Source organism: Leptonotus elevatus, chromosome 15 (genome assembly GCF_054856555.1).
Source record: "Leptonotus elevatus isolate MCC_2025b chromosome 15, RoL_Lele_1.0, whole genome shotgun sequence".
Lineage (NCBI taxonomy): Eukaryota > Metazoa > Chordata > Actinopteri > Syngnathiformes > Syngnathidae > Leptonotus > Leptonotus elevatus.
This window is the reverse complement of record NC_141253.1, coordinates 3,833,705-4,946,377: the sequence shown is the minus strand read 5'-3', so window position 1 is coordinate 4,946,377 and position 1,112,673 is coordinate 3,833,705. Positions and strand designations below refer to the sequence as shown.

General features: G+C 41.2%; 53 protein-coding genes, 3 long non-coding RNA genes and 20 other non-coding genes across 125 annotated transcripts in view; 34 read left to right on the top strand and 42 right to left on the bottom strand.

Moving 5' to 3' along the window:
* Nucleotides 1–14,714: 14,714 nt before the first annotated feature.
* Nucleotides 14,715–30,417, top strand: tbx5a (T-box transcription factor 5a). Of its 2 annotated transcripts, none has more exons than XM_086097715.1 (8): nucleotides 14,715–14,861; nucleotides 15,294–15,388; nucleotides 15,714–15,833; nucleotides 16,388–16,535; nucleotides 24,832–24,984; nucleotides 26,503–26,594; nucleotides 28,455–28,687; nucleotides 29,255–30,417. In XM_086097715.1, the coding sequence occupies exons 1-8, from the start codon at nucleotides 14,715–14,717 to the stop codon at nucleotides 29,848–29,850; spliced, it is 1,584 nt and encodes a 527-aa protein (XP_085953841.1). In that variant the 3' UTR covers nucleotides 29,851–30,417. The 2 variants fall into 2 exon arrangements, with proteins under 2 accessions (XP_085953841.1, XP_085953840.1); XM_086097714.1 differs by having other exon boundaries at nucleotides 29,252–30,417.
* A 4,755-nt stretch (nucleotides 30,418–35,172) lies between these two features.
* On the top strand, nucleotides 35,173–35,254 carry trnas-cga (transfer RNA serine (anticodon CGA)). The gene has a single exon. It is a non-coding gene; the product is annotated as a tRNA-Ser (tRNA).
* Nucleotides 35,255–35,550: 296 nt separating this feature from the next.
* trnas-cga (transfer RNA serine (anticodon CGA)) lies at nucleotides 35,551–35,632 on the top strand. The gene has a single exon. It is a non-coding gene; the product is annotated as a tRNA-Ser (tRNA).
* A 354-nt stretch (nucleotides 35,633–35,986) lies between these two features.
* On the top strand, nucleotides 35,987–36,068 carry trnas-cga (transfer RNA serine (anticodon CGA)). Its single transcript has one exon. It is a non-coding gene; the product is annotated as a tRNA-Ser (tRNA).
* Nucleotides 36,069–36,462: 394 nt separating this feature from the next.
* On the top strand, nucleotides 36,463–36,544 carry trnas-cga (transfer RNA serine (anticodon CGA)). Its single transcript has one exon. It is a non-coding gene; the product is annotated as a tRNA-Ser (tRNA).
* Nucleotides 36,545–37,157: 613 nt separating this feature from the next.
* Nucleotides 37,158–37,239, bottom strand: trnas-cga (transfer RNA serine (anticodon CGA)). Its single transcript has one exon. It is a non-coding gene; the product is annotated as a tRNA-Ser (tRNA).
* A 689-nt stretch (nucleotides 37,240–37,928) lies between these two features.
* Nucleotides 37,929–38,010, bottom strand: trnas-cga (transfer RNA serine (anticodon CGA)). Its single transcript has one exon. It is a non-coding gene; the product is annotated as a tRNA-Ser (tRNA).
* A 385-nt stretch (nucleotides 38,011–38,395) lies between these two features.
* On the bottom strand, nucleotides 38,396–38,477 carry trnas-cga (transfer RNA serine (anticodon CGA)). Its single transcript has one exon. It is a non-coding gene; the product is annotated as a tRNA-Ser (tRNA).
* Nucleotides 38,478–38,848: 371 nt separating this feature from the next.
* Nucleotides 38,849–38,930, top strand: trnas-cga (transfer RNA serine (anticodon CGA)). Its single transcript has one exon. It is a non-coding gene; the product is annotated as a tRNA-Ser (tRNA).
* A 1,680-nt stretch (nucleotides 38,931–40,610) lies between these two features.
* Nucleotides 40,611–40,692, top strand: trnas-cga (transfer RNA serine (anticodon CGA)). Its single transcript has one exon. It is a non-coding gene; the product is annotated as a tRNA-Ser (tRNA).
* Nucleotides 40,693–67,422: 26,730 nt separating this feature from the next.
* Nucleotides 67,423–92,011, bottom strand: ddx54 (DEAD (Asp-Glu-Ala-Asp) box polypeptide 54). 3 transcript variants are annotated; one of them, XM_086097713.1, is made up of 24 exons: nucleotides 91,821–92,011; nucleotides 86,759–86,935; nucleotides 83,212–83,266; nucleotides 78,589–78,711; nucleotides 78,054–78,095; nucleotides 72,408–72,534; nucleotides 72,255–72,325; nucleotides 71,982–72,170; nucleotides 71,860–71,909; nucleotides 71,735–71,776; nucleotides 71,504–71,599; nucleotides 71,303–71,424; nucleotides 70,850–70,911; nucleotides 70,624–70,755; nucleotides 70,332–70,542; nucleotides 69,759–69,890; nucleotides 69,445–69,666; nucleotides 69,296–69,369; nucleotides 69,031–69,228; nucleotides 68,768–68,916; nucleotides 68,577–68,690; nucleotides 68,397–68,507; nucleotides 68,192–68,280; nucleotides 67,423–67,839 (listed from the first exon to the last, which is right to left on the bottom strand). In XM_086097713.1, exons 6-24 carry the CDS (start codon nucleotides 72,409–72,411, stop codon nucleotides 67,595–67,597), a joined length of 2,313 nt encoding a protein of 770 aa, XP_085953839.1. In that variant the 5' UTR covers nucleotides 72,412–72,534; nucleotides 78,054–78,095; nucleotides 78,589–78,711; nucleotides 83,212–83,266; nucleotides 86,759–86,935; nucleotides 91,821–92,011; the 3' UTR covers nucleotides 67,423–67,594. The 3 variants fall into 3 exon arrangements, with proteins under 3 accessions (XP_085953839.1, XP_085953838.1, XP_085953837.1); XM_086097712.1 differs by lacking the exon at nucleotides 91,821–92,011 and adding an exon at nucleotides 88,271–88,436; XM_086097711.1 differs by lacking the exons at nucleotides 78,054–78,095; nucleotides 78,589–78,711; nucleotides 83,212–83,266; nucleotides 86,759–86,935; nucleotides 91,821–92,011 and adding an exon at nucleotides 73,075–73,352.
* trnac-gca (transfer RNA cysteine (anticodon GCA)) lies at nucleotides 72,887–72,958 on the bottom strand. The gene has a single exon. It is a non-coding gene; the product is annotated as a tRNA-Cys (tRNA).
* Nucleotides 81,388–91,177, top strand: LOC147161681 (uncharacterized). Of its 2 annotated transcripts, XM_086097719.1 has the most exons (3): nucleotides 81,388–81,680; nucleotides 86,815–86,955; nucleotides 89,974–91,177. In XM_086097719.1, the coding sequence occupies exons 1-3, from the start codon at nucleotides 81,617–81,619 to the stop codon at nucleotides 90,159–90,161; spliced, it is 393 nt and encodes a 130-aa protein (XP_085953845.1). In that variant the 5' UTR covers nucleotides 81,388–81,616; the 3' UTR covers nucleotides 90,162–91,177. The 2 variants fall into 2 exon arrangements, with proteins under 2 accessions (XP_085953845.1, XP_085953844.1); XM_086097718.1 differs by lacking the exon at nucleotides 81,388–81,680 and having other exon boundaries at nucleotides 82,740–86,955.
* On the top strand, nucleotides 91,765–98,783 carry rab14l (RAB14, member RAS oncogene family, like). Of its 2 annotated transcripts, none has more exons than XM_086097716.1 (8): nucleotides 91,765–92,028; nucleotides 93,960–94,018; nucleotides 95,055–95,108; nucleotides 95,538–95,715; nucleotides 96,607–96,673; nucleotides 96,820–96,907; nucleotides 96,984–97,014; nucleotides 97,095–98,783. In XM_086097716.1, exons 2-8 carry the CDS (start codon nucleotides 93,967–93,969, stop codon nucleotides 97,270–97,272), a joined length of 648 nt encoding a protein of 215 aa, XP_085953842.1. In that variant the 5' UTR covers nucleotides 91,765–92,028; nucleotides 93,960–93,966; the 3' UTR covers nucleotides 97,273–98,783. The 2 variants fall into 2 exon arrangements, with proteins under 2 accessions (XP_085953842.1, XP_085953843.1); XM_086097717.1 differs by lacking the exon at nucleotides 91,765–92,028 and adding an exon at nucleotides 92,514–92,665.
* Nucleotides 98,784–99,515: 732 nt separating this feature from the next.
* On the bottom strand, nucleotides 99,516–127,907 carry abl1 (abl oncogene 1, non-receptor tyrosine kinase). 3 transcript variants are annotated; one of them, XM_086096801.1, is made up of 12 exons: nucleotides 127,388–127,907; nucleotides 126,195–126,559; nucleotides 109,290–109,454; nucleotides 106,476–106,771; nucleotides 105,109–105,381; nucleotides 104,264–104,348; nucleotides 103,888–104,065; nucleotides 103,271–103,455; nucleotides 102,877–103,029; nucleotides 102,710–102,799; nucleotides 102,483–102,641; nucleotides 99,516–102,397 (listed from the first exon to the last, which is right to left on the bottom strand). In XM_086096801.1, exons 2-12 carry the CDS (start codon nucleotides 126,319–126,321, stop codon nucleotides 100,830–100,832), a joined length of 3,279 nt encoding a protein of 1,092 aa, XP_085952927.1. In that variant the 5' UTR covers nucleotides 126,322–126,559; nucleotides 127,388–127,907; the 3' UTR covers nucleotides 99,516–100,829. The 3 variants fall into 3 exon arrangements, with proteins under 3 accessions (XP_085952927.1, XP_085952929.1, XP_085952930.1); XM_086096803.1 differs by having other exon boundaries at nucleotides 102,513–102,641; XM_086096804.1 differs by lacking the exons at nucleotides 126,195–126,559; nucleotides 127,388–127,907 and adding an exon at nucleotides 114,075–114,874.
* Nucleotides 127,908–128,330: 423 nt separating this feature from the next.
* On the bottom strand, nucleotides 128,331–131,850 carry exosc2 (exosome component 2). The gene is made up of 9 exons (XM_086096955.1): nucleotides 131,703–131,850; nucleotides 131,338–131,439; nucleotides 131,219–131,264; nucleotides 131,051–131,140; nucleotides 130,720–130,785; nucleotides 130,568–130,636; nucleotides 130,326–130,502; nucleotides 129,311–129,439; nucleotides 128,331–128,532 (listed from the first exon to the last, which is right to left on the bottom strand). The coding sequence occupies exons 1-9, from the start codon at nucleotides 131,822–131,824 to the stop codon at nucleotides 128,452–128,454; spliced, it is 882 nt and encodes a 293-aa protein (XP_085953081.1). The 5' UTR covers nucleotides 131,825–131,850; the 3' UTR covers nucleotides 128,331–128,451.
* A 1,135-nt stretch (nucleotides 131,851–132,985) lies between these two features.
* Nucleotides 132,986–165,729, top strand: ric1 (RIC1 homolog, RAB6A GEF complex partner 1). Its single transcript, XM_086097421.1, has 27 exons — nucleotides 132,986–133,561; nucleotides 136,075–136,182; nucleotides 144,884–144,963; nucleotides 145,183–145,290; nucleotides 147,118–147,263; nucleotides 147,986–148,122; nucleotides 149,335–149,426; nucleotides 149,889–149,977; nucleotides 151,341–151,485; nucleotides 151,562–151,610; nucleotides 151,680–151,871; nucleotides 152,032–152,283; nucleotides 152,480–152,518; nucleotides 152,614–152,724; nucleotides 154,009–154,098; nucleotides 154,195–154,355; nucleotides 155,586–155,724; nucleotides 155,818–155,934; nucleotides 156,929–157,336; nucleotides 158,436–158,747; nucleotides 159,731–159,889; nucleotides 160,074–160,210; nucleotides 160,811–161,091; nucleotides 161,887–162,102; nucleotides 163,315–163,492; nucleotides 163,559–163,747; nucleotides 164,695–165,729. The coding sequence occupies exons 1-27, from the start codon at nucleotides 133,421–133,423 to the stop codon at nucleotides 165,038–165,040; spliced, it is 4,422 nt and encodes a 1,473-aa protein (XP_085953547.1). The 5' UTR covers nucleotides 132,986–133,420; the 3' UTR covers nucleotides 165,041–165,729.
* A 1,556-nt stretch (nucleotides 165,730–167,285) lies between these two features.
* On the bottom strand, nucleotides 167,286–183,472 carry ermp1 (endoplasmic reticulum metallopeptidase 1). Its single transcript, XM_086097078.1, has 15 exons — nucleotides 183,165–183,472; nucleotides 180,929–181,236; nucleotides 178,460–178,587; nucleotides 178,254–178,359; nucleotides 177,443–177,589; nucleotides 176,856–176,948; nucleotides 175,738–175,950; nucleotides 174,393–174,613; nucleotides 172,811–172,985; nucleotides 172,532–172,722; nucleotides 172,298–172,450; nucleotides 171,028–171,230; nucleotides 170,836–170,951; nucleotides 170,580–170,743; nucleotides 167,286–169,620 (listed from the first exon to the last, which is right to left on the bottom strand). The coding sequence occupies exons 1-15, from the start codon at nucleotides 183,455–183,457 to the stop codon at nucleotides 169,438–169,440; spliced, it is 2,694 nt and encodes an 897-aa protein (XP_085953204.1). The 5' UTR covers nucleotides 183,458–183,472; the 3' UTR covers nucleotides 167,286–169,437.
* A 1,506-nt stretch (nucleotides 183,473–184,978) lies between these two features.
* oaz1b (ornithine decarboxylase antizyme 1b) lies at nucleotides 184,979–188,147 on the top strand. The gene is given in 6 exon segments (XM_086095891.1): nucleotides 184,979–185,338; nucleotides 186,647–186,701; nucleotides 186,703–186,789; nucleotides 186,881–187,053; nucleotides 187,231–187,316; nucleotides 187,420–188,147. Coding segments are annotated over 6 exon segments (657 nt in total). The 5' UTR covers nucleotides 184,979–185,213; the 3' UTR covers nucleotides 187,551–188,147.
* Nucleotides 188,148–189,419: 1,272 nt separating this feature from the next.
* Nucleotides 189,420–214,030, bottom strand: uhrf2 (ubiquitin like with PHD and ring finger domains 2). The gene is made up of 16 exons (XM_086095890.1): nucleotides 213,666–214,030; nucleotides 202,957–203,361; nucleotides 201,508–201,800; nucleotides 199,819–200,037; nucleotides 199,620–199,729; nucleotides 198,714–198,900; nucleotides 198,352–198,475; nucleotides 197,295–197,402; nucleotides 197,116–197,220; nucleotides 196,544–196,650; nucleotides 196,105–196,267; nucleotides 195,619–195,756; nucleotides 194,644–194,896; nucleotides 193,178–193,329; nucleotides 192,991–193,089; nucleotides 189,420–191,768 (listed from the first exon to the last, which is right to left on the bottom strand). Exons 1-16 carry the CDS (start codon nucleotides 213,816–213,818, stop codon nucleotides 191,622–191,624), a joined length of 2,763 nt encoding a protein of 920 aa, XP_085952016.1. The 5' UTR covers nucleotides 213,819–214,030; the 3' UTR covers nucleotides 189,420–191,621.
* Nucleotides 214,031–215,599: 1,569 nt separating this feature from the next.
* On the top strand, nucleotides 215,600–226,150 carry brd10 (bromodomain containing 10). The gene is given in 11 exon segments (XM_086095889.1): nucleotides 215,600–216,244; nucleotides 218,073–218,700; nucleotides 218,893–219,093; nucleotides 219,400–220,856; nucleotides 221,185–221,246; nucleotides 221,374–221,463; nucleotides 221,548–221,663; nucleotides 221,771–221,958; nucleotides 222,105–223,937; nucleotides 224,015–225,509; nucleotides 225,511–226,150. Coding segments are annotated over 10 exon segments (6,093 nt in total). The 5' UTR covers nucleotides 215,600–216,244; nucleotides 218,073–218,158; the 3' UTR covers nucleotides 225,620–226,150.
* mlana (melan-A) lies at nucleotides 226,142–228,862 on the bottom strand. The gene is made up of 5 exons (XM_086095893.1): nucleotides 228,718–228,862; nucleotides 227,612–227,704; nucleotides 227,126–227,222; nucleotides 226,471–226,578; nucleotides 226,142–226,403 (listed from the first exon to the last, which is right to left on the bottom strand). Exons 2-5 carry the CDS (start codon nucleotides 227,698–227,700, stop codon nucleotides 226,335–226,337), a joined length of 363 nt encoding a protein of 120 aa, XP_085952019.1. The 5' UTR covers nucleotides 227,701–227,704; nucleotides 228,718–228,862; the 3' UTR covers nucleotides 226,142–226,334.
* A 1,002-nt stretch (nucleotides 228,863–229,864) lies between these two features.
* Nucleotides 229,865–230,163, bottom strand: LOC147161670 (signal recognition particle RNA). The gene has a single exon (XR_015097338.1).
* Nucleotides 230,164–231,035: 872 nt separating this feature from the next.
* On the top strand, nucleotides 231,036–253,423 carry LOC147161669 (nipped-B-like protein B). 4 transcript variants are annotated; one of them, XM_086096589.1, is made up of 48 exons: nucleotides 231,048–231,188; nucleotides 231,365–231,463; nucleotides 232,815–232,947; nucleotides 233,792–233,957; nucleotides 235,203–235,303; nucleotides 235,576–235,675; nucleotides 235,782–235,939; nucleotides 236,028–236,155; nucleotides 237,120–237,210; nucleotides 237,423–237,938; nucleotides 238,036–240,018; nucleotides 240,088–240,213; nucleotides 240,334–240,435; nucleotides 240,520–240,582; nucleotides 240,657–240,746; nucleotides 241,064–241,173; nucleotides 241,244–241,330; nucleotides 241,539–241,770; nucleotides 241,870–242,015; nucleotides 242,113–242,193; nucleotides 243,143–243,243; nucleotides 243,318–243,444; nucleotides 243,527–243,609; nucleotides 243,736–243,868; nucleotides 243,963–244,106; nucleotides 244,698–244,784; nucleotides 244,859–245,058; nucleotides 245,140–245,242; nucleotides 245,400–245,498; nucleotides 245,572–245,718; nucleotides 245,871–246,005; nucleotides 246,082–246,180; nucleotides 246,260–246,313; nucleotides 246,413–246,521; nucleotides 247,278–247,414; nucleotides 247,503–247,643; nucleotides 247,718–247,811; nucleotides 248,099–248,253; nucleotides 248,806–248,896; nucleotides 248,981–249,154; nucleotides 249,239–249,429; nucleotides 249,876–249,983; nucleotides 250,188–250,388; nucleotides 250,732–250,878; nucleotides 251,167–251,531; nucleotides 251,841–252,015; nucleotides 252,139–252,327; nucleotides 252,460–253,423. In XM_086096589.1, exons 3-48 carry the CDS (start codon nucleotides 232,884–232,886, stop codon nucleotides 252,817–252,819), a joined length of 8,493 nt encoding a protein of 2,830 aa, XP_085952715.1. In that variant the 5' UTR covers nucleotides 231,048–231,188; nucleotides 231,365–231,463; nucleotides 232,815–232,883; the 3' UTR covers nucleotides 252,820–253,423. The 4 variants fall into 4 exon arrangements, with proteins under 4 accessions (XP_085952716.1, XP_085952715.1, XP_085952718.1 ...); XM_086096590.1 differs by lacking the exon at nucleotides 231,365–231,463 and having other exon boundaries at nucleotides 231,036–231,188; XM_086096592.1 differs by having other exon boundaries at nucleotides 231,061–231,463; nucleotides 252,463–253,423.
* Nucleotides 253,424–254,015: 592 nt separating this feature from the next.
* nup155 (nucleoporin 155) lies at nucleotides 254,016–267,522 on the top strand. The gene is made up of 34 exons (XM_086097514.1): nucleotides 254,016–254,162; nucleotides 254,389–254,558; nucleotides 255,058–255,195; nucleotides 255,343–255,439; nucleotides 255,513–255,583; nucleotides 255,650–255,742; nucleotides 256,797–257,060; nucleotides 257,138–257,211; nucleotides 257,339–257,430; nucleotides 257,530–257,627; nucleotides 257,751–257,918; nucleotides 258,436–258,536; nucleotides 259,224–259,394; nucleotides 259,482–259,592; nucleotides 259,671–259,765; nucleotides 259,836–259,921; nucleotides 260,012–260,153; nucleotides 260,260–260,326; nucleotides 260,792–260,907; nucleotides 261,048–261,151; nucleotides 261,227–261,360; nucleotides 261,440–261,631; nucleotides 261,840–261,978; nucleotides 262,064–262,199; nucleotides 262,906–263,059; nucleotides 263,152–263,256; nucleotides 263,399–263,553; nucleotides 263,634–263,763; nucleotides 263,954–264,067; nucleotides 264,851–264,971; nucleotides 265,052–265,162; nucleotides 265,408–265,544; nucleotides 265,627–265,733; nucleotides 266,560–267,522. The coding sequence occupies exons 2-34, from the start codon at nucleotides 254,417–254,419 to the stop codon at nucleotides 266,696–266,698; spliced, it is 4,104 nt and encodes a 1,367-aa protein (XP_085953640.1). The 5' UTR covers nucleotides 254,016–254,162; nucleotides 254,389–254,416; the 3' UTR covers nucleotides 266,699–267,522.
* Nucleotides 267,523–268,152: 630 nt separating this feature from the next.
* Nucleotides 268,153–269,175, bottom strand: ora5 (olfactory receptor class A related 5). The gene has a single exon (XM_086097579.1). It carries the CDS (start codon nucleotides 269,173–269,175, stop codon nucleotides 268,153–268,155), a length of 1,023 nt encoding a protein of 340 aa, XP_085953705.1.
* Nucleotides 268,201–282,164, top strand: zdhhc8a (zDHHC palmitoyltransferase 8a). The gene is made up of 9 exons (XM_086097578.1): nucleotides 268,201–270,598; nucleotides 275,411–275,532; nucleotides 275,615–275,772; nucleotides 277,589–277,761; nucleotides 277,843–277,945; nucleotides 278,161–278,252; nucleotides 278,836–279,044; nucleotides 279,584–279,696; nucleotides 279,865–282,164. Exons 1-9 carry the CDS (start codon nucleotides 270,468–270,470, stop codon nucleotides 280,939–280,941), a joined length of 2,178 nt encoding a protein of 725 aa, XP_085953704.1. The 5' UTR covers nucleotides 268,201–270,467; the 3' UTR covers nucleotides 280,942–282,164.
* On the bottom strand, nucleotides 277,511–281,381 carry LOC147161666 (uncharacterized). 2 transcript variants are annotated; one of them, XR_015097319.1, is made up of 2 exons: nucleotides 281,293–281,381; nucleotides 277,511–277,771 (listed from the first exon to the last, which is right to left on the bottom strand). It is a non-coding gene; the product is annotated as an uncharacterized LOC147161666 (long non-coding RNA). The 2 variants fall into 2 exon arrangements; XR_015097320.1 differs by having other exon boundaries at nucleotides 281,288–281,379.
* A 1,207-nt stretch (nucleotides 282,165–283,371) lies between the features above and the next one.
* On the top strand, nucleotides 283,372–310,103 carry LOC147161664 (splicing regulator ARVCF-like). Of its 4 annotated transcripts, none has more exons than XM_086097326.1 (17): nucleotides 283,372–283,786; nucleotides 284,413–284,514; nucleotides 287,094–287,212; nucleotides 293,898–294,095; nucleotides 295,456–296,006; nucleotides 296,078–296,556; nucleotides 297,902–298,085; nucleotides 298,199–298,316; nucleotides 300,113–300,284; nucleotides 301,847–301,864; nucleotides 303,366–303,493; nucleotides 303,592–303,742; nucleotides 304,804–304,996; nucleotides 305,194–305,305; nucleotides 305,553–305,640; nucleotides 306,398–306,477; nucleotides 306,950–310,103. In XM_086097326.1, the coding sequence occupies exons 3-17, from the start codon at nucleotides 287,192–287,194 to the stop codon at nucleotides 307,040–307,042; spliced, it is 2,586 nt and encodes an 861-aa protein (XP_085953452.1). In that variant the 5' UTR covers nucleotides 283,372–283,786; nucleotides 284,413–284,514; nucleotides 287,094–287,191; the 3' UTR covers nucleotides 307,043–310,103. The 4 variants fall into 4 exon arrangements, with proteins under 4 accessions (XP_085953452.1, XP_085953451.1, XP_085953453.1 ...); XM_086097325.1 differs by having other exon boundaries at nucleotides 284,395–284,514; XM_086097327.1 differs by having other exon boundaries at nucleotides 283,372–284,514; nucleotides 296,081–296,556.
* A 949-nt stretch (nucleotides 310,104–311,052) lies between these two features.
* Nucleotides 311,053–315,786, top strand: LOC147161663 (bone morphogenetic protein 10-like). Its single transcript, XM_086096937.1, has 2 exons — nucleotides 311,053–312,114; nucleotides 313,341–315,786. Exons 1-2 carry the CDS (start codon nucleotides 311,787–311,789, stop codon nucleotides 314,285–314,287), a joined length of 1,275 nt encoding a protein of 424 aa, XP_085953063.1. The 5' UTR covers nucleotides 311,053–311,786; the 3' UTR covers nucleotides 314,288–315,786.
* Nucleotides 315,787–316,021: 235 nt separating this feature from the next.
* Nucleotides 316,022–324,498, top strand: smad4a (SMAD family member 4a). Its single transcript, XM_086096204.1, has 11 exons — nucleotides 316,022–316,207; nucleotides 317,204–317,548; nucleotides 317,624–317,798; nucleotides 318,527–318,556; nucleotides 318,635–318,838; nucleotides 318,917–319,024; nucleotides 319,165–319,215; nucleotides 319,299–319,482; nucleotides 321,133–321,301; nucleotides 321,367–321,505; nucleotides 322,233–324,498. The coding sequence occupies exons 2-11, from the start codon at nucleotides 317,309–317,311 to the stop codon at nucleotides 322,442–322,444; spliced, it is 1,512 nt and encodes a 503-aa protein (XP_085952330.1). The 5' UTR covers nucleotides 316,022–316,207; nucleotides 317,204–317,308; the 3' UTR covers nucleotides 322,445–324,498.
* A 42-nt stretch (nucleotides 324,499–324,540) lies between these two features.
* On the bottom strand, nucleotides 324,541–346,671 carry rfx3 (regulatory factor X, 3 (influences HLA class II expression)). 3 transcript variants are annotated; one of them, XM_086096200.1, is made up of 17 exons: nucleotides 346,489–346,671; nucleotides 339,829–339,941; nucleotides 339,643–339,731; nucleotides 338,145–338,397; nucleotides 337,301–337,375; nucleotides 335,025–335,206; nucleotides 334,836–334,955; nucleotides 334,641–334,765; nucleotides 334,466–334,581; nucleotides 333,155–333,270; nucleotides 332,916–333,070; nucleotides 332,736–332,833; nucleotides 332,434–332,583; nucleotides 331,491–331,699; nucleotides 331,253–331,406; nucleotides 330,589–330,631; nucleotides 324,541–330,017 (listed from the first exon to the last, which is right to left on the bottom strand). In XM_086096200.1, exons 2-17 carry the CDS (start codon nucleotides 339,934–339,936, stop codon nucleotides 329,737–329,739), a joined length of 2,274 nt encoding a protein of 757 aa, XP_085952326.1. In that variant the 5' UTR covers nucleotides 339,937–339,941; nucleotides 346,489–346,671; the 3' UTR covers nucleotides 324,541–329,736. The 3 variants fall into 3 exon arrangements, with proteins under 3 accessions (XP_085952326.1, XP_085952327.1, XP_085952328.1); XM_086096201.1 differs by having other exon boundaries at nucleotides 338,145–338,394; XM_086096202.1 differs by lacking the exon at nucleotides 330,589–330,631 and having other exon boundaries at nucleotides 329,844–330,017.
* On the top strand, nucleotides 346,381–377,447 carry LOC147161659 (uncharacterized). Its single transcript, XR_015097210.1, has 6 exons — nucleotides 346,381–346,506; nucleotides 347,908–348,003; nucleotides 349,085–349,201; nucleotides 350,591–350,798; nucleotides 354,291–354,484; nucleotides 377,179–377,447. It is a non-coding gene; the product is annotated as an uncharacterized LOC147161659 (long non-coding RNA).
* Nucleotides 348,412–360,644, bottom strand: glis3 (GLIS family zinc finger 3). The gene is made up of 10 exons (XM_086096205.1): nucleotides 360,356–360,644; nucleotides 358,146–358,290; nucleotides 356,994–358,083; nucleotides 354,282–354,443; nucleotides 354,113–354,223; nucleotides 352,490–352,628; nucleotides 352,292–352,364; nucleotides 350,647–350,780; nucleotides 349,074–349,187; nucleotides 348,412–349,002 (listed from the first exon to the last, which is right to left on the bottom strand). Exons 1-10 carry the CDS (start codon nucleotides 360,639–360,641, stop codon nucleotides 348,914–348,916), a joined length of 2,343 nt encoding a protein of 780 aa, XP_085952331.1. The 5' UTR covers nucleotides 360,642–360,644; the 3' UTR covers nucleotides 348,412–348,913.
* Nucleotides 377,448–418,547: 41,100 nt separating the features above from the next.
* Nucleotides 418,548–563,150, top strand: unc5cb (unc-5 netrin receptor Cb). Of its 10 annotated transcripts, none has more exons than XM_086096190.1 (18): nucleotides 418,548–418,564; nucleotides 425,098–425,603; nucleotides 509,980–510,237; nucleotides 518,892–519,035; nucleotides 525,317–525,420; nucleotides 533,919–534,099; nucleotides 536,656–536,823; nucleotides 537,928–538,092; nucleotides 546,100–546,156; nucleotides 550,331–550,522; nucleotides 551,100–551,462; nucleotides 554,867–554,954; nucleotides 555,064–555,235; nucleotides 558,467–558,700; nucleotides 559,447–559,596; nucleotides 560,116–560,280; nucleotides 561,275–561,453; nucleotides 561,954–563,150. In XM_086096190.1, exons 2-18 carry the CDS (start codon nucleotides 425,474–425,476, stop codon nucleotides 562,111–562,113), a joined length of 2,910 nt encoding a protein of 969 aa, XP_085952316.1. In that variant the 5' UTR covers nucleotides 418,548–418,564; nucleotides 425,098–425,473; the 3' UTR covers nucleotides 562,114–563,150. The 10 variants fall into 10 exon arrangements, with proteins under 10 accessions (XP_085952316.1, XP_085952317.1, XP_085952314.1 ...); XM_086096191.1 differs by lacking the exon at nucleotides 418,548–418,564 and having other exon boundaries at nucleotides 421,962–425,270; nucleotides 425,371–425,603; XM_086096188.1 differs by lacking the exon at nucleotides 418,548–418,564 and having other exon boundaries at nucleotides 421,963–425,603.
* An 89-nt stretch (nucleotides 563,151–563,239) lies between these two features.
* On the bottom strand, nucleotides 563,240–599,028 carry bmpr1bb (bone morphogenetic protein receptor, type IBb). The gene is made up of 13 exons (XM_086096203.1): nucleotides 598,873–599,028; nucleotides 592,905–592,977; nucleotides 576,286–576,466; nucleotides 570,243–570,411; nucleotides 570,040–570,145; nucleotides 568,819–568,918; nucleotides 567,814–567,910; nucleotides 566,855–566,999; nucleotides 566,539–566,731; nucleotides 565,110–565,407; nucleotides 563,970–564,145; nucleotides 563,767–563,897; nucleotides 563,240–563,668 (listed from the first exon to the last, which is right to left on the bottom strand). Exons 3-13 carry the CDS (start codon nucleotides 576,338–576,340, stop codon nucleotides 563,543–563,545), a joined length of 1,596 nt encoding a protein of 531 aa, XP_085952329.1. The 5' UTR covers nucleotides 576,341–576,466; nucleotides 592,905–592,977; nucleotides 598,873–599,028; the 3' UTR covers nucleotides 563,240–563,542.
* A 608-nt stretch (nucleotides 599,029–599,636) lies between these two features.
* Nucleotides 599,637–640,426, bottom strand: pdlim5b (PDZ and LIM domain 5b). Of its 3 annotated transcripts, none has more exons than XM_086097290.1 (13): nucleotides 640,162–640,426; nucleotides 635,616–635,721; nucleotides 623,610–623,761; nucleotides 615,809–615,839; nucleotides 611,949–611,968; nucleotides 610,829–610,977; nucleotides 609,620–609,647; nucleotides 607,627–607,790; nucleotides 603,804–603,984; nucleotides 602,825–603,005; nucleotides 602,546–602,666; nucleotides 601,869–601,984; nucleotides 599,637–600,352 (listed from the first exon to the last, which is right to left on the bottom strand). In XM_086097290.1, exons 2-13 carry the CDS (start codon nucleotides 635,715–635,717, stop codon nucleotides 600,263–600,265), a joined length of 1,335 nt encoding a protein of 444 aa, XP_085953416.1. In that variant the 5' UTR covers nucleotides 635,718–635,721; nucleotides 640,162–640,426; the 3' UTR covers nucleotides 599,637–600,262. The 3 variants fall into 3 exon arrangements, with proteins under 3 accessions (XP_085953416.1, XP_085953414.1, XP_085953413.1); XM_086097288.1 differs by lacking the exon at nucleotides 611,949–611,968 and adding an exon at nucleotides 614,842–615,323 and having other exon boundaries at nucleotides 640,167–640,425; XM_086097287.1 differs by lacking the exon at nucleotides 611,949–611,968 and adding an exon at nucleotides 614,842–615,323 and having other exon boundaries at nucleotides 640,162–640,424.
* On the top strand, nucleotides 640,232–682,645 carry gdnfa (glial cell derived neurotrophic factor a). 3 transcript variants are annotated; one of them, XM_086097294.1, is made up of 4 exons: nucleotides 640,232–640,394; nucleotides 643,970–644,448; nucleotides 674,258–674,500; nucleotides 678,671–682,645. In XM_086097294.1, exons 2-4 carry the CDS (start codon nucleotides 644,370–644,372, stop codon nucleotides 679,228–679,230), a joined length of 882 nt encoding a protein of 293 aa, XP_085953420.1. In that variant the 5' UTR covers nucleotides 640,232–640,394; nucleotides 643,970–644,369; the 3' UTR covers nucleotides 679,231–682,645. The 3 variants fall into 3 exon arrangements, with proteins under 3 accessions (XP_085953420.1, XP_085953421.1, XP_085953422.1); XM_086097295.1 differs by lacking the exons at nucleotides 640,232–640,394; nucleotides 643,970–644,448 and adding an exon at nucleotides 672,461–673,040; XM_086097296.1 differs by lacking the exons at nucleotides 640,232–640,394; nucleotides 643,970–644,448 and adding an exon at nucleotides 673,429–673,514.
* On the bottom strand, nucleotides 641,748–672,694 carry opn4xa (opsin 4xa). 3 transcript variants are annotated; one of them, XM_086097292.1, is made up of 11 exons: nucleotides 672,519–672,694; nucleotides 654,176–654,268; nucleotides 650,677–650,812; nucleotides 647,446–647,579; nucleotides 647,158–647,361; nucleotides 646,908–647,079; nucleotides 645,455–645,616; nucleotides 645,273–645,380; nucleotides 645,017–645,194; nucleotides 644,282–644,400; nucleotides 641,748–644,187 (listed from the first exon to the last, which is right to left on the bottom strand). In XM_086097292.1, exons 3-10 carry the CDS (start codon nucleotides 650,808–650,810, stop codon nucleotides 644,290–644,292), a joined length of 1,203 nt encoding a protein of 400 aa, XP_085953418.1. In that variant the 5' UTR covers nucleotides 650,811–650,812; nucleotides 654,176–654,268; nucleotides 672,519–672,694; the 3' UTR covers nucleotides 641,748–644,187; nucleotides 644,282–644,289. The 3 variants fall into 3 exon arrangements, with proteins under 3 accessions (XP_085953418.1, XP_085953419.1, XP_085953417.1); XM_086097293.1 differs by lacking the exon at nucleotides 672,519–672,694 and having other exon boundaries at nucleotides 644,282–644,397; nucleotides 654,176–654,757; XM_086097291.1 differs by lacking the exon at nucleotides 672,519–672,694 and having other exon boundaries at nucleotides 654,176–654,756.
* Nucleotides 682,646–684,418: 1,773 nt separating the features above from the next.
* wdr70 (WD repeat domain 70) lies at nucleotides 684,419–721,740 on the bottom strand. Of its 2 annotated transcripts, XM_086097285.1 has the most exons (18): nucleotides 721,656–721,740; nucleotides 720,928–720,981; nucleotides 720,765–720,848; nucleotides 720,602–720,692; nucleotides 720,027–720,213; nucleotides 719,040–719,099; nucleotides 718,840–718,973; nucleotides 717,100–717,253; nucleotides 714,326–714,402; nucleotides 707,014–707,188; nucleotides 698,529–698,628; nucleotides 698,331–698,415; nucleotides 698,108–698,246; nucleotides 689,868–689,968; nucleotides 689,701–689,780; nucleotides 686,917–687,033; nucleotides 686,092–686,254; nucleotides 684,419–684,753 (listed from the first exon to the last, which is right to left on the bottom strand). In XM_086097285.1, the coding sequence occupies exons 1-18, from the start codon at nucleotides 721,675–721,677 to the stop codon at nucleotides 684,666–684,668; spliced, it is 1,911 nt and encodes a 636-aa protein (XP_085953411.1). In that variant the 5' UTR covers nucleotides 721,678–721,740; the 3' UTR covers nucleotides 684,419–684,665. The 2 variants fall into 2 exon arrangements, with proteins under 2 accessions (XP_085953411.1, XP_085953412.1); XM_086097286.1 differs by lacking the exon at nucleotides 721,656–721,740 and having other exon boundaries at nucleotides 720,765–720,843.
* Nucleotides 721,741–722,568: 828 nt separating this feature from the next.
* On the bottom strand, nucleotides 722,569–753,404 carry cplane1 (ciliogenesis and planar polarity effector 1). Its single transcript, XM_086097464.1, has 47 exons — nucleotides 753,015–753,404; nucleotides 752,310–752,478; nucleotides 751,856–751,991; nucleotides 751,660–751,779; nucleotides 750,325–750,548; nucleotides 750,138–750,241; nucleotides 749,909–750,065; nucleotides 749,736–749,839; nucleotides 749,484–749,666; nucleotides 748,006–748,249; nucleotides 747,515–747,694; nucleotides 746,132–746,871; nucleotides 745,698–745,891; nucleotides 744,213–744,293; nucleotides 743,983–744,144; nucleotides 743,758–743,913; nucleotides 742,599–742,830; nucleotides 742,388–742,515; nucleotides 741,284–741,501; nucleotides 740,922–741,086; nucleotides 740,691–740,832; nucleotides 739,583–739,680; nucleotides 739,352–739,501; nucleotides 739,167–739,272; nucleotides 738,821–739,076; nucleotides 736,382–737,305; nucleotides 735,499–735,653; nucleotides 735,351–735,433; nucleotides 735,231–735,277; nucleotides 734,315–734,573; nucleotides 733,927–734,235; nucleotides 731,733–732,209; nucleotides 730,768–730,943; nucleotides 730,636–730,699; nucleotides 730,135–730,189; nucleotides 729,906–730,061; nucleotides 728,430–728,560; nucleotides 728,073–728,283; nucleotides 727,513–727,934; nucleotides 727,283–727,433; nucleotides 725,844–725,981; nucleotides 725,665–725,701; nucleotides 724,758–725,061; nucleotides 724,625–724,674; nucleotides 724,407–724,562; nucleotides 723,385–723,488; nucleotides 722,569–723,279 (listed from the first exon to the last, which is right to left on the bottom strand). The coding sequence occupies exons 2-47, from the start codon at nucleotides 752,388–752,390 to the stop codon at nucleotides 723,062–723,064; spliced, it is 8,988 nt and encodes a 2,995-aa protein (XP_085953590.1). The 5' UTR covers nucleotides 752,391–752,478; nucleotides 753,015–753,404; the 3' UTR covers nucleotides 722,569–723,061.
* A 383-nt stretch (nucleotides 753,405–753,787) lies between these two features.
* LOC147161650 (uncharacterized) lies at nucleotides 753,788–787,390 on the bottom strand. Of its 2 annotated transcripts, XR_015097192.1 has the most exons (4): nucleotides 787,297–787,390; nucleotides 786,438–786,539; nucleotides 785,748–785,875; nucleotides 753,788–754,063 (listed from the first exon to the last, which is right to left on the bottom strand). It is a non-coding gene; the product is annotated as an uncharacterized LOC147161650 (long non-coding RNA). The 2 variants fall into 2 exon arrangements; XR_015097191.1 differs by lacking the exon at nucleotides 753,788–754,063 and having other exon boundaries at nucleotides 785,355–785,875.
* On the top strand, nucleotides 756,884–783,153 carry LOC147161651 (protein FAM222A-like). 2 transcript variants are annotated; one of them, XM_086095912.1, is made up of 4 exons: nucleotides 756,884–757,169; nucleotides 769,101–769,269; nucleotides 780,349–781,346; nucleotides 781,780–783,153. In XM_086095912.1, the coding sequence occupies exons 2-4, from the start codon at nucleotides 769,137–769,139 to the stop codon at nucleotides 782,017–782,019; spliced, it is 1,371 nt and encodes a 456-aa protein (XP_085952038.1). In that variant the 5' UTR covers nucleotides 756,884–757,169; nucleotides 769,101–769,136; the 3' UTR covers nucleotides 782,020–783,153. The 2 variants fall into 2 exon arrangements, with proteins under 2 accessions (XP_085952038.1, XP_085952037.1); XM_086095911.1 differs by having other exon boundaries at nucleotides 769,098–769,269.
* Nucleotides 787,391–787,486: 96 nt separating the features above from the next.
* On the bottom strand, nucleotides 787,487–790,581 carry LOC147161649 (glycolipid transfer protein-like). The gene is made up of 5 exons (XM_086095981.1): nucleotides 789,739–790,581; nucleotides 789,276–789,334; nucleotides 789,062–789,195; nucleotides 788,779–788,929; nucleotides 787,487–788,176 (listed from the first exon to the last, which is right to left on the bottom strand). Exons 1-5 carry the CDS (start codon nucleotides 789,839–789,841, stop codon nucleotides 787,994–787,996), a joined length of 630 nt encoding a protein of 209 aa, XP_085952107.1. The 5' UTR covers nucleotides 789,842–790,581; the 3' UTR covers nucleotides 787,487–787,993.
* On the top strand, nucleotides 789,730–820,338 carry sgsm1b (small G protein signaling modulator 1b). Its single transcript, XM_086095976.1, has 31 exons — nucleotides 789,730–789,942; nucleotides 793,322–793,528; nucleotides 793,924–793,997; nucleotides 794,988–795,143; nucleotides 801,131–801,306; nucleotides 801,967–802,109; nucleotides 803,559–805,689; nucleotides 805,800–805,843; nucleotides 807,712–807,787; nucleotides 808,845–809,007; nucleotides 809,127–809,279; nucleotides 809,362–809,429; nucleotides 810,178–810,320; nucleotides 810,383–810,514; nucleotides 810,609–810,733; nucleotides 810,817–810,884; nucleotides 811,061–811,224; nucleotides 811,301–811,430; nucleotides 812,177–812,303; nucleotides 812,370–812,434; nucleotides 812,508–812,653; nucleotides 813,784–813,912; nucleotides 813,994–814,164; nucleotides 814,266–814,334; nucleotides 814,403–815,506; nucleotides 816,764–816,888; nucleotides 816,968–817,050; nucleotides 817,153–817,262; nucleotides 818,257–818,353; nucleotides 818,436–818,603; nucleotides 819,039–820,338. The coding sequence occupies exons 7-31, from the start codon at nucleotides 805,683–805,685 to the stop codon at nucleotides 819,125–819,127; spliced, it is 3,756 nt and encodes a 1,251-aa protein (XP_085952102.1). The 5' UTR covers nucleotides 789,730–789,942; nucleotides 793,322–793,528; nucleotides 793,924–793,997; nucleotides 794,988–795,143; nucleotides 801,131–801,306; nucleotides 801,967–802,109; nucleotides 803,559–805,682; the 3' UTR covers nucleotides 819,128–820,338.
* On the bottom strand, nucleotides 790,727–805,037 carry LOC147161648 (ARF GTPase-activating protein GIT2-like). Of its 3 annotated transcripts, none has more exons than XM_086095979.1 (20): nucleotides 804,724–805,037; nucleotides 803,610–803,743; nucleotides 803,398–803,522; nucleotides 803,168–803,273; nucleotides 802,005–802,091; nucleotides 801,777–801,907; nucleotides 801,288–801,382; nucleotides 801,156–801,201; nucleotides 800,846–800,894; nucleotides 800,698–800,770; nucleotides 798,800–798,897; nucleotides 798,599–798,710; nucleotides 798,257–798,408; nucleotides 797,386–797,538; nucleotides 796,971–797,180; nucleotides 796,727–796,816; nucleotides 796,000–796,076; nucleotides 794,916–795,074; nucleotides 793,942–794,005; nucleotides 790,727–793,461 (listed from the first exon to the last, which is right to left on the bottom strand). In XM_086095979.1, exons 1-20 carry the CDS (start codon nucleotides 804,773–804,775, stop codon nucleotides 793,258–793,260), a joined length of 2,217 nt encoding a protein of 738 aa, XP_085952105.1. In that variant the 5' UTR covers nucleotides 804,776–805,037; the 3' UTR covers nucleotides 790,727–793,257. The 3 variants fall into 3 exon arrangements, with proteins under 3 accessions (XP_085952105.1, XP_085952103.1, XP_085952106.1); XM_086095977.1 differs by having other exon boundaries at nucleotides 800,846–800,897; nucleotides 804,724–805,036; XM_086095980.1 differs by lacking the exon at nucleotides 796,727–796,816 and having other exon boundaries at nucleotides 800,846–800,897; nucleotides 804,724–805,031.
* Nucleotides 820,339–820,887: 549 nt separating the features above from the next.
* Nucleotides 820,888–825,731, bottom strand: srsf9 (serine and arginine rich splicing factor 9). The gene is made up of 5 exons (XM_086096548.1): nucleotides 825,567–825,731; nucleotides 823,937–824,116; nucleotides 823,536–823,780; nucleotides 821,630–821,802; nucleotides 820,888–821,550 (listed from the first exon to the last, which is right to left on the bottom strand). Exons 2-5 carry the CDS (start codon nucleotides 824,092–824,094, stop codon nucleotides 821,335–821,337), a joined length of 792 nt encoding a protein of 263 aa, XP_085952674.1. The 5' UTR covers nucleotides 824,095–824,116; nucleotides 825,567–825,731; the 3' UTR covers nucleotides 820,888–821,334.
* Nucleotides 825,732–825,841: 110 nt separating this feature from the next.
* prodha (proline dehydrogenase (oxidase) 1a) lies at nucleotides 825,842–837,661 on the top strand. 2 transcript variants are annotated; one of them, XM_086096547.1, is made up of 15 exons: nucleotides 825,842–825,985; nucleotides 826,776–827,146; nucleotides 827,784–827,992; nucleotides 829,336–829,370; nucleotides 830,742–830,891; nucleotides 830,964–831,028; nucleotides 832,180–832,296; nucleotides 832,382–832,461; nucleotides 832,534–832,615; nucleotides 832,728–832,820; nucleotides 832,911–833,057; nucleotides 833,965–834,140; nucleotides 834,209–834,307; nucleotides 834,376–834,464; nucleotides 836,207–837,661. In XM_086096547.1, the coding sequence occupies exons 2-15, from the start codon at nucleotides 826,787–826,789 to the stop codon at nucleotides 836,395–836,397; spliced, it is 1,893 nt and encodes a 630-aa protein (XP_085952673.1). In that variant the 5' UTR covers nucleotides 825,842–825,985; nucleotides 826,776–826,786; the 3' UTR covers nucleotides 836,398–837,661. The 2 variants fall into 2 exon arrangements, with proteins under 2 accessions (XP_085952673.1, XP_085952672.1); XM_086096546.1 differs by lacking the exon at nucleotides 825,842–825,985 and having other exon boundaries at nucleotides 826,699–827,146.
* Nucleotides 837,662–838,341: 680 nt separating this feature from the next.
* gal3st1b (galactose-3-O-sulfotransferase 1b) lies at nucleotides 838,342–841,417 on the top strand. The gene is made up of 2 exons (XM_086097014.1): nucleotides 838,342–838,568; nucleotides 839,455–841,417. The coding sequence occupies exons 1-2, from the start codon at nucleotides 838,456–838,458 to the stop codon at nucleotides 840,623–840,625; spliced, it is 1,284 nt and encodes a 427-aa protein (XP_085953140.1). The 5' UTR covers nucleotides 838,342–838,455; the 3' UTR covers nucleotides 840,626–841,417.
* A 390-nt stretch (nucleotides 841,418–841,807) lies between these two features.
* Nucleotides 841,808–841,878, bottom strand: trnag-gcc (transfer RNA glycine (anticodon GCC)). Its single transcript has one exon. It is a non-coding gene; the product is annotated as a tRNA-Gly (tRNA).
* A 2,008-nt stretch (nucleotides 841,879–843,886) lies between these two features.
* Nucleotides 843,887–843,958, top strand: trnad-guc (transfer RNA aspartic acid (anticodon GUC)). Its single transcript has one exon. It is a non-coding gene; the product is annotated as a tRNA-Asp (tRNA).
* A 285-nt stretch (nucleotides 843,959–844,243) lies between these two features.
* On the bottom strand, nucleotides 844,244–844,314 carry trnag-gcc (transfer RNA glycine (anticodon GCC)). The gene has a single exon. It is a non-coding gene; the product is annotated as a tRNA-Gly (tRNA).
* A 417-nt stretch (nucleotides 844,315–844,731) lies between these two features.
* On the bottom strand, nucleotides 844,732–844,802 carry trnag-gcc (transfer RNA glycine (anticodon GCC)). The gene has a single exon. It is a non-coding gene; the product is annotated as a tRNA-Gly (tRNA).
* Nucleotides 844,803–845,016: 214 nt separating this feature from the next.
* On the top strand, nucleotides 845,017–845,088 carry trnad-guc (transfer RNA aspartic acid (anticodon GUC)). Its single transcript has one exon. It is a non-coding gene; the product is annotated as a tRNA-Asp (tRNA).
* A 384-nt stretch (nucleotides 845,089–845,472) lies between these two features.
* Nucleotides 845,473–845,543, bottom strand: trnag-gcc (transfer RNA glycine (anticodon GCC)). Its single transcript has one exon. It is a non-coding gene; the product is annotated as a tRNA-Gly (tRNA).
* Nucleotides 845,544–845,631: 88 nt separating this feature from the next.
* trnae-cuc (transfer RNA glutamic acid (anticodon CUC)) lies at nucleotides 845,632–845,703 on the bottom strand. Its single transcript has one exon. It is a non-coding gene; the product is annotated as a tRNA-Glu (tRNA).
* Nucleotides 845,704–845,919: 216 nt separating this feature from the next.
* trnae-cuc (transfer RNA glutamic acid (anticodon CUC)) lies at nucleotides 845,920–845,991 on the bottom strand. The gene has a single exon. It is a non-coding gene; the product is annotated as a tRNA-Glu (tRNA).
* A 588-nt stretch (nucleotides 845,992–846,579) lies between these two features.
* trnae-cuc (transfer RNA glutamic acid (anticodon CUC)) lies at nucleotides 846,580–846,651 on the bottom strand. Its single transcript has one exon. It is a non-coding gene; the product is annotated as a tRNA-Glu (tRNA).
* Nucleotides 846,652–848,922: 2,271 nt separating this feature from the next.
* On the top strand, nucleotides 848,923–853,614 carry LOC147161634 (interleukin-31 receptor subunit alpha). Its single transcript, XM_086096991.1, has 11 exons — nucleotides 848,923–849,065; nucleotides 849,156–849,322; nucleotides 849,472–849,604; nucleotides 849,685–849,773; nucleotides 850,467–850,659; nucleotides 850,720–850,923; nucleotides 851,010–851,141; nucleotides 851,227–851,376; nucleotides 851,837–852,062; nucleotides 852,132–852,216; nucleotides 852,987–853,614. Exons 1-11 carry the CDS (start codon nucleotides 848,948–848,950, stop codon nucleotides 853,257–853,259), a joined length of 1,770 nt encoding a protein of 589 aa, XP_085953117.1. The 5' UTR covers nucleotides 848,923–848,947; the 3' UTR covers nucleotides 853,260–853,614.
* srek1 (splicing regulatory glutamine/lysine-rich protein 1) lies at nucleotides 852,756–862,988 on the bottom strand. 6 transcript variants are annotated; one of them, XR_015097277.1, is made up of 12 exons: nucleotides 862,716–862,988; nucleotides 862,416–862,549; nucleotides 858,097–858,212; nucleotides 856,898–857,044; nucleotides 856,604–856,782; nucleotides 856,275–856,405; nucleotides 856,089–856,200; nucleotides 854,930–855,031; nucleotides 854,788–854,868; nucleotides 854,612–854,717; nucleotides 854,228–854,455; nucleotides 852,756–853,347 (listed from the first exon to the last, which is right to left on the bottom strand). XR_015097277.1 is itself a non-coding variant. In XM_086096992.1 (11 exons), exons 1-11 carry the CDS (start codon nucleotides 862,841–862,843, stop codon nucleotides 854,345–854,347), a joined length of 1,347 nt encoding a protein of 448 aa, XP_085953118.1. In that variant the 5' UTR covers nucleotides 862,844–862,988; the 3' UTR covers nucleotides 852,756–854,344. The 6 variants fall into 6 exon arrangements, 5 of the variants coding, with proteins under 5 accessions (XP_085953118.1, XP_085953119.1, XP_085953121.1 ...); XM_086096992.1 differs by having other exon boundaries at nucleotides 852,756–854,455; XM_086096993.1 differs by having other exon boundaries at nucleotides 852,756–854,455; nucleotides 854,788–854,856; nucleotides 862,716–862,987.
* A 282-nt stretch (nucleotides 862,989–863,270) lies between these two features.
* Nucleotides 863,271–889,632, bottom strand: erbin (erbb2 interacting protein). 2 transcript variants are annotated; one of them, XM_086096988.1, is made up of 27 exons: nucleotides 888,992–889,632; nucleotides 885,806–885,871; nucleotides 879,656–879,850; nucleotides 879,466–879,583; nucleotides 879,294–879,372; nucleotides 879,116–879,205; nucleotides 878,739–878,795; nucleotides 876,627–876,690; nucleotides 876,441–876,515; nucleotides 875,600–875,744; nucleotides 875,134–875,206; nucleotides 874,133–874,262; nucleotides 873,937–874,052; nucleotides 873,150–873,219; nucleotides 872,956–873,055; nucleotides 872,009–872,130; nucleotides 871,751–871,927; nucleotides 871,188–871,376; nucleotides 870,896–871,010; nucleotides 870,448–870,631; nucleotides 868,988–870,368; nucleotides 867,823–867,936; nucleotides 865,889–865,945; nucleotides 865,589–865,741; nucleotides 865,414–865,506; nucleotides 865,260–865,334; nucleotides 863,271–864,617 (listed from the first exon to the last, which is right to left on the bottom strand). In XM_086096988.1, the coding sequence occupies exons 3-27, from the start codon at nucleotides 879,839–879,841 to the stop codon at nucleotides 864,510–864,512; spliced, it is 4,071 nt and encodes a 1,356-aa protein (XP_085953114.1). In that variant the 5' UTR covers nucleotides 879,842–879,850; nucleotides 885,806–885,871; nucleotides 888,992–889,632; the 3' UTR covers nucleotides 863,271–864,509. The 2 variants fall into 2 exon arrangements, with proteins under 2 accessions (XP_085953114.1, XP_085953115.1); XM_086096989.1 differs by lacking the exon at nucleotides 867,823–867,936 and having other exon boundaries at nucleotides 888,992–889,630.
* Nucleotides 889,633–890,663: 1,031 nt separating this feature from the next.
* Nucleotides 890,664–897,601, bottom strand: nln (neurolysin (metallopeptidase M3 family)). Its single transcript, XM_086096990.1, is given in 14 exon segments — nucleotides 890,664–890,951; nucleotides 891,032–891,168; nucleotides 891,242–891,379; nucleotides 891,456–891,642; nucleotides 892,327–892,487; nucleotides 892,490–892,530; nucleotides 893,343–893,709; nucleotides 894,273–894,408; nucleotides 894,518–894,681; nucleotides 894,779–894,881; nucleotides 895,730–895,834; nucleotides 895,908–896,056; nucleotides 896,190–896,425; nucleotides 897,346–897,601. Coding segments are annotated over 14 exon segments (2,118 nt in total). The 5' UTR covers nucleotides 897,390–897,601; the 3' UTR covers nucleotides 890,664–890,801.
* On the top strand, nucleotides 896,705–901,679 carry sgtb (small glutamine rich tetratricopeptide repeat co-chaperone beta). Of its 3 annotated transcripts, none has more exons than XM_086096997.1 (12): nucleotides 896,705–896,752; nucleotides 898,461–898,566; nucleotides 898,636–898,739; nucleotides 899,013–899,088; nucleotides 899,203–899,302; nucleotides 899,364–899,468; nucleotides 899,595–899,733; nucleotides 900,058–900,120; nucleotides 900,197–900,234; nucleotides 900,315–900,398; nucleotides 900,650–900,769; nucleotides 900,855–901,679. In XM_086096997.1, the coding sequence occupies exons 2-11, from the start codon at nucleotides 898,467–898,469 to the stop codon at nucleotides 900,759–900,761; spliced, it is 921 nt and encodes a 306-aa protein (XP_085953123.1). In that variant the 5' UTR covers nucleotides 896,705–896,752; nucleotides 898,461–898,466; the 3' UTR covers nucleotides 900,762–900,769; nucleotides 900,855–901,679. The 3 variants fall into 3 exon arrangements, with proteins under 3 accessions (XP_085953123.1, XP_085953125.1, XP_085953124.1); XM_086096999.1 differs by lacking the exon at nucleotides 896,705–896,752 and adding an exon at nucleotides 897,527–897,641; XM_086096998.1 differs by lacking the exon at nucleotides 896,705–896,752 and adding an exon at nucleotides 898,371–898,391.
* A 484-nt stretch (nucleotides 901,680–902,163) lies between these two features.
* On the bottom strand, nucleotides 902,164–908,206 carry trappc13 (trafficking protein particle complex subunit 13). 2 transcript variants are annotated; one of them, XM_086097314.1, is made up of 13 exons: nucleotides 908,067–908,206; nucleotides 907,498–907,566; nucleotides 907,247–907,346; nucleotides 906,672–906,756; nucleotides 906,466–906,593; nucleotides 905,846–905,918; nucleotides 905,649–905,693; nucleotides 905,536–905,553; nucleotides 904,347–904,480; nucleotides 904,019–904,217; nucleotides 902,857–902,957; nucleotides 902,627–902,774; nucleotides 902,164–902,431 (listed from the first exon to the last, which is right to left on the bottom strand). In XM_086097314.1, the coding sequence occupies exons 1-13, from the start codon at nucleotides 908,110–908,112 to the stop codon at nucleotides 902,339–902,341; spliced, it is 1,239 nt and encodes a 412-aa protein (XP_085953440.1). In that variant the 5' UTR covers nucleotides 908,113–908,206; the 3' UTR covers nucleotides 902,164–902,338. The 2 variants fall into 2 exon arrangements, with proteins under 2 accessions (XP_085953440.1, XP_085953441.1); XM_086097315.1 differs by lacking the exon at nucleotides 905,536–905,553.
* A 459-nt stretch (nucleotides 908,207–908,665) lies between these two features.
* LOC147161628 (lysosomal membrane ascorbate-dependent ferrireductase CYB561A3-like) lies at nucleotides 908,666–912,107 on the bottom strand. 2 transcript variants are annotated; one of them, XM_086097317.1, is made up of 6 exons: nucleotides 911,807–912,107; nucleotides 910,673–911,060; nucleotides 909,593–909,801; nucleotides 909,153–909,307; nucleotides 908,893–909,055; nucleotides 908,666–908,812 (listed from the first exon to the last, which is right to left on the bottom strand). In XM_086097317.1, the coding sequence occupies exons 2-6, from the start codon at nucleotides 910,857–910,859 to the stop codon at nucleotides 908,786–908,788; spliced, it is 741 nt and encodes a 246-aa protein (XP_085953443.1). In that variant the 5' UTR covers nucleotides 910,860–911,060; nucleotides 911,807–912,107; the 3' UTR covers nucleotides 908,666–908,785. The 2 variants fall into 2 exon arrangements, with proteins under 2 accessions (XP_085953443.1, XP_085953442.1); XM_086097316.1 differs by lacking the exon at nucleotides 911,807–912,107 and having other exon boundaries at nucleotides 910,673–911,795.
* A 590-nt stretch (nucleotides 912,108–912,697) lies between these two features.
* tnfrsfa (tumor necrosis factor receptor superfamily, member a) lies at nucleotides 912,698–933,728 on the bottom strand. Its single transcript, XM_086097600.1, has 10 exons — nucleotides 933,504–933,728; nucleotides 920,465–920,660; nucleotides 919,482–919,613; nucleotides 917,488–917,599; nucleotides 917,247–917,383; nucleotides 917,066–917,161; nucleotides 916,939–916,985; nucleotides 915,712–915,999; nucleotides 915,599–915,635; nucleotides 912,698–915,428 (listed from the first exon to the last, which is right to left on the bottom strand). The coding sequence occupies exons 1-10, from the start codon at nucleotides 933,534–933,536 to the stop codon at nucleotides 915,127–915,129; spliced, it is 1,380 nt and encodes a 459-aa protein (XP_085953726.1). The 5' UTR covers nucleotides 933,537–933,728; the 3' UTR covers nucleotides 912,698–915,126.
* Nucleotides 933,729–941,988: 8,260 nt separating this feature from the next.
* LOC147161626 (netrin receptor UNC5D-like) lies at nucleotides 941,989–1,057,482 on the bottom strand. The gene is made up of 22 exons (XM_086096818.1): nucleotides 1,057,449–1,057,482; nucleotides 1,050,982–1,051,045; nucleotides 1,035,603–1,035,697; nucleotides 1,026,575–1,026,737; nucleotides 968,445–968,651; nucleotides 961,634–961,777; nucleotides 961,446–961,549; nucleotides 956,554–956,731; nucleotides 954,768–954,935; nucleotides 954,521–954,685; nucleotides 954,408–954,440; nucleotides 952,672–952,884; nucleotides 951,281–951,406; nucleotides 950,201–950,410; nucleotides 949,253–949,337; nucleotides 947,538–947,709; nucleotides 945,119–945,349; nucleotides 943,995–944,144; nucleotides 943,689–943,871; nucleotides 943,384–943,562; nucleotides 943,009–943,218; nucleotides 941,989–942,596 (listed from the first exon to the last, which is right to left on the bottom strand). The coding sequence occupies exons 4-22, from the start codon at nucleotides 1,026,675–1,026,677 to the stop codon at nucleotides 942,401–942,403; spliced, it is 3,057 nt and encodes a 1,018-aa protein (XP_085952944.1). The 5' UTR covers nucleotides 1,026,678–1,026,737; nucleotides 1,035,603–1,035,697; nucleotides 1,050,982–1,051,045; nucleotides 1,057,449–1,057,482; the 3' UTR covers nucleotides 941,989–942,400.
* Nucleotides 1,057,483–1,066,689: 9,207 nt separating this feature from the next.
* LOC147161625 (histone H3-like) lies at nucleotides 1,066,690–1,067,250 on the top strand. The gene has a single exon (XM_086096760.1). It carries the CDS (start codon nucleotides 1,066,691–1,066,693, stop codon nucleotides 1,067,099–1,067,101), a length of 411 nt encoding a protein of 136 aa, XP_085952886.1. The 5' UTR covers nucleotide 1,066,690; the 3' UTR covers nucleotides 1,067,102–1,067,250.
* Nucleotides 1,067,251–1,068,188: 938 nt separating this feature from the next.
* LOC147161624 (histone H2A-like) lies at nucleotides 1,068,189–1,068,667 on the top strand. Its single transcript, XM_086097319.1, has one exon. The coding sequence runs from the start codon at nucleotides 1,068,215–1,068,217 to the stop codon at nucleotides 1,068,596–1,068,598; it is 384 nt and encodes a 127-aa protein (XP_085953445.1). The 5' UTR covers nucleotides 1,068,189–1,068,214; the 3' UTR covers nucleotides 1,068,599–1,068,667.
* A 612-nt stretch (nucleotides 1,068,668–1,069,279) lies between these two features.
* On the top strand, nucleotides 1,069,280–1,070,514 carry LOC147161623 (histone H4). Its single transcript, XM_086097322.1, has 2 exons — nucleotides 1,069,280–1,069,630; nucleotides 1,070,467–1,070,514. The coding sequence occupies exon 1, from the start codon at nucleotides 1,069,286–1,069,288 to the stop codon at nucleotides 1,069,595–1,069,597; it is 312 nt and encodes a 103-aa protein (XP_085953448.1). The 5' UTR covers nucleotides 1,069,280–1,069,285; the 3' UTR covers nucleotides 1,069,598–1,069,630; nucleotides 1,070,467–1,070,514.
* A 182-nt stretch (nucleotides 1,070,515–1,070,696) lies between these two features.
* On the top strand, nucleotides 1,070,697–1,072,182 carry LOC147161621 (histone H2A-like). The gene has a single exon (XM_086097318.1). It carries the CDS (start codon nucleotides 1,070,700–1,070,702, stop codon nucleotides 1,071,081–1,071,083), a length of 384 nt encoding a protein of 127 aa, XP_085953444.1. The 5' UTR covers nucleotides 1,070,697–1,070,699; the 3' UTR covers nucleotides 1,071,084–1,072,182.
* On the bottom strand, nucleotides 1,071,073–1,072,047 carry LOC147161622 (histone H2B-like). Its single transcript, XM_086097321.1, has one exon. The coding sequence runs from the start codon at nucleotides 1,072,020–1,072,022 to the stop codon at nucleotides 1,071,645–1,071,647; it is 378 nt and encodes a 125-aa protein (XP_085953447.1). The 5' UTR covers nucleotides 1,072,023–1,072,047; the 3' UTR covers nucleotides 1,071,073–1,071,644.
* A 925-nt stretch (nucleotides 1,072,183–1,073,107) lies between the features above and the next one.
* Nucleotides 1,073,108–1,073,713, bottom strand: LOC147161620 (histone H4). Its single transcript, XM_086097084.1, has one exon. It carries the CDS (start codon nucleotides 1,073,705–1,073,707, stop codon nucleotides 1,073,396–1,073,398), a length of 312 nt encoding a protein of 103 aa, XP_085953210.1. The 5' UTR covers nucleotides 1,073,708–1,073,713; the 3' UTR covers nucleotides 1,073,108–1,073,395.
* A 579-nt stretch (nucleotides 1,073,714–1,074,292) lies between these two features.
* Nucleotides 1,074,293–1,074,676, bottom strand: LOC147161619 (histone H2A.J). Its single transcript, XM_086097320.1, has one exon. The coding sequence runs from the start codon at nucleotides 1,074,674–1,074,676 to the stop codon at nucleotides 1,074,293–1,074,295; it is 384 nt and encodes a 127-aa protein (XP_085953446.1).
* Nucleotides 1,074,677–1,075,370: 694 nt separating this feature from the next.
* On the bottom strand, nucleotides 1,075,371–1,088,362 carry LOC147161618 (ceramide transfer protein-like). 3 transcript variants are annotated; one of them, XM_086096233.1, is made up of 17 exons: nucleotides 1,087,939–1,088,362; nucleotides 1,086,401–1,086,535; nucleotides 1,083,926–1,084,042; nucleotides 1,083,566–1,083,631; nucleotides 1,081,540–1,081,647; nucleotides 1,081,324–1,081,462; nucleotides 1,081,045–1,081,128; nucleotides 1,080,810–1,080,967; nucleotides 1,080,137–1,080,229; nucleotides 1,079,969–1,080,052; nucleotides 1,078,700–1,078,792; nucleotides 1,078,501–1,078,596; nucleotides 1,078,128–1,078,260; nucleotides 1,077,968–1,078,038; nucleotides 1,077,335–1,077,463; nucleotides 1,077,127–1,077,256; nucleotides 1,075,371–1,076,963 (listed from the first exon to the last, which is right to left on the bottom strand). In XM_086096233.1, exons 1-17 carry the CDS (start codon nucleotides 1,088,047–1,088,049, stop codon nucleotides 1,076,836–1,076,838), a joined length of 1,875 nt encoding a protein of 624 aa, XP_085952359.1. In that variant the 5' UTR covers nucleotides 1,088,050–1,088,362; the 3' UTR covers nucleotides 1,075,371–1,076,835. The 3 variants fall into 3 exon arrangements, with proteins under 3 accessions (XP_085952359.1, XP_085952360.1, XP_085952361.1); XM_086096234.1 differs by having other exon boundaries at nucleotides 1,078,700–1,078,786; XM_086096235.1 differs by lacking the exon at nucleotides 1,083,566–1,083,631.
* Nucleotides 1,086,727–1,112,673, top strand: part of LOC147161617 (synaptic vesicle glycoprotein 2C-like) — a 34,851-nt gene continuing 8,904 nt past the window's right edge. The window contains exons 1-11 of the mRNA XM_086096232.1: nucleotides 1,086,727–1,086,762; nucleotides 1,088,325–1,088,386; nucleotides 1,096,605–1,096,723; nucleotides 1,096,818–1,097,440; nucleotides 1,102,627–1,103,474; nucleotides 1,106,850–1,107,030; nucleotides 1,107,096–1,107,247; nucleotides 1,111,328–1,111,461; nucleotides 1,111,530–1,111,619; nucleotides 1,111,700–1,111,810; nucleotides 1,112,158–1,112,246. Coding sequence (XP_085952358.1) covers nucleotides 1,102,874–1,103,474; nucleotides 1,106,850–1,107,030; nucleotides 1,107,096–1,107,247; nucleotides 1,111,328–1,111,461; nucleotides 1,111,530–1,111,619; nucleotides 1,111,700–1,111,810; nucleotides 1,112,158–1,112,246 — 1,358 coding nt within the window. The 5' untranslated portion in view covers nucleotides 1,086,727–1,086,762; nucleotides 1,088,325–1,088,386; nucleotides 1,096,605–1,096,723; nucleotides 1,096,818–1,097,440; nucleotides 1,102,627–1,102,873. The remainder of the gene's footprint in view (nucleotides 1,086,763–1,088,324; nucleotides 1,088,387–1,096,604; nucleotides 1,096,724–1,096,817; nucleotides 1,097,441–1,102,626; nucleotides 1,103,475–1,106,849; nucleotides 1,107,031–1,107,095; nucleotides 1,107,248–1,111,327; nucleotides 1,111,462–1,111,529; nucleotides 1,111,620–1,111,699; nucleotides 1,111,811–1,112,157; nucleotides 1,112,247–1,112,673) is intronic.

Here is a 1,112,673-nt window from a genome sequence, read left to right as displayed (position 1 = left end):
ACTTTCGAGTGTGACTTTGAAAAAGGACAAAAAAACAAAAACTGTCCTCTCCTCTCCTTTTAATGGCTCCAGCTTGGAGTCAAGAGTTTATCAGGCGTCTATCTTTATTTGTATGTCGTCTGGTTAATGTGCAGCGAGGCTGGCGGTGAGGGGGGGGGGGGGGCGCAAACACGTCGCGCTCTGTCTCAACTGAGGCCCGCCCGGACTTTAGGGTTGAGGTTATTGTTCACCTGGCGCCCCCCTCGCGCGCATATCTGCACTTTATTGCAAGGCAGGCGTCTGCAGTCTGCGCGGCGTCCTCTAGCGGACCTTAAGGTAAGGTGGACAAGCCCTACAATTACCCCCCCCCCCCCAGTGCTAAAGACAAGAAAGACGATTTTTAATCATAATCTTGTGAAAATATTCTCATATTTCCAAGATAGGCAAAAAAAAAAAAAGAGCAATATTTAACGAGTACATTTAAAAATAATATTTGTTTCTAGTCATAAAAAAAGGACTATGCACCGCATGTGTCATTAAAGTTCCAGAACTGGTGTCACAAAACACCCCAAAAATAAATTTAATTTAATTAAATAGCTTGAAATGTTTTTCTAAATCATATGAAGGCGGAAAAGAAAAAAGGTAACAAGCTTCTCGGCCGGGAACTGTCAGATGCTCAGGGCGTTGTGAGCAGGCGCCATCTTAGTGACACACACTAGTTGTCCTGCCACAACTTTTGCCTCTTCTCACGCACTGAACAAAGCAAAAAAAACAACAACTGCAGGATGTCTTTATAGACATTGGTTGACCATCTGGCTCACATCCACGAGGAAAACTTGGAGTTTATTAAAACGGTTCTGGAAATTTTCTGACACACCTCGTATTCTCAAATATAATAAATAACATTTGGTTCAAAAAAGAAAAGTAAATGATTCTTGTGACAACTCACATTTTATTAAAAAAAATAAATCATGCATGGATGTCAGATTTACGTGATGTGCCACAATCATATTTTCGCTTTTAATTGGCCTGAAGCTAAGAATAATTATTTAATCATGTTTGATTTATTGGCAGCCGGTCTCCATTCATTTTGTAGACCTGAAGCTCCAGCTCCAGGATTATTGAGGGTCGACCAAACCAGCATCCCTGCATTAAACAACAACATCCATGATTGCAGTCACACTGAGAGCTGTTCCTAATATTTTGACTTCAAACGACCTCATTTTTGAAAGAACAGCAAAATCGAGCTGGCCTGTGCAGGAGTCACTTAGAAACGTTATTTATTTATTTAGATATATATATATATATATTTTTTTTTTTAAATAAAGACAACATTAATGTAATCAGAAAAACAGTCTAGACATTGTCAGGAAAAAAAAAAAGAAGACATTTGTACACGTCCGCCAAACTTTTCATACTTGAAATGAGGTGACAAAAACAATTGGGACATGCACGTCTCAGTCTGGTGCAGTACAGTTGATTTTGATAAATATGGAACATTAAAAACGCATAATAAGTTGATGCCTTTTCTTGAAATCAACAACTCTACACTTTTACGTCATTTTGTACAAAATGTGTGTTCCCATTAAAGAGTACTCAAGCCAATCGAGCTGGACCAACAGGTTGTGCACGTTTGGCGTTCAAACGAGTGACGGGTCAGTGGCGCCATCTGCTGGAGCTTATTGTTATTGCAGTGCACAGGCAAAAAAGGGAACTGCAAATCACACCCAACAAGTGTTATATAGTGCAGTGTACAAAAGTACAATGCAGTGCAATATAGGTAATATGGTATGATAATTCACATCATAATGTCATTACAAGGAATATCACGGCCAAGTGTGGTATATGATACACTCTAAAAAAACTGTTGGGTCAAAAATGGACCGATCCTTTATTTGGGTCTATTTGACCCAACTTTGAGTCAAGAAATGCGTCTTTTAGTATAAAATAACTCATAATCATTGGTCAGATCTCTTACTTGGTGTCAAAAAATTGGGTCATTTTGTACAAAACAGCCCAATGGATTACTTTTGATCCAACTGTAAGAATTTAATTTAGTCTAATAGGAAAAAAGTGCTTTGCTTGGGTTTCCATCAGCCCATTTTTGTTCGAATTTTCAAGAAATGCGAAAATAGAACTGAATGATAACACTAGAAATTCAAAAAGGGCCCAAAATTCACAAATTTTTTTTTAAAAGATTTTACACTTGGAGGGCGTGGATTTTGAAGCGTATCGAAAAAAGGAAAATGCGAATTTTGCCTATGGAAACAGGCTTTGCCAATAACCACTGGCGAGAGCGGATACACGCCGCACGTTTCGACCGGATATTACGTCACACATACGTTTGTAGTCCCAAAGCGATGTCAGACGATAAAGTAAAGTATGTTTGAGGAGACGATGAAACAGAAATCTTTTTGGAATTAATTAAAGAAGCGAATATTAATGCTATTTTAGATGGGAAACAGCAAAGAAACGCTACGGTTTATCAAGCATTACAAAAGCTAATTTATATGACATCATCGCAAGACACAGTAACTTCCTGGTCTTCTTCTTCTTCTACTAAATTACTGGTGGATCACATCTCTATGGTGTATACCGCCACCTACAGCGGCAGAGTTCCCTCTAAATATTCGCATTATACAGATGTAAATGGGCATAAATCGCATGTTTGTTTTGCGCATTTTCATTAAATTCGCTTAAAAAATTCAAAACAATTGGATGGAAACCTGTGGCACCTCCATGGTCACTTGCGGATTTTCGCTATTTGCAGCACGGCTTGGTTGCTACCCTCACAATACTGTAGCACAAGACAATAAATTCTACAGTATGCCACAATACAGATTAATTTTACGACTTGCGGTGGATAAACACCATGCCACAAATCGCTGCATGCGATCCCACACATCAGATCCATCACCGTCCTCATGTCTGGTGAGAAGTCAGCGGAGAGAGTGTTTGAAACATTTGTGAAGGTTTAAAGTGCACAGATGGCAAACGCAGAGGGAGAGCCGGAGGTGCTGAATGTAAAGTCCATGAGTGGTGGCGCCCTTTTAATCTGCAGCCAGAAAAGACAAAGTTTACTGGCCATGACTCTATGTATTGTCCCATGACAGAGATTATTGTCATCATCATTATTATCTTACATGAGTGCAAGTGCTGTTGGTATAATCTCACTGCAAGTCATTATGAAAAGAGTGCAAGTGATACTGATGGCAGATTTGTTAAAGCAAAAAAAAAAAAACACTTGCATTTCCATCACTTTAGCGGATGTTGTATTAAATGCGCATTAAAGCTCTGCACTTGTCGACAATAAACGTTGCCAAGTCACACGGTTCAGTTGAGTTTAGCACGGTTGGACAGATGAAATTATCCGTGAATAGAAACACTGATGGTAATCTGCTGTATTTTCTTCCGTCCAGCTATGCTGGAAGCTAGCTGAGGCTATGGCATGGCCCCCACCCCCCCCCCCCCCCAAAAAAAAGACAAATTATAATTTTAAAACATTTTCTACCATTATTGGGAGCTATAATATGTACAACTCGTGGTTGCAAAAGTGTGCGCACCCTCTTAGATCTAGTAAAATGGCTGTAAATAAAGTTCCGATGTTTAAGTTAGCACAACAGACGGTCATCGTCAAGTAGGAAGAGAAAATATTGGCACAAGAGTGAGGTTTTGGAGAAATCGACATCCCTTCAAAATTGACAAAATGATGAGCAGAAAACTGGTCAGGGAGGCTGACGGCTACATCGAAGGAACTGCAGCAATTTCTGGCTGTTAAGTAGGCTATATGTGACAACAATCTTCTATTCCTGGTATTTGAACAGCATGCGGCAGTTTTCTGTAAAACCCCCATCCTCCTCCTCCTCCAACCAGGCAAATCTATGCGCTACAAGATTCGCTATCAAACCCTATGTCTCATTGAAATTAAGTTAAAACATACAATCCAATAGTGTGCCATAAAAAGAACATACAACTAGGTAGCCATGAAGTTTTGAAAAAAATTGTTGTACGAATATACGGAACAGTTTATAGTTGGGACAGTGTGAATTTGTCGAAAAATATAGAAATTGGAGAAATTGTCATTTTTCTTTTGTTTTGAAATTTAAGAAAATTTAACTGTTTATAGCTTGAACGGTTTGAATTGGTCAAAAAGGCACTTTTAAAAAAAAATTTTTTTTTAAATATTTTGAAATGTAAAAAAAATTGGTCCGAATCAATCAGCCAAACAGTAAGTTCGAGAGGTTTGAATTGGTACAAAAAAAATTGACATTCAAGGAGAAGAAAAAAAAATGGGGTCTTTTATTTTGAAATTTGAAAAAAAAAAATGGTAGGGATAAGCTGAACAGTTTATAAATTGGAACAGTTTGAAGAGAAAAAAATATAATAATATTTTATTTTATTTTTTCTAAATGTGTGTATTTTAATAGTGAAAATTTGGAATTTGTGTGTGAATGGTCATTTTTGTCCTGAACTTTTTGAATTTGAAATGTCAATGTGAAATGTTGAATGTACCATTGGAATGAATGGGGAATTTTTAATAAGAAAATGTTGAATTTTGGAAGCACCCTTGGCGTGCATTTTTTAAATGTTTTTGTTGGAATGGTGAGAAAATGGCCTTGATACAACTAGCTCGTTGTAAACCCTGGTGATTAATCAAGCCCCTCCTCCCTGTACCTTATCAAAATACCTTTTATTTCTTCCCCTCCTCTTTATTATTTATTATTATTGTTCAATAAGGTACAAGTACAAGTACAAACAACGCAAAATGCAACAGTTGGCAATCAATTTTTATTTTTAATGGAGCGGCAGCACACTCTAGTGTCTACAAACCGCCACTACAATTTTGGACTAAATGTCTTGAAATGCCATTAAATAGCAAAAATTAAATAAAAAAAAAACTTAGTAAAACTACTGTAGTACTGCGTGTTGAATGTGTGTCTTGAAGGTGTGTGGACCATGTGGTTATTTCCGGAGCTTCAGCTCTCCAGGCACATCAGAAGGTAACATACTTGAAGTACAGTATGATAAAAAAAGAAAAGAAAAAAGAATTAAGTGAAATGGAGGGGGGAAATATCCCATTAAAAAGGAAAAATACAAAATATATATATATATATATATTTTTTTAAATATCCCCATTCACCACTAGATGGCACACGTCCTAGCTGCGCTTATACCGCCCAATACAACAGCATGAGTAGGATTTGGAATGATATGCAGGACAAACGTAGTCCCTCAATAATTGTGAGGGGTAAAAAATGCACTATAAGCAGTTCAGAAAATGGATGAGTTATTGCGTTTAATGATGGTTTCTTGTTCAGCAGTTTTGTGCTGTCCTTGAACATTTAATCAAGAAGAAAAATACATCCTAAATGGTATTATATACAAATCAAGACTCCGGTGAAAGAATTAGAACAGTACTGACGGCCGGGGGCCACCTAGCTCCATGCTAATTCAGCGTGAGAGTTCGGTGGTGCTTAATGGAACGCTATATAAGATGAGAAAGCATAGGATGGAGATGGACACTTTGTCTGTTTACTCGTCACACTTCCTGACAACTTCTCAGCTGACCAACACTAACCAATAAGGAGCTAGCAAACTTTAGGTAAATGCGAGTGAATGAGAACAGCAGATTCAACACGTCAGTTTAGCTACTTGTATATATATATATATATTAAAAAAATATATAGCCTATATGTGAAAATGTGTAAATAATAATTCTGGAAACATAAATGTAAGTAAATATATATTTTAACTAAAATCGTACTAATTTCTGAACCATATTGAAGAACAAAGCATACATTCACCATCATCATCATCACAACACGATTCCACATCTGCACCTGGCTGGAAGCAGAAGGCCACGTAAAGGAAAACAGCATGTGTGGCATCATCACTTAGCTTTTTTTGCACATGCTCGCAATATGCGCTTTACGTGCATTTCACTCATTTGGGGCTTAAACGGCGGCCGCAGACAAACCCGCCCCAGCCCTTCGTCGTTTATCGTCCGCCTCAGCCCTGCAAGTGGAAATGAGCTGTGCGGAGCAGGAGAAGACAGCCAGCGCTCCTTTCAAGAGCCTAATGGCCGGCAACGTCAGCCTCACTTCATACACAACCGCCACCGGCACATTAGAGATGAGCACTCGCCTCAAACCTCTGACAGACGCACGCTAACCGGCTGCTATGGCGCAAATGCCACGCTTGAAAATACGCAGTGGAGAAACACAAAATGACAACGAGGACAAATACAGTACCGAAATGCCACTTCGATTGCTTAAAAACAGTCATTTGAAAGTTTAATGCATCTGGGCCGGTGATTCTACCACGCACCACTAGAGGGGGCCCGCGTACCACTAGTGGTATCTGCGCCGCACTGAGAATCATTTTTGACTAGATTATGTGGCAAAAAAAAAACTAAAGTCTCACACACACAAAGATCACATTACACAACTATTATCCCTCAAAGTACATTGTGGTTCCACAACTCCATCGTCGATATGTACAGATCTTACGAGTGGGACGAAGAAGAAAAACACATGCGCGCGCGCGCACACTCACACACAAACGGCCCGCATGCAAAAGCATTTCTTATTAATAGCAGCAACAATTATATATACTCGGCCTGAACCCCCCCCGAATAGTAGCGTGATGAATCAAAGACGACATTCTGGAACCACATCAGTCACGTTTCCGACAAACAGGAAGTCGCATACAACAAGCAAGCACACATGTCCGAGCAGCAGTGTCCATAGTGCCAAAAAACAACAACGACGAGCATGTCTTCATAAAATACACCGGGAGACAATTTGGATGTGAAAACTGAGGCTATCAGTGTGACGTGAATAAACAACATAAGTCAAGGAAACCAGCAATAGGGCAATTTTTTTGTGTGTCTATTCTGATAAAACACAAAATAGTTTCCCTGTTTTACTTACCCTGATAGTGCTTTCACTGGGAAGGAAAATACTAGCATAAAAATCAACCATTTTAAATCTACCCATTCTTATCCATCTCTGGGGGCGGCCATTTTGACACTGACTGTCAACTGAAATTTGAAAATGTCATCACAGTTCCTCGGGGATCAGCTAACGGCAAATCACGACGCAGCTGTTTCCTGGGTTTGGGTGAGCTGAGCTGTAATTGGTCATTACCTGAGCGACTGTGATGTAATTTTCCATCGACAGCATGTGGCACAATGGCCGCCCATTGAGATGGATAAAAATGGGTGGATTTTCTTGCTTAACTCCAAACGCAAAAATGTATCTGAATTTTGCGTTTGGACAAATAGTAATACATTTGACTTGATCTTTGAACAATAAAAATATAAAGAATAAAAAAAGAGTAGCATGCTAGCCCCAAAAAGTAGGCCTAGACTCAAACTTTGGCAAAGATATAGTTAAAAAACAAACATTTTAGATCAACAAGCATAGCAGACAAGAAGAATGGTTAGTGTATATAAAACAACACAACAAGTTTTAGGAGGCCATTGCTCGACTTCTTTGGTAAAGGAACCAGTCAACATTCCTACCTGCTGTCGTGGTGGTCGAGAACGGGTTCGTCCTTGGTTTGAGGTTTTCATATTTCCACTCAAATATAAATCAAAGATTGATTCTATGTAATGCATCTGCATTATTATTATTATTTATTTTTCAGAGTTGCATCCACACAGGTGAACATCATTCTTACAAATGATTATCATGTGGCTGTTTAAATTAGCTCCTCCCACTGCGGGTAAAAACCACCTTACCGATTCCAAAAGCCACCTCGGACGACGTCGAATCCAACAATCCACGTCAATATTTACATGAAAATAAATTGAAATTGATGTTTGGACCAATTCAAAAATGCAAAAGCAAAACAGAAGGCCATTTTGTCCAAATACGCACACACGCCCCCTTCATCAATTACACACTTGGTATGGTCCCTTCAGGTAGGCCTCTTTAGAAGAAGGACAATTTCGGACTCAATCTGAAATTGGAGGTCATTTAAAAGTTGGTGAATAATTAATCAAACGTCATGTTGATTGGAGGAATTATGTCCAGATTTTTTTTTGGGGGGGGGGGGGGGGGTATTCATCTCCCCACATTGTCATGATAATTGATTAACTTGAATTTATTTAGCCTATCTATCGATGCTAATTTCAGTTAGCTCATCAGTGGTATTTCAAATGTCCTGTTAGCAGTAAGCCAAAGGACATTCAGTGGACAAAAATGATACGGTTTGGTCAAACTTAAAATATTGGATGTTTATCCTCTCATGTTAGTTTTACAATAAAATTCAACTGGGAATGACAAGCAGCTTGAAGCAAGCACACTTTTTAGCTTCTTTTTTTTGGAGAACTGTACAAGCTAACGTGAGAAGAGGTGTGAAGAAATACTTAAAAAAAAAAAATTCTGGTCTCTATATTATGGGTGATCTGTAAAATTTCCCGCGATCAACAAGGCTTCACTGTACTTCCATATTTTAACGTCGTAGTTGTTTTCATCCCTTACCTGGATCGAGCAGGGAGTCTCGGAAACGGCCCCATTTATAATTTCTGGATTTGACAAGAGTCGTAATTTGTGCATTTGGACATGTCGAGGGTTTGAGGTGCCGTGACCCCACGGAGGTGAGACATGATGGCCCCCAGGCCGCCCGCCCGGGCCCCCCTACGCTCCCCGCCTTCCCCACGCAGGTCTGTGGCTATTAAGAGGAGACCACACCGCACGCTTCCCATGGTCGTTAGCTCGAATTTTACACGCCATGACTGCCACACTTTTCATATTTTGTTTCGATAATCCCTATCGGTGATAACCAACCATCAGGCGTGCTCCAATTGCTCTAAAATTTGCTTATTTCATTTATGACGACGACTCGTACTTTTGATACATAAAAGTAAAAAAAGTCTATCCACATATAGCGTTTTCTATTTCCTGATCGTAAAAATGACCACAAGAGGGCAATGCCACGAGTACCGATACCGATAAATAAGGTCTGATATCGGCCTGATATCGATACAGTACACAATATCGGTACTTGCGTACCCATATCCAGATCTTAAGAGAGTTCTTTTAATACCGAAGAGGGAAAATGGCTAACTGTGCTCAATTTGGACATTTTCCCTTAGGGGTGTACTCACTTTTGTTGCCTGGTGTTTATCTATTAATGAATGTATTTTTGAGTTATTTTGAGTTAACAATGAATTTTTGTAAGTTGTGTCTGTCATTCCTTTCCACCTACAATATGGATAAGCCATTACACAAAAGCAACACTAGAGGGCAGCAGATTACAAGACATGGATCATCTCACGAGTTGATTCATTTCTAAGTGTCCAGATGAGCTTGGTATCCACGTGTCGGAAATGTTCATAAATTTGCAGGGATTTCTTTCTTTTTTTTTTTTTTTAGTTATTTACACAATAATGATATAAGCCTGATCACTGCTGGTGTTTTGCATTTAGGCTAGCGTGGGGGATGGCAACTGTGCTTTGTGCGCGCGCGTGTGCGTGCAATGGTGTTGGCTTGATCAGGAAGTTGGAATGTGGGTCCCCGTGTGTGTGATGTGATTGTTTGCAGGAACATGTCAGCCCCCGGCTCGCCCGGCCCGACCACCAAAAGGCCCGCCCAGTCCGACCGAACCGCTGGGCCAGGAAAAGTGGACCTCTTGTACATCAATATATACACGCACGCACGCACACACGTGCGTGCGTGCGTGTGTGTGTATACCTCTCCGTTCGTGTGTTGCCATGGAGGCGCAGATAGCTTATCATGCTCGTCTTACTCCGGCAGAACAAGGCTGAAGTCACTGGAGAGGTCACAGGTCACAGGCCCATGTGCGGCGATGACGATCGATCAGAAGGAATTCATAAGAAAAAAAAAGTGAATTCATGTCATGTCTGCGAGGGTTTGTGTTGTTTTAGCAAGATATGAAATGACAATAATTAGCATCGTATGCATTTTGCAAGCTGCAAGTTAACAGCATTTACATTCTATTGATTGAGGAATGGATGTGGTCATTCGACATAACCTGAAAACTGCATCGGCATGGTGACGATATCAGCCTTATTTTAAGGTATCGTACTTGGGATGGTGGCTGATTCGCAAGCCCTCTTTTGGCCATGTTGTGATCGGGAACTAGAAATTTTAAGAATTGAAAATTTCCATTAATTTCTTGTCATTTTAAGGAAAAATGTTATATTGGATTTGTTTAGAATTATTTGTCACTTGTTTTTTCAGGGGGGATTTCAGGTATGTTGTTAGCAGTATTTGGGTATTAATATCGGTGACTACTGAAAAAAGTGGTATTGAACTTATATTTAACAGTATATACATATGCTCAATTTTACTTCATGTCGTTTGAGCGCAATCATTATTACGGAATTGAGGTTTGAAATGAGAATTTTGCATCATTTTGTAGTTATGCACCCTCCACACATTTGACTGCCGAACTTAAAAAGCACAAAAGCAACAATTTGTCTTTTTCCTCACTTATCTAGATAAGAAATAAAACTACAATATTTTTTTTTATTGTGTATCTCACTTTGGCATGTCTATGCTGCTGACAGACCAAATTTGAGTTATTGTTTAGTTTCGCACCTTAATGTTCACCTTTTAAAAGGGACAAAAAGAAACACACCAATTTGTGCTACTTTTTTTCCAAATGGTTTTCTGCACGTGCCTGATTTTAAAACGGAAAACAAATAAAAACAACTGGAATTTTCTCAGTTACATATACATTAGGAAAAACATAAATGCATACATATGTGCATTGTAGGCTATATATGCATATGTAATCTATTTATACTTTCCTACTTATAGGACAAAAAAAAGCGCACAATTTAATTTTTTTAACCCTTAATAGCATAGAAAAAGTGAATGTGTTTTCTCAGTGGTCCTTTACTTAACGTCAAGAAAAAGGTGCGAAGGCATCCTCGAGTTTGAAGAGCAGGTGAGGGGAAAAAAAGAGCAAATTTGACGCACAGTTTTGCACCTCAATGTTCACCTTCTAAAAAAATGCAAAAAAAGGGAGAAAATACGAGATTGCTTTCTCATCTTATTTGATACAAAACAGTCATTAGAAAAGGGCGGGAATAAAATGGCACCGTCTTGCTCAACTGGTAAGAACAAAATGAGAAAAGTGACTTTTTCACTCAGTTTCGCACCTTCATGCTTGATTGCTCATCAATCAATTTTTTAAAAAAAAGTAGTTTTCAGTTTCACACCGCCAGGCTTGACTTTTTTTGTGGCTTTTACCGGAAGTGCTTTTCACCCCCCCCCCCCCCCAAAAAAAGCTGTTCATTTAATTATGCCAGCGACGTATGTTAACAGCACTACGTACTTCCTGACAGTCTTGCCTTTGCCCAATCAATATAGGCTAAAGGTTGAAAAACCTCTTTTGCACGTGACGACACTGCCGCCAATTAAAACCAACTCGACCCACAAATGATTGAGCGTCGCCAAATTGATGCTAATAATGACTGTATTCCGTCACCTGCCCTGACGCCTTGTTTTTGCCCCCCCCCCCCCCTTCCATATTGGCTCACGTGTGTTGATATTTTTTGCAGGGCCAAAAAGTTCCTTCAGTTTTGGAGCGGAGCTGCCCGCAGACGCACGTCAGAGCGCATGCTTAGGAGGTAAGCACACAAGCACGCGCATGGAGGCCCACTGCGCGCGCGCGCGTTGTATTTAAAGAGGAAAAAAGCAGCAAACAAAGACACGTTTCTAGCACATTTACTGGCACAGTGTTGCAGTTGCAAATCAGCGTGCAGCACCTGTTGGCGAATTTCTCGTGGGGTGCGTTGAATTTGTCAATTTGGGCTCGGACGCTAATTTTGAACTTCAAAGTGTGCATAACAAAAATGGGAATTGATATCAAATGCATTTTTATGCAAGATAACGATGGTAAACGCGTTCGGTCGATGGCGCCAAGATTATTATTATTTTTTTTTAAAAGATGAGAAATAAGTGTGAGCGTGTGGACTTAATTAAAGATGCACGGTCACGTGTCACGTGACGAATAATTTCACTATTATTTTAGCGCAAAATCGGAATATCCTAAGGATTTCATTTGTAGTAAAGATGTGAGATTTTTTTTTTTTTTAAGTCTATCTAAAACAAACGATTAGCATTATTATGATTATAAGGTATTAATGTGCGCTCTTAAGTCGATGTGTTTATAGAATGACTGCATTGACATTGACATATGTGTTCGCTGCAGTTTATTGTGACTTAAAAAAAAAATAGGCCTATAGTATCATTATTTGTATTTATTTATTTTGCACCTTTAAAAAAAAAAAGTCAACCATTAACTGTTGCAGCAACAGGCTTTAATATAACGGGTCTGTTGTTTGTCGGTTGTTGCTAAAAGTTCACGTTTGGATATGCCAAACCCATACAGGAAATAAGAAAATGTACAATTTGCAAGCATTCAAATGTCTCACACATTTAACTTAATGATGTTGACCGCGCACTAAATGACCTGTTGAGAACAAATCGGAACAAATCTGAATTGCAGCATATGAAATGTATCCTTTTTTTTTAGGTTTCATCAAAAATCCTTTTTGCTACAAAAACTTGAAAAGCAACTCATTGAAATAGCAAAACAACCGCGTAAAATAATTTGTACATAAGTGAAAAGTGTGCATCAAAGCACAGCAACCTGCAAAATAAAGTGTTACAAATTATATTACTTTAAATAACTATATTTTCGTGTGTATTGAAACTAAATGTATGGCTTTAAAATTTTAGTCATTTGGGTGTTCTTTTTTTTCAGAATAAGGTTGTTAAAAAAAACGTGATGTCACTATTTTGTTTAATGTGGAAGCAAGACACACACACACGCACGCACACACACACACGCACGCATGAGCCCTTCAACTGCACGCTGATGCGGTTTTCCAGAATTAAAAGGCGACCAGAATTGAAATTTAGTGCCGTTTAACCAGATTACATTAAGCATATTATAAATAAGTTTGTTTCCTTGGAGGGTAAAATAATTACAAATATAGGCCACATTAAAAGTTAAGCCACCATGTACAAAAAAATTAAAGATTTTTTTTTTCAATCCAATATGGCGCCAAACGGTGTGCAGTGACGGCCAAGCGTTCAAAATAATGTTATATTTGAAAGGAAGGGGGGGGGGGGGGCGTCACTGCAGTCATAACACATGAAAATAAAATTTAAATACAAACACAGGCAGGATGCAAATACAGTATACGCAATTGTCATTGGACTGTACTTTGGTTTCCTTGTTGAAGTGTGCAGGGGTGAGGCATTTGTACAAATACATCTTAAATGAGATTATAGTCTATTTTAGGCAGCTGCATTAATTGTCAGGACGATTATTTGGCGCACTGACAATTTTGTTGTTGTTTTTTTTTTGTTTTTGTGTGGAGGCCAGAAGCCACTACAAGTAAGCTTATCATAGCCATCATCCCATGTTTATTGTGGTGAGGTTTTTATTTGGGCGCAAATACATTTTGAATCTATTTGAGGTGGTGACGATGAATTGCCGCACTGCGGGTTCAGTAATTGAGGGAAATGTCTGCCTGTGATCAATCCATTGTTCGTTATGCATGTACATTTTGAATGAGGGGGGATAGTAATTAATTTTAACAGAGGCCACTATTTGAGAAAAATACTTGTATCTTGCCTATCTATCCGAAACGTAAGGTGTTTATTATGGCATATAGGTGTATTTTATATGAGCCTACTTTGTCATTTGTGGTGGGGCATTTATTTTCTACAAAATGTGTTTATTTATACTTACATTTTAAAAGAGTCGACTTATTGATTTTATCTATCTATCTATCGATCCCCTGTCGCCCTCATAACCTAGCCAGACCCCCCCCCCCCCCCTCCCCCTTTTTAAACCCTCCCCATCCATGGATGCAACTTCCGCTTCGCACGCTCGCCCATTGATGCTCATAGGTGGAGAGAGAGCGAGAGCGAGAGAGAGAGAGAGAGAGAGAGAGAGACAGAGAGAGAGAGAGAGAGCGAGAGGGAGAGAGAGAGAGGTCGGGGAGGTCTAGAGAGAGGGAATAGAAAAGAAGGAGGTGGCCGACCTGCACCCAAGGGGACCGAAGCCCAACGCAGCCAATGCTCGACGCAAGCGGCCGCCGCGGCTCACTCGAACCCCGCCAGCCCTAAAATGCAGCGCCAGCACTTCCGCCACCAGCGGGTCGCCCCTCGTAGCCGACGCTGAGCCGCTGAGCCGCGAAGCCGCGAAGCGATCGACGCCGGGAGTCGCTGTCCGCCCGAAGCTCCGTATTATCTTCGCGAACAAAAAAGAATACATGGAGATACCGAGCCTCGGCTGGATTATTTGAACTTTTTGTTTTTCTTTCTGGAGGAAGAGAAGACGAGTTTCTGAACCTTCGTCGTGTGTCCCCCCCCCCCCCACCCCTCTTGTCCTTTTGGTTGGGGTAAGATCAACTAGATCCGTTTTAGAGCGTCATCTTTGTGTTCCGTGGAAATAATCCCGCAGATGCTCATTTTGAATATTGCTGTACAAATCTCTTCCAAAAAGTAAACAACAAAAAAAAAAACAGATCATATATGTGGAGCTAAAAGAGGGGGAATGTCCAATGCGGGGTCCCGTGGCAGTTGTCACGTGTGGACCGTTATGTGCTATACTTCAAAAACGACTTTTCAAACAAAAGTAAACACATTAAGCGTGCTCCTGATTTGATGTCGTCTTTTTTTTTTTTTTTTATGTGTGTGTTTGGGGGGGGGGGGTTCTTGCAGCCCTGAGAACCAGTCATGGCCGACCCAGAAGAGACTTTCGGCCTGCAAGCCTCTCCCGGTACTGGTTCCGATTCCAAGGAGGTTCCGAGCGAGACCAAAGCCGAGAAGCCCAACGGGACGTCCGGCAAGTCGCCGTCCTCGCAAACCACCTACATCCAGCAGGTCAGGAGGTGTAGGGCAGTATATGGCATTGTTGCTTTGTAAAACTGATTCAAAATGGGGGGGTTCAGATCTGGGAAAGAAAAAAATGAAGATGGCTCCAAAAAAAAAAAAGTACGTATTTTCGGTAAATAAAAACAGCAAATGGCTTTCGAATGTTGGAGTTACATTATCAGTTAGTAGAATTAAAGGGCAATTTGATCATAACCATGCAATAAAAAAAATATTACAAAAATAATAATAAATACATACAATTAGAGAATCTGATCATTTAAGTGGTTTCCTCATTTTTTTTTCTAGCACTATATTGAAAAAAACAACAACACACAAATAGGCTATTCCGCTTAAAGCAGTCTAAAAAAATGAACAGCAAAAAACAAAAACAAACAAACAAAACTTATATCGGCCTACTTCCTGTCTTCTTTTTTTTTGCAGGGTATGGAGGGTATAAAAGTGTACCTGCACGAGCGGGAGCTGTGGGTGAAGTTCCACGAGGTGGGCACCGAGATGATCATCACCAAAGCGGGCAGGTGAGGCCGTTTTATCGATTGTTGTCATTGGCGCGATACGGTGTGTCGTTCCTGCGGTTGCGGCCTCACACCAGAGAGTGCAACAAAAGTGTGTAACTATATACCGCCACGATAACGATAATAATAATAATAATACGTCGTCTTTACGCTTGTGTTGTATTTGTGTCACTATTGTAAAACTTTAAAAGCAACTTGCAGAATGTGGATGATGATGATGATGATGATGATGATGATGATGATGATGATGACAATTCCCCCCCACACACTCAAATCTTTAGGAAGCTATATTGAAACGGATTATTTTTTTCCTGCCCCTTTCACGCAGGCGAATGTTCCCCAGCTTTAAAGTGAAAGTTACCGGCCTGAACCCCAAAACTAAATATATCCTACTGATGGATGTCGTGCCCGCAGATGATCATCGATACAAGTTTGCTGATAATAAATGGTTAGTGCAGTTTTTTTGTTGTTGTTGTTTTTGTTTTATGTTAAAAAAAAGAAGTGCAAATGCTATGTTATAGTGTCATTTAACAGGAAATATATACAATTAAAAGTTTGGGGGGGGGGGGGGTCACACAGACAATTATTTGTTATTCCGTTTATATTAAAAAATAATAATAATGATAATATTTTTTTAACCGTGTATTTTGTTTAGAATTTATTGGTTGGTTTGACTTGCTAAACTTCCGTCGTGTTAAGTTAAAAAAAAAAACGACCGCATGTCAATAATGTGGCTAAAACACGATCAAAATTATAATTGTTTCTATTATTATTATTATTATAATTATTATTAGCAATCGTGTTGCCACACTAAAAGAGTTATTGTTTTATTTCTTTGCAAAATATGACGTCACTTGCCTGTTTTGCTCTTGCGTCACACATAATTGCGCACGCTAAAAACAACATTTATTTCTGTTATTAAAGCCTCTAAATATACATATATATATATATATATATATATATAAAAAAAATTTGTAACTCGATGTATGGTCCGCGCAACAGGTCTGTGACCGGGAAGGCCGAGCCGGCCATGCCCGGGAGGTTATACGTGCATCCGGACTCTCCGGCCACGGGGGCCCACTGGATGCGGCAGCTGGTCTCGTTCCAGAAGCTCAAGTTGACCAACAACCACTTGGACCCGTTCGGACACGTAGGTGCCTATAGGCCTGTCTTCTAAATCTCTCCAAAGAAACTTTAGAAATGCTGATGAAGTTCTTTTGTTTTATAAAAATGGGAGTTTATGATATTCCAGATTGAGGAACGGGTTTTGCACGCACGTTTGCACGTGATGGCGTGAAGTTGAGTAGCACAGGTTCCCACAATTGGCCCGATTGGTTCTCAGAAGAAACGTAATTGTGTATAAAGTAAGAGAATAAAAATGGTCTTATGGTGCGAATTTAAAAATCGAACTAAAAAACTTTCCGTTACCAAAGCAATGCGATTAATGCAATGCTAAATTAAAAAGTTTTTTTTGGGGGGGGGGGGCATGGCGATACGATGCTATAGTTGATATAAAATATTGCACATGTAAAGATCCATGCATTTAGTAGCTATATATATATTTTTAAATATTTTAATACATCAATTATTTATTTATTTATGTTTGTTCTTGGCTGTTTTCCCATCGTAAATGTTGTCCATGTTCTTAATGATATTAAATATTTAACTCATTTCATGGACTTGCTGTCCTTACACCTGTAATATTTTCCTTTCTCACAAAAAAAAAATCCCCCCCCCCATTAGGCTTTAATTTGAAATATATATATAAAATGTTATGCAGAATTGATTTGACTTTCTATTGCTTACTTGGAAAAAACTATAAAAGCACACAAGAAAACAAAAAACAACCACACACACACAAACACACACACTGTATTTCGAGTTGCAACAATTGTATAAATTATTTCGTTTTACATTTATGGCAACATTGTAAGTTAGGAAGTTGCTTCAAAAACAATTTGCAGACCCCCCCCCCCCACACACACACACACACTTTATGACGAGGTGGACAATACAATTCCGTCAACTCTCATTTATTTGTTGTTAAATGCATCAGAGCCAATTTTCACAAGAGTAAAACTTCCCAAAAAAAATTGTTAAATTACACAACTTCAAATTGAATCGGAAATTAATCTGTTGCCTTGAAATTTAGATTATTATTTTATTTTTTTACAGTAGTGTGAACAAATGTGCACACTGACTAGTCATGCTGAATGAACTTTTTAAACAGAACTTCTTGTGCCCTGACTCACATTCTCAACATAAAAGGTGACGTCATTTCTGTATCACTGTACACACGTTTCATGTTAAACTAATTGAGGAAACTCTCGTGCACCAAATGTTGGCCCTTAATGGCATTCCACGTGCGTGCATTACAAAGAGGAAACTTTTCTTTTTCTTTTTTTCTTTTTTTACTAAAGTGGGCCTGTTAGCCATTTCCTAAAAAAACTCATTATTTCACACTAACTAACCCGCCCCTAAACATCTGCAACACACACACACTCCATCAATGTGTCTCCATGTTAATAAGAAACTTGTTGGCTGCAGTTTTCCATCCAACCTTGATGTTTTCTACAAACTATTAGCTCACAGTCATTAAAGTAACGAGGGAGCTTTAAAGTTGCGTGCTTTCTATTTAGCCAAGCAACAACTCGTGCTGCTGATTTGATTTTGAGGATGGGTCGAAAACTTAAAAGTGCAATTATCTTGTGCAGATTTTGTTGCAAAGACTTTCAAAGGCATCGCGAGGGAGAAGCTGCTACCACGAGTTGCATGCAAAATTGAATTGAATTGATATTTTCACGTATAGGCCTCATAATTATTATTATTATTATTATTTACTTATTAAATACAGTATGACATTTTTCCATACAGTTTTAAAATTTGAAATACTTTTTTTTTTAATTTACCTTAAGTGTAATACAAATAATTGAATCACTTTTTCATGACGTGTTTATTTTATATTTTTGAGACAAATACTGACAAATTGGGGGAAACGTCAAGACATTAAACAGCCAATGAATGAAGTAAAAATAAAATTTACAATATTTCAAATATGCAACACAGTCAAATATATTAGATTGAAGTTTTTCAACATTTATTTGAATATATATTTTTTGTCATATGCGTAGTACATAGTGTTATTGTTTAAAAGCTGCATAATGTTACAGTGGCTAACAGAAATCTGCCGATCATAATTTACATTTGGGCCATTAATATACTTTTTACAAATAAAACCTCTGCCTTGTTTTTGAGTAACACTTGGGCCTACTGTACACTCTGAAAACAGTTGGGTCAAAAATAACCCAATTATGGATTTAAAATGGACCGATCCACTTTATAGGTCAAATTGACCCAACATTGAGTCAATAAATGAGTCTTTTAGTGTACAACAACTCATAAATATTGGTCAAATCCTTTACTTGGGTCAATTTTTTTGGTCTAAAACAACCCAGAAAGTTGGGTCAAATTGACCCAAGTAGAGAATCGGTCAATTTTTGACCCATTGTTGGGTTATTTTTGACCCAACTGTTTTTAGTGTGTACTACTGTATTTTAGTATGGCGGCATATTTTTTTGAGGGGGGGGGGGGGGGGGGGGGTTACTAAAAAAAAAAGTGCAGCACTATAATAGACATTCCTTACACAAGTGAGCTGCCACACATCCAAGTCACACCTAGTTAAGGCCAGGAGGGCCCAGCTGGCCCAATGAAACCGGAGCTGGGATGGAATGTGAACGTGTAGTAAATTTTTGGTTGGGAGAGCAGTTTTGTTTTTTTCCTCTTGATTAGTTGCAGTGTATGCATGCATGCGAGCAGGCCTGTCGTCTTTTTGGTGCCCCCCCCCCCCCCCCCACCCCCGGGATTCATAAATGACACTGCACGGTGGCCTGCCAGAAATATGCTTGTGTTGGTGCAGCTGGATGGAATAAGTTGGGAGCACAGTGGAGATGCCGGGTCCCAATTAGGATGAGCCACAGGTGAGAATTGCAAACGGGCGAGCGGCACCGTGGGCAGGAGCTCAATTGGGGATTATTTGGAAAGCCTGGAGGAAACAGTGGAGCTTAAAGTCTTAAAACAATGAGTCGCACAAGTGCTGAAGTGCAAGGAGAAAGATTGGATCGGTTGGGTGCAAAGCCACGGGGAACAAGTGATATGTTTGGGCATGCAGAGTATTCATACGAACATATAGAAACTTTTATGAATTATTAATGTCATTCCCTCCCCCATGACTCACCTTTCCGTAAATAAATAAATAAATATGTGTATGTTCATCAGTTATCACAATTTTTATCCAAATACACAATATTTCACAATTTCTATAGTCAAGCTGATAAAAAAACTACTTTCAGAAAAGTAGATTTTTTTTTTTAAAAAACGTGTCTCCAATGAAATGATAAACATAATCACCATACATTTATAGTGGTCATTAAAAAAAAAAAAAAAAAAGTTCATAAAAAAAAGTCTACACACCCCTTTTCAAATGCCAGGATGCTGTGATATAAAAGAGACTAGTTCTATGAGATATTACTACATTTTTATAGAATCGATTATTATAAAATACATTTTTTAACATTTATTATTTTCTGTTAGGCAAGAACAAGAAAACCTTTACGCCACCCAACTCTCAGTTGCGACTATCAATAGCATCTTTTGTTTTGCTTAACATTGTATCCTCATTAACATTAAATAAAAATAATAATATTGATCGACAAGATCAAAAAAACTGCTTTTTTTTTGGAAGTGCATCAATTTGCCGGAAAAATAAATAAATGAGCACGCCACTGCCATCTACTGTAGTGGATGCGCAATTACACTTATTTCTAGTACGGCAAAAACCTTACACCAGATGGGAATAGATCGCATCACATGTAAACAATTGACAGATCTTCATTTGGAATAATTTCAGTCTCGAAGTTCGACATGTAAATGCGGCTAAAAAACTATCATGTCCAAATTTAGCACCCGTTAATGTCACCTTGAACCTCAAGCACTCGATTGGGGAAAAAAAAGGATATCTTTCAGAGACGGAAGGTAGAAAAACAACAACAACCCTGAGGTAATGTTGTTGCATAAGTATGCACACCCTTGTATAACTAAAATAACCAATCACATTAAAATATTAAGTCAAATTAAGTCATCACACAGCGGCCACTATTTAAAGTGCCTCTGATTAACCTTGAATAGAGTTGAGATGTTCTGGTAGGCTTTTCAATCCAAGACTTGAAATCAATTACTTTGGTCTCATTGTTTTACATCACATTGTGTGTCGATTTTTTTTGGTAGGCGCTGTACATGTGATTTCTTAAAAAATAAACTGAGATCACGTGGTTGCACAAGTGTGCACGCCCTCCTAAGAGCCAATCACATTCTAACCCATGTTAAACGGGAGTTTTGAACATTTAAGTTCAGCCATTCATCACAAAAAAGCAGGGGTGTGTAGACTTTTAATACCTGCTCTACATGCATATTTGCATTCCTCTTTTCAAACAGTTGTGAATCTGTGAAGTTGTCTTCCGCCCTCGTCTTCCCCATTTTTGGACCACGTTAGAGACGCCGTATAGAATTTGTCGGCCTTTGACTGTGTTTGCATTTTGAGTGGCAGTGCACAAAGCGCAATCCCTGCCAAACCTTTCTAATCCCGGGGCCGACTGGGAGGGAGAGAATTGTCTGATGTGGTCGGGACTTGAAAGCGAGAAGGGCCAAAAGTGATCCCTGGCTATCATTAACTATTATCATGGCGAGGCAGGGAAGAGGAGGGGGCAGGGTTAGGAGTGGCTTGGGCTGGCTCGGGTTGGAGCCCCACTGGGTGGTCCGGTGGAAACACCCCTACCTCCAGATCCATGCGGGCTGGACAGTGGGAAGCCAGCCGCAGCTAGCGGGCCTTGTTATTTCCCGGGGTGAAATGTGCATTTAAGGGGCGGCGTTTTTAGCTTCTCGTTAGTGGGATGGTGGACATTGGCATGTTCCTTCTGATGTGTGCCCCTTGGCCACCAGGGGCAGTATAACACACACGCACTTTATAATACGCGTACATTTGAAACTAACGAAGAGTGAAGACAATAATAATAGTTTTTTGACTAGACTCTACTACAACTATACTAGTACTGTACGGTTTCTACACACTAATACAACATCTTTGGCATACTAGAAGGGTGCTGTAGTCTATATTTTTGAATTGTTACTGTACAGTAAAAAGAGCGCATGTCCAGATTTTGGGATTTTTTTTTCTTGATTATCTTGCAGTAGGTGGAGATTCATACATGTTTTTTTTTTCCATTGGACAGCAAAATTTCCAATTTTTTCATGGGCTTGATTCATTCAATATAATCATTATGTATACATATAAATAAATAAATATATATATATATATAGTGCAAGCCTTTTTTTAATTTATTATTTTTTGTAAAATTAATTCTGTGTTTTATTTGATTTATTTTCACTTTTGTTTACAAACTATATGGTTGGAAATTTAATGGGGTAATGCATTTAATAAAAAATTCTAAATTAAATTTTGCATCAATACAGTGGACGCTTACATAATGATGGTTCACCTATTTATGGATTTAAAAAATATATAATGTGACATACATATATATTTTTGGGGGGCGGAGGGTTAACCCCAAACAACAACGCTTTTTGGCAGTATATTGCGACTTATACAAAAAAACATTTGAGCCCTGAGCAACTGTGATGTCATTTTCGAGACAGTCCTCTCATAAATACGACCGCATAGGTCGTTTTGAAAAGGTGCCAAATTACGACCAAGTGGTACGGGTTTTAGTTTAGCTCCTCTAGCGGCCATGTTAAATAGCGCAAAAATCCAAAAGTGGGACTCGAACCCGGTGCGTCTCGACGGAAGATGAGTGTATATCTGACTGAGCTATTTGGCCAGTGATTGTTTTGGTTTTTTGGAACAAATAGCGTCTTTTCAAGACTTGCAGTGTGCGCCCCCGACTGAAATCCCGACTGCTGTTTAGTGGCCAGGGGTCACTCATCGCTCTCCTGTAGGCAGCATGCAGGAGAGCGGATGCAAAAAAATGTCCAGTACGCTTTCAGGCCTTTGCCAAAAGCTACTGCAGCATGAAATGCGATCAAGTTCAACTGGAAACTAATAATGGAGCGCTATTGTATCCTTCTATGGCCTGGGCGCTTCACTCGCCCCCCAAAGAGAACCTTGTGGGGGCATGCCGGAGGTCAGTGTGGCAGTGAAAGGCAGGTACAAAAACAACCCTCCAGATAACAGATAGCCCGGAATACCAAAGGTGGGAGGGGGAGGGAGGGAAAAAGTGAAGAATGGGGGCGGGGGAGCTCGTCGTTATATTTGAATCTTGACATTAGGCTAATAGCAAATTCAAACAGCATGCAGACTTGATGTGTCACATTTTAACTCGTGAAGCCACAGATGGAAGTTCAAGTTCAAGCTGATTGGAGGCCGAAGCGCACGCACGCACGCACGCACGCACGCACGCAGGCCCTCTGCTAGTCGTCACTTAGCACGTTCGCTTGCGAGAGAGAGAAGCGACATGCTTGCGGGAATCACTTTGGAGTTACATAAGGAAAGTTTTAGAGCGGGTTTGGCAGAAAGGAGACAGATCAGGAAGGTTCAAATGAGTTCAAAAATATTGAGGCGGAGCAAATCACGAGCATGAGCGCAAGTAAACGGCGAATCTGGATTCAATCTGGTGTGCATCTGAAAGCATTGGTATGAGCACATTAAGCATTAAAAAGGCTTAATTGTGAGATGCTCACAAAACAGGAAACGTTTGCCTCTTCATATCACAGATGGTCACCGAAAATTGAGAAAAGAATCCGACTCAATTCGGTTTTCATCTGAAGGTTCAGTGTAAACGCATGCAATGTTCTTTCACAAAACTGAAATGGATTGTTTTCATACATCCATTTTCCAACACGGACGGATTGCAAAATATTTAGAACAGACTTGGATTCAATTCGGTTTCTATGTCAAGATTCAGTGTGAACGCACGAGATATCAAAACCACTTGTTTTGTGACGCAATACGATAAACTTTTGCTCATTCATATCCATTTTCTACCATGGGCAGATTGCAAAACGTTAAAAAGAGATTTGGATTCAATTCGGTTTTGATCTCAAGATTCAATATAAATACATTAGATATTAAAACCACTTTTATTTTGTGATAATTGTAATACTGGAAACGTTGGTTCATGCCTATCCATTTTCTAACACGGACAGATCACCAAAAAAATTGAGAACAGATTCGGATTCAATTCCTTTTCCATCTCAAGATTCACAGATTCAGAACTTGTGACTTTAAAACTAAGGCCCGACCAATAAGGACTTCTTGAGGCTGATGCTCATTTCATATTTCGATAACTGATAAATTGAGCGATTAATTAAAAAAATATATATTGTTTTGGTCTCTAAGGCAGGACATTTGACCGTTTTACAATACAATACTTTGTCATTTAGTATTTGTTTAACTTCACAACAGAGAGAAAAATGGGCAAAATGTCTATTAAAAAAATAGTTGTTTTAATCTTTGTCTTATTTTAGGTTAAGTGAGGGGGGTTTGCAGAGGGCACCATTCATGCTAGGACCGCCCCTGCAACAACAGCTTTTGATTACATTTGATGTCAAGTGATGAAAAACATTCAACATTAAAAATAGGTGATTTCCCTCCACACTAGATTTTTCCTCAAAAACATGAGGAGAAATAATCAATTATTTGGTCACGGTTTTGAATCTGGAGCCAAATCATTTTTCTAAAATGAGAAAACTGTTGCAACTGTTCAAAAATCTAAATCTAAATAAAAAATCTAATGATTTGGAATATGTCATCTGGATCAGATTCTTTTTTTTTGTATTATCGTTTAACTTTTTTCCCCCAAATTTGACTTTACTTTGGTCTTCAGCTTTAGTATATGTAAAAATATGCATTTATGAGGATTATTAATGTGCATCCAAATATTGTGATTATAGTTCCAAAAAAAGTTGTGATTAAATTTGGATAAATTTTGGTTTCAATTGTCTGTATTAAACATCTATAATCCGAATCCAGAGCCTTTCTCTATTGCATTTTAAACTAAATTGTGATAGTAATTTAGAGTCTGAATTGGTTGTGGATTTCAGTTTGAATTCAGCACTTCATCAAAAATCTTAAAAAAAATAATAATAATCTGCATGTGTATAGTTTATCTTTGACCCGCTGACTCAACTCACAACTTGTGGTACTGATCCACATTGGATGGATCTCTGCTCTGCTTTTTTTTTTTTTTCATAGGCCTACATTAGGCTACTATATTATGTAGTAGTGGAATCACCTAAATATTATATGTGACGATAGCGATCCGACTAACGCAAGATGAAAATGTTTTGCAAAACTTTGTCCCATATCTTATCAGGATTTCCCTCGTTAAAAACAACCAAGCATATCTTGTCGCTCTGTTGGTTTTGGTTTTTCCCAGATCATCCTGAACTCGATGCACAAGTACCAGCCCAGGATCCACATCGTCAAGGCGGACGAGAACAACGGCTTCGGCTCCAAGAACACGGCCTTCTGCACGCACGTCTTCCCCGAGACGGCCTTCATCGCCGTCACGTCCTACCAGAACCACAAGGTCCCATTTGCGCGCTTGTCGCTATTTATTTGTTATTTTTTCCAAGTTCGCTGAATTTGTGCGGACTTTATTGCGCGGGGAAGACAAACGGCGCTTTTTTTGGGGGGGTCGGTTTAATTAATCATGATGAAAATTAGAGTTGTTTGTTCGATGAGTTTCCTTTTTTCTTCTATAACGACAGAAATGAGAAAAGATCCGTCATTTAAGAGATAATAATCATAATAATAATTTACAAGAGTTATTTTATTTGTTTCATTATAGCCCGCGATAAATGGAGCTAAATGAGAAGCCAGTCAAGAGACTAATTGGTACAACTGGACAACAAGGTTAATAAAAATCAGGCAACAAAACAAACAATAAACGTTATTGATATTACAGTAACAAACAAACAAATAAATACAGGCTACTTTTCCCCCAACCTTCGCTTATTAATAACACTAAGTATTTTATTTATATATTTTTTAAGATAAAAATAAACATTTTGTATTTTGTTCGTTTTGAAATGCTGAAATTCTTGAGTTGTAATAAAATGCGTGTCGCAGAAGAACACGGCTAATAATTGTAACTTTATATGTTTATTTTAAGTATTTGAATGAATAGTCGTTGCTCCTTCGGGTAAATGAGCAAACATTTTAAATGGACTCTCGCGTGCTGTTGGTTGATTTCATGTTGCTCTGCGCGCAGTTTATTTGTTTGCCTTGCCCAAATACGAGCAAGAAAGACGAAATGTGTGTAAACAGCGTCTGTTTAAGATCGTTTAAACACGTGGGCGTCGATGTATTTAGTTTGGGGGGAGACTTGGGGGCGAGAGTGGGGGGGGGGGGGGGCGTACAGCAGAGCAGAGCAGATTTGTGGCTGGTAATGTCTCTGCAGCCAATCAGCAGCCTTCTTACTTCTGGGAACAGGAAGCTGCAGTTCTGTAGAAAGCGTTCATTATTTCCCAACATGTTCTTGGTGGGGGCTCACATCGTTACCCCCAGGGCTAATTATTTGAGCTTTCCAGCCACCCAAAAAAAGGCACGCATTCTGAAATGCAGGCTCTTGAGCACAACTGTCTAATAATCTAACAGGCCAACATCTGCCATACCACTAATAGTAATTGCAATGTGCTACAGGCCGCCATGTGTCAGCTTCACCTGCTAATGGAGAGAGAGAGAGAGAGAGAGAGAGAGAGAGAGAGAGAGAGAGAGAGAGAGAGAGAGAGAGAGAGAGAGAGAGAGAGAGAGAGAGAGATGAGAGAGAGAGAGAGAGAGAGAGAGAGAGAGAGAGAGAGAGAGAGAGAGAGAGAAACTTCCACTTTGGTCAGGAAAAGTGAAAGCAAATGGGAAAATGTCATGCCTGACTTTAGAACTCTCAAAGCAACTATGCCTCAATTTTGGAAATTATTCCAGTTTGATTTGATCATATATGATATGATATTTATTGAGCAATCAGTTACTCTAAATTCCAAAAGGGATTTAGAGTACCGGTAAGCAGAATTTGTGGTGTTGTACTGAGTTGTTTGCTTATTTTCTTCAGATAACGCAACTTAAGATTGAGAACAACCCGTTTGCTAAAGGCTTTCGTGGAAGTGATGACATGGAACTGCACCGGATGTCCAGAATGCAAAGGTACGAGGGCTTTAGTTTTGTACAAAAGACACAATATGAAGCACATTTGCACCTTCCGAGAGAGAGAGAGAGAGAGAGAGAGAGAGATAGAAAGAGAAACTCACTCTATCTAAAAACAGACAGGTCAAAATTGACGACATTTGAGTTCATAGCTAGTCCATTTAGCTTGATGCTAACAAACAATGCAAAATGCCATTCAATTGCTAATGATCAGCATCGTTTTGCGGCTAATTTGCGAATAGGTCATCAATCTTTTTGAAAGCGAGGAGACACTTCTTAAGTATTGATTAATGTAAAGAGATAACAGTTTGATATGCATTTCTAAAGTAAAAAAAAAAAAAAAAAGATAAAATGATTTGGGGGTAAATCATTTATCCACGAATACGTTTGTCATGCGCTACAATGCCGACCTTTGACCTGTACTATTTTTTTTTAAAGTAACATTACTATTATTAATAGTCAACTAAGTTCATTAAGTCAACCACAAAAACACACACAAAAATCCCAAGAGGCGATTTTTGATAGTTTGGGTGTACCTCATTTTGTGTGGCCCAATGATGTGGATTCCTTGCATGGGAAGCGTCGTCAAATCAAAGCAATTACAGAGTAATGATGGCCGACATCCTACATGAGCCCGTTGCGAGTGTTAAGCTGCCATGACGTTCGTGTCGCGAGCCTGAACTACGGCGATGTCTTCCGTCCGCGCGCGCGCACGCACACACGCGGTCCATATAATTTCCTTTTTAGAACATACGTCAGCATACACATACTGTACGTATTACTCGGCCCACATGAGGGATGGAGAGAGTGCAAAACACTTTTTCAAAGGACAAAATCTGGTTTTGAAACTTTGGGGGGGCGGGGGTGTGAGTGTGGGGTGGGGGGGGGGCACATAAAATACAACTTTGGCTCGCTGTCCTTCCCATAACAATTATTGGAAGCCACAAGAATAAAAGTTCTACATTCAAAGTCAAAGAAAAGGATGGCGTGACTTCAGAGGATGAATTTCAATACCTTTTCAAGTAGCACTGAAATGCATGGAAACATCATTTATGTGTTTCTAAAAAAAAAATGAAAATGTGCTTCATAAAAAAAAAGTAGTATAATACTTGATAAAACCATACAATAACCTAGCCTAAAGAATAAAACGGTTCAATGCCCATTGACATTGTGCTGCTCCTCCTGGTGTGCGCGCCTTTGCCACCAGGGGGCAGTATCGTGCCTCTAAAAATACATACACGATTTAAAAAACAGTTGCTTCTAAGATGAGTCAAATGCAGTAATAGGATTTGCTGTATGAATTTGCACTCATATCGCTTTTGTTTGAACGGTTATACTGTGCATGCCGTGGCGTTGACGCTAGTTGCAATAGCCTCCTTATGGCGTTTTACATTGTGTGTTAGCATTAAGCTAGCAGACTTCTGGGAGTGGCAATAAAGATCTTGAAGAGTTGTTTACTGTACTTCAAATTTTTTGATGGTTCGTATTTTGAAGCACTCATAAAGTGGAGGCACCGCTGCAATGTACAAATTTAAATCAAACAAGCTAATTGCTAATGCTACTCGACAGACGAAAATGTTTGCCACGTTACAACGCCAAGGTTGGTCATGTTCCAAACGACACCCGTCAGTCTCCACTGATGGACGCTGAGCATTTGGACTGAATCGGAATGTCGGGCAGCCGGTGGACGAGATGATACTCACATTCACCATGTAGCATACAATGTGTATTACTGAAAACACTTTTCCCCTGTACATTTTGTATTTTGCCATAATTGTAGATTTCTATACATATCGAAATATATTTCACGGTACCCTAGCCACGTCCTACATGTTTTTTACTTTTTGCGTGTATGCGTAGCACCAAGGATTACCCGGTGGTCCCTCGCAGCACGGTGCGCCAACGAGTGAGCTCCAGCCAAAGTCCGTTCAGTGGGGAAGTCCAAGGCCTGGCAACCCCAAGCGCCCTTAGCTCCCAGTACTCCCAGTGCGAGAACGGGGTGACGAGTACCTCGCAAGACCTGCTGCCCCAATCGGGCTCCTATCCTCTCCCCCACGAGCACGGCCAGGAGTACCACTGCATCAAGAGGAAAGGTAGGTCAACGACAACTGAAGTGTATGTAGCTAATAGCAGAGGTGGGCATTCCGTCAATATCGACGAGTTCCGTCAACACGTCAATGACGGACGCCCGTTTTGTTGATGATTGACGGGAAACTTGGAAAACTTGACGAAATAAGCATTGACAGAAGGAGGTTTTCGTCCGTCAATGTAATCGTCAATCCGTCAACAAATTCGGCAATCCGTCAATGACGGACGTCCCATTTTGTTGAACATTGACGGATGCCCACTTCGAATGACGGAAACATTGATGGACGCTCATTTTGCTGGGCAATGGAAGAATGACGGATTGACGGTTCGGCTTGAAATATTGACGGACTGACGATAACGGAAGGGTGTCCCGACTGTTGACAACCGCTGAATGACGGACGTTCAAAATTCATTGACGTGCCCAACTCTGCCCAGTACCCTCACGAGATGGATGCTATCTTTGCTAGTAGCGAATATCTTATGATTCCCGTTTATGTCGAGTTCTATCGCCCACGTCTCTCGGTCGTAACTTTTTGTCTTTTTTTTTGTAATTCCAGCAGTAGCAGCAGCAGCGGCGGAGGACGACTGCCACTCGGGCGAGCACAGCTACAAAAAAGCCTACTTGGAGAGCTCGTCCAGCGAGGACGACCATTACTACAGGCCGGTGGGCTACGCGCAGAGCCTTGGCCTGGCCGCCGGGCCCTACCGCAGCGAGTCCAGCCAGCGCCAGGCCTGCATGTACGCCGGCGCCTCGCAGGGTGCCGAGCCTGTTCCCAGCCTGGAGGACATCAGCTGCAACACCTGGACCGGCGTGTCCCCTTACGGGAGCTGCTCGGTGGCCACCATGCAGCCCATGGAGCGACTGCCCTACCAGCACTTCTCGGCCCACTTCACGTCCGGTTCTTTGGTGTCAAGAATCGGTGGAGTGGGGAGCCATTCCTCGCCCCAGTTAGCTGACGGTCACCACGCCGCCATGTACCAGAGCTCGGTGACGCACCAGACTCTCGGTCGCCAGTGCAGCCCCGGCACCGGGATCCAGTCGCCGACCGCCGGCCTGCAGGGCAGCGAGTACCTCTACACGCACGGCATACCGCGCACGCTATCGCCTCACCAGTATCACGCGGTTCATAGCGTTAGCATCATGCCAGAGTGGAACGACAACAGCTAGGGGAGCTTTTCAGGGTTACCGACGGCAAAATCTTTAGATACATTTATATTTTTATAGGATGTGCATTGAGAGACACCGAGGAGCAGAATCGCAGTTGCGTCCTCGGCACTTATAAGCAGCATGAACAAGGGATGTGTGGCACTTGAACGCGCACAAAGACTGCACACCAACAAAAAGACTCGACTCGAGAGAGAGAGAGAAAAAAGACTCGCGAGATTGGTGCCCGGCGGACAGGTGCGGTGTACAAAAGGCTGTTTGGAATAATGTCCCGTTTTTGTGTCACGGACTTTCCCCTGCTGGTGTAGCATGAGCCCTGGTTCACAAGTTACTGTAGCCACCAACGAGTTTCAGAAGAATACGGCGGACTTTGTTGTGGCTCTCAAATGTTTGGATTGGGTTTCGGGCCATCATTTGTTTACCTCTTGCAATCGTACATTTTCAATCGTCACGAGGAAGCTGGAGTCTATCGGAGCTGGTATTGGCCGAGGGTCTCCATGGACTGTTTTGTAGTCAATTACAAGGCAGGTAGAAAAACAATTCGCACCAACATTCAGTCATTCTTGGACTGTGCGAGAAGAGTGGCGAACTCATGACAACTCCCGCTGTCAAAATGTCATCAAATACTTTACTGTATCACTCTTATTTGTCGTCAAATCTAGATAGGAACCACATTTCAATCCAAATGTTCGGTTCTCCAGCCGACTAAACAGCCATGTTTACAGTATTATCAAACGTGAAAATGATTAAATATTCATTCCATAGAATTGCAACATTGAAATGAAAACAATAAATGTGAAAGCTTGTTTTAGAGAAATGTTTTCTCTTAAACACCCTGTAGAGTAAAAATAAATGTAAATTTGACACACCACAGAGAAGAGTGTCGTTAACAACCCTGCCAAATTTCATTGATTAAAAAAATAAATAAATCACCACCTGTATAAAATTAAGCTTCGAAATGAAAAAAAAAGCCACTTAAAGTCTCCAGTGGCTGGAATATAGCTTACTGGGTTGCCTTTGGGCTTTCTACGCCGCGACGAGAGGCGCTGGCTACCAGCTAGCTCACAAGCTAGCTCACAAGCTAACAAGCTTCCAGGTTTCACTGGGCCAGCAGATGAGCGGCGGGCTTCACTTCCTCCCCTCGGAATTCAAATAACAACAATGAGCTGTTTGGCAGAGTGCGGTATCCAGGAAAGATGCCATTTCGGAATGTAGGCATAGCTAGCTGTAGCTATATAAAAGCACGCTGTCGTGGTAGAAATGAGTCTAATGACCAATGAGACAAATTCCCGAAGGGGCTCAAAATCTTGTATAGAGTGGCGGATGGGGGACTCAAGCCAGACACCAAAGTGCATCACTTAAGCCACGCCCAAAAAAAATCATAAAAACGAAAAAAAATGGTGACAAACAGTTTAGCGCTGTATCTCCACAATTCAGTACGACATGGTTCTCGGTCTTTGCACGTATTTTTAGTAGCTATCTTCAAACATGTACGCTGTATTTAGGAATACAATTCTCAATTTACTTTACAGGGTATTTAAGCAATTAGGGTTCACATCATTAAGCTAAAGTTAAAAATGCTGTATTTTTCCAGTATTTAATTGTATTTTTTGTACTAATTGTACAAAAGCGTTCACCCAAATCTTTATATTGACATGGAATTTCAAATGTTACTTTTCCCTTTTGGTGACATGAAATATGCTGTTATCTTTATTTACGGTTGCTCAATCTTGATAATTGTGTTGCTATGTTGAGACAATCACTGGTTTTCGCATGCAGTTTCAGAAAAAAAAGAACTCCATAAAAACGTTGGCGTTTTATGTTAAATCCAGTCAAAGCTTGCATTCTGACACTGGCACTTCTTTTAACAATAGAATTAAAACTGACTCGTAACGTAGCAGCGGGACACCACAGGGAATGTAGTTTTATGACACGTACTTGATATGTGAAAAAAAAAAAAAAGAGGCAAAAGTGAGTGTTGCCACACATCCTCACATGTGGACGAAAGGTTATTTTTCATGCCTGTAGTTGATAGAATGTTATTTGTCAATAGTATTTATTTGTCACCCATGTAAATCATTATACCTGTCCGTGCATGTCGTAAAGATAGGAGGTTACGTTTTTTTTTATACCCGATTAAAACAATATTTTTTTTTTTATTGATTTTGTATATGATTTTCTAATCATACTCCTATAGAAAACTGGAGATTACTATACAGAGGTCAGTATGTATCTAAGTACACATTAGGATATCTTTGTAAATATACATGTACATAACAGAAAACTTGCAATAAATTTAAAAATACTAAATCTTTGCTTGCTTTTGTCTGTTCTTTCAGGTAAAATGTCCGTCACATGCTTTGATCAAAATATCCCAAGGATCGATAACGACAGCACTCTTTTCACCTTTTTTTATTTATTTATTTATTTATATTTACCTATTTATTCTCCCAGTCCCTCTACTGCGGGGTGTTTGTTTTGTTACCGTGCCAATCTCAAGACTGCCAAGAGGTAGAGCAGCCACTTCTAAAGGGAGACTGAGAACCAAACTTCCATCAGGTAGACATTTTCTCACAGGTAAAGTATGTATAAAATGTTTGTTAGCAAAACATAACAGCTAGCCTGCTAGCTAACGTCAACACCGGAGCATGCTATCACTGTAAAAATCCATTAATTAGCCAAATCTCAGTGTCAATTCCCGCGCTCTATCCTTCAATCATGGTTCGGCGTTCCTCATGTTACCTTTCGACTGATATTTCACACATTCCGACTACGACAGTAGAGAAGAAGACGTTTTGTTTTAAGGGTTGCTAATTAGCATAGGAGGGTAGCACCGTCTCTCGTCTCTTCCCGTGGGCAAAGGGACGAGAGACGGAAGTGCCCATCTTTGCAGTGCCGGAAGTACGTGACATCGCGGTGAAAAGGTCTATAAGCGATACGATATATTGGTTAACAGCTGGGAAGTTTACTGTTAGCCCTGAATGCAACGCAGTTCTTAAATTAGACTGGAAAATTCGCCATCCATCTCCCCTTCCCCCATCCCGTGACCCCTTGCAGCGTCTCTCCGCCTCGCTCCGATTTGTCTTCCACTGTCTCCAGCCATCGCTCGGCCTCTTCATCTCTTTTACTCCTCATGATCCTGTTCTCAATCCCTCCGAGCGCCCCTCCAGTCTCTCCTGCACCCCAACGGCCCAAACACACTGACCCAGACTCCCGGCGCTCCTTTGAAGTGAGCGATGTGACCCCGGCGCTCCAGATGCCCCGACACCGCCAGTCTTATCCTCTCCGAGAGCCGCCGGCACGGCCCACAGAGAGAGCCGGTCATTAACCCTGAACAACCTCCGCCTCCCCTCCAATGCTTAAACACATGATGTATTGCAACTACCACCCCCCCACCCCACCCCACCCCCCGCCCCAACTCCACCCTCGATTCACCCAAACATGCATGTGTGGGCGAGGGCCGATGACGCAATAAGCTCTTTAAACATTTAAAGAACGGGTCAGCTTTTCAAAGGGAGGAGCTGGAACCTTTGGCCACGACTTCAGTTATCACGGTCAGCGCTTGAAAGTCTGCTGATACGTCAAAAAGAAACAAATGGTTGGATAACAAATGAGAGGCCTGGAAGATGGATGAAACTCCGGTCCAGGTACACTGCCGGTTTATTTGGATAATGAGCGTCTATCTTTACCTGGCGTGAAAGGAATAAGATAGGAATTGAAAAAATAAACCACTAAATGAACATGATGAAATGTGCTCGGGGTACTCAAAATATGTTGAAACCTTGGACGAAAGACTCCTTCGTTCGTTTTGGTAAGCCAGACTCGAGACGTTTAGAACAAAAAAAAAATTGAATTCAATCATTTCAGAGAAATGATGAGTCATGGCCTCAGTCGGCCTCCAATGAGAGAAGCTAAACAAATCAAAGAGCGGGTGCCGTCGTATGACAAAGTAGAAGAGTGCAAGAACAAGAGCATTCCTTGGACTAGAAAAACGAGGGAGGGGGATTACGTTATTAAGATGTACTGAAACACGGATCACCGCAGATGGATGAGCTCCCAGCACAAAGAGCTTCTTTTTTTTTTTTTTTTCAAAGAATCAAATCCATCTCATCCAAAACATCTGCTTCCATTGTTAAACTGTGGCATTCTTTCGCCCCTCTGCTTTGGATCTCCAAAAAAAATTAGTAGAATTTAATATTTGTAAACATATTTATTCATATTTTTAGAGAAACTATTTTTAAATGAATTAATGATTTAGATAAAAAATAAATTATTTAAATATTCAGAACAATGTCAGTCCAAATTTGTAAATTGTCAGAAAAAGAGAGACCAACAGAATTTGTTTTAATTACCTAAAAATGTCCAAAAAGAGAGGAAAAAAAGAAAAATGCCCCAAAATGTCCATAAAATTGCCAAAAAATGTCAAACAGTTCCAAAAGTAATCAGAAAGTGTCCAAAAACTAAAGAAGAAATCGGAAAATTACTACAAAATATAGACACATAATTGCCCCCAAAAAGCCAGAAAATTCCCCCAAAACGAAAAAGGTAGAAGAAAATGAATGTGTACGCATTGTTTCCTTCATCACAATCTTCAAATGTTTTGCGGCTTCACAGCCATTTCTTTGGCCTAAAAATGGCTCTTTTGACAGGAGTAGGTTGCTGACCCCCGAGCTCATCACAAACCGTATGAACAGTCCACGTCGGAGGGTTCTGATTTATCTTTAAGAGACGATCTTTCCTGAGTAAATATAAAGATTTGTTATAAAAACTTTTTAAAAGTGTACAAGACGGCAAATGCTAATATCGTTGTCGTTGGCAAGTTTTTTTTTTTTTCCAGGCCGCGTGTTTGATTCCTGGCTCGGAGCTTGCAGTCGACTGGCTATGGGGTCGGTCTGGAATGGTCCCTCCATCAGATAACGCATTTTCTGGTTCGTGTAAAGACGTCCGCCATATCAACAAAGACATGCATCAACGTAATGGGAAAGCTGCATCTGTACGGGGGCAGCCGCTCTTGGCTTCACCAGCTGGCAGACACAAGATCTGGGACGGGAGCGCTGAAATGGAAGCAAAGAGCTTTCCATCTCCCACGTTCAGTCTTTCAGCACCACTCCTGGCCAGAATCCTGAGGGACCGGGGGGTGGGGGGCGTTAAGGAGGGGGGAGGGGGGAGCAGGGATCCTCTGGTAGAATCAGACAAGGATGATACAATGATGATAGGGTGAGAACCAAAGCCCTAAACTGTGTTCCAAACTATTCGGCATATGGGTTTTATGGCATTTTTTTTATATTTTTGTGAAAAATACCAGATTCAAGGATTTGTCAGAAAGCTGCGATGGCCGAGTGGTTAAGGCGTTGGACTCGAAATCCAATGGGGTTGTCCCGCGCAGGTTCGAACCCTGCTCGCAGCGTTGACACTCTACCATGAATAATCAACTTTTCTTTGAAGGTTGTAGGGCAAAAGATTGTCAAATCAGTGTATTTTGAAATTGCTGCATAAAAACCGTCACTCAACTTTAGTGGTGACTGTTGAACTTAAGAACCATATCTATACATATACACTTTCAATGATGGACGCTCATTATGCTGAGCAATCGACAAATGACGGATTGACGCTTCGGCTTGAAATATTGATGCACTGACGATGACGGAAGGGTGTCCCGACTGTTGACAATTAGTATAGCGGGAGTCAAAACAGCAATTGTCAGCTGCGATGGCCGAGAGGTTAAGGCGTTGGACTCGAAATCCAATGGGGTTGTCCCGCGCAGGTTCGAACCCTGCTCGCAGCGTCAAAACTCTTCCGTGGGTAATGAGGAAGTTTTAGTGGTGACTGTTGAACTTAAAAACGATATCTATACATTTACACTTCCAATGACGGAAACATTGACGGACGCTCATTATGCTGAGCAATCGAGAAATGACGGTGTGACGCTTCGGCTTGAAATATTGATGGACCGACGATGGCGGAAGGGTGTCCCGACTGTTGACGATTGGTGAAAGACGGACGCTCAAAATTCAGTGACGCGCCCGCCTCTGATAACTAATTAACATCTTGGCTCAAATCCCTTAAGAATTTTAAGATTTCTTCAACTGCCTAGACTGTCTTTATAGCAGCATCGTGGGAACAACAGCAGCAATTGTCAGCTGCGATGGCCGAGAGGTTAAGGCGTTGGACTCGAAATCCAATGGGATCTTCCCGCGCAGGTTCGAACCCTGCTCGCAGCGTCAAATCTCTTAAATGGATAATCGGTTTGGTCTGAAGGTTGAAGTGCAAAAGTTTGCCAAATCTGAGTGAAAACAGTCACTAAAATTTAGTAGTCACTGTTGAACTTAAGAACTATATTTACTGCCACATGCAACTGAAGCACAACAAGGTCTAAAGTGGGCATGTCGAGTTTGTCTACAATTCGTATATGTGGAACTTCCACTTGACGTCAGAGGTAATTAACACAGGTGGGCATTCCCTCAATAATGACGGGCGTCCATTTTTTTGGGAGGATTGACGAGAAACTTTGAAAATGGACAAACTCATATTGACGGAGAGGGTTTTTTTTGTCCATCACTGTAGCTGTCAATCCGTTGCGGTTTTCAAAACTGGGAACAACTGCAGCAAGTGACAGCTGCGATGGCCGAGAGGTTAAGGCGTTGGACTCGAAATCCAATGGGATCTTCCCGCGCAGGTTCGAACCCTGCTCGCAGCGTCGAAACTCTTACATGAGCAATCATGTTGTACCTGAGCAGGGTTTGACCGTAGGCTACATGAACTGTGAAAGAAATCTCGGTCTCTTGAAATTGCTCATTGAAAAGAGTCACTCAATCCCTTCATTATGCAGGGCACATGCAGCTTATGATCAAATGTACTTAAGGTAGGTCTAAGGAACTTTTCAACCTTAATAAATTATTTTCATAACTCTTCTGATGAAACACGGACTTAAAAACTAGTTGAATGGTACCTTTGGGTCTGTATCATTTTTACAGGCACTCAGCAACTTTGAGGAGGATGGTAGTAACGCTGCGAAACAAAAAACTACAAAAACATTGGCCCGGATTTCCCTCGCTGGTGCGGGCTAAAACGACGCAATGCGCTTGTCCTCATAGGAAATCTGGTCTTCCTTCAGATATAATAATACCACTTGTGTCCATATGGCGCCGCCAGAATCAATCAAAATGAACAGTTCCTTAGTGTTGCTTTAATTTGAATAAAGTTGAGTGACTGTTTTCAATTTCAAGATAGTCAGATTTCTTTCACAGGTCATGTAGACTACAGCCAAACTATGCTCAGGTAAGACATGATTACTCATCTAAGAGTTTCAACGCTGCGAGCAGGGTTCGAACCTGCGCGGGAATATCCCATTGGATTTCGAGTCCAACGCCTTAACCTCTCGGCCATCGCAGCTGTGATGTTCTGTGAATGTTCCTACTATGCTGTTGTAGTCTAGGCAGTTTTGAAAATTGAAATTTGAAAAGGATTTGAGTCAAGATATTAATTATCAGAGGCGGGCGCGTCACTGAATTTTGCGCGTCCGTCATTCGCCAATCGTCAACGGCCGGGACACCCTTCCGTCATCGTCAGTCCATCAATATTTCAAGCCGAAGCGTCAATCTGACATTGATGGACAAAAAAAACCTTCAGTCAATATGAGTTTGTCAATTTTTAAAGTTTCTCGTCAACCCTCAAACACAATGGACGCCCGTCATTATTGAAGGAATGCCCACCTGTGTTAATTACCTCTGACGTCAAGTGGAAGTTCCACATTTAAGAATTGTAGACAAACTCGACATGCCCACTTTAGACCTAAAGTACATTTGGTCAGTAGAATTTGCATGTGCCATTTATAAATGGTGCCAGCAGGGCTTGAACCTGCACCAGAAGTTTTGATGGGATTTCTAGTCCAATGCCTTAAGCTCTCAGCTGTGAACTGTTGTGCTTCAGATGCATGTTGCAGTAAATATAGTCCTTAAGTTCAACAGTGTCCACTAAATTGTAATGACTGTTTTTAAGCAACAATTTCAAAACACTCCGATTTGACAATCTTTTGCACTTCAACCTTCAGACCAATATGATTACTCATGTAAGAGTTTTGACGCTGCGAGCAGGGTTCGAACCTGCGCGGGAAGATCCCATTGGATTTCGAGTCCAACGCCTTAACCTCTCTGCCATCGCAGCTGACAATTGCTGCTGTTGTCCCCACGATGCTGCTATAAAGACAGTCTAGGCAGTTGAAGAAATCTTAAAATTCGAAAGGGATTTGAGCCAAGATGTTAATTAGTTATCAGAGGCGGGTGCGTCACTGAATTTTGAGCGTCCGTCTTTCGCCAATCGTCAACAGTCGGGACACCCTTCCGTCATCGTCAGTCCATCAATATTTCAAGCCGAACCGTCACACCGTCATTTCTCGATTGCTCAGCATTCTAAGTGTATATGTATAGATATCGTTTTTAAGTTCAACAGTCACCACTAAAATTGAGTTTTGAAGCAACAATTTCAAAATACTCAGTATTGACAACATTTTGCCTTCAGAACTTCCTGATCAACCATGGAAGAGTTTTGACGCTGCGAGCAGGGTTCGAACCTGCGCGGGACAACCCCATTGGATTTCGAGTCCAACGCCTTAACCTCTCGGCCATCGCAGCCTACTATAGGAGTCTGCAGTATAATTTATTGACGCTTTATTTTGAAATTACCCTTAGCGTCGGCGGCGTGTTGAGTCGGCTTCCTGCTTCCACCACGTTAGGACTTTGTCAGGAACCCGTTTGAATTGTTAGGACTTGGTTAGGACTCGGTTAGGAATGTTTCCACAGTCCGTCCGGCGCAGGGTCGCAGCTGTCATATTCTGTTGTGGTTCCCACTATTGCTGCTATAATCTAGGCAGTTATGAAAATGAAAATTTTAAAGGGATTTGAGCCAAGATGTTAATTATCAGAGGTGGGCAAAATGAGCGTCCGTCAATGTTTCCGTCATTCGAAACGGGCGTCCGTCAATGTTCCATTGACGCAAGGTGGTAGCTGTGATGGCTGAGAGGTTAAAGCGTTGGACTCGAAATCCAATGGGATCTTCCCGCGCAGGTTCGAACCCTGCTCACAGCGATGTTTATTTAAGTGTGATCAGTTGTACCTGGCCAGAGAAGTTGGAAGTACAAGTACCCGAAAGCTGGCTCACATGGCTCGATTGTTAAAATTGTTAGCAAACTTCCAAACTCTGAACTGTCATGGATTGTCTGACTGCCTGAAAATATTTGATCGCACGGGCTAAGAACCTACCAAATGATCTGTCATTTGACATAAATTGTATTAAAAATCTTGGCTCAGATTTCCTTTTGAAATGAATAGACTTCTTGCTTTGGCAAAGCAGTAATCCCTGATGGTTTAGCTGCAACTGTTTAAACGCTAAAGCAAATTCTGCAGGGATCAAGGCTAAGTCTAAAGGTAGTTCTGTCGATTTGATACTTTTTTCTTTCTTTTTTTCCAGTAAGAGAATATTGCAAAACCAAGTGTGAATCGGGGGCAAATCAGTTTTCCGTAATTTATGGGAAGTCTTCATGAAAGGACATTTATGACAGCATAAGCCATTTCGCTCGGGTGAAATATTGTTCTGTACCAATCTGATCCAATTTAATGCAAAAAATGCGCCTTCATCACTTATTCACTGACATCTGAGTGCTGTGGATCAGAGCACACATCATTCAGAATTTGATTTTTGACACAAAAAAAAATCAGTTTCACTGTCATGGATCCTGTTTTCAGCTTCAGTCTTTCATAGCAGCGATTACTCCAGAAAAAAAAAAACAAAGTCAGATCACATTTGAATAAATGGCTAAATAATTCCATCCATCTTCGTCGGGCAGCATTTGCGCGCTGGAACGTCGCGTCAGTATTTCAATGTCAAAGTTGAAACAGCCTCCAGCTATCGCATCATTAGAGCTGATAAGACACCACGACCAGGCTCCGACCGTTCCTGGCCGAGTCTGTGGGAATTACAGGTACAAACAGCGGAGAGAAAACAACCCTTCCGCACGTCCACCTGGGCGAGACCTTTGCTCCATATGGAACACATTTAGACTTCATGTCAGTCGTGTGAGTCGGGCTGCTTTCTTTCAGTTTAAATGTCTCGACCTGCTTTGTCCATGGGAAGATCCCAAACAGTGTCGGGTATATGCAGCACGTTTTCATGGAATGGAATGCAGACCCGCGGAACTTGAACGCTTCGCGGAAGTTGAGCAAGGAGAATTAAGTGAATAGAAAACTGCAATAAAGGTAAATATGTCATAAAGGGATTTGTAGGGTACACGTTCACCGACTGATTTTCACTGATCTTACATCTTTTTTTTTTTTTTATGTGAATTTTTACTGCTTTTATAGTGTGTGGTGTACTTGAAATGACCTAAACAGTGCAGCACACACATAACAAATTCTGTTGTAGTCTGACCTGTGAGAGGCAGTATGGCTTGAAAAAGGAGGGAAAAAAAGGCTAGCTAGGCTAGGCTAGGCTAGGCTAGGCTAACAGTTATCTTATCTGTGGCTTCTGGTCATTTCTGGATTAGCTACAGTTCCATGTCACAATTTCGGTGTCTGTAGCTTGGGCTAACACAGTGTTTACCGACATAAACATTAAACGGGTTTAACATTTATCGAAGGGAAGGTTAAAATGTTTTGTGATTACTTCTTTAGTCATTTGTTTTTGTCCGTAAACGTTTTAGTTTGACTTCTCGAAGTTATTTCTAGCGTCGTTACTGGCATCTTAATCGTAAACTAGTCCAATTTTTGACAGCTGCGATGGCCGAGAGGTTAAGGCGTTGGATTCGAAATCCAATGGGATCTTCCCGCGCAGGTTCGAACCCTGCTCGCAGCGTGTGAAATTTCTTATTAGCATTGGATAGTATTTAGCAAGATGCTTGGAAAACGGAGTTTTCTACTTTAAATGAAGCTAACTACACTGAACCATTCACATACCAGAGAAATGTAGCAAGCTAAGCTAAAGCGCTCGGAATATCAAGTCCAGTCTTTCGTAATTGGCAACTTGAGTCAAGTCATGTGACTTGGGCAGTATCAATGGGATACGTTAACCGCAACTCGGGGGGACTCGACTCGATGGGGGTTTTCTGTCACTACTGTCGGATCAATACCTCGCCTGCTGAGGAATTGAACCCGAGGGTCGAGGTGCAACAATCCCACGTGGTCCCACTGCACCTTTGGAGACGGCGTGCCAACCCCGGCAGGTCAATACGTCTCGAGGCAGCGGTATGGGGCCATCACATTTGGGAAAGACTAAGTTGACTTTTCATGCGTGGCGCTTAGAACGGCAAGACAATTACGAACGATGCTGTTGAGGAGGTTTGCACAGTTTTTACATTAAACCGATTGATCCAGATTAAGATAGGCTTTAATTTAATTTAATGTTGTGTGATTACAGAGAAGAATAAAATAATTACACTGTATAGAATTAGATGTATTTATTAAAAAAAAATACTGATCCATGAGCCATGAAACGCCAGGCCTGAAAATGAGTCACATTCATAATGGAAAAAGTTTTTGTATCGCAAAAACCTGGCATTTGAACAGGGGTGTGTTGACTTTTTATATCGACCATATATCATCGCAATAATATTCGCTCGCAGGACAAAAACAAGGCAACATAAGTACTGGATCAATACCAGCGATCCTCAAGAGGCGCTCCGAGACGTTTGTGGTAACGTATCGATCTGCCTAAAATGCGAGGTGTCCGCATGATGTTCTGAGAGGCTCGGCGGTCTGACTGTGTGCCGGCAGAGCCGCGGGATTCTCCCGCCCGCCCGCCACACCCCCTTACCCCCCCCCCGCTTCCTCCTCCTCGCCGGTATAACGCCGCCTTTGCCCTTTGCGCGGAGCCTCCACAGAGGTCCACGTGTGACTTGATGCCATCGATTAAAGTCAAAACGTCATTGGAGATGGGCTTGTGCCGCTAACCGCGTAGTTATTGGGGCCCGAGGAAATGAGGCAACCGGGCCCCAGAGGAAATAAACACTCGATATCTATCTCACCGGTGACTTTTTTTTCGGATCCGCAGCCATTCATGTTACTGACTTTAAAGCAAGGGTGGACAAACTCGTGTGCCTTTTTTTTTTTTATGTCAGATGAGCCAAATTATTTGTATATAAGTAAATTAATAATAATAATAATTAAAATGATACCTCATCATTTCTACAACTAACAGCGCTGGCTAAACTTAGCTTCCCCCCAAAATTCAAAGACGTTAGTCTCAGTAAAGACTTCAACAATGCTTTGTTGTACGGCTGCAACTAATCAATTAATCTGCCCATTATTTTTTTTCGATTAATTGCAACAACAACAAAAAATCTATCCCTTTATTTAAAACAGGACATTATTTCAAATTGACAGTATAGAAAATACACCCCAAAAAAATTATGATTCAGTTACTGGCTTGGTCTGTAAAATGTAAGTTGTCGATTAATTTGTTAACTGATTAGTTGTTGGTTAATTGATTTAATTGTTGCATCTCTACTTCCCTGACACGAATTACTGTTTTTTTTTAGTGTGTTTGTTTTGTTTTACCAGTTGTTTTTGGTGCCATCTTGTGGCATGTTAAGGCTTTACAGAAATAGCATAAAAATACTCACCAGGAAATAGCTGTGGATAGGTTAGACAACAACAACAACAACAACAACAACAAAAACACGAATAGGTAAATTTAAGTTTAAAAACTGGCAAAATTAACCCAACACATGTTACCGGACGCTTGATAATCTAAATGCTCGGTTGGCCGAGATATAGTGGAGCGCAGAAGAAGTGCACGGCAAAGAAAAAAGTGGACCGAGGCACTGCTGTGTAAACATAAATACATTTGATTTGATTGAGTTAAAAAAATGATAGTTGTGCCGTAACAAAAAGTTGTGAGTTGCCAAGCGCTATGCGTCCGTAAATCAGCTGTTCTGTTTTTATCTTATCGCTGACAGCTTGTTTGGTTTTTGTAACGACTTTTTATCTACGCTTGTGGAAAAGGTCACACTTTTATGCGTGTGCGTGTACGTTGTCTGTGTGTGTGTGTGTGTGAGGCTGTCTGTCGGGAAAGGCTCAAGTGATATAATGCTGGTGGTCTCTTTCTGTCCCACCGACGGGCTCTCGGTCCGCTTTTACAAGATGAAGCATCAAAAACACAAGAGCACAGTAAATCACAGAATATTTGACCTAGAGATGAATTTAAAAAGAATAAGCAGTTTGTGCGTCGGGATTAATTCATTGTGGCTCCTGACCACTAGGGGGCAGCTATATCTGTCTTACCTCCGTTACATCGTACAAAATGTTTGGATGTTTTGTGGAAATGAGCTCTATGCTGAAGTCGATTTTATTTTAACATCTTGACAATTTGACTGAGTTCCGCGGAGTATTGTCCGTTCACCACCATGTTGAGCTGTTGGATGCAAAAAGTCATCCAAGGTAAAGCAAACGCTGGAAGTTGACAGGTGACAGTAACAGTGGAAGAAACCCCGTGGCTCCGTATCTTAACAGTGCGCCCATATCAAGATGGATGAGTCTGAAAGGACACAGCCACGACTCGAGCTGGCTGATATGGCAACGGACAGACACCAGCCTTGATAATCGGGTCTGTGGATGCGAGACGGGACACCGACAACGTCTGGATTGGAGCATTTTCCACCCCTTCCGATCAGTTGGAAAACCCCCGACTGTCGTATGTCTCTAAGAAATTGTCTCGAAAAAAAATAAATGATTTTGCCGTCTGGGGTGTGTTAAGAGTGATTTTTTTTTTGGTTAATCGTAAATGTTAAATTTGTTCCAATATTTACGATGAGTTGGCACAATTGAAGCAGACACTATTGTAGTTACCAGATAAGCTAACAGCTAGCTTAGCTTCTTGTATTTCTTCGTTTACTACTATTACTGCTAGTCTCAAGCAAACAACACTTGTCCTTTTTTCTCCCCGTCATGTGTGGAGAAACAGGTGGTCGGCTCGGGTCACGTGATATATACTCAGACTCGAAAGTCGTCAATTTTAGGATTTGAGACTTGCTTGGCTAAAACGTATGAAAGACTCGGCTTTCACTCATTATTCATGAGACTCGACTTGACCTACTCGAACCACGAGCTAAGAATGACAACATGTGAAGAGAAAGGACACAACTATGACATCTAACTTCATCCATCACTATAAAACCTAGCGTGAAGTTAAGCTAGCTTTCTAAAGCTAGCTTAACGTGACAGGTTTGCTAACAGATAGCTAAACGTATATATTAACTAAGCTCCAGGTCAGTTATGTGTTTTTTTTTTGAGAGGCTAGAAAAGAGATAATACAGAGGCTGGTTTGGGAATATTAATAAACTACGATTATGAATGTGTTCGTGCAACTAACTAACTAACTAACAAATAGACACTAAGTGCAAAGTGGCTAATGCGCCACTTGACTCCACTTGACACGCCTGTAACTTAAATATTAAGCCTCGAGACCGACTTACACATACGTGACTATGTCTCCCTCATTTTGAGTCGTGATGCTAAAAATTAGCATGCGTAACCCAAACTACTTCCGCTCCTGATCTGCCCCCTTTGGTGCGCTTCGTTTGGACGAGGTATTTTCAACTTCCGAAGGTCTCCGTACAGTTCAACGCTATAGCTAACAGACTCTCCCATGAAATTCATAGCTCTGTGTACTTTTTTTTGCTAGCATTGTTTATACATTCTTTTGTTCTGTGGATTTAGACGAGACCGTAGGTAACCCACTTCTGCTGTGTTTAGGCTGTCACGGAGAGAACAACTCAGCCCGGCTTTGGCCCCGAATGTAGCCGAGATGGATGAGTGTGTGACAGGACTCTCCCTTTACCGACTCAGTGTGAGGCTTACGTTGGGTCACGCGTTGTGTGTGCGTGCGCGCTCACTGGCTGAAATAAACTCACACAGAGAGGACCCTAAGCCTGGGGGAGATAAAGACCTCTCGGGAAATGTAAACACTCCCTGAAGAGGCGCGTCGGGCAGCTGCAGTCGCGCACACACACGCGTTTAGAGAAATGCAAAACCCAAGGTCAAGGTTAAGCGCTAACGCTCTTTCAACTCTTTCACTTTCCCTCTTGACCTTTCCGTCGCGCTCTGAGGTTTTGGGGTGCCGAAATAAAAAAAGCGCAGGAACCGCCCGTACTGTACACGTCGCTGTCACGTGGCTGATTTAGGAGCGCTCGCGCTTTGATTCGAGAGCCCCCTAAGTGCAGTCGGCGGAGAGAGCGACAGCGAGGAATTACTCCAAAAAAGTCCAAGGATTTAAAAGTGGGGGTGAGCGGGTTTGGCGGTAATTCAGGAGATGAATCGGCTGAGGGAACCAGAGATGAAGAAGGGGGCAGCACTGGCAGTGTAAAATTGTTTTATGGGAAGGCATATCTAGTGTGTCAGTTTGTCTTGGGCTAGTGGAGAACAGACTAAATATTTCCCGTAGGTGTGAATGTGAGTGTGAATTGTTGTGCGCTGTGATTGGCTGGTGGCAAGTCGAGGGTATTCCCCACTTCACTTGCCAAAATTCAGTTTGGGTTAACTGAAGATGCTAAATTGTTGATTGGTGTGATATTTTAACAAACAACAAAGAATAAATAAATACATTTATTTTAACACCACAAATTTTTTTTAACGCGCCATTAATGACCGCCCCTTACTTGAAAAAGCCTGTACTGGAGGAATTCCAGTCGCAACGCAGCAGACACGTCCACGTCAAAATTGAGCAGTAATAAATGTACTAATAATGCATCCATTTGTGGAGACTGGGGTCAGGTTGCATTTTACAATTTTAAAAATGTGCATAATTTCCCAAGTTACTTCATGTTAAAGATGAGATGGCTCTTAATATGAAAAATGTCTTACAAATGCAATAATGCCATCTAGTGGCAGAAAAATGGCCAACACAAATCAATATCACACTTATTATGAAATCATTGAATCAATGACTGAAAGATGCAGCCATATTTTATTAGTTTAACGTTTTTTTTCACTTGTATGTTAACAAGAGTATGAAAACTTTATTGTATATTTAGAACAGGTACAAAATTTGTGATTAACCAAGAGTTACTACGGAAGTCATCTGATTAATTAATCGCCTGACACCCATACTATACATAAATGTTTTGGTCTTAAGAGGTTAGACATACACTGAAAAAAAGGTAAATGAACTACTACAGAAGTTGCTTAACGTCCATAAAATCCAAAATATTGGGCCGATCATTCTAATCATTTTAGAGATTGTAATGGGCATAAGTGGAGATGTTCATAGTTTTTACGACAGACTGGTTGCAATTTTGTGACATTTAAGCACCGGTAGGCTCTTTTTCCTATACAGTGCGTCTATGGAGAGGAAAAGCTTAACGTCCGTAAAAGCTCAAATATTGGGTTCACCTTTTTATTGTGTATACCTTAAGGTCCCAGAACCACTACAATAAGGCACAAGCGACTGTCACTAAGCTGACACCTTGACATCTTAATTCATGTGCGTCATTACCCGGGTGATGTTTATGTACACAGAGGGAAAACACACTTAACAAGTACTTAACAAAGTACCTCTGGCTCAAGTAAGAGTGCGGTGAAAAATGAAGCGGGCTGGCAGGGGTGGCGGGTAATCTTTGCTGGAGTCCATCTTTATTATCTCGCTCAATGGACAGAAGTGGATCCCGAGGTAAAAATACCGCAGCCTGCTTCTCATCAACGCGATGCTCTTATCTGACATTGCTGATACATTTGGGACGGGCGAGTTCGTATGCGGCCGCACAGCCGCGCGCTAAAAGCTGAGAAGGGCAAATTATATTCAAGGCCTTTATCGTTCGATCGGACTACGATTAAATAAATAAAAAAGAAAAGAAAAGTAGGTCAGGGCCGATTATATCAAGTGAAAAGGCGCAACAGATATCAGCGGAACAAGAGGGAAATGTTTTCTGTTTTTAAGAGCGACAAGGTGAGAAATTGCAGCTTACAGGCTACAGTGGTTCCACTCTAGTGAGCTATTGATTGGGTTGCCGTTTTTCCGCACGCCGCGGACACTTTGTGGCCTTTGGTGGCGCTTTTTTGCTCCCCCCCTGAGACGCCGCATGAGAGGATGGCAATCGAAATGCGCTGCGGATCGTTGAAGGGGAAACACCTCAAGAGATGGCCGTCGGGTGTTTTTAAAACGGAGACAATGGTCCTCGGCCGTGTCCCCAACGCTGCTCGGGGGATGCAAAACGCTCGCTCCGAGTCAGTCAAGTGCAAACGGAAAGAAGCCGGAGCTGAAAGGACTGCGGGGAGGGCAATAAAAAAGTATGCAAAGTGCACCTTGCACTTCCACAAAGTCATTTAAGTGTGGCTGAAATGCTAGCAGTTGACATATAAAGTATTTGAAAGTCGCAAAATGGACACAAAAAAATACACTGCTTCTCACATTTAAAATCAATACAATGGTGTCTTGAGATGCAAGTTGGAATTGTTCTATAATAATGCTCATTCATACCTCATAGAACTTGATAGTATTATTTTTTAATAGAATGCAAAGTGTTAAATGTTTTTGCCACATTTTTTTGCATGGGCATAGTGCTGCTCCTTCCGCTGTGCAAGCCTTGGCCATCTGGGGGCAGTATAATACAGACTATAAAAGAGACGTGCAGATATACCTGGAGACACTCGTAGCTCCTCAGTAAACTGCAGTAATAGTAGTCATTCTTGGCAGAGGATAAATAATATATTCGTGTGAGGTTTTTTTTTTTGGTCTATCGCCATGTGTTTCTCCATTGATTTTTTTTCCCACATATCCATTGCTGAAAGACACACCGATGCTATTCGTTAGCCCAGAAATGACTTTTTGTATTGTCTGTTAGCATTAAGCTAAACGGAATGGAATCTGACACTGAAACAGAAACCCGTTTTAGTCCATGTTAAGCGCAAAAATGAAAATGTTGCGTGGACAAATCAGCTTGAAATAAAAGTACATTTGTGGGTCATTTGCATGTTACAAAACAGCTAATTCGCCTGATTTCGACAACAAACGCGTGCTGCATTTAGCGACGTAGCTACTGTTTTCCATTTGACTGTTTTATATGTATTACCGTAGTTTTCATACGACGATATGAAACACTATTTTAGTTTAGTCGTTATTTCATGAACCTTTGTAAACTTTCCTTAACCGTTTCGTTATAACCTGCCCCGCCTCTCGCCCAACATCTGCTGGCATCGGCTCCGCACATCCCCAATGAGGACAACTGCAACATTTTAAGCAAAGAGAAGAGAATTCCAATAGACTCTATAACGACGAAACCTAATTAAAGTATTGAGAGTCAGTAGCAAGTCCGTTTTCATGGCTGCATGGATTCAGAAGCATCAGCTCGCGTATTAATGCCGCGGGCCGGCAGTCGGGCAGGCAGACGGGCGGGCGGCGGATAAAGAGGACGCTATTAGTCTCGCCTCATTGTGCCACTCTGATTCGGCTCTCCTAATTGGCTGGCTCCTGTAGGCTTGGCAGCCATATTTCAGTTTAAAGGCGAAGGATCCGCAGGTCACGGGAATAAAGGGGGCCCATTTGACAGGTCAGCGGGTTGATGTCTACGGCATAATCTTGGGTCGGGGGTCAAACTAACATCAAGATAGACCGTGGCTGCGAGGGTCAGCCGCTACACCGGAGAGAGACCAGTAAGTACGTCGGCAGACTGGATGGAATGTTTGCGTTTGGTCGAAAATGCAAGCGAGGGAGTCGTTCGACGACTGCATAGTCGTTAGCGTTAGATCTGCTTCACCCGACGAGCCAACTGATACGCGGGTTAATAGAAAGAAAATACTTTTTCCGACCAAGCCTTCGAAAACCTGCACGTGCGTGTGAAGGCGCTGGCACAAAAGTAGCGCCAGTGCTTGTCATTCTGTTATTTTTCCTTAATTAGCAAAGATGTCAGCAATAATTTGAAATGTATTGCTCTTGCTCATTATCCCGCACATCAATGAAGCAAAAACAGACACAACTAACCAACGTAATCCAATTAGGGGTAATACAAGAAGTCAGTCAGAAGACTTAAGCAACGGGACGACGGTCCATCCCCGTCTGATTCGTTCCCGAGCGCCGAAAAAGGATGAGTAGCCAGAAAACGGCAAGTTTGGCGTGCGCAATTGCACGCACGCATGCACAAAAAACGCACACGCACAGGACAGTCTGCCTGGCACCAGACAACCGTGCGCTGCCAAATGAGATGTGTGAGAGCCCCCTGCTGCCAAGAGGCGGACAGGAAGAAGAAACAAACCCTCTCTAATGGAGACATGACATGCTCGCTGGGGCGGAAACTCAAACAAACGATTAATGGGCCATGGAGACTTCAGTGCAGCGGCAGCAAAACACCCCAGCGCAACCCCCCCCCCCCTCCCTCACCCTCTTTGTGCTCCCTCACTCTCGCTGGGTCCCATGTTGGCTGAGGGGCTTTGACATTTCAAGACGCAGGCCTCTGCCTGGGGGCGGCCATTTTCGGCCACCCCCTTAGCACACTTCTGCCTGGAACCAACAAGGCGGGCGATGGAAAACCAGAAAAAAAAAAAACGGACAGTTTTTTCTGGTCTTCCGAGTTTTTTGGGGGGTTGTGCAAAAAGTTAGAAAGACTGCGATCAAGACAAGACTCAATGATCGCTTGGACCAGGGGTAGGGAACTGCGGTCTTTGAGAGCCGCTGTCCTGCTTGTTTTAGATGTCTCGGTCCTTCAACACACTTGATTCAAATGATCAGGATCGTAATCGGGTGTGACGAAGGAGAGAGACGTCTAAAACAGGTAAGGCAGTGGGCGCTCTAGGACCCGAGTTCCCTACCCTTAGTCTGATCAGTCATTAAGTCTGTCATTAAGTAGTCATTCTTGGCAGAGGATAAATAATATATTCGTGTGAGTTTTTTTTTTTGGTCTATCGCCATGTGTCTATCCTCCATTGATTTTTTTCTTCCACATATCCATTGCTGAAAGACACACCGATGCTATTTGTTAGCCCAAGTCTTTCTGATATAAAGGATCAGTATTGTAATCAGGTGACATGGAGGAAGGAGACATCTAAAACTGGCAGAGCTCTGTTGAGTATTTTTGTGGTTTGTTCCGGTTTGATTAAATCAGACAAAGCCAAAGTCGGTCAAGACCATCATCCAGGGATAAGAAAAAACGATTGTAGTCAGCGCACAGTCCTTGTTTAGTGAAGAACTTGAGCGTATACTCACCATTGTTGTAGTCAAGACCACACCAACCGAGAGCAAGACCATATCAAGACTTCAGGGTATTAAGACCGAAACAGGACGAAGACTTTTGGATGTTGAGACTGAGACAAGACCAAGACTGTGTAAAAAAAAACACAGTCCATGTTTGGTGAAGATCTTGAGAGTATTGTTGTAGTCAAGTCCACACCAACAACCAAGACATTACCAAGACTTAGGAGTAACCAGACCAAGACAAGACCGAGACTGTATAAAAACCACAACCCATGTTTCGCGATGATCTTGAGAGTATTCTATTGTAGTGTTGTAGTCAAGACCACACCAGTCGAGACCAAGACATTATCAAGACTTGAGAGTACCAAGAACACGACAAGACCAAGACTTTTGGAGGTTGAGATAAGACCAAGACTGTGTAAAAAAATTTACAAAATGACCAGTATCTCTTTTTTTCATTGTGTTTGAAATAAAAAACTCCTAAGTTGTCTCTGAAATAGTACAATGAAAAAGGGGGAGTGGCACTCCGGGAAGGCAGAAACTTTTTGCATTTCTCACTGATCACCGTACTTCTGGTCTCGACCGGTCTTCATGACAATTCAAAGCCCGTCTTGTCCGGGACTGAGACAACACCCAGTAAAAATGCCTTAGATTCCACGACCCGGTCCAAAACCTTTCAAAAATGGTCTTGAGACCAATCTCGAGACGAAGACTCTCTTTGAGCAACTTTTAAATTATTTTGGACATTATTAAAGTCATCTTCAATCTAACATCATCATCATCATCATCATCATGTCTTCTGGTAGAGAGCTGTCAGGAGGCGGTGACCTACGCAACCATAAAGGGACCGCTGGCCATGGGAAAGGATAATGAGCCGGAGACGCAACGTCCCCGGGAAGGATCCCGTGTGAACGCAGCTCCGAATACAAACAAGAGTTGGTGTAAACATGAAGTTTAACCGAAACTTGATTTCATACATCTGGGACCTTCGAAGGCTGGGTGGCTCGGAGGGAAGTGGGAGGGCACGAAGGTCCGTCCGTTCCAGTAGCCCGGTGCTGTCTCTCCTTTTTGTCTTAGCCGCAGATCCAGACGGGCGGGAGAAGGGAAGCCCCTTACGCTCATGTGTTTTGATTAGCAGGTAATGATCTTTGATCTAATTCGCTGACTGGGAAAGTGCGGCTCCCATTGAAATCCGGTGGATGCTTGGCCGACCTGGAGCCAGTGTCACTTCTCGTTAGGGCCTGGAGCTCCGTGACCTCCGCGCTGCCAGTACCCGGCCCCCGCCTCTCAGCATGTGCACCCCGCGTAATGATATCAATAGCAGCAGGGGTGCAATGAATACAAAATCCGCGTGCAGAATGTTTGGACAAGAATTCGCTGGCGGCTCCCCTGCCTTCGCCTGTCCCCCCCCCACCCCCCCCCCCCCCACCCCCCTCACCGTGGCTCAACCTCGATCCCGGGACACAAAGGGCGGAGATCTGGATGCTTGATTTCACACAGAATAGTTGGCTACACAAAATAAGTGCCCCCTGCTGGTGGGCTATATATTGTATATGGTTCCTGGTGGAGTTTTTACGTCTCCGTCGTTGAGCTTGACTCGACTGCGCATCAAGCTTGTGAAAATTCTCTTACTGTAGATTTTTCAGGTATCTGTCATTTACTTGAGTATTTATTTTTCTGATGACTTTTAAAAAAAAACAAGAAAAAGCTAAATAGGTGCTAATGCTAGCAGCCAATGGGAAATCCCTTTGACAGGCTAATAGAAAATTTGCATTGAGTTTTGGGAGTGATAGTCCTTCACTGAACGAATATTCGTACTTCCACGGGAACACATGCAGACACGTAATATAAAAATACTCACAGACATATATTCTTAGTGATCTGTGAAAAAACAATTATATTAATAATTGAATTAATGGACGACTTTCTTCTTTTACTTTAAGTGTGAATCCCGTGTGCGCCACACTGCCCCAATGAGGCCAAGGCGCGCACAGCAGGAATTTATTTTTATTTTTATTATTTATTATTTTTATTTTTAATTATTTTTAATATTACTTTACTATTATTTCAATATCCATTCATTTATTTTATTATAATTTTTTAAATATTAATTTTTTTAATACTATTTTTATATAATGCATTATTATTTGTTACTCCTTTATTTTCTGATTGTTCTTTCAAGTTATATATTAAGTTGACTTTTGATAAATACTGAATCGTGATTTCAATTTTAATCAAAATAATCACGTTTTATTTTTCCGTTATCGCTGAGCCCTACTATATACAGCGGTATCTTGACATACGAGTTTGATTTGTTCTGTGACAATGGTCGTAGCTCAAAACACACATCCCAAAGCTCTTTCCCCATTGAAATTAATGTAAATGCCATTAATCCGTTCCCAAAAATTGTAATGTGTTTTTCAACTAATGCACTTACACACAACCCTTGACATTAGAAAGAAAAACCTAAACAGATGTTAAGAATAATACTTTGAATTCTATGATTTGTATTGTTTTCAAAGGGAATTTGAACCCGCTGCACAACTGGCTGTAACATGGAAAGAGAAAGCACTCGTATTTCCCCAGTCACACAATCATCTCCTATTGAAGCGAGCGGCCACCTGATTTCCGTCTCTGGTATTGACACAGCCGCACGAGGCGGCCTGGCCGGCGGTGGCCATTAACTCAGGTATGTTGATGGAAGCGGCCAACGTAAGCCGCCACTTAAATCAGGAAGGAAATAACCAATGCATTTGGTTTCGGAATTAACAAGACTGGAAAAGCAATAAAAATCCCCCCGCTACGGGACCTGTTTATTATCAATTACGGCGATACAATGTGGCCAAACTGTGAGGGTAGGCGTGCTGCACGCCATGTGCACACGCCCGGCGCACACTGGATCCACTCTTCCTCGCTCGTCTGGTCGTTATTGACGTTTTGAACGCACCGCTGTGAGTTGCTGTGCAGTTCCTTCCACATACTGCAACATTGTACTGTATACACTGCTTAAGAAGTTATTATTCTATTATGAGACTTCCGATTCCGATTCCGATTCCATTGCCACCATAAATGTATTTCTATAACATGTTTTTTTGCATATAACCCAAAAGACACTTCGATACGGTTTTTGATATGTGGGGTTCGAAACGATTCGATTTGAAAGTGATTTGGTTCGGTTCGACACAGCGGGATTACGATTTGATTCAATACCATTCCCTTCCTGGATATATCACTCCAACGAAAACAAAAAAAAAAAGATTTGATACGTATCTCGATATATTTTAAAGTGGAACGATACGATTCGGTTCGATTTGATACACTCACTTCTTTTAAATGATAAAAAAATGATATAATTATACGGTTCAAACCGGTTATCCTCTGTAAGTTGCTGAAAAAGTACCTTATGTAAGTTGTTTTTGTTCTCAGGCCAAATATTAATAATAATAATACTTCTTCATTGTATTCAATAATACATTGCTTTGGCTCCATCTAGTGGCAACTTGGTGCAAATGAATGAATTGAGGAAAGAAGCGTTTAGTTTGTTAGTAAGGCCATAGCCTTGTCTAATAGGAACAAAAAGTGCTTTACTGCCACCTTGTGGCATCTTTAGGCTACTGTTAACCTTTTTCATGGGCGGTGTCAAAATATTCGCTAATTTCCCGCTATTCGCAGGTTCAAGGTTATCATAGTTCATGAAAACTAACAAAATAATTCAAGCAAAATTTTGGGGAAAAAATGTTAATAAAAACAAAAATGCTTTTTAGAAATGAAAACAAACTGAAACTACAGTTTACATTTACAAAGTTAACAAAAACTATAATTACACCGATAATGTCCTTCGTTGCGGCTTGATTTTAAATATACCACAGTGTTGAATAATCGACACTCACGAATTACATTTAAAATCGATTAACACTTTTATAACTACAGGAAATTGTAGGCGGCTCCTTCGGGTCACACATATTTTGTCAAAGGGTCCGGGTTACTCTCAGTTGCAGGTGCGATGGTGACAATGTACTTGACGCATCGAGATTGTTTTCTCACATGATCTCTCCCGCAGATGTTTGACGGCCCATCGCGACTATGGCTCTCTTGCTTGAGGATCGAGCGGATGGATGAAGATGAATAGCTGCATCTGGAACCCGCTGGAAATCTCGAGGAAGTGCAGATAGCCGAGGAGGCTCTGGTTATTCATCACCATCCAGACACGTGCCCGCGCTCTACTGTTAAAGGCTGAGAAAAACAGACGCGGGACGGGGATACATCAGCTGCTTCGTAGCGCCCGATTATCAAGTTCGGCGCATGTGTACGTTGTTTTCTTTCATGTCACAATCGTGGCTCGAACAAACTTCCAAAGGATTTCCATTGTAATTAATGAAAAGGTGTGACATGAATGATTGTTGGCCAATCAGGTTGGAAAAATCACTTTTACACGATAATCGGTCACAATAATCTTTCAGAGGCGTCTGTTGATCACATACATGAAGATTAAATCGTAAAATACTAAACAGGTTAACATTAACGATAATTGACTGATCGGGGGAAAACAACTCTTAAACCGGAGACGACTGATAATTTTAGCATTTACGATTGTTGACAATTCAGGCTGGAAAAATCACTTTCAACTCACCACACACGACTGGAAAATCAGTCGCAATAATCTTTCATAGACACCAAAAAATATGTACCATCGTAAATACTGAACAGGTTTAACATTAACGATAGTCGACTGAGCGGGAGAAAAAAACAATTCTTACGCCGCTCAGGATCATCTTTGAGAGACGTCTGGCAATCGGGCTGACATTGATTGGAAGCGGAAGGAACATTTTCAAATCTGGCCCAATTATCGATATCCTGCTTTAGACACTTGAACGCCAAAGGTGTCAAGTAAATGATCTAACGATTATTTCTGTAACCGATTAATCTTTTTAAAGATATCCAATAATCACTAACTTCGGAAGCGGATGAAATGCTCAAATTTGGCCCGATTATCAGTGTGTGTGTGTGTGTGTGTGAAGAAAGTGTAATGAAAAGGTGATTCATGTCACACATATCACATTGGTAAAAAATCAAAATCAAAGAAAAAGCCAAATAAAGGTGAAGATTTTGTGTGACATTTTTGTAGGGCTGAACGATAAAAAAAAGAAATAATCTAATTGTGATTTTTTTTCCCCCACCTCAATATTGTGATTTAATATGTGATTCCTTTATTAGTATTTAAAAAATATTGCATAATTCTCCTGAAAATTTCACCCACCGCACCACAGCTGAGGATCGATCATCTTTAAGAGACATTTGATAATCAGACGCTCAAATAATTCTCAAATAATGCCCGATTGTTGATTTTTTGCATACCCTGTTGGGGACCTGCTTTTAATGTCACCTTATCATACAAATCCGGGGTGCCCCACGTATCCCCTTGCATCCCACTCTCTTTCCTTTCCCATTTTCCACAGGGGAGCAATTTCTCCTCTGGATCGTGACTGACACAAAGCCCAGAGCCTCAGAACCCCCGAACAAAAAGTGATGCAGCGGCCAGGAGGCTTCATGTCGTCGCGTCTGCGCCATTTATCTCCTTCTCCCACTTTTTCCATCCCCTTAACCATCACCCCACCCCCTCTCTCTTCTCTCTTTTTTTGTTCTCAATGCACCATAAGTCAGCCAGCCTCTGGTGTCTGATGTTTGCGCTCTGGATATCATTTGAACCGCAGCGATAATACCTTCCCGCACGCACGGCACATTCATTTTGCGCACTTACATGAAAAAGATGTTGAAACAGGAAGATAAAAAGCCTTTGCGGGGAGGCCAAACGGGTAATATGTCAAAAGACCAACAGCGCGCTGCAATTGCACACTGCTGTGCATAAAGTATTACAATTATTCATAGATTACCATTTATTTATATATTTTTTTCCACCTAATCACGTGGAACATGCTAGCTAGCACGCTACTTCATCCCAAGTACTTAAGTACTAACAAAGTAATCTTTTTTTTTTTTCTTTTGGGTGTCTGGTCAAATTTGAGCATTTTTATTCCCCTCGGATTAAAGACAGTAAAAGGCCTGATTGTCAGATTGCTCTGAAAGAATATCGTGAGTGGTTATTCTGTGGTGTGCGGTGTGGAAAGTTAGATTTTCCCTCTCCGATCTGCTGAAAAATCGTAAATGTTAAACTTGGATCACGTTTACGATGGCACGCCTTGCATGTGTCGTGCACTCTAAAAAGAGAATTGTTGAGATAACAAATTGAATTGTTGACCAACTTCAAAAAAAAAAAAACGCTTCAATTGGTTATTTTTTTTATTTTTTATTATGAGTTCATTTAACTTAATATATACACCTGAATTCAATTCATCCAAAGTGACTCCAATCTAAAGTATGAAGTTTAACGAACCCGTCATTAATTAAACTTCATATACTCACTTTGGCCGAACTTAATTCAATTGAAGCGCTCGCAAAGGCATCTCGTCGCGGAGCGGCCGTGTGGAGGAGCTCGTTGAGCTGTGACGGGAGCGAGTGCACATGTCATGTTTGCTAACGCGTAGCGGGACGTATCGCTGGCAGAAAACAGCGGGGGAGGGGTGGGGGTTGACTTGCTCAACCACTCGGAGCCTCATGCGAGAAAGATGCGAAGGTACCGGATGGGAGGATGAGACCATCCGGGACTAAGATGGCGCTCCCAAATACGGTTACCAGTTGGAAGTTTACTGTCAGGCTAACAATTACACATTACTTTACCGCTAGCTTGATGCTAGCAACATGACGTTGCGGCGTTATAGCGGTCAAAACAATAGGCAGGTCTTTTTATTTTCTGCGAAAAAAATGACTAATATTACTGCAGCTTACTAAGAAGTTGTGACCGTCTCCTCTGTAATATCCATATGACTTTATTTATACTGCCCCCTGGTGGCCAAAGCTTATCAGAAGGAGCCCCACAATGATGCACAAACAGTTACATTCTGAGTGATCTATTGAATTATTATTTTAAAAATACATTACAACATTTTTGGGGGTGCTTTATTGGCGAACAGGTGAATGGGTCATCCCATACTCAATATTACATTTTTTGCTAATCAGTTAATAGTTTAAAAACCTTAATCCGAAACTTTGGAATTTCAGCCACTAGTGTCAATGTGAATTATTAAAGGAAGGAGTTTAAGCGTCATTGATAATTTAGCCTTATCGTACTTTTTTTCCCCGATCATTACTCTTATACTCCGTGTCAATCGCTTCTCTTTTAGGGGAACGAACGAGGTCCAGATGGCTGGAGGGCTCGGTCGAGGGGGTCCCTGTCGCTTTTCCCTCAAACAGCCACTCGGCTTATCGGCAAGTTCACTTCACTTCAAGGAACCACTGACAGCTCTGTTAATTTGCACCTTTTGCCTCCCCCCCTACCCCCCCCCCCCCCCCCACGACATCAAGATGCTCGTCCATCTATTTCGGGAGTCTCTTCTCACTCAAGAGTAGAAAAAAAAAAGTCAATTTTACTTATATAGCATCTTTTCATACTACTGCAACTCAAAAGTGCTTTACAAAAACGAATTAATTAACTAATTAAATAATAATAATAATCATTTTAAAATGTGTTAAATTTATATTGCATATTTAGCAGATGTCACTTTTACACGAGTGCGTTGTACACAAATGAAAAAGACTCAAAATGTTTTGTACTATTTCAGTCTAAATTCTCATAAGAAAAATGTTTCATGGAGAATTTTAAAAAAAATAATAATTGAAGGCTATGAAACTATGAAAGGAGACGTCAAAATCAGTAAAAGCTCATTTTGGAGTAATGAAAGGCAAGTATTCCAAATGTTGCTAGTTTTTTAGGGTTATATGAAAATCTAAACAAATTTGTTGTTTTTAATCAAATAAAAATGAAATTGGGATTTACATGCTTTTGTCTAAAGTGCTGTTTGTTTTGTTTTTGTTTTTTACATAAACCACCATAATTAGTGGACAACCACAAAAAAAAAGCTTTGTTATATGAATTTATATTAGGCAAAGGAAAAATTTAGAAAATGGAACACATCTCCTATAACTGTTTTATAAATTTTACAAATGTATTAAATAAAATATGTGTATAGCTGTTTGAAGCTTAACGCTGGCTTGCAGTGACACTCATGTTGAGGGCAAATCGAAAGTTTGCAACTTTTGCACAATTTCATACAAAATTCTCATGAGCGCTGACAGAAAAAATACGAATTAGAATGCGACTATTTTCACCGTTAGTTTTATAATTGATTTCATTATTTGTAATTATTATATTTCTGTTTTTAATTCCGCAGAAGTCAATGAAAAGCAAGGATTTGGTGGCGGTTTTGCTTTATGCTATTGAAAACAAAAAACAGCCTCCATTTTGTTTTTCGTTTTCTTTAAATAACAACAAAAGTAAAATTGTGATTTACCTGCCACGCCACCCGAGCGCACCCAAGAATAAAAACAATCAGGAGTGGGGAGGTCTGAATTTGAAAATCTAAAAACTCGGACCACAGTGGGATCAGTTGAGGGGTGTGGGGGTCACTCTCCGGCCCTTGACCTCCACCCTCAGCGGAACTGGACCGCTGACCCCGCAGGTCATTTGTCCGAGGGTGCAGGTTAGCCGGTGGACAGCCGGCAGGGGAGTGACTTTTTGATCTGGCCCTATAATGAACTGGGAGTGGTGGAAGTGTCCCTGCTAGATGACACTTGGAATCGGGGGAGGGAGGGGGGGCGCGTATGCGCTCCTTACAGGTGACTCTCGCACATCTGGCTCACATTTTGGAATTCAACCGGAAGATTCCGATCTATATTACAGTAGTTCGCCAACTGTATATCTCAGCGGTCCATTTGCAATAAATGATGATGATGTCGTTACTATATGTCAGCGATTTCTACAAAAGACGACTAAAAAGAGATTAAACCTTGCGTGTGTCTGAAGTGGTCATTTTTGAAGATTTTTTTTGGGGGGGGGGGGGACAAAAGGTGTTGACTGATAGCCACTCGTCCTATTGGGCGGCGCGAGCTTCCTCCAGGAGGTCACGTCCTGTCTGGCCCCTGTCCACTACACACTTCCACAACATATCCGGGGTCTCGGCCCTCCGACACACACACACACACACACTTACCCGTGCGCAAACTCGTGTTTCTTCCGGTACCCGCTTGGCGCCGTGCTGCGGCGGTGGTCAGGCCCTTGCGTGCCATCCGGGGCCTGGGGGAGGAAGAGAATGATGGGAAAATGTTCTTCGTGCAATCACAGCCCCCCAGCGGCCCCTTATGGAACATGTCACGCATGCCCCCCCCCCCCCCCCCCCCCCCTCGCTCTAACTGTACTTCATTCTGTCTGCCATTATTCGACACGGGACGTACGGAAAAGGTTGTGGCTGGACCTCTGCGGGAATTGTAGCGATTACTGTTCACTCAAATTCACCCACAGGAGCTTCTAAGATCATTCCACTACCAACAATTAGTTTTGTTAACTCCTTCTTCTTTTTTTTTTTGTAAAATGCGGGAAAAGCCATTTTCACAACAAAACTTCAACTATTTTCTACATTTGCCCAATTTCAAGTGTTATCAGTGTGTTGCCCCGAAATGATGACGAGGATGAAGAGCACACCAGCAAATAGAGCGTCGATAAATATCAAGGATATCATTTCAGTGCTCAAACAGCTTTCCATGCAACAAGCCACTCACTCGTCAGCTGAGTCTGGGCAAAAGGTTACAGCGCCACCTTTTGGCTGCTAGCCTAAATGCAGCAGGAAGTTAATGGCCCTCTCGTTATTATTCCCCCCCATTGTTGAGTTCGGTTCACATAATATTGCAAGTTAATAGTCTTGAAAATTTAATCTTGTAAATTCAATTTTTTTTTATGCAAAATGATGAGGTCATTTTTGAGAATTTACTTTTCTAGCAACTTTATGATTTGATTCCTATAATATTTTAACTTCAGTATTTTCAGCTTTTTCCAAACGTTTTTTACTTTTTCTTGCAACAATACGACTTGTCATAATTAGGGATGGGTGAGTACCAAGACCAGATACTCAGCATTATTTCAAGGTACTGGTACTCGTGGAAATGTAAGGGAAAATGCTATTTTCTTTAAAATGATCTGCCACTGTTTTTCTGAGGAAATGTTATGTATCTAAAGTACTTGTGGTATCATTACTTGGTGTCGGTATCTGTGAGTACTCAAGAGTTGAGTACTTGTGCAGGTGACGGTCTGGGGGGAAAAAAAGTGGTCCCTTGTCATAATTAGATTTTTTTTTCACTGGGAATTGTGACTTCAATGTTGTTATTTTATAGTAGATATATTAAGCCTTGACTGCCATTATATCTTTCTTTTTTTTTCGGTCAAAATTTTACTTTATTCTCATAAGATTACAATTTAACTCTCTAATTTAACTTTTCTCGTGAAATTACGACTTTCTATGTTGCATTGGCTTGAACGTTTCTAAACTTTTGTTTTAGTCGTTTCTGTAATTTTATTCTTGCAAAAATAATTTTATTCTCAGAATATAGAAAATTATTTGTCTTGCAATATTCACATTTTTTCTTGCGTAATAAGTGACTTTATTATTGTCGTGTTTTACATTTAAAATTCATTATGCAATATAAGTTTTTATAATACAATGGCTATTTACTCAACGTTACAAAAATTGCCCATTTTCTTTTCCTAATAATATTCAGATTCTTATTCTTGCTTGCCACACAAAAATAAATATTCTGATCAAAATAAATAAAAAATAATAATGGAGAATATAATCTACTGTAACTTCCTCAACCAGTGTAACGTTCTTGTAAACACGACCTGAAGAAGATAACGGCGTGGAGTGGCCATTTTCTTCCGAGCTCCGTCCTAACAAGTTTTGTCATCTTGTTATCCGGACTTTGTCTCGGAGACTTCTCCTACTTGATGGCGGGGGTGATTATTTGGATTTTTCGCTGTTTCTCTGATCCTGGCGAAGACAAATGAAGTGTGTCGCCGCAGAGAGAGAGAGAGAGAGAGAGAAAGAGAGAGAGAGAGAGAGAGAGAGAGAGAGAGAGAGTGCTCGCGGAGGGCGAAAAGAGAGTCTGGGAAAACGTTCCTCAGACCAGGAAAATGGAGAAAGGCAACTTTTGTGAATGTTCCTTCTTTTGTCTGACAGACAATATTCCATCCCAGAAAAGTTCAACTCTCGCTCTTGTGGAACATGGATTAAGCAGCAATTTTGTTTTTATCCATCTAAGGGGGGCGGCCATTTTGACACTTGACACACCTGTAAATGATATCACAGTAGGTGACGACCGATCACAGCTCACCTGTTTTCTGGGTTTGGTCATGTGACATTCACAAGCAGAGCCGTTATACACTGTGATGTCATTTTCAGTCGACACTAGCAAGTGGCAGTATAAGGCAAAATGGCCGCCCCCTGAAATGGATCAAACCGGGTGGATTTTGCTCCTTCATTCATTTTCCACAAACACAATATTATTCACAATACCGTGTTTAGATTAATGGGGCACATGAAATATATTATTGTTAAGAAAATTTGAAGTCTCCAATTCTCTTTCAAAATGAGGTTAATCTTGTCAAATTAAGACTATTTTTCTCTCAATCTCATATTTGGATTTTATTCTTGCATAACTCTTCTACTTTTCTCATATGACTATTCAAACATTATTATTTTACTGTCAGAAATGTAGATTATTGTCAAAACATTTTGACATTATTTATCTAATATATCAACTTTTTTTCTTGCATTTCAGAATTTTTGACATTATTCACAATACTTTTACATAAACGTTGACATTATTCCCACAATATTTGAACTTTTTCTACCACATATTCTGACCTTAATCTGATGATATTGCAACATTTTTTTTTCATTTTATTGTGACTTGACGTTACATTACAACATACTTCTTGCAAAACTATGGCATTGATTTTTTTTTTTTAAGTAAAGTTTTATCGTGAATTTTATTTTTGTTTTTTTTAAAGGCAATTTTGTTATTATTCTTACAACATTATGATTTTTTTATCACGTTACATATTGACTAGCCTATATTCAAATAACATTTCAACTTTTTGTTTGCAATATTTTAACTTCATAGAAAATTTGACTTTATTCTTGTAATGTTGGCAATTTATTTTAAATTTGAAATATATAATTTTAATTATTAAAATTTTTGTCATTTTATATTATGAAGTTAGCCATCTGATATTTCATTTTTTTCTCATATGATGCCTTTATTCTTGCAATATTGTGACTTATATTGTGTTTCATATGTTGACTATATTCCAGTAATATTAGGAAGACTTTCTAACGAATTATGACTTAATTTAATAACATACAGTTCGACATAAACACCTTAATTCTCATAATATTACCATTTAAAAATTATACAAAATGTACTTAACTAGGGCCAAATATGCTCTTCTAGATGAGCGGAAGCACAAAATTGGAGGCATACGATGGAAAAGAGCACAGAAATAATACAATTTGCTAACTAAATTAAAAAGACACTCCTACTGGGAAAGCTAAGTGTTTGTTGTGCTTCCCGGTAAAAAAAAAAGTCGGCTCCATCAAGGAGCAGTGGAGCTGATAAGCCACTTTCCACCCGCCCCATAGAGGACCACTCAGAAACATCCCCAAAAATAACCCCTTCGTGTCATCTCGACAGGGCCGTGACTCTGCTAGCACAGAGCAGACTCTAATTGTCAATCAAGTGGTAGATTAGCCGGGATAATTAGTGTGCAAATTCTTTCCTTCTGCCACTGAACGCGGCATCCACATATCCACATCCAGCACACGCTGGTCACACTAGGAAATACAGACAACAACAAAAACGGAGCTAAAACACAATTTTCAGCATTCAATAACACTAAATTAGAAGATATTTTGGAGAGAAAAAAAAATCACAAAATGTACCTTGAACATTTATGAATATTACACCCCCTCTCCTAAAAAGAGTTTGTAATTACGTAGACTCCATGCGTTTGTCATGTACACACTCAACTCATGTTACAGAAGCAACTATTCAGGAGTTAAACCACTCAACACAGACAAACCACCTTCACCAAGACCCTCATAAATAGCATTAGCTAGCATGCGGCTAGCTGCTTTTTATACATGCTGCATGGCACGTCAGGCTAAATGCTATTTAAAACGCTGCCTGTGCAGTTAATAAAGGTTTCATTATGGCAACAATTTAACCCAGAAATGGATTATTTCCATTATTTCCCAAGGGAAAATTTGATTCTTAATTGGAGCAGATTAGAGGTGGACCGGCATCCTGGGACAGATTGCGTTTGTCCTGGAGGTTCCACTTGTAAGCAGATTATGGAAAGATGATTACGGGACCAAAAAGATGTGCAAAATAAGGAAAAAAAGGGGCAGTTAGGATTTCACCTTCCAAAAACATTGGCTCGCACTGAAGTTTCCAGTCCGTGATGCCTGAATCCAGATTGACAGATCGCATTGGAAACGCAGCTGTGGGGTTCTGGAAAACTGTCTTTACATTCAAATTGGCAGGTGAGGTTTTCAGACAACAGCCCAGACACTCAATGCATTGTTTGTATTGAACAAGGCCTGAAGTATCATTGGATAGCATTTATGGTTTTTATTAGTACATGCTTTGCCTCTGTAAAGTCGATTTTTTAAAATGACATTTAACCAATTTTAGATTTAAGGAATAAATCAATTTGTGTGCTTCCTGTTCTTGAAGTTTAAGACGATTTTTGTTATTATTATCATTATTATTATCATTATTATTATTTAAAATTATTATATTATATATATTTAACTCATTCACTGCCGTTGACGGCTATAGACGTCAAAAATTCATTTGAACTATTTCTATTAGTTTAACATTTTTTTTCCACTTTTGTCAACAAGAGTATGAAAACCTAGATTTTTTTATTGTACATTTAGAACAGAGATAAAATTTAGTGAAGTCATGCGATTAATTATTATTAAAAATTGTAATTGCCTAACGCCCCTAATTTTTAATAATCGTTTCTTTTTTTAAATCGCATCAGGCGATTACATTTTTTTAATTGAAAATAAGTGCATGACTTCAATAGTTAACTCACGATTAATTAAAAAATGTATATCTGTTTTAAATGTACAATAATTTTTTTCTAGGTTTTCATACTCTTGTTAACAAAAGTGGGAAAAAAATGTTAAACTAATAGAAATAGAGTTAATATTCAATATATATTTTCTATGACAAAAGGGAAAACGGTTTAAAAAAAATATATACAGAAAACTCCCCCAAAATATTAACATATGTGGGGGGGGGAAGATAAATAGATCGATGTGCGAATATGCGAAACCGCAGGTGACAAAGCGTGACTGTACTTTGAGTTGTAATATCACCATTCACCACTAGATGGCAGACATGGCTTAGTAGCACTTAGACCGGGTCTTATACTTCCCTCTACTACCTGAGTAGGCCTAATATTTTTTTGCAGATTTGGAATGATATGCAGGGTAAAAAATAGTACATCAATAATATTGAAAATTTTGAGTTTGGCTAAAATATGCACAAAAGTAGTTTGCTGTGTAGCAGTTTTGTGTCCTTGAATGGCACTTTTGTGCAAGAAAGTCTTTTTGCTGTTGACAAATGTATTCTTATTGTTGTATTATCAAAAAAAAAAAATTGTGTCCATATTTAAAGTGTCATTTTTATTATGTATGTGATCAGTAAGTGTGTGATCCTATGTGACCCCATCCTGCATTTAAGTTGTCCATCCCTGCCATAGACGTTGGGGTGGCCAGTGGGCCCACCACGGCCATATGAGAAACATCCGGCAATTGAGTCTAGGTTGACTTTGATCGCTATGGAAGCAAAACACTCAAATTTAGCCCGATTGTATGTTTGCACGATGCTTAACTTTTAGGAATTTTTAGGTCTGACATATTTCAAACAAAGCCTTCAACTGTGTTGGTGACGAGCTGTCATTTTGTCATTTCAAAGAAGGTGACAGCAGAAAAGGAAATCAAAATCGCTTCACATGTGGCCTTGTGAAGGTTCTAATTGACACTTTTCACATAAAAGACATTTGAGGAAAGTGAGACTTGGACGGCCGGCTGGTGTCATACGAATCTGTCAGTGCAAATCTGCCATGTTTACTTAGCGTGACAATTCTGCCTCGTATTCCTTTTCGCCTCGGCGGTGCACAGCCAACAAGCCCCAGCAGACATCTCAAGCTCTAATTAGGACGTTTGTGGCCTCAAGTCAAAATCTTCCCTTGCGAACGGAGCTAATTTAAGCCTCTCAAACATCTGTGACGTTCCAAACATCTTCATGAGCTGTCTTGTTTTCAAAACAAAAGCCGCAGCGTTGTGATTATAATACGACAATAAACCAAGCTAACCAGCCGGTGACCTCGCAACATCGCAACTCCCCCCGCCCGCCAAAATGTCCCGCTCAAGATAAAAGGGCAGCCTGTAACGGGTTTCTACAAGGAAGAGCGAATTTTGCCGGCCGGAGATTGGCAAATGTCAGTCATGTTGGGCTGTTGTCATTCCTCAAGTGGCCTGTAGCCTCGTAAGCGACAGCCTGAGAAAGGCCGAGCAATCTTATCTGATGAGGAGAGACAGACCGCATGAGTGGCAAGCGGGGATGCACTCGACTGGGCCCAACATAATGTCAATACAGTGGGGAGCGAGATTATTTGAAAAATCGATTAATGGCACACAAAAAAAAATATTCAATACTGGTTTGGGCCATAAAATGTCCGAAATTGAGATATTCTTTTCTTTTCCACCTCCTCAAGAGCACGCGGCAGGCTCTCGGGTGTATCTGGAGTGGATGTTGTGTTCATCCTGGGAACCCTGAGTGAAGATAAGGCCACTGACATCTGGAGAGCTGCTGGTGTGTCACAGGCTCCGGCGAGAGGATGGTAAAGATGATAAAGGCGCGTGGGTATGAGCTGTTCTCCAAGATATCGTTCAAATACATTTGTTCAGTATTGTAAAATGCACCTTATGCACCTTCCTCAACTATGAGTCATGACAGAAAAAGTCCCCGTGACAATCACCATGGTGACACAGCTGTGTTTAGACCCAACAAATAATTATATACCCGTTCACTGCTCATTTTTCCTCCTCCTTTAGCAGCGCGTACAGTAAAAGACAGGAAATGTTCACAGAATGAACAGCCTCTGGTAAAGGATAACATTTGGTAACGCCTAAAAAAAAAGAAAAGATAAAGACATGATGGAACTAACCATATCCAGATGAAATCAGGAACTGCTCTCCTTCACTTTGACTGGCACGGTGCTGGTGTTTCCTTCTGCATGTGCTCATGTTTTGCACCTTCCCAGCAGTTGGGGGGATGACACGGCTTCTCTTAAAGTGGGTGATGGATTTCTGCAGATGATAAATCACATTAGCATTTGACATGGAGGCAGCAGGGATGAGTGTGGGATAAGTTGGCCTGAAACTAATGTGTTTTTTTTAAGTAACATTCAGCATGACATTAACATTTAGAAACTAGATTTGTGATGGTTAAAGATAAAAATGCATACTTTATTTTACAGCACATCAATCAAGACCGAGCAAAAATGTGGCTGTATCTAGCTAATTTAAAACTGGAGTCGTTTTTGCTATTACTAAAATATCAATATACAATTCCTTAGCTATCGATTATTATCATATTTTTAAGTGTTGGATTTGTTGTGTTAATACTAAATATGTATTGCATTCACATTGAAATGTTAAGTCAAGCTTGATAGACAACAGCGGCATCTTGTGGCAGCAATTGTCATTACAAGACGTTTAAGAAACAGCAATACATACTGTATTAACAAAGTTCGTACTGAAGAACAGCTTCGAAAAAAAGTCAATTTGCGGGGACAAAAATATTTGATGCCGAAAAATTATCTACTTATTTATCTCCGTTTACCGTCGTGTTATCCTCCCCGTAGTTAAGTTGTTAGCATTATTCAACGCGACCGTGACTATAACTCACTCTTTTTCACCACCATAAATTCATCACCCAAGTCCACTTCCTTAGATAATGTTTTATTAGTTATCATGCATTAAAATGACATACATATTGAAAACCCTCAATAAACACCGTCGTTAGCCACTTAATATGCTTAACGTTGCTAACCAGCACCGAGGCTAGCTTGTCGGAATAACTCACCTTATTTAGCTGCAATTTTCCAATGTATCGGTTTACAACACTATAAATGTGCTGTTTTCAACGACGTCAACTGTAATGGGTTGTATGTTGTTGTAAAACTCAAGCAAACCGAATTGATCAATTACGTAGGTCAATGGCATGCTTGATTACTAATAGGGTTCCCACCTAATGAGTCTGCTAACAGTGCAGCTCAGTTTCTTGCTAGCAGGCATCAAGTCTTTCAGAACGCTTTCGGCAAAACATTTGACTCGTTCGAAAGGGCAACATTTCTTTTATTTCAAATAAAGACTTGACAAAAAGTTGGCCTGTATGTTTATTAATTATGTTATATATACATAGTATAGCACTCCTAAACACAGCTATAGCAAGTCATTCACAAACATTCCCAATTGAAAGAGTTCACAGTGATGACGCCGAATCACAATGAGCCTTTCCAACCTTCCGTCCTTAAATATGATGCCGTCGCTCATTCTCACATCTTCTTCCTCATCTTGCCCTTTTTTTGGCTGCCTCGACCAAAGCTGGACTTCTTCACCTCTCCCAGCCATTTCTTGTTCTTGGCGCGCATTTTCTGCAGGCCTCCACTCTGCAGGAAGCGATGCTTCTGTTCCTTCTTGCGCTGCTTCAGGATCTGCTGGTTGCTTTTGAGCTCTGAGCGGACCTTGCTGCCGTTGGCCATGAACTGAGGACCCGCTGAACCACGACCACGGCCGCGGCCTGGAAGAGACGGACAAAAAAAAAGGGTCTTATACTGAGAAGCATCTTTGCGGTTAAATTGTACGCTTTAACTTCTTTATCTCCATGAATCCGACTTGTCTTCTTTCTGCTCCTTTTCATTCAACATCGAATAATATTGTTTCATGTTATACTGTCTTTTTTTTTCCTTTCACAAATGAATGAAATAAATGATGATCAACCTAAAAACTGAGGTTTAATCACAACAAATTGTCCGAATGGGGTAAAGAAAAAAATATTATGATTTACAATACAAAGATTGTCAAGCTCACCATGGAAAGTGGTAATATTTATTCATTTTTAACAGTGTTTAGGAATAAGTTGCAAACGATACCTTTTGGTGGCCTCCTCCCACCGCCTCCTTCTCCATCAGAGCCCGCCTCTCTATCCTCAATCTTGTACTTCTTCTTCCACTCCTCGTAACTGAGAGCTCGTTAAGTATTACAGTATTCATCCAGTCCAATTCGCATTCTAAATTGTTGCACTTAAAAAGTAAATGACCAATAGTAGACGTGAGATTTTTTTTGTTGAAAGGATACAAGTTCTTCCCGTTCTTCTTCTTGTGGACGGTTTGACCGCCCTCAAGTTTAATCTTCTTCTTCTGGTCATCTTTGCCCGTATCTGTTACAAAGCGCTTCCTCTTGCGGTCCCTAAGGATCAAGCCTGAATAAATATCAAGTACGAGAAGTCGCGATGAGGAAGTGTAATTTCTACGTCACCATTTCATAATTCTCTTGTGCTGATTGAATCGGTTTCCTTCGTCTCCCATGAGGTCGAGGACGGCGGAGGACGCTTGCGTTTCGAAGGCACTGCCCTCGCCGCCCAAACTTAACCTAAAATCACAAAGACATTTTGTGAAGCTCACATCTAATATCGAAAATTCATGTGAGCCTTTGTAATATTGCGTCACCCTCGCTCCGAGTTGAAGTCTTTGGGTCTGTAGGGGATGTAGTACTGCTCATCTTTGGCCATCGCACGCTTGCCTCGCTTCTTCTTCGGACGCTCCTCTTCATTCTGATAGCTCCTCCTCTTCCCGCCGACCACCTCAGAGAAAACCTCCTGTAAGGAAACGAAGTGTCAAACTTTTTTTTTTCAACATTTTAAAAAATGTAGAACAATTATGCTAATTGAAGATATGACATATGTGAGAGAAAATATTTTTTAATTGACTACCTGTAGAGCGTCGTCCTCGCCCGAGTCGGCAGCGTCTTCGCCGGCTGGGACGCTGACGGGCTTATAAACTTTTCTCCCCGCAGCCTGAATTTCTCTGTCCTTGCTGAATTTGTTCACCAGACGCGAGTCCTTGGAGCGCTTGGCCCGCATCACCTCGCTGGCGGACGTCTTGCTGCTGGAGTTGATCTCAAAAATGGTCTAGAAGAGGACGACATGCGTATAGTGAGGTCGTGGTTTCTCAAAATGAGCAAATGTGCACACTCACCGATTTGGATTTGTAGCCCTTGATGGCATCAACTATCTGAAGGCGTTCTAGTTCATTTTTCTCCAAACCGGACCCTAAAACAAAAACAGTCGCGAGTTTGTGTCTGGTGAGGATTGTCACCGAGGGCTCCCCGTCCTCTAAATACCAACCCAGTAAAGGATGGACGGCCATGCATGCGAGGTCCATGTTCTTCACACGTCTGATTGACTCCGCCGACGGGTTCGGCCGAGACTTGAGGTACTGCTTGTAGGCGTTCTCTGAGATACGGTGCAGGTTCTGCAGGTCCAGGGAGTTGTTGTGCGCCGTGATCAGGTTGGCGGCTTCGTCGTCCAGGATGCTCTGAGGCACGCGACCGAACATACCGTCTAAATCTGCAGGGGAGGACGAATTGCTTTGAAAACAAAAAACAAAAACAAAAAAAACAAAACACTTTTGGGCTTTTTGTTTTCTCCACATGTCCTACCTGCCGTGTGCTCTGGCGTGGCCAGCTGCACGGGTCTTCCCAGGAAAAGATGAAGGTCATAGACGAGAGGCACCTCATCCGGACAAACCATACTGTAGGCCGTGCCGCTGCGGCCCGCTCGGCCCACACGACCTGACGAGCAAATAACATTCACCATTTAATTGATGGGAGTCAGATATTTCTAAATGATGTGCAGAAAGTGCAGGGTACACTTCTCATAAAGTAAATGTATAAACCCGGCGGACTAAAATTAAAATTAAATAAATGAAATTATTAGGGGTGTGCCCCAAAAATTTTATTCTCATTTAGTATGATTCAGATTCGATTTGAAATGTCCCAAAATTTATTTAAAAGCGTTTATGTGAAACTTTCTTTTGGAGGGTGTTATGCTGGTAGAAAATACTGACTGACAGATAATAATGATGTACAGTACAACTTGAATTCCTACTGTTCATAATTGATTATAATATTTTTAATCTATTAGACACAAATATATATATATTTTTTTTTAAATATCACATCTTAATTTTAAAAAGAAAGTACTCTCTCGGGTCTAATCTGGCGTTTGCTCACCAACTCTGTGCAAGAAGAGCTTTGACTTGGAGGGAAAGTTGTAGTTGATGACGTTGTCCAGCAGGGGGATGTCAATACCGCGAGCGGCCACGTCCGTCACAACGAGCACCATGGCTTTGCGGTGCACAAACTTCCCGATGTTGATCTTCCTGGCCGTCTGATCCAGGGCGCTGTAGATGTAGGCGCACTCCACCCCTTCTGACGACAGCAGCTGCGCAATCACGACAACATGTGAGAATCGCGCTCAAAAGTTGGGACACGCTTCCGAGCGGTTCTGTGACGTGGCGCTGACCTCCCTGATGTACTCCACGTGATGTTTGGTGGCGGCGAAAACCACCGTCTGCTCCTGAGGTTTGGCCACGTTCCTGAGGAGGTGGAGCAGCAGTGCCGGCTTGTCATCTACTCGCAGGTGGAAGAAGGAGAGCTGGGGGAGGGAAGACAAGGCAGCTTCAATACACGAGCACTATTTAGACACTTTAATTTAATTTGGATTTTATTTTTTATTTTTATTTTTTAACCTTGATCTGGTCACTGAGCTTAGAGTCCACATCCAAACGGATCAACACTGGTTCTGTCAGCCCTGAGAAAAAAAAAAACTGTTAGTCTTGTCTAAACTTATTGCACAATTTATACACATCTTCCAATATAGAACATTTTCATATCACTTAAGAATTACAACTCTATGGAGTGGAACCTTGACTTACTAACTTCAAAACATGCACCAGATAGTAAACCACATAATGTATCTGCTAGCTTAATGCTAACACCCAATGTAAAACACCGTAGATGTGCAAACAAAAGTAGCATTTCTTTATCCTCTGCGAAAAACGAAGGATATTGCAGTTCAAAGTATGCCACGGCTATGCTGCTAGCGTTAGCGTTAGCATTAGCTGATTTTCATGTCTGTGTAATGTTGGATCTTATTAGACAAGTGTCTGTCATAGTAAAGCCCATATTGGACATGATCTCACCAGCTCTGGCAAACTCCACCAGCAGTTTGGGCAGCGTGGCAGAAAACAACAAAGTCTGTCTGGTGTCGGGCAGCCTCCTGATGATTTCCTGGAGCTGCTCGGCAAAGCCCATCTCAAACAACCTGAACGGGTGAGGAACATTAGGGCACACGTTCATGGAATTCGATAAAGATTTGCAAAAAAACGAAACATTGGAATCACCTGTCGGCCTCGTCGAACACCACGTACTCCACGCGATTCAACTTCAGGTTCATCTCCTGGACGACGTGCATGAGACGGCCGGGGGTACCGATGATTCTGGGGGGCGCAAAGAAATCAACAGAAAAATAATTTGTTATCATGACACGGAAGCTCAAAGTGCATCTCTGTAAAAAGATGTAAGCAGTTGAATACGTCAATTTTATCAATAGAACACAAAATGTTTGTACTCACATGTCAGGGTTTTCATGAAGCGCAGCAAACTGGTCCTCCAAACTGGAGGACATAAAAGTTAATTTATGAAGGAAACCCCCCAAAAAATTGAAAGTAGAAGTGAAATGAACAAAAAAAACACACACCTGTCTCCACCAAGGATCAGTGTTGTCTTCAGTTTAGTGAATTTCCCCAACTGCAACGTTCAAATTGAGTAGAATTTATTTCCGGGTCCGATTCATTTGGCCTCCCTCCTTGCCAAGCTTACCTCTTTTGTGAACTTCATGGTCTGCAGGGCCAGCTCTCTGGTGGGGGTCAGGATGAGGGCCCTGGCACCCGTCCGGGCTTGCGGCGCCTTCAGCTTCTCAAACATGGGCACCAGGAAGGCGGCCGTCTTGCCGCTGCCCGTCCGAGCCATGGCCACGACGTCTTTGCCGTCCAGGATGACCGGGACAGTCTGACAAGCGGAGGACAGGGTTAGGACATATTGTGTCGATAAACGTCACGTTTGGTCGAGGATGCAGAGGGTGGACGGGCTCACCTTTCTTTGGATTGGCGTCGGCACCTTGTAGCCCTTTTTCATGACACCCTTGAAGACGGCATAGCAGAGTCCTAACCACACACAAAATGGTAGTAACATGAGCATAGTTGTAATAACTTATTTTTCTCCTAATCGTGTTCTGGTAGCTCTCACCCATGGATTGAAATCCTCCGGATTTCTTCTTCTTTTTGTTCTGTGCCCGGACCAGCTCCCTGGTGTCCGGCTCCACATCAGACAGGCAGTCCGAAGGAGCTGGGAAGCGCAACAGCTTCCCCCTGGGCTGTCATAATGATAAAGTAATATTTTATTATATAACAATCTAGCTTTTTAATTATACATATGTATACATAAATACATTCATTCGGAGTGTTGGCATAGATACAATTGAATATTGTGGCGTATCTGTCTCACGGGTTCTAATCTGTGTCAATTCCAGCTCGGATCGTTCTGTGTGGAGTTTATTTAAGTGTTCCCGGTTTGTTTTTGTCCGTTAAATGACGTACTTAACAAATGTCGTACTTAACAAATGTCACAAAGCAAAGTGTACCGCGTAGTACGGATCATGATTTGACAGCCATTTTTGCATCCAGATTCTGTTAATATTTTTAATAAAGACAAAAAAAAAAGTGTTAAGGGGGCATCCGGATTTGAACCGGGGACCTCTTGATCTGCAGTCAAATGCTCTACCACTGAGCTATACCCCCGATAGACACAGAACGTACAATAGTGCGATCAATAGTGTGAATCACATATCGATCAACGAGTGTAAAAATTCCAACAAACATATATGTGAACGTGTATCAATACTTTAAAGACTTACAGAATCATCGTTTTGGATTTGGACATCCAATTCGAAGTCTACGCCGTCAGAGTCCGCATCAGGCGCCCTACTGTCTGTCTGTTTCTTCTTCTTGGTTAGTTTCTTCTTTCTCTGCGCCATGTCGGCGTTTAAAAATGATTCTTCTTTGAAAAGCGACGCTTTGAAGCAATAAAATTTAGTCTCGAGAGTACGATTTATGTCGAAAAGGGAGAGCGACTAGTCAAGCGGACATGTTGTAAACACGTGTGAGCTTCTTCTTCGTCTTCTTCTACTTAACTTCCGAGAGTTGGCCGCCGGTATCGACCGCCATCTATCGTCTCCAATTGGAAGTACAGTTCTCTTTTCTTTTCAAATGTGGTTTTCCACAGTCGGAATTTCGCAAAAATGAACATATTATTCTGTACAAATATCCACAAGCGGACAGTTAAGCCTAGCTATCATCTTCTATGTAATCACAGAATGTAGACAACATATATTAGCGGCTGTTAAGTTGTTAAAAAAAAAATCAGATTACATTGTAATAGTAACAAGAAAAAAAATGTAAATCTACAGTATATTAACTAATTCACTGACAATGACGGCTATAGACGTAAAAAATTTATTTGAACTATTTCTATTAGTTAAATTTTTTTCCCACTTTTGTTAACAAGAGTATGAAAACCTAGAATTTTTAAAATTGTATTAGAACAGATTTAAAATTTGTGATTAACCGTGAGTTAACTAGTGAAGTCATGCGATTAATTATGATTACAAATTGTAATCACCTGACACCCCTAATTTTTAATAATCTTTTCTTAAAAAAAAAAGATAACAAATTTGAAATATATATATATATATATTATTTTTTTTTAAAGATTAAAAATTAGGGGCAGCAGGCGATTACAATTTGTAATTGTAAATATTCGCATGACTTCACTAGTTAACTCACGATTAATAACACATTTTATATCTGTTCTAAATGTACAAAAAAAAATTCTAGGCTTTCATACTCTTAACAAAAATGGATTTTTTTATTTTTTTTACGTCTATTGCTGTCAATGAGTTAAGTGGAATGTTTTACTGAGTTCATTGTTAAACTCACATAACACATAAACGTCTGAATTTGTCACTGCCAAGCACTTTTAGCACACAACTTTCGTCTTGTTTACTAGCGGCCGGAGTGGATTTTTTTCTTTTTTCTTTTTTAATCACCCAGTGGAAATGTGTCCGTTGGATGATAACGCTGACACTAATATGGCAGCCAAAACGTACTGTTTGAAGTCAGTGGGCTGATGTACAGTAAATAAGTCAACACCATGGCAACAGCCCGCAGCTAATGCCATTCATATTCCCCCTGCAGAGCTCGGCTGCGGCGGCCTGGAGCCAAATCTGCCTCGGGGGCTGAGAGGGTTGCAGCCTTTGCACACACAACAAAACAAATACCGAGAAACACCAGTCGTGCCGCGTCTATTTTTAAAAGTTGATGTATAATTCAGGGTGCATAAAAGGTGATCAGACTATTTTTGGTTTGTGCATCACTTCCACGTGGTGGGATTCTGGCATTTAATGACATGAAGCTGCCCATGAGTCACCGGGCGAGGGTTTGCGCGGCTCCAAAAGGAAACAAACGCACAAAAAAAAGTAGCGTGTTTTGCCTGCTTTGTCTCTTCGCTTATAAATCCCCTTACGAGATCCTTCACCTTCATCCTGACACCTCCGAATAACAAATTGATTCATCGGGAGGTAATGTAGGCCATGCTAAGCTGGATGCTGAGCTGCGGTTGAGTGTGTAACCTTTAAAAAAAAAAAAGGAAAAAAAATTCTGTGGCGCAAGTTGTGTCAGCAAGAACATGTTAATGCGCAAACACTCACCAGTGGCTAAGTGCGTCGATGCGAGTCATTAGGGGAACAGATGTCAGAGCACGTCTCAGGTTAAGTTTGAGTTTAGGATGTTCCCATGCCGAGTGTGTGTGTGTGTGCGTGTGTCAAGCAGATGCTGCTGCCTCTAAGCCGTGGAGATTGAGGGGGGGGGGGGGCTGTTTAAATTAAGAGATTTGTGGAGTTGATGATTTGTAACGGCGAACGGCGCTGATAGTGTTGACTTGAATTCTTTTTTTTCTTGTTTTAACCCTATTGGTTTATTATAAAATAGAGAATGTCCAAAGTTTGGGATCATTTCACACTTAAAGGGGAATTTCTTGACACCAATATGTTATACGAGACCCCACTAGTCTAAACATGACATTTTGTATAATATTACATTTGTGGAATATGACTTATAGGCAAAATCCGGCTGTTTTTATTCATCTCAGGGGGCGGCCATTTTGCCACTTGCTGTCGACTGAAGATGACATCACAGTTACTCAGGGCTCAGGCACCGACCGATCGCAGCTCACCTGTTTTGTGAAGCTGAGCTTTGATTGGTGTTGGTTGTGACCTGAGACCCGAGCAACTGTGATGTCATTTTCACTCGGCAGCAAGTGGCAAAATGGCCGCCTTTCTGATACTGATAAAACTGCTGGAGACAGAAACAGATTTCATCTTCAAACATTTATTGTATTTAGAATTCAATCTCTGAATTCATTTTACAAAGTTTTTAAAAAACGTGCTAGTTGTTTGCCCATGTGTAATGTCATGTCAGTTTGTGCTAGTGTGTTATTTAGGCTAATATTCTAGCTAATGCTAAATGAGCCTCGTATGAAGGTGGTTTTTGAACTCCTGAATAGTCATTTATGTAACATGGGTTCTCGAATGAGTCCAAGCATGGGGTTGGTAGAAGTATTTGCTGCCCTCTTTTGGCATCTATATGCAATTAAAAAATGTAAAATGAGAATACATTTTTTTTTTTTTTAAATATATTAAAATCAACTATTTTACATACATATTTAGACTTTCCCCCTCATCTACAAATGACCTGATTTATCGGCATCTCTGTCCCCTTAGGCTGCTCTTCAAACGTTCCAGTCGACAAAGCAGAAGCTGCACGTCCAAGGGGCAAATGAATGCCAGACATCCGATAACAATACTTCATAACGTTTGATATGGCTTCATGGGAGGAGATATCAGCTTTTCTGAGCAGCAAATCCCATTAAGCCATTGTGACCTCATTGAGAAAAATGTGAGCCATGAGTGAGCGGCGGTTTCTGCAAGCTACAAAATATAGCTAGTTAACTCCTGATGCAATGCGACACACACGACACTGGATTGAAGGATGCTTAATTTGGGTTTTGTGAGCTGTAAGGTATAATTTTTCAAATGCTAACAATTAAATAAAATCGTGATTTTTTTTCCCCATTGCGACATTTGAGCAATAAAATGGGCTTGCAAAGTAGACAACATTCTTTTTATTGGCCAATGGGGAAGTTGTGATTGAGCCGTATGAATTCTGCCTAGCAACAAGTGGTCAGGGAAATGTGACAGCTATGAGAAGACACTGAAGTGGAAAACAGGATTGATCTCAGTACAGTGTTCGCTATTGTTTGCAAATCCACAAGTTATTGATGCATTTTATTTTTTATTAAATTATATATTACAATAACCCACTATTCACTGTCTCAAGGAATTATATTATATAGGAAACCAAGTAGGAGGAAATGGCCTTTGAAAAAAAAAGGTATTTTACTTTTGGTTGAATAAATCTGTATAAACAATCTATGTAACAATATTTTAATTGAAATGTACAATATTCAAATTTATTGAGATGCAGCTGTACTCTCCAAGTCTAAAGGTCAAACAGAAAACTTGGGTCTGACATCTAGAAAACAATATGAAGGCGACACTAAAAACAGCACGTTAAGGATTACAATGTTTGCAAAACAAATCCAGCAAGTTTAAACGTGCGCACAATTAACCATGTGTCAAATTGATCAGCAACCCGCTATGTGTTGCAGCGAAGCGAGGGCCGCGGCACTGTGTGAATGTGATGCCGCCACCCACAGTGACAGCGGCAGATGGTGACGGGGGCCTCGGGCAGTGCCCCCGCCGCCCCGGAGACCCGGAGCGCAGGGACAGAGCAGCCATGCACAAAATGCGTGGCCACTGATTACATCTTCAGATGCCGTGTGCTGACACAAGACGCTGGAGGAGCAGATCTTCCATGCTACATGCTTCTTTTGTATTTTACGCGTATTAAAAATGTAATAAAAATGTGCGTCAATAAAATTCTTGTTACTGTTCATGTCACAGCACTTGTTGCTAGGCAGAATTTTCCACCATAAAAAAAAAAAAAAAAAAAACTGTGGTCGACGGCTCCGCAACTTCACTCAGCAGACAAATGGACAAGGAGGTCCGTCAATAAAGTCCCCTAAAATGCATTAAATTCAAAATATAACCACAACTACTTAAATACACGTAATATTAACATATCTTTTTTTCTTACCATATATCACATTGCGAGTAGTTTAAATTAGTGATTTTTACCTCTTCACAATTTTTTTCAATACTTAAAAAAATTATTTTAAATATATATATATATATAATTGTTACTTGTACACTTTTTTGCAGCACAGTGCCCCTACTGGTTCCTGTAGGGAACTGCCCCAGTTGCCCCAAATGCAAAATTGCTATTTTGCCACAACAGGCATGTAGAAAATGTTGTAATTTTGTCAAACACTTCAACTTTTTTCTTCTTCTTTTTTTTAACAATATCTGATGATAATGTGTTTAAACTTAATGTAGGGTTTTAAAAAAATTGCAATTCATTAAAAAAAATAAGGTGCTTTTTTCGACGTGCCTTGCCAGCAAATGTAGAACGAGGCCACAGACGGTAGTAAAACAATCTTTTAGTAAAACTCCCAACATGCCAGATATAGAAAATGGCCGGAGTGAGCTCTACAATACCTCAAGTGGGACCTTTTTGAATTCATAGAAAACGCTGGGAGTCCTTTAAGGGCAATAAAAGACAAATGGCTTATTGCGCTTTCGCCAGTAAAGCCGAGTGTGCTGTGTAAGGAGAATCCAGCTTTTCCCCCCAAAAAATGCAAAGGCATGTACAAACTTACAATGACTTGATAGCGCTGCTTCTTCTGCCTTCAGTCGAGCAGCTTGCGGCAGCATTAAGGACATAATCATGGTGAAATGTGATACAAACAGCAAACGGATGTGAAATAGCCTCAAATGTCTCCAATCTGCAGTTTTGTTTTTCACAAGCAGCCCGAATGTAGATTGTGGTCTAACACAGCCGGATGACTGCTAATTATGACTGCTGGGCTGCAACACACTCATGTTTAATATCATGCCCTCTACACTTGTAGTGGAAGGTTATATGTGATGACAAGTGGGGGGGGTGTAAGGCCCAAAGAGCAAAATTAACTTTTCATGTATTTCCTCCACACCGCGTTGTTGCTTGCTTAGCCGCCGGCTCGCTTCTTCTTCTCTTAATTGCAATTCCATCAAGAATTTAAAGCCCCTCTCTTCCCGCTCTTGTCACTGTCAGTATACAGACTCGCCACATAGCAGAGAAGAGACATTTAAAGTGGCTATTGTGTGTCAAGATAAGTCGGCGTCGGCGGCGGCGGCGTCTAAGGGAAGACTCACTTTCATCACCGGAGCACCGCTGGACCCTCCTCTTTTTCCTCGCCGCCTCCAAATCTCCATCCTCTCTCTCCTCTTGGGCGCTCTTTCACCAGCTTTATCACTCAAAGGCTGGATGGAGCGGCTCTGCGATATATAAATATATAATATCATAGAAATAAGGACAGCAAGGCCGTGGGGGGGGGAAAGTAAGAGGAGAGAAACAGCAGTTGAGAGACAAATTGCATATTGCAGCAGCTGTGGGACTTAAACTGTTTTTGTTTGCGGGTGAGAATATTATAAAGTTACTTTTGAACATTTTCTGAAAATAAAGCTAAATGTTTAGAATATTCATAACAAATCATTCATCAATAATACAGCTCATTTGATACATTTTAAGCTATCATTTTCATGGATTTTTATGGGTAAGTCAGAATTTAGAGTAGCGCACCTTCTGTGCAGTACCACGTAGTACCACAACATGCCAGGGAGCGCTATGATCCATTGGTAGAGATATTGTGTAATTAACCGCAAGAAAAAGAGCCAGAACTGTCAAAATGATTCAAAACAAGAATAAAACAAATGTCAACATTGTAAAATAAAATGAATTAAAAAAAAAAACGTTAAAAATAAATACATTGTCATGAATGTCATTTAAAAAAAAATGCATTAAAAAAAAATCATCTTGGAATACTTTTATGTCAACTCTTCATCAAATCTTACAACACTGAATTTTTTTTTTAATGGTCAAAATATCAAATTTTTATTTTTTTATTTTATCAGCTCAAAATTTTGAAATACATTTATTTAAACTCTATAAAAATAAATAATAAAAACAACAAACATTGACAAAAAAAACAACTGGAAACTTTCTTGAATGAAGAATGTTGAAGCTTTACAAATGTAGATTTTATTTTACACTTTGACATGTGAGAACTTTATGTCAATTCTTTTTTATTTGACTTTTAAACGTAGACCATCAACATTTGGAAGTAACTCTGTCAACTTTTTATTTAAAATATATATATATATATATATATATATATATATATATATATCAACATTTTGTTGTTGTTGAAAAAGTTGGACAAATAAACAATTTAAAAATGAATACAAATGTCAAATCTTTACAAATTCTCTTTGAAAAGTTGAAACGTTTTTTTGGGGGGGGGGGGTAATCTTATGACAAATATTTTTTACATTTTAAAAATTTCATGAAACAAATAAAAAAAATGCTGAATGCAATAATGGACTGCTCCAATATGTCAAAAATTGTAACTTAATTATAGAGTTAGCCCATTCTAGTTCTCACTTGCTCAATTAGGCCTGACTGGATGCGTGTGTCATATGTCATCTCATGAGATTGCTCATGAAGTGTCCTCTAGTGTCAACAGGACCTATCGGCCATACGCTTCCCACCGCTGGCCCGTCTCGCCGCGTTTCCTCCATTCGCACGTGCACTCTTCCCAAAATGGTGACTCACGAGTACGGCGCGCAGAGGCGACAAACAACAAGTCGGCGGCGCGCGAGAGAGACGAGCCGAGACCGACACCGAGCTGCAGAGCGCACGCCTCTGATTGGCCGGCGTAATGAAGAAAATCATCAACGCGCAAACATATGGAGGTCAAAGGCGTGTGCGCGAGGATCACCGGCGGCCGTCTGTGGGCGCGCCGCTTTTGCTTGTGTTGGGAGCTTAGCACAAAGCCCTGCCTTATCCGCCGGCATTACAGTCTCTTAGAAAGGATTTACGTTTTTAATTCTTGATTAGATGGAATTTTCTCCACAGTGTGCAAGCATGTCGATACGCAAGATAATGGCGTGTTTGTCTGACTGTCACACACACACACACACACACACACACGCCATCCCATTTTAAAGAGAAGCTTTTAACACATTGTCCGATAGGGGCTATTGTTAGAAGCAATGGATTATCAATCAGGAATTAATCCTGATGGATGCGTGTTTGCTACACACACTTTTCATCTTCTTAATGAGAGGATTTATTTCTTGTTATTCTATAGCAAATGGGGGGGGGGGGGGGGGGTTGGGGCTCAAAACCCTCACTTCCATTTGAACCATTTAGTTCACTCACATTTTCTCCTCCTCATCATCTCTTTTGCCTGAGTGGCATGTTCATACAGTTAACATTAATCTTGCAAAACAGAATCATTGCTCTGATCAAATATAAACACCAAGACAGCTGGTGGGGCGGTGCCCCCCAATGCCCCTAATGTAGAGCCACCACTGACTGATGGGTCTATTCAATTTGCTTTTTTCAAGTAAAGCAGAATTTTGTAAAACTTTGTTGACAACAAAGCAGCATTTGGGGCATTGCATTTTGGCAGAAAAAAATTATGACAATCGATGAATCGGCCAATTAATAATAAATAAATAAATAAATTATATATATTAAAAAAAAATGTTTGTGAATATTTGCAAACATAGTGAATGTTGGTTTTTCGTCAGGGTTCGTTAACAAGTTCAGAATTGCCCTCACTACAACTAATGTATAGGAACCAGTGACTGGAGTTTTTTTTTTTGCTGGTCGCTTATTTGGCTCTGTTTTTGCACGAAGAATTTGGTACGACTTGGATCTAAAATATCAACAGCCGGTGGGGGCACTGCCTCCGATGCCCCAAATGCAGTCGCCACAGACTGACATTCCAATAGCTTTTTATTGAAGAATTTAGTAAGATTGTTGTAATACGCACTTTTTATCTTCTTAATGAGAGGATTTAATTCTCTTTTTTTGTCGTTGCAAAGGAAGTCACACCCTCACTTGCCTTTCTTCTATTTAGTTGACTCACATATTTTCCTCCTCCTCCTCCTCATCTCTTTTGCCTGAGTGGCTGCTGAGCTGACTGACTGCCCGCATGGCTGCCTCCCTCCCTCGTCACACTGGCTGGCTGGCAGCTCGTTCACGCGCCGTGAACGAGGCACTCGGGCTGCTTCCCTCCCCGCCCCAAAAGGTGGCACTGCTGCAAGAATTTCCCCGGCTCCAGAAGCAGCAGTACTGGGAGCCCCACTCCCACGTCTATCCTGTGCTGCATCCATGACTTTACACACCTGGCTGGTGTACGGGCTTGGATTTATTTTGGCGCTCTGCTTGACACAAGGTCAGTAAAAAAAAAAATAAAAAAAAAAAATAATAAAAATTCCATTATTTGTTATTTAATGTTATAAAAGTGCAGTATTTTCATGTTAGTGCAATCCATGTAATAATATAATAGTTGGATAGGTAACCTGTTAAAACTAGTACGTTTTGGACATTTGTGATCCACCGCAGAGCAATTGTTAAGGCTACCAAAATAGATATAACCAACAAACCATGTTTCCAATAAATACGCCTTGGCTGCACATGTAATTGCTTCAAATCCACGGCAAATATCCATCGTCGCCAACTTAAATTTCCCAACAGAGTCGTAACAATTGACTGTAGCAGAGCTTTGCTGTAACCTTTTGTCTCGCTGGGGAAAGGGGGGGGGGGGGCAGGTTCAAAAGACGCGCAAATTACAGTACTGAGATGACAGCGCGCTTTACGGTCTCCAGAGCGTTTGGTCACAAGTTCCTAATGAGGCCCATCGACGCCTTTGTTAATCAATAAGGCAAAGTCCATTAATGGCAAAAAATGAAGAATACGATGACTGTCGCGCTGCCTTTTGGCCCGCGGGGCATGACTGGAAGAGGATTTGGATGCATAAACTAAATTAAATTTACATCACAGAATGTAATCCAAAATATTAAATTGTTTTTTTTGTTTAAAGAGTGATGCAGGATTAGTTTGTTTTTGTTTTTTTGCTCTTGTTGGAAATGTAACTATGACACAAACATCAACAGGGGAGCTTAACAACACAAACGCACATTCTCAATTGCATTAGAAGAGTATTTATGTGTGATTTGTATCAGGTGTTTTCTAATTTAACTTAAATTTATGATAAAAAAAAAACATTGGCATGAATTTATGACAACAGGCGTGATAAAAAAATAAAAATGCCGATAATAGCCTGTTTGGAAGTGCTGTTTTAAATGACAAGCCACTAGGGTTAGAGCATAGACAAATTTTAGTTTAGTTAGTTTTTTTAAACAAAAAATAATTTTTAACTACATCTCAATACGTTCTCAAAAGCAGCTAAGCAATTGTTGAATTTGGGGCATTGGGTGCAGTGCCCCATCAGCTGTTTTGGTGTGTGTTTCGTATTTTTAAGTATGTTTCTATCAATTTTTATATAAAAAAAAAATCATTTTAGTACAAAGTTGAACTAGATGCAGCAAAAAAAAAAAAAAAAAAGCTGTTGGGTTTTGTGGTTAATACAGAGCAGATATTCAGTTGAAAATGTGTAGAATAAGCTCTTTATAGGGTTATTTTTGGACTACGGATGTGAATAAAGGTAATTTGGTAAAAAATTCCAGCTACTTTAAATTTCAAGTAATTTTAGCACAAAATCATATTAAATTTGCCAGGAAAAAAACAAAACAATAACAACAACAATCGAAGACACCCTTCTTCAGTTTGTGGTAACTCAAATCTCACAATGCCAGCTTTTCTGATATAGTTTCAATCTTTTTTTTGGGGGGGGTGTTTAAGTTTTTAACTTGTAACTTTTCTTTAAAACTAAAGAAAACAGGTGAGCCGTGATTGGTCGTTACCTGAACAACTGTGATGTCATTTTCAGTCGACAGCAAATGGCAAAATGGCCGCCACCTGAGATGGATAAAAACAGGAGGATTTTGCTGCTTAACTCATATTCCACAAACAGTTTAGACAAGTGAGGGGGCACATCCAACATATATTTTTAAAATAGTACAAATATGACTTGGTCAATTATGCTATGTGGCTGACAATATATTACTATAAAGAAAAAATTGGGGGTAACTTCCCGTTTAATGCAAAAAAACAAAAACAAAAAAAACCACATAAAATAATACAAATAAAATAATTGAAAATAAATAAACAAATTGACCCTCCAGTACTTCAATTAAGTTTCTATTCATTGTAAATGTCAACAAATTTTAGTGCACAATCTTACAGAATTTTCTTTAGTGCGAAAATAACCAACTTTAAAAAAAAAAAAGAGGCAACTCTTGCATTAAGGGCATTGGTGTCATTGCCCCACCAGCTGTTCTTTTTTTTTTTTCTTTGTAGGTCATCATACAAAAAGATGAACAATTAAGGGTTGGGCGCGTTATTTGCAGCCTAAATATAACGCTCCCTTCCTCATTAGGATAGCATTACAATGGGCGTGTAAAACAAGTAGCTGCCAGTGAATCCGACTTTGGTACCATTGCAGTGAAACATCTTTATAATTAATCAGTGTTTGCTTGGAGAGAACCTGGTGTGCAGTCATGATAAATTGGATTGTACCAATGGAGGGGGGGGGGCGATGCGTGAGAGTAGAATGTCTCTCCAGTAAGTCCTCATTATGTTGACAAATGCTCATAACTGGGCAGCTCCTCAATGTTTCATGAGTGCAGCCAGCGTGCAGCATTGCATGCTAACGAACAGTTAAATCAGCTTGTTTTGCCGGATGTAAATTGCCATCATTTACATCCGGCAAAACAAACGCGGCAGTCCTTTTCCGCCGCTCTAATGGAATACTTAGAACGCCCTTGAGGTGGTACAAATTTGAAAATGGACCCAAAACATACAGGCTCGACCCCAAAAATACGCCTTTGAAGTTACACATAAACTCGAGGAGGTGAACCCGTATCCATAAGTCGTCCGTAGGTGGGAATGTGAGTAACATCATCGATCACAAATGTCCAAACGCTGGTGAGCTATTTTTTAGAACAGGCTACTCATGTCGTTCTTGGGGGACACCTGGTGCCCACGGGCACCATTTTGGTGAACCCTTGTCTACTGTATCACCAACAGCAGGGAAATCTGACACATCCCCTTCAAGGTTGGCACGCACTTCCAGACCCGGCGAAGCTTGACATCGATTCCAGCAGATTTCCAAAAGTGATTTTTGTAAGAGCATTTGCGGCGGGATTAGTTTGCTCCTGAAAGCTCCATCCGGGCTTTGGGTTTGGCTATTTAGCGGCGGCCAGGCAAGTGAGAGGCTCGTGTCGAGGGCGGATTGGTTTCAGCTCCAAAGCTGATCTTCCATCTTGTGTGTGCGGGATTTGGCGGGTCAGTCGCAGGTGTGTGCGATCGCTCTGAATTCACAGACAATCCCCGCTTAACCCCCCCCCCCCGGGGTAGATTCGGTCCGCTCCTTTTCTTGAAAGTACTGGGCAAATGGTAAAAAGGACCTGGATAATTCCTGAAAGAAAAAAAAAATCATCGCTCGAGGTCTCAATGCGCTCCACTTGCGGCTGTTTGGGCAAATCATTTGAATCATCACTTGGAAAGGAAGCGTCACACCCCGCCCCCCACCACCTCCATTCTGCCCCCTTGAGTCATTTTCTGTGCCGTCGCCTCCAACGTATGCATCCCGCTAAGCTTTGAAATGGTGAAGCACTACCGAGGCTGAGTCAGTCACCGCGAGGCCGAAAGCTTGAGAGGAGAAGATCACCAGTGCGTCTTTTTTTTACGCTTGTCACTCACGATGAGGAGAAGTAGAAAAGCAGCCCCCCCCCCCCCAGATGAATCCTGATGGCTTTTTAGATTAACTTCTCTTCAAGTGCTGAGCACAATACTGTCATCAGCTCAAGTGGCTTTCTTAAACTGCCTCTCAAGGCAAAAGCGGCTTTTGTGTGGGAAGAATTTGCACTTACGTAGGCTACGTACCAAGGACACTAAACTACTACTGTAAGGTAGATGACGCATTTCTTCTGGTTCGGATCAAACATTTGTCACTTGTTGCTAGGTGGAATTTGCCATCTAAAACTCATGTCCTACATTTTTGTTCATGTAAACAATGACCCCTTGTTTACCCTTTTCTAACCCTCATATTTGGTCATATAAACGCTAATTGGGGTAATCTCCTTCGAACAGAACTTTGGTTTGCTCCATTCGCAAGGAATCTTGGGTCTAAATTACTTGTATGCACAAGCGGCGGCCATCTTACGTCGCCACATGCTAAAAGAGCCTAAAAAAAGTGCCTCATCTGCAGCATTTGAACGTTTTTTCTGTCTCCATGGCGATAAAGCCACAGTCTGTATACTGCATACACGCGTATATCCGTGTAAATACTTTAAAGACGCAACCCACCGGAAATACACAAGCAGGGGTAAACAAAAAAGGCGAAACATGACGACGCAGGACAGAACCGCACTTCTGCCTTATTAGTGTGGCGAGTGACAAGAACGTAATAATGTCGTTTATTGACCATAGAAAGGCAAAAGCGGAAATGGCGGAAATCTATTTGTGTTATGGCTTTGTCCGTGCGTCGCGGTTTGGATCGGAATATGTATGCGGCAGGTTATACCGAATGTTTCGGAAACCAAATTTTGCTTTGCCCGAATATTGAGTTCATGTAAATGTAGTCACTAACAAATAAGAGTAAAAAAAAAAAAAAGAGGTCTATACTACTACACTTTAATATTGCAACTGCATCACTGCTCTGTATTAAATATAAAGCACAGCGTGTGGGGTACTGTTCCCAATGTACAATAACCAATTGAATCACTGTTCTGTATTAAATAAAACAAAACAAAAAATACATAAGAACAGCTGATTGGGTGTTTCTAAGTTATTTGATAACTTGGTAAGGTTTTACATAAAAATGTGTTCAAATTTAAAATGCATGGAATATGTTTTATTTGTTTTTTAAAAACGGTAAATTTACTCCATTCAAACTATCAATTGAATATCACTTTGTAATAGTACTTAACGGTTTGAAAAAAAACATTATTTTTTTTACACCAAGGAGAATTTCGTAAGATTTTGGGCTAAACTCACTTGGTATGAATTCCTATGCAATTTGCATGTTGCTTCCTTTTGTAAGTTGCATAAAATACTGCCGGTCTCCATAAAGCGATTGGCTATACTGTGTATACATTAACTGGCTATATACTGTACTGTAATTGGAATCTTGTATAACCTAGTGTGAATAGACAAAACAATAATACTACCAATGACAAATACTGGCCACAAAGGTATTATATGTTAATCTTCCTTATTATGTTACACCCCTGCTGAATCGTTAAGCTCTCTACTGCAGTAATAAAACCAGCAGTTCAATTATTATTATTTATGATGATTGTGTTTAGCGTTCCTTCCATAGGAGCCAATGGTCGGCATGATCATTACCTTGTCAAGTTGTTGTTTTCTCTCTCTCTTTCTTTCCCTCTGTGTTCCGAGCGCAGTGGAGGGTCTGCAGTGCTATGGCTGCAACATCATCCAGGGTCAGAGATACGTGGACGTGGGCTGCTCCAACCCAGAGGTGCTCACCTGCACCCACTCACACAAGGGCTTTAAGCACCGCTTCTGCATCAAGACAGAGAGCAGTGAGTAAATCAACACATTCGAGAGAAAAGAATGAAAGAAAAAGACCAACGAATGATTTCAAAGTAGCTTTCGGGCGTTTTAAAAAAATTTTTTAAACTTCATTTGACCTCCATTCGCCATTCTATATTTGCACCTGCAGTCTATACTGGCCTCCGTTCACTTTTGGCCCACACATCTGGAAATGAATATGGAAGGATTGTGAGGATGTGGATTTGGCTAGAAGTCATATGAATTACGTAATCAGTCGCACGATGTACGGTAGCTCATTTAAGATAACCCACTTTTTTTTTAATCATTTATTTATATTTTACTTATTGAAACATTAGTCTTATAAGACAAAGATAATAGCATAAAATCTCCCACCAAACGACCCACAAAAAAGGCAAAACAAAATTGGCCAAGAAAGAAGAAGAAAAAAAACGTTAAATACATATAAATGTAGAACAGCCAAATTTTCTGCCTGTAATTCACATCTTTATTTTTCTGAGCACAAAGGAACCCCAAAAATTCTTTAAATATTTTTCAGACCATAAATCGGGTATCAGAATTGTATCCTACCAAATATCGGAATGACATCACCGTTGCTCAGGTAACGATCAACGGATCACATATTTTCTTAAGCTGAGCCGTGATTGGTCGGGTTGATTTGGAAGTTTTTGTCATATTCTACAAACACAATATTAATTATAATGTCATGTTTAGACTAGTAGGGGTATATACAACATATTATTTGTAAACAAAAAAAAAAAAAAAAAAGAGTTGACCTCCCCTTTATCTAGTGTGAATTTCTACAAATTTAGTTTTTTATTTATTTATAGTTACTGTAAATTAAAAATTATCAAAAATTACTTGAACACTTTTTCACTTTTCTGGTACTTAAATGAATGTAAATGTGCCCTAATCCCAAATAGTAAATAACATTGTTACAATACTGTTTAGATTTTTCTATGAATTCTTACTAAATTTACAAATGATTTATTTCTCAAATTAGTATGATCTGCACTAAGAGCTAATCATACAAAATGGATACTGGATCGCTGGCATGAATTGAAACACTGGATCTGTGGAGTAAAAATTCTAATTTTACAGGAATGATAAGGACGTGCAGTCGTTTTTGTTTTTTTTCCCCTGTAACCCAGATTAATACGCAAAAGTTAGATATTTATTTGGGGAATATGTATGGGCCGCCAGATGATTAAATGGTGATGAATGCAGTGTGGCGTGCCAGAGGACATTGGCTTAATCATTTCTAATCGCACTTCAATGCAAATGTTCTCGGGGGCCGCCGTTGTGAATATTCACTTAGCCGCTTACGTAACGCCGCTGTTTTAGTCGCCTTGCTGAGTCCGTGAGAAGCCGCTCGCGGTGCCATGTGAAGTCAAACGAAGGATACGGTGGATGTCCTCAACAGGGCGGCGGTGATGGTCAGATGCAGATGTGCGCGCGCATACACACACATGTCCAGATGTTCCCTCGCTTGACGTCTGGAAGCCCAAAGGCCTGATGAGGCACTTTTTTTTTCTCCTCCTTTGAGAGAGTGCAAGCTAAGACCAAGGATGACAAGATCACACTGACAAAATGACAAAATTGTCAATCAGCATGACCTCCGCCAAGGCTTCAAATATTTACAGTAAACCTAGGCAAAGTCGCTATTCACGGATTCACCTACTCATGCTTTTTTTCCCAAGTGGAATCAGAATTTTGTGCAAAATAACTCTGAATAGAAATTTGTGTCAAGGAAGTATGTTGAAGCAAAGATCAAAAATGTTCATTTGAATTCCAATGTTACAACTTACATCACATGTTCCAATTATTGTAAGATAATGTTTACTATGCACAAACTGATCTACTAACATCACCTTGTGAGCTTTCTATTATACACATATTACTGTAATTGGTGTCAAGGAAGTATACTGAAGTGATGAAAAAAATATATATGAAAAACTGCAGCCTAGATGCTGCACACACAAAGAAACCTGTGGTGATGAAAACATAACCTCTTGAGAAGAGGTCAGAAAGCAAATAAAAGAAAGGGGGAAAAAATGCATTTCGACATCGGGGGTATGTGACGCTTACGATGGGACTGGACTCTCAATTATAACGATTTCAAGTCCCTTATTCGGAGCTCCTTGTGTCCACTGGACGTCAGGTTGGATTTGGGAATTTTCCAAATGCTAATTAGAACATTGAGCCAGTCTGCAGAATAGAATTTGACTGCTATTTCCTTTGATAAATTATGACTTATATTACATGTTGACAACGGCTATTGCTATGTTTCTGGAGGTTTTGATTCAGGATAGTGTATTTCCTCAAATAATGACATTTACTATACTAGATGCAGCGCCAGAATTGCTGCCGTCTACTTTAAAATGTATTTGTACCAAAAAAAAAAAAGCCTTACTCCATCAGACCAGGAATTTGTCCAATTGCATAAATACATGCAGCAGCCACAATAGATATTTCCTCAAATAATGCCATTTGCTGTGTTAAAATCCAATTAAAAGTTTTGTCAACTCTAAAATTCATTAGTAGCCTACTCAAATTATTTGAAGAGCCTTACTCCTAATAAACACCCTTCCCTACATAAATAGCATAATTCCTCAAAAATGTATTTTGCTATAATAGATGCCATGTTACAATTAATCTGAAATGCATTTGTGCTATATTTAGACATTTTACCCCATATAAACGGAGAGGGACAGACGACGGTTAGATAGCCTACTTCCTCAAATAATGCCTTTATGTGCCATCCACTTCAAAATATATTCATATGGACACCTTACCCCTAAAAGACACAATCTATCTGAGAGACAGCAATAGTACATTTCCTCAAATAATGCTATTTGCTGAGTTTAATTCAATTTGAAGTCATGTGTAAAATTGGGATTTCCAGTCATCCAGTGCAGACGTGTAAATGCCCTGCTAATTACACACTTGCACTATTCGCTGCTTACTCCTGCTCTGCCTCGGTGACTGACTTGTCTTCTCTCTCTCCATCCATCCATCCATCCATGCAGCGGCACTGGGCATCGTCCTGACCAGCGGCTGCGCCACATCCAGACACTGCCAACAACAGGAGCTGCCGGGCGTGCGCATCCACTGCTGCGACTCGGACCTGTGCAACAGCGCCCCCTCGCGCAGCCCACTGCACTACGCGTGCGCATTGGCCGGCCTTCTGATGCTCATGCTGAGGATGTGGTTGTAGATGTCAGGCAATACAAACTCAGTGTGTGTATTTAAAAAAATTATTATTTTTTTTTTTTAAACCACACACACACATACACAAAAGAAAAACTGTCATGTGCTCACTTGGCATTTTATGTCAGGACCTGAATGATTTTTTTTAGGGGTATGGTGTTAAATGGACAAAATGATAAGGTGCTCAGTACACACCTTGGTTTGAAGTTGACATTTGATACAGTAAGTGAACAAAAACAGATGTAATGATATCTAAAATAAAATAACATCTTAAATATTCTTTTTGTTGTCTTTATGCGTTAAAAACACTAATAAAGACATTTGGTATTACTTCAGCGGCTGTTTAAATGTCGCTCGTAGTTGCGTTTGTACCGCCACATTGGTATTCACGTTCTAAAATAAAGACTTCACGATCCTAACGCAAGCCACAACGTCCGCGAGCAGAAGCTGAGCTGCACTGTGTTTGTTTACAATTACACTTCTTGTCCTGTACTTAATATGTTGGACACATGGTATTACAAAATTGTCCCTGTATTTAATGGTTTTGTTAATGATAATCAACTGTCTATGAGTGCTATGAGTGCTGCATAAGAAGACTTGATGATTTGCTGTGATGGAAAGTTCCAGCCCGTATCTTTTTCTGGGAATTCCAGCTCCATGACAACCTCTCTCAGTATTCACATAAAAACTGTTTGCTATACAAGTCACTCAATCTGCCATGAAAGACACAATGGAAGCACACTAAGTAATTTTATAAAGGCTGACACTCACTTATATTATTAGGACATTATGTGCATTCATTTTCGTTGCTAAGGAACGTCATATCTTTATTGAGATAACAAAATGTGTGATATTCTTTCAAGGTCACTTTTTGTCAAATGAAATATACATATATATTTTTTTAGTTTTTTTCCTGTTCTCCCAGCTAAGACCGGGAGAGCACACTGCATGCGGTTATACATGATTGTAAGAGTCAAGTGGTCCATTATTGTATTAATAAAATGATTCATATTTTTCACAAAAAAAAAAGTTTCATGTGTACCTCATGTTGCAATGAAGGATGAATGAATAGACAGATGAGAGCTTTTTTTTGTCAATTATATTATTATGCTTCAATTTACAAATGAATTTGTATCCTATTATTACTGTACTACAAATACACATCACAAACCTAATAGATATATATTTTATTAGCTCGACAGCGTACTTCCTCAAACAACGTCATTTGCTAATACTTGAGTTCTAATTGCTGAGTGCATCATCCACTACGGCCTTCGCTTTAATAAGACATTTTTGCCCTAATTAATTGCTCACTTAATCAATAATAAATTGACTGCTTTTTATATAGCGCTTTTTAAATAAAGGCCTCGGCTCCAATACATATTAAAATGCATTTGTAGTGTATTAATAGGTGCATTACCCTTGCATCATGCATGCACTAATATGTAGATAGATACTTTTTTTTCAGTACTTGTTTGTGGAATACTTGACAAACTGTAACCTTCAGCGGCCGTCACATAAGTTGAGTGTGAGACCCCCGAGTTTGACACTCCTGAGATAGACAGATAGACAGGTAGGTAGGTAGGTAGGTACGAGGTGGAAGGATGGATGAATAGACGGACGGACGGACGGACGGACGGACAGACGGACAGACGTACCGACGTACCTGTCCAGGTGAGGTAATGTTGACGAAGCATAAAGTGTCGCCTCCTCCAGTGATGCTCTTTGTCCCTCCAGTCCATTGCACACAGCGGAGGAAACCCTGTGCCGCCGCGAGCCGCCATCTTGGATAGGCAGATCCTACTTGAGCCAGGATAACCCGCAAAACAACTGCTCGAATCCCTCCAATATCCCGTCTCGAGGCTTCATTTCTGGTGAGTACAAAACAAAGGGGATTCGTTTTACGTCTGCGCGGTGCCAAATGATGAGAACGCCCGTTGGACGCGAACAAAACATTGTGGCTAATGCGGGCCGGAACCGGGATGCTAACGAAGCTAGCTCAACGGGGAGCTAGTGCAAGCTGAACGGCTTAAAAAATATCACTCTAATAAGTGCTTATATTATCTATAATATGTGATGACGTTGCTATTACTACCCCAGTATACATGCTGACACTGTCACATCATTTACACCATCCTATAATCCAGCCCGAGCGAGCTAACGTTAGCAACATAACATGCTAATGCTACGTGTGGTCAGGTGTTCAAAACGAATTAAGACAAATTCTTCCAAAGACACCTCGTCAATGTCATTGTGAGACTTTCTTCTCGGGTCGACACTCGCCATCGGCAAACGCGCGGTAACGTTGCTGGTCCTTTGTCACAACACCGCCTCGGTGATGTCATATAGCGGCTACCGTGCTAACGCCGACTTGGCTGTCAGGAGTCAAGACGGCTAAAGCCAAGCATGAATTTTGGGGCCGTGAATGGACGAAAAGGCACTCAAATTATTCGGCGGAATTGCTGGACTTCTAGGCTTCGACTGAACAATCGATTCCGGTTGGTTTAAAAGGTAATGGCGGCTCCGAATCCTCAAGTGTCAAATGTAGACATAAACACGAGGAAAACTGCCATCATGTTTGATCGTTCCAATTGTAAAACATACCGTCAAGGTAATCCTTTTCTTGAGGATGTCACGCGTGTTTTTTTTTTGTCGCCATTACAAAATGTGTCTAAAAAATGGGTCCTCTCTTTACGACGCAGTTCCCCGTCGGTAACGAATTTGTACGTAGGTTGGAACACGCAGTAGTGTTTGATTGACATGTGCTCACGCAGTAAATAGCGTCGTTATGAGAGGAAATGTATGTACGAAAAGTAAAAAAATCAGGCATTGTGCAGACTTACAAACTACTGTATGTACAGTCTGACTAAGACTATGTTAACGAGTTCATATTAGAAGAGGGATCTAGTGCTAAGACATTTTATTGACTAAATTAAAGTAAGTTAAAAAAATGAACTGTCAATATTTTGTTACTCGAAATGTTTTTGGCATTCTTTCTTTATTCTTTAGCAGGTAAAATGCATTCTCAGCGGGGTTTAACGCAACTTAATCAGTTTTTTGTTGTTTGTTTGTTTTGTAAGTACGCCTTCTTGTGTGGAGTAATTTAGAGTAGAGTTGCTTGTTGAAAACCCATGACCGTGGAATTCTGCTGACTTCAAATGAGTCACCGCGGAGTGTCAGGACGTTATGCGTGTCATGATTTCCGTCCGTAGCGCTCCTCTTCCTCTCGCCACAATGGAAAATAGCTGTTGAGACAAGAAAAGGGCACCGATGGCGCGTCGCCGCCGTCTTAAAAGAAATGCTGAGCTTGGTGATTTGGTCACATGCTAACGCGCTGGCCTTCTCCTTCTGGGTTTTGCCTCTTACATTTAGTTTTCTTTCCGGTCAAAGGTAGGCCTAATAGCCAAAGCAGCGCACACGTTCAAACAGAGGATCGAGATGCCACATGATGATCATGTGACGGCAGGCAACTGAGCAAAGGCAGGGGGGGGGGGCATTGTAATTGTGTTGTTTCGGCCATCTTGAGGTGAATCTTTTAGAGTGGGGCCTCTCAAAGCTAAACACAATACGTCACTCATAATGTTTTTTTTTTCGCTATTTGAAATAAGTTTGGTCACTTGGAGAGAAAAAAAAGCAGCTGACTTTGCGGTCAACAATGTCTCATCCTGCCACTGTCAATGATTTCCTACGCTCAGTGCAAATGCAGTGCATTCATGTAATCAATTTCACCATTTTTTTAAAATAACCGCATTCCATATTTCAACCATCATGATGCTAACTCCCTTCTGTGTTCTTTCTCTTTCAGAGCCACAATGGCCACCGCACCGTACAACTACTCCTACATTTTCAAATACATCATCATCGGTAAGTACGTCGATGTGACGACCACAATGACAGGCATGAGGCGTCTGTTTTGAACGGAAAACAAAGCATTCGATGACTGCCTCTTCATGTTCCACTTTGCCTGACTTGTTGAATTGGCTAGGCTTTACGTTGGTAGGAATATGGATTGGATAGATATTAAGGCTGAACAATTAATCGAATTCCAATCGACAGCGCAGTGTAGTAGGATGCAGTTTCGGTCGGTAGGCTTTATTTTTTGTAAACATGTAGATTTTATTTATTATTTATTTAAATGTCCTTTGTTATAGTCTTTGACAATTAATTTAACACATTAGCATATTTCAGATTTTTTTTTACTACACAATATTTTGATTTTTTTTTATCTGGCATGCAATAAATAAAATAAAAAAATACATTTTAAATTAATACTAAAACTAATACATGAGTGATGATGAATGAAGCTTTTTTTTTTTTTTATATAAAACTAAAACTAATCAATCCCTTCTGAAAATGAACCAAAACTAACTAAAATTTAAAACACAAAACCAAAACTTAAAACAAAATAAACTTAAATGAAAATCCCCAAACTATTATCTTGCTCATGACTGAGTACTCTTACTGGTATTGGTCTGAAAAAACTGGCATCGAGCATCCCTAGTATTAGAGATTAATTGATTTTACTCATTCACTGCCATTGATGGCTATAGACGTCAGAAATTCATTTTAACTATTTCTATTAGTTTAACATTTTCCCCACTTTTCTTAACCAGAGTATGAAAACCTATATTTTTTTAATTGTACATTTAGAACAGATAACATTTGTGATTAATCGTGAGTTAATTAGTGAAGTCATGCGATTAATTAAAAATTAAAAAAAATTATCGCCTGTCGCCTCTAATTTTTAATAATCTTTTTTTAAATGAATTTATGGCAGTGAATGAGTTAAAGAATACATTAAAAAAAATAATTGCGTATTAAATTGCAATCGCAATATTACTTTATTTTCCTAAATGGTTCAGTCCTAATTGTACTTTCTTCACTGTTTTTCTCTCTCCAGGCGACATGGGGGTAGGCAAGTCATGTTTGCTTCACCAGTTCACAGAAAAGAAATGTAAGTACTTGCCGGCTCCTTTTCATCATCACGGTTTGAGCTTCTTTTTTCTTTTTTCTTTTTTAAATCCCTCAAAACGGCGGAGGAAGCACACGCTCAGCACTGAAAGGCTCTTGTGCGTGTCAGCCGCCGCCTCCCGCCGCCATTCAGTCGGCGCCGTGTTGAATGGGCGCCATTTAGACGCCAGATGCCGCGTTTGACTGAAAGCAACGAGATGGCAATTTGAAGCTTTTGGATGCTTTGGTTGAATATGTCATGCACCTGCTGCTGGCTGGCTAAACGATGACGTAGTTACATGTAGCGCAGAGCTGAACAATTCATCAAATCGAAATGGAGTCGAATGTTAAATCGTAAAGGTGACAATTTTGAAACAAATGCCCGATAGCAGCGGCGAAAACAAACCGCTCCCTCTTCTCTTCCCCTACGCAGTCATGGCAGACTGCCCCCACACGATCGGCGTGGAGTTCGGCACGAGGATAATCGAGGTGAGCGGCCAGAAAATCAAGCTGCAGATCTGGGACACGGCCGGGCAGGAGCGCTTCCGGGCCGTGACCCGCTCGTACTACCGCGGCGCGGCGGGGGCGCTGATGGTTTACGACATCACCAGGTACGGCTTTCACACTGAAGCGCGCAGTGCGATCTTCCGCTGCGAGATAGTTATCGGCGTTCTGTTAAATAAACACGGCGTGAGAGGAATGTCTCAGACGCCGCACCCGACCTCTGTAAAGTCCCCAAAATGCACTTCACTCTGGAGGAAAACCAACAGTGGTTGTTTACGCGGCCCTTAAAATGGCTGCCAAATGGCTACTCGTGCAAACCACTAGTTTGTTTATTTTATGACAATATCTTAGTGACTGGAATTGTTTTTATTATCCTGCACGGTGCAAAAAAAGATATAAAAATAAATAAACTAAAACTAATCTAAACTAACAAACCCGCTCTAAAAACTAATTAACACTAAAATTTAAACACAAAAGTCGACTTAAGATAAAGTAACTTTTTTTTTAAATCCTGCACTGTGCAGAAAAATATATTTAAAACATTTAATAAACTAAAACTAAGGATTTTTAGAAAAATCTAAACTAACAAACCCACTCTAAAAACTAATTAACACTAAATTTTAAACACAAAAGTCGACTTAAGATAAAGTAACTTTTTTTTAAATCCTGCACTGTGCAGAAAAATCTATTTAAAAAATTTAATAAACTAAAACTAAGGATTTTTAGAAACATCAAAACTAACAAACCCGCTCTAAAAACTAATTAACACAAAATTTTAAACGCAAAAGTCGACTTCAGATAAAGTAACTTTTTTTAAATCCTGCACTGTGCAGAAAAATCTATTAAAAAAATTTAATAAACTAAAACTAAGGATTTTTAGAAAAATCGAAACTAACAAACCCGCTCTAAAAACTAATTAACACAAAATTTTAAAAACAAAAGTCAACTTGAGATGAAAAGTAACTAATGAAAAATTCCGAACCTTGGTTTTCACACAGGAGAAGCACGTACAATCACCTCAGCAGCTGGTTGACCGACGCCAGAAATCTCACCAATCCCAATACGGTACGTTACTCGAAACCTTGAATTTGATCTGACAGGATCACAAACAAATGAACGATGCCGAGCGGGAGCCATTTAACTCTTTGAATATTCCGCCGGCGTGTCGATTTCCAGTTTGAATGATCACTGAACACGTTTTATGTTAACAGGTGATCATCCTCATAGGAAACAAAGCGGACCTGGAGGCGCAGAGAGACGTCACGTACGAGGAAGCCAAGCAGTTTGCTGAGGAGAACGGTGAGTTGGGGTGGAAGATGATTTTTAGCATCCTCGCAAAAGACACAAACATGAAAAAGTCCCTTTTTCTCATTAGGTCTGCTCTTCCTGGAAGCCAGTGCAAAAACGTAAGCGTGCACCACCGTAACTTTTCTAAACGTCAAATCTGTCAAATGTACATCTGATGCCGATTGGGTTCATTATCCAGGGGTGAAAACGTGGAGGACGCCTTCCTGGAGGCGGCCAAGAAGATCTACCAGAACATCCAAGACGGCAGCCTGGATCTGAACGCCGCCGAGTCGGGCGTCCAGCACAAGCCGTCGGCCCCCCAGGGCGGCCGGCTAACCAGCGAACCACAGCCTCAGAGGGAAGGCTGCGGATGCTAATGACCAAGCGACCACCCCCACCCATCGTCCCGCAGCCAAGACCACCGTCCCCGACTCCTTCACAGAGGAGGAGTCAAGGGACTCATCGACTTCCTTCTTCTTCTTCTTCCTCCTCGCATCTCCCCCAAGCTTTTTATTTTATTTTTTATTTTTTTTTGCTCCTATCATCTCGCCACCACACATTCAATTACATGACAGTTTTTTTTTTTAATTCTCAATGAATCACACCTAAATTACCCTGCCCTCTTCCTGCGCCGGGCGAGATTCGACGGCTCAGAACAATGAAGGCACGAACGCCATTTTAGGCGTCTCGTCAAAAAAAAAAAAAGGAAAAAAAGTGTGCCGTGGCTTTGAATTTGTCACGGGACGGAATACTGCTTTTCCGTTTTCGCAAGCACTTGTCCTCATCAAGCGGCGTACACCCTGGACTGGTTGCCGGTCAATCATGGCACATATAGTCAACCATTCACAGTTAAGAGTCTTCAATGAAGCTAAAAAGTTTTTTCCGGAACGTGAGAGGAAGCCCGACGACCTGCAGAAAATCTGCGCGAGCATGGAGAGACCGTCCAAACTCCACACAGGAAGCTGCCCGGAGAAGAGAATTCAAACTCAGAACGATGCGGCGGTGTTTGCCACTTGCCTACCCCATGTAGATAATGTCACTAAATTAAAAATAACCCCTCAGAGTCAAATGGTTGCATCCGATTCCTCATATCACAAGCACCATTTTGTTTGTTGCCCTACTAGTCTTAATCTTTTCCCCCCCCCAAATCGGACTTAAACATTTGCTTTGTTTTTGTCTGAGTGTCGAAAGCAGCATGGCCTTGTCTGGTCCTCAAAATGGCCTCCTTGTATAATATACCACCAAGCAACTGCAGCATGCCCCGCCCCCTCCCCCTAAACAGGCGGAAAACGACGGTCCCCTCTATTTGTGTGTGTGTGTGTGTGTGTGTGTACTATAGTGAGTCCTGATTGGACAGCTGTGTATATAAATCTTATCGCTTAACTGTGTGGTGATGCCCTGGCTCGGTGGGATCTGGACATTGTACAGTTTGATGTCTTAGTAGTGGGCTGCCTTTAAGTCAATGCTCGGGGAGGGCGGGGTGACATTCTGTAACATAGTTTCTATTAATAATAAATGTATGTAAAGATGACACTTCCACTTAATCCCACCTTCCATCCGCACACTACTGAACTTCACCAGATTTATCATGTGTAAAACTTGTATTTATTTTGAGTCCTGCATTGCTGTCTTAACTCTTTTTAAGAAGGTGGATGGTCTTCATTTCCCCTTTGCTTTCTGAATGACCACTTTCTGCTTTTGTCTGTCCCGCGACTAAAGAAGTTAAAAATAAACAACGTACATATGTATAAAATCTTTAAAAGCAACCGTGCTAACAGTTAAAAGCGTTCTTTTTGCGTGTATATGATTAAAAAAAAATGTTGACATTTTGATTTTAAAGATAAAAAGACTTCTTGACAGAGAGAAAAAATAAATTCTACATAACCTGTCCATGTCTGATGTTTTCAGTCGCACGTCACAAGGTAGCCATTTTAGTGAAACAAAAATTGCGTGACGTGAAACGCGTACGCTACAAGTACACACATTTATGTCTACGAACACAAACACGCAAGTAGAGAAAACTTCCACGCATACAGCATACACAAAAAAGTAACAATGCGCACATACACCAAACACTAGCAACCACTCAAACGCACACTACACTTTCAAAGTTTGTTCAGCCTCCCATTTCTCGTCTTTAGCGTACTTCTGCAGCAGACCACTAGATGGCGGCACAGAATTGTTTGACAATTTAAAGGTGAAGAAGGAATTGTATTTCACCTCAGCCTAGGTTTTGACAGTATCAATTATACAGCGAAGATCTTATCAAATGTTTTCATTTGTCAGCGTTTGCAGTTTTATTACAACCAAATAACAAAAAAAAAAAGAAAACATATTTACAAGCTGGTGACGAAAGCTTGGACCCATGGAGAAGGCGGTACGAACAAACGGCGGAGGATAAAAACACGGCGACTTGTACCTCGGTACCAAAGTCCAGGAAGGTCCACTCCTCACGTTTCACAATCACACACATATACTCTTACACACATTACAAACTTATACAATCACGTAAAAACATACATTTACACATTAACCCATCCACACAAGCTCACATACAGTTACCTTCCTATATACACGCGCACACACACCAGCCGCGAAACACTTTAGAGTCTGTGACGTCTTGGAAGCTGCTACTGATGGCTTTTAATAAAACTGTCAAGTTCCGTTCAAGAGTCCACTCAGTTCCTCAGTACGCGCTGAGGACAAGGCATTGGCTTTTTGTGTTGTTCTTTTTTGGTATGGCCATTTAACATTTACAATCTTGAAGGCACAAAGTATGAAAAGTTACAAACTCCACTTACTTGGCTGTCGTCATCGTACGGCGGCAAACAACGAAAAAGGCATTCAACAACACAGCACTGAAGAAAATACTTTGCATTTTTGTCACATGAGTCAGGGTTTGATTAAACGTTTTTAGTTTCTGGGACCAGAACCGAGACAAAATCACGTCATGCCGTAAAACTGACGAATACCATAAAGCAGTAATAATCCCCAACCACTGTGCCAACATTTCACTAAAGTGGTCCAGAAACTATAATCGTTCCCGCAGGGTGCAAAAGTAGATATAGTTGGAAGCGTTCTTTTTGACACACAAGCACGCACACTCAGGTAAATACACACAAACGTTTTACACACACAAATCACTCTCGCAAACATTTTTAGACACACTCTTGGTAGGGATGTTCAATACCACTGTTTTTCAATCCAAACCAGTACAACAAAGTCGTCGTAGTAACAGAATGACAGATCATTCTAAAGACCTTTCTGTATTTCTGGCACATATGACGATTCACAGATGTGTCCAACAGCCGCAGTGTAACGCCAATGACTGTAAAGGAGGACTCGGACAAATCCACAAATATCTCTCACAATCATCCCAATCACTTTCACACGCGCACGTCAAAATTGATGTATAAAATAAAAGAATCAAGAAGGTAAAAAAACAAAACTGTAGAACTTTTCCAACGATACACCTACAATTGCACCCTCCAAGTAATTTTTGTTTGGTGGTGTGCCGTAAGATTTTTATTTTATTTTTTTAAATATGTGCCTTGCAAAAATAAACGTTGGGAAAACACTGCAATAAAGACATGAACCAAAAATCCCGTGGTGCGATCCACTTTTGGATGTCGCCCCTCAGCTTGAAGAAACCCTGACATAAGAGATTGACTGGCACAAATGGATCCCGGATAATATGAGCTCAATCAAAGGCATCCTATTTTAGAAACAGGCACTTTTTTTTCTGGAATTACGAGAGGAAATATTTCAAGCATGACGACGACGACGACTCGTTCGTAGTTAATATCAGCTCAAACTCCGGAATCTGCCAACTTCCTTTGCGTCCCTCCACAAAGACTACAGGTGGGATTCGGAGTACCGCATCACTGACGCCAGCTCTCGGGCGAGTCGACAAGTTTCAGTTGGTACTGTTCCGCTACCTCTGAACGATGTCACTGATCTCCTTGACGGAAGACAGCAGCTTGGTGAAGTCCTGCTGCGCATTGGCGCCCCCGGAGGCGGCGGGACAGATCTGCAGCTCGCGCAGACTGCTCTCCAGCTTGTTGATGGCCTCGCGGAATGCAAACTTGTTTCGCATCTGCTGGATGGAGTCCACGTAGCTAACGCAGTACTTGGACAGGTTCTTGCCGGCTTCTAGGACGGCGCCGTGGCTGCCCGTCTGCTCAGAGTTGCGGCCGATGGCGGCGCGTAGCTGCTCGGCGCCCTCCAGGACCATCTCGCGGGTCACGGCCGAGTTGGGCGTGCGCTCCGAGGCCTGGCGCGGAGCCGTCTTGCGCAGGGAGCGGCGGGGGTTGACCAGGGGGATGAAGGCGGCCGGCTCGCCCCCGAGGGAGCTGCTCGCCGAGGCAGAGGTCTTGAGCGGTTGAGGTTTGGAGTTGCAACTCGGGGGGAGCTTCTTGGCCCCCTCGCCGGGAGTGGTTCCGTGTTGGGGCTCCGAGGGTGACGTGAGGCCCTTAGCTTTGATTTCTGATGAAGGGGAGGGGAGATCTTGAGCAAGACTACGTGGGGTCTTGGCCGTTTTGGCATTGGCTGGCGGCGGCGGAGGAGCCGGTTTGGGTTTCTGCAATTTGCCCTTCTCACGAGCATCGGTGGTATGCTTGTTGCGGCGGGCCCGGCACTCATCTCCGGCGGCGCCCAACGCTGGGAAAACGCTGGGCTTTAGAAGCTCAGCATGCAGGGCACTGGTCTTGGAGTTCTCCGGAAGCCCGGGCCTCTTGCCCACCTTGGGGGTTAAAGCCTGGGGACTGGACCCAGGACTCGGCTCAGCGTCTTTCGGCGCTTCATCCGACTCTTCCGCCTTCTTGGGCAGACGCGGAGGGGGAGTCAGAGCGCCCATTCGAGGGGCGGCATCCCCTTTCTGCTCGCTGGTTCTTTTGCGAGGGAGCGCCGGTTTGCCCCCAAACGTACCCGAGTCGAAACGCCTCTGGCCCAAGTCCCTCGGCAGGGTGACGGACCTCCACTGGGTGCCATCTGAGCCGGTTGGTAGGCTGGAGGACCAAAAGAAGCGCTTAGAGTTCGTCATGACCTCGTCTTCGCTGGGAGGGGTGACTGCCGCCTTGCCCGTGGGTCCGGGCACAGCAGGGTCGCCCTTCTTCCGGGGGAACAACGGTCCCGGATAGGTTGGAGCTCCGTTTGTGCCGTTATTGTTTGTAGTCAGCGACTTTGAGGATTCTAGCACATGCGTGGTGTCGTTGATGGCCAAAGATCCGCCGTTGTTTACGCAGTCCCCATCACGAGGGTCCGGACACCCACCCCGTCGATCGTGGTGGACGTCCATCTCGCGGAAGGAGGTGCTGCGCTTGGGTGGCGCCGGGGCATTCTTCTTCTTCTTCTTGATGAGGCTCAGGAATCCGCCGCGCGTTTTGTCCTTGTCCTTGTCCTTGGGCAGCAGGCGGTCGTCCTCGTTTAGATTGCCGTCCATGAAGGGGCGCTCTTTCCTGGGGAGCATCGGGGAGGGCAGGGCGACCTCGGGGTCTCCCGGGTCTGAGGAGGGAACAAGATCAATAAGAAAAAGGGTTGGAGATGAACCATGCTGGGATGAAAAAGGAAGAAGGTCTCAGCAACAAACCATCCGTTGTCAAGTGGAAGGACTTTCTACCTGGACTATCTCCGTCCCGGTTGTCCTTATTTTTGCGCAGCGATCTGGTCTTGGTGGGCAGTTGTGGAGCCTGCTGAATGGAGCCCAACGTCACCTTCTTCCCTTTCTTCCCCAACTCCTTTTCCACCTCTAATAATATACAATAAGTCAAGTAAACGCGTAAACACGAGAAGGAACCCAACGAGTTCCAGACTAACCGTCAGAGATGCTGGACTCCTGGAACATGGTCTCAAAGGCTTGGTGGGTTTCTGCAAAGGACGGACGTTCTAAAGGGTTCCACCTCCAGCCTGACAGGGCGAAAAAGAACTAATGAGAATGGGAAACACGGCCGAGGTATGCTAACCGTCACCGAGTTGCTACTCACAGGCCCTCATAAGTTCGTAGACTTTCTCAGGGCAGCCCTCGGGTCGGTCCATGCGGTAGTCCTTCTCGAGCAGCTCGTACACTTGGGACAAGTCAATGCCGGGGTACGGGGACATCCCGTAGGTGGCGATCTCCCACAGCAGAACCCCAAATGCTACAGGCGTACGTTAGTCCAGACGGATTATTATAAAGCAGAGTATTATTGTCTTGAATTTTATGCTGTCGGGACAAAGTGTTCCCAAATGTTTGCTAACATTGTGAACGGATAACAAAAATATTAGCTTAATTAGCTTAATGATAACAAGTAGGGAAAACACATCTTGGATCATTCATAGCCGTCAATGGCAGTGAGTTAACTCATTCATAACGTTATTTCCCAGCAGAATGATACGTACCCCACACGTCCGACTTGATGGAGAACTTGTTATAGGCCAGGCTCTCCGGAGCCGTCCATTTGATGGGGAACTTGGCCCCGGCGTGGGCCGTGTACGTGTCGCCCGTCATCAGCCGGCTCAGGCCGAAGTCTGCCACCTTTACCAGGTGGTTCTCGCCCACCAGGCAATTGCGGGCGGCGAGGTCCCTGCAGGGGAGCACGCAGAGGGTGAGCGGGACGGATTATTAGGTTCCCAAGTCACTTCTGTCACACCAAATTAGCCATCCGGACGAAAGTATTGGGTCAACTGGCCACCTATGCAAGATGCGAAAGTTCCCCCCCCCCTGCACACTTTTGCAATTGTAAAAAGCTTTTCACTTTTCTGGGAAGACTATCAGCAAAATTTGGGAGTGTGCCTGCAGGGTATTTTGCCCATTCATTCAGAATGAGGTCAGCGGTCAGTGGAATTTCCCTTCTAATTCACTCCAGAAGTTTTTTGACAACTGATGTTCTTCCACACCATTCCTACCCAAACGTCTTAATGGGCCGTTCCCAAACCGCTCTTAGTAAGTAGTGCGTCCGACCGAGTACTTTCGCATGAGCTTTTAGTCTTATGCAAATGCTATGTAGGCAGCCCACCTGTGTATAAAGTTCTTTTTCTCCAGGTATTCCATGGCGGAGGAAATCTGCGTGGCCATGTAGAGGAGCACCACGGCGTTGACCTCCTCTCGGTTGCACTCCCGCAGGTAGTCCAGCAGGTTGCCGTGGGTCATGAACTCTGTGATGATGTAGAACGGAGGCTCCCGTGTGCACACGCCTGGGAAGGAAAATGCTCACTTGGCGACTTTCTCATTTGTTTGTCGGGATGAAACCGTTTATCAATAAGCAGTGATTTCACTGAGCGCTTTTCATTTTTTTATCAGTCTTAATACACGATCTGGTGATATCATCGCTGACTTCAGGCGCACTTTCTACACGTTTGTATGGCGTCTAGTTCAAATTCAAGCAGCCTTACCCAAGAGTTGCACCAGGTTGGGATGTTTGATCTCTTTCATAACAGCCGCCTCCTTGAGGAACTCCTCCACTTCCATTGTGTCCTCCTGCAAAGAGCAAAAGACGGCTGGTTGTAGTTACACACTTGAACCACTTGGTGGGAGCATATTTCAACCCCCACCCCCTCAAAAAAAAAAAACTGACAACTGAGACCTCGGCAGAGGTTGGGATTAAGTCACGTTTGTTCACTTCATAAGCAAGTCAAGTATTAACTTTCAAGTTTCAAGCAAGTCCAAAGTTACTGTGGGAAAAAACAAGCACATCAAGTTGAGTTTCCAGGAAATTTCAAGCAACTTGAGTCAATTCATTGCTTGGGTTAAATTAATCTATGGAGGACCAAAAATGGCAAAATAATAAATACATTAATTAATTAAAGTGCAAATAAAAAACAATATAAAATGAAAAAAAAACTATAAGAGCAGAGCATTGTTATTTATTGATTGATATTTAATTAAATTGATATATTTATTTTGTATTTATTTCCACATTTATTTACTTTGGCATTTTTGGTCCTCCATAGAAATCAAGTTCAGAAGTGGACAGAGTAGCCAACATTTGGACTTGCTCTCTTTAGAACAAAATTACTCAAGTAAAATATTATCCTCCAAAAAACACTATTCAAGTACTGAGCCACTTCCGATAAATCACAGCATGAATGGCAAATAAACACAAATATTAAATAACAAATTGCAATTTAAGATACAACTAGCAAAGTCAATCCAAATTCCTAAACACGTCCTCTTAAGTTTGACTCCCGTCACACCATGCGACTGGGATCCCCCGCCTCTGCCGCGCACGCTCTCGCACCTTTAGCGTCTTCACGGCCACGGTGAGGTTGTACTTCTTCCACACGCCCTCGTACACCTCGCCGTACTGGCCGCCGCCCAGCTTGTGCTTCATGGTGATGTCGGTGCGCTCCATCTCCCACTTGTCGTAGTTGGGCGACACGCCGTAGATGGTGGGCTTGTTGCGCTTGGGCGCCGGGTAGTGCAGCGTGGTGATGAGGCCGTCGGCCACCGTGCTGTGGTGGTGCACCAGCTCGGCCAGCGTGTTGAAGCGGCTCTCCGACGACACGTACAACTGCGGGAGGAAGGCGACAACGGGTCAGCTCACCGGCAGAGGAGGAATCATCTCTTGGTCCATTCTTTCACAAAAGAACTAGAGCTGTCACAATTAACCGATTAATCGGCAAGTAATCGATTATCAAATTAATCGACAAGTAATCGATTATCAAATTAATCGACAAGTAATCGATTATCAAATTAATCGACAACTGTTTTAATAATCGAACCATTTTTTTTTATTAAAAATTGTCCAAATCTGCTTTTAGGATAAACAGTAATTGTTCATTGATTTCTATAAGCCTTCTTGAAAGAAGACTGATTATCTTCTGCGTTTGATCAAAAATAAGACATTTGCAAACATCAGTTTTTACTCTATTGAGTAATTGATAGATTAATCAATTCTAAAAATATTCGATAGTGACAACAAGGTAAATTGAACAAAATGCAGCCGTTTCTCACAGTGGACTCACAAACTGGCCTCTAAAATCGTGCTGCTATTGTCGCTGAAGTTCTTTTTCCAAGCTTGAAATGTACTCTTTTTGGAAAAAAAAAAGTATATTTGCATAAGGAAAATTTTCCACACTTTAAAACAGTTTCTAGGAGACTTACTGCAAATTAATACAAACTCTGTCTATTTGTGATAGTGAAAATTTGACCATAGAACTAAAGATTTCAATTTCCATTATTTTCTTTATGTGAAAAACTGCCCCCGCCCACCATATAAAAATATCTGATGTTGGCAAACGTCCCCGGAATGGATCATGTTGGACATTGGAGGTTGGAGGTCTGGAAGCGGGGCGGAGACGAGCACATTTGTCAGGGCTCGGTGGACACAGTCTTTTCCATTGTCCAAGTCTTACATAACCCCCAAAACCATTTGCTCCCAAATTGCATTTCTTCACTTGTTAACATCATCTCTAAAAGGCAAAAAAAAAGGCCACCTCCAATGTTAGGAAAATGACCTTTGAAATCAGCATTTGACAGTCAGTTTCTATTCAGTTTTTACGCAGGGAGTTACCATGAAAGAAAATGGCAACCCGGGGGGGGGGGGGGGGGGAGCTCTGCGGTAACACTGCCCTAAAATGTACCGGTAATGCGTTTCAGCTTCACCTTGCCGTCGGAGGCCGTGTTGATCCTGTAGTGGTAAACTCTCCCCTCGTAGCGCAGCGAAATGGACCTCTGGCCGGGGCTGCTCTCGCTCTCGCGCACCAGGAAGCTGCCGTTGATCCCCGAGCTGAGCAGGTACTCGGCGGCGTTGCGCGACACGGGCCCGTGGTACCAGCTGTGCTTCTCCAGGCTGTTGACGGGGGTGATGTAGTTGGACGGCACCCAGCCTTGGCCATTTTTGGTCTGCGCTTCGCACCACTCGCCGTTGTGGTTGTAGCCCAGCACGCGCAGCTTCTCGCCTGCAAATACAGTTTGAAGAACCTTCAAAACCGTATTGTAAACAAAGACCAAAATCTGACCAATTTTGTTGATTAAACAAAAGCTAAAACCGCCCAGGACTAACTCAATTAGCATGTCCGAATTTGATAGCTGATCCAAACAATTGTAGCGGAAACGGTTCAGCAGCTGAAACCTGCCTCGGCTCCAACAGCATCGGACTTTTTCAAAACGATTGTGAAATCTGTGCAAAGATATTTAGACCATATTTAAAAAAGGAGTTTGCAGGCTTAAAACTGCTTGCAAGATGGCCAACTGGCGGCCTGTGGGCTGGATCACACCAAGTGGTCCCTGGGTTAATAAAAAAAAAAAAAAGTGTGTGTGTGTGTGGGCGGGGGGTTGATTAGATTAGGTTTTTGTTGTTTTACAAAAGCTGACGAACATTCAATATACGTATTGCACCAAAAGTGGGGGGAAATGGGTACGAAAAAATGTGAGAAAATATTGAAATTATTATTAATATTGAATTAATTTGGGAATATGCAAATCCGTGGGTGTTAAGATGCAAATATGCAGGGCGTAGTGTTGTCACGATACCAACATTTTGGTATCGGTTCCGGTACCAGCATGTAGTTCGATACTTTTTCCAAATCAAAAGACAACTAAAAAAAGTCATTGAAGACTTTATTTTTCTTCAAATTGTTTTCTTTGTGGGAGAGAGAGAGAGAGAGAGAGAGAGAGAGAGAGAGCGAGAGAGCGAGAGAGAGAGAGAGAGAGAGAGAGAGAGAGAGAGAGAGAGATAATGATTCATTCAATCATCATTTGTTTCATGGTCTCCTTTTTGTGTAACTTCGCACGTGAGTCAAATACAATTTTATTTGCAATATGCTAATTCCTGCTTCATGGGCTCCTTCTTCTCTTGACGCGAACGCGTGGGTCAAACCACGCTGCTACTTGGTTTTTGTGTTTACGCTACCATGACACTGGACAACTGAGTAACCTTTAGCATGGAACATTAACTGAAAAAAACCCCATCTCATTCAAGGCATTGTCTTGTCTCACGCATGAGCAGAAATGTTCTCTTTTTCCTTCCTCCTTTTTGTTTGACCGATCCATATTGTTTTTTCAACGGCGTGGTGTTCCGGCAAAAGAGGAACCCAAGTGAGGAAGTGAGAGTGGGAGTGCAAAGAGACGCAAAACAGAAGGAGACAGGAGGGGAAGCACATGAGCAGATTGTCCATATGATTTGAGGCCATCTGTAGTACGCTATATACAGTAAATCCGCTGTCTTTCACAGTGGTTATGTAAAAAAAAAAAAAAAAAAAAAGCAACATTAAGTACAAATCTGCAAATACTGGAATATTTTTCGAGCGTTTGTGTCTGAAAATACCTTTCCACACTCCAAATGTGGTCCAAGTGGTTTCAAACTAAACATTTCAATCGCAAAAGGTACAACCCCCATGTACAGAATTGTTAAGAATTAGTTAATAGGTCAAGGGAATCCAGAAATATTAATAGATATGGTACTGTTGTAATTAAGAAATCTTCAAGAAGCCAGAATAGTGTAACATGCGTTAAATGCTGATTGGTAGATTTCAGGTTGTTAAATGTAGAGATAGACCGACCGATTGGCATTTTATTGGCATCAATTTTTTTTTTTAAACAAATGCCAATCTTGACCTTGTAATGTCTTTAAGCATTAATGCTTATTGAACAATTTTCTAGATTTTTTAAAATGTTTTTTTCATCTTAGACAATATACTTCATTTCAAATGTTTAAAAAAATGTTCAAGGAGCTCCCAAGTTTATCACTACGTCTTAACAAGTTAAATGGAAACTGGAAACACATTTCTTTGTTTTAATGTCGAACAAAAACCAAAGGTTCTGAAGGTTATCAGGGTTAGCAGCATCTCTTAGAAAGCTAACTGAAAATTTAAATAAATAGTTCCCTGAAATTAAAACGGTTTTAGCTTTACCTTTTTTTTATCAGTCATCAGATTTTGAAAAACAGATACCGATATACGTCAAAATGTCCAATATCGGGGCGGGGCCAGGCCGATTATTGGTCTAACCCTAGTTAAAGCAGCACTAAGGAACTTTTCAACCTTAATAAAATATTTTCATAACTCTTCTAACGAAACATGGACTTAACTAGTTGAATGGTACCTTTGCCATGGCCTGAGGGGGTTTGTATCATTTTTACTGGCACTAAGCAACTTTGAGGAGGATGGTGGGAACACTGCCACACACAAAAAAAACTACAAATGTGCTGACTGCTTTATGGCATACGTCAAAAGCTACCCTGGATGAAAGGACAGTCAAGGATCAACATTGGCCCGGAATTCACTCACTGCAGTGAGCCCAAAAAAATAAATACAAATAAATAAAAATGACACAATGCGCTTGTCCTCATAGGAAATGTGGTCTTCCTTCAGACATAACAATACCGCTCTTGTCCATATGGCGGTGCCATAATCAACGTGGACTGAAAGTTCCTTAGTGTTGCTTTAAACGTTTAAAAATGCTTATTTCTACCCTTACCTTTAGTAATGCTGAGTGTGTTGTCGCCACTGGCCACAAAGTCATACAGCGCCACAAACAAGTTGGGGTCATTTTCGCTGGGTCCAGCCAAAAGGTTCTCTTTAGAGTTCCAGCGGGCCGCTTCGGTCAGACCTTGACCCTCTAAGTCTGGTCTCTGGAGAGCTTCTGAAAATGAGAAAACAGACATTTAAGTGCACGTGGAAGTGGACAAGAATGTGAGGAAATCCAACCATGCGAGGAGTGATTGGTCAGCATGTTTGGCATGCAGATACGGATTTGCACTTGTAACAATACGTTGGGAGAGTCCACGTTCTGCTCTCCTGCCAATGTTGTACAACCATTTGGCCGTGACTTGCAGTTTGCCCATCTGTCCCCATAGCTTTTCATTTCCTGGATTATCCCTGCTTAGTTTTCATTTCCTACCTGAGCAACGAGCACACGTTGACCGTGAGAATGCACCCAAACACCAATCGTTTGAGTGGCGATGATTAGTGACAGCTAGCGTGAATGATACAAATTACAGAGCAACAACTGACTGCAGTAAATTAAAAATGCAAAAAATGCGGAGGAAAGTCAATGGTGGGAGGAGTACTTTGAACAGCAGTTTGGCCAAAACGTGCGCAGCTGTTGTCACATATGTTCTGAAGCACAGTTAGGCCGCGACCCCCTCAACAACACACGCGCATTCTTTATGCTGCAAGCCTAACAGCTCTTGAAATCAACAGAAAAAGAACCACATTACCATTTTGGGTAACCTCAATGAATTCACTTTTTTTTTTTTTTTTTTACAACAATGTTTTTGAGGGCAAACTTGAATGGCAGAAGAGATAGCGGTTTTTAGATACACGCACACAAAATGAACTCGACAAGCAAGGCTATGATTTCACCTCAAGGCTACTCGAGACAAAAGAAGGCAGTCATGCGTGTGCATAATCAAAATTCCAGGCAAGTTTCTTTTTTTTTTTCTCCACTATGTTTGTAATGGAAGGACAGAAGGATATTGTGCTTCATAATTACAATGTAACAAATGGCACACACTTCAATGCAATTCTTTTGTTTAAATTACAACAGACTAAAAGAAAAATGCCATTGTTGTGAAAAAAAATGACAGCTTCTTAAAGCTGAAGTCTAAATATAGTATTATGGTTGATATTATGTTTGTGGAATATGTTAAGCAGCAAAATCCAGCAGTTTTTATCTATATCACAAGGCGGCCATTTTGCCACTTGCTGTCAAGTGAAAATGGCATCACAGTTGCTTAGGTCTCGGGTAACGACCAATCACAGGTCAGCTTCAGGAATCGGGTGAGCTGTGATTGGTCATTGCCTGCCTTGAGCCACTCTGACGTCATATTTACCACAACTGTGAAGTTGGTGACATATGAAGCTCCAAATATCAGCTGAGACGACAGTCAGCCAGGATAAAGAACCCGGGATTTTTTGCTTGGGGACTTGCAAACTCATCAAGACTAAGACTAAACGTTATATCAACCGAGTGTCAGATGTCGGCAAGCTTGTTGTAGACATTATGTAGATGAGATGAAAGATAAAAGCAGATGTTTTCTACTGTCTGATTTTGAATAAACAAAGATAATCCGTTTTGAGGGGGGACTATAGAAATCTTAGAATATTTACTGTTGAATCTGAATCAATTTTATTGGCCACATATGTTACAAACGCACAAAGGAAAGGCTGAAATTCTGAGGATTTGGACAATTTTACGTCAAAGTCTCTAAAGAATTCATCGATTATCAAAAGATCCTGCGGCGTTGTGGAACTACAAGTCGAGGTTGCTTCACCACAACACGCCTGCTCACAATGCCCTGAGCATCTGACAGTTCCTGGCCGTGACGAGAGAGCTGCAGTGGACTCGAGAAGAATCCTTCCAGGAGTGCATGAAGGTGTGGCGGAGAAGGCTGGGAAAGTGCCTGAGCTCATTTTTCCCTTCCAAGTAATGGAGTCCGTTTGTCTCTCAAGCTTTCTGCTAAACAAACGGACAGCCGGACGGACAGGCAAACCAAGAGACTACAAAAGTCAAATGCTTCTTTCACCGTAACGTACAAATCGATCGAGAGATAAAAGAGCACCACGGGGTTAGGAGGCAGACTTGGAGGAGGCAAAACATTCCATATGGCCAGAGTTTGGCCTGGACTGAAAGTGTGTGGGCGGGCCTCTGTCACACACGTCCACTTAAGACGCCGCAAATACCACAGGCCTTTGTGAGAGGGTGACAACACACCGACACACCAAGCGGGATGACGCCCACCCAAACGAAAAACCCATTTTCAAATGGAAAATCGGGTGGATTGAGGAGCGAGGAATAACAAACAGAACAAAGACGATCGCGGCGGGCCTTCCGGAGTCAGTGCAGTGGGAGAAATTACAGCACGTCCTGGCCGCGTTGCGGGGATGACAACGAGATGATTAAGTGTATGTGTGTGCAGCTTGTAAAGACTTTATGGCCATGACTCGGCTGCTCTGAGCAATTGAAATGCACATAATACTTGCACGGTGATGTAAGACACGCATCCCTTCAAAGAGCAGAATAGTTGGAAACCAAACGTGGTTAAAAAGCGGAAACCTTGAAAGAACTGCAAAGTGTTCATTCCTGAGGGATGGGCACCATCATCGATTAAATGCTCATTAAGAATTCTGACTATGTGGAACTTGACTGTTATATAATCGTGTCTTGAAACAACAACTTCCTATATCCAGGTCGCAAAAGAGCTGATTGTTGGACGCGTCTCAAAGATAATCCAAAGTGATTATCCTGTGGTTTGAGGAGTGATTTTTCCTCCACAATCTTCTTGGAAAATTGTTGCGGCGGACAAACATCTATGTTTGTAAATTAACGGTCAGTCAACAGTCTGGTTGGAATGGACACTTCAGCAATTTGTGCTTTTTGTGTCAGGCAAAGAGGAATATTTTTGTGTGATATCACCTACTAATCAAAAAAGATCTTCAAATTAGAGTAAAAAAGTTGAACTTCCCATTTTCTCAACATTTCTCCTTGACCCTCTTTCTCGGATTGGCTGAAAAGTTTCATTTAGAAATATTCCCCAACGTGTTTGTATGGGACAAAGTCCCGAGGGGTTCTCCAAATCGATACATTAGTTTTACCGTGATGTTTCAAACGGCGTCTCTTCCCCGACAAACGTGACTTAAATAGCGTAGTCACAATGTGGACAGTAGCACACATGTGCTTTAGTAATGAATAGTTTTTTTGTTGATTTTTTATTTTTTTTTAAATACACGTTTCAATTGCTCACTGGATGTTTTTTGCAGAACATTTCACAAATATGGTGGCCACTTGTCAAATCCTTATGTGTGTGATCAACACTGAATTCGGCCAAGCCATGGTCTCTGTGGTTGTGATGTGAAACTGAAGCGAGGCAATCAGGAAGCTCGCTCAACTTTGCACTGTTGCTGGGCATTGTTAGAAGAGCAACATGGTCGTGTTGCGTGTTTGGGTAATGCGTCTCACAATACGTCTTTTGCCGCAATAAGAATGACAAGAGTTAGCAAATGCAATGTAGTTAACGGAAAAGCTAACAGTTAGCCTGCCCCTAGCTTTTTCTATTTCTTCTTTGTAAGAGAATATCAAAAGTGAGCAAATGCAACGAAGTTACCAGGCAATCGAACAGTTAGTCTAGCTTATTCTATTTCCTCTTTGTATCTTTTGTTTGTCTATTTGTTTGGATACCATGATGCATCTCACATGTCATCTTCATACTACGACAGATACTGTATGGTTTTTCTGTGTTGGTTATATCAAGTACAGAAAACACAGTAAGAGCAGTAAAAACATGCCAATTTTTTTTCCCATCCCGTGTGGGGTCTCTCAATTGTAGAAATCAGTTAAGGTGTTAAAACCAGCGTACCCCTCTAAAGGTTCTGTTGATTTTGTCTAGTTTGCTGTCAAAAGGATTTAGAAAATAGAAAATAGGGCTACATCTCAATACGATGCTCGCATTTGGTTTTGTATAGTCGGTGAAGGACATTTTGTCAGCTCCCCAAACAAAGAGCTTGAAAGAAATTGTGTCATTGGAATATCCCGATTGTTTCATTAAATGCATTTTTCCCCATCTATAAAGAAAAAGTTCAGGCTGGTTAAAAACTCCTAATGGAATGTTCTTGATCCAGATGGTCTTAAAATTTAGAGTCCTCTTACCGTCATCACCCTGAGGGGGAGTTTGGGAGGGTGCATCGTGCTGATGATTAAATCATTTGGTTGCACAACGTTTGACTCGCATGGGGTCTTCTTCCAACGCAAACCATTCACAATGTCCATTATGTAAAGACTGCAGTGCGCCCTGGTTCTCCTAGAATTCCTCGCGCGCTTTATTAGCCATGGCTAAATCAATTACTCACTTTAGGAACCACTGTTGAACATAATATATGAGAAGACATGGTCAACAAAGACTGCACTCTCCTGTAACTTCTAAATGGATTTTAAAAGTAGTCAGGAAGATTTGCTTTGGGAATGCTGATTACAGATTAGATGCACTTTCCTCTTAAACACCAGTCAAGTGGGACACAGCCGGGGAGTCAGATTTCCGTGTATTCTCTCTTTTTCCACTTCTTCCCTCCGCCGCTAGCCAGTGTGTCTGGCCTCCCTCACCTCCCCTGAGCTGCGTTTTCCCCTCCCCATTCCGCAGTTTCCACAAAGCCAAAATCCTTGCGTGGTTGCGAGCCACTCTGGCTTTCGGCCCTTCCAAGCATCTCTTCCTTTGATTATGTTCAAAGTAAAGATCACTAACAAAAAGAGCTTGCGGTATACACTTACCTTCCAAGTAGCAGCTGGAGGAGGACGAAAGCCCTTTCTTAGATTTACACCCCACCAATTTCAGGCAAATCTCCAACATTTTCATTTGCTTTCTTTCCCTTCCCGCCTGGAAACACTGCTTAAAATTAGACTTCTGCCTTGTCTCTTTACATGTGTCCCAACAGGAGAACGTTTCAAACAAAAGCAAAAAAAGGCAAAAAGAGAGAACTGATCCAGAAGCTCAAACGTATTGATCTTGTTAACTGTTGCTCTTTCTCATTACCGGTAATCCTTGTGCGCATCCACTTTGTGGAACAAAAAGGGAAGAAAAAAAAACTTTCTACAAACTTCTTAGTAGTATCTCCATGTTTTTCCCCTCCAACTCCTCCGATTCGGTTTTGCTCCAGTTTTTTTTTTTTTTTGGGGGGGGCAAGTTTTGATCCGAAAAAAGCGGGGGACGTGTCTGTGCGCTGGCTGGGGACTCGCGAATGTGTCAGTTGAGTGGGCAGGCGGTCCGTCTCCGTGGTGCCATTCCTCTCTCTGCTGTCCCCCCTGCGCAAGTGTGGAGCCGAGGCACAGGGACGAGTTAGCGCTTACGGCTGCCAACAAAGGGCCTCTTCTTTCAGGATCGGCTGGCTGCACTCGATGACATCAGCTGAGCCCTCCCAACTCCAGCAGCACGCACACACAACACAATAAGAGAGAAAGACTTCATGCACACACGCGCACACACAGCTAAGGAAGCCAATTGCTCAAAAAAAGACAAAACTCATAGTGAGGCAAGAAGTGAAAGTTCCAGAGTTGTCGTTAAAAATGTAAGATTCTTCACAGAGCTTTCATGTTTTCCTTCTGCTGAAGTCATCCGATGCTTACAAGAAGCTCCTCCTTCCCTTCTCCCCCCCCACTTTTCTTTTCTTCCCGGCGCTCTTGCTCCATTCTGGAATGTTTACAGGTTAAGGAATTAGTGCTGGACAAAGCTCAGAGCTCACTGAAAGACAATCAGTAGTGGAGAACTAATGAACTAGAAGGTGTTCATCCACTCTTTGGGCGATAGCGAAATGTATTCAAGGAAGGCGAGAAACTTTATCTTTTCAAACACGTCAGTCAGGGAATTTGGGGACAGCCGCAGTGGTTTGACCATATGAGGAAGGACGGGCTAATCCTTGGCAGGAGCCGAGCACTCGCAACACATGTTTAATCTCTTTCTTCTGTCTTCCCTCAGCTGTGCCTCCAAACGCGCTCCATAATTCAAGGTTGCACTCACACAACTGTGCTCGGTCTATCCAAATCTCTGGAATATAAACATCCAAAGCAATAATTAGGCATGCAAAAGCACCTTACGCTAATTGGGGGGGCCTAGAGTGGAACGCAATCTGCAAAGTGGGGTTGACTTCCGAGAGATTCAAAACAAGTTGTTGTTGGATGCGGATCGAAAGATTGTAAATAGGTGATCGGCCAGAAAATCGCGACCGGTGCACTCTTATCTTCAATATAACGTAATGAGGACCTTTTCTTTTTAAATTATGTATTTATTTATTTTAAAGCGGACCACAGTAAATACTCTACATACATTATAGTGGGTAAAAATGAATTGATTTAATTTAGTCTTTTGATATTTAGCTACTAGGCCCTTCGTTATTGTTGCAGTGCTGGTACGGCAAACATTTGCATTCCTATTTTACATCAGTAACACTAACACCCCCACACACACACACACACACACAAATAATTAGCATACGCAAGCCTTCTCTAACAGCCCATTAACTTACCGCAGTGCTATATAGGCTTGGGGGAGATGAGAGGATAAAGTAAAATTGGGGCAATAAAACCAAGGTGGAAAAAGTGGGGTGAAAAAAAAAAAAAAAAAAAAGGTTGCAGATGGAGGAACATGAAGCACGTTGTTTGCAAGTGAGATCATAGGGGGAACAATGTGATTTATAATCAAGCTCGTGCATTGTATGGTGAGCTGCCGCACATCCACCTACGGGTCGAGTGCTTTCTGGAACTCATCTGACACTCGGGAAGTCAAAAGGTAAAAAGCCCATAATGGAGGGATAGCCACGATACAGTACTTTCAAACGTTTCAGTGGTGGAACCCTTCGCCAAACTGCTCCCAAATTGATCTTTAATGACTGAGAAGATCACAGCCCTCCAACGGTGATTGTATTCTGCATTTGAGCGAAAACTCTTCCTTCCATATGTTAAGCCTGGCAAACACCAGCGCCGTGCTCAAACGGGTCTGGGACTGCTCAGTTCATTTTCCATTTTCCATGGTGCCTTTTCAACAGACTGCAGACCGAAAGAAATGCCTCTGGACGCATTTGGATAAACCTTCGGACGAGCCTATTGGCGGCAATCAGAGCAATGGAGCGTGTGTGCGTGATGCAGTGCAGAGCGAGTGAAAAATGTAAACGCATTACGGCATGCCGAGTGCAGATGTTTGCTGTTCTTGCGAAGCAACGGTGCCATTCTCTTGGCTCACGTGGATACACGACTTAACGGATGACGGGGTCCTTGGTTTACCACTGTATAGAGCGGGGGGGGGGGGGGGGGGGGGCACGGCACATAGGACCATACACTTCCTAACCAGATGTAGGACAAAAATTATATATTTTAGATACGGACAAAATACATGCATATGTACAAAATATGCGCTCTGAATAAGTTTCGTTTTACATTTATCAATTAAAAGACCCACTGCGCTAACCCAACAACAAAAGGTTTGAAGAGAACTAATCAGTGTATTTTTTTTTCCCTACAGCAAAATGCTTTAATTGGTTTCTTGCATAAAAATTACCATCCAAGGACAGCAAAAAAATTGCTGAACAGCATTTTGCTCCCCCCCTCCTCAGTATTTGTTAATATTTGGGGATGTTTTGTTTTTTTGGGATGCCCCCTAATCCTCCCCCCCGCCATTTACCCCCCGTTTTTCGTGGAAACATATAATGGGTGTTTAGCAATGTTTTTGACAAATTTGTGGGGTTTGTAGAAAAAATATATGTATATATTTGTAACATATTTTGTTGTCCAAATATTGCATTCAATGTTTCAATTAAGAGCAAAAAAACCCACTGTATCTGAAACTACCATTTAAAAAAAATGAAATTAACAAAACGTAATCACATTTATAATACGCAGCCATCTTGGTGTTCCTCTAAAAGTCGCCACAGGGCTATCATATATATGCAAGTGAATAAATACAAGCTGCCTTTCAGGCGGCCATATTTTATTCCCCAACTATCAATTACCGACTGGGCAATGCTTTTACATTTTTATGTGCCATGATAAAAATGAAACAAATGTCAGGCTTGATATGAAGGTACGCTCTACGAAAGCCTTCTTTGGTTTGGTTCACGGCAAAATCAGTAATAACCAGTCAGTCAAACCCCGCTTCACTGACAAATTAGACTGCTTTGCAGTGCTGGAATCGGTTGGCAGACGCCACTTGACGTAGATCCTGCCCGTCGGGGAACAAGATTTATTGCACTATAAGCTGAGCAGACCTAATTACAGAGGAGAGAGGCGAAGCCGTGTCGGCCGTGCCACGATTCTAGGCTACACTGAATATTTGCAAGTGACATCAGGGGGCTGCAGTCATGCAGTTAGTTCAGTGTTAGCATCTGTCGCATGCTCCTTGCGAGTGCTTTCATTTTGGATTTTTCTTTTTGCCTGTCTCACATTCCATAAATGGATGGAAGTAAAGCGACAATTCGTAAAAACAGAAACTCAAGAAATTGCGGCACTCATAAGTCAAGGTAACGCCGTATCAGACTAACACGGGTATCATGTATTTATAAGGTGTGTCCGTTTACTTATGGCCATCTGAAAAATGTGTCTATGCCTACAGGGAGAACAGATAATAAGCAGCACCGGTTCCAAGTTAAGTCCTTTAGGCGTCCGTCTGCGCCGGTAATGGGCTGCTACACTATCGGCAACGTGAAAATGCAATTTCTAATGAAATGCATTTACAAACTGGTATGCATTAGTCTCGGGTTCTCTCCAGCCAAACACCCTCTGATGCGAGGTGACTTATTGACTGTCAGTTCACCACCGCGGCAATCACCAGTACAGAGGAAAACTGGGCTAGTTAAAACCAGACGAGCTTCTTGGAAGACATTCTAAATAGGGCGACAAGAACCAGGTGATTAATCAGAAATGTTGCTCATTTCTCGAAGGCCCGGGAGAAAAGGGCCAAGAACATGCAAAGCGGCCCGAAGCGTGTTGAAGGTTGTAATCAAGTCGTATTCAGTTGTATTACTCAATTTGACTCATATTGTTGGCACAACAACAGCATATTTTCTATTGCAGGAGAGTTGAGTGCTGGGATCAAAAGAGAAAACGGAAAAAGAAGCAATGCATGTGTGTGACACAGAGGGGTCGTAGAAAGCAAAACCTGCCTTACAGACTCATAATTATGCGGAGACTACAAAAAATGTGGTCATACCAGAAACAAATAGAAAGAATGCTTACCCTAAAACAACAGTTGTGTTGTGTATGGCTGCAAACAAGTTGCATGCATGTTGATATGCAGTGCCGATGGCCACTAGGTTTTTCTAGGGAAATGTGCAAACCATATGGAGTGGAAAAAGAGGCAGATGGCCCCACAAGACAATCAGGAATCAGTAATTTTTTTTTTTTAAAAAGCTGAATAAATAGCAAACAAACAGTTCTAATCACAAAATCTGAGGCTCCAACACAAGCCGTACAGATGTTGGCAAGACTCTGGTGTTTGTGTGACACCGCCTACATTCTCAATTGTTTTCAGCAAAACAATGCATGTCATGAAACAAAATGCTCCAAAGTTTGGTGAAAACTGAAAAATGACATATAGAATATATTGAGAGACAAAAATATTTGGGCGAAAGGGAGTAAAGTGTGCACCAGATGTGAGAGAGAGAGGAATGCAGATGCAACTCCACCACTTTGTTCCACGGTATTTGTTGTTGCTCAACACACCTCTGGCGCAACATGCAAATGAATCACAGCAAAACTGCGCGTGTTGACATCTTTTATCGTGACAGCCCTACGATAACAAGAGCCACAAGCCTACGGTGGAACGCACCATTGTCAATAAAAGCATACCATAACGCATACGACAAACAGGCCAGAAGTGAGCAATTCAAATCCCTCGCAATCAACGGTCCGATTATCAGATGTCTCCTGACCGATTATCCTGTGGTGTGTAGTGTCAAGTCTTCTTCTCTTTTTTTTTTCTCCAGCTGCGATTGTGACATTAAAACTAAGGCCCTTTTCTATTGTTGCGGTTCTAGCGAGAAAGAAGCTGTTTCTCGTTTCCATAAAAAAACTATTCAAGGCCGTCTGCTTACTATGAAAATGTTCCTCAGAGCCTCTTCCAACATGGTTCTAGAACGGATGCTGAGGTGGGCTGTGATGTCACTGTCATCCAATAAGTAGGACTGGATTAAAAGAATAATAATATCAAATAATTTTTCCTTTTCAAGCCCGACATTGATTCATAAAAAGAAACGATTATTTTATAGATCTAATTTTCCCAATAAATTCTTAAGAAAATAGAATTTTAAAGGTCGATTTTTTTTCACAACTTCACATGAATTTACAAGTATTTTCTTACATTTATGAAAGATCTGACTTATTGCACTGTGAGACAATTCAGAATATTTTGAATTTATATTTACAATTATTGGATTACATTATTAGATTCTGAAAATATTTTAATCTCATCCCTGCTGATGTCAATGTTTATGTAACACTTAATTTATCATAACACGTGTTACTTTTATTAATAAACTAAATCAATGGACCAGTTACTGCCATCGCAAAATTGACTTTGGAATCGAATATTTGTGGAGTTTTGAATCATGTATTTGACATTTAAGAGAAATTAATGTTCCATAATTAATCAATATCAGATTGAATTGACGTGAATCGAATCAGAAAAAAATCTAAATAAAATCGATTCAGAGTGGATTTTCGATTAGGGACGATTTTTGATTCAAAATGAATTGATTGACAATGATTTTTGCTTCAATCTATATATGTGCAAGGAATTGTAATGATCTACTCCAGTCTGACTTGCCAATGCTAATTAGTGCGCTACTTGCTGCACTTTTATCACTCAAAAGAACAGCTCCACGCTGCAAAAAAACAAATTTTATTGGAATGGCTTGATCGTAACTTTTTCCTTCTACTCTCTAATGTGGCTACAACTTTACAGTGTATTAGATCGCGTAGAACCACACTGCCCCTAAGTGGCCAAATCGGGTACAACATGAACAGCGCTCCAAATAAAGGCACACACAGAAAGGCAAGACAGTATAAAACAATTTCAATAAAATCTATTTTGGGACATTTACAATCGATTCTGAATCATACTAAATGAGAATTGCGATTCTTATGAGGCACATCCCTAGTAATCACCCCTCCTTTGTGGGGGTTACGTTCCAAAACCCCCGATGGAGAAAAAAGGAGGCTTGCTTGAGACCTAAAGGTTAAATACTTGAGATTTGTGACGTAATCCCATCTGTGTGTGTTATTAGCAACAGTGGCCAACTTCCCATCAACCTTTTAAAATGTTTAAGAATGTTAAAATGCTACTTAAAACTTTGTCTGTACAAATAATAAACAATCACTGAAATGGCTTCACATGGAGTTCCATTAGTTCCAATGGGAACATTTGTTTCATAATACCAACAAATTGTTGGTTGCCGAGCGTTTCGCAATGGATTGCGGTTCCAGTGTAGCAAACTCTTTCCAAATATCTTTCTTTTCAAATTCTTCAAATTACATCAGGTCTGTTTCTGGAAAGGGGGGGGGGGGGGGTGGGGGTGTGATGTCATCATGTGCTGATTAATGGAGGAAAATGCCATCAATTCAGCATTTGTCCTCGCCACATAGTTGGCATTCTGCCGCTTTGACGCTGAGTATTTACAAACACACGCACCTGTTGTAAACGGCCACCAGTAAACATTGGACCTTCCAAGATTCAGACAAGATTTGATGTGGGTTGGCACTCGCTAACCTCTGCGTCCATTAGGACAGGCTTGGCCAACAGCGAAGGGCCAAGCCACTTGGGAAAAGCCGCCCCTGTCCAACCCCTAAAAAACAGCTGGCGTGTACGAGCATTACTCCGAGGCGCCTGCTGCATGGGTGCGAACGCATATCAAAAACACATACATACAATCTTCAGCACTCAGGGGGGGATCATACGAGGAGATCTGGTGTCTAGACTGTATAGATTCCACGGGTTCCAGCCAAGAAAGAGCCGGTTACACACTAAAAGAGATCCACTTACCGCACACGCACTTGAATGCAGCTGCCGTTGGGGGGAAAAACACAGGCACGCACACAAATCAAATAATGTCACCGAAGGGATGCGCCACCAACGTTCACACCTAAAGTGCACGCTACAATTCTTCGATAAATAAGATAACATGCGGGTTTTTGGAATGTGGCAGGAAACTGGAGTACCAGGAGAAAACATGCCAATTCCACACGGGAAGGCCCACAAAGTCTGAACTGTGAGGTTTTGGTGCGAACCACTAGTATGCTGTGCTGCCCTCTGTAGGCTACAATCAAATGAAAATTATATTTAAAAAATCATAATAATAATACTATCAAATATTAATATTTCCTTTTGTGTGTAGTGAATCTAATTACCCCCCCCCTCCCCCCAACTCTCATTATTATTCTCATCTCTATCCTTTTTCTTGCATCTATCTACTATCTACTAAAAAATGCACTTAGAGATTTGAGTTCTCAGTCCAGGGCCTATTAAAGTTTGAACTCTCAATGTGCCACAAACTATAATCGCAAAACATTTTAATGAACTCTGTCAACGCATTTTACGCTACCCTTTAAATTAGGGCTGGGCAATAAATCTAATTAATTCGGTACATCAACATTTTAAAAATCGAATCCTTGAAAATTTGCTAAATTGTGAAATCGAGTTTTTCTTATGTTCTGTTGCATCCAAATGTTTTTGTGAGGTATAATTTTGTGCAAGTGGCAGAATGCTGGACGGGTGGTTTACAAGAATGTTTAAAAAGGCTACAAACTACTTAATTGTGGCAATTTAAGCACAAACTGTGAATGTCAAGTTTATGTTAAAACTGATTTAGAATAAGTATACATTATTGTTTTTTGAGCATTTTGCACAGGAATTATTTTTGAATAAATGAAACCTTTAAAGAAAAGTTTGTTGGGTTTATTCAATTAAAATCGTAATTGTCCTTAACGACAGAGATTATAATTTTTTTTTTAATGACATTTTATTTTGTAGTTATATCGCCCAACCTTACTTTAAATAAATAAATAATTCACGGATAATTGCATTTGAAAAAAGTGAACCCGTTCTTGAAAAAGAAAAGCCACACCCACTTTCTTGAAAAAGAAAGTGGGTGTGGCTTGCTAGGCTACATGTTGCAAGATGTTAGTCTCCCAGCCGTACTACTTCATCACACTTCCTCTAACCAATTACTATGCTCCTATTAGCCAGGGATTTAGCGCCATCTTGTGGCAACTTAGTGCTACAGAAAAAGCACAACAACGTGACAAATGGGAGAGTTTGATAGATAGAATAGGTTTGACCAAACCACATAGTTTACAAAAGTACACTCCCAGCCCCGCCTTGTTAATCGCGCTCTCAAATCAGTCCCGTTCAATGTACCTCGTCAGAGTACATTCAGCTAACCGAACCCCGTGCTGGTCACACCATCTGCAATTAAGTGCATCGATGAGATGCCGGCACAGGACAGGTCGCCGCATGCCTACGCCGCCTCGCTCCCAGGCAGCTGCAGCGCGAGAGGTCTCAACCTGCCTGTGGAGAAGCAGCGCGCCGTTGGCTGGCTTACACGCGCATGCACAAAAAAAAGGAAAAGAAAAACAGAGGCAGACAAAGTCAAATAACGCGTTGACACTGCCCTCCTCTCTTGCACGGTGACTCACATCCCACTGGGAGACCCCAACCTGCTCTTCACGGGGGCGAGAAGGGGGGGGAAATAAATAGGCGTCACTGCCGCTGACACCGCGCCAAATTCAACCCTTTTACCGGCAAACGTGCTCGCTCTATTTTTCTGACCTTCCCTGTCCTGTCCAACATCAGCCCCCCCGCCCACCAACTCCACCCCCACCCATACTTCTGCGTTATGCAAGAGGCTGTGGAAAGTATTCCCCGCGCCAAGGCAATCACAGCTCTACAAACACATTTGGTAAACTTATCAGTTCGCAGAACACGTGGATGGCAGGCATCCGGTAAAATGGTGCCAAGGGATATCAGGGACACGGTTAAAAGTAGGCCTGAATCATTTTAAAAAGCAATTTAATTGCGTTATTTTTCTCTCAATAATGCGATTTAATATGTGATTTTTTTTTTTTAATAAGTCTTCTTCCCATCTATTTTTCAGCAATAAATTAATCTGTATTAACAATAACATACACTAGGAGATTTATTATACATACATGCTTTGGTTTTATTGATTAGGCTTGCGCTAAAATAAAGGCAAATGAATGAATATAAAATAGTTTATTTATCTCCTTCAATTAGAGTTAACTTGCTAAACACTTTTACATAAATCAGTCTACAACAATAATGCAAACAAATCTGTGGCTTTATCACTTCAACTTTTTATGTTTCAAGAAACGATACGGTAAAAGCATGGACTGCGCTTCTTTATGAACCAGAAATGAAGCAGATATTTTTGTTATTTTTCAAAATGTCAGCTTTTGCAATCTCAAACTTGCATTCTACTACATTGTGAATGATGTCTATTTGAATTTGAGTAATTGTTCAGCCCAAGTAAAAGACTAGCACAAGATTAAAAACGAAGAAAGTTGTAGATTTAATTATTATTATTATTATTATTATTATTTTTAAACAACTTTTAGATAAAACGTCAATTTGGAGAATTTAAATTTAAATATTTTTTTTTAAGTACACTTAGTTGTAACATTACGACTTTACAGTTCTATATTTCTGAGAAAAAAAGAGACTGGATGTAAAATTAAAAAAAATAAAATTTATATCACAATAAAAAAAAAACTTGTATATTTGAGAAAAGTCATGTACTAAAGAAAAAGTAGTACAGTCAAGATTATGGTGTGATAACAAATTGTATACTTGTTTTTTTTAAATATATATATATATATATATATATATATATATATATATATATATATATATAATGCATTTCCTAGATAAAAAGTTGTTCGATTAAAAAAAAAAAGGCAGTGTCTTTCAGATTTAAGTCGCAATATTAGAAGAAGAATGTATGTTTTTGGGGGGGGGGGTATTTATTTTTAAATTAATGTCATAATTTAAAAGAATAAAGTCATGTACTGCATTTTTTAGAATTTTTTTGGGATATTTATAAGATTGATACTGCAATATTTGACATCAAAGTTGTAAAATGACACGTAAAAACGTTGAGAGTAGTCAAGTATTTCTGGGGGGGAAAACTAACAGATTCGAACGTAAAATGTTAATACTATAATAAAAAACTATAGTAAACTTTCCAGAAAAAAAATGTCTCGTGCCTTTTTGAAAGCAATGCAATCTGCAAGATTAGTCATCACATTGCAAGCATATTTGAGATTAAAGATGTAAAATAAAAACTTTGTCAATACTTTATAAATACAAAATTAAAAACACCTTTTTTTTCTAGATTCAATTTGCAATATTACTATAATACCCTTATAGAGGGCTCGCTCTAATATTGCGCATCAGTCAAACCTGACAAGCCACAAAAGCGCACTTTCACCCGCCGACAAGACTCTCCGAGACTTTGAGTGAGCTGCCCAGGCACGTTCGACTGGTGTCACTCGGCACTGTTATGCAACATCCCGATGTTCTCACAGGCGTTCTCAGCCACAGGATCAATAGCCTGAGCTTAACGCAATCAAGCATGGACTACACGCTGACTAAATGAAAGAGGTCTGCTGTGTGCGTGCGTGTGTGTGTGTGGGGGGGGGGGGGGGTTAAAGTGACAAACTAATCAGACAAAAAAGACAAAACAAAAAGACAAAATCAATTCCAATGAATCGCATCTACATAAAACGATCTACCACACGCTCTAGCCATTTTCTCCGCCCATGACTAATTCAGCTAGCTCGGTGAAGATCCAGGGCCCATTTCCAGCCCAAAATGGCTTAGATGATGAACAAAATGGTGGAGGTTTACCGACGTAATAAATAGGGTTGCAAAATTACAGGGTTTTTAAAGTTAGAAACGTTCCATGAGAATTAAAAGGGAATAAACTAAATTGAAAATAAAGATGTATATTTGAGTACTTAAAATGTTGATATTTTTTTAGGTAACAATAGCAATATTAATCATAATTTAAAAAAATATTTTCAAGAAAATCGTTGCTGTCCAAGTAGTAGTGATATTATGAATTAAACCAGATTGATCTGTAGTTAATCACATTTTGGATGGTGAACACGGAGAAGAGAACCTTGAGAATTTTTTTTTTTCCAATTGGTAATTTACGAAAATTATGTCAAACAACGGACGCCCGCATACTCACAGTTTGGCGCCCAAGGAGTCGCTTAATTTATGGATTTTATTCCCAACATTTTTAGCAATATTTTTTTAATATGTTCTTTCATTCATATATTTATTTGCTCATTCATTCTGAAGTCAACTCACCTTTTTTGTCCCAAAAACGTATTGGTGGTTTATCTGCGCTTATTCAAGAATTATGGGGCTTAAATTCATTTATTTTTTCCTTTTAAATGCATTTAATAATGGGTCAATTCGTTGCAGACTTTCAGCGTTAGCGGGGTTGCCCTGCTCCATATTCTCACTGTCTATGTCAAATGAATGTCATAATTTACAAGACCAGAAAAAAAATGGCCATTTATTTTAAAGCAGATAATCAGGAAAAAAAACACATGTAAAAAAAAATATATATATAATAAAAAAAAAAAAAAAAAGGACCAGAAGTAGAGCGAGGGTTTTCACAAATAACATGGGTTCGGCTTCCCAAAAACAATCTGCAAATGGGTGATTCTGCGAATGGCAAACAGTGAATATGTGGGGGGGTCCACTACTTGCCATTTCTTTGCAACCTTGCTCATAAACAAACCAGAGTTCAACTCGTAAGGCTCTAGTACCCCTTCAGTGGCTTCGGGAACACAAACACGGGGTCTTCCATTTGCTCTTACCGTGCACTGCAAAGACGTTGCATGGCTGCGTCCCGTGGCGCGTGGACTCCCTCTTGACACCCTTGATGAAGGCTGGCAGACTGGGTCTCCTCTGGTCCCCGACAAACTTCCCCGGCTGCTGCCCCATAAGGGCAGGGTGCCAGGCCGCAGCCGGGACTCTCCGGGTCGGACTCGCTCGGCCAACAACTGGCCAGTGGGGGAGGAGGCGAGGGGAAGGGCTGAGGAGAGGAGGACACGGGAGGAGTCCTTCTCCCTAGCACCGGGGTGTCCTCTCCTGGTGTGATGCGGATTTTTTCTGCAGGTCCAAGCTACTCCAGCGTGCCTCTTTTTATCACGCATTAATGGGATTTGGGTGCTTGAGAAATCTGCGGGGAATGGGAGGACAATTTTTATTCAAGTGTCATTCGGTGCACCTTTATCCATGAGTTTTCCTTTCATTTTTTTCCTTCTACCTTTTTTTTTTTTATTCTTTCCATACTGCCTGACCTTGTATCCTTCCCCCCCCAAACTTACATCCATCTTTCCTTCACTTCATACTATCTGGCCTTGTCTACCTTTCCATTCTTCTTTGTATGCCTTCCTTCATACCATCCAACCTTCTTTCCTTGCTTCCATCCGTAACATTCATCCTTGCTTCTGTAATCCTCGATTCTTTCCTGTTACTTTTACCCTTCCTTCCCACCTCCTATGATTCTTCCCTTCATCTTGTTTCCATCCTTCCCTCCCCTCCTACCCATTTCTCCTTATTTCCTTTTTGCCTTACTTCTTCCTACAGTCCCACCATCCTTCTTTCCAGCCTTTCATCCCATCCTTCCTTCTACCATTCTTCATTCCATCCCTTCTCTTTTACCACTTTCACCTTTCCTTCCTGCCTCTCGTTCTTTCATTCATCCTCCCATCAGTTAATACCATCCTTCTGTCTTCCAACATTTTTTTCTCGACCTTCCTTACCTTTCATCATTCCATTTTCGCTTACTTCCATCCGTCCTGCCTCAAATAAATTGATTTAAAAATGATATAGCTACTTTTGGCCGACCCTGCCTACAACTACAAGAAACTTAGCATATAGCACTATAGGTTCTGTTATCCTAACTTTAAAGTGTTATATCGTTGTGCGAGTCAAGTCAAAAAGTGGAAAGAGTGGTAGTATTGCATGCTGTGAGCATAAAGGGCGACAAAAAAAATCAACTTACGTGCTGTTGTAAACTTAAATTCCGTAGTTTAGCTGAGCACCACAAGCTATAAATGCACTTAGCCATGGAGGCTAGTACGGGTTAGCCTCACGTCCTCTTGGAAGGCGCACGGAGCAGTCAACAGTTGGTCGGCGGCGCCGCGTCGCCTCCTTGGCCAAGCACTTTTATCCACAAAAACATCTCCAAAATTCACCACTTTTGCTTCATTCCAGCCGCCGGGACGTTGAGTGTCAAACTTCCGCGTCTCCCCACCCTCAAAACCGGACCCCACTTGGAGAAACACAGGCAACTCCTCCGTCAGCCGGACGCCGCCAACTGCTGCTGCTGCTGCTGTTGTGCCCGCGTGGAGGCCGCCGCTGGCCGTTTCGCTGTCGCCGCGCTCTCCGTTGCCGAGCCGCCGTGTCGCGCACGCCTACTCATCGCCCCTCAAGTACTCCGGGGAGCGGCGGCGAACTTTAGGCCGGTCGGGTGGGCTGCTGGGGCCGCCATACTTCCATACGCAAGGTGGTTTACACAAATATGTGGGTGGGTCGACGTGTGACGTCACGTGCGTGCGTGGGCAAGTAAGTTTTTCAAGTCGACATCAGAAAGAGGAAGTTGTCGGCATGTCGGGGCTTTGGGGGGGGGGGGTCCCGATTTACACACCGTTTCGAGGTTACGAACGGCGTGAGAATTTTTCGCTCCCCCCTTAGTGGTTTTCAGAAGTGCAAAAAGCACTAAAACTCTACTGTTATGAGAAGTAGTTTTTTTTTTGGGGGGGGGGTACAAACTTTTAAATTAATTCAAGTACAAAAGTAAAATATATATTTTTACCATTTTAAAAACTTTGCAATACAGTAAAGAGGAAAAAAGATGGATGCAAGGAACCCCTGCAGAACCAAGAGTGTACAAAAGACCTAAATTTAATATGGTCCTTAGTGAAAATCATGACATTTTGTTGCAATTTTTTTTTTATTACAAAAGCACAATTGTAATAGTTTTACAAAGAGCATACAAAACGAGAAAGGTTTGTAAAGTTGATTTGGTCAGCGTGTGACTCAGCGCCGGCTGTTTAATGACTCGATTTAACCTTCCTGTTCAATAAGCTTCTGTTGTGTCAGCATTACAATCTCCTCCATCACTTCTGGTTTCAGAATGTCTTTGACCTAAAGAGACAACACATACAAACACACGCATAGCATTATCACACTTGTGCATCAAAGAAGAATTGTTTTTAAACGTGCTTTTAATTTTTTTTTGGTAGCCTGTCATATCAGAATCCTTTATCAAGGATTTATTTAACCATTTATCAACTAGAGGTCAGAGCTCATAAGATGGAGATTTGACTTTTATAATTTGCGTACAAATACAGTGGAACGTCAATTAGAACAAAGTTATATTTGTAATTTTTAAATGGTGCAAGGTTAAAAACAAATACTGTACAATTGTAATTTGTATACAAATACAGTGGAACATCAATCGCAACTACCGGTAAGTTAAATTTACCTTATTTTTTAACACTATTACGCAGAGGCACAATCATGCAGCCACATCCACCACGAGTGCGACGCCGCTGCTACCAAGTCGGAACCAAAAGGTAAGCAGAGCTGCATTGAGTTTTGTTGGGAGGCACAGATTAGTGCTAGCTTCTCATAAGAGGCACATACTTGATTACTTAATTAAGTAGTTGATGTGTTGGTGATGTGTCCATGCACCACATACACTTAGTAGGAAGTGCTGTCTGTAGGTGTGAAAATGCTTAAATCGTCTTGGAAGGTCGTTTATCACACTCTTGCAATGGCAAAGCAGCTGTGGTCATGAATCCCCCCCCCCCCCCCGATATATTGATCGAACTCACACTGCATGACATTCCCCACAATACTTTATTAGTAATCAACAACGCATACGGTATGTCACAGCCCTTTGCTTCTCCCCGCTTCCTACCTGGTGTTGTAGTGAAGATTCGTAGCAGTAGAGAACACTGGTGTCGAACAGGAGGACTTTGTGCGCTGCCAAAGCCAACAGGCAGTTCCTTAACCTGGAAATCACCTCGCGGTCAGACAGGCTGATAGGCTGTGAGGAGGTAGGGGAGACAAATAAAAACTTGAACAATTGAAAACGGACTGATTCACAAGGATCTTACTCAGGGGTGGGCACACTTTTGTGCTCAAAGCCATGTTTGATTTTTTTTAATGGACAGATGGGCCAGATCAATAGTTTTCTCTCAATAACAAAATAATTCAATCTCCTGTTTAAATATTTTTTATTATTTTAATTTGTAACTCAACTCAACTGTATTTAAACAACACTTAAAAAAAACTGCCACAGCTGTAACTAGATGCTGTACATAAATAAAAATCTAACATAAAACACAATAAAAAATTCCTTGTTGAATGACAAATATCTCTTTACAAACAAAAACTACGCCTCTGCTGTGTCTTAAGAAGACCAAACTGTCGGTCATTAGCCACCTGCTGTTCTGCCAGCGGCCTGTTGGTGGTATCAATGTGTATCAAGTTGTGGTCACATTCCCCAGAGAAGAAAGACTGATGTAATGTATTAAATTAATTATTAAATAATTTAGATTAAAAAAAAAAGTAAATAATGTGGATAATTGTATTACTATTATATATATTTTATTAGTTCTACCCCGCCTACGCCGAGACACCTGGGATATGCTCCAGCATGCCAACGACCCCGAGGATAAGCGGCTCAGATGTAAAAAAAACAACAACAACAAAAACAAATTAATACATCTATTATTTACAATAAATTATTAATGAAAAAGTCATTAAAAAAAGAATTAAATGTTTTAATCAACCAATTTTAGGGGGCAAACACATAATGGCAAAAAGATTACACACCACAATTTAGATTATGAAACAGATCACTAACCTTTTGAAATTTTAACCGTTTATTTGGTATAAATATTTTATCTGTAATTCAACAAATGTCTCACCTCGAGGCTGGTGTAGAAGCCCCCAGCCTCCTCCTCCTGCTGTCCGGGTGTGGGATATAGCCACACAAAGCCGTTATTACCCAGGATGATGGAGGCGCCGCATGGAAGATTGTGGAAATGAGTTTTTTGTCTTTTGATGAGAGATGGAGAAAGCTGGACAAGTACTCCCTGGCCAAGCTGTGATCAAGGACACAATCAGAACCACATTTAAACTTTAAACCCAATGTTGCTGTTCAACTTACTTTGCCGTACTTTAAGCTACGAGTGTGAAGCGACAAGGCGCCATCTGAGAAGACCGACTGCACTTCTGCCTGAAAACACAGAGGCGATAAAAAATTATAGGTGAAATATATAAAAAGATCAACAAATGTTGGGAAATAAGAAGAAAAAATACACTGATGAGGTCGCCTTCAAGGAGATATTCTCTCATCGTGAGCTCGTCTTCTGCTGATCTCCTCCTCTGGAAGAGAACAGAAAAATAGAAAGTCTTTTGAACAACACGTCTGTGGCACATGTGTCAAACACCTGTTCATTACTAGCTATCCATCATAAAATTTAGAGCTCAACCGATGTTTTGGGAGGGGCCGATGCCAATATGACAATATCCGATACGGTGGTTATAATTTGATATATTTTATATTGTCTGATAACTGATATATTAGCTGATGAAATTAGAATACAGACAAGTCAAAACGTGTTTGTGGCTTTTTTTTCTCTTCTTTTACCAGCTCTCCTCCAGGCAGGTTCACAGACGACAACAAGAGGACAGAGTCAAGTCTGGAGTTTGTCTCCACCTTCCACCGCTTCTGTTGTACCTATACAAAAATATGATAAACTTAAATAGGGTAATTGTAGGGCATTACATGGGAGCCGTAAGGAGTAAGAGATAATACCTCTGTGATTCTGCCAACCACAACATCACCAACCTCTCCGTTGAACCTGCAATCCAATATAAATCCATAATAGTTTTTTTTAAATAGATCTTAGCGCCGATTTTACTCCTAAAGTTTACCTGGTCTTGAGTGGTCTCACACAGATTAGTTTGTCTACTCGCTGAACTTCTCCAGCCACAGAGGCTGTCAGTTTCTCCTCATCCACATAAGTACCGTGGCCCCTGAGGACAAATAACGAAAAGGTCAGTGATTATCACAAGTCAGATGTAAGGCCATCACATAACGGAAATTGCAATCAATGATCTGATCGACTCGGTGGGTTACGTGCACATGAAGCCTAGAGAAATTAACCCTAATAAAAACACACCGATTGAAAGCCTAAAAGTTGTTTGATTCTTCACCTTTAAAAAAATGGGTAATGGGTTACAATTCATTTACACGGCGCAGACAGCAGGCTTGATATCTAACGATCACACAAACGAACCTCATGAAACCAGAATCTGACGTGATCACATCGCCAGGCACGACCAAGTCTCTTCTATCTCCAGTGGAAAAGGAATGAGAGATTAGTTTTCTAATGGTTGGTAATCTCATGTCAGCCGCCATGCTGCCTTACAGTGACAATTTCCTTATTCGTCGTCTTGTTTCCTGTTGTGGAGGTGAAATTTTTACAGAGGTCGCCATCTATCGTAATAATGAAAAACTGCGATTTCTTAACGTCAGCGTAAATCCAGCATGATGAAAATACAATATATACGCACATAGCTATTTAAATAATAATACAATTTAAGACAATTGCACATAAGTAAATACATTTTCGAAAACATACAGCTCTGAAAAATTAAATGCAAATGTATTAGAATTAAAAATACCATTGAACTGAACTTACAAAATGGACTGTATCGGATTTTATTATTATTATTATTATTATTATTATTATTATTATAACTTTAACAAACAGTAACAAAGTTTATGCAGTTTTGAGCCATTTGCCTACCACTATAGGGAGTGAACCACTTAGTGGTACCCGTCGTCATCATAAAAAGTTTTAAATCACCAGATAATATGTCACATTTTAAGCATCTTTATTCAATTCCTTCAACGTAATTGTTTATTTCATATTAAACGTTTATAAAAGATACACAGTTTAACTTAACTAAAGAAGAAAATATAACTCTACACTGCAAAAAATCTTAAAAGCACTGTTACACTATTATTCGCAGGGGATAGGCATTGGGTTGTCACAAATAGCGAATATTCACAAATGACGAGGAATAAATAGACGGCCACTTAAAACTCGTAAAAAAAATAACTTCATTATTGCCTATATATGCCACAAGAGGGTGGCACAGCACTACACGAAGCTCCTCAACTAAATGAAGCATTAAAAAAGGGGGGGAGGGGGAAAAAGATACTACAAGATGGTGTTAAAGCAATACTGTACTTTTATATTAGACAGCACTGTTCTGAGCACAAAAACACTGGGAAAAATCTCGTTTTCAGTGAAAGGATAGGTTCCACACCCCAAAAAAAATCTGTGCAAGAGTTCCCGTTGTTCCACGTGCGTGTTTTTTTTTCATTAGCCATGAAAATGTTCCGTTTTTGCATAAGTCGCACGCCTCATAAAACAGACGAAAATGAAAAGAACGACGGCCACTGGGCGTCAGTGTTGACAAACCGATACAACGTGGCGCCGCCGTTTGACGTCACATGTCAACAACCCAAACTTCCTCGCTGTGTCCAATCAGCGTCGATTAAAAGATGGCGTCGGTGAGAAGGCACCGAGGAGCGAGAGCGGAGCGCCGTACGGTCAGTAAACACCACTGGAACCGACTCAGTGGCCATTGAGACAAAGGCTGTAGTTGACGTTCATCGCCCCACGTACACCTGGAAGAGATCCTCGGGGCTGCCGGTGCGTCTGCCCCTGGTTCGGTCGCTCTTATTTTCGGCCTCGGGGAGAGCTAGTTAGCGTCAAGTTGGGAACGCTTTCGCTAGCCCGGGCTAGCCGAGTAGCTTCATCGGCTCGCTGGATTGTTCTCGTGGAAGGTTCATGGACCCACAGCGGCAACAAAAACATTTGCTGTTTTTCTAACATGATTTTCGTTTGTTTTCTCACTTGATGACCCGATATGTGTGAAGTGGATTAAAAAGTACACATTCGTGGTGGAGTAGGGAAAAAAAAAAGGTGGCCAGTTGGCCGTCATGTATTTCCTCACTGGCTGGCCACGGAGGCTCCAATGCCCGCTGAGGAGCGCGGAGGAGCCCTTCCACATCCAGCCCAGCTCGCAGCGCTTCTACTTTGCCTTGCTTTCCGAGACGCAGCTCAGCATCTGGTTCAGCCGGGTAAGGGAACAGCACCATGCATCACACTGGTAGCATGTTTTTAAATCACTGTAAACACATGCATGTACAGTATTAGGCTTGTTTGCATCAACACTGGTGAGGAATGTAAAGGTATTCTTCCAGGTAAAAGTATTTTTGTTGTAACGCATATACTGTCATTTACAAAGAAATTAGCGACATTGTCTGCGCAACTGAACCCGCAGTGAACCATTATAGTGCACCTGAATAATGTTTTTTGTCCATGTCCAACTTTCTCAAGGGATCTTAAAACACTAGCCTGCAGTGGTGCTTCAAGCAGCAGTAACTGCAATAGTAAACTGTGATGTCAATCAAAACTGAACTCAGCTTTTATGGCTGGCGCCATTTCCAATTCAATGCATATATCCGATTTTTCTCGATTGTCTTTTGAAGCATATATTTTATTGTTTACATTCATGGAACAATCTGCACGTGCAGACTCAACCAACTTATCAGCCAACTAAACACTATGTAACGTTTAATATTTGTATTATAGTGGTGCCTCAACATACAAGCCGTTGTTTGGCCGATTATTTATTTGCTTTGTCTTGCAAGCAAAACTTTGATAACGCTTTATGATGGCAGTGAACTCAACTCAGCCCACTTCAAAACAAACAGAAGTTTGGCAGTGAATAATTCTTTCAAAAAGAGGATTACACATTGCGTATTTCAAACAACTGCGTAGCTATACTTTAATAATGTCAGTTTAATGCTAACAAATCATGCAAATTGCCAAAGATGGGCTAACAAATAGCATCAGTGTTGCGGTGTTATAACCCATCAAGCAAACAGATGTTGGAACACAACCGATGGGGTTGAACAATTGAAAATCAAATTGACATCACAGTATAGTAGAATGCAATTATAGATTTGAATTTGGTGCGTTATTCTGCCCAAATCTTGCCTAAAGCTCATTTGACGTGTAAACAAAAGACCTTCTACAAATATTAAGGACAATTCACGCATAATAACTAGCAAAGCTATGGGGACTAAAAAGGCGTGGAGGACATGACCACTTAGTGCCTTTTATTCCGGCAAGCAAATTTGGCACAGTCAACAATGGGTCAGAGTTGTTTCTTTCCTTTGCACCGCGGCGTACGTGACCGTGCTTTGCTTCCCCTCGATCTTCCCTCACAAGCATTGTTGCTGTGTCAAGTACAAAGGACAGATGTGACTAGAACATCTGCTCAGTCCATTGTTCCTTCTTATAAAGAACAGAAAAGCACGACAGTAACGGAGTGTACGGAGTGTGCCTCCCTGTGTCCCCTAAGCACATATTGTGTTCTTACACAAGTTCATTGCGTGCCATTTGCAAACTTAAAAAAAAAAAAAAGGGGGGGGGGACCCTCTGTACCTGCTGAAAAGGACCTAAATAAATATTGAAAAACATTCAGGTATTAAAGATTAAACTGAACTGTACTTAAAAAAAAAAAAAATACTCTTGTGGTCAGGAATTGTTTGCCAACTTTTCCACTCGCATTTTACTAGATCATTATGTTGTCAATAATTCCCTCAATTTGACTTTGTTTTCTAGTCCTGATCCATAGTGAGCGTCTTTCTGCAATGTCTCTTCTGTTTTAAATCCCCTTATTAGTCCTGAAGCACAGCCAAGCCCACAGTCAGTTCTTTCCAGGCGTAATTACTAATCCACGTCGCACAGTAGCTTAGCCGCGTTCGGGGGAAGCAACGACGTAGCGTGGCATTATTGAGATATGCTTTGAGATACAAGCCCCCCCCCCCCCCCCCCCGTGTAATAGTTTTATATTGGCGCAATGCAAAATAGGGCGAGATGTTAATGAGCCGCGTGTGTGCAGATATCGCTGACATTATTAAGCTTTAACCGTGTGGCTGCGACACTGTATGGTGAAGCCAAAGCCAAAGCCTTCTCTGCTTCCAGTCCAATGTTACTTGATCTTTCTCGTCGTTTGGAACCAAAATTGTATAGGTATTCAGTGTTGAAGAACGAAAAAAGATGGCAGGACCATATTTTTATTCACTCTGTTCGCAGCCAAATCAGTGCCTGCTTTAAACTAAAGCTGCTAAAAAAATAATAATCCTGACACATAGTCTTAATTGATGTAACTGATTGATAATCAAAAGCCCTACAGTAAGATAATGCATTTCATTTAATGATGGCAGCAAGTCCACTTCCGCAGCGGATGGCAGCCATTTGACGTCAGCGCATGTGTGGAATGCGTCTTGCCGGCAGCCAGACGTTACAAGTTAATCAGTGCAAACAGAAAGTTACAGTACAAGCACGCCATGATGCCATGTCAGCGTTTACGCTCCAATTCCAACCGGGTTATTCACCCGAGCCTGAATTAAGAGCTGTAAATTATTCCGAATGAGCCTTCAATGTTTGCCGTGCGAATGTTAATATTGTTGTGTGTTTGTAAGAGGTTGCCAATGTTTTTAGTTCTGTCAAGGCACGCACGCATGTGTACGCTCCTGCGCGTGATTTTTAAAGCACTTTTTTTTCTTCTTCTCACGCGCAGCCCAGTGTTTTGATTGCGAGCTACATCGAGTCTGCTAAGGCGGTGGCGCAGTTTGGATTCTACCAGCAGGCCGAATGGAAACCGGACGACTCCATGATAGCGGTGGTGGTGAGTGACGGCTACAGCAAACTTTTACGCCGCTTGTCCTTTTTATTATTATTATTTTTAATTTATTGCTAGATAATTGTGTCAAAATGGAGTGCGCTATTCACGCAACCAGCGGAAGCGCTGATTAATAATTTCGAAAGAACGTTAGCTTTAGCGGCGGTTACACACTGATCATGGGGCCCAATTTGAGCATTTTTCATCTCTTCCGGTTGTCAGCTGTCTTTTCGAAAGTTTCCTGAGCTGTTATCGTCTGGTGTGGCATCTCTTATGAGTGATTATTTACTTATTGATTTAATTTTTTTTTCGGCGTCAATACAATAGGCATGCATGGGAACTTGGCCAGATCCCACTTTTCAGTTTTTTTATTTCTTAAAAAAGTTGAAAATATCAAACAAATTCTTGGTGTTGATTCTTTGCAACAAAAAAAATATACATTTTGTGTCTTTACTATTGAAGCCTGAAATGTGTACATGCATAGACACATTGCACAGAAGCTTCACCAAGTGACGAAAGAAGAAATGCGTTGTCGGGGGGTTCTCAAACAAGACTCAACGGAGCAAGAATTTGTCACACGTCGTCACAGGGCCCGTAAAAGCATGATCGCTTTTGAAGTCTTTTCAATCAATAGTGCTCATTTGTCTGGTCTTAAGCAGCCTTTGTCTAATATTACCATCCAGGAGTTACCAGTAGTTAACTCTAGAAATTTAAAGTGCAATTGGAGCTGGTAAAAACTCAACAGTAGCCCGTAAACGTGCTAAATGGTAGTAAATAGTCCGCAACCATGTCTTTGATGGAGTGTGTGAACGTGTCAGTGACTCGCTCGAGTTTGTTATCTAACCATGTCACTATTATGTCCAATGCTGTTGTAGTATCTATCCCTCTTAAGTGAATCAAAGTGAAACAGTCGCTCTTTACACGTCGCTCTTTACACGGTAGCGTTAACGCGGATATGCTTCTTAAAAAGACTGAACTTTACACTCTGTTTTCTTGATAGTGCAAAGCAAGTAAACGTTTGTATGTATTGCCGAGAAGTGTTTGTACAAATATTTACTGGAAGTTTAAATGAACGACTGCATTCATATAGGTTGCCATAGAAAACACAGTTTTGCCACAAAGTGAGGCTCCCCTGCACTGTAATTCCAAGGTTGCGTTCTCCAAAGTGGGTTACCATTTGCAAAGAATGTGAACGGCAATTAAACAGTGAATCAATCAACGCTTAGCATCCAAAGGGTCCGACCCTGCGTCTCTCTGTTGACCCCGCCGGCCCTTTTTCTTGTCATACTTGCGGGATAAAAAAACACACGCGAGTGGATGCTGCGAATGTGTCTGAGGAAGAAGGTCAGGCCCGTTTCCAGCACAGCCCTGCCTGGCCAAAAACAACAGGAGGCAGCGGGCGGCTGGAGTTTAAAAATACCAGGCAATGCTCGCTCGACTGGCCATTATTGTGAGCGCGGCGTTTCGGGGAAACGCCTTGAGGCAATTCCTTCGCAAATTGCCCCAAACATTCGTCCGGGCTCAAGGTTGGAATGACATTATTTTTTATTTTTGGTACTCGCGGGTCACTGAGGACACTGTGAGCTCACATCATAGGCCTCTAGCCAAAACTGAAGGGTTGGCAGGCGGATTATGTGAAGATACAATAGCAAAATGGTGACGTTTTATACCCAGGCAGCCTAATTGCCATTGCTGCAGAGTCATTTAAAAATGAACATACTTTTTACTGTATATACATACAAAAAGAGTTCTTGTTCTCACATTCCCGACCAGCTGTTTTCCAGATGTTTTCTAGCTGTTCACACCCTGTGCTGCAGACCTTAAATTTAATGCAGTCCTCCACCGAAACCTTTTACTAATTCCGCTTATATCTTATGTTTGAGAATCCAACACATTGGAAGAGGCGGATTTGTTTATGTGGCGTGGAGTCAAGAAACGACGTAGTACCAGAAACTACGTGAAGTATATTTTCTGGCTGTACATCCTGTTTTTCGGCCCCAATGTTCCTTCTGGGTTATTATCCAGTCACGCAGAGTTACTCAAGAGCATTTTTTCTCAGCCAACAAGTATCTTCTGCATTTCCCACACTCGAAGGAGCCTATATTATGGGAATTGGGCCATACAGAGGATGATTCCAGTGTATCGCCAAGAAAGCAATGGTAGCTTGCATTAAAACCAAACCCAAAGGATCCTTTGTTTAACAACAGTTTTGAAGTTGCAAACGAAGATTATGTAGTCAGTTTTCACTCTATTTACTTCCTCATCAGGTTATTAAAGTGTTTGTTTGTACAAATGTTTATTTGACCAAACTACCAGGTTAGCATTGGCTAGCGCTACAATAGCGTCCAAATTCGGAATCAGTCCCTTTATAAACCGAGAAGCCATTGCATCCAAAAAGCCAAAGAACAACCTGATTGGTTTGAGGAATTTTATTTCACACTTAGCAAGAGGACTTACAGCTCAAGACAAAAATAAAATCGCCCAAGTTGACAGCCTGTGTCTGGAAAAACTCCTAAATTCACTGGTCACTGTTAAGATGTTTGCACAGTCGGCGTCTGTAAAGGTGTCCATTTTAATGTGGCGGTTTAGCCTTGGAGGATTTATGAAATTGTAGTTGATGCTTCAAATTCTTAAGGCCCATCCAAGACACCAGCTAAACTTTTATTGCTTGTTGGTTTGTTAAGTGTTGGCCTTTGACTTAGTTGGGGAGGGGGGGCTCTACTTTGGATTTCAACAATCTTCAAAAGCTTCTTTGTATCATGAGCTTGTAGCGTGGTGTTTTATAGTCGAGCACTTTTTGTTCCTGCTCCCTTTATGGACCCCCTTGTGCCCAGTCCATATTTGTGGGCACGTAACTCAGGCCGATCTCCCTCTGTGTCGTCTTTGTGTCTAATTCCACTAAGAGCCATCATTATAGACTTTAGCCTATCGGGCTCCATGGACGATTCGCATTCACTGTCCGGCTTAGGCAGCCCCAGCAGGACTTACTCTGCAGTTCCAAGTGCTCAATTGTGATAGACCAACATGTTTTTTTTTCAAGGCCGATACGGATACCCACTATTAGTAGTCAAGGAGACCGATAACAATAATTCAAGCCGATATTCATTTGCAGTAAAATAGAAAATATTAGCGTCAAAATAAAAATAAATAAAAAGACAGCTTTCCAGGGTCATCGCCATGTGTTAAGCTAAATTAAAAACTAAGGTAGTAAATAGTTCCCTAAAGTTTTCTACTGTAAATGGTTTTCCAAAATTCCAACATAATTTATTTTTTTAAATTAGTTTTTTTTTTTTTAAGTGTAGGGTATGTCAGCCTAATTTTTTTATAAAGTGGAAATTTTAATTAATCCATAAATGAAAAGTTCCCTGTATCAGAGTGACAAATGCATGTGAATGTAGCTGATTTGGGGTTTTCGTCAGGGTTCATAAAAGTTTTCAAAAGATCTTCGCAGACAGTGAAAAACTGTATGTTCGAAATGTCTTTGCGACACATAAAAACTGAACATCTTACAAATCCTGATGAAAACCCTAAATTTGCTACGTTCGCAAGCATTCACCGCTCACTAAGATACCAGCTTCGACCTTCAGATTCGTAAAAAGGCCGATGCCGATATTTGTCAAAACGCCAAACATCGGCACCGATAATGGGCCCAGCAGATAATCGGTCCATCCCTACAATTCACATTTAAAGCCTGTATCAGATTTTGCACATTACAAATTATACATATCCCAAATTGCTGTGCGAATGGAACACATGAAACAACCCACATGCTCAAACATTATTTTGCTCATCTAATAATGGACGCACCTCAGATGTAGCATGCTACACCATCATTCATCTTGTGTGCACCTCAACTTTTATGGCCTGTGTTGTACATTCATTTGAGATTTAGTTTTTAAACGTTTATTTGTGGTGGCGTTTGTGCAGATGCTCGGCTCGTGTGTATACACCACCATCCGGTGTACTTTGAGATGTATCCGCTCTCTGTTTACACTGCACTCCATTGGCAGATATCTGATATGTCCACATCCACATTTGGACGAGGCCTGATTCGAATCTGAAGATTTCTGCTTCCCTGCTTTTATTTTTATTTTTTTATTTACGCTGCCATGACGCAACTCCAAATTCTGTCACATGGAAGCAACACACAGGAAGTGTGTCAATTGAACCATGCAGCTTAAATCCAGCCTGAGATGTAAATGACAAAATTTTTTTGGGGGGGAGATCACCGATAACACTTTTTTTCAGTAGTTTTTCCAGTAGTTTATTTTTCAAAATCGTTCAGCCCTACTTATAACGCATATTCCAGCAAACCTGTTATACTTTTGATTGTGGCGGTTTATGGGTTCTCTCCATGTTGGGTAAAGATTACCCGACAGCTGTGTGCTACTTGACATCCTGTAGTTGCAAGCAAACATCTGCACTCCTCGCAAGCTGGTGTTGTTAAACATCCACATGGCAGCGACTGGCCGGGCTTCTGTTTGTCTGCTTGTGCGAGTGAGTAAGCCGGCCACCTATTTGGAAACCTTCCCATACAGTAACTGAAGGCTATGGCTTTGAACGTCCATAGTTGTGCGTGTTGTCCTCTGGGGCCTGTTCAAACATGCAAAAGAGGGTTTGGTGCGTCGTTACTTTTCTGCTGACCTTTCACCGCTCGTTCTGCTTACGAGAACCAGCTAGCGGAGTGGCAGCCTGATCTCCATTTTGTTTTGTTTGTTTATACCGGTCAGCGTTAAATGTGACCCTGTGACGCTGTTTTTGTAGCGTACTGCTGCATTTGAACTGGAATCTGAGCTGTTTTTTGATTTTGGCATCCCCCCACATTATTTTACATCTTTATCAAAGTGCTACCAGACTCCCTTGTGTGTGCTTGATGGGTCCTCGGCAGAATGGTGACCACTTCCTGTTTGAGAATATCTGCATGTGTGAAAGCGGGAGGATGTTTGAAGATGTTGTTATTATGTATAACCGCTCTCAATTGTGGCCCGTTACTCCAATGCCTGGTTTTATCCCAAAATTTGCATACTTTTGAACAGATTTGTAAACGCAGTGATGCCTTGAGATACAAGGGACCCGGCTAATTTTTTTTACTGTCAAGCTAAAAATACTTACAAAGAGACTTACATGTTGCATATTTGAAAACCAATTTGCCTTAAAAAAAAATCTTCCTGCTCGCGTAATGTTAACACGTAATGGCAAACTCCATTGAAGGTTGAACTAAGTTCCCTCCCCCAATTTTCGTTCTGCACTTAAGTTTCTCACCTCCTGTAATTGATACACTTTGAAGTGTAGCAGCTGTCTGGGAAAGGGGTCTCACCAAAACTTTTCTTCTTTGAGGTAGTGGTCCCCTCCTCCCCGTGCAGATTACAGACTGCAGATTTAAAGAAAGTCAGAGTCCCCCACCCGAGACATTAGTTACATGAGTGCATTGTTTGGATTAATGTTTCCCTCGGGAAATGATGGAAATAATCCATTCATGTGTCAGACTGTGGCCATCATGAAACCTTTGTTTACATTTTGACATTATTCACATTCATGCAAATAAGTTATTATTAAAATAAAAAAGTTCCAACTTCAATAAGACAAGCACCAATTGGAAGTGTTGCTTTTTTTTTAAAACAATTTTAATTGCCACACACTTGCAAAAAATATGTTAATCACTGTGAAACATAAAAACACCAAAACACTGCCTTAACTTTGAATTTAAGTTGAATTTATACTTAAATTAATGAATTAATCCTGGTTCCCTCCTTATTGTCAAAGTCAGCAATAACCCGATTATCAGTCTGAAATCGAAAATTTTATCCTAAGCGATTATCTTGTAGTGTCTTGGGAGTATTTTTTCCCCTCCTCAAACCGCTCAGAAATAGTTTGGACAGAGACGTTTCTTCTTATTTTTTTTGTATTTCCGGCAGTCTGGATTGCCCTGTGGTGCCATACTGCCTCTCACAGGTCAGTATCGGTACTACATCAGACATTGGTATGTGTGGTCTTTCCAGCATCGGCCATTAGTATTGCACACACTATTGGCTAGAGCATGTGAGGGCTCCCATATTTGAAATATAAGTCAAGGCTCGACCCGACACAACTGAACTAACTGGACAATCCTGAATAAAATAGTCATCGAATCACACGCAAACACACACAGCGAATAGCATTTAAGTTATGTTTGACCACGGCGGGCCCAAGATGTCGTTTTTTCAGCTTCTACTTTACAGATGTCAAGGACCTGTGTGGAGTCACAAATACCTCGCCAATCCGCAGAACTTTTTTTTTTTTCTTCCAGGTTTTTGGATCTACTTGGTAGGAAGAAGTTCTGCCGCCAGCTGTCTGTTGTTTACTAGAAGTTCATATGTATGAAACAGCATATGATTTTTGGTCAAGGTCAGCAGTTCCGAAGCAATGTTTCCTCGAATGAAAAAGGGGAACTTGTTTTTTTGGATGCATTCATGTCAGCCCTGTCAACTGTCAGCGAGAGCTAGTCATGTTTTATGACGGGCATGGAGCTTACAATGCTTCTTTTACACCATTGATGGAAAATCCACAAAACCACTTGCTCTGTGGTTGACGTCATCGGGTGACAAAAAGACCCCGTTTGGTCACACACACACACAGTCGTCTCTTCAAGCCTCGACTCTGCCCCGAGGGGGTTCTTTCCAAAAGGACATTCAGTGTGTGATTTCAGCTGCTTAGCTTTTGCTGCTTCTATCCTGGCAAACAGGAGCCCGTGAGACAGAAACATTCAGTTATTTGGTTTGGAGCTCACCAGTCTTGATTGTTTTTGCAGACCTCAGTTGAGGTCTTGGTCACGTGTCAGGCCAAGGCTGTGCTCCTCCCCGTTTCAGCTTTGTATGCGTGCTTGCGTTCACCCCCTCTCGCTGCTCTTTTGATTTTGATTTTATCTTGTCTGTAGTAATGTTCGGGTCCTCTACCAGAAGTTCTGTCGCCGCCTTGGAAAATTCCGGCGGGGACAGTTGCTATAGAATACCGCAAGCATCTGAGCTAAACAGCCTCACGTAGTGAAAAAAATACAAGCCCACTTTATTAGATTTTGTGGTTCTAGACTAGAGCCCACACTTCTACTGAGCAGTAACGTGTGGTTCAGTTCAATAGGTACACATTTGAAAAGTACATTAGATAACTTATAACAACAACAAAGTTCTGTTTCTATGCTGGCGACACAATCAGAATTCGTACCTATGCAAACATTTCTGTGGCATAAGTATTATATACAAAACAAAAGTATCTACAGTAGATTGTTATTATTTGTTCAAATAACAGCCGGGGCCATTTATTAGAACAGCTTATTTCATTCAGCCTTACAGATTCCACCTCAGCTCTGCAGCCTGGTAAAAGACGTCTATTAGTTAATTGCAGCGGCCTTGTGTTACCTACTGCCTGTTATTGTTTCCGCAAAGGTTAAAATGGAGGCAGGAGACGTGCGATTGGTCTATTTCTGTGGTGGCTTGGGTGATTCATTAGTCTCTTTTAATAATACAGGCGTTGGTCATTGTTAGGCGGTGCAATATTGCTTAGAACAGGTTCAAGTTCATGTTTCAAACATTCAAGTCTTGTCACGTCATTTTGTTGTCAAAGTCCTTGTCATTCTACGGCTAAATGGCCGGTTTTAAAGGTTGTATTGATATCAAGTATGTTTTCAAAGCAGTATTGCAACTATGAACTTGGGGCCTAATGTGTAGATAGTAAACACGGTTTGTGTATTGTGGCGCCGGTGTGGTTGTTATCAGTCATAACTAGAAGATACAGGGAGCAATTTCAATGTGAAATACCTCCAAATACTGATAATAAAAAAAACTGATCCGGTACACTTGTACGTTTCAAGGTCCCATGGCCAAGATTAAAAGAAGTCACAATATTTTATTATATTGATATTTCTATGGCTCATAATTCAAAAAGACATTGGCCCAAATGAGAAACGATTGGAAGTATGAAAGACAGATGTTTGACGATCTATTATGACGTTTTTTGTTAGTTTTTTTTTGCCCATGCCGTCTAGTATGAGCATAGCATAAAATTGGATCATTTTGAGAGCTCGTGTGCAGTTAAAAAGACATTTGACACCAACACCAGTTGCACCGATTGACATCAAATTGGTTGAACTTTTCTATCATAACACTACGCACGAAAAAGTCTTAAGGACCCACGGCCCAAAGTTGAACAGAAAGTCAACCATTTTGGTTTGAAACGAGACATGTTTGCTGAATTTGGGGCTCATACTATGAATTCCTACTTGGGAATTGGCCCAAATGAGCCCCAAATCAGAAGCATGTATGCTAGCTAGGCAGCTGGGCGACAAATTAAGAAGCTTTTCTGCACGACATCTAATATGGACAGAGCGTGGCACCAGTTTGATCATTTTGAGAATTCTAGTAAAGTTTTAAAAAAAAATGCCTTTCACACCATTTTTCCTAATGAACACTAAATTCTGAAGTTTTTTTTTTCTTTGCCAGCTAATATGAACAAAGGATGAGATCAAAGTTTGATGATCCTGATCAGGATTCGATTTATTCATAGCTGCTTGTCCTGCATCTTTAATTTCATTTACAGTATATTTGTAGTTTCTTATTGCATATTGTGGTTTGGCCCTTTGACCTTTCTCGCTTCGAGTCCGCCAATAATTAATTATAAAGCAGATTGTACTGATGCTACTTCACTATTGACTTAACTTGTCTCTCTCCATTTTCAGACTGCCAAAGGCTACATCCTCTTGTTCTCTGTACTGGGTGGTGGGGATGACAAGTACCTCTACGAACCAATCTACCCAAAGTGAGTGCCTCTATTCACATTATATTAATATGCAAGTTTGGGGCAAAAAAGCAAACATACATCCATTCTTGCTAGCCTCTTCTGTTGGCTTGGTGGGTTCGCATTCCTTCATGGCATACCAGCAGACGTCGAACAAGTCGTGGCATGAATTGCACCTCCTTGTTGCATTTATTTTTCTTTTTTTTTACATTAGTGACATGTTAGTATGTGCATGCTTAGGGGCAGCCCCCGTGTGAAGGTGACGCCAGGCTATAAGGAGGAGCAATGCGCCCCCGCTTTGTCGCTGGAGATAAAGAAGCCTGTCGATCTGGAGGCGCCCATCACCTGGTAGGATGCTGACTTTGTCACTTTGTTTAAGCATGAATGCTTATTGAACAATTTTGCAGATTGAAAAATATATATATTTAAAAAAAAAATGTTCACTGCATCTTAAAAAGTTCAATGGAAACTGGAAACACATTTGTTTGTTTTAATGTCAAACAAAAACAAAAGGTTCAGAAGGTTCCCAGGGTCAGCAGCATCTCTTGTAAAGTTAAAAGAAAATTTAAATAAATAGTTCCCTGAGATTAAAATGGTTTTAGCTTGACCTTTTATCAGCCATCAGATTTTGAGAAAAGGCCGATACCGATATTCGTCAAAACGCCCAATATCGGTTATCGGGCGATCCCTAATTATTATTTTATTTTTATTATATCGTGTACCCTGCTTAACTGCATTTACTTCCTCCTCCTCCTCCATTGTTGCTGTTTGTTATCCCATCATCTTGTGAATGATGCATTCAATGTAGCGTGGCTCTTGCCGTTTTTAATTGTGCTATTTTCAAGCGGACAACCGAAACCTTGGCAAATGGAGTTGAGCAAAGATGGCGTGACAAAGCAGCTTTATTATCTGAAGTATGCCCCCCCCCCCCCCCCCCCTTTTAGCCTCTGACTATTCAAGCTTTTCCGGTTGACCTATTATGTTGTAAAATATGTTAACAAGCTGGCTGGCTGGCGATCAACATAACAAAGGTTTGGATAGCATTCCAGATTTTTGTACGACAGTTTCTATGCTTGATCTATTTTTAACTCGAATTGTTGTGGGAGGAACTTTGGAGGGATTTATTTCTAAAATGCAAGTTTGAAAAATTTGATTAGGTGCGGTTTCAATGTAGTGCAGGCATTAAGAAGAAAGACCACAATCTGTATGTGTCGTTAAGTATGTGCTAGCACCAACAGCATTACTGATTAAAAACAGAAGCATCTTTTCTGTCAGATACTGTACATGTAAGAACAAAGCTGCTTGGTTCTTTTGTTTTACTCAGTCTGATTTGTTCTTTTGCTGCCTTACTGTCAAATCCATCATTAAAATCCATAGGAAAATGTATTGTCGGTGTTTTCTCCAGCCTACCAAGCATCCTCTTTGTTTGCTGATGGACAAGAGCTGTCACTTCAACCCTCCTCAAGCTCTTTTTGCTCATTGCACATTCATCGCCATCATCTCCTCCGCTGTATTCATTTGACAGCCGTTATGAGCCGTCACCGTGGCCACTGCCGCTCGCTCTTTCGAGCGTTGCACTGGGGCAGCTTGCTTTGCGCGGGCGGGCGTTGAGTGGGTGTGTTATTTTTATTTTTATTATTTTTGCTGAAACTAGCAAGAAAAAAAATCCTTCCCCCACGCAGTTCTCTTGGCACTGATTGCGTAGTTGTTGTGATCCCGTTCAGAAGACAATGAACCGCTTCACACGTGCACACAGGGGCCTTTTTGTGCGGCGAAAAGGGTCGTGTGACACCAACCAGAGTTGAAATAGAATTAGGATTTCTTATCACTTTTATAATGACCTAAATATGATGACCAGATAATGATCAGAGTATTACTAGAGATATGTAGACCGAAAACATTGCAAAAAGAGTTAAATGTTTTGGGGGGAAAATATTGTTTTAAATGCAAACGGCTCTTTAAAGAAAAAAAGGGGGGGGGGGCAAAAATTGCCCGCCAAAAACATAATAATAATTTAGAATAAAAAAAACAATCTCTGAATGTACGAAACCGCAGGAGCCAAACTTTAAACCATTTCATCCCTAGTACCAATTACAAAAGGGGAAAAAAACCACAATATATCTCGATTCTTATTAATCATCTAATTCAATAATTTGTGCCTTGTCCTCCTGCTAGTCTCCAGTCCCTCCAGGAGGAGCTGCTGGTGTGCACCGCCGATGGCTACCTCCACGTGCTGCACTGGGACGGCCCGGGCGGCAACGGACGCAAGGCCATCGGCCTCACCACCGTCCCCTTCTCGCTTGACCTGCAGTCTGCTCGAGGTGCGACTAGACCACACAGAATGCGACCATCTCGACTCCGCTTGGCAGTGTAGACCAGTGGGACCCAACCACTTGGTATCTTTAAAAACAAGACACCAAAACAAAATTATAGGGGGATAATATTTTTTTTTTATGTAGATAGATAATAACAATATAATATATTATAAATAAAAATATAAGTAAATAACAAAAAACAATTAATACAAATATAAAAATATAAATATCATAATTATTATAAATAAATACAAAATAAAATAATACTAAAAACAAATATATGTAATTGAATTTGGTTACATTCCCTTCTAGTAAATATTTCATGAATATTTACTGTAGGTGGAGACATTTAAAACAAAATCATCCCTATTGGATTTAGAACTGCCAGTGTTAGACGGCTACAGACGTCAAAAATTCATTTGAAGTATTTCTATTAGTTTAACATTTTTTCCACTTTTGTTAACAAGAGTGTGAAAACCTAGAATTTTTTTGTATTGTACATTTAGAACAGATATAAAATTTGTGATTAATCGTGAGTTAACTAGTGAAGTCATGCGATTAATTACAATTACAAATTTGAATTGCCTGTCGCCCCTAATTATTATTTTTTTTTAATGAATTTATGCCAGTGAATGAGTTAATTATCTGGGCCCAGAAAGTTTGAAAACCATGGCACAAAATAAGTTACACAGAACTGTGTCTGAATGTGTGTGTGTGTGTGTGTGTAGGCGGCCCATCCCTGGACCTGGAAGGCGTTCATATCCGCTGCGTGGAGTACTGCGAGACGCTGGACGGCTTTGCCGTGGTGCTGAGCGATGGCCGCCTGGGCTTCATCACGCCGCTCAGCAGCACCATCACTGCGGATGTGAGAACGCTTGTACATATGACACACTCAAAGTGCCTGATATATATGCCGTTCAGATTTCTTAAATAGCATTATACATACGTTCTAATTATACATAATTATAACCTTTTGTTTCTTCGAGCTAGGATGAACAGCACCACTCTGGCATTACGTCTTGGTCTCGGTCTTCTATTGTTAGAGTCAGTTTTGTCATCACCTGAGTGGGGATTTTGCTCTCGATAGTTCCTCATACTTGACGATTTATTGCCAACTTCCAGTTCACCACTCGTCTCATCGGCCCATTTACTTGTCAACCTCTTTCAAACAATGCTTTTGTTGTATGCGGTTGCTTGTTATGATTGTGCATGAGTCATTCCCAACCACTGTTGTGCCATGAGAAATTATCCAATTACCGGTACACTTAATCGGTGATTTTTTTTTTAATTTTCTTTACCAAAGATACATTCACTGTTATTTGTCTATGCCAGCAGCATATAGTGACGGGCATAACAATTAAATTCTTTTCTACAAAAGGTACAAAATTAACATGTGTATTGACTTTCGGTGACATTTTTGCAAACATCAAATATCGACGCCTTCTTCAAATAATCACCTAAGTAATTTTTTTCAGTTTTTTCACGAAACACAACGAATTGAACCATTTGCATCATGAGGAGATGATTTGGGGGGGGGGGGGGGGGGGGGGGGGGGGGATGAAAAAAAATGACTTAGGCAATTATTTTAAGAGTGTGACCATATGTGCCTTGCCTCATTTTCATTACAAAAATGTTCTAAGCAGCAAAATCCACCCATTTTTTTTTCCATCTATGGAGGCGGCCATTTTGCCACTTACTGTGGACTGAAAATGACATCACTTAAGGTTTGGATAACGACCAATCAGGACCCAGTTTGCAAACGTCACATGGCCAAACTCAGGAAACAGGTGAGCTGCGATTTGTCGTTACCGGAGCCCTTAGCAACTGCGATGTCATTTTCAGCTGACGAAGTGGCAAAATGGCCGACCCCTGAGATGGAAAAAAACATGGGTGGATTTTGCTGCTTAAATTCATATTCCACAAATGCAACATTAATCAGAATGTCATTCTTAAACTAACGGGGCTATTGTAAAGAACATTTTTGGGGTTGTCTTGCCCTTTAAGGTTGTGAAAAACTCTTAAAAAGGAATAAGCTGACTAGTACGCTGTCTTAAATAAACATTTCCTGCGTGTCCAGCAGCTGCAGGGCGTCTGGGCCGCAGATGTGAGCGACGGCACCTGCGTGGCCGTCAACAACAAGTACAGACTGATGGCATTCGGCTGCGCCAGGTAGGTGGCCTCACCGACATCTGTTTGTTTTGTGTGCGAGTGATTGACTGAGTGTGAGCACGTGCTCGAGTAGTGCCGATTTGAGTGAATGTGCACGTATGCCACAACACAGCGTTGGCTCGACAAGAATGCACGCGTTAGCTTGCGTGTCACAGAGGGCGATCCGGAGTGAGAATGTGTCGGCCCATGTTTGCGCAGGTTTTCCTAGTGTGTGCTTGTCAGGAACATGTCGGTAGCACTATACGTCAGCCACTTAGCTTCTCTTTGTGTAGGCGCAGCTATTACTTGTTATGATGACAATGCAAAAATAAACCAAAATGAATACTTTTTTTTTTTTTTATGAATTCAACAAATATTACAGTATGCTTGATCGTGCAAATGCTCCGTGTGCTGATAAAAGAACAACCAGACTTTGCACACCCCGATACAGATTTGTACTAATTGTTTTATTCCCTTTTCCAGTGGCTCGGTGCTCGTTTACATGATCGACACTACAACTGGATCTATGCAGCTCTCGCACAAACTGGAGCTGACCCCAAAACACTACCCAGGTATCAAATATGGGTCATTATTTAAATCCCATTAAACAAGAAGCAGTTGAATGATTTCACAGCACCCCCTAGTGGGACAATCATTGCATTCAACCCTAGATTTACAATTTTATATTCATTTATTTTCTTTAATTGAAAATGCTTTTATGTTGCATTTCGTTTAATAAACTTTCCTATCAGTAGTCGTTAAAATACAAACAAAAAGTGCGTGAAACGGGACATCAAGCGTACATATTTGATAATTTTTCAGATTATATAGACCAGGGGTCAGCAATCTTTCCTGTCAGAAGAGCCACTTAAGGCCAAATAAATAATAAATAATCTGTCTGGAGCTGCAAACATTTGAACATTGTGATGAAGGAAACGGTGTGTTAGTCTAATGTACTGAGGGCCCAAGAGCTAATTAGAGCTGCACCTTAACAAGAAAATGTGCAGCATCCAATACTTAGAGATATATTTTCTTCTACCGTTCGTCTTTCGTTTTTATTATTATTGTTGTTTTAATTTTTCATACATTTTTTTGATTTTCTGCCTTTCTGTCAAATTTTATGGTCGTTTTTTTTATTTATTCTTTTGATTTTGGACATTCTATGGTTACTTTTTGAACATTTTCTTTCCTGCCTTTTCTTAAATCAATCTTCTGATTTTTTTGGGGCATTTTGTGGAAATTTTATGTTAATTTTCAGGAATTCTTTTGTTTTTGGACATCTTATAGTTATTTGTTTTAAACATTTGCTTTTCTGCCGTTTTTATTCAATCCTCTGATATTTTGGCAATTTTATGGTCATTTTCTGCTTTTTCTCTTTTTGGAAAATTTATAGTCACTTTTGGGAGGGTTTTTAGTTATTTTTTTAAACTTTCATCTACTTTTTGTCTCTTTCTGACAACTTCAAAATTTGGACTCTGACATTTTTTGAATATTTAATCATTTTTCACTTAAATCAATTCATTTAAATAATATTTAATCTAAAAAGATAAAAATGTAAAAAAAAATATATATATATATATATATTAATTTCTACAATTTTTTTTAGAGGGGGACTAAAGAGACACATATGGCTCCAGAACCGCAGGTTGCAGACCCCTGGTATAGACGTTTACCAATTACCATTACCCAGAGGTTGTGGAAAGATGTACTTTCATTTCAATGCGATATTTAATGTCTAGTATTAATAATTGTGTGGTTTTGAGTTGACATAATCCCCCCACGAGTACGTTCCACACGTGCGTGGTTGATATCCTGCACTTCCTGGTACTGGTAAAAACAATTTTGACAGAGTCTTCAACATAGAATCCCCTGTAATGGCTTCTTCTTTTTTTCTTTTTTTTTTTTTTTTTTCTTTTTTTTATGTCTTCTAACCAGACATCTACAACAAGACGGGTCCAGTGAAGCTCATCCGCTGGTCGCCCGACTACAGCGTCGCCATGGTGACGTGGGAGTGTGGCGGCCTCTCACTGTGGAGCGTCTTTGGCGCTCAGCTCATCTGCACGCTGGGAGAGGACTTTGCGTGGGTGGACGTACATCAACACGAACGAAACAAAAACAGAATTCTGAACGTGTACTTTTTCTGTCCTTATACACAGGTATCGCTCTGATGGCACCAAAAAGGATCCTCTTAAAATTAGCTCCATGGTTTGTGCTCTTGAAAGTTTTTAGTCACTTTTTTTTTTCTTTTCTTTTTTAAGATTATTTGTGTTGCAGAGTTGGGGAGCAGAGGGCTACCATTTGTGGGTGCTGCCCACCAGGCAGGTGAGGAGGACGGCACAGGAGGAAGAGCAAAATGTGGACATGGCAGAGGAGGCGAAGATGATCGCACCTCCCCAGTCGTCCCCGCAGGCCGGCATCTTGCAGTTTCATTTCATCAAGAGCGCCCTCACCGTCAACCCCTGCACGGTGAGTCTCAAGTCACACCTTTTACGAGCGAGTCCCAACAGAATTGGGACTGACTGCTTGTCTGTATTATCAGTATTCACATTCTCTCTTCTCAAGCCAAGTCATGTGACTCAAGTCCCCCCACTTTTGCGACATTACTAAAGATGTTGTCGTTCCTCAGAGTAACCAGGAGCAAGTGCTGCTGCACGGCGAGGACCGCCTCTACTTGACGTGCGGCGACCCGGCGCAGGTCCACGGCAGCTCTGACGCGCAGCAGCAGCAGCAGCAGCAGCAGCAGCAGCACTCACGCTTGAGCCCTCACGATGACAGCCCCCTGCACCATCACCACCACCATCACCACCACCACCTCAACTCCCCTCTATCTCAGGGACTCAGCACTTTATTGGGACACAAGCACTGGCACGTGGTCCAGGTAGGGTTTAAATGAAATGTGCTCTATTTCCTCTGTGATATTTTGTGCCTCATAAAAACACATTAGAAACACATCCAACCCAGGTAGAAAAAAAAAATTGTGCTTATTTTTTTCCCCAAAAGCAGCACAAACCACACCATAAACTTCTTTTTTGGCTGATACAATTTGACAGCCTACGCTTTGCTCTTTCCTCCAGATTCATAGCACATACTTAGAGAGCAACTGGCCTATACGGGTAAGTGCTGGAGATGCCATCAGTGCATAAGATTCCATTCTAAAAAATCTGATCTACTGTATTGACGCTATGATCTTTTATATGTTTGTGTGCAGTTTGCCGCCATAGACACAGCAGGGCAGTGCATGGCTGTTGCAGGAAGGCGAGGCTTTGCACACTACTCCTTGTATACCAGGAAGTGGAAACTCTTTGGAAACATCACTCAGGTATGTGTAGCTGTAAAAAAAAAAAAAAAAAAAAAAAAAATACAGCAGGACTTTTTGTACTTTGATTTCAGCTAATAGAGACAAATTGTCAAGCAGTTTTGTAGGACATGGAGCCATATGTGGGTCTTTAGTCCCTCTCCTGTGGATCTCTTTAAAAAAAAAATATATATATATATATATTTATATATTTTTTACTTTTTTTTGGGGATGAAATAATCTCAATGAATTGATTTACATTAAAAATGATTAAATATTCCAAAAATGTCAGAGTCCAAATTTTTAAGTACGAAAAGTAGATGAAAGTTTTAAAAAAATACCTAAAAACCTCCAAAAAGTAGATGAAAGTTTTAAAAAATTACCTAAAAACCTCCAAAAGGTGACCATAAAATTTCCCTAAAGAGGAAAAGCAGAAGAAATCCTGAAAATTATCATATTACCATACCATAAATTGTCCACACACTTGCCCAAAAAAAAAACTCATTTAAAGTAGAAAAGAAAGTGTTCAAAAAGTGTAGCCATAAAATGTCCAAAATCAAGAGAAGAAATCTCGTAAATTACCATAAAATGTCCACAAAAATGTCAAAAAAATTGATAGCAAAAAGACAGAATTTTTTTTTTTTAAAAAATAGCCATGTATAAAAAGGAAGAAGAGAGGCAAGAAATTACCATAACATCTCCATAAAATTGCCAAAAACATCAGAAATTTGTCAGAAAATCTGTAAATATATGAAAAACAAAGCATGAAAATTTTTAATAATAATAAAAACGGAAGATGAAAGGTAGAAGAAAATTCATCTCTAATTATTGGATTCTGCATATGTTTCTGTTCTTGTGCAGTTCTAATTAGCACTAACACACTTCATCACAATGTTCAAATATTTTGCGGCTGCAGACAGATTTTTTATTATTAATTTGGCCTAAAGTGGCTCTTTTGACAGGAAAGGTTGCTGACCCCTGTATTAGACAGATGACTGCATTTTTCCTCCCAAGTAATTACTTCATAAAACCAGTTTACAGTATTTACACTCTCTAGTACAGGCTTTTCTTTATTGAAACATATAACAGAAAAACAGAAAAAATATAGTTTTTTGGGAGGGAAGAACGGATCTATTACATTTTCAGTCATTTCAATGTGCAAAATTGGTGTAGTATTCTGATCACAGAGCCAATTAAATCTCAAAGTCAAGGTACCACTGAATATCGGTATGAATATTTGAATTGAATGCAATAAAAATTAATTAATTAATTTAAATTAATCCATTTATGTTTGTTTCTCCCCTATAGGAGCAGAACATGACGGTGACAGGCGGTCTGGCTTGGTGGAACGACTTTGTGGTGGTGGCCTGCTACAATTTCATTGACCAGCAAGAGCAGGTGAGACATCGCCATCGGCAATCTCGATGACTTTAGCAAAAATCAGTTTGTGAACTGTTCAAGTGTGTCATTGATCGTCTTGTTGTCGCCTCTCAGCTAAGGCTGTATCAGCGCTCATCAAACCTGGACAACGCCTTCGCGTCAGTCACCAAACTGCACTCTGACACGCTGCTGCTCAATGTTTTCCGGGACATGGTCATCCTGTTCAGAGCCGACTGCTCAATCTGCCTCTACAGCATCGAGAGGAGGAACGACAGGTAGAGGACGTCACTTAGACCAGATTTTCACAAACTTTATTGAGCCAAGGCACATACAGTAGTGTAATCACACAGCACACCACCAAACAAAAGTGGGGGGGGGGGAATGAATATAGACTGAAATAATCTTGTCTCAATTGACTCAGAAATGTGTGTTTGTTTAGTTCAGGGGTCTGCAACCTGTCTCTCTGGAGCCACATGTGGCTGTGAAGTCCCCCTCCTGCCGCTCCCTGCGGATCTAAAAAAAAAAGAAAAGTGTAGAAATGAATTGGGGGGTGGGGGGGTCAACATATTTGTATTTTTTTAGATAAAATATTATTCAAATGAATTAATGACTTGCATTAAAAAAAAATCCAAAAAATGTCTAAGTTGTCAAAAAAAGATGAAAACGTTTTTAATTACCTAAAAATGTCCAAAAAATGATCAGAAATGTCCTAAAAGGCCATCGAATGTCAGAATAGAATAATAAAAAAGGCAGAAAAGAAAATGTTCAAAAAGTAACCTAATTGTCTAAAAACAAAAGGCAGAAAATTACCATAAAATATTTTTGGATTTGCCAAAAAAAAGTCAGATAATGTATTTATTTTCGGGGAAAGGGAAAAAAAGGCAGAAAAGAAAACATTCAAACAGTAGCTATAAAATGCCCTGAAACAAAAGGAAAAAAATCCAGAAAATGAACATAATATATCCATAAAATTACCAAAAATGTCAGAAATTTAAAAGAAAGGCAGAAAAGTCTAAAAATCTATGAAAAAATTGCACACACAAAAATACAAAAACTAGGAAAGATGGAAGAACATGAATGTCAAAGTATTGGATGCTGCATATTTTCCTGTTATGATGCAGATCTAATTAGCTCTCGGGCCCTCAGTACGTTAGACTAACATTAACACACTGTTTCCTTCATCACAATCTTCAAATATTTTGCGGCTCGAGACACATTTTTGGTTATTTCTTTGGCCAAAAATGGCTCTTTTGGCAGGAGAGGTTGCTGACCCCTGGTTTAGTTACAACACAAAAAAATATTAGTCTGTAGTATTAATGGCAACAGCTGGATACACAGGTAAATTGTAGTCTGCCATCTAGTGGTAACTCCAAGGCACTGGCATAGCTAGATGAAAGACAATTTTTTGGGGGGAGAGTTAAATCATCGTTTTTTTTTTTATCTAATCAAGTGAAATGACATCTTTGCGTGGCACCTGTAAATGAATATGTGATGTTGTGTTTCAGTCCGAATCCATCAGTTAGCGTGGAGCTGCTACAGGAAGTGTCCATGTCCCGCTACATCCCTCACCCCGCCCTGGTGGTCTCCGTCACGCTCACCTCGGTGCGCACAGAGACGGGCATCACGCTGAAAGCCCCGCAGCAGGTGACCCATTCACTCTCTTACGCACACACGCACACACACACACACACTGACGTAGAGTCCTATTTTTGTTTTTTGCCATATTGGTCAACTTAGGCCTGCATGGCAGAGAGCATCATGTTGAATCTGGCTGGCCAGCTGATCATGCTACAGAGGGACCGTTCCGGGCCGCAGGTACGAGAGAAGGAGACACCCGCCAACAATAAGAAGCTGGTGAGAATTTTAGCTCAATGTTAGCATTTGCAAGTCAACTGAAAGATGATCCTGCAGCATGAGGGTGTGTCGAGTCAGTTTTCATGCTCACAAACATAAATGTAAGACCTGCTCAATATTTACAAGTAAGTAGTAATCACACACTTGTTTTTTTTTCCCTCATCATGTGGGGTCACTACTGTTTACTCATACCTGATTATCCTGTGGCATAAGGTGTGTTAGTACTTATTGCCTACCTGATGCACCTGGAAAATCGTGAAGAGATAACGTTGACAAAAAAAAAAAAATCCAGATGCATAAAGATGCTTCAGTTGAACAAAATAAAATCATATACCTCCAAATGTTGTTTTTTCAAAAGCTTAAAGCCACGTAAAAAGTATTTTTGTTGTTAAAGCTGCACTTTGTAGCAATACGACTAATTTAATTACTAAATGAACACCTTAGCTCTTCATAATGGGAAGTCTTGCAAGCCTCTGGCTAATAGTTTTCGGACTAGATTCGCGTTCGAATTTCCCGCCCTGTGTCGAGATGTGACGTCATGTCACGTGCGCATTGTGTATGCGAAGCTGTGAAAAACGCAGTTTCATTTTTTGGCCACAGGTGGCAGTAGCGATTACATTTTCTGCAGTCATTAGCTATGATAAATAAATAAAAACTTTGCCTTCAAGGTGAAGATTTTAAGATATTTTCCAAAAGGTGTTTACTATACAAATTAGGTAGGAATTGGCCATTTGAAAAGCGTTTGTTTAATAAATCTGCCTGATAAACTTTTCTACCCCATTTTAATATATTGAGCTGCGCTTGTGTATGTTGTTTTGTGCTTTAATTAAATACATTTTCTTTTCATCCATTTGATGTTACCTTTGATCAATTATGTTAAATCACATTTTCGTTTTAATTGGACGTTAGCACGCTGACTTCTAATCACTAGTTTAGATCCTTTCAATGTCTTTCGAAAGAGATTGCTGATTCTGTTTTGCCTCTCTTGCAAAAGCTACCATTCTGCCCGCCGGTGGTGCTCGCCCAGTGCGTGGAGAACGTGTGGACCACCTGTCGGTCAGACAGGAAGAAGCGCCACCTGCTGGAGGCCCTGTGGCTCTCCTGCGGCGAAGCGGGCATGAAGGTGTGGATGCCGCTGTTCCCGCGTGACCACCGCAAGCCCCACTCCTTCCTTTCGCGCCGCATCATGCTTCCCTTCCACATCAACATCTACCCGCTGGCCGTGCTGTTCGAGGACGCGCTGGTGCTGGGCGCCACCAATGAAACGGTGCTGTACGACGGGCTGCAGGGGTCCTCCGAACCACTGGAGGCGGTGTTTCCTTTTTGCACGGTGGAGAGGACCTCGCAGATCTACCTACACCACATCCTTAGGCAGCTGCTGGTTCGCAACCTGGGTGAGCAGGTATGTGAAAAAACAAACACGATATCTCAGCCATGCGTGTGTTAGTTACTTCCTGATTTACGACATCCTCTTGAAGCAGGAAATGAGTTAGGTCAGGGGTCTGCAACCTGTGGCTCTTTAATCCGTTTCCTGTGGCTCCCTGTAGATCTCTAAACCAATTAGTAGAAATTAATATACATATTTTTATTTTTATTAGATAAAATATTCATTTAATGAATTAATGATAAAATAATAAATATTAAAACTCATTCACTGCCATTGACAGTTGTAGACGTCAAAAAATCTTTTGAACTATTTATATTAGTTTCACTTTTTTTCCCACTTTTGTTAACAAAAGTATGAAAACCTAGAAAAAAAATTATTGTACATTTAGAACAGATACAAAATTTGGGATTAATTGTGAGTTAACTAGTGAAGTCATTTGATTACAATTTTAAAAAATTATCGCCCGATGCCCCTAATTAAAAAAGAAAAGAAAAGATTATTAAAAATTAGGGGCGTCAGACGATTAAAAAATGTAATTGTAATTAATTGCATGACTTCAATATTAAACTTGCGATTAATCACAAATGTTATATCTGTTCGAAATGTACAATAAAAAAGTTCTAGGTTTTCATACTCTTGTTAACAAAAGAAAAAAAAAGTGAAATAGAAATAGTTCAAATGCATTTTTGACGTCTATAGCCGTCAATGGCATTGAATGAGTTAAAAAAAGAAATGTTGAGTCCAAAATTTTAAGTCAGAAAAAGAGATGCGAATGGTGGATGAAAAAGTTTTCAAAATGCGATAAAAAGGTAAAAAAAAGTTACCATAAAATGTCCAAAAACAAAAGAAGTCAGAAAATTACCATAAAATATCTTTTGAATTGTCAAAAAAAAAAGTCAGAAAATGTATTAAATAAAATGTTCAAAAATTACCTATAAAAAGAAGGAATAAGAAATCCTGAAAATTACCTTAAAATGTACATAAATTTGCCCCCCTTAGAAAAGGCAGAAAATAAAATGTTTAATAAGTAGCTATAAAATGTCAAAACCCAAAAGAAAGAATAATTTTTGGGGAATAATTTTGAGAGGTTACATGTGTTTGCTCGGCCCCGCAGGCGTTGATGCTGGCTCAGTCGTGCGCCTCGCTGCCGTACTTCCCTCACGTCATGGAGCTGATGGTGCACGTGGTGCTGGAAGAGGAAGCCACGTCGCGGGAGCCCATCCCCGACCCGCTGCTGCCCACCGTGGCCAAGTTCATCACGGAGTTCCCGCTTTTCCTCCAGACCATCGTGCACTGCGCACGTAAGACTGAATACGCCCTGTGGAATTACCTTTTCGCCGCCGTGGGCAACCCCAAGGATCTTTTCGAAGAGTGCCTCATGGCTCAAGACTTGGACACGGCTGCATCTTACTTGATCATATTGCAGGTATTGAGTAGAAATGTGTCACAAATGTGCCGGATAGTAGAACTGGGCAATATGGCTGAAATAGTTTTTTTTTATTCCCCAGAAAATTTTGATTCTCAATTTGAATCTTTTTTTTCCTCTTTTGCTTGATAAGGAATGAAATAATGACAAGGTGTTATTTTTCCCGCTTTTAAATATTTTTGAATAAAATAAAATAAATGTTTACTTTAAATGTTTGCTGTTTTTTTTTACTTGCATTAGTTTTCACAGAAATAATAGATAAGATGGATAAATTGGTACTCTTACTCCCCCTTGTGGCCATTTTACAGGATATAGAAATTAGAAGCATAGAAAATTGCTATTTCATGCAATTTGAAGAGAAATTTTAAATGATGTTATTGTTTTATGTGGGAAATTGATCTGTACTTGATATCGGTGACTACTCGAGTTTAAAGGCATATTTAACTCATTGAGACATTTTCAGCAGCATTTTGTCCAGAATGAATTTGATAACTTCATTCTTTTTCATGCACAATTAATACCTTTTAAATACTATTTTTGAAGATGACACCACCTGTGCTTAGCAAGTCGGTTAACGACCAATCATGGCTGGGTTTGCTGACCAAACCCAGGAAGCGGGTGAGCCATGATTTGCTCAAGTTACCTACTTCCCAGTCAGCACAGGTGATGTCATCTTCAGTCGACAGGAAGTGGAAAAATGAGTTGTTAATAAATAATGAAGTTATCAAATTCATTCTGGACAAAATATAATTTTTTTTACTGCTGAAAATGGCTCAATGAGTTAAGTATCCTTTAATACTCGAACTGGTATCGGTCTGGATAAAAGTCATTTTTGATTATTATTACGTTTTATGTTCTTTATATTCATTATTAATCTTTATTCATGTACAAAATTTAGCTTCCGCTGCATTATTATTATTTTTTTTTAAGTGCCCTATCACTAAAATTGAGACCCATCCCTGCTCGTTCATTTGTGTTCGAAGAACATGGAGGTTCCGGCCGTGAGCAGACAGCACGCCACCCTGCTCTTCAACACGGCGCTGGAGCAGGGCAAGTGGGACCTCTGCCGTCACATGATCCGCTTCCTGAAAGCCATCGGCTCCGGGGAGATGGAGACGCCGCCGCCAACGCCCACCACGCAGGTACGAAGGGCTGTGCTGTCTAAAGGTCAACGTGACAGTTTTTGCTTTTTGAGAATTGAGCTGCAATGCCAGTGAATCATTTGTTAATTTTGCCCGTTGTCCTATCCATAACCCGAACAGTAGGGTACGAAAAGGTGCCCGGACCAAACCGAACCTACCACCCTTTTTTCTGTGTTTTTTACAGGAGCCCAGCTCGACCGGCGGCTTTGAGTTTTTCCGAAATCGCAGCATCAGTTTGTCGCAGTCTGCAGATTCGGTGACCACGGGCAAGTTTAGCCTACAGAAAACATTCAGCATGCCTGCTGGAACCTCAACTAAAGGGTAGGAACGCAACACATGACCGTCTGCTTGAACGCTGTAAGGATTTTTAACTAAAGGGTGTCAGGCGATTAAAATTTGTAATTGTAATTAATGGGGCCTGACTTCAATAGTTAACTCTCGATTAATCACAAATTATATATCTGTTCTAAATGTACAATAGAAGAAGTAATACAAAAGTTTTCATACTCTTGTTAACATAAAAGTGGGAAAAAAAATTAAACTAGTAGAAATATGGCTGCATCTTTTAGTCATTGATAAAGTCATTTTCTTAATTCATAAAATTGTACTGTAAAAAAAACAACTGTGCATTTTTCTGCCACTAGATGGCACAATTCCATTTGTAAGACATTGCTGACAGCTCAATGCATTTTTCTATCTAATCTTTAACATGAACTTGAACTTGTGAAATTCTGAAATACAGAAAATACAACTTGACCAGGCTTTCCAAGTAAGGGGCGGTTATTAAATCAGTGGCGTTCAATGAACTTGAAACAAACTCAAAATGAACGCACACATTTTGACACCCTTATTTTTAACATTAAATATGCGTGAACCCGAGCGAAAATGCTCAAATGTACTCCTTGTCTTGCTTCCCGTCAGGCGCGACGGCGAGTGCGCCGAGAACATGTACATCGACATGATGCTGTGGCGCCACGCCCGCCGCCTCCTGGAGCAGGTGCGCCTCCGCGACCTGGGCTGCTTCTCGGCCCAGCTGGGTTTCGAGCTTATCGGCTGGCTGTGCCGCGAACGCAACCGCGTGGCCCGCGTGGACGACTACGTCTTGGCCCTCAAGAGGCTCCACAAGGACTTCCTGTGGCCGTTCCCGGTCATTCCCGTGGCCAATCTCAGCTCGCCGCTGAGGAACGGACGCTGCCGCCCAGGTGAGGTTTAACATCCGCGGAGTAGTTGAATCCAATAACTTTATGAATGGGGAAACATTTATTAATTAATTACCCCAGTCTCTACAAATGTGTGTATTATTGAATTTATTGCTGCTCAATTTTGACATGGACGTGTCAATTAATTAATTAATTAATTAATTAAAATCTCAATAAATAAATAAAAAAAAATTAATTAATGACCCCAGTCTCCACAAATGTGTGTATTATTGAATTTATTACTGCTCAATTTTGACATGGACATGTCAATTAATTAATTAAAATCTCAATAAATAAATTAAAAAAAATTAATTAATGGCCCCAGTCTCCACAAATATATGTATTATTGAATTTATTACTGCTAAATTTTGACATGGACCTGTCAATTAATTAATTAATTAATTTATATCTAAATAAATTCAAAGATTAATTCATTAATGACTCCAGTCTCCAACAATATATGTATTACTGAATTTATTATTGCTCAATTTTGACATGGACGTGTCACTTAATTATTTAATTAATTAAAATCTAAAATTAATTTAAAAATTAATTAATTTTTTTAAACATTTTCTTTAAAAAACAGTCAACATGCTTTCAAAATAAATATTACAATCAAATGCATTCCTTTGCATTTTTTCCATTCCTTTTTTTTTTTTATCTAGGCCTAACTTTCCAACATAAAAAAAATCTACTTTTTTTATTTTGTATTTTTATGGCCAATTGAGAATGGACCGAACAAACGGCGCACTGGTGTCTGTCTACTTCACGGCGTACCTTCCGTCATTTGTTTTGCAGTGTTGAGCTCGCGGCTGCTCAAGTCGCAGTCGTCCGACAGCCTGCTGAACAGCGACATGGACACGGCGCCCCCCCCTCGCGCCACTCCCGCCAACCACGCCTGGATGGACGGCCTCAGCCAGAGGAGCAAAGACATGGACGCCGCCTCCTCCGTCGCATCCAACCGACACTCGCCGCAGACGCACGACGCTTTCCTGTCGCTGCTCACCAATAAAGGTTTTCAATCTGCTCCGAACGCATACGTTGCTTAATTAGGTGTTGGCCCAAATGATGACACTGATTGACTTTCAATATATTGAATTAAAAAATGATAATTCCATAAAAATTAATATAAAGTGATTTTCTTTTCTTTTTTTTTGGAGCTGTGTAAATTTAAATAATATCAATAATTAAAATAGTAAAATTAATTAATAATAATGCATTTAAAATAATAATGAAAATTAAATAATATAGTCTTCCAAATTATGAATTAGGGGATTTTTGTAAAAAAAAAAAAAATCCTCATTGTGATTTTCCCATTTAATTGTTATAATAATTAAATAATTATTTCACACGACACACAAAGAAAGAAAGAATTGGTTGTTTTTCAGTCAAAATAAGAAATAATAATTCAATACCACTTTTTTCAGACCGATACCACCTAATACTTTTGATACATTAAATTACAGAAAGATTTATATCCCACAATAGCATTTATCCTTTTGCATGAAATTCATACCAATTTTCTGTTCTTATCATTTCAAATTGCTTGTTACTACTGCTTTCGGTCGGTATCTCAAATACTGATATCTGGTATCGATACTCGCCCATCCCTAATGGAGATACTTGTTTTTTGTAGCGGTAGAAGGAAAAAAAATAGGTAAACGGCAATTGGGATGTTTGATACCACTTTTTTCAAAGCAATACCAGTATGAGTGCTCAGCTCCGCGTGGATACCGATATCAAGTACTGATACCACTACTACTTTTGATATATATTTTAAAAAATCCCCCCCCCAAAAAGATAATTTTAAAGAAAGACCTATCCATCCTGATTTAATGTTTTTCCTTAAAATTGCATATAATAGCACATTTCTATTAGTCTTTTTTTTTTTTCTAGTTCAAAGGAAGAAATGTAGCCTCGAATGTCTTTATGAATGAACGCGTACCAATGTCTAAGACGACGTGCACTACAAGAAGTCCAGCTGACTTTGGAGTCATCTTGAATGTCTGAGCAGAAAGAAAAAAAAATACCAAACATTACAACAGGTTAATAGGTAGACTCAATAAGCATCTTTTAAAATCATATGAACTCATTCACTGCCAATGACGACCATAGACGTCAAAGATCGATTTCAACTAAATGTTCGTTTTGTTTTTGATCATTTCCCCAGTATTAAACGAAAAAAAGAGAAGCGAACCCACTGACCCCTTTTTGTAATAACTTTAGTGGAAGAGTACAGCATCGGCTCGGCCACCGACCTGACGGAAAGCAGCTCGCTCGTGGACGGCGACTGGACGATGGTGGACGAGAACTCGTCCACGCTGAGCCTGAGCCAGGCCGAGCTGGAGCACATCTCCATGGAGCTGGCCAACAAAGGGCCGCACAAGTCGCAGGTGCAGCTCAGGTAAGCGGGACGGACGCCTCGCCTCGCCTCGTTTTTGGACCAGCGCCGTCAACGCCGTCCTTTCAGGTACCTGCTGCACGTCTTCATGGAGGCGGGCTGCCTGGAGTGGTGCGTCGTCATCGGATTGATCCTGCGCGACGCCAACGTCATCAAGCAGGCCGTCGGATTCCTGGCCAGTCCCGAAGTTCCCGTAGAGACCGTGCAGAGCGTGCGCAGCGGATTATTGGCCGTGGACGCCTGGACCGCCACTGACTGGTGAGTTCGCCGTTTGCCATCAACTGCATTCACAATTGTCACCCTTGATGGTCAAACTCGGGTTTTCGCCACCTTAAAGAATTCCTTTAGTTTTGGATGAAAAAATTGTTGTAACATTGTAAATATATATATTTTTAAAACAGTTCGGTTCAGTTACACTTGGCTTTTATTGGACCAAAAATAAATAAATAAATGGCTCATCGGTTCCAGCCCCCAAAAAGTCATAATCAGAACGTAAAATATTGGAGTAGAAAGTAAAAAAAAATAATTTTCAAGTGAAAGAAGTAAAAAAAATAAAATAAAAAAATAAAACGAATGTTAATAATTTGTTATATATATAATATATGTGAAATGTATTAATCAACTCAATTTATTTATTTTTAATCCCAAAAATTAAACCAAAAAACTTGTGTTTCAGATGTAAAAAAGTTGTTTTGTCCAGCATAAATTGCGCCCGTAATCCAAGAAACAACAATGTTTTCTCTCTGTTTCAGATTTTAAAAAAATATTAAAAATCCCCAAAAAATCACATTTGACGTATCACAATTATTTATCTCAAAAAATAAATCTTCACGTTTATGATGTCATTTTTTTTAAACATAATCCAAAAATATATATTTTTCAATTATTATTTTTTTTATCCCCCAAAATAATGTTTTGTCATTTCGGATGTTCTTTTGTGTAATCCAACAAAACCCACAGTATTTACAGTTTATTATGCTACAGTATGTTTAAAAAATGTTACCTGAGAAACATTTTTCTTAGCATTTCAACATATTTGCCCAAATAATATCTCCGAACGAATTTCCATTCCTGCTTAGAAATGCAAAGAAAAAATATTTTCCGCAAAAACAAAAAAACATGTCTTTTCTTTTCTAAAAGAAGGAAATAAAAACGTAAAATGTGTTGTGTTCCTCTGCCGACACCCCGATGTGACTTCGCTGCAGCCTGGGCTACAAATCCTTCCTGGGCGTGATCCAGCCTCACCTGCAGCAGCTGATGTCATCGTCGGCGGCGGCGGCGGCGGCCGAGCAAGTGCAGCCGGAGGCCTTCCAGCCTTCCGCCTGCCAGAGTGCCAAACTCGGCGCCGGCGAGAGTCCGGGCGGCGCCGTCTCCGCCCGGCCCGAGGACGGCGGCGGCGGTGGCGGCGGCGGCAGGTGCGTGGCCGCCGCCCCCCTGGGACTACTGACGCTCCCCTCCCTGGAGTCCAAACCGGTCGCCGAGGACCGGGCCCCCGATCAGACAGAGGAGCGGGCGGAGGAGGCGGAAGCCTACGACTGCACCTTGTCCTGAACGCATTTGAGTTTCTTTTCTACACTCAGTATTAAGGGACGGAATTCCTTTACGATGCCCCCCCCCCCCCCCCCCACACACACACACACTCTAAAAAGTGCCGTCAGAGTGGAAATGACCCTCACGAACTCCAACAAGTGACATTTCATACTTTCATACCTCATAACGCTTTTAAACATATTTTTTCACGGATGTTATTTTTCTACGCAACCAAATCATGATGTATGGATTCTTAGATTATATATTATAAGAAAAAGAAAAAAAAGTAAGATTTCTAAAGAGTTCTTCATCGTCATTTTCCGCAATGATTCTGGCCGGACTGCTGGAGATTCTTTATTGTTTTTACCGCATTGTATTGTGCATGGAGTTAATTTTATGGTCAACATTTATGAGGATTATTTATTGTAATTATAGTAGCATCATTTCTGAATCCTTGTTTTTATTTCCAGTTAATTTTTTTTTCTTCCCCAATTTTCCTCCAGGTGGCATAAGAGCGTCAGTATTAATATTGTGCAATGTATTCAAATGTTACTCGGCTTTATGTGTTTTATTTTTTTTGACCAAATTGTTGTTAAAGTGGACGACTGCTCTGATTGGACGCAAAACGTTGGAGCGGTGCCGTCGTCATGGCGACGCTTTACTTGAAAAAGAAAAAAACAAAACAAAGCAGACTTGACGAACCAAAGACATTTTTGTGTGTGTGTGTTTTGTCCAGAGGCCTTCCTGCTTTTGAACTCCTTTTAGACGCCGGGTCAGGACACAACATTAGGGACACCCGCACCGTTAAATAGCATCGAATACAAACTTGAGATCTGTTTCTAATTTGGATCCACTCATCACCAAAATAAGGCAGCACAGTGCATGGTGGGTTAGCACGTCTGCCTCGCAGTTCTCAGGTTGAGGGTTCGAATCTGAACTCGGGCTTTCCTGCGTTGCTAGCTTAATCTAAAACTCTAAATTGTACATAGCTGTAAATGTGACTTTGCTTGTTTCTTTATGTGCCCTGACACGGACTGGCGACCAGTCCAGAGCGTACCCCACTTCTCTCGCCAAAAGTCAGCTCGGTTGGGCTCCAACTCACCAGCGACCCTCACAAGGACAAGCCCTGTAGGAAATGGATTCATGCTTATCCTATTTGCTGAAACCCAGTGTGGGTGTACCTAATAAAAGTGTATGTGTCTCTTGAGGTACTCGAACCCTAACAGTCTTATCAGTACAGTACTAAATACTAATACTACACAGCAGACATGCCAAGTGCTGTCAACACAAACTCCCTTGTATATTTTTCTTTCCTTTTCTACTCTACTAGTTTTTTTGCTTGTACATAGAATCAATAAATTATTTTAAAAAAAAGTTTTGATTAGGTCTCTGATTTGGGGTTTTAGAAATAGTGGCTTGTGCTTGAGTGAAAATGCAAAATATAAACAAAAAAGTGAGTTTTAAGTGTCCATTAAAAAAAAAAATCTGGTGCGCTATTGCATTTTTTTTTCTAAACCATAAACACGTTTTAGAGTTATTTAAAATTGTAAAAAAAATTACAAATTACGACAGCGTATTAGGGCCACGTATGAATATATTTTTTTAGAGGGCGGGGGAATATTCCGAGAAAAACGTGCAAGTTTAAAAAATAAAAACTTTATAAAGTTTATAAAGTGGGAGATTTGCATGACCCGTGACCCATGTTAATATAATTAGCGATTAATAGACCTTCCATTATATATATTAAAAAATATATATATATTTTTTTTGCATATTGGTGGGTTTAAAAAAAAATGTAATTCTACACACATTCCCTTTAAATGTATCTGAAATAATTTATTTTGCTTATTGGTTAAAAAAAAAATCTAAATTCTACACTTTCCCGTTAAATTTATGTGAAAGAATATTTTTTTGCATATTAGTGGGTTTAAAAAAATATCTATCAAAACTCTACACACATTCCCTTTAATTTTTTTTTTTTAGGTATGGTACAAACATATTACCACACCTCAATTTGTGAATGCCACTATAACTAAATAATGCTGAACCTGCCGAGTGTGTTATCCAATCAAATTGACAGCATTTTTGCCCTTATTGATATGCCTGATCAAATCCACAAATGGTTGGGTATGTTGTCCGTTTGAATAAATAAAACACCGTGCATCAATTGCAGCCTATTAAAAAGTTATTGCATTCCATTTTGGAGTTAACTAAAATAAGATGTACGTGTCACTGATGTAAGGGAAGCCAATCAAATTAAATGACATCTGTATTTTTTTTTTTTTATTAATTACTAGTGCTCGATTCATTCAAGCTAATATCATGTAAATCCAAGTATTAAACACATCCCAAAGCAACAATCCCAACAGTCCATCGCCACTCAAAACTGCATTTTTTTGTAACCACCAGAAAGCAAAAACAGCAGTTAGAGGTAAAGTGTCGAATCCACGCGCGCACACACAAAAAAAAAAAATCTTCATTGTGGGGGGGGGGCATGGAAAAAGTTATGGATGAAGGAACGAGAGAAAAAGTAAACAAAGACAGAAGTCAAAGAGCTTTGGGAGTTAAAAAAAAACGCATTAAGACATTCCGACATGGCTCCCACATTTTTGTGTTCATTTTTCTTTGCGGCACAAGAAAACTGGACTTGAAATGGTCATCGCGGCAGTTTTCAACCCTTAAGCAAGTTCTTGTTGAGGACCTCGTAATGGGAGTCAAAAGTCAACAAAAAAAGCCATTCATATTAAATTATTGTCTCGAACCAGAGATGGTTAGTAATAAAGTACAAATACTTAGTTACTGTACTTTTTTTTCAGTACTACTTCTACCTTGTCGCTTTTGTCCTCAACTGTGTCGGCCATTTTGACAGTCAACTGCTCGGAGGATGACACACTTTGCACATTAGCAGCAGGATGGTTGATGGAAGTGATGCAACCATCATATGCTGATCTACGACAGCCGCAATGCAAACTGAAAAACCGAAACACTGACATTATAACCTAACTTGAAACCTCAACCCTGATTTTAAACCCTAATTTGAACTCATAATCATGATTTGAAACCTTAATCTCAACCTGAAACCCGATATCTGACTACTCATTTTTTTAACCCTAATTTGAACTCCCATCCTGATTTTAAACCCTAATCTTGATTTAAAACCCTAAACTAAAACAGTAACCCTGATGTTAAACTTCTTGGAACCCTAATCCTGATTTCCAACCGCAATTTGAAACCTTAAATCATTTTTTTTAACCATAATTTAAACCCTAATCCTTGTTTTAAACCAATTTGGAACCCTAATCCAGATTTACAACCCCAATCTTGATTTGAACCCTTATCGGCATCAAACCCTAGCCCAAAACCCCCATTTGCAACCATAATCCAATTTTTTTTTTTAACCCATATCTTTGGAACCTTGAAAGCCCAATTCTGACTTCAAAGCCTTAACTGTAATCTTCAATTCAAACCCTAATTTGAAACTGCTCACTAGAGCGGCTCGGGTTCGATTCCTGCTCAGGGAATTTAGGAGATGCTGTAGCCAATTTGGAACTCTGACTCAAGTGTTTTTGAGCAAGAGACTGATACCCTGCAATCTGCTTTTAAGGGTTAAGGTTATCCTGTCCTCAAACCTCAATTTGAAGTCCTAATCCTGGTTTCAAATCCTAATTTCAATCCGTAATCCAGTTTTGACGTTTTTTAATGCATCTTTCTTTTCTTTTTTTAAACGGATAATTTATGATTATTGTAATGGCCATCCCTGCTAAATGGCAACCGTTGGCTTGTGTTACTGTTGCCACGGCGACACCCACCACCCGTCGGGACCACGTTTTCCCGCCATGACATTTCAAAAGACGACAACAAACACACAATGGATTTCACAGCTTGGCATTTTTCCGTACTTCCAGGCACTCGTTTCTGCTGAGTTAGCTTTCCGTTAGCGTTGATGCTAACGTCATCCAGTGGGAGGTGAAAAAAAGAAAAGAAAACGTTTCCAGTTTCAAAGATGATTTAAAGTGGATAGTGGAGGAGAGGTAGCGTCATCATCAGCAGCGTGCTCATTCATTTCAAACCCTGCCCCCTGCCTTAAAAAAACCCAATTTGAAAGGAAAAGTCGAAATCGGAACGGAAAGCCATCTTTGAAACAATAAGCGGTCAAAAAGGTGTTGAGTGCAATTCTGACAGTGTACAAGTTATGCTGATGATGAGGAGAGGTAGCATGTTAGCTTGTTAGCATGTGAGGCGGGAAGAAAGGGGAGAAAAAAAGGCACCACAGATTAGAGATCAACAAAATAAACGCGTTTGCTCCGACTTGCTACTGACACAGTGATGCCGGGGGTCTCTCGGGTCGGGTCGTGTGCGCGTGCGCGAGTGTGTGCGCGAGCGTGTGTTAAAAGGCATGGAGAACCAGCGTCGGCGCCTCAATATCGGTACAAGTCGTAGGTGCAGACCCAGGACGAGGGGAACGCCCACGAGGGGAATTGGCTCAGGAGTTCCTCCAGCCGAGGCGTCTTCTGGTCCTCCCCGAAGAAGTAGTGGGTGGAGATGGCCACCGAGATCATCCCCTCGGGGTCCCACGCCGACGGGGACGGTTCTCTGGGCGGCTGGAGACGACAAGGTCGCAGTGAAAAGTGTTCTTTTTGCCCGTCCGTGCGTGTGTGTGTGTGTGTGTGTGTGTGGTATGCTAGCGAGTTTTGTTAGTACTGAATCATATATTGAATGCAGTCGTTTATGTAACATTGGATTTGATTTTAAATTCTTAATTTCTAAAGGACAGCAAATAAAGTTTCATGTATTTTGTTTTACTATTTCTAGTTTTTTTGTAGCTTTTTTTTTTAATGGAAAAAGGTTGTTTTTTTTTATCTTAAAAATATTTTCCACCCATAGCAAACATTTAAAAAAGACAAAACATTTTTCTACATTTGACTTTTTACTTAATACAGCAACATTTTAATTAAAAAAAAAACTATTAAAGAAGTTTTCTAGATTTCTTTCATTTTACTTTTAAAATGAGAAATGATTTACTACATTTCATTTATTTATTTTGTATCTGACCTTACATTATACCTAAAAATAAAATGTGTGTATACTTACTATACTTTAAAATTATATATTAAAAAATAAATTTTTAGATTTTTTTACTAGTTTCTTATTTGGACTTTTTTCCATTTAAAAAATATTAATCTAGATTTCCAATAACTTACTTTTTCTTTTAAAATGAATACATTAGGCCAGCTGATTTTTTTTTTTACATATAAAATATTGTCCATTTTTTTTACTTACAAAATTTAGCTTTACACATTTTTACATTTTAAAACTATTTTCTTTCTTGACTAAACAAAGCCCAAAAAAATCTTATAAATGTAAAAATAAATGTTTTTAAACTTTTTTTTAAATGAAAAAAGTTGAACAAAAAACATTTACATTTTTATTTTTTTTACAATATTGCATAGATTTCTGTAAACCTACTTTTTTTTTTTTAATTAAGAAATGTTATTTATTTATTTTATTTACAAAACGTGTGTCTATTTTTTGAATGACTTTTCCGTGCCAATGAATATACCTGTATTTCAAACCAGAACGTCCACACGGGCGCGTCCAGGCCGTGCGAGTAGAAGATGAAGTATTCACCGCTCACGTCAAACTGCGGCGTGCCGTCCCCGAAGGACCACGTGGAGAGACTGGCGCCGCGGTGAGGCATCAGGTAGAGCGACATGTGACTCGGCCCTGCGCGGCACACAAAAATCAGGGGATGGCGCATAGTGGAGTGGAGTGGAGGGGTGGGGGGGGGGGGTTGTATGCTCGGGGGCGCCCCCTACCTTTCACGTTGAACGTCATCTTGACGGTCCCCCAGCCGGTCTCCTCCTTTGACACCAGCCGGAAGTCCACCGGGGAGCTTGGATTCACGTCGGGAGCGGGGACGTACCAGTTATTCCTGCCGTCAAGTCACAGCGTTAAAAGGACGGCGACGGGACGGCGGCGGCGGCGGGACGGCGAGGCGGCGCACTGACTTTGTGAGGAACTTGACGGGCAGGAACCAGGGAAAGCCGCAGAAGGGGTGGTCGTCGCGGCAACGGGCTCGCACGCCGTCGTGGATCTGGGGCACGTGCGGCGTGACGTGCTTCATGCCCGTGTAGTCGAAGCTGTTGATCCACACGCCGGAGTCGCGCGCCTCCACGCGGCCGTGCACGTCGTAGAAGGTGCGCGTCGTGTGCTGGCGAGCGAGGAGAGCGCAAAACCAGGCTAGGAACTTTCACAAAGCCTTCCGACGCCCTAAAACACCTCAACTTGAAACATCAACCCCGTCTTGAAAAGCCCATTTTATACTTAACCCTGCTTGGAAACCTAATTTTGTGTTAAAAACCTTCACCAGGCTTGAAATGCTCAATTGATTTGTCTTGAAAACCGACTTGCTACTAAATGCAACCCTGGTTTAAAAAAAAATCTCATCTTAATCTTGTTTTAAATCCCTAACTCTGTCTTGAACCCGTACCGTCTCGAAGCCTGATTTTGAAACCGTGAGGCAAACTCAAAACTCTTAATTTTGAAACCTAACCTTGGTTTCAAACCATCATTTAAAATCCGAACACTATTTTGAAAGCATAACCTTGTCTTGGAACCCGACTGAGACACCTTAACCCTGTTTGGAAATTCTCCATTTGAAATAAGCCAGGCTTGAAACCCTGATTTGAAACCGTAAGCCTTTTGAAACCCTACTTGAAGGCTTAGCCCTATTTTTTAAACCCGTACCCAAACCGTGACTAATTGGAAACCCTTATTTGAAATCCTACTTTGACGCCTTAACCCTCTTCCTCTTATCGATCTTACTTTAAAATATTAAGGAAGTCTTGAAGCTCGACTCTCGGTTTGAAAGCCATAAAATGGTTTGAAACTCAAGCCCCGTCTTGAAACACCTCATTTTGAAACCCTACCTAGCGCTTTATTGAAACCCTAACTTTGTGAAACCACCACTTTTGTCTGCAAACCCTACATTGAAACCTTAACCTTATTGTGAAACCATACTTTGAACCCTGAACCCAACTTGAAACCGAATCTTGGCTTGAAAACCTCACTTGAAAGCTCAAAACTTTCTTGAAACCCTACCACCTTAAGACAAACTTGAAACCTTAATTTAAAAATCATAACCTTGTCATCAAACCCTAATTTGAAGCCTGAACCTGATTTGCGAATTCTACTTTGGAATACTGTGCCAGATTTGAAGCCAAATTTGAAAATCGAACCCAGTCTCAAAACCCTACTGTGTGAGTGTGGCGAACCAACCTGAAGGAAGACCCTCTTGGGGCGCGGACTATCTGGACTTCCCGAATAGGGGAAAAGGAGCCCGCTGGACACCAACAGGAAGACGAGCGCAAAAACCGAGCCCAGGCCCGCCAGAATCCACTTTGTGCTTCTCACCAAGTAGATGAAGTGGAGCTGCAAACCAAGCCGGGTTCTTCACACACATGACCAAAACCCGTCGCCGGCGCGGCTGCGCACAAAACAGCGGCCACTCACGAAAAAGGAGGAGAGGAAAACTGTGGCGATGGTAACCAGGGTGGCCAGCACCATCTCGGGGGGGATCTCGGTGCCGCTGCGGCCCATGATGGGCGTGAAGATCTCGAAGACCACCCAGATGAGGAACATGATGTGCAGGTAGGGCAAAGCCAGGCCCGCCAGGTAGAGGACGCTGTACTTGAGCGAGGCCCCTACGCCGATCACACAAAAAGCTCGTTCAGGACGGAACCTTCTGGATTGCCGGCGGCGGGATTGCTAAGTGTATAAAACGCGACCGGCCTCTGTTCTTGAACTCGTTGGCGAGCAGCAGCTTGGTGAGCAGCGGGAAGGCCACCATGAGCAGCGGCACGTAGGCCGAGCAGAGGCCGCGCTGGGTCATCCAGAGCAGGCTGCAGCACCACAGCAGCAGGCTCACGTCCAAGTACAGCTCGCCCACCTCCACCATGCGCACGCCCTGAACACGGAACGCACATCGAGTTTGATCGTTAGCTACGCTAGCTCATTATTCAGTTAACTAGTGAGCCTACTGAACCGTGTGTATCTGGTACTTCATTCTGGAGTGAGTTAGCTAATTTGCTAATTTTCTAATCAGAAAGGCTAGTTAGCTACAGGTAGCTACAGTTAGCTAGCTAGCTAGCTGAAATGTGCTATATAAACAAATTTGATCTGATTTGATCTGATTTGAGCTGTTTAGCTAGTTAGCTACAGTAAGCTAGCTAGCTAGCTAGCTAGCTGAAATGTGCTATATAAATAACAATTTTGATTTGATTTGAGCTAATGAGTTTGAGCTTTGATTAACTAGGGCCAGCTCAGTATTAAGAAGGGTTGCAGCGATTAACCTAATAATTGATTGATCTGTCTATTTTTTCCCGATTGATCTATGAAGTGGATTTAAAAAATATATGTTTCCTAAGCATAGAGCAGTAAGTGTAGTGTGTGTGTGAAGGAGCCTTGTGACCTCACACTTCCTGATAGGGAGTCCTAAAACTCAAGACTAACTTTATTTATTTATTTTTTAAACACACACAAACACCTCATAAAAAGGTTTTAGATGACATTCCTACAAAAACAAATGTGCTTTTGGCACTCTCCTTCACTTGAATGGACTAGCACATTCTAGAAAAGTTGTTTGGTTCCCTGCAGCAAACAATTTTTGGTGCGATATGTTAACATTCAATGGGGCAGTTGTCCATTGTCTAGACACGCACACACACACATTCAACACTCATAAACAATGGGAGTCACTGTTCTGCCACCAGCGTGATAAAGAGGAAGCTTTATCTGAGACGCGGTTAGGTCGTCGTGCGGTATGAGACTAACTAATGGGACCTAACGGAAACCTCAGCGGCAATGAAGGATTGGCACGATATTCAGCCCCCACATAGCACCGAGGATCCTATCCTGGACTCCAATTGGGCCACATTCGATTCCATTTTCTTTTCACCTTCCACCTTGGTTTAAGATCACACACTTCCCTTAATTCCTGAAGTTCATTTTCATATTCGCTGAAGTGAAAGAGAAAGTCATCCATTTCTCCAAATGCAACGGCTTTGTGAGGAGATGGCAGTCAAATCTCACCTCATATGAATCAGAATCACTTAAGTCTTGCATAATAATGAATTGCCTTTTATAAATATATTTTTTGGTGATGAAAGTGAAAAAAAAATTGGTGGGATTTATTTTATTTAGCACATTTGTTAATCTTCATTTATCATTCTTTATTACTTTCAGTATTTTTTAATATAGGATAAAAATAGTTTTATTATACTATAAATACAAATCATTATTATTGTTTGGTTATTTTTTTATATATTTTTTTAAACATTATTTAGCAGGAGAAGCAAGAAGAAATACAGCTCACCCTGTAGTAGAGGTTCTTGGCCAGCGTGTGCACCAGTACCATCTTGCCAGTGGCAACGGAACCATAAAGACACACGGAGGCGTAGAAATGGGTGTACCAGAACATGGAGCGGCCCAGCAGCGTCACCAGCACCGCCACGATCAGAACCGACAGGAAGGCGGCCAACCAGCCCAGCAGCGCCACGCCTGTGGCACACGCCAGATCTCGAACGTAACGCCCGCCTGTGGAAATCAGATAGATGGCATTCATGAAAATACTTCATGGGTTTAATGGCGAGTCATCCAACCGAGTTTCGTAATGACAAAATCTCACGATTCGCCGCTGCCGCTCATATGCATGTGCTTAAAATTTGGTAGCAATTGGAGGATAGTTAGCGATTGAGTTATTTAATAGTCAACTACTGAGCTAGTTTTTTTCGGTTAACTCCATTTCGCCAAATACTTACTATTTTAGGCAATTTACATGAAAATGTAGTACCAACTTATGTAGCTAATGTGTTGCTATTTAGTTTGTTTGTAGGTAATTGACGAGCTACTTTGTTAGCTCGTAAGTCCCTTATCTAGCTAGCCAGTAGGGTAACTGCTACAAAGTTAGCTATTTAGCTGGATAATTTCAGTAAAACTGATAAGTCCAGGCACTTGGTTTGTTAGTTGGCTAGTTTGGTTAATTCTACACAGCTAATTTGATAGTTAGCTGAATTCGCTAATGAACCCTTTTGATAATTTGTCAGTTAGCTACTGAATGCTATTAAAATGGGTAGTGAGCTACTAAGCTTATTAGCCAGTTGGCAAATAAGCTAGTCAGAACAAAAATAAGCTTAGTCGGTAGTTTATTGATAAACACATTTACCTGATAATTGCTTAGTTAGGTGGCTAGTTATTTAGATAATGAGTTAGCTACTAAGCTTATAGCCAGTTGGCAATTAAGCTAACCAGAAACAAAAAGATAGCCAGTTAGTCGGTAGTTTATTAATAATCACATTTACCTGATAATTGGTTAGTTAGGTGGCTACTTTTTTAGATAATGAGTGAGTTTGCCACTTCGCTAATTAGTTACCTCCTGAGCGAGTTGATGAAGTTGCAAGTTAATTAGCATGTGTTTTGTCAGTTAGTTCTCTAGCTCGTAGTAGCAAGAAAACAGTGCTTGTATTATTGTTTGACCTCGGGGGAGGTCGAGCCCTGAAACAGAGTGAAGGTAAATTACTACAGTCAATCAAAAGCTTGACTGTCTTTTTATTGGCAGAAATCTAATAGGAAGTTATCCGAAGTCTTTTTTCTGGGTCCACGCATGACATGCTCAGGACCAAAACATCAACAATAATGATTAAGCGTTACTCGAAACCCACCGCGGTTGCCTGGCTGAGAAGCTTTCCTGGCCAGATAGATGAAGGTTGCTACGGCGACCATGTAGTTGAGGATAGTGCCGACGCGGGCCGGGTACGCCACCACGGCCACGCCCAGCACGTCGAAGAACACCATGTTGCCGTGGCGATACTCGGAGGAGTCGGCCAGCTCCTCCGACATGAGCAGGTGCTTGAGGACCGCCAGGATGTTGTCACCTAGACGAGTGAAATATCAGATTTCCTCAAACAACAGCCGCCGCTCAAATAGCCAGGTGCACTTTTACTACTTGACAAATGGCTTGATATGACCCGTGTTTGTAGTAGCAGGAACATTTCCATGACCTGAGGTGGCCCTCCCCCTTTACTTTAAGCACTGCTGCCGCCTGCATGCTTACAAGCACAACACACGGGCGAGACAATGCACTTATTGTTCTCACGGGCGCCATTTGCTTTGCCGGAAAGTTCTGCTTTTTTTGCGTTTCTAAAGGCTTGCTGCTTACTCCACTTGTAGGGCTGCCTGCTGCATGCCATCCTAAAAATACGACTACTTCATTTTCTTGCTTTTCTCGCCAATAATTCATGTCTTTTGCCATGCACACAGAAGAAAAGGGGGCGAGGGGAGAGATACAGCATCTGCCTGTGTGTGTTGTTTTTTTAAGTGCTGACAGACCGGATTGTGCTCGGTGGAGCACAATCATTCAAGCAGCAGGTAATGGGAGTACATCTGCGGCATGTACACTCACTATGTGTGCATCTTTTAGCGCCTCAGTCTGCCAAATAATGGGGTTAGAAAAGCGCTGAATGGTATAAAACGGCCATGTCTCGCACAGAATTGATGTACCGTATGCTTTGCTTGTAAGTGTTGCTGCTTTGTGTGCGTTAAGGTAGCAGATGTTCATTTATAATTACGCTCATTTCCAATCGGGCCGTCTATGGAGTTGTACCTAATATGCAAGCACAGGCTAATAAGACTTTAAGATGAAATGATAATGGTTTGGTGGGACCCATTATGGATTTTCACCTATCGTGTGCAGGTGATAAATGGGACGTTCACTGTACTGATGATCAGCAACTATTGATTAAAAAGTGAGGAACGCTCCAGCTGTTTGTTAACGACATACCTGCTCTCTGGATAGAGCCCGTGAGAATTCTGTCAGCCGTGTCATACTTGGTATGGTAGATGAAGCCATTCTCGATGAACGCCAGGTCAATGCCTACAAAAGCAGAAATGAAAGGCATATTAACTTAATTAAAAAAAAAAAATTAAAAAAAAATCAGATGCAATTTCAAGCAATCAATGAAAAAATAATTCTATGAATACCAACATTTTGAAAAGCAAAGGAAGCTTAAATGAAAAACTTTATTTGTTGTATTTAATTTCTCGCACAATGACTGCATCATATTAACTATGATTAATGTATTTATTTATTTACTCCGGATGCCCAATGTTTTGAAATTACCCTAAAATACAATACAGGTATTTTAAGTTACACAAGTAATTTTAATCACTTTTTTTCATGACTTTAATTCTCAACTTAAATGTAACGATTGTTACTTAAATTACTTTCATTTGTTTACTTTACTGTAATTTGTCAATTATCCAATAAAAATAAGATACTAATAGATTAAATCACTTGTCAAACATAAAATCCAATTCAAGCATTTTAAAAATAAAACAATCGCTTTGTAGCCTGTTCCATGTTGTTACCTGGGATGTTACCAAAGTCCCTGTAAATACGAAAGTCCGTGTCGGAGGGGATGATGCCGCTCTGAAAGACTTCCTGGCCCACCACGGAGGCGAAGGGGTGTTTGGCCGCGTGCACGTACGCTTGGACCAGCCACGGGTTCTCCGGACCTGTTGGAACCAAATGCGGAGGAGACGCTCTGGAATTTGATACGTCGCTGTTATGTTTGTTTCGCTAGTTGGTGTGATATTTGTCAAATCAGACAGGAGTAGTAAATTGACAATTTACTGTTAAACTGTGACCAAATTTCAAACTGTTAGCACTACACTTATTATCGTTAATACCATATTTAGCATCTGTTGGGAGTCTTTTTTTAAATTTGCACTCGTGTAAAATTGATCAGTTCCAGCCCCGTAAAAAAAAAAAAATTGCCGTGTTTCTTTTCATTAATCTGTTCAACTGTTTGTGCATTATGATTTCATGCTTCAATCTCTATTGACATTGTGCTGCTCCTTCTTGTGGGTGCACCAGAGCAGCATAATACTTGCTAAATAAATTCGCAGGCTTGTTTTTCGCTGCACTGTGTTCAAATATGCCACATTCAGTGTTTAGAATTACTGCAACACTAATGCTAGCTATGTTAGCATAGGCATTTTGCATTGCAATTAGCATAAAGCTAGCAAAAGGCAAAATGATGTGACAGTCAACTTTATCTGGAAAGTTTGAAGCAAGCGTTTCACTTAAAAAAAAAAAGAAAAAGAAAAAATGATGTATTGAATGTTTATACCATTTCATCTCTTCAAGTGTGTAAGGGCATCAGATGGGTCCCCTTACCTGTTTGGAAAACGACCTCCTTGCCCCCGACGCCAGCAGCCTCCAAGTTAATGAAGGCTCGCACCTGTTTGGCCCACGGGTGCTGAGTGATGAACCCGTGACTGGCCTACGCGGACCGGACCAAAATAAATAAATAAATAAATAAATAAAGCTTAAAATCGAATTCTCTCGTAGAAACAAAATGGGCATGCATCCGTCTGCGCTACCTGTAGGACATTTTCTTCTGCGCCGTTAAAGAGGAAGATGACGCCGTGGCGAAGAGGAGTGGATTGGTTGGCGAGCGAGTGGAGGACTTCCAGCATGACGGCACAGCTCACGGCGTCGTCGCTAGCACCTGAAGATGAGGAGAATGCAAAAATGTCAACTTTCTAAAAGCGCATACACCCCAAAATATTTTTTTTGAGTTTAGATTGAAATATTCTTCAGATACTTTTACATATTTTCCAGATAAAGTCGTCTATTTAGTTGGATGAGGCTTGTCGGGTTTCTTAGTATTGCGAATTGCCTGTACAGTTAACTCATTCAGTGCCATTGACGGCGTTAGACGTCAAAAATCAATTTTAACTAGACAGGCGGTGAATGAGTTAATAAAGCTTTTGCAACAGATCAGATGAGCTCCTGTGGGAAAATAACAGTTTCAAAACCTGAACTGAACAAAGGCAATCCGGGGTTGCCGGCATCCCGGAACAGATTAGCGGCGCCACGCCATACTATAACCGTAGGGCGGTTTACAGTGACCTAGCAAAAAGAATATAAACAACGCGGGAATAAAAGGGAGGAAGCCGTGTGTGAAAACATGCCAGGAATGCGTCGACCTGCTGGAGAGCTCCGGCTCCGGTTGCATTGTGTTGATGATGGCGGCAGAAAAAAAGGCGGAGGATACCCCATGGGAGGAAAAGAACAGGGCATGTGATGAAGAAAGCTTACAGGTTAGCGTCGAGGCTCAAGAATTCTTTGGATCAAATTTGTCATTTTCTTTCATTCTTTTTTTTTTTATAAAGGCCAAATCATGTGCTTTAGCTTTGCGGATTGAAGGTTTAGCGGTTGTGTGTCTGTCTGGGCTGCTGCCACCATCCCTCATGTGAGCGACATTAATCCTCAGTGCCCCCAAAAGACCTCCACGGGACCTCTAACCAGCCATCTTACCATATTCAAGGTCAAAAATAAAATTGTCCCCTTAGTCTAATCCTGACCTGACATTACCCGAACAATTAACACTAACCTCTGACTCTTTTTAAAAAAAAAAATTATTGGTAAAAAGCATTTAATCAGTAAGCAATGAAAACAACCTCCTTACCACATATTTACAACATGCCACTAAAAGGTGAACATTTTTGTTTAGAAGAAAGCGTTTTGTCAGGAAATCAGTATGTTGTCAAGGCTTGTGCCACTTCCTGCTCCACACCTTAGCGATTTCCTTTTATGACGGCGAAGAAGCGTGCGCGCCCGAGTGAACACGATTCTCTGCAATGGCTCGGGGTTTATGGAGTGACAAAAAAAAAAAATCGTTAAATTGAGAAATCAATTTTAAATAAACTACAAAATAATGAACTACAGTCCTGCTTCAATCAACCGGTTTTGAAGGAGAACGGTAGTTTATAACAGATTGCATGTAAATATCTCAAGTGAAGAAATACTGTTCAAATGGAATGTCCTCGTCTGATCGGAACAAATTATGTTAAAAAGTACATCAAATAGTTTTAAACAACCTAATGGCATGGCAACTGTTTTCACTGAAAACCTGACTAGTGGAAATATGAAGTCGGTTATGATAAGATCTACGGAATATTTGAGTGGCTCAAAAAACAAATGATGATAAATGATCAATTTCAGGTTTAGTAGGTTGCTTGTCTTGTCTTGTCTTTTCAAACATCACTTGTGCCGCCCTAATTATAGGTCAGGACGCAACTGTGCTCTTTACTGAAGTGTCACAATTAAAAACAGTTCTCAGTTGTTCTAATAGACAGTCAGTGAAATGCTTTCACCAAAATCCCACAGCCCCACCGCTGCAAAGAATCTTTTTTTTTTTTTTATGCATCCCACTGCACGTTCATATTATCAAGAGAGCTGAAATAGTTGTTGACTCCACCCTGGAATTTTTTTACATAAAATGTGTTGTAATTCTTACTTTATTTGGGATTTAGCTACCTCATTAAATAATATCTCATTTATTATAAATACTGTGATACAATTAAAAACTAATTTGTAAAAAAATACACATTTAATATATTTTTCTTTTATGAAATATTTTGTAAATAAATGATATACATTTATAACAAGTCAATTAAAAATGAGAATAATAATACAATAATGTATGTAAATGTTGTTATTAAAATCTATTGGTTGTTCTGTGCCACTGATAACGGGTACATGAGCTACTTGATTAAAAAAAAAAATCAAATAATGCGAACTTCACAAAGACAGTAAACGGGTGGATTGTATTTTCACTGGTATAGGCAGCACTTCAGCCCCAAGCCACCCAATTAGTACAGAGGATATATGAATGTGTCATAAAATATCACCACCCCCCCACAAAAGCCTGCAAGCTTGCTTGTGCCATAAGATGACGTATCCTTACGCCGTTGCGTAAACTAGTTCGCGTTAGTAACACTTGTGAAACGTCGTATACCAGGTAAACCCTGTCATGTGATACTCAACGAAAACTTTTTTTTTACCTGGACTGTTGGCCACCGTGTCAAAGTGGCAGTTGGCCAGCATGAAATGCTGCGAGCCGCCTTTGGGCTCCAGGCGCACCACGACGTTGGTGACGCGGTCATAGAAGCTGGTGAAGCCGCCCAGGAAGTCTATGGAGAAAGAGCCGGTGGGCCGCTGCACGTCCACGCTGAGCTGAAGGTGCGGGCCCTGCTCCGTCGTCACGCGGACTTTCTCGATCTGCTCCAGCAGGTAGTCCACCGTCAACACCTCGTTCTCGTAGCTGCCCACCGGCCTCGGTCCCACGCTGGTGATGCGCTCCAGGTGCTGCCTGAATATGCATAGAAATGTATCTTCTTATGGAAAATGGATCAATTCTTTATTCAAGGTGTGCCACAGGGGTCTGTTCTTAGCCCACTTTTTTTGTCTGTTCAGGATGTGCATCTTTTTTGACTTAACATGCTTTGTGGTGTGATTTTAATTGGCACAACAAAAACTAAATGTAATTTCAATGACAACATTGAGCAAGAAAACGGGCTTTGAATTGATTCTGTGTGTTTTCACGGGGAGAAAGCGGCCAACATGAAGGCTAATCCGGTTTGGCTAGAAGTTTGTAGACAGCTGACTTCCAGAGCGCCAGTGTGATATCATAATCCTCATTGCTCCAGAATCATGTTTTATGTCACATGGCTCCAAAGCCTTCTTTAAGACATACGCAGTGACCCAAAGCTTTGATGAAATCCTAAAGCAACGTCAGGTTACCAAAATCAAAGCATCTTAGTTTTGATCCGACAAAGGTTTAGGAAACTTTTATCTTTTATCACAGTGTTAAATCTAGAATTGTCCCGATTTGATCATTTAATTGGACATCAAGGCTGATTATATTTTTCGATGATTATATCGCTTGAAAAAGATCAGATTTTATTTATTTTTTCTTCCTGGAGAGTGGTGCTAAAAGATGACATGCTAAAGACGTGACTTTTGTTTGCTGGTCACTTGTGAGCCAAGTTGACGAAACTGCAAGAACAACATAACAAAGACAACATTGGACATTAACGCATTATTGAAAACTGGTTGTACTACAAGATTATATTTTGAAAAGTATATTTGTGTTACTTAGTATTTTACTGTAGTATGTTTTGTTTCAAATATAAAATGTTTTATAAACAAATGGAGAGAAAAATGAAAGAAAATTGCCACTATCTCGGACCTCTCCTATAACATGTATCCATAAAGCAGAGAACGTTAACATTAGTGTATTAAACAAATTAAAAACAAGACATTTGAGGCAATTTTGATGTTTAAAATTAATTATTTGGATGCAAAAATACTTTGATCAAGGCACACCTGGCAGCAAAATACACTGCAGACAAGATTGCATCAAAATATCTGCAGGTTACTGTACTTTGCAGACGGACTGTTTGAATGCGGGTCAGACTGGAGGAAAGGTTAGCCCAGAGGTCTCTGCAACCTGCGGCACTGGAGCCACGTGTGGCTCCTTGTGGATCTCAAAATTTATTTATTTTAATTTATATATATATTTTAACATATTTGTTATTATTTTTAGATTAAAAATGAATAAATAATTAACTAAAGAATGAATAATTAAATATTCAAAAATGTCGGTGTTTTTTTTAAATACCTAAACATTTCCTAACAGTAAAGGAAAAGCAGAAAAATACCAGAAAATGTCCATGAAATAGCCAAAAATGTCAGAGAATTTAATTAAAAAGGCAGAAAAGAAAATGTTCAAAAAATAACCGTAAAATGTCCCAAAACAAAAGAAACCCCGAAAATGACCACAAATTAACAAAAATGGTAGGAAAATTGATAACAAAAAAGGTCCCAAAAAGTCTAAGGGAGAAGAGAGGTGGAAAATCACCATAACATGTCCATACAATTGCCAAAAATGTAAATTTGACAAAGGCAAAAAGTCTAAAAATGTATGAAAAATCAAGTATGACATTTTTCAACCAAAAAAAAGGTAGAAGAAAATGAATCTCTAGGTATTGGATGTTGTTGTATTTTTTTGTTCTTGTGAAGCTCTAATTAGCTATTGGGCCCTCAGTACATTAGACTAACACTGACACACTGTTGTGTTCAAATGTTTTGCGGCTCCAGACAGATTGTTGGTTATTCATTTGGCCTAAAATGGCTCTTTTGGCAGGAAAGTTTGCTGACCCCCTGGGTTAGCCAGACCGTTAGCCGCCGACGCCGTGCCACAATGAAAGCAGCTTGGCTTCCGCTCACGCAACTCACCTGGCTCTCTGCGCGTTGAACTCCCCGCTCGGCTTCCCTATGACGAGCTGCTGGAGAGACAAGTGAACGAGTCCCCACAGAAGCAAAATAAACACGCACACCAGGGAAATTGCCAGCCCCTCTCGGAGCAGGTACAAGCTGACGTCGGGCTTCCTCTTCGGCTCATTAACGCCGCCGCTCCAGCCGTTGTTGTCCTCTCCGTAGCGGGTCCCGGGGCTGCCGTGGCCCGGCTCTACATGGCTTTGCGTCCCGAATGGTGGCTTTATTCTCCGGACGGTGGTGTCGCTTTCCATTTTAAGAGCCAGCGGCACATCAGCTGCAAGCGTCGCTCCCAGGCGTCGCTGCTTTTCTTTTTTCCTCCACCTTCCGGGATAGCGGACGAGACGCGAGGTGGGACAAACTGCGTGGTGAGGCGGCCCTCTATGTGACGTCACGATACAAGCGCGTCAAGGCAAATATGTATGAAAAAAACAAACATGTATGAAAAAAGGATAAAAAAAAAACACATGTATGATATTGATTTTATAATGCCAATAGTGGAATATTAGTCATTTTGCTTGAGTTGACAACACACCGTGTATACATAAACAACAATATTACGTATTATAATTTTTGAAACTCTTTTTCCCATTTTGTGATGACAGGAAGCGAGGAAGGACAACTGCCTTGTGGGCGACTGTGAACAAAGCCCACATTTTTTTAATGTAATAGTTATGTTATTTATCATCTGAAATTTTCTGTAACTTATTTCCCCTCGTACTGTATTCAAGAACATAATGGAGAGTGAACCAGTTATTTTTTAAGGGGAATTAAATTATAGGCATAATTGTACTGTATACTACACCATTCAACTCAGCCTTATTTACAAAGCACTTTAAAACAATCATTTCTACATACAAAGTGCTGTGCAAGAAGTAAAAAAAACTCTCATGTAATAACAAAGACATAATAACAATCATGTAATAACTAAAAAAAAAACACTAAATGTAATAAGTAAACAAATATGAATAAATTAATAACACAAAATACAGCAGTGTCATGCTGAGTACAGCAGTATCATGCAATGCAGTCTCATGCTGAGTCAAAAGTTAAAGTATAACATTTATGAATCACCCCCAACGCAGTCCATGAAACATTAAGTATTGATATGCGTAAGTTTATTACACATTGACACTTGAGAGCAATTCAATGAACTTTCATTAAAGGACTTTTACTTAACTAGCAGACCTGTCACATATGTACTCATGTAGATATTAAGTCAATGTTAGTTCATCTTTTCATCGTGAATTCTTTTTACTACCACAATTACAGTCCCTGGAGTGAAAATTGTTTGTGTTATTTTGATGATTTGCTGATAACAGGCTGTTGTCAACAGCAATAATTTACATAAATTAGATGGATGAAAGTTGACCCATCCTCTTTTGTTTTCTGACCCCAGTACTTTTCCATGAAACGTAGCCTAGCAAGCATTTAGCTTTCAGCTCGGTGTCGATGTCATCTATTTACCGAACAAAACGGCATGTGATAGGACTTTGTTACAAACAAAACATATTTATGACGGTAGAGATAATTCGTTTTATGTGTCTCTTTTGTCTGTCGAAAAGATGTTCTTTAACAGAGTCGTAGGAGACGTTGCTCACGCACATATTAGCATCATTAGCATTTGACGTTCCGTTCCATCATCAGAGGCGTGATGCACCACTAGATTACGCCACCTGGATCCGCTTTTTCTTTAAAAAATAAAAGTTTGTCTTTGGTGAACTTGCATACAAATTTAGTCGTAACGAATACGTTCATCACAGAAGCAAATTTGAGCGATTGTGTATGAGGTTTTCACGGTGGCATTGACTTTTCTCCCGTATAAATAAGTCTACAGTACTTTATTTTGACGTCGCAGTGCTTCAAGCGGAAAAAGTGTCAACGCTCACTGGGTACCTTGACTTGTCTTCGCTCAAATGAGCTGCCTTCAACTTTGCCCCGTCACTCATCGACAGAGCATAGCGAGGGAGAGATCAGCAGTTGGCCCGTCGTGTCTCTATCCGAGGCCGGATGGTAAAATCCAACCTCCAGCGGATCCTAAACAGTCATTGCTTTGCTCGCGAAAAGGAAGGAAAACAACAGCCTCTCACTACCATGGCGGATTTGAGTAGCGGTATTTGTGACATGATTGCGAAGTAAGTAAGCAAGGGAGCTAACGATGCTAATCGCTGTGTGGGGGAGGGGTGGCGAGAATGGGCTCAAGTGCAATTAATTTGTTTATTTACATTACGGAATCGGAATCCATTTCGGGTATAATTTCAAATTGAGTTACTAAAGCGATTCATCAAATTGTAGGTTTTTGCCTAGCGGTTTGATAAAAAAAAAAATTAAAGCTAGCTACGACTATTTACGTTAACGACTCATGCTAAGTCGGCTATTTAGCATCACCGTCGACATGGTAACACTAATTAGTGGACTAAGCTCGTTTTATTAAAGAAACTATTCTTGAAAGTGACGTATTATGACATTCCAGTCAAACATTTCACTTTTATTTTGCGTGTGATACGTGCATTAAAACCCACTTCCTCGTTTAGCATAAGTGCGTCACTGTGCATGTAACACTGTTGACAACAAGCTAGCATTGTCGAATAGAGATTAAATAATGCGTCTTAATGCTACTACTCTTGAGTAATTTACAACTTAACGATGTCATTTGATTGAAATTGTAAAATGTTACGGGCCACGTCGTTGTCGCGACTGGTGTCAGGTTGAGGGCCGTTATGTAACAGACGGCTCCGCTACTAGCCTACGTCACAGTGCGTAATGACCCTTCCTTCGATCCCACCAGTGTAAACTCGGCGTCACATTGCGTAATGACGTCACATCGTCTCCTTCGCCGTACGAATACAGTAAATAGCTAGCCGAGCATGTAAGCAAGGCGTTGACTATGGCAGCAAGTGAGCCACCTTTAAACGGCTCTAAGGAGAAGACGGTGCAACCCAGCGAAAGGTTTTCCTTCGTTTTTTAACTGACTTTAAAAAAATATATATATCGTCTACACTTACTTGATACAGTTGTCCGTTTTTAAAAATCAAATGCAGAAAAACAAACGTCATGTGGGTTGCAATACAAAATGGAGGCACAGAGTTTATAGTACAGAATATAAGAACAAATCCTTGTTTTTCTATTAACATACTAGCAGGCAACATTATTAATAATAATAGTAATAAAAAAGATTGTTAAAATATGTTTTGCTGAAGGTATATACCCAAATATTTTAAAACAGTCCCAAAATAAATGCGTTAAACTTAAAAGCTAAATGTAACTAAACCACTAGAGGGAGCCTCTCAACTACAAATGGTTAAGAATCACACCAGAAAATGTCTAAAAGACCAGCCTGTCGGCCATTTTGGTCTTTCAGCCCGTGTCATCTTTTGCAATTTATAGTTTTTTTTTTATTTTGGTTCCAATGCTCACTCTGCTTCTCTGTGCCTGCCTTCCAGTCTGTCCATGCACTGTAGTAGTAGTACCCGCAGCCCGGGGCCTCTGTGGTGCTCCTGATGCCCCTCTCCCACCCCTGAAGATCCCAGGTGGGCGAGGGAATGGCACACGGGATCACGCTCCTGCAGCTCGGTTGCTCCACTCAGTAAGTCAACAGCCCTCGTCATGCCTGTCCGACCAAAATGACCCAAAGTAACATCGAAGGGTTTCAATCCCCCTCCCCCAAATCCCACCAGGACTTGAAGTTGACCGTTAGTGAGGAGCCGGCGGGCAGCGGTCGTCCCGGGATACTCCGCTTCCAAAGTCATGTCACCGTCACCAAGACGGTTCAATGGGACGCTGTCGTGAGCAGCAGCGCCCTCTTTGTGGAAATCCCTCTCGACCCGCTGCCTGAAGGCAGCAAGGAGAGGTGAGCTTTGTTACAATTTAGATTGGTCGCCAGCCACTCATAGGGCACATTTAGACTGTTAAGAATTCAGTCCCATTCACACGTATAGAGGCTAAAATGCACACTTTTGGAATGTTTTCTTTTTTTTTAAAGCTAATTATATTCTATATAGCTTTTTTGATTCTATTTTGTGTGCAGCTTAGTGTCTCTGCTGGAATACGCTGAAGAACATCTGAAAGTGGTCAGCGTGTTTGTCTGCTTCTACAAGAACAGGGATGACCGTGGTATGTACTACGTATACACACACAGACACATACATCTGACTTCAAACGTCACTTTTTTCTTTCTTCACATTGAACACACTATTATTATTATTTTTTTTAATAGCCAAGCTGGTGCGAACGTTCAGTTTCCTGGGCTTCGAGATCGTGAAACCGGGCCACGCCCTCGTCCCGCCTCGACCCGACGTTCTCTTCATGGCCTACAATTTCGACAGGGACTCCTCCGACGAGGAGTAGACATCCCGAAGCCGCGCCCTTTCCTCCATTTTGTGTTTGTCGAGCTCTTGAGTTCCCCTTTTGAGCATCAAGTTTGGATAAGAGGGAAGGAGGTTTGATTGTGGCTTGCTTAGTGCTAAATGTGCGTGCGTAGCTCAGCTTTGTTTACCCATGGAGTCGTTCCGTTGTTTGAATGTACAACACACAAAGGTCATCAGGTTTTTGTTTTTACACTCGGGTACTGCGGCGACAAAATGGCTGTCATATTTGAATTTTTATTATTTTTTTCTTCTTCTTCAGGGGGACCAGTGGTGTAGCACTAACATCCACTTAATGTTAACAGCCCAGTTGATTGGTACTTAATAGCCACACCATATTAAGTGGACAGGAAGGGGAATTATCCAAATGGCTTTTTTTGGGGGGGTATTTAGTTTTGACATGTAAATCTTATTATTTTCATGTTTTGATTTCTGGTTATTATCATGAGGGAAAAACTGTGATGTTCTGATAGGACTGACTTGGCATCTGCATTCCTTTTTATTTCATGATGTTCACCTGGCATATAGTGCTATTGTACCTAATGTGCTTCTCTTATAATAAAACAAACCCCAAACTTTATATCTTGTGTTCATTTGAAGGAAGGCTTTTAACAGATTTATACATCACAATAAATATTGTATTGTTGGAACACAACATCGGGTCCACCAGGCTCTAATTGAGTAATTATTTCATTTTAGATGCATTTTTCACCTCTTTTACTGCCAAACTACACAATAAAATTACATTACATGTGCTTTCAATCCACTAGTTTATGCAAACACTAAGTTGCATCTATGTTCCAGTCTTGTGACAGATAACACTTAAGTAGACAAAAACAGTATTCAACCATGTTTTCTTTATCCTCTGCAGAGCATGACTGATATTAGTGCCGTACTGATGAGCTGCAAAGAGTTGAGACAAGTCTCTTAATGCCCCAAGGCAGGCAAACAATGAGCAGCACAATGTCAATATTCCACAAAAAAAAAGCTTTTGTCTTGAATCCAAATATTTATTGGTACATATTAAGTATGACATGTATAAAACATGAAGCAACGGATCCCCTCGTCAGACTGGCTAATGCGCTCGGCACAATGATTAAAATGAACGTGAAGCAACTAAAAACCTATGTAGAGAAAAAACAGACATATTAGCTTTTTGAGAGAAATGAAACGTGACTTTAAATTCTTCAGTAGAGTGCAATAGTTATTAAAAAGAAAAAGAAAAACAACAGCACTAAAGCCAAGCGTCCACGAGACGTCTAAAAAGTTTTTCAGTTTTTTTTTTTTTTTGCACTGTAGGTTCACGTACTGCAGGAAGGAGCGCTATTTAGTTAGCCACAAACAAAACAAATCATTAATGCACATCACAGTTCGCCTTAAAAAGACCATTTAGAATTGCATGTTATGAAAAGACGACAAAAAAACAACAACCTGAATGATCGAACAGAAGCGAGGACGACTTCGGCACAAACGCGCCAAGCCCGCCGGGGGGGGGGGGGGGGGGCAGACATCACATGACTGTAAAACGTGTCATATGACCAGAAAGGAGGCGAAAACATGAAACCCTGCCAACCGTCAACATTTGAATGCACCATGCCAAGGAGGGAGGATACTGAAAATCATTGAAAATGATCAACTCGTAAGGAAATTCTATGGGAAAAGGTCCAAAATTGCAGGGATGAAGTCATCAATTGGAGAAAAAACTATTATTACTAGTCATCTTAAAAGAGAATATAATTGTGGCATTGCGAGCAACTGAACATGCAATATTACAATTTGAAGTGTAATATTGTAAGACAAAAATGTGTATTGTCATACAATACCACTAGGTCATAGCATTAAAAAAAAAATCTAATTTGAGAATATATATATTTTACGAGAAAAAGTCCTAATTTTATGACGAAATTGTAACATTTTATAAAATGTCGTGGAATATAGTGCAATATGAGAACAAGCCAGAATTTTATAAGAACATCTACATTTTAAGAGAATAAAATCTCAAACCTACCATGATCATGCCTTCAAATTGTGGAAAAAGAAGAAGAAAAGAAGTCATGTTATTTTTTTCATTAACTCAAATTTATGACCGTCATATTACGAGAAAGAAATATATGTTCATGACAACGTTGTAATATGAAAAAGTCAGAATTTTTACAAAAGGTCCAAAGTTTGAATATTACATGAAAAAAGTATGGGGGGAAAAATCTAAGAACAAAACAATTATTTCTGACGTTTGAAATGAATGAGAATAAAACCACCATGAAAAAACAAATTCCCAATTTTTACGAGTCATTTTCTTGACAAGAAAGAGGTTAATTGTTACCGTCTAAAATTAAGACACGGAGACGAGGGTTGCGGCAACTGGGCCTCAAAGACACATCAAGCTATTTCAGGCAGTTTGGTCCTGCAAGAGGTCAGCACTGCATTCGAGAACGCAAACGACCAACATAAACATTTAACCAGATCATTTGGCGCCATTCATCACTTTTTGGGCGGGGCAAGGGGGGTATCTTTGTGGGACTGCTGCTCATATCTGTGGAATGTTTATAAGCTCCTAAATGACTGAAAGGCCTCACCCCGGGGAACGTTGCACATTACTTTACTTTACTGAAAGGTGCGTGCGCAAGCTTGTTAGCAGCTAGCATGACGCGACGAACAAGTGTTTCCTCAACAATTTTTTTGCCATTTTAATACTTACTAGCTCTTTGGGAGTCATTAATATTATATGCTACATATACATACTATGTACACTCTAGTTTGTGGGGGGTTGTAGCGAAAAATCACGCAATAGAAAGACGCCAAACTGGGTGATCATCAAATACACAAATGGAGCGTGCAATCAGAGACACGTCAACTATGTTAATTGGGCGTATCATACAAAAAAACATCAACTGGGTGTCATCATCAGGACTCCGTCGGCTGGGGCGCAAAGTCAAAGACACATCAAATAGGGGTGTCATCAAAGACACACATATTAGGCATATCATCAAAGACATTGATAGGCTTCATAGTCTAAGATGCCTCAAAGGGGGAGGGGCATCGTCAACGACACATCAAATACGGGTGTCAATAGCCCCTCCATCAAAGACATGTCAGTTGTGCTTAACATCCAAGATAGATCAATTGGGTGCATCAGAAAAATAAACATCGACCCGGGCGCTTAGATACACAATGACACACCCATGAAATACATTATTGGGTGTATTGTCACAAACACATCAACTGGCTGCGTCGAGATTAGAGTTTGACACCTATCAAAGACACGTCAATTGGGTGCATCAAAGCTACATCAATGGCCCGCATCATTCTAAGATGGGGCTATCATCAAATCCGTCAAATTTGGGTGCATCATCAAAAACACACTAAATTGCTTGCATCATCAAAGACGAGTCAAAACTCATCAAAAAAGCCCGCCAGATGAGGGTACCACCTAAGACACATCAAATGGGGCATTTCGGAGCCTTGTTACAATAAATGGACTGAGAAACATACTACATGGTTCAGGAATGTTGTAGTGTGTCCTCAAAGACACGTCAAAAGGGGGGGGGGGGCTACATCAAAGATGTTAATTGCCATCTGTGGGCAGTCTATGGATGGTACACAAAAATGCAGTCGGCAGGCATATGACACAAATTCCCTCGAGTGGTGGCCTCCACTTGACTAAACGCCTCCCTCAAACAAATTTCATGTACTCTCTGCACTTGAGTACGACAGTAGTAGTAGTAGTGTGTGTGTGTGTGTGTGTGTGTGCGTGTGTGTGTGTGTGTGGCGGGCTGGCGAGTGCGCGCGTTCAAGTCCTTGGTGTCAAATCTCAGGCTGGTGAGGTTTATGGAGAAAACGGATGAGGTCGTAAACCTACTGAGGTGCTTTGTGTGCTTGATGATTGTATACATGAAATGGCTGTGTGACGCACTATACATGCGCCCATTGGGGGAGGAAGTGCAATGCATCTTTAGAGTGGAGCTTTCAACAGTATTACGTGTGTATGTGTGTGTGTGTGTGTGCGTGTTTACGGGTGTAGGGGCGCGCCTTCTGGGTTGGAGCGGCGTGGACCTCATCGACCCTTCGTGTAGCCGGGAAAAAACTGGTCCAGCAGAACCTGTAGAGTCTTGTTTTGCGTCATGACGTAGTCCTTGCCCAGGTCGTGGCGGCAGGCGGGGCAGGTGTACACCTCGGCCCGGAACGAGCGCTGGAGGCACGTCTGAGCACGCAGAGAAATAGTATAGGTGGACCCTTTATACACGAGTTTTGATAAGAATTTGGAGGTGCGAAAAAGGCACCAATATTTTTTTTAATTTGTACAAAAAAACAAATCCCTTATGTTGTTTTCATAATTTTAGAACAAATACAGTAAATTATGATTATAGCATTTTACGGAAAAAAAAGTCGTAGTTACAATTTTACACACATTTTTTAAATCGTAAATTATAACAGATTCTGCGCTTAAAATTATTTAAAAACAAAGTACATTATAAAGATAGCATTTCACGAGGAAAATTTGCAACTTCATTATGAGATAAGTCCATTTCACCTGAATTTTTTTTCTCCTTATAATTTTGTTCTCATTAATGATTTTAGAACATTATGATGGCATTTTATGGGAAAAATTCGAAACTCTCCGAAAATGAAGTAAAATTATGGAAAGCCTTAACTTCACGTTAATTTTTTTTCTCGTAAATTACAAGTGTTTCCCTCTTAAAACTTTGTTCTCATGTATTATTTTAGAACAAAGTAAATGAGAATAGCTTTTTACAAGGAAGTCACAACTGTTGGAAAACAATGAGAAAAGTTTCGCACTTTCGTCATTTTTTCTCTCGTAAATTTCATGTTTCACTCTTGAAATGTTCTCATGAATTATTTTAGAACAATAAAAGTACATTGGGACGATAGCATATCAGGAAGAAAAGTCAACTTTACGAAAGTGTCGTAAAATTATGAGAAGTCGTAATTTGGTGAGCAAAAATTTACTTGAAAAAATTCTGGTCAATTCTTCATATAAACCCAAGTCAATTAAGAGACAATATTATCAATATTTTATCGTCAATATTTTTGAGCCATTATATGCGGAGTTGTTTTTTTACATTTTTTTTTTTACATTTGAGCATTACATTTTTATTAAAAGTCGCAAAAACAATCTAATGGCAATATAAACCTTACATGCATTATGATGGATATAAAAAGTCTACACACCCCTGTTCAACTGCCAGGGTTTTTTCATGTAAAAAAAAAACAACAACAAAAAAGACAAGATTTCAAAACCCTTCCCACCATTTATGTGACCTATAACCTGTACAACTCAGTTAAAAGAAAAAAACAGAAAGAACTGCTGAACTTGATGTCAGGTGTGTGCCGACTGGCATTTTACAGGAATTATAATGGGATTGTTTAAATCCAAATTTTTGGTGCACGTTGTATTGTTTTACCTTGCAAACATTGTGGGAGCAGACGGTAGTGATGGGCTGGAAGGCCAGCTCCTGGCAGCAAACGCACATGAAGTTCTGCTCCATCTTACGCAGGAAGTTCTCCAGAGCACAAAAAGAAGACGCGTGGTTAATTTTTTTGTGGCAAATTGTACTCGTCTATTCTGTTGCGAGTGATGTTAGCACATACTGGTCCCTCTGCCAGGTGTCCCAGGGCCTCGTCCCACAGCTTCTTGTTGGCCGTGTCTTCGCCGATCAACTGCTGCTGCTGCTCCGACAGCGCAAACGCCTCCTCCACCTTCACGCGCTTGGAGGGAGGAGGCTCGGATGCTGGCGACCAATCTGAGAATATAAAACACACACACAAGCATACATAGTTGTTGAGGTTTTTTGTTGTCTCAATTGTTCAAGCAATGGACTGAAGGACACTGCATGGGAGTGCATCAACAATTTAGGAAAAATAAACACCTCCCCTCCAATAGATGTGACCTGTTTTACTTCGGGGAAATTCGGTCTCTTCCAAGTAACTGCCACTTTTTAACATCTCAAATATTTGTTTCAAATAGACATTATTTGCGTGCAATATCCACATAAGACAAATAAATGCCTCCCTCAAATAGATGCCTCCAATTTCCTCTCCAGGAAAACGTATTCCTCCTCAATCATTCATGCCTAAATACCACATTTCCTCCCAAAAATATTTTCATGACAACATACACATTCCATTAAAATAAATAAACACCTCATTCAAATAAATACCTTCTTTTTGTACGACTAATTAATTCCTAACCGCATATATTTGCTTTAAAAGACAATCTGCGGGAGTGCAAAGACAAACAAAACGAAAATTCATGCATTACTACTAGATTTTCTTAAATAGTGACTTGTTCCTTCAATAGATGGTCGCTGGGTTTGAAAAATAACACACCTCTAATTCAATTTCTCTGTCTGCTCTACTCTCAGACCAGCAGAGGGCACAAATAATCTATGCTTAACTACTGTATTTTCTCAAATAATGGCCTCTAAGAGAACGTCGGGCTGCAAAGACAAATAAACACCTCCCTAAAATCGATGCTTACCTGTTCCCCTCAGGAATATTTACATAACTCTGTCTGTTCTTCAGGTAATTCAAAGTCCTATTTCCTCAAATAATGGCCTCTAATGGATGTTTTCTGGGTATGTCATCAACATGAGAAAAATAAACACCTCCCTTAAATAGATTTTCCTCTGTTCTCACTCATTTCTTTCTTTTCTCCTGTCACACCAGCAGAGAGCTCAAGTAAATAATTCCAAACAATGATATTTCCTCAAATAATGGCCTTGAAAAGACTCTTATGGGGTTGCAGACAAATAAACACCTCCCTCAAATAAATGCCTCTCTTTACCCTTGGGAAAAATTCCATTCCTCTGTGTCAGGTCTCCTGTCACATTAGCATTAATTACTTAAACATGACTCTGTACAACAGGTGCAAAGACAAATAAACAGCAGCCGTCCCGCCACAGGAAAAATTATTTTCTTCTCTTTCTCTTCATTAATGCACACCTTACTTCCGTAAATGAAGAAAAGAAGAAGAAACAGCAATTTATCAAAATTAAATTAAATATTTAAAAAAAAAAAGTTTCAAAATCCACAAACAAAGGAACAACACCACCCACCAGAGTCCTTGCTGGTTTTCTGATCGCCGTTACTCTGCGGCTGCTCATCCTCGTCCTCCTCCACAGCGGCCATCAGATGCTCGTACTCTTCATCTTCCTCTTCCTCTTCCTTCTCCATCTTTGCTTGTTTCCTCGGCCGACCCCTCCCCCGTCCCCTCCCGGAGTGGTGCTTACCCCGACCGCCACGACCGGGCCGGGCGATGGCCTCCTTCTTTGTCTTGTTCGCCATGACTGCTTGGTAGCCTGGTGGGTACTGCACACACACGCACACACAGGTTTGTTTTCCTATCTTTGTGGGGCCATCTCATTGACAAAATGCATTTCCTAGCCCCTTACCCTAACCTCAACCATAACCTAATTCAAACCTAAACTCTAAAACCAAGTCTTGACCCTCAAAAAGAGGTTTACACTTGTGGGGCCCCTCAACTCTGTGAAATAACAGAACATTGGCCCCACTATGTAACAAAAACAAGACCACACACACACACACATGGTCGATGGTCGGAAGTAACACATTACAAATGCTTAAGAATATTTTTCACGTTCCAAGTAATTGTTGTTCGGCACCCTCGGATTCACCTATTCACTGATTTTTTCCCCCTCCAATACTTTATAATGGCATCAATTATATGCTGATTTAAAATTCTTTAGGTCATGCTTCTTTACATATTTTAATACTTTAAAAAAAAGTATATATTTTTTAATACTAATTCCTCTCTTTTGTAAAGTTTGACAAATACTAAATGACAAAGCATTATTGAAATTCATATCTTTGTCATACTACGCATTAAGGGACCAAAAAAAAGCAGTTATTTTATTCTTTATATATATATTTTTTAAACAATCGGCTGAGTCATCGGAATTTTTTCCCCCTGTTAAACATAGGAATTAGCATTATCGGCTGGGCTCGGGTAAAAAAGTTAGACAGTTTGTGCATGATTGCAACGCAACCAAAAATATTTCATGCTGTCTAACCTGGATCATTAGACCCAATTTCTTAATCCTGTCCAGTCCTTCAGGGGTCCAGGGTGCTGGTTCCAGGTCGTCCCGTCTCAGCAGGTACCTCCACACCAAGTAGCCGCACTTGCCGATCTCCGGCCAATATTTAACCACCTAAAACAAAAAAGCCAACAACATATAGTACACAATCTGTGAAAACAGTGTTTATTTCATTTAACAAATAATTATCATCATGGTCAACAAATGTACTTTCTCTGACAAAAATTAATAGTAACAAATGTAGAGTAGTTCTGCGTATTTCTTTAGGTTATTTTTTCGTAATGTAAATGGCACATAAAAAGATCGGATTTAACAAAAAATCCGAATTGGGCATCACGCCCTGCAGTGTGAACGTAGCTTAATTGTATCAAGGAAGTAAAATATGCTAAGGTGATACATCTTGTGTGGATTTTCAGCTATCGTGGGAGGGTCCGAAATGAGGGGATTCTTTATTCCTTTTACCTTGTAGATGCCGTCGTAGCGGTTTCCCTCCTCGGGGGCGTATTTGCTGATGCGACGGCCTTTGGAGCTGCGCACCACTCTCACCGGCTTCCCGGCCCGCCAGTTCCGGGACTCGGCTCCATCTTTGTCATTTAGTGGGGCATCGCAGTTGAGCGCCAAAGCTCTGCAAGTAGACGAAACCTTTAAAGGGGAGATACTTATAGTATGGGAAAAAAAATTGACAAGAGGGATGTGAAGATCCAAAGCCACTTTCAGGCAATGGTTGGAGTTAAGCATGTTAAGCCACATCAAAGCAAAAAGGTAAGCAGAGCTGCGTGATTGAATGGCGACCAGTCCAGGGTGTACCCCGACCACTTTTCGCACCAAACATCAGCTCTAAATTGCAGATAGGTGTGAATTTATAAATTGGCTGTCATCAATTAATCGTATTAGACTTTACCTGTTCATGTGGGTCAACGTCTGGTCAAACGAGTGCTCTCCGATGCGCTTGTTTCCCGAGAGGTCACGGCCTCCGCTGCCCGTATATGTGAACTCATCCCCCCGGTCCTAAAACAGGTCAGATATACAGTATTATACAAGAAAATCAAACTAGAGCTAACCAGTAAGGAACCCTTGACACCGGATAGATTCACACTACATGGTTAAGTGGCACAATTTAAAAAAAAATTGCTCACAAGTGTGTTATGGTTTCGGATGTTTGCTAATGCTAGTGCGAGTGCAGCTTTATCCAAACATGTTGATTGGCGACACACTCACACCAGGATTTGCAATTCAATTCAGATATCAAAACCACCATCTTAATTCACATACTGATTTAATGAACCCGCTTCGGCATAGGTGGGGTTTTCATGTGTTAAACACCTTCTTATTGGATCTACATCAATTAAAATGCACGTGGGAAAAAAAATCCCCCGCAAAAAAAGAGAGAAAAAAATCAGATATAGCCATAAAATAGGAATTGTGCATTTGGATCAGCAGTGAAAATCCAGCATTAAACGTCACGTGACCCACCACTTCGTCCTCAAAGCCCCCCGCCAGCACAAGCGAGTAGGAGCCGTCGTTACTGCGACCGTGGATGCCGCCGACGTGCGGCCTGTGAACGCCCGCTTCGCTCACCTGAGGGTGCAAGAATAAAAGCAATTGAGGAAAATGAAACGCGTCATCCACCTAGCAACAAGATGGCGGCCAACCTGAACTCGGAATTTCCACGTGGTTCCAACAGGAACGCCGGGAATGGGCCCGTAGTGATTGGAGGGAACAATGGTGCACTCCTTGGTACGCCCCACACAGGCCATGCCCTGAAAGGAACAGCAGAAGATTGCAAACACACAAGAGCAATAAAAATGACATGGACAAAAGTATTGGGACATTTCTTGATCGATACCCCTTATTCATCCATTCGTTTTCTATATCTATACCATAAATCCATTTTCATTACTATCCTTCTAAGTCCATCCATCAAAACTCGAGTAATTTTATTTCTTCTATCGTTTGTGTATTTTGACAGACGACTGTCAGGGAGCTTTTATGAAGACAAATCGTAAAAAAAAAAAAAAAAAAGTAACTCCTTTAAAGCATGTTTTTGCTCTTTTAAGTCCAAAAGAAACTAGAATTTAGGACATTGCTCGCTATGAAGTAATGGCTGTTAAATGCGCCCACATAACACGCATAAGCCGAGCTGTTTTAAATTAGCCCGCAGACAGGGAATGTTCCACAGAAGAAAGAAACGAGGTATTTTTCCCCATGACATGTCCAGGAAAGTGTCTCGGTCATGCTCAGCGGCATTGTTCTCGTTACCATAAAAGGTTTAAAAAAAAAAAAAAAGGCGGAAAATAACATCCAGTTTTCCAGCCGTGATATTATTACTAATATAAAGTATGCACATGTAAATAAATAATCAAGTAAATGGTTTTATGGGTCATCAACAAAACCAAAAAATATATTTTTTTAATTAATCAATTTGGGTGGACAGGTCGACAGGAAGTCATCCATTTTGAGCAAATTCCAGGGCTCGAATCGTGACAAACTCTTACAGGGAATTTATCCAAATGAGACCCAATCGTAAACAGGAATCCTAGACAGACAGGCGACGCTAAATTGCCAAGCTTTTTTCTCCCAACAGCATCTAATTTGGGTGGCGCATGGTCAAATGTTGCCGATCATTTTGAGGATTCGCTGTGACAACAAGTGCGCAAGGGCCCGTTCAGCTCCAGCTTTAATTTGCCTTGTTTCAAATTTCCCACTCACCTTCCCCCAGTCCCGTTGACTCTCTGTGTTGGCCGATGGCATTTTGGCCTTCTTTTTGCTGGCCTTGAGCTTCTCCCCGGCCTTGACCACTTCGCTGGTGTCATTTTTACAGGTGGGACAGTACCTGGCGGCAACGCAAGGGAAGAAGTTACGCGCCGATGTCAGCTTGTTGTCGCGGTTACGAAACAGGCAGAGCTATAAATAGAAACATGGAGGGAGGGGTCTTCCTGCTTTGCAACAGCATACCCACACACTGGCTTGGCAGTCAAGACGCATGATCACAATATGATCCTTTTTTTTTATTTCATTTTAAACTGCAGAAACCCGTCGACGGTAAGACTTCTCTGGCAGCAGCGTCTCACCAGTCCTCATCATCCGGGATGGTGGCCAGAGGCGGGTTGAGGCAGTAGATGTGGAAGGCCATGTTGCACTCGTCGCAGAGCAGCTGCATGTGAGCATCCTGCTTGCCGCCGCACACGCAGCACGAGCAAAAGCGGCACTCGGCGTCCGGGTCGGCCTTGCAGTGCTTGCACTCCGGCCCGCTCTTTCCTAAAGCCAACAAGGGGACAGCAAAACATAGAGTCTATTTGTTAGCAGGGGTTTTCCTGGATAATTTAGAAGCGGCCTGTCTTCACTTTTATTTCGGGCTCCATTCAATCTAAAATGACTGTCACATTTAAGCTACGCGCAGTTATGAATGGCCCCGCCCTAAAATATCATTTTTCATGATCAATACTTATAGATTTTACACGATCAGGATTTTTCGGCCAATCACAGATTGAGCGTGGAAAAATAATTATAACCGATCACCGATTTGATCAGAAGGAGCAATATATCCATTAAACAAAAAAAATTATTTACTCCATATATATATATATATATATATATATATATATATATATATATATATATATACATATTTATTTATTTAATTAAAAAAAAAATCTTCCTTTTTTTATGTGCATGTGCGTGTGTGCGTTGCGTGTGAGTGTGTATGCATTAGTTCACCTAAAACCTATTTAAAAATCCCGTACCGTTCACCTAAACCGAACACTTTAGAATCCAGCCAGAGTCGTGAGGCCGTCAGGAGACCCGAGGAAGGACCAAAGAAAGGAAAGGAAAGTGAAATCCAGCACCGACCAGACACCACCCACCACCCACCGGGCCACCAACCAGAGTCCTTCACCAACCCCAGAAAAATCTAAATATGTACATTTTATTGCCACATGCTAGTTGAGAGTTAATTTTCCGTTGTCAATCTGCCGTACTTTTAAATTGTCCATCTGCCGCTGAGAGGGCCGGAGCTCCTGGTTTCTCCACCTGGTAGATTTCATCCAAGAAGTGAACTTTGCAATCTCCGATCACGTCGCCGGGACCCCTGCAGGAGGGCAGGACACACAAAACAATGAGAAGATTAGCAAATAGGATCAGGGGGCTAAACAAGGGGTGTCGAATCAAGACGCTCACCCCAGGAGAATCTTGACTCGGAGCTCCTTGTTGGTGCGGGAAGCCTGATTGAGGGTCTGTATTTCCGCGTCGAACCAGAAGCCCCTCTCCTCGGGCGTCTCCATGTTGTAGTTGACTAAAACCTGCATGCCCACCATGAGCTGGTCCCAGCGCAGCAGGGTCCGGGCGCGTGGCCGCACGTGCACCGCTCGCATCTCCACCAGACCGTTCTCGGGGTAGCTGGCGTAGGACGAGAGGCCATGTCAGTGTTTGCCTTCGAACCAAAATAGCCGACGGCACGTTAAATTTCAATTTCAACCAAGGGGCCTTGAAACGAGAGATAGACACATAGCAGGTCATTTATTGGGTACGACTAGACTGTTGCGCATATTAAATGTCTACTGAGTCTCCAGTTCAACAAATCTTCCCAAAAGCACAAAGCGACTGAGTCCTCCCTGCATATCAATGCTTCGCTAGATAAATTACATTCCGTAGAAATGCCAGAAAAAAAAATGCCGGCACGTCTCGTACAGCTGCTTTTCTATTTTCAAGACCATGTGTCCAAGCAGGTGTTTACAGGGGAGAATGTATGTGTGTGTGTGTGTGTGTGTGGGAGTGGGAAGATGAGCGCACACACAAAAAAGAACAACCTTGGCCGACCCCCCCCCCCCCCTCCCACTCTTGAGAAGATGATGACGAAAACCGCAGACAAAAAAAATCTGATGACTTTAATGGAAGGCCGTTGGAAAGCTGATTATACAGGAGGTTCTGTAAGCACAGGAAATGGGTCGGGCCGGCGTTTACTTTGGTTTTGATGACACGTTGCAGTGGTTTAATACTAACCCAGGACCTTTGTTGTCCTTGGTCTGATCCCTTATCGGACTCTCAATCAATCAAATACGTCGAGGAAAGGATGTTAGGCAAAAAAAAACCCAATGTGAATTTCAGAGCACTGCAGTAATGCTGCAGTCATTTTGTTGCAAATGAAAACAACACCCTAATTAGTTTTTGTTAAATTTAACACAATTCTATATATTTTTTAAAGAATAAAATGTGGTCCAGGGTCCATTTTTCCATTATTTTTTTTATCTGAGCCTCATATTGAATTAAGAAAAATCTGGCAATTGTCTTTTTTTTTTCCTTCTCTAAAAACTAAATAAGCAATTGAAAATGTAAAGAACGCATAATACATGGATTCAAACAGTGTCAACAACCGAAAGCGCAAATTCGAAACGCTCAAAAATACCCAAAGCGTCAGCTGCGCCAAGGCGGCCATTTCTTAATGACGCGTTCGCAGCAATTACAGACAAAAGCCGGAGGAGAAAAAAAAAGTCATGCTCCCGAGAACACGGGCGTTACCATGGAAACGCCAGCTTCCAGAATGAATTTGACAGGAAAAAAAAGGAAGAGGTGCGCGCCAGATACGAGTCCAATTTGCGCGTGTGCATTTTCATCGCCGTGTGCTTTGCGTTCTATCAATCGGAGGGAACCCGATCTCCCGCTGCGCCGCAACATCTTGCATGACATACTGTATGCCACAGAGGAGGAACACAAGCTCATTATCTCACGAGCAGCTACAGCAACAACACTCCCAATCCGGTAGCCCGCGTTGTATTTTCTCAAATATAGGCCGAACCCTCTAATATATGGTAAGAAAAAATAAACAAACACATTCTTCAAATAATCAGTTTTACGACGGGGAGCACTTACTCCTCATATTTAATGTGATAGATGACGTCCTCTTCAGTGGAGTCCGTCTGCGATGTGGAGGCTCCGTTGCTCTCGGAGTTTAACGCGCTAACGTTATTCCTGACAGTGTCCGTGTTTTGGCCCGGGCCGAGGGGCTGCTGCCCCTGCTCGCCCTCCAGCTTTCCGTTAGTCCTTTTGGGGGGCCGGCCCACCTTGCCCTTGACGGGCCCTTTGGGGGCTCGGGTCACATTCTCCACGCAGGCCTCGAACCAGGCGCCCACGCTCACGTCCCTGCAGTCGACCAGCTCGTTAATCTAAAAGGAAATTGGAAATTGAGCCCATCCATACATTTGAGATACCTTGACTTATGAGTTTCATTTGTCCCATGACCAAGAGCCTAACTAGCGATTTACTCATATACTGAATGATTTTCTCCATTGAAATGAACAGAAATTAAGAATTAAGTCAAACAACAACAATAACAAGGGATGTGGCAATAATTTTACAGTAACAGTACTTCCAATTATGATAGAAAATTTGTTTTTTAGTCAAAAAACTAAGTTTTTCTTGAACATACAGTATTATAAGTCTTACAAATACTCTGTAAAACTTTTCATAACTAGGTCCTGTTCAATATGGATTTTTAAGCTGATGCCGATTGCGATATTTGGCAGAATTTAATTATGAAAACTGACGAATGGGACACATTTTTAATGAAAAAAACTTTTTTCAGGCCGATAATAGTACAGTACTCAACTCTTGAGTAGTCACCAGTACCGATACCAAGTACTGATACCACTAATGCCAATTTTCCTGATCATAAAACGTCCACAAGAGGGAACGAGAATCGATACCTTGAAATAATAAGTGCTGGTATCGGCATGATACCGATACCTACAGTAGTATTGGGCCGATACCTACAGTAGTATTGGTACGCTCCCATCCCAAATTAAATAATAAAATAATCCCTATTTTATACATAATAATACAACAATAGCGATACAGGCAGAACATTTGTTTCACTTTTAGTACCTTTAGTTTTTGTGTAATATTTACAACAGAAAGAAAATTCAGCAAAAATCAACCGACAAATTTTGTTTTTGTTGTTTTTGTTTTTTTTAACAATTTTGGGTGGTGTTATGATCCCTGAATGTTTGTTTGAATGAATGAATCTATGTTGTAATGATGTGTAAGGAAAAAAATCATCAAGAAATGACCCCCCCAAAAAATATTAGACGATTTTTGCCAATTTTTCATTCGATTGTCTTACGTGTAAGACCTAGAAGCGTTTTTCATACAAATATTTACTATAATTATGATTTTAACTGCTGTGTAGCGTAGGTTAGTGAATCTAGACTCCATCATAAATCCAGCCCACCTTATATATAATTCCCAGTGTGTTTCATATTTACAAGGTTTACACTGCACGATTCATGAAAAACAGTTCAAAGGGGCCAAACCTAGACTTACTTTGTACTTCCCAATTCCCGGGTCCACCAATGTGGTCTTGCTGGATGTCGGCGGTTGGGTGTCGCAAGTCGGACTAGAGGGCTTGAACCCGTTTTTGGTGCTAGCTGAGTTATTGGGGGCAACAGCGTCCGGCTTGGTCTCGTTGGCAGTCTCGGCCGTGTCGCTGCAGTCATTGTCTTTATCGGTGGAAGTTTCCATAGCGGCGGGGGGGGCGGGAGCGGGGCGGTCGGGGCTTTCGGCCCGGGGGACGGCGGAAGCCGGGGCAGGGGCAGAGGTGCATGCCACACTGGGGGGGTCCTTCGCCGCCACGGGGCTATCCGGAGGGTCTGTTTGGGAGCGAATCAGCAGCTGGACGATGTCATTGAGACCCACGTTGTAGTCAAAAAGCGTCTGGCCATCTTCCATCTGGTGGAAAAGATGAAAGATGACTGAGATATGAAAACTTATTTTTGATTCGTTATTCACAAATTCCTCAACAGTGTACACAGTTTGGCATTTGCAAAGTCACCTATATTTACAGATTTTTTTTTCAATAGTTTCACTAAGCTAAGACGAAACACAACATCAAACCCAGTGAAATCCCTAATAGCAGCGCAGCAGAACATCGCTGAACCTACTGTATGCATAACCGCCATTTTGTGTTCTCACCGCATGGACCTAACCGTTTCGGATCAGTAAACACCATTCTGGCACAATTTTCCAGCACCATCTTTTGTGACTGCTGTGCGTTTCTGTGCAGTCAAATATTCACACCAGCCTCCAACGCTGTGATAATCCTTCATCATCATCATCATCATCATCATCATCATAATAGTTGATAGGAACTGTAAATTGTGCTTCTGTGTGCTTTTGACTGTACTGTATTTTTAATTAAGGGTGCAGAGTTCTTAAAGCTATTAATGGGCAGTTGAAATGCTATTTTGGTGATTGGGATAGTAGCTTATGATATACTTATGGTTTAATCTATTACTAATAGGCATTACTTTAAAGGGAGTGTTTATTATTTCTAGAAATTGGCTATTCGCGTTCAGGTTTGGTACTGATCCCCTAAGAATAATGAAGATCCATTGTATTCACGTTAACATACTTATTCCGGCTTTTTATGCTCTGTCTGAAAAAAAAAAAAAAGATGCTGTTAAAGCCAAGTCTACGTAGGAAAGTAGCACAGTAATTGGTGTCAAGGAAGTATTTCGACTGATAGACTAAGATCTTTTTATGTCGAGGAGGAGCTATGTTTAGCCTGGATTGAAAAGTCGATTACCTATAGAGTGTTGTCAGATGACTTTTTAAATGATATGTAAGTGTTTTGGAATCATTATTTGGAGTATATTTGCGGTTTAAATAATTAAAATTAATTATGAATCTTTTTTGGGGCGGGGGGGGGGTTGTCAATTAATCAGCGGGCCATATCCCCTGACGAATTAGAGGGTTTTACTGAAATGCGTTAAATATAGCTACGTGAAACCTTAACGGACAACAATCCACTACAGTCACACCAAAACAGCAAGACAGCCCGTCAAGGACAAAGAAGGAGAAAAACTACATCCAATCGCCGCTCTCTGGCGCTTGCATAGGACGTTAGAACGCTTCACTAAGCACACCGGCGCCATTTAAGGACGTTGAGTTCTAAAATGATCCAATGGACCATATTGCTACCTAGCGATACTGATTAGAAACCCACGCATGTTTACAAAATCAAAGTAAAAAGAAGCTGCTTCTTTTTTTTCTTTTTTCTTTTTTTTTTACCAAAAATGCTGAGGGAAAGAAACGATGGGTTGCCATGACTACCAAACGGGAGCAGGCCCGATTTCCTACCCCCACTACCTCCCATCCACCTGAATGTGTAAATAATCAAAACTACCATCAATGTGCCGCCCTTTTTTTTTTTGCAGACTTTGCAGAATGTGGTTCATTATATTGACCATTTACTAAGGCTAGCTACCGCTAGTGCGTCTCATTATAGGCATCAGCCATTCATCTCCGGGTTCATTGTGTGCCGGCGAGCCGAGCATGGCCGCCGCCGCCGCCGCCGTCCCTCCTGGAAGAGACTTGCGAGTTGCATCTCCCCCATCCCTGGCTAGTTTTAATCATCTGGTGAAATTTAGAACAGAGAAGCAACGGCGCAAAACGTGCGAACTCCTGGCTCGGTCAGTCTTCCATTCAGGTCCCCTGTTTAACCTTCACCGGTTAAGCGCGTCGGAAACATGGGCGAGGTTTTCAGAAGGAAAAACCGCAGCGGAATTGCACGTGCCGCATTAAACCCGAATCTCATCGAGGCAGCTCTCGCCTTTTTTCCCCCCAGCGACTTCATTACCACCAGCGCAATCGGCACCCTTGCTGTGACAGCCCAGTTTCCAATCGCAACCCGCTCAACGGTCTCCAACACAAAGAAACTCATCGTGCAGAAAACGGACATTTTGTGTCATCCGTCCAGATTTCTCCCCGTGTGCCGGACTGACAGCATGACCATGAACTGGGCATGGGTATTGTATTGTATTGTATTGTATTGTATCCCCGGTTCATAAATAATACAGTAGAATATAAACACACGTTGCCTCTGGTATCCTCATTTTATGACTCTCAGTGAAATGTCACGCAGTGGTTCCACTCGGGGACGTCAGATCCTAACGAAGCTTTGGACAGAATGGAGACACTTGACTTGAGGAAAAGGCTGCAACAAAGCACAGCACTTCCTTAGCAATGCAACTGCGCGCGCGTGTGTGTGCGTGTGTGTGTGTGTGTGTGTGTGTGTCTGTAGTAGAATGAAACAAGCCCTTCTCTCCGCAGGGCTAATTTCTCTTCTGTTATTTCTACAGGCAGCCTTTCAAACGGCGCGTTTCTCATCGGCGCAGGTACCAAAGACGATATCAGACAGAAGCTCAAACAGAGACAAGGAAAAGGACCTGTGGCTAACGTCAAAAACAAGAAGAAGAAGAAGCCCTTCCTGCTGCGCGGGACAAGGCCAAGGAAGATTCTTGTTGAATTTGAACTCGTGTCACATTTTCTTTATCTGATCCTGAAGATCAAAACTGATTTGGCCGTGTTGCTGCGCCCACATGCTGCCCAGTGTTCAAACGACAACAACACAAAGGGGACACGCTGTGGAAAAATTGAATTTTGAAATGCTTGGAGACAAATAGATTGAGTGCTTGTCCATCTATCAAGTGTGAAATTAAACAACCAAGTGTTAACTCGACTTATGAGTGACTTGACTTCTGAGTTTTTCCCAAGATAAATGACATCACTCGAACAATATTTTTTGTCTATATTATATATATATATATATATAAATATTGTAGATAGGAGCACAAGATGGTGGCAGCGAATGTTGTTAAGTAGAAGCTCAGCAAATTGAACATTACTTTGAAAAAGACGCCAAATGCTTGCTTTACGTTTATTTCTACTCCCAAGTTTGAAGCAACCTCCAGGTGGCCAAGGCACACACATGAGAGGGAATTGCACGATGAATGATTGAAAAATCATGATGCATAAGCTGTTAAATACTTTACATTCTATTTAATTATGTTATTACAGAATTGTTTAGAAAGCACAACATTGTAAAACACTATTTTAAGGGTTAAAAAACAAGCTATAAAATTTGGGGCCGATGTTTTATGGGGGCTGGAACGGATTAATGGCATTTCCCTTCTTTTCAATAAGGAAAGAGGATTTGAGATGAGTGTTTTGAGTTACGTGGTCAACAAATGAATTAAACTCGTAATCCAAGATCCCAATAAAAATCTTATGTCATCTGACTTTTTCTGAAAAAGTAAAACCGTTCTGCACTTCAGCCCTACTTTTACGCTACTGCGGGGCTAATTTACATAATTTCCCATGCGGCGAATTTCTCACCCATGACTCGGAAGCTAGACTGGGTGAAGATCCAGAGCCACTTTCAAGTGATGGTCACATGTCTGTGTAAAACTTGAAAATCCATATTTCTGCAGATTGGTCATGATGTGCTGCCTCCACATGCAAAATTGAATTTGGGGCTATGGTTAAACTAGTATATTCATTTGCCATCTGGACCCCTACAGAGGTCTTCAATAACACCACAAAAAGTTACTAGATTTGTTGATAATTACTTTATTTTTATTTTTAATCATTCCTTGAAGGGTCGGAAAAGTCACTAAATATAATTACAAAGCCGCTGAGTTGGCAACACGGAGTCGCCGCTTGCTTAGTTGCAGGACCTTGGCTCCTCCCAGGGTTGCCAAGGTAACGAAATCTTAAGCAGAACCGCCTCCCCAAACCCGAGTAATATATTAACAATTCAAAAGGGATAAAGTATACAGGAATTCCTTTCTGTATTTTGGCCAAATAATTTCAGAGCCTTTTCTTTAAGATTCCTGGAAACTGTTTGAAATTGTGGGAAAAAAAAGGCATAACATGTCTCCATAAAGCACAGCCGGGTCATGATCAATAGACTTTGAAGCGAGCGAGACGAGCGACTGGAGTGTTGTTCTCAGAAAGGATTTAATGGTGTGAAACCAGAGCCTCCCCCCACAGCGTTGGCGGCTATCCGAACCGATTTTCGCCTTTGCCCTCCACCCACAGCCCGTCTCGGCGAAGAGCTGAGCAAAATAGGTCACGTTTCCAAAAACAATGGCGCGGGCCGCGGGGCGTGTCTGTCATCCGCTAAGTTCACGCTACAGGATACAGGATCCTAAAAATGACGATAATCATAGATTCACTTGAATAATGACATAAACTATATATTAACCCTGATTTGTTCTAATATTAAGCTAACTGCTGAGTTAGCTTCACTGTCGATGGTGGAATGTAGAGGACATTTTTAACCCTCAAAATGGATGGATGGATTACAAACAGGTGTGCTTACCACTGTACAACGAACAGGCTAAACCTACTTGCTAACACTAGTCTGTGCATCTAATAAGCAGGCGCATCACTCCTGTGGGGGTTGTGAGTGTTTCTACATGCCTCTGCATGTTTCAGACAATGCAGTTGCTTGAAAATGGCTCTGGAGTCGAGATCTTCACCCACCCAAGCGAGAAACATGGGATGGGAGAGGTTATTATGTAAATTAGCCCCACTGTTTTGTAACAATGGGTGGACCTTAGACTGAGTTTAGTTGTCTAATTTCACACTTTCAGATGGACAAGCACTATAGATCTAATTCGTTTTTTCATAATATGTCCTCATTAAAAATATGAAAATGTGACCCAAAACTAGGGCACAACTGATTAATCGTCTGTCCGATTTAATCGGCAGATGTAAAAAAAAAAATTGATTTAAAATCGGTCGATTTTTTGGGTGCTTTTTTGTTTGTTTTTGTACACATTACAACATAAGACAAAGACAATTTCATTCCTTCAGACAAATTTTGGCTATTTTAATCATTATAAAAAAATATGTTTATGAAAATCGGCCAATTAATCGTGTATCAGAATTTTATTCTGACAAAATATCGGAAACAGCATCGGCCTCAACAAATCCATAAAAGTCGGGCCCTACTTAAAACCTTGTCTGTATAGTTACTAGAGTTACGAGGCATAGAAATCAACTGGCAGAAGAGAAACAACACTGCTTTTGGACTTGAGAGGTTGCATTGTTAATTGGAGACGGGAAATCGTCGTGTGCAAAAATTCCTGATTCCGGGGTCCGTCTTTGTCTGGTGACTGTCCATGAAGCGTACAAGTACAAACACGCGTGGCTGCATCAAACTGCCCAAAGTGGAGCCATCGAAACACCCGTGTGCGTGTGCAATAATCAAAACTGCAGCCTTAACTAGGTCACAGCAACAGCGTGCGCGAGTGTATGCGCGCGTGAAGCTTTCCCGACAAGTCGACAATAGGCAACAGCTCACGATGGAAGATGGCCCAAACTGGTAACGCGTGAAACATGTTGAACCGTTTAATAAACAAGCCAACCTCTCTTTCCTTCTTTTTTTTTTTATTGTCTTAACTGAAAGGCCGAATGGAAGCAAGCGTGGGCGTGAGGTAGCAAGGCCGTGTGGACAACAGAAGGTGTGTGCATGCGCGTCGTGAAAGAAAAAAAAAAAAAAACGACAACACAAGACGCCAAAGTGAAACCCAAGTAGCGCGGCGGCAAATAACACACAAACAGCGAGGGAAGGAGTCGCGATGGCGTCGAGACCCTTCGCGTTGCCTGCGGTGAGCTGGAGAGCGCGCGTGTGTGTGTGTGTGTGGTGGTGGGGGTAAACAAGACGCCATTTTGAAAAGGAATTAAGACCGAGCTTTTCCCGTGCGCGGGAGGGCACCAGCTTGCGTTGGACTGGGTGTCGCTGGCTCATTCCATGCATTACTTAGCGCTCGGAAATCCCCGAATCAACCCTCCCTGCTCATTTTCCAACGCGGCGGAGGAGGAAGCGCGGGATCTTGCAGTAGCGCAGGCCTCGCCATTGGCAGCGTGGCCAGAAACCCCCGCCCCCAACCACCCGCGCAACCCGCTTTGTGACATAACCCAGCTAATAATTAAACCGCGAGCTAACCGCATGTCTTTTAACAACATCAAAACTGTGCCGTTTTTCAGGCTCTTCCGTCGTCATATAAGAAGACCTTCCGCGAATAACAAAAATTCACGGATAGCCCCTCACACACAGTCATACAGTTGTACCTTGATTTACGAGAACTCCCAAGCCTTAAATCTGGACTTTGGAACATTTTGCCCAAAAAAATCTTTACAATAGCCTTTTGATTTGACCATTTATGACTGAAAAATTTTTTAATTAGTAGATTAACACTTTAGCTGTCCATAAAGGGAACTCCTGCAAGCATCTAGCCAATAGTTTTCAGGATTTGAACATCCCGCCTTCTGTCTGCGGATGTGACATCATGTGCGCGTTGCGTAATAGAAGAAGGGAAAATGCAGTTTCATTTTTCGGCCACAGGCGGCAGTATCGATTTTTTTTTTTTGCATTCAGTAGCTTTAAAACTTTTGTGTTGCGAGTAGGGCTGGTCAATTCATCAAATTCAAATTGACATGGCAATCAAGTAGAATGCAATTTATATATATATATATATATATATATATATATATATATATATTTGAAATATGAAAAGTTGTTGTACAGGGTTCCCTCATTTATCGCTGGGGTTCTGTTCCAAAAAACACCCGCAATAAATGAAATCTACGAAGTAGTCAAGTAGTCAGTTTTATTTTTTACATTTACTTTATACTTTTCACATAGAGGCATTAACATTTTCTCACATTAATCTCTTGTTTATACACTCTAAATGTTCGGACCTTTACAAAAAAAAATGGAAAAAAAAATATTTACACTACTGTTAAAAAAAATTGCTAAATTGCACACACAAAAATTTATGAAACAGCGAGGCCGTGAAATGTGAACCACATTATAGTGAGGGAACACTGTAATCTGATTCATGATTCACTAACTTGTGTTTACGCCACACTTGTTTGGTAGATTTTTGTGAAGTTGTCATATTGAAGTGCAAGTCTTTCATATTAGTTCATCGTTCATTTTCCTTTATTTTAGCATAAGCCAAACATCTAAGAACAAAACATTTAGGTCTAATGAATCTGATCTTGGTTATTGTAATACATTACAGATTAATGTATTAATTTTGTTTCTTTAAAAAAAATACATGTGAAGACCATGACAAAAATAACCGCATATTAAATCGCAATCGCAATAATTATTTTGATTCTTTTTCAAAATCCTTCAGCCCATTTCGGTAGAATAATGGATTCTAAAAAACATTTGATATCCGCAGCCCTACTAGTTATAGAAACACCACAAAAATGTGTTACGTAATATTTAGTATTAGATTAATTCACCAAAGGCGAATCACAAATTGGGTGAAGTTTCCATGACCACAGGACGTCGGGGCTAAAATACTCCAGCTCACTTTCCCGTCCTCATGGTCTTTTCATTAATACTCCAAGCTTATCTTTTGTGGCAGCCAACAAACTGCAAAGTACACGTAAGCACAGAGAGGACAATCACCCTTCGGGCCACAGTCGCCATTTCCTTCATTGTCGCTATATTCCACAACAGGAAGTAGTATGTTGGGCAGCTTCATTCATAAAGGACATTCTTAACTAGTGATACGCATGTGACTGCAGGAAGTCGGACTCGGATGCAAAGAATGAGGGTCCAGACACCGTATTTGGGACTTATATTGTGCCGACATGGCCATAGAACATTAAACTAAAATGCTAGCAAAAACATGAGGTGCCGTCGCACTCTGCTGTTTGCCGCTAATTAAAGATGTTAATTGCACATCTAGTGATTCGTTCAAAGCTTCTAAATAATAACTACAAAGTCATGAGTTTGAAAAAGGTAAATGTTACACCTGTAATTGACAACTTGTCTTTTCCTCGTTTAAAAAAAAAAAAGAAAAAAGGACAGGTTGTGTGCCAGAGATGACATCTGTAAAGCTGATGTTCAGTATCCAGAAAAAAATTGCAGAACAACAGAGATCAGGGAATAATATAAGCCATAATAGAAGACAGAACAACAAATAAATTAGTCCCCCGCAAATAGTGGAAATCTGCGAGTAATTGACTAGTAATAATAACTAAGTAACTTCCCTTTGCACCGGATTAACCACTGATGCAAACAAAGGCATTCAAGTAAGTGGGGGAGGGCGGGAATCAAACCCGAAGCAAAAGTGCGACGCTGGGCTCCCAAAAAAAAAAAGACAACAACAACAAAAATCAAGACATGATGATGACATTGTCAGTCTCTGCACGTTTTTTTTTTTTATATAGCGAATATCTTCAAGCATGCATTTAGAAACAAATCCCTCAAATCACTTTACAGGGTTTTTTTTTTTATGTCATTATAGAATACAATAGTATTTCTGGGAGAAGAAAAACGACAAAATAAAATGAACACCTTAGCTAATAGACCCCTGGCGTTGTGCTGTTAAGTAGATAAATCCCCCCCAGCCACTACACTGAAAGACGTTATATTACCCTATTTCACTACGTGGCGCTAAATAAAATGCGATTGAGAGGTATTGTTGTGGCTAATGTGTGTATACGAGGGCTGTGTGCACATTTTATGGTACCTGACAATATGATGTCATAAAACAGCTGATGTACATTGTCGTAGTAAACAACAACACCCCCCCCCCCATCCCATCCCAACTGTCTTCAGTCAAACAGAAGTTGCGATGGGAAAGCACTAAAAACATCCTTGCAGAATTGATTACATTGTAAACGCAGAATACAAAGTGTACTACTTTCTTTCCAATCTAAATAAAATATTTAAAGTAACTATGGTGTTGTTGGATGTATTGATTAGCTTGTGATGTACAGTAGTACACTTGTTTTTCCAACTCTTTCTCTAACGCTCTGAATGTGTTAACGCAACGTTTATTACAATTTTTATCTTGAAATTTAAATCCTATACACATGATAGTTGTGTTTATTTGGCGGCAGAATTATGAGGGTTCCCTTGGAAAAACATCTCCCCAATAAGCCTTTTAAACCCACTGGTGGAAAGTAATGAAGAAAATATTTAGTTGCTCTATTTAAGTACATTTTTCAAGTATCTGTACTTCAGTATTAATTTTTCTCACAACTTTTTACTTTTATGCCCTACATTTGAAAACGTTACTTTCTACTCCTTTACTTTGCCGTAATAGGCTTGGCTATTATTTTCGTAAACCTCCACCAGGGAAGACGAAATGACATAAACATAAACATGTGACTCAGATGTTTCCTGTGCTTTGAGTTACAAGCATAGGCAAAGAAGAAATTGAACTATTTTCTCAAGGCACCACCGTATGTATCAAAGTTCCCGAACCCCAAACTAACAAGCCAATGCGAGATTGCAAGTGTGCCCGAGAGTGCACTGGAAATGACTGATCACGCCTTCTGTCTCTGATAGGTTGATCTGACTCTGACACGGTGGTTTCGCAAAAAACAAGAAATGCCAACTCACAATTTAACCTCTATAAAATATTTATTTTTGAATAAGAGTCACCCCTAGTCTGCCACCTACAAAATGATTTATGAAATGTACAATAGCTGTATGTTTATTTACTTTTGATATTTTGTTGTATTTTCCTTTCCCAATATTTGCCAAACAAAAAAAACATTTTTTTTTTTTAGAATGGTACAAGCTATACAGTAGACCACATTAATGGTGAAATAAAAAAACTGTCATTAGAACATGATTGTAGACTTTTTATATTCACTGTAAAGACTGCAAATTTTCGTTTGTACTTTTGTACTTATAGTAAGTACAATTCAGAATTGGTACTTTTGTACTTTAACGGAAGAAGATGAATCAGTACTTCTTTTTTTCAGCATATTTTACTCAAGTATCTGTAGTTGTACTTAAGTACAGATGGTGAATACTTTTGCCACTTTTGTTAGAATCAAATGGGGTAAAAATCTGAGTGAATGCTAACGTGCAAACAGCATTGGTGAAGTGGGTGGGTGCTCTTCTCTCTCTCTCTCCTCATCTACCGCGTCAATGTAAACAAACATGTCCACAGCGCTTGTGTGTATGTGTGTATGTGTGTGTGTGCGCGTGTGCGTGTGTATGCACTGTGCACAGGGACCCCAAAACAACTTGACATGACCGTGAGGACCACTCTTGAAAACGGGGAGCGGGGGTCTTGCGCAACAGCTATTGGCGAATTCCTATCAAAACAGGAAGCTACCGAGCCACTGTCACTCTTTTTAGCAGCATGAAATAAAATAAACATTTTAAAGAAGAGATTGCGTGACGACCGGGGGCACCTTACCTGTTTGCCCCGGTAGAAGAGGCGCTGCTGCTGCGGGCTCACATTGAAGATATCCCGTATTTTCACGCGGAGGGTCTCGATTTTGGTCAGCCTGGACAGATCGTCCACGGTTCTAGTCTCCTTCCCGTCTATGGTGCGGACCTGGATCCACATCGTCGCGCAGTCCCTGTTTCGATACGTTTCGACTAAAACGCGCGGTTGGATGTTAGGCGGGGATATTGTCGCTTTCCGAAAAAGGGGCGCGGTGGTTCAGACGGACACAATCCGAGTCTCCATCGCGGTTTTTCCGCCGCAGAGGCAAAAAACACGTCGGTCGGAGGACTAGTGTGTGCTGTGGCTCGTGCGGATGGTGTTTCACAGGAGGTCGCGGCGCCAAGCTAGTCTCGCGAGATGTCGCCCGCGAGACCTGCCGCTCGGTGATTAAAGGCGCCGCTCGTAGCAAGTACTCACCGACAACCAGCCTCATAAAAAGTTTGTTAGCAGAGTAACTTAGTAGTTTAAGTCACCTTGTGGAATATAACCCTTTTTTTTGTGTGTGTGGTTGGTTACACTAGCACTCAACTTAACAAACTTTATTTAGTCACTTTCACAGTAATATTGTGTACATAAAACGTCTGGTCAACGGCCCTATCAGCATTTCTGAGGCGGGGAAAACAAGTGTTAATATTATAATTAATATCTCTACTGAATTGCTATTGGCTAGCTTACTAAGTAAGCGTGTGTGCGTGCCTTCGTCTGTACAGAAAAAGAGTATCCTCATGGAGAGTCAGGGGCTTACACTGGGGGATCATTTGGTCTCCTAACCCCCCAATTCCAACCCATAATGCTGAGTGTCCCATTTTTATAGTCTTTTGACCTGGCCGGGGATTGCACCCAAGACCTTCCAGTCCCATGGTGAACGCTCTACCACTACCGCAGTACCGCTATTGAGCTGGTTTAATTTATTTGACTACAAAAAAAAAATTGTATTGCACACCTTATAAAGGATGCAAAAAAAGACACTTGGCCAACAGAGTATACTCAAAATATATTTATTATTATTATTAAAACATGAGCCATTTGCAACATATGAACTAGAGATGAGGATGGAAAGGGAAGAGGAGAAAGAAGATGATGGAGACGGCAGAATCTCCCATTTAAAATATCCCATGGGCAGTCTTTCAAAAGATGTCAAGATGATAACAACAACAACAAAACAACAAGCAAATGAGCCCGGACAAAGACACGTGGTAACAGGTTTACATAATCTGAACTGTAATTAAACAATATCAAATGAAAGACTGCTTTCTGAAAACACCCTCAAACTACCAAATTCGAAACACTCACTCAAAGCCCAACAATATAGCATAGCCTTAAACGGCTACAGCTACAGTGCAATGCAAGTGCTGTCGTTTTCAATGCGCATGCGCAAGTATATTTGACTCAAACTATAAATATTACCTGGAGGGCAAGAAGAAAAAAATTTAATTGGAAGGAAATCAAAAACTTTATTTTGGGTCCCTTGGACGTATATTTAGTTCCTGACAATTCAAAATTAATGGTTTTCGCAATCAAATCAATAACTTTATGCTGTTTCGAATGGAAATTATTACTTTCAATGAACAACTGCATGTAACAATTTTTACAGTGTAAACCTCTGATCCTAGAATCGCCTCTGAATGCTGTTATCTAGCACCAGTTAGCCATATAACATGGCCAATTTTTTTCGCCCAAAACCAGGTACGTAGATAGCATGGCGCTTACAACAATCCGGAGTTCTAATAACTTCTGGTGATTGATACCAGAGAATTTTGTTGGATTTCTGATCATTATCGGCTCTGGAGGCTGCTATGTTAACGTACAGTAGGGATTATCTGCTATGAGGAAGATCTCTGAATGACGTCCTTGAGATACGTGCGACATCTAGCGATGGGAAAGTAGAGGTTTGTGGCTCGAGTTTGATATTTAACAGCGTGTGCAAGCCCTTTAATGTTGCCTTTTCATCATGCTTAAGCACTAATGTTACCGTCGTCGGTATTTAGCCAAAATAAGGCTGTTTATTCTTTTCCAAAAGTACGGTGGCCGATAAGCTTTGCCGGTGATTAAATGGCGAATGGCTCGAATGATCTTGATGCGTTTGACGTCACTGAAATAAAGTATGCCATTAATAGTCGTAAGGGAGAACTCATTTGTCCCCAAAAGTTGCGGTTCTGTCAACCCCTCGCTCTGTACTTGCAAAGCCCCCCGTCCCCGAGTCGGTTAGCCCGGATGGCTCGTCCGAATGAAATGCCGTCTTTTTGTCCGGATTTTCCGCTGAGCGTTCGCCCGTCTACTCGCTGCGTTAGCTTTAGCATTAGCCGTCAGCTCGTCGTCACTGACATCACTCCGGCATGACCTGTCCTTTGCATAACTTTACTTTTTGCCCAAACGACGTGTAATGGCATTACGACGCGACCATGGAGACCGAGCGGAGCAACTGCTGGCCGAGTCCGGTGGACAATAGCGGGTAGCTAGCATAGCAAACTGGCCGCTATTCTCCTCGGAGGGAAAAAGTAGACTTGCTGTGGGTGAGATTTTGGAGAGACGTTTAAAACGTTAAGGTACGTTGTCTGGTTTCACGTGTTTGTGTGCTTATTGTGTAACATATCACCAGGCTGAGAGAAGAAGAAACTTTTGTTTACTTTCTAAGTTAGCCGGCTAACTGCTAACCTCAAGCGCGCTCAAGTGGAAATAAACCAAAACAAAAAGTTGTGGTGAGTAGATAACTTGTAGAAATATCACCTGTGAGCCGTCACATAACGTTTGAATGATTAATTGTGTCATGGCAGTGACTCAAAATGGCAGCGTGCTGAAATGGAATGATGGCACGGGGCATTAAACACCTCTATTTGACACCAGAATCAGAACCATCTTTATTGGCCAATTATGTAGAAACCTGTGCATTGACCTGAAGTCAGCGGGGATAGTCTCTAACTCACCCTTTAACCTGATCAGGGTAAGTGATATAGAAAATTGTTGAATAATTATGTAAAAACACAGGGAATTTGTCACGAGTAGTTGAAGACCACCACAGGTCCAGAGATGGAGGCTGAGTCCTCCTCCATCGTCACCTCACAGGTTTTCAGATGGCTCTCTTCGCTTGCCCCAAGTACAGTAGTCGGTGAACCAACTACTGTTACATGACAGATTAATTCTTTCGGCATTCACCCAGGTTGGGTTCAGCCGCTTAATCTTCTGAAGAACAGCATCGGCAATGCCAGCGTGCCAGGACCTACGATCTTGTGCCAGGTCACACAAAAGCGGAACCCAGTCTCTTTTCCAACTTTGTAGGCTTTGGACTACCACTACTCACTTAGGATGATGGATAAACACAGAACCAATTCAATGCCTACTGCCTCAAAAGCCCCTGTGGCAGCAGACCATACTTCCTCGGCAGGTGCAGCAAGTTCACCCTCTGCTGGGCTGTCTTGACGATGGAGTTGATGTTGGCCTTCCACTCTAGGTCCTGAGATATTTCAGTTCCCAAGAACTTGAAGTCTTGAGACTCTCGAAAAGTTGACGCAAGGCCGTTGAGGGGCAGCTGTGGTGAAGAAATCTGAAGTCTAAAATAGGATCGCAAAATTCCAGAAATGTTCGAAGTTGGAAATGTCCCAGGGGAATTTACAGGAAAAAAAGTAGCAGAATTTACTAAATTGAAGGTTGGTAGATAGGTTATAAATATGAAACTTACATATATTTTTCATTATTAAATATAGTTGGGGAAAATATATTTCAGTGTAAAACTGACTAATACAACCACATTTCATGCAAGTGCAGTTTGATATGAAGAACATGTTGTCTGAAAGTGAGAATTGGTTGTTCAATAAAGCACTCGTATCTAAAATCATATTTACCTATTACAGTGAACACAGCTGCCGTTAATCCATACCAGCCCCTCAAGAAACACCACCAAACATTTGTGAATAGTGTTCTTTAGTAGAAAAAATAACACTGTACAGTAAGTATTGTACTTGATAAAAAAACATTCAGCAATACAAAATAAAATGTAAAGAAATAGTTTGTGCATCATGATTTCACACTTCCACGTTCATTGCCTTCCTCTTGTGTGACCTTTGGCCACCATAGCAGCAGTACAATAGACGTACATAATCCACTAGGAAAAATTTCACAACTGACTCGGTAAGCTGCAGTAATACAGTAGTTGTTTTCCACTAATGATAAAGAATGAAGAATATTGTTATAGTGTAATTGTACATGTTTTTCTACACCTGTGTTCAAATAGTATGCTTAAATTGTTTACAAATAAAAATAAATAAAAACTTTCAAATACAATGTCCATGCAAAATTTACAACCCTAGTCCACAATTATCTCTACTGTCAAGAGCATGCTCACCTCTCGACTAACAGCCCCATTTTGCCTCATTTTAGGATTCCCAATCACAGCAACAGAATGATTGACAGCTGTGAACACACCGTGGACTCTCACCTATAAGGTTTGGGCCAAGTCTGGCACTATGTCTTCGGGATCTGCATGGACAAAGCCTGGCGCAGATGACATGGACTTTGACGCGTCCGAAGACGGTCTCAGCAACGGCGCCTCCGTCGCTCCTGGGGACCACCCGGCGACCAGCAACGATGGAATGTCTGACTTCTCCAACAGTGACATCTCGCTCCCCGAAGTCTGTGTCACCACCAACTTTGAGGAGACCATGAGCCAAGAGGTCCAGCAAGCCTATAGGATCTTCTCCGGCTTTCTCCTGGACAAGCACAAGGCAATCGCCGGTCTGTTCCTCCACGCCGTTGGGCATCAGGAGGCCCAGTGCGGCGTCGGTGGCGTCTGCGCTCCGGGTCAGGCGAGGCTCAAGCAGTCCATGTGCTTGCGGAGGATAGAGGAGAAGTTTGTTGGCCTGGAGTATCAGAGCATAACAGAGTTTGTGGCTGACTTCAGGCTGATGTTGGAGAACTGCTACCGCTACCATGGCGTGGACCATTGGCTCGCCAAACAGGCTCAAAAACTGGAGATTATGCTTGAGCAGAAGCTCACACTATTGTCCAGGTATTGTACTTGGTGGGTTGACACATAACGATAGTTTGAACTCGAAATTGTACCAGCTTTACAGAGTTTGACCAGGGCTGAGTCTCTTTGTTAAAAATCAATCATAATAGATGTGTCAGTAGTTTATTTTCAATGTTGTAACTGGTTGTGTAAGTGTGATCTCCTCTCCCCTGTCTCCACTTGTCCAATGAGGACTCTACGTGAAAAGACCAAGTTGGCAGTGACCTCCAAGGGGCGTTTTGGCACAGAGGAGGAGCGAGCTCCGGGAGGAACCTCCACAAGGCGCCGATTATCATCTCGAAGCTTGGCGACCATCACTGTCGGTGGCCATGAGTCGGTCATGGTGCAGGCCCTCAGAATGGAAGAGCAACAGAGGGCCAAGGAAGAAAAGAGGTAAGCAGATTTCAGCTCCAGTGGGGGCTGGAACAGATGAATGAAAATGAAATGAATCAAATAATGATTCAATATACACATTTTCAGTCACTCGGTGTGAAATCCGTGTGTTCAGCTGAACACAAAGCTGGTGTTCTGTTGTATGATTGGTAGTTACCGAGGTAACTTCTGATATCTAGTCGAAGCCCCTTTAATAGTTCTGCCTGTCACTAATACATCACTAATATAGATATATGAACAGATACTTAATTTGTAGTAAATCAATATTTTTGGGATTCTATCAACAAGCCATTGTTATTTTTCCAGGCAACGTGAGCTGGAGAAAAGAGAAGCGGAAGAAATGTCTGCCAAGGCTGTGGAAGAGTGGGAGCAGACTTTGCTATCGCAGGCCTCCCCCCACACGTTCGACAGCTTGTGGGAACTTCCCGCTATAGGCCACTTCCTGTGCCTGGCCCAGACAGTGCTCAACCTTCCCGAGATTGTCTTCTTCGAGCTGGAGCGCTGTCTTCTGTTGCCCCGTTGCAGCAGCCTCCTCTCCAAGATAATGTCATCCCTCCTGTCGCCCTGGCAACGGCGGGCCACCCTACACCGCCGGCCAGCTTTGCCGTACCGCCGCTGGGAGGCGGAGCTTAGGTTGCGTGTCAAGGGCTGGTACCTGAGCATCGGGGGCGCCCGCGATCAGGTGGCTCGGGCTGAGCAACTTGGACTTTGTCACCAGTTTTTCCGCAACCTGGGTGAGGCGAGCCCCTTGGAGGAGAAACCGTTCCACTTGCTGCCCTTCCGCCAGCGAGTGTGGCTTCTCAAGGGAATGTGCGACCATGTGTATGAAACGCAGAAGGATGTTCAGGATGCCGTGCTGGCCCAGCCCATACACGAATGCAGGGAGTCCATTTTGGGCTATGACAGCAAGGACAACGCCTACATACATTTCCCTCATTTCTGCGGGGCAGACTTGAGGATCTACTGCCAGAGCCCCAGCACACCGCCTGCTTTTCCTTTCCCTCCAGTGTTGGTGAGACGGGTTGATGTACTCACTGACAATTCGGACGTGCTGAAAGATGAGGAGGGATATTCTGGAAGCGCAAGGCACATAGACACCTCTGGTGATTTGGGGAAGACTTTGAAGTATTTTATAAGGGAAAACGGGGATGGACAGGAACACAACGAAAGGTTCAAGTTTTGGCCCACGAAGAAGGAAGAAAGGTGCGAGTCAGACTCGTCTGATGGAGACTCCAGTGATGAGTTAAGACAAAATTGTCGCACTAGCTACTTTGTGTTAAGAGAACACATAAAGCGAGAAACTCGATCCAAAACACTAGAAGAGGGCCTTTCCTTGGGCTCTGTACGTCCCATTAAGGAAGAGACTCAAAATCCCTGTTTGAATGTAGGGGAACACACCTACACAGGTCGGTCACCTGCTCGCTCTGCAGACACCACATACTCACCAAGCAAACCCTCGGAGATCAAAATGGAGGGAGTAAACCTGAGCACGGGACACAACCAATTATCGCCCTGTTTGGAATGTCGCAGAACTGCCAAATCGGTGCGGCGAGGCTGCAGCTGCCCGCCCAGCCACCATGCGCAAAATTCCATCGATGAAGACGAGGTCCCCGACAAAATGTGGTCCCAAAAAAAGAAGCGCAAGAAAAAGCGAGGCAGGGGTCAGTCTCGGCAAGTGGAAAGCGTTGAGGCAGCTGAATCAGAAATACAGGAAATTACCACAACCATCCAGAGGAAACATAAAATGAAAAAACAAAAAGAAGGTAAGAAAAGGATTGTTGTTCACATGAGGCCTGTTCAGTTTTGCTCTAAGTGTACATTTGAGTTCTATAAAATACATAGTCCGAAATGGTGCTGGGGAATATAAGCAAAGGGGAAAAAAATTCAAATTGGTACCCAGATACTGTATTAGTAAAAAAAAAAAAAAATCTGAAATGACCATAAACAGGAACAGAACAGAAAACCCCCTGGATAATTTTCTAAAATATTAATTTTACTAATGCTTGGTAAGGGTACACTAGTGATACCATGTATTTTTCTGTAGAAAAATGTGTAGGTTCTTGACTCAATCGTCTGATTTCACGCTTTCAGGGAAAAGGGTTGAATCTACAAAGAAAATCAAAGATGAACCTTCTGTTGAGCCATCGTTTAAGGTAGTCACAAACGATAAATGACTGCTTTTGCTGGAGTATTAACTACAGTAATGTTCATGTTGCTGTATTTCTTTCTATTTTTCTTTATTTTTTTTTACAACTACTCTTTCTTAATCTTTCTTCGCAGTTGGTTTGCACCAGTCTGCAAGAGTTGCGAGTGCTTATCAGCAAAACAGAAGATGAGCTGGACCACCTGGAGAGCACAAAAAATAAATTGGTAGGTGACCAAGTCCTATTTCATGCATAGTGTGAAGAAAATAATAACCGAGACATTCTTTCTTGTTTGCTTTTCAATGGGCAGGATCGGTGGTACTTAAGAAAAGAAGCTGTGAAAGACCTTCACAGCACTCTAATCAGACTACTGAATGAGCTATCACCCTGGGAACCAAAACTTGTGAAGGCCTACCAAAGAAACAGGTATAATGAATGACTGTATCAAAAATTCATTATTGAGACCTGCGGTTTGGCCTCAAATTAGCAGCAAAAAACGTACTCCTTTCCCACCACTCTTGTCTCCTCTGAAGGCTTCGATTGAAGAAGGAGTTTGACGATTTCAAGAAGCATCCAGAGTACAATAACTTTGTGCGAGAGGAGTGTCTGACATCGTCGTCGTCGTCGTCATCGGACGATGAAGATATTTCTTTATTGGATCGCCAACAAGGATCAGAAGATGAACTGGAACATGTGGTTCCCAGAGGTCTTTGGACTAGAGGTAATCTCTTTACCATTAGATCTGGTGTGCAAGATAATTGATCAAGTTTATTGAACATTTTCAGTTTGAGCATTTAAATAAAATGTATGCATAATTTTCTTATTGAGCAGTAGCGCCTCATTTCTATATTTGATTTATTTTAACAGGCACCAGGGATTTTGAAGCTGAATCTGTTGGAGAGAGTTCACCATCCTTTGTAATCACCAACCACCAAAAACATCCGGAAACTACTGAACAAGCATCAAGAGTTCAGGCAGACAACAGTGTCTCCACTTTTGCCCCGGGCACCGGTGCAAAGTCTAAATGTGAAATGATTCAGTCCAACACCGACTGGGCTGTGGGAAAGCCAGTCCACGCTTCATCGACATCCAAATCTCACGTTGCCCACCCTACCGCTGGACTGCCCAAAGGGTATACGCCCATTCCTACCTTGCTTGCTAAAAGTGTGGGCAACAAAGTGACCTTAATGAAACGGCCTGTCGACTACTCAGGGGTTAATTACACTGACAGACAAAGCAAGGGCTGTTCAAGCTCCTTGTCTACGTCTACAGCGGGGAGCGCAAAACGACAAGCACAAACTGTTAAAACCATTTTGGAACAGAACTCACTACAAACACAAGGAGAATGTGGAATTAGACAAACGGGAATGGTCAAAATGGCAGAAGCTCCTCTGACAACAGATTTAGCTAAACAAAACCAGACTTTATTGCCAAATTCACTCAAAGTGGTATCTAAGGTTCCAGAAGGGCGGGATCAACTTGTCAGGAAAGGGGGAAGCAATTCAGCCGAGAGATCTGTGCAATCTGTTTGTGACTACATCAGACAGGAGAAGATCATGCAGCAGGTGGTGATTGTGCCTTCCAAACATGTCATTCAAAAATCCAAGGAGCAAAAGGCAACGGGACCCGTGATCTTGTCCACCAGTGTGTCAGGCTTTACAATTCCTGGCAATGTTCAGCAAGTGGCTCCTCTGAAGGATGCCCGGATAGCGAATACCCCATCCCTTTCTTCCCCGCCTTATCAGCAGCACAGGACCCAAAACACACCCGGATTCCAGGTTGCACAGTCTTTCCAATCAAGCACTTCACAGAATATTCATCAAAATCTTTCATCCAGCATATCTACGACCACTTTGGCTTCTACTGTGCCCCCTAATCCCCCAGAACATAAACAGGAACTTAAGACAATATGCATACGAGATTCACAGTCAATCCTCGTAACGACAAGAGGAGGCAACACGGGCATTGTCAAAATCCAGACATCATCTGCCCAGAATGCACTTGATGGTTTGTCCAGCAGTCCCATCATCACCATTTCACCTCAGTTTAAAGCCTTTCTTGTGTCCAAGAGTGCGGAGGCCTCTTCTGTCCCCTTACAGAAGATTCCTTCTCCCATCCCAACAGTGGCTAGTGTCCCTGTAGCGCAACCTCAGAAGCAAATTCCTTCAGTATTAAAGTCCTCTGCCATCAGAAATCCTACAGGCCCAAGAAGTTTGACTTCTTTTTCCTCGGTTCCAGGGTCCCACAAATCAGATGCTTCTACAGTTCAAAGAAACGTTTACCACCCTTCACAGACATTAGCGACCCATTCTCCGGTGGTACAAAGTACTGTTGATGGTATTGCACAACCCGAGGTAGTTGGTCAGCCAGGTTTGAAGAGAACCAACACAGAGGAGCAACCCAAAGTTTCAAAATTCATCCTGGTTAATCCCTCCTCCTCCTCTTCCTGTGCCTCTACTGTAGCTGTCCCAAAAGACTCATCTACAAATCCGCCTCTTGGTACACGACTCATAGTCATGAACCAAACCCCTGCAACAGCGTCCAGTGCTTTAGTGGGAAGTTTTCCAAAGCAGGCCACGACAGCAGGGATTAATGGACAGATAACGACATCATTATCAAATCAGTCTCTGAAGATTGGAGTAAACTCAGCTGTTGACTCAAATGCACTGTCAAAGGGAACGAATATCACCCTTCCGACAGGTGAATTTGATTTACATTGTGTTGATTGGTTGAATTTCTTACTTTATAAGTAAACTTTACATCTTGTGTGTCTGCAGGTCTTCAGATCCACTTGTCTGGGATGACGACGACCATTGGACAGACCATCGGTGCCCTGTCACGTTGCACTTCCACAAGCACACCGGCATCTCTCTCAGATACAGGACGTTCACCAGCAACCACCACTCAGTCGGCCCCATTCAGACAGTCCACTACTGTCACGAGCTGTCTCAGCCAGCTCGTCGCCAATGCTACTCTGACCAGAAACTCCCAACCCCAGTCTTTCACAATATCCTCCCAACTAGGATCTTTTGTTTCTACTACTGCTACTCATCCTGCCCCAAGTCTGCCCACAGGTATACTGGCCAGCCACTCTCCTGCTCAGATAACCTCAACCGTGCAGGGTAATCCAAACGCAACCTCTATGCCCGCCCTTGCTCTTCAGCCCTCACATGCGCTAGTTAAAGAAGCTACCCCAATTATATCGCCCCATCAAAAAGCTTTCAATAAAACCCAATCTCATCTCTCCTCAGTCGTCACCGCCAGTACGCAATCCTTGAGCCCTGCCATTGGGGCTAACAATACCCAGCAGAGGATAGTCATCAACACCCCGAAGCCCCTTCCCGCCGGCACACAGATCCTTTTGAACAATACCTGTTTTGTCGTTCCTCCCCAGGGCTTAGCTCCAGGTAGCCACGTGCTCATCATCTCTAGCCCTTCTCCACACAAAGTGCCTAATGCCACCATTAGAAGCATTGGATCAGCAACTCCTTTGCAAGGAGCAAGTCAAGGTCCAATAGCTCTTCAAGGACCAGTTTTACCCAAATCCCAAGCCAGGTTACCCGATGTCCCAGTCGTGAATTCACCTTTTGCGGCATGCACACCTGCCGTTGGCCCAGCAAACGTCCAGGGATCAGCACTTTTACCACCTAGCTCAAGTCTCGTATCTGTGCAGAGTTCACAGGTTTGTGCCTCTGTGCTAACCAGCCCCCCTCAGTTAGCCAAACAAGCAGCTCACGTGTCTGGTGTTAGTTCTGCACTTAGACCGCTTCATGCTGGATGTTCCACCGCCAAAACCCCTATAAACGCATCATCTTTGCCCCAATTGCCTGCTCCTTTATCGTCTTTGCCCAGCTCGATCACCCCTCCCCGCTCCCTCCCAGACACAACCAGGGACTCGTGCATACAGGCGCCTTTGGCGTCACCACCTATGACTCATCCGGGCCTTGGCATCGCTTCGGGCTGTAAGCAGGTGCCGTCAGTCATTCGCAAAGTATTCACAGGCTCATTAATGCCAGCAACCCACAACATACTCACCTCAACAGCTACACCAATCGAAAGCACCGCAGATGCTTTGGAAACGGCTTGTGTGGTATCTCCAACCGCCACTACATTTCAGCCAATCACACTGCTGACCACAAACCCCATCGGCCTGACCAATCAGACCCTGGTTCAGCCCACTTTGCAGAAATCCCCCTTGGGTATGGCAAACAGTGTAGCAAACAAGCTGCTCATCAGTCCCGATGGTGCCATTTTGAGCTCGGTCCAGTACCAAGGCAGTTGAGCCAAACGTGTACCCCAAACAGGCTGCACGGATTCTCACCCCAAATAGTTCCAGCGGCGCTTGGCGTCACCAGCTCACACAAAGTCAACCAAATAACTGAGACCATGAGTCTGAAATGTTTATGCACTTGTTGTTAAAACTGTTCTCTAACGTTCAAGAAAAGTAGGGTCAGACCCTCTGGTTAGACTGTTTTTTTTGTCATTTGATTACTACTGAGGTTAATGAATGTTCTGTTCTTTTGGACTTCAGGAGTTTTGGACTCCATGGCCAGTCATGACAATTGGGGGGAAGGGGGTTAAATGGGTTTCATCTTATTTCTTTTTTTTTTTCATTAGTGCTTTAAAAGCAAAGTCGTTGATAAGGTTCATTGGTACAACTTGCTACTACTTTAACTGTTTCATGGGACATAACACTTCTGCCTGTTTTGTAAGAGTTTGAAAAACTGTTTTACATGGTAGGAAATGTAAATAGAACTTGTTGGATTTGTACTACGTTTGAGCCCATGTAAAATGTTTTGCAGTCACTTTGTATTTATTTTCTACCATATCGATTTGGCAACTGTTTGTTAGGTTCATGGAACAAATGTGGAGGTCAAAGCGTGGAAATAAACAATGCATCTGTGTTCAGTGGGTGTTTGGGGTACTTTGTTCTGCAAAGACTCCTTGCGGTAGTGCTTTTAATCCTTGTTTGAAACCACAGTTTGCATTGGAAATGTTAGATACCAAAAAAAATGACATTGATGGTGGCATCAGGTTAACTCGTGCTGTGGTTTTCCTTCATTCTTCTGCAGGCGTCTGTCCCATGTTGTCCTGTTTTTAAGGTGAATAGGGAGGAGGCAGCGGCCCCGAGGAGAGCTTTTCATAGGCTGGAGGAGCATTCGGCATCTGGAGAAGTCAATGACAAGCGATGTGTAATGTATGCAAAATGTATTTCCATACTCATGACCCTCACCACAGATCGCAAGCTGCCAAAGTCAGTGAGCGCCATCTTGTTTTCTGCAGAAGGTCCGCTCTCAGAGTATTGGCCTCCCGTGTAAGTCGGCGACCCAGACCTGGGGCTCTGCGTGAGGATAATGTTAAGACATTCATTGGACACATGATTAGGTACATCCACACTGTCTTGGAACATTTTTTTGTTTTTGTTTTTTGCACAGACTTTGATTTAGGAGGAATTTGGCATCATTAAATTGAATCTCCGGAAGCAATTTTTGCCAGTTTTTTTTTTAGTGTGTGCTTCATTTCAATGGTAATTGTGCTGCTCTTGCTGGCGTGCACGCCATGTCCGCCTGGCAATATAATAAGTCTTACGGATAAATGAGCAGCAGCAATATTAGTTGGCCAACCTAATTTTGTCAAAAAGTATTATTTTACAATTATTCAAGTAGCTTTGGATGGTTTTATTTCCCTTCATTAATCACCATATTAAAAAAATGCATTTATGTTTACTTAGGACACATTTTTGTCTTATCTTTACATTTGTTTGATGGGGGGGAAATAATTTTTCACGGCACTGTGACTTTAGTTAACTGATATTTGAACACAAACAGTTCAGCAACCCACGAAGACCACATCAGAAGATTTTTGCTTCATTACAATGAAGGCCTCACCCTGATTTTTTTGTAGCCGCCCCTCTTCTTAAAGTACCAGCAGCCCAGTAGAACAAGAGCGGCCAGGATGATGACCAGCAGCACAACACCTACTGCCCTACAACGCGCACAAATGTAATATCATCATCAAGATGCTTTCTGGTAAGAGAATAACCCACTTTTCCACATATATTTATAGATCTACAACAGTGATTCCCAACCTTTTATTGAGTCATGGCACACATTTTGGCAAAATCACATGACACACCACCAAAAAAATAAATGTCACAAAAAGTAGGTATACAAATGTGCTATTTGTTATACATGGATCATTTTGGACCAATTAAGTGAAATTGGATGATTCCGCACCACACACCTGACAGTCTCTCACGAATCAGTCATCTACAACATGAAGTCACCACACCACTAGGTTTGGGAATGCCAGCAAGTTATGATTTTTAAAGGCCACAGACCGAAGCAAAAATGCTTGGATTAAGCGGGACATACTCCTCAGCTCTGACAAATCCACGGCGGCTGCTGGCAAAATAGATGTTGAAGTCTCCTCGAGGCATCCCGCCTGTGTTGTTGCAGCGCATGAAGCTGCGGCGACAGACGGGGAGACAAATCACTTCATCTTGCACAAGTGCTTAACTAAATGGTTCAAATGAATGCAAAGTAACACGCAGACATGTCAGCTCTCCCACTGGCACATACTAAAGGCACATGATAGCTAAAATACTTTGTGGGTTAGTCATTTAGGTATTTCCCATATGTCTATACAATATAGGTGCATCGCAATAAATTAGAATATGGTAGAAAAGTATGTTCATTTCAATATAATGCAAAAAAGTGAAACTCAAATATTATATAGACTATTTTAACTCATAGAGAAATTGAACACTTTTCATAATTACTTCCAAAGTTCTATATTAAAGTTTGTCAAATTTCTTGACATTATTTTTTTAAGAGATGTAACATATAATCAATCATCCAAATTATAAACTTTATACAATGTTTATTGTGTCTAATGAAATTATACGTGAGTTTCACAATTTGTATTTGGCTATTTAAAAAAATTGTTTCCCATCATATTCTAATTTTTTTTCACCATTTCCAGAATTCTGCCTCATTTTTCCCTTCTTTTATTTTTTATTTTTTTTTATTATTTTTTTTTTTAATCTATAATGTGTACTGTTGAACTGTTCATTGTGTTACTGCATTGCATCATACAGACAGATGTTTGTAACATTTTGACCACCTTATTTAGCTAAGTGAAAGGGACAAAATATTGGAAACGTCCCTCAGTTGGATGTATGTCAGTGAGAACTACAACCACAAACATTTAAAAAAATACTGTTTTAGGGTTAGCTTTCTATCAGTATCAATAATGAACTAAATGAGGCATAAAGTGGTGATACAGCTTTTAGATTGTTTGCCCTTATTGTGCACTGTCTAGGAATCACCAGAGTTAATGGAGGCATCAAATGAGGTTTAAAAAAACAATTAAATTGACCAGTAAGCTTAATTAAATGTTGATAACCAACTCTTCTCGTCATGGCTGTCAAAATCAAATGAATACACAAACGCACACAAAAATTCAAACGCCATCTTACCAAATTGGATAATTCAATTGCAGACCAGCGGTCCTCCTCTTGCCTGGTTTACAGAGACGGGCGCCTCAGTGCTCCCTCGTCTTATTTCTTGTTTCACCCACCCAGATTCCTTTTACCTCTAGGGGGGAAGAAAAGGGGGGACTAAGGGCTGTAAAATCCTCATGACGGTCACGGGTTAGAGGCTCGTGGATAAAGCCATTGAAGCGGCGTAATCACCATGAAACCCCCGCGGACGTGAATGCAACATGATTATCCACTCGTGAGACTGAGCCGCAGTCAGCTGGTGAATTTTTTGTGTGCGTTTGTGTAGTGGTTCTCAAACTTTTTACACTTAACAGCACCTGAAAAATTCTTAACCCTCCAAATACTACTCTAATGACCAGCATTAAAATACAGTGACTTTAACAATGTGCTTAAATGTAGGAAAATAGAAAAAACTGAACCAAATGATTCAATTAAAATGCATTGCACATAAAATATAAATACAATTTTACGCACATTGCAGTCTTAAAAGCAATTTCAGTATTGTTAAATACAACTGAACCACACTTAGGCAGACATACTTCAAGTACCACTAGAGGGAGCCAGTGTATCAATAGTGGAAGTAGATTTTTTTTGTTTTTCTCTCTCGAGAAAGAATTCATAAAAGGACATTTCCAGGGTTCCGGCTGACGTGATCCTCTTGTATAAAAGGGGATCGGAGCCGGAAGCGAGTCTCTCAGATCAAAACCAGGGCTCTGAGTGACGAGCAATGCTGGCGGTCGTTCGGGACTCGTAGAACCGTAGTGACATACATAACATATACAGTCCACAAAACTTAAAGTGCACCTGCAACTCATTTCGACTCTTGATCCTAAGTTTGAGAAACCGTCTCTGACTTACACTTTATAGTCTAACTTTGTACATTTCAATATATTTTCTTTATATATATATTTACAAGGTTTACTGGTTGGGGCACGTTTACAAAACTGGCTGCAGTGTGATTTATTGTGCTCGATGCAATTCTACTTTTGTCCAGTAGGAGCTGCTGCTGTCCTGAGGCTTATAATGTAAATATAATTATAAAATAGCGAATGGCTGACTCGAGACGTTCCCAAAAGATTGATGATAATGATTAAACAAATGTTCCAAATAAAGTTAAGTTAAAAAGAAACTGGGTTTCGCTGTATTGCCCAGGCTGCACTACAGCGTCTATTCACAGGCGCGATCCCACTACTGAGCGGCACGGGGGCTTTGACCTGCTCCGTTTCCGACCTGGGCCGGTGCACCCCTCCTTAGGCGACCTGGTGGTCCCGAGCTCCCCCGGGAGCACCATATCGATACCGAACTTAGTGCGGACACCCGATCGACATAGTCCGCTGCAGCTCAGAGCTCCTGAGCTCAAACGATCCGCCAGTCTCAGCCTCCCGATAGCTTGGATTACAGGCGCGCGCCACCGCACCCGGCAAGTACTGCTAGTTTGTATTGGGCTTTTGACATTCACCAAGATGACGTGGCAGTGACGTGTACACCCGGAAGAACTCAGTAGCCCCATCAAGTGGAGACTGATGGAAAAAAACACAGCTGCGATGATAGAATTATCAATGGATCGATAAACGTATACTGTAGTCATGGGAAAAATTATTAGTTTTTCAGTTTCTTGTTTGTTTTAAATATCCGGTACAGCTGAAGGTACATTAGCTTGGACAAATATAATAATGATGACAAGACTGACAACAAAAACAGCTCAATTTGTTCATATCTGATATTTAGCCTTCCAGTTCTTCACCGCTCCCTCAGGGGATGGGTCAAATGCGGAGAATGAGTGTGACAATCAGTGGTAAAATGTCAGCTTCGAACCAATATCTTGGTCAAAATGAACAATTTGTATCAGTTGGCCCAATCACCAATATTGGTTGAAAACACCTACCATTCTAGAGTGGTTGTTTTAACCAAATGATCTGTCAGACAGACACATAACCTACCAGCTAGATTGTTCTTTTTTTATTTTCTTTTTTTATTTGACCAATCTGTTTTTAGGGTGTAGGTAGGTAGGTAGATATAGAGAAATAGATGGCTAGATAGGTAGGTAAAGGTAGGGATGATGGAGAGCTGGAAGAAGATAGATAGATAGGTAGGTGGATGATGTATGAATATGACAGAACAGGAAGACAAAATGGATTTAACAAATAATTTGCATGTGAACAGTACATGTATTAATGTGTTCGCAGTTTGGACTGGCGTGCATTTTTACAGGTGCATAAGGTAACCACAAATACTGAAGACAGACCCCCCCACCACCACCCAATACCCACCGACCCACCCCTGGATGAGCTGTTTGGACGGCGGGACCGAGAGGGAGCTAGAGTCCCCCTCTCCAGCTGCCATCCTACTGCTGCTGCTCCTCCCCCTGCCCCTCCGCCGCCACCTCTACCTCCACCACCTCCTCCTCCTCCTCCAACGGAGCCACTTATTTCTCATCACATCCCGAGGTAAATAATACGTCCGGATTTAAATATATACACATACACGGGCTCCATCGCCACCCCGCGGAGGCCGCCTCATCGTGTACACCTGGCGGCCCTTTGGACGGTCGCTCCTCGCCACTGCCAGACGGGGGAAGCTCCCGGGCGGTGATTTTGTGCTTTTGTACCCCCTTCCTCCCTAGCGGTCGGTTCGGGGTTATGCTTCCTCCTCTGGCGAGAGACACCAGGTTTTTGTGAGGAGGTGGAGATGCGACGTTGAAGGCCACCGCCGAGCGAGCGAGGTGAAAACCCCCGAGACACCCACCGTAGCCTGGCCGAGAAAACGCGCGGCTAAGGCGGCTAGCTGGTTCCGATCCGGTGCCGGGGGGACGCAACTTACGGCTAGACCTAGCCAGCTAGCAAAGCTACATCTCCAGTATGTTGCTAGCCGGCTAACCCCTGACTTACTTTTACGGGCGCCGCTTGTATTATACGTTTACTACAACATTTAAGGCACAATAACGAACTCGTTACGCACTGACAAGCGGCGTCAAGGTGAAGTAATGTCGCTATTGTGGGCTCGGAGCGTCCCCCGGAAAAAAAGCCTTTAGTGTGACGGCGTAACAAAAGGCAGGATTTGAGACATGGTTTGGTGGATTGGCCATCCTTTCTTGTTTTGTTGTTAGCACGGCCATGCTAAGCTAACGCGAGACACAGAGACACAATTCCGTTCACTTCTCGTTATACACATAATATGTGCGGGAAACTACGTGGCTGTAAGTTTGTGTTTTGTGGAAGGAGGCTCACTGGAGCTTATAAGAAGGATGGAAACGCTTGTGATAGCAGCACCTTCTGGGCCAGACATGGAAGTTACCAAGCAGGCTAGCTTGGAAGGCCTCCACACACTTACACCGTAGAAATAACATGAATAATAACAATAGTAATACTCTAATAATACACAGTGTTTGTAAAGTCACGTTGCACACTTTTTTGTTGTTATTACTACTCTACATAAGTCACTCCTGAATTCCATATTGTTAGACACTGAATTACTATATTACAGTATTCTTACAGAGTTCAACATGCTTATAGAGTTAGAAAAACACACACACAACAAACAAAAAAATTTCCTAAACAACTTTATACATTTCTGACATATAGCTGTCATTGAGTCGCTAATTATCATTCGCAAGTGTCAACCTGGCAAGTTATACATTGGAAAAATTTCAGGGCACACCACCGGATGCGGAAGTTTTGTTGCACATAAACCCTATTTACTCACAAATCGACTTTGTCAGTGTGAAATCTGGGCCTGTTTAGTTGAACACAAAGTTTATAAACTCACAGGAAGTTGTGATCTAATTTGTTGTATGAATGGTGTTTCCATTCATTTCAACTGAGCAAAGATGATTTGAGATTAAATTGTTTTAAGTTACGAGTGTGGTCAAGGGACAATTTAAACTTGTATCTCAAGGCATCACTGTATTATTAAATAGTACGCATTAAAGCAGATGTAAATGTGTTGCAGTTGTTGGCTGAGTTGAATGTAGTAGAAGTTTTGTTGTCTGCACACCTGTAACACCTCTTTATCCGTTTGTGCCACTTCCTCTAAAAAGCCTCTAATTTTTTTTAAATGTCCTTCCCCCCCCCCAGCATTTTGGAGATGTGAGGAACGGGAAGCCCCTTGGTGATATCGAGCAGCATTTTGACCTCATCTTCAGTATGAATGGTGATATGCCTCATGTTCCTATCACTACTCTCGCCGGAATCGCAAGCCTGACGGACCGTAAGTGCACTGACGTCTCTTTCTAAAGTGGCATTTAATGAGTATCTGTGGTCTTTTTTCAATGGGCAGCGAACCCTTGATTTTTTTGCGGGGGTTAGGGACCAAGCACAAATGAGTGATGGAAGCTTCAGCCTGAAAAATGTTTATAATCACCTATATTAAGTTAACCATTTGAAATCTAAATGTACCCCAAATTATGATCTCAAAACACTTTCATATCATTTCAAATTCATCTAAATCATAAATAACCCTTGAAAATGAATGACTCACAGCTAATTTGAATTTAAAAAATATCAATTACTACTTTCCTATTAACAATTTTATTATGTTTTATGACTCAGTTAGACAGAGATTACAGCACAATACCATTCAGAAGTTTGTGGTCACACACACACTTGTGTGACTTAACCTCCGCTGACCCACCTGAGACTGACTGACCAAACCACTGTGGTTTGATTGAACCCAGGTTAAGAACCACTGGTCTAAAAATTGACTGACTAACTTGTGAACAGTCGTGCACAATTTTTGACTTTAAAACAACAACATTTAAAATATTCATCAAAAACACGACAACTATTTTATTGTATTTTATTTTAAGCCACTGTGACGTTATGCACAGTTACATCAACGGTGCGTAAATACAGGAACATCAAAAAAGTACTTCATAATGATTGAATTAGAATTTATTGCACCCAAAAGTCAAATAAAGTGTACCTACTTAAAAGTTAAAACAACAGTTACTTAGGCAGTGATTCTTTGTCCTATTGGCTGATTGATCTATGTAACGTGACGTTTTCCATTGCCTTAAATCATACCCTCTCGTAATCCTCCCAAACCTTCATAGTGTTGAACCAACTTCCACTGCCATCACCTCTCCCTGCTACCACTGCCAAGAGTCTGCTCTACAATGGACGAATCTCCGAAGAGGTCAGCGGCCTGTTGGTGTGTCGTGACGACAATCTGGTAACTCAGCTGGCGCACGGCCTCAACCAGGTGTCCACAGAACACATGTGAGTATCTCCTGTTGTAGGAGGTGGGCTGGTATTACTGGTTTGTAGAAGGGTATCGGATGCCAAATACTGTATAACTGGGATGAACGTGCGGCAGCAGAACGCAAGCCATTCCCTGGTCCAAATTATATTTGGAATTACATTCGACCCCCACTTAGTTGCGGTTCGTCACCCGCGGATTTGCTTTTTTTTTCTTCTTCAAATTTTAACAAATATTTTTGGGGGGAGGGTGCATTTTGTGGGGTGTTATCATCCATTTTAGCCCAGGTTTTCATGGAAAACGTAATGTTTTTTGTAGAATGTTTTAGGTATAAAAAAAAAAAAGAATACATTTTTTGCCATTGGTTTTCAATTGGCGTCAATTATGCGCAGATTTTTATTATTCACGGGCCGGCCCAGTCCCTACCCCCCACTATTAGCGGGGGTGGACTGGACTGTATTCATTATTACAGGTGCTTCTCAATTACTATAATATTTATACTGTACTGTACTACAATTTGCTCAAGATTTGGCATGGCTGGGCATGAAAATAAGGCCTAAAATGTCATCTGCTGAAACTGACTTTTACCGAGGGCCCCCTCTATGCATTAAAACTTTGTTAAATGTACATGCAGTGTTTTAAGTTACATTTTTTGCATTATTAATTGTCATTTGAGTATATGCAGAAGATAACCATTCTAAAAATGACAGTTAGAAATATCTTGCTAGCAGTTAGGAAACGGCAACCGTTCTCTAAATGTTGACTGAAAAGGTGCCATTATTAATTTTTCCTCAAGCAAAAAAACCCAAAACATATTCCATGCAGTGAGGGAGCCTGCATATCACATTTTAAGGTTCATTGAGTTGGCATATATTGGTTAAAAGGTCAATTTATTTAAAAAAATATATATATATATTGTATAGATTTATTAAACCCACAACTGTGATAATCAAAATAAAAAATAAGATGATGAAATATTTCACTCTGTGTGGAGTGAATCCAGATAATCCTGTATCTGTGCCAGTGTGTACTATTGAGGTGTAAAATATCAGATATAGTAGTGCATTGGTTCTAAATTGAAGTGCATTGTAGTGGTGTTAATGGTAACTGTGTGAGGTATAAGTAGACTGAAATGTTATGACAATGGTAATACTAACAATGATTATTCTGTTTTGTGATCTCGCAATGGTCACAACATTCAGTCACTTGTTGCCAGTGGTCATCTACAATGTGTGACTGTTGTGTTCTTTTTGTGTGCTCCACAGAGAGCTGAAGGACAACTTGGGGAACGATGAGCCCGAGGGAGACATGCCCGTGCTCCTACAAGCACTGCTGTCCAGAAACCCCAAAATCTTCCGGGACAAAAGTACGACCATGCAGTCGACATTTATAAAGTGTAGTGCGAAAATCTGATATTTGGCTTTAGATTCATTGAAGACTCTAAACTGCTCATAGATGTAAGCGTCATTTGTCTACATGGGTCATGCATTTGGCTAGCAACTAGTCCCAGTTCTCTCGCCAAAATATTACAATGCTACATAACTCTTTGAAGCCATTATTTTGCCGATTTTTGGTTGTTTTTTTAGAGTTATTGTGCAGATATTGTTGATAACTTTTTGTCCCTCCAATTTCCTTTAGGTGTAATCCAGCAACCAGCGGTACCACAGTATAAGATTTCTCCAAACCAGGTGCACAGGAGTCCAGCACCAAATTATCAGCAGTCTCCAGTCACTTCTGGGTAAGATAGCGGAGATGTGGATACACCGTAATCTATGACTTTTTTTTTATTCGTATTATTATTATTTTATTTTTTTTAACTAAAATTATTTTGTACTACTTCTCAGATGCTTCAGCTCGCCACAGTCCGGGTCCGGAACTCGGTTCATATCACAGCAGCAGCATTCAAACAGCCCCATTCCCAGTCCATATACTCCTCAGAGTCCTGCTGATTACATGCAATACAGTCCGCCCAGTTACTCTCAACACCAGCAGACGCAGCAAGGTAGCTCGCCCCATCCTTGTGAGAATAGACACGGTGTATCGGTCGTTACACATAACTCACTGGCAATGCGATTCACTTTTGGTTCCAGGTGGCGGTACTATTAGGAATCTCCATAACAAGGTGTCGGGACAGCTATCAAGTAACGCATCTAATCATCACGCCAAACCAGGCTCGGATGACGACTATGTCAACATTGCGCACAGACTTGGAAATGAGGTATAAAAACAAAGCCTTATAACAGATGACATTATTGAGGGAGCATTAAGGCCACCCTGGAAGAAAATTACATTAGAAAATTGTGTTACCGGTAATTAATATTTTGAGAATAAAATCATATGCTTTCTGCTTTATAGTTTTAATTATGTGAGAATAGAGTTGTATATTTTTGAGATAAAAAGTTGTGTATAGTCCAGGCAAAGTTTTTTTTTTTTTTTTACAATAAGGTAAAACGTAATTTCTGAGAATAAAGGTTTTTATTTTCAAGATTAATGCCCAAATTATGAAACTGTAAAATTTGATATATCTGGGAGGGGAGGGGGGGTTAAAAATTGTGTATTTATAAAATGAAATTCGTAATACTACGAGAATTAAATTCCATGTCAGGCCAAAAAAACAAAACAAAAAAGCATAATTTTTGACAAATTGTATATTTTAGAGATAAAAAGATTTATTTAATAATTTCTGTTGTTTTTTTTAATCAAAAATTTGGATATTTTTGTCATAAAATATTGTATGCTTTTGAGATTGAAGTTTTAAGATTTTAAGAAAAAAAATCATATTTTCAAGATAAATGTCGGAAATGTTCAAGATCAAAATTATATACAGGAACTCAGGAAAATGTATGACTTTCTTTTCGTAATGACTTTTAAATATGCACGTTTACTCATGAAAGATTGTGTCTTTAATCTTGTAGCGTAATCACACTTGTACCCCTTAAATCATAGCCACTCTCTAATTTCAAACAACTTCTGAATATTGTGGCAAAGTAGGTTGTTGTGTACTTTGTACATTCTTTGAGCTAATTTAAACTAAACTAGATCATAAAATTTCATTTAATTTGATAAATATGAAACAGTTGGTTCTATATATTTTAATCAGTTAATAATTCTTATTGCTCGTTTTTTTTATGCTGAGATACATAAAAAAAAAGTCAATCACAAATAACGTCTTGTAATGGCAGGAAAATGAGCACTCCATGATGGCCGCCTTGTTTCCAGTCAAGTCACCACAATCTGTGTGTTCCCCGGACGAGAGCGAAGAACCATCTAAATGTACGTAGCCATAGAAACCACTAGCGAGTATACAAAATACAGTGGAACCTCTGACCTCCCAACAGTGGCTGACCTCCCATTGAATACATTATCTTTATAATTTTTTCTAAATTAATGATACATGATATGAATCCATTCCTACTTTTGGTAACTGTATGGGTCATGTTTTTGTTTTGTCCGTTTTGAACCACTCCACTCCTGTGCCTCAATAGGGTCCAGACCGCTGCTCATAATGCAGTCACCTCCTTCTGACGTTCCTCCCAGCGCGGGTCCCAACATGCTGCTTTCCTCGTCCGAGCGAAAAAAGAAGAAGCAAAGGAGCAAGGCGGGCAGCGATCACGTGGAGAAAAACGCATTGTACGACATCGTGAGCACGCCGGTGAAAGACTCCGCCAGGCTGACGTTAAAACTGTCCAGAGTGAAGAACGTAGACAAAGAACAGTACGAAGAGCATTCTCCCAGGATGGACGCGGAGCAGCAAGCGTGCCTGACGAACAGTAAAAACCCCTTGCCGAACTCTGACCAGGACTCGCCATGCAAGTTTGCTGCAGAGGAGCCGGCAAACTGTCAACAGGCCCCGTTCCAGCCGAACGAGACCGCTGCCGTCTCCGCGGTGGTGCTTTTGGATGAAGCCGAGGCCGACATCGACGCTCTGGCAGAGATCGAGAGGACAGAACGAGATTCTGTCAGCGAGAGAGAACGATGGTCCAAGGAAGTCCAAGATAAAGGTATCAGTTAGGCCTTATGCAGCACAACTCAGTGGGTAGTTGTATTTTATTTATCACTGACATTTCATATACTAAGCTGCATGTTGTCATTTTGCAGACAAACCACTGAAAAAACGCAAGCAAGACTCATATCCTCAGGAACCGGGAGTCGACCTGAGTGACGGTTTCGCCGTACAAGGCGGCAACGGCGGTAACCAGATGACGCCCAAGAAGAAAAATGCGGCGAGTAACGGTTCCGGTCGTCCCGCTCTGATGGTCAGCATCGATCTGCAGCAGGCCGGCCGAGGATTACGGCAGCCCATCGTGGTGCTGGAGGCCAAGCAGCTGTGCGACGAGCACATCCTGCGGTTCAGTTCCGAGATGGAAGGAGAGAAAGACAATGCCTGCCAACTGACTGTTACCGAGCAGCAGGTTGATGACTTTGAGAAGGATATCCGTCCGAAGGAGAAGAAGGAAAACCTGCGGGAGTCCAGACACAGAGAAGACGGCGGCAAGTCGGACGGAATGCGTGAAGACTCGCCAAGGGATAAGCAGAATAGGAATCTAGGGTCTTGGTACAGGGAGGAAAAGAACGACAATGGTCACTGTCAACCCGAGACCTTAAAAACCTCCAGCAAGGCCGAATGGAACGCCGGTTGTCATAACGAAGACAAGGGCAGGGAGAAGAAGAGGACTAAAGATCATGACATGGAAAAAGATAGGAGTAGAGAAAAAGAGAAGGACAAAGACCAAGACGTGGATAAGGAAAAAGAGAGAGACAGGGATAAGATAAGAGATAAAAACAAAATTAGGCAAAAGGATACAGACAGGAATAAGGATAAAGATAGAGAGAAGGAGGTGGATGGGGACAAAACCAGAGATAGGGAAAAGGATAGGGAAAGAGATCGAGGGAAGGATAAGAATCAAGGTAAAGACCGAGTAAAAGAAAAGGACAGAGTTAGGGAGAAAGTTCGATCTAAGGAGAAAGAGCGGGATAAGGAGTTAGATAGGGATGACGATCGATTAAAGGAGAAAGAGCGAGATAAGGAGCAAGATAGGGAGAAAGATCGATCAAAGGAGAAGGAGAAAGATCGATCAAAGGAGAAAGAGCGAAATAGGGATCCAGATAAGGAGAAAGATCGATTAAAGGAGAAGGACCAGGAGAAGGAGAAAGATCGATTGAAGGAGAAAGCGCGAAATAAGGATCCAGATAGGGATAAAGACCGATTAAAAGAGAAAGAGCGGGATAAAGAAAAAGACAAAACTATGGAGAAGGAGCGAAATAAGGATCCAGATAGGGATAAAGACCGATTAAAAGAGAAGGAGCGGGATAAAGAAAAAGACAAAACTATGGAGAAGGAGCGAAATAAGGATCCAGATAGGGATAAAGACCGATTAAAAGAGAAGGAGCGGGATAAAGAAAAAGACAAAACTATGGAGAAGGAGCGAAATAAGGATCCAGATAGGGATAAAGACCGATTAAAAGAGAAGGAGCGGGATAAAGAAAAAGACAAAAGTGCGGAAAAGGAACGAAATAGGGATAAAGACCGGGAACGAGAGACGGTTGAAGGCAAAGAAAGAGTCAGGGAAGACAAGGCCAAGAAACACAAAGCGTTGATGCTAAACAGCAACAAACGTGACCAGTCTCAAGATGGGATGCCCAAACAGGACAAGGATCACAAAATCAGGCATGATGGCAGTAGACACTCCAATGACCACAGCGGCCGCGAAAGGACAGACAAATCCAGTTTTCCATCCCCGCAAAATAAAAAAGAGAGGAAAGGCGACAATGAAAGTAAAAACTGCGAATTTCCCTCATACTTGCTGGGGGGAAATTCGGGAGCGCTGAAGAACTTCGTGATACCGAAAGTGAAACGGGAGATTGTCGATAAATTCCCCACCGTCTCGGGCGACTTGGTTGATGTCTGGAAAGAACCTCGTGTTCTGCTGGAGAGGAAATCGCTGGTCGAAAACCTCAGCAAAGGCCCGAAAGCCATTGTGATGATGCGTCGGCTGAACGTTGACAACATACGAAGCATCAAGAAGGAACTCAAGGAAACGTACAAGTCGCCGAAGTGGTCTTCTGGTCACAAATCGAGAGGTATGGATTTCAGCTCTGGCCTTCTGGCTTTACTCTGACTGACTGATCTTTCACTTTTTGCCCTTGCAGAGATGTCATTTAGTGCCAAGCGGCGGCACAGTATGGTAAGTAAAACTCCAAAGTATACTGCTGACTCTGATGGAGAGGAGCAAGAAGCTGATGGTGACGGCGGCAGTGGCATCTCAGACAATGAGGGTAATCATTTCCAAGTGTAATGAAATAATAGGACTTAATAGCAAAAACACAATGATGCACACTTCACCAAGTCATCACATAGAATTGACCGCTCTTGTTTTTTTGGGTTGGGGGTTTTAGTGATGAGGAAAAAGCGAAAGAAAGCTCAGGACAAGTCGTGGAAGTGCGAGTCAAAAAAAGGTCGTCCACAGGCCTGGAACTCGGACGAAAGCGACGGTGATGGTGAGTCACTTGTTTGTGATCAAATGTTTTGTTTGTGTTTATTTTGTATGCTAATAAACTATTCTTGTGGCTATTTTTGTTCAGTGGCCAAAAAAATGAAGAAAAAACATAAAGAGAGAAAGTCGTACGAAAAGATGCGACCTGAGGGTATGTATTCGTTTAAATCTTAAATGTTTTAATTTGGAATATTTTAATTTGGAATTTTCAAATTTATGCCGCAGATTTGATGGACACATCCACGTTCAAGAGATTCGCAGCCAGTGTGGACAACATCCTGGAGAGTTTGGAGGATGTGGACCTCACTGCTGCAGGTAAACAAAGCTGACTTAGCTGTACAGTGGATCCTCACTATTCCTGTACTATAAATAGAACATTTCTGTGACCGATTAATGCCCCTATTGAAGTGATTAAAATTAAGACTATATAGAATAATTTTGTCTCATAGAAAAGTGAGTGCTTTGCATTCATTTTGTGGCAGCTATAGGCAATTATAAACCTTTTTAAAGGGCCGTCAATTATTTGCGGATTTTCGCTGTTAACTGTAGCCTCAGACCATGCACTGTACTTTTGTTCTGTTTTGTAAAAAGGATTAGCATTATACTTTTTTTTTGTACTTGCCCTCTTTCAGATGACGACGGTGATGATGAAATCCCAGAGGAACTGTTGCTGGGAAAGCACCAGCTGAGTGAGTTAGGAAACGATTCGGCAAAGATTAAAGACATGGGCATCCTTTATAAGGTAAGAGGAGTATGTCCCAGTGTCTTTGTTGTGATACTTAAGTTAATTTGCATTTGCTTCTTGTCCACAGTTTTCATCTCAGAAATTGGTGAAATTTATGAACGTACTGGAGAAGAACATCCAGGACAGTGTCAAACTGTCCACATTAATGAACCATGTAAGTTATCAGGCTGATGTTATCAGTATGCAGTTTATACTTGGGTCTTTTTGGTCTTTCAACATCTTTGTAAAATGTTTTGTAATTACTATGACTCTATTCAATTTATATAACTATATTTTGGTAAAACTACACAAAAAAAGACAATTAGGAATTGGACTAGACTAACAGTATAGCTATTTGTAATTTGAGTCGTATTGTATTGAAGGGTAACGACTCCATGGATGAGGAGCGGCTGTGGCGTGACCTCATCTTAGAGCGGGTGACAAAGTCGGCCGACGCCTGCCTGACAGTGCTCAACATCATGACGTCGCCGCGCGTGCCCAAGGTGGTTTTCATCGAAGACGTCATCGAGCGAGTGCTGCAGTATACCAAGTTCCACATGCAGAACTCCTTGTACCCCAAATACGACCCCACTTACAGGTTGGATTACCACGGAGGTCAGTATATCCGTCATCAAATAAAATAATCAACCACTTGGGTATTTTTACAAGTACATTAAAACTCTTTGATTGTGTACTTGTACTTCCTTACCCAAGGGCATAATTCCAAAGGGAAGAAAGCAAAAAGCTCAGGCCATAAACAGAAGACGGTGCTCCAGCTCTACGGCAAAGTGTGCGACATCATCAGCAACCTTTCGGAGTTGGTGGAGGTCCAGCTTCTCACCGACAACACCATTCTCCAGGTGAGACTCTCCATCTGTGCTCATGTTTCTTTCATGATGAAAAGTATCTGATCGTCAATGTCGTCTGATTTATGCTCGTTGCCCATTTCTCATGTAGGTGTCCACCCTTGGCATCACGCCATTCTTTGTGGAAAATGTCAGCGAGCTGCAATTGTGTGCCATCGCATTGGTGACTGCGGTAAGTGTGACTTACTGTAGTTTTGCAACGACAAATGCACGACTATTTTATGTTTTACATGATTGTCCTTCTAGATTATCCTTTGGCGTGTTAATTGTTTAATTGTGGATTTGTCCCAGTAATAGTAATAATCAATAGTTCCGACTAAAAATCTTCATGTGAGAAAGGAAAGTCGTCTGTCACAAAAAAATAAAAAATAGCAAAAAAGAGTATTATTTACTTGAAAAAAACTAGTAACGTTTTTTCACTCAGGAAATTCTAAGTACATTTTACAAGGAGAGTTTTGAGTACATTTGACCAGTTTATAAAAAAATACATGTGGAAGACAGCCACTCTATCACCAGAGCAATGCCGCTCCTGCTGTGCGTCAGTATATTGACGGCGGAATCCTAGAGACCCGTTTCTGGTCTCATTTTGGACACACCAGCAATGCAGTACAGTGGCAAACAGAAAAAGTGGTATGGCTCAGGTGGTAGAGTGGCTGTCTCCCAAGCTGAAGGTCATTCCTCAACGCCTGAGGAACTTTTCTTTTTTTTTTTAATAAACTGGTAAAATGTACTCAAAACTCTCTTTGTAAAATTATATTTGCACCTTTTTAAAATAACTAATTTAATACATTTTGTTTCATCTAGAAGGAACTTGCATAATTGTTGCAAATAATTTAATTTGTCTTACAAATGTTTGCGTTTAAACATTTTCTTCTTTGAAATGATCGTCCAAATCGTGATGAATATTTTCTTCATAATCCAGCAGCCCTATATTACTTTTTTTTAGTTTTTGTTTTGTTTACAGTATACTCTAGAGACATTTGACCACAGACCACACATAATATGACAAATTAATTTCACACTTGAGGGGTGGGCAGGCAGGCACTCCAGACACCCACTATTTGTATACAAGCCATTAAAAAGTAAATTTTCCATAATATGTCCCATTGTCTCCTCTCCAGGTGTTCTCCCGCTACAGGAAGCACAGGCAGCTCATTCTTGAAGAGATCTTCAACTCTATGGCCAGGCTGCCGTCCAGTAAACGCAACCTACGAAATTTCAGGTAAGCCAATAGATGAAGAAGACTCCAGTGAATGGACGGCCATCTAAATGCCCCTGTCTTAATGCGTCTCGCAGATTAAACAGCAGCGATCATGGAGGTGGCAAGCAGATCCAGATGGTCACCGCCTTGGTTCTTCAGCTCATCCAGTGCGTGGTGCAGCTGCCATCCACAAAAGATGGAGAAGACGAGCACAATAAGAAGGTGGGCAGCAAGAAACATCCGTAGATGAATACAAATATCTGTCATTGCTTTCCATAGTTCAGTGTTTATTTGCTTCTTGCAGGTGGACAAAGACGTCCTCATCACCAATTCCTATGAGACTGCCATGAGGACTGCTCAGAATTTCCTGTCAGTGTTTCTCAAGAAGTAAGTCCATGTCATGCAAGTCTAAAAAGAAGTTTTTACTAACCTTTGGCCAATCTATGTGGTAGGTATGAATTGGAACACACTGCATTGGAATATTAACCTGACCGCTGTGTGCGTTTTTGTCAGGTGTGGCAGTAAGCAGGGAGAGGATGACTACAGGCCTCTATTTGAGAACTTTGTCCATGACCTCCTGTCCACTGTCAACAAACCCGAGTGGCCCGCTGCCGAACTGCTACTCAGTTTGCTGGGTCGCCTCTTGGTAAGCGATGTCATTCCCACCGTTGAATCACACATTTTCCGCAAAATAGCCTCTTTTGTTACATTATCTCTTTCTTTTTTTTCCCGTCCTCCAGGTGCACCAGTTTAGTAACAAGCAGACAGAGATGGCGCTGCGGGTGGCGTCGCTGGATTACCTTGGCACCGTCGCTTCTCGCCTGCGTAAAGACGCTGTTAATAGCAAGATGGACCAAAAGGCCATTGACCGCATCCTTAAAGAGGTACTGAAAAAAAAAAAGCTGGTCTTTTTAGTTCTATGTAGGGCTGGGCAATAAATCGAATTTTGTCTTCTGGATTATTAAAAGCTATTGTTCTTATGTTCTGTTACATCCAGATGTTATTGTAAATTGTAATTATCCACAAGTGGCAGAATGCTGGATGGGTGGTTTACAAGACATGTTTACAATAGCTACCAACTACTTAATGGTGGCATTTAAGCTCAAACTATGAATGTTAAAACTGATAAACTGATTGAACTGATTGAAATTCAATTCAAAATTCAAATTCAACATTTTGCACTGGAATAAATTTTGAATAAATGAAACATTTAAGTAAACGTTTGTTGGGTTTACTGGATTAAAATCAATTATAATCGTAATCATCCTGAATGAATGACTGAAAAAAATCGAGATGATATTTTTTGGCCATATCGCCCAGCCTTAGCTCAATGTGACTCTTCAAACAGGAGAAAAAAAATGACTCAAAATACAATAATTCAAATCTTAAATTGGGATAGTAAACATTTGAAAAGTTATCATGGTTTATCGGTAAAGTGATTCATCTTAACGCCGGACTAATCATCATCTTTGCAGTCTCACGGTAATGATGAGACGCAGCAACTCCAGAGGGCCCTGCTGTGTTACATCGAGGAGAGCAGTGAAGTCGATCCCTCTCTCGTGGTGAGTATGCGTAATCAGTCCGCTCAGCTCATAACTGGACTTTCACTCACTGCCGGCACTGTGCTTTCACACAGTTTGCCAGGAATTTCTACATCGCCCAGTGGTACAGGGACATCACGAGCGAGGTGGACAAGGCGATGAAGTCGCACGATGACGACGACGACCCAAAAGCTTCATATGCCGCCAACAACTTTGACTCCTCAGAGGAGATTGTGCAGAGGGCCGAGATGCGAAAGAAGTTCTTGCGCAAGGTTATCAGAAACTCTCACACCAGGTAAAAACACTCTGCCATTATGGATCAGTCATCCTTCACGTTATTCTATGATTAATCGGCGCGCTCTCATATTTATTTTAGGATCAGCTCTGACGCACTCGACTACAGGGACTCCTGTTTGATTGTCCGATACCTAGCCTCTATGAGGCCGTTCTCACAGAGTTTTGACATTTATTTATCACAGGTAAAGTAGTCAAAAATACAAACTTATTACTAAGCGACCTCACACATGACAATGAAAAAAAAATCGATGTGTTTTCTGACTGCTCTTATACACTAGTGTGTAGTAGACTTTACACCGATCTGATTGGCTCGTCGCAAACGCTTTCTGTCTTTTGCAGATCCTGAGAGTGCTCGGTGAGAGCGCCATCGCAGTCAGAACTAAAGCCATGAAGTGTCTGTCTGAAGTTGTGGCTGTGGACCCGAGTATTTTAGCAAGGGTGAGACTTTGCCATATTATAGTTTTTGCATATTCATAACACCGAACTGATTTCCATTATTCTTGTTCTTCAGTCCGACATGCAGCGTGGCGTTCACGGCCGCTTAATGGACAACTCCACCAGCGTACGTGAGGCTGCTGTGGAGCTCGTCGGACGTTTTGTGCTCAGTCGGCCCGAGCTCATCGAGCAGTACTACGACATGCTTATCGAGAGGATATTGGTAACTAAACTATTAAAACGATACATTGCACAGCGAGCATCCAAACCACGGGGAAATTTAGTGTTGTTCACAATTATGCCGCTATTCCCATATTTACTAGAGAATTGGATTGAATCCAGTTTAACGGACCTGTTTTGTTTTGTCCACAATAGGACACGGGTATCAGCGTGAGGAAGAGAGTTATTAAGATCCTGAGGGATATTTGTTTGGAGCTGCCAGACTTCCACAAGATCACCGAGATGTGTGTCAAGATGATCCGAAGGGTCAACGACGAGGAGGGGATCAAGGTTTGTTTAAGTCAAAACCTTCTTCTGCGGGCTTTATTTAGTTTTATTCAACTTTATTTACTATTTGATCCTGCAGAAACTGGTGAATGAGACCTTCCAGAAAATTTGGTTCACACCCACACCCAGTCATGACAAAGACGCCATGATCAGAAAAATCCTAAACATCACAGATGTGGTATGTAGTGTGTGATTTAGTTGAGTACGTGCAATATGTTTATGCATATGTAGGATCCTTTACTTTCTTGTCATCGCAGGTGCTTGCGTGTAAAGATTCCGGCTACGATTGGTTTGAGCAACTCCTCCAAAACGTAAGCTTTTAAATTGGATGTGATTATCCATATCTGCGATTTATGGTCCCTTTTTTTAAAACTGTATATCCTTCACCTTTTTTTTATTTTATTTTTTAGCTTCTTAAATCAGAAGAAGCCGCTTCGTACAAACCTGCTAAGAAGGCCTGCAGTCAACTGGTGGACAATCTGGTGGAGCACATTGTGAAATCTGAGGAGTCAGTCGCAGGTAAATAGACAAATTGAATTGTTTTTGCTTCATAAGTTGTTCTCTGAAGCTGAGCCATGATTGGTTGCTACCTGAGCCATAAGTAACTGTGATGTCATTTTCAGTCGACAGCAAGTGGCAAAATGGCCGCTCCCTGGGATGGCTTAAATCGGGTGGATTTGTTGCTTAATACCGATTCCACAAACGCTATATTATAGTCAAGAACATATTTGGGTGGTCTTCCCCATTAAGTTAGCTGACTTTTGTAAGTTCAGTGGTTTGGTGAAATCTATAACATGTGTGTTTGTTTTACGTTTAAACTTCAACCGGGAGTGGCAATAAACTGCTGTAAGCAAGCACGCTTGTCTCTTTTTTTTTTGGGAAAAATTGTTCACTACGTGTTGCTTGTTGTGAAGTTCACTGCCACCATTTAGCGCTCGTTATTTTCTTTTTGTTCTCAAGTCAAGACAAAGAATCGGCTAAGCGACTGCTCGTATCAACGAAAAACTTGTAAGCCGAGGTACCACCAAATGACTGTATTACTGATTACATTCTTATTATTTTAACAAAATTAATATTTTTTATTTCAATAATAAGGATGTGGCTAAGTGGCCACAAACTTTTGTATGGTATGTTTTTTTTTTAAATAAAATAAGTGTATGTTATCATTGTATATGTATATTATTTATTTTTTTATAAGCGATGTATTTAATCTATTAAACAAATACATATATTTTTAAAATATCACCGTGTCTTTATTTTGTGTGTGTGCCTCAGAGTGTGAGGACAAAGACGTCAACTCCGGTCGCCTGGTGGCATGCGTCACCACGCTGTACCTGTTCAGCAAGATCCGACCGCAGCTGATGGTCAAACACGCCATGACCATGCAGCCCCACTTGACCGCCAAGTGCAACGTAAGGATCAACTGCCGCTGATTTATTGTACTTCAGCGCCCTCTAGAGGCACGAATAACAACTGGCTCTGGTACTGTATTTTTTGCAGAATCAGAATGACCTCATGATCATTTGCAACGTGGCCAAGATCCTGGAGCTGGTCGTGCCTCTGATAGACAATCCCAGTGAGAATTTCCTCACCACCTTAGAAGAAGACCTCATGAAGCTCATCATCAAATATGGAATGATGGTCTGTTTCATTTGCAACATTCGTGGTCGGTGTAAAGCTGGTGCTCATGTCACTTTGTGTGGTCTGCTTCTCAGGTTGTGCAGCACTGCGTAAGCTGTCTCGGTGCTGTGGTAAACAAGGTCACACACAACTACAAGTTTGTTTGGGCTTGTTTCAATCGTTTCTATGGTAAGGCTATTACCCGTAGCTTTAAAGAGGACATATTATGCTTTTTTTTTTCTCCAACAATTTAAAATTAGGTGTCTTAATAACGTGTCTGTGGCATGCTTTGGTCAAAAGACCACAAGGAAAATTGTGTGTGAGGTATTACAAACAATTTGCACTTTCCCATAGTATTTCCTCTTTAGCGTGAACCCAAGAGTGGCTACTGCACTCAGTCATTCTTAATGGACGTTTCAATTTAAGCTTGTACTTTGCTGTTAGGTGAATAAGATTTCTCCTTCCTCAAATTGTAGGCGCCCTGGTCAAACTCAAGGCTCAACACCAGGAGGACCCCAACAGCCCCACCTTGGTGACGAACAAGCCCACGCTGCTGCGCTCGCTCTTCACGGTCGGTGCATTGTGTCGACACTTTGACTTTGACCAAGAGGAGTTCAAGGGTGCTAGCAAGGTAGGATACCAACTTCACCATGCACACTGTAAAAAAGAAAAAGAAAAGAAAAAAAGAGTAGTATTTACTTGAAAAAAAAATAGTAACGTTTTTTTTTTTTTTTTTTTTACAAGAAGAGTTTTGAGTGCATATGCCAGTTTATTTAATAATAAAAAAAACTACTCAAGGATTCAGGTTGGGAGATAGCCACTCTATCACCAGAGACAGACAGACAGAGGGAGAGAGAGAGAAATTACAAAAATAATGACAAAATATGCATTTGGGACAAAAAGACAAATGTTCAAAGTCAAGTCATTATTTTAGTGCCCTTATTAGAATCACGCACACCCTATCAGCAGCTTCCCTCGTTTTGTTGTTTACATGTACATTGTCTGCTTCGAGTTTACAATAGATGATTTAGATTTACCAAAAAAAAGTGTGTGTGTGTGGGGGGGGGGTGGGGGGTTTTGACCAGTTTGCAGTTCTAACAGCATAACATAACTAATGCAGTGAATATGAAGTTCAATGTAAAATTTGAACTGAATTTTTTACAAAAACTGTTATTTCTTCTAGCTCATCATCAAGGACAAAGTCTTGGAACTTCTTCTGTATTTTACAACTCACAAAGATGAGGAGGTCCAGGTCAAGGCCTTGATTGGTTTAGGTATATTAGTGCATTTTAACACACTTACTATATATTCTCTTCAATCCCCACCCTCAGTAGTTACATGATTTCTGTCACTTCAAGGCTTCCAGTTCATCATGCATCCCGAGCTGATGTTCGTGCCGGACGTGAAGATTCTCTACAACAGCACCCTGTCCGACGAGCACAATCTGGTCGGTCTGAAGATCCAGGTGCTTAAAAACATGCAGACATATCTGCAGGAGGAGGACTCGCGAATGCTGGAGGCCGACCGTGACTGTGAGTTCAATGAATCCTTCGCTGCTTCCCGCTGTCTGAACCATTTGTCTGATCACGTTGATGTTTTTGTTTTTGTCGACTCAGGGAAGGAAAAGGCCAAACAGGAGGATCTAAAAGAGATGGGCGACATCTCGTCGGGCATGAGCAGCTCCATCATTCAGATCTATTTGAAGCAAGTGCTGGACTCCTTCCTGCACACGCAGTCCACAGTGCGCCACTTTGCTCTGAGCGTCATCACGCTGACGCTCAGCCAGGGCCTCATCCACCCTGTGCAGGTACTTCCATCTCAAGCCTTACACAACATAAACCAGGGGTGTCAATAGGAGGCTCCATCTGGATCCTAGGATGAATTTAAAAGTGGAAAAACACCATAGGGATTGTTATTGATATATTAATTATGCTATGATTTTTTCTACTCCGGCACACTTGACACCAAAGTGGACCCTTAACCCCTTCAGACCTTTGGAATTTGGGGTTATCTCATGTTTTTATTTGTTACAGTGGACGCCAGGATAATATGGCTGTAACGTGTTTGTAACCTTACAGCTTATATGTCACATTTTTAACATGAACATCATGCAAATCGACTTGCGATTGTGATCGGTTAGCTATGATCCAGAGTGTTGCATTTTTATTGGTTTAGACATGCAATCATCTCTGGGTCTGACGGGGATAAGTTGACTCCTTTTCCATTAACAATTTTTTTTCTTCTTTTTTCTAGTGCGTGCCCTATTTGATTGCCATGGGAACCGACCCCGAGCCAACCATGAAGAACAAGGCTGATCAGCAGCTGGTGGATATTGACAAGAAATATTCAGGCTTTATCCATGTAAGTTGCCCTTACATTTTACAAAGTGTACCAAGTAATTATAGGGGGTCATTGGTTTATGAGGGTCCCGATATACATATTTTTGGGTTACAAACTGGAGGGCCTGAGTCACGATTCAAGCTCAAAACTCAACTGTGAGGCCAATGTGCTCATGACTAGAAGAGCAGCTGTTCCTTGACTAACTGTGGGTTTGTGAACTGACAGATGAAAGCCGTAGCGGGGCTGAAGTTGTCCTATCAGATCCAGCGGGCCATCGTGGGATCCACGGTCACGATCCTCCGAGGCTTCCGTCACCACGACATTGACACGGCCCTCTGCGCTCATCTGTTTACTTTGGTCCGGGGGAACCGCCAACATCGACGAGCCTTTCTCATTTCTCTGCTCAACATGTTTGACGACAGCTCTGTACGTAGTATACAGTGTTAAGAATTGGATTGCTGGGTCGGGCTGGGCTATATTGCCGTAAAATATTTTTCCCCCACATTTTATTTCTGATGATAATGGAATTTATCCTCCTTGCAGGCTGCAATATGGGAAAAAAAATAAAAATTATAATTTTTTTAAAGCATTTTTTAAAGCATTTTTTTTTATTACGTTAACGAAAAAGTTTTTCCAACTTTAGTTAGTTATTTTTCTTAGCTTTTGCTTACTATATTATAGTTATCGGTAGACATTGCTCCATTATATTGATTAATTTCCCAAGCTCTCCTGCAGGTTAATGAATGGATGTTTTCTTTGCCCTCATCAGAGAGCCGAGATCAACTTGCTGCTATTCGTGGCGGACAACTTGGCCTGCTTCCCGTTCCAGACTCAGGAAGAGCCGCTTTTCATCATGCACCACGTTGATATCACTCTGTCCGTCTCTGGTAGCAACCTGCTGCAGTCTTTTAAAGAGGTGAGCAAAGTTCGTCCAGCTCAATGTGTCGCATTTTGCTTTTGTTTCGTGTAGCTTTTCTCTCAAGCTGAAATGATGATGTGCTGTGAAAATGATCACGATTATCATGGCACAAATTCAAATGGTAGTTAGGAATACTGTCGTTAGCCTAGCAAGCTCTCCCTCACGATCTTTAAGTGAAAAGAAGCATATATACATCATGCAAAATGTGTTCCCGATAATTCAATTCAAATTCATGATGGTGTTTTATGGCTAAGCAGTTTCATCCCCACTTTGCTCCCTGTGCAGTCTTTAAGAAAAGGACCAATTCCACGGCCGAAGAAGATAAAGAAGAAGAAGAAAAAGAAGAAGAAGAAGAAGACAAAGCCTCGGAAGAAGCGAGACAGCTCTGACGACAGCGAGGAGAGCAGTAGCCGATCCAGCAGCAGCAGTAGCAGCAGCAGTAGTAGCAGCAGCAGCAGCAGCGAGGAGGACGAGAAGGTGGAAATGGTCCAGGCGCAATCTGAGTCAGACATGGATGATGAGGACGTGGTGATGGCCCGCCTCCCCGAGGACCCGAAGCCTCTTCTGGACTTTTCCCTGGCGTCGCAGGGAATCTTACTGCTGCTCATGCTCAAACAACATCTCAAGAATTTATATGGCTTCTCAGACAGGTAGGTAGGGCCAGCACTGGAATATCCCACGAAACCCTCTGCGGTAGTCAGGCTTGTAGATTGATTTAAATCAAGCCCAATAAAATGATTTAATTTCAAAGGGGAAAAAATTAAATGTAAAAATATAGAAGACAATTGCTGTAGAAAACGCATGGATGGAAAGTCTTTAGAAAAATATTTCAATCCTGATTAATATTTTAAGTAAACCCTGATGAAAAAAAAAAAATCTGTTATACAATACAAAAAAAATAGATTTTTATCAACCACTGTGGTAGCGCTCCAGCTCAAAATATTTTGTATTTCTGACAGCAAAATCCAGAAATACTCACCGACGGAATCGGCCAAGGTGTACGACAAGACAGTGAACAGGAAATCCAAGGTGCACTTCAACCCTCGCCAGACTCTGGACTTTCTGAAGGTTGGCATGTCCAGCACTGACATCAGCCACGAGACCAGGAAGTCTATCGTCAAACAGTACTTACACGTAAGAATTTGTTTCTGATAACTCATTCTCTTCTTCTGCTTCAATCAAGTCATTATATCTACATTTAGATTTTGTGTCAGGGGCTAGTTATGAAATTTGACTGACGATGCGTTTCTGTCATAGTTCAAAGTGCTGATGGATCACCTTGACCGCGAAGAAGAGGAAGAGGAGGGCGAGGCAAGCGCCAACGCCAGAAACAAAGCAATTACTTCGCTGCTCCAGGGCCCCAAACCCCGAAACCACAACCACAACAATCACACGGCGCCGATTGAGTCTGAGGAGGAGGAGAGCGAGGATGAAGACCCCCCGGCGGTAAGAAATAATCTTAAATCCTGTGTTATCTGAGATTTGTTGTTTTGCCTCCATATGAAAAAAAATGCACATATCACTTAATTCGCTGTAAAAAGCCAAAGAGCCTCTGACATCTTCTTTGTTTACCCGCAGCAGAAGTCACGCCGAGGTGACGACTCGGCGGAGGATTCAGGCCACATGAACGAGAGCGTGGACGTGAGGGACGTGGTGGCCATCTGCTGTCCCAAATACAAAGACAGGCCGCAGATCGCCAAGGTGGTGCAGAAGACCAAAAGTGGCTACAGCATACACTGGATGTCCGGTTCCTACTCCGGGCCCTGGGCTGTGGCCAAGAAAAGGGACGGTCGCAAAAAGGTGCCTTGGTTGGACAACATCAAGGAGTCGGACATTATTTATAAGAAAATCTCCTTAACAAGCGGACAAAAGTTGACAAACAAAGTGGCACAGACTTTACGGGCACTATACGCCGTCAAGGACGGGACTAAGCATTAGACACCACTCTGGCAGCACCACATGGGTTCAGTATGTTACAGAGAGACATTCAAAGCTCTTTCTATTTAAGGACCTAATAGACCAAGTTGAAGTTAACACACCAGAAGGAAATGTTTTGAAAAACATTGGGTGGGAGCTCCTTCGCTGTTGTGCAGCAACCCGGTTCATTTTTACTCCCACTGACTGTATTATAGTTGAACTAAAAAAAAATATGTTTATATCTGAAAATAATTCTGTAAAAGAAAAAAAGAAAGTGAATGTTGGAAATTAGTGTATTGACGTTCTTAATAAAGTGTTTTTTGGACTTTAAAATAGCATCCAGGGGATTTATTCACAAGGTCAAAAGCACAGGAACTACACTTGTTACGAAAGTTTTGAATTTACAGGACACAAAGCACCTCATCCATCCATTTTCTACGTTTGTCCTAAGTAGGGTAACATTGAGTTGGAGCCTATCCCAGCTGACTTTCGGTATGAAAAGCGATTCACACCCTGGACTTTAGATTAGGGGATGTCGATAATATTTGTCAACCATAGGCCTATGAATCCCTTCTTTGAGACTTGTGATTAAGGGCTGTATAAATAAATTTGACTTAACAGGGCACTTATTGAAAAACCAGCATCCACACCAATTCAGTCTTCCAGAAGCGAACCAATTTCCACTGTGCTTTATTTCTTTCTTTCTTTTTATCGTGGAGGATAAAAATCACGTCTGGTTGTTAAAAAAAAGCATTGAGCATCATAAGATGTAAAATTATACAAAGCAAGTGAAAGCCCACACAGGAGTTTTGAACGCCTCAACTGAGAGGCAGACTTAATAACTATTAACTCACTGTCCTGCTAAATGTGATCATAAATGAATAAAATGTGTCATGTGTTTTGTATTTCAAATTTTACTAAGACATTATCGGATGAAAGACTGTTTGGAAAAAGGCCAGTGCGTCGTCTGCTTATAATCGCGTTTGATGATGATTGGACCCTCTGGACCGCCGTAGAATTGATATTATGTATATATATATATTTATTTATTTTTAAACCCAAATGAGCAGAATAAACATTTTCTTCTTCAGTCTTATTTTTCCCCCGACTTGAGTATAAATGATATTTAAAACGTTTTTTTTCTTTTAACAATAAAAATCCCCGCCAGATAACTTTTTTTTTTTTAACGTTCCGGAAGCAAAACCTTTGACCTCGGAGGTGGTCGCGAATGAGGTTGGCGGGCAGCCTGTTGTGTATCTATCGATTTTATATCATTTACCTTCCTTCGAGTCCTTTAATTTCTTACTAAACTAACTGAAGTTGGAGGAATAATTCACTACACAGGCGGCATCATTTCCTTTCGGGTAAGATGATGAGCTAGTTCAAACTGGCGACTATTTACATTTAAGCTACGCTAGCATTTAGCCTCAATGCTAATACGCATGCCAAGATTCCTAGCAAACAGCGACTACTCATCAACTTGTTCTAACTAGTTTGACGTCACTCACGTAAACTCACATTTAAACCCTAAGTGACGTTCACAACGTATTCCATGTTTTCGTTTGACTAAACATTTTTTGATCCGGGTAGTTTTGTCGGCCAGTGGCAGTCTGAAATCATGCCGTCCAGCGCCGGACCCAGCAGCCCCTCCGCTGCTCTTGCCGAAGCACTCGATAGCTCGGCCCGGCTCGTCGACAGACACCTGCAAGATGACCGCTGCTTCCCGGACTTGTCGGAGCTCCTCAGCGTGCCCTCTCATAGTAAGTTACTGCTAAAAGCACCTGGCGGGCAAAGGAGTAAAAGTAAATAGTTGTACGAAAAATACTATAAATATTCTCTATTTAAATACATTAAAATGTGTTACTACTGTATTACTTCCACCACTGGGCATTTGTATGTATGCACCCTCGTTTAGAGGGAAGTTACCACTTAAAAACAACAACAACAACTGTGCTACACCACACCAGAGGAAGTGAGTAAGATAGTTGTTTCAGTAGATTAGAAAATTAAAGACAAGCACGACAAAGGTAATGGCTGTAAGAACATAATTAAAAACATAATGCACATTTGACAGTGGTGGGAGAAAGTCACATACAATTATACCGTATGGATAAATAAGAATTTCTGACAAGAAGTCAAGGGAAACTGGTGCCAAATTGCTTAATGTTCCCCATTAAATATTTCAGGAATATGATTCAATACAATTCAGTTTTGTTGTTATTTTTGTGCTAAATGTTAACATGATGTCTGTGCTATTAGATATACCGTCCCTTTCTGGAGTGTCCGACATGGACTATCCTCTCCAAGGACCAGGTTTACTCAGCGTGCCCAACTTGCCAGAGCTCAGCGCTGTGCGCAGAGTCCCGCTGCCACCGGAGCTGGTTGAGCAATTTAGCCGTATCCTTCATGTGTCAGGGAAGTGTACATAGATATCTTTAACAATCAATAAATCTGGTGTATGAAACATTTAATGTGATTATGCAAAATTAGGCTTCTTTTTTTTGCAATGAAGACGTCCGTATTTCCTCTAAACATGATACGTAGATATGCAGTTCAACTGCATGATGGGAGTTTTTCCTGAGATTTCTCGAGCATGGCTCACGATTGACAATGACATTTTCATGTGGAATTATGAGGACGGGTGAGTACAATCGCATCAGTGAGTGACTGAAATGTGCAACCGACATGTGATTTAGTGGTAATGTGCCTCACAGGGGAGACGTGGCCTACTTTGACGGCCTCATCGAAACCATTCTGGCAGTCGGGCTGGTGAAACCAAAGCAAGGTATGTGTGCACAGTACACTTTGTGACCTTTTTCAACAAGGTGTTTACTTTTTGTTATTTTCCCAGGAATTTTACAGCCTCACATCCATTACCTCCTTGTGTTGGCTACGTCTGTGGATGTGGTCATCCTGGGAGTGAGCTTCCCAAAGGGCCATGCTGGTGAGTTTGGAATGTTGTCAGTAAGGGCTTTATCGGCAGAAAAACCTTGATTTGTTCACGGTTGTCAGAATTGTGTGTATATTTTGGGAGAAATTTTAAGTAACGTCACTTTTTAGAGAATGTAATAGTTTTCACGTTTTTAGGTCTCCCAGGTGTCTTGATACATACAAAATTACAGAAAGCTTAATATCCACTTCTCTGTCTCTCTCTCTCTGTCTGGCTGTCTCTGGCAAATGCAAAGTAAGACAAAGTAATCATGTCAAATTAGACCCTTTTTTTGTAATTGTAAGTTGTAATATTTTTTTCTTATGTATTTTCTCATTTAAAACTGTGGCCTTTTATGTAAGAAAATGACTGTTTTTATCATGTAAAACATTTTTTTTCTTCGTAATGCAATATTATGACTTCGATAAGGTCAAGTTGTAACTTTGTTGATAAAATTGTGACTTTAATTGTGTAACATTAGGACTTTTTTTTCCCTCCTTTAGTTATTACATTGATCGTGCAAAATTAGTTTTTTCTTTCTTCTGTTTTTCCCCCATAAAATTAATATTTTAATCATGGAAATTTTGGATTTTTTTCTTATAATTGTAATTACAACTCATGGAAAATTATTACTTTTTTCTCATAAAATTACAATTTAATTTAAGTACATTAGTTTGCCTCTTGGGAAAAACTACCAATTTTACATGAATGAAAATGACGTAAAATTATTGGCCCTTTTGTTGTTGTTGAATAAATAAACACTTTCCTCATATCACAAATTAATTCCCCAAAAATGCTGTAATGTCCCCCTCATAATTATTTGAAAACTGTTCATGTGAAACTATTACTTCCTTAGGGAAAAAAAATATTCTCTTACAAAATACTTAGACATATTTTCAGATTTACTTGGTTGTGTACTTGATGACGAGGCAGTCACTTCATACACAGGGATTTGTATAGAAGTAATTAAAAATAAAAATGTCCATAACATATGCCTTTTTAATTTTATTTCATTTTATTTTTTGCTGTCTTAATGTATCATCCCATCTTACGTATGTCTGTGTTCCAGGGCTGAACGACAGCATGTCGGGCGGCATGCAGCTGCTGCCGGACCCCCTTTTCTCCATCCCCACCGACAACACCCACATCCTCTCGGTGACCTCCACCGACCTGGGGCGCATCTTCATGGCGGGCAAGGACGGCTGCCTGTACGAGATCGCCTACCAGGCAGAGGCGGGTTGGCTGAGTCAGCGCTGCAGCAAGATCAACCACTCCAAGAGCTCCCTGTCCTTCCTCGTCCCCTCTGTGCTCCAGTTCTCTTTCTCTGAGGACGGTAAGCACATGGGATTCCTACACTGAGGAAATAAGTTGGTGTTTATTCATACCATACAATTTTTTTCTGCTTTCCAGACCCAATTGTGCAGATTGCTGTGGACAACTCCCGCAACACGCTCTTCACACGCTCAGAGAAAGGAGTCCTACAGGTATTACCGTAATTATGTTGTGTGTGTATAGCCTAAAGCCTTTATAGGACATAATGTGTGTGTGTGTTTTTTTTTACACAAATAAAGTTCTTTCCAAATTTTAATTTAGTTCATTTGCGTCTTTTAGGTGTATGACCTGGGTGCTGATGGACAGTCTATGAGTCGCGTGGCCACCATGTCTCAAAATAGCATTGTTACAGCTGCCGGAAACATAGCCAGGTATCTCCACACTGAAGCAGAGTTCCTTTAGTTCACCTTTTATCCCTATGTTTGAAACGCAAGGAATCTGATGTTAATTTTTGACATACTCCCATGCAGGACAATCGACCGTTCTGTCTTCAAGCCCATCGTGCATATCTCTGTGATCAGCAGATCGGAGTCATCCGACTGCCACCTGCTTGCTGTGACACATGCAGGTAAAGAGGAAAATAAGCAACACCTGATTGTATGTGTGCATGTACGCCAAATATTTTGGCAGGTGTATGTTACATATCATGTTCACACTCCTGGTATTATTATTATTTTTTTTTATTCCTCAGGTGTACGTCTGTACTTCTGCACTACGCCTTTTGCGCCTCCTCAACTAAGGCACATGCCACCCCGACCCACCCTGCTCTCTATGATTCACGTCCGTCTACCGCCGGGCTTCTCGGCGTCGTCCACGCTGCAGAAACCCGCCAAGGTCCACAAGGCGCTGCACAGTAAAGGTAAACCCTGAATAGTGCTGTCACCATCTATTATTTTTAGAATCGATTAATCTATTGATTATTCAATTGATTAACCGACTGATTCATTTTATTTTTCCATTCAAATGTTTTACAAAGCATTTTTTCCCTCTGATTGATTGCTGTTTGGAAAACAATGACCTTTTTTTAAATTACTTTATGAATACAAAGTACAAAATAAACACCAATCACTGGTTAATAAAGTAAAAACGGATGTTTGCAAATGCCTTATTTTGATTAAACACAAAAGATAATCTTCTTCCATGAAGGACTACAGAAATCAGTGAACAATTACTGTTGATATGTTAAAATCTGAGGATTTGGACAATTTTAAATTAAATAATGGCTCCAAACGATTACTCGATTATTAAAGTAATTGTTGATTAATTTTGATCATTGATTACTTGTCGATTAATCGATTAATTTTGACAGCTCTACCCCTGAACATACCGGCTTTTCTTTATCGAGAATCTTTGATCATTTTGGATAATCCCCGCAGGCATTTTGCTGATGGCGGCTTCTGAGATGGAGGACAACGACCTTCTGTGGTGCATCAACCATGACTCTTTCCCATTCAAGAAGCCTTTGATGGAGACTCAGGTTGGGATCAGCTAAGCAGTTCTACCACCACAAACTTAAATCTTATAATGTAATACTTCGCTGACAGGGGTGGGAAGTATTCAACAGAAACAGGCTGCCATTGGGTTTGTCAAGCGTATTAGCTAGCATATTAGCCTGAATAACATTTACACACAATAATAAATGTTTGGGAGTCGAGTGAATTGTAACTGCAAAGGCTACACGGTTTTACTTGTTTTGTTGTATTTAACTGCAGTGTCTGTCTGGCTGACACAACCTTTTTGTGTTAGCCTTGGTTGCTTGACGTCGAGCGCTGTCGTATGGTGTTCCACATGGTTCAATTCTTGGGCCTCTGTTGTTTTCATTTTTATCATCTGCTGCCTCGGGGTTCCGTCTGAAGAAAACATTTCCCTCCTCTGCTATGCAAATGACTGTCGATTCCACCAGGTTGTGTAAAAGTAAAACATGGATTTCTTTGACCTGAGCACAAAAACCGCAAGTAGCTAAAACATTTTGCAAAAAATGGAGGCTGTTTAAAAAAAAAATTTTTGCAAATGCTGAACTGTGAATTAACGGGGTTTCACTGCATTTTAATTTATTTAATTATTTTTTTTACTTTACAAAAAAAAAGCTGCAGGTCACATATGGTGTCCCTACTTCCATGACCTTGTGTTTGTCGTATATAATAAAGTCTTATTTTCCATGCAGATGATCTCTAACATTGATGGACACACGTGGGCTATAAGCGCCATCGACGAGGAGAGGCCAGGCAAGATTTGTACTCCCCTGAACAAGGACCTGATCCCTGTCAGCGACTCGCCCGTGGTGGTCCTGCAGCACAGCATCGCCCCACAGAAATTTATCCTCCTTTCAGCAAAGGTTTCACGCCTCTTTCTCCGCACGAGACGCAAAGTCAAGTCCCGGTTCAGAATGCTAACTAACAGCAAGATTGTCGCTCTTCGGTAGGGGAGTCACATCTTCCATAAACTCAGTCCCGTGGAGCAGCTCCGTCACCTGCTGGTGAGCTGCGCGGGAGGAGAGAGCGAGGAGATCGAGCGCTTCTTCAAGCTGCACCGGGTAAAAACTTTCATTCCTTGACACGGGAGACCATTATGCTCCCTGAATCTGTTTAAATTTATATACGCGTCTGTTTAGGAGGAGCAGGCCTGCGCTACGGCCTTGATCCTGGCTTGTTCTAACGCCGCTTGTAACAGAGAGGTCTCGCAGTGGGCCACCAGAGCCTTCTTCAGGTCTGATAACACAGAAGATACAATTAACCAGGAACCCCCTGTATTGTTAAATGCATGTTTGTGTCATCAGATATGGAGGAGAGGCACAGATGAGATTTCCTGCTGCTCTGTCACAACCCAGCAATGTTGGACCCATGATGAGCTCTCCAGCACCCGGTTAGTTCTTGCTCAATCTGGCTGCGTGCAGGTAGAACTTTTAGTGCCGTATATTCAAGTACTGTATGATTTATCTGTCCCATCCACCAGGCTTTTTGCCCCCACCCTTGGCCACGCCCTTTGCTTTAATGCAATCCGGGTCCGCCCCCATTACGCCGATGTCCGTTGGCCCAGAGGTGATTTTCTCCGGGAAGCACAACGGCATCTGTGTCTACTTTGCTCGTGTTCTCGGGTGAGTTATGTCTGACCCCCCCCACCCGATAATCACCATTATGTGGCGTCGGCATGTCAAACCAGTGTGGATTCATTCTTCCTTCAACGCTGGCTTCTCCAAACAGGAGCATTTGGGATGGGAGCCTAGCAGCGGAGAAAACTATCAGCAAAGGAAGCCAGACTGTCAGTATTGTAAGAATGATTTTGCTTTTTGTTTTTCTCTCAAAATGTTGATTTCCCAGTGATGCTCTGATAAGCTTCCATCATAATACACAAAGAATAAAGAATTACAGCACACTTAGCAATTACTTGGCACACTGTTTGAAATTACTCAGCAACTTTTCCACTCCTTTAGTGACTATTAGAAAAAAGAAAAAAATGAGTAGCATCAAATCTAGCGAATTTTTTGTGGTCAATTTGAGACTTCTGAAGACTAATAAGTGCTAAAAAAAAATTTTTTTTATATATATATGTATATATATATATGCGCCTCACATTTGTACCGTACAAAAATTTGTACCGTATTTAATAATGCAAAATTATTTTTTATCAGATGCAGGCAAGAATTCAATTTTCATGATACGTTCCTTTGAAAACTGCTCACAATGTCTAATCAATGCTCTTAAACACTCTTCTTCATCAATGTCATCATCACAGCTGGAAAGCAGCGTTGCTTCTTTTCATCTGGAATCGGTCCTTCTGGAGCTCTACAATTTGAAGGAGTTTCTGGACAAAAACTCTCAGTTCAGTCCCTCGTCTCTCAGCGGTGCAAGGTAAGACGTGGAAGTCAACATTTACTTTTGCACACCTATAGTGATATCCTACGGTAACTACTGGATTAAACTTCAACGTATACTTAAAGAAAAATGTCTTGTGGACATACTCACTATGTTGCTGGCGATCCCTTTTGTAGCTTCAGTTCTCCTGGCAACCTGCAACAAAGACTGCTGGGATTTATGCGGCCAGACGGCGCCAGCTCTCAGCAGGTCCAGCAGGAGCTTCAGAGGAAGTATCACAGTGAGTTTGGAGAATCTGGACAGTTTGGTTTTCAAACACTTTGTCTTACCAGAATTTATAATTGTTGTTTTCCAGGCAAGGCTCAGGTCTATGAGAAAGTGTCCCTGCAGAGCATCCAGGCGCTAGTGCATCGCTCTTATCAGACCCTGGCCCTCTGGAAGCTTCTTTGCGATCATCAGTTCAGCCTCATAATGTCAGAACTGCCCATGGTAGAATTTACACAAACACCCCGCGTACGCTTGTACTCTTATCGCTCTCGTGATATCTCACACAAGCACTCTTTTGTAGGATTTTCAGGAGCAGATGAAGGGAGCAAGTTTCAAGGATGTGGTGATCCATGGGAAGGAGCTTTCGGGAGCCCTGGTCACGGCGCTCATTAATGTCTACATCAAAGATAACGCCTCTGTGGACGCCATCAGCAATCACCTGCGGGATGTCTGCCCGCTGATCTACAGCACAGATGACAGCGTCTGCTCCAAAGTACACGGCAGAGCCAGTAGATTTAAAATGAGCTTTTCTTGTTTACTGTTCGGGTTGACAGCTGGTCGGGTCTGACGTAGTTGTCACCCTCTGCTGGTTGTTGACAAGTAGTGCGCAACAAAAAAATTGTGTCGCTTGAACTATCGACAAATAGTTTCCTCATGCACGTTTTGGGGGTTTCAAATGTTGATGTTCTTCTTCCACTAAGGCTAACGAGTTGCTGCAGAGCTCCAAGCAGATCCAAAACAAACTCGATAAAGAGAGAACCCTGCGAGAGTCACTCCGTCTCTACCAGCAGATCAGCCAACACACGGACCTGCCACTGGTTTGCTCCCAGTACAGACAAGGTAGCGTGTGGCTCGACACCTCCGTTGTCACCGCTCACGACCGACCTGTGTTGAATTGACGCAAATGTCCCGTATCGTATCTCAGTGCGCTTCTACGAGGGCGTCCTCGAGCTCTGCCTCACTGCGGCTGACAAGAAGGACCCCCAGAGGCTGGGCCCTCATTTTTACAAAAATGGAGAGCCTGAGGAGGACCAGGTGGGACAGCTGGCCTTCCAGGAAAGGTAAGATTGGTCATAAAATTAGCCCATTTCCCTTTATTGAGCTTAAAATGGTTTGATGAGGCTGTTTAGCCATAAAGTAATATATAGTGACAGGCAGAACAATTAAATGCTTTTTTACTAGGCACCTGTGTCACACTTTGGCATTCATAAAAGAGAATAGTAGCTTAATGTACAACTAAACGGGCCAAGATTTGTTAATAAATCGAGACAATATCGTTATTTCAGTGTTCCCCCACTGTAGCGCAGTTCACTTAACGTGGAAGCACTTTGTGGCAGTTTTTTTTCTTTCTGTGAAATGTATCTACTAGTGTCGCGGAAATTCCCTCAATATTGTACCGTAATTGCGTATAGAGGCCACAAGATGGCAGAAAAGTACTGAGAATGAAGAGACCCGTACAGTATCAACACTAGTATGCACATGATTTACCCGTTTTACATAAAAGGTTGCATTTAGTAGTTCAATTACACAAACCACCTTCACATGACGCTCTGAAATAGTATATTAGCCTAAATAGTGCGCTAGCACACATCGGCGTGACATCACAAATGAGCACTAGCATCCTAGCATTTAACACAAACAATGTCAAGTCACGAATAAGCCAAGAGTCAAAACAAACCAAAAACTCACAACTAAATACTGCAATAACCGACAATAAGTTGTTGATGATGGCTTTTGTCGCTGACATTTTCCCATCCCCGCCTGCAGGCTATCCTGTTATAAATGCATCACGGACACCATGCAGGAGCTGGTGAACCAAAGCAAAGCGGCCCCTCAGTCCCCCAGCGTGCCAAAGCAGCCAGGGCCTCCTGTCCTCACCTCGGACCCCAACATGCTGAGTAACGAGGAAGCCACAGCCCATGTGAGTGAGGAATGGAATTGTCGATTCTGTACATTTTCTGCATTTTATTTTTTTATTTTTTTTTTTTTAATGGCAACCTCTTTCCACTGCAGTTTGAGCAGATCTTCAGTCTGGCTCAGAGGTCCCAAGACGAGCTGTTTCACATCGCCCTGTATAACTGGTTAATTCAGGCCGATCTGACCGACAAGCTGCTAGAGGTACCGTGTGTTTTACTTGGTGGCACTACTTTGATAGTTAAAAAAAAAGTGATTTGGTGGACAAAACAGGCCACCGGAAAAAGGCGAAGGCCAGTTCAAAATTGTAACTGATTCTTTTCCGATTGGATCCGCTCTTGTCCAGGTGAATTCGCCATACCTGGAAGAGCATCTCATGCACATGATCAAACAGGATCAGAGCAAGGTCCACAACATGGACCTGCTGTGGCGCTACTACGAGAAGAACCGCAGCTTTGGCAAAGCCGCCCACGTGCTGGCCCGCCTTGCTGACATGCACAGGTAATGGTGATGCGGTTGGATGATGATGATGATGTCGTTGTACCGCCGTCAACGTACTTCTCGTCTGTGCGCGCACGCAGCACTGAGATCTCCCTCAAGCAGCGTCTGGAGTACTTGGCCCGGGCCATCTTGTCCGCTAAGAGCTCCTCCTGCATCTCCGCTCAGGCGGCAGACGGCGAGTTCCTCCATGAGCTGGAGGAGAAGATGGAGGTATAATTTAGATTGTCTTCATTCTTTAACAATAAAGTACGAGTGGTGGCGTAGGTTCAGCATTTTACCATTGTCAGCCCCCGACCAAGTTGGGAGCAAGAATCGCTCCCATAGCTGCCTGAAATATAAAAAATATTTGTAGACTGAAGTAATCCGCCCACACGCGTAACACCGCTCTGCTTTCTTCTAGCTGGTGCGCATCCAAGTCCAGATTCAGGAGACACTAATACGACAATACTCCAATCATCCTTCGGTGAAAAATGCCGTCTCTCAGTTGGATTTGGATCTCATGGACATCACCAAGGTAACATGCGACAAATTCATTGTTTTTGCTATGTTGAAACATGATGTTGATATTTATTTTCATTGTTAATACTTAAAGCAGAAGTCAACCTTAAACATGTCTTGACAATAATGTGTTAATTATGACCTCACTAGTCTAAACATGACATTCTGATTAATATTACATTTGTGGATGTGAGTTATGAAGCAAAATCCAGCCGTTTTTATCCATCTCAGGGAGCGGCCATTTTGCCACTTGCTGTCGACTGATGATGACATCACAGTTCTTGCTCAGGCAACGGCCAATCACAGCTCACCTGTTTTTTGAAGCTGCACTGTGATTGGTTGTTATCTGAGACCAACATTGATGTCATCTTTAACCGACAGCAAATGGCAAAATGGCCGCCCCCTTAGATGGATTAAAAAAAAAACAGCTGGACCCGTATTCCACTAACGCAATATTAACAAGAATACCATATTTAGACTAATGGGGCTGCATAGAACATATTATTGTCCAAAATTATTATTGTCAAAATTATTGTCAACCCAACATGGGGTGACTTCCCCTTTTAATCTTAGTTCATATTTGGAGAGCTAAGAATTTTTTTAAGGTGGAACTGTGCAAAAATTTCGAGACACAGGTACAATTCATTTGTTTATCCACCTTTCGCCATTCGTAGAACAGAATGGTCGCCAATAATCACACAAAGTAAAATTAGGAGTAAATTGTGATATTTTTCAAACATAAAACACTGCTTTAAGCAATGGGAGTCGTTTGTAAACGTGATCTCCTTCCTGCGTGCAGCTCTATGGGGAATACGCCGACCACTTCAAACTATCCGAGTGCAAGCTGGCCATCATTCACTGCGCGGGACACTCGGACGCAATTCTGGTGCACTCGCTTTGGCAGGAAATCATAGAGAAAGGTCGTTACTCCCACAACGGATAAAAGCTTGTGTTTTGCTTTCATCACTTGTTGATTTGATGCTTCCGACTTGTCCGGCAGAACTGGCAGACATGGTGGCCATGAGTCCCGTGGACAGGATGCGATCCCTCAGTTTGAAGCTGGTGTCGCTAGGCAGGATCTACGCGGGGACGCCGCGATATTTTCCACTAGGTTAGCATTCAGCGTTTTTTTTTTGGTGCACCTTGTGATGTATGGTATTTAGTTGATAGCGGTGTAATTATAATTATAATAATTTCTCGTCCCATGCGAGTTGCCAACGTTTCTGTCATTACAAGTGGCTTGTTCAAGCATGTCCTCTCTGTGGACTCGCACCATGGATTTGACTCCCTGCTACTGTTATACATTCTATGTGTAAAATGTTATGTTTGTAGAAAGTGAATTTTGTGTGTTTGCAGAATTCCTGGTGAAGTATCTGGAGCAGGAGGTGTGCCGCCTCAACTGGGATGTTGGCTTCGTCTCGTCCACCATGCAGGAAATCGGGGTGCAGCTCCCGCGCCTTCTGGAGGTCTACGACCAACTTTTCAAAACCCGGGTACACGCCTCAAATTGCATCCACTCGCGGTTAAGTCATTTAAGAAATAAATAGGAGTATTTAGAAGCTTTGTCCGTTGTAGGATCCTTACTGGCAGCGCTTGAAGAAGCCTTTGCACTTGGTGGAGTGCATCCACGTGCTTTTGACGGGTTATGTTGACGACCCCAGCAGAGTGCCCTCGTATGACAGGTAAGCTGCGTTAGTAGCAGTTCAACTTCTGGCCTGTAGAGAGCGCCAAACGTCTGTCAAATGTCCCTTTTGCACTGGCTGTCTAAACTGATGTCATTCTTTCACTTTCTGTAAAAATACGACTTTATTCCTGTGATATTAACTTAAATTAAAAATTTCCCCTCATAATAATAACAGAAAATATTTTTTTAACTAGAAAATTTGCAGTCTTGAAAATATTAAACTTTATACATTATCACTATAAATGTGAAATTATAAGACTTTTCTTGTAATATTGCAACTTAAATAAAAATAAAAATAAATAAAATATGCTGCTTTATTTGCATATCATTGCAACATTAAGCTATAAAATATACACCTTTTTATCTCAAATATACTTAATCCCTTTCCTATTACAACTCTCGAAATTGACTTCTTTCTCAAGCATACGACTTTATTCTCGTATTACCAAATTATCAAACTTTAAATCTCAAAATTATGGAATATTTATTCTTTATTCTAGTAATATTGTAAATATATGCTATCTTTTCTCTCAACGATATAATACTATTCTCTAAAATGAGTTTAAATCTAGACTCGACAACTTTTATCTAAAATATATATAACTTTTCTCTTGTAATTTTACAACCTACCGTTAAGTCTTAAACGTATTCTATTTTTCATTAGATTTTTTCTTAATTCTAGAAAAATATACATTGTTTTTCATTGTAAATACACATCTTTATCTCTTGAATCTAAAATATAGTATTTTTTTAGCTATAAAATTTTTTTTTCTCTGTTTACTCTCATTCCAATTTACCAACGAATTCTCTCCGCTCCGCCTCAGACGCCGCTTCACCAACGTGTGTCTGGACAACATCTGCGGCTACCTGGTGGAGCTGCAGTCCCTCAGCCCCAACGCCGCCCTCCAGTACACCATCGGCAACTTCAAGTCTCTGCAGGCCAAACTGGATAAACTTCACTGACGTTTGCCAAACTCCCTCTGTTTTGCCTTTATTCGCTTTGCTGATACATCTGTCACGTTTGTACAGTGGGGACAGGATTCAGGTATCAGTCAGCGTTATGCACTACTCACACAAAAGATGACATTTTAGGACGGACTTGTGCATTCAGAAGTTTAGCCAAAGTCAAATTCATTTCACCTGCAATGTTTATGGCGTGTTTTAGGTTCATCCGGAAATTTACTGCAAAAGCCAAAGATTTCTCACTCGTTGTGAATAATGCATCTTCTTATTTTGTAGTAAAATTCCCAGTATGACTTCATTAAAGCATAATGCAAGGATATGACTGTAAAGGGACAGGTTTTTATAACTTATTAGTGATTAATTGTCCCAAAGCACAACATTACAACGTGTAAATATACTACCGACACTCCTACGGGTTTACAAGAGGAGTTTTACAAACAGACATCACCACTTTTTTCTTATTGACAATGTACATACAAACAATTTGATTGTTGTTGTTTTTTTTTTATTATCTTCATGAGGCTGTTTTCCCAATTTTTGTCATAGTTGCCGCCAGCCTCGCTATTGCCCTCCCCGCGACGATCCAATGCCTTAAAATGGCGTCTCCGTTGCTCATAATGTGACACCGCAGAGGGATGTCACTTCTTTGTGTTCATGTAATTACGTTTAATTAAAAACGGCACTCAAAGCTTCCCGTACAGTCATCACAAAAAGGAACGCTGAAATTGTTGTTGTTCTTTTTTTCCAATTAGTTGCCATGCGCTGGATTGTTAGCGCATTCATGTTTATTTTAGCCTGGTGGGAATAAAGAAGTTTGGTTTTGATGTTTTGTTGATTATTTAAAAAAAACTTTTATACCTTTTTTTTGTTTACATTCAGGAGTATCTTATGAAATTCCAGTATGTAGTTTCACTGCAAAGAGTGAAATATTACATTTTGATGATTGCACCAAAATCCAACCATCCCAAATTTGCAGAAACAATATTCAGTGTAAATATATGTAGATATAGCATGTGCTAAATGTAAATAATTTATTCCTAAGTGAATGTTTGAAAACAAATGTACTGTACTTAAAAGTTAAATCCACGTGCTTATTTATGAATGCACTGGAAAAATGACATTTAATTCAGTGATTCTTCAGCATACCACTAGAGGGAGCCAGTTAAATGCTCGAATTGCTTACCTATTAGCAGTTTAAACTACAGAACAGTATATGGTAGGGATCTACTTTTTTTAAATTGTATTTTTTATATCACTCTCCGTCTTGTCCGGGATGAAATCAAATAAAAAAAATCACACAGAATTTTATTTTATTTTTTTAATGATTTTCTTTTGCATGATTGGTAGATAATACGTAAGTATAAAAAAAAAAGAACAAAAAATTAAAATCAGACTAAGGACATTGTGAACCAGAGTTGCAGTTGAGATGCCCTCTAACTGCTTTTTTTTTTCTTCTATCTTTTGCACGTGCATGTGAGCTTTTTGACTCCATGCAGGAAGATGTAGGGTATGATGCAAGTGTAGGAGGCTGCGATGTAGCTGGCCACCTCCACCACCAGCGAGGAGGTGTGGAAGTTGTTGGTGATGCGCAGCAGCAGATGAGTCAGCCAGCACACCAGGAACACGCTAGCCACCGCCACCACGCTTTTGGCCGCCCGCACTTGGGAGCTGGCGTTGGGCATCCCCGACGGCACCTTACATGGCGCCACGGACGGGTTGCCCGCATCCGGACAGGAAACGGATGCGGGCACGCCCGTGTAGACGTGGTTGGGTGAGGCGGCGCTCGGCCCGGAAACTGTCCTGACGGCTTCTTCGAGAACTTTATCCTTGCCGAGTTTGGCGTTCCGACACCGGATGCGCTGCTGGTTCTTCAGCAACGTCACCACGATCTGACCGCTGGCGAACAAAATCCCTGCGAGAGGAAGGGCGTTGGCCAACGTCAGGTAGAAGACATCGTAGGTCTGTCTGGAGACGGCGTCCGGGAAAACGTCCACGCAGTCCTCCTTGCTCTCGTTGGTCGCCCTCACGTTCACGAAGAAAAAGTGCGGAATGCTGAATGCCAAAGCTGTTGCCCAGCTGCCGGCAAGCAGGCCCAGCACCAGGCCCAAGTTGTCCATCTTAACGGGGGCGCCGCCTCGTTTCAGGGAGCCAACCAGCTTCTGGTGCCAGAAGGCGCTAATGAAGAAGGTGGTTAAGATGCTGCTGGTCTCCGACAGGTCGGCGCAGAAGCGGAAGATGCCGCAGAAGGCCTTGCCCAGGAACCAGCGGCCGGCGAAGTCGGCGATGGTGTCTGGGAGGTCCACCAGGAAGTTGGTGATGAGGTTGGAGACCGCCAGGTTGATGAAGAGCACGTCGTTAGTGCAGATGCCGGATCTCCTGGAAGGGATGGAGCTGTAGGCCAACCAGTTGTTACCAATGACCCCCGCCAGGAACATGAGCGCTCGGATGACGGATTCAACCAACTCCTCCGTGTCCATGCTTGCGAAGCAGCTGCTGACTTAACTTCTCGGAAGGATGAATTGATGACGAATCGGACTTTTGGACTTTTATAGACGAGCGGGAGACGCCTCCGTGCCAATCAGCTTGTAGCGAACACATCCTTAGAGTAGCTTTTACCCGAGGGAGCCTCACCTAGTCACGACATCTGCAAACACCGCTTTGTCATCTGTTACTAAAACAAGGTAAATGTTGAAATTGGGTCACATTTGACTGAAGCACAGACCAACATTTACCACCGAAAGCCAAATTGTTCACCTAATAGAATAGTTGCCTTTGTCCCTTAAAACTGCTGGGTCAAACACGACCCACTTTGGGTCAAAAATTGGACCAATCCAGTAACAAGATTCTGGGTCAGTCCAATTTTTGACCCAGCAGGTTAAAAGGTGTACATTTTAAGAACTGCTGGGTTAAAAGTAACCCAAATTGTGTGTATTAGCTAACCCAAAAATTGGTTCCAAAAGAGACTAAACTGGGTTATTTTACCAGCACATTGGGTCAAGATTTTGATCCAAAAAGGGGTAAAAACTACCCATATTGACTGAGTTAAAGGCAAAGCTACCAATAAATTACTGTTACTGGGTTATCAGTATAGCTGTGATTTAAAAAAATAAAATAAAATCCCTGTCATGGGTCGACACAGACTCCCATTTATTGACCCTGATCAGGAATTGAACTTCAGATCTTCAGCCTGCTGAAATCCAACCTGCTGGGTCAAAAATAATGAACCCAGTCTTGGGTAAAAGTAACCCAACAATATGTTCAAAATCGACAGCTACCCAACGAGTGGGTTAGGTAAACACAGCATTTTTTTTGAGTGTGTTCTAATGTCACGACCTAAAAAAAAAATGTTTTTAAATGTCGACCCATGAAGACCTTTTTGTTCTCTTTAAAAACAGTTTTTTTAATGGAGTCATTAAAAAGTAAAAACGGTGTGATTTTTATTTTATTTTTTAAGTTAATAAAAATAACACCGCGGGGGCTGCAAATGCTGCGTGGTAAACTTTCACGTCACCCGCGAGGTGAAAGCTCCACCTTCGGGCTGAGCCGGAGGCGGCGTACCGGCTTGAGGCGCTCACAGGGCGGCATGATTCCAGTGCGAGCGAGCGCACACACTCGACTTTCTCTCTTCCTCCTTCGCTTTTCACGACCTGTTTCTTTTTTTTTTGTTGTGAACGTTCCTACTGGAACACATCTGAACATGTTTATGTTGTTGTTCGAGGGACTTTGTCCGCGCGCCGGCGGCCGGTCTGAGACTTGAGTGAGGGGACGGATGGACCGGAGACGCCGCACGGACAGGATGGCCGGCAGCGGCGCCGACTCGCTCCGAGCGTCCGCTTTCATACCGGTGTGCACCGCCGCTTGCCTCCTGGTGGGCTCCACCTCACTCTTCTTCGTCTTCACGTGAGTGACTGACTGACTTGTCTTCCGGGGGTTATTCTGGGATCGGATGTTTATGGGGTGCAATTGACGCGATTTCATTTCCACATTTAGTGGTACTTTTTCCTTCTTTTAAATTGGGGTGGTGGGGGGGCTACCCGAGTAGCCTACTAAAAATGTACCTAGAAATTGACCTTAACCTTATTTTGGAGGCTATATATGAACTGCAATCCACAACTTGTAAAACACATGAATACAAATGTACTTTTGAAAAGTAATAATATGTAAAAACCTCCTTTCTCTCTGTCCTAATTTACGAACATCCGGGCATTTTTGAAATTTCCGCAACGCAATGCAAATGCGTCTTTTACATGTTGGTAGACAAACGACATATTGTATTGCTTTGCCTGAGACTAACATACTAACAAACTAGGCAGATTTTTTAGTGCAGTCAAATGACATCACATTTTGAAATAAAAAATAATCCTCAAATCAAATTACAATGATTCAAAGTCCAATGCTGCGAGTTGACCGCCATTTTGATTGGTGACAAATTCGGAATTGTCAGTGAAAATTGCCAGTAGTAGCCTACAGGGTTGTTGTTTTTTTGTTAGCGCCAAAGAAATACGATTTTTTTTTTGACCCCAACACACACACGAGTATAAATAGTATAATTTTAATATGTCTACAATTTTTTTTGTAAGTACACCTTTGCATTGTAAAACAATGAAAGCACCACTGCCACCTACTGTAGTGGATGTGGTATTACACTTTATTCTAATATGGCAAAAACAAACAACAAAAAGTTCCCTGAGGTCACATGCTCCTTGCATTGCTCTATGACCTATTTGAGAAGGACTGATGCGCACCTTGGCTGTAATATTAGCACATGGCGTATCCCAAGTTACATCCAACAGCCGTCTTTTAGTAAGCTTACATTTATCTGCAATTATCCACCAACCCACCCATTTATTCATCCATTTACAGTATGTTTTTTGCATTCAGTTCTTAATTTCCTCCTTTAATTATCACGTGTCCCCACACAAATCGGAACATATGCCGCCCGTGTGCCATGACACTGACCTGGTTGGCTGTCAGTGGGCTGCCCCGAGGACTCACAATTATGTAGCACACTTTTACTGATAAGATGCCTTCCCAGTCGCAGCCCTCCTCTAAACACATTTAAACATAAAAAAAAAAGTACACTTTTGAACTGTGACGGTTGGCGTAAAGGTTGTAATCGTTCCTTGGAGCCACGTTTTGACCTATTTGTGGCGGGAGGTTGGAAAGAGTCCAATTTGTGGTGTGTGTAAATTAGTTTTGGGCCGTGCGTTTGGTCCCTGAGCCGTCAGTTTTGACTTACCTGATTAAATCCTAATCACCAGAGGTGCTGATTATTAAATACATTCAACGTGCAGATCTCGTCCGACGTGTTTTGCTGTTCAAAGTTGGCTCTTACAAATTCCGCTTTGACCGGCCAATCAGAGGATGGAAAAATGATGATGTCATCGAGGGACCAATTTGAAATTTTAGTTAAAGAAGAAACAGTGGCATTGCTCATATAGTTTAAGCTACATGGGACAACTACTGATTCTGGAAGCGGAGGGAAGATTAGATTGACATGGCGACAGTTGGAGGCTAAAATCTGATTGGACAAAAAAAAAATTGAATATCTACTTAACACACATTGGGAGCAGTGCAGCATAATATCCTCTTTTTTTTCTTTTTTTTTACCGGCACAAAGAAACAAACACCCTGCTCGTGGCCACTATTGGCTTACTGAATGAATTCTCCCAGCTCACCAGCTCAACTCTGTCGTGACCTTTGAACTGCCCCACTTTCTCTTATATATATACAGTATATCCGGGCCTTTTTTTTCCATTGGAATGTGACAGCAGGTTGGGAAAATGCAGGAGGATTAGGATCTGGTCAATGCCATGTGATCACCCCCCATCTGGGAAAACTGAGTCTGGAATCTTTGACTTTGGCATGGTGCGGATGCAGATATAATTGCTTGTAGATTTTTGTTAAATCTGCACATACTCACGCACTCAAATCCTTCCACCACCAGCCCACCCTCATATGGACAGATGTGTTTGTATGAGAAGAGCAGACGTGATTTTTGGCTCTCTTGACTCTTCCTTGTCTTCTTCCTGCTTTTGTTCTGTGGACCGTCCTTGAACTTTTTTTCTTTTCTTTTAATGTTAAGCCCCACCGCGCCCAAAATAAATTGGAAATAGGAAAGATAACTCTCTTGACATGTCCGGCTTTAGTTTTGCCCGTTTAGAAAGAATAGAGTCAGGGTACGTCAATTTGACCCAATGAAAACAACCCCAGAAAAATCGGATAAAAAAAAAAGAAATTGGGTCAAAATGACCTTGGTAATGGCCGGTAACTCAAATTGTGGTTATTTTTTAACCTACTCTAGGATAATTTAGTCAGGAGTAAGAAAGAAAGAAAAAAAGTCCAGGAAAGCACCATCACCGATTTTAGCATGATAATATGCTAAATGCTAATGCTATTATATACTCTGAATTAGCCGCTAATATTAACTGGACAGTGTGCATGTGCGCGCGTGTGTTATCCAACATGGCGGTGATGTCATTAATGTAAGAGTCACACTATTTGACCAACTTGCAGCTCGACTGACTGTCTGCTGTGCCACTGACCCACTGCGAGGATGAGGGCGGCGTGAGCAGCTTACGCCGTGCGCGAGTGATTTAATACAGCTCTGCCGGCCGGGCTCTTTTCATTAGGCGGGGCTTGTCTTGTTGCCGTAATCAAGTGTCCTTCCCTGCGGTGCAGATGGTCTCCGGGTGGGCCCAGCGGCGTCCGTCCGTCCGTCCCTCCGTCCTCATTATAATCTGGTCCTCAAGAAATCAGTCCAATGATTTGTCACACGGCCGCGACGTGATCCAATTAGGTGACAGTCGAGCACAAGCTGCAATACAGATCATTCGATTGGGATCACTCAAGCCCACTTTTCTGCTATCTAGTACTAGAGACGGCAGTGTTTCTATCTAGTCTTGTCCTCTTTCTGTCTCGATTTTCAGCAACTAGCAATTGTTTTGCTATTGTTTCATATCTATCTAGTATCATCTTCTATCTCTATCTGCAGTAGCAGGCTAGCGTGCTAGCTAGCTACAGTAGCTGTCTGTCTGTCTATCTATCTATCTATCTATGTGTCTATCTATCTATCTATCTATCTATCTATCTATCTATCTATCTATCTATGTATCTATCTATCTATCTATCGTAGTTAGCTAACTAGCTAACTACAGTATCTAGCGAGCTAGCTATGTAGCTAGCAGGCTACCTACTTACCTATCTGTAGTAGCAGGCTAGCTAGCTACATAGCTAGCTACAGTATCTATCTATCTATCTGCACTGAAAATGTGTATCACACAAATGTAATTATTTGCAATTTTTCATGAATTTAATGATTTCCACTTTAGTTTTTTTTTTTTTTAAACCTATTTGCCCCATTCCTTGTATTTTATCAATCTTTTTCGATGATGTAATGAAGCCTCTATTGAATACATCAATCCACTCCCAAAAAATAAATGAGCAATGATGTATCCTGTATATGTGGTATAGTGTAGTGACACAGGATATACGGCGGTGCTGCCCGATCCACTGTAAGGTTTCCACAATGGACTGTCAGAAAGGGCCTGTAATCCAGAGTTGATAATCCGGTGGGGAGGGGGGGGATTAGTGGGTTTGCATCTGGCATGGCATCAGCAATGGGGACCCCTCCCCCACTGCTTTACCTCACCATATAGCACCCGTGCTCATTTGTGATTGATGGACAGCTACTCACTTAACAGTACTGTACTTTTATTATTGTGCTTGTCGTTTCTAATATTCTGACTACTTTATTCATCTCAATCTACATTTATGAACATTCCCGGAGGTCCTTTTCGTACTCCCACTGTGTAACCTGATTACTCAGATCCGCCGTCTAATCTCACGCGGCGGTGACATCATCAAAGCACCGTGCACTTTCATGTACACGCCACAATAATGAGGCAACGGGAAATACAGTACGCTCGTTGAGCAATTATATTTATCATTGCGTTGTTTTCCTTATTTTTTTAATCCGCTACCCTTTTAAAACAAAAAGCGCCACAATAAGCAATTAGCATATAATCAACAGATTAATCTCCAGTGAAAATAATTGTGTCGCCGCAGCCCGGAGGGACCCCCGTCCCTTGCTAATCCTCCTGATGTGGGAGCAGTGATGAACACGCACTAATACTCGCTTATCTTTCACTGTAAACAATTACTTTTGGGATCCGGCGCTGCTGCCGTGGGAATAAGCGGGATGAAGATTATACCCCCCCCCCCCCCCCCCCAAGTCTTTGTTGTGGACCTGATTTGCGTTAACCTCAACCTGAGCGGGAGATGAATACTCGCGAGGCACACTTTTGAGTGGGGAAATTATTTGTTATTGTGGCTGGATAGTGTGCCGGATGCAGGAAAAATGTAGCAAAAACAAAACTCACCTATTTTTAATTTATTTATTATTATTTTTTGGGGTGAGTTTTTCTTCACCATTTTGGGGGGTTTTCTACCTGGATTTGACTTCATTTTGTTATTCTATTTTGTGTGCAGCCAAACAGCCAAGTGCTGCTTCACCATGTTTGCTTTGATAAATAATTAGCCCTGAGCTCCCCGACACCAGTTTACCGGCTCAACACAAATTTGTGTGGCTATGTCTATCATGACAGTGACGCTGGGAAAAAGTCGGCCATTTTGATTTGAAGCTGTCATTTTGGGTGAATTTCGAGCTCTTCATGGCAATTTAATTCTTCATATTTTTCGGTGATTTTGCAGATGCCCGTGGCTGGCAGTGACCATCTGCCCTGCCGTGCCGCCGTGCTGCGCCGTCCTTTTCTTTTTCGTGTTGGCCAACTTCACCATGGCGACGTTTATGGACGCCGGCGTTCTCCCGATGGGTGAGTGAGCAAACTGATGGAAATCCCAATTGTGGCGTCGGACGTTGAACCCCTCCCGCTATCATTTTTTGTCAACCGGCAGCCAACGAGGACGAGGACAAGGACGACGAGTTCCGCGCACCCCTCTACAAGAACGTGGACGTGAGGGGCATCCAAGTGCGGATGAAGTGGTGCGCCTCCTGTCACTTCTACCGGCCGCCACGATGCTCGCACTGCAGCGTGTGCGATCGCTGCGTGGAGGTTCGTCAAGTCAATGCTATTATTATTTATATTATAGTGTTAATATTAAGTATTGTATATATTTATTGTCATATTATTATCGGCCCAATTTACAAGGTACAAGCCGTCATTCTGACGTTTTTTTTTTTTTGCTTTGCATCATAAACCGTAATTTAGCCTTTCAGTCTGCTAGCTTAACGCTAACACCAATTAGCTTTTACTGAATAATAGTATATCCGCCTATCTGTCTCATACTGCCCCCATATGGCCAAGGCAGGCACATCCCCCCAATTTTTTTTTTATTCCTTTTAATTAAATTGAGATAGGAGTGTTTTGAGTTAAAAAAGTGTGGTCATGGGATGAACAAAACTCGCTAATGAATAAAAAAAAATACAAGTGAGGTAGACACAGTAGGCTTGTATTATTGTTATGTTGGGGAGGCGGGGGGGAATGGTTGGAAAAAAAAGAGAGAGCGAGAAGGAGGGAGAGAGAGAGATGTCATTAATCAGGTTAATCCTTTGCTCACGATTTTTGGAGCCTCGCTGGAAATTCAATTTCTCAGAGAGTTGGGATGGTGGTATTAAAAAAAAAAAAGTTGTCCTCAAAAAATGTACTGTAAAATATGTATCTGGAGACACATGAATGCTATTTTTTTCTCCAAATTTCCAACAGTTTTCATGTACATCCACTTGTCACAGTCTGGTTGAAATTACTCACTTTTGTTGCTAAAATCTTTTAAATTTTGTGCATTTTCCTTATCCAGATATGATTTAAATAGGTTAAAAATTATGAATATTTTTCTTTGTAAAATTATTTTCTCGAGCATGTAAAATTCTAACTTCATTTCCTTGTAAAATTTGACTTCAATTGTATAAAATTAAAATTTTGACTGTAACGTTGTAATCTTTTACAAATGACTACTTAAATCGTGTAAAATTAAGACCTTTTTGCTCGTAAAATTACGACTTTAATTGTGTAAAATTCTGCAATTTTTCCCGGGTAGAACTATGACATTAATCGACGAAGTTAGGACTTTCTTCCATTGTAAAATTATGACTTTAACTCATTCACTGCCATTGACGGCTATAAACATCAAAAATTAATTTGAACAATTTATATTAGTTTAACAAGAGTATAATAAATAAATAAGTAAGTAACTAATAAATAAGTAAAATTTGTGATTTATCGTGAGTTAACTAGTGAAGTCATGCGATTAATTACAATAAAAACATTTAATCACCTAACTCAGGCGATTAATTTATTTTCTATTTTTACTTCAATAGTTATTAACTCACGATTAATCACAAATTTTATATCTGGTCTAAATGTGCAATTAAAAAAATCTAGAAAAGTAGAAAAAAAATGTTAAACTAATAGAAATAGTTAAAATTATTTTTTTGACGTTTATAACCGTCAATGGCAGTGAATGAGTTAATCATCTAAAAAAAAAAAAACGAATCATGTAAATGTGTTTTTGATTTGTTTTCTTGTATTGAATTAAATTAGAACTTTTTTTGTTTTGTTATAAAGTTTTATCGTCTAAAACTGGGGCTACTTTTCCGGTGTAATTATTACCTAGATTGTGTCAAATTAGGATGATCTTTCAATAAACTGCACAATGCTGTAAGATTAGTGCGTTTTGCTCCTTGATAAGTGGAATGGAAAATAGATTATGACTTTAATTGTGACTTTTCCCCTGGCAAATGTATGACTTTTTTTCTTTTTAGGTAAAATTGCTGCTTGACTAAAATTATGACACTCTACTTCATTACTTTATGGCAGCCATTCAAAAGTCAACTTTCCCTAATATGTCCCTTTTTTTTGTGTCACCGTGCAGGATTTTGACCACCACTGTCCGTGGGTGAACAACTGCATCGGGAGGCGCAACTACCGCTACTTCTTCCTCTTCCTGTTGTCCCTCACCGGCCACATGCTTTGCGTGTTCAGCTTGGGCCTCGTCTTCGTTCTGCACCACACGGACCAGCTGTGGAAGCTGCACTGCACCGTCACGTATCCTTGCCTGCAGGCACACGGAGACAAAGTCAAGTTACTTCACGGAAGGCTGCTTTTCCTTAACAGCGTTGCAAACAGTCTGGTCGTGATCAGCATATCGGGCCTGTTTCTCCTCCCCGTTCTGGGCCTGACGGGCTTCCATCTGTTCCTGGTGTCCCGGGGTCGCACCACCAATGAGCAAGTCAGTACTTAGTGGTAAAGGAGTGGGCAAAATAAATGTGGCCTGAATCACGAATAGTACATATAGACTGCCCCCTATTGGTCAAAGTTGGAACCAAACTCAGATCTCGACTAGTTTACATTTTTCTCCATTTCTGCACTTCACATAGAAATGACACGGATGGAGTCGGCCCACTGTGGTTCAGTGGCTTATTTATGCTTCTGATGTTCCGACAGGTGACCGGGAAGTTTCAGGGAGGAGCAAACCCGTTCACGCGAGGTTGTTGCAACAATCTGGAGTACCTGGTGTGCAGTCCAATCTCTCCAAGGTGATTTTGGGATACTTGGGATGTTTTTCATAATATTATGACTTTATAAGTGCACTTTGACATTATTGTCATAATGTTGTTGTTTTTTTGTTGAACCGTAAAATTTCAACTTAACCTACACTCTTGGAATCATTTACATTATCATTGTGAAATGAAACGTTTTCCCCGAAGTGTGCTACCTTTTTTGTGTCATCTTTCAATAATATTTAAAAAAGGAATATTTTTTTGAGTAACATTATTTTATTCTGGTAAAATTTCAGCGTAGGTCTCATAATATTTCGACCACTCTTCTGTAATAATTTACAATATTTCTATCATAATTTTTTTCTTCCTTTGTAATATTACTTCTTTGAGTAAAATAACTGATATTTTTTCTTTTCTTTTTTTGTATTTTTTTTTTCATTTTTCTCATAATGTTATGACTTTGTTTTAATCATATTTCAACTTTAGTGTTGTAATAGTGTAAAAAAAAATTTTTTTTTAAATTTATCATAATATTTCAAATGCAATCCAATTTCAAGGTAAAATGGTCACCTCAAGCCTCCCTTCCGCCCGTTAAAATTCCCTTTGTGACTCCCCCTAGGTACTCGGCCAGGCCTCGTAAGAAGTCTGTGATCCACATTCAGCCTCCCTTCCTGAGACCGGAGCTTGACAGGCAGCTGTCCATCAAAATCAACGACAACGGCAAACACAACAGAGCCGCCGCTGGACCGGAACCACAGAAAAGTCCGCCCCCGTTGCCACCCAAACCAGAACACAGACTGCTGAAAAGCCACCTAGCTGCCATGGAAGGTACAGAGCCAGCAAGGCCTTCTCTAATCCTCCCAATAAGTGAAATCTGCAATATAGAAATACTTTGTTTGAATATTTCCCAGGTTTGTGTTTTTAAAGTCTTTAAATGAACTTTTGAAATACTACAAACACATTTAAAAATGTAACATATTGAGAGCAAGAGCAATAGATAACACAAAAAGTAGCACAGTAGTGTACTGATCCCTGTATTTGTTTGCCGTAACCAAATCTTTTTTTTTTTTTTTTTTTTCACATTATGCATCAATAATTATGCTCAAAGATGTACATTAGAAAATGGACCTATAGCTGTTGCTTTCTGTAAATGTAAAAAGTAGGATTGAAGAGTAATTGACATTTGGTAATCTTCAGCAAAAACGAGGCTGATCTGATATACTTCCTGTTTTCATTCTTCTTCTCTCAAATTGACAGTGTCAAACTCAAGCATGCTGCACACTAGTGGTCAACAGTGGGATTACATGCAAAATAAATGGGAGGCAGGGCAAAGTAGAGTAAAAATCCATTTCTTTTCACTTCTTCAGAGATGGGCCACCACACCAAATCCATCATCCAAGTCTCCATTCCCACTGTGCCTCAGCTGCGACCAGTCCTGGAAGCCATCTCCAGAGGATCGTCACCCATTCCCCCGGAGCAGGTGCTCGTCTCTCCATCTTTCTGTACCGTTTATCCGCCATTGAGCTGGAGCCCATCCCAGCTGACTTTGGCGACAGAAAAGTCCGCTGGGATCGGTTCCAACTCTGGTGGCACATGTTTGTTGACCCGGCTTGCAGTCTAAGCAGCATTGTTGGTCCTTAATGTGTAGCTACTGAAGACCTCAGATCCGCCGGGAGACAGCAAAGGTCCGGACCTCCGCTTAGACACCAACGGAAGCCCCTTGAGGGGAGCCTTGCCCCCTTCCTTGCCCCCCTTGCAGGCCGCCACCCTCTCTGGGGCCATGACGCTCAGCTCGCGTTCGCTCAGCCTCAGACACGGCGGCCGCCACATGAGCGCCAAGTCCCAGGCCAACCACAGTGGCGCCGGAAGCAGCTCCTACGACAACCTCATCACCACCGTGGACCCTCAGTGTCGCCCCCACAGAGCGGCGCCCGCGGTGGGCTACTTCATGAGCCTGGGTCCGGATGTCGGTACGGTGCAGCTTGGCCCTCACTCTTACAGCCCTGTTTTTGTGGGCGTCGCCCGACAGTCCCCTCAGCCCAGAGACCCGTCGCCTTCTCTGCAGGGTCTCTCGTCACGGGACCCCTCCCCTTCCTTCCCGGGGTTCATCCAAAGAGAGCCATCGCCTGGTTTTCAGGGCCTCATGTCCAGGGATCTCAGCCCAGCGGGTCTCCCTGTGAAGACCCAAAGTCTTCGGGAAAGTCTCCGGGATGCGAGTTTGACTCCTCAGAAGTCCGCCGCTGCGTCGTCCCGCTTAGACGGTCTCTCCAAAGCCCTCATGGCGTCCCTTCATGAGCGGCGCGAAATGGAGGACAGGGAGCGCATGTTGCGCCTGCACACCCGATCCCAAGCCCTGTACGGACCGGACGCCTGCGTCTACGACATCCCCTGCCGGCGGAGTCTCCCGCTAGACCCCGGACGACCGCAGTGCGCCCGGGGACCCACCCCGCCGGCGTACGGCTCCCGGGAGTTCCTGATGAGCACGGGCGTCCTGGGTTACGGCCCCAGGACATCGCCCCTCTCCGGCTCGTCCACGTCGTCGCTGGCCCGGGGTCCCAAACCCCGCTCCTCTTCGCCAGGCTACTGCCCCTCCGAAAGACTTCCCGGTCCGCCCTCCACATGCACTCTGCCACGTTTACCCTCCTCCTCCACTCCTCCTTACGCACTCTACGGGACGGCCAAGCGCTCCTCGCTCACCACCTCCTCCGAGGGGAAGGACTCGTGAGTAGTCCTCGCGCTCGCACCGGGAGATGTAAAGTACAGTGCTACCTTGACTTGCAAGTTTAATTGGTTCTGTGACCATGCTCGTACCGTCAATCACTCTAAAACGGTGGTCGATTGACTAACCACAAATTACTAATCTAACCTTCAGAATCCCTCGCCGTACCCTGGACAACAGCAGTACCCAGGTATTTTTATTTTTTTTTAAAGCCTTTGGGTCCCATCTTATATCCATCCTGTTTTGTTGTACGAGTCTCGTCCTAGCTAGTGCTAAGTTCGCAATAACCAAATCCACTTTAACAAACATATCATCTCACAATGTATATCAATAACCATGCCCAAAGACATACTTTACCAAATGAACCTGCAGCCATCGATTTCTTTCGGCGTAAAAAGCAGGATTACCGCGGATGACGTTCAGCAAAAATCCGGCTGCCGAAATACTCTTTCGTTCTTCTTCTTTCAAATTTACAACATCTCAAACTAAGTGTGCCGCTATCTAGTGGTCGACAGTAGAATTACACCCCCATATAAATGACAGATCAAAATAGTTAACTGTGCAAAAAAAAAGTTTATTAAAGTAATTTAATTACAATACAATCCTCATAACTGAATTTATGTTTGAAGCTGGTGCAAAGTGAGCGACAGGTTACCAAGCAACATATGCGCACGTTGCGTCACGCGTCAGCTAAAAATACCAAATGATTAAAAATCCATGACTCACGGCACCATCATGATGACTTTAGTTGTTTGTTGTTCCATCCGAACTCCAAGCCGCACCCCAACCCCCCCCCCCCCCCCTACCCCCCAATGTCCCAATACGCATGGAGTCAGCCGAGCTTGGCTGCAGAGCAAATTAAACTCCACTGTTCCACTGTCACACCAAAAACTGCCAATGAATCATCTGTGCAGTTTTGTGTGTATGAGGAACCGTGTCTGTGTGTGCGTGAGGAAATAATATACAGTATTGTCAGTTTGACTGAAAAAGGGTGAATCACCAGAGCAAAAAAAAAAAAAACTTTACTGGGTGCACCTCTAATAAGGAGAGAATACTAATCTTTTTTTTTTATGTGTTTTGATATTGCTTTTTATGTTGTCTCCCAATCCATAGAATTTGATAGTTGTTTATATGAATAATAAACATATTTTGTAACTCTCACGTTTTTTTTTTAGCTCTTATTTTTCTGGTGTGATTTGAAGTCAATTGAGTCACCGGGAAACTTCATGAGCTCCACCAGAACGTCTTCCTTTAAAAATGATCATGTTTGAATTTAAACGTAGTCCATCAAAAGTGTATCATTATTAACTTTGCAATGGAAAATTGGGTGTACGTAATGAAGTAATATAATACATAATAGTTTTTATAGTTTTTTGTTTTTTTTAGGCAGAGTGATGACAAAACCTCAATTATGTGCTACATGATACAATTTGGCATTTGGCTCACCCTAGTGGACATCTGAGGGAAAGTCTTGCAATGTCCCCTCGAGCCATGAGATAAAAAATAAAGGACATGGAAAACAAAATTATTTTTATAAAACGAATGAAATGAAACTTTACTTTAAAAAAATATATAATTATTATTATAATTTTTAGATACAAGCTTATTTTTTGCTTTAATTTGTGAGCTAATACTTGAGACATAAGGACTTTATGGTACCAATTGAACAATTACTTGGAAAAAAAAAAGTCTTCAAACTGTTAAAAAAATTTTTTTAATTATCATTATTATTACCGTTATTATTTATAGGCCTACTCCCAATGGAAGTCTACTGTCAAGAATTGCACCTTGTGTTTTCAAAACAACTGCTGCCTCCGCTAACTTAGTGCTAACACAAATTTCACAAACTGTTTGATTATACTCTTTTCTTCTAGCGCTATTTTCTTTAAAAACACATTCCCGAATGTTTTGTTGGATTTTTGTTGGAAGGCTGGAACGACTCCAGCTCGCCCCAAATGAAGCAGTATAGAAAATGGATGGATGAATAATTTATCAACCAAAGCGAGGCTTCAACTTTTGAAATTCATCCTCAATATCGCAACATTTCACTTTCTTATCCTGTCATGCAAAACCAACTTTGATTTTCCTCCTGTAACAAGTGCCGCCCCCCCTCCCCTCCCAAAAAGTGCGTAGTTGCCTCCCGCTGACCTAGATTTGGGCGACTGACTGCCTTGCTTAGGGCTCATTGATATGCTTGATTGTCATTTCCCTGCATCTCCCCCTCTTCCCCACCCGACAACACGGAGCTGTATTAAAAAAACGAGTTTGGATGCTACACTGTTGATCAAATCAAAGCAATTAATACCGAAAAGATCTTACGAGGTTCTCGCAGTCCCCCCCCCCCCCCCCCCAAATATATATATACAAAGGAGACCTTTTGGTGAATTGAAGGCCAACTGACCTTCTGCAGTGGCCTCATGAAAGTGTGCAGTGTGTGTGTGTGAGTGTGTGTGTGTGTGTGTGTGTGTGTGTGTGTGTGTGTGTGTGTGTGTGTGTGTGTGTGTGTGTGTGTGTGTGTGTGTGTGTGTGTGTGTGTGTGTGTGTTCACTGGAATCGGCCTCAGTTGTTCATGCCAGCCTGAACACAGCAGAGCGGGCCACTGTGTTTATGTGCGTGCCTGTTGGTTTAATTAGGACAAAAATCTGCACACAGTCCACAGGAAAGAAAGGAATGAGAAAGACCCTGCGGAGTTTGTGTGGGCTTTTCATCGCCATTCGGCTGACGATGTGCACTCTTGATGTTGTTGTCATTCGCTGGCAGGATTTTAATCGTGCACCTGTTACACCTGACACCATGGATGGATGGATACTGTAGCTATCTATGTAGCTAGCTAGCCTGCTACTATAGATAGGTAAGTAGGTAGCCTGCTAGCTAGCTACATAGCTCGCTCGCTAGCATAGGTAGATAGATAGATAGATAGATAGATAGATAGATAGACAGATAGACAGACAGACAGATACTGTAGCTAGCTATGTAAGTAGCTATGTAAGTAGCTAGCCTGCTGCTATAGCTAGGAAGGTAGGTAGTTAGCCTGCTAGCTAGCTACATAGCTAGCTCGATAGCATAGGTAGGTAGAGAGATAGATAGATACTGTAGCTAGCTATGTAGCTAGCTAGCCTGCTGCTATTTATAGGTAAGTAGGTAGCCTGCTAGCTAGCTACGTAGCTAGCTCGATAGCATAGATATATCGCTAGATAGAGACAGACAGATACTGTAGCTAGCTATGTAGCTAGCTAGCCTGCTACTATAGATAGGTAGGTAGGTAGCCTGATAGGTAGCCTGATAGACAGATAGATAGCGTTCTTGTTTCAATTAATAAAGATTGATTTACAAGGAAGGACAATGTCAAACATGATTAAAAATTCATTTTCAAGGTATACTTTTCAAGAAAAACTGGACTTTATGAGGCTTGGTCAACCTAACATCATTGGCTTGTTTCAACCTGGAAATGGATTTTAGGGGCAGTTTCACTTTCAGAGCATGTATGAGCGCTACCGCTACAGCTATCTTACACAGACGGACAAGGCAGGAGCACAAAAAAAAAAGAATTCTACTGCGCCTGCGTCAGCAATGTCTCTGGTGAGTAAGATGCATTTTATTCAAAAGTTTTAATGGATAAATAAATAAATATATATATATATATATATATATATATATATATATATATATATATATATATATATATATATATATATGCTATATAAGAGTGACGAGATTTTGAGTTGTTTGGAGGTGATTTAATGGAACAGAAAGAAAACAGTTTATTGCTTTAGTAATCCTTCATCCTCAAATACACAAAATACACATCATTTTTGTAGATAATTTTGGAAACGTGATGGTGTTATTAAGAGGCGGATTAGGTCACTTAAGTCTCACAATCGCCACCCATCACAAGATAAAATTCAGAATTCTAAAGTGTATTTTTTGTATTATTCTTATTATATAAATATGTTTTGATGTCCCCGATGATGAAGATAAGCGCAGCGCCAAGCACGAGCCACAAAAGACTAACCGCAGCCAATTATCTGTGTTTTGTCAGCCCAGTGAAAATAGAAGAAGAAGCACAGAAAGCCAAAGAGCATTTTGCGCAAGTACATACAAAGGAGTCTGTTTGGCCCTGAATCATAGAGAAAGGCAGTCAGCAGATTTAGAGCTTGGCACATCCTTTATCTTACCTTTGGGGTTAGGGTTATAAAATATCAAAAACAAAATACTTAAAGCATAGCATTTTCCCTAGGGGTGTGCCAACAAAATCGATTCTCATAAGAATCGCGATTCTCATTAAGTACGATTCAGAATGGATTTGAAATGTCCCCAAATAGATTTTATTTAAATTATTTTATACTGTCTTGCCTTTGTCTGTGTGTGCGCCTTTATTTGGAGCGCTGTTCATGTTGCACCAGATTTGGCCACTGAGGGGCAGTGTGGTTCCACACGGTCTAATACACTGTTAAGTTGGAGCCATATTAGAGAGTGGAAGGAAAAAGTCACGATCAAGTTATTCCAATAAAAGTTGTTTTTTGCAGTGTGGAGCCATTCTTTTGAGTGATAAAAGTGCTGCGAGTAGCACGCTAATTAGCATTAGCGAGTCAGACTGGAGTTGATCATTACGATTCCTTGCACATCTATAGATTGAAGCAAAAATCATTGTCAAGCAAATAATTTTGAATCAAAAATCGTTCCCAAGCGAAAATTTATTCTGAATCGAATCGTAGACCAAAAAAATCGGAATCGGATCGTGAGACATTCAAAGATTCCCCCCCCCCCCCCCCCCCCATATTGCCATGGGTAATGCTATGCGCATAATAGCTTGTGGCATTATGGGAAAAAATTTAACATCTTTAGATTTTAGCCTACATTTTACCAACAAATCTGAATGTCGTTATCAATATGTTCGAACCACTTTGTAGTACATTCGAACGACTTTTACCAAAATGTTCGAATGACTTTACCAAAATATTCAAATCATTTCACCAATACGTTGGAAGGACTTTCCCACCACATTCGAATGACTTTACCAAGACATTCGAACAAATTTAGCAAGACATTCAAACAACTTTACCAATATGTTCAAATGACTTTACCATTCGAACGGCCCTCAAGACGTATTTTGTAGTACGTTCAAACGACATTGGCGAGTCAAAACTGTTTACTCCACATTAGCAGTTTCACGTTTCCACAGTTTTGCATTTTGGGACAATTTCCATTTGTGATCTTCCAGAGATAGTGAGATAGTGACAGTAACAGTAATAGGACATCATAAGGACAAAAGTTTTGGGACGCCTCTCACTTGTTAAGTCAGGGATGCACAGGAAAAAGATCGGATACAGTATAATACAGTCATGCAGACACAAATGATGAATAAAAGTACTTATTTTTCTACAAGTACCGTAAGTGAATGAGTAAGATGCCGTAAGAGTCATTTTTGATGGAGGATAAAGAGAATCTGCTTATCATTTTTGTTCAAAATCCATTTCTTTTAAAACAGCAAATATTCATGCCAGCAATTAGCATGTCAATGGCGTTTACCATTCTATGTTAGCGTTAAGCTAGCGAGACTTTCTTTTGTCAGTGCTTTGGCATTTAAACAAGAGCACAGAAACCATATTGGCAATTGTTCAGCGAGTAACTAAAGATAAATTCCACTGGAGGGGGCGTGGGGGGGGGGGGTTATGAATAGGTGAATTTGTCAATAGTGCAAGTTGTGTTTCCTCATCCTTGCTGCCTCGCAACCAAACTCGAGCGGGCATCTCCAGGGCGCCAGCTGCATCTGCTTGTGAGTGTGTGTGTGTTTGATTTTTATTATTTTTTTTATTTTTTACACACTCACCCTGAGCCATTCCACACTGTGGATTCAGCACCTTGCTAATAGCGCACACATTAACTGCAGCTCACATCAAGAGGGGGGGGGGGGGGGGAGAGGAGGGAGGGGGGAGAGGGGGGAAGGGGGGTCTCCCCTCACACCCCCTCCTTCCACGTTTGTGTCGGACAAAATGTGTGCATGCCTTTGCGCCTGCCTGCAAAGTGCGTGTGCTGCCGAGGGTGAGGGAGGGTGCGCAGCGGAGAGGGAGGGAGGGAGGGCGGGTGCGTGCGTGCGTGTGTGTGTGCGCGCGCGCTGTATGGCTGGATGATGTTTGAACTGCCTCACATGCTCACAGGGAAAAAATTAAGCAGAGGAGCCAAGGAGGCGCACAAGGAGGAGTAGGAGGGAGGAGGTGGCATCAATCTGTAGGGGAGAGCGGAAGGAGGTTCCAGCATGCCTGCGCAAGTCAAGGAGGTACGTGCATGTGTGTGTGTGCGCGCGTGTATGTGCGCGCGTGTCCTCCTCTTCCTCTCCTGCGGAGACGGGGAGCGCGTGCATTGCGCCGCTGTCATGCAGGAGGTGTCAGTCGCCTGCTGCTCGGTGCGGTCTCCTTTTGTTGCAGGAGGAGGAGGAGGAGGAGGGCATGAGGCACATCTTCATCAAGTGTGTGTGTGTGTGTGTGAAGGATTATAATCTGATAAGGGTGCTGATCTTTGATTGTGTCATGAGATGTTAGCCCAATGGGGAGGGATGGAAAGGAGGAATCAAATAGCGCACACACAGTGTGGTGAGTGTGCTGCCATGATGTATTGCATTAAATGTGACCATGCAGCATTTAACTATTTGAGGGCGGGTGCGAAGTGGCGACAATAGCAACTTTGAGGGGGGGGAGAAAATGTTTGCTTTGGGATTATGGAAGCGCAGAAGATGATGGCGTTGTTTTGTACGCGGCGGATAATGGAGGGGGCTGTTGTGGTCATTGACGGCAGTATAGAACATAATCAGACATATTGTGACTTTCGCTGAGAGCTGGCTTTATTTCGAGGTGTCGGTAGTCATAGCTTTTATGGCCGCTTTACGATCAGGAGCTAAAAATGAGAAATTAGAAGAATAGAACATTTTAAGGGAAAATGCTATAATGGGATATAAACATCTTTCTTTAAAACCATTGTCATTTTTGTTTATATATATATATATATATATATATATATCAAAAGTGTTCGTGGTATTGGTGCTAGGTATCAGTATCAGTGACTGCTCAATAGTTGAGTACTTGTACTAGTATCGCTATGACAAAAAGTGGTATCGAGCATCCCTCCTCGCAACACAGCCACATCGTCAGTTATAAAAGGGTGTGTACACATTTTCTCTTTTTTTTCAATTGAGTTGTAAAGATTATAGATCTCATAAATGGTGGGAAAAGTTTTGTCAGGAAAAAATCTTGTATTTAAACAGGGGTGTGTAGAATTTTGAGGTCCACTGTATGCTTGAAATCACAGAAAATGTTAACATCTTTCATTCATATTTTAGTGGTATCGGTACTTGGTATCAGTGTCTGTGACTACAGAAGAGTTGAGTATTACTGGTATCGGTATGACAAAAAAGTGGTATAGAATATCCCCAATTATTAGCATTAAAATGTATTAAAAAGCTTGAAAATTGCAGTACATATGACTGTAATGTTAAATAATTACCATAAAAGGAGGACTTTCTGCTAATTAAGTTCAATAATACATTTTTAAATATTGTTATTTGATTTAGATTTTTTTTTGTGTCAATGAAATAAAAAATATTTTTAAGTGACATCCCTCCATTATTATCATCATTATAAGGGGGGCACTTTTAATTCAATACGCTCACATATTTTATTTTTTTTATATTTATTTATAAATTTTTTGAATTTGCACTTTTTCATTTTTATTTGTTTATTATTATTATTTTATTAATTTTTTTAGTTACGTTTAACTGTCACAATAGAAATCATTGTAAATACATTTTTGATCATTCTTAATTTTTTATTTATTTATTTGTATTTTTATTTAAGTTAAAAGGTCACCATTTAATAATTCCTAACTGCAAAGGCAATTTTCCATCATTCTTCATTTCATTTCATTTCCAATCACATTACTTGGATGTATATTTCTCATTCATTTCTTGATTTATTGGACGGGTGGTCGGTCTGCTTCCCCGTGAGGCGTTCAGTGTCCGTGTTTGAATCCGAATTGATTCCTACACGTGTACATCGGTGGAGAGCGACAAAAAGGTTGTGACATCATCACGTTTGAGTGAGATGGACAATGACACGATGACCGCCTGTTCAGGCGAATACGCACGACTTTTTCTCCAGGATTTATGGTGAGTTTGGAGCTTTTATGAGTTAGCCGTGCCCTTGAGCTGGACACTAAAAGTCCATCTCATCGACTTTGTGCAGCTGACTTCAATAAGGATCCTCAGAATTTTCCCTCCCTTGTGATCCAAGTCAGCAAAGGCCCGATTGTCGCTTGTGTGTCGGGAAGACTATCCTGCGGTGTGGGGTGATATTCAATTCTGACGGTACGATAACCATGAGCAAAATTATCACGCTATCATGGTATTAAAATGACCTTTTTAGAAATGTTTTTCCTCCCATTTTTTTTTAACGAAATATTTAGTTAATTATGTGTGCTGTGTTAAGTTAAAAAATATATATATTTTAAATAAATAAGTAAATATTAACATTCGTCTGTTTTAATTTCTCTTAGTAATTCCCATCATTCGTAAGCAATTTTTAGAACAGGCTACTCATGTCGTCCTTGGGGCTAACTGGCACATTTTTTCTTAAAAAAAAAACTATTTTAAAGGGCAATTCTCGTTTATCAAAAAGGTATCATGGTATTAAAATTACCTCTTTTGAAATGTTTTTCCTCCCATTTTTTTTAAACAAAATATTTAGTTAATTATGTGTGCCGTGTTAAGTTAATATAAATAAATAAATGAATAAATAAATAAATATTAACATTCTTCTGTTTTAATTCTTCTTAGTAAGTCCCATCACTCGTAAGCTAGTTTTAGAACATGCTACTCATGTCGTCCTTGGGGCTAACTAGTACCTTGGCACTTATAAAAAAAATTAAAAGGGCAATTCTCGTTTATCAAAAAGGTATCGCGTCTTGCTCTGTCCCCCCCTCGTCGCAGGAGAAATTAAAAGGTTAATTGGAGGCAATTGATTTCAAAGAGGAGGCTCATTTACTCCACTTAGCAAGCAGCCAATCATATTGTTTCTTGCTTCGATGTCTCCTCAATATAAGAACTTATTAGCATATGAGCAATGTTTGAAACCTTGACTTGTAAAAAGTCACATTGAATCGCAATCGCAATATCGAGGGGGGAGGGGCGGGGGTATCGTAATTATGTTATTCTTTAAACTGTCTCAGCCCTGCTGTGTTCCCCACTTTTTTTTTTTCCCGAGCGGCCGTCAGACTGTGAGCGATCATCTCGACCTATTTGGCCGGGCGAGTGCACTTTTTAGTGACGCTGCAGTGACTTATTTGAATAAGCTTTGACTCAGAGCTGGCCCGGCGTCCCCTCTGGAGCGTGACTCATCAGACCGAAAGGGACGACGACAACAAGCGGGGCCCCTCGTCTGTCCAGACGCTATCGCCCCACCAATCCCTCATCAAGCTGTCTACACAGGACGCAGCTACGCTTTCTCGTCCGTCCCACAAAATGTCCAATCAAACACCCCCCCCTGGAGGTGTTTCGGGGTCATCTTTGCGTGACCCTCCCGTCTCCGCATTTGGGATGAGGATGTTGAGAGGCTCTTGTGTAAGAAGAAGGGGAGAGCTCTCTTGTGAATTTTTATTTATTTATTTTTTTGGGTCATGCAGCAGCAGAGTTGAGTTGGGCACTTCAGAGCTGCAGAGCGAGGGAAAGAATGAGAGAGGGAGGAGAATTGGTGGAGTTGATTAGCTTTTCACCATTTTATTTGCACGCTCGTGCACTCTAGTGCGCCTCCGTCCATATAACTGATGAATTTCACATAAAACTGCATGTGTCCAATGGGATTTTTTTTTCCTTCTATGACCAGCTCCAGTCTGTTTTCTCCAGCAGCAAAGCTCACATAGAAGAAACACAGTCTCGTTATAAAGCTTCACATCCGGCCGTCCGTTTTCTATTGCTTGTCCTCGTTAGGATCGTGCTGGAGCCCACTGGCCAATCAAAGGCTGATATTAGCGTGTTTAAATTTGGTAAAAATTGATATTTTTTTGCAGATTTTTGCCAATCACTGTTGTCGTTGTTGTGTTTTTTTTACTCATAAAAAAGGAAAAGAAAGATAATGACATTTTTAAAATCCCTCAAAAATTAGGGGGAAAAAATCCGCCAATTTTGTTTTAATTTTTAATGTTAAATACTAAAAGAAAAAGTAATGTAAAACAGTCAAATGCATACCTGTAATTCATATCTTCATTGTTGTAAGTGTTAAGATCCCCAAAATAAATGATTTTATTCATTTTCCTTTTTTAAATTAATCGACGGATGAATCGGTTATTAGAGTAGATATCCTGCTAGCCTAGCTAGCTAGCTAGGCTATATATAAATGTAATAAACAATATATCAATAGTATAATAATTAACAATAATAATAATATAAATAATATAAATTTAATAATATAATAAGTATACAATATATTATAAATAGTTAATAATATAAATAAATAGTCTGCTACATTAAAAAAAAACATCCCGCCAAAAATTAAGGGAAAAACTGCTGATTTTTTTTAAATTTTAATGTTAAATACTAAAGGACAAAGTAATGTGAAACAATTAAATGTTCTGCCTGTAATTCATATCTTTATTGTTGTAAATGTTAAGGGAACCCAAAATAGGTGATTGATTTATTAATCAACAGATTAATCAGTTATCGGAATTTTATTCTGACAGATATCGGAATCTGCATCAGCCTAAAAAAAGATCAGGCCTTAGCACGTACTATTAAAAAAAAAAAAAAGCACTCGCAAGATTAGAATCTTGGCTGACTTACAAGCAGGAGAAGTGGCAGTAAAACAGGCCCAAATCCAGAATGCCAGGCTGGAACTAGTGGGGCACTGCCCCACAATCCCGCCCGTATTAAATCTAAAATCCATACAGAAATAAATGATCTCAAATGCATTTTTTTTCTTCACCATATCTCCATCTATCTGCTGGATGGATTGCTCCAACCCTAATATAAAATCAATGTAGCATATTTCTTATGGAGCTGTCAGCTGTTATTTCTTTTCACATTTGTCTGGGAAATGATGTCTTAGACTCCACGTTTACTTCGTTTAATCATCTCCCGTAATGATGCCATGGATCATTTGTCCTGGATTTTCGATGGACGCAATCAAAAGTCTGTCAAGAGTGAAATGAGTCTAACAGATAATCAGATACGGATTAACTCGTTAGTGCGCTAAAGGAGTTTCCTCCCACATACACGCGATGGAAGTAAGTGACAACTACATTTAACGTTGATTGAATAGGATCTTCAACAATCTATAATGCATCATAATTGGTCATTTTTTTTAATTACTATATCTAATTGTACATCCCCTGACCTTGATGCCCTTGAGTAAGTAATGGACAATGTAGTGTGCAAAAAGTGTGAGGAGAAGTGGCAGTAAAACAGGCCAAAATCCAGATTTAAGTGGGTGAGGCATTGCGAGAGAAAATTTGCATACAATTGGAATAGCATAATTGCATAATAAGTAATTTAATTGAATTCAGTTTCAAACCAGTTCACTTTTCACTTCAGCTCAATCCCCCCAGTTTTATTTTATTTTATTTTATTTTATTTTATTTTATTTTATTTTATTTTATTTTATTTTATTTTATTTTATTTTATTTTATTTTATTTTATCAGACACACACAAGGGAAATCCAGACTAAAAAAACACACACATTATATGCATTAAAAGTCTGCAGTCTCAAAAAACTTTCTTAAAACTCATTCACTGCCATTGACGGCTATGGACGTCAAAAATTAATTTGAACTATTTCTATTAGTTTCACATTTTTTTCCACTTTTGTTATCAAGAGTATGAAAACCTACACTTTTTTTAATTGTATATTTAGAACAGATATAAAATTCATGATTAATCGTGAGTTAACTATTGAAGTCATGTGATTAATTACAATTAAAAAATGTAACCGCCTGATGCCCCTAATTAAAAAAAGAAAAAATTATAAAAAATTAGGGGCGTCAGACGATTAAAATTTTCAAATTTTAATTAAGCGCATGACTTCAATAGTCACTCACGATTAATCACAAATTTTATATCTGTTCTAAATGTACACAAAAAAAAGTGGAAACAAATGTGAAACTAATAGAAATATGCGTATGTTAAAGTGCACTTGTACATATGACTAGGTTTATACATTTTATTTGAATGAAATACATTAACCTTATCATTGTATCTACATAAAACGAATAAGGGGTAGCACTCGATACGTTTTTAACGTCCTCCTATCCCTTTTGAACATATAAACTATTTTCTTTCTTCCTATTCTTTATTTTGTACTTATGTTTTCTTCTTGTAATGTGTTTTCTTTATGTTTCTATGTTCAATAAAACAAACCAAAAAAAAACACACCAAATAGTTCAAATACATTTTTGACGTCTATAGCCGTCAATGGCAGGGAATGAATTAAAAAAAAAATTTTTTAATATAATTTCATGGGCATACTTTATCCTCGTCTTCTTTGTTAAAAAAAAGAAGAAGAAGAAAAAAGCAGTATTTTTGCTTTTTAGCTTATAAAGACGCACACACAAAGATGAGAACGAGTCAGTAATGTTCTCCATTTTGGCTGCCCATTTCTTTAAAAAAACAACAACAACAACAACATATTGTTCTTTTGCGCATCCCTGCAAGACGTTCCCTGTCATTTTGAGTTGCGATCAAAAGAAGAAGAAAAAAAAGCGCTCAGTCGCATCACTGAGCAAAGTTTGGCAAAGTGCAGAGAAAGGACACGTTTATACGCCGCCTGGCTCTGAAAGTTCCGTGATAGCTTTGTTATGCTTCTGGAAGGAAGAACGCCACTTTTCCCCCTAACGTTGATCGGTCCGATTGCGAAACGCGTTTGTGCTGACAGGGAACGTTGGAAATGCTGCTGAGCTGTCACCCCTCGACTGTTTGTGTGTTTAGGAGCAGAGCTCAGAGGGGCCTCCCGCATTGTCGCCCTCGCAGGAGGCGAAGCACGTGGCGGCGGATCCGCCGTCCGCCGCCGCCGCCGCCAACAACAACAACAACAACGACGAAGTGGACACGTCGGTCGCTTCTGCCATGACGTCCACCAACGATAGCTCCACCGAGGCTGACACGCCTCTGCAGGCGGACGTCGAGGTGAGAAGACTCATTCGCTCTAAATCTAAATCTAAATCTAAATCTAAATCCAGACTGTCCATTTTCATCGTCTTCGGAACATTGGCTGGACCTTGACATTTTCATTAGATTCAAACATAAACTTATTTTCAATTAAGCCGGGGTCATTACTCCTTGGCAGCAAAGAGGGTCTCGTTAATTAACGGCGGCGCGCGTTAAGTGAGGGAAGATGATGAGATGTGACGGTCGCGATGGGAAATAAGCAGGAGCTTACGGTACAGTTCAAATGTGCCACTGCCAGTTCTTGCTTTTCAACGTTTGCAGACACATCAAGGGACATATACTGTCGTGGATTGTTGAAATCCAGGATATTTGCAAATGATACCAAAAAAAAACCATTAAAAACTTGGATGTAGCGTATAAAATGAGGTAACTCATTTTCATATTTTTTTATTTTTTCCGTCACGTCATTAGAATAATAGCTTAAGTCATATTTTGACAAATCTTTCTCTTTTTTTTTTGCAACATCTTTAGTTAAATCGATCATTCAATTCCACCCCTGATATGAAATGATTAATAAACGTAAAATAATCAGCATTTAGTTCCGTTTTTTTTTGTTTTCTGAAAAAGGAAAAAATGACATATTCATAATTGTTTATTTAAAAACAAAAGTTTAATTTATACGGAAAATATTGACTTCACTGTCAATAAATCATCACCCATTATTTAAGTTTAAAAAAAAGTATTTAAAAATTAATGAAAACTATACTATACATATAAAGTGTATGCACAAAATGTTTATTTTGCTAGTTTTATTTGAATATTTACAATTAACACATCAAAAATAAAAATTTACATAAAATAATACATACTTGTGTAAAATTGTTTAATGTATTTTCCAAAAACTACATTAAACAATTAAAAAGGTAGAATGCTTTATTTCACAAATGTTCGTCATTACATTGTTTACAATAAAAAGTTAAACTCATATCAAATGCATATTTTACACTTTTATTTCATACAAAATAAATAAACAATTTACGTGATGTAAAATATAGCGTTCAATTATTTATTTTTTATCTCTATTTGATTGTAAATAAAATTTTGTTATTTACAATAAATGCATGAGCAAATTATTTTATAAAAACAAAAAGATGTCAAACATTTTTCATTTATTCGTTTTTGATATTTACAAATAATAACATGTAAAAAAAATCCAGTTTAACGCATGAAATATTACAAGACTCATGATCATGTAAATTACATGGGCCGGATTCTGGAACGCAGCGGGCCATATGTGGCTCCCAGGCCACACTTTGCCCACCCTTGCTGTAATGTAACCACGCATGACACATTTAAGCTCACATTTGTGTGTTTCCAGGAGTTGAAAGCCGTTGATAACGAAGTTGTCCAGACGCCGGACGAATTGCAGCACGAGAACCATCATCCGTCGGATGCGCCGGTCCGACCAGAAGACAAACCCCCGGCAGAGGAACCGATTCCTCACACTGAACCTTCTCACGCACCCGCCACAACAGCCCCTCAACCGGTTCTCCAGCTCAGTGACCCTCAGCCGGCCAACCCGGACAATCCGAGCCGGGTTTACGCCCTTCCCGACGGTTACAGAGCCCCCGGGGAAGATTTGCGCGCCGGCTACGGCAGCCTGGCCCGCGGCAGCAGCGCCCTCCACGGCTACTGGCTGAATAAAAACTTCCAACCCGGGGCGCATTTCACGTTGCCCTTCCTGAGGGACAGTTTCACTCCGGCGGGGTTTAGCAAGCCGACGGGCGACGACGGCCTCGGGGACCAGTCGGACAACCCCGCGGACATGAGGAACGACCACCCGGCGGCGACTTACGCCACCTTGGGAGGGATTCACAACTTCAGGCCCATTACCACCATGGAGCTCCTCAGGGAGCCCTCGAGGACCAGGTAAAAAAAACTCCTGACCTTTCAATGGGTCCCGCCACCGTTTACTGATTCTCTTCTTTCCGTTCCTCAAGAAGTGGCTACGACGAAGCCTTCATGGCGCAGCTGGAGGGCAACCTGAACCCGTTCTTCCAGGCCATGTGCCGAGCGCAGACCTTGCAGTTCCCCCACAAGCGCAGCAGCATGGTGAGCCTGGACAGCATGCGCAGGGATCCCCGCTGGAGGGACCCCAACTTGCACGAGGTCATCTCCATGCTGGGACACCCCATGGACCCGGTCAAGTCCAACGCCGCCGCCTACCTGCAGCACCTGTGCTATGAGAACGACCGCATCAAGCAGGAGGTGCGGCAGTTGAACGGGGTGCCCATGCTGGTGGACCTGCTGGACCACCCCAAAGCCGAAGTCCACCGCAAGGCCTGTGGGGCCCTGCGGAATATTTCCTACGGGAGGGACCACAACAACAAAATGGCTATCAAGAACTGCGACGGCATCCAGGCTTTGGTGCGACTGCTGAGGAAGACGGGCAGCATGGAGGTCAAGGAGTTAGTCACAGGTAAACAGTGTTTCCCACACCGTGTTAAGACCTTTTTTAAAGAAAAATAATAATAAAAATAAAAAAAATAAAAAATAAAAAGACAAGTAGATTTCAAGAAAATGTCATAAAAAAATATTTCAAAACAAAACTGAACAAAAAAACGTGTCGCGACCAGATATACCCCAGCACCCACCCGAGTCCACCCACTCAGTAGATTTCAAATCTGTGGGAAACACTAGTTTTAGCTTCTGCAGCCATCCATCCTATAAAAAAAAAAAGATACACTTACACCGATTTTTAACATCTTGATCCATTTTTTCCCCTCTTTTAAGTATTATTTTTGTCGCTTTTTGCCTTTATTGTTAAAAGGTGAGAGAGCCCAAAAGGACTGATTGTTGATGCTAACCGATAGCATGTCTATGGCTTTTTCTATTTACATTAGCATTGAGCTAGCAAAAGCCGCAATATAGTTGGGTTGTTTTAAATACTGATTAGTTTGTCAGTAAACTTGAACGGAGTGGCATTAAAGCAGCTTGGAATGTATTTTTGGTGATGTTTGTTGTTTGCCAAACCGCTTAAACGGTAAACTGGGTTTAAAATCGGGGCGAATGACGGCTCGTAAGTTGGGTCATTCGTAGCTAAAGGCACCGGAAGGGAAAACAAAAATTGACGAAATAAGTCAAACTAAAAGTGAAAAAACATTTCTGTCACCGAAATAAAATATAAACAAAAATGTTTTTAAAAAGCAGCCAAAACTGTTGATGAAACAAAAAGTACACTATAAAAAAAAAGGGAACATTTCTTTTGTTTTCGTCATTTTGGTATTGCTCAGCCTGTCAAATGGTTGATTGATTGATTGAAATGTTTATTTGGAATATTTTCAACATTATTCCAATACATAAAAATAACAATAATCAATAAACAAATTGAAGAATCAAAAGAAAACAATCAATGAGTATTTGAAATGGAGTGATTGGTCAAATGGTCATTTAAAAACTTTACTAGAAAAATTTTAAAAATCTTACACTCAATATAATATGCCCGTATAGGAATAAAAACTAAAGCTAATAGTACAAAAACAAATCAAAACTAAATAAAACAAACCATTAAAAAAAAAAAATAATAATAAAAACTCACAAAGCAGCTCTAAAAACTACACTAAAAACAGGAACAGACTCTTTTGTTGTTTTTTTTAAATAAAAAAAATTGGGTTGTAAAAAGTTGGGTCAAATTGACCCATGTAGCAGGTCGGTCCAATTCTTGACCAATATCGGGTTATTTTTGTCAATGAAATAAAAATGAACCCTCCAAAGCGGTCATAGCCCAGCACTGTACTTCTTGTCTCCTTGGTCGCCACCTGCAGGCACCCTTTGGAACCTGTCGTCGTACGAGCCCCTGAAGATGACAGTCATCAACCACGGCCTGCAAACGCTCAACGAAGAAATCATCATCCCCCACTCGGGTTGGAGGCGAGAACCGGGCGACCCGTCCAAGCGGCACAGCGCCGAGTGGACCATCGTCTTCAAGAACACATCGGGTTGTCTGCGGTAACCTTGGGCAATAAATGATAGGCGGCTGTTACATTTTTGTGATGGATGAGGACTTTTTTTTTAAAAAAAGTGGGCGGGGCGCTTTTGATAAAAGGCTCTCGTTGCCGTAGGAACGTCAGCTCGGACGGAGCCGAGGCCCGACAGCGGCTGAGGGAGTGCGAAGGGCTCGTGGATGCGCTCCTGCACGCCCTCCACTCGGCTTTGGTCAACAAGGACACGGACAACAAGGTCGGTCCAATTTCCATGTGAGCGTGGCGACCTGTCAGTATGTGTCACGTGATCGACTGGCGACCAGTCCAGGGTGTAGCCCGCTTCGCTTATCAAAAGTCATCCATAGATCTATTAAGACTAGAATAGATGTGAAAGTAATGTGACTGGTTGTTTGTCTCGCTGTGGCCTGTGATTGGCTGGTGACCAGGTGTAACCCGCTTCTCTCACCAAAGTCATTTTAGGTCTATTGAAGACTTTAAATTGTCCATAATTGTAAATTTAACTGTGAATGCTTGTGGTTTGTCTTGCTGGACCCTGCCATTGGCTGGCGACCAGTCTAGCGGTACCCCTTTTCTCTCACCAAAAGTCATCCCTAGATCGATTAAAGACACTAAATTGTCCATAGGTGTGAATTTAACTGTGAATGTTTGTGGTTTGTCTAGTTGTACTCTGTGGTCAGGGAGCGGCCAGTCCAAGGTTTGCCCAGCTTCTCTCGCCAAAAGTGAGTTTAGGTTAATTGAAGATTTTACATTATCTTAAAATATGTCAAACTAAGTGTAATTAGTTGTTTGTCTCTTTGTGGCCTGTGATTGGCTGGTGACCAGTCCAAGGTTTCTCCAATTTCTCTCGCCAAAAGTGAGTTTAGGTCTTTTGAAGACTCTAAATTGTCCACGAGTGTAAAATGAATTATGAATGCTTGTAGTTTGTTAGGCTGTACCCTGCCATTGGCTGGCAACCAGTCCAGTGGTATCCCGCTTCTCTCACCAAAAGTCATCCTAGCCCTATTAAAGACTCTAAATTGTCCATAGGTGTGACTTCAACTGTGAATACTTATAGTTGCCGGCTGGCAACCAGTCTTGGGCGTATCCCGCTTCTCTTGCCAAAAGTGTCATTGACGATGCTACATTGTCCATAAGTGGGAAAGTAAGTGTGACTAGCTGTTTGCCGTTTCGTACCCTGTGATTGGCTGGTGACCAGTCCAGGGTGCAACCCACTTCTCTCATCAAAAGTCAATTTTGGTTTATTGAATACTCTAAATTATGCACAGGTGTGAGAATGAATGGTTGCTTGTCATGCAATTAGCCATAATCTTTCCTTTTTTGGGGGGGGGAAAAAAAGGAAAGGAAAGTAAAAGTAATTTTAGGTCCACTGAAGCCTCTAAATTGTCGTTAAATGTGAATATGAGTGTGACTGGTTGTTTTTCCATACCGTATATGTGCCCTGCGACCCATCCAACTTCTCTCGCCAAAAGTCTCCTGGGATAGGCTCCAGCTCACCTTTACCCTTAATGAGGACAAGAAAGCGAACGGACGGATGGAACGGATGGCAAAAATGACCATTTGCCGGATCCTTGGGCTCACCGCCCCACTCGCCGCTAGCGCTGCGTGTTTTTTTTTTTTCTTCTTCTCCCGTATGGAGCTTTCCATGTGGACATTTGCTTTAATAGTTGGCTGACAAATGATGGAAGTTGATGTCAGAGCATGGAAGAAGAGGCTCGGAGGGGGGGGGGGGCAGGAAGTGTCACATCTCATTGCAGTGATGTTGTTTTGGATGCAGCCACCGAAGGGGGGGGGGGGGAGCGAAATGTTAAAATCCTATTGGCTCCAAGTCAGGAAGCATTACTTTTATGTGTCATTAAAGCGTCACACTCCATCAAGTTAATTGAGACTCTGCGCCAAAACTGCCAAGTGCAATACGCTCCGCACGCACGGTCGCACGCTATCGCCATGCTGCAGGAATGCAAAATTAACGAGACGTTTCATCGACGACGCTTAACGAACGGCGATCCTTCTTGTCCGTTATCTTCCGTTCAGTCGGTGGAGAACTGCGTGTGCATCCTGCGGAACCTTTCCTACCACGTGCACAAGGAGGTGGCGGGCGTGGAGCGCCTTCAGGAGCCTCACGTCACGCAGCTCATGAAGTCCGTGGCGCCGCACCGGAAGAAGAACCACGAGCCCGACTGCTTCGGAGGCAAAAGGCCCAAAGGTGCGCGCAGGGAACGTTTTTCATGACCCGTGATTAATCGCGGCCCGGGGTTCGCCGTTATTATCGCCACGCTTCCGTGCGATTCATTTGCCAAACTGCAGGGTGCACATCTTGCTGTTGCTTCACTTTCACAAGAGGAAAGTATGAGTCATCCAGGGAGGTTTAAATTGTGGTTAGAATAAAATTGTATTAAAAAAAAAAGAAGAGACATTGGATTCCAGTGGTGCCTTGATATGATCTCAGTGACTCACTTAACTACAAGCAGCAGTTTGGCGAATAGAAGTAGTAAATAAACTTGAAAAAATGAGGCTTCAAGCTATTTATTGCCAATACACTCAAGTTTTATTGCCAAACTAAACATAAAAAAAAGAGAATTACACTTTTCGTACTTACAACACCCACATAGCTTAGCCTTTCGTCAGCTAGCTTAAATGTTAATGCTAACACATAACAGGAAATGCTACAGGCAACTATTAGCATCTAGCAGATTTTTTTTACATAGTGCTATTTTTTATTTTTATTTTTTTTTACACAAGGTGCTTCTCATGGAAAAAATACAACGGTCAAAGGCATTTACAATGAAGAATTTCAGACATTTAAAAACAAAGTAAAGAAATGAAAAGTAGTCTTTCGTCAGTTTTTTTCATGTTAATGCTAACAATGGGAAACGCTATATTAGCATCCACGCAAGATAGTTTTTTTTTTACATAGTGCTTGTTTTTTAACACAAGGTGCTTCACATAGTTAAAAACATAAGAGTCAAAGGCATATACAACTAAAGAATTTCAGACATTTAAGAGCAATGAAATAAAAAGTCCTTTTTCAGTTAGCTTAATGTTAATGCTAACACATAATGGGAAACGCTATAGGCAACGTTTAGCATCTGTTTTATGCAGCACATTTTATACACAATAGTTAAATACAACATCCAAAGGCATTTTCAAACAAACAAATTGAATACACTTAAAAGCAAACATAGGTCAAATCGGATTCGATTTTTTTTTTGTAGTAGCAAAGGTATCCCAACAATAGCATCAAATAATTAGTTTAAATTGCAAACATTAACTTAACATTAATTTAAGTTAGAAAAACCCTATAATGTCAATTGTTTACATTTATGCAGAAATGTTAGCACATCCAAGCAAGCAACTTGCTGAGTTGTTTTTACTTATATCTTTAAGTTGGGGTTCAATACAAGGGTCAACAGTTCTATAAATGTTTTTTTATTTATTGTGAAATGTGGGAAAGTCAATTTTCACAACCCCAATACTTAAAACATTTAATTTGATTGAAGTTTGTTGCCTGGAATTTTTTTTGAAATTCACCCAACTTGTGTGTAGTCAATTCCTTAATGTGTGCCTGTCCTCCATCTTGATAGAGGTCAGACAAAATTGGATTTCTTAATGACGGGGGAAGTGATGATAAAATATATTGTCAATAAACGTGTATTTTAGTTAAGGCACGTAAAATATTGAGAATTTGGAATATTTTACACTTGTGTGTTTTGTGTCCTCTCTCTAACATCCGTCTTCTCTTTCTTTCCTACCGGCCACGTTCTTCAGAAGAATGGTTCAGCCATGGTCAGTAACTGCTTCTTGTAAATATTTTGATTTGATTTTATCCATTGTGGGGGGGGGGGGGGGGGTCTTTATGACAATTCCTGACCACACACAAATGAGATCATCATATGAAGACCTCTCCTTTGTACAGTAGATGACTATCAAACACGCAGGCACCGGCTTGCTTGTTTGCTTTGTATGCACGGCGCTGCGGAGAGCCGCCAGGGGCAACTCGTTGAAATGCAAGACCACGCGTCAGCACCTGCCCCGCTCGAGGACACTTGCATTACTGCAACCGAATGACCCGGCGTCTGAAAGAGGGCCACTATCCCCCGTCAATATACCGCAATTTCCACCCCCCCAACCTTATCGTGGCGGGTGTCCAAATATCTTTTGTTTTGCGTGTGCGGCGTAAGACGCTTCAAACGTGGCTGGGAAGAAATGAGTGCAGATGTCGTCCCACGCTGCAGACCGCCAATGCAAATCCAGCGTGTAGCACTTTTGCAGCGTTAAGCGTTTCTGGCAATCAACCAGAAGCTTCTACTCGCGGATGGTGGACTAAGTTAACCTCCTCATGAGCAGATTATTACCTCCGCCAAGGACTTGCGAGGGGGAATAATTCAATAAAAATAAAAAAAAGCATTTTTGTGAGGATATGGGGGGAAAAAGTAAATATTTTCACAGATAATTGTGCTTTACCTTGATTGGTCTACTTAAGACAAATAAACGCTTCCCGCAAGTATAACACTCCCTTCTATTATCAGCAAAAAAAAAATTAAGTGCAATTTTAGTAATCCCCAAAACACTAAATTAATTTGGTGGAAATATATTACAATTTTCCTTCATTTTACATTAATTCAACACATCAATGTAAAAAATAAAGTCTACAATGGATATCAATTTACTCAACTCGAGAGTATTCACCGATACTGATATCAAGTACCGATACCACTAATGCTTTTGATACATAAAATTTCCCCTCAAAAAGCAATGACAGATCATTTTAAAGAAAGACCTATATATCCCAGTATAGCATTTTCCTTAATCAATTACTTGAGTTAATGGCAATTTTATATTCTTCTAATTTCTAATTTGTTGTTCCTGATCGTAAAATGCCCACTAGAGGGAGTTTGGTCATAAATACCGATACGTTGGCATGAGGCCAACTACTGATATCTAGTGTTGGTACTCACCCATCTCTAGTTGAGATTTCACCAATCACATTCATGCTAAATGGGAGTCAGCACGCACCTGCCACCTTTTAAAATACAGTACCTGTGATTAACCCCAAATAAACTTCAGCTCCTCCAGTAGGCTTTCCTGACATTTTTTTTTTTTCATTTGAGTTTTTCTGGTTGTAGGTATAAGTGGTGGAACAAGTTTTTAAATTATTTATTTTGGTCTCTTTTTTTCATTTAACAAAAACGGGGTATTTGAGCAGGGGTGTGCAGACTTTTTATATCCACGCAAACTGATAGTAGAGCACTCAGCGGGACTTTATTGTGTGTTTGGTCCATCACAGGTTTGAAGATGCTGTACCAGCCTGAGGTGGTGAGGCTTTACCTGACTCTGCTCGGCTGCAGTCACAACGCCAACACCTTGGAAGCGGCCGCCGGAGCCCTGCAGAACCTCGCCGCCGGACACTGGACCGTGAGATATATATTTGAAATAAACAAATACATATGGATGCTCGCTTCTCACTGCGCAGACCAGCGAATTGCCATTAAACCGGATGCGCGTCCTTATAGTGGTCCAGCTACATTCGAGCCACGGTGCGAAAAGAGAAGGGTCTGCCCATCCTGGTGGAGCTGCTGCGCTCTGACGTGGACAAAGTGGTGCGAGCGGTCGCCATCGCTCTCCGTAACCTGGCAATGGACAGACGGAATAAAGACCTGATAGGTAACTGCTAGAAAATCTGTACATACTCTCAAAACAGTTGAGTCAAAAATAACCCAAGTATCAGGCGAAAATGGATTGAGTCAAAAATTGGGTCATTTTGTAGAAAACAACCCAGAAAGTTGGGTCAGAACATCTACTTTTGTCAATTTGACCCAACTTTGGGTAAACATTTTGTATAAAACAACCCATAAAATTGGGTTAGATCCTCTTCTAGGGTTTATTTGACCCAATTTTTGGTCAAATATTGGGTCAATCTGTATAAAACAACCCAGAAAGTTTGGTCAGATTGTCTAATAGACCCAACTTTCTGGATTGCGTTGCAAAAAAAAAAGAAGAAGGTAATTTTGTATAGAACAACCCATAAGGTTGGGTCAGATTCTTTACCTGGCTTAATTTGACCCAACTTTGGGTAAAAAATTGGGACATTTTGTATAAAACAACCCAGAAAGTAGGGTCAGATCGTCTTCTTGCGTCAATTTGACCCAAATTTCTGAGTTTTTAGGGAAATAATTTTGTATAAAACAACCCAGAAAGTCAATTTGCCCCAACTTTGGGTGAAAGATTTAGTCATTTTGTATAAACAACCCCAAAAGTTTGGTCAGATTGTCTAACAGACCCAACTTTAAAAAAAAAAGAAGTAATTTTGTATAAAATAACCCATAAAGTTGGGTCAGATTCTCTACCTGGGTTAATTTGACCCAACTTTGGGTAAAATATTGGGACATTTTGTGTAAAACGACCCATAAAGTTGGGTCAGATCGTCTACTTGGGTCAATTTGACCCAACTTTCTGAGTTGTTTTGCCTAAAGAAATATATACAATTTTGTATAAAACAACCCATAAAGTTGTGTCAGATCGTCTACTTGGGTCAATTTGACCCAACTTCGCGTCAACAATTGGGCCATTTTGTAAAAAAACAACCCAGAAAATTGGGTCAAATTGACCCTTAAAGTGGATCGATCCCTTTTTTGATCCATAATTGGGTTACATTTGACCCAACTGTTTTTAGAGTGCAGTAACAAAGTATTTGTACTTCATTACTTGCCACTACTGGCCTGCAGGCAGCTACGCTTTGAGGGACCTGGTGGCCAACCTGCCGTGCGGCCAGCAGCGACCGGCCAAAAATCTGGAAGGGGACACGGTGGTGTCGCTCCTCAACACCATTCACGAGATCGTCAGCGACAGCCAGGAGAACGCAAGGGCGCTCATCCACGGACACGCCATCCAGAAACTGGTGGCCATCAGCAGGTCAAGGTGAACCGCAAAGTCCATTCGTTTGTTTTTTGTAGCGTTTGGCTTCATCGGGGTTAGCATTTAGGGTTTCATTATTCTTGCAAAAATGCAAAATATTTTCTTCTAAAAATGCAACTTTATTGCATTACTCCTGTAGATGGTATTATTTTTGTTTTATATTATTATGTTTTAACCATCTCTTTTGTTTGTTTTCATAGCCAATCAACACGTGAGAACAGGGCTGCTTCCCACGTGCTTCAGACCATCTGGGCCTACAAGGACCTGAGGAATAGCCTCAACAAGGCGGGCTGGAATAAAAGCCACTTTAAGGTATGGAGAATAGTTTTGTTAATAAAGAGACATATTGTGCATTATTCCACAATTTAAAACGGTCTAGATTTCATTACGAGCACGTATCTGGTGTTAGGACCTGAGATGAAATCACACACACATAAGCCAATACATTTTTTTATTTTCTATAATATTGTACAAAGTATGTCATCTTTCAGGTAAATGCCGCAATGTGAGACAAAAAAATGCATTTTTCGTGATATTTTTTCTCAACTTTCTTCCAAAGCCGACAGCAACCGCAGTGACAAAAAAATCCAAGAGTGTGAAGCAAAGCGGCGACGACATCACGTTGCCTCTCATGGACAAATCCCAAGGTCAGAAAACATTTGCGCAAGGTTTTTCATGAATTTCAAATGCTATTTGATAATTGGCTAGCGAAACGAAATAGGTGGGTGCGAAAGCTGTGTTCAAACAGACCAGAGGGGGCTCAAGTTGGTAGGGAGGCGCGAAGGCAGCGATGCGCCGTCAAGGTTATCGGTGGGAGGAAGTAACTTCCTAATGGTGCTCCGACAAAAATCAAGCATGTCAAGTCGATGCTCAATTTCAAGCAGGACGAGTCCGTGCCAAATTACCCAGTGGGTAAGCAGAGCTTGATTTGAATGAAACTTGGTGTACTTGTTGAAAGTGAAGGCACAACGCTAAATTTAAAATTTGAGGTCAATCAGAGCAGGGGTTTGGGAGCTACGGCCCTGCCGAGATTTGAAATTGTTAGCAAAAGGGGCGTGGCCTCCTTCCTTTGAACCCTTACATCTCAAGAACTACTGGACCAATCTTCATAAAACTGGTATTGTTGTATAAGGAATTCAACAAGAATTCAAAATATGCTACTATTTAGAAGACTGGTGCGTATTTTTGTAACCTTTTGACCTTTTGTTTTAGTTGACCTTGAAATTGACCTTGTGGATCAAGTAACTTTATCAAAGTTTGAAATGAAATGCATAAAAAATTATTTTGAGATATACATTTTTAGCGGCAATAAGGAGTCAAAGTAAGCTTACCTTCAGATACTGAAAGTTGAATATTCATTGTCTGTAAATACTGCATCTAATATGCACTACATTTGTTTTTCAGATGTATTTTCCAGTAGTTTAGAGCCAAACGACAGAGTGGAAGATGGAATTGGACCTGTTGTTGAAAGAGACCCTGTCCAGGTAAAACCATCTTTAGCATACCACAACTTTATGTACAGTGGTGCCTTGAGATTTACAAGTTTTTTCTTTTAGATAGTAGCCATCGTCTGGATGACTCACCTCACACTAAGCAGTTTGGCAAATATTAAAAAAAAAAAATTGTGCATTTCTATTATTATATCATTATTATATGTTTTGATAAACTATAATATTTCGGAGTGCTATTTGTCCTCGTTTAAATGAAAAGGCTGGAACGGATAAATGGCATTTCCATTCATTCCAGTGTAAAAAGACGACTTGAGATACCGGCGTTTTGAGCGCGGTCACAAAACAAACTCAACTTGCATCTCAAGGCACCGACCGCCGTGTTTCTAATCGTGCATGCTTTGCATACTCGCACTGCCATTGTAATACTGCGCCGCCAAGCCCGTTTGTTTACGCCGTGTCCAATAACGTTTGCATATCTGTCCCCCCCCCCCCCTTCCCCGCGCAGGCGATAAGCGAGAGGAAACACTTCATCCGAGCTGGCAGGCCCGCCGTGGGCCTCATGGATAACAAACCTCCGCCGCTGGACTCGTGGGTGTGAACGCCACAACGCGGCCATTTAACAGTGCGACACCACCACGCGCGGTAGAGACACTTTCCAGCGGCCCACACGCACATTTATGCAAATGACTCCGACGTGTAGTATCAACAATCCCAGTACCAGTAGTTTTTTGATCCTAGGGAATGACGTGCCAAATATTTATCTATAAGATGCTTATTTGTTCATAGATTTGATGAGATTCCCCATATATATATTCTGTAAAGGAGGCCGATCATGTTAAAAACCGTCATAGACGATACGTATGGTATGACGTATGTCTGAAATATGCAAGACGCCTGTAGACGTACGCGCCCAAAGAGAATTTCGTTTCGCCGCACACGTAAGCACTTAAAACACTTCAGTGAGATTAAGCTGCGAGTTTATCATTCGTTTTCTATCAATTGTTTTGTCTTTGAAGAAGAAAAGACTCAGATGAGAAATTATAGTATAGAGTGAGCCTGGTGGTTGTCAAGGGTAGTGTCACTGCCAAAAATAAAGAAATAGTAGATCATATATATATATATATATATATATATATATATATATATTAGGGGTGTCAGGCGATCGTAATTAATCGCAATTAACGCCACAAATTTTTTTTAGCACATGATTAATGACCGCCCCTTACTTGGAAAGCCTGTCCTGGGGGAATTCCATTCGCTACGCAGCAGACACGTCCACGTCAAAATTGAGCAGTAATAAATGTCATATTAATGCATTTATTTGTGGAGACTGGGGTCAAGTTGCATTTTACAATTTTAAAATGTGCAGAATTTCTTCATGTTCAAGATTAGATAGCTCTTAATATGAAAAGAGAAATGCACTGAGCTATCACCAATGTCTTACAAATGCAATGATGCCATCTAGTGGCAGAATAATGACCTCAACACTAATCAATCTTTTTAACTCTTAACTCAATTTTATGAATTATTATGAAATTATGGAATCAATAACTAAAAGATGCAGCCATGTTTCTATTATTAACTTTTTTCCCACTTTTATGTTAACAAGAGTATGAAAACTTGGAGAATTTTTTTATTTTTATTGCACATTTAGAATAGATATCAAATTCAAAATTAATCGTGAGTTAACTATCGAAGTCATGAGATTAATAACGCTTAAAATTTTGAATCACCTTACACCCCCTAATATATATATATATATATATATATATGATTACTCACAAACTCTGTGTGCCATTTGCAAAACTGCCCCCGCGTCCCCCCTTTGACTCTTGAGACGAGATGTGTAAATGTGTAAACAAAAGGACTGTTAATAAGCTAAATGGATGCATTTATATTGTGATATTTATTATATCGAATAGCCATGTTAAGAATCCGAGGTCTTAGACGCGTACGAGAGCCACACTACCGGCCACTCAGTGGTCCGATACGTTCAACACAAGTCTGGTTTGTAGTCGCTCGCTCCCTTTTTGCATTGCGATGTTGAATGAAAATAAACTACATGCCAGAATTTCTCATTTTTATCCGTCTTAACTTTTCCAGCCTTATGGCGAAAAAAAAAAGCGCTCCAACAGACTTTTAATGGCTTTAATCATAATTAAAAGCAAAGTAACCAATTTGGGTCATAACAGCAGCATGTGTTGTTTGTCGAAGCTGCTTATGGTTCTTGGCAGTCGCTCGATAGCAACATTTCAAAAAGAGTAAATCACTTTCTCGCCACACTAAAAAAAGGGGGGGGGGGGAGGATTTAAAGTTGTAATGTTATTAGTAAAAATAGTATAGTCACAAGACGATACTGTATATATATATATATATATATATGTGTGTGTATGTATTTAAAAAAATCCTAATATAAGCGGTTCAGATAATGGATGGAAACTTGATTCTTATATTTACATTATTTCATAAATCTTTCTTTTTACCATTTTGCCACGTTAAACACATTTGACTGCTCAAGAGTACAACTGTATTTTTATAAATCCCGCCCCCCCCCCCCAAAAAAATCTATATTCTAAATCCTTTTCTCATAACATGTCAACTTTTTTCCCATCAAATTACAACTTTTTTTTTCCTTATAACATTTTTAACATTTCTTGTTCTCGTCGTTTACAATTTGATATTAGCACCGTATTCTTGTAATGTTCCAATCCTATGTTTTTTTTTTAAAATACTGACAAAACTAATGTTACAATTTTTTAAATGATTCTTATTTTCTCAAATTAATACAGTTTTAACCTTGTGTGACTTTTTCCTCATAAAATAACAATCACTCATTCAATGGCAGCCATTTCCTTTATCTTCCCACCTGAAATAAACATAAAATATACAAAAACATGCGTCCTTGGCAATGAGTGAGTTGACTTAACTAAAAATGACTAGTTTTAGTTTTAGTTTTAATAACTAGTTTTCACCTCGTTTTTTTTGTACAGCCCTAATACTGCTTAATACAGTCAAACCTCCTCTGTTTATTTTAAATAGTATCTAAATGACTTAGTTTGTCCCAACGTTGGCGGTAATTAATTGAAAAAAAAACACTTTTATTAACCATTTTAATTTCAAAACTAGGCATGATTAATCGCATTCGACAGTGACAGATTAACATAATTAAAACCCTGTAAACCCCCCCTGTTTGCAAAACACATAATTGAGCTCATTGAATTAATTTGTCTTGAATTAAGCTGACGGGAAGCAAGTAGCCTTCCCGAATCCTTTCAGGGTATTGCAATCTTTATCGTACAATAAACTGTAAGATATTGGAGCTCGTGTTTGTTAGCGAAAAGCCCTCTGGTGCGCTTTTCTTGTTTGCCTAAGAATGACTTATTATTGTTGCTCTTTGGTTCTCCTAAAGCGGGGGGCTTATAGGACAAACAAAACCCTGGAGTCATTAATCTCCAAATAGGAGGATGATTTATTTGTGACGAGACAAAGGGAAGACTATTGTGAGCGGCAATATTTTCCTTGGGGGAGTTTAATGACTTTGCTACTAAAGGCATCCACAGTGTGGTGATTCAGCGATGACTCAGCAGCAGATTATGTCGGCATTATCATTGGCGAAGCTCCTCACAAAAAAAATTAATAAAATGCAGTCGATTCGAGGATGTCATGTTTATGGACTGTATTTGACTATTTTGTTTCACTGATGCCGCATAAAAGGCGTAAGAAATCAACATCATTTAATGAGCTCCGACACAAGAGCAGAATCCAAAAGTATGACACAACCTGCATTTGTGTGTAAATTGGAACACACCACAGCCTATGTTAATTCTAAATGCTAACATAAATGTTAAAACTTTACTCGTTCACTGCCATTGACGGCTATAGACGTCAAAAAATCATTTGAACTATTTCTATTAGTTTAACATTTTTTTTCCCACTTTTGCTAACAAGAGTATGAAAACCTAGATTTTTTTTATAGTACATTCAGAACAGATATAAAATGTTTGATTAATCGTGACTTAACTAGTGAAGTCATGTGATTACAATTAAAAAAAATTAATCGCCTGACGCCCCTAATTAAAAAAATAAAAATAAAGGCCGTCAGAAAATTATATTTTTTATTCGTAATTAATCTCATGACTTCAACAGTTGACTCACGATTAATCACAATTTTTATATCTGTTATAAATGTACAATAAAAAAAAATTCTAGGTTTTCATAAAAAATTAAATGAAAAGGAAAACAAAAGTTAAACTAAAAGAAAAAGTTCACATGAATTTTTGACGTCTATAGTTGTCAATGGCAGTGAATGAGTTAAAAAAAAAAAACAGTCTTGACAATAATATGTTCTGTGCAGCCCCAATCGTCTTTATACTGTATTCTGGTTAACATTGCGTTAGTTGAATATGTTATATAATATCCAGCCGTTTTTAATCCATCTCAGGCGGCCATATTCCCACTTGCTGTCGACTGAAGGGGACATCAATGTTGGTCTCAGCTAACAACCAATCACAGCTCAGCTTCAGAAAACAGGTGAGCTGTGATTGGCCGTTGCCTGAGCAGCAACTGTGATGTCATCATCAGTCGACAGCAAGTGGGCAAAATGGCCGCCCCTGAGATGGATGAATGAAAAGGGCTGGATAATTGATATTCCACAAATATAATATGAATCAGAATGTCATGTTTAGAATAGTGAGATCACATATAACATATTGTCAAGAAATGTTTAAGGTTGACAGAGGTAACATCAAAATGACAGTAAATACAACTAAACTTTGAACCTAACTAAACACGCTTTCTTGTGCCGCTTGACACATATTATTACGCCACTACGCAAACTCGCATGGCCCACCTTTTGCAATCTCAAAATGTCATCATTTTTTTAGCATGACAGTAAATAGTAGGAGTGCAGATAATGAAGTGGAAGTTCAAAGTTGCCGCTCCATCGAAGTGCAGATACTTGAAAATTCCCCTAAGTATAGAACTTCCAACCAGTGTAGCACTTTCTACTTGGGATCGGATAGGTTCGCTGGAATGCGCGTTCGACGCCATTGTAAGGAGGGTCAAAACGAGAAGGTAAGAGGTAGATAGGCGCGAGTGCCCGGCAGGGGGGCGGGCGAAAGTGTTTTAGAGGAGGGCCGAGCGGAACCCTGATGACATCTCCAAACATGTCAGCAGCACACATTGGCCAACGCTGCCCTGCCCTCCGAACCAAAGCACACCATCCGCAAAGGGCAAAGCTGTTTCGTCTTGGCCTGGTCGCCAACCCGTCGCGCGTCGAACCCCCGGTCGAATGCTTCCACTCGCATCTCGTCATCCGCTACTTTTTTGGATAACCTTCCGCCATGACCCCCGAGCCTACGATCCTCTCCCTGAGCGTCTTCCTCGTCACGTTGGCCGCCTTGAGCTCGAGCGGTCCCGTCAGGCCGCCCGAGGGTCGTCCCCGGAGGCCTCCTCTTGCCGGGGGTGAGCGCGACGACGAGGCGCCGCTCGACGCGCAAGACTTCCTCAGCCACTTTCTGGCGACGCTGAACCTCACCAGGCAACCGCAGCAGAAGCCCCCGGTGTCCCCGAAGGAGCCGCCGGAATACATGCTGGAGCTCTTTGAGCGATTCGCCAACGACCGCAAGGCCGCGCCCTCTGCCAACATCGTCCGCAGTTTCAAGAACGAAGGTACGTTACTCGCACGGGAACAGGTTGTAATACAGCAACGTTGCAATTTTTAAGAAAGGAGCTTGGCTACTATTTTGTATGACTTTTGCGTTGGACTATCAGGAGTTGAAGTACCTCCAGGCGAGTCTATTATAATGTACCTCACAAGACCTGTTTCTTTGGTTCTAGAGGGTTCTCCGTAATCTGTTCCAAAGGTTTCCAAGCGCTAAAGTCAATAGTTAACGTTACAAAATGAGGTCCTTCGAGGCAAACGCTCCATTATTTGTTGGGACTCCAGTAGAGGGGAATGTTAGTTACCAAGCTTCAAAGTCAAGGGTCACGGTTACAGAAACTGTTCTCGGTTTGATATCAAAGACACCGAAGACACATATCTGGTAAACAAGTATGTGGTCTAAGAAGCAATCAGAAATTGAAGTTCAGTTGAAGATTTTGAGTCAATTTATGTTGTATTAGGCTACAATCTCTATTAATGAACCCGATCAGTCTAACTATTGGCTAAGTTGAGTTTTTTTTTTTTTTTTTTTAACCATATCCTGAGTCTACAAGGTTTCCGAGTGTCATGGTTCCAAAAGCAGCTTTTTTGAGGGTTCCCATCTCCCCATGGACAAATCCATGAACTATCAGTATAGAATACAGTCTATGTTAGGCTTCGTCACTCCTGGTCCTCAAGAGCCGGAGTCCTGCGGGTTTTTAGATGTTTCCGTCCTTCAATACAGCAGATTCTAAACCTCAGTGTTGTTAACGGGCTTCTGCGAAGCTTGCTGATGAGCTGATTATGAAGCAGCTGCGTTGGAGGACAGAAACATCTCAAACCTGCAGGACTCAGGACTTACAAGGACCAGGAGTGAGGAAGTGCGGTCTTAAGTTCTTCTATGGTTGAGTGACATCTACAATTGACGAGTTATACCCTGAAAGGTTTTAGCTGGATGTAGAAGCAATTGCTTTGAGGGTACCGCCTCTTTGATAAGTCTTTGTCAGAGGTGTCAAATCCGGGTCCAAAAAGGAAAAACCCTCCCACAGTGACTTTAGCCACAGATGATTCTACTCCTATTGCTTTGAGGGTCCCATCCCAAAGGACAAGTTTTCCTTTCCCGGTAGGCTAATTTATCTTTTCCAAAGATAGGGTTATGCTCCCAACAACTTTGATGATAAGACCCAATGACAAGACTTTAAACCCTTAAAGAGACACCATACTAAGGGATACTTTTTTTTTTTTTAAATTTCAGATTCTTCCCCCTTTGGAGTGACAGTCAGGGGTGTAGGAACACATCCCTTGCTCTTCAACATCTCGGTGCCCCCCCATGAGCACATCACCATAGCAGAGCTTCGCCTTTTCACCCTCGTCCAGAGAGCCCGCAGACCCTTTGCCGGCCTTGAGTGCCAGGTGACCATTTACAAAGTGCACGACGCCGTCGTTTGGACCAGGGAGGTCGGAAAAGAGGCGAGAAGGCGGGATCAGGGGGAGTCCAAGGATCTGGAGGAACTGGTGACGAAGCACATCCATGCCAAAGATAACAGCTGGGTGTCCTTGGACCTGACTCCCGCGGTTGCGCTCTGGCGGAAGTACGGCCAAGCGACGCACAAGCTGCAGGTCCGCATCGCCATCCTGGGGCCTGAGGAAACGGTCACATGGGACGAGGGCGAGGTCTTCGTTGACATTGGGCGAAACGCGGATGGGAAACGCAACGCGGTGATGATCGTTTTCTCAGACGAGCCCGGTAAAGGCGATGGCGCGCACGAGGGGGCCCGTCCGGGGGACGCGGACCCGAATCCGTTCCGGCCGTTCGTCAACCACAACCTCGACGAGCTGAAGCTCCTCTACGAAACCCCTGCTCGGATCCGCCGCGGTCTCAAGGGCGAAACCTGCAAGAGGACGCCGCTGTTTGTGGATTTTAAAGACATCGGCTGGGACACGTGGATCATCCAGCCGGTGGGCTACGAGGCCTACACGTGCAACGGGGTTTGCGGCCCGCCCATGACCTCCGAGGTCTCGCCCACCAAACACGCCATCGTGCAGACACTGCTCAGTGTTAAGAGTCCGGAGAGGGCGTCGCGTGCCTGCTGTGTACCCACTAGGCTGGAGCCCATCTCGCTCCTTTATTACGATAACGCCGTGATCACCTTCAACCACAAATATGAGGGCATGGTGGTGGCGGAGTGCGGCTGCAGATAGTGACGCACGCACGCGCGCACGCGCTCACACAGAGATAGAGACGGCGCACCGATGGATTCTAACGTAGGCCTGTTTTTTGTATCCACACATAGTCACACTTTAACAATGATATTATGTCGTGTAAATTGTATAAATGCAAATACCAGTTATTATTATTTTTTAACGTTCAGGCCGAAATTTCCTATGCCCAAATTTGCCGCTTGAACACATTTGATGGAATGTGTATCTATTGATTGCCGCTCGCCTGACAACCTTAATCCCCCTCATCCCCCTTTTTTTGCATCACATGCCTGACGGGCCTCTCCGCCCGCCGCCGTGCCAGCGCGATAACGAGGTGTCAGAGCCTGGAGTCTTGCGGGCCGTCACTCAGGCCCGGGACGCCGCTCCAAGTGGCGGCGTTTTGTGAGAGGGTGGTGTCAGATTCCTGGTCCCCAACGCCAGCGTTCTTTCGGCGACCCCCCGCCGTCAGGTTGACCTCGGAGCCCTCCCGCTGACTTTTTCTGACTCGGCCGCCGCACGCCGCCCCCAACCTTATCGAAGCCCCCCCCCCGGCGAGCGTACAAATGGAAAAAAAGAAATATGTGGCACATCATCACTTGACTTTGGCTGTTAACAGTCGGAAGTAGTAGATAACAAGAACGGTGGAATAACAGTGGAAACAATGGCGGATCAGCGTTCCAAGTGGATGTCGGCTGTATTTGATTTCAATCCAGGACACAAAGTAAACCTGATGTTCGATTTACCTTGAAAAACTGCTATGTTGAATTACGTTTGTGGTGTTATAGTGGTTATCGGGGGTTGAATCTTTACTTGCTGTGTGGAGTTTGCATGTTCATCCTCCCACATTCCAAAAACATTGAAGACGCACAATTTTCCAGAGGTGGGAATGGTTTTGTGTGACGAATCCAGGGTGGCTTCTTTGCCCACAAGTCAGGAACACCTGGGATCGGTTCCAGCTCACTTGCGACCCTATCGAGAACAAGTGCTCCAGCACGGCAGACAAGTGCTCTCGCACCTCTGCCACACAGTTTTAAGTTCTGGATTTGAGTCTTGGCTGCAGGCGTGACACCGAGTGTGCCGTGAGAGGTCATTAGAGAGTGTGCAGGAAATTATCCAATTTCACTTCATTCGTTAGAAAATAATGAATTTGTTAATCTGTCTTTGCCAGCCGGCAGAACAATGAAATGCTTGACCTGGTTCCACCAGATGCCAAAAGGTACAATAAATGTGATTATCCACCTGTTGCCATCCGTAGAGCAGAATACGTACTCCTGCTAAATGCTTTGTGTTCAGTTAAACAGGCCCAATTTGTGAGTAAACTGAGACGAGATTATCATTGTTTCGGAATTCACAGTTCATTCATGTTTGTGAAATGTTTGCTTGGTTGCGCTCGTGAACTTTTTCTGATGTTAACCGTGTGCCCCGGGGCTCAGTAAAAGTTGGGGAACACTGTTCGAAAGCGGATTGATGGATGGACATTTTCCCGAAAGGAAGCACTTATTTTCACATAAAAAAAAAAATAATAATTTGGATTATATTTCTATGTACATTGGTGCATGTTAATGCTGGGGGGAAAAGACTGTTTGAAAGCTTGCTTGGTTAATCCTAAAGGGAATAAACAAAACCCGTATTTTGAATGAAGTGTGTGCAGTGATTTCTCGATAAACATGGCGGCGCGTGCTGTTTTGCACGCATGCGCATTGGTTACGCTTATGGGGCGGGGAGGAATTTGTTTATTTTCGTGGCTGCTACCTGGTAAGCTTCGCAGCAAATGTGTTGCTGCTGTTAGCTTTTGCGGCCGCTCCTACGAGTCGCCATTTACCGGTACACAACTGGGCGACGGATTAAAACCACTCTGCGGACACTCGAAACAACAGCCACGCAGTAACCGGGCCGCGAAGGACCGTCACTAAAAGAAAGGTTAGTGAGCTCCAAGTTGCTTTTAGCTAGCAAGCTAATCGCTACCCTGCGACACCCCAATGGGAATTTTATAAACTACTTGTTTGTACGCTTCTTTTCCGACGCAGATATGTTTCATGACGCTAGGTCTGTAAGAAGACGACTTGCTTTGTATTCGGCGTGTTTTTTATTTGACAACTGAAGCGTTGTTGTTGTAAACCAAGACAGGCCTTAGAAAAGCCACTGCTGCCCCACGAGCTTAATTTACATATCTAATAATGTGACTCCATGGGACGACTTTATGTCAAGACTACCAATAGTTACCTGTAGATCTGCTTTGGGCAACAGCACGTGTCCTAAATAATGTTCTGAACTTGATATTATCCTGTAAATATAGAGCGTGTTTTCTTACTATACATTCAACGGACACTTAATTAGGTACACCTGTATTGTGTGTCCAGCTCTTTAAAAGCTGCCTAAACAAAAGAGGTTAATGCTCACTTTTGATTGACTCTGCCAGAAAGCTATTTACTTTATGTGCATTCTTATAATTGTATTTTAATAATGTGTTATGGTTAAGTCACACTACAGGAGAAGAGGGTCAGAAAAGTCAGTGTAGTTAATGGACAAATATAATATCAGTATTGATTGACACCGCCAGAGATGAAGTTACTACTGTAGTCTGTTTATTCTCTTGAGTCCTGTAATACAACGAGCAAACCCGTGCTATTATAAAGGACTAGCTGAGTCTAAAATAAAGTGAATTATAGCAACCAGCCAAGATGTAACGAAGTCCAAGGGCCCCAGGGACCAAACACCAGAACTTGTTTTATTTTCATGGAAATTCAAGAAGTCCAGTGGCATCCAGGCTTTGATTTCCTCCAGACAAGACTTTCTTTGTAACGTTTGTAAATCTTAGGAAGGTTTTTTTGCGGTGATTGAGGAGTAACTAATTAATAACATTTTACAGCCTCTGTGTTCTTTCACATACATCTGAATAATTCACTCGTGCCGCAGCTTTCCAGACCAGCTTTGCATCGACTGTAAGGCCTCACTGGCGACAAAGAAAGAAAGAGAGAGCGAGCGAGCCTCCTCGAAGGCTGAAAACCCAAAGAGCAGAGGATGTCCATCGCCAGCACGCCCACGAGCAATGACGCCTGCCTCAGCATCGTGCACAGCCTGATGTGCCACAGACAAGGCGGGGAGAGCGAGAGCTTCGCCAAGCGAGCCATCGAAAGCCTGGTGAAGAAGCTGAAGGAGAAGAAGGACGAGTTGGACTCCCTCATCACGGCCATCACCACCAACGGAGCGCATCCCAGCAAGTGTGTCACCATACAGCGCACGTTGGATGGCCGCCTGCAGGTTTGTATCGTGATGAATAAACTGCCCTTATTTTATGGCTTTGTTTAAATTGTAACGCGGATGTTTTTGTTTTAGGTCGCGGGACGTAAAGGTTTCCCCCACGTTGTGTACGCGCGACTGTGGCGGTGGCCCGATTTGCACAAGAACGAGTTAAAACACGTCAAATATTGCCAATATGCCTTTGACCTCAAATGTGACAACGTCTGTGTCAATCCATATCATTATGAGAGAGTGGTCTCGCCAGGCATTGGTAAGTTTGCACACTAAACCAACAAAAATATGTCCAATTATTTGGTGTATTCGATGGAATATCTCACCTGTTTATAAGGGTAAAAAAAAGAAGAAGATGTTAAAACAATGAAAAACTGTAGTTATGTTGATTTTTCATGTGACGGCTTGCATTTTAGAAGAATAATTTTGCTATGAATCCAGATTTATTCAAATTAGGAATTGAGCTGTATGGTTGTTTTTAAGGCTAATGCCAATTGTGCTGTTTGGCAGAATAAAATTCCAATAACTGATTAATAATGATAAAATGAATACAATTACTTATTTTTTTTTGGTCCCTTAAGGCTTACAAGATATTAATTGCAGACAGAACATTTGGCTCTTTTGAAATACTTTGTTCTTTAGTATTTTTTTAACTTTACAAGAGAGAAAAATTGAGCAATTTTTTAAATTTGTATTTATTTATTTATTTTCTTTGTCTTTTTTTCCAGATTTTTTTGGAGTGGGGGAATGTTTGCATGCCACTATATTTATTTTATGTTATGTGTCAATGCTTAAAATAGTTGGGAATAAAATCACTTGATTTAAGCCGGGAAAAAAAAGAGAGATACTATTAAATAAAAGTTATTTAATAGTTAAATGTAGATTGTCGCAATTGCTAATTTAGCGACACACACTGATGTCGTCAGATTCCTTCAGCTTTTCTAATCAAAGATGTCGTCATTGCATTTTTCTCTTATTTCTTTGCAGATCTATCAGGACTGACACTTTCGAGCTCAGGTAAGTTTGACATGTTCTTTTGTGCTCGTTGCGTCGATAACGCCAATCTTCGGCGCGCTTGTTGTTCATGCTCACCAGGTCCGCTCATGGTAAAAGACGAGTACGACTACGACAACCAGCAACCTCACCCCAGCGCCGACAGCCACCTGCAGACCATCCAGCATCCTCCGTCCAGGGCCGGCCCACCAGACGCCTTCAGCAGCCCCGCGCTACTCGTGCCGCCGGACGGCAGCGGCTCGGCTTCAACCTCCGCCTTCTCCACCATCGGCGCGGGACCCTCAAGTGAGGCCCGAGCGCTCTCGGGGCGATTCACCCGGTAGGATTGTCTCGAGTGAGTTTTGACAACTTTTACGTTTGCAGATTCCACCTCCAACTGGAGCAGAAACAACAGCTTCACGCCCGCGGTGCCGGCGCAACAAAATGGCCACCTACAGCACCATACGCCCATGACTCACACGGGACATTACTGTACGTATGTGGACCGGCTCCCTATTTTTAGCCTTTGTTTTGCTCAAGATATTCAAAAAATATATTCAGCGAGTAGATCATCATCTAAATGAAGATAAATTAATCAACTATTAATTTCTCTTTCTATATGATTCCGGCAGGGTCTGTTAGCAATGAAATAGCATTCCAGCCGCCGATATCCAACCACCCAGGTGAGTTTTCCCGTCAGCCATATCTCCCTCGCAAAATTGGATCTATCCTCAACTAATTTAAGCCGCTTGCTGGTGTGCGGCAGCTCCAGACTACTGGTGCTCCATCGCGTACTTTGAGATGGACGTCCAAGTCGGCGAGACGTTCAAGGTGCCCTCCACGTGTCCCGTAGTGACGGTGGACGGTTACGTGGACCCCTCTGGGGGCGACCGCTTCTGCCTGGGCCAGCTCAGCAACGTCCACAGGACGGAAAACATCGAGAGGGCTCGGTACTTGGCCACATCTTTAAAACAAAAGAAATTGTGATTTTCTTTTTTTCCCCCCGTGAAATTAAAACTAGTGGTGTCAAAATTAGTGCGTTCATTTAAAGTTTAACGCCACCATTTTTTTTTTTTTACGCACGATTAATGATACTTGCATTTGCCAGTAATGAATGAAATAATAATGTATATATTTGTGGAGACTGGTGTCAAGTTGTATTTTACAATTTTAAAAATGTGCAGAATTTCACATTAATTACTTCATGTTAAAAATTAGATAGCTTTTTTTGTACATTTCTCGAAACTGAGATGACATTTTTAAAACTGCACGCTCATTCGGCCCAACAGACTTACATTTGTGCTCAACCCATCGGTTCATTAGCAAAAGAACATATCGATCCCAAAACTGGTCACACATGCTTCGCTCCGGGTTCTTTTCCCAAACAAAGAGTCGGTACTGTCACAACTGCAGAGATCCTTCTCAAATGCTTTGGCTCATCTGCATTGGGTGATTTTTGCACGACACCATGTGGATCATCTGCAAAAGCTCATATCTCTCCCAAAACAAAATCTAATTTCTATTTCATGCAAGTAGTCGGTATCCCAAAATGCATCGTCCTTTTGGCATGCCATTCAGTTGGCACCAATTGTAAGGTAGTTTAGGGATTTTTCCATGGTATTTTGAAAATGTCATCTCAGTTTCAAGAAATGTGCCAAACCTATGGAGAAAAACTAATATAAAAAGAAAAATGCACTGAGCTGTCACCGTCTTACAAATGCAATTATGCCATCTAGTGGCAGATAATGACCTCAACACAAATCAATATCGCACTCGTTTTTTTACAGTACATCATTTTAATTTGAACTCAATTTTATGACTTATTATGAAAGAACTACTAAAAAAATGCAGCCATATTTCTATTAGTTTAAAAATTTTCTCCACTTTTATGTTAACAACCGTATGAAACTTAGGAAGAAAAAAAAAACATTGTACATTTAGATCAGATATAAAATTTGTGATTTAATCGTGAGTTAAGTTATTGAAGTCTTGTGAATAATTGCAATTTACATTTTTTAATTGCCGGACACCCCTAATTAAAACAGTTCCTGACCGGTCTCAAGAAAAGGCCTTTGACAGCTTTGCCCACTTCCTTATTCTGACCCCCCCGCGCCGCCTGACCTTATCGAGGTCCCTGGCAACTGTACAAATAATACAATGGCACATCATCACTTTACTGGCGCTGTTAATAGCCGGAAAAAGATAAGGCCAATGGTGGAATATAACTCCTCTCAGTAGGCTAAGTGTGTCAGGTGGATGTCAACTATGATTGTTTAAAATCGAATACACATTCAGAGTAATGCTGTTGTTCTCCTCTCTTAAAAAAGCTATTTCTAATTATCGTATTTTCCGGACTACAAATCATCAATCAAATTGTTTCCGTATTTTGGCTTCTCCTGCAATGATGTGACCTTTATTTGTTAAAATTAGAGCTAAGACTAGCTAGCTATGCAAAACTAACTGAATTTGAAAAAGCTGAAGTCAAAATAAAATAAAAACGAACTATAATTAAAAAAAATTATCCAAAACTATTATAACTCTGGCAACTATTTTATAAGCTTTTAGAAAGTCCTAAAAAAACGTTTTGCTTTGTTTGTCAGACTCCATATCGGCAAAGGCGTGCAGCTGGAGTGCAAAGGTGAAGGAGACGTGTGGGTGCGCTGCCTGAGCGATCACGCCGTGTTCGTGCAGAGCTACTACCTGGACCGGGAGGCGGGACGCGCCCCCGGGGACGCCGTGCACAAGATCTACCCCAGCGCTTACATCAAGGTGAGACGAGAGACTCGCTCTTGCTCAAGAGCTCGCTCAAGCTGCCGGCGTTTTGTCTTCGTCAGGTGTTTGACCTGCGTCAGTGCCACCGGCAGATGCAGCAGCAGGCCGCCACGGCGCAAGCGGCGGCGGCGGCCCAGGCGGCGGCAGTGGCTGGGAATATACCCGGCCCGGGTTCCGTGGGCGGCATCGCTCCCGCCATCAGTGAGTGTGTTAGTCATTGGATCATTTTTCAATGAATGTTTCAGACATAGTTCTAATTTCCATTCACAATTATTGCCACTAGGTGTCCCTCAAGGCTCCTTGCGTGATCCCCTTCTGTTCACAATACAGTAGTTCACATTATAGATTTTAAAATTTCGCCGCGAGACATCATAGGTAAATAATTGCGCTACAGCATTGAGTCAAGAGTCTTGGAATATTTATTGCATTAATTTAGTTTTTTCCCCATATAATAGATTAATTAAAAATGGTCTCATTAAATGATCGGTTGATTGTAAATATATACCGTACACTGTATGTATATTATATTAAAAAATACATTTAGTTTATTATTTAACAAATTATAATTGCTTTTCTTATAAATAATAAAAACTAAATAAGAGTAAATATTTTTGTATTCAAAAGACAATTTTATATGAATATTTACAACATGTTATTTATTTTATTAATTACTTAATTATAGTTAAATGAATTGTAAATTAATAATGAATTACTAGTATTATGAACAATTTAATACATTTAGCATGTTTTATTTTAGAAATAGTTTAAATTCAAATAACTAATAAACAAAAATAATATAATCATTGACATTTTTCATATGCATTTAACTTAACATGTTATATATTTTATAAAAAAAAATAAGAATTAATTTATTAAATGTAAATTATAATTACTCGTGTTGACCCTATTTTCCGTCTTCTCTCCACAGGTTTGTCTGCGGCGGCGGGCATCGGCGTGGACGACCTGCGCCGGCTATGCATCCTGCGCATGAGCTTCGTCAAGGGCTGGGGGCCCGACTACCCGCGGCAGAGCATCAAGGAGACGCCCTGCTGGATCGAGATCCACCTCCATCGCGCTCTGCAGCTGCTGGACGAGGTGCTGCACACCATGCCCATCGCGGACCCCCAGCCTTTGGACTAAAGACGTCATCACAGGACTGCACTCGGGAAAAGGCCCGGTTGCCCGAAGAGGACCGCGGCGGCGCCTGCTCGGGCGGTAGGAGTAGAAACGAGGACGCGCTTGGTCGCCGGTGTAGTGCAGTGACGCCATGAGCGCTGCGGTACACCGGAGACACGCCGCTGTACGTACTGACAACACAAGTCAGGATTTTGAACTGAGTGTTAGGAAATGAAAGGAAGAAAGCCTCCAATCTCGTAACACAACAAATTAGAATATGGTGCATTTATTTTCGCAGCTGAGTTCAAAAAGTGAACATCTGCAAATATGGGATGGGATTTCATTTCACTCTTTGAATTCAAAGGCTGAAATGTTTTTCACCATATTTCAAATGACAAGAGATGCAGCTGCACATCCAGTATTTGGTTGCCCATTTCCTCGGCGGGGGTTTCATACTTCAAATTTGCAGTCTCCTCCGTCTGCCCTCACCCATCGCCGACATTTAATCCGGCTACTTAGCTTCAGTCGGAGTCTGCTGCTTCTGTTGCTGTTGGTCCAGTCGTCCTTCACCAGCTCTCCAGACACGTGCGGTCTCACGTAAGTGGAGCTTTTCACCTCCTGTAGAATCATATTCTGATGTTGTTGCCCCCTCCCGCCCCCCTTCAACTCCAAAAGTCACATCAAGTCATTTTTGGGTTGTCATCAGACGTGTAAAAAATTTTTTAATGACTTGCCCATAATACTTTATTTTTATGTAGTTGGTCATCTCATGCTGGTTGCAGGGGCATCCTCGGTTTACGACGGTTCCGACATGCATCATTTTGATGTCACAAACGGCACGCAATGAACTACTGTAGCATAATCTGCTAGTTTTTTTTAATTTTTATATATATATATATATATATATATATATATATATATATATATACCTGTACAATAATGGCCTTGATACAAATTCCTTCTGTAATTGTGACTTAAACACTGCTTTTGGCAGTGCAGGTTGGTGATTAAGTACAGCGCCTTCCCTCCTATTTTCAAATGCAGGTTACGTTGCTACAGTGCCAATGGAACTCCGTCCTAAATCCGGGGAGCCCCTGTACCTGCTGATGAGGAGACTGAAGGGAGTAACACCCCAAAACAAACAACTGACAGGCTGCGTTGAACTGTAAGGCCAATCGCTAATCTCCAGATTTAAACCCTACAGAGCATGCATGCGATCTGAGGAATGTATTAACTAAATTGAAGGATTGCTCCGAATAGGGACCGTTAAATGCAGTTTGGGAAAATACAATTTGTTCATAATCCTGACAAAGGCAACCACAATTCATGAAAGCTTGTCAAATTTGACCAGGAAAGTTCCACCACTTTCAGTCTAATTAGAGGGTCTTGAGTTTTTATGATTGCGGTTTCAAGGTTGTGATTGCTATGAACACGTGGAACACCTCAGTTTTTTGTTTCATATTTATGTCCTAAAAGTGTTTTATTTTTATTTTAACATAAATAATTACTGTAACTATGAATTTGCGACATGGGCTCATCTAAGTTCCAAACCATAATTTGTACATAAATCTGAATGTAGTTTATTGCTAACGTATGCTAATACAGCCAGGAAAGTCATAGACGGTAATTATTTGTATGGAAAAGCTTCCAGGCCCAAATTATGACAATCAATTTTTAAAAAGTGCGGCGCTAAGTGAGCGTGGACCCGTTTGACTTGATTCTTGCTGCAATCTGCAATTCTTGCCATCACAAAGAGAACTGTGAGGAAGTACAAGCCATATCCATGCCAAACGCAGTCAGGTCAACGTCGTGCCGAATGTTACCAAAATGGATTTTTATTGCTTTTAAATATTTCGCTCAGCGCTTAATGAAAACATTTTGGTATCCAGAAGCAACAGCTATTATTGCAGTATTTTCTACTCCTCTTTTTGCAACATCTCTGGACCACTCTGGGGCAAAAAAAACAAACAAAAAAACATACTTTTCCAGCTTCTACCTTGCATCATAAGTACATCATGAATTTGATATTAGTGTTAATATGTATGAAAATGGTTGAATAAAATGTCATGGGCTAACAGCATTGTGTTAAGGTGCAGTTCTTACACACAGGAGACGTGCCGTTGGACAAGAAAACGTTTATTACCGCAAAGACAAAGTCACAAAATTGAAAGAGAGGGGGAGGGGGAAAAAAAACAACGCTAAGCTAGCCTGAGCTGAGACCTGAAATATTCAGAAAAAACAAACTACATGTGTCTTTTTTTTTTCTTTTCTTTTTTTTAATAGTTTCTATATTCAGCAATACGACACACTAAATCAATGTCTTTATAAATATAAAAGTCCCCCGGTCGTCCTTGTTTTTATGCAAAATACAACGGTACAAATCACCCTACACGCCAAGTTGAAAAGATAAATGAGGGGAAAAAACAGCACACGGAAAGAAAGACATGGAAATTGTGTGGATATATTATATTAGATATTATACATGATGAAAAGAAGAAGGTCCCCTCCCCCCCCCCCCCCAAAAAATCTAATAACCAGGACAAATAAATATACCTTCACTTAGGGATATTTACATTTTTCTTTTCAATCTTGGCTTAATTGAAGAACAAAAACAAAACGGAAAAAGCCTCCTGCCAAAATGCTTGTGCTTGCATTTGGGCGTGCTACAAATGAACTCACTAAGACGGTCCGATGGCACTTGAAAATATCCAAATACAAATCACAGCAACCCAACAAAAAAAAAGGAGCAACAGAAATCACCATCGTGAGCAATAAAGAAACAAACAAAAATTGTACTTGCAGCAACTTTTGTTGATCGTTCTGTACAATTAATTAAAAAGAAGTTTCATCTGCCACACCCATGAATTACCGTTATGAATAATAAATAATAATCCCATGCTGCCTCGGCCCTCCGTCGTCGCAACAAAATGTCTCTTGATGGCGTCCATCTGTTGGGCTCGGGGCGGAGCCAAGTTAAAAGGCACTGGAGTCTTGCTGAGGGTCAAGTGAAGCTGCCTGTTCTCAGTTTTTTTTTTTAGTTTTGAAGAAACATTTGTCGTTGTGTTGGCAGCATTAGCGTAATAAAAATCGGCTGGCACTAAATTCTATAATAAAAAATAAACAAAATGTTTCTAGCAGCACAGACCAGAAAGCACTTGATGCTCCTAAAGCACATCCATACGATTTGAAGAAAGCAAAGCCATTTTTTTTTTTTTTAAATTTCATGTCAGGCACAAATACAAGTTTACCATCGACGTGTTGCGTATTTATACAAGAGGGCGTTGAGATTTACATCGAAAGCACTGAAATCCCCCTTCAAACTTTTGTTTCGGCGCAAAGTCTGACGCAAAATCTCCGCCCCTTTCAACCCATTAACTCATTCACTGCCAGCCCAGTTAAAATGACGTCTGTAACCGTCAAGGGCAGTGAATGTGTTAACAGCCGTTTTCCAACGAAACAAGTCGACAAAAGTCATTTCTGTACAGTAGTTTTGCACTTTTATGGTTCCCTAACTATGCCGCCGCCGGCGTGGCAACCAGCCAAACGCAATAAATATCAATAAATAAACATAATACAGCAAAGTGGTCCAGACTAAAATTAAAGTGTTTTCCTGTAAGGAGGCTTAATCTCAGTAGTGTCCACAACATAGAAGGCTTTTAACAGTTCAAGTATAGATGGTACAGTCCATGTGCCTTTCCCCCCCCCCCCCCTTCTTCCCTTTTCAGTCTACTTCACACAGCTACCTCCACAATCAGAAAGCAACACGTATATGTAGTGTCCAAGTATTGTGTATATATACTATACATATAGATCTATATTCATATACCTCTTTGAATTATCAGAAAATATCTACTTTTGGTCCTTACTGTACAAAGATGACCAAAGAGGGTTTGGGTTTTCGTGGGGTGGGGTCGGTTTGATGGGCGTGTAAAAAACGGGAATGAAAATGGACAAGCAAGGTTTTTCTCTGTGCGGGGGTACAGTGGCAACGTGTTTTTTTTGTTTGGACACTGTGCTGCAGGTGTTAAGGGGCGGGGCACCACTGGCTTGAGGTAGGGTGACTGATGGATGTGTTCACGCACATAAAAAAAAAGAAAAAAAAGAAGAAGAAGAGCAGAGTTTCACGTTTCTGTTCTCTCTCTCTCTCTGACTGAAAATGGCAAAGGCTAGAACAGCAAGGCAGAGTGGGAGTCGGAAAGAAAAAAAAGCACGAGCAGTAGTGAGGATGAAGGTAGAGGTGATGAATGCAGATATCGGATAGTAGCATGCAGAGCTGCAACGATCCATCCATCGGCTATCAAATTGAACAAATAATCCGTTTTCTTTTTGGGGGGGGCTTTTCACCAGTATAAATATTCTCAGGTTTCTGTACTCATGTTACAGCTCACTGACTAGCTCTGCGGGTTTTCAAAATAAGACATTTGTAAACCTTTGCTTTTACACTCTAAAAAGAGAATTACAAATTGAATTGTTGATCAACTTTAAAAAAAAAAAAAAAACACTTCAGTTGGTAACACACAATTGAATTAAGTTAGTCCAAAGTGAATATATTAAGTTTGGATTGGAGTCATTTTGGATTAACTTAATTCAGGTGAATATATTAAGTTTAATTCATTATGAGTTCCTTAAACTTAATATATTCACTTTGGACTAACTTAATTAAATTGTGTGTCACCGATTGAAGAGATTTTTTTTAAAGTTGGTCAGATTTGTCTTTTTAGAGTGTACAGTGTTCCCTCGCTATGACGCAGTTCAATTTTCACGGTCTCGCTGTTTCTTGGATTTTTTTTTTGTGTGCAATTTTGCTTCTTTTTTTTTTTAAACAGTAATGTACCTATTTTATACAAATTCTGAAGGTTTGAACATTGAAAATGATTGAACAAGAGAGAAATGTGAGGAAATGTATACACTGTGTGGTGAGAGGTTTTTAGAGCCTTAAAACATTTATAATAAATGTAAAACATAAAGCTAACTACTACTGCAGATTTCATTTATCGCGGGTGTTTTTTTTTTTTTTTTTAACCGAACCCCAGCGGAAAACGAGGGAACACTGTACTTTGAAAATTAACATTTTATCTGATTTTTCGACATTACGGTACAAACCAGTTGAATCGTAAGAATATGGAAGCAATGGAGACACAGCACTGTAGGGAATAAGGGGCAGGAGGGTTGTGATACCCCCCCAAAAAAAATCAGGAACAGGAGCAGGGCTGGCAAAAGGAGCCGGAACAGGAGCGAAAGGCGAACCAGCGTGATGCGATTGAGAGAATTAAAAAGATTAGCGCCGTTAATCTGGACCAAAGCAAAAGGCCGCGTCTGTGGCAGCAGCCCCTCGGTCTGAACAGTCCAAATCCAAAAGCCTTCTCTTTGGACGGGGTGCAGCCAAACTAAAAAAAAAAAAAAAAAAAAAGGGGAGGGGGGGGGGGGGTTGTGATGCATGGACTCTGCGAAGAGCTGCATGTATAAGGATAAGGCACTGTGATAAAGCCGAGGTACATGAAATCCCTGACATTCCTTCTGCTCTGTAACATGGCACAACTATTGGCTCGCCCCCAGCCGCCTCGTTTTATTTATATTACTTTTTTTTTTTTTTTTTGGTCCTTCACAAGAGATTTGATTGAGACAAAAAACAGGGAGGGGTTTGATGTGTCCAGTCGGCTGATTTCGTGATTACGTGGACAAGGCAAACGTTACGTTCAGAGTGCATAATAGGTTAGCGTGGGCCGGGTCATCCAAACGGTATCGCTTCTATTTACACGAGTAGCAGCAGCGCACATATTCCTCAAGGGGGCATGGGAGAGGGGAGGTGGGGGTGTTTTTTTTTTCTTTTCCTTTTTTTTTTTTTAACGATGCAGCTTGTGGTACAAGGCTACCGCTGGTCAAACTCCGCACATACGGCTACATACAATCGTCTGAAAATAGTTGCAATAAGTCAGTGATTCCCAAACGCAGCGTGCCGTAAGAAATGATAACGTTTCAACCTAATTGTTCCGGAAATTAATTCTTAATAAAAAAAACAAAAAAACTTTTGTTCATCTGTCTGTGCCAGCGATGTATTGTGATGGGCAGAACAATTAAATGCACAAGGTACATAATTAACTTTTGTAACCTTTTTTAGGGGGGAGGGCAGTTTTGTGTGGTAGTGTGCTAAGAGATTATTCAATAGTACACTAGTCCCCAAAAAGTTGGACATACAGTGGACCTCCCATTTGCAGGGATTGCAAAAATCTGCGTGGAATTTACGTTTACCAATAAACAGGACTGAGGAGAAAAAATATATATGCATTAGAAGGTTAGCGAGTAAAAAATACAAATAAACCGGTTTCCTTGAATAAGGGCGATTGTGTCAAAACGATGTGAATTAGCAAGCGGGGATTTCCGCAAATAAGTGCCGAACAGCGTAAATTCAGCAAAAAATGCTTATAGTGAAAATGGGCTAAGTATTAACACTCTCTTTTATAATTGCTCAAAATGTGCTTTTCCTAAAAAAAAAAAAAAAAGGGCAAATGAGTACAATGAGTGATCAGCCATTAAAAAAAAAAAAACGTAAATGTACAAAAAAATATCTTTAGCAAAAAAGCGTTAAGTATTGACGTTCCCTTTATAATTGCCGAAATAATTTTTTCATTAAAATCAGTTGGTGAATTTGCTGGTCCACTGAATTGGGTTCACGGGTGAAATTTCAGGATGATCCCAAAATGCACTACAAATTTTACTGGTTAAGTTAATTTAATTTAAATTAATCTCGGAATTTACCTTTTTTTTGCTCAGCATTTAATCCATGAATGGACCGATCCATTTCCTGCTTCTATCAGAAAAATTCACTCTTGAAATTTTTGATCAAAGAGGTTTCTTTCTGGTGCCGATGACGGTTTGCCGAGGTGACAAACAGCCGCAGTTATAGCAGCAACTTTTGAGGTTCATCCTGAAGTTTCGGCCGCACGCTGAATATGCCCAACTTTTTACGAGTAGTGTCTACGCCCTGGCTCAATAAAGGTCGGGGAAACACCGAGATAACTTATTCTAGTTTAACAAAAGACAATGATAGCACCATGAGTTTTTGGGTTGTCCTACATTGAAGTCAATCTATATACAGTGGGCCGCCTTTCAGCTCGTAGACATCAGTAGTAGAACGTTGATATTCGTGAGACCCTGTGTTTCAAATTCCTCCCGACGAGACTTCATAGAGGACGCAGCATTCCGAAACAGACGCGGGAAAACCGCATCGATCCGGTGTGGGACCCGATCGCGGACGGACGGACGGACGGACGGACGGACCGAAAGCTGGCGGCTGACGTATATGTCGGACGTCACCGTCAAACGGAGGCGTAGGTGTTGCCCGTGGCGCCGCAGTGGCGGATGGCGGGGGCGGCGGCGGACGGGGTCTGGATGTGCTCGACGTGGTCCTGCGGGGGTTGCGGCAACGAATGCAGGACGCTGGGCTGGACCACGCCCACTACCGGGTGGGAGCCGTCCTCCAGGGCGCCCACCTGGATCACCTGGATCACCTCGTGCTCAGACTTCTCGCGCTTGGCCAGAGGCTCTCCGGATTCCTCGCCGTCCTCGTCTAAATCGCTGTCCATGCCGCTCGTCTCATCTAGGGAGGTGAAAAATCGTTTTCTAGTTTGAGGCTTGATTGAAACTTGTAAGTTAAGACAAGCACATCATTTTGTGAACCTGTTAACTCATTCACTCCCAGCCATTTTCACTGAAGCAACCCCCTTCGCTCCCTGCTGTTTTACTGGATTTTGACTGATTTTGCAAGGCCCACAGAATATTGTGTTTTTTTGCAAAAACAACATGGAACCTACCAAAAGAAACATTAGTTTCTTCTTTCATCAGTAATGTGTTTCCGTTTTGCAGCAATTAGCATTAGAATATTGCAAAATTTTTCATCATTATTCACAAATCTGTTTAGAACTGTGGGTAAATGAGCTTTTTTCAACATGGCCCTGGTTGATCTTTTGCTCTGCTGCCACCTTGTGTAATAACTACAATTTCTGCAACCGTTCTTTGCAGTTGAGAGGCTGCATCAAAGCTTTCTGTATGTTCTACCATAAAAAACATAAAAAATGTATAAATACAGCTTTAGGACACATTTAAAATAGAACATATTTATACGTTTTTGGGAGCAAATGAGTTAAGCAGAGGATGCCGGAAGCACGTACCTTTATCGATGTTTGCGAGCGACAGGTTGTTCAGGCTGTCAAACTGAAAAGAAATCATTTTTAGCCTTTGATTAAAAACAATTCAGCTGCGTTTAGTTGACACATATTCAATAGGGGCGTGAATCTTTGAATGTCTCACAATTCGATTCAGATTTTTGGTTCTGCAATTCGATTCAGAATCGATTTTTTTTTTATAATCAAAATGATTTGATTGACAATGATTTCTGCTTCAATTTACGGATGTGCAAAGAATCGTCATAATCTACTCCAGTCTGACTTGCTAATGCTAACTAGCGCGCCTGTAAACATTACTCACAGGCATATGCTGCAAAAAAACAACTTTTATTGGCTTAACTTGATCGTGACTTTCCTTCTACTCTCTAATGTGGCTACAATTTAACAGTGTATCAGAATGCGCCGAACCAGACTGCCCCTAAGTGGCCAAATCGGGTACAACATGAACAGCGCTCCCAATAAAGGCACAAACAAACAAGGGCAAGACGGTATTAAACAATTTAAATAAAATGGATTTTGGGACATTTAAAAGTAAACGATCCTGAATCGCACTAAATGAGAATTGCGATCCTTATGAGAATTGATTTTTGTAAATTTTTTTCATATTATCCAAATATGACTTTTGACGTGTCCTTCCAGATGTTAATACCTCGCCCATGACGCCGATGGGAGTCTCTCCAGTCGCTTGGGCCACCCGATGCTCCACCAGGTAGAACATGTACTCGTCGTAGAGCAGGCGGATCAGGTGAAAAGAACCGAAGCTCGCAGCACTGCGCAGCGTAAGGTCCCGGATGACCATCGAACTGATACGGAGCAAACAAAAAAATATAAACGGCTTCTTCCTTCTTGGGCTGACGGGCCCGCGCGCGTCTGTACGTTTTGCTCACCTGTAGAAGGACCACTTGAGTAGGAACTGCCGGGCCGCCTTGGGGAAGGTGGGCCGCTGCTCGTAGGGCTTGAGTACTTGCGTGACCACGTTGTCCAGCCAGGCCGCCCACTGCTCCAGGGAGCTTTGCTGCTGCAGGGTCGCCTTGAAGTCCTGCTCCAAGTGCTGAACCGTGCCCTCCTCGCACTGGCACACCCACGACGCTTGCTCCTGTTCACAGCGAGTGGTTCACACACGAAAATTGAGGGAGGGGGGGGCGGTCTGTTAATGAAGTAAAACTAAACTATAATTCTATTGAAAATGTTCGTCATTTTCGCATTTATCAATTAAGATCTTACAAGAGCTTTCAGGGTTCATGTCAATTGTATTTTAATATTGCCGTGTGTCCTTCCAGAAGGATTGTGGTTTATTTTACTTAAGTGATTTTTTTTGGATTTTTTTAAATCTTGCACCTAAGTAATACTTTACATTAGCGGTGTGAACTAACAAATATTTCAGTAATCAATTAATCAGTCAATTATTTTTTGGATCAATCAATGATTAAGATTAAAAAAAAAAAACGTAAAATTTCCATCCCTTTTTTTCAAACGATGATTCAGTGATGTCGATCATTGTTTTTCCAAAGTAAAAATTATTTTGGTTCAACCACTTTGATGAAGGACTACAAATATTTAATGATGAGCTGAAATTCCGGAGCATTGGATCATTTTAAATTAAAATGAAACCATTTATCAATTATTTAAAAAAATATATATTTAAGAATTGATTAATCGTTGCACCATATGATAAAAAACTAAAACTAGTAAAAAATAATAAAAAAAATAAAACCAACAAACTTGCTATAAAAATTAAAACAAATTGAAATGAAGAAAAAATCTAAACAAAATAATAAACTAACCAAAAATGTAAAATGCCAAGGTATTATAAAGCTTCACGACACCGACCTGCACGTTGGCGAAGTCGACACGGTTGAGGTCGCTCAGCATCTGGTTGATCTGCGACGTGTTCTGCAAGACGGCGCGTGCCGCTTGAGCCAGGTGGTTGAGAGATGTGTATCTGCGTAATGTTTGCGCAAAGGCACTAACAGCGGCAACCTGGTAATAAAGACAGCACACGGATAACCGGGTTGGTTACACACACGCCGATCCTCTTTTCTTCCTCCCTTCAAAAACGACCAAACTTTTGTGTTCATCCGCCATAAGCACTTAGCGCCACCTACAGAACCGGAGTGGAATAATATCAACACCTTGGTCTGGATCATCCTCTGCGGAATCGCATTCATGGCATGATTGAGCCAACTTTCCAGGCTTTTGGCAAAATTGCGAATGGCTTGAGTCAAGGCACCTGTCAAGACAAACGCAAAGCAAAGAAATCATTTGAATGCCGACGTTGCCAGAGTGTCGGCGTTGCGCGACTCGTGTCTCACTGGGAATGGGTCTCAGGACATCAGGGATGAGGATCTCCACAAGGGCCTGGTACATCAGATGGTCGCAGGTGCTCATCCACTTGAGCACGGCTTCGTGTCGGCAAAGCGCCAGCAGTCGTGACTGCGGCAGTCGGGCTTCAATCTCGCTTATGCTGCTGCGCGTCGGGCAGAAAACGCCGTCACATTCCCGCGACACCGACGGAGAGGTGCTTTTGTATGACACCATGCAAAGTCCTCACCTGTTTTCTGTTATTGTGGCGCCCTCTACAGTGTCGGGCGGAGTATAACGCCAGAAGGTTTGCCAAAGCTTCTCAATGAGACTAAACTGCAGGTTGATGACCACGTCCAGGATGGCCTGACAACAGAATCAGGATTTTACTCGAGTGGACGCTTCAATAAGGTACAACAACCTGATCGGGATTTTAGCAAACTTCATGAGGATTTTATTTTTTTGGGGGGGGGGGGAATACAAACTCCAAATGTAACTTTGTTGATATGAATTTAATTAATTCACTCCCAGCCATTTTCACTGAAGCAACCCCTTTCGCTCCCGGCTGTTTTACTGGATTTTGACAGATTTTGCAAGTCCCACAGAATATTGTGTTCTATTGCTATAAAAACATGGAACCTACCAAAAGAAAGATTAGTCTCTTCAAAAAAAAGAAGTATATTTCTGTTTACGTTTTGCAGCAATAAGCATTAGAATGTAGCTAAGTTTCATCATTATTGACAAATCTGTTTAAAACAGTGGGGAAAAAGCTTTTTGCAACATGGCCCTGGTTGATCTCTTATACTCTGCTGCCACCTGCTGGCCGTTTTTGTAACAACAACCATTTCCTCAACCGTTCCCTGTCGTCGAGAGGCTGCATCAAAGCCTTCTGTATGCTCTAGCATAAAACCCCCCATAAAAAAACAACTTATAAATACGTCTTTGGGATACTTCAAACATTTAGAGTAGAACATATTTATACGTTTTTAGGAGTATTTAGAGTATAACTTATTTGTACGTTTTTAGGAGTATTTTAAGTATAACTTATTTATACGTTTTTGGGAGCAAATGAGTTAAGCATGTTTATTGAACAACAATTCAGATTTTAAAATGTTTAGTTTTTTTTGTGTGTTTTGGATGATAGACATCTTTGTTTTAAAATTCTAGTAAAAAAAAAAAGTGGGTCATTCGCATGTCTTCAAAAGTTAAATATAAACTTAAAAATTAAATAGGTCCCTATATATATTTTTTTTAACAGTAAATAAAGTTTTCAAAAGTTCAAAATATGCGAAATGTTAAATTTTCACTTATCAGGAAAACAGAATATGCAGAGAGTTCTCAGCGTCAGATTTTTTCTCTCTCCAAAAGACCAATGACAATATTCATCAAAATGCTGAACATCTATCCCTTATACCGATCTCGGTACTTGCCCGTCAATAAACTCAATTGTAAAGAAGATGCTGTGGAATTAAACGGAGCAGTGCAGGCTCATATGTCGACTTACGAGAACGGAAAAACGGCGGCGTTCCGCCTGTTAAGGTCTTTTAAAATCAAAATGTACCTCACAGTGCTCCCTGTAAAGTGATTGGAGAGCCTTGACGTCCTCCGTGCTGATGTTCTCCGGATTGCTCTGCCCCAGGTCCAGCTCGGCAAAGTCGGGGAGTGCCCGTGATGCATCTGTTGCCGTAGTGACAGTTAGAGGATGCTTTGAAACGGGATTCAATACGGCGACTGACCTAAGAACTGCTGGTGGTGCTGACTCTGTGCGATGACGGTCTGCTCTGCTGCCCCCGGCTGGTTGTGGCCTCCGCCCGAGTAGTTCTCTGTGGGGCTGGTGTCAAACTTCTGCACCGGTTTGAACCTGAAACGGCGGGACACGCGTCAGTTTTTTCGAAAAACTGATGACATCAGTCCGCGTGACCCCGCTCGACCTCTGTTTCTGCTGAACGGGCTGCTGTCTGAGGGCCATGTACTGCATGTCCTCCTGGAGTCTGTTGAGCGGCGAGTCGGGCTTCACGCGTATACCATAGTAGTGATATTTGGAGTTCCCCCTGCGACGCACAGAGCAGAGCGTCACGGGACAAGAACCGTCACGTCAAAAGACCCGGCGTGGGGCCGACCTTGTCCCGAGGCGCCTCGTGCGCAGTCCCATGAAGATGGAGCGGATGAGTTTGCCGAAGGACGCTGCGTTTACGGGGTCCAGCTTCTGTTCCTGGCAGTGGCGCAGGTAGTGATTGTAGAGGGTGGATCGCGGGAGACTCACGCCCTCTGCTGTTTCGTAGTTGTCCAGCAGCCACTGCAGCTGCGGGGAGGGACGCACAAACGTTGACTTACACCGGACGCTTGGGAATACTGACAAAATGTACGGTAAGTGACATCGCCAGGGTTCTTGCAGCAATCACTAAGTTCAATTTGAGACCTTTTTAGACCATTATGAGAAACGTTTTAGGCCAACTTCAAGTCTTGAAGTGGGTGGGAAAGTTTACAATTTCAGTCCATACATTTTGTTATTTAACTCTTTTACCGCCACACGTTATCCGAAAAACAACCCCGATAGTGTCAGCCGATTTTTAGCATTTTAACTCGTCTTTCGCTATGACTACATAAACCATATGAAAGATTGGATTCCATTCTTTCATTGAAAAAAAAAGTATGTTTCTACCTTATTCCGTTCTTTAGCAATCACCATTTGAAAATAGCGAGTTTGAGTGACATTGAGCGAAAATTGAAAAGCTTTTTGTGAAAAGATACATTTTCTGCACAACAGTGACTATGACACATATATTTTTTGTTTAGTGACGCTCTATGAATTAGATTTAATGTGACAAAGGTTTTGATCATTCACTTCATCCTTGAATCATTCATCATGTTTCAGTGTAATTCCATACTACCGTAAGCCCATTGAAAAGAGATACAATGCTGCCATCTGCTGGCCATAGTTAGTGGCTGTTTTGTGATTTTTTTACACCCATTCACAAGAGGAGCACTGCGCAACAAGTTCCACCGCCCATTGAGGAAAAAAAAAACCCCGGTAGTAAACGTCAACTAACGTTTTTGGCGGGATTCATTTGGATTTTAGTATACGTCATTAAACGTGATTGGCGGTAAAATTGTTAAATTACATCTATAATATTTTCTTTCCAATGTTTGTCGTTAAACGGATAATTTCCAGTCAATCATGTAGCGTGACGTCTTCGGTAGGTAACCCCGATACGATCTGGCAGCCTGATCACATCTGGTACCGACACCAGTTTCCACACAAACTGTAGTGTCTCTGCCTGAACACTTGGTGGCATACTGGGTCGCACCCACATAATGACTTACTTCATAGGCAGCCGAAAAACAGAGCCGCAAAAGGTAATATATATATATATATATTTTTTTTTTTGTCTCTGTCATGATGTATCACAAATGACAATTTTCCTTTTTCCCAGGGCTTTGGCGCCATCTGGTGGCATATTTTCTACAAAAGGAGCACAGAATCATGCAAAAGATGAAGGTTCCACAGGGGAAAAAAAGAGGTAAATATGTCAATAGCAAACCGTGAATAGGCAGGGATTCGCTATACTTACTGAGGAGGGGTAATAACTAGATCTGCAGCTATCAAATATTTTGGTATTCACAGGATGTCCTACTGAAAATTATATAAAATTCAAATATTTTGATATTTGGGAAATTATATTTTTCTCCCTTTTGTTAAGAGAGAGAAAAACTAATTTCACTTGATAATGAACAACCCACCACAGGACAGATTTTGCCGGCTAAAATAGCACATTTGAGTTAGCCTGGTTTGTTTAAAATAATAATAATAATAATAATAATAAGATCAGTAAGAACTGCAACTGTGTCAGCATCATCGTGCAGAATCATTTTCGCCTATCAAACTGCCTTTGAAAAGTAGCCTGAGGCTCGTCTTGGCAGCTTTCTTGGGCACTTAGCAGCCTCACCTTAGTGGCCAGCTGCTAGCCATTAGCCGCTAACAATTTTAGCCTATTTAATTAGCGACTGAACATGATTTCAGGATGACGAGTTGATGTTGGTGGCAAGTGTGTGACAGCAACGTAAACTGGGCTTTGTCTGAGGATACCCGAAGCAGAAAAAAAAAATCCTCAAGCTGTTTTTTGAAATTGAGGTACTCAAATTACTCAAGGACTCGTTTCACCCCACACAAAAAGATAGTAAAACACTAGTCTGATCAAAAACAAGAATTTCACCTAAACGCCAGTGAGCAAAAAAGGCAAGCGGCGAACCAAACTGGAGTGTGCCGTTGAGAGTGGCAGGAAAGCGAGAGAGAGAGAGAGAGAGAGAGAGAAATAGAGAGAGAGAGAGAGAGAGAGAGCGAGCGAGTTCAGCACAGGTCAAGGTCCAAAGCGGAAGGCACAGCGTTGCAACTTACATGGCTGTTGAGCAGCGAGCTTCTCTGACTGGATAAACCCTCCGATTTTTGGAGCGTCTCAATCGCCATTTCAATCTGACAAAAACCACCAAGCACAGGACAACAAAATGTAAGAGGAGGGAAACAAAAACAAAAAGACGGGAAGTTAAAATAAACAAATGCATAAATGAACAGTTAGGAGCCGGCGGCTAAAATAAAGAAAGTCTAGGAAAAGACCACAGAGCAAGCGCTGGTAAACCCAAGCAGAGCAGAACTAAAATAAATTCAGGTGCAAGGCGATAAATAGGAATGGTGGAAAACTCGATTTATTTTAGTAGTTAATAAAAAATAAAAAAACATATTTTATGATTTCCTGTTTTGAACTACTAATAAATGAACATTTTTCAACAACACGACTCATTGAGATGCACCTGTTTCTAGATTTGCTTAGTTACAACCGGAAAGGAAGCTGAAAGGGTTCCAATTGGCAAGGTAATAATAGAATGTATGCGCACAACCAAACCTTCCAGATTCCATTGTGACACATCTGACTATTACAATTCTCACATGCACAATACAAAAAGACATGTACAAATTGCATAACCATTAATTTGTCTTCTCTTTCTGATGAGCTTTTTCCCTATTCTGGGTTACCGTTGCAGAACCGTCATCATTAAAGTGTACTAAAATGTCCTGTTGCCAAGCAGTAAAAAGGTACCTGGCCCCCAACCTTTTAATCTACCAGGAACCGGTTTCACAGATTTTTCACAGACTGGCGACTTATTCATTGACGACGAGGCCGGCGATGGCGTCCATTTGCTAATAGTAGAACTGCGAATATTCAGAAGATGATTGGACCACTCACAGTCACTGGGGAGGCCCGTGCAGTCTGGGCCGCAGGATGAGCGCCGGCGTTGTCCATGAGGTAGGCCCCGGAACCGCTGCCGATTACCCCCGCCAGGCCCATGCTCATGCCTCCGTTGCCCCCGCCGCCGTTATTGGCCATCCCGTGGGAGGTGACCACCGTGGACACTTGGGACGAGCTCCCTTGCGTGTCGAAGTAGTTCCCGCCGCTGTTCTGGCTGTACAACTGTGGCTCCTGGTACGAGTAGGTTCTTCTGTTTGGGAAGATGGCTATTGTGAGTGGGTTTTGTACGCAAGGGCCACACATTTCATTTGTAAAATGGAAAGAAGACTAAAAAAACAAAAAGTTGAAATGTAAAATAGTTTATTTTAATAATGAAATAAAAGCTGAAGGTAATTGTTATTGTATTATTTATAATCAAATTTTAGCATAATTTAATAGGATAAAAATACGTAAAATTTTTATTTTTGCTAGGGCTATCAGGCTGATACGCGGCTTTATTTTAAGGTATCGGTACTAGGCGGCAGATACCACCATCGGGCCCACTCTTGTGGCCGTTTTTATGATTAGGAACTAGAAATTTAGTTTATGTTATTTTAAGGAAAAAAAATGCTATACTGAGATTTATGCTGGTACGTCTTCTTTTAAAATCATCTGTCATTGTTTTTTTTTTTTTTTGTGTGGAAATTATACATATGAAAAGTACTAGTGGTATTAGTTATTACACAAGAAAAAAAAATCACTAATCAGACAATTTTTTGACGAAAAAAAAAATTCACCAATCAGGCATTTTGTTTGACAATTATGGAAAAAAAGAAAAATTACTAATCAGGTAAAAAAAAATTGACAAATTGAAAATAATAATAATAATCAGACAATTTTTTTGACAATTAAAAAAAAAAAAGACAAATCACCAATCAGGCATTTTTATGACAATTCTGAAAAAAAATCTAATCAGGCAATTTTTTTGACAAAAAAAAAAAAAAGACCAAAAAAATAATTTTTTGCCGATTTTTTTTTTTAATAGCTACTATCGATCAATTAAATCGCTTGACCGATGAATCAGTCGGGCAATCAATTTTGAAATTAATAAAAAGGAATAAATATTAAACATTTGGATTAACCAAATTTAAGGAAAAATATGACAAGACTTTTTTTTTTTTTTTTTTTAGTACTGTGATTGGTTTAGCGTTTCTCGGCATAACACGAAGCCACTAGTGTCTCTGCGCGCGCGTATGTGCGTGTTGTTGTCTGAGCACACACTGACGGCTCAGCTGCTTAACGGCACCGCCTTGGGGGACGCCGTCTTAACCACAACACTTCAAAAAAACAGGAGGCCTACTTGTGGTCATGTTCAGGTGACTGCGCGCAGTGAAGCACAAGCGCGCTCTTGCCTCCACCACCATGTGCCGATGACATGAACGAGCATGCGTGTGTGTGCGTGTGTGTGTGTGTGTGTGTGTGAGTGAGAGCGCACAGGCGTGGAGGCCTGACTCACATGTTGCCGTTGGTGTAGACGCCACTGTTTTCTTCCACGTACTGCACCTGTGCTGGGTAAACATGCTGGACCTGTTGAACTGTCTGCGTCTGGAATGCAATTGGCACAAAAAAAAAAAAAAAAAAACGTATTAAAGATCCCAGCGCTAATGAGCGGCGCTGTCGTACGGGACGGTGACGGCGCTACCTGTTGCTGGACAGGCAGCTGCTGGGTGGAGCCGGCTGGCTGGACAGGCACGGTGGTCGGAATAGGGACGGTGGAGGTGGAGTCAGCGCCCGCTTCAGGGGTCTGCATGGCGCCTAAGAACACAAAAAAACATTTTATTATTATTATTACAAGAGTCTTTTTAGCCCAATAGCAGCCCAGTTAAAAATAGATCTTTGACGTCTATAGTCGTCAATGGTAGTGAACGAGTTTGTGAACACAGCTGGTGACCATTTTCTATATGTGACCTTTTAAAAACTCTGACTAACTAATTATTCAATTTTTACAATTCGGCTTTCTTCTGATTAACTGGAAGGCCACAAATAGGGCTGTGCAATGAATCGAAATTCAATTACATTTTCAATTATTACACTCCACAATTACAAAATCAGCATAATCGTAAAAAAAAAAATTGATTATTAATACTAATTTTGAGTTGTTTGAATTGTTTCAATTTATACATTTGCACCTTTTTTTTATATTTAAAATAACTAGTTTAATAAATTTTGTTTCATCTAAAAGGAACTTAAATATTTTTTACGTTTAAACATTTTCTTGTTTTGTACCAAAAAATAAATGATCGTCCTAATTGTGATTTCAATTTTTACCAAGAATAATCGCGATGAATTATTTCCTTCATAATCGACCAGCCCTAGTCACGAAGAAGGCCGGTTCTTTTCGGGGTGGCCTTGATACTCAGACTAGGGCTGTGCAATTAATCAAAATCCTATGACAATTTCAATTAACTCCACAATTACCCAAAATAAAATATTAATACTAATTTAGAGTTGTTTCAATGTATATATTTGCACTTTCTTTTTTTAAAAATTTAAAATAACTAATTTAATGAATCTTGTTTGGTCCAAAATAACCTAATTATAGTGTTTCAAGGAAATTTGTCTTCATATTTGTTTTCACGTTGAAACATTTTCTTGTTCTGCACCAAAAAACAAATGATCGTCCTAATCGTGATTTTAATTTACCACCAAATGAATCGTGATGAATATTTTCTCCATAACCGAGCAAATTGCCCGGCTGCTCAAACCACGCCGAGGCGCCATAACAGGCTCGTCGTCCGTGTTGGCGGAATCGATGGCACCTGTTCTATGCCGCGTGATACCCAATGTACCGAGCAGCTCATGCATCAGCGGCGCATGGTCACGTCTCCAGGTCAGCGGCCATAAAGCCGGTTAATATGTAACAAACTCCAAATAGACGCGGCTCCTCATCGCTTTGTCAATCTGCGCGCTGGGAACGTTTAAACGCCGCTTGGCTGAGGAAAAGTCGGTGAGGAAAATCCTGCTAACCACTTATCGCGACTTCGTAATGGAGTATTGTTGAGTCGTAAGAAAATATGACATAGCCATCGCCTCCTGGGGGTCGGGGGACTCCTCCCTATCGCGGTTTCCATGAACAAACCTCTCTTGGTTAATTAAGCCGGCTTTCCTTACAGCTTCCGCTCTCTCCGAGGACAGCCCGCTTCGTCCCTTTATCTTCCCTATCACACCGGGCCTTTTTCTGTGGCCGTCTTTTTTGAGCTTTCCCTCGCGTTAGCAGTTCGGGCGGCTGACCTCCATGTTGGCATACGAAGCAGGAAAAATGAACTACTTTAATATCAGGGTTTTTCCCGTGTACAAAATTCAGAGGCGGGCCACCTCAGCCTGAGCCACCGATTATCGCTCATTTGAACTCGGCAGCAACGCATTTTAACTGCACTTGCGGTGTTGCGCCATTATGGAGGCGCTATATCAACCGGCAGTTCACCGGAAAGACCCGAGGTAACAACCGAAGAAGAAACAGCTTTCTTTTCTTTTCTTTTTTTAAACTTTAATGTACAGAAAAAGAAACACATCATGGAGCAACCGTTGCACACGCCCATTTCCAGCCATCGCTAAAGTCGTAAGAACACAGTATATACAATAAACATAATAGTGTTTTACAACAACGCTGAACTATATTTACAATTTGATATGTACTAGTGGATGCATTTTTAATGATTGTAGTTAAAAAAAAAAATGCTCAAAAATTAATGGCAACTTTGTTTTCATATAATTTCTCATTTCTAGTCCCTGATCGTAAAATGGCTGCTGGAGGGCGGCCGATAATAGTATAAGGCCACCGCTGTGAGTACTGATACCTTAAAATAAGACTGGTATTGGCACAGATACCAATACCTGGTATCGGTAATCACCCATCATAGTCAGGATCATACCACTGCCTCATTTTGAGCCAGGAAAAAACCCTGTAGACATACTCTATTGACAAAGTTAAATCTATGGATTAATTAATTAATTGGATAAAAAAATGTTTTAATTTCCATCCCGTTATTGAAAAACAGGACGCTGTTTTTTTAAATTAACAGTGCAGAAGACCTGAATGAATTATGATTCAGTTACGGATTTGGTCCGTAACATGGCGAGAAAAAGGCAAAAATGTTGATCATAGTTTTCTAAAGTAAAAGCAAGTGTTTTGCGATTCAACACAAAGATAATTAGTCTGCCATCATGGAGGTCAACAGAAATTGGATGAGAGTTACTGTTGAAGCTGAAATACGTACGGTCTATGAAACTATAGATTTCGTGCTATCGAGCCAAATCTTCTTGTCCCGCTTTAATCCACCACGCAGGAAATAATGTTGCTAACATTCGAACCGCTGTCACCATTTTTTTGCTGGTGCTTGCTTTGCATTCATGGTCACCGTGAGGCCCGTTGAGAGACTGTGAGCGGGTCCGAGGTGGCCCCTCCGGGCCCTACTTTGCCCATCCCTGTACTCGATTGCTCGTAAAATATTTGATAATTGATTCCATGAACTAATCAATGTTACGTCTCTCGTTAGCTAATGCTAAGTATAAATAAGTAGCGATAATGCCATTTTTGAACCCAAAAAAGAACCCCTGCATCACACAACAAAATTCCCCGGTTGCCTCACCCCAACCCCCTCCACCCACCCACACACACACACACACACACACACACACACACACACACACACACACACACACACACACACACACACACACACACACACACACACACACACACACACACAAAACACACACACACACAAAACACACCTTCTGCCTCACCATTCAGGCACATTCCCTTGTGGCCCACTTAAACGCTGTGCTCCGCCGAGCAAGAGCAAGCCCTACAAAGACACACAACACACACAGGAACAAAAGCGAGCGAGGAGGGCAACATTTTTGTGCCCTGCACCCGCACGCCCATTTCAGTTCCTCTCGCTAACGTGACAATGACGACAAGCGCGAGGTTCCCTCTTTGAGAAAATGCTCACCCATGTACTTTTTTTTTTTTTTTTTTTAAAGCAAGTTAGCTCGACTGAGTCATGACTTTTTGGAGCAGTTGAACAACTTTAACCCAAGGCGAGGTGGGGATCTGGTGACAGCAGTGCAGGGAAAGAGAAGAAGGCAATTCATGATAATACAATTGCTACATTATTATTTAAAAATTAGGACTCAGTCATGAGCTCCTGGTCAATTTTACAAGAATGAAGCAATATTTTTCCCTTAATATTATGAACATAATATTTTTACTTGATTTTAATAATAATAAAATATGAAAGCTTTACCACGTTTTTCGGTTTTCAATGAAGCTATAATGATAAAATAATTACAAAAATGTTTAGGTTTTTGTTGTTGTTGTAATATTATCCCTAGAGGTTCTCGACAAATTGACAACTAATTGGTTATTCTGTTGTCCTCAATGAAAACAGACTGAAGGTCTTTGTTTAATCAATGATCAATATTTCTCCCTATTTTCTGACACGTTACAGACAAAACCAGTAATTGAATCATAATAATAAATTTTTATTATTATTATTGTGAATTTGAAATAATGTCCTGTTTTTGAAGGGATGGAATTTTTTTTCAGATTAATAATTAATATAATTGTTAGTAACAGCCATAATTAAATCTGGATATTGCGAATAGTCTTAATATATTCTGACTTCCTTTTTGTAATCTTAAATATTTTACAATAAAGTTGTAATTTTATCAGAATTTGTACAAAAAAAAAGTTGATTTTGTTGTTGTAATATTACAACTTTTTTATATGAATATTGTAAAAATGTTCTTATAATATTATGGCATTATGTTTGTATTACTGTTAGCCTAATTCCCAATTGCCCATCCCCCATAAAGATATACGGATGGATGGACGGACAGCCCTTATAATTTTTTCACTGTAAGATTTCAGTTGAAAAAAAAAAAAGAGTCAGTGCTACAAAAATAATCCAACGGTTCCATTAAAACATTTTGGAAACAGAAATGCCACATGGGAAAAAACAAATCCTGACTCATGGTCATCCTAAACTGGCAGATGTGGCTTCGGGCCCGAACACGGTCTCCACTTTCACTGACATCCTAACATATCTGTCTGCTTGAGTCGGGCCAGAAAGCAAACAGAATGCAAGCCGCATTCTGCTGAGCCATGAAAATGGATGGCTGCATAATTGAATTAATCAGCCCCCTCTTTTCGTGATTGGAAATGCAACAGGATCCGGGCGGCAGGTGGCACGACGCTATTCCTGCCCCGCCAGATGACAGGTAAGAGGTAACATGAGCTGATAACTAGCAGTCCCCAAAATTGTGTTTGAGTGTCTCCAAACAGGGAAAAGAGGGAAAGGGACCGGTAACTGAGGGGGGTTTCTTGTCACGACCCATTTTTTTTGGTTGCAAATGCCAACAGGTCAATACGTTTGTATTATTTACTACTGTGCTACTTTCATCTAATTGCTTCGGCTTTTTTGCGGTCGTTACCATTTGCAGACCGTGCAGGTCTTTTTGAGATGCGTTCAAGTACATTGAGGTGGTACCACCTGTCTCAACCAACAACCCCCCCCCCCAAACCGGCTTCTACTCTCCCCTGATAGGGAATAGGCAGCAGCTGGTAAAATAGACTCTAAATGACAGCGGGAAAAAGGTGATGTTAAAAATTCGTTAAATACAAAATATGTGAATTTGATGCTTTGTGGCTATTTCAGTAATAATACAAAAAAAAAAAAAGTAGTAACGAGTTACCCAGGGGTTTGGGAATCGCGGAGTAGATAAGATATCATCGAGGTACAGTGGTACCTTGAGACAAATTTGGACCCAACCAATGAAATAGGACAGCTACTGTGTTAAGTTGTTCAAATGTCATAAGGGAGCAAGGAAAAACCTTTTCATACGACACTTGTGATATCAACATTTGACACTGTATCGATACGTGGCAATATTGTTATTTTCCCACCCCGAGTTTAATTGAATGGTTCCAAATTGACCCTGTTCCTCCATTAGACTCCACAATCCAAGAGTCTCCCTTTCCAGCCAAGAGCCCCTATCTAGCCTGTTTTGCCCATGTCTCCCTCCTCCGACACACCTGAATCAAATAATTAGGGCCGTTGGGCTTCTGCATGTGAGCTGATCATTTGATTCAGGTGTGTTGGAGGAGGGACACGTGGGAAAACAGGCTGGATAGGGGCTCTCGAGGACCGCATTTGGTGGACCCTGCTCCACATTATAGTATTTTAGCGACGATATGATGATACAGTCAAGTACCTGACAACAAAAATGACAAATTTACCATAAAATTATTGCCAAATTTGTGCACTGAATATTAAGGGTAAAGGCAAAACTTGATTTGTACAATATGGCAACAATAGTCTACATCTGATGCTGGTGTATTGATGCTGTGTCGATACACTACATGGCAACACTCTCAATACTTTGTCACCCCCTAAATCAAACATAATTATTTCTAATTAACCGTGGACGTCAACTAAAAAAAAAAAAAAAAAAAGCTACAACGTTATAAAACGGGCAGGTGCTGCTTTTTGTAACCTACCTAATAATAATAATAAATAAATACTATAAATAACACGTAAGTTAGCCTCGTGTTATCAGCCAGCTTATCAGCTTCCGAAACCACAAAGAGGGGCAGGCAGGTGGAAGAGCTAGCGCCGCTGCTATCTCGCCTTTTCCCACCCCTTAAGACAAAAGGGAAAGTAATGGCTTAGCTATTATAGACACGGAGAACCCCATCTTAAAAAACGAAACACTTTGCTTCGGCGTGGCTGTTGAAGTTGAATGGGAAATTCGGATCACATATCTTCCCGATACAAGCATTGTGAATGGAGTTGGGGTGGAGGGGGGAGACGAGACACCTGCTCCAGCTGACCAGCTAGCATCAGGGAGGTGGAGGGGAGGGGGGGGGAGGCTCAGAGGGAGCTAACCCGGAGCTAGCACCTGACTCGCGACTTTTATTTCAACATGTCTAGCCGACAAAAAACGTGGCCTCAAAGCGCATTCGCACCGGCCGGCGATCGGACCGTGCTCACGGTCTCCACGCTGCGGACTAGCATTAAAAACAAACACACACGCACACAACCGAGGCGGCGTTAGCACGGAAGGCTAACACGTTACAAAGAAGCACCCTCGCTAGCAAAAACTGCTACCAGCCACACAGCCAGCCGAGCCGAGCCGAGCCTCCGCTGGACAAAAAAAAAAAAAAACAAGAAAAAAAAAAGAAAGAAAAAACAACTCCCAAGCAGCGCGTTCGCGTCTTAAAGAAATAACAAGAAGCGTTTGAATGTGAAAAGCAACAAATGTGAGAGGGGGTTAAAATCAAAGGTTGTTTCCAAACCTGCTTGTGGAGCGGCGGGTGAGTATGAGGATGGTGGAGGAGGTGGGAATGATGAAGCGAGAGCTTGTTGTTGGTGGGTTACAGTCGCCACGACTACGGTGGCTATGGCGCTGCCTCACCGGGCAACAGTTGCTAGAAAACTCCCCGCGAACTGGGAGGAGATTAGCTCCGCTCTCACTTCGCGGAAATAACAATAATAATGAGAATGCACGCCTTTTTTGTTCATTTGACACTCCATACATATACGTGGGCAGCGCTTTAATGTGTCGCTCAAGTCCAACAAATGGTGGTTGGAGGGTAACATCAAATCAGTCACAAAACAGTAACAATCATCTTTGTAACACTAATGTACATGTTTTTAAACTAAGAAGAGGTTTTACTTTGCTAGCAATACAGATACAGTCCTCGCGTAAACAAACAAACAAAAAAAAAAAGATTACGTAAAAGTGTGAGAAAAAAAGTCCAAATCTAACATTTTACTATATTGATAACTTGCCAGTAAGACTGGGCAATATGGCTTTAAAAATGCTTCCCCTAAACTCCCATTTAATAGAAAAAAATAAATACTTATCTCGCAACATACGCGCAACCGAGGTTACTTAAACCTTTGAAGCCTCGTGGAAGAGGGGGGAAATGAGTTATATGACTTAGCAGAAGTGACATCTAACTAATTGTTTTGGCCATGGGTAGACACATTTAGTTATATGATGTTTATTACCCGTTTTAGTTGAAAACATAAGAAAATAATACAATAAATGAAAATTCTCCTCCATGTCTGGATCCAAATTGATGTCCACAAAATGTTGTCTTAATGTAATATTAATTTGCCTGCATTTTGACTCTGCGTGATAAACAAGTCCAAGCCATTTTCAGTGGTTCTGTGCTGTAATTACTGATTTAACATCATGTATTTTGCAAATGGTGGCCCGAGAAAGCCACCATTCTAATGTGCCGACCTTTCCAGCCCAATCTGTTTTTGAAGCCACTCGAAGGCTCTTCAGCTAAAACAACTTGTTTCAGGCTCTCGGCATTTATATTTGACTGTAAAATTAATCTAATAGTCATTCCCAACCGCTATGATCATCAGGTGTGACATGGGAAATAAAAATTGATTTGAGATACAAGTGTGTTGAGTTACAAGTGTGGTCAGGGAACAAATTAAACTTAAAATTTGTGACATTTTTGTTTGGTGGTGTGCCGTGATATTTGTTTTTAATGTAAAGTGTGTCTTGGCGGGAAAAAGCTGATGATAACAATAATTACCAAGTTGGATTTTTTTTTTAAATAATGAAATTCATCATCAAACAAACCCAAGATTGTTAGCTAAGCAAATGCTTTTTGGAAAAAGCTGTTGTTGCTAAGCAACAAGCCGAACTCCGGTGGAAGAATTGTAAAACATTTTGTCCTTTCGATTTCTAGAAGAAAAAAACAATAACACACGCCGCTGCGATGAGGGATGCCTGCCTGACCAACAGTGCGGCTTCACCCCAGGAATGCCCCGTCCGTCATGTCCAGGTATTGCCAACACCTGTAAAGCGGTTTCCATCACAGAAGTGGTTGATCGTATGCTTAGCCTTAAGATGACTTACGGAAAGTGAGACTGCTAACTTTGGGGTGTGGAAATGCAATCTGCTTTTTATTTATCTTTTTAACCTTACTGTTAATTAATGGATGGATGATTAAGTGAGACTTCAAAGGCCAACAGGTGCATGTTTCCGAAGGAACTTGCACAAATGTGTTGGAATCAAATCAGCAGCTCTCATCATCATTTCAATTGAGTGTAAAGATGATGTAGTACTGTGAAAATAGTTGACTAAAAGGTCCATTGATTTTTGTAATAAGAATAACATGCTTTAAATAAAAAAAGTAATTAAAAAAACGTTTATAATTTTTTTTTTTTTACAGCTCGGAAAATGTCTAGGAACATTGCAGTGAAATGATAACCTTTTCTTGTTACTATAGTTACTAATGTAAGCCTCCTGGCTGGAGGTGGAAATTGATGCACCAGATTTACAGACAGATGTACTCGACATCCAAATACGGTTGGTTCAAAAGTATCAGTAGTAATCTCAGCCTCATTTATTTACCCGATCTGATAATCTGAATCAAAAGAGGGTTTATATATTTTCATTAAGAAATATTGACTTGAATATTTTACCGTAACATCAAACAATTTTGGAATTCCCATTAGTGGTATACATGTTATGTTTCATTTCTGTTATGTTGGGATACCTGGACCCAAAAAGTAAAAAACTAAATAAAATAAAAAACCCTGATGTAATCTTCATCCAAATATATCTAGACCTAACTGCATCCTGCAATATAAAGTCACCCTCTAATTTGGAAACAAAAGTGTATGTGCTATCGATATTACATTTATAAAAAAAAAATAGTGCAAAGACTGGAATGCCACAGGTGGGTGTTGTCATTCCTCTGTGTGGTTGCGGAACACTTGGCCGACCTGGGGGTCCATCACGTTGAAGAAGTCCCCTCTTGACGTTAGGGCGTCAAACCCTGCAGGGTGAATCCACACCGTTGAGAAGTCGTGGAAACTTGTGAGGATGATATCCACAGGTGTTCATTACCTGTGTCGCAGGCCCTGCTGCTTCCGAAGACGTCCACTCGCATGAGGTGGCTGGACTCGGCCCGCGTTGACGTCCCGTCGTAAGGAAATAGCGCCGACATCCGCCCTGAGAGATCTACAAGCATCCAGGTAACATCTTCATTTATCTCACACACACACACACCAGGGTTATTATAGTTTGGGAATTACACACACCAGGGTTATTATAGTTTGGGAATTTTCATTTTAGTTAGTTTTTATTTTATTTTATTTTTTTTAAATGTAGTTAGTTTTAATTAGTTTTCAGGGTGGTTCGGTTAGTTTTTATTATTTATAAAAAAATGCTTAGTTTTAGTTTAGTTTTAGTTAGTTTCAGTATTCATTTTTGTTTAGTTTTTTAAAAGTGTATTATACTTGTGCGCAATATTTAATAAACACCATGGTAAAATGAAAAAAGTAACTCATTTCTTACCTAGTGTTGCATTCCGTCATCTGAAGGCGCTTTTCTATTGGCTGCTGCTCGATGACGTCACTTCTATGTGACACGCTTGCAAACGTCCTTATTCCGGTTAATTAAATAAATCTACTTAAAATCACATTTAAAATCATCGCAAAGGCTCATGCATTAAATTAATTACCAAAGACTAAAACAAAGGACATTTTCGCTATAATTATAGTTAGTTTTAGTTAGTTTTGTAAATAAAATGTAGTTTCAGTTAGTTTTTTTTTTTTTTAAAAGCATTTTCGTTTTCATTGTATTTTGTTAACGAAATTGTTTTTTGAAATGTATTTTTTTTTAGTTTTTTTTGTGTTCGTGTTCGTTAACTAAAATAACCTTGTCACACACTCAATTAGAAGTAATTTCCAGTTTACTAAGGAACATTGCTTTAATTATTATTCTTTCAACAAATGAAGCACTTTTTTGGGGGCCTCAATAAGTCCCAAAGTCAACAATATTTGCAAGTAATTATATCCTGGTAGACATGCATGCACTTTAGTTCAATTTAAATCATTATCTACCTGTGTACATTTTGGGAAAATAATCACCCAAATATGCACTGAAATTGGGCATAATTTGACATATTCCTACGAGATTTCCCTAATTTGAGCCCCTATAAACAGCCGACTGCCACTAAACTGCCACGCTCTTTTGCCTAATGAGTGCGCTAAAGTTTGATGATTGAGGATTCACAATGCAAAAAAGGAGATTTCAGGGCATCATTGCTCACAGCTTTAATTAGCCACTGTGATGCAAAGAATTCCTTTTCTAACCCCGTTCTTCTCACAGTGGTGCAAAATGATCTTTTTTTTTTTCCTTTTGACACCTTACCTGTCAAACCTATGCAAGATGCTGGGGTATTGTCTATTTAAAGGTACACAGAATTGAGACACTTTATTCTCCACCTGCCTCACTTCATCGTCAAGATATGCTGCCATGTGACAATAATCTGCTCAAAACAGATTGTTCAAGCGCCACCCACGCAACCGCTAATAAGCTCTTCACATGCCAAACTTACACTTTAACCTTTTCTTTGGCAGCGCGCCATGGACTTGTTTTTCACTGCGCTGGTGATGATGAGCTTCCACGAATTTACCTGGGCTGTGGTCCGCTGCCGGCTCGGTGGGCCGACCGGGCTGCACGGATGCGCCACTGGGAGGATGCAGGAGACGCGAGAGTGGCGGGCACGGATCAGTGCAGAAGAGCTGGCCAGGGGGAGGATCAACAAACCTGAAATATCACAATTATGTATGTAAATACTCATACAATACATCCATATATTTTCTATAGTGCTTTAAAAAAAAAAAAAGATAATAAATATAAATAAATATTATAATAATAATAATAATGATAAATAATTAAACACAAATAAATAAATAAATAAATAAAATAACAAAAAATAAATAAATAAATAAAATAACAATAAATAAATAAATAAATAAAATAACTAAAAATAAATAAATAAATAAAATAACAAAAAAAAATAAAATAAAAAAATAACAAAAATAAATAAATAAATAAAATAACAATAAATAAATAAAATAACAATAAATAAATAAATAAATAAAGTTGAGTATTACAAACGCAGACCCAGACAGCCTCTTGTATGTTTCTCATATTCAAAGTGGTGTAGGCTGAAATGCCAACATTTCAGACAGACACAGATGTGCAGTCATGTGACATCCCGGCTGCTTTTGATTGGTCAAATATGTTCACTCGGCGACAAAGTGTTCCTGACATTGCACAAATTCTGGATAAGCACCAAGCGATCCCACAAAACAGCAACGAGGATTTTACAATTGATTTAACATCCAAGAAGTACTTACGGCACAGGCCTCACGCTCCCGCTGTAGTTTGAATGGTATTTTTTTTTCTTCTTTTACATTTTACGATTCACTTATCAAATTCCTCGGACGCTCCCGTCGGTGGCTATAGCATCCTTTTAATGGCGCCTAGTCTAGACCAATGAAGCGAGGCGAGCTCTGCTTTTACGGGCTGATTGTCTACCCAGAATCCTGCAGTGCGGGTTCAGGGCCTACTGCTGCTCGGAGGACAATCGTAGCCAGCGAGGAGCCATGAAGCATCTGCTCGCTCTGACACAGAAATCCTGCATACGACGGCCTTGGAAGCGCTTTAAAAGAAGGCAAATTGGCTTCTCGCGTATTCCAAAATCTGTTTTGTTTTTAAATGAAAGCAATATGACGTTTAGAATGGAAACTTTTAATTAAATTAAGTAAATAGATAGAAAGCACTAAAACTATTTGAATGTGATCAGTTTATTTTTGACACAGCCACATTACATGTATGGATTAGGATTTTTTTTTCTAATAATATGTAATCTTGTTAATTGTTTAATTCGTAAAAATTTAGCATAACATAAAACAATTGTTTTTATTACTCTAGTGCTGGATCTCATTACATTGGCTAATGAATGCGACTCTGCCATGATACTCTATTTTAGTTATTTGAAATAAAAATGTTATTGTCATATTTATAATGTAAAAAAGATTTTAATAGATTTATAATATATCTCATTACATTGGCTAATGAATGCGACTCCGCCATGATACTCTATTTTAGTTATTTTAAGTAAAAATGTTATTGTCATATTTATAATGTAAAAAATATTTTAATAGATTTATAATACAAAATATATTTACAATATAATATAACCCATTATAATACAACATCTAAGTACAAAATAAAATGCTATTTAAAGAACATGCCATTGTGATTGTCACCTGTGATTGTCTCGCAAGGTGCACATAAGAGCTGAGTGAGGTTTGTGGGGGGAGTCTCCTCCCTGGGAAGCAGCTGAGGGGGGAAAGAAGGACATCGTACACTTAGAGTGCAGCCAACGGCAATGTAAGTCTAATGGATAGTGTATAAATATCTGCTAGGAATATGTGTGGGGTGGGGGGGGGGGGCATTTTACATACATGAGTATAGCTCTTGAGAGGCTGTGGAGGACGCTATCGAGTTGTTTCTTTTGGCTGGTGGAGAGAAGCTAGGGTGCAAATGGTGGATGGTTAAACAGTCTGTCAGAGGCTCTTGGGTCACATCAGCTGTGGATTTCATCTAAGGAAAATGACACATAATGGACATTAGCACTGTACCATTACTAAAAGCATGTACAATGGATATGAATAGTCTACACACCCCTGTTCAAGTGCCAGGTTTTTGTGAGGTAAAAATAAATGAGACAAACTATTTCAACCATTCATTTGGCCTATAAACTGTACATCTCAACTGAAAAAAAAAAAAGGCAAGTACAAATAATGAACTGAGTTAATGTGTTTGCACAAGTGTATAACATCCTCCCCCGGATAACTGAGGACGTGGCTGTGTTCAGAATGAACCATCCACATTCAAACTCATGTTAAATGGTCGTTAGCGCACACCTGCCCTTATTTAAAGGGCCTCTGATAAACCCCAGATAAAGTCCAGATGGTCCAGGATGCATTTTATCATGGGTGTGTAGACTTATTACTGTATATCCAAATATGTACTGTATATATCATCATGATGAAATGCATGCGTATGACCCTAATTCCTTATGTTTGTCCCAACATGACATCCCAAAAAAGTCTTAAGGAAGCTATGCCCAAACTTGAACAGAAAGTCGGCTATGAATGTTGGAAGCAGCCATTGTGGGCAAATTTATGGGCTTGTACTTTTAACAAACTCTGACTAGAGAGTTTGAAACCAAATGAAGCCAACTTTTTCGGATGGATGGATGGATTGCAGACAGGCAGACAGGCAGACAGGCAGGCAGGCAGACAGGCAGACAGGCAGACAGGCAGACAGGCAGGCAGGCAGACAGGCAGACAGGCAGACAGGCAGGCAGGCAGACAGGCAGACAGGCAGACAGGCAGACAGGCAGGCAGGCAGACAGGCAGGCAGGCAGACAGGCAGGCAGTCAGTCAGACAGGCAGACAGGCAGACAGGCAGACAGGCAGGCAGGCAGACAGGCAGACAGGCAGACAGGCAGACAGGCAGGCAGGCAGACAGGCAGGCAGGCAGATTAATTTAAAAAGTTAGTTCAAAAAGTAATTAAAGAGCTTGTTATGTGGGAAGCTTTATCAACCACAGAGGTTGTATCTATGGTGACAAAAGGAGTAGTTTACGACCTGCTGGCTCCGTTAACATGCCGTAGGTGGATGTTTGAACAAAGAAGCATTTTGATATTTTCAGCAATATGTTTAAAGAAAATGTAAAATTTTTGGTTGCTATGGTAAAGTTTCTTTGCAGCGTTGGGTGCAGAGAGCATGATATGGATAATTCACTCTACCACAGTAACACTATGCACTGAAATGAACAGTATGTTGACTTGACTTGATTATTTATTTTTTTGACTGTATAGGTCAAATAATAATAATAATAATAATGCATCAGATTTATATGGCGCTATCTCTTATTTCATTATTCCATATAAAAGAGGTTCTATAATTAAATAGAAAATAGATGACAAGTTCAGTGGTGGATTTCTTTTTCTTATTTGGTATTTTGGACCCCCCCTTGAAGAACCCTTGATTTAAAGCATGCACCCACCCGCTTCCTACCTTTTTCCGTAGCTGCCTCTCCGCAGCCGAATGGGACTTGACGTGCTTCCTCAACGAGCTGGGATCAGTGTAGCGCTTTGCGCAGCCCGGCACTTGGCACGCGTACGGCTTCTAAACGCAGACATCGAAATCTGATTGGAGACGTTTACGTTGGAAATGCGCCACTCACTGTGTCCAGGTGCGTGCGCTGGTGCTTGGCTCTGTCACTGGAGTTGCTGAAGGCCTTGAAGCATCCTGGATGCTGGCAGGGGTACGGCTTCTCCCCCGTGTGGCTGCGCAGGTGGATTTTTAGGTTTTCCAGGCGGGAGAAGGCCTTCTTGCAGCCCTTGAACTGCGAGGAAAGAAAAGAAGAGGAGTGACGCTTTAATCATGGTGAGGTATTTCTCTTGCATGCATTTATATATTTTTTTTGATAATCTCACGGAGAAGGACCTCAGCCGCTTTTGTCCTCCTTTGAGGGTAAATGAAAGCTGTGAGCGTGCTCGCTGGAACTCACCATAACACAGCCTGCTTGGCCTTGATGTGTGGGTGGAAATGCAAATTATTATAAAAAAAAAAAATCAAAAAATTCTTAAAAACCTGAAATTTATGTAGTCTCACACTGAAGCATGAAAACAAGCAGTCATTGCTAAAACACTATCTTTCACATAATGAGTGTTAAATATGCAGCGGACTGATTCTTTCGTGCTTTTATTTATTTATTTTTAACCATGATGTGAAGCCATCAGTCCTGATGCAGCACCGTCGCGCACATTTAGCACTCATCGTTTCATCGTAGCAAATCACAGTGCGAGGAGGCGGTCAGATGTTACTAATGTTACGGGATATTTAATGTCAATTTAAAACTCCAAATGAGCACATTGCCTCATTTGTTTAAACGTGTGCTTTGCTAGTACTGTCGAGATACCAGCAGAGAGCAGTGTTTCTACACATGGCGGTGTTCTGCCTGTATTTTCGGTCCAAATATTTGCACATGATCATCTGCTAAATAAACACTTCTCAGACACAACATTAACACAATGAGATTCAATAGAGCTGTATCAAAACATTATGCCTTTGTAAAAAAAAAATAAAAAAAATAAAAGGTTTTGAATGGGGCAGCACAGTGTACTAATGGTTGGCACGTCTGCCCCACAGTTCTGAGCTTCTGGGTTTATTCTTACTTCTGGGCTCCTTGATAATTAATCATGAAGGGCCACCAAAAAATGTTTTCCAATTTGTGCAAGGAAGGCTGGAGTACCCGGAGAAAACCCACTCGAGCACAGGGGAACATCTAAAGCCCACGCAGAAAGAGTGGAGCAGAAATTCGAACCTAGAACCTGAGGCAGACTTGCTAACTACTAGTGCTGGTTGCATCATGTTTCATGTCTTACAAACAGGATGAAACTAAGATTACATTTTTTTTTGCAGTGTCATGTCATCTCGATGAGCGCATACACCAAATATGCGACTCAGCAAAGTTTTTCAATTCCAAGTCCAGATGTTTACTCTCTGTCTTCCTGTTCGCAGGGGGTTGGAATGTCCTCCACGTTTAGGCCCGATGGAGGAAATACACAGAGCGTGTCCTATTTTGTTATTGTGTGGATTCCTCGCATACTCTCACCGTTTGCTCATTTGTTATTCACTAATCGCACGACTTCACTCGCTACAAATTCAGAAATAATAGAAGTACTTCATTCACAACGTTCACAGTACGGTATTCTTAAAAAAAAAATTGACATTTCCATCGCTTTCTTAAGCTTAAGTGAGAGTTATTATCTTTTGTTAAGTGTGTTTAAGGGAAGAAATCCCTAAAAATCAAGAAATCAAGAAAAAACAAGGTATTCCAAACAATTGGTGTGGTGGTTCAAGCCTCATATAAATCATAGCGACATCCGCAAATAGCTGAGCCAGTCCAGGATTATGTTATGTTCGCAAACAGCATCAAACAAGTGATACCGTTGCAGGTACAAGTTTGGGCTTGTTCTTTATGTTCACGCTGAAACATGAGCAGACTCCATTGTTCCCAACTGCTTCTCGTTTCCATACCGCACATCGAATTCGGCACCTGCTACTCATTCGCCAACAGAAACCACTGAGCTTTTAGCATAGTCTTGCATGAGATTTTAACATTTTAGCATCCAGCGAGAATCTCCTGCTAGGTTATCCCAAAAAAAAAAATGTGCCGAGAAAGGACTGCAGTGTTGATGTAATGTATAAGAAAACTCATCAAAGTGCAAATCAAACAGTGACAGAGACCAGCAGTAGAAATATGACAATTTGCACACCACCCATCGCAACAGCAGCAGCTTGGAGCAATAAGTGAATATTTTCTCACAAAAGGTCGCCAGCCGCGACGCACGCTGTTAATAATTGACTCGTTGATGGCGGACGCATGAAGCGTGTCTTGGCCGGAGTTGTGCGTTATTCGTCTGCGTCCTATGTAATTTCCCAGTGGGGAGTGAGCGAAAAAGACACGGGGGGGGCCGGGGGGGGAAGGAATGCAAAGTGGGAGTCTCGACAATGGGAAATATTTCATGGCACATTTAAGAAAATATCAAGAGAAAAAAAGGTTTGCAGCATATCTGAATGAAACTCAAAACAGTCAGAATGGCATTCGGCCCAGCGCAACTAAGGTTGAACTGTGGAAACAAAAACATAAGTGGAGACACATTTGTGTTTGGTTGTTTGTTAGCGGGCTACGTTCTGGCTCACGAAGGACAAGTGGCATTGATGTGTTTTGAACGGACGAACTGTGACATTTTGATTTGGAATGTCTCATGTCACCCCATTGAGGACTTTTGTGGTTGACCGGCAACTTTGCCCCAAGTCTTCCGAGATCCGTTTACCTAGCGACCCTAATGAAGATTAGCGGTATAGAGAATTTGAATAGATGGTTTACCGTGCACTTGTTGGGCCTCTCTCCCGAATGGACCCTCATGTGGATCAGGAGCTTGTAACGAGCGTTGAAAGGTTTGAGGTTCCGAGGACAGCCCGCCCAGTAGCATGTGAAGTCCTCGGCCTTGCTCTGGTCCACGTGAAGCTTTTCTATGTGCTTCACGAGCTCGTCCTTTTGGTCATAGACGGCGCTGCAATTCGTCCACAAGCAACAGTGGGCGCCAAAGTCCTCCGATTCGCCCTCTTCTTCCTCCAGCATCGGAATCTGGGGTAAAAAACTGATGCCATGCCGGGGTAGAACCACGGAACCCTGATTGAGATTGTCTTGAGGCCTTAGTTTGTGGTGACTTCTGGAAAGGTGGAGGTGTCGGTGGGAGTGGTACGGTGGTGGCGGTCCCCGAGGGACAGTCGCTTCTTCGCGAGGAAGCGGATCTGACTGCAGTTCTTCTCTACAGGTTTCTGAAATCTTTCCCAACGCATGCGCTTCCTTTGAAATTGGAAGGCACTGTTGTTCCACGACCATGTTCGCCATCTGACTCTCCAGAGCCCCGCCCTCTTTCAGAACCTTCTTATAGCTGCACTCGCCTGGTGTAATCAGAGCTCGTGACGAGTCCGGCATAGCGTAGGGATGAACGTGGGAGACGTAAGAGCCCCTCACACCCAGGAAGTGGCCATAGCCCTCGGACTGGCCAGGCGAGATTGTAGGGTGGGAGGCCGGCGAGCTATTGATATATGCCACGAGGGACGTGGGCGAGGTGCGTATGATGGAGTTGAAATCAATTCCCATCACATCGGACAACGGCGACATGGAAAGAGCTCTCTTCTTCGCGTTGTGCTGTCTGGGGCTTCCGACATCAGCCATGAAAAGGTACGAGGGCAGGGAGGCTGGCGTGCTGGCGTCGCCAGAGGCCTCCGTGCCCGACATGGCTGTGCCGGGGGGGAGGCAGAGTTGCTCACTGGCGGAAGACGGTGCCTGACCCAGAGGGGGAAGGACGCGGTAGCCAAACGGCCATTCGTTTCGTCCGCTAAACACTGATTGGGTTTCAAACAGACTAAGGGTGGTGGATGCCAGGGATTCTCTGGACAGTACTGACCTGAAACGACAACATTGTTCTGCACTTGTAGGCTTAATGAGGCTGGTGATGTTGTTGCCTACCTGGCATCCAGAGGTGGGTGATAAGACGCCACAACATCGTGTTGATGATGACCAGGGACAACCGACATTGGAACGCTGGTTACCGTGAGGTTTGAACCGGCAGGATGTCCAAGAATTTCAATGGCAGGTCTGGAACCACCACTACCTGCGAGACAAATGTAAAATGTGAGAATTTTTGACGACCTTGTGATCAAAGTCAGCAGAGGCCAGATTTTTGTCGGGTTTTTCCTAATATGTTTTCCTGAGCGTTTATTTTACCCTGTGAGTGTGGAGGGTGCCAAGAGTGACTTTACCTCTCTGATCTGCTTGAAAAATGGTTGGAACTCAGAGAAGGTAAATCCAGATCCAGAAAGTAAAAACTCTGTCACATTTTGGCTTTAGTCACCAGTTCTTTTGTGGCTAAAGCTAAACTGTGGCAGAGTTTTTTTTATTTTATTTTTTTACTTTCTGGCTCTGGATTTTTTACCTCTGGGTTTCGACCATTTTTCAAGCAGATCAGATAGGAAAGATCCCTCTTGACACACCGCACACCACAGGATAAACGAAAACATCAGTTATTCTGTGGCAAGGTTTTTACTTTCTGGATCTGGATTTGCCACATCTGTAAGAACCAACAATTTGTATCTCACAGTAAGAGCAGTAAAAAAAAAAAAAGTAAAGTAAACTTGGGTATTGGGCCAAATTGAAGCATTTCCCTCCGTTGTGACCAAAGTAAACAAAGACCAGATTGTTTTAAGGCTCCGAACGATCTGAACCGGTTACTGCTTCAGTAATCAAGTTTAATCCACATACTTTGATATGCAGGATTACAGGGGTACTAAAAGTGGGTTACACCCACAGATAGACCCGAATCAAACGCTAGACTCTGCCTGGAGAAAGTTAACCGCCAGACCTCCAAACAAATATAAATCCTACGTGTTTGTTTTTAGCTCCGGAATTTCCCTTGACAACCTGAGCAGCCGCAGACACCTTCAGCTCTGTTAATCACTAATGAGTTGTTCGGCTCGTTCCACCTTCCCCACCGTGCAAACTTACTTTAGGGAGCAGCTTCATGTTTGGTTAATTATCAATAAAAAAAATTAAAAAAAAGAGACCTAGAGGTCGGACAAGATGACCGCATGGGAGAGCAAGGTGAGAAGTAGGTGGCGGTTGATTACATATTTTCATCCTGGAGTGTGTGACCCGGGTTGGAGACTTCAGGTGAGGTGAGGCAGCTTGAGAAAAACGAGGATTTTTTTTTCTCCCAAACCTGCTCATGACTTCATCGGTATGTTAAAGACAAAACAGAGGTTGTGGGGCTGAGGTTTGTTTTAGGGATGTGGGGGGGGGGGGGGGGGGGGGGGGGCGAGCTTTTTCTTCTTATTTATTTTCTTGGCACATCACACATAACGATATCTCCACTAAAAATCATTGCAAATTTAATATTTACGATGGTCGGCCTGACCATTTTTCCGAGCAGATCAGGGAGGAAATATCAATCTTAACACACTTCACACCACAGGTTATATCACCCGAGATAATCTTTCTGTAGCACACCTGCACACGAACAATATCTTCACCGACAATCATGAATCCCGCTTTAAACCTGTTGACCTCACACCTAAGGATGTGCCGTCGTTAATATTGAACAAATTCAACATTTACGATAAACGGTCTTTAGAGCGGTAAAACCAACTCTTAACAAACCAACGCACCAAAGGATAACCATTCAGAAAAATATTTTCACAATAGATCACAATGGAGGAAAAAATGGTCAAATCAGTACATATTGGATAGGTTTAACATTTTCTTCCCCCAATACTTTTCAGAGCAGATCGGGAGAGAGAGAGAGAGAGAGAGAGAGAGAGAGAGAGAGAGAGAGAGAGAGAGGAGAGAGAGAGAGAGAGAGAGAGAGAGAGAGAGAGAGAGAGAGAGAGAGAGAGAGAGAGAGAGAGAGAGAGAGAGAGAGAGAGAGAGAGAGAGAGAGTGAGAGAGTGAGAGAGTGAGAGAGTGAGAGTGTGAGAGTGAGTAAAAAACAAAACAAAACAAAAAACACTGTTAACATACCCCACAAATCAAAGGAAATTACTCAGGCTAATCTTTCCGCGACATCCAATAATCACACCTTTGCTGACATTCATCACAAGGCAGAGAAAAATATTAAAATTTGGCCCGATCGTCAAAATGTGCGTACCCGCTTCAGTATTTAGGAGTGTCCGCACTATAGTTACCTTTTTGGGAAGAGCCTCCTTGGATGTCGGCGTCTCGCCGGAGCAGCGACGCTGACGGCTTGACGTCCTGCTTCCCATTTGTCAACACCTTCCTGCGGAGGCTCAGGCTCGGCAGGGTCACGGGGCCGCTGTCGCTCACTTTGTTGGCACCCGAGAAGGGCGGACCGCCCCACGGAGGGGAAGCCATGGGCACCTTGACGGTCTGGGACCGGTGCCCTCGCATCTTCCCCAGCGACGGGGACACGCCGCATGGCGACACCAGGAGCTGGCAGCCCTTTCCGCTCATGGCCCAGGCTCATGCGGATCTTTTAGGTTAGGCATGTTGTTTTTTGTCTCATACCTGCCAGATGAAGAAGAAGAAGAAGAAGAAGAAGAAGAAACCGAAAAAAAAAGTAATATTAAACCAGCTTGGTTGACTTTTGGACTTGGATCACTCTTGGCACGCATTTGTGTAAAATCCACCTATTCATACATTTTCTTGTCCTCATTAGTCTTTTGGGCGGTCTGGGTCGTACCCAGCTGACTTTAGGCGAGACTCGGAGGCAGGGTACACCTTGGGACTGATTGCCAGCCGAGCACAGGGTACATACAAACAAATCACAACTATGGATTTAGAGTCTTAAATGAACCTTAGGTGACCTTTTTTCTGAGAGAAGTGGGGAGACGCTTTGGACTGGTCGCCAGGCAATTGCAGGGCGCTAGTCCCACTCGCCATCCCACCAATTTGGAGTCTTCAACGAAGCCAGGCGAGAACATGGCTGAGTAGGTGGATGTACTCTGCAGTCTCTTTGTTCGGGGTTTGACGAAAACCGATTTGAATCAGAAAATCGGTTTTGGTTTAAAAGATTGAGAGTCCATCGAATCGTATTGAAATTGAACTTTACACTGTATATAAAGTTCTTCTCCAACTGACCCGTATTGAATCACTCTGTAACACCAATTGAACCCAACCAAATTGAATGATTCCACTTTAAATGAACCGCGTCGATCGTATCGCACCCATGTATTGAAATATCAAATCGTCTTTTATTTTGAGAGGGACAGATATTTATACCCTTACTTTACTTTCTGGATTAGATATGCAATATTGAATAATAGGTCCGAGAAAAGTGAACTCACTTGTTGTTGCGGCCGATCTCCTCGGTGACATGTCGCGATAGGCAAAGTCTTCTGTTCTGCTGTGAGTCCAAAGTGAGCAACAGCAGTGTTGTAACAGGCACCGTGTTGGAATGGGTGGGTGCGCAAATCTCATTCTTCTGTCTCCAGTAACTTTTTTCCCCCTCCAATGTGAACTTGTAATATCATTAACGTTGAGGAATTTTTTTTCCCCCCTTTGAAAATTGCTGATGCACTTTTTGCGTACATAATTACACTTTTAGCAAAAAAAGTAACTTTTTTTCCAAGATACTTTTCTCCTTATATTGGTATTTTAATTTCATTTTCTTTCCCCCTAAAATAAAGCAAAGTAAGAGAGGCCATTCATTCATTGTGAAAAAAATTATTTGTCACTAGGGATGCACTGACACTTTTTTTGTTTTTGAGACAAAAAGTGAATACTAGCCTATATATTGTAATAATAAAATTCCTTACGACATTTAAACCTCCTTGGTTTCAAGCATTATTTAAGTCGTTAAGTTTTTTTTGGGCCTGTAACGTTTGCCGTGTGGGTTGTGCTCTGGTTGCCATGGAAACTAGCGTTGCTTGTACTGAGTGGTGATAGACAATTGTACTGTCACCTGAACAAACTACCGACATTAATTATGAGAGCTGTATCAATTATTCTCTCAAGACAAAATTACATTTGATTTTGATTGAAAAGTGTCATTCTGATAGTTTAACTCCTCATATTGCTTAATAAGTTAACCAGATTCATGTCTGGTTAATCCAAGTCTCACATTTTACATTTCATACAATTTCTACAGAATTTAAATTCTGTATTTGTGTGAACTCAAGGCATTTTTTATCTCATTGCTTTTGAGACTCAAAACCTCTTGTGGGCCCCAAAGTCATAAAATGTTCTTTCACATTCTCAATTTGGCAAAAATCTAACTTTCTCTTAACACCCCCACCCTCCCCTTTAATTTCATGAAAATATATCTAACATCTTCTACCACTTGCACATTTTTCATTAAATACATTTCTGTAATTGTCCCACTCGCCTGCAGGGGGTAGTATTGGCACACTGATGGGTTGTCAGCCAGGAGCGTTTATGGAGGAATCAGCCACAGCATTAGGTATTGCCTACACATTCTACTGAGATCCAATACAGCGCTGTCAGAGAGGCATTAATTAACAATATGCTCGTTATTGTGCTTGTAGTCTGCAGTGGCACTGCATCATACTGCACCACGGCAAAGTGATAAACAACCTCAACTTTGTAAACATTTCTTGCTCACTTGGTTTTTTACAGCACGCAAGATGGGCCAGGTCATTCGTTGATGAGGTGAAATAATGTAGAATCGTAACTCTATAGTGTTGTTTTTATAGTCTTTCATTAAATTTTATTGTGATTATTAACAGTGGTCACTCACAGTGCGGTGCACGTTGATTGCTTTCAACTGTGGGAGACATACAGAAAAATGCAAGGGAAATGGATTTCATTATGCTGCAGGTTAGCATATGCAAAGCAGTTAAATACATTTAAATGGTGTTATCGGTGATAGTGCAATAAATTTGAAATATATATTTTTAGCAACTAAAAACCTGATGACATTTATCCTATATAATATAAATAAAAACTGTTGTCAGTGATAAATAAATAAATAAATATATATATATATATATATATATATAAATGATTGGTATTAGATTATTATTATTTTTACCAGTTTAAATCCTGGTGACATTTATCTTATGTACTTTTAGAAACAAAAACAGTGTGATATCTTGTATGATCAAAGTAAAAAAAAATATATATATAATTATTTCTCAGTCACAGGCATTTTTTTTTTTTACCCACGAAAATAGCTTGAAAAGGGCATCCTGGCCATTTAAAACCCAAATTATCTTGCAAACCCAATTAAAGGTCATCAAAGATTATATATATATATATTATTTTTTTTTAATTGTGGCAGGGGACCTTTAAACATTGCAGTTTGTCCAGCTTACATCGCAGCTGCTGTCTGCATTTCAGATACCAAGCACACATCCAGACGGATGAAGTCGACAGACCGGTCGTCTTTTTGCGTCTTCACACCCAAACGCGCTTCTTGGCTCCCCTCCATCTTCCAAACCGAGTGTTGTGTTTTCCAAATGTCAGAGAGTAACAGGAGGGAATAGCTTCGGAAGCGTGTTCGCTCCTCTCGTCAAAATTCCAAACGCCCGCAGCAGCGCCTTGGTGCATGTACTCCTTCCTGCAGTTCTAGACAACAAGCCAAGTGCTGTTCCCCCCCCCCCTTTTTTTTTCTCTTCACCTTTCTTTGCAGCCCTCACATAAAAGTACAATATGTCTGACGTGAAATTTGAGGGAGATGATTCATAAGAGTTAAAAGCTCTGCGGCGGAATTCATGCACTAATAGACTCTCCCCCACTCGCAGGATCCAATTTAGGTGACAGTATCGGCGCTGGGGTGTCAGGACGGGCCGATTCCTTTCGGAAGTTATACTGCAACAGTCACTTAGGGTAATGCACGCCGCACACTCTTTGAGCGCCCACCCGTGATTAATTAATCTGCTTTTGATTTGCTAATAACGCAAGGTCAGTGAGAGCTGAGTCAATCCTTTTAAGTGGGCCACACTAAGTGTGGGAGATGTCAGCGCATTGGCGTCATCCCTCTTCATAACGACTCCGAGGCGCGGCCAAGTGCTGTGTTAGGTTCTGACAATCGTACTAAATGTGAGCGTTTTCTCTCAACTTGCGAAGAAAGTCAGCAGAGGCCTGATTATTGGATGTCTGTGACCGATTATCTTGTGGTGTGTTAAAAGGGATTTTTTCCTGCCTCGTTTGGAAAAGTATCAGGATCAACATTGACAATATGGCTGAACTTGACCATTTTTCTTTTTTTTACGATCAAAAGCAGCAAAGGCCCGATTATCCCGAAGTGTTGGGTGTGTTATGTAATTTCCTCTCCGATGCACTCAGAAATGTATTTGTACTGATGAATCGTAAATGTAAACGCTCATACCAACAATTGGGCCAATTTTCAGTGTTTTTACCCCCTTGTGATCAAGAATCAGCAATGGCCAGATTAATGTCTCTCAATCTCCCTCCTTCAGCGTAGCAACATTTAATGATCAGCTCATCAGCAAGCTTTGCAGAAGCCTGATGACGATCCTGATCCCGGCGTGTAAGTGGAGAGAAACATGGAAAACAGGTCGGATAGCGGCTCTCGAGGACCAAACTTGGCCACCCCTGGGCTAAGCGATGGCTTGCAAGTTGAAAGGGATCCTCTTTGAGCCATTTTCAGCGGTAAAAAATTCACATTTTGTCCAGAATAAATTTGGTAATTTCATGTAGAATTAATGCCTTTAACTCATTCACTCCCACCATTTTCACTGAAGCAACCCCCTTCGCTCCCGGCTGTTTTACTGGATTTTGGTCCACAGAATATTCTGCTGTATTGCTATAAAAACATGGAACATACCAAAAAGAAAGATGAGAGTCTCTTCTTTCATCAGGGAAAATGATAAATATTTGTATCTATTTCCGTTTTGCAGCATGAGAATATAATTAAGTTTCATCATTATTCACAAACCAGTTGAAAACACTCTGCTGCCACCTGCTGGCCGTTTTTTGTAATAAATACCATTGCTTAAGCGACCGCTTCATGTCAGAGGTTGTATCAAAGGCTTCTGTATGCTCTAGCATAAAATAAAAAAAAAATGTATAAAAAAAATTGGGGAGTGCAAGACAAATTATTTAAAAAAAACATATTTATACGTTTTTGGGTTTGAATGAGTTAAACAAATTCTACTTGCTGTGCACTGAAGATGACATCACCAGCGCTGAGGAAGTTGGTAAGGTATTAATTGTTGATGAAAAATAATGTAGTTAACAAATTCATGCTGGACAAGAAGTTTTTGCTGCTCAATGAGTCAAGTGAATATAATTTCTAACTCAAATTGACCAACTTTACTACTTTCCTATTAGCCAGGGCTTTGGCGCCATCTCGTGGCAACCTCCTGTATTGTTTGGCATTCGATTCATGTGTTTGCCAAGCTCAAAAGGCAATGAATAGTGCACACAAAAAAAAACAGCTTCCGTCATTTGATCTAGCGCCGACCTCTACCTCGTCGTCATCTTGTGACTTCTGTCACGAGATGAAGACGAGTGCGCGGGTGATGTTCTTCTGAGCGTCCTCCATCTCCCTCCATCAATCCGACGTCTGACGTCTCCGACAACCTTTGCGGTAAAAAGGGATGTCCTCTGCAGGCTTCGCCGCTTTATTCAACCTTTCCCCCCGCTTGCGCGCTTTTTGAGCAGGATGACTCTTAATAATAAGAAGCGCCGCTGACTGTTTGGAGCTTGCCGCCATGGCCGTGGGCCTCCGTTTTTAATTTTAGCGCACAATCGGTGAGGTGAGGCCTCGGGGTGCGAATGCTGCACGCTGACACTTCTGCTGGAGCAACGAGACGACGGTGAGCGCTGAGATACAGCTTTTACGCTCATCATTGAGAAGGGAATGCGATAACGGCGGTTGCCTTGAGATGAGTTTCATTCAGCCCCTTTTTACGCTTTGACTTGCAAGCTGACTTGACTTGTTGGCAGTAAACTCAGTTCAATTCATGAGCACAAATTTGACAACTAGTGAACATTTCTTAAAAACATTTTTTTAATCAGTTTTCTTTAACCAAAAAGAATTGACACGCTGTGTATTTAAAACAAGCTAGCTAAATGCTAACATAAAAGGTAAATGCCACTGACATGTTTGTGGCTAGCATTGATGTTTATTTTATTTTTATTTTTTTTTGCTTTTTATTTTTTCTTCTTTTTTCTCTAATAAAGAGCTCAGTATTGTTCATTCGGAAATGTCATCATCATTGCTCTTTATTTATTTTTTATTTTTTTATTTTTTTTTAGCATTGATGTTTTAAGCGCTCTATACAGGGAGTCCTCAAGTTACGGCGGAATTCTGTTCCTATGCTGGCGATGTAGCCCGAATTTCGACTTAAGCCGATATTTACATCAAAATACTTTGTACAGTAATTTAAAAAAAAAACGTAACCAATATTTTGTGTTTCCGCACGGACATTCATTGCTGACGGACGGCAGAGCGGAGCCAATTCAAACGTAAACACGGAAATGTGACGCGCCAACCTGCTCGATGGACGTCCGTTGCTGGTGGTAACAACAACACAACTTTAAATAATAACTTTAAAATGGCGTGATTACTGTGAAAAATTAACGAAAAAGAAGATGCTAAGGACAAGGCACGGCCGCCGTAAAGGTCGCGTACAGCGTAACTCGAGGACTCCCTTTAACGGCTGAACAATACGTTTTCGCACAATACAAAAAATACTCCGATTAATAGATAAAGATATACCGTCATTTTTTGGGTCTTAATGAACTCATAACATTTTAATAAACTGAAAATGACAATTTTAATTTTATCAGCCCGCGAGAGTCACTGTTCATTAATGATGAACTGATAATTTAACAGTACAAAAAAAAAAAGTACCAAATCCTTTAAAATTGAAGTTGGCTGAACATCCTTCTTCGGGGATGACTTCTGTTTTTAACTTTCATCGAATGTTCAAGTTGACATGTGGAGCCCCCTGGTCAGTCCCCCCCTTCATCCATCTTCATTAAAACAGTGTACTCTGAGCAGATGGTCATTAACAACGCATCACCCCCAACCTAATACTTTTTTTTTTTTTTTTTTTTTTTTTTTTTTGCACCCCTCTCTCGATGTGCGAGAGGACACTACCCAGAGGACACCCATCATGTGTCTGAAAACCCAGAACAGAGTAGCTGACATGCCACCTGCTAATAATGGCCACTGCGAGGCCACAAGGCAAAACACCAGAGATTCGTAGCCAGATCTCGTATTACGTATTCGGCAGATGCACTCACTGCCAAATCCACTGTAGAACTACTACCGGATGGGTAAATTCCCAGAAACGTTCCTTAAAATTTCTGTGATACGTTGAGCTGCGAAATTTAGCGAATGAAGGAGAAGCTGCTAACTCCACAGAGAGGCAGATTTGCAAACCACGAAACCACAGAGACTTGGAGACTATCCAGAAACCTTTCAAGGGATTCAGTCACTGTAGACCAATTTTCAAACACCATAGAGATGATTTGAAAATACCTGGTAAATTTCCAGAAACGTTTTTGATACGGGCTTGTTCGGTCCCTGTACGACCGATGTCAGAGTTTGGTCCGCGTTTCTGGCAGGCAGTAAGTCAAATTTGTTTCCAGTGAGGGTCGGACTCCGCCAAGGTTGCCCCTTTGTCACCGATTCTGTTAATAACTTTTATGGACGGAATTTCTAGGGGGTCCGGTTTGGTGGCCTCAACATTGCATCACTGCTTTTTTGCAGATGATGTGATGCTGTTGTGCGCTTCGCAGCCGAGTGTGAAGCGGTTGGGATGAAAATCGGCACCTCCAAAATCCGAGACCGCGTTCCTCAGTCGGAAAAAAGGTCGGAGTGCCCTCTCCGGGTCGGGGATTAGATCCCGAGTTCAAGTATCTTGGGGTCTTGTCTGCTCGGTCATCCTCCGCGTTGAGAGGAACCAATTGAGGTGGCTTGGACATCTGCTTCGCATTCCTCCTGGACGCTTCCCCTGGAGAGGTGTTCCGGGCATGTCCCACCGGCGAGAGGGCCCGGGGGGACGAAAATAAATGAGGTGTATGTGTTCCGACAGTATAGATTAAGCTGTTGTAGCGTGTCAGAGAGACATCATCAGGTAGACGGGGGTGGGGGAGGGGGAGGGGGGGGGGGTCAAGGGTGACGCAGCAGGGCAACGGAGAGCACATCATTTGTCTTCTGCTGATTGTTATCCTCTACTGTCACCCTAACAAGGAGGTGACGGGCATACATCACATTCACACACACGCGTGTACACGCACGTTCACGAATGCACACGCGCGCACGCACACACACACACACACACACACACACACACACACACACACACACACACACACACACACACACACACACACACACACACACACACACACACACACACACACACACACACACACACACACACACACACACACACACACAGGTGAAGAGGGCAACCAGAGCTTCCTGTTAGTTATGCGACCAGACGCTTGTGTATTCTGCGCTCTTCCCTCAAACAAATGGCCTCATTAGCGTGTCCTCTAATGGCAAACTCTTCCCAGAAGTACCCCAAAAAATGTACATAGTATAAAAAAAAAATAATTCTTACCCTCTCGAGCAGAGGGTGTCAAACTCCGGTCCTGGAGGGCCGCAGTCCTGCAGGTTTTGGAGGTTTCCCCTCTTCCAGCACAAGCTGATTCCAATCAGCAGGATCGTTATCGGGCTTACGCGGAGCTCGCTGATGAGCTGATCATATATCGGCTGTGTTGGAGAACGGGAACATCCAAAGCTTGCAGGACTGCGGGCCCTCCAGGACCGGAGTTTGACACCTATGCTCTAGAGGTCATCTTGTGTTTACACACAGCGACACCTCATAGCGGGGGGGGGGGAATACCTTGCAGACCCTCCCTCAATAGGTGTATAACCGCAATACTGAGACCATATTCATTTTTGGGAGGTCGTTTGACCACTCAATACAGCCCATAATTTGGCAACAGACTGGGGGCGGGACTTACATAGCACAGCCAATCAGAATGTATGTTTTGTGTGTGTGTGTGAGTGAGGTTCTTTAGTGTAACAGAGATATTTTGGTGTGTGTAAGTTTTCTTGGTGACAGTGAGTTTTTGTGTGTGTGTGTACGATGCTTTTGTTTATGCGATTTGTGTGTGCGTGAGAGTTTTTGTCAGTGTGAGTATTTTTAGTGACAAGTTTTTGGTGTGTGTGTGTGAGAGAAGTGTTTTGATTAATCTGAGAGCTTTTTGATGTCTTTGAAAGATTTTTGTGCATCAAGAGTTTTTTGTTGTATATGAGACTCTTTTTGTTGAGCATGAGAATTTTTGCTGTGTGAGAGTTTTTCAGGTGAGCGAGACAATTTTAGTGTGTAATCTTGTAGGTGGATGTGAGTTTTTTTTTTGGTAAGCTGCATGAGATGTTTCTGGTGAGTGTGAGTTTTTTGATGCGAGTGAGTTTTTTGTTTTTTGTTGTGTGTGAGTTGTTATAGGTGTGCATGTGTTTTTTGTGTGTATTTTTTGGTGTGTGAGATTTGTTGTGTTTAAGAGGTTCTGTGGTTTACCTGAGAAAAATGTTTTTGATGTTATATTTTTTGGGGAATGAATACATTTTTGTGTGGGAGATTTTTTATGTCTAAGATGTTTTTTGATATTTAAGAGAGTTGCGTTTGGTAGGGTTGAAAAAGTTTTGTGTGTGTGACTCAGGTTTTTTGTATGGTAGATTTTGATGTATGAGTTTTTTTAGTGTGTGAGTTTTTTTCATGTGGGGGAGACTTTTGTTGTTTGGTGTTAGCGTTTTTTTTTCTCGTTTTTTTTTACCTGTAAGTGAGTTTTTGGGTGTGTGAGTGTGTCAGGTGCACGCATGATTATTTTTATGTGAGAGGTTTCTTGGTTTGGTGTGCGCGTGGTATGCTATTTTAGCCTCATATAATCTGGCCTCTCTACTTCAACAAGCTTTTAATTCTTTCCCTGGTGTTGTCTCATTTTTGATTATGCTATTTTATTAGCATTCATATAGCTAGCTAGCAGATTCCCACTTGCACTTTATTTTTTCTTCTCTATTTTCCACCTTTTTGAAACGCGACCTATTGTAATATGTTCTGAGTGACTGACTCCCAAGGGAGAGAAGGAAAAAAAAATCATGTTGGAAATATGAAAAGCAATCACATTTTCTGTATCAGTAAGCAGGTCTGATTTAGCCCGGGGTCATTCTGGCTCTCTGCCGTTGCTTGGGGATGCGTTTTTGTAGCCCCCCCAAGGCTCACCTAGTTAATTAACTTTTTCCCCCTCCCCATTTCTGCTATTAGAGCCGTGCAACTTTCTCAGCTAATTCTCCGCACAGTAGAATTGAGACGCTGCCCCCCCCCCCCCCCCTCATTATACCTTTTGTTTGTGTGGAACACGGCAGCGGCTGTGTTGAAATACAAAGCAACAATTGAAACGCATTCAAAAGCTTTAACACTGTTGAAGCGATGGCAGAAACATGGAGCGGGAAAAACAAGATGCATTTATGCCAAGAAGCAAATGCTTGAATGCTGTGAAGAATTCAGATATAGTTTTCTAAGTGTGGGTGCGTAAGTGTGAGAAAAAAAGAGAAACAAATGTTTTCTGCTGCAAACATGCAATAAGCGTTGTATTATTGCTTTTACAGTGTTTACAAACAAGCATTCACACTCCATTTTACGCCTTTGTGAGTGATTTAGAGTCTCCACTGATGCAAAAAAACATGCCTGTTTTTGATAGTTGGAGGAATCATCATGGGGAGAACAAACTCCACACACAAAGGCCCAAGATTTGACCGTTTAAATCCCTGTATCATGTTGCTGGAATGGGAAATATCAGTGTATTTCCAGAAACTTTTAATATTAAGATATTTAAAGTGTTTGTTTGTATTATACTGCCCCCTAATGGCCACAGACACCAGGAGCAGCGCAATGTCTACTGACTTGAAGCAAAAAAAAAAAAAACTTTGAAAACGGGTTTATTTCTATACATTGTATTTCATTATATCATTATTTATATGTTGTTATTAAGTATAAAATTATAATTTAAAAAAACAACATATACTAACATTTTTGGAACGGATTAATGTCATTTCCATTCATTTCAATGGACAACGACAATTTGAGATAAATTAAAAACATTTTTAGTTCAGAACTTGATCATGTGACAAATTGAACTTGTAACTCAAGTCACCGTTGTACTTGGTCGAACCCCATCAATATTGTGGATCAGCTAGGAAATGTGTTGTCAGTCATCAGTAGTGGCACGTAGCAGTTTAGTTGGCAATATTGGCAACTCTGCTCTGAAACGACTGTCAGTTAGTGAGTTAAGGTCAAGTCAATGTTAATGAATACAAATTTGACGTAGTCAACATGTTTTCTGTTTGTAGTCATTTATGAAAACAAACTTGCAACATTAACGTCTGAGTGCGCGCCTGACCTCTTTGTTATTTCATTAAACCAGAAGTGCCTTGAATAAAAAATTATCTTGGCCTCATCTTCCAGTCACGACGTTTATGCCTTTTCGATTTGCATGCAGCTAAATCAATGAGACAAGCGCACTGTTAGCGGAGCACTCAAACATTTTTACCTCCTTCGTCGACTCACTACGTAACGAGCGCTACCGTCCTCCGTGACTCATATTGTGTACGTGACCTCGTACGTGAGTGCAAGCGCTTGTCTTTTAGCATTTGGTCAAACAGGCAAAGGGAAAACAATATTCCCTCAATGCATAAATTGTGGAAAAGTTACATGACAGGCACCCTTAAGAGCAATTTAGTGCACATTAAGTGTGTAAAAAAAGAATGACAGCGCACAAGCAAAACTTGGAGTCTGAATAATCATCACACATCAAAAGTTGTTAGACTTAAGATAAGTGTCTAAACCAGTTTCGCAAACCTTTTTCGTAGGGACCCAAAATAGGTTTCACCTTTTCTTTGGATCTGTGACGTCACCGCAGAAGGTTACCAGTAATGGTAAAAGAGGACAAAGGTCACCACAACCATACAACTTTTTTTAATTTTATTTTATTTAGTGACTGTATTTCCAACTTGAAAATATTCAAGCAAAACCGGGTGCCATTTTTATGTTAAACTGGGTTGTTGGCATCTGCTGAATGCAACTATGAAAGTAACTCTTAATGTAACTTAGTTCATTTTAGAATCAAGTAATCAGTTAAGTAACTAAGTTACTTAGTTACTTATAAAATCAAGCATTCAGCGAAGTAACTAGGTTACTTAGATTTTTTGTTTTATTGTTAGCTTGCACATACTTGTAAAGTAACTTGGTTACTTTTAGAATCAAGTAATCAGTTAAGAATCGAGGTTACTTTAGGTTTTTATTTTTATTTTGAGCTTGCACATAGTGACTGTATTTAAAGCTTGAGAACATTCAGGCAAAACCGGGTGTCAATTTTTATGTTAAACAGGGTTGTTGCTATCTGCTGAATGTAACTTGTAATGTAACTTAGTAATTTCGAGAAACAAGTGATCAGTTAAGTGCCTACGTTACTTAGTTGCTTAAAAAAAATCATGTAATCAGTAAAGTAACTAAGTTACTCTTTAAAGCAAGTACTATTTAGTAGAATGACTAAGTTAATTTTACGCTGTTGGCATCTGTTGACTGTAACTATGAAAGTAAATTGTAATGTAAGTTACTTCAAGTGATCAGTAAAGTAACTAAGTTACTTTTAAAAGCAAGTAGTCAGTAACTAAGTAACTGTGGCAACACTGTAACGAAATAGTCAGCCATTTTGTTTGCAAGCAGCCATTTTGAGTGAAGTGAAAGTGAGTCACTTTTTTTGCCTACGCCATCGAACGTGGGCAGAACACGGCGTGAAAGTCAGCGTTAATGTTATTTAGTTTTACGCGTGGTTAACTTCTTATGGCCGTTCGGTTCATAAGGGTTTTATGGAACAAATGAAATGTAATTGCCGTGATTTCCTATGGGAGCAGCCGTGTTGAACTTGCGCCGTTATATGCGCATGCGCGCGCCACGCTGAAGTAGAAAACACGGACCGGACGTCCTTGACAAGTCCGCGCGGCGAAGGGTTCATCCGTCCGTTAGCGGCCCGCTCTGTTAATCTTGATCAAACCCGCCGGGCCGGGCGGACGCGGCACCCGGCGTTTTTTTTTACGACGTGCAGAGCCGTGGCAGGTAGAGCTGTTGTTCACTACCTTGCGCGGGAATAATAGATCTGTTTAGCGTTAATCAATGTCTCGCGCGGGCTCATTGAGCAGTGCACTCAGCATCCCGCTTTTGTGTCAGAGAGCCTTTTAATCTAATTGGACATTAAACTCCTGTCATTATTCCTCATGCGGCCGAGACTTATTTACGGCGCCGCCGCTTGCTTGTCTTTACCTTTTCATTACAGCATGACAGTCTACATCAGCAAAGTCATTAAAGGGAATGAATCAGAGAGGCGCACGCTGACGTGTGGCTGAAATGCGTAATTTAATAAAACGCTCGCCGGGCCCGCACATCATTCATGTTGTTTACGGCGGCGGCGCCTTGCAGGTGAGCTAGGCTAGCTGCTAATAAACAACATACGGCGGATGGAAAAGTCTGCACACCTCACATTAATGATAAAGGGAAGTCAAAAAAGACGACTGAGGTAATGTTGCACAAGTGTGCACACCCTCTTATAGCTAAGAATGTGGCTGCGTTCAGAAGTACCGCACTAGTAGTAATGATCCCCAAACATCTGCTTAATTTACTGCAGTTCCTTAATTATACAGTTCCTTAGTGACAAACTGGGGGCGTGGCTATATGCAAAATGAACCAATCACAATGAAAATCATGCTCAATAGAGAAGTCAGATCACAACTGCTACCATTTTAAGCATTTTTACAATACCATGTTGATTAAAAATAAAATACAAAAAATTTGAAAATAATGACAATAATTTAAACATTGAATTTAAAAAAATACAATATATTTTTTAATGAAATAAAACATTGAATATTAGTTTTTAAAAATTGTAAGACACTGACAATGTGACATTCTCATTGACTGTTTTCACATTTCTTACCCTAATTTTTAAAATCATTTTTATCATTTAGCATCATTTTTAAACAACTCCTTCTAAATTCAAAGTAACAAACCCAAGGAAATACACCGATTGTAAGGGAGATTAAAGGAAAGTTCTCCACATTTCCAATATTACCCTTTTCGCGACTCCATTGGCAGCCACCGTCTCTCTGCACTTGTTTTATCCAACAATTGCACAGCTCGAGGGTCTTCGGGGGGGGGGGGGGGGGGGCGTCCTCGTTCATTTCCCAGTGTGCACACAGCAGCTGGAGATCGCCTTTCATGGCTGTTTAAGCAAGCACTTTAAATGGAAATGTACTTGACATCTAAAGAGGTGTAATCATTGAGTGTTTGAACTCCACTCCATGTCTCGGTGTCCCTGCGATGATTCACCTCATGGACAGCAGAGCGGCGCTCTTCCTCCTGCATCCATTTCTAGATCTTTAATTCTGATCTGAGATTTTTATTTTATTTATTTTATTTTTTGTCCTCTGCAATTCTCGCCATCGCCGTACAACAATTACAGTCAGTGAACATTTCATTAGGCTAATATGTCTTGCCTGAGCTGGGTGTGACATTATTGTGCTGAGCGTAGTGTTTTCAGTAAAAAAAAAAGAAAAAAGGTGTGCGGGGATGGGGGGTCGGGGGGACTACCACCCACACAGCTCCGAAAGCAACACAATTAATTAAGTGTTTCAATGTGACGCCTCCTTGCCAAATTAATTTGTTGCAGGCAGCTCGTAGATAGTTGTTTGCTTCATTTCATCACCGCTGCAATTTGAGACTTTGATCTACATTGGAATGTGTTCTTCTATAGTATAGACCAGTGATTCTTAAAGTTGTCATTAATTATACTTGTTTGTTTTTACTGTGTTATGGACCCCTCTGGGTCTTGAATAAAGAATAAAGTATAGCAAATCAGAAAATAAAACACTACAGATTCTCCATCAGGGATGCCTTTATCAAATTAAAGCAACAACAACATTGATCTAAAAAAATAAATAAAAACACCTAAGAATCCTTGTCCTAAGAATTAGGCTGATTATAGATCTTTTAAATTCTCAGCAATCTGGCAGATGTCAGCATTTTTCTCGGTTCATCCTAGTCAGCTAATTTGGATATGCAAGTCACATCTGTAGCAATCTGCGTCCATCAACTCATTCACTGCCATTGACGGTTATAGACGTCAAATATTCATTTGAACTATTTCTATGAGTTGAACTTTTTTTCTTCACTTTTGTTAACAAGAGTATGAAAACCTAGAATTTGTTTTATTGTACATTTAGAGCAGATATCAAATTTGTGACTAATCGTGAGTTAACTCGTTAAGTCATGCAATCAATTATGATTAATTGTTTAAAATTTGCAATAATCTTTTCTTTTCTTTTTTTAAATCGCGTCAAGCGATTAAAATTTTTCATCGTTATTAATCGCATGACTTGAATTGTTAACTCACGATTAATCATACATTTTACATCTGTTCTAAATGTACAATAATTTTTTTTCTAGTTTTTCATACTCTTGTTAACAAAGTGGGAAAAAATGTTCAACTAAAATAAATAGTTAATTTTTATATGATGAATGAAATAATGAATTTTTGACGTCAATAGCCGTCAATGGCAGTGAATGAGTTAATATTGGTATTGACCGATTAATTGGCTGGCTGATTTAATTGGATGATATTTTTGCGATGATTTTTGCTGATTTTGTTGTTAGTTTTTATTTTATACTCATTAACATATAAGACAAAGATTATGACGTATATCACCCCCCCCCCCCAGCCCACCACCCCCACCCCTTGTATGTCACCGCTCATAGGAACCAATTCAACTTGTAAGTCAAGGCACCATTGTAGTAGAAATTGCCATTAACGATAAATAAAACTAATGAATGAGCAACTAGTAAGGGTATAATGATTATTTCCGTCACACTTTTCCCGCTGTTTCCTCTTCGTCCCTGCCTGGAGCTCACATCCCGCACCGCATGCCGCGACGCTCAATCTGATGCACTTTGCACGGGAAATTAATTCCATTATTAAACACGCTGCACTTCAGAAATTTCAATTAGCGATGGCAGCTTGAGGAGGAGAAAAGCAAAAGCACATCACCACCCCCGTTCCCCCACTCTTACGCATGAATATCGTATTTGTCCGACAGCGTCACCGCCACACTGCACAAGTCAAGTGTCCGGAGGTGGGGGGGGGGGGTCCATTTATAGACATTCGTCGTGGTGGGCAGATGGCCGCGGACAACAGGTCCACGCGTGAAGACTACTTATGCGGCCATCAAGAAGCTAAATGTATTTAAGTGGTCAAGTGTGTCGCCACGGAGAGCTCTAACACAAAATGGCCACTTTAGTTAATGGGCTGACGAGGCGAAATGAATGGTGGAAGCGTACATGAGTGGGCTGCTCGCATACACCTGAATTAACACCACTGACCCGCGTGCTTGTTAGAAGCGCGGATTTGCACACACGCAGCGGCTGGGCAAATCTTGGTGCAAAGGGGTCATATTATATTTTTAGATGAAATGTAAACATGAATTATTTTTGATTTTTTTTCAAAATAAAAAACAAACACATTTAAACACAACAAAAGTGTACCATTCCTTCATTGTGTTTACAGTAGGGGTGTTAACAAGAGTATGAAATTGTAGATTTTTTAATTTTTTTCCATCTAGAACAGATATATAATTTGCGATTAATCGGGAGTTAACTATCGAAGTCATGCGATTAATTACAATTAAAAAATTTAATCGTCTAACCCCTCTAATTTACAGTAAACAAATCCCGTTTCTTCCAAACTTACAAACTTATCATCTTATAATAATCATGTCCAACAATGTACATTACAATGTACACTTTCTGTAGGCGTAAAAATCAGGATTACAGAGGATGGACATTCAATCATTTTCAACAAAAACTAGGCTGTGCTGAAACACTTCCTGTTATCATTTTTTCAAATGCTCTCAAACTAAATATTGTGCTTTCATCCGATGGTGAGGACATGCAGAACTGTTAATTTCTACATTTGCCGTTCGCTCATGTTTTCGCAGACCCGAGCATTCTTTCCAGTCGGCCACAAGGTCCCTCGTCGCCAGCCGGCCACGCATCTCTCTGCGAGGAAGAAAAAGAAGGGGGAAAAAAAAGGTCAAAGCAATTTATATGTGACACATAGACTTTGATCCCTTTGTCATCGCCTCGGGGGCCGAACTCGCCTCTCTCACCGGCAACAACCGCCTCCGCCGACACGTACTTGTTGACACAGACGGATGGACGCCGCATGTGCGCACACATGTCCACACATGTCAACTGCAGTTTGCATGAACAGGTGAGCAAGTCGATGCTGTTCAGCCTTTGTTGTATTTATTGACCATTACACAAAATGAGAACAAAACGGAGAGATTTGATACAATATTTTTTTTTCCATTAATCGTGTATTATGATCCAAACCTTAGTGGATTTGTGCAACATGTGTTGAGGAGGTACATTTGCTCAATCAAAGCGGTGAGAATCTGTGCTGATTACAAAATTAATATGGGGGATTTCAATTGGATTTAAACAGTAATTTATGGTGATTACTTCCCCCCAAATCCACATTTATCCGTCCATCCATCCATCCAACCATCCATTTCTGTCCATCCATCCAACCATCCATTTTCCATCCATACATCCATCATCCAACCATCCATCCATCCATCCATTTTCCATCCATCCAAACATACGTTTTGCATCCATCCATTCATCCATCCAACCATCCATTTTCCATCCATCCATCCATTTTTCATCCATCCATCATCCAACTATCCAACCATCCACCCATTTCCATCCATTCATCCATCCAACCATCAATTCATCCTTTTTTTTCTTTTTTTTCTTTTTCTAAGAGCTCAGTATTGTTCATTCGGTAATTTCACCGATTTGACATGTCATCATCATTGCTCTTTTTTTTTCTTTTTTTTCATTCATCCATTTTCTGTCCATTCATCCATCCATCCAACCATCCATTTTCCATCCATCCATCCACTCATAGCACGCTTTTGCCATGTAACATCAATCATCATGAGGTGAGTTTGTGCAGATTCATTGCCGCCTTTACAAACTGCTAATTGTTGTATTATTTTTTTCTCTCTTAACTTTGAAAACAAGTTTGGCCATGAGATGGCGATGTCCTGTTGATTCAAAATTGTTGAACAGAGAAGAATGGAAACAGAAAGAATTTCAAACTCAGCCTTTCCCCCCTTAAATAATAATATAATGTTAAATCCTCTATAATCCTGCTTTTTACACCACAGAAAGCAGTCCAGTAACATTGAGTAGCTTCTTTCTCATTGGAAAACTGCGAATATCTTTTGGGAAGCTTGAATGACTCGATGGCATTTTCATTCCTTTCAGTGCGAATAGAGAACTTGAGATACACATTGAACTTGCAACTCAAGGTATCACCGCACTTCTACTGACTTCATTAAAATGTCAAGATTGTCAGGTGCAGAAAAATGAAGATACGGCATTCCTGCTACCGGCGCAATGTAATAGATGATGTTGTCCATACGTGGCATTATTTATTGGACACATCTGTGCAGGTTACGAGTGACGTGAGGAAAAGGTGGTGATGGTGTTGGTGAGATGAGGGGGGAGGGGGTGGGGGGGGGTCTTGCGGGAAAGACCAGGAGGCAGGAGCTGCCTTCATGAATACCCATCATGCCAATTCCTCTGTGATTTATAGTCAGTGTTGCCAAATAGAGAGGAGGGGCGCCAAATGACCTTCACACACACACGGGGGAATCGTGCAACCGAAACATGTTCACTGAAGAGGTTAATTATCGTCATATGGAATAATGATGTCGTTTGTGGAAAACCACCTGGGTAAAAAAAAAAAACAAGCAAGATATACATATGACATTCGTGACTTCATCCCGACATTAAATGTATAATATTACATTTTCAGAGCAGTTTTGATAAACAAGTGACCTTTTGTGATGACGGTGATGTTGTTTTGGCTCGGCCCATCTGCTGCTGGCTTTTTGCGGACAGCGTGCTGTTTGTCTGATGTGTCCAGATGTTGAGTGTCAGCAGATTGTCATCTTCATGCAGCTCATTTGGCGTCTTCTGTCCCGCTCAATTGTTGCTTTGGTTGAACTTTACCAAAAAGCATTTATCTCAGAAATATTTTATATGAATTTTTTTTGGTGCGTTTTTCTAATTTTGCTTTCATTTTCCAACATTTTTTTTAAATCCTGGAAAACAACACTAAAAGTTTTGTTTCAGATGAAAAAAAAATGCATATAAATAAGTTATCTGAAACAAAACATTGCTATTCAACATAAAGCAGGATATCAGTGTATCTCATTTTTTGTTTCCAATAACAAATACTTATACTTATGTAGAATTAAGAAAAATATCTGATAAAATAACGGTTTGTTGATAGAATAAAAAATGGTCAGGGTTAGTATTTTTTTTCAATCTAATCTTAAAAATAAATAAATATTATTATTATTATTATTTGTAGTTTTGTTTGTTTATTTTAAAAACATTTTTATCTGCCCAAAAATATTTTTCATGTGAAAACTAAAAGCATGTTGCTGCTTTTTTTTAAATGACAAAAATCATTTTGGGAGTTGGTCTGAAAAAATTTATGTAATGTTACCGTCTTTGAAAATGTATTTCATTCGAAACACAACAAATTAATTTTTAAACCAAAATACACTTAAAAAAAAAATTTGAATGAAAAAATATATATTTTTACTGGACAGCAACAATGAGGAAAAAATAATTGAACATCATTAAAATGAATCAAGATCCAAAGTGATATTTAATCAACACGTAGACAGACAGTATCACAATATTAACAGGTATATATTTTTTATCCTTTGTGTGTGTGGGGGGGGGGGGGTCATCATTTGTTTATCTGTGTTATACTGCTCCCTGGTGGTCAAGGGGGGCACACCAGAAGGAGTGGAACCATGAATTAGATTGAAGCATTAAATCATGATGCACAAAGGCCACTGCTATTTATGATGTATTTTAACATTGGTCTTAATGGAGGCAATTATTTTTTGAGGCGGCACTTTGTATACTAAGCTTGAGAATCACAGTCCTTTCTTGACAGATGGAACAATTTTCACTGAACACTAACAATAAAATGTCGTGTACTTTTATGGTGGCATTAAGGCCTGTGCGGTGGCCCCTCTTCATCGGCGCCGGCTCGCCGCTTTCCCTCGACATCTCCCATCTTCTTTTCCTCCGATCTTTATAACTGCATTAAGCAGTGCTGGAAATCAGCGCGTCCCATTTGCCAGACCTTTTTTACTGGAGGCGCTTAACACTCAAGTCCACAGATCATGAACCCAATCAAGCCGGGCAATTTGCGTTCAATTTATAACGCCAGGGCCGCGCCGCCATTGGTTCGACGCCCCCCCCCCCCGGTGGCGCAGCCCGGTCCCATTGAAGCACCGCGCTCCTTTTTGTTATTGGTCTTTTGATTTATACGAGCCATCGCATCGGGAGTGGCCGGAGACCAGAGAGAGTGCCTGGTGCCCACCGAGAGAAGAATAATGTACTCAGCCATTATGAGCTCCCTTGTCAGCTCACGGCAATATCATGAAGAAGGAAGATCGAGTGACTCATTCAACTGCAGAAATTTGCCGCAAAGCGGCCAAACGGGGCGAAAATGATCAATAAATCGGATTTGCTCACGTTTAAAGTCTAAAGGACGACACAGTGCTACCATAAAAACCCTTATTGACTCTACGGGCAATTTTTATAGTCACATTTCAACATGCAAGTGTACAAATTATAGTAAAACCAGCACTCGGTCATGACTGTTGCACTCCAACGCTGTGGGTGGCGATGGTGAGCGTGACACACCTAAAGTCAAACTTTGTCATTTTATTAGAAATACTACCTGTAAACATGGACTAATGCGGCATTCGAGGATGGTCGGAAGTCGGCCTTTTCCGAGTTCAAACCAGGAAGTGTGTACGGTAACGCACGCTTGAACTCGGAAATTCCACTTGCAAAGTCAAAAAAACGATGATCTCAGTATGGTTACATTTCGCAGCGAATTTTGTCCCAGCGGGCTTTACTTTCATTTCATTGTTGATGATTCTGACAATATAATGCGGACGAATCTTTGAGTAGCACTCAGAGATATACCTTATGAGACAACATTTAAAATCATATTCTTACTCATGAAATGTGCATGTAGTGCTTCTCTCTGACTCATTGGTGCGATTGTATGCCATACGCGGTGGAGTTTTCACTGAGACAAAAAAATAATGTGAAAACGCTGCAGAATCAATTTTCCTCAAGATAGCCGGGCTTAGCGAGTGGCAAATCTAAGATGGCCGCCAGTGGCTTCACTTCTCCCGATGGCGATGAAATGGCTTACGTTGGTGCCTGTAAAAAGCTGAGAATCCAAAGAATCCGTGTGATGACTATAAAGTGTTGTTTATTAAATTTGATTTGGTGACTAGCATAAAAACAAATAAACATGTTTTTGGGGAATTAGGCCATCACATAAGAAGTTATGAAAAATATATTAATCAATATGGAAATCCCTCATCAAGACCTTTAGTTTGACGTGCGACTCGATGTGGTTTGTTACAAGTGAACTTTGCCGGGAGTATTGCCAAAAATGAAATGTTACCGGTTTGTTGTTCTATTTTTTTAGAATGTATTGATTGAACAGAGGCGATGAACTGTCCAGATACCTTTTTTTTTTTTTAAATCCAAGGATCTAGAAAGTAGACCTCCCTTTTTCCATGATATCCTATTATCACTTTGACCTCACCTGATGAGAAATAGGAAGTCACTTCTTAGAAGCAGCCATCAGGTTGTATTTGAACTGCCTGCTTGCTTCGCTAAATCATATCTCTCATTATTCTCAAAAGCCTCTTGTCTACTAAAGGGTTCACGTTTTTTCCCTTGACATCATCCTTATAATGCCTGCAACCTGCGGGGGGGGGGGGGGGGGGTCTTATTTTGCACGGTGCCTTTCTTATATTCAGGATGTGCCGTGAGGTATTAACCAGCAAGTCGCTGTCAGTCCTGCCTCCCGCGTCTTTAAAAGGCAATAAACAGAATTTGGCGCCTGCAAAAACGGCTTGTCTAAAGCATGTGAGCGCCGTACAGACAAAAAATGCCGGGATGAAAGTGCACGGGCTTTAAATCTTTGCACCTGAACCTGTAAGTTGAATAAGCATGATAAATGGATTAGCCGTGCACAAAGAGGGACTAACAATAGTCTTTTTGTAGCGTGTAAATTCACGCGGCCTACCTGAAGCTGGCGGGGGGGAAAAAAGAAAAAAAAAAGAAGAAGAGGATTCTGACGTAAAACGCGGCAGACTGTCTGCGTTGTAATTCCTCTCCTTCAAATCATAAATACAAGCAAAAAGAAAGTGAGGAATGATGTGAGGCCCCAAAGTCATCCGTCAGACTGACAGCCCTGAAATGGAACAATAGCGCCGTCTCCTCCCCACCTGGGCCGCACGCTGCTTTACTTAAATAACTCTTGTATTCATGAGATTGCTTCCCAACCAACGCCGAAGACGCCGTATGGCAATCGAAACGAAACGCCGAGAAAGGAGAGCAGGAAAGTTTCCGGCTCGCGACGTGGAGCGGCGGCAGCTTGATTAATGCCTAGCGCGATAAGGTATGGGGGGAAACAAAGTTAGAAAAGAATCTTAAAGCACTTTTATCAGTGAAAGGTTAAACAGTTCGCTGGTAAATTATTTTAGAATTTGACCAGAATTTGAAATTTTTTTTCAGGTTTTAAAGTACCAAGAATCGGTCCAAATTTCCCTTGTAGGATTTTACCAAATTAGGAGCATTGTTGTCCCGTTCCATAATAGGCTGAAAGTGCATCGGCGACTGTGGCTCTCCTTGCCCATAGGTGAGGGCATTAAAGTATAAAGGCAATGAATAATAATAATAATAATAATAATTCACTAAATTTATAGGTGCCATGCGAGACACTCAAGGTCACCGTACAGCATAATAAAATAAAAACACACTACGATAAAAAAACAGGAATAAATACAAAATTAAAAATAGCGAGTGAAATGGTGTTAAAACTGCAGAGAAGAATTTTGAAATGTATTAACTCATTCAAACCCAAATGCATGTAGATACATTTTTTTTTATACTTTGTCCTTCTCTCCCCAAAGCGTATGTATATATATATATATATATATATATATATACTTATTTTATGTTTTTTAATGCAAGGGAATACAGAAGGATTTGTTGCAGTTTCTGACATGAAGGAGGTGGCTTAAAGGAATGGTGGTTATTACAAAAATCGGCCAGCAGGTGGCAGCAGAGTATAAGAGATCAGCCACTGCCATCTTGCAACAAGCTCTTTTTTTGCCAGCATTTCAACAGGAATGTGAATAATTATTAAACTTGGCTATATTTTAATGCTAATTGCTGCAAAACGGAAACCGATACAAATATACTTTTTTTCCTGATGAAAGAAGAGACCCTAATCTTTCTTTTGGTACGTTCCATGTTTTTTATAGCAATAGAACACAACATTCTGTGGGACTTGCAAAATCAGTCAAAATCCAGTAAAACAGCCGGGAGCGAAGGGGGTTGCTTCAGTGAAAATGGCTATGAGTGAATGAGTTAAGAGGACGACGTGAGATTGCTTTCAAAATGGCTGCCTCCTTTCCCCAACACTAACCACCCGTCAATCCCGTGTAGACGCTCGCCACGTCCCGCCGAAAGCAACATTGCTCGTACGTTACGCTGCTTTTTAATTCATCCCCAGACAGCTTTAATGGGATGTGACGCTCCATCAGGTTCTTGTCCTTCTAATTGTCACCCCTACGGCTCCGTCGTTTGTCAGGCCACCCCAAGTGCCTGCGTTTTTTTTTGGGGGGGGGGGGGGGACATGGGCTTGCGTGGAGGAATCCGTGTAAGGCGGGGAACTTCACTTGAGGAAATTCTGCATGCAATTAATCATCTGTCCATCCACTTGCTAGAACGCTTGTCCCGATCAGACTCGAATTCGAACCCTGGACCTCAAAATCTGTGAGTCATATGGTCCACCGAGCCGCCCGCGATAAATCACAAGGGATGAATTTAAAACACCGGCGTTGACCAGCGAGCAAATTGAAACGTGCCGAGTACAAGCAGCTGTCAAAAGGGAACGTTCGCACAACAGCACGGGCGTTCATTTCGTCATTGGAGAAAGCAACGCAGGTTACGTCAATTTTGACACATTTGCGCCGACGCTCGTGTGCACCCAGCCGTAGTCACGCCACATTACAGCGAGAGAGAGAGAGAGAGAGAGAGAGAGAGAGAGAGAGAGAGAGAGACCCATCTGGTTGCTTTGCAAGTGTAGCACTCAGCGGACTCTGATTTCATTATCTCAGCGTGTTCCCCGTGACCCGCAGGAAAAAAAAATGACATCTGATTTACCTCAAGATCAATTTGTATGTAAATCAGAACGCAACCGGAGGCCAACCGAGGTGTGGCACAACAAAAGCTGTTTTTTTTTTTGGGGGGGGGGGGGGGGTCGACGAACATGTTAGCGAGTTTACCCACTGAGAGGCCCTAATGGAGCCCATTTTGAAAATGATGGGACCCTTCGGTGCACTGGACCTGCACACGCCATATGTTCCACTACGGTTCTGCTCTAGCATGTTGCTGGGGGAGATTAAGCGTACCCAGGAAATTGCTCATAGGCTGCAAATTTGCTGAAATGCTTACCAGGAGCTTGTATTGAAGAATTGTATCGGTTTGTGTTCTACTACTCTACTACTTACCGTACTCCAACATTTTTACGTTCACTGTTGATTTCTCGGGGCGCGCATCGCTCCAATAAAAGACGATTCAATATGTATCTCAATACATGGGGCACGATGTGATATAATGATGATTCAATTTCATATAATGCGGCTCACTTTTAGAGGGTATGATGCAATGAATATTTTTGGGGAGTTTTTCCAATCCAACCCACTTTATTTCTACAGCACATTTTATAAACAAGCGTTTCCAAAGTGAGATCCGCACACTATCATACACATAAAATCTAGTTATATATGCTTACTACTAGTTATATATACTTACTACTAGTTACTATAAAATAAAAAATCAATACAATACAAAAATACAGTAAGTAAAAAAAAAGAAATCATTACAAATAAATAAATAAACAAATAAATAAATAAATACACACATAAATAAATAAATAAATTAATTAATTAATTAATTAAAACACAACAAGACCCCGAGGACCACACAATTCAGGCTAAACTAAAAGCCAAGGAATAAAAGTACAAATAAATTAATTTAGTATCGATCTATATTTAAAGAAACATTTTCTTTGTTTTTTTTAACCTATTTTTACAATACAAGACATTCAAATAATACTCCGCGAGAGAGAAAAAAAGAGATGGGCAAAAATCCGCCAATTTTTCTCTTTTACTCAATTAGCCAATTAATCGGTTGTCAAAATGTTATTCTGCCAAATATCATAACCTACATTGGCCCCAAAAAAAATTAAAAATTTTGGTCCGATTCTAGTCAATTTTAAGAATTTGAGGAATGATAGTTTGTGGATGCTAATTAAAAAAATAACATTTATGTATGAATTAACAATTTTTTTCTTCTTCTCATATTTGATCAAAAAAATGCAATCAAATATCTTCCATACATACAAATCAGACTCTTTTTTTTTTTTCATGTTCAGTCTGCTCGCAGCTATAGAGCATATGGAATTGACTGTCACATTGAGTTCTTACAGTCGCACATGCCATTTTCGTCGGAAAGTTTATCTTAATTCATTAACGAGCAATACTTGAATCTTAATTTAAAACATGCGTCATAAAGTGGAAGTGGTTATCTATGAAAGTGTACAATTTAGTGGCGATCCATATCAAGGTAAGTGGCCTGCTTTTCTAATGTTGTGTTTGTCTTCATTACTGCGACTCGAAGGCCACACAGATTTCTGGACAATCTACTTAAAGCTTGCGGTAATGTAAATAAATGGTTGTTGATGTGATTTGTTGTGGCTAATGTGTGTGTGTGTGTTTTTTTTTTGGGGGGGGGCGGTTTGCTAGATTGTTCAGGCCACTCATTTGTGCCGCTGATCGATGGCGAACCTTCAACTCAACGTTATTTATTGAGCACTTTAAAACCTACCACAGCTAAAACAAAAATGTTCACCAAAAATAAACGATTTATCACATAATTAAAACAATAAAACAGTAAACGCTGATGCTTATTTTGATAGCATATTCATAGTGTTTCACATGATATGTTAGCATTAAGCTAGTGCATTATAGCTGATACATGTCTGAGGGCCAAAGTCAACAGGTTGAGGTTTACAAGGGCCACTGGGACCAAACACTATACCTTCATTTTTCTTTTCATTGAAATTCAATTGGTGCTATCTATAATTTTCTCTAGACGGAAGAAAAAAAGTCTTAAAGAGAATGTGTCTTTTTTGTTGGCGGAATCTGATTGTCATCTTCATAGCAGTGAAAAGAAATACCATGCTGTATTAGGATGAGACCCAGAGACAGCAAAAATGACAAAAACTGCAGGGGCCCTAACATTGAACCCTGCGGAACACCATATCATAACAAGACATTGGGGCAATTCCATGTTGTTGTTTTTTTTTCTCCTAGTTACGCTGCCATGACGCATATCTGAATTCTGCCACTTGAGAGCAAAATTCGAAAATGAGTGCGCCGTAAATCCAGCCTTAAAAATGTCATTTCTACTTTCATTAACTTCCTGCACATGCACGCACACACACGCCTTCACCTTTAAATTATAGTCGAAGGTAGTTTGTTCAGTGATCCGGTCAGCCAATGGCAATTTTCCATTCTCAGGGCCACGACCTTATAATAAAGGTTCTTCCTATTATTAAACGGCTCCATCATCTCGGGCTGACACTGACGGCGGACGCCACCAATGGCTCACGAAACAAGCGAGGCTGAGGTTTGCTTGCTGTCACCGCCAGGGACGGGGGATAGGATCGTTATTAAAGCGTAGTCAGCTTAGGTCAATTTAGGACTCCGAACGACCGATATTTGTGAACGTGAGTGTGAACTTGTGTTTGGCGGATTTGTTGACGTTGTCAGTAGGGATAGGCCAATTATCGGCCAGGCCGATTATCGGCGTGGATATTCAGCATTTTGACAAATATCGGCTACTGCCATTTTGAAGAATCATATGGCTGATAATAGATCCATTAAAAAAAATGCTAACTTATTTAAATGTAATTATATATTTTTTTATTCAGAGATGATGCTGACCCTGGAAACTCTTTGCACCTTCTGTTTTTGTTTGAAATTAACTCATTCACTGCCATTGACGACTATAGACATCAAAAATTCATGTGAACTATTTCTATTAGTTTAACAATTTTTTATGAAAACCTTTTTTTCATTGTACACTAATAACAGATATAAAATTATCATGCGATTAATTACGATTAAACGGCCCTTATTTTTAATATATATTTTTTAAATTAGGCCCGTCAGGTAATTTTTTTTTTTTATTGTAATTAATCGCATGACTTCACTAGTTACTTGCTAATGCCCGCTTCACAAGCAAATTACGTTCCCATTCATCTGACCATTAGTGTGGATTTTAAACCTAGAAGGGCCAAAACATGCCTTGTGAAAATTAAACTGCACTAAAAAAAAACTAGCCACCAGAGGGTGTCAGAACTGCAGAAACGGACATTTTAATATCGTGACATGACGACGACGATATCGTGGCAGTTTTAATACCACTGCTTTTGCCGATTCCACCATGTGACGCTGAGCCGCCTAAAGGCCCGTCACCTCTCTAGACGTCAACACTCTCGGGCCATTGAACTCCTCAGGTAGCGCTCGGCTCCAGGGATAACTGCCCTCGTCTTGCAAAGTACACACACACCCATTCCCGCACACACTCCGCCGTGGAGCTGAGAGCTGATGATGACCTATTTCGACTTTATATCTTCCATAAATTACGCCATTAAAACCTCCTTAAAGGCGGCGAGGATTCAACATCTGCTCCTCAAGGCTGCCGGAGCGCGCCGGGTTTGGCCCATCAGACAACAGCGAGCGTATATATACAGTATGCGCGCGCGTTTATTATCTGCTCCCCCGCTCAGGAGAATGGACGCCGTGAGCCATGCGGCGTGTGATGGACTGGTAAAAGTTCCCTGGGAAAAGGAACGAAATGGATGGACACTAAAACGAAGCAACTCGGTTCGGCCGCGAGGCCGCAATGAAACGTAAAAGTCCCACAGTGGAACGTTACCTATTGAAAGCCGCTCAGACGTAAAAACGAAAATATGATGTCGGCCACGGAGAGAATGTAAAGGACGGTTGAGTGTTGTCTCCCGTCCATGCGGGGACAATCAAATAAACGGGTTACAGTGTGTGTTGGCTTGATTTTGCTTAAATCCAGTCAAAGGTGGTGTTAAAGATAGCGTTTGCAGTGATAAAGAAAAACGGTAGAATATTATTATTCAAATGTGTTTTTGGCAAAAGCATCTCTTTGGCCTCGTCTTATGTCTCTCTTTTAATGTGCAATTCTTATTTCTTTACAGATGCTTGTGGGGACTGTTATTTAACTCCAGTTGGCAAAAAATAAATAAAAATGAATGGCTGCAACCACCGGAGCCGACATGCGCCGTCCCCGCCACGTCAACAGGTAAGTTGATCGTCTGTCTTATGTTTTAATTGATTGTACGAAATACATTCCCAAAAAGACAACAACAAACCGGTAACATTTCGTGTTTGGCTCCCTCGCGAATAAGTCATGCTAGCAATGTAGCTGCACGGGCGTTAAGTGAGCATGGGGTGTTTTTAAAAAAAAATGTGTTTTTTAATAAAGCTATGTTAAAATCTTGCTAGCAGTTTCAAGACTACAATACTTTTAAAGAAAGTGCATCGTTCCGATATAATTATTGCATTTAATGATTTTTTTTTTCTTGGTTACAAATAAAAACAAAACAAAAATTTGTTACATATATATATATATATATATATATATATATATATATATATATATATATAAATTCTATTTGATAAACCTCCCAAAAGCATGTCAACAAAAGTACTTTTACATCTGGAAAACTGAACTTAACTGACTTCACAACAAACAGCAGGTTAGCATAGAGAACAATTCTTCAAAATCGAGGCCTAAGTAAGTTTCGTATTTATACCACATAACTTCACTTTAGCGTAATGCTAATAAACAGTAACGCTACTGAGAGGCTAACGAATAGTTTCAATATATTTAAACACAAGCATCATATATAAAAATACTCAAAGGCATACCTTTTTTTTTGTTCGTTTTTTTAATGTCTTTAGAAAATGTTTTTATAAAGTACATTATTGTAAAGTGTTATTTTCATAAAATGTTGGGAGACCTGAAACGGATTAATGGCATATCCATTCATTTCAATGAGGAAAGACAATTTGAGATATAGTATAGGCACCACTATTGGACATAATTGGTCATTCTCAATATATTTTCACTTCAAATTAAGCAATTTATTATGCATTCGTTTTAATCATTTTTATTGAAAACGATCAAAACGTTTTTAGGTTTTTTTGCTTTGAATCTAAAACCTAATATACTACCGATTATTTTCTTAAATGACCTTGAGTATGTATCTTAATGTTATGACAGGGGACCCCCTTTAGGCACCCTTCATCTTTTTTTTGTTTGGGTGGTGGGGTCTGATTATTGCATGTTAAATGGGCATCTGGTAAATGGTGCATATAATGATGCGCTTGCACAGAATTAAGTGGCCGCCTGTCCTGCTGCTCGTGGTGCTGCTGGGGGGGCTAACGCGTAAATTGGCCTCCTTGTCTTCTCCCCGCCGCTCATCCCTCTTGTTTTTTTGGGGAGCGCTGTGCGTGCGAACAGAGTCGCGCCTCAGGTTCTGTCGGGATTAATGGCACCGGGCTGAATTCAGCTTTGGTTTATAGCCCTTGTCAATGGCGCAGAAGAGGAGGGGCTCTTTAAAAATAGCTAATTAATTACCTCCGCCAAGCAGAGGAGCTTCTATGAGACAGGCCGAAGCCCTGTCCAATAGAAAAGTAGTGCTTTGACGCCAAAGCCTTGTCTCATAATTCAGTAAAGTCGCGTTTTGGTGATATGTTGTGGCTCCTTGGTGCCAAGGAACTATGTTGAAATGAGGAGAGGAGCTTCTATTAGACAGGCCAAAGCTGAGAAAAGTAGTGCTTTGGCGTCATCTTGTGGCTTCTATAGGCAATTATAAACTTTGGGTGGCGTCATTACTCACGTTAAGTGTTCGTATTGTGCATACTGTGCAACTTTTTTTTTTCAAATCCAGTACTGTATATTTGTTAGTACAGTTCAGTCGTATTTAACTTTCAAGTATAATAAACATGTATTATAAAAGCCAAGCGCAGCAATGGTCGGTGCAAAAGCACCGGTGATTGACATTTGTCTTTCCGTCCGGGCTCGGTTTTCTCACCGTTGTTCATCCTCGCTTAAATCTCAGCGTCGAGCATCTCGTCTGCAGCTTGTGAGAAAAGCTCGGGCATCGTTTGCTGACATTTATCTCTGAGAACAACCTTTATAAGTTATGAGCGGTTGTAATCGGCCTGTCTGTTTAAATGTTCTTTGTACTCGCACGCGCACCGTGACCGAGCCTGACACAGGTGCTGCAGTTACGCTTTGGGCCAGAGGTGGCACTCGTGAGTAAGAAAAAGTGACAAATTGCCCAAAGATCCTTGAAATAATTGTAATAGCAATATAAAATGCATGCCCACAAATATATATATATATTTTGTACAGATTCTCATATATGTTTATACATATTTTTTTTCTCCTCCAAAAAATAACAAAAAAAGATTTTGTTTGCTTGGTTGTTTTTTGTTGTTGTTGTAAAAATCTATCCATATTTATTTATTTTTATCTGGATACACAACCAATATATTTTCCAGGATTTTGTTTGGTGAAAAAAAATGAAAAATGTCTATATATTCTTTTTTGCTCATACATATTTTTTTCAATATCATAAACAAAAATGTACATATTTTTAGTCCGTTTTTGGGTAAAACACTTTCACCTTTTTATCATAAAAAAATTATTTTCCATGTTTCTTTATTTTTAGTGCAAAACAGTTCTGTTGATTCCTTTTTTTCATATTTTTTTCAACATGGTGGATGCACCCAAAATTCAAATTTTTATATTTTTATCAATTTCTTTTTTTTAACTGGAAAAACAACCAAAATAATGTTTTTATTTTTGTGAGGGAAAAAAACAAACAAACAACAACACCTTGTTTGTTTTTGCATGCATTTCTTTTTTCGCAATATGGGCCAGTTTTCTTTTATTAAATGTTTTTAAAAATGTCAAGTATTTTATGAACAAAAGAAAAATATTTTTCTGTGTGTTGAAAAAAGATTCCTATGACCTTATAAGAATTCATTTTCATCATGACTTGAGTTCATTGGAGCATTGTGACTATTGTTGACATTGTCAGAAAAGAATCCCGGCACATGAAATGACCTTGACTTTTATGATTAATGACAAACACAGACAAGGATATTACGAGTGCTTATCGTGTCATTAACGGATGTGTCCATGAATCATAAGACACATGCTTAAATTAGGCGCCATTAATTATTCCGAGATTAGAGGAGAAAGATGTCTTTTGTCCAGTGATTAATAAGATGCCTTTTTGCGCAGGAGAACATGTCGGCAAACGTGCGAAAATCAACATTTCTGTCATTTTTCTAGTTTATTTTAATGGAAACACAAGCCAATAATCCACTTTTATAAACTGCGCACTCACATTTAATTGCATGTTAAAGGATATTTATACATATCAGTAAATTGAATCACTTGTAACAGATGGGCTATAAAAACACGCCGTAAAATACTTAGCATGCTATAAACATTTCACAGTTGTGTTTCTTAACCTCTAGTGTTTGTTTTTTTGTTGTATCGCACTTCACTTTGAATGGAAGAATAATATAGGCTTGACTTTTTGGTCTGCAAATCCTACTAAATATTTTCGATTGTTGGCTCTATGCCAAAAAAAAAAAAAAAAAAGTAGGTACAAGTGGGGGAAAGCCAGAACATATAAGTTTAGGTTCTGTTTTTTTAACAAAAAACTATAACTCTATAACTCCCAAACAGTAATTTTTTCAACTTTTTTTTCTTTTTCTTTTTTTTAAATCCTACTGAATATCTACGAGATCAGATCAACGTTTTTTTTATATATACAAATAAATTAACACAATATAATGAAAAGTTTCATTTTTGGACTTGCATTAAACAATAACTCCAACTCAACTTTGGGATTTTTTTCCCCCCTCCTCAATATTGTGATTGCGATTTGATATGCGATCTTTTTTTCCAATCAAATATCAACATAATCTTGTGTCTTCATGTACAAAATATGACACAATTTCAGTACTTGCAAATCATGCAAGCAAATGTCAAATGAGGCTTAGTTTTTGAACAAAAGCGAGCGCAGGGTGACCGGCTCGTGCGCCACGTCTGGCTTGGCGCGGCTTGCCGGCTGGCGTTCCCAGGAGCGACTGGGAAAGCGAGCGGGCACCGAGGAAGCGGCAGACTGGAGCTGCACACTCGAGTGCGTCCGCCTGCTGAGGGCAGCTGACGCCGGCCGCTGCGAAGACGAGACAAATGGCAGTTGTACCGTTACGGCGAGGTGATCCAACCCCCCCCCCCTCCCTCGGTAAAGCCGCCTGTCCTGACGTCTCACCTGTCCCGGTCTCCTGGCAACGCCGGCCTGGCGAGTACGCTTGGTTGCACAAAGACAAAAGGATGTAGCGCCTCAAAGAAAACACAGCAGGAATTATCTAGCTGTTCGCAAGCTGGCATCAAAACTACTAACTTTAGCCAATTCGTTTTTGGTGACTTTTTACTTTACGACCAAACTTGAAAAGTGATAGCTGTACTTTGGACTTGACTACTTTTTTTTTCACCCTCCATGAATGACAACGGTGAAAGCAGGGACAAGCATGTACATTAATTTGTACTTTTATTGGTTGCTAGACGACCACTCTACCACTGAGCCGCGCCGTCCCAACCACAACAACTGGATGTATCGCAGCGTTAAAATAACGAGAAGATGCCTGAGGAACTATTGAGGAGTCAAGTTGACGAGCCACACAATCAAGTAATGGGAAAGAGTCGTGGAAAATGCCAAGGAAGAGTCGTAGAAATGCATTTGTTTTCCTTGAGGGTGTTGATGGGGAAGTGCAGAGAAGATCAGAAGGAGCTACATTTACATTGTGCCTTTGTTCATCTCAAGAAAGCCGATGACAAAGTACCCAGAGAGGACCTGAAGTACTCCATGAGGAAGTCTGGAGTGGTAGAGAACTACCTTAGAATAGTACAAGACGTGTACGAGGGCAGCGGAACAGTTGTGAGGTGTGCTGTGGGCGTGGCAAAGGAGTGTATGGAATGCATCAGGGGTCAACTCTAAGCCCCTTCTTCTTTGCAATTGTGTTGAATGAATAAGGCTGACAGATGAGGTACGACTGGAATCCCCATGGATCGTGACGTTTGGAGATGATATTGTGAATCTGGAGTGACAACGGGGACCGGCTGGGATTTGCTGGGGAAGGTGAGGGATGAATGTTAGCCGACAGAATATGTGCACGAACGAGAGTGAGGGCCGAGGACTTGAAATACTTACAGTCCAGAGCAACGGGTAGCGTGGTAAGGAGGTGAAGAAGCAGATCCAAAGCAGGTTGGAATGGGTGGCGGAAGGCGTCAGGAGTGTTTTGCCTCGCCGAGGACGAAGGGGCAAGTTTACGAGAAGAGCTGGTTCTACTCAAGTGCAGCGCTTTTGCCACCTGCGCAGAAACAAACAGCAATTTAGCGGCCGGCCAACGGCCGTGACCGAGCACATGTTGCGAGCGCAAGCATTGATCGTATCCTTTGGCCCGGAGTGTGGCTTCCATGGGCCCTTCGAACCGCGCCGCCCCTCTGGAACGGATTACGGGACAGCAGGCCGAACAGCTTGGGCGGGTGCTACCCTGCGCGGCTGCCATCCTGCCTTCAGCGTTGCAGATGCCGCCTCGCCGGTGGAGTGCTGGGAACGAGCTGCGAGGGCTCGTGTGCGCGGAGCTCGGGAGCAACGGTGCCCTCTATCACCGATTACGTCCGCGAAAGATTGTATGGAAATCGTAGAGTCTTTGCTGATTGCGACGGTATTTGATTAAGGGTTATGTACGAAAACCCGACTGGTGTTTGATGACTGACCTGCCAACAAGAATATAAACAGGTTCTAAACTGTACCATGGCAAACCGGAGAGAACCGGATATCTTGCCGGAAACCGTCGCAGTCCGTGGCAGATCATTTAATGGCCCAGTTTACAGCTCAAGGTTAACAACAAAACCCAACAAAAACCAAACAAGCCTGACATCCCCCCTCTCATACTTTCCCACGGGAGTCTTCTAAAGATGCCTTTGCTGCGAAGGTCACCTTGAGGTTTTCCTACCTGCACTTCTGCAGCCGGCATGAAATCCATCACCTGGCACCGCCATGGTAATGGACTCATTTTTTTCTCCCCCGGTTGTCGGGGAGTCTCACGAGGGACACCGGCGTGGTTTTGCTGCTGTGAATTATTGACCCTGTGCCAGAGGGGATGGTAGAGGTCAGCGCTGCCAATGACAAAAAAGGACACCCCCCCCGAGCCTCGGACCCGAGATGCAGAGGTGCTGGCGGGCAATCAAAGGGGACATGGCGATCATTAACCCTGATCGACCAATCAGTAGCGCACATTAAGAACCGCGTATGCCTTTACAGCTCAACCGTTTCTGAAGGAATGTTTTGTTATTGTCGAGGTCAAAAAGGTGTGTTGTTCGAGTGTACAAAGATGACACGTTCACAACGCTAATACAAGTGTTGGCAGATGGTCACAACTACTCGGCAAGCCGCAGAGGTTAAAGAATATATTATATATGATGGATGTGATTGTTGTATTATCTGTCTACATGTGTTGCTCCACGTTTGTGTTCAAACATCTATTGCAACACTGTTATTTCTTAGCCCTTCTATGGCATTTTGCCTTGTGTGTTAGCATGAAGCTAGCCAAAAACAAACGATGTGGACAGGTGCTCGTCAAAAAATTTGAATATCCTCAAAAAGTTGAAAAATGTCCGTAAGTCCATTGAAAAAGTCCAACTTTCATAGATTATAGATTCAGGGCCCACAACTTAAGTGATTTCAAGTATTGATTTGTTTATTTTTTTTTTACATTATTTGGGCTTCCGGCTCATAAAACCCACGAAAACAGGATGTCAAAAAATTTGAATAATGCAAAGAGATGAGTGTTTTGCATGGAAAAAAAACATGGATGGGTGGATGGTATTTTCCAAATGAGGAAAATGAGGACCAACAGACTCAAAAACAAAGCATCGCCGTTCAGCACCACGAGGCAATGTTACGGCACCTCGAGGCAGTGGTGGGCTAATATGCACTAGCGTGATGCTAACGTGTCCGGGCTTGCTATCCGCCGTAAAATAAATAAATACTCAAGTAAAGTACAGATAGCTAAAAAATGCAGTTGAATACCGTAACAAAGTATTATCACTTTGTTACTTCCCCCTACTGTAAACGGAATTATTTATTTGGCCGACAACTGGACTGCTAAGAGGTGAATTAACCGCTCAGTATTTTTGGCTCGTTGCGTTGGTCACCATTATTCTCTTTTAGCAAAATCCCCTGAGCGCTTGCGTTTATTTCGGCTGCCATTTTCTCCTGCCAAGGCAACATTGCTTCACATTTTTAACCGCATTACACAACATTTTGGCTACACACTCAAAGATAATCTTTTTTCTTTTTCACGCCGTGCTGATGCGGAGCTATGAAACGTGGACACGACCAGAAAAGCAAAATTGGCAGACGCTCTACAAGTTACATTTTCACAACAGACCAAGGGACATGATATTATTCGGTTGTGTATATTAGCATGCAGCTGGATTTTTGTGTGTGTGTGTGTGTGTGTGTGTGTGTGTGTGTATTTGCCCAGAGGGTGCATCAACACGTGTTTGAGCTCCAGGGCTGGAATGGGCAAGGAATGGACAACCTGAAGCCAGATGTTTTTAGAAGGGCCAGATGCCCTTCTTTTTCTTTCTTTCTATTTTCCTTCACTGTTCATGTCAGACCTCAAGAAAAGATCAGTGCGCCTATCCATCTATCTATCTATCTATCTATCTATCTATCTATCTATCTATCTATCTATCTATCCATCCATCCATCCATCCATCCATCCATCCATCCATCCATCCATCCATCCATCCATCCATCCATCCATCCATCCATCCATCCATCCATCCATCCATCCATCCATCCATCCATCCATCCATCCATCCATCCAAGCAATTTCTCCAAATGCCCTTCAATGTTTGCTTACATTTTCTATCCATCCATCCACGCTCAGGTGCTGCGCGCGAAATATGGGGCATAACTTCTCGGGTTTCCATGGCAACAACATCCTTGAATGCCCCACAAGCCGGTGACAAATGCGTCTAATAATGCTTTGGTGTCTTGAGCATGTGAACAGAGTGCGCGCTCTGCGTTTCTGTGATCGGATCGATGATCAATAGCTACAGTTGCAATTTTTGTCAAAACGCGTTTTTTGGTCCACATCATGTTATGAGAGATTCAAGCCCAGAATTTAGGAAACCGCCGTGAGCCAGACATGCTAACCCACTTGTCCACCGTGCTCCCCGTTATAGTAGAAATAATAATCCTCTGCTTTCTGTCTGATGCTACTAAATTTTCTGTCATCAAATCACACCGCCGCTTTCTTTATAATCCTACGGACAGATGATTATATTGACGTTACATTTGGATTGTTTTGGGTTGACAAATCGCCTTATCGCTCTCAAAGCAGCCCCCCCTCCTGACCTTTTCCCGTCGGCGAGAGAGTCGACCACCCGATATCGCCATTTGAGGAACAGCGCCTAAGATGTAACGACGCTAATGATTTCTTGAGTTATTTATGGCTTCTCTCGACACAACCTGTGATTCACTCGCCATCTTAAAACCTGTCTGGATGGGGGGGGGGGGGGGGGTTTGGGGGGGGGGGGCATCCTTGCAGGTGTTAATCAGCCCGAGAGCCAAATAATGAGGCGCTCCTCCTCGTTGATCAAGCGTATTTTTACGCCGTCTGCTGAATTTCCCCTGCTGTCACGCTATAAAGACGCATTCCTCTCTAATACGCTCTTAATAGAGGAGCGTGAGATTATATTGTGGGATTGACTTCGAGGAGTTATAGCCAGCCAGTGTGCCAGTGTTTTGTTTACATGAAAGGTACGTAAACCTTTTGGAATTGGCTTCATGCCCCCGTGTGGTATTTTCCACTGGACAATTTGGGAATTTATTTTGATACCCGAGTTCCCGAGCTGAGAGAACTTTTCAAGTTTCAACATGGCGGAGAGTGCCGCAGGATTCGTGAATGGCAAGAAATATTAACACTTACAAGTGCGTTGTCGTCCGCTAGCAGGTTGTTTTAGAACGTACACAATTCAATTCATCCATTCATTATTTTTTTTTATTTTTTTTTTGCTACATCAAGAAAAGCACCTGAACAGAACTCGGTCGTAATTAGGAGTGTCCGAGTGGTAAGATCGATCTTTCCCATAGCACGTGAAAGCAGGGTATAAAAAAACGTTAGCGTCAGGCTAGTGTATTTAGTCATTGAATATAAAAAAAATAAAAAATAAACAGCTGTGACTCAGTAAGTTACTGTAGTATTTTTGTAATATTTTTCTATTACTGTACTGTGTTTACTACATTGTGTTCCAATAAAAACGATTAATGCTAACCGTTAGCATGTCAATGCTGTTTCCAATTATATGTTAGCATTTTTTAAGGTAGCGGGCCATTCTTAAGTAAAGTTCGGTTGTTTTTAAATACAAAATGTGTTTTTACAATTAGTTGGACTGTTAACTTGAACAAGTGGCAATAAACAACTTCAAGCCTTTTTTTTTAATTTTAATTTTTATTTTTTGTAAAGAATTCTTCACTATCTTCCAAACTGCTTCTTATTGCGAAGGGAGTCCAACTGTGTCAACTCAAAAGTCAGGACATCAGGCATCGCTGTAATACTGTTTTTGTAGCAAGTCATACAAAATGTAGTCGTTTCATTTGATTCCACTGTGACAATTCAATCCCAGGAAGTGAAAAGGTTAAAGCTTAAAGTGAAACCTTTTAAGGTTTTAGCTTCTACACGCTAGCTGACGCATCAGAGAAATGTCATCTCATCCTGAATCTTGTTTTTTTCCCCCCTCCTAATAATTACACTTTAACTTCACCATGTTACATCATAAACATCCGTTGTTGTTTCTGAGATGACCATCCATGCGCTATCGACAGTCTCCCGCTAAGCCGCATTAGCTTAGCATCGGACCTCACACTGAGACATCTCCGAGGTTCTCCGCCGCATCGGGCCCAAAAAGTCCTGATAACGATGAAGCATTTAGACGCTGAGCTGGTACAGACGGAGTCGAGCGCTGTAAAATTGGCTCGATTGAGAGGGATGCGGCTTTATTATCACAATTGGCCGGGGGAAAAAAAAAAAATCCGATTAGGGGGATTTTGACCCCGCCGCTGTCTTAGTCGCGCTCCCGGAGGAGGTTTGCGGAGCCATCCAAAGGTCCAGCGCTCCGTGGAAGGAACGGAAGCGTGAGTCTGTTGAAAAATGAGAGGAATGAAGCCTTCCAAGTCGATAAAAGTGCTCGCAAAGTTCAACAGGAGCTAAAATTGAGAGAAATGCGAGATAACTTGCAGTCGGGATTAGTTTGAATCCTTCTGTTCATTTCTGTTGTGCGATGACTTTTTGCTGTACACATGGCGATGTGCTGTCATCTCGCTTAAATTAATTTACAGCAGTTGCGAAAGTTTTTTAAAGGCGGCCCAGAAACAGCAACTTGCAGTATTTATAGCAACATATTTTATCAGCGCGTTATATCTTATGCATGACATACGTTTTTTTCTTTCTTTTTTTTTTGTACATAACTTACTAGCTCCAGTCCAAGTTCCAAAAAACTGGGAAGATTTGTTTTAAATCTACACCCCATTTTATTATCAAATTTATCTTCCATAAAGTTACAAAGTGGCTCGAAGCTTTTAAAGCTTTTATGTTAATATATAATTATATCCGCGCATAACTAAAGTGAGCCATGGATTATGAGTACAGAACGTGTGTGTGTGTGTATGTGTGTGCGTGGCCAATTTGTATTTGTTTTGAGTATTGATTCTTTTCCCCACCCACTTTTTCATCTATTAAAGAGATTTACAGAGCGGTAAATGATTTTATAGAGCTTTGGTGGGCAGCGCGACGCAATGCATCATCGGACGGCCGTTAAGCACTTTGCATGGATTCATACACTGTACGCTCAAGACGGGTGAATTATTCCAAATAGTTGCGGCGCTGGTGATGGAGTGCCTCCGGAGCTGACGCGCCCTTGAACGCGACATGATTTGTGGCGCGCTCTTCTGGCCTTATATCATATTATATCGACTTTTTTTGACAGCGCCACAGTTAAACGGCATCATGCTTTACACATCACAGATCAGGCAAGGACTTAGCAGGGGGAAAAGTTTGGTCGTAAATTTGCTCATGTTTGTTTGGATATTTCACAAATAATGTCATATTTGTGTATTGTTAAATGATTTATTATTCAAGTAATAATTGATTTTAATTTTAATTTCATGTAGTTTATAATTAAGCAGCATATTTATATTGGATATTTTTATTTTATTTATTTATTTACTTACTCTACTTATTTACGGTATGTTGCTAGAAAGAAAAAGATATTGCAGGAAAGCCTACTAGAACATCTGAAAATTATTTTTGCGTTATTCCGAGTCACTTTAAATTGTGCTAGTGTGAAAAAAAAAAAAAAGCCAGGAAAAGCCAACTAGAACATCTAAAACACATTTGGGGTTAATCAGTCACTTTAAATGGTGCAGATGTGTTAGTGTAAAAATGTCAGGGAAAGCCTACTGGAGCACCAGAAATTCAATTGGGTTTAATCAGAGGCACTTTAAATGGTGACAGGTGTGTTAGTATGTAAAATGTCAGGAAAGCCTACTAGAACATCTGACATTGATTCGGTGTTAGTCAGAGACACTTTAAATGGTAAATGTGTGTGCTGACTCCAATCCCAAGCACTATTAGACGTTTCCTGGCATTTATTTATTTTTGCTTTATAGCAGAAGCCTGAAGGTTATCTTTGAACTGTTCATAATTCCCCCCCACCTTGTTTAAGGTAAAAAAATAAAAAAAAAAAGTGAAAAAATAAACAGTAAAAGTTTTGTATTAATACTCATGACACCGGAAAAGTATACGCTTAAAAAAAAAAAAACATTTGGAAAAACTTGACAGACGGTAAAACATTAGAGAAGTGTTTTAACTTGTGGGGGAGGAGCAAAATGTCCCCTTTAAGACATCCCTATCCCATCCCTAATAAAAATCCGAGTGAGTTAAAACGTGGAGACTGTCCTCATTTCCTCGCTGGCTGCCGTTGACGCTTCCTGCAATGTCACCTTCACAAAACCATTTCATCGTCGCTCAACCAATCTGAATGCGTGCGCCAGTATGATAAAGTTTCCCCAGCACTGATGTGAAGACGGATAAGACTCCATCAGATTGTCATTATTTTCACTCCGCCGTCAATTTCCTTGGGAATATACCAAGTCCGTCCTCTTTAAATCTTCCCCGTCCTCGTCGGTTTGCGGGCTTCGGATTGAAGCTGTCCTGCGCTATGCTGCGGTCGGGACGATGATTGTCATCTTGCTGAAAAGCGAAGCGCCGCCGTTACTTTTGTTGCTGCTTCAGCTGATCTGAAGATAGCCCAAAAAAAAAAAAAAAAAAATCTACCGGGAAGACAAGTGTCTTCTTCAAGGGGGTGAACGTCTGCGTGTCTCTTTGAAAAGCTGCCATTTGGGCTAGAAATGGGCCCATATGAATTGTTTTAAGCATCATTTTACGGTTGTTAATCAGTTAATCAATTAGGTTGGCCAGATTCTCATTACCCCCCCAAAAAAAGAGGACACTTGCCCCGGCCTTAAAATTGTGGTACCAGTCGTAGTTTACTTCACCTCCTATTAGTCACGCAATGACAACCGGACATTTCATGAATTTATAAAAAGAACAGGACGTAAGAAAATGGTCTGTCCACCCATGTGGTCACTTTTGGTCACAGTAACTCTTACAATGCCTTTGGCGGAAAAATTTGTGATGTCGGGGGCTTATCAATAAAGTTCTGCATAACATTTGTACATAGGAATTTAAACAATATACTAGTTGAAGGTTATATGGCAAAATAAAATAAAAACAAAACAAAGAAAAAAGCTTGATCACTGATACACTTGTGGAAGTGTAGCATTGTTTTTTTTTTTATTAAACAAAAAAGGGAAAGAAAATGATATTGAAATTGAAACGACTATTTATTTGTTTATTTATTGATTGATTTGTCTATTTATTTATTTTATTAATGGCCATATAAATTACTGATATACTTTTGGAAGGTTAAGTGCTAAACAACAACTGCAAGCACAAAAAAAAAGAAAAAAGACCAGAAATGCGGGGAAAAAAACATTAGAAAAAAAAGACATGGAAATTAAATTGAAAAAAAATATTATGTTTTTTTACTCAATTTCAGCATTACGAAAGTGCTAAAACAACAACAACAACAAACAATCATAAGCATTTTTTTGGGATGGGGGGGAGTAAAAACAAAACAAAAAAACAGCTAAATTAAAATGTTATGTTACATCTGTGGAAGGGAATACACAACAATAGCATTTGGGGGGAAAAACATTTAAAATGGAAAATAATCTTAGAAAATAAATAAATTCACTAAATTAATTAAAAAAGTAAAAAGGTACAGTATTCACCAGAAGGAAAATCCCCCCAATATGTTCATTGAAATATCATGATGCACAAACTATTATTATTATTATTTTATTTTACATCATATACAATTGTTATGCTGTTTGTTTTTACAGCACATTGTGGTTTTTTTTTTATTATTAAAAACATTACTTATTCAACATTATTAAAAATAACTTCTTCTTTTTTTTATTAGTTTTTTTGGGTTGGGCTAGAACGGATTCATGGCATTTATGCTCCTTTCAATGAGAAAAGTTGTTTCTTGATCAGCTGCATATGTGTAGTTCAGGTCGCCTTGTCTTCTTAATTTGTTTGTATTTAGCAGTTTTTTCATATCTGTCTGTATTTTGCACTAAAATAGATCCAACAATGAGGTGTAGGCGTAGCTGAGAACTGGCCCCAAAAATCTGTCAACGGCTACTGCAACTTGTTTACTGTCTTCAGCTTGTGGCGACATTCATTTGGACAGTTTTCCCCTCCAAATCCAACCCTGGCACGTGTGGAGCTGATGAGGTGTTTCCCCTCGTTCAACGTGTGCCGCGCAGCCCTGCCGGCAGTCCATAAATTAGCATTGCCGCCACACTGTTCACTTTCGGATATTATGCAGAGGAGCCACGACGGTCTGACTGGTTGCAACATTACGGTGATTAATGTCGCGTTTGGCCCCTCGTGGAAAGAAAAGTCCCCAAACTGCCGCTTGTCCTTCCACTAATGCGGCAAGCACTTTGACCTAAATAAGACTTGTCGAAGTAAGTCCAACTCATTTCTGCTTCGGAGCGTTCCGTGTTTAATACGTCTGGAAAATTGCAGGTTCTTAGCAGCCCGAACAATTTTACTTGCGGGGGTAGGGTTTTACTATTTTCTCCGTATATTTGCGGTTCGCTATTCAGAATCAGAATAGCTTCTTTGTTATTGTAGGATCGGTTGTGATCAAATTGAATACATTTACAATCCATCCGAGAGACAGAAAAAAAAAGAGAATTCCCAACAGAGGGAGCCTGATGGGTCACCCAAAACGGCACCAGATGAAAAAAAAAAAAGAGGAAAAAAACACAGCCACAGACTACGCTCAGATCAAAAGAAAAATACAATTGTACAGTTTATACTCTATACTCTATACTTTGGGTGTAATTCCACTGTCAACCACTAGATAGTCACCGTTAAAATTTGAATGAAGAAGAATGAAAACAGGAAGTATTTCAAGATGAGCCTATTTTTTGCTGAAGATGATTGAATGTCAAATCCTTTTCAATCCTGATTTTTACACATTACGCTCGCAAAATATTTTGTGTTTAAATGTGTTTGTATTATTTTAAAAGTGTGTTTCAAGACCATAAAAAAGTGCCACAAATGCTGTAAAAACATGTCTATCGAGTATTTAAATAGGGTATTTCTGCAACATAGTCCTCAATGAACCTAAAACCTCATTCTGCAGTATTGATATTTCAGTATTGATCCGCTCCCATCACCATTTCTCCGCTTACACAACAAATTTCTATGTGCGTCCCAGCTAAGTGGGTGAGAAGAAAGAAAGAAAAGATGGCCTTATTTCATCTGTCCGACGTAATTTAATGGCCGCTACCTCTCGTTGACCAATTAGCTCCACGACATAATCCGGACCCGTCATGCGGTCGGGTACGCCAAGTGACAAATATGGGCAACACAAATTTGAGAATAAATAAAGCAAGCTGCTCCTCTCTCATCTCAATATCCCGTCGGGTCGGACTGCCAAGAAGCAAGAACACACAATGCGCCATCTGCTCCGATCCACTCGCTTCAATATGGACGCACTCACAAAGCAACCAATACTGTAAAAAACATGAAGAAGGGGGAATATCGCAGCAAAAAAGATATTTTGTATTGGAACAATACAATTAAAGGGGAGGGGGGGGGGGAACAAATGAACTTTAAAAAGGAGAACACGCCACAATTTATGTCGATTAAAAGATAAATGATTGGATCGGTCAAGAGTATAGAGGCCGTTTTAGTGGATTAAAAAAAATATAGAGATGTTGACTTTTGCATGCTAATGAGGGCTTCATGAGACCACGTCAAGTCTTTCCAAATTTTTACCCAAGCAAGTCCCAAGTCCTAACACCGCCGGCTTAAGTCCGCCTCAATTCAAGTGGCGTGACCGGAGCCCCTCACCTCCGCACGGCCGGACGTAATACGCTAGATGATGGGGAGGAGGCGACGGTAATAGCGCTTTAACCCCCCCGAGGACTTCACATCAAAGCGCCGGGAAACTCGACTAATCTCGCTCGTCTTCCTCCCCAGCGGCTACTTACAGCACAATGAGGGAGCATGCGAGGGCCGAGTGGAGGGATAAACACGTCGCATGCGCACGACACACAAATCAGGATGTAGACACGCTTGCAGTTTTTTGACGACAATGTACAGTAAATGTGTTGAATACGCCTTCAAAAAAAACGGTATTAAACGCATCGGATTTTATTCAACTGCTAGATGTGTCAACTATTCTTATTGTACAAAAAGCAAGCACTGTAATTAGTAGTTGAACAACCTTTATTTTATGGCCTGGGGCCGCCGCCCCGTTGGTCCGCCCCCCCCACCCCCAGCCTGCACGCCCCTGTATTAGAACTTTTTTGATATATCACAAAATATAAACCCATCCATATTTAGTAGTGTATTGTCAGGCGATTAAAAATTGTAATCGTAATTAATCACATTACTTCAATAGTTAACTTACGATTGACTGCTAATTTGATATCTGTTCTAAATGTACAATAAACAATTTTTTTCAAAGTTTTCGTAGTCTTGTTAACATAAAAGCGGGAAAATACATTAAACTGATAGAAATTTGGCTGCATCTTTTAGTCATTGATACAGTAATTTCAAAATAATTCATAAAATTCATTTCAAATTAAAAAGATGTCCTGTACTGTAAAAAATTAGTGTGATATTGATTTATGTTGAGGTCATTTTTCTGCCACTAGATGGCATAATTGCATTCGTAAGACATTGGTGACAGCTCAGTGCGTTTTTCTATCTAATCTTTAACAGGAAGTAACTTGTGGTTGTGAAATTCGGCACATTTAAAAAATTGTAAAATACAATTGGACCCCGGTCTCCACAAATATAAGCATTATTAGTACATTTACTACTGCTAAATTTTGACGTGGGCGTGTCTGCTGCGTTGCGACTGGAACTCCCCCAGTACAGGCTTTCCAAGTAAGGGACGGTCATTAATCACATGTGTAAATAAATAAATAAATAAATAAATAAATAAATAAATAAATAAATTGTGGCTTTAAGGAACTTTAAATTAACTCAATATTAACACACACATTTTGACACCCCTGAAAAAAACATAAAAACTAAACAAAAACAATGACACCAAAAGAACGAGATAGAACAGGAGGACTGACGGGTCACCAGATGGTGCCCCAATTTTTTTTTAGATGAAAGGGAAAAGTAATGTGCTGTAATAACCAAAAGAGAGACTGAACAAACTATAAAAACATAGTTAGGTAAGTAATGCAATTGTTTCGCCGTGGTTATTAACCATCGCCGTAAAACTAAACAAAAGAAGCCAGAAAATGTCAATTTGCAGCAATGCAATGTTGCATTGCGCGCTTTTCATTTCTTCCATTTTCAATATTATTTCCAACTTTTTCTTCGCTCTCCAAAATGAGACGCGCCGTAGCGGCTGGCTAACTTTTGCCACGTCGACTGTAACCAGAGAAGAAGAAGACAGCGTCGGCGTTATTTTGTCTTTCCACTTGCCACACATCAGCGCACGAAGACCCAACAGGGCTTTAAAGGCCTTCCTCAAGCGGACACAAAGCTGTAATTAAACTTAAGCCAGCAGATGCTGAAAGAAAAGCATTTTGGCCGATAATAAGTGTGGTTTTGAATTCTCCGCCCCTGTGGGGTGGTGGGTTGGGCGGGGCGGAGGAGAACCTTATCTAAATGACCCTGAGGCCCGTGACACATCGACAGTACAGCGCTATAGAATGCCGTAAAATGCTCTGGTAACGCCCTCCCCTTCCCACCCAGCCCGCCGGCTACGATTGAAACCCTTCTGTTTCAGGGAGGAAACCAGGGGTGGGGGGGGGGGGGTGGATGGGCGGGGGATTCGGTTACTGCACTTAAGTGTTGCGCTAATGTCAATGAAACTGAGACGCCCGCTGTTTGCATTGTAGCAACAAGACGGCAACAGGAAGAGGTGCGGCCGCTCAAGATTGGCTTCAATGTTGCCGTTTTTGCACAGAAATAAGGCAGATTTGTCAGGAGTCGTTTGAAAAATGAAACATGGAAAGAATAAATGACTGGCAGTCCTGTTTTATTGTCTACATACTCAGTTAAAAAAACAAAAAACAAACACAACATAAATGCTAGTTAGCGTTAGCATTAAGCTAGTGGTGCCTTTCTGCTGTCTGTCTATTTTTTAAATACACTACATGTAATTTTTTTTGTTTTATATTTAGTTTGCTAGTTTAACTAGCTACCACTTGGGTTAGCATTTTTTTTTAAAGGAGCCTTGTGGGATTAAATGCGGCAGTTTCATGACAAAAGTGCTACGATACAGAAAATGAGAGGTCATGCTCCACATTTAGCATTAAGCTAGTGGTGCCTTTCTGCTGTCTGTCTATTTTTTAAATACACTACATGTAATTTTTTTCGTTTTATATTTAGTTTGCTAGTTTAACTAGCTACCACTTGGATTAGCATTTTTTTTTTTTTTTTTAAAGGAGCCATGTGGGATTAAATGCGGCAGTTTCGTGACAAAAGTGCTACGATACAGAAAATGAGAGGTCATGCTCCACATTTTAGTACAACCGTAGGCTACAGAGTGATATTAATGCCCCTCCTCCCTTCACTGATAACATTTTCACGCCACAAAATGAACAAAAAAAAAAAAGAAGAGGTTCATCTAAAGGGGAAAGGAGTCTAGACCCAACCCCCCCCCCCCCCCCCCCCCGCCCCTCCTTCTTATAGTTGCTGTAACCTGCAGCAGAATCCGAGCAGGGGTCCGGGGATATCATCCGCCCCCTTGTCCCCCTCTCCTCTTTTTTGGAGCCCTGGGTGTTCTCTGTGCCCCCCGACCACAGCCCGTCGCAGCGGGGGGTTGCGGGAAGCTCTCCAGGGCGGCAATCTGGTGCCAAAGAACGTCCGTAATGCAATTAAAAGCTGCTCTTTTGTTTTCTTCATCAGGCCGCCACTGAACGGACGTCTGCTTGTCGCAGTGGTCAGAGTCTGTAATAAAAAAAAAAAAAGAAGATAAATTCAACAGGTTTTTTTTTCCCGGTGTCGTACAGATACTTGTTAAAAAAAATAATAATCAGGTAAGAGTACTGATTCAACTCCTGGACTTAACTGTGCATTAAGATATGATTTGAATTTATTCCGTGACCACGTGCGTAACTCAAAACACTTGAACTTCTGATAGTTTTTTTTCCCCATTGAAATGAATAAAAATCTATTCCACCCGTACCCCCCAAAACTCCATATTGTCACCCTCTTAAAAAGGCCTAAGTCATTGTTTTTTGCAAAAAATATTTGTTTGCCTAAATCATCTCCTCATGATGCAAATGTTAATTTTTTTTGGTGTTTCCTGAAAAAATGGCGTAGGCGATTATTTTAAGAAGGCATCGATATATGTCCTACTTAAAAAACATTTTTTTTTTACCTACGGTAATTAAATAGAGTTCAACCGTTTTTGTGCTTCCCAAATCCGTTTAAACTTATTTGGAAATAACATTTTTTTTTTTTTAGCACTTAGCGTTCAGTATTTATGCTCGAACATATTTGAAATATACTCGAACGTGCTTGTAGGCTAAATGCTAACAATTTAGCATATTTCCCATCATGCCGTGGTGCGCATATGTATTTTATTTTTTTAGTATTTAGGCAACATGATACAAATATGTTTTAAAAATTATGTAAGTTAACATTGTTTATTCATAATTTTTCTGATTTATTATTGTGTGTAGTGATTTCCATCCGGCATTTTTTCCCCCCATAATCCCACGGGGTATGCGCATTTTTGCAAGTCAGTACCCCGTGGCATTAATGGATTTTTTCTTTTTTTTTGTATTTAGCCTGCAAGTATTGTCGAGTATGTTGAAACATATTTACAAATACGTCTGAATGTATTTGCCAGTCAAAAATTGTTGGTTAGATGTTTCCATATCACTCAGCTCATCAGTACAGCACTAATAATAGCCATTCTTCGCAGAGGATAAAGAAAAGACGACTGTGAGTACTGTTATATTACTTTTGTCTTTACTGAAAGAAAGGTTTGAAAGTTGAATTTGAACCTTCGTATTAGTGTCCAAATAGGTTAACCACTGTTCGCGGGAATCTTTTTTTAAACAATAAATCATCCTGGGCGGCGAGTCTCTTCACGTTAAACCTAAACACAGCTGACATTGTGGTGTGCATTCCGTCCTGTACTGTGTTCATGTGCCATCATCACATTTCTCTGTCATGCTCGGTATGCGGTGGCTGTTGCTGTTGTTGTTAATAGTCGGAATGCCACAGTATGTAAATAAGAAAACATTCATCGGCCGGGCTTATTTATTGAAGCATTAGAATATTTTTTAAGTGCTTTTCGGCGTGTGTGTGCGACGTGCGACGTGCGTGCGTGTCGACTTTCATTTTCCCCCTGCTTGGTTTGCATATCGTTCCCCTCCAGCAGCTTCCTTTTAATGAGACAAGCAGGTCATTCCCTGAAAAGGATGCTTGCCATGCATCTGGCTGCACATGAGCGGACATACAGTACATTGTTTTTGAGCCATTTTTGGCAACACACGCACACACATTTTACACGATGGGTGAAAAAAGCCACCTTGTATGGTACGATTTGCTGGACACTGCCTGGCTCAAGGGTCAACATGCAGTTTTCCACTCCAGTATGTGTCATGGAAGTAAACAACAACAAAAAGAGAGAAATAGCCAATCTTAATTTCTTCAGAAGTGGTTAGGATAAAGGAAGGAGCTTCAATAGCTTTTAAAGGCACACACACATTCAACGTCACAGATACATACAGTGTAGAACAGGGATGTGCAACTGGCGATATGCGGCCTGCATGTGACACGTGCCCACACAACGAATGGCACCTTAATTATTATTATTTTTTTTTATTATTATCTTCTTTTTTTTTTAACATTGTAACGTGTCTATCCAGATTTTTTGTCATTAATTTCGATATATATATATTTTTATTTTATTGTTGTTTCTCGGGGGAGACACAACATCCGTTTTTATGTGGGGGAAGTCATCAGTGTTTTTTGTGGCTTTTTTTCCCTTTTTTTTTTTTTTACAATGGTTTGGGATTTTTCATTATAATTGTTTTCTTTTTACTACCGTGACTACTTCTGTAAATGCTGGCACGAGGACCCCACTTAGTTGTTCAACATCGTGCCTGACGTTAAACAGCGCACGCAAGGACCGCTTAGTAGTCTAACAATATGCCCAATGTAAAATACACAAACTCGGCACTGAAATAAAGCTAGCATTAACATAGCATGTATCATCCACTGATGCCGTCACACCACAACAAAAAGGTAAGGTATTTTTTTTATTGTTTGAATACGGTACAGGGTGTAAATGTAAAAAAAACATAAATAGAAATGAAAATAAGAATTTTCTGTTTTGGGAGCTTGGGAACGGATTAATTGCATTTACATTATTTTCTATGGGAAAATTTTTTTGGACTTTGAACACTTCGCAGGAACGAATTGTGTTCAAACTCCGAGGTACCACTGTATATATAAATTCATTAAATAAATGTTGGTCGCTACATCAGATTTGATCTATTACTGTATTTGTAGGATTTACATATTGCAATTAGGATACGTGTCACTTGGAAATGTCCGTGGAAATGGACAGTCGACAAAATCGTTTGTAGCCCTTAAAACAGAATTGGCCACTTGGCCCTGCAGTGTAAATCCCGCCGCCCCCGAACGGCGCAGCTGGGTGAGTGACACGTTAGTGTTGACCCGTGCTGAGTAATGGCACCAGATTGCAGTTTGACACGCGGCGACCCCGCCCTCGTCAGCAGGAACCCCACAGGACGCTCGCTGGGAAATGTCTTCACTGCTTATTGGAATTTCTTTGATGAGCTCGGGTTTCGGGTTACGGGAGAACACGATCCGTCCGATGCGACCAGGAACACTTGAAGCCGTCTCGCCGGGAGAGGAGGTTTCATATTCTCTTTTCTTGATCAAATAATGCATCGTTTAAGCCTGGAGGAGTTTTTCCAGTGCGGGGAAGTCAAGAAAAAAAAAAAAAAGATTCCTGAGCTGTCATTACAGCGTGTTTACAGTAGCTTTTAGGAAGGTGCCGCCTCCCCCCTCGGGCGTTCATAAATCACCGTTGACTCGGACATCAGCGCCCGTCATCCCAAAGACGTCATGTCACGCGCACCTGGACAAAGAACCGCCGTTTTGATGCTAATACACAAGCGCTAAAAGGATTGACATCTTTTCCTCTCTCATCTCTCCGGAATTTGGACGTTGAAAAGGAATCACCAAGAAAGAGCTCATTCAAACCTCTTACAATTGTAATAATTACAGTCATCTGTGAAGTAATTCACAGTAATTTATCTATTTACATTTTTGTCTACAGAACCTTAAAACTGATTTTGCGGAAATGCCCTAAGATGCCACAAGGCGCCGCTAAAGCCCTGTCTAACTAGGAATTGGTGACAAGGAAGTAAAGTGATAATATAGTGCAAATGGAAGGTACAGTACTTTATTTTGGAGTCAGCCAGCCCTCCTTCCAAATGTGTTCATTTTGACATCATTTGCACATTTTTGTCATTATAAAATGCAATGTAAAAAAAAATAAAAATCCCTCCCTTTAATAAATGCCTTACCACTACTTGTACCTGTAGTTAATAATCCAAGCTGCGGTATGGGCAAGTATAGAAAAAACAAAACCGCTACTGGTGAATATAAAAATAAAAGCTATTTTGGCGTATATATTTATAAAAAAATATACCCAAAAAAAGAAGTCACAATTCAGCAAAATTGCTTGACAGCTTTATCGGCGCTTTATGTCGATAGAGGGTAAAAAAAAAAAAAATCTAATGCACGAAAGATAAACTTTAAGTAGGAAATCTGCTGCTTCCTAACGACATCCAAACAATGCTTTGGCAGCCATCTGGCTGGTTGTCGCTCCCGCTTTGCCAAGACGCCAGTTGTTGGACGTCTTCACCCAAAAGCACGTTTAATGCCGCAGAGCACATTAAAATCTCGAAACCCGACACGAAACACAAACAAAAGAGGCTCGGAACGAACGCCATCATTAATTGTTTACCCGATCAGGAAACAAAAAAATAAAAATGTTTATCCCCCAAAAATATATATATACTAATTTGATTGATCGTTTATTCATTTATTTAGCACCCCCTTTATTAACCTTTTTTTTTTTTCAAGATTTTTGTGGATCTTTTTCCCCCTTAAATGCATTTATAATAGCTGTCAATTATACGCAGACTTTTGTGGCCTCAGAAAAATGAAACTTGTATCTTGTAATATTATACGTAGTAACTCCAGTACATGAACTAAATACCATGTGGTCTTTTATAAACACCCAAAAAAATAAGATGGCAGCAATAATAGCGAGCAGCATCGAGCGTACCAATTGTACATTTTTCCTTTACGCGAGCTACCAGTGGGTGTCCCAATACTTTTGTTCGACTTCATTTCAGCGCCACCATTTTCACCTATTATCACATCACAGCCGCAATAAAGTGTACCGAATACCCCGCGGGGGGGGTCGCCACAATACGACAGACGTCTCCCTCATTGATCGCTTCCTTGCTCCTTTTGAAAGAATCGATACGTTTGAAAGCAGCGTTTAAGGCCGCTCGCCGCATACGCGCGTCTCCCCGGCCGTCTCCCTGAGTGCTATCCGCTCATAACGAGCGCAGCCCCCTTAATGGCTCCGAGCCGCGGCGAGGCCGTATAAAAAAGTTCATAAAAGTTAACAAACTGCAACATGGCGAGGGTGAATCCGTGAAAGGGAGGACGTTCGTCTTTGGCTAGCGAGCGGAAAGCGCGTCACGGGCAGCATTGTTGGTAAACACACAGGTTGACTTTTAATTAAAAAAAGCACATGACGGTTATGAACAACAAGACTTTTGTGCTCGGCGCCACATAAAACATGTCATGAGGATACTTTGTGTAATTAGTTTGGATTCGAAACTCAGCATACGCTTGACTTGAACGACCCAAACACATTTATAATTTACGCTGATGCTAATCCAAAATTTGGCCACAACATTAGGTACACAATCGAATGGTGGACAAATACAAGAGCTGTGTCAAAAAAGAAAAAGAAAAATCTATTTACTGGAATTTGTTACACCTCAAATTTCAGATTATGTTTATGATTTATGTTCACCGTGGGTTACCATGGTTACAAAAAGTCACGTAAAAAAAAAAATGCTAATGCCTATCAAATGTAGACATTTTTGTCCTGATAGAATGCTGAATGTTTTCAATTTGAAATGATGTCAATGTGTAATGTTAAGTGTGAATTTTTGTGTTGCATGTTTTTATTGGATTGGTGAGAAACGTTTGAAAATGGCTTTCACACAACTAACTAATTGTAAACCCTGGTGATTTACCTGGTGATTAATCAAGCCCCTCCTCCCTGTACCTCGCAAAATACCTTTTTTCCCCCTCTTTATTAAATAATAGGGGTGGTAATCTTTGAATGTCTCACGATTCGATTCCGATTTTTGTGCCTGCGATTCGATTCTGAATCGATTTTCGATTAGGGGCGATTTTCGATTCAAAATGATGTGATTGACAATGATTTTCGCTTCAATCTATAGATGTGCAAGGAATTGTAATGATCTACTCCAGTCGGACTCGCTAATGCTAATTAGCGCGCTACTCGCGGCACTTTTATCACTCAAAAGAACGGCTCCACGCTGGAAAAAAAAACTTTTATTGGAATAACTTGATCGTGGCTTTTTCCTCCTACTCTCTAATGTGGCTACAACTTAACAGTGTATTAGACCGTGTGGAACCACACTGCTCCTCAGTGGCCAAACCGGGTATAACATAACATGAACAGCGCTCCAAATAAAGGCACACACAGACAAAGGCAAGACAGTATAAAATAATTTAAATAAAATCGATTTGGGGACATTTAAAATCGATTCTGAATCGTACTAAAGGAGAATCGATTTTTTGGCACAACCCAATTAAATAAGGTCCATATTTTATCCGTTCCAGTTCCCTTGTCACAAAAAGAAATGTCACGGTACGCGAGTACTTTAAATGTAACCAGCAATTATTTCAAAAAGCTATTCTGGTTATGACCTGCTGGCGGATTGGCTAGCTTGAGATAGCAGAAAAAACAATTGCCAATTGTGACACAGCCGGTCCAAATCACAGCTGCACCAATTCGAACCATTATGAGACGAAATCATGTTTCTCCTGTACAAATAAAATTTTTTAAATGGCCGTCCGTCCCGCAGAGTCCTTGGACGATCCCTCTCCTCTGTCTCGGCTGAGGCAGGCGTCACACCACCGAGCCTGGCTTCTGTTTGAGGGTTCGACCAACGAGGGATGGTTTTCATCTATGGCTCGAGAGGTAACTACACACATTTCAAGGCAGTCCAAGTCGCACCCTAAAAAAAAAAAAAATCTTTATCGGGAAAAACGTCTTCAGTAGGGGTTCATTTCTAAAGATTTAATACAAATAGATTTGAAGGCAAAGTTGTGCCTCCTCCCCTTCTGCCCTTGACACACATAAGCAGCAAGGTGGCCACGCCGACCCCGTCAGCTGGTGGAGGCCGCAAGAACCCGCGCTACATCTATCTCCCACTTCCCCCCCCCCCGAGCCTTCTCGGTGGCCCCATTCAAATGCTTTGGGCTGTCCCTCGGACAATTCCCACACACCGAGTGATTAATGCCTGTTTACTTGGGAGAGGCCAAACCTGGCGGAGGGACGGGCCAGGACGCTTCCTGATCCGGACCATGGCATTGGGATAAAAATAATAATAATAATAATTGTAAACCTTTCATTGATCTTCATCTGTAATTTACATTTCAGACATAAGGATCAGGGAAAGTCCTCCACATCCTGGTCACCACCTCTTACAGCCATTATCAAGCCACCTTGATAAACAAGTGCAAAATTGAGTTTAATAATCTCCATGAGCAGCTCCACGACAAACGTTTGATGTGTTTCTACAGATGTTATTTTTTTTATAAAAAAAAAAAAGGGTTTTGCATTTGAGAAGAACTGGCAGTGCTTGTTTGCATGAGCACAAGCTCTTTGGCTTGACCTGTTTCTGTTTGCCGCTGTCATTTCATGTTGCTGTAATCAAAAAATAAAGGAGGGGAAATCCCTGCGGGGGATTAATGAAGCGCTGCAACTAATACGACACAACACGGGCTCACGTCGACTGCTTGCAGTTGTACATCTGGAGCCGATTGATACCTGCTTGGCTTTTGGGTTGATGTTTTGATCAGTGGTGGCGGTTTCTCCAGCAGGGGGTGCAGATTTTTTATTTAATTACATTTTTTACGTCTGTCAATATAATAAATGAGATTTTAACGTTAAAGAAATACTTTTCAGCAGTAAAAAGTATTTTGTCCAGAATGAATTTGATAGCTACATTATTTTTTTTATACAATTAATAAAAACACATTTTTCCACTTACTGTCGAATGAAGATGACATCACCTGTGCTGAGGAAGTAGGTAACGACCAATCATAGCGCACCTGTTTTCTGGGTTTGATGTCAACTTCAGTCGACAGCAAGTGGGAAAAAAATAGTTTTAAAAAGGTATTAATTGTATATGAAAATTAATGACGTTATTAAATTCATTCTGGACAAAATCTTAACTTTTTACTGTGGAAAATGACTCAATGTGTCAAGTAACCCTTTAACTTCAAATGTTTATTTTCATAAAAAGGGCAAACCCGTAACGTAACTTTATACTAACAACTCAATATATTAAAAATAAAAGACTGTTTGGGGAAAAAGAATACTAAAATTAAAAAGCTAACCCTGATATATATATATATATATATATATATATATATTATATATAAACTAATGAAAGCCTTTTCAGAAAAATTTAATAATTTGCTAAAAAAAAAAACTAGAACTGCTCAAAAAAACTAATTAAAACTAACCGATAAAAAAAAAAAAAAAATAAGTAAAAAGAAAACAATTATAATGAAAAATCCCAAACCATTGTAAATTCCGCACAAACGGATCTGATCTCCTCTCCTTGTTGCACCTTGTGAAATATTTAAAACAAGATCATGAATAAATGAAGGGCTTCTCGTGTCGGCTACTTGTTTTAACGTTCATTAACATTTGAGTTTTTGAGGGGCCGGAAACCAACTGCGTTTATTTGGAGGACTCAACATGCAGAAAAACGGAAGAATTTTTCCATGTGTTCGGAAAAATATATGGCCTTGCACTTATCAAATTATTTTTTTTGTCATTACAACCTCATTTGTTTTCGTGCAAGCATAATAAAACCTACTAAAGAAAATAACATGTTCAATTAACATGCATGAATAATTATGGATTTTTTATTTGATGTGCTATATTGCGATATTGAATTGATGTGGCTTATTGTAACCAGTAGTCTAAAACCTTTCCGCTTCAGGGCCACAATTTTTTTTTTTTAACAGACAGATAGAAAAATGTATTTAATCTAGCCAAAAGCATTTTAGAACATTTACTTGTTTACTAATCCTGGTTCATTTATTATTTAGAATAAATCCATTCCCAGTTGTTTGATAAGATAAATTACTTTAAAAAAAATGATTCATAATAAAACATTGTAGCTAACCCAAATTTGAGTGGGCAAATATGCAAATGACTCTCGAATGTAAATCAGTGGTGTCCAAAACTATGGCCCGGGGGCCATATGCAGGCCGCCGTCATTTTTCAGCGGCCCACGCCATATATTAAAAACTACATTTGTACAGTTGAGAGACTACTAAAAAATACATTTCTACATTTGAATGTAATTATGCACTTAATTTACAATAACATAATGGCTGTAAGATTTTTTTTTTTTTTTTAACAGTACAATCTCTAAATTTCAAAGTGGTTCTTGTATCCTTGCTTGTTGGGTCGGATTAAAGAATGAAGCGGGCCCACCACTGCCTTTGACAAATGATGTCTTACACGCCAAGAATGTGTCGATGTTCTAAATAAAACAGTGACCCACCACACAAAAAAATAACACGACAATACTATAAATCCATTGTATTCCATTGGGATACATCTGTCACTGTTATATTGCACAATTGCTTCAGTGGTAAAAATAAAAAAAATAAAAAAAAATCGACATAAAAGAAAAAACGAATTGGGCTGCGTGTGCATTTTACAGGAAGTCTTCGGCCTTGATGGACAGTCAAATCGATATTTTGACTTTGGCCACTGTTTTTTTTTTTTTTTTCCTCCGTCTCTCTCCTGCTGCAGGCGTAGGAGCGGTAATGGAAGAGGACTGTAAATAAGTGGAAGGTTCTTGACAAATGAATCCATTAACATTTGCCTGTGTCGCCTAGTGAGCAGATTTGCTGTTTTATGGAGCGGTGGGGAGAAGGGAGGAAAAAAAAAGCCAGTAAATCTGAGGGTGCTGTAAGGGCGAGGCGCTGAGAGCACGCCGGGGAACACATCTCCCATGATGCAGCACTTTATCTCCCTCCCAAATGGCATCTTTATCTGCCTAAATTAAGTTTTGATTCCTTGCCACATACGGCGCCGCAAATCACTTTTAATGCCGATATCAAGCGCGGCAGTAAAGTGTGCCCAAAGCTGATGGCGAGCAGCTTTTATGCGGGGGGCACCTACGCGGGCGTTCGTGCCACCCAGAGGTCGGGGGGGGGTAAGTCACATATTGGCAGAGGTGGGCATTTGACATATTTTTGATGGTCCGTCATTCGTCGGCACCTAGCGCCCCCTTTTTTTCAAGCCATAAACCTGTAATCCGCCGTTTTATTTTAGCCACGCAGGGAATTCCGTCAGTATTGACGGACCGTCCGTCAGTCTGTCATTGGCGTCAGTAGTCCTTTAAATGGAAAAAAATAAGCACTGCTACTACCTTTAGTCGACTTCACGCTCACATGAAACACACGATTGAACGAGTTAGCATACTAGCCGTAGCCAAATTAGCATGAACTGGCGTGACATCACACGCGAGTTCTTCTGAAGCGGCGAGGCGGCCATATTGCTCCTCCCAAGAAACGTTTCTCGGCATACGATCCTATACATTTACAGTATCGGAAATTGGAGAACATTTGAGACGGTGCTTAATAGAAACAGCATGATTTATGATTTTTTAAATTTGTTAAACATAAACAAGAGGACTTCAGACATTTTACGTGCCTTAAATACATGTAAAAATTATATGCTTAATGATGTTTACAGGAGGAAACTTGTGTATTTTTGATTAAAGATGCCTCTGCCAAATCTAATATTGAGGTCTAAGGAACTGAGCGATAAAAAAAAAAAAAAGGTCTTCAAAGCAGCACATACCGACATACTTTGTTAATTATTTTTTTTTAACTTGTTAAAAAATAGTGCCCAAACCCCACACCCCCGCCCCCGACCATATACTAAATGCCTACGAGCTCTATATGTCTCATCTGTAGTCTGCTGGCGAGATGGGAGGAGCAAGATGGCCGCCCTGTGACTTCAACGGCTTGCACGGCCGTGTATAGGCTATCGGTTATCCAGAGTTCAGTGGGCGTCACACACGAGCATCAAGATGGCCGCCATCTCCTTGACTCAAACATTTAATAAATAATAAAGTAACTTCCCGTGTGTGTGTGCCTTGTAACCCAATAGTAGACTCGTTTTCATTTCTCTCGTTCTAACTACATACATGCCCAAACAGGAAGTCATTGTTTACAAACTATTCTTGAAATAAATAATTTCACACAAATTTAACAAAACGTGGTTGGACACTGAAATTTCAGTTTTTGTTTTCATGTTGCTTGAGTTACTGAGCAACGCGTTGTTCAAGTTGTTATTATTACACTTTATATTGCTTAAAAGGCCTTTGTATGCCATCGTGCACCAATATCAACACAACGTTACACTAAAAATTGTGTTAAATGACTCATTTGATTCTCAAAAAAATCAATCAAATCACTAATATTGAGGCGCCCTTGAGTTTGAGGCGACATGATACTGCACGGCTCCCGCGGAGTGAGAAAAAGGCAGAATTTTACGACATTTAAAATATTTTTCAATTAGTTCATATTAACTTGACATGACATGGGGACAGACCGTTTCTATTTGTTAAAAACATCAAATTGGCCATATTTTGATGATTATACATAAATAAAAATAGCATTCCATAATTTGGTACTTAATAAAAGCATAGTAATACATAATTAAACAGTATGTATATGTGTTGAAATATCCTTGTTGAAAGTGTTCTAACAAATAATTGAGTCTTTCGTAGGTGTCAGCCTGGCAAATCCAAGTCCTAAAATTGACGACTTACAACAAGTCAGACTGGATTCAACTCGTGCGACTCGCGTCTCCCACCTCTGCTGTAAACTTGGGCGCTGAGAAAGACGGACAACCCTAAAGGTGACGTAATTCAGAGCTGCGATTAATTTCCTATTGCATTTTGACTCTCCGATGCTTATCTGTAAAATTAGAATTGCGGCAAAGTGTATTTGTGTGTGTGCGCGTGCGTGTGTGTGTGTGGGGGGGACGTTTCCATCTCACAAACTGCATTACGTCGCCAGTGCATTAGCATCTTCCATTTTGTTTGTTTGTTTATGGGCCGGTCCGACTGTCTGTCTCCTTGTCTAATTGAGCAATTGCCTGACGGCAAAGAGACGGACGGTCGTCCGCTGAGTGGCCAGATGCATTATGGGACGCCTGGCGTGCAGTTAACAAACAAAGACAGTAGACCCCCGTGAATAGTGAAAATTGGCATATGATTTATAGTCCATTATAAATGTATTAAAAACAAAACTTTTTTTTTTTTTTTTTAAACCTCATCGCCAGCTCAATGCTAGCGCTCAATGGGAAAGCTTACTGACTGGCTAGCAGAAATGAGCATTCTTAACAGTTGTTCCTTGGGGGAGGTCTGTGCTCCACATTTTCTAACGATCTAACTCCCCTAAGAGCCCGGGCCAGTGTTAATTGGCCCCGCGCAGGACGTTGTGACTCCACGCTGAAATTTTTAGCACATCTCTCACCACCATTTCATAACGCGCTGCCAAGAGGTCGTGGTCGTTTTCTACATTTCTGCAAGGTCGGGACGGTGGAATCCGATAATGCAAAGTGCTCTGAGTAAGGCTGGTAAATGCAGTCTGGATTACATCTAATAGTTTTAGTGATTTTTTTTTTCTTCTTGTGTCTGGGGTAAAGTGGTGGATATTGCAATATTTTAAGCTAAATGGCTCCATTAGGAGAAGGAAACTCCGTTAACCTTGAAGACCTTGAACTCTAATGACTCATCATAGACCCCCCTCCTTAGCAACAAAAGCGAGCTAGCTACACATACCGACTTTTTTGAAAATATACTTACTTTAAAATCAGCTAATGTGTGCTTACTGCTTTCACCGATGCTAAGCTAATGTCCATCCTTTTCATTACCTTTCATGGGACAATCGCCCCTGCTAATATGGCCGCCACCTTGACGCGTGTTTTAGTCTGCTCTGGTTTACTGTAAGTCTGTTTATCTGTGACAAGAACTAGTGTGTGTGTGAGCAGTCTGCCTGTTGATGGCGAATTGAAGCAAATTGCAGCCAAAACAGCTACTTTAAAAAGGGTGTTTTAGTGGCGTGGGCACGATTTTCTGTCCTTTGAATCAAGGATAAGCCTACAATGGCTGCGGATTCGGATTAGGAATAAAAAATTGTTCACTCTACACCACAGGATAATTATTCAGCATAGTCTTTTAGCCAAATCTGACTTCATGACATGACGCTGTTATCTTTATGAAATATTAGATATTGGATTTATTCCACTGCCTCTGTTAGTGCCCAATAATCAAACAGGAAGTGCTCCAAGCTGAGCAGGAAGTGACCTGGAAGTGCCCCAGAAGTGACTGGTACTCAACAGGAAGTGCCTCAATTTGAACAGGAAGTGACTAGAAAGAGACCCCAAATCAACAGGAAGTGCTCCATATTGAACAGGAAGTGACCTGGAAATGCCCCAGAAGTGACTGAAACTCAACAGGAAGTGGCTCAATTTGAACAGGAAGTGACTAGAAAGAGCCCCCAAATCAACAGGAAGTGACCCGGAAGTGCCCCCCCAAAAAATTGTACACAACAAAAAGTCCATATTCTGACATAATTCTTTACACAACCAACATTTCTTTCTTTTTTTTCCCCCCCAAGAGCTCAGTATTGTTCATTCGGTAATTTTACCGATTTGACATGTCATCATCATTGCTCTCTTTTTAAAAAAAAATATTTTTATTTTGTTTTTTAATTTTGTATGTGCGTGTGTGTGAGTGTGTGTGTATTCATTAGTTCACCAAAAACCTATTAAAAAATCCCATACCGTTCACCTAAACCGAACACCGCCGTCAGGAGACCCGAGGAAGGACCAAAGAAAAGAAAGGAAAGTGAAATCCAGCACCGACCAGACACCACCCACCGGGCCACCAACCAGAGTCCTTCACCAACCCCAGAAACATCTAAATTCCAACAAATCTGAGAGACCAAAGGAGAGACTGAGGAAAGGAAGGAAGGACAAACGAAGCCGAGTGAGATCCACAGACACCAGCCTCCACCGATTCAATGACCTGAGGAAGAAGCAGATTGTGTCTGAGTTTCGATAGATGCTGGTGTGGTGGATCTGGCATGCATGAAAATCTCCCCCAAAGAGGGGAGCCGTCGACCCCTGCCAGGACAGAGCAAGCGCAACACCTCAGGGCCCCCCAGGCCGCGGCAGCGCCAAAGGACGACCCCCGGGCCCCGCCGGGGCCACCGGCCGGAGAGCAAACCCAGGAGCAGGAGCGCCCCCCACCCCAATACGGCCCGCGCGCCCAACCCAACGCAGCAGGACGGGGCACTGCAGGCCCGCCAGGCACCCCACCGGTCCACAGCCCCCGCTCCCCCCAAGACCCCCATCCACCCCCGCCATCCACCCCAACCCAGCTCCAGCCGCCCCCAAACCCCCAGCCACCCCCCAGCACCCCCCCACCCAGCCACCACCACCACCCCCCCAACCAAGATGCCCCAGGCATCCAACCAACATTTCTTGACCAATCCGAGCCAGACCATGTTCAGATTACTCAAACTGTTTTCTTTACTGTAATAATCACAATGGCAACATTTACAACAACAAAATTAAACAAACAATTGTAAATCTTTACATATTCACTTCCAGTTTCCACATATATTGACCGATTAAAACTTAAGCCATTCCAACATATTCAGCTCATACCAAGGTCATTGAACATCATTCCTTTTCATTCCAAATCCATCCATTTAATTTAATACCATTTCACAAGCTTCCATATTATTTTCGTCAGCATTTCACGCGCAATTCCTCCTGAAATTGCATTCTGAAGTTATACAATAATGTGCTCTTAAAAAGTAATTTTACTTCCTTTTCTGAGGCTGTTTTGTGATTGAACACACACACACTAAACCACACGCACACACTGACGCACACAAAAAAACCCTCCATGAGTCATAAAGCATGCAAATAAACTTCAGGGTCTCTGTTGCTCTTGCACTTAAATGGGAAAGACATTTCGCCTGAAGTAACTGATCTTTTTCGCTGAGCTCGGACCCCCCTAACTGCTTCCCTCGGCCCACCCCCGCCCCTCTCCAGGCCCGGGTCGTCATGCATTATAGTGTCGGGTTTCCTTTGAGACTAAAACATCCATCAAGCGGCGCTCCCGAAGACATCGCTCTTGACAGACGTGGACATGTAACAGGGGTTGTGGGGGTGTGGGGGTGGGGGGTGGGGGGAGGGGGGGCTGAAGGTGTTACCAACCCGGGTGGCATTCACACTTCTCGCACCGCTCGCCTTTTCTGTCACATTGCGCTTTTTAGACGCCTACTGTTTGCTTCAGGGCTCCCACGGGTGAGCGGGAGGTGTTTGTTGTGTTGTCCTCTCCAGTTTAGACAAGCAGGCTTCCTGTATAGCGTTTGTTGATGTCTTTTTGTAACAATCTACTTAAAAAGTGATAGGGGGAAAAAACTGTTAGGTATTCATTTCCTATTGTTTTTAAAGGCATCAGAGACAAAAAAAATAGTAAGTCGTAGCGTACATTTGGAAAATTAAACACAACAAAAAATTACACAAATATACGTATATAAATATACATTACGTACATATGCGGATATTATATATGTATATACATATGTATAGTTGGATATATACAAGTACGTATATATTATTTACACACACATATATATTTTTAAAAGTAATTTTTCGGTACATCGCCAGCTTATTAGCTTAATGCTACCACTCAATTGAAAAAACTATTGACCGGCTAACAAATATTAGCTTTAGTCATCACAGGAGAGCTTTGCCTTCAAATTAAGAAACATCACACACAAACACTGTAGGAACACATACAAACAAGTAATATAACAATACTCACGAGTACACATTCTGAAAAATGATTTATATTAATACAATTTGACACTTTCTTCTTCATATGCGAGTACCACACTTTCCCATGTCGGTCAAATTACGCACAGCAGGAACATATTTTTATATAAATAGTTTTTATTGCTATTATTTTACTTGGTACTACTTTATTTTCTGTTTCTACCTCAAGTTAGATTTGATCATGTCGAGTTATGGTAATTGAAAAATTTTTAAATCTTAAAATCAATGAATGATCGTGTTTAGTAATTGTGATTTCAATATCAATCAAAAATAAGTGTGATTATTATTTTGTCCCAAATTCACCCAATGGTCAAAACAGTATATATCATGTATACTCTGCAGAATTCCTTGACACAATTCCTACTTTCCTAATAGCGAGGGCTTCGGCGGCATCTTGTGTCATCATAATGTAACAGAACAAGCCCATGGAGAATGTTTTTCCCAACACAGCGCCATCTTCTGGATCTGCGTGGAACTGCTCGCCGGCAATGGCAAAAACACGTCCAAGGCGGCAACAAATAAATGGCAATTGAGTCTCAGTGCACAGTATTCAACCTTGAATGAGATGAACCACAAACAACAGCAGCTGAGCTCTTTGCTTATTTCTTTCCACTCCAGTCAGCAAAAAAAAAAAAGAAAAAAAAAAAAGAAGACATTTTATATGAGCCATTGCAAAGCGGAAAAATAAAGCCCAATTGGAGGGTTGCCGCGCTTATGACACACCGGCGGCAGGGTTAAGTGGATATAAGCGGCCGGAGATAGTGTTTCACATGCGCAGCGCTTCGGGATTGTTTAAGGATGACGGCGACCTCGCCTTCCTTCCTCGGCTTTTCATATCGAGCACATATGAGATGATATGGAATGTGATGATAGCGGCGAATTCATGCGGGGCTGGCCTGCGCCACCTTGCACCCGAAGCGTGCTAAACCTCACCCGGCGTTTTGAACGCAAGTGTCCGAAACCGAAATGATCGGCGCTCATCCCAGCAGGCCAGACAGGAGTAATTTCCTGCATCGTCCTTACATGAAAGCCAGAAGCTGAAAGCGATGACAGCTGCCCGCTGACATCCCCTCCGCAAATGGTGATGGAGGGCCGCGAGAATTAGATTCATATTTTAAAAGTCATCGCATTCCATTTGGCGAAAGATAGTGTCAATCTCACATTTCGCATTAATCACCGGGAGGCCGTATTGCATCCACATCCGTCATACGGGGCAAATCAGCCTCTAATCAGACCCGCTGAAGCAAATTTCCTCCATGCAATGAGACTTACACAAATGGGACATTTCGTTTTTGATGTCTTCTGAAAAGTGACTATTTTGGAGGTATGCCAGCAATATTTAAGCCTCTTAAGCAACTGATATTTGAGCACAAGTTACTTATTATAACAGTACTCACAGTCTGATATTTATCCTCTGCAAGGAGCTGAGATGTCTACTGTGAAGACGTCCTTGTACAGCTGCCTGTCTTATACTGCCACCATGTGGCCAAGGCAGGTATCAGTATTCATTGATGCACAGTGTGATAATAACTTAATTTATTTTAATGACATCATTAATGACATCATTAACTTATGTTTTTGTATAGTACAATATATTTTTCTCATTAAAAAACATTTAAAAAATGGTTGCTTTTAGGGGAATCTGGAACGGATTAATAGTGTTTCCATTCATTTCAAAGGTGGAAGATGATTTGAGATACGAATGTTATGAATTTGAATTAGAGCTGTCAAATGATTTCATTTTTCAATCAGATTAATCACATTTTAGAATTTTGATTAATCACGATTAATTAATTAAAAAAACTTTTAATCAGCATTTTTTTGCTTGCCAAATTTGAAGGGACATGTTATATGTGTTAATTCTTTCGATATTTAATGTTTTGAGGACGTCTTCAACGTTTTTTGATCCACTGTGCACACTCATCATCATCCTCTTTTTCTAATCAGTTTGCATAATTTAAAAGGGGGGAAAAGACCTCAATAGTTTATTAAATGCTTTACTTTAATGCATGTAGTTGTATTTATTGCTCAAACACAACTTGTGCTACCTTAAACGTACCCATCCGCTGTCAAGCTAAAGGACCATCTGCGGTCAAAATTAATTTAGTTTATTCATGATTAATGAGACATTTTTTTGCGATTAATCAATGAGTAAACGCTTTAACTTTGACAGCACTAGTTTGAATTGGCTGAGTTGTGAAAAAACGTCCACTTTTGACAATCTTGGTCCCAAAAAAAAAAATCCCAACCAAAACAAAACACCTTGTCTTCATGGGCGCTAGCAAGTCCAGATTTTTTTAGGTAGGAAGGATGGATGAATGTATTGTGCACCTTCCCTCCAGCCTTTCATTGAAAATTAAAACAATTAAAAATATATATATAATAATCTACATACACGTCCGTTCCCTCTCGCCGGCGTCATCCACGCCAGGTTTTGTCAACGCGCCGCCACTTTCCAGGAGCTTGTGGATTGGCTGGAGGAGCAAAGGTAGCCCGCAGAGACCTCTCCTCTCTTTTCCTTTCCGTTTCAGTCCACAGTCGGTGGAAGGAGCGCGCACGCAGCCACAGCCGCGCGCACGTACGTTCACGCACACGGAGCTCACTCCCACACTCAACGTGGAATTTGAAGGAAGCGGCGACTCACCGGCGTGGGGGGACTTTATAAACCGGAGCATGCGTCCGGCACCGGGGCGTCGATCCACAAGTGAGCCGCTCAAGTGCACAGCAGACGGACAGAGATTTTAACGCCAGCCGGTCCTCCGCAAAACTGCCTTGGGATTAATTCACGGCACCGTACTTTTCAGGGCTGCTGAGGTTTTTTTTTGTTTTGATTTCCAAATTCATCATCTGCGTGCGCAAAAACCGAGCAGCCAGCCCCAAGGGGAGCGCAATTTGGGCTCCTCCGTCATGGGCCGCCACGCTGATAAAGACGCCCGGAGAGGAGCGAGGAGGTCCCCGCCGGAGATGCTCACCCCGCCGGGCTTGCTGCCGCTTCTGCTCCTGCTGATGGCCACGGTCCGCACCGGCCTGGCTCAAGGTAAAGTCCGCGTGACATCTTCTCGGGGGCTCGCACTTTTGGGGAGAAAAGTTAGGCGGAAAAGTCCTTAAGGGTTCCGTAAATAAATAAGACGATAATAAAAGCTCAGGGGGTACCTTAATTGTAAATATGCATGGGTTTGAAGTGTGGCTTTTGGGGGCTTCATTTCGATGACGTCAAACTGAGATGATATAGTTGTGCGCTATTATTTTGTGATTGTCTTGAAATTAAATGATGTGAAAAGTAAAGTGAGGGAAATGCTGGTATCTTGCAAAAACTGTGACAAAAAAAGAAGTAAAAATTCACTTATGTCACAGCAAAAACCAAAATTTGCAAATTATTTACTAAGGAGTAGAGCATCAAAAGAATTATGGCCGTATATTGTGATGCCAAATGTGTCACTGCCAATAAGTGACTTAAAGAAAACTACAATAATGAGGTTTTGTTGTGATCAATAAAGCCATTTACATGACCTCAACCCAATCGAATTTGTAAGTTGATGTCAACTCAAAAGGGGAATGGAGGGAAAACATTCCTCATTCCCAGCAAAACAAGGGTGATGTTTCTATTGTGAGAAAATTTCCAGGCCAGTCTTTAGCCCCCCCCCCCACCACCACCACCCCCCTCCACCCCCCTCCACCCTTTTTTTCCCCTTCTCTTCTTCGTAGCTGTCTGCTAAGCGTTGAGATAATGTCGCAAGCCACCCGAAGTCATTTACTTTCATCTGCTGTCTCCTCAAGTCAAGATGGGGTGTCAAAGGGGGGGGGGGGCAAGGTGGTGGACTCGGTTTGTGCTGGTGCTCGGAATGCCTGTCAGAAGGTCGGAGCGTTTGTGTCTGGAAAGGACTTGGGTGGTTGGATCTTTGTGGAAAAGGCCGAGAAGGATGCGACGGGAAGGGAAAATGAGTGTTGAGTGCTGGGTGGGAATTTACGCGCGGTGCAGCATTTCACACTTGTTAAGAATATGAAACAAATATTATTTCTTGTGGTCATTTTTAATAAAACGCAAACAGCCCAACATTTTTTTTAAACATTAAGCACCGAATAAAGGTTGGCGTAAAGGTTAGGGACAAGTGCTAGGGGCGTAGGGGTTGTTGATCGGTGCCAAGCTCGTTGCTAGCATTAACAGTCACTGGCTGACAATTTCTGGCGTTGAAAGTAGGCATCAGATTCTGATGGACTATAGTTGGGACTACTGTGAGCAATCAGAATTTGTGGCTTTATGGTTTATGAGTGCCAACTATTTGTGGATTTTGTTCTTTGCGGTCAGGCCTGTGTCATCCACACATAGCGAAAAGCGATGGTGACAGTATTAATGTAATATAATCTCCAGCTATAATATTTATTATTTTGAAATGTTTGGGTAAAAACTTTTTAGTTCAGTGTTTGTTGGGTAGAAAATGCTATTTTTCCAAATAAAATTAAAATATAATTAAAAAAACATTAATTTCCTTTTAAATGAGTAGATACTTCTTTGCTCTTCTGTGCTTTGTGAAGTAACGTCAGAGCAAAAATGAAGGATGGTAGCCATGCTAGTGAGCAGAAAGAAACTGATGTTGGCTATGCTTTTTCGCGGAAACGAACTGATGTTAGCCATGCTTGTTAGCAGAAACAAACTGATGTAAGCCATGCTAGTTAGCAGAAACGAACTGATGTAAGCCATGCTAGTTAGCAGAAACGAACTGATGTTAGCCATGCTAGTTAGCAGAAACGAACTGATGTTAGCCATGCTTGTTAGCAGAAACGAACTGATGTTAGCCATGCTAGTTAGCAGAAACGAACTGATGTGAGCCATGCTACTTAGCAGAAACGAACTGATGTTAGCCATGCTACTTAGCAGAAACAAACTGATGTTAGCCATGCTAGTTAGCAGAAACAAACTGATGTTAGCCATGCTAGTTAGCAGAAACAAACTGATGTTAGCCATGCTTGTTAGCAGAAACAAACTGATTTTAGCCATGCTATTTAGAAGAAACGAACTGATGTTAGCCATGCTTGATAGCAGAAACAGACTGGGTGGTATCGTGGCCCGTTTTGGGCTTTTTGATGGTTCTGAGTCTCCGACTAGGCTATTTCAAAATAAAATACTACCCAAATTTGCCTTAATAGCCAGTCTGTTATTTCACCAATTGTAGACCCGCTAACACTTCCAGCTGATTACAAATGTTAATTTCTCGACCGAAGAGTGACGGTTGATCGGTAATTCCCAAAAGTGCCGACAATCTCGACAAAGGGGGATTTGATTGTTTGCCCGTTTGTGGCATGTTGTACCTCTCCAAACTTTTTGGGGGGAGGTACCGCAGAAGTTGTAGCTTTGCAAAGGCGCTTACATTTGGCAACCAGCAACCTTATCTGGCAGCCCCAGACGTCCATCTCGCTCCTGCATAGTTAATGAGCGAAAAGAGGGAAAGCAGGAACGGATAACGGGTCTGGTTTCTTTGACGGGCACGGCGCAATGACATAATACGCACACCAGAGCCCCAGAGATCCCCCTCCCCACCGTGTGTCATTGACTTGATGGGAATAAGACCTTTCTTCTGGCCATTAAGAGGTCGATACGGCGGGAGAACATTGTCTTCGGCCGGTGTAATTAACAGGCTAATTTAGGTGCGCTGATGAGCCGGACTCGTTTTTCAAGTCGCTGGAGGTTCATGTCTTTAGTTTAAAACGACTGCGCAATCAAAGTGACTCACTGGGACACCTCTGCTGCTTATGTGGGCTACACGCGCAACTTTTTGCCCACTTCCGATCAAGCATAGCCAAATGATTATCCTGTGGTGTGTTACAAATGATTTTTATTTATTTTTGTCCCCGTTGTGCTTGTTCAGTCAACATTCATGAATGAAAACTCAAAACCGAGTCTCAGATTCTGTGATTGTGATTGTGATGTTAAGATAGCAAGTGAGCTAGCAGTTAGCCAAGCATCTTTCTTGTCTACTACTACTTTTTCTTATTTTTTGGGGTATTTTTTTGACGATTATGGTGAAGATACTGGTATGTTAGTCGTAGTGCTTGGCCGATTAATCGGTCGACCAATTTAATTGGCTTGTATTATTAGCTCTTTTAAATTCGGCAAAATTCAGCCGTTTTTTTTGGGTCTTCTTATTTTTTTCTTTTCTTTTTTGTAACCAATTTTTGCTGATTTCTGTTGTTGTTTCTTCTTTTACACGTTAACTTATTCCAACATATGACAGATAATTACATTCACCCTCACCCCCGTACACAAAAAAAAATCTGCAAATAATTGGCTGATGTTTGTAATTTTCTCTCTGTTGTTCTCATGTTTTAAAAAAAAAACTAAAGTACAAAGTATTGCAAAAAAGTCAGATGTTCTGCCAGTAATTCAGATCTTTATTGGTTTAAGCATAAACAAAAAAAAAAAAGTCAAATAATTAATCTTTTATATCAGAATTTTAATCTGTAAAATAGCCAAATTGCCATCTGCCAAATTATGAAAAAAAAATCCCTATCAGATGGGCCCTTGTTAGTGTGGGGCTGCTTTTATTGAACAGTATTGGAACTAATTATTCTACCGATTTATCCCATCGATTAATCGACTAATTTTGTAGGGTCTCTCAGATTTAAGAAAATATTTAAGAGACAAGAGTTGTACGATATAACGATATGTTCTAGATCCACGTCTATCGTACGATATAATATGTATCATAGAATTATTATATTTTTTTGAACGGGCAATGTGAATGGATGTTGAGATGACAACATCCCCGTCCGTATATGCAGGTGGTTCTAATCTCATTCAGGATTGTTGAGCCTTGGCGGAGGTCCACAGGGAAAGCCATTCAAGTTTTATATTTGTGCGGGAGGTACGTGTAATCTCATTTTAACGTGTACGAACCGTCAGCCGCTTTTCCTCCCTGCCTCCCGTCCCTGTGAGTTGTGAGTGAGTTCTGGGAAATAAGAGTTCTCATTAACCTTGTGAACTGGTGACAAAGAAGACAGGTTGAGGCAGATAGAAGCTGCCTGAGAGGTTGCCGGGCGCTCCGTGACAGCATCTTGATTGGAAAGCCTTTGTGCAAGAACAGATGTACTTCAGGTGTCTCCGGCGGGGCCCCTCGAAAAGCCCGAGTGCGTACGTGCGAGGCTTTGTGTAATAATCCGCCTGGACGCCGAGTGAATACCTCAAAACATTTGCGGCGGTTAAGATTTCATTAGCTCGTTGAGAAGCTACGGTTACATCTCGAATTTTACGCGCGGGTTTTTGCGATGGTATTGCTGTAACAGCAAGGCAAACTCAATATTCACGAGCCAGGGAAGATACCGCGCGTCTTGCTCTTCTTGACGTCTTACAGTGAACAACTGTAAGCATGAGCTCGATGAAAAGGTTGAGTGAAACCTAAAATAAACAGAAATGGAAAAAAAAAAAGCACATTAGCCGTTGTTAAGTGAAATGCATCACAAAAATAACCAAGCATAGAGCCTAAATGCTAACAATAGCTGCTAACAATGTAAACGGAGCATTTTCGCGACTCTTTTAATATGCTAATTAGCTCGTTAGCTCGTTAGCAGCATTGCTATGCTAATTCGCAGTGCTCGGAAGAAGTAAGTTTCAGATAGAACGATCAGCAAAACGGATGTGTAAACACTTTTACAAAACACTTTTTACTGTGAATCATACAAAAAATAAGGAGGTAATTGTGTGAAATTAGTCTAGTAAAAAAAACAACAAATCAAAACGTTTATTTTTTCCAACTGACGCAAGCTTGGGGCAGCCTTCACCCTGGCAGAGGCCTTGGAAAAAAGCTGTCCACAGGAACCTAAAATGGCATGTGGTCAAAAGTCCCAAATGCATAGAAAACTTATTATTTTTAAAACAAGGCTAAGCCCCCCCCCCCCCCTTCCCCCTCACAGCACAAGCCCAGAAGAAGAGTGGATTACAGCAACGTCTCGCTATTTCTACAGTTAAAGGGATACTAGACTCATTGAGCCAAAAAGTTTGATTTGAAAATTTGACATCATAATTTTTCATGTACAATTAATAGCTTTAAAAACAATCGTTTTCCCCGCTTGTTGCCGACTAAACATGACCTCACCTGTGCTGAGGAAGTACGACCAATCATAACTCAGTTTGCTGACCAAACCCTGAAAACAGGTGAGCCATTTGTTGGTCGTTACCTACTTCCACAGCACAGGTGATGTCATCTTCAGTCGACAACAAGTGCAGCCGTTCTTTTGAGTGATGAAAGTGTAGCGCGCTAATTAGCATTAGACTGGAGTAGATCATGACGATTCTTTGCACAAACTGTAACTTGAAGCAGAAGTCATTGTCAATCAAATCACTTTGAATCAAAAATCATTCAGGATCAAAAATCATTCTGATTTAAAAAAAATATGATTCCCACTCCTACTATTTTGGCCTCGCGCATGTTTATATTGGGTGTAATTTCACTGTCGACCACTAGATGGCAGGCCACTTATTTATAGAAAGAAGAAGAATGAAACAAACGGGAAGTATTTCAGCACAGGTTTTTTGTTGAAAATGATTGATGTCATCCTGTTTATTTTTTTATGCCTACAGATAGCTATTACGTCAGGTTCATTTTATAATGTACAAAATGACATAAAAACTTTCTATTTATTGTATTGTTCCTATAGAAGTTTTAAAAATGATTTTTATTCATTCACTGCCATTGACGGCTATAGAATATAAAACTATTTCTATTAGTTTAACATTTTTTTTCCACTTTTGTTAACGAGTATGAAAACCTATAATTTTTTTATCGTACATTTAGAACAGATATAAAACATTTTGATTAATCGTGAGGTAACTAGTGAAGTCATGCGATTAATTATTATATATATATATATATATTATTTTTTTACTGTGTTTATGGCAGTGAATAAGTTAAACACACTTCCTCTAATTTTTTTTTAGATGAGAAAGCTGCAATTGTTAATTTCATGAATGCCCAATTTGAGAAAGCCAAAGCAGTTTGAAGAAAGCGAAACAGAAGTTTATTGTTTTGTGTTACAAAAAAAAGTTTATTTTGACTAACACTAAAGATTGATGTGCGCCTGCGGGGCAATGACGACAACATCAGGCGGGCGTGAAGTCGAGCTCAGGGTGCCGGTTACCCTCCCCGGGTTAAGTTATAACCCCCCCCCCCCCCCCCCTCCACCACACCCCACAATGGCGCCCTTATGCTCCACTTTGATGATGTGTCCTTTGGGGGTTGTTTACGTGCGGAAAAGTGAAAGGATCTTTAATATATATATTTATGTGTATAGTGTGCGACTGAGTGCACTTGAAGACTTTACGCCCGGCGCCGCAGCGCTTTGACCCATCTGAGAACGGCCGTTAAAAGCCACTGTTATTTCTATCATTATGATTCTTGCAGGCTTGACAACCCGCTCCTCGGGGGGCGCTAACGTTACAACCGCAGCGGTCACTCTCCGAGCGAGGCCCTGCGTGCACAATGAGCGCATTGTGCGCGCACTTTAGGAACGCGCTCAGGCGATAGCCCTCGGACGACCTCTCGTGACGCGATGGCGGACGCGGGGATATCGTGATTCCGCGGCGTGCCGCTCGGGTGACGGAAGCGTAAACAATGTTGTTAGGGAAGTGGCGAGCGATGATGGGTCAGGGGTTGCGTGGGGTTTGGTTGGCTGGCTGGCAGCGAGTGATAATTAATGAGGAAAAACGTCTGCTGAGCTTGCTGCTTTCCCGCTGTTCTTGATGCCATGTAGTATTTATGAGGGCGACAAAAAGAAAACATGTGTTGGCTATTTTGGGACTTGAAACAGTCGTTCTGGCATTTTGCATTCTTCCACAAGGCAAGATGTTGAAGTTCAAATTGTAAAGCAAGGGTAGGGGGGGGGGGGGTTATCGATTTTTGATCATCGATTAATCTTGCCAAAACCTTGGTAATTTCAGCCTTTTTGCAGTAAATATTCTCAGAATTTTGTAGAGTTATCTTGGTTAGCGACCAAACCAGTATCTAGTGTATCGAATATTTTTTAGAATTGGTTCTTAGACCTATTAATCGAATAATCGGATACATTTTTATTTTACTTTAAAGTGTATTACAAAAGCATTTTCCCTGATGATTGTTTATTAACCAGTGTTTTTTGTTTATTATATATTTTATATTTGTATAGTGATTAAAAAAAAAAGGTGGATTGATGTTGTACTATGTTACTGGTTCAGTCATTGTAAAAACAGATTTTTTTATTTTATTTTGATTAAATACGGAAGATTCTCAGTTTTATTTCATGAAGGACTGCAAAAATCAGTCAATAATTACAGTTGTGATGCTGAAATTAATTTGATAATCGATTACTTGTCGATTAATCAACGAATTTTGACAGCTCCACAACTAAATCATTTATTGTTTGCGCATGTTCCGCACTGTCAATTTAAAATCATCAAGGGATGGAAAATAAAACTTTTTTTTAAAAAATCCGATTTGACCGAATATGCAACCGATTAACTGATTATTAAAATGATCATGAGTTGCAGGTGATGTTTCGTAGATGTGTCAAACTATTGCTGAGGACGTATGTATGATATCAGCTTTATTTATTTTTTTGCTTATTTATCGGTGGCTGGTGTCGTCAGCCTCAACTAGTACCCGATACCGAGTGTGCCAACTTCACTCTCTGCCATCTAAATGTCATTTGCTTCAACTGCAATGAATGAGCTCATCTTATAGGGCAACTTTCACTCCAACTCTCCCTTGGCTCCGCCACGCTCAAATGATGACGTCACTCCAAATGGCTGTCACATTTTCCAGTCTGAAATCTGTCAAATTTTAAGGCGTTTAGTCTCAATTTTGGAAAAAGCAGCATTTTTTTTGTTGTTGTTAACACCAGCCTGAATGTAGCTCCTGATGAGGTGTTAAGTTGTTATGTGACTGGACTGGAAACATGAGGAACCCCCCCTAAAAAAACCGCTACGTTAGTTGTTTAATTTTTATTATTATTATTATTATTATTTTCCTTTACTATTGTTGTGTACTGTGATGATGATTGTTTGCTTAATGTTTGCCATGTTTGGCTTTTGATCTCAATTTGTTAAATAAAGCAATTTATTTAAAAAAAAAAAACGCCACGCTCGGAGCTAAACTTCCTGATGGCTTTCATGTCGATTGCCTTCCTGAGGACGACACAGCGATGGCGAGAGCACAAAGAAAGCAAACGGAACGGAGCGATTAGCAAAGCGAGAGATGAAGAGGAAGGAAGGAAGGGAGGAGGAGGTTGACGAAAAAAAAAAAAAAAGGTATGGAGCGTCATTAATCACCCCGGTGTGACACTTTCCACTACAGGGGAGCTACATTCACTTCTATTAGCAGTCCATTAGCGCGGACGGCCACAAGTACTTGACAGCCGGAGTGGAGTAGCTGACCTGTGTCCCCTGTGTAATATACACTTTATGCTAGTAGCATTCATTCCACACACTATGGAATAGTTTGCCTTTTAAAACAAATTGTGTAGTAGAATTGCTGCGGTGGAACGAATTAGCTTCCGAAAAGTCAACATTTGATTTGTTCGGATAGTCATACGTCACCATTGTTAAAGCATTTTTTTTTGGTTAGCATTTTTAGCTAATTGTCTTGTAAACCAGTTTATGTGTTTTTATGAGGACGTTTTTTTTCTTTGACTTTTGAGCAAACATTTTGTTTGGTGGCTATGAACTCAACCCACTTGGCAAAAAGCAGCAGTTTGGCAGATAGGGAACAATTTGCCAAAAAAAAAAGGCTCATTCAAAAACATACACAATGTAAAACGCCAAAGCTAACAAAACTAGCAACAATTTGGAAGTAAAGTAGACACCCGCATACTCGTGGTTCTCTCTCTCGATATAGATATACATTTTTAATTGGGGCAAGTTTGTTTTGGGGGTTTTCAAAAAAAATTTGGATTCCCCAACCACCCTGAGTAAATTCTTGTGGCCCTTTTATGATTTGAAATTAGAAATGATAAGAATAGAAAATTTCCATTAATTTCATGAAATTTTAAGGGAAAATGCTACATGGGGATATTGTCTGTTTTTAAAATGGTCTTTCAGACACTTAAAACCAAATAACTAGAGATAGACTGATGTGTTTTTTTCAAGGCCGATATCGATAATTCGTGGCGGAGGAGGCCGATGACCGAGATTTGGAGCCGGTATTCATTTTTAGTAAAAAGGAAACAAATATTGGTGTAGAAATAAAAAAATCAATAATACAAATTCCAGGTCTTAACTTGAATTTATTGAACAACTTTTCAGATTTGCAAAAAAAACCCTTTAATTATAAAATACACATACACATTTGTTTTAAAATTCTAACAAAAAGTTCAGGGAGTTCCTTGGGTCATCAACGCATGTTGAAAAATTTAAATGAAAACTTAAATAAATAGCTCTGTATTAATTTCTCCAGTAAATGTTAAAAGTTTTCCAAAATTTTGAAATATCTGAAATGTTTCTTTGTTTGTTTTTTACTTATCTTTGTTATAATTATAATCTCAAACAATCAAAAGGAGCAGAGTGTTCCCAGGGACTGGAAATTAAAAATTTAGCTCCCTGAGATACCGATATACCGATATCAGCACCGATAATCAACCCAGCCGATAATCGGTCTATCCAAATAATTCAGACTCAGTTTTAGGTGCAGGCTGTGTCAAAAGTATTATTATTTTTTATATACGCTGAGGGCCACTAGAAATTGGCCGCCGGGCCGCAAATGGCCCCCGGGCCGTAGGTTGGACAACACTGTTGTAGAAGAGTGCACCAATGATATGACACTTGACTGCATATTTAGCTTTTTTTCCAAATGAAAATCATTATATAAAAGACGGGGAGTAATGACCGCGGGGGTGACCTCATTTCGTACCTGCGACCACAAAATGGCCCTTCAAAGCGGCGAAGGCCAACACATTAGACGTAGTCGTCCCTCACTCAAAGGCCCGCGTGGCCTCTTTAGTCACCAAAGAGCTCCGTCATTACGGGAAGCTCGCCAAAGGGGGGATGTGCGTGCACGGGCCACTGTCCCTGCGCTCCATCTACACTCCATTTATGATTGGAGATCAGAGCAGGAATCTGGAGGGGAGGGGCTGGATAGAATGGATGGAGCGGAGGACACAGCCTTGGGGGGGGCGAGAGATGATTACTCGTTAAGTGGCCCTCCTCGTGCCATTATAGACGGCGGGGGCTGACAGAGCACATCGCGAGCGAGTATAAGTGCACACTCCACTCTTCCCCTTTAATTTGGCATCATGACCTGTAAACCCCCCCTCCCCCGGACCTCGACACCCCCTGGCGTTTAACCACTAATGTCCTCTTGACAGGAAGTCGCGGGCCGGCTTGTCATTTGAAATGGAAATGACTAAATTTGAGTCTGGGAGAAAAATACGAGTACGTTTTGTTTTGGGGTTGTCGCTTGAAATCTGTACCACATGTTTTCTTTTTTTTTCTCGTGTGATGACCTTTTTGGCGATTATAAAGTTGCGGTATGGCTGCTCGGGTCATACACGGGGAATGTCTTTTTCCAATAGGCCGAGGGGATGATGTAAGGGAAAATGTTCTTTGTAATAGTTGCGTTATGGTGAACACCTCACTTGCCAAACATTTTAAAAGTCGCATTGTCTTTTTTTATTTTTACTTACATGCTTACGAAAGCATAATTGCTGGTATTGTGCACGCCAGGCCACAAGTTGGCACTGTTAACTTTTTTGGGTCATCCCTCCTGTTACATTACGGGTCAATGTTTAATTTATTTTTTCTTTTTTTGTTTTATTCTCTGTACCACTTATCCTAACTCAAAATAATTAGACTGTTTTTGTGGTTTGAATACGATTATTATTATTTTTTTATGTAAAAATGTTTTGTTTTTTAAATTAATTTCTCCCCATTAAGATTTGGGAAATCTATAAATAAATACAAATAATCCAAAATAAATATTTTAAAACATTACCCCCATCATGGTTTAAAAATCAAGACAAAATATTTTTAATTTTTTTTTGAAAAGTAAAAAATTAAATAAATTCTTCCCTTGATCATATCCATTGACCCATAAACGTTTTTGTCGAACTAACCACCAAAAAGCAAAAATACATCCTACATAGGACAATTCTGTAAATAAATAAATCAATAAAAAATAAACACAGTCCCCTCGCAATTTTTTTTTTAAACATGTTTTTCGTTGCTTTGCATTTTCAAGTAGGCCCAAAACGCACTTAATTCAGATTTCAGCCTGCGTAACTGCGAGGACAGACAAAATGAATGTGTTGTACCGCTGCCATACATGCTATTCTACCTAGCAAAGAGGATTAGGGATTTGCGCTCCTGCTGCAATGCTGGTACTTTTAAATATGCACAAGGATATTACAAAAAAAAAAAAGCAGCTCAAAACTGCAGATGAAGAGCCAAAACCCCTGCTCATTTGGGTTGTTGTCGTTTAAGAACCGTTGACAGTTCATTGAAAGTGCATTAAATTGCTCATTTCTGGTCTAGATTACGACCAATCCTGTTTATTACTTTTAAACGACATTTTGAAAGGCATTCATGTACCAGACTTGGTCCATTTGCCAGTTTAGACCATTTATGGTAGTTTTTGCACCTAGGTGTTCAATTGTGAACGCTGTAAAGGAAATTACAAAAAGTTGTACCTTGAAGAACAAAAAATGGACCCCTTTTTCTGACAACAATGGTATACGACCTCTGCCTCAATTTGAGCCAGGAAAAACCCTGAACAAGAATGATGATAACGATTTCTTAAGCACTTTTCCAGTATACAATGAGATTTTTTTATTTTTTATTTTTTTTAGCCTTCAGTTTTGAAAAACAGCCCGAATCGCATCTCCCCTCATGCCTGAATCTTCTTTGTTATTCCAGACAGACTCTCTACTGTATCTTGAGCTCTGATGAGTCGGTCCATCCTCTCTCCCGAGATGGAAAATAATTGAGAAGCGAATGGGGGTGACGCCAACACCTGAGTCGCATTGGCGCCCACGTGGAGCCCGTCGGCCTGCGCCTCTTTTTCCTCGACCGAATAATCAGCCTCCTCGCTCTCCCTCAATCTCAATCTCGCCGGCTTCTCACTCTGATTGACAAAAGCTAAACCTTTAATCCTGGCTTTGCCCTGTCTTGCGCCGAGTCAGAGGCGCGCCGGCGAAAAAGCAAATATATAGAATCCCCTCCCTGAAGAATGAGAGCGGCGTTGGCGTGTAATGAGTTATTTGGTGTGGAAACATCCACACAAGTAATGGACCTGGGTGCCGTTTCCCCTCGTGTCACATGTCGGCGGCCTGATGGAGGTTGCTGGTTTCCAGACCCCGCGTTAATATCGGCTTGTGGTCAATGTATGTCAGTGGAACAGACAGGCAGACCAGTGGGAAGGTGGGCCATTGAAACACGAGAGCAGGAGACCGCCACCCCCCCCCCCCGCCCCAACTGTTTCCTGTCTCCTCTTTATCAGCATCCTCGTCTCTGTTATTTCAGCGCTCTTAAAGCGGCCTGCCGCTGATAAATGTTTGTTACTCTGTGTTTGTTTTTTGGCCTTTTTTTTTTTACAAGGCTCACATGAGAGACCGTATCCGTCCTCGGCGGTCCTTGGGTCGGGTTTGAGATGAGTGCAAAGAGGGAGAGGGAAGGGGGGGGGGGGAGAGTTACGACCTCTGGTTTGCATTACGGCTCCTGCAAGATGGACAGTGTTTGCTCTTTCGCTATAAACTTGTACGGGACTTGAGGGGGGGATGTCACATTTGTGTTCAATTTCAAGAAGCAGAGCTTCGAGCATGTGCAACATCTTGAAATAGAAGAACTAAGGGTTTAAATTGGGCTGCCAATTTAAATTTATAAAGCATTTATAAAAAACTTTTAATGACCTTCAATAGATCTTGTGTGACTATCTATTTTGAAAGGGAAATTAAAAAATAAAATAATTTTTGGGGCCAATGTCCAAATTCTCTCATAATTTGGCAGGCACATTTTTATAGCTATGCCTCAGCAAGCAGCTTTCTATCATTCATCAACTGTCAAAAGGAGCCCAATTTCTTCCCATCTTTATAATCGGAGTGCACATTTGCATAAATGTGTTTACCGTTTAAGCGGTGAATCCCGAATGGACTCGAATGGGTTGCTAATTGTACTTTGGCCGAAAAACATGTCATAGTCCAAAAAAATGAAAAATCCAATTTGATCACAATGGTAAATGCAGTGCACTTATATAGCGCTTCATGTAGTGATTAACCAAGCCTCATAATCACTTTTTTTTTTTTTTACCGTGGCCGCAAAGGTTTTGACTTTAAAATAACCAACTTTAACCTCCAGGATTCCTTCCCTACACTGGCCAATGGAAGAACCCAGGGTCCGGGTTTTGCTCTCAAAGAGAATTTGACCTCTATCCTCCATTCTCCATTTTTTTAAGTTGTGCCCATATACTTCATTTTACAACGGTGTATTAGGGCCACGTATAAATATATTTTTTTTAGAGGGCGGGTGCAATTTGTGAGAAAAAAAGCTCATAAATTTGTGAGTTTATAAAGTGGCAAATTTGCGACTTCATAAAGTGGCAGGTTTGAGAGAAAAAAACCTCAGAAACTTACGAGAGCTACACGTAGCGTAGCTAGTCTAATCAAGTGAGGTTTCGTTGGTGGTTAATGGGACACTGTTTATAAAATGAAAAGGCAGGATGGAGACGGATTCATTCTTAAATTTAAACTTTACTCGTCATTCACCGCAGCTAGAGCGACAACACTTCCTGATCCCCTATCAGCTGACTAACACTAACCAATCAGATGCTAGCATACTTTAGGTAAATGCTAGTGAATGACGGAGAGCAAGCAGCATATTCGACATATCAACTTGGATACATGTACAAAAAAAATACTAAAATGTATGAACGTGTAAATAATTATTCTGGAAACATAAATGTACAAGTAAATATAAATTAACTTAAATGTTTGATCGTACAGGTGTGGACCTTCGCAAAGTGAGGAGTCTTATTTCCTTATTTGGAAACCCGACCGAAAAGTATTGGCACAAACAGTCGAGTAGTACGTTGCGTGTAGTTCTCGTAACTTTTTTTTTCTCGCTAATTTGCCACTTTATAGAGTCGCGAGTTTTTTTCTCTGAATATTGCCCCCGCCCTCTAAAAAATATATATTTATATGTGGCCCTAATACGTCGTCGTACCATTTTGCACAACAATCAAAATTGTTTTCAACCTTTTTTTTTTAAATTGACATTTCATAATACGGAAGTGGTGGGAGAGTGCTAATCCAAAATTTCAAGTATTTCCTGATAGATCTTTATTAAAACCGTTTTACCGTTTTCCCTTTCCGTAAAACTCACAACTTTAATCTTTCATGTGAGAGCCATTCTGGTTATTGAACAATCTTTCTCACTGTTCAAAGAACACTCTTCTAAAATAAAAAAATAAAAAACATGTATTATTTTTTTTTACTTTAAAGGCAGGACACGTTTGGAAGCAGAGCCATTTTAGTATCAACAGTCCCCTTCATTTACCCTCTTTCTTCACCACATCCAATATTTGCATTTCCAAATCCAGCGTGCTGCTGTTTTTCTTAGCTTTCCTCTATGAGGAGGCCGTCTTGTTTATCTGCATATGACGGCACAGTGAGTGCGTGTCTGTGTGTGTGTTGGGGGGGGGGGGGGGGCTTTGTGTGTTTATTCAATAATAACAGAGTCTGAGAAAGTCTGTTTCAGATAAATCTGCGCGAATACCAGACCATTCATCCTCAGGAAATCAATCTTTCTCATAATTCCCCTCATTTTTCTTCCATCTGTTATCTGCATAGCTGCCAAACAGACTTTTTAAAATAGAGCAGACCATTAACAGTGGGATGCTTGTGGTGGTGGTGCTGAAGGGAAGGGAGGGTCAAATTAAATTTGTGTCAGAATGCCAGCCTGTAAACTTTTTTTTTTTTTTTTTTTAACAGAGTGAAATGAGGTGCTTAATTAAAAGTTGCACAATTTGTATGGGCCGAGTGTGTGATGAATTTGCTCCCGCACACCTTCATGTGCTGCAGTCCACACTAATGGTCCAAATGTGTGTTATGAGTCAGGCAGGGCATGCGGTGAATGTGATGAATGGACAGTTTTGTCTATTTAATTACACCGTACAAGTCCCGGCAAACACGGTGGAATCCGTCAGCGCCTCTGAAAAAGTTAACCCTTCAGGTTTCTTACCGGCCAAATTGAGCCATTAACTCATTCACTCCCACCATTTTCACTGAAGCAACCCCCTTCACTCCCGGCTGTTTTACTGGATTTTGACTGATTTTGCAAGGTCCATAGAATAAACACAAAACCTGCCAAAATAAAGATTAGTCTATTCTTGTATCAGGGATTTTTTAAAAATTTGTATCTGTTTCCGTTTTTCAGCAATTAGCATTAGAATATAGCTAAGTTTCATCATTGACAAAAATAGCTTTTTTTGCAACGTGGCCCTGGTTGATCTCTTATACTCTGCTGCCACCTGCTGGCCGTTTTTTGTAAAAACTATAATTGCTTTAAGCAACCTCTTCATGTCAGAAGCGGTATCAAAGCTTTTTGTATGCTGTAGCATAAAAAACAAAACATAAATGTATAAATACGTTTTTGAAAGTGCAAAACAAAGTATTCAAAAACGTATTTACACTTCATGGTTCAAGCTAGGGCTAAACAATTACCGGTAATCACAATTTTGTAGTAGAAGTAACATTTGGGAGACTTTGATAATATAAATATCACGCCTGGGTCAAGATGACCTGAGATAGGAACGCAACAGAAGAGCTAAAAGGGCAACTCAACCGAGCCCCTTCTCCACACTTCCTGACCTTTTTTACCCTTTCAGTTTCATCTTTTCTTTCTGTGGTTTTAGTAACAGCTCGCAACTCCAGATTGCAGTGGCAATGTCGGCGCCTTTTCTGTGTTTGTACATCGTGTGTGTGTGTGTGCGTCATATCTCTACCATCAGTCCCCGGTGGGTCGAGTATTGGCAGACAGTGTTTAACTGGGCCAAGCTCAGTGGCTCTCATTTAAATGAGGGCCCAGACAGAAGCCCCGTGGTGAAGGGGGTTGTTTTATGACTCCTAACATGTCGTAAGTACATCGACTACACCGTATGGCTGCAAAGTCCACTCAGGGAGGAGGCCGGCGTGGGTGGGTTGCTCAGCGCAACTCCAAAAGTCCAACTTGCCCGGAGTGTCAGGATTTGACTCGAGGGAGTTGTTTCGTCTCTTTGCGTTTCTTCCAGCTCATCTGAAAATTGCCGGTTGCTCCTAGCCTTGAAGGGGTGACATTTAACTAAAACTAAAAGACCCTTAATTTACTGGCTGCCAGCTTGTTTTCCAAGTAGAGGTGCCCGTATTCCCAGCCATTTGAGAGCATTTTCGTTCTTTTTTCGCCAGGAAAAAAACCCACAGTTAAGGTCACTTTGACCCCATTGTGCAACTGTACAAAAAAAAGCTTATTTTTAAAAGAATAACTCCCATCATGTGTTACAGTTAAAAACATACTTGTTGAATACATACTGAATGTCAGTGGCAGTAAATGGTCAGATTTCATTTGACAAATAGAATCGTCCATGGCAGTCAATCAGACATATTAAGCTTTTTCTTTTTCTTCTCAAAACAGTGTTTTAATAAGACAACTGTGCCATACTTTCAGCAAAATAGCCAAATATCAAGAATAACTTTAAACCTTTATTTTTTTTTATTTTTTGCCAGTTTTGAGCGACTTCACGCCCAGAGAACTGATTGTGAGGGCCTGAGTCTAAAAAAGTGATTGTGATCTAACGTTCAGGTATTCTTGTCGTTCACTTGGGGTTGTCATCCTCACGTTCTACACTATATCTGCGACTTAAAGCGCGTGTTTACAGTTGGCTGTTGTTGGCTGTGGTTAGCAAACTGGCTAACTGTTAGCATCTCTGCGTGAAACGGCACTACAATTTTTACATTGCATTACAATACAGCTGCTCGGCTATCTAAAAATGTGGTTCACTCATTTTTTATTTTTTTTCAAAGTCTTAACCAAATCCCCAATAAAACGAGCTAATGTTCAAAATGTGTCTGACTAAAGGCTTCCATGTGGTAACTAATTGACAGCGGTGACTTGTGATCTGTATATATTGTTGCGCTAATGAATGCCATTCAAATGAAGCTGTTAATGACAGGGAGGCTTCGTCCGGCGTCGCTCGGAAAGTTCACGGCGCTAAATGTCAGCGCTATTAATGAGCCGCCATTGTCACTCCCCGCTTGTCCGACATGACGGCACGACACCTAAGGCAAAAGCGGCCTCGCGCACGCCTCCGTCAGACAAAACGCTGGCGTGCGTCCATAAATTAGGGATGATCGATGCAAATTTGCCTTGGCAAGACGCTAACAGGATCGCTTCCATTTGTTTCCTTTTCAAGGAGAAAAGCAAACAGTTGGCGGCGGGTGAATAATGGATGTTGTTGCTCTAGAATACAACGGGCGAGGCGACACTGGTCCCCCCCCCCCCCTACAATAGTAAACCAGGTCACACATTTGAAATCGAAGGGATGAGGGGGCTATTTTGTATACAGATTAGCAATCTTACTCGGAATTTCCACAGTAAACACAACTCTTGTTTGCTATTTAACCTCCACATGCTCCCAATCTGCTCAGGCGTGGAGCACAAAATATTGGTACGTACGTGAGTGCCGACCTACAGGTTTGGGGGAGAAAAAAAAGAAGTTATGATCATAACAAGGGCAGTTGGGACTTGGGAAGTATCTCTACCAATCTTCAGTTCGAGGACAGATCGAATGTATTTTTTTAAATTAATTTATTTTTATACAAAATTTAAAACATTTCCCAGTTGTCTTAAAATTCATTAAAATAACTTATTTTGCTGAAGTTAACCTGTTTTTATTTAATTAAAAAAAGTTTGTTATAGTTTAGTTTTTATTAGTTTTAGTATTAATTTTTGTTTTTTTATATACAAGGTATACTGTATTTGTGGAGTGCAATATAAATAATAAAATAAAAGCTCTGCTTACCTTTCTGCTTTCACATGATAGGAGCGGGAAAGGACAAGGTTGTTTCTCGAAGCTGATTGGCAGAGAAATTCAGATGGGGGCGGTTGGCTATTTTATGTTAATTAGCCACAATGTTTCGTGACGTTGGCTCCAAGACACATTTTCAGAAATTGTCAGAAACAAAACATTTGCTTGATTGTTTAATTTCACACTTGATGGGTGGGCAGGCACTCCAGAGAGCCGACTGTTTGTATACGAGCAATTAAAAAGTCAATTTTCCATTCCATAATGTGTCCTCTTCCAAACTCTTGTCGTACAAAACATTTAAAGTTACTATGAGCGATCTCTGTTTTTATTTTCTTCCTTTGATTATTGCTGCGAGAGAACAGGTACAAGCAGTTACCTTGGAGTCCAATAATTAACCCCACGAGGTACATTAGTATTGATTGTACCATTACGGACAGAAATGGACTCTTTAACTGTGCATCCATTTTTGCCACTTAGAGAGATACGCGGGATAACAACATGTCTAGCCATTTTCCAATATCTGCTTGCGAAATGAGAATGCGCGTGATGGAAGCAGCAGTGTGATGGTAATGGAGGTTGTGATGATGAAGCATACTGTTTACCCTTTTGGGAGTTCTGTAGCCTCACAGTTGTTGCATTTAAAAAAAAAAACAACTAAATTGTATAGATTTGATTTGCTATGAAATGAAGATAAAGATGCAAATTATCTGACCAATTAAATATGCATGAAGCTGGAATGGCATGATGTTATTGCACCATAAATCCCAAAGAAAAACTTTTGATGTAGAGTAACTGTAAAGACTCCCGAGGATGTGAAACCAAAACACTTGGTGCAAGCACTTCGATTGATTTTCTTACCATCACCTCAGATGGCTTTGAGATTGCATGAGAACCTTAAAGAGACAGTGTTGCCACGGTTACCATGAAAAAATTATTTAGTTACTTGATTTTTAAAGTAACTTAGTTGCTTTTATAGATTTCTTGATTTTAAAAGTAACTTGGTTTCTTTACTGGTTTCTTAGTTTTAAAAGTAAATTAGTTACTTTTCTTAATACTTGATTTTAAAAGTAACTCAGTTATTTTACTGATTCCTTGTTGTAAAAGTTACTTTCCTAATTACTTCATTTTAAAAGTAACTCGGTTAGTTTACTGATTTCATTTTTAAAATAACTTGGTTACTTAACTGATAACTTGATTATAAAAGTAACTAAGTTAACTGCTTAGTTACTTTACTGATTGCTTGATTAAAAAAAAACAAAAAACTAAGTTACCAAACCGTAATGTTTAAGGATAAAGGTTTTTATTATTTAAAAACAAACAAACTTGATTTTAAAATTAACTTGCTTTACTCATGACTTGATTTTAAAAGTAACTACGTTAAAAACCTTGTATAACATAAAAATAACTACAGTTTTGTGCATTTTCAACCGCACAGCTGCCAGCCGATGTCTCAATTCGTCATATTTCTGAAACTTGTTGCAGGGTTTTCCGCAGTTGTTCCACTGTTGAGGACCAGTTTTGTGAAAAACGTCTTAAAGTGACGTCTTTCCCTCATTTCAGGCGTGTGTAAACTGTAACCCCACAGAGAGTCCAGCAGCTGCGCCGGAGTCGGCGCAGTACTGTAAAGTGATACGCCATAATGGTTTGCAGCAGATATATTGACGCATGTGCAACGGAAACCGATAATTCAGTCGTGACACATTATGCATCGGGGGCTCGGTGTTTCTGTTTCTTTCTTTTTTTCACGGGGCTGATTTGAGGTAAGCCGATCTGTCAGGTAATCTCGGGACGTCTGAAGAAAAGGCTAAACCATACCTCCTGATGGGCGTCTCTCATTGGCCGTTTATTACCGCACACGCCCCCCCCCCCTGAAACGTCGCATTTACACCGCACGTTTGTTTTTACAACACGGCTAAAATGGCACGCCGGCTTCCTGCCAGTAGCCGCACTCGCTTTCGCTATCGCCCGCTTTTTCCACGGCAAATGTTTTATTTTGCGGGCGCGTGCTCTATGCGATGAGTCGCGCCAACAAAAGCAACAATGTTGTCCATTGGAAGAGCAAAAAAATTGAGGGGAGGTGGAGGCCCGGGAATGAAAGGAGACGGGGATTGCGGAGCCACTCCTAAAGCGTGTGGCTTTAACCCACAGGATGAGCAGTCTGAGAGAATGCGGGATTAAGGCATATTAACTCAAAAGTTATTCTCGGTTGCTTTGTGTGGCTTTTTGTTCATGGAAAAGAGGTAAAAAAACGGTAAACAAACAGGCAGTGTGTCGATAGACAAGGAAACCTTGCATATTTATATCCTACCGAATTTCCTGGAAATGTGGCGCGGTAATCCGAGCTCTATTGTGCGTTGTCTCGCTGCGCAACACCAGATATGTGCGCAACCTGGTTTTGGTTTTGCCTGCCATTTATTCTCCTTGGCAGTTGTTTCCGTTGTGACTTTATTTTAGCGCGAGAAACCTGAGATGGACTACGTCGGTAGTCTCCGGGTTTTTTTTCCGTTCACCAGTTTGGTCTGGTAAGGCGAGGCCTCGTTGAAAGCGAATGGTGTGCGGGTTGCTCAGGCGCGGTGGCGTGACAAAGGAAGGGTCGGCGCAAATCAATTTTTAACATCTTAACTGATTTGTGACAAACAACACACATGACGACGAACAAGTCGCCATGCTGCTTACTGCTCTTGTAGTGTGTAGTGCGACATGTCTGTTATAGTACCAAGACTGGCCTGTGAGAGGCAGCGCAGTATAACAGTACAGTACAACAGTCGTAGTAAAAGAAGAAATTGACTCAGTTCAGTGTTAACCACACACATAAGGATTCGCAAGTGTGAACATTGAACACGTTTAACATTCACGATTGTTGATCCTATAACATATAACTCAGGATCATCTTTTGGAGACCAGTGTTGCCTCCGTAACCTTAAAAAAGCAACTAGTTACTGATTACTTGATTTAAAAAGTAACGTAATTACATATTGTTTACTTAATTTAAAAAGTAATTTAATTACTGATTACGTAATTTAAAAACTAGCTTAATTACGTTACTGATTACTTGATTTAAAAAAGTTACTTAATTACTTTACTGAGTACTTGATTTAAAAAGTAACTTAATTAAATATTGATTACTTGATTTAAATAGTAACTTATTTATTTAATTGATTTCTTGATTTAAAAAAAATATTACTTGATTTAATTGACTCCACAACAAAAGCCATCTTTTCACGCCATGTTGAATATTAGCTCAAATTAATCCCGACACTGGACAGACCTGTGGGCAGAATAGTTAGAATTGTGAAACGACCAAAATTAGGGACATGCTAGTGTTTAAACCTGACTGATTGATTACCAAAAACTTTTTTTTTTTAAATAACGTTGGATTACAAAATACGTTTTTAGTTACATTTGTCAATTGGCGACAAAACCACATCAACATAAAAATAGCCTTTTTTTTGCCAACATCAAAATGATCCTAAATTGGCAAAAAAAAATCAGACAAGCAAAATAAAAAAAGAATTAACTCTTAACATGCCCCTGAACATCGCTCAGGATGATCTTATAGAGACATTTGACAATCTGGCTTTTTTTTTTTTTTTTTCAAACTATCATCACAAGGGAAGACAAAATGCTCAAATTGCGCTCACAGATTGATGGATGTGTCACACGGCGTCTAACATCCATCAACGTTTCATGCTTTTCTCCTCACGTCACTTTTGATTGTTCTCTTCCTCCTGAAGGTGTCAGTCCCATATCTCGTGACAAAGGCAAATGAAGCCTTACACGATTATTCGCACCACGCTCGGCCCCAGGTTGCACGAAATCCACTGTGGTGGTCTCCCGGGAGTCAATGCAGACCATTTGGTGAAATCGACGACGATGCTCGCAGTCTCTGCTAAAAGTCATTCACTTCATTTCAGTGCTCGGCTTAATACAATTACGAGCCGAGCACCGCTGCCCATCTTGTTGTGATTACGCGTGTTTACACGGCAGAAGGGAGGTGTTTACTGTGGAAAGCGCCCCACTCACTAACCACCCACCATCCCCCCTTTTTTCCTGCCATTCATTTCGGAAGGGAAGGAAAAAGCCGTCACATTTATTTATTTCTGGAAAAAGGAGTTATGATGATGATGATGATGATGATCAGGATGATGATGATGAGGGTTCTCCAGCTGCCGTCACAACAGAGAGGCACCGTCCCCCCGGAGACGCGGCGCTCCGGCTTTGAGCGGAAAACGGTAATAACGTCTCGGCGCTGACACAATGAGACGTTTGTGCAAGAAGGGAGGCGGGATCAAAGGCGTTGATGACCGAAATGTGCGGCGACTTCATATTTTGCGATTGTGTAAATGACGCATGGTGGAATACTCAAAATAGGATGTGTGCAGATTTGTGTCTGTGACGGAGCTTCCTCATTCCCACTCGTCTTTGTGAGTGACATTTTGTGCTTAAAGGCCACATTTGATTGATCTGATTCCTACTATATTATTCCAGTCCAAAACGTCATTTTGCCAAATCCAAATGCGAGCCAAATGTGACATGAGTGTAACATAGAATAAAAACACAGTTGTCGAGTCTGTCGACTCGCTCTCACGCAAGCGATGGAGCACAGATTACAATGGATGTACTGCATTATTTATTCATTTATTTTGAACCATAAAAGCATGGTGTGATTGTCAAGGGAAAAGCTGTTTGATACAAAGATTGATAAGACACATACGAGAATAAAATTTTGATGGGCTGTTGGCAATTATACATCACCCCTTTCACTAATTGCACCCGTACTTTTAATATTTTTTATCGAACCATAAAAACATTGTGTGATGGTCAATGAAGAAGCCTTTTGCCACAAAGATAGCTGAGACATGGGGGAGTAAAAAGGAGTGAATGGGGATTTGTTTTAAGGGCTGTTATCAAATAGCCTTTCCACTGACTCAACCCGTACTGTAATATTTTTTACTGAACCACAAAAACATGTGATAGTCCAGAAAGAAGCAGTTTGTCACAAAGCTACAGTAGAAAAGACACAGGTAAGAATAAAGGAAAGACTCTGGCAATTTTGAGGGGCTGTTGACAATTATCGTTCGCTCTATTCATTGACTGCACCCGTACTTATAATATTTTTCATTGAACCATAAAAACATGGTGTGATTTTCAAGAAACAAGCAGTTCACCACAAAGATAGATGAGACACGGGTAAGAATAAAATATGTAGTGGGGATCATTTGAGGGGCTGTTGGCAATTATCGATAAACCCATTTATTGACGGAGACTCTCAGGCGAGAATAGCTTTCGAGCCTGAGGTTCATATGACATATTTAAAAATAGTTGAGTATTATTGTAAACAATGCCGTTCATTGGCGATTTGCTGCAAAACTAGTTGCAGATGATCGCCTACTCGAAGTTGGCGTACCCTCGTACTTTGCATGGCAGTTCAGTTGAGTTCGCAGACTTGTTGGGACCATCCACAAAGTTTTGTCCTCAAATTAAATTCTACTGGAATAACTCAGGTAAGGCAAATACTCTTAGGATTATTAGAAATCAAACTCTTATTTGTAAAAGAATACAATCTCTTTGTGTGTTGCACAATGGCGGCTTTTCAGTAATTGCGCCCGCAATCAGTCTCGCGAATTGCATGTGACTGCCGCACACAGCAAATCAAATCACTCGGTTTCCATTTGATATTGCTAAGGAGCCGCCCACCGCGGGCCTCGCCTTGTCTCGATAACGTCGGCCCACTAATCTTCCCCCCGTTGCCCGCGTTGGCTTTTCCAACCGCAGCACTCTGCTTTATTGGCGCGGCGTCACGCACGCGTTTTCGGACCACTGTTTACTCGGCAGAACGCCACTTGTTATCTCGGGCAACAAATGCTCGTGTCTTTACCAATCTTGTCCTGCTTTTGTCTCCTTTCCCTTTCCTCCCCCGCCTTCCTCGCGAGGAGCAGCCATTTAGCGTCAGGGTCAGGGTTATAATTGACAGCCACCACTAAACAAATCTGTCCGTCCCGGCGGTGGGTTGGCCCCCACCGCCCCCTTTGCTTCTCTAATCTAACTAATGCACCCTCGTGTGTACTGGAAAGTGAATTAAGCATCGAAAACTCAATACCTGATCCATCTGACGGAGCTGCCTGCGTGCGCATTAGCAGTTTCTCTGCAGCCTCTGTAATTGTATTACACAAGTTGGCCGCTCTAACGATCAGGCCTTACACACACTTATACACACTCTTCGCCGTCGTCGTTAATCGCCGCCTCCGGAGGCGTGCGCCAAAGCGGGGATGGCGAGGCGAGGAGTTCAAGCACGGCCCCCAGATGCCGACATGAAGTGAAATCAGGTCTTCTTTTTTTTGGAGCGCCATTGTCTTTTCCATCTGCCGAGTTGCCGTCGTCGGCGCCTTCCCGGCCTCTCCCGCTCTCCCGCTGTGTGGCCGGGCCTCTGGGTTTCTGCTTCCATGTCTCCCGCTGCCTGTTTTATGTGTGCTGTCAGCGGGCCTGGCTCTTTTCCGTACACCAGGCAACATGATAAGATGAGCTCACGCTCCTCTGCTTCCAGCTAATCTCCTTTGACCCATGCGACCATATGCGAGGCTTGAAAGCAAACATCTTTTCTTAAGTACGCTTTTGTCCCGCTGACTCCGATCTGTACGGTTTGCTTCGATGTATTTTTTTGTTGTTGTCCTGTTAAAGACCTAAATTGAAAGGAAACTTGCTTTTAAGTAGTTTGATTTAATTCATACCTGGTTGGTATTACTACCCTTCCATCGCGTTTTAAAATATAAAACACCAAGTTAAGTGTAGTCACATTATCTCACTGACACATATTCTTTATCTTCAGTGTTGTTCTGCGCCAAATCACCCAGTTAGTTTAACCAAGCAGATTTTGATTTGAATGGAATTTTGTGCACTTATTGAATGTTCAATGAATAGTTGATGGAAATCGGAGGTTTGGATACTTTGACTCCTTCTTGCTGAAACTTTTATAAGTTTTAAAGAACATGTGAAAGCTTATCTACCACAATATGTCAAAAATATGCACCGATCTTATAAAAATGATTGCAGTCCTTGTTGAATTTCCTTTCCAACACCTCTTTAGTGAAACTTGGCCCTGCAGTTCCTGAAATATAAGGGTTCATACAAAGGAGGCCACGCCCCTTTTTGCCTAAAATGCCAAAATTTGATAGCTTCCAAACCCCTGCTCCGATTAACCAAAATTGTGAGATGTAGAGTTGTGCCATCACTATCAACAAGCACACCAAGTTTCATTCAAATCTAAATCTGCTGATTAAAATGTTCAGATTATTTCGGTTGGTGATTTGTCATGGAACGACCCTTTTGCGAAGAACTACGACTATTACTGAAGCTTACAGAGTCAGCTGTGAAACCCTCCAAAGTCACCCTCTGAAATCTTGCCCAAGATTTTCCCAGAAGACTGGAAGCTTTTATATGACCACTTCATTGGCATCTTTATCACAGCAACGGACCTGTGAGATGCAGATGTAATGAAGCAATACTTTTGGTTGCAGGGACATTGCTGCACCTCGGCCCGCGTAAAGACTTTACTGGAGCAACGTGCGCGCACTTTATCGCCAGCAGCTCCGCACGGAAGGGGTCAGACGGGGAGGGGAACAAAAGGACCGAGCGGGTGATTAAAAGCGTTGTTGTGTTGATTTGCTGCGCATGTTGCCATGCGAGCAACCATTTGGCTCGCCCTCGCTAATGGAGACTTCGACTCGGGGAAAACCAGGGCGAAGCTGTTTAAAAATGTTATTCCCTCCTAACAGGCTGATTTATAATGATGAGTCGCCGACTCCTTGCGGCCCGAGAACGGGACGGGGACAAAGAGTTCCGGGAGGGGGCGATGGGTACAAGGGAGGTTAAATATAGCAAAGACTGCGAGGGAAGCGGCCGGAGGCATGGGAGAAACCAGGGGTTCGATGCTGAAAGATGACCTCTGCGTTTAGCCCCGCTGAAGGCTGGCTGACCTCCGCGTAACCACCAAGCCCCCCCCCCACCCCCATCGTATTCGTACCTCCCATTCTGGGCATGGTGACACCCTACCTGCCAGATGATACTCCTTGATCCTGCCATCCCTGAGAAGAAAACCGGTTTGCGCGCATGTATTAAATGAAATCCCTCAGGGTGAACTTGTCATGGAGTCGGTCATCAGATACGCCCCTGCACATCGCTGTGCCTGTGATGAAGAGATGGGCCGGGCCGCTTTATCACGATGATCTGAAAGGTCACTCCATCATTGTCAGATGTCACTGCAGGACCTCTGCGTGGTGTTGCGGGGAGGCTGGAGGGTCTCGGAAGGTTGAGGAGACCTCCCCTTCCAAAACACCCAATACGAGAATGGCGAATGGTACTGCATTAGCCCTGTTTCCACTTCGGGACGTCCTCTCAGCTGGCCCGCTCGTGGCTGTCTCCACTCGCGGAGTACGACCCATTTCGCAATGTCACGAGTTTCGATCGGCACGTAATCGCCGTGCGATAGTTTCTCCCGTGACGTCACCCAAGCACTGCATGAAAATAAGATATTTTTTAGCCAATCAACGCTGGAGCCCGATCGGGAATTTATTGGGCCAGCGGAGTACGTACCCTCGAGTAGGACCTCCGCTCTTCCCCGTAAGTTCCTGTAAATGTGGCCCAGTTGGGGAAGGCTCCCGCAGTGGAGACACGCACATACGAGGCTGGTCCCGTAAATTTACCTCAAAGTTCTTGCGGTGGAAACAGGCCCATTTATATAGCGCTTTTCCTTAGCGCTTAGAAGGCCCTCAAAACGCTTTACATTCGACTACTGATGACGCAGCATTAGAACCGGGGGTTCAGTATCTTGCTCAAGGATACGTGTCTCAATGGCATGGGATCGAACCCACAACCTCTGGGTTGGCCATTCTACCACACCTACGCTGTGACCAAGCAGATTGGGTTGATGTTATGGGATCACAATTAAATGATCATTCCCGCCCTACGAGTAGTCTAATATTTCTATTCATCAAATTGTACCAGTTTTGGGATGTCAACGTTTTAAGCTTCCACTTTGATTCAAGTGCCAAATGCAGTACTTTTTCCTCTATTACTTTTTCCAACTTCACATTTTAAAAACAACACTTTTACAGTCCTCCTCACATCATTTCGATCATTTGTTGGATCCCACGCTTGCCAAGTAACCTGTTTACATTACTGCAAGTCCTACGGTGACATGATTAAACGGCGAGCGAGTCCATTTAGAAGCGGAAAGGGAGTTGCTGGGGATGAGCCAAAGCAAACGGGACTTTTGTGTTTTGCAGTTTGATTCATTCATTTGCTTTCGGGAGGGCCGCAGATGGTTTGTACTGAGGAGCTCCAACAACATATTCAATTGTTGTATTTTATTATGTGTCACAATCTGATTTGAGTTAGTCAAAACAACAAGTTAACGACTGGAGTTCTTTTTCAGTCACATTCTGGCCCTTTTTTTAAATGTAGCTTCGTGTCAATAATAATGCGCAGATACAAGACACATTTGTGGGTGGGGCCTGAGCAGCAACCTTGAAAGAGTGTTTAGACCTTTTTGATGTTAAAAAGCAAGATTTATGCGTTTTTGTGAAATGCTGTGAAATGCACCATTTGCCAAATAAAAAAATTATCCGCACAAACATCAGGCCTGGTTAAAAAACAAAACAAAAAGTGACGCAAAAAGTGTAAATGTCACTTTTGCCCGAAGTGCGTGGAATTTATCCTGAGGGCACAATGGTGGAAGTGAGAGTATTGGGACAGGGCCTTTATGACGCAAACGGTAACCGGAAACAGCGTAGGTGTGTGACTTACGGAAGTCCGTGGCATATACCCCATAAATGGCTCATTAGCGCCCCCTACATTTTTTTTATGAAGCAGCCCCAGTTGTACGTTTCACATAAATCCACGGAAATCAAGAACCACATAAAACGGCCCAAGGCCTACAGGAAGTCCTTCGTTTGGAATTTTGTTTCAAATTTGGCCTCATTGTTGATCTTTTATAGAGATCATATTTGAACAGACTCCTCCTAGAGATTTTATCCAATCGTCTTGACATTTTGGGGGTTTCATCTGAAGATGTTTAGGATGAAAAGCTGAGCAAAGCTTTTGATTTTGTTGAACACTGTTGCCGTGACAACACGCTGTTTAGCATGAAAAATGATTTTGATGGTGTAATGGTGCTCTGTTGCTTGGTAAAAGTTCATCTTTGCCATCCATCCCGTTTTTGCCCATTCCAACTACATTCTGCCCTCCTCGGATCTGGCTTCTGTTGGTACCTCCGTAGGGATCAACAGGATTCCTAATTAAGCGCATTAAATATTGTTATTGAGCTTGTTAAATCTCACTCTGACACTGGCACGGCTTTTAGTGTCTAACTTTACTAATTCATACGCACACACATTTACAAACATGCACAAGTCACCCGCATTAGGTGCTTTCATGGGTGTAATTAAAGTGCTCAATAAAGCCTGCGGTTCTCTCTTCAGAGGGGAAGAAATGGGGAGTGTGGAGTTTGCAAACAATACAAGGCAACCATTATTTTCTCATGCAGTTGTTGGGGGTGGTTAAGAAAATATAGTATTTCATAATACTGTGATTCTCATACTAACTGTGTGCCTCCTTGACCCTGTTCCCAGCAGACACATCAATTCCAAATATTTTTCTTTGGCTGCGAACACGAACAGTATCCCACCGTTATCCCGCCATGATTTGGGGGTCTTCAGGGGCTCCTCTCCCCACCTGAATCAGTCTTTTGACGCCGAGCGGCCTTGACACCCGACAATGTGGCCTTTGACAGCCCTCGTCCGCGTCCAGAACACACACGAATGTTGTTTTCCTTGATGGCTTGCACTTCCTCTTTAGTTACCTTCAGCGAGACGCTGATGTTTTGCTTGCGTGTGTGAAAACAGGCAACCAATTTCCACAAGGATATGAGCCATGAATGAGATCAACTGGATTAACCGAATAATCACTTGTCAAAGTTTGGCCTTGGCGGAGGTCCTTGGAATGCTGAATAAAAAAAATCATTGTGGATCTATTTATATATAACTATCATACAATGAACTCAGTTATCTGAGTTGTATTTACTTCCAAGCACTAAATCTGGAAGCGAGAAGTTTTGAGAATTGTTTCTATAAGAAAAAACGATGCCAGTAAAGCTTGTCCGTTTTTTTTAACACTTGTATTGTAAAAGAAAATTCCATTCAATGATCAAAGAAAGCCATTAGAGCAGTCTGTGATTCTAAATAAACTTTCTATTTGATTTTACATCAATTCCAGAAGTGTCTGTTAAAAGCTTTGTAGAATATAGTAGAAGCAGAAGTAGAAAAATGAGAATAATCGCGATTAATTATGAAAAATATGCAATTAATTAGTTAAAATATTTTAATCATTTAATCATTGTGCACGCACCCGAACAATACTTGCTGTATGTCGCCTTTTCATACTGCCCGAGGTGAGCAAGGCGCGCACACCAGAAGGAGCAGCACAGAACAAATTAAACTCAATTAGCCACTACGAAGAACAATCAATGTGAGAGATTCCTCAATCCCATTTATGTAAAAAAAATAAAATTTAAATAAAATAATTTATACTTGGCAAGGACATTCAGTCAAAGGACATTTCTAGTCTAAACAGACTTTTTCACCACGGGCCATCTGGTGACATATACTGTATAACGGAACTAGAGATTAAATCCATCCATCAATGAATATCATTAATATCCCTTCTGCGTTCATGGAACGTCACCACTATGTAATGCCGTGTTGAAATGTGGCGGCCTGATTCAAACAACAGATTTGAGTCAGGCCGTTGGGAAACATCAATGTGGTCCTCGCGATCTGTCACCTTCTCACTTGCGGTTTGTACCAAAAGAGCGTCACTCCATCAGAAAAGCGGCTCGTAAAACGTATGTACGCCAGTGGCCGTTATTTGTCAGAGCATTTGACAGGTAATCAGTGGCAGCGTATATGTGCAATGCTTCATTCTGAGGAAATCTCAATCAGTCACGTTGTGATTAAAAACAAAAGTTGCTGTTTAAGGGCTCGTTTTTCCCCCCAAAGCGCCATCCTCCACATTGCCAAGTAAATTCGTCAGCTGTCGTGGTTTTTCCTAGGTTGGCTCCGCTGCAATTTTTATCATTTCTCTTGACGTGAAATATATTTCGTTGCCGCTAAGAAAAATAATCATGTCAGGAAATTAAAAAATATAAATAAATATGTATGCCCCCCCCGCCACCTCCACCACCACACAAAAAGCTAATGCATCACAAAAAATGAACCCTTGTCTTCCCAAACTATTTTTCAAAGATCTTAGAGCCATGAGTGACGCAATGCATAAAACAATCCAGTCTCTTAATCTTGAGGCAACATAAAGCTGCACGACTCCTGCAAAGTGAGGAATTTTACATCATTAATGGATTTATTCTCAAGCTATTTTCAACACAATGCATTAAAATAACAGGATGTGGAAACCAACTAATAGCATCAAAAATATTAAATTGACCATATTTGGATGTACGAGGCGTCCCCTTATTTTTTTTAATTTACTCTGGCCATCCTGCGACGGATCTATTAGCCTTAATTAGCACGAGCCCCGCTGTAATTTGGGCCACGACATTTTACTGAGGCTGACGAAGCTCGACAGAGGTGAAACTTCGCCCCCGGGGCCGTGACCTTCCTCATCTAATGAGATCACACGAGACCACAATGTTTTCTCCACTACGCCGTCGACCAAAAATGAGACATCACAATATAGATGTGTGTTGACAATCCTAATAATGTCCGAGCTTTTTCACAATGCGGCCAAAGAATGGAGAGCGCAAACGCCTCCTTACGGACTTAGAAACATTTGTCACCATTAAGATAAAACTATTGATTTGGCATCAGGAAAATTTACGGCAGCTGATAAATCAAGCAAAGGGCCAAGATCATGGATCTTATTAGCTAAAAGGAGTGAAAGTGTTATCCACTGAAAATCCAGCGCAACCTTGAAGGTTGAACACAGAATGCTGGTCAAAATTATGGAACATAAATATTGGCCAGGAGAAAAATCTCCTGCTATTAGGGACCAAGCTTTACAGCTATTGGCTAAATTAAATACAATACAATAAAATAATAATAAACCCAGTGTATCATCTCTCCAATAATTTTATTTTAGGTAAGGATGCATTATTATAAAAATAAAGTCGTTTTTTTTTTTCAAGAACATAAAGTGTATTTTTAATATAATAATATAATATAATATAGACTTTTTTTTAATAGCAGAGCTTAAGGCAACATTTTTTTCAGGATAAAAAAATTTGATATTACAAGAATAAAGTGTATTTCTGACATTCAATTATAAACAATTTTTTTATTCCTTGTTCAACCGTGACTGTAATATAGTAATATTTTGAATTTATCTGGAAAAAAGGAACATTTTTAGCCTAACAAAATCACTTTGCTTTTCGCTAAGAAATATGACTTCATTGTAAAAAAAAAACCAAAAAAAGGGAACTTTTTCATTCCTATCGAATTTATAGGTTTAGGTGGTAGTAATGTTCAATGTTTCAATTTTTTGTTCAATCAATCAAAATTGACTGCATACTCCTTGTAGACAAGAAGTTCCTGGTTCCTTGGCGGAGGTAACAACACTCTCAAATCAACCTCTCTGACGCAGAATGCTACACCGTGATTAGGGCTGATATTATAGTAAGAGTTTAATGCACGCCTGTCATAGCCTCCCTGGGGAAGGGTGGGGGCACCAGTTTGTTGACGTGATGGGTCCCGTCCAAGCGAGGATGTGGCCAGTGGCACAAGAGCCGCCCTGGCGCCTCCTGTGACTCACTGCCACGTGGCCGGCCGGCTATTAAGAACTATTGTTTGTTGTTCTTCCCTTAGTTGAGCATGTGCCGCTAAAACGACTAACCTGGGGCTGACCTCTCCTGGAGCATTTCCTTCTAATTGGTGCCTCTAAGCTCCTTCGACAGCCAGATGTTCAGTAGCCCCTGTTACACTACCTTATCGTCCTGTTCAAACTAACCTCTGACTGCCAGGTGTCTTTTTTACTCTGGAACTGCTGGAAAAGATTGAGACAACCTATATTTTGCCTCTCTGCTTTTTGATATATTGCAAGAAGTGGCACAGAGAGGTCACTGCTGAGTCAACTCTTTTGTGTGTGTGTGTGTGTGTGTGTGTGTGGGAAGGATAATTTAGAGTAACAGTCATGTTGCAGACAGGCTGGCTCATCAAATGCTCATTTCCAGCACGGTAAATGTCAAATGGCTAGCCATGGCCTTCGGCGGTGACTCTGCGGCACTTTGCCCTCGAAAAAGGCACATTTTAAGGCCTTTCGAAGTCTGAAATTTGGTACAAGGGGTTGAACCAACTGGTCGGCTATGGAGGACTAAAACTGCCAAAATTCAAAATAAATAAATGACTAAAAGTGAAAATAAAAACGGATATAAAAATATATGATTTGAAAATTAAATTTAAAAAAATATATAAATGGAAATATAAACAACAATATATACATACATAAATAAATACATTTGTATTTCATTTTTTTAATTATATTTTTTATAATCGTTTTTATTTTCACTTCACTTTTCTGTCATTTACTTATTTATTTATTTAGTCATTTATTCATTTTTAATTTTGGCAGTTTTGGTCCAGACTGCCAGGACGAAATGTTATTCAAATGAGGGGGCGGCCCTAAGCGTGTCTTGGGTTGGACTCCGCCGTTGCAAACTGCCTTTCAATGGTGGAGTGAGCGGCTCGGCGAACAAGGAAGTCTCGCCGGCTTGCATTGGAGAACTCCACAACAAGTCGAGGTGACAGTGGACCAGCTCTCCATGCAAGTCGGCGAGACTTCCTTGTTTGCTGGCCTGCTCACTCGACTTGTTGGTTATTTCCCAAAAAAAATCAGTGATTCAATCCCTATTGGGTTCTTTGGTTTACAAAGGTACTGACACACCTTACAAAACTGTTAATGGAGTCAGGTTTTCAAAATAAGACTTTAAAGGAAGGTTTGGCTTCCATGCATGATTTTTCACGCTATCATAATTTGCATTGAGAAATTCAGCTGTCAGAATGTGTGGCTTTGGGGTTTAAAGGAGTAAGGGTTTAAATGTAAGATTTTAAAGGAGGTTTTGGCTTCCATTGCAGTGTTACAATTTTTTAAAGTTGTCTCAAAATTGCATTGAAAAATTCAGCTGTCAAAATGTGGGACTGGGTTTTTAATGAGTTAGGGTTTCAAAGTAAGGTTTCAATGGAAGTTTTGCCTTTTATGCATGGTTAAGATTTTTTACAGTTGTCACAAAATTGCATTGACAAATTCAGCTGTTAGAATGTGTGACTGGGTTTTAAAGGAAATCTGGGTTCAAAGAAAGATTTCAGAGGGTTTGGCTTCTATGTAGCATGACAATATTTAACAGATTATTTCACAAAATTGAGTTGTCAGAATGTGGACTGGGTTTTAAATGAGTTAGGGTTTCAAAGTAAGTTTTCAGAGGAGGGTTTGGCTTCCATGCAGCACCACAATATTTAACAGTTGTCACAAAATCGAGTTGTCAGAATGTGTGACTTTGGGTTTTGAAGGAATCAGGGTTGGTGCACTTAAAAGTTAAGGTACAGCTGTACTAGGGTTACCTAATCTTATAAATTGATGTCTTTGGTTAGCATCTTCAAGATAATTCTTATCCAGACTCGTGTTATTGCAGTTGAAGACGCTTAGAAATAGTAAGCCTGCAAGCGCCAGGTCATGTCCGCCACTATCAGTGGTCCTTTGAATCTTCCCACCGCATCCTTAGCTCCAGCGGTCCGAAGCTCATATTGCAGTCCCTCTGACCGCTCTGCTTGCCTTTGATAGCCAGGCCCGTTTGCATCGCCGAGTCCTGGGGGCTCAGCCGTGCTCAGGCACCCCCACTCCAATCTCCCCCTCCCCTCCCCTCCCCTCCCCTCTCCTCCCCTCCCCTCCCCTCCCCTCCCCTCCCTTAGAAGCAGCTAGAGGCGAGCGAAGGGAAAATGTTCCAACACGGGAGACGAACGCCGCTAACGCTTGACGGGGTGTCCGGTCTCCTTCAGAGAGCTTCTTTGCATTCATAAAAAAAATGTTTGTTTGGATATCGAAATAAAGTCTGAACTCAGCCCCCTTCTGACAAGAAGGCTGGTTGGAGATAAAACGATTGGTTTTAAACCAGGTAGCAAAGCAGCTAACCCAGATGCTGTGATGGGTTGTAGCAGATGAATCAAAAGCTCTAGTGGGCAAACCATCCTCGAGTAAATCCACCTTGCGTCTCCCTGGCAGCTTAGATCAAGAAAAATGGAGTTGTGAGTGTTATTTATTGCCCTTTTTTTTTCTTTTCTCCCCCTCCTCAGCCACTACCATATGTCTTGATGCTCTTCTGGAGTTCATGTGATGTGCTTCCGAGACTTCTCGCTTTGACCAGACCGACGCTGGCAGCCGCCGGTCGAGTGGTGCGGAGAGACCGCTGCGTAATGAATAGAGGGCACGGCTCACTATTTGGCAGCGTTGGGGATAAGGGAGGCGCGTTTGTTGTTAACTTTCGGCAGAGGCGAGAATGATGACACGCTGGTGCTTTCACCAGCCAGTAATCAACACTCATTATATTTATTGAACCGTCCCGGAAAGCCAGCTGCTGTCACTGTATGCGCGCGTGTGCGCGCGTGTGCGCGTGTACTGTATGACCATCCGGTACGTAATTATCAGACCTTTTCCTAATTAATGAGCGTGGCCATATGCAAGCAGTGTTTTCCCAATTAAGGTTTCACTGAGACTTGCTTAACGAGCCCTCGCCACTTGCGGTCTTATAATCTTACAATGATAATCGGGCGGAATTTGAGCATTTTCACTTCCTCTGGGTCAAAGTCAGGCTTGATTTATCGGATGTCTCTGAAAGATCATCCGGATGGTGTGGCGATTGTTCCTCCCCCGTCTGCTCAGAAAATGATCAGGTTGAGGATCGTAAATGGTAAACCTGTTTAATATTTTGTATGTGGAATCATTATGTGTTTGATCAACACCAAAACATACTGATAATCGGGCCAAATTTGAGCATTTTTCCTTTCCTTTGGATCAAAGTCAGTGAAAGACAGATTGTCTTGTGTCCCTAAAAGATGATCCTGAGTGATTATCCTGCGGTGTTGTGATTATTTCTCCCCGATCTGCTCAGAAAATGATCAGGCTGACGATCGTACATGGTAAAACTGTTCACTATTTTGATGAGGTATTATTATGTGCGTGGTGAACACCAAAATATACTGATAATCGGGCCTAATTGGAGCATTTTTTTCCCTTCCTCTGGATCTAAGTTGGTAAAGGCCAGATGTCTGATGTCTCTAAAAAATGATCCTCAGTGATTATCCTGTGGCGTTGTGATTATTTCTCCCGATCTGCTCAGATAATGATCAGGCTGAGGATCGTAAACGGTAAACCTGTTCAATATTTTGATGGGGAATCATTATGTTGTTTGACCAACACCAAAACATACTGATAATCGGGCCTAATTGAAGCATTTTCCATTTTGGGATCAGCATGCCAATTTTACTTGGAAAAATCGAACTGATTTTTCTTTTCCAAATTGTTCCCCAGTGTGATTGCATATTAAATTGCAATAATGAGGAAAAATAATAATCATAATCATTCATCACTAAAATATGAGCAAACAGCAAAGAAAAAATGTTTCTCATAGTGCCCACTGTGTTGTTGGCAGCCTGTTTCCGTATACATCCCGCCCCCCCTCTTGCCATGCCATATTTTCGCTTTGCCATGGCGAGAGTTCCCGGCATGAAGGTCCGGCCCGCGCTCCACTTCCCCCAAAGGCCCCCCCCCCCCACCCCCTTGCTCGGTGGCCCGGCCGCACGGCGGGAGCAGGCTGCTCACCTCTGAGGGCAGCTGGCGTGCCTGATGGCCCCATTCATCAGACCTGAGGACCCGGGGCTTCATGATGGGATGTCGGCGAGGGGAGGGGGGAGCTGCATTGCGGGGCGCTGTTGTTGACTACTTTGGGATAGTTATTGAATAAGCCATGATGACAGGCAAAGCAGCCCTTTCAAGTCCCCTCTGCGTGAGATGGCGTTGATGTCGGAAGGCGGGAGGGTGAGAGCGAGGAAAATAAAGGGCGTCCTTGGTTAATGGCGGCCTCCAACGTACGAGCTTTCGAGGTCGCAAATGGCGCATGATGAGCTGCAGTAGTTGGCTGAAGGAAGGCACATGCAGTTAAGAAGGTTTTTCATTTGTTTTGTTTTAATCAGCCGAGAAGTGACGAGTTCAAACGCGAAAGCCGACAAGCGGCGTTTAGACACGAATAGAACGCCTGCTAACACCTGCGAGCATAACTAATTATTTACATCCTATCCAGGCATCCTGTTTTTTTTTTCCATTCATGAAAATGTCTGTTTTTATTTCTTTTTTAAATCGTGGGGGGATAATATTCCAAGAAAAAACTCGCAAATATGCCACTTTATAAAGTTGCAATTTTTTTTGTGAGGTCATAAATTTGCGAATTTATAAAGTGGCAAATTTGCGACTTTATATTTTTGAAGTCATGCGATTAATTACGATTAAAAATTTGAATCGCCGGACACCCCTAATTTATACGTGGCCCTAATACGGTGTCGTACTGTTTTGAGAGTTCATGTGAGCAATTCCAACAGCTTCCAAAATGGCATCAATGGAGATTTTTTATTTATTTTTTGCTTTTGGAAGAGGAAGACGCAAAAACATGCTTTGGATAGCCCAAATTGAGGGCTTGCAACATGAAAAGTAAAATAGCAGATTGCCGTCCAGCGAAGACCGATGACCTGCCTTGGGCGAGGGCCCGACGCTCGAAAAGCCTGACGACTGAGTGACAGAATTCCTCCCGAGGTTGGCCTTTAACGCAAACACACAATCAGGGCCGCACACTGGGGCCATTGAGCGTCCCGGCAGGGGGAGATGACGCGGCCTACGGGCCGAGGGGTTCGGGGGACGAGATGGGGTGGGGGAGGTGCCCCGAGGCCGCTTGAGGTCTCGCCACAGCCACCAAAAAGGCCGCCGCTAAACTACCGGCATGGGAAAATCCTGGCCTGCACTTTCCGCACCCTGCGCCGCATTCAAGGTTAACAGTAGCCCGTCATTGTGCGACTCTGTGTGTCGGTGCGAGATTGAGAGATTCCCTTGACCCTGGCCCTGCTCCGCAGCTGTTGAACCGTGGAGCAAAGCCGTAAGCCAGAGAAAGAAGGAGAAAGAGATGCAGTGATGAGAAAAGTTGAATGTAGTCCCCGGGGGCACAGCCAATGACTCACTGACATCCTCTTGGCGAGACCCACCCGGAACAATTCTGCCACATTTTACGGCCCGCATTTATCTTCCGCTGCTTTGTGTGAGACCTTTTATGCTAAGTTCTCAAATGAGGACTCTGAGTGTAGCATTGGTTTTATATTAGTATGTCACTCCAGACCCTGTACATATTAAATTTGAAATGAATGATGAAGAACGCAAAATTGTGTTGTTTTTTTTTGGTTGATGCCATTTCCGATTTTTGGCATCATAAAACTCCAATTACCGATTAATCGGACGATTATTTAAAAAAAAAAGAAGAAGTATTTTATAGTTCCTTATTGCTCATAAAGACATGAATTATAGTCAGAAAAGTTGTCCTAGTATTTAACTTTACAACAGCGAGAAAAAATTGCTGTTTTGGCAGACTTTTTTTAATATATATATTAAAAAAAAATCCTAGGGGGCGAATATTTGATTGCTGTCATCTTTGTCTTATTTTGTTATGTGTTAATGTGTTTGTTTTTATCTGAAAAAAATGGCCAGATTTTAAAAGAGCCATAGTCAGTTGATTAATTGGTTGGGCCCTAAAAATCATAAATCAGAAATGCTATTTATCAAGAAACTAATTTCAAGACCAAACCTCAAAATGATCGTCAAACTATCGCTGCACTGCGCCCGATTCCCTGGAAGGAGTTTGTCTAACTAAAAGCCATGGACCGATAAATCAACAACTAATCAATTACCAAATTCAATTATTTTGATAATCGATTAATCATTTACAGCCAATGTTGAAATTAAGATTGTCCAAATCCTTGGAATTTCAGATGCTTAACAGTAAATATTCTCAGATTTCTGTAATTCTCCATGAAAGCGGATGGATTATCTTTGTGCTAATTGAAACAAGACATTTGCTCCTTTGACTTTGGAAAACGACGATCGATTTATAGATTTATCAAGAAAATAAGAATCAAAGCATTGATGAAAGCCAATCCTCGAAATTCAGTTTCTGCTCTGTCAATTTGAAATAATATCCTGTTTTGAAAAAAAATAAAATGGAAATGTATTTTGTTTTTTTTTATCTGATTCATCTAAAAAAAGAAAATCTCTATATTAATGTATTATTCATATAAGCGTTATTTTCAGCCCTAGTTACGATTAAGAGTCTCTCTAATGAAGTGAATGTTTATGTTTTTGGACTCGAGATTCAAACCTGAAAATGCACTAAACCATAGGACACCGCGCTGACCTCTACAAGTCATTTGAATCTTAACACTTTTAATAGAAAGATTCCTTGTTTACTCAGTTAAATAACAATAAATCCATTTATGTAAATTTGTTCCACATGGTTATTTAGTTACCGTAAACGGCATTTAACAAATAAAATTGGATTTTTGCACTGCGCTGACCCGACAGCAAAAACAGGAACTTGTTTTGAAAAGCCTTTTCCGTATACAAGTAGTTCTCTTCCAGCCAAATTTGCCCATGACAAACTCTGCAAACACAGCTGCGGGCATAATGAACACCTCTTGACAACATGTGCACAAACTCAGCCGCCGCTCGCTCCCAAAAGCATTTGCAGACACTCCAGCAGCCCCGAGTGTCGCTCCGCGGCCCGTCGTCCTCGCTCGTGTAATTATCTCGTCAATTAGCCCGGAGGTGGAAGGATATATGACACACTTGCCATTTTCTACCCCCCCCCCCCCCCCCCAACACACTTCCCCGCTTCCTACTGATTTCCAATGGCTGATAATTTTAGGTTTGCTCTTTCTGTGTACGCTGACAGCCTTCCTGTTATTTCCGCGACGACTGATTAGCTCTCACATTCACAACTGTGGACAATTTTAACCTCAACTCAAAATCAAAAACGGTGCAATCCGTTCTTTGGTAAAATGGAATCATCTGACATGAACCAGGAAGTAAACTGCTAACTAGCGAACGCTATATTATTTATGTGGTTGTTACTAACATATCTATGAGATTCGTTTTTCAAAAATCATTTCCAGTTTAATACATTTTGTAGAAACTTTATTTGGACGTTGTTATTTACGTGGCGTAGAATGGCGGCAGGCTCTCTGCCAAGCAATGTGCTGGTAGCGTTCCTAAAGGGGCGATCAAAACTCTTGAATGTGTCTGGTGAATGACGAGAGCACGGCACGGAGGTGGGGTGACTCTCCTGATTGCATGTTGTTTCTTTAGGAACGCTACACATATAAAGAACGCAAGGTAAGCCTCCGTAGCGTTCCTAAAGAAATAATATGCGATTGGGAGAGTCACCCTCCCCCACGCGGTGCTCTCGTCACCAGACGCATTCAAGAGTTTTGAACGTCCCTTTAGGAACGCAACAGGCTTACCTTGCTTTCTTTATAGGCGTTCCACATTGTTCGGCAGAGAAACCTGCCGCCATTCTACGTCACTACGCAGTGAATGCGTTGCGGCGTAAATTACAATGGTGGCGTACAAATAAAGTTTCTACAAAATGTATTAAACTGGAAATGATTTTTCAAAAATGAATATCATAGTTATGTTAACAACAACCAAATAAATAATATAGAGCAAACTTGTCATGACGGCCGGGTTTCCTTTTAACTAATTCACTGCCAGCTTTTTTTGAAGCAGAGTTCCACATATTGATCTTTGGAGACCAACAAAATATTGTCAAAAGTACTGCCGGTATTGTGTACAGTGTACAAATGGTTAATATGGATGTAATTACACAGGCAATTCCCGGGATACCAAAAGTGGGCGTGACACCCAAACTTTGAAAAGGCCATAACACGAAAACCGTTTCAGCTGGGAGGCTCAAACTTCGGATTCTTTCTTTTGACATCATAAGCAGGGCCCGGCCGATTAATCGGCCTCCGATTATAATCAGCCGATTATTGCCCTTCAAACACCGGCCAAAAGGCAGATCGGCCTAAAAAAAAGCATATTGGTCAGGCCCTAATCATAAGGCACTAGAAAAACAAAAATCTGGCAAATTGAAGAGGTGTGACTTGGAATGACCGACTTGAAAACCGTACTTGGCGAATCCGTGGCAGTAATTAGTTAGATTCCAGTGGATGAATGTAAACAACCACGGCAGTGAATGAGTTAAACTGTGCCATTTGAGTTATTCTCCTCTTTTTTTTTTTATGTTTATTTTCTTCTGCATTCTGGGTCACATCTGCGTAGGCTCAGCGCTGACGACTAAGTAAATGATTCAGTCTGTTGTTTGTAACGCGTGTCGGGCAGCGTGGTCGTCGTCTTCTCTGCAATGTTTTGCTAGAATTCAAATTTTTGGGGGGTTCGACAGCGTCTCTCGGCTCCTCTTCCGGAACCCGGTCCTTATTGGAAAGCTAATAATAGTGTGATGAGATGAACAAGTGAGCCACTCTATTCATTTTTAACGACATGGTAAATGGGGAAGGAAAAAAAATGAACAGAAGTGGGAATGGAATTTTGAGAGATGAATGCCTCAATATATCCACCTGCGTCCAGCACGGTCATGAAAATGGTAATGCTGGAGATCTTTCACGGGTACCCCCCAGGACCTCCCGCACACACTGGCCCACAAACCTTGCCGCATCTTTTATTGTGCTAAGCAACGCATGCTTGGAAATGCGGCCGACTGTTTCTTAGAGACTTCTTTGAATAGAGACGGACAAAAAGTGCGCCCAGGCACAAAGTCGATAGGCGAAAACGGACTTGGCAGCTTGCTGTTTTCTCGAAATAATAGACTCATTAGTCGAGAGCTCCTGGTCGGGTATGTGCCGTCACATCCTGTTTGTGGAGATATGTGGTTATAGCAAATACAGGATCTCATTTAATATGTAGAGCGGTGGTTCAGCTAAAAATATTTACCAGTAATTGTAAGTTTGAGGGGTTCCTCAAGTCGAAGCCACGAAATGACCATGACGTTTCAAACAATGTCTCTTGGCCTAAAGAGGAGTAAAGTAGGTCACGACCCGTAGTAATCATTGTTTTTTTATGTGTGTAATTTATTTCTTAGAAGCCTATGAAGTGCTCATTTTATGATTTCAGAAAAAAAAAAATCCTCAAAGATGGCGGTCATTTGTCACAGTGTGTTGGTAGATGTGCAGGGATCAATGTGTGAGTTTGGGTTGCCAATAGAGCTGTCAAAATTAATCGGTTAATCGACAAGTAATCGATTATCAAATTAATCGACAACTATTTTGGGAATCAGAGTTTTTTTGGGGGGGGTGGGGTAATGGTACATTCCTGTCAGGTTCGGCTGTGTTGGATAGTGTGCAGCATTTGTCCATATACTCAAAAACGGTTAGTAACCCAATTATGGATAATTAAAAAAAAAATGGACTGATGCACATAATGGGTCACTTTGACCCAACTTTCTGGGCTGGGTTATTTTATACAAAATGACTCTTTTTTTTTTTTCTTTTTTTTTTTTCAAGTAAAAGGATCTGACCAATATTTATGAGTTGTTTTACATTAAAAGAAGGATTTCTTGACTGAAAGTTGGGTCAAATAGACCCAAAGAGATGATCGGCCCTTTTTTTTTTACCCATAGTTGGGTTATTTTTGACCCAACTGTTTTCAGAGTGTACACACAGTGTACAAACAGTTGGGTCAAAAGTAACCCACTTATGGATCAAAAATGGACCAATCCACTTTATGTGTCAATTTCTGGGTTGTTTTATACAAAATGACCCAATTTTTTGACCCAAGTAAAGGATCTGACCAATACTTATGAGTAGTTTTCCACTAAAAAGACCCATTTCTTGACTCAAAGTTGGGTCAGAAAGACCCAAGTAGAGGGTCGGTCCATTTTTGACCCATAGTTGGGTTATTTTTGACCCAACCATTTTTATATATAGTGTAGGTTAATATTATTCCTATGGATTTTTTTCTATTCCGTGCACTCAGTCCGTTCTTTGGCTTCCATCATATTGCACACTATCGCTCCTGCTAATTGACATCCCAACACATTTGTAATTGGCATTCTGACACCTTCAGAGTGGAAGTATCAACACCCGGGACCTCGCCGACAGCGCGCTCACTGAACCGCCGTCTGCGCGCACGTGTCGATGCAGAGGGCGAGAAAACAAAGACTTATGAGACGGCTGTAGCGGCGTCGCATCTGTCCGTTCTCGCTGCAGCTGTTCACCTCGTTGAGCTCTCAATCACTTGAGTTGTTTTTGTCTGTGCGGAAAGATCGAGCGTGCGTGTCTGAATGTGTGTTGCAGGGTTACTCATGTAGAAGGACACCGGTTCTCTTTCTGTGCGTTTGTGCGCAACCTAGGGTGAACTTCCCCTTACCACCCTTTGGAGGTCTTGCCACTTGGTGCTCCGAGTGCAGCTTCCGTGAGCTGCGGCCTTTAATTTTTCAGGAGCTTGTATGCATGTTAACTTAACCTCGGCGTGACCTCGCCCATGTCGGTCTCCCAGGGCCCTTGAGTCGTGCTTTTTTTTTTTTTTATTCCTCGCCTCCTCCTTCCCGGGCTGTAAAACGTCTTGGTGATGAATTCGTTGGTGATTGGTGAGCCAGTGATGGAGAAATAATTGCGACAGAGTTGCTGTCAGAATAAAAAGGTCCATTCCAGGAGAGCACATTAATGGGATAAAGATGTTTCTTCAAATTCTGTTGTCTAAAGTATCTGTCGAGGTTAGAGAAGTTTCTTCTCTAGTTTACATGTTCAATATGATTTCAAGGAGGACCCATGATAAGCAGTTTTCTGACACCGGACAGCAGGTGTCTCTCTAGAACAGGGTTCACCAATTCCGGCCCTCGAGGTCTGGAGTCCTGCAGGTTTTAGATGTTTCCGCCTACTAACACACCTGATACTTAAGATCAGGATCGTTATCAGGCATGCTGGTGAGCTGATTATATGAATCAGGTGTGCCAGTGGGCAGAAACGTCTCAAACCTGCAGGACTCCGGACCCCGAGGACCGGAATTGGCAAACGCTGCTCTAGAATGTCTCAATAGTCTTGAGTTTTTGTTATAGCCTTCATAGATTCAAAATATCCAGTGTTGGATGTAGTATAGCAGCCCCAGGACATAACCCAGTTCAAGCTCTCTGGATGACTCCGAACGAAAACTCAAGACTACTATCTTTAAAAGATTTAAGACATCATGCGCCAGTACATAAAAGAAAGACACCAGGCAGCACATTTCACTCCAGAACGCCTCGATAGTCTTGAGTTTTTATTATAGCCTGCATAGATCCAAGACATCCAGTGCCGGATGTGGCAAAGTAGCCCCAGAGCTTAACCCAGATCAAGAATGAGATCTTTCACAGATATATAAGACACAATGTGATGGATATGGGGGGCGGCTTGGCTCAGTGCTAGAGTGGCCCTCTCACAACCCAGAGATCGTGTGTTCGATCCCATGCCATTGTGACCACGTCGAAGCATCCTTGAGCAAGATACTGAACCCCCAGTTGCTCCTGATGCTGTGTCATCAGTAGGTGAATGAGTAGTCGAATGTAAAGCGCTTTGAGGGCCTTGTAAGGTGGAAAAAGCGCTTTATAAATGAAGTACCATTTACCATATACGTATCAAAGCAGCCCCAGTACTTAAAGGAAACCAAGCTTTTAGACACCGGGCATCATATTTTGCCTTGATAGTCTTGAGGGGTCAACGTACCCTGCACAGATTTGAGACACCCTGTGCCGGCAACAATAACGACCATATTGGTTGTTTTACCGTGCACCAAAATACGACCAAGTACAACTACAACTACATATTGTAGTTTAGCGACCTTTATCGGCCATGTTAAATAGCAAAAAAAATACAAACCTAAGACTCAAACCCGGATCGTCTGGGCGAAAGACTAGCGACTACCTTACTGAGCTAACAGTCCAGTAATGGTCTTAGTGTTCATTTTTAGTGTTGACATGTATGTCAATTCGCCGTCACGTACTAATGGTTGGGGTTAGGATGAGGCTTTCAGTGAGGTTGCACAGTACACGTTACGTCTTCACATGGAACACGAATGGTTGAGATTAGGAAAAGGCACAGTGAGGTTGTAGACCGTTACAAAAATAAAACATGTAGTCAACACTAAAACAATCCACTGGACAAATAAGCTTAATCAGATAAACACTCGTCTTCCGACCAGACGGACCGGGTCAGAGACTCACTTTTGGATTTTTGTAGCAGTAGCCTCACCCTAAACTCAACCAAACACACAACCTGTTTTTACTGAGCATGACCTGTTCTGTACAGCCATTGTGGTTGTAGTTATTTTTAACTGTATGGTAGAGCATCACCGACGTCACGTCATGTTCGTCTCCTTAAGACAGCAAATCTCGTTGAGATGAATCGGCAGCGTCTCCGCTGATTGTGGCCAATCCGTGCCCTCCATTTTGCCATCATCCACAATGAATCCACAATCCTTTCCACTCAATCGACGAACTCCTTATTGCTAAATTATTATGCTCTTGTAAAAGTATCATGTACTCCCCCCCCCAAAACAGAAAACACATGCTAGTACTGTGGCCCCCTTGTTCCCGTGCGCTCCTCGCCCCCACCGAAAATGTCTCTTGTCGTAGCCGATCAGCGCAAGTAAAGCAGAGCGAGAGGGAATGAAGGGGTGAAGGGATTGAATTTGACATTCAGACCCCACCACCACCACCACCACCACCACCCCATGCTTTGGCTCCCCGCCCCTCCTCCTCACTTTGCCCCCCCCCCCTCCCTCCTTGCCCCCCAGTCATCCATTTAACCCCGCCACGGAGGCTGGTGCAATATTAATGCCCTTAAACGCAGATGAGGTGAAAATGTGTCTGAAGGAGCAGGTCCCCGTAGGCAGGGCACAAGCTCAGATATTCCAACACATGCACAAGTCATACTAATTCTTAAGGAACCTTTCAATTCGGGCTGTACGCGACGTGTTCAGCGGCCGGCCAGCCGGCCAGTATTTGTGCAGTCCCGCTGTTTGAAACTGAAACAGGCTTAGGGGAGATTTAAGGATCAAGGTGTGTTTACGCGAAACCCGAAACCCGCGCCGACTTGAGGACTCCTGAAATTCCCCCTGAAAACGAGAGCCAGGGCGTTGCGCACTCGTCGTCGTGGAATGTTGATCTGAGAGGAAAAAAGTGGAAGGCAGGTGAGAGGTGAGGTGAGCGGACAGGGGTGTCAGGGAGGGGGAGCACCGGGGCAGGAAATCGATTCGGCCCCTGTGTTACCTGAATAATGAATAAGACGCTGTGTCCAGAGATTGCCGGCAATAGCTGTAAGGCGCGCGCGGTGTTGGACGGCTGTAGTGTGGAGCAAAAAGTGCCCTAGCTTGATCTCGCCTTTCCATTTTTAATTTATATGATGATTCAAAATGCCAGGAAATGAAAACCCTTCACCGTGTCGGTGGGTTTCCAGCACCGCGGCACTGCCAATGTTACAAATGCATGCGCAAAAAGCAACATGAACCCACTTTTGAAGTTAATTTTTTGGGGGTAGAATATAAAAGAGAGAAAATAATGTTTAACGCCAGGAATAATCAGCTGTCTGCCAATATGCGAAACACGTTCAAAGGAAGAGAAGGAGACGGTTAAACGACTTCAAGTTTTTCTACTTCTGTTTGTGGTTTGAAACTCGAGAAAGGAAGAAAAAAAAAAAGGTTTTAAGAATCATCCCTCGCCATACTGCGGTTCCCTTTTTGTGGTCTCGATGTGTGGTATTTTTAAATCGTACGTATCTAGTTATATATCGCAGATTTTCTGCTATATCACAGAATTTTGTGACGATCATCACTTACTATACCACTCAACTAGCAATAAGCTTGGGAAGGAAGTATGTATAAATAGAGAATGTCAACATTTTGGGATCATTTCACACTTGAAAATAAAGTATAATGTGGTTTACACACGTTTACAATTATGCATAGGTTATAATCTGATTATACATTTATTTACATGATTATCACAGTCATAACGGTCCCCGGAGAAAAAAACAAGACTTTGATGTTGCCCACGCTGAAAATTAATTTGACGCCCCTGCACGTGACTGACTGTTCCGGCCTTGGCGTTGGTCTCTAGTTCTATTTGTCAAGGCTGAATCGTCTGCTGAGGGTATTGAGTCTTGATATTTGATAATCTGAGTGTGTATCCGAGTGTGTTTGTCATCAGGATGCGCTTGGCTGACTCTCTCTCTCTCTCGCTATCTCACTCTCACTCTCACTCTCACTCGCGTTGGTGAATATCAAGAGGTACGTTTAAAGAAATAGACGCCACCGTGTAATCTACTTACACCATTGATTTATCTCTTTATCCAATTGTGCCGCCTGGCGTAACCCGGCTCCAGGCTATATCTCTTTATAGAAAGGAAGCCCTCTCAAATGTTTATCTCTGCGTATTCAATTAGCAGTCAGGAGGTAGTTCAGTGTTGTATTCTGACTCGGTTTATCCTCCCGCGGAATGTTGTCAAAGATCCAGAGATGTGTTTCCTTTTCTCTTTTGGAAGGATCCCCGAAGACGTGGTATTTGGTGTCGTTGTTTTCTTGCGGCGAGGAGGGGGAAGTGTGTACTGTAGTCCAAATAATTGGTGCAGGATTCCCAGCAGGGAAAGGTAAACTGAAAGTGACACCGGGGTTGAGAGCGCGGCGGGATACTTTCCTTGTGGGCGAAAAAAAAGGACCGACACGGACAGCACAGTTCCTTAGGAGTGAGAACGAAGGCCAGGTACAAGATAATCAGGATGTTGTTGGCCCCTTTTTGTCAAACTATCTTTTGTGGTATAGGATTGTCATATGATATTATCCTTCTGTCTCGGGTGTATTAAGAGTGGATTTGTCCTGATAATAAGGTTGGGTTTTCAACGCCCTGCATGGCCTCCGGTTTTCCCCAGACACACTTGGATAATATCGGTGCATATCAGGGAGTTTCTGTTCTTCGTTTCTGTCGAATCACGTGTGATCACGCCGGATTTCCGCCTCGGAAGACTTTGTTTCGACATCAATGGTGGGAGAGAATTTTAATGTGAGTTCCTATCTTTGTGTGTGGGGGTCTGTCACAGAAATATAAAAAAAAAAATCTCATAAGATATGAAAAAAATCCTTAAATGTATACCAGGCCTAAGAGGGAGCAGGGACCTTAATGGTTACTACCACCCGTTTCTTCCATTCATTATTTATACTCCAGGCTACATAGCAGCTGATTTGATGTGATGCCACGTTGAGGGCAGACTGAGTAAGGGAGGAGGCCTGTTGAGGTTAAGTGCTCTGGTGTCTGAGACTCTGGGGACGTGAAGGGAAGAGGTAAAGGAAGGGGGAGGTGGGGGGGGGGAGCAACTATGAGATCTTCCCAGGAGGGGAGATCTCACAGTATATTCCTAGATGCGGTTTCATGCACCCCATGCCACAAGTTTGCCAAGCCTTCCTTCTTGTTTTAGTCTTTAACGATCCACCAGGGCCTCTCAACGGTAAACAGAGATAATATAGGGCATACTCCAGCTTAGTTCTTAAATCTATTTGGGAACGAGCCAGTAGAAAGCGTTTGGAAAAGGGGGGTAAGATTGTAAATGGACCCCAAGTGAATATGGAGCCCAGGGTTTGAGGAGCATGGAACTCCGCTATTAGGATTGAGTTAAAGTTGATAAATTGTTGATGTCGTTGATGTTTTTTCAGCACAGTGGTTCACAGACTTTTTTTTTTGCAGTGTACCGGTTTCACAAACAAATGATATACATACAACTGAGCCTTACGCTGAATGTAGTTGTTATAAATAGCGGGAACTCATCTTGTGTTACATAGCACAGCATGTTGTATGACAGGACATTATAGCCAGGTAAAAAAAAAAAAATCAAGCTCTTCTGTTTTACTGTTTCTATTTGACAAGCTTTTAGCATACAAAAGTGTCGTGATCTCGGTAAAACGTTGCGATAGGAATAAAAGTTCTTGTTATCGGACATCAAACATTTTTGCGATGAAAATGAAGCCTCACTTCGTGCCGCTGCCATCGATCCTCGCCGACAGTCCCGTTGTCCCGCATATAACAAAGCTACAGTGATTAGAGTAGCTAAAGCTAGCGAGGCTAACCGCTAGCCTCCTCCACCACCGGCCAATTTTCGTGCAAATGTATAAAAGACTGTGTTGCTGGACATTTCACTACGCGATTAGTTTTTAGTAGAGCAAGAGTAGTAAAGTTGACTCGTTTGACTCGTACCCTCTAAAATATACTGGCTTTTTTTTGGAAATCGAAGCCATGTCTCTATAGCTTCCTCACAGAATTTCTTACCGAGTCCTCACCCTTTCGGATCGAATCTCCCGTGCTTCTTCCACTTCACTGTATGTGATTGCGTTACTGTTTAATTTAATGGGAGCGTTGTAAATGCAGCAGCGCATTAACCATCTCTTGCCTCCTCTTCATCTCTTGCTGCGTACTTCAGCACACAAGGCAAACTTATTAAAAGCTCCCGCTGTGATACCAGTTGATACGTTAGATGCAACTCCCGGCTCGCGAGTACGCTCATGTGTATGCGTGCGTGAAATATAACCCTGATCATCATATCGGAGGAGAAAAGTCAACACTGTTCCCCGCCACGCTCCATTAACAACAGCGGAATTCATAATCGCATTCATTTTCCAGCAGCTTTATTTAATAAAGTGGAATAGGCCTGCTGCCTCCATTACCATAATGCTACTTAACATTAATCTCAGTCATTAAAGAAGACTGATACGCAATCCCTCGGCAATCGGGTCTTAGTGATGAACTCAAGCGGGAAAAAGTGCTGATAGTCATAATGCAGCTAACCTAAGATGCCACAAGATGGCGGCAAAGCATTGGTCAATAGGAAAGTACTACTCTGCATGTTTATGCTCAGTAGTAGCCTTTAAAAAGCGCTCGCTAAGAAATGACGGAGCAATTGCTTGACAATTGCTATTTTGACGGGTTACGAAGGAAACATTTGTTGTATTTATATTTTATCGTCTGTATGTTAATTGTTAGCATGACAATGGTGATTTCCATTGTATGTTAGCATTATTGTAAGTTAGCGGGGCCTTTCTTGTTGTTTGGTGGTTTTAAATACATTCTCTTTTAGTTTGACGATCAAAGTGACATTTAACAGATTGATGCTTTTTTCTTTGAAGAACTGAAATTTTACTGCCATTTTTTTTCTATATTTGTGATACAGTTCTTGACACTTTTGGAGATTTTGACATTTCCGAGCCATTTTGATGTGAATGTAAACAAGTCATTAGGAGGTGAGTCCTGGGGTGCCAACCTACACGCCGGGACAGCAGGGGTGCTCCGGAATGACACCTTCTCCTCCAGTCACGATATCAGGGGTGCATAATCATTATGCCGGTGCATTCGCTTCCCAAAAGCACCCATCCCTTGTACTCGCGTATGAACCCCTTCTCAACTCCCCTTGTTGCACTTTCCCCGCCTCCCTTTTTCTCCTTTTCATCCCCACCTTCTTACCTCTACCCCCCCCCCCCCCCACCCCTTTGCCAGGCTGTCTTCCAATGCCTCCTCTTTACTCTCTTAATCAATAACCTCCCCACCAGCTCCCTCCCCGTCAACACGCTCACTTGACATCTCCTTCCCGGCAATCCGCGTCCCGATTGCCCTCGCTTCTGCTTTGAAGAAGGATGTCAGACGGTCTCTCTTCATGCATCTCCATCACTGCAGAGACGCAACCTCTAGTCATACCTCCTTTTTTTGTAAATCCCCCTTACTTTATCTCGTCATTGCTTCCGATTCTCCATTTGAGTTATCTTTGCCCCCAGTCTGTGTTAAAACAAATACATTGCACGGTCGAGGAAGTGTGAAACGATGCCTGGATTACATCGACATCTTAAGTGGTAAAGGAGTTGTTTTGTATACTGTACACATTCTTATTCTACTGCTTTAGTGAGCGTTGTTTTTCTTTTTTTTTTGCCATTGACCATGCAACTGTCAAGGACTGAAATAAATATGATAGTTCCACCCCCGCTGTTTGGTGATAATGTAGAACCACAATTTAACAAACTAATTAGGGGAAAAGGTCGCCCATTTGAGGTGATTAAATACAAAATAAAAATAAATCATTACAGTACAAAATTCAAAATTTGTAAAAAATAAATAAAACTAATCTTAAAACTGTTTGAAAAGTTTGAAAAGTAATCTAAATTTACCTCGCTGATGCTTGGGCGGGGTTTTGATGGTGTGCTGCTAGTTAGTGTGTTAGTGCGCTTCAATTTTTCAACTCCATTATGATTAAATGCCATTATAGAAGGGCTTGCCCAAAAAAAAAAGAAAAGTATATTATCCCAAAAATAACATGTTCAAGAGATAGATGAATAGGTCGATTCTACACGCTCCTTTTGAGCTGCATGCCTACAGCGATGCTAAGCTAATAGCTTTGCCTAGCTTGCCTTTGATGGGACTGTCGCCACACCTAAAATGGCCGTCACGGTAGGCGTGTCTGTGAGCCTTCTCTAGTCTGTACAAGAGTGTCGCCAGTTTCTGTCTGTTGATGACGCCACTGGTGCTGTGGCGCTAACTGTGGCTAATTCTTAAACTAGCAGCGTTTGAGAGCTAGCGGGCTTCCGGACATGTTCGAAGACCGCTGAAGAATGTTCTTCATATTGAGAAGCGGCCTTAAAGAGGATGTGGTATACATAAATTGTCTTTGCTGATGGGCAACATGGTACTTCACTTCACCTAGTCGAATTTCCTTACTTACTTTTTGCTTAAGAAATCTTCTTTTGCCAAAAGCCCACAGCTACTGGCAAAATTCTTTTCTGCAGCCAGTGTTGAGTGATACTCATGTTGCTTGAAACTCACCCCAAAAATAGTGCATTATTTATTGTACGGTTTCTCACTATTACTCTTGAGATTTGTTTGGAACATATAGTCAGTGCAAGTAGTGCAACTCTGCAAACAAGAAGTAATGCTAAACATGCTTGGGTAAAATCTGCCTTTTAAGTTGACGGCGTGTTGTGTCATTGATTGTTTAAGTCTTTGGTATTGTCCTTAATAAACGTTTTACTTGCATTATTTACATGATCATGATCATCATACCATGGGCGACCTTAGACCTCTTAAGAGTCAACTGCTCCTTTTGTTAACATGTTTAGTCAAGTCGTCCCCGTCTGTCTGTTGAGATGAGCTTAGTTTGTCTTTGTCCCCCGCGAGTGGCGTTGTGATCTGCGACAGACCCCGCAGAGGCACCGGCCTCCCACCAGATCAAGCACCACTAATTAACTTGTTTAAACAAGCGGGGGGCGCGGGAGTCAAGAGAAAAGCTTTCAGTCTGGTTTGAAAAAGCCATTAAAAGGCAGCTGAACTTGGTGACACAAGCCGGGGCGGTGTTTAGTCTTATCCACGGCCCGGAACCTAAAGCTTTTGTGCGTTGTGTGTGTTTGTGAAGATTATGGCGCTCTGTGTTTACAGTGCACGTCGGTCAGGAATGACAGGTTTTTCTGAAGTCTCCCAGATGTGAGTGAGGTGACCTTTAACCTCCCCCGTGTGTTGGGTTCAATTGTAGAAGGCATGGATTTTCTCAAAGCAAAATGGCTATGATCAAAATCTAGCCGAGGGGACGGTTTTTGACCAGGGAAATCTGCCTTCTTGAAATGACTTGAGTCGATATATTGCCAAGGGTTGAGTCTTGTGTTATAATATATAATAATAATATATAATATTGGCCTGAAAAATTATACCGATGGGGATAACGAAGTGCTTCAACCAGACTAAGTAAAACGGGCGTAACTTTTGAACATCCTTTTTGTTCTACTTCGCTCAACTTTTTTTTTATTAAACTTGAACAGAAACATGAGTTTCCTAGAAAGAATGGTTTAAAACTCCAACAAAAATTTAATGTAGTACCATAACAAAAATCTTATAAAACCAGACAAAGTGGGTACTACGTTTTTTGGGACTCTTAGGACCGGAACGGTTCGACAAAGTTCCAAAGTCAAAATGACTTTTCTTTTTTATTATGATTATTTTGTACACATTACAATATAAGACAAACATGACATTAAAATATTTTCCTCCATAAATTGGAAAAAAAGGCAGATATTTCTTTATTTATTTGTTATAAAGTTAAAATAACACTGAAGTTTAAAGTATTATTGCTATAAAAATCAAGGGATCAAAAAAGAAGTTACCTTTTCATTAAGTAATAAATCGGATGATTAATTGGCTATTGCAATTTTATTTTGCCAAATATTTGAATCGGTATTCATCGGCATGAACTGAGGTGATGTTAATTGATAATTTCTTGAATAAAAATGTTCAAAGCAGCCCATCCTTTTCTTTTCATGATTATTTTCCCCAAAACAAACTTCCTGCCATCAAAACAAATAAAAAATCCCATTTTCTTCACCATAATTCTGCACTCCAGTTCTCTTTTTTTAAATATAATTAAACAACGTAATCATTTCAAGTAGCCTCCGTATATATATTTATGCATCTAATATACCGCTACGCACGGCTGCCGTTTCTTTTGAAAAGCTGTAATGCGATTCTCATGTTGCCACCGAGGTGGTCGCAGGCAACGCTAACGAGCTTACCTAATCGCCACGGCAACAGCTTCATAAAGTTGCACGTCCTTTTCCGTCTTTGTTGTTTGTGATCACCGGCAATGTAATTAGACAAAAAGTTGTTATTCGGCGCGGATGGTCTTACCTCAAGGATTTCGTTTGTGCAGCTTAATAATAGAAACATTCAGGTTGAATGGAAGCGGAATCTCCATGGGGATGTTGTTAATATGCAATGGACATCCACACACACACACACACACACACTCACTATAAGTTGAACCCACTAGCATAATAGCATTGGAAGTTCAGGTCAAATCAGCATGCGAAATCAATCTTCCCTAAATGTTATTCTAATATCGTAGTCTATATTCTTCAAGTAAGTCTTTAAGTAAGCGCGTCGACGTGGACCTGAGCCGGACCGAAGCCATGTCAGACTCGCTGGGGTGCCTCAGCGTGATGTATGGTCTTCATTTCCCCCCCGCGGCCCGTCTCCCGCTCCCCGCTTCCACCGCGAGACAGACGGCGGAAATGAATGGTGGGGAACTCATCTCCCACGTTGGCATTGTCTCCGCCCGCCGCGCTCGGAATTAACACATTTATTAAAGTGCCGGGTTGAGACCTCCACTTATTGCGCTGCCAAGCGGTGCGGGGCCAGGGGTCGCTCGTCATGGGAAAATTGAATTAAAAACGCTAGATGAGTGAATAAAAAAGGTTGTTAGATTGAAATAGGAAAAGACTAGTATCAATTTAGGAGCTTTAAGTACAGTGGTGCCTTGAGTTTAATTCGTTCTGTGACCACGCTTGCAACGTGAATCATCATTCCCCATTGAAATGAATGGAAATGCCGTTAATCCGTTCCAGCCTTCCGTAACAACACTATTTTTCTGATGCGTTTTTGATCATGAAATTACCACTCTATCATGTTGTAACACTAATTAAAATGTAAAGAATGAAATAGATTTGCAATATTTTTTTTTTCTAGTCAATGGACATTGTGCTGCTCCTTCTGGTGCGCGTGTCTTGGCCACCTGGGGGCAGAATGGAGCCGGTTAAAACGTCTCATCAAGTCTGATTGATTATCTTCTCTCTAATTGGATGAATAAATGTTTTGTATGAATTCATAGTTAATTTGCTTTTATTTTAGCGTAAGCCTAACATATAAGACCAAACTATTTAAGTATCAATTTGGTATCTGAAACCCGTATCTGAACAGATTGGTTGATTGATTTAGTAGTTTTCGATGTTTACGGCCTTTAGTCTCCTCATTTAGCAGGTAAACTGCGTTCTCTCTGGAGTTCAAGTCTGGCGATGACTTGGCATAACTATTTACTGAAGCCTCTCTCAGTAGTTTCTTTTTGGGGGTAGTTACTCCCTTCAGTTATGGCTTTTAGCAGGTACAAGTGACCCAGACATAACCATTAAAATGAAGTTGAAGACCCCGCGGGCGACAGCAAAGGTGGCTTTAGCTCGCGAGATGTGAAGTTGACGATCCGAGATCAACTCCTGACAGGTGAATTAGCATAGCTATGCATTGAAATTTGCTCTCTGGCACGTTTAAGCCTTTCCACAGTCACAAGCAGCTGTCAGCAAGAGCTCATACAGGGGCAGAATGTTGAAAATTCTTGCTTGCTTCTTGCTTCGGATCAGGTCATGAGTCTTGACAGCAATTCCTGTGGTTCTTGATTAGACCCCGAAGATTGCAAAGCTACTGTAACACGGACCCTTCGTGCGCTCTCATTTCCTGCCCCGTATCTCCGGGGTTGGGAGGTAAATAGCCGTCCGCTTTCATTCGGAGGCCGAGCCGCCCTCGCCACGTCGCCCTCTGGCTTCATTTTCTCCAGCACCACCTCGGTGTCGTGTCTCAGGGCCACCTCATCTCCTGCGCTTTTGCACTTCGCCTTCATCAGCCCCCTCAAAGCCCCTTGGGCTACAACATTCTAATGGGGACCACTTACATCTCCTTTTAAATCTTAACACTGCTGGTTAACCCCGTATTGATGTGCCGAGACGCCCCTCCCTCTTGGCCCGCGGGCTCGGCCGGGCTTGATCAGCCGCCGGAGCGGAGACGTTTGAGTAAAGACAGATCAGGTCAAACGTTTGCTTGTCTGTTTTTTAAGGTTTTGGTTTGTTGATCAGGGGCTGTTTTGGGTCCGGGGAACCCTAACAGATGAGACTTTTTACATAACCCTAACCACAATTTAACATACTGTTTGCTTACAATGTGCATTCCTATATGCAACAGATCACAAAAGTCCCGGTTCGGATCAGATCACAGGCATCAGTCATGGATCGGATCGTTTTTTCGGATTAGCAAAAAAAGAAGAAGAAAAAAAAAAAGATACATTTGAGCTACTTTGTCTTCAGTTATTTTGTAAATAGCTTTTTACCATTAAATAATTAAAAACATAAATTCAAAATGTCTATGCCAACCCGCGGATCGTGCGCGAGCCGAACCGTGGGGCCTGATCCGAACCGACCAAATTTGAAGTACTACAAACATTTACATACAATATATACAATAATATAACGGTACAAAAATCAATATGTTTTATGTTACAGCTTCAACTGTGATTTACTGGTGAGACCAGACAATTAAAATGAAAGCTCTTTTTTCACAATGTGTCATTGGGTTAATTGAGATCTTAAGTATCAAAAGTACTCATGGTTTTGGTACTTTGGTATTTAATCGTACTCATATCGAAAAATCCTGAGTTTGTATATTTGTAATAGTGGTAGATAAATTGTTTGTTTGATGGGCATGCTGACTTCCATGTGTATCTTAGCACTTTTTTTTTTTTTTTTAAATGATACAACATCATTTCAGACGTCTGGAGTCCCCAGTTTGCGAAGCTCATGATTGTTTTCTCGCCATCAAGCCAGATGCCGGCCATACAAGCGTTTGTACGACGGAGTCTGAAAACCATCAGGCCGCTCTCTTCCCCTCAGGCAAAGACAGCTTTATGTAGTCCAAAAACGCTTGTCCAAATATCTAATAAGCCATCTTTAGGTCTTCAGGCTACATCCCACCTTCATCTCCCTCATACCTCTCGCTCCCCCCCCCCCCGAGGCCTTTGCATCAAAGAAAATGTGTTTACCCAAAGGATCATACGCAATATCCCCGCTCAAGCGCGTCCGTTGGTATTCCCGGAGTACATCCGCACGACAGGTGGCCGCCGCCCCGCACCAATAAAACCCACGAGCTGGCCCCGGTCCTTTCAAGGGCCGTCCATACGTATCCTTTTACCCCAGGCAACGTTGGCCTCCCTGGTCTGGGACATGTTAGCAAGCTGCCAAATGAAAGGGGATAAATCACGCAAATGAAAACAAATAGAGCCGAGGCTAATTAAAAGCGTTTGGCCCGCTCTGAAAACATATTTGATGGTGCTCCCGGAAACATATGTTCCTCTCGGGGTCCTCTGAAAGGGAGCAGTGTTTGCCCCCCCCCCCCCCGCCCCATCTTCTTTTCCTTTACTTGTTATGAAAAAAACAACCACTCGATGCTATCCTTTCATGTGTGCGAAGTGTTGTTGATTTGTGCTCACTTGCTAATTTGACTTTTCTTCTTCTGTCTTTCTCCCACGCTCTTCATGTTTTCCACGACGCTTCCGTCGCAAACAAAGGTAAGCGTATTTATTCCCCCCCCAAATTTTTTACTCTTCATTTGCACAGAAAGATCACCACTATGAATTAAAAACACACGCATGGAAAACAATCTCATGGTTCAGCAAGATTTGTGGACAGATCTTTTTTTGTGTTATAGTTCTATTTTTGTGGAGTACTGCACATTAATTTGGGTTGTAATTCCACATATGGCCACAAGATGGTGACTCACTATTGCTAAACACTGTAAATTTGAAAGAAGAAGAGTGAAAGCAGGAAGTAGGCCAACAGTAGAGATTCATGATTTGCTTAGTTTGTGCTGAAAATTATTCTGGCTAAATCCTCTGTAATCCTGCTTTTTACGTCTACGGAAAGCAATGGCTGTACATTAACTGATAATGTATGTCTTTTGGCGTGATTATGTTTATTGTGAGATGATAAGTTAAGTTTTTTTCATTTGAAAGAAACACTCAACAAAAAATGTTGGGTCACAAATAACCAAATTATGGATAAAAAATGGACTGATCCACTTTATGGTCCAATTTGACCCAACTTTCTGGGTTGTTTTATACAAAATGACCCAATTTTTTTGACCCAAGTAAAGGATCTGACCAATATTTATGAGTTTCTTTTACGCCGAAAGACCCATTTTTATAGTTGGGTCAAATCGACCCAAGTAGAGAATCGGTCAATTTTTAACCCAAGTTTTTAGAATGCAATGTTTACTGTAAACACATAGATGGGTACGCTGTGTAAAATCATTATTTATTTATTTTTTTGCTATTGCTCTCTCTCAATATAAGTTTTATTTTGTTTTTCAAGCGGGTTTGTTTGTTTTTATTTTTTAGACTGCCTGTTTTTAGTTAAATTTTTACTAGTTTTAGCCTAGGGGAAAAAAAGTCACAGTTTGACATTCTAAAATAAACTCAGACAGCTCATGAATGAAATTAATTTAGAAAGATGAAAATGGGGAAAAAAATTGCTACACAGTAATTATAGTTTTATAAATGTGTATATATAAATGAAGTACCAAAGCAAAAAAAATTAGCAGAGTGACTGCTGAAACAAAAAAATTATAATTCCGCAAGTCGCTGTGTTACTAGTTGGTCATAGAACAAATTAAACTCGGGTTGAATTTTGAGTCGGTGACATGTTAATCCACTGTGAACCAAGCAATAGCAGTTAAGAGGTTCACATACCCGCTGGTTCATAAACAAACTCTCCACTTTCTGGCTGGGGTTGTCCCCCTTAGTTTAGTTTCCCGTACCACCTCGGAACATTTCTTGCAACGCAGCGAGAAGCACAAACTTCCTGTTGGCGGCTTGGCTTCCTGGCCCGCCAAAATGGATCTGCTGGAGGAGGGAAAACAGTAAGGCTCGCTGACCCGTGGACTAGTTCAATTAGCATTTGCTAGGGACACCTCCTCTCAGCAGTGACTTGCTTGCTTGAGTGTGTGTGTGTGTGTGTGTGTGGGTGTGTGCGCGCGCACGTTCCGTGGGTATAACTGCACGTCGGCCATGAAATATTAAAACATAAGGCTGAGAGTGCAGCGAGGTTGGACCCCTTGTTCCCCTCTCTCATCAAAAATAAAAGAACGGCAAGTGTAATGTATTTGGAAGACGGAAACATGGAAGGAGGACGGCTCATTTGACGGCAACGCTATTAAAATAAAAACCATTTTCACTCAACGAGGACCATTACCACAATGGACACAACATTAGGTACACCTTCGCAGGCAAATTCTACTGTGATTTAAACCCGTTGTGTGGAAGGAACTTCCATTTCCTCCATAATTGTGCAAGTTATTTTTTAGGATGTTTTTAGAAAACAAAAAATTAACAACAAGTCCAGTCGCCTCGATTGAACCTTTGCGGATGACGCTAGCTTGGATGCCTCAGAATCTACACAGACATAAAGAAATACAAAAAATTTTAGCAACCATATTGGTATTTTTTTACGGATATTATGTAGTATATTATTAAGTTGGCCAATCATGATTTGGGCGACAAATTCAACAAGCACAAAAAGTCCAGTTGCCTCATCTCAACTTATCAGTTAGCATAACCTTGACGACTGAAAATCTACTCATACGTAATGACTACTAAAATGTTATTTTAACAAAATACCAATGTGTTATGTTAGCATTTATGTTAGCATTCTTGATCTTATGACAGTAAGTTGGGTAATAATGCTATTAGGCTAATGGCTAATTTGTAACTAACGGAGCGCTATTAGACACATTGAAAAACAAAAACAAACAATAACTCTGGTTTAGAACTTCTTCATTTTTATTCCAAAATACCTCCAAATAATGGACGATAACGTGTTTTTACCCACTAAAGACTGGCTGATAGTCAGAGGTCGAGGCAAACTCAGTGCTACAGCTACTTAAGCCGCACAAGCTAGCAACGAGCTTCGACTAGCTAGCTAGTGTGGCTAAACACGTTGCAGTCAGTAATAATATAAATGTTTCTGGACAAGAACATATAGTTTGCTTCTCTGTATAATGTAAATTTAAGGGTTAAAACCAAAAAAGAAATTCCTGCCCGTGCACCTAATGTTGTGGTTGTTGAGTCTCAATGTAATAAACTTAATTATCAACCAATTTCTCTGTCCATCTGAACTGAATTATAATACCGAGTTTTCACATGTGAGCCCAAAAGATGAAAACACCTGCTGCCGCTCAAGAGCCACCCGGACGCAATGACCGAGAGCATGTTTGCGAAATGAGGGTCAGAGGTGGGCGAGTTGAGTCGGTCCGCTCGTAATGGCTTTAACCTTTGACTACCAGCGCTGACCCGAGCCGTCTCCTAATGCGGCGTGACTGACGGCTCGGAGGCGGCGCGCATTCTTTACGCCCTTTGTTTGGAGATGGATGCTACTGGTGCGCTGTGATTGATTGACACAAGTTGCGACTCAGGAGTACATTTTCTTACATTCATACAGTGGTGCAGCTTTTTTATTTTTAAATTGTTATTTCTATTTTGAAGATCGCATCAAGCTGTTTATTGCCACTCTCATTTGGAGCTAATTAGAAAACTGAACTTTATAACAGAGAATTACGTTTTGTATTAAGCCAAGCCGCACAACTTAAAATTCTGCTAGCTTAATGCTAACACAGATAGCAAAACACAACAGACAGCGCTCACAAAACTAGCATCAATATTGCTGTGGTTATGGTTATAACTTTTAAACAACTGCTAGTTGACCACTACATCTCTATATATTTTTTTCTTTGAACGTTACTGTTAAACTCAACGTAAAGAAAATTCAGCATTGTCTGTTTGAAACACATAACTTCCGCTAGCTGAAGGCTAACACATATAGAAAAACACAGCAAACAGCGTTAGCAAAACTAGCGTCAATATTGCTGTTATAAACCTTGAAACAATAAATATTTGAACACTTTATATCTAAAGCACACAACTTTGCCTTCCACTAGCTTAATGCTAACACACAAACTAAAGGAATACTTGTATATAATGTTTATCAACGGATAGTTGCAGGCATATATTATTTAGTAGTTCAGTAGTTGTAAAACTCTTCTTTGCTCTGCTACTGACCCCTGTGGCCAAGTTGTGTACAGCAGAAGTATCTCAAGGCACCACTGTACAATGAAAAAACTAAATTGATCAAATTAAAAGGAATTTAGACCAACAGTATAAAAGCTTATCATGATGATGTTAATAGGGATGATGCAAAAATGTATTTCTGGCAAGCATCTGTTTTTGCTCGCATGGCAGGCAGTGGATTTTTCTGAAATGCAGCAGAGGACTTGAAATATGACTAATTGTCACATCTATTTCGCGTGAGGAAACCAAACTACTGTTGATGTTTCTCCAGCATATTGTTTTTTTGCATATTTAAAATACGAGGCGGTGATGAGAAGCTCAGCGCTACGTGGGAGGGGTCGGAACAACATCTGCGGCAGCCTGTTGGAAGAGAGAGAAAAAATGTGCAGAGTGAGACGTGCCATTGAAAACGCTTCCTGAACTGACCTCATCAACGTGTGTGCTGAAGCTTGAAGACTCTTACAAAGGTCATGACCTTTAATACCACTGTCTAGGTCTTCACCAGCAGCTGTCTGCTGGATGTTGGATCATTTGGACGTGGGATGGGCTTAGTCATTAATTAATGAACTACGTGTTAAGAATTATGAGAAGAAAAGAAAAAAATCTTCTTTTTTATTTTTATTTGACTTTTTATGGCTTTAAATGCATTTTCAGCTCCTGATTGTCCATTTGAGGCGAATCTGTCAAAATCTTCCAAATGAACATGTGCACAATAAAATTCATGCTAGAATCATATTCAGGATGCTAAAATAAACTATATACAGCAAGAATTTTGTGTTCACAATGTTTAGTTCAGGTTTGAGAGCCAAGATTAATGTGAACTCCCACAACTAAAGCCACTCATTATTGATACTTACAAATATTGAATTGGTAAGAATCCAAAACTATGATTTCAGTGTCTTGCACAAAATAAAAAATTAAACCATTAATCTGCAATTACTTATTACTTACTTAATTACTTATTTTATATATATATATATATATATATATATATATTTGGGGTGCACTGCTCACAATTTTCCGGCTGATCCCCGATCTGACCTGCCAATCCCAATTATTATTTTTTTTCAAGCAGCATACACATTCATTGACTGCCCATGAAGTAGTTCTCTCAAATAAAAACAATAATGGTATTATTTAAAAAAAACAAAAAACAAACAAAAAAACAACAACAGTTTTTCATTGTGTCTTGAAGCCTTTGAGGCGAAAAGGATGTACAGTAATTTAAAGCCATTACATACCGGTACATGCCTATATGTTGATGTTCTGACCTATGCCGATCGTCGTCGTGCGTTCTTTTGGTACCAAACACAAGGCTCCATGTGCCGCGCATAAGCCGTGTATGTGTAAAATCCATGCAGGGATGTGTTGATTTGCACTTAAGTGTGTAGGTGTTTCATTGAAGCGGATGGCGGCAGACGCAAGCTAATGTACAGACCTATAAACGCTAATGGATCCAGTGGGGACGCTGACGCTGATATGAAAATTGGAGGGGTGCTCTGGTGGTATATTGCCTTTAATATGCAATGTTGACACCGCATGGCGCGTGATAGGAACAGACACGGCTATATTAAAAAAGATGTGAGGAAAATGTGACACGGATACTGGAAGTGACTCTCAAATGCTGCACTCGTGTGTTTGCATTTCGATAACGTTTACATTCTGCCGGCGTTGCATTTTGCTGCTGTTTTTTTTTTTTCTTGCTTCAGCGACATGTCATTTAATGTAGCCTGATACATTTGCATTTTTTAAAGTTGACAGAAAGGGCAACAGTTGAGGAGGAAGAGCAAAATATACAAGACTTGTGTCAGATTTCTATCATTTTTTAATGCATGCAAAAATGTGTGTTAAATACATATATAAAGGCACAATATTTACATAATAAATAAGTCATCTGTAACTGCCAGTCACACTACTGAGGATCATATCCACAAGCCAAAAAAGACACAATACAGACTCAACAAAAAGTTTGATTATTAGTTCGGTTATTTCAGGATGAACCCAAAATACACTATAACCTTTACTTTTTATTCAATGTTTTAATATTGGTCTAATTTTTTTGTCAGTGTTGACAATGACGCTTTTTCTAGTTAGCATGTCATGCTAAAGGCTAAATCTGTGGCTAACATTTGTGTTTGCGGAACTATATGTCTTGGCTGAACCAAATAATTGATTACTTAAACAAATCATCATTTCTTATTGCTTACTAATAACAATCAAACTTTTGTATGGAATCTATCCAAAGCAGTTTGGTATCCATACCAACCATCATTTATATTTACAGTGTCTTTATCGAGTTGGAGCTGACCTTGAGACAAACTCGACAGATCCTGCAGCACATCAGTCCTTCTATACATTACATACTATATTATTTTGCTTCAAGCTTCATTGCATCAAGGTCGCTTTGTTGTCATGCTTTCAACTAATTAGTGACTAATACGAAGTGACGGTAAATGCCACCGGTAGCGCTTCTTTCGCTGCAGTGTCAAGTAGAAACCTTTCATGTTGCGGGTTATTTGTGACCTAATTTGATGAGCCGCGACACACGTTTCACAAGCGATTAAAATGAAATACATGAAACATAATTCCATGTGCCCCCAATAATAAATAACAAATAAATAGATACAATATTATTATTATTACTATTATTATTTTTTTTGATATAATTATTATTGATATTAATTATAATAATGATGTTAATAATAATAATCACAAAAATAACAGTAATAATAATAATCATCACGATAATAACAGTAATCATGATAAAAATAATGATGATGATAATACAACTGCTAAAAAACAAATAAAAAATGTTATGCAACAATAACTGCAACAACATCAATAATACAAAAAACAATGCAAAAATGACACCAACAATTTTCAAAAATTACCAACGAGCGCTGTAATAATAAAATTAGCAATGACAATAATACAAAAATGACAATAATACAAAATAACAACAATCCAAATATATGACAACAGCAATAATCCCAAAAATACCAAAACCGACAATAAAACAAAAATACTGTACTAAAAACAACAATAACCCAAAATTATCAGCAACGACAGTAGTAACACAAATTTACCAAAAACAGTAGTATAAAAAATTACAAAAAATTACAATACAAAATAAAAAACAAAACGAAATCATCAACAAAAACAAAAAATAATAACAAAAAGAACAACAGTACAACAAATGACAATAATTAAAAAAACAAAAACAAAAAAAAAACTGTAATGCACAAAATATTGTGAATTTTTGATTTTCAAAAATAAAAACATATACATATTTTTCACTAGCCTTGAAAACTACCGTATCTCTTTCGTGTTTGTGACCTTGTTGCGGTGGTCAACTCCTTAAGCACAACCGTCGCGATAATTGGCTTTTAGAAAGTCATCCTTCCGAACATTCCGCGCGGTTCTTGCTGGTCGGTGATGCGCTTTAATCTGTCAGCCTGATTTCCCTGTGAATGTTTGTTCCCTGGTGAGGAAGAACATATCAAGGTCTCGCCATCGCCCCCAAGCACGAGGAAGTCGTATCAGCATTATTTGACGCATCGTAATTGTAATGTCAAATGTAATCCTCTAGCTTGTATTATTTTGTTGTTGCTCAGTTTGGGGAGCGTGTTGTTTTGAAACATAAGAATTCAAGAAGCGAGCCCGTCCTTCTATTTGATTTTGTTTTTGGATTACTCATCGGCTTGTTTTGTTTTCAACACCTGCTTTGGAAACAGAGTTCAGTGGTGCGGAAAAGCCCGACAGAAGCCTGCGAGGGCTGCGGATCACAGGCAAAGTCAAATATTTGGGAATGGGGCGGCTGTGAGGCGTACGCCAGAGATCTTTTCATCCCCCGCAGACGGGAATTTGCGTGTCTGTCAGAATGGATAGAATGCTTGTAAGAATGAGACAATAAACAAAAGGGGAAAAAAAACACAAAAGAGTGATTACAATATCAGCCATTGGATCACTACGGATGATGTAACATTGTGCAGTTCCTCCACATTTGAAAGTGAACACTCAATATCACACTGCAATACCATCCCAATGCCATTTTGTAGGGAATATAACATAACATAACATAAAGTAAGGCACAAATTGAAAACAATTGGCATGGGGTTTAGGCTAGAAAACGCCAACCTAACCTAACCTACACTATTCTAGCATAGCCTTAACAAACCTTGCCTCGACTAACCTAACCAAGTCTAGCCTTTGCTAATCTTAAAATCAATTTCTCACGTTTCATAATACAACCTAACCTGTCTAACTTTTTATCTAATTTAGCCTAATCTAACATATCTTAACCTAGTTTATGCTAACCTTAAAAACTAACCTAACCTAGCCTAACACATTTGAACAAACATAAGATAGCAAACTCTCGAGTAGCCGATTGGCTAATGTTACCTAGCCTCACTCAATGCTAGTCTAAGAACCTTTTCTACCCTACCCTAGCCTATCTTAGCATAAAATAGGCTAAATTATGTTGGGTTCTACTAAATTAGTTTAACCTAACCAGTCCTAACCTAAACTTGCCCTGCCTCACTCTGCTTTGCTTAGCCTAGCCTTCCTATACTTATCTAAAAGCCTATTCTAACATTGTCGAACCTAGCTAATCTATCACAATCTTACTTGAGCTAACTTTGACAAAACTAACCTAACTAATCTAACCTTGGCTAGCCTAACTTTACCCACCATAATCTTGTCTCGCATAACCTAGCCTAATTTATCTGTGCTAACCTGATAACCGAATCTAGTCTGTTTTCTTAACAGAACCTAATTAAGACTAACCTAATCTGACATAGCCTACCTTGCTTAATTTAGTTATATTAACTGAACCCTGTACTAGCCTAACTAAACCTTACAAAATATAACATAGCTTGGCAGGATTTTATTAAGTTATATTTTTTTAATATATGCTGTTTTCTGCATTTTTTATTTTTATATTTTACTAAAGCCCTCTATGTTGAATAGTACTTTGTACAATACTGTATAGGGGAGAAAAAAAAATCGTATGAAAAACAAAAATATTGCAGTAAATAATAAACTGTATCAAAAGCGTGATGTGACCTCGTAAAGAAAGTTTGAATATGAAACGTTACGAAAAATGTTGTTCTCGTGTTGAACAATGAGCCAGGGCTAGAAAAGTCGCATTTTATTTCCAAATATGTTTTTTTTCTCCAGTGCTCTTAAATGGCCGTGAAGCAGCTCCATTCCTGCCTGGACTGTATGCGCGCGCGAGCTTCACTATGAGCCAGATAATTGGCTGCAGTTGCTTTGTGTCCACCCGCCGTCATCTCCCAGTGTTTTTTTTTTCTTTCTTTAGTGCTTTCCATATCTGCCACCAGGGAGAGTCATAGAAACGTCGGCTGTCGAGATGAGAAGAGGCAGCCTTCCACTTATTAGACTGCAACGCTATCTGTCCATCTATATTCCCTCCCCCGTCTCGGCTGTGGCTAGTTATTTGCATTGCACAATCCAAGCGGGTGGTGTGGTAATGTTGCTAAGGCTCGGCTATGCCGGCGACGGAGCTTCCGTCCTTGGAAGTGGGTCGCCGAGCGGACGGACCGGAAGACAGACAGATGCCCTCAGCTTTACCGCCGATCATTAATGCATGAGGGAGAAGGAGACGTGCAGTGTCCTGTTCCGTTGGAGAGAAAAGGTCACAGTCGCGAGATGGCGGAGGTGGGGGGGGGGGGGGGGGGTGGGGGGGGGGGGGTTGGGGTGTTGGGTGATAAAATGAGCCGCCCCCCCAAAAAAGGGCATTACTTGTTTTTGTTGGCGCGTCTATTAGGAAAGTACTTAATAATAGAGTGCATCCAGCAAGTATTCACATGCTTCACTTTTTCCACATGTTATTTACAGTGAAGGTTCCACCCCAACAAATAATAAAAAAATAAACTACAGTAAATAATTTAGCACTCCCATAGGCTTTAAACACAGTGTTAACCTAATAGCATAATAGCCCAAGTCATTTCGTGGGAGGAAAGAAACATTAGCTCGTTTAAATTTGTCAACAATTGGCCAATTTTTGACCATTTTTCTCTCTGTTGTAAAGTTAAACATACTAAAAGGCAAAGTCTTGTAAACCAGTCAAACATTCTGCTTGTAATTAACTCATTTGCTCCCAAATATGTATAAATACATACAGAAGGCTTTGATGCAGCCTCATGCATGTACATGGCTGTACATAAATGCAATCCTCTTTGGAAATATAGGCGATAGAAGAGCATCTGATTTGTCCCGCCCCTCCTCCACCCGTCAATAACTGCATTTCTATCGACTTCGGGAAGCCACCTATTGATTTTATTCTTCATAAGACACTTTTAAATCAGCTGTTTACATGACATGCTCTTGCTTTGCCCATTAACAAGAAGCGGGAGGCCTTGTTAATGCTGTTATTATGGGATGCTTCCGTTTGTCCTGCACGCCAAAGAATCACTGATGTGAATATTCAAAATATGCTTAATGTTACAATGACTTGAACTTTAAAAAAAAAAAAAAAAAAAAGTATTTATTCATTTATTTATTTATTTATGTTAATCCACTAAGGTTGAACCTGAGTTGAATTTTTATTTATTATCTTCTGTACATACAGTATGCATATATGTTCTATTTAGTTCACACATACATCATTATATCTACGCGTTGAATGGAGTGGCTATAACGGCAATTTATGTATTATCTTGCATGAGCATTATTAACACCAACAAAATTAGGCAATGCTAAATGGTTAGCAAACGCGATTAGCATTAGCGTGCTAGCGATTACCATTTACAGTAAACAAACACTAACTTGTATTTAGTTCACACATACATCATTATTAGTCTTAGCATGCTAGTGATTACCATTTAAGGTAAATAAACACTAACTGCCATTTAGTCACAGTCGATGCTTAAACAATAGTCAATGAGTAAACGAGTGGAGCTGCCTGTTAGCTATGAAGCTCTATAACTTGGCATCGTATCGGTGACTACTCAAGAGTTGAGTGCTTGTACTGGTATCGGTCTGAAAAAAAGTGGTATCGAACATCCTAAGTAATATTAGTGGGTCTTGTGTTCAAATACACATTTCTTAGTGTGTTACAACACACTGATGCTATCCGTTAGCCCGACAGTGGCGTTTAGCATCGTTTATCATTACCATGCGTTTTGACGGACGGTGAGCATTAAAATCGCCGCAGCCGGCCAATCGCACTCCGCTCAAGTGCGTCTCCGTAAATGATTTTTTGTGGCTACGAGGTGGACATGTTGTGGCTGCATCCTCCGCATCCACGGGGGGTGGAAGGGGTGGTGACGTCGCTTGTTTTCAGCGGCTGGCTGGTCTCGAGGAGGAGTAGTGGGGGCGGCGGGGGTGCCATACTTGCTCCTCGTTGCCCCGCCATTATACGTGGTTGACCTATTTTGCTGGCTCGAAGGGACACGGGCGAAATCACAGGCTGACAGTGGTCCCCTGGTGAGTGGAGCTGGGTGTGTGATTCCCTAATGCAGTCACGCCCTTGCACACACATCCTACACACACACACACACACACACTGGAACCCAAGTGGCTCTAACTCATACATTAACAGGTGTGATGTATTTCCACCTTTTCCATCTTGGATATACAGTATTGTACTCTAGCCCTGTAATAGCTCACATTTTACTGCTAGTGGAAAAAAAAAGTAAACAAAATGTTGAAGTTAAGCCCAAGCCCCTTTTAAATATGACATCAAGTACAGCATAGATGTTGTTATAATTTATGGGAAAGAAGAGGGGGGAAAAAACGTTGATTAGAGGCTGCACTCGGGTGCAATTAAACCTGCAAAACCGTTATTACGGGCTTAGCAGAGCGCTTAAAAGGCCATCTGATATTATATCAAGTTATCAACAGTCTTTTTTTTTTTCTATCCGCAGCCGTCTGCGGAGAATCTTGGCAGCGGGGCTGCAAATCAGCTGGTCAAAGCTTTGTGGGCCGCTGCGGCGTTTCGCCTTCGTTGCGAGTGGAGAATTAGCGCGTTGGACAACCGAGGCGAGCTTATGCAACACTGTTGAGATGTTAACATCGTTACGGCCTCACGTCCAACGGTGGAGCTGTTAGGGCTCAAAGCCACGTAATGAAGAGGCGGAAAAGAGGATAGACTTTGGTGATTTGCATATCTGTAATGGTGGTGGTGTGTGAGTGCGTGTTTCTATGTCAGAAAGAGAGAGTATGTAAGTGTATTTGTGTTAGAGTGTGAGTGTTCGGGACATTGAGCAAGATGAGAAAGTTGGGTCAAATCGACCCAATTAGAGGATCGGTCCATTTTTGACCCAACTGTTTTTAGAGTGTAAAGCACGTGAGAGAGTGTGTGAGAGTAAGTGTGGGAAAACAATGTGTGAGTTGTGAGATTGTGTGCATTTTTTAGTGCACGTTTTTTGTTAGAGTGTGAGTTTGATTCTGTTTTGTATGAATGTGAGAGAGCAAGTGTGAGAGTGATTTTTTTTTAGTATGTGTCCAAGTGTGAGAAAGAGACAGTGTGAGAGTTGTTAGAGAGTGTGTGTGGAAGAGAGTGCGATTATGAGAGTGTGTGAGATCATTTGTATTAGTATGAGTGCTTAAGAGTGAGTGTGCGAATGTACTGTATGTGTGTTAGAGTCTGTTTGGAGCTGTGTGAGAAAGTAGAGAGAGTGTGAGAGTAAGTGTGGGAAAACAATGTGTGAGTTGTGAGTGTGTGAATTTTTTAGTGCACGTGTTTGTTAGTGTGAGAGTTGTTAGTGTGTGTGTGGAAGAGAATGAGATTATGGGAGTAGTTGTGTGAGAGTGTATGAGAGCATTTGTGTGAGTGATTAAGAGTGAATGTGCGAGAGTATTTGTGTTAGAGTCTGTTTGGGACTGTGTGAGGAAGATTGTGAGAAAATGCAGTGTGTGAGAAATGGTGTGAGAGTTATCAAAGTTTTTTTTAGTACACTTATGTGCTAGAGTGTGTTTGAATGTGAGAGAGCAAGAGGTATCAGTGTGTGAAAAGACAGTGAGCGAATGTGAGAGTCAGTGCCTCAGTCTGAGAGTAATAAGAACGTTTTAGAGTGTGTGTGAAATGCTGTTAGGGAGCTAGTGAGAGTTTGTGTCTGTGTGAGAATTTAGAGTGCAAATGTCAGTCCATGAATATGGGAAAGTGTGTGATTATGTGAGAGCATGTAAAAGTGTGAGTGTTAGCGCATGGCTTTGCGAGTTTGTGTGTGTGTGTATACTGTATATACGCATCATAAGCCTAAGGGCCAGATATACAGTCATGTCTATTAGGCCCTATTGCGACTGGAGTCTTGTTTTTATTATCAGCGCCATTAGGGTTCTGTGCGTGTGTGCGTGCGCCCTTTCATATATCACCTCCTCTCCCCATCTACTGATCCCGAGGCTAAGATTTATGAATCTGCATTACATCTGCCTTGTCACATGAATTCAGTCATCACACGTGCACAGCCACACACACGCACTGTAAACACACACACAAATGCACTTTTTGGCACATTACGTCAGAAAGTCCACCAAGGGCCATGTTAAATGTCTGGGAAAATGTGACACGACGGTGGAACAAATGTTTATTGTGATGTATTACCAGGCTGCAGGTCCAAGTGCTAAATCGCGATTTAACGCCTTCATCCGATTTTTTTTTTCTTTTCAGTTTCCATGTACGGTGGTGCCTTAAGATAAGAGTTGAAACTTTTCCGTGACCATAATGCGAAACATTTGCAACTCAAATCGTTAGGGCTGTAACTAACAATTATTTTAATGATTGATAATCTGTCATTTAATTTGTTGATTGAAGCAGTGGTTCTCAACCCCGGTCCTCGAGTACCCCGATCCAGCCTGTTTTCCATGTCTCCCTCAGCCAACACAGGTGTTTCAAACTATCAGCTTGTCAGAAAGCTCTACATAAAGCCTGATAATGACCCTCAGCTGTGTTAGCTGAGGGGAGACATGGATAGGGGTACTCGAGGATTGGGGTTGATAACCACTGGATTAAAACATGAATCGGATTAGAAAAATGTTACAATTTCCGTCCCTTTATTCAAGGCAAAATGTTATCTTTTTTACTTTCCTTTGTTTTAAGTTTTGCAAAAATAGTAGAATTTTTTTTTGGGGGGGGGGGTAGACTGTCATTGAGTTTGTCCTATGGTGTAATGTATAAAAATAAACAAACAGTCAGCAAAAAATCAATTTTAAAATTCTGATTTAATCAGGCCAAGTTGTCTGGTTACGAATTACATTTGATTCCGCGGGTGGCCAAGTTCTAGGAAGAAGCACAAAATTGTGAGCCTTCCGCCGCTATGGCTAAGACTGTAAACGGAAATTAGTGAGTAACCCAAGATCATTTTTCTTTAAAAAAAATGATATTCATATTTAGAAACCAAATTTTAAACCATTTCTCTTGTAAACCGAGATGTCGCTGTACTAATTTTCACCAGCATGCTAAAAGAATCAATGGCTGTCATTGCGAACCAGCCGTTCGTCATCTCGAGCTTGGCTGCCTTGTGTGAAAATTATTACTTCTGTGTGCTTAACATGGGCTATATATTATTATGCAATGATTAATATGTCACCAAATAGGAGCTGTCGACTGAGCCTTTGGCAAGTGTGACACACGGGTAATGCACAGGCGGTAAAGGCGGGCAAATAAGTACATGAGGTCATGCAGCAAAAGAAAAGCCGGATGGGTGTTGAGGGTGGAGTGGGCGGAGCCGAGCGTCAGAAGGGATTTGGTGCCAGCCCGAGACACTTATCAGGCCTCATGTTGTCATTTGACCCACAAAATGAATCCGTAATTTGGGGTAAATTAAATTACTCGGCGAATCAGCCCTCTTCGGGTCGGCATAATGCTAGTAAACTTTTAAAAATCACTTTTTGTAAACTTAGTAATCGGGTTAACTTGTAACAATATGTTATGGACTCTGATGAGGTCCAAGGTCACCGTACCGGTGACAGCGCTGCCATTCTCCAAGGTACCAGACAGTTTATTATCAAAATAATGACATGGTGCTTTAAATTGGGGCGGTTTTCCATTCGCTCACTTTCTGGTGCCAGAAAGCGGATGCCCGCTGTTCCCGAGCCAATTAACCGTAGTACAGTCATCGCATCAAAGTAGAGGGAGCACAGCGAGGCGTTCAGAGGGTGTGACACGTCTCCTCCTCCACGGCCCACCGGTCAGCGCCGGGTTGAGTTTGACGCGTGACGGTCTTCGTCGCTTCACGCATCCCGGGTTCAAGTGTTCTTTTTATTCATTTATCTTTCGACTACAATTAATACTTTGTCATTTTCACAAAATGTATCTTTCAATTTACTTCATAAGTAAGCTTAGCATTCAGTTATTAGCATTTAGCTTAGCATTCAGCTATTAGCATTTAGCTTTCAGCATTCCCGCGCAATTTCTGCAGAAATTGCACTTAGTCTAGTTTTAACTTGATTATACAGTATTTTATTCATTTTTCAATATCATTCAATATAATTTCAATGTCAGTCAATATCCTTCCACATTTTCCACCAATATCATTCCACATCGTCCCCCATTATTCAAAATAATTCCACATAATTGTATGTCTTTTAATATCATACCATATCTTCCCACATTTTTGACCAACACATTGCACATTTCCACCAATATTATTCCAAAATTATTAAATTTCATTTAACATTTTCCACACACAAGTGACATATTTTTCACCAGTCTGATTCCACATCGTCCCACATCTTTCAATATTAGGAAAGATTGCATTTTCTAGTTGAGAATTCTGTTGTGCTTTGAGTGCCTTCTGTGGTAGGTGTGAGGTAGCCCCCCCATCCTCCCCCGCCTCTTCACCTGCATCCTTTTCTCCGTTCTCTCACCGACTCCACTCGTAGAGTACCGTAAATTAGTCCCGGGTGGTGACACGGTGCTTGCTGGGTAATTTGGACAATGGGCCGTTTGACAGCTCACCCATCACAGCTACAGCGCCCCGGGGAGCCACTACTCCTCTCGAGCTTTTTCCCCTCCTCTCCTATCCTTCCCTTTTTTTTTTCTCCGCCGTCCCTCCATTTACACTGACGGAGCGACTCACTAAGTAGCGGCATCATTCTCCAATCACGCACCAAAATAGCTTTTCATCCGGGAGGGAACAAGGGGAGTTCCACAAGACGCCAGAGTGAAAGCTCCTAATTGCTGGAACGCGAGCGAAAAATATGGTGGAAAGAAATAGATAAAAAAAAAAAAGTAGGGATAAGATTTTTATCTATATTCATTTAAAAAAAAAATCGAGGATGAAGAGTGGGACAAATCATTCCCATTGGAAGCAATGAAAATGCAGGTTGTCTCCATACAAATACTCAATGAGAATTCCATCCTTCGTCTTTTGAAGCGCGTATTAAACATCCCATCGGCCATGTTTTAAATGCAACTATTCAGTCCCACGCTGTCTTTGCCACTTTTATGGCTTGGAGGGCATCGGAAAAGCGCCGCGCGTCGGCTTTGGAGATTGGCGTGACACTCTGACCTTGCTCCTCCTCCCGGCACCGGGACGCCACTTGAACAGCCAGACAGCGGCCAAGGCCTGGCGCGAAGCTGGCAAGCGCCAGCCGCTCGCCGCCAGAATGCGGCCAGACAGGGCGGAGTGAAGGTCAGGGACGGCGATCAGAGGGAACATGTAAGCAAACGGCCATGACGGATGCGCGAGGGAGCAGTGGGTACGCTGAAAGAGTTGAAAATAAGCCACAGGGATGAGGCTGTGGTTTTAAATTGGTTGTCAACGTAAAGGTCCTAATTATCACTTGGTTTGCTTGTATTGCTTCGCTGCATATTCTCGTGTATATTGAACGGGGGAAATGTGCACAAGGCTCAACCCTGTATTACAGTCCAGTAACAGTGAAAACGCCACTTTAAAGTTTGAGCCCTAAACTTTCTCTACTCAAGACACATTTAAACTCTAGTAAACTAACTTAGGGCAAAATGTTTCTAATATTACTTAAATTTCCCACGAAAGATGTTGACATAAACGTGCACCAAATGGTTCAATGAAGACTACATTTAATTTGTCTGAGGTGGACAAAATAGGTTCGCTGAAAACTACAAAAAAATTATGTTAGGAAAACATGCACTTTTGCGAGGACTACAAAAAAATCCTAGTGTTTAATACATTCGGTTTTCTGAAGACCGAAATTGTCTTTGTCGTTTATGAAAATGTGCAAGTTAGCGTCATCCCAGACTGAATGGCTTCGGTTTAACGTCTAAATTGTCTTTTATGTTTACAAAAAAACTTCAGTTAAAGGAAGATGTAATGATATTTGTTGTTTAAAGTAGCACTAAGGAAATTTTCAACCTTAATAAAATATTTTCATAACTCTTCTGATGAAACCTCAACTTAAAACTAGTTGAATGGTAACCTTTGCCATGGCCCGAGGGGGTCTGTATTATTTTTATTGGCCCTAAGCAACTTTGAGGAGGATGGTAGGAACACTGCCACACAAAAAACTACAAATGAGCTATCTGCTTTATGGCATACGTCACTTCCCTCTTTCCCCATTTGTTACAAAGACGGAAGTCAATTTGAATATCGACGCACGATTACTGCTTTCCTGGCAGAAGCTGCAAAACAAAGGAGGAGACAAAAAAGAAAAAGGGGAGCCGAGGATCAACATTGGCCCGGCTTTCACTCGCTGACGTGAGCTCAAAGACGACGCATTGCGCTTGTCCTCATGAGAAATGGGGTCTTCTTTCAGACACAACATTACCGCTTTTGTCCATATGGCGCCGCCATAATGAACATAAACAAAGTTATTTAGTGTTGCTTTAAAAAAAATTATGTTTACAAAAGTACACGTTCTTGTCAATGAAAACTAAAAGCACGTACATTTCGTCAGTGGAGACCAAGTTGTCTTTGATGTCTACGGGAAAACAAACACATTCAACGAATAAACATTTCTTTATCTGGGAAAACGTGTTCAACAAAGAATATGTCTTTGATGTTTTCCAAAATGTACTTGGATGGATAAGCTGTTTTTGATGTTTATGAAAACAGGTTGATCCATGACTAATACATATTTGTTCGAAAACAAGCACATTTGGTTCCATAAAGATTGAATTATGTGTTTAAGTCCAATCCTATGCTTAGCCTTTACGAAAACATGCGCCTATAGTAAATATATCTTTTGATGTTCATGACAACACACACAGTTGTGTCTTGTGTTTATAAATCGAGCACGTTGAGATTAATGATGACTCCATTGCCCTGCTTATGAAAACACATTCCATGAAGACGGTATTGTCTTTGATGTGTACAAAATGGGGGCAGCGCAGTAAAACGGCTTTGATGTTCATGACAGCGAAGACTAAACTGTCTTTGATGTTTTTCATAAACTTACGTTTGGTTCAATGAAGACGGAATTGTTAGTAACGTATATAAAAAGCTATTAAAACTAATGACTCTTCGTACCAAATCCTTAAATTATACTGAAATTGTGCTAAATCCTTTCTCCAACGATCGCTCCCATTAATCGAAATCCCTTTAAGTTTCTTTTGAAACTTTTTTTTTTTTTTTAACACTTTGACTCTCTTGGGTCATGATGTTGACCCATGGTGGCGCATCTGTGACGCGAGTGCCATGTTTACCCCGCGAGCGTCTGACAGCTAACCCCAAAAAAGCGTCCTCTTGTTTGTCTTGAGATGGCGGGCTTCCCCTGGAGAGGGAAATATGAGCGCTTGAAAGGATAGCGGGTGGGGGTGGGGTGTTTCTGACGGGGTCGCCGGCCCCCCCAACAGGAATCAATAAATCGCCCCGCTGCAGCCGACCGTTAGCCGCGGCCCTGCAGATAACATGCGTACACATATTTGCGGATATGAAGCACTGAGCCGCAAATAGACGTCAGAGCGGAAGTTAGCCGCCGCTTATTTACTTTCTTCTCGGCGTTAAAGACGACTGCGGCGCTTATCGATCGGTGCTGGCGGAGGATGAACGGGCTCCTTGCTTAATCCAATACTAACAAGCATCGACCCGCAGAAAGTCGTTAGCATTGATTGATGTTCACTCAATATAATGGGGAGGTGTGCTCGCCGCCAATTTATAGTCAGAGTTGATTGACAGTCGATTTATGCCGCTTCGCTTGACATGACAGGTGAGTGGTTTATTATTCTGCTTGACCACTCAGCTGTAAAGCACCTCGCACTCTTCTCCATCGCCGCATATCAAAACATTGCCCTGTGAAGCCCCCCCCTGTTGTCTACTTAACCACCAAGCCGGTTACTCTATTTTCTTTTACTGTAAACCAACACTATTCATGGGGGGTAGGGACACGACGCCACACCTAATATATATATATATATATATATATATATATATATATAATATATATATATATATATATATATATATATATATATATATAATATATATATAATATATATATATATATATATATAATATATATATATATAACAATATATATAGTCCTGCCACGACGCCACACCTAATATATATATATATATATAATATATATATATATATATATATATATATATATATATAATATATATATATATATATATATAATATATATATATATATATATATATATATATATAATATATATATATATATATATATATATATATAATATATATATATATATATATATATAATATATATATATATATATATATATATATATAATATATATATATATATATATATAATATATATATATATATATATATATATATATATTAGGTGTGGCGTCGTGGCAGGGCTATATATATTGCCATTTTATGTTACAGAAAGCACCCAAAAAAAGACTGTTTTCAGCAAATAACAGCCTAAACTAAGTGACATTTTGAACCACAAATAGCTAGTTCACTACAGTATATACCCCTAAACTACACAATGACGTGAAGGCCAGCAAATTTATGCCGACGGTCCTCCCTCCCAACTCATCCGCCGTCTTCCTCGGCACAGTAAATCTACTTGAGGTACGCGCGGGGATATATGGAGAGCTTATCTGGCACGGGGGTGTCACAGCGCCGACATTCAGACTCTGTTATCACCAGACGCGCTCACACACACACACGCACACACAATAGGATATATATGATCTGTGAAAAAACACCCCCACAAATATCTCACCCTACAGTATGTATGCAGCAAGACGGGTAATAGAGCCAACATTGGATTTATGATCTGCAGTATATACTGGGGAGCACAATTGCAAGTCAAACATGGCATTCATGTTTTTTTGTGTGATAAATATAGTCATTATTAAGTAAAAAAATCTGTATGTGTGTATCTGTAAATATGTGTATGGTTGTATTTATTGTATAAAAAACATAACTATTAGGGGTGTCAAAGTGAGTGTGTTAATTTTGATTTTTTTAACGCGCGATTAATGGAAACGCCTGTCCTGGGGGAATTCCAGTCACAACGCAGCAGACTTGTCCACGTCAACATTTAGCAGGAATAAATGTAATAATAATGCATATGTTTGGAGACTGGTGTCAAGTTGTATTTTACAATTTTAAAAATGCGCAGAACTTCACAAGTTACTTCATGTTCAGGATTAGATCGCTTTTATTGTGAAAAGAAAAATGGAGTGAGCTTTCACCATTCTTACAGAAGCAATTATGCCATCTAGTGGCAGAAAAATGACTTCAACACAACTCTTTATCACACTTTTATGCAGTCATATTTTTTGTGGTTTAACACCTTTTTCCACTTTTATGTTAACAAGAATATGAAAACTTAGGGGGGAAAAAATTGTGTACATTTTATTGTACATTTAGAACAGATATCAAATTTGCAATTAGCCATAAGTTAACTATTGAAGTCACGTGATTAATTACGATTAAAAATTGTAATCGCCTCACACCCCTAATAACTATACATACTGTACTTATACAGTGAAAAAAAAAAGTCTGCACAACCCTTGGTATAGCTAATGCCATTGTAAATTGGTTTGTAACATTTTCCTGATGACAGAAATGGCAAGAAAAGCTTACTAAAGCATCTCAACTTCAAAAGATGAGAGTTCAATCTTTCATTTGGTAGTATCTGTGTTTCCATAGTCCAAACACAACATTTTCTGTGGACCTTGAAAGATCAGTCAAAATGCTTAAATCAGCTGGCACCCAGATGTTCTCTTTTCTGAAAATGCTTGGCAGTCAAAGAGTTAATAATCTTTTCTTTTAAAAATAAAAAAATAAAATATAAATATAAAATTAGGGCCGTCGGGCGATTACATTTTTTTCGTAAGTAATAGCATGACTTCACTAGTTAACTCACGATTAATCACAACATTTATATCTGTTCTAAATGTACAATAAAAAAAAATTTAGGTTTTCATTCTCTTGTTAACAAAAGTGAAAAAAATGTTAAACGAATAGAAATACTTCAAATTCGTTTTTTTACATCGACAGCCGTAAATGGCAGTGAATGAGTTAACATATTGTTGCACCATTACTAGTCTTACAGTGTCAATCAAAAGTGGGTTTTATTTATTCAAAGCAAAAACAGCTCTTGTATCAGGTCTCATTAAATTTCACCAAACGAAATGAATGTCAATCAGTTTTCCGTTTTATGCTCTCATTTGAACGCTTCTGCACTTGTGATTTGCACGGGTGACCGTCGTGCCAACTAATGATCTTGTGGCAGCCTCGAAACGTTCTTTTTTTCTTTTCTTTTTTTCCTCCTTCTTCTTCACTCACAAAAGAGACCTCTTAAAACATGTTTTTTAAATTGGCCCATTTCATGAAAAATGAAGGAGCTCTGTTACAAAGAGTCAAGACGACATGTTTTGGGTCTGAAAAAGTGCATAATGGGCCATGACGTGATTGCAGGCCGATTGTCTTAAAGGGCCATCTGACATGGATTATTTTTTGGGGGCTGATGCCGATTATAGGACAAAATGAAATTCCAATAACCGATTAATTGGCCAATTACTAAAAAATTATAATGCATCATGAATAAATTTACTTTTTTTTTGGTCCTTTAATGCTTAGAATGATGAAGATATGAAATAAAGGCAGAATTTTTTTATCCTTTGGTATTTGTTTAAAAGAAAAATTGGCAAAAATCTGCGGATTTTAGACAGACACAGCTTCTCAGTAAGCGAGCTGCTCCATGCTGACGATAAAGAATATATGCCAGAAAGTATTGTAATAGTGTCTGTCTTCATGTTTTGCTCCAAGTGCCATTTGTTCGTATTAGAGCTGTCAAAATTAATCGCTGATCAAATTAATCGACAACTACTTTGATAATTGAGTTATCATTTGGAGCCATTTTTTTTTATAAAAAAAAAAAAAGTCAAAATCATCTGATTTCAGTAATTGTTTATTGATTTCTGTAGTCCTTCATGAAATAGTTTAATCAAAATAAGACATTTGCAAACATCTGTTTTTCCGAACCGGTAACATAGTACAACATCAATCCCCCCCCCCTTTTTTTTTTTTTTATTCACAATACAAATACGAAGTATGAAATAAACACCAATCACTGGTTAATAAATAGTCATCAAGGGGGGGGAAATTATTTTGTAATACACGTTAATGCATTGTCTTTTTATTTTATTTTTTCCGATGGTACATTCCTCTGAGGTTCGGCCATGTTAAACAGTGTGCATCATTTGTCCATACACTCAAAAACTGCTGGGTAAAAAAAAGTAACCCAATTATGGATCAAAAATGGACCAATCCACTTTATGGGTTGTTTTTTACAAAACGACCCAATTTTTGACCTCGGTAAAGGATTTGAGTTGTTTTACACTAAAGGAGCCATTTCTTGACTCAAAGTTGGGTCAAATAGACCCAAGTAGAGGATCGGTCCCTTTTTGACCTACAGTTAGGTTATTTTTGACCCAACTGTTTTTAGAGTGTAGATAAATATCATTCCTACTATTACAATGTGTTTCCGTATTGTCGTATTGCGTTACGTATTTCTATTCCTTTTTAAGCTCAAGCAAAATCTCATTGTGCGAGACTGCGAGTCTCTCGTCTTCTCCTCTGCCCGAGAGCGCACTTTAATATGTAATGATGCCGGCGTTGGGAGCCGGCGTTTGGCTTTGATTCGCCCGTGTCCACGCTGTCATCCTTTTAACACCGCGACACTCCCGCTGCTCGGGGAGGCGAAAAACTCGGCACCACTGCCAAGACGAGCTCCCAAAGCGCTTGTCCACTCCCACGGGGTGGACACGGCTCGCTTTAATTCTCCATTCTACTTCATTCTTTCGATAACAAGGCAGAAGGACAAACTCATTTAAGGGGCGGCGTGTTATTAATCGCTCCCATCTTCAAAAATGACTGAATGATTATCCATTTTAACAAATATTCTCTTCTAAATTATTCCCTAATATGACTTCCGGTGGGAATTAGCAAAACTCACCCTAATTATGAAGCGTAATACAATTGGAGTTTGCTGCGAGGACACGTTTCATTAAAATTTTAAAGCCCTCAATATAAAGACAATTTAGCAGCGCAGAGTTTAAATCCAAGCCACATAATTACAAATACTTAATGCAAGAATCCATATTGCATTTTAATCAGAGAACAGACTTGTAAAACAAATGGGAAGGAAATAACTTGCAAATGCCTTATTGATGCTTAGAAGTGGGGTTCATTTGATCTGTGTATTATATATAGAAGACAAACAACTACACAGACGAGCGAGAATTGGGCCCGAGTGTACAAGACAAGACAAGTTACAAGAAAAGAAAAGCTGCCGCCAAGAACAAAATCAATGGGGAAGTGTACCACTCATTAAGACGTAACAGCAGTTGATGTGATTTATTTTGAGCGAGGCAAACTTGGACTGAAACAATCCAAAGTTTTTAGTTCCAAGCAAACTCTGCTTCAGTCAAACTCGACCCAACGGGCGAAGGAACCAATCAGGTTTGAACTAAAACTGCACCAGGTTGATGTATCCATGGCAACTAACTGCCCTTTGGCTAAGCATGTACAGGGGAGGGGGTCTTCGGTTTACGAGATGTTTGTGGAACACGTATAGGACGTAACAATCACATAGAAAAACTCAGTCAGCGCTTTTTGTTGTTGTTGTCAATAATATGTTCTATGCAGCCCCACTGGTCTAAATATGCTATTATGGTTAATATTGCGTTTGTGGAATATGAGTTAAGCAGCAAAATCCAGACGTTTTTATCCATCTCAGGAGGCGGCCATTTTGCCATTTGCTGTTGACTGAAGATGACATCAATGTTGCTCAGGGATCAGGCAACGACCAAACACAGCTCACCCGTTTTCTGAAACTGAGCTGTGATTGGTTGTTACCTGAGACATGAGCAACAATAGTCAGGTTTCCATCCAATTGTTTCAAAAAAATTTAAGCAAATTTGCTGAAAATGCGCAAAACGGACATGCGACTTATGCCCGTTTCCATCTGTTCTTCTTTTGCGAATATTTAGAGGGGACTCCGCCGCTGTAGGTGGCGCTATACACCATAGGTATGTGATCCACCAGTAATGTAAAAGAAGAAGAAGAAGACCAGGAAGTGACTGCTCTAACCCCAGGTGCTAGCTAGCTCCAATGGTGCTAGCTAGCTCCCATGGTGCTCGTTTACCTTCTAGGGAGCTAGCTAGCTACCTAGGTAGCGTCAATGATTAAAGCCAAACTGTGGCAGGGTTTTTACTTTCCGAACCTGGATTTGCCACCTCTGCGCACAAGTAATACACATTTAAAAACAAAACAAAACTAATACTGAAACTAAACTAAAACTCAGCATTTTTGAAATAACTAAAACTAATATAAAGTGACAGAACTAAAATGAAAATTCCAAAACTATAATAACCCTAGTGAGGTCACATATAACATATGATTGTGAAGGAATATTTAAGGTTGACTTCCACTTTAAACTTTTACATCTTGAAGTCGAATAATGTATATCGACCGATTTTACAGAAGACTTTCCTATATGTTACCGTCACGAGACTTTAATGCTCTGTGGAGCAACAAAATGTCCGTCCAACAAGGCAAAACAGTCTTCCGCATCTGTGTAGGTTCGAGAATATGAATATAAACTAAAATAAGAAAAATTTTCAGAGCAGTGTTTGGGTCGTGTAAAATAATAAACTGTCATTACAAGTATTTACTTGGATGTGCATTAGCATCCGTTTGATCGCTTTTCTCTTCGCTTTCCAACAAATGCCGTATCGTGTGTTCTCTTTGCATCGCGCATGAATGCGAAAGGTAATGACGAGTGTCGATAAAGATCAGGTGTTTTTATAGCCCAACCTATTTTCAAGGACCACTTCCATTCATGTCCGACGTAAAAAATCTCTCAGCCAGGCAAGTTTGCCGCTTACCCCTCCGCCAGCGTGCGCGCGCACGCTTTCATGGTCGCCTCAGATCTCTGTCGCTTTGCAGCGCCGACACGGCAAAGGCGCCAGGAGCGAGAGAGAAAGAGAGCGAGCGAGCGAGTGAGATGGGGAGATAATGGCAATGGCGGGTGAAAGACGGCTAACACAATCTTTAATGAGTTTCCGTCAGCTCCAGCTCTCGCCGCTTTTCTGGGTCAGGGTCCCCTGGCTTAGCACGTGGGCGGACTGAGGGCCGAGGAGCGAGCCGGGGCCCGGTTGGCGTCCACGGAGTCATCAAGTGGAAAGAAAAAGCAACAGATGAAACTGAATGAGGGTCTCGTCGGGTTTCATCTAAAGTGGAACCTTGAGTTTCCGCACTGGTTGAGGGTTGGGTCAGAAATGGCTCATTTGCATAAGACAAAACCGCCCCCGCAAAACAGACCGAATTCTGGAACGCTAAACAAAACGAGTGAACGAGCTATTTTATGCTCACAGGTCACTTGAGGTCGCATGTAATTCACCGCAGATTACCAGCAAAGCAAACAAGACACCTCAACCGCCCCCCAGTGAGGATGGCCTCGGTCACGCTCCCCCCCCTCGCCTCGCTCGCCTTTTCATTTCCCAGCAATCATCTCGGGGGGCCGTGGCAGGTATGGAGGCAGAGATAACATTAGAGAGACATCACAGGGAGATATCCGGACGAGAGAGAGATTATTCAGCGCCGCAAAGGCAACCAGGAGGCAACCTCTGTCAGACATCAAGGCTCCGGCGTGTCCGCACAGGACAAGGGCAGTGGAGGGGGGGACACAAGGGCAAGGACGAATTGCTGATGCACTGATAAACTCCTCCTTCTTTTTTTTTTTCTTCCTAAATCCTCCTCGACAATTTACAGGTAAAAACAGATTATGTCATTACTTCAAATTGATTAGTGTGTGAAAATAATGGACGACATGGAAGTTTTTAACTCATTTCCTCCCAAAAACGTAAATAAATTGTCTATTTTAAATATTGACATGGTCCCAAAAACATAATTATACTTTTTAAATGTTTTTTATGCAAGAGCGTACAAAAGGCTTTGATGCAGCCTCTGACCTGAAGAGGTCGCTTAAAGCAATGGTAGTTATTACAAAAAGCGGTCAGCAGGTGGCAGCAGAGTATGAGATCAACCAGGGCCATGTTGCAACAAGCTATTTTCCCCAGTGTTCTAAACAGGTTTGTGAATAATGAGGGAACTTAGCTATATTCTAATGCTAATTTCTGTAACACGGAAGCAAATACAAAATACTCAAATCTTTATTTTGGTAGGTTCCACGTTATTTTAGCAAAAAAACACAATATTCTGTGGGCCATGCAAAATTTGTCAAAATCCAGTAAAACAGGCTGCAGTGAAGGGGGTTGCTTCAGTGAAAATGGCCGGGAGTGAATGAGTTAATATAACTATTGACAAAACTACAATTGAAAAAAGATTTTCTTTAACGAAATGAAGTAAGAACAGAAATGATATGAGAAGTAACTAAAACATCAAATGCAGTGTTTCCTCACTTTTTCCGGGTGATTTGTTCCACGCCCACCCTTAATTGGTGATTTTCCGTCAAGTAGAGGTTATTGGGGGGAAAAAGAAGAGAAATATATATATTTATTTCTTTTTTGGGTGTCGAGTTACGCATCTGAGCCATACAGTTCCCACCTTTATAAACATTTGTTAACATAGTAAATGTAATAATAAAAATAGCTGTACTGAGGCTTTTTCTCTGAATACGTTTATGACGCTAAATAAGGTTAAAAATATTTCTTTATTATTTAAAAAAGGCTTACTAATTGTTTGGATGGATAATTACTCATTTTATTTATGTTTAACGAAAAAATATTATCGCTAAATGTACTTCCTGTTTCCGCCGACGCACTTCCTGTTTGCTATTGTTCGAGAGGTATCATGTCCGCCTTCATCGAGCAGTATGGAAAGTCAATCCACTGCCATCTATGTTGAATTATCACGCAAGAATGCCTTATGTTTCATTTTATTATGCTTTATGCATATTAGTGTGAATACTAATGCTTATTTTCGTCGAAATGTTGTTATAAATAAATCGATGCACTTTCGTTTGCAATGGCGCTAGAATGTATGTAGCTAATCCGGTTTGATTTATGTTATGGACCCGAAAAAAATCCTCAATACGTGAACCGCGATGTAGCAAGGAACCATTGTAAACGTGACTATGATTAAGTATAATAATAATTAAGTAAGTATCTCTATGTTTAACTATACATGTTTTTCTTGGACCTGCATTGTAAATCCAGCCTGAAGTTGCAGTTGCATTTTTCAGATGTTCCCAAAAACCTGCGTGAAATGTTTTATTGTCTGATAAAAGCAAAGGTTTTGACCAAAAACAACTGCTTTGTTTTGAAAACAGCTCCTTCAGTCTGCCAAGGTTCTAGCCGAGTTTGTTCCTCATCCTGTCTCCTTCTGGTGAATTATTGATGCCTTACCGGATCGACGGTATGAATAGAACAGTTCTGGAGCTGACAAGCAGAGAGGACAAATAGGCTTCATCCTCCTCCTCTTCAAAGGAGAAGTTCCCCGTGCTCGCCACGCTCACAGATTTCGGTGTTTGCCGCTGCTGTGAGCGTTCGTTTGCGATCGCGGCGGTAGCGGCGCGCGATTCAAGACGCAAAGATGAAAGGGAGTTGTAATTACAGGGAAGCGTATCTGTCGACTGCAGAAGTATTGGAGGAATGGCACAAAGTGGGCCAGGAGCCTCGGGTCATTAGATGATGGTATGTGTGTGTGAGCCAGCGAGACAAAAAGCACGAGAGAGACTAGAGCGAAACCGAAACTATGCGACTGCTTGTAACGTCAGTTCATCCGAGTCCACCTCTGAAATGTGGTCAAATCCATCTACGTTTACTGCTCCTCCCCCATTATCTCATTTCTACCACTACAGTTAGCTAGCTAGCTAAACCCACTGTCCGAATCTGCATCTTTCCAGGACCATTTTACAAGAACAACTTCATTATTTAAGATCTCAAGCGAATAGATGACAATGTCACCAATTCTGCTGACGGTCCACTGCCCAGAAGCACCCCTGATAGCCTGTTAGCTTGCGAGCTAGCTTGTGGCTAGTGTCTCCCGGTGGGATATAACCTAGCCATGTGAGGTTTTAAATGGATACACGCCCACAACATTTGACAGTGGAGAAGTTCGGTTGTAACGATTTTGTTTCTCACGAAATGAAAGCAAACGCCTCACCCTCAATAATCTCACCCTTATTCTTCCTTGTGCCCCTAGTGGACGACGACTTCATAGGTCTCAGCGAGCTGCCGGAAACCTTCCCCTCGGACCCGCCCGAGCCGCTGCCCGTGTTCTTGATGGAGCCCGAGGAGGCTTACATCGTCAAGAACAAGCCTGTCAACCTGTACTGCAAGGCCACGCCCGCCACGCAGATCTACTTCAAGTGCAACAGCGAGTGGGTGCACCAGAAGGAGCACACGGTGGAGGAGCGCGTGGACGAGAACTCTGGTGAGAAGTTGCGCAACACAAGCAACGGTGCGTCAATCAAAAACCCAATGTTGTTAAAGTAAAGGCACAGAAAAAAGTCAAAGAAAAAAAGTACAGTAATCCCCAGGTGTAGGGCTGCTCGATTATGGGAAAAATAATCACGATTATTTTGGCAATAATTGAAATCACGATTATTCATTCAAACGATTATTTTTTGGTACAAAACAAGAACATGTTTAAGTATTTAAAAATATTAAGACCAATTAAAAAAAATGTAAACACTAATTAAGTATGGACCAAACACAATTTATAATTTTATTTATTTATAATATATATTTATTTATGTATGTATATGTATATATTTAAGTTGAAGTGCAGTATGTGCATTGTGCAATCATTATTATTTTTTAAAACTCTTTGAAATTGAAATTTGAACATTGACATTTTTTCAAATTCTTTGAAACACTATAATTATGCAAGTTCCTTTTTGATGAAACAAATATATTAAATTAGTTATTTTAAAATTTAAAAAAGGTGCAAATTTATAATTTAAACAACTCCAAAATTAGCAGTAATAATCCTTTTTTTTATTACGATTCTGCTGATTTTTTAATTTTGGAATGTAATTGAAATTTTAATAGAATTTTGATTAATAATGGCACAGCCCTACCCAGGTGTTTTCGGGGAATAGGGGCTGAAGCTTGTTGCGAATAGTGTAAACTTGAAATAATGGACGACCCTTCTCAAAATTTTCATAACGGTATACATATATATTAGGGTTGTAGCAAAAATGGTTGGAATTGGAAAATTGAAAAAACTAATCGTTTGACTTTCAAATTCATACGGCTCTCAATTTAGAGATTCACACCGCTTACACACAAACATGTATGTATATTAGAGGTGCAACAATTAATTGATTAATTGATGACTAATGAATTATCAAATTATTCGATACATATATTTGACAGTCAATTAATCGTTTAGATACCTACTTAGTAATTGTCCAAATGCTCAGAATTTCACCTTCTCAATAGTAAACTTGCTTACAATGTTCACAAGCATCCAGAGAAAAGTTAAATAGTGAATCTCCAGCAAGCTTGTTTTTTTCCCCACTGAACTCTCAACACCCGAAGGCAACGGAGCTATTACACCTAACATCGCAGGCACTGATTGGCTACATTCAGCCGCTGTATTAGAAATTGAGTTTTTTGCTTCCCCCCCACAGGTAGGCTACAAATCATTTCCCGTTTAGCGCGTTTTCATCCGGCTGTTTACTCCCCGTCCCCATCACACACACACACTCCGGACATTTGGATATGCTTGAATCAATACGCAGACCCCGAAAAGCAGATCCAAACATTGTGCTGCAGCCAGCGTAGAAAGCGAAGGCGTATTGAAGTTTTGCCCTTTTGGCCTGATATGTTACTCGTGCTTTGTGTTGCTTATTGTTACGGCGAAGAAGGCGTTTGAAGGTTGCCGTTTTTCTTTGGCCTCTCGTGTCAAAGGGGTTTGCGCTAAAAGCATCAACAGAGAAAGACAGCCCACGCGTCACCACAGCGAGACCCCGCTCCACTGCAGCGCAGGCCCACGGGCTACTTCCTGCGCAGGATTTCATTCATTTATGCTCTTTACCCTCAATTTACAAACACGTATGTCGTTGAAGTTGGCACACACATTATAAAGACAAATATAAAATTTGAGAATTAAGATTTTATTTGAAACTGGAATGTATTTGCACAACAAATCAGCATCACTACACCTCACATTTGCTGTGTTGTTGTTGTTTTGTTCCACCCCAGTCCTGTAGGTGGCACTATATGGGCCATACCACCAAATCAGAGCCATTTGCCTCCCCAGGAAATAAAATGAGTACGATAAATGAACTTAAAAGTTAGTATTTTGTCCAGAATGAATTTGATAACTACATAATATTTTGCATACAATTAATACCTTTAAAAATGAGTTTTTCCACTCACCTGTGCTGAGGAAGCAGGTAACGACCAATCATGGCTCAGTCTGCTGACCAAACCCGGAAAACAGGTGAGTATTAATTCTAAATGGAAAAATAATGAAGTTATCAAATTTATTCTGGACAAAATGTAAACTTTTTACTGCTGAAAATGGCTCAATGAGACAAGTATCCCTTTAACTACAACAAAACAAAACAAAACAAAAATTAATACATTTTTAAAAAGTTGATTTTTATACTAATTAAAATGTGTTATATTTCATAGAAGATACTAGAAAAGTTAACTTCTCGTTCCTGACGAAGCCAGTTTGTTCCTTCAGGTTAAAAGCTGAGATAATGTAGCTGGCAGAAATTGAATATATTTTTGCTCGCTCGCTCCTTTTTCTTTTTCCGTGTCTCACCTTCATGTCAGGCAATAACTCGTGATGTTCTGAAAACAAGGACGAGACGGGAGACACACAGTTGGAAAGTCTACATTTTTATGTACCAAATACAAGCGACAAAGGCAGCTGTATTCAGCGCTGTTATGTTTACGTACAAGTCCTTTCAATGTAAAGAATTAGACCTTGATCGAGGCTGGTTAAAATGAGAAAAAGTGAATTATCAAATGTGTTCTTGACCTTCTGCAGATATGAGAAACCTTTGAAATGCGGCACCGCAGACTAATTGAGCAAGTGAGCTCGCCCCCAAGTCAAGAATACAACAGAAGGTTCAATGCCAAAGCAGGATGATGAACACAGCAGACTAGGAAAGAGAATAAGATGGCATTTATTGACCAAAAACATATTTGAAAGCTTTTCAAATACATAAATCAACAAATGTAATATATTTATTTTTCTTATGACCTCACTGCATTGCTTACTATTCATCGAAACCAAAGGAATAAAACCACAGATTGTGCTTCCGATTTGAATACAATCGCACACAATTTGATCATTTTTGTGTTGCAACTCTATTCAACACAAGCGCCTTTGCTCCTTTTGATAAAATAGAGCCAGACCAACTGCAGCATTTGAAAGCAGCACTTAAATATGAGCAAAGAGGGCTGAGCTTGTTTTCAACCTCATTGTTCTGAGTTAAAAATCCTTCAAATGAACTCTGCTCCCTTTCAAGAAATAGCCAAACAATTGTGTCTTGAAACCAGCTGTTGGCTCCGCCCCTCGGCGGGGCACCGCCCAGCATCCAAGACGCTGGGAAATAACGCAGCCGCAGCCAAACGAGCTCAACTTGGGCAAAATCGCCATCCGTCATGTCTGATCCAAGCTAGTAATTGTCTTCTTTTCTGCCTGTCAGCGGCTCTCGACAGCTTATCGCTTGTGATTTAAAATGCAATTACGCGGCCGAGTCTTTATGACCCTTGTTTGAGCCGGTTACCATGGCGAAGAGTTGGAATTATTATTTTTTTTAAATTGGTTTGGGGAGTTGGAATGATAGGACTTAGTTGTTGTTTAAGTAATTAGTGTCCAGGCTGCGGTGTTTTTTCCTTATGTTTGCGAGTGAATAAAAGGGCCGGCGTTCGCCTCGGAGAGCTTTTAAAAGCACGGCGATGATGACAACTGCGAGGAAATTAAGTGTTGATTGGGCTCTAGGTAATATTTGCCATGACAGCATTTATTATTTGTCACCTGCTGAGAGAACAGCTTTGATTTGGTATTTACGTTCAGTTTAAGATCTGACAAGCACAGCAGATGGATTCTCAAGACCAATGTTCTGAAAATCGGAATTTTACAACTCTAACCCATTTGCACAAAATACATTTTAGCACTTTGAGATTTCTTTGGAAATAAGAAGTGCATTACAAATACAACTTTTTATTATTATTCAAATAAAAGATGAGGATTTTGAGTTTTGCTAGCCTCATTATTTTGACCCGATATTACACAGGTCATGTCCTGGCGTCCCATTTTTGTGCCACGTTGTGTATGTCAATCACACAGTTATCAGTGATTCATACGATAAACCCATTAAAAGGTCATTTAACTGTTACATTCTTCCTATTTACTTCCAAATTCACATGATCATTCACTAAATTATGACTAAAAGTTTAATTCGTTTTAGTCGAAAGACTATAACTAAATTAAAATTTCTGGTCAAAATGAACACTGCTTCCTGCTTTCACATCTAAGAATCATGGGAAATGTAGTCCTGCTATCCACTGCGGTCTCCACTCGCCAGTCATATTTCGCCAATATATTTCCAGTGTGAGGTAAACGGCACAACCAGCTTCCAATTCCTGTCGGGACAGAGCAAAAAAAAAGGTTGGACAATGGGTGAGCACATGGACGACTTTAGCGCTGTTGAACTGTCAAACAAGATAGCAATTAGCATTAGCGATGATCACCCCTCGTCGCCCGACTTACTGTCCAGTGCGCTTTTGTCTTTCTTCACAGATGTAAAATGGGTCATGTGTTGTTGTTGTTGTTTTTAGAACGTGTGATTACGCGCCGATCAGCAACCAGGTAACACGAGACAGCAGAGCGCAAAGAACATTAGCATTTTTGACAGAATGAACACGTTCACGTGCGGTAAAGTGCGGTTTTGTTGTGTGACTTGGGATGAACGAGGGAGGCGGGTTGTGTGTGTGGGAACATGGTGAGCATACATCACTCAATAGTGACGCATGATGTGTGTCACGGGAGAGGGCGGAGGAGGGGGGGGAGTATAAAGCATACATTCAGATGAGATGACAAAAAGTCGTCATGGCAAGAAAAAGTGCTGAATGTTGCTCTTGAGGAGTCCTTCCTGGTTAAATTGACTTTTTCATTGCTTGTACAGTCGCACCTTGACTTTCATTATTCGCGGGGGATAGGAACCCGGGCCTACCCGCGAGTCGTGAAAATCCGCATATAATTGACACTCTACGGAAGCGTGCAACTGCCAATGTAGAGCAAACATTTTGACTGGCGAGTACGTTCGAACGTAATGGAGTAAAGTCAAACACACTCGCAAAATACGTTCAAACAGACTCGCAAGTGCGTTCGAACATTCAACAGGAAGTCAGCCGTTTTTGGTTTTCCTGGGCTCGTTCTTTCCCCCAAATTTTTGCCTACGCCGTCTAATATGAGCGCAGCATGACATAAAATTTTAATCACTGACGATTTGGCATGAAAAAGTCATCAAATATGAGCAGCAGTCTGAGCGAAGCGACATGCAGTCACCAGATGAGGTCAGCAGGCTTATTTCAGAGCTCTTCTGCTCGACTGATCCTTCTGATACCTTTCAAGCAAAGCACGTCGAGAAACCTTTCATGCGGTCCTTAGCAAATGACTCGCAAATGACTCCTGATGTTCGCGTGCAGCTTGTCCTTATCGGCGACTATTGAATTACATTCTAAACAATTCTAAATTGAATAGTTGAGTCACCACTTTGGTGCAGCGGATTACTCATATGGATCTACGCATGGTTCTGCCAATTGACGTGGAGCCTCCAGTGGTGAGAAGGAAGGAAAGTAGAGTTTTCAGGCATCTGTGCTTTAATGGAATGTGTATTTTTCTGAGGACTTTTGACATTTGAAAACATATCATACCAATATGGATTTTTATTTTTTTTAGGCCGATGCCATATTTAGCAGAATAAAGTTTGTATAATCGGCCAAATTATTTAAAATATACTTTGATATCTGTTTAACTTAACAACAGAGGAAATAAAATCTGCCCTTTTTTTTAAAACATTATTTTGGGGTGGAATGTTAGAATGTCATTATCTTTTCGTTATGTTGCAATGTGTATACAAAAAAATTGCAAAATTTGGCAAAAATAGATTTTTTTGTGGCCGATTTGTGTAAATTTTTCCTTTATTTATTTTGGGGTGGAATGTTTGAATTATCTTTGTCATATATTGTAATGTGTATAAAGAAAATTGGCAAAAAAAAATCTATTTCTGCCGTTTTCTTTAGGGTGGAATGTTCAAATGTAATTATCTTTATCTTATGTTTTAACGTGTTAATGTGTGTTTAAAAAATCGACAAACATTTTTTGATTTTTGATTGAGTTTTAAAATAGCTACTATCAGTTGATTAAATCGTCCGGCCCCTACTTTCAACCCCTTATTTTGTCCAAATAGGCTTGTTACTTTTTTAAACCAACAACACATTATTTTTTATTTTTTTTCATAATGTTAGCATAATAGCATAACTTACTGTCACAACACATGTGAAAAAATGTGCTTGCTAAAAAAAAATTTTTGACTTTGTATTGTTTTTATTGATTCTCAGTTATCCAGGTCATGGTAACACACAAATGTTATTTTCTTATTTTCCCAAAAATGATTTACACAATATTATAATGCCAGAGGATTCTTCTTAGACTGAATTATATATGAGTTTTTTTTGTTTTGTTTTTTTTCCCGTTACTAACGTACTTCTTTTACCTGTGTGTTTTTTTACAATCATTTGTAACTCTACTTAAGTACAGCGCTTGAGTACTTTTATCACCTCTGATATTCTTCAACGCAGGCTTCACTGATCCCAAACATTCTGAGCACTCATGTCTGCTCCTCTGCCACGCCGCGTACTCGTCGTAAATTTTACATGAGCGCTAAGCTGCGCGGGATGCGATTGTACGAACCGAACACGGCGTGTGTGTGAAGGCGCTGAACCCGAACTAAAATGGCATGTTCGTTTTCAAAAGCAGCCACTCTCTTTGCCTATTTTTCCTCTCACTCAGTCAGAAAATCAAGACGCACCAGAAACCTGAGCGTAGATATGAAACAGTCACAGCTGAGCTCAAATAGTGCATCATTATTTTGCATACCCACTCCGCCGCATTTGGAGTCTCGTGGCGTCCCACCCCGATTTCCTCGCGCATCACGGTGTGTTTCTAATGAGATTTACGGCACAGATTAAGGTTCTGATTGCGTTAGCCATTGAGTCACATTATGATGTCACGTCGACAGGGGTTCCCTCAGGTGTGCTAAACATGACGGATACAGCGAACAAGTATGTCACTTGCACAACAAGGCCCATCTTATTGATGGAAATGAAAATGAGTGCAATAAATTGTGTTTAACAATTGGCAACGGTGGTCCTTATTCCGCAGATGTGTGTGAATGCAGCTGTTACAAAAGCGACAGACCTCCATGTTATGCGGCAAAGGATCGTTTTCAGGGAGCACGTTAAGTAAATCAAAGCGTTCTCATGAGGCTTTGGCTGAATTTGGGGGGGGGGGGCGAACGTTTTACAATCTGGATTGTTTTCCAGCAAGATGAGCATTACTGCACCTGCGAGTGACTCACAGTGCAAAGGTCGAGATAAGAAACATTACACACAATTGTAACTTTAATGTAATGTAATAAAATTATATTTTTATTTCTTTCTTTTTTTATTTGATTGCTAATCAGTGTCACTTGAAGTATGTTGAATTATACAGCTTGATTGGTTGATTAATTATAAACAAAATTAAAGTAATTATTGTCAAATAGAAAATTTAACTATTAGGCATATCTTTCATGTATTTATGTTTTTAAATATTTGATAAATTATTAATATTCAATTATTGTATTTTGTGTTATTGGTGTCAAGGAAGTATGTTGAAATGATACATCTCTATATATTTTATAATTAAACTACAGTAGTATACATATCTTTAGCTAAATGTTTGTAATTGTCTAAGATATATGTTGATGTGAATCTCGATTGCTCTTGGGGGCGGAGCGAAGTTTAGCCTGGGTTGCTAGCAGAAGTTGTTTGCCACATTTACACGAATATACGTACATCCTATGCAACATGTATAAAACGTAAATTTTAACACAAATGTAAGATGAGTTGTTCCAATTTTGTGGTAGATTTACAGTTTAGCTCATTCACTCCCGGCCATTTTCACTGAAGCAACCCCCTTCGCTCTCTTGTTTTTTTTCTGGATTTTGACTGATTTTACAAGGCCCACAGAATATTGTGTTCTATTGCTATAAAAACATGGAAGCTACCAAAAGAAAGATTAAAGTCTCGTCTTTCATTGTTTCCGTTTTGCAGCAATTAACATTGGAATATAGCTAAGTTTCCTCCTTATTCACAAATCTGTTTAAAACACTGGGGAAAATAGCTTTTTGCAACATGGCCCTGGTTGATCTCTTACACTCTGCTGCCACCTTCTGGCCGTTTTTGTAATAACTACAATAGCTTCAAGCATTCTCTTTAGTTCAGAGGCTGCATCAAAGCCTTCTGTATGCTCTAGCATAAAAACAACAACATAAAAAACATAAAAAAATACGTCTTTGGGAGCATGGTAATATTTAAAATGGAACATATTTATATGTTCTTGGGAGCAAATGAGTAAAATTAGCCGTGGGTGGGGTTAAATTGCTCACTAAACCAAATTACTGGTAATATTGTTTAAAAATATTCTAAATAAGTGCAAATAAAGGCCTCCGCCCACAATTTCAGTGCCCACAGATGCAGGATAATCAGCTCTATGGGGTATGCTGGCATTTTGTCTTGTGTACAGGATTTATTTGTTTGAGGCCTGGCACCCAGATGAGCACTAATCAGTGGGTTTAGCAAACAGGATTGTCTTCGGCGTAACACCCACAATCCGCCCCCGCGGGACCCCGAAGCTCAACGTTGTGGCTTTGGAATCAGGGCTGGATGCGTACACACACACACACAAACACAAACACAAAGTTCATGTCCATTTGCAAAGTTGCAAATGGAGGCATTACAGTGAAATCACCTAAGGAAAGATTTGTTGATTTTTGTCCAATACTCGTCTAAACATCTCACTTCCTTCCGTCCTGGCAGGCCTCGTGGTGAGGGAAGCCAGCATCGAGATCACTCGCCAGCAGGTGGAGGAGCTTTTTGGACCTGAGGACTTCTGGTGCCAGTGTGTGGCCTGGAGCTCGGCGGGGACCACCAAAAGCCGCAAAGCCCACGTCCGCATCGCCTGTGAGTACTCTCGTTTCCCCTTCGTCCCCGTACACACACATTTTATATTGAGAAAAAAAGAGCAAGATACAAAAATATTATACAGAATTATTATTTGACAATTATTAATCATGCCAGAAGATGTAGCTGTATTTTAATCATACCAAAAACACAACAGGAAGTCCGCCATTTTGGTTTTACTTTTTCTCCAGTTTTGCCCTTTTATAGTTGAACAAACTCCTCCTAAAAAAAATTATCCAATCGTCTTCAAACTGGGTGCGTCATGTAAAGATGTCTAAGATGAAAAGTTATTGAGAGCTTTTTATTTTTTTGGACGCTGTTGTCGTGGCGATGGAAATTGTTGCTGTTTTCAAACTCACTGGCAGCCAGCAGAGGTGGCAAATCCAGGTACAGAAAGTAAAAACCCTGCCAAAGCTTGGCTTTAGCCCCTGATGCTAGCTAGCTAGCTCCCGAAAAGGTAAACAAGCACCATGGGAGCTAGCTAGCTAGCTAGCTAGCACCTAGGGCTAAAACCAAACTGTGGCAGGGTTTTTACTTTCTAGACCTGGATTTGCCACCTCTGCTGGCCGCCAGCTGTTTTAGAAGCAGAGGTGTCTGTATTTCCAGCCATTTGAGAGCATTTTGTTTGACCCACAGAATATAATAAATAGTTTATGATAATATAAACACCGAACCTTCCAAAACAAAGAGTAGACGCCTCTTATTTCGCCAGGAAAAAAAGACAGTTAAGATCACTTTGACTCTATCGTGCAACTGTACAAAAAGCTTCCTTTTAAGTGTCTCGACCTGGGCAAATACTCATGAAACTTCCTGACAAAACCATTAGTATTTGATTATGCAGTTATAAAATAATGGCTTAATATCATTCCATAGAAAAAAAAAAACTAAGGCAGTCCTGGTTGTACGTTACTCCAAAATGTACGAGAAGCTAGATGCATATGTAACAGCCCAAGACCTACAAAATAGTCTTTTGGAGCCATATGCCAAACCTAACAGCAAGCCCACCATTTTGAATTTTTGACACATTTTTTGGTCTTTAATAGATAGAGGTTATATTTTAACAAACTCTTCCTAATTCGTTGGGCCAGCGTCTGGAAAGTACACGGTGGCCCGACATAGTGCCATCGGGTTAATGTTGGAGGAAATGTGGCACTCAGGTTGGTAGATTGAGGAGATCTTCACCAGATGTGGGACTCAAGGGTCCCTTTGAACACAATTTTATGTTCGTTTCCCTGTAAACAGGGAATCACACGAGTGTATACACAGAAAAGAGGCCACGGCGCGTGTTTATACTCGTATTTTCCCCATTGATGGTCTTGATTTGTTCTCTCCACCCACTCTGAAGCATCGCAAAATAGTTTCCAAACGACGAGAGCCCGAGTTTGCGTCTGTTTGGGCTTTTTCTTTGCGCCTTCAAAAACAACCTGACAATCAAAAGAATGACGAAAGCCCAGAAGAGTTGACAGTTCTAGTTCTAGTTGCAGCATCAAGGCGATGGCGTTGCAACATAAAGCGCGTTACGTAACACAACAGCGCATGTGTTGTTGTCATCGTTGCACCTGAAGGGACGTGTCGGTGCACTTTCAACTTCTGTCTAAAGCTGCGTTTACTCTTTGACACAATTGCCATCATTTTCATCCAAGTTCGGGTATGCCGCTTGTTCAACGTACAAGTCAAATGAACCTTACAAAAGTGTTTGTGGTTTGGCGTGCCCATCATGTGTTAGCATCAAGCTAGCAGACAAACGACGTGTAATGCTCTTTGTTTTATTTTAACTGGGAGTGGCAATAAGCCTTTTGTAAGTCAGGTCACTCGTATCTCAAGGCACTAGGGCTGTGCACGGTGGTGAGTCAAATTGTGTAGCAAGTTGGCGTCAAATCAGAGTTTTCCCACTCAGAATGTGTCATAGCTTGTTTGGATGGCACGTCCCGTCTCTCTAGTGGGAGTGCACATAGGTGAAAGCTATCAGATCTTTTTAAAATCGATCCATCGAATAATCAAATAATTGGCAAACTTTTTTGCCCCAGCCCTAATTTATGTGCTGCATCCAAATTAGTTATGGGAACATATGGCCAGATAACGCCGTCCTAGCAACGGGAATATTTGGACAGCTAACGCCGTTTTAGCAACGCGAATATTTGGCCAGCTAACGCCGTCCTAGCTATGGGAATATTTGGACAGCTAACGCCGTTTTAGCAACGCGAATATTTGGCCAGCTAACGCCTCAGCTGTTGGTTGGCTAACTGCGTGCTAGCAACAAAGGAAAGGGAGTTGGCAAACTTGGACGTACTCATCTGGACATTGTTGGAGCATGCATGATGTAGAACAAGCTTTAATATTACCTTTTTAAACAGCTTAATGCACCTTAACATAAAACTGAAACATTTTTTAAACTAATAGAATTATGGCTGCATCTTTTAGTCATTGATACAGTAATTTCATAATAATTCATAAAATTGAGTTAAATTTAAAAAGATGCACTGTACTGTAAAAAAAAAAAACGAGTGTGCTATTGATTTGTGTTGAGGTGATATTTCTGCCACTAGATGGCATAATTGCATTTAAGACGCTGGTGACAGCTCAGTGTATTTTTCTTTTCATATTAATCTCATCAACATGAAGCACATTTTTAAAATTGTAAAATACAACTTGACCCCGGTCTTCACTAAAATATGCATTATTATTAAGTGTAATAATGCTAATGCTAAATTTTGACGGATTACCCCCAGTACAGGCTTTCCAAGTAAGGGGTGGTCATTCGTGGTGCGTTAAAAAAAAAAATTGTGGCGTTAAAGGAACTTTAAAATGACTCAAAATGAATGCACTCATTTTGACACCCATAGTTAAAATGCGTGACCAGCGTAAGGTAAATGGCACAGTCAAAGGAGGTTATTGTAAATTATTTTTAAACTAAAAAGGTTCACTTTCTGTGCGTTGATATGCTAACTGTATCAATACGTTTTGACGAGATAAGTGAATTTGGCTTTGTAAACATATGATCAACAAAAAAAAAAGTGCTACATAAGTGCACAATTTTGATCAAATTAGCATCAGGACATTTGGGTTAAGGGTTCAAACATGTATTCATTGTGCTTGCGAGAGGAGCAACGACTATACGTTTCCTGAAAACCGACCAAAGTGTTTCATCCCAAATCGTGTGGCAAAAAGAAAGGAGGTCACGTCGACTGACTTGGCTCCACTCCGGCTATCACTTGGACCCAAAGCGGACTGGCAGCAGCTCTGCGCCGCCCGTCTCCTCGCTGCCATACTTTCCCTCTGCTTCCAGAACGGAGAGTCGGATCCGCGCCTGTCGGTCCCCCGCTGAGCCGTCCTCCGCTGCTCCGCCTCCTATAATCACCCATGATGAGCAGCCTGCCAGCGCTAACCTATCCCTCAAATCACAATGGACCCCCCCCCCCCCCCCCTCTTCCCCTCCCATTAGCTCCCGCTGAATGGATTAGCGCCTCGACCGGGCTCGCGCCCCGGATGGGCGTCATTTCACAGCCGGACTCGATCCCGTTAGTATAATGGGAAAAAATGGCCTTGTTTTGCGCTCCTCCTCCCATCGTGTGAACATATACACTTAAATCCGATTGTGAGTCACAGCCAGCGCTGGCGAGTTAAGAGCTTGTCGTGCTGGAGATGTGCCTTTTCAGACGCACGGAAATTAAAGCGTTTGGGTCGCGTGCGTGTCCGCTGGAGGACAAACAAACGCACAAATTCCTTGTGATAGCCTGGCCCCATTCAAGAGATTACTTACAAGTGTCACAATGAGTGTGTTTTTTTTTTGTTTGTTTTTTTCCCCACACAGAGCAGATGAAACAAATGAATCAAATCAATGCCTTTGAAAAGATGAAAAGAAAGCAAGTTGATTGGGTTGAACTGTTTGTGTTTTTAGGAACAAAACAAAATGTTTCACGGTTCCCAAGAGTATCACCGAATTGCTTGGAAAGGACAAAAAACATTAGAAACACCCAAAAATGCTCCCTAAGGCGCTGTGCAGGGTAATGAGTGAACGAGTCCAACAGCTTTTTCGGCAGCTCACATTCGACTCGGGTGTTGTGAGAAGCAAACAACAAAGATGTCGAATTCCAAATAACCTCCTTTGCATGTGGGTCATTAGGACTATAGTAGCAATTAAAGGTCCTCGCACCTCTTTTTCATGGCAAATCCACAAAATGATCTTCAAACTTTGACATGATTCTGCTCCTTATCGGTCTATTACAAATGGGGCTCTTTATCGGTAAATTCCATAAAAGGTAGAATTTATCCAAAAAGAATGGCTGCATCAAACCAAAATGGCCAGTAACCAATTAATCAGCCAATTATTTAAAAATATATATAGTTAATAAAATAACTTATTTTTGTGTCCCTTACGAATCAGAATTACAGGCAGAACATTTTATAATTTATTTAATTATACTTTACCTTTATTAGTCATTCAACTTTACAACAGAATGAAAAATCGGCAAAAATCGCCAGATTTATTTTTTTGGGGGGGGGGTGGGTTGAATGTCATTATGTTTGTAACATTTTGTAATGCATTGATGTGTATTTAAAAAAATAAATCGGCCAAAAATCTGATTTAAAAACAGCTAATATCGACGAATAATGATTCACATAAAAGGATTTGCAAAATAAGTTTTACCTAAATAAATAATTACTGTAAATAAACATGTATTATACGCTAAAGTTAAATACAACTGAACTGTAATTAACAATTAATTAACAATTTAATGTACTATACTGGCTTGAAAAAAATTCACAGTAACATTATGCACAGTTTGAGCTCCTAATTCAAATGTATTTTTAAAGATTGCTTTCTCTGGTTTCTAGTTTGACAGAAACATCCCCAGAAATATTACCAGATATGTAAATTTTTCTCTCTAGTGTATCACAGTGTAAACCTTTCACTCTCCTCTCTTCCCATCACACTTTTATTCACAGATGCAGACGGCAGAAAACCTTCTTTCAACTTCAACTCACAAAACACTATTGATGCAAATTTTTTGGATTCACCCTTATTTTCATTTTTCACGCCCACTCACCTCCTTCCCTTCCCTGCCCTTTCTTTTTCTCCCCGTTCCTCTCCATTAGCTGCAGTGTAGTCTTAAATATGCCCCGTCAGTCAGTCTGTCGGTCCATTCAGGTTTCATAGCAGCCTTTTTATGGAAATGACTGCCACCTCAACCGTTCTGGCAGTTATTTTACTTGTACGCTTTTTTTCATGTTGCCCCTAAAGACGGACACGACATATTCCTTGGTTTGCTTTATTTTATTGTAAAGAAAACATTAGTGTTACATTTTATGACTTGCAGGTGCATTATTTAGGTGTGAGGGAGTGACTGTGGCAAATGTCCCAAATGGACCAATGTTGTAATTTATAAAAAAACATAGTAGTGACAGAAAGTAGACTGTAAAGAACTAAATGGCGTTTCCCCGCATTTTTTCCCACATTCTTTGCTTCAATTCAATGGGCACTGTGCTGCCACATCTGGTGTGTGTGCCTATAGGCCCCCAGAGGGCAGTATAACACACACATGGTGACGCATACAAAGACATTTCACAACTAACTTCGTAAGCTGCAGGAACATTATTTATTTTTTCCCCAGTGATAAAGAATATAGGTCTGTGAGTATTAACCGATTAATTGGCCGATTAATAAAATAAAATAAAAAAAATTATATATATATATATTTATGAATATAATAACTTAAGTCTGGTGCTCCCTTAATGCTTACAAGAAATATATGAATTACACGCAGAAAATCTGACAGTTTTACAATACTTTGTCATTTAATCTTTGTTTAACTTTACAACAGAGAGAAAAATCTCCCACTTTTTTGACATAAAAAAAAAGTGTTTTTGGGGGTGGTACAAAAATCTGTCCTTTTTGCCGATTTCAAAAGTGCTAATATGGGCCGATTCAATGGTCTGATCGATTAATCGTCGGGCCCTACTTAAATATAGTAGCATTCAGGGGAAATAAAAGCTACACTTGAATAATGGTTCAATCAAAATGTATCCAACATAAAAGTTTACATTAAAATTACTACTTAAGCACACGTATCACAGTTTAAAAACAAAGAGATTAAATCCAAATATATTGCACTAAAAAGTTAAACACAATGAACTGTACTCAGCTAGTGGTTCCTTGGCGTACCACTAGAGGGAGCCCCGCATACCACTAGTGATAACAACTATAACCAATACTCCTTGGTGAAATACAGTTATTAATGTAGTCCAAATATTAACAGACAATGTGATCTTCTGTATTACAGACCTGAGGAAGACCTTCGACCAAGAGCCGCTCGGGAAGGAAGTGTCACTGGAACAGGAAGTGTTGCTCCAGTGTCGCCCGCCCGAAGGCATCCCAATGGCTGAGGTAAGCTATGAGCCAAACTATTATTGTTAGCCTTTGTTTTGGTTTGGACTGCAGGTTATGGACGTTCCTTTTCCACTTTCCGTGTGTTTGGTTAACACAGCTCATAAAATTTGACGGTTAGTGAAGAAGAAAAAAAAGCAAATGAGAATCAAACCAGCTGTGTCCCGATGTTACTTCCTCCCAGTCGACAGTAGAACATTATAAAAGTGCATTTGAAAAGGCTCACCTGAGATTGCAGGAACATAAATAGAGGATGAAAGACGAGATTGATGTGGGGTAGTGGAGGAGCTACTCTGGCGTACGTGTGTGTGTGTGTGTGTGTGTGTGTGTGTTTTGCGGTTGGGAGGGGGGGGGGGGGTGTCGGAATGAACCCTGTCAAGGCTTGTGATTGACCTGGAAACGCAGAGTTAACCGAGTGGAACTGCACAACATTTCAGGTTCAAGTTTCAGGCGCTACTCGACAGACCGCCCTTAAACAATCGGTGCGGGCTGGAGTTGCCTGCAGCAGCCGTAAAGTGTCTGCGGCGTCTTCGCGAGCTCTTCTGGGGATTTGCTTGGTGCGGTGATTAAGGGCACAGCAGGGTGCTACGCTAACTCAAATGGATGACAATGATTGGTCAGTGAATGGGATGAAGGACTTGTCGCTAAAGTGGCCGTCTTGTTGATTTTTCCGTCTTTGAAAAAAGACATCCATTTATCCGCTATAGCGCTTGTCTTCATTTGGGTCACCAAAGGGCTGGAGACAATCTCAGTTGACTTTTGACACGAGCGGCTATTTATTTATGGTACCGACAATATTGTACAGTAGCAACAATTGCCGTAAGTTGCGGTCATCACCGGCCATGCATTTCTTGGATTGCCGGTCCAGTTTGGCATGTACGGAAGCATGCTTTCAGATTCTTTAATTACTCCCCATTACCTCATGCCTATAAAAAAAAAAAAGACAAAGGGGTTCCATTGCATCATTTATTTTCTCCACCCCTAAACTCAAACACAGCTGGACACAAGAGAACGTTGTATTGAGCGGAGATAAAAAAAACAGATGTGCGGGGTCTTTGGTTTCATCTGGATCTCGAGAAATACGTTACAGACGCTGCGACGGAAAGATCTGTCATATTTCTCCCGCCGACGCAGAAAAACACGGCGCGGAGAAGATGAGATGTTTTGAGTTGCTGCGGTTGCTTGGCTGGCTGCACGGCCGGCTGCGGTTTAAGCCGTAAAAAAAGGCAAACATTCGTAACAATTTTCTTATTAAATCGCGCTGACTGCATGCGATTGACTTTGTTGGACTTACTTCTGTGGCGTTCCTATATCGTCTTACTTTGTAGTTGGTTGAAAAACACGTTTGTTGGTTGGGATCGTAGTGACGACTCGGTGACTTTTCTCCTGAGAATTGAGTCGAATTTTATACATAAAGTCATGAACTGTCTGTCTGGCTTGCGGCCTGCCATGAGCAATTTTGCAATCCAAGCTAGTCATTAAATATTTTATTTAAGTTGATGCTGGTAAAGGTGGATCAACAAGTTTATTGTTAGCAATACCAACCATACAACAACCGGGGACACCCAAAGAAGGACCAAACGGTTGAGACCCTATATGGGTTCTCTGTGAGCAGATTACGACGGGTTAAAGATCTAATGAAAACAACTTGCATCGTCGTCATTGTTGGCCCCTCTCGCGCTCTTTTATAGAATTTGGCTTTGGAGAAGCGGGAAATGTTGAGTGAGGTCTGGATTCCGTCATCCCTCTGGTCAAGCGGGCTATCTTGAAATCTTTGTGATTCGAAGAGAAATCAGTTCTTCTTGTAAGATGAAGTCGGGCATTTTGAGACTTAAAGCGCTATGGATACAATTTAAGTGGACTTCAGTCTTTTCTTCTGAACTTTAAGATTTCTTGGATAGTTTTTAAACACAGAAAAATGTAGACTGAAAAGTCTTAGGCCTGATCGCGAAGTACTGCGAAAAGTGTTGGACCTTCAGACCAAACCACGCTCGTCCTCAAACTGGCTCTCCACTTGGTTTCACCTGCTTTAGAATCCACATCACCATCTTTGAAATGGACTCCAATGATGAGGATTACTGTTGAACGATGAAGCTCTACTGTAGGAGGAACAACAGCGTGGGGGGGTTTGGCTGAAGACTGTTTAGCGCTCTTTCTCTGTAACGTGGGACTTCTCGCCCAGAGGGACCGAAAAATGGAGTAATAAAGATGAAGACGAGGACGCAGAGCCTTTCCTGAGAGATCCTTGGCGAGACTCTTTCATTTGAATCTTAAGAGCCTCCTCGACTCCTTTCATACGCGAAAATGTGTGGCGGCCTCGTAAAACTGCTCGGTTGGAAGAATGCGGTTTTATTGTTCCTTCTCTTCTGCCGCGTCCTTCGTCTTCTCACTTCAAAGACGACAGAAAGATGCGGGTTCAGAGGTGAACGCGGCGCTCCGAGCTGCCCCGCTGCGCCTCGTTTCTATGGGAGCCCGGACGTTAATTCAGGCATCTCCTCGGTCAGTCGGGGTCCTGCAGCGTTATGGTGGGCGACCAGTCATTCATGCTCTGCGGGGGTGGGCGGGGTTTGGGGAAAGAGGGTCCTACTGCCATGATTAAGTCCCACTGGCATTGCTGAGAAGAAAAGGAATTTGTCAACCAAGAACAAAGTCGGTCTGCTGTCGTTTGGATTAAACCGACGTCCAGTTGATGCAGTTGACTTAAATGCATTCACACCGACTTTTAGGCTTAAGTGAATCAAAGGTTAAAAAACAAATAAAAGGTTTGACTTCACCTTCGGCAAACTAAGTCCAAAGGAAAATGTATTCATTACACCAAGGACTCTTAACTTTCTGGCTTCGGGGATCGCTTACCCTAAATATTCACTCAAATATTCAGAAAGAAATGTAACCAAATTCAGTTGATGCTAGCAGCCTCGCTAGGGCTGGTCTTAGTCTCTTGTGAACTAAAACCTTGTGGCAGAGCTAATGACGTCTGCTTGGTGGAGAGGCAAAACGTTTCGTAAGAGAACCGGAACAATCCAGTCGCAATCGATTCAATGCCTTGAGAACTTTGTGGACTTCCTTTAGTTTGTTTGTGGTGTCTTTGGGCTTTGCCCTGACTGTCAGCTAGCTGCGTTAGCAAAATGTTTCAACATCTCACGCTGCTTCTTTGTTCTTCTGTGAACAAGCGTGAAAGCTTGTGGCCATTTCTGCGATCAACTGAAAATGTCTTGATCTGGCTTGTTCACGATTGATCCGGAAAAATCTCTGGTCGCTATATTTAGCGAAGTGGACGTAGCTTTAGGGTTGATCACCCTGACTGGGTTGTGTCCGCCATTTTGTGCCTCCCAGCCCTCTTTTACTGGATAGCACAGAGGTACTTTATGTCACCTTAAGTGACTTCTTTGCCCGAAAGCGTCGACAGCCGCGACTGTCAAGAAGACCACGGCTTGAGGAGCTCGTAAAAGACGACGTGTGTGTTCATTAAAGTGACCCCCAGAGAGCAAAGGGGTGTCAGGAGGCCGCTTTCAAGCCTCTGTGGCAGCCGAGTCGAGATTGACCTCCAGGCGCTCACCTGTCAATCACGGGGAGCTTTGTTGGCAAATCGCTGCGCTCGACTCTAAAGTCCTCTGGAAATCATTACGCTACCTTTCAAAACATCTTTGGAACCGAAGGAGGCAACAGCGCTACTAAAAGCAAGTGCTTCTTTGTTTATGTTTCCAAATAAAGCAGTGAAAAATGCTTCTGTTTCTCCCGGCAATCTGGAACTGTTGGGAAGGTAAATTGCTTTGTGCCAGGTGGTTGCTTTTTCTTTTTTCTTTTAATTTAACATGGAGATGAGGTTTTAATGAGCGGATTTTCGTTTTTTTAAGCCAAACACTTTCCTAATCACCCCCAAAATGTGTTGGAGGACATTTTTGAACTTGAGTCGGTGTGCTTATTTATATCCGCGCTGCTCCTCAAATGACATCCACGCTTTAATGTGACTCTTCAAGCAGCCCCCACAGGATAAAAAAAAAACAAAAAAAAAAAACTCTGCATTCGTGATGCACATTAGCATGGATTGTACAAATCTTACAATGTGTGTTAACACAGGGTAACATATCGATGTTGGCTAATTTAATATAGCCTGCCGTCACTAGTAAGAAGGTACTGTAATTACCCCCGCAAGTGATTAAGTGCAGAAGTCACCTTCACTTTCAATCACTTTATTGAACAAATGGTGAAGAAATAAAACACATAATACTCATAAGAACATTCATACATGGCTAATGTGTTAGCATGTTAACATCCAGCAAACACTACACTATCATGTGCTGGCCAAGCCCCGCCTTTTAAAGCCGCAAACATAGCATGCTACATTAGAACGTGACGAAAAAAATAATCCCTATACCTTATGTAACATATCGTGTTTAATAATGCAAAATTAATGATCATTTTTAAAAGCTTGGACTTAAACACAGCTCCCTGACAACAAGTACTAAAATCACAAGGTTAGAAAAAGATGAGTGAAAATCAAAGTCTCATGGGAAAACCACCTTTCAGAAGCCTCAAAAACACACAGTAGAGCATCTCTCGTTCTGTGTTGTGAATATTTTCACAGCTTGACATTTCCATACTTGTCACGGAGGCAGATGCGCCACATATGGTCCCGTTACCTCGCCGTGAACAATTGAATAATTAGCTTGTAACATTTATTTTTTTATTTATTTATTTGCGGCACGTCCTCCAGGTGTGTCAGTTAAGGCGCCTCAGGGCAGATACAGTGAGAGCTCATATTGACTTGATGCACAGCACTGCCCCCCCCCCCCCCCTCACCCCCGCCCCCTCCGCACCAGCCCCACGTTCTATTTCTGACAGAACACTGATGAGTAATGAAAAGCTTCGTCTTGCCCAGGCTCTTAACAAGTGAGCCGATTGTATACCGTGTGTTCCATCGAACTGTATTTGGCTAATTAGAGATGTGTTGGCGTGCAACATTCCACGCCGTGGTCTGTGCCACATGGGCCCCCGCAATTAAGAAAAAAAAAAAGAGATGGTGCTCATCAAAGCGGTCAGCTAAATGTTACATCCGCCCAAAAAAGATTCATACATTTACTTTTAATGTTTAAAAAAATCTTCATAAACTCGACTTGAGACTTAGCTTGAAAAAAAAACAAAAAAACACCGTGTGTTTTCTTTGTTGTCATGGCCACTGCGGATCGCCAAATTTAGCTCTTTATAAACCACAGAGCAGCTGAGAAGCCTCTCATGTTGGCGCTAATGCTAACTGGAACTTTCTAAAATGTTGCATATGTTTGTGTTATAGACATTACGAAAAATTAGGGCTGTCACAAACAAATCTCTTTAGAATTGATTATTATCGAATCGATTATTCCATCGATTACTTAGGTCAAGTCACTTTACACTCCCACTCGATCACTGCTTAGCCATGTTGACGATTGGCAGTTCTATGCTTCCATAATAATCTTATAGGAATTAAATTCTACACTCTAAAAATAACCCCACTATGGGTCAAAAATGGACCGATGCTCTACTTGGGTCTCTTTGACACAAAACTAAATGTAAACGCTAAAAATTCTAAAAAAGGGCCCAAAATTCGCCCAAAAAGTTTTTGCGCTCAGAGGGGTTCGATTTTGAAGCGTATCGGAAAAAGGAAACAAGTTTTGCGAATAAATGCTGACAAGACCAGATACACGTCGCATGTTTTGGCCGGATATTACGTCACACGTACGTTTGTATTCACAAAGCAATGGCGGACGACGACGAAACATAAATCTTTTTGGTATCTTTACGGTTTATCAAGAATCACAAACGCAAAGTCATACGGCGTCATCGCACGGCACAGTCGCTTCCAGCATGATCTTCTTCTTCTTCTTCTTCTTCTTAAACTTTGTTTTGAGCCAGGCTAAGATGTGTGTGCGGTTGTCCCGAAAAAGGAAAGTTGAAGATGGGGCAGAAGTCGATCCCACGGTTCTGTGTAAAAAGTTGATAAAGTCCAGACTCTTTATTGATTTTAGTTTTTACAAGAGAGCAGGAGATTTGGATAGGTTTTGTGACATGTGGACTGTTAACGGGGCACTGTGCGACGTGAATGAGGAGGCGCTATGTTTTAGTGATGTTTTGATGTAAAAGATTTTTTTATTTTTTTTATCTATTTATTTAATTGCTCTTGCCGAGCTGTATGTTAGGAAAAGAATGTAAATAAGAGCGGCAAATAAATGTATTTTTTCAAAATCAAAAAATCTTTTAAATTCACAAGTCACACGTCCGTTTAGCCGCATTTTCAGCAAATGCGCTTACAAAATTCTAAACAATTGGATGGATACCTGACAACAGTAAAGCTACTTTTTATTATCATTTTTAATTATTTTTATTATCATTGCTGGAGCAAACTTGTCTTTTAGAGCCGGCCTTGATTTCAAGTCATCACAGTTGACCTTCTCCTGGATGTGTTTTGTCAAGCACTCGGTACGTGTCTTTGTACTTGCTATATCGGGACCGGCTCACATTGAATGCTTGCCATCTTCCTCCTCCTCCACATTGTATTGCCTTCCTTTTTTTTCTTTTCTTGTCTTTAAGTCCACGCCGTCACGATGTATTTTCCTCCTCCTCTAACCGTCTCTGTGACTTGCCGACATGTGACACTTTCCCCCCCGGTTAATGACAATAAAATGTGGCAATTACCTCTTCCGGAAGTTCCACTGCCAATCAGGAGCTAATGAGGGTGTGTGTGTGTGTGGGGGGGGGGGGGAAGTTGCGTGATTTGAGGAGAAATATGATGTCGAGTCTGCCTTACCTTCTCATCTCTGCTTTTAGTAATGAGTCCTAATTATAGTCGAGCGAGGCAAAATGTGAGGACTGCACCATTGCTCACTTTCTCGCTCGACTACTGCCCCCCCCCCCTCCCCAACAGCACCACATCTACACTGAAAAGCTCTTTTGTTCAATTTTTAATTACCAGCCCCGTATAAAAGTGCTCTTGACATCCGAACGCATCGCGTCTGCAGAGGCCGTCTGGCTGTGATTGGTGCAAAAGAAAAATTGGACAAGAAGCTTTTTCTTTTTTCCCCCCCCGCAGGCTGTCAGTCTCGTTTCGGAGAACACGACTCCTCGTCGTCCCTTATTTGTTCCATTAGGGGCACAAAATGGCAATCATAACATTATTGTTAGTAATCACATTTTGTTCTCGCCGCACGACGAGGCACTCCGACTAATAACGAGTGAATCTTTGCCAATTTAATGATAATCTTGGGATGGATTTACACGAACTTTCATTCTTGACAGTCTATTTAATTATGTCATCCTGTAAAGTGCAGATGGGAACTTTCACCTGTTCTTTTATTTTGAATGCTCGCTATACTAATAACAACCCAGGAGACTGCATATTCTCAGTTGAACTATTTACTGGATGCCAGAAAGATCGAGTACACAGCTGTAATATATATGGTTTGCCCTGTTTAAAAAAAATATATATAAAAAAATATATATATATAATGTAAAAAATATATATAAAATCTGTTTTTCCTGAGTCATTTTTTGAGAGAAAAAAATATTCAGAAAAACAGAAAATAAAAAAAATACTCAAAAAAATAAAGCTTCCCCCAAAAAATTAGTCAGAAAAACAGGATTTTATTAATTTTTTTCAAGTGAATGCAATACGCTTCCGTAGAATGAGCCTCATACAACCACCGAATCGTTGGAGGATTCTCAAAATCAAAGCTTGTAAAAGAAAACGGTTAAGTTTGAAAACAAGCTGGAGGTTTGCCACGAGGGAATTTTGATGTCTGATGTCTGTGTAGTGCGAAAGCATCGTTTCGAATCCACCGTCTATTTCCCTGTGAACACAGAAAACAGTGAAACCCGCTTGGGATGTTCTGCTGGCGTTGACTAACAACCTACTTTTGTGTCACAATCGGCTAATCTTCCCCTTCGAGAGACATCGAACAATGATGCTTTGTTTTTCTCTCTCTTTTTAAGAAAACGGTCACTCGTGTTGAAATCGCACTCGGCCCTCTCCTTTCTACTTCATCTCATCTTTTTCTAAACATCCTGCTTATCTCGACCTGCCCCGCTCGTCGTCTTATCTGGCAAACGGCAGTTTGGGGGCCGAGGGGTTTCACGCCGTCGCGGGACGCGACAATGAGCAGGAAGTCGGCATGTCGGGCCCCCTCATGGCTCGACCGCGCTCTTTGAAGATGAGGAAATATTTGGAATCAAAGTGTCTGCGGGGTTCTTTTCCAAATCATCCAGCAAAAGAAAAGGGTGTTCTTGTGATTTCCAGCCAAACAAAGATCCCAAATGTTCCCCCTGCTTCAGCCGTAGGAGTTCACTATCAGCATCATTTAGATAAAGAACTGGTGGGACAAGGTTAAAAAGCTCGGCAGACTCACTTGTGGGCTCTTGGACTCAAAATGAAATGTTGTTCTTGCGAGGGCAATTAGAAAACAAAGACAACAAAGAAAACGTGAGAAAACGTAGAAAACCAAGACAACGTTCTCCTTTCCCGGTCGCAGGTGGAGTGGCTGAAGAACGAGGAGGTGATCGACCCCGCCGACGACAGGAACTTCTACATCACCATCGACCACAATCTGATCATCAAGCAGGCGCGCCTCTCCGACACGGCCAACTACACGTGCGTGGCCAAGAACATCGTGGCCAAGCGACGCAGCACCACTGCCACCGTCATCGTCTACGGTGAGCCGCGCTGACCACATGATGGTCATATTTTAGCTGGCTTGGGTTTTGCTCAACATGATGGGGAGAATTTGCAATTTTGCTGTTAGCTGCTAGCTAAATTTGAATACAGCTGGGCTCGGGTTTGCCTCCCTCCCGGGAGACCACGTCGGAGTGTGTGGCGAAAAAACACATGAATAAAAAGATTTGAATATAGCTGCTAGCAAGATTTTAAAATAGCCCCTAGATAGATTTAAATACAGCTACTAGTCAGATTTTATGCACCTGCTAGCAAGATTTAAATATAGCTGTTAGCACGATTTAAATATAGCTGATAGCAAGATTTCAATATAGCTACAAGCAAGATTTCAATATAGCTGCTAGCAAGATTTTAAAATCGCTGCTAGCAAGATTTTAAAATAGCTGCTAGCAAGATTTTAAAATAGCTGCTAGCAAGATTTTAAAATAGCTGCTAGCAAGATTTAAATATAGATGATAGCACGATTTTAAAATAGCTGCTAGAAAGTTTTAAAATAGCTGCTAAATAGATTTTAAAATAGCTGCTAAATAGATTTGTATGTAGCTGCTAGCAAGATTTAAATATGACTCCTAGCAAGATTTAAATATAGATGATAGCAAGATTTAAATACAGCTACGAGCAAGATTTCAATATAGCTGCTAGTAAGATTTAAATATAGATGCTAGCAAGATTTGAAAATAGCTGCTAGAAAAATATGACTGTAGCTGCTAGCACGATTTAAGTTTAGCCTTTTTTTTCCACTCCTCCCACCAAAGTTGAATGAAGTGCAAGAAATTGTAAAGTACACAACGTGCGTGTTACTCACGCGATTTTACCCAATTTTTACTTTTCAAACATTTTTATTTTTCTCTAATTCATAAAATTGCACCCGTGTATGTACATTGTGTAGAAAAAGGCTAGACAGTGAACCTGCCGTTGCCGCTGCTGTAAGCGCGCACACACACACACGCACACACACTTTGAATTCGAACGAGCTTGTTTTACAGCCGATGCGCTCGACGTCTCAGCAAGGATTCCCTGTCACCGACGCGGGCAAAGCGCTTTTAATGTCAGCTTATCCTTGATAGGTAAAGTACTGCAATGTCACTTTGGCTTCGTGTCTCCAAAATGGGATGCGGTACATACGTTTGCTTAATTGTGTCATGTGTTGAAAGCGCCGCAAAGACAGGAAGAGATGAAGGGAACTTTGTAGTAATGTCAAAAAATGTGAAAAAAAGACAAGATAATTCACGTTTTAGGGCTGCAGGGAGTCCAATAGTCACTACAAAGGAGTATTAAGAGAAAGCAGGAGAAACAAATGAGTCAATGAGAATAAAGTTCTATTATTAAAGAAGCTCAAATATTATGTGAATATATTATTGTCATATGAGGTGGAGGATTATTTCGCTTGAGTCAAGTTGTAATATTAAAACCAAAAAACTAGTGCTGACTAATTTTTGCTGTTTAGGCTCCAGGATTTTTTTTTCTCTCCTGATGCTGAAGGTGGGCTTGACCGATAAGTAGCGGGGCGGAGGAAGTTACATAATATATGTTACAAAATATCTTAAAATACATCCCTGACAAAGACATCGAAACATCCCGCCCCCCAGAAAAATCAGCAAAAAAATCAGCCCAACTTTTGCCGATTTTTCTCTCTATTCTAAAGTTAAACAACAACAAAACATTGATATCTCAAGGACCACATGACTGTTTTAAAAATAGCTTACCAGTGACGAGACATTGTGAGGAATGTTGAGGAAGTGATCATTTGAAAACACAGATTTATAAAAATGAAGCTTTGCATATTGTTATTTATCTGCTGACTGAGAAATCGTTCGCATGATTGGTATTTTCACATAAATAAATATTAATTCGTAATAATAACATTTTTAAAGGTAATTTAAGCAAATTGTTATTTCAGAAGTGTTTATCAAACGGGTAGTTTTTTGCATTAATCGAGACCCAAAAATTATCTCTCTGGTTTTAAAAGGTAAGAAGTTATTTTTTTCACTATAAATTAATCATCCCATTAATCGCTTATTAGAATTTTATTCTGGCAAATATCGGAATCAACGTCAGCCTCTAAAATCCATATTAGACATATTAGGTTTTTTGTTTTTTTGTCTCGGCTGATGCTCGGTGTGAGAGTCAAGGTCTCGGAGCCTTGATGTGAAATGTCAGCGGTTGGTTGGCGTTTTGTGGCTGCACACTCCATTTTGCCGGCTGACAAAGACGGATGAGAGAGGAAAAAGAAGCATTAAGAGGAATCGGTGACTGGAAACTCGCCGCTATCTAACCGCCGTGTACTGTCAGGCTGCGTGACAAAGTGATGGGGCGGTCAAAAACAAAAAAAAACTAAAGTGCTACACTGTGTTGGCACATTCATGTCTATGTGCAGAATATGGCGGTGCCTGACTTTTCTCCAATCACGTTTACCTACTGAAATGAATGGAGGAAAAAATGGCTTTCTGTGACTCTTCCAGTCTCTTTGTGGCATTGTACCTCGCAATGTTGAGATACCACTCTGCTCATTACGTATCTTCCCGCCCACCCCCCAGTAAATGGCGGCTGGTCAACATGGACCGAGTGGTCGGTGTGCAACAGCCGCTGTGGGCGGGGCTACCAGAAACGAACGCGCAGCTGCACCAACCCGGCGCCACTCAACGGCGGGGCCATATGCGAGGGGCAAGGCATCCAGAAACTGCCGTGCAATCCTCTCTGTCCAGGTAAAGCTTGTACGCCAATAAACTCTGTGTTATATTCGTGAGAGGTTAATAGGGTTGCAAAGGGGTGGAATATTGACAGTGAATTTCTGAAACATTTCCATGGGGAGCAAAGCAAGTTGAAATTTACTGTAAAATTTAACACGAAACAAACCGAATTAGCATTTGATGGTGATTTGACCAAATCACATAACTTTTGCATACAAAAGGGTGTTAGCTTAGTGCTAACACATAATGCAAAATCCCTATCTATCTAGCAAGATAGCTAGCTACAGTATCTAGCTAGCTAACTAGCTAGCTACAGTATCTATCTATCTATCTCTTCCAAATTATTTTTATATTTATTTTTTTATTGAATTTAATGACCGTCAATTATGCTTCCTAGACTTTTGCAATTGACTTAAATAGCGGGGGTCAACTGTATTATCCTAAGGTGTGTGCACCACAAAGAGCAGTACAATATACGTTGAATTAAATCAAATAGAAGTGAAACATTGAATTGATTATTCATCAGCTAATCGAAATCGATTATCAAATACATTTTTGTTAAACTTAAAATTGTTCTTATCCTTGAAATTGTGGTTTATTCGATTTGATTTGATTTGCAATCATTTGCTTTTACTTTGGAAAACAATCAACATTTTTGCTGATTTTTCTGATGGATCCTATAGACAAAATTTGTAACTGAATCATAATTAATTTAAATCTTTTTGCAATTTGAAAGAATGTCCTGTTTTTGAATCAAGTTGGAAATATATTTTTTCCCAACTGATCGATTAATTGACAAAATAATCGGCTAGTTACAGCCCTAAAATGTAATAATTAATTGAAATAATTATTTTAAACGAATAAATTGTTGTTAAAAACTTATTTAAAAAAAAAAACATAAGTCAAGGTATGAGTTTATATTTATTCCTTATTAAGACCCAAGCTTCAATTTGTTAAATTCCTATTTACAGTCGTTTCGTCGCATACGTTCACTTTGATTCCCATGGAATGCAAATTGCCAGATTGTTGCAACCCCCGGACAAACTGCATTTTCACGTCGTCATTATTCACTTCATGCCCATTGTCAGTCACGCGTTTGTGCTGTCTGTTGTGTGGTAGTGGATGGCCTGTGGACAGAGTGGAGTAAGTGGTCCACCTGTGGGACAGAGTGCACCCACTGGAGGAGGCGGGAATGCGGCGCGCCGGCACCCAAAAACGGTGGCAAGGACTGTGATGGCATGGTGCTGCAGTCCAAGAACTGCACGGACGGCTTGTGCATGCAGAGTGAGTATTGTCAGAGTCGGCTCGTTCGCTCGTCGCCATCCCTCCCTCGCCAAAAATCACTCGCTCATGCTGTTTCATTTCACTTCAAACGCTAACGGCAATCTTTTCCCAGCTTCATGTCTTGCTTTGGGCAACATTTGACCTGATCCCTGACTCGAGTTCTTTGCGGCACTCGAGCCGCAACAGTTTTTTTTTTTGACAATCGTTCCAAAGAACCAAAACGATTTTCCTTGCAATCCCTGTGTTGAGTTCTATGCGGCGCTCGAGCCGCAAACATTTCTTCAAACTTGACAATTGTTTAAAAAAAAAAAGTATTTATTGCAATCCCTGAGTTGAGTTCTAAGTGCTACTTGAGCAATTTTTCTTAGCCAGTCTACTTCAACCTGGCGAATTGTTCTGTAGACTAAACATTTTTTATGTCTTTGTTCAATTCTAATCTAGGATTTGAGTTCTATGCGGCACTTGAGATGTAACAATTTTTCTTAGCTTGTCATCTTCAGACTGGACAGTTCTTCCGTAGACCATAACTGGTACTGTATTTATTTTCAGTTGCAATCCCTGAGTTGAGTTCTATCTGGCACTTTGGCAATTTTCCTTTGCCAGTGTGCTTCAACCTGGCTGATTGTTCCATAGACCAAAAATTTTTATTTCCTTGTTAAATTCAAATCCACGAGTTGAGTTCTATGCTGCACTCGAGCCGTAACAATTTTTCTCCGCTTACCTCCTTCAAACTTGACAATTGTTCCATAAGCCAAATATGGTACTTCCTTCTTGAATTCCAATCCTCGAGTTGAGTTCTATGCGGCACTCGAGCCGTAACAGTTTTTCTTTGCTTATCTCCTTCAAACTTGCCAATTGTCACATAGACCAAAAAGAGTATCTCTTTTTTTCAGTTCTAACAGTGCGAGAGTGATTCAAGTCTACGTTATACCAGTTGCAATTTTCATCACTGCTAATTAGTGTCATAGCAGCACTATGTAATACACCAAAAGTATATATTATGCTTAAAAACACGCACATGGAGATTACACTGTGCAATTACTGCTTATGAGTCTCGTTTTTTTTTTTACAATGGCGATTATATGGCAATCACACAAGAAACAGTCTGCTGTGATTGCTAGCTTTTATTTTTAAAAATATCTGGAAGGAAAGCCGAGGCCGCAGCGTGGCTCAAGTTTGACCTGACAGTTCCATGTCTTTGAAAGGGCGCAATTATTGCTGGTAATGGCTCGCTCTCGCGTTCACGATCATTTCAAAGTTCACAAACAGCTGCAGGAGTTGAAAGCCTTTTCAAAAAATGGCATTTTTTTCTCTCTTTCTTGCTATTGGTTTTGTTGTTTTGTTATGTGGGTGTGGGTGGTAACCCCACCACCCCCCCACCCCCAAAAAACAAGACAGTTTGTTGTGGTGCACTCAGAAGCGTTTCCTGAGGCGATGAGTTGTTTGAGTCTTTTATTTGAACAAAAACTAAGCGGTTGAAACGCTTGCCAAACGTGCTGCCAACTCTCCCGTGAAAATACGCTGATTTACTCTTGTTTGCATTCATACGTCCAAGCACACCTTATGTCTACTTACGGACTTGTAGAACCCTGCACGGGATTTCCTGTACTTACTCAAATAGTGACCCCGCCCCTTAAAGCCACGATGATATCATTTCAAGTATTGATGTTTGTTTTTTTGTTTTTTTAGGAGACGCTAAGAGCTTGAAGCCGCTCATGTCAATGCTAACGACCATTTCCACTCCCGACTGAGGCGAAGGAGCCCATTTCGTGAACGCTCGCATTAAGGCAATGGAACTCACCTCCGAGCGCTGATTCACTCCCCGCAGTGATGCATGCTGGGAGGTTTCCGACGCCAGTAAATGCTTCTGATCCTATTTTCTGTCCTTGGATCTCATTTCAACGCTTTCGAGGCAGTCGAGCGCTAAAACACGGTTGAGAATTTGATCAAGAATGCACGCGCTCAAGTCTCCCAAGATACATGAGGCCAAGAGTTAGTGTGATAACGTGTTGGATTTACACCGCAGTACAAAGTGGACATTTGCGATTTTGTTCATTCAGCTATGCACATCCTATTTAATTTTCCATGTGAAACATTATTCTTAAATATCACTGTTAAAAATGGAGTATCGGCAATTTTGTCGTTGGCATCTGTTGAATGTAACTAATAAAGTAACTTGTAATGTAACAAATCAAGTAATGAGTAATGTAACTCAGTTGCTTTTAAAGTCAAGTATTCAATTAAGTATTTCAGTTACCTTTTCAAAATGTGGCAACACTGATATCAATAAATTTAAATATCATAGACAAGTTATATTATTTATTATTGTAAAACGATATGCCATTTCGTTAACTCATTCACTCCCAGCCACAGAATATTGTGGTCTATTTCTATAAAAACATGGAGCCTACCAAAAGAAAGATTAGAGTCTCTTCTTTCATCAGGAAAAAAAAAGTATATTTCTATCTGTTGATAGAATCCATTTTGCAGCAATTAGCATTAGAATATAGCTAAGTTTAATTATTATTCACAAATCAGTTTAAAACAGTGTGGGGGGGAGTTTTTTGCAACATGGCCCTTTTTGATCTCTTATACTCTGCTGCCACCTGCTGGCCGTTTTTGTAATAACTACCATTGCTTCAAACATTCTCTTCAGTTCAGAGGCTGCATCAAAGCCTTCTGTATGCTCTAGCATGAAAAAACATAAACGTATAAATACGTCTTTGGCAGCATGGTAATATTACAAAAATAACTTATTTATATGTTTTTTAAATGTGAAAATAATTTTCAAAAGGCTAACTTCTATATTTACGCAAGCATAGAACTGGCAATGTGGAGCAAACATTTATGACTGGCTTTTTTTTGTGAGAACGTTCGAGTACGCTCGCAGATCCGTTCAAAAATACTCGTCAGTACTTTCGAACATACTTGCAAACATACTCAAGTTTATTTCTCATAAATTTGTGAGGGTTTTTTCACGCAAATTTGCCACTTACTAATGTCACAAATCTGCAAGTTTATTTCTTGTAAATGTGTAAGTTCTTTTCTCTGAATATTACCCCTCCTCTGAAAAAAAAAATATATATATAGTTATATGTGGCACCAATACGCCATCGTAGTTTCGAGATGACTAATTAAGACAGACGTAAATAACGCGCTTATATGTTTAAATGCTTGTTGATCTGCTGTGATTGGCTGGCAGCGATGGCCTCCGCGTTTGATGATTACGCCAACAAGTGGTCCTCATCTATCACCTCATTGATTTTGCCGCTCGTCTCCCTGTGGCTCTCTGCCTCCCTGATAGAGACATTGTTTGTGTAGTTGTTTATGGACGGCCCCTGCAAGACCAAAGATTATGTGTAGTGGTGCACTGTGCCTGGCAGGAAGCCCTCCTCCTCCATCTTTTGCTGGCATCGGCAAAGAAATCTTTTAACTGTGAATTGTTAAAGCGGACACAGCGATGCCTGGGCTTGTCTCTTTTGGCTAGATTTGTCTCCAATAGTTTTCCTTCCTCATCTTTCAAGCTGACTTCTTTCCTAACATCGTTGCTTATCTGACTCACTTGGGCTGGATTTACACTGAGGGTCCGGTTGACACAATTCCAATTTACTCTCAAGTGACACAATTGGGATTATTTGTCCTGGCAGCGTCAAGAGGAGAAAATCGGAATCAAGTATTGGGGAGAATCAGTCATCGATAGGAGGTAGAACTGTCTTTTCCCACCTTATTGAGTATTTTTCATTAGAAAAAACTAACAAAACTGTCACAAAGTATACACTGAAATAATGATTTTGTCTTAATTCACTCACAAATGAACTTAGTGTGAAAGTTTAGTTTAATAAACAGCAATACCAGAGAATCCCGGCAATTCATGTGGGATGGGGACAGAGCCCTGTGGCGCGGATGGTGAAAATGCAAGTGCTACAATATATTATTTTATGGGCACAACCCAATAGAGATACTAACTGTTGGCTGGAACTAGAACAGAAGGATTGTAATAACCTCAGACTCCTAGATTTACTCTTTATTACAACATCGATTAAGCGCCATAACTGCTTTAAAAATCCAATGATTTCCGCCACCCTGACTGCCTGGTGGAAGGCACTAGAAATGACAAAAGCCAAAGTGGAGCCCAGCGGGCTTTCTCCCCTATGGCATAACCCCGACTTTCAAATTAACAACCAATCGTTTTATTTGAATGTGTGGGAGCAGAAAGGAATTACACATCTCCACCATCTCTTCTCAGATAATATGTTTATATCATATACATCCTTGCTCCAAAAATATAAAATAAAAAACGGAAACTTTTTACATTATTTGCAAGTTAAAAGTATGATAAAGAAACAAATTCCAACACTCCAGGGTACGCTCCAACCGCCTGTTTTAGCTAAAGATATTACCAAGCTTTCTCCAACAACAACAAAAAAACTCTCAAAAATATATAAGTTACTTTCATATACTGATAAAACGTCTTTACCCATCTCAAAATGGGAAACAGACTTGTCTATAGCTCCGGAATCTGTCTTTTGGATTCAAGTTTGTGAAAATGTTTTTAAAATGACAAAACACACAAATTTACAACTTATCCAATATAAAATTATTCACAGAACATACATTACTCAATATATGATGAAGAAAATGGGACTCTCAGACTCCGACATTTGTCTCCAGTGTTTACAAAACACTACAGACACTTATTTTCATGCTTTATGGTTATGTACTCCGGTTATGTGTTTCTGGACTAAAGTCTTAGAAAAACTTTCCGCTGTCTTGGACTGTAGGATACCGTTCTCTCCAAACTTGTGTTTGCTAGGTGACTTAACAACAATTGACTTACCACATAAACAATTTCAATCTATACTTGTAGCCCTTACTATCGCAAAAAAAACAATTCTTGTTAACTGGAAAAATAAACAAACTTTGAATATCGACCAATGGTCTAACCTCCTCATAAATCATATTTTAATGGAAAAAATATCTGCCTCAAATAAAAACCAAATGTCAAAATTTAAAGAAACATGGTCTACGTATATAGAATTTTTTAACCTAAACTTGGATTTTAATTCTGCCTGTTAGCGAGAGCCACAGCAGCGTTATAACTGGCATTGATGTTTCTGTATTAGGCAATTTGTAACTAATGGTTGTGTTTCCATAGTCAGGAACCCGGCTGCTGCCAGCGGGATCGAGCGGATTCACCTCCGATGGGCACCAGGGGTTGATATTCGGATTCACGGCATGCCAGTGGGTTAATTCTGTGGGTGCTGTCCCCCCTGGCGGGGAGTGGGCGGGTCTGCCCCTCTGTTGGCTGCTGGGTGGCGGCTGCGTCTTGGCCGTTCCCTGGGTCTCTTGGGGGGTGCTGCGTTGCGGGGCTTTCCCTGGTGTCGGGGGCGGCGCCGTTCCGGCGCGGTCCGTCGCTCTGGGCCCGGCGACGCGGTTCGGGGCCTGTGGGCCGCCGGGGTGCCCGGTGGTTCCCTCTCCCCTCCCCCTTCCTCCCCCTTGCTGCCTCTCCCTCCTCGCCTCTCCCCGCCCGTCCTCCGCCTCCCTGTCCCCTCTCCCTCGTCGCCCTTCCTCCTCCTCTCCCCCTCTCCTTGCGTCCCTGCCGCTGCCCCCTGCCCTTCTTGTCGTCCCCTTCCCTCCTCCCTTCCCCTTCCCCGGTACGCCTTCCTTCCCCTCCCCTGGGCCGGGGGCTCCATCCATGGCCCGGGTCTCGGTGCTATGGGGGCCGGCGGGGGTGGCTGGGGTTTGGTGTCGTGCCCGCCCCGCTCCGGTGGGCGTCCTGACACCTCGGGCGGGACCCAGTATCCGGGGGGCGAGCCCTATCGCCCCGCCGGACGGGTCCCATATGCCCGCCGGGGTCCTGGTGGGGTGGGTGGGGGCTTGGTGGGCCGGTGCGCCTCCTGCCCCCGCCCGGTTGGGGGGGGCCCCGCTGGTCACACCTCTTAACTCACTACACTAGGTTTGCACAATACACTTTTATAGACATATAGGGCACATAACACACTTTGGGGGGTGGGGTAGGGTGGAAACACCGTCTTCACCCTACAACTCCCCTCCAATTTTAATACACCACACAACTTGTGGGTGGGGGGGGGGCTTGGGGGCTTGTGGGGGTGCCATCGGTTGGGGGCCGCAGTATAGAGCAGTGCTGCGGTCCCCTGTCCGTGTCGCCACCCCCCCCCCCCCCCGCCCTATCTATTTTTTTTAATGCACCACATACACTCAGCACTCGGGGGTTGGGGGCCGGTGGGGTGCCTGGTGGGCCTGCAGTGCCCCGTCCTGCTGCGTTGGGCCGGGGGCGCGGGCCGTGTTGGGGCGGGGGGCGCTCCTGCTCCTGGGTTTGCTCTCCGGCCGGTGGCCCTGGTGGGGCCCGGGGGTCGTCCTTTGGCGCTGCCGCGGCCTGGGGGGCCCTGAGGTGTTGCGCTTGCTCTGTTCCGGCGGGGGTCGACGGCTCCCCTCTTTGGTGGAGATTTTCATGCATGCCAGATCCACCACACCAGCATCTACCGAAACTCAGACACAATCTGTTTCCTCCTCAGGTTATTGAATCGGTGGAGGCTGGTGTCTCGGATCTCACGCGGCTTCGTCTGTCCTTCCTTCCTTTTCTCGGTCTCTCCGTTGGTCTCTTGAGGCCTCCCTGACTTTATGTTTTTTGGATTTGTTGGGGTCTGGATGTTTCTTGGGCTGGGGAGGAGTTCTGGTGGGGGGTGTCTGGTCGGTGCTGGATTTCACCTTCCTTGGTTTTCTTCGGTCCCCTCGGGTCTCCTGGTGTTCGATTTAGGTGAACGGTATAAGATTTTTTTTTCTAATAGGTTTTCTGGTGAGCTAACAAACACACGCACGCACGCACGCACACACACATACTCACCCACACACAAAAAAAAAAAAAAAAAAAGTATGTATGTATGTATGTATATATGTATATATGTATGTATATATGTGTATATATATATATATATATATATTTAAAAAAAAAAAAAAAAAAAAAAAAAAAAAGAGCAATGATGATGACATTTCCGAATGAACAATACTGAGCTCTTAATAAAAAAAAAAAAAAAAAAAAAAAAAAAGAAAATAAAAAAAAAAAAAAATAAATAAATAAAAAAAAAAAAAAAAAAAAAAAATGCAAGTGCGACTGACCCCTTTCAAAAAGGCAGCAAAGCACTACTTTTATTTTAGACATAGATATTTTTACGTGACATATGGCTTTGGCCTCGTCACAAAAATAGGGGTTTGTCAGTAAATAATGCGAAAAGGGTGCGTCTGGTATATGTGATATGTAGAAAAAAGGACTGCCAATGAAAATTAGCTTAGCTTAGCTAACTTGGGCCCAGTGTTGATTAATGTGCATTGTCCCTTTTCAAATAAACAAATTCAAATGCTGACCAATCGCGATAACCCTTTTTGATGATGTCATCGTATCTGCTTTGATGTGAAAATAACTTCAAACACATTGAGGGATGCTAGATGCTAAGCTAACTGCTACCCACCAGCTGTGACTGGCTAGCTTGCCTAGCTAAACACTCTTCTTATGTAAGCGTGATATTATTGGATGTGTGTAAAAAAAAATTAATAATAATAAGTCAGGTGTTAAATCAGAATTGAGCACTTGGACCTCTCTCCGGTGCCACACGGCAGACTTTTGGCTTCTGTTGGATACCGGTGACGGTACGGCTGCCGGCTTCAGTACTAACGCCACCACTCTCGCTGCGCTTCTAAGCCGGCTTGATGGATGGCGTCAGTCCCTTACTCGAACCGCTGCGCTCCCTCAGCCTCTCCTCATCGGTCTCCATGCCGGAGAAGGGAGGGGCCAAATCAAGAAGGATGTTCTTCCCCGTGTCATTTTTCCTACTCATGACTTTGTTGCTGTCTCATTTGTTGAGTTTGTTTTTCTGTTGGCTTAAATTTGATTTTCATCATCCCTCTCTCCCGCCATGTTCCAACTCCCCCCCTCCTCCCCCCCCCACCCCTCTCGACTCTCCCGCCCATTCCTTCCCTCTCTTCCTCAAGGTTCCTTATATCAGAAGTCAGCTGAGGCTAAAGGCAAGCTTGGTTTGGGAAATACATGTGAGTTCCTCTTTTAATTTCATTTATTATTTTCGTTGCCATGTCTTGTCTTTCCACACACATTTCTCCATACTTCTCAGCACCAAAAAAAGGGCCATTTACTGTACATACAATAAGCTTCAAAACTTTTTAAATACATTTATATATATATATTTTTTTATATTATATATTATTATTCATATATTACTTAATTTATTAATTAATTTGTTTATTTACATTTACAAACGATAATTTGAGATTTGAGTGAGGCGTTACCAGTCTCTATTAGTGTCTTCAGGCACCTCCTTTTTTTTTTTAATTGGATGTTGTGGTTGTATAACATAGGCCCAAATATATCACGTGCTGCCGTAATATCCACAACAGGCATGAATCAAAAAGCCAATTGCAGCGAAATGATGTTCCTCCGTGTAGATCAATGAAACTGCTTACAGCGTTTTTACGCTGACAATCGGCGGCCCAATAAAAACCGACCCGAGTGCCGACCTTTCGTTTGTCAAAGGCTGCTGTTTGATTGCTTTTTCCCCCCAAACGATGTCGTTTATGCAGGAGAGAAGTCGATATAGAATTGTGCTGTAAAGCACATTCACGCTCACATTCATCTGCTGTGACTTGTTTAAAGGCGGTTTATTATGGAAAATTGCTTTTAACAGCATCATGTATACAAATAGTCGGACCTCTGGCGTGGCTGCTCACGCATCAAGTGTGAAGTTACACGATCCAATAAATCTCCTGTGAGATGGCGATTTTTGAAAACGCCGGCGAGCAGGGTGCCAAATTGTGACATCACAATGAGGCAAATTTACATAATTTCAACCTGACGCCAAGTTTCTTGGCTTGGAGCGAGGCTGGGCCAGTTCCCAAGAAAGCAAAAATTCAAAATGTCTCCCTTAAAGATATGAAAAGGACCTAGCAGCAAATTCACCATGCCATGTCCTTTTATTTTTCCTTTCACAGAATTGCCTTTTTAAAATGCATATTTTAGTTTTTTTTTCTTCCCTTATTTTGTCACAGCCTGGTGGTCTATCTTAACCTTGTTGCGTCCCAAAAAGCTCAGCAGGCTGTTCATCCGGAAGTTAATTCTCCTGTCTGCGTCGTAGTAATAATAATAATAATAATCCCTTTTCATTTCCAATCCTTGTACTTTTTCTGCGAACTGACAATAGCTCATGTTCAAAAGGATGTATTCATCTAAGTGATACATTTTAATGCGTACACTTAGCAGGTTGCTGCCTTTATCATCAAAGTGCGGACGGAAGATTGTTCCACGCTGGGGGGGGGGGGAAGGGGGGATGGGGTTGCACGTTAAATAACCGCAGGGAAGCTGGAGAAGTGAAATTACATTCTCCCGCTTTCATCACTCGGCTCCCCGCTCAGCTGTCGGTTCCCGTCTGTGGCGGCGGAAGGATTAGGATGAGGATGACGATGTTATCCTGACACTTCAGACTTCCAAGTGTACAAAAAAAAAAAAAAAAAGTAAATAAAAAAAATCCTGCATTTTTCCACCTGACTTAATTGTGCATTTTAGTCATTGTCATGTTGGTTCTGCGACGGTCCTGATGGATTTCACAAGCTCACTTTGCGGTGCGTTTTCCTGCCCTTTTATCCTCTTTTGTGCAGGAAGACTTTTGCAGGGACACACATATGCAGTGCCATCCCCCTTGCAGGCCCATTTAGCTTGGCTTTTGTGGCATTTGCTGCCATCTACTGGCTAATTTGCAAGCATCTTAAAACTGCTGTATTGTATGCTTTGGAATAATGTATTGGGATGCACTGTTAGAGCAGGGGTGTAGTTTTTTCCATATTTCATTCTTTCTACGTGCTAAATAAATAAATATCATAATACAAATGAATGTTATATAATTAGGCAATATTGCAAAAGTGCATCATCACAACAACTGGTGTGATTATTTATTTTATACAATAGTTCCTCAAGCGACATTTATTAGTTAACAATAAAAAGCAACAACTAATTCTGGTTATTTTGTTTATTTCTTCAATTAGTTATTCAGCTCCACCCAACACAAATACTTCAGCAAACAATGGCGTTAGCCGCTCAGTTAGCTGACATGCTGACTAGCCAAAGTGTTAGCTTCAACGTTGACAAAAAGAAAAATGAAACACATGAAGTTTGTTTCACTTTTACAAGCGACGTAGATGGTGAGTTCACTACATGTCAGGTCACGTCACGCTACTATGACTTGCACTCGTTAGCTTTGTTAGCATGTTGGCTGAGTGTCATTTAATCACTTGAGGGTGTTGCGGTGACAACTTGCGGCGGCTTTTCTTCTTGTCTTTGTTGAAAACTAGTTCTTTAAATCAGACATTATTCCTGGAAATATGTCCATCTTTAATTTTCTAACAATCCACAGTAGTGTTAGGCTGTTAGCTAACCACTAGGCCATATTAACGTTATAGAACACTCTGTGAAGCAGAGTAATATGTTTCTTGGTTGGAGCTAACTGTTGTATAATGTTCATTATACATATTCAGCAAGTAGTAGTCTTCCTGTGCTGACTTTTGACGAGAGAAGGCGAGTACACGCCCAATACAACAAACACATAATGTGGATTTTTACAGTGACAAGCGGAGATTTTTGTTATTAATTCCAGGAAGAAAAACAAATACTAAAATGGCCTTAAATGCTCAAAATGGCTGCCAAACCAATTACCATGACATTTTTACATGTGTATTTCTCAACTCTAAATGACCCAATACATTTACAATCTACAACCTTTGCATCTATGCGCTCTTTTGAGGCTGTTTCTTGAAGTCTTCACATGCATGCACTCGTCTTCTGCTAAGCTGCCTACAAAAAAGAAATTCATCTCATTTGTCAACCGGGTGACAGTTAAGGACACACACCAAAGAGAGACGAGGCCGTCAGCAGGCGTCCATTAAAAGGTCGGATCCATAATGAGCGCCCGTCTCGCTCCGGCACCCCCGTCGTCATAGCCGGACCTTCTAATCATGGAGGTTTTGCCAACTGGAATTCGGACAGAAATCCAGCGGAGATGAAAGTTGCTGTGAGGAGCGCTGGCGACGTTGTCTTGTCTTATCTGTGCTGTTTCACAACAATGGCGGCGGTCGGTCTTAGAGCCGCGACGCCCGGACATCAAAACATCCGTATCACCCGGTTCTCAGAAGCTGCAGTGTCGCTTTTGAGCGCCGCTCATTAGCACTGTGTAGTTTTTTTTTAGGCTCAAACTGCCAAACATAAAGGAAATGATAAAGTTTTGAACCTTTTTATTATTAATTTAAGAAGTCCAATTATTCTGATTTTGTGACGTCAAAAGGCGCAGCCACTCGAAGAGAGTGGCAAAGTGATTTTAGAGTGAAAAGAGCAAGATATATTGGGTAATGTTTTAAGCTACAATGTAAAAAGTGAGACACTTGAAGAAGCCTAAAAGTACACCTTGCAGCCTCTACTGTAAATAGCTGCAGCTCACGGACAAGCCTGAACTCCTCAAGGTCCTGCTGTGAACCCATTCCCTTCTGATTGATACCTTTCGTCGTCTCCTGCTCTTGGGAGGAAAGACACCGGGCCACTTCCTGTTTGGTTGCTTAGCAACCAGTGACAGTCGTCCAACCTCTACCCTGTGGTGAACACCGCATAAAAGAAGTGTGGCGTGAAAGGTCCATTATGCGCCGCAATGATTTAATATCATCGCCTTTATCATGAATTAAACAATCGCAGTCTGCTAAATGAAGGCAAGAACGGCATATTTTGTGTTCATTTTTCCATGCTTATTAATATCCGGCTCAATCCGTACCAGGATATTAGTTTGTTTTTAAAGGCTTAACGTATTGAAGTAGCTGATATTAGGGCCCAAATACCAAGCAAGTGTGCAAGGTCCTCTTGGAGTCACTATGTTTTATTATTATATTGCCTTTTTGGGAAAAAATACCATTTTCACAAAATTAGGTGGGAATGTATTTCATAATATGAAGCCCAAAAATTTCTCAATGATTCGAAAATTGAACAGGAAATCACAAATTACATCGACAAACTCCGACTAGGGATTTGCAAAAATTAACCCAAAGCCAGATTGATGACACGAAATAGAGATTACCATCGCCGTCTAATTTGGGCGGAGCAAGGCGTCAATGGGTTCATTCTTGGCTGCTCACAGCTTTTAATGTCTATTTCTTCCCCCTCTTTGTTCCCTTCTTGCAGTGGCCCCCAGCACGGACGACGTGGCCCTCTACGTGGGTATCGTCATCGCCGTGATCATGTGCCTGGTCATCTCCGTGGTGGTGGCGCTCTTCATCTACCGGAAGAATCACCGCGACTTCGACTCGGACATCTTGGACTCGTCTGCCCTCAACGGAGGCTTCCAGCCCGTCAGTATCAAAACGACACGTAAAGGTGCGGCCTATCGTGACTGTCGTGTCTGCTTGCCGCCCATTCGTCAGACCAGAGACATTTTAAGAACCGAAAACTTCCTGAGCTAAATTCTTTCTCATGGACAGTTGATAGTTGAGGTAACCGTTTGCATTGAAGTTCTTAAGTATCCATTTTCTTTCATGTTCTCTCGCCTAACCTTTTGAACGTAAAATATAACTGTTAAAATGTAACCTCAACAACACTGCAAAGTGTCTCCTCGAAGAGTCATCTGTTCATTTGCACACATCTTAAAGCAAACAAGAGCGAGTGGCGGAGCTGCATGTCCTCAGCCCAGACGAGAAACATTCATCCTTGTACCTGGCGGCTAAACGGAGTCTTAGCGCTGCCATCTGGCACTCATGAATCCCAGCTGTGGCTTTAGCTCCTCAGACTGAGTAATGTTGTGTTGTGGCAGACTTGACTTCCCTAATGAGTAAAAAGCGAGCGAGCGAAAGCAGGCGAGCAGGCCAGAGCTTCATTTCCTCGAGGTCGCTTTGATATTTGCCACCAAAACAAATGTCTTATCATGGTCTCTTTTTTTCCCCCCTCGTCATCCCAGCCGATCTCCTCACGGCACCCCCTGACCTGACCTCGGCGGCAGCCATGTACCGAGGCCCCGTCTACGCCTTGCACGACGTGGCCGATAAAATCCCAATGACCAACTCTCCCTTGCTGGATCCTTTGCCCAACCTCAAGATCAAGGTGTACAACTCGTCCGGCCTGGTGACGCCGCAGGACGACCTGGGAGGCGAGTTCTCCTCCAAACTCTCGCCCAAGCTGCCGCGCTGCCTGCTGGACAACGGCGACGGCACGTTGGGTCGCCGCGCGCAGACGCAGACGTTGCTGAGATCTAGGGACCCCTCCTGCACCGCCGTCGGATCCTTCAGCTCGCAGGGCGGACACCTCATTGTCCCAAACTCAGGTGCAGTACACCGTAATAAGGAGCTTACACTTTGGCTGTTTTGATCTTTAAATCAGTACATTCATCCAATATTTGGCCCACCCATAGTTGGACCAATCCATAGGTCTTCGCATGGTGCCCAACATTTAGCCGTTTTAGATGCTTGTGATTACTCTTCTCATCCCGGTCATTTCATTCTTAGACAGCGGTGGCAAATCCAGGTCCAGAAAGTAAAAACCCTGCCACAGTTTGGCTTTAGCCCCAGGTGTTAGCTAGCTAACTCCCATGAATGCTCGTTTACCTGCGAGGGAGCTAGCTAGCTAGCATCAATGGCACCTGGACTGTTTTGCTCATCTTAAAAGACTTTCCACCTCGTATCCGAGAATACTTCATGCTGGTGCAGTCCTAACCCAGCCCTGTTGCATGAACTGATGAAACCTTCTGCTTGAGAGGTCAAACGTCTTCTATGACAAAGAGAACAATCCAGTTGTGATTGATTGGAACCATTTTACCCTCCAGCCCGTTCGTATAACACGTTCAGCCAGTATTTGCCCCAACCACAGTCGGATCCAACCATCCGCCAAGAAACCCGCTGGTCTATAGGCCATTCTCCCTGACATCCAACATCCTCCTACCCATGCTGTACATCCAACCAAGTGTACAAATCCAAGAACATACAACCAACCACCTATGACCCATCATTCGTCGAACCATCCATGCACCCGACATCATCCAAACATTTGACCACGCTACATCCACCCACCCATAGATAAATGCACCTTAACCCACCAACCGTCCACCAAGTCATACAATCAACCATCTGGCTATTCATCAACCAACAATTCCCCTCCCATGGTTGTATCCCAACCGTGGTTTGACCACCTACCTGTCTGTTTATACGATATTCACTCCATCAATGGTGGATCCAACCATGCTGCCAACAGCCATGTAATGACCCACCATCTGACTATACGACCATCTTTCCGCGGACCCTCAGTTGCAACCAACCAACCAAATGCCTAACTCCTGAGCTGTGCATCCAACCATGGATTAAACAATCAACAAGGACTTTCTTCTTGGGACTCCTGACCATTATTCATACTTGAAGTAAAAGCAGAAGCTCGAGTTTGGGGGGGTTGTTCTGAGGGACAAAATATGGTTTTCCAGAAAACTGTATCCAAATAAGAAGTTTACAAACAAGTATTATAAGTATTAAAAGTCTTGGTAAGACTGGTAAGATTCAAATTTAGCCCAAACCTTAATTGGTCAGTTGATTAGCAGGCACCTTCTAAGAGTTTTGTTCATGCATGTAACGACATATTGTATGTTTTCAACCATGATAACCTTTGAACTGTGGCATATGTAAGCGATCAGCATGACTTTCGCAAAGGTGCGCAGTGTGGTAGTGAAGGATCACAGAGGCGCGCCGGCAGGCAGCTTTTCCGTGCGCTCGCTTCAAACGCGGGCCGTCTGTTTTTTTTTTTACGCCGACACTGTCAGGCGCAGACAAACGAGCTGCGACATTAAAGGATACGGCGTCTCCTCCGGTTTCTCCAAAGTTCTCAGCTTCTTCATTTTGATTCCCGCTAAATTGTTCTCAGCTGTGTTTTGGAAACGCCGCTTCGTCGTGTCACACAAACTTAAGGGGAGGAAGACTGATTGTATTTGATCTGTTTAATGTGACAAAGTCTGGATCCTCAAACTGAGGTCCCCGAGCCCCCTGGGGGTCCACGAGTTGTAGCTTGAGGGTCCGCAGAATGATTTGTGTGTTGTATGATTTTGAAAAGTGCATACATGCAAATGGAGACTGAAATGGCAATAAAACAAACATACTAAACAAATTATTCCGCCCTACTTTAGCTTTGGGCCAAAAAGTGCTGATATGATTGTGGACGGATCTTCATCTAAAGCCAACATCCCGACATGAATACAATTGTTTTGTTTGTTTGCATTTTAAAAAGCATTGTGACAGGAATAAAATCCTATTTTTCCTAAGACCAAAGGACTCCGGGGACCAACTAGTAAATTCAGCACATGAATAGATCAGATCTTTTAGAATTAAGTATTCAAGCTATTATCCCATTGATTAATAAAGTATTGTGCATTATTAAACACAATAATATGCATGTGGGTGCAGGTATTATTTTTTGTCCACTTCGGTTCGCCATTCTCACGTTGCACTGTAGTATCTGTGACTTTGAGTGTGTATGGTGAGTGACGTGGGTGTCAGCAGTATATATCATATTACGACTTTATTCTCTTAAAATACAACTTTTTTTGGTCTAAATAAATCTGAATTTGTTACATAACATGATGACTTTTAACTAAAAAAATAATCATATTCAGGGGGTACATTGGTAATGTTAAACTGGTGTTAGATTATGAGGGCTGGGGGGGGGGGGTCTTGGGAGCTGTAAGGAGTTCCAGGAACCAAAAAGTTTGAGACTGAAGTTAATGAAATATCATTTAGGGAGTTGTCGAGCAGAGAACTGTGTAAGTAAGATAATCCTTCTTTTAAAACTTTGCTGCAATGAGGTCTCCATGGCTGAGTTCTGATTACTTTGCCGGCCAGGAGGAGAAGCCGACTTGTCACCTTCTTTTTTGTGAAAAGTTCACTTCAAGGACATGGGGAAATCAATGCGCTATCCGACACAGGCAGTGTGTGTGTTTGCGTGCCCACGAGGGAATCCTTCCAAAAGACCTTTTTGACAAGACATCATATGAAATCAATGTGAGATGGAAAAATGTAAATCACGCTGCGAGCAGCAATATGAGAATCCACTGACGAGGGGAGAGGTCATCGATTTTCTAATGAAATGTCACATCCCTTCCACATGTCTATATGGTGAAGTACATCTTTAAGCGGGGAGCTTTCTTTTCCATTTACTTTACCTTATTGTCGATTTATGGCTCAAAGATGCTAAGGAACTTTCTTCATATTTCAAAATATTTCTTTTCCAGAATTTGATGACTTAATGTCAATGGAAATAGTCTCAAGTTGTCAATAGACCTTTATTACAATATTGTTTTACTCCAAGTCTCTTGATGACATCATGCCAGTGGCAGCATGTAAAGGTTAAAAATGACTGGGCCTAAAATTGAGCCTTGAGGGACACCACAGTTGAGTTAATTTGATATATAGTTTATATATCATATAATCTCAACTGTGTGTCCCTTTGGTTATTATTATTATTATTATTATTATTATTGTTGTTGTTGTTGTGATAATCTGGTGAAACGTGCCTGTTTCCTATTCACAAATTTACAGATGTCTTTTTTTTTTGTTTTTTTTTAACATGTTGATTTCAGCAAGACCAGAAATATGATGTCATAATTAATCGTTGGCATATTTTGACGCACACACAGCTGGGAACAATTTTTAATTGTGAAACTAATACATTTCGTTTTGTGTTTGTAAATTCCAGGTGTGAGTCTACTTATCCCGGCAGGAGCCATCCCACAGGGTCGCGTGTATGAAATGTACGTGACCGTCCAGAGGAAAGAAAGCTTGAGGTAGGAAACCAGACAACACAAACACAATCCAGGAGCTTAAGGCTTTGCCGTTTTTTTTTAAAGCAGAGGATGTTTAACATGCAACTTGACTCCTTCTGTGCCCCTCCAGACCCTCAGTGGAAGACGGGCAAGCGGTTCTGAGCCCCGTGGTGAGCTGCGGCCCGCCGGGCGCTCTGTTGACGCGGCCGCTAGTGCTCACCATGCACCACTGCGCCGTGTCCGACGGCCAACAGGACTGGTTGATCCAGCTCAAGAGCCAGTCGCCGCAGAACTTGTGGGAGGTATGACGGAAGTACAGTATTTAGTATATTAAAGGATTAGATAGTTGTGCTGTCAAACGATTACTTTTTTTTTTTTTTTTTTTTGCCAATTAATCGCACCATATTACTTGATTAGTCGTGATTAATCGCATTTTTTTCATTACTATTTTCTACTCGGCTTTGTAACCGATATTTGCCAAAAATCTTGGAATTAATGTCGACTATAAAGTATATTTAGATTTAAGGACTGTTTCTTTGTCCTTCAGTACTTTAAAATATGAGCAAAGCGATCAAAACAGATTCAGCTTCATACGCATCTTAGTTATATTCTTCTTATAGAAACAATTCTCAAAACTTCTCACAGGTTTAGAAACTTTGAGTTTGATTAATTAAGTTAAGCAATAGTTTATAATAATAATAATAATAACAATAATAAAAATGCATCAGATTTATATATCGCTTTTATATTCTCAAAAAATGTGTTCATACAAGCCCTCAAGTAGACGGCGCCTCCATCTGCAGCTGCGAAACAAAGCATAGCTCGGGTTCATAATGCTAACTTTGGCCTCTTAACCGGCCAATTGAAAAATGAAATACCTTTCAGTCAGCCGTCCCCGTGCATGGATCCTGCTCTTGTATCTTCATGAATGCATCATTTTGTGTTTGTGCGCGTTTTATTTTGCGCTCGAGCCACCTGCCTGCAGGCCGCGTCATTAACATTGTGTGGTCAAGGGCAGCAGTGCTAAGTTTTGGAATATAGCAGCGCTGCTTCTTTGTTACACACTGACACCAACAAATTCATGTTTTCAGGGGACACGACCTTAAACCGTTCAAAGATTGTCTACAAGAATCAAACCTTTGCTAGTTATTGACTGAAAATGCTGATGAAAATAGTTGGCTGTAAGTATACAGCAAATTATCACCCCAAAACACTTGACTATCATTTGAAGCTCATCTTACATTAGCCTAAAAAAAAACTATGGATTACCAATTATTTGAATTTGGGGGGAAAATACATTAGAAGTGCACAGGTAGACTCTCTGCTAGCAAACCTTTATAGTCTTTACAAAGTTTACATTCTATTTAACTCATTCAAACCCCAAAATGTATAAATAAGTTTTAATACTTTGTCCTTCACTCCCAAAGACATATTTATACGTTTTTAATGTTTGTTTGTTTTATGCTAGAACAAACAAGGCTTTGATGCAGCTTCTGACCTAAAGAGGTCGCTTAAAGCAATGGTAGCTATTACAAAACAACGGCCAGCAGGTGGCAGCAGAGTATAAGAGATCAACCAGGGCCATGTTGCAACAAGCTCTTTTCCCCAGTGTTTTCAACAGGTTTTTGAATGATGATGAAACTTAGCTATATTCTAATGCTAATTGCTGCTAAACGGAAACAGATAGAAATGTTTTTTTTCCTGGTCTTAATGTTTTTATAGCAATAGAACACAATAATCTGTGGGCCTTGCAAAATCAGTCAAAATCCAGTAAAACAGCCGGGAGCGAAGGGGGTTGCTTCAGTGAAAATGTCAATTATGTTGTTGCTAAATGTTTTTATAAACTTCAATATTACAGAGCGCTATTTTCCTTAATTAATGGATACTGTCATGGCATTTCCATTCATTTCAATGGTAGCTTGCTGAAGACTTATTAAGTTAGCCAAACTTGTTTTAGCAGCGCCTTTCCGATTGACTGTATTGCTTCTGTCAGCTCACCATTAAACTGAACAGTGGCCAATACTGCCGCCGCTGTGTGACTTTATGGGGGATGCCAGCGCGCCTCTGACTTAGATGAACGACTCGGAGGTAGCCGGTATTCTTAAGGAAGTCATAACCATTGATCAAATCTCGGGCCTGTCGGAAATGCAGATGCTACAGTCCAATGCGGTGCCAGCGGCTTTACTTTATGAGCTTTCTTTCTTCCATTGAGGGTTGAAGCGCAGTGAAATATTGCAAGAATTAATAGATTGTCAAAAAGTGTATTCGTCAAACGGGCTACGCAGAAGACGCAATTTGCAAATCATCATGATACGGTATACTGTGATGATTTGCCTCTCCACAAGGGTTCGAATAGTTTTTCATTATTTCATTTAGTTTTGTTTTTCAATCATTTGTTGTATTAGTTTTTAGAGTGGTTTTATTTTATATTTGGTTTTAGTTGACTTTTTAAAAATGTATTTTAGTATATATATATATATATATATATATATATTATATAATTTTTTCACTATAATTAATTAGTTTTATACAGATAAAATGTAGTTTCAGATCATAAGCGTTTTTTTAAAAAGCACTTTTATTTTTATGTCGTTAATGGAAACATTTGTTCAATTTAAATTTGAGTTATTTTGTTAGGTAACTTTCTCTCCACATTGATGTCATATTATTAAATTATGTAATAGAAAATGTGCATGAATCCTTAAATGGCTGTATTTATATTTTTTAACAATATTTTAATTTGTGATAATAATTATTAATTTGTTTTTTTTGTATTTTAATTTTATAAAAGGCAGAATAAATATATATATATATATTATATTTTCTTTAATTTTTTGGGGTATTTGCTGCAGGGGAATATATGAATATACCATGAAGATATAGTGTAGCTCTCATAATTAAGTAGCATGGTAAATGAATACTATTTTTTTAATATATATATATATATTTATTTATTTATTTATTTATTGGTCACTACCATTAAGTTTCTAGTATAATGTAAAATACCATCACAATTAAATTAATCACAAATCAGAATTCCAGATGTTTTTCATCCGCCTGTTCTATAATGAAGTCTCATACAACAAAGGAACATTTGAACGTTGGTGCTTTTTTTTTTTTTTTTTTTTCAACACATTTGCACCAGCTCTGATGAACGATCCTGGTCGGCATCCCAGCGCAGTTAAAGAGCCGGATGATCGCCGTCGATGCGCCTCTTAAACGGCCCAGCTCACAATCGAATCCTTAAATTTCTCCTCCGTCTCCGGTAATAGTCGGGTTTAATGCCGCGCTGCAGCGCTCACGGAATACGGAGAGAGAGAGAGAGGAGAGATCAAGAAAACGCCATGAAAAATAAACACTTCCTTTATTAACGGACAGTCTGAGTGATGTTTAAATGTGCTGCGCTTTTAGAGACATCATCATCATGTCAATTGTGAACATGGCGCCGCCGTCCTGCTGAGCTAAAAGAGCTGTGAAATATCATCCCCGAGCCGCATGCTGCTTCATGCCGTCGCTTGCCATCTCCTCGGCAGGACGTGGTGGTTGTTGGCGAGGAGAACTTCACCACGCCGTGCTACATCCAGATGGACGACGAGGCGTGCCACATCCTGACCGAGACGCTGGGCACGTACTGCCTGGTGGGCCAGTCGCTCAGCGCCGCCACCACCAAACGCCTCAAGCTGGCCATCTTCGGGCCGCTCACCTGCCCCGCCGCCGAGTACCACATTCGGGTCTACTGCCTGGACGACACGCAGGACGCGCTTAAGGTGCACGCGCGTTTGTTTAAAAAAAAAAGGTTCACGCTAAGTTGCCGTTTTCTTTTTGTAAAGGCATATGAGACATTTAAAGACAATCGGGGAAAAGAAGCACTCATAAAACACACAATAAACTTCTAAAACTGTATATGTTTACAAAAACTTGTTGATTATAAACTATGTTTAAAAAGACTTAACAGGTTTCAGTTCCAGCTTTCTAACTAACTAGTAATTACTCATATAAACTCAATTGTGGTGTACCTCAAGACTCAATTCTAGGCCCGGTTCTTTTTTTTTTTTTAACATCTGATGATGTCATCAAGCGGCTTGTCATAAATTTACTTAGCTACCTTCACATGAGACTCATCTATAGTATTAATAAGCATGCTAGCATATTAGCCTAGCACAAACAATTATATGCACCAGCACTTTTGACAAATGTTATTAAACCATTCAACTCACCTTTTGGCATTTACTGTATACACACTGAGTAATATATGCGAGGGGATTCCGACAGTCATATTTTTATTGAATAACGAACATTTTCAGTGAATAACAGATGATAGATTTCCCCATTTAAATCCACGAATGTTACAAATAGGAGACGTCAACTGAATATGTAATAATAATATCAAAGCAGTTTATTTAAATCGGCGCTAGTGTATGCTATGCTAGCAAATATTTCTGAAGTCCGATGTAACGCCGCGTGACAAATTGCACTTAAGGAGTTCGTGCATGTGTTTTGGTGTGATTTTTAGGAAGTCCTCCAAATGGAGAAGCAAATGGGCGGCAAGTTGTTGGACGAACCAAAGACGCTCAACTTCAGCGACAGCACCCACAACCTCAGACTTTCCATCCATGACGTTCCTCACACGCTGTGGAAAAGCAAACTGCTGGCCAAGTATCAGGTGCAAAAAATATATATATATCATGAATTATTTTATCAGGGTTTGTCATTTCTGTTCATTATTATTCTCAACTTTTGGTGGGCCTCAACATGTCTGAAAACTCACCAATTTTGGCAAGTGAATGTATCTTAGTGAAAATGTTGTTATTTTTGGGATTTGAAACTCAAACACCCAAAGCTAACTCAGTAGCGCCCTCTGGGAAGTAAAAAAATAATAAAGTCAAAAAAACGATCCCAATGGACATAAAATGTCAATCATCACCGGATGTATGAAAAAGTCTCAAAAAGACCCATGGCCAAAATTGAACAGAAAGTCAGCCATTTTGTTTTGAAGCAGCCATTTTGTCCAGTAAATTAGTCCGAATGAGCCCCAATCGGAAGCTGTTAACCTAAAAAAAAAAAAAGCTCATTAGCTACGCTTTTTTGCCTACAACATCTAATGTGGGCGGAGCTTGGTGTCAAATTTTCATCATAATTTCCACGATTGTGATTTTTTATTTTATTTTTTCTCCCCCTCCAGGAACTCTGTTTCCAGCAAGTTTGGGACAGCTCACAGAGGAACCTCCACTGCTGCTTCACTCTGGAGCGCTTCTCCACCGCCACCGTGGACCTCACCTGCAAGATTTGCGTGCGCCAAGTGGAAGGGGAAGGTCAGATCTTTCAACTGGACACGACGCTTTCAGAGGTAGGCGACACGCGCCTCTGCTAAGAACATGGAAGAGTAATACACGTCGCTGGCATCAGGCGCGCAATCCTTGTACCGTCGGAATCAACACTTTTCAGGAGACATTGCATTGTCAAAGAGAGCAAGCCATTTGCAACACTTTTTATTGGTTAATATTTTGTACAAACACCTGCACGTGTGAAATGATGGATGGCCTGCTATTATTTTGTTACTTGTATACTTTTGTTTTGTTCTTGTCTTATCTTTTACTGCATGTACGGCACTTTTTATGCAGCAATGCTTGTTTTAAAGTTCTTTATAAATAAAGTTGAGTTGAGTTGTAGCCTGCTGATGGATGGATGGAGCTACTGTAGCTAGCTAGCTAGCTAGCCTGCTTGGATAGATAGACGGACGGACGGACGGATGGATGGATGGATAGATAGATTCTCTCTCACCTGACAGGTAATCAGATGCATGCAGATTACATCTTGTGTGCTCGGGAGCGAGCTAGCTCGCGAGACATTGAGATACATTGCCGAAGTCCCACTCGGCCCACGAACGGAGTTTGAGGGATGGAGTAGCAATTGTGTGCTTTTGTGCTTCGGTAATGACATGAATTATATGATATTCCGAAGAAGCGCAGCACTGCGTTCCTCTTCTTCTCCCCTGGAGACGGACGAGCGGCACTTAATCTTCCCCCGCGCGCTACATAAGCCCAAATCACTCTTGCCTCAACCACTAAACGGAAGGCAATGAAAGGTCTCATTTTTCACCTTTTTTTTTTATAGACGTCGGTGTGAAATATATTAATTTTGATTGTGATGCAGATTCAGATTGTTGATGTCGTGTTTGTGTTCAAATTTGCGTGTTATGATTTATTTTATTTATTTTTAGCCCGTCCATTTATTGCATTTCCCAATATGTGTTAGCATTAAGCTAGCGGACTTTAAAGCGACACGACGTGGTTGTTTTAAATACACAAAAGTATAACAGCAAACTTTATTGACACCGGCAGGATTCGCAGAGCATCGACACGTCCCTGCTGGACCCGGCCAGTAACATCACCACGCTGGTGGGACCCAACGCCTTCCGCATCCCCGTTTCCATCCGCCAGAAGCTGTGCGGCAGCCTGGACGCGCCGCAGACCCGCGGCAACGATTGGAGGATGCTGGCGCACAAGCTCAACCTTGACAGGTGTGTGCGTGTGTGAGGCGACCTGGACTGTAATCAGTAATCATCACTTGAAGGATTTTAGAATTTAAGACAGACTGACACAAAGGGCTTCTTTTTTTTTTTTCTCTCAACCAAAAAGTGCCTTTGATCGGTGTGTGTGTGTGTTAATGGGTGCCCGGCACAGCAGGGGGCGGGGCTTATCACAAGCAGCAGCTGCACAGCGAAAAGCCATCTTCTTCTTCTTGTGTTCAAAAATGGAACATGGGATGTCAAGCAGGATTTTGATGGACAAAGAAACTAATTTCAGCGCTATCTTAATGCTAATGCTAACAAATCATGGGGAAACGCCATTGATGTGCTAACGCTAGTGCTAAATTGCATCTGTGTTCATTTGAAACCACACTTTGAAACCCAAGCCCTTATTTTAATTTAAAACCCTACTTGAACAATACTAAACCGAAATGTTGCGTAACCTTCACACCCCATGTTTTTTTTTTGGGGGGGGGCATTGCATCATCAAGGTACCTGAACTACTTCGCCACCAAGTCCAGCCCGACGGGGGTCATCCTGGACCTGTGGGAGGCGCAGCACTTCCCCGACGGCAACCTGAGCCGGCTGGCCCAAGTCCTGGAGGAGATGGGACGCCACGACAGCCTCCTCCCCGCCTCCAACGAGCACTGACGTCGTCACGGCAACGGTAAATGACAACACCGCCGCTCCTACGTTGCACCTCTGTGGTCTTCAACGGCGCCCGTCGCCGCGGCAACGGGCCTCGGGCTCATTCGCGAGAAACGATCCCCCCGGATGGGCGTTGAAGAGGAAGCGTTTCCATGGCAACCCGGCAAACGGACTCATGTGTTCTGTGCTAGCATAGTATTTAATATGAATAATGATAATCCCATTTATGCTTTTGTTTTTGAAATCAGCGCCAGTATCCTCCCACACAAGTTTTGTTGGTTTTCTATGATTATTGTTTGCCGTTTTGCATCCGAGCATTTGGCTAAAATGAGGGTTGGTGACGCAGATATTTCTTATGTTGTGATAAAGGAGACCCCAAGGGGGAGTGGCGGATGTAATTGTATGTCCAAAAAAGAAATCTATTTTTCTAGGACCAAATGTGTAAACAGTCCAGTTGCTTTTGCCAAATATTTGACACAAGATGTGTGTGAGGTTCACTTGAAAATGGGAATGCAATTCAAATGCATTATTAGGAATCATTTGTAAAAAAAAAAAAAAAAAAAAAAAGCCGTCTATGCAAACTTTTTTTTCATGTATTATACATCCTTATGGGGATGGCGTTTTTGTTGTTGTTGTTTTTTTTTGGGGGGGGGGGGGTTCGTTTGTTGTGCGGCTTCGTGATGCTAACTTGTGTGTTATGTGCAAGCGAGGATCCTCACCAGGCGATCAAGTCTCATCCGGCAACGCAATTGTATAAAGTGTAAGAAATTTGATTTTTAAGACTAATAATAAATTATATTTATATGCAACACTGATAAAAAAAAAGACAGTGTGGGATTTTGTTGTTTTGCTTTTCTGTTGAAATCACGAGATCAATGTTTTCCAACATTTACTGAGCAAAGGGACTGAATTAATATTAAAATAATATATCATATTAAACGTAATAAAAAATGCAGCACTCAAGCGGCGTCGGGGCACAGCAAAAGCTAAGTTTCTGCTTTTTCCAACTGAAATTGAGACGCAAACTGGCTGTTAAAATCAATGTCCAGACTAAATACATTTGATGACACCCCCCCCCCCCCCCCCAAAAAAAAATGGCAATTCAGCATTCACAAACAAATGGTGGAAGCCAACGCTACCGAAAGAGGAAGTAACATAGATGTATTTTCCAATTAATTTAATCCATCCCATAACAACTAATAAGCAAATGATCCTATTGAGGTCATTGTCTTCTTCGGCGAGACAAAATCAACAACAGTACAAAAGACTGCACTTACAAATCCTGCTTTTCGAGGGAGGGGGTCGGTGTCCCACCCCGGCTCCCCTCGAGAGCCACTCCGCTTTCACAGAAAGCAACTGTCGGACCAACACAGAGGTCGGGTCAACTCTTCATCTTGTCCAATGTGTCTTCGTAGTATGTTTGGCGCGCGTGTCACGGCTTGACGTCCTGAGACTCCAGCACCCTGGCGAGCGTCTTCTTCACCCGCAAGGCGGTGAGACGAGAGGCCGGCTTGTGCGACCAGCATTCCGACATCAGCTTTGCCATCTGATGTAAACACTGAAGAAGAAAATCAAGACGTCAAACACGGCTGGCTCTCGCTAATTAGCGCTAGCTTAGTTTTTGTGTTTATTATGGAAGTCGCGGTGTACAGAAACCTCATCGGTAGCCCAACGGTTGGCAAAGGCCGGCCTTTGCTGCTTGACGCAGACCACCGTCTTCATGTCGTCATAGGAGGGGTCGGAGGTCACCAGGTCGTAATACGGGAGCTGGTAGTCCTCCACGACGCCTTTTTGCGCATCACGCGCGTCAACGATTATCATCGCAAGATAAAAAGACATTCAATCTTTTGGAAGGTTACCTGCGGAGACGCAGCGGCCGGCCAGCTCCCACATGATCAGGCCGAAGCTGTACATGTCGGCCATGATGAAGGACTGGAACTGGGTCCTGTTCAAGGTCTCGTCCAGGACCTCGGGCGGCATGTAGCGCTTGGTGCCCACCCGCAGATTGGGCGGCACGTCCACCTCGTTGGTGTCGCTGGCCGAGGAGCGGAGAAAATGGGAGCTTAAACAATATTGAATTTGAGAAAAGGTAACAAAACCATTGTTGTTGTCTTCGCCCAGTCTTAGTGCGGTGCAATTAATCCAAATTCAATTACAATGTCAATGATTACACTACACCATTAAAAATCAGCATAATCGCAAAAGCAAAGAAAAATTATTAAAACTAATTTTGAGTTTAAATGTATACGTTTGCACCTTTATTAAATTTAATTTAATTAATTAATCTAATAATAATAAAATAGTTAATCTAATTTAGCATAATTATAAGATTTCCCCCCCAAAAGAATTTCGTAATAATTTTTACATTTAAACATTTTCTTGTTTTGTACCCAAAAAATTAATGATCGTCAATTCAATTATTACCAAAAAAGTCGTGATTATTATTTTCTTCATAATCGAGTAACCCTACCCAGTCAAAAAAGTAGTGCTTGGGCATTTTGTGGCAACTTGGTGCCGAGAAAGTGAGGAGGGTTCTGACTGACATAAATGTAGTGTTTTGACGCCAGCCCTACGGTTTGTAATCGTTTGATTTTATCCGCACATGCTCCAGTTTCTTTTTGTTGTTGTTGCTAGTGTCCACTAGCATCGGGGCCAGTGCATCCACATTTCCAATTAGTCAAGTACTCACTGATTTTTGCTAATGTTTTTATAAATAGCATCACCATCATTTTTATTATGTTTTTAAAACATAATAAATAAGAATGTCAATTGTTAAAGAATGTAATGTGTTGGATGTGTGCTTTTTAAGGGGCGTGGCCTAGTGAGTATCTTTGACAGTCCGTTGGTCCGGTTCAAAAAAACGCATCGGCTCTCCTTGCCCACATGCGAGGACATCACGTTACCTTAAGTGCTCCGTTTTTGATGGCAGCGTTCAATCATCTACCCCCCCCCCCCCCCCCCCCGACGAGAGACAACGATAGCGACCACGCGGCGCTCACCTGTTGAACTTGACGGCCAGGCCGAGGTCGGCGATGCAGCACGTCCCGTTCCTCTTGACCAGGACGTTCTTGCTCTTGAGGTCGCGGTGGGCGATGGCCGGCTTGCCCTGCGTGCCGTAGATCTCGGTGTGCAGGTGGCACAGGCCCGATGCGGACGAGTACGCCAGCTTGAGGAGGGCCCGGGCGTCCAGCGTGTTGCATTTGAGGTAGTCGTACAGCGAGCCGTTCTCGTGGTAGTCGGTGATCAGGTACAGCTGCGTCCACGAGCCCGTGCCCTTTATGTCGGCCGCTATGAAGCCTGCCGGCAGGAACGTGGCAAGAGTGAGATGCATGACAACAATTTAAGGAATGCCAGCAACACTAATAATAAGAGTTGATTAATTAATCATCGTAGTTGATTTGTTTGTTTTTATGCTGCTTTCAAAATTGTTATTTTTTCGGAGCGTTAGGCTTACACAAGTATTTGTTTTGGTATTTTGTTACGGGTTGCATAAAAAAAATTAAAAAATAATTTGTTATAAATTACTTATTTTAGTTTGCCATAGGAAAATATAAAAAAAAAAAAATGTATTAGTTATTTTAATGTTTTTGACTTTGCTATTTTTTAATTTATTTTAATAATTAATTTTATAAATTACACAACAAATTAGTTTTTTAATATGAAACATTGTGTTTCAATACATTTCTAAATAAATGTATATTTTATTATAGTTTTTATTTTATTAAAATACTAAAATATACAATATGCATATAAAAACTTATTCATGACCTTCTATTAAAAAAAAAGTAATACGTCCCATGTTCATATTACTGTACTATACTGTATATTAGCTATTTGTTAAATTTGCTGCCATGGGAAAATATTAGTTTTTAAGTGTTTGTTTCCATTTTTATTTTAAAGTATTTTAAATCAAATAAACTGCATGTCAATGTGAAAAAAAGTATGTTCATATATTTATGAAAATAGTCGTATTCATGTTTTACATTTTCTTATATTACTAAATTATACAATAAATCTATCATCCTTTGAAAAATATGAATCATTAATATCAAATACTTTTCAAATAAAATGTATATTTGATTATTATCTATATAACTTTTTTTTTAAATTAAAATACTAAAATATAAAATATAACTTTTTTTTTTGTTGATAATATAAAATAATCCAAAAATAGCAGCCAGCTTTTTCATGTCATTCTATTTTTCTCTGGTACACGTTCCATGTCCAAACATCATATATTAGCTATTTGCTAGCTCGTCTATGGCGTTTCCCATTATGTGTTAGCATTAAGCTAGTGGAGTTTCCTGGTGCAACTCGTGTAATTCTCTTAGTTGTCTGTTTGACAACAAACGTCAACTGGGAGTCTTTGAGGAATTTTTTTCGCCGTGTGCCAAAATGTTGCTTTTTGTGAAGCGACCGACGTCTCACCCAGAATGTTGTCGTGCCGCATGAGGAAGGTCTGGTAGATTTCCGTCTCCCTGAACCAGCTCTCCTCCTCGGTGGTGAAGAACACTTTGACGGCCACTCGCTCGCCTCGCCACTTGCCCATCCACACCTCCCCGTAGCGGCCTTTTCCGATCTGCTTCACCATCTGAATCTGCTTGGCGATGGTGCGCTGGACCTGGTGACGCCGCACGAAAAAAATAAAACGATGTTAAATCAATAAAAGACATCTAAAATACCATATTCCCAAAAAATGTAACTTCTTTTGTTGCACGCAGAGGGTGCCGTGTTTTCATCTTACCAGTAGGGGGAGCCCTGAGCCCGAACCAGAGCCGACGCTGTGGGAATGTTCGATGAGGTCCTTGAGTGACTCCCCCGGCGGGATGTAAGAGTCGTCCTGTTCCAGGTTGATGCTGTAGCGCGGCTCCGATTCCTGACGCTTGTATCTAAACACATGCCACAAGAACCAGTACAGGAAGTAAGCAAGTGAAAGGAGAAGTACTGATTCAACTCCTATACTTGAGTAAAAGTCAAAAAGTAGACTGAAATTGATGTTTCTACAAAAGTAGGAAAATGTTTTGATTCTCGCGTCCCTATTTTGGGTGAAAGGTACCGATACCCGATCTCAAATTTAGGCAGCAAAAGTTATCAGAAAAAAAGATATATTCTAAAAGAGATATCAACAAGAATATGGTAATAAAGTACAAATACTTTGCACCACTGATTGGTGAAAAGTCGGGGTGGGAATCTTTGAATGTCTCCGATTTTTGGGTGTGCGATTCGATCCAGAATCGATTTTCGATTAAGAACGATTTTTGATTCAAAATGATTTAAATGACAATGATTTTTGCTTCAATCTATAGATGTTCAAGGCATCGTAATGATCTACTGCAGTCTGACTCGCTAATGCTAATTAGCGTGCTACTCGCGGCACTTTTATCACTCAAAAGAACGACTCCACACTGCAAAAAAAAAAAACTTTTATTGTAATAACTTGATCATGACTTTTCCCTTCTGCTCTAATATGGCTACAACTTAACTATCAGATCGCGTGGAACCACACTGCCCCTAAGTGGCCAAATCGGGTACAACATGAACAGCGCTCCCAATAAAGGGACACACAGACAAAGGCAAGACAGTATAAAATAATTGAAATAAAATCGATTCTGAATTGTACTCTCAATGAGAATCGCGATTCTTATGAGAATCTATTTTTGGCACACTCCTTGTGAAAAGTGACAAAATGGAGCCGAGTATTACCTGATGCAGCAGATGACGAAGACGATGACGAAGAAAACGCTGCAGACCGTGATGGAGATCAGGACAGCCAAGTAATTGGCACCCTTGTCCACATAATCTTAAAGAAAAAAAAGAAAAAAGAAAGCGATTTAGTGTCTTGAGAAAACGTTCCCAATTTTCCCTCCACAGTACCGAGTCCGCCCCCTCGTGCGTCCGTAGGCCGAGGATCGATCGCATCCCCTTCCTGAATCCCAAAGATCACGTCACGCGGACATGTCTGCAGAAGCAGCTCGGGTTACCGGATTGCCAGTAAACTCATTCGTAAAGAATACATAAGAAAACGTACATAAACTCAGCGAACGCTAAATCCGTCCATCGGTATCCTTCATCCAAATGTTTATCATCATTTATGGTCAAGACTCCGCAAATAGACACGTTCCCTTTCCCTTGCAAGCAACTTCGCCAATCCGCCGCCACTTCCTTCCTAAAGGGTCAAACAAAGTGTTTGATGGCGAATCAAAGCGAAGTGTGATAACGAGAACGCGCGCGAAACAGATGGACTGACAGACAGCTCGCATCCGTCTCCAGTCAAGAAACGGAAGCGGGCCCCGGGGAGCGGCTGTCCTTTTCATTACAGGGTGAGAGAACGAGCCGAGCCAGCGGGTTCCGTTTCGCCTGCCGCGTGCCCCCCAGCCACCCCCCCCCCCTCAACGCTCCACTTACAACACAACCATACGGTCGCATTCATTTTCCCACATGTCGCATTTCCTCTTACGGCCGCCAGGGGGCGTTTACTTGCTCAACTGTAGTCAGTGCCAGATGTTTATTTGAAAAAGGCGTTTATTTGAGAAGAGGCCCTCCTGTTTATAACGCGCCACTGAGTGTTACGTCAGCGGCACATCTCCATAAACTGATTCGGGGGATGGTGATAAAAATTGATCATTTAAAAAAAAAAAAAAAATCCTTATTGATTCTCTCTCCTCTTCAATTTTAGACAAAAACACACGGCGTATTGTCATGTCTCACCTGAGGTCAAGGGAGGAAGAGTCGGGTGAAGGTTTCGGTTGCAGTAGTCCTGATCCCTGCAGCACTCCACAGCTTGCCTGGAGCGAGTGTTCCACATGTCCTATCCAGAAATAAGACGGTACCTCAAAAGGGACGCCACGCGCCGGGAAGAAGGACCACGACACAAAAAAGCGTCACCGAACCTCGGGCTCTGCGACGTACAGCTCTTGAGTTCCGTTTTTAGTTCTGTGGCTCGATAATAGAAATGCTTCTTTTCTTTTTTTTTACATATTTATTTGATTATTATTATTATTATTTTTGGTAAAACATTCTTTAAATGAATTAATAATAATAATTAAATAACAAAATAATAATAATAATTACATTTTCAAAAAATGTCAAAGTCCAAATTTTTAGGTTAAAGATGAAAACGATTTTTTTTTAATATACCTAAATGTCCAAGAGTGACCTTTAAAAATAGGAAGAGGAAAAGCAGAACTACCATAAAATGTTAATGAAATCGCCAAAAATGTCAGAGAATTGAAAAAAAAGGCAGAAAAGAAAATGTTCCAAAAGTAACCATAAATTGTCCAAAATCAAAAGAAAAAATCCAGAAAATGCCCTCAAAAAATGTATTAAAAAATTACATATGAAACCCCCCCCCCCTTTAAAAAAAAATGCCAAAAATGGAACGTAAAGTATAAGCAAATCTACGCATTATGATTATTATTATTATTGGATGCTGCTGTCATATTTCCGTGCAGTGATGCAGCTTAAATGAGTTCTCGGGCCTTCAGTACATTCGACTGACACTAACAATCACAATCTTCAAATGTTTTGCGGCTCCGCGCAAATTTTTGCGCATTTATTTGGCTTCTTCTTTTTTTTTGACAGGAAATTTTGCTGACCCTTGACCTAACCCAACTTCAGCCCAAACCCTAAACCAGTTTATTACTTACTCTCGGCGTGCATTTTTGCCAATAAAAGACAATTGGACACATCTCATTCCACGGGGTGTGATAACGATGCAAAGGATGGTCGCGATAGAAAGCGCAACGATTCTATTTCGTCGGAATTAGCGTTTGATTCCGCTTGAGAGGGTGCGATGCAACGAGAACAGAAATGCGGCCACGCCTTCAAAGATACGACTCCTCAATAAAAGACGATTCGATGCGTTTCTCGATATCTTTTCAAACGGAGTCACTTCGGTGTCCGATTCCAAAAGACACGAAAACGGCTCACCCTGCACTGGAACTCGGAGCCGGCCAGTCCCAGACAGCCTGACGTGAGTACGGCCCGACCGCTCTCCTCTTCCTCCTCCGCCATGGTGAAGCAGTAACCGTCCGTCCTGACGGAAATAAAATGAATAATAATAATAATCCACGTTGACGTTGGAGTTCGGAACTGTTCGTAATTCATTCTTGACCAATTGCATTGCAGCGTACATGCAACTGTTGTTTGCGGAGTTTTCGGGGCAGTGCTGGCTGCAGTCGCACCACAGCATGTTTTGGGTCGTAACTGTTGCTGCGCCGCTGCTGTTGCTGCTCCCTTTGGCCCTCCGCTCCGACTCCGGCTTCCATCCGTTTCTCAGCAGCATGCTGTCCAGCAAGTTGCCTGCACAACACAACGCATAGAGAGAGATAAAGAAAAGCTGTGCAAATGTGAGGTTCAAGGATCCGGGCTTTTTTTTTGTCACCGTCTCCATGGTAACGACATCGACTCAAGCGCCCAACATGATGATGTGGACGGACCGAGAGGAAGGCTCAATGCATCAATAAGAAATGACTGTTTTGGTTTTGCTTTTTTCAAATCAGGTTTTGCGTTCGTACGTTCAAATGCAATTTAGTTGAATGAAAACAATTCTATCTAAAATAATCAATAGAATATACAAAATAAATGACTAAGCAATAGAAAATAAAACTAATGATTTGTTTTTTTATAATCAATTTCAATTAAGCATACGTAATAAAATAAAAGACAAAGTGCATTTTTTTGTATTCACTTTAAGATCAAATGTAAAAGATAAAATGAAATACAAATAAAATGTAAAGAGAGATTTAAAAAAAAACACTGTAAAGAATTTAATTCAATTCTATTTAAAGAAAATGTTAAAATAATTGATTATAAATACAATGTAAATAATAAAATTAAATGTAAACTAATTTACCTCAAATGAAACACCGATAAAATGTAAAATGGCAAATTCAATTAAAATCAAATAAAATGGAAAAATTGACATTTAGTAATTTAAAATAAATTAAAATCAATATGAAAAATAAAATGTACCTCAATTAAAATGAAACGGAAAAAAGCAAAGCTAAGCAAAGCAACAAAAAAGGGGTTTTATTTAACCCTACACAACTCAACTAACCAACTTTTTTTTTTAAATAAAGAAAATTACAGAAAATCTACCACCTGTTGTTAGATTGTTTATTGCTAGTGAAGGGGCACTCTCTAGTGGACAGAATGCACACTGCAACTACCAGCACCACTTTGCATAACGGCCACAATATTAAGTACAATTTGAGGTACTAAGTATTTCTACGGATAAAAGCAAAAAATAAATACAAAATATCAACGTGTTGATGATGATTCGTTTCGTATCATCCCATGAAACGTCCAAATGAGCATTAAAAATACATTTGAAAATAACGGGAGGTAAGATTAAAAAAAAGGAAAATAAAGGAGACGGCGTGAAGCACCGCATGTTCCTCTAAGATCTTTTGCCTTCATGGCAATTTTGCACACTCCTTCAGATCTCCTTTTTTTTTTTTTTCATCAGTTTGCAAAGGAATGCATCTTGAGGTCACGGAACCTTTTTTAGATGCACGTCGCCTCGTATCAACCTTTTTTTGTTGTTTTTGTTGTGCTTTATCAACGAGTGCAAGGGCAGCTCACTCAGCGAAGGCTGACATCATATTTTTTAGGGAGGACTCATTGCCAGGGCGATTGCTACTCCCTCTGATGATCTTGTCTGGAGATCAGGGCAAAGGTGGGAGAATTTGGTTCACACTCATTTACATATTCTATAGATCTGGGAGGTCCACGGACCGAGTGGCCCCATGTTAAAAAAAATTTTTTTTTTATCGGATGCAAAATACGGTACAGCGCAGCAAACTGCAACCGCAAAAAATAAATGGTTTCAGATTGTTAAATTCAAAGACTTGAGACTGTCGTTGCCGAGGCAGCGTTTTCGGAACGGATGTCAAACGCAACGCAAACGCATTATGATATTGACGCCATCGAAGCAATAGAAACGCTCGTTGTTAAAAAGAAAGGAAAAAAAAAAGTCTTTGAGACAATTTGGTGTGCAGCCAACAAACTTGCTATGTCAGCGACGGCCTCATTCAAGGTCGCCCCGAAATCTGATCTACTTCCCCCGCACATTCCACAGGCTGCTCCTACACACACGCGCGCGCGCGCGCACACACATTGGATGTATGTTACTGTGACATTTCTCCAGTGTTCTCCGCATTAATAATAAAAAGCTCTCAACATAACCGGAAACAATTATTGATTCATTTTGAACATATTTCTTATGTTTTACTCATTTTCGACATCATACAGATGAACTCGCCAGATGAATTGACATAAGTTATCCTCTTTGCTTCTCCATTTTAGGTGGTCTGGCCCTCATCGTTATTAATTAAGTGCGTACGGAGCATCGTGAATTGTAAACAAAGACAAACACTGAAATCGGCACAGTATTAATATACTCCAACCCTAACAAATATATATATACGTGGATACATATATATACGTATATATGTATATAATAATAATAATAATAATAATAAATTGTTTGTATATAGCGCTTTTCTATCTAATCAGATACTCAAAGACACGTGTGTGTATATATATATATATATGTTGTGACAAAAAACTATTTGTATCAGAAAAACAGTTTGGACTTAGTTGCGAGTGCATCCACTCGAATATTAATCGAGACACAAACCAAAGTCTCTTATTGGAAAGATTCATTTGCAAAAAAACATTTTATAAAAATAATTTCATATATTCATATCCTCTCAAACTGAGCCGTACCCAATTGAATTAAAAACGGAATCGAATTGTTCGTTCCACCTTCAAATCTTTTGCTGCACGAAAAGCTTGACTGATTGCTCGTTTTGGAAAATATTCCTGCTCGTTTCGCCGAGCGCCAATTTCCCGCCCTGACGACCGTTCAATCCCGTGCCTTCGCAAGCGCGACGGACGGATGACGAGCGAGATAAGTTCCTCCATGTGGCCGTCGTAAATCCCCCCGCTCAAAGGAGACATCTTGCATGTGTCTCCGGGGTTGCCCTCTGACCCCTGGAGGAGGCTGGCCAGCAACCTGCCATGGGGGTCGTCCATCCTCGCGCCGCTTAACCCTCGGCGGGCTTCAAAGATGGGACGTACGCGACGCGCGAACGTGTCGGAAGAGCGCATTCCGATCCATCTTGCCCCCCCCCCCCCCCTCCGGGTCATCTGTTTCCACTGTTCCGGCAACCTGCCTCGTGTTTACCAGCCGTGACCGTGAAGCCTTGAGGAGGAAGACAGCGCAGAAGTGTCTGTCACCGTTTGACAAGATGATTCCGGACTTGCCCACCCTCTGACCCCGCGCATCCTTGGACCAAGTCCTGTTAGATTTGCACCGGCTGGCAAAGATATGTGACGCGTGGGTGCCAGTTTTGCAGCGAGGCGTTATAACCACAAAGACAACACACAAACACAGACAGGCTGCAATCGGAGACGCTGGTTTTGGACGATCACTGAGACAGCGGTTCTTAACTTTATTGGGGGTACTGGAACCCCACCTGGATCTAGAATTGCTCAACTTGAGATGGAACCCAGGGACAGCGGATAAAGTGAAAAGAGCAGAGGCCCCAGAATTGAACCCTGCGGAACACCACACTTTACGTCATAAATGTGAATTTATATTGTGCATATTCGTCCGACCACTTTCTTTTTTTGTTCGACAAAAAAATGATCACATGACGTAGCATCACAACAGCCAGAGGTCGACTAACAAGCGATGTAACGTGATCAGCTGCAGCCAATGACGGCCAGGCGAGGTGTGTCTTGACCTCCGCCGAACCCTGAGACGGACTCAATGGAGGGATTGATCTGCCTGTTGCACAAATTCCCAATCAATCACAAAAATCTATTGTTTATGTGATTTTACAGTAAATTTACACTTGCATGACTTTCAGTGCTCTACACTCTAAAAAATAACCCAACTTTGGGTCAAAAATTGATCAATTTGACCCAATTTTGAGTCAAGAAATGGGTATTTTAGTGTAAAACAACTCAAATATTGGTCAGATCATTCACTTGGGTCAAAAAATGGGGTCATTTTGTATAAAACAACCCAGAAAGTTGGGTCAAATTGACCCATAAAGTGGATCGGTCCAATTTTGATCCATAATTGGTTTACTTTTTGACCCAACTCCTTTTAAAAGTGTATTTTTGTGAATTCAGCACTGCATAACTGCGCAGGGGCGGGTTAGACCTCACGTTGGTAATTCCGCAGCCAAGCGCAGGCCAGCTGGGAGTGCGCGGTTGTGGGCGTGGTCAAAGCTGATTTAAACCAATCCGTCGATCTCAGCGGCTTCGAGTCATTTCGACGTGGGCTGAGCAGGCGTAACGTTTACATCGATTTTCTCCCGCCAACTTGTTGCTCAGCCAGACTCACCGCTGCCGCTTCTTCGAACAAACGTTTCAAGTCTTCTGCCTAACTGACTCGACACAAACCACACCAATATCAAACACAAGTATCTCTCATGTCTGTGTGCGCCTCAGCAGCCATCTTATAAAAACAGGTGGCCGGTGAGAAAGACTGCGCCGCGCAGATTTACGACCAATCCCGCACATGTTGAACTCATTTGAGAGACCGCCAACATATCGGATCACAAAGAAGTCGAGGAAGAATCAGGGCAAGTGATTGTTATGTATTCATCCAATTTTGCGCTTTTGGCGTGCTCATCAGAATCACTCAGCAGATTTAAAAAAAAAAAAATTATTAACTCCAAATTTATTTCCATGCAAAAAATATGCACTGTAATGAGTAAAAAAAATGAAAACAAATCTATCGTGATGGTGTTTATTTCCTACTAAACTCCCACGGGAATGCGTGAGTCGTGCCTAATGTGCCGCTCAAGTATTTGAAATGCAAATTTTGTCGCCTGTCAATCATTTTCTCGACTAGAAAGGGAACAAATGCCGAGGTGCCTCACTTGAGGAGGTGGAGGGGGGCTTGGGTTGTGGGGGGTGGGGGGGGGGTCTTTTGGGGGGTCACGGGCCCTCCCGCCTGTCACAACCTTACAGGCCAGCAGGACACTGTTGGCATTCATCGTAAAGAGACAACTGGCTGTCCGTCTTCAAACGCTTCGAAACAGGAGTGTGCGGCGGGAACCCTTTTAACGCCGTACAATAACTACAAGGGAACTGGAAGTCACTTTTCATAGATACAAATATTGATATTTTCCAGTGGTATGTACTACTTTGGTGTTGCCAAAAAAAAGTCAACCTCACGAAAACTACTTACACCCCTTCTTCAATGGGCCATACATTGCCTTTGATGGGAAAGTTGCCCCTACCAACATGGCCGCCACGTAGGCACAGTGGTTAGCCGGGCTGCTACAATCTAAGAATAGAAATAATATTGTATATATCGGTGATAATTACACACAATGTTACTTGAACGTATGGCAATAGACCAATCAGAGGCCAGTATTTTGGGGTCATGAACTCTCGTGCAAATGTTGCTATGCGAGAGTTTCTGGGGATCGTCTACGGGAAATCCTGCGGATTTCATGACCCCATGATTCCACATGTGGATACAGTATCTACGGCAACGGAAAGTTAATAAGCAATTATTTTGACACATATAATGAATTTTTATTATTTTTCATTTACGTGCCGAATCATCTTTACGACTATGAAGGTAAGTTTCAAATTCTCGTTTTTGATGTTTAGCTTAGTCAGCATACATTTAGGGTTGTCGGCGTTAGCTTTGTGGCTAGCGCTAATGTTATTTTATTTCTAAGCGTATTTTCCGGCTCATTCGCTGACATATAAACAGCCGCATATATTATAACGTGACGGCATTGAGCATTTGTGAAAATGTAAACCTCCGATAAACCTTCCGCAAAGAATGTATTTGTGGTAAAAAAAAGATTTACTGTTGAGAGGCTGAAATTTAAGTTAAATGATTAATTGATGATCAAAATAATCAATTAGTTATCGATTAATAAATCAAATGTCGTAATCCATGGTTTTTGTACGATAATAAATGGGAATATCGTGTTTTCTGAAGATTTAAATCAAAATCTAATTAGAACAAAGTTAATTTAAAAAAATCTTACAAGTCAAGAATCAATAAGATGAGGGTTACGTTTAAAAAAAACAAAAAAAATACATGATTGCATAGCAACAATAACGTTTTAAAGAGTCCCAATTTGGGACACTCATACAAATGATTGGCACGCGTGTCTCGTCTCGACTCACCTTCCGATCTTGGGCTCAGCAGTGCCAACAGGAGCAGAGCTTGCCAGGCCAGCATCGCGCCGCCGCCGCCGCCGCCACTTTTTCAAACCCTCCCGCAGCGATCACCAAGTCGTCGTCCTGAAGACCGCCACAGTCCTTCTTGGTCGTCCACCTCTTGCTCCGCCACTCCGCCACTGACAGCCTGGGAGAGAAAGGCAAAGGGGTGGCGGAGGGGATGGTGGGGGGGGGGGTTGAAGAGGCGGGGGTGTTACTTCTCTCCGGGTGTCCGGCTCTTTCTGCCACTGAGGCAACAGCTGAGTGCATGTGGACCCCACAACAAACCGCCAAGAGGGAGGCAACGGGGGAGGGGGAGGGATTGAAGGATTATAGATACAATAGAAGCCACAAATACAAATCCATTCGATTATTTGATTGTATAATCAATAGATCATCCATTCTAAAAAGTAAATTGATAGCGAGAGCCTGACAGAAGATTTTTTTTTTAATAAAAGTCATACACATAAACTAAGGTGGCAAATCCAGGTCCAGAAAGTTAAAACCCTGCCACAGTTTGGCTTTAACCATTGATACTAGCTAGCTAGCAGGTAAACGAGCACCATGGGAACTAGCTAAGGAGCTAGCATACCACAGTTTGGCTTTAGCCCAAGGTGCTAGCTAGTTAGCTCCTTAGCTAGCTCCCATGGTGCTCATTTACCTGCTACACACCTGCTAGCGTAGTTTGGCTTTAGCCCCAGGTGCTAGCTAGCTACCTAGCTAGCTCCCATGATGCTCATTTACCTGCTAGGGAGCTAGCTAGCTAGCACCTGGGGCTAAAGCCAAACTACGCTAGCAGGTGTGTAGCAGGTAAATGAGCACCATGGGAGCTAGCTAAGGAGCTAACTAGCTAGCACCTTGGGCTAAAGCCAAACTGTGGCAGGATTTCTATTGGACCTGGATTTTTCATATTTATTTGAAAGGCAATCTTGCGAGGTAAAAATGAATAAAGGAGGAAAATTCTTTTAAGATAACCTTTTTTTTTTTAAGTTTTTTTTTCATGACTAATTTATTGATTTTAAGAGATTTACATTGTTATCTAAGTAGAATAAAGTCACATTGTATAGAAAGAGTCATAATTTTGCGCGAATAAAATATTCTGGAGAAAAAGTCAATTTAACGATACCAAAATTAGAATCGACGTTGAGACAAATTTTTTACGAGATGTGGTTGCAATCTTACAAGAATAAATACCAAACCTTGACACAAAATGTTATTTCATAAATGTGATCGTCCAAGGCTAAAGCCGTAGTCTACATAGAATAAAGTAACAAGTAAAAGAATAATTCATAATTTTTGATAAATTTAGATTAAAAGTACTTTTTAACCAGAAAAGTAAAAATTAGTATTATTCTCCTAATATTTCCACAACTCTTAACTCATTCGCTCTCCCAAAAGTATAAATACGTTCTATTTTTAATATCACCATGCTCCCAAAGACGTATTTCATGTTTTTATGTGTTTTTTTATGCTCGAGCATACAGAAGGCTTTGATGCAGCCTCTGAACTGAAGAGAATGGTTGAAGCATGGTAGTTGTTACAAAAACGGCCAGCAGGTGGCAGCAGAGTATAAGAGATCAACCAGGGCCATGTTGCAAAACGCAAAATTTTAAACAGATTTGTGAATAATGATGAAACTTAGCTATATGTTAATGCTAATTGCTGCAAAACAGAAACAGATAGAAATATATATTTTTTCCTGATGAAAGAAGAGACTCTAATCTTTCTTTCGGTAGGCTCCATGTTTTATAGCAATAGAACACTATATTCTGTGGGCCATGCAAAACCAGTCAAAGTCCAGTAAACCAGCCGGGAGCGAAGGGGATTGCTTCAGTGAAAATGGCTGGGAGTGAATGAGTTAACTCACTGAGGTGTACACAGCAAGCCATTACAACGCAAATGCTAAAGAATCGCGTGCGTTTGTGTGCGTCGGAGGTGTGTGAAAGGGGGCCGAAGCCGCGGCGTTGGCGTCAGGTGATGAGGAGGCGATTAGAGCTCACACCTCCAGGCACGGCCACTGCCACTTCGCAACTCGCCGCTAATCCGCTACACAGACGCACACGTTAACAATGGGGGCACATTCCTCACGTCAATGTTGTAAAAGGATGAAGCCAGATTAGCCAGATTACATCAAGTTCACTGAGAGTAAAAAAAAAAATCACAAACATGTCACAAAGTATTCTTGGGTGATGCATTCTCTTCCCAATGTAAACAGTTGAATTCTCGGGGGCGGGGTTTCTTGAAAAAATTTACGAGAATAATGTACTAATATCTTATTTTTGTAGTTGTGTGACAAAAAAAAACTGCAATATTATGAAGGTCTAATTGACTAAAGATGTTTACACAGAAAAGTCATAATCCTACGACAATAAATTGTCAAATCTGAATATTGTAAGAGTTGTGTATTTTTTGGGAAGACCAAATCGTAATCGAAGAATAATAATATCTTAAGAATAAATAATCATTTTACTTTGAAGCGTTTTCATCATTATACAAGAATAACAACAACATCTTATAAGACATTTACATTCATACATAATGAGAATATCAGAGGAATAAAAGTCTAGAATCATTTTGTTCTCCACAAAAGACGATTCAGTACGTTTTTGGGTTACGATTTTAAAATGTATAACAATTTGATTCAGTTCCTCGAATCAAACTGATTTTCCGGCTCAAATCAGTTTTTGTGACACGCCTACAGAACATTAAAGAGAATGAAGTTGTAATCAAAATCGAAAAAATAAGTAGTGTTTAGAAAGTGCCGTAATCTTGTGATAATCTTTTGAGGGGAAAAATCCTAATCCTAAAAGATTTAACACAAACTCAACAAACGTAGAAGGTGTTCTTGTAAACTGCATTCTCGTCCAAATAAGTGGAAGAAACTTAACAGAGTTGAGTTCTTGGTGGTGTTAAAAGCAGCAGGAGCCAAATGGGCCGGAGCACCCTGCCTCCCGCTGCATTCCGAGTGTGAGGAATTGCACCTCCACCCAGCCTGGAGCTCCGGAGTTGTCACCCCGACCCCGCCGCTCCATTTGTGCTTGTGCATCCCTGGAACATGGCGGAGAGGGGGCCACGTCGGAGAGAATTGGTCGCGTGAAAAACACTGGATTGACAGGAGGATTTAGCATTGCATTGGCTTGCTAGCTATTGAGCTAGCTAGATACATTATAGCTAGCTAGCTAGATAGGTAGGTAGATAGCTAGCTAGGTAGGTAGGTAGATAGCTAGCTAGCTATAGAGTATAGAACTAGCTAGCTATAGCGTATAGAGCTAGTTAGCTATAGCGTATAGAACTAGCTAGCTATAGCGTATAGAACTAGCTAGTTATAGCGTATGGAGCTAGCTATAGCGTATGGAGCTAGCTATAGCGTATAGAGCTAGCTAGGCAGCTATAGAGGATGGATGGATGGATAGATGGATAGCTAGATAGCTAAATAATCTATAGTCTGGAAAGGGTTACAAAGCCGTAGGCTAAACAAATGATTACTAAACTGTTATTGAAAATTAAAAAAGAAAAAAAAAGAAAAGAAAAGAGAGCAATGATTATGACATGTCGAATCGGTAAAATTACAGAATAAACAATTCTGAGCTCTCTCAAAGAAAAAAGAAAAAAAATCATGTTTTTGCTGTAAAGTTGACATGAATGTGGCTCCTCCTCCTGTGCGGTCGCAAAACTCCATCTACAAACATTTTCTTATCAAACAGAGATCGAGCGCACCGTGACGATCTTCATATTTCATTTCCCAAGCAAAAAAAAATCCTTTCATCATCATCGCGCAGTAAACGCGGACCACTGGGAGCGATTCGGGCTAACCCGTGAAACAAAAGAGGCCAGATGATGACGTCGGAATGCGTGTCGGACGGCCGACGTTCGGAGCTTGCGTGAAATCGGGAGGATTTGCGGAGTTAAAAGTGATGTCACCGAGAGATGTTTATTACCGCGGCAACGCAGCTGTCTGCCCGCCACAGGCTCCGACGGGGGGCAAGAAAAACTGCGGACGTATTGCACATGTTGTAATCTTACGAGAATAATGTTCATATTTTATAAGGAAAAAGTCGTAACCCTGCAAAAACATATTTTTACAAGAAAAGAGTCGTAATCTTGTTAGAAGGTGGCCATGGGTTCCAGAGGGTCCGCGTCAGCTAGCGGCGCTAATTAGCCACTTCCTCTGCCGGTCAGACCGAGCGGACGGCGGGGGTCGAACCGCAAACTGGCCGTGACCCTCACACCTGCCTGCTCTCATTAGACCTCAGCGCGTCTGACACACAAACATAAACACACGCACACACTCTTTTGCAGCAGGTGCTAATAAACAACTGAAGTGGCGAGAATACGGACAAATAGCTTACAAAAATAAAAACCGAGACTCAAAAAATTAAAATGTTGGAATAAATACACAAATAAATATATAAATACAATTAAATATCATTCAATCAACTCTGCTCTCACATTTATTTATTTCATGCTGCAGATGCTCTGGCAGGTCGAAATGTTATTCAAATGAGGGGGCGGTCCATTTTTTTAAAAACTTTATTTATTTAGGGATATATATATATTTTTAATAGTTTTTATTTCCATTTATATTTATTTTTTGTCCTCAACTTTGTAAGTATATTTTTTATATCCGTTTTTATTTTCATTTGTAGTCGTTTATTTATTTTTTAATTTTTGGCAGTTTTGGTCCTCCGTAGTTTTAAAATGTGTAACAAAATGGATATAGTATGTCTTCGTTTTTTTGTGTGTACGGACACGGAAACACAAGCAGCTTGCAAAACGTGCAAATCCCCACAGCTGTCCGCGTCTTTAAAGTTCTTCCAAGCTGGAGCACAGCAACAAACAGTGACCTTTTGTAAAAGTGGATGTTTTTTCCATCTGCTGTTCGTAACGGCGGTTTCGGTGCGAGTGCGTGTCCACAATGCACTGCATGCACCGTGAAACACATTTCAATTTACAGCTTACTTCAGGGAAATGACACCGTGCTGGTTTTTTTTTTTTTTTTTTTTTTTTTGGTGCTCTGAAATGTTCTTTCCCACACTTTTATGAAATAAGGCAGTAAAATATCCACACTAACCTACGTTAATAGGCAGTGATTATCTGTCAGTAGACATAAAATGCTATTTTCGGCTTTTATGTCATCGCAGACGTCATAAAGTAGTGAGTTTAGTGTTTTGCATTAAGGAGGGAGATCCAAACTCCAGCGAGGCTGAACTGTTCACGCAAGTGAAAGGAAAATCACATAGAAAGCGACTTCCTGTCTATTATTTGTTAGCAAGCCACTTCCTGGTTCACAGAAGATGACGTATGATGGGTCGTACCATTGTCAATCCTGGTACGGGGGTAAAATGGACAAAATGATTTTTTTAATAAAATAAAAAATCTTGGTGCCTTGTTTGTTTGTTGCTCGTTAGCATGGTTCAAGAAGGATGACGGTAGGTGAAAGGACTGTACCATTCTTGATTCTGGGCCGGGGGGGGGGGGGGGGGGCTTCCATGTTGATTTGACAGCAAAAAATAAAAATAATTTTCTCAAACAAAATCATGGATGTTTGTGTTTGTTTGTTTTTTCTTTATTAGCAGGCTACTTCCTAGTTTATGGAGGATGATGATACTTTAACTGGACTTTATCATTTATTTAAAAAATAATAAAAAATAATAAATAAATAAATAAAAAATTGTGTAGTGAGGGACACTTTCATCAAAATGGAAAAAAAAATCCAAATATTCCTCTAGCACAAGTGGAGAAAATGTGTTGTGCAATATTTGTTTGTGAATTTCAACTTTATGTAAAACAACTGGATTGTACCATTTTTTTATGATGTGTCTTGGGGAAACTTCCATTGTGGCTAAACTAGGAGAAAAGACTAAATACATTTTTTTGGGGGGGAACCCCCCCCCGCGCCCAAATAATCATAATATGTCATTTGTTTGTCCGTTCATTAGCAAGCTACTTCCTGTTTTAAGGAGTATGATGATGTAACATGACTAGACTGTACCATTTTCATTATGGGATGGGGGTAACTGTTCTATTGTGGCAAAAATGGCAAAAATAAATTTGTCTAACAGTAATGTGGGGGGAAAAAACTCCATTGTTCGTCTGTTGTCTGTTAGCAAGCCACTTCCTGGTTGAAAGACGAAGGTTTAAGATGATTGGATTGTACCATTTTCCATTCTTGGGTGGGGCAATGTGTCTAAAATCAAAAGTCAAACTAGAAAGAAAAGTGGAAAACACAAACATTAGCCTATTTCTTGATTATGAAGCTACTTCCTGGTTGAAGTAGGACAACATGAGACTGTACCATTATTGATTCTGGGGGTGTGGGAGCAGGAGGTTTTGGAGTGTGGAGGGGGGGGGGGGGGGCACTGAATGTCTTTTCCAGTGGAACAGATGAGACTAAAATATTTAGGGTGGACGTGAGCGTTAAAACCATCCGCTCCAGAAGGCTGGCAGCGTTGTCTGCACTTCGCTCATTTGTCAATCACATGAAATGGACTTGATTGGCAGACACAATTTGACAGCGTCTGGTTGGAGTCAACCGCTTTTTTGCTTTTCAGTAGTCACGGCAATTCAATTGGTATCGCCTACCGGGTCTGTGAGCCCCGCCCGAGGCCTGCTTCTGCTCAAAGTTTCCTCCTGTTGCCAGTCTTCGGCTCATGGGACATTTCATTTAACCCGTTTTCTGGCTAATGGACATGTTGGGCAACAAAAAGCCCAGACAGTCAGTAAAAAGTAAGCTTTTGGCGAGGTAACCCTGGGACGGCGTTGCGCACCGACTTTAACACAGCGCCACCACAAAGTTATGTTCGAGCACGAATCTTTCTTGCTAAAATAATTTAACGTATTTATGGAGCCCCTGACGTCGCAACCACCAGCTGTGCCAATCAAAGTCTGCACAAAGACTCCCGGACCAGACAAAAAACTTTGAGTACGCCACAAAAGCAAATGACTGAGGTCACATCATTTTCCCCAAACTCGATGAGTTGACTAAGCAGTATGCGGAAATTAATCAGCTAAAGCTCCCCCTATTATATCAAACAATCACAGCTATCAATTTTTAACAATGCAGGCCTATTTAAATGTATCTAAAAATAAAAAAACAATTTTCACTTGTAATTCTCTAAAAAAAAACACCCACTGTTTTTTGAATCTTGAGGCGACATGATGCTGCACAGGCGGAGCTTCACAACAATTTCCAGACAGTTCAAGTGGCCAAGATTGATAATAGATTTATTTTCAAGCTATTACTAGAGACCGATAGTGTCAATTTGTGGGGGGGAAAAAATATGTAATTGACCATATTTGGCCAGTTGAAGTTTCCGCCCGACAGCAATTATTTTTTACTTTCGTGGCTGGCACGCTTCTTACCAAGCTTTTTCTGAATTGATCTACCTTAACTATTATTATATTTTATTTATGTATTTGTATTATTAATATTTTATTTCATTTATTATTATTATTATTATTATTATTTTATTTATTATTGTTATTATTATTATTATTATTTTTAATTATTATTAATAATATTATTATTATTTTATAACTTTTATTTTATTTTAGTAGTTATCCACCCACACCCCAAAAATGCAGACTTTTTTAAATCTTGAGGCGACATGATGCTGCACAGCCCCCACGTAGTGAGGAATTGGCGGAGCTTCACAACAATTCCCAGACAGTTAAAGTATCCAAGATTGATAGATTTATTTCGAGCTAAGTGTCAATTATGTGGGGGGGGGGGGGGGGGGGGGGCAAATTGGCACGCTTCTGAGCAAGCTTTTTCTGAATTGATGTATTTTAACTATTATTATTATTATTAGTATTATTATTATTATTATTTTATTACTATTGTATTTGATTTGATTTGAGTAGTTATTCCAAGACAAAAAAAAAAAACACGCAAACTTTGAATCATGACGCGTCTCCCCCTCGAGACGGGGCGGCATTAGACACGCAGCAATTGGCAGCGTTGTTTTGCCCTCCTGCAATGAAAACACAGGAAGCAGCGCGCGGAGCGACGAGGCCCCGAGATCGATGCCTCGCTTCGGGACGGCCGCCCGTGTTTTAACATCTTGCCCTCTGCACTTGGGAAGCCACTCTATTCTTCGGGAAGATTGTCAAGTTCCCCCCCCCCCCCCCACACACACACACACACACACACCCTCCCACGTCTAATGTATCCCGACGCGGTGTCATGCCGGGCCGCCGCCGACCAGTCGATAAGTGCTGGAAATGCTATCCATCTCTGAAACATCACTCCTTCACTTAACGGGAAGCGAGCGGGAGTGGCGGCACGGTCGGAGGGCGGAAAGCTGCAGCAGCGAGACGTCAACTTAAATCCCGAAGCCTAAAACAGCAAAGTTGTCTTAATGGGTTCGTCGGATCCAAAACCTGAAGAAGCACTCGCGTGCTCTGATTATTACAAGACATCTTTTAGCATATGATTTACTACTCCTTGTCAGATCATAGTATATTACCTGATACATTATTTAGAATTTTAGCCAAAGCGCTATAGCACTTATCTGAGACAGCACTTCTAAGCTAATATTATACAACAACAGGATGCTTAACTGCGATTGGCTGCCGACAAACACCAAAAGTTAAATGAGGTTGACCGAAAAGAAAACTCGAAATTGTCCATAGGTGTGCTCGTCAAAATGTAATTTTGATTCCAATTTGGGCTTCTAACGATCATAAAAACATTTTCAATCTTATAAAAACAAATAATAATTAATGTGCTAAACGGAGCGCCGGGAGCAGTGTGTGTTTCCGAGTAGCGCTAATGCTAAAGCAAAAGTAAATCCCATTGACATGCTAATAAGAAATTAGCATAGACTTCTAGTAGTGATATAACTTCACTACTTGATAACAAAAAAAAAGGTAAAAATAAATAAATAAATACTCTCTCGTAGAGCTGGGCGATATAAATGGTATATTCAATATAAGGTATCAATTTTGCCGAAGGTAGAGATTTTGGCTCTACCGTCTTAGCGCTGTAGCGCATGTTGGTGACATCATCGCATTAGGGATTTCCCGACTCGCAGATGACGTAAATATGTCGGCGCGCACAATATACCGTTGACGTCGAGTGTCTTTTTCATTTTCTCTAAACCAACAAACTTATCATCTCACAATGAATATCAGTAACCATGCCCAAAGATGTACATTATAAAATGAAGCTACAGCCGTTGCTTTCTGTAGGTTTAAAAATCAGGATTGAAGAGGATTTGTCAGTAGATAATCTTGAGAAAAAAATCTATTAACTCATTCACTGCCACTGACGGCTATAGACGTGAAAAATGAATTAGAACTATTAGTTTCAATTTATTTTTCACTTTTGTTAACAAGAGTATAAAAACAGATGTAAAATTTGTGATTAATCTTGAGTTAACTAGTGAAGTCATGTTATTAATTATAATAAAAAATTATAATCGCCTAATGCCCCTAATAAAAAAAAGAAGAAAAGATTATTAAAAAATTAGGGGCGTCAGATGATAAAAAAATTTAAATTGTAATTAATCGATTAATCACAAATTTTATATCTGTTATAAATGCACAATAAATAAAATCTAGGTTTTTATACTGTTGTTAACAAAAGTGGAAAAAATGTGAAACTAATATAGTTCAAATTAATTTTTGACGTCTATAGCCGTCAATGGGAGTGAATGAGTTAATATTTCCTGTTAATCTTGTTTCACATTTAGTGTCATACAAAATAGTGTGCCGCCATCTAGCGTCCGACAGTGGAATTACACCCAAAATAAACAGCCCCAAATAGAATTAGAAGCGGTACCAAAAAAAACAACGTATTTCGCCAAAAGTCAGCTGTGATCATCTCCAGCTCACCTGCCACCGTCATGAGAACAAGCGCTATAGAAAATGGACGCATGCACTGTATGGACGGATGGCGCCACGGGTCCCGGCAGAGAGCGACCAGTTGCGTGTTATGTCCTGTCACCAGCCATACTCTCTCGTTTGACACCTTGGGCCGCGTTCCCTCTCTTCTCGTGCCAAGAATACTGGCGGAGCGCGGCGGGGGGCCCTGAGGAGAAGCGTGCCCACCCACCCCGGGAAAACAAACACCATTAAGGGCCCGTGCCCATCGCTCGAGGGGGCGGGCGGCGAACGCTGCCAGCGTCTGTAACTGCAGAAGACGCAGCGTCAACAGCTGCTCAACGTTTGTCCCCGCACAAAACAAAACGAGAATACATAACGTAATACGTTAGATTTGAATATATTATAAAAAATAGTCCTGCGATTGGCTGGTGACCAACCCATGGCGCACCCCCGGCTAAATCGGATGGGAGGGACGCAAACTCACCTGCGTTCCTAATGAAGACGAGTGAATTAGAAAATAAACAGATGGATAAATAGGAGTTCATGTGAACCTTTTCCATTATTGTTCATCCAATTAGTCGCATATCCACTTAACTCATTCACTGCCATAAGATCATAAAAAAAAAAAAAAAATGGGGGCGACAGGCGATTAACGTCCTCGGCGCCCTTCCCTAGGTTTATGCTAAACGTTTTATAACGTTTATGGCAGTCAAAGAGTTAACATTTTTAATTGTAATTAATCGCATGACTTCACTAGTTAACTCACGATTAATCACAAATTTTATATCTGTTCTAAATGCACAACAACAACAAAACTATGTTTTCATACTCTTGTTAACAACAAAAGTGGGGAAAAAATGTTAAACTAATGGAAATAATTGAAAGGAATTTTTTACGTCTATAGCCGTAGTGAATGAAAAAAAAAATAATAGTACATAAATAAAACATTATTGAAAATTTGGGGCGTCAGGCAATTAACATTTTCATAATTACTGTAACATTTAAACTCGTTTCTGTTAGCTCGTCAATTGAGTTTCACATTAATGTTAGCATTAAGCTAGCAGAAAGATTTTCTGGTATGGTTAAACATTTTCAATGTTTCAATATTTAATTCTCTTTTGTTGCATGCGTTGCTGCTTCGTGTGTTCAAGTTGTATTTTGCTATGCTATGCTATGCTAATATCTGTTTGCTGTTCTATGGTGTTTCCCGTTAAGCTAAAATACATTAAAATGACATTATTTGGTTGAATATGTTGGGGCGAAAATATGTAAAGACTAAAATAGTGTGAACAAATTATTAACAATTAAATAAATTTACATTTTAGAAGACTTAGGTGTACCCATGGTCAGAAAAATTAGCTTGATGACTTTTTTGCTGAGTCATGGTGCTCATTTTGTTTTCTCTTCCTGTAGATGGCTAAAAAGCTTTTCGTAAAAGGTTGTGTGCACGTTGACATATTTCGGAGATTAATTACTGATATTTCAAATGTCTGTGATAAAACTAAATGTTTCAGCAATTACGATGAATAATAATACCGCCCAAAAAATCTGACCTCAAACTTTTGTTTATCTGTTATATTTTGTATTTATCGCTATTTTTATAACATTACACAAGGGCACGTTTCTTACGTTTTTATTTTTTGTTTTTTTTCTCCAGTTTACACAAATTGCGGCATGAATTTAATCTGGCACGACTGCTGGTGAGTGAATGCAAATCAGCGGTGTTATTTTGTATGGCTGATTTGGGGGTGTGGAGGTTAGAGCGTTTGGGAGCACGGACCGAGGCTCGGTCGTCCGGGATCGTTCCGAGGGGTGACATCATGGGTGTCGGGTTGCCCGTTGTGGCTTTGGCTCCCAGGAGGAGGGAGGGGGCGGGGGGTGTCAAAGAGCTCGAGCGTAGACGTGGAGAGTGGAGTGTGTCGTCTCCTTATCGCCCTTCTGTTGCAACGGAAGATAAATTCAATGCTTTTTTTTGGGGGGGGGGGGGGGTGTCTACAATCGTGCGAAACTATTATGCACTGTATATCGTAAATACGATATAAAACGTATATTGTTTAAAGATAGACCGATATGGTTATTTCAGGGCCGATATGATTATTAGTGTTTAAGGACACCAATAACCGATAATTGGAGCCGATATTCATTTTCAATACGAAGGAAAATATTGGCATCTTATTTTTTTTAAATTACAAACTCCAGTTCTTAAATGTGTTGAATTTTTAAGCATATGTTTATTGAGCAACTTTTAGGATTCGTAAAATATTGGCGTTAAAAAAAAATAATCTTAGTCAAGTAGACATCTTTGTTTTAAAATCGAACAAAAAAGTTCATAGATCTCAAAAGTCAAATAAAAACGTAAACAAGTAAATAGCTCCTTGTTGTTTTCTACAGTAAATAAAGTTTTTCAAAATTTCAAAATATCTTTCAGTATTAAAATTGTACTTACCTCAAAAAAAAAAGAAGGTGCAGAGAGTTCCCAGGGTCAGCAGCATCTCTAACAACGTTAACTGAAATTTTAAATAAATACTTTCCTGAAATTGACACATTTTTAAATTGATATATTATCGGCCGTATGATTCTTCAAAAACCGATGCCGATATTCGTCAAAATGCTGAATATCGGTTTCCGATAGTCTATCCCTACATTGTATAATATAACAATAATTGTGGATTTAGTTTTTGTTTATAACAAATTTGTATTTTGACATTTTGATAAACTGAAAAAACAATGCCAGAAAATTGCCATTTATTTCATGTATTAATAAAAAAACTCAATCGGTATGTAGATCGTACCAACCCGTGATGTAAATTTCTCTGCGTATCGCACAACTCAAGCGTATACTTAAGAAATCTGAATGTCAATTAAAATGTATTAAAAACATGAACAAATAATGTGTGTGTGTGGAGGGGTGGGGGGGGTGGGGGGGACTGATTAACGGGCTTGGCGATATTAATCAATATTAGTTACATGACTGCAACAGATTTTCCTATGGGGGATAAAAAAAAAATGCCGGAAATCCACACAAAGGGGGACGTCAACAACAGGTCGCGTCGGACCTCGGAGGTGCCGCTCTGTTTTTAAAGTGTGCCTTTCACTTTGGGGAGGTAAAGACCGAGTCGCATACCAAACGTCCAGCGAGACACTTTGATACTGTAACCCAGCCTCGCCTCCACCTCCAGACTGCCCGATCTCCACTTCACATGCAGTGCACTTGACACACGCACTAGACACACACTCGACACATGGAGCGTACCATTCCAGACATGTTTACTCAGACAGAAGTCAGATCCCCGAGAAGGAACCCTTGGGGCTCGTCTTGACCAGAGCAACCGCAGCTATCCCCCCCTTCCTCCTCACATCCCAGCTTGTCCTTTTGAACCCCCCCCCCCCAATGAAGGTTCAATTTAAGGGATTTAACTCCAGCGGAGACCCTCAGGATTCTGTCTCCAACCCCCCTTTCTTTTCTTTTTTTTTTTTTATTTGCTTGATCTCAAGCAAAAATTTACTGCCTACGGTGATAGGGTTACCGGGAGAAAATCAAGACGGCGTGACGGTGTTCCCACAAGTGTTCGCTCCCCCCCCCCCGAGTCCGGAGTGACGTGATTTGCATCGTTACTGCATGCGGTCCAGCAATGTGTACTGAAAGCGTCAAATGTTGGCTTTTTCAACACCTTCGCAGTTCCGTGAAGGCGTCTCGCCAGTCGAGGTTACCTGCGGCTTTCGTCAAATAAACACGGCCAACTTTCAACGGCAAAGTGAGAAAAGCAAGTCTAGCATGAAATCAAACCAAATCGAGTCTAGCGATAGACCGATATGGGTTTTTTCAAGGTCGATACCGATAATTAGTAGCTAAGGAGGCCGATGACCGATATTTGGAGCCGATATTCATTTTCAGTAAAAGGGAAACAAATATTGGCGTGGAAATAAAATAAAATAAAATCCAGTTCTGAACTTGAATTTACTAAACAACTTTTCAGATTTGCAAAATGTTCATATTTTATTCTTTAATTTTAAAATACACATACACATTTGTTTTAAAATTCTAACAAAAAGTTCAGGGAGTTCCCAGGGTCATCAGCGCATCTCGAAAAACTTAAATGAAAACTTAAATAAATAGCTCCGTATTAATTTCTCCAGTAAATAAAGTTTTCCAAAATTTTGAAATATCAGATTTTTTTAATTTTTTACTTATCTTAATTATAATTTCAAACAATCACAAAAGGTGCAGAGCATTCCCAGGGACTGGAAACTTAAAATTTAGCTCCCTGAGGTCCCAAAGTCAACATACGCCTTTAACTTATACACTCCCAGCCATTTTCACAGAAGCAACCCCCTTCGCTCCCGGCTGTTTTACTGGATTTTGACTAATTTTGCAAGGCCCACAGAAGATTGTGTTCTATTGCTATAAAAACATGGAAGCTACCAAAAGAAAGATTAAAGTCTCTTCTTTCATCAGGAAAAAAAGTATATTTATATCTGTTTCCGTTTTGCAGCAATTAGCATTATGATATAGCTAAGTTTCCTCATTATTCACAAATCTAGAATTGTGAGCAATTGAGGGTTTTTTTCCAACATGGCCCTGGTTGATCTCTTCTATTCTGGCTGTTTGTGTAATAACTACAATTTCTTCAGCCGTTCTTTGCAGTTGAGGCTGCATCAAAGCTTTCTGTATGCCCTAACATAAAAACAAACAAACATTTTTTTAAAACGTATAAATACATCTTTAGGACACTTGAATAATTTAAAATAGAACGTATTTATACGTTTTTGGGAGCAAATGAGTTCATGTTCAAATGCCGGCAACAGAAGTGAGTAGACCCCATAGGTAAAAAAATTCCCCTATGAGTAGTGAGTTAAGAGTCCCTCACTACACAAAATAAAAAAATAAAAATAAAATTATGGTAAAGTCCAGTTAAAGTATCATCATCCTCCATAAACTAGGAAGTAGCCTGCTATAAAAAAATAAAATAAAAATAAAAAACATAAATATCCACAATTTTGTTGCGAAAATAATTTTCATTTTTTGCCGTCAAATCAAAATGACGCATCCCCCCCCCGGCCCAGAATCAAGAATGGTACAAGTCCTGTCACCTACCGTCATCCTTCTTGAACCATGCTCACGAGCAACAAACAAACAAACAAGGCACCAAGATTTGTATTTATTTATTTATTTTAGTCGTTCATTTTGTCCATTTTACCCCGTCCCAGGATTGACAATGGTACAACCCATCATACGTCATCTTCTGTGAACCAGAAAGTGGCTTGCTAACAAATAATAGACAGTTCTCTCCGTTGACCGATTTTCCTCATGTCGATCGCTGAAACGAGTGCTAATCGTTTTAGACTCGCCCAAGAGAAAGAGTCACCGAACTTGCTCCGCCCACATTAAATCACATAGACATAAATAGCTTAGCAATGTAGCCATCTTTGCGCTTGGCGGAGGAAACCAAACGGGAGTGCACGCCGTCTGGCTTTCAGACAGCGCAGATCGACTCCATTACGGGCAGATGACAAACAACCATGCCTGGAATGGACTGCACCGGTGAAAGCCTTTCTAAAAATGTATCCTAGCATGCCAACGTGCCGAGTTAGCCCCTGCAATAACAATCCAACCTGTAGCAGGTTAGCTCGGCGCTAGCTTTGTCCGTTTTTATTTTTTTATTTTTTTTTTTTTTGTCATGCGATCCGGGCTACCTAAAGCTCTCAGAGCCGCTGATGCAGGCAGACGAAGGGGAAGAGGGGCCCTTCTCGGGTTTGACAGCAGCGGAACGAAAGATGAAGCTTTCAGCAGATGAAGGCACAATATTGTATTGGCTCACGTCAGTTGAAACAGTAAAAAAAAAAAATGCTTCTAAAAAAGACATTTGGTTTGAAACTCCACAATTATTTATATGAGCAAATTAGAAATGTTCAAACTTGCCAAGTCAATCCCCAGACATAAACCCCTTAGAGCAGTTTTTGAAAACAAAATGGAAACTCCGCTGGCACGACTCATCTTTCTCACAAGTCGCAAATTACCTTTGATCAACCAATCATGTCTTTTATACTGAATACAGAATACTGCCTCGATTGTATGCCCGAAAATATCTTTACAATATGACTGAAACATCTTTTAATTAGTAGATTAAAACCCTAGCTTTTCATAATGGCGCCTCCTGCACAACTCTGGCCAATAGTTTTCATTCAGACAGGATGCGGGTTCGAATTTCCCGCCCTCTCTCTGCGGATGTGACGTCATGTGCGCATTATGTATGTGAAGAAGGGAATATGCAGTTTCATTTTTTGGGCCACAGGTGGCAGTAGCGATTCTAAATTCCATTTTCTGCGTTCAGTAGCTTGAAATAATTTTTGAAATACAAGAAAAAAATTATTTTACCAAGCACAATTGTATTTTTTTTTTATGAAATTGTAACAGTAACTTAAAAAAATACTTGTATATAAATATATATATATATATGTATTTTATATTGATAACATAGCAGTGATTTCATTGTTATATTAATGCAGATTTTTATATTGAATACAGAGTAGTAGATGGCAAAAATCCATGTATATCATCATTATAATTTGTCATCATGATCATATGAATTTTTTTTTTCTTTTTTTTACTGGCCGGTTGGGCAATTCTGATTTAGCCCTACGAACTCTGCCCGGCAACAAGTGTCCGGCAGCAAATATGTGTCAAAGTATTGTAGTAAATGTTTTTTCCCGCATACAAACATTATTGATTCTGCATAAGTTCACTTTTATTGACTCACCCAAAACGATGTGATGACACCAGGCACTTCCTCACTTGAACATCTTTCTCCTCTTCCTCGCGTCGGCGTGTATCTGAACGTAAGCAAGTAGAGAAAAGACCCGATGAGAGGAAGAATTTGAATTTTCCAGAATGGCAGCAAAAGCAGTAATTGTCAAAGATGAGTCCATCAGCTGTAACTTGGGGCTCTGAAAATTAATTTTGCAATTAATTATTCCCTTGTATCATTCCTCTATATTTGAGCGCCATTGAATCTCTGCACTCACGGCTGCGGGCGGGAGAGCAAAACACACCCAACCTTGACTCCATTTTATGTTTAAAAAAAATAAAAAAAATCATGCTGAGTCACAGCTGTACGAACACTGCAAAGACTGTTGCGTGGTTCCGCTCAGGCAGGTTCGACTCAGACGGAGGCCGGGTGGTCCCGCTGACGCGTGCTCTCTAAATGAAGCGAGAGCATAATTATGGCCTGACACCAGCACGCTACCTGAAGACCAGTCCCAAAGTCTGTTTGGGTTAGAGTGTGTGTTTGCACGCTAAATTGGGTCCGATGCAGTAATAATATTGACTTGACTGCCTCGTACTTTAATATGCACACTAAGGGAACCATAATCAGAGCAAAAAGGTTGTTTTTTTTTTTAGCTAATATGAATTCATTGTAATTAGAAGGAAACTGACATGTTACATGAAGTGACGCCAAGTGGATGTAAAGCTGAAGTTTACAGTGCTGCTGTTTGTAGAACAAAGTCTTCCCAAAATTATAGATTATAGATTGAAATACATAAAAAATTTGAACCCATGTGAAGAGCTCCAGTAGTGTAAAGTAAGCAAGATTTCAAAGTGATGCAAATGAAACTTGTTGCTATGCAGAGAGCGGGCCTTGGCCTTCGAATCTTGCCCTGGACTTGGTCTTGTCCTCGTCCCTTAAAAGGCATTTGGTCGATGCCCTTAAACTTTGGCCTCGACTTTGTCTCTGCCCCTCAAATGCCTTTTTCTTAGGATTGTACAGGAACATTAAGTCCTGGAAATGACTTGGTCTCAGTTCCTTCAAGTCTTGGTCCCTGCCCCCTTTGTCCTAGTCCCTAAAGTTCTGGTAATGACCTGGCCGACTTTGTGTCTCGCCCTTAAATGTCTTTTTCTTGCGATTGTCCGGGCCCTTATGTCCTGGAAATGACTTTGTCTCAGTTCTTTAAAGTCTTGCTCAAGACTTGGTCTCTACCCCTTTGTCCTAGTCCCTAAAAAGTCCTGGTAATGACTTGGCCGACTTTATCTCGGTCCCTTAAATGTCTTTTTCTTGAGCCCTTAAGTCCTGGAAATGACTTGGTCTCAGTTCCTTAAAGTCTTGGTCCCTGCCCCCTTTGTCCTAGTCCCTAAAGTTCTGGTAATGACTTGGCCGACTTTGTGTCTCGCCCTTAAATGTCTTTTTCTTGCGATTGTCTGGGCCCTTATGTCCTGGAAATGACTTTGTCTCAGTTATTTAAAGTCTTGCTCAAGACTTGGTCTCTACCCCTTTGTCCTAGTGCTTAAAAAGTCCTGGTAGTGACTTGGTCGACTTTATCTCTGTCCCTTAAATGTCTTTTTCTTGAGCCCTTAAGTCCTGGAAATGACTTGGTCTGTTCCTTAAAGTCTTGGTCCCTGCCCCCTTTGTCCTAGTCCCTAAAGTTCTGGTAATGACTTGGCCGACTTTGTGTCTCGCCCTTAAATGTCTTTTTCTTGCGATTGTCTGGGCCCTTATGTCCTGGAAATGACTTTGTCTCAGTTATTTAAAGTCTTGCTCAAGACTTGGTCTCTACCCCTTTGTCCTAGTGCCTAAAAAGTCCTGGTAGTGACTTGGTCGACTTTATCTCTGTCCCTTAAATGTCTTTTTCTTGAGCCCTTAAGTCCTGGAAATGACTTGGTCTCAGTTCCTTAAAGTCTTGGTCCCTGCCCCCTTTGTCCTAGTCCCTAAAGTTCTGGTAATGACTTGGCCGACTTTGTGTCTCGCCCTTAAATGTCTTTTTCTTGCGATTGTCTGGGCCCTTATGTCCTGGAAATGACTTTGTCTCAGTTATTTAAAGTCTTGCTCAAGACTTGGTCTCTACCACTTTGTCCTCGTCCCTAAAAAGTCCTGGTAATGACTTAGCCGACTTTATTTCTGTCCCTTAAATGTCTTTTTCTTGAGCCCTTAAGTCCTGGAAATGACTTGGTCTCAGTTCCTTAAAGTCTTGGTCTCTGGCCCCTTTGTCCTAGTCCCTAAAGTCCTGGTAATGACTTGGCCAACTTTGTCTCCGCCTCTTAGAATAGGACATTTCTCTTTCTTGGGATTGTCCTGGAAATTATATTGTCCTAGTTCCGCAAAAGCTTGGTCTTTGCCCCTTTGTCCTAGTCCTTAAAGTCCTGGTAATGACTTGGCCAACTTTTTTCTTAAAAGCCTTAAGAAATGAGTTGGTCTCGCTTCCTTAAAGTCTTGGTCTTGACCTGACTCATTAACCATTAAATGTCTTGGTGTTTGACAAGCTCAGCTCCTTAAGTCTTAGTCATGATTGCGACCTGATCTATACTCCTGAAAATTATTGATTTTAAAAGTCCTTAAAAAGGTCTTCATTCATGTCTTATGGCCCGTCAAAATGTTGGCTTTGGACCCTTGAAACATTGGTCCGGACCTTGCATTTTACTCCATCAAATGCTGGTGCAAACAGGTCTCGCATTATAAACATAAAAAGGCACACATTTCTGGCAACCCTCACCAGTTATGAGTTGTCTCCATCATAAATCCTCACACAAATTTGCTGACAGCAGGGGACTGTCACGCCGAGTCCAACATCAAGTGGCTGTAATGGGGGGGCCCATAAAGAGAGCGTTTACCTCACACATAGAGACTATTACTGTCCTCTGCGGGCAGAGTTGGACTATTTTACTATTTCTCACAGCAGCCCAGCGTGGCATACTGAGGGATCTTGTGCCGGGGGTGGCGCGAGCACATTTTGCTGTTTATGGTGGCTCACGCAGAGGCAAGTCCGCTGCTTCGTGGAGAAGGAAATGCCATCGAAATGATGGCGCGCTGCACCAATTGACTGCCACATCACACCGTCTGCTGGGATTCAAATTTCAATAAGGTCTGGTCTCTTGAAAACACGTAAAAAAGTGTAGACTTGGTCCATAACTCTCAAAATCAAAAAAGCCTTGGTTTTGCTCTGGGTGTCTTTAAGTCTTGGTATCACATTGGTCTTGGCACCTGACAATTCTGGTTTCAGTGTCTTAAGTTCAAGGTCTTGACTTGGTCTTTTCAGCTTCTCAAAAATCTTGGTCTTAAAGTATTGGTGTAAACTTAGGCTATGGACTTTAAAAGTTTTGGCCTCTGGGTCTCAGCTCGTTTAAGATGGCTTCTTAGACTTTGCTCCAAGTTTTACTTTTCACTTGATCTAGACTCCTTAAATTCTTGGTCGGGGATTGTTGCTTTCTTTCACGTCGAGTCAACAGACCCTCGTCTTTGATCGTTGAGAAAAACACGACTCCTGTCATGTGGTTTATTTTACAGACCTAATCGGTAATCGTGTCCAGCAGAATGTCAATTAGCGCGCTGCTTTTGGAGGCCAACACACACACTTCGCCAGTTTATGCCAAAATCTATAACTTCCACTACCTCGGCTGAAAGAAAATGAACACCCAGTCCGGTCGGATCGATACAGCTTTTAGCTTTGGATATCACTTTCGTCACATTGCTGTCAAAGTGAAACCACTCTAGAGTCTATGCGATACCTGTCAATAGAGTGCAGACATAATAGCCCTCTTTTTTTCGGATCATTTTTTTTAAACGTAAAAAAAAAAAAAGAAGGCAGTCAAGGAGCTTCCCATCAAGTTATCAGATTAACATAAGTTATTAAATGGAGCTCATATGTCGGATGTTTTGTGATTGAAATGGTCAGACCAAATTTCAAGCTTTGGGGTTCAAACCTTGGCCTCCGGTTTCTTACACATCTTGGTCATAAATTAGTTCATCTCCAGTCGTGGTTTCTTGTCTTTTTTTTCTTTTTTTTTAAAGAGCTCAGTATTGTTCATTCGGTAATGTCATCATTATTGCTCTCTTTTTTTTTTTCTTTTTTTTTTTAAAGAGCTCAGTATTGTTCATTCGGTAATGTCATCATCATTGCTCTCTTTTTTTTTTTTATTATTATTTTGTATGTGGGTGAGTATGTGTATGTGCGTGCGTGCGTGTGTGTGTGTAGTCATTATTTCACCAAAAACCTATTAAAAAAAATCCCATACCGTTCACCTAAACCGAACACCGCCGCCAGGAGACCCGAGGAAGGACCAAAGAAAACAAAGGAAAGTGATTTCTTGACTTTGACGCAACCCCTTAAAAACGTTGGCGTAGACTTGGTCTTGGCTCCTGAAAGATTTGCGCTTAAGTCTTGGTTTTGATTTGGTCTCATCTTGTTTTTTTGCCTCAATCTCGACTTGATTCTTGACAGTCAACGTGATCCTGACTCCAAACACTACTCCTGTTCTTCCGTCCACTCTCCCGCATGTTATCGAGCTTCCAGGTTGACGAGCAGAGCAGCTTGAAGTCATTTTCAAGTCTGTTTTCTGCTTTTGTTTCTTATCCAGCACTTTGGGAGGAAACTGTTGACTTTCAAACAGCAGATGGCCGGCGCAGGTAACCCCGTGCGCTTCCTTGTTAATGGGAAGCAGCGCGGACTTTGCATAACACCGCGGGGCTCCGAGGCAAAATCCACAATGAGAACGTTCGCAAAAAATGTAGACAACCGAGGACTGGTCATCAGTTCAACCCTCAACCCAAAACAAAACAATAAATTGTGGCTCCATTCGACTCACAGCGCGCGTTGGCCCCAATGCAAGCAGACAGAAACCGTCAAAAGTGAATACGAGTCTACAACCAAATTCGACTGGGCTCTTTCCTGGCCACCATAAACACACGCATCTGCACACGCACACGCACACACAGTTCAATATGCACTCCAAGCGTGCGGTAGACCTCAAATTGCCGCCTGGCCACGCACACTCTCACTCGACATGCCATCCCTGCCACGTAAGCGTCATTCAGCCCCCATTACTTTTGCCAGGGGCCAGCGGTGGTTTTTTTTGATCACTCTGGGGGTCTCCTATTAGTCTCGATCCCTCCCTCGGGTGCAACCCCAAAGGTAAATTTGTTGATGCGATCAGAGTCAAATTTGTTTGCGCACTGTTGGTTCCATACCCAAGAAGTCTAATACTTTAAAAGAAATCTGAATAATCCTGACTTTTTTGATGGTTCTGGTCTTGGCCTTTTAAAGTCTTGGTCTTAATGTGGATCTGGAAAAGGAAAAAAAAAAAACACTTCTCTTCATCAGGGTTCTGCGTGTGCTGGAGCCAATCCAACCTGATTTGGGGTGAGCCAATCACAGGGCACAGATAGACAATCACACGCACATTAAAATATATGGACAATTTAGAGTCTTCAGTGAACAAAAAAATAACTTTTGGTACACCCTGGATTGGTCGCCAGTCAAGCGCAGGGAAATTTAGACTAACAACCATTCACAGTTCCAACTTACATGTGTTCAAAGAAGGTGCCATGCGTGTTTTGGGAAGGAGATCAGAGTAGTCCATTTGAACCCAGAACATCTAGACCTGCTTTAATTATAATTGCATGCTTTGACAATTTCCGTATGATGCAGTAGAGTGTGACTATGAAAAATGGCTAGTTGTTTTGATTCATATTGTATGCAGGTGTACCTAATGTTGTGGCCAGTGGGTGTTAGTTGAGCTTGTTATTGTAACATGAAAACTCAACACATATTGGACTATTACCTCGAAATGACGACTTGTATACAGATTTACACAATATTTTGTTTTTACCATCATCATCTTCATCATCATCATCATCATCATCATCATCATCAAACTCACCTTTACGCTGTCTCCAACGAACAAGCGACCGCGTCCATTCACATTCTCATCACAAACACTCCCGCGGCGAGTCTTCTTACCTTCTTTATTTTCGCAGCGAAAATGTCCGACCGGGACTTAAAAAGTGGTGCGGCGCTGTCAACGCGCACGAGTCCCGCTTCGTCCTCCCGTGTTGTGTAGGTAAGAGTTGTCCAGACTCGAGAGGAGTCCAGCAGAGCTGCGTTTGCTTGACTTCTTCGAGCCGGAGTGTCAACTGGCGTCTTTTTCCCGCTACAACAGCGACAACCTACGGCGACTTGGAGAAGTGCAAGTACAACTGTGGCAAACGTTCTGCCTTACCCAAATACGACTTTAATAACTTCATCTTTACAATATAACATGAACTAGTATCAACAACAACAACAAAAATAATTTTTGTTTGCTGTCAAAAAGCAGTTAGCGGTACTGACGTGTTTCTCATTTTGAAGTTAAAATATTAAATCAGCACTTATGTATAAAGTGCAGTTTTCCACCACTACAAAAAAGAAAAAAAAAAGTTGTGGGTTGTTTTCATTCTATGACCAAGACCGAAAGTGCGTCTGCAACTGTGAGCACTCCATTGTTCGAGCTTAAGAATTTTCACTTGGTCTTTATCACTTCAAGTTTGGCCTTGACTACATATGTGACATATGTACACTTGCACGGTGTTATTTTTGCTGCCGTTTTCCATGCGTTGATAATATAAAATATGAATAATGCAGCGTATGAGATGAACCTCGCATTCACAGAGTTAAGATTTTGCTTTCTTTTGGTCCATAGAACCACATGAGGACAAAAATACACAAAAAAACAAAAACACAAAAAGTATTACATAAAACTGGTTTTATTGCATTGATGAAAATGTGCAAGGCGCATGAAACATGGCAGCTTTCGAAGGAATATATTAGAATTGTTTTATGATAATACAAGAATTGATGATGGGATAAATTGATCATCATTGAAGGAAAATCCATTTGTTGATATGGTATGGGTATTACTCTGACCCGAAATTGGGCAATACAATTTACTAAGAGATTAAATAACATTTAAAATGGAAAAAATATATATTATAAAATAATACTAAAAAAACACACACAATCATCTGGTGTTTTACTCCAAATAAATGATGTTTGTGTGTTTAGTCTGTTACCAGCATAATAGCATCAAAATCCCACTTTTTGTGACCCCTGAGAGGCTGGACACGTCCTCACGCCGTCATATCCTGCTGTGTGGGAAACCAAAATGACCCCCTACCCATATTAAAATTGAACCAAGAACCTTAAGAGAAGGCTAGCAAACTCCTGAAATGCATTTATAAATTGCAAGAAAATGGAAAACAACAGACCCGTTATTACTCAACCAGTACACACATACATGTAAAGTTTCTTTAAATATGTAGCATTTGATTGCCAAATGAATTGAGATATTGTTGAAAAATGTTGCAGGGAAGGGTCAGATGTTGACAGTGTGGGCATGTTTCTTGCACAGAGGCTTGTCCTTCTTGGAGAAGAAAGGTTGACCTTCCAGGTTGGCGGTGCACACCTGGAGAGAGAGAGAGAGAGAGAGAGAGAGAGAGAGAGAGAGAGAGAGAGAGAGAGAGAGAGAGAGAGAGAGAGAGAGAGAGAGAGAGAGAGAGAGATTACATGCTTGCATGCAAATACAGTGGGCATAAAAAGTCTACACACCCCTGTTTAAATAACCAGGCTTGTGATATAAAATAAGACCAAACCGAATGATTTGAAAACTTTTTCCACCATCAATGTGACCTATAACTTCTGCAATTCAACACGATTAAAAAAAAAATAATAATAATTCTAGAGGGTAAATAAAAATAAAGAGCTGAGATAATGTGGTTGCACAAGTGTGCACACCCTCTTAAAACTGGAGATGTGGCTGCTAAAAATGACTCGATCACATTCAAACTCATGTTAAATAGGAGTCAGCAGACACCCGCCACTAATTAATCCCAAATAATGTTCGGCTGTTCTAAAAGGCAATCACAATCATTAGTCAGGTTTCCATCTAAATGTTTCAAAATTTCAAAGCAAATTTTGTGAAAATGCGCAAAACGGACATGCGACTTATGCCCGTTTCCATCTGTTCTTCTTTTGGAAAAATATTGAGAGGGGACTCCGCCGCTGTAGGTGGCGCTATACACCATAGAGATGTGATCCACCAGTAATTTAAAAGAAGAAGAAGAAGACCAGGAAGCAACTGCGCCATGCGATGACGTCGTATGAGTTTTCTTTTGTAATTCTTGATAAAACCATAGCGTTTCATTTTTTTTCCATCTAAAATTTCATTATATTCGCTTTTTTATTTAAGTCCAAAAAGATTTCTGTTTCGTCTTCCTCCCCCCCAAACATACCTTACTTTATTGTGTATCCGGTCTTGCCAGCGTTTAATCGCAAAACCTGTTTCCATAGGCCAAATTCGCATTTTCCTTTTTTCGATACGCTTCAAAATCCACCCCCTCCAAGCGTAAACACTTTTTTTTGCCAATTTTGGGCCCTTATTCGAATTTCTAGCGTTTCCATTCAGTTTTATTTTCACATTTCACAACTATTGACTGCCCATTAATCATATTTCTTGTTTTGTTTGAGGTGTAAATAACTCAAAATAATGGCACACGTACAATAATAAAAAAAAACTTGTCTTTTTTTCTTCTTAAAAAAAAAAGACGTAGCATTGAAGATCAATGGATAAGGTCATTATAATAATTTAAACAAAATTGCTATCATTGTAGGAACATGCATAAAGAAGGAAATTTTGTGTGTGCTAGTGTTTTTTTTCTTTCTTGTTGGTATTTTCAACATATTCACGAAATATCAACAAATTCATGTCATTTAGATGGCTTATTTATTATCCTCTGCAAAGCGCTTTGTGACAGCTAAGGCTGTTTTGAAAGCGCTACATAAATAAAGATGACTTGACTTTCTTTTGTTATGCTTTCAGTTCCTATTCCAGGAAACTGTGCTTTAGCTGAGTGGAAGTAGGGCCATCTATGCGAGGGTGCGACAGACGGGGGTGGGGGTGGGGGGGAGTTGTTGTGTCCTACCGTGCAGACAAAGCAGGTGTCATGCCAGGTGAATCCTAAAGCCTCCAAGAACTTGTCTCCCGCCTCGATGGGGAAGTCGCAGCCGTGGCAGTTTGTGCCAAACAGTTTGTAGTAGTCTGTCGAAGAAATAGTGACACATGAACAAAAAAAAATCATAATCATTTAATTCATTCACTGAAGCAACCTCCTTCGCTCCCGGCTGTCTTACTGGATTTTGACTGATTTTGCAAGGCCCACAGAATATTGTGTTCTATTGCTATAAAAACATGGAACTTTCCAAAAGAAAGATTAGAGTCTCTTTTTTCATCAGGAAAAAAAAGTTAATTTCTCTCTGTTTCTGCTTTGCAGCAATTAGCATTAGAATATAACTACGTTTCATCATTACTCACAAATCTGTTTAAAACAGTGGGTAAAAGAGCTTTTTGCAACATGGCCCTGGTCTTTCTCTTATACTCTGCTACCACCTGCTGGCCGTTTTGGTAATAACTACCACTACTTCAAGCATTATCTTCAGTTTAGAAGCTGAATCAAAGCCTTCTGTATGCTCTAACATAAAAAAAACGTATAAATACGTCTTTGGGAGCATGGTGATATTTAAAATAGAACGTATGTATACATTTTTGGGAGCAAATGAGTTAAAGGGCACACGCAGCATATCGGTGGCCTTTATGATGTACCCATTTCACAGTATGGCTGCCCGTCCTCCATGTGGAACATGTTGCCCCGGATTGGCTGCCGACAGGCCGAGCAGACGAAACAGGACACGTGCCAGGTCTGCTTCAAGGCGTTCATGATCTCCTGTGAACCAAGGCCGAGGAAAAATGAGAAAGGAAGCGCAAAATACGGAACGAATGACCGCAGCGAAGGCCTTGACGTCATTTGTCAATGATACCTCCTTGACACCAATGACTACTTTCCTATTACCCGTTTCCCACACAAGCAAACAAGCAGCTCACCCCAAGGATCTTTTGCTGGCAGAGGGCGCAGGTGGGAGCGAAGAACTGCTCGTAGCAGTTCTCGCAGTACACCTGGCCCTTCTCCTCCACAAATCCGCCGTCCCCGAGGGAGGAGTGGCAGTGGGCGCAGTTGAATTCCTCGGGATGCCAAGACATGCCCATGGCCACGAGGAAGGGGCCCCTGATGGCAAACCGGGAAACGTTTGAAATGACGCGATACTCAGTCGGGATGCAACGATAACCGCAATCGCGATATTAAAACGGCCCATAATATCGTCGTCGTAATGCTATGATATTTAATGCACCGCAGTTCCATTAAAAAAAAAAAAAAACACTTTTCACTTGCTTTAGCCAAGCACAGCATTATGAACTACAGAGACGATGATACTTTACGCTGCTGAGCCAATAGCAACATACGAAGTGCATTGTTTACAAAGTAATTCAAGATGGCGGAGACCATACTGGCATGGATATAGCAGAAAACTATATATATATATATACTATTATGAGCTTTTTTTTTTTTATATATTGCCAACACCACCACAATATTGTGAAAATGATCGTATCGTGAGGTTCATATGGTGATAATATCGTATTGTGAAATTTGGATATCGTTACATCCCTAATACTCAGCGGCATATAACAGGTTGGGTCGTACCATTTTGCTATTGGGATATTCAGGTCTTTAAGACAATGAAATTGAATAGCCCTACTGAATATAACGTTGATTTTATGAATTTACATTTTTCTGAAATATTTCCATAATTTAATATTATTTACAAGGATTTTTGCATAACAGAAAGAAGAAAATAATACCCGCACCACACATGCATATTTTGCATTGGTATTATGATAAAGCTTTAAAATATATACTTATTGAAATAATAAAATAAATATATTTTTTGTGACACCGGTCCTGGAACTTTTCTGACACGTCTTTTCCAATGTGTTTTAAGTCGAAACGTGCGTGACCGACTACCTGATGACGGTATTGCACTTGTTGCACATGGGGGTGCGCGTTCCCGCCGGGATGTGCTCGGCTCGCTGCACCACCGAGTTGAGGTCCTGGGGGTGCGGCTGCGGGATGGGCCGATCGGGGCCTTTGGGAGGCGGGTTGGCGACCTTGCCGAACGAAGGGGTTGCGCCGCCCTTGGGGAAGGCTGAAAGGCGGATTTCCACGTTAGGGGTTAGGTTTGTGTCGTCAGAAAATAATAAAAGTGATTCGTTTGACAATCTCCCGTTTTCTCCTTGCATGATTCATGAGACATCTGGACACCCCCCCCCCCCCCCCACCACCCCCCTAAAAAACATTCCGGCAGTCAGAGCGGACACCTGCGAAAATAACGTCCTGGCTCTTGTCTCAAAACAAATGCAAGGGATGCACAATGTTCCCTCTCCTCTTTCCTCGTGTAAAAACATTTCCAGGATGGAGGTGTCTGTTTTTCTGCCCTCGCAAAAAAAAAAAAAAAAGAGTTGGAGGGAAATGTAACGAGACCCACCGCTGACAAGGAGCGTTTTGAGCAAAGTGCTTCCCGCGCTTCCTTCCGGGGCGTAAAGATTCCGTGAATATAAAAACAAGCATACAACTGACAGTGTGGGATCGATTTTTTTTTTCTTAGTGTCTCTTTCTAGCAGAAATCTGACATCATTTGGATCAGTTTATTATTCCAACAGGAGGTTACGGTAAAATACGATCCCTGTTCCGTGAATTCTTTCTTTGCTCGGTATAGTTAGTATGAAAGGATTACAATCGTGAAGAAATCAAAACGACGTACCATCGCGATGACATCACGCGCGCTGAGGAAGCTCGCCTGTTTTCTGTAAGTCACGATTGGTCGTTACCCGTTTCCTTAGCGCGCGTGATGCTATCTTCAGTCGACAGCAAGTGGCAAAATGACTTTTTAAAGGTATTAATTATTCATGAAAAATAAAAAAAGTTATCACATTAATTGTAGACAAAATATTATCTTCTTACTGCTGAAAATGGTCAAGTATCCCTTTAATTTTGTCAAGCTATTAGCATTATCTATTAGCTAATAAGAATAGCTCTTAGCGATAGCAATTAGCAATGTCATATTTGAACATTTTTGTTAAACAAGGCAAAAAAAATATTCAACAACTAAGAAAACCCCAGTTGCCTTGATTCTGTGTTTGCAGACTACGAAAATAAATACATAAATAAATAAATACATTTTATTCTTATTTGTAATGAGACAGCTAAAATGACTTGGGGAACTATGAATTTATGCTAACTATCTTGTTCCTTTAAATGCATTTAAAAAATGTTTACTAGCAGTAGAAGAGCTGAACTGTTAGATTTTTTATTTATTTATACTGCTAGTGTTTTTTATCAGATTTTTTTTTTTTTAATCAAATAAAAAATGTACTGGAAGTACAAGTGTATGCACTGCTGGTGCATTTTTTGTTAGATTTTTAAAAAATCTGATAAAAAATTTACTACTGCTAGTAATTTATTTATTTATTTTTAATCAAATAAAAAATGTAGTAGCAGTACAAGTTTAAAGTACTGCTTTACAGCTCTTTTACACTTGTATTGCTAGTATATATATTTTTTAATTTAAAACTAAATCAGATTTAAAAAAATGTACTAATGCTAGTAATTTTTTTCTTTGATTCAAATCAAATAAAAAATGTATTAGCAGTACAAGTGTAAAGTACTGCTTTACAGCTCTTTACACTTAAAAAAAATAATAATTTAAAGGAACAATATCGTTAGCCTAAAATCATAGTTTTTTTTATTTGATTAATAAAAAAATGCAATAACTTTTTTTTACCATTGCTAGTAAAAAATTTTATCTAATTATTTTTTTTTACTAGCAGTACAAGTGCAAAAGAGCTGCTTCAATCCAACATGCTGATGAATATCGCTAGCATACCTTCAAAGTGTATCACGATTGAAGTATCAGTCAGATAAAAAAGTGTCACGGTTACTTTGAATAGCATCTCCAAGCCAAATGTGCGCCGCTGGGGGGAAATTAGCTCTCGCCGAGGGTTCTTATCTATGACAAAGTTGCGACGCCGAGAGAGTAAAGAGCGCCGTGTGGGAGGGAAGGCACGGTGGGGGCAATAAAGCAAATGGTGTCATTGCAGTCGGGCTGCGTGGGCGAGATAAGGAGCGAGAAGTCAGCGTGAGACGACAACAAAACGGGAATCACAGCAGGGGTCGCGTCTTTGTCTCCTCCGCTCAAAAGTATCTCGGTTTGATTACAGCTGCATTTTTTATGAAAGGATTATTAGGCTTATTCCGAAACATGTTTGAAGTGTTAGCATCTGACATTAGCCATTCATTCCGCAGCTCATCTATATTCTGTCTGTGAACTACTACTTTACTTTGCAGTGAGTGACTAACAAAGAATAAGACCTCCACCAAGGCCAAATGATCCTGATTGGGATCAGCAACAAATGATACACCGTAACAATAATATACTATATGTGACCTCACTACTTTAAACATCAAATTCTGATTACTATCACATTTGTGGAATATGAGTTATTTTATTTTAGCCATCTCAGGGTCGGCCATTTTGCCACTTGCTGTCGACTGAAGATGACATCACAGTTGCTCAGGGCTCGGGCAACGACCAATCACAGCTCATCCGTTTTCTGAAGCTGAGCTGTGATTGGTTGCTACCTGAGACCTGAACAACTGTGATTGTCATTTTCACTCCGCAGCATGTGGCAAAATGGCCGCCTTCTGTATTGATTAAAAAAAAACTGCTGGGTTTTGCTGCTTAACTCATATAACGTAATATTAACCAGAATACCATATTTAGACAAGTGGTGCTGTATAAAACATATCATTGCCAAGATTTTTTTTAGGGGGTTGACTTCCCCTTTTATTAAAAGAAAAAAAATCAAGGCCAAACAAATCCTAATTTGGATCAACACTTAATTGCGCACTCTCAAAGATATTCCCCTTCTGCATATGGCAAAATTAAAAGTCATTTGTCCATTAGCCGAGGCTGCTGCAAGTCAAAGAAAAAATAAATAAATAAATCAATTTTTTTTTAAATCAGCAGCTTGTATCTCATAAATCCCATGAATTGGATCAAGGCGCCATCATATTAAAAATGTAGAACAAAAACAGTGAATCAAGATCACAAACACGCTCCCTAAACATTACAAATAACATCAGGAAAATTGGTAACAATAATCGTAATCATGAATAAAAACCTGCCTGGCGGAGTTCATAAATATTCATCTTAATCGTGCGCACGCAAAACAAGAGTTTAGCGCTATGGATTACATCACACTTGATGAATCCAATTGGACGTGCATGTTGATATCAAGTCAAGCATGTGTCAAGCAAGCGACTGTGGCCTCCCTCAGGTACCTTTTTCAGCAGCCGCTCCGCTGACTGATGCTTTTCATCGGCTACTGGATCCCCGCCGAGGTCGAAATAAACAACAGCGGTCTTAATTTCACAATGTATTTAACTAAAAAGGATCTGGAAGAAAGCCAATAATCCGAGCTCATTAACGGAACACCTCTGAGTTTTTATAGAGCCCGTAATCTTTAAATGGCTTAAGCACAGTTGAATTAAACCTGCTGGGAATGTTACAACTGAGCGTTTTGGAGGTACGAGAGCGCCCTCTGTGGGACAGAAAGAGTAACTACGCTTAGTTTTGTATAGGGTGGTGGTTCTCTAACCAAATGTTTTGCACAGAAAAGGTGAATGAAATAGTGATTTCTTGAAGACAAGATCATTATTATTTCAGCATTACGATTTCCACGTTTCCGCTGTGAGATTTTCTAATTTAATGTTGGTTGGTATGCAGTACCTGATGGACCTCCGGGCTGGTAGGTGGACTTGTTCTGGGCCGCGGGGCTGGTGAACGCGGAGGAAGCCGACACGACGTTGCCATTCCGAGGAGGCGTAGCTTTGGAGTATGTTTTGGCTGCGGGCAAGGTTTGCACACTGGGAGAGGTTTTATCCACGGCGTCGCTGGGAAATGAAACAGGAATAAACACATAGACATTTTGAACATACTCATGCAAAGTAGGTTCAATTTGTAGCTAAAAAATAAAAAAAATACTACTGCCAATATCTCATTTTTATTTGGTCTATGTAAAAAATAAAAAAAAATCACTATACATCACGTCATATTAAAAATGAAGCGATACCACAGTCGATATAAAAGTCTACACACCCCTGTCCAGATGGCAGGTTTTTAATATTATGATAAAAATTAGACCAAAAATAATTTCAAAACATTTCTACCATTAAAAAAAAAAGTGTGTCAGTAAAAACAAAGAAATACAAAAGTGGGTTGCACCCCCTATAAATGGGATGTGCTTGTGTTCAGAAGTAACCAATCACATTCAAACTGATGTTAAATGGGAGTTAGCACATACCTGATACCATTTAAAGTGCCTCTGATTAACCCCAAATTTCAACTGTTCTAGTAGGCTTTTCCTGGCTTTTTTTTTTTTTTTTTTTGTGTTTGAGCAGAAGCTAAAATTTGGCTTACTGCTATTTCAGACTGTTCATGTTTCAATCTATTAACCTTTCTGTAAAGCAGCGAGGGGAAAATGTAGTTGTACAAGTTATGTATATTAATGGGAGGAAAAAAGTTTTTAAATTGTAAATATTGGTCTCGTTTTTTTTTTTATCACAAAAATCTGGTATTTGAGCAAGGGTGTGTACACTTTTGATATGTAGCCTTAAAACAACTGTCACCCAATAGATTAAAAAAAAAAAGGTCTTACTGTACATCATGTCAAATAATGTAAAATGTCTTAGTATATAGCAATAAAAACGTGTCAGAAAATAACGTCTTGCTTTGTACATGTCACTAATGACACATCATGTCATATTGAAGATGAAATCTTTCTCTACATCATCTCATGTTAAAAATAGTCACATTAAAAAAAATCGTATTTCTTAATAATGGACTCTTACAAAAATAAAATATCTTACTAAACAACCATGTCATAAATTTCGTCAAGTCATTAGGAATCGTGTCTCATTACGATACCCGTCATCTCATGACACATTATTTCAATATGAAGTCACTGAAAGATGAAGCAAAGACAACAAGAAAGAATAAAAGAGTTTATTGAGATGAATTCATCAAGAATGGACAGATAAAGTTGACAGTGGTTAGTGCAGAGCAAAGACTAGAAACAGGCTTCAGAAAAATGAAGTGGTTCCGAAAGTGTCAAGTGGGAGAAAAGAGGCTCACAAAGAATAGACACTTGACATGCTGTTGATACATAATAATCATTGGGTCTTTATGGGTGCTTTCGTGTGAGTTTGAGAATAATTCGAACACGTTTAAATGCAATATTATACAAAGGAAAATAAATAAACAACTCCCAAGTGTTGGCCAGCTACACGTTGAGCACTTTTGCGGAGACGCCGTGATGCCAATCCCTGAGCTTGTTGTACTTGTGCGCTATGACTTGTGGGTCCAACTTGGTGGCCCTGAGTCAAACCGTCACACAGAAACAAAACACGAGACAAGAAAAGAGAGAAGAGGAGAGGAGAAAGGTTGGCAAGTGAAGAGAGCGAAACCAAAGGAGGAGGCGAGGCAGGGACAGGACATGATGATGATGTCATCAGAGCGACTCTTGCCTGTGTTGTCGTTATTGGATACGAAAGGCAAAAGGATGTGTGCTGATTTGGGAACGTCTGCTTAATTACTCACATTTTCAGTGAGTGACATATTGGTGACAATACTCTGTCAAGCGCCAGAGGGATTTCTCCAAAATGGAATTAATTTAGGCAAGAGGCACTTGGATGACGAGGATGAATGTGACAGATGCACTTACTTCTTTCCATTGTTTTCGGGAGCTTCTTCTGCAAAAAAAAAAAAATAATAATTTTTAGAATTTTTTTGAAAATAATTCATATATTTAATATTTACTAATTTTTTCCCCTACACTGTATTTACTGTAAATATAACATTATTACTGTGTATGCGTATCTAGGGGCATAACTAACACTAAATAACTTTAATCAAATTAAAAAACATGTCTAAAAAAGTGTAAGTTATTACAATTAATTGGCTAAAAATACATTCATTATTTTGCTGCATTAAAAAAAATATTTCTTTCATTAGATAATAAAACATATATAATTCGTTTTTATCAGGTATGTTAAATAGCAATAATATTGATACCACAATCTAAACTACAGTGAAAGTATAGACTTCAACATTAACAACTCATTTGCTCCCAACAACGTATACAAACATTTCAAATGTTTTAAGTGTCCCAAAGACGTATTTATACCTTATTTTATTTTTTTATGCTAGAGCATACAGAAGGCTTTGATGCAGCCTCACAACTGCAAGGAACAGTTGAAGAAATGGTAGTTATTACACAAACGGCCAGCAGGTGGCAGCAGATCAAAAGAGATCAACCAGGGGCCATGTTGAAAAAAACCCTCAATAATACATTCCTAAATAATTTGTGAATAATGAAAAAACTTAGCTATATTCTAATGCTAATTGCTGCAAAACAGAAACAAATACAAATATAATATATTTTTTCCTGATGAAAGAAGAGACTCTAATCTGTCTTTTGGTAGGTTCCATGTTTTTATAGCAATAAAACACAATATTCTCTGGGCCTTGCAAAATCAGTCAAAATCCAGTAAAACAGCCGGGGAGCAAAGGGGGTTGCTTCAGTGAAAATGGCTGGGAGTGAATGAGTTAAAAATGGTGTTAAATGCTACATTAAAGGTGTATAGAATATTAAATATATTGAAAATAAGTTACATTACAGGTGTGTCCATCATTATTCAAATAATTTCCAACGGTGGCCAGCAGAGGAAGTAATGGTCATTCAAATTGATGCAGGGGGAGTCAGGCCTATCAAATGCTAGGTAACGTTTGATATGTTTAACATTTATGTACTATTGTTTACTTTAAAATGGGATATATGCATTCAATCGGAATAGGTTACCAAGAGTGTAAATCCAGTCTTAGTAAAACGAAAAAAATTCTACGATCTAATTGTGATGAGGCATCCGCTCACCATTTTCCGTGCCGGTGAGCTGGGCCAGGATCCGGAATGAGCGGGACTGGGAGGTTCCGGTCTTCGGGTGCCAGTCTTCTGTGTCCTCAATGAGTCGCTTCTTGCTGGCTTCACTCAGTGCAGACGCGTGATTCATGTTGGACTCTTTCCTGTGCGTTACATAAAAAAGTTGTGTTAGAGCAGTGGGTAATTTGACTATTTCATCAGACATGGTGCTAAACATGCTGCAATTTGTGCTATAATCACACACACACACACATTTAAGTGAGATGGAATTTAACTTACAGGGTATCTGCAGGTTTAACAAAGCCAAATTTAAGACTATTTCTATTTAAGCGTTAAGTTTAGTCAAATCAAACTGAAAACTTTGAGATCTGCAGGCACCCTGCATTTAAAAAAATAAATAAAATAAAAATAAAAATAAAAAAAGTGCAGTGCCAGTGTCCCACCACAAGATGGCGTCAATGTGCTTCATAATGTATCAACCTTCCCTTCATAATTCAAGTGTACACCTGAACACCGAGATGCAAGACAAGAACCTTTCTCCAGGAACTTCCTCCCACACCAAAACATGCATGTTAGCTTCTTGAAGTGTTTATTACATGCACAGGTCACGTCTGGCAGCTTTTAACAGAAGCAGTGATTGCGTGGGCCCCGAATAAACACGACGGCGAACAGAAACAGATGGAGCCGCTAGTGAGCTTGTCAACACGCCTGGCTGACGACGACATATCAAACCGCGATCAGTCGCTTTCATGGCGTGAACATTGGTGAGTTCTTGAACCTGCTAAGGCACCGAACAAAAAATGATTAATTTGTCTGAGGTTAATAACCAACAGTAATTCCAAAAAAAAAACCTGTGAATTATTTCCCTTGTTGGTGAATAACGACGATGAATCCCGATCAATCTATCCAGGCTATCAATCATGAGCTGATAGCTGCCTGTGGTGAGTGATTAGATTAGCATCAACAGATATTAGACTTTGACAGTCCGTATACACGGGTTGCTATATAAAGAGACCAAACAAGTGCAAACATGCTGCTGTTAATGATAAACCACAGCAATGTGCAGTGAGTTACTGTCGGAGCAGATGAATGAATGATCATTCGCGGGACTAACTTGTCTGAATCGCCTCCCACCTGTAGATAAAAAAGAAAAGAAAAGGGGGACAGAATTGGGAAGGACAAGTCGGAGCATTTGAGGAAAGAAAAAGGCCCTTCTGAGAAAACGTCAACATCGAAAAAAACCCACAACAGAACATGCACAAATGCAGCAACTGAGGATCTTTGAGCTTAAAATAAATGAAGTGATGGATGAATGGAGCAACTTGGTTCTTTTGATGTGGAAATACAAAAACGCAAAAAAAAAAAAAAAAAAAACGCTACCTACTAAAAAATACACAGCTGAGGTTTGATATTCGATATTTGAACCTAAAAGGGCCGATGATGACTTTTCCGCAGACGAGCTTGGAATTTGCATTTAGAGAGATATTCCTTTGCTCAATGTCTCGGGCTCTCTACACTCACTAATTGAGTTTTATCCTCAAGGTAGTGTCAGAATGATCTCATCTGCTGTTCACTTCTTCTTCTTTTAAACATTTGTTCTACCTCGAAATACACTGGGGGTTTTTTCTTTTTAAAAAGACTTGTGCGCTAATTTCCTGACAGAAAAAAAAACAGAACTTCCAATCACCAAACCTCTTGCTACCCAGAAAAAAAAGAGCATTTTGGGCAATTCTATACTCAACTGAGTGTACCCCACATAGGACGGTCCAAAACCTTTAACATCCTTGGAATGAATTAGAAATGAGTAAAATCGTCCTTTTCGATTTATTGCATCACTCATGGCTCTAAGATCTTTGAAAAAGAGTTTGGTAAGATGATGTAACGACAGTCGTTGGCTTTTGTTAAAGTGGAAGTCAACCTTATACATTATATATGGCCTCACTCGTCTAAACATGACATTCTGCTTGATATTACATTTGTGGAATTTGAATTATGAAGCAAAATGCAGCCCTTTTGATCAATCCCACGGGACGGCCATTTTGCCACGTGCTGTCGACTGAAGATGACTTCGCAGTTGCTCAGGGCTCAGGCGACGGCCAATCACAGCTTACCTGTTTTCTCAAGCTGAGCTGTGATTGGTCATCTTCAAATCGACAGCAAGTGGCAAAATGGCCGCCCCCTGAGATATTAACCAGAATAACATATTTAGACTAGTGGGGCTGCATAGAACATGTTATTGTCCTAAAAAAAAAATGTGGTTGACTTCCCATTTAAGTATTAAATACTTAATACTTATGTCGGCTAGCGCTGTATGCTAGCATTTTAATCAACGACGGTGTAATAAAATAGCTTCTTTTTTTTTTTTAAATACTTTTTTGTTTCTGTGGCGTCTCACACTTTAAAAAAAAAAAGAAAAAAAGAAAAAAAGAAAGTGTGTTCCCTGCTGAAGAGTGGGTGTTAGGGGCCTACACAGACATGGCAACATTTTGTAGAAAGTCTTCTCTATTGCATCACCTCCACATTCTGGAGTATTCTCCCAATATCCTTGTCCACAAGTCTGACAGAACTATGGGGAAAAGTCTTCACAGATAGTTCACAGACATTATTTATTAGGGTAATATTAAAGCCCACTCGCAGATGAAGCACAGTCCAGTCACTCCAGCATGTTCTTAAAAGAAAGCAAGCTGCCAAAATTGTGCTAAATCATAAAACAAGTGCCAAGGCAGCGGCGAGCTCGCATGAAGTCCACAATGTGTTCCGCCGCCAGGACCGATACCCTGCAGAATACTCCAACAAGATGTGCATTGTGCCTTGTGTGAAAACACTGCTGGTGATTGATGCATTTGGAAAATGGGGGGAAATACGGGCGTGATGCTCGACAAAGCCGAGTGGAACGTTTCATTTTCCTCCGGTAGCATAATATGCGGCCTGAGTGAACCGCAGCTGTCTCTGAAACCGCCGACTAAAGCGCACTTAAGCAGGGTACACACATAGCAATTTTCAACATAACCCATTTTTATGACCCACATGACAAGGAAAACCTTCGCTGCGTGTGTTTACTACGCTTCGTTTTGTGGTATAATGGAGATGGCCAACACAGCGCACCACTCCGCATCAACACAGCATGTCGTAGTACCAAGAGTGACCTGTGAGAGGCAGCACGGTGCATCCAGAGTGACAGAAAATACAAAGAGCAACAAAAAAAAAAGTGTTTTTGGAGAAGACGAAATAAAATAAGCTAAGCTAACAACTACAGGTACAGTATCTATATTAGAATTTGCACTTGTCAGTTTTCCCAGCACATTTCCTATTTGTTATATTAACTCATTCAAACCCAAAAACTTGTAAATATATTTTTTAATATTTGTCCAACACTCCCAAGAGCATACAGAAGGCTTTGATGCAGCTTCTGACATAAATAGGTGGCTTAAAGCAATGGTAGTTATTATATTTAAAAAAAACGGCCAGCAGGTGGCAGCAGAGTATAAGAGATCAGCCAGGGCCATTATTGCAACAATCTCTTTTTGCCAATGTTTTCAACAAAAATGTGAATAATGATTCAACTTAGCTTTATGCTAATGCTAATAGCTGTAAAATGGATACAAATATACTTCTTTTTTTTCCTGATGAAAGAAGAGACTCTAATCTTTGTTTTGGTGGGTTCCATGGTTTTTATAGCAATAGAACACAATATTCTGTGGGACTTGCAAAAATCTGTCAAAATCCAGTCAAACAGCCGGGAGCGAAGGGGGCTGCTTCAGTGAAAATGGCTGGGAGTGAATGAGTTAAGTAACCAAAGACAAGTTTAGTGTATCAGAATTTCATTTGGACACAATATCACCTATAAACATTCTAAATCTAAATTTCCCTGACGAGGCCTCTGGGCCTCCGCCTAATGATCTCGTCTCGGAATTCCTAACAATTGTGAGGGAAAATGTTCAAATTTGTTCCGATTGTCATGCCTGACCCGTGTGCACCGCAACGAGGTTCTGATTGATGGTACCTACCCGTTGAACTGCTCCGACAGCCCCTGGCTCTCCAGGAGGCCTCGCCTTTGCCCCATGGCCACCTCGCAGGCGTTGTTGTTGGAGTAGAGATTGATGGGGGTGTTATAGACGGACGGCTGCGGCACGGAGGGCTGGGAGGAAGGGGCCGCCGTCACTCTGGCGGGAGAGGACGAATTGGATGAGGACGGGGAGCTGATGGTGGAGCGAGCGGGAGACGAGTCCGGGGCGGCGAGGGTGGACTTGAGCGGGAACGGAGGGTGCGGTGACTGAGATAGAGGTTGAGCTGGCGTGAAAGCCGACGATTCCGAGGGGATGAAGGCCACTTTTGGGGCGGAGGAAGGTGCCGGCGAGCCTCTATCGCCCCCAAATGGCATGGCTGTCTTGTTGTACGCAGGATTGGCCTGGGTTGACGGTTTTGTGTATGTGGCGCTCGGCGCCGTGTGGGTGATTGGGACGGGCTTAATGATTTCTTGAGGTTCAATCTGCTTCCAGGTGGTGACACACGGCATGCAGCAAACAAACACAACAAAAACTGCTGTAATGCGTTTAAAGCAGCATCCATCAGATCAGACTTACAAGGTGTGATCATATTTAAAGGAGACATGTTTCTTTTTACTGCGTGTGTACAAACGGTGTGAAATTAACCAATTCACTGCCAGCCCAGTAAAAATTGATCTTTTGACGTCTATAGCCGTCAGTGCCAGCGGATGAGTTAAACACCCAAGTAAATCTTATTTCTATCAATCTGAGTTGCTCAGCCCAAGGCATAATGAGCCACTTTCAAGCAACAAATGAGCTGAAGTAATTGCAAAATATGTCTCCTTGAAATAAAAGACATGCTTGTGACAATATGACAACATGGCCACTCAGGAGGGTCAGTTGAGCATGCAAAGCACACCAACATTAACTCAGAAGGGCACGTTTACAGGGCGTGAAGATGAAGCTGAGCTAATATTTGACGCCATACCTGGGACCCTCCTTTGGCAGCACTCGAGCCTCTGTGAAGACAGAAAACAAAATGCACATGAAAAGAGGCTCTACTTCAAATCGAAGGGACAAAATACTTAAATTGAGTTTTCTTATTTGAGATTCAGAGGTGCCTTGAGATAGGAGTGACCCAATTTACAAGTTTTTGAGGTTCGAGACACCGTTTAGCCAATGTTTTGCTTTGACGTGAGAGCAAAATTTGAGTGCAAAAAAGTGCTTTATGGTGGCAATGAGGATCAGACTGATACGTTTTTACTGGCTATATATATATATATATATATATATATATATATATATATATATATATATATATATATATATATATATATATATATATATATATATATATATATATAAATAGCCGTATGTCTGTAGTTGGTGCACACTCCAGAAGAAGCAGCACAATGTCCATTGAATTGAAAAAAATGTGACAAAAAACCCCAAATCCCCATTCCCAAGTCATGTTGACTTTCTGTGCAATAATTAATCAATAAATCACAGAAGACCAAATTGACCAATATTTTGGAATCTGGAAACGGCAACATGGTGACTAAGGCTATTTCCCATCCTTCAGGCTACATTACGGTCCTCCTTCCCATGCTGCTAAATTGGGAAAACAGTCAACAGTCTCATGCATTTCCGTTACGACGCTGGCTTCTTAGCGAGCCCTGCCCTTGGGCAAGAAGCTGATGTCATTTGTGTGTGCACCGACACTTACTTTTTCCACTTAGCAGCTAATATAGACAAAGCTTATTTTTCCAGCGTCGCGTACGGAGCAACACCGGGCTGAGCCAAAGAAAACAGCGAAGGGCGTTAAGATCAAATGGCACATTCCATTGGGAAGATGATGTGTGTGATGTGACATCAGCCGGGTGGTTTCACACCCTATCTGTCTTTTCTCAGAGCAAACTGAAAAAAAAAACCACTAGTAAGGGTGGTCCCGTGAACATCTGCTCAGCCGAGGCTCCTCTGCTTTCTGTCTCTCTGGCTTGAATAGGCACATATTACATTTATGTAATAATATACCCACACTATTAAAATAGCTTTAATGTATTAAAGGCCATAATTGATTCGTCATTACTACCGCCACCTACAATATGTCTTCTTCTTTTTTTTTCTGGACTCAAGTGCCAAAGGTAATAATTTGTGATGGATAAGAATTCTTCCAAGTTATTTCGCGAAATATTTGGATGGATACCAATGACGTAAACCAATGACTCCCCCTGAAGTATAATTTTCAACATTTGGCTCTTTTGTAACGTATACAATATGCTTCGATTCAAGCACTACAATTCAATACAGAAACTTTTTCTTGTTTTTCTAGGTCCTTCCCAAAAACTGAACCAGTCTCTTAACCATATGCCATTTTGATGAAGTCACTTTAAGGGAGAGTAAGCCAAGCAACAATTAGCATGACACCTTTGGGCTGGTTGCCAGTGAATCACAGAGTAAATAAAGACAAACAATGAACCGAACATGCCTGTTTTTTGGAATGTGGGAAAACCCACACAAGCACGGTGAGAGCATCATATAGGAGGTGGAAATTTCAGGTCCATAAAGTAAAAAAAAACGCCACAGATTGGCTTTAGCCACAGGTGCTTTAAAGCCAAACTGTGGCAGGGACGTGAATTCTCCACCTCTGCAATTGATTACTGACCTTGCAAATCCATTTAATATTGACATATCATCACACAAAAGACTACTTGCTAAGAATCCATCAATGCAGTTGAATGGTATTAAATTGTTCCTGTATAAAAAAAAAAAATTTAATACTGTGTCCTGCACTCCCAATGGCATGTTTTTAAACATTTTTTTTATGCTAGAACATACAGAAGGCTTTGACACAGCTTCTGACATGAAGAGGTCGCTTAAAGCAATTGTAGTTACTACAAAAAGTGGCCAGCAGGTGGCAGCAGAGTATAAGAGATCAGCCAGGGCCATGTTGCAACAACCTCTTTTCCCCAGTGTTTTCAACAGATCTGTGAATAATGATGAAACTTAGCTATATTCCAATGCTAATTGCTGCAAAAAAACGGATTGTAGAAATGTGGCTCAAATTGGCGCAGTTGTAAGGGTAACGCATCCTTGCCTAAGTAACTCCATTATGACGCCCGATGTGGGGGCGCGACAGCTAAGAGACGTTAAGTGGTCCTCATCAACCTTGACTTCCCTGCGAAACAACTTGGTCACGCACCCACATGGAGAAATAGCTATCTTGGAGGAGGGACTGGGAAGGTTAAGCGGAGGAATAAGCCTTGAGGGGATAAGGCAGCATTTCCATCCTGTCGGCGTCTCGTCCAGAGCCAAGAGAAACAGTCTGGCATGCGGTATTTGACTGAATGATGGAGAGGCGAGCAGACGCACGAGGCCAGTTGATAGTCGACTGATTTAAGCGGAACCTCACGCAGCTCTGACTTCAAACATCTGCCACTGACAATTATCTTCCATTAACTGGCATATTTTCTCCACGTTAAAAGCAAAAGACTCCCTGACATGTGGCCGCGCTGGAGAATTCACACATGCTTCTCATGTCAGGCACTGTTTTCATTCTTCCAAAATCTCCCTCAACAAGATCCACGATTCAGCATCTGAAGGGAATGACGAAACGTGAAAGTGTGGTGGGAGACCTCCCCGTTAAAATTGGATAAGACCCAAATAGTGGAGGCTGAAATATGCAACTCTTGCATATGGCTGTCATGTACGATTTATTCAATAGTCACTGAGAAATGAAGGAAAAATGCAGACAAACTGCGAGATCCACAATATTCTATCATTGTAACGCACGGCAACAGCTTGACAAATCTTGGTTGATACAAACATTAGACTAAAAATTAAAAATACACAGCATGAAGAGCCCCCCCCCCCCCAAACAAGATAAAAAACAAATAAAAATAAAAGTCTTATCATTCCATCTGTTGCCCAGACTCGGCCAATTGAATGATTCAATTGAGTCAATTTATGGAAAGAATAATAGTGAAAACCCAAGTATAATTGACGCCCATTGAAATGCATTGGAAACAAAAATATATATTTTCAAACCCAAACTATTCTCTTAAGGGGGAAGTCAACCTTAAACATTTCTTGGCAATAATATTATATATGACCTCACTCGTCTAAAAATGACATTCTGATTAATATTACATTTGTGGAATATGAGTTATGGCAACAAAATGGTTGCTCAGGTAACAGCCAATCACAGCTCAGCTTCAGAAAACAGGTGAGCTGTGATTTGTCGTTGCCTGAGCCCTGAGCAACAATGATGTCATCTTCAGTCGACAGCACGTGGCAAAATGGCCGCCCCCATGAGATGGATAAAAATGGCTGGATTTTGCTTCGTAACTCAGATTCCACTACCACAATATTAACCAGAATATCATATTTAGACCAGTGGGGCTGCATAGAACATATTATTGTAAAAAAAAGAAAAGAAAAGATGATTAACATTCAATATTAATTTCCTACGAAAAAGAGATAAAAAGGGGGGGGGGGCATATTGCTTTTTTTATCTGCGGATATTTCTGGGGGGCAACCAACTTTAATGCCTAATACATTTTTGACCTATTATTCGATTAATCGTTGGACTAATTAATAGAAAAAAACGCTTTTAAAGATGTCGATAGCTGCAGCCCTAAATAATTGTTGGCCAGGGGACATATGTGTTGAAACCCAACACAAATGTAGAGAATCTTTCTCGTTAAGACCGATTAACAAGCATGGCATTTTGTCTAGTAGTGCACACACTATTTATTAGTGCCGATAATATCGGTGTGACTTGTCGAAAACTGCAAAGCAAGCAGAGCAGCACAAGCGTGATCCGAACAGGTTGACGAATAGGGCGAGTGGAGAGACGGGAGCGTTCCGTTATTGGATGCGCTCCCGTCCGCTCATTCTTCTCTTCCGACCACTACGCCACATGCGGCGGAGGCAGCCAGGAGTCAGTGGGGGCTTCAGGCACCATTAGATCTCCTCCCCCCTCCCCCCCCCGGTTGTAACCGTGGCCAAGCTGCATGCCTTGATTAGAGTTCAAAAAAGTGGCCCGCAGCATCCAACACATCACAAAGTGTGGACGCAGGGCTACTTGCGGGACAGAATATATCAAAAACAGAGAGGCGGTTTTATATAAATTCCAAGCGAGGTGTGGAGCGCCTGCCTCCAGATCAGAAGGCTGTGTTTAGTGTCAGTCGGAATGTCTGTCTGAAATCACTCGTTCTTTGGACTGAAATGTAAACGATTGCGAAATCCTTTCATGGTTCTGACCTAGCATCGGCAACACAAGTTTTTGATTCATTTTGATTCATCCAGTTGAAAAAAAAAAAAAAAACTCAAGGTATAAAACAACAAACTATGTTCCTACAGCGGCAATGTAACCGTAATTTGTATGTAATGTAGGTCAGAGTGCGCCTTAATACCTTAACTCATTTGCTCCCAAAAACGTATAAAAATGTTCTATTTTAAACATTGGCATGGTCCCAAAAACATATTTATACGTTTTTTTTTGTTTTTTGTTTTTTTGTTTTTAATGCTAGAGCATACAGAAAGCTTTGATGCAGCCTCTGACCCGAACAGGTCGATTAAAGCAATGGTAGTTATTAGAAAAAACGGCCAGCAGGTGGCAGCAGAGTATAAGAGATCAACCAGGGCCATGTTGCAACAAGCTCTTTTCCCCAGTGTTTTCAACAGATTTGTGAATAATGATGAAACCTAGCTATATTCTAATGCTAATCGCTGCAAAACGGAAACAGATACAAACTTACTTTTTTTCCTAATGAAAGAAAATACTCTAATCTTTCTTTTGGTAGGTTCCATGTTTTTATAGCAATAAAACACAATATTCTGTGGGCCTTGCAAAATCAGTCAAAATCCAGTAAAACAGCCAGGGAGCAAAGGGGGTTGCTTCGGTGAAAACGGCTGGGAGGGAATGAGTTAAAATAAGACTGGCATTGGCGCCGATAGTCACCCATCGTCAGAGTGATACCGCCTCTGCCTCGATTTGAGCCAGGAAAACCCCTGCATTTTCCTCCTACAACACGCTAAATGAACTGCTCAACCAAGTTCACGCCTGTTGCACGTGCAAACCCCTGAGTAAAACAGGCCCATAGTATTCAAACGTTAGGGTTCCAATGTACTTAGCTAACTTCGTATAAAAACAAAGGATGTGGTGGTATCACTTGTGCATGCTCTGTATTATCTGTCCAAGCCAGGTGGTGCCAAACGCAACCTCTGGGGAGAGGCGTTTCATTACTGCGTGCCGCATAGTTCAATGACAATAAATAAACACCAATTATCATTCCTTCCTAAGGCTACTTCCCACAGCTGCATTGTGTAACCCAAGTGTCGGGCTGATCTGGGGACAAAGCACGGCCATTGAAGTTGAGCGAAAACTTCAGGTTCATATCAGCTCAAAGTACAAATCAAAGGATGAAACTTGGAGAACAGTTTGCTTGGGACAAATTGTGCCCGACAATATACACCAAAAGAAAACCTCAATTTACAACTTGTGTTGGTCTTTTCCTAGGCTTGTTATGCTTTTGATCATTTTCTTCAGGTCTGGTAGCCAGAAAAGATTCGAAAAGTGCTTCCTAAAGCCAGAGTCCAAGTCTTTTCTTTTCACCTAGCAACAAGGGAATAACATCAGCGTCAATAAGCCAGAGCATCCGTTATATGGAAAGACTGCTTAGTTTGTAATACAATGCGCGCGAGACGACGTGCTTGCAAACTGAGAATCTGCGACATGTGCTTATGTTCTTAGAAAGCATACAATATGTCAAGATAGTTACGAGAAAAGTGGCACTTATCGATACCGGCTCATCTCTCGCAACGGTTATTTTTAAAGAAGGAGGCACTTTAGGGTCTCATTTATGAACGCTAAAAGGTAGCGGTTGATCTGTTACACGATCTGTTTGGAAAAGGGGGCAAAGGTAAACACGAGCTTAAGGCTCTTGAGAGTTACGTCCTGGGACGAAACTTAACTCGCATAAATCATCTTTTGGCACTTAGTAGGGATATTATCACAAAGCCAAGAGTCTAAAATCCTAAATCACATTTTTAAGGACATAGCTGGAGAAAGACGAGCTTGACAAAATAGCACTCAAAACTAATGCTGGAAATCATGCAAAAAGTCGATAAAAAAAAAAAAGAGCCTTGTGTATATATTTGGAGACCTGTACTCTGTCAACACAACGTTTTGACGTATTATGCACCCATTGCCCATAAATGATTACATGCAGCTGCAGCACGGAGCTATTTTAAGATCCTTTTCCCACCATTAAGTGGCAAGGGCTCCTTTCTGCCATTCGCTGTTAGAACAACAGACCGTGCGAAACAAGCTGAGATTTTTTTTTTTCTGTCGTCAACTTTTACAGCTTCGAACGTTTGTGCGTGCCACGCTACTTAGCAATGTTCTATTGCGTTTGGCGCAAACAGTCGGCTGGTGAAGGTGAGCCATTTGCGTTTGTTTGGAAGTCGTCATCCTTGGCACGTCCCACTGTTGGAAAGTGTAATTTTGAAAGACGGTGGTAAAAACTGATTACTTTCTAACTAACAACAGCATTGTCAGTCAATAAATGCTAAATTGGGACATGTTGCGTAAATTTGACTTTTTTGTTTTTTTTTGTACATAAATAAAATATCTATATTGCACATGTATGCCCCAAAATTGCCCCAGAATACAGATCCACTACACAAGTAATTAACTCTTTCAAACCCAAAAAAAAGTGTAAATAAGTTTTTTAATACTTTGTTTTTCAGTCCCCAAAACTTATTTATACTTCTTTTTTTTTTTTTTATAATTTGTATGCAAGAGCATACAGAAAGCTTTGATGCGGCTTCTGACCTGAAGAGGTGGCTTAAAGCAATGGTAGTAATTACAAAAAACGGCAGCAGAATATAAGACATCAGGCAGGGCCATGTTGCAACAAGCTCTTTTTGACAGTGTTTTCTACAAAAACGTGAATAATGATGAAAACTTAGCTAATGCTAACTGCTGCAAAACGGAAACAGATACAAGGTTCCATGTTTTTAGAGCAATAGAACTCAATATTTGGCAAAATCTGTCAAAATTCAGCAAAACAGCCAAGGAGGGTTGCTTCAGTGAAAATGGCGGGGAGTGAGTGAGTTAAGTGTGATTTGTCACTTTGGTGATGAAGTGCTCCCTCTACAAGTGAAAATATAACCAGTGCTGCCATTTTGGGGGCTTTTGCGTGCACTGCTCGCTTTTTCAAACTCATCAAGTCGCCACCCCGCAGCTCCGCCTCTTGTGGTCATGTTACTGAAAGTCGCATTGGCAGAGCAGTGGCTCATTTTCATGAAACAGGATGACCTCTCAAAACTGGTCAATTACACCGAGACTCAAAAAAGGAGGGTGTCAATTCTTCTCAGTTTGAACTCACGGGTAAAAAAAAATGTGAAGGGCTGGAGTGGAGACACAAGAGCCGGATTCAATTGATAGGAGCTGCTCATGTGGTGGATCCCAGTCGATGAAGTTTTAGTGTATGCGATGGAATTCCAGGCTTCTTCCTTTTCCTAATGGGCCGACCAGAGGAACGCTTGGTGCACTCAGCGCAAGTTGACGTAAAGCAAAGCTGAAGCCCGAGCTGATGACTTCAACAGATTTGGGTCTGTACACTAAGAGCCTGTCTACACTGCTAATTAAGAGTGTTCAAACGCAGACGTTTCAATGCCACACACAACAGACTTCTTTCTTTTGACATAACTTAAGACAATAATATGCGGGCCTGTCTCCAGTGAGAGCAGGAATTCCGTTCACCAAAGCAGTCGATTACCTCTGTAAATTTAGGCTGAGATTGACCGAGCTGGCTTTGATCTTGTTCTGGGCTTCGAGGTGGTTCATGCTGTCCGCGGAGACGCCGTTGATGGAGAGGATGACATCGCCGATGCTCAAGTTGGCTTTGGCTGCCTTTCCTCCATCCGTCAGCTGCGAGGAAAAATGCAAAAAAAAATGAAAACAAGTTCAAAGATTAGAATATGCGGTCATTCGCCCGACGAGGCCCCTCATCTGACGTCAACGTAGTTCCTCGACGCAAAGACGGGACAGAAAGACAGTCGTCATTTCGAGACCTCTGACGATCGGGTCTTTGCCGACTTTGATCGCAAAGGGGAGGGAAAATATCCGGCTTGCGACAAAAAGCATGACGTCAAGGCACTTACAATCCTGTAAATTATCACAATGAAAAGCCTGTACGATAACAAGGCGTGGCGGCGGGGCAGCCCCGCACACACACCATGAATCACTCAACACACCTTGTTCACGCACTTGAAAACCTGCACAGCCATGCCGGCTGCCATCATGCAGGAGCAGAAAAGATGTATTATTTTTATTGGCACCAAGTAACTTTGGAGGAGGATGGTAGGAACCGCTGCTAAACAAAAAAAAAAAAACTACAAATGTGCTGACTGCTTTATGGCATACGTCACTTCCCACATTACCCATTTGTTACAAAGACGGAAGTCAATTTGAATATCGACACACGATTACCGAATTTCCTGGCAGAAGCTGCAAAACAACTTCGAAAGTTTTGTCTGTGGGAGGGAAGCTACCCGGATTAAAAGGACAAGAATCAACATTGTCCCGGGTTTCACTCGCTGGCGTGAGCTCAAAAATTACACAATGCACCCGTTCTCATGGGAAATATGGTCTTCCTTCAGGCATAATATTACTATTTTTGTCCATTTGGCACCGCCATAATCAACATAAACTGAACGTTTCTTAGTGTTGCTTTAAGCAGGCCAAATACTTTTTAAGACCTTGCATTTATAAGTCATGACCACTATAACAATTAGCAATTATAGGGGTGATACGCTAAATAGAGTAATAAAGTCAGCATGAACTTTTTTTTTTTTAAGTAAGTTTAAAAGTTTTCTATTGAAAACAGTTTTGTTTACTGTGTTTGTGGGATTTTTACAACCTAAACGATTTAAAGACTAAGTGTAATTTTCAAGGATAACTAAGACCTTTTGGGGGAAATTAAACAGCAGTTGTTTTCCCACAAACATCACCAATTAAGCCCCATTTTATCATTAGTTTGTTTATGGACAAATTCACACATTTTCTCTCTCTGCATTCAACTTGGCTCACAAATTTTTTTTTTCCACTGGTGCTAAATAAGAAGACAATAGAAGGCAAAAACAATGTGCCATTGTGTTCTACTTCACAATAGCCCAAGTAGTGGAAAAGGAGCTGGAAAGAATGAGGAAGTGACAAGAATGAGGAAGTGACAGGAGGTGACGGACAAACTTTACAGGGATAGTGACTCATTTCTTTGGAGTCATGCTCCTTGGGATTACTTGGTAGCCCCCAACGGGCAAGCATAGCAGAAGTCTGGGAAATCTGCCGCAAGTGCGAGTTGTTAAAGCAGTCACTCTTACAATGTCTCAACTGACTCAGTGTCCTGCGCCTCTTACTCGCTTTTATGGAGTCTGTCCTGACTCACTCGCTCACAATAAAACGGCTCTTACCGCGTACCAATCACCTCCCGACATACTGGCAGCGGGCTGCCTCTTACGAAAACAGGAAATTTTAACGGCACGGAGAAAGAGAAAAGCTGCTGAAAGACTGTTGAATGCACAGACGTTTTGCATGGCTGCATTCTTTGTCTGAAATCCCAGCATTAGCGTGTTTGTGGTTTGTGAACCTAATGGGGAGTGACAAAGAATTCTGCCCATGTAGGGACCCAAGAAACAAACAATACGTAGAGCTATATATGGTAAACTTACAAGCAAACTATTTGCAGGCACGGAAGGGAGAGGGGGGGGGGGGAAACGTCTGTAATGGACGGACGTGGTTAGCCGTGTTTTTAACGCACACAAGCTAACGACCTTTAGTCTTGCCGGCATGTTACAGTCAGGCTTTCTCACAAAGATACAAAACAAATAAATGTTACTTGGCAGGTGAAATCTGTCATAAATTTGAATGACAAAGAGAAGTGAACTGGAAATGTGTCAAGGGGAGCAGGATGGGTTTTTTTTCAATGTGGTTTTGATCCATATCAACCGATTCAAACGATTCTAGAACGGACGGACGGCGACACGAGTAATGAAACTGAGCTGACATTTCAAGCAGCAAAAAAAAAAGAATCATTTGACTTTTAAAATCATTTTTGATGATTTAGATTCCTACTTTAGTCGTAAATAATAACCGGGTGACGAGCCAGAACACCTGCGCCGCTTGTAAGCATTAGGAGTTGTATTCATTGGCTCGGGGCTGCCTGGCTTCGAACCACTTCGATGTCAAATGCTTATCGCAGCTGATTCTCATTTTGCGAAATACCTTTGAGCAGGGGTCTTAAAACTCGACTTATGTTGCGGAGCACACAAATTCAGGTTGCGCCACCACCAAGGACCTCGTGTAGTTTTGTCCAACATGTTATCAACGTTATGGCAGAATGTTTTCTGTTTTTACAGCAGTTGACTTGTTTTTATGCTTATGTAACAAGAAAGAACGTTTTTTTTTTTTTTTAATCATCAATCATCAATGGTCATTCATCATTACAGTTTAGACTGCATGATTTATTGTTTTTACATTGTACTAAAGCAGCTGGTATCCCCCCCCCACCCCTCCCCCTCCCGTTTAAAAGCTTGTTCAGTTACCAAACAAATCAGAGCAGAGGTGAACCCGGTGGCCCAGAAGCGGCTCCTAAAGAGTTTCCACTGTTAATGCCTTACAGCTACAATGCTTAAAAGGTTGGATTCGGGGAGCGCAAAAAGGATGCTGAGAGGCTTTGCGTTACTTTGACGAAACATTTTCAAATAGCTTAAAGAGCCTCTCCAAATGTTTATGAAATGGATCGTGACCACACGAGAGTCCCCGCTGCGGTCCTCTCCGCACCGCTGACTCCAAAACTTGACGTATGCCGCGCAATACACGTCTGATTTATCGACTTGAAAATTCTGTGGCAAATCACAATAAAAGATAATTAAATTAGTACATACAATGCACTTTGATGTACTTGTATGTTCCCCAGTTGTAAAATATAGATAACGTATGGCTGTTTCTCAACAGGATCCCACTAAAAACACTTGAGTGGGGGATCAAATAAACAGAAAGATTTACAGCCTTCCAACATGTGTCTTCAATTCAGCGTTATCAAATACAGCTATAAAAAAAAAATGTCTATTTAAGCGTTTGCTTAGAAATACTCTAAACGTAATAGTGAAAACTTACAATAAATTATTAGTGAGACTGAGATGGTGCAAGTTGTTGTTTTTTTTAAATTACTTTTAACAGCTAGATCTATGACCCTCCATATAAAATATCTGCTCTGTGGAGTACTCTGCTGCCAAAATGGAATTCTTCACTACAAGTACATGCAGATGAGCGCAGTATTTTTATTTATTTATTTTTATAAAGAGCTCAGTATTGTTCATTCGGAAATGTCATCATCATTGCTCTTTATTTTATTTTTTATTATTATTATTATTATTATTTTTTATTTTATTTTATTTTTTTTTTGAGCGCAGTATTTTAAAAACGTTGGACTCTTTCACACAATGGAGAAAGGCGGGCATTAAAACGGATGAACGGAAGTACTTCCTTCAAACGGGCAACAGACGATAGCAAGCACATCTTTCATTGGGGAATGTTCCTAATCGTCCGCGCTGTGGCACTTTCCGTCTCCCTCCAGTGAAAGTACAGCGCGGCGGTCATCTCGCAAAAAGGAGAACTCATGTAACAGGAAGTGCTTCGCGATACTACCCCGAATGCGTGTGGCGTCAAGTCGACCGAGATGGATGGCCTTATATGGAAAGAGGACCCGCGTGCCTGACGTGATGTCATCGCAACGGGAGTCAAAGCAGGTTGACTCGCGGTGATTGCTGCTAACAAACGTCCTTCTGTGTATTTTTACACAAAGCTTATTGTTGTTGAGTGTTTTTGAATAACCTTACGAGTTGACTGCTAAATTGCCTTCTCGAAGCAATATGTTAACGATTGTGGCAAAAATGGAAACATTTGCATTTGCATCCTAGTTTATTTTGAAACATTTTATTGACGTACTGAATGTGTCGATTATATTATTAAACTGCCTTTGGCGTATTTTTCAGAATCATTTTACAACAAGTTTCGTGATAAAGCAAGTAATTTTACAAATGTATATTCCACTTTCATAAACATGTTGAACATTTCTATGTGTCTCTAAAATTACTGTCCACCCTGTCATTATAGTTTAACTGCCTATTTAAATTAAATATATATATATTTTTTTAAATCAATGTTTTCACTGACATTATGACCAGCATTTTGTCTTTCTTTAAAGAAGGATGACGCCGTGATATGATCATATTATTTTATTGTCAAGCTTATGAAATATAAGTCATAGTGAAATATAAGTTGATATAAAACCCTTTCAGAAATTCAAAATATATTTTTATATTGTTAAACAATACAGTCATCGTGCCAATTGATTCATGTCACTTAGTGAAGGTCACCGTGTGCTTACTAAGGCTAACATTAGCCAAAAATGTCCACCCTGTCGGTGTCCACCGTGTCAGAAAGCACATATATCATATATTTTGCTGTGTGTGTATATACATTGTGTACTTTCAGTACATTTATAAATCAAGTGTGGAAGCAATGGAAATTTCTTGTGCACAGTTTGCCGTCACACACTACAAGTTTATGCTGCTGTTTGGAAGCAAGATAGCACAATTAAACATAACCGGCAGTTTTTAAAATGTGGCTTAGTACAGCACTGTTATTTCATGCACTTCGAGACCACATCATTTTATGCAAATGTCATGTTTCAACTTCACCCTCGATTCAATGGGTTTTATCCTATATTTTGCCAGGATTTGTCGTTTAAGGTTAAGGGTTTGGAACGTATCATTTCCGTAGTATTCAAACCAAAACGTGTGTACCAAACATGACTTTTCATGGGAAATTACACTAAATTCCCACGGGAACAGGTTGATGTGACTCATCTCAACCTGCGGGGAAAGCACTCAATATTTAGCACTCCTAAAATCGCCCCACCCCCTCCCACCTTGCACAGACTGTTAATTACATTAATGAAGAGGCCGAACACAACAATACAGGGGGCGCCAAATACTTCAGCATACATACGTCCCAATTAAGAGTTCAAGAAGAGGGTTCGACACATGGTTGTCATGGTTTTTGACGGCAGCCTCTTATTACTTCAATAAGGCCCTTGGAAAAGTCGCGGGTGGCCTAGCCGACCTTAAACAGGAGCGCTTAGTCAAATTGCCATGACAACGCAAACAAAACAACACAAAAGCAGCGCGAACACTGAACGCTCTATAGTCCGCTCAGAAACAACCCAGAGGATATGAAAAGAGTGGAGCACATGAGTGGAGTTCCATTAAAAGGCTAGCCAATCCGGAATCCCCGCCCCCCCCCCCCACCCCCAACCCACCCCCATGGTGCTCTTCATAAAATGATGTGTATTTGAGCTTATGTGACAGGAAGCCACTTGAGAAGTGAAGACAGAGCACAGACCTGCCGTAAAAGGCAAAAACAGTTCATTTAAATGATCTCTTGGCGAGTGGGCCTACTGTTGTTGGCCAGTTGAGCGATATTAGTCAGTGATGGCTCACTGCATCTCATTCCACAATTGCAGTTAATCAGCCTGTAAAAAAAAATTAAAAGCGCTATTTATTAAGGGTGTGCCCCAAAAAAATCGATTCTTATAAGAATCGCGATTCTCATTTAGTATGATTCAGAATCAATTTTAAATGTCCCAAAATCAATTTAAATTATTGTATACGGTCTTCCCTTTGTTTGTGTGTGCCTTTATTGGGAGAGCTGTTCATGTTGTACCCGATGTGGTCACTTAGGGGCAGTGTGGTTCCACGCGGTCTGATACACTGTTAAGTTGTAGCCACGGAGAATAGAAGGAAAAAGTCACGATCAAGTTATTCCAATAAAAGTTGTTGTTTTTTTGCAGCGTGGAGACGATCTTTTGAGTGATAAAAGTGCCGCGAGTAGATCATGACGATTCCTTGAACATCTATAAATTGAAGCAAAAATCATTGTCAATCAAATCATTTTGAATAAAAAAATCATTCTTAATTGAAAATCGATTCTGAATCGAATCGCGCACCCAAAAATCGGAATCGAAATCGAATCGTGAGACATTCAAAGATTCCCACCCCTACTATTTATAGACTGGGCAAAGTTGTTGTGTTGTGGAGCTTGTTTACCGGGGAGAAATTAAGCTGCTGAAAAATTGGCAAAAAAACTACAGCTCTCGCTCGCATTTCGAGTGTCTTCAGCCTTGCTTGTTCTCACAAGTAACCACATCGGACAGCTACGGCACGTCACAGCCCTGCAGGCCAAGTTCCAGTTTAGCTTCCTTTAGTTGGACACTCATTAGAACGACATGTTAGCACGAAATATTATTACTTTCTTCCGAAGCAATGCAATTCTGACCAGAAGGCGTTGGAATCGACCCTGTCTCGTTTAATGACTTCATGAGAATTGCTGAAAAACTGGAAGCATGCTGTCGCTATCCAAATATGGATGGACACTCTTGCAGAGGGCTTCAGTGCTGTAATAGCAACCACTCAATGGCCATTTATTTTGGCTTTAGCCCAGATTGAAATGCAGATGACTTCAACAAAAACCTCGGACACGAGACGGGACCATACAGGGAAGGCACTAAATACAAAGTGGTAGAGATGACATAGAAGTCGGTAGATTAACAGGCGTGGTGACCAATAGCACAAAATCAGAAGGCAAAGGGCATATATTTATTTTAATTTTATTTTTTACATCTTGTGTTTTTTTTCCTAGGTCCTACTTGAGCCAAGAATTAGTGCGCGGAAAAGTACCAGTGGCTCGTCAATATTGAATACACTTTTTAAAAATGTATGTATATGTATACACAAACAGTGGAGCAACACATGTAGGCAAACAATATAACAATATTATTTTTGATACTGAATCTCTCACAACAGACTCAAGGGGGAAAAACGGTGCAAAAGGACTCTGATTTGTTTGGATTGAATACATATTTCCAACAGGAAATCATCGAAACAGAGTTATTGGATTAGAGGGTCAAACTGTCAGCACGACTGTAAAAGCCAAGTTTGAAGCAACATTTGAAATTTAATTAAAAGCCAAGTCTCACGAGATGTGCTGAAATCTCACATGACATTGTGCATTGGACGTATACAGTAATTTTCCATTTGATTTTTTTACGGTATTTGACTTTAATAATAGTGCTACACGTAATCTGACCTATGGAATCCAGGCATTCGATGACCACTAAAAACAGTCTAGATAAACATGCTTAATACAGCAACTTGAGTATCGTTATTATTTTTTTGTTAATATAGTAAAAAGATATTTTCAAATCCCAACAGCCATTCGATGTTGACTTTTGCGTCTTTTTCCCAGTGGAAAACTCACACCTCTCTACCGTAATATCCTGTAACCACAAGTACAGTAATCAGGTCTATAAATCATCCATACAACACTGTGGGGTTCCCAGCGTCCTATTCAGAGCAAGCGCACATCTGTTTATGATAAATGCTGACAATTTGAAGCAATGTCTCAATGTCGCATTCAGGATCACATATGGCGCATGCTTGCGTACTCCGCCTCAAGGCTACGTACATGCATCGGGGGTTGCCCTGTTCTGTCGTTGCCCAATACACAAACAGCCTCACATAATGCGGCGTGCATAATCAAGTGCCGGTAACCATGCGGTGAGGTGAATGACATCATAATTCTGAGGTAAAGCCAGAGCTGTTGTGTGTGTATATACTGCACTGCGAGCCGAGTCTATTTTGCATCGTGGGTGAAATAAGCTCGCGGTCCAAACAATTTTCTCCTCGGTCATCAAATGCAGGAAGTAAATCAACACTCAAATAAATCCATGGCAGATGTTTCCATATGTCAATTATAAGCTCGCTTTCTGGACCCCCGGTCACACTGTTGAGCAAACAGCACAATCACTTTTGATTGATATCGCACGGGAGACAAACAAGGAAGCTGGAGTTGATTGTCGAACGCTTCCCCTTTTTTCCCATGGTCGGCTCAAACGCATAGCAGGTATGCGTTTGAAGCTCGAGCCGAGAGTTCGAGGCTCAAAAAACATACCTGCTCGTCCAAATGACGAATTCTTTCACGTCGCCCCCCTGAACTTTTAATGATGTCGTCTAAATCAGTGGTTATAAAAAAAAGGAAAATAAATAAATAAATAAATAAATACCTGACGACATGGCTTTAAAAAAAAAAAATTGAAAAGAAAAACAAAAAAAGATTTAAAAAAATAAAAAAAATAAAAAATAATAAATAAAGAGCAATGATGATGACATTTCCGAATGAACAATACTGAGCTCTTTATAAAAAAGAAAAAAGAAAGAAAAAAAAAGAAAAAATAAAAAATAAAAAATAAATAATAATAAATCAGTGGTCACCAACTCCAGTCCTTAGTAGAACCTCAAATCAAACCGCCCGTTGCAACGACAGACGTCAGGACCGATAATCCTCCTTCATGTTTAGAAAAATGACTCTCAAAATTGCTTTGCGTTCTTGTCTTTATGTCTCATGTGGGGATTGTGTTTCAGATAAGGAAAACAAACAAGAGGAAGACTCCTTCCTGGCAAAATGACAACAACCGGAAATCTGAACAATTCACATTGACTGGGAGGAAAATATGCAAATGAGCGAGCATAGTAGTGAGGGTGTTTAACCCTATTAAGCCAAATGTATTATATTAAATATAAGACATTTTGAGCCCTCTATTTCACGAGTATAATATTTGTATTTTTTCATTAAAACCCTGACGTATATGATCTGACACATGCATTGCACGGAGAATCCATTAGAGGGCGGTATCACCCAACTGATGGCTTTTCCAGCGACCTTGCAAGATCGCTCCAATTGAGAAAGGAGAGACACCTAAAAGTGGGAAAATGTTCTTTCTGATTTTGGGAGATACTAATATGTTTGATATGTCGGTTTATTATTATATTTTTGACAGTTATATATGTGCGAATTTAAAGCATTGTGACCAGATGTATCAAATATGACACAAATCAAGTCATATGTGGAAGTTGATATAAAAAAAAGAAGTTTTTTTGTTTGTTCAAAAGGACCAATAAATACTCTATTTACAAAGAATCAGAATTTTCTCTCATATATTTCATGGTTCTGGCTTTATAGGGTTAACATGTAACTAGTTAACTCATTCACTGCTATAGACGTCAAAAATTCATTTGAACTATTTCTATTCGTTTAAAAAAAATCCACTTTTGTTAACAAGAGTATGAAAACCAAGAATTTTTTTAATTGTATATTTATATTAGATATAAAATTTGAGATTGATCATGAGTTAACTAGTGAAGTCATGTGATTAATTACGATTAAAAATTGTAATCGCCCCTAATTTTTAATAATCTTTTCTTTTTTAAATCGCGTCACGCGATTACAATTTTTAATTGTAATGAATTGTATGACTAGTCAACTCACGATTAATACTTTTTTAAATATCTGTTCTAAATGTAAAAAAAAAAAAATCTAGGTTTTCATACTCTTGTTAACAAAAGTGGAGAAAAAAAAGTTAAACTAACAGAAATAGTTCAAATGAATTTTGGACGTCAATGGCAGTGAATGAGTTAATTACAACAACAACAACAACAACAAAATCAAATGTTCAACACATCAGACACGAGCTACACTCCCCTTGCCAGCTCAGCTGACTGATATTATTTTTAACCCCCTGGTAAAACATGACATCGCCATTCTCAGTAAATATCACGTTCCCGGCAGCTCATAAAACCTTTATGAGTCCTGTACATGCCGTGCGTATATACTTTAGAAATTCACAGTCAAACTGATACGCCATCAATCGACACGTCGTAATCACACGCCGATGACAAGAATGCTTCTACTCCGATACGCGTGCCAACGTGACCGCAAAATGTCACGCATTCCAAAGTTATCGCGGGACGTAAATAGACTGAGCTGGCGACTTTGTACTCAAACAGATGGTAAGAGTTCCTCAAAAGAAGAGCCATCTTCAAGTACCGTAACCGATGCTGCCGGCAACAAATAAACAGTCGGCGACCTCGCCTGTGACACTGAGATTACAACTTCATAACAGGAAGCAGTCAACTAAAAAGCTCTGCTCATTCTGCGCCGGCAGGAATCAGATCCTCCTCTAAAGTCTTGGAACAATCGAGTGTGTTGCACTTCATGCCCTCACACCAACAACATAAACAGTGTAACTATGTTTAGGATAGGCAAGCGACCTCTCCCTTAATATTACTCTAAAATCATGTGGCCCCCTAAGGTCGGAATAGTTATTACTGAACCACAGCAGCTTTCTGAAGTTTTTTTCCATCATATGGGAAATTTGAGGAGAACTTCAGTGCGGACCCAGTACTTAACGTTGTTTTTGTTATCCCACATTTAAATGGCCAAAATGACAGCAAACATTAGTTTATAGGTTTATGCACAGAGGCACTTATAGCATAGTCAGATATAAGCCTGATGGGATTTGTAGCCTTACAGTTTAATGCCTTCTGTGACCAAGCTAGTAACTCAATCTTCTTGTATATTAAATCAATTTTCCCACATTGGAATGAATCCCTTCCAGACTACCTTTTTTTTTTTTTTACGTATTTTTTTGTTAAAGAACAACAGCATAAAGAAGTATCATTATTGTTTGTTGTCACAACAGCTGTAGTGTTGTATGTGTGCCTCAAAGGGGCGTGGCCTAATCAGTTGGTCCAATAGTCTGCATGTGAGCGTGAGTTTGTGCTTACTGTAGTTCCTCGTAAATGTTCTCATTTTGTGTTTGACTCTTCGCCCCTTTCAATATTTTCTTTTTTTTTAATTATTAAATTTAATGTCGCAAAAAACGTTAAAAAAAAGATTGGCAATAATATGTTCTATGCAGCCCTACTAGTCTAAATATGGTATTTTGGTTAATATTGCATTAGTGGAATATGAGTTAAGCAGCAAATTGCAAAATCCAGCATTTTTTATCAATATCAGAAGGCGGCCATTTTCCACTTGCTGTCGAGTGAAAATGACATCATAGTTGCTCGGGTCTCACGGAACAACCAATCACAGTTCAGCTTCAAAAAAACAGGTGAGTTGTGATTGGTTGTTGCCTTGAGCAATTCTGATGTCATCTTCAGTCGATAGTGGCAAAATGGCCGCCCGCTGAGATGGATAAAAACGGCTGGATTTTGCTGCTTAACTCATATTCCACAAATCGTCGCTGCAATGAAAAACACTTATGTCCATTTTTCACCCCAGTTTTTTATTTTTATGTTTTTAAGATATCTGCAATTAGTTTCATTGTCATTTTTTGGGGGGGATGTCTGCATTCAGCTTCATCCCAAAAACAAAAAAACTTAAATTTAAATTTAAAAAATTGACACGTGTGTTTCACATGGCAGCGACAAAATTAATATGAAGTCATTCACTGCCATTGACGCCTATAAAGGTAAAAAAAAAAAAACTTTAATCGCCTGACGCCCCGAATTTGTAATCTTTTTTTTTTTTTTCGTTCACTGCCATTGACGGTATTTTATATATTTTTAAATATTTCTATTAGTTTAACATCCCCCCCTCATTTTATTGTACATTTAGAACTGATATAACATTCGTGATTAATCGTGAGTTAACTAGGGAAGTCATGCGATTAATTACAATTTAAAAATGTAATTTTTTAAATTATTATTTATTTATGAATTTATGGCACTGAATGAGTTAACATAGTCAATGACACACGCAGGTGGAGCACAGATAGGCCTCATGCCCAGGAGGTAACAGAGGAGGCGTACTCGCCACTCACCCGCGAAATAGTGAGGGGAAGACCAAAGTCCTTTCCTCCTTGTAGCCTGAAGCCCCACGGAGCCGAACCGGCCAGGGTGACGCTGTAGTTGCTGCTCATCATTCACCTGAGAGACACACAAGGTTTGATGAGATGTCATTAGCATACATTGAGCAGGTAGCCAGAAAATGTCGCCAGATAGTTGATACATTCCTTTCTGTGTAGCTGTACAAAAAGGGAAACAGAGATGGGAAGATACTTGCAAAATTGATTAGAGTTGCAACTATTAAATCATTTGCTCCCAAAAACGGATAAATGCGTTCTATTTTTTTTTTTAAATTAAGTGTCCCAAAGACGTGTTTATACGTTTTTAATGCTAAAGCATACAGAAGGCTTTGATGCAGCCTCTCGGAGAACGGTTGTAGGTATTACAAAAACAGCCAGCAGGTGGCAGCAGAGTAAGAGAGATCAACCAGGGCCATGTTGAAAAAAAGCTCATTTACCCACAGTTCTCTACAGATTTGTGAATAATGATGACATTTTGCTATATTCTAATGCTAATTGCTGCAAATCGGAAACAGATATAAATATATTTATTTATTATTTTTTGAAAGAAAGGACTCTAATCTTTCCTTTGGTAGTTTCCATGTTTTTATAGCAAAACCTGTCAAAATCCAGTAAAACAGCCGGGAGCGAAGGGGGTTGCTTCAGTGAAAACGGCTGGGAGTGAATGAGTTAAATATTTTGTTAATCATTGATGCTACTGATTTTTAGTTATACGCGGGTTGCCAATTTAGCTGCATCCCTGTGTAAGATGTCAAATAGTCTCAAAACTTACTTTGCCCGCGTTCCCACTTTCAGAGCATTATCGATGTTGAAGTTTACAATAAACGGTTAGGAATCAACATCGTCTCACAAAAAAAAAAAAAAATGAAACCCTGTTAATCCTTTGTTTACTTTAGGATAATCTCAGCCCGATTATGTCAGTAGCTGCTCAGTGAACCAAACCAGTTGCTCACGACTGCATAACAGAAGACCGCGTTCATTCGTGATACTTCTAAAAAGGATCAAACCAGACTTTTAAAATCCAATCAAATCTCTTTTATATAAATGAGTAGAGTCAAAGGGACGGATTTGGTTTTTTGGATTTGGATCGAGTTGGCAATGGCATCCGCTTCCTTTCTACAAACTGCGAGACTTTTGGCTTCCATCTCCACTGCGGTCTAGACAAGATCCCGGTGGCTCTGCATCCGTAAAACTCATTCCTGCATCTTACAAATGCCGATTGAGAAATCCGAGCGCGGATTCCGTCACACCCCGGTCGGATAAAGACACGCCAGGGCTCGCCTGCGACTGACTGCCGACCTAATGAAACATTTGTATGCATCATCTCCAATACACCCCCCCCCAAAAAAATATATGTACATGAATGGGACAGCGGCAATTTCGCCAAATGTGAGACACATGTGCACTGCTCACATTTCACGCGCGATTAAGTTTCACCGGCTTGACCCCCGTTTTCGCCATGCATTCCCCCTGAAAATTGCACGCGGTGAGACGGGGTTAAGTGCCGTCACATGTTCATGCTTTTCTCATTTGAAGAGTTGTGTGTGTGTGTGTGGGGGTGGGGGGTGGAAATTGCCTTGTCATATTTACAGAACACGGCTTGGTTTTTAATATGTCGGGGTGTGACTTTTATGACAGCGTCCAGCTGAGAGACTGCGTGAAATCTGCCACGGCCGCACAGTTTAACACAAACCACAGCGCTTGTGGAATTATAGGAACTGTGACCTGCCCGACAGGAAGGGTGGAAGCTGACATGAAAACATGACATCGAGGGCCAAGTCATTAGCGTAATACATCACGCACGGCGCGGCGCAATTATTTTGACGGGCAAAAAAACTATTTGGGGAATCAGAATCCCCTGACGCTGCCGATTTGGAACCTGCCCGCGGCTTTTACAAAAAAACAACAACAGCAACAGGATGGTGACAATCGCTTTCAACAAAACAAAGTGGGAGAAGTGAGCGTTGCGTGCTGAAACCTCACAACCCCCGGTCTTGGCATTGCGGGCTAACCTTGCTCGCAGATGTCTTCCCGCCTCCAGCTGTAAAATTGCCCAGCTGACTTCAATGTCAAGAACAGCAATACTAAAAAAAAGTAGGGCTGGGTTTAAAAAAAACTTGAATGATTGATATCGAATCGGTTTTCCTTTTCGAGCGCAATATCGATTCATGAAACCATGAATTATTTAAATATCTTCTTTTTTCCCATAAATTCTTAACTCGTCTGCTCCCAAAAACATATAAATACGTTCTATTTTAAGTGTCCCCCAAAGACGTATCTATAAGGTTAATGGTGGCTTTGATGTAGCCTCTGAACCGCAGAGAACGGGTAGTAAAGTCAATTGCGGATCAAAATCACACGTCGAACCCGCGTATCATTTCGCATACTCCCTAATATGGAGAAGACAAACATTGCAGTCATGTCGCCGCTTGCGTTGCAAGCACTGACGATATCGTGCGCGGACATGAGCGACCGCACCTTTGAAATGTTGACGAGAGACAGCAGGGAGTTAAGGTGCGACGGGCATTTTCAACAAACGTCAACGTCGGGACCGAGCGAGTTCCAGTTCACTTTCCTGGATACGCTCCACTTCAGCCTTATCTTGTGGAATGGCACTTTGCTGCACTTTGTATTTCAACACTTTCACACCCAAATAAAACTGGGATCAAAACAATTCCTTCTATATTGTGCTGGAAAAAAAATGATACAACAATTATGAAGTCGCCAGCATACCGGAATGGTATTTTTCTTGGCCTTACAAGTTCCACTGTGTATATTTTTAAACCTTACATACCTATGTACCTTTTTCATAAACCCACAGGCATCAGATCGGTTTAATAAAATCTCGGGCCTCTCTCGCTTTAGAGGCTTATCAAAAACGTCCATTTAAATTGAGCGCAGCAGTTTTGAATGTACATACAATTTTGACTTCTGCAAGTATTTAAAAAAAAAAAAAAACATCCTAATGAGTTTCGGTGGCTGATCTCATACGTCATGCGCATTCCGCATGTCAGGTGGCGATGTGGCCTGGTTACATCATTTTATGCCCTCAGAGTTCATGTCACCTTCCATTTATGGCTGTTACGCGTTGGGCTGGGCGACTTTGCCTAAAAATAAATTATTATTATTATTATTATTATATTTGATTTATTTTGACATAAACCAACAACTTAAAAAAGTTTTGCTTTTATTTGATCAGTTCACAAAAGTAACCATATATCTTCTCTTGGAAATACACGCCGTAGATTTAAAAAAAAAACCCACAAGATTAACGCTCCAACCCCGACCTTGTTAGACTGCAAACTGTCAACCAACCGTTTTTTGGCAGCAAATGCGTGTTGTTTATTACCGCCAGCCCGCCTGGTGCTGGTAGGACAACGTGTCCTAACCTGAAATTTATGAGACATCTTTTGTACACATGCCGATAACACTGATGTATTGAAGCCGGATTCGCAAAATTCAACATACTCGTGCCAAAATTCCATAGAGTCAAATCTGAGCTTCATCGCTGCGAGGATGGATTTACACAGCAAAACAAGTGCGGCATAAAGGCGTGTATCAGATTTGTGTGTCAATGCCATCTCGGCGTAATCTAAATAGATTGATTGGCGACGTACACAACAACACAAATTTAAAAAAAAATTAAAACACCATATATAAATGTAAACTACATCAAAAGCATAGCCCATTAAACACGGTGTGTATATGAGACCATGGAGGTGTATAAAATATGGCCGCCTAGATGTGTGCCCTTCATTCAGTGAACAAAATATTTTTCCGACAGCAGCTCGTGGAGTAATATGAAGGTCGAAGTTCACCCATGCAAACTGGTGTAAAATTAATATTCGCGCCGTGTTATTGTTTTCCTATGCGGTGATGACACTTGTTGAGTTATTTACTTGCAATTTGTTTCATGTGTTCAGTCCAAACTAAACACAGCCATAAAGTATTCAATATTGTTGTCACTCCAAATGTACAGAGAGAGAAAAAATGGACAGGCAACAAAAAAACAGATGCAGTTGGGACCTGCACTCTAATAAATCCAGCCTAATGTGATCCAGGGATGTCCTAAAGGAACTAAACTGTGGTAGTTGTATAAAACCATAACTAACAGTGATATATTCAAAACATAATAAAATGTAATGATCGTATGTGCATTTAAAAAAGGAGCAGACACGTGTAGCCACACCCCACTTATAAGAGTCATGAGACAAAGTAAGTAAGTAGGTTTCTGTTGACTTGTTTACGCAAGGATTTGCGTAGTAAAATTTCGCAAGCATCTTAAATTACACACCCAACCAAACAAAAACCTTAACTTTCCATTTGTTTCCTTCGTGACAATAACACCAAACTCCACGAATGACATGATTGTTTATCCTTGTCAATAAAAGCAATTCAAAGTCGTGGAGGCGAAACTTAAAGCGTCCGAAAAAGAAACACCACCGGGGGGTGACACGAGCGAACGTTCGTCCCCGAGTATGACGCGCGGTGCCGGGTTTACCTTGCCTTGCGAAGCCGCTCTCTGCCGGTGCTCGAGTGGGAGGAGAGAGACGCGTCCGGTCTCTCGGTTCTCAACTTTGAAGGGCAACTGACTGCACTGAGCGGAACTGGGACTTCCGCATGTACGCCTGCCGGTGGGAGGTCGTACAGCAACGAATTGGAGAGAGAGATATGCCGGGGTGGCCTCGAGCGACACGCGGAGGATGACTGGAGCTCGTTTGACGGGGTAGTGAAGTGAGTCCTCCCCTCTTGGAGCGTGTGAGGACAGGTCGAGTCCAGCCGCTGTTTGGGGACTTCCGCTAAAAGCTAATGCTAACTCTGGGAGTAGCAGTAACGTAGCAACACCTATCACACAGCTGAAAGAATATTTTAGTTGTTATTATTTAAGTCATGTTTTGTTATCATTGTTATTTTTTTAATATATTAGTAGTATTTTAGTTTAGTTTATTTATGTATTTATTTGATTTGATGTATGTTTACAACAAACGCTGATGAACATTTAATATACGTTTTACATTTAAAAAATGGAGGGGAAAGGGTGAGGAAAAAATCAAAAACGTGAAAAAATATATATATATATATATATATATATATATATATATAAAAAGAGGGAAAATCCGTGAATATAATTTTGTTTTATTTGTGAATCCGCGGGTGCCGAACTACGACTACGCAAGGGTGGAATTTATTTAATTGTTTTAGTCGCAATATTGCCAATCACCACTAGATGGCAAACATGGTTTAGTTATCTCAGAGCCGTATATAGAGAGAGTTTGGCCATCTCGGCTTCGGCAGGGTAACAAGTTGGCGTCCGAAGGTCATGTGACCAATCACTCTGTGATTAGTCACGCTGTGATTGGTCAACTGCTGCTCACGTAACACACGGACGCCATCTTGTTACCCTGCCGAAGCCAAATTGGCCAAACTCTCTCTCTATAAACGGCTCTGAGTTATCTAAAAAAGTGAGTAGGCCGAATAGTCTTCTTCTTCTTTTTTTTACGTAATTGGAATGATCTGCAGGACATTGTACCTCCAATAATATTGACATTTTGAGTGTTAACAAGCACAAAACTCATAAACGGTATGCTTTGCTTGTTTCTCTTCCTCTTGTTCTTTTTTTTTTCTTTTGAAAATGATGGCTGTGACATTTTCCTCACAATGTTTATAAGTGTAATTTACATTTTCCATCATTTCAAAAATCTCTCACCCCAACCTTGCACACCTTCAGAGGGGAATCCAACGGGACTCCACAAAAGGACACAAATTCCCCATACAAAGGGTAATGAATGATTGACGTGTCTTGCCAATAAACAAAAAGAAAGCCATTTCAGTAACTTTTTTTTTTGGGCTCTGTAGTCACACGAATTATATATGCCAGAAAACTAAGCCAGCATCTAAGTGCTCACAAGAAGTTAAGGATATTTGGCTTTCGAGTGAAAATTCTTAACCTAAAATGCACTTTACACGTGATCTTTTTTTGACCTTCTTCAAAGATTTGACTATTTCAGTACTGTTTTTGTACATCGTGCTGTTCCGTATGGCAAAATTCACAACCGATGTTTGAGTCGATGAATCCACAAATTAGTATTTGTATTTAAATATTCCTCTTTATTACGCTGTTCACATTTTTGACATTATAAGAGCAAGACAACACCTAGCAATTGATCAACAAATGAAAGAAGTCATCCATGATTTACAAATTAGAACGCTGTGACACATCGACTGTCTTACACAGATACAATAAATAACACAGTAAAGGTGCGTCCTCTAGCGGTCACCCAAAAATGTGCATACAGGATGTAATAGAAATAGATGGTTAAATATTAAAATTCCTCCTATCCATGCCATGATACTTAATCAGGAGTTGTGTCCGTGCTGAAAGGCGTTTAGTAAAGATTACACGGCAAGTACAGCAGATGGATATGACTTGTTTGCCTTTGGCTGCAGGGTCAGCTGCTTTCAGCCGCACACGTGATCGTGAGCCATGTCAATATATGGTAATAAACTGATCTCAAGCTCGACCAGCTGCAAATTCCCCCTCGTGCAAAGCTATCGAACCACTGAAGTGTACCCGTTTGTTTATGTAAGGTCACGATGCTACACGATACGATAACTTCCTCTCTTATTTGAACGTTTTTAAACAATAGCGATTGCACAAACAACAGGGCAGTAGCGAAAGAGTGATTTGAATTGCCGCGTTGCTACTTTTAATGAATAGTTTGCCACAAACTGTATGTCCAATAACGTAAGATACACCCGCACAATGTCTTTCAAGAAGTGTTTTTTAACAATATGTTTGTTATTGTGGTCATATTTGCATTAGACTGAGAGCCGCTTCTAATATTTTATTGCCGTTACTGTACGAGTGCCTGAGAGGAGAAGAATATTCGAAATATTCATCAGTATGGTGCAAGAGTATTGAGGCTGGTGAAACTGGTAGAAACTGGATTTCCTCATATAGTGACCGCCTCCACAGTAGAAAGTACATATTATAATAATATTTGGGTAAATAAAAAGTATCCCCCCCCCCCCCATTGAACACAATCTATTTTATTTCTAAACAAAACATACAAACTAACAGAAAAAAAAACATGTACCGTCACATTTAAATAAATAAATACATAGATAAATGTTAACATTCTTCTTCTGTTTTAATTCTTCTTCGTAAGTCACAGCGTCCCATCACTGGTGAGCTATTTTTTAGAACAGACCCACGAGCTACTCATGTTGTTCTTAGGGCTAACTAGTACGCACTGGCACTTTTTTTTTTTAGTTTTAGTTTAGTTTTATTTTTTTTATTTTTTGTTTTTAAGTGTGTATTACTTGTGCGCAATATTTAAAAAACACCATTGGAGCAACGTCATCTGAAGGTGCTTTTCTATTGGCTGCTGCTAGATGACATCACTTTTGCGTGACACGCCTTCAAATGTCCTTATTCCGGTTAATATCAAAATAAATCATCCCCAATGGCTCATGCATTAAATTGATTACCAAAGACTAAAATGAAGGACATTTTTGCTATAATTATAGTTCGTTTTAGTTAGTTTTGTAAACATAAAATGTAGTTTCAGTTACTTTTCGTTATTTAATAAGCATTTCCATTTTTATTTTATTTCGTTAACGAAATTGTTTTAGTTTTTTCGTTAGTTTTAGTAAACTAAAATAAGATGACACAGTTGTGTCAGTTAATAGCAAACAAAATCTGAATTGTGTCTTTTCAAGCATACAGTTTTAATCAATTAACTAATTTGCTCCCAAAAACGTATAAATACGTTCTATTTTAAATATTACCATGTTCCCAAAGACTTATTTATAAGATTTTTATGCTAGAGCATACAGAAGGCTTTGATGCAGCCTCTGAACTGAAGAGAATGCTTGAAGCAATGGTAGTTATTACAAAAACGGCCAGAAGGTGGCAGCAGAGTATAAGAGATCAACCAGGGCCATGTTGCAAAAAGCTCTTTCCCACACTGTTTTAAACAGATTTGTGAATAATGATGACATTTAGCTATATCCCAACGCTAATTGCTGCAAAACGGAAACGGATATAAATGTTTTATAGCAATAGAACACAATATTCTGTGGGCCTCGCAAAATCAGTCAAAATCCAGCAAAACTGCCTGGAGCGAAGAGGGTTGCTTCAGTGAAAAATGGCTACGAGTGAATGAGTTACATGCGGCTTCTTTGATAGCGGCGCTCACTATTTGAGGAAATATTCCAAGTTTAACTTTTTAACTTTAACCATCTAGACTCGACAATATATACGTATAAATCGAGTAATGATCGTATGGTTTTGTTTTTCCACACAGTCCAGCGGCTCTGTCACTGATGGTCCGGCTGACCAGGACAGGAGCCCGCCTGACTTTCACTTCGCCTTCCCTGTAGGCTTGCTGTGGCCCCTCTTTGGTTGATGTCTCTCGTAGAAGACCGAGTTCTCGTCTTCAGGCTCCTCCTCCTCCTCCCCTTTCCTGCGCCGAGCCTGGAGCGGGACCATGACTCAGGTCACATGACTGGCGTGCGCTTCGCTCTAAGTTAGGCAGGCATCAATGGAAATGCTTCATTTAGAATTTTTGTGTTTGTCATGACATTAGTTGGAATCTACAGTTGCAGATGTGCTTCACCTGCATGATCATTGGGGTCTTTTGTCTTGGTTTGGCTCCTTAAGCGCTCCAAGGGAATAGGTGGACCTCAAGCAAAGGTTTTGGTCCAATGGATCGAGCTCTACGTCGCTCCACACCTGCTGAATGGGGATGGGATGGGAACATTCACATGCATTTTGTATATTCAGGTAAGAGTTTTTTTTAGCCAATCATAAACATAAAAAAAAGTCATTTTTAGAAAGTAAAAAATGAAAAATGGGAATAGCACATCTGGAGTTAAGTCGGAATATCACAAATACAAAAGTATTTAAAAAAAATTTTTTTTTTGTGTGTGACAGGGGTTCTTAGTAGGGATGTTTCGATACAAGCGGTTCAACTACGGTACTCTCAGTACTCAATACTCCCTACTTGTTAGTTTACATGGCGGCAACGTAAGTCTTTTACCGCCACAAACATCAATTGACGTTAAGACACGCCCACTGTATACCGCCAATAACGTCAATTGACATCAACTAAAAAATTTTTTACCAATGGGCATTGCAACGTCTTGTGCAGCGCTCCTTTTGTGAATGGGCGTAAAAATCACAAAACAGCCACTAACTATGGCCACCAGATGGCAGCATTGTATCCCTTTTCAATGGGCTCCCAAGTAGTATCAAATAACAAGAAAACATGGCATGATATTTTAGAAAGAGACCGAGTCCTGAACCGTGAATGTGCAAGGGACTGCTGTACTTGTGACGGAGCCTAACTCACAGTGTCCGTGGTGGACACGGACGAGGAAACCCGTAGAAACTTGTTTTTGGAGACAGATGATTGTCTGCTCATCACCGAGTCCCTGAAGGAGGTCTGGCTGTGTGACACCGACATGGCGTCCCTCCGGGGGGCCTGGGCGAGGAATTGCAGACAGGGGACTTTTTCAGCTAGAGTGTTCCTGTCCAAGCACAGTGATTATTCGCACAAAGGCCTTTCAAGCTGGCATGACTTGATTGGCCGAATACGGCGCTCTCACCTGTATTTCGAGTGAATGATGGCGTAGATGAAAGGGTTGTAGATGGCCGAGGCCTTGGCAATAACCGCCGGGACGGCTTTGGAGTAGGGGTTCAGGACGCTTGCGTATCTGAAAGGTGTTTTTTTCTACGCGTTAGAACCCGCACATCGCCGGGCTTTTTTTTTTATTTTTTTCATATTTACCCCGCCCAGGCGATGAGGGTGACGCATGCGTAGGGTGACCAGGAGAGCACAAACACGATGATCACCACAAAGGCAATCTTGGCTAACTTCCACTCGGTCTTGATGGTCTGCTGCTGAATCAGCGTCGACTTCCTCACCTGAGAGCCCAACTTCTCCACTTCCCTGGCAGGACAAGAAAGCGGTCGATGAAGTTTGGACAGCGGTGCCTTGAGATACGAGTGAGCTAAAATTGAGGATACTATAGTGCTACAGTATTATGCGGCGAACTCAACTCCGGGGGCACGTAGAACATATTGTAAAGATGATTTTCGACTCGATTTCCACTTTAATGCTATGTGAATAACGATTACTTATGTACTGCCTATCTGTCTGTCTGTATTACACCGCCCCCTGGTGGTAAACAGGAGGAAGAGCTACACAATGTAGTAAAAACTGTTTGATTCTTTAGCTTCTCTTTAAGTAAAAAAACAAACAAAAAAACATTACAAATTGTTCTGTTGATTTTTTTTAGAGAGGCTAGAACGGATTAATGGCATTCCCATTCATTTCAATTGAAAAATATTATTTAATATATTGTATATATCAGGGGGCAGCAACCTTTACTGTCAAAACAGCTATTTTAGCCCATTTAGTCTAATGTACTGACAGCCCAAGAGCTCAATGAAGCTGCACCTTAACAGAAAAATAATTACGCAGCATCCAATATTATAAGATTCATTTTTTTTTACCTTTCGTCTTCAGTTTTGGGATTTTTTGGACATTTTTGGCAATTTTATGGATGTATGGTAATTTTATGCCTCGCTGTTTTTTTAGCTTTTTTTCCCCTGCCTTTTTTTTCAAAATTTTCTGACATTTTTGTGGATACTATATGTTAATTTTCAGGATTTCTTTTTTTTGTTTTTGGACGTTTTATGGTTACTTAAACATTTTCTTTTCTTTGGTGAATTTTCTGACTTTTGGGCAATTTTGTGGACATTTTCTGGTAATTTTCAGGATTTTTTTCCCCTTTATTTTTGGACATTTTACGGTTACTTTTTGAAGGTTTTCTTTTCTGCCATTTTTATTCAATTCATTCATTTTTGGCAATTCCATGGACATTTATGGTAATTTTCTGCTTTTCTTCTTCCGTTGTGGACATTTTATGGTCACTTTTTTTTTTACATTTTTAATGTGGATATGTAATTATAAATTTTTAAAATCTAAATATTATTATTAATTATTAATTAATTAATTAATTCAAATAATATTTTATCTAAAAAAAAGAAGTAAAAAATAAATACATTTCTACACTTTTTTATTATTATTAGACTTCCACAGAAAGCAACATGCTCCAGAGGTAGCAGTATATACGAAACAGTTTGGGAGTACTCCCAATAAAGTAAAAAATCTAATAAAATCACACCTACGAAAAGAGACAAAGAGGAAACAGTGGTGCAAAACAACACATAGTCACCTGCTGGCGTGCCGAGTAGCCAGGAACATGCACAGATAGCAGTAGGATATGATGCCCAGCGGGATGAAGAATACAAAGCAGCACAGCATCAAGGTATAGCTTTTATTAGCGGGCGTTGACGTCACGTAGTCCCACGTGCATGAGGTCATCAGACCTTCTGGGATGTAAGAACCTTCAAGACAAACATGGCGGACAACAACGTGCGGTCAAGTGTTAAAAAGAAGGGAACGCGAGTAAATCCGGTACGTACTCCACCCGAGAAGTGGCGCGAGACTCCAGGCCAGAGAGTAGAGCCACACCAGACAAATGACGAAGCACGTGCGCCTCTTTGAGGTCCATTGTAAGGCCCGCAGAGGTTTGGTGATGACGATGTAGCGATCCATAGAGATGGCCAAGAGGTTAATCATGGACGTGATTCCAAATAAGGCTCCGCAGAAGGCGTACATTTTACAACCTGGGAAGACAGAATTGGATTTTTCTAAATGCAATCACGTAGATCAGTAGTTGTCGATTATTTCGGTCGACGTGATGAACATACCCGTCTCGCCAAAAATCCAGCCCTTGTAGAGGGAGTTGACAAAGAAGATGGGCGACTGAGTGATGGCCATGAGGAAGTCGCTGACTGCCAGGTTCATGATGAAAAAGTTGGGAGGAGTGCGTAGCTTTTTGTTGCTGAAACGCACATCGTCCCATTTTAAAGGAGGCAACGTATGGAAATTTCACTTTTTAATTGTGTTGAACTCATTTGCTCCCAAAAAACGTGTGTGTGTATATATATATATATATATATATATATATATATATTATTTTTTATTTTTTTTACGTTTTTTTTTTTTTATATCCTAAAGCATACAAAAGCCTTTGATGCAGCTTCTTTAGTTATTACAAAAAAAACCTGTGTTTTCAACAGGTTTGGAATGAGATACTAAGCTCTAAGATGCCACAGGGTGTCAAGGGGGATGTCACATGCCGGTGCACCCATGACACAACCAGATGAATCTTTTGTAAGCTGCTTAACTTCGAAAATGTGTTCAGCAAGGCAGGCCATGCTGAAATTTGGCCAAACTACGAAAAAAATGTTGCTTAGGTTTCAGGTAACAACCAATCGTAGCGTAGCTTCAGAAAACAGGTGAGCTGTGATTGGTTGTTGCCTGAGCAACTGTGATGACATCTTCAGTCGACAGCAAGATGGATATAAAAAAAAAAAAACGGCTGGATTTTGCTTCATAACTTATATTTCACAAAATAAATATGAATCAGAATGTCATGTTTAGACTAGTGAGATCACATACAACATATTATTGTCAAGAAATGTTTAAGGTTGACTTCCACTTTAAGAGCGAGACATCATTTATGTACGCTAACTTTGGACATAATGGTACATTGGGAACACTGTAAAGTTGGTCTTAAATATTATTTCATATGGACTTAAAAAGGAAACCCGTTCAAAGCCGTTAGCATAGCGTTAGCTAGCTGCTTGTAGTGAACAGCGCATATTAGAACCTTTAAACGACTTAAAAAGTCTTAAATCTAACTTGGCTTAAGATGTAGGAAACCCGTTCAAAGCCGTTAGCATAGCGTTAGCTAGCTGCTTGTAGTGAACAGCGCATATTAGAACGTTTAAACGACTTAAAAAGTCTTAAATCTAACTTGGCTTAAGATGTAGGAAACCCGTTCAAAGCCGTTAGCATAGCGTTAGCTAGCTGCTTGTAGTGAACAGCGCATATTAGAAAGTTTAAACGACTTAAAAAGTCTTAAATCTAACTTGGCTTAAGATGTAGGAAACCCGTTCAAAGCCGTTAGCATAGCGTTAGCTAGCTGCTTGTAGTGAACAGCGCATATTAGAACGTTTAGTTTGACGTTGAGATGTGGTAGCCGAGTCAATATGTCGGTCGCTTTCAGAAAGAGAGCGAGTATTGAATGTCGCGTTAGTGTTAGCTCTAAGTGCTGCTAGTGACTTTTCTCCATCCCCCTGTTGCAATACATGTACAATATTTTGCCTTTCACGGCTCACCAGTTAGCAAAGACAGGGGGCGGCATTGGTGGAAAGGAGTCACGAGGCACAAAGATCCAATTATAAATGTACTTTTGACTTCAAATGGATTACTGGGGGGAATAAATACCACAGTCCAGATGCCCCAAAGATTTCCGAATCAAAGCCGTCGAAACAGACATTTATCGACTCACTCGGAGAGAAGGCAGGTTGATATCCATTCCACATTTATTCTCGTACCACTGAAGTGTATTTTTATGTTGACCTATCAGGCAAGTGTTAGGGATTCCCCCCTGGAGTACGATCTTAATGCAGTCTCAGTGTTGTGCCTGACACTTGGTTTGCGCTCGCTGATCTTTCAGGTTTCTCGTTCGACCGCTCAAGTGGCTCCCGTAACATCAGAAGTGCATCAGGGTATATACCTTACCTAACGTTCCTTTGCCGCTTGGGGGTATTTTGTTTACATATCCATAAATGCGATTAGTGGCAAACCATTGCATCAAATTATTAAAGATGTGCGATATACAGGGTCACGTTTGCTTAGCTGACTTTGAGTACTCACTCTGTACTTAATTAGAAGTAAAGAACCAAAAAAAAAAACAATATGGTGAAATTAGCCGTACCGAATTAACCAAAGAGTTATGATGCTGAAATGTACAAAAGTTAACATCATTTATTATACTCTAAAAACATTTGGGTAGAAAAAAAAAAAGAACCCTCCCAAATTGGGTCAAAAATGGACCAACCAAATGTTTTGGGTTATTTATTTATTTATTTATTTATTTATTTTAAAAATTTACTTAAAACAACAGATTTTGGGAGGTTGTTTTAATAAAAAAAAAAAAAATTTTTTTTTAAATGCTTGTGTTTTCGGGGGGACAAAAAAATATATAAAAAATTTGGGTTGCTTTGTGGGTTGTACATTTGGTTTAAGTGAATAGCTCAAAAAAATTAGGTCGGTCCCTTTTTGACCCAATTTGGGAGAGTTATTCGGTACAATGACAGAAAAAAAAACATACTGTATCTAGATATTTTATTTATACATCTATTAAATATATAATATTTATTTCTATACTATTAAACAAGATAGCATTGGCTCATGTTGTATGTGCTCGTTAAGTTGACTGCCAATATGAAAAAGAGAGTGTGTGTGTTTTCTATTGATTGATGCAATACAGTTGGCAAATCACTTGGTTGTTTCCTGGTATTGAATGCCCGCCAGCCTCTGCAAGGCCATTGTGTCTGAGCATGTGACCATTTTTTTTTTTTAATTATGGGGAGGGGGGGATAAATGTCAGGGAAAAATCCTCCACTCACATGAACTGCAGACTTGTGGAAAGTAGTAAAAAATTAATAAAATTTATTATAGGCTCTACATTTGCTGATTTTTGGGGGGCAATATTTAAAAAATAATTTTTTTAACTTTTATTTTTTTTTTTAATGCTTATCGGTGCCATAAATAGGAATCAATGCATTCTGTAACTAACTATCCTTAAGAAAATAATTATTGGACATGTTTTGAGAACAACCTGCTCAAGGTTATGTGGGATGTGTATATTTGAATAAACATCTTTTCCATTAATGCCACACTGTAATCACTAAGCTTTGACAATGCCAAATCTAAATCCACTAATTAAACTAAAGAGTTCACATAACTGCTTTTTCCAGTTGGATTTTCCTCATCCTTGGTCATATCCTTTGTTTGTGCATAATACAATGTCAACAACAATAATGGGCATATAAGCAAAGCAAAAAAAAATAAAAAATAATTCTTACCAGAAAAACGCATACATGACCAAGGCATTTCCCGTCACACCCACCGTTCCGATCACGAGCACAAAAAAGGCCACGATGTAGTGAACGTGGTCCTGGACGTCCACCTGCCGATAGAAGCTGTGTTGCCGGTCCATTTCTGTTGCAAACACACAGAGTGTGTCAGGTTTTGTGCGGAACGTGCATCTATTAGCGTACACACTTCGAGTGAATACAGAAGAAAGTTGCGACTGAATTCTATTAAAATAACTCCCTTCACTTTTAGCATTAGCGCTAGGCTAGCGATGTTTTCAAAACAAAAGCATGTTTTGTGTTTAAATATACAGTGGATGTAATTCTTAGCGTTGTGTGTTTAGTTTTACAGTTCATGTCATGAAACAGCTTAAAGGACGCTTAGAGTTGACAGAATAACATACGCTACACACTTGCTAGTTGCTAATGCTACGCGAGCAAAATGGTGCATTCAGGGTACTTCCACAGCATTGGAAACTTTGGTTTTCTTCGATAACGTTTTAAGGGGAAAATAGTCGGCCATTTGTCCAAATTGTTTTGATTAATCAGTCGGGCTGTACATGTAAGATTAAAGGCCACTCCTCCTGGCCGACATACGGCGTAGCGGAACGTAATTTACGTCCGGTTTGCGGTTCCGTTTAGCGAATAGATTTTCTCTGTTCCGTTTGCCTGTTATTTTGCTGGACAAAGTTGGATATGCTTAAACGTGGGTCCAGTCAGACATCTGTGAACAGTCCGGTGTTAAACACTTCCGTGTCAATCTGAGGTTAGCTTAGCAATTAGCATGGCTTCTCCGTCTATCCTCGTCGTCCCTTCGTGATACTTGACAGAATGTGTTTTTGATGAGGCGCAAAAATGCTCATTTTACCTCGCAAACTGTGATACAGAAACTCTTTGGTGTCTTCCCACTGTTTATGTTCAAATATCGGGTAATAACATTGCCACACAGACGCTAGTAGTCGTTAGCCTGTCTATAAGGGCTGCATTGTTTGTTAGCAATATGCTAAGCGGACTTTGCTAAGGCAAAGATATGTGGTTGTTATATTTAGTTTGACAGTAAACTTCCACTGGGAGTGGCGATAAATAGCTTGCAACCTTTTATTTTATTTTATTTTATTTATTTATTTATTTATTTTTAAGAAGTGTTCACTATCCGCCAACCTGATGCCTGTTTTGTTTTGTTCACTGCCTAGCATAACTAATTGGCGCATAACCTTCAGGACACGAGCAAGCCAACATCAACTCAAGTAGGACCAAACATAGATGACAATTAACGATGGGCCGGATGTGTGGGAGGTGCGAGTGTTTAATCAGTCGCAATTAAACAACGCTGCCTGCAGCACATTTACCAAAGAGGCGATTAAATCAAGACATTTGTGATGATTAAAAAAAGGTGGTCGCTTTTCCGTGTGGACAATCCCCAGCCGGAGCGCTGATTATAAAAGGATTTCCATCTTTTGTTAATGTGATGGAGTGCGGTGCGCGTGCGTGGGTTCGCACAATATTATCAGCGCTCGAAACACGCTTCCCGTTATGTCATTGGACGACATCAAACAGAATTGGGTCAGATGTTTACTTACCCATAATAACCTCCCATTTTTTTTAATATTCCATTAACGTCCATGTTTGTACTCAAATAGGAGGCAAAAGTACTCACACTCTACTTGAGTAAAAGTAAAGATACTTAAAGATTCGGTAAAAAAAAAAAAAAAAGTAAAACAGCAGATTCTGATACCCGCTGTCGGTACAAAGCAGTACAAATGTATTTTTACCATCAATGATAATTATACACAGGGGTAAAAAAAATGTCTCGCCATAACTTTGCTAACATTGTAAAAAAAATATATAATTAAATTAGCGAATGATTGCAAATGGAAAAAAAAAATCACATTACATTTTGGTGTTTTTATTTTTTTTTATTTTTTTCAGATTAGATTACAATTTTTGAATGCCAGAAACTGCTGACTATGCATTTGCCACCAATTCTCTTTCATAAATACACGGGGAATATCTTGCTTTTTTTTTAAAACGTCTGCATCATTTGTCGGTAATACTCTGTCCCTGTTTTCCCGCCTTATAAGACCCCCTTGATCTCAATCAAGCAAAATCTCAATGACAATATGATGGGCATTGTGCTGCTCCTTCTGGCGTGTACGCCTTGGCCACCAGGGGGCAGTAATACATCCATACACACTACACATAGGTTTGAGGATGAAATGGAAGAAGGACTGTCGGAGGATTAAAAAATACATGCCTGTGAGCATTGTCGTACGCAATCGATGCTAGTTTCATTAGCCTGTCTATGGCGTTTTACATTGTGTGTTAGCAGTAAGCTAACAGACTTTTTTTCGTTAAATACACATGTAACACTTATTTTTTTAATCTATACTTTTAGAGTTGAACCGTGAGTATTTGCATTGCGTTACTTCCCACCAGTGCACGCACAGCATCGAGAGATAACCCACGCCCCGCTATCCCCCCCCCACCCACCCCCCCACTGTGCTCAGTGAAGGCTCGTGCGTCAGACTCTTACTTCCACTTATTAGGCATCAAGGCGATCTTGCGCGCGAGACGCATAAACCAAACGCATGTCTGCCTCGCCGCATTCTCTGTGGCAGCCCATAATAGAAGCATCGGGCAGCTCCTGGCGCAAGCGCGTATTCAAAGAGAGACTTCATTATTCTACAGTATATCAGTTATATGCATTTAGCATCATAATGACAAGTTCAATGCAGTGACGAAAATGTAAACATATCAGAAAAAAAACTATTATTTTTATGTATTTATTTATTTGGGACTATCAGATTTTTTTTAATTATTATAAAAAAATTTTTTTTTACATTTTTAAAATATTTTTCTGACAGTGTCAACATCATTTGTATTATCAGTATTAATAACTGGCTGGGAGAAAACATGCATTTCCAATATAGCTCCATGTAAACATTTTTTTTTTTTAAATCTACTTTTGTAATAATAAGCTTGAAGAAACCATGCAGTTTGAGAATAATTAAATTAATATTAATTTGTATGTATTTACAATTTTGGCTAGGGGAAGCCATGCAGTTGTAATATCTTTAAGTGTCAATGTATTATTATTTTTTTATTTTTTTTATTTTATTATAATTGGACTGTGGTGAAAATATTTCTTGACATTAAAAAAATATATATTTATTTATTAATATGAATCTGTGAAAGCTGATTTAATTTCTAATATTAGTTATAGATTTTTTTTGTTTATTGTCATATAATTCCATGTCAATATGAATGTTTTTTTAAGAATTGATACTTCTCATATTTCATACTTCATATCATTGTTAATATATTTATATTATATTTCCTTGGACCAACCCCTTAAATAAACCGATTTGGTTCTATAGCCGATAAAAGTGCAACAGTCTACGAAAACTTTTATGCTCAAACCAGCAAAGTGATTAAATAAAAATAAATAACATTGAGATTTCGGTAGGCTGTAATAAAAAAGTGACTTTACCTTTTAAATTTTGGAAGCTGCCGCCTCTTCGCTCTCCAATCCCCAAGCGGCAGATTCAAGTCATGCCGTGAGGCATCGGCGAGCTGCTGCACACTGAGAGGATATGAAAAAATACTCTGACAGAAAAGAAGCGGCAGCGCATTGACCCTCCCCCTGCTGGCAACCCATCACACGCAGCTCACATTTGGCACCGTGCATTGATCAAGCCAGTGTGCGCTTTCGTGCGCGCGCACGGCCACGCGCATCTGTTGGCTTGTCAGGGTGGAAAGAGGAAGGCAGGTTGTTGTTGTTGTTATTATTATTTTACGCTATCAAATCCAAAGAAATGCATTCGTTTGATTAATCAGGCAGGCGGAAAAAAAATCGGGGAAAATGTCGATCAAAGTGTGGGTAACTTTTGGGAAAAGGCTCAAAATGGCGGCCATTCTCTGCTAACGTCGGCTACACCTTTAGTACTCCGGAAATGATGACGACGCTGACGACACAAAAAAGGGCCAACGTGTCTGATCATGCACAACCGCAAGCTTGTCTTGTGTCCAATGGGTGGAGACTTTGGAAGTTGCTCAATGCTCCCCTTCTAGCAACTATCACAGCACACAAAGAGCGCTCGCTCTCAAGAAACATCAATTAAAAAAAAAAAATTTTAAGGGGGGGGGAAGCTGTTTACATCAACAGTACCTTAAAAAAACTTCATCATTTAACGTTAACTCATTCACTGCCATTGACGCCTATAAACATCAAAATTTCTTTTTTTTTTAATAATCTTTTTTTTTTAAGAAAAGAAAAGATTGTTCAAAATTAGGGGCGTCAGGCTATTACATTTTATACTCTTGTTGACAAAAGTGGAAAAAATGTTAAACTAATAGAAATAGTTCAAATGAATTTTTTTTTTACGTCTATAGCCGTCAATGGCAGTGAATGAACCTTTAAAGACTGAAGATGACATCACCTGTGCTGAGGAAGTAGGTAACGACCAATCATGGCTCACCTGTTTTTTGGGTTTGGTCAGTAAACTGGGCCATGTTTGGTCGTTACCTACTTCCTCAGCACAGGTGAAGTCATCTTCAGTCGACAACAAATGGAAAATTTATGTTTGTTTTATTTTGTTAAGTTATCACATTAATTATAGATAAAATAATTTTTGGGGGAAAAAATGGCTCAATGAGTCAAGTATCCATTTAAGGTAGCACAGGCCGTTCTTAAGACAACATAGTTTGGTTATTTTAAATTTAAAATAGAAATTCTTGCAGTTCCTTTTAAATAAACTGAATCTCTGTGCTGAGTTTAAAGGGAATAAGGGAGCCGCTTCAATTGGTAGGAAGCTGGCTGCATTCCCTCTCACAATGGTGCAAACAAAATAAAGCCCAAAATCGTTTTTTTTTTTTTTTTGATGAAACGTTCACTACTTGCAACAACTGGCCGCTTATTGCCAAGTCCAAGTGACAGCTCCTGTCAAAACAAAACAAACGCTTACGTCATAAAATACATTATCGATCTCGTCGCAGCTTTCGGAGGGTCAAGAAAGACGATAATGCGTCTCTTTAGTCGGGTGCTCTGAGAATTGCGCAATCTCCGGCGGAAAGGGCCAAAGCTCGTCCGTAGTGTCCGATTTGTTCGCATGCTCAGCCGTGTGTAAGAAGAATCCTGAGAAAAGCACTCGGAAAAAAGCGTCCCAGTGCTAATCGGCTCACGCGCAACTGAGCAGACAGCTGCGGCGCGGCCTTCTCGTTTTTTCATGCCCAGTCTGGTTAGATATTGTTTAACAATTTCCGATGGGTACCAGCGGTGGGATTTCCTGAGTCTCAAGAAGGGCACGCATGTTATCATACATTACAAATGTCAATATTTATGCTGGTGTGTGTGGTGGGGTAATTATAGTTTGGATTTTTTTTTTTCAATACTGTCGTTATTTTTTATTTTTATTTTTGGTATTTAATTAGTTTTGATTCGTTTTTAGTAGGGGTGGGAATTGCCTCGTACCTGGCGATTCATAGGGCACGATTCAATTTGATACCGATTAATCCCGATACGGATCTATGAATCGATTATTGTGAAAAAAATTTTTAACTTACATTTAAATTTAAACTTAACCATGTATGCTACACTGTCAAATGTGTATTTATCTGAAACGTTTGGCTTAAAACTGAGTCACTGTATTTAACAAACAGGTTGCAATCGATTCGATTCGATTTCCCATTCAAAATGATTTGATCGACAATGATTTCTGCTTAGAATTAATACAGATGTGCAAATAATCGTCATGATCTACTCCAGTCTGACTCGCTAATGCTAGTTAGCGCGCTACTCGCGGCACTTTTATCACTCGGCTATTCATACAAAACGCTTCAGGAATGTATACAGACAAACGTGTTAACATTACTCACCGGCATATGCTCTTCCTACGCTGCAAAAAACAACAACTTTTATTGGCATTACATGATCGTGACTTTTTCCTACTTCAGTGTAAGAACCACACTGCCCCTAAGTGGCCAAATGATGTACAACAATAAAGGCACACGCAAACAAGGGCAAGACAGTATAAAATAATTGAAATCAAATCGATTTTGGGACATTTAAAATCGATTCTGAATCGTACTTAATGAGAATCGATTTTTTTGGGGCGGGGGGGGGCACAGCCCTATATTCCGCCTCAATTGTTCTTCAGTGAGAAGACCTCCAGGATGCTTATTGATCCACTTGTCTTGAGACATAGCGTCACTCTTGCGTCTTGCTGCATCACGGCGCGCAAGTGTGATGCGGTTCAAGTAACACTTTTCGACGTGTCACTCGGCTCTTGTTCACCTCTCTTGTAATTGCTCACACTTTTAACACTCTCCCTTAGACTCGGCTCCGAAAATAGCGCGACACGATAAGACGTAGACCGGGCTGCTATTCAAAATGGCTGCTGTTGGAAAAGATACAGGTTTTTAATGTTATGAAGATGAGCTTTATTAATCGTCGCTCATTCTTGCTTTCAATAAAGCTTTGCTCAATCCATATCATTGTGCACGCTTGATTTAATAACAGGATGGCCGATCATCTGTCATTATATAATACGTTTCTCCTCACGGCAGACCCTCGTATTCCACATCCCGTCACTCTTATGTACTGTAAATACAGTATGTTATAAAAAATTATCAATGTAAGTATTGTATATATATATATATATATATATAGGATACAGTTTAATTGTACCTCTGTCATTTATGAAGGACCAAAACTGCCAAAATTAAAAATAAATAAATGACTATATAAATAACTTAATGACTAAAAGTGAAAATAAAAACGGATATAAAAAATATAATAAAAAAAACGAAATGGAAATTAAAACAATATATATATATAAGATTAGAGTCTCTTCTTTTCATCAGGAAAAAAAGTTTGTTCTGTTTCCGTTTTGCAGCAATTAGGATTAGAATATATCAAAATATCATTAATCACAAATCTGTATAAAACCGTGGGGGAAACAGCTTATTTGCAACATGGCCCTGGTTGATCTCTTGTACTCTGCTGCCACCTGCTGGTCGTTTTTTTGTAATTACTACCATTGCTTCAAGCATTTTCTTCAGTTCAGAGGCTGCATAAAAAGCCGTCTGTACGCTCTAGCATAATAAAAAATAACAACAACGTATAAATACGTCTTTGGGAGCATGGTACTATTTGAAATAGAACACATTTATACGTTTTCGGGAGCAAACGAGTTAATGAAAGATCTGATTTGTGGCCTCTGCAAAATGTAATTTGGAATTTGTTAGCGGAGTTTTTAATCATGCTCTTGATCTTTAAGAAGAATCGATGTTCCATAATTACTATCGAGTGAATTGAAGCGGTTCAAATCAAATCAGGACACTCGAACCCAACTGAACCCTTGTGAATCGAATGGATGGAGGAAATTAGAATCCATGGCCAGCCCTATCTGCCATTCGTTCCCAACCCGCGGGCACCACACCCATCTTTGTCGAACCTGAGACGACCTCCGATCATCTCACGGAGGAACTTGACAATCTGTACGTCTTTGCTTTTTCTCCTTCCGCCCCGGGCGGCCTCGCCACACGACAATCAACGGGCCAATTACTGCCAACATAGTCTGCCACCTTTGTCGTGTGGGGAAAGGAAATTATCGACGCGTGGTCGCACTTGTGAGCGCGCCACCTAAGAGGTGTTAGGAGAGAAGCTGTGGGATCAAAAGGTCATCTTCTATACTGCTCGTTCTCATTAGGTTTTCCTCGGTTTGGACTGGAACCCACCAGGCTTCCAACTTTGGGTGGACTGCTCATCCGCCGGTGGAGTTTCTGTCAGTCCTCCCTCTGAAAAACGGATTCAAAAGGCACCTTGTGCCGGAATATCGCGACAATCGGATTTCTAAGACGTCGTCGTGAATGTGCGTGGCTTTAAAAAGGCGGGGCCTGATGAGTACCTGTGAGTCAGCAAATAAAACCGAAAGCATTGGGCTATTAACTCATTCGCTCCCAGGCATTTTCACTGAAGCAACCCCCTTCGCTCCCGGGTGTTTTACTGGATTTTGACGGATTTTGCAGGGCGGGTTCTATTGCTATCAAACCATGGAACCCACCAAAAGAAAGATTAGTATATTTCTATCTGTTTACGTTTTGCAGCAATTAGCGTTAGAAAATAGCTTTTTTTTTTTCCAACGTGGCCCTGGTTGGTCTCTTATACTCTGCTACCACCTGCTGGCCGTTTTCGTAATAACTACCATTGCTTCAACCGGGTTGAGAGGCTGCATCAAAGCCTTGTGTATGCCCTAGCATAAAAAAAACAACAACTAAAAAACGTATACTGTAAATATACGTCTTTGGGATCATGGTCATATTTCAAAATAAAACGCATTGATATGTTTTTGGGAGCAAATGAATGAAGTGGCTAAACGTGCGCTCGTCACATAGCGGCGATCGTTTTGCATGACACTTTTATATCCCGCGCCGGTCCAATTCATTTTGGACATTTACAACATGAAACGCGTCCTCCTTGCGTCCTCCGGCCTGAGGTCGAAGGTCGAGGTCGAGGTCGAGGTCGAGGTCGAGGCCGCGCTCTCCTGACTGCTCTCGTTTTCGACTCGAATGCCAGACACAAAATATGCGCTCAAAGCATTCTTTGTTGACATTTTATACAAACGACAAATGCGCTCTGCGCGCGTGATTATCAGCCGCTCATCACGGCAGCCAAGAAATATAAAAAAATAAATAAATAAAAAACGCAGCGTCGTGCAACAACGTGCAGTCAAGCGGTTTCGAACCAACGTGTGCGAGTGCATCGGCCCACGTGAGACGAAAGGCCGTTTTCTAAGCCGTTGCATCCGTTAGGCCTTCTTGGAAGGAGCGGTGAGCGTTCCAGGAAATGTCCTTGATCAATCGATGATTGGGAAAATCATTTCCGTCTTCCGCTCTTGAATGTTGACGATGGTTTTAATCAAAAAGAAATTCCTCCATCAATTATCTTGCGCATTAAAAATTGCTTCAACAAAGTCCGTGAATCGAAGCCTCTTCAATTGTCAACAATAGCACAATAAAGTGTTTGTCAACACGCCGAGTGTGTGTTTGGAGTTGACGAAAAATAACTAAAGAACTACAACTAAAATAGAAGAAACATTTTTGTTTACGAAAAAATAAATAAATAAATCAGAAACTAACTGAAACGACATCTTACGCTAACGAGATAGAATTGATTATAATTCTAGTAAAAAATATGCTTAACTTGCATTTTTTTTTGGTCATTTATGATATTCATTGAAATGAGCTTTCGGGTCTCATTTTAAAATTTAGAATTGCAGTTTACGTTATTACACAATGCTTAGTGACCTTTTTTTTTTTAAATCAAAATCTTGCATTTGACAACTAATCCATTCATATAAAAAAAAAAAAAAACTAATAAAAACTAAACTAAAACAAATTCATTTCCCCCAAAAATAAAAATGATCAAACCTACGCTAAAAACTAGGGGTGTTGTTAAAAATTGATTTGGCGATTAATCGTGATATTGAGCGTGCACTTTTCATATCGATTCAGTATGCGGCCAAATCGATTTTTAAACATTGATTTTTGATCGAAAAAAATTCAACAAAACCTCTTACTTAGGGTTAGGGTTCACACTTTAAGCATGGAAGAATTTTATATTAATAGAACATTGAGCCTTAATATTTGATTTAAATGCTGTTCAAACAAATTAATCAGAATAACGAAAAGTTTGGGTTTTGCCGTAATTATTATTATTATTTTTTTACATTTTTGTTTATGTCTGCATTCAGTTTCATCACAAAAATGTAAAAAAATATTTATTTGGACATAAGCGTTTTTCACGTAGCAGCGACGACATGCAAGATGGCGCCAAAACCATAATTTTATATTAGTCAAAATCGGAATTGTGTCACGTGACACAATGTAAATCCAGTCGAAATGTCCCCCGTGTATTTTCTGATTCATGGCACGCCGTGCTTGGAAGCACCTGACTGCTTCCCCCCACTGATGTTTTTCTCCACATCCTCTTCCTGTTTCCCCACAAAAGGCGCTCGCTATTGTTTTGTTTTGTTTTTTTTTGCACCGAGACGACCCCGTCAACGTGTCAGCGTGACGCAGCAGCCATCTTGTCCTTGTTGTTGTGACTGCCGCGTATCGAGATGATTGATGACTAGAAAGCGCATTAGCAGGCAGGCTACAAACACTTCATGATGTGCGGTATTGAAGTTTCCGCAATAATTAAACAACAAAGCTCAACAAAGCATCTGTGCTTATCTTTTGGCTTTGATGTCATCTTTTTTGAAATTATTATTATTCTGTCTAGACTGCAAATGGATGCCGTTCAAAACAATCCTTATTTGCATTAGCGCTCCGAGGATTTTATTTTATTTTTTCCACAGAAGCCCACCTCCGACAGTACGTCTGATTTTCAGGATCTGCTGTGTTGAATGAGAAAATAAATCTTGTAAAAGTTTACCCCACAATCTTTATTCTGTAGTTTTTACCTAATCGTGAAATCAAGGACAACAGTTATTAAACAGTCCACTAGAGGTCGACATTTTCTTCCTGACAGATGGAGACGACTATCCCCTCACATTCGTAATTATACACTTGACAAACCTCTCATGAAGTGAATCCTTCCTGGAATGTGGATCGCATGCAAAAGTTTCTAATAAAATGATTATATATATATATATATATATATATATATTAAAAAAAGGAAAATGTATAAATAAATACATTTTAAAAAAGGGTTCCAGACATACTGCTAAAATAACAAATGAGGTCAAATGACCATTAATTGTTGATTTCCTCGGAAATCACAATGTCCCGTCACTGGTGAGCTATTTTTGGGCCTCCTTTGAGTCTTCCTTCTGCTCACCATATATTGGTGGACCCTGGTTGGAAGAGATCCACTTATAAGAGCTTCTTTGATTTGTCATGGACGTTTGCCGCCCCCTAGTGGCCCATGAAGACTTTGCTAGCTGATTGTAACTCCCTGCAGCTGGAGGTGGTCCGAGGCGGGCCTCTCCTTGTAAATAGTACGCTGACACGTGTGACCGCATATTAGTCTGTGACCCCCACCACAGAAAGCTTTGCCGTACCACCTCAGGGGGTATTCATGTTAGTAAAAATACAGACTCGGAAATGTACTCGAGTATGTAATCGTTTTTTTTCCTGGCAAAACCCGGCATTGGAGCGAGCGCTCCCTTTTAATATGAGTTTGAATGTGATTGGTTCATTCTAATCACAGTTAGTCAGCATTTAACTCATTCACTGCCATCGACGGCTTTAGGTGTGAAAAATACATTTGAACTGAATTCGGTTTAACAATTTTCCCACTTTTGTTAACAAGGGTATGATTACCTGTAATTTGTTTTTATTGTATTAGAACAGATATAACATTTGTGATTAATCAGGAGTTAACTAGTGCAGTCATGCGATTAATTACGATTAAAAATTGTAATCGCCTGACACCCCTCATTTTTTATATTTGTTTAAAAAAAAAAATCCTACTCTTAACAAAAATGGAAAAAACTGTTAAATAGAAATAGTTCAAATAATTTTTTTACGTTTACTGCTGTCAATGGCAGTGAATGAGTTAAGAGGGTGTGTACACTTATGCAACCCCATTAACAGTTATTTCTAATTCCCCTCTGAAAGTAATGCCAATTGTTTCCCAGCTGTGCTTTATGGGTAATAACTTTGGAAAACGTTTTAATAATTTCATTTTTTATATCACAAATTTTTGGGGCAAGGGTGTGTAGACTTTTTCTAAGTGTTGTATGTCTTTTCTCTGTGAAAAAATGACTAACATTACTGCAGCTTCGTCACTTCGTTGTGAAACTCTTCTTGGCGTGTGACTGTGCGGATTATACTGCCCCCTTGAGGCCAAATGGTATTACCCTTTATTTCAGTGGGTAAATACGCATGCATTTCTCGACATCATTTTAACGAATGGGTGGAGCTTAAGTCATTCGCCACCATGTTTTCTCCGACATGAACTAAGTTGATGTGGATGCCTTTTGCTTATTTGCCAGCTTCGCTCGGTTCAAGTTACACGTTTGTTTACGTCCGCGTCGGCTTTGTTTTGACGTTCCTTCAAAACGGCCGGTCGGAGCGCGTTTGCCCCCCGCGCGCCATCTTTGTTCGACGTCTTTGTCGCTCCGCTCCTAGCGAGGTTCTAGTTTGATCCGCTTTAATCCGCCGGCGTCCCGTTGTGGTCGCAGTGCCAAGTGAAGGATTACGCTCGTGTCTTTGGAACCCGGGAATCCCAACTCCATTCAAGCACTTGCTTATTTTCATCTTAAGCACATCTGGGCCGCCGCGTTGAGTCGCACTTTCGCTCTCACGCCAAACTCCTTTTTTTTTTTCTGTCATGGTGCGAACCCCCACAAAAAACGTGGAGCCGCGCCGTCCGAATAAGACAAATGGCGGCAGATGCACAGGTGTGGCATTCATGGACAGGTCCTTCAGGTGCGTCTTTTCAAAGCCGACATGATGTAGTGCACGTCGGCGGCGAGCGCGGGACCGAGCAGGCGTATCGCCGACCTTTGATGAGCGCCGTCATCGCTCAATTTAACCGCCTCGGTAAACAGATACGCGGGCATCAATAAGCCCCGAAACGCGGCTCGCTCGCTCCCATGGCCCGCCCCCCCCCCCTGCTCTCGTCCTCATTGTCTGCGCACGCAGGCCCCGAACAATGGCGAGCGGGCGGACTGGGCGGAGGCCCACCGCAAGCCCGGTAACATGAGGACACACCAAAGGCCAGGTGAGCGAAAGCCTCCTCCGCCTCGCGGGAAAATGTTTCACGGTCCTGCCGCGTCTGCCGGCTTTTTTGTGGTCGCGCTGGTCGTCTCGGGGTCTCGACGCGCCCCCCCCCCTGCGGCCCTGACCGAAAAGCTCCCATCTGCTGTGGGGGCGAGGGGCGCCGGCGGTGGGGGGTTTACAGGCCTTTTCTCTGCCCAGAACCGATAGCTCCGAGCGGTTTTGTCACACAGGCCGATCCCGTTTCCATTTTGACACCTCTTTGTTGTACACTTGCAGCAGGTACAAAGATTGTGAAATGTGGTGGAAATACGATCGGTCGTCTTTCTCCAAAGCTTTGCCCTCTGCACCCACCGCCCCCCCCCCGATATATATATATATATATATATTTTTTTTTTTAAACAGAAAAACCTCTCTGAAGAAATGCATGATTGACATGTGGTGGACTTGCAAAGCGGGGTACACGCATGCTGGAAATCGGGCCAAATTTTCCGATCAAAATCAGCAGACGACTGATTATCAGTTGTCTATGAAAGATCATCTTGAGTGATGATCCAAAGATTTTGCTCAGAAAAGGAAAAATTGGGGCCAGGCCAGTGATCGTACATTGTTAAACCTGTTCGGCGGTTCCGACAGAAAGTCCTTTTGTGCGGCAGACAACGACGACGTGGGAGGACGCGACGAAAGCAGGGTACGCACGCACGCTGGAAAATCAATGTCGGCAAATGCCTGATTATCGGATTTCTGTCAAAGACGGGATCGTCCTGTGGTGCGGTGATTTCTCCTTCGCAATCTGTTCTGGAAAATGGTAAAAAAAAATAACAAGGCCACGAGTTTTGCACCGCTATGTTGTTACGAGATTAGAAATTAGCCCGCGCTGACAATCGTAAATGAAAAGCGGGGTACACACATGACGATAAAATTGGCAATGAAACGATTAATTGTCTCTAGAAGATCCTTTGGTAGCGATTTTTGCTCCCTCATCTGCCCGGATAATCGTTCAATCGCAAGAATGACAAGGAGACGTTTGTCATCGCTATGCTATAAGCTAACAGTTAGCCTATCTTCTCTTCCTCCTTCTTCTTCTTCTTCTTTGTGTTTTACCAGCAATCTGGATGCCCTGCAGCTCCCGGCTGTCTCCTAAAGGTCAATCTTGGTACTACCGCAACATAAAACTTCTTGATTCCTAAAGTCCACATTGCTTACGGTCAACGGTCCGTGGCTCAAATGACCGAAAAACTACAACGAACGCTAAAACTCGCCTCATACATTCCTGATCGCAGTATCAATAAAGGTTTAAAAATAAAAATACAAATAAAAAATTCTCGCAGCTACATATCTCCTTGTCTGCCCACACAGCTGTTTCAGCATGTCAACCATTCTGCAACGGTCGGTAACCCGAACCCGAACGTCGCATCCTAACCTGCAGCCGGATCACAAAGACAGCCGCGTGTGGCGCTCGCCGTTTGCCAAATTACAAAAGCCGCCGACGCGTCCCGGATCTCGTTACAGTGGAGGAAAACTGTCCTTTGGGTCCGACAGTCGACCTTTCAAATATGTTTTGAGCAACATTTTGTAAACGCGGGCCAAGCAGGATGACGGCGCGCCCGGGAGCCATTCAACATTGTGACACCCGAACCGGGACCTACGACCTCGCCGTATGTTATCCAGATCCTTGGACTCGCGGCGATATTGAAAAGAGCTCAAAGTATGCGTCCCCGCCCTCGCGTGACTCACGTCGCCGTTTGCTCCATGTCGGTCTCGCCCGCGGGGTCGAGCGCCTTAGAGATTAGCAAACAAACAAAACGACGGTCCAAACATAAATGATAATGCACGATTATCAGTATCGTACCTTCCTTCCAGATCGCACGCCCGCGTTTGCTAATTTTAGCTCCTGCGAGGAAGTCGTCTGTTCTCACGCCAAAAAAACGCACAACGCAAAAGGTTCTAATAATTAATTGGCTCATATCTGATCAACAACGCCGCAGCTGCTAGCACCCGATCCAGGGCCGCGCTTATACAACCGGTAGCTAGCTATCGCTAATTTCTCTGACCTTGGAAGAGGAGTTTCCCGTGACCTCCACTCCCGAGCCAACTGATTAGATTATTGTGGCATTAAGTCCAATTGTGTCCACTCTTGTCAGTTATTCTAAGTCAGCTTGTTCCGGAAGCAAAGTTCAAGGTTCAAGGCTGCCTGCCGCTGCGTTTGTTTGACTTACATTTCGTTAATGACAAGAGAGTTTTGTTTTGAGGCTCGCCCAACGTTGCTTTATTTGGTGCCGGTAATCACATGACCCGACTTTCACCTGTTTGCTTATTTTTTTTTTGGGGGGCGACCTATCCGCCGCGATTTTCTGTCTTAGAATCTAGAATAAAATATCGAAAATTTTATTTTATTAATAAAATATATCACTGTTTTACAATACGTTGTTGTTTGTTATGTGTTTAATTAACAGAGCGGGGAGAGAAAAAAAAATCAAAAGTCAATCATTTTGCCGATTTTTATTGGGGGGCGGGGCATATGTTTAAGCGTCATTATCTTTGTCATAATTTGTAATGTGTTCATTGTGTAAAAATAATAATAATATGTATTGAATGTTTTTTTGCTTTCATTGAAAAGTCACTGTGCTGCTCCTCCTGCTGTGCACACCTTGCCCAGCAGGTGGCAGCATAATACTAACAAACTGGAGAATGTCACAATAAATATTTATCAGGTTTTTTTTGTGTGCAAAGGACAAAGGAAAATATTTCTGAGAATTATGATATTTTAAATCTACTTTTTGATTCACCGTCTTCATCATATGCTAACTAGTGTTGTCAAACGATTCAAAAAAATAATAATAATTGATCGCACAATATTCCGTAATTAATTGTGATTAATCGCATCATTTATTGCTATTTTCTAACACGCTTGAGTAAAATCTTGGAATTCATGTAAATATCGTCAAACCGAAAGTACATTTAAGAATCAAAGACTTTTTCTAATAATAGCTTTCTTTGGTCCTTGATTACAAACCGGCATATAAAAGGAGGGTTCAATTCCCTGAGTTTAATCAATCAACTCACTCGAGCTCCTTTAAGATGTGCTGAAACCGGAGGGCGTGGGACACATAACTGAGTCAACGGGGGGGGGGGGGGGGGGGGGGGTAAACACCAGCCGTCGATGTTGCGACTATATCAATAGCGCCTTCTGGGAACGAGCTCCGAGGCGACAACATGACGTGATTTAGCGACAATGCGGTCATGCTGCTCTGATCAAACCCGCGACGTGATACGCGCTTGTGTTACCGGCCGCGTTGTGCGTGTGCTCTTTCTCGCAGGCCCCGCGGTACGGGAGGTGCCAATATGCAACGTGTGTGTGTCGCCGCGCGTCGGTCCAAGACGAGCGAGGAACCCGAGTCGAGCGTTGTGTTTCTGTCGCCGGCTTGTACGTTCTCAGCAAGGCGGAGAAAATGATGATTTAAGGTGGCTGCGGTGGACGCCAGCGCTCTCAACACATACCAGGCGGGATTAGGACGGGGGAACCGGATCTGAGCCTCGCCGCTGTCACTCCGGGACGTTGGGCCGCAAAAGACATCGTCCTTCCATTGCTTCTTGCGCTCGGGTGACCTTGGAACTTTGGGCCCAAAGCGGTTTGTGCATTTTGAGCCTCGTTGGGGATATATTGAGCAATACTGAGAATCGAAGAATTTGAAACATTTTCCGATCCGAGGAGGTCCCAAAAAGATTCCCGAGGCTGGATGCCATGCAGAAAAAGTTGCAACTGAAACTTAGATTTTTGTGTTTGGAAAATGTGTCTAGACAAGAAATTTGCATAACGTGAATTTAAAGAAAACTTTAAAAAATGTTAGAAAAAAATCGATTCGGCAATATATCGCGATATTACAACGCGCAATTCTCGAATGAATTTGATATGCGGCCGAATCGATTTCTAAACATCAACATTAAGCCTTAATATTTGATTTCAGTGCCGTTTGCTAAATGCAGTGGCTCAGTTATAAGCCCGAATTTTCAGATAAACAAATACATTTTCATACAAATCTTACAGTGTACATGTACAAATTTACTGATTGGTATTTTTCTAAATTTGAGTCCCAAAAAAATTTGCAATAATATATTTATAGATTCGTATCGGGATTAATCGGTATCGAATCGAATCGTGACCTATGAATCGTGATACGAATCGAAAGGTACTAGGCAATTCACACCCCTAATATATATATATATATATAACTAACTAACTAAGAAATTCATAGTGTTTGAATGTACAAGCCAAAATGCTTTTTTCGCCACAGTGCCATCTGCTGGATCGAGCGGGCCACTGCCTTACTTTCCATGAACGCAAAATGGCCACCGGCAAAGGTTATAATAAAAATAGCTCAGTGCGGATCGGTAAGACGAGCCACTCCAATAAAAGGCGACGCCACTTCCACCCGGGGGAGCTTTTCATATTTTGAACGTTCCTATTTGTTTAGTAAGACGGTAGGCGGACGCTCTTTGAACACTAAACGCCACCGTGCCACCTCAAGGGGGCGCTATTTTGCAGAACGCCTTCCCTAACACCCGCTTCCTCAATTTTCCCCACAGGATGCATCGTCTGCAGTTCTGTGGGGGAAAATCCATCGTAAGATCTCGACTTGATTTCTTTTGTGACTCAGTGGAAGTTGGTGGTGGTCGGTGCGAGAGAGATTAGTGGCGTCGCACTCACTGCTGGGGTGATAATTCACCCTTGACCTATACAGAGTTCTTCACACGCCGTGCAGGAAGTCACGCGGCAGGATATTGTCGCTCCAAAAAGCACTTTGAGCGCGCGTGATGGTCATCTAAAGTAGACCCCCCCCCCCCCACACACACACACACACACACACTGCTCAGAAAACTTGGTCCGACAATTATGAATGATAATCTTTTTCAATTTTTACGATCACAAATGTTTCCGTGATTCTGAAGTACAGTCATCAGTTCTCTTGAAAGATGATCCCGTGGTGTGGGTTGTGTTGCGTAATCTGCTATACAAAAAAAATAAAAATAAAAATAAATCAGGCCAACAATCGTCACTGTTAAACCTGTTCAATAATCAAGATGGCGAATGTGTGCATGGTCAACACCAAGTTGGGCCGAGCCACAGACTCGTGATTTTGATGGGATATCGAGTGGTAAGTTTTGCACTTTTCTGAGAAATACGATAAACATTTTTTATTTTTTTATTTTGTGGGGGGAAAAAATCGTTTGTCAAGCTTTTTTCATTTAGTTTCTTCTTCTGCTACTACTACTGGTGTCTGGATGCTCTGTGGCTCAATGCTGCCTCTCGCAGGTCGTTCTTGGTACTACAACATACCTGGTTATGCATGTGACATCATTTTTTTCCCTCGTCACGTGTGAGGTCGCCCACAGTTACAAAATTGGTCACGATGTTCAAATTGGCTTTGCGTGAACGCCACTTGCGGAGGGTCTCAAAGGTTCTTCTTCGAGACCCTCCCCTCAACGCATTACAATCGGCGTGTGAGAAATTTAACCTTACTTCCTCTTGTGCTATTTTTAACCGTGCCTGAACTTTGATAGTACCAAGTGATCTCATGCACACACACACACACACACACACACACGTGCGCGAGTGTGTATTTTAGCGAGCATACTATCTGAGAGGCGGCGGCCCGAAAGGTCTGAGCAGCGAGCGAAACAGATGGAAGCGCGGCGCCGACCCGAGTGCCGCGATGGCTCGGGCATCTGGCGCCGGGGCCACGTCTCAACTATGACATGTCCTAATAATGGACCAGCTGACCGGACTTCCTGCTCGCTTGCCCGATGACACAACTCGCCAAATGCGCGTATAAGCGCGCACATTTCTAAATTCTCTAAGACGGGGGAATAAAAAAATAATAATGTATTAGGGCTAGTGAAGTGAGCGAAAAAACAAAAGTCTGGTCGAATTCTGACTTCAATCTCAGAATTCTCACTTTTAAATCAGAATTCTGAGAATAAAGTCAGAATTCTGACTTTAGAATTCTGTGACGAAAGGGAGAATTCTGAGAATAACGTGACTTTGATCTCAGAATTCTGACTTTAATCTCAGAATTCTGACTTTAATCTCAGAATTCTGACTTTAATCTCAGAATTCTGATTTTAATCTCAGAATTCTGACTTTAATCTCAGAATTCTGACTTTAATCTCAGAATTCTGACTTTAATCTCAAAATTCTCACTTTTAAGTCAGAATTCTAAGAATAAAGTCAGAATTCTAAGAATAAAGTCAGAATTCCGACTTTAGAATTCTGAGATGAAAGTGAGAATCCTGCCAAACCTTTTCCTTCCTCTCTTCACTGGCCCAAATCCTCTTCCGTAAAAAAGCAATGTTTTTAAATTGTGATTTGAAATTTGACGTCCTTTTGGAACAATTTCCGACACATTTTTTGTGTCCGGGCTCTGATGTAGTCACGATGTTTGGCGCATCTGAAATCATACTTTTGACGTGAGTCACGCTTCCGCTGCCTCTCAGATGATTTCATGTCAAACGGCCTCGTTGTCCGAGGGTCTCATCTGCGCCGGAGGGTCTCGGATGACACACGGGCGAGTCACGAACCCAAAAGGGGGACTTTTCTTGATGACTCGACAACACGGAGGCAGACAATGTGGCCTCTGTGCGTACGCCCCAAAATAAAAAACGACAACATCTCAGGCGGTGACGTGACATCGATGAGGGTTATCCAAAATGCTTTGCGGTGCTAAAAATTTGTCGGACCCCATTTTCCCCTCCATCCTTTTGAAGACACCAAGGTACTGTGGCCATTCAAATTCTTACGCGAAGATGTTGTTGTGCAGCTCCGCTTCGAGCATGGTGCCCTTTTTCTGATTTAAGAGTACATACAAACCAAAAGGAACTGCTGGGAGTGAATAAGTTAATAATACACTAAATAATCAGCATGGCCGGTATAATGTTTGTTTTTTGTTTTTTTTAATAATAAAAAAACGTTCACTGCCATTGACGGCTATACACGTCAAAAATCCATTTTAACTGAACTAGCAGTGAATGCGATAAATACTAATTGTGAACCTGCTCCTTTTTATGTACACGGTTCAGTTAGATGACATTTTTGTATAGATTTGACAGTTTTGTGATATGATAGTGGTGAAATTAAGAGGTGGACTTCATATACACAGTATGTCAGGTGAGTCCCCACTGAAGGTCCCAGGACCAAATGCACCTCCCGCTGGTGACTCTGGACCATTAAGTATATCAAATGATTAGAGAAACGGGGGGAAATAATTAGCACAGGGTAAAAAAATAATAATAATAATTTGAAGTGCTGCAAGGTAAATTACAGGCGCACAATACGAAGAAAACGAGCGCTGTCATCCGGTTGAATGCGACCGTGTGAGAACTTGACAGCCAGGAATTCATACAATGAACATTTGGCTCAGCACCCCGCAGACCTTTATGAAGAGGGCACGGCACGCCGGGAACCCGTAAGGAAAAACATGCCTCGACAGGAAGGCTCAACCCGACGGCGGCCGAGTCGGAGCTCTTTTTCTTTTTTTTTTTAAGGCAGGTGGAACTTGTGTGGAATTGCGGCGTCGACGTCGTTGCATTCGCGCGAGTCAGCCGACGAGACGTCTTCGGTCAAATTCGACGCAAGGTCGGAAGACTTCCGGGAAAGGTACGGACTTTGGGACGCCCGGGTCTAATTGACGCAGGAAAACTGCTCCTGAGTAACAAAACAGGTTAAAGATGGCGCTTTTTCTCGAATTCTGTCATTTGAGAGGTTATTTCCTAAAAAAAAAAAAAAAGAAGAAGAAGAAAATAATATATTGTACTTTAGACCCCCAAGCTAAGAACCCCTCCCCAAAACCGTTGGTGCCCGACCAATTTTTTTCCAACTTTAAAAGCAGCCCAGTTGGCAAGCACGCAGAGCTTTAGAAAGCTGCATATTGACATAACCTCAAACATTACATTTAGCCAACAGCACGAAGCCGAGCAGAACGGCAACTTGACGCCAGCGATGAGGTTCCAATCATGCCCAGATCGCATTCCGCATGCTGACATCCAAATCCAAGGACACGGGGATGTGTGACATAATCCCACAGATATCTGAAAACTCCAAACAGGGGGCTCCTGTGAGGGTGAGCGGCCAGGGGCATAGCCATCGTTTCACAAGAGTGGGAATGAAGGGGGGCGGGGGGGGGGGGGGGCAAATTGTCCTCATGCATTTGTTGCTCCTCTCCATATTAGCCAAAGAACGAAATAACCAAACTGGATGAGTTGTATAGTCGGAATTCCCAATGGTGATACTGAACATAAAAATTCTGCCTAAAAATTCTTATAGAATAGAAAGGAAGTGGGAAAATGTTAACCGTTTCGAATAACATTCGAGAAAAAAAAATCCAATTCTATTTCATTTTCATTTGAGCTTCTCAAATGAAAATGAAAAATATTTTTTTTACGTTGGTCTCAAGTCTGCTAACTTAATGCGAAGACATAATGCGAAGTGCCACGGATGCGCTAATATAACTAGCATCACTATAAGCCTTTAAACAACTGTTTAAAGACACTTTTTGTTCTGAGAAAAACACGCCACTGCAGCTTTAGTTGCGGCAATCTCCGGGTTTCATCATCAAATTCCGTGTACCGCAAGTCGTTGCTCCACCACCGCACCAGCAACGATGCTACTCGTTAGCACCGCCAAGGGTGTTTTACATTGTTAGCTAAACAAGACTCGTTAGCTGAAGCTACTTTAAATTATTAAGTTTCTTTCAGCTTGAAGTATCATTACTCAAGTTCACAGCCACGATGAAGCACTTTAATGTCAAATCAAGCGGGGGTGGGGGGGGGGGGGGTGGGGGGGACTGCCCCCTTTGTAATAATTCTATTAAAAAAAAAATGTTTTTATTTTTTTTTATTTTATTTTTTTTTAAACAAAGGCAGATTGTCATTTTGTCTCTTCAAAAAAAAAAAAAAAACATGTTACAAAAATGCGTTGTTGTTGTTTAGGGGGTTGGAACGGATTAACGTCATTTCCACTCATATCAACGGGGCAAGTGGATTCGCGTTAACTACGCCCAGAGTGGGTGTGTGTGTGTGTGCGGTGCGTCCTCGCGCTCCTTACTCACCGTTCGTCGTCTGAGAGGGGCGGACACCGAGCGAGCGAGCCCGCACTATAAATCCCTCCGGAGTGCCCGCGGAGCGCGGCTCGGCGCTGCTCGGCTGCGCGATGAGGACGAGAGACCCTCGCGTGGACATGGACACCGCTCGACCCTGGCCGCTCTTCTGCGGACGCGGGATGTGACACGGCGCAGTCGAGGCGGGATCGGGGAGAGGAAGAAGGAAAGAAAGGAAGAAAAAAATAAGGGATTTGTGCGTCTTTTTTCATCCGCGGAGTGGGAGATTGCGTCTTTTGGATTCCCAGCGTGGAGCAGCTGGAGGTCCAAAGTGCGCACACGTTGTGGATCTTGGGTGACCATTTGGGTTGTTGTTTTTTTTCTTCCAGCAGTGGACATAAACTGTCGCGCAAACAAGTGGGGACTTTTTTTCTTTTTTCTTTTTTTTGTGTGTGTGGATGCACTTAAAAACAACACATGACGTTTGGATTTTAACCGCAGCGGGGTGCAGGTCTGCATGGGCCATCTTTAAAGGTGAGAGTGTCACACTCAGCCTCATTTGATGTTAAAGGGGGAGGCATTTCAATCCGAACACAATTCAAATAGATAAAGTACGTTTCCTTGTTTTGTTTTGATGCAAAACGATAGACGCGCATGCATGTGTGTTTATGTTCTAACTGACCACGGCGATTGTATATTAAAAAAAAAAAAGTACAAAACTTTGAAATCACACATTCGGAAGGTGATTCTCAAAATTCTTTTCACCCCACACCAGCACAACGTGTTTGTGTATTTTTTTATTTTTTTTATCCCACTTTCAAATTCATCCTGTAGCATCACAAGGGATCAAAACAAAAACGTCACAAAAAAAAGTAGAGATACTGAAATAAATATGATCTGGTCAAATTTGTATGAATGGCAACAGGTGGACACGCGGGATTGTTGTATGTTGAACATGCTGTGGCTGTCGCGAGATGTTGCTGGCAGGCATGCAGACATGGACAATGTGTAACTAATAACTATTTTGGGACAAATGAAATGAAATGTGTGATCGCTATCGGGCCGGTGTGTTTTACAAGCGCTTGTTGTAGAGTCCCAGACGTGACATACGGGGAGAAAAAATAAGGTTCAATTGTGGTTCAATTTCAAGTGTGTGCACATGAAATGCTATCATGTGGCCACTAATTTGGGTTTCATGCATTTTGTGCACACCAAAATGTGTTGCCAGGAAGGTCTAATATACGCACAAAAATACAAATGATGTTACTCATATCATTTCTGGACAGTTGTGTTTGCTTACTTTAATGAAATAATATTAAACCCACACCCCCCAAAAAAAAATTTTTTGCACACATTTGACCTTTTTCATTTGCACGTTATTGCTACAGTATTTTGTGGCTCCAAATGAGTATCGCATTGTGCACGTTAGACATACTTTGTGGCCAACAAATTCTTGCTTTGTAATCTTATAAAAACTTAGACCCTTTTAAAGACCACAGAAAAAGTATTCTGCGCGCACACAATTTGCATTTCGTGCCCTCAAATTTGAGTTTTGTGCTCACGAGCTAATATTTCATTCACACTTTGTACGTACAGTATTTTGTGGCAACCAATTAGCATTTCAGTATTCTTTCTACGTTATATTCTACGTGTACGTAAAACCTATTTCGGAGCTACGTATTAGCAGGTAACATGCTAGGTGGGTTGTTGACGTTTTTTTTTTGTTTTTAAATCTCTCTCCCATATTCCAGCTCTTCTCATAGGAACTGAGTCTAAGATGAATTTATGGGATGTGGCGGCCATGTGTTTGTTGCTCCTGAGCTCTGTCGCTAGCCGGCCTCTCTACCAAAGCACCCACCAGCAGCCAGCCAAGAGGACCTTGTTCCCCGCCAGCTACTCTGATTCTGCACGCCAGCCCGCCGAGGACCAGGGGCCCGATTTGTTGACGCGCAGTGCCGAGAGCAACCAGCAGGAGATCTCCATGGAGGATCAATGTGAGTGTTCCACGAACGTCTGCGTTTTATGTAATCCCGCGCGCGCCACAAAAGCAACGTTATAGTGAACTGCAGGAAAGAAGAGAAGAAGAAGAAGAAAAAAAAATCACCCAACTAGACGCTCCTCTTCAATTTTTTTGCTGTACTTTCTTCTCTCGACATGACTCGCTCTCATCATTGAGTGACTTTCGTTCTCCTGCTGCAGGCTGCGCTCGCTTTGTTATTGTTTGCCCGACGACTGGTTGAGAAAGTGCTCGATTAGATATGCCGCAGAGCCTGCATTGGAAAAAAATAAATATCGCAGAACCAAACCATATCATTTCGTGTCAGTTAGCTTAATGCTAACTACTGATACAAAACGCCATAGAAAGGCTAAAGGGAATTAGCATAGAGGTTGCTGTCATTTCTAAACCTTTTAACAACTACTACTTTAACACACGAGGTTCTTAAAACAAATTCTCACAGGCATAAATTCTCTTTTTAGTGAACACTTTCTCTTACAGGACCTTCTCTGCCTCTTCTTCTTAAAACACGTTCAGTGCCAGACATTTTCAGACTCTCCTTTACCCTACCACCTGAAAACATTAAACATATTTATAAATATGTACCTGGGATTGAATGTCTGGATTCTTAAGACATAAAATTGAAAGCATTAGACAAAAGTAGACAACATGTACAAGTTAGTTCTTAGGGCAGAGGTGGCAAATCCAGGTCCAGAAAGTAAAAACCCTGCCACAGTTTGGCTTTAGCCCCTTGTGCTAGCTAGCGAGCTCCCTAGCTAGCTACCCGGGTGCTTGGTTACCTGCTAGGGAGCTAGCTAGCTAGCACAAGGGGCTAAAGGCAAACTGTTGGCAGGGTTTTTACTTTCTGGACCTGAATTTACCAGCCTGGTTTTCCCACCGTTATCATTCCGATGGAGAGTGACCCGCGGATAAGGCCGCCGTCAGACGGAAAGCTTATCGGCCGGCAGGTATGTCATTTGTGTTTTATTACGCGTTACATCACCCTCGTGTCAAAACAGGCGCGTCTCATGAACCAAACCATGAGCGTGGAGGAGGCTTGCCAAACACTTGGCCTCTCTTCCGCTGTTTACATTTCGCCGCCGCCTCCGCGACCTGAAGTCAGAAATCAACGGCGAGCTTTTTCGCCGCTTCAACGCGCCGTCAACCGGGAGTGGAAAGTTTGAAACGTTTTGTTTACGTGTGCGTTTAACAGCCACACTGGGCAGGAATTTTAGGTTGTTTGGAGTTGCGTGACACTGGATCATCTTCACCCAGGAGGCGGGATTGGGGCCAAGAAGTGGATCGGGAGCGGAACATTTGGAGCCGCCTTCTTCTTCTGTTTGCATTGAGCTGACATCATCGCGGAAGTCGAATATTTTATCGCTGCTTTTGTCTTGCAAACCAGAATTTTTGTCAGAAAAAAATGACAGAACATCAAACGTTGAATTATGTACAGCCACTTTAAATTTTTTTAATTTTAATTTTTTAGGGCTGATCAATTTAATTGGCTCTTTTAAAATCGCCCCGCCTAAAAATTACCTAATTTTGCCGAAATTGTATTTATTTATTTTAAGGCTTTTTGTTGGCATAAATAGCTAGATGTAAAAAGATTCATTATTTGTTGTAAACCATTTTTGGACTAATGAAGTGAAATTGGGAATCGCTGGTATAAACCAGCACTGGACGGGAAGCAGCCGTGCGGAGGAAAGAAAAAAAAACAAAAAAAAAAAACAATGTCGAAATGTAAGCGTTGTGGCTCTGATAGCGTTTGTGTGCTGCTGATTAGTTGCAGCACAACTTGCGCAAGCAGTTGTGCTGCGCTGGCTGCCGGCAGGTGCACGTTGCCTGTCAGTCTTAAGGCTGCATTTACACCACAAGTGACCCACTTCAGTTTTCACTCCCGTGGGGCTAACTTCAGACGTGCGTTAGGGCAGTTGGAGCATAAAAAACAGATTCCCATCACATATCCAAAATATGTGCATAAATAAGGTTTTGAAGTGCAGTAAAAACTAATAAATAAATAGAGAAATACTCTATTTAAATACTTCCTAGGCATATTTTTTTAATGGTCTTTCAGCACACTTTTAAAATAACACAAAGATATTTTAAACAATATATTGAGAGAAAGCAAAATGTAGTGTAGCGATCCCTCGCTGCGTTTACAGTAAACAAATAATATTCTTTCCAAACTAACAAACTTTTCATCTCACAAAATACACCAATAATCATTCCCAAAGATGTACATTTATAAAATGAATTTACAGCCATCACCTTACGTAGGCATAAAAAGCAGGATTAGAAGATTTCACATTCAATAATATTCAGCAAAAAATAGGCTAAGCTTGAAATACTTCCTGTTTTCATTCCATTTATTTCACTTACATGGCGCAAACATAGTGTGCTGCCGTTTAGTGGTTGACAGCAGAATTACACCCACAATAAATGAAAGGGAGAACAAAATAGTTATATCTGTAGGCATAAAAAGCAGGATTAAATAGGAACAGATGGAGGCCAACATTTACACTGTCATCCGTTTTCAACTGCATTAGAGAAGTTGTAAGTACAATGACAAAATATATAGAGGGTTACGGAAACAGCTAGACCCCGCCTCCTCTCCACTTGGACCCAATCAGCTGTAGTAGAGCGCAGTGAGGTCAGGTGGCGTCGAGCATGTGTAAGGAGAGTCCGGCGACACCTCCAAACCACAACGCCACCTGCCAGAAACCTCAAAGCCCGACACGGCCGCCTGTCATCGCGGGATTGCTGCTGTTGTCGATACGGCTGCTGTTGTGCCCATTGTTCTCTCGATTACTCCCAACGTCCTAATCGTGTGTTTTCTTTCTACCCTACTGGCTTTCTTGAACGCACGAGGAGCGCGCCTTCCTAACCTGCTCAATGTGTTCAAAGTGCCTTCTGTTGCAAATTGGCGCTACATAAATAAAACGGACTTGCCTTGACATGGCAGGAATGCAACAAGAGTTGGACTAATTGTTGCGTTCGAGAACAACAATGCCTCCCATAGACTATCGAGCGGGAGGTGCGGATACTCATGTTATTGCCGTGGAATGGAAGCAACGTGTGGTGCGGAAGAGGCTCCAAAAAAAAACACAAAAAAAAGCCTTTTGGACCTGCTCCCCCGTCAGCAGATGTTTGCGGAGCATGAATGGCTTCTTGCCTCTAAATAATTCACATAAAAGGCACGTCGGTTCCTGGTGTCGGGACCTTTGAAGAGGGCACCAAACAAAACAGCAGCAGCTGTCCCTCGGCGGCGTTGCGGCGCAAGCTAATATGCTAGCTCGGTTTCACGTGTTTTGTCAGGAGATAGGGAAGCAGCTGGAGGATAGGGGAACAACTCGTACCCTTCACAACATGAAAACAGCTTTGGGCCAGTTCTCAAACCTTTTGGGTCCATGGATCAACAACAAAGCTTTCCAAGAATTTCCACATAATCCTCATGAAATTCTTGAACATATTATTAGCCATTGTGTGGCAGACCAGAGTTTGACAACCGCTGCTTTGAGACATTCACTCATCCCGTCTCGTCATCACTCATGGGGACGCACGAGTCGTACTAACAAACTTCTTCCGCCTGTTCTGTTTCTGATCGACACGCTTCTGAGCGTCCTAACAGATTTTTGGACACGAGCCGGCTGAGTGTGAACATTTTCAGTCAACACATTTGTGTCAACAGATTTCTTGCGCATGCCGTTTGGCACGACAAGAGATACAAAAGGGGGTTTTCTTCTCAGGTGGATTTTGAATACGTGTTGGGGCGTAAACTGGCAAGAAAATGTTGGGCGCAAAAACGAAAAAATCATCCCCTAAAAGTGAGCCACTGACATGCGAGTCCTCAGTTTAGAACTTTTGACTAATCACAGTAAATATTTACAAAAAAAAAAACATGTAGCCTACGTGGGCTCCCCCTTGTGGTAACATTTACATTTAATCCAGGCAATTTTAGGCGGTACTTGGCGTAAAAAAATAAATAAATTGAGAACCAGTGATCGAAGCCACTGGTGCCCAACCCCGGTCCTCGAGTACCCCTATCCAGCCTGTTTTCCCATGTCTCCCTCAGCCAACATAGCTGAGGATCGAAGACCGCGGTTGAGAACCACTAAATCTAAGATGTTGGAAGTCAGCCGTCCCATGTCCCTTTTGTTTCTTGCAGATGACATGACGAGTCCTTATTCGGAGCGGTTTGACGACGTCATGGACTTCATCGAGGCGACGATCGGCAGATTGCGCCGATCCTCGGAGTCCCGGGGCCGGAGGGAGCGGGAACAAAGGCAAAAGGGAGCGGCAAACACACAAGGCGAGGGGAGGGCGCACGGCGGCGGCGGCAGCGACAGGAAGCGAGGCCGCAGCAGAGGCGGCGGGACCCGAGGCAAAGTGGGACGGGGCGAACGGGGCCGCGGGAGGACGTCGGGCCGTCCCGGTCGAGGCTGCCTGCTCAAGGAGGTCCACCTCAACGTGACGGACTTGGGTCTGGGCTACCAGACCAAAGAGGAGCTGATCTTCCGCTACTGCAGCGGCCCGTGCTCTGAGGCCGAGACCAACTACGACAAGATCCTCAGCAACCTCAGCCAAGGCAACAAGCTGGACAGGGACGCGCCCTCTCGCACCTGCTGCCGACCGGTCGCCTTTGATGACGACCTGTCCTTTTTGGACGATAACGTGGTCTACCACACGCTTAAGAAACACTCGGCCAAGAAGTGCGCTTGCGTGTGAGACGCGTTCAAAAACCTCCACAACGATGGAGCTGACAAAGAATATACTGTTACATTTCCTCATTTTTCTAACGGCGTTTTCTAAAAAAACAACAACTAAAGAACCCAAAAAGTTTCTTCTGGAAAGCCTCTCGGGAATATCCTTTTCTTTCTTTATTTGGTGAGGACTCTTTTAGACACAACGGGATTCAGCAGAGTTGACATCCCATCATATGAATATATAGACTGTATATAAATATCTCTCTATATATACAGTATATATATATGTATGTATGTATGTATGTATGTATACGCTTGTGTGTAAGAAGTATATTTATTAAGATGGAATTAACTTATTGTTATTTATTTCACTTTACGACACAAGTTGTTGTCTTTATTTATTGAGACGTTTGTCCTGGACGCTGTCAACATGTTCTCGTCTATTCTGGAAGCTTTCTCCATTCAAACTCCTCCAAAAGAAAACAAGTTACATGTGGATGAGTGTGGACAGAGGCCCCGCCCCCTTCCACCAAGTCTACACGTTTTCACCTTTTTAATACCCCCGCCCCCTCCCTTCACTGTTTTTCGTCAAAATCAACCCGCAAATTTGCCGTCCTCGGAGGGTAGTACCAGTGATGCAGATGAGGCAGGACCGAGGCGGATTGAAAGGAAATTGCGAAAAAGCAGCCGGGACATGGGTGTGAAGTTTGACACCCGAATATCCTGCTTCGCTGGGTGGGTCACGCAGCAAGATGCACACATTTTGCTAAAAGACTCAGGACCAAAAGGCAAGGTTGTTTTTTTTTTTTTTAGGTTGCTTTACAACAAGACTGACAGTGTCGTCAAAGGTTTTACATGGAGAGATTTGGAATAAAAAGCCCCTTTCACGCCGTCTGCCTGTTCCCCACAGTACAGGATCGAGTAGCAGGTTCGTGACAAGTTTGGGACAACGGCTGGACTCAGGAAACTGTCTTTTTGTTGTTGTTCTTTACTTTCAATGTCACGTGGCCAGGCGAGAACATCTGGAACTGACACGGCTCTCCAGTTAAAAGTGACTTTCATGCATCAAAATGAGCCTTTTGCTCATGTGTCTGTTTTGTGCAAAAAGGTAGTTAGTTGACGGTGGGTCAAAGTTGAACGCTAATTTTGCTAGCTTATCTGGCATTGTCCCATCTCCTATTAGGTCTCTGATTTGCTAATTTCTATTTATTTTGGAAGTCCTTTTTCCCACGTCCCTTCTTCTTTCAACGTCTCTGATGCACCAATTTTGCGGAAATTGAAACAGGATAAAAACTCAGGACCAAAAGAAGCCAATGGTCAGAAGCCGTGGGTTTTGTATTTTTTTAGTTTGATGATTTGTCTACCGGTTGCAAAAAGGTTGGCGTAAAAAATAATAACATAGCGGCGGTCTCTAAGGACTTTGGAGTCAAAGGAGCCGCCTGCCAATCAAGTGATCCCAATCCTAGGCTTCTTCTTGTCCCCTAAGGTGGGGGTGGAGAGTGTGGGCGGGGGCTCAGTTCTTACCCCAGCCCCAACTCATCCACTCTGAAAAGAGGATTTGAAAGTGATCTCCCCCCCCCCCCCCCCCTTTAACACGAGTCTTAAGCAAACATCCCCCGCCGGCGAAGGCAGTTTGAAGGGAGTTCGCTCGCTACTGTACGGCTGTCGGCGTCAAAGTGACGTTCTAACAAAAGCCAAAACCTTTAAAATCAGACAAAACGGGGAGGGGAGGGGGTCCCTGCGTGTTTTCTACACGCGATAACATGTTCAATTGAGGGAATATCAACATCCTGGATCAGGACAGAGCAGAGAGGCGAGCGCCTCAAGTGGAACAAAGAGTCCTTCGGGGAGGGTCTTGACGTTTCCACGGATTAGGGACCAAGGTATCTGTGCCCACCCGGCAACAAGCAAGGCAGCTTTACAGCGTGTAATCCCCCCCCCCCTTCCCACCCACCCCCAACATACACAAATCCACAACATGGAGATGAATTTAGGCCAAACACAAGGAGAGGGAAAAAGCTTGCTTTTATCGCAGCATACCTCATCAATTGGATCATCTTCAGTTTGGTCGGCGAGTTTTTTCCAGATGACAACTTTGGAGACTTCCCAGAAGCCCCCCTGTATGCGTCCCGCTTCTTCAGAGCAGGGGTTCTCAAACTTTTGGGGTTCAAAAGGAGACATTTGCATTAATAGCCACCTCATAATCCTAACGCTAATTTAACATAAATATCATGTGTACCCCTAAATGTTGTGAGAATTTGAGAAAAATATGATCGGCGTTAGTTTAACGAAAGTCACATTTAACAAGAGAATATTAGAATACAACTCGTATTGTGGAAATCCACAAACAAATATAGGACTACATTATTGGAAAAAAAATACGCTTTTCGTTCTTAAAACAACCACTGTATTAACTTATTTACTCCCAAAAACATTCTATTTAAAATGTTTTAAGTGTCCCCCAAATGTTGTTTTTTTATGCCAGAGCATACAGAAGGCTTTGATGCAACCTCACAACTGCAGAGAACGGTTGAAGAAATGGTAGTTACTACAAAAACGGCCAGCAGGTGGCAGCAGAGCAAAAGAGATCAACCTGGGCCATTTTGAAAAAAAAAAGCTCATTTACCCAGAGTTCTAAACAGATCTGTGAATAATGATGAAACTTAGCTATATTGTAATGCTAATTGCTGCAAAACGGAAACAGATAGAAATATATATTTTTTTTCTGATGAAAGAAGAGACTCTAATCTTTCTTTTGGTAGGTTCCATGTTTTTATAGCAAGAGAACACAATATTCTTTTGGCCTTGCAAAATCAGTCAAAATCCAGTAAAACAGACGGGAGTGAAGGGGGTTGCTTCAGTGAAAATAGCTGGGAGTAAATGAGTTAAGCAGGAATGGCAAATTTATGTGATACGTCACAATCACCACCGGTATAAAATTGGCCCAAAGCTAAGACAGAGGGGGGGTAATTGTTTGTTTATGTGTAGGAGTGTTGTTAAAAAATAATAATAATTAGACGACAATTTATTGCAAATTATTTTGCGGACCTCCACCTCAGGGTTTGAGAACATCTGCTGTGTAACCTGTTTTTCTTTGTTCATTAGTCAGCTCGTGAAGAGCTTGTCACGCTTATGGTCGGGTTGCCACTTGTCGGTTGTTGTACAATATTACATCCATGTTATGACAAATCATGATACATTTTGTATGTATATTGGGTCCCCCCGAGGAGGAACTACAATTGCCAATCGGATGCTAAACGGGGAGCTAATCAGCAGAAAAGAGGCCTGCAAAGGGAAAGTAAACACGTGAAGGAGTCCTCAGTGCTAAGGGCTCGCTTTCTGTCGTCTCATGTTCCAGAACCAAAGCTCTCTGCAAACTTTATTTTTGTACACTATTCATTTTATAAAACTTTTTACGGAATAAAAATGTGCTTCTACGCGTGTCTCTGCTTTTTAGTCGTGACGTATGTGACATGGTGCTAATTTGCTTCGCCGTGTGTTTGTAGTAGTTCAACGTAAAATTGAGGATGGGAGCTGATGGGAGAGCAGACCTTGCCCCCCCCCCCCTTTTCCTGCGCCGCATTCCTGAACGGCAGCCCAGCCGCCAGGGTCGTACAGTAAACACAAACGTGAGTCAGGGGGCTCAAAACATTTGTTTCTATGGAGTAAAAACTAACGTGTACAAAATATACTGATGGCAAGATAAGGCAGCTTCAATTGAAACTCAAAAGTAACATACAGCGTCACAGCATTCAACAAATGGACGGTGGTCATCAATTATCTAAATTTGGCTGTTACAGATACTGAGACACTCTTAAAAACATATCACTGAATAAATCGTTTCCAATTAAAGTAAAATTGTATTTTACAGACTAATTACATTTTTGTATCACTATTTAAAAAGGACAGGGTTGCAAATCAATGCTCAACTGCTATGCTAACTGGTCAAGGGCAAACTTGGCTATTGAATGAAAAAAACATTGATATCAAAAGGTCTGATAACATGATTAACAGGGGGCTAGCTGTGTTAGCTGCTATGCTAACTGGTCAAGAGTAACCTTAGCTGTTGACCGGGAAAACAAAAACATTGATATGAAAAAGTATTTTTCTGATAACATGTTGAACGGTGGGCTAGCTGTGTTAGCTGCTATGCTAACTGGTCAAGGGCAACTTCAGCAGTTGAACGGAAAAACAAAAACATTGATTTTAAAAGGTCCTTTTCTGACAATATGAGTAAAGGTATTGCGTTAGATTAAGTGACACACTCCAATGTGACTGAAAATGCACGTGACATCAAAATATGAAAAACAGAGGAAAGGACTTACCTTATTGTCTACCCACCTGATGATGTAATTTTTGCTTAACTGTTTTCTCTTCCTCTCGATGGCTAAAATGGTTTTAGTAATAACTAGTGATAGTTAAGCATGCGTTTAAAAAACTAGTTTGAAGCGCAATAACATATTTAAATATGTCAGTTATATAATATATTTTAACACAATAACACAAGGAAGGCATAAAAAACTACTTAAAAAAAAAAGACATTTTAATGGGGTGCTCAAGTATTTAAAACTATTTAGAAATCACTTTTGCTAACGCTAGTTACATTTTCTATGTCACTGTATTTTCCTGCATGGATTATTTGAGATTCCATGGAGACGATCAATTCTGTAATGAGCCATTCATTTAAAAAAAAGAAGAAAAAAAAAGAAGAAAAAAAAAGAAAAAGAAGCCTTACCTCCAATAGGCGCCTGGTCTTCTCAAGTTGAAAAAAAAAATATGAATGCAGCTGGACTTAAAATAAGGAAATGAAGAATTTTCGGTCCATCGCGAAAGACTAGCATACTCACTGATGCATTTTTGATGATAGATGAATTGACTTCGTCCTATTATATTAACTCAGCCAAAGAAACCTAAGTGAGTGAAACAATTCAGAAAGTAGTACTTACCTATTTACTACATTTCAAGGTTGGACTGACGGAGTTGCAGTAAAAGCACCAAATAAAAAGTGACCAATCATACTTGACGTTGCTGGTGAATACACCGCATGACATGTATGCGAATTCGCGGTACACATTTTAATAGGCGAGAAAAAATTAGCTTGTAAATGATTTACTGACGCCAGCTTTAACTAGAAGTGCATGTGGTGGAATCACAAGACTCCACTATAAGTCTGCATTGATTTATGTAGTTCAGTCAAATGAGTTCACATATTATTTGACATGTCTGTCTCATCTGTTTATTAAAAATCCAAAGGAAGAAGCACGAAATGGTGACTGGTTGCTGTTTGGTTTTAGGAACCCAGAAACGTGCATTTTATTTACACCAAGATCACGATTGCACAAGCAAGGACATATTGCAAGTGCGCCCCAGACAGTACCTCCGTTGTGGGCCAAAGCAGGTGTTGTAAGCAAGCAACCTCGAGTCCGCTTAATGGAAGAAGTTCTGATATGTCAGGCTTCAGATTTTACGCTTCTTCCATTCCGGCTCCTTGTCGGCCTCCTCGTCCTCCTCGGAGTCCTCTGCAAACACAGGATTGGGCTGCGTCCTACAGGACAAACCCAAGACAAGACAAAGCGATCACATTGAAGGATGAAGACGGATGATGATGGAAAACCTGAGGCTCAGAGCTAAACTTCTTCACCTTCAAATATAGAAAATAAAGTAACTTCAAGCCTAATACTCTTTGATGAGAAATACCAACACAAAATTGCAGATGTATTTGCTGTGCTAACTTTTCCAGGCCGGGGAACCTCACTCCATCCACTTCTTGGCGGACCATACAAAATAAGAGTATGTTGAAGAATGAGTTACATCCAAACGATGTACTTAAAATGTAAAATAAAATGGTAATAGGCAGGAAAAAAGGAAGACAACCTGAAGCTCAAAGCTAAACCTCTTTACATTCAAACATGCGAGCCAACTGTTAAAATAATGAAGTAGCTCTACCCGCTTATTGATTCTTCATGAAAAATGCCAACGTGAAGACAGAAAAGTTGCAGACAATACTGTTCTAACTTTGCTAGTAAGGAACGTCACTCCATCTCGCATAACTTTTGATGACAGAAAACATTCACATAAGCATGTTCAAGAATAATTTACGTTCAATTTGCTCAACAAGTAAATTAAAGTAGAAAAGGCAGGACTTCCTGCAGGCTCAGAGCTAAACCTCGTCAAATTTAATTACACAAAATAAAAGTAACTCCAGCCTAACAATTATTGATGAAACGCCAACATGAAGGTAGTAAAGTGAGAGATGTAATAATGTGCTATTTTTTTCCAGGTTAGGGAACCTCACTCCATTTACTTTCCACAATATTTATAACAATTTTAAACATTGCTACAAAAATACATATTAAACACTAAAGAAAAAAACGGGCTCAAAGCTAAATCTGTTTACTTCAAATGGACTAACTAAGAATTTGTTTAAAAAAAGAAGAAGAAAGAAAACACAGATATGTGTCCTTGGTAGTGATGACGACGACATTTCGAAGCGCTAACTTTGACCGGATGGGGAACCTCACTCCATTCTATTTCTACAAACTGTTTTTAAAATGTTCTCTGAATGACTTTGATTTCATATGAGCTCGATCCAGTGCCAGCGTGTTTTGATACAACTCGGAATGTTTCTACTTGTGACCTCCGAGCTCACCTGCTCCTGCGCGGGAGCGCAAACACGCGGACGTGCGACCTGGCAGCTTTTGTTCCACCCCGGCTCGTGATAGCCATCTAACGGGCGTCATTTCTGTTCCAACCATCTAAAGCTGTCCATCACGTTTGAATGCGGACCTGCGCAACTCGAGCGGCTCTTTAAACATTTGCACGTCACACGCAGGTGCCGAGGAAACCCGAGCCCTCGCGTCGCCCCCCCTTTGGATGGTCTTACTTCTTGTAGGCCGGGGCCACCCAGTACGGGTTCTCCGAGGCTTCCTTGGCGTGACGCAAGATGGCCTCGCGGGCGTTGCTGTCGTCCGTCTTATCCAAGGCGATGTTCTTCACGATGAACGACGACAGGGTGCCGCCGTGAGCCGCCACTCTGCCGCCTCGGCCTGGAAACAAAGACATGTGGAAGGTCACCCCATCAGCACAGGTGGGGCACTTGGGTCATGTGACCAAAAAATGAGAAGACAAAGAGGTCATAGAGAGTATAGAGGCTAGTTTGGAAATATCCAATGACTTATTTAGGTACATTTGTAACACAAATATGCAATGTATGTATTTCGTGATGACGCGTTGACATGATGGACATGCGTATTGCGCAACACCTCTGAACTGATGCAAAAACATTCCCCCACTTGTGTTTTAAAACAATGACACGATATTTTGTTGAAGCCTCGCCATAGTTACGAGCATTTGGATAGCATGTGTTGGTGGAGCGTGCTTGAAATATCTCTTTGCAACGCTGCACTTCACTGTGGAAACATCAGGAGACGGGTGCGAGTGTGAAACAAAACACTGCGCTGACGAGCCAGCTGGAAGTGGACAAAGTTGGCGCTCGCGGGGGCCGGTTGGCCGACTGTAGCGCATGCACACGCTCATCCACAACTCGTGGTGGGAAGGGACCAAGTACAAATACCGTGTTAGCGTTTAAAAAGAAAAACATAGTAAGGTGTATTTTTCTACTTATTAGCATTAGCTAATTCTTTTGTTCGCTGGCTTACCAAAGTCTTTGACATAACTACCAAGTATTTTTGTCACAAAGTGGCCTCACCTGGTCCGGATACGGGAGGCTCGGGTTTGCGGGACTTCTTGGGGTCCAGTCGGTCCTTCTCCAGCTGCTTGCGAGTGCTCCTCTGCCGCGCTTCTCTGAACATGGGCAAGGCGTGAGCTGCCGGCGACAACAAAAGGGGATCGTTCACAAGGTTACACTTTTGTTTGTCTGCGTGTGAGCGTTTGGATGCGAGTTGTAGCAAATCCAAGTTTGCGACGCTGTGAAAGTAACCTGGTATGCACCATTTTGCTTGCGTAGCATTAGCAACTAGCAAGTGCGTGGCGTGTGTTATTCTGTGTTTTTAAAACATTGTTAGCCTAGCGCTAATGCTAAAAGCAAAGGGAGTGTTTTTCCTTCAAATAACGAATATTCACACCCAAATGCTGTGGGAACACATACCCACAGGTACGATAACATTACGCAAAGGCACAAATTCTTCCTAATGTGTGAAAAATGAGTTATTTTAATAGAATTCAATCGCAACTTTTTTTCTGTGCTCACTTTAAGCGTTACAGCATGGAATGCACGGCACCACATTGCCCCCAAGAGGCCAAAACGAACAGGAACAGTCAGTATTTGTTCTTACTGTTTTTCAGTTGCTATTATTTTAGTTTATTCTATTCTTATTTCACTTTCTTATTGCTTTATTTTGTCATTGTCCTTTCAAGTTATATTTAAATAATAATTTTATGAATTAAATATATACATTAAAAATGCATAAAAGCTCAATTACTGGAAAAATATAGCACAAGGCAATGCTGTTGAATCATTTTGTTTGTTACCATAATGACATTTATTTTGTGTTGATTATTATTACTATTATCGTTATTTTTTTAATATTCTTTTTTGATCAGCAGATACCACAAGTTTCACTTCTTTCTGTCCCCTTTCATTTCTTTTTTTTAAAGAATGAAATAATTTTTTTTAATTTAATTGAATTTTTAAATAATCGGCAGATTAATTGGACAAAAATCAGTATCGGTATTGGCCTAAAAAAAATGCATATCGGTCGGGCCATATTCATTATCTTCGAAATTCTTCTTCATTTCAATGTTGGGGTTGTGAGGGGTAACGCAACGCCATGTTTAGGTTCACACCTCCAATAAAAGCCTCTCTAGCACTCACCGCCACGAGTGTGAGCCTGCGCGATTACTGTGTGTGTGTTCGCAGGTTCAGGTGAAGTGATTTTCCATCGCCGTTAATTCTTCGCCACGCCACATTAAGCAAAAAGGTTAGCGTTAACAGATTCCCCCGCTTCTCTCCTCAATGAGCCCTCTAATTTTCCAGCGGCGGCGCAGCGAGTGCGTCACTCGGAGCGCCACTCCACTCCACGCCGCGGTCACGCCACCCAAACAAAAAGAGATACTTCTGTCCCGACAGCCTGGTGTGAGGGCGGCACGGCAGGTAGGGGGGGGGGGGGGGGGGGGGCGTTGTGTGGGGGACTAGTAGCGTATCACGCCACAGGCGGCAGGACAGGCGTCTGTCCTTGGCGTGATCGAGTGTTAAGGGGACACGTGGCGGGAGCGTGGCAGGCTACTCATGCGCGACTGGACGCTCCATCAGCTAATGGGATGCCGTGGATGCCGCGTGGTTTAGTCCTGGTCGCGAGCTCAGTCTTTTAAGGACAACTTCGTTGGTAGTATCGAAGTCAGAAAAGGGGTAGTATGCAATGTCGGGGCTTCGTTTGTGAAATTTGGCAGCTGACTTCTCATATGCTGTTGGAAGTACGTGCAAGAACAACACTGCTCGTCGCCAAACGATTACTGCATATGTATGGTAGAGGAAACATCATGCTTGGTAAAAATGTTTTTATTCATTTGGAAACAGGGTTTTAATAGTTTTGGATTTTCATTACAGTATAGTTAGTTTATATGTAGTTTGGAATGTTTTTTTTAATTAGTTTTAGAGCAAGTTTGTTTTTTGATAAAAAAAAAAAAAAATCATAAAAGTTTTATTTTAATTTTATTTTTTATAGTTTTAGTATTAGTTTCTCAGTTTTTTGTTTTTTAATACATCGTTCCTTTGTTTTCCACTGGGGGTAGGTTCCAAAAAATACCCGCAATAAATGAAATCTGCGTAGTAAAAATGTTTTAAGGCTCTAAAACCCTTCACTACATGAAATGCGTTATAGCGAAGGGACACTTATTTGTTGAATGCAAGATTAAAAATATATATATATATATATTGCATTGTGTATTTATTTTTTAATTGTAGTTATTTCGCTAGTTTTTCATAACTATAACTGACCGGAACTGGGCCTGAGGCAAGGTGGGTGGAATTAAGAGCATTTCCAAATAGCAGGTCAGTGATAAAACAAAAACTTTAGGCTCATGCTAGAAAGCAAAAAAAGCCTACTTGAACAGCTTAACTCATTCACTGTCATTGACAGCTAAAGACGTCAATTTTTTCAAGTCCACTGTGGCTCAGTGGGTAGTGCTACGGAGCTTTGACCTGCAAACAGGAGGTGAGGGTTCCAAAGACGTCAATTTTTATTGGACTGGCGGTAAATGAGTTAACTTTATTTGGTTATATGGGTGTTAAACAGACACACTATTAAATGATGACAGGTAAGTAAAAATTGATTGTTGAATTTAAAAAAATAATAAATAATTTGAGTTGTAGAGGTAGACGGTCACAACAATGGAGAACATTTTGAAATGATTTCTTGGTCTCACAAAAAAACCTGGCATTTCAAGAGGGGTGTGTAGACTTTTTATAGCCACTATCGTCACTTTTTTTGGTGGGGTAAGATCTCATTGCAAGAGAGACTTTGTTTGAACTTACGCGTGATAACGTACTCCTGGGTTAGCGCCTCGGCATGCTTCACTTTGATCTTGCTCTTCACCACGCACAGCTTAGCCCCCCTGGATGGACGACAATGTCAATCATACGATGCGTAACGGAACGTATGGACTGCTTGCAACGCTCATGTGTGTTTGTGTGTTAAATACCTATGGCTCTTAACGGGGTCATAGTACACCTTGGCCAGCCCGTTTCCGGTCCCCACCATGATCTGGTTGAGCTTGGGGTGCCACAGGCAGCGCACCACACTCTGTCGTGACAAAAACACACGCACACACGCCGAAGGAATGAGCGCCTTATTGTTCGCTGCACCGTCTGCCGTGCGCTGTCATCGTACCGTTTACACGTTGCGTGTGAGAGCGGGTTGGTGTTTGGTACGAGACGAGCGGGGATGAGCCCCCGGAGTGCTGCGCTGCGCTGCTTGACTATATTTGGTGGTTGGGGATGAGGGGGCGGGATCCCTCAGGATGTGTCTGTTGTGTGACAGATGGCCCAGTGCCAATCGGCAAATGTGACCACATTTATCCAGGGAGTGTGCGTAATGTGTGCGCGGCTACACGAACAGTGGCAAACGGTGATCAAAAACGGTCAATATTCATTTTCACACTGTTCTGTAAATATTTATTCATACACCTAAAAAGATTCCTGGTCTGAGTCATTAAAAAAAAAGTTCCCTTACTATTGTGATTTTAAAAAAAAAGTAAATCTCAATTCTCAGACTGTTCTGTAAATATTTATTCATACGCATAGTTTATAAAAACTTTTTTCAAAAAATTTGTCAACTTTTGATTTGAATCTTTATTAGGCTGTTTAGCCAATCATTTTCAAATAAACAAAAAATATAGAAACTTTTGATGAATCCATATCAGTTTCAAACAGATTTTTGTTTTCAATTTCATACCAAAAAAAAAATACAGTAATGTATTGATGTAAGCCCCACCTAGCTCCGGTTAAACCACGCCCATTTCTGACTTATGCCACGCCCACTCCGAATACAGATACAGATAATTGAGATGGTCGAACACGCTCATCCCTATAAAAGATCATGTAAGGCGAATTCAGAGATTTGTATCGAAATAAAAGTTGGATAATTGCTGAGAATGCGCCAAGACTGACATTTCAGTTTTCCCCATTTTTTGGCTGTGCCAAATGACGCACTTCACAATTTTTTAAAGCAAATTTTGTGAAAATGCGCAAAACGAACACCCCCATGAGCTATTACGCTCAGCTGACTGTCAGCATGATTAATTAGTTTTTTTTCCCGTCCTTAATAATCAATAGAGATCCGTAAGTCATGTGATTATTTCTCTGAACACCCCCCCCCCCCTCCCCCTAAGTTTATCGTCTGCCGCCATTTTTTGTGACTACAATCTCTACGCTGAATACGGAGGTGGATGACGATGCAGATGAGTGACGCCTGTTAGCATGTAAGCTAGCAGGTGACTAGCAGTGGGAAAGTAAAAAAAAAAAAAAAAAAGGGGGGGGGGCAGTATAGGCATTAATGGGAATGTCCTGAACTTTCCTTTCTGTGCGGCCCATCAACATCTGTGACGACCCACTGAGATTTGTAGGTGCGCAGGGCAGAGTGCTTTAGACGTACAAACACAAGTGGGGGGTGGGTCGGTGGCCGAGGACGGTCGTGTGCGGGATGGGGGGTGGGTAGTCCAGATTCGGTGAGGGTGGAAAGCTGCTTAGCGTCCAGCTGTTCAGCTTCCCACCAGGACACCAGAGCGGCTTCATTCATTCACGTTAACTCGTGCAACATTCTGAAAAGCTCCATATGAAATTTTAACATGATAAATAAAAAATATACTTGAAATATACGCAGGTGTTCTTGACGCTACGGAAAACAGATCGGAAACTGTCATTTGCATGCCTTACCCCAAATAAACACCTGTTACTTATTTGCGGTTGAGTTAACACCTCCTGCCATTTTGTGCCTAATTCTGCTATAAAACAAAAAACAGCACTCTTCGATGTAATTATGAATAATGGAAATTATTTGAAAGCTCTATTGTTGCTATAGTTTACTCTGAAGCGGTCACAAAAATCCCAAGTACATTTCCTGGCATTTTTTTTTCTCTTCCATTCGTTGGTGGATGAGTGCAGCTCAAACCGAGAGATGAGGGGTTAATCTGGTCGCTCTTTAACTGGCAGGATGTGACACAACATGATGGAAATGACATTTTCTCAATAAAGAATTGAAAAATGACAAACCACTGTCATTAGACAGAAACATCAAGGGTCCTCAATGGACTTTTCCTTTTTTTTTTTTTTTTGTGCGACTGAATGCAAATGTATCCTAAAATTGGATTTTAGAGGACTGGATTATGAGGACAATTTGTTTACACATCCACCTGACATGGACGATTGGTCCTGAATCAAAAATGTAATCCCAAAGGTCAATCTGAGGTGAGCATTGTGTTACATCGGTAACAACCAAATCTCAGGTCATGTGTTGTCAACGCTAATCAATCAGTTAAATTAAAATCCTAACTAACTACAGTAACTGATAAAACCCAAACATTTATATTTAGTTATGGACACAGGAAGACAACCTACCCAAAAAAAAAAAAGAGCGTATTAAATCACAATATTAATGATAATAAGATTATTTTTCAAAATGTATCCCTGCAGAACATACAAGTAAAAACACAAGCGCATGAAAAGGGGTTGGGTTAAAAGCCTCACCCGCTGTGGAGTGATGGTATTTCCAGCCAGACCCCAAAAAAAATCTTCTCGCTCGGTTTGCTCGCCGCTGGGACAGCCAGATTACGTTTGCGCAACTGGGCCACACGGGGAAACCTGTCCTCGGTCTGGGCCCACCGCAGTTCCGGGTTATGCGTGGTGGGAATTTGCAATGTTTGCAAATAATCACGGACCTCTTCGTGTGCGGTGGAGCAATTACTCATTTGCTTCTACTTTAGGTCAAAAAGATCATTTTTTTACCCTACATCTCCCTCAAGATTATTGACTAGTCCGTAAAACGCTGAATTTACAATAAATAATAATAAATATTAAAATATGGTACGTTACATTGAAGTTTTTTTTTTTAGGGGTGTCAGGTGATTAAAATTGTAATCGAAAATGTTATATCTGTTCGGAATGTACAATAAAATATTGTTCTCCAAGTTTTCATACTCTTAACATAAAAGTGGAAAAAATGTTAAACTAATAGAGAAATATGGCTGCATATTTTAGTCATTGATACAGTAATTGCATAATAATTCATGAAATTTCGTTAAAATTAAAAAGATGTCCTGTTGTGTAAAAAAATAGTGTGATATTGATTTGTGTTGCTCATTTTTCTGCCACTAGATGGCATAATTGCATTTGTAAGACATTGGCTCATTTAAAAAAAAAAAAAGGTCAAATCCAACTTGTCCCCATTCTCCACAAATATATGCATTATTATGAAATTTGTTGCTGCTAAATTTTGACCTGGACGTGTCTGCTGCGTTGCGGCTGGAATTCCCCCAGTACAGGCTTTCCAAGTAAGGGGCGGCCAGTGATCGCGCGTCCCAAAAAAATTAGTGGCATTAAAGCAACTTTAAATTAACTCAAAATTAACGCACTCGTTTTGACACCCCTATTTTTTAAGCTTTATATCTCTTTCTCTTTTTTTTTATTTTTATATCTAAAAAAACTGGCATTGGTACAGGGGTGTGTAGACTTTTGATATCCACTGAAGAGTCGACACAATAGCAAAAACACAGTGCGGCCTGCAGGTAGGTGCAGCTTGCTTATTTAAGAGTGTGCTGGCAGAGGGGCTCATTCCTTTTGTGTACAGTAGAAAGGGTGAAGCGCTTGTTTATAAAACGGGCCCATTACTGTAATCTCACTTGAGTGCATTTGCCGTCTCACTTTTTGTTTCTGGCAAGTCGAATTGACTTTTTCGAACTTGCGTCAAATGCATTTTGTGATTTCCTTCCAAACTCACTGGTCGTCACTTTACCAATAAACCAAATATTATTAGTAGCTCTGCTGGGTTTTGTCAAACCATTGTGAGGTTTTGTTTTGTTTTGTTTTGTTTTCCCACAGTAGGAGCACACTTGGTGGACCTGATGAATGAACTATTTACTATGTTTACAGCAGACAGCACGGCCTAAGAATTTAAGTGCAATGCGGTCCAGGCGGGCGGGCAGAGGAAGCGAAACGCAAAGGGCCACCAATCACTTGTAACTCAGCCACAGTCCACACAAGATCAGAGCTCCATCCCGGGATCCTCCCGAGGACGGGAGCTTACAGAGATGCATATATCACGCCTCTTGACTCAGATTATTTTAACAGAAGCGGCAGGAATCTAACAAATGAGTCTTGGGCCACACTAAAAAAAAAAAGGGGGGGGGGGGAGGTTGTACTATGACAAGAAAAGATGTTATAGCTCGGGAATATTTTTAACAAGTGGATGTCAAAATTTCCACATAAGCGTTAACTTGCTGGGACCAGCAGCCGACTCGGGCTTATACTAAAGTGCTACTTGACAACAACATTTCTCGTAAAATTGTGACTTTTTCCTAAAAATATTACGGCTGCATTCCAGATATTAACACATTAATTCATTTCATTTTATTCATTTATATAAGACAAAAAATATTCCCCGATTCCCCCCCCCCCCCCCCCAAATTCAGTTACTAAAGAATGTAATTTAAAAACAACAACATAAACAAAAATATATAGAACAGCTGGTCACACATTCTGATAACTTTTGAGTTTCTCAAATAATAATTATAATACAAATACAATAATAATGCTCATAAAAAAATCTTACTACTTTATTCTCTTAAAATGTATTTTCTTTTTCTTGTGACGTCATGACTTAATTCTTGTCAAATCTACATTTTTTGGGCACTATTATGACTTTATTCGTAAGCAAGGACTTAATTCCCATAATGTTAGAGCTTCTTCCACATGAAATGTTCCCAGCTTTATTCTCCTAATATTATAACTTCATTTTCATAAAATGCTTTTTCTTTTCTTTTAATATTCTAAATGTAGTCGCATAAAATGTAAGACTTTTTTCTTCTTGTAATAGGGCAATTTATTTCCTAGAATGGGCAACTTTTTGGTTTCAGCTTTAACTTTTTTTTTCTTGTAATAATTTGACTTTATTTACGTAAACTGTATTTTTTGTGAAGTAGGACCGCTCAATCCTTACAATACGGCTACATTCTTGTAAAATTTTAGTTTTAGACATTTCTTTTTGCATTTATCTCTCTTGCTTTTAAGGCGCTAGACGCGGCTAAGTCTTTAAACGGTGACTTTGCGCTCGTATGTTTTGAGCTTCTCCGTATCATATCGCGGCCGAAGCGAACACTCAAACCCGGCATGGTCCGACTTGTTGTTGGAAAAGCAATTTTGCGTTCCCGCATGGCTGCTTCCCACCACAAAAAGATGCTTTGATATGAACGTCTGCCTTTCGTCCTCACGATGAACACTGAAAGCAGCTTGAAATATCTCTTTTTTTTATTCCCACTAACGCTACAGTGTTCTTAAACGTAAGCACGCTACCATTCAATTCAAAGAACACGAGGCACTTCCACTTCGAGACCAAGATAAACACATATCGATTTAAAATTTTTGAACTATTTAAAAAAAATGTGTAAGTCACGTGTCATAAGGATTCGCCGACTTCCAAAATATTGAACAGGTTTAACGTTCACGATTGTCAGCCTCATCATTTTCAAAAATATCAAACTCCAAATCACAGGATAATCACCAGAGATAATCTTTGATAGATTTTAAGACAGGCGGGCCCTTTGCTTACTTTCATTGGAAAGGAAGAAAAAGTCGAAATCTCAGGCTGGTTATCGATACAGGTGTGCCTCGATTCACATTTACGATTGTCAGCCATTTTCTGAGCAGATCGGAGAGAAGAAATCCCGGTTATCGTCCCACACACTGCAAGATAATCACTTTGGATAATCTTTAGAGACATCCAAGAATCAGGTCTTTGCTGACTTTGAAATTAGGCCCAATTATCGGTACGGGCAAATCTCAAATATTGGATTTTTACGGTCATTGGCAAAATTTGGCAAAGATGTCTTCTTAAAGGATCATTGCGCAGTTTGTCACTTTCATTCGTGGTGCGCGTGCGAGTACGTGCACGATGCTAAAAGCGACAGCCACAGTTCACAAACGAACTTTGCACACACTACTATAAAGGCAAGATAAAAGCTGACAGGTGCAGTCAGAGTAAAACAGTCAGGGCTCTTTGCACTCATCTGGGCATTGGTGGAGCATGCATGATGTAGAAAAAGTTGAGACCTTTTTAAAATGGCACCTTTAAGGGTCCAATAGAATACCTCAGACCCAGAGTTTTCTAGTGCTCGGCCGATTTCTTAGTTTCGTTTCCTTATGGGATTTCGGGATTCGCACTTTCTCCTTCATTCATGCAATCGTGTCATCTCACATGACGCCGAGTCAGACACAAGCGCCGCTCTCCCCTTGAGGCTGCCGAGCTTTGGCTTGTAAGACATCCAAACTGTCAGAAGCACATTTGGATCCACTCAGCGACCGCTAAACAAGAAACACAGCTGTGGCTTTTCCAGTCCCGTTTGTGTTCGCAAGACTTTTTTTTTTAATCCAGCGTTTGGCGCCAGCAAGCAAAAGACTATCGTGGCATTTATTTATTTCATCGCTATTTTAATGAGATGAGACTAAAAGGTTGCTACTGAAGATGCTTCCTTCTTCCTGGACGCGAGGTCATTTTCAGGCACAGATGAGACATAAAACACGACTTTCTGGATATCTGGACGAGTTTCCTGATGTGGGACTGGCTGCGCTCTTGGGTGGACTGAAGTGTGAACTTTTTGTCATTGAAGCGCTTGTGTTCTTTTGTGTTTGACTTGTTCCACTGTTGTGACTCATTTGGAGGGAGGAGGCCCTTCAGAACCGCAGCTCGGCGCCATCCAAGCCTTTATTGGCCGCCGTCAGTCAAACGGCACGTAATGAACGACGTGTACCAAAACGGCCACAAGATTCAGAACACCTGCGTAATCCAAAGAGATCCTATACAAGAGCTCACTTTTCTGTCTTAGAAAAGCTCTTTGTTTGTCGTAATTGTCTCGTTTGTTTTCCGTCCTTCATCCAGCAGCAAGACACATTCCAAAAAATCCTGCGGTATGCCAACGAGCAAAAATGTCACAAACAATGGATCCACAAATTCTTTATCTTCTGCCACCTAAAATGTCCACTTCGAATGTCCTCTTCGATCTCGTACCCGCAAGTTCACCCAATGGTCGATGTCAATACGCCAAAGTGCTTATGACTTGGTATTTTGTAATACGGCCATGTTTTGACTACGGTTACCAGCTACGATTGACCACAAAAGAGGAGGAGGGATAGGCTAGAACATTCTGATGGTGTCCTAACATAATAAAATTTTAACATCCAAAGTCATAACCCGAATAAAAAAAAAAAAAAAGTGTCAATGAGGCCGTCTTGCCAAGGCTTTGTGGTAACGGCGTGCGTCAAGCCGGATCCGATCCAAGACGATCCGATTACTTTCTCCAAGTTTGACGAGCTCGCCGCTTTAAAAACTTTCCCCGTGCCGCGTCGAGCGGCCATGTGCGAATAACATTACATGCTGCCGTCAATCTTTCATCTCAGACAGAGAGATGAAGTACTCATTCCGCGCGGTAAATCATTAAGAGTGGCTGACGGTCAACTGTTTTGAATTACAGCGACTTACCATCCATAATAACGTGAGATGGAGGCTTCTGCGACGCAAGATGACTTTTAGGAGACGCATGATGGGGATGTAATAGTAGACATATTTTGTTTAGTACCATACTATATGGCAAGTTTATAAAAAAAAAGAAATATTTTATTATTATTATTTTTATATTATAAATACGGAGCATGAGAGATAATTATATATATTTTTTTTATATGTTTCTCAGAAAGAGAAACTTTCTAGTTCTAACGAGAACATTTCTTATTGAACTTTCTCATTTTTGTTGAGAACGTTTATCGGTTAGGATGGGAAAGACGTCCATTGCATGCTAGCATGGGAGACCCTAGCGAGAAACTTTCTCGTTCAAACGAGAAAGTTTTTCGTTTCTCATTAATGAGAAACACGTTCATTTTTTTGTCCTTCATGTCACCTAAAGGGCTCCATAAATAACAGTTTTACAAAATTTTTATCATATTTTTAATCAGATATTTTTCAATTTAAACCAGATTTTTTTTCAACTTTGGCTCAAATTGAACGTCAAAGTCGCCTTTTTACAAGGTGTTCATTCAATTTCATTCACACCATGAAACATATCATCTTCGCGACGCATTCTCTACCTAATTGGGAGTTTTAAAGTACTGTAAATTGAATTATTTTTTGTATTCCAACATACATTTATTTCGCTTCAGTTCAGAAGCAACAATCTCTTACCGCATTAGTGACTTCTATCTCGTAGACTCGCTGAAAGGTGGCTCGGTCAAAGAAGACCAGCTTCCCGTTGCCCTGGTCTTTCTTCACCGAGGTCCCCGTTACGATCAGCTGGTCGTCTGGGCTGAAACAGCAGTCGGTCCTGCTCAGGGCGGAATCAAACACATGGAATTGTCGTGTTGTAACATCATTAAAAGTCTACTTGGGAACTGTGACTGTGACTCACATTGCAAAGTAGTTAGTCAGTCCGTTGGCCGTGTTTAATGGCTTCTTGAAGTTGCGTATGTCCCAAATCTTCAGCGTGTCATCGCCTAGCAGACAAAACAAAAGGTTCATATTAAGTGACATTTCTGGGAAAGACAATGCGTTGTCCGTTTAATCTCAGGAAGAGGGATCCAAAACTTTTAACTTCTCAACTTCTCACCTCCACGTGATGCAAGAATGGTGCCGTCGTAGGAAAAGCTAATGCGGGAGATGTCAGACCCTGGAGTGTGGGCTTGCCGGCAGTGGAACTTAGTGTGCACCTACAATAATAAGAAACATCCTTAGAATTAACACATGCAGCAAAATAAAAACATTTCTCGGGAAGATTTGCCTGGCGTTGATCACCAAACAGCTTTCAACTACAACATGTGAACTTTGGGGTTATAGAAGTGCTCTATGTACTCCACTTACGGCATATCCATCCTTGCCTGTCACTGCTTCCTTCATATCTCGGAATAAATGTTCGCCAAAGCCACAAAATTTGCTTCTGCTTACAAATCCCCAGGGTCAGGACAGAACCTGGGAAAAAACGCTTTCAAATATGCTGGCCTGTCTAAATGATTTTTGCAAAGACTTGAAAGTAGCCGAACGGATCAATTTACTCAACTGAAGATGTTTTTAAAGGACAGAGGGGGTGGGGGGGGGGGGGGGGGAACTCTCCTGATAAATATAACGGCTCAAGTTGCGATGTCTGCCATATAACTTAGCTGTGAAACGCTGCCTTCTTGGCCAGGTCTCGTCTGAAAAAGTCATTTTTCCAATTTTCATGCTAAAGAAAGGCAGAACGAAAATTGAACGAATGGTTGCCCTCGAGGGCTTTAAAGAACTTCTTCAATCAGAATTGAAAAATAATCCGGGAGGATGGTGGCAAGACGTGGAATTTCTCAGCGCAAACATTGCTCAAGGGGACCATGTTCGCAACTACCATCACGAAAGCAGCAAAGCTTGGATGACCTTTTGAAATGCTGACCTGTAAAACTGTGGATTCAAGCGCTATAAAAGCAAATCATTTGAAATCGGAGCCATTTTTCTGGGATGACCTCTTAAGCCGCCAAGCCAGTTCGATGCATCCAGTATCTGACTGGTATACTGTACTTCTTTGTTAATTGTTATTGGAAAACGCAAGTGCAATACTCCGGATGGATTAAAAGTAATCGTTGGGAATCCAAGTTGAAAATGCCCGACAAGCACACAATTTGATGAGTCATACTACATCATCCAAATGAACCCTGCGTGTCATGCATCTGAAACAACACCCTCCGACTTGGTGCCAAGGTCTGCAGCTCCAGACTTGAAGTAACCCAAAACAAACAATTTGGCGGCCCTCTTTTAACACATAGACCCAACGTTCGAATAAAAAATAACCGGAATAATTTGGCTGTGCCTCCTCAAGAGGATGCTGCATGTGACTTTACTTGTATCCGAGGCAGATAACAGCGATCGATCATTAAGAGACACCTGTGAAGCAACAGCCTGGAGGAAGTGAGCTGGCTAACACCCAAACAAACATAACCTCGGTTTATACTCCTACAATTTCATTAATTCTAAACGAAATGCAAATAAATGAGTGAAAAGAGAATGGGGCAATACTGGCTTTTTTTTTGTCTCGGAAATGCGGATAAGGAATTTTAAGTGCGGCGAGTGCCCGCGACAGATAAGATAGAGAAACGCTAGTGTGGAGAGTGCGAGGTGAAAGAGTGATGTTGCCCTCGCGATACTGGAGGGAATTGAGGTCATATCAGACTTGCAAAGTAAATGGAGTGAGGTTATTAACTGAGACAAATTAGATAACCGCGTCACCTTGAACTGTAGATAACCACAATTCCACTTTTTTAGAGGTTTGGCCTTGGACACTTTTGTCTTGCCCCTGCAGGGATGATCATTTTACTTGCATTACCGCAGACTCATTTGACTTTCATTTTTATCGCTCATTATCTACTGCCTCTTTTGCATAGCCCAGAATAAAAGCCAAGGGGTCAGTTTTACATAATGAAAATGGCGCCTTGTCGGCTTAAGGCGGTGCGGGCAAGGCTGCAAATGTAAACTCAGCTTCATTCGGCTTCGGTTTTAGCGCCGACTCTTATGTCTCGTCCCATATCTCCCTCAGGGATGCAATTCCTTGCTGGATGGACCTCGGCTGGCTCCGAGTTTGAGCGAAGCGCCTCTCGGTTGAAGAATTGTAGACAAGCGGCGAAAGTCCAATCGCGCCGATATTCCCCGCTCAATAATATTGTTCATCTTAGGTTTCATCTGACAACAGAACTTTAGTCCAAGCCTTCTCCCGCTCTTAATTTTCCTCCTGCTCTTCGTTACTCCACGAGGCAAGTTCTTGCATTGGGTTCCAAACGGAGATAAATTGATGGTCATTTTGTGCTTTACACTTTGGAATATTGACAGATCTTTAGTCTTCTCTGTGGCGGGTTTAGAGCTTTAAGTGTAAGAATGTGATTCCTAGAAGAAGTTGGCCTTCTGAGCAGTTAGATCTCATGACATTAGTAACTGGTCGACTCTGCTCGGCTTTGTGACTTTGTAGGCAATCCGATACATGAGCTAACTTTTATATTGTGAGCTTTTACAAAGTGTGACCCGCTCATTTCTATCAAATTCAGACATTCCGATAGGATTTTTTTCCCAAAAAGTTATCTTCTAGTCGACCTTTTTGGGCTGCTGCGTGGGTACATCAAGCATATGGACACGTTTCACCATAGATACACTGCCAAGTGGTAATATTTCACATAACTGTCCAAATGTTTTATTATTTATATATATAAAATGTACAAAGAAAAAAAACTCATGTTCTCCACAGGCACGGGTGTTTTTAATGTTTAACCAGTAAGTTATGAGAACCTGTTTGACCCATCCTTCATCATGATCTTTTTTTATTTTTTTATTTGATGGCTTTCTTGCTAAAATGAATAACATCTGTGGTTAGTACCCGCTGCGTTTATGCCTCCTTTTATGTGGTAGTCTCCTGCAAGGTTACACTAACTTCAGCGTGCATTTTGCGCCTGTCCAACAGCGTTTCCTCGACATCTGTTCAAATGTTTTGAGATCTACACTCGTGTGGCAGATAAATGCAAAACCATGTACGTAAATTGTACGAATCGGAACGGACAAGAATGACAGGAATGGCGCTCGATGGAGACATTTCTCAGGCCGACTCGTCTGACCGTCCCACCCCAGTCCTCTGGGTGGCGGTAAAGGCTGATTAAAATAAGGTTAAGTACGTGTAAAGCAAGTTCATTCAGTCAACATATGATACGTGATGACTCTAAATTCCTTATCAGTGTAAATCAACAATCATCCATCCATCCATCCATTTTCTGTACCGCTTGTCCTCACAAGGGTCGCGGGGGTTGCTGGAGCCTATCCCAGCTGGCTTCGGGCAGTAGGCGGGGTACACCCTGAACTGGTTGCCAGCCAATCGCAGGGCACACAGAGACGAACAATCATACTCACAATCACACCTATGGACAATTTGGAGTGTCCAATTCACCTGCCATGCATATTTTTGGAATGTGGGAGGAAACCGGAGTACCCGGAGAAAACCCACGCAAGCACGGGGAGAACATGCAAACTCCACCCAGGAAGGTCGAAGCCCGGACTTGATCTCACAACCTTTGCACTGGGAGGCGGTCGTGCTAACCAGTCAGCCACCGTGCAACAATCAATTCTTCATAATCTGCTATGATTGATAATTATGCCTTAAAAACTCCATTAAAAGGAGTGTAATAGACGTTCAAGTAAAGCAGCGTAATATTAGCTGAATATTTGCCGGTAATGGTCAGTTCTATTTCTAGCCCATATACTGTTGTTGTGAAAAGGCGGAGCGTTTATTTACTATCCCGATGTTGGCCAGTGCCACTGGATGCCAGGGCGTTTGCTTCCTGTGATAAGCTACATAGTCGCCCATGAAACCGGACCCCGGTGTACGCCGTTCGGCACCGTGTGACAACCTCTGCGAACCATGCCCTTCTTTCTCGAGGCCGTCGTAGTCTCGAACGAACCAGTGTGTCATTGACATGCTGTATATATAGAAACGCGTGCATGGCCAGTGGTGGGAAGCAACAAAGTAGAAATAGATTTTCATGAGGATAATCTCAGCTGGTAGCAGAAATTTGCCAAATTAAGCTTGTTTGTCAAGTGCCAGTAGACCGCGAAGAAAAACAATACATTATTTTTATCTCACATTTTTCGTGTCTGCACATTTTGTGGAGAGCAAATTTTCTTACAGTGTTTGTTTAGAGGTATGATAACTAATTGATTACCAAATTAACCGATAATTATCTTAATTAGCCATTAATCTCTTTTAGACATTGTTTGATTTAAAATTGCACAAATCCTCGGAATTTCAGCCTGTCAACAGTAAATATCAGATTTCAACATCTGTGTTTGCTTTGGAAAACAATGATCAACAATTTGTATGGAACAAACCAGTAATTGAATCATTAACTTATGTTGAATTGTGTACTGTCAATTTTAAATGTTTTTAGAATAAAAGGCAAATCATTTTTTTTTTATTTTTTTTTTTAAATCAGACTAATCGAATAATTAACAAAATAACTGGCAGATTAATAAAATAATTTTCATTTTATATAAGATAATTTGGGGTGTTTTAGTAAAGACTGGAACACATTAATTGCATTTCCATTCTTTTCATTGGGGAAAGATGATTTGAAATGTTTTTCAGCAGCAGCTCATAACTTTAAATGTAAAAAGTAGAAGACGAAGCGTGTGAGAACTTCTGTTCACGGCCAACATCCATGGTGCTCCAGTCGCCATCTAAACACGTTGGACGGTGAGAGTTGATAAATGGCAGAGGGAACAGTGCGTCGGGTTTCACCAGTGATACCGGCCGACCGCATGGGGCCAACTGTTCTCGCCAAGTTATCTGAGTATCATTATATGAATACCCTCCCCTCCACCGCCGCCGCCGCCGCCACATCAAAACCTTTACGAGCACACACCTAAGAAGCATTCGACGACGGCCACTGTGCAGCCAGTAATGACATCGCGCGCTGACCTTTGTTACTTTGTGGGGATCAAGTGGCCAAACCGCAGCCCCGGGACAGCTGCTCGGATCTTTCATGCAAGTCAACAAGTGGTGATAGTGAGGCAGCGTATATGCATTAGTAATCACACTGCCCACATAATCTGACAGTGTGTTTCGCTTGAAGTTACTGCATCGCCGACAAGCTCAGCAATGAAGAATTCCTTACAAATCTTCTTTTGTGGGGTGAAACCTCGGGTGCCTTTCCAAAGAGAACAAGCTTAGTTCTTTCCAGGGGTAGGGTACTTTCCAAGCCAAAGAGTAAAGAGCTCATTGGTAGAAGACCGGCGTTAATACAACAGCAACAAACCCGACGACTACTGTTTTATCTTCCAAAAAAATGGAAGACGATCCAACCGTTTCGAAGCTCACAACACAGATGTTTATCATCAAGCGGTCTTTAGTTTGTCATCGGTTTCTAAACATTTTCGTTGGGACTTCAGAAGAACGCCGAAGCTTCGTCTTTAATGGACCGCTGCGCAGACAAAATTCTCGTGGGGAGCGTCGTCTTTTTACCAGTCACTGGCCAAAAAAGGAAAAAATTTCAAAACAATCCCAGGTGTCTAGTGGCGTCTTCCTAAAAAAAAAAATTATTTTTGAGGGCTTAACCACTACTTATCGCGCCTCTACTGCGGGGCCAACAACAGATTAAGTAAGACTTTCTGACAATCAGGAGCAAAGATACGTTGTGACTTGTTAAGCACCAAGTCAAAAAACAAACTGGCGCGCACAAAAGCCCCGACAAAGGCAATTAAAAAGTACATTTCCCTGTAGAAACAATGGATTTCACCTTTGCGTCATCCAAACCAGCTCTTTGGGGGTCTTTCCTTTGTAATGTGGAAATATGTAGACCGTCAATGACCTCATAACATTCCACCCATCTCTGGGGTAATGTTTTGGAACCAAGGCCTGCACCCTCCATGCACCGCGTATCAAGAGGCCCCGTTTCTTCTGAATCAGGCCGACCCGATCGAGGGGGCGAGCAATTACTCGCCGCGGGAGTTCACCGGGAGGACCGGCTCGACTGGCCATCGTAGGATTAATCAAGCCCACGTCACCCCCAATAGCGCAGCTCCAGATCAAGGTGGTGCACATGATTGATCGTGATTGATCTGCCCCGCATAGTCTGACCATGAGTAATACAGGAGACAGGCAGACAAGGGGGAGAGGGCAGCGGCAATAAAAGAACAAGGTCGACTCCTTTTTAGGCTCGTGGCTGAATTCAAGTTAGGTTCCTGATTAGGGCAGAGGGCATCGGTGAAAATTCTTGAGCCACTCAGACAGGGGCAGGCTCCAGTGGTCAGGGAACAGACATGACTATTGTGAGCTGCTATGGGACGCACGGTAAATATTTAGCTTGGACAAGGAGCGGTCGTAAATTTTCAGAGCTTTAATCCAATCTCCCGGGAGTGTGCTGCTAAGAGTGCAATGAAGAGCGAAATTTGCACAATTGTGACTAATGAAAGCACAGCCACTTGCGGCTAAAACTACCGCACATTGTTAAGTGTTGTTATCTGATTACAAAGTTGACTGGCGAATAAGTAATTACGGTGTAGCCTACTTCCCATTCGACTAATCTGGATTAGCCACTCTCGCTCTAATCAAGCCGTTCCGACTCGCTAGCTGCAGCTTAACCGTCACCGTTCTTGAATGAAATAACAGAAGCGGCCAACCTTATCCGCGCGAGGACCTGTAAATGTAAAGGCGAACGGAGGGCATGGGAAATGTTCTAATAAATTGCAAGGAATGCCATGCAAAACCATGCAGTTCATAACATACTGTATGTTTTGACAAGGGGGTGCACCGATACCATTTCATTGTGTTTTATTCGTTCTTTGGGTGAAAATTTTCTTTTTGTGGCAAGTACTGAACATTTTGAGTTGCACTCAGTCAAAAATGATAACCGTGCATCCCTCGTTTTGAGCTAATCTATTTTATTTCATGTGGATCTGCAACCAGCGCTCTTCTTGCTCACATGCGAGGGCATTATAGTTCCTTAAATGTGATCTTTTCTTTTCATGTTACACAAGTAGCTGCATATCTGAAGCGCACTTCAATTTTGACAGGCAAAACAAAAGGGGGGGGGGGAAATGACCAAGCTAAGACTCGTTACTCAAAAAAAGTCCAGCTACTATCATGCAGTCAAGTTTACTGCAAATAAGTAACGTTAAAAGGTGAAATATTTTAATAGTTGTAAAAAAATATATATATTTACATATGTCAAAAAAGGGGCTTGATTGCTGATAAGTACTGGATGAGGTGCACCCGCAAAGGTTTTGGCTGCAGTGAGGATGTGATATAATCCAAGGTCCAACAATGCCAAAATCAACCAGTGACTTCAGCATTCTTAAGGAATGGAATGTGACTGTTAATTGTGCTCTAATAGTGGAAAATGTAAAGATGGAAACATTGATTGGGCCTTTCATCAACTTCCATGCATATCAACTGAAAAAGCATGTCAGGTAATCCACTTACATAACTGCTTTTATTTATTTAAAAGCTTTATCTTTTTATAGCACAAAGTGCAGCGAGTCAGTGAGTGAGGCCCACGCGATGCGCCGTCCGGCCCAGACATGAAATATCTAAACAACTGTAGGAGGGAGCGTCATGAAATTTGGTACAGACATCCACGGTGCCCCAGTGATTAATCCTAATGACTCCAGGCTTGACCTTTGACGTTGCCTCTCGGAGCGCCAGCAGGTGACATACCCTGACAATGAACATCTGCTTGGATGGACTGGCCGGCATCTTTTCTATGAATCCCAGATGATGTTTGAGAAGAGCTCAAATATTCCTGCTTTGGGATCGTTTTTATCTAATTAAATTTGGATGGGAAATCTTAAATATTTGTTGAAAAAATTATCATATATTTCGTAATGATGAGAATCACAAATGTTACACTTGCCAATCTTGACATGATAGTGATGTCATTGTTGGCATTTTATCCAAAGCACTGCAGTGCTTATGTGCAGCTGCACAGTGGAGAGAATAAAAACAAACTCTGGTCCAAGCCTGGTCGCGGTCCATTCGATAAATTCTCATCTTCAGTTTTGGGCCAACGCTGTTTTAAAACAGCTTGTTGAACCCTGACTCCTCTGACCCCTCTGACTGTATGACCTCGGTAAGAAAACAAACTTTGTACAGGGGTCCCTGGTTTACGACGTTTTGAGGATGCCCTGTATCTGCTCAAGAGAAAACTCAAAGGAGTAACCCTCAAAAACAAACAAATAACTGAAAGAGGCTGTGGTAAATGTTTGGGCCAAGTCCACCTCCAGACTTAAACCCTAGAGAGGATGTATTTTTATTTTACCTGCTAAAGAGGAAACTCAAGAGAGAAAATTGATCAATAACAAAGCGGCTGCAGTGGCCAAGTCTATCCCCAGAATTAAACCCTACAGAGAACTTCTAGATAAGACAAAACTGTAAAGCAAAATCCCTCCAAAAAAAAGCCATTTACCATTTTGTATTTAATTGTTTTCTATGCATGGCTTCGAAGTGTTTTTCATACAAACTGTTATGGTAATTATGACTTAACTACCGTGTTAGCAGAACCACTGCCCCCATGTTTACAACATGCAAGTGTAAGAAGACTTACACTGAGGTTTCTGTCCCAGATCTGGATGGTCCCGTCCTGGCAGCCGGCCGCTATAAGCTTTCCGTCGCGGCTGTACGTGCAGCACGTGGGGGTGACCTTCTTCCCTTGGACCGAGCGAGGCTTGAACACAGACTTGTGCTTCTTCTCCGACGTCACGTCCCACGTTCGCACCGTTCTGCAGAAAAAAGAAACGAGAATTGTCATTGATCTTCAACCGAGCGGCATGAATCAAGTCGTAAAGAAGATAGCCGTCCAAACATATTGGGTCATTAGAGAAATCCCTACGGTGATAAATCAGTCTTGAAGAGATACAGTGAGCGTGAACATGTGGTTTAGCAGCTACATTTCACAGGTTGTAGCGGAGCAAACGGTAGATCAGGTTGATGGGCTTGAAGCCGCCATGAAACGCAAGTCTCGCCTACATCTGCTTAGCACACGCAAGACTCATTGGATTCTAGTGTCAGGACTTGTTGGGATGGTCATCACAAGTGAATAGCAAAAAAAAAAAAAAAAAAAAAAAAAATTTTATTTAACCAAGAAAATCCCATTAAATGAATTGATTAGTAAGAATTGTAGAATTCTTGATGATTGTGAAGACTATGAATTTAAATGTGTCCTGGAAGTAATTGAGTTTGGAACGTTCAGAGTATTAAGGGTTGGGGTTAAGGATAAGGGTTTCAGGTTTAGGGACAAGGGGATTAGGGGCGGTTGTTCGGAAGTAGGAAGCGCATTTCCACATACCTTGAATGTTTTTAGCTGGCAGCTAACTGCGATTAAGTTTTCAGTGGACAGACAAAGGTGATGTCATAAATTGTACAAGTCTCTATTTTGACTATTCATAGACTGAGCACAAAACAAGACTCCAAATGTTTCTGCAACCCGCTGCGTGCTGTAGCGAACACCGAGACCTTTCGGTTCATGGGGTCGGGCCGAGGTGCATAAACACACAGTCAGGGCTGCTACTACTAACAGAATTCCTCCTCCGCTGCCGCCTAGAACGTTACAGACGTGCACTCTCAAAGCCGTGTTTGGACAACGTCTAACAATGTGACACAAATGCCAGCTCAAGACTTACGGCTTGAGTAAGAGCTGGCAAGGGTCAAAGAAAACTCTGTTTGATCCGTCGTCGTGTTTGAATCAACACAAAGCAAAAGGAGTTAACGAGGCAAACGAGAGCAGCACTCAGGCCTCCACCAAGGCGGAACAATCCAAAACATGTCCGTCTGATTCATTGAGAAAAAAAAAAAAAGTCGACATGTTCCACTCCAGTCCTGTAGGTGGCAGTGAATACACAACGCGCATATGTGAGAGACAATCAGCGAGACTTGTCCAACTGCTGCCTCGCACTAACATCTCGGTTATGTTTACAGACCCGGTGCGACTTTCAAGACAATAAAGACATCGCAGAGAGGAAACTGTAATGCTATTTATATCTTTAAGGCTTTTTTTTCCCCCAAAGTATGCTTGCTTTCACATGGGGGTAAAATGAGGACATCTTGGAGGCCACAAGTATCGTAGTTAAGTCCATATCTTCATTACAAGTCGGCTTTTTATAAAGCTGGGTTTTGCGGTTTTGCAAAACTTGCTGTTCTCTAACAAGAACCTGAACAGCAAAATTCACAACGGGTGTTGGATGAATGAAAATTCCAAAGGATGTCTACTTCTCAGCCTTCCTGGGACTCTTCCAATCTCTTGGTACCTCTGTGGCTCTCTTCTTATGACACTCTGGAGCACAGTGGCCGCTTCCCTCTAAGAATATTTCAAAAAGGGAGGCATCTTTTTGAGTCACTCTGAAGAATGTGGCTTGTTATGGAAAAGTAACACCGACGCATATGTAGTATGGAGAAGCCAGCAAAAACATTTTGGTGCCGTTCCTTATCCCTGCGCCCTTGTTTTCCGTTCAGTCAGCAGTCTTCCTTTTCTCCCCCCTCCGTTCCCCTTAACACAAAGACTTCAGTGAATGCAATAAAATGAGGACCATACATCTCCAGTCATGCGTGGGCACTTTATGAGGTAGACCGGCGGTTCACACATCAGCTGCGGAGAGACAACCCCCCCCCCCCCCCCCCCCCGGCCTCCCAGATTTTATCCGTCCATCGGGTTACAGGTCTAGCGGGGGGGTGATGGTGATCATTTTGCCCGATGTAGAGATAAAGGCGAGATATTGTCGGTCTGCACAGCTTGCGCGGGGTTATTTATTGGTCAGGTTCTGGTGACTGAATTTGCTGCATGATGGCAGGCTGACTGACTGACGGGCTGTGTTTTGGGAAAAGGGGATTAGGAGGGATATTTGCGGATGCTCCGTCCTCCATCATAGCTGAGCAGAATAAAGTGGAGGGGGATTTAGGAGTAGGCATAATGGCGCTCAAGCAAGAACGAGAGAGAGAGAGAGAGAGAGAGAGAGAGAGAGAGAGAGAGAGAGAGAGAGAGAGAACTACTGTGGTCCAAGCAATGTGATAGGAGGAGCTGATTTGAACTGGACCAAAATACTAAAACAATGTTAAGGTCAGAGGTTGGGAATTCGGGTTGGCTTGGAGTTAAGCGGCTAAGGGTAGAAGAGTTTAGTGAGGTTAAGTTTAAGGAGGGATGAGGTTTTGATTAGGATTATTAAAAATTAGGGTTGGTTGAGGTTGGGGGCGGTTTAGGGGTTAAGAGTTGGGTCGGTGAGGTGGTGAGGTTTGATTGGGGTATGGGCAAGGGTTTCAGGGTTCAGGTTAAAGTTGCCGCGAGAGTGGCAGTAAATCACCAATGGCTTGAACTGGACTATACAACGAAAACAAGGTTATGGTTCAGGTAAGGGTTTTGGGGTAAAATAAATAAATAAATAAAAACTAAGTCGGTTAGACAGAATCCACTGTGGCCTAAGCACAATAATACAAATTCCAGAAGATTCCCCAGTCCCACTGGCTAGCATTGGACTATACAACCAAAACAAGACAGTAAAAAAAAAAAAAGGACAAATTCCCGCCTTGACGGTGTGGCATGTACGTGTTTTCAGGATGGACATGGAAGACTAGCAGTGTATGGTGGGCCTTCGACTGAGACGCACTGGACTGTAGATGAACCCGGCGTTCAGACAGAATCACCGCGACAGATTTATTTGCTGTTGATCATCAAATATTCAACCTTTGATTACACGAAATAACGTCTTCATGGACATTGGCCAGATATGTTACAAATGATCAGTTCGAATCAGTATTTCAGCAAACAGTTGATGAGGGTAATTTATTTACACGACTACAGATGAATTGATGTCGGGTGATTACTGTATCCAGATCCAGACTATCATGGCATTCAACTAACAACAGCACATTTCGTGCAAGAAAAGGTAAAAACAAAATGTCAGACTATTCAAAACAGTGCTTATCTAAATCCCAGTTTCAAGTTTCCACCGGGCCATTTGCGTGTTTTTATTTGAAGAAATATGTTATTATTAAAGATCTCACACAAACTGTTTTGTAAATAGCCTGTCCCTCGAAAGGAGAATGTCATCCCGGCGAATCCCGGCCGCGTGTTCAAATCCAGCTGCGGCCTTGTAAGCGAGCCAGAATGACGGGAATCCCAGGAAACAATCCTCAAAATTGTGTGTGATTGTGGGTGTGAAATGTGTGTGCGTGACATGTGGGTTCCATTAGCCATTCGTCCCATCTTCACTCGACTCCCTGTAGGCTGCGTTCCCATGTTCACCTGGGGCACCAGGAAATAACATACAAGGAATACACGTCTATCCTATTACCGATGATTCTATAACTACATCAAGTTTGTTAGCATTCAAAGACATAACAGCCCTGATTCAAGGTTTGTTAAACCACCTGACAAGATCCAGAAATGCTTTTGGAAGAAGTTTAGCATTTGGTAAAACCTCATCCTTGGTTTTTGATGAGCATCAAGGCTTACTATGGCACTATATTTTCATGCTAGTCATTATGGCGGTCAACTTGGGGAGCCAAGTATTTTTAAAGCGCTATTTCTTTATTGAAACAAGAATTGCGGGACAATCACCACCACCCGCTGTCACTACTTCCTTCCAGAGGAAAATGCTCTGCGCTAGTGAACATTTCCGAGAAGCCGGGTCGCAGCTGCCATGAATGAAAGTCGGAGCAACCGGAGCTTTAATTAAAAGGATTTGGGCGGTCCAGTGATCATGCTTAATAAGCTATTCACACAAACAACAAAGGAGGATCAGACAGAATGGTGTCAGAATGAATGTTTAAAGCGTATAGAAGGTAGCTGCAAACACCCACTGGTACAGTTGGCCGACTGGGGTGCATTGAAGAAAAAAAAAAAAAAAAGAGGGCCTAATGGATGATGAGCATTGACAATATCAACATGCGTTCTATAGCCATCTTGTTTCTTTGTCAGTATAGGATTCATTTAGAATAGTGCAGTTTTGCAGGTGTGATTCAGGTCTACACAACAGCAGCTTCATTTTTACTTGGGCATTTTTGTTTTCATCAAAATATCCAACATATCAAAAAAAAAATACAGAACCCTTCTCACCGTTTTTTTTTTTTGCCTTCTAGCTGACTGAGGCCGCAGCTGAGATTCGGCACACACACAAAAAAAGCTTCCATATAAAATGTTAACACATGTATTTTCACTCATGGAGGCAGTCCTTCATTTTAAGAGCTAATGTTATCCTGCCACCACAATTTAAGATCAGCCCATTCCTACTTCTGACAATGCAGCCCTTGCACGCCCTTTTTTATGGCGAAAGTCTCCTTGAAATGATTATTAAACTCTAAATTCATGCTCCGTAGACAAAAAGGTGTCTTAATTTACCGTCGGCCACCTGTCTCGGATTATACTTGCTTCCGATCGGTGACCAATTGCGTAAAATCCCTTGTAGAAGTTGGTCAATGTACAAGTTTTGGAATTTGCACAAAATGGCTGCCTCACAACAAAATGGCTGACTTCCTGTTCACTTTCTGACATGGGTCTTTGAGATTATTCCATGTGTCCAACCAAAACTGGTGTCGGTGCTAATTGTGTTCTCAAGTGTCATTAGATGTCACCAAGCGAGTCTTCGTCAATGTACAAAGAATGTAATTTGTACAAAATGGCTGCTTCAAAACAAAATGGCTGATTTCCTGTACGATTTCTGGCATGGGTCTTTGTGACTTTTCCATGTGTCTATAATTGTGTTTTCAACTTCCGTTAGATGTTACTATGTGAGTCTTGGTCAATGTACAAGGAATGGAATTTGCACAAAATGGCTGCTTCAAAACAAAATGGCTGACTTCCTGTTCAATTACTGGCATGGGTCTTTTCCATGTGTCTAGTGTCAGTGGTTAAGATTTTTGTTTTCAGTTTTCAATGGATGTCCCCAAGCGAGTCTTGGTCAATGTATGAAGAATGGAATTTGCACAAAATGGCTGACTTCCTGTTAAATTTCTGCTACAGGTTTTTTGAGACTTTTCCATGTGTCCAACCAAAACTGGTGTCAGTGGTCAATATTTTATTTTTTTTACTTCCATTGGCTGTCACTTTGTAAGTTTTGGTGCTGAGGACACAGGATACGTTTTGGGGGATATTCAAGATAAGCGGAGGGCAATTAATTCATCAGAAGAACAACAAACAATTCCATGAGGGCCAACACGCAATCTCAACACACCATATATAGAAACACATTTTGAAGAAATGTGATATGTTTGTCACCTGTTAATATAGTGGGAATTGAAGATGTGCGAAGCGGTGAGGCAGGTGATGAGACGCTAACACTCTTTCCATCACCGAGACTCCAATCGTCCAGGCTGCACCTGCCCCCCCCCCCGCATGCAACACCTTTTACGCTCGGCCGGCTCTAACGTGCCAGGGGAGGATTTCCAGAGCCTCGACGAGAGCTAAATAAACACATCTGGTCACATCTGGGAGGCTTGCCGTGCCTGTAAACAGCGGGCAGAGGCCTTTCCTGTTTCTAATTAATAACCACCGCGGCGGGTTTCTAACACTGCTGCTTGTCACACTCAATCAGAATCAAGGCTGTGGTCTTGCCCCAACTCACATTTTTAAAAGGAGACATCGTCGGCATACATTTGTATATGGGCGTTTTTCCATGAATCTGGAAGCACATTTAAGTGGAGAGAAAAAAAATAAATGGTCCTATTACGGAACCTTGGGGGACTCCTGAGCACAACACACAGTATTCTATTGAGATATGATTTGCACATGGAAAAAGTGTGGAGAATAAAATATGCCTGAAATAACAATAAAGAATCCGAATAAAATATATTGCCTTTCAGCATTCCCACAATAATAATTTTAAAAGATGTATTTTTTTTAAATCAAGTAAACCTTTCGTGAGCTGCCTTTTCTCCATTTGTTCATAGTTTTGCCAGCTTGTGACATAACAGTTGGGCTAATTTACATAATACCGCCCCCCCTCGCAAGCTTTCTCCGCCCATGACATGATCAGCTCGGCTGGGGGAAGATCCAGAGTCACTTTTACGTCAGACTACACTGATATGCAGTAGGGCTGAGTTTTAAAAAATTAAAATCGAATATTTGATATCGAATCGATTTTCCTTTTCAAGCCCAATATCAATTCATAAAACCTTGAATCGGTAATTTAAATATCTAATTGTTTCCCATAAATTCTTAATAAAATATAAATTTCTTACATTTATGAAAGGCCTGACTTTGCACTTGACGAAAATTAAGAATCGTTTTAATTTGTGGGAATGCTTAAGTTGTTTAGCGAGCTAGCACCTTTAAACCAAGAGTGCCATCTCGAGGAGTCAAAAAAGATCACAGGTCACGTTTGTCTGCCTGTCTGTATAGTTAGCTGTTTAGCTAGCTAGCTATCACCTTTAAACCAAGAGTGTCATCTAGAAAAAAATATATATATCACAAGTGCTTCATGAAGCTTCGTTTGTCTGTCTGTCTGGTTAGTTGTTTAGCTAGCTAGCATCTTTATACCAAGAGTGCCATCTAGAGGAGTCAAAAAAATATCACAAGTGCTTCATGAAGCTTCGTTTGTGTAGTTAGCTGTTTAAGCTAGCTAGCATCTTTAAACCAAGAGTGCCATCTAGAGGAGTCAAAAAATATCACAAGTGCTTCATGAAGCTTCGTTTGTGTAGTTAGCTGTTTAGCTAGCTAGCATCTTTAAACCAAGCGTGCCATCTAGAGGAGTCCAAAAATAAGAGGCATATTCAGGACTAAAGGACTCCCTGCTGGTGGTAAATGAAAGCTTTCCCCTTGCATGCACCGTGTAGTTGCAAGGTAAGCAGGCATTGAATAATCTTTGGGATCAAAGCATCCCTTAAAGGGACACACACACACACAAAAAAAAAAAAAAAACAGTGAGACCTACCCGTCATTGGAGCATGTCATGAACTCCTCTTTTATTTTGGGATGCCAGCTGCCGTCGTTGAGCATCGCCGTGTGGCCCTAAAGAGAGAATGCAGTTTAAAGAAGAAAAAAAAACAGAAAGAAAAAAACAAGCTCAAGTCTTGAATCTTGGAGTAGTTTAGCTTCTCCGCCAAGTGAAATGAGGTTATTTGCTTTGCGCTTATAAAAAGATAAGTTGCATGCTTCACTGCATTTGTCCTTAGTTTTCATGATTATTTACCAAGTGACAAATCCAGTGAGCTGCGATGAGGGATAGATAGCACACAGGGTGTGCAAGTGTACAAGTTGGTTGCGTCTCGTCCCCAGCAATGTTTACGCCAAGTTTAATGTACCTGCAGGCTATTTAAAACACACGTCCGGTAGGAATTCTGCAAGATTAACGACCAAATTGGCCGTAAGAAAGAACACCAAAAAAAAAAAAAGTGTAAGTAAAGTGTGGCGTGACCTCTTGTCGCTGTTTCCTCTGCGGGAATTCCTCATAACAAATGACTCAAAGTGGAATAGCAGAAGGGTAGCCCCTTTGCCCCGAACCCACCCACCGACAGCGAGAAGCTTTTCAGTGTGTGAGGAAGACACATGTGATGTTTTTTGGGGCTTTTTTTTTTTTTTTATGTGGTGAGGCGCGGCTGATGGGTTGGGATGTTGTCAGTGAATTAGAGTGGCTCCATAATAAATCAAAGGGATTTCACTCTACACAGCAGTAGGGCCTGGCCGATTAATCATTGAATAATAGAAAAGATCTTCTTTTTTTTCATTTAAATCAACAAAAATTGGCCGATTACTTTTCTGCCAATTTTAGCTTTAGCAAGGGTGACCGATTAATCGGTCAATATAAGCTCTTTTAAAATCAGCAAAGATCAGCCGTTTTTTTCCCCTGTCAATTTTAGCCAAAGCAAGGCCTTAAGGTTAACACATTAGAACATAAGTCAAAGATAATGACATTCAAAAAGCACCCCCCCCCCCTGCTGCAAAAAAACAACAACTTTTATTGGAATAACTTGATTGTGACTTTTTCCTTCTACCCTCTAATGTGGCTACAACTTAACAGTGTATCAGACTGCGTGGAACCACACTGCCCCCAAGTGGTCAAATCGAGTACAACATGAACAGCGCTCCTAATAAAGGCACACACAAACAAAGTATAAAATAATTTCAATAAAATCAATTTTAGGACATTTAAAATAGATTCTGAATCGTACTCAATGAGAATCGCAATTCTTATGAGAATACATTTTTGGGCACACACCTATATAATATAATAATAATAATAATAATAAATAAATAAATAAATAAAAACACTTACTTCCAGTACTCAAGTGATATTTAAAATCAGAAAATTACTTTACTTACTAAAATACATTAAATATCCGATATTTGAAGAGTTTTTACTCAAGTAATACCTACAAGGTAACTTACTTTGACCAATTATTTTCTGACCACCTTTACATAAGAATTCTACACGGGAGGTACCACGCGCGTGTGAAAAAAACATTTGCCTGGTAACCAACAATCCGCTCACTTAAACACAGCAAAACATGAGCAAGTCATTAGCGTCCCCGTCTTTGTAAACGCAGGTGCAACAAATCCACCGTTGACTCCTTACGGCAAGGGCAAAGCATTAAGCATTATGTTTCGCACACAACAACAAAGTGTTCGCTCCTGGGTCCACCTTGCTACTATTATGCATTGGCAGGCTAACCCTAAAACAGCAAAACATACCCAGTTGGTTCTGACTAGCATTAGCAATATGCACATCAATTGACAGACGCTGATGAAAAAGCTGAAAAAATTAAAAATCAAACCATTTACCCACTCACATGATTTTTTTTAAACCAATGGAGATATTGGCAGAATAAAATTAGGGTGGTTTTTGGGGGGGGGGGGGGGGGTGAATGTGAATTTGAATTCTGTATGGAGTCTTTGCTCATTTCAGGGGGGTCCAATTTGGCCCGTGAGGACACACAACACACACAGCAGTTTTACCACAAAAATCAACTATTGTTGCTAATGTTGTCCACTGGAGGGCGCACTGACATCAACTTAAATGACATTCTGAAATTCGGCAGGATTTGATGCAGTTTTATCTTAAGGGATCGGGCCAATCACAATTTGCTTAAAAATGAGCCAATCGGCGACGATCCCCGATCTGGGCTGATCGATCAGTGCACCACTCGTTCAAACAGCCCAGGGGACATTTACGATGTACAAAAACAAATTGTGTTTGGCATGGCAGGCACAGAATCCTTTAACTCGTTCACTGCCATTGACGGCTATAGACGTCAAAAATTCATTTGAACTATTTCCATTAGTTTAACTTTTTTTTTCACTTTTGTTAACAAGAGTATGAAAACCTAGGATTTTTTTTTGGTAATTTAGAACAGATATAAAATTTGTAATTATTCGTGAGTTAACTCGTGAAGTCATGCAATTAATTACAATAAAAAAAATTGAATCGCCTGATGCCCCTAATTTTTGATAATCTTTTCTTTCTTTTTTTTCGCGTCAGGTGATTACAATATTTAAACATGACTTAACTATTGAAGTCATGCGATTAATTAAATTTTTTATATCTGTTCAAAATGTAAAAAAAAAAATATTCTAGGTTTTTATATTCTTGTTAACAAAAGTGGGAACATTTTTAAGCTTAAAAGTTCAAATGAATTTTTGACGTCTATAGTTGCCGTCAATGGCAGTGAATGAGTTAATTGGGGTTTTTAAAGTTCAATCAAGTCGCACCTTGGTGTTGACCATGTCGACGATGTACTGGTCCCCCTTGATGCACTCCATCACATTGAAGCCGTCACGGTCCAAGACTTTGGCCTGCGCGTTTCCCGACACCACCAGGATGCGGTCCCCGGTGATGCTGTACTGCAACGCTCGGATCTGATGGCTTCAGGGGACAAGAGAAATTCATCAGCGCGACACTTTTCTGTTTAGTAACAAATATTTCACCTTTATACTAGACGAAGTGCAATTTCTGTAGAAATTGTGTGGGAATGCTGAAAGTTGAATGCTAATAGCTGCGGATTGAAAGATAAATGAAGAAAAAGAACACTTGAACCCGGGAGGCATGAATTTTTGAAGCCAATGGAAATTTTGATGAAAAAGTGTTATTTGAAAGTACCCTGCATTCATTTAACTCATTCACTGCCATTGACGGCTATAGACGTCAACAATTCATTTGAACTATTTTTTATTAGTTTAACATTTTTTTCCCACTTTTGGTAACATGAGTATGAAAACCTAGGGAACAAATATTGTAAATTTAGAACAGATATAAAATTTGTGATTAATTGTTAGTTAACAAGTGAAGTTAATTACAATTAAAAAATGTAATCGCCTGACGGGCTTAATTTAATTTTTAAAAAAAATTTAAATAAGGGCCGTTTAATCGTAGTAATCGCATAATAATTTTATATCTATTATAAATGTACAATTGAAAAAATCTAGGTTTTCATAAAAATATTTAATTAAATGAAAAAAAAATTAAAGTTCGCATGAATTTTTGACGTCTATAGTCATCAATGGCAGTGAATGAGTTAAGTAGAACTAATGATATCAAAAGGAAAAATGCACTTTTTTAACTCAATAGCGCCACCTAGGCATGCAGTACCCTCCATTCATTTAGATGGAAAAGTGGAATGAATGATAACCAATGGAAAAATGCTAAATTTTGCATAATTGCCATGGATATATATATTTGCAATGTACAGTCGGAGGTGGGATTCGAACCCGCGACAAAAATCCGAATAACTATAATGTCATTGGCATTTACTTTTCCTATAGGCTAAGGAGGGTGGGGAATACCAATTACAATGGGATTTTTGTGAAAAAAAAGGTTTGATTTCAATGCCATCCCGCCCAGCCCTAAATTGCACGCATGAGTGCGGCACTGCATGCGAGCCAAGTGCGCACCACTTAACCCGGCTGAGATTAGCAATTTAGGTCACTATCAAATAGCATTAACACAGCGGGATGTGGACGGAGCAGCAACATATCGGCTGCACTGCGTCCAAAAAAAAAAGAAGTTCAAAGCAAAAATGAAATTGAGGCTCAAAACGCTAAACATCTGTGGAGTCGCAAGCACGGAAGCTCCCGGAGAGAGATGTAATCAACTTAAATGTCCGGCTACAAAATGGAGAGGTCTGGAAACAACAAATACCATTTGGACTTCTTTTTTTTTTTTTTTTTGCGCCGGTGAATCACGGCGTTAACACGCAAACAAACAGTCGTTACCATCTGCTTGGAGGATAAACAAATGTGTGTGCGTGGACGTTGGGGATGTGGCACGGCACGCACATGTGTCAGGGATTCTCTGCAGCGGTGGGAAGTAACCGAGTACAAGTCAAGTGGTACTAGGACCGACCGATTCATCGGATGATTATTGCCCTTCAAACATCGGCCAAAACAATCGGCCAACTGGACGATTATTTTCCCCTTAAAACGCTATCGGGGGGAAAAGGAAAGTGGACTCACCAATCGCACGGTTGCAGGGAGCGGAAGGCCTGGAGAGCTTGGTCCATGCCGGCAAAATCCCAGAAGCGCACGTCGAAGTCGTAGCCGCCCGTCACCAGGCGGGCGCCTGACGGGTCCAAGGCCATAGCGGACACCTGAGAAAAGGGACGGAGGGTTAACTATCGTCTAGAAAAGGGGACGATGTGTAGACGGACGAGTACCGTCTTGGTGCCGTGCAGCAGGGTGATCTCGTGGGTGTCCGGAATCTTCTTGACGGGATTCTGTGGCGGGAAAGAGGAAGACGAAGTAGTGAATTAGTTGAGTGGTTAAACATATTTTCAATGCTGGTTTTTGGATTTGTTCAGCTGTGGTGGCGCACTTGATTTTATTATGGTTTATATTTGAAATACATGAAAAAAATAAGAGTGCATATTTTTTCCCCACTTTCGTTATTTTCTTTGATTTAAAGTGTTTATAATTACCATATTAAATGTCATTTTGCTTTTGTTGAAAATATTTTTCCCATTTTTTACTTTTTTCACCATTCTCTTTCTCCAGTTAAATTTTGTTATTTTACTATTATTCAAAATGCCATTATTAATTTATTTTAATTTTGTACAAAATCTTTTTTACATTCAATTTACATCACTTTTAAAAAAAATAGTTTAAATAAATCAATAATGGCCTGCATTTATTTTACAAATAAAAACAAATATTTAAGATACATAAGGCAATCATTTTTTCCGAATAATTGGAAATATTTAAAATAAATGAAAAAATAAGACTGTGTGATAGTTTCCCTTTATTTTTTTTTTTTTACATTTATCTTTTACGGTTGATCAAATGACTTTGTTTTAAGTATTCTTACATAAATGACAAGCCATTTGAAAATGTGTTAAAATAAACATGCACACCTAGAATTTTTTTTAAACTTTGAATAAACTTTAATAGCCTGACACATAATTATCTTTTTGTTCATATGTTATTTTTAATATTTAAAATAACAATCAGCCTGACTATTTTTTTTTTTTTTTTACAATTTTACTACAATCTTTACTCAAATACAATATAGTGTGTCTGTTGATTCTCCCCACTCCCCCCATTTCTAATTATTCTGTTAAATTTACCACTACAGAATGGTGTTGTTTTCTGGTGCTGCCATCTAGTGGAGGCGCCTTAAAACAACAATCTGGAGGTATGTCACATACGTCATCTTCGTCGTCCTCATCACTTTGCTCATCCTCATCTTCGTCGTCGCTGTCACTTTGAGGGGCACCGTCTTTGTAACCAGGAGGAAGAGGGGGTCCCACCAGATAATCATCCTCCTCCTCCTCCCCGTGTGTTGGAAGGCCAACAGGTTCAGAGTCTGAACTGCTACTGTCCGTGTCCTCTTTTCTGAAAACATTTAACAAAACGGCCAGGGTTGAAGACCTACTTTTAAGCCTTAATTTTGTCTTGAATCCCTGAATTGAAATTTGAAGCGTATCGGAAAGCTCTACTTTGAAACTGTAAAGGCTTAAAAACATTTTGAAGCCCTAATTCAGTCTTGAAACCATAATTTAAAAACTATGACAATTATTTGGAAAAAGAATTAAGTAAAACTGTAACACTGCCTTAAAATCCTAGTTTGAAACCACCCTAATTTCAAGCCCTAATCCTGTATTGAAATCTTTACTTTAAACCCCAAACCCTGTCTTGAAAAGCTAAATGTGAATTGAAACCTTAACTCTATCTTGCAACTCTTGAGTTATATGTAAAATGGGAGACAAAATAAAGCAATTACTTGGAGGCAGCTGCAGCCTTCCCTGCGTCTTTCTGCGTGACAACCAATGATGAGCTTTCCCCTTGCACCTCTATGTCCGTCTGCCGGTCATCTGAACAAAACAACGTTTTAATAAACAAAGTCGGGCTGTAGCAAGACAAGCGTGCAGGTTTATGAAAGTCACCTAACACTTGTCGACTCCTCTCGATGGCCGTTCGCCGGGTCTGTTCAAAAATGGCTTCCAGGTCAAACGTGCGAGCCTTCTTTCCTGGCGGTGATGAATTTTACAACTTTTATCGTAAGTGCACGATAAAAATCATGAGTACTTTTTTCACCGTCATACATACCAAAGCCAGAGAATCCCATAACTGAAGTGATGTCGCCATCGTTATTCATCTCGTCTGGAAAAGTAGGATTTTAATAAAAGAGATTTGAAAGGAAAGCTCACTCTAAAACTAGGTGAATATCACAACCACTGCCATATACTTCTCATTTTCTGTTATAAAAACTAACATTTCCCCATTCTCTAGTCATAGTCATTTATATACTCTCCACTGTGGGTGAAACAGCCTACAATAAATGCTTGTTTGCTGTGCAGTGTGCACTAAAACTATGCAAATTAAACATGCACAATCAACGTTGGGCATGTTAACATATTAGGAACTATATTCTGTTACGTTATTATCTGAATTGAACCTTCTCGATTTACAGGCAAAATGTTATTAGCACATTTACATTATTTTGTTTCCCTTCTCACTGCTGCTCTTGTTTTTTGTTCCCGACTGTACCATAAGACTTACGCGTCACTATCTAACCATGATTTTAACTGGTAAAGAGGAGGTTATATGATCGGTTTACAGATTAAAGTGGAAGAAAAGTACTAGTTTGCGAGAGGAAAACAGCGGCTAAGCTAACACAACATGGGCTAAAAATCGAGCAAAAGCGCCATTGCCTTCGTATGCAAAAACTTATACACAGGCGGAAGGAAAGGGTAAGCAAATACCATCAATGGGGAGTACTATACAGCTCTCAATTGCAAATTAAATACAAAATAAATAAGAGCACAAGTGAGTACCTTCGGTGTTGTTAGAATCCATGTTTGAAATGCGGATTCTTCTTCTGCTCTTCTTCTAGTGAGTCTTGTCGATAGTGCCCTCTCGTGTTTCATAAATGAAGTGACGCATCTCTTCAAGTAACTGTAACTTGGTCATCTTCACATCATTTGATCAATAACGGTAAAGGCATACACATTTTGAACGTTGCTATTGTAACACGTTGTTTGCAAATGCGTATTTTCATTTACTTGAAATTGACTTATATTTGTTTTGCGAATTATTACTTTCGGTTTTGTATTTTAGTTTACATGCTGAAGTGTTTTTGTGTACTGCGCATGTCACGAGCACGAGAGAGAGAGAGAGAGAGAGAGAGAGAGAGAGAGAGAGAGAGAGAGAGAGAGAGAGGTGTAACCGAGCAAGCCTCGTTAGGGAAGATAGTTTGGTTTGTTTAGCAGGAAGACGCCAGAAAACATTATTAACTTAAACTATTTGTAGCCCGCCTTCGGAACGACATCTCAACATGCTTTCTGAAAATGACGACTACATATTTGGATAGATAAGCCTTTTTTCCATGAAAACTAGCACAAATAAAACCTTATTGGATTGTGTCGACACAACTATAAAGTCAATTTTCCCTAATATGTACCCTTTGAATATGTTACAAGCCAAGCCTGGCCCTTTAAAGAGTAATATTATGGTGGATAAGAGTATTGCAGTGCCGCACTTTGGCACAGGGGGGCGGTGTTGGTCCAGGGAGAGAATGAGAGCGGTGGAGCTTGCTGAGCGCACGTACGTTGGTGGAAAAAGCGAAAAATAACGTTTGTGCAAAAGCAACGAAAAGAGAACATGCCTGTTTAGTGTCTGTACCGCGGTTAAGAGATCACCGGACAGGGGAAGAGGATTTAACAAAAAGAAATAAGAGAAAATATTGAAAGTGACATTTATTTAAGACACCGTGTACAAAAAAAGTAAGAACGTAGAAAAATTCAAGCAGAAAGGTGGCACATAACTACAATTTCCAAAAGAGTGTATTCACAGAGTTTTACTAGCCATCACACCTTATTCCAAAATGGATTCAATTCATTTTCCCTACAAATTTTACACACATTTCATAATGACAATGTGAAAAAAAAGTGACAAATCACATCTACATAAGTATTCTTAGCCTTTGCCATGAAGCTTCGTCTTTAGCATTTAATTTTTAGAACTCATGGTTAGGAAAAATTATAGCCAAATACCTGCACATACACAGAAAATGTGAACACAACTGTGTAACTATCCAATAATGGCCAGATGTTGTGATGTCAAATTCATTGTCGCCATCTAGTGGCGGGAAGCTCACGCGTAAATCGAATTTTTACTTGCAACACAAATTGTCCACCCATGAATTCCCTTTCGCGTTGATTTTTGCCTGAGATGCAGACATTCATGTCTCCTCCGCCATCCTCTCAATGGCCGCCCAGTCGACCTCGCTGAGGCTGCCTCCGCTCTCGCACAGTTTGTCTACCCAGTCCATACCTGTCACACCCGCTCCGCTGCCATGGCCCTGCTCGTCCGTAAGGTCAGAGAGCAAAAGATTGACGCCACGCTGGTCCACGTGGGATCTGGCGGAGTTGATTGGACGCTCCCTCGACAGAGACGTCCCTGATATCGGGCGATGACGTCATCCAATTAGCGGCACTTTCCAAAAGCGTTGTAAGGATTGTGATGCAATGATAGGATTGTGTGTGCGGTGTTTCTGAGCGCTACCTGGCCTCACGGTGTCCCCTGAAGGTCTTCCAGGCGCTTCGGCAGTCCAAGGACGACGCTGGGTGTGCGTTTGGCTTGAGGGACGCTTCAGACTTTTCTCTTTGCTGTAAAAAACAAAAACAAAGAGAAGATTTGAATTCTGTCAAATTCATTGCATTCCCATAGGGCTGTGCAGTTAATCGAAATTAAATTACAATTTCAATTACTACACTCGACAATTACGCATTTCCAAGTGTCTTGGTAACCTTGTGACAAAAAAAAAATGATGTAAAACAGATGCACTGTTGACTAGGGTTGTTGTTTTTTTAATCGAATAATCAATATTGAATCGATTTTCTTGATATTCATAAAACCATGAATCGATTATTTTTATCTCTTTTTACCATGAAAACACTTTTTTTTCTTTTGTCTTACTCTTTTCTTGGAATTTACTGTAAAAGTATTTTCTTTGTGGAGTTTTTATCACGTCCTATATTTAACTCTTTCATTCGCAGCCATTTTCACTGAAGCGACCCCCTTCGCTCCTGCCTGTTTGACTAGATTTTGACAGATTTTGCAAAGCCCACAGAATATTGTGTTCTATTGCTATAAAAACATGGAACCTACCGAAAGAAAGATTATTATTATTATATATTTCTATCTGTTTCCGTTTTGCAGATAAGTGTCATCATTATTCACAAATCTGTTTATCTGTTGATCTCTTATGCCACCTGCTGGCCATTTTTGTAATAACTACCATTGATTTGCAGTTGAGAGGCTGCATCAAAGCTCTAGCATTAAAAAAAACATTAATAAAAAGAGTATAAATACGTAAAAATAGAAAGTATTTGTACGTTTTTGGGAGCAAATGAGTTAAGAAGAATTGATGTTCCATAATGAATCCAAATTGGGTTGAATTGAAGCGATTGAGGAAATTTGAATCGATACCCAGCCCTACTGTTGACATCACAACTTTCTGAGGGTCTCGCTCACACACAAGATGGAGGTGTAGAGAAAAGGGCGACAGAAAAACAAAATGGTACCCGCGATTGCCAGCGGTGGGCGGAGCAGAGGAGGACCTTATGGCCGGAGGATCACCGACTGAAATGCGAGAACCAGGAAATGGGCTTGTGCGAAGTTCATCTGCCAGCAAGGTGGCGTCGCGGAGCCTCTGGTTGAATTGTTTCAAAAGCAAGGCCCTGAAAGCCAAAGTAAAAAAAAAATCACGTTTCATGAAACAATTATAGGTATCGAATCTTACTTTTGCTTTTCCTGTGTGTTCCTCTTGCTCGCCACTTGGCCGTTGGATTTCTACAACGAAGAGCACAGATGAGCGACGGCACGGAACCAACATAATGGAAAATTCTTGACAAGCTGGTGAACGGGGATCCGACCGGAGTTCTGGAAAAAGGTTTGATCTCCCTCTCGCGCAGGCTGGCTCTCTGTTTTTCATACACCGAGTGTCTCTCCCTCTGCTTGCATCTCATCCACATCTTCAACTCCCGTCTGTCGTCGACCTCGTCGGGAACGGCGCGCCGCGAGGAAATCTGCAGACTCGCTTCTTGCTGCTCGCTGTCCAGCGTGTTTGATAACGACGCGTCCAGGTCGGCCTGGGATATATAACCTTCTCGCACCAGACCTTCCAGGATCTCCGCCGTATCGGACAGACCCGTCTGGTCCAGACTCTCGTCGGCAGTCCTGGAGATCACACACACACACACACAAGAAAGAAAGCTTGAAAAAAAAAAAAAAAACTGAACTTTATTTGGGATCAATCAGGGGCACTTAAAATGGTGCCAAGTGTAAGATAACTCCCGGTTAACTAATTTGCTCCCCCCAAAATAATATTTTTAATGTTTCAAGTGTCCCAAAGACGTATTAATACGTTTTTTGTTTGTTTTTTAATGCTAGAGCATACAGAAGGCTTGATGTAGCCTCAACGGCAAAGAACGGTTGAAGAAATTGTAGTTATTACACAAATGGCCGCAGAGCGTAAGAAATGAAAATTTGAATTTCGAATCGCTACTGCCACCTGTGGCTGGAAAATGAAACTGCAATTTCCATTTATTTATTTATTTTGTATTTTCACACACACACACACACATCCACTCTCCTTCATGTACACAATGCGCATATGACGTCAGCGCGTCACATCTGCAGACAAAGGGCGGGAAATTTGAACCCGAATCCAGTCTGAAAAACTATTGGCCAGAGACTTGCAGGAGTTCCCATTTTTTTTTTCAGGGTGGTCCTAATACTACTTGTGTGTGTCTGTATATATATATCTTAAAATCCACTTACTCGTCAAATGTTTCCAATGTTACAGTTGACAGATGTTCTGGTGAAGAAACAAAATATGACATAATAACAATTCATTGTAATCAATGTTATCTAATGCCATCTAACGCATACTGAATGAGTACAAGTTGGCCAACGCACATTGACGAGAAAATGCCTGAAATAATGACGAGAGTCTTTACTTGGAAGGCTCTGTTGGCCGAGACGAATCTGAGCGGAAGGAGTCCGGTGCGGAGCCGGCGTCTTTCTGTCGGCGTCCTCTTCCTCCTCCTCGCAGAGATCAGGTTCTGGTGTGGCGTAAGGTTGAGGCTGTGGGGCTCCTTTGTGGCGAGTAAAACGCAAATATTTATTACAACTCTCCTTTGGAACACCAAATGCGACATTGACCCGGTTTGTTAGAGGTGTGCCCGGAAAGAAAAGTACACGATTTGGCCACTTGGGGGCAGTGTGGTTCCGCGCATTCAGAATAGATACACTCTTGTAGCCACATTAAAGAGTAGAAGAAGAAAAAAGTTATTTTGCAGTATGAGTATATGCCTGTGAATGTTAACTCATTCATTGCCATAAATTCATTTAAAAAAAAAGATTATTAAAAAATTAGGGGTGACAGGCGATTAACGTTTGTAATTGTAATTAATCGCATGACTTCACTAGTTAACTCACGATTAATCACAAATTCTATATCTGTTAAAAATGTACAATTAAAAAATGATAGGTTTTCGTACTCTTGTTAACAAAAGTGGAAAAAAATGTTAAACTAATAGAAATAGTTAAAATTAATTGTTGACGACTATAGCCGTCAATGGCAATGAATTAATACAAAATAAAAAAACATTATTAAAAATTTGGGGTGTCAGGCGATTAAAATTTGTAATCATAATTAATTGCATGACTTCACTAGTCACAAATCACAAATTCTATATCTGTTCTAAATCTACAATAAAAACAATTCTAGGTTTTCATACTAACTAATAGAAATAGTTCAAATACATTTTTGACGTCTATAGCCGTCAATGGCAGTGAATGAGTTAAGAATAAGATGCTTCTTTTTATACATCCCTGCAGTGTTTTTGGATGAATAGCTCTTTAGAGTGACAAAAGTCCCACGAGTAGCGCGCTAATTCGCGTTAGCGAGTCAATGGCGCTTTCCATCGTGCATTAACCCTGAGCTAGCTACGTTTGGGAAACCAGCTAAGCAAAGTGTGCAATTCTCTTCGTTTTGTGTGTTTAGTTTTTCAGTTAATTTCAACTGGAGTCGGATAAACGGCTTGAAACCAGCAACATTGGACTCTTTGAGGGACTGGTCGCTATCTGCCAAACTGTCCTGCTCAGGTAGCAGTTAATTTGTGGAAAAATACACGTTCCTTACAATTCCAAAGTTAATAAATCAACAACAACAAAAAGACACTTTAATGTCTCCATTTGTCATTCTGTCTTTCATAGCAAATTGGAGTTTGCACATCGACAGATTGAAGCAGAAATCATTGTTCATCAAATCATTTTGAATCAAAAGTCAATTCTTCAGAACAGAATCGAATCGTGAGACAGTTAAAGGTTCCCACCCATGATGTTTCCCATCGTGTGTTAGCGTTGACAGGAGGGTTAAAAACAACAAACTTACTCGTTTCAAGGGTGTTCTTTCTCACACTGACGTGAGCGTGTTTCGGTTGCGTTTTGGGCTCTTCGGCTGGGAGAGACAGTCTTACGGTTTTCCTTACAGCGGGCTTCACATTCGGAGGTGAGACTGGAGAGGCTTGCTGCGGCAAGCGCGGCTACACGCAAACACAGAATTATGCAATATTTCTGTTTGCAAATCTGCGCAAATGATGAATATGCAAATGCTGACGGTACCTCCTTTGGAATTCTGGAGCGGGGCAGGTCCTTCTCCAGACAGTCGGCGATGTCCTGCAGCGCGGCCAGCTGCGAATCCAGCTTGGACAGGTGGGACGAGAACCAGACCGCGGCGGTTTCCGACGCAAGATTGCGAGCTTCGTCGATTCTCGGGGTCTCGGTGGCTTTCGAAAGCTCGGAGTCTGCCGAATCGTCACTGTAACGCGGGGAGACTTTCTCTGGTACGCTGCGGTGAGGTTCATCTCCTCCTGTTGCCTTCATGGCTGCAATGAGCTCAAAGTCAGGGAGTTCCTCAGGGTAGACTCCTTGTGGTCGCTCTTTTCTCCTCGACAGGATGGCTTGACGAAGCTCTGCGTCAGATAGATCCTCAGAGTAGATTCTCTCGAGTTCCATGTTGAGCTTGGTGGTGTTCTTGTAGATATCTACAGCATCGCAAACATACAGTCATGCCTTAGAGATACGAATTCAAATTTCTTCCGTGACCATGAGATGCTATAATGTACGCATGTAAATATATGGTTTAACCCATGACAACAAGTCACCACAAATCATACCCAGACCCGTTTGAGTGACGTTTTTTGGAGTTTTCTCCTGGGCAGCGTGAGCGCTCTTATTGGCGGAAGTGGCGAGCGCGTGAAGCTGAGCAGGCGTGAACGCAGGAGGGATGGAAGAAGCGTCTCTCGTTCCGCAGCTGGCAGGAGGCAAATCCCGATGACGCTGCGTCCCTTCTTCGATGTCGAGCACGCTCAGGAAGTTGCGGCCGCGCTGGTCCTGGCAGAAATGACAAAAGACGCAGTTGTCAAACTTATATATTTTTTCCTTTCCTTAAAAGTAGCTATCCATCATAAAAATGAATAATGGTACTTTGACATTTCCTGCATTAGATAGTGTGGGTCCCCGACTGGTTGGCGTCTTACCAAATTCCTCTTCTCTTGTAATGGCGTGTTGTCGTCTGTGTCTTGAGATGGTTTCTCTCTGTACGGTTGTTCTTTCAACTTGCTTGTGCACGTGGTGGCTAAGAGTGAGGCTTGTACAGACACTGCTTTGTCCGCAAGCATGGGAAAAAATTCAACAACATGACACTTTCTTACACTCCACCTGAGAATCAATCCATTCATTTTCTAGATCGGTGCCGATATTGTTGTTGTGCATGTTTAAGTTTTTATTTTAAAGGGGAATTCAACCCCCCCAAAAATTCCTTGACAGTATTAAGTTCTATGTGGCCCCACTAGTCTAAATACAGTATTCTGGTTAATGTCGCATTAGTGAAATATGACTTAAGCAGCACAATACAGCCGTTTTTATCCATCTCAGGGGGCGGCCATTTTGCCACTTCACAGTTACTCAGGGCTCAGGCAACGGCCAATCACAGCTCTTCAGAAAACAGGTGAGTTGTGATTGGCTGTTGCCTGAGCAACTGTGATGTCATTTTAGTCGACAGAAGGTGGCAAAATGGCCGCCCCCCGCCGATGGATAAAAACGGCTGCAAATGTAATGTTAACACATACCCTCGCAGCCATTTTCACTGAAGCAACTCCCTTCGCTCCCGGCTGTTTTACTGGATTTTGACTGATTTTGTAAGGTCCACAGAATATTGTGCTCTATTAATATAAAAAAAAAAAACTGGAACCTACCAAAAGAAAGATTAGAGTCTCTTCTTTGATCAGGAAAAAATATATATATTTCTATCCGTTTCCATTTTGCAGCAATTAGCATTAGAATAAAGCTAAGTTTCATCATTATACACAAATCTGCGGGGAAAGGAGCTTTTTGTAGCAAGGCCCTGGTTGATCTCTTATACTCTGCTGGCCATTTTTGTAATAACTACCATTGCTTCAAGCATTCTCTTCAGTTCAGAGTCTGCATCAAAGCCTTCCGTATGCTCTAGCATAATATATATATATATATTTTAATAACGTATAAATACGTTTTTGGGAGCATATTAATATTTAAAATAGAACGCATTTATATGAGCAAATGAGTTAATCAGAATGCCATGTTTAGACTAGTGAGGTCACATATAACATATTATTGTTAAGAAATGTTGAAGGTTGACTTCCCTTTTAGAATTTTAAAACAAATATGTCTATTCCCTAAGATAAAAAAATTATTACATTATTATTATTTTTTTGCAAATCTGAAAAGTTAGTTTATAGTTGTATTTTGTATTTTTTATTTATGCCCCCCCCCCTTTTTTTTCTTTTTTGCTTTTTTACTGAGAATGAATATCGGCTTCAAATAACAGCCTGCTTGACTAATAATAATCAGTATCGACTCTCGGTCGAGCTCTATTTTCTAAAGCGATTGTCCTCATCGGGCTTACAGGTTAGCTGGACTCTATTCAAGCTGACTTTAGGGCAAGAGAAGCAACAGTGCAAAACCAAAAGGCTTACTTGGCTCCGTATTGGTGAAGGCATCGAGGCACTCTGGGGGACTTTTACACGTGGAAGCGAAGGCGTGGAGCTCGGCTGACGTCGCCCTCGACTTGTCTAATAGCGTGCGACCAGACAGCGCAGAGCGGTTGGATCCTGAGGGACTTGGAATGACAGCTGACGCCAGCACAAACACGTCATGGCGGCGAGCTCAACCATAAAAGCACATTTTACAGTATCTCGTACGAACCACTTTGAATGGAAGCGTCGCGTGCAGGGGTGATTTCCTCTGGCTCCACTTTTAGCTAAAAATATAGAATAACTCGTTCACTGCCATTGACGGCTATTGATGTAAAAAAAAAATCCTTCGAACTATTTCTATTAGTTTAACATTTTTTCCACTTTTGTTAACAAGAGTATGAAAACTTAAGAAAAAAATATATTGTACATTTAGGACAGATATAAAATGTATGATTAATCGTGAGTTAAAAATTGAAGTTATGCGATTAATTACAATCCAAAATGTTATTGATGCGATAAAAAAATAAAGATTCTTAAAAATTAGGAGCGTCAGCCGATTTTTTTTTTAATCGTAATTAATTGCATGACTTCACGAGTTAACTCACAATTAATCACAAATTCTAAAAGTACAATTTAAAAAATTGTAGGTTTTCATACTCTTGTTAACAAAAGGGTAAAAAAAATAATTAAACTAATAGAAAAAGTTACAATTAATAATAAAAAATTCTACCTCTTGCGTGGTGACAATGGGCTCATTTGCCAGATTTGTCCTCTCTGTCTCTCTCCTCTTGTGCCTATAATCACACGGTCAGTCAAAAGGCTATCACGAAAACAAATGGTTACACTTTGAAGGTTATCGTGCCTCTTGCTGTTGCCGGAGGAAGACGTAGTGCCTCGGTGCGTTTCGGCAGAGTCGTTGACTCTGAGCAGCTGCAGACGAGCCTCTTCCGAGTTGCGCCTCCCCGCCACTAAACCCGCCAACTCCTCCAGGGAGATGAGGCGAGCCTTCTGGGACGAGCGAGGTGCCGGGGTGGACATCTATGGGAAACGGGGACAGAGTGAGTGATACTCTTTGGCAGGGGTGGGTTAAAAAAAAAAAAGCATAACATTCCCCTCCACGTCCTTATTAACTCATTCACTGCCATTGACGCCTAATTTTTAATAATCTTTTGTTGTTGTTTTTTATTCGTGAGTTAACGAGTGAAGTCACGCGATTAAATAAAATTAATTTTAATCACCTGACGACCCTAATTTTTATTAATCTTTCCTTCTTCTAGGTTGTCATACTCTTGTTAACAAAAGTGGAAAAAAAATGTTAAACTAATAGAAATAGTTCAAATGAATTTTTGACGTTTATAGCCCGTCAATGGCAGTGAATGAATTGAAAAGAAAAAGAAAAGATAAAAAATTTGGAGCATCGGGTGATTAAAATTGTAATTAATCGCATGACTATAATAGTTAACTCACGATTAATCACAAATTTTATATCTGTTCTAAATGTACAATAAAAAAATTCTAGGTTTTAATAGAAATAGTTCAAATAAATGTTTTTACGTCTATAGCCGTCAATGGCAGTGAATGAGTTAAACGGTTAAGAAATATTTTTTGGGTTGACTTAAAAATATATATATATATATTTATGGGGTTTTTTTTGGGGGGGGGGGGGTAGTTCTTACTGGCAAATTTTCACAACATTGGAAAAAGCTATGGGTGTTTGTTTTGATAGTTAGCCCAGTGATTTTTTTCTCAGTACATTATTATTATTATTTATTTATTTTTAAACATAATATATTTTGCCATCCGGCCCACTTCAGGTACAATACTCACCGTTCTTGGTTTGAGGTCTATATGTAGAAGCTGAAGTTTGGGGGTTCCTCCAAACCTGAATTCCGGGACAAATAAATGTTTGTGATGAGGAGGAGGTGTTGATGGTAATTTGGGGAGGTTGAAGTGTCCTTGTGCTCCGGGTTGCAAGTGCAACAGATGAAGGCCATGTGACTTGGACTCAGATGCGGGATTCTGGCGCCGAGAGCTTCGCGTATGGGACTCAGTGGGAGTGCTGTGGCTGAACCGAAGGAGTCTTTTCGGAGTCCTTTTCTTGTCTATTTTCCTACCACTTTGCAGCTGGAGTAACTTGAGGCCCGAGGCTTGCGAGGACGGGTCGGTATGAATATTACCGGCAGAGGGCGCTATCGTATTGGTGTTGGAGGTTATCAGGAGCCCTTCGGTGGATGGGATTAACCTCGTGCTTTCCTTGAAGTGAATGTTTGTTGACTCCGCTTGCACAGAGAGGGGTCGAAATTCCTGAAAAGAGAAAGAGAAAGAGAAAGAGAATTCGTTTGATTGTGTGTTAAAAAAAGATGCGATAAAGGCAAACGAGTGGCTCCACTGAAGCACAAGTGAATGAGACAAAAGTGGTACCGATTCGATGGTGTCGCGTCAACATGACACTAACAAACAAAGCGTCACCTCGCGTCATCTTTTAACAGACAGGTGCGCTCACACTATGACGTAGTTGCACATTGCATGACGGCTTCGGCACGACGCGCGGGTGTGCGGGGAAATGCGATGCACGCAGAAGGTACGAATGCAAAAAAAAATGGAACCAACCAACGAAAACGCGGAAGAATCAACTCAATAGTTTCAGACATAACGGCAAAGTTCGCTGAGCGTAAGTACGCACGCAGCTCTGTATCATAATACGCGCATGAATACTTCCGTGATTGCTTTTTTTTCGATCCTTATCTACTTAAACAGGGCATTGAATTATCGTGTTTAAAAAAAAAAAGTGAACAAATAGCCTTGCACACGTTGAACGGGCTTAATTGCACATAAATGGGTCATGACAGAATTGGAGGACATTTTTACGTCCCACCCATCACATTTTATATAATCCACATAAAAATAATAAAAGATGTAGTTTCAGAATGAACTTGTCCTGAGACCAAATTTATAAAAAAAAAAAAAAAACACACTAAGGGAAAATAATGTTTGAAAGTAGTTTTAAAAATACCAAATATGGAGCAGAGATGAATTTTTAAAATCAGATTAATCACATTTTAGAATTGTGATTAATCACAATTAATCGCTTAATTAAAAAAAGGCTTTTTGATCAACATTTGAAATTTGAAGAGCAATGTTTATGTGTTAATTCTTTTGACATTTAATGTTATGAGGAAGTCTTCAACATTTTTTTTTATCCACTGCACACGCTCATCCTCATCTTTTTCTAATCAGTTCATTTCTTGCATAATTTAAAATGGGAAAAAATGACCCCAATATTGTGACATGAACAAATATTCTAAATGTGATACGCAAACATTTATGAAATGCTTTACTTTAATGCATGTAATGATGTTTATTGCTCAAACGCAACCTGTGCTACCTTAAACGAAGCCATCCGCTGTCACGCTAAAGAATAATCTACGGTCAAAATTAACCTGCGTTAATTCATGATTAATGCGGTATTTTTTTGTGATTAATTAATCAGTTAACGCTTTAACTTTGACAGCACTAAGTAAATTAAAAAAATTATCTTGCTCTGTCTCTAGTTTATTACATATTATCGATGAATATGTATGAGAAAATGAGAAATGTCAAGGTTTATTTTTCAAGAATTCTGAAGCCCAAATGTCCTCCAATTCTCGAATGACCAATAAATCGTCATACTCAAGTTCATCCACGAAGGACACTTAAAAATGGCCAAAATGGCTATTTTGAACCAAAATGGTAGACTTGTATCTTTTGTGGCACGACTTGTTTTCACTTTAGACATGTCTACCAAAATTATTGTGGTCAAATGAAACAGGCTTCTGGGGCTGTTTCTTTTTTTTTTTTTACTGTCAGGCTAGACACATTTTGGGTGCTGCCTACGAGATGTAACTGACCGTCCACCTGGATGATTATGAGTACGCGAAATATCCTCAGCCGAAAAATGATGACGACATGCAAACTTGACACAGCGCGGCAAGAAATTCAGCCCCAAGGCTCCCAGCTGGGTATGTACCAAGCCACAACATACCTGATAGGTTCCTCTTGCGTCATGACTGGCATAGGCAAGATTGCTGATATGATCGGGTTTGGGAGTCTGGTAGGCAAAGGGGAGGTTGTTCGACTGTGGATTGGGAACATGTATTTGTGATTGTGACACTGCGGGGGTGCGCGCAGGTTGGGGATTAGGCTGAGGTGGCACGTTGGTTGCGTAAGGCGAAGGCACAGAATGGTGCGAGGGGTTCATATTGGATTGAGCTAAATACGAATTCTGCTGGGCAAGTTGCAGATTGGAAAACGAAGCTCCCAAAACATCCATCAGGCTCATGTAGTTGATGTTCTGCAACACAGGGTTATTCAAATCATCACCGTCAATGCATCTACCTGTCCAGAGGCAAATAATCCGGGAGCGCTGTTACCTGAACCAGTCGGTACAAATCTTCACCCAGACGCTGTCTCATTGGCGGAGCCTGAAAGGAGGACGCTTGGCCGGGGCCAAAAGGATCCAGAGCGGGTGCGCCGGCCGTGGAAGTGCAAGGTTGAGAACCTGCATGGTCTAACGGCGTGTTGGGGTACAGAGTTGCTCTTGAATGGGGGAGCTCTGTGTGAAGCGGCGCCTGAGGAATTTGGGGGACTGGACCATCCGGTGCACGGGTGACTGGATGGCTTCCGCCATGACTGAAGTTTAAACAAAAGAACAGGTAATGCAACAATTATGCTACAACTGCTGTACTATTATTTTATCTAAAATTTACACCAAAAAAAACTCATTCACTGCCATTGCTGCTATAGACGTCAAAAATTCATTTGAACTATTTCTATTAGTTTAACATTTTTTTCCCACTTTTGTTAATAAAAGTATGAAAACCTAGATTTTTTAAAATTGTATTAGAACAGATATAATATTTGTGATTAATCGTGAGTTAACTAGTGAAGTCATGCGATTAATAACGATAACAATTTTAATCACCTGACGCACCTCATTTTTAATAATCTTTTCTTAAAAATAAAAAAGATGATACAAAATTATTTATATAAAATAAAAGATTATTAAAAATTAGGGGCGACAAAAATATGTATAATATATATAATAAAATGTAATCATAATTAATTGCATGACTTCACTATTTATTTATTAACAAATTTTATATCTGTTCTAAATGTACAAAAAAAATCTAGGTTTTCATACTCTTGTTAACAAAAATTGGAAAAAAAATTAACTAATAGAAATGGTTCAAATGAATTTTTGACATCTATAGCTGTCAATGGCAGTGAATGAGTTAAGGTCAAAGTTTCAAATTTGCTCAGCAGAAGAATTTGATCTTCAGAACTCACATAGATGACGAGCTGGATGTCTCAATGAGTTCTCCTAGCTTTAAACTCTGAAAGAAAGAAAAAATGCTTAAATGTGAAAACTGCACTGTATAATAGCCGCGCTGAAAGATTGATATTGACCGCTTGAGGCGAGCAGAAGTTTTCAGACGTCATCCCGTTGGAGAAAGACGACGACTGCTCCGTGCGGTCATCGCTGCTTTTGCCTGTGAAGAAAACCTGTTACGATGATTTACTACAGCTGACATGCCGACCGCGTGGGACGTCGTGCCTTCTTTTTCTGGCGTGACGTCCAAATCGTCAAAACACGGACGCTGTGATGTGGAGTTCGCCGTCGGAGCGCTCAGGTCGAGTTCGTCTGGCTCGTCGGGGAGAGGCGGCGTTCTGTCGGACTTGAGCTCTTCCAGTTCGTCTGTGTGAGAACAACTACAAGGACATGCATCAAATGCAGATGCGAGTCATGATGAGTCGTAAACGTTAAATTGAGGCAAATATCTAATATGGTTCACCGTCAAGTCTGTAAATTTTAGTCTATTTGGTCCCACTCTAAATAAAGTAAAATTTAAACACAATTAATTGAAATTCAATTACAATTTTAATTATTACACTCCACAATTACAAAATCAGCATAATCATTAAAAAGATTATTAATACTAATTTTGAGTTTAAATGTATACATGGGACCTTCTTTAAATGTTTAAATACCTATTTTAATACATTTTGTTTCATCCAAAAACGGTTTCAAAAATTTTTAAAAAATATTTTATACGTTTAAACATTTTCTTGTTTTGTACCAAAAAATGAATGATTGTCCTCAGCGTGATTTTTCAATTATTACCAAAATAATCGTCATTAATATTTTCTTCATAATCGAGCAGCCTTACTTGGAAGAGAGCTACCAAAAACTGAAGGAGCAGACTGGCTGTCTCCCAACCTGAAGTTGTGGGTTTGTTCCTCAGCCCTTGAGTGACTTTAAAAAATATATATATATATTTATTTGACTTTCTTACAAGTGTACATGTTACTCTATTTATAGTGGGACCAAATAGACTCAATTTAGAGTAAAATTTCTACAGAATTTACTGTAGTTTCTGATATGCGTGATATGTGCGGCCCCACTGAGGCATTTCTGCAACAAAAAAAAAAAAACTCACATAGACAGTTCTTCTTGCTCTATGTCGTGATCCAGTTCAGCGACTGGAGTGTTAGCCGATCTTGGGCAGCCGGTATCAACACTGCTCCTGGTGCGCGCCTCAGATTGCAGCACCGGGGCCGTGACTGCCCGTCGTTCTTCCGAGCAGCCTGGCAGGAGAAGATGCATGAACCTGCTCTCCAGCAGGCTCAGCGAAGTGAGCAGCGCCGGCGCGGAGGTTTTGACGCGGATGACGATTCCGTCCTCGCATGTTCCTTCTCCCTTCGGCTTCTTCTTCTTGCCGGTATGCCCGAGGAGCACCCTCTTGTCGGCCCAGCGCAACATCCACTCCAGCAGCCTGCCCAGTACTGGGAATTGGCCTTCTAGTTTCGAATCCAGCACCTGTTGAAGTTCTACGATGGCTTCCCCCAAAACGCTTTGATTAGCGTCAAAACCGGACTCTCCCTTTTGGCGCCGGAGACTAAACAAACCCATTTGCTTCCCTGTTCTAAGATCCGACAGAGCAGAGAGGTTGCTTCTGGATTCGCAAGCTTCATTCCAAGCGACTGGAGTCTGCGACTCGGGGGTCGTACCGTGCTTCGCCGGCCTGCGGCAGCATCCGGCTCTGAAGACCGGGAGCTCGTCGCCGTTGTGTTTGCTGCCATCTCTTTGCCGGCGTTGCATGGTGGTGAGCACGTCGAAGGTGAGCGAGTGCAGCTCCCTGTCGCGTAGATCGGAACAAAAGGACTTGAGCAAGGGAGGCTCGCCCCTGTCGCTGCCGTCCTTCTCCAGCATGTAGCTGAGGAAAAGCTCGAGGAAGGTGAGGTACTCGTCATCGTCGAGCTCAAACTCCCAGGTGCCGACGACGGGGAGGGAGGGGAGCGCTACATCCTCTCTTGCCCTCTTAGTTGGGGCGGCAGTACTCTTTGCTTTCATTTTTACTTTCCTGTCGGAAGACAACACAATAAGTCACACCGCAGGAAATCATTGAAACTATGGCTGAGTTGACTCGTTCATAGAAAACAAAGCAAAAATATTTTCGGCAAAAACGCATTTTTCACCGGACAATACTAGACTAGACTAGGCTAAAACCCCTCATTACCTCATTCAAACTCAAAAACGTGTAATCATGTTTTTTTAATACTTTGTCCTTCTCTCCCCAAAAATTTATTTACATGGTTTTTTTTTTTATGCAAGAGCATACGGAAGGCTTTGATGCAGCTTCTGACATAAAGAGGTAGCTCAAAGCAATGGTAGCTATTACAAAAAACGGCCAGCAGGTGGCAGCAGAGTATAAAAGATCAGCCAGGGCAATTTGCAACAAGCTCTTTTTGTCAGTGTTTTCACCAGGAATGTGAATAATGATAAAACTTAGCCATGTTCTAATGCTAATTGCTGGAAAATGGAAGCAGATACAAATATACTTTTTTTCCCTGATGAAAGAAAAGACTCCAATCTTTCTTTTGGTAGGTACCATGTTTTTATAGCAATAGAACACAATATTCTATGGGCCTTGCAAAATCAGTCCAAATCCAGTAAAACAGCTGGGAGCGAAGGGGGTTGCTTCAGTGAAAATGGCTGCGAGTGAATGAGTTTATAAACAATAACTGGGACTAAATCAGTACGCATTTTTTTTTGTCGACTAATGGAGACGAGACAAAAATGTACTTCACTTAATAAAAACTGAACTAAAATCTGTGGACATTTTAGTCCATGAACGAAGGCGAGACGAAAATTTCTTGATTTTGTAAAATCCTGTTTCTGCTGATCTGTCATTGTGGCGCTGTCATGTGACACAGTGACACACACCCTTTCAAATCCGCAGCTAGCGAGTGCAACATGCACAAACACATGGGACACAGACAGAGGTGGATTCATGGTGAAAGGTTTAAAAAAAAAAAAGTACTCAATAATAGTTTTAACGTAACATTAATCCAACGGTTATAACGTCCCAATAAAATAACAATAATGCTAATCCGACCGCTAGCCGGTTGCATGGAGCCATAGTAGCCACTGTCATTTTTATGTGAAATAGTTTTAGACAACATTATTTGCTGACAAAGAAAATATACACGGGTAAAGTAACTAAAACTAGACAAATAAAAAAAAATCTTGGACTAAAATAAAGACTAAAATGCTAGATTTATAGTAGACTGAGAGTTGACAAAATAAAAAAGGGACAAAGTTGACTAACTTTGATAAAAACTAACAAGCGTGATTGAAACTGGACTAAAACTAAGACTACATTTAAAATGGCTTAAAACTACTCATTCACTGCCATTGACGACAAAAGACGTCAAAGATCCGTTTTTTATTGGGCTGGCGGTGAATGAGCGAATCCATTTGATCAATTTGAGTTTAGAGTGAACCCTAGTTTACCGCAGGGCTTGTGTCCATATCACCCAACTCTAGTCTGATTTGAAATGATTTGAACACTCTGCTTTAATTGCGCATTGGCTACCTGGATATGGATGGGATGCGAGGTTCAGGCGAGACGCCCTCCGATGCGCTCTCCGCTCTTTCTCCATCAACGGTTAAAGTGCCGGCGCTCGTGACGGCTGAGCGCTGTTTGTCTCCCTCGTCCTCGTCGTTCTCCCACAGCCGAAGCTCCAAGGGGGCCAGGTGCCTCAGCAAGCGGCCCAGGTGTTTTCTCCTCTGTCGGAGTTTTTCTTGGATCAGAGCCTTCATGGGTTTACGGCTTGGCTCTTTGCCCTCCTCTGGAGGATAAAACACAGGCGAGTGTTTATGATGGTTCTGTTTCTACACTCATCAGTTGCCGTATATAAATGGGTTAGGCAATGATGTACCAAAGCATTGCCTCAAGCTCTGCATCAGTGAGTTATACTTCTCCCGCAGGGAGACTCTGACAGACGCTTCCTTCTCTGGGAAGGCGAGTACCAGCGTGTCGGCCACCTTGGGAGGAAGAGCAACAAAATATCGGTTTATTTATTGTTGTTATTCCATGTCACTGAAGAAACAAACGGTTCACCACCAAAGCCAGCGGCGGCAATTCAGCCGACAGGCTGAGCAGGAGGTCCTGCAGGATTTCCTCGGTGTTGAGGAATTGACAAAACGGAAGATAGCGATGGGCCCAGAGAAGAGCGTCAACGCAGGATGAATGCACTTGTGAAACGTCAGGGGCCTTTCAGGACACAACAAAAACAAACCCAACATGTTTAGGCCTCGCACAGCGAAAAGACACAATCCAACATCAAGGTGATACCTGTTGCGTTCTGGCAGCCTGAAACCTCCTGCAGGCAACGGAAAGTTGATCCCTGACATGGAGCATCCAGCATAAACCACACAGCTCCCTGAAACAGACTTGAGGATGGAAATAAAGTCAGGGGCAGAAAGTTGACCTTGTGTCCTTCACCCCTTATAAGGAATGTTTCCAAGCACCCCTCCCCCCGTGCCAATTATGCCTTACTAATATTAACAATATTGACAATTACCAATATTATTCATAATATTTACAAAAACAGACGAACAGCTGAAACACAATTTATCTAGAAAGAATAAAATAATTTTAAACAATATTTATAAAAGTCAATTGACAAATTGATATAAAAAAAATTATCGTGGAAAAGACACCAAATTTAGGACTATATATATATTAAAAAAAAATGCTTCCCCCCCCAAAAATAATCTGGACTAATACACCTTTTTCTCTTTAACTCATTCACTGCCATTGACGGCTATAAACGTAAAAAAATACTTTTAACTATTTCTATTAGTTTAACATTTTTTCCACTTTTGTTAACAAGAGTATGAAAATCTAGAAAAAAGTTTTCATTGTACATTTAGAACATATAAAATTTGTGGTTAATCATGAGTTAACTATTGAAGTCATGTGATTAATTGCAATAAAAAAATGTAATTGCCTGATGACCTAATTTTTAATAATCTTTTCTTTTCTTTTTTTAAATAACATTTTTTCAAAAAAGAAAAGCTTATTAAAAGGGCGTCAGGCGATAATTTTTTTTAATTGTAATTAATCGCATGACTTCAATAGTTCACTTATGATTAATCACAAATTTTATATCTGGTCTAAATGTACAATATTTTTCCCCGTAGGTTTTCATACTCTTGTTAACAAAAGTGGGAAAAAAATGTGAAACTAATAGCAATAGTTCAAATGAATTTTTGACGTCTAAAGCCGTCAATGGCAGTTAATGAGTTAAGAAGGCATCGATATAAGAGCTTTTAATTGGCCCAAAGCTCAAGTCGGGACAAGTTAATTGGTTTTAATGCCCATTTTATTGCCACAACTGTTATGCACTTATGGTACAACATAATTTATTACATATTAAACCCATCAAGTGGAGTCTTACCAATAGTTTGACTGGAATCAGGGTCCAGATCTTTGCTATGGCTCCATCTGAAGAATCCACCACGGCTGACAAACTTCATCAGGCCCTCTGGGAGAGGCTTTTCCTCTTTGGGATATGACGGGTAGGCGTACTTGGTTTTGATCTTTAAAACAATTTTTTTTTAAATCGGTTTTAAAATGGTACACTTAATCCCTTAAATCGAAGCTTCATCGAATGCCGAAGACGCCCTACCTTGTGCAGTAGGTGGCGTGCCCGCCGCAGGTTGCTGACGTACCATTGCGCAGCAGGGTGGCAACAACGAGCAGACCTGAGGAGCAGCAGGATCCTCTGGAGAACGCCGGACACTTTGTGGCGTGTCGCCACTTCTGCGAGCTGTCCCAGTGTCCCCACGGGATCCTGAAAGATGCACGCATATTCTTGTCAGGCGATGAATGAATATCAATAAAAGTCTATGCCAGGTTTTTGTGATTTAAAAAAAGATTTATTATTATTATTATTATTTATAAGTTATTTTATAATCGGAAATAGGACTTTGGTGAGAAACATTTTTTTTGTTCCAGCCCAACATGAACGTGTCATTTGGTGTTGAGTACCTGAGTGTTAGGTGAAGGCTGAGGACAATACAGAGGCGGGGAAGGCAAATACAATCCGCTGTGCACCAAAGCAGAAAGACCTGAGCACAGCTCTTTGGCCGATTCAAGTAAGGAAGTCAATTGTGAAGTTAAAACATCCACACCAGCGATGACGGATGCTTTTAGGATCTCTTGAGCGGACCCCTGCATTGCATCCAATTCTTGTCCTTCTACAGGATCTAGTCAAACAAATAGACACGCGGATTGATGGATTAAAGTAACTGTGTTGTACAGTAAAAGGGCCCGATTAATATGCATTTTTTTAAGCCGATACCGATTTTTGGCAGAAAAAAATACAGATTAACGATTAATCTGCCAATTATTTAAAAATATATATGTAATTCATAATTATTATTTTTAATATAACTTGAAAGGACAATGACAAAATAAAGCGATAAAGTGAAATAAGAATAGAATAAACTAAAATAACGGAAAAAAACAGTAAGAACAAATACTGACTATTCGTGTGCGTTTTGGCCTCTTGGGGGCAGTGTGGTGCCGTGCATCCATGCCGTACACGTGAGTACAGATGAAAAGTGGAATTCTATTAAATCACACATTGGGAAGAATTTGTGCCTTTGCATAGTGTTATCTTACTTGTAGGGTGTTCCCACAGCATTTGTGTGTGAATATTTGTTATTTGAAGGAAAAACACTCCCGCATTTGAATGGGATCCTCCCTTCGCTTTTAGCATTAGCCCGACACAAGCGATGTTTTCAAAACGAAGCATGTTTTGTATTTAAATATTCAGTAGATGTCATTCTTATCGTCGTGCGTTTAGTTTTACAGTTAGTGTCATTAAACAGCTTAGAGGACGCTTAGGGACAACAGAGTAACCAGAATAACACACACTACACACTTGCTAGTTGCTAATGCTATGCAAGCAAAATGGTGCATTCAGGGTACTTTCACAGCATCGGAAACTTCGCTTTTCTTCGATAACGGAGAAAAGAGGAAAGAAAATAATCGGCCATTTGGCCCAATTGGTCGTTTGTTTTGATCGATGTTTGAAGGGCAATAATCGGTGGGCGATTAATCGGTCTGGCCCTAATAATGTTCACAAACCTGTAAATCGTGTATCATTGACATCTATGTGCTCATCACTGTCATTTTCCAGAAGAAACTGCAACTCCGCCTGAAAAATGCTTTCAGGGAGTAAATCTTTTGGAAGGTGAAGCTCTTGTTTGTTGATCCTGTTAAAAAAATAAAAAAAAACATCTCAGTGATAGAGACAGGAAAACGAAAAGACCACTAAACGACTCCATCACACACTGACCGAGTCAAGTCCAAATGGCTGTCACAGTAGTACACGTAAGCGAGGCCGACGGCAGCGGCAGTTTTCCAATCCCCGAGTTTAAACGCTAACCACGCCGTCTCGGGGAGCAGACCCCCGAGCAGGAGCAGGTCCAGGGAGTAGTCCACGGTCCACTTCTCCGACATGTTCTGCTGGCGAACCGCTCTAGCCGCCGCCTCCTGGCACAGCGGCACCAGGCGTCCGATATTGGCGGCTGGGGACAAAATTGACATTGCACTGCTGTGAATTATTGTTTTTTTTTCTTAGGGCTGTCAAAATTAAAGAATTAACTCTGGAGATTAATTTGAATGATTTAAAGAGTTTAAAAATGTACTCATTAAAAAAAAAAAAAGCATTAACTCTGGAGATTAAAGTATTTAGAGTTTAAAAAAATTCACTCAATTTTATTTAAAAGCATTAACTCTGGAGAGTGTAGATTAATTTAAATTATTTAAAGAGTTTAAAAAAATGTACTCAGTTTTATTTAAAAGCATTAACTCTTTCGATTAAATTATTTAAAGAGTAAAAAAATTAACTCCATTTTATTTCAAAGCATTAACTCTGGAGATTAATTTAAATTATTTAAAGTGTTTTAAAAAATTACTGAATTTTATAAAGCCATTAACTCTGGAGATTAAATTATTTAAAGAGTAAAAAAAATTATACTAATAAAGCGTGCTGCTTGTGGGCACAACTAAACCTGGAAGCGAGAAGTTTTGAGGATTGTATGAGAAAAAAAGACATCCTGAGTCCATTTTGGTTATTTTGTTTAACAGTTGTATTTTACAGGAGAGTTATTCTATTTGATGATTTGACATTAATTGTAAGATTTTACTCAAGAAATATCTGTTACAAGCTTTGTAGAAAAAAGTAGAAGCAGAAGTAGAAAAACGCGATTAATCGCGATTCAATTGCGATTATTTATGGAAAATTGTCCAATTAGTTAGTTTTTGAAAAATCCCAATTTTAAACTGGTAATCAAAATTAAAAAATGAAACAATTGCTTCGTTATTTTTTTTTATCTTAAAAAACAAAAAAACTAAAAACAAGTACATTTCATATTTTAGGATCATTCAGAATACAAAAATCTTTTTTTTGTCACACAAATGCGTAGTGCCAACACGACAATAACAACGCAAACCATGAGGTCGATGTAACGGCGGCAGGACGGCCACGTGGTGCGCAGGCAGGATGTTGAGCGGCTGATTGGTAAAATAGGAAGCCATGAACCTCGCCAGAGCCTGAATGACGGCAATGGCCGCGTCTCTGTGAAGGTTGGTCGGCAGAAGGGGGTCGGCTGCAGAGCACAACGTTAGATCTTATACGCAACCTTGGATAAACTGAATTTGTCCAACTATTTACTGACTTGTGCAAGTTGTGTGGTTATAATGCTGTCCAACGTTGTGCAGCGCCAAGTGGGCCATGTGTTCTCCCAACTCTATGGCTTCCCTCAAACGGTACTGGGACAACAGGCTGTAGAGGAGAGCCAGACAAAGTCTTGTTTCCTGGAAGGGGCTACGATAAGAACCTAAGAATGACAGAGACGTATTTGTATTATTTTATAGTATTATGCCCATTTGGGAATGAACAGCTTACTTTTTTTACTCTCTTCCCAAATTTGGGTCCGCCACGTCTCAGAGCTGTTTTGGTACAAGCCACATAGGAATAGTTGTTCACCTAAGGAGATGACGCATAATTAGATTGCTGAGGGGATGTAAAAACAACTGCGATATTGTGGTTGTATAAGTGTGCACACCCTTTTTTAGCATTGATGGCTATAGACATCAAAAATTAATTTTAACTATTTCTATTAGTTTAAAATTTTTCCCAATTTAGTTAACAAGAGTATGAAAACCTAGATTTTTTTTTTATTGTATTAGAACAGATATAAAATGTATGATTAATCGTGAGTTAACTAGTGAAGTCATGCGATTAATTACCATTAAAAATTGTAATCGCCTGAAGCCCCTAATTTTTAATAATCTTTTCTTTAAAAATAAAATAAATAATAAATAATTAGGGGCATCAGGCGATTACAATTTGTAATCATAATTAATCGCATGACTTCACTAGTAAACTCACAATTAATCACACATTTTATAACTGTTCTAAATGCACAAAAAAAATTCTAGGCTTTCATACTCATGTTAACAAAAAAGGAAAAAAAATGTTAAACTAATACAAATAGTTCAAATAAATTTTTGACGTCTATTGCTGTCAATGGCAGTGAATGAGTTAATTATCATTTTGAAAATCGAATTGTAGAAAATTTGCTAAATCATGAAATTGAATTTTGTCTTCTGTTTTATTAACTAATTTGCTCCCCAAAACGTATAAATACATTCTATTTAAGTTGTAAATGTCTCAAAGACGTATTTGTACGTTTTTTAAGCTAGAGCATACAGAAGGCTTTGATGCAGCCTCTCAACTGCAGACAACCATTGAAGAAATGGTAGTTGTTTCAAAAACGGCCAGCAGGTGGCAGCAGAGCAAAAGAGATCAACCAGGGAGGGCCATGTTGAAAAAAGTTCATTTACCCACAATTCTAAACAGATTGAAGAATAATGATGAAACTTAGCTATATTTTAATGCTAATTGCTGCAAAACGGAAACAGAAACAAATGTACTTTTTTTTCCTGATGAAAGAAGAGACTCTTAATCTTTCTTTTGGTAGGTTCCATGTTTTTATAGCAATACAACACAATATTCTTTTGGCCTTGCAAAATCAGTCAAAAGCCAGTAAAACATTCGGGAGCGAAGGGGGTTGCTTCAGTGAAAATGGCTGCGAGTGAATGAGTTAAAAGCTATTGTTCTTATGTTCTATTACATCCAGATGTTATTGTGAGTTGTAATTTTGCACAAGTGGCAGAATGCTGTTAAAAAGGTGTCAGCACGTACTGCCAGCGTTTAAAGTGTATTTGATTAACCCCAAAGAAAGTTAAGCTGTTCTTGTAGGCGTTTGCTGACATTTCTTTGTTTTTGTTTTGTGCCATTTCTAACTTAGATCAATCCACATTGTCTACGGCTCCGTTTGAAACAAAAAAATAAATTGAGAGCAGACACTATCGGGGTTGTTCTTACCTGTGTGATTCAGCAGCGCAGGACCCTCTTCGAGTTTCTCCCCAGTCGCTTGCACAGCTGCTTGGATCTTCGACATGATGATTGGCAACTGCTCCTCGTCGCTTTCCTCCCAGTCGCCGGCCTCGCTCAGGCCTCGCATGTCTTCCTTGTAATGCTGGCTGACTTTGTAGACCCACTGCCATACTCCAGACAGTCTGGAGGCCAAATAAAAGTTCCAAACACGAAATGCAAGACAAGCGTGTTACCGCTGCCAAAGAATATGTCATCATTCAGGGATGTAACGATAACGGCAATATTGTGATATTGCGATATTAAAATTGCCACAATATTGTCATGCTTTTCCCCCCCAATATGAGCATTTTTTAATTGTATTTTATTATTATTTTTTTTTTATATCGCCAGCCTCCCTACAATATTGTAATGAAAAAACAAACCTGCTGGATGGTCGCTGAGGTCGGGGTAGACCCTGAGCCAGATCACGTTGGTTCTCGCCGTAATCCTGTAGCAATGGCACATGGTAGACATCTGAAGCCGGAGGTTGAGTGTCTTTCTCCGCCGAGGACCAGTAGGTTCTTCGCTGCAGGCTATAAGCGCAGTCAAGGGCATCGGAGGCCAGCTGTAGGATGAGAACAGCTCCGGATAGTCTGTCCACACGACCTGATGGGCGGGACTCTGGAGGCGGGGCTAGCAGCAGACGCACCAGCCGCTCACTGAGCTCCACCGCCAGACCCAAGCCAGGAGGCCCGTCCGAGTGGGCGTTATCCCACGGGAGGAATGAGAAAAGTGCTTTGAGAAGCTCCAGGATGCAAGCAGAACCAAAGGGGCCGATTTTTCCAGAGTGAGCAGCGTCGCTTGGCATCAAGTGAAACAAAGCAGCGAGCTGTGCCATGCGGAGGACGGCGTACTTGAGCAAGGAGGCTCGGTTTTCCACCGCCGCTCCCAGAGACATGCAGAGAGCCCACGCCGTCAACAGCCCGTTCTGGATCTTCCCGAGATCCTGGCGAAGATGACGCACGGTCATCTCAAAGTCCTCTCCGTGGTCTTGGGTTAAGTCGGTCTCTGTGTCCAAAGCGTGGAGTGTGTCAAACATGGAGGCAAACTCCAAGCGTCCGCCATCTGCTAGATGTGAAGCAGGTGGAGGGCCTTCGACATCGGAGTCGTCCTCAAAGAAGGACTGGAAACAAAAAAAAACATTGATAGAAAAATAATATTGCTGTGACACCAATTCAACATGTTTCCTTGACGCCAATTCCTATTTAGAAAAGGCTTTGACAGCATCTTATGTCATCTTAGGGCCTTTCGGCTTGCTTTTTTATCCATATTTCAAATTATGTTATTTATTTGGGAACAACCTGTAGGCTAGTTTTCATTTTTCAAACGAACCGCTGAAATAAATACGAAATAACTTGTCTACCATGATTCATAAACATGCAGCTGTAATTAACTCATTCACTGCCATCGACGGCTATAGACGTCAAAAATTAATTTGAACTATTTCTATTAGTTTAAAAAATGTTCCCACTTTCGTTAACAAGAGTATGAAAACCTAGGGGGAAAAATATTGTACATTTAGACCGGATATAAAATTTGTGATTAATCGTGAGTTAACAATTGAAGTCATGTGATTAATTACAATTAATTAGTTTAGTTTTAGTTTTATTAGGTACACCTTAACTTTTTTGTAAGTTTTCATACTCTTGTTAACAAAAGTAGAAAACATTTTAAACTAATAGAAATAGTTCTAATTAATTTTTGAACTCTAAAGCCGTCCATGACAGTGAATGAATTAATGCAACAGCCATCTGGTTTGTTCAAACCTGGACTCTTTCCAACATCTCCTTGGTGCCACTGAAGGTGCCCTGGTCCTGCAGAAAGAAAGGCAAGGTGGACTCGTGCGTGGTTGCAGATATGATCGAGTCTGCGGGATGAGACGCACTCGGGGTGAACGACTTGGCGTCCAGATTGAGGTACGATTCCAAACACGTCCTCACGTATATCTGGAGCAAGCAAAACAAAACATGAACTATAGAAGTCATTTCTGTAGAAAAAGAGCTACCAGTAAATGTCCTGTGAAAAACACCTTTGTCCATTTTTCTCATTTTTTTATATTTATGGGATGAAATTGAATGCACAATTTGAATCTTTTGAGAAATGAAGGATTAGGATTATTTCTAAGAATGTCTGCATTGATTTGGGGAATTTTGCTAAGGAAAATGTAAAATAGGAATAAATTGTTATATTGACATTGGAAAGCAATCATTGACTGAGTTTTAGTGCAGCATTACATGTAAAGTTTCTCCTTGAATACCTGAGATGTATCCAGAAGCTGGCAGGCCTTCTGAAGGTCCTTGCTGGTGTTATCCAACATAGCTTTCACCAGCATTGCGGGGGAAGGCCTATTGAGGACCCTCAGCACGGTTGCCATGTAGCCATCGGACACGATGCAGTACAAGAGACGCGGGTGCCACGTGACGGAATAGCGCTGCCTCATGGTGTCCCGCGCCGACACGCTAGAGCTGGACAGGTGGGCCTCCGCTCTTCCGGTTGGAGGTCTGCATGATGAGAAACAACTTTTCATATATTGATTGCGTATAATTGAGTAGGCCAGGGGTCTGCAACCTGCGGCTCTGGCTCTTTAGTCCCTCTCCTGTGGCTCCCTGTGGATCTCTTAAAAATTTGTAGAAATCTTATTTATTTTCATTTTTTACATAAAATATTATTTAAATTAATTAATGATTAAATTAAATTTAATTAAATTAAATATTCAAAAAATGGCAGTCCAAATTTTTTACTCATTCGCTCCCAGCCATTTTCACTGAAGCAACCCCCTTCGCTCCCGGCTGTTTTACTGGATTTTGACTGATTTTGCAAGTCCCACAGAATATTGTGTTTGATTGCTATAAAAACATGGAACCTACCAAAAGAAAGATTAGAGTCTCTTCTTTCCAAAAAAATTCTTTAAATATATTTCTATAATATATAAGTATATATCTGTTTCCGTTTTGCAGCAATTAGCATTAGTATATAGCTCAATTTAATCATTATTCACAAATCTATTTCAATTTATTTTTTACATTTAATTGATAAATGTGAGTAAAAGAGCTTTTTTCAACATGGCCCGGGTTGATCGCTTTTTACTCTGCTGCTACCTGCTGGCCGTTTTTGTAATACTACCATGTCTTCAACCGTTCTTTGCAGTTGAGAGGCTGCATCAAAGCCTTCTGTATGCTCTAGCATAAATACGTCTTGGAGGTAGGTGCCTTTTTTTTATGACCGTGTCCAAAACATGGCCATAAAATGTCCAAAAAGAGGAAAAGCAGAAAATTACCATGAAATTGCCCAAAATTTCAGACAATTGATTACAAAAGACAGAAACGAAAACATTCAAACACAAACAATAAAATGTCCAAAAACAAAAGAACCACAAAATTACCCAAAATGTCAGAAAATTGGTAGCAAAAAAGGAAGAAAAAATGTCCCAAAAAAGGAAGAGAGGCAGAAAATGACCATAATTTGTCCCAAAAATTGCCAAAAATGTCAGAAATTTGACAGAAAAGTCTAAAAATGTATGAAAAATAAATCTGTATGTAATTGGATGCTGCATATTTTTGTGTTATGGCACAGCTCTAATTAGCTCTTGGGCCCTTGTGTCCTTCATCACAATCTTCAAATGTTTTGCAACTCCACACACATTTTTGGTTATTTCTTTGTCCTAAAATGGCTCTTTTGACAGGAAAGGTTGCTGACCGTAGTCTAATCACGCAGAATAACATAATGAAGACCAACCGGTAAGTGACCAGTGGGTGAAGGGGGAGGAAGTGCGCGGGTCCAAAATCGACGTTGCATCCAGAGCTGGTTAGCGTGAGGAGCCCGCCAAGACGAGCCAGGACCAGAAGAGCACCTCTCTTCAGAACGCAGGCCAGGAAAAGGCCGTCATGTGACCAGCTTACGCTGCCTACCCAGTATGACCTAAAGAAATGTGTTTTAAAAGCTTTCAAGTTATGCGCAAAATCAAATCATTACTGTGAATCCACCCACCTCGTGTATTTTGACGGAATCTGCTCTGTTTTACAACCGCATCTTCCAAGTCCGCTTGACACGGAGACAAAATTCTGTGTGCTCACGTATAGAACCTGCGTAGCCTACATTGAAAAAAAAAAACACATTTTGATATTACAGAGCGATGAGACAGAAAAGGAGGAGATGCTCACCTTGGGGTGCCGCTGGTTCAGCACGACGGCTAGCAGTTGTCCGTCGGGAGAGAAGTCGACCACCAGCGCCCCTCTGGACTTGACCGCTTGGCAGGGTGGGGTGAGACGTGACATGGGGTACGTCTTGGTGGCCCATTGCACGCTGTATCCCAAAGACCTAAACAAAAGAATGTGTCATTTCCACTAACCCAACCTGGAATGACCCGTTCGGACATTTTTCCCCACGTACCCAACAAGCAAATGATGATCCACCCATTGAATTTTGAGGCAGGTGATGATTAGCTTCTTCCCAGATGTGAACACAAATGCCGATAAGCAGACATCGCCCGTAGTCTGAAGTTAAAGCATAGCGGTCACATCATTAGGCACACACGCTCACCTCAGGGATTGCGTTGATGCATGCAAATCTGGCTAACCACAAAGAGGCTGCACTGTGATGCTTCTTTGTCCTTCAAAGTGGGCAGGGGTGCGTCTTGAGGAGGCGGGATTTGCACCCAGCGTCCTTTGACTGAGCTGTCGCTCGCCGGGGTCAAATCCTCGACGTCTGTGCATCCCCACAGGAACGCTTGCCCCAATGCGGTGACCAACAGCACGCGCGCGCCGTCATCTGACACATGGACAGACAGGCGTTCGGAATTCCCTGCAAAAAAAAAAAAAAAAATACATTAAATCATTTACTGCCATAAATTCACATTTTAAAAAATTATTATTAAAAGTTAGGGGCAAGAGGTGATTAAAATTATTAATTGTTATTAATCGCATGACTTCACTAGTTAACTCACGATTAATCGCAAATTTTACATCTGTTCTAAATGTACAATAAAAAAATTCTAGGTTTTCATAGTCTTGTTAACAAAAGGGGGGGAACATTTTTAAACTAATAGAAATAGTTCAAATGAATTTTTGACGTTTATAGCCGTCAATGGCAGTGAATCAATTAAAAAAGAAAAAGAAAAAAAGATTACTACTAAATTCGGAGCGTCAATGGCAGTGAATGAGTTAAAGGGGAAGTCAAGTTAGTCAACCTTGACAAGAATAATTGTGACCTGACTAGTCTAAACATGACATTTTGATTAATATTACATTTGTGTGGTATGAGTTACGCAGCGAAATCCAGCCGTTTTTATCCATTTCAGGGGGGCGGCCATTTTGCCATTTGCTGTCGACTGAAGATGATATCACAGTTGCTCAAGGCAACGACCATTCACAGCTCACCCGTTTTCTGAAGCTGCGCTGTGATTGGTTGTTACCTGAGATGTCATTTTAAGTTGACAGTAAGAGGCAAAATGGCCGCCTTCTAATATTGATAAAAATGGCTGGATTTTGCTGCGTTACTCGTATTCCACTAACACAATATTAGCCAAAATACCGTATTTAGACTAGTGGGGCTGCATAGAACATATTATTGTCAAGACGACTTCCCCTTTAAAAACATTAGTTAATAATGAACACAAAGATTATAAGACACTCATCACCACATCTTTAGGTACACCCTAACTAATAGTTAATGAAAACTAAAAATTCATCATCTCATCAAATTCGAATATTATCTTAGAAAACTATTCTTGGCAGGGCTCGATCCCCCATCCCCTACAAATAGCGACAATCCAGGAATGATTGACACCCTCCCCCTAAAATAATTTTGTAATGCACCAACACCATGCATCTAACACATACACAATCATGGACCCATGTTACATATACAATTGAAATCAATTCTACATGTCAATCGTGTCTCATAGTGGTCTTACCTTGGAGAGAAATTATCATCTGAACAATTTCAGGGACTGCTGCAACAGTCCTCAACAAGTCATGATCCCTGTTCCATAAAAACAGCTCTCCTGAGGCTAACAGTCCACTAAGCCACATTCCTGGAAAATACACACCAAAAATCAGTCAATGTTTTATGTGAAGTAAGTAACCAACACTTTTGACATTTAAACTCACCATTGCGGGATGGAGCCATTGTTATCACACTGTTGAGCAATGGATGGAGTTTGGGCGTCTTCTTCTTGGTGCGACCGGACACCATGTTGATTTCGCTGATCCGTTTGTCATCGAACAGGAAGACACATTCCTTCTCCTGTAGCGCCAGGAAGGAATTTGCACTTATTGTTAGGGCTGCAAAATCGGACGCTGATGGAGCTATTAAGTTGCGGTAATGCCTTCATAGGTGGGTAAGGAGAGCTATCAGTTTTAAATGAATGTCTGTTTATGACAAAAGGAAATGTTTCTATTCATGCTTGAATGTGACACAGTTCCATTAAATTACCCTAAATTCCCAGTTCATTGCATTTTAAAGCTTCCAAATTGGAATACAGGTATTAATAAAATTTCCAATCTTAAACTTCTTAACTGTAATTTTACTGGAAACATGAAGTGATTTAGCATTTTTCTGTACCTGTCCGAGCCAGCAAAATCGTGGCCATGGCTTCTTTCGTTTGATTCTGGAGGACAAAACCACGTCTAGCTTTAGCTCCATGGTTGTGGCGAGACACCATCAGTGTTGAATGAAGGTACCAGTAAAAGCTCATTGACGTTTCTCTTTTGAATAATCAACAGAGGGCCACCTGAAAGGAAGAAAACATCCAATTGTTTGTGTTCACCCACTTCAGGGGTTATGACATTTTTCATTGTGGTATGAATTCAAATAAACAATTTAGGATGGAAAATGTAAACATCACAAAAAGGCAGCTTGTGTTTGGTAGATTATTTTTGTTGTAAATAATGCTAATAAACCTACCCTTTGAAATAGTGCTACAAATTTGGAAGTAACATTCATTTGTGGGATGAGCAACACAGTGCCAATGAAAAAATTGCCAAACCTTCTCTGCCAAAGCCAAACTGCCTTTTTTACCATTATCTCTTGTTTGAAGCTTTTGGTATTTGGCAAAGAAGCTTCTGATCATTTTCTATGGGGGCAATCCACATTCTCACAGCTCTTCTGCTCGTCACACAAATGCATGTTTCTTACAGATGTGGCTTTTTTTTTTAAACGGGGAATAAACAGGCCTTGCGGTGAAGATTTATTTCTGTAATCTACCAAATCCAAATGTCCTTACTTTTTGTGCTATGTTAGATAACTAGCTTGTAATACTGTACATACCCGGGTCCTGTTGAAACGCCCTCTTTTTCTTCATCATCACTGTCATCCTCACTGAGCCATTCTGGTGGCTTCGGCCACGCTGTGTCCATTTTGTGACACTTCTTACAACAAAAAATTCCCATAAAAATACTCGTCTATTTACTTTGTTCTCCCATTTTGTTGCCCCTGACGACTCCACACGGCGGCTGATAGCATTAGCCACCTAGCTTGTTTGATGACGGAGAAAAGAGAGCCCGATTCTGTCGATTCAATTCGTCGTACTTCCACATTGTCAGTTAAAAGTCGTCGCGTTGTTACAATAGTTCGCTTGTCGAGTAATGGTCATATTTAACCGCAGCTAATGATCTTAAAAATAATTCGAAACTCCCTCCGTTACAAAGGCAACGCACATTTCCCATGATCCTCTCGGTGAGAAGCCTTGAGCCGTTGCCGTAGGAACGCGAGACGTGGTGACGTCACTGTAGTACGTCCACTAAACTCGCGCGCAGTAAAATTTTCTATTCATACAATACAAAATATTCACAAAAGAAATAAACGGGTAGAGAATGGATGGATAGAGTATTTTAATCTTAAAAATACATACATACATACATACATAAATAAAAACTAAATAAATAAATAAATGCTTGGACCGTAGCAGAATTGCTCTACTACAAAATTTAAGCTACATTATTTACACTTTCAATATACAGTGTGGGGATTTTCGCACATCAAGATTTTAATCCACTTCCAAGGAATGTGTGGCACAAGCGTTTATTTTCCAGTAGGGGACACTGCAGCATATCACATTGAAGGCTGCGAATTTAGCAACAGTTAAAATCTTCTTTTTTCCCCCAAACTAGTCTTTTTTCATATAAACTGTACAAAATAACTAATCACTCATCACAGCAGTGCTGATGACATCTACCATGAGAAGAGAGAGAAAAAAACGGGAGATTTCTCCATATTGTTCTTTGATGGGTTCATTTGCTCATGCCTGCCAGGTGCAGATGGAGGGAGCTCTTTATTGCTGTCACCACCAGGTTCACCTCTGTGCTCTGATGAGGACTCTAAAAAAAACAAAGGAGACATGTGGACATGATAACATAAAAATAGCTGACTCAGTCTTCTTAGCTTTTTCCTATCGCTCCATTTGTCCTTGTTGAAATGCATCAGGTTGACACTTAAAGCAACCTGTTTCTTATCTGCTGGGTGGAATCTTTATATTTGACAGTCTTTATTCATTTCAAAAGCACGTTAAAAAGCCAAAATGGCTGACTTCCTGTAAAATTTCGATCAGTGTCTCTAAAAGACTTTTTAGTGTTTTCTTATGTTGGACAAGTCCACCAAATTTTATGTTGATTAGTGAAACTGGTGTCGGAGGCTAATCTTTTTTTTTTCCCACAGAACCATCCTAAGGGCATTTTTCCAAAATTGCTTCTTCAAAGTCAAACCAAAATGCCACACTTTTGATCAATTTCCAATGTTGTCGTAGGACTTCTTTTTTTTTTTATGTCATTAACATTTTGTTATGACAAAAACAACAAAACCAAACCCCCCTTTTTGTTATTGCTGCATGAGCATCAAACGGTCTTACTTTTTGGGGTGGAATTCACTGTCCTGACTGTCTTACTGAGATTACTCAACACCGAGGCAGCAGTCAGTAACACGTAAAGTCATGTGTGCCCAAGCGGAAAAGCTGTACAACAACAACAACATGTAATTAAGTGGGAGAACAATTCCCAATGTTGCGCATTCAATATAGGGAGCACGAGTTGGCATGGTAACACGCTTTGCCACCTGCAGGTCTATTCATATTCCAGTGACACCTGGCTTGGGGGAGCTGTCAAGAAACAATGTAATCATGTGTCTCAGTCTTACATGACAGTGAGTCAGTGTCCATTTTGTTGAAGAAAAAAAAAAAAAACAGCCCGGTGCGCTAGTGGTGAGCACATCCGCATCACAAATAAGAGGTTCAGGGTTCCGAAGAATGCATATGAGGTTCATTGAAGGCTCAAAATTGTTTATCGGTTTGAGTGTGAATTTTTGTGCTCCTCTCACACTCTTAAAAACAGTCGGGTTAAAAAAAAAAATTGGGTCAAAAAAGGGCCGACCCAACTTTTTGGGTTATTCATTTAACCCAAAAAGTTTGGTCCCGACAAAACAACCCCCAAAAATGTGTTTTGTGGTTTATTCATATGGACGCAACATTTTAAGAGTGTATAGAAAATGGATGAATGGACGCTATCCTAATTTGGCCTTAAAGTGAAACTCATTTTATGCCTGGAGATCAGCCATTCATGTAATTGGCCTTCCCTCCTTTCATCTTTATCTATTCATATCCATAAACTTGTGGCCGCCAACGCCTTGTACCATTGTTGAATTAAAACAAGTCCATCCTGCTCTCCTGTCCTGGAGACGTTCTCACATGCTAAAAATCATTCGGCATTCATCAACACTCCATAAACAGCCTTCTGTGCCATTTCCTTAAAGAACATTCAGTACAGAACATTAACGGAAAGACTGAAAATGGAGTTTATGAATGTGCGCATGTCGTACGCCATATGGGTGACTTGAGTTGCAACGGTGAGATAAATGTGCAGATGAACATTCCCATCCAGGTGATAATGTAGAATTGGGGCATATAAAGGCTGTATCGGTTGGGGATCACTGCTTGTAATCGGCTCCGTTAACGACCAGGAAAAGTCCCATTGAGTTCTCACAGTAAAGGATAAAGAATATATGCCTATGAGTAGTGTTGTAGAATCAGTCTACATGCATCGGGCCAGTTTGTGTTCAAATATCCCGTAAAGTCTAAAACCCTGACTACCACTGCTAACGATTAGCATGTCAATGGCCTTCGTTTTGCATCGCTTGTTAGCATTAAGCTAAGTGCAAAGCTAGGGTGGTTGTTTTTAACTACTCGTATATTGAATGATGGCTGTGATAGAGCACATTGCATCTATGTATGAAAGCCATTATTATTATTATTATTTATTTATTTTATGTTCAATTTTACAAAGTAAAACAAATTACGTCCAGGAAATAAACTTGTATGACAACAGCAAGCGTTGCTGGCTGTGTCCGAAAGAAGGCAGGTTCAAGAGGGGTATTGATTTTCTCATTTATCCCTCAACAAGAAGGCAAACAAGAATGTTATGTATGGGGGCAATTTCAAGGCCCGGCCTGGTGACTGGCCTCGAAGGAAGGTCCTCGGGTTGCCTGGCAACCTCGTGGTCACGACAAAAATTCAAGGTGGTCGATAATAAGTATTATAAATTACCTGCAACAAAGCGCTTTAAGTTTTTTGGTAATGGTATGCGTTTATATATTTTTACACCGTAACCATTCAAACATCTTGCTTGTAATATCTTCATCTATATCGTTTTCTAAAGTGCTTAGCACTGGAGTCTACCTGGACTAAGTATAAAAATTCCCCAAAATTCGATTAACTTGTTTAAACTGACTTTTGGTGGGAGAAGTTGGGCGCGCTCTGGACTGGTCGCCACGCATTCTCAGGATACATAAGTAATATAAAATAAGTAAACAAACAAGCGGTCCCACTCACGTTCACACTTATGTACATATTCGTGTACATTTTAGTCTTCAATTCATCTAAGGTGAATGTTGGCGAGAGAAGCGGGGTAAGTTTCAATGAAACATCAACAAAAACAGTTGGTTCTAAATAAAACGAACATAAATAAACTTTTGTACACTTTTTCCTGATTTCCGGGTCCTTCCCCTTTAAGCGATTCCGCGAAACAGCAACGTGCTTAGTTTGACGTGAATGACGTCACCGCATCAACCCTCCCCTTCCGTCCCCTGATTGGCCGAACCGTGGGAATATACGCGGAGGCAGCGTTGATTGATTGGCTCCGGAGGACGGAGCCGGTTTGGCCAGAGCGCCGGACTTTACTCATCATTTCCCCTCAGCGACGTCTCTCAGAGCGGGGGAGACACCACGACAACACCGGCGCTTCCTCCGCGGAGCTACGGAGCTGCAATCAGACGAACAAACGGGGTTCGAAGGGGTGGGTAAGAAAGGATTAAAATCATCGTGGTGAATACGTCGAGGAGTTCAATGGCATCGCGGAATCTCCGGGAAGGAATACACTGGGACTTCCCACCAGCCAGCCGCCGAGAAGATAAACAAGCCGCATGAGAAGAGAAAACTCTGTAAGAAAACCATTTTATGGACGACATATTAATATATACACATACACAGTATATTACTGATAAAAAAAAAAAAAATCCTGGCATGTGCTTTAATGCTTATTTATGAGCGCCATCTGATATAATGATCGTAAATTAGAAGCTGCACATGTTTTATTGCAATGTGACAAGCGAGGATTTGCATCTACCCTCTCAATGGCTCTTGAGGGGTGAGCAAATTATGGTTCGGGGTTCCACACACGGTCTGCTCAGTTCTTTAAATCCGGCCCACCGAGCATTCACCTGATCAAGATTGGTGGAATATTTGGTGGATTTTTTTGGGACTAAAATTGGTTGATTACAATGCATTTACTCTTTTTTTATTGTTAAAAGTAAAATATTTGTAATAAAAAACATAGTGAATATATATTTTATTTTATTAAAATAATTAGCAATTTTTCCAATTTTTAAATAATTTTTATTAATTTATTTACATAAATAATTGGAAAATTTATTATAAGTAATCAAGTAAAAAATTAATAAAAATCCATTCAATGTTTTATATTTTAATACATTTCTAATTAAATAATTGGTTGATTTTGTACATAAATAAATGCTATATTTAAATGTTTTATTTTTATTTTATTGAATAAGCGGTTCGAATGAATGGATGAATACATAATTGGTTGATTGTAATGTGAATTTTCTTTGTTTTTATTCATCTCTAAAATAATTGTAAAACATGTAAGGAATTTTACATATACATTTAATATTTTTTTATTATAAATTGATTGATTGATAAAATAAACAATTGTACTTGACGTGTGTGTATAATTTTATTGAATAATTGGTGATTCAGTTATTGTATTTAAAAAGTAAAAGTATTTGATATTACATTAATTAGGTATTTTATCAAATAAATTGGTGTACAATTCTATTTGTATTTTCAAGTATCTGTAACAATTTACTAAATAATTGGCAAATTAAAAACTTCTTGGTATAATAAAAAATATGCATATACTTTTTATCAAGTAGTTGTTTAAGTATAATTAAATTGTCAATTAAAAAAAGAGTGAAGGAACCATGCATTTATTGTTAAAATGAATTATTGTACATATTTCAAATGCAGTACCCCCCCTCCCCGTAACTTTGTCTACGATGACCATCTGTTTAGTAATGGAAATGTGGCCCTGTAGCTTTAAAGTTAGCTCACCCCTGTCTTGCCTGTCAGCACCACGAGTCCATACCGTGCATGTGTGCGCGATGGACGCTGCCTTTTGTGCCCCCATTGAAAGGCGCCTCATGTGTCAGCAACATCTCCGTGGATCCGGAAAGCACTTTGAAGTGTTTTTATCATGGCCCTATTCAGTACCGGGGCGCCCACCCCCCCACGCTCCCACCCCCCTTTCCCTCAAAGCGCCTTTCCGCATCCATTGTGTGCAGGCCGGAGGTGGCGCGCTCGCACCTCGCCTGGTGCACAGGGTGGAAGGTTGTCCTGGAGGCGCTTAAGGAAAAAGGGGGCTCTTTTTTTTAAAAGATGATTACTGGCCAGGTGTGAAATCCTATCCTGTTTATGGCCGGCAAAGGTGGGGTGTTGCACAGCAAAGAGGGAAACTACAATTTAGTGGGATTACAGGGCTGCTTTGCCACCTTGTATGGAGAGACGGACAGGATGTGACTAGCGGCGATGTTGTCTTTGTCATAAAAGCTTTGAGATTGTTATTTTTACAGAAGCAATTAGGAGTTTCTATTGGCTTGATGCTTGTCTAGTCAGGGTGTGTCAAGACCCTCTTGGGATTGCTTTTTTGGAGGGCCTCAAAAAGCCAGAAAACTCAACAAATGGAGGCATTTTGTCAGTTTGTTCTCATACAGTAAAATAAAATCATAAATAAATAAATAATAATAATCACATATTAAATTTAAATTGCAATATTGAGAGGAAAAAAAACACAATTTGATTATTTTTCCAAATTGTTCAGCCATCATGTGGAGTGATGAGATACGAGTGTCTTGAAATATGAGCTTTTTATATATATATATATATATATATATATATATATATATATATATATATATATGAGCCACTTGGTCACTTTCTGCCTTGAGATATGAGCAACATTTGAGATACTGCTAACTGGCGGCAGCATTTTTAGATCTAGTTATTACTGGATGTTGTTATATAGGAAAATACTGTTGAGTACATATATGAAGAAAATGTGGAACACATTAATTTGATTTCTATTCATTTCAACAGGGAAAGGTGATTTGAGTGTTGAGATACAGGGGCGTCACCATTTGTCATTTAGCCGCCTGCTTCCTTTTTGCTCTCTTATGAGGCAAAAAAATAATTTGAGCGTTGATGTATTTGTGAAGTTTCCTTACTGGAGTGCTCCGAATGAAGCGGCCTCCCCCTTATTAGGCTCACTGAGTTGAGCGCACGGTTTGATAATGGTGGCTGACGCCCGTGGTTCGGTTGCTTAGCGATGTACGCCCCTGTGTGATCACCTTTTAGCTGCCATGTGCAATTAGTGGCCGGCTGCCATCTTTTGAAATGTGTCTAATTAGTCTTTTCTTTCCAAGGGCAGGGAAACAAGGGTTAAGGGTGGGAGGTTAAGGAGCAGGGGAGGCCCCTGCGGGTCACCGGGGAAAGAGGGTGGGGGGGACTGGCAGGCTTTTTTAGAGTCGGGCTAATCTTTGTTTTGGCTTGCGTGCCGGTGCCCCCGCCATTACTTCAAATTAGTAATCCGGGCTGTCAAAGTACAAGCAAAGGCATCACTATTCGCCACTCGCTTGAGGAACCCCACCCTCGGAACACAGGGCGGGTCAGTGACCCAATTCCCTCCCGCCCCCTCCGGAACCTTCCGCCAGGTTATCATAAGGTTATCGCCCACAGGGAGCATTACATCCATGGGCTGCTCGGATTTTAATGATTTGAGGGAATCGTTGACCTTTCGCAGAGAAGCAGTAAACTAGAAGCGGCCTGAGGACAAATGAAGATACAGCACATTTATTATTATTTGTTGCCGGGGCTGGCCGATATGGCCTGAAAATGAAATCAGGTTGTTGTTTCTTCACAAAAAATGCGATTGTTATCGATTGTTTCGCCACTTTCGCTTTTCGAAACTACAAATGGCAATATTCAAAACAAGTTTCGCTCCTTCTCAGATTTGCTTTATTTATTTTCTCCTGATTGCGCACAAGTTTTGATTTTCACCATAACTAAAATATTTGAGTTACATGATGGCATGATGGAGAATTACGCTTGAGAATTACAATTGGCTTGGGAAAAGTCTGCTTACTTAATATTAAAGCTTACAACAATGCAAAACACCATTGCTAAAACTGTGCTAACCATTAGCACAGTTTTAGAAGCAATGCATATTTAAAAACAAACAGTGGAACAATACGGGTAGTCAGGTAATATAAAAATAAAAACTCAAACTTGCACCCTAAATCCCCAATCATGTTGACGTTGGCGATTTGTGTATCTTTGTGAAAAAAAACCACCTCATAGTCCAACAGATGAAGAATCTAATTTGATTAGAAAATGGTAAATAATGTGCACTTAAGTAGCACTTTATCGATGGGTGCCGCATTCCACTAAACGCCTAAAATGTGTTTCTTTTTAATTGAAAATTGTTGACTTCAACCAGGTCACGCTCCGCATTGTTGCCAAAACGATTCCAGGTCGATTATTGCGCTTATTGATGTTGTACATGCAGTAATAAATCCTCGTGGTTGACAATGAACAGTTCATGCTATAGCTAAGCTAGCTAGCTAGCTGGGGAGACGGAGGTGTTGATACACTACTGCTGGGTTTCATTGACCGTACTGCTGAACGTTTGATATGATGCTGATTAGCTGGCTAACTATTCACATACCATGCACGATTATCCAGGGTTAAGGGTTAGATCAGCCACAAAGTACACACAGGCACATATTCTCACAACAAAAAACAACATCGTAAACCAAAATTAATGAAGTTCCCAGCTCTATTTATTGTTAACTCTTGTTCTTTCTTTTTTTTACCTTCTCCCTCTGCTCTTTGAAGAGCACAATCAAATGTTGACATCTTATCTGTCTGTTAAACATTTTCACCATCTGTTAGTGTTTTTGAAGTCAAGGCTTTTTGCAAAGGTTGGACCGCGTAGCCGTCGTCCTTCGACAGCGAGCGCACCGGGATGAGGATAAGATAAGACCCCTTGCTGTGTGCCGCTTTTACCTTGGGTTTGGTGCGTTTGCTGGAGATAAAAAAACAACAACACTTAATTGCTCCATTTTTGGGGGGATGACAATTATATTTGAATCGCCCAACCAGGTAAAAATAGAATTTTTTTTTTTCAAGAGTGTAAACTTTGACTTTGATATTTAATAAAATCTTTTCTGGTTGAAAGAAAAGTTATTAGTGCTTTGTCCAACTAAAACTTGTATTTACTGCTTGTCAAAAGCACAGACAAGTCCCCAATTCAGATTTGATGCCACATTCTCGTTATGTGTTAGCATTAGCATCAAGCTAGCGGACTAAAGGCTAAACTACTTTGTTATTGTTGTTGTGACTTTTGTTTTGAGTACACAATGTGTTTTTCTTCTAGTTTTATATTTAGTTTGACAGTAAACCTAAAAAGTGGGTGTGGCATTAAATAGCTTGACACCTAGTTTTTGAAGAATTGTTTACTATTTACCAAAGTGCCGAGCAACAATGTGAGCCAGTTCCCAAAAGTGGTCCATGGTTGTGCTTCATGCAAAACCTAAAACCCTCACCGTGAACCTTAATGTGCCTTAAAAATATCTTCCACGGAAAAGGAAGAGAGAGAAATCAGCGGCTCTTCTAGGGCGCGCTGATAGCAATTATGCAAACTATTATAGAATTTAAGCAGGCCGGCTCTTATCGGCTAATCCAGAAGTAATAGATTCTATTAAAAATGTATGAAGGGTGCAGGGAGGGGAGGGGGCGCGGGGGGGTCCAGCAGCTGCGCTGCCGTCTATTTCAGTCAGTGTGTGTCAAACTACTTGTCTGCTGCCTCCCATTATTGAGACAGCATCCTGCAGCGCTTCCATACATAATAAGCAATTCATTACACAATAAGAAGCTTGTTATTCATTGATCGCGTCACTGTCGCTCATTGTTAATCGTTTACTTCCAACTAAATGAGCTGCTTTTTTTTTTTTTGCTCTGCTTTATATTATTATATTAAAATGCAAGTTTGACATGATATTAAATTGTTTTGGATCATAGTTTGTGGTGTATATGTATAACTTCAACGAGGGCCTGATTGATAAGGAACAATATTTTTGGAAGCCGGTGCCGATATTTGGCAGAAGAACCTATTAATCGGCGTATTAATCATTGTCTTATGTTGTAATATCTAAAAAAAAAATCTGTAAAAATAATGACATTTTAAAAAACAGTCAATTATTGCATATTTTAAAAGAGCTAATATCGGACGATCAAATTTTGCAGCCATAAGGCCATGATTGAAGCTATTAACTCATTCACTCCCAGCCATTTTCACTGAAGCAACCCCCTTCGCTCCCGGCTGTTTTACTAGATTTTGAATGATTTTGCAAGGCCCACAGAATATTGTGTTCTATTGCTATAAAAAACATGGAACCTACCAAAAGAAAGATTCGAGTCTCTTCTTTCATCAGGAAAAAAAGCATATTTGTATCTGTTTCCATTTCACAGGCTTTAGCATTAGAATATAGCTAAGTTTTGTCAATATTCACATTCCTGGTGAAAACACTGACAAAAAGAGCTTGTTGTAACATGGCCCTGGCTGATCTCTTATACTCTGCTGCCACCTGCTGGCCGTTTTTTGTTTTGTTTTAATAACTACCATTGCTTTAAGCCACCTCTTCATGTCAGCTCCATCAAAGCCTTCTGTATGCTCTTGCATAAAAACATTTTTTTTTAAAACATGTTTTTGGGAGGGAAGGACAAAGTATTTAAAAACGTTTTTACACGTTTTTGGGATTGAGTGAGTTAATAAAGCCCTTGAAATTCTGTCTTGCGACCACTCCAGAACATGATAGTTAAGAATGCACAATTACAATAATGTTATTCATCGACCATGTTCATCCTCCAACTAAATTGACCTATTTTTTATGTCTGCCTTTTTTTTCCACAGTAGAACATTAGCATAGCACTCATATGCTAATCCAGCCAGCGAGTGAAAAGCCGCATCTCAACCCCTTTTTTTTTCTTCCCCCCTTATCATCTAATCATTAACCGAGCTTCCGGAGTGAGCGTGGCGCACATCCCAGATTAGCAATTAGCCGCCGTATTCATCGTGACACCCGGAGGATTGCCGGGGGCCACAGGTGAGCCCGCTGGGTCAGACAGGTGCACTGCTTCCTGTATAATTCAGCAGAGCTCTTTTGACCCCCACTACCCCCTCCCCGACTTTGACTGATGGCGCTACTACATTTTCTTGGTAATCGTACCGCTGAGCGAAGGGTGAGAGGGTTTAATTTAGAGGCTGTTTGCTTTGCTAGCAGAGGTATCAAATCCAGGTCCTCAAAGTAAAAACCATGCCACAATTTGGCTTTAGCCACAGGTGCTAGCTAGCTAGCCAGCTCTCATGGTGCTCGTTTATCACCTAGAGAGATAGCTAGCTAGCTAGCATCAGGGGTTAAAGCCAAAATGTGGCAGTGTTTTTACTTTCTGGACCTGGATTTGCCACCTCTGTTTGCTAGTTAGATGTACAGTTACTTGGCTTAAAAAAAAATATATATATTGTCTCTCTGTGCAGCTTGGTACCAAAATTGACCAGGTTCTTAGATTGTAACACCCATGCTATTCGTGAAGCCATCTATTGCATTTCGCACTGTATGTTAGCATTAAGCTAGCTGCTATTCAAGGTGATGTGGTTGTTTGAAGTAGGCAAATGTAATTCTCTTTGTTAGTTTGACAGTAAACGGCAGCTGGGTGTGGCAATAAACAGCTTAACGCCTCTTTATTGAAGAATCAGTTTCATCCAACTGAAACTGTACTCAGGCATTGATTCTTTCACGTACGTCGTCTAAGTAAAAAAAACTCCGTTAGGCTTGTTGTTTGTGTTGACTTGTCATGTTCTGTACATTTAATGACAAGATTTTTCGTTTGGACCAGAAGCTAAGGTCCATTGTGTGCGGCTACACAATAAAGGCCGTTCGTTGCCATCCACTGCCTGGTTCTTGCCAGGGCGCATGCTGCGGATTGCGGAATGTGCCAACACTGGCGGCGGGCCGTGCTCGAGTCCTATTTTGGTTATCTCAGCAAAAAAGCAATGACATTGTCAGCAGCTTTCTTACTGCCAGTTTGACGACACATTAATAATTTATTTGCCATCAAAATTTAGCTAACCTTTAATGCTTAATACAACCGCTATTAAAAGCGCCCCCTTACTGCTCGCCTCCTGACCTTGTTATCGTCCTACAAAGTGCCATTTTATAATCCACGCTGGGAAAAGATAGGGGGAAAAAATCCAAATGACTGCCAAAGCGTCTTTATCGGAACACCGTAGGGGACAGCAGATGGACGGCAAAGCACATGGTCTTTATCGCCCCCGGTGAGCCTTCTCCGGGCCTCATTGTGCCGCTTATCCCCTCAACGGATGTCACTGGAGACGGCTGAAGATTAGTCGCCCGTGCACCTTAAACTTTTCGGGGCTTTTCCTCCTTATGCATGACAGAAGAAAGAAAGACTTACGCTGAACTCAGGAGACCTCGCATATGCAGTGGAGGCGAGGATTAGGTTGTTTTTCTAAAAAATGAAAACTTTTATTTTAAAAATATTCAACTGTTTTTGTGAGATTGTTATTTATTTTATTGTTTTTACTTACTTGAAAACATACTGGTGCGTCTTTATTAATTTTTAAATGAATAAATAAATGACATTTTTCTTTAAAAATTATACTTATCTGGAAAATGTGCACCTTTTCCATATTCACATATCACTTCAAACTTTTTTTATCTAGAAAATAAAAGTGACTTTATTACTGAAAAATATAAGGTACTTTTTATTTAAAAATTACTTTCCCCCAAAAAATTCTAACAAAAATATCCAACTTTTTTCTTTAAAAATGAGCTATTTTTTGGAGAAATATACAAAAAAATTACCCTTTTTTAAAAATAACGTTTTCTAGAAAATTTTATTTTAAATCAAATATATGCATATTTTTCTCAAACATACACAATAATTGTATGCATAAAAAATATACAACATTTTTTTTTAAATACAATTTTTCTTCAAAACATTTGATATTTTTTTCTAACAAATCTGCAAAAAATTTAATTTCTAAAAAATAAAATACTAATAAATATAACACACACTTTCTATAAAATATGACTTCCCGTCCTCCAATATATGCAACTGGTTGTAAAATAAATAAATAAATAATTGTATTCCTAAAAAATACTTTTATATGACTAACACAAAATTACAACCAATATTTCACAGTAATATTATGCACAGTTGGAACATTAATACTGCACTCAGATTTCAGGGGAAAAAGGAAATTAAATAATGATTCAATAGAAATATAGTTTTTAAAGATGAACTTTAAGCTATTAAACTTAAAGGTTAAATACAACTGAACTGTACTTAAGCAATGATTCTTTCACATACAGTATCCGCTAGTGAAGGACATGCCTAAAATGTATTTTTTATTTATTTAGAATTAATACAATAATAATTCATCTATACGCCATGTAATCAAAATAAAAGCTGTACTTTAAAAAAATTATTCAATTAAAATGCACATGAAATTTAGGTACAAATTTGGCTTGAATAAAAGGTATAATATGCTGAACTCAAGGTAACTCAAGGTAAATTACACTGAACTCGGGAGACCTGGCATATGTGGCATACGAAAAGGTTTGGGGGCGCTGTGCGGGGAAGCTGACGCCAGACATCTGCTTTCCAACCTCTGGCATCATGTATCCAGCGCAGATTATCTGCTGATTGAAGAGGACCCACTTGGAAGCCCTGACCGTAATGTTATTGTAACAGGAAGAACGCCCATTGACCCTATTAGGGAGGATGTCGGAGCAACTAAGCAACACGCAGAGCCCGCAAAATGGCTGCATCACAGCTTGGGTCATTTAACCATTTTGGAAAACAGTCCTAATTGTGATCCCCCCGCTCAATTTATGTGATTATTTTTTTTCAAAGTCCTTTTCTACAGTGCTTTTCACTAAGCATAAGCAGATACTTTAATTAAAAAAAAAAATCAGATCTATTATACATCATAGCAGTGATTCTCAGCTTGTAGGTTGCGACCCGCTTTTCTAAGTTTTTTTAAAAACATAATTTCACTTTTTACATATGTAAAAATGTGGACTGCACGTCTTCTACACTGAATTTAGCGATGGGAAGGACAATATTACCAATATTTTGATACTGTACTTAAGTAGATTTTAGCTTTTTGACATTTTACAGTAGTGTTTCATTTCTAATTTTCTGTAGCTATTAGCTAAAAAAAATTTTTTTGTTTTTTTTGTTTTACTTGGTGCAATCCATCAATATTTAAAGAAAGATAATAACATGAACTCTAACCTCACTTTCTGTGATGTTTTTTTTTGTGGGAATGGAAATGGAACTTGGCCTGGTGTTGCAATATTAGACGACGCTTTTTAGTGTTAGCATTAAGCGCTATCGTTGCTTTTGTTGTGTGCAGCGCTTTTCCACACGCCGAACCATCAGATGTGATGTTCCAAACTGATTAGCAAATACTTATTCATGAACCCATTTCAATTTAGATGGAAAAATGTCATTGCTTGTACTGTTTGACGCCATGTTATGTTCTTGCTTCAATTATCATAGGCTAGCCCCGCTGTTGTATTCTCTCCCCCACTCGGCCCCAAGCTTCAAACTATGGCTATAATGAAACATTCACATCTCATTGTCTGCCGGTAAAAGGGAATTCCCTGGAGATCGCCTTTCTCCGTCTTGCTCTTTTCCCCTTCCCTGGCACTCCCTAATGGAGGGCTTGTTTTGACGTTTCAACATGGAGTCTTCTGGTCCCTTTTGGACGTTATAGGATGACTTGGAAGTGAGTTTTCAAACTGCGGCCCAGGGAATCCCCTAGCTGTAACTTGGGGGGCCTACAAAATCATTTACAAATAATTAGGGCATAAATACTTATATTTAAAGTGCATGGATACATACCTATGGTGACAGGTTGGAAAAAACTTAGGAGGAATGTAGGATCTGTCGAGTTGGGCAGCCTGAAATTTGTGGCAGAAAAGAGGATGCTGAAGAAATGTATGTGCAACCGACTGCATCCAACGCACAGCACCCTCTCTAAGCAGAGGAACTGCTTCAGTTCCAGACTGCTGTCACTGCCCTGCTCCACTGACAGACGGAGGAAATCCTTCCTGCCACATGCCACACTGCCCTTTACTTCCAAATGCTATTGCTAATATTATTTCCTCAACTCCCCACTGTGACCATTTAGCATTTTGTTCATCATGCATCTTATTCTGGATTTTCAACCCGCACTGACCTTTATTTTATTTCACTTCTTTCTATTTAAAAACACTTGTAGAGATGCTATGTTTAACATTTTGTGTGTGTGTGTGTATGATATAGGTATGGCTGCTTTGCCTTGCGTTTTATTTATTTATTGTGGAGACTACTGAAAGAGAATTTACTTTGAAGAAAAAATCTATCCATCCATCCATCCATCCGTCCGGCTAGCTAGCTAGCTAGCTATCCACCCAGCTAGCTATCCGTCCAGCAAGCTAGCTAGCTATCTATCCATCCAGCTAGCTATCCGTCCAGCTAGCTAGCTAGCTAGCTATCCATCTATCTATCTATCCATCCAGCAAGCTAGCTAGCTATCTATCCATCCAGCTAGCTATCCGTCCAGCTAGCTAGCTATCATAGCTTGCTACTCATCTAGTTAGATAGTTAGCCAATTTAAAACAAACAAACCCGTAATTAATCTTCCCTATTTTAGCTTTGGACCAGCTCTGTGTGACGTATTTTCACCAATCTGATATCTCTTCATGAATAACCTTCTTTACAGGAATACAGCCCTTTTTTTCCACGAATGTTGTCCTCTTTTTTTGTGTGTGTAGATTGCACACTGTCAACAACAAGATAACCCCGTTCCCATACTGTGTTATGATAACCTCGGGATTTCGCATTTTGCCGCACCAGCGGTCCAAACGGCTGACTCGCTCGAAGAAAAAAAAAAATCAAATACAATGTCATTGAGGTATTCAGTTTTTTACTTGACAGTGCAGTCTGCCTCAGGGAGTGTTGCTGGTGTGTGTGCGTGCGGGTTGGGTCGCTAGGTTATGACAAAGAGTTTGCTTGACCTCCATGTTATGGCAAAAGGACATGTCTGGAAATGACGACTTGGAACCTACATTTTAAACAGATTTCTTCAGTCTTTTCAGGGATTGCTTCTTGGCACTTTTTTTTTTGTAGGTCTAATCATGATAGACATGACTGCAACTGGCTTCAGGGGCTGAATTTTCTTTGTAACTAGACAGACGGGTGATGGGAAATTGCGAAACATTTTCTTCGTCATTACACGCGAGACAACATAGTAGCAAAGATGGATGCCCTAAAGAAAAAAAAATACAGTTCTTCGATAATTCAGCCCCCGAAGGCAATTCCACATAGCAAAATATCATTTTGTAGGCATGGCTATGATGAGTAGAACCACAAAAAAAAACGGCTCAAGAAGCCACAACTGAAAAGACACAGGAAGTCTGCTATTATAGATTAAAGCAACCATTTTAAGGTGGCCATTTCTAGGGTTCCAGTACCACTGACTTGTCCTCAAATTAATTGAATACTAAGCAGATGGACAATGCTAAAAAAAACTAATAACACTACTCCCCTCCGCCCCACAATGCGTTGAGGTTAGAAATGTGGTGGGAACACCAAGATTTCCTGTGTTAAGATCTGGATTGTTTTTTTTTACACCCCCCCCCCCCCCCCCCCCCCCCACCCAGCAGGTCCACCCAGGCTGTGTGCAGCCGTAAAGCGCCATCATGCTGGCCTGCATTCAAAGACGGCAGAACCTGTCGTCGCAGCATTTGCCCTGCGTGCCTAAAAGCCTGGATGTCCTGACGCCACCTTTACTGCTACCTGCGCCACCACCGCCGCAGCCACGCGCCCGTAAAGGTGAGTTCAGAGTTGTGCAGCTAGCTAGCTAGCTACGCTAACGCCCCAAAAAGACATCTTCCCTGCATGCCACAATTTGCAGAACAGCTCGGTGTTGTTATCAAACTATTTAAACTGAGTGCGTCACTCGTCTGCCGACCAAGAGGAGCCCTGGGGGCCTGTTAGCACACGAGCTAGCACCTGGCTAGCCTCGCGATGACCCGGTGGTATATATTCTAGCCACTGGAGGCTTTAAGTGGACATTCGCAGAACAAACATGTAGGTATGGAGGATAAGAAAATTGCTAGTCAAGGTACACTCTAAAAAGAGAATTGTTGAACCCAGAGCCGTATAGAGAGAGTTTTCAGCAGGGTAACAAGATGGCGTCCATATGTCATGTGACCAGCATACATTATATGTGACCTCACTAGTCTAAACTTGACATTCTGATTAAGATTCCATTTGTGGAATAAGAGTTGTGCAGCAAAATTCAACCGTTTTTATCCATCTCAGGGGGCGGCCATTTTGCCTCTTGCTGTCGACTGAAGATGACATCACAGTTGCTCAGGGAGCGACCAATCACAGCTCAGCTGTTTTCTGAGTTGTGATTGCTTGTTAGCTGCGACCTGAGCAACTGTGATGTCATTTTCACTCCACAGCAAGTGGCAAAATGGCCGCCCCCTGAGATGGATAAAAACGGCTGGATTTTGCTGCTTAATTCATATTCCACTAACACAATATTAACCACAACACCGTATTTACACTAGCGGGGCTGCATAGAACATATTATTGTCAAGAATTTTTATTGGGATTGACTTCCCTTTTAAGATTGCTTGTCATTTAAAATGTGGCTCACAATACAAAGCAAAATATTGGTGAAACAGTGGCTTGAAAAACTCGTAAGTTGGGGTACTTGCGAATCAAGACGCCACAATAAAGAGTGCGAGTTCTTTTGCCACCTCTGGTTGTGTGTTTACCCGATGAATCACGGCACCATTGTTTGATTCCTCCGCGCAGTGTTTGTGCGGCATTTAAGGTAATTAGACCTCGTTGGGTTCCGGTTTCGTGCTTCCTGAGGTCACGGAACCTATTAAAAGAGCCATAAAAGCTCTGATGTAACGGGTTCAATTGGAGTAAAGAGACTTTCCCCTCCCTTCTACGCACCCATTTCTCCCTCGATGAAGTCTCTGCCTTTCCTGTTATGAAATATTAATTGGGAATCAGTGGAGAGCTTGTCTGCTAAACGCTGGAACAGAAGGGCTTGGTTGGCCTCGGGGCTGATTGGGGGGGGGGGGGGGGGGTTTGGATGGATCTGCGTTCTCATCCTGTTTACCTGCGGGGACGCAGACCCCACCCAGGGGTGTGCGCAGACCCGCCCCCCCCCCCTGCCCGCGGCAGCCAGCCTGACATTTCAAGCGCGAGTGTGGCGGCGGGAGCTCGCTCTGTGTGTTGCAACAAACTCTTTTTGCCAGTGTTTTCAACAGGAATGTGAATAATGATGAAACTTTTCTTTGCTCCCAAAAACGTATAAATATGTCCTATTTTTAATGCTCCCAAAGACGTTTTTATACGTTTAAAAATATGTTTGTTTTTTTAGAGCATACAGAAGACTTTGATGCAGCCTCTTAACTGAAGAGAACACTTGAAGCAATAATAGTTATTAGAAAAATGGCCAGCAGGTGGCAGCAGGAGATCAACCAGGGCCATGTTGAAAAAAGGCTCTTTTCCCCACCATTCAAAACACATTTGTAAATAATGATGAAACTCGGCTATATTCTAATGCTATTTGCTGCAAAAACTGAAACTGATACAAATATTTAAAAAAATCCTGATGAAAAGTTTTTCTTTTGGTAGGTTCCATGTTTTTATAGCAATAGAACGCAATATTCTGTGAGCCTTGCAAAATCAGTCAAAATCCAGTAAAACAGCCAAGAGCGAAGGGGGTTGCTTCAGTGAAAATGGGATTTGGGATCTGCGTTCTCAACCTGTTTACGTGCGGGGACGCAAACCCCACCCAGGGGTGTACGCAAACCCCCCACTGCCCCCCCTTCCCCCCTGCGGCAGCCAGGCTGACATTTCAAGCGCGAGTGTGGCGGCGGGAGCTCGCTCTGTGTGGCCTCCTCACTAAATGAGTCCTTGTTGGATCCAGTTAAACGGGGACATCCTTTAGCTGCGCTTTTCAAAGCCATTTCCATTTTTAGCTGTCAATAAATGGAAAGGGAACGGACATGAAAGCTCGCAAGCCCAAGAGGCCCATTTCTGTGAAACCACTGTAAGGAATTATGCGAACGGCAGTGGATGAACGGACCCGCTCTCTTATCTCGACTTGAAAGCCAGGCCTTGAAAATGCGCCCCCCCCCTTCCCCCACACCCGTGCTGCTGGCCTTGCCCGGGCCCGGTTGAGAGGAGGGAAACTTTGCCCACGCTGGGCAGAGCGCCACGGAAACAAATGAGGAGTGACACGGGTGCTGAGGAGCCTCCTGGAGCGCACACACGCACGCGCACGTGCACGCACGCACACACACGCACACACACACACACACGGCTAAGTGTTTGAGCCCGAGGTCATGCTGCATGCAGCCACCGCGATGCAATGGAGACAAAAATGGGGTGATTGGGAGCATAGTAAAGCCTCGCCTGCTCGTAAATGTTTCTGCGGAGCATAAACTAGATGGAAAATGCATCTTGGTTATTCCAGAATTGGAGGACAACACACCATTTATTTAATGTTTTTTTTTTTTGTTTTTTGTGTGTCTTCAGGAAAAATAGGTCATGAATGATCAAATAATTGGATTCTTCTACAAACATCAACGGTATACTTTTAACGAGATACTTTATGTCATGTCATATATTTCTGCTGTGTTTGGCTAAATTCTGTTAAAGATAAATAAGCACACGAAAAACAAAAATATTGCTGAATAAATCCTTTACAATTCAAAATAGGCTTGAACGATTGTTCAAAGAATCTACCGGTGATTACATTAATTTGTTCCCCTTATTATTACGATTTAATATGTGATTATATTTTTGAAGGTCCTCTTCCCAAGTATTTTTTTTTTAAACAAACACAAGCAATACATTAATCTGTAACAATATTATATGTTATTTAAAAATTGAAGCATGGAGTGGATTCGTTGGAAAAATTATTTGAGATATGAATGTTTTGAGTTATGAGTGTGGTCATGGAACAAAATGATTTGGGGTGGGGGGGTGGGAGTTAATCATAGTCTGATTTATTCAACTTTGAAACTTTATTTGTATTTATGTGGTCACTTGAACTATTTGAAAATATAAAGATATAACCAAAAAAAAAAAGAATTCTTTCATTATAAATCAATATTTGTGCACATACAAATTATTATCAACATAAAGTGTCATCTTTTGGGATCATAGTAAAGCTCTGTTCTCAAAAATAATAATTAACTGAATTTTAAATAAAGTTTTTAAGTGATTGACAAATTATTCTAGGTGGCAGATGACAAGTTGGGTCGAACCATTCTGGTATGGGGGAGATGCTGGGGTTTTTAGGACGCTGAAATTGAATAGCCTACTGAATATAAAATTCCTTTTATGAACTTACATATAGTTTTAAAATATATTTTAATATCTCAGGGGTACATGAACCGCCATTTGAGAACCACTGATTTAAAGGGATTAGTGCTGTTGAATTTTTTTAGAATAGATTAATCGATTAAATATTCAATTGACTAATCGGATTCATTTTAATTTTGTATTGAAATGAAATCGGCTATATTCTAATGCCAATTGCTGCAAAACCAAAACTGATACGAATATTAAAGAAAATCCTGATGAAAGAAGAGACTCTAGTTTTTCTTTTGGTAGGTTCCATGTTTTTATAGCAATAGAACACAATATTCTTTGGGCCTTGCAAAATCAGTCAAAATCCAGAGCGAAGGGGGTTGCTTCAGTGAAAATGGCTGGGAGTGAATGAGTTAGCAAAATCTTTTTTTTTTATCCAATTACTCATCGGTAGAATACTTGATTTGAAAAAATATTGAATAACTTCAACCCTCATAAAAGTCTATAAAAAAATCTTTGAAGAAACCGCAATAGAGCAAACGATGAACCGCGACGTAGCGGGGGGGGGGGGGGGTGACGCTGTTTACTCACATGGAGTCCTCCATCTGGCGCACCCCTAACGGGCATGTGGGGGGTGCGAGGGCCCGTTCATCACCGCTTGCCCAGCTCAGCATTGACAGGTTGAGGTGCTGACTGTTATGCAGCAAACAACAGATGACTGGAGGGAAGGCCAATTAATTACAAGGTTTTAATGACTGGACTTACTGGGCGCATCGGGAAGGTTGTCAAGGCAACCGTTCCCGGTTTGCTTTTAAAACGCTGTTATGGTAAATATCACGAGTTGTAATTAAGTACGCGCCGAGTCGCATTCTGATCGGCTCTCTTGTTATCACAGCAAAGTGCTGGGGATAAGGATTTCGGCGTGAAATCAAAAAGAGCGGCGCCGGTGTTGGGGAAATGATTATCACGGAATAATGCATGAACGCCAGCGTTATCTCGCGTGAGAATCGGAGGATCCAGCGGGCCCTCGGCGTTAAGCGCCCCCTCCGGGTAACAGCTGGAGGTCGTGCAAGGGCCTTGTTTTGCCCGTAAATCAGTGATTAACTCTTAACTGCTCCCAAACAATGAGGTATCCGCTCTAATCTGGAGAAGGGGGGGGGGGGGGGGGATGTTGGTGTAGGCTTCAAGTGTGACCACGGGAAAAAGATTAGCCTGTTTTTAAGAGGCGGTAAGCATGGAGAGGGGTTGTTCGGGGGAGGAATAAAGCTTATGAAAGACTATTTACATACCACCGAAACAAATCGCCCCCCCATCATCGCCGAATGTTTCCGCGCTTGTGCTTGCGTAACTTCGGAACGTGCGCACGATGCACGCCGCTGCTTGAAAGTTGACGATTGCATGGAGGGATGAAATCAGGATTATGAGTTTGCCTGTGAAAGTGTGCCACTTGGCACCCGCAATCAGCGAACGGGCCAAAACGAGTGGCATCGTTAACACATTTACTGCCATTGACGGCTTTAGACGTCAAAAATGTATTAGAAATATTTCTATTAGTTTCATTTTTTTTCTCCAATTTTGTTAACAAGAGTATGAAAACCTTGATTTTTTTTATTATTGTACTTTAAGAACAGATATAAAATTTGTGATTAATCGTGAGTTAGCTATTAACTCATTCACTGCCATTGACTGTCAAAAATTAATTTGAAATATTTCTATTAGTTAAATATTTTTTTTCAATTTTGCTAACAAGAGTATGAAAACCTAGATTTTTTTTATTGTACATTCAGAACAGATATAAAATGTGTGATTAATCGTGAGTTAACTAGTGAAGTCATGGGATTTAATTACGATTAAAAATGATAATCGCCTGACACCCCTAATTTTTAATAATCTTATCTTTTTTTAAATCGCATCAGATGATATTTTTTTTTAATTGTAATTAATTGCATGACTTCAATAGTTAACTCACGATTAATCACAAATTGTATATCTGTTCTAAATGTACATTATTATTTTTCTAGGTTTTCATAGTATAAAAAGTATAGATGCAATGATTATTCGACGACTAATCGATTAACTAAGTAATCGAAAATGATTTTGATAATCGATTAATCGTTTCGAGACTACTTGTTTAAAATTGTCTAAATCCTCAGAATTTCTTTTCTAAAATCCAATTCATCAATTGTCGACAAAATAGTCAACAGATTGATCGATTTTTAAAACAAATGTTAGTTGAACCCCTAATGTTATGCCCATCCAGTCGAAAATTACGATTCCGAGTGGTTCTTGTTACACCAGGCATTTATTGCGGTTAAGCATGCCGAGAGAACTGTACAAAAACATAGAAAACACCATATAGAGCTAATTCAGCACAAAAATAATTCTCGTAAAGAACATAAAGACCTAAACAAATAAAAAAAATAACTTTCATTTGCCATATAGGCCTGTTAACAGCCACTACATAAACCTGCTAACACACTAACGAAGATAGCATGCTAACGTACTAGCGAGCTAATGATAGTACACTACTTCCAAACACCTGATAAAAACATAATCAAAGAAAACATCTTTAGCGTTATTACTCTTATGTTTATTTACTTTATTCAGTGTGCGCCTTTAAGGGGTGTGGCCTAGTGAGTGAAAGCAGGAGCTGGAATGGAGTTGACCGGTTTGTCTGCGTCTGGGCGCGAGCTGTAGCCTACAGCAGTTTCTTGAAAGCGCTCTCATTTTGTATTTGAGTGTATGACTGTCCCTGTTCACTAAACAACTGAAAGTGCATCAGCAACTGTGGCTCTCCTTGCCCACGTGCAAGGGCATTAGTCCCTCAATTGCTCCATTTTGAGAGATGAGATGACCCCAGATTGAGAATTACTGCTGAAAGGAGAGCACATCCAGTGTGTTTAAAGTCCTGCAATCAACTTCAATCACTGTGCAGAGGGGCAGGCATGAGGGGGTCGAATAATTAAGAATTTGTCAGCACCGCATGATGTCGTCCGCTATGCTTGTTTTTCCACACTGTTGTTCTGCCCCGCCTGTGACGCAGCGTGCGGTCGGCAGGTTTCCGGGTGATCAAGGTCGGGCTGTTAATTATCGTTGCGTGCCATTTCTTCACCTGACAACACTTGCTGGTTGCTCGGGGGAACCTTGGCTCTTCCCGCTTGTTTTCGTTGCTTATCTTTGGTGCGCAGAAGTCAATTGATGACCGCGGTTGTTACGAATCTATTACTGGACCAATCGGGGTTCGGGTTGGATGTTGAAATCCGCCAAATAGAGACCATGTAAAAACCTTGACCCCTCCCATGCGCTCACTTTGACGAAATGCAAAGAAGACTCATGTTGACGCAGTTGTCTAGAGGGGAAATATTTTAAATATTTTTAAAATCAATTAATCTATCGATTATCCAATCTACTAATCGGATTCATTTTAATTTTGCATGAAAGTGTGTTACAAAAGCATCCCCCCATTACTGTTTATTAACCAGTGATTGGTGTTTATTTTGTACTTCATATTCATGTAGTGAGGAAAGAATAAAAGTGGATTGATGTTGTACTATGTTCGGTTCGGTCGTTGTTTTCCAAAGTAAAAACAGATGTTTGCAAGTTCTTATTTTGATTAAACAGTCTTTTTTTCATCAAGGACTAAAGAAATGTTGAAATCAGTATTTTGACAATTTAAAATGTAAAAAATTGCTCCAAACGATTACTCGATGATCAAAATAATTGTCGAATAATTTGATAATCGATTACTTGCCGATTAATCGGTTCATTTTGAAATCTCTAGAGGCAAAATGTGCTCAATTTAATTTTAAATGAAAAAATTGCTCCAAACGATTACTCAATGATTAAAATAGTTGTCGATGAATTTGATCATCAATTACTCGTCGATTAATGAATTAATTCTGACAGCTCTAAAGGCAAAATGTGCTCAATTCAATTTTAAATGAAAAAATTGCTCCAAACGATTACTCAATGATTAAAATAGTTGTCGATTAATTTGATAAACGATTACTTGTCGATAAATCGATTAATTTTGACATCTCTGGAGGCAAAATGTGCTGGATTCAAGCACTCCGAGTTGGCGTTGACTGTAAAACTGACACATAAAACAAAAGAGAATGCGACATTGTAATCTAATCGCTAAAATGTTCCACCCAAACCATGACTTGAATGTTAGGCAACGACGCCCAGCTTTAACATCACACACACCTAATGCCGGGTTGATAAATATGTGCGTGCAGCATAGGGGCCAGGAGGAGGAGGTGGCAAATGTTGAGGGGGGGGGGGTGGGGGGCGTCTATTAACTAATGAGGTTTCCATAGTAGCGCAGCCATGCAGCCACAGTTGGAAGTGCAGCTGTGTTGTGTCTGGGCGGCTCTGACAGGGCTCTAATCTCTGGCCTAACAAAACCAGACACCCTGCCAAGCCGTGAGAGCTCCACACACGACGCGGCGACATTTCTCACAGAGAACGACGTCTTTTGATTTTCTCCTCGCTAAATTAGCCGTGTCTCGTAAATGGCTAACATTATCCGGCATGGAAAATAGAGCACTTTTCTGCAATTATGCTTTAAATGCATCATTGCGCGTCCGCCCCCAATCGCCCCGTGTGAACAATTTGATCTTTTATGTTCATAAATATTTGCCAGAGGCTACAAATGTTTTTTGCATCTGGTTGAGGATTATCGCGCAACCATAAATGTATATATTATCAAGAAAGGATTATTTTAATCGTAACCCTTTTACTTACTTGGACCCTCGCCCTAAAGATTCATAAAGGATTATTTTTGCCATATAGATTGTCTATAAGGGAATATTTTTAAAAGGAATGTTCGATACCACTTTTTTTTCAGACCCTTACCATTTTGATACACAATTCTTGAGTAGTCACTGATACCAATAATAAGTACAACTAGTACTTTTGATACATATTATACATTTCTTCCCGAAAAAAACTATTACAGATCATTTTAACGAATCAGTATCCCAATATAGAATTTTTCCTTAAAATTACATGAATTGATTAAAGGGATATGTCACTTATTTGGTTATTTTCAGCAGTAAAAAGTTAATATTTTGCCTGTAATTAATATTTATATAAATATATAATATTATTTTTCACGTACAATTAATGCCTTTAAAAACACCTTTTTTCACCTGTTGACTGCAAATGACACATCACGGCTCACCTGTTTTCTGGCTTTGATCATGTGACGTTCGCTTGCTGAGCCGTGATTGGTCGTTACCTGAGCCCTGAGAACATGTCATGTTTTTTTCCAGTTGTCGGCAAGTTGCAAAATGTGTTTTTAAATGTCATTTGTCTATCACTACTGATGAGTATTTTCAATTTTTTTTGTAAAAAATAAATAAATCGCAATAATCGATAGCGGAGACTGAGGAGAGTGTGTGACAAATTCCGAAGCTGCGTAAACAAGTACAACAACAGTGACCCTGCAGTGATTTCTTTTTTTCCTCTGGGAAAACGTGTTAAAACTAGCACCCAATGTTCCGAAATGGCTTGTGTTCCGTGAGTATTAAGGTCTCTCCCGGCATGGCGGATGTTATTGTTTTTGGTGCTCCACATACTAAGTAAGCAATGTTTTGCTTTGTGGTGTTTCTGTTCAATTCCCCCCTGGATCGAACACTCCAACTCGCACTTTTCTCTCCATTTTAAAACACCCAATTTCTTTCTTTCATGGGAAGGATCGTGTAGATTGAATCATTTTCACGGTCGTGGTAGGTGGGGGGTGTGGGATGGGGGTGGGGGTGGTGGGGTGTTGGTTTTCACTCACCGTGGGCCTGAAATGAAATAAACTCCCGAATCAATTTCAGACGGGAGCAAGCTCGCTCGCCCCCGCAAAGCTCGAATTGGTTTTGTTATTGAGAATTAAATGAAGTGTCGTTTTTATTCTTATTGCAGATCACAGTCTTCTCTTCGGCTGCTCTGATCCCAGCTGACTCGAGTCCACTTTAATAAAAAGCCCAACTCTGCAAGCCGGCTGCAATTTACAGCCCAGACCTCGTTTATTGTTTTAAACGGGGCCACCTTTTTCAACCTTTACACCGTCACTTGGCGTTAGGCAGCCTTGAAATTACCCGACTAATGACATTTAAATCCAGTTGCCGTTTGTCCCGCTGTCGACTCCTTCGCTTGCGATTCAATCACGGGTCGGTCTTGCCGATCGCACCGCGACGTTTCTGTCACCCGTTTGAGCTCAGCGGCTTTGCTGTGGACTCCATTGCGATCCGGTCGGCCGGCAATTTTCGATGGCGCTTATTTGCATTTATTGGAGCCCATCCAGGGCAGACTTTGGGCAAGCCATTCATAGTCGGATGCAATCTATAAAAAGCATAACAGATTTTGAAACTAGCTATTGACGTAACACTGACACCATCTGTTTGTCATGTTTCGGTTCTGTGGGGGTTGGGTTTTTGTTTATGGGTGTTCTTGTTGTTTTTGTCTGTGGTTGGTGTTTTTGTGTTCCTGATTTCTTGTCTCGTTATGTCTAACCACGTCCACCTGTGTGTACCTTCCCTTCCCCAGGTGTGTCTCATTAGTGCAGTGCATTGCCTAGGTTATGTGTGGAAGTTTGTGCGTCAAGTCTTCGTCACAGCCAAGTCGTCATCACTGCTGAGTCATCTACGTCACAGCCAAGTCAAGCATTAAAAAAAGATAATTAAAACTCAATCTAAACATGCGCTAAAAATTTATGTTAGATAGATAGATGGATAGAAATTCAAAATAAATTATCACGAAAAATCGAAAACTATTATAACTAGGGGTGTGCAAAAAAATCGATTCTCATTTAGTACGATTCAGAATCTATTTTAAATGGCCCCAAATCGATTACAATTATTTTATACTGTCTTCCCTTTGTTTGTGTGTACCTTTATTGGGAGCGCTGTTCATGTTGTACCGATTTGGCCACTTAGGGGGCAGTGTGGTTCCACACGGTCTGATACACTGTTAAGTTGTAGCCACATTAGAGAGTAGAAGGAAAAAGTCACAATCAAGTTATTCCAATAAATTTTAATTTTTTAATTTTTTCAGGAGCCGTTCTTTTGAGTGATAAAAGTGCCGCGAGTAGAGCACTAATTAGCATTAGCGAGTCAGACTGGAGTAGATCATTACGATTCCTTGAACATCTATAAATTGAAGCAAAAACCATTGTCAATCAAATCATTTTGAATCAAAAATCGTTCCTAATTGAAAATTTATTCTGAATCGAATCGCACTCCCCACAATCGGAATCGAATCGAATCGTGAGACATTCAAAGATTCCCACCCCTAATTATAATCCTGCGGCGCAGCATCAACATGAGTAAGTCGTGCAAGCAATGTAGCGGGCGTGGCTAAGATCACCTTGGTTACCCTGCATGTTTGCAAAAAGTGCACCTCTCATGTACGTTCACGTTGGTAAGGGATGTGACTTTGCTTAAAGATGCGAGGATTTCATTCAAATCTTGTATGATAAAATTGCAAACCCTACCCCGTAACCGAATTGTGTTGCTCTTGATGAAATACACGACTAATGGCTCACTTGTGTCTCCCCTTCGTATTCAGGTGAGCCGCCCTCGGCGACTTCCCGATATCCGTCTCCCGCCGAGCTGGACGCCTTCGCCAAGAAGACCGCCAGCAGCCCGCTGCGCATCAAGATCTTCCCCTCGGACATCCGGGTGCCGCAACACAAACAGCTGAGCAAGACGGTGAACGGCTTGGACACCACGGGTCAGGGCTACAGTCCCTACTCGCAGCCCTACTCCGGAGGCCACCAAGGCTTGTTGGCCATCGGCAAGGCGGCGGCGGTTAAGGGTGTGGTGAAGAACTCCGAGGGGAAAAGGACTAAACAGACACACACCCAGGCTTGTCTGACGCCATATAAAAATCCAGTGAATAATGGATATAGCGTCCGGCACGGGCACAAGGCCTATCACGTAAACTCGCGTAAGCCCGACGTCCCCGTGGAGACGCTTTGTTCTAGTGCCGGGATGCCCCCTGGAGATCACGGCCTGCTTCCTCGCTCTGAGCTAGCGGAGGTTCAGAGCCTGATGAGGCATCTGAACGGAGTCCCCCGGCCAGGGAGCGAGGCCAGGGCCAGTCCCTGTTTGCAGGCGGCGGCGGCCGTGGCGTACTCGGACTTAGGCGCGGGCGTCCCCCCGACGCAAAGTAGCATGGCATTCGGCGGGGCGGTGGTCCCCACGCAGAGTGCCGCTCGCGTGGCCCAAGATGACTACGTCGCGTGGCACCACAGGCATCAGGTGTACCAGCAGGGAGCGGCGAGGATGTACAACCTCGGAGCGAGCGACTCCGGCGTGGGGCAATCTCCCGAAAGTTGCCTGCCTGTGTCTTCCTCCTCGTACGGGGTGCATCCACCCATGCAGGGTCACTTCTCCGTCAGACACTTTTTCACGCCGCTTTGGGACGGCCTCACCGCTACGCCCAATAGCGACTGCTTCGTTTCTCAGGTGCTGGGTACCATGGCGCCCCCGCATCCCCGACTCGGCCAACACCACCAGACACATTTCCACCCTCCCCCTCTTCCAGTTCCTGTTCATCCTCAGGTAGAGTTGCAGTTGCATATTCCGGTGTAACAGGACAGATTAAAGGGTCCCTAGGGACCCTTTAACATCCAGGGATTAATCTGTCCTAGGACACTTTAACCGAGGGGTTAATCTGTCCTAGGATTAACCTACGTCGCGTAACCTTAATCTGTCCTAGGACCCTTTAACCCTCAGGAGTTAATCTGTTTTAGGACCATTTAACTCTAAGGAGTTAATCTGTCCTAGGCCCATTTAACCCTCGGGAGTTAATCTGTTTTAGGACCATTTAACTCTCGGGAGTTAATCTGTCCTAGGACCCTTTAGCCCGGGGGTTTACTTTAACCTTCTATTCCCAGTTAATTCCCATTGAAAATTTTCAATTTGGTATATTTCCATGGAAATTGACAGGAAAACTTTCAGGAAATTGACTGGAAATGTTACCCCCTTTGCTCAGGTCTATGGCACGGAGCAAAATGTCTGCTATGGGCCGCCGGGCGCGAGTCTGTGCCACGCCACAGCACTCAGCAGAAGCCTGCAGTCTCTGGAGTGCCTCATCAGTGAAATCCAGCCGCCCTGCATCAAAGAGCGCATGCTGGGCCGCGGGTACGAGGCCGCCGGGACGCAGCAGATGCTGGAGCAGCAGCAGCCTCATCATCAACAACACGCCCACATCCAACTTCCAGTCTACAGATGAGACGCAACGCGGCCGGCGACAACTCGCTTTGATATCCGGTGTGCCGACGTTTTGTACAGTGTGGGACGCCCTAGCAATCGTCAAAGTCAGAGTTTGACCAAAAATATTCAGGAAGTCGCACAAAAACACGGAATTTAAATTGCATCTTTGACTGACCTCAGTGTAATTCACAACCAATGAAATGTTTATAGCTGCCTACATTATTTATAATATAAACCATAAATATATAACAAACTCTGATCCCGTTTTGCATACGCCTTAAAAATAGAACGGCTTACGAGTATTGAGATTTCGATTAAATGCACCGTTGACATATAAAACTCATCTCTCAGTCGAGATGTATCACCTCAGCGTAGTTGCTTAACCGATGTTCTACTTTCATGCAAGACAGGGCTTTGGCGCCATCCTATAAATTACGTGATTGACAAAAACGCAAATCGTTGAATTTGTCAATAGCGAACCACAAATATGCCGGCGCCTCGTATATTCCTTGCCGTCTTGTTTTCAAGCGAGACTGTCGTTGTGTATGTAGTAGCAGCTCATCTGGTTGCAACTCTAAGCCACTCTAAACATTATGCACTGTTTGAATATTAACACTGCACTTAGGGTAAATGTACGGGAAACATTTAAAACAGTACTTAATGATTCAAGTAAATAGTATTGCAAAAGTTACGTAAAAACTGTACCTAAATAAATGTTTCGAAACAAACATTTCCTAAAGGTAAATACAACGGAACTGTAGGGCAGATATTATTTTGCGTATTTTGAGGGAAACATTTTTTGAGAATGACTGCAGTCGACCCTCGGGAATCTGAAACGTTTTTCCGATCCTTAATCCATTGTTTGACTTTTCCGCTGAAACTTTTGTTTGAATTGCGAGGGTTCCGCCGTCTTTTGTCGATCTTATGTGTCAAAGGACTGTGCTGGAAAATGATAATCATGAGCCAAGATGCTGATTCCTCTGCCATTATTCTTCATACTGATGTAGAGCGTCGACAGTGACCATTATCTGCCATAATAATAATAATAATAATAATCAAGTAGTTACTGTACTTGAATCTGCTTGCCCACCCCGAGAGAATCATGAACACTCAGGCTTTTCCGATATGATTCTTCTGCTCATTGTATGGAGAATGGGGCGGGGTGTGTGTGTGTGGGGGGTGTGTGTGTGTGGGGGGGGCTGGGGGTTTAAAGATGTGAATATTTTTGGGGTGTCGCGCATTATTGACAAGTAAAGTTTTTATCTAAAGTATGATAAATATGCTACACTTTTAATGTCTTAGTTGATTTTAAATTAATGTCGTCCGCCGCAGGTCTAAATCAACCGTGGCGTTCAGGCCGAGCAGAATGTGCCCTTTGATTCTGTTTTGACCTGATTTCGTTTTTTTGTCATTATAAGAGGCAAACATTCACTGCACATATTGGGTTCACGGTTTAATTCAGTCCAATGCAAGAGCTGTTTTGAAAATTCTGCCTTTACAAGGATTTAGGTTTTTTTTTTTGTTGTGTGTGTGAATTTTGGGATACAGGTCTTGTATTGGATCTTATTAGACTGTGTAGGTGTAGGGGAGACCGGGACTAGTTGTATCACGGGTAAGTAGTCACGTTGCAATTTTCGGCGCAACAAAAAAAGTGGAAGACTAGTTTTCTTTGTTTAAATGGTCAGGGGTTGTGTACTGTCTGAGAAGAGAATAGCACGTTGTGAGCTGAGATGAGGGCCAGTTATTTGTTTTGCACAACTCAAAGTAAAAAAATTGCAACTTCATATATTTTGAAACGGGTGTCGTACGGACAAATCCGAGCAGCAAATCTTGTGGACTCGTTAGTGGAGAGATTCAGGCATCTTGTCATGTCAGTTTTAAGCTAACTTTAAACTGGAGCACGTATTAGCCAACGTGGTAGTTTGGGGCAACTTGTCTCAGTCATTTTGGGGTTTGTTGTCACATATGCAAAGAATGGGCCAATGAAAAATGCACCTCTGGCAACTCGTATGCCAGAATTGTTCTTCAGATGATAAAGTCTGAAGAGTGAGGAAATGAATTTGCCATGTTCTGTTTCATTGTTTAAAAAAACGATTTTCCAGTTGTTGGAACTAAAGTATGTCCACGTGTCAGGACTGCTTCAGGTTTCCTGATGAACCTTCCATCCATCCATCCATTAACTGAAATGCTTCATTTTTTAAAAATTCAATTTAATCTCAAATTTCCAGTTTAAAGGAAGCAAAGCAGGCATTTGAGGTTGAGAGCTATGACCTATATGCCAGCAGTTGCTAAGGACTTTAATCTATTTCATAATATTTTATGTTAAAGTTTGCTCAAGGACTATGCTATTTTTTTAAGATCAATGATAAACAATTTCTCTGGCTGTAAAAACAAACAAACACAGAAGAACAAGGATAATTTTGTCCTTGTTTTATTAGTTGCAAAATCCAATGTGACATATTTACCCGATATAGTGTGACAACTTACCCATTGGTGGGGCAACATGTCACATGTTCACTCCCTCTATTTGATGGCTGACAACTCTGCACTGACACAAAGTATGAAAATGACATGGATACAAAAAAATATACCTAAGACTTTGGTCTTTCGTCTGGTATGCATTTTGTTTATATATGATGTAATGATTCCAAGAAATATATAAAAGTATAAAAAAGTGATGCAACTAGCCCCGGTCTCCCCTACCTAATATTGTGGATTCCTATCCATAACTCTGGAATGATGTGGCAACTTCACACAATCGAAAACATCACCGTGGGTACTTGCTTGTGTGTCTGCACTGCTTGTAAAATATTTATTTATTTTGATTTGTATGGGGGCTGAAAAAAAAAGTGTCTCTATAATTATTAAGTGCAATTATTATATCTTTGGACATGATGAGGTATGTTGTTGAAATATGTATGTACATTATCTATGTATGTATGACCTGTCCCTTTTTGCCCTCTGCTTCCTAATGAGGATTGTCAAGTAAATGACATTTTCTAGACCCAAATAATTGTCTCTGCTTATTATTATACACATTTCAGGAACAGAGTTGGATGATGTCACTGGACTGCGAAACTGTATAATAAGGTCAAAGCAAACAAAACTAAATACTATGCTACACAGGTATATTTTATAATAAAATAAAATCATTTAATAATTGTTCCTCTTCACTAAACCAAAAAAAGCAAATGGCGATCAAAACAAGATGTGCTTTTTGTTTATGGTTTTATTTCTTTGGTTGGAAATGATCCCTACCACTGTAAACGTTCAACAATTTAACATACTATGACAGCCACAAAAATGAATATGTTAAATAATTCGATTCCGATTCTAATCATTTTGAAAAAAAAATTAAGAATCCATGAGAAAATTCCCTCTCTCTTTTGCTAGACTGATTCTATAATAATGCAAATCACAAAGAGATCATTGTCATACCTTTTTGACCTAAGCATAGGCCATTTAAATACACCAACATAGCACATAAATGAAAGTAATTAGTTAATGCAAGCATGACCCAGATGGAAAGTGTAATAGCATTCTGTTCACTGTTTGGGGTTTAAACAGCAATAAGGGCTTGATAAGTAATAATCCAGGCCTTAAAGGTCAGTGTTGTTGTCATTGAGGCGCTGTTGTCGGGCAGTGATTTGCTGATTTGAGCCTATTGTGTAGCAGGCTTGGACGTGGGGCGTTTTTCATGCTATTTATCTGTCAGGACAGGCCCGGGCGCCGTGCTGATAAACCAACCTGGAACACAGACATGCTCTCCTCCTCTCCTCTCTTCTTTCTTGCTGACGATTAGTTCAGGCCCGGCTCCTCCGAGAGGAGAACAGAAGCTGCTCCGACCTCCTGGGACATACTTCAGATAAGGCGGCCTGCGGAAAGAGGAGGAGGAGAGTTGATCTGGTGGGATTAGTGCAGGGAAATGAAGGAGAAAGGAAAGATGATCCTAATCTTTTTTCTTTCTTTTTTTTTTTACACAAAGATGAGAAATGTAATTGTCTTCCAATAAAACTCATAAAATCACAGAATTATATAAAGAATAAATTATTACATAGTACCATGGCGTCTCAAGATATCTGTTGAAGTCGTTCTGTGACCACGCTCAGAACTTAAATCACTCATATAATTCCTCTATTTGTATTCAAATATCTCTTACTTAAACCGTTACATAATACGCTATTCATTAAGACATTTCTCCAATATGTGTTAGCATTAAACAAATGAATTTATAGGCAAAGTCATGTTTGTTTTAAATTAAAATGGCACAATTGATGAATTATACTTCAACTTCATTGATGCATTTAAAAAGGTAAAATGCTTAGTCATCATCATGTCCATCATCAATAGGAGCATCCTGACCCCTTTTCATACAATGTACTGCTGTATTTCATCATGTGCAGACTTTTTTTTCAGGAAGAGTGTAGCAAAACAAACCTAATGGCACGCTGCGAGGAAAATGATGCCTCCTGGTCACATTGTACTGAAGCTTGAAAGACCCCGAAAACTGACTGTGTCACAGACACATTTCATAGGTTGCTGCAGAAACATGCACAAGTTTGTCTTTGCAGGATATTGACGGAATATTGAAACAGTGAAAGAGTATGAACGTCACCATACACACATTACACATGAGGAGCAAAGGTCATGCAAGTGTCAGGGAGGATGTGCTTGAGATAGGCGCGGGATCTTTAACTCCAAAAATACACTTGCCCTTTGACTCTTACTTTCCCTTCTCTAAATCATCCATGCATTGATGTCAGACAGGCTAGGAAAAAAAAAAGACATGCAGTTCATATTTTAATTCTGGAGATATTTCTGATCCAGAAAACATTGCGTGAATGGAAAAGTCCGAATTAAAATAAATTTGTATTTATGGTTAGCGCACAATGGTGACGTCAGTACGGGTAAGAACAAAATCAAACCCAGATCCGTAAATAGATGTACTGTATATGTAGATGGATATCTAGGGTTCTAATCAAACCAAGTCAACACTGACCTCTAGAGACCAAACAAAGAACAGTTAGCCCTTCTTTTAAAATAACCCCAAAAAAAGTAAACACTTACATACGAATCTGAGCGCCACCGTGATTACGTCACTACACAAAACGAGTGACTCACCAAAAATAAAAAATATAATAAAACGAAGCAACTGGTTAAAACAAACAAAAAGTCCGTCTCTTACCGAACAGCGGATTTCGAACACGTACGTATTATTTTGCACTTGTACTCGGCTGTTTCCTAAAATATTAAAGCCTGGTAGAAAATCATAAAAGTGAACAAAAGCAAGTTTTACCCCATGTTGTGTTTGTTTTGTTTTAAGCGTCATTTCATTCATTCCTCTGTACACGAAACATTTTTCCGGTTTGTATTCTCGCGCTAACCTACCGCTAACCAATAAGAGGAGAGTGACGTCACGTGGTTTGCTGCGACACATTTAAGAACACTTGGGATTTTTCAAAACGTTCAATAAAACACAGCACATGTAGATCACAACACTTTTAGTAAATGTTTTAATGTTTTCATAATTTCTGGTAAATACTTATTTTTGACGACATTGTCTGTTGGTCCATTCACATTAAGGCACCAGTTGTATTCATGAAATTAATATTAAAATATTCAAATATTGCTGGCATCAGGCCAAAAATGACATGTTGGTCCAACCATTAACATTGCATTCTCAAAGGGAAACAAGCACTTTAGATTGGTCAATAATTTGGGAAAAAAAAGTAATAGCCACAAATGTAAACTAACCAAGAGTATACATAGATTTTTGAAAACATCTCAAATTTACCAAATTGTGACTTATGACTCCAGCGATATGGAATGAATGTTACGCTGCAACAGGACGGCTGCGTTAAAAAAACACACACACTAAAAATGTAACACTCAAGTGTAAGGCTTCACGGATGCTGTCATTAGAACAAAAACCAATAAATAAATTAAAATCACACATGGAAGGTACATAAATGACGCCACGCCGTCCTCCGACATCAAACTGTGTAGTCCAGGTCGGCGTTGAGCTTCACGTACATCTGGTAAATTGCGTCAACGGTGGCGGCGAAGTTGACCAGGAAGTGACGCACGTTTTCCAGACATTCTTCCTCTTTCACGTCCTCTCCTTTCGACAGCGCCTTGAGGAAGTTGGACCTGTAGGGAGCTGCGTACAATGCCGTCTGCAAGATAGGAAAAACAAAAGTGGCTCATAGAACGGAGATCAACGGCTGGGCAAACTCGTGTGTGCAAGGGACGCACTTGATTTTTAAAAATGGACAGTTGGGGGGCGGGGGTCAATACGTGTTTTTTAAAATGTGTTATCTGGTTTATTTTAATAAAATAAAGTATTAATTAATTCTTGTTTTAAAATGTTTATGAACTTAACATTTAAAAAAAAATTATGTTTACATTTTAAAAGTATGTTTTATATTTTTTGTAAGCCACTATAACATTATGCAGTTTCAACATTGATTATGGTTTAAATTTAGATAAATTTGAAAGAAAAAAAAACCCATTAACAAACATTTAATTTAAAAAATGTATTTCACATTGTAATTAAACATTTTAAATAAATAAATGTTGTACCTAATGTTTTGTACCTAAATACAATGAAACGGTACTCAAATGTATCTCATGGATTTAAAACCAAAAACTTTGAACATCAATTTCAATAGTTTTCGCATACCACTAACACCTGCGCACTACCAGTTGTACAAGTACTACACGTTTTGAGGAGTGGTATAGCGCGTACACATGATGCCGTCTTGTCAACTCTACTCACATTGAAAATCTTCTGGACAAACCACCCGTGGTATGTCTTGAGCGCCTGTTCGTAGGCTTTGGTGATGTTGACGCGTATCAGGTTGGGCTGGTTCAGGTCTCGCTCGCCGTCCGCCAAACTCTGCAGCAGGATTTGGATAAAACGAAGGCCCCTGTCGAAGAGAAACGAACACATACTGAGCTAGACTGGTTTTTTTTGTTGTTGTTTTTTAAAGACATGTTGCGGACCCCTACATAAAATCGATTTTATTGCTTTGATGTACCTAATATAGTGTCTGCCTTACCTCTTGAGCCACATGAGAGCCAGCGTGGCTCCCGCTTTGGGCCACTCGGCCCCCAGGTCTTGCCGCTCGGCTTCCAGGATCTGCTGCAGGGTGACGTACCGCTGCGGGTCTTTCGAGTACACTTCTTTAATTTTCTGTGGGCGCGCGCGCACATTAATAACATCAAAATAAATGTATGAGAGCACACACACATTCATTTCATTGAGGGACTCACCTTGATGTTGCCGTTAATGTCTGACTTGATGGGAGAGAACACATTGGAGCCCAAACAGTCTGAAGGACAAAAGGGACATTTAATTAGAAAGTGATTTTTAAGAGACAGTTTGACTTGAGGAAGAAAAACAAAAAGCGTACAGGCTCCTGTGAGAATTTGTACACCAGGTAACTTTTCTTGGGCAATGGGGAATCACTTCAAATTTGCTACTTGTTGAAGATGATCTTAGGAATACACAGAAAATTTGTATGGGGGGGGGGGGGGTACATATTCTCACAGGGCTCCTGTGATTATTTTTCCTTTGGCACAACACCTGATCAGAGTGCAGCGCGCTGCGGTCAAGTGTCAACGCGGGGGGGAAAAAAGCCAGCACATCTGTATCACGTGACCGGGATCACCAATGACATCATATAATCAGTTCACTGGCGTCGAGAGAAAAAAGTGGACTTAAGTTGTTGCTCACCGAAGAAGGACGGAAGGTGTGAGACGGTTTCCAGGAAGAGTTTGGTGTTGACGGAGTTGTCCGGGGGCAGCTCACCGAATCGGTTGTCCAGCAGCAACGACATGTTGTTCGTCCTTCTTGTTATTCCTCCCACTACGAACTACTACGTGCTCTCCTTCGAGTTGCTCTCCAGACCAACACTACCCGGAAGTCACTTTCCCACGGGTAGGAGGCGCTTCGTCGGTCCGCCTTTGGGCTCAGGTGTCTGTCATTTTTCTTTTTTTTTTAAACTGCCTTTAAAGCACCTAAACGTGTTTCTATTATTTATTTACAGAAAATGTCCATGGTTTAACTGTCCAAAGTTGCTCTCGTCCAGTCGCGCGGTGATGACGACGCATTTCGGCCACATAATTAGGGACACCTGAGTCCGTCATAAAAAAAAAAACTACCGAAATGCTTTGTCATTCTGCTCCACAATTAACATATAGTAATTAAAATCACACAATTGTTGCAGGTGGCAAATGTCATTTACCTGGTAAGTAAAAAGAAAAATTAATGTAGTGAATGTTTTTTAAAATGATATTCACTTTGCTTTATATACTGAATATAAATGTTAAGATGCTTTACATCTACAGCACAAAAATGAACTACAACATTTACAGGTGAGGTTCATTTGACCTCTAAACTTTTCAATACTTTCGTACATGTCCATCTTTAGGACCTTTTGCACAAAGGCAAAATTCACAACAGAGCCTAAAAATATGTTGTTGTTTTTTTAAATGTCACAATTTAAAGCTTCATCCATGTCGTCTTCTCTTTCCTTCCCAGCACAATAGCTTAATCCAACATTAAATATATTTTTATTGATTCATTGTTAGGTATACTTTCAGTTATGACCCCCCCCACCCCCCAAATTCTAAGTACCACATAAATTAGACTTTTCCCCCACCTCAGAATAGTTATGGCAAGTTGTGGCACACGGTGTTAAAAAAGAACAAACACATCAAGCTGGAAAGTAGATGGCATCTGTTAAATTAATGGCAAACATATTTTATATTCATAGTTGGACAGAATTGTGTTTTACATATTAATAGGCTGCCGTTTTCTTTGCATTACAGTGCGTAAACAAAGCAAGATGACATTGAAATGGCAAACTCATCTCTGCCTTTCGGACATTTAAACAACAAATGTAACTTAGACCGACTTCACTGGGCTCTGTGTGGCCGAGGTATTCTGTTACTTTTTCCACCCCTGGCATTCGGGACTGAAAGTGACACATTAGATCAGGGTTGATTGAAGGGTGTATTAACTTGGATCCAAGTTTCCCAAACTCGGGCTCCAAACAGTTACGTTGAAAACATTTCAGAGACCTCAAAGGGGACATATTACGGAGCATTGACACCCAAGGGTGAAAATTGTGAACATTTAACTAAGTACATCTCTTATCATCTTGTTTCAGAAAATGTGTCTGAGCAAACTCAACTTTTAAGCTTTAAAATTAATGGGTGTCCAATAATTCTTGAAAGTAATTTGACAAAAGCATGTCAGAGACGTGTTATTATGGAAACTAGAGGTGAAAATATTAATAGACAATTGATAAATCGTAAAAAAAAAAAATAATAATCATATAATCATTAGTTGCAGGCTTGCAGCCCTAAGGACGTTTTTTTTTAATTATGAAAGACTACATACCATTAATATGTCTCCTTTAAAATGACATCTGGTGCTTACGCCTACAAGCTGACCTGAAACATGGGGGGGGAAAAAAATCTTATAAAAATAAACATTGGTGTTTTTCTTAAGAGGTATGACACGCACGTTCATAAATACAACAAAAGCATTTGGATTAAATCTGGTAATTACATTGATACGTACATTTTTATACACAGCAGAACCTCCAAAGTCGAACCACGGTGGTGCAACGCAACCCGAATTGTGTTTATCTAATATTGTGGTGCCACCAAAGCAGAGAACCGTTGACAGCACATGATAAAATGCGATGACTGAAAAGTACAGTGAAACAAAACCAATAAATGTCAATTACAAATACTAGTTAATAATCCAATTTCACTAAACCGCTCCGAAAACTATTTACAACAAATGATGTCGCTTTGTTCAGTTATCTATGCCAATCACATATGGTGTCCACTCTGGAGGTTCCGCACCATTTGCATATTAATGTTCTGGAAATGGATTTCACATGTTTTCGTGGCTCACTATTCACTTGCCCCCCCTCCCTCCCATGGAACCTACCCTCTGCTATTTGCTGAAAAAATTGACCTATTCCTGACTTGTTCTGTAAAACGGCACCAAAGTCAAACAGGCAAACAGTAACTTCTCTCTGGGAAGCGCGCAGAACTGATCATCTCGTTTGCTCACCGCATGTTTTTGCTCTGCTTATAAGTGATTGCAAGAACGCTCAAGCAAACAAACGGTGGATACGTTATATACACGCAATTCCGGTGCATTTTTACAAATCGAATCATCTTTATCGTTATTAAAGTGTTTTGGGATTATAGTTTGTGATATATTCATGGTTTAAACGTTAAACATAAAAAAAAAAAATATACAAACATTTTTCAGGGTGGTCAGCTTCTCACGCTTCTTTACTATTCGCAGCAGGGCTCGGCCATCATCCCCCACGAATACAGAGGGTTTATCGTAGTCGCCATGGCTTTGCAGCACAGGATTGAAAGCGGGGTTAGCCACAAATCCATGTAATAACGCCATTGCTATCAGTGGAATGCTAATCGCTAGCTGCTGCAGTTGTGAGGTAACTTACTGTATTCTCCGTCTAAAACCAGGGGTTCACAAAATTATTTGTCATGGATTATTGTGGTCGTATCTTTTATAAAAAAGTACATACGGGGAATTAAATCAATTACGCCTCTCTACCTTAGCTTTCAGCCAAATAAAAGCTCTCATATGATTGTTACACAGCGCATGAATCTGACATCCCTGTGTAATTTTTTTGAAATTTTTAACAGTAAAAAAAATCCACATTTTGAGGATAAAATGTCTTTTTTTTTTTTTTAAGAGAATTAAGGTGTCTTTTCCAAAGTAAAAAGTGCAATATTAAGAGAATAAAGTTCTATTTTTGCAATTAACTAGATAAAATGTTCTTCCTTTGCTCAACTTAAGACTATTACATATGACACTGTTTTTCTTGTAAAAATTTGATTTTATTCTCTTAACTTTCATACTGTCAATTTGGTTTATTCTCATAAGATTAAAACACTTTTTTTTTTCTTCAAAAAAATATTCAATTCTATTTGTTGTAAGGTTCTGACTTTTCTCTCTCAAAAATAAGCATCTTTTCAATTCATATGGCGCACAAAGTACTTTGGTTTGATTGTATTTTTTCTGCCCTGTTCCTAAAATTTTGTGAACCCCTGGTCTTGAAGCATCATTGCGTTTCGCTATCAAGGTAATGAGAAAAATGGTTTAATATTCGAAGCTAAAGGAATGAAATTCTCAAGGACGTGAAGTGATAATTTGGGGATGGTTTTGCTTTGTGGGGGGGGGGGGGGGGGGTTCTGGCTAGTTGTTGTTCTCTTTGGTGGTCACGGTGACCAGCTGCTTAGCGGCTTTGGCAATGTCGTAGGCGCACTGGATGACCTGCTGCGTGACCAGCTGGACGTCGGCAGCGGCGGGGGGGCACGGCCCGCGGCACTCGCCGTGCAGCCGGCCGGCGCTGGAGGTGAGCAGGGACAGCGAGCCGCGAACAGTCTCCGAGGTCGGCCTCTGCCAGGGAAGACAAGAGAGATGAGATGAGAGAGAATCAGACGAGGCGGTCGCTATGGCAACGCCCGTAAGTAACCTCGCTGTCAGTGGTATAGAATGAAAAGTGCTAAGTTGACAGTTAGACACTTTTCAGACTAACCTAGCAACTTTTTTTTCCACAATACGCACTTAATGGCAAATTTTCAATGATTTTAAATTTGATTGGAAACTTTTAGCACTTTTTTATTTTTTTTGTGTTAAGAGTCAAATGCAGCAACTCGTGCATTGTCCTTCTACATGACAAGATTATTTTCTCTGTTACACACACAGCAACTTCAATAAATAAATAAGGCCTGTCAGCTACAATTATCGTCGCGTGAATGTAAACTATCCAGTCACAGCATTAATGCAAAAAGCAAGAGTCTGCATGTCTGCACATTGTGTCGTGTCGTGTTGTTTAGTGAACACATGCTCTTGTTGCAGGCTGGGGTGTCGCGTTACCTTGGGAAACAGAGCGGCCATCTCCTTCACAGCTACACAGATCTTCTCTGAACATGGTAGGAAGCTTCCAGGCAGACACAAACACACATGCATGGTCAGTAGTATAACCGTGTCACTTATTGTGTAAATACTTAGAAGTATGAAATCCCCTGTTGCAGGACGACTGGTATGGTACTGTGCCTATTTTCTGCATTTTAGTATATGAGTATATATTTTCTTATTCCTTTAGTATTATGCATCTTTTTCTAAATGAGTTTAATATTATGTAGCTACTTTTTATATGAGGTTATTAGCATACACATACATGGCAATGGCCTCATTTTGTTTGTCATGACTCTTGCTGCATACGTGCTTTTTTTTTCTACTCATGCTAACTGGCCGTGAATATGTACAATTGAATAAGCATTTGAAGAAGGCGCAGTCGAACAAGAAATAACGAAGGCAAATGGCGACGAGCACATAGTAAAGTTTCCTGAACAAAGTCAGCTGCAGGTCGCTTCCCGATTGGCTATTGTTACATTCAACGTCACAATTACTGAGTCTGCGATGTTAAAAATCACGTAATGTTTACCAAAGAATACAACTGCTTCTCTTTAGTCGCATTAGTCTTAGCAGCTGTTCAGGGGTGAATGAGGCCCAGCCGTGTCCTACGCCCTCATGTCAAACTGCTGGCCTACAAATAACTAAGATGTATCATAGACTGATTTAAAAAAAAAAAACAACAACAACAAGAGTGTGTATATGTTTGTATTTTGAAAAAACAACACCACCAAAACGAATCAGTCTACTTCCATGGAGAACTACAGAAATCTTGAGAATAATTACTGTTGAGACTGAAATTCCAAGGATTTGAACAATTTTAAAATCAAGTCTGTAAAACATGAATTGGTTATCAAACTATTTCGCAATTAATTTGATAATTAATTAGTTAGTAAAAAAAACACACACACACACACAACTGAAGGATGACGTACCTTTCGTGTTTGGTTTCCTGGGCGGCCCTCAGAAGCTCCTGAATGTTCTTGGTGATCTGCTCTGTCTTACAGATGACGTCCTCCGTGGACGGAAGGGCGGTGGATTCTTCCTCGCCCTCCGTCTCGTCCTCCACCGCCTCGGAGGCCGAGAAAGGGTTGCTGAAAGCGCACAAAATGGAGGGAGAGCGAGGAGCTTCACAACAACATCTACAATTGAACACACTAAAGGTTTTCAGAATTTAAACATTTTCAAGAAAAAAAATATTTTGAGAGAATGACATCATCACACACCACTAGTGCTCAACTCAGAGATCGTGTATTAAGAGAATACGAACACTTGTAAATATTGGTTAGCAGTCAGGAGATCCAGGTTTGAATCCCACTTTTGCATAATTTCCTCCAACATTTCCAAAAATAGGCACGATGGAAGACTCACATCACTGAAGAAATTGTCTAAAGGTGTGAACGTGATGATATGCAATTGAGTGGCGACCAATCCTGGGTGAATCCAGCTAACTCCCGCCAAAAGTCAGCTGGGATGGACTCCAGTTAGCCTATCCACTACTCTAATGAGGATGAGAGCTATAGAAAATGGATGGATGGTTATTTTTTTCCATCTACATATTAACTCATTCACTGCCATTGACGGCTATAGACGTCAAAAATTCATTTGAACTATTTCTATTAGTTCCACATTTTTTTCCACTTTTGTGAACAAGAGTATGAAAACCTAGAAAAAAAATTATTGTACATTTAGAACCTATATAAAATTTGTGATTAATTGTGACTTAACTATTGAAATCATGCGATTAATTACAATAAAAAAAATTGTTTAATTACTTAATTATTTAAACTCAAGATTAATCACAAATTTTATATCTGTTCTATATGTACAATAACAATTTTTCAAGATTTTCAGACTTTTAACAAAAGTGGAAAAAAATGTGAAACTAATAGAAATAGTTCAAATGAATTTTTGACGTCTATAGCCGTCAATGGCAGTGAATGAGTTAAAAGACGATGACTCATTTTTCCGTTTTTAATCCAGTTATAAAGCGGCAGTTTGACCGAAGACATTTCTTACCGAGTATCCTCTGGCTCCGAGTGGCTGAGGGCAGTATCACAGTTGAGCATGGCGCTGTGTGCCTCCAAACTGCAGCCCTGTGGGGAGATCAGACAATTATCATCCCATCCAAATGTGCAGACAAAACCACACCATCATGCATTGGATGCAGAAAAGGACAACAAGCGAAGGGATGCAATTAGTCAATGCAAAAAAATGCTGGCAAGAATAGTGAATGTTTTTATCGAGAGCCATGAAGCACATTTTAACTTTCTTTCAAGGACATTTGGACCCGGTGTCCGTCCGTATATAAGCAGCTCTGCTTCAAGAGGAAGTCAACCTTAAACATTTCTTGACAATAATATGTTATATGTGACCTCACTAGTCTAAACATGACATTCTGATTACTACAGCTCAGCTTCAGAAAACAGTGATGTCATCTTCAGTCGAAAAGTGGCAAAATGGCCGCCCCCTGAGATGGATAAAAACGGCTGGATTTTCCTGCTTAACTCATATTCCACTAACACAATATTAACCAGAATGCCATATTTAGACTAGTGGGGCTGCATAGAACATATTATTGTGAAGATTTTTTTGGGGGGGGGTTGACTCACCCTTTCGGCACAAGTCAAAAGCGAGGGTGCGGCCAGCAAGGCAAGCCAAGCTGCTTTTAAAGAGACGAACGTCAGGTGAGAGGCAACTAGCGAGGGCGGGGGTTGCTTTTCGTGGAGCCCTCCAAGTACTTAACCCTTCGAGATCTCTCATCGCGCGACCAGGACAGGGAAGAGGGGAAGGATGGGAGGGAGGAAGCGGCCGTTCCCAAAGGACCCCTCCCCATCTAGAAAAGGGTCAGACCAAGTTGAGCCAACTCAAATGAAATGAATGATCACAAAAACAAACAAAAAAAAAAACACCACCAGCTCCAAGCCAGGCATTTATACCGAGTCACGTCAACAGTCGAGCAAGAGCCGCAATGCACCGGTGGCGCTTACGTTGGTAGGGAAGGGCTGTAAGACGACACCGTCCTCCCGCCGAGTGGCGTCGTTGCGGTGGGGGCACGGTCTGGGGATGGAGCCCGTCTCGTACATGGACATGGCGCGCCCGCCGCGCGTCTGCCGTCGGCCCGCGGGCCCCTGGACCTGGTGCTGCGCGGCGGGGGCCTGCCACCGCAGCGTCGTGTTCTCCGTTTGCAGGGAGTTCAGCTGGGGAGGACAAAAGGAGGTGAAGCGGGACGGAAGGGCATTAATAATGGAGCAAATTGCAGCCAAAGCTCAAGCAAGAAGCCTTTCAAAGCTATTTTGAGATACAGACTTAGAAGTAAGGGTTGAACAATCGCTAAGGCTGCAAATTGGAGGGACAAAAATGTTGACATCAAATAGTGACGTGCAGGTTTAGGACTTGACTAACCTTGCCCTGCATGGCTCGCAGCTCTTCGCTCAGGTGACAGTTGACTTTGAGAAGCTGCTGGATTTTGGCTTCCGAGGCGGTGAGGGCGCTTTTCACGTCCATGAACTCCCGCACCGTGATGGGGCCGTCCGACAGGTCGGATGACTCGGAGCTCTGGTGCATGCCAACGGAATTCGTTTGAATCAGTGTTAGGGGCGGAAGGGAGGGGGTAAAAGGAAACAATCGACAAGGAATCAATTGTCAAATTCATCAGCAACTATTTTAATAATCGAGTAATCGTTTCGAGGCTTTTTTTATTTTTTTATTGTCCAAATCAGTAACAACATTAATTGTTCACTGATTTCTGTAGTCCTTCATGAAAGAAGACTGATTATCTTCTGTGTTTAATCAAAATAAGACATTTTCTAACATCTGTTTTTACTTTGGAAAACAATGACGAGCCGGTAACAGAGTACAACATCAATCCCTTTTTTAATCACTATGAGAATACAAAGTACGAAATACACACCAATCACTCGTTGACTCATTTGCTCCTAAAAACGTATAAATATGTATTTGAAATATTACCATGCTCCCAAAGAAGTTAAAAATTTTTTTTTTTTTAGAGCATACAGAAGGCTTTGATGCAGCCTCTGAACTGAACTGAAGAGAACGCTCGAAGCAATGGTAGTTATAACAAAATCGGCCAGCAGGTGGCAGCAAGAGGTTGGGAGTGATTGAGTAAATAAACAGTAATCAGGAGGGAAAATGTTTTTGTAATACACTTTAATAAAAAATTAAAATGAATCAGATTAGTCGATTGATTAAATATTCAATAGATTAATCGATTCTAAAAATATTCGATAGCGTCCGCGCTAGTGTCAAGCCAAACCTTGGTCCTTCCGTCAGTGCCGTTGTCCCCGCGGGTTGCCTCTTGGATGGGATCTTCATCCGAGGCCACGCTGTCATAGTCGGGCTGGTCGTTATCTTGGCTGTCGCTGCTGTGGCGACTGTTTACTCCTTGCAGGATCAGCTCCACATTCTCTGTAGATATTTAAAGGAGTGAAGTTCATTGTGTTGTTCTAGTAGGGCTGAGCAATTCATCCAAATTTAATCATGAGTTCAATATTGCCTTCTCACCATCATAAAAACATTATAATCTAAGTAATAGGCTCCAGTTACTCAAAAGCAAAAAAAAAAAATGGATGAAGAAAGGATAGATGAATTTTCGCACCTTTGGGACTTTCACAGGAGTTCCCCCACTGTCGCCGTTTGGCATCTGTCAGAATATCGATGACCAAGGTGGCAAATTCATGGGCGCTAAATCTCGCCAATTTCTGACGACCCTGAGTGAGGAATTCACTAATTGAAAACAATACACACGAATATACGGTTAAAAAAAAGAAAAGAAAAAAAAAGCGGGGACGGCACTTGCTTGATTTCTGGTGGAGGAGTACTCGGGGTTGACTGGCAGGAAAGGCACCAGCGTGGTGTCTGTGACCAGTGTGCTGTGGTTCTGAGTGGCCAAACACACTAGAAAACATGACAACATACAAATTTAAGTGGACATACAACGGAAGCAAAGCTTTTGTGAATGTCCGTTTGTTGTCTTTTTATTACTGTATTATAAAATACAGTGGCCAGGGGAGAATCCGCTTCTTTCTTGACCATCGCATCATGACGTTGTTGGTACGATACAAAATAATACAGGACAATATATGTGTGGCCTCAAAATAGGGCTGAATAATTAATTGAATCCAAATATTGTAATGAGTCGAATGCAGTTTTCAAATCGCAACGGCTGCTGTTTGAGGGGGAAAACAACAGCTTCGTTTTGGTCAGTTTATATATATATATTTTTTTATATATATATATAAAATATGTATATTTTGTGTATTTATTTTACTTATAGACTGCCTCGATAAGTTTGTTTACATGTCACTGTTTAATGAGAGATGAAAAGTTGAAGTGATTATGCCACAGATTTGCCTGCATTGTGAGTTTACTCTGACACTTGTTGAATATAATTTTGTGAAGTTGTCATACTGAATGCTTAAAGCCCCACTTATTAACTTTTCAGCCTTCAATTCATATTTTCATAACTCTGCTGCTGAAACATTGACTTACAGCTAGATTAATGAAACCATTGCCATGGCCTGAGGGGGGTCTCTATCGTTTTTACTTGCACTAAACAACTTTGACGAGGGTGGTAGGAACACTGCCACAGAAAAAAGAAAAAAAACTACAACTGTGCAGACTGCTTTACGGCATGTCACGGTCCCCCTTTTCCCATTCGCTCCAAAGACGAGTCGAACGTCTACGCGCGATTATTGTTGTCATGGAGAAGCTGTAAAACAACCCAAAAAAAAAAAAAGACGATTTTTGTCAGACGAGACAAAAAATAAATAAATACAAATGGATGTATGAAAGCACAGTACAGGATTAATACTGGCCCCACTTTCACTCGCTGGCATGAGGTCAAAGACTAGAGGGGATTTCCAACTGACGCTGCCTTTTTGTGGGGCTCGACTCTTTTCCTGCTGGACTAGTAGTTTTTAGCTTTCCATGCGCAAATCAAAATGATTATGCTAATGTTAGCTATTGTAAATTTTAACGATAGCAATAAAGAGCCATCAGATTGATAGTTGGCCGCAACACTCACGACGCTATGCGCTGGTCCTCATGGGAAATGTGGTCTTCATTCAAGGCAAAAACACTACTGCTTTTGTCCATATGGTGCCGCCAAAATCAATGAAAACTGAAAAGTCTTTTGTGCTACTTTAAAAGACTGCAAGTCAAACTGTTAACAACTATGACAGTTATTAACTCTAATTCAAGTAGATCAATTGTCTTACATTGGTTAATTTGCTATTTATTATTATTATTTTTTTTAATACATGGGAAGAAGTCACCAACTCACTCGCTACCATAATGAGCATAATGGCTAGCCTTCTTCAAACATCAATAAAAGGGCATATCTGGCTACAAATGACAACAAAGTGCAATCAAAATGTGCAGTGACTGTGACCAACCAAATGAGATTTCTCCGATAGCTCTGCGCCACTGACAAACAACTGAGCTAGAATTCCATTTTAAATTCAGACTATGGAGTGGATGAAGCTGCGCATCCATTAGCAGCCGTGTTGCATTCGAGGTCACGTTGTCACTCGGACACTTGGGGTTAGGGTGGCAACGACAACGGAAGGAACTGAGGGCTTGTGAAGGGTCACGGTGACATTGCGCTTTCATGTTTTTGTTCATTTCCTCTTTCCAATTTGATGTTTCATTAAAAGTCCACGGACTGCATCACAAGTGTTTTTTGCTGCACTATACCCGCGTCCGTTTCCCGTCGGTCCACTTCGTCGTAAACATCCATAGCGAGCTCCTCAAACTGATGGTTACTTAGCTGGAAAAATAGGGGGAGAAAATAGTTAGACAATAATATGGAATTGAAAATATGTAATAAAGAAGAAGGCCTTACAGACTGGAGCTTCTTTTTGGCAGCTTTTGCAAATTCTGACAAATCTAGACTGCTTTAAAAAAAAAAAAAATAATTAAAAGGGACATACAGTCACAAAAACATGCCAGATACTTACTTATTCCTGTAGCCATCAAAAAGAAGGCAGTGTTGGAAAAAGTATGTGTATTATTAAATCTACTCATTTAAAAACAAAGCATGTATCTCTGATTTAAGGGACCGCTGCAAAATTATACCATAACTATTGACATGCATGTTTAACCAGCGATTTTTTTTTTTTTTCTCCAGAGCGCAATATAAAAAGCAAGCGTACCTGTCTGCCATTTGAGGGATGATGAAGTGTTGACCAAATCTGTGATCTGCAACAACAACCACGACATAATCAACATCAACCTCTCAACCACTCGGCAGGAGACACTTTACGACCGACGCCTCCCATTATTACCCGGTCTTCGTCCACAAAGGTAAAACGTTAAGCGGTCAGTGAGTTCGTATTGGATCTCCACGAGGCGCTCGGCCAGCTCCTGATGCCCGGCTTGTCTGTAATAACAAACGTGTAAGCAAACCTCAGGTAGAAAAAAAAAAAAAAATACATAAGTATAAGTTCAGGGTGTATAAACAGATTTTGTTTCCCCAAGTAAAATGAGTATTTTTCCATATCTGGTTTCAGTAAGTTTACGGATAATTTGATGCAAGTTATTTATGGCGAAAGTAACAGAACAAGCCACTAAATGGTTCATCTCATTGTCAGCCATCATGTGACGACATCATCTTGTGTTCATTGTATCGCACACAATGCTAATGGCAGACCAGTTAAGATTTCTTTTTTTTTCTTCATCTTTTGACTGTGGTTAACATACGAAAATAGAAATAATACACACATCAGGTTTTTATTTCTCTTAAGACTGCAAATAACGTGTTGGGCCGGCTTTACCTAGCACAGTCAATAGGAGTTTTCCCACTGGAGTCGAGAGCTCCGGGATCAGCGCCATACACAGCCAACAGCTCAGCTTGTAACAATTGTCCCGCTTTCGCTGCTATGTGCAACGGCGTGTTTCCTTTCTCCTGCGACCCCATGAAGAAAAAAAAAATCGTATTATAGCAACATGATATCACCTGAACAGGAAACGACACCAACAATAGTCTGGGAAGTTGCACTCACCGGATGGAAGAAGTTGGCCTGCGCTCCCAGGGATAAAAGTCTCAAGCAGGTCTCAAGGTTCCCCGTTCGAACGCTGGAATGCAGTTGCTGCACAGAGAGAACAGAGTGAGTTTGGCTTGGATTTACACTGCACTCCCCAATTCCCATGCAATGCCTATATCCCATTATTTTAGGCTGTCTATTTCCATGTACATTTCAAGTTTATATGGCCATGTTTACATACATGGTTGTTAGTGGTGCAACGGATCACAAAAGTCACTGTTCGGATTGGATCACGGGTCGATCGTTTTTTGGATCAGGTAAAAAAAAGATAAATAGTACTTTGTCTTCATTTATTTTGTAAAGCGCTTTTTCCATAAAAAAAAAATCTATTGAAAATGTCTAATATAGCCGTTTAGGATTTAGGAACACAACTTTTAGTTTTAGTTATGTTCCTATAATCTAAACAGCTAAGTAAGATTTTGAGTAATATTTATCTTTTTTTTTTAATATATAATGAAAAGACCTGCAATTTAAGGCACATTCCATTCCTTGGACAGTGAATTAGAAAGAAGCCTTGGTCCAGAATAATGAAAAAGAATTAAAGCCAGCCAGGTACCAGCTGTCAAACTCACTTCCCAGCCGGCAGCCAGACACTCGTTGGTCATGCTAACAGCTAGCCGCTAGCCACTTACGTCGAAGACTTCTGCCGTATCATACAATGGCGGCGTAATTCATTAGCGGTTTCTTAGCGTCCTAAATTAGCAATTGAACATGAGTTCGGGATAGCGTTGTGTTGATTTTGGTCGCAACTACAATGTCAATCAACTACGATAAAGAAACGTCTAAAAGGAAAGTCAAGCTAGTCATCGCGCAATGACATGGGTGAATTTCAAAGTAAAAGTGTACTAAGGCTATTTGCATTGCCGTCAATGTATTACTGTATTTGGTAAACCTTATTTTGAAGTTAGGCTTAGCGCGTTATATTGAGTATGTTTCAGCTTCCTTGACATGTCAGAATTGTATCGACTGTGAATGCGCACTTTGCTTTTGTTTAGTTTTTTCCCCACCAACCGATCCGCGGATAGGACGTAATCCAAACCGACCAATGATGATCCGTTGCACCACTAATGGTTGTAATTTCTGTTAGTTTGGCATTAATGGTGGGACGTCGAATACTTTACCTTGCTAAGATCTTTGGCGGTGACGCTGTCGTCCTCCCGACAAGGCATGCGATGGACGTATGCCAACATTTGGTATTTGGCCTTGATGAACTCTGTCTTATTGGGACTAGACAACAGATTTGGTTTGATTCCGTCATGTCGTGTTGAGGAAAGATTAGAATGCCTCCTCTCTAATAGACACTGTCCCCCATTTAATTGCTAGCTAATAATAGAAATATACAGACACTTACTGAACACGGTCCTGGGGGTTGGCTTTACGCTTGCCGCTAGCTGAGGACGAGGAAGACGACGAGGGGTCGAGAAGGCTATGCTCCCATATGGAATTGGCTCCATTGCCGTAAAGTGTCTGCACCATCTAAAACGAACAATTAAACGCGACATTAATGTGCAGGATTGGTCAACAACGACAGCAGCGGTAAGAGTCGGCAGCACCGGGGGTCACCTGAAACTGGGAGGGGGGCCACACCGAATGGGTCAGATGCCGGACTTGGGAGCTGTGTCGTCCCAGACCTCGATGGATGCTGCAGCATTCATCGCAGATCAGCACGCCTCGGTTGACTGAGGCCCACCGAGGCTCTGTAAAGCACACATGGAGTGTAAAATGAGGTTTGCAAAGCAACGCTAGTGAACATCCTCCATTCATGGTGGATGGGAACTTAGCTCTGCCGCGAATAGCCTGCGAAAACTAGGTGAGGTTTGTAACTGCTCTTAAAATAGATGATCATAAAGCATCAACAACATGCGAATGTACACAATCATAAACACATGGTACGTGCTGTTAAATTAACCCAAACAAAACACCTTTAACATATGTTAGTTTAAAATTGAAATGTACTTGTGTTTTATTTGCTTTCATTTTCAGTAGGATACTTGTGCTAATTGAAATAGTTGTTGTTTTTTTAATACTAATATTTGCTGTAATTGCTTTATTGCTGATTCAGACATGGGAAGAACGCATCAATTTGTCCTGAATGTACAAAGTCGGGTTAGGTTGTCGGTGCAAAAACAGGATATCGTAAACAGAACGCACACTTGTATACAATAGTGGTTGTCATGGAAACAAATCATGTAGAGTCACAAATAAACAAGACAGTTTTGGCCATTACATGGATGGGTGGCTTGATATGATAGATAATTAGGGGGATACAGAGAAAAAAGTTGCTTTATTCATCCCTCTTAAATCTCATCATAAACATTATGCCGCCTTAGTGGTCTGCTAGTAGCAAACATTCCCATTGGTTCCTCACCAGCTAATCTACAATTGATGATTCCACAACATTGGTAACCGAATAAAAAAAGATGAACCAATAAACAAAATATCGCGAGAAGCCGAAAAGTTCGTAACATCTCGCGCACAAAACGCACGCAAAAACACTACCAAGGACATAAGGGTAACGCCATAAGTGTGAGACATTGCAGGTAGTAAATGATCTAAGTGATCTTTAATATCAAGACCGTAATAAAGAGTACAATGCACGGTTCCTTTCTGGTGTTGTGTTCGAGGCTAGCAAGTTAGGCTAGCAAGACGGCTAAGCAGTTAGCTTGTTTTGACATACCCGGAGCGCTGCAGTCCGCGCAGACCTCTTTGCTTCGCACTCGTTTTGACATCCCCTCACAGACGCTTAATTTCGGCTTCAAACAAAGCAGAAGAAGACTGCACAATAGTTAGTGAGCCAGCCGAGCAGCAGTTACTAATCGTTGGCGGAAAAAAAATGCAACAACTCTCCCTGCCCATCTGCCCTGCCTACTGTTGAACAAAGATGGGACCCGTTCCGCTTCTCTCGGGTGCCTCCTTGTTCGCTTCCTCGGTCACTTCCTTTCTCGCGTCTTGGACAGCCACTTAACCTGCGAAGGAGTCGAACCGTACCAAGGAAAAATGCGATTGATAATTAATTAAATATATAAATTAAATTATAATTCGTATTTCATGTGTTTTGGTAGATTGTCATTCCATGAGCTTGTATCTCAAAATTTTCTATCCCTAAATAAAATTTTCCTCATTACATTTCTCATTACGTAATTTCCATTCATTTCAGTGGGAAAATATTATTTGAGATAAGCGTTTGAGCTACAAAATGGGGAACCCATATTCTGAAGTCACATTTTTACCATCACCATCTTGCACTGGTTCTGGTTGGCCAATTAAAAAGTCCCAAAATGTCTGAAAGCTGCGCTGCCTTGCTACAGTTGCATGGCATGATCTCCGCGCCTCTTCATCAGGATAATTGCAACGACTCTGCTTAATTAAGCAGCACCTGCGACACGTTAACCTACTACAATTTTACTGTAAGAGCCCCCCACCCCGCCCCGCCCCCCTGCACGACAGGTTACTGGTGGGGGCTACTGTTTCTTTAAAGGGGTGTTGGTCGACGGAGAGGTAGCACATAGGTTTAATTTAGTCGCAAAGGAACACGGAGTACGTTTGTTTTTTATTTATTTTTTATTTTTTGGCGTGTTGTTGACCTCCAAGAAGGCAGCAGCAGCAGCCGTGCGTGCGTGCGTGCAACCTGCAGCCATGGGAGGTAAGCCTTATGATGATGATGATGATTATTATTATTATCGTCAATTTGCAACGAGATGACCATTGCCTAAAATGCACATCAAATGCAGTCCTGTTTGTCTGTCGTGACAGAAGCGGAGACTCGTCAAAAATTGCTGCGCAGTGTGAAGAAAGAGGTGCGTTGTGCTTTCAGTGGCCTTATTTTTTTTTTTTTTGCGTTTTAGTCACACATTAATCGGCGTAGAAGCTAAAAAGGATTGTACACTGTATATAGCCATGATGGTGATGATGCTGGTGATGACGATGGTGCTGATGCACACGCGCGCGCGCGTGCACGCACCATTTTTCCATCACCCTTGCATTACGATGTCAATTACTGTGCCTTTTCTGTTTGCAATCGGGTTTGCGTTGAAACGACAGCAGACTGTCATGTGAGAGAAAGGGGAAACATGGCGGTTTTTCCCTGCCTGTTTTTTATTTTAATTCCCAAGTGAGAAAGCACGGTACTCCCCCCTCACCTGTGACTCATTGCATCTCGAAATATACGCACGAGGAGGGGCTGCTTCTTTGCATTTTCCATACAGTTTATGAATATAGAGCCATTGGAGGAAGATGAACTGCATTCTAGCAGTTTATGAGTTTTCCATTTGAGTAAATAGACGTTTTTTTAATGATATAAACTACTGTAATAATTACATTATTGTCATCATTTATCTGTATCTATCGCTACACCCATATTTTTTTTGTTGTTGGGTGGGGGGACTGCAGCGTAATTGTACTTTATAGACACTGATTAATAAACGAATAGTATACAATGTGGATAATTTGTCAGTTTGTACGTCAGGATTTAATGCTGATATTCGTTGTGCTGCTCCAGCTGTTGTTTCCGCCTTGGCCACCAGGAGGCAGTGTAATAGTCATACAGACCGTAATAAAGAATATTAGGGGTGTGAATGAATGTTTTTTTTAGCTCCTCAAGATAGCACTTTTGGTTTAAATGTGCTAGCTAAACAGCTAACCAGACAGACAGACAAACAGCCAGACGGACAATGAAGCTTCATGAAGCACTTGTGAGATTTTTTTTTACTCCTCGAGATAGCACTCTTGGTTTAAATGTGCCAGCTAGCTAGCTAAACAACTAACCACAGAGACAGACAGACAGATAAACGAAGCTTCATGAAGCACTTGTGATATTTTTTTACTCCTCGAGATAGCACTCTTGGTTTAAATGTGCCAGCTAGCTAGCTAAACAACTAACCACAGAGACAGACAGACAGATAGACGAAGCTTCATGAAGCACGTGTGATATTTTTTGGGCTCCTCTAGATGGCACTCTTGGTTTAAAGATGCAGTGGGAATGTAATCAATTTCCTTCGCCAAAATCTTTCAACGAAGAGCAACATCTAGGAGTAAAGAAAATAATTGCAAGTGCATCATGAAGGTTCATGAAGCTTCATTTTCCCATCACTACTAATCAGTAAAGCCACTCTATTTAACAAACAAATTGCAATCTGTTTCATGTTTGAACAACATTGCAATTAAATATGAAGGCTTTAAACATCGATTTTGGCCGCATATTGAATCGATACAAGAATTGCATGCTGTAATATCGCAATACATCGTCAAATATATATATATTTTTTGACACCCCTTGTACTTATACTATTACTATAAGTACCTTGTTTTGATGTTTCATGGTGGACGTGGTCTACACGTGTCGCAATTCCTCAAAAGTCCCGTTTAAAATGGCAAAAATAGCAAGTGCACTGAAATGGAAAGAGTCCTCATTAAAGCACTTGATTATTTTGGATGCGTTGAGGGTTCTGTTAAGCCTTTTCACAGCAGAATCATCCAACTTGTTGAATGAAAACGCTGCGTTTATAACCCGAGGGGCTTGTCAAGGTCAGAATAAATGTCACTTCTCCGCTCCACTTTGAAGACGATGTTCCCACTGTGTAACGGAAGTCGTAAGCGCTTTTTTTGATGGAGCAGCGGCGGCATATTCTATAGGCCATGAAGGAACACGGATGCTTGTGTCCCACAGGTGAAGCAGATCATGGAGGAGGCGGTGACGAGGAAATTTGTGCACGCAGACAGCAGCCACATCGTTTCATTCTGTGGTAGGAACATTTGCATATTTTCTTGGAATTTCTTTGGTGTTGCTCTGACGAATGAATTTCCTTTTTTTGTCGGGGGCTGAAAACTCCAAAATTAACATGTTCAAAATTAGGGATGCACGATAATGCTATTTTCAACCGATAACGATAAACCAATCATTTAGAAAATGCAGATGTTGATAAGCCGATAAATGTTTGCAAAATTAACTTTAATGCAAATATACTTTCGGGTCCTACTATAATATGCATAATTGCGTCACAAATATGAAGACACGACCATTGGAGAGGGGAGGGGTTGAGGGGTTGGCCATAAATTGAGCCACAACCGCAACAGATGGACCAACATGGCATGTCTATAGTTATCGGCGGATTTCTTTATTATCTGTACGATGTTAAATTGGTCGATAATTGCCGATAATTATCGGCCACCGATATTATCGGGCATCCCTATTCAAAATGACCGTTTGTGATCTCTGTTGGCATATAACGTCTTTTCGAATGCAACGAAATCAACATACGGCCTTTAATTGCCAAGATTTGTGCCATTTAATAAAGGCAGCATAAAATGTTGTCGTCACAGGATTGGCTATGGAAAAAAAAAACTCATGATAATATCCGGGTACTATTACAAAATACGCACACTCGACAAGCTCTTACCCCCTCAGGATATATTCTATTAGGTTGAATGTGTAATTGCAATGAATTAAAATAGCTCTGCTTGTTTAACTACATATGACTTAAATGGCTTTCAAGCACTTTTACATGCACGGTGTGTTTGCCAAAGGTGGCCAGATAAGAATTTTGCGTAATAGTCAGATAACACCCCTCAGAGGTGTTGATGCTAACCAGGAGTGAGGTGTGGGATTCACATCCCTCATATCCTAGCAACAGTGTTTTTGGTCCATTGTGCCACCTGCGCTTTCCTTCCACCTGGTTCGTCGTTTTTGACGTACCTTGTTTGTTCCATGGCCGAGCTTGTAACTTCAATTTACTTTTATACACCCACTGTATTGATGATGAACTCGTGCTTGAACGTGTGTGTGTGTGTGTGCGCGCGTAGCTGTCGTGGAGGCCTGTGTGCTGCATGGGCTAAAGAGACGTATCGCGGGACTGCTGTGCAGCAACAAGGTGGCAGCGCTCTTCATGAAAGTAGCCAAAAGCTTCACGCCCGCAGAGCAACTGTGCCACAAGGTCCAAGAGATGGAGCAACTTATAGAAAACAGGTGCTGTGGGACGCGCTTGTTTGGCTTTTCAATTTACTGGAAAATGTTGCGCCGTCGTGACACGCCTTGACCTTTTTTATGCTTTGAATCGGATCTGGTATCTTAACATGTCCTTCCAGCAAACAGAACAATTCCTCGCAGGGCAGCCAGCGCAGTCGGCAATCCAAGTTGAACAACCTTCCGCCTCAGGCCCTCAAACATTTATGGATCCGAACGGCTCTGCTGGAGAAGCTCCTGGATAAGATCATCCTGTATTTAGTGGAGAACTCCAGGTTTGTCTATATGCTTCATTTCTGTATATATTGGTCAGGCCTAACGCATATAAATGATCCATCCGTTTATTTCTTCCTATAGTACTTTTTATGAGAAAGAAGCCATGCTGATGGATCCTGTGGATGGACAAATTCTTGCATCGCTGTTGGGTAGTTGGAGTTAGCGTTACTGTATAGTAGTGCTGTCACTATCAATTTTTTTTTTTAGAATTGTCCAGAAATAAACTAAAAACCCTGCCACAGTTTGGCTTTAACTATTGATGCTAGCTAGCTCCTTAGCAGGTAAACGAGCACCAAAGGGAGCTAGCTAGTGAGCTAGCATCCCACAGTTTGGCTTTCGCCCCAGGCGCTAGCTAGCTCTCTAGCTAGCTCCCATGGTGCTCGTTTACCTGATACACACCTGCTACCACAGTTTGGCTTTAGCCCCCAGGTGCTAGCTAGCTAGCTCCCGTGGTGCTCGTTTACCTGCTAGGGAGCTAGCTAGCTAGCACCTGGGGCTAAAGCCAAACTCTGGCAGGGTTTTTTCTTTCTGGACCTGGATTTGCCACCTCTGGTCATTGTTTTCCAAAGTAAAAACAGATGTTTGCAAATGTCTTATTTTGATTAAACACAGAAGATAATCAGTCTTCCTTCATGGGACTACAGAATTACTGTTTCTGTGCTGAAATCAGAGGATTTGGACAATTTCAAACGATTACTCGATTATTAAAATAGTTGTCGATTAATTTGATAAATCGATTACTCGATTAATTTTGACAGCTCTAGGCATTAGCATGTTCACAATGTTCGGATTTAGAAAAGTATTCTTTGCATAACATATCTCATGTGTAGCCTTGACTTTCATTTGTAGGTGACAACAGACATTTTCCATAACATGTTCTTTGACCTTGCCTTCCAGTCGGCCCCTGCGCTTTGGAGTACACCCAAGTCAAGACGGCCGACCATTTCTGGACAGACCCGTCAGCTGACGAGCTCGTACAGAGGCACCGCATCCACAGTGGCCGCTGTCGACAGGACTCCCCCTCCAGGAGGCCCGCCCTGGTTAGTTAGTCCTTGAGCGAGTGCCGATTTGAAGTGTGTAAATCCTCCTTTTGTCATCATAGATTCAAAAGAGGCAGTCCAGTAGCAGCATGGACGATCGTCCTCTGGTGTGGGCGAGGGAGTATGTGGAATCGCTGCACCAAAACTCCAGAGCCACGCTGCTGTTTGGCAAGAACAATGTCCTGGTGCAGCCAGTATGTCGGGTCCGAGTGTCCAAGCGTCATGGTTGTTTGAATGCTACGTTACGTTTTAGTTAGCAGTTAGCACATTGCTACCGTGTGTCTTCAGAGGGACGACATGGAGGCCATCCTGGGCTACCTCTCGCTGCATCAATCGGGAGAGTTGATGACACTCAAATGGACGCCCAATCAGCTGATGAATGGCAACGTGGGGGAACTGGATTCTGAGAAGAGGTAGGCCGAACAGTGAGTTGGTCTCATAAGGACAAACCTGTTAACAATATTGTGACCCCCCCCCCCCCCCCCTTCCCCTACAGTGTCTACTGGGATTACGCCATGACAATTCGCTTGGAGGAGATAGTATATCTCCACTGTCACCAGCAAGGTAATTTATTTATTTATTTATTTTTTCTTGAGAGCTCAGTATTGTTCATTTGGTAATTTTACCGATTTGACATGTCATCATCATTGCTCTCTTTTTTTTTTTTTTTTAAATAAGGTAATTTATTTCTGACATTGTAGTCTCAATTGCCCCTAACACTTTGAAACCTTTCTTCCCAGTGAACAGCGGTGGAACCCTGGTGTTGGTGAGCCAGGACGGCATTCAAAGGCCCCCTTTGCACTTCCCCAAAGGGGGCCACCTGCTCCAGTTTCTCACCTGCCTGGAGACGGGCCTTCTTCCTCACGGCCAGCTGGAGCCACCGCTTTGGAATCAGAGAGGAAAGGTCCGAATTAGTGACTGCGCCTTGGAGGTTATGTAATGGCGTTGGCATGGATTTCATGTTTTGTTTTCAATCACAGGGAAAGGTTTTCCCCAAATTGCGCCGGAGAAGCCCGCATAGCTCATGCGACTCCGTGTCTGATAAAGAGGACGATGAGGCAACAGATTACGTGTTTCGGATCCTCTTTCCTGGCAATCAAATGGAGTTCAGTAAGTGTTCAGACTCAATCACATGGTGCAGTGGTTGTCCCCGACTTGTTACGGGACCTTTAACTCGTTCACTCCCAGCCATTTTCACTGAAGCAACTCCCTTCACTCCTGGCTGTTTTACTGGATTTTGCAAGGCCCACAAAATATTGTGTTCTATTTGCAATAAAAACATGGAACCTACCAAAAGAAAGATTAGAGTCTCTTCTTTCATCAGGAAAAAAAAAGTATATTTCTATCTGTTTCCGTTTTGCAATTAGCATTAGAATGTAGCTAAGTTTCATCATTACTGTGGGGAAAACTGCTTGTTGCAACATGGACCAGGTTGATTTCTGATACTTGCTGCCACCTGTTGGCCGTTTTTGTAATAACTACCATTGCTTCATCCGTTCTCTTCAGTTCAGAGGCTGCATCAAAGCCTTCTGTATGTTCTAGCAAAAAAAAAAAAACATAAACGTATAAATATGTCTTTGGGACACTGGTAATATTTAAAATAGAACGTATTTATGCGTTTTTGGGAGCAAATGAGTTAAAAAGAATAAGATGATTCAAATGACCAAGATTTATCAGGCTTCTTCAGAGTTTGCTGATGAGCTGATCATTTGAATCGGTGTGTTGGAGGAGGGAAACATCGAACAGACTGGTGGACGCTAAATTACGAGCCACTTGAGTTTGTATCTTTTGTTAGAAATATGTCTACTCTGGAAATGATGGTTTGGGGGGTGGGGGGGCTCTCTCGTTTTGTGCAGTGCCTTTAGAGCTGATGGACCAGGGAATAAACATGTGGCAACCGACACCCAGGAAGTCCTCTGGCTCTTCCTGCTCGCAGACTGGATCATCTGATAGCTCTCTGCCAAGCGGCTGCAGTCAAGAAAGGTACGACCAGTGCCTTTTAACCACATAAAGATCTTGTTGCGCATCTCTTGAAATCTACTTCACCAGGGCTCCTCTGAAGCTCCTCTGTGACACCATGAAGTACCAGATCATCTCCCGGGCATTCTACGGATGTGGGTGCAAATTCCACTCTAATCTTTCATTGACTACAACAGTTGTCTTACAAGTTTTTCCTCTCCAATCCAGGGCTGGCGTACTGCCGTCACCTGTCCACAGTTCGCACCCACCTCTCTGCTCTGGTCAACACCACTATAGTCTTTCCTGATGTGCCCTCGGATGCCCAGGGGGGTCTCTCTGCCGACGTCTGGACCAAGTTGCTCCAGGACAGCTCTGTAAGAGTTACACAAAAAAAGGCTAAAGTGAGGAGAATGTGGAGAAATCTGCGTGTTTGTGTACTCAAGATGATCAACAGCATAACTGTATACATAACAGGGGCCTGCAACCTGTGACCCTGGAGCCACATGTGGCTCTTTAGTGCCTGTTCTGTGGCTCCCTGTGGAGGTCTTTAAAAAAATATATATAGAAATTAGTATTTTTTTGGCAGATTATATATTCTTTAATTGATTCATTCTTTAAATTAAAAATTAATAATTAAATATTCCCCAAACAAATGTCAGACCAAATTTTTTGTCAGAAAAAACTGATGAAAGGTAGATGAAAAAGTTTTTTAAATTACCTAAATGTCAAAAAAGTGACCATAAATTGTCCGAAAAGGAAAAGCAGAAAATTTAAATAAAAGGTCCACGAAATTGCCAAAAATGTCAGAGAATTGTATTTTCAAAAATTCAGAAAAGAAAATGTTCAAAAAGTAACCATAACCATATCCCAAAACAAAAGAAGAAATCCCCCAAATTACTATAAAATGTGGAAATGTCAAAAATCTGAAATATTAATTTTAAAAATGCAGAAAAGAAAACATTTCAAAAATAGCTATAAAACTTGTATAAAAAATAAGATTTCCTTAAAATTATCATCAAATGTCCGCAAGTCACAAAACAGTGACAAAATTGATTTAAGAAAAGGCAGGAAAGAAATTTTTCAAAAAGTGTTTCCGTCATCAATATTCAAATGTTTTGCGGCTCCAGACAAATTTTTGGTTATTTATTTGGCCTAAAATGGCTCTTTTGAAAAAAAAAAAAAAGGTTCCTGACACCTGCCCTAACCAGATGTTTGCTGTATCAAAACTCACTTAGATGGGCAACATGGTGTCATTCGGCACCAGACTGCCAGAAAATACTAAGAAGTAATCGAAGCTAGGCTAACTGTTAGCTTGCCAGGTTACTTCAACATGGTTGCAAACTCTCCTTGTCATGAGTATGGTGAACGACTGCATGTGTTAAACAAACGCTACACAGCTTCAACTGCCTGATTGGCTATGCTGGAATGTGACCCCGCTTCAGTAACTGCACCCAATTTTCAGTAGTCACGCCTTCCAGTTTGAATCAATTGAACTCATTTTCAGGCCTATGAGGAGCTTGAGATACACAGGCTGGTCTATTTTGGAGGCGTGACACCTTCACTGCGCAAGGAGGTCTGGCCCTTCCTGTTGGGACACTACCGGTTCACCATGACTGAAAAGTGCAGGCTGGAGGTATTTGTACATTTTTTTTGGGGGCTTTCAAAATGTTGTGGACACCGATGACTTCAAAACATTGCTTTGTCTGTGCTTCAGATTGACGAGCAGATGCGCCTCATGTACGAGCAGACCGTGAAGGAGTGGCGAGGCTGTGAGGCCATCGTGCAACAAAGGGAGCAGGAGAAACACGCGGAAGCCCTCGCCAGGTGTTTGTCCGGCACCAGTGTTGAGCGAGGGCCGGTGGCGGAGCAGGACTCGAGCGCAGATGTGAGTTGACTTGGTAGCGTGCGTGTGGCAAAGAGGCACTACAGTGGCCTTACTTTTCCTGACGCACGGTTCTGCTTTTTTTTGTTGTCGTGACGCTCCAGTCATCGCTCAGCAGCAGCTCTGATCCGCAGAACACGCAGTCACAGAGCGACTCCAGCAGTAGTGCGCCGGTAAAGATTCAAATGCGGCATCTTTATACCAGTTTTTCTTTCATCACTTACCTTTCTTGCGTTCATAGGTGTTTGCATCAGTTGATACCGTAGATCCCACGGAGGCGAGACCTGAAGGAGATCAAATAAAGCACAATAGTCCAGTCAAGGACACCTCAGATGGTCCCTCTGGGTCCAGCAACCTCTCTTGTACGGATATGTCGGAAGCGCCGGCATCTTGCGACAGCTACCTTCTTTTGACGGAGCCTGATATTCCACCTGCATCCTCTCAGCAGTTGGTAAAGGCTTCGGACATCTCGAGTGAGGAATCGACAGCTGAATCTCTGCCGGACACGGTCGAGGTACTTGAGTCGGGACCAAAGGGCAGCCTCTTGGGCGGTGGAAAGGTGGAGGGAAATGAAGCCGCTGAGATTATTGAGCCCTCAGAAGCTGAGGAGAAACCGGAAAACACAAATATTGTAAATGCAATCATTGACCTAAGAGCTCCACTGGACAATACGAATGTAATTAGGCTGGAAACAGAGATTCAGAATGAGTATTTCCAAGCGCCACCACTCGGTCAAACTCTTCAAGCACAAAATAGAGAAGATCAAGGAAAGGATTCGTCAGAAAGAAACGATGACGCAACAACCGGCAGCGATCCAGAAAGTTCTGAAAAAGCAGAAACATTTGACAACCTGCGCTCGCAATTGTTGGCTGCCTGTCTCTTGGAAGTCCACAATGCAGAGTCGGCAGATCCGGGCCCGCCTGAAGCCAGAAATGTGTCCGGCATGTCAAACTCACCAGTCAGACAAGTACTTGACGCTCTCCAGTCGGCATCCCGCGGGAGCCTCTCTCTCTCGTCCCATACCCGGCACTCCCCGGACTCTGATGACTCTCACTCCGCCCTGGAGATGGAGGACATTCCTGCCGGGGTGGCCTGCCTGAACTTCGAGGAACTGAACACCAGGCCCTTGACGGTCCTCGCGGCCCCGCCCGCGCGCCCGGCTCTTAGAGCCAAGCTGGAGCGTGAGGACCTCGTCATGGGTCCAACTCCGGACACTGGTTGCAACACCAGTCCCGAGGACACCGACCTGGGGCTGTCTGAAGACGAGCCTGATGTGGGAAACGAGTCTGCTGAGGCGGTAGCGGAGTCCAAACAAAAAGAATCCTCAGCTCAACAAATGTACTCCGTAAGTCAGCTATTGACCTTACCGTAAACCACGCCCGCATAACCTAGTAAACCAATCACCACGCAAGACGTCATGTCAGCGTCGGCTCGTGAGTTTTTTGCTGTGGACAAATCGAGCTCCCGGTGGTGCATTGCATTGCTTGGTTATCCAAAAGCAAGGAAAAATCAATAAAATGGTTAAACGCTATAGTCGCGGCTTGTGCAAGAGTGACAACCGTTATCCCGATCGAGTAACCGGCGTCCTGCTGTCGTCACGGCTTGTGTAAAAGAGATAACCGTGTCCGGTTTATTCCCTCAAACAACTACGAAGAATGTCTGCGCTGTATCAAACTTTGTGGAAGACCAGTTAAATCCCTCCAAAATGATCCCCGGGGCGGCACGGTGGCTGACTGGTTAGCACGTCCGCCTCCCAGTGCAAAGGTTGTGAGATCAAGTCCGGGCTTCGGCCTTCCTGGGTGGAGTTTGCATGTTCTCCCCGTGCTAGCGTGGGTTTTCTCCGGGTACTCCGGTTTCCTCCCACTTTCCAAAAACATGCATGGCAGGTGAATTGGACACTCCAAATTGTCCATAGGTGTGATTGTGAGTATGGTTGTTCGTCTCTGTGTGCCCTGCGATTGGCTGGCAACCAGTACAGGGTGTACCCCGCCTACTGCCCGAAGCCAGCTGGGATAGGCTCCAGCAACCCCGTGACCCTTGTGAGGACAAGCGGTACAGAAAATGGATGGATGGATGGATGGACGGTTTATTCCCTTCCCTACCCTCAAACAACTACGAAGAATGTCTGCGCTGTATCAAACTTTGTGGAAGACCAGTTAAATCCCTCCAAAATGACCCCCCAAAAAAGTGTCTGCACTAAGGTAATGTTCTCCATTGTTGTTTTGTAGCCAAAGGCTAACGATAGCGCCGGGTCGCTAACCGTCCACGCGTTTGTTGACTATTTACTATTAATGCCAACAAAACATTGAAACTATGAGGTAGTATAAATTCATTCTTACCCTGCTTGACAGGAACAACGTCCAAAAACGTCGGTTTTGCTGACAAATCAGTCGAAGTGAGTGAAGACGTGAGGCTGTTTCTGACTCATGTCGTAGCAGACCGCGATGTGTATTTCCTTTTGTTTTTGGGGCAAAATTGCATGGCGGCGAGGGTGCTCGCTCCGAAGAGAAATATCGGCATGAAAATACCTGACGTGGAATTCCTTGCGTATTTGAACTATTAAACGAAACCCGCTGACCTTTTTTTTTTATCCCGTTGGCAGCAAGAAACCATGGACATGTATCTGATCAACTTGCATCGCATTGACAAGGACGTCAGACGATGTGATCGTACTTACTGCTACTTCACGCCCGAAAACCTGAACAAGCTGAGGAACATCATGTGCAGGTAACCAAGACGAACCGTACCCTCGCAATGGGGACGTACTTGTCTTCATTCGTTTGGGCTGTTGTGCTGCGTTTCGTAGCTACGTGTGGCAGCACCTGGACACGGGTTACGTCCAGGGCATGTGCGACTTACTGGCCCCCCTGCTGGTTATTCTGGACGATGGTCAGTGTTTTCGTCGTTGAGCCGTGAGAATTTGAAAGTTGAAAGGCATGCAAGTGTTTACGGTTACATTCTTTGAACAACTGTTCATTTTGGTCGAACTAGAGGTGATGGCGTTCAGCTGCTTCACGGAACTGATGAAAAGGATGAACCAGAACTTTCCTCACGGGGGCGCCATGGATTCTCACTTTGCCAACATGCGCTCGCTCATTCAGGTATGCACACATTGTGAGTAGTGTTCATTTTAAAATTTTGTTTCAGTTTTTAGTCCAGTTTCAATCACGCTTGCTAGTTTTTATCATAGTTAGTCAAACGCATTCCAATTTTATTTAGTCCATTTTTAGTCGGTTTATAAATCTAGCATTTTAGTCCAAGAAAACATCATTTTAATCGTCTAGTTTTAGTCAACAAAAACTGTCAACGAATTAGTCGAGTTTTAGTCAGGACAATCATTTTACCCCTGTATTTTTAAGTCAGCAGATAATGTTGAACAATTCTTTCACATCAAATTTTTCTCTCATCATTTTTGACGAAAAACAACATCACACACAATTACAATATATCAACAAGTGGCTACTATGGTAGGGTGACCAACATATGTCCTCTTTTGGTAGGACAGACCATTTTCCTACGTCCTGTTAGGGCATCCGGGGTTTTTATAAATTAATGAAATTGTCCGGTTGGCATTGTGTATAATGATAATAATAGCATGTGAAGTACACTGTAACTACGACTGGTACCACAATTTCAAGGTCGGGGCAAGTGTCTTCTTTTTTTTTTGTAAATGGGAATATGGTCATCCTAAAATTTATGGCTCTATGCAATGAAGTTAGGAAATTAGCCAGCATTAGTTAGCGGTCAAATTAATACTATTGTTGGAACGTTATAGCTATTGGAATAATGTTACAACTATAATTTACTTCTTCTTTTTTTTTTTTATTCACCTTCAGCTCGCTAGCTGCAGACAATCATATCATTTGCGCATGTACTAAAATATCCATATATTTTAGTCCAGTTTTTATTAAGTGAAGAACATTTTTGTCAATGAAAACACATAGTGAATTAGTCCAGTTATTTGTTATTAATGAGGGTTTTAGTCCGGTAAAAAAAATCTGCGTTGACGAAATTATTTTTGTTTAGTTTTCGTTAACGAAATTAACACAAATTATGAAGATGCAGTGTTTGCGCTCATTTGTTTTTACACTCTAGATCTTGGACTCTGAGCTGTTTGAGTTGATGCAGCAGAATGGAGACTACACCCACTTCTACTTCTGTTATCGATGGTTCCTTCTTGACTTTAAAAGAGGTGACGCATCAACGTAACAATAACATTGCACGGGATCCTTCTTGAGCTAACCAGACGGGTTTTTTTTCTTCTTTCAATCCAGAAATGGTGTATGATGACGTTTTCTCTGTGTGGGAGACCATCTGGGCAGCGGCGTACACCACCTCTGAGCATTTTGTGCTTTTCATCGCACTTGCGCTGGTGGAAATGTACCGGGATATCATTCTGGAGAACAACATGGACTTCACTGACATCATCAAGTTTTTCAATGGTAAAGTAGACCATGGTTGTGTGAATTCTGAGCAAATTAACGTCGGGTGTGTAGGTGGGACACAAACTAGGTTTGGATCCGGATCCAGACAAAGGTCAAGGGAGGGATTTTCAGTTCATCCACATGCATCGGGGCCCAGTGTTGGGGTTTTCATTAACTAATTTATTGCCATAAATTCATAAAAAAAAAAAAAAGATGATTAAAAAAATAAAGGTAATTGTAATTAATCGCATGACTTTACGAGTTAACTCACGATTAATCACAAATTTTACATCTGTTCAATAAAAAAATTCTAGGTTTTCATACTCTTGTTAACAAAAAGTGGGGGGGGGGATGTTAAACTAATAGAAATAGTTCAAATGAATTTTTGACGTCTATAGCCGTCAATGGCAGTGAATGAGTTAATTAGCATTACCCTTGCTTTTGTCTTCTCAGAAATGGCCGAGCGACACGACATCCCGCGGGTCCTGACGATGGCTCGAGACTTGGTCCACAAGGTGCAGACGCTCATAGAAAACAAGTAATTGCTGTTCATTTGCCATTCATTTAACTATCACAATACAAAAAAAATAAAAAATAATGGTGTTAAATGCAGTAAGGGTCTTTTTAGTGGTTAAACTTGATTGTCAGCTGAAGACTTCCAGTTGCTCCCATCTCTACTGAGGGAGACAGATAAAAGCCAGTACATTGATTTTTAAGTGTTATTGTTCACCTGGTGAATGTGCCCTTGTTGAAACGGCTTCAGGATGTTAATTTTGCCTTAAATGTTGCCATTTTTCAGGGATACGACGTTTCTTTTTAAGTCATACCTTTGTAATGTCTTGTGGCGCTTTGTTAGATTTCAATCATATACCTCAAAAAAATACAATAAAAAATAAAATGGGGAGAGTACTGGGTGTGTCCAATAACCATCGTTGGCATTCATCTTGAGTTTGTAAGATATCCTTGCTTTTAATTTTCTTAAAAGCTTTTTCATTAAAACCACCCGCGTTTTGTTTTCTGTCCTGGTACTGCTTGACTGCAAAAACATCATTCCGCAATTGTCATTTTGGTGCTCACTTTCAATTACAGTTAACGTTGGACATCTCATTTTAAACACTGCTCGCTTTGTCCCGTACAGCCAATTCGTACATGTAACATATTATGCCATTTTCCTATGTTGGTGTTCACCTGCTTCTTTGAGACGTAATCATGCTTTTAAAGTCAACTTCTTGCATTTGCGTGGTATATGCTCAGTGGTTTGTGGCCATGCAGTTACATGTGAAGGTTTTGACTGTGCTAATGTCAGGCTTTTATCCAGATAAAATGTGATTATGGAGTTTCGGGTGTTCATGTTGGGGCCAGTGCAAGAAATATTGCCGCTTAGCCTAAACGATCAATGTTGCTCTCCCAAAAAACATTTTTAATGGCCGCCAATTAGTTCCAAAGCCTTGTTCGATATCACAAACGTTTATCATTGCTTACGTGTCACCATGCGTTCCCCCCGAAACATACCAGTGTTGTGGATAGCTGTGCTCTTTTTGTCAAATTTGCTGTATACAATGTGAGACCCATTGTACAAAGCTAGCACATTTATTAAATGCAATACAATGTCTATACATGGAGTTTAACTAATTATGAACAGAGCTCAGAAAAAAAATATTCCATTGGAGATACATTTTATTATTTTTTTTCTGTCTTGAAAATGTAACTTGTTAGAATTTATTTATTGTGAATTAAAATATTCTATTTTGCATTTCACGTGCCTTGGGTTTTGTCGCTTGAACCGAAAGAAATTGTGGCATTCACTGAAAGGGCAATTTAATGTTCTATTCGGGTACTTTGACTATTTGACTGAAGTTTAATTCAGTGGCGTTTGAAATTCAACCTGACTGGAAATATTAGCTTCGAAAGTCAAATCATGTGACGTCACATGAAATGTCAACTCTGACCAAAATGATTTTTCCCGTTCTTTATCAATAAAAAAATTAATTTAAAAAAAGTGCTTATCTTGGAACCTGAAATTAAGTTTGTAGTAATTTTCTGAGTTTTCTGAGAAGAGAAACATCTGTTAACGCACACCAACATTTGAGCTGCTAGCGAGCTTTAGACACCACATCCACCCAGCATTACACTCATTTTTATTATAAATTTAAACGCGTACCAGTATGTCAACACCACTGTCGTCGTATTATACGGAGTTACGCTTTAGGTATAGTTTACTCGCCCCGACAGAATAAACGATGGCTAACTGGCAACTTCCACTGAATAAAAATAACTTTGAATGAATGACAAAGCCATAATAGTAAGTTAACATTTTATTGGTAAAGAAAAAGATGCACACAAAATAGTAATTTCATTTACTTCAGTCAGACGCTTACATTAAAAAAATAAAAAAATACTGGGTGCACAGTCAACATAGGAAAAAGTTCACTAATTTGTTCTAAATCAGATTAGTCATGAAAACAATTTTCTAAGATAAAGCTGGAAGAAGAAAAACAACCACCTACTTGATATTTTAACATTGTGAGAACGAGTTAAAGCAAACGAATTCCCTATGCGTATCAAATGGGTCAAAATTTTGCTTAGAGACAACACACAAGGATATTAAAATTACACAAAAGGGAGTAGCCCTGGAATGTGTGCAGCAAGAAAAAAAATGAGTCTTACGATGGCGGAGATTGGTTTAAAAAAAAAGGGGGGGGGGAGAAAAAAAAGGAAATCCTTGGTTTCCTCCATGAATTCTGAACCTTTAGCGGTAGTGACGAGGCGGCGGGCTGTGGTTGGATGATCCATGTCTCCTAGGCGGCGGACTATGGCGCGACATGCGAGGAGGGGACTGGTAGCGTGGCGGCGGCGATCCTCGGTAAGGCGGCGAAAAGCGGCCTCTGGACCTGGAGCGGGATCGCGAGCGACCCCAGTTGGGGGTGCCTCTATCCTCGTAGACGCGGATGTAGGCGGTCTCTCCCTGCAAATGAGGACAACAGTGAATGCGGGGCTCCGGTGGCCGAGGTGGGGCTGGCCGTACAACGGGGTCTCCCACTCACTTGGTGAGAGCGGAACTCTGTGCGATCCAGTCGGCGCAACGCGTAATCCATGTCCTCGCGGCGGAGGAATTCCACCACGCCCTCCCCGTCGCGCTGCACGTCGGCAAAGCAGACGTCGCCTGCCTCGCGCATGTGATCCTTCAGATCCTGCCAACTGCCGCTTGGCGGTAATCCTGAGATGGCAAACACCGATTTATGAAATCTAGAACGACTTCTGACCCCAGCCATATTTTGCGACGTTCGTCTACTCGAGCGAGTCCGTAAACTAGTCCCGACTAACCCTTCCTTGTGAGATGCACTTCTACCAAATTCTATAATAATAATAATAATAATAATAATAATAATAATTAATCAACAGAACTGGACTTAGATAGTTGGGGACAACTCTAAAGGCCTAAACTTTAAAGGGCCCGTCTGATACAAGGGATTGAAAGTTAAGACTGACAAGGACAAAGTTCAAACCTACCAGTCACTGGTTTGCCGATTATGCAGATTTCAGTAACTCTCAGTAACGTGACATCCAATTAAGCCACCTTTTGACCTGCAGTCCACCAGGACAGAAAAGCAACTCCCTTTAAGACGTCCACATATTAATCCTTTCGGTCCGCCACATGACTTCCTTCAGTCCGCCATCGGCTAGACCTGCCTTTGACTGGCCGCGTCCATCTACTCGTCCCTTTATCTTTTAGTCTGCCAAAAGTGCGCCATGAGAAACGTCAATGACTGTATTCCGCTTTTCTACTCGTCCACTTATGCTGCAGTCCGCCATGAGGGGAAAAAAAAAAAAATGATTTTGTGCCTCCTCCTTAGTACTGGACCCTTTTTGTCTTTCAGTCAGACCTTTGCAAGACCTGCCTATGACTCATGACTTGCATCTATGGGTCAACTTTATGCAGCCATCCCCCGTGAATGAATGAATAACATCCGCCAATGATTTTGTATGTCCTTCCTAGTAGTGTCTTCCGTCCACCATTAACGAGACCGACTGCCTACGAGTCACGACGTCCGCTACTTGTGCCTTTTGTCCGCCACGAGAGAATGATCAGACGACTAAGGACATCTATCCATGTGTCCCTTCCTAAGCGAGACCTATCTGACTCTGCCTATGATTCATGACTTCAGTCTACAAGCCGGGCTTTGGCCTTCAGTCCGTCTTAAGCGATACCGGACTAAGACTTGTGAAATCCATCTAACCATTGTCCGCCAGTCCGCCATGAAAGCGCAAGGATATCTGCTCCATATTTACTACTTGCATCCGCCAAGTTGCAGTACGCCGTAGTCTGAAATTCGCCATGAGAAGCAAGACAACACTCTGTTGCTAAACGTCCTTTTGTCCTCCAGTCCGCCATGAAGGAGAAGGATGACGCGTCTATGATTCAAGCTTTTCCCTACAAGTCCCTTTACACCGCAGTCCGCCATGGGAGTAAGAAACGTCTGCCTCTGAATGTCCACTATTCTACCATGTCTTTTCGTCCTGCGGTCCGCCAGAAAAGAAAACTTGACGATGACTGTAAATCCACTTTGCTCCTAAATCCCTGTTTTCTGCAGTCCGCCTTTTGATGAAAGAAAAATATCAGTCATTGACCTTGGACGTCCCCTTTTGACTTTCAAACTGTAGCTAGACCTGCCTACGACTCTTGACGTCTATCTGCTTGTCCTCCGGTCCGCCATTAAAGACCAAGGGGGACACACCTGCCAACGAGTCTTACTAGTCCCTTTGTCATTTGGTCCGCCATGAGATACAGCCGCCTGAAATTTCTGACTTCTAACTTAAAAGTCCCTTTATGCTGTCGTCCGCCATTGGGGGGGTTAGAGACGCCTAAGACTCTGCATATCCACTTCCGAGTGGTCCACTTGACATCCAAGGTCTATTATTAACGGGCTACCACTGAAGATGTCCACCTACCAGTCACTACTACACGGAACTCAGACCTCCGGGTCGGGGGTCCAAATCTTCCTCTGGGTCCTCCTCTATCGCCACCACCACCACCACCACCACCTCCTCCTCCTCCACCACCACCTCCTCCGCCTCCACCTCCTCCTCCACCTCCCATTGGATTAAATTTATTGGAGGATCGAGGATACTCCACACGCAGTTTAGAGTCTCCATAGCCATATCCGTTCCTTCCATAGACGGCATCATCCGCATCCCTAAGACAAGAGAGCACAGAACTCCTTTACCAAGGTGGGCCGGTTGCAGACATGTTGTGGATCCATTTCCTGTTGGCGGTCACTTGAGGTGCTAGAACAAAATAAAACTCGATACCCGACAGGGGGATGAAGCTGGGCCCATCCCCAAAAACTCACCGTGGGTCTTCAAATCGGATAAAGGCAAACGGGATAGTGCCTCGGTTGTTCTTCAATTCAATCTCCCGGATTTTTCCGTATTTGTAGAAGAGATCCTCGATATCCCTCTCCTGGACGTCCATGGGAAGATTCCCGACATAGATCCGGCCCTCCGACATGGCGAAGGGGCAAGATGCACTGCTGTTGACACAGATAGGGAATGGGGGGCACCTGTTGACTTTTAAGTTCATTTACTGTTTTTGTAGCAGTAGTTGGTATCCTAATGCTAGTCCAATCCTCCAATCCCTTATTTTATTCAGTGATTTAAAAAACGATAAACCGAGGCTTGTTGTGATCAGATGATGAGTTCAAGGCAAAGGGGAGCGGACTTAGAATCCAGACCTGAAAGTTTTAAAACACTGTGAAGGCGAAACACGTTATGCAGCTTGAAACATAGTACTGGGCCAGAATGCACAACTTTGAATTACACGTAGAACAAAAAAAGCCACAGTCATTTCTCCAAATTGCATTTTGATAGGACAAATGCATCATCTGGACAGCGCAATTACAATAGATCTAAAATGTATCAAATCAGTTTGGGAAATGGATGGATAACATACAGGCAGAAAAAATAAATGCTTCTCCATTAGACCTGAATAATTGCAATGATTTAAGAAAGTGCTCCTCTATTTGCTGTCACGACCCCACAGGAAGAAGAAAATATTTTGTGCCCCCTAACTTTCCGCTGTGACTATAAATTGTATATTTTGTCTACAATAAAAATATATAAATATAAATCTGCTGAACAAGTTTATTTCCATTAGTAGTATTTATACTCCCTTCACTGCGTACACTGGCAATGATAGCACCACTGCCACCCACTGTAGTGGATGTAAAAAAAAAAAAAAAAAAAACATAAATGTATTTCCAAGAGTAAAATATGTGCCTTGGGTCAATTAGGGTCGGGAAACATTGGTCCACACAGCTGACCAGTTTTCCTGGTTTAAGCGATGACTTGATCAGATTAATTTGTGTTAAACTACAGCATTCATTAGACAGAAATTGAAAGTTTATTACATGAGTAACACTCATTTTGACTCATGTTTTTTTTTTAACACAATCGTTAAGCGCATAAAAAGGTCAAAAGTCAAGGGTGGGTGTCTCGAATCTCGATGCCACCAAATACAAAGGCGACAATGACAAAAGTAGCATTTGCTAAATAACAGGCGAATAGAAATGGAGAAATGAGCCGTGCTGATCGATAAACGGTTGCATTTAGGTGTTCAATACACATGGCAATGGCCGACACGTTGACAAAGGGAGACGTCGGCCTAGTCGAGCTCGAAGCGTTGCTAGCAAAGTATCTCGTCACGCCCGCGTCGCTTTGTGCTAAAAGTAGCCTGCTTGGGAGAAGTTTCAACACGCGCGTTTGAAATTGCAAACTGAGCTAGAAAACGCCCGAAAATAACATAATGAGAGCGAACGGCGAGGAGCGAGTAACAGCTGGGTATTGTTCGTTTAACTGTTTTTTTTTTTATTGTTCGAGGCTTCGCGACACTGTCTCAATGCCTTAACGCAAAACCCGACAGAGTCTCGCCGTATTAGCTCGCTTAACAAAACAATCCTACATTTTTACGCGTTCATTAATTACCGTGTAGGATGAACCGAACACCTTTTGTGGCGCCAACGCTACCAGCTCAAGCTTGGCTCCGCTTCCGTGTAAGATTGCTAGGAATGCTCGCTAGCAGCCTTGGCTAACACAAGAGCTTCTGGCTTCTTCTACGGTTCATTCAGGGCAGAAAAGAAGGGGGACGTTGTTCTTCTTCTTCGGTTAATATCTGGTGGATGGACGTGGACGTTCTGTCGCAGTGCTGCCGTACTTCGGAGAGGAGCATTTCATAAAAATAATAAAAATAGTAAAAAACGCGTTTTAAAGACAGCAGCACCTTTTTTTAAATTGTTGTTATTCGTTTGGTCTTTGTTAGAAAATACCAGTGGGTGGCAGAAGAGAGAAAATAAGACTGATAAAAGGCATTCAACTCCGTTACTCATGAAATGTACTCACTAAAGGTAAAAATGTTTCATAATTGTTAGTTGTTTGTTGTTTTTTTGTTTGTTATTGACTTAGTTGTAAACAAAACCCTTAAATTGTATTTATACAACTACGCCTGTCGCTCCAGATACGGGCTCATCACATGAGCCACCGTTCAAGCTTGCCCTTTCATCTGAGAGGTTATTTTTCCATTTATCACAAAGACACTGACAAGAATATTCGATTGCAATTTAAAGCATGTCGGGAAGTGCGTGCACCGTCGCTATTTTTTTCCTACTTAGTTGCAATGCTCACACATGACTATCCACTCTGGGAGGCTAATCTATAATTTTATTAATCAAATTTATTATTTTGTTCAGTAATCTACCCCGTGATCAGGATGAATTGTCATCTACTTTAACCTTTTGCTATACATTTGTACTCGCAAACGAGGTGTGATTGTTCTTTCAATAAAATGTTCTGTTTCGTGTTTAAAATGGATATAGTGCCTTTAAATATTATTAATATTTTTTTAACATTGTAATTACTATTTGTAGTCAAAACAACCCACAAGTGTAGACACTTTTCTGTGCCAAAATCTTTATTGAGACTTAAATTAGTGAACATTTACAAACACATCAAAGGGTAAGTTTGACTTTGTGACGTCAGCGAAAACTTTAATAGTGATCACACTTTTTGGGGAGGGGGCGGGGATAAAGGGGGCTGTTGTCATTACATAACATGTCGACGAGGGCGAACCCACCCCCACGTTGAAAAGAACATTATGCAACTTGCCAAGTAAAAGAGGCACACGTGCGTTTCCACCAGACGAAAACAATATGTCGTGCGCCAACAAGATGTTCTCCGCTCTCGTCCGGGCCAACAAGGCCGCCAAGCTCCGCTACCTCCCGGCCACAAGATGCAGGTCCACGGCGGCGGCGTCCACCCAGGAGAAGCAGGAGAAGCAGCAGCAGCAGCAGCAGATGGAGGACGGACGATGCGCCGTGGTGGAGGCTGAGCCCGTGGAGCTCATCAGCCCGGGCAGGGGCGCCCACGACGGGCTGCCGCGAGGCAACATCAGCGTGGACTTCAACAACACAGAAGAAGCTTACAAGAGTAAGGACAACGTGGAGCTGCTCAGGAGTCTGCTGGTCTTCAAGCTGTGCACCGTGGACGTCCTGGTGGAGAAGAACAAGGAGGTGAGGCGCTTTTCATCAGGGAGAATGCATGCAATGAATATCGGATGTGAAATTGTGGCGAAGTTACATTGATACTAGCATTTAATAACATGATTATTTTAAAACTATTTTTTTACATAGTAGTAGTCGTAAGGAGGAATAACCATCAATTGAAATCAATTAGACCTTTTAGTTGTATTTTTGTTTTGTTTTAATTGTACTAAATTGTGATTCATACAGCTGTAGGTACATAAACATGTATTTAAATGACTGTTAACGGCAATAAAATAATTTGTACATTGTGATTAATAAATCAATTGACATGAATCTGAATGTTTCAGTGATAAAGCAAATTACTTGAACAAATACAATATGAATTTTAGTTTTTTTTTAATATTAATTTTTTCCATATTTTATATTAAGTTAAATTTTTGTTTTTAAACTTTCCCTTTTTTTCCCTTAACCTTTTCAATTTGCTTCCTTGTTGTATTGTTTCCTTTTATGTACTTTAAACTATGTGTCCTCTTTCCAAATCACACCAGGAATAGTGTCAAACAACGTGCCACAAAAAATAGATATAATAGCATTTGATATGACCTATATTGTGCAATATGGGGTTGCGGGGTTGACTTAAGAACAACGTGTTCCATATTTACAGTTGATGGCGCTGAGCAAGAAGATGCTGGGCAAGTGGCTGTTTGAGAAACTGATGAAGATGACCTTCTACGGGCAGTTTGTGGCGGGCGAGGACCACAACGCTATCAAGCCCCTGATCCGGAAGAACCAGGCGTTCGGCGTGGGCGCCGTACTGGACTACAGCGTGGAGGAGGACCTGACGCAGGAAGAGGCCGAGAAGAAGGAGATGGAGTGAGTTCACGTTGCACGAGACCACATTGGAATGTGCTTCTTGTTAAAGCCCGTCACGTGCCGCTTGGTTTGAAACTGAGCAATGGCTATTAACATCCCCCACGTGGGTGCGAGTTACGCTGTTATGTAAGCAAGATCGGGAAGGAAGGATGACTCAGTTGGTCTAATTCCCCGAAAACACAACATTCAATTCTCGAAACAAAAGCTAATAACTGTTGCATCATATTTTTCCAAATTAGCATTGACTTTGACGACAGTTTTTATTGGCATTAGTCTTGTATTAGTATAATATAAGAATTAAACTTCATTATTGATGAGAAACTCTACTGCAGATGACCCAAAATTAAATTCTTGTATATTAACTCATTCGCTGCCGTTAACGGCAATAGACGTCAAAAATTCATTTGAACTATTTCTATTAGTTTAACATTTTTTCCCCACTTTTGTTAACAAGAGTATGAAAACTTAGGTTTTTTTATTGTACATTTAGAACAGATATAACATTTGTGATTACTTGTGAGTTAACTAGTGAAGTCATGTGATTAGTTATTCTGATAAAAAAAATGTAATCGCCTGACACTCCTAATTTTTAATAATCTTTTCTTTAAAAAAATAAAAAGTTTATTAAAATTGTTTAAAAAAATTACTATTAAAATATTATTAAAAATTAGGGGCGTCGTGCGATTAAATTTTTTCCTAATTAATCGCATGACTTCACTAGTTAACTTACGATTAATCACAAATTTTATATCTGTTCTAAATGTACAATCATTTTTTTCTAGGTTTTCATACGCTTGTTAACAAAAGTAGATTTTTTTTTTAACTAATAGAAACAGTTCATATACATTTTTGACGTCTATAGCCGTCAATGGCAGTGAATGAATTAAATTTAAAAAACTGAAATATAACCAAGATGAATGATCTTAAAACAAGGCAAAATATGTTCATTAGCTGTTAGCTAACTAGTTTCCGAACTTTAAAACCCAGTTTTTGCAGTGTACAAAATGACTTACTAGCGTAATAGTAAACACCTCGGTCTTATCGCGTTTCCAAGTTATTAAATCTCCTTAATGCCCCAATGATCCCATTCTGTCATCCTATCAGTTATGATCACAACCCGCTGCATATGACCTGCTTCCTGCATCGCTATCAAAAAAGGCACAAACATGTTTGCTCCGCGCAAACATGAGCTCACCGTCGATTGGCTGGTCAGGACAGAGCCCTCTCTTTTGATTGGCTGCTCATTGTGTCTTGGGCTGAATGGCAATGCAGATAGCAGCTATTGCTTTTATAATAGTTGTTTACATCTCTTGTAATTATCTTTCTTCTGCTTTTTTTTCCAGTTCATGTTTGTCTCAAGCCGAGAAAGAAAGTCCAGGTGAGTTGTGTACAGTGAGTGTTCCTGGAAAGTTATTGCAGGCCATGGTATGTTGTTCCGTGCGAACATATGATCTATAGGTTATATTTGGACTTGCAGGGGAGGCTTGAGAGGACTTGTCCACTTTTGATTTTGAGAAAAATGTGCTTTGGGTTACATGGAGAAAGCAGTATCATATATTATGCCTTTACCAAAATAGTCGACACATCTCAGTTCTGTTCAGGTCAATGCAAACTTCAATCAGGAACATTCACAGCTGTCAGTAGCGTCGTTGAAATGATCATCAAAATTTAATGTCATCCTGAAAAGGTTCAGATTAGCATCTAGGATATGGAGGACCAAAAATGCCAAAATAAAAGTGAAAATAAAAATATATTAAAATAAAAAAATAATAATATAAATGGAAATAAGGGAATAAAAAATATATATTTTTAGGTGTTTTTATTTTCATTTTTATTTTATTTTTTATTTTGCCATTTTTGGTCCTCCATACTAGGACACCTTTTTCCGATTGGGACTCTTTCCGGCAAATTCTCAGGCTGCCTAAAATGGCTGCTTTAAACCAAAATGGCCGATGTCCTGTTGAATTTTAGGCATGCCTCGAGATTTTGTGAGCATCCTGCTGTAAATCCTGACAAGTCCACCCAATGTCGTGTTGATTGGTGAAACTTGGCGGCGAATCAGTTTTTTTCCCCCCAACTTTACGAAAATCTTTGAAATTAGCATCAATTTTTGACATCTTGTTCAGCACGCACAAATGGTGTAGGTTGAAAATAGTCGCATATTAAATGCTGTCTTGGATACCTGCTTCTGATAATGGCTCGTTGGTATCTGGAATTGTTTATTATAATACCTGTTTGTATTTATTTATTTAAAAAAAGTTTTTTCCTTTTTTCTGAAAGCTCAGTATTGTTCATTCGGTAATTTTACCGATTCGACATGTCATCATCATTGCTCTCTCTTTTTTTAATTTTATTTTTAATACCTGTTTATTATAATATTATAATACCTACTTGATCAAAATGACCCTAAAAACTAGAGATATGATAGTCAGGTGGTTAGCTCGCGAGCTAACCCTTCATCCGCTAGCTAACTCCCAAATAACCGCTAATTCGGAGGCTAACGGTTAGCTCGCGGTCTAACCTATAGCCGTTAATTCACGAGCTAGCCGGTTAGCTCGCGGGCTAATGGCCGCTAATTCGCGAGCTAACGCATTGTCAACTAGCAGGAGCAATTTTATTTATTTATATAGCGTATTTGATACACAGGGCAGGTAGTAAGTTTAACTTACCTCTTAAACTGCACATGATTAGCTGCCCTACGCCTCTTTAACCTAGCACGTGGCTAACAATGGCTCTATTTCCCCTCTAGACGCTGATCACCGCGAGAAGAAGTACAAGGCCCATCGGCAGTTCAGTGACCGACGCGGCGGCGTCATTAGCGCCCGCACGTACTTCTATGCCGACGAGGTCAAATGCGACAACCAGCTGGAAACCTTCATCAACTGCATCAAAGCCTCGGGTAAAATTGTATTTGTGCCTCCTATGCAAACTTATCAGAAATCTATGGACTTGAGTATGACTTCACTTTCAGGTGGAGCTTCTGCTGATGGCTTCTCGGCCATCAAAATGACGGCTCTGGGACGCCCACAGTTCCTCGTGAGTGGAACACAATGTCCTCCTTATTAACCAAAGTGTGTTTATATTATTGGCTAATGGGTTGTGTGATTATTGGTAGCAATGGAAATCTCAATCAGTAATGACAGTTTATCTCATTAAGGCAGTCAATCATTGGTCATTTATCTGGGAATTATCTCTCGGGCGGTACAGTTGTACAGTTTTTATGATCATACTTTAAGTTCATGGTGCGTTATCGTTGACTGCTTGTTGTACAACAATGACGAGAAGCAGAAAGAGCTTTTACCAGAATTTTGTCAATGTTGGGCACCACCAACCAATAATGAAGAAGGTGAATGGCAAACATGTTTTGTTTTTCTAACTCTCCAGGAGGGCACTTACGAGTGAAATTTAGTAAAGTAAAGTTCTACAGTATGGTATACAATATAGTAACTCCCCTTAACTCATTCAAAAATTAATTTGAACTATTTTTATTAGCTTAACGTTTTTTTTCCCACTTTTGTTAACAAGAATATGAAAACCCAGATTTGTTTTTAATAATCTTTTTTTTTTTTTTTTAAAGAAGAAGAAAAGATTATTAAAAATTAGGGGCGTCAGGCGATAATTTTTTATTGTAATTAATCGAATGACTTCAATAGTTAACTCACGATTAATCACACATTTTGTAAATGTACAATATATTTTTTTCGAGGTTTTCATACTCTTGTTAACTAATAGAAATAGTTAAAAAGATTTTTTGACGTCTATAGCCGTCAATGGCAGTGAATGAGTTAAAGGGGAAGTCAACTTTAAACATTTCTTGACAATATGTGACCTCACTAGTCTAAACTTTACATTCTGATTAATATTCCATTTGTGGAATATGAGTTATGCAGCAAAATCCAGCCGTTTTTATCCATCTCGGGGGCGGCCATTTTGTTACTTGCTGTCGACTAAAGATGACATCACAGTTGCTCAAGCAACAGCCAATCACAGCTCACCTGCTTTTTTTTTTAAGCTGAGCTGTGATTGGTTGTTGCCTGAGACCTGTGTGATGTCATTTTGAGTAATAATGTAAATTAAAATCCAACCTTTGAAATAGTCTTTCTGCCTTGGCGGAGGTCTTGCGCTACACAGTTTTTTCTGCGATCCAAATGCTAATTCATAGTTTTGTGACAAATGTGTATGCGCAGCTCCAGTTTTCCGAAGTTTTGCTCAAGTGGAGGCAGTTCTTTAAGTTCCTGGCGGCTCAGCAGGGCAAATCCGAAATGACTGCTCTGGAGCAGAAACTGGAGCCGGGACAACTCAAGGTGCGAGTCGAGGGATGTTCACCGGAATGAATAATGCGCGAGTGTGTTTTACTTATTGTTTTTTTATGAAAATATGTATTTGTAGGAGACGTTGACCAAGCTGGGTGTCGCTGCTGAGGATGACATTGAAAACTGGTTCACTGGAGAGAAGCTGGGACTGTCAGGGTAAGAATTTTCGTTTATTGTTTTTAATATCCCAGTTATTAATTCTATTAAATTTTGACATTTTTTTTCCAGAACCATCGATATGCTGGACTGGAACAGTTTGATAGACGACACAACCAAAATCTCCAATCTTCTCATGGTGCCAAACCTTCAGGTATATTTATATAAAAAAAATAAAAATAATGTTTAGGAAGTGCCAATTATCTTCCTAAAGGCAAATGGCGACCCTTATTTATTTATTTATTTATTTATTTTGTCCTGACAAGACGGGTGAGCTGGAGCCCCTACTGAGCACGTTCACAGTTGAGGAAGAGCGGCAAATGAAGCGAATGCTGCAGAGAGTCGACGTCCTGGCCAACGTGAGGGCAGATCCAAACAACTTGCGATGCATCGCGGCATGAGTCGCTCGCGGTTTCAATGCTCTCTCTCCGTGCGCGCGCGCGCGGCAGCATGCCCTGGAGCACGGCGTGCGGCTCATGGTGGACGCCGAGCAGACGTACTTCCAGCCCGCCATTAGTCGGCTGACCCTGGAAATGCAGAGGAAGTTCAACACGGAGAAGCCAATCATCTTCAACACCTACCAGTGCTACCTGAAGGTTCGATTTCTTACTAATGAACTCTTTTACTGCCATTGACGGCAATTAAACGTGAAGAATTCATTTGAACTATTTATTATTATTAAGTCATGTGATTAATTACAATTAAAAACGCCTGATGCCCAGAATTTTTTATAATATTTTCTTTCTTTTAAAAAATAATTAATTCACTGCCGTTGACGGCTATAAACGTCAAAAATTCATTTGAACTATTTCTATTAGTTTAACATTTTTTCCACTTTTTTTTACAAGAGTATAAAAACCTAGAATGTTTTTATTGTACATTTAGAACAGATATACAATTTGTGATTAATCATTTTTCGATTAAGAACGAGTTTTGATTCAAAGTTATTCGATTGACAATGATTATTGCTTCAATCTACAGATGTGCAAGAAATTGTAACGATCTACTCCAGTCTGACTCGCTAATGCTAATTAGCGCGCTACTCGCGGCACCTTTATCACTCAAAAGAACGGCTCCACACTGCAAACAACAACAACTTTTATTGGAATAACTCGATCGTGACTTTTCCCTTCTACTCTCTAATGTGGCTACAACTTAACGGTGTATCAGACCGCGTGGAACCACACTGCCCCTCAGTGGCCAAACCGGGTACAACATGAACAGCGCTCCCAATAAAGGCACACACAAACTTAGGGAAGACAGTATAAAATAATTTCAATAAAATAAATTTTGGGACATTTAAAATCGATTCTGAATCGTACTAAATGACAATCGCGATTCTTATGAGAATCGATTTTTTTGCACACCCTTAATATACATATATATATATATATATATATATTTTTTTTTTTACAGTGTAGAAAGTATTTACTGTCGATGAAGGTGGGTTGGCGGTTAAGTCGGTCTTAAGTATCTGCACGTACAAAGTGTAAACGATTCCAGGAGGCCTACGACAACGTGACAGTGGACGTTGAGCTGTCTCGGCGGGAGGGCTGGCACTTTGGTGCCAAGTTGGTACGCGGGGCCTACATGTACCAGGAAAGAGCCCGGGCGGAGGAGATCGGCTACGAGGATCCCATCAATCCCGACTACGAGGCCACCAACAGGATGTACCACAAGTAAGCGGCCCCTTGTGGCAAAGACGTCTCCGGTACGACGTTTCTTCATTAGTATTGTTTTGTGGCAGATGTCTGGAGTACCTGCTCGAGGACATCGGGCACGGTCGCAAATCAAACATCATGGTGGCCACTCACAACGAGGACACGGTGAAATTCACCTTGGACAAGTAGGTTCTCGTCTCGGGTCGTCTTCGCGTGCGCCGATTGCGTAACCGACACGTGTCCTTTTTCTCAGGATGAACGAGATGGGCCTTTCAGCCAATGAGAATAAAGTTTACTTCGGACAGCTGCTCGGCATGTGTGACCAGATCAGCTTCCCGCTAGGTATGTGCTCCCCCCCCCCCCCACTGATACTAACAATGAGCAGACGTATGGAAGGGCTTGCGTCACGTTGTTATGTGACCAGTCGCTTGGTGGTCTTTGAAGCGCTTGACAAGAGGTGGGCGTCCTAGAAAGGGGCCCGTCGGAGATATCTCGGGAACAAAATACAGTACAAAAGGTTATCAAGTGCCAAATTGGACCTCAAGAGCAGACGTGTAGCAAGCCGTGTTGGAAATTCTTCCACATGCGCACAAGTTGTGTGCAGGGGTTATTAATAGTTTGGGAGTTTTCATTTTAGTTTGTTTTGAGTTTTGTTTTTTGAATTTATTTAGTTGTAATTAGTTTTCAGGGCGATTCTTTTAGTTTTGATTAGGGATGTCAGGCGATAATTTTTTAAAAAATCGTGATTAACTCACTGCCATTGACGGCTATAGACGTCAAAAATTAATTTGAACTATTTCTATTAGTTTTACATTTTTTCCCACTTTTGTTAACAAAAGAATGCAAACCGAGTTTTGTTGTTGTATTAGAACAAATATAAAATTAGTGATTAATCGTGAGTTAACTAGTGAAGTAAAAATTGTAAACGCTCGATGCTCCTAATAATTTTTTTTATTATTTAAAAAAAACATAATTTTTTTTAAATTACATTTAAAAATAAAATAAAATATTATTATAAATTAGTGGCATCAGGCGATTAAAATTTGTAATCGTAATTAATCACATGACTTCACTAGTTAACTCACGATTAATCACAAATTTTATATCTGTTCTAAATGTACCCAAAAAATCTAGGTTTTCATACTCCTGTTAACAAAAATGGGAAAAAAATAAAAATAGTTAAAATAAATTTTTGACATCTACAGCTGTCAATGGCAGTGAATGAGTTAATCACATGACTTCAATAGTTAACTCACGATTAATCGCAAATTTTATATCTGTTCTAAATGTACAATAAAATGTTCAATTCATTTTTTTTCTACGTTATTATTCTCTTAACATAAAAGTGGAACAAATGTTAATTAGAAATATGACTGCATATTTTAGTCATTGATACAGTAATTTCATAATTCATCAAATTTAGTTCAAATTAAAAAGATGTTCGGTACTGTAAAAAATTAGTGTCATACTGATTTGTGTTGAGGTCATATTTCTGCCACTAGATGGCATAATTGTATTTGTAAGACGCTGGTGACAGCTCAGTGCATTTTTCTATTCACATATAAGAGCTATCAAACCTTTAGCAAAAAGTAACTTGTGAAATTCTGCACATTTTTTAAATTCTAAAATACAACGTGACCCCAGTCTCCCCAAAAATATGCATTATTATTAAATTGATCACTGCTAAATTTTGACATGGGCGTGTTAGACTGGAATTCCCCCAACACAGGCTTTCCAAGGCCGGTCATTAATCGCACGTTCAAAAAATGAGTGGCGTTAAAGGAACTTTAATTTTGACACCTCTAGTTTTTATTAGTTTTAGTTTCAGTATTAGTTTCGATAAAAAAAAAGAAAAGTGTCCTACTTGTGTGCAATATTGAATAAACACCAGGGTCAAATGAAAAAAAAGTTACACATTTCTTACCTAGCGTTGCATTCGGCTGAGTTAAATGGAAAAAAGCAGGCGAGTCGAGCCACCGGAGCCAAACGACGTCATCCCAAAGTGATTTTTCTATCGGCTGCTGCTCGATGACGTCATTTCCCAGATCCCGGACAATGACTCCAACCAAAACGCATGTCCTCAGGTCAAGCGGGGTTCCCGGTGTACAAGTACGTCCCGTACGGCCCGGTGGATGAAGTCATCCCGTACCTGTCCCGCCGCGCTCAGGAGAACCGCGGCTTCGTGAAGGGCTCGCAGCGGGAGCGCAGCCTGCTGTGGAAGGAGCTCAAGCGGCGCCTGCTGGGGGGGCAAATGTTCTACAAGCCTGTCTACTGAGTCGCCGGAGGCCATCTTGAGCCCATATCCCCATCTTGGAATTGGTGGGTGTACAACTTTACAACAAGGGGCACCCTTATTGGTTTATGACCTGTTTTAATTGAGAAGAACAGTCCTTTCAAATGGTTATAAGCAAGTTACTAATGTTCTCTTTGTTTAGTCATCAAAAATAATAAGCGAGTTCAATTTAAGCCACAAAAGGGAGCCAGTCGTATTTTATTTCAAGTATCCGGTAACATTTGTAATGGGTAAGTAACAACAGTTTAAGGTGCGGGATCATTATTATTATTATTATTATTATTATTGAATCATTTCTAAGAAGTTCATTCACAAGTAATAGAAATAGTTCAAATGATTTTTTTGACGTTTATAGCCGTCAATGGCAATGAATGAGTTAAAAATCGATGGCGTGCTGTAAAATTGCGATATATTGCCGAATCGATTTTTTTCTAACACCCCTAGTTCGTATTGTGATCGTTTGTTTAACGTTTGCCAGTTTATCTGTTTGCCAAATAGTAAGCCCACTATTTTGCCCTGCCAAGTGTTTATAAACCGGTTACCAAGCGCTTTGTTAATAATTCATTAGCAGTTATTTATTAACAAGGTAGTGGCTGCTCACAATTTAGCAACTTATCCAAGGGCGTCATTTTGAAAAGTACAAGTGACGACTGCATTTGGTAACGAACATAATGTTTGGTACACTATTTGGCAAGAAGGATAACGAGTTAGTAACGAATGGATACAATTTAAAAGGGTGCTCTTATTGTGAAGCTTTTAATATTGCATATGATCCATAGTTAAGTTATTTTCTTACGTATTTCTGAAAAGGTGATTTTGTTCTCTTCCATTGCTCTCTTCTCCCAACATGCCTTAATATTGTACGCACAAGGTTCACGATGCAGTGGATTTGTACATCGTGTCATCTGTTTTTTTACGTTGAACACGTGTAATTATGGCGCAGCGAATGGATTTCAAATGCATGGAAACATTCTGCGTTCGTTGTAGCAAACGCAGCGCGACTATGTCAAAGGATGTCCATAATATGTTGCGCAGCGGTCGGTGTCTGTTAGCCAAAGAGTAGTCGAAATGTTACATTTCACTTAAAGCATCGATACAAATGGCGAGAAAATCTGTTTTTCAAGAGTTACTTGGGAGACACATTGTCACATCGTTTGTTGACTATTGTTTTGTTGCTGGTTGATCAGAATTTTGTACAATTGTAAAATATTTTTGATTTAAATAATAAAAATATACGATAAAATGAACCAAAGTGAATCATTCGTGGAACAATGTTGAGCTGCACTTTTTTTTTTTATGAACTACTGTATAAAAAAAAAAGAAGAAAAAAAAGAGGCACCATACTATTGTATTATATTGTATAACGTAATTTATGTACAGTAATATATAAACGTATCATGCATTGTATAGTTTGTAATAGAGTGGTGTGTAGTGGTAGGTCATTGACGAAAGTATTGGGACGATAAGGAAGGAGGAGCATGTGGTTCTCATCAGCCAATCAGGAGTAGGACGGAGCAAATTGTATGACTTGTTTGGTCACTTAACAACCTCCTGATACGCGTCAGCTCATCTTCAGGTAAATTCACGTCTATTCTTCTCTGGTGGTTACTATTGCGAATGCTAGCCATTATACTGTATTATAACAAAAATAACTAAAGCTTATGTTCAGGCAAACTGTACATATTGTAAAGAGGCATTGTTTACATGAAATGGGACAAGATACCTAAAATTCTCACCAAGGGAGACAACTTGTAACAAAAATGTCTATTTGTCAATAGCCGAACCAACATTTGATGCCTATTTTGGGACATTTTAACCTGATATAAATGAGTGGTGTGTGAAACGTCACGTCACTCTTTCCATTCCCGACTATAAATATGTTTAAAGTGTAAACATGGGGGTTGTGTTTCATTGAGCTCAGCAATACTTTCCTTTTTCTATTCCTGTATCTCCTGGCTTCGCCCTCGCTCTTATATTCCTTTCTACTTTAATTTTTAAATGTAATTTCAGGTTCTCCTATTGGACTTAAAGAGGTTGCATATGGCAGGAAAGAAATGTTCTGTTGTAATGCGAGGCCTCATCCTTTGGTTTCTATTGACCAACATCATATTTATACTATATTGCTTGATGTTGCCAAGCCAAGTGGACATCAGGTAATGTTCGATACAATTTTTGTGTTTTATATAGAAATAAAACATGAACATAGTAAAATTAGACTTTTTATTTATACCCTTTGATGTACACTATTGACAATTTCGATGTTACGTCACAAGTCGTTAATTGAAAAGCATTGGACTTTGGATCGTTGTGATTTGAGTTTGAGGATTATTTTTTATTTCAAAACGGGATGAAATGTCGTTTGGCGACTATACAGTCTGCCTGGTTTGTATGCTAGTATGTATGCTAGCAAGAGCAATATAACACGACGTTTGTTTACATCGTGTAAAGGAAGCATTTGCATCGCGTTGTATTGCGGAAATAAAAGAAATGCCCGGATGTTCGGACTTGTCATTTGAACAGATTAGCTGTTTTTTGTTTTAGTTTTTGACATTTCAATTTCACCACAAATCAAAACAATTGTCTTCATTGAAAATGAATTTAATTGCGATCAGTACGTTCCATCTCCCCCCAAAAAAACTTTCTTTTTTTTTTACATTTATGTGTGTGCAGAGCAATATTGTCACCTAGCGGCATTTCATCGGTATTACTGGCCTTAACAATGAAAGTGTCGCGTCACTATCCTGCTTCCTTCAACCCAACAACTGTTGTGTTCGTTCCTTTAAGATGTTCATGGGTCAGTGTGACCCGTTCTAATGTTTAATTAAAATAAATGAATCACATAGCACAATGTAATTATACGAAAACGGGGGAAAAAACGCAGGCCAGCAGACCGAGTTTAATCTTTTTTTTTTCTCCAGTAGATTTCCCAATCTACTCAAAGTCAACTTGACCCGCAACATAACAAGGGGGGGGGGGGGGGGGGGGGGAAGGCAATTTAATAAGATGTGTATGTAAAAGAGGCTTGTTGTTTCCTTCCAGAGGTTCCAAAGAGGACACCTGTACCCTCAACCTGGCCAAACCACTCAACGAGAACCTTCCCCGGCCTCCTCGAAGGCCCCGGATGGACACGTGCTCTCCCTCGGTGAACATCATGTTCATGAAGACGCACAAAACGGCCAGCAGCACACTCCTCAACATCCTCTTCCGCTTCGGAGAAAAACACAAACTCAAGTTCGCGTTCCCCGACGGCCGCAACGACTTCTTCTACCCGTCGCCGTTCCGCCGCTGGCAAGTGAAGAGCTACCGACCGGGCGAATGCTTCAACGTCGTGTGCAACCACATGCGCTTCCGCCTCGGGGAGGTGGCGGCGCTGTTGCCCCCCGACGCCACCTACGTCACCATCCTGCGCCACCCGGCCCGCCTTCTGGAGTCGGCCTTCCACTACTACCGCAGGGCCGTGCCCCTCACCTGGCGCATAGGCGGTGACGACAAACTGGAGGAGTTCTTCAGGAGTCCTCGGACCTACTACAGGGCTGGTGCCTACAACGCCTTCTACCTGAAGAACTTGCTCTCATTCGACTTGGGCTTGGACAACAACCTGGACGCGGACCACCCCGACGTGTCTGAGGCCATTCGGAGTTTGTCCCAAAAGTTCCACCTTGTGCTCATCGCGGAATATTTTGACGAGTCCCTGATCCTGCTGAAGGAGACACTGTGCTGGAGCACGGCGGACATTTTATACTTCAAACTCAACGCTCGCGAGAGCTCGTCCGTCACCCGTCTGACCCCGGAGTCCTGGGCCAGGGCTTTGGGGTGGAATGGCGCCGACTGGAGGCTCTACCGACACTTCAACGCCACCTTGTGGGACAAGGTGGAGGCGTACGGGCGGGAGAGGATGGAGCGGGACGTGGCCGAGCTCCGGCGGAGGAATGCAGAGATGAGAGCGTCGTGCTTGGAGGGCGGAGAGGCGGTGGAGGCGCCGCGCATCAGAGACCGCCGATTTCTGCCCTGGCAGCCCCTGGGAGGGACGTCCATCCTGGGATATAACTTGAGGACAGACATCTGTCCCGAGTTGAGGAGCACGTGTGAGAAGATGCTCACGCCAGAAATACAATACTTGGAGGATTTTGGGGTCAGTCTCTGGCTTACAAGACTGTGGGGGTGGTTGAAGGATGCTATTTACTCGGGCCGACCAAGTAAGTTAAACTAATAAACGACACAGCAAAATTGGCAGTGTTAATTCAACACCTATAGAGTTTAATTTAACACTTCAGAAGTGTCTATATTCGGCCATACTAAATATAGTTAAAAAACAAACACTTTTTAAAGTGTTTTTTCGTACACTGAGATGGAGTTAAAACAACTCTGATCGCAGTTGAAATTTAACATTAGTAACTTACACTGTTCAGTGTGGATTTTACACTACACTAGTGTGTAGTGTTAAAATATTACTTTGTAACCTCTTTTTTAACACTCAAAATGATGTTAATATTAACTACTGTAAATATTTAACGCAGGTAGAAAGTCATAAAACGCTACAGTATCAATTCAAACTCAATTCCTTACCAAGATTATTACATTTAATGAAAGACCCCACATTTGTAGTTGAAATGAAAAATATGGTGGAGCTTAATTACATATCTGCAGAGATCATCTATGACTCGGTGATCAACTAATAATAACACCTACTCTGGAAACCAGCTATGAAATTGTTAAAATTATAAATGTAAAATATTTATATACCTGTATAAATATTCTGCCTGTAATTCATACCCCATTGTTGTTGTAAGTGTAAAGAAACAAAAAAAAGGAGTAATTGTATTCATAGTACTTTTTTTTTTTAATTTATCATCCCATCTGCCAAATATTGGAATTGGCATAAAACAAAAACGTGAGTTAGGCCCCACTATTTTTACCTTATAATTGTTGAAACTTGACTGACAAGTTTCATGCATTCCATTGAAATTAATTGAATTGTGTTACGTGTTTTAAATAAAGAGAAATGGCAACAACAACAAAACTGTGTGGCTCAATAGTGACATCTGCTGGATGTAAACAACATTGCAGGTAGCGTTTAACGACTCACTACATAATATTTCGCTAATTGTATCTTATAGTGTATCATTTTATGTCTTAGTCTAAATTTAAAATATATTTGATATCTTAAAAATGTAAAAAGTAAAGACATGTGAACTGAATATAGACCTCATAACTTTCCCAGCCAGGTGGTAATCTACATTTTGGGGCATACATGTTCCTCTCCAAAACAATTTTACAAGAATTTGCAGAATGGTGGCTGTTTCAAGTAACGTAACATAACTTGCCCTTGTTCAACTTGATTAAAGGAAAAAGTACAGAACTTTTGTACGATATAAATGTTCAAAAGGTAAGTTGCATTGGCCGGGAATCGAACCCGGGCCTCCCGCGTGGCAGGCGAGAATTCTACCACTGAACCACCAATGCATAGAGTTAGGGATAGTGATTTCTTGTTGTGTACATAACTTATGTTTTTGCCTTGTGTTTTATCCGTGTCATGTCTTGCAGTGGGCTAGGGTTACCCAACCCCAACCCCAACCCCTAACCCTAACCCTAACCCTAACCCTAACCCTAACCCTAACCCTAACCCTAACCCTAACCCTAATCCTAATCCTAACCCCAACCCTAACCCCAACCCCTTAACCCTAACCCTAACCCTAACCCCTAACCCCTAACCCTAACCCCTAACCCTAACCCCAACCCTAACCCTAACCCTAACCCAACCCTAATCCTAATCCTGACCCCTAACCCTAACCCTAACCCCAACCCCCTAATCCTGACCCCTAACCCTAACCCTAACCCCAACCCCCTAACCCTAACCCCAACCCCCTAACCCTAACCCCAACCCCAACCCTAACCCCTAACCATAACCCTAACCTTAACCCTAACCCTAACCCCTAACCATAACCCTAACCCCTAACCCTAACCCTAACCCCAACCCCCTAACCCTAACCCTAACCCCCTAACCCCAACCCCCTAACCCTAACCCCAACCCCAACCCCAACCCTAACCCTAACCCTAACCCCAACCCCTAACCCTAACCCCAACCCCAACCCCCTAACCCTAACCCTAACCCTAACCCCAACCCTAACCCCAACCCTAACCCCCAACCCTAACGGGATGTGAATTACATGTATACAGCAAGTATGAAAACTGTATATGGGGTTAATGTTGTATTTAGACATATATGTGTTGTATTACACGGTAATAACACAATTTCATGGTGTTAAACAAGATGAAATTATCATAGGTGCATAATTAGTGGGATGTTAAAATGGACAGTTAATTCATGATGTTAAAATAGGTTAATACGATTAAAATATAATGTATACATAATTAAAGAGTTGTAAATATGTACAGTACATTTGTGGGGATATATATGTACTTTAAAGTTAAATATTAAGTGTACATAAGTGTATAAACTAATAGGGTTGGATATTTACAAGGTTATTTCATGAGGTTTGCTTTTTCATTGTACATGGAGTGGGCGGGTTCAATTTGAGTTGGGGGCGGGCTGGTTTCAAGTTTAAATGATCGCAGACTCACAGCTGCTGCTCAGTTGGAGTTTGGTCGTTGCAGAGACAACATCTCTCGCCAGGAAGAGCTTAATTGCATTTTCATTGTGCCATTTACCTGAAGAAGGCTCTGGATGAGCCGAAACGTCGTTTTGGCACACTATTATTGATATTTTGATTACAAATTGATATTTTTGTTTAAATTTTCAAATTTTTCAAAAAAATTATTTTTATTATAATTTTATTTCTCTTTTAAGGATTGTGTGTTTTATGTGTGGGGGGGGCTTATTACTTATATAACAAAGGCGACTCCTATGATAGTAAATAAGTCTGATTATTGAGTTATTATACATATTAAACCCTAGACACACACATACAACATACATTTACGCACAACACAAACAGATACACAAACACAAACAATGGACGGTGGGTGGACAGTAGTCCGTTATGGACGCCGTCGACCTGTACAACAGGACAGGGACTATGGCCCTGAGAGAGGCCGTGGATGGAAGGACCGTGCACCTTCCTTCCGCTCCAGGAGGGGGGGATATTCCCCCTATCCTGCGAGGGGAAGGGTTCAGTCCCTTCTTCCTAACCCTAACCCTAACCCTAACCCTAACCCTAACCCTAACCCTAACCCTAACCCTAACCCTAACCCTAACCCTAACCCTAACCCTAACCCTAACCCTAACCCTAACCCTAACCCTAACCCTAACCCTAACCCTAACCCTAACCCTAACCCTAACCCTAACCCTACAGTGGGCTATAGCGCACGATACAATGTACCGGTCGTGTGATCCAATGCGGCCGTTGTTGTCCGCAGAAGTATAAAGACAACACGACGAACTGCATTTGATCGTGGTCACAATTCCTGCTATGATTGATACACAAACGGAAATTCCGCCTAATCACCTCACTCCTCGTTAGTATAGTGGTCAGTATCCCCGCCTGTCACGCGGGAGACCGGGGTTCAATTCCCCGACGGGGAGTTAGGATTTTTCTTTTTCTGCATTATGCTGCTTATGTAATAAGACAATGTAAAGCTAGCTAATTTTAAAGAGCGGCTTTACCTCTTAAATCTGTTTTCTATGCTACTAAGTATTACGAATTGAAATGGAAGTTTTAGCTAAAAGTAAGTTACCTCTGTCATAAATTGTGACCCTACTTTTAAACTTTAACTGTTGTTCAAACCCCCAATTTACAATAATAGTATAAAACAGTTATGCAGTTTAATAGACGTAAAAAGAAATAGAAAAAAAAAGAAAAACAACTGTTGCATTGCCCGGGAATCGAACCCGGGCCTCCCGCGTGGCAGGCGAGAATTCTACCACTGAACCACCAATGCTTAAAGGGCAATTGTATTCATTTTCAAGTGACCAACTAACTGTACATAAAAAGCTATTCAGTTTACCGGCTTTATTCCTCGTTAGTATAGTTAGACGGGGGTTCGATTCCCAGACAGGTAGATTTGTTTTTATTACCCATGTACGTATATTTTATACATTATTATACATATTATACATTATACGATAGCCAATAGCTATGTAGAACATAAATGTTATCAGCTGTTCAATCATGTAATGAACAGGTTTAATGAATGCTATGCTAAAGAGCTAAAGATCTGCATCCTACAGTGCTTACATTTTTAACTGGAAGGCGATTTATATATAAACGTACTTCAACCGTAATCCTACTTGATAATATAAATTGAATTACTCAATTTAGGGTTAGCAATAGATGATAATAAAAAAAAAATACTCGTTGCATTGGCCGGGAATCGAACCCGGGCCTCCCGCGTGGCAGGCGAGAATTCTACCACTGAACCACCAATGCTCGACAACAACGTTTCACAATAAGCAATTTGAAGGAAAAGTTATGCCTAATGTAGGTTTGACACCAATTGTTGATCACCGTAAAATGACCAAAGCAAGTATTTAAGTAGTAAGTAGTAAGTAGTTTATATACCATAGACCCAATCCTTACCATATCTATATGACAATGTGGTCCAAAATATATTACAAAGTAATCTTCTGGGCGAAATATTCAGTCCTCGTTAGTATAGTGGATAGTATCCCCGCCTGTCACGCGGGAGACCGGGGTTCAATTCCCCGACGGGGAGGTGGATTTTTTTTTCCCCACAAAAGAAAATATGTGGTCTAAAAGTATTATGAATCAGATTCAGTGTATGTTGCTTCATCACGTATGTTTAATTAAAGGTTTGTTGTATTATGTTTGCCCTTTTTAACAAAATTGATGAAGAAGCAGACTTGACCAGGCCAGAACAAAGTGTGGCATAAAAGTTATGAACTGAATGTGGTGTAGGGAGTTTCAGCTTAATGCCACTGAGGAAAATACAGAAGGCAGAGCTGGACTCCTGAAGGGAAAAGCTGAAAGGAAAAGAAGAAGAAGCAGCAGCTTCATAAATTGGTCCCTACCTGGAAACCCTAACTCCTGCTGCATTATGAAAAAAGTACAAAACAGTGGGATGGTAAAAACAAGTTGATGCATTGGCCGGGAATCGAACCCGGGCCTCCCGCGTGGCAGGCGAGAATTCTACCACTGAACCACCAATGCTTGCGACGGAGGATGTACGTCATGTGAATTAAAAGTGAACCTGGCCCGGAAACGGCTTTAACGTCTTTTCAAGCACATAAAAACAAGTTTCCCTGACCGGGAATCGAACCCGGGCCGCGGCGGTGAGAGCGCCGAATCCTAACCACTAGACCACCAGGGACTGTGTTGCTGAAGATTTAATATGTAAATAAATTCAAGCTCAAACCAGCTCCAGCTTCAGTGTGGTTCTAAAATCGGGTTAAAGAAAAAAAAATTAAGATTTTTTTTTAAAAAAGTAAAAAAAATAATAATAATATATATATATTTTTTTAAGTATCGCACTTTAAACACTACTTTAAAACGGCTTGAAAGCCGTTCCAAACAAATAAAAAGATAGTTCCCTGACCGGGAATCGAACCCGGGCCGCGGCGGTGAGAGCGCCGAATCCTAACCACTAGACCACCAGGGACTCGATTGCTGATGATTTAAAATGTATATACATTCATTCTTAAACCAACTTCATGAACCGTACTATTGAAATGCTAACTGGACAGTTAGTTAATGAAGTAAGTTAATGAAACAATGTAGTAGAAATGAGGTGAAAAGTTTAACAGTTCAAGTCGCTCAAAAGTGTGGAAATTAGAGGAACGTTTATTTTAAAATCGGAATGTTGTCTTTTATTTTTAAATTTTGAAAAAAAAAAATGTGTTACGGTAGGTATGAGCAGTTTAAAACAGTTTAAAGCTGTCATGATATTTTATCCAAAAAGACCGAGTTTATAATACAACAATTGAGATACAACATTTTTGAACGTTGATAAGAAATCAAATTTCTTTCATACCAACTTCAACGCAATCGGGAAAAATCTTCCATAACTGCTATTTGATTGTGTGATCTTGGGTTTGAAAATTGTCAGGGTTTCAAAGAAGGCTTTTCAAAGAGATATTTCTAACAGTGGTTACAGCATTAAGTTAAAAAAAAAATTATCCCACTTTAGCGACTACTACTTTGAAAGTTGAAACGGCTTTAAAGCCTTTTCAAACAAATAAAAAGGTAGTTCCCTGACCGGGAATCGAACCCGGGCCGCGGCGGTGAGAGCGCCGAATCCTAACCACTAGACTACCAGGGACTCTTTTGCTACTGTTTAAAATGCAAATCGTTTCATGCACAACGCGACTTCAGAATTATTTGGTTTATTATTCCATATAAATTTAAAGATCTTTTGTTCAAAATGTTTATAAAACTTATTAGGTGAAGAAAGAATCATTTATAAGTACACCAACAAAACATTTACAAGGTTTGTTTAATGTTATACTTAATGAGAGTTCAAGACACCATAGTCAATTTTTTGAATGCAAACGTAAAAAAAATAAAAATCAAATTTCCACAATATGTTCCGTTTGATATGCTCAGTCGTCATGACTACATGTTGATTTCAGATGCAGATTTGGAAGGATGTCAAAACCCACGAGTTCCTCACACGTACAGATGATAAAGAAGCAAGATAAAGTGGAATTTCATTTTTTTTTTAAACAACATGTAAATCGCAAAATCTTGAACCTTTTTCCTGTCAAGGATGACACATGTAAGGAAATGTTTTTTTTTTTCCCCGTGCCAGTCAGACGAAACAGAAAGATGTTGGCTGAGACGCTGAATATATTTTTTTAATCATTTGAGAAAGTCAGTGAGGTGTGAAGGACTTCCTGTAGCCAACTTCTTCATTCAAACTGCACGCGCGTGAAGCTTTTATACATACAAGCACTTTAATAATTTGTATGTTGGTTTATGTGCGATTGTCATGTTAGGACGTCGGAATGAGATCGGCAAAAGCTGCCAGTTTCTACTTCTTCTCGCCGGTGAGTCACCCATGAGTAGTTTTTGATGTATTTGATTCTGAGCATCACTTTTTCTTTCTTTGTTTTTTTTTTTTTTTTTTTTTTTTTACTCAGGTGGGATTCTTTATCCATGTGTGGTCTACTCGACGAGACAAATGAAACCAAGTGGGTTTTTGGTGTTTCATTACTACGCACTTAAGTATGATATCGATATGTAAACTACAACGAATGGGTTTGTCATGGTGTGGTTTCAGTGTCCTGCAGGTCTGACAATTACCCGTCCAAGTACAAGCACTGCAATGCGAGCGACTTGCAAGGTAACCGGCGAGTTATCACCCAAAAAAGTCAGAAAGAGGACTGAGTGGTGTTTTTTTGGGTGTGTTTTTTTTTTGGGGTGTCAGGTGGCGTGGATTGTTTTGTAAAACCTCACGGTGAAGGTCTGTTGACGTGTCAGTGGAGGCATGGAGCAGCCGAAGAGAAGCAGGCGAACTTCACACTTGTCGTCCGGCAAAAGCAAGTTTGGTTGAAGTTAATCTACCGTGTCGCCATTTCACACCCGCATTTTTCCTGCTGGCCAAAATTTCTTTTTTTGTTTGTGTGTGTGCTGATTTGGACTATTTTCCCACATAACAACATGGAAAAAAAAAATTTTGGGGGGGGGGGGTTATCTCGTGTTTTTAATTGTTGGTGTGGACTGTGGACGCAAGAATAATATGGCTGTAACATGTTGTAAACTTACCAAGCTTATATGCAAAATCTTTAACATGAACATCATGCAAATCGACTTGCGATTGTGATTGGTTGGTTAAAATCCAATCATGAACCAGAAGTGTTGACATCATCCAAATGATGCGTTTTATTGGTTTAGACACGTGAATGTCATGTGCAACCAACCATCTATGGGTCTAAAGGGATTTAAAAAAAATAAAAAAATAAAATAAAAAACACAATAACAAATAAATGTGAATAAAAAACAAAAATTGGAAAATATCACTGGATTAAAAGCAACACAAAATTAAACAAAATAGAAAATCACAAAACAAAACAAAATAAATAACTACAAAATAAGAAAAAAAAAAGCTGCTGGGAAAAAAAACTAAAAAATGCACACAAAAAAAGGTTACATAAAGCAAAATAAACTCAAATCTACAATAAAACTACAAAAAAAATAAAAATAGTAAAATACTATCATTTTTTTTTAAATAACCATAAAAAACTCTAACTAATTTAAAAAAATACAAGGAAACAGATCATTACAACAAAAACAAAATAAACAATACATCATAAAATAAAAAATACAAACCTGAAAATGACGAAATAGCATAAACAAGAAAAAAAACGGAATATAAAAAATTTACAAAAAAGTATACAACAACAAAACCACAAAATAACAACAAAACATTGCCCCCACACCCCCCAAAAATACAGAAAACTACTAAATAATTCACAAACCAACAAAAACTACTGTAATATAAAGTAAACTTACAAAAAAATTAAACAAAAAACAATAACGAAAAACAAGCAAAAATTGTGATTGAAAATGTTGTGGTCTCCATCAGGAAGGACAAATTCTGCCAAGTGTATAAACCCATGAGCAACACTTTGACCGGCATCCCAGTGTTTGAGGACAACTTAACCGTGGAGGTTCTGCTCCAAAACGGGTCCAACTGCTCCAAAGCTAACATCACAACGCATCACGACAACCTGCGTAAGTTTTTTCCGCCATCTTTCGCTTACAATGATTTTTATTTTTTTGGGGGGGGGTGGAGTTTCACGTTTTGTTTCGTGTCGGTTTCAGTGCGCTGCGGTCCTCCGCACCACGTGACCTTCAGGCGCTATTCGGACAGTCGCGTTAACGTCAGCGCTCGCTGGAGCAGTGACGACACAAAGGTCATCGCATCCGTCTGCGTGCGCTACAAAGAGGTCACAGACCACCATCGCCATGACGACGGACGCTGGCGGCAGGTGGCTAAAGAAAGCGGCTAACGTCAACAAGTTAGAAGAAGAAGAAGAATTGGAAGCTAGGAAGGCAAAAAAAAAACAATAGAGGAAGGATGAAGGAAGGAATCAACGTCGTTTCTATCATTTTTCTCTGGGTCCGTTTTGTTGTGTAGGTGTGTTGCCAGGGCGCCACTTGTCACCTGGCGGGTGTGAAAGGCTCGCTGGTGCTTGAGGTTCAGGTGGCTTGCAACATCAGCGACAAGTGCGCTCAGTGTCCGTGGGGCCACGTCTACACGCTCCCGCCGGGTAAAGCATCATTTTATGTATATTATAGACACCATGTGTTATTTAAAAAAAAAAATCATTATTGATTTACGTGTCATCAGAGCTGACGAAGCCGCCACTCAGCCTCCACGTGGTCGAAAACAAGATGGCCGACAACGGGGGACAAAGGATAATCTCGTTGACGTGGACGGTATGGTCACTTAACAAAGCATAGTTTAGCATGGACATAGCAGCATAGCGTAGCATAGCGTAATAACAGCACAGCAAATGTGCATATGTTAGAGTAGACAATATTAAGTATTGTACTCTTTGCGTGTTCAATTAACTGAATGGTGAGATTCTGTTGAAGAAGTTCCTTTGCAAAGGTTTTAATTACCAGAAGCTTCTGGTCGCACATTTGAAGTCACCTAAGCAGTGCTCCGTTCAAATGTGATGCTTTCTTTCTAGCCCACATCGTTATTTATTCACAAAAAGGGTTCAGAAAAAGGTCAGCCCACAACACACCTGGTTACAACTGAATACAAGAGAATCCGTTCCAATGGGTATAAATCGGATTAAAAAAAATACAATAATAATAAGTCTGACTCCCTTCCGACACAGCAGAATCCCCGGAACCTCCCTTTAGATTACGAATGAATAGACAGACCCGTTGCTCTTTCTCATGAAAATAACACAGATAAGAATATAGGTCTATTCATACAGCCATACTAAATTAACTAAATCTAAAACGGCTAAAATATCATTTAAAACTAAAAAAACAATGTTAATAACTCATCACATAACATTAGCGTAGCAAAACAACATAATGTAGCATATCTTAGTTTAGCATATGAATAGTTACGCTACTTTTTCGATATCACATTACTGATTTTTATATTTTCAGTTCTCCGAAGCACATGACGGCTTCAATGTGTCGGTGGCCAAGGCGTCGGGGGAACCTCCCCGGCAGGTGTTCACCGTAGCGCGGCCGCCCATCACGTTGCTGCTGTCCGCCTCCGTCTTCCGCGTCCACGCCTACGCTTTCAACAACGTCAGCCTGTCGCCGGCGGCCAGCATCGCGCTGACGCCACCGCACGGTCAGTCGAGTGGGTGTCAGCCATTTTAGGTCCGTGTCAGCCATTTCATGAATGTTATAGAAGACGACGACGACGGCGGCAGGCTGAGCGTGCGTGTCCACAACCAGACGTCCTTCAGCGTGCTGTGGAAGGACGACTTGGTCAGGAAGTACAATTGCTTCTGTCTGGAGTGGAGCGCCACCTGGGGGCCGCGTCCGCCAACCCTGTCGTATGAAGCCTTCTACGAGGATGTCAACAACAACTGGACACTGGTTGATATCCCAGGTATAGATATGATGCTCCTCCGTGTATCGGGAAGCGCCACGTAGCACAGCGCTACCTTGACTTAGCAGTTAGCTTTGCGCTTCCAGAGCGACTGCGGGCGTTCATCAGCTACGACGTGAGGCTCCACGTGCGCGACGAACGGGAAATGTGCAACCCGAAGCAAGTCAACAACAGCGAGGCCACCTATGCCACAGCACGGTTCTACTTCCTGGAAGGAAGTGAGCATCAGATGCATCAAATAGCGACATTTCAAGATTGATACACAAGCGGCAAATGGCGATACTGAGACCTGTTTCCCGTTAGCGCCGGATAGCGCACCCCCCGACTTCAGCGTGGTGTCCGCCACGTCGTCCTCCCTGGAGCTGCGCTGGTCAGCCATCTCGCCGGAGAACCGACGCGGATTCCTGCTGGGCTATCTGATCTACTACGCCGATGACCGGCAGCCGGAGAGAAGTAAGACCCAAGCCATTTTCACTGAAGGAACCCCCTTCGCTCCCGGCTGTTTGACTGGATTTTGCAAGGGCCACAGAATATTGCGTTCTATTGCTATAAAAACATGGAACGTACCAAAAGAAAGATTAGAGTATTTTCTTTCATCAAAAAAAAAATCTGTATCTTTCCATTTTGTAGCAATTAGCATTAGAATGTAGCTCAAATGTTTTATCATCATTCACATTCTTGGTGAAAACACAAAAAAAGCTTGTTACAACATGACTGATCTCTTATACTCTGCTGCCACCTGCTGGCCGTTTAAAAAAATAGCTACCATTGTTTTAAGCCACCTTCTGTATGCTCTTGCATTTAAAAAAAAAACATTAAAAAACGTGTAAATAAGTTTTTGGGGAGTGAAGGACAAAGTATTAAAAAACGTGTTTAGGTTTCAATGAGGGAAGGCAAATTTCCATGATATCAGATATCAGGGTGGAGCCGTGGCGCCACAATTACACGCTGGAGGGTCTCCGTAGCGGGACGGCATACCGGATCCAGGTGTCGGGGTTCACACGGGTCGGGCCGGGGAACCGCAGCGTCGCCATGGTGGTGGAAACGCGCAGTGGAGGTTCCTTGAACCGCACGGCACTTCTCACCATCTCCATCCTTGTCTTGCTGGCGGCCATGTTGGCGACCCCCTTCCTAAGAAGGTAAACGCGACGCACACACAAAAGGAAACGTAACAGGAAGTCCACTTTACCTACTTCCTGTCCACCAAGCAGAGCCAAAGTGGTCTTTTGGCCGAACATTCCCAACCCGGAGAAGAGCAAATCTATGCAGAGTCTCAGCGCACACACACATCTGGTAAGTGTCCATCTGGTCTGCGATTCGATTCTGAATCGATTTTCGATTATGGGCGATTTTCGATTCAAAATGATTTGATTGACAATGATTTTTGCTTCAATCTATAGATGTGCAAGGAATCGTAAGGATCTACTCCAGTCTGACTCGCTAATGCTAATTAGCGCGGCACTTTTATCACTTATAAGAACGGCTCCACGCTGAAAAAAAAACTTTTATTGGAATAACTCGATTGTGACTTTTTCCTTCTACTCTCTAATGTGGCTACAACTTAACAGTGTATTAGACCGCGTGGAGCCACACAGTGGCCAAACCGGGTACAACGTGACCAGTGCTCCAAATAAAGGCACACACAAACAAAGGCAAGACAGCATAAAATAATTTAAATACAATCGATTTGGAATTATACTAAATGAGAATCGATTTTTTGGAACACCCCTAATAATTAGTGAAATTATTTAAATCTTTGCCAACATCATTTTGTGGTTCATTTAAAATGTATTCCGGTATTGCTGTAGAGAAGTCAAACAGTTACTTGAGAATTGTAGTTTACTTGACTTTATTACACTTTTAAAAAATTGTACTCACAAATACAGCATATATTAAAAAAATAAAACTAATACTAAAAACAAAGCATTTCAAAAAATAAAACCCGCTCTAAAAACTAATAAAGAATTTTATTTATTTTTTAAGTCGAAACGAAATAAAAACTAAATCCAAAACTACTCTAACCCGGCTGATTGCTTCCACTGTTACTTTGTTGAATTTGTCAGCTCCTTCAGCCCGTCGACTCGCTCAAGCTGGAAGAATGCGACGTGGCGAGTCTGCTCGTCGTGGAGCTCCGAGCGCCGCCTTCTAAGCGCCAGCAATCGGCCCGCGGTCGTTCCGCCGCCGCCGCCGCCGTCGAGGAGCAGAGCGCGGCAAACTCCCACGATCCTCTCTTAGCCGCTCCCTTCAGTGGATACACCAGCATGGACGTCATCCAGCAGCTGATGATGATGGGCGAGGAAGGACGCTCACGCGGGCGACTACGTGACGCGGTTTAGCGTCGAGCGCGACACTCGTGTACGTTTGATGGACATGGAAAACGCGCATTTGTCGTGATCCAGTTATAAGTCCAATCGTCCTCCAGTCCTGCAGGGGGCGATGCATGAAGCACAAAAATACGACTTGTTTACAAATACTTTTTTTTCTTCTTCTTTTTACTAAAACGTCACGTCAAACAGAAGCTTGTGTACATGAAACACATTTACAATCACAGCAGTGCTCTCTTTTAAAAAAATAGAAAATCAAATAATTTGTGGACTTTTGACTCAATACTGCTTTCTCTTTCAGTAACTGATGCTAGCATAAGATGCTAACCATGCAAATAAACGTATACAAGATTTTTGTACAATTGCAGCGTAGGCACTTCGCGTCACTTCCTTGTTCTAAACACACACCCACATACTTTTTTTTTTTTTTTAACAGCGTCACGACAAATCAAAGGACGAAAGCAGCAAAAGCTGGCTCATACCCCAGTGTCACTCTTCTGCGTGAAAGGTACCAAACTGGCAGGGGAGTGTGAAGTCCTGCGGTATTATCAGACTGGACGGAGGCAGCATTTAATAAATTTTTTCTAAACACCAAAACCCCCCTTTCACACTGCTTGTCTTTTTTCGCCGTCGCACATTGAAAGGGAGTAAAAGTCGACTCATAAAAGCCAGCTTTTTACAGAGTCGCTGTTCTGCGTGGGGCTTTGTGTAAAGGAGATAGCGGAAAAACCCGGGACTGGGAGTGACGTTTGACCACTTTCCTCTTTTTTGACACTTTCACAGCAGCGCAACAAAACAAGGACGAAAAATACAGCAAACGTGGCCACAAAAACAGGAAATAAAGCCGCCTTGTAAACGCCGCGCCTCGAGCAGGAAACACCGTGCGTTTCCTTCCTTTCGCGCCGCCAAAACGGGCAAGTGAGGCTCACCGTTAACCTCCAATTCTGTGATCACGTGCCCAAGATTGGCGAGACACCTACCCCCATTTCACACGCTCGCCGCTTCTTCCCGACATGCAAAAATTGGGACTTTGTGGCGCTTCACTTGCCCTCCTGGCGGGGGAGCGACAACTTAGTCAGTCAGTCGGGCCGGCGGCGTCAAACGGACGCGTCGTCGCTGCGTGCCTTGTGGACGCCGTTGTGCTGCGTGAAGTGGGGCGAGCGGGTGTCCTCGGAGGGCGAGGCCTCTCTGTCGTAGTTCCGTCCCATCTGAAATAGTCCACGCAGTCTCCACATCAAAGTTTGGCCTTCTCGGTTCCATTTTGCAATCAAGGAGCTATGTTGCAGTTAGGGGGAGGAGCTTCTAGGGCTCGGTAGTGCTTTGGTGCCATCGAAATTACCGGTATTATGGTCTGTGTGACTCACCTTGTGCGATTTCTTGCCTCTCGGCCGCTCTTCGTCTTTGCGACTCCTCTTCCTCGATGAAGAGCATTCCCGCGCTTCCCGGCTGCGTTCCCGATGCTTTTTAACCCTAAAAAACGGAGCAAAGTGTGATCGTTTCATTCTGTTATCTTTTCCAGTTTAGCTGTTTTGTACGTCACCTTTTCGGCGAGGGCGACCGGGCCCTTTTCAGGGGACTCCTGGAGCGTCCTCGACTCCGCCGGCGGACCCTGCGAGTGACGCTTGATGTTATTGTTAAAAATGAGTTCCTTCCAGAGTGCGGCGTTAGCATTTTGGACCCACCTGGAGCGGCTTGTGCTCCGCCGCCTGTCTCTGGAGCGAGACCGCCCCCCGTGGCCACTTTGGGAAGCGCATGCGTCGTTCTTCTGCCATTTCTGCGGCGGCCTGGAAGCGCAAACGTGGTCAGAATAAGGATGGAGAGGAACGCAAAAGTTTTGTTATATATATATAGATATAGATAGATAGAGAGAGAGAGAGAGACAAAAACATGGAACCAGGAAAAAAAGTATAATTTTATCTGTTTCCGTTTTAAAGCAATATAGTTAAGTTTTATTAGGTTTTATTTATTATATTTTAATTATTCACAAATCTGTTTAAAACTATGAACAAAACGGCATTTTGCAACATGGCCCTGGTTGATCTCTTATAATCTGCTGCCACCTGCTGGCCGTTTTTCTAACAACTACCACTGCTTTAAGCGTTCTCTTCAGTTCAGAGGCTGCATCAAAGCCTTCTGTATGTGCTAGCATCAAAAAAAATAAAATAATTAAATACGTTTTTGGGACCATGCCAATATTTAAAATAGAACGTTTTGTATACATTTTTGAGAGCAAATGAGTTAATGTACCTATATATTAAAAAAACATTTACATAAATAAAAGTAAAAAAAAAAAACATGCTAAAGTTAAAAAAATAAATATGGTAATATCAATAGAATTAAATATCAATCAATAAATAAAAACGCTCTGCTTTCATATTTATTTCATGCTGCAGACGCTGTCAGCAACCGAATATTGCAACCCAAGACACACTTAGGACTGCCCCAAATTTGAATAACATTTCATGACGCATTTCATGCTGACAGCGTCTGCAGCATGAAATAAATATGAGAGCAGAGCATATTTATTTGATAGATATTTAAAATCCATTTCAATATTTATTTCTATATTTATTTTTTAATTGTGTTTTTTATTTTTTTATTTATTTTTACATCTATTTATTTTTTGTTGTTTTTATTTCCATTTATATATAGATTTTTTTTAAATTAAATTTCTGAATTATATTTTTATATCCATTTTTAGGTTCCCTTTTATTTATTTATTTTGGAAGTTTTGGTCCTCCATAGGTTCCGTCAATACTCAGACTGGTATCTGTCTGAAAAAAGTGATATTGACCCTGCCCCAATTTGACCCATGAACCCCCTGAAAAAGTGGCCCCTCACCCGTGTTTGGAGTGCGACCTGAGCGAGCCGGAGCCGGAGCCGGAGCGCGACCGCGATTGTGACGGGCGGCGCGATCGCCCCGAGTGAGCGGTGTAGCGTTTCTCCTTCTCCGCTGTGGATGAGAAAAAAGACGGCGAACGGTTACCCCCACGGCGACTGTGCGGGACCGGGGGGCCGGCGCGGTACCTGGCTCGATGGCGGCGGCGATGGTGGACTGCGCCTCCCGCACCCGCTTCATCACGCTCTCCAGCTGCTTGGCGGCGGCCTGCGGCGTCATCTCAGGAGGCTTCACGATGGCGTTGTTGGAGTGGTTCACCCTGATGGTAAAAATTTTGTCTTTTTGTCAAGTAAATCAGATTTCGTACCCCAAAAAAGAAAATCTAGCATGCTACGCTAGTTTGTGCTAGCACGTTTAGACGAGTAAGCTAACCTAAAGTGAAGGTGGTTTGTTTTGTTTGTGTTGAATCAGTCGTTTATGTAACACGGGATAAATGATTGTGTACAAGCTCACGTACTTGAGGGGCCGGTCTCCAAACATGACGCCGTTGAAATTGAGTGCCCGGCCGACGGCGTCCTGCTCCACGAACTCCACGAAGGCGAAGCGCGTGGGCTGCGTCTCGTCGCCCGCCATCCGCACAAACTTCACGTCGCCCACCTGCTGGAAGAACTCCAGCAGCTGCTCTGCCGTCGTCGTCTGCAAAGGGAACGACGACATCATCCCATGGCGGGGATTGCGTCGGGCCCATTTTTTGTGTGCATTGCGTAGAAGCGGCGACGGGTTTGATCCGCTATTATTGGCCGGGACTCACCAGCGAGTTCAAGTTGCCCACGTAGACCGTCCTCCTGATTTCATCCACCTTGGAGGGGTCTACGTTGCCCATGAGGGGGGGTTGCGAGAGCGAGGAGGCAGCGGGGTCCAGGGCGGCATTCACGTGACCCACCAGGGGCAAGTTCAACTGTGTGTACCAAAAAAGACCGCATTTGAGAAGTGTCCGCGAATAGATAATAAAAAATATATAAACGCAACACTTTTGTTTTTGCTCCCATTTTTTTTATGAGATGAACTGAAAGTTGCTAAATATTTACCAAGGTGTGTTAGCACACTCTAGTGGATGAAAACGGTAACGTTTTCCTATGCAGTCAATCACACAAACACCGAGAAATTTAGCAACATTAGTTAAACAATAAAAAAAATAAAAAAGACTAACACGAACCTCGTTCCCTTCTCAACCAGGTGCTAAAGAATCATTCAGTGAATTACTTGAAAACTTTAGTTTTTTCTGTGGCGGCACACGTCTTGTCTTCTCTGCACTTGGAAAATGCCGCGACTACTTGCGTTAGTTCCTACCGGTTTATGAGAGCTTTTCCTGTATCCTTCAAAATAAAAGCATCAACATATCATCATCTGACTGGTTTCCCGAGCCCCCCACCCCCAATAAAAACCAAACTGCACCTTTCAGAATGACCTTCTATTGTGGGCAGTCTAAGGCACACCTGTGCACTAATCATGGTGTCTAATCAGCATCTCGATGTGGTGAAGGAGAAGTGCTCACTATCACAGATTTAGACAATTTGTGAACAATATTTGAGAGAAATTATGCTATTGTGTATGTGGAAGAAGTTTTAGATCTTTGAGTTCATCTCATAAAAAATGGGAGAAAAAACGTGTTGCGTTTATATTTTTGTTGCGTATATGATGGAGCTGCGTATAACGCTAAGCTAATGTCCGTGCTTTGCATTAGCTTTGATGGGAAAGTTGCCCCTGCTAACATGGCCGCCAGATTGGTCCACTTTTTAACCTTACTCGAATGCTGCATTCGAGGGAAGTCGAATTTATCCCACTCGGGTCGTTCCATTCTGACCTCAAAGCGTTCGAGGCAAATGTAAACAACCAAGATGGCAGATTCCGATAAATTGTTTGTTCTTCTTTCTTTTTACGATTTGCAAGTTTTGTTATGTGCCGTGAGATTTTCGCATGAAAAGAGGCAGGAGCTCGTGTTCGACTCACATTCTGTAGCGGGGCAGGCGCGGGGATGGGGAGCAGCCCCCCGCCGGGGAGCAGGCTGTGCACGGGGGCGGCGGGCGCCAAAAGTGACAAGGCTTTGGCCTCTTCCGGAATCTTCCCTGCGGGGGTACACACAAACAGCAGCTGCTCCAAAAACAGCCAAAACGCCCTCACCCCTTCCCTCCCTTTCTCCCTCCCTCCCTCCCGCATCTCCTCTAACCTTCATGATCCACAAGTGAGTGACGGGCCAACTAATGTCAAATGCGGTATATCTGCTCGCGACACTTTTTAAACATATATTTTTATTACATTTTCTTGATATCTGCTTGGGTAGTGGCCAATTTACTTGGGTGGCCCGCCCAAGTATTAACATGGTGTGGGAAACACTGAAACATGAAACGAGGGTGCCAGTAAAGGGAAAAATAATAAAGTTTTCTTCCTGTCATCAACTCATTCACTGCCATTGGCGGCTATAGACGTAAAAAAATATTAAAATGTTTAACTCGTTCCCCTGTTAAACTTTGAATTTATTGTAATATTATAGGGCTGGATATCGATTCTAATTTCCTCAATTGATTCGATTTAGATTTTTTTTTTTTTCTATTCCGTTCAATTCAATCCGATATTGATTAATTACGGAACATTGAGTCTTCACAACTCATTCACTGCCATAAATTCATTTGAACTATTTCTATTAGTTTAAATTTTTTTCCCACTTTTGTTAACAAGATTAAGAAAACCTAGAAAAAAAATATTGTACATTTGGAACAGATGTAAAATTTGTGATTAATCGTGAGTTAACTAGTGAAGTCATGCGATTAATTAAGCCCCTCATTTTTAATCATCTTTTCTTTAATCTTTTTTTTTTTTTAAGAATAAAAGATGATTAAAAATTAGGGGCCTAATTAATCGCATGACTTCACTAGTTAACTCACGATTAATCACAAATCTTATATCTGTTCTAAATGTAGAATAAAAAAAATTCTAGGTTTTCTTAATTTTGTTAACAAAAGTAGAAAAAAACGTTAAACTAATAGAATCATATAACATAACAATTTTATAATAACTAATATAATAATAAATAGATAATTATTTCATATAACTTATAGTAGTAGTTAATACTGTTAAATACATAAATGCAACATTTTGCCCATTGGCCGCCATCGTCTACCTAATGAAGCGGCTGATATAATCTTCATATTTCTCGCACGAGTCAGCGACGTTGGCTTGGCGATTCGGACCCGACGACCGCGCCCCCTCCCTTCCATTGAAATCAAGTCTGCGTCGCACATCACCATCAACATAAAGACTAAATGGCAGACAATCCACATGTGCTACAAAATCATATGAGCGGACTTGACAAGAGGTCAGAAGATGTTCTCTCTCTCTCTCTCTCTCTCTCTCTCTCTCTCTCGCTCGCTCGCTTTCTCTGTCACTACGGCAACGACAAGAGAGGCGAGTGTTAGTCATCCTCCCTCTTAGCATCCCGTCGCATCATCATGCCGACTCAACCACAAACAAGCTGCAGCAGGAGAGAGAGAGAGAGAGAGAGAGAGAGAGATAAGGGGTATATGGGGGGGGGGTTGGACAATAATAATGATAATAATAATAATAATAAGACAGCAGTGCCTTGACTTTTTTAAACCAATCCACAAAACTAGCTAACGAAATTAGCATTGCTATCGCAGTAGTGATGTCTGAACAGAAATGACGCAGGAACACTCAAAATAGTATTTACAGGCACGTTCTCCGAGTTTATACAGTGCGAAAAGCTAACTAAGGTTAGTGATGTCGCTTCGTCGTGAGTCTTCTTTGTAGGCGTATGAAACTGAACTGCCCCCTAGTGGCCAAGATGCTCACACCTGACGGCGCGACACAATGCTCAGTAAATTATCACAACGCATAAACTATTTAATTCTTCACAATATATACATATTTTTTTTTAGGGGTGGGGGGGCATGAACAGAATTTTAATTAATTTTATGGTAAAAATTGAACTTATTCGTCAAGGTACCGCTGTAATAAAAAACAAACAAACAAAAAAACAAATATAAACTCACAACGCTCCAGAGAGAGAAAGAAAGAAAGAAAGAGAACCATCTTTTCGGAGATAGAGACAGCAGAGAATGGACAATGGGGGGGGGATGAAAGTTTAAAAAATATATAAATAAAGAGAGACAAGGTGTCCATCTTGGAGGGCTCCTGGTCACATGATCACTGACGCCTCGTGGCCCCCCCCACCGTCATCGAGGACGGTAGCGGCCTGGCAAACATTGCCTCAATGACTCAGGCTTAGTAGTGTGGTCGTGTATCTGATATGCACACATAATCACACAGAAAACAAACAAAAAAGCCAAATTAATCACGTCCGTCCAGGCAGCAACGTGTAATTATGTGTTGCTGACAGGGGGAGGAGGAGGATGAGAGGAGACAAAAAAAAGGGTGGGGTGGGGGATGGCGGGGTTTAGCGGTGCCCCCCCCCCCCCTCACAAAAAACAGGTGACTTTGATTTTTAATCAATTGTGAATAGGTTTGCAAAAGGGGTGGGAAATTACCATGGAAAGTAAAGCTGGAGAATCTTGTGAATATAAAAAAAAAAGAAAAAGGAAACTTTCCATGGGAATCAACTGGGAATTGAGGGTAACATAATGGGAAGGTTTCATATTCAAGCATAAACAAAAACATTTAGTCTTGACATGATCAGCAGACATCCATGCAAAATAGACAGATTACAGCACCTTGATTGCTTCCCCCCCCCCCCCCCCCATTTCACTCAAAAGCCAGCATGTATAAAGATCACTTAAAAAAAAGAAGAAAAAAAAGAAGACCAAGCTGGTTGTTTGTTTTATCATCATTTAGGTTTTGAGTCTTGTTTTTTTTTTCTCTGTAGTTTTCATTTTAGGGGTGGTTCTGTTAGTTTTGATTAGTTATTTTTAAAATGCTCAGTATTCGTTAAAAAAAAGAAAAAAAAGTGTATTACTTGTGCGCAATATTTAACTCATTCACTGCCATTGACGGCTATGAACGTCAAAACATTATTTTAACTATTTTTATTAGTTTAACATTTTTCCCCACTTTTCCCCCCCCAAAACTAGAATTTTTTCATTGTACATTTAGAACAGATGTAAAATTTGTAATTAATCGTGAGTTAACTCATGAAGCTCATGCGGTTAATTACATTTTTTAATACGCCTCTTGCTCCTAATTTTTAATAAACACCATGGTAAAATTTTATAAAGTAACACATTTCTTACCGAGCGTTGTATTTCGGCTGAGTTAAATGGAAAAAGCAGGCGAGCCGAGCTTTGTCGCCGACGAGCGACGTCATCTAAAAGTCACACACTTTCAAACGTCCTTATTCTGGTTCATTTAAAATCCACCCCCAAAGGCTCATGCATTAAATTAATAATAGCACCAAAGGCTAAAATGAAGGACATTTCCGCTATAATTATAGCTAGTTTTAGTTTGTTTTGTAAACATTTAATTGAGTTTGTTAGTTTTAGTTTTTTTTTTAAAAGCATTTTCGTTTTTATTTGATTTCATTAACGAAAATGTTTTTTATTTATTTTAGTCTTATTGTTAGTTTTTGTTAACTAAAATAACCTTGCTCTCAGCCATCTCAGGTTTCATATTGTTCCTTTGAGAAAGAAAATATATATATATATTGTGTGCGGCCAACCTGTGTACTGTACAGCAGTTGCAACTTGCAACCTTCTCCATTGCGGTGGCATAATTGTATGAAAACTGTGATGAATTCTCACCAGAATTTATGTGGGCATGCGTAGCCATGTGCTATTCACAAGTCTGAAAACTTGCAATATATATTTTTTTTACTGGTGTGTGCTCTCCTATTTGCTCCGTACAACAAAAAAAAAAACACATTACATCACTTAATGTCAAAAATGGTGTCAGATTGTCACCAAAATGTATGTGTCTTGTGTAGACGTGATAATCATAGTCTGAAAATATTAGAACGACACAATATTTTGAATGAGAATAACGTAAACATGAATATCAACGAGGCAACGCACACGCACTCACTCATGGATAATTTAGAGTCTCAAATAAACCGAACAGGCAACCATTCTAACCACTAGGTCACAAAACGCTGTTTTATATATTGTTTATTGAAATTATTGGAACCACGTTAGGAAAAAAATGGTGACGCTCAGCATCCACGCATGGGACGTAACATCTACGTGTACGTTTGCGTCTCCTCAAGTAAAAAGAGACTGCCAACGAGGGGCGAATAGTTGAATCAAAAGGAAGGTCATTTTGAAGTCAAGAGATATTTAGAGGTCGTAACGTCAGCTCGCACTCACCTTCAGCACATGGCACAACGATGAGGGCTCTGTCGATCAAAACAGTGTTGGTGAGATGCTGCGCCACACCAACGCTGGAAGATTCTCGATACTTGACGTAGCACACTTTGGACGAGAAGGACAGAGCGGCGTTGCTGTCGGGGGACAAGGGAAAAACGCACGAAACATTTCAAACAATCAACCGTGACGTCGTTATGCGCTGATTTTTTTTTTTTGTTGTTGTTATTAGCGAGGACCGGGCGCATGCCGCACATCCACGGTGTCGCCTGATCCTGCCAAGCGGACGAACGTCGTTCTTACTCGGGTGGGTAGAGCCGCAGCTCCTCGATGTCCCCCAGGAAGCCGAAGAGAGTGCGCAGCTGCTCGCTGCTTACCGCCGACGACAGATTGGTCACCTGGACGACGGCAGTCCCGGGAATCCCGCTCATCGCGATAAAAGACGTATTCAATGAAAACCCATTGATGTTTATATTCGCCGAATAATTATTCGTCTTTTTTTTAAACGTCGGAGGGGAAAAAAGAAAAAGAAAAAAGAAAAAAATCGCTGGCTTGTTCTAACTAGAAAATTGGGTGACCGAACAACGGTGAAGTGCACTACCGCCCCCTGCTGGTGGAGGTCGACACAAGACATTTGGAGGAAAAAAAAGAATGGCAAGACTCGTAATCATTACTTTATGTATCTTAAAAATTTCCAGTGTTTGTTTTCAATACTGTACACTTGATTTAATAAAAAAAACACACACCATAAAACACAATTTCTACAAAAAGCAGGCATATTCCACCAAAACAATTAGCCATCATAGCTGAGCCGTGGTAAGTGACTAACATTTAAATTAAAATGACCCAACAAAACAATTATGCAGTGTGAAAATAGCATTGGTTTATTTTCCACAGGTGTTACGCCAGAAACGATTCGATATGTACAAAATCTGGAATGTCGCGTGGGATGCACGTCTGTGGTCAAGACATTAGAAATACGCTAGCTACATGTGAACACAGGTGCCCTCTGCATTGTTGCACTTGTTATTGCTGGTTGTACAATTGACAAAAAAAAAAAACAAATTTGCAGTGCGCGCATGTATTTACATTTTTCCCATTAGTAACGTCTAAAAAATAAAACGCAGAATTGGCCTGCTAAAAATAAATAAGACGTGAGCATCCCAAACAGATCCACATGGACGACGACCAATGATTTCCCAAGATTGTCTACAAAAAGACGACAGCTTGACATGAATATGAACGTCACAATTTTTAAACAAACACAAGATGTGAAACATGCTCATCGTTTCATCATTTGCCGGCCCGTCGTCAACTACAACAAACTCATATGTTAACAACCATCTAACTGATAAAAGTGACACGTTTACACAAAACGCAGAGCCTTTTCTTCTCCGCACTATTGTATACATATAATATATAGATTTCATGTGCTATTTCATTACAAAACTCTCGTCCATATATAAAATCATCGGTGATGGTACTAAAAAGGGTTTAAAAAAAAATAAAATAACGTGGAAAAAAAAGGCTTTATTGCTGTAAAGTGTGAATATTGCTTGTTGAAACAGTTCAAGGTCTTCTTATGGCACTTGCTTCTCTCCCCGCATGAGTCAAATCAACAGGAATGGGTACAAAAAGGCAAAAGAGTGGTGCTCTCCCAAACGAACGTGAAAGAAACGTTAAGATAAAGGCAAGAAAAAGATGAAATGTGGACCCGCGCTGAGTGGAACAATCCCCCCCAGCCATTCTTGCTTTGGTCTCATGGAATAAAAAGCAGGCTGAGCGTCTCGACTTCACGTCCACTTTTCAAGATCATAATGTCCTACTGCTGCTTCAACTTGGTCACAAAAACAACAACAACAAAAAAACAAGCAAATGTGAGGGTGCATCCTGCTCCCTAGTGGTCACGGACAGAAGGGGAGCTCAAGTCTTCATTTTTTTTTCTTAAAAAAAGAAAAAAGAAAAAATAGAAACCACAGTGACAGTCCGTTTGACCTCCGCGTCAACACGCTTACATTCAAAGTGGTGCGTCCCCCCCCCCCACGCTTTTGTATACAAAAATAGCTCTCCCGCTACCACCCAACCCCTCGTCGCCGTTTACGCTTGCACGTCTCTCATGATTGTCAGATCCACAGTGCTGGGGAAGGTCTTGAGGAGGGACACGGCGTTCCCATGGTCGATGTTCACAAAGCTGTAGCCGTTCGCCTGGCAGCACAAAAATCACCATCAACAAAACAAAGCAATCATTTGATTTTTTTTTACTTTCAGTGCTTCTCAGTTATTTTTTTTGTTACGCCCCACGGAAGAAAAATCCAAAATTTCTAATCTGTCTAATTAGCCAAGTGAACCTTTTTTTGCGTACCCCTTGTGAAATATTTTTTCAGCCAAGTAACCCCTTACCAGCGCAAAGCAAAAAAAAAAAAACCCACAACAACAACTACTACAAACCACCATCATTGTCTGATTTATTAAACTTTGGAACTCTATTTGTATTCATGTGGTCTCCTGAACTATTCGGAAATACGAAGATATAAGTAAAATAAATAAATAAATAATTTGATTATAAATAAAGATTTGAATTATTATCAACATAAAGTGTCATCTTTTGGAGTAAAGCACTGCGCTCAAAATGAAAAATAATACCTGAATTGAAGAAAAAAAAAAGTTTTCAAGAGATTGGCAGGTGGCCTATGACAAGTTGGGTCAAACCATTCTGGTATGCTGGGTTTTTAGGACACTGGAATTAAATAGCCTACAGATTATAAAATTCATTTTATGGAATTATATATTTCTGAAATATTGACATATACTTTTACACTATATTTTAAAATCTTACGTATGACATACTTGGATAATTTTATCACCGGGCTGAAGGACCTTGGATGCCGGACCCTCAGGCTGGACCCTCGTCACAAAGATACCCTGAAAGGATGGATCAGACTAATAATATGAATGCACTTGCATTTCAATTTAATGTATAAAGTATATGGTAAAACGTTACATTGTCATCTGGACGAAAGGGGTTTCCACGACCTCCCACTCCTCCAGATATACTGAAACCAAGTTCTGGATTTTTCTCCACCTTCACATGGATCTGAAAGGCAACGGCACGCACCTGTTATATTCCGAATAGTGACGCCGGATGTTGATGCAACAGGTGGCCGATTGTAACTGACCTCGTGCGGCGGCCGCGGAGGCCCCGGGGCCTGCTGGGAGACTTTGAGCATCAAATAATCGATGAGCTGTTCTCTGGAGGGGTGGCGGGCCATGGACGTCTGGCTCGCGTGAGGACGAGCCGACGAGACCACCTGACCGTTCATCAGAGGCACCTGTGGCACGCCGAAAAACACGCTAAAAAGGTCAAAGCTTTTGTCGCCACGGGCACAGCGATCGTGAAATGGAGGCGGGGCATGGAGATGATCGATTAAAAGATTGATGGCCATGTCTACAGGGGGGTGCGAGGGTAGTTCACGTACTTTTCTGCGAGAGTCCATGGTGTAGCTCTGCTGCCCCGGCGGACCAAACACGTCATCCTGGAAAGAGACAAACAAAGTTGATTATTCACACAACTCACGAATCAACACAATGACATCAGACACATTGATTAGTGAGACGTTATTTGAAGGGACATCGAACCTCTCCGCTAAGGAGCTTCAGGAACTACCAGGAACTAAGTGCCTGGAAATTTCGGTGGAAGTGCAGCTATGTTATAAGAATACTATTATGGTACTGTATTATACACATCTATCCTCTAATTCTAGTGGCTACTTACTTACCTTCCACACAAGCACTCAAAAGTCACTTCTCAGCCCAAAACACAAAAGCGCGGGGGCAAGTGGACGACCACGCAAGCAGCAGAGGAAGTTAAAAGACAATCATGATGAGGGTCATAAGGTGGCGAGACAATGACGACATCAGCCACCATGATGATTAATGGTCATTGATTTGAACATGAAGGAGGGATCCTAGAGGTGGGAGCAAGTCTTAAAGTGGAAGTCAAACCTTAAACATTTCGTGACAATAATATGTGACCTCACGAGTCCAAACATGACATTCATAACTGCATCATCTTTTTATTTTTATTCTATTTTATGTTGTTCTTAACATTGTATTTGTATGTTTTTAACTGTTGTTGTAAGGTGACCTTGAGTGTCCAGAAAGGCGCCTATATATAAAATGTATTATTATTATTATTACTATGATTAACTCATTCACTGCCATTGACGGCAATAGACGTCAAAAATTCATTTGAACTATTTCTATGAGTTTAACATATTTTTTCCACTTTTGTTAACAAGAGTGTGAAAACCTAGATTTTTTTAATTGTACATTTAGAACAGATATACAATTTTTGATTAATCGTGAGTTAACTAGTGACGTCATGCGATTAATTACAATTAAAATTTTGAATCGCCTGACGTCCCTAATTTTTAATAATCTTTTCTTCATTTCTTTCTTTTTCTTTTTTTAAATCGCATCAGGCGATTAAAATTTTAGGTTTTCATACTTATTAACAAAAGTGGAAAAAGTGGAAAACTAATAGAAATAGTTAAAATGAATTTTTGACGTCTATAGCCATCAATGGCAGTGAATGAGTTAATATTCCATTTGTGGAATATGAGTTATGAAGCAAAATCCAGCTGTTTTTATCCATCTCAGGGAGCGGCCATTTTGCCAATGACATCACAGGGCTCATGCAACGACCAATCACAGCTCGCCTGTTTTCTGAAGCTGAGTCGTGATTGGTTGCTATCTGAGACCTGAGCAATTGTGATGTCATCTTCAGTCGACGGCAAATGGCAAAATGGCCGCCCCCTGAGATGGATAAAAACTGCTGGATTTTTCTGTTTAAATCATATTTCACTAACGTAATATTAAACAGAATGCCATATTTAGACTAGTGGGGCTGCATAGAACATATTGTAATTGTAATTTTTGGGGGGTTGACTTTCCCTTTAAATCTTAACCTTCAAAATGTCAAGCAATTTACTGACTTAAAAAAATAAAATAAATCAAGCAAGTCACGTCATTAGTTTTAAGTCATAATTCAAGTCAAACAATCTTGCGGAGTTCAAAACATATTCACATCATCAGCAACTTGCACTCCCATAGTTTAAAAAAAGAAAATAAATTACTCCTAACCAGGCTCAGTTTTAGATTTCGTGAAGCATGCCTACAATTGGTGACTTAAGCCCGACAAGACTCCAGTCATGTGAAACCACAACATCTACATTGCATAAGTTGAACAGCAGGTAGTGTGTGGAGCGCCCCAGAGGCATGCGCTGGTGACAAAAACAAACATACTCTCACTTGTACGCGTACAAGTGGCAGATGCTTGCGTGATAAAGCGGGAGAGGAAACACGGGCAAGACTTGCAAGTTGCAGCGTTGCGGTCCCGGACGGTACTCACGCTGAAGGCGGCGTAGGGCCTGAACACGTCCCGACAGCTGCCGTAGGAGCAGTTGCGGTGCGGCGAGCAGCCGAGCGGAGCGTTATAAGAGTTAAAGGAGCGGGATAGCGCGTTCTGAACGGTGGCGCCGATCCATGACGTCAGCGGCGACCATGCAACGAACCCATGACACGCACAAAAACATGCAACAAAGAACAAAGGCTTCATGCATGGCTAAAGATAGGAATTTTTCTTCAAAAAAAATCTGCGATAAATAAACACCTCATCTTGACAAAGTAACAGGGGGGGCAGTAAAGTAAAGCCCCGCCTGCTTATGGTTCACTAGTCACAAATTTACCTACCCTCAGCTATTTGCTGAAAAACGTATTCACAGATTTTGTGCTCTTCCTGAAACACCTTAAAGAAGATGCAGAGGATTCAAGATACAAAAACGTTGTATGGTGGCAGTGAACTCAACTTCACAACAAGCAGCAATTTGACAAATATGGAACTACTCTTCAAAAAAGAGGCTTCAAGTAGGGCTGCAGAATTGATCACATTTGTATTACGATGAACATTTTGGCCCGATTAAATCCATATTCATAGAGATAGGCGCCGATATTAGGCATTTTGATGAATATCGGTAGATGGAAATGTACTTTTTTTTTCCTGATGAAAAGAAGAGACTTTAATCTTTCTTTTGGTAGATTTCATGTTTTTATAGCAATACAACAATATTCTGTAAGCCTTGCAAAATCAGTCAAAATCCAGTAAAACAGCCGGGAACGAAGGCGATTGATTCTGTGAAAATGGCTGGGAGTGAATGAGTTAAAAATGAGATATGAGGAACAGCATGCTGAGGAGTTAGCTCATCAACATTTATTTAGTTAGCCCTTGAGAATATTTAATTGGTGGGTACATTTTATTTTTCCTTTGCCACATGTTTAATTAAACTTAGCTTCTCTCTGACATAGAAAGACCTCTCAGTTGAGATGTATCACTTGACTTCAACATGTAAACATCCTTGACACCGATTATTACTTTCCTATGGCCAAGGGATTTGGCGCCATCTTGTGGCATCATAGAAAGAGCACAAAAAATGCAGTGTCTCCGTATATACTTTTTGTTTGGTGGTTTGCCATGAGACTTATTTACCGGTCATTTAAAATGCATTTATTTATTTTACCTTTTCCATCTTCTTAGCCTCGATGTGCCGCATCACCTGGTCCCGCCAGTCGGCTGGTACCCTTCCTGGCGCCCCCGACACAAGCTCGGGCCCGTCCAGGAGCGAGTGCTCCGACTTGACTCTGACGTTGGGCCTCTTACTGGGGCTGCCGTGAGGGTAGTGGAAGTCGCTGACCGACATTGTCCTCTCCGGGAGCTCGTGGGGTTGCGGCCGGGCGCCGGGCGGCCTCGCCACAGAGGCTATGTCGATGCTGTACGTTCTGGTGGAGATGGGCCGCTGCGCCGCCTGGCTCATGGCCAGCGGGCCCCTGGCGGGCGTGTGAATGTCCCGGTAGGTCAGGTAGTCGCCCTCGGGCAGCTGCATGCGGCGAGGCTCGCCCACGGAGGCGGTGGAGGTGGTGCTGCTCTGCCGCTGTAAAGTGCCTCCGCTGGGCTGGTTGCTGGTAGATTGTAGTCTCTCCTTGGCCCACATGTCGCCTGGAATTTTGGATCCCAAAGGCGGGCCCCTTTGCTGGGGTGGCATCGGGTAGGGCGGCGCCTGATTGCGATTGGAGTAGTTGGTGTTGGCGAGCGAATGGGCGGCTGGGGGGAGGTAGCCTTGGTGTTCCGGCGGCATGGGCGTCCTCTGGGTCCACATGGCGTCTTTGCTCGAGTACTGGATGTTGTACTGAGGCGGGGAAGCGCCCGTGGCTCCGCTGGAGGGCACTGGGTACCTGCTGGTGCTGGTGGGAGGTTTGGCGGAAGACAGCAGGTCCGAGCTTGGGTAGACGTGGAGGTTGTGGTCGTCGAGCAAGGAGGCGGACTTGCTCCTCACTATATTCTGGCCCTGAGCCATGGACGCTGGAGCGGGGCCGCTGCCGCCCGCCACGCCCCCCTCCGCCGCCGTGTCACCGTCAAAAGAGTACATCTTCATGCCACCCGCTTCGATGTTGCTGACACTCTGAGACTTGCTCACCTGAGAGAGGTGGCACCTCCTCTCAGGGGACAGTTCTTCGGTGCTGCGAGACATCTCGCCGCCGGCCGAGGACCCGTCGCTAACCTGCTGGTTTCCGTTCTGGAAATGATGGTTGTCAAAACCACACTTGCCGTCCATTTGTTCTCGTCCCACCGAACCGTTATGAGGCTCCACCATGTTGTCTGTCGGCGGGTGCGAAACGTTCATGTTGATCTGGTCCCACTTGTTGTAGCCACCTCCAAGTCCGTTGTTGAGTCCCTTCTCAATGAAGGCCAGTCGGGCTTCCATCGTCAGGTCGTAGTCACCCGCCGGTTCAGTCGGGCCCCGCTGGGCCCTCAGGAGCGCCTGGAGGGAAGTTTCCGAGCCATTGCCGTTGTGCAGCAGCCCGCCGGCGTCTTTGGAGGGGTTCATGTTCTCATCCTCGTGCCTGGAAGGAAGACAGCGGGGCAGAACTCAGAAGCGGGACGTTGTGAGGATCTCAGAAGAACACTCGGCGTGTTGCAGACCTGCTCTTGGGGAGGAAGGGCATCTTGGCTTCCCTCTCAGGGGTGCACAGGGAGTTGTCTTGGCTGCTGTCGGTGGTCAGCGACACAGAGTCCGACATGCGTGACGGCGACGAGCAGTTGCTGTTGTTCTGGTTGCTGTTGGCCACCGTGTCGTCCAGCAACGAGTCGGCATCCTTGCTGTCGTCTGTTTGTTCAAAACAACGCGCCGTCACTCATCCTCTGCCTTGTGTCGATCAGAGCGCCTCAAAATTGGGTTAGCTCGCAAGTCGTAACTTGGGGATGCTCAAAATAATTTGCAATAAATCTTACATAGTAAAGTAGTGTTTCTCAAACACTTTACACTAAGGACCACCTAAAAAACACTCAGCTCTCAAAGTACCATGTATCAGTGGGAAAAAAATCTGGACCTAAAAAGTTTGAGAACCCCTCCTCTGTAGACAAAAGGTACCTTTTTTGTCCTTACTCAGCATCACCACTTTGGGTTGGTTAATGGAGATTTCGATGAGGGGGGGCCTCATCTCGGCGATCTTCATCTCCTCCTCGTCAGAGAGTTCCTCGGAGTCCTGGACAGAGGAGAAAAGCTTTCAGCTCTGAAACTCCGAGACAGGATTGACCAAAGTCTAGCCAGGTCCGCATTAAAAAAAAAGTTATGTCTCATAAACACAAGTCGACGTGGCCGCCCTCTTCTTTCCATTTTTGTGGTGCAAATTGTACACATGTATGATGCACGTTTGATTTACCTCCAGCGTGTCCTCGTGGTTTATGGTGGAGCTCTCGGACGATTTGAGCGGGGCCTGTTGGGAGCTGAAAGACTCGGACTCCGTGTCTCTCGATGCTACTTCTGGAATGTTTGGGATGGTGAAGGTGGTGTTGCAAGCTTTGACTACCAAGTCTGACACCAGGCCATTAGGACAGGGAGCTTCAATCACCTGCAAAAGAAAAAAAGAAAAAAGAAAAAAGAAAAGAACATTAACATACTATGGAAAAGTTACTTTAAAATTTTTTTTTTTTTTTATAAACCTTGTATACAAATAGTTTAGATTTTCTTGTAACGTTGCAAACTGAATATCTAAAAAGGCCAAATTTGTTAATTATAGAAACACAGACAAACTTAGCCTGTATGTGTTTTTTGAGATTAGACAGAATTTTTGAACACCAAAAGCTGGTTTTTTTTTTTAACCATGAATCAAAAATAGAAAATGCGGTGGGGGGGAACTTAAAATGAGTAAATGCAAACTTTTGTCATCTAAGACACTAATGTGGAACAAGCATACATGAGACACAATATCTGTGATTCGAAGACCTTGACTCCCACGTCCTGCACGCCAATGTGGTTCCTCTCTGCGGGGGGCTTGGAGTCTCTCCCCGACTCCTCGCTCGACTCGTCCTCCTTGAGCCGGTGCGCCACCGACTGGGCCGTCTTCACCATGTTCTTCAGCTCGTCGGGATACGGTGTGGGATAACGCTTTAAGTTGCCCTCCTGGGAAAAGGGAGACACGTTTATTCGAAACGTTCACAAAACGGGATGACGATGGAGGTCTTGGGAAGGACGCGTTTGTACCTTCGGGGGCGTTTCCCTCTCGTCCTTGTCCTCGTCGCACTCAAAGGCCACCTGAGCTCGGTGCTTACGTTGCTCCTCCCACAAGGCTGGATTGAAGCTTTCCGAGTCAGAGTTGGGAATGTCTGGAACACAAGTGGCAGAGGGTGAGGGATCGCTATAAAAAATTTTTTTTATCAACATTCATTTAACAATGCAGCAATACTTTGATAATGATTTCTCATTTATTGGAGAATTAACTGCTGGCAGTTTTTTTATTTAAATTTTATAAGCCACTATATTCCTGTTTTCATTTTGATCCATTACTGTAGAAAATGTGGACTGAACTGTTACCTTAAATCCAAAGTAAGTACTGAACATTTGGAGTAAATACTGAGCTCGCTTTTATTTCAGAGTATCTGCCGCTTCAAGGAAGTTAAATAAGACTTCCCCCCCAAGGCCACTTTAACCACATTTAAGACTTTTATTTATTGTTTTACTTGATATGACTAAGAGGGGGAAATACAGTCCAACAATAATGCATCTCAAATCTACAGAAAATAATTAATGGCGGATGTTAGTATTAAGTTACATTTTTCCAAGGATAATTAAGGTCTTCGTTTGTATAATCTCATCGAGGACTCCTGTATTTAACCTCTTATATTGAACGTGTGCCTTTCAGAGTTTAACCACAAGGTGGTGCAAGGGCAACAGGGACTTATCAAAACTGCAAAGTTCCATTGAAAGGAGGCCTCTTAATGAATTGACAGTTCAATTCAAATGTACACGTGCATGTTACTAGACTTTCTGCTGACGTCTTCACTTGGGCTATCATTTTATCAGGTCAAGTGGGTGACGGTTACTCCGGAGAAGAGGTTGGTTTGCATAACATGACGCCAGGAGGTGGCGCCTGAGTGTTAGGTAGCACCTATTAAACATGCATGCAGGTCAAACTAAGGCTTCGCACTCACAGTCCTCGGTTCTGGTCTGCTGCGGGAACATGTAGTTGGTCAGTACGGTTTTTTGGGTCTCGGGGTCCTCTTCCTTCTGCAGCGGGATCAAGGGTTTGGACTGCGAGACAGTGACCAGGAAAAAAGATAATCATATCTCTGAATTCATCTAAAAAAAAAAAAGAATTGACTCGAGGAGTTTTTAATAACAATACCTGATTTTCAGACAGCCACATGGCTGTCATTTGGCTGAGCTTAGTGAAACTGTAGGGGAGGTTCTTCAACCTGTCGTGGAACAAAAACACTAACAAGGTTAAATAACTGTAAAAGCCTTGTAACCACGTCAAAGGTCAGTCAAGATTTAAGTTGGGGGGGGGGGGGGGCGTAGAGTACCACGTACAATAATTGTGATCAGAACATTGGGTGCCGATAGCAGCCTTATTATTTTGGACGTTTTACAATCAGGAACTAGTTTAAAGAACAGAGGCAGTATTGCCAATTCAGTGATTTTCCTGACCATTCTAGAAACTATGTTTCAAAAAAGCCACAAACAAGTTTAATTCCTAGTATGAAACAGACAAGAACGGATTTGTTTTCATAGCAAATTCAATATGCCAAGAAAGGTGCCCGGTGGACAGCAAAGAAAATGCATAATGTGTAGAAAAAATAAAAAAATAAAGCAAATCACAGAAGGGGAGGGAAATAAAGCTAAATGTATTTTGAATAATGTCATTATAGTCATTTGCATTTTCTTTATGCCAGAAATTGTATTTTTTGGGGGGGAAAAAATATATTAAAAGCATATTGGCCAGCTCGAATGCTGACATTTTCGCGAAAAATACAGCCATTATTTGTAATGACAAGATGAAGTCAAAACGCATCTCAGTTTACAAATGATTGCGGCCTAATGAAAGTATCATCGACGCCACCATTAACTGTCTCCACTTACAAAGGAAAAGCCGCCTGGCGTATGAACACGCTCACGATCAGTGTGACACTCACTTGTTGTTGCTCAGATTGATGACCTTCAGCTTGTGCATGTTGCCCATCTCCTCCGGCAGCGACTCCAGCTTGTTGGAGTGCAGGAACAGCACGGTGGCGTTCTTCCAGTTGCCCATCTGGCATTAAAAACGCATCACACAGATGTTGAGATGAGCACAAACAGACACGAGCGACGAGGCTATCGGTGTGCACTCGCCTCGGGGGGAAGCTGGCTGAGGAAGTTGTGATCGGCGGCGAAGGTGCGCATGGCCGCGCACTGGCCGATGGACGCCGGCAAGGCTTCGATCTCGTTGAAGCTGCAGTCCAGCTCGTCTAGAGAGGTCAGCCTGATGGGCGGGAGACAAACGACCAACTTAAGCATGTGGAAAATCCCCAACATGAAAAAGGGGATGGATCAGGTCATTTCTGGGCTTTGGGGGCAGTATCGAAAGCAGAACAGAGGCAGGTCATCTAATTATCTGACAGCGTGCCGAGTCGTGGTAAATCCTTGTTGTTGATGTTTCAATTGTGCAAAGACTGTGTATAAGGCGTCCGTTTGTGACCAAAGTCAGTTTTTTTTTCCCATATTGCGTGACAGGAGCAGACACAGAAGGACTCATTTCCTGACTACAGGAGTACTATCAGGAGGAGGACATCCTCTATGTGAAATGGAATAGTGGAAAGCTGGAACGGGTACGTGAAGTTGAACGCGACACCCCACGGTGGCATCATCTAATTATCTGAACGTGGGATTCCATGTCAGCTGGCAGGCAGTCGTGGTCATATCATGCCTCGCTTTGTTCCATGTGAAAGGCAAAGACAGGTGAATCCTGTGGCTGTGATGCTAAATTTTTGTGGAATTTGCTGATGAAGTCTATCCACAATTCATCAGCTTCGGCGGTTGTTTGAGAGGCATGACACACACACACTCCCTTGACTGTCCTCAGCACAGCACGGCCGCTAATCTGTTCATCTGACTGTTAACATATGGACTCATCTTTAAAACCCTGACAAGAGGGAGGGAAGGGGAGGCTTATTATAAATCCAACAACAGCATGTGTCCGCGCTAACAACCAACGCAGCGCCGCTTTCAATCCTCACACGGGATTAAAATCAACCATCGGGGTTTTGTAATCTGCGCCAGACGCACTCTTAGCGCAGCAGATAATTGCTTGTTTGGAAGAAAGCGAAGGATTAGGAAAGGAGGATGATCCTCACCCTCCAATGGAGTCGGGAAGCTCAATCAGTTGGTTCTCATCCACCTTCAGAGCCGTCAGTTTCTTCAGCGAGCCTGAGAACCACAAAGAGAGAGAGAGAGAGAGAGTTACACAACAACACATCAGAGTGCTTAGCAACGGCAAACTTCCATCACAGCGATGTATTGGATTACGGAAGACTGTCATCAATACTCTCGTTCTACTGCGAATAAATCCCCAATTTGTCTGATTGTGTTGTGTTCATGTTCCCAGAGCAGGATGTTTAACCATCACTTTAAACTGACATCTTGTTTGATGCCTTCTTGTTATTTTGTTATTCATCTATTGGAGTATTTTTAATTATTTATTATTAATGTTCTGATGAATCAATTGAGTGGCTGGGATTTAGGGTATCTATTTGGGAAAACCTCCATCCGCATACACATAAATGGTAATGGGGAAGTTTGGGTGCGTGCACAAAGTGTTACCAATGGAGCCTGGCAGCTGCGTGAGGGCGTTGTTGGACAGCAGCAGGTCCTGCAGACTCTCGCAGCCGCAGATCTGCTCATCCACCATCTCCAAGTTGTTCTTGGACACGTCCAGGTAGAGCAGTTGCTTGAGCGTGCCCAGCATCTGACGACAAGTACAGACAACAAACCAGCGTCGGGGAGCCGATTCAGACAAAAGAGTTGTGCTGTTTGCATTCCGGGCTAAGGAACAAATTGATAAGGATCAAGCAGATGTCAAAGTTAAGCAGCGTGAGCTTCGGTGAATGTCAAACAAAGTGTAAGACATAAAAAAATAATAATTTTAATCAAAGAATGACAGACGGCTTGTCTTTAATGTTGAAATGTTCATGGCATCTATTATGAAAAATGTTTTCTTTCGCTGAAAAGCTTTTTACATGACGTACCACTTCAAAAAATACTTAAATCACTGAATATTTACTATTGACCAGGTGAAATCAGAATCATAAGTGAAACAATGGCTCGAAACAATTATCGAAATAGTTGATAAATTTCACAATCAATCAATCAATCCTTGCACCTCTAGCTATAAGCACCACTGTATAGGGAAAAAATAAAAACTGAGTTCCTCATTTTAGCTAACATAATCATTCAGACTTTAAATAGAATAATAAAATAATAACATAATTAAATAAATAATAAATCAAACAAATCAACAACAATAATAAATAAAAAACTATACAATAAATAAAATAAAAAGTAGTTAAAGCGCTATATAAAAAGCAGTCCGTCCATCCATCCCTCTTTCAGATTGGTAGTTTTTTTTTCTTTTTTTTTTCGGATGACGCGTGCAAGTCAGTACCCCTGGCAAGAACGTCAGCCGGTTTCCGTCCATCCAGAGCTCCTTGATTCCAGTCAGCTGCTCCAGCACCTCAGGCTGCAGACGGGCACGGTGAGAAAGGAGGTTAAAATGTGTGTGTGGCAGAACGCTCCCGTGTGCCAAGTGGAGCTTTGGTAACAGCCCTCCCCAGGCCGCAGGGACACTCACCACTTCAGTGAACTCGTTGCTGCCCAGGTCCAACCTTTCCAGCTGCGTGAGCTTCTGCATGCTCCTGCAGACAAGCACACACATCTCTTAAGGGTTGTAAAATGTGTCAGTGAGGTTGTGGAAAAAAAAGTGGACCAAGTCCTTCAAACATGTCTGTGTGGGTTGTTTTTGGCTAGCTCTCGTATCGATGTAAAGCAGAAGCCCACCGATGGCTCTGTTTACATCTCGGGGGCTCCTCATAAAGCGAGAATGTAAGACATGCAAAAACTAAGTTAGTCAGAAAGGGAACGCTGTTGCCAACAACCTTTTAAGTCGACTTCACAGCAATTTGGAGCGCCCGCTGTAAAAAGTGTTGACGCTCAACCCATAGCGAGTACGTCCATTGGAAGCCATTTTGTTTAGACGTTCAAGTCCACCCCACAAACATCTTAATGCGGACATTTTATCTAAAAGTGACTTTCATAAATGTGAAAACAAATAATTGGGTCACTAGAGCAGTATTTCCCAACCTTTATTCAGTCAAAACGCATACTTAACATACATTTAAAAAAATCATAGCACATCTATGAACAAAAATGTCACAAAATGTGTCCTGTCACTATATGTCACTGGCATAGATAAACAATGATACAATATTTGGAGTTATTTGGAGTAAATAAATCATTTTCAGACTAATTAAGTGTGATTGGATAATTTCCCACAGCGCCTGATCACCTTGTACAACCAAATAAATGTCTACTTTTGACACATTTTCTCAAAATGTTGCCTGTGAGCAAGCCGAGGCTTATTCTGCATAATTATGATGTCATAATTTGGCAAATTTACACGACACCACCCACCACACTGAGATCAAATCCAGAGTGGATCATTTGCATGAGACAGGACCACACTCCGCAAAACAGCTCTAAATGCAGGGTGCAAACTGTGTGGTCATTCATGATCCTTGAGGTATAACGATGAGAAAAAAAGGGCACCGATTGATGCATTTTTAATGAAATAAATTGTGAGCGTCACGGTTGTCATTGGACAGCGACGTAGCTTCCTGGTGTTTTGTGCTTACAATGAGCCATGCAGAATTTTCCGGAATGACCGGTAACGGTTTGTGACTCCTAAAAAGCACCGACCCCGCTGTGTGAGAGCGAGCCCCCGAAAAGGCTTTCTTTGTCTGCGGAAACATTTGTTGACATCTCCAGAGATGCCTGCGCGTCGCCCGAGGCAACTCTCACGATGGCCGCTGCCTCTCTTTGTAAGGTCAGCCGGCATTCTAACGGCTCTGGCGTCTGTCACGTCAACATGCGGGGGTGGATGTAAAATGGAAGGCAAGGGGCCATGCAAGTTTCCCACCCATCTAGCATCAAATTAAACAACCAAGTAAATCTTTTGTCATCTGCCTATTTCCCCAAAAATGTGCCTTTGAGCAAGCCCGTCTGAATGTTGTCAGATTGTGACATCACAATGTGGCTAATTGACATAATCCCACCCCCATACTGCCTTCAAGTGACAGACTACATAAGAACATTATGGCGTCAAAGCCAAAAGACAGATTAGCATTAGCTTCTGAAAAGTAACATAGGCTACGACGTGGTGTGGAGGTATCGTGGCGTGGGAGATGTGCAATTTAAGGATAGGTGATCAAGTGATTTTATCGATTAATCAATTCTATGGATTATATTGACTTTATTGCTCAGATCACTGCGGCTTCTGCAGTTCTAAACGTGTCCTCGCTAATGTGCACTGCTAACGCTAGCAAAGTGGCTACAAACAGTGAGAAGAACTGGTTCATAATCGTAGTTGGTGTTGCAAATTTAGGACCTCTTGCAACTTTTTTTTTTTTTTTTTTAAACAGCAACCTGCAAGTTTTAAAAAAACGGACAAGATGAGCGGACTCATTTTCATGTTGTTCAATTTCCCCCAAACAAGCACCCAGAGTTTTCTGAAATGCTTTCTGACTGAGGTCCAACCCTCACCTCGCCGTTACGGCAAAAAGATTACAAAACCTGTCGCAGCAAGCCGGCGGGAAAAGAGAAGTGGGGGGTTGAGTTTACGTAACACGGTGGGTTTGACTAGTGCGGGAAAGAGGAGGAGGGTGAGGTTGGTTCGCCTCTTACTTACTTTGGCAACATCTTCAGCTGGTTCTCCCTCAGCTCCAGAATCTGCAGCTTAGTCAGCCTGCAGCCACAAGAACAATGCAAATGTCATCATTGTCACCATACAAATACTCACTGGAACTCACTGTATGTTTTGACTAATGGTGCGTCATCACAACATGCCCACATGTCACACGTGAAAAGCACAAACAGGCGACACTGAAGAACCAGTTTAGCCACAAAATGATGCTGCTGTTTATTTCAGTCTCAAAATGCCTATTCTTGATTTTTGGAGCAGAATTTCACCAAAAATATTTGGCTGAACTCAGAGTTGTTTGCCTAAACTAAGATATCAAGTCCTATGATAACATCAATTTTTTTGAGATCCCACCCCAAACAGACCTGCCGAAACTGGCCGGTAGGAACTCCAGGAAGGCGTCGTTCAGGTAGAGCTGGCTCAGGCTCATGAGCTGGGTGAAGCCATCGGGGAGCCTGAACACACACAAGCATATAGGAGAAGACGATGAATCACACGAGCGTACCAACATACAGCGTTGCGGTTTGCATTTTCCATACGTACTTGGAGATGGGATTAACGCTGGCCTCCACGATAGTGAGCACTTTGCAGTTCTTGATGTTTTCTGGAAACTCCTGGATACCTGCAAATACCAACAGAGGTCAACTTCTTTAGCTTTAGCTAGCTAAATTGACCCCCCCCCTTTTCCCCAACTGGAGGCAAATTCCCGATTTACTGTTTTTGCTGACGTCGAGCTCCCTGAGGTTGATGAGATTGGCGACGCCCGGCGGAAGCACCGTGACGTCGTTGTCAGGCATGCTCAGTCGCTGGAGCAGCTGGCAGTTGAATAGTTGCTGGTGGCACAAAGTCAAATTGAGTGACTGGAGCTCAGGAGTAAAGCTGAACTAAAAGTAGGCCTGGCTCACTTTGGGCAGATCTTCAATCTGGTTGGCATCGAGAAAGAGCTCCTGCAGCGTCTTCTCAAAGCTGAAGATCTCCTTGGGTACCGTCTCCAGGCTGCAGTGGGAGTAGTCCAGTGATGTCACCGCCTCCTCCTCGCCCCGCAAGCAGCGGCATGGCACCAGGCGAACGAAGAAGCTGCGCTTCGACATCCTCAGGCACTGCAGGGAGGGGAAACAAGAACAAAAGATTAGTTAATATTATTTTAGATTATATTATTATGGATGAAATAATTTATTGTGGTTTTTTTCAGTTGTAGTAGTCAGATTTTTTTCCCTTTATATATATTTTTTTACAGAATTCACCAATATTTTTGTATTAAAGACAAAAAAAAAATTGTGTCCAACTTTTTACATTATGTTGTGATATTTTTTTTTTTTACTAATATTTGTTCATTCTTCATGAAATATTTAAAAAAAAAATGCAATATTTTGTCACGATATTCGTGTATTTTTGTCGTGTTTTTTCTATTTTTAATATCTGTCTAATATTTTCATATTTTTCATGCAATATTTTGCAATATCTTTGTTTTTCATTTTTTATGTAATATTGTGCACTTTTTAATCTATCGTTATTTTTTGTCTAGATTTGTTATATTTCTCTATTTTTGTCAAATATTTTTTCCATTTTCTATCTTCGTTTTTTTAACAGTCTCATATAATTTTGTAGTACGGTAATCTCGTTTTCTTTGTAGTTCTTGCCTTTTTCCTTTCCTCAAAATGTTTTTCTCTTTTTTCTCTTGACTTTTTCTTATATTTGCATAACTTTTGCTGAATAGTTTGGAAATGCTTTTCATCATACAACAATAAGAGTGCGAGTAGACAGCCTTCAATTTGACACGAGACTTAATGTGGCCATATTTGACCTTGTTACTTCACAATTGGTATGTGATTTACAGTAAATCTGTCACTGAATAAAACCACTAAGGCCAAAAGGTTGCGGTGGATTTGCTACCTTGCTACTAGGATATGCTACATTGTGTTTCGACACGGAATGCAGTCCAACAAGAGAGGCCTTGTTGCTTAAAGCATGTTAAGAATGTTGGCACAAAAGCATTGCACAATGTTTGCAATGATAAGAACCCCAACAACAAGTGGCTTTGTCAGTATAAAATTTAGATTTTAGTTATTTGTCTTTTGGCCACATGTGGGCATCGAAAGGACAGTGGTGAGGAACTGATTTTTTTTTTAATGCCATAAATGCAATAACACAAACATGCCTAAGGTGTATTTCTATATCGCAGATTTCACTTATTGTGGGGTGTTCAAGAACGTAACCTCTGCGGTGGTGGCCGATTTACTGTATGTCAATTATCTTCAGTCCAAAGCAATGATTTCATTTACCTCGTAAACTGTCTTACAACAAACCACAGCGGGCCTCCATTTTACATACACCATTAGGCTGAGAGATTGGGAAAACCCGATGGTAACCCCGACAACCCTGCCTGAACCACTGTTTACCATGTCTGCAGTTTGCCCGCCGCTAGCTTGTGTGCATATGTCGTAAGTAAATAGATCAACTAATACAAAGCCAAAATGAAGAAACTCAAAGGGTAGACATGATAACAAAGACTTGACGCTTGGGGTTGCGCCGCGAGATAGACACCAAAAAGTTTGTTTGTACAAAGACTGTATAAAAACCTACAGTAATTAAACAGAATGTAATTGATTCACTTTTGATTTCATGACTTGGTCCCTTGGCCTACTTATTTCACACACGTGCTAAGATTGTGAATGGTGGCCATGTGAGTGCCCGCGTTCCTGGCGGCGAGTTCCAAGAACTGGCGGAGTGCCCTGTGGCTTCCTCTCCGCAACGATGAATGAAAACGACATTCCCGCTTTATTTTCCTGGCCTGAGCGCCTTCTGGGTCAAGGCTGTTGCCACGGGAACCGTTGCCACATTCCAGGAAAAGTCGGAAATGTCAAGACTTCAGATCCGGAAAAGTTGAGAGGAATGCTGTTTGACTGTCGGTGTCGATGCGGACGGGCGGTTCTGCGGCGTTTGTTGAGCACGTCAGCTGGGCCACTCAAGCGGTCGTTCCTGTTGCATCATGGGAAGCCACGCTGTTTGGCAGCGTTTATTTCCCGTCTGGTACCGTCTGTAATCTCCGCCAAAATATGTTGCAGTCGTCGCAGGCAATCCCGGGAAAGCCATAACAATCTGGATGAAAAGCTGCTTTGAGGAAAGCAAGGGCCACCCTGCGCTAATCACATTGTCAACATCAAGCAGACAAGCGCCGCTCGCTATTAATAACGCAAGCTGCTCGCCGTCGCTGACATGTACTTGGCTCGGAGCAAAATGCCAACAAACTCCCAAGAAGCTTCTGTCTTGATTTTGCTGTCTTTCATGTCACATCGGAGGAGCGTCCGAGTGATTTGATCAAATGATAACATGTTAAATGTTGATAAGACAACATATAGCAAACGTAAAGAAAATCGGCAAAAGCAAAAGTTGATAATGAGCAATTGCATGCATGAGCTTCTGGTATCTGTGAAGGTGGGGAAGGCGGTGGTGGGATTTTTAGTAGACTGGAATCTGAAGTTCCAGTTACACTCTGCTTCTTGGCGGGCCTCTGAGCTCTCAGCGGTCTCGCATGACGCCGCAAAACAAAAAGCCTGATTGTTTTCTCAACGTTTGGCCCCCAAATGAGGGCGAGTAATCTGATCTGCGGACGGGGACAAAGTGGCATCTACACGCACGTGGGGCCTCCTCCACGCGCACTACATCCATATCGGGAGCTTTTTTACCGTGCGAAAAAGCGCATCATAAGACCCATTTCCAATTTCGGGTGTACACCCCCCCCCCCAAAAAAAATAGGAGATACAATAGTTTCACAGAAAATAATTCCCATGCTTTATCTTTAGATGCAGTTGAGAGGCTACATGTGCTGAAAAGTGGAAAGAAAACACTTGTCAGTTAGCGTAACGGACAAACCTCACAACGATGACTTCAATATGCAAGTATGTACCCATCAGCAGAAGCTAACGCTGATAACACTGTTAGCTTAAGGAGGTGGCGCTGCTTGCCAATGGCATGATAGCGTTTCTGTGTTGTGGTTTGAAAATGGCTGCTCTTCACTTCCCTGCTTCCCAATCTCAGGTGGAGAAATATGTGACATTGTTGAACAGTTATTTTAACACTTAATGCTAACTTAGAAGTTAAGTCATACTACATAAGTGTATGGCAGTAACTGAGCAAGATTTCATGTACCGCATGGCCACATATTCTTGGGCCGTAAGTTCGCAACGCAAACTTGTTTATTGCGCGCCATTCATAACCTCAAAAATGTCGTATATTGGGACCATTGTAAAACGGAGGACCCAATGCACTTGTGTAATTTCACATGATGGGCGGGGCAGGCCCCTCCAGAGAAGTCCCAATGTACATAACATGAAACCTAAAGTGAAAACAACAACAAGTGAGTTGCATTACAGCACACCAATGTTCAACTTGCAACCCGAAAAGATTGTGAAGAACTTCCTGGTAAGCCACTTCCTGCCCACATGACGGCTGACATTGACTCTGCAACAGCACCGACACCATATAGCTAATATTTGGCGCCATTCAACACAGGCCTAAGCCCCGAAAAAAGTTTTAAGATGTTCCAAGAGCATTTAGTAAAGCTTCTCCGCTGCTCATCTTTGCACCTGCGTTGAGCAAACAGCGGCGACAGGATGAGCAGGTCCGCATGTGTACATAGAACGCTGCTTCATGTCCACCCATCTCTGGGCCTGATTGATGGCCAGCTGCCTCAAAAGAGCACAACGCACAAGTAGAGCGCTCCATTTTACCTCAATGTCTTAAAGAATTAAATTAATCCACAATAACAACTAAAATTTGGAAGTGATTTTTTTTAATGATTTATTTAATGTAACAATGACTTATTTTTCGAAAAACAAAAAAAGGACATTTCTCATAACCCTGAGAATTTATTCGTTATAATCCACTGATGCACTTTCGGGCATTTTTTGAACGGAATAGACTCAAACACGAAACTACAAAAGTGAGAACATCTGCAAGCAGCGACAGTAGACAGCAAACTTAAAATGCTGCACTGACCTGCAAAAGCTGCAATACGCATGCCAGGCCACTAGTCAGCAACGTTGTTTAGTTAAGCATTTTTATAGTTGTGGGTCTCCACTTGTTGTGCAGGAACATGTCAGTTTTAACACGCGCCACCATTTTGTGTGCTTATCAAAACCTTTTGGGACACCGCCATTTTCAAAATTGGGAGACGCCATCCTTTTTGTGTCCTTTTCAAAAACGAAGAGACCAAAATAAGACTTGAGAGGCCATACACCAGTTGTGACTTTTATGTTATTTTCAAAAACTCTGTGAGCCCACCATTTTGTGCCTTTTTGAAAACAATGAAGTGCCCCCATCTTATCTTGTTTTTTTTTTTTACTTTTTTATCAAATCTTCAAATCTTTCTCGAGCGGTTGGAATTTTCTGGCTTTGAAACTGACACCCAAAATGCCGATACACATATATAATACATACATACAGGGCAGGAGAATTAGGTCCCATGCAAACAAGTACCCATCTGGATTCATGAAAAAAAAAAAAAAGACCCAAGCGGGTCATGCAGGCCTGCTAGTTATAAATAGAAGAACCTTCGTACCGCCTGTAAGTTGTTAATTAAATATGAGCTCTCGTTAAGTACGAGCCTCTGGGATTCATTTGTGCAGGGCGGCGAGCATTAGTGCAGCAGAGAGGCCGGCTGTCACAGACAATTAAAAGAACAGAAGAAGAAAGGCACAAAAAAAAGAAGTAAAGTTGGAAAAGCCAAGTAAAGAACGCAGGTAGAAGAGGCCCAACTGTAACAAGAATAAAAGAAGAGCCAAATGTACGCACGAGCTGTCTTTACTGTGAAGAGACTTGCCTTGCCAGGCAGAAACAAACTATAATTGAAGACCCCTCGTCCGGGCAATGCGACCAAATTTAGGACTACAACTTTTTTAAGAACACTTCGGTGCAATCGAAGACACTTCATCCAGTGAATAGGACTAAATGTAAAACACCTTGTTAAGCGAATATGACATACGATACGACATGGGCTCAAAATTAGCTACATAACAATACCTTAAAGAAATTGTGGTTTAAGTAGTAAACATAATTTTCATATATAATTAGGACACACAGTTAGAGCTTTTGGGACAAAAGCGCCAAGCAAGCATCACAATCTCAAAACAAATACTTGTGTTCGAGCATAACGATCAACAGCGCAGTGAGTCTCCGCGTCACTTGGCCCCGCTGTTCGCGTTCGCAATCAACAAGATTGTTCCCACCGCTGAGAACGAGAGAAACTTGCAATTTAGACTAAACTGACATTTATAACCGGTAAAACCGAGTAAGCATGAGCAGAAAAAATCTATTTGCGACCCGGGGGGGCGAAAACAGATGCCTGGTCTAGCGAGAGCTGGTTTGGCAGGTGGTTCATGTCAGGTGGCCTCAGGCCCAACAAGGCGGGGCCCTTCCTGTCACCTCGGACGCCGTCGCTTACTTCCGTGAGAACTCAATTGCAGCTGCGTCACGAGACTAAAGGTTTAGTTAGTACGTTTTTAGTCGTTTGTTTATTTTAATCAAGATAAATGACAAAAATCGGTGTGCGTGTCGACTAGGGGTGTGCCCAATTTCCCCCCCAAAAAATCTATTGTATTTAAATTATTTTATACGGTCTCTTGCCTTTGTCTGTGTGTGCCTTTATTTGGAACGCTGTTTATGTTGTACCCGGCCACTGAGGGGCAGTGTGGTTCCACGTGGTTTAATACACTGTTAAGTTGTAGCCACATTAGAGAGTAGAAGGAAAACGTCACGATCGAGTTATTCCAATAAAAGTTTTTTTTCCCCAGCGTGGAGCCGTTTTTTTGAGTGACAAAAGCGCCGCGAGTAGCGCGCTAATTAGCATTAGCGAGTCAGACTAGAGTAGATCATTACAATTCCTTGCAAATCTATAGATTGAAGCAAAAATCAGTCAAGCAAATAATTTTGAAAAAAAAAAAAAAAAAAAAAGAGAAGCTCTTAATCGAAAATCGATTCTGAATCGAATCGCAGGACCAAAAATCGGAATCGAATCGTGAGACATTCAAAGATTCCCACCCCTAGTATTGACATACCTTGTCATTTAGGTCGAAAGCACCTCGGCGGCTGGTGGACAGCGGGTAACAGACCCAGCAGCAAGACTGAAAAAAATAAAAATAAATAAATAACACAGAAAAATATTAAAAGGGTGGTTCTGAGAAAACGTGGCCCAGGAGTTCTCAAAATGTACTTGTTCAAAACTAGGTCAAAATTATATATGAATAAAGATAATTCGCTCAGCCCTTTGTTCCCAAGAGATTGTTGAATGTTTTCTGAGGATCACCCAAAAGTGTGACGATACATGTCCTCTCATTCAGACTCATCGCAGAGAATATTTGGTCGTTCCCGTGCCACTTCAACAGTGCAGCTCAGCGCCTGGCTGGATGTGCTTTAGGCAGTATAGTAGGTCAACGTGAATATTATCCACCGGGTCCATGTTCTATAACCCTTGTCCCTAATTTGGGTCGTGGGTCAGCTAGAGTTTAGATGCTTCAATGAAGCGAACATGTTTTGTTTTTGTAACGTGGGAGGAAGTCGGGAGCAGCCGAGAAAGAAAAAAAAACGTTAGAACTGTACGGCGGACGCGATAACCACTTCTTCAACATGAACCGAACCACACACTTAAACCCAAGGTAGGTACTAAAGCGAGATTGTTGTCATCTCTGCGTTTGTCTGGCAAAAATGGCGTCTCACAAGAGGCCACAAGCAAATAGCCGCACAATGGCGCCACAGTGCAAGGCCCTGGCCGGGGACAAAAGAAGCCGGCGAGCGAGAAACACTCTCACTTATTCATCACGGACGGCCCAATCAGCCGCAAACACTCGTCAGCTTCTGCTCCACTTCCTGACACCAAACAAAAATACTGCAAAAATGTCCAAATTTCAAGGTCAATTTGAAGTCGGTCAACGTGTCACGAAAGCAAGCGTAACTGTTTTACTTTGCTGGAATGCGATTTTATGTGCGACAGTGACCGGTGCGGTGTTCTATCTGGGTCACAGGAGACACGAGGAGGGCACAGATGGATGATTTATTCAATGGAGATCATCTGCTGATCGTTCGGTTTGTACGGACAACTGAGAAATAATCACTCGTGAAGTGATTATTTGAAGTGCATCACCACTAGAGTACAAAAGCGACCAGATGAAGCTTATCAAACTGAGCAGCGATTAGTAAGAATTTAGCTTTCATTTTTCCCCACATATTTTTTTCATCAAATATTTGTCTATTTCATGTTTAACATCTTATTTTTTCCCCCTTTAATATTTGAGTAGTTATTTATTTATTAAATACGTTAGGCTTTTTTGTCTAACAGTTTGGATTACTGGATTATTTTTTTCCCATTACTTTCAATAAAATTGTCATTTCTTATGTCAAATACAGTATTTGTATACTTTTTCTAAAACTTGTTCAGTATTTTTTCTATATTCCATTTTTTTCCCACCTAATTGTGTTTTGTCTAATATTTTGGAAGAAGCTTTTACGTAGTATTTTGTAGGGTTTTTGTGTGTTTTTTCAACCGTTTTTTTTGGAATTACTAACAAATAATTCTGCAGGTGTTTTTTTTTTACGGTTTATGCAATATTTGTGCAGTTTTTTTTGTATTTTCCGTAGTTTCTTCAAATATTTAACAATTTTTGTAGCAATTTCTAACGATTTTTTTTGTGGTGTTTGCTACTTTTTCCAATAGTTTTTGTCTTTTTTTTTTTATCCTATATTTTTCCTCATTTATTCCATATTTGTGTATTGTCCAGTATTTTCTATTACATTTTAATTTTCTTGACACTAAATGGTATGTTTCTTTTATTCTGCATACGACCAGTTACTGAAGGAAACATTGAAGCGAAACACGCTTGCACGCTATGCTAGGTCGTTTTTGCAATTTCGCTTCTCCCTTGACTTCTCTCAACATGTCACTAACAGGAACTAAGTCTGCAATGAATAGCTTGAATGAAAATACGGGTAATTTACATGCGTTTGACAAACGGTATCGTCTCGTATGACATCCTCTATGGCACACGTCAGATGGATGGAGGCTTCATGCAACATGTGGGCCCTCTTAGGTCAAGGGTTAATTCAACCGGGTCAAGTTTTTGGATCCCATTGGCCGGACGCCAGCCGTTGTTGTTTATTTGGGGGGTGCGAGAGTGGAGGGTTTCACGCTGTCACAACAATCAAAAACTCTAGCAGCGGCCCGCCAGTGAACCAGAAGATCTTTTGTGTTCATGCTCAATTTTCCTACACATTTTTTAAACAGGGAAGTCACAGATTACGTGCATATGTTGTCCACCAATCTTAAATGGATTAAATGACCCTGGCTAATCTGATTAGTGAACTAGTCAGAAAATGAGAGCGAACATTCATCCAAAATAGAAGACGAAGAGGAACCAGAATAATATAAATTAGAACAAGAAAAGTACAAAGAAGAGCAAGATGCTGAGAAACGACCAGAGCAATAAAGAATAAAAGGACCGAGAAACAAGTACAAAAAAGGGGAAAACAAGAACAAAAACTAGAACCAGAAATACAGGAAGAAAAGGACCGAGAAACAAGTACAAAAAAGGGGAAAACAAGAACAAAAACTAGAACCAGAAATACAGGAAGAAAAGGACCATGAAAACGAACTAGAACAGTTACAAATTGCACATCAAAACAACAATAACTACTACTAAATAAAAAAATAATAATAATAATAATTAAAAAAGGCAAGACCAAAGTAAAAATGGCTGAGAAGAAGAAAATGAAGGATAAAAATAAAAAGAACAAGCACAAAATGATGCTACGTTCAGACCACGAAACGCAGGTGACCCCAGAAGAAAACGATCCACCAACAGCTGGGTATGTTTATGAGCAACCCGGACTAGCACCAAAACACAAATATCACAAATTAGTCGAAATGTAATAAATGTTTTGTCTGTGTAACCTTGTTTAATTGACCACCCTCACCCTGTCCAGTATCTGTTCCCTAAAAACACAAAACAGCTGCTAACACCATTTATAACAACCCAACTCACAAATATCAACAATTTAAACCCACATTAAAATCAACTGTTACCATTTAGACCTACAATGAGTTTCAATCATCTCCGGATGAGAAAACATCAGGACGCGAGAGTCGCCTGCTGCGACTACTCCGCCGCGGCTAGCACGGTTAGCATGTCGTCCGGAGGGGCCCCCCGGCTAACAGACGCGATAACACGGAGGGGGAAAAAAAAAACACCCACCTTGATGCCTTGCTGGCGTCACTGTGTCCACCCTTGATGTCCACACACGATTACACTCCGATTTGGTGCCGAGAGGAGAGCATTTAGTCGGCTACAAAAGTCAGCATCGCTCGACGATACTTCGAATGGTTTCGAGCTAACGGGGCTAACAGCTACTAGCCCCCCTCCCCATTTAAAGAGCGACTCGAAACTGACCGTGTTGGCTCATATTGGTAACAAAGCTGTGTTCAAGTTGTTGAAGTCACACTTGAACGTAATGGGAATGTTTAAAAATGAACTCTAAATATTGTACAATATATGTGCTGGTTTCACGTCGGAAGAGAGAGAGGGAGGGGGGAAAAAAAAATCCAAAATGTCCACACGATACTCAGCGAGGAAATACAAAAGCGGCTCGACCGAGTGGAAGCTTGTCCAGAGATGAAGTGTGCCGCGCCCAGATGTTTCCACTCATCGTCTCCTCCACGGCGTGGGTGACTTCTTTCTCCGTGACGCAAAGTAGGTAAAGGTAAGTTCAAGCGCTGTCCTCACCGCTCAGCTCCGTACTGACTGACTGACTGAGCACCCAAACCGACCCCACGCCGGACTGGAGGAGATGCCTCCGCCTCCCGCAAACAGTCGAGTGCCAGTCCGCGGTCGTCTTGATGTTCAGCCCGTTGAATGCACATTGATTGTAAGACGCACATGCAAATTATGTACACGAGTATGCAAAACAGTTGAATAAACAATCATCTAAAGTTATAGGCTACCTATAAATGTATTAAAAAAAAATTAAGATAATCGTATTTAAGTTATGTTTTAATCGGAAGGATCTACAAAATAGAATAAAATCAAATATGCAAAGAAACGGAATAATTTAGTTGTTAAACTAATTACCCTTGCGGACAATAAACTATTTACATGTTTTTATATTTTGTGTCGACTCGTCACCGACAAGCATTTGGAATGCAAATGGCGCCCACTAACGGACGATTTATCGCTCGCAGGCGACCTCAATGACCCCTTTTTTCAGAGGTTGAAAGGTTAAAAACGTATGACAATCTAGAGCATGGTTCTCAAAAATGTATGTGGAGACCTCTGGACATATAGTCTGGGTGTGTCTAGACTGCAACAAGTCTTTTTTTTTTTTTTTACTGTATTCCATCTCCCGGGTACTTTGCATACTCCAAAATCTCGTAATGACGTCTGATTTCATGAGCACAGCAACTTTTTCTCTGTGCATTCAAGACATGTCAGGGTGGCCCATGTGCTCAACACAAACCATTATGTCTCTTGTTTTATTTTATTATTATTATTCATCCATCCATCCATTTTCTGTACCGCTTGTCCTCACAAGGGTCGCGGGGGTTGCTGGAGCCTATCCCAGCTGGCTTCGGGCAGTAGGCGGGGTACACCCTGAACTGGTTGCCAGCCAATCGCAGGGCACACAGAGACGAACAACCATACTCACAATCACACCTATGGACAATTTGGAGTGTCCAATTCACCTGCCATGCATGTTTTTGGAATGTGGGAGGAAACCGGAGTACCCGGAGAAAACCCACGCAAGCACGGGGAGAACATGCAAACTCCACCCAGGAAGGCCGAAGCCCGGACTTGATCTCACAACCTTTGCATTATTATTACTATTATTATTCAAACATTATTTAAAAAAAAAATCTGATGTAAACGTATGTAGAAGTTAGAATTGAGAAGCATGTTTAAAAAGAGCACACTACAAAAAAAAAATCATACAAAAGTACACACACACACACATTAAAGAAGTAATCAAGAAACACATTTGGGTGAATCTTGAAAATATTCCCAGGATGCATCACAATTGGGCGTCCGAGGGGCCCGTCAGTCCCTTGCAGCGGAGGAAGGCGTCCTGGCGCGGCGCTCGGCCCAGGAAGCGTTTCAGCAAGTCCGCGCCGTCCGCCGAGCCTCCCGCCTCCAGGATGACCCGTCGGTACTCTTTCCCCACCTGTTTTGACAAGCGGGCGATGAATGAAGCTATTCATCATCGTCTTTAGCGTGCGAATGCTTCGGATTGGGACCGCCCACTTTAGGATTGAAGATTCCTTCCTTTTTAAAACGGCTGAAATAGATGTCCATGGAATAGACCTCGCTCCACAGGTAGCTGTAGTACTGCCCGTCGTATCCTCCCGCCAGGTGGCCGAAGCTGGCCAGCATGTTGGTGCCTGCCATCACATTCGGTAGAAATAATCACAATCTGTTATACGTTCACACTTAATGGAATTCTCCAGCGATGACCTTCTGTGGCGGGAACTCCCAGGATGTCCTGGCATAGTTGAGCGTACACCGAGGCCGAGTCGGCGGCGGCGGCGGCGGCTCCGATGTGCAGCAACTGGTCCACCTTGCTCAGGACCACCTGCCGCAGGTTCGTCAGCCCTGAAAACACAGCGGAGACGTGACTTTGTGGCGTTGTGATCCCACGTTTGCCAAAACCGGGTAAGGTTTTTCCGACCCGTGTTGGCCACCCGCGACGCGATGAGCTTGTCGAGCAGCGCCTCCGGGATGGCGGAGCCGTCCTTGTAGTGGCGCGACATCCTCCTCAGCGGCTCCTTCTCCCACACCCAGTTCTCCAGCACCTGGGACGGAACCTCCGCAAAGTCCGTTTCCACCAGCGTGCCGCTGAATTCCGAAAAGGTCGCCTGCTCAAGGCGTCAAATACAATTGAGAGCTGTTCAAATGGATCGATTGATTATGATCAAATTAATCAACAACTATTTGCCTTTTTTTTTTAATTTAAAATTGTCCAAATCCTCTGATTTCAGCATATCAACAGTAATTGTTCACGGATTTCTGTAGTCCTGCATGAAAGAAGACTGATTATCTTCTGTGTTTAATCAAAAATAACGGCTTTTGCAAACATCTGTTTTTACAATGACCGAACCGGTAACACAGTAAAACGTCACCCCCCCCCTTTTTTTTTATTTTATTTTTATTTTTTTTAAATCACTTTACGAATACAAAGTATGAAATAAACACCAATCAGGAAACTTTTGTAACACACTTTAATTAAAATGAATCAGATGAGTCGATTGAATAATCTATAGAGTCATTGATTATAAAAATATTCGATAGTGACAGCACAAATCAAATTCAATACAATCATTCAACCTTCAACAAACTTAAAGATATGCGATTATGTAAATATCAAATATGAGTTTCGTAACAATCTCAGTTAGCCCCGAGACGTAACTTACATTTGTTTGTTTTGTGTGTGTGCGTGCGTGTAAACATCAAAGACCTTCAACAACCTTTCATAACCAATTTTTTCGTAAATAAATACAATTGAGTATTTTATTTAAGATAACGTACGCGTCTTGACTCGCCTTGGAGCAGATCTCGTGCATGACGTGCCCAAACTCGTGAAAGTACGTCTCCACCTCGTGGTGCTGCAGCAGCGAGGGCAGACCCCGCCCGGCCGGTCTGGTGAAGTTGGCCACCAAAGCGGCCACCGGGAGGCGTCGCCCCCCTTCGGGGCCCTCGCATCGGGTTGCAGGGGGAAGCACGCAGCGTGGCCGTACTTCCCTTCCCTGGCGGTGGAAATGGAACTAAGTCACATAACAAACTTAATTTTACTTGTTAAAAAACAATTGTACTTGTTTAGGCAGGGTTTTAAGTTCGGGTTTGAATCCTGGGTTAGGGTTTAAAGTTTTTTTTTTTTTCAAATAAGGGTTTCAAGGCTGGGTTATGGTTTCAAACGAGGCGAATTGGTTTCAAATCAGCGTTAGGGTTTCAACCTTAAGTACGGTTTGGGTTTTAAGCCAGAGTTTGGAATTTGAGTTCAGGTTTAAAAGCCTGGGTTAGGGTTTGAAGGTAGAGTTTCAAATGAGGAATTTAAATCCAGGGTGAGGGTTTCAAACAAGGGATAAGGTTTCAAATGAGAGTTTAATGTCAAGGGTTAAGGTTTGAAGTTCGGTGCTCAAGCCAAGGTTAGAGTTTGACGCCGTGGTTGGGCATTCAAATGAGGGTTTTAAAAGCTTTGAAGTTTGAAGAATTTGAAGTTTCAAATTACGGTTTTAAAGCCAGTGTTACGGTTTCAAGTTAGGATTTGAAGTCTCTGTAAGTGTTTCAACTCGGGTTAAGTTGAAGCCTGGGTCAGGGGTTTCAAGACAAGGGTCAGGGTTTCAAAGTAAGGTATCCAGGCCAGTGTTAAGGTTTCAAATGAGAGTTTTCAGTTCATAGGGTTTGAAATGAGCGTTTCAAGCCTGGGTTAGGGTTTCAAACAAGAGTTTAGTGTTTCAAGTCCAGGTTAGAGTTACAAACGAGGGTGTTAAGGCAGGGTTAGGGCTTTCACGGAGACAAAACCCCTTTGTGTAGGAACTGGATCGGCTTGAGGTCTCACCTTGGGTGCAGGTCCAGGTAGAAGCGGCCCATCTCCTCGCCGGTGTCGCCGTCGTGGGCAACGTAGACCCGAACGTCCCGGTGCCACACGGGCGGCGCCCGCACCCGGCTGAAGCGCAGCCCCAGCAGGTCCTGGTAGATCCCCATGAGGCCCTCGGTGACGGCGTCCAGCGGGAAGTACTCCAGCAGTTTGTCCTTGTCCACGGCGAACTTGCGGCGCTCCACCAGGGCCATGTAGAAGGGCAGGTCCCACGCGTTCAGGCGCCCGTCGAAGCGCCGGCCGCTCGACAGGCACTCGTGCTTTTTCAGCGCCAGCATGTACTGCCGCTCCTGCGCGCCGACCGGCTCCAGAATCTTCTGGAGAGCATCTTTGATGGAGCGGAATTAGTTGTTTTACATCAGATGGGGGTAGGGCTTTCAAAACAAGGATTAGAGGGCTCAAGTTTCCAAGCGAGGGTTCAAGATAAGGTTTCGGTTAGGGTTTTAGGAATCTTGTTAAGGTTTCAAAGAATGTTTAGGGGTTGCAATTAGGGTTTCAATGTAAAGTTTTTGTTTGCAAGTAGTAGGGTAACAATTAGTGTCTCAAGTCAGTGTTAGGGTTTCAAATAAGAGTTAGGGTTTTAGGATTCTTGTTAGGGTTTCAAAGTAAATGTTTGGGATTTGCAACTAGGGTTTCAAATCCAGGGTTATAATTTCTAAATTGCTGCTGTTTCAAATTTGGGTTTGAAGTCAATGTTGGGGTTCCTAGGGGGGTTTCAAACAAGGATTTGTTTCTCAAATCAGGGTTAGGGTTTCAAATTGTGGTTTCAAGGCAGATAGAGGGCTTAAAATGAGGGTTTCAAGACTGTTAGGGTTTCAAATTGTGGTTTCAAGTAAGATTAAAAATGTGGTTTTAGGGTCGGGTTACCAAGTGGATTTGGTAGGAAGTTACTTAGGAAGGCGTCAACGTTGGTGGCGTTCTTGGCCACGTTGACCTCCAGCACGTAGTCGGCGTGGCAGCTGAAGCCCAGCAGAGCCGCCACCTTGGCACGCAGCGCCACCAAACGCTCCAGGATCAGCGTGTTCGCCTGCCACACAATTCACATGTCGCCAGCTGGGCTTGGAGGAGGGGGGAGGGGGGAGGGAGGAGGGGGGGTCTCATGTTGCCGTGACGTCGCCCCCCCCCCCCCCCTTTACCTCTTTGCACCTGCTGTGAAAGGCCGTCTCCATCTTCCGCCGCGTCTCGGGGTGGCGGCAACGTTTCATGACGGGGAAATAGTGTGGATAGGCCAGAGTCACCTTGTACAGGCCCGACGCCTCGTCCACATCCAGACCCGACAGGAAGCTCTCGGCCATGCCGTCTTGGCGGGAAGGGGGGGTTGGGGGGGGTGTAGTCGAGGTGCCATGAATGCGTGTGTGTTTGTGTGCGCGTGTGTTTGTGTGTGTGTGTGTACCGACCCAGCTGCTTCTCTGAGAAGAGCAGGAACGTGTTGTCCTCGTTCAGGTTCTTGTTGAACTCGATGGAGAGTTCAGAGATCAGCTTGGACTTTCTTTTGATTTTCTTTGGATGGTAAAAAAAAGTTGGTTAGGGTTTCAAAGTTGGCCTTCAAGAGTGTTCAGATTTCAGGTCAGGGTTGTGGTTTCAAACAAAGGTTAGGATGTCGGGTTTCAAGCAAGGATCAGGGATTCAACTGTGGGCAAGGGTTGGGGATTCATAAGTAGGGCTCTAAAATCGGGTAAAGAGTTTCAAGCGGGTTATGGTTTTAACCCTGGGTTAGGATTTTAAATTTGGGTTACAATGATAAATTACGGTTCCAAGACTGATTTAGGGTTTCAAATGAGGGTTTCAAGACAGGGTTGTGGTTTTAGTTCACGATTTTAGGACAGGGTTTGATAGCAGGGTTAGAATTTCAAAATTGGGTGTCATGCCTGGGTTAGGCTTTCAAATGAGGGTTTCAGCATTTGAACGCGGGGTTTGAAGTCATTATTAGAGTTTCAAATTGGTATTAAAATTGCAAATTGGGGTTTGAGGTCAGAGTTAGGGTTTCAAGTTAGGGATAGGTTTTCAAATTAGGCTTTTAAGTGAGGGTTGCGGTTTTCAATTAAAGATGTCTCACGGTTTCAAACGAGGGTTTCTGAGTTACAGTTACAAGCCTGGAATTTGGGTTTTAAGGTTTCAAGTCAGGTTTGGGATTTCAAATTAGAGCGTAGGTAAGGTTTAGGGCTTTAAACAGGGATTAAGGTTTCAAATCTTGAGTTGATTTCAACCCAAGTTTAGGGTTTCCAATTGGGATTTTAAGGCAGGGTTAGAAGTTGTGATTTCAAGGTAGGGGTTTAAACCTGGGTTAGGGTTTCAAAGTAGGGTTTCAAGCCAGTTTTGATCAGAACTAGTACGTAATCAGGCATCACCTCTCTCGTATCTGCAGACAGATGCAGTCCGTTCCTCCGACCCGACGACACCAGTCTCTCCAAGAAGCGTTTTTCCTCCGCCGAGACGTTTGCCGGAAGCTTCTTCTGCCCGCAGGAACGTCACTTGACGCGCGCCAACGAGACGTGACGCAGCACGACGGATCGCGTGGGAGACTACCTGCAACGCGGCGATTCTGAGGAAGACGTCGTCCCTCATGCTCAGCTCCACGTCCAAGTCGCACAGACGCCTGTCGGCCTCGACGCTGGCCGACCGCACGGCCCGACACGGGCTCACGTACTGCGGAAAGTCCAGAGCGTGACGGCGCACTGCAGACGACAAGGAACACTTGGAACACAGCAAACGTTTGGTGTGTGATGCAGCGTTGTGCATATCATGTTCGATTTGCTTGGCTGACATGCTAAGGTAGCAGGACATTAATGTAGCGTGTGCGGGCCTCACCCGCATAATCCATCTTGACGTCGGCGAGCGCCCTCAGCGTGTTCTCAACACCGACGGCGTCCACGCGCAGGCGTCCAATCTCATCGTAGACCTCCTTCACACTGTTGACCAATCGCTCGCTCTCTGACCGAATGTCCTCCGGCGACCGGTCCCACCTCAGCGGGGTACTGTGAGCGTATTCCCGCGCGGGACGCAGCGACGCGCCGTTCATGATGGTCATTCTCCACACGGGGTCTCTGCAAAGAGTGACAAGACGTTCAGATGGCATAAGTTTGTGTTGCTCGCGGGCGACACATTCTGGGACGTCGCGCTTGGGATTCTTTCCGTGCTAAGCGGCGACTAGTGATGGGTCATTTGCGAACGAGCCGGTACAAAGAGCCGACTCTTTGAAGTGAACAATGTCATTTCCCCTCTCTCTCTCTCTCTCTCTCTCTCTCTCTCTCTCTCTCTCTCTCTCTCTTCCTACTCGCTCTCTCTTATTCACGTGTCTGAAACAAGAGGTTTGGCCTTGCTGCTCAGAAAGGGAGAGAGGGAAGAGAAAGGGGAGGGGGCGACGGCATGCAGTGAGTGTACTACACACTAAGACTACCTTACACACTACATAACACACCTCATAACCTCAAGATCACTAGCTAGTGCTAGTGTGTCATTCAATGCCTCTGTGAGTCCGTGTGTGGTTTCTACTAGTGTATGTTATGTGTTACCCGGTGAGTTGTGTTGTGTTCAATTTGTCACGTCGTGTACGTGAGTTGGATAAGTAAGCGTGTTGTGTAGTGTGTGTGATTGTGTTTAGTTTTTGTGTTGTGAGTAAGGTAGTAGGTGTGTTGTGTAATATGGTCGTGTATGTTATGTACTTTGAAACACTAACCCTAATTAAAAACCCTACTTAGAAACCCCAACCCAAGTTAGTTAAGGCTGTGTGTTATGTAGTGTAGATTAAGTCGTTACTGTGTTACGTTGTGTGTAGTGGAATTTGTGTTGTGTAATGTGCTAACTTTGCTTAGTAGTTTGTCTTGTGTAGTGTGTTTGTGTTCAGTTCAGTATCACGGTATGTATTGTGTACTGTGCGCGAACGCGCGTCGTGCATCATGTTGTGGTAAGAAGAAATGTTTATGTGACAAATTGAAATCGTGGCGCGTGCACGTGTGATTCATACTTGCCGAGAACGCGCCAGGCCGTCGCGGCTCGTGACGTAAACATGACGCACTTTACTGAAAAGATGAAGAAAAAAAGAGCGAGCGAGCGAGCAAGAGAGAGAGAAAATGAAACAGAAGACTACTGTTGTCCGGGTAACAGTGGCAGCTTGTCAATCAAACGCTCCATCTCTCTCTCTTTTTCTGTCACTTCCGGTATCAGCCCTGCATTTGCGCATGCGCAGGGGAGGACCAGGCTAGCTTGAGCTGTCCCGTGCTTGAGTGACGGCGGCGACTGTTATAAGCGGCCGCGGCTCAGGTAAGAGGATGCCGTTATGCACCTTTTGACGGAATTTCAGCAACCATACTGGCATTCATTTATTTTTGTATTTGCTTTCATGCATTCCTTTTTCGTCACGTGATCATCGCGTCGTCAAGAATAGAACTCGTTTGAGGCAGAGACGCCCACTTTAGCCATTTCTGTTACGCTCACGTGCCTCCAAACAAGAATTGTGCTTAAACCGTAAAATAACATTCGGCGCGGTGACGTCACAACCAGTGTATCGACAATCGTCGGGAGGAGGATGGAGGCGGGTGTGAATGTGAGACGCACGTGACCGTCTTTCCCGCGTGCATTGTGTTTGTACCTGCTACCAGTGACGTCATCACGCACCGAGGGACCTCTATCTCCATAACTAACTGCTCGGTTGATTGTTGAGTAATCGTGGTAGCTATTAGATTGAATTGTATTAATGTATAAGATTGATTCAGACAATCACCCAACAAATTCAACAAACAAAAGTTCAGTTGCCTCGATTCAACATTTGCAGATTACATGACATGGAAGACTTAGGCTACACAAATGTTCAATGACAAAGAAACCCGCCACAATTTTTCCCAAGCACGTTTGTATTTTTTATTGCTATTGTGGCAGTTCAAAATGATTGAGGTAGCTATACTATTAGGCTAACAATACGTCATTGAACTAATGATGTAATAAATCGTTTTGCTATGACATCACGCAGCTCTGAAAGCGCCCGCCATGTTGGAAGTCAAACTCGAAAAGCTAGTAAGTTCAGGTACTCGCAAGTCAAGTTATCACTGTACTAAAATTGTATTCAAATGTATGTGTTTGTAGGCAAACATGGCGGTGGAGAAGCGCCTGGCGTTTTCTATCGTACAGTTCCTACGGGATCAGACGCACGGCGGCACGTTGAATTCCGACGAGCAGGAGAGCCTGGAAGGTACTTGGACGCCTGGCGTCAGATGTTATGTTGGTCAGAACTAGTATGAACATCCCACTTTTGCCGCAGTTGCCATCCAGTGTCTGGAGACCACCTTTAAGATCAACGCTAGCGACTGCCACCTGGCGGCGCCGCAACCTCTCATGGAGGTCTTCCTCAACTCGCTTCTAAAGGTGAGCGTCGATTTTGTTTCGGAATGTTGTAGATACAAAAAAAAATAAACATCGCCATGGATGTGTCTTTGATATGGAACATTATGGTTACCATTCATCAGTCTTATTTTGGACACCAGTGGGGGGGGGGGAATCTTTCTACATGTATCTTTGATGTCTTAAAAATTATATAGAAAATAGCACATAAATAACCACGCAAAAAAAAAATGACACTGAATGTGTCTTTGATGCCATTACTGGCTGACCAATCATTTGTCATCATATTTCCCTCAGAATGACAACCTGAGTTTACCGGCGACCACTCCTCCGCCCGAAGATGCCGAACGAGCCGAGCAGCTAAAGAACGAAGGTGACAGAGATAAGATACCATTTGATTGGTCGACTTGTGTCACAACATGATTGGTCTGCTTGTATCTGGATATGATAACATATGGGCCAATGTAACACAGTCGTATGTTTTCAGGGAACAATCACATGAAGGAGGAGAACTACCGATGCGCAGTGGAGTGCTACACCAAGGCCATAGACCTGGACCTGAGGAACGCCGTCTATTACTGCAACAGGTAATACCCGCACGCTACGGTCACGCTATTGCTAGGTGAGGCTAATGCTGTGGTTGCGCAGGGCGGCTGCTTACAGTAAGCTGGGCGACTACACGGAGGCGACGGGCGACTGCGAGCGAGCCATCAGGATCGATCCCGGCTACAGTAAAGCGTACGGCAGGATGGGGTAAATCTGTGAAAAATTAAATGCCCCCCCCCAAAAAACCCATGATAAAATGAAATGATAAAACATGAACAACATAAAAAATATATATAAAAAGTGAACCGTGCTTTTTATGCTCTGCGCTCGCAGCCTGGCGCTAACGGCCATGAACAAATACCCCGAGGCCATTTCTTACTTCAAGAAGGCGCTGGTGCTGGACCCGGACAACGACACGTACAAGTCCAACCTGAAGGTGGCCGAGCAGAAGCAGAAGGAAGCCAGCAGTCCCGTGAGTGCAAGACGACACAAAACACCGGGCCTGACGAGAAAGAAACGAGACTGCGGCAGCCACACTCGCGACACAGCTGCTTAGTTGACTCACGCATATACAGGAGTTGTAAAAATTCTAAACAAAAATGGAAATCAATGGCAATGTATAGATAAAATTTAAATATCTATGTAAAATTGCATGAATATGAAATACTAGTAAATATAGTGAAATATTTTTTTTAAATTTAATTTCATAAAATAACAAATACATTGTAAAGAAACACTTTTAAATTAAGTCATAAAATACAACTACTATTTAGTCATGTCCCGTGTTACAATGCAGATGGCCGCCGGTTTGGGATTCGACATGGCCAGTTTAATCAACAACCCCGCCTTCATCAGCATGGTAAGCGCAGCGCTTCCTTATATGGTCATCGTTGCCACAAAGCAATCAGTTGCAAAAACATTTCCTATGTCGACAGGCAGCCAGTGTGGTGCAGAACCAGCAAGTGCAGCAGCTGTGAGTATCGGCGCCATCTATGTGTCAGCTTTGAGATTAGCTTAGCTTTTAGCATCTCACCTCCTCGTCACCCTCGTCAGAATGTCGGGAATGATGGCCAACGCGGTGGGAGGACCTGCCGCCGGAGTGGGAGGATTGACTGACATTTCCAGTTTGATTGAAGCGTAAGTACAAGTTTACGCTTTTGCTCACTGTCATGTCTACTTGCTACTTTTCCATTGGCTGCGAAATCAGGTACAACCAAATAGGGGCCGACATTAACACATTGCAGCATGAGACAAAGATAATGAAAGTACCAAGTACTGGTACTTCCCTTACCTTTATTTTGTCAATATTATATAATAATCTGCTGTTGCCAATTGAAAGGCAGACGTAAACATGACCTTGCACGTTACCGACTTTTGTTTTCCACCAGGGGGCAGCAGTTTGCCCAGCAGATCCAGCAGCAGAACCCCGAGCTCATCGAGCAGTTGCGGAATCACATCCGGAGTCGATCGTTCAGCGGCAGCGCAGAGGAGCACTCGTGATGCCTCAGGTGGGTGTTTGCGTTTGATGCCCGCACCTTCTGCTTTAATAAAAAAAAATAAAAAAAACGCTCCTCCCTATCTCCAAAATTACAGTCGCCTCACCAAACTGAGCCAACTCTCCCAGGCTGGACTCCCTGAGCTGATTGACAGCTGTGAGAAAGACCCGACATGAGGGCACTGGCACTTTGACCTGTGGATTTTTTCTCTCCCCACTTTTGCAAGCCAAAATTTGAGATGCCAGTAAAACGACAAATTGTTCTCGTAAGTCAAGGTGCCACTGCGTCACGTGATGTCCACTGTTGCTTTTTAGTCACGTGACTGACACGCCTGCATTGTGACATTGTCATTGCACTTTAGCGCCACTATATAATAACTATTAATTATGATCATATATAACTCGTATAACTTAAAATCTTTATTTGTGTAATGTTGTTTAAGTGTAAGGTTGCTCCTCCTGCATGCTTTCAAACTGGTATTTGGCATCAGAAGCTTTATAAAACAAATGAGCCACCGAGGACAAGAGTGGGCTAGCTCCATTTTGTGGGAAAGTGATTTAAAATTGTGGCTGTCGCCAAACGTTTAGTGCAAAAGAGATCAAAGTTCAAATCTTTGCCAAATCTATCACTATTTTATGATCAATGTGATTCACTTTTAGGCTAACATGCAAATGCACTGTGACCGCAGTAGTCGGCTGCCCCCCTTGAGGTCAAAATTAGAAATAAACTTTTGATTTAGACCAGTATTAACTTGAACGTTCGCGTTTTTCTATAAGATTCATTTCTGCGCTTGTCTGAAAAATGGACATGCCAAAAGATGGTGTTAGCCCACTGTAGTTTTCAGCAGCTCAAATCAGCTCTGCTGGGCCAGGAAGACGCTTCCTTCCAATGACTCCAAAAATAAAATGACATGAAATCTAAATCTTTTGTCATCGTTTGTAATATTGTTTAGATTTTTTAAATTACTTTTTAGCCACCAACCCCCCCACACATCATTCGTTAAGAACATTTTGTTACCCCAGTAGCAAAATGTTAAGTTAATGTTACAAAAAAATTCTAATTATGTACCATTTCTAGAATTTCTAGTACTTGATAGTTTCTGTGTTTCCATTGGCAACGCAGGTACTACCAGAGACTGGAAATGGTACCTACTTGCTATCATCATACTATTTCTAGTACCCGGTAGCATCTGTTTTTTTTTTCCGCTGGCAAACTCATTAATAGTGAGTAGGTACATACAAACATGCTAATTGTTAGCGTAATAACGCAGTTGGGGGGGAAAAAACAAATCAATTTTGAACAAATATTAAAAAATAACTTCTGCAATTACGCTAATAGGCTGACAAAATGTTTTTCATTAGTAAGCGAATGAAGTTAGCATTTACATAGGACTCTTACCAATTGCGTTTAAACATCTCCGCGATTCGGCAAGTTTATTAACACATATTCACATTATTTGCAAATCCTTTCAATATTCACAACCATTTGAATGAGCATTAAAACACAGTGTGCAGTGTGAGGTGCACCAATGGTCCGGTGTAAAGCTGGATAAAAAAAAAAAAAAAAGAAGTTAAAAAGTCGCTAGGATGGACAAACCACGCACACTTGGGCCACGTCGTCGTACTCGTACGTGCGCTTCAGGAACGAGTCTGTAAGCCTCAGACCGGAAATACTCTGAAACAAACAAAACAAAAAGTTTTCCATATTCTTGATGTCCGCTTTAAGGTCCTCTCTTTGAAGCCACTAAAGATAATTCAGCGCACTAGTAGAACGACTATGTTACTTTTTTACAGGCACAGCTTGTAGATGTGTGTCACACACGAGCAGACTCAATGATTCAAATGGCTTTGCATACTAGTAGCACGGTACCTGAAGACCTTGGACGGACGCCAGTAGCGTGAGGGGCAGCGAGAGCGACGCCCCGGGGCTCAGCTTGCCAAGAGCTCGGCCGGAAACGCCGCACCAGTGGACAGACGACGTGTTGATCATGTCCACAAGAAGGTCCATGGTCCTTTCGCTAGATGATTTTAAATTCATCAAAGCACATTTAAAAAAAATAATAATAATAAACAAATGCACACGAGCTGTTGCTTCCTTACCTGCAGTTGGTGATCTTACATCTGATGTCAAAAGGTTCTTCCAGGTTGACCGTGTCGGGAATGACCTCCATGGACAGGCGGATGTCTCCGTAGCCCGGCGCCTGTCACACACGTTCAGTATGCAATTAGACAGACGGTAATCTACGAACATTATACAAACATAAGTTTTCATTCAAAATGATGTAAATATGATACTTGAGTGGAATTATGATGTAAACATATGCCATATGAGGGTGTAAATATGGCTATAAGCTATGGTGACCCAACCCCCACATATTTGTGGTAGCATTCTATAAGGAGTTTTGGGCCAAACCTATCCTCCATTATACACGGAATAAATAAATAAACACAAATAAATTAAAGATATAAAAACCTAAATCTAAAGGTATTGTTTAGATGCCCTCTGGTGGCAACCTGGTGTCAAAAACTATGTTGAGCTGTGAGGACGTGCTCCATTTAGTCATGCCTTGTCTACTATAATAATAAAAATAAATATACAAACAAGCTTTGCTGCCATCTTGTGGCATCTATAGACAATTACAAACCTTTTCAGAAGGTATGTCAATTACTCACAGATTTTCACGTTATGTTCATATGGTAAATTAGATGTATATAGATATTAAATATGACAATTATGGATATTAAATATGATGTATGTAAATGTGTCACATTAGGTGCATACTGATATGGATGTTTTGAGTCCAATGACAACTTGTCAAGTCTCCCATATTTGGCAGAATACAATTCTGATAATTGGCCGATTATTTAGAATATAGCAATATATACAATTAAAAATATGAATTCTAGGCTGAACATTTGACTGTTTTCCAACATGTTATGCTTTAATATTTTTTTTTTACCTTTACAACCGAGGAAAAAAAATGGCAAAAATCGGCTGATTTGTTTTTGGGGGGAGAAATGGTTGATTGTCGTTATTTATGTTGTAATGTGAAAAATGTTTTGGGCTATTTTTTTAAAGCGTAATATTGGCCAATTAAATTGGTTGGTCAATTAAGGTGAATACACAAAGGATTTAATATGTTAATATGCTATATGAGAGGTATTTACATTAAATACAGAGTTGTAGATTTTTATTAGGATAAACCCCTCTGAGATGAATCATCTAGCTTTTGGGTTTGGGTGGGGGGCAATTGGGGAGTACCATCCTCTGCAGCTGGCTGGTCTGCAGGCGTCCCCTCTCCCCCAAGTTGGTCTTCCACACGATGTCCAGCTTCCCGATGACGGTGACGCCCTTGATGACGCCGGCCTTCTCGGCGTACTCGGCCTTGGGCGTCAGGCAGTAGAGGTACTGGCGCGTGTCCATGGGCTGCAGGTACGACATCTTGCCAAACGTCGACACCCTAAGGAGAAAAGGAGCCAAGTACAAATACTTTGTTGATGTAACTTAAGTTGATTTAGGTACATCGCTAGCTTAATGCTAGCAATTCAATGGAAAACCCAATTGATCGGCGAGCTAAAATTAGCATTACCCGTGGTCTTGGTGCGTGACGGTGTTGAGCTCGGTCACGTTGTACATCATGGACGGCTCGAGCGACACCTTCTCCATGAACATGGGCGACGTGGTGATGTTCTGAATCTGGGCCTCCAGGAACACCTCGTCCGTCTGTGGCGGGGAGGGCGGCGGGGAGACGGTTACGGGGAGGCGGAGTCTCCCCATCGAAATCCTAAACTTGCCTGCCCTGTTACCTCTAATCATTGCATTGATGTAAGAGATGATTACCCCCCCAATGATTGATTGATGGATACATTTATGATGGATGAATAGATGAGATGGTGAGAATTGGCTAGATAGCTCAATGGATAGATTGAATGATACGTTATAAATCCCATTAGGGAAATGAAGCATTACTTACTTTTCTTTAGTTGGTAAGTTTTCGTGTTTTGTGATGGGGAACAAAGTAACCATTTTCCACTAGCTCTGATGGCCACAAAGAACTCAGGCTAAAATCGATGTCTATTTCCTGACAATGTAAATGAATCATTTGTTGCTATAAGTATGCTGTCTGCTAATATGAGAATTTCCCAGTAACATTTTTATTATTATTATGTGCAATTTTTACATTTGTGGTCAAAAGCAGCATTTGAATGCCAAACTTCTCAGCCAGCAAAGATTAGCTCATTAGCAATAGCTCATTAGCTCATGCCACCAGTTGCCACCGCCATGACGGTCCATGCAAAAGCCCGAGTCTGGCCCCAACCCTTTCTTCACACACTTTTTTATTGTTTTCGTCATCAGAATTGCAATCATTTTGAGCATATTGCTTAACCAGGTGATTTTATATTCATCAACAGACGCACACGCACATAGACGTACCACACTTGCACACGTGACTAAAACACACAGACACACAAGGCCACACTCTCGCCCGCAATCATACACAGATGCACACACAGGCAGACACACAAACACCCCGTGCAAAAAGAAGTGTGACGAAGGAGGTGTGCGCAAGCAACAACAATGAAAAGCATTCCAAATATATGCTCTTTATAACCAGCTCCCAGTTACTTCAATTGATAATAAAAAAGTAAATACATATGAAAATAACAATAATAATAATAGCAGAGTCCTACAAATGTCACCATTGTTGTTGTTTGCGTGCACCTGCAGGCGGCGTGAAGAAGACAGGCGATGAGAACAGAAAAAGGAAAGCGATTTACCACAGAACTGAGGTCGCTCTAATGGAGAAAATGAACATAAAAGGACAAAATGAACACATGCCAAAATCGATGTGGACTAACTAGCGAATGGGCTAACGCGATGGGGAATGTACCTCGGCGTTGTAGAACTTTGTCTTGACGTCAAGGGGCTTGAGGACCTGATTGAAGAGAGAATGCAGGCTGAACGTCTCCATCGCTCGCCGGCGGAGCAAAGACAAAGACCACGTGTAGCGAACGAGGGGTCCTCGTTGGGCGCTTTTGGCGAGCGCTTATGACATGTCTCGAGGACGCGCTAATTGAACTGCCTCACCTGGAATTTGAAGAATTTGCGGAAGTAGAGCTTCTCTCCGTACTGTGTCGTGTAGCTCACGGCGCACACTAGGCTGCAACAAAACAAAAAGGTCAACATTTGACACGCGCACATGCAACAACAACCTAGTGTAGAAACGACACAAGCACATCCCCCGGACACATAATAGAATTTGGCGTACACACATATATATTATATATATTACTTAAAAAAATAAAATAATGGAAAGTGAAAAAAAGAAAAAATGTAAGCCCCCAAAATTATTGGAAAAACTGGGATAAATTTCCAATAAGAGTTTTCCACGAAACAAAACAAATAATATAAAACAGGATTGTGATAAAGAAAAAAATATCAATGCTGACCCTTTAACATTTCAAAACTGTTCCACTCCAGTCCTCTAGGAGGTAGCAAAGGACATTACAAAGCTATAGACGATGCCATACCTAATGTATTAAGGATTGCGTTTTCATACATAATTGGCATAATTTTTTTGCACAAGGAGAAAAAAATTGATAAATAAATACAAATACAATAAAAATGGTAAATTGGATATTTGTGGAAAAAAAAAATCTTCCCTTTTATTTTTAAGGTCATCTGGCCCAGCCCAAGGAGGGACTCACATGTGTGTTCCGATTTCTTTGACTTCATGGTGGATGACATCATCAATGCAGCACTCGGGTTTGAGTTCGGCCACGGCCGAGTTGGACGCCGACAGGTTGAGTCTTTGCGAGCTGGTCTGCAAGTCAGCCTGTGGAGGTGCGCAGGGCACCGAGAGAAGGTTAGTGAGGCGCTCGCTTTGTCTTAACCATTCTTGCCGCTGGTTTACCTTAACCAGAATATCCTTGACCACCTGACTGCTGTCGTTGTGCACACTGATGTAACTGGAGAAAGTCTCACCCAGGAAGATGTTACTGCCGGTAGGTGAAAGGAAAATTCAGAAAGAGACATTTTTCATGAAAAATGTATATTTCCATATAAATCCAATGGAAATAAAATAATAATATAATTAAAGTAATTACAATAATAATAAGTATACAATAAAAATATGTTTGACTTAACATATATTTTTACATTTTTCTAACACTAAACTAAATTAAAATTAGGATATATTAAATACAATTTAAAAAATGTGTTATATTAAAATAAAATTAACATTATTATATTTTTTTAATAAATGGCTACATATACAATAAAAATAAATAAAAATGCAATGACAAATAAAAGGGATGAATGCAATAAAGTTAAACTGAAATGTAATTAAAATATTTTTTTAAACAATAATTAAAAAATGAGAATATAAATTATCAAAATTAACAAACAAAATACAATTCAATTATTTGTGAAAATATATTTTTTTTAAATCCAAATTATTTTATAAAAGGAAATGGTCAGACGACTCACCCAAAGTTCTGTGGCAGCGTCAGCATCTCGCCCAGCATTAGCGTCTCAGCGCCCTTGATGGTGGACGGGTCGTCTCGCATTAGGCGAGAGAACAGGTCGCCTGCGGGTGCAAACCACGGCGGGAACGTAAGGTACTTGAGGAACAAACTGGATTTTTTTGGGGTGGGTGCGTTTTCCCTTGTATTAGCTGTCAAATGTTGTGATATGACCAAAATTGCATGCACATGTGTCAAAGAAGGTGTAATGATGACCTGGTAGGTCTCGCTCTTCACATGTCACTGGCAGGTTGGTAAACAGAGTTGGTTTTGTTAGTCGCATTACTGAAAAACAACAAAAGCAAAGACATTTTTATTTTACTGTTGTTATTGTATCCGTGCCAGGGCACATACAGTACGGATATTGGGAGTAATCAGTCAATCGTTTATCTATAGGTGCCCTGTCATTGGCTGGAGAACAGTCCAGAGGTACCCTAATGATAAGCGCAATATGAAATGGATGCGTAATAACTTATTTTTCTAGAGGACGCTATTGTTAATAACTATGGCTACCGACGAGGCTAAAACATTCGACTTTCTGTCATGTTAAATTATCGACACAACATAGTACACACATAAAATGAAAAACATGTTGTAATACAACCATAAATGTACCCGTATAATATCAATGAAGTAAAAATATTGTGGTAATGATAGTAAAAAATGACGTTAGCCGAATTAGCAGCTAGCAGCATGGAGTAAGACCGGTCTTCTTCTACAGCGTTTTTAGCTAAATTCCCGCATGGAATGTGCATATTTAACGTGCTAAATGAGTTGCAAAGTACCTTTTAATGCGAGTAGATGTTCCTGTTTGGCCTGACTTACATCCATTTTGACACAATCAGCTTTTATTAGGGGACGCTAGCCCCGGGAGAAGCTAACTGTTGTGACAGCAGGCGGACCCACGTGACCGGATGTACGTGTCTTCTTCTTCGATGGTGGTGGTGGAGCGTACGCTGCTGCTACCAACAGGAGCCAAGAGAATACTACGACAACAACACCCTTATCGTTTTACTAATAATAATAATCTTATAATAGGAAATAATATATATTGTAGTTAATTTAATTTAACACAGTGATTAATTAAATTAATTAATTTAATAAATTAATACATTAATTATTAACCTACTACTTAGCTACTATTTCACAATTTTTAGGCAACTTAGCTACTACTACTATTACTACTGCTGCTACTACTACAACAACAACAACAACAATAATAATAATAATAATAATAATAATATAAGCTATTATAAATACAATTACAAATAAAAAGTAAAACAAAGAATAAATAAAATAATGAAATATTTTTAAAAATGCTAAATTCATGAAAATAACATTTCAAAATGAATAAATAATACAATAAACAGTCATTTAGGACAGAGTATTGTTTATTAAGACAGGAATCATAAAGTGTAACAAATCAATGCATGCTGCGTGAATAAATGGCATATCTTAATAGGACAAGTGTTAATGCGTTTTCTGTCACATTATATTGTGGTCCTTAAATAGCTTCCTCTCTCAGCAAAATCTGAAAACAACAAATACAAATATAAAAATGATACATTTTCTTTGACTGGTAACATTCAATGAGGGGAAAGTCCTTCTCACCGGAGTGGCTTCATCGTTGGTGTTGGCGTTGGGACGTCGCCAATCGGCTTTGGACAGAATTCCGAACACAACAATACTGAACGCCACGATCAGGACGCCCAGCGTGTTGGCCAACAGCGCCTCTGCAGGCAGGGAGCTGTAAGCTTTTGCTAACACGCCGTCGCTAACAAACAACAAAGATTAAAAAAAATGTTAGATTGATCATCAGCATTTGAAATTATTGTTATTATTTTATCACTTTAAATAATTTTCGATTTTACAGTGCAAAGAAGAGCTGTTCGTTGATCCCGCTGATGCAGGCGGCCAAACTGAGCATCAGCACCGCTTGTCCCGTCCACACGTGGATCCCCTTCAGGGCGCCGCCCAACCGCGGCGCAGAACAGGGCAGCAAGAAGCCGACCAGGCCCAGGAACCACTGTGGATTAAGAGGATAATTTACGCCCACAGAATGATGACTCTCTTAAAAAGGTTATTTTCCTATAGATAAAATGATGAAATTATCTGAATTTAAAAAACAAAACAGAAAATAAGAGTACAAAACACAACAGACGAACTACAAATTTGCTGCTGCCATCTAGTGGCAGAGTCAAATATCTGAAGCTGAATCAAATTTTCAAGTCAGATTTTTTGCTCACAACTCAAGGCAAAAAACAAGAAAACATGCTTTAAAAGTCAATTCGCCAAGTCAGCGTATTTCTACCTGCCACGCAAACGTCACCACCGCGCACATTCCCACCCAGCTGTGCAGGGAGTACATTGAGGGGATGTTCAAGCTGCGGTGCACGTCGAATGCGGCGTGCAGGCCGACGACAGCGAGCATCAGAGCGGCCAGCATCAGTCCTGCGTGGGCCAGTTTCCATGCGAGCTTCTTCTGAGACCACCCCCAAGGCACTCGGAACAGAACGGCGGCTGCGGCGAAAGAAGACATTATAGTAAGGAGGAATGTTGCTAGGCGGAATTAATTTTCATGTCAGTGGGCCAATGAAAAAATGGGACGTCTATATATTGACACAAATTTTTGATAACGTGAGTTAGATAAATAATAATAATAAAAATCGAGTGACCATTTGGTTGTCGCTTTATGGGTCAGTCCAGAATTGGAGGACATTTTCTGTTCAACCTCAATGAAATTTCAGAAAATCCATGCAAAAAACAACAAAAACAGAAAGTTACAGGATATATATATACAGCATAGTATCTAATGTAGATATAGCATGTAGATATAGAGAGTATGTAACTGAAACTGTAATAAAAATGATACCTACATATTATTCAAAATGCCCAATTGACAACTTCATGACCAGCTAACACATTTTCAAATCAGCTTTTTGGGGCATGATTTTGTTAACAGATGTCTGCTATAAAACATATTGTTTTGTATAGTACTAAATTGTGCTCTGAAGTTGTCTCTCAATGTTCACACAACCCTGCTTTGAAACCTCTTTAAAAAGAAAAGAAGAAGTATTTATTATACATCTGACCCATTAGCATAGCTGCTAACCCAGCTAGCATGTACTTCTGAGCAAAATCCTTATTATTAGCATTGGTTTGCAACCCTGTAACCATAGAGTACTACTAAAATGAAATTAGTATTCAAATTACATTTATCTTTATTGAATTAGAAATGATTTATTTAAAAAAATATTTGTAATTAAAATTAAATAAAAACATTTTTTTAAATAATTTTATTCAAAAATATATATATCTTCAAAAATATTGGTACCTAAATTGTCACTCTGTATGAACTCTAAATGCCATTCACTGGACAGTCGTGACTCACCGAGACCATAGATGACCAGCAGTCCGCTGATCATGAGGACGGGATGCCAGTTGAACTGGGCCTCGGTTCCATCCCAGGCGAATCCGCCATGCCAACGCCAGTTCCAAAAGACGACCAAGACCACGCACAGGAGGCCCAAGTTGACGCACAAACAGCAGGACATGTAGAAAGACGTTAACGACCCCATCGAAAAGTGTCCAGTCCACTACCTTCTTGCTCGGACTCTGCGATTGTGGCGCGGCCAAAGGATTGTCTCGGACCCATAAAATGTCCAACAGAAGACGTGACATGCGGTCAGGAGGGAGGACGCTTTCGCATCGTCATGTCATACTTCCTGATTGATTTTTGCCAGTGTTTTCATTCTTGAACGACATGCTGAGTCATATAGCTGCAAATTAGCAGTAATGCTAATGTTTTTGTTTGTTTGTTAATGCTCAGTGGGCAAATTAGCCACCACAAATGACACATTCTTGTTCATACTAAGCAAATTAACGACAATGCTAATATTTTTTGGGTATAAATGCTTCCCTCAAGACACAGGCTCACTCATAGACAGCAAATTAAGATTTTTAGCATTTTATTTTGGCGTTAACTACCAAACTCTAAAGGCACACAATAGCTCATAGCGAACATATAAAGTATCACACTAATGATATATTTTTTTAGTCTTTACAAACACGTGTTAGCTCAGAGCTAACTAATGCGTTTTTGTGTCTTTATGGCACGCAAAACTAACGCTAATGATTTTGCACACTGTAAAACACACGTGCTAGCTTTTTACACGCTCTAAAATACACAATAGCCTAACATGTTAGCTCACAGAGCAAACTAGCTTCAGCGCTAATATTTTTTTTAATCCCCTTTAACGATGCATGCAAACTGACAATAGACTTTTTCTAGCACCTTGACTGACCAAGTACTGTTTCTAGTAGCTAACTTGGCTATAAGATGCTATATGTCTATCAGGTAGATTTTCTGTTAGCTCTACAGACTATGTACTATTTATATACAGACCATGTAGCCTACTTTTTCTTGCACCTTGGCTACTCGGTATCTCACACTTTTGGCTGATCAGGTCCTGATTTTTGTTTGCCATTTGTCATTTTTTGGCTGACCAGGTAAAAGAAAGAGTACCTTGTTGGACCCAGGTACGGTTTTGAGTTCCTTGGCTGACCAGGTACAATTTTCCACTGTCTTCGACTAGGTACTGTTTCTTCTACCCGGACTGACGAGGTTCCAATAGTTTCATAGTCAGCTGTGTGAACCACAACAATTTATCTGCTTTCCATTCTATAATTATTATAATAACAGTTTCTCTCTGACATCAAACATAAATTCCTGTAGCTAATCAGCTAAGTAGCCTCGCCTTTTCCCTGCAAAAAAAGAATCACGAGGCTGCTTGTCATCTGACTTCTCCAGTGGGAACTGGAGCGAAGCTCCCACAGCACTAGTGACAGTAAAGATTATTTATTCCCCCCCCCCCCCCCCCAGAGATTAGGACCGCCTGAACAATGACAGCCTCTGACCACAAAAAGAGCAGGAGACACGCTCGTTATCTTTTATGAAGCTTTTATCAGAAGTAATTTGTTCAGGTACAATTCTTGGAGTAAGTAAAGTCAGCTTCAAACCAAAATGGCCGGCCATGTGTTTCGCAGTCTTGCTTCTTTTTGGATTTTTTGTGCATCCTGTCATGATGGACATGGGGCGCTTAGCTAATCACGCAAGAGCCCAAAACTGTTTACCTTTTTTTTCTTTTGACTAGTTTCATATCATACATGATTTCCAAGGTAGTAATTCTAAGGGACTGACTAGATACAGTGGGAGTTTGACTGCTGTTTAATCGAATCTTGACGGACGAGGTACATTATTTCTTGTTCCCTTTGCTAGTGCTAATGCCTTGGCTGACAAGGTACGCCATCTAATAGCTTGGCTAGCCAGCTACCATTTAACCGTGAACAAAGTTCAGCTAAAACACTGAAGCGTAAATGCAGCGTCTACAAATAAAAATACAAAAAAATACAAAAATGAAATATAATAGTCATTTATTGTCTGAACAGAATTGAAAACAATTCAAACAATCAAAAAAAAAGGTGACTTTGTACAAAATATTTCTTCCAAATGTACATAAAAACATACTTCTTATAACTTACAACTTAACTTTATTTCTTCCATCAACGGGATGCGGACGTCATTTTATTGCTGCTGCTTCACTCCTACAATCTATGAAGTCAAAAACAAATACGAAGAGGCCAACTTATAAGAAAGTCACGTGACCAAGCCTTGAAATTGGTGCAGGATGAATTGTCTCTTGTCAACCACTGGATGGCAGCGCCAGCACTGAGCATCACGATACAGTAGAACACACGCCGTCTCATTGACACACAAATAGAATTCAATTACATTCACACGCACACACACACACACACACACACACACACAAAAAAAACAACACACACACTGAGGCTCACTGCAAAAAAAAAAAAAAAAATAGGAGGACAATATGAATACAATGTTGAGCTGTTAAAAAATTAATCTTAAGTTCAGAACAAAATGGTTTCCTTCATTAAAGCAAAGCTGGACAAACATTTCCCGTACCTGCCACCATCATTTTTGCTTAAACTGTGAATTCTGCCTAGTAACAAGCACAAGGGCTGGGGAAACTTAGTGAGGCTTGGTGTTCGTTTTTTTTCACGTGTAACAGTATGGATACGCAAGCCTCAATTATCCATATTCATAACTTCAATAAAACAAAATTGTGTCTGCTCACCTCCAAATGAAATGTAACAATAGCGCTTTTAAGTAAGTGTGGCAACGCTACGAGGGTATAAATAAGTAGCGCTAAAAATAAATACGACAATAAATAAAAAAGGTAGTGAGGGAAGTTGACGTGGCTGACAAAGTTGTACGTCGGTGAACATTTTAGCCAAATTGTCACAAACATTGTGCTGCATGACTTCATTTTAGTGTAGCATAATTTTAACCGACTGACAATGTGTTTTTTTAATCACTGATCGGAATATATTACTGGATAACCCATACACGCCCGTGCAAGCCGTTGAAGCCGCAGGGCGGCCATCTTGCTCCTCCCATCGCCATGCCGCCGACAAATTCGGCCTTCGGAGGACCCATCAGCCTTGTGAATTTGGGCACAGGCTGTATGTATATGTACTGATTAGACATATACAGCTCATAGGCAATTAGTCAAATGTTCTTCAATTTCGATACTGTAAATGTATAGGCTCGTATGCAGAGAAACGTTTCTTTGGAGGAGCAATATGACGGGCCTCGCGGCTTCAAAAGACCTGGCCTATCGGCTATCCAGTCATATATTCAGATCAGTGGTTTTTATGAAAGGAAAAACAAAATTCTTCCTAACGAGTAGTGTGGCTACATCATGTCAGTTGAGGACAGTTTACTAACTAAAAAAAAAAAAAAAAAGTTTTAATAGCACATTTTACAAGATTAATCTTACAAGAATAAAGGGACTTTCCCCCTAAAATTATAAATTTACATTTGTTAGAAAAAAAAAAAATCTTAATCTCACAATCGTTTTTTTCTTTCAATAAATCCTAATCTTACAAGAATGTGGTTTTGTTTTATAAAAATACAATTTTATGAAAATAAAATTTAGAACAATCATTTTGTACAGAAATAATTTTATAAGAATAAAGCCTTTTTTTTTTAGAAAAACTTAATCTTATTTTTAAATTCTTATTTTTTAAGTCCTCATATGAGAACAGCTCATTAAAAAAAAATCATAATTGTATGAGAATAAAGTCGCATCTTTTGTAGGAAAGGGTCGCAATCATACAATAACCTTTTTACATAAATTGCAATTTTACAAGAATAAAGTCGGATTTTTTTGTCTGAATTGCATAAGAATAGTTATTTTACAATCTTGCTGGAATAAAAAAAAAAAGAGCAACATGTCTTAATTTTTTTAGAAAAAAAAGGCATAATCTTATGAGACCAAAATCATAGCTATGTTACATTCTTAACATTTTTTGGGGATGATACAAAAAGAACAAAAAAACGTTTTTTTACATAATAACTACGGTGACGACATTGTGCCAGCAGTGGGCGTCATTTTGTTGACGTGAAAAAAAAAAAAAAAAAAAAAAAAAAAAGTCAGCGCAACAACATTTTGTAAGGCAGTGCATCAAAAACGACGACGACCAAATCAAACAATCCTAGTGACAGAAACAGCTAGCGTGACGAGATTGTGCCAGTGGCAGAGAGGGCGCTTTCGCGACGTCACAAGCGCCAGACCAGTGTATGTGCTCGCCAGCAGGTGGCGCTCCTTTCTTTTTCACCATGTTATTTCTTCTTCTGTTGTTTTTCATCCGAGCAGCTCGACTTACCCCTTTTTGTTTGCTCAAGCACCTTCGAAAGAAAAAACTACTGGCTCTCGATACGAGGAGGTAAGTCCAACAAAGAGGCTACGGCGGCGTCCCTCAGGGAGTGCAGTCGTGCTTGTAGTAGCCCCGCTTAAGCGCCTCGGAGGCGATGCTCTCGGCCGAGCGTCGCTGGTCCAAGTCCAGCAGGACCTGCAGGAGGTGGTTGATGTCGGCCTTCAGGCCCTGCTGCTGCATCCAGTTCTTGAGCAGCTCGTAGACTTTGTCGCCGGCCGCGCCGCCCTCCGCCTGGCGGATGTGGTTGTCGCTCACGCCGATCATGCGGAAGAACTTGTTGTGGATCCGAACGTCCAGGTACTTGTCGAACAGGTCGAAACTCTTCTTCAGTGACTTCTCAGACTCTGCAAACAAAACGAGTCACGCTATTAGACTCAGGCGTGCCCGTGTTGAGTGAACAATTGCCATAATTGTCGTCAAATCTAAAAGGTAACATTTGACTTTAATTATTATTATTTATTTATTTTTTCCCGTGAAGTGTCATCCGGGGAAGCGTCGGCCCGGCTTTTCCTACCTTGCAGCGGCAGCAGGCGGTGCTGCAGAGGATCCTCCTGAAAAAACAGACGAGACTTGGTGAAACAGAAAAACACAAAACATCAAAAAAGACCTTTTCCGAGCGATCCGAACCATGGCGGTGGCGCTTATCCTGCACGGTTCGGGGCTCTGCTGCGGGCTGTCCCCGGACGAGGCGGCGGTGGGCAGCGCCGACAGGCTGGTCTGCGACGAGCTGGTGGTGTTGGGCAAGCTGTCGCCCAGCCCGCGGTCCTCGTCCTCCGGGGGCGGCGACGCCTTGTTGTTGGTCATGCCCGCCTGCGTCTCCTGCAGCAGCGGACGCGACTCCGGACGGGAGTGGTCGCCCTCCAGGCCGGCGTTACGACTGTTCTGGCACTCTTCCGCTGTGGGGGCGCTCTCATCCTAACGAAAAAACAAAATCGGATTTAGTTGATGGTTATTCGTCATCAATTGGTTGACATAACACAGCGCAAAAGCCAGGTTAAAAAAAAACAATTTTTAAATACTTTTTCCACTTTTAATGGATGGATGCTCTACCAATACACTTTTAAGAAATCTTAGTAAGGAAAATGTAACTGAAATAATGTGGTTGCAAAAGTGTACGTATAACTGGGGATTTGGCTGCTTTCAGGATTAACCAAACTTCAAATTCAAATGGGAATCGGCATTTAAAGTTACTATGACAACGCCCTACACCAAAAGTTCAGATATTCTAGTCGGCTTTTCCTGGCATTTTTTTCTTCTTTCTAGCCGATGTCTGAAAGGTTTTGTGCTACCACTGTAATGCCATGAATTAATTCCAATTGAACCCAAAAATATTTTGACTTCTTTCCCCAATAATAAATAAATAAAGTCACTTAAAAAAAAAAGAAAAAAAAGTTGCAATAGGATTTCTTGGGGACAAAATAAAGCAATTTTTTTCTGTTCTGTTATATATATATATTTTTTTTTTAAAGCGGTTTACTGACAAGCTGTTCACTATCGGCACCCTTTCACCGAGTTACCCCAATGTAAAGCTGCCAGTTAGGAACAGCTGGTTTGACACCTTACACCAGGGTTTCGCAAACTTCATGGTTTTTTTGCCAGGTACCCCCCCCCCCCCACTGTAATGCCATTAATCCATTCAAGCTCGGAAAAGTACTTTTGTTATGTGTTAAAAAACAAAAAACAAAAAAAAAAACAGTGTTTTGTATAAAAGCATCAAATATGCTAAGAATATAAAGATCGAAACTGGTTATCTAAAGTGTTATATACTGTAGTATTTGTGTGTTGGATGTGTACCCCGTGAGTAGCGTGCTCAACTTGAGCCAAGAAAAACCTGCACGTTCGTTTTAGACTTACAATCGGAATCTTGACGATTTCGCTGGTGTCGCAGTGACTTTTGGCGCCTGTCAAAAAAGCCGACAAACGGCATTTGTTAGTAAAATGACGACGTCGTCACTGAAACGTGGCCCGGGCCGGGACTCACACATTCCCTCGAAGGAGCAGCGCTTGGCGACGAACCACCACACGGCCAGTCCGCCGACCGCCATGGCGATGAGGAGGCAGCTCAGCAGGGGAGCCACTGCAACAAAAGCGAGGCCGGTTAGTAAGAAAAGCGACGGGTCGCTGAAAAACAAGGGGGGGGGAAAATAACAGATGGGCATTACTGATATCACCCCGCGAGGCGGGTGTGGGCGGGGTTCGGCCCGGCGGCGTTTGAGTGGGTGACGGGTCTCGCTTGCGGCACACCGTGTTGGAAAAGTGCGTGCACTTCTTCACCTCCTCCTCCTCACCCGCTTTGCACCTGAAGCCAATCCATCAAGCAATCACCATGGATACACCACATTTCCACGTTTGATTGGTTGACTTAATGGATTAAAAAAAAAAAATTGGTGGGGGGTGACTTACTTGGCGCAGCGTTTGCAGACCTCGCAGGCCTGATCTGGCACGCAGAAGGTTCCGGCTCGGCACTGACACCTGGTGTCTGACGTGGTGGTGCAGGACGCCGTCTCCATCTCGTCTGTGAGCAGTTTGCACAAAATCAACACAGCACATGTGGAACTTTCAAGAACACAAACACATTTTTGTCTAATATTTGTCATAGTATTTTTTGTCGTCATCTAATATTGTGTATTTTTGTACACACACATTAGGGGTGTAAATCTTTGAATGTCTCACGATTCGATTCGATTCCGATTTTTGGTCCTGCGATTCGATTCAGAATAAATTTTCGATTGGGAGCGATTTTTGATTCAAAATGATTTGATTCACAATAATTTTTTGCTTCAATCTATAGATGTGCAAGGAATTGTAATGATCTACTCCAGTCTGACTCGCTAATGCTAATTAGCGCGCTACTCGCGGCACTTTTATCACTCAAAAGAACGGCTCCACGCTGAAAAAAAAACTTTTATTGGAATAACTTGATCGTGACTTTTTCCTTCTACTCTCTAATGTGGCTACAACTTAACAGTGTATCAGACAGTGTGGAACCACACTGCCCCCTCAGTGGCCAAATCGGGTACAACATGAACAGTGCTCCAAATAAAAGGCACACACAGACAAAGGCAAGACGGTATAAAATAATTTAAATAAAATCAATTTTGGGACATTAAAAATAAATTCTGAATTGTACCAAATGAGAATCGATTTTTTGGCACACCCCTAATATATATATATATATATATATATATAAATAAATAAATAATTGTAGTGTTAGATTTTTCTGCAATTTTAGCTTTTTTTTAAGATTCGTATGTTTTCTTGACTAAGATGAATTTCTCTTGCGTTTCACCTCCAAATACAATTACATGCTTTGTCCAGCCGCAAAGATGTTTTCCCAGGTAGGTGAAAAGAGGACACCAGGTAGTTTGGGTGTGGAAACATTCCGAGTCACAGGCAAAGAGGAGCGATTATCCCCAAAGTGCGAGCTGGCGTAACAGGAGCCCCTTTTCAAGCGGGACACAAAGACACCACGCCCGGACCGGGGCAGGTAAGCCCCCTCCTCCTGGGACGCGCTCCCATTGAACGGCGGCAAACAAAACCACAAAAGACACGCCCTTTCTCGCCGAGTAACTTCATCACTTGCCTTTGTCGCGGTGGCGTCTCGAAGAGCACAATAAAAGAAAAAAAGAAAAAAGAAAAACAAGGATCCACTTTCTCTAATGGCCTGGTTAGCGAAAACAGGAAAAGTCCACTGGAATGACTTCCTGCTAAATTGAAAAATTAGGATTAAGGTTTTGAATTGGAATTAGCATTACTACTGGATTTCAGATTCTCCCATCGACAGAAAACAAAAAGAGAAAGAGGATGCAAACTGTTGCATTTATCTTATTTTTTTTTATTTTTTTCTCGTTCCAATATCTCTGTATTTTAAAATACTAGAGCATTACTACTCCAATAGTTTTTTTTTTTTAAATTTGTTTAATTTTTAGTATTTTTCATGTCTGCAATATAAATTTCCATCTTTTTGTGCAACGTTTTCTATCATTTTTTCCTAAATTTTTAAATTGTATTGTTCATCTAATATTTAGTATTGTTCATCTATTGTCTATTTTTCTGATAACACTTTGCATCTAATAATTTTCACACTTTTCCTCAAATATGTTTGCATTTTCCGGATTTTTCATTTTTGTCTAATATTTGTATTGTTTTCTACCATTTTGACAAATTGTGTTTTATGCATCATCGAACATTAGGTATTTTGTAGCACAACTGTATTCTGTAATTACTTTTATTTCATAAAGTTAAAATGTCCTACAACGCCTCTATTTTCTATTCAGTTGTCCATATTACATGTCAATAGTTTTCAAGTGATTTATCTTGATGTTACTCTTTAACAGTATGTCACAAAAATTTGAAGTGGGGTGCGCATACTTCTTCTGTCCACTGTAAGTGTTTACCTTGTCGACAGTGCGTGCAGGGCAGACATCGGTCCATGCCGTTGGAATGTTCCGTGTACGTGTGTCCTTGCTCGCAGGGAGCGCAAACCCCCTGCTGGTAATCAAGCTCGCACTCCTTCTGCACAAACGCCCCTGATGATGACAACAAAACCCAAACATGGCCAAGGTCAACAATTTGCAAAAGCCCTGTTGATTTGTGAAACAAATTTGATTTTGGCTGATATGCAAGTCAGGGCACTTTTCATATTTTAATCCAATTTTTTAAATTTAATATCTTGATGTTTTTCCATGTAATATTTTTCTTAAAAAAAAAAAAAAATCTAATATTTTCTTTATCTAAAATAGCGTCATTTTTCCTTTCATATTTTTTTTCCCCAATACTTGTTTTTTATTGCTTTCTATTATTTGTCCAAGTGTGTGTATTTTATTTATTGTTTTTGTATTTTTTATCAAATATTTCTGTCTTTTGCATCTATTATTTTTGGATTGTTTCATTTTGGCATTTCCCCTCCAATATGCGTGTATGAGCCATCTTTTTATTTTTTGTATTTTTTCCATCTAATATTTATGCTTTATAATATATATATATTTATTTTATTTTTTGTCTGTCTAATACTTTTGCATTTTTCAGTAATTGATTTACATTTCTCTTTTTTTTTTAATTTCCATCTTTTTCTTTTGGAGTTAGGTTTCTTTAACACACTATTTTGACATTTTTTTATCTAATGTTTGATGAATATTTTTTAAGCTAATGTTTTTACTTTTCATGTAATATTTCAGATTTTTCACCTAAAAAATTTGCATCATCACCAAATATTTTTGCAATTTTCCCCCAATTTTTGTGTATTTTCTATCTCTGTTTAAACAAAATCATCACAATCCCCCCCCAATCTAATATTTGTACATCTTACACCTAATATTTCAGTTTATTTCCCATCTTTTTGCAAATGTTTTGACAAAATCCGAGCATAAAACGGACGTACCGGCCTGGCAGTTAAGACAGCAGAGGCCTTGGTAGTGGTACTGCTGGTTCTCCACGCAGGTCCTATGGCGGCGCAGGAGGGTGATGTTCCTGAAGTCGTCGTCTGTGGCGGCGGACCACTGGGCTGCGGGGGGTTGCTCGGCCGCTCGGCACGGCGAACTCGCGAGGAGGAGGAGGAGGAGCGTCGCCAGGAGCACCTGAGGTGTGAGAGCAGACAAAACAAAACAAAACAAGACTTTGCTTTATTGACATGGAATGCGGTTGCACAGACCAGCTCTTTCAGCGGAGTCACATCAAAGGCCAAGAAGATTCTTCATGGGTTGCTTTCTGCCTGCAATCTGCACGGTGATTCGGAACATCTGACTAGAAAATTTTTCCGTGGGAACGCAATTAATGCATCAGCACCCTACCGCGTGTGTGACGCTACATGCTTATGACATTTGTTTACTAGAGCGCTTGTCCTTATTTGCGTCACGGGTCAGCTGGAGCCGATCACCGGCTGACTTTGGGAAAAGGTACACCCTGGACCGATCGCCAGTCAATCAAACGGCACATATAGATAAAAAAAAAACGGTTTACACCTATGGACAATTAGGTGTCTCGAATGAAGCTAACCTACATTTCTGAGATGTGGGAGGAAGCCCGAGTGCCTGGAGGGCCCCATGGAAGCACGAGGTCAATCAACATCAAAGGCCACACAGGAGGTCTTGAGCCAAGAGTTGATGCCAAGACTTTAATGACAACAAAATAAACAGATTCCACACACACACACAAAAAAAATAAAATTTAAATAAAACAAGACAACTTGCCAGATGATTGTGCAAGCAATCCAACAAAAAATTAAATAAACATTTGCTTGTTGCAGTCACTTGATTTATTTTGTGCGGCTTAGAAATAAAAAAAATGGCTGTACTTCTACACTGCATTTGTATTATTTTTAAAGAAATGACAAGAACGACAGTTTTGATACATTTTCAATTTGAAACTTCTGCTCGGAGCGACAGTAGTTAGCTAAAAGAGTTTTATTGATGCTAACCTCGCATGCAGGAGATGATTTATGATGCCCCCCACATTTTTGCCTCTACAAGTGGCCTACTTTCCAAAATTACTTCTTTTTTTCTTTTTTTTTAACAAATAATCAAACATGAAAGAGTTTTGATCCACATCATTTCAAACCAGCGTTAGCCAATATGGTTTTGTGGCTAAAGACAGGCTAGCATACGTTAGCATCATTTTTCAAAAGAGCTTCTTGATCGGACCAACGGCCGGTGTTAGCGGTGTCCGACGCGATAGCAAAGCCATTCATGCGGCAGATAATGGCCGTCTTGTGTAGGTGGGCTTCCCAGAAGAATACTGGGCAGTGCTGCTTGAGTTGAGGGCCCCCGGGCACTGACGTTTTTCTTCGCACGCTTTTCAGTGCGTCAACGTGAGAAGGGCCCATTCACGGGCCAACAACAAGCTTTAGTGTCTCGACTTCAAATGACCCACATTCTTCCAACGCGGATGCTTTGAACGGCCCGACATGCGACACCGATGCAACGCGACACCGCCGGGATAAAGGAGAGGCTGCGTTGGAGGCTTTTGTCTCACACGACACCACACAGAAATCCTTAAATTGAGTTTACCACCGGATTTAATAGCTTCTCGTTATTATATATAAAAAATAAAAACATAAAATACCATCAATTTGAACACTTAATTCAATTTTCAAATGAGTTATAGCACTACGTACGTATGGAGGACCAAAACTGCCAAAATTCGAAATAAATAAATGACTAAAAGTGAAAATAAAAACAAAAATAAAAAATATAATTTGAAAATTAAATCACAAAAAATTAATATAAATGAAAAAAAAAACACACAAAAACTTATATAAAATAACTACATACATTTGTATTTATTTATTATTATTATTTTTTTCACTTTTAGTCATTTATTTATTTTGAATTTTGACAGTTTTGGTCGATAGTGACAGGACGAAATGTTATTCAAATGAGGGTGTGTGTCTTGAGTTGGACTGTGCCGTTGCAAACTGCCTTTTATTGGTCGAGTGAGCGGCTTGGCGAAGAAGGAAGTCTCGCCGGCTTGTTGCATGGAGAGCTCCAGCAATGGACGACTATCTTGTCCACTGTCACCACAACTTGCGACTTGCTTGGGACCGCATCCTCATTTGAATAAAATTTCGACCTGGCAGTACGGACCAAAACTGCCAAAATTAAAAATAAATAAATGACTAAATAAATGACTAAAAATGAAAATAAAACCGAATATAGAAAATATAATTCAAAAATTATTATTATTATAATTATTTATGTATTTTGTTGTTTTTAGTTCCATTTATATTAATTTTCAAATGATATATTTTATAGTCAGTTTTTATTTTCACTTTTAGTCATTTTTTAAAATGTATTTAATCATTTATTCATTTAGAATTTTGGCAGTTTTGGTCCTACATACGTACGCACTACAACGCAAAATGGCTCTCAAACCCACGGCCTAGGGCCCATTTGCGGCTCACAGGATGATATTTTGCGGCCCCCTATACTGGACATCAAACTTTAATATTAGTGCGGCCCCCACCTTTTGTCATGTCGTTGTTTTTGTTGTTGTTGTTGTTTGTTTTGTAATCATTTAAGGGCCACCACAGCTCAGGCTAATGACAGCTTTCGGAAAAATGTAGTTCTGAAGTGACACAAAGCCAAACCGGAGAGATAGGTTGGCCATTTTCAAGCAAAACACGAGACTAAATGTTTTTTGCTTGATCACAGGGGCACCCCGACAGGGCCGCCGCTCCCATAACGCACGGTACGTCACAACCCATCGTCCATAATCAATATCTTGAAAAACTATATTTATTGGGATAAAAGGATACACTTATAGGATGTCAAGGGACAAGTAAAGATGGAGGCTAAATGCGAGAAGCCAAGGAGGAGGACGAGGGAACAAGCGGGACTCCTGGAGTGTCGCCATGCCTTGTTGTCGGGAAGAACTTTTCCCTTCTATCTCTTGTCCTGTGACCCCCCCCCCCTCAACCACCCCATGCCGCCACCCTTCTCCTACTCCCTCTTCTCCTTCCTACTCCTCCTCCTCCTCCTCCTCGCTGCTCACGTCAGACTTTCCAGAGTGGCTGTGAGCAGTCACAATCAGGCCTTTTACATCTATCCAAACATTGGACACAGGCAGAAGAGAGAGGAAAGGCGGGCGATGGGGGCGGGGGTATGTTTGCTAGTGGTGGTCCTGCAATTCTTGGACACAGTGCGTTTTTGTGTGAGAGCACAGCGGGAGGCGGACGTCAAGAACACTTGATGAAGCGAAGGCTCGCGTGAAAAGATCTGCGAGGAAGCACATGTGCGCCGCGGACATAACAGGAAAAAAAAAAGGCCTGGGAAAAAAAAAAAAAAAAGAAGACAACTGGTGATCTTAAAGTGCAACGCTACACCAGCACGACAAGAGTGTGACATCGCAGGAAATGTTGGGAAACGGTCGCTATAATACGAGACCCCGAACAAATGCCTGGTTCACTCATGCAGAGATAAAAATGTGGCCACGCGAGCGAAGACTGGCCGCAAGAAGTTATCACGAACAGTTATCACGTTCACTTGGTGAAGCTACGCTAAGCTAGCCGTGTCTCATGCTGTCATTAAAGTGTATTCAAGGCATTTTAACTATGTCTTTTTCGCCAATACAGACTACTTCAAGCAGGTTGCGATAACGATGCTAGCATCTAAGTTAGCCTAAAAACATGCTACGATTAATTGAGATCACCATAATGCAGAAAATAGCCTTATTAAAGAAATGCTATAGTCAACAAAAAACATCAACAGTGTTACCCGTTTTCTTTGGAGGCTAGTGTAAGCTAGCCTTGATTTATGCTACAAACTTTATTGATGTTTCTATACATCTTTTTCGCCAACACAGACTACTTCAAGCAGGTTGCGATAACGACGCTAGCGTCTAAGCTAGCCCTAAAACACGCTATGATTAATTGAGATCACCATAATGCAGAAAATAGCCTTATTAAAGAAATGCTATAGTCAACAAAAAACATCAACAGTGTTACCTGCTTTCTTTAGAAGCTAGTCTAAGCTATCCTTGATTTGTGCTGTCATTATAGCTTATTGATACCTTAACGCAAAAGTGTGAAAAAAAACTTTTAAAAGTTTTTTGCCGCACTTTGGTCACTTGGTCGAACCTACTCATCGAGCCTTGACTTCTGCTGTCATTTTAGCTTATTTATGGAACATTAAGACAAACATAATATCTTAAAAATGCTAGTTTATTTTTATTTTTATTATCAACAAAACATACTGAATAGTTTTGGCAACGTTTCTTGCCACTTTGCGGTCACTTGATGGAAGCTAGTCTAAGCTAGCCTTGACTTATGTCGCCATTATAGCAATGAGAAAGCTCAAGGTCAAGATTAATTTGTAAAAACGGTTTTATTGTCAATAAAAAGAAAGCATTAAAATGGTTACAAAGGTTTCTAACACTTTACGGTCACTTGGTTGAAGCTACTGTAGTATAGCCTTGACTTGAGCTGTTATTATAACTCACTGCAGGTAGTAACACACTCGCAACCTAGTTTTGTCAATGTTTTTTTGCCACCCTGCAGCCCCTTCCCCCCCCAAATTTTTTTTGAAAGCATCTCTTTTGTTTTTATTGAACATTTAGCGCCGCCAAGTCTGCCTGTATAATAAATGATCATTTCAAAACGGCCAACAAAACAACAGCAGCCGCACAGACAACTTCTTTACATGCAACATTCCCTCAACACGGCGTGTAAAAGTTGACATGTTTATCCACATTAGCGGCGTCAAGTTCGAGCACATAAATATTTTTGGCTAGCAACACTGCGGCAACACTAGAAGAGAGGCGGTGGCGGCAGGGGGTGACCGTAACCCCAGTGCAGAAAGCCTCCAGAAAAGCCTCCAAAAGCCACAATCCCTGGAGGAGGTCCAGTCCACTTAGCACAGAGTGCCATTGTGATGACGATGGCGCTTGTGCTCAAGTTAAAGCAATTAAAGTCGCAATCAAATGAAGGAGGAGGCTTCCTCTCCAAAAAGGGTTCCTCTACTGAGGACAGGACATCCGCAGAGCTGCTTATCAATGGGCCATTTTAGCGGCGGCCATTTAGCGAAAGCGCGCATCCTCCAAGTGACTGTACAAACAAGGCGGCAAGCGGCAAACAAAAGGAAGGGCACGTTTATTCAATATTGTCCAGATGATTTTAGTCAGAGCCGAGCACTAAGCAGGGACGACGTGTCCCCTATTACAGGGCTGCATCCTGGCCGCCATCATGCTTTTCTCATTAAGGGCGAATCATCCAGCAACAACGGTTCCAAACTTGAGCAACACGAACAGGGATTAGAGGTTTTAAAATGGTGTATTTTCCAAATGCGAACTGGTCGTTGCTAGCGTACGGTGGCGCTTTGACTTGAAAGCATAAAGGGATACTCATTTAGCCATTTTCAGATGTGAGAAGGAAATATTTTGTCTATAATTAATGTGATAACTTCATTATTTTCAAGTACAATTAATACCTTAAATGTTAAAATGTTTGAATACACAATGTGTAATTATTTTCATTTTATGTTTCATTTACAATAAACTTGAATTGCGACTGGAACTGGGCAATAAATGGCTTGAAGAAAGGGAAGTCCACTTTTTGTGTATTTCTTGTTTATTAGTGGGATTTTTGTTTCATTTATATTTTCGTCCAATATTTGAGTTGTATTTTTCATTTTATACTATATCTTTGTATAATGTACATTTAATGTATAAACATGAAATGGAAAAAACATTTAATGTTTGTAATTTGTCATGTATTCTTTTTTAAATCCTGATATTGTATTTTTGCATTTTTTCCCCCCTTACTTTTCCAATATTTGAGGATTTTTATTATATCGTCTTCATTGAATTTTTGTGTTTTTCCAACTAATATTTCATTTTTATTCTCAGTGTTTTTGCTCTTGATAATGTATTTTTTTCATTCATTGTATTTTGCATCAATCAGAATTTGTTTGGTCTATTATTTTTTTCCTCATTATTTTGTCCGTCTTTGTATTTTTAAACCAGCGTAACTATGTTTGTCAATATTTTTGGATTTTTCCTCTATTACTTTTGTACTTTTTGTGTAAAAAGCAATTTTTTCATGAGTGTATTTTGTCTGACATTTATGTATTTTTGTGAAACATTTTTCTTGATACTGTCTCTAAAATGCTTATGCTTTAATAATTGTATTTCTAGACACAATGTAATACATCAGCATGACTGCTCTGGCTCCCGTCTTGTGGCACCCGCATTAGCAAATCCCTGACGCCGTCACTTTGCTGACGAGAATCATGATACCAAATTTTCCTAGCGTTTCATCTGCAACTCAAACAGTGGAAAAAGCGTTGCAAGTCTGCCGCTGCAGTTCACGCAACGCAGTTAGTCTTTGAGCGCTAGCCAAACAGCGCTAACGCCGTGATTTGTTGCTCCAAGCCAAACAACTCCACTAGATTCCAAACAGCAGGCAGCTGGGAGGTTAAAGTCAACAACGACTCAAACCAACCACTAATCACCAAACTCCGCCCACTTTCCGCACCGAGGGGTTGAAGCTGGCCCCAAGAACCAAACGAGCTCCTCGTAAACGATCGTGACAAACGAGCGACATGCCTCTTCCCCGCCATCTCCGTGCGCGCCTGTCCTTATCGCCGTCGCCTCCCCCGAACCGCGAGCGCGGCGAGCATCCAAACGTGCCCGCGGGCCAAGAGGCGGCCATGTTAACACGTTACAGCTGTTACTGACAAGCCAACAAACGCTGGGCTCAAAGCAAGACTGACATGCGCGCGTTGAATGACGACTGAGCGTAATGAGTGCACAGTAATTGCAGAGCGAGTTCAAATATGACATGAATGTAATTGCACTTGGCTGCATTGACCTCATCAAGGCCTGCAAAACAATTCTGTCACTGTAAGTCGATGGCAGCCAAAAAATCCACTGAGCAAGCTGTTCAGTTTGGTTGAACACATAATACTAGCAAATCCGAAACCTAATTTAGACCGGCAGTCCCCAACCACCAATTTGTGGGTTAAATTGGTGCCAGGCTGCAGAGACACTGTACAAGTAATCTTTTATGACCAGCGGCGATGGGTGCTAATGAGGCTAACCGCTCTGCTGTTTCAACCATACGTATAAAGACGGCCTTGTCGGATGGACATTTGGCTTCTTCTCAGACCAATAAATGGTGAATCCAGTAGACAGACGTGTCATAAGTCTTCGTTAAATTGACCAATTAGAAGACTTAATGGCAAAAATGTGATTAAACTAGTCGTTCCTAACTTGGGTTCGATTGAACCAAAGGAAATTGGTGTGTCAGTCTTAGAGGTTCAGTGGAGGTCAAGACACACACACACACTCATAATATGATTCATGATGACATGCAATGCTTGGCTATTATTAGCTATAGGTGATTGCGCAACAATGCTGCAGGGAATTTGGCGCGCTCAGTAGTAGGCTTGTGACTGCTGAGATGGTACATCGTGTGATTTCCTTATTATTGTCATCCATTCATAATAACTATATTGAGCAAAAAAAAAAAAGTAGTTGGACGAATATGTGCAATATGAATTTACATGTATAACGGAACATATGGTGTTCCACACGGTTCAATTCTGAGACCTCTGGTGTTTTCATTGTATCTGCTGCCCTTGGGTTCCATCTTAACTCATTCACTGCCATTGACGGTTGTTGACGTCAAAAATTCATTTGAACTATTTTTATTAGTTTAACATTTTTTTCCACTTTTGTTAACAAGAGTATGAAAACCTATAATTTTTTTATTGTACATTAAGAACAGATATACATTTTTTGATTAATTGTGAGTTTATATATTTATATTATTAGGTATTTTACTGGCTATTTTTCTAATGTCCGGTTCAGTATAACCCCGCCTCTTCCCGTGTGGTTGCCGCGCCCATCTCGTCCTAAGCTGGCTGCTGCGCCCGCCCACAATACTATGGAGCGATGTGTACGCATGCAACGGCATCTTCTTTAAAAGTGGAAATTGGATGGATGTTCAATTCTTCAATAAACATTTGAAACCAAACGGCCGCAAGAAATCATAGTTGAGGAGGAGGGGGGGGGGGGGGGGGGAGCCCTAAGTGGGACCCGAGGCCGGGACCTTCTGCTTACAGGGTGAGTGCACTAACCACTTAACCATTCATCCAGTTAGGTTCAACAGTGCAGACATTTTACTTGTAGTTTACACAAGTGTCAGTCAACCTGGGAATTTAAGACGGCTAATTGTCATGTGAAGGATAATTAATTGCTTTGGACAGAATGTTTACCGACTATCCTGCGAGCATGGAGGTCTCAGAGAAAGTGGGTGTGTGTTTAGTCCGCATAGGCGGGGCGGGGGATGGTTCCGCCCCTGATGACGTCAGATTGAGCACCCGCTCGTTTTCTCCTGTTGGGAGGGGCCGGTGCAGCAGAATGACCTTGAATTTCTCATAAAGGGCGAATGGAGGAAAGCACCACTTTGGTGAGGAATTAGCATTTTAACATGGCTAAAAGCTAAAAAAAAAAAAAAGTAGATTTTTCATGTTACTGCCCCTTTAAGAAAACAGTGATGGTTCTTTTAAAGCACTCCAGAAAATTTGTTGCGTGATGGCAGTCAGCGTCCTAACTGCATGATTTGATTCGCAATGCCAAATTTAGCAATGCTAGTCCAACACAAAACTAAAAGCAAAACTAAAAAGGAACACTTCCTTAAGCTGTAACAAGGTTCCGAACTACAGTACTGTGTTACGCGTTGAAATGGACAGTAAAAATCGAGTCGTCAACAAGACGACTGATCTGGTCGACCTCTGTGAATTATTAGACAATCGTTCCTCAGGTGCAGAGACACAATGGACCTCCTTAAAGTTCCTGGGGTCAAAATGTACTATTCGACAACTTAAAAGCTACAGTACAGGAACTTGCCAGTCTTGTACTCCCTGGAACTAAAAGTTAACACTCAAATATGTTGAGTGCTGCAGACGCAAAGGTTTCTGTACTTCGCCAAAGTACAGGGTCTTATTTCGGCCTCCAATAAATGACCCAGTAAGGAAATTCACACAATAGCTCTCATGGTTCCACACTCGGACACAATGGTCCGAGTTCCCGAGTTGGGAAAGTGCTACTGACTCTTAACATTGAATGTCTCAGTGGTTACTTGGACTCTGAGTGCATCTCCCGCGACGACGAGCCAGCGTAAAAAGTGCGGCAAAGTGTTGAAGTATGCGTGTACAATAGCGTGTAGAACGAGTGCACGAGTGGGAGCGTGTGAAAAGCGGCGGCCCCCTCCTCTCAGGGAGAACAGGAAGCTGAGACAATACAGGGGCTTCATGCGGCACAGTCACAGTCCCAGTCCCCCCCCCGAACAGCCTGCACACACGCGCGCGCACACACACACACACACACAAAACATATCCGCCAGGCAGGATATTTTTAACCGAGCAATGCTTGCAACCCCGCGACACACATTCTTGAGTTTCCTTAGGAGGTGCGCGCGTGTCGCTTGCAGGTTAGGCGACGTCGGCAAACAATCGACGCTAATGAACGTCCAGGCTGGCGCGTGACCCGCGCTGATGTGAAACACATGAAACCGAGAGAAGCCTGCTGGGAGTTTTGGGAGAGTTTTTGTTTTTGTTTTCTTTGCTCGACCAAAAGGACCGCCGATGAACGCCGGCACACAGTCGGACATGTGCGAGGCCCGGGGCGATGGGCAGAGGCTTTTCCAATCTCGATTAGGCCGCTCACAAGACGGCTGGCAGTGTTGAAGAGGAAAGAGGAGGAGGAGGGTGAGGACGAAGACACCAATGTGAGGGGGGGGGGGGGGGGGGTGACTAACAGATTGAAGAATGTACAAGGAGCCTCCGCTTTGCCTGGGCAAATCACATTAGCGCCATCAAAGTGAGCCTTTGTGCTGCGGCATCTGCCGTCACAAAAGGCATCGCAGCAACAATGTGACATTTTCTAAGCAAAAATCTCATTTAATTGCTTTAGGGATGTTTGATCATATATATATATGTCAGTAAATTATTTATTTTTTTAATCGTAATTAGTCGCATGACTTCAATAGTTAGCTCACGATTAATTGCAAATTTGATATCTGTTCTAAATATACAAAAATATTTTTAAATTTCACACGCATTACAACATAAAAGTGGGGGGGGAAATGTTAAACTAATAGAACTTTGGCTGCATCTTTGTCATTGATACAGTACTTTCATAATCATTCATAAAATTGAGTTAAAATTAAAAAGATGTACTGTACTGTAAAAAACAAGTGCAACATTTTTCTGCCACTAGATGGCATAATTGCATTTGTAAGACATGACAGCGCATTAAAGCAACACTAAGGAACTTTCCGTTCACGTTGATTATGACCACATTTCCTATGAGGACAAACCTAAACCTGAGCCAAAATGGCCGCCACATGCCATAAGTTGAAGCTAGCTGGTGTTAGCAAACAGCTAACTATTTGGAAAGTTGAGGTAATGAAAAGGCCCACCGGATTCCTCACTATAAAGACTCAACAAAAGGCAACTGAAAAACACACTGAAAATAAATAAAAAATAATTTTTTTTTGAATAGTTTTGAAAAGTTACTAAAGTAAAAAATGTTCACCCAATACATGTTTGTGCTTATCAGCAGTGTGTCTGTGTCATCCGTTACTTAGCAGTAAAGCTAAATAATAACACTGACGTCTGCTTGAGGCAATCTTGTAAATGATTTATGAGTCTGTGGTAAAATTATTGTATCAATAAACTTGCCGTGCAATGCTAAACAACATTTAAAATGTTAAATGTGACTAGCTGCTTTGCTCTCGTGACCCATTGACGCCATCCCGCCTTGCGCTGGAATGCACACTACTCCGCTGCCCGGGCACACCTGAACAGGTGACACATGCCCGAGTGAGTCAGCCACACTCTGATTGGCCGAGCCAGTCACCTCAGCAACAACACGAGGGCCCCCCTCCGCCCCCCCCCTACCGCGGCTTTGCTAATCCACCGCGTTGACGGAGCACCTGCGCCAGGCGTTGCCGGCCGGTTGCATCATTCCGCGCGGGCGCCGATAAGCTACGTTAGTTTGGCCCGAGCTTGTCCCAGATGTCCGTCGTGCCCTTTTCTGTACTGCGAGATGGGGGTAGTGGACATGGGGGGGCATTTCCTGTGTGAAACCACACCCAGGCAGACTCAAGAGATAGGCATCAAGTTTACAGTTGCAAAACGATGCCCCCTAATATCACGGCATGTGTGTACAGGAAATGGACGGGACAGGCAGGCACGTAGGCGCGCTATCTGTGTGTATTGGGGTGGGGGGGGGGGGGGATTAAGCTGCAGGCAGAGTCGGTGTGTGTGGGTGGATCAAGGGTGGGGGTCCTGTTTCCTCGCATTCCCCCCAGCAACAAGGCCACTTGGCGAGGCCTCCTCCAGAATGTTCTGTGGTTTACACAAAAGATAAACAGCGACGTCGCAGCTCGACATGGGGGGGGCGGGGGGGTGCTCGCACAAGTCGCAAAGGTCTTTGCCGAGGTTTGGGGGGGGAGTGTCACATGACAGTCCACTGATGATAATGTGACGAGGAGTCACAAATAGCATACGCTAACCTGGACTCAAAAAGTAACAAAGCGACACTGTGCCGAGTATGACGACAGCATCGCGATACAGAGAGAATCAATTTTGGGAAAAATTGAACAATAAAGTTGTTAAAGCATAAAAAAACAACAACACAATGCTGCTTTACTTTGCTTAGTTTTACCTCTAAAAAGTAATAAAAGAGGCAATGTCGATCGTTAACATTGGTGTTTCGATAATCGATACTATAATGGTAAGAGAAGACGATGTTTTTTTTTGTTTTGTTTTCAAACAAGTGAAATTTGTAGGGCTGGGTATCAATTCCAATTCCCTCAATCGATTCGATTTCAAGTTTGATTTGATGTTGCTTTTCCCCCCGATATGATTCGATTCACTTCAATCCGATAGATTAATGATTTAGTTTATTAATGAAAGTAAAATTTGTATGAGATATGGGGCGGGGGGGGGGAGTCTCACAAATACGGCTTTATTAAACTAGGACATACAGTGGCAAGCACAGCCGCACAACCATTTAAATGTTCTTCCATTGGAAGGCAGAAGGTACAGTATATCCACCTGTTGCCATTCGTACAACTCATGGCTTCCTGCCAGTAAGTGGAACAGCTTTGTGTTCTATTAAACAGACCCACATTTTACACTGAGATCATCATTACTTCAATAAGACTATTTCTTTTTATATATCTCCCTTTAACTAATCTCCCTAGCTTTTAACCAATTAAGTTGTTTGTTTGCTTATTGAATTTTTTTGTTTGCTTTAAATATGCAACTTGTGCTGACATCTTGCTTTTTATGTTGAAGCACATTGAGTTTATGCTTGCCATATGAAATGTGGTTTATAAAAACAAAATTGACATTGACAAACAGCAAACAGCAAACAGACCTTGCCTCCCTGGGACAGATCATGCAAGGGGGAAAAAAATAGAAACAAAGAAGCATTTGATTGCATTATTGGCGTACAATCGCAAGCCATACACGGTGGCATTTTTGCCGTGAAGACCAAAAAACGTGAAAACGCTGCAGAGGAGTCAACAAGCAATGAGCACAGACAAATTGGCAACGTAAAATGACCGCCAAGGCACTTCCGGTGGCTTCACCCGACGGCGAGTAAGCGGCATTGACTGTCCAATGATATGCAAGTCCATGGTACAAACACACACACTCTCGATTGTCACACGCACACACACACACACACACACACATTAGCTGAATGGCTAACTTGGCAACAGGCGGGTGGCCGGTTCCGGTTCAGTCTGCTCCGGCGGCACAAGTTAATATTGGCACAAAAGCTCATCGAAATTCGCACCCGGCTCTCTACTGTCTTGATCACGCAAATTGTACGTAATTCATCTTAAATAATTATAAATACAACACAAATACACATCTTACAGCATTGTTTGTGTGTGTGTTTTTACTTACGCAGAATTTCCCGACAGCCGGCTTGGCGTTCATGTCGGAAACCTCCGTGAGACTTCTTCAGTCTAAAAAGTATCTTGAATTGAACACGTCACAGTGCGGGTGGGGAAAATGGTGATAAAGAGTAAAAGAAGAGGAACAAACAAGCTAATCCGTCAGCCGACTTCTCTCATGAGTAAAACTTGCGAGCGGCTTCCCTCTACACTTCGCAACTGCCGGTCAGACTCAGCTGCAGTGATTCTTGCCTCTGGCTCATCAGTGTACAGTGACGTCACAGTCTCCACAGCCAATCACGATGAGTTTTTTTTTTTATTAATGCTTTATTGGACAACTTGCATATTAATAACAAACGTCACAAAAGTCACGATAAAGTTCATTCATATTGTTCACACAAGGAACAATTATTGTGATTGATACCAAATCTCAATCTTAGCATCTCATTGGATGAATAAATATAACTCAAAATTTCGAAGTGGACTTCCTTCGTCCTCGGGCTGACTGGATACTTAATGTGTTCAAATTCCCTTATTATTGCATTTGAAAATGTTTAAATCTGTGATATAAAATTGTCTATATTTTGAACCATCAATTTGGTTGATGTTGGAATTGCTCTCATCACTTTATTAAATTGGGCCTGTGTACAAGATATATCGTATCTCGAACAAATATTTCCACGAGTCAGCCAGTTCCCACGGTCGTCAAGAAGATGGGTGATGGACCAGATATTTTTTTATCATCCAATGCGTCAAGAAGAGAGATTTCTTTTTTTTTTACTTCTTTTTTATTTATTTTTTTTATTTATTTTTTTATAAGAGCTCAGTATTGTTCATTCGGAAATGTCATCATCATTGCTCTTTTATTTTTTTTATTTTTTGTGTGTGCGTGTGTGTGAGTGAGTATGTGTGTGTGCGTGCGTGCGTGCGTGCGTGCGTGTATTTGTTAGCTCACCAGAAAACCTATTAGAAAAAATCTCATACCGTTCACCTAAACCGAACACCAGGAGACCCGAGGAAGAGAGATTTCTATTGTTCCACACGGGGGTGCGATGTGGACTGAAGTTGTGAGTGTGCATTCATTTCTAACACAACAAAACTTGTTTACGGAATGAAGACAATTCGATTGGCAGCCGTTCAATTTTAAAGTCACATGCAAGGACTAAATCTATTCCTCCTATATATATTTTTTAACAGACCCCTGGTGAGACAAAACCAAATGCTATTACTATTTAACAGATAGGATTTAAGCCATTTCAATTTTAACACTGCGTTTAAGCATTCAAAATCAATGGCTTGGAGGTCTTTAATAATCTCAGCTTTTCAAATGTAATGGATTTGATTTCTCCAGATAAAACTGAAGTTCATTTGTTTTATGTTTTTTATGAATTGATTAGGTATTGCCAGTGAGTATGCAGGGTAAATACAACAAGCTAAGGACTCCATTTTGGTTAAGTAAATTCTACCAAAGATTGTCAGGTCTCTTTGAAACCATATATTTAATTTAGATTTGCATTCTTGATTTTTTTTTGAAGGATATTGAATATTCATGAGGCAGTGGGGGTCCATGCCTTAACATGTTTCACACAGCGAAATTCCAAGAATACGCAGAAAAAAAATTACATAACATAATACATACATAATATAGTTTTCATAACAGCTTTGTATACATTAAGCTTTTTTTTTTTACTCATTAAAAATAGAATATTGTCTACTGATATAATGAGTAAAAAAAGGATTACACAAGATAATGGATCAGCTGTCGCCATCTTTTTTTTTTTCTTATCTTCTTTGGCTTTGAGGGGGGAAAAAGTAGCAGAATAGAAACAAGACATTCAGAAAAAACTGAGGTTTCCTGCTTGGAATATAAATTAATTTGATAAGCGTTATGAAACAAACAAAGCATAACAAACGGAATTTAATTTAATATAATAATAAGCATTATGATACAAATATGTTTTTTTTTCCAGGCCCCGGGTAGGAGAGGGTGCAGTGGAGTCCTTGAGTTGAGAGGGTAATGTGAAGCGTAAAAAGTCCAAAAAAAATTCAAAGTGAAAATATGAATTTTAAATGAAGATGCCGAGAGAGGAACGCGCGCACTCCAATTCATGGGATGTGCGTTTGTTCAACATCAAGAGACATAAACATCCTGTCCAACATGTCTCCACCCAATGTTAATCTAATCGCATGGCATCTAAAGTGCTACCAGTGTGTGTGTGCGTGTGTGTGTTACGTTCATGGTGGATATACGTCTACCATCCCAGTTCAAACGGCATTTCCCCATGTTATACAAAACAAGATCGAGCCCTTTTTCACCATTAATGACATGTGACCTATGACCTGTACAACTCAATTGAAAAAATAAAAATAAGTTATATTTCATCCCTCCCGACCACCAGGTGGCGGTACTGAAACAGCACGGAAATCCCCCACGCGCATGCGTCACTCGAGAAAGAATTCATAAAAGGACATTTCCAGGGTTCCGGCTGACGTGATCCTCCTGGCGGTCGTTCGGGACTCATAGAGCCGTAGTTACATACGTAACTGTCAATCTTTTTTTTTAGATGCCAAATAAAAACAAAAAAAGGTTTGTGGTTAATCAGAGGCACTTGCGCAACCACATTATGTGAGTTTATTTAATTTTTTTGAATTGAGTTGTTCAGGTTATTGATCGCATAACGGTGGAAAAATAATATATCTAGGTTTTTATATCACATAACAGACTTGTGAACAGGGGTGTGTAGACTTTTATATCAACTCTAGTGTGTGGCTGTATTTTGTGTGCGTTGGTGAGTGTGTGTTCGCAGGAAATGTGGACAAATGCAATTAAAGTGCGGACATTTGCAAATACAAATAAACGTGGCGTCCCTGGGCGGTGTGAAGGAAACAATTACAGCCATTTTTGCGTGCGCTGTCGCGAAAGAAGATGAAACCGCATGATGTCTGCTTTGATAGCTCGTGATTGCGGGCACACTGCTACAAAGAATACATAATAGACTTTTGATCCGCTCTTTTTTTTAGTACAGCTGTGTCGGGAAAGGTAGCCACACGGTTTTCGTGTGTTTTACTTTTGTGTGTTGTCAAGCATCCCGCAATCAAACGAAAAAGTAGATGACAGCGAACATTTCTAACAAAAGGTGTTAAAACAGTGTTCAAAACCGTGCATTCCACACTACTAAAAGAGCAAAGAAAAACATTTTCTTCATGTAGTTAGTCAAACAGTTGAACAAGTGCTAACGTTGCTAGCAAAACCAGCATATCTACTGCTAGTTGACGTAGCTAAAACAAACAAAAAAACAAAACAACTAAAGACACACATGTTAGCATGTAGCTTCATGTTGACTTCTGTTGTTTGCCCATTAAAAAACAGCTAGCCAATCAGTTAGCCAGAGTTAGCCAAACGGGCTAATGTTTGCTCACATAAAACACTGGCTACTAGTTCACTTAGCTGTCCATGCTGACACTCAGGTTACACATTTTTGCCACTAAACTTGTTAAAATAACCCCAAAAAGATTGATTTAATGGCAAATACAAAATATTATACCACAGTAAATCCACACTTTTATTTTAACTACCCATCCAACATATTTTGTACCTCGCACACAGAACAGCGACATAGGGGGGGGGAAGTCAGCTTTGACAGGTAGTGACAGTTTTTTCATAACTGACAAAACAGGTCAGACATCTATCCGCCTGTGCCCGTCATACATCATGTGAGGCGATTGAGGGAATAGCGGGAAGCTGCCCATACCGGAGACAAACAGTATCAGGGTGGCTCACGCTACGTTAGTCGAAGATAAAACTCTGCAGTGAAAATCTGTCGAAGAAAGCTGCGTGTGTCTTGGGAGCACATCCTGTGTTCTTCTACAGGAGGTCAAGTACTGACGACGTGCTGGAAAACAGGAAGTGCGCCGCGGAGTTGTTGGCGAGCTCATCCTGAGCTCCAGGACACTTCACAGGGAAAAGTTGCAATCATTCACGAGCATCTTGGGTTAACAGCCCGTGTATGTGTGTGCGAACGTGTGCTTATGGGTCTGTGTGGTACTTGGTAGCAGCTCTGTCCGCGTGTGTGTGTGTGTTGGCGACTATACCCGGCTTGACCCGCTGACCGGCGGCGGAAAAGGCCGACAAAAATAAAAGGAAGACAAACCTTCCTGCGTGACGTCCGCCGGGTATTGTTTTTGCCAGCTCTGTTTAGGAAGGTTCGAGGTGAGAGGAAGCACAAAAAAAAAGGACGAACAAACTTCAAGTTTGCAGGTGCTAAAACGTAATGCTGCAATGTTGACACAAGGTAGCTGGTTTTGTCGCTTATGTCATCCTGCAATGTTGGCGCAAGCTAACAATTAAAGTATGTGTAAAGCACGGCAGCCTCCGCATATTTGTCTTATCTTGACAAGAGTACAAGCAGAGGACCTACAGTTGTTTTTTGTTTTTTTTTACCATAAAATACAAGTGAAAATAAACAATGTCATGTGTATGTTGGCAACTGGTTGGTGACATCATTACATAAAATAAAAAAAAAGTAGAATGAATAAATAATAAATAAAAACGGTGACTGCAAGTTCACATTGTTGGGTTAGAAAAAAACCCTAAGAAGAACCATGTTAGCATGTGGCTTTATGTTGATTTATGTTATGTAAAAAATAATAAAAAAATAGCTAGGTCGAATCAAAACAAAACAGTAACACAAACTATGAAGCACGTCATCGAGTTATGCTGATGTCTGTTTATTAAAAAACAAAAACTTGATTGGGCAAAACAGGTGGTTTAATCATGTTAATGTTGCTAACATAAAACGGTGATGGCTAGTTCACTTAGCTGCTTGTTCATGTACATATATATACATATATATAAAGTTTACATGCTAGCACTCAGGTTACACCGTTTATTTATTTATATATATTTGGCCATTTTTAGCATCAGGTAGCATTAGCTACAAAACTAGCACTTCCATGTTTAGCATTATGCAGTAGAAACGTGACAAGAGTTCTGTCAAAATGCTAGTCTGCTTGAATTGTGTTAGTTTTGAAAATTGGACAATGGCTTCCAGAGATATTGAGTTCTTTGTGTGGAAAAACATGGTCTTTTTGGGGAACGTTTTTACGTGATATATTGTTAAAAAAACAACAACTCTGGTTTAAAAATAAATTAAAGTAAAACATTCAAACTTTTTTATAAGTAATCAAACAATGTTTATTTATTTATAGAAAACTCCACAAACATGGCTGCCACTTGTGACGTTGCTCCCAATGTGGGTGATGTGAGCTAACTACTAAACTAGCCACTTGCTAGGTTAGGATCTGCTAACTTTACTTTCAAACATGAGTACTTTCGACCAATTCTAGTATTTTGTAGCCAATGTGAATAGAAACGAGTAGTTACTAAGATAGTTTCTTGCTAAATTACGATCTGCCAACTTTGATGATTTGACGATTTTCTTCCAAGTTTATCATCTTGTCTCCAACGTGCAAGTGTCAGGAGACGAGCCTCTTGCTAATTTAGATCTGCTTACTCTGCTACTAAACTCAAATATTTCAGACAATGTTCCTGGCAGTGGGTAGCAATGAAACTAGCTTGCTAAACATCAGCATTTGAATTTGAGTTCTTTTATTTTTTACGTTTAGCATCTTGTAGCCAACGTGGTTAGCGACGTCTTGTCTTCACGTCACGGAACCCATGGAGGCATTAGGGGGGATTTGCGGATGATTTTTTTTATTCTTATTTTTGGGGGGGCGGGGGGGGCTTGAAGCCAGCAAGACTGCTGGCAGAAGCTTCTGGAAAGTCTTATTGCGTACTCAGCAGCTCCTCGCACCCCAGCCGGTGGTTGGAACTGGCGGTTAGAGGTGGCGAAGGGGCCCGTTCCCGCCCCGCTTAGCTTGTTGAGTCTGGTTGAACATTAACGTGGCGGATTAGCACGGCGCACAGGAATGCGGCCTTTTGTCTGAGCACAGGTGATGTCATCGGCCTGATGAGTCACATGACCTGGCATGGAGAAAGGAGGAGGAAGGGGAGGTTGAAGAGCAGAAAGAGGTGAGGGCCCTAACTCTCGTGTGCAACCCTACTTTGAAACCCTGAGCCTTGTTTGAAGCCTTAATTTGAAACCCTAATCTAGGGTTGATACACACATTTCAAACCCGAGCCCAGACTTGAAACTGTAATATGAAATCCCAATTTAAGACCCTAACCTTTGTTTGAAACCCTAACCTAGGCTTGAAACCAAAACATGAAACTCCTACCCTGGCTGGAGTTGTTTTGAAACCTTATTTTAAACAGTCTAAAAAAAAAAGAAGCCCAACTGCCATTCGAACAATATTATTTTCAAAATTGGCCCAAGACGATGCCGCCGATGTTGCTAATTGTGAGCGGGAGCAGGCAATAAAAAAAAAAAAAAAAAAAGACCCGGACGGCGGCAGGAGAAACCCAAACACTTTGGTCTTGGAAGAATTCAGACGACTGCTGATGTTTGCTGTCTGATTCCAGACGGCAGCAGACGGACGAGCGCGCCAGCCGCAGGAGCGCGCTAATCCAAAGCATACCACACCGCCGCAACACACACGCACGCACACACAATGAAAATTTGAGTAATGTTTTGGTGCGTGTTGATCAATTTGCACACAAGCGACACATTCCAGCTAATGACATTAGCTGGAATGTGTCGCTTGTGTCACTACTTTGAAAGCAGCATAAGACCTGTTTGAATCACTAACTGGAAACCATGACCCTAATTTGAACCCTAGACCGTGTTTAAAACTCTGATTTGTAAACCACCATGTAGGTTTGAAACTGTAATTTGACACCCCTACCCTGGCTTGAAACCCTGACCCTAATTTAAACCCAAATTTATGTTTGAAACCCTAACCTTGGCTTAAATTTTAACTCAAAATTATAACTTGAGTCACTATCCCTAACTTGAAACCCTAACTTTTCTTTGAAACCTTAAACCTGGTTTGAAACCCTAATTTGAACTTTGACCCAAACTTTAAACGCCAATTCTTGTTTAAAACACTAACCCTGGCTCTAAAGCTTAACTTGAAACTTGAATTGAAACACCAACTTGACGCAAAATTCAAACCGTGAACCCAAGTGGAAGCCCAAACAGTTGCTCAAAACCTTAACCCTCTCTTGAAATCCTACTTTGAAATCTCAATTGAACCCTAGTTTGAAACCCCCTAAATTTGTTTCAAACTAGCTTGAAATCCTACTTTGAAACTCTGAAAGATTTGCAACCATATTGTTTGCTTGAAACCCCAATCCTGACTTGAAACCCTAAACCTAACCCTGTCGTCAAACCGTTTTGAAACCGTAATTTGCAACCCAATTTGAAACAGTGACCGTGATTTTAAACCCCAATTTGGACTTCCGAAACCCCAATTTGAAACCCTACCCCTGATTTAAGACCCCCATACACTAAACTCAATTAGCACACGAGCTACACACGTCGGCCTGGGAATGGGAGCGTTGCCGTGGCAACAAGTCAGGGCCTAGTTGTCCCAAAGCAAAACAAGTTTGCCACTTTCTTTTTGTGTGCGTGTAGCTTTTAGTTCTCATGAGGCGCACATGACTTGCATTTAGCGCCCCTCCACTCTCTCGCTCTCACACACTCTCGCTGTCTCTTACACACACACACACACACACACACTTCCTGTTTGTCCCAGCTGGAATGCTGGGGGGTGTGGGGGGGGGGGGGGTCAGCTATCCAAGTGAGGGGCATTTATTAAGAGGGGGTGGGGGGTTTATTTTCTAGGGACATTCGGTTCGGTCACGCTTTGCCCAGTGAAGCTAATAAGGCAGATTAATATTTACCCAGCATACGGTGGTCTAATGTGTGTGTGTGTGTGTGTGTCTCTTGGGGCGCTAATGGAAAGAGTGTGTGTGGGCATGCGCAAAGGGGATAACTCTCTCACGGCGAGAAGGAAAGCCCACAGCACCCTCTATTGGCGGCGTATTTACAATACACTCTCAATGGTCACTTAATTAGGGACACCATCCAATGAGATCCAACGCGAGAGTGAAATCAACACGCTAATGTTCCCTTTTCATTTTTTATTTCTATTTATAGGCCACATGGATAGTGTAAGTTAGCTCCTAAGCTAGCTGCGTGCTAGCTTAGCATGTCCTAAATAGGGTGGCTCATTGGCTTGCTAGCAAATTGTGTAGTATACAGTGTTCTAAGTTGAATGTTTCATAGCTACTAAACTAGCCTCTTGCTATTGCTTTTGAGTTTGTGTGGACTATTTGCCAAATATCAAAATAAAGATGAGGCTAGGTTTGGGTAATTGTAACCAGTGAGGATCCTTAGCTTATCACAAAATTAGCATCTGTCGTGTCGGGTTTGGCTCTTGTTCCTTGTGTTTGCTAGCTTGCTACTAGCTAGCATCATATAACCGCCTATCTCGACATTTATTAAAGTTTTGACACACTCACCTGCGATCTTTCCAGAGTAGAAATGCATTTTGACAACGTACAGACGGTGAGAAGAGAGGCCAACACACAGTTGGACACAAAGCCATTTTATTCTGTTGGGAGTGAGTGGACCAGGTGGTTGTCCAAGGTACCTACTCTTCAGACGGTGTCACGCAAAAAATCTTCCTCATGCTAACTTTTTTTTCTTAGCATGTGTAGTAGTATCAAGTCGCCAACATGTTGCGTTTGTTATACCTCCACTTTTCGCACAATTAAAGACACGACTCAAAAGCAAAAAAAAAAAAAAAAGACAACATGACGTCACACTAAATGTTTGGCGGGCCCACACAGGAAGAGGAACAGGAAGTCGTCTTTCCAAGATGGACGCTTGTTGTCCGTCTTTCCCGACAACACAAACCTCACCTTGACGTTTGTTCCCGTCTGAAACGAGCTTCCGTATTAATCCGGGAAGTCCCTGCTAGTGTCTGCTCCTCAGCGTTCATTCAGTCTGCAGTCCTCATCGAGTTTAGGGAACCCCGCATGTCGTTGGCCTCACCTCCGGTGGGTGACTGCACCCGGCCGATCTCCTCGAGGGCGCTGGCCAGAGAGTCCAGGTCGGCCGAGTCCTGATGCTGCGCCTCCCACAGGCTCAGGATCACCGACGCCGGACTTTCGTGGCGGGCGAAGTAGCCCAGGTTCCTGCGGGGGCCAATAAACAATTAAAACTCATTCACTGCCATTGACGAGCATCTGATTCTGCTTCCCTGCAAATTTCAAATGTTGAAAATGTTTTAAAATGGCTGACATTGAATATGTTTAAAAGGTTGGCAACAACCTCAGAGTAAAGGGCATAAATCAAGGCTGGCATAAAGCCTGGCACCTGCAGCTTAGGAAATGGAATCCTTTAGTTGCAACCTTGAACGTGAAAAGCGGTATAGAAAAGAATTAGCTGAAAATCTTCACGCTGTTTGCGTGAAGTTCACTAGGGGGCAGTGTTTCACCAGAGTTGAGTCTGGGAACTTATTCCCCCTTCCTCCTGTTCTTCCTTGTCCCTCCCGGTCACCGTCAGCAAATATTTGCAGAAATAATTGCATAAATCATCTTAACGAACCCGAGAGACCCCAGACTCTTCTGTCTCACTCCTCTCCTGTCGTTCCTTTCACCAGATTTCCCACCTCTGAGGTCATCGGGAATCATCAAGCGTTCGCCCGGGTAACGAGCCAAGCGGCCCGAGATTCCCGACGGTCCGAGACCTTCCCGATCAGAATCTGGCGTGTCAACCGGAACGCCGTCCCGCCTGCTCTCCCGCACGCCTCCGCATCTATAATGAAATCAGCAGCGTGGTCGCGACTGGAGGCTTTGGCGGCTGATGGTAGATTAGACCCGACCAGGCCGCTTGTATCCCACTTTCTAAATAAGCATTTCGGAATTCTGCTTTTACCGCCGCATGGGAGTCCATTTAGAATTGAAATGGGAGATTTCCCACCTGTCCACTTGTAGCTTCTGGGCTAAGAGCCGCCAGTCCTTGCCCTTTGCCTTGGTGCCGTCAAACGTGGCGCTGATCCTCTGGCGGATGGAGAGGGGGATCTTGAAGGCCCGCGACCCCGCATGGGACGTGATGGAACAGTCCGACTCGGAAAAGAATGCGACGGGGACCTTCGGGTTCTGGCAGGGTGGGAAAAAAAAAACAAAGAGGTCCAATAACATTGAGTCCCTCTCCAGTTACCTGGAACATCATCATCAATGCTGATAACCTCGTGATCGCACACATACAATTGTTTACTGTCTCACCTCAGGTTGCACTGTTGTGTAGATCTGCAGGATTTGCTCTTCACCTTGAACCTGACGCACGCTGATTTTACACGAGAGAGGAGGTGAGGAAAAGGAGGAGGAGGCGTTGCTGGTACGCTCCAGGGAGAAGGCACACTGCAGGGGGCGCTGTTTGCCCCACCACACCTGACAGAAGGAGAACTCCTGCAGAGAAGGAGGAAGAGGAGGTCAGCCATTCCTGATTAACCTCCACACCTTGCGCAATAGAAATCAACACCATGGCTAGAAATAATCCACAGAATGAATAAAACAATCCAAGGAGTTTGCCTGGCAGGTGGTGAAAGGCTTGATGTTCCACAGCATCTGCGGGACGTCCTGGATGTTCACCTGCAGGCTGAGTGCATTCCCGCGGAATGACAACACTTTGGGCTCCTCCAGCAGGCGGCCGCCTCGGACGCGTTCGCCCGCCGTCACCTCCTGAGGGCGCAGTTCGGTGAGTTCGGATATCACAATAGAAATAGACACAATTAGGAATAATACGCAGAAAAAAGGCCCACGGCACGCGAGGGCAAAAGCGTAGACGCAATGAATGTGCCACACGATGAATTCAAGCGCTCCTCTGAGCAGTCACATTGCACAATAGAAATTAACGTAATAACTCGAAATAATCCCAAGAGTAAAAATTAAAAGTCCACAGCATTCTCGGTCATACAGACAATGTATAAGTATGTGATATAATCAATGTGATTGCTTCTCTTGACAGTTATTCATGACGACTTCCATCCTGCACAGCCGAATTCATGAGATTTAATCCAGAGTAAAAAATACATTTATGACCGTCGACCTTTTTGCATAGTAGAAATAAACTAGAAATAATCATAAAGTAGAATACATCTACAGCAACCTTGGTCACACGCATGCATGCCCTGTGAGTGTTCCCCTTGCCAGTTATTCATAATAACTGGCAATTTGCTCAATAGAAACAGATCATAATGACTAGAAATATTCCACACAGTAAAAAACACAAAAAACGAGGTCAGTCAAACAATCGCTCCTTGAGCCAGTTATTTCTGAAAACCGTTACTTACAATAACAATAAATATGGTATGGTCACGTACACATAGATTAATGCGATCGCTCTCCTCGCCAAATTTATGATAATCAACACAATTGTGACAATAGAAATGAACAGACAGTCTCGTAACAATCCACATAGTGAAAAAAAATCACATTCAAGTCAGGCACCAATTTTTCATGATAGCTACTTTGGACAATATAATCAAATGAAAAATTCCATTTAATAAAAAACAAAACAAACAAGCAAAAAAAACACACACAGTTTAGTCATGCAGAGGCCAAGATGATTTCACCAGTTATACATTATAACAACTACTTTGCCTAATAAAACATTAGAAACACTAGAAAACAATCCACAGAGTCGTGAACGTTACCTGGAAAGCGTGCGGCGTGTCGTCCACGCAGTAGACCCTGAGGATGAAGCCCATCGCGTTGGCGGTGTCAGGGCTTCCGAAGGCGGCCAATCGCAGCCGCTTGGCGGCGTCCGGCCGTAGCGGCTCGCCCACCAGGGCGTAGCGGCCGGGCCGCTCCAGCAGCACGTGGCAGCGCTGCGCCTCCAGCAGGCAGTAGCAGGAAGTGCAGTCTTCCTGCACGCACATCACTTCCTGTCAGCAAACAGAAAGAGAAGCCACGCCGCCGGTGAGCCCGCATACGGTTTTCACTGCGTGTCAACCTGTCGCCACTCTGACTTTTAGGACAATAATTTCAATTACCACCTACGGGGTGCGATAATGAAAACGGGATTGGATGACTCTCACTGACATGTTATAAGGAAAAGATGAGCTATGCATAAATTAAAGCCCTTCACATTTTATTGGGTCGCTACCGTTTGAAAGCAGTGGAGGCATAATGTGGAGAATGAGACGGCCCCTTATTTGCCAGTTTTTCATCAAACTGCCACGTTGTGCGAGAGAAATAATCACAAGCACCATAAAATAATACACAAAGTAAACAAAAAAAATCCACTGCGTGTTTGTTGATGAACAATCATTTGTCTTGCTAGTCATTTGCTAGAAAAAAAGTCCGCAGCATCCTAAATTGCTCCACTTTCCAATTAGATATGATAACTGCCACCCTGCGCAATAGAAACAAACACAATGAATTAGAAATAATCCACAGAAAAAAAAGATCACAACATGCCTGGGCACCTGCACAATTAAGGGACATGATTGCGCTGCTCTCCAATTATTCATGAAAACTGCCACCTAGCACAATAGAAATAAAAGGACGACTTGAAATAATCCACAAAGTAAAAATAAAAATATATGACATGCTCAGCCACACGCAGGCACATAGTAGTGGTCACACATTCATCAACAGTAATTCATAATGATAGCCACTTTTCATAATCAAAATAAACAATGTCTACAACTAGAAATAATCATAAAAATCTAAACAAAAGTCCAAGGCAAGCTTCGTTGTGGACAGTCACGCGCAAACAACTATCATATATTGAATGCCTTGGTTTTTCTTGCAAGTTACTCATGACAACCGCCACTCTGCCCAATCTAAATGAGCACAACTAGAAATAATCCAATTAGGAAAAAAAAAAAAAATCCTCTGCACAATGTATGTGCCATATGATTAAAGTGTTCGCACTTCTCACCAATTATTCACGATAAACGCCATACTGCACAATAAGAAAAAAAGATAATGACTAGAAATAATAATCCACAAAGTAAAAAAAAACAACTATTTTGTTGGAATGAGGAGCTTTTCTGAGTAATTTCTAGCATGTACGCTGATGATAAATCTACATATTCTAGTCACTGAGGCCCTGAATGAAATGTGCAGCAGGGGACTCGACTCTCTGATGGAGCCTTAATGGGCGACGGGGACCTCCAGTCGTGGTCGCAACGCTAATTCGGAGAAATTTTGGGTTACATCAGACGTCTTTCTCGTTATCTCACAGCGGTCAGAGTCGCGACGCCCCCCAATCGAATATAGGCGGTGCCTCACTCTTTTGATAGTCGTCTTTTATGCGTGGGTGTATACAGGTTATTCTGCCTCAAAGGCGTCCCCCACAACTCCTCCTCCCTAACTCCCTCCCTGCTTGAGGTCACCAGATCATTAAGAGAGCATCATGGATACATTCGCCGGCGAGAAGGTGTTGAGATGGAAGGTATGGAGAGGGAGGGTGTTGCTATTGAGGGGTGTGGAGATGGAAGGTGTAGAGGTGGAGGATGTAAAAACCGAGGGTTTCGAGATGGGGGTGTTAGGGTGGACGGTGAAGATGGAGTGTCGGGGGTGGAAGGTGTTGGATTAAGACTGTCCCGACCGATCATGCAATTTTTTTCACCGGAGTCTGAGGTACTTGATTTTTTTTGTATATATATATTTTTTTTATCCGAGTCCCTATCCGATACCTCAAGGCAAGGCAGCTTTATTTATATAGTACAGTACATTTCATACACAAGGCAACTTGATGTGCTTCACAAAAGCAAAGACACAAAGCATTCATAAACAACAGCTCACGAAGAAAACACAGAAAATAGAAGTAGCTTGCCAAAATTACTAAAAAAAAACGTAGACTGACAACATTTAAAAGCATTTACACTCGGGGCTGATTTCACTTCTACTTGCAGCGTATTCCATTGCGTGCAGCATAACAGCTAAATGCTGCTTCACCATGTTTGCTTTGCACTCCTCTAATTGACCCGAGTCTGCAGACAGAGCCCTACTGTGACCTATATAAAAATTAATGAACATTTATCCGACACCAGTCAACCTGAAAAATCATGACAACCTGAGTTGAGATGGAGGGAATCAAGATGGAGGGTGTGGATGACAGACCTCCCACTTGCGGTCCTGCGTCTGCCTCTTGAGTCGTGTGATCCAGTGGTCGGCGGCCGCTTCAGCGCAGTGCGCCATGGTCAGGACCACGGGGCAGGACAGCTCCAGGCCCGGCGGGCCGTACGTGACGGCGGGGCTCAGGAAGATTTCTGATCCTTCGCTCAACGCCGAGCTGTGAGCATGCAAGTCGCAACATTAGCTCGACATTTGACAACTGCAATGTGACTCAGCAGAGAGCAGTTAGCAAACTAGTGCTACTAACCGATTAACAAACTAACTGAATGACCTTAAAACCAATCAACTAAATGCCAACCTACCTAACTAGTTCACGACTGATCGACCAAAGTACCCTTATTGTTAAATAAATAATACCTTCTTGTTTGTGTTTTGTGAATGTTTTATTTTACAATTCTTATTCTGACAGAGCGAATATAAACAGTGATGACCAATAAAGGCGAAGGAATATCATTAGTCTCCGTGTCAATTGAAATAGATCATTTTGTAGTCGGTAGGGGTGTGTCACATGACAGCAGACTCCTGTGACTCGTGACTAAAATATACGAGGCTCTTGAGCATGTGAAAGTGAGCCGGGAAGTCTCATTTCGGCGACAAGAAAAGAAAGGAAATCCCATTTCTCCGTCCTGCCGGACTTTCTCCGCCTTTGGGCTGATAGCGTTTGATTGACAGCTCGGTGCTGTGACTCCGGCAGCTTCCTTAAGCGGCAAACTGCATGCGTCTTATCACACCGCTGCACAGTGCAGCGCGGCGCAGAAGTAGCACAGATGAGCGGAGAGCCGAGGCTCAGCAGTGGCTGAAGCCAGAGGCGCTTAGAGTCATCTCTGGGTTAACTATAACCTTCAAACCACCCTGAGATGACATTCGTTCTGGATGTATAACTATTACTAAATGACCAACCAACCAACCACTAAATAACTTCACAAATAAAACAACCACAGACTATGGAAAACCAACTAACCAAAGAACTGACTAACCAAATAACTGACTAATTAACAGACTTACAAACAAACAAACTAACTAACTGACTGACTGACCGACTAACTAACTAAACTACCAACTTCAAAACTAAGTAAGTAACCAACTAATGAGAATAACTTCCAACTGACTAACTTACCAACCAATTATCTGCCTGAGTGACAATCCAAATAATTAATTAAATAACCAAACAACCAACTAATTCACTGACATACCAACTGAACTAACAAATGAGAACTTCCAACTAACTGACCAACTAACTTAACTTACCAACAAACTAACTAAATAACCCAACAACCAACACATTCATTGGCATACCAGCTGACTAACTCGTTGACTTACCAACCAATGTGAAAAACTTCCAACTGACTAACTAACTGACTGACAAACTAACTAACTTACCAGCCCACTAACTACTGACAATTCATAAAAACTAAAATAACCAAACAAACAAAAAACACAAAAAACACAAAAATATATCACAGGCTACCTGACAACTTACAAACTAACCATCTGCCTAGTTAACCAACCAACCCACCAACCAACTAGATAACTGACCAACTGATTGACTTACAACCAAATGACCAACCTGACTGATTAACCAATAACTAAATGACTAACTCATTTCCTCACGTACTCACAACTAAGCAACTACATAACCACGTACACAACCAACAACTAATTGACCAACCAACGTAACAACGTGTTTTAGGTGCGCTCACCAGCTGTCCTCCTGGTTGACGATGACCGTTGTCTCCCACGTGGTGTCCTGAGTGATCCCCCCGACGGGCACCAGCAGACTCACTCCTGTGCACAACGTCGACGTCATTAGCACACCTGAGCTAAATCATCAACAAGTGGGAAGCTAACAATGCTTTCTGTATATGAAAGCCAGCTGCGACTATAACTAGCAGTAGTTTAGTGTAGTGTGCACGCCAGGCCACAATTACTTGCCTGTATCACTTTGCTCCACCATGCTAATATCACAACTTTATTTTTATTTGTATCAAATTTTATTCCTGATGTATTTCCAATTGATTTTCCTCCTCAATTTCCTTGAATTTTTTTCTATTTCAATGAAAGTATCACCTTGACAATTTGAATGAGTTCTTGTTGCAGTGTACTGCATATGCCCGCTATTCAAGGTGTTTGTGTGCTTTTAGGGATGGTGGAGGCTGATTGAGGCGAAGAAGGCCAAAGCTGTCGGCCTTCATCTGCGGAGTGAATGAAAAATGAATGTTCTCGCCGGATGGATGGCATTTTCTCATTCTTGCTGTGGGCCAATAACGACAAGGTCAAACATTGCCGAAATACGCCCGCCTCGCTCGCTAAGCGTTTGTGTGATTTTTTTTTTGTGTTTTGGCCTTTAGGAAGGAAAGAAGGAGCAAGGAAGGAGCAAAGAGGTGACAAAGAAGGAGGAGATATGAAGTAGAAAGACAGAGGGAGGAATGAAGCAAAGAAGGAGAAAAAAATGAAAGAATGAGGAAATAAGGAGAAAAGGAAATGAGGATAAAAAGCGTTAATATGGAATGGAAGGAAAGAATGATAAAAAGATGAACAAAAGGATGGAGAAAAGAAAGAAATGAGGAAAGTAAAAAGAAAAATCGAGGGAAGGAGGAAGGAAAAAAGTAAACGAGGAAGAAGGTAAGGAAGAGGAAAGAAGGAATAACCTGTGTTTGGCACCACCAGGCGTCCTCCCGCGTGCCCCAACACGGCCATGGCTTTGTGCCGTGGCCTGACCGCGGGTGGTGGCGCCCCCTGGGGGCCAAAGAAGTTCCGCTCTCCTCGGCCCAATGTGGCGCCCACCACGACTCCTCGGTAGTCCGGGGACAGGCCCCTGGGGAACGTCTGAGGGTGGAAGTCTGGGCCATCTGTGATCCCTACGTGCACGCACACAAACACACACGCGCACGTGTCAAAATGGACATGCACCACTTGTCTTGTGGGCAGAATGAGTAACAGAGTAACTAAGTAACTTATTTCGCCTAATGAGAAGCGCTTATCAGTATCTACCATTCATATCAATGTAATCACAATGACTATTAGAGAAGCTAATATAAGCAACTCAGAATCTCCAAGTATCCAAAAGCAATATAATTGAAATAAAGGACTAGCCAGTATGAGTAACAGAATACTCATGAGTAAATTATTTGGGTAAATGTATAGCTAAAATGAGTAACTGAGTAACTAATCAACTTGTATATGTGATTGAGCGACTATGAATAATTTTACTGTATTGGGTAAAGGATCAGCAAGTAACTACATGTAACTTACTTATTTGAGTAATAAGAGTAGCTACAATTAGTAACTGATTAACCACAACACATTTATTTGGGGCGATTGTAACAAAGTAATCTGGGTAATAGAGTAGCCACTATGAGAAACTCAACGTAAGTATCTGTGAGTATCTTAATTAATTGGGCAAATTAGTAGCTGGTAGAGTAACTGAGTACTGATAAGTAGTTAGTATGAGTAACTGAATACCTACTTTGAGTAAATGTAAGTAACTTAATTTGAGAAATAAGAAGCTCGCATCACTAACTAAGTAGCTGCTATCATTGTGAGTAATGGCACAATGAGTAACCTAAATTAGTAGGTAGAGTAACTGAGTAACTAACCAGCTTCTATAACAAGCTAAGCCGTAGTAGTACTGTGGAGAGACTTACTCACTGTCACCCGGAAGTACTCCACTGCCTATTGTTTACAAACATGATATAAATGTCTAATCGGTTGATCTTAGAGGGGCTCACCTTTGACCTTGAGATCGGGGTCCAGGAGCTCCTTGTCCATGGCGTCTTGGAAGCACATGGAACTCGTGTACGTGCGAGACACGCTCAGGTCGGGCTGCAGCGACGAGTGGATCAACAGTGGGTTGCCTGCGGAAAGACGTGTGAGCATTCGTTCCTCTTATCCTTGATATCCATCTTAAACAAGTAGCTAGTATGATTAACTGGTTAATGAAGTACCACTACCTACAAAGTACTGCGAGTACCTCCTATAAGTAACTGAGTAATTACAATGAAATACTATGAGCGATATATTATAAGGCTACTACCTACAATGAAAAACTGAATAACTACTAGCTCCTACGAGTAACTTAATTGGACAAATGAGTGGCAGGCATGAGTAATTGTTTAGCTCGAACGGGTGAGAGAGTAACTACAAGTAACACAATTTGGGATAATGAGAAGCTAGTGTCAGGAAAAGTACCAATCGAAAGTAACAATTTAATCCCTATGAGAACCTCAATTGTTACTATTAGTATGCATAAAAATACCAAAACTGAGTAAATGAGTAACTGGCATGAATACCTCAGTACTACAGAGTAACTTGTTTGGGCAGATTAGTTGCTAGAATGAGTAACCGAGCAATTGATCAGCTAGTAAAAGTAACTAAATGAGTAGCTAATACAAGTAAATAAGTACCTACTAATAGCAAATTACAAGTACTTTAAACATATAAATAAATAGCTACCATGAGTAACTGAGTCGCTAAAACAAATGTAACGACAAGTAACTTATTTGAGCAAATGAAAAGCTAGTATAAGTATTAGACTAACTATATATAATTTATTTGAATACATGAACAGCTATTATAAGTAACTCCAAGTAACTTCTTTGTAAATGCATAGATAGTATGTGACAACTAAAAGTAACTACTAAATACTTTTGGGTATCTACGAGTAATTACTTTGTTAACAAAACAACTGCTGTAAGTAACTGAGTAACTACTACTACGTCTTTTTATGTGGAAACCAGAAACTGATTAACTACAGGCAACTAGGAGTAATTATTTGGGCAAAGTAACTGATATGAGTAACCGAGTAACTACGCAGAGCAGCATGGACGGCAAGTTTTGAAGGACACAAATAATTCAGTGAGGTGAGGAGGTAACAGCAACCTTCTTCGTACCCCGCTGCCCTCTCGCTGCAGTATCACAACAAACGTGACCTGCAATGCCAACCTTGTGAAACAAATTTACATTAAGCATCACACGCACATACGATAAAACATTGAATAGCGTCGCTGAATTATTCATACGCGTACACATACATGATTCATCCACACGTACACAAACACTTTAAATCACGTCATTCTTCGTGATAATTAATGTATAAACGTATATGTGTTGTTGGCGCTACCTTGTCGCGACGTCTTAAAGTTGAAAGACTGGAAACCTCCGGCGAGGGCGGACGAGTCGATGACGTCCACGCCGTAGTCGCTGCGGCTGCGGCGGTACACGGTGACGGCCACGATCAGCAGCGCCACCGTGGCCGCGCCGGCTGCCAGGCCGGAGTATAGCGCCACGTCGCCCCCGCCGCCGCCGCCGCCGCCAACGCCGCTCTCCACCACGCCTGAAAAACACAACAGCCGCTTTCATTACATAGTACCTTACAATCAATAACAGACTATGAGTAACTATAAGCAATTACTATGAGAAACTAACAAGAGTAATTTGAGTAATTATGTGAGTAAATAAGTAACTATGAGTAATGGAACAATAAATTTGGCCAACTAACAAATGTGCAAATCAGACAAGTGACTATGAGTAGTTTATTTGGGACACGGTGTAACTATTATGTGTAACAAAGTAACTTATTTTAGTAACTGAGTAATTACTTTTATTTTTTAAATATTTTTATTTTTAAATTTTTTATATTTTTTTGTTAATTTTAATTTTTTATTTTATTTTATTTATTAATGTTTAAAAAAAATGTTTTAACGGAGTAATTACTACCAGCGATTGAGTGACGTAATGAGGTAAAAGTAGCGAGTATGAGTAAGGGAGATCCTCTTGCAAAGACAAGAACTTTGAGGAGGTTCCTGAAAGAAACACAACAAAAAACAGACAAAACGCTTTGTGTGCAATTCAGTGATTTTCGTACAAAATGCGCAATGACAAAACTGTATCTTGTCCAAAGCAGAAACGAGGACCAAGGACCGAGCACCAACGGGCTGCTGGCTTGTTACATGTAGATAACAAGATCCAAGAGAGACATTGGGAGAAATCCTCTCAGCAGGACGGAGCGCAAAATGGGAAAAATAAAGAAAGCTCATTAACATTTTTCCACTGGCAGGTTAATTGGGGGCTCGCAAAGTTTGGGACAAACTAAAACAAAGCTGAGGACAAAGTGAGGAGAAGTCGCTACAAAGACTCTCAAGCCCCTTTCACACCTAAACTCACTGGAAGTTTTTGCTCTTGCGATTTTTACTTCCTGGAACTGTAAGAAACTGAAACCAGTTCCTACGTAAGGATCCTCTAAAATTATTAGTTCTAGTCAAACTACGCTGTTTCTCTCAAGATTTTTCTGAAACTTTTAGTTCTTGGTAATTGCTGTTCCTGGAACTAAGAAGTTCCCATCAGATACATTCAGGAGACCAGGGGTGGGAATCTTTGATTTGACTGTCTCACGGTTCGATTTTTGGGTCTGCGATTCGATTCACAATCAATTTCCGTTTCAGAACGATTTTAAGTCAAAATGATTTGACTGACAATTATTTCTGCTTTAATTTATAGATGTGCAAAGAATCGCCATGATCTACTCTGACTCGCTAATGCTAACTAGCGGGCCACTCACGGCACTTTTATCACTCAGAAGAAGGGCTATTCATACAAACGTATCAAAATGCGCCGAACCACACTGCCCCTAAGTGGCCAAATCAGGTACAACATGAACAGCGCTCCCAATGAAGGCACACACAAACAGACAATTTTGACACATTTAAAATCGATTCTGATTCTTATGAGAATCCATTTTTTGGCACACCCCTACAGGAGACCTCACCCAATTTATTATTATTAGTCCCAAGGATTTGTATTTTTTGTAATTAATTTCTCTGGGGCTTCTTTTGATCCCCACACACACAAAAAGCTCACCTTGCGGTTTGGCGTCACGCAGCAATTTTCCATCTGAAAACACACGCACATGTTTAGTTTTAGGCTAAACGCGGCCGTTTTTATCAACTTCCATATACAGTCGTCGCTCTCACTTTGTGTGCAGAGGCCTCCGGTGCAGTTGTCGGTAGCCAACGCCACACCGTCGCACAGCCGGCCGCCGTGCTTGGGTTCAGGCGCCGTGCACTCGCGGCTCCGCCTCCTCTCGCAGTCGCCTGTGCACGCCGACCACTCGGTCCACGTGCCCCAACCACCGTCCACTGAGCGGATCGCAATAAATGACAATATTAGCATATAAGCTAGGCTAACGTTGCGTCGTTGTCGATGTCGATGGCGCGTTACCTGGACACGGCGAAGTGCAGGCGCTCTTCTGCACCGACGCGCCGTCACAGAAGGAGCCGCCGTTGAGCGGTGCCGGGTTGGTGCACGTGCGCGAGCGCTTGTGGAGGCCGCGGCCGCAACGCACGTTGCACGGCGACCAATCGCTCCATGATGACCAGCCACCGTTCACTAAATGACAATAAAGTCATGAAAAGATGATTAAATTACAATTACATAAAATAAATATAAAATATCAGATTTTTGGCGGAAGACGTATGCTAAACTAGAAATACTTTAGTTGCCATGACTACTACTACTTTTATTTTCTTCAGACGGTTGGCAAATGTTTTTGGAGCATTCTTCTTTATGAAGGTGACCACCTCCAATTGTTTTTATAAAATGTATAAAAGTTTCCCAAATAAATTTGACTACGGTAATATTTAGCAGCGACTTATACTGTACATGTTTTTCTTCCTTTTTCAAGATGCATTTTTTTGACTGGAGCAATTTATTGTACGAATAATACGGTAAATGTGGTACATTAAAAACATAAGGACTTTAAATATGAGGCAAATGTTGATGTTTTTTTCAGGGCTGACACCGATATCAATTATCATTAGCCAATAACCGATATTTCAAGCCGATATTCATTTGCAGTAAAAGAGAAAATATTAGCGTCAAAATTTTAAAAATAACGTTGCTGCCATTAACTCATTCACTGCAATTCATTCGAACTATTTCCATTGGTTTCACATTTTTCCTCACTTTTTTCAACAAGAGTATGAAAACCGAGAAAAAAATATTGTATATTTAGAACAGATATAACGTTTGTGATTAATTGTGAGTTAACTAGTGAAGTCATGTGATTGATTACAATTAAAAATGTTAATCGCCTGATGCCCCTAATTAAAAAAAAGAAAAGAAAAGATTATTAAAAATTGTTCATACTTTTTGGAAAAAAATGTGAAACTAATCGAAAAAGTTCCAATAATTTTTTTACGTCTATAGCCGTCAATGGCAGTGAATGAGTTAAGCATATTTGTTAAAGCGTTTCAAATTGTAAACACTTTGAAGCTTTCCCTTTGAATTTTAAATATATAAAGAATAGATTCGTAAAAGGTAAAAATACCAAATATCGGCACAGATAATCGGCCCGGCCGATGATCAGTCTATCCCTAGAGGCATATACGCATTAAATATGATATACACATTGTACATTATAGATGTATAAACACTAAATATGATTTAAATATACAGACATTAAGGAGCTGCTTTTGAAACCCATAGCAGGAATTCAACCCAGACCAAGCTAAACGACACAGCATGATTAACGTAACTTTTGTTTACTTCGACTCTGGTGCGTAGCTGCTCTGTAAATATATGCTCATAAAGAAGTTAAAAAAAAAATGGATATAAGCACTAAATTGGAAAAAAAAGTGCAGTATAAATCCTGTCTAAGTGTCCCCAGAGTTCATCGAGAAGACGATGATGATGATCAACGGCAGCGACTGTCATGTTTGGCCGTGATTTGCGGTCACCAAAGTGACGCGTCAGCTCATTGGCTGTCACCAGACGGGAAGAACGAGTCGTCGGGCCATCATGAACATTATGGAAATGAATGATTGATGGGCCTTTGCGAAAAAAAAAAAAAAAGAAGAGAGAACCTGATTTATTCTTGCCGTGGCTTTGCGGCCTGTCTCTATCGACTAAATCACACGGAAAAGCAATAAAACACAAATTACTTGGAAACAACTCTTTAAAAAAAAAAGAGAAAAAAAAAGCAGAGTTAAGGGTTTTATTAGCTCACCAAAGACGACGACGGCGGCTGTGGAGCTGCGGCGCTTGGCCACGATGTTGCTGGCGACACAGGTGTAGTTTCCTGAATCGGAGAGGTGCGCCTGAGGGATGGCCAGACGGTGGTCACCTTTGGTGTCCGTAACGCCGCCGCCGATTCTCAAAAGCTCGTCGTTTTTTAGCCATTCCACCTGAAGACCACAAATACAGAGTAAAAAAAAATGTATAATTCAAATCAAAATGGCTACCCGTGTCTTTTCGGGCATGGTTTCTCGACTAAATTTTGCTGAGTTGACTTTTTTGATTTTTCATCTCCCATAAGTCAGTACATGCTAGGAGACGGAATCGTTGGGACCGTTGAAATGGACAAAGCGGACCTATAATGGATATTTCAGACTAAAATGGCTGTCTTTGTGTGTCTTGAGGTTTTTGAGATATTTTGTGTGTCTATTAATGCCTACTAAATTTCATGTTGCTGAATTTTCAAAACGCTCCAAAGGCACCTCCTAGCTATTTTAAAAACAATTTTTTTTAGCTTTACACACACAACCTCATCCATATTAAAATTCTCAACAGGATGAAAATTCCTGCCAAATTTGGTGAGTTTTTACGAAGGGTGTCAGGCGATTATTATTTTTTTAAATCTTAATTAATCGCATGACTTCAATAGTTAACTCACGATTAGTCACACATTTTATATCTATTCTAAATGTACAAGTTTTCATATTCTTGTTAACATAAAAGTGGGAAAAAAGTTAAACTAATAGAAACATGGCTAAATCTTTTAATCATTCATACAGTAATTTCATAATCGTAAAATTGAGCTAAAATTAAGAACTTGACTGCAAAAACGAGAGTAACATTGATTTGTGTTGAGGTCATTTTTTTGCCACTAGATGGCATAATTGCATTTGCAAGACGTTGGTGACAGCACTGTGCATTTTTTTTTCTCATATAAAAAGCTGTCTAATCGTGAACATGAAGTCCCTTGCGAAATTGTGCGCATTTTTAAAATGATAAAATACAACTTGACCCCAGTCTCCACAAATATATGCATTATTATTAAATTTATTACTGCAAAATTTTGACGTGGCGTTGGTACATGCTTTCCAAAATAAGGGGCGGTCATTAATCGCGCATTTAAAAAAATGAGTGAAACTATAAATGAACTTAAAATTCACGCACTAATTTTGAAAGCCCTCAAAATAACGACTCCTTTGGCACTGCCAAGCCGCGATGAAGGACGCTCCGTGGACGGCGATCTCCGCGCTTGAGCGCTGCTGTAAATTGACATTACCCGTCAGGAGCTTTTCATCCGCGGGGGAGCACTCTCTGATTCACGCCGCTCTATTTGAGGATTAAAAACTCCGTCCCGCTGGGAACGCCGCATGTTTGTACACCGGCGCGTGCGTCGATGTGTGCTTGAGCGCGCCGTGTGTGTTTGGCGTCCAGTCGCTGAGGGATTAGCACAGCAGCCAACAAACTCAGGGATTGCTTTGCTCTTTCCGAGCAACTCCAAGTTGAAAGGTGGAAAATAACAGAACACCAGGAAATCAATAAATCAGGAATCACGTCATCACGAGAGCGGTTTTGATATATTTTTTGTTCCCGCTCCCGCTGGTGGGCCGCGTTGCCAGCTCTGCTGAATTCGTCCATCACGTTTTTGTCTCCGCTGATTTTTTTTACCACCTGACGGTGTAATCAAGCTCGGCGCCGCCAAGCGTGCGCTATTCGATTATTCTTCGACCCACGCAATTACGGCGAAGGGAGCTTTGTACCTCCCATCGAAAAAGTCTCGGGCTGCTACAACAATAAAAAGGAAAAGAGCGCGAGCACATTATGCTGCTGTGCGTTGCCACGGAGACGAAGGTCAACAGCTTTTGCCGCAGAAAGAGTGTCACCATGGGGAACAAAGCAGGAGTTTGTGTAAAGAATTGCTTTTTAAACGGCGGGTAATATCAGCGGCTAATAAGGGCAATTTTGCTCAGAGGACTCAAATGCAACCAAAGGACAAAACGTGCGTCTTTTCAGGGCGGGCGAGCTATTACTTTTCTCATTCAATATTTAACGCTGCGGAAATGTCGGACTTTTTCGATAGTTAAAAAAAAAACCTTGCTTTTAAATGGAAGCTACAGCAACGTTCAAAGTACTCAAATGCAACCGTAGGACAAAAGAGTGCATCTTGCTATTACTTCTCTCACTTCTAATAATTATGGGAAATTGGAAATGCAAGAATTTTAGCATAGCATGTGCTAATATTTGTCAGAACGTGTTCGCATTATTATGTATTAAGCTACGTGCCAACATGTCTGAGCTTAGTGACTATCCTGTGTGCTAATATGCATAGCATGTGCTAATGACAATAAATGTGCGTGTTTGTATTTATTTTCCAGTGCCAGCTTGTGATTGCATATTAACATATGCTAATGATGTAATTTGCATGGGCAAGCATGTGTTAGCGTGCGATAGCATGGGCGGATGTGTTAGGATGTGTTAGCATGTATTAGCATATGTTTTTATCTATTAATGTGTCTGTGCTAGCATGTGCACATAGCACATGACTGCATGGATTAAAATGTGTTAGCACGTTTTAATATGTTAACATGAGTTAATTTTTAGTCGGTATTTGTATGTGATATCATGTGGTACATGTACTCTAATGTGTTATCATGTGATTATGTGTGTTGTGTTAGTTTTGTATGCGTGTGTAAGCATGTGCGTGCTGAATGATAAAGTATAGCCTATAGTAGCAAGTAGTAGCATGGCAGCACGTTAGCGCTGCACTGACGCATTGTGGTTATCGTCTTGTAGACGCACTGATGCATGTTACAAAGAGCAGAGTGCGAGTAAATAATCCATAAAGTCAAGGAAATCCCAGAAGAAGTAGGAAATAGCTTCTCTTCTCTTTTTTTCTCTTTTCATTTTTCATGATGTGAGGTTGGAAAGGTTATGCCCCTCTATCGGCCCCCCGCACACCCTGGCTGCCGTTTTTAGCAATTGAGGTCACAACGCCACTAGAGAGCTAGCTGTAAGCATTAGCATCATGTTTGGGATCCAAAGATAATGGTAACGTATATATATATATTTTTTTTACCATACATGGCTAGCAGATAGCATTAGCATCAACTTACTTACATTTATTTTCCACAGCTAGCTGTTGACATTTACAATTTAGCCAATTAGCTTCACACTAGAGATAAGATATTTTTTAGCAATTAGCAATGGAGGTCACGCCCCCCGCTATCTGCCGTCAGCTATGTTTTTTTTATGGTTCGGACATTTATTTGCTGACGAACCGCATTTTAAGACACAACTAGCGCTATCCAGCTGGAAGCCACCCGTAACGTTACGGCGGCGTTATAGCTGCTGTGTGACGTTAATGGAAAGAAGAGGCGTGCATGTTATCTGCTGCCCTGCTGTGATAGCAGCAATAAGCTTAGCACGCCTGATAGCAAAAACAGCTTACGTCTGCTTTAGTCTCACTGAAGACGGGACACTCTTTTTTTCTATTAGCTTTTTTTTTTTTTATATACATAAGCCAGTTTGAAGATACAAATATCATCTGTGGGATTGTCTCGCACAAATCCCTTAAAATAGAACACAAAAAGAACAGGAAGTCAAAAAGTCAATGAGGCGAAACTAGGTTGAGGAAATACACTTAACGCAAAGTAACAACATGCTAACATGCATCTAACACAGGCTTTGGCAAATGAATAAAAAACAACTCATTCAAGCACACACATTTAAAAGTTTAAGCGTTTTTTTGATGACATGTTAATCGCATGTTGTAGTATGTCAAGTCGAACACGCCGCTAAACTAAACTAACAAAGATTCCTCTCATTGAGAGCGAGTCCCCATTCCTACCCTCTCCAGACACTTCTCATATTTTATTCATTTTTATTGCTTGACAACAACGCGATAACGACACAAAGAGTACGCACGAGGCTGGAGAGCAACAACTCGCTAACATGATAGCATGACAAAATATAAAACAATGCATTTCTTATGGAAGGGGCCTAGCTGTTAGCTTTGTAGTATCAAGTCAGGGCTTGGCAACGTATTTCATTTTCTTGAATGAACCAGAGATAGTTATTAGCATTAGCAATGTTGGATTACTTTTTCACCTTACAGAAGTAGCTGTTCACATTAAGTCAACCATTTGTACTAAACAAGTCTATCTATTAACATTAGCGTCGAGTTTAGCGTCAGGCTTTGGCACTAGAAGACAATGTAGACGTGTACGATTACCATACAGCACTTGCTGTTAGCAGTGGCATCTAAGGGTCTACACTAGTGTTAATGTTAGCTTAAAGGCTAGCTCTTTGCATTAGCATTAAGTCTGTGATGTGAAGACGTATACAGGGCTGGCTGTTAGCATTAGCATCAAATTTGATGAGAAGATATACAGTAATGTAGGCTACTGTAATTTGTTGCTTTTTTTTTTTTTTTTACCCTATAACTGCTAGTATTGTTGTTAGCGTGTAGCTGTCAATCAAAGAGGAAACAGCAGGTCTGACTTTTGCGTAAACTCGAGCCTCCGACTTTGACATCGACATAGCGCAGACGGCGGCTCAGCGTGACGCCGCATGACTCAGCGTGACGGCGGGTGAGAGCGTTCGTTGCTATTCTCATTGTTGTCCTCATTGAAATTCATTTTGATATTCATGAGTTGATAAATTAAAAAGGCCGCGTGTCAGACACAACAACACACGCTCACAGAGGGAATTGATACAAAACACCTGAGTAAGTCACAGTGGGGCATTTGATTGTATTGATTTGTTTTAATTTATTCCCGCTTTGCCCACCCATGCCATGTTAAGTTATTTGAATGAATATACTGTGACATTAAATAAAAAAATATTTTTTCCAAATTAATCTTCTACTTCTACGATTAATTATTGTACCTGGGCTGCGGGTACGCCATCTGGTGGCCGACAATGCAACACGATCATGCCGCTCAGGGGTACCTCCAAGCCTTGAGGGTCCTGCTCAAAGTTCTTCCTCAGGTCTGGGGAAAAAAAAAAAACTTCAGAAGTTCAGCCAGTCAGAAAAAACACACACACACAGACACGAAACAAAAGTTGAGACTTACAGGCAATCCGCACGGATGCCTTACGGCTTTTGGATGTTCCCAGGTGGCTCCAGGCAACGCAGAGGCACCAGTAGTCTTCAGGACCGTGGAAGTCCTCCACCTGCTGGCGGGACACGTTGATCATCACCTCGCGGATCTTCAGCCCTGTCGGTGGCATGCAGGGCTAACTGTTAACATTAGCCTCATGTTTGATCATCATGACTACTTTTTTCATCAGACAGAGCTGAAGTTATAATTTTTCGCCATATGGGGCTAGCTGTTAGCATTATCATACAGTTTTGGGTCAGAACTTAGTGGTTTGCTTTTTTTGTATTACTTTTCACCACATCGAGCTATCGGTTAGCATAAGCATGCATTTTTTGGGGTCAGCTAGCAGTTAGCTATAGCATATTTTTTTGCATCAGACGTTAGTGGGTTTTTATTACTTTTTCATCATACAAAGCTAGCTAGCATGTTTTTTCCACCATATAACACAGGGATAGCTGTTAGCATTAGCTTGCTTTCCATGTGTTGGATGACAACGTTTGTGATAATCACCAAAAAAAGCTAACTGTTAGCATTATCATGCATTTTCTTTGGGTCAAATGACAATCTTTGTGATACAATTTTAATCATATACGACAAGCATTAGCATATCTTTTTGTGTCCGATGGCACTAATTTTAATAACTTTTCCACCATATAGAGCTAGCTGTTAGCATTAGCATACATTTTTCAGTTGAATGATAATGTGATATTTTTTTTCCACCATATAGAGCTTGCTGTTAGCATTATCATGCATTTTCTTTGGGTCAAATGACAATCTTTGTGATACAATTTTAATCATATACGACAAGCATTAGCATATCTTTTTGTGTCCGATGGCACAAATTTTAATAACTTTTCCACCATATAGAGCTTGCTGTTAACATTAGCATGCATTTTGTTTTGGGTCGAATTAACATTTTTGACCATTTTCACCATATAGGGCTAGAACATGTTCATTTTCCACTGATGCCCAGATATGATTTCTTATTTGATTATGATGTTGAGAAGAAGAAAACTATTACGCTCAAGGAAATTGTGAATTTTCAAACATCCGAGTAGAAAACAATCAGAAGTCGGTACTTTTACTTTAGGGCAGCCTGGCAGGCTCAGTCATTGTGACTAGACCATCAAAGGCGTCCCATTATTCTGGCAAATGTATTCACCAGCCAGACGCTCATCATCCCGCGGCGGCCCCAAGCCGCAATTTCCTGTGGGTCCAATAAGCTCGTCAGCTATTGTGAGGCGTAATTGAAGGCTTTTAAATGTCCATCGCTCCTCTGACAATTATGCATTTGAATGCGGCGTGATGTGATGATTTCACATTTCATTTCCGGACGTGTTTAATCGCCACCTTCCTCTCGTTTGGCTTGTTGCTGCTGATATATAAAAAAAAAAAACTCATTTAATACAGACTGAAATTAACGGAGATGTATTAATATGCTTTTTTTTGTTCACAGTTTAAAGGGACGTATTATGGAAAACGGACTTTTTAATGCCTTGTATACATAATAGTTAGATCTCTATTCCCACACACCAAGTGTGAAATTGAACAAAAGTAGTTTTAGTTGTCTGCCTTCTGTTTTCTCAAAATGCACCTGCGAGCCAGCCTCTCATTTCTGAATGAAGTAACCGCCTGAAGCAATCCCATGTCAAAGCCAAAAAGGTAAGCAGAGATGCAGTGTTAGCACAGAATAGCGTTAGCTTCTGATAATTATGTTGTAAGAATACCCAGCTAAGTTTTTGACATGGGCTGGAGGGTATTTGTGTTTGGCACCATGCAGTGTAATTCGTTAGCTTGGTTATGAAGTACTGCCTCCCCCAAGGAATATCATCATACAACCCACACGTTTACTGTCCTTGTGGGCAATTGTGGATCTAAAGCAGACACACGGGACTAACTTCAACTTTTAACTCATGCTAATCTGCGCTACGACCACAACTGCTGTAAGGCAAATGTTAGCATTGTTAGCAACACATTAGCTCGCTAAATATCGCTTCTGTTTGCTTCGTGACCCCGTTGTGACAAGAGCCTCGAGCCAAAGCACGCTAGGAGGCAACGCGGGAAGGCAGGCAGGCAGGCCCTGCCCTCACCTCCTCTGCTGCATCATCTTTATTAATGGCCATGCAAGAGAAACTGATGAATAAACAACAACATGCATGATGATGATGTAGCGCGTCACGCTGCAGGCACACAAGGTGACTCGCACGGCCCGCAGCGCAAACACACACACACGCACACACACACACACACACACACAAACATACATAAACTTTCCTTTGGCTTAGACATTTGTTTTTTTCAAAAAGCAGCGTCATAGAAGTGAACTAATATTAGAAAAATCTTCATAGGCTATGTACTTTTTAAGGTAGTTAGCAAGTTGTTAGCATTGGCATCAAGTTGGCGCGATCACTATTTTACTAATGAATGTTTAGAAATGTTCCTATTCTGTGTACAAGATGCACATAAATGCAAAATCTCCATCAGATTCATGACACGTGCGTACTGGCGAATTTTTTTTTCACACTGTGCGAATATTTAAAGTTGTGATATACGGCCCTAAAATGTTCCCAACTTTCTTAATCTTGAGATCAGAAGCCGGTAAGAAATTGTTTGTTGAGCTACAATTGTTTGTCTTTCAAGTCCATGCATATGATTTGCCTTCACAGGCCACATAAAATCTTCACTCTGCGTCCCAGATATGTGTGTGAGACGATTGTGTGACACACATAAAGACACACAAAATCTTCCTAATTCTGTCATTAAAATGCCCGAAGTGCTCATTTGCCTTGTTAATGTGCAAAAATGTGAGCGTGTGCTGATTAGGAGGCACTAAATGCTCACTGAGGAGTAGATCACCTCATTCATTTATTCATAAACTAACACGGTAGCTTGCTAACACGCTAACCTACCTTTGAGCGTATGCGCAGCCTTTACAGTTCAATGTTCAGAATTTGACCAACATTTTTTGGAAAACAGCTGAAAGCGTGCAAAAAAAAAGGGGTTTGTATGCCTTTAAATGTATTTATTCCAATGCGTTAATACTATTGGAATCCTGTACATGACAAATTATGAAAAATGGTTAGCCTAAAAACTCATCGCCCATTTTGCTTTTTCTTTGGCTTTTTAGTGACATTTAGGATCCAACATTATTAATATTAGTGAAATATGATAATGTTTGTTTAGTTTATGACAAATTTCCAATTGAAAAAATGTCTCCCACTAAATACACTACACTTATTCTCATAAGATAAAGAAAACATCCTCTTCATCATCTTCATCATCATCATCTGAGTATGTGCAGGAGCACTTCTCTTCTTCCCTTCGTATCAATTTTCATCCCCTCATCATCCTTCTGGTCTTATCTCATCCCATCAGAGTATCACTTCCTGATTCCTGAGCGAAAGCTTCGTCCTTCTGTGACCTCCTCAGTTAAGAAGGCTTACATTTGACTTGCTGTTAGCATTAGCAACAAGTGCAGCCACAATGTTGACACAGTACATTGTTACCATATATTTGCTAGCATTAGCATCGAGTTTGTGGTTTGAAAACAATATTCATGCGTCCATTTCTTTAACGTGCAGGGCTACCTGTTTGCATTAGCATTGAGTTGGATATCCAAATACTATGTTGTTGAGTACATTTTTACCAACGAGGCCTATTTTTAGCCTTAGCAGTTAGCATTGGCATCAAGTTCAGGGTACAAGCACAATGTTGATCTGTACTTTTTCACTCCACAGGACTAGTAGTGGTTAGCATTAGAATCACGTCTGGGGCCATTAAACAGGTCAAAATGTACAGTTTTATCGTTTATATAACAAGCATTATTTTGAGCCAGATACATTTTTTTCGAGTAGTTTTCTACCATTTACGACAAGCCGTTAGCATTAGCATAGGCCATCGTACATTGTGCTTCAGTTGTTGCTAAATGTTGTTAAATTACAGCTACATTCCAAAATGGAAGAAATCATTTGTTTGCCTCAAGATTGTGGGGAAAAAAACCCCAAGAAGAAATGTCTTCTTGAATATAATGTGACAGATTTGGCACATCTACAGCCTTTGCAGCGCTTATGTAAATGTGATTTCTTCAGTTTTAGTTTTTAATAATTTTGCCAAAATGTAAAAAAACTAAACAAAAAAAGTAATTATGGGTTGTTTGTTGTGTGTAGACTTTTAAAGAAAATATCAATTATCAATGAAAAATAAATGAAAAATAATCACTTATTAAAATGTCTTGTTATATGACTGTGACATAACAAAATGTAGTCGATATTTGGATGCACTGCGCACTCACTCGGTTGGCGGGTTCTGCTGTGACGGTCACATGTTCATCATTACATCACAATTTCAAAACACCTACCATCAAAGCGTCTTCCTGGACCACACACACAGACAGCGTTGTTTTTATTTTATTTTTTTATGGTGGGCGCATAATTGTGTTCTTCCCCCCTGGCCAAAACATTGCGGCTCCCCCACTGCTCATCTCTTATTCATATACCTATACAATGTAAAAAAAAAAAACATTCCCACAGTAAAAATTCCCATTCTGCATTAGCACCACCAGACGGTTCTCAGCGTCCGAATTATTAGGTACACGTGCAGCTTGTGAAGAGAAGGAGCCTCTTAAGTGGTCCCTGAGGTGCTTGGAATCAAAGCTCTGCGAGGCTCTCCGTTCATGTCTTCATCGCTGGCGTATGAAATATTAAAAGGCAACACGCGTTAAAAGAGATGATCTAACTCGGACTCTGACAGCTGCTGCCGCTCGTGAAATATTCTCAGTGAACATCTCGTTCGTGTTTGCTGCAGTGCTCTCGTTGCGTTTCGCCGGACTCGGGCAAATCCGCATTTTAGCCCGCTCGACTACACCCGTCGTATAGTTAGCGTAAAGTAAGTGGCCCTTGGTTAAGAATGGACGCAACGTAGATGCGGACCCGATTAATGATAGAAGTCAACAGAAGAACTGGAAATGATCCACGGAGTAAAGAAAAAAGTGATAGTCAACAAATGTGACAGCGCGCCTCACTAGTTTTTCATGATTAAAGCCACCTTACGTGATAGAAATAAGACACAATGACAATCTTTTGAATAAGGATTCGCATTAACGCGGTCGTCTTTAAAGGACGTCCAATTCAACTTCAAAGGACAAATAATTGATCTCAGGACAATTGAGTCGGAATCAAATCTTGTGTTGTGGACGCTAGCTCTTCAAACTCAATGTCATTAATTTGCCATTCATTTGCTAGCGTCCGCTCCGCTGAAGCATCTCAGGCTGCTCCTCTTAACGGACGCCGCGGGGGGGCCTCGGCTCGCACCATTTTTTTTGTGTTCTGGTGCAGAACACGTTGGAGAAGAAGCGGATCTTTTCAGCTCCAATTAGCTCGCCGTGTCGTTAATTAACGAGGCAGGCCGCCGCATCCCCAAAACAAGAAGGAAAACATCCTCCTCGTTATGAAGGGAGAGCGGGGAAGAACGTTCGACCCAAACAAGTGCTGTGAGGAAAATTAAGCCGAACCCGGCAACTTTTGGGACCGTGTGAGTTCAAATAATAAACAAGAAAACACAGATTCAACTTTTTATCTCATGACATCCTAAAGAATTTTGGACCTAATTCAACTCTGGTGCTGTGAAGGTTTTTTTCGTGGTTCGATGTCCCGTCTTCTTGCATTATGAGACTGCACCGTGCTCGGACAATCTTATGTGCCAATCCTTATAGTAGAACCGCTTGTCTGAAGGCATATTTTCACATCAAACTTATGATGGAAACAATTAACTCATTCACTGCCATTGACGACTATAGACGTCAAAAATTCATTTGAACTATTTCCATTAGTTTCACATTTTTGAAAGAGTATGAAAACCTAGAATTTTTTTCATTGTACATTTAGAACAGATATACAATTTTTGATTATTCGTGAGTTAACTCGTGAAGTCATGAGATCAATTACAATTACAAAATTTAATCATCTGACGTCCCTAATTTTTGATAATCTTTTCTTTTTTTTTTATTAGGGGCATCAGGCGATTATTTTTTTTAATTGTAATTAATCACTAGTTAACTCAAGATTAATTAAAATTTTTATATCTGTTCTAAATGTACAATACATTTTTTTCTAGGTTTTCATACTCTTGTTAACAAAAGTGGAAAAAAATGTGAAACTAATAGAATTAGTTCAAATAAATTTTTGACGTCTATAGCCGTCAATGGCAGTGAATGAGTTAACATCGCTGCCAAATACAAACACTCAAGTTTGACAAATCCTTTTTTTTTTTTAGAGTGTATTTCAAAGTGCTTCCACGAGAAATGAAAAGTAGGTATCAAGGAGCCAAAAACTCTTAAGCCCTTAACCTAAAGCTAACCTTGATCTAATAGCCAACGCACCAGGAAACCTAACCCTGTCCCCAACCACAACCACTAATGTGTCATCGCTATCCCTTAAGCTAAATACTGATCCAGGACCCCAGAACCGTAACATTAGCACTGAGTTTTCTGCATCCATGAGAAGAAAGTAGACCATAAACTCCAAACTGCTCTAGAACCCTAACGCCTAACCTGAACTCTAACTACAAACAAAGTCTAGGAACCAGAGAAATGAGAAGTTGTCTGAGGAACTTGGAACCAGAAACTGCAACACTGACCCGAACACTGAACGAGAAAATTTAAAGAAATTGGCCTCAGCAACGATGAACCTTTTGGGTCAGACAAGTCAGAACCATGTTTAGCAAAGACCAACTGTGTTGATTGGTCTGTGCGCTTCTGCGGCCATTTTGAAAGAGCTTTGTCTGGTACCTGTTCCCAGGTCGGTGTGCTCGCGGGACGCGTGCTGGCTCTGGTGGACCCACTCGCCATTGCACTTGAAGAAGATCTGCAGGGCGGGCCGGGCCTGGCAGCGCAGCTTGATGGGGTTGCTCTTGATGACGTAGGCATCCACCGGCTCCTCCACGAAGCGCGGCAGCGTGCTGGACGGACCATGCTGCTGGCTCTCGCCGCGGACGCCTGCACGGAAGATCAAATCAAATCAAATCAAATCACAGTCAAGACGCCACGGAAACACTTTGCACGACATCAATTGACTCGAATGCTTTTTTTTTTGACACGCGGCCTGTCAAGCTGCCTCCGCGTTGTCAACGTGTTAAACGTCTCCGTCTATCAAATTCCATCATCCCAAATCCGCTGCCGTCACATTCTTCCGCCCTTGTGACCAGCCAGCAGCCGTCAAATCATCTTAACAGGCCCTTGCACCCGATTTTCATGGTAAATCCTCAAAAACGATCAGCAAACCTTTACCCCATGTGACACATTAGATGGTTAAGCAAAAAGCAATCTTTACAATTTAGCATCGGCCATCTGTCTAGTACAGTAATTCCCAAACACTGTGCCGCACGATATGATCACCCAATTGGTCCGAAAATGATCTTTTTACTACAATTAATGTATGTTCGGTCAACTATCTATGCTAGTCTTCCACTAGAGGGCAGTAGATATAATTAACCCATGTAGCCACTCGTTGACATTCATACATACAGTTTTATTTTCAATTCAAACCTAGCATGTAAATTTGGGAGTAAATTGAGACCAAATCATCGTTATTTGTAGTTCTGTATACTGTACAATGCGCAGTGAACAAGTGGTTCAAGAATTCCCTAGTAGGAGTTTGTCAAAGTTGGAACGCGAGTGGTTCAGGGAGGGCGGACCCAAATGCAGGGAAACAGGACTCAAGTGCAAACGCAGACAGACAGAAAGGTGAGCAGACGACCATGACTGGACGAGACGCGACTGACGCTAACGTAAAGTCTATCATGAATGGGCAGTATTTTTTGGGGGGAAAAAATCAATCGAATTCTTGCCATCACAGAGCAATTATTCCCGCGGTTTGATGAAGACAGATGGTGAGGTGTCAGGAAACGTATTAAAGTCACCATTGATCTCCGCTACCTTGGCCACCAGGCTTGAAAAAAAAAAAAATCACTAGGACATTAAAAATCAATAGGATAGTTCAATGACAGATTCGATAAAAACAACAGGGAATGTGCAGCCTCCTCAAGAGTCAAACAGGAAGCGGAAAGGAGGTGTTTATCTTGAACTCGTTGGATGAACTAACCCTAAAGCTTGGGCAGGGATATAATGGAGGAATGGCCGCAACTTGAACTAGCACTTTGTCGTCTCTACAGAGGCCGCACGTTGTCTTCACTCAGTCAAAATGACCTTTCAACCCGTAGATACCCACACACAAACACACACACACACACACGCTCACAAACGCATTCTCACACACACTCCAAGCAATGATATCATGCGACACGCGACATCCACTCACATGACTCATTCATAACGCTCACTGGCGGTCCCACTTGAAGTGGTAGATTTAGGTTAGTCTCAGAGGGAGCGGTCGCTGCGTCGAAGGCCATCAAACTTGTGAGGGAAAAAAAAATACATCAAAGGGTGAACAAAATGGCGGAGAACCCTGAATACTAACGCAAAAGATGTTGCGCTGAAAGACAGATGTTAGCTTGTGATGTGATGATTACACGTGTGCTCATTAACACTCGGCGTGTTTTAATTAGCTTGAGACCGCACACTCCCAGGGGTGGGCAGTCGCTCTGGTTTGGGGGGGGGGGGGGTTGCGGCAACATAATACATAATACAATCAGCTTATATAAGGTTTGCCATTGACGCTACTACCATTCCACACATGTTTCCTTAGCATGTTAGCATGAATAGCACTTGAGTCGTATTATCTGATAAATTGAAGACTGACGTTTACAAGAATATCATTCTGTAAGTTAAACACTAAATTGTCTTTTATGTTTACAAAAACAAGTTTCGTTAAAGACTTGTAATCGTTTTTGACGTTCAGTAAAAACGCGCACAAGTTGACTCTAAATTGCCTTTGATGTGAATGAAAACTTATGAAGTTAGAACAACCCAATTTTTTTTTTCACATTTTCATTCATTTTCAAAACATGTCTAAATTGCTACACTAAAGTGTCTGATTCTATCTATCCATCTACAAAATAAAGTATTCCGCTGAAGACCACGTTCTAAAAACGAGGACGAAGTGGGTTAGCAGGCCTATGAATAAATAACAAAACATCCCCACTAATTAAAAACGAACGGACATTTTGTTTTTTCGCCGTAACATTTGCACCGCGCTGGTTAGCGGTTAGCGTCATGCAGCTGCCCCCGCAGAAACGTTGAGTCGCAGGCCGACGCCAGCGCAAACAGGCGGCAAACGGGGTGGCGTTTGTCAACACTGCATCGATTAAACGCTCCTTACGCCCGGGCAGATGGATGCGGTGGGCGGTGGAGGTGAGTGAGCGTGAGCATCTGCTACGACGATGTCGCAAAGCCCTTCAAAAAAAAAAAAAAAACGAGAGGAAAACGGCTCGCAAATGTGAATGTGTTGGCTCAGCGAGGCAACGCGGTCTCCAACTGGAGTTACAACTTTTTCTGGGTGTCATGGACATGCTTGCCTTAAACTCTGCCTTTAAACCTGTCAAATTGATGCTAGTGCTAATCTTAGCCACAACCTTATATACCGTTAGCCCACTTGGCTAACATGCCAGATTCACGTCTTTTGAGTTTTGAAAACCCTCATATGTTAGGGGCGTTGTATTGTATTTGATGTTTAAGAACACATATACAATAAGTTGACTGAAGATTAAATCGTTTAATAAATTGTTTAATGTTAGCAAACAATTTACATCAGGTTTGTTGAATGCTAAAATGTCTTTGATATTTCCCCAAAATAAGCATATTAGGCTAGTTTGGGACTGTATCCTCTGATGTTACAAACACGTGTATCTTAGGCTAATTGAGACACAAAATTATTGACAAAAAAAAAGAAGAAGAAGCAAATTAGGTTATTTTAATGCTTAACTGTGTGCGTATGTTTTTAGGATGGCTGCAAATCTCGGTTTAGAGCTAACTCGTCGCGGGTGTCCTCCTTCCAGTCAAATAATCAAATTGTCGTCCTCATGTTTCGGCGTCAGTTGTAAAAGGTTACAAAACTGACGCGCTGTGTTTGGGGAAACTTTGTGTCTAACTACAGCGGGAGAAAATTCAAGCGAGATTTGACCTGACATTGTTTTAAGAAACTTTTCCAGCGTCTCCTCAGGACGCCAACGTCGCAACGGCAACGACGTCTGCGGCGATGATCTTTCTGTTTCTCCTGCTTAACAGCAGAAAGATGCCGCAGTGCTTTGTTCAAATATTGATGAAAAACCTCTCATCTGTCGGCTCGCGCACACTAGGAAGCTTTTTGAGGCTTTTTTCCATCCATCCAGGCACACTTACAACATGAAACAGGTCATCAATCCTCGTTGACAAATGAAAAAAAAAAGAAAAAGCAGCAGGTTGAAATTGTGGTTTCGCTGCAGGTTTTGTTGATTATTTTATAAAAACAAGTATGGGTTACTGAAGACTTAATCGTCTTTGATGTTTCTGTAAACACACACAGATTTGGCTCAATGGAGAATTTAATGGGTTATGAAAACACATTATGCTCTTAGGAACCAAAAGTGATATATTGATGTTTACAACTTCGAAAATCTTCCTAGACATTACGAAAAATATTACAGGTTCTATGAAGACGACAAATAGCCCTTGATGTTTACAATATACCTTACGTTAGGTTATTTGAACACGACCTAAATTTGTCAACATTATGTTGTCTTTGACATTTACAACATTTTAGGTTGAACACTAAATTGTCTTTGATGTTACAAAAACACATTATTTAAATTCATCACGGCTAATATGTCTGATGTTTAAGAAACCACTTCAAGTTCAATGAAGAGAGACAAAATTGTCTCTGAAACTGTATTTACAAAAACGTGTAACAATTGTTTTTGACGTTTAAAAAAAAAACACAGCTTGTCTCTTTGTTAACATTAAAATGGCTTTGATGCTTACACGTTAATGTTTACAAAACCCCGATGTTTTATTGTCTTTGATGTTTGCAAAAACGTGTACCCAAAATTCATCGAAAAACTAAATCATTCTCCATGTTTACAAAAACACAAGTCAGGCGTATTGCCGCGGTACCCGCGGCCTCACCTCCAAACCCCCAGGTGGCGCCGCGCGCGTCTTCATCACGCTAGCGACAGCTTGCCAACCTGCCGGTGGCAGACGGGCGACGGCGCTTCCCCCGGCGCCGTCGCCTTCAAAGAGATGACACTCTTGAGCGGAAGTGGGTCAGCCGCCGAGTGTCGACGTGACGAGCGTCTCCCGACCGTGCGGCAAATCATCGATCTGTACACGTTTGTTTTTTTTCGGTCTTATGGAACATGACAACCTCATTCATCTGCGCTTGCTCCTTACGTGTCAAACGAGAAGACGCAGACAATCATCAAGGCAAACAAACGCTCCTCATTTAGATCAACTTCACAAATGCAAACTTCATTCATTTTGGTCTCAAGTTTTTCCTTCAACTTTAAAGACAAAGAAGTTAATAGAATAAATGTGAAGTCAGATGTGAAGTTAAGGAGGGGAATTTGACGTGTAGTCTTATATGTGAATTGTATGTGCTATTTATTTATTCTTATCTATTTATTTTTCTTTATGACGCAGCACATCAGCACCGTGTTGGATCCCAGCACAAGTCGACAAATGATGCGGAAAAAATATCTCCGGACGGAAATAGCTTCGAAAGCTTATATTAAAAAAATAAAAAATAAAATAAAAAATTGTGAACTCAACATAAACAAAAGTGATGAGTTGTGGTGAATAATATATTTTTTTAAAAGGCTTCTCTAATCTAACGCGTGTACAGATGATTAATGACATTAATACATTTCTCAGGATATTAACTTTCTTTATTGCATCTCATTTCCCTGCTGCCGCCAAGCAAGTGCCAAAAAGTTGCAAGGTGCCACAAAGCTTTTCTCACGTTAAAGGCCAGGCTGCACTTTCATTTATTCATGCCTCCTCTTTATTTGTGTCCAAAGTGTGACAATTGTTTTAACTTATTTATCGAGCCCGCCCGCACAGGACTTTCATTAGAGAGAGCTGTCGACCCGCCGGAGTCATGCCGCAAAATCTTCAATTATGCCGCCGTCTTTTCTTGTCATGCGGATCAAAGGCCAGATGGAAAGAAAGAGTAAGCAACAATAAGCCATTACTTTTCTTTGTTACCATGGCGATGGCCAACAGGCTTGCATTATGTAAAAAAAAAGAAGAAAAAAAACACCACTTCACATCTATGATTTCACGTCTAATTTTTATATGGAACAGGTCTAGAACCATGTTCTTTATACTGTACACTGAAGCAGTTTAGGCATAAAAACAAAAGAAAAAAAGCAGTTGAATTGTAAGCAATGGAATTTATTTATTTTTTACTTTGAGGCCTAAAAAAAATAAACAAGAAAAGCAGACATTTTAAGGCCTAAAACTATCTCAACTAAAATAAAATCAGAAATTTATGACGGGCTAATCAACAAGAGATACAGCCGAAACAACAAGAAAAGCAGCAGTACGGGGCCCAAAGAACAATAAAACGAAGCTGCAGTTTGATGTTTTAACTACAAAGGAAACAGCAGTTTGCGACATACACAACAGAATAATCAATGTTGTAGTTTGAGATCCAAACAACAATGGACAAATAATTTTAAGGCCCCGTCAACAACAAAAGCAGAATTTTGAGACAAAAACAACAAAAGAAGCAGTTTGACAGCTTAACTAGAAGAAAATAAGCATCTTGAGGGCTAAAGAACAAAGTAGAAGCCTAAACAAAAGAAGCAACAGTTTGGAGACTTAGCTAAATGACAACAGAATTAGCAGGCTAACGGCTAAACAACAAATTCAGTATTTTGAGGCCGAAACCACAACAAAAGTAGTTTGACGGCGAAACTAGAAGAAAAGAAGCAGCTTGAAGACTAAAGAACAAATTAGAAGCCTAAAAAAGAGAAGCAACAGTTTGGAGACTTAGCTAATGCACAACAGAATTAGCAGGCTAACTGCTAAACAACAAAATCTGAATTGTGAGGCCTAAACAACAATGAAAGAAGTAGTTTGACAGCTAAACTACAAGCAAATAATCTGTTTGAGGGCTAACGAACACGAAAGAAGCCTAAACTTGAGAAACAATAGTTTGAAGATTTAGCTACTGTTTGATAGCTAAACTACAAGAGCAGTTTGAGGGCTAACGAACAAGCGAAGCAGCAGGTTGAAGAGCTAAACAATAAGAAAACCAGTAGTAACAACAAAAACAGAATTCTGAGGTGTGAATCACGACAGAAGCAGAACTTTGATGTCAGAAGAAGCATTTTTGACATCTTAAAAACAAGAATAGCAGCATTTTGATGCTAAAAAGAGCAACAAGAAGAAGCTGTTTTAAGTTAGGACTGAGCAACATAAGGGGAAACCTCAAAACATGTTGACAAATGGGTAAACCTCATCTTTCTGCCCTGTAAAGATCGAGCGTGGCGATGGCGGTCGTACTCGTAATCCCTGAGCGAGGACCTCCTGCAGATTAACATTCCTGAAGAGTGTGTGCGGACGGATTAAAAAGTAACGGAATACGTAATGACGCAACAGAAGATGGAGGTGGGCAGCGGCGGGATTCTTTACATAGAAAATTCATGAGCGTCAAGCATTGCTTTTCTGAGTGCTAAAAGGTGGCTAATGGCGCCTGAAAACTGCAGGAATGCTCAATCGAGGCAGCAAAAAGTAAAATAGAACCCAGATTAAATATGGTGAAAATCTATGATGTTGAGCGAACATTTGCTGACTTTCAATACATTTGTTAAAACACACTTAAAAAAAAAATACATATCTTAAAAACATTGTAAATGTTATTTGAACATGAAAACCAAATTGCGGGCATGGAACGCATAGAAAATACTGTTTGTATTGTAGTTAAGTGCAAGAAAGCTGAGGTTCAGATAAATCAGAACAGTAGCGTAGATACAAGGCAGCCCCGCAGCCGAGCTAAGCTAAGTCATTGTGCGTTGCTAATCAGCTTTTCCCTTGATAGCCCTTAATGACTTATTAAGAGGCGCAGCATGCAGCGCCGAGGATTCCCGATGAATAATTTAAGTCAACGGAGGAAAAATAAATCAGCCATACGACAAGAATCAGGATCTTTTCAGGCTGAGTAGCGCTAGGCTAGGCGTCCCGCGGCGAGTTCAAGGCACACGGTAGCCCAGATTGCAGATTATGTAAAATCATTAGTAGAGCGCGGCGAGCCAACGTAAGTAATATGAGTTCCAGGTGTCCCTGCGTTAGCTGAACAAAAGATGGCGAGGCTAAATGTTAGCCTGTAAATTAAGAAATGTGCGGTGCATTCTCTTTAGCTTAGTGTTTTTCATCAATACATAAAGAGTTCAAAATGTAAAAACAGACATTGACTACAAGTGACAGTGAGTAAAATGTTTTTTTCTCCCAAATTTGTAGTTGCAGCTTAAAGCTAATGTTTTTTTTTTAATCAGGGTACAGTATGCTAAGTAAATACAGGGGACTGGACTGATAGGGATCGGGAGAGAATTAATGGCCTCGAGGAAGGGTAACAAATTTTAACAGCTGTTACCGGTACATGACTAAATTGAAAAATTCAACCATTAGAATGAGTGACTTTTGGTTTTCAAGGCATCAGGGCTTCAAAGTAGGGTTTCAAGGGAATTGTTGGCCTACAGGCAGGGTCATGATTTTTTTTTTTTTAACAGCTGTTACAAAATTGGTTGAAAAATTCAGCCGTCAGGATGTATTTTGAAGGCCTTCAATGTAAGGTTTCAAGCGAGAGATTGGCGTCAGGCAGGGTCATGATTTCTAAACAGCTGTTACAAAATTGGTTGAAAAAATCAGCTGTCCGAATGTATGACCTTTGGTTTTGAAGACCTTATGGCTTCAAAGTAGGGTTTCAAGCAAGAGATTGGCTTCCGAGTAGGTTCACAATTTTGATCAGCTGTTACAAAATTGAGTTGAAAAATTCAGCTGTCAGAATGTGTGACCGCCGGTTTTCAAGGCGTCAAGGGCTTCAAATTAGGGTTTCAAGGAAGAGTTTGGCCTACAAGCAGGGTCATGATTTTTAAACAGCTGTTACAAAATTGGTTGAAAAAAATCAGCTGTCCAAATGTATGACCTCAGGTTTTGAAGACCTAATTGCTTCAAAGTAGGGTTTCAAGCAAGAGATTGGTCTCCGAGTAAGGTCCCTATTTTTAAACAGCTGTTACAAAATTTATTCGAAAAAATTCAGCTGTCAGAATGTGAGATCTCTGTTTTTAAATGCGTCAGGGATTCAAAATAGGAGAGTTTGGCCACCAGGCAGGGTCTCCATTTTCAACAGCTGTTACAATACTGAAAGCAGACTGATTATCTTTGTGTTGAGTCAAAATAAGACATTCACAAACATCTGCTTTTATTTTGAAAATAACACAGATCAGTTTGATGTTACAGACCAAACTAGTAACGCAATCTTAACCAATTTGTTTGTGCAATTGCACAGTCTTCTTAATAAAGGGATGAAAAAAAAAATCAGTGGTTCATTCAGAAAATCATCTCACTCACGTGAAGACCATCGCCAGCCGGCCGCCATGTTTGTTTGTAGAACAATGGAGGCGAGCGCATGTCAGCAAGAGCAGCCACTAAGTGGATTGCTTTGGCCTTAAAGCTGATTTATCTGATGGATGGTTGCAGCCGCTCCACTGCGCTGACCTCTGGGGCGGCTTGAAATTACATTTTTTTTTTTGTACCTCCCCCACCAACGGGACCGCCGTCGACCCGCTCGCTTGCGTGTTATGAACTCGGCCTGGATGCCCTCTCGGGACCAGGAGGCCTCGGAGTAAGAGGAGCAGAAGGAGCGGCGTGATGGATGTCGCGAAGGAGGTAAACGGCCTGCACGGGTGCGATGCGCGCAGCCTCCGATATTTATTTCATCTGTCGAGCCTTCCTGCGCCGATTGGAGGCGGGCAGATTGGAAAACCCAGAGTGGATGTGGTTAAGTGTTGGAACGTGTGACTGACAGGTGTGTCATATTACGTGGATCATTCAGATAATAAATCGAGGTGGTAAAAGCACTCATAGTCTGTACTTAAGTATAAAAAAATACTCTGTGCTCTCTGCACTTTGTAAGTTTTTTTTGCTTTTAGATTGTCAGTCTCCACATTAGGTGTATGCAATTTATAGTACTTGCTTAAGATGAGGCTTTTAAATTTAATCTTTTTTTTTTTTTAAAGCTTCTAAAACGAACAGCAACTCAGGCTGGATGAAGGGTTGCAATAGTTTTGGATTTGTCATTATTGTTAGTATTTAGTCCACTCTGAATTTTGTTTTTTAAATTCGGTTTGTTTGAATTAGCAGGTTTGTTAATATATATTGTTTCGAAAACGCTTTGTTTTAGTTTAATTTTTTTATTAGTTTTAGGTAAGAAAATATTAATCACGATGAATTTGGTAATATTTGGAATCACGATTAGGGCAATCATTCGTTTTTTGGTACAAAACAAGAACATGTTTAAGCCCGGAAAAAATATTAAGGCTAATAAATTATTAAATATATAAATTTAAACAACTCAAAATTAGTATTAATAATCTTTTATTTTTGTTTACGATTATGCCGATTTTGTAATTGTGGAGTGTAATAATTGAAATTGTAATTTAATTTTGAATAATTGCACATCCCTAGTTTGAGGTAGTTTTTATTTTTTAATATATGGAGTATTTGTAAAGTGCAGTGTTTTTATTTTATTTTATTAATACAAAATATTTTTTCAATTTTAGTCTTTATTTCGTTTTTTCACAATTATTGCGATAGTCATTCAAACTTAATCCCTTTGATCAGTTATAAATCCAACTATTAAGTCTTATTCACTTTGGCCAATTTTAATGCAATTTGTTCCACTACTTCCCCCCCGTCAATCATTAGACTTAAACCCAACAAAGCATGCATGTTATCTACTAAAGAGGAAGGATGAAGGGAATAAATGTCCAAAAAATAAGAAATACGGGCGTAATGTGCCACTAAATATGAAGTAATTCGCTTTAATTTGAAGTTCTGACTGCACAACCAATTTTTGCCGTTTCGAATAAATCGTCTTCGCTTTGGACAATTTAAATCCATACGTTCCAATACTTTTGGCCCGCCAATCATCAGACTTAAACCCTGTAGAGCCAACCGAGCTTTCAGGTACTTATATGACTATCAAATCATATCTATTTTACCGTTTCTTAAGTCAATCTTTTGCTCACCCTGAAAATGTGTATTTCATATTTATCCTTTGATGTCAAACCAGAAAGGAATTGGCCTCACTTATTCTGCGATAATGTCGTTTTTGCACGTTGTTCCGGGAACAATCGAGCCCCCCGAGAGAATCAACGGCGCTCGGAATGATCCTTCGTGACTTGAAAATCCTCAAAGACGTCGATAGTGCACAGACGCCGGAGAATGAATATTCTGAGTGGTCACATGACACGAGGGGGTGTGGATGGCGATCCAATAGATTCTAATAAAGCGCGTGCGGGATTAAGGGGCTCTGCGATGTTTATGTATCGCGGCGATTAACTCCTATTGATCCCGCTCTCGCTGCCGTCGTTCAAAGTGATTACAAACTCATTTGTCTCGCCGCTAATTTCCAGTCCTCGGGTTCACACCGTGTGTCGGGATTAGCCGGTAATCCCCCGCTACGCGCCCAACCCCGATTCCTTTTGGCGCAAAACGGGAGACGCGACGTCCTGATTGGTATTCACCCTGCCGGCCGGGTCAGGGTTCATCCCGCGCGTGTTCCGCGCCGGTGCGCCCCCGCGTGCTGCATAAACAGGAGGCCGGGTCGCCGCATCCGGCAGCTCTCTCTCTCATGTTTTTAAGATGAAGATGGCGGCCTCACCTTGTACTCCCGCCACCTCGCCGCGCTCTTATTAGTTCGCCTGTCAAGGGGAGCGGCGCGAAAGTTTATCAATGCACAATGCAGGGAGATGGAACGCATACAAATGAACGTGAGCCGCAAGCTAACAAACAAGCTAAGTTGGCTCAAAACCCGGCTTGATGCAGTCTTTCCGACTAAATATGAAATCCTCATCACTTTACTGTAATTTAGGTCTATCTGTTCCAATATATTTGTGACATCAATTTCCAGACCTAAATCGTATCGAGCATGCATTTTAATCACCGCATCAATTATTTAATCGAATCAACGAGCGATATCTACGCCTCTGATTGGCCACTTTGAAATCGTCAATAAAAACCCCGCCCTCCCCGAAACGTCAAAAAGGGAGTGAATAAATGTGAGCGCCGAGACGGTCGTATAAAAAGAGTTTTACGGCGCCGGGGTCGCGACACCCTCCACGCTGACACCCGCGACACTATTCCTATCTTGCGCCTCTTTTTTAAAGACGCGCAGCTCTATTTTTCCCGACATGGCGCGGCGCGTAAATCAGCGGCCCCTCTCGTCCCGTCTCTCTCTTATCATTCATCTTTCTCAATCATCTTCCCACATGGAGCGTTGCCCCGCCACAAATCTCACGGCGACTTGACTCCCGCCCACGCTCGTGTTTATTTCCCGTCGTCCCCGATAGTCGTTGCACTTTTTTTCCCCCCCCGGCGATGAGTCAGGTTGTGTCATTTGCATTTGGACACGTGAGCGGGGAGCGTTTTTGGGTGCACGGGATGACGTGCTCGGAATAGAAAAACTCAAGGGAGGTAAGCCGGCTTGTTGCCGAAGGAAAAAACATGACGGGAGAAAGCATGGAAAAGATTAGACATTGAAATGAGGTTTTGTTTGAAATCCTCATTTGCAGCCCTAACCTAGATTTGAAACCATAAAGCTTGTATTGGGTTTCAAGATAGCCCAGGCTCCAAAGCCTCATTTGACAGCCCCTAACCTAACCTAACCCAGTCTTGAACCACTAACCCCTCCCTACCTTGAAATCCTCATTTAAAACCTTGAACCTGTCCTAAATCCCTAATTAAAAACCCAAACCCAGGCTCAAAGACCTAATTTGAAACCTGGCTTGAAACTCTCATTTAAAATTCTAGCGCAGGCTCAAAACCCTCATTTGAAACCCTAACCCAAGCCTGAAACTCTAATCTAGGCTCAAAACCTTAATTTCAAACCATAACCTAGGTTTGATATCCACATTTTAAACCCTAAAATCTGTCTTTTAACCCTAGATTTAAATCTTAACATAAACTTGAAAGCCGACTTTGGAATTTTAACTTTTGTTTGAAAACGGAACCATGGCTTTAAACCTTAACTTAAAACCCAAATACAGTCTTAAAATCCTAAATTTAAACGCTATCCCCTGGTTTGGAACACGCTAATTCAAAACCAGAACCCAGGCTTTAAACCCAAACCCTCGCTTGACAGATAACTTGAAACACTCATTTCCTATTCTGGTATTCAAGTTATTCAATATTAAATACAACAAAGTGCAGACAACATCGTGAACTCTGTGGAAATTTGGATGTCTGCACTTTTTTTTTCCTTTTCTTACTTATAAGAATTGTTCAAACATGTTTGAGATGTAGCAGGTCAACTAATGTCAGCATAGCACGCTAACAATGCTAATGCGCCTGACCCCAAAGGTTCCTTTTTGTGACGGCATCTGAAACGCGAACTGCATGTGATGACTTCGAAGAGCAAAAAGCTAAAAACAACAACATTAGCATCAAAGAGGAAAACTAATAAAGAAGACAGCATTAAAAAAAAAAAAAAAAAGTCCACTTGCCTTTTGCTATCCAAAAATCCGTCGTTGGGGAATACTCACTCACATCCTGCGAGTAACCGGGCTTGACAATGGAGCAGTGCATGCTGGGTATTTTTTTTCTCTCTCCCAAAGATAACTTCCTAACCATGGCAACCTAATTTGGAATTTTAACCTATGCTTGAGATTGTAAACGATGTTTGAAATTGAATTTGAAACCCTAATCCAGGCTAGAAACCCTCATTTGAAAGCCAAAACCTGGTTTTAAAGCCGACTTTCAAACTTAAACATTTGCTTTATACCGCAAACTTGCCTTGAAACCCACATTTGAAACCCAACCCTATCTGAATTTGAAACCCCAATTCGTATTTTGAAACCCAGCATAATTTTAAGGTCCTGAGACTTGCTTGAGACTCTAAACTTCAAAGCCCAAATTTTAAACCCTAACCCTGTCTTGGAAACATAACCTTTGCTTAAATCCCTCATATGATTTCAAACCAAATTGACATAGCTTGAAACACTACTGTACTTTGAAATCAGAATCCTTGAAAGAATCCATAATCATGCCTTGAAACCTTAAACCTCAAACTCAGCTTGAAACATAACCCAGGCTTGAAACCAAACGCCTTGTTTGAAATCCCAACTTTGAAAAATCTAAAATTGAAACTGTGAAATTTGGTTGAGACTCAAACCCCTAACCATGTCTTGAAACGGTACCTTGAATCTCAAATTCACATGGTTTGAACACTCGAAAACATTTGGGTCTGATTATTGGGTAAATTTGACCTTAGAATTTTTTGGGGTGTTCTTTTGTACAAAATCACCCATTTTTTTTCAAAAGTGAAACATTACTTTGAAAACATTCTGTAAGAATTCCTACCCACCCGAACCTCTTGCATGAAACATAACCCAGACTTGAACCCCTAAATTGTCTCGGAACCCTAATGTGAAACCTTAACCCACCACAAAGCACACAGAAAGCGAAACCTGGGCCGTTTTCACGGGCCATTTGGCGCTCGCGTGCCGGCGATCGTCATCATCATCATCGCCGCAGTTTGTCATGTTGAATATAAAAATGTGCTGAGTCGCCCGCCCATGTTAGCGCGTCGCCGTTTGGAGTGAAACCAGAAGTGAAAGCGAGACAAAATGAGACGAGCTCCAGACGAACGACAAGCTGATTTTAATTTCCTCCGTCGCTCGCTGATAGACTTTTCCTAATTATTCGCCGCCGCGCCTCGATGGGCCGCAATTACAATCCAGCATTACGGAGGGCGAGAAAAACACACTGTAGCAAGCGTGTCTGCTTTTGTTCACACTATTTAACTCGTACCTCCGAAATCATCACTTTTTCCGAGACCCCCCCAAAACAAACTTTGCCTAAAGAGCGCAGTCCATTTTTAATACTTAAGATTGATTTGTAAAAATAACACCCACAAATGGTATATATTTGTGAAAAACATACGAAATTTACAAAATTGTGACATAAGAGGTTGCGGTCCGATCCCAGTCAATTAATTTAGTACAAAAAAATACAGCAGGATTTCTATCATTATTGCGCAATATTCCTGTTCAGCCTCAGCTCTTTAAAATTCATTTCTACAGAAACGGCCTTCTCGAGTTCTGCTTATCATTCCCAGCATGACCACCGGACCACATTGCGGGTCAGGGAGCCGAACCTGCAATGAAGACCTCATTCCAGATACGAGCCAGTCTCTGCCGGCCGATCCCTCAAGGAAGTCCGCCCGAGATGTGGAAGCTTAAAAGATTCGGCAAAGACGTGAGGAAAAATAAAAGTGCAGGAATAAAGTGGTTGCGCCGCCATCCGGGCTTTGCGAGTGCGGCCGTTTCAAGGTGCGTGCGCCGCTGAGGGAGCGCTCGCTTTATTTACAAGGACCTTTACGATGCTCCTCGTGATGGCGCCGTTGACCCCGAGCAGCCTGGAGGACCTTATAAAAAGCGCATGGCGATTATTACCGGCTGCAGCTCATGTGCTGCGCGCTTTGAGCGGAGACAAGGCGAAGGCACGTAATGAGAGTCGTTGCGCCGATCCGGGCCAATTATCCCGACTGGCAAAAGGTCCGGTCCCTGTCTGCCTTCCCGAGGGAGGAGGATGACGGGCGGATGGCGAGGGAATCGGGGTGCTTTCCTTGTTAGAGGACTCGCCGGGGACGACAGCGAGGGACATTTTTCATATAAAGAGCTGAAAAGTTTTGCGAGAGAAGGTTAAAAGCGCGATTGCCTCCCAATTGCCGGGTTCAACTTTAGAATTCAGTCTCTGGAGTAAGAATAATCCATTTATTTTTGACAGTAATTACAGTGGTGAGCATGTTTGTTTCGCAGTTTTGTGGTCGAAGGCAGTATCGAATCTTTTTAAAAATCAGATTATCCTATTGATTATTCAAACGAATGATGACCCAAAATCACATTGTCATTTTTTTTTGGGTGTGTTAATTCATTGAGGTTAAGTGAGTTGGATTGAGTGGATTTAACTACTCATTTATTTATTTATTTATTTTTTTGTGCAAATTTTTTTTGTTGCATAAATCATCTCCTTATGATGCAAATGGTTAAATGTTTTGTGTTTCCTGAAAAATCTGGAAAAATTATTTCAATATGTATTCACCAACAAAATTACCCTGTGCTAAACGAAACGGTTAGCATTCGCGATTAGCATTAGCGCCTCCATTTAGTTCACACATGCATCATTATATGTACATGAGTTGATTTGAGTGGTAATAACAATAATTATTGATTATCTTTTGTGCACGAGCATTATTAAACACCAACAAAATTAGCCTATGCTACACGGCTAGGAATCGTGATTAGCATTAGCGCGCTAGCAATTAGCATTCTAGGTAAACAAACACCAAGTATCATTTAGTTGGTTGGTGTAGTATAATTGGCACCGATTCAACATTTTATTCGGTTTTTCCTTATTTAAGTACAAACATTAAGAGTTGACCGGTGATTCAATTGAAATCTTCGCTCGCTGCACTTTCAGGCTCCGGGTTAGACACAGATCAATCACATAGCTAAGGTTCCAATGGGTGATCTCACGCTTTTTATGGTTTCCCCAGCAAGGCGAGCAAGAAGTGTGAGACACATAGGAAAGGAATTTACTATTTAGCCTCGGGTAAACATTTGGGGGTTATAAAACACACAGTTATAAAGAGACAGATCGCGGGAATGTCTGTTTACTGGAGTTTGGAACTGCAAAGGGAAGATTGATGAACTGTTGGCGTCGGGACGTAAGCGGACATTTTTGCATATTCGTTTCATTATTATTATTATTATTATTACAACATCCCGAATTGCCAGGATGTTTCCACAGCAAATAATTCACATCAAAGCTTTGAATCTAGACTCTTTTCTTTACGAAGCACGGCACAGCGGCGTTGGGGAGGAGGGTGCGCTTGTAAAGAAGCGCAAGCGCACACAGGCGGGCGGAGACAACCCGGTTACATCAGCAGCAACGAAGAGACGATTACAACTAAATCTGCTCATTTAGTCAAATGTTTCCTCAACACAGACGCGCTAATTCCGCCACTAAATATTCATAAACGTCTGGCCGGGCCTCCTGTCTTCAAATGAACCGATGCATCAAAACAATGATGAATAATCCCGGCCGCGGGCCCTTGAAGATAAATAAATGATTAGTACCTTCGCGTGGCTCGTTACAAAATTAATCTCGAGAGCGCTTCCCACCTCAACCGGGCGATAAACTTCGCTCCTAATGAAGCGCCGAGGCGGTGCGCGGCATATGGCGACTTGTGTTTTCGTCTCGAGCGCGACAAGCGCGCGACAACAAACAGTCAGCGCAATAACAAAACACAAGCGCAGCCAGAAAACAGCATCTTGTAAAAAAAATAATAATAATCAATCGCAATGCTGGGATAAGCAGCCAGCTACAACAAAACCAAAGGCACATCTTGTCCAATGATATTAAACGTCGTGATCAAGACAGACGGGAATATTCCGCGAGGAGCTTTGACGACGTTTGATTATGGCGGCATCATATATGGACAAAAAAGCGGCGTCTGAAAGAAGACCACGTTTCCCAGGCGGACAAGCGCATTGCGTGGTTTTTCAGCTCGCGTCAGTCAAATAGACGTCCGACTTTGTTTTTTTTTATTTATTTTTTTTTCTTTTTTTTTTTTCTAAGAGCTCAGTATTGTTCATTCGGAAATGTCATCATCATTGCTCTTTTTTTTTTTTTTTTTTTTACGTCCGACTTTGTAACAAATGGGGAAAGGGGTGACGTGACGCATGCCGTAAAGCAGTCGGCACATTTGTAGTTTTTTTGAGTGGCAGTGTTCCGACCATCCTCATCAAAGTGCCAGTAAAAATGTTACAGATCTCCTCAGGCCACACCAAAGCTACCATTCAACTAGTTTTAAGTCGATGTTTCATCAGAAGAGTTATGAAAATATTTCATTAAGGTTGAAAAGTTCCTTAGTGCTACTTTAACTCATTTTCGTTTTGTTTATAACGACAACCTGAATCCAGTAGCTGATCATCAGACAATTTTCCAATCAGCATTGCACTTTGCAGCACGTCCACTTGATGATGCTAATGCTAAAAGCTAAAAGGTCTTTTTTAATTAAGCAGTCAACTTGACATTTGACAACAAAAAAATTCCAGTCAAAAATAAGCAAAAAAGATAGCCGACAACGTGCTAAGCTAATGTGTTTGATGACGACAAACGGAACGCTGATAAGCTTTCTTTCGTGATATCGACACCATTTTCCGCTTTACACTTGGCAACATAGTTACTTGATACGAAAAAAAAAGCGAGCACTAAGGTCACTCCTGAAGACAAACAAGACAAGACAAACTACGGATGTTACACATTGAATCTGTTGCATATTACCGATACTGTTGGTACTTTTATGACTTTAGAATTCACAATTGGAAAGTGTATGCATATATATTAGGGGTGTGCATATCTCCAATAAAAGACAATTCGATACACATCTCAATGCATGGGGGAAATAAGGGGGGTTACTTTAAAGTGGAACGATTCAAATCACTTCGATTCAGTGCAATTACAATTCGACTCAAATTTCGAGAGGGTATCATAAAATTAGTTTCCTGTTGCCATTTTACAATATGAACCAACTTGTCAGTACATTTCTGTAAACGTGACGTTCTCTTCAAAGATATATTTGTCCAATAACCGACGATTCCATACGTACCTCGACATGCGGAATAGTTCGATTCGGTTTGATTTGATACTCTTAAATCTAAACCCGATTTTCTGATTCAAACTGTTCGTCTGCGTGAAAACGAAGACAAACTTTTTGTCGCTCTACTTTATTGCCAGCACTTTTTATTTTTAGAATTTTATGTGTCATTAACTATTTTCCTTTTTTACACATTAGAAACGTGCGCGCGCGCGCGTGTGTGTGCTTGTGTTTGTCCAGCCCGTGTGTGTTTTGTTTTTAATTACATTTGGTCTGCATCGACGGAGCCAATTAGGACGTTCTTGTCGCCACTCTTTCATGTAACCGTGGCGATTACAAACAGCTTGCGTGCGCCATCGTGAGTGTTTATGCGCGCGCGTGTCCCCCAAAAATAAATAGTTTATTTGCTCAAGTGGCACCGAGCCACTTTCTTATTGGCGCCGCCTCGACGGGCCGCGTCTAACTTTTTTTTATTCTTTAATGAGCAATTTTCCATCTGACTGTGTCAAACGCCAACATTTTAAAGTCTGCCAGTCGCTGGCTTTTACAGACACGCTTGTCCAAAAGCCTCACAGAAACTTTCAATATTGTAAACTGTGGAGCGTTTCTAGAAGTTTGGGATAAAACCAGACAACTTTGTGAAAAGTCATTCCTAAATTTTCATCTAACAGTAAGATTACGAAACCGTGACACCAATTTTTAACCTTAACAAAAGTGGCGCCAAAATACCAAAACCCAGTCCAGCCCGCCCCTGCGCAGCTTGCAACCGCTCCTCGTGCAAAAAACAGCCACCGAAATGTTCATTTCTTCACTAAGCCACTGAAACCGCATCCCGGCGCCCGTTGAGATTCAATCGCATTATCGCTCGCAAAGACGGCATTTGTTCACCAAGCCACCGAAATGTAATCACATCCCAGCGTCCGCCGAGACTCCGTCGCATTAACGCTCGCGGAGGCGGCATTTGATCACCAAGCCGCCGCAATACGCTTGCCACATTTCCATAATGTGTCCCCTTTAAGATGGATTTCTCAATTTTTTTGCGGCTCTAAGCTCCAACTTCCTGTCTGTGTCTTTCTACCAGGAGACTCATCAGCGCTCAGTCTGGATGAAGTGCGGCTCGTCAATACGGCAAACAGCCTAACGACTTCCTGGTTTGCCGGAGGATGAGCGCGCACCTGCTGGGATTTAGCCCGCGCCAGCTGTGTTTGGATTGACCGACTATGTCGTCTGTATGCGCACACAAAAGGGAACGCACAAAAAAAGCGGCGATGGAAAACGGCCTCCAGCGGATGATTTCGCCGCATCGTCGCAGCGTTTTAAATGAGCTGTTGTGTGGGGGAGATTGTGCGGCAGGAGTTAAATGCTTGCGTGTGCACTTTTTTTTTTTCCCCAGGAAAAAAAAAAATAACACGCTCACGCCCTCCCTGGAACAATTTATCTCCCGTCCGGGTTACAATGGAAGCTTTGTGCGCCGTGGAAATGGTGAACCAATACAAAAAAAAAAAAACAACAACAACAACAACATCCAAACAAAAGCGATTTAGATGATTGAAAAGGTCCAATATTTTCAGCGATCCCCAAAAGAAATCAAGTTTTCTTTAAGGACGTCAAAGATACATAACCCCCCCCCCCCCCCCCCCCCCCGCCACACACACACAAAAAAGACACTTTTCCTGAAAATTGCATTAAATGAATGGCAATTCCTCTTGAGAAAAAAAAAAAACGGCCACAAGATACTGTCGTGAGTAGTCAGCCATCCCTAATAAAAAGATTTGGTCTGAAATTCATTTTACGCTGTTACGAGAGTGAATCGTATCAAAAATGATATATAATGATATTGTAATTAAAGTGAATCATGTCGCTTCATAAAAGGCGTGACTTGTAGTATCATGTCTTGATTTGTGTGTCTCGTATTTTACCCTAATTGGAAAGAATCGTACCAACACTTGAGGAATCGTATTCAACTTTAAGGGAGTCGTATCATAATTAGCGAATCGTATTATAATTGCAGTGGGTAATATCGTCATCGGAGTGCATTTTGTATACAGTATCGTGATGAATGTGTATTGTGTTGTAATTCAAGTGAATCGTACCGCATCGTAATTCAGCGTCAGATAATAATGACAGCAAATTGTATCATAATTTGAGTACTGTAATCGTATCAAATCAGATCACATCAGAACTGGAGTGAATCGCATCAGTTTGAAATTAGAGTATCGCTTGGAATCGGACCGTATCATATTATAATTGTATCCTACCGGAATTGGAGTGAATCGTAATGAATCGAGCGAATCTTGTGGTATCACATTGCAATTGGAATGAATCATTTCGCATCAAAATTGAAATGTTCTGCTAATTGAATTGAATCGCATCGCATTGTAATCGGAGCGCGTGTTTACGCATCACAACTGGAGTTGATTGCATCGTATCACGTGCGATTGGGTTTGAATCGCATCGCATCGCCACGTAATTGAGAGGCAATGACACTAGCCTGCGCTATTTTTTTGCCCCACTTCTCCAGCGTCTGAGCTCTCCTTAAAGCGCGGAGAGGACTTTTGCGTTGTTATTTACTGCTCCAAATGTCAGCGCTGAGCAGTCTGGACGTCGGCAAGTCGCTCTCACTTCCACGAAGCCTTTCAGCAGATCGATGTTGACCAGCCAAGGCGCTAAAAAGCCGCCGCTCGTTTACTCGTCCACGTCGGGAGAAAGGTCACCGCGGGACGGGATCAATTACTGCCTTCTCTGCAGCGGAGCCTCGCGGAATTGCCGTCGATGCCGTCGGGCTCAACGTCAATTAGCCGGAGATAATTCCTACTGCCGGATTGACCTGGAGCTAAAATGCACACAGTATATACTGTATATATATTTATGTTCAAAAAGTTTAGAATCGAAAACCGATTCATTCCACTTTAAAATATATTGAGATACATACCGAATTCATTTGAAAGGCCACATTTACATGTATTTAAAATGATTGCGTCATACAATCTCAAATCGACTTGTACCATATCGGATCGGATCACAATCGCGCTGAATCGAATCGAAATTGTTGCACATCCTTGCATCGTATCCAACCCCGTGTATCAAGAAGATACGGATCGGCTCGTCCTATACATTTATGCGACTGCTGCCTTGAGATACAAGCTTAATTGGTTCTGTGACCATGCTCGTAAGTCAAATCGCTCCTATCTCAAATCAAGAGAAAGAAATAGAAATGTCATTAATTAGTTCCAGGTTGCACACAAAAACATTTATTTATTTTTTTACTGAGGATAAATCACTATATAATATTGTACTTTATAAAAACACATTGTAAGAAAAGATACAAAGAAGAGTTTCACAACTACTGTGACACATAAAGAAATATGAAGTTGTTTTTTTGCATAGGATAATGAATATATTATTATTAGTATTTTCGTATTGTTTTAGTCTGTTCGCACGTGTTGCATTATATCCATTCCATAAATGGTTTTAACAATGCAAGTAGGATGCTATTTGTTAGCACTTGCATGTCATTTGCCATTGTTTGTTAGCATTGAGCTAAGCTGACATTTTCAAGGCAAAGCTTTGTTTTGAATACGCAACATGTATTCTTTTGTTTTATGTTTGGCTGGGCAGTCAACCGCTATATACCGCATACGCACAAGCGCGTGTGTGTGTGTGTGCGCGCGCGTGTCCCCACATTGTCATTCTCCACACGATGTTGGGACGTCACCTTTCATTTCCTGCGAGGAGACGACGAGATGTGCAGCAGCTCACGACTGTGCTGAAGCAGTTCCAGCACGCAGGCAAGCAAGACCGTTTAACGCCCTAATCCTGCCTTGAAACCCTGAACTTTGTTTGAAACCCTCACCCAGGCTTGAATCCCAAATCTGACACTCTAGACCAAGTGTGAATCCCAAACCCCCGTCTTGAAAGCCGAACCCAAGGCTTGAAACACAATTTTTAAACCATAACCATTATTTTTTTTTTTATTCCTTGAAAATAGAAGCACACAAGCTTTCCTTTCCATGTCAATGTTTTCTCGACACATCGGCGGGGGAAAAAAATAAGTCCCTTGAGGATGCCGGGTAAATTGTTGGGTTTGAAGGCCAGCGGCCATTGTGCTCTGCACACACACACACACACACGCACACGCACACACACGCACACGCACACAAGACAAATGCAATGTGATTAATGTGACGCGAGGCCCAGCGGGTTGGTGTCATCACGTGTCCAATAGAGAGTGGCGATGATGTGCACCAGCGAGCCGTGACATCATTTCTGTTGTCGGCCAATCAAAATCCGTCCGCTCGTTTCACCTCAGGGGATGATTTGAAAAGGCATTCAAAGCCTAACCTTTGTTCAAAACGCTGCTTTGTAGCCCTTAAACGTGATTAAAACAATAACTTCAAATTAAGATGTCAAACCCCAGCAAAGAGTTGAAACCCTCATTTTAAAACCCTAACCTAATATTGAAAATCCAGTTGGAAATCCTAATTGTTAACCCTTTCTTAAACCCCTAACTTGAAAATCTCTGGCTTGAAACCCAGATTTAAAAACCCTGCCTTGAAACATAAACCCAGGTTTAAACTCAAACGTGAAACCTTAACTTCCAAACTTAACTTGAAATCCAAACTTGGAACCCTAAACCAGGCTTAAAACACAAATTTAAAACCCTACACTGTGGTTCAACCCTCAATCTTGACTTGAAACCCTACTTCAAAATGCAAACTGGACACACATACCCAGGCTTAAAACTCAAATTTAAAACCCTAATTTAAAACTTAGTCATGAAAACCTAAATACAAATCCTTAAAACTCGAATTTGAAACCCTACTTTAAAATCCTGCCATATAACCCCAAGTTGAAACACTAACCCAAATTTAAAAACCCAAGCTTAATTTGAAATATTTATCTGAGCTTTAAAACCTAAGACAAACCCCGGCTTAAAACACAAAAGTTGAAACCCTAACTTCTACCATTAGCCATTGTTTAAAACCCTAACACGGTCTTGACACCCTACTTTGAAAGCCTCCCAAAGACGCGACTGTCTCGGTCCTGGTTTCTGCAGCCAGCAGAAAGTTTTTGGTGCCTGTTGACTTTTCATCCTTAACGAGTCGGGTTTTGGCCGCCTGGCGACCGATTGATCGTCTTTCTCGGGACCCGCAGGCGCATTGGCGTTCGATCCCGCTGCTGTCGCCGTGGAATTGGACGGGACAAAAGTTTCTCGCCTGCGGGCCGACGCGTTTGCCAGTCGCTTCAAATCAATCGTGCAAATCATTCAGGTTTGGAAGAAAAAAGAAAAAGACGACTTCTGGGGAAACGTGGAGCTTGACTGCACACTGAAAACACTACCCAAAAAAACAGTTTGGGATTTAAATTTCAAACCTTACCACTAATTGGAAATCCTAATTCTGTCTTGAAAACATTAAACATGTCTTGAAATCTTGAAACCTTATCCTTGACTTGAATCTGTTATGAAGAAATCTAACTTTAGAAACACTAACCAAAGCTTTAAACCCTATTTTGAAACCCTAACCCAGGCTTGAGTCCCTCAATTGAAACACTCATCCAGGCTTGAAACCCTAACCTAGTCTTACAACCTCAATTTGAAAAAACTAATCCCGGTTTGTTAAAGCCCTAACTTAAAATCCTACCTCAGGTTTGAAACCCTAACTTGAAACCTTACTTTGAAATACTAAACATGATTTAAACTTTGGAACCCTAACTCTGAGTAGGAATCCTGTTTTAAAGCTACAACAACAATTTGAAAACAAAACCCTGCTAACTTGAAACCCTAACACTCTTAAAAATCAATTAAGCTAGGAATTTTGAGAGCCGAAATTGAAAACTTAAACCTGGCTTGAAATTGGAAAATGTAAACCAACTCAGACTTCAAACCCTGGTTTAAACTACCAAAACACATTGACACCTATGCCTTGTCTTGAAACCCTAACCCGTCCAAACGCGTGGCCTGGCAGAACAAACAGAAAGTGGCTACGTGAGATTTTGTGTTTTCTCCCTCAGCACTCACCTGCTGCTGCATCTCTTTCTCATAATTAGTGGGATGCAAAAAATAGCTAATATGACGTTTAGCAGCTTTTAAGGCATTTACTGTAATTAGCTCTTAGCGATGCCGCTTTGCTTTGCTTTTTTGATCTCCAATGTTGAAATGCTGTTAGGCTGGAAAACCTCATTTGAAACCCTAACCCCTTTTGAAACCCTAACCCAGGCTTGAAACCAGAATCTGAAACACTTTGCATTCAAACCCTTCTTTGAAATGTGCATTTGAAACCCTAACCCTTGAAACCTTACTTTGAAAGCCCAATGACTGTCTTGAAACCCTACCGTGAAAGCCTAACCCTGTCTTCAATCTGTATTTTGAAATCTGAACTTGGGCTTCAAAACCCTACCTTGAAACCCTAAACCAGTTTTGAAACCCTAACGCAGTCTTGAAACCAGCATGTTGAACCTTAAATGTAAACCCTAACTTTGAAACGCTACTTTAAAAATCCTATACTGTTTTGAATGCTTAATTTTAAACCTGAACCCTGTCTTGAAGCCCTACTTTGAAACCTTAACCAAACCTACCTCAAGCTTGAAACCCTACTTTGAAGCCCTTACTTTGTGCCAGAGAGTCGGGAAACATGAGGCTGGGGTGGTGGTGGGGTGTGTAATTTACGAGCCGTGTTATTGTTGGGAAATGAGAACGGAGGAGTAAATTGCCGGCGTGCCAGTCAAGCGGCGGCGGCGGCGGCGGCGGCGGCGGCGGCGAGGAGGACAAAGAGTAAACAGAGACGCTGACTGGATGGAGACGGATGGCGGCGGGGTGATCTCTGACCGCAGCTGCTGGGACGCTCCCGCTCGCACCCCCCCCCCCCCCCGTACCCACCCACCCTCCCGCCGCTTCCTCCGACGTTTTACGGAGAGATTCATAAGGCCGCCCGTCCGCCAGTCAGATGCAATATGTGATATACGGCCCCGGTTGGCCGGCGGCTTGACACGGGGCCGCTTTGCTCAACCATGACAAGGACGGGAGAGGATGCCACGGAAAACAGGGGGATAAATTAAACGCGGGTGCAGGATGTTTTACACGGGACATAAAATCATGTATCGGGACGAAAGTCAAAGTCAATTGAAACCCTAATTTAAAACTCTAAGGCAGACTTGAAACCCTAACACAGGTTTGAAAATCCTACGTTGAAATCGTAAATCTGTCTTGAAATTCTAACTTGAAATCTTAACTCTGAATTAAAACCCTAACAAAGGCTTAGAACTAACTTTAAATCCTGTTTTGAAACCCCAATTTGAAATCCTATCTTGAAATATTAACCCTTATTTAAAACCCTAACACAATCGTCAAACTCTGATTTGAGACCCTATTTTTAAATCCCAATTCAACCTCCGAATCCTAACTATCACTTGAAACCCCATTTCAAAACCTTAACCCTGACTTGAAAGCCTATCTTTAATACTAACCCTCTAATTTAAAACCCTACTTTGAACCCCAGCCTTAAAACCTCAATTTAAAACTAAGGCTTCAAAACATAATCCTGACTTGAAACCCTACTTTGAAACCCTAACCCAATTTTGATACCTTATTGAAAACCCTAAGAAAGGCTTCAAACTCAAATCCTGACTTGAAACCCTAAACCGGTTTTGATACCATATTTTAAACCCTTAGTAAACTTCAAATCCTGATTAAATTTTAACCCTGACTTGAAACCAAAGTCTAAAACCCTTAACCCTGGCATAAAACACTCAGAATTTTAAACCCTAACCCAGGTTTGAGTGAAAAAAATAAATAAAAAAGGGAAAAAAACAAACAAACATTTGAAACCCTAATCCTGAATTGAAACAGTATTGTACTTTGAAAGCCTAGCCTAATCTTGAAAATCTAATTTTAAACCCTAACACAGACTTGAAACCCTAACGCAGCCACGAAATCCTAATTTGAAAACGTAAAACATTAACCACTAACAGTTTACACTTTTTATTTTTAAACTCAAGCCCTGACTTTAAACCTTACTTTGAAACCCAAACCATGTCGTGTAACCTGAGGAATAAATTATCCGCAGGTGGAGAATGTTTTATTCAAGTAATTGAATTATGTATCGGGATAAAAGGTTTCTCAGGAGACTCCACAATGCGACGTTGAGACAAAAGGCGCACTTATTTTTAATCAATTATACATTTGGGCTATTTGGGAGGGAAAAAAATCACTTAGAAAATGGCTGAATTTGGAAAGTCTGCATGTTTTAGCTATCTAGTAAAGGAATGGCAGCAAAAAAAATGGCTTGGCGTCCCACGTTTTCATTGGTCCACGAGAATTCAGCGAGATTCTCTCATTTTATGCAAAAAAATAATAATTTGTTGTTTGTCTTCAAACCTTACTTTGAAACCCTAAGCTAGCCTTGAAAACCTTAATTGAAACCCTACCTTTAAATCCTAACCCTGACATGAAAACTAGCTCAAAATCTGGAATGCTAAACGGGTTTAAGGTTAGCAGGCTGTCTTGAAGCTCCTCCCCACTTTAAATTTTCCCCTTAACGATGTTAAACCCAACGAGGCTACTTTCACCCCCTGCGCTTGACGTTAGCTCGCGATTTGTTAGCATTAGGCAGGCGAGGGCCGACCCCGAAAGGATCCCTTTAACGAGCCGCCGGACGCTCCTTAATGGCGGCCTGTCGCGGCTAATCGACTTACGCGGCGATGACGGCGCTCGTGTTTCATATTTAGCCGCTGGTGGGGATGAATCCTCCCCTTGAAAGCTCGCCTTCATATAGTTGCCGTGATCTAGCGCCGGCGCTCATGATGCATCCTGACAGGGGAAGCCTTCACCACCTTTGCCAGCTCCTCCCGCGACGTCTTTTTATCAAGATTAAACGGCTTTTCCGGCAGCCGCCTCGCCGCCCGCCCGCGGTAATGACGGCATCCATCAGGCTTTACAGTGTCCCGCGTTAATACCCAAACAAATGGACTTGTCTGCGTCTCGCCGCTATCATCTCGTCGCAAATATCACGCTCCTCCTCCTCCACGCGCCGTCTGCGTCCGACGCCCACGAGGGTGGTCCCTCTTAAACGACGGGGGGGGGCCCCCCGGTTTTTTTCCCTCGACATTTAAGGAGTGAAGTATCGTTCTTTTCCATTCGACTTCATTCGGACGCAAAACTTCGGCTACTTGTCTTTGTTAAATGGTATTATTTAGTCACCGCGCACTTTAAAACTGCTCCTGAAGGGAGAAACACAATGAAACTGATTCGTTTTCATTTTCTGGATGATTAGGACATTATTAAAAATGTATGGGCAGAACTATTTGTTCCAGTCATTTAATAACAAAAGGCTTCCACGTTGAAACTTCACCATAGAAGAAAATGACTTATGTTTTATAGTGAGTCATCAAACCTTTCACAATTTAGCTTTTAGTCTTCCGTCTGTCGAGAACACAAAATTCACGTTTAGCAATAATCGGACGGAATCTCAGTTCAATTTTGAAGGAGCTGCTGGAAATGAGCAGAACTGAGCTTAAAATGGCTGCTTCAAAGCAACATGGAGCAATGGCTTCTTCTTTTTCTAACTCATTCACTGCCATAAATTCATTTAAAAAAAGATTATTGAAAATTAGGGGCGCCAGGCGATTAACATTTTGAATTGTAATCAATCGCATGACTTCACTAGTTAACTCACAATTAATCACACATTTTATATCTGCTCTAAATGTACAACAACAATTTTAGGTTTTCATACTGTTTTTTAACAAAAGTGGAAAAAAAATGTTAAACTAATAGAAATAGTTCAAATGAATTTTTGACGTCTATAGTCGTCAATGGCAGTGAATGAGTTAATATGAATAAAAGCTATGTTGACCAAATCTTCTGCTGCTAAGTGAAACCTGGCTTTGGGGGATTAATTATTTTTAAAATGGCTGCTTTAAAACAAAAATGGCAGACTTCCTGTGTCTTTCAGGCATGGCTTCTTGAGACTTTATTGTGGGTCTATTCATTTTTTTAAATTAATTTTTTAATTTTTATTTTTTATTATTATTATATTTTTTTTGTTCACCAAAAACCTATAAAAAAAAAAAATCCCATACCGTTCACCTAAACCGAACAGTGGGTCTATTCATGATAGACAAGTTTACCAAATTTCATTTTGAAAAGTGAAAATGTTGTTGGGGGCTGAATTCTTTGTAAAATGATGGAGTCAGTTTGCTACCAAAATGGCCACTTCAAACCAAAATAGCAGGTTTCCTGTGTCTTTTCAAACATGTTTTGTTTTAGATTTCCACCTAATTATATGTTGCTAAGTAAAATTGACTTAGGGGGATGAATTCTTGTGAAGATTCTGGAGTCAGTTTTCTACCAAAATGGCCGCTTCGAACCAAAATGGCAGACTTCCTCTTTCTTTTCAGGCATGGCTTTTTTAAGACTTTTTTTGTGGGTCCTGTCTACTAAATTGTATGTTGCAAATAATATCTGTCAAGTATACATGCTTCAAATTTAGTAGCAATTTGACAGCCATACCAAACTGTATACAACTAACTTCGGCTCCTGAAGCACACATTTAGCACAACCGTACCGTTAGCGCTGAGGCTAGCGCTAACACAACCACTGTGCACATATGAAGGATGACTAGCATGCGCTAGGGCGACATACGGGCCCACCCGATGCCATAATGTTGACTCGTATACACGCTGGCTTTTGGCTGCTTCTATTAAAGCCATAAGGAATGCAGAGCGACCGTCTGCCAGCGCAAATCTTCTCTTTATTATTGATTTTCCCCAACGCGTGATCCATGTTTTCCCATTTACTTGTCACATTTTATATTCAGGCACACAATACCGACCTAATAAGAAGGAGGGGGACCCTCTAGGATGCGACGTCGGGGCATTTTGTCTTTGCAGCCTGGATGTGTCGCAGGAAGTGATGTATTTATGTATGCGAGTCCGCTGCGTTTTGTTTGTGCTGGGACCCCATCGTTTTTTTTGGGAGCTAAACATTTAGCGCACATAAGGCAGTTGAGGCCAATATTGCCACTTTAATCCAACGTGGAAGAATTTCTGTATGTTTTCGAGCATGGTGTCTTGAGACTTTTTAGTAGTTGTACTCATTATAGACATTCCTAACAAATTTCATGTTTGGGGGCTGAAATTTTAAAACTGTGGATCTCTGATTTGTCCAGTAGGAATCTGAGAAAATCTGATAAGGGAAGTTAATTTTTGAAGGACTCATGGAAATATGGAGGACTAAAACTGTGAAAATTCAAAATAAATAAATAACTAAATAAATCCCCAAAAATAAATATAAATGAAAATAAAAACAAAATATATACATATATACACATAAATAAATACATTTGTATTTAATTTTTGTATTATATTTTTTTATATTCGTTTTTATTTTCACTTTTAGTAATTTATTTATTTATTTAGTAATTTTTTTTATTTTGAATTTTGGCAGTTTCGGTCCATATTGCCAGGACGGAATGTTATTCAAATGAGGGGGCGGTCCTAAGCGTGTCTTGGGTTGGACTCTGCCGTTGCAAACTGCCTTTCAATGGTCGAGTGAGCGGGTCGGCGAACAAGGAAGTCCCGCCGGCTTGCATTGGAGAACTCCAGCAATGGACGACTATCTTGTCCACTTTCACCACAACTTGCGACTTAAGTTGCTCGACAACAAGTCGAGGTGACAGTGGACCAGATAGTCGTCCATTGCTGGAGCTCTCCATTCATGTCGGCGAGACTTCCTTGTTCGCCGACCCGCTCACTCGACAAATGAAACGCAGTTTGTTACAGTGGAGTCCTACCCAAGACACGCTTAGGACCGCCCCCTCATTTGAATAACATTATAAATAAATAAATTCATGACTAAATAAATAAATAACTCACTAAATAAATAAATAAATGACTACAAGTGAAAATAAAAACGTATATGAAAATATGTAATTCAAAAATTAAATACAAATGTATTTATTTATGTATAGAAATATATTTGTTGTTGTTGTTGTTTTTATTTCCATGTATATGTATTTTTTTTAATTTAATTTTCAAAATATATTTTTTTTATATCCGTTTTTATTTTCACTTTTAGTCATTTATTTATTCATTTAGTCATTTATTTATTTTGACCTTTGGCAGTTTTGGTCCTCCATATGGGAAAACAAGCTAAAAATGGCCGCTTTAAATCTAAACAGAAGACTTCCTGTGTCTTTTCGAGCACGGCGCCTTGAGTCTTTTTTTTTTTTATACGTCGACTCATCATAGACAGGCTTGCCAAATTAAAACCATCTTTGGGGGCTGAATTTTCAAAACATTACGGTTGGTGCTACCTTTATATTCATAATAATGCTTTTAAGTGCTGCTTTTAAAAACATGCTAATGCTTCACTCCGCCTCACTGTGTTCTTCCAGCACATACAAGAGGGCTCACATTAGCCTGAAGCAACAAAAGGTCAGCACGGCCTTGTCAGATAGAACTGTCAAGCCCACAGATGATACCTCGCCCACACGCGCGCACACACACATGAAACACATACACGCACACACACACACCGCGTGGTCAGGGATGCTCTGATGGATTGACAGCCTAATTGGATGTAAGCCATACGGCGGTCCCTATTTGGGGCGGGGGGGGGGAGGACGGCCCTGCGAGGCAATCAAGCGTAAGAATGCCAGCCAAGAGTGCTCCTCGCGCACACGCCCACTCGCGTACTCAAACGGCCTCCGGAGCGAGACGGAGATGATGAAGACGATGTGGAGATGATGAAGAAACAAGCGGAGTGGGCTGGAGAGGTGATTACGGTGAAGGTTGGAGAGAAAAAGAGAACATGGAGATGAGGAGAGGGCAGGCGGAAAAGTAGCTTTAGTTGCCGAGATGAAAGCAATAATGTCTGAAAGGATGTTGATTAGACGCTGTAAAAAATAATGCACTTAGAAAATAGCACAAACAACACAAATGGCATTTGCGCAGCGATCAAGCCAATTTCCTGGAAGCTTGTTGATAGACAGAATTCAGTGTTTGCGCTTGGTCGACCAATAGAAAAGCAGGCAAAAGATAGCCCCGCCCACTAGAGTGCCCCCGTCACCTATTTGTTGATTTCTGGGGGGGAACCCATCCCCCATTATGTGCAGGAAAACTATGTTGAAGTACCAAAGCCCTGTCCAACAGAAAAGTAGTGCTTTGACGCCATCCTGTGTCATCTATGGGCAAGTGGTTAGTCACAATCCCCACCGCAAGTAGATCACTGCATTCTAAAACAACACAATAAGGGCTAGTTAATGTGTTTATTTTTTTTTCTTCCAGAGAATCACAGCTTTGTATTAAGTAAAAAAGACAAATAAAGATCAGACTCATTGTTGATTGACCGAGATGGACACGTCTTCTTGTAGGAAAATTATAATTGAGTTTAAAGTGTCTTTCAAGATTTCAATAAACAATGTAATTTTTTTCACTTATTTTGATGCCGCTCTGTATTAAATGTAAAACTTACAAATACGGTAAATAAAAACTTTTTGATGATGTCACCTCTTTCATTCCTAAAGAGTTCCCCCCCCCCATGAGTTTGTGTGAAAACCTCTTCTCCCCCCCCCGCCGTCCTTATTGTGATCCTGTCAGGACTCGTAAATCTCAAGAGACTGTTTTGCGTGTCACCCCGCAAAGATAGCTTCCCGTTTTTTTTTTTTTAACATGACCAGCGAGACGTTGACATGAAGAGGACACGTCGGGCCGGCAAAGAGAGCCGCGAACGTAGCAGGCTAACGGATGTCGCTCTCTCGCCCGGCGTGTTGTCAGGACATCTTCTTAATCCCGGCAAATCCCCGCCGAGCCTCTGCGGTGTGGATTCTATTTTCAAATTTCCTATTAGTTGCTCTTTGTGGATTAAGCGCCGCGGTTGACGGGAGAGCGCCCTGCTGCCCCGGACGCCGCCGCATGCCGCCCGCCTCTTGGAACTCGCCTCGTATAATTGGCTTTTAATGGATTTGGGGTGGACTTGGTGTTGACAATATGATGAGATCCAAGTAGAGCCGCTTGCCTCTCCTTTGCCATACAGTAAACCCTTGCCATAGCAATGGTGGACACGCCTCCGCAGAAGTGTTTTTATGATGTTATATTCGGGTTTCATAGTTCACACCAATTTGCTGTGCTGGATTCTGTCTCGCTCCCGTATTGGCTATTGCTTCGAGTTGAATAGTTTTTTTTTTTTTATACTCCTTGATTTCTCCCTGTAAATTTTGTCTATATATCCTTAAACCCGTTATTGGAACTTTGTTGATTGCTCTTCCTCCCTACTTATAAATAGAGCTTTATGTTCATTAGTCTTTTATTTTGGTACTTCGATTATTTTCTCACGTTGGGTTCATATCAGTCACATATATATATATATATATATATATTTTTTTTTTTTACATTTTTGATGCTACCCAAGAGCATCCACTTATTCCAATACTTTCACTTAAGTCGGGCTTGCAATGTTACCTCTAACATTACCTATACACTCCTTTTCTAAAGCTAAAAACGACCAATGTTAGCATCCAAGGTTAGCTTCCGACTTTAGCTTCCCACATAGGCTTTCAAGGTTGTCTACCGAAGCTAACTTCCAACGTTTCCTCTAACATTTAAGCTATGGTAGGTAGTAGTTAGCTTCCCATGTGGGCTAAGACATTAGCTTCCGTTAGCTTTCAATGTTGTCTATCGAAGTTAGCGTTCCCTCTAACATTTAAGCAAATTAGGAAAATCAATGTTGCTACCAAACTTGAGGGTCCAAATTAGCTTTGAACGTTAGCTTCCAATGTTGCCTCCAATTTAGTCTCCAAGATTAGCTCCCAATGTTAACTTTCAACGTTGTCTATCGAAGTTAGCGGCCAACGTTTACTCAAACATTTGAGTTAAGGAAAATCACTGTTAGCTTCCAACTTTAGGTTTGAATTAGCTTTGAACCCAAGTAGCTTCCAATGCTAGTTTTCCAACATTGGCTTTCAATGTTGGCTCCTGAATTAGATTCCAACGTTTCAATACAACATAAGAACATTCACCATACAAACATTTTGATCATTAAGAACACTAATCTTTTTTTTTTTTTTTAATCCTTCCGTTAGCCCGAATTGAGAGTTATGTGTCAGTGTATTTTGTGAAACATTTGCGCTAAGAAAGAATATTGTTAGCATCCCACAGCTCCAACTTTAGCTTCCACCATTAGTTTCCCGCTCAACTTTCTTTTTGTCGTCAAACACAACAGGGACACTGGCCTCCCTGTCAAACCTTTACTATAATCTTCCGTCACGGGGGCTGTTCGCTGTTATCAAGCCGGCTCGCCGTCAGCTGCACAGATAGAACACGTCAGGAGTCTTGAGGCCTTACCACCCTGTCGAGCCCCCCCCCCCCCAACCCTGATTCGTATTCCTTCCCCGCGTCTGCCAAGTCAGTTGACGTGCGTTTATTTTGATCCCTCAGCCCCCCATCCCTTGTCGTCCATTATTAAGCTAAACAAAAGCTAGCAGCTCACCTCGCTGCTAAAAATATCCACACGCAAAAGTTGGTCACGCAACAGACTGCTGGACGGGGGAGACCACTCGGACGCATAAGTTCTGTCGCTAATGCTACCACATGTCACGTGATGTAGATATGGTATATTAAGAGGTGTATACGGCATTAAATATGATGCATATATGTTACATTAGAAGAGTACACCTTTAAATATGGCGTAAATATGCGGACGAACGTACGATGGAAAAACGGATAAGATTCAATGTGATGCAAATATGGTAAATTAGAGGCAAAAAGACCATTAAAAATGATGTAAACGATAACATGTGTCCAGAGGGCCATTTTGTTTTCGGAAGCTGCCAGTCTTGACCAGCAGCATGTGTTGACGGCATCGTCGCATTCATTCATCCGCTGATTTTTTTTTGGGTTTCCCATTGAGAATTGACAAGCTGTCATTGAGAACACGCTTGAGTGTGTAATTGAACACATTACAGCGTGCCAATGAATTAAATAGATATTGTAATGCGCTGTCAGCCTGGTTGGTTAGCAAGCGGAACAGAAAGATGCGCACGCCCTCACGCACACACACAAGCGCGCGCGCGCACACACACGCAGTGGCGTAATGGAGGCGCAATCGAAGCTAACAAGGTTGGCGCCCGCCGCAGTCGGATGCTACGGAGCCAATTATCACATTATAATGAGGCTGGCCTCCTCGGGATGCGCGCATCCCCTCGTTTAGGATGCGCTGCCAACACGCCTTTTTGTGCTCCAAACGCAAGACGGCGCACGTGAAGCTCGGAAATAAACCGCAGTGTTTATTTGCATTTGGAAAGGCGTCAAGCAGAGTGCATTTTTATGGAGACAATTAAAGGTAGGGCCTTTAATGGCGCTCGCTAATGCGCTGCCTCTCGGCTGGACTTAATTAGGATGTCTTTTTACTTGACTTTATGGATGCATTTAGTCATCAGGCAGGCGTAAATATGTTTTATTGTTGTCCTAGATTTATCCGAATGGGCCTTTCACGCAGAGACCAGCAAAGCGGGACATTGATGCGTCCGTGGACGCTTTTGCGCGGTTTCTAATGTGACGTACGGTTGGAGTAGTGATGCCGCGTGTGGCCGCACATAGCGCGCATGCCAAAAAACGCCACATGCCACGCCCTGCCTCTGTTGCAACCTCTGCCTCTGTACTTTTTCAAGGACCGATTTTCACCCTTTCACACAGAGCAACTGGAGAAAAGGACGTTTTTTTTTATATTGGCTTTGATTTTTTTTATACTGCTTATTCTCATTAAGGACATGGGTGACCTGGAGTCTATCTCAGATGAGCGGAGTACACCTTGGACTGGTCGCGGGCCAATCAAAGGTTTATTCTGGTTAATATTGCGTTTGTGGAATGTGAGTTAAGTAGCAAAATCCAGCCGTTTTTCATCCATCTCACGGGGCGGCCATTTTGCCACTCGCCGTCGACTGAAGATGACATCAATGTTGCTCGGCTCTCAGGTAACAACCAATCACAGCGCAGCTTCAGAAGACAGGTGATCTGCGATTGGTCGTTGCCTGTGCCCTGAGCAACTGTGATGTCATCTTCAGTCGACAGCGAGTGGCAAAATGGCCGCCCCGTGAGTTGTAAAAAAAACGGCTGGATTTTGCTTCATAACTCATATTCCACAAATGTAATATTAATCAGAATGTCACGTTTAGATTAGTGAGGTCTTCCACTTTTAATTTAAAGGGACCGACTTATTCATAACAATGAATCATTTAGAGTCTTCAATGAACCCAAGCTAACCTTTGGCAAGAGAAGCAGAATGCACTCCAGACTCTTGGGCACATTTAGAGACACACGCATTTACACAACTATGGACCATTTAGAGCCTTAAAGGAACCTAAACAGACTTTTGGTGAAAGAAATCGTGCTAAGCAGTAGTCCACCATTTTCACTGGCAAAATTGGTGCCATCTGTTGAAATTGTTTTGTTTTTGTTACAGTTAAAAATGGGGAAAACAGCACCCCACCAACCAACCCCCCCCCCCCCACCCCCCTCCTTATTTTCAGTTGTTCGAGTCTCTTGTTTTTGAAGTCGTGTTTTTGATGTTTATGTCTTTGTCGACTCATCGCCCATTTGATCGTCTTTCCCGTCGCCTTGGCTTTGTTCCTCTTGGAGTGTTCGGGACTCTCCCCCCCCCCCCCCAGCACCCACCCAAAAACCCCTACCCCCCACCCCTCGCTTTCAAGCATTCAAACTTGACAGATTTGTCACTTGTGTTCCCTTTCATGCTTGAATGTTTTCTTGTGACAACGCATCGACTTGAACCAAAGAGATTCGACAATGAAAGGCCGTCGACTCGGTGAACGGCGGCGAATGTTTTCAACGTTTAGCGTCTCCTCCTTCGAGCGCGGGCCGCGCCTCTCGTGTTTTGACTCGAAGAAGCGTAATTAGCATGGCGGGATTAAGCGGGGACGAATCGTAAGGCACGGGGCGCTTTTTAAGATATGCGAGTGAGGCACTCTTCTGTGATAAGAGATCTATGCAAATGAGAGTATGTCCGACAAATCTGAGATAAGCAAACATCAGCCTTCAAAGTCAAAGACGATAAGGCGACTGCGCGCTCAAACTACAAGGCTTCCTGTTTTCTAGCAGACATAGCCGTTTCCTTCATATTGCATCTCGCACGGACACGGGTGCAAACGTTAGTGTCAAAATGAGATACATTTGTCAATTTTCACAGTTACAAGGACAATAAACCCTACTCAGTTGGAGGTTCAGTTTCACAGTTTTTTTTTTTTTTGGGTACAGCCATAACTGAGCCTCGGTATTTGGGGTGCAATTCCACTGTTGGCCACAAGATGGCAGCACACGATTGTTGTACAGTTTCTAAATCTGAAAGAAGAAAACTGAAAACAGGAAGCAGGCCAACAGTATTTTGAACTCATTCACTGCCATTGACGGCTATAAACGTCAAAAATGAATTTGAACTATTTCTATTCGTTTAAATTTTTTTCCACTTTTGTTAACAAGAGTATGAAAATTTACATTTAGAACATATAAAATATAAAATGTGTGATTAATTGTGAGTTAACTAGTGAAGTCATGCGATTAATTACAATTAAAAATTGTAATTGCCTGACGAGATGATTATTTAAAAAATTAGGGGCATCAGGCGATAATTGTTTTTACTCATAATTAATCGCATGACTTCAATAGTTAACTCACAATTAATCACACATTTTATTTATGTTCTAAATGTACAATTTAAAAAAAATCTAGGTTTTCATACTCTTGTTAACAAAAGTATATATATTTTTTAAACTAATAGAAATAGTTAAAATTATTTTTTGACGTCTATAACCGTCAATGGCAGTGAATGAGTTAATGATGAGCCTAGTATGTCCTGAATATTCAATGTTCTATATATACATATATATATGTATATACATATATGAATAAAAGAGCTGCTCGTCTGTATGCGCCTGTTCCTCTGCGGTGCAAAAGTGTCGATGACCTTTCCAGTGTTTCTCTAATATTGCATTTGACTTGCTCTTTTTGTTTTCGCTGATCGTAGAGCAGCTTTGCAAAGTCTTTGCGTCCGTTGTTTTTTTTTCCAGCCCAAATGGATCCATTCATCACAAACGGTCACCTGACATCACGGCACATTTTTTCCCATTGGCACAAATTGTTAGTAGTAGCAGCAGCTTAAAACAAAATAAAAAAATTTCAGCCCACAACAAAACAGCACACACACACAGATTTTTTCTCGCTGGCGTGCGCCGCCTGATACGGGATGGCATCCTTTCATATTCCTCGAAGTTGTCCATCATGCCCGTCCCTGCGGCGGCACTAATGCACTCCTGCCAGCCTGCGCCCACAAAGAAGACGCGACATGATGAATGGCTCGTTTGTTAGCGAGCGCATTAGCCATCCCCGCAGCGGACGCTTAATTGATCTCTCATCAACGCTCACGTTCATTGTTATGCTTTCAACTTTTAATTAGGATATCTTAAAATCACTTTGTTTCTTGGCTAAATGAAAACATTTGGCTTGCTAGAAGCCCCAACAATTTTTGCCGTTTCACAGAAGAAGCCATGCCCGGAAAAAAACATGAAATCTGCCATTTTGGTTTGAAGCGGCCATTTTATGGTTATTTTGGCAATTTGATACGAGACCTCCAATTGCAAACTGTTACGACAATTTATGTCCATTCATGACCAAATTGGAAGCACTGATAGACTGTAAGCTACAAAAAAAAAGGTCACACCATAAAACAGGAAACTAACAAGTCAAACCTGCAAAGTCAGATCTCGACCGTCTTTGTGGATTGACAAAGGCGACTCATAAGCAGCCCCTGTTGGCAGAAATAATTACTGCAGTAACTCGGGTAACCGTTTGAACTTTTTCTTAATGTTCCATCTTCACTTTTCCCCCTCTGTGTTTTCCTTCCAAACCATAAAGCACATTCCTCCTGATTCGTTCATTTACGTCTTTTGGTTTTAACTTTAATCAGTGGCGGAGGCTGCGCCGCACGCCGCGGTTATTAGCATATGATTATTAGTGCTGGACAATTGGCCTCAAAGATGTTCCTAATGAAAGACTCGCTGGGATCTCATTAGCTTTTGTCGCTCCGGGGGATTAGCTTGTGATCAGTGGCGCTAACAAGACTAACATTAAAAGGTGAAACCGACACGGGAGTAACCTTTCGCTGCAGCTTTCCTGCCAATAAATAACAAGAACGTGTTTGATGGCAGGCTCCCACCCTGCAACCCCCCCCCCCCCCACCGCCCCACCCCACCTCACGCAGAGGTTCACCTGCCGATGGCATTTGTTTGCGCCTGACAGGAGCATCCATCAAAAAATGTAATTTCATTTCTTTTCAGCTGTTGATAAAGTTGCTGACTTGTGCCAGTACCCCCCCCCCCCCCCCCCACCCCACCCCCCTCCCCCAAAGCAGGATCAATAGCTGTTTATACAAACAGCACCGCAAAAGCAAGGGCGGCGGCTGGCCTGCCGTTTAGCAATGAAGCATATAAAACCGGTGCGAGTGCACCGGGGCGACAATAGAGGTTATTACATGCGTCGGCTACACTGTAATTGTTTACACACAAAGCCAATTTGTCTTGCGTTGGCCAGCGGTATACAACGCTCGCACTGGAAATGAATTGAAAGGACTCAAATGTTGTTGCTGTACAACGTTGCTATTTTTAGAAGAAGAAAAAAGACATAGTATTTTATTGTTTTGATGAAAAGCTCTGGTTTCCGATTTTTCAGATAAAACGTTTGTCGTTTAGTAGAATTAAAGGGCGAGTTTGCAGTTTTCTAACAGCTAGCAAGATTCATATTTAGCCTCACTTCACTCACCCACCCCCAGCCACACCCCCGCCCCTCCATGTCAAGACTCTTGTGCAGTCGCGCCACATTTAAAAGAGCTGCTTTGATTGGTTGTGACTGAAGCCAGCCTTTGCTTGTTTTTTGCGAAATTACCAACATCGGGTCTAACCTGCCTTTGTGCAGATATGCCGTATTTATTTACACCACAAAAATAGAGCCCTTAAATATTACTGTTTTGATGTTATATATTTTTTTATGCATATTCAAGGTGAGATTCAAAAGTCTGAATAAAGATGATTATTCTCAGATAAGCTTTTTATTTATTTATTTATTTTAAAGATACAATATCCTATATGCCTACGAGAGTAAAGTTGTGTTTTTCAAGAAAAAATTCTAGTCAAATTTTCCCCCCAAAACAAATTGTCATGATCTTATGGGAACACATAATATTAAAAATAATTCTTTGAGCTAAAGAACAAAATCTTCATAGAGCAGATAAAAAATCTTATGAAAATAAAGTAAAGCATCTCCAAAGGTGGAGGCCGGCCTGTCGTTTAGCAATGAAGCACATAATGCCGGCGCGAGTGCGCCCGGGCGACTGTCGAGGTTATTACATGCGCCGACTGCGCTGTGATTGTTTGCGCATCGAGGCAATTACACTTGCTTTGGCTCGCGATGTACGCCGGCCGCACTGTAAAAGTAAATTGAATGGACTTGTATTCAATTTTGTTGCTGTACGACGCTGCGACACGTGTACCCGTAGCAAAAAAAAAAAGAAAAAAAGAGAAGAAAAATCATGTTTGAAGCGGCAACGCCTCAGTGACTCCTCAGCAGCTCTGGGAAGTACAATACAGTGCTTTGATGGAACGTAGCACGTCACATGGAGAACGTTTTCGTCATTAGTCACTTTAAAATGGCGCTATATTTAGAAAATTAAGTCATAGTTTATCTGCAAAGATTTTTTTTAGATCAAGTAAAAAATTATAAGAATGAAAATGATATTTATTTGGGCAAAAATGACAAAAATAAAGTCATAACAGAAAAAAAATCGAAATCTTCTAAGAATAATGTAGTATTTCTTTTAAACAGCTTTTTTTTCTCCTGAAGACATAATCTAACGAGAACAATTTTTTTTTTAAATATTTTATATTTATTTTATTTTTTAAATATAAAATAATATAGATTAAAAACTCAGAATGTTAGAAAAATCAAATTGTGGTGAGTAAAAATATATATATATTTTTTTATCACAAAAACATTCCTAAACACAATTTTACAATACAATATTTTTTTTTATCGTAACATTAGCATAATAAATAGGCATTTCCCCCTAGCTAATGTATCAGAATCATGCATGGAAAAAGTTGTATTTTTCCAGAAAAAAAAGTTTGCTATTTTTATATATTTTAAATTTGTAATATTTCAAGAATAAAATCAACTAAAAGATTTCTTGACTGAATAACTGAATGCTTTGGCATTTTAACATTCCAGACAGTCGTACAGTACAAGATAAGTTAACCATGAAGCAATTATATGAGATGTTTTTCTTCTTCTGTGGTTGCGCCTCAGAGCGTTTCAGGCGTTTTTTTCACGGCTGCGTATCGACTGTTTCTTTGTGACCTTGCAAAGAATCATCAGTCAAAGCTATTTATTAATCACGTCTGCTGTTTGCGAGGCGGCCGGGCGGTGTGGATCAAACAACGTCAACAACATTCTCGGGCAAAAAACGGCGCACCGGGCGTGACGGGGAAAGAATAGGTCTTTAACGCAAAGCGAACATTTAATCGGGTTTGCAAAATCACCACTTTTCTTCTTCAGCTTTTCAAAATGAAGCGTAAAGAGCGATAGAGTGCCTCAAATCAATCCGAGCGTTTAGGGCGCAAAATAACGGTGAGGAGAGAAAAGTCATATGTTTGATTTTCCAATAATTAGGCCGCAAATCCTCTTACTGTAATCTGCTATTCAAATGACTTCAAAATAAATGCCAGCCCTTACAGTAAACATACTTCAAATCCTCACTCAAAATCCTAAACCAAAAACCCCAACTCAAACCCAAAAATCTAACCTAAAATACTAATTATGATCTAAACCCAAAAACTTAATCTAAAACAAAATTCTAACCCCAACACTGAAAAGCCAAACACAAAAGCCTAAAAGCTAAACCAAAATTCTAACCTTGGTCCAAATTACCAACCACAATCCTAAACCCCAAATCTCCCTTCCAAATCCTAAAATCTGAACAAAAATTCTAATCCAGAAACGTAACCCAAAACAATCATGTGAAAACCCTAACCCAAAATCAAACTCAAAATTATAACCCAAAAAACTGAAAATTCTAACTCCAATGCAAACCCAAAAAATCTTAACCACAAATTTTAGACTAAATACCAAATCTAATGAAAAAATGTAACCTTAAACTAAAACCCTAACCCCAAACCTTAATCCAATCTGAAACTTTAACCATAATCCAAAATGACTATGACTCAAAAACACAACCCTAACAGGTAAAACCCTAACATACTAACCTTACTTCAACCTCGAACCTAACACCCACATCAACTTAAACCTTAACCATACTTCAAACCCTAAAACGCTAACCCAAAACCATACCAATGAATTTTGAATAGGAAAAATATACACCAAAAATAACAAAATACAACTCAGACCTTGGCTGTGCAGTTTCTAAGTAAAGTTTGTCAAAACAAAACAAAACAAAACCTAAACAACACGAACCCTGCAGCAACGACAGGAAGAGGAGGCGTGATGAACTGTGCGGTCTCGTGCAGGTGGGATTGTTGTTTCTTTTTCCCCCATCTGGAACTTTTCCGGAAACAGGAGACAAACGAGTGGGTGGCAAGTCAAAGCGCTCGGCGAAATGTGCATTTGATAATGAATACATCAACATACATTACGTGAATATGGATGAATAAAGTGCACGCCACGAGAAACCTTTGCATAAAAATAAAAAAAAGAATTTCGTTTTTTTCTTTCTTTCAGATTTGGTAGACACAAACATCAAACTTCCTTTTATGTGCATGTTAGATGTATTTATTTTTGGTCCAATCAGAATTCAGCATCAGCATGTGTTGCCGTGTCAGTAAGGGGCCACTAATTATCATCCTGCAAATGGCCCCCAGGCCGCCAGTTTGAGACCGCTGCTGTAGCACATCCAAACGCGTGATGAGAGAAGACATTTATTTCTCATTAAAGGCCACTCGGCGACAAGAGGACAGGCTGCAAAATGTCTAATCAGGATGTGGGAGATGAGGGGGAAAAATGCAAAATCGGAATTTTGAGTGTGACCAAGGCAGTTAGAAAGTATTTCAAGTCGGTTTGAACTTCCATGTGACCTCATGATGAAGTTTTCTGCCCATTAACGGATGACATCTTGGGCTGGCCGACGACGAGACTATGTTTCTTGTTTGCCGACACAAAATATGTGTAAGTATAATATGTATACATAGTTAACATTTTGTATCATTTAATGGCCTCTTTGAAGACTTCTTGTCGCTTTTCCACCGAGACTTTTTTTTGTGGGTCCACTCCTAATAAACATGACTACCAAATTTCATTTTCATTTTTCACAATTTAGTGTTGTCTAGTAGACTAAACATTGTTTCAAATTGGTAACGATCGTACAACATCTCGGATCTCTGCAAATGGACCCAAAAATGTCAGCTGCGTTTTTTGTGCATTTTACCAAATTTCAAATTGGCTTCAGGGGCTGAATTCAAAAATTGTTGTTGTTGGAGTTTTTAAGATTTTTGTGACATCAAATTTCTCCACAATGCTCCAACCACACAAAAGACCAAAAATACTATTTCACAATTTAGCAAACAAGTTAGTCTTTGAAGAAACCGTTGAAAAGAGCCTAAAATGGCATCTTTGAACCGAAACGGTTAACTTGGCCAAATTGACCACGTCATTGTCCACTTTAAATCAAAATGGCCGACTTGCTGTGTGTTTTTGGGCAAGACTTTTTTTGTGCATCATGGCTACTAAATTCCATGTTGCCAAGAGATAAGCTTGCTTCAGGTGCTGGATTTTTATTTTTCCAACCCTTGAGGTATGCTACTAAAGTTTGGAGAGCAGGAAAGCCCCCCCCAAAAAAAGAAAAAAAAAGTTGATTTTCCACTTCCGAAGAATAAGCCGTAATTAGCAACACAGCTTGTATGGGTTTTCCACGTTGCTTAGTGGAGGCCGCCACACTCGAGCTTTAACAACAGAGAAGCGCCGCATGGAAGACGAAACGAGAACGCCATTCATAAAACATGAAGGCTTCTTCTTCTTCTTCTTCTTTGCTTTTTTATTTATTTAATTATTGAACGCACTCGCGTCTTGCCGGGGAGCCTCGGGGGAAGTGTCCGCGGACGACAATAAAAGCAACAAAGAGATTTTCTCGGTCTTGTGTGAGTCCTTGCGGAGTCGGACCTCATGTAATCTGCGGGGGATTCAACATACAAGATGTATTTTTATGTATTTTATTTTTTTTTTTTACGTTTGAGAGCACTTGTTTTGTCTGAAAGTCTTTTAGATGGATTAATGGATGCACAGATAGATGGAGGGGTGGAAAATTTATAGTTTGGATGATTTACAACTTGGGCTGCAACTAACGATTATTCCAATAATTGATTTATCTGACAATCGTTTTTTTCGATTACATTAAACTCCCTTCAAGTTTCCCCACTATTTTGCTGAATTTTTTTTGTACATTTAATAATGATATTTTAGTCTGACTATTGTTTATATTGGGTGTAATTCCACTGTCGACAACTAGATGGTGGCATACTTTTTTTTTTTACTTTGAGACGGTGTAAAAATGAACGAAGAAGAATGAAACGACAGTTTCTATTGAAATTATTGAATGCCATCTGTTTTAATCCTGCTTTTTACGCCTACAGAAGGAAGGTTCATTTTGTGATATACATTTTATATTATTGATATATATTGTGAGATGATAAGATTGTTAATTTGTAAAAAAAAAAAAAAATACTGTAAAAATTGTGGGATTAGCTTGTACAATAAAATAATTGTTGATTAATTTGATTTTTTTTTAAAAAACACTACAATAGAACAACAGCTCAAATGATCTTTCCCATTCGGTTCACTGTAACTTTCAATGTAAAATTAAATAGCATCACAATATAAAAAATACTAATTGCATTCTTTTCTGTCTGATGCAGCGTCGATGGCGGCCATGACTGAACGGAAACGCCGTGGTGGTGGCGAGAAGCGGCCCACTTTAGTCCACTGATGGGAGCGAGGAAAATAGAACGCTTGATTACCCTCGACGCCAACAGCGGCAACGGGGGCCTCGTGGTCAAATATAGAAGGACGCCAATTATCAAGTGAAGTGGCGACACCTTGGCGGTCAAGCCTTTTGGAAGGTTTCAAGCCTGTCGTGTCGTCGCGGCGGCGAGTGGATGAGGGTCAAATCCCTTTGGTGTCAAATCAGTTACAGCAAAAGGCTGGGCGATTATCAATGTGACAGGAAATGTGTGGCACACACATTTTTAATCATGTCCCAATTTGTCGGGTAGCAATTTATGAGAGTGAGTCAACTAGCTGCGTGGTTTTGTCACTGCTTTAAATGACTCAGAGGGGATGACCTGATTTAAAGCAGGTTTTTATTGCTGAACATGGGACAAGGATTTACGGTATTAGGTATGATCAAATATTTCTCAAATTTGGGGTTTAAAGTGTTTGAAACAAGATTTATAAAATATTTTTATTTTTATTTTAAATTGTCTATTTTTCTCTAATTATTATTTTTTCCAACATTAACATTTTAAAAAAATAATTTTTTTTTTTTAAACATGGTCAAAATTGCTTTTATTTTTTGAAAACATATTTTTTAAAGTATTTTATAATAAAATAAAATGCAAATAAAAAACATATATTTTTTTACTATTTTTATAATCGTCAGAACGATTTTTTTTAGAAACGTACTAAAGTTTTAATATACATGCTTAAATTATGTTTTCATTCTTTTTTTCTTTGAAATATAAAAAGCCTATTTTAAAAAATCTTCTATTTTTTTATAGGAAAAATAATTTTTTTAAATTTAAGTTTCAAATTAAAACCCTGCAAAAAAAACAAAAACACGCTGTCAAATAAATTTTGGGGAAAAGTTTTTACAAATTTTCACTCAACAGCAAGACACAAAATGGCCGTCCCCATGAGATGGATAAAAATGGTAGATTTTGCTGCTGAATTCATTTTTCCACAAATGCAACATTAATCAGATTGCTGTGATTAGACGAGTGGGGCTGCTTATTATTATAAAGAAGATTTAAAAAAAAATGTTTTTTTACTAGACTTCTACTTTAATCTAAGCATTTTTTATTTATTTACAATAGTCTTATTCTAACCTTCACTTCTACTTTGTACCATTTTATTTTGATCAACCATCTTACTCGTCGGTGGTTTAATTGAAGAGGCCGACAAGCCAATGTGGATTATCGCCTCTTTTCCGAGCTACCTTTGGTCAGAATGTGGCTAATAATGAGCTTTGATTGAATCTCTTTAATGAACATAAGCACTGCAGCCTGACTCTCAAGAAAGTAATGATCATCATGCGAATGTGCTTTTACTATCTTATGTCTCCTCGGCCACGCATAAAAACACGGTGATGGCTGCTTTTATTCAAGCACTAAACGCTCCCTGGAGGAGACGGCGCACGGATGTTGATGAATGAAAACGCTCGGGCAACTAAAAGCCTCCACCAAGACACGGATGGGTGGCTCTCCAAATGAAAAGGCGGAAGGAAACTCATCATAACAGGAGAATTACGTTGTTCTTTTTACTGGAAAGAGTCATATTTCTTTGAAGAAAATGGTGTAATAGTTCAGGAAGAAAATTATATTTTTTCAGAGGAGAAGAGAAAAATTGCATTTTTTTTTTTAAAGCGACAGTGTGTAGACGTTAGTGCCATCTAGTGGTGACCTAATAGAAAGCAACAAGCTAAGTTTGAAGCATGTGTATTTTGAAGCATGCACACTACGGTGTCTCAGAGAGACCACACTTTGCACACCTACAACCAATTACTATTTTTAATATAATTAGCAATACTAGACCTACGATTATATGTATAATAAAAAGTGTATGTTAATGACATAGAACATATATATTTTTTAAGCAAATTATTGAAATTTATAGTGGGTTTTTAAACTGAATGAACATTGAAAAATCAAAAAATTCTACACAATGTCTCTGAAAGTGTAACAAAATGTAACAATAAAAAAAAAAGATGTCTCAGCCTTTCAAGAGTAAATTTTCCGTACGTTTTTTGGACAAAATCGTGCAACTACTTACTATATGGGAAAAATTATTATTTTATAGTATTATAGTATTATAAGATGGAAAGTAATATTTTCTTTTTGAGAAACAAGGTTATAATATTGCAAGAAAAAAGTGTTTGTTTGTTTTTTCAAGAGGAAGGGAAATAAAAGTTAGATTTTGCTGACAATAATAGTTCTGCACATTATAAAAATAATGGTAAAGATTTGGGCTGAAAATGTTTTTTTTTAAAGAAAAAGTCAGTTTTTTTTTCTTTTGGATTAATATCATGACATAAGAATAAAGTCTGATTTTTTTGTAGATGATTTTTTTTTCTAATTTTGAAAAAATCACAATATTGCAAGAAGTAAATTGTATTCTCAAAAAAAAACAATATTACTAGAATATTATTTTTTATTGTAATATTGAAAGAGCAGTGTCATATTAAAGCAACAGAGGAAAAAAGCCGGATGTGCACTTTTTTTTTTTTTCAAGCAGTAAAGCATATGCATCACCGCCTGCCCAAGCGCGTTGCCATGACAATGCATCAAACAAATTAAAGCCACTGGAATTGGATACATTGCCTTCACCCAGCCGAGCGCTGGGCCAACCAGCGGTCAACAAACAATATGCAAACACACACACCCAAACACACACATACTTGGTTTGTTGGGGCGGCGGTCGTTTGGAGCTTAAAGTGCATTCTGCTCTTTGGTAGCGAAATGTAATTACGTGTTACTGCGATGTGTTTCATGTGTTTTTTTTTTTCCCCCCCACCGCGCTGACACTCCAATTACCGGCAAAACTTTGCGGGAAAAACCTCAAACACCTACGAGCTAATTCCTCGCGCTCACTTTTTTTTTCCTCCCCATCTTCACCGTCGCCTCATCTCAACACTTTGATGGGCGACATCGCTCTCCAACTTCACAAGCGCTTCCAGCTCCATTAGTGCCGCCACACTTTCCTTCCATAAGTGGCACACTTACTTTTTTCTCAAGCTAGCTTAACAAAAAAACAAAAAAAACACTTGAAGTTGTTTTCAACATTTTGTTTGCGCGCAAGTGCTATAGATGTTAACAAGGTTTTGCCACGTGTCATGAGAAAGGGCAGGTTTTTTTTTCCTCACCTGTAAATAATTAATGAGTGTTGCGTTTTCCACGTGCTAACAATGCACACGACAGAAATAAAAAATGTGTTTATACCAAAGACGCTCAAATGCTATTTTGGGTGCAACCATAATAAACGAGAGGGAAGATGTACGCTTTCCAAGAAAAAAATAAGTTGTAATTTTACCCATGAAAAGTTGTGATTTTCTAGAGAAAAAAAAAGGCAACCTAATGTGAAGGATGTCATCATTTTTTCTAGAGAAAGAGAAAATTAAGTCCTATTCTTCCAAGGGGGAAAAAAGTTGTAATATTAAGAGTGCAAGGTCATATTTTTTAATTTGTATATATTTTTAGAAACACACAAACAATTTCAAATGTTTCAAGTAGAAAATTGTGACATTCAGAAAAAAAACACAACATTGCAATAGTGCAAGAACAATGACATAACTTTCCCGGAGAAGAAAGTCATAAATTACAAGAAGGAATTTCTGAGAAAAACATTGTAGGAAAGTTAGAAAACGTTGAAAAGAGTAGTTAATATTTTAGGAAAAAAACATGGTAGGAAAAAACACACATACATTGCGAGAATTAAATGATATTGTTCCCAGAAAAAAGGCATCATGTCACCGAAGAAAAGTAATCTACTTAAAGGTGAAAAAAATTTCCCCCAAAAAATTTTGGGTGAGCGAGCAAAATCATAGTGATTGGAGAAAAATAAAAATACTGTCATATTATGAGTGCAAAGTCATAATACATTTTAGAAGAAAAGATGCAATGCTATAACAAAAACGTTGGAATTCTTTGAGAAAAAAAATTCTCAAGAGAATTACGTAAAAATCATAAAATTCCGCCTGTTAAGTCACATGCTTCTGAAGTAAAGTTGTAATTAAAAAAATTAGTAGAACGTGAGGATTTTATGACAAAAAGATGACATTTATATGTCTTAAGTCGTATTTTTGGGAGAAAAAAAGTGGCAATATCAAGAAAAGAAAGTAGTAATTTTCCCAAATAAAAACGTCAACTTGTATTGCGTAAATTATTTAGTAGATTTCCCACGTAACTTGAAAGCAGCGACAGCAGAGGCAAACGAGTTCTTGTTCTTTCTCTGCTTAGCGAATTTAGGACAAGGCTGCCAAGAAAGGCGAGCTGTGACCTTTGACCCGGCACCTTTCAAAATAATACACCGCTGGAAGGAAACAAGCGAGCTGAGAGGCGTTAAGGGGCCGTAGGTGAAACGCCTCCAGGAAGAAGGCGAGGGTTGGTTGAACGATGCCGATCAGAGCGGGACGATTCCCCTCGGCGCTGACATTTCCCAACCAACTTCAACTCACCACCTCCACACTTCGCAACAAGATCTGAAGCCAACACATGGACGCTAATAACATTGCTATAGTACAAAAGCCAAAACGTTATTTTTTTTTTTTGTGTACAAAACAACCCCCAAAAATTGGGTCATTCATTTGACCCAACTCAAAAAATGGGGTTGTTTTATACAAAACATTATTTATTTGCTTTATTTATTATCAACCCAAAGCATTAGGTCGTTTTGTGGGTTAAGTGAATAATCTAAAAAAGTTGGGCAGACACATTTTTGATCCATATTGGGTGACCCAGTTGTTTTTTTGTATGCGGTACATGTACACTATAAAAACAGCTGGGTCAAAAGTAACCCAATCATGAAATTTGACCCAACTTTCTGGGTTGTTTTATACAAAATGAGCCAATTTTTTGACCCAAGTACAATACCTGACCAATATTTATGAGTTGTTTTCCACCAAAAGACCCATTTCTTGACTTAAAGTTGACCCAACAAGAGGATCGGTCCAACTGTTTTTAGAGTGTAGAAAATAGAGTTTCAAGCCAATTTTCCGAACTCAAATTATTGTCTCTAGACAGGGTTAAAATTTTCAAGTTAGGGATAGGGTTTTAAGTCAAGGTTAGGGTTTCAAATTAGTCTGTCAGTGCAGGGTTAGAGTTTCGAACCATGCTTAAGTGTTTAAAGAAGAGTTTGAAGTCAGGCACAGGGTTTCAAGTAAAGGTGTGGGTTTTAAGTTAGGGTTTTTAATTACACCGTCAATTAAGCGTTAGGATTTCAACTTAGCCCGGGGTTTTAAACAAGAATTTCAAATTGGGGTTAAGGTTTGAAAGCATGGGTTCAAGCCAGAGTTGAAGTTCACAGCTGGATCAGAAGTAACCCAATAATGGGTGAAAAAGACCAATTGCTAGTTGGGTCAGTTTGACCCAATTTTCTTCCTCTAAAACAAAAAAACAATGTTTTTGTTGTACACTCAGTTCAATTGTTGGGGTTGTTTTGTACAAAAAAAATGTTGTGCCTTTTTTTTGTACAGAAATAAAATAATTGGGTCACCGCTACTTAGGTCAATTTGACTTTTGTTAGGGGTTTTTTTGGAGAGGGGGGGGGGCAAGAAAATGTCATAAAACAACCCCCAAAATCGGATTGTTTTGTAGTTAAAACATAAAAAAAAAAAAAAAAAATTAAAAATCAACCTAGTCCCTTTATTTGGGTTATCTTTTACCCAAGTGTTTTCAGAATGAGGTGAGGTTTCCAAATCAGGGTTTAAAGTGACTCTACACACAACCGTCATCCATCCTGCTCAAACGCATCAAAGCTTTGATCCTGATCCCCCTCTTCCTCTGCCCCCCCCCCCCCCCCCACACACACACACACACCCTCTGCTTCATTTCACCCCGCCATCTTTGCGTACCGCAGCTGGTCTTCCTTTTAAAACCTTTAGCCAGCGCTTGTCAAATGAGGGCCAGCCCAGCGGGACGCCGGTGGCCGCAACTCTGACCGGCGCACCCCCCCCTCCCCGCGCTCCACCATCGACGTCCCTTTGCTGCGTGAAAAGGTAAAAGGTGGCTCGCTTTGATGAAGCAGACCTCCCCCCGACCCCGCTCCACCCCCTCCTGCGGCACCCGGTGGCAAACACGCGGCGTTCAATGGCAAACACGAGGGGCTTCATTAGCACACCACAGAGGATCAAAACCTGAAATTTCACATTTCACATTCAGGCTCCTATGTTTGATCATCTCCCTTTTTTAAATATTTAAATACATTTTTGATGGCCGAAAATAAGAAAGAATGTGTGATCCTCTGCTTCTTTCATCTTTGTATGGGTCACTACTTCATGGCTCCTTGTGGTGGCGCTCTATAAAAGGCAGTCAAAGCGGGCTGCGAGAAAGGCACAGAGATAGCAACGTGCTAACTTTAGTACACTCTGAATAGTTGGGTAAAAATAACCCAAATTTAATCAAAAACAAACATACCCAAGGTTTTGGGTTATTCATTTAGTCCCAAAAATTGGGTCAAATGAATAATCCACAAAACATCCCGATGTTTTAAATTGTTGTGTATAAACCAACGCTATGTATGGGTTATTTGAAGGGTTATTCATTTGACCCAACTTTATGGGTTTTACAAATAAACTAGAAGTTGACATGTTTTATACAAAACAACCCGAAACATTGGGTTGTTTTATGGGTTATTGGGTTGTTTTGTAGATTATTCATCTTACCCAAATTGGAGTTGTTTTATATAAAACAACCTAAAAGTTATGGGTTATTCATTCGACCCAACTTTTTGGCTTTAATAAATAACCGCAAAAAAGTTTGTTTTGCACAACCCCTCAAAAAATAACGTTTTATTTAAAAAAATAATCATCATCTTTAGGTTGTTTTGTGTTATTCATTTGACCCAAATTGGGTTATATTGTGGGTTATTCATGTTACCCCAAACAACCCACATTAGGTTGGTTGTGTTGGTTGTTTTAGTAAAAAACAACAACAACAAAAACTTAAATTGGGTTGTTTTGTAGGTTATTCATTTGACCCAACATCTTGGGTTAGATAAATAACCCAAAAGATGGGTCACTCCGTTTTTGACCCTATTTGGGTTATTGTTGACCCAACTCTTCGTAGAGTGTGCCGAGGGAGAGAGCAAACGTTGGTGGGAAACCAACATTTATTTTCCTGGAACACAATCGAGGTCAACTAAAGATAAGTTTATACAAAAACGCGTCCGACTGTGAAATAGTTTGAAAGCGAAGCACTCCCTCAGACTGGAAAAGCAACAAAAGCGACGAAAGACGCAAAGGAGGCGTGACCAATGATGAAAAGGAATGTCTAATGACTTTGCCGCGTGGCTCCTGTACCGCGCACGCCGCGAGGTGGAGGGGGTTGGGGTGGGGTGGGGGTGGGGGGGGGGGGGGGGTAGTGGGGGCAAAAGCGGCAAAGCGAGGAAGGATCCAGTTGGCCGGGAAAAGAGCTGAAAAGCCGGAGGGGACGGATGAGAGATGAGCCGGGCCGCTGCGACGCGCCAGACGCTCGCACCTCAGCCAGCCTTTGACGAGTCCTCGCTTTTGCACACCCGACACAACCGCCACCACAACAACAGGAACGGCAGGTGTGGAAATGGAAAGGAAGAAAGTCAACAAATGGCGGCGAAGAGCAATAAAGCCTCCAGCACGAACGTCACATATCGACTATATCATGTTTCTGTGACATCACATCGAGAAAACGACTTCTGCTTACAGTAAGTTTTCGAAATATGGTTTCAAGACTGGGCAAAGTTGAGGGGGCGGGGCTACGGATGCCCTCCTCAGGTGGACGGACGCCCGGTGGCATTTACGCTATCCAATCAGGTTTGAAGTCAGAGTTAAGGGGGGTTTCAAGTCTGGGTTATGGTTTTAAAAGCTGGGTTCAAGCCTGGGTTGCATTTTCCAACCAGGGTTTCAAGACAAAGTTTGCAATTAAGGGTTTCAATTAACCTTTGGGTTTGAAGTTAGGGTTTCAAACAAAGATTAGGGTTTCAAGTTTCAGTTAGTTTTAAGTAGGGGTTAGGGTTACAAAGTAGGTTTGGAAAATAGGTTTTCAAGCTTTTGTTTGTGATTTTATGTTAGGGTTTCAAATTTGGGTTTGAGTCTTAAATGAGGGTTTCAAGCCGACTTACTCAAACAAAATCAAGGGTTAAAAATTAGGGATGGGCGAGTGTTGATACCGGCCTTTACTATTTATTATTTACCCTTTATTTTTAAATGTTGATATCGGGTCACCATGGAGGCTGCCGATACCAGCCACCGATACTTAAGACAAATAAAATCTGACATCAAATAAATTGCTATACTGTGGCAGTTTGACACAGAAAAGTCTTGGTTCACAATGTTTCGTCATTGTGTTAAATGACATTTTATACATCAAAAGTATTAGACGTATTAACACTCAGTATTGGTGAGTACCTAAAATTACTAGTACTGGTATCGCTCTAAAAAAAAAAAAATGGTATGAAACAGTCCTAAACGAAAAGATGTCGTGGGAAGTGTGCAGTCAACAAGCACCAAATTGGTTGGGACGGCCTCCATTTGCAATGTGCCTTTGATCAAGACCCCGAGACTCAAACAGGAAGCGACGGGGCGCTCATAATCAATAGGAGACACTTAAATAGCTTCTGATGGCGCACCGAGTGCTTCTGTTAATAAGACTTTTTTTTTTTTAATCCGGACCGCCGTCGGACTCGAGCGTCGCATACAAACGAGGATTAGCATTACGCCGCATCCTAATAACAGCGTCCATTTTAATTCAGCGCGTGTTCGTCGAGCGCTGACATTTCAATTTGGCCGTGCTGTCAGGCTGACAATGGCGAGCGTCCGGGCGCCGCGGAAATTGCCGCCGCCGCCGCCGCCGCCGCTTTTCCAAATCGACAGAGGAGAGTTCTGCAGACCTTCAAGAGTTGTTCAGCCTCGAGTACTGACGTCTTAAAGCGCGCCGCTCGACTTGATGAATAAAACACGATGACGTCGCTGGCGAGTGTTTGCTGGGGTTGCCTTGGCGACGGCCTTCGCCTGCCTCACGTGTACAACGTCGACTTTTACAAATCTGCCATTAACACTGTCGGTGGAACGCGTTGAGTCAAGCGCGTCAAAATGAGCGGACTGCATCAACATCTGCACTTGAAGAACATTTTTACAAATCCATGTAAATGAAAACATTCGCTTTCCTGGACAGAAAAAGGTTTAAGCCACTGACAAGTAAGTACTTACTGTAGCTCTGTCAGTTAACTGGTCAATGGGTAGGTAGTTAGGTAGATTAGGTGGACGAGGTGGTGGGTAGGTAAATACTGTACTTTGATCACTGAAAAGGTAGAAGGATAGATCAGCAACTAGCCTACTTATGTTGGTCAACTGGTCAGTCGATAGTTAGGTATGTAGGTAGGTGGTTAGGTAAGTAGGTCAATAGGTAGGTAGGTAGATTAGTTGGACGAGGGGATGGGTAGGTAAGTGAGAAAAGTAGAAGGATAGGTCGGTAAGTACTAATGTTGGTCAACTGGTCAGTCGATAGTTAGTTAGGTAGGTTTGTATGTATGTAGGTAGGTGAATTGGCAGGTAGCTTGGAAAGTTAGTAGGTAGGTAGGTAGATTAGGTGGACAAGGCGGTGGGTAGGTAAGTACTGTACTTGTGTGAAAAGTGGAAAAAGTAGAAGGCTAGATCGGTAAGTACTTATGTTGATCAACTGGTAGGTATGTAGGTAGGTAGTTGGGTAGATTGTTGATCAGTTGCTAGGTAGGTGGTAAATGAGTAGGTTGGTAGGTATGTAAGTAGCAACCTATTTACATGCCTACCAGTCAGATGGGCAAATGGTCTGTTGGTAGATAGGTGCGAAGGTTTTGGGTGGGTTGCAAAGTTTGGTAAATAGAAGTGCAGGCCGGTTGGTCAACTCGGTCATTATGGCGTGATTAAAGGTTGTGTGCCAACACTTTTAAGACTTTTAATCTCGAAGTCTTGAATCAACATCCCACAGGTTTCCCGAAACGGCCTTGGTGGAGTGCAGACTTATTAAATGCGCGTTTGTGCGTGATTCATGCAGGAGTTTATTCATCTGATAGAAGACGCGGCCGACAAACGATCGCTCGCGGCAAAACACCAGCGACGCTTTCAGCATTCCGCCCCGCGACGCCCCATCCGTCTCCCGCCCCGCCTGCTGCTTTTCCCCGAGAACGCCGCCTGGTTGCGCCCCTTCCGTCAGGACATTTGTCACCCCCCCCCCCCCCCGTATATGGTTGTTGAATCACGACATTGAGGCGGCGTCCTTGAGCGCGCTCCGGAATGGCTTTGTGGACGGCCCGTTAGCTCCGAGGCTTTTTTCCCACCCTTTCTATACGGCGCACGTGCGCGACGGGCGGCGTGAAAGTGAAAGGGCTGAAATGGCGAGCCATCATTCCCCCGCCGTTTATTACAGGGGAGGCGTCGCACGTGGGAAGCGCGCCGCACGTGAGCGGGGAAATAGCGACCGGGCGAAGTAGCACGCGGCTCATTACCCGAGGTTATTCCCGCGTGTCCAAGTAACCGCCCACAATTGTATATTTGTCATCACAGGCGGCTCACGGTTTAGCATAACCGCTACAGCTGCTTGCCTATTAGTCAAAAAAATCTTGTCTGCCGCTCTATGCAATCTTGACTCCTTATAGAAAATGTCGCTGCGACATTCCCCGTAGGAAATGATGTAAATGCCACCATTTTTAACTGCCATCAGAGTGTAAAAAGACGGTAAACGTTAAAAATACGTACATTCAACGTTAATTGTGACCTCGTTGTAACTGCCGGTCCACAAAATCAAAATGTGCAGTTGATCAGTTTCAAGTTGTAATAACGATGTTCACCACTAAATGGCAGGCATCGACCCCAGAGCACCACCCGAGATTTCATCAGAGAAGAAGAGTGAGCGGGGCCAAAATAGGGCAAGAAAATGCCTTTCGGGTAAAATGGGAGGCGAGAAGGGACAGATCGGCGGCCGGGTCGATTTTCGGAGTCGATATTGAGTATTTTGACGAATATTGGCCTTTGATTTTTGAAGAATCGCACGGCCGATAATAGATCCATTTCAGGGAATTTATTTGTTTACATTTTCGGTCAACTTGAAAAAAGATGCACCAACTATTTAACATTTCAGATGTTTTGAAATTTGGGAAAACTTTATTTACTGTAAAAAACAATACAGAGCTATTTATTTGTTTTGAATGAACTTTTTAAGACACGTGCATGACCCTGGGAGATTGCTGACCTTTTTTGTTGGAATTTTAAAACACAGATTACTAAGATTGAAAAAAAAAAGAAAAGAACACTCCAATGTTGGACAATAAACATATGCTTAAAAAATTCAACAACGTTTAAGACTTGGAGTTTGTATTTTTTTAATGCCAATATTTTCCTTTTAGTTAAAAATGAAAATCAGCCTTCTCGGCTATTAATAATAGATATCGTCGGCCTTGAAAAAAAACATCGGTCCATCTCTAGCAAGAACCGTTGACAGTTCGTTTGAAAGGCACTAAATGAGTGTCCGCCGAAAACGTGGACATGTTCTTCTCTCTTGCTGACGCTGCATAACAACTTTGTTGTGAGGCAAAGCAAAATGTCTGCGGTTTGGGGGCGAAATTAATATTGATCTTGATGTACTCTAATGACGGGAAATTGCGACAAGGATTGCTCATTTTTGAAAAGAAAATGACGTGCGATACAATGGAGCGTAATTACAAGTCGATATTAATAGTCCCGCTTACAATACATATCGACGGCGCCGATGAAGCGTCGCCGCCTCGTGATCCATCACGCACAAGTACAAAGGAAACTCCGCCAGTCACATGACATCCCTTTCACAATAAAAGCATTGTTTCTAATCCATGCCACTCCCCTCCAGGGAGGGCAAACGGCCTCTGTATTGATCTGCTTTAAAATAATGCAACAATGGATATTGGACATCAGCGCTGTCCGCTCGTCGTGCTGCTTTACCAGCATAACCGAGTGCTGCCCCCCCACCCCTCCCCACCCCCCTGCACCCCCCCTACAATCCTCTCCAACATCTCCCGCCCTGCATGAAATGTGTTCCCCTTCAATAATGCAGGAGCGAAAGTGAGCACGTCGCAATCTCCCGCCAAGCAGGCGAGCGGCCGCGGCCGAGCGGCTCGTCTCGGCTCCGACGTGGCTTCAATCAAAGTCGCGGGCCGAGAAAAGTCATTTAGCGGCAGACATAAAACACGGCCGCCCCGCGCTGGCCTTTTATTCCTGCTGCGTTCACTGCCACCCTCCATCGCCGGCCTTTACACAATCTGCCGGGATTCGAACGTATATCTTACCTACTCAGAAACGTCCGACTGATGAGGATTTTTATGAATTCCGATAACCGATTAATCGGCCTATTCGTCCAAAAGAAGTAATCATTTGCAAAGAAAGATATGAATTATAAGAAGAACATTGGACTAGTTTACAATACTTTGTTCTTTACTATTTGTTTAATTTCACAATAGAGAAAAATCGGCACAAATTGGCAAAAATCGGCGGATTTTAGGAAAGTGTTGGAACATGATTGTCTTTGTCTTGTACAGTGTTTATGTGTAAAAAATAATAATAATCGGCCAAAAAATCTGCCATTTTTGTTTGATTGTTAAAGAGCTAATTAATTTCCCATACAAAACAGTTGTTAAAAAAAACATTCCAGCACATTTTTGGTTTGGCAGGCAACATAAGGGAGAAAGACGAGGAAAAACGTATCCATGCTTTTATCTCCAGTGATTATTGTAACTATCTTCTGACTGGACTCAATGAGCCGCAGCTCATTCAGAACGCTGCAGCTCGGGTTCTGATGAGATCAGAACACAACAGTAGTCCTAAAGCCTCCAAGTCAGCTCTACAATAGATTTCAAAAGTCTGCTACTGGTCTATAAATCACTAGGGTGGGTTTGGGTCCGGAATATCTGAATGTAATACATTCAAAGCAAACATGGTGAAGCAGCATTTAGCTGTTATGCTGCACACAAATGGAATAAGCTGTCAACAGAAGTAAACTAGTCCCGAGTGTAAATGCATTTAAATCCGGATTAAATTTGGTTTTTTAATAAATTTGGAAACCTAATATTATTTATTTTCTTCATTTTTAATTTTTTTTTTAAGTCTTCTGTTTAAGTGTTTAAATGTTGTCAGTGTACGTTCTTTGAGCCATTTTGGTATGCTACTTTTTTGCTTTGACTTGTGAGCACCAACTTGAGATACAAGTATTGTGTATATTGGGAGTGGCAAATGGATTGGTTTATCGTAAAAAATTATGCCCCCCCCCCCAAAAAAAAAGACATAAAAAATATCTGCATTTACAACAACCACATAAATTAACCACTATATGATACCATAGTTAATTTGATTGCCGTTGTGTTTTTTAATGTAGCAACCTCCATTGGTAGTGTTTGTATCGATATCGGTGACACCCGCCTATAATTGACACCATGCTTTTAAATATATTACTATCGATATGTGTGCATCCTTTCAGGCTGAAATGATAAAAATAAAAAAAACACATCCCCTTGGTGACCAATCAAAGGCCCTTCTGCTCATTTGTGCTTATGAGGAGTATGCAGGTGAAGAACAACAGAGTGTATTTTTAAATCAATCTCATTTAAATGCGTCTCATCAAGAGCTCTTTCTAGTAGTTTGTTGGGCGGGGGGGGGGGGGGGTAACATTTTAGAAACACAAACATCAATCAAAAATCAATCAATCAAAAAGTCAGCATTGTCGATTGCAGCCATCCATTTTCGATGCTTATCACCAATCGGGTCATCCGCCAATCACAGCAACCCATGCAAATTCCACACAGCAGAGATTCGAACCCTGAACCTCGCGCGTTCACTTTGTTGACAAAGGAGCAGTTGATTGACAGGTGGAAGTCCAAACGGCGACCCGCAAGCCTACATACACATCACCACCATGTGTCCACTTCCCAGCTTACAGGACTCGAACCCGTGACCTTCTGACGCTTTGATGGACAAGTCGCACCGAGCGTAATTGGCGGGCAGTCGCGTCGGTCAACTTCCACGTGCAACTTCCACGCACGCACGCACGCACACACACGGCGTTCCCAAGGGTGTGCTTACCTCGACCGAGCGCGCCGGCCGGCAGAAGGAGCAGCAGAAGCGGCAAAAGCGGCAGAAGCGGCGCGGCCAAAGTCGCGCGTCCCCCGGAGCTCCGGCGTCCCATCACGGCTGCGTTCGCGGCGGCTCTCCGCGTGATGCGCACTCGCACCCGCGCATTTGTCGGCTGGACGAGAGAGAGAGACTTAGGGGGAAAAAAAAAAAGACCCACCAAATTTGTTTTTGTTTTTTTTAAATAATAGAATACAAATTCCGGTGTCTGCCGAGCCGCTACCTCGCGGTTGTAACGCAGTGCGGAGAAGAAGAAGAAGGAGAGAAAGAGGAAGAAGAAGAGAGGAGGAGGAAGAGTTGCACTGTGACACGAGGCGGAGAAGGAGAGAGCGAGAGAGAGAGCGAGAGAGAGTCACGTGGTGTTATTTTCTGCCTTACTAATTAATGAGCATCTGCTTGCTGATTGGCCCAACGATCAATAACAAGGAGGGGTTAAATTCAAAATACATGAGGTCTCAAGTCCTTGTAAAAAAAAAAAATGTTTTAAAATAAAATACAATTAATAAATCAATACTAAAATATTGATTTGATGACATCAGCCTTCCTGATACCTTATCTTAGATTTTTACCTTGATAAAATTGTATTTAAATTTGTACAATAATAAATGGTATAATCGACAACTCGATGATCAAATTCATTGACGGCTATTTTGATTTTTTCGATTAATTGCGTAGAGACCTTGTTTAAGTAAAATTGACCACATTTTAGCCTCTCAAAAATAAATATGATCCGATTTTTATGAAAGCAGACTGATTATCTTCGTGTTTCATCAAAATAAGACATTTGCAAACATCAGCTTTTACTTTGAATTTTTTTTTTTGTGCAGATTTTCAGACCAAGCATTTCAGATTAAAACAAAAAATCTCTTTCAATGATTAATAACAAAATCAAGAGATTAATTGATTGTTAAAATAATCGTTAATTGCAGCACTAATTGTGATGTTCAATAGCACTTTTTTTCAGACCGATACTGGTACGAGAACTAAATTCTTGAGTAGTCGCTGATACCAATAAAATATGATAAAATCTCCCCGAACAACAATGACAGATAATTTTAAAGAAAGACCGATATATCTGAATATAGAAATTTTCCTTCAAATTGCATGAAATTAATGGTAAATTTCGATTCTCCTCATTTCTAGTTCTTGATCGTAAAATGACCACCAGAGGGCAGCCAATACTGGTATCGGCCACCGTTGTGAATACCATACCTTAAAATAAGGCCTGGTATCAGCCTGATACCTGGTATCTGTACTCACCCATTCCTCATCACTATCATTGTTGACAAAACTAGCATCAATTTTATTTGCCGGCAAAAACCTGTATCGGCATTATCGACCTCTATTTTACTCGCTATTAATAAAAAAAATTTAATGTACTGATTCCAGCTTCTATTTTACTTGGTATCGTGCTTTTTAATGTATTGATATCATTGTTGATATCAGCCTATTTTTATACCCAGATTTTAAATTTTCAATTTAAGGCAGTCGTTTCGATTTTATCGATAGGGCCTCGATTTTACCTGGGATGGCTTTTTAATTGAGTCCGTACTATTGCGATTGCTACCGGCACGCCAGTCAACAGTTGTTAGTAAATTAGCATCTTGACCTTGTGTAACCTCATTAGCATATCAAGCAGAGAGTGTGCAGTCAAGCCAGGTCAACCCCGGGATAATATTTCTGTCGGTAGCCATAAACGCGCATCAAATATTCGGGGAAGGAGGCGGCCCGGGGGCGGCGACGGCCTCGAGGCCATCGAGCGGACCGGCGGAGCGAGAACGACAGAACGAGCTTTTGTCGCAACGTCGGTATTTTATTGTCCCGCCAAAGCCGCGTCGGCGCGCTCGCTCGCTCGCTCACCTTGAAGATGATGTCGTTGGTCCCGCTGATGACATCATCCAGCAGCAGCCGTCTGTCATGTGACAGCCCGGTGACAGCAAATGACTGACACGTTTGAAATAATGGCTCAAAATAGCTTGGGAGCGTTTTCATGGCGACGTTCCACTCTTTTTCATGACCCAGTGAAGTTTAGCTTTAATGACAAAAACTTACATTTAATGCCATATCGGTATTATTATTATTATTTTATGTAGGTTAACAAAATATTTAAAGCCTAATGTAGAAATTTTGTTGATTGTACGTTCCGAAAAATACATCAAACCGGTGACATTTCGTTTTTGGCAATACGCCATCATGAATTATCTATCTATCCATCCATCCATCTTAGCAGGCTAGCTAGCTAGCTACAGTAGCACTATCTTTCTATCTATCTTTCTATCTATCTTTCTATTAGGTGTCAGGCGATTAAAATCTTTAATCGCAATTAATCGCATGCCTTCAATAGTTAACTCATGGTTAATCGCAAATTAACAAACTAAATTTAGAATAAAAAAAAAATTCTTTCTAAGTTGTCATACTCTCGTTAACTTGTTATATTAGTGTATGGAATCAAACATTAAATGCCAAAATGTGCCAAATGTGTCATATTTGTGCCACTATATAATGATTTGGGGCAACGTATTGCATTACTATGCCAAAATGAAATTGCCCAAAATATCTTTAATTAAGATTCTCTATCCAACTCGTGATTGATTAATGCATCGATTAAGACAGCCGGGTCCATACAACGTGTTAGCAGCAAGTAAACAAGGGCTTTAAAGAACAAACACGAGCTGCTTTCACCGGGGTCATTTTCCAAAGATGGCAAATATTCCCAGCCAATAAAACATCTCTGACATTTGTGTTTATTCTTAAAGGCGAGGCATCGGGCCCACGCGGGGTTCATCGGCGGCGGCCGCGCGTCCTTCTAAACACACAGAGATGTGAATAGAAGCGTTTAGGCGGCGCGTCCTCGCCTCTGCGGCGCTCCGACGGCCTCGGGCGAGATAATAGAAGAGGAGCCGGGACGAGGTGTCGTGTGGGAGGTGGTCTTGCTGGCAGGCACGTTTGCTTGTCGCCGCTTGGTAAATAATAAACTCCTCTTCAGCCACGTTGCGCAAGTGCCACAATGTACGCTTGCGTAGTATTATTGACAAAGAAAAACATAAGGCCACAGCCTAATGTACCATTTTGGGGTAAAAAATAAATAAATACATGTTATGAATGTATTGTGGGTTGGGTCATGAGGTCATCGTGTTGTTATGATGTTGTCAGTTGCTCTGCAGTTGCTACCGTCCTATATTAACCACTCTTAGTTTTTCTAGTGACTCTTATTTTGTAGTTGCTATGCAGTTGCAATGTCACTTATGATGATGATATTGTCAGTTGCTATGCCAGTCGCTAAGGTCCTGTGTTAGCTACTCTTAGTTTGTCCAATGCCTCTTATTTTGTAGTTTCTATGCAGTTGCAATGTCACTTATGATGATGATATTGTCAGTTGCTATGCCAGTCGCTAAGGTCCTGTGTTAGCTACTCTTAGTTTGTCTAGTGACTCTTATTTTGTAGTTTCTATGCAGTTGCAATGTCACTTATGATGATGATATTGTCAGTTGCTATGCCAGTCGCTAAGGTCCTGTGTTAGCTACTCTTAGTTGGTCTAGTGACTCTTATTTTGTAGTTTCTATGCAGTTGCAATGTCGCTTATGATGATGATATTGTCAGTTGCTATGCCAGTCGCTAAGGTCCTGTATTAGCTACTCTTAGTTGGTCTAGTGACTCTTATTTTGTAGTTGCTATGCAGTTGCAATGTCACTTATGATGATGATATTGTCAGTTGCTATGCCAGTCGCTAAGGTCCTGTGTTAGCTACTCTTAGTTTGTCCAATGACTCTTATTTTGTAGTTTCTATGCAGTTGCAATGTCACTTATGATGATGATATTGTCAGTTGCTATGCCAGTCGCTAAGGTCCTGTGTTAGCTACTCTTAGTTTGTCCAGTGACTCTTATTTTGTAGTTTCTATGCAGTTGCAATGTCACTTATGATGATGATATTGTCAGTTGCTATGCCAGTCGCTAAGGTCCTGTGTTAGCTACTCTTAGTTTGTCTAATGACTCTTATTTTGTAGTTGCTATGCAGTTGCAATATCGCTTATGATGATGATGTTGTCAGTTGCTATGCCAGTCGCTAAGGTCCTGTGTTAGCTACTCTTAGTTTGTCTAATGACTCTTATTTTGTAGTTGCTATGCAGTTGCAATGTCACTTATGATGATGATATTGTCAGTTGCTATGCCAGTCACTAAGGTCCTGTAGTAGCTACTCTTAGTTTGTCTAATCACACATGGTTTGTCAAATATGCCTTTATTCTGTCATATAGAACTGAATGACAGTTTATCTCTGCACGTCCGTCTTGGTCGCATTTATTGTCGTTTTGTCAACAAATGATGGTTTTAATTTAAATAAAAAAATAACCTAACTGCGAAATTTTTCCCCTCACTATTGCAGTTGCGATTAAATATGCGATTATTTTTTCAAGGTCCTCTCCTGGTCATTTTTAACAAAGACAAGCGCTTTCTCTTTTATGTTTGCAGTCTTTGAAAATCGTTGCTGATAAGCCAAAGAGGACAATGATCATGTTGATATAAAAAAAAAAATGTCTTCAGAGGTCTATCTAAAATTTGCCGAACATTTCATGGCTTTCAAGTGACTTATATAACGTGTCTTTGCAATTACAGTATAGCATAATTGAAAGGAACAGATGAAGCCTCTCGAGCTGCGCCTCTTTGTGCTCCCGTGCTTCTTTTTAGAGTGTAAATGACCCTCGGCTGCATTCAAGGTTGTAGTAATGCTCTTTGTGCGTACGTGTGTGTGTGTGTGTGTGTGTCATTCTATGTGGTAATGGATCCACAGTGTGTGTGTGTGTGTGTGTGTGTGTGTGCCTGCCATGGGCCTTCAGCTATCCTATATGGGCTCAAGCCTCAGAGAGCATCCCAGTGACAGGACCAGGGTCCGCCGAGCTAATCAGACCCTCGGGACCCGCTCTCCGCCAACACTTTTTGTTGTCGGGAATTCTCCCGTTGCTGCACTCGAGGACAAAGCGGGATAAAGTCACCGTGAGGGTCTTTTCGCTATACACACACACACACACGCACGCACGGGTACCTGGATGGCTAGGGAACGTACTAAATGGCAGAAGTGGGGGGGCTTGCGTTACCTGACTTGACTGAAATCAGACTCAAATTGTCAGTTTGAGAACTCGCAACAAAATGGAAGGCTCGCCTTGACATTGATTGACTTGTTTTTCAAAAGGCTTGACTTGGACTATATGACTTAACAAGTCAAATGTGAATTTTCATGGGACACGAGAGCAGGCATACAAAAGCGATTTGTTTTTCTTCATAAGAACCGTTGGCAGTTCGTTGAAAGCGCATTACGATGCCCATTCCTGGTCTTGGTTACTACTTATCATTTGGTTTGGTTTTCGATACGCGGAGCGTAAAATGATTCAAGGATAGTTCAACTTGAAAGTGGCACGATTCGATTCGATTTAGTGGGATTGCGATTCGATATGATACGGCTCAGTTCGAGAGGGTATGACGTCATGACTTTTTTGTTGTTGTCATTTTACACATTTGAATGAACTTGTCAGTACTGAAAATGTGCCATTTTCTTCTAAGCTATATCTCTCCCCCCAAAACATATGATTAGATATGCATATTCATATATTTCAAAGTGGTACGATTCGATTCTGTTCCATGCGCTCTCATCTTTTGATTTTCCTGTTTAAAACCATTTTTTTGTATATTCGATACACGCTGATGTCATATTTATGAATGAAATACGACAACACCACGCACGAAGTGCCGAATCTGTCAGCCTGACTCGATCAAATCCAACAAAATCGCGATACACCACCTATACCGCAAATTAGACCTGCTTTCGCAAGTCTAAAATGTAGTCTACTTTTTTGTCACCCAATGAGCAGATTCGGCAGGTCTTCCAAATTCACAAACACGCTAAACCGGACTTGCCCCGGCACGAAAATGACGATGTGCCGTTTTTTCCGCTGAGCGCACAAACAAAACTGCTGACTACTCTTGTTGCTTATGTTCACTTTTGTATACGTGCGTATTTGTCATATGCTGCTCATTCATAGACTATTTTTGACACCAATATAGGTTTTATTGCGACATACAGCGCTGCATGCTAATCTCGCCGCTCTTCCATCCACATGTGCATATCAACTATTTATCATTCATCAACAGTACCGAGCCGCTTTCATTCAGTCTCATTGCCGGCTGTTTTTTTTTAAATCTATACATGGAAATTTCATCCGTGATATTATTCCATGTACACAAAATCACCCGCAAACCCGGCTTTGTGTTCCCGACGCCGCTGTCGGCTCACAGGCATTTTCCCGCGGAGTGCGCAGAGAAGCACTCCTCCCACTTTATGGAAATCAAATGCCAAAATTGACTTACAGGAATCCCTCTGAAACCCCTTCGCTAATCTTGCCCCGAAGCTTCTGACATTCACGTAAAGGTGCAAAAAGAAGAGGAGCGTCTTCGCCGGTTGGCAGGGGCGCCGCTTCGGGTGGGGGAGGGGTGTGTGTGGGGGGGGGGGGGGTTGTCGGCACTGCCAATCAGCGGTCCGGCGATGCAGCCCAAGATTGCGGTCTCGGGAACCGACGAGGGAGCGGATACGCACGCGCGGGGCCGGACGCGGAATAGAAATGACTACACGCTTGTTTGTATGTTCGGCGAGTGCGGCGGAAAACAGCCTGCAGATGTAAGTTTAATGACGCGGGTCAAGTATAAAACACAAGTGACAGACGGAAGCGGCCTTTAAGGGGTGCTGGCCCGCTGCACACGCAAATAAAACCACCCGCTCGCGTGTCGCCCTCCCGGGAACGACGTCCAGATTTAAACGCGCTCGCCCGTAAACGAATCGGACTGCTGCCGACGCGGGCCGCCGATTACATCGCCGCTCGGTGTGAAAGGTACAAGCACGGAATGTCAAGTCCACGCGGGGATTTCTCAGCTGCCGCGCTAGCATCGTCGGCGTGGCGACGGCTGTATTGCAGTTTATCGTTCCCGCCGCTGCTTTAGCACACAAGTGAAGTGATTGTGTTTTTTGTAAGAGCCCAGACCAATTTTTTGAGGCCGATGCCAATTCCGATATTTAGCTGAATAAAATTCTGACAGTCGACAGTTTTTACAAAACTTTGTCCTTTAGTATTTGTTTATAACATTACTTGGGGAAGGTTGGGGGGGTCTAGTGTCGTAACGCGTTAATGTGTGAAAAAACCTAAACAAAAATTGGCCGATTTTTGCATCATTTAAAAGAGTTGAAATCGGTCGGCCAGTTAAAATTGTCAATCTGAATGTGTGGCTCCGCCGCGTTGTCAACATTGATGCAAATTTTCATAAGCATTGCATGCTAGTATTAAGCTAGTGGAGTTTTAAATGAAATATATTGTTTGGGGGGAACATTTTAGAATTTAATTATACAATGTTTTATTGTTTTTGTTTTACATGTCAGATTTAAAATAAACATCAAATGGGAGTGACTTAAAATGGCTTGAAGCAAGCACGCTGAGTGTTAAAGTAAGAACAGGTGGTAAGCTATAAAAAGGCATAAGTAGGCTATATCAATTCCTGATCTACTGTTACGCATCAGATGCTCCATTTTTGCAAAATCAGCGTCTTTTTTTTTTTGGTCTTTTTACCCCCTTACAAACATCTCATCTGAGCTGTTTTAAACCAGGCTCGCAGAAACAAAACTGAGGCGGCTTTGGCAGTTTTGTGAAAGGTGACAGCGGAAACCCGTGGCAGCTATCGTACACGTCACACTGCGGTCTGTCTGAAAGGTAAAAGTATTGATCATTTTCAAGTGTAATTTTGCGGGATCTCTGTGCGAAAGGGGGCTTCCATCTTTTCATAAAGAAACACGAGCGTTATTGTGTTCATCAGCCAATTCCTGGCAGTCTTGAAAGCATTTCAGGACAAACGCCGTGTTTCGATATGCCGACGTGTGTTTGCATTGCGAGGACGGTGTGTGTGTGTGTTGTAAGGGGTGTGTGTAGGGTGGCGGGGGGTGTTACAAATATAATACCGGGCCGTCTGCCAGCGACGCCTCCGGCTGCGTATATCTTACAACGGTGAAAAGATCTCCCGCCGCAAAGTTCAGACGGTTGTGTCGGGTCCCGGGAGACCAATTATGTGTTTGTTTCATTCCCCTGCTCAAATCTCTTGTCTCGCCGCTTTGCAAAACAAAACGGCGAACGTGATCAGCAGCGCAGGGGACGGGAAACATTCGCGTCTGCTGAAATGTCACATCGGAGCGGTGGCCGCGTGTCGGAGTGCGCCCGTTGTCTGCGTGCCGCGTCGTACGTTCGTCCTCTCGGCCTATCTCCAAAGGCCTCATTAAATGTTCGTCAATCAGCCGCATAGCGAGCGCACATGCGACGCAGCCCCTTTACCGCCGCTTATTAAAGCAGGGAATGCTCAGCAAGTTTTCCAGGTTGACGTTCGGTGTGATTGACACTCATTGAGAGAAGGAGAACTGCAAATTTAACAGCTTTAGGGGTCGTTCAAAAAGTGGTGAAGGGTGGTACTGCAGCCGTGTGAAAACGGGTAGCAGACAGCAGGGACCGGCACCCGGTGTACATTTGACCACACTTCGACTGAAGAATATAGAAAAAACATATGCATGAAGTTCTGTTTAGGCATAAGAAAGATGCGAGGCGAAATAGTGGTAATAGTTTCACACATTCCGTGGGCACGCCCACACGCTTGCTTCATGGGGACTTGAAAGTCACTATTTCCTTTCACAAGGCCACACAGCGTTTGTGACGTGCTATGAAAAGTTGTTGGCAAAGATATATCTTAATAGTGATGTTCTTCCTGCTGACTAACTGTGGCAAAAAGTCTTCCCCTGACTTGTTTTAAATCAGTTTTGCTTGTCTGCCGGTGTGAATTGAACCTCTGGGGGGGCAACGGCCAAACTCCGCCCCCACACACTCTGCACCGACCTTGAGCCGGGAGGAAGAGAGACGGTGCAGACGGGGTAAGGATTGGCTCTCACCCAAAGTGGAGCAGTCACCTGTCGCCAGCAATCAGCTCGGCGCTCTTTCTTCAAACGAGGAGCTGAGAGCTTCGGCGTGGACGGGAACACTCGGGCGTCAGAAATGCGGGAATCTGCTAACGGCAAGTCGAGACAGAAGCAACACCTAAAAAATTTGAAGTTTGGTCAACAAAATAACCGACAATATTAATCACGTGATTTGAGCTCACTGACTCACTCAAGAACTATTCATTCTCTCGCCTACCTACCTAACTAACAAACTAACAAACTAACTTAAACAGCTCACTAAACAACAAATAAAATAAAAAGTACCTAAGTAAACCTAGTCACTCATTCACCCACCCACCTACCTACTTACCTCAACTAAAACTCCCTCACCTAAACAACTTAACTAAACAAACTCACTAACTTAAATAACTAAACCAATAACTAACTAACCAACCAACTAACTAACTAACAAAAAACAAAACTCTAAACTACTCAACTAAAACTCCCTCACCTAAACAACTTAACTAAACAAACTCACTAACTTAAATAACTAAACCAATAACTAACTAACCAACCAACTAACTAACTAACAAAAAAAACAAAACTCTAAACTACTCAACTAAACACTCACTCACCTAAATAACTCAACTAAACAAACTCAATCACATAACTAACTAAATAACTCAACTAAACAAACTAACTAACTAACAAACTATAGAAAACTGCCGTAATGTCGGAACGTGAGCCCAGCTAAGGCTAATGTAGCTTCCTAGTCTGTGGGTGACGAAAAGATGGAAAAGCCGGAGAGGTGAGCGGTGCACTCCGTCAACAACGTGGCAGCTTGTTGGAAGCAGGATTGATAAGGAGGATGCTTGTTAGCGCACACACGCACGCACACACACAACACATCACGTACACAAACATTCACACACACACACACACTGCGTGGTTTCATCTGTCAGCATAACAAGAGCTCACATGGACAAATGGGCTGTAGGGGTGCAGGTGTCAAGGCCCAGCCTTAATATGAAATAATAAAGCGTACACAGGAAGTCGGAGGGGGAGCGGAGGGCATTAGCGGGCCAATCGGGGAGCGGCGTGATAGATGAAGTCGACGGCGAAGGGGAAGAAGAGCACCACGCGTCACATGGAGTTATTTGCGGCGCCGGCTCACTTATTCGGCGGGTGAGCGCCGACTTAAATCAATCCATTAGATCCATCCGTCACGCCGCTATCTCGGCGGGAGTCTAACGCCTGATGGATGTGCTCGCGTCCGCCGGGATTCCGCCATAACCAGACCCCCGCCGGTTCCTTTTGCAACTTGTGGAGCCGAGTGCGCAGCGGGAAACGGGGAAAAGACCAGGCGTGCCACATAAATGTTCATGAGATGTAAATAATTACGATAAATAGCGAAAAACAGCGAGTCATTGGCGCCCCCTAATTTTATTTATAATTACCCACGTTGATAGTTTAAGCCATAAGTGTGACACTAACTGTGATCCCCAAACACTTTAATATAATTTCTTACATTATCCTCAAAAATAAATGGCTCACTCGAGTTGATCTCTGGGACTTTCTATAACTTCCACTAACACTAACTTAGCTCCGCCCCAACATACAAATGACTGATGACCAAATGACCAAGTGAAAAACTAATATTTCTCATGTAGCTCCAACTAATTCAAATGACACGGTCACCTGGTCACACAACCAATGTACACACTTTCACAATGAACTCACTCAAACTATTCACCGAGTCAGTTAACTCACTCAAGTAATTCAACTCATTCATTCGGCTGACCCACTGACTCAACTATCAACAAATTTACTAATGACCATGTCACCTAACACAACTAATTTACTCACTTGGACATCAACTCGCTCAACTAACTCACTCACTAAGTCACTCACGTAATCTACTCAACTAACTCAGTCGTCAAACTTCTCACCCGATCACTCAACTAAATGACTGAACTGACTGACTTACTCACTCGAATAAATTACAAAACTCACACACTTACTTACATAACTAAACATAGCAGATAATGCACCTAAATAACAAAACTCACTCACCCTCTCACCTAAAGAACTAAACTAACTCACTCACAGCTAAATCACTTAACCAATTAAATCACTCATCGAAATAACTCACTCAGTCACTCACCAAAATGACTAATTCACTCACATAATCCAATTTACTTAATAACTCAACCAGTTTTGCTTACCCCACCAGCATCAACTAACTTACTCATATGACTAACAAACTAAATAACTGAATTCACTCACTCGTCAATTTATTCAGTCACACAACTAACTCACAAATGAACTCACTCAACTACAGTAACCTACTTCCCAAACGTACGCACTCAAACCCGACCGCCCGACTAGCCGGTTGACTGACTGATTACTATATAACTAAGCATCAAAAAGTGATCCCTCATCTCAAAGCCGTCATCCTGGGATGAGATAATGAGCAATTTCCCCGGCCTGCTGTTATAAGGAGCATTGAAAATGTTTGCCCATGCGAGAGAAAGGTGAAGGAATGTAAACGTTGACTTTTCCAATCGCTTTTGTTTTTGCATTTTCTCATCAGCCGTCCGGCCGACAGCAGTCGACCTTTTCACTTTCGCGCGAGTGCGGTAAAAACTGCTTAAAGCCGCTCGATGAAACAATTGCGGCCGGGAGGAAGCGACGAGAGGAGGAGAAGCTTTTCGAAAAGGCGGGCGGGCGAGCGCCAGCATCCGTCAGCGACGAGGCGCCGCCTGTTGCCTCTGCAAATCTCTCCCTCATCCGTCTCCTTCTGCGCAGCCGCTGCCTCCATCGGCGAACCCTGTGCTGGCGAGGAACGCCGCTCACACGCCTGTCGCAGGGTGGCAGCATGATGGGTGGCTACGCGCTCATGTTTCAGCATTGTGGGCCAAACGTGGTGATGTACTGTGATACTCGCTCAGCAGACGAGTCTCGGATATGAATGTTAATTTCGCAAATGACCAACTGACTCAGCCGCTCTACTAATAAACTTTAACTTTTGATTTACTTTCAATATTTACACCCATCAAATTTAATTGAGCAACTTACTCAACTAACTAACTAGCTTATTGCATTAAGCAACTCACTCGATTAACTCGCTTACTCAACTCAGTCACGCACTCACACACTCACTCACCCAACCAACTCACTCAACTAACTTGCTCACTCAACTTTTTTACCCACTCACTCCTAACAAACCCACAAAACTTAAATAATTATGTTTACTTACTCAACCAACCCTCTCAGTGAGTACCCCGACTAATAAACTTACTCATCTAACCAACTCACTCAACGTATTCACTATTCACTCAACCAACTCCTACTCAACTAACACAACTATTCACCTTAATAACTCACCTAACCAACATACTAAAATAAGTAACTCACTCAGTTAACCAGCTCACTCAGCCAGCTAATTGACTGACTCAACCATGGCTCCTTTGCTCACTCATTTACTAGTCATGCAACTTACTAAATAAAACATACTCAATTAACCAACTAACTCAGCGAATTTAGTCACTCAGCCAACTTGCTCTACTAACTCATATACTCAACAAGCTGACTCAACTGATATAATGTCTTATCTCACTTACTCAAAATAGTACCTAACTCAGCTAACCCACTCAGTCATCTTATTTCCTAAACCAACTAAGTAAATAATCATTTTTGTCAATGAACCAACTCAGTCATGTAATCCACTCACTCAACCAACTTTTGTCTAACTAGTTTACTCAACTAACATACAAACTTTTTAACAAAGTTGTTCGGCTAACAAACGGACTCACTTGCCCACTCACTCACGCTTTATAAAAGTTCTCTCAACTAACCAAATCTTTTAACTGACTTACTCAACTAACTCAACTCAGCAGACGAAGCAAGACATGGATTGCGTTGGAGGGGTTTACGCTCAGATGCAAATCGGTCCATGTCTTTGGGCTTTTGTCCCGACTGGAAAGCACCCAGGTAGCGAGCTGAGTCAGATGAATCCTGGGAACATTCGTCATCCTGGCGGTCCATGACTAATGTTGTTGTTGCTCGAACCTTTGTGAACAAACTAAAAAGCTTACACTTTTTGTCTGTTGTATATATTATATTATACACAATGCATTTCTGGGGAAACCGTGACATGTCTCATGCAAATGAGACCCCGCCTCCTGTGTCTAATTCACTAGCCGCCTGTTTACAACAACTGTGCAATTACTGTACATACTGCCTTATTGTACACGTTCCACTCTTTTTTGCGTGGTGCTCGGTCATCGTGGTATTTTTTTCGTCAACAACGACGCAGCTGTCAACAAGATAAAATTAAGGACTGTATAGTGAAGTGAGAGAGAGAGAGAGAGAGAGAGAGAGAGAGAGAGAGAGAGAGAGAGAGAGAGAGAGAGAGAGAGAGAGAGAGAGAGAGAGAGAGAGAGAGAGAGAGAGAGAGAGAGAGAGAGAGAGAGAGGCTACCCGCCTACGGACCAACTATCATCTGTTAGAAAACTGCAGTTGTTTGTTTACGTTCAAACTCAGCTTGTAGCAAATGCACCATCCATCCATCCATCCATTTTCTGTACCGCTTGTCCTCACAAGGGTCGCGGGGGTTGCTGGAGCCTATCCCAGCTGGCTTCAGGCAGTAGGCGGGGTACACCCTGAACTGGTTGCCAGCCAATCGCAGGCAAACGCAAATGCACCATTTCAAGTGAATGGGCAGGCTTACCAGTGGTAAAAAAATAAATAAAATAAATCCTATTCAAGTTATTAATTTTTCTTCGTTATTATTATTATGATGATGATGCTGATTATTGTGTTTTGTTTTACGGACAGCATTTTTTGTTAGAGTTGCATGCAAGTGCATCCAAGCTGTAAATATATTTTTTTGCAGAGGTCGCTTTGCCTCATCTGTAACACGTTACTACGCCTTGCGCTCAAAACTTGAAGCGCCTGCTGCCAGCTCAAGTTGTTACCGCCTGCTTGCCGTGCACCACTTATAGGCTCGTCATGGCAACCGTCAGCCAGCACGTGCGCGAGTACGCGCACTTTTTTTTATTTTATTTATTTTTTTATTAAGCAGTGCATTCCCTCCCCGTGCCTGCCTTCCTTGTTCCACAGTGCTGCACCGATTCACTTTTTTTTTTTTTTCCAACCGCGCCTGAATTGGTTTAATTAAATGGTGGGGGTCTCGAGTAACGTGCTGATGAATTTCAAGGAGCGCGGGGACGCGCATATACGGAACGTGGAACCCGCGGCAGCTCGGCCCTCGCGGCGTCTGATCGGTGCCGGTTTTTGTATTCGCGCCACGCTCTTAATGTAATATCCTCGCGATCATCAGCGCGCATGTTAATCCCAGATTTTCGATTGTCTTGTCGCTAATGGACTGGACTCCGTATATCCGTCCTTATTTCCTCTTTTCTCGCCGCCTTCAGGTGCTGACATGAAGTGATGTCGTTAATTCATTTCCGCTCGCGTTCAATTGGGACTTTTTACATTCGACATTCGCATATTAAATCCGCTAATGGAGGAGCAGCGGCCTGAGCCGACGATAAACGAGCACGAAGTGAGGGGACGCATGCATCATCTTCATCATGAGGCGTTTTTTTTTTTTTTTTTTATAAGGAGGAGGAAGAAGGGGAGGAAGGGGGAGGCGAGCTTTGTGTGCCCAAGTATGTTTAGCTTGTGCTTGTCGTTATTTAAAAGTAGGGGTTAAGCCAGGCTTTGGGCTTTAAATAAGGGTTTTCGAGCCAGGGTTAGGGTTTCAAAATAGGGATTCCATTTAACTCATTCACTGCCATTGACGGCTATAGACGTCAAAAAATCAGTTTAACATTTTTTCCCACTTTTGTTAACAATGGTATGAAAACCTAATGTTTTTTTTAAATATTGTATTAGGACAGATATCAAATTTGTGATTAATCGTGAATTAACTAGTGAAGTCATGCGATTAATTACGATTAAAAATAGTACTCGCCTGACGCCCCTAATTTTTATAATTTTTTCTAAAAAATAAAAAAAAAAGATTATTAAAAAATTAGGGGCGTCAGGCGACTACAATTTGTATTCGTAATTATTCGCATGACTTCACTAGTTAACTCACGATTAACCACAAATTTTACATTTGTTCTAAATGTACAAAAAAAGTATAGGTTTTCATACTCTTGTTAACAAAAATGGAAAAATACTAAACTAATAGAAATAGTTCAAATGAATTTTTGACGTCTATAGCCGTCAATGGCAGCGAATGAGTTAATAATTGATTGTGTAATGAAGGAGCATGGTGTGTTCATTGTCATATAAGGCTTCCCCTTCATATCAGGGGCAGGAAGAGGGGGATGATGAACAAGAAGAGAAGGGGGAAGGGGGAGAGGAAGGTGGGGGCAGGAGGGTGGTGAAGAGAAGGAGAAAGTGGAGAAGGAGAAGACAGAAGTGCAAGCTGGAAGGGGATAAAGAGGAGGTGAAGGAGGGGGGAAAGGAGGAGTAGAAGAAAGAGGAGGTGGAGGGGGTTGAAGAGGGAGAGATGAGAAAGAGGAGGAAGAGGAGAGGAGAAGAAAAAGGTGGAGAATAAGGATGAGAAAGAGGAGGAAGAGAACAGTAGGAGGAGAAAAGGAGGTGCAGGGGAGGGAGAAGAAGAAATGGAGGGGTGAGAAAGAGATGGAAGAAGCAGAAGGAGCATGAGAAGAAGGAGGAGGCAGAAGAGTGGGAGGATGAAAAGAAGTGGAGGAGGTGCAAAAGGAGAAGCAGAAAGAGGACGAAGAGAAACAGTAGGAGGAAGAGAATGGTAAGAAAGAGGTGTGAGTAGAACGAAGATGAGGAAGAGGAGGATGACAAAAGAGGACAAAGAGGAGGAGAATGAAGAGGAGGTGGTCGGGCAAGAGGATGAGGAAGGCTGGAGGAGGAGGAGGAGGAGGAGGTGAGGCAGTAAAAGGCAGCAGGAAACAAGCCAAATGTTGAGCGTTAGCTAACATTTTGCTGCTGTTTGAACCTCATTTACACGACGACGTCGGTGCGCGTGCGCTTGCGCGTGCGCGTCGGCGCGCGCGCGCACGTAGCTCCCGTGTTCTCATTAGATTGGCCTCCGATGCGGAACGCTCAAGCGGTGCGTTTGTTTATTTAGCTTGCGGTAGCCGCGCGGTGTGCTCAGCCGCACGCGAGGCTGCAGGAAAAGCCAAAACTCAAATCCCGACTAAATGATTCCAATAAGCCTTCATCTGCTCTCCGAAAAAACGAATGCGAAGTTTGGCATTAAAGCGGAAGCAAGAAATAAAAGCAATAACGCTTCACCAGTGGCCAGTCTGCATTTGTAGCAGCAATCCAATATAATATCCATTTTATATTTAATACAGAGCTGTCATTCAGTTGTTATGTATCACCTTTTAAAAAGACAAAAAAAGAACAAAGTGATTTCACAAGTTTGTGTTTGTTGAAGTTTGGGTGTGGCCGAACTTCTGATTGGCTGATGGGGCAGTTACAATTGAGCCCTATATGAATTCTGCCTAGTAACAAGTGGAAGACAAACATCAGATGGGGAAAAAAGAAGATTTGCAAAAATAAATCATGACTGTGTTACTTTATTTTCAAAGTAGGGTGTCAGGGCAAGGTTAGGATTTTGAATTTGGGTTTGAAGGCATGGTTAGAAGTTTCAAGTCAAGGTTGATATTTGAAACATAAGTGCTTCCAGTTGGGGTTTCAAACCAGGGTTGGGGTATCATGTCGACTTTCTAGTCAGGGTTATGATTTCAAATGAGGGTTTTAAGAGAAGGTTTGGGTTTCAAAGTAGAATTTCAAGCCAGGCTTTCCAAATTGCAGTTTAAAGACAGGGTTTAGGTTCCAACCCAGGTTTCAAGTCTAGGTTAGGGGTTCAAATTATTTTGATGAACATTCCCCAAAAATATATGAATATGCTTTTATAGTTGAAAGTACCCAGCGAGGGCATGGCGACCGGCTGTTGACTTTCCACACTATGAATATGAAAATGATTATCGCAGCTCAGCAGCGGAGCAACGCGCCGCTTCCGAGGCTTAGCGCCTACGTCTGGGAATTTTTCTATTTGGCGACGCCATGAGGCGCAAAGCTGCGCCAGGCTCGGACAGGCCGTTTATTAATAGACGGTCTGAAGTGAGCGCCAACCGCTGCTCCCCCAACACTCGCCACCAATCGGCCGATCCGTTGCGGCGGGAGAAAAGTGGGACGGCAACTTGAGGGATTACAACTTTGTTTGCCGGCGTCCACAGATAGTACGCATGTTAAGTTAGCTAACAGGAGGTTGAGGTCAGGGTTAGGGTTTCAAGTCAGGGTAAAGGTTTTTAAACTAGGCTTGAAATTGAGGGTTTCAAGCCGGCATTGTTAGTCATACGATGTGGAGATTTGCATTACGGTAAGAAGTCGCAGGGTTTCAAATGAGGGCTTTAAGCCTGGGAACAGGGTTCGCAATTAAGGTTTCAATCCAAGGTTAGTGTGTCAAAAAGGATTTTATGCATTGGTTATACTTTCATGCAAGGATTGGGGTTTTAAGGTTAAGGTTGGTTTAGGGCTTTAAGTTAGTGTTTCTAGTCAAGCTTCTGGTTTCAAGTTAGGGTTTCAAATTATGGTTTCAAACCTGAGTTAGGCTCGACTAAGAGTTGGGTTTGAAAGTAGAGTTTTAAGACTGGGTTAGGGTTTAAAGTTTGAGATTTAAGTCAGGGTTAAACTTTCCAAATAGGATGTTAAATTTGAGTTTAAAGACAAGAGTAGGGTTAAAAGTAGGTTTCCAAGTCTGGGTGACAGTTGAAGTGTGGATTAGCTTTCAATTAAGAGTTAGTTAAAAAAAAAAAAGTAAGGTTTAAAGCCAGGTTTAGGGTTTAAGGTTTTTAATTAGCGCTTCAAGCCTGGGTTGGATATCATGTGAGAGTTTGGGTTTTAAAGTACTCTTTTAAGCCTGGGTTGGGGTTTCAAGTTAAAGCTGCTTGTCGAGATTACGGTTTCATGTTGGGGTTAAAGCTAGGATTTCAAGTTTGGGTCTGATTTCAAGTAAAGTTAGGGTTTTAAAGATTGGTTTCAAGGCCATGTTGGGATTTCAGGTCAAGGTTCATACTTTGGGTTACGGTTGAAAGTTTTAAGCCCGGGTTAGATTTCAAGTGAGATTTCAAGTTATAAAGTAGGGTTTTCAGACTTTACTCAGAGTTAGGGTTTTAAAAAGGGTATAAAGCCAAGATTAAAGTTGGAAATTAGGGTTTCAAATTAGAGTTTAAAATCTGAGTTGGGGTTTCAAGTTAGGCTATCAAGCAAGCACATTTTCTTTTTATACTGCGGTGGACAAAGTTCATTTTGCTTACCGACACGGCGCCCGTGCACATTGTGCTCATTAATAATGAAACATGTCACTCTTCCGCTGTCCACTGCGGCGACCACTCGGGTTGCAGTGTGATGGACAGATACTCGATGGGCCAGCACAAGCAATATACGCTTACACCAGGGCGTCCGCTCAGCCGTCAATAGACGATGCAGATGAGAAGAAAAAACAAACAACAAACAATTTGCCGCATGGCGATACATTTCCTTTGTCTTTATTGGGGATCGGGCGCTAAGAAATTCTTACAGAGAACGACAGAGGATTGCAATGCAAGGTTGGGGGGGGGCGTCCCTGGCTTCTCTCACCCGAGTTCAGTTGCAGCTCACCTGCGATGCAAACGAGCGCACGCGCGGGAAAGCACGTTAGGAGAGGAAGCGGTGATTCACGGAGGCCGGCGGGTTGGCCGCGTAGCGAAGCGCTCGTCTTTGCGGCGCGCTAACGAGGTAGGAACTGACGAGGCGCCACATCAGAGGTGTTGCTTGGGCCGGCGAACCCGCCTTCTGGCTCCAACGGCCATTCGAGTCACTTTGGGCCAAACGCGTGTTGTGACAAGTGTGGCAAAGCCCGCGGCGCTAACCTGCTTTGAAGTCACTAAAACGCTTCTCGTTACATCCGATTCTGCTAAAAATAATCACGACGTGGAGCCTTTTAAAGTTTTCACATGTTTAATTGGGAAGCCATCTTTGGGAACGATCTTCCTTGAAAGGGGTTGACTTATTTTTACATTTGTGAGGCTCATCTGGAAATTGAAGTAAATTTGGGTTTGAAATTAGCTTTTTAAATTAGGGTTAGGGTTTCTGACAGTATTAGGGTTTTATGTAAGCATTTCAAGACGTATAAGTCGTTTCAAGGATTATAGTTTCAAAGTAGGGTTTCAAATCAGGATTAGGGTTTTATATAAGAGGGTTAGGGTTTCAAAGTAAGGTTCTAAATCAGGTTTAAGGTTTCCAACCAGTGTTAGGGTGTCAAACACGGCCTCCAATTGTTGATATATTATAATTTGATGGTTTTCTGATAAGCCCCGCCCACCCTCACTCTGATTGGCCGGCCAGCATCCCGCATTTTTCCTGCTGGAGATGTTTCCTTCCCGAAATACACATCGACAGACGAGCACGCACACACACATGGCATGAAAGAGCATAAAACATGTCTGCTGCCTGTCAGAGAACATATTGCAGCCTGAACGGGAAGCATCCGGGGAGTCGGGCCTGGCCGCCGGCGTTCCTGCCCAAGACCAAGCTTGCTTGCGTACAAAGCCGCTCGTGTGAATGACGGCGGGCCGGAGGGTCAACAGCGCACAAGTGCAGTGAGGGGGGGCAGTTGGGGTACAGAGCTGATGAAACGGGTTGCAAAGCATCACTCTGCCCTCATCAACACCCACTGCAGCCTATTAAGCAGCTTTTCTCGGCGCTATTGTGCAAGCATATTTTTCTGCAGAGTAAGACCTCCTGCTGCTTAGCCCTATCTCTTCATCGGCCTCAAAACACACAGCTCTCATATGACCTGAACAAGTTTGGATAGTTTGTATTAATTATCAAATTAGCACAAACACAATCAGATAAAACAACTTAAGTGTCTGCTGCTCCTTTACAAGCTATATATATATATATATATATATATATATATATATATTAGGGGTGTCCAAATTAGTGTGTTATTTTTTAGTTAATTTAAAGTCCACGTGATTAAGGACCGCCCCTTACTTGGAAAGCCTTTACGGCGGGAATTCCAGTTGCAATGCAGCAGACGTCCACATGATAATTTAGCAGTAATACATTTAAAAATAATGCATATATTTGTGGAGACTGGGGTCAAGTTGTATTTTACAATTTAAAAAATGTGCAGAATTTCACAAATTACTTCATTTTAAAGATTAGATGGCTCTTAATAAGAAAAGAAAAATGCACTGAGCTGTCACCAACGTCTTACAAATGTAATTATGCCATCTAGTGGCAGACAAATGACCTTAACACAAATCAATATCACACTCTTTTTTTATACAGTACAGTACATCTTTTTATTTTTAACATAATTTTATAATAATGAAATTGCTGTATCAATGACTAAAAGATTTAGCCATATTTATATTAGTTTAACACTTTTCCAATTTTACAAGAGTATGAAACTTAAAAAATAACAAATATTTTATTGTACGTTTAGAACAGATAAATAAACGCGATTAATCGTGAGTGAAGTCATGCGGTTAATTACGATTAAAAAAAATGTATTGCCTGACACCCCTAATATATACATAAATAACTAGAGTGGATGCTATATACTTCCCTTAGTGGCCAAGTTGGGTACCCCAGAAGGCGTAGCACAATGTCCAAAAAAATGTAATTATTTTTTCCTTCCTGATTATAGAGTTCTATTTCCCTTATTAAGACACACTACACAAAATATGTAGTTTTTTTTTAGGGGGGGGGGGGGGGCAGCTGGAAAGCAAAAACATCAAAATCACACGTCTCGTTCTTTGAAGAGATTTTATAAGAATTCTTCAGATGAATTCATCTCCTTCTGGCCCGCAGGCTGTTGGAGGTTAAAGGAAATCGTGATCCATGACGCAACACGCCGCACAAAACGCCTCGGTTGCCACGGACGGCCCGCTCGGCAAGGTCTCTCAATTCCACGGCGTCGGCTTTGTTGCCCTAACGCTGGAATCAATATGAATGAGCCGCTTGAACGACGGAGCACCGCGCGTCCTTTCGGGGGGGCTTTGCAGCTGCAACGGCGAGAGGCGTGCGCTTCCACGCGGGGCTCGCGTCGGCGCTGCAATCGCCGATGAATATTGCAGCAGCTTGGAAACTCACCGACAAAAATAAGGACACGGGGATGAATTCGGGTTATTGATTATTACTGGAAAACAGCATTAATAAACTTTGCTTTGTTTTGCAGGTGCATTCTTCTTGAATGTTTTGAAAATTTCAATTCACATCACGAAATGAGGTCGACATCGCGACCGTGACCCACCAAAAAAAGAATCAAGAAGCCATAATGAAAAAGACACAGGAAGTCTGCCATTTTGTTTTGAAGAGGACATTTTAGGCATATTTTGGCCAATTCGAGGGGTGCTACAAAACTATCTTGTACGGGGCAAACATACGGTTTGCGGGCTAGAACCGGCCAGTCAGTGGGTGCAATCTGGCCCTTGAGGGCAGAACAAAAACGGCAGTTTTTCCTCTTTTGTGAATTTTGTCCACTGGAGGGCGCAATGACAACCACTTAAATGACATTCTGAAATGTGACTGTTGATGCACATTTTTTTCAGAATGTACTTATAATTATGACGTTATTTATAGTTAATTAGGCCATGGACAAAAAAAACTTTCTGGTGTGAAAGGGTGAAATTCAAATGATTAAAATGACTCACTGATCTAGTACAAAGGATTGCTACCAAATTTTAAACCCCTTCATATAAGTTTTTATTTAAGTAGTTTTTCGTTTTTTCTGGGTCTAATCTTGGTGCAATTTTCATATAGTGCTTAACGTGTAGCTTTCATGTAACGTTCATGTTTTCACCTAATGTTTATGTAGTTTTGTCTCTGTGCCTAAATTTCATCTACCATTTCCCGTATTATTTTTTTATTATCTAATGTTTGTATATTTTTATATGTAATATGAGCTGTAATAGTGTTTATTTCATTTTTTTTTTTTTTCTAAATCTCATTTATATTTAATGAATTTTTTAGTTTTTAGTAGTTTTTATTTTTGAAAATGCTCCGTTTCAGTAAAATTTGCATTAGTTTTAGTTTTAGTTTTTTTGGTTTAGTTTTTTTTTTTAATATAGGCCGTATTTGTCAAGAGCGATTCTCTGTCCAAGGCCCGGATAAAAATGGATGGGTTGCATCTGGAAGTCCATTCGGCCCAAAAAAAAAACTGTGCCACACAAATCATGCGAATGTTTGGCTGTGGCGACCCTCGATGGGAAAATCCGAAAGTCATGTCATACTAGATTGATCAACAACATTAAATAGTGAAGAAGTGACATTCTGCCATTGTGTGCGAGTGAAGCTCGGTGGCAAATTTTGATGATTCGTCATTAAAACGTGACACTCCAAAAACTCAACGATTATCAGTCCAATTGCAGGTGTTCCTAATATTGCGGGCTGCGGTCAGGACAAGATAAATACGCTCGCCGTCATTGAAGCTGGCAGTGACAAACTAAAGACACATCCCGTAAAAGGCATTTAAAGTTCCCATCATGCATCATCATCCCCGCCGCTACTTTTTGTCCTCACATTCAACGTGTTGCACCCCCCCCCACCCTACCCCCCCCCCCCTTTCGTTCGCCACCCACCCAGTCTCTATCTGAGGCTAATGGCACATGCAGGTTCAGCACCATTAGTCGGCTCTGTGGACTCGAGCTGCACCTATTACAGCGCCGCCGCCCGGCTCTCTGGAGTGGGCCGAGCCTACTTTATCACTGCTTAGCCACCACCTTCTCTCCGGAAGGTCACGCGTTTCTAATGACTCGTGACGCCAGTCGCTGGCAGCCGACGAGAGCCAACGTGGAGCGCGAGAGCGAGGGAAGGAGAAATGCCGGTAATTTTCGCAGGAAGAAAAAAAAAATCAAGAGAAAAAGCTGAAAATAAAAATAAAACATGACTCCAGTTACAGAGCACGAAACCCACGAATGGTTACAAATTCATCTGTTTGTTGTATTAAAAAGTCCATTTTCAAAAGTGCTCCTGCTTCACCTTTGAACACAAATCCTGATTTTGACTTTGCTTGACCTGTGATGTTGTCGATAAAGCAAAAACGTATGCATTTGCATTCATTTTTAGTTAGAAAGACTGTCTTCTAATTCCGGGGGTCCACAAACCCGGCGCCCAGATCTGCCCCCCGACATTATCTTAACTCATTTGCTCCCAAAAACGTATAAATACGTTCTATTTTAAGTGTTTTAAGTGTCCCAAAGACGTATTTATGTTTTATTTATGTTTTTTTTTTTTATCCTAGCGCATACAGAAGGCTTTGATGCAGCCTCTCAACTGCGCAGAACGGTTGAAGCACTGGTAGTTATTACAAAAAAGGCCAATAGATGGCAGCAGAGTATAAGAGATCAGCCAGGGCCATGTTGCAAACAAGCTGATTTACTCACAGTTCTAAACAGATTTGTGAATAATGATGAAACTTAGCTATATTCTATTGCTAATTGCTGCAAAACGGAAACAGATAGAAATATTAAAAAAATTCCTGATGAAAGAAGAGACTCTAATCTTTCTTTTGGTAGGTTCCATGTTTTTTTTATAGCAATAGAACAGTAAAAACAGCCGGGAGCGAAGGGGATTGCTTCAGGGAAAATGGCTGGGAGTGAATGAGTTCTGTGAATGGTTATTGTTTCAAATTAGAGCTACAAGGCTTTGTTAGGGTTTTAAGTTTGGTTCTTAACAACAGTCTGAATTAGTGGGGGTTCAAGGCAGGGTTCAGGTTTTAAAGTTGTGCTTCAAGCCTGGATCAGGGGTATCAAGATTAGGTTAGGTTTTTAAATCAGGGCTTCAAGACTAGATTACTGTATCAAATAAAGGTAATGGTTTGAAATCAGGGGTTCGAGCCACGGTTTGAGTTTCAAATTAGGGTTTAAAATCAGGGTTAGGATCCCAACAAGGATTAGTGTTTCAAGTTTAGATTTTTAAGCCTGAGTTGGGGTTAAGACTTGGGTTTCAAGACTGGGTTAGGATTCCAAGATTTCAAGTGTTTAAAGTTAGGGTTATAAAGTTATGTCATGCTTGGGATATAGGTTGAAGTTAGGGCCTGAAAAACGTTTTTAGGGTGAAGTTTGGGTTTCAATCAATGGAGAGCTTTAAACAAGGGTCATTGTTTTAAATGAAGGTTTCAAGCTAGGGTTTCCTATCAAGGGCTACAGTTTCCAAATCAGAGTTCTGGTTCCAAATTGACTGCTTATTTTTTGTTTGTACACATGTTTGCACCAAGGCGAGCCTCTGGGCCAAAGGAACCCGTGGACCGAGATTCGGGCATGCGTCATGCGTGCGAAGGAAGCGGAAAAACTCGGCGGATGTGACAGCCGTGAAAACAGCCCGAAGGGATCAACAGAGGGTTCTCGTCACTTACGTCGGTTGGTCCCGATACTTTTCCCAACGCTGTCGTCTTCTTCCTTCTTCTTCTGTGGTGCTCCCTTTAAAACAGACACTGCATTAACCTCCAACCTCGACAATCTCATCTCAGACACTTCCTCGCAATAAAAGTTGGCGGGTAAAAAAAAAGGAAAAAAAAGAAGCTTAATTCATTCCTGACTGCTGGCTGATACTTCCTTCGGTGTTTAATGCAAAGAATGTCGGGGTGTGTGAAAATGAGCCCGAGTGTGAAATGAACAGTAATTAATGTTGAATAAAGACTAGTGCGAGCGGGGCGGCGGCTAATGGGAATAAGATTGCATTCTTTCTCTTGTTCCTACCCGCCCGGCTTCTTTTTCTTTCCGTCTAATTCAATCAATACGCGTCGAGCGCCGTGAATGGACGCGGGCCCGCGGGCCAATCCCGGCTAAGCGGCCAAGACGCAGGGATGGAAGCGATTGAGACGAGAACACAAGAGGATACGTCAACGATTCGGGGACGGCCAAAGAAAGGCGCGAATCTGTGCGGATGGACGGACGGGGATGAAGGCCATAGATCGATGGCGGTCGGATGGGCACGTTGAATTGGATGATGATTGGATGGATGGAAGGATTGTTAGAAGGTATGGATGAGTGGATTGATAGATGACGGATGGCTTGGTGGAGGGATTGATAGACTGATTGAAACATGGATGAAAGATTTGTTTAAGGGATTGATGTGTTATTGGTTTAGTTAACATGGATGGATGGATGGGAACCTCTCATGGACTGGAATTAGGGGTGAATGGATGATGATTAATTGGATAGATGAACTGGGAATCTTTTAACTTTGTTTTGTCTTTAATTAGAGCTATTTTCATTTTATTTTAATTCATTCCACATTTTTTTATTTTATTAATTACATTTTTATTTTACCAAATGCTTATTGACATTTTCCATCTTAAACTTGATTTTATTTTATTTTAACTCTCTTCTTTTATATTTTAACTCATTTTTATTCTTATTTTAACAATTGACTCATATATATTTACTTGTCTTTACACTTTTTCTCATCATTCATCAAGTCCTTTCCTTTGTATTTCAACTCTACATTCTCCATTTCATTTTGTTCATTTTAACTCTTTTTTTTTTTTTGTAACCTTAACATTTTCTCCCCAATTTCAACTCTACTTTCCTCTATCATCTTAACTATTTTGTCTTTTTTATTCCTTTTGGTATTGCAGAGTTGTCGGCGTGCCCCGAAAGGCCGCCGCTGTCAGGCCGATGTTGACTTAGCTCATCATATTTTTCGAAAAGGTTGAAAACCTCACAGGGAAAACTGCAAATTTCCTCCCGAGAATTGAACGCGCGTGTCACTCGGAGCCAAATAGTGCAAATGTTTGCTTTCATAAGTGTTGGCGGAATTGCGCCCTGATTGAGGGAGTTATAACGAATTTGCATGCAAACAACGCAGCCAGCGAGGAAGCTAGCGCTATCTATTGTCTTCTTATCTGGAGGTGTGTGTATACGTGTGTGTGTGTGTGTGTGTGTGTGTGTGTGTGCCTGCTGGGTGGTCAAGGCTTCTAGAGAATGCAGATCACACTGTTGCTCTCACACTTAAAATAACTTGTCGGTGAATAAGGAGCGCGGTTGAAATTCCCCACCACGTCTCGCCTCGGAAAATAAGCAACAGGCGCGAGACGGGAGGCGGTGCCGTCTTTTAAAAGGGAGCGCAAATTTCACACCTCCAAACGCCATTATGTTTATCTGACACCTTATCACTGGCCTGAAAATTACGCGCCGCATTTGGGATCACTCCACGCCCCCGCGCTGGGCCTTCCGAGACTGAAGTCGGAAGAAAAAAAGCAGACCACGCCGCTGTCGCCAGGGAGGACAGACCTTTTTAACTAAAACGTGTTTTTTTTCCCCCCAACTCATTCAATCCCAAAAACATGTAAAAACGTTTTTAAATACTTTGTCCTTCCCTCCCAAAAACGTGTTTAGACGTTTTTTTTTTTTTTTTTTTTTTTATAGAACACCATATTCTGTGGGCAAAATCAGACAAAATCCAGTAAAACAACCGGGATCGAAGGGGGTTGTTTAGTGAAAATGGCTGGGAGTGAATGATTTAAGAATCAAAGACCATTTTAAGTCAACCTAATGTATATGTTTGTGAAAACTCCAAGAAAATCGGCCCTATTTTATGTCGATTCTAAAAGAGCTAATCAGCTGATATTAGCTCTTTAGCTGATTAGCTTTTGTATGGGTCGGGGGCCTTACTTGTAAACATCATAAACAGATTAATTTTTCATTGCACCTGACATAGGAAAAAGAAAATGTAGTATTCAGTAAGGGCTAATGTCCTTTTTTTTTTATTTTTTTATTTTTTTATGTTGAAGACAAATCGAAGGCAAAACATGCAAAGTCAAGCCTATCCGAGAGGCAAGGGTGCTAACCAAAGTTCCGCCTTGTTGCCTCAATGCCATAGCTCTGCTAATCCAATCAGTGATGATCAATGAGAATTGAATGTCTGACCTGTCAATCGCGCGGCTGCTTTGTCCATGAAAAAGGTGTGTGTGTGTGTGTGGGTGTGTGTGTGTGTGTGTGTGGAGGGGGTTGTTTTTCTCAAGGTGCCCCCCACAATAACCACCAACCCCTCATCAGCATGTGTTAATAAAGAGATGCAATCAGCGTCAACATTAATTAAAAGTAAAGAGAGAATAAACAGTAGTGCCGATCGATTCCGCTCACGCTCCGACACGGTGCCTGCGACGTGGCGGACGCCTGCAGCGGAATACTAAACGCCTCGCAGATACAAGGGTCGTGACCTGACACTACGATCAATTCCAGTTTGTCACCCCCCCTTCTCCTCAACATGAATCCCCTTCCTGCCTCCCCCACACACCCCTCACACAAGCTGCAGTTATGTATAAAAAAAATTGTATGTACAAGGCTCGAAATAAATAAAACTGAGAAAGTAAAAAAGTAAAAGTAGAAGAAAAATAAGTAGGAGAAAGAGAAGAATAGGAAGATTAGAAAGAGAAGAAGAAGAGACGGAGAAGAAGTAGGAGAAAAGGAAAAAGAGAGAAAAGAAAAGCAGGAGAAATAAAAAAATTAAAAAGAGAAAAATGAAGATAAGAAAAAGAACAAGAAAAAACAAGAGAGAGGAGAAGAAAGAAGAACAAGTAAGAAAGAGAAGAAGAAAGAGAAGAGAGAAAAAGAAGAAGAAACCCAAAGCAGGGTCGTCGGGGGTTAGTTAGCGAGCTAGCAACGAGCTTTAGTTAAGTCAGCAATGATTGCCTTTGTGGTGGCAAATAAGCTACATTTCTGACAAGTATTGTTCTGACGAAGGGAGAACCCATGCTAATGGCTAAGCTAACGTAAGCTTGACACGGCTAGCTCGTTTAACACAGATTGGGTGTTAAAGGCTCCAAAATTGGCTTCAATTTTTTAAAATAAAAATCTCAAATACGGTTGATTAAAGACTGTTGAATCAGAGGCCCCGTTTCGCGCAAAGCATGCTGGGAGACGGTAGCGCCGATAATGGAGTCATGCACTTAACAAATTGTGTGGATTTTCCGTGTTTACCTCTTTTTAAACTGCGTCCTAATTATTATTTAACCCTCATTAACCGGCGCGGCCTTATTAGCGCCGAACATGTGGCTGGAAAGCAGCCTGCCGCATTCACGCTTTAATCGGCTTTCTGCCAGCGAGCCTGAGTGATGTGTGTCAGCACATTTGCGCGCACACAAATTCACACGTACACACGCACATCATGGCACAAGGACAGCCAGGCTACAACGGCATTGACTAACTCTGTGCTTTCTTCCCGGACTTGAATAGAAAAAATGTTATTAATTTTCCTTTTTCTTTTTTCCTCCTCACAATTTGACCTTCACATTTCAAAACGTATTTTTGTAAAGTTTTCTTTAGCCGTAATTTAGTTTTTTTTTTTTTTATCCTAAAATTGCCTTCAAACTCTAGTGTGACTGTGATGCCCCTATCTTGAGATTCTCATTTTGCCTTATAACCTTAATTAGAATACATAACCTAAAGGTGTGAAAAGCCAACCTCAAACTACAACCCAGGCTTGAAACCCTAAATTGAAACCCAAACTCATACCTGAAACCCCAACTGTAAACCCGAAGCCGGGCATAAAACCCTAACGTGTAACCCTAACCTTGGCTTCAAACATAACCCAGGCTTGAAAACCTAAACTAGACTTGAAACCCTAACTTCCCACCATAATCCAAGCGTGAATTTCCAATTTAAAACCATAATCCAGTCTTGAAACCTTAACTAGAAATACTTACTTAGGTTTGAAACCCCCAATTTAAAACCGTAACCCAGACTTTAAAAGCCTAACTTGAACCCCTAAGCTAGACTTGACTAACTTCAAACCATAAGAAAATCTTGAAACCCTAATTTGAAATCCTAACCTAACCCTAGGATTTAAACCCCAACTTGAACCTTTCATTTAAACCATAACTCAGGATTGTAACCCGAACCTCGGTTTGAAACCCAAACTTTGAACCATAACGCAGGCTTTAAACCCCCAATCTGAAACCGTAAACTAGGTTTGAAACACCAATTTTACACCATAACCCAGTCTTGAAACCGTAACCCAGTCTTGAAACCCCAATTTGAACCCTTGGATTGAAAACCCATCTTCAAACCATGCTTGAAACCCTAACCTACACATTGGATTTTGTACCTATGAAGTAACCAATGGGGGGTCTGGCTGCACGTTTTATCGAACGTCCCCTGTTCTTGATCTCGCTTGCCATCTTGGCCTCCAAAGTAGCAAACTAGTCAATTGTAAGGAATCGCATGGTACTGCATGTAAGATAGCAAAACAATTAGCCCAAACACAACACATTTCGCTCAACAGCGGCAACAGGTGACTTTTGCATAGAGGGAGGGTGCGAGTGACCTGAAACGCATTAAGAAGCAATTACTCTCTAATCACGCTGACATTATCAAGAGACAGGCAATATTCTGATGACGCCTCGGCCAGACTTTTTCCCTCCCCTTATCGCTGTTCCGTTCGTCGGAAGCGTTCGCGTTTTGGCCCGCTGTGCCAGAACCGGGGAGTGATGAGACACGACGGTCCAGTGCCCCGCGGCTGATAAGTTAGAGCGGGAAGGCTGTGCGGCAAAACTCATATTTTATGTAACAGATATTCCACTTTCCATCCCTCGCTCCGCCTGCTTATCTGGGCCAGTTGCGCAGTTCTGTAGCGGGCCGGTTAGCACAGCGGTCCAGCTCGGCCTTGCTCGCGCTGTTGCCTCCGCACGTTGCCTGCTTGGGATTTGACTTGATACACTTCATTCTTTTTGTTTGTTTATTTAGGTAGGGATGAACCACACATACTCACAAGCATATACTGTATATACACAACTCAGAAGAAGTTTAAAATATTCAGCTTTCCAATGAAATGTCTGGATTGACCTAAAATGCACTATGAATTAGCGTGGCCACAGCACTAAAAACTGTTGACCTAAAAACTCTGTAAAGTGAATTCTTTCAAAACACGTTTGAAGATAAAAATAAGTATGGAGTAATCTTTGCCACTTTTTGTTTCCCAGATTTTTGGGGGCACAGAGAAAACATGAACGACGAGTCTAGCTAATTAGCCCAACGAGGGGTGCTACTTTTTTTTTTTGTTTCCGTCGTAGTGTGTGACTGACACAAGTACAGATGCTAACAGCAAACATTAGCATATGTAGAGAGACGAAATACAAAGTTAGCTTGGTTATCAAAATATACCTAAGAACATAACTGGGGGAAAAAAAACCACTAACCAGGACGCATTGCTCATTCGCTACAAATGTAGCTCGGGCTAATAATTAGCCAGGTGTTAGCGTTTGTTGACCGTGATCATTTCACACATAAAAAGAAAACATCAACTGTGACGAGAAACTGTGAAGCAACGGGAACAAAGCTCCAAACCGAGGAAGTGCAACCGGAAGTGAGTGACAAGCGCTAATTAGCTTAGCTACAAAGGCTAGGTGACGTGTCACTTCAATGAGCTTTTTGTCAATCTTGTTTAATGGCTTTTAATCCGTAGCCTGTATATAAAGGCACGTGCTGGCAATTGCTTACTTTTGCTTGATTGCAAAGAAAGTAGTAGCCGTAAAAAGATGATGAAAGATGGTATGAACCAAACGATTAATGGAGGCAAATATCAGAGACTTTTTAGTTTACGACAAAGCTAACGCAAAATTTAGTCTTGGTCGACGAAGTTAATGTGCGCGTCTTCTTTTAAATCAAAGACTCTAAACACTGAAGATGATTTTGATTGTACAAAATTAAAGAAAATGTTGCAGTCTACAACAAACTTCATGTGTTTTTGTAAACATTGAAGGCAATTCAGTCGTCAACAAACCTAAGGTAGGCACTTTTGTAAACATAAACGTCTCAGCCAAACCTGCCGCGAAATGTAAAAATCACAACACTTGCCACATCTGTCTTAATTTGATCTTACCGAACATGCATGTTTATCCAAACGCCAACGAAAACATGTCACATATGTCTGAATAAACCCCGACTTTAATCTCTGGCTTTGTCGACGTTGTCGCTAACGAGCGAGGCCTCAGAGAAAGCCATAAAAAAAAAAAAATCAACTAATTTCTCTTGTGCTTTCCGCACTCGCCAGTAAAACATCTGCTGTTTGCTAACAATTATCCGCGGGAAGGCTTTTCACATCATCCATCACTCAAGAGAGGTCTGTTGGTCTGCGTGTGAGATGAGGTTCCGCTGTGAAGACAATTTGTCACTGGCAGCCAAACGTTCAAGGATGACGAGCGGTTTGATTTGAGGCAAAACCGCGGCGAGCTCGCAAAACGCCGTGAACTCGTTTTTGCCGGCGATGAAGGCAATCGGGCGAGTTTATAATTTGACTGCATGTACGAGCAGATGGCGCATATTGTCATTTAGCCACGCGTGCCAGGTGATTAGATTTTTTTTTCTTGCCCTTTATATAAAAACTAGAGAATGCAATTTCCGTCGAAATTGCTTGGGAATGCTGGAGAGCGGACGCTGATCTGAAATGTTGTAGAGTTCGTTGAAATGTAGAACGCAAGACTTGAATATGGAACGAACTGGTCAAAATGCTGTTTGTAAATTATTACTATTAGTTTGTGAATTTTGTTGCGAAAGAGTGAATTTTTTTGGAAATTGATCAATAGTTCCATACATTTCCTGAACAAGCTGAAAAGTTGGAATTTGAAACGTCACTGCATCTTCGATCAATTTGCCGTCATAATAGCATCTCGCCTCGCACAGCGACTGTGATTACGGATGAGAACTTAGAAAAAAGAAACCCCACGTGTTGAACGAGGGCGCGGGGTTTTCGTCATCGCCGTCGCGTCAACTTGCGACAGTGATGGATGGCGGCTGTCAGACACTCGCTCGGTTCTTCCTCGCTCATCTTCCTCACGGCTCACAAAGAATCAATCGACTTCACTTATCGTAGCGACGCCCCCGATGACGGCGACGGTGCAGGAGTCACACAGAGGTCAAACCCTTTTGGGCTTACAATGAACAGAACGTGAAATATTTGATTGTCTTTGACTTTCAAAGAACCCAACGTTTTAGGTGAAAGATTATACACAATTTAATATTCATTGAACAAAGCGCTAAAGGATTTATATTCACTTTCAACGCAATTTAGTCCTTAATGTAAAACATCAAAGACATCAAAAACAATTCAGACCCTACCGTAAAAAATCGACAACTGGTTTTAAGTCTTCAATAAACCTAACGTCAGCGGCGCTAATAGATTAAGATATTTTAATTGAACTTTAAAGACTAAGCTCTAGTACTGTTTTAAGTTTATGTCAACATCAAAGACAAGTTAGAGTCTTCAACAAACCTAAATCAGGTGTTCATATAAATGGCATTAACTTTAGGCTAAGACGCTGCTTTAAAACATCGATGACACATTTGACATGAAACGCAAGTTCAAGGAACCAACTTGTTTACATAAACATAAAAGAGGTCATTTTAAGACACTACTTTAAAACATCAAAGACATTTTCAGGTCCTTAACTAACCTTTATTTCCAGAAGTGACAAATACATGTTTGGGCCTTCAACTTACTTAGCATATGTTTTTTTTTTTTTTTGTAAATTCACAACTCACATATTGTATTAAGACTTAACAAACATGAAATACATTTTAAGATATCATAACCATATTTTTGTGAAATATCAAAGGCGATTTAGCCAACCAACCAAACTGCATAAACAGACCTCACATACCAATAGTTAAAAGTGTTTCTAAACATCAAACACACAAGTTTGAGCCATCAATGAGGTGAACGTACACTTTTTGGAAACATTAATGGCATTTTATTCTTTTGACGTCTTAACGGCATAGCACACATCAAAGACAAACCGTTTGAATAGTTCATCAAAGACACATTTGAGTCACGAGATAAGTTTCTCCCGAAACATCAAAGACCATTTTTTTTAAAACCAATCTCAGAGTTCAATGTTTTAAGACATTGTAAACATCAATGACAATTTAATTTTCAACGGACCTAAGGAAGGGCAAAGATGTGCGCTTTTTAAGACATTTGTAAACATAAAACATAATTTCGAGGAAGCAAAAGTACACTTTTTTTTTTTAATTAAATAAACACTGAAACCAATTTTCTTTCAGATGTTGTTATGTGGCATCATCGCTAAGCGCCCCCCCCCCCCCCCCCCCCGCTGCGTCACGGACATGCACGAAGGAAATGAAACAAAACGAACTCTGTGATGCGGCGCACATAAAAGCCAAATACTGAAATGTGGATCTAGACAAAAGATGTCCGCCTCACATTATGTGAATTTATTACGACTAGTACAAAGCGTTAATGACTGAGTGACACATCGACATCATAGCTGACACTCGGCTGGTTTTATGAGCACACCGCCGAGGCTTTAATGTAGTAGATGTGCGGGCGTGCGCGCGCATACGCGATGAGCTTCGACGGCCAACATCTCATCGGTTTGTGTCCATTCTGCGCCAGCTCCATTATTAAAATCCGACTTGAGTAATTGTATTATTTCATTTATATTTGCCACCTCAAAGGAGCACAATAACACATTGTTCCCTGTTTATACTGAACTAATGGTAACCTTTGACAAGCGCACAAGCCGCCATGTATTATGCATCCGGCGTGGCAATATAAAATATAAATCATCAGCGGGGCGTGCTTCATTTTTTAAGGAGGAAAAATGATCAGCTCCGCCTTGAAGCAGCCCGCTATATTTATTTTTTTATTCTGCAAAATCAATTTGTCGATTTATCTTTGGCTCGGCGCACTTGGAATTTTATCGCAGGGTTTCAAGTGTGCTGCGAATGTAGAAAAAGAGCCAATGAAAAGGGAACATGTGTTATTCCTAAATGCCACTAGGGGGCAACCAAACGGCTGATGGAAAGGCACTGGCTATGTCAGAAAAGATTCAGGACCAAGTGTTGACAATTTTCTCCGCCAAGATTAAGGGCCTTGTCTTTAAACTCTATTCTAAAGCTGATCTCAAATACAAAGCAATGCAATGGCGCCATCTACAGGGATGGAGCATATTTGAATTCAGATCACATTATAAATGCAGGTTTTAAGCAATGGTTAGGGTTTCAAATTTGTGTTTAAAGCAAATGTTAGGGTTTAAACACCTCAAATTCAGGGTTTGAGTTTCAAACTATAGGACTCCAAATTAGGGTTTAAAATAATTATTTAGATTGTAAATGAGGGGTTCGAGCCTGAGTTGGGGTTTCAAATTCAGGTTTTAGACCAGCGTTAAAAGTTTTAATTTAGTTCTTAAAGGTTTCGAAGCAAAACAGGGTTAAAATTCACATTTCGGCTTTTTAACTTGGATTCTAAGCTTTATTTAAGGCTTCCAACATGGTTAGACTTTAAAATCAGGGTTTAAACACAGCGTAAGTATGTAAAGTTATGGTTTCAAATGAAACTTTTAAGTCTGTTAAAAGATTCGAATTAAGGGGTTATGGTTTCAACGTATAGGGTTTGCAGTAAAGGTTTGGGCTTTTGAAAAGAAGATTGCAAAGCCAGGTTGACACAAATCATTGCAGTGAAAGGAACGAAGAAAAGAAAGCAAGAAAACAATCTGCATTTCCCGGAACAGTCGACCCGTGTACGTCCGCGAAAAGGATGCATTTAAATAATAATGCGAGTTGAAATGTCACTTCTATTAACACGTCTCGCTCGGCATGACATTCAACAAGCTCGCCCCGCGCACAACAACAAGGTGAGCGCACAACGCGCGGCATGACTCGATCAGTAAATAAATCAGCAGCCGTATGAATATGCAAATGAGGTTATGCTGACTATTATTTATTTATTATCTTTTTTTTTTTTTCCCGCTGTGCGTTTTGCCCAACCGCATGTGTGTGTGTGTGTGTGTGTGTGCGTGCGTGCCAACTAACCTTGAAGATAAAGCATCAACTGCTGTCTCGCCTTTAATAGGCTACAATGAGAACATCTTCATTACGCCGCCCTCAGAGACGCTGATAACGCAGAATTACGCACACACGCGCGCACACACACGCACACGCACACAGAGCGATAAAGGGTTGAATGTTACGACAAGGTGAAATGTTACACCTCTTTGTGCTCCTTTTCACAAATTAACACTTTAATCAGCGAGGTGAGCCAAACTTGCACAGCTCATTTCCCCACACACGTGATTTGGATGAACGAAGGGTTGAAAAGTTCGAGTTTCAAGGCTTTTTTTCATTAAACAAGAGGCGGGGGGATTTAAAGTGAGGTTGTCGGGCCAGGGTTTCAAATAAGTATGAGATGCGATTTGAATCATCTTTGCCAAACAGTTGTGAAAAATTAATTGATCTCACTTGACAAAAACAAACAAACGAACAAACAAACTGAAAAAAAATGGCACTGTTCTGCATAAATAAATAAATAAAAAACTTTTGGCAAGCAACATTAATTTGGCAAGTATTTTGTGTACCACTAGAGGGAGCACACCTTGCGAATTGCTGTTTTAAGTAATAGTTTAGTAGGGTTTTTTTTTTGTTAATGTTTACTGCAATGGCTTACAATAATAAATACTTTTTTTTTTTTTTTATGAAATAAGCCTCTGTCTCGTTTTTAGGCCTACTAAGCTATTAATGTTAGTCATGATGGTGGTACTTGGAGTAAAACTACCTTGAACCACACTTGTAAAGATAGTAATGAATTAAATAGAAAATGACGAATTCATCGTGACTCCTTCTGGTGTGCGCATGTTGGCCACCAGGGGCAGTATAAGAATCATGAAGCCTTTGAAGAGGATAACGCTGCAACTACCAATGTTATTTATTAGCCTCAGGCCTTTCGCATTGTGTGTTAGCTTTAAGATAGCAGAAGGCAACATCACGTGGTTTGTTTTGACTACACGACATGTAATTCACTTTTTAGTTTGACTTACTTAACGATTGTGTTAAACGGTTGGATTCCAGTCATAAAAAGTGCCAGAAGCTGAAATCTGTTTAAATGTGGTGGGGGGGGGGGGGGGGGGAATAATATTTGTGTCTATGTTCCAAGTGGGTTGGACGTCTACTAAAAGTCTGTACAGCCATTTAGTTGGCCTCACAAGCAATTTGTTTTAATGTAATTATTGCGGTTGTCACCGTTGATGAGGGATGAGAAGGCTGTTAGGGAGTCGCAGCTTAAGATCAATCAGCACATAAACATCGTCAACCATTAATGGACAAAGTGCTTTTTGCATAATGAGTCCTCACGCTGACTGGCGACATGTCGCTTGACGCGCTTTCACAGCGTTAAACCGCATTTAGCGCCGCTTGAATTACGGGTAGACAAAAGGGGGCGCTGCGGAAACTGGACAGGACCTTTCCGGACCTTGCACCGGCTCCTTCGCCGGGGGGGGTCTGGCGGAATGCCTCGGGACGCTAATCCTGGTGGCGAGTGACATGGTGGGAGGTCGTGGTAATTGGGGGGAGAAAATGAGCCGGGGATGAAATTTAAATTCAGAAGGTTGCCATCTCCTGCGTGCAGGGTTAATGGACAAGTACAAGTTTTGGATTATTCAGAGACATTTAAAGGCATCCGCTACAAGTTTCTAAAAAGCGCTCAATCTGAATGGAGGAGATGAAATTCCAACCGTCTGGATGGTAAACATACTGTAGATGAAAATATCGATACCAAGGCCATTGATTGATGTGGTTTTAAACAAGATGGGGTTTCAAAGTAGGATTTTAAGCAAGAGTTAGGTTTTCAAGACCGGTTCGGATTTTAGATGAGGATTTTAACACAGCATAAGAGTTTCACATCAGATTTACGGTTTCAAAGTAGAGGTACAAAACAGGGCTAAGGTTTCAAAACCAAAGTTCAAGTGATAGGCTTGGGTTTCAAACAAGGGTTTGAGTTTCAAGACAGTGTTAAGAGTTTAAAAATTGGGATGGGGTTGGTTTCAAAGCTAAAGTTTCAAGCAGTAGGTTTGGGCTTCGACCATGTGCCGGGCATTAAAAGGACAGTTTTAAGAAACTAATTACGGTTTCAAGTTATGGTCTTAAACTGTAGTTTACATTTTCAAATTGGGTGTCCTCGTCAGCGGCACTGTCTCGGGTGAAAACTCCCAACTCGGCTTTGGAAGGACCAAAGTGTTGACAAACGGGGCGCCGGAGCCCTTAGCAGTTAGCTGAAGGGCTAACAGTCATCGTAGCGTTTAGCAGTCAACAAAATAAGTTTAGCTTAGTCGGCTTAGGTAGCAGTTAGCAAAATGATTTTAGCTTAGTGGTTAAGATTTAACAAAACGAGTTGTTTAGGTAGCGGTTAGCATTTCATTTGCCGATACACTGGATGTGTTTAACCATTTAGACACAGAAGATGCAAATAGCTGTCTGCCCACGCATGCGTATTATGAACGTCTGTTTATCCGTTCGCATGAGACCACACAAGCCATGAATGAGGACGATTGAGGTCATGTGACTCGGGCAAAGCTAGCGCGCATCTTGCGCTTCCTGGTGTGATTACCTTGCCCCGTTACCATGGTTACCTGCGGCTCAGCAGCTGTTGAAGCAGCGGGCCATCAAGGAACGAGGCAGACATTAGCATCGTCGTCACGTGGCCGCCATCACTCACTTTCGCGAGACTTTTTCCCCCCCTCCCCCTTCTCCCCCCCGCGGCTCCGGGTGAGTCATTATCATCGACAGCTTGACAGAGCACAAATAGCAGCAAAGGGTAAACTGGCAGTTATGTGAAGTGCAGTATTTACCTCCTTGATGGAGGAAGGAACGGAGAGTTTGAAAGAGGTGTCATCACTTTCGCGGGGGAAAATGAGGCGGCGGGTAATTGAAAGGAACGCGTTGGTTCGAGCGCTCCTTTCGCCCCACAAAAGGTTTGTTAGCGCGCCGACGTCCTCTAACGACTTGTTTTCCTCGCTTGCGGCCTTGCAATTAACACGCCGGAATGTCTCTCCCGTCCAATTTAGAACATGTGAGGAAAGGTGCGAATGAGCCAACGAGACTCAGTACTAGCGGTGGGAAAAAAAACACTGTACTTAAAGGAGAACTCAAGGCAATACGTTTTTTTTTTAGCAATAAAGTGTTCCATGTGCCCCCACTAGTCTAAACACTCAAATCGGCTAATATCAATGACCAAGTATTTGGATCCGCCAGATGCGATACGGCAATTTGGCCACGGGGAGTTGCTCGTGGTTGGAAAGAACGCCACTGCTGGGATTTTTGCCACAATATCCTTCGGAACATCTCTCAGTGCTCAATGGATTTTTTGGATCAGGTTAGACTGTCTGTCCATGAATACTTGAACCCGAATGAATCATAACCCTAACCCAAACGTTTCACACGGACCTCTTACCCTACCCCAAATCTCATTTACTGTACTATTATTAGCAAACACTCAGTCAGCGGCATGCAAATTGTGACATTTGCCACCTTACAAATCCTTTCCAAAATGTTCAGAGAGCAGCAGGTGGTCGTTGGCGAGCGTGACGCTTGATCTTTTATTTGACAAAGCGCAGAGGGCAACGAAAGGTCTCGATTGTTTGCTTGGAAAAATATCGTGTGCTGGAATGACACGAAAAGCCTCCATCGGAGCAGCCGGTGACGAGAAGTGACATTTTTCAGCGTCTGGAGAAGAAGATCAGTCTGTCTGGGTGTTACAAAGGTTTGAACTTCACAGGGTGATGTTTGACATTTGGACTTTCTCGCGAGCGTGACCTTTGTATCGGGTGTCAATCCAAAAGTGGTTTCTGACAGAAATTACAATAAAACCCACATTTTATGATGAATTCCATTCCATGAATTCCATTACGAATGTGACGAGCTACACTGACTTCAAAATGTATAAACATTAGGTGCAATTATAAAAAATAAAAAATAAAGACTAAACTACAATGTCATATTTTGTCTTTTATGAATGAAGGTGATGGAAATCCACAAATCTTGAATTGAGGCAACTGGATTGTTGGTTGTTGAAGATGTTTCACCTTTAATCTAAATAAGCAGTTCATTTGCAGCTCAAATCAACCAGCTGACCAAGGCAGATTGAAGAGAAAAAAAAAAGTCTCACTCCATCAGTGAAGTGGCCACTAACCAGATGTTTTTCCTACCTAGAGCTACCAGTTTACAAAACAACAACCCTGTGACCACCACTCCCACCAGAGTCAAAAATAAATATATTCCGCACATCATTTTGAGAAGTGGAGAAGCCTTTTGGATCAAATGTGAAACGTCTTCAACTACCAAGTAGAGTCCAGATGCCCCTATTCATATTGCGTGTGCGTGTGTGTGCATGTGCGTGTGTGCGCGCGCGCTTGTGCGTATTTCCATTACATGGATGACTTGAGAATCTACAAAGGTGAAGAAAGTGACATTTTCAAACGATCACACATCCCAAAGATTAAAAATAAAAACCTTGAGCAACAGTGCAGTCAAGTGGTCAAGCATGTAACTGCACTTATATTATCATAGAAACACTACTGTTTTTAATTATATTTTAACAGTAGTTTATTTTAATAATAACAATAACAATAAATAATTTTACTTTGAGTCAAGAGTACGGTCAATTTGTGTGTTCAAACTATTTTCAGATTTTACTGATGAGTCAGCCATATTAGCACACTATTTAAAAATTCCCATAGTGATTGAAATTGACCTGTACAAGATTTGGTTAATTCTGAAATGTCATCCCAAAGCCCAGTATTTCTAAGATTTTTGGGCTATAAGTGATAACATAAGTCAGTGTGCCACTTAATCAGGCGTTTCCATATACCTTTGAAGAAGGGAATCATTCTCGACAACAAAAGGCTATTATGTTCTGGCGTATTACGACATAACTGGACAAGAGGTTCTTCTTCTTTCAATTACCGCCACCTACTGTACAAAGAGTGTGAAGCACTCATGTTTACGGTCTACTCATAAATGTTGTTTCTCTCAAAAATTAAAACCAGAATTAGACACAAAGTTATCGAACACCGTTTACTTAAATCAATATGGGTTAATCAAAACATTTCAATCACAATTTTAGTTACGTATAACTTACTGTATGCGTCAGTGAATCCGTGTGCTCCAGGAGACGCCAGTCAGTTCTGGTGGTGATTGGTTAAATTCAAAAATCCGTCATCCAATAGTGGAGCAGCTTTTGCGCGGGCTCTCTCAAACGCACCAATCAGCGCTATCTCGCCTGGTTAAAAACGCGTAGTCGACCGGTCTTCTTCATTCTATCTATCGTACTACAGAATGGCAAGAACCAAGCAGACAGCTCGTAAATCCACCGGCGGCAAAGCCCCCAGGAAGCAGCTTGCCACCAAGGCCGCCCGCAAGAGCGCCCCGGCCACCGGCGGCGTCAAGAAGCCTCACCGCTACAGGCCCGGTACCGTGGCCCTCCGCGAGATCCGTCGCTACCAGAAGTCCACCGAGCTGCTCATCCGCAAGCTGCCTTTCCAGCGGCTTGTCAGGGAGATCGCTCAGGATTTCAAAACCGATCTCCGCTTCCAGGGCACGGCTGTCATGGCGCTGCAGGAGTCCAGCGAAGCTTACTTGGTCGGCCTGTTTGAAGACACCAACTTGTGCGCCATCCACGCCAAGAGGGTCACCATCATGCCTAAAGACATCCAATTGGCCCGCCGGATCCGCGGGGAGAGAGCTTAAATAAAATAGTTCTCCATCGCGCCACAACGGCTCTTTTAAGAGCCAACACATTTTCATCTAGATGGTGACTTTCTATTGCAAAATGAGATGCCCATTGTCGCCTGCAGGTGCAATGGCATCATAGCAAAATAAAGAAATCTAAAGCATGATCTCTCTTCAAATAAATATTCAAAAGTGTTGCTTCTTGAAATGACAAACTGCTTTTACTGTGTTATAAAGGTTTAGACTCTAAACTAGAGGCTATATTAATGGCGAAGTCCGACAACCTTTTTTTGTGGCTGGGAGTACTCTGAACACGTCAACTTCCAAATAGTTCAAGAGTGATAATGGGAAGTTCAACCACAATAGGGCGGTGTCAGTTGCAGCTTATTGCTGATTGGACAACCGTTTCGGTTTTAAAAACTTCATTTGTTTACACATAATTTACAAACATGATCCAAAATTCCAATCACAAAGTGATGATTGTATGGTATTACAGACTCGCTTAATAGTAAATCTATACTTTTTATGTCTATGGGAGCGCGCAAATACTTGTCGGAACCAAGGTTATTTTAGTTACCTAAATGTTTTTTTAAATCTAACAAACTACATTTTATGTTTACAAAACGAACTAAAACTAACTACAATTATAGCAAAAATGTCATTCGTTTTTGTCTTTGGTAATTACGTAGATTTATTTTGATATTAACTGGAATAAGGACGTTTGAAAGTGTGTCACCCAGAAGTGACGTCATCTAGCAGCAGCCAATAGAAGTACCTTCAGATGAGGTCGCTCCCATGGTGTTTTTTAAATATTGCGCACAAGTAATACACTTTTAAAAAAACTAATTAAAACTAACTAAATTTAAAAACAAATCTCAAAACTTAAAAGCTATACTAAAATTAAATTTCTAAAACTATAACAAACCCACACGTCATCTTTCTAACAGCCGCAAAATAGGAAGTTCAAACGCAGGAGGAGGGCGGTGTCTATTGTAGGTTTCTGCTGATTGGACAACAGTTTCCCCGCATCTTCTGGCCAATCACTGAACAGCTTGGTCCTGTATAAGTACACTGCCTCGTAACAACACTGTCAACGTCGAGTGTACGATTGATAATCAACTAACGTAAATTATGAGCGGAAGAGGAAAAACCGGCGGCAAGGTCAAGGCAAAGGCAAAGACCCGTTCATCCCGTGCGGGACTTCAGTTTCCCGTCGGTCGTGTCCACAGACTGCTTCGCAAAGGCAACTATGCCAAGCGCGTTGGTGCCGGCGCTCCCGTCTACTTGGCAGCGGTGCTCGAGTACCTGACCGCCGAGATCCTCGAGTTGGCTGGGAACGCTGCCCGCGACAACAAGAAGAGCAGAATCATCCCCCGTCACCTGCAGCTGGCGGTCCGCAATGACGAGGAGCTCAACAAACTCATGGGCGGAGTGACCATTGCTCAGGGCGGCGTGTTGCCCAACATCCAGGCCGTTCTCTTGCCTAAGAAGACCGAGAAGGCCAAGGCTAAATAGAATTGCTTCACACGGTCTATGCCCCCCAAAAAAGGCTCTTTTAAGAGCCACACAATCATTTCATAAAGAGGAAATCATTCACAGTTCCATGTATTTAATAAAATAAAATTGTACTAACAGTTCATGTCAGAACAGAACTGCTTACCCTCAGTCAGAAACCAGCTAACATGATGTAAAATGTACTTTGAAAACACACTTGTTAATCACAATTACAAGCATATTTTTAAGTCACACAATGTTTAAATCGTGACTGTACTATTAACTAATTTTTCATATACAGATAGAAATTAATAATAAAGGCAATCTGTGTTTAATAAATGAACAATTTTGGAGAAAAATAGCACTGGGATTCCTTCACCGGCAATTTCAAGAGATGTCCAGATCAAAATGGAGGAGCTAACTCGACAAATTCAATGTTTATGTGAGACATTTCAGACCATTTTAATAACTCCGTGGTCATCTTCAAAGACCATTCCAGCATATATAATATATATATATAATATATGCTAATTTTACTAGGAAAATACTTCCCGGCGACGTCATATTTTGGCGTGGAGTTAAATGAAACTCCTCCCTCCAAGATTGCGTCAACTGTTGTTGCTCTTTCAGGTCCGCAGTTTTGTAATAAGAATGGTCCGTCCTCAGCGCTCAAGTCATTCCACGTTTGTCGAATATAGTAAAGTCAACATGTCCGGAAGAGGAAAGGGAGGAAAAGGACTTGGGAAAGGAGGCGCGAAGCGTCACCGAAAAGTTCTTCGCGACAACATCCAGGGTATAACCAAGCCCGCCATTCGCCGTCTGGCTCGCCGTGGCGGAGTCAAGCGTATCTCCGGCCTCATCTACGAGGAAACTCGTGGTGTTCTCAAAGTTTTCCTGGAGAACGTTATCCGTGACGCTGTCACCTATACCGAGCACGCCAAGAGGAAGACCGTCACCGCCATGGATGTGGTCTACGCCCTGAAGAGACAAGGGCGCACTCTCTACGGCTTCGGCGGTTAAGCTACCTCGGCCCACCAATTCAAATAAACAAAGGTCCTTTTCAGGGCCACTCAATTTCTCTATCAGAGGCTATTCATTTCCTAATGTTATGTACGTTATATAACATACATGGGGTACTTTTTTAAATTAAATTATGGTAACCGCATCACTACCGTAAACTGGTGCAGATGAGAAAAATTGTATTATGAATTGTTTATGATCCATAAACTTAAAAAAACAAAACAAGATATAAATTTAAAATTAGCTCTAATATGTTAGTGCATTTTTCCTCTTCTGTTACTTTCATACAAACAAATGTATATGATATCTTTAATTTTTGTTAAATTGATTTCATTACATGAAAGAAGCAGACATTAAAGTGCCAAATTTAAATAGTGAAAAGACAAGAATGTCCTAAAGAGCAAATCCTATTCCTATGCTGTAACACCCACAAAAAACAACACCTGCCCTTTTATTATTTTAGCTGCAGTAAATAGTCATTCATCAAACTATATATTATATAACGTAACAATACTTTATTTGACATCCAAAATCAGACTTTTTGTATTACAAGTCAAAAACTATATAGAGAAAACAGTTGCTTTCTTTTTTTTTTCTTGTCATTTTGTATTTATCTTTTCTGTTTATATATTCAAATAATGCATTAAATTTACTGAAATAGTAAATGTCATGAGTATTATAAGCATAAAGGTAATTGGTTCAATCAATTCTCCCACTGTTGACTTTTATTTTTTTAGTTACACAATTGCACACACGTTAAAACGTTCACTTGCACTTGCGGATTGGAGACCTTAATCTGTCTCCGTAATGATTGTATATTTTTACAGACTTGCCTCATAGTAAATTCACTTTTCTTTTTTCTTTTTTAGGCGTATGGGAGCGCGTAAATACTTGTCGGAACACGTCATCTTTCTAACAGCCGCAAAATAGGAAGTTCAAACGCAGGAGGAGGGATGTGTCTGTTGTAGCTTTATGCTGATTGGGCAACAGTTTCTCCGCATCTTTTGGCCAATCACTGAGCATCTTGGGCATCTTGGTCCTGTATAAATACACTGCTTCATAGCAGTATTGTCAACTTCAAGTCTACAACTAATAGTCAATTATGAGTGGAAGAGGAAAAACAACCGGCAAGGCTCGCGCCAAGGCAAAGACCCGTTCATCCCGTGCGGGACTTCAGTTTCCCGTCGGTCGTGTCCACAGACTGCTTCGCAAAGGCAACTATGCCAAGCGCGTTGGTGCCGGCGCTCCCGTCTACTTGGCAGCGGTGCTCGAGTACCTGACCGCCGAGATCCTCGAGTTGGCTGGGAACGCTGCCCGCGACAACAAGAAGAGCAGAATCATCCCCCGTCACCTGCAGCTGGCGGTCCGCAATGACGAGGAGCTCAACAAACTCATGGGCAAAGTGACCATTGCTCAGGGCGGCGTGTTGCCCAACATCCAGGCCGTTCTCTTGCCCAAGAAGACTGAGAAGGCCAAGGCTAAATAGAATTGCTTCACATTCTACTCCCCACAAAGGCTCTTTTAAGAGCCACACAATTATTTCACAAGAGAAAATCATTCCTTATTTCGTTCATATTTTGTACAATAATTATGTAGGTAAACCAAGAATTAAGTTCATTAAATTTAAACTACTAAAATAATTAGCAAATACACTAGTGTATGCATTAAAAATAACTAAGTCTTCTCTATCTGGATCCTAATTACAGTGAATTACATTTTTACACTCTAACCATATGGCTTGGTTTGAAAATTTCAGGTAACTTTAAACGGCTCGTGTACGGCATGCTTAAGAATCGATCCGGTTTAATTTCAAAATTTGAAGAGAAAACCCTCATTGCAAACTATTATACCAATTTGCTCATTAAAGCAAATTAGTTTAATAGTTTGTTAATTATCCCAACGAAACCAGAATCTCAAACATCGCAGTATCAATCATACATTATTATTCCCTATACTAATTCAGGGATTACAATTGGAAATTTACTCTTCAAGATAAAATGGGTGGCTCTTAAAAGAGCCGTTGGGTTTATGGTTTTGCCGAAGCAATTTACTTGGAGCTGGTGTACTTGGTGACGGCTTTGGTCCCCTCGGACACAGCGTGCTTGGCCAGCTCACCGGGTAACAAAAGACGCACAGCGGTCTGGATCTCTCTGGAAGAGATGGTAGAGCGCTTGTTGTAGTGAGCCAGGCGGGAAGCCTCAGAAGCGATGCGCTCGAAGATGTCGTTGACGAACGAATTCATGATGCTCATCGCCTTGGACGAAATGCCGGTGTCCGGGTGCACCTGTTTCAGCACTTTGTACACGTAGATGGCGTAGCTCTCCTTTCTCTTTCCCCTTCTCTTGCGGCCAGGTTTGCCCGGTGCCTTAGAGACGGCTTTCTTGGAGCCTTTCTTGGCAGCAGACTTGGCGGCTGGTTCAGGCATGTTTTTTTCGAAGTTGCAGCAGACTAGAAATTCGAATGGAAACTAACCTTTTCAGCCAGTTTTTTTATATCCACTTCATGCAAATTTTTATGTGCCAGCGCAACTTTTGGATTGGCTTAAAAGTCTCTTTTGAAATGAGTCACTCGGAGACGTGTCTATTTCCCGCCTTGTGCTTGTTGCATTAAGTTTGCTCAACTTCCAGGAGTGGGGGGTCCAATCCATGCAATTCGCAAAAGTTGTTGATTGTCCTCTAAAGTTGTTATTGATTGTAAATTCTCTTGAATATTTTTCCTGTGTGAAATAAAAAAAAATCTTCCACTGAAATAATTTTGTTTTTGTGTTATTTGTTAAATTTGTGATTGTCTTTAATTAGGTCAGGGATCCTCAAGATGTATTATCCTGTACGTTTTAGATGTTTCCCTCTTCCAATACCTGAGAGGGACAAAGGAGTAGAGAGGCTCAGTTCAGTTTGGCAGCCCTGATATAAGCCAACCTTTCATTTTAGTATTTCTTTAACATACATTAATAATTTCCCCCCTCATGTTTAGATTTTTTTTGTCTTGTAGTCAGTTGGTTTAATTTTGGACCAAAAAGTTGTGTGTGTTGTCAGCAAAATCAATAGTGGTGATTACCAACAAAGAAAAAGTCAGTGATTTTATTTGCATTAATCTAATGACAGAATAAACAAAAACTTTACATGAATACAAAAATTTTAAATACATTTGATTTCAAAAGAGCAATAAGAAGAAAACTTTATTATTATTATTTTTGTTTAATCTTTCTGGTGCTGTCCCTTACGTTGCTGTTAAACACAACATTCAAAACTGACGCTAGCAGCCAACCAGGAAAGAGCGTGAAACCAGTCCGCCAATCAGGAGAGGGTGTCCGCACAGTCAAATTTGCATACGCACTGATAACAGCTTCCCTCGCAGTTTGGTTTGAATGGTGTATTTGAACATAATCTATACACGATTAGATTTGATAAACATTTTTTTTAACAATTTTACATTCATAGGTCTTAAGTAATGCATAAGAAACCATCTAAACGATGAGTTCTTTGTATTCAGTTATTTTTCATCGGTATCTACTGTGAATATATGCAATTACTGTAAACCTTATATGATTTTACTATTTATTGCCCTTTTGGTTGAGATTTTTTATTCATATTTTTTACTGTATGTGTATTCAATTTCCACATGCTCTGCATATTGGGTCAGATACTAAAATTGTGTTGGTTACTGACTATTAATTGAAATAAATACAGCGGTTTGAACTAGAATATTTCTTGGAAACAAGGAACAAAGGCTCTTAATTGGAAGTGTTGAGTGGTCCTTAAAAGGACCTTTTTTGTTGGGTTGTTAGGCCGAGGTAGTTTAACCGCCGAAGCCGTAGAGAGTGCGCCCTTGTCTCTTCAGGGCATACACCACATCCATGGCGGTGACGGTCTTCCTCTTGGCGTGCTCCGTATAGGTGACAGCGTCACGGATTACGTTCTCCAGGAAAACTTTGAGAACGCCACGAGTTTCCTCGTAGATGAGCCCGGAGATACGCTTGACTCCGCCACGGCGAGCCAGACGGCGAATGGCGGGCTTGGTTATACCCTGGATGTTGTCGCGAAGAACTTTTCGGTGACGCTTGGCGCCTCCTTTCCCAAGTCCTTTTCCTCCCTTTCCTCTTCCGGACATGTTGACTTTACTATATTCGACAAACGTGGAATGACTTGAACGCTGAGGACGGACCATTCTTATTACAATACTGCGGACCTGAAAGAGCAACAACAGTCGACGCAATCTTGGGGGGAGGAGCTTCACTAAATTCAACGCCAAAATATGACGTCAACAGGAAGTATTTTTGTTTTTCAAATCAAATGTATTAATAAACATTAAATTTTTGAGTAATAATGAAATCAAGATATATGAAATAGTTTGAAAGGCGATCATATCCCACTACTTTGTTATTAAAATGGGCTTAAATGTAGAACATAATATGAAATATGTCATGTTTGTATTTTCTCAATTTTGAGCTGGAGATCTCCAAAACTTTTTTTAACACATGCACATTTAGTTTTAAGTTATTCAATTATCATTAACCACCTGAAAAGCGACATGTATAATTGTTAAAGGTTATTGCTTTTTCTTAACTAATGCAGATACTTAATCTACATTAGAACATAATAATATAAAAAAATAATTCAGGAATAATTTTCCCTTTGTGAAATGAATGTGTGGCTCTTAAAAGAGCCTTTGTGGGGAGTAGAATGTGAAGCAATTCTATTTAGCCTTGGCCTTCTCGGTCTTCTTAGGCAAGAGAACAGCCTGGATGTTGGGCAACACGCCGCCCTGAGCAATGGTCACTCTGCCCATGAGTTTGTTGAGCTCCTCGTCATTGCGGACCGCCAGCTGCAGATGACGGGGGATGATTCTGCTCTTCTTGTTGTCGCGGGCAGCGTTCCCAGCCAACTCGAGGATCTCGGCGGTCAGGTACTCGAGCACCGCTGCCAAGTAGACGGGAGCGCCGGCACCAACGCGCTTGGCATAGTTGCCTTTGCGAAGCAGTCTGTGGACACGACCGACGGGAAATTGAAGACCCGCACGGGATGACCGAGACTTGGCCTTTGCCTTGACCTTGCCGCCAGTTTTTCCTCTTCCGCTCATAATTCAAGATTTTGAGGTGAATTTTGGATTGTGTTCGCATTTCGGACGCAGTGTATTTATAAGCAGGCGTGCTGCTCGGTGATTGGCCACATGGTCCGGGAAATCGGTTGTTCAATCAGCAACGAGCTAAAGACGAAGCCTCTCCCCTTTACGGAAACGCCCCATTTTGATCACATGAAAAGCTATTCCTTCATAGCACAACTCTATACACATGCAAAAAGTTGGTAATTAGTAGCGAAAAGCGATGTGCCGAATGAAGCGAGTCTTCGGAGCGTGTCTCGAGCAAAAGTGAATGCTCAATGAAGCTCCGATTCGAAACGTGTCGGTTTCAAATCACAGTGACGAGAATTGGTCACACGTGTACCCACCCACTTGGTATCGTTGATAGTGCGTAAAGTAGGGAAGGGGGTTGATCATATTCATTGTTTTCAGAGAAAAACTTCAGGTTATAGTTTCGTTTAAAAAAAAAACTAGAAAAAAATGTTTCAAGACGAGAGTTGCACGTTTTAAAAGATTATTTTTTCTTATGAGAAAAAAAAAGTTTGTGTGCGTGAAACAATTATGCGTTATTCACTTCCCACCTCACTTTTCACTTTAAATAACATTCAACCTGGAAGTAAAAGGCATAAAATTACATATTTGAAAGAACTGTACGTTTTTTTTAAGAATATGAAATAACACTCACATTGTCCAGTGTTTGTCAAACGTTTTTATTTCTCCTGGGAAATATGGTCACAGTATTTTAAAGTTTTTAAAGCATTAGTATGCACAAACTATGTACATGTACTGCACGTACATTCAACCAGCTAACTGCTTTTACCCCGCAACATAACAATCAGGTAAAAACACACACACATGAATTAGTAAAGGAAAGGTCAAAGTGCTTCATTGGAATCAAATCAGAATTGAAAATTTTAACAACATAGCTGGAAGTTGTTTTTTCTCAATAAATGGGCACTTGTCTAGTGACATCATAGGTGTCAAATTCTTGCCACCTCCCCTTTAACTAACCCACTAAGGCATTTTGGGCTACGCGCGGGTCACAACAACAAGAAGTCTTTGCGACGCTTACAATTTTAGGTGGGCTGGTCCTGCCTTCTGCGCTGAAAATAAAGCGCGTTCATTAGCGGGATTGTGTTTTACGTCATAGGGGGTCTGCGTTTCATCACGACGGTCCCCTCAGTGCTCGATATACAATCAAACCAATAAATCTGAGAGCTGCGAGTTGAAAACAGTCCGACAGCAACGATTTGCCTCGTAGAGCTCTTTACACTTGTAGAACATACGTGCACGCCGTTTGAGTGCACTTTGCATTTAGTGACTGGGCAATTTGAAAAGTCACAACTGGGTGCCACTGCTGGAGCAGATTGGCAGCTGGGGAGGAATCCTGCTGGATGGCAATCATACCAAGCGGTATTAGGCTCACACTGAAGAGGAAAAAAAAAAAGAAGCTAGATAGATAGCAGGAGTTCTTTCTCTTCTTTACTTAGGAAAAAAGTATATTTCTGTTTCCACTTTGCAGCAATTAGCATTGGAATATAGCTAAGTTTCATCATCAATCAATCAAATTTATTTAAAACAGTGGGGGGGGGGGAACAGAAAAAAAAATCTTGAAAAGAAGATTTTTCAAGAAATTAGCATGATTTATCTGAGAAAAGTGTCACTTTGCGTGTCGGGCAGAATGTTAATTTTCTTTTCAAGAAAAAGTTGAATTTTGCGGAAAAAGATGCGTCTATCAAACCAAAGAAATTTGCAGTATTTGTTTGAGAAAATTGTCACTTTTTTAGACAAAAAAAAAAAGCATAGGACAGAAAATGTTGAATTTATTTTCAAGACAAAGGAGGAAACGTTGATTTTATCAAAGAAAAAAAAACTCAAGAAAAGTTGTATTTGTTCCACAAAATTCATTTTTCCCCCCCAAGAAAAAATAACTTGGCAGAAAAGACTGGATTGATCTTTCTTTGAGGAAAATCTGCAAACTTTGAACTTTTTCTTTATATTACACTTCTTCCCTCAAAAATGTATTACCTCGAAAAATTTCGGGTAATATTACAACAATAACAGCATCAAGGTTGCTGTTTCTTTTTTCATCCTCCTCAGTGTGACCTGAACACGGCTTGGTACAATAAAGATGCTGTGTGTTTTGATGCGAGAGAGGATCAGAACAGGATGGGCTTGCCGAGCGTCTTCTCCTGCACGTAGGAGGTGAAGCGCTTCAGGAACTTGGGGTACTCTCTCTTGGCCACTGCCCGCAGCACCGAAGCCGGCGCCCAGCCTCCGGGATTCACTGCACACAAGGGCAAACATTAGTATTGTTCTAAAATAGATGAGACCAAAAAGCTGTATTTTTTCCCTTCAAGAAATGAAGTAGTAATACGACAAAAACGCAGTTGTATGTTTGTGAGTGAAGTACAACATAATTGCACAAGGCGTGTTTGTTTGTGACCCACCATTGGCCACGTATGTGATTTTACACAGCACGTTTTCTCTGCCGATCTCTTTGTCACCCTCTGGTGGACTGACCAGGGTCTGGCAGATCATGGCGATGTTGATCTTGGCGCGCACGCAGCGGCTACTCGGCTAAAAAAAAAAAAAAGTAGGTGCATGTGTGTCAAAAAGGAGGAGGACGTCCCGCCCCCTCGGCGCCTCGCCTCTTACCTGCGCGTCGTGGTGGTCCACGGAAAAGTTGCACACCAGCCACGTGTCGGGGTCGCTCTCGTTGCTGGCCACCATCTTGCGCATGGCCGACAAGTAAAGAACGTCACGCTGGGAGGCGGGCCACACCCTCTGCGGGGACACATTAATTAGTCAATTTTTTATATTTTTTGACTGGTATTTATTGAGGAAAGGTTTTCCAAGATTTGATTGTATTTGTTAAAGGAAAAAAAGTTATATTTTTCAAGAAAGGTCGCAAGCTTATGAGTAGATTTCAAATTTGTATGGACCCCCCCCTCCCAAAATAATATTTTATGAAAAATAAATGAGAAAAATGCATTTAATGTAAGGAACATTGCAGTTTTCAATTTAAAAATATAGTATTTTCACCAAAAATAGCCAATTGAAATTTCTCCCAAATTAGATTTTCTTTGAAGAAAAAAAAATTGCAAGCTATTTTTTTTTTGTCAAGAAAAGCAGTTATATTTTCCAAGAAGAAAGTAGTAATCTTTCAAGAAATCAGAACAACACAAAATTAGTGTTGTGGATGCTGCTGTTTTGGTTAGCTTTCAGACAAACCATCAGACGTCACTTTGATAGTTCAATTCTAGTCACCTAATTGAGGCGAGGTCATACCTTGTGCGTCTGATGGACAATAACGGCGTTCTCCGACAGCGTCTCCACAATGTTGAAGTTCTCAATGGTGGCTGTGGGGCGAAGAGGCGAAGAGGCGAAAGAGCGGGGGTCACAATGAGGCAAACCGAAGCTGACAGGGAAGCTGCAAAAACGCACGTACTCTCCCAGTCGTTGCGGTAGGCCGTGTCCCAGAAGTAATGGCACACCTCGTGTCCTGTCACGCCCTTCACCGAGTGCGTGGCCTTGAGCGGGTCCAACACGATGCCGTTCTCCTCCACCTCCCTCCTGTACACCTGTACGCATCAGAGAGAGAAAAAAACTATCAACATTTAAAAAAAAAAAAACCACACAATGCAAATTGCTGTTGACGTGCTAATGAAACTAGCATCAATGCTATTGTGTTGAACACAGTTTTTGTGTATTTCTCCAATAGCAATATGTTGACAAACAATAGTAATGGTGGGCATTTCTACATTTATCATTTATATACTGTGGGTTTAAAAAAAAAAAAAAGTTGAGTCATTGCAACGTACTTTCATCTCTCCTTCCTCCACTACGAGCTGCCAGTTCGCATCGCCGCCGCCGTCCTGGAGCGAGTAGGTCATGTGACTCTGCACCATCTCCTCCACCTGCGAGAGGAAGTGAAAGTTGTACACGTTTGCAGCATTGACACACGCACGGGGGACGGAAGTCGAGACGGACAGATGGCCAAAGTGCTTTTGAGGTGCGTACCTGCTCGGATAATCTGTGAGAGCCCGAGCTGGAGAAGATGTCTGCTGGTGGAAGTGGGCTGGATCTCTGGATTCTGGTTTTCTCTGTCTGACACTTGAAAACACACACACGCGCGCACACACACACAAAAAACAAGCCAGGTAAGTATAAGCCATTTGCACGAGGCAGATAACTGTGGGGGTTACGTTACAGACCGATAATATAATAATAATAATAATCCATGATATAGAAATACCTGATTTAAAACTAGCCTAGGCATGCTTTATTAGCATTTATAACACTTTTTTAAAGTTCTTTAAGACTGTTGATCAACAAACACAGAGTAATTAATACAACAAAACATTGTACAAGAAGTCTAACAGTGTACTTATTTTCCCCAAACTTATCTCAGAAAATACTAGGGCCCGAACGATATGCATTTTTTTTAGGCCGATGCCGACACCGATTTTTCACCAATTACAGATTAATCTGCCGATAATTTAAAAACATATATTTAATGCATAAAATTGTGTTCCCACAGCATTTGTGTGTGAATATTCATTATTTGAAGGAAAAACACTCCCTAAATCGATGCTAACTTCCTGTTAGCATTTGAATGGGATCTTCCCATCACTTTTAGCATTAGCGCAAGGCTAGTGATGTTTTAAAAACAAAGCATATTTTGCATTTAAATACACAATGGATGTAATTCTTAGCGTCGTGTGTTTAGTTTTACAGTTAACTCCAACTCGGATGTTATTAAATAGTTTAAAGGACGCTTCGGGACAACAGAATAACCAGCATAAAATACGCTACACACTTGTTAGTTGCTAATGCTACGCAAGCAAAATGGTGCATTCAGGGTACTTTCACAGCGTCGAAAACTTCGGTTTTCTCCGATGATAACGTAATAAAGGGAAACTAATCGGCCATTTGGCCCAATTGGCCGATTGTTTTGGCCGATGTTTGAAGGGCAATAATTGGCCGGGCCCTAGAAAATACATCAATAATCAAGGCCAAAGACTTACATTATAAAGATAATCTAAAGCAGCTTCTTTCCGTAGGCGTAAAAAGCAGGATGTTCATTTTCAACAAAAACTAGGCTGAACTGAAATAATAATTACTTAATTACTTAATGCTAACTATTTTTCAATCATTCTTTAGTCAAAATTAGTGACAAACTAAACTAAATAAAATAATCATAAAAATGTAATAATATTAATAATAATAGCAATAAATGCTTGTCCTGTCCCTCCCATACGAGGGTCAAAGAATATTTGACAACAGTACCTGTTCAATTTTGTCCTGTCGGTCAAGAGCGGCTTCGACCGCGTCGAAGAACTCCTCCTCTTTGATGAGGCTGTTCGGGCCCTCCTGGTGGTGACGGGAAAACGAGTCAACACTTGTGATCATCGTTCAAAAATAAAAACGAACTAAAAATAGGCGACTTTATGTCACCTCATAATCTGGACCTCCAAAGTGCGACTTCTTCTTCAGATCATTTAAGGCCGACTTGTGGCTTTCCTCGATTCTTCTTCTCTTTTCCATCTCCTGCGGCCACATTTGCACAGTTAAAAATCCCTCCCACACATTTGAAACAAACCAAGACAAAGTAAAAAATTAATTTGAACTATTTATATTAGTTTTACACCCCCCCCCCCACACTTTTGTTAACAAGAGTATGGAAATTGTTTTCAATAATCTTTTTTTTAAGATTATTAAATATTAGGGGCGTCAGGTGATTAAAATTAATAGCATGACTTCAATAGTTAACTCACAATTAATCACAAATTTTATATCTGTTCTAAATGTACAATTATTTTTTTCCCCTAGGTTTTCATACTCTAAAAAATGTTAAACTAATAGAAATAGTTCAAATGAATTTTTGACGCCTATAGCCGTCAATGGCAGTCAATGAGTTAAAAACAGTTTAAACACATTGTACATAGATTTTAACACACACATACAAAAAAAATCCAAGGATAAAATGTATAGAAGATACATATGCTACAATACGTGCAGTATGTTAGATACGTGCCTTTAAGAGGCGGGGGCCCTGCTGTGAGAGTCTGGACCTGGGGCTGTGGCTGACGGCATTTACTTTGCCTTTGAAGTGACAAATGTCGCTCACCTTGTCCAGCCTCTTCTGCCAGCTGTCCTCTCTCTTGACCATCAGGTCGATGCAGTGCGACAGGGTAGCCAGGATGCCGGCGGTGGTGGCCTTAAACGTGATGGCCTCGCCTTTGAAGTCGATGCCGTTCACCCCCTTGGGATGAGAGCACTGGAACACTGCGCGGCCCGCAACCACACTCAAATGTCATCTTAGCGCGTGGACGGGCATCAAACGACTCGTTTGCCTGACTTACGTTTGTCTTTGGCGCTGCTGCTGCTGTGAAGAAACTCTCCATCGGAGCGGGTGCTGGGAAAATCGTCCTCATCATCCTCCACGACTGAAAGAAAAACAGGCCGCCATCAAGCACGCGCGCAGACTGACACAGACGCGCACAAAGGGTCTGAGGTCGTGACAATGGTGCAGTTTTCCTCTTGAGAACGGAGCGAGGGTGAGAGGGAGCGGCGACGGGAACAAAAAGACAGATTGCCGTTTCACTGCCTTCGATCGGTGACTTCTGAGGGCGTCGGCTTACTTTTGTCCCGCTGGAGTTCGTCCCTGGACACGCCGTCGGCGCAGCCGTCAAAGTATCTCTGCAGCGTGTCCACCTGCCGGCACAGGATGTCTCGGAAGGTCTCCATCTCCGCCAGCTTCTCCCTCAGGCTGTAACCCTTCTGCAAACAAGGCGGCCACGTTGGAATGAACAAACGGTGCCGTTGACGTGTCAAAATTGTGATTTTCCGATTGTCACCTTGAAGGAGGAGGTGGAGGTGGCGGAGTAGCCGCTAGTGGCTGAAGTGAGCGACAACATGGAGCCGTGTCGCCGCAGGCTGGACTCGGAACCGTAGCCGGGATCGGCCTGGTGAAAAGAAGACAAAGCCATAAAAAAATAATAATGTTTTAAAAAAGTGATGCGTCCAGAGAACAACTGGGTTTTCGAGGACAAAAAGACCACCTCTATGAGCTAGAAAAATGGTTGCTACTTTCAGAATCTTTCTCATGCATATATAACTACATGAGCCGGCAACAATTAAAACCTTTAATAATTTACAAACAAATATTTTTGTCCATCTGGAAATCTATTTATCTTCCACTAGATGGCGGAATATAAAATTAAGCTGTGTATCCACCTGTTGCCATGCAAAAAAACAAGGCACAGCACCCACATACTCACTGAGTAAGTAAACGAGATGAGATCAACAAAAAAAATGTTTTTAATGTAAAATAAGCCCCTTGACTCAATAAAGCACAGCTTACGCCCGTCGAGTCTTGTCACCATGGCAACATGTGTCCCTCTAAAGACACTTCCACGCTTCACCACCAGGGAGCAGCACACACGCAGACAGAGCCCGAACCATATGACAAAGGTAACTATAGGTCATTGACCAGGAGTAACTCTGCTGGTGGATTTAGGTCTTTAGTGCCAAGCGCGCGCACGCACGCGCCCATTAATCAGCTCAGATGTGACGAGTGCGCGTGCGCAAGGCTGCACCACGCGCTACCAAGCTGTTTTGTGTGATAAGGAGGACGTAATCAAATGGGGGGGAAGCAGCTTGTCGAGCAGAACTGATTGTTGTGTTACTTTATCTCCTTTTAGCACAGTGGGGCTAATATACTGGATAAGGCGGAATCCCAACAATGACATCATCGCGCTTGTGTTGTGTTGTGTTGTGTTGTGTTGTGTTGTGTTTCCAGGGAGACTCGATGGTGGTCTGGAGAGTACTTTGGGGGTTGGGGGGGGGGGGGGGTTAAGTGGTGACTCGCTGTGGATGGAATGACAGTGGGATGTGTGTTTAGTGGATGTGCACGAGGGTGAGTCATGTCCCTGTGACGCTTCCTGGGGCTGGTCAGGAGATGGCGGGTGGGGAGCTTTAAGGAGGGATGGGGGGGATTTCCCCAAACTAAGTTCAAGTGAGGCTCAAGGCTTGCAAAATCACCGTGTGATGCATGCCAGGCCAGTAGTTGGCATATACATGGACACTGAAGCATTTTGAGACCACTTGGCAAATATTTTAGGCGAGAACAAAATAAATAAAATATTTTTTACAAAACGTTTTCAATTATAAACTGCAGTTAATTGTAGTCACTCACTGTGCTGGCTGCTCAGTACAATGTGGCTAAAAGGTCAATAAGTGAAACCAAATATGCAAGTAGAAAAATAATGTCAGTACATACATACCACCTTAAGACTGTCTTAAACCTTCAATTAAAAACGTAACCCTATCGAGAACCAATAACCTCGGTTTGAAACTCTGAATTGAAAACCACATTTTAAACCCTCAACTCTGACTTTAAACCGTGACTTCAAAAACACCAATTTGACTTTGCAACCGATTATAGGCACCTAGCCAACTCACAAATAGCATAAAAAAAAATAATAATACACGCACAATTGACGTTTGTTAAAACGAATTGAAAAATATTACATAATTACTTTTTTTTACCCCAAATATTCTAAATAAAACAGGTAAATCCACCCCAAAAACCCCCAACATATTTAAATATTAATTAAATTTTTTAACACAAAAAAATAGGACAAAGAACACCTAAATACTGTACACAAAATCACAATAGTATTAAGTTTCATCTAGAGTTGTTTTGACACGTACAAGACAAATTCTCAGCACACTTTGGAGACCGTATGAGAAGTGCCAATTTGCTGTGACACTCAAAGAGGAAGTCATAACGACTTCCCAGAGGCTAGTTGCTGTCAACCATTTTCACTCTGCCAAGAGTTAGTGCTACACACACACACACACACACATTCCTAAACGCACCATTGGTGGAGGGATGAAAATCATAGCCTGGACTCCGCCTTTGTCTCTTGCCCCATCTCTGACACGCTGATTGAAAAACACACAACACACACACATATATAACAATAAACACACACTCACAAGGAACCTGTAAAGTGAAATCAGGTATGTTTCCATTTCGGTATGTTTGAAGATAATTTTTTACGTATGTTATGGTGAGAAAGGCAGAAACCTCACTTTACATATTTGACTTTTTTTCTCTCTCTTTTTTTGGCATGGTTGTTAACAACTCTCCTCTGTGATGTGCCAATTTAGAAGGCATATTTATGTTCACTTTACAGGGACTTTCATGTGGATAACGGCAAAGTGCATGCGGCTGACCCTGTGCAGCTCGATGGAGTCGATCCAGAGGCGCCTGTGCTCGGGGTCCTGGGCCCTCAGGTACCACACGCTGTCGTTGACGCTGACGTCCAGCCTGCACTCGTCAAACTCGTGGGGCTGCGGAAACAAAGGGAAAATATTGTTGTGATGTTTGCCTGGATTGTGATAGCCATCAGCTGCTGAAGCACACATGGCAGAAATGAAAGGGAAAGCTGAATAAACAACACGTGGGGGGGGGGGGGGGGGGTACGTGGCGGCCTGCTCGTGTTGCGGTCGAACGGTTGCGTAGGCAACAAAAGCAAGCCGCTGCTCTGTGTGTGTGTGTGTGTGTGTGTGTGTGTGTGTGTGTGTGTGTGTGTGTGTGTGTGTGTGTGTGTGTGTGTGTGTGTGTGTGTGATAGAGATCACTACACACCACATGTGCTTGTCATGCATAATGCAGTGTGTTAAGTGTATATTTATTGATTTAAAGGTTTAAGCGCAACAAGCACTTTTCTTTTTTTGCCCCATTATGGCCACATATAGCATCTCGCACAATAGCTACAAAACCACGGTTTGAATCCCACATTTGAAAACTTATCTAGCCCCACAAGTCAACATTTTGGTTCATGTTGCGCTAGTGGAATATGAGTTAAGCAGCAAAATCCAACAGTTCTTATCCATCTCAGGGTGCGGCCATTTTGCCACTTGCTGTCGACTGAAGATGACATCACAGTTGCTCAGGGCTCGGGCAACGACCAATCGCAGCTCACCTGTTTTATGAAGCGGAGCTGTGATTGGTTGTTACCTGAGACCCGAGCAACTGCGATGTCATCTTCAGTCGACAGCAAGTGGCAAAATGGCCGCCCCCTGAGATGGATCAAAAACAGCTGGATTTTGCTGCATAACTCATAACCACAAATGTAATATTAATCAGAATATCATGTTTAGACTAGTGAGGTCACATATTGTTGTGAAGAAATGCTTAAGGTTGACTTCCACTTTAAAAGCGACTGCTGGTGTAAACAGCCACTCAAAGACGACATGTGACTCAACATTGAGCATGAGTTCACCATGAAAGGGAGAAGACGATATGTAAAAATAGAGAACATGATCGTTTATCCTCCTTCATGTCATGTCATGACGACAAAACTTGTGAAAACGGAAGTCACGAGTTGCATTTCCTGCCTGTCGCGATTCTTTCGCACACTCCATCCAGCCTCCACGTCGACAGGTGACTCCTGACTATCCCTCCCTTGATTCGTACCTTTAGTTGGGGAAACACCCGATAACATAAGGGGAGCAAAGCGTCGTTATCTCCACTGGGGCGTATTTGCACTGGAATGAGGCCTGGCAAAAGTGCGAGTGTACGACGTGTAGGTTAATATTTACTTTAGCTGGGGAGGGTTGAAGCTGTGCAAATGCACTTAATGGCAACAAAACGGTTGTCTAGTGCCTGGGAACAGTGACTAATTAAACTAAACTATAAAATTTGTTTTTTTGTACAGGGCAATGCCACTAAATGTGTTAAAAAGTCATCTCTGAAACATTGAGGCACCAATGAGAACGAGTCAAAATTCCGAGTTGGGGGAAGAGTTGCCGCACAAAGACGCATTCTCCTCTCAGGACGTCTGGTTGATAAAGACGGCATGTTGGCCCCCGGGCGAACCACGTGACACGTATTTGAACCACGTGTACCTGTGGAACAACGGGCTCAAGTTTCTCAGCTGATTGCGTCGAGGGCAGCATTGTCCGACGGGGATTCAGGAAATGAGAACCGTTTGGCGGATGCTCGACATCTGATTCACATTTTTGACACATGCGGCATCTGCGCTCATAAGGAATTCATGGAAGACATTTTAGGAGGTGGATAAGGGCGATATGCAAAATTTTGAAAGTTTTCCAAACAATATAAATTTGTAAGGCATTTTTAAGACCTGCTAACCTAACTGACAAATATATTAAGAGTAATGTATGAAGTGCTGCGTCCATGTGTGAAAATTATTTTCTTGTCTTTACAGGCATTTGCTTTTTTTCCTCACAATCTGGGCTTTACATCCGCAAGTAGAAACCGTGCGCATAGTGCAACACCCCGGAAGTACATGGAAGTACATGGGACAGGGTTTATAATCGCTGATTTGCGAGAATGTGAGTAACGCGTGCTAGGATTTTTGACTAAACAATGTGACATCTATTTAGCTTTACGATAAATATGTTCGTATTGTTTCTGTCTAAGCTCATTAGCGTCTTTATTGTTTAAGATTCCCTGAAAGACCGATTTCAGAATTAACACATGGGCAAATTGACACGATAAACATTTATCTCGAGGCAAACTTGTCAACTACGCGAGTGGGAAAAACAAAAACTATATATTTTAAGTTATGTTTGGGCAAGTCCCTTTGGCTTAATCGAGGAATTTTTATCTGTGAAACCACCTTGCGCTAAAAACCAAACCCATCAGTCAGCAGCTTGCGTGCGGTCGATCGGGAGCACTCACCGTGATAACGGCCTTGCTGAGGCACAACGAGCCGCGGCAGCCGTACTCCGTCTCATCCTGCGACTTGTAGTAGCTGAGCGTGTTGTTCTTCAGCACCACCCAGCGGTCCTGCCATCCGTGGATGTAGTTGGTCCACTGAGGGGAGCAAGAGAACCGGGGGCTTTGTCAGCTTATCGTTTTATTTGCTGCATCACTAGTGGCTCTAAGACCTTTGAAAAAGAATTGAGTAATATGGTGTAACAAAGTCATTTTGTGACATATTAAAGGCTTTTTGTTTGATGGGTGGGCTGCAGCCTCGGTAATCACCCCCGGAGAGGCCTCAGTGACGCACGGTGGACTTTGCCTGCGCCACCGCGGAGCAGGTGAGCTCCTCCATGTGGATGTGCGTGTAATCTCGCAATGTGCGCGGTTAGCAGGTCAGCACACACAATCGGTTTTAAGACCGGCGGCGACATTGAACGCACGTTAGCTCGCCAACAAAAGCCATTGGTAAGGCCAAAATGTGTGCGTCTCCCCGCACAAGTTTGATACGAAACAATTATCGATACATGAGGCAGGATACAATTAAAAGGTTGTGACAATTAAAAAAATCTAACAATTTAAAGTTATTACTATTCAATTTGATATGGTACGGCTGTACCTTTTGTTATGTTTATTAATATGCAACAAAATGTAGAAGCTTTCCAAAACCCAGATTATCCAAAGAAAAATTACATTTAAGGCAACATCAAATAAATTTGTATCTAGTCATAAAAGACGACTTGATATGATTCTCAATATATGGGATGCGAAGCGATTTAAGGATGCAACGATTCTCATTACTTGTGCTACAATGGCAGTGTCATTATCAACATTTCGAATCATTTGGAGCCAAATCTCGCAGTATCACACACCATTAATCGTATGTTTCCGTCCTGATCAAGTTAACTCTGTTCACATTTGCACTTACGGTACAGCCATAAGTCCATGCACGCTTTTGTTATTTTTGAGTTGGCTTTGTCCTGGGTTAGATGGTCTTCTTAGATGCCCATGGAGCAGGCAGGGATTAAACGCCAGCCATAGCATTACAAAACACTGGTGGACCTGTAGTAAAATGGTTAGTGGCATTTAGACCACTGAACAGTGGATTTGAGGATTAAATTAAATCTGAAAATCCTTAATAAGCCTTTTTAACCATTTCTGATATAGTAAACATATAGTAAATTATGACCCAAACTTGTCAACTAAAGGGTGTAAACAACTGCTATGTGCTATCACATTTCCTGTTAATTCTCAAATAGAGTTTAAATTGATTATTCGAAGTAAGGCGATTTTCATTTTTTGAACGTCGTTCTCGCGGTTGTTTATTTATGTAGGGTCACCGTTATTATTCACAGAGTAAGTTTCTTGCTGTTTTTATGTTAATTAAAAAACAAAAACTCTGAATTAAAAACGTGTGTTGTCATTTAAGACGACACAAATAAAGTTACGTTGATATGTTTGACATCAAACCAAGGCGGAAGTGACCTCCCTTGATTAGAAAGCCCGAGGAGACTCACCTTGCTGAGCACCCCGCTGAACACGCCGACGCCCACCGGATTCCCCGTCTCCTCTCTGAGCTCCGAATCCTCCTCGGAACCGGACGAGTTCCAGCTCTGGTTATCCGACATGTCGGTGGTGGTGTTAGCTCACAACGGCGGGCTACTAACACCAATTCCGTACGCGAAGTGGGGGAAACAGCTCACCGAGTCATGTCGGGGGGAGGGGATGGGGGAGACCAAATTGCCGCCTAAAAAAATGGCCTCGGTAGACGGACGTAAACCCTTCCGTGTCGTTCAGACGATGCGGTTGATGTTCGCCATGTCCACTTGACGTCTCTCGGTTCGACCGTCCTTCTTCCTCTTCTCGAACCAGCGCTTGCTCCAACGTGTGCTTGTGGTTCCAGCCTCCAGCTCAGAGGGGCGCTGGCTGCCGTGACGTCATCGACGCGCTTCCTGAAATGGAGAGGTAAGCCCCGCCCCCCTTAGTGTTGATACCACTGGAAATAGAAGAGGGAGACAGATTTAGCAGTCAAACTAAACACGCAGCGTGGAAATCCCCAAACTTAAATCGGCCAGTGTCACAGCGATATACAAATAAAAAATAAATTAACCTTGTTTGTGCAGTTTTATATTTGAATGTATTATCAACGCACGTGCCATAACTATAGGCACACTTGCAGGATCTGATGCTAATATAGCATAGCAATGTCTATGCTTTGTGCCAATAATGTAATGAAATCTTAATATAATTTATTAAATTGTACATTACGTTAATTGGGAATTTGTAAGTTAAAATTATTATGTTAATTGTATATAATAATAATCCTTTATTTTATGACCTATCAAAGATGCATGCCATGAGCTGCATCTATAGATTCACTAATACGTAATAATAATCTTACTTTAAAAAATTAAATTATTTATATCTTACGGATAACAAAAATGCTAATTCAGTAAGTCAAGAAAAAAAAACATGAAAATTATTTTGAATTTGAATACAGAAGTTAGATATGCATGTGTGTATTGTGTTAATGTATTCACTTTTTGAATACTTGAATACTACTGAAATAAAATTAGTTTCCATTATTGTCTTAATGAGGTGCACCTGTATAATGATTTTTAAATAATATTTAATGGTGTTTTAATATTTTTATTCAGCCATTTTAGGGCTTACTAATTCATTCAAAACATGTCACCCTCTTTCGTTTACCTTATCTTTTTGAGATTTGAATATTTGTCCTGTGGGTTGAGTCAAACGTTTTTTTCCCCCCGTTTTCATGAGACATAACTCAACAAATTAATGTCAAAAGACAAAATATGACATTGTATTCTACATACAGCACTGTGCAAAAGTCTTGGGCCACTACCGACTTGGAGTCAGGTTTTCTTCTAAAGCACTTAGCATTTCGTATATATTTCCTGGAATAAAAAGTAATCCAGTAAAGCGTTCATGTGCTTCCCTCCCTCGTTCTTGAAATAAACCTTCGCTTAATGAGTCACCCTGTAATCCGTCTTCCGCAAAAGCTAACACCAATAATACACTAGATATATGTTGTGCGCAAGAGGGGAGAGGAGAGCGTTGAGCCTCATCACGAGTTCTGCGGTCATCCGGTGGAATCACCAGACCACCAAAACAGCAAGGCTTCCATTAGCTGCACAATGTAACGCTTCCTTATTACTGAGAGAGGGAATGTTGGAGCAAGAAGTTGACATTATTCAACTGCACAGAGGATAAGGCCTTTATTTATGTAGTAAGGCATTTGTGATTAGATACTGTAGTTCCTGAAAAATTGAGCCATACGCTAAAATAGAAAAGGGCTGCTTTTACACAAGCTTCCGGGTCAATTGGAGCTTCAGAAGTGCCACGGAAGAACCAGGATGTATTCACGTTGAAATGAGTAAATGTGCGGCAACAACAACAACAAAAACATTTTGTAATTGTCTCATTTCATATAAGTCGGGTTCACACATGGACAATTAGCAGTTAGCTGCTGACTGTATGTTGCTAACAAAAACAGCAGCACCTACTGAAGCACAGTCTCTCATCTGAATTAAAGTGTGGAATCTGCCCGCATGTTGTCGACGTGTGCAGTATTTGAGATAATCTCAATGTTATGTGGAGACGGCATCTTTAGCACATATTAGCATTGTCACGTGTTCATTTGGTTTCCCGGGGTAGTTTTGCCACTTCCTTCTGCCACTTTTGCTTGACATAAATTACAATATAGCTAACATTCATTTATATTTTTTCAAAAATAGAAGCCACTGGCTACATCTAAAGTTAAGTAAAACACATTTTTGTGGAAACAGGGAGGCATTTATTTATTTATTTGATTTATTTTATCAATAGATGACAGTTATTCGTGGCCAGGCAACAAATCTCCACGATATTTTCACTCACCAGACATTTTTCACCTTTTCCCTACATCTGTGATTCACTCTGAGAGGCCGCACGACATGAGTGAGTCATATTGGGTCATCAGATTAGATTAAATCATATCCTCTTTACAGCTGCATGTTGCTCAATAGTCAGATCTCGAGACACATATGGAACAAAAGGAGGCCTGAAATATTTGACCATGTAACCATTCTGGAAAGTTCACACTACCCCCCCCCCCCCCCTCCCAAAAAAGTTATTTTCTGCCCTGATGGGATCATGTCAACCGGCATGGTTGTTTCTATTTAGGAGCTAGTAGCGCTCTCTGCAGCATTTACTTTTACATTACATGAGTGGCTAGATTTATGTTATGGCGGCGCAGCGTCCCTGGATGAGGTTTCCTCTGTTTCTACATTCACATTATTGTATTTTTCTTCTTCTGCTACTGCACTTAATCCATGTATACATTAATGGCTCATCTTCAAACATGACAGTTATGCTTATATACACTGGCAGAATTTGTAACATGGTGTGTGTTGTATTCTTTAAATTAAACGTAATGTCAAGCAAAACACACATTTAATTAATTGTTAACGCAATTCAAATTAAGTCTTTCAGAATAGCACAATCATTAAATAAAACAGTAATAATAATAATGAGATGGTCTCTGTCTGTCTCAAACTTCAACTGGCAGTGTCATAAAACAGCATTAAGAGTATTATTAATATTATTATTTTAGAATTGTTTACTGCCAAACAACGAAGCACCACTGTATTTAAAAGTCAATAAATATGTCCCCACAGGGCCACCCACTGGCAATTTTAGGACACTGCAACGCTGGGCCAGCATGCAAAAACGATGAGTCAAATAGAATTGATAATTGCCTTTTGAATGACTCAGCATTTTGTGTGTGTCGTACCAGCTTGTAACCCCCCCCCCCCTTCCTCGTCGCGTTAAAGTCAACGGAGCAGAACGTCATCGAGCGGCGTGGGAGTCATTTGTCAGCGGCGCGGGAACGCTTTGACCTTCGTGGACAGGCAGCTTTTTGCCAGCTCGGCAATTTCCTCCATTTTCCTGAGTGTGAGAGGGGGGGGGCGAATGTAAAACGAGCAAAGATCGAGGCGTGCGAGGAACAATAAAACGGTCAAGGCTGGCGATCGGATCATACGTCGACTTATTACTACCTCCACCAAGGCCGAAAAGCTCGGGGTTAAAGCTCTACTTAAAGCTCTAAAGTTTATTTTTTTACAGTCGGCACCTGCTGATTCGCTTCAATGTTTTAAAAATATATATTTTATTTAAAAAAATTAATAATGTGATAAAGTGACCAGTAATGCGGTAATTATTGTATACGCTATTTGTAGAGGGGGTCGACTGTCCTGTAAAAATGGGTTGATGATGCAGTATGATAATCAGCCAGCAAGCTACACTGCTGCACCACGCTCAGTCTGCATGTAGCCACCGGGCAAAAAGAGGACTACAGTGGACCCCCGTAATTCATGGGGCATAGAGCCCTGGCCAGCCGGCAAATAGTAAAAATCCGCATATAAGTGAGAAAAAAAAATCTGCAATTTTCTACATTTTTAGGAATATCAAATGCAGTGTAGTCTTACACCGCTTCAAACTACATGCACTCTAATAGGCCATTAGACTAAAGCTAATATAATATCACACACATCAAAGGCACACTCGGCGAGCTGTCACCTCCATTCAGAGGCGAGCGCTGTAGCGAAGACGTGCCCACATCATCCGCCGTCGCCACCTAAAGGAATTCCCAGCTGTGAGTCACACATGATGCTTGGCTGTCATGAGGAGGAGGAGGAGGTGCTGCGGGAATCTCCGCCGATTCCCTTCATCACTCAGCCAGCCGCTACCTCTTCCATGAACAGACCGCTCTGTAGATCAAGAGCTGATGAAACAAAAGGAAAGAGCTTGTTTTTTTTATGCTTTAACAACAAGTTAGTCCAAATGTAAAAAATATATATATATAAAAAAAAATGTGTCCATTTTGTACACGACAGACAACAAAAGGATGATTGATGGTTATTTATCGGCGAGTGTCATCGCCTTCACTCCTGGTAACCGCGCAACCTTCGGTTGACGAGGAGGGGAAGCAATTAACATCACTGTCACAAGGCCCATCTATTAGCCTCAATCTTAATGAGAGATGACAAATTAAGGAGTGAGTTGCTGCACCACCTCCTACACTCTTGTGTGTGTTTGTGTAAGATGGGATGAAATGGTTTACAGGTAAACTGATAACATTTGTATGTTAGTAGTACCGGACTGCCCTAAAGTTGGAGTTATCGTCATATGTACAGTAGTTTTTCAGCCCTTGCGACAGCGACATTTTTCTTTGTTGTATTTGTCTATTTTCAGTTATTGTTTTTGCACATTTTTCCTAATATTTTTGTCAGGGGTTGTCAAACATTTTGTATTTTTGTCATGTCTTTTTAATTTTGTTTTATTTTGTGTAATATTTTTGTCAAGGATTGATTCTTTTTTTCTGGAATTATTATTTTTTTTTTTTTGTGAATTATTTTTGTTGTATATTTTTGTACTATTTGCGTGCTTTTTTTCCCCATTTTTTAAAAAATAATTTCAAAAATCAAAGATTTTTTGTTTTCTGGTTATTATTTTCGTATTGCTTTTTACATAGTTGTATTTTCTTATATATTTTCTTCCAATTTCTATTTTCTTAGTTTTTTCTGAAATGCCGAATTTTGTTTACTTTTGTTAAATATCTACTTTTATATATTATTTCTTTATCGTTTTGCCTTTGTGTATGTTTAATTTTTTGTAAAATTGTGGTTAAAGTACTATTTTTGTATTACATCCAAAACATTTAAAGGAGTTGGTAATTTTTTTCAAATATTTCTCTTTTTTTTCTCCTAAAGTATATCATTTTGGTTTTCATATAATATGTATAATTTATTACGCTTATACCGTTTCATCTCTTGTGTTTGTGTGAAGTGGCGACATGGAAGTCAAATTTAGCAACCACCTCCACACACAAGTGTTAGCGCAATGTCTCTGGCATCATGCTATTGTGGAAAAGAAATCTTATCATTTTCTTAAAACCTGCCGTTGGAAAAAAACTCAATCAAAATTTTGCCTGCAACATGAAGCTACAGAAAAAGCTTTAAAAAAAAAACATCTATCACCATTTTAAGCTGCAACAATCGGATTGTTACAATCCAACAATAAAATAAAATGTGGTTTGCTACGGCATTCCAACTGATGCTTTCAATGCCGCGTGTTTGTCCGGGTTTCCTGCCATACAGTGGCAAATCAAATGGAGACAACCCGCTGGCCTGAGAAGGTTATGTGTCGCCATTCCGTCGCACCCCCACGCATGCCGCTTTGAATTAACTCGCACTTCACTACGCGTTCTCACGCTCGGACTTGTCATCGCCAACGCCCACTCGTCCGCAGATGTCAGTGCGTTGCATGCGATTAGTGTCGCAAAGATGCGTTGCGTGTCGGGAAGTTGTGCTGCTCATTTTCCTCCAAAGTGTTGCCAACTTGGCAAATTTTCCAACCCCTCTTCGCAGCAATTTTGGGAGTGATTCCTACGAAGAAACAGTTTCTTTTCTGCTTAACAAGAACGGAGCCCAGTGGAAGATAATTGTGAAATCAGTCCTGAACAGTGTACATATTTTAAATTACATTTAGTTGTATTTAACTTTTCATTTCGATATATTTACATCTAATCTGTAGGTTAGAAGTGGTTATTTTGATATTCTGTAATGCTTTTTCAGTTTTAGTATGCAATATATTTTACTTGAGTCGTTGAGTGTTGGGGGGGGGGAGGGGGAGGGGGGGCATTTAAAGACTATTAAAATCGGAAATCTGAGTTTTGAAAATGAAATATTTCGTTTTTTTAATAGGCCATGCTTTGGCTTAATTTCAGAGGTATTGAATGTAGAAGACAAGTCGCACAGACAATGGCAGTGAAATCAAAGATCCTGACCATAACACTGCTAAAAATCTATAAGCTCTTTTGTCCAACCCCCACCTCAAAGTGAGTACTTGCGTCATGGTTTGGTCCCAGGAGCAAGGGCACTTGACATTTTGCTATTTGTGGTACAAGATTGCGCTCAAGAGATAATGTGGCTTAAAGGTGAAATGTTAGACAATAGCCCGAAAGACCCCCGAAGGGCCTTTGGCCTTTCTGATGCCAAACAGAATCGCTTCTGGATTTCTTACAGTCCCGATTAAGTGGGAAAAAAATGTCTTAAAAAATTTTTGGGTAACAATTTAAGCCTGTCAATTTTGAAAGAAAAAAAAACACACAAAACAATCAGTAAGTATGTGAAATCATTAGATTTCATAATGCTGAAAAATTGAAATTGACAAGCGTCAATTACTACGACAGGGGCGGTGTGACTGGCCTGGAAATGAAACGATGGCCACCATGCCCCTGCTGGGAAATGTTTTTAATTGGTGGGAAAATGCCATGATATTTTTTAAAATAAAGAGGCATTTATTTTTAAATGTATTCTAACTAGGGGGTGTGAATTGCCTCGTACCTTGCGATTCGATCTGTATCACGATTCATAGGTCACGATTCGAATTGATGCCGATTAATCCCGATTGGATTATAAATCAATTTTTGCGATTAAAAAAAAAACAAATTTAGAAAATACTCATCAGTAAACTTGTACATGTATACTGTAAGATTTGTATGAAAATGTACCGGTACTTAATTAATAAACAGGTTTCAATCTGTTTCATGTTTGAACAGCATTGAAATAAAATGTATTAATAATAGTAAGAATTTTTTTTGAATATTTCCATCAAAAATTGATGTTTAAAAATCAATTCGGCTGCATATTGAATCCAATACGATAATTGCGCGCTATAATATCGTGATATATTGCCAAATCGATAACCGCTAGTTAGCCACGGAACTAATAAACCATTTTAACTCGTCCACTTTTACCCATTCCTGCTCGGCAACCCTCCTTTAACCGCCGCCTTCCCCGTTCTGTGTTTAAGAAATGTAATTAACCTCGCGTTAACCCGCCGGGCTACTCTCAAGGCTATTTGTCTCATTACTTAACACCACTCCACACCGCGGTATCTGGACACCGGCAGGCCTTTTTTTTTTTTTTTTTTTTTTTTACGAGCCTCGTGTTGCGGCCGCATGCTGAGTCAGCAGTATCTCCACTTTTGGCTTAATGACACCGCCAAATGATGACTGTTTTGGGGTGTAAAAGCACTGAAACCAGAACAGAAAGGGGTTTTAGTGTCTTTACTTATCGCTAATGGTAACGACGTGGCTTAATGAGATGCTTTCTGGACGTTACGCATCATTCCCTGACATCTGCTGAATTGAAATGCAAATCGTTTTTTTTTTTTTTTTCCCTGTGAAGAGCAAGAGGGATGTCCTTCCTTCCTGGCTGCTTGAGATGTGGTTATTTCTGGAGAAGATGAGGGGGGTCTCATGAAGGGGGGGTTGGGGTGCTCATTCAATGTTTACAATGGCCCTCCAAAGGCCATTATGAGCATCATGGCCTTTTTTTCAGGGTTGCGGGGAGTAGGAATTGCTTCCTTTCACCCAGCAGACATCTGCATTGCAATCGTCCACTTCTTGGGATTTTAACAATGTTTGGACCAAGATTGATTTTCAAATGTCAAAAATGGATCACTCACTCCCCCCAACCTGTTGCGTTGTTGGAATCGGAGCCGTAACGGAGGCAGGACGGCAACCGTGAGGTTATGCCCGAATAGGAGTTGCGAGGTTTAAGAGCTGACAAATCATTTCTCCCATCCTATTGTGTTGAAAGCAATTGTTGCTATGCAGCAACCTTTTTTATAGATTATACCAGATGCTGGCGATTGCGGGTAGTAGGGCGGCCGTGGCCAGGTGGTTCAGATCGTTACCTGCCACCACGCCACTGTGGAGACCCTGGCTCATTAGGACCATCCCCAGACAACGTGACTGTGGTTTCCTGTTGCCGTTGTTGTTCGTCGACTGTTTTATGTGTCACATCAGTAGCTGGTACTTGGAAGTGGAATCGGAGCCGTAACAGAGGGGGGGTGGAGGGGCGGCACCCTTGTTGAAAAGAAATGCCAGGACTAGGGAGTGATGTTTAAGACACGACACTCACTTCTCCTGTCCTCTTGTTTTTGAAAGTAGTCGTTTTTTCTGCACAGGTGTCAAATCCAGGTGCGGAAAGTAAGTGCTAAGTGCTTTAGCCACAGGTGCTTCGAACTCAACTGGGAGCTCGTTTAGCTGCCGGTTGAGTCGAAGCTTCTCGTTGTGGTTCTCTTCTGACAGCTGTTTTATGTGTCTCACCAGGAGCCGGTGCTTGGAGGTGGAACCGGAAGCCGTAATAGAGGCGGGATTGCACCTGTGTTTAAGGCAATGCCAGATTTGGAGTGTGAAGTTTAAGACACTTCTCTCAGCGTTTTGCATTGGTAGGAATTGTCGCTGTCTTAGAAGTATCCGCAAAAGTTGCAGATGGCCACAGGAAGAAATGAGTTGATCGTCCATCCTTCTATTTCCGATCAGTGATATCGTTAATGGCGTCACTGGTAACCTGGAGCCTATCCCAGCTGACTGGTGCGAGAGGCGGTTTACATCCCGGACTCGTCTGCAGTCAGTCACTCGGCACGTTTAGAGTCTTCAATGAATTTGTGTTTTGGAATACGCAGGAAGCGCCACGCTAACTCGACAAAGGAGGGACAGAGCCAAGATTCAAACCCTGAACCGAACAACTGCGAGGCAGACGCGCTAACCCACTCTTATCACCGCCCTGCCCGTGAGGCGATCAGTGATCTCGAAAAAAAGCTGCAGTCATCCCTGAGTGAACTTCCTCCCCGGGGTTCCATCTCAATCTGCAGCCTCCCCCAAATCCCCCACACGGGGAGTGCCTGTTTATACTCCGCCAACTGTCTCACCCAATTGTTGTATATCCTATTGATTATTTCAGTCCCTACAAGCTTTGTGCAGCTCCTCCTACCTCCTTCCCTTCCTCCCTACCTCCCCCCCCTCCTGCGCTCACGCTTCCCAACCACCTCCAGCCTCTCTCTCGCTCTTGTCGGACTGCAGCATCGAGCGGCGAGCATCTCGATTGGAACGAGCGTGGAGCTCACACGTACCCACGCGTTGGCTGGCATGCAGTCTCAACGATGGTGAGCGCTTGATTTTTTTTTTGTATTCTCTTTGAAAACCGCAGATGCCGCACGCCTCGGAATGTTCTTTTTTTTTCTCTCCAAGTTTAGATGAGATTGAAGGAAAAGTTGGGCAGAAATCCTCAAGCACGCGCGAGTCTTCCAGGGGAGCTTGAAAAGTTCCGGCATGTAGCGGCAAATACAGCATTAAGGCAACCACTCCTCGGAGTGGGGCTGCAGAGGGTGTGTAATAAAGTGGGGGGTGGGTGGTACATGCAGTCATTACTCAGGAAAGCGCTGCAGCGTGAGCAAACCCGTAGGTGTTGGAGTGGGGAGAGGAGGGGGTTTGTAGGATGGATGCTCACGGAGCGGGACAGCACACAGAAATCTAATTACGGGACGTAACGCGCGTCAAACGCCTCCCGCATTGATTGATGCCGTTTCCTCCGTCCTCTTGGAATGAGCCACAGGCTGCAGGAAGTCCGTTTGGAGTAGTTGCACTAGAAGTTAGGACCCTTCTGTGATGAAATTAGTGGTGGGAGGTAATGGGGTACAAATACTTGGTTAATGTCATGAAGTGCATTTTTCAGGTACTTATATTATATTATATTATATTTTCATGATAATTTTGAAAATTTTCCAAGTGTCCCTGACAATGCTGTCCACCCTGTCATTATGGGATCACTGCACCAATAAGAAAGTCTCTGCTGTTAGTGACATTACGGCCAGAATTTTGTCTTGCTTTAATAGTTAATTTAGACACGTTTCATAATATTCGTTAGAGTAGATGGATATTGTCAAGCATAACATGTCCACCCTGCCATAGTGAATTATTTAGTCTAAAATCCTTTATTAATTTTTTATTTATTTTTAAATCTTAATAAATGTGTGAAACAGTGCCCAACTTGTTTGCTAGATGAATCATGCAGCTCAGTGAAGGTCCACCCGTAAAATGCAGATATTATCCAAAAATGTCCACCCTGTCATTGTCCACCCTGCCATAGTGAATTATTTGGTCTAAAATCCTTTATTATTATTATTATTATTTTTATCTTAATAAATGTGTGAAACAGTGCCCAACTTGTTTGCTAGATGAATCATGCAGCTCAGTGAAGGTCCATCCGTAAAATGCAAGATATTATCCAAAAATGTCCACCCTGCCATAGTGAATTATTTGGTCTAAAATCCTTTATTATTATATATATTTTTTTATCTTAATAATGTGTGAAACAGTGCCCAACTTGTTTGCTAGATGAATCATGCAGCTCAGTGAAGGTCCATCCGTAAAATGCAAGATATTATTCAAAAATGTCCACCATGTCATTGTCCAATGGCTGTTTGTAGGTACTGTGCATTGTCTGCTTGCAGTTAATTCATGGAAAACTGGAAGATCTTGACCCAACTTGCATTTCAAACAGCGTAACATCTACCAAATATAATGAATATGAAGATAAATGGAGAATCTCAACTTTTTGGGGGGACGAGATGTGGGAAAGTCTCAAAGGCATCCCATGGTGTTATGGAGTCCTGTCGTGCAAAATGTAACATAGAAAGTGAACAGTATATATTCCAAGCTAAAACTGTATTGCGCAGCATCTGCAGTCGCGCTTTGGCGTGTGCTTTTTGTTCGCATGATGCACATTAGCCATTGCTCACTGCGGCCATCTGCGGGAGCCGCAGCGAGCCTGTAGGGCGCCACATTTCCATATTGTCAACCTGGATGTCACATGCCGACGCTCAACCAATCGGTGCGGAACACGGCAAGTGTTTCTCCTTTTTCGCCACAGCCTCGTCCACGTAGAAATACGGTACGGGTTTCCGTCAGTAATTAATGAACGTGGCAGTGCGCCGGCGTCAGCGGGCCGTTACAGTGCCACAGTCAGGAAAATTGTTTACTCCCCCGAAGGAATTTAGCTGATTTAGCCAAAATTCCACGTCGTGTCGTCGTAATCATAATAATAGTAAGAACGACTATTATAGTGTCTTTCAAAGGACCCATATTTTGATATTAGTCAAAACATGTCAATGTGATGTTAAAAAAGGCTCCCATCTTGTCGCGGCCCCACAGCTTTGTGAAAAAAATAAAACTTCAAACTGATCACATTTTGTGTTATAGTAACACTGGGCTAACAAGGTAACAGGTCACTGCGAGGTCGTGGGTATGTACCTGCCACTCCGGAACAAATGATTGACACTTCGCATGTGTGGCCTTCTGTCTCTGATTGGTTGTTTTTTTCTCAGGCAGTGCGGTTTCTTCTATATCAAAGAAGAGGTGCTCTAGATTGGACTGCAAAGTCATAGTGACTGTTTTAGCAAATGTTAAAAAAGGGATATTTTTTCAAAATTTTACAAAAATGGAGTAAGAATACATCTTTACTGTGAATTATGTACAATATGACAGATTAATTACAGATATCTGAGAAAAGTACTTTTAATACCAAGGGAATTGGGAACAAAAACAGAAATGCAAACTTGCCAAAATCTAAACTTTGTATAACAGTGTTGTGTTGTTTAAATGATAGGAGCCAGATGAGACGCCATTTGCGGTAGATGCTCCAAAGCGTTTGTGGGGTCAGTAACACAAAGTACCCATAAGGCTTTTATTTAAAAGGGCACTCACTGCACTCTGCGCCTTGACAGGTGCATCCACAGTCATGGTCAGCTGCCTCCTCATCACCCGGTCGCGCCAAAGAAAAGTTAGTTACGAGCCATTTCCCGCTTCATTTGGCTGCTGCATTGCACCAAACTCTCTCGGGCGCCTTCCGGCGAGCCCCCTAGGCGCGCCCGAGGCCAAATGACTGATCCCAACTGATGTTTTATCTCATCGCGCCGAGCAAAAGGTGAGCAGAGGCGCCATACATCAAGCTGCCACGCTCCATTTGGGCGCTCCAGCCGACGTCTGCAGCCCTCTGCTCCCGGCAGTGCGCCGAGACCGCTAGCACGTTAGCGCTAATGTGGAAAAGATGGATTTCACATCCTGCAGATGTATCTGCAGCCGCAACGCTGTTAACATGCCACACTGACACACTATTCATCTCGGCGTACGCTCGGGTGCCAACTACAGTACAGTCAGGTGTGCACACTATCCATTGAGTTGGGTTTAGCAAATTAGCTCAAATTAGCTAATGTTAGAGTAGACAATATTAAGTATTGTACTCTTTGCGTGTTCAATTAACTGAATGGTGAGATTCTGTTGAAGAAGTTCCTTTGCAAAGGTTTTAATTACCAGAAGCTTCTGGTCCACATAGACAAACCATCCAAGCGATGCTCTGTTCAAATGTGTTCTTTCTCTTGGCTCACATCGTTATTTATTCACAAAAAGGGTTCAGAAAAAGGTCAGCCCACAACACACCTGGTTACAACTGAATACAAGAGAATCCGTTCCCATGGGTATAAATCAGATTAGAAAAAATACAATAATAATAAGCCTGACTCCCTTCCGACACAGCAGAATCCCCGGAACCTCCCTTTAGATTACGAATAAATAGACAGACCCGTTGCTCTTTCTCATGAAAGTAACACAGATAAGAATATAGGTCTATTCATACAGCCATACTGAGTTAACATAATTATAAACGGCTAAAATATAATTTAAAACTAAAAAACAATGGTAATAACTCATCACTAACTAGAGCGCTTTTTTTTTTTCAGAGAAAAAAAGGCAAACTATGAAAATACAAGTTCTTGATTGACAGTGCAACAAAATGCTATTTAAGCCCAATGAATTTCTACTAAAAAAAAATTGATGAGTAGATAAACTTACTTCATTTCCAGATTATTTACCATGTAGTACTGTCAGGACATAAAAAAAAAAAGACGAACTTGTTGGAAAGTGTGAAAAGGGCTAAAGTGATACACTTAACAAAAACTTCTTACACAGTATATGACATAAACTGATCTTATTTGGACCCATATCATGTCCCATCAATTGTAGACTAAAGGAAAATGTCAAATGTCCACTCCTCAAAGTACGACTTCGCACATGCCTGTGTGGTTATTGGTCTGCCATAAACAGCTAAAGGGCTTTGCGGCGCAGGCGACAAGGCCCTGACAGGTCTTTGGCGAGACCGGCCCAGTGCGGCGGTGGTGGCCATGGAACGAGCCTCGAGGGCGCTCACTCACACGGGCTGACATGTGTTCCTGGATTGGAATCAGCAAACTGAAATGAATTATTCTTGACACACAAGAGAACTGAACTTTTCGAAGAGGGTAAGAATTAAAGCTGAAGAAGAAGCTTTTGTAGGGCGAAGGACTTGATGCGGGTATACAGTTTGAAGTCATTTGAGTCCATTAGAAGTGGAAGGTAAACGGGTCATCAGAATGAAGGAATTAAGTTGGCGGCATTACCGAGCCAATTTTGGGGGAGTGATACCCTACTAAATGTATATTTTGACCAGGTTTAATACACCTGAGCATATAAACTGATTCGCTGCCATTGACAGCAATAAACGTAAAAAAACTCATTTGAACTTTTTTTATGAGATTTTTGTTAACAAGAGTATGAAAACCTAGAATTATTTTTGTACATTTAGAATAGAGATAACATTTGTGATTAATCGTGAGTTAACTAGTGCAGTCAGGCGATTAATTACGATTACAAAATTTTATCTAATTTTTAATCATCTTTTCTTTACAAAAAGCATGTTTTTATTTTTTTTATTTTTTTTAAAGAAAATATTATTAAAAAATTAGGGGCGTCGGGCGATTACAATTTTTAAACGGAATTAATTGCATGACTTCACTAGTTAATCAAAAATTGTATCTGTTCTAATACAAAAAAAATTCTATGTTTTCATACTTTTGTTAACAAAAGTGGGGAAAAATGTTAAACTAATAGAAATAGTTCAAATTAATTTTTTACGTCTATAGCCGTCAATGGCAGTGAATGAGTTAATTGGTGTCAAGGAAGTACGTACCGGTATGTACTAAGAGACTAACATCCTAGTAGGTTTAACCTTGGTTGTTAGTGAAAGTTACAGAGGGTCTTTGCCAGATGTGAATGTACATCCATGCTTCTGGTGCCTTTTTCCTGAAAACAAATCCTTTGGGATCTTTGTTTGTGGTGAGGCCGTCTATTATTTGTGGCTCATCTGAGAGATTCGGACGCTAGCATTCAAGAGGGCTGTAATAATACCTTGGCCCTCCGCTGCAGTCGGGTTTTCATCAGCTAACTTTTAATGAAGTGCTTCCTCCTTGTGTTCCTGCAGGCTGACGGCCTCGTCTGCTAAGCTCTTCCACAACTGAGAAGTTTTCCAATTTCGACGGCCTCCTTTCCAGCTCCATGGGTTTTGACCTCAGCGTTTAATTATTATCCTGGCAGCCGACCGGCGTTCCCGACTGTTGCTGGCTTGACCTTATAAACTACCCCCGACGCGTCCCAGGCAGCTGCATCCACTGGAGCTGCTGAAATAGGCTACTTACAAACACTTAGTGCTCCGCTTTGTCTGCGTCAAGATGAATGAAACGCACAATAACAGGACTTCCCTGGCCAAAGGGGCCAAGGACATCGCCAAGGAAGCCAAGAGGCAAGCCGGCAAGAACTTCAGCAAGGCGGTGGACCGCGCCTCGGACGAATACTCGGAGCACCGCAGCTACAACCAATTCCATAACGACGAGGAGGAGGAGAACGACTACAATTCCTACGGACAAGCGGACGGGCGCTACGGCGACAACGCGGACGAGGACGGGGCGTCCAGCGACGCCACGGAGGGCCACGACGACGAAGACGAGATCTACGAGGGCGAGTACCAAGGCGTGCCCGCCTGCCAGGATGGGAAACCGAGAGATGGACAGACGCCTCTGGGCCAGCCGCCGGCCGACGGTCCGAAGAGCCACAAGGACCTGGAGAACGAGCGGCAGGCCGACGAGGAGGAGCTGGCGCAGCAATACGAGCTCATCATGCAGGAGTGCGGCCACGGGAGGTTCCAGTGGCAACTCTTCTTCGTGTTGGGCCTGGCGCTCATGTCGGACGGCGTGGAGGTGTTCGTGGTGGGATTCGTCTTGCCCAGCGCCGAGACGGACATGTGCGTGCCCAACTCCGGCGCCGGATGGCTTGGTGAGGAATACATAGCCACCATTTTCTAATTTAACCAGAGGTGGGCATTCCGTCAATATTGATCAGTCAATGACGGACATCCATTTTGTTGACGATTGACGGGAAACTTCAAAAAATTTATAAACTTCGCATTGAGGGAAGGGGGTTTTCGTTCGTCAATGTAATCGTCAATCTGTCAATAAATTTGACGAAGGTCGCGTTTTGGTGATGGATTGACGGAACATTGACGGATGCCCACTTTCGAATGACGGAAACATCGACGGACGTTCATTTTGCTGGGCAATCGACGAATGACGGATTGACGGTTCGGATCGAACTATTGACGATGGCGGAGGAGTGTCCCGACTGTTGACGATTGCCGAATAACGGCCGCTCAAAATTCATTGACGCGCCCACCTCTGAATTTAACCATATTTTCGCCTTCCCGAGATAAATCGACCTCCCATAAAGATTCGCCGATTTCATCAACAAAATTGCCAAATTTTATACGTAGCAGATCTATGAATATGGTGCACCACTTGTGTCGAACTGATAGCGCAGGTGAACCTAATGATGCGGCCAGCGAGCGTAAGGATGGTGTGTTATTCATCCACATTCCACGAGTGAGTCATCTCGCAGTGGGAGACGAGAGTGGGAGAACAAAAGAATGAGTCACATTATGTAGCACCAAGTGGCTCACAACAAAAAATTAACTATACGTATGTTGAGGGAAATAAAATCAGAGTGATCAATAGCGGCCTCTTGACTTGGATTCATTCAAAGAGAGAGTAATGATAGCTCTTTGAAAAGACCACAAATAATTGAAGAGAAATTTTCTGGAACACGGTCTTACAACTAGGACATACTTTTAGTTTTAAGACGAGAGCCCTTTTGATTATCGTTCTTTAGCTTAGCTCCAAATTTTGTAGCAATCGGGAAATAATCTCCTGGATTTCGGACCATTCGAAATGACCCTAATGGCAACGATTTTGGACTCGTCTTTATCACACAAGTCTAAAGGTTCAAAAATTCAAAGCTCTTCAAAGAACAGAGGACATTAACAGTAAAAGTGGCTCACGGCTCAGCAGGTGTCGGCGTAATTAACGTTTTCCTTCAACCCCTGCTTAAAACCCACCTGTCAATCACACGTTCTCCTCCGAGAATCGTCCGTCATCTGCCCGAGATCCTCGCGTCCCGAACGAGGAAATTAGCGGCTCGCAACACCTCAAGCGTGGCGGGACGCGGCGTGCCGATGAGCGAGAACATCGCACAAAAGGCGTCGAGGGGGAGTTGAGATTTAAAAGAGGCACAAATCAGCATGCATGGAGACCATATAAGATGAATAATAATAAAAACCCTCCAAGGAAATGTTGTGCATTGTTCCAGTGGATGCAAGTAGTGTATACTTCAGAAACATCTATGCTTTTTTTTTAATGGTTTTTTTTTATTTTTTATCTTTGCAGTTGTTTTGGACTTGTCTTTGACTCATATTCCACAATTATCCACATTTGTAAAAAGGCCACCCATACATCATAAAAAAAGTCATGGCTTCATACGAGTATATCAAATTCTAACAGCAATTTGATCACACATGGGAAAAGTATTGTAAGCGATGACACGGTATTTTGTCTCACCTCTGGTGTTGAGGCAGATGTGTGTTTCAAAGGTCTGACCTTTGCTTGAACCCCGTAGGAAATAACAAATCCAATCTCAGGATGAATCCTCACTCATAACCCCCCCCCCCCCCCCACACACACACACACACACACACCTCACCTCCTCCTCCCTTTATTACACATCCTAACTCAGCGCGAGCTCCGCCATAAAACAAATGAGCCGACGCTTCCAGATAGAGCGTCTTGGCTACACGTGTGCATCTCACATTGTTTGTTCCGTCGCATATGTGCCCGGTTTTGCAGCACTCATGACGTTTTACCCTGATATTTTTCGTTTCATTTTCCCGCCACTGCCCGGGTTCACTCGCACGGCCTCCTCTGCAGCGGCGAGCTAGCAGCTGTCGCCACGTAATGAATGGCCGACTCGGCGCGGTGTCTGCGCGGCTCGATAAGAGCGTTTTACTTTTAGCCTATCTGTCCCATCACCGCAAACACGGTGCAAAAGAGAGGGCGAAAAAAAAAAAAAAAGGGAGGCCTCACCCCCACCTTCCAGAGACATTAGCATTTTTATTAGCACGTCGAGAGCGACGCCATTATTTACTGGCCTGACAACTATGCTCTCCAACGCTGCATTGTCTCGGGAACGGGAAAAGAACTAACCACGACTTCCTGTAGTGCGGAACGGGCCGGTTTTGTGTACATTTTTAACTCATTCACTGCCATTGACGTAAAAAATTCATTTGAACAATTTTTATTAGATTAACATTTTTTCCACTTTTGTTAACAAGAGTATGAAAACCTAGATTTTTTTTATTGTACTGTACATTTAGAACAGATATAAAATTTATGATTAATCGTGAGTTAACTATTCAAGTCATGCGATTAATTACAATTAAAAAAAAATAACCGCCTGAGGAGATAAAAAGAAGAAAGAAAATATTATAAAAAATTTGGAGTGTCAGGCGATTAAAATTTTTAATCGCAATTAATTGCATGACTTTGCGAGTTAACTCACAATTAACCACAAATTGTATATCTGTTCTAAATGTACAATAAAAAAACAAAAGTGGGAAAAAAATTAAAATAGTACAAATGACTTTTTGACGTCTACAACCGTCAATGGCAGTGAATGAGTTAAAAACACTTTGAATGTAGTTGTTGTGATGAGTTTTAAGCCGCCAAAAATTATTTAAAAAACGATGATAAGCATTTATTACAGAAGCGGAAACCGAAGTAAAAATATAGGGGGAAATAAATCCAGGAAGAAAAAAAACTTCCAAAATGTAATCACAAAAAATGGGGGGTCGACTGTACAGTACTTAATTTTGGAGATACTATATCAATAAATACAATTTCAGCATTTCAGTTTCCTTGATTTTTAAGGCATATCTAAAACAGTGAAACAGTAAAACAGTCTGACAAATCCACACCTTGTCCACTATTTACGAACTTGAGTGCCTTTGTTTGCCTCATCTGGTGCAGTCACTACATGCAGTTAGCTAGCTAGCTAGCTAGCGCCCTACGCAGTAGAAATGTCTCTTCCCTTCAGATAGTCACTGGCGCGGCCACTTTAGAGCGCCTCGTTGTCGCCCGGAAAGAAAGTCAGGGCTCCTGTAACCGTCAGCGTGTGTACAGGGGCTTCGCGCATTAGAGCGCGTCGTCGTCGTGGCGGTATGGCTAAATCAGTAGGTGCAATTTTTCCGTCGCAAAGCTGGTAGAAGTGACCAACTTCGATGCACAATTTCTGATGAGCTCTTTCCATTTCCCTCGCTCTCTCCAGGCAGCATCGTGTACTTGGGGATGATGTTCGGAGCCTTCTTTTGGGGCGGCCTGTCGGACAAGCTGGGCCGCAAGCAGTGCCTGCTGATATCATTGTCCACCAACGGGTTCTTCGCCTTCCTCTCCTCCTTCGTGCAAGGCTACAGCACCTTCCTTTTCTGCCGCATGCTGTCGGGATTTGGGTAAATCAAATCAGTGAATCAAACTGCCTATTTTCATGTCTGAAAACAAAACTGGCTATCCGCAGGATTGGCGGCGCGGTGCCCATTGTGTTTTCCTACTTTGCCGAGGTGTTGGCCCGGGAGAAGCGTGGCGAGCACCTGAGCTGGCTCTGTATGTTCTGGATGATCGGCGGCATCTACGCCTCGGCCATGGCGTGGGCCATCATCCCGCACTATGGTGAGTGACTGATGACAATAATATGATTTTAGCCTAATTGCTAACTTATCTGCTTGATTCGAAAAATTATAGTCATCAAGACTTTTAAAAGTAGTACTGTATTTTTTGGACTATATTTTGCCATACCAGCCCAAAAAATGCATAGAGAGAAAAAAAAAATTGTCTCTCTGAAGTATAAGATATTGGATGTGGGAAGGGTTGCATCGATTATGAATTGGAGTTGGAGCTCTAAAGAAAACCAGCTTTTCCCAGATAGTGACAGCATATATAGAAGCTGGCGAAAGGTTATTTAAGGCCAAAAAAAAGACGTAAAACTCCAGATTTTGCCGCTGCTGTCGCATTGCTGCAAACAGAAATGGAGCGTGCACGATGCGCCTTGCCGCAGTGACGCCAATAAAAGGCAACATGTGAGATCGTTTTGCAAAATATGTCCGCTCTTGCGGGGCCCTCGGGCGCTCGCGCAAACAGCAAGCAGGTGGCGGTGGCGTAGCCGGGGATTCATTTTACACACTGACGGCGGGTCGGTTTTTAAGAATTAAGCTCGTTTTGTGTGTGGATGCCCGGTACGGCGGCTCCTCGACCTCGGTTTACGACCGTCCCAGACATACATGATGTTTCCAAGTTATGAAATTGGTGGCGTGAGAATACGGAATGATGAGACGCAAGAGGGCATGCTTATCAGTTTTTTATTTTTGGTCTTTCATGTTCATGACCTAGAAGTGCTTAGATGTAAAGATTTTCTATGATTATGATTTTTAAAACGTGTTTATACGTTTTTAGGATTTTTTTTTTAGTTAAATGCACAAAAAAAAAAAACTGATTTATTTAATATATTCATATTCATTTTATGATCCAAATTTGGCTGTTTCAGGGTCACAGGAAGAAGAAATCCCTAAATTGCCCAACATAAACCCAAGATGTGGGTTCCGGGTGGTGTTTCCTTTTCGGAGAAAGGTCTTAGAGGCCGATTGTCACGCGGGAGTTTTCCCGATTGATTTTCCGGACTTTCTGCTGATTGACTCGTTTGTGAATCGATCAGAATGTCTCTCGAGTTACAACTCACGCGAGCCGAGAGAAGAACGCTGTGTTAAGCAAAATCGGCCCTCACAGAGATAATAATGCTCTTTTTCTTCTTTTTCTTTTCTTTTCCTTTCTTTTTTTTTTTTTATGATGAACCGTTTGAATGATCAGTTTGTCTTCCGTGAAGGTGTATTTGTGCATTTGGACATGATAAAAATAAATACATAAAAAAAAAAAAACAAGTGTAAACTCATAACATGCTCGTGGATGAACTGCGATCCGATGTGGGGCAGCAAAAGAGATTAGGAGGACAAGAGTGGAGGCCAGGTTGGCAGGGAGCGCTTGATTTATGAACCCTTTGTGAGGGATAATGGAAAGGTGAAGTGATAGAGGGCGGCGTTCTCAGAGAGAAACAACGAGAAAAGGGAGTTGCAGCGCCAAGGATCAGGATGCGCCAACTCTGTCAGCGTATCCGGACTGTTTTATGATGTAAAATTGAGGGCAGAACATGTCGAAGAAGCAAAGCAAAAAGTAGAGCAAGAACGTTGACATTGCTCATTAAAAAATATACATATTTAAATTTTCTATGACAACTAATCTATGCGTTAAACTATGTTTGTTTGGATTGGGGGGGGGGGGGGTTGTCGGCATGTTGAAGGTGGTGCGTGGCGAGCGCTTGATTTATGAACCCTCCGTGAGGGATAAAATGGAAAGGTGAAGAGATGCGAGGCGGCAGTCGGAGAGAGAAACAACGGCTTAGCCGCTTTAATGGAAAGCTGGAAGGCGTTCGATATATATAACGGGCCGCGTTGATGAAGTGCCTCAACCGGGCGAAGCACTTATCTGGGGACTCGTGAGACACGCACTGGAAGAAATAGAAGCCACTTCCAGGACAAAACTAAACTTATTGAGAACGGTGACAATAAAGATTATGGGAGGGGAAAACGTGCATCGACTATGGATTAAAGCCATGATGCCCACATGAGTATTTGTAAAACGTTCAAATGTTTTAACTGCACCGCCACACATTAGGTAGGTTAAGGATGTTGTATAAGCACTTTTGTAAGTCATGAATGTGGTTTAAAAAATTACAATTAAAATTAACTACTGTACCACCTCGATAGCTTTAAGCTAGCTTTGTGTCCCTGCTGCTGAATTGGATTTAAAATTTACTTTAAAAAAATAAATTTAAAAAATGGACTATTTAAATTGTATTGATTTTAATCAATCAATTATTTAATAAAACTAAATAAAAATTGAATATTTGAGTATTTGCATTTTTTTAAATTGAAATATTACCATAATAATGTATGTTCAGTTTTTATTATTATTATAATGATGATCAAATCAAATAAAGAAAACAGCTTATAATACAAATATATATTTATTTATTATTTTGTGGTTCGGGATTTGTATTTATTTATATATTTTTAAACCTCAGCCTAATCAATTAACAATGTTTTTACGTATACAAGTTCAAAAGAAGGAAAAAGAGTAAATACATTTTAAGTTTAAATTCTACGGAAGCGTACAATAAAAATACAAGACTATGCGTCACATTCGAAAGACATACTGTACGTCCACAAAAATATCCCAAACACATTTTCTTTACATCACCAACTAGCATCTATACGTTTTCTTCCTTTTTTTTGCACATCTGTACAAATGGAATCGTTTTATTTCAGCGATCCTCGGTCGCTGTTCCGTGACCGTAACCCAAAAATGTATTACGCAGTAGGTAAGACGTATACCATCCATCTTTTTACATATCATAAGAAGTGATTGACGAGGAACATTAATGTGACACGAGGCGGCGCGAAAGGATCATAATCGAGGTCAATTGATTACACGCCGCTGTTTCATCCTTCTTCTTCTTCTTTTTTTTTTTGCTGCTGCAATACGCAGTGGTTTGTGGGGAATGGGTTTCGCCGCAGTGCTCTTTACATTGACATTGGTGGTGAGTAAAGGCCAGATGTGTGTGTGTGTGTGTGGTGTCTCTTTTTTTTTTTTTATAGTCCCTAAAAAGTAAACTGTAAAATCTGCTGCTGTGACCAGTCTTAAATGTGTGTTTGTTGCAGTGTAAGGACGATTTGTCTGGATGCTCTGCTTTGCGTGTATGCGCGCGCCCGTGTTGCTTGTCGGAGGCGTTCTCACTTACTGTAGAGTAGCCACATAAATCACCTTGAGTATCGCAACCAGTCAGCCATCGCCAACAGTCCATTATAGCTGGATTCCTCCTAATGAGCTTTTTTTTTTTTTTTTTTACCGGACCGGGCAGAATGAAGCTCACACGGGCCACGGGAAAACACGCTCACGTCCCCTAAAGCTAACATACCGCGCGACGTGCAGATGTGCTGCTCATATGCATATTGTAATGCGTTATTTTGCGATGTGTTGCGTTTTGATATATTGCAAATTTGCCAATTGCTCCTATAAATGATTGCATCTTCACGTGACAGACGGAACCACGTGTATTTGCAACAACGAGTCGAAAAATATCTTGCCTTTGCCATAGTTTTGATTGAATGCATTTTGTTGCTATTAACTCATTCTCTGCCATAAATTCATTAAAAATAAAAATAAAAAGATTATTAAAAATGTGGGGTTGACAGAGGCGATTACATTTTTTTATTGTAATTAATCGCATGATTTCAATAGTTAACTCACGATTAATCACAAATTGTATATCGGTTCTAAATGTACAATAAAAAAACAATTCTTGGTTTTCATACTCTTGTTAACAAAAGTTGTAATACACTTTAATGCGAAATAAAAAAAAATGTATGCCATTATTCGATGAATTGATAAAATAATCAATAGAACAATCAATTAAAAAAATATTTGATAGTGACAAGCTACAATAAGCCATGAGACATAAGACATTATTTTACGATACATTGCATTTTGATACATCGTGTCAAGATGCATCACATTACGATACACCACTTTTATAATATGATACGTCACATTACGATCTGACGCATTCCGATATTACATTTTTTGGTCTGCTGACGCCCGGAGTTGGCAACGTGTGCGCGCTTCGTCGCTTTCTGTGCACAGGTTGGAGTTTCAGCATGGGCTCGGCCTACCAGTTCCACAGCTGGCGAGTGTTTGTGGTGGTGTGCGCACTGCCCTGCGTCTCAGCTGTGGTGGCGCTCACCTTCATGCCCGAGAGCCCCCGCTTCTTCCTACAGGTGAGAGAGCGTGCGAGACACACGCTAACCCTTTTCCATGTGAACTTAATTTGACTTTGACTGTCTAGAGTGGCAAACACGACGAGGCCTGGATGGTCCTCAAGCACATCCACGACACCAACATGCGAGCCCGCGGAGAGCCAGAGAGAGTCTTCACGGTGAGTTGGCATGCCCCAGAGCGCCCCCTTGTGGCTCCAGCAAACCGCCGAGGGGAACTGGCGAGTGTCTCCCCCTACAGGTCAACCGGATAAAAATCCCCAAGCTGCTGGACGAGCTGGTGGAAATGCAGAGCGAGTCGGCCAACCCGGCGCTCAAGGTTCTTTCCAAAGTCAAGACTGAGCTTCGAGGGGTCAGTATTGGTTTGAAATCGGAACTTTTAAGTTCGGCGTAGCCTGGACTACACTGTTCGATTTGTTTTCATATAACCTTGTGCCGTTAAAACCACCATATTTGAAATTACTTTATGCATCATGTCATGCTAATTTAGCTAATGTGCTAAGTGGTTCACTACAGAAACATTAACACTGACGCCACAAGGTTATATGTAAACATTTGAAAATGCATATTGTTAATTAATTAATTAATTAATTAATTGCAAATGATTAGCGCAATGGAATTCAGCCAATTTTGAGTTGTATGGTTGTTTATATATAATAATGAACATCATTATTTTATTTTATTTTATTTTTTTAATAGATCTGGTCAACTTTCATGAGATGCTTCAACTACCCGGTAAAAGACAACACCATGAAACTGGCGGCAGTTTGGTTTACGCTTTCCTTCGGGTAAGATCAATCCTATCGTGGATGTTTCATGTGGTTCATGTCTGTAGAACAACTCCAACTTTTTGTGTCCGGCGAGAAATGTTTCTAACGCAGTCACTGCCAACCCAGTAAATATAGATCTTTGACATCTATAGCCGTCAGTGGTAGTGAATGAGTTGAGGGTTAAAATTTGTTAAAATGCAAATATATAGTACTAGTTGAGGTAATGCCTCAACTGCATTCAGATCATGTCAGATACTTTTACCCAAGTAATATTCTACCCATTCTGTTGTACTCTTACTTAATTCATTTACTCCTCAAACGTATAAATATGTTCTATTTTAAATAATACCACACTGTCAAAGACTTATTTATACGTTTTTTTTTTTTTTAAATGTTAGTGCATACAGAAGGCTTTGATGCAGCCTCTGAACAAAAGAGAATGCTT

What these genes read in the sequence shown, in the direction of transcription:
- opn4xa (XM_086097292.1), bottom strand. Translation starts at nt 650,810, where the DNA reads ATGGACCGGCAACACAGCTTCTATCGGCAGGTGGACGTCCAGGACCAC. An exon ending in GTCATGTATGCGTTTTTCTG is followed by an intron (nt 647,580 to 650,676) that starts GTAAGAATTATT and finishes TGTGCGTTTCAG; the next exon opens with CAACAAAAAGCTACGCACTC. An exon ending in CTGGATTTTTGGCGAGACGG is followed by an intron (nt 647,362 to 647,445) that starts GTATGTTCATCA and finishes CTGTCTTCCCAG; the next exon opens with GTTGTAAAATGTACGCCTTC.
- pdlim5b (XM_086097288.1), bottom strand. Translation starts at nt 635,717, where the DNA reads ATGATGAGCAGCAACTACAGCGTCACCCTGGCCGGTTCGGCTCCGTGG. An exon ending in CTGTCGGAGCAGTTCAACGG is followed by an intron (nt 610,978 to 614,841) that starts GTAGGTACCATC and finishes TGTAACGCACAG; the next exon opens with GAAAGAGTCCAACATGAATC. An exon ending in GCTCACCGGCACGGAAAATG is followed by an intron (nt 609,648 to 610,828) that starts GTGAGCGGATGC and finishes TTTTTTTTGCAG; the next exon opens with AAGAAGCTCCCGAAAACAAT.
- rfx3 (XM_086096200.1), bottom strand. Translation starts at nt 339,936, where the DNA reads ATGCAGACCCCTGAAGCGGGCGCTGACTCCACCTCCACCGTCCCTATT. An exon ending in CCCGTTCAGCAGAAACAGAG is followed by an intron (nt 334,766 to 334,835) that starts GTCGAGCGGGGT and finishes CCGCCGTTTCAG; the next exon opens with GTTCAAACCGGTGCAGAAGT. An exon ending in CCATCGGCGTCATGGGCGAG is followed by an intron (nt 330,632 to 331,252) that starts GTATTAACATCT and finishes ATTTCTTTTCAG; the next exon opens with TTTGACAGCCTGAACAACCT.
- abl1 (XM_086096801.1), bottom strand. Translation starts at nt 126,321, where the DNA reads ATGGGGCAGCAGCCGGGGAAGTTTGTCGGGGACCAGAGGAGACCCAGT. An exon ending in CAACGTCTTTGCAGTGCACG is followed by an intron (nt 109,455 to 126,194) that starts GTAAGAGCAAAT and finishes TCTCATTTTCAG; the next exon opens with AAGCTCTCCAGAGACCAGAC. An exon ending in ACACGGCCTCCGACGGCAAG is followed by an intron (nt 105,382 to 106,475) that starts GTGAAGCTGAAA and finishes TTCCTCCCGCAG; the next exon opens with TTGTACGTGTCGTCGGAGAG.
- uhrf2 (XM_086095890.1), bottom strand. Translation starts at nt 213,818, where the DNA reads ATGTGGATCCAGGTCCGCACCATAGACGGGAAGGAGACTAGAACCGTG. An exon ending in GTCAACGGGACTGGGGGAAG is followed by an intron (nt 197,403 to 198,351) that starts GTGAGTGGGAAA and finishes TGTTCCTTTCAG; the next exon opens with GGCATGGCCTGTGTGGGGCG. An exon ending in GCTACGACGGCATCTACAAG is followed by an intron (nt 195,757 to 196,104) that starts GTAAAAGGAATA and finishes TTTTTGTTTTAG; the next exon opens with GTGGTTAAATATTGGCCGGA.
- rab14l (XM_086097716.1), top strand. Translation starts at nt 93,967, where the DNA reads ATGGCCACCGCACCGTACAACTACTCCTACATTTTCAAATACATCATC. An exon ending in TTTCAAATACATCATCATCG is followed by an intron (nt 94,019 to 95,054) that starts GTAAGTACGTCG and finishes TTCTCTCTCCAG; the next exon opens with GCGACATGGGGGTAGGCAAG. An exon ending in ATCTCACCAATCCCAATACG is followed by an intron (nt 96,674 to 96,819) that starts GTACGTTACTCG and finishes TTATGTTAACAG; the next exon opens with GTGATCATCCTCATAGGAAA.
- bmpr1bb (XM_086096203.1), bottom strand. Translation starts at nt 576,340, where the DNA reads ATGCTGGCCTGGCAAGCTCTGCTCCTGTTGGCACTGCTGAGCCCAAGA. An exon ending in TCCGCAAACAACAGTTGCAT is followed by an intron (nt 570,146 to 570,242) that starts GTACGCTGCAAT and finishes TATTTCCGTCAG; the next exon opens with GACGGACGGTTACTGCTTCA. An exon ending in CGGCCGCTGCGTCTCCGCAG is followed by an intron (nt 563,898 to 563,969) that starts GTAACCTTCCAA and finishes ATGCGCAAAAAG; the next exon opens with GCGTCGTGGAGGACTACCAG.
- LOC147161663 (XM_086096937.1), top strand. Translation starts at nt 311,787, where the DNA reads ATGACCCCCGAGCCTACGATCCTCTCCCTGAGCGTCTTCCTCGTCACG. An exon ending in CCGCAGTTTCAAGAACGAAG is followed by an intron (nt 312,115 to 313,340) that starts GTACGTTACTCG and finishes TTTAAATTTCAG; the next exon opens with ATTCTTCCCCCTTTGGAGTG.
- LOC147161648 (XM_086095977.1), bottom strand. Translation starts at nt 804,775, where the DNA reads ATGTCAAAACGAGTGCGAAGCAAAGAGGTCTGCGCGGACTGCAGCGCT. An exon ending in CCGACGGGAAACGGACGCGG is followed by an intron (nt 798,898 to 800,697) that starts GTATAGTGCAGC and finishes CATGTTTTCTAG; the next exon opens with TGTGTTTGGCCACTCAGAAC. An exon ending in TGCGAGCCATGCAGGGCAAG is followed by an intron (nt 797,181 to 797,385) that starts GTTAGTCAAGTC and finishes TGTCCTCCCCAG; the next exon opens with CTGAACTCCCTGCAAACGGA.
- exosc2 (XM_086096955.1), bottom strand. Translation starts at nt 131,824, where the DNA reads ATGGCGGCTGACATGAGATTACCAACCATTAGAAAACTAATCTCTCAT. An exon ending in TGGTTGGCAGAATCACAGAG is followed by an intron (nt 131,141 to 131,218) that starts GTATTATCTCTT and finishes ATTTTTGTATAG; the next exon opens with GTACAACAGAAGCGGTGGAA. An exon ending in GTAGCTTAAAGTACGGCAAA is followed by an intron (nt 130,503 to 130,567) that starts GTAAGTTGAACA and finishes CCTTGATCACAG; the next exon opens with CTTGGCCAGGGAGTACTTGT.
- LOC147161618 (XM_086096233.1), bottom strand. Translation starts at nt 1,088,049, where the DNA reads ATGTCGGATAACCAGAGCTGGAACTCGTCCGGTTCCGAGGAGGATTCG. An exon ending in TCAGCAAGGCCGTTATCACG is followed by an intron (nt 1,084,043 to 1,086,400) that starts GTGAGTGCTCCC and finishes TTGTTTCCGCAG; the next exon opens with CCCCACGAGTTTGACGAGTG. An exon ending in CGAACTCCAGCGGGACAAAA is followed by an intron (nt 1,081,129 to 1,081,323) that starts GTAAGCCGACGC and finishes TTTTTCTTTCAG; the next exon opens with TCGTGGAGGATGATGAGGAC.
- LOC147161622 (XM_086097321.1), bottom strand. Translation starts at nt 1,072,022, where the DNA reads ATGCCTGAACCAGCCGCCAAGTCTGCTGCCAAGAAAGGCTCCAAGAAA.
- prodha (XM_086096547.1), top strand. Translation starts at nt 826,787, where the DNA reads ATGTCGTGCGCCAACAAGATGTTCTCCGCTCTCGTCCGGGCCAACAAG. An exon ending in CAACTGCATCAAAGCCTCGG is followed by an intron (nt 830,892 to 830,963) that starts GTAAAATTGTAT and finishes CTTCACTTTCAG; the next exon opens with GTGGAGCTTCTGCTGATGGC. An exon ending in TCATGGTGCCAAACCTTCAG is followed by an intron (nt 832,616 to 832,727) that starts GTATATTTATAT and finishes TGTCCTGACAAG; the next exon opens with ACGGGTGAGCTGGAGCCCCT.
- LOC147161628 (XM_086097317.1), bottom strand. Translation starts at nt 910,859, where the DNA reads ATGGGGTCGTTAACGTCTTTCTACATGTCCTGCTGTTTGTGCGTCAAC. An exon ending in TGGTGACGTTTGCGTGGCAG is followed by an intron (nt 909,308 to 909,592) that starts GTAGAAATACGC and finishes CTTAATCCACAG; the next exon opens with TGGTTCCTGGGCCTGGTCGG. An exon ending in CCAACGATGAAGCCACTCCG is followed by an intron (nt 908,813 to 908,892) that starts GTGAGAAGGACT and finishes TGTTGTTTTCAG; the next exon opens with ATTTTGCTGAGAGAGGAAGC.
- ddx54 (XM_086097711.1), bottom strand. Translation starts at nt 73,194, where the DNA reads ATGGCGCAGAGAAAGAAGAAACTAACCAAGAAGAAGAAACAGACAGAC. An exon ending in CGGAGGATTTCAATCCATGG is followed by an intron (nt 72,326 to 72,407) that starts GTGAGAGCTACC and finishes GTGTGTGGTTAG; the next exon opens with GACTCTGCTATGCCGTCTTC. An exon ending in GTGTTCGACGAGGCCGACAG is followed by an intron (nt 71,425 to 71,503) that starts GTGATTCCAATG and finishes TCACCCGTTCAG; the next exon opens with GTTGTTTGAGATGGGCTTTG.
- srek1 (XM_086096992.1), bottom strand. Translation starts at nt 862,843, where the DNA reads ATGAGCGGGATTCCCGGGACTGCCGTCGTCCAGGTGACCAATCTGTCG. An exon ending in AGGTCGCACTCCAAACACGG is followed by an intron (nt 855,032 to 856,088) that starts GTGAGGGGCCAC and finishes TTGCGCTTCCAG; the next exon opens with GCCGCCGCAGAAATGGCAGA. An exon ending in CGGTCGCCCTCGCCGAAAAG is followed by an intron (nt 854,718 to 854,787) that starts GTGACGTACAAA and finishes TCCGTTTTTTAG; the next exon opens with GGTTAAAAAGCATCGGGAAC.
- LOC147161649 (XM_086095981.1), bottom strand. Translation starts at nt 789,841, where the DNA reads ATGTCGTTGCTGCTGGACAACCGATTCGGTGAGCTGCCCCCGGACAAC. An exon ending in ACATTAACGGCAACATCAAG is followed by an intron (nt 789,196 to 789,275) that starts GTGAGTCCCTCA and finishes GCGCGCCCACAG; the next exon opens with AAAATTAAAGAAGTGTACTC. An exon ending in GCTCTCATGTGGCTCAAGAG is followed by an intron (nt 788,930 to 789,061) that starts GTAAGGCAGACA and finishes TCTCTTCGACAG; the next exon opens with GGGCCTTCGTTTTATCCAAA.
- LOC147161621 (XM_086097318.1), top strand. Translation starts at nt 1,070,700, where the DNA reads ATGAGTGGAAGAGGAAAAACAACCGGCAAGGCTCGCGCCAAGGCAAAG.
- wdr70 (XM_086097285.1), bottom strand. Translation starts at nt 721,677, where the DNA reads ATGGATTCTAACAACACCGAAG. An exon ending in GAGGAGTCGACAAGTGTTAG is followed by an intron (nt 720,693 to 720,764) that starts GTGACTTTCATA and finishes TGTTTTGTTCAG; the next exon opens with ATGACCGGCAGACGGACATA. An exon ending in GCCTCCCGTATCCGGACCAG is followed by an intron (nt 686,255 to 686,916) that starts GTGAGGCCACTT and finishes CTTTGTTTCCAG; the next exon opens with GCCGAGGCGGCAGAGTGGCG.
- zdhhc8a (XM_086097578.1), top strand. Translation starts at nt 270,468, where the DNA reads ATGGACCGGAGACGCCGCACGGACAGGATGGCCGGCAGCGGCGCCGAC. An exon ending in TGTGCGATCGCTGCGTGGAG is followed by an intron (nt 275,773 to 277,588) that starts GTTCGTCAAGTC and finishes GTCACCGTGCAG; the next exon opens with GATTTTGACCACCACTGTCC. An exon ending in TGCAGTCCAATCTCTCCAAG is followed by an intron (nt 278,253 to 278,835) that starts GTGATTTTGGGA and finishes GACTCCCCCTAG; the next exon opens with GTACTCGGCCAGGCCTCGTA.
- ora5 (XM_086097579.1), bottom strand. Translation starts at nt 269,175, where the DNA reads ATGGACACGGAGGAGTTGGTTGAATCCGTCATCCGAGCGCTCATGTTC.
- gal3st1b (XM_086097014.1), top strand. Translation starts at nt 838,456, where the DNA reads ATGGCAGGAAAGAAATGTTCTGTTGTAATGCGAGGCCTCATCCTTTGG. An exon ending in CCAAGCCAAGTGGACATCAG is followed by an intron (nt 838,569 to 839,454) that starts GTAATGTTCGAT and finishes GTTTCCTTCCAG; the next exon opens with AGGTTCCAAAGAGGACACCT.
- erbin (XM_086096988.1), bottom strand. Translation starts at nt 879,841, where the DNA reads ATGTCGAAGCGCAGCTTCTTCGTTCGCCTGGTGCCATGCCGCTGCTTG. An exon ending in GCTCGACGTCAGCAAAAACA is followed by an intron (nt 879,373 to 879,465) that starts GTAAATCGGGAA and finishes TGGTATTTGCAG; the next exon opens with GTATCCAGGAGTTTCCAGAA. An exon ending in GCAGCTGCCAGGCTCCATTG is followed by an intron (nt 875,207 to 875,599) that starts GTAACACTTTGT and finishes TGTGGTTCTCAG; the next exon opens with GCTCGCTGAAGAAACTGACG.
- LOC147161625 (XM_086096760.1), top strand. Translation starts at nt 1,066,691, where the DNA reads ATGGCAAGAACCAAGCAGACAGCTCGTAAATCCACCGGCGGCAAAGCC.
- LOC147161664 (XM_086097326.1), top strand. Translation starts at nt 287,192, where the DNA reads ATGCCTGCGCAAGTCAAGGAG. An exon ending in TCGCCGCCGGACACTGGACC is followed by an intron (nt 303,494 to 303,591) that starts GTGAGATATATA and finishes GCGTCCTTATAG; the next exon opens with TGGTCCAGCTACATTCGAGC. An exon ending in GGAATAAAAGCCACTTTAAG is followed by an intron (nt 305,306 to 305,552) that starts GTATGGAGAATA and finishes TTTCTTCCAAAG; the next exon opens with CCGACAGCAACCGCAGTGAC.
- LOC147161651 (XM_086095912.1), top strand. Translation starts at nt 769,137, where the DNA reads ATGCTGGCCTGCATTCAAAGACGGCAGAACCTGTCGTCGCAGCATTTG. An exon ending in GCAGCCACGCGCCCGTAAAG is followed by an intron (nt 769,270 to 780,348) that starts GTGAGTTCAGAG and finishes CTTCGTATTCAG; the next exon opens with GTGAGCCGCCCTCGGCGACT. An exon ending in CAGTTCCTGTTCATCCTCAG is followed by an intron (nt 781,347 to 781,779) that starts GTAGAGTTGCAG and finishes CCCTTTGCTCAG; the next exon opens with GTCTATGGCACGGAGCAAAA.
- sgtb (XM_086096997.1), top strand. Translation starts at nt 898,467, where the DNA reads ATGGCGGTGGAGAAGCGCCTGGCGTTTTCTATCGTACAGTTCCTACGG. An exon ending in AAAGCGTACGGCAGGATGGG is followed by an intron (nt 899,469 to 899,594) that starts GTAAATCTGTGA and finishes CTGCGCTCGCAG; the next exon opens with CCTGGCGCTAACGGCCATGA. An exon ending in AGAAGGAAGCCAGCAGTCCC is followed by an intron (nt 899,734 to 900,057) that starts GTGAGTGCAAGA and finishes GTTACAATGCAG; the next exon opens with ATGGCCGCCGGTTTGGGATT.
- LOC147161626 (XM_086096818.1), bottom strand. Translation starts at nt 1,026,677, where the DNA reads ATGGGACGCCGGAGCTCCGGGGGACGCGCGACTTTGGCCGCGCCGCTT. An exon ending in AGCCTTTCACCACCTGCCAG is followed by an intron (nt 943,872 to 943,994) that starts GCAAACTCCTTG and finishes CCTTCTCTGCAG; the next exon opens with GAGTTCTCCTTCTGTCAGGT. An exon ending in CAGAAGCTACAAGTGGACAG is followed by an intron (nt 943,219 to 943,383) that starts GTGGGAAATCTC and finishes ATTTCATTATAG; the next exon opens with ATGCGGAGGCGTGCGGGAGA.
- mlana (XM_086095893.1), bottom strand. Translation starts at nt 227,700, where the DNA reads ATGCGCTGCAACAACACAGGCGGGATGCCTCGAGGAGACTTCAACATC. An exon ending in GGATTTGTCAGAGCTGAGGA is followed by an intron (nt 227,223 to 227,611) that starts GTATGTCCCGCT and finishes TGCGCGTTGTAG; the next exon opens with GGCAGTAGGTGTTGTGCTGC. An exon ending in TTGGCAGCTTGCGATCTGTG is followed by an intron (nt 226,404 to 226,470) that starts GTGAGGGTCATG and finishes TGACTTCTCCAG; the next exon opens with ATGCCGAATGCTCCTCCAGC.
- smad4a (XM_086096204.1), top strand. Translation starts at nt 317,309, where the DNA reads ATGTCCATCGCCAGCACGCCCACGAGCAATGACGCCTGCCTCAGCATC. An exon ending in GCCGATATCCAACCACCCAG is followed by an intron (nt 319,216 to 319,298) that starts GTGAGTTTTCCC and finishes GGTGTGCGGCAG; the next exon opens with CTCCAGACTACTGGTGCTCC. An exon ending in GAAAACATCGAGAGGGCTCG is followed by an intron (nt 319,483 to 321,132) that starts GTACTTGGCCAC and finishes TTTGTTTGTCAG; the next exon opens with ACTCCATATCGGCAAAGGCG.
- LOC147161619 (XM_086097320.1), bottom strand. Translation starts at nt 1,074,676, where the DNA reads ATGAGCGGAAGAGGAAAAACTGGCGGCAAGGTCAAGGCAAAGGCCAAG.
- LOC147161681 (XM_086097718.1), top strand. Translation starts at nt 86,739, where the DNA reads ATGGTCGGCATGATCATTACCTTGTCAAGTTGTTGTTTTCTCTCTCTC. An exon ending in CTGCATCAAGACAGAGAGCA is followed by an intron (nt 86,956 to 89,973) that starts GTGAGTAAATCA and finishes CCATCCATGCAG; the next exon opens with CGGCACTGGGCATCGTCCTG.
- sgsm1b (XM_086095976.1), top strand. An exon ending in GAACTGGATTCTGAGAAGAG is followed by an intron (nt 810,734 to 810,816) that starts GTAGGCCGAACA and finishes CTTCCCCTACAG; the next exon opens with TGTCTACTGGGATTACGCCA. An exon ending in CTCCCGGGCATTCTACGGAT is followed by an intron (nt 812,435 to 812,507) that starts GTGGGTGCAAAT and finishes TCTCCAATCCAG; the next exon opens with GGCTGGCGTACTGCCGTCAC.
- tnfrsfa (XM_086097600.1), bottom strand. Translation starts at nt 933,536, where the DNA reads ATGAACGCCAAGCCGGCTGTCGGGAAATTCTGC. An exon ending in CGGCTGTCGGGAAATTCTGC is followed by an intron (nt 920,661 to 933,503) that starts GTAAGTAAAAAC and finishes CTCACACCTCAG; the next exon opens with GTGCTCCTGGCGACGCTCCT. An exon ending in CCGCCTGCTGCCGCTGCAAG is followed by an intron (nt 915,429 to 915,598) that starts GTAGGAAAAGCC and finishes TTTTGTTTGCAG; the next exon opens with AGTCTGAGAAGTCACTGAAG.
- glis3 (XM_086096205.1), bottom strand. Translation starts at nt 360,641, where the DNA reads ATGAGCGGAAAGGGCTGCCAGCTCCTGGTGTCGCCATGCGGCGTGTCC. An exon ending in AGAGGCAGCTACGGAAAAAG is followed by an intron (nt 352,629 to 354,112) that starts GTAGGAAGCGGG and finishes CATTTTCCTTAG; the next exon opens with ATGAAATCCACAGCTGATGT. An exon ending in GGCAGCGGACCACAGCCCAG is followed by an intron (nt 349,188 to 350,646) that starts GTAAATTCGTGG and finishes GGATGCTTGTAG; the next exon opens with ATCTCTCAGGGCGGATGTCG.
- gdnfa (XM_086097294.1), top strand. Translation starts at nt 644,370, where the DNA reads ATGGATCGAGCTCTACGTCGCTCCACACCTGCTGAATGGGGATGGGAT. An exon ending in CATGCATTTTGTATATTCAG is followed by an intron (nt 644,449 to 674,257) that starts GTAAGAGTTTTT and finishes CCCATATTCCAG; the next exon opens with CTCTTCTCATAGGAACTGAG. An exon ending in GATCTCCATGGAGGATCAAT is followed by an intron (nt 674,501 to 678,670) that starts GTGAGTGTTCCA and finishes TGTTTCTTGCAG; the next exon opens with ATGACATGACGAGTCCTTAT.
- LOC147161634 (XM_086096991.1), top strand. Translation starts at nt 848,948, where the DNA reads ATGAGCAACACTTTGACCGGCATCCCAGTGTTTGAGGACAACTTAACC. An exon ending in GACACTGGTTGATATCCCAG is followed by an intron (nt 850,924 to 851,009) that starts GTATAGATATGA and finishes TTGCGCTTCCAG; the next exon opens with AGCGACTGCGGGCGTTCATC. An exon ending in TCAGCGCACACACACATCTG is followed by an intron (nt 852,217 to 852,986) that starts GTAAGTGTCCAT and finishes TGAATTTGTCAG; the next exon opens with CTCCTTCAGCCCGTCGACTC.
- srsf9 (XM_086096548.1), bottom strand. Translation starts at nt 824,094, where the DNA reads ATGTCGGAGGGCCGGATCTATGTCGGGAATCTTCCCATGGACGTCCAG. An exon ending in GTTCCGTGTAGTAGTGACTG is followed by an intron (nt 821,803 to 823,535) that starts GTAGGTGGACAT and finishes TTGCCATCTCAG; the next exon opens with GATTACCGCCAAGCGGCAGT. An exon ending in CAGAGTTCCGCTCTCACCAA is followed by an intron (nt 821,551 to 821,629) that starts GTGAGTGGGAGA and finishes CCTCATTTGCAG; the next exon opens with GGAGAGACCGCCTACATCCG.
- ermp1 (XM_086097078.1), bottom strand. Translation starts at nt 183,457, where the DNA reads ATGGAAAGCGACACCACCGTCCGGAGAATAAAGCCACCATTCGGGACG. An exon ending in TTCAACGCGCAGAGAGCCAG is followed by an intron (nt 181,237 to 183,164) that starts GTGAGTTGCGTG and finishes ATGCATATTCAG; the next exon opens with GCAGCACCTGGAGCGCATCA. An exon ending in CCCGTCAAGTTCCTCACAAA is followed by an intron (nt 170,952 to 171,027) that starts GTCAGTGCGCCG and finishes ACTTGACGGCAG; the next exon opens with GAATAACTGGTACGTCCCCG.
- LOC147161623 (XM_086097322.1), top strand. Translation starts at nt 1,069,286, where the DNA reads ATGTCCGGAAGAGGAAAGGGAGGAAAAGGACTTGGGAAAGGAGGCGCG.
- LOC147161624 (XM_086097319.1), top strand. Translation starts at nt 1,068,215, where the DNA reads ATGAGCGGAAGAGGAAAAACCGGCGGCAAGGTCAAGGCAAAGGCAAAG.
- LOC147161669 (XM_086096590.1), top strand. Translation starts at nt 232,884, where the DNA reads ATGAATGGTGATATGCCTCATGTTCCTATCACTACTCTCGCCGGAATC. An exon ending in CCATCGCATTGGTGACTGCG is followed by an intron (nt 242,194 to 243,142) that starts GTAAGTGTGACT and finishes TCTCCTCTCCAG; the next exon opens with GTGTTCTCCCGCTACAGGAA. An exon ending in TTATATGGCTTCTCAGACAG is followed by an intron (nt 251,532 to 251,840) that starts GTAGGTAGGGCC and finishes TATTTCTGACAG; the next exon opens with CAAAATCCAGAAATACTCAC.
- unc5cb (XM_086096190.1), top strand. Translation starts at nt 425,474, where the DNA reads ATGGGCCGCCACGCTGATAAAGACGCCCGGAGAGGAGCGAGGAGGTCC. An exon ending in TGCCACCGTCATCGTCTACG is followed by an intron (nt 534,100 to 536,655) that starts GTGAGCCGCGCT and finishes CCCACCCCCCAG; the next exon opens with TAAATGGCGGCTGGTCAACA. An exon ending in CACAAGCTCAACCTTGACAG is followed by an intron (nt 561,454 to 561,953) that starts GTGTGTGCGTGT and finishes TGCATCATCAAG; the next exon opens with GTACCTGAACTACTTCGCCA.
- tbx5a (XM_086097714.1), top strand. Translation starts at nt 14,715, where the DNA reads ATGGCCGACCCAGAAGAGACTTTCGGCCTGCAAGCCTCTCCCGGTACT. An exon ending in AAGTTTGCTGATAATAAATG is followed by an intron (nt 15,834 to 16,387) that starts GTTAGTGCAGTT and finishes TCCGCGCAACAG; the next exon opens with GTCTGTGACCGGGAAGGCCG. An exon ending in CGGATGTCCAGAATGCAAAG is followed by an intron (nt 26,595 to 28,454) that starts GTACGAGGGCTT and finishes GTGTATGCGTAG; the next exon opens with CACCAAGGATTACCCGGTGG.
- LOC147161620 (XM_086097084.1), bottom strand. Translation starts at nt 1,073,707, where the DNA reads ATGTCCGGAAGAGGAAAGGGAGGAAAAGGACTTGGGAAAGGAGGCGCC.
- nup155 (XM_086097514.1), top strand. Translation starts at nt 254,417, where the DNA reads ATGCCGTCCAGCGCCGGACCCAGCAGCCCCTCCGCTGCTCTTGCCGAA. An exon ending in CAGAGAAAGGAGTCCTACAG is followed by an intron (nt 257,212 to 257,338) that starts GTATTACCGTAA and finishes TGCGTCTTTTAG; the next exon opens with GTGTATGACCTGGGTGCTGA. An exon ending in CAGCTGGCCTTCCAGGAAAG is followed by an intron (nt 262,200 to 262,905) that starts GTAAGATTGGTC and finishes CCCCGCCTGCAG; the next exon opens with GCTATCCTGTTATAAATGCA.
- cplane1 (XM_086097464.1), bottom strand. Translation starts at nt 752,390, where the DNA reads ATGGAGCTAAAGCTAGACGTGGTTTTGTCCTCCAGAATCAAACGAAAG. An exon ending in AAAAAACGTCACTCAAACGG is followed by an intron (nt 727,935 to 728,072) that starts GTCTGGGTATGA and finishes GCGATGCTGTAG; the next exon opens with ATATCTACAAGAACACCACC. An exon ending in CGGCCAACAGAGCCTTCCAA is followed by an intron (nt 725,702 to 725,843) that starts GTAAAGACTCTC and finishes TTTCTTCACCAG; the next exon opens with AACATCTGTCAACTGTAACA.
- ric1 (XM_086097421.1), top strand. Translation starts at nt 133,421, where the DNA reads ATGTATTTCCTCACTGGCTGGCCACGGAGGCTCCAATGCCCGCTGAGG. An exon ending in TCTTTGGAAACATCACTCAG is followed by an intron (nt 152,725 to 154,008) that starts GTATGTGTAGCT and finishes TCTCCCCTATAG; the next exon opens with GAGCAGAACATGACGGTGAC. An exon ending in TTCGCAACCTGGGTGAGCAG is followed by an intron (nt 157,337 to 158,435) that starts GTATGTGAAAAA and finishes TCGGCCCCGCAG; the next exon opens with GCGTTGATGCTGGCTCAGTC.
- trappc13 (XM_086097314.1), bottom strand. Translation starts at nt 908,112, where the DNA reads ATGGATGTAAGTCAGGCCAAACAGGAACATCTACTCGCATTAAAAG. An exon ending in ACGCTGCCACAGAACTTTGG is followed by an intron (nt 906,757 to 907,246) that starts GTGAGTCGTCTG and finishes ACCTACCGGCAG; the next exon opens with TAACATCTTCCTGGGTGAGA. An exon ending in TCAAGGATATTCTGGTTAAG is followed by an intron (nt 906,594 to 906,671) that starts GTAAACCAGCGG and finishes GCACCTCCACAG; the next exon opens with GCTGACTTGCAGACCAGCTC.